At 30.6% G+C, this 1153433-nt stretch overlaps 4 protein-coding genes across 12 annotated transcripts; all 4 read left to right on the top strand.

The window, feature by feature from the left end:
- The first annotated feature begins 204213 nt into the window (after positions 1–204213).
- dnc (phosphodiesterase dunce) lies at positions 204214–1052139 on the top strand. 7 transcript variants are annotated; one of them, XM_085953045.1, is made up of 13 exons: positions 204214–204549; positions 220278–220734; positions 805551–805736; positions 825447–825482; positions 909263–909364; positions 912062–912126; positions 916568–916680; positions 1048255–1048348; positions 1048782–1048900; positions 1049797–1049997; positions 1050579–1051304; positions 1051520–1051726; positions 1051816–1052139. In XM_085953045.1, exons 2-13 carry the CDS (start codon positions 220646–220648, stop codon positions 1051861–1051863), a joined length of 1986 nt encoding a protein of 661 aa, XP_085809171.1. In that variant the 5' UTR covers positions 204214–204549; positions 220278–220645; the 3' UTR covers positions 1051864–1052139. The 7 variants fall into 7 exon arrangements, with proteins under 7 accessions (XP_085809171.1, XP_085809170.1, XP_085809172.1 ...); XM_085953044.1 differs by having other exon boundaries at positions 1049785–1049997; XM_085953041.1 differs by lacking the exons at positions 204214–204549; positions 220278–220734 and adding exons at positions 503960–504218; positions 505822–506149.
- On the top strand, positions 604390–659318 carry LOC147067746 (uncharacterized). Of its 2 annotated transcripts, XM_085953047.1 has the most exons (4): positions 604390–604595; positions 629842–630335; positions 631519–632886; positions 658556–659318. In XM_085953047.1, the coding sequence occupies exons 3-4, from the start codon at positions 631646–631648 to the stop codon at positions 658557–658559; spliced, it is 1245 nt and encodes a 414-aa protein (XP_085809173.1). In that variant the 5' UTR covers positions 604390–604595; positions 629842–630335; positions 631519–631645; the 3' UTR covers positions 658560–659318. The 2 variants fall into 2 exon arrangements, with proteins under 2 accessions (XP_085809173.1, XP_085809174.1); XM_085953048.1 differs by lacking the exon at positions 658556–659318 and having other exon boundaries at positions 604457–604595; positions 631519–631659.
- Positions 1052140–1096285: 44146 nt separating the features above from the next.
- On the top strand, positions 1096286–1137969 carry Ctns (lysosomal cystine transporter cystinosin). 2 transcript variants are annotated; one of them, XM_085952299.1, is made up of 9 exons: positions 1096286–1096462; positions 1118038–1118156; positions 1118263–1118356; positions 1119812–1120015; positions 1123889–1124129; positions 1125831–1125950; positions 1128111–1128281; positions 1130635–1130855; positions 1137365–1137969. In XM_085952299.1, exons 2-9 carry the CDS (start codon positions 1118072–1118074, stop codon positions 1137408–1137410), a joined length of 1182 nt encoding a protein of 393 aa, XP_085808425.1. In that variant the 5' UTR covers positions 1096286–1096462; positions 1118038–1118071; the 3' UTR covers positions 1137411–1137969. The 2 variants fall into 2 exon arrangements, with proteins under 2 accessions (XP_085808425.1, XP_085808426.1); XM_085952300.1 differs by lacking the exon at positions 1137365–1137969 and adding an exon at positions 1132862–1133350.
- Positions 1137970–1143718: 5749 nt separating this feature from the next.
- Positions 1143719–1151011, top strand: LOC147067743 (carbonyl reductase [NADPH] 1-like). Its single transcript, XM_085952298.1, has 6 exons — positions 1143719–1143806; positions 1145383–1145511; positions 1146719–1146850; positions 1147820–1148058; positions 1149101–1149244; positions 1150688–1151011. The coding sequence occupies exons 1-6, from the start codon at positions 1143774–1143776 to the stop codon at positions 1150851–1150853; spliced, it is 843 nt and encodes a 280-aa protein (XP_085808424.1). The 5' UTR covers positions 1143719–1143773; the 3' UTR covers positions 1150854–1151011.
- Positions 1151012–1153433: the final 2422 nt, after the last annotated feature.

The raw sequence follows: 1153433 nt of genomic DNA, 5'->3' as shown, positions 1-1153433 counted from the left end.
GGTGTCAGTATATTTTATCATTATGTACATTTGGATATGTATGTGGGCTTATTTGTGGATTTGTTATATTTAAAAATAAAAGTAGCATGTAAGAATATTTATTTAACTAATATAATTTTTTAAAGACTGATATTAGTGACATATCTCATTAGTTAAATCTATTACATTCCCAATACGTTGTCATTGATGATTTTACACCTCTTGAATTTAGTAGTATTATTGATTAATATTTAATGATCTATTATTAGGTGTTTGACGATGTATACGCCTATTGATTGTGTTATTAGTGATAGGGGTTTTTTAGAAATACTTCAACTACTCATAATTTTTTTGTTATATATTATATTGTGATTCTAGTGACAAAGTTTTTATCTACTTTATTGTATTAATTTATTATATAAGGTAGAATTCATTGTCAGTGTCTATTTACCTTTTGGTGAGTGCACATAGTGCCTGAATATACCGAAAGGCGAAACCCGGGTCGCTAAAACGACTCAAATGGAATAGTACAAAGCTTAAACCCATTAGAATTTAAATTCAAATTCCATAAGCACCTTCGGTCGATAGCATGAGTTTAATAAATAGCTAAGTGAGTGTGTTCAATAATACCCCGTACGATATAAAATTTGTAAAATGTGAAGGATATATCATGCATTCCAAAGTATGTTGATAAAAAAGGAGAAAAGAAAAAGTGTCTCAAGCTATCAGCTATAGTATGATGATACACTTTTGTACGATATATAAGGGTTTAGAGTCGCTTTTATACATAGTGTTTCAATATAGGACAGCCTGGTATTAAAGCTGATTGAGTATTCAAGCCAGGTTTTGCAACATAATGAAATATCTCCCATCGATACACACCCACTCGAACATTGTACATGTACGTGAGTAAAGACCTAGCCTATATCAGTCGAAATCATGCAGCATAAGTGCACTTTACATCGAAATATATTTCAAAAGAAATGTAAATGCATTTACATCAAGCAAATGTGACATTGACGTCATTTGAAATATAAATAGAATTCTCATACATTAAAAAGATTTCCAAAGTAGTAACCTCGACTAAATATTTTTTTTGATCAACAACAACACAAAAAGGGCATTATATATTATTATTAGTAATACAATTCCAATAGAAGCCTTGAAATAGTAAACCAAAATCAAATATCATTTATTAAATTCCATTTAAAGATGAACTGTTTTTGCTCAACTAAAAATAATATTTTTAAATAAACACAGTAATATTTTTCATTTCAACGTTGAATGAACTAGCCCAATTTCTCAAAAGACATATCATATTTCGGATAAAATATTCCAATTTTACTTATTGAATGGCATTTTCGATATTAGTCATTATTTAAAATGAGATTTTGAGTAAAGTCTAGATCGCTTATTATCTTCTAGTCCTTATACAATAAAAAATGCCAGTCTGTATTCGTAGATTTGTTATATTGTCAAACTGGTGATGTAGTCATCGATTGGATTTGTATACATATAAATTTATATCATTAGTTTATGAATATAATATTATATAGTCTACAAATTGATTACTTTTACAGGCGACATTTTTAAAGAAATAGATAACCTTTTAAAACGTCTAAATTTAGAGTAAACATCAGCTTGTAACCTATTTTGAAAATAGTGTAGACCTTTATATAATTTTACTTCAGAGACGTGGTATGTATTTTCCACGGTGTGAAACTTATACAGTTTATCTAGGTCAGAAATACATATATTCATGGAAAACAAGTAAGACAATATATTGAAATATGCGATTTGTCGCATTCGACCAATCTGCGAAGCTCCATTTTACAAAGTGTGTTTTGTGAATAACGATGACGTTACATCGTTGTAATCGACACGTTGCAGACCAGATGAGTTATGATGTGCGAGCCGAGCCGGCTTAAAGAATGGATTACTTTAGGTTTGATTCTACTCGGTATAAGAAAAGTCTTTTTAATATAAAAAATTCCCCAAAAGTGTAGGTTACGTATAATATAACGTAACTTCTACTCTTAAAATGATATCATAGAATAATATATGGGCATAAAGACGTATAAACGGTTGTATTAACTATCAAAGTTGCGGATACGAAAGAGACAATTTAGCTAGCTACCACTTTTTAGTTATAAATATTTTTTCAACCATAAAACATAGATATTTTTTTATTACGGACCATAATATATTATGAAACCTATAAAATACTCCGGACTGTCATGTTATGGTAGAGTCTGTTTCATTGAATGTTTCAGGGTACTTAAATATTATATTGTATATTATTTTCTTCTTTTTTTATGGTGCTGCAACTCGGCATGGCATTGGGAGCCTCAAACAGACTTCTCCAATCTGCTAGGTTTCTGCTCTCCATTTCCATGATACCAAAAGTGTCTTGGTCTTCTGACAGTAGGCACTTTTTCGGTGCTTGACCATCCCAAACTCTTAGATTTCTAGCCCATCGCAATAATTACTCATCAGCAACATCTTATTGGCTACGTGTTAAGACTGTGAACTAACATGTTCCGCCCATTTTTACCTGCACTTCCATTATAAACTAACAAGCTCCTCCCATTTAGTAGACAATAGCGCCTAGAAGCGTGGCCAAGAAGATGTTGCAGAAGAGTACATAATAAATCTGATTATTTTAAGGAATTTTCAATGCATATGAATTTAATGACGTCACCAGAATCCATCATAATATGTGAAATTCAGTTTGTAAATGTGCTTTAAAATTTACAAAAAATCAAATAAATTAAAAATTACAAAAAAAAAAATAATCATAAAAAAAAAATTAACAACCTTCATCTGAGGGTAGGTATATCATAAGATTTGAATTTAAATTGTAATTGATGTTAGGTGTACTATTTCACACGAATCATTTTTATCGAATTGAGTTTAAATTTTCAATGACTGGGTAATTATTTAGAAAACTTAGTTTAATTAGAGAAATTAATATTTAATCTAAATTAGATAAATATGAATGTAATTTTAATCTATATTCACAGTCACGTCAGGTACAATAGGGTATATGGATACCTACCGAGTATTTCGTTTACATACATAATTTTGAAAAACACTTCTGAGAAAATATATTATAACCGATAGAAAAAATCTTTTTCAAAAAAGTAAGACACCCGGCAGAATCAAACCAGCATCTCCTGGGTTTACGCTCTGTCCACGCATTACCCACCATGCTACGAGGTGACATACTAATTACGACAAATTTTAACTATTGGCCTTTTAATACCTCCTCATCATTTCGTTTACCTTTATATTATAATGTATTTTAAAGTCATGAATTATCACCAAGTAAACCCTGAATCCTCCAAAATGACTTGTATTACACTTTAGAGTTAATATGATTTCCAGTAATGTAATGATATTAATAAACCATTTCTTTTATTCAACGAATAATTCAGAAGATTTGAGAATGTGAACATATTTACCTTGAAAACACCTCAGATACATACCTTCATGTAGGACCTAATAATTTAAATTATCGTAATTAGGTAAGAGGTATGTAGCTTAATTGGAAAGTATATTGGCGCGATACCAGTGGATATACGGATTAAAATCCCCTCAGGCGTCGTATTTTTTTCAAATGTGATTTTTTTCTAGTAGGTTTCTAGTAGGCTATCTGAGGTGTTTTCAAGTTATGTATGTAATGATATTACTTCACAGCTTTTTGTGTGTGTGTATTTAGTGTATAATATTAAAGGGAAGATCCAATTTAATTGATGCAACAATCGTTCAATAGTTTATGAGATTATTATTCGAGCTTTTAACGTCTTGTACAGGGTGTGCCAATTGGTCCCATGGCTTTTAACTCGAAAATATAGGTTTACTCCATTTCTAATTTTTACCCCAGGTCAATGCGGAATTCGGTGTACGGTGAACCTGGCCTAACCTAACCGCTTTAATGTTCTCGGGAGATCGAACAGTTTTTCGTGAACCGAAAAAGTAATAATTGCTACTAAAATAAAATAATTACAAGATAAAAAGAACTTTTTATATACAACGTTTTTAAATGTTCTGTTCAATTATTATGCTCAATATGCTCAAATTTGTACTTGATATCAAGTAAATAAAAAACAAACAAACAAACAAACAAATATAGAATACTGAAATGTCATTTTGATTTCCTTAGTAACGCACGTATATATTAATAATTTAGTTTCTATGACCACCTCCTTAGCAACCAATAATAGTGGACTAGATTACGGATTTCTGCGAAAAATTACCGAGATTTCATGCTAAGGGTTATTCTATATCTCATATTACAATGAACGATAAACACATCAATGATATTTTAAACGGAAGAAAATAACCATTCTTATCAATAATAATTACTAGATAAAAATAACTTTTTATATACCACGTTTTTAAATTTTCTGTTGAGTCATATAAACTTGATAATTCGATGTTGATAATTTAGGACAAATAAGGCAATTGTCAGCAAATCATTTTTTTGCTGTTTTGCAACAAACAAACAAATATAGAATACTGAAATGTCATTTTGATTTCAATAGTAACGCACGTATATATTAATAATTTTTAATAATTAACAAAACAGAATTAACTGAAAATGAATTCAATTCTACTTAAAGATGGCTAAAAATATTAAAATAATGCATTGGCATCGTGTTCTGATATAGGTATTATAAAAGTTTCGAATGCCTAGCTAGTCGGGAAGTTAGTTAAAAATCGATTGCAAGATTTGTACTGGATAAAAAACCACCGGACAAATAAGAATACGAGCTAAGAAAAACGTTGTAAAAATACCAGTCTGTATCAAACATGTTGACACTTGTCAAATTCATCCCTTTTAGAAACTGTCAGAAACTATCGGCGCACCCTATATAAATGAACTTTATATTAACATATAATTAAAATACATTATACACGATAGTTGACATACTTATTGCAACTGAATATATATGTGTCGCTAAAATCATGAACGGAGTGCCTCAATGAAACAGGTCGTAAGTACTTTCGAATAGCAAGTCCACAAATCAAGTAATGCGGTTTGTTTTTGGTCGCAGCCGAGCCCGGAAGCCCGCATCTGTGGGGAGTCCAGTGCCGACGAGGAGGATGGGGAAGGAAGAGGACATCTGCTCCTCAAATGGGGCAGGCGCAGCACTCTGCAGGCACTAGGAAAGCAGTTATCCTGAGGTCGAGAAGAAGCTGGCCCGTAGCTCCCCTGCAGTGTAGAAGGTAAGTGATTATATTTCTCATTTTTATTGCTTAGAGTTAGTTACCTTTTATAATAAATATTGTATGTTGTGATCGCATTTACAATTATCTTGGAATAAAATATGTCAAATGGGGTAAAAAATAAGCCTTTAAGTGGTTTGATTTTTGTTGTTTCGTAAATAAAAATGATCAATGTATAAGATTTGTTTATAGCTGAAATATTGTTTTATAACATTTTAATAATATATGGTGCATTAATAGGAGAGTGAGGATTTTCAAGAAAATCTATTGTTAGTAGGGAATCCAATCCCGGGATTCGGGATTAGTAATGATAATCCCGAAACCTTCAGGATTGATTTTTTTTATCAACCAATCAATTTACTAGTTGTGTCCACATTGTACGAAAAAGCAAGGACGTGTTTATTAACAATTCAAAATTTAAAAAAAATGTTGTCATATGAAATCGTAAGATCATCATAAAAATAATAATTCGTTCATTTAACCAACTAGAAATCACTGACGTACTGGCACGCGAACGGCGTCTAGCCGTCAGTGCCATGGACGTGCAGGCAGGTACTTGTTAATACCCGAATTTTATGAATGATATCTTTTCTTAAATAAATGAAAAAACTGTTCTAATTTCACATTATTATCTATATTACAATATTATTTACTCCATTAAATACATGTAGTTCCAATATTTAACGTACACAATATTAACATTACATGTCTTAAATAGTAAAAATAATTATACTTGGCATTTTGACCGATTTTATCAATGCTATTTGTATAAATAAAACATAGTATAAACAAATTGTAATCCCAAAATCCCGGGATCTTGGCTCCGAATTAGATTCCCTAATTGTTAGTATCTTGTTAGCGTTGCAGAAGAATTGAGAAATTTAAGTTGTTTGCAGCGTGTTAAAAACACTACTTTTTACTTAACGCAATGATAGCCATACCAGCCATAATATGCGTGTAATTAGTAGATTATTACAAAATGGCAGATATGAAAAAAAACTAAGCCTTAAACGCTGTTTGCGACGGCCAGAAATAAACTTTTATATCTTTTAAGTAATTTTATGTTTATATTATACTAGCTGACCCGGCGAACCTCGTACCGCCTCAGAATCAATAATCTTGTGTTAACTTATTAGCTGAATTAAAATACTCAAAATGAATTAAGTTCAATAAATGTGCAAAAATCAAATCAAAATGAAATAACATAGTTTTGGTTGGTTCAGATTTCGAAGCATGATAACTACCAAGTTAATCTTCAGTTGTAAATTGTGCGGTGACAAGCTAGGCAGATCCAATAAGTTTAAAAATTCAGTTGGATAGTTGGTTGCTTCTTCTTCGTTTATTATACAGTCGATAGATTTGAAGGAATGCATTGGACCAACGATTTGATTTTGAATTGTGGAGTTTAAGTGATCCACATCTTTGTTCTTTGCCGCAAAAATTGCTCGTTCACTCAACCAATTGTGATTTTTGTGGTTAGCAATGACGTTTGGGAACACTTTGTTGAAGAAGTTGTCCTTCGCTGAGACGAAATTTAAAAAATTCGGCGGAAACGAAATCAATCCGTTCAATTCGTCGACAGGAACACGGCAGTTACCGATAGTCAGCAATTGCTTAGAGAAATCGTCGGCAGATGGATCGTTTAGCAATGCAACTCGCATGTTCGTCGTCAGCCAAAGTTTCTTCACATAGCGCCACAGAGTCTATGATTTGAGGCAAGCGTTTATTTCATCGGCAGCGGTCGATCTTGGAATGACTGGTAATGTTTGTCCGGGGAGTAGCAGTTGAACAATTTCTATTCATTTCGGATTTCATGTAAAGGTGATGAATAGATCTGGACGACCGTAATGACGAACATAATATGTCATTGCATCTTGCGCATATTCATGCATATGACGTGGGCTGCCAATGTACATCGCCGATAGAATAGTCAATCGACCAACATCAGCTGCATCTCCTACGGTGCTGATTGCATCGCGTAAATGAATATACTCCTCCGATCGCAGTTTGGCTTGGTCCAACCGAATGAAAGTGAGGCGCTCCGTCTCGATTTTAAGCAATCGACGAAATCGCAGCAAATAGTTGTCAGCATTTTGACGAATCATCAAATGATAAACACTGGAAAATTAATCACATAATTCAAAATTACATAATGAAGCAGTTATCGATGCACACACAATCACAAATTTGATAACCTCACAAAGTGAACATCTTCGAAGGCAACTTACCGTTTGAAAATCACGATCGAAATAGCTATTTGCGGACCTACCTGGTAATCGGCTCGATTATTCACGTAGATCGATTGTCGAATGAAGTTCGAATGATGGTTTTTGAAATTGGTAGGTAAATAATGAGCAATACTAGCAATGAGATCATGTAATTTTATCCTTGGCTTTATTTTTGGACGCTGTCGAAGAAGTAAAAAAGATTCAGGCAGGACAACTTCCTTCAAAATTCGCCGGAGTATACAACAAAGTCTTTCGGGATTATCTGAGGCTGAACTGAATCAACTGTCAAAGGATATATAATGCACACAACGCCTTTCATTTGTTTGTTTGTTTCTTGTTTATTCTTTCTGTCATGTATCGTTGTATATGGATTTAAATTTGTTGTGATTTTCTTTTATTTTCGATTGCGCGTTCATTGTTCAAAATGTCAAAATGTATGAGAAAATTAATTTTCTTCATAATTTTTTCCCGTGAATTTTTTCAATGTTTTAATAGTTATTCTGCTATTCAGGGCTTAGACAAATCCAACAATGCAAATATCGTAAAAATTGGTCCAGCCGTTCTCGAGTTATAAATAGTGTAACTAACCCGACTTTCTTTTATATATTTATAGATTTGATTTAAGGATTATTAGTAAAGTAGTTTACTTTCAAATGATTTTTCAGACAGAATAATTTTGGACAGTATCGGCATTTTAGACAATTTGTTATAATACGGAATAATATAGGCATATAATTTAATAAATATCAGGACCGGTTTCTTCTACTGACATTCACATAATTGTGGTGAAAATGATCTGAGTTAACAAAACCGGTTCCTTTTGTGATGATAGGGATTAATTAATAATATTGTATTATAATTTTTAATTAATATAATATTTTTCCAAGTTTAATTTTGTAATTGTAAGGTTGTCAGCATTAATATTATTCTATTTATTTTACGTATGTAGCATTCATTATATTAAATTTATCTAGTGTCATTTGAATTAAAATAGTAGTTTAAAGTGACAGAGAGGGTATCAAAATTTAAAATATGTGATACGTCGTGTAAATTATTTGATTCATGTTTCGTTCTGGTTGGTCAATCATTATTAACTTTAATGTTATATTATGTATGGTCAGTGTAGTGAGAAATATTAACCGCTTACAAAAATAGTTTTTGTAAATAAAAAAGTGTCATTAGTCTTCTAGCAAAAGGTTAAGTCACTTAGGTCGAATTTTTCCGGTCACGTACAAAATGATTAAGATTGAAGCATTTGATGTTATTTTTTTTTTATTTTAAGAAAGTTTTCATACATAATGTATACGTTGTTTACCTAGTATTAGAATAAAAATTTTCAGGTATCACTGTATAATATAAATGTTGTCCATCAATAAGCTTTAAATATTTATTAACATTAGTTGATTTTTAAATATACCCAAACGTTTGTTAAAGATGTATTGATCAATTTTATAGATTTTTTGATTAATTATTCGATTGACCTGAATAGTTAAATATTACCCTTTACAATTTATTCGATCACGTTAAAATTAATTTGTGTATAAATATACAAAACAAAGTACTTACCCGTCTCCCTTTCACTTAAAAAATAAAGGAAAATGTGACTTTTTAAAGTATGCATTATATAAAATAAACAACCAATTATTTTAGAGTTATTTAAATATAAATATACGTTTGCTTTGACGAAGTAGCACATCTACATTAGGTTTATTATAAAAAATGGTCTTCATATTTATTTTATTCAAAGAGCGAAATGAATGTGTATATATTTACTTGGAATTATTTTAATATATATATACGTAGCTGCAACTAAATTAAATTCAATTATAATATAATGAAAACGAAGAGTCACTGCTGCGCTAATATAGAATTAACACTCTTGAGAGCTCCGTATTTTCACAAAAAAGGTTTTCACATAGCAACACAATCCCAATTTTTTTCCCTTTGCGATTGATCAATGTATATTCATATTTTTATGCCCATATAGGTATTCAGAGAGTGGGTTGTAAAAATAAATTTTTTAAGAGGATCGGTTATTGTATATTTGGCAAAACATTGTATCCTTGCACTGGATTAAACATATAGGTACTGAGAAAGACAACTTACATCTTCGTGATTGATCCCACAGCTGTTTCGATGAAAGATTGGCACGCTACCAATTCAGCCACCATGAGTACGAATACATATAAAAGACTCCTAAAGCATAATCATACATACAACGAAAAAATAACATATCATTTGCCAGATGCAAAATGCAGTAAGTACTAGTAATAATTATTGAGGCTTTTCCTGTAATCCTAGATTTTTAATATTTATTACAAAGGAGCTAATTCAATAAAAAAAACATTGTGTTTGAAGTAAGGTGATTTCAGATGCTACATATTTGATGCGCACTAACAACAATCTTCTATTTTTTGTGTTAATAATACTATCGATCTGAATCTTCAGAAATTGAGTCACTGAAAAAATCTTTACCACCGATATATTTTATTCTGAATTAATTCGATATATGGGTGATACATATTTGTTGGTTGAATTTACCTATATCATATTTACTCGATACTAATATAAAGAGCAAAAAAGAAAACACTTTTGCCTACGACGATGACGTATTTACAATTTGTTTATTATAATTTTACGTTAAAAATGTATCTTAAAACTTGATTGAGCTGTAATTGTAATCGTATATTAAATTTGTAACAAGCGATATGTACATTATGAAAATATTGATCTGAAAAAATATCGCCCGGTTAGGCTCGAGCCACCAATATTTCGTATAATGCCAATTGCGCCACTGAGGCCTCGACAAGAGCGACAATTTTAGCAAGCAATAGATGACACATAATTATTTGCAAGTTACTTTGATTTATTTATTATTTAGTTTAGAGTGATTCAATTTAATTAAAATTAGTAATTCTAATTAAAGTAATCTTATATTATGAAAGTTCAATTTTTAGTCTGGGCATAATTCTACCCTTCTACTTCTATTTTACGAGAATTTTCCTACCTATATAAATAGCAAGTAACTATCATAAGTTGTCTGTCATGCATATATGAATTCATTTATCAAACGTTATATGTTTTTTAGTTTCACAGACCTTCCACGTCGCCACCCTGCTTTGAATGCAAATCGAAAACGACGGTTTAAAAATATAATACAAGTTAGATGTATTGATTTTAAATAAGATTGCCAGTATTCACATTTCAATTAGAGCAATGTTTATTATATTTTTACCTTCTGAGTTGAATAGAATGATTTATTTATATTACCCTGGCGTCACGATTTTCATTGTAATCGTAGTTACTAATATAGGCTCATACTCTATTTCGTCGAAATGAGTTTAATCATTATAAAAATGAGAGGTTATTTTATGATCGTATGAAGTTTTACGTTAGTTGTTATAAGATTATGATCACTATTTCCCCATATAGTAATGTAGCGAATAAAATTATTAATGAGTTTGTAGACCTTTTATGATATATTTCATGAAAAACGCATACATATTTATATCACAATCTTATCTTATCAATGCTAATACTCTGATAAAAAATGTTGAGATAGAATAGTGATTTTACATTATTAGTTATTTTTTTGAGCTTAACAGAAGGGCATAGTAATCACAAGTAAAGCTAATTAATGCGAAACATTGGCAAATGTGAAATAAGAATCAATCATATTAGGCAGGAGTCAGGAACCTTTTAGACTCATGAGCACATTTAAATTAAAATTTTGATAATACAATCGGTCGAGAAAAAAATAAGTATGTATTTATAAAATAAATCCTTGTTTGTAAATGTAAGTAGTTTAAAATATGACAACTACTTTGTGAAACTGGTTAATCCCAATTTTTATTTGTAAGCATCAGTTGTTAAGACTCTAAACGAAAATCTATTCTTCAATATTGTATTATGTTGTATTATTTGTATAAATTTCCATGTGTATTCATTTGATACGTCATTGATATCTCTAATTAAAGGGTTCGAATATTAGTATTTCCGGCAGGTTTTTTTTTATGAAAATTCAAAAATCTTGTTGAAAATTCTGTTGGTTAATATTAATCTTCAATAATACCAACGAAAGTACCTTTTTGTGATTTTCATTCATCTCCGAGATTTTCAACGTATAAAAAGTATTCAATGAACATATTATTCATATACAATTCATTAATGAAATAATTCAATATACGAACTACATGTTATATCAGTATGGGTCAGTTGCCGACCGCTGCTCTATAGGAAAAAAACATCATACAGATAGGATAATGAATTGTTAGATAGGACAGTTTGAAAGTCGTCAAATATATGTTACGATTATTACACATTACATAGTAACAGCTCTTCAAATAAATTCGTTTAGTATACATTTTTATTATTTGTTTATTTACTTAGAAAAACAATATTACAATAAATACTAAAAGTGAATGTATTAGTAATAAATGGTTAGTGCTCAAAATGGAAAATTTTACAAACCGGAGTGCTAGATCATTTTTCGAAAATATCAATATATTTATCTGATTTTATGTATATATCCAAAAATAAATGAATACTACATAAAAGTAATTGAATTCAATTGATTTAAATAATTCACGAAGCGGAATCCGATATTTATTTTTTCCACGAGATTGAGCGTAATCTTAGGGAATTTAAGAATCGCAACTGTGCTCCGGTGCGCTCCGGTTAATTTTGAGCCCAGGTTATAGTAGTAGAGACGTAGAGAATATACAAAAGATAAAAAAGGATGACAATATGAAATAATTCACATCTAACTTCATAAAATTACACTGACCGTTTATTCAGTTATAATTAAAAAAAACTATTGAGCCAATATTGATGAAACGTGCACAGCTTATCGACAATACTATTGTTACCAATTTGATATCTCGAAAGAGTCAGAAGTTCCGGCAAAAAACTTATCGAAAATTACATTGTGGTTAAATACGAGTGACGGAGGGACGAGGTGGGATACGGGTAAATAAGCGAGCTTCTAGGACCTAGGTCCAACCGTTATCTATCACGTTGATTTGAAGAAAATTAAATCAATCTATTCCTTTGCTCTGTAAAATCTGTCTGTATTTCACGCCGACATAATCATAGTAATTCATATACTAATCGCACGATGTATCTACACTCTCATGAAACATCACATCTATTCTTAGATTTGTAGAGCTACACGTGCCATTGGTGAGCACACGATATATATATATATATTAGAATTATTATTAACCATGTCCTTGCTTTTTCGTACAAGGTGGTAGTAATTTTGAACAATCAAAAACACCCAGGATTTGAGAAAAACACATAAATATTGTGTTTTCACCGGGAATCTAACCCATAACTCTCGGGTGGAAGGCCAGCGCCTTATCCACTGCACCACGAGAGCCGCCCTTAGAGCACATGATATTGAATACTTGATAGTGTAGAATTCGAAAGGAAAATGTAAATGAATACATGAATCAATACCTATCTACTCATTTTATAGTCAAGTTAAAATTGCACTTCTTTAAAATCGTTTTATTGATAGTATCTTCTGATATAGTTGTAATCAGTACCGCAACTATAGCCGGAGTTTTTATTTGAGTAGGTAACTCGAGTTGATATAATATTCATGTGTCGTCCGAACGTAGCTCTAGTAAGGCCTGGAAATGCAAAGCTTTGTTAGGTGAGAAAAGTTTCCGGATGAATAATAGCTTGTATCTATCGTAAGTACAACATAATGACGACATATCCGGCGACGCTCGTGAAGATGGCGTCATGAGCTGTTATAAAAGCTTTGAGCCATGAGATCCAAAGGTAAGCTGATTTGGCTTTAACCGCCAAAGTTATTATCATTGATTTTATCTTTAGCATTACCCGTGGGGGTGGTAAGGAACATTTATATAAAATTAACGCTCCCCTGTCCTTAAGCATCAATTACATTGAGCTTCTTTACGAGCTGTTTGTTGGCGAATTTATAATCTGCCTGTAAAGTCGCCCAGTGTAATCATCGAAACGTTAGCTTGTTCGATGATTACACTAGGCAACTTTACAGGCAGATTATAAATTTGCCAACAAACAGCTCGTAAAGAAGCTCAATGTAATTGACGCATTAAACAGGTAAAAGTTTGATCATAGGACAGTGTCTTATGCACATTTTAAATAGCTAATTCTTTATTTTCGAACACTGGATACTAGATTTGTTTATGTGCTTCATCCAAGTAATAAAAATGATTTTACGGGTATCAACACCATGTAGGACTATCTTACAATTCTACATAATATACAACTATGGAAAACACTATTGTCAATCCGAAATTATCTATCTAACTATAACATGGTAATACATAAGTCTTATTACTGTACCTATACGTTATTTTCTAATACATATTTGAGAACATGAATACCGTAAACATAGGGTACCTAATTGATATTTAAATAATGTAATTGATAAGAGCTTATTATTATTCCATGTTCCAAAAGAAATGTATTTAGATGATCTCGAGACATACCAACTTTTGGCAGTAACCTCACGATAGTACCTAATAAACTCTAATCAAAATATTTTGTTAAGTAACTATGTAAATAATATTAGTTATTTAAAGGGGACAGTGGCAATAATAATACGCACGAGTCCGAAATTAAAACTCTTACATTCACTGATAAAATAACATATCTCTATCGTGATTACTTATAAACATTCCCTGCTTATAAAAAGAACATTTCTGGGAAAAATATTGGATGTAAACTTTTTGTACTATAAAAAAACTTTTCCGATTTTAGTCTATCGCACTTCTGACGTGAATGTGTAATGAGAGCTCCTTGAAGCTAAAACCGGGTTAGAATATAATTTATATATGATTTTTGATTGATGCCATCTCTCGAAACAGATTCTTAAATTTATTCCTTCAAATTATATGACATTATTACAAATCGTATATTTGGATATAGCCATGATATATATGTATATATCATTTATATTTCTATTATAAATCAAGTATATTTTTTATTCTTGTCAAAATATATGTATGATATCTATTTTGTTGAGCTATATCTCTTCTCTAAGGTTAATCATAATTTTGCATTAATACATTACGTACATATCGTTTTTCTAATACTGTTATGTGGTATAATAACGTTTAGGTATAATATTGTACCAATAAATTATTATTTTAACACATTAAAATATTTTGCAATACGCACATATTATTGATGTCTTGTTTATATATTGATTTCGTCTTCATGTCATTCTCACTTACAAATGTTTCTCCAGCGATCAGAAAATTTGAAGGTATTGAGAGAAACGATGCCCTGTTCACTTGGTTGGATCATGGTGATTTAGATCAGTGATCCCCAAACCACTGGTCTGAGGACCGGTGCCGCAGAAATTTTTGGCTAGTCCGCAAATAGTTGTTACCCCATCTCAAAATGCACACGCTAAAATTCCGAACAAATCCCTATTCAAAAAAATAATCCCTTCACGGTAGACGTCAATCAATGCGCAATTTATTATTACTCGAGAATATGGAAACCTAATCGGGTTATTTTTTGATGCCATTTTGGTATACAGATATATTTTTGCCATTTTACACATTTTCACATTTTAAAGCCATTAAATTATGTACCTAACCGAATTTTTTTAACGGTACATGTTCAAACACGCACGTTAACACAATTTTACTCCCTACTTCAATTATAGTTTGTCAATTTATGGCTACGTATGATATAAAGTATCATCATAAACACCTAGTATACAAAATTCTTATTCTTTGGCCATATCCACCCCTTAATTGGGGCATATGGACACCACGCGGCGCCTCCAAGAATCCCTGTTGCTCGCCAGTCTTCTTGCTTCGTTCAAGGTCATACCAGCATCCCGTAGCTCCTATGTACCTAATTGATTTTTTTTAAATGGTACATGTTCAAACACGCGCGTTAACATCATTTTACTGCCTACTTCAATTATAGTTTGTCAATTTATGGCTACGGCCGTATGTTGTAGCTTAACCACTGGGGAATGCCAAAAGAAATTGCGTATTTCAAAAAAAAACACTACATTATTCTTAGGTCAATAATTATTATAAAGCAATCATTATTCGTAGGATTTTTATCACACTTGAATGGTAAAAGACATAGCTTATAATGAGTATCTTTAGAATTATCTTCAAATGTGTTAATTTTGCCCATTTTTTGAATAATAAAATGCCAAATTCTTGTCAAATTTGGGATCACACAGATTATCAATATATTTTTTATCGTAAATATTTCACTATAATAATGTAGATATAAATTATACTGATGGTTTTATAAATGCGTTTAAAAATTAATACATGTAAAAAATCGTAACACCATTGCACATTTATGTACTGAAATATGACTATATTCTAAAACAGTAGAGCGAGAGGTTTAAATAATACTATTTTATGTAATAAAAATACTTTATGCAGTCATCAAATGTTTAAAATAAATATAAAGGATAATAAGGCTTCAAAATTATATAAATAGATTATCTACAACGTTTAAGGAATGTCCAGGATCATGCTTTGAAAATAGAACAAAAGCTTCATTTTGACCTACGCTGAGCATGTCCCCCTTAAGTAAAAACTGTTATTTTTTCTGCGTTAGTGGTCCCCAAAATATTTATTTTATTTTTATCGGTCCATAGGTATAAAAAGGTTGGAAAACATTGATCTAGGTTATGATTGAGGAAATTCTGACAATCGCTTCCGGTACTCTGATTTGTTTTGGCAACAAAGCATAAATATTGAATTATGTCACCCTTATAATGCTGAGTGGTATGATTGCTACAAGTAAATTTTACATTGAACCCGTATTATTGAAACGTGTAGATTATGGATAATTTTAGACGACTTCCCTCTTTTACGTCGATTGGTTACGTAATGGTTATAAAAAAACTGTAGTTTGTTTTGCTCCATTATCATGATTTTAGTTTTGGATTCATTAACATCAAAATCCAGATCGGGCTCCGTTTTCCACCTCGGAATGCAACCGTTTCATGTTCTGATTTTGTAATGAGTGTATTGTAGTCAGCCTATTTTTTTTAAATTGAAAGAAAATACAATATCATCTAAAATTATAATATTGACAATAATTACAGACTTCTAAAATAGTTGATTTGCTTTCAAAAAAGGAATATATTACCCTAATATTCTAATTCAACCGTGGGCTGATTATATTTGATATTTCCCCTCTATATTCGTTTAGAGATAATATATCATATTGTCAGCCATGCAGAGTGAACAATATTCACATGTGAACGTAACAACGTTCTTATGTCCCCATGAATTACCTGAACTAACCAGGTGAAGACTCCAGTAACAGCTAATGTTTCACGTTTATATCTACTACGAGAGCAAATTATGTCCAGAAACAAAACGCTCCGTCGAGATGTTCCGGAGAAACTACTTTCTTAAGACATAATTTATCGTCCGACTATTTAAAGTACCTATCCATGGTAAATGAAAGTAGTTACTTTAACGCTGAGCCGACGCATAAAGCTAAATGATAAATACATTATCACTAAATATGTGCCTACTTAGTAAATCGACTAAATTTAAATGAAGAAATACTATTAGAATTATCTCTTGTTGTTGTCATTGCTATAATAATTGTAATTATTTTAGAATATTATTTTCATCATCTATATTAATCAGTAAAATATTAAATCATATACTAAATTTCATGAAATCTAGAAAGAATACAATAAAAAATAATATCGTCACTGTTCTGGCAGAAGAGACTAATTCGAAAAAATTACATATTGAGTTAGTACCAAAATGTTCCTTATTTAAAACTTTACCGTCTGGAAACCTTCTTAATAAATAAACAGTCTTTATTTTAAAGTCATCCTTTTTACGATTACTTAATAAACTCACGTGATAGACCATTATTTCAAACATTTTAACAACTTCAAAGTCAACTTACTCAAAACTAGTATTCTCCAGTTAGTGTGTTCTGCCATAACAGAGACGATATTCCATTAGCAAACGTGAGGAATGTAATATTTTGTTTTCAGTTGTCATTAATGAAAACAGTCACTGTACTGCAATCTGTCAACATGTAGAGTCAATGCATGTAGGCACCCAGAGTCAATGGATATTGTATATTATACGTATAATATGTCATGCAGATCTTTTAGTTTACGAATCGTACTGTATCATATTTTTATTATCTTATTCTTTGTCGGGACGTCATCACTGATAATCGTAACCCGAATGATTTAACTGTCAGATAGTCTTTCTTCTCCATGGGTATGTTTCACCACTCTCAGCATTCAGCGGTGCAGAGATATTATGTCAGTGGAAAACCGGTGATATTCGTAATTTGGTCCATCCACCCGAGGTGAGTTCTTGCTTTGTCTTCTCCAACATTTGATCTAGTCAAAGAGTATGAGTTTTTTTCTTATTCTTGCATTTTGTGGATATGATTTTAATACTATAATCAGTCTAATGCTGCAATTACACTATGATCACGTCACATACTGTCACATGCTGGTACGGCGATGAATTTAGTCTAGGGTTTTGTCATTTCGCAAAATATTTTGAATGATCACTATCTCTATAAGTTTTAATGATGGAGAGTGACAACTCTAATGTTTTAGTATTTTGAATTATTATTCATTATTCATGGTAATTAACAGTTTCTACGTGTGCATATGTTAAAATTTCTTGCGATATTGCATCCATTGATAATATTTTGAACAGAACCCAAACTGCAGACCATAGATAATAATTTAACAGAACATCCATAGAAAAAAATCACCAAAAATAAAGAACATGCGTCGAAAATGTGTAGGAGTGTAGAAAACGATAAAAAACGTTCATCGAGTCATGCGGGTTTCGATGCAGCGCAGTACAGGTGATGTGACCTCATTGTTATTCTGACGATTTCGGCAGATTTTCCTAACTGACAATGTTCGTTTAAAGGTTCAAAAAATTGGAACAAAACGGGATGGGAGCATCAGTTTGATAACATTTTAAATACCAAGAAAAACGACATTACACACGTTTTTTTCCAATAGCGGTAGCTTACTGTGACAGCACATAACGCGATCATAACATATTTGATTCTTAAGTTTAACATTTAAGTTTAGTTAATCTTCTTATTTTTCATATACTAAATGATATTTTTACATGACTAATCACTGATCATGCATGGAAAATGACGATGGAGTTCTAATGTATTATTTATAAATTTTTAATTACGAGATTACTAAACTCTGGTTGGTAAAATGTACCTGAAACCACTATACTAATTTGTCAATGTCAGTGGTAGAATGATAAGTACCCAAACCGAGCGCTTCGTAAAATTGGCATTCCGTAAAAAAAATATTATATTGTTTCCGAAAATATTAAGAGTACATCCGTTTGTAAAATTTTCCATTTACATTTTACCGATCGATATAGCTCACGGGTTCCCAAGTTTTTAATCAAGTTGCACGCCCTTTTGTAACACCCAAGCATCTTGCTGCCCCAATTAGCTATATTAGTATAAAACATTTTAATTGGGTGAATTAAACACAATTTTCAACATCTGATATGTTGATTATTTATCAAGAAATGAAAATATAATTAATATTAAATTCTACAGGTTTTTAAAAAAGGTTTGTCGATAGCTATTTCGGTTGTAACACCATTATCAAGACTATTCAGATAGGCCGCCTGCCCTTGCTTAAGCTATCGATAAACCTTTTTTAAAAACCTGTAGAATTTAATATTAATTATATTTTTATTTCTTGTAAAATGGAATTTTACCAAGTAAATGCTAACTCAATTAATGATTATTTATCAATTACTAATTTTATTTCACATTATGCACGTTTAGGTACATTTGAATATGCAATTATCACATTTTTATGTTGTTTCTGTTTGCTATTCACTTCTCAGTCTCTTCAAGATTAACTTTTATCTTTTCAACCAGTGACTGCTTATTTTTGTTTCTAGTTTTGTATATTACTCATAAGATTTTTATTAGTTTTATAGTGAAACTGTTTATTCTTACTTTAAGCTGAATGTTCTTATTTTCGATCGCCGAGGTAAGCCGAGTGTCGATTAACCAATAAATTCATATAAAATTATGAAACTACGCCCTAAAAACTTCCATGGTTGATGGTCTTTTATTTTGATATTGAATTTAGAATCAAAGTCAATATTATTTGGTTCAATATGTAATGGGCAGTGACGTCCCTAGACAAAATGCTGCCCCATTTTTTATACAGTATTTTTTATCATCCTTTCATGACTCCAATATCTAAGAAATGTGTTGTATGGATACATTACTAACAAAATATATACCACCAAATCTAAATTAAATGCCATCTCTACTTCAATAGACAATATTGCGAGTTCACGGTTTCAGATACATTTAAAATACACCTGACACCTTTCAAAACTCGCGACTCATCAATGACGTGACGCACAAGGACAACGGAAGAATATTAGGTATCGCGAACCCGACAAAAAAATACAGCCCTGTTAAACCGTTATATTAATTAATACATTTTGTTTCCAACCAGTGAGCTCAATTTTTTAATCGAAAGATATTTCCGTTATTACGAAGCTTAGGTACCTATTTCTATATAAATACCTGATGATTCTCTTCAATTTGCCGCCCTTCGAGCAACTGCCGCCCCCAAGCGACGCTCAATCTGCCTACACCCACGGGACGTCACTGGTAATGGGTGACTCCTTAAAAAATATCCTTCGATCCAAGGGTTGGGAACCCGTGATAAAAAATATATTATTAGCTATCTGTACTTCAGCATTTAAATAATGATAATACATATTATAACTACACGTGTGTGATGAAAATAAGTATTGTAGTTACATAATAAAAGTCATATTTACCAAGAAAAACGTAATGTAATATTTGTTTGCATGAACTATTTTCTTAAATAAAATGAACAACGAACTTTGTATATGAATATTTACTATTATTCATTGTTCAGAATAGAAAACGTAGTTATCTACATTTGTTTGTATATTGCCTAAGTAGTTTATTTTATTGGTATTGTCGATTAACGGAAAAATCGGCATGAAAATGCTAACGGCAAATAAATCTCTATTTAAAGCACACCCCTTTGTAAAAAATCTGTTCCAATTTTAAATTTCTTTGCGAGCGGAAAGTTTCTGCTTGAACTTGCATCTAGATTGCTTCGGTCATTTTGTATTCTAAGATTCCGGTTAGACCTTTTATTATTATTACACTAACGTACTTACATAGTTTGAATAAAGGGCGCCTACGAACGGATTCACATTATGTATTTCTTCATGCGTAGCTGAAATTGATGGAAAGGGAATCAACAATTTTGCTACGCTGCACAAACGCTTTACAAATGGAAATCTTATAAAAATATATATGAAGGTTTTACGAATTAAAAAAAAGGTTCTGTAAACCAAGTTGTGAACCGGTAGTCAAAAAATTGTGATAATTGCTGCTATACACATACCACATTAGCACAAGGTTGATAGTTTTGACAGAAACAAGGCACTCATTGCAGCATTAAAAAGAGAAATCAATGAAATAATATGCTTAATTTAAGCGTTAGAGTAAAATAGCAACCATAAAAATAATCATATTCATCTTGCATTCATTGCTGCTCTCTAGAAAACATCGAATCCGCGCATGTTCGGGGTTAAATGATTGTACTTTAACTTGTATAAATTTGAGTGTATGTCATACGATCAAAACCATTAGAAAATACCATAATTGTATTTTTATTAACTCACCGAAAACATCGCTAGGTATTTTTTGATTATGCCTGAAATATGCCTCATTGATTTTTCACCGTTGTATTCGGTCGTATGATTTTCGCATTCAACTCAGTCTAGTGACTTTTATGATGTTATCCGCTATTTATATAGATCTATTTCAATTAATTTTTTCAATTTATTTATTTTTAACATATTGTGGACATTACAAATTATAAGTTTAAGACGTCCACAACATAACATTTAGAAACAAAGAAATATAACAAAAGTATTACATAAAAAAAGATATATCAGTATAGAGATAGATAGTATGTTATTAAACTGTAGAAATGTGTAAATACAAAAAATATAAATTTCATAGGTACAAGGAAGTACACCGGATGAGTTAAGCAGACCCTATTTTAAGAATTTATAAAACAACGTCCACCTATACTCATCCTCACATAGGTGGAATATTTCATCACCCAAAGCAATTTCGTTGAACATAGTTATCGCCCTCCTAATTGGTATTACCAGTGGCAGGTTGGTTCTGCACCTTGGGAGAATAAACAACTGATGGTTTCTATTTTTATTATCTATTTCTATAGATAGTTATCAGGGACACACCGGTCAACACTGCCCAGAATGGCAGAGTTCTCATTTATACCTCGTATAAGTCGAAAAAAATACGTAGCGAAATAAAGATTTCTTCTAAATTGCAGACTGCAGTATGTAAGCATGCCTAAGAGAAAGTCAGTTGAATAAAGCCACGAATAGTATCCATACGACCTCAAGTAAAGGACTCTCAAGAATATCTATATTATATATAGAGAGTCTTCCAATACACGCCTTATTTATGAAAAATCTATTTTTATTTGGTATATATATTTTTAATTAAACTGAATTATCTCAAAGGAAATATCATTGTTTGCTATTTCTGTTAAATTGGTTGTCAAGTATTTATTGTATTTTCAATACCTTTGTTCCATCTAAACCTACTACATATTATATTATCTTTTGGTATAGGTTTGAAGGACTACTTTACTTACAATACATGAAATATAATAATAGAACTTTGAAATAATATTCAAATTTATATACGGTAATAATCCATATATGTTGAATTGCTCAGTATTAGCATGTATTTATCAGTAAAAGTAACTACCTACTTGCAATAAGTCCATAGCATTGAATTATAATATTATATACCTAATTAAAATTAGTGGCTAAATCTTACACAAGTTGTTGGATTACCGTTTTCGTAGAATACGTTTTATATGAGATTTAAACATACTTGTACTTATTGAGTTTGAAATAGGTACTAACGTCGGAATTAAATGATAATTGGTACTAGAACCTAATAAGACAATGTATTATTAAGAAAATTTTATAAAGAAATATTTGATGTTATAAAAAAATGTTAGTAATCTCTCGATGTTTTATTCAATTGCTTAATGGTAGAAGTAATGTTGTAATGACTAATGTTAAAAATATTTTATTTACGACGTGAACACAACGGTTAATCTTCTGTTAATATCAGACTGCTGTAATGCTGTGTAACTTTTGTAATGTAATTCGTGTAATGCTGGGGTACTTTTTATATCTCAATGTATATTCAAACAACATAATATTAATTATTAACAATAAAACAAAATCTATCATACAATTACATTACACAATGCAAAAACAAAGATATTTAAAATAATATCCTAAGAAAGTCATATGGGCCTCCACAGAGTGAAGGTTTGTTTTGTTTTTAGGAGAAATATAAGTTAGCCACTTACTCAACTTGTTAGGTCCATGTTTTGACTCCAAACAATGACACATACGATACATTGAAGAACAATATGTGTATTTTTCAGACTCAGGATTCGAACTTGGGACACACGAAAATATAAGTCGACGCGTTAGCTGCTCGGCCATCGTGGGGCCGATGATATATTATGACGTAAATTTTCCAGCTAGAGATATATTGTGATTTTTCATTAAAATATATATTTCTGTAAAATACAATTCTAATCATACGTAGAGTTTGTTTGTTTAAATGAAAATTTATTATGTTACTAAAAAGCTTTTGTAGAGATGGAACCAAAACATATGACAATGTGGCAACAAAAGAACCTTTTGGACTTCTAATTTTATACAAGCTCTGAATAATTAAATAAACAGTAATTTTTATGGCACTTACGTCAAACTAGAACTTTCGTTTAGTGATTTTTATTATTAATCACAGAAGGCTCAATTTAGACTCAATATTTTTGGTTTATAAAGAAAAAAATACATTGATAACTACATTAATTGACCAGGTACCTACCATCGATGTATACATTATTATTTCACGTCGATTACAATTATGTGTAAATTATCCAGATAATAGTAATAGTAAAGTAAACAGATAAACCGAACACAAAGATATTTTTTCAATAAAAGGTTTTTTTTTCACGAACGATAAACCGTAACCTCATGCATAAATCTGATTTGAAAAACATTAGCCTACAAAGTGCTTCAAAGAATTGGATTAAGTAAATTCTTACATAATATACATTCATGGTGAGGGGATAATATTATGTAGGTGTAAGACAATAATATAATAGACAAAATGTTGTTTTGAAGTATTTTTTTATAATTAAAATGATCATTGTAATAATACATGGATTCTATAATTTTTGAAAAATATTAAGTAGTTATAGGTACTTAATTATAATAACTTGAAAAACAAATAGAACTAAAAATATTTTTATTGCAGTGCCACGTAAGGTGCTTAATAGTAACGTAACGTGGAATATGAAAGATACATGTTGGGCATATCGCGGAAAAGCCATAACAAAAATAAATTTAATATAAATTAGGAAGCAGACAGTAGTGCCAGATATGTGGAACTAACCTGTCACCAATGATTACAATTAGCTGTGTTTTACTAATATATAAATAGCAAAAGCCTTATACTTTATTTCTGTTACGACATTTGAAAATATTTAGCAAACTCGTGAAGCATGGTTAAGCTGATAAATTTTACAAATATGAACATCGCTTAGTTGCCAATCCAGTTAACTTATTCACACAATATGGCGGTCATTTTTTTAATGTTCATTATGATTTATTACTTAGTCGAGTGCAAATATAAGCAGTTTTATATGATTTTATTTGCGTGAGTTTAGGTGGACGCTATTTTATAAGATTCTTGAAATATGGTCTCCTTAGCAAACTCGGTGTATTTCTTTGAACTTCTATAAATATATTTATTTTATTTATTTATAAAAAAGAGTATTACGGCATTACAGCATGCGCCATAATCCATAATAATTACAAATATATACAAATATCTTAATTACAAATAACTATAATAATTGTATTTTCATTGCTTTTGTATGTTTATATTATGCTCTCTTTTTATATTTTCATTTTTATTCCTTTGACTACTTTTATTTTTCTTTCTTCTTTATAATAACGTTTCATGTCATGTTGTGAACGTCTTAAACTTATAATTTGTAATGTCCACAATATTTTCATCAAAATTATACTGCCAAAGTGTAATATTACTAGTTTTTTTTTATTCGCCCTGCATATTGGCAAATTTGTGTCATAGGAGCAGTGTGAAGTTCTCTGCAAATGAGCCTGTAATGTGAAGTCACTTGTAATTAATTTAATCAGTAGATCAATGGTCCCTTTTTGCTTACATTTCATACATTTAGGTAACATCTCTATAATATAATGAGGTTTTCATCATCGTTGGTTCTACTAGATTACTCCACTTGTACTTTTGTGAGAGTGTCTTTAAATTGACGTAGACAAATACTTGACATGTTCTTGGTTTACATCGCTTCTTCTTTGTCGTACTTTCATGGCTGAGGATCGTGGCCATCTTTGAATTTTGTCATCCTTTGAGCGACCAAGACTTTCCAACTCCCTCGATCTTCCGTTTCTCACAGAGCAAAATTAATGGTGCCAGTCAGCTCCTTCACTTGATCGCTTCAACGCGCCGACGCTCTTCTGCTGCTTCGCCTCTGCGAGGCCACCCAAAACCACCAGTCTCTCCAGGTTGTCTGGTCCACGCCGGACAATATGTCCAAAAAACTGCAGAATGCGTCTAGACATATTGTCGAGAGCCGTTCCTTTATCTCCAGTCTCTGGATGATTGACTGACGTATTAGATAAATAATTGAAATCGATTGGTTGTAATTATTGACAATTCAGATGAAACTTAAGTATATAATGTTCATAAAAAAGTTTACATATTATTTTAACGTGTTTTTCCTACTGGGAGGCGGTTGCAGAAAGTACTTATGAATTATTACTTCGCATCAAAGTTTTTAGAAAACAGCCGTTTTGAAAAAAAAGGATAATAAAAACTCTGCGATATAAATCTTTTCAAAACATAGGTATAAAATGTCTTTGTGTTGCGGTTATGAATAGAACTTCTTTTAAACAACACAGGTGTGCGACGTGCGGGTTATTAGAAGCTACGTGTTATGAAATAACAGGACAAAGAGGCCATTAAATGTTGCATGCCTGAAAATAGGTTACCACGAGAATTTAACTATGATGCTTACAGTATGTCAACAGGCCAAATGGTAATTAAAGTGTTGTCAGTATGGCCAACTCGATATAGACGACACCAATAAAATCGCATCATAGATGAGATTGATTCGATTTTACAGAGATAAATTTGTTTACTAACATTATTTTATTCCTTGAATTAATTCACTGCTGAATGAAGTATTTTGTGTCACTAGTTGTTTTGATAACTACAAGTATTACTCATATATAATTTCAGTAATAACCATTAGTCAATCGTGTGTTTAAGAATAGGTACATGATGTGATAGAGATCGCTAAGCATGACGAATGGCGATCTGCTGGACATGTCGCATAGGATAATGGACAATCGCTGGACACGTACCGTAATCCATGGGTACTAAGCAGGCACAATGACGCCATAAAACCTGCTGGATAGACGTATTTATAAGCCAGCTCTCTCAGATCAAAACTCATCTCGCCTTCAACGTGTCGAATTCGTCGATATGACGTCATCGTTATTCACAAAACACACGTTGCCAAAATGGCTTCACGCTTCTCGGGCAGAAAACACGCTTCTCGGGTTGCGAGTCAAAGACGCCAGGACGCACACAAACACCAACGAATTCGTCATTCCTATACCGGCTCGCCGAATGCCGTATCCAAATATCTATACGTTTCGAAGGTAACATGCGGCTGTCGCTAAGCAGATCTGCGCGGTCTTCATATGCAACACCGGATCGAAGTTCTTGGAAGTCTTGATTTATGGCTGTGCGGCAGACAAAGCGAGTTTAGATGTGAGAGCCGGCTAAAGTTCGTGTACGTACGCGGCAGCGAAGAAATGGGGACTTGTGAAAGGAACTAGAAGACGTTTTCATCCAGCAATGGATCGACCTCAGTTGACGATAATGATGAATAATTATGGATAATTATGGATGATTACATCCTTAATTTACATTATAATTACGATTTCATAATGATTTTGTATTACATACCTAACTGGTTTATTATATTTGTTGTTTTTTTTTTACTAAAAGAGTCTGTAAATGTCATAACCATAATCGGCCTCAAAACTTGAATGAATGCCTCTCCAAGTAAATTTTGTTCTTATCGGTGCTGTTAAAGGTGTTGCCGCGTATCATAAAATAACGTTTATATGCGAATACCAAATAATCGATATTTTATGAATTATGTTGAATAAACCACGTAAACGCTGTATCTGTTAAAAATATAGCCATTTTCACTTATATCGCATCAGCGTAATTTGATACTGAGCACCGAACAAAACATTTCTACAGATAATTAACCCAGTTTTAATATTCCACCACGGTTAAGATAATTTTAATACCAGCCATCTCTAAGTGTAATTACTATTATAATTATCTTGTAAAACGGTTAAAAGATGAAGTTAATTAGAACTATCATAACAGCTGTTTGTCTAGTAAGCTGTTTTGAAAATGATTACCGATAAATGCGCTAACTAAAGTTTTGAATGAGGTTTTTTTCTTTTAATTTAACTTGTGACGCTATAAATCGAATGCCATTCAAAATGATATATGTACAATATTTTGTAATAGTGCATCAATTAAAATCAATTTTATTAAAAGTGCAGTCAACATGGAGCTTTTATGGTATTTTCAAAGCATGATCCTGGACATTCCTTAAATGTTGTAGATAATCTATTTATATAATTTTGAAGCCTTATTATCCTTTATATTTATTTTAAACATTTGATGACTGCATAAAGTATTTTTATTACATAAAAACGTATTCTTTTAAACCTCTCGATCTAATGTTTTAGAATATAGTCATATTTCAGTATATCCATGTGCAGTGGTGTTAAGATTAAAAAACCATTAGTAAAATTAATGTTAGCATTATATAGTGACATATTTACGATAAAAAATTATATTTTATAATCTTTATGATCCCAAATTTGACAAGAATTTGGCATTTTATTTTTCAAAAAATGGGCATGATTAACACATTTGGAGATAATTCTAAAGATACTGATTATAAGCTATGTCTTTGACCATTCAAATGTGATAAACATCCGCCGAATAATGACGGTTTGATAATAATAATTAACCTAAGAATAAGGTAGTATTTTTTTGAAATACGCCATTTTCCAGTGGTTAAGCTACAACATACGGCCGTAGTCATAAATTGACAAACTATAAAAGCTCCATTTTGACCTACGCGGAGCACGTGGGCCATTAAGTGATACTTCCCGTCGAATGTGGGAATAATTTAAGTTGAAGAATTTTTACTGGTAGAAAAATGATGTACTGTCTATTGGCGATGCAAATGTATGCATGTAAAACTTCACCATATCAAGCATGTCCAACAAGTTAATCGCACATTATGTATATAGTAATTGAGTCGATAAAATGTAAAAGAACTCTTCATTCATTGTAATTTAATAAGATTTTATTGAGATTTTGAACGGGAAGAATTAACCATTCCTATTTATATTTAGTTAAGCAGTTGACGTGAAAATTGTTTTAAAATTAACCGCGATTTAGTCCACGTGACCTTGTCATTGGATTGTATTGCATCACTCACGGTAGGAGTGAGAAGAAGAGAGAATGAAAATTCCAACGCTTTATACTGAGGCGTAGTTCGCCTTACCATCGCGCAAACACAGTAGTGGAATAGGTTGAATGAGTGTAATAAGTGCTGAAAAGAAGAGCAAAATATACCATTTTCACAATGAATGAAAGGCAGGTGCTGTTTAATTTGTAACGACTGTTGTATCATCAGCCGAATATAATACGTTTGTTGAAACTTGGAGATGGACAATGGCAAAGTGTGGTAGATCACCATCTTTGACACAGGATAGTAGATCACGGCCTACTAAAAGTTGGATATGCCTGTTCTATATCATACATTTTTTCTGATACTAGATATAAACTCATTGCAGTTTATTGCTGTTATTTCCAAGATAATTAATATTCAGTTAAGTATTATCATTTTAGAGCAGTTTTTAAAATCATATTTATGTAAGTACTTAATTTTACTCTTCGGTGTAATAACAATCAATAATGTAGGTATAAAATGTGTGACATGCAGTTGATTGATCACGCATCACGCAGCGTTTACATTCATTCGGATGATTATTAATAATAATGTATGTATCAATCATAATGTGGTTTATAGTGAAGCCAAAAATGGAATAATTATATAAACAATAATTATTTATATAATTATTGCATTTTGTTACGATATAGTTATTATACGGTTGGGAGTAGTTAGTTATCAATTATATCTATTTATCAAAAGAGTATATTTTGTTTTATTTATTGGAAATTTCATACGCAAAAAATATATCGAAATTCCACAAAACAAATATAAAACTAATACATTGATATGAACTTTTTTAGACAGATTTTAATTATGTAAAGGTACACTAAACTAAGCAGACTCAAATTGTAACAAATCATGTATAGTTCTATATTGAGATAGAACAAAGTAAAGTTCTAAATATAATGTCTCAGAATGACTTTCGCAAAAGTTTTCAATGTTTTAAGACAAACTTTACTTCTCACTAAAATCGTAATTACTCATTGTCGTGATAAATGAGTCTTTACTTTGAACGTTTTCGTTATGCTTTACGGAGCTTTTGTTTAAGAATTAAAACGGCCTAATTCTATTGTACCTATAGTTTGTATAAAAATTCAGTTCATTTTATTTAAGTAAAAAAATAATATTATATGTGAAAAGAGTAAGAGAACATACAAATAATAATAAAAAACCATTGATATGTTATCTAGTAAAGCACGTGTGTAGAATATTATACAAACAACGATATGTAATATATACATTATTTTGGTGTGTGCTTTATAATGATATGACATATATATCCTTTTTCTGCTTCCATAATATCACTTTGATATTAGTAATTACTCTAGCAAAGCTTATTTTACTATTCCAATTCCAGTCCAGTTTTCAGATATTCCTTAGCCTGTGGTGGTTCGTAAGTTTTGAAAGTGGGGGCTCACATTATTTTTTGACTGGTTGAAAAAACATATGTGAATATTTAAAAAATAATAAATAATATTTATAAGTTACCACGATCAGCTAAGGTTACCTATGGCCCGGAACCGAGAACATCAATATGTTTATACATTTTATATTATCATTTAATTTTACATGATAATTATCGAATATACATAATTTGAAAACATCTCATGCATATACACACTAGAAAAATCATTTATTAGAAAAAAATACGACACATGATGGAATTTAAACCTGTATCTGCTGGATTTACGCCAGTATGCTTTCCCAATTAAGCTACGGGCATCTTAGTTAATTACGACGATTTTAACAAGTAGTTTTCACATGAAATGCTTACCAAAGTGTGTTATAATGTAGGTTATCTGTTTTTGTATATTAAATTAAGGTATCTATTAATTAATTCCGTAATTACTAACCGACGTCACGGATTACTCCATTATTTAGTTTTCATAACGTACCCCAGCAGATACAGATTCAAGTCCCGTCGGGTGTCGTATTTTTTTTTTCTACAAAATGATTTTTTGTAGTGTATATGCAAGAGATGTTTTAAAATTATGTATATTCAATATATAGAATGTTACATTCTCAAATCTTGTCTTAATCGTTGAATAAAAAAAGTAGTTTATGGTAATTTTCAAGAACCAAAGTCAATGCCAAACATCAAACAATGCAAATAAGACATTCATGGAGCATATAATATCGTTGAAACTACTAATGATTAAACAATGGTGCATATTATATTATCAAAATAAAGTACAAGTATTATAATCGTTTTTCAAATTAAATAATTAAAAAAATCTCAGAAATATTTATACATATTAGAAAAAACTCACGTCTCTCCCACTACGGGTGAATTGCATATCGATCCGTATTTGATTCTTTGATTATTTATAATATCTACGTTTGATCCGTCTTTGACTCTTTGATTATTTATAATATCTACGGTTTATTTGAGGTATATTTATATACGATCAAAATCACTAAGACAGTGAACAAATGAAAAGCCTACACATGCAATACTGCTAATAATCAGTGACGCCCCGTGGGGGTAGGCAGATAGAGTGTCGCTTGGGGGCGGCAGTTAGTCGAAGGGCGGCAAATCGAGGAGAAATAGCTACCTAAACGTAGTAATAACGAAAATATCTTTCCATTAAAAATTCAGCACTGGTTGGAAACATAATGTATATATACGTAATACAAGGTTTAATAGGACTGTATTTTTTGTTGGGTTCGCGATGTCTAGTTTACTTCCGTTCCCCATTGGCGTCCTTGGTGACCAGAAATGATACGAGCAGATTTGAGAATATTTATAGTCTATATTTTGTTAGTAATGTGTCAATACAACACATTTCTTAGATATTGGAGTCATGGAAGGATGATAAAAAATACTGTATAAAGAATGAGGTGGCATTTTAGCGCAGCCTAGGGGCGGCCTTCTGTCTAGGGACTTCACTGGTAATAATAAAGTGGTACGTTAGAAAGCATTAGAACATCACTCAATAATATAATTTATTATGTAAACTTTCCATATTTGCACATTACAAGGCTAAAGCCAAAGCTAATAATAACGAAGCCTACAATCGAGATATTCTTGTATTATAAATTATAATACAATATTGTTCTACCCCAATGTAAATGCAACAGAATATTACATGAGTGTAATAATTTAATATGCCAGCACATTATCGGAGAGGAGTTTATTGAGCCATCGCCGCTGCAAATTCTCGTCGCAAGGGTTCAATAATAAATTTCACATTCGCCCGACTAAACTGCTTGTGACAGAACATTTAGCGTCTATGAAGCCAGGGGCTGAATCTGAATTGGACGCGAAATAAAACGGCCTGCTGCGGAGGGCATGTTGTATCTATCATACGAGATAAGGCCGACGATTAGTAGCGGAGCGTACCATTGTAATAAAAAGCAAGATTTATCATCCCCCAAACTGGAGACAATTAACTACATAGTTTATATTTGCCACAGTAATATTAATAGATAAAGGAATTTAACGCCTTTTCAGCTATTATTCAACTAGCTTATTTACTTATGTAGATTCGGAGTAAAGATAATATTGTCTTTCCTGAAGTTGATCAATATTAATTATTATATTATATTATTGTATTAATTATTAATTGTATTCTCGCCATAATAGAGGAGAATGAATTAAATCACAATATTAAAAGAAACAAACTATAAATCTTCTATTTTCATACCCTTAAAGTCTGTTTTTTTTATTTTTTAAATAGAATTAACAGAAACGACTTTATTTTAATTCTTATTGATTTCAGTTTGTACTATACTATTTAACTCACTTCAAATTTCCAACACTAGCTTATATTTTCATTTCTTTACTTAGTAATAACTTTTTTTACAATCCTTGTTAACTCTGTGTCAGTGTGAATTTACTATTGTTGAGTGTGTATAGTGCCTGAAAATGCCTAAAGGCAAATCCCGGGTTTGCAAATATGACTCAAATGGTATAGTGAAAAACAAAACCAATTATAATATATATATATTTTGTTGGTTTTCTTAATATGCCATCCTCAAACGCAGTGATATTCAAAATGTGTGTCACGATAAAGGCAATAATAAGCTGTGTCGCTGGCTGTTCGCTTAAAAAACAGACATTATTAATTCAATGCGTTGAAGCACGATTGAAATGATAGCTTTCTATATTTCGATGGTCGCTTTCTTTACGTGATAATACAATGTAAACAAAACAGTGAATATTTTCTTTTATTTCAATGCTGTTCTAGTGATTTATTTTATTTAAAACATACGGTTAGCAGAATTTCACAATCTCGAGCAACATGTAGAAGATACAGTCATGAGTAAAAGTATTGCTAATGACTGACTCATCTAGTCACAAATTCGAATGTTCGTGACACTTGAGTAATATATTTAATTATTGATTTATATTCGTTATTACTGAGGATGGCTATAACTAAAATTACAGGTTTCCAAAAAATCTCCTTCAATCTTGAGCGATCCTAGCCATTGTTAGTTCAATCGATTTCACTGTAATGTAACTTCACTTAGAAGGGGCGGGACATGCCAACGCTATCAGGATACTAGAGATCATCCTTCTTTCCAGACTATTCGAATCTCTTCAAGCAATAGAGCGAAGAGTTTAAAATGGTTTATTACGCACCTACACTACACCTACCTATTACATCCTTTAAATAAAGCAATATGAAAAAGTTATAATTACACAGTAAGAGAGTGTACTACACAGTTTAAATCCTTAAAATAAATAAAGTTTGTTGGCCACTTTGTTAAAGCTCTGGCTATATCAAATATTTCACTATTGGTTTTTGTTAACAGGTGTATTTGGATGTAAAACGAAAATGTGTGTAAAGTTTTGCTCTCCCTTTTAACTCCCACAGTATAATATGCTATACAAATTACAAAACACAAGTTATAAAAGAACATATCAAATATCCGTAAATAGTGAGTCAATAATAATATAGAATGCAATTAGCATTCCTATTTTTGTGGATCATGATTTTATTTAAATAATCTCTCAATATATTATCTTTCCAGCGATTTCTTAAAATTTTCCTCTGGAAGAATAACTGGCTTACCACTGAATCTTGTTTTCATAATATAATTCCAAATTAAATCATCGAGACTCGATCAAAGTAACAATACAAGTGGTTACCAGTAGTATCATTCACAACCGAAATTTTAAATTGCCCTTCACGGTACATTTGCAGCATAACCTCGAAGAGTGGGTTTGTTTGTTACGGAGCGATATGAATTCGTAGCAGTTAGTAGAAGGCAAACTATATTAAACTAGAATATTCATGACTATAAAATTATTTTTCGATCAGTAGGAAAACCCTGTTCATTTTATCCATTTTGATTCATAATGATTGCAAATCTACTTAGGTTAACTCTTCATTTTTGACTTGACACTGATGACTTTTTGATAATTTATTTACTATAGTCTTTAGAACATTGATAAATTGAGACTTTTTGACTCGTGGTAATCGCATAATTTAATATAATTTACAACCATGATAGCCGAGTGGCTGATCTGGAAAATTCACATATTGTTTTTCAATTTGTGTTTAGAGACAGAGTATGATTGAGCAAGTGGATAACATCCATTTTTCGTAAAAAAAATCACTCTATTTAGGTATATAATATGATTTTATTAGGATCGGACATGGTCAAACGGATAGAAGAAAGAATAAAATTATATATACTTTTACAAAAACGTAATACATTGTTAAAATGGTGAACTATTTATTATTCTACATATACCTACTATTGTAGTTTCTATAGTATCAATATATTTCGTATATTGAGCACTAGTTAGCGATTGCCTTATTAAAACTTTTCTTCTCACATATTAAATTCAGTACTGTAAAATTTGAATTTAGGCACAACGTGAGAACGTACCTACGTATAATAGGGAGTGATAGGCACTATAAAGATGGGCAGGCAATTTAAGATTAACTCGGCGCGCCTTTTACCTTTGTGAATACTGTCTAACAGATTATAATGAATGTTATTTGTATACAAAGACAAGGGATTTCAAAAGGCTCTTTGATTTACAAAAAAAGTAATATAAAATAAAATATAGTAGGTACTCATATATAACTATTCATTCAAATAGAACCATATTAATGGTACGAAATATAATTAAAATTGTATGTAAGTATATTAAATTATATGGTTAAATAGTTAATATGACTAAATTTATTTTCCAAAATAAATTGTTAATATCGAAAAAATTTAAATAAGAGAGTTTGAATATTTACTAGTTTTGTTATTGGGCTCGATGACCTGTTGTAGTGTTAAATGGAAAAGAAAACATATTTTATCTAAAAAACGTGATTTTATCAAATATTAGGGGCGGTCCAGATCCTGTAGTGCTGTTTATACTTACGCGATAAAAATATTTTTAATAATGGGAGGCGTGCTAAGGGGATATAGTAGAGGGAAAATATTAATTATAGGTACTTATTTTTTTGCTTCATCCGACTTCAAGAGATATACGGCGGAGCTACGGGATGCTCGTTTGACCTGGAACGAAGTAAGATGACTGCCAGAGCGACAGGAATTCGTGGAGGCGCCGCGTGGTGTCCATATGCTCCAATTAAGGGGCGAATATGGCCGAAGAAGAAGAAGAAGACCCCAAAAAAAACATCATGGTTTAAAATTTTTAACCTTTTTAGCTCTCCTATCATTTAAAAAAATATCCACAACTAAGTCAAGGGCTTTTTCCAGAATTCGTATTAGGGCATTTCTATTTTGTTTTTGTCCACATTATTTTTATTTCGGTTGGCCAACTTTTTTCATACCTACCGATTTTCTTTCCAAGTGCCAAATATCGGGTCAGTGTTTTTTAAAATTGTACTAAAATTCGGGACAGGGGATTAGTTTCCAGGACAATCCCACTTATATACAATTATTCTTTAGGGTGTCAGTAGATTTTCCACACATATTATATTCGCCACCACTTATCTAGAATAATTATGTTGTGTACATAAAAAAAACTGGCATAATACATTTTTTACTTCGTAATAATTGATCGAATTAAGGGACATTTTAGGCTTAAACTTTCGAATTTTTCATCTGATAACGTCACTCAAAAAGTGGCACAAACTGGTGGATCTTCTGATTGTTATTTATTTAAATTATTATTATTGTTTTTTCGGCCATGTCCGATCCTAGTAGGATCATATGGGCCTCCACAGAGTAGAGGTTTGTATTAACCTTTTTTTTTTTTTTTTTTTTTTTACGAGAAATGGATGTCAGCTACTTGCTCAACCTATTAGGTCCATACCCTGACTAACACAAATTGGAAAACAATATGAAAAGAGTATTATGGCATTACAGCGATTGGCCAATGCGCCATAATACGTAATAAATACAAACTATAAAAATGACTTCATTACAAATAACAAACAGTATAACAAGAAAGTATGTGCTTATGTAGATATTAATGTAAAATGATAAATAGGTACAATAATTATAAATTTAACCTATTTAACACGTCGATAAACATGATAATAATATAGTTAATTAAAAATGAATCAACTTTTACGGTGCCATCAAATTAGTTAATTGCACGATACACAGCATCCTGAAACATCACATCCATCTTACGGGGGGTATCATGAAGACTGTAGAGTTACGAGTGATATTGGTGGGAACATGAAAATTAATATTTGCCAGTATATACGGATTCTAAATAAACCCACGAAGAAAATGTAAAAAGAGATCGCTCTGTGGGTGGACAGAGATTGCATTGGTAGCATACCAGAAGAAAACGAGTCGGAAAATTCATTTTATTATCATTATCATAAAGAATCTAAAAAAATCTGTTGTGAACTCGATCCAACTTAATTGTGTGGATGGACCTGTTAGAACTCCAAATAATGCTGGCATATTCAAGAATACTCAACATAAATGATATGTAGCACTCTATACTACGTGTTGTTTTAATTTAATTTCGTGGATTTATACCATTAATACGATTATAATGAAGAATACGGCTTAGCTTTGTCTTACTATTTCAGATGCGAGTACACTTCATACGTATTGACATTGTATGTGATGAAGGAAACGACATCGATGTGCTATACTCAAGTTATCCAATTTCATAGGACATATTATGGAGAACAACGAATTAGATTTGCTTATTTTGTAGCTGGGCAAATACAATATGTTATTTCATTTCTCAGATAAAAGCTTCTCTGTAAAGATTATGGTATATCGAAAAAATACGTTTTGTTATGCAATGTGTACGTGTTATAATTGAATGGTCTATTTTCAAAAATCGAGTTGTCAATATTTGTGAGAAAATAGGTTTTTTATGTGTCAGGTTTAAATGATTCGTTTCTTTCTTCCAATTATATTGAACTTTCAAATTACAATAAAATGTCCATTTTAATTATTCAAAAAGGGTTGGTCGCGCTTTTTGCAGTGGACTGTAATTTAAAGATGCTGGTGATTGTGGATTACTGATCTAGGGGGGGGGGGTTTAAACAGGATACCATACACTGACCTTTTATGTTGAGAAAGTTAAAGCGCGCTGGAGCTGGTTTAGTGTTCACGCACTCACGCACTGGTGAACTTCTAAATGTCACTCTCACGGTTTCACTTGGGTTTTGAGATAATCGATGATGACAAGTTCAGGATGGATGATAGACGCGACTTTCACTCAAACCAGATTTAGCGCAATGAAGTCGAACAGATGCGTTTTAGATGAGTCACTCTGTGGTTAACAATGGGTTAGCTTGAACAAGCCTAGGCACGTCCGCTGTCTTGAAGTAACTGAGTGTAACTTTAATCACGGTCGATTTCTGATCCATGACTGCTGGTCGCCTAGTTTTGCGACAATAACTGGGATTTTTGGTAGGTTGGAAAAAGTAATGAGGGCCACCATAATTGGCCCGACCAAGGGTTTTACTCGAGGTTGTATGGATAATATTCGTGACGTAATTCGAATAACTTTCTCTTAAGTATGCTTAGGTGAATTAGTAGATATCTATATTTGGCTACGTATTTTTCTGAATTATAGGTACGTGGTGTTAATGAGAATTCAGCTACTTTTGGTAGTATTTACTGTGTTTCCGCAACTATCTTTAGAAACTGGGAACATCATTATTTGTGTATTCTATTAAAGTAAAGAACAAACCTGCTATTGATAATGCTAATTGAGAGAACAATAACTATTCACTTGTGTGAATGTGAATTTTATAGATTATTAAATATTATCTGATTCACTTTTAATAATCTTTCTATTTACTCTTCTGAATACGCTGTGATTTTTATAAATGTTCTTTATAATGTTACCATTTTTTTTAGATTTTTTATGTTAAGTTGTGAAAAGTGAATTTATAATTTGTGTAAAATAAATTTGAATTTTAACTATTAATAGGAATATAAATAAAATATAGTTGGATATATCGGTATTGGTTTATACATAATTATAATTTATTCCACCTTATTGCGTATCTAATAATTTTTATTTGTATGATTTAGATGAGTTTTCGTAGTTATATATAATTGAATATTATGTGAAATTACATATAATTAAAATATGTAGGTATTTTTTGTAATTTTTTGATCATATGCGGACCAATAAAGTATTAGTTTACGTTTACAGAGAGAAATACATCATCGACCCTGCAGAAAATGTCGTTTACATTGTCTAATACCTGTACTTAATACTAATAAATAAAGAGAAAACTATTCTTCGTCGTGTAGTTAAAGTTGCTTGATGTGTTTGCCGTCACGTACTTGTTCAGAAATTTAATATTCAATTAAAACAACACTAGAGACAGCAAGTTACCTATCGAATGTGTTGGAGATTTCAAATCTCGTCTAGTGGCACTTGAAACCTTCATTAATTGTTTAATTTGGTTCCACTTGATAATATGCGTAATGTCCAATATGTTTGGTTTAATTTTTATTGTTAACAATGAAATGAAACTTTAAAAATACAAACTCAATTAAGTCCCATTATATATTTGGCGTTGAATTGAAAAAAAAACTTGAATAATTTTCTTTTCTCTTAAATTAAAATTTATACCTAAGTGTACAGATTAATTGAAGTAGTAAAAAATCTTCATTTATTTAATAAACGTTGTCTCAGTTTGAATAGACTGTTTTATATGTACTATATCGCTTTTCTTTTTGAATAATTATTGTTTTATGGATCAATTAATTAATAATTATTGGTAAAATTTATGAAATATGACATCAGAAAAATATACGTATCTGGCTAAGACGCAAATGCATGCACTATTAACTACATTTTTCATATTTTTTGGATAATTTGGTCAATTTCTAATGGTTTCTATTTTCTGGAACTAATATCGGATTGTTGAGATATATCAGTTCCTTTAACTAGTCTCAAAATCTATCTGGCACTTTGAAATTAGGTGAACGAAGTGGCCAATACACTGATGTTATTTATGAATCTTATATATGATGGCCGCACGGCTTAAGCGTCGGCTTGCCCTATAGCGTCGTGGGTCCCAAGATCGAATCCCGGGTCTGGCAAGTAAGTACACATATTGTGTATGAGTCAGAGTACGGACCTACTAGGTTGAGCAAGTGGCTGACATCCATTTCTCGTAAAAACAAAATCTCCTAATACAAACCTCCGTTCTGTGGAGGCCTATATGATCCTATTAGGATCGGACATGGTCGAAAGAAGAATATATGATGTTATTTATACACTGATTTGGCCAGGAAATAGTTCATGCATAATTTCCATCAATGATGCTATTAAATAGGGTAGACGCACGATATATAGCATCGTGAAACATTTTATCAAAGTATCTTTTCATACATAATTTGGAATACCGAGTGGAACTTGAACCCACGTCTATCTCATTCCGGGACATATTATGCTTTACCGTATTCAGAAATGGAACAAAAAAAGTGGACAAAAAAAGATAGATACTATGGTACAAATCACTCTAAATAATATTATTCAGTGTATTATATTGAGTTTTTACATGCTCTATCTATATGACTAAAACATATTATGATATGAGGAAATGGAGTAATTAATATAAATAATGTTTAGTTGAGGTTATATCAATAACACAGGGATATGGAAGCAAAAACTTGGTTAATTCAAGCAAAAAAGGCTGACAAGATATTATGATTATTCACAGTAGTGAAATGAACAAACAAAACAATTTATTTACGTGGCCGTTTACTGTTTACTTGTTCAAATGAAAAAGGAACAAATACAGAAGATAAGAAAAAAATGTATTTTGTGGAAATTTTATTTTGCATTCGACGTTATTTATTTTATAAATCTTGCATGCAATCCTAGACGTGTTTGTAGTAGCAAATCTCGTTATCTATCGGCTTCCTCTCCCCAGAATACCGCGCAAAACATTCTCATTTCTTAAATAAATCCTGACTTTTGATTGCATCCCTACGTTTACTGCCTTGGAAATATGTTAGCAGAAATGACGAACATCAGAAATTTAAAGAAGGTTTTTTCAGTTTATTTTTCGATGAAATCATTTTGCTGTCTTATCTATTTATTGTAGCTTCTGCGGACATAGTATCGATCGATATTTTCTTCTGGCCTGGAAAATTACCATACGAATAAAAACCTTTTTTTTTGGTATTTTTCTTTGTTACATTTAGATTTTTCCCAGTATGTCAAACGTAAACATATAGCAAAAGTGGTATAAGGGTTATTTTGAATTCATCTCGCAACGTAAAAGTATTTTGTGAACATAATATTATATCAAATATTTTGTTATAATTTTAGACTATTACAAGATAACGTAAAAAAGAGTTTTTTTAATCAAAATATCATAACACAACAAGAAAATTGGATACTAGATTTAGATAAGAATGAAAATATAAATTGAATAATATACTTATATTGTACTACTTACTGTAGAAATGAGCAATATTTAAATATTTTTAACTAAACTATTTTTTTTATTATTATTTCATTCAAGTTGAAATGTTTGCAAAAAACCCTACCCAATATTTAATTAGATACCAGATCACCAATAATACATTTAATAGGCGCATATTAAAAAAACGTAGCATTTAAGTATATTTGTTTAACTTAGTAACTATAATACACCCACGATGGTCGCACGGCTTAAGCGTCGGTTTAAAACGTAGTGGGTCTCAGATTCGATACCTGGTCGTATTGTTTTTAATTTTGTGTATACGTCAGAGTATTGACCTAATAGGTTCAGCAAGTGGCTAACATCCATTTATCGTAAAAACAAAATCTGTTACAATCAATATTAAAGCCCATATAATCTTATTGGGATTGGGTATGACTAACAAAAATATTAATAATATAACTTGTCGCATTCAATTTACCGATTATCGATTATTAATACCATTATTATTTATTGTTAGTAGGTACTTATATTATTGAAAATTCTCATAAGTTTACTCTATAAATTCCCAATACGTTACCCAGTGCCGTTGTTTATCCAGTATTGACGATTTATACGCCTATTGAACGTATCTCAATTGCATACTGTTAGGAAATATCATGGTGATTCGTTAGGCTTACCATAATTATGAAACTCTAAGCCGGGACAGGAACGAGAGATAGGTCAAAGAAACAAAATTAACACTAAAAATTGTTTAATTGTTAAAAGTATGTACAAACAAAGAATTCTACTGGAGCAGAAATTTACATTTATTTATTTATTGTACCAGGCGTACTTCTAGCTGAAATATACATTTTTCAGCACTTCATTTTTTTAAATTTTCTCATAAAAAAGTTGCACGTAATGCCGAAGTGGACAATTGAGTTACTCGAACTGTGTAGATATGAACATATTTATATAATATATTCACAACAAGAGCTTCAAATTCGTTTGGCAGACTATCCACAGCAGATTGAAGTATATTGTGCACGATATGTGCTCCACATCCAATGCTGACGATATTAACACCAGGTTCTTGTTTGAGTCGGCAGTAAAAGTTAATTTGCCCTCATCTATGTACGCATCCAAAATCCGTGTTACAATTGTCAACACAAAATGCAATGATATTTTTATCAATCTCATGACGACGCAGTGTTGATATTATGTTTTCAGTAAATATTTCCGATGTCTCGCCGTGAACAGACTCAGGGCCGTATGTATGAGATTCCCAAATTCTTTATAAGCTATTTAACCGATTTTCCATCGAATAGCTAATAACACTCTTTGTGACGTAAGCGATCTGACGTCACGCGCCATTCCATTAAAAATGGCTGCCTCAGCTAGCTGTCACTTTTAAATGTCATTTTAATTTTGCATTCATTGCAAAAAACATTTGTTTGAGGCCCTTATTCGTTTTGTAGATTCTGTAAAACATTTGCGAACTTTAAAAACAGTTCCTAGTCGTGCTGTTTACAAAATACGTATAATTTTGATCCCTAGTCTATAATCTAGATAGTAGGTAACTGATAAAATGCCTCGCTTATTTCGCCTATTTTGCTTGCAATCAGGGCTCGAAATGGAACGGAACGCACCGGAGCGCCGTTCCGGCTCGTGATATTTGTAAAATTATCGCTCCGTCTCGTGGAAAAAATATGTTGACCACCTGAGCTAGACAGGGCATAGAATAGAAAATCTGACACACTTATTTTTATAAAATACACATACGATTTGATGACTATGTAAATATCTTCAGAAAATTTGTCGAGCGCTCCGGTTCGTAAACTTTTCCATTTCGAACGCTGCTTGCAATATTTCTCATGGAGACATAAGATGGACTTACGTAAGATTACGATAAAATATCTCCGCTAAACCACCGCAAAAATATGTATCTACTGCTGTATCTGGCATTAAAATATACAATTGTAAGCATTCTGCGTTCTTCAAAATATTACGGTACCACCTACCTACCTAGTTAATTATTGTAAGATAACTGTAATAAACAAGGCACAACTCTCAAATACACTGGAAACATCAATAGTATCATACGGTGATTGGTATAAATGATAATATTATACAGAGATCATTACATATTATTGTCTTAAATCATTTGCATTTTCTGTCATTTATTCTTATTCTATTTTGACTGCAGTGTTGCCAAGTCAAAATTTTTAATTTCAGTAGAATGTGTAAAAAAAATTCAGTAGATTCGACAAAATATCAGTAGATTTCTGTTTTAGGAAAAAAAATTCGCCGCGGGCCACAGGTTCCCAATTTTTCATAGTCGGCTTGTTTTTTTTAGGAAAAATATTTCGTCGCGGGCCGCAGGTTCCCAGATTTTCATGGTCGGCTTGTTTTTTTTAGGAAAAATATTTCGTCGCGGGCCGCAGGTTACCTATTTTTCATGGTCGGCTCGTTTTTTTAGGAGAAAAATTTCGAAGTTCCCAAGTTTTCAAAGATGGCTAATTTTTTTCGCGGCTGGTGGGAATTTTGTGAAATGGAGAAATATCAGTAGATTTCAGAAAATATCAGTAGATTCAGTATATTGCCAAAAATATCAGTAGATCTACTGAAATTTCAGTAGACATGGCAACGCTGCTTTTGAGATCTCAATAATTGAAGTGAAGTTAGTCATAATAATATTCAGTATTGCCACCAAATGTATTCAGTGTTGCCACCAAATGGAAAAGTTTACTGGCAATACAACCTTTCGTACAGTAGAATAATTATAAAATACATGTGATAAAATAGCTGATAAATTATTTAAATTTCATAATAATTATTCATGTATAATTATCAAATTTATATGGTACCGTTCGCACACTTTCAGACACATTTACAATTTCAAAATTTTGAATTATTTATCGGGGAATGAAATTTTATAATACGAACACCATGACACATGATATGTCACATTCGTGACGTCACTTAACAGCTAATTACGTTTTTACTCATGCATACAAACGTGCAGTATATAGCCTATAAGGTTTTTGGGAATCTCATGCATACGACAGTCAACATCCAGCAGTTTTATGTGCACACCTTCCAATGATAAAAAATATCTAAAAACAACAGGCGCTAGTTTTACTTCTTTTATATTTGAAGTGTCGTTAGTAACACTCACAAAATACGTCTTCAGTCTTCAGTCTACAGCCAATAATGACAATTTATTATTGCCAATCATTCATACGCGGAATAACAGCCGGGACAAAATACCAAACTGGCCGGGACGTCGGAACCAATGTGTGAAACCGGGATAATCCCTGTCAAACCGGAACGTATGGTAAGCCTGTGGTTAGTGAGTATATCGATAGCTTAAATACTAAAGCACAGCGCCCGGGTGCCATTGTTATGGGTTCAGGTCCCATTGCTAAATTTGTATTTTGATTTGTTACGAAACATATTAATACATAAATTAAAATAAAAAGATCTGACACATTACGTAATACAACACATAGTAACGTATACGATTCTGGTAGATACTTCTGTTTTATATTATCGGAAGTACGAGTATATTTGATATTGATATTAAGAATATTATTCTTAATGGTTTTGAAACAAAGTTATTTTGTATTTCGAGGTATAAATCCATCTTTGGATCGGTCGACTATATCTATAGAATAAATTAAAAAAGGTTTTGTTTCAAACTCATTATATCGCGTAAACGCCAGTTCAATAAATAAAATTTACTTACATCAGAATAGTGTTTTAACCCTTAACACTCGAGTGCCGCCATATCGGCGGCATTAGAAGTTTCCCGTATTACTCGAGTGCCGCCGTAGCGGCGGCACCGCCTATAAAGTCATTTTTTGTAATATTTTCAGAAATTTTTATAATGCGATTTCAATCAAGTTAGAATGAATAATAATAGGTTATTACATTTATCTGAGAAAGAAGTCGGCAAAAGAATACTGCGTGCCTAATTTCAACATAGTATTTTTATCGGAATCTTCTCTTTTTTTATTCGTATGTCGTCGCTTGCAAGCAATGTTTTTTTGTCACATAAATTTTATTTATTGAACGTTCCCAGACTAGAGTGAAGTGTTTGTCACGCATGATTTTGAAGTGTGTTTATATTTTTTATTGGTTCTCGCTTGCGCAGGGGCGTCTCGTATAGTTTACAGTTTTATATTTGAATACTGTTTTTGATGACAATACTTACTAGTATATTATGCCGATTCGGAACCTATATAATGTGAAATACTCTAATGAGTCAAATGAAAATTATTACGTATCGATTTATTATTTTTTGAGAAATCTTTTGATAATGTGTACCGCACTGGGAATGAGTTGTTATGAGCCCGAAACTAATTTAGGAAATTTACGAGGCAGCCGCTTATATTACAAGTGTATTTGAAGGCAATTCATTTGTATCATATTTACAGTCATAATGGACGATTTACACTTTATAGCCAGTTCTCTACATACCGCTATTTCATTACGATTCTGTGATAAGCCAGGATTACATATTGGAGATTGCTTTGTGAAATACCACACAATGAAGAATTATAAATTAACTAAAAATAAGTACAGTATATTCATTATAAATTTATTTTACAGAATAAAAAAAAAAATTTTTTTTTACATTTTTTTCACCAATTAAATGTTTTATATTGAAATTATGCTTTGTGCGGGAAAAAGTCTCGAGTGGGTGGTATGTACCTATAAAAAAAATTTCGAGTGGAAAATAAAATGAAACTGTGGTTTTATTTCGATGTGATTTTGAAAGAAGAAATCACGCGATATTTTTTCAATTATTTTTTTTTGATTTAAGGACGCAATGTATTATGCCGATAATCAGACTAGCTTATCCATTAAAAATCTCTTGATATAAACTTTATTCTATGGTTTCCAATATTATGCTACAATTAGAAAAGAAAGCGGTAATTTACTTTACAGCATTTGAGATGTTCCTGACATAAAATACAATTAGTTAAGTAAGTATACAAGAAAAAGAAGAATGCTTTTTTAAATATAAAAGTCGATTACGAAATAAGAATAGGTATCTCTGAATTCCCATTCGCTGGAAAAAATGAGTCCGTTTTATTTATGAGCAATAATGAAACAGACTTAATTTCCCCCGTTGGTTGAGCATTGCTTTAAAACGCGATATTGGCGTTTAGATAAAAATGAACATCTTATTGAGCGATAAACGGCTGTGGACGTGATGGGAAGGATTCTTTTATATTTACCTGCAAGCCGCTTGGAATTTTCCGTTTGCGGCTAGGCTGTCATAATATCCACAGGTGTAGAAAAGCACTTCTCCACAAAGCGTTATACGTGACAAGATGAAAGCAATAAAAAATATAATATTTCTGTATAATTTTGATTGAAGCGTATTATTTTACGATAATAATTATTTTAATTAACATAATTTTTTTTTGAAACGTGTTCTTTGAAGTCATGCCTTTTTAAACATAAATTATTTCTGAAATATGTTTATTACTTGATATTTACCATTTGTAAAAAATATTTTACAACGCGTTTTAGATTAGATGGTGAGATTTATTAGCGATGAGTAGGTACAGAAATTTATATTGAAGTTTATGTAATGTTAAGGGCAGGTTAGAGGTAGGCTGTGGAGATCCTACATAAATATTGCACATGGAAATTTGTCAGTCATTCTTATTTGTTTTTTTTTTTTTTTATTCAACGAATAATTCACAAGATTTAAGAATGTAAAATTCTTTTTATTGAACATACATACTTTTGAAAACACTTCCGAGAAAATATAATATAACCAATGGAAAAACTAATAAAAATAATAATAATAATACAAAAAAAATCTTGGAGTGATGCGTGATGCCGGTTAGTAATTAAAGTAATTAATTATTACCTGCTTTGATTTAAAATACAAAAGCCGATTGTCAATAGTAACTTAATTTGGAAAGCTCTTCGGAGAGTTTTTTAACAGCCATTAGTTAAAATTTGTCGCAATTAGATAGGATACCTATAGCATTGTGGTCGATGTGCGTGGGCATGAATCCCGAGAGATGCAGGTTCGATTCTTGCTGGATGTCGTATTATTTTCAAAAAAGATTTTTTCTATTGGTTAAATATTTTCTCAGAAGTGATATTTTGTATGTTATTTGTTTTCGTTGACTTAAGAATACAAATTAGACATGGTGTTGGTCAGTTTTTTAAATTAAACTAAGCCCTCCCTAAACCCAACCATGATTGATAAAAAATAGTCTACTATCTATAAAATATCTAAATTATGTATAATTTATTGGCACACTTTGTAGATAGAAGAATATTTTTTATCTTTTTTCCAATGTGTATTGGTTAGGCACTAAATACATTTTACATACTATGGAATATCATCTGAAATTTGTATTCGTAGTTCAATGAACATAAATAAGTACTTATATCGGATCTATACATCCTATCTCCAGTCTTCGCCACTATGTTACACTTATTGTCAATTTTGTGTATGTACGTATTTTATAATGTAATATGGGAAAAAGGGGTGATAAAAACATTTTTTTATAAATTATAGGAATTACTATAGGAATTAATCAACCCCGATTTCTTAAAAATAAAAAATATTTATATTAAAATTAAAATTGACTACCTGCACAAATTAAGTAATATAAACACGCTCTATTGAAAAAAAAAATGCAAATAAATTGTCTCATGTTTTACTGCCAGCGAAGTCAAAGAATTTAGATATTGCTACTTTCATAATTTACGGCCGCCCTTTAGTGACATTCCAAGAAAAAATAGCTCCTGCAAGAAATCACAGCGCGTAAAAATAATAAAAAAATATACGAAATTTTAAATTTCTGATTTTCATCTTTATTTATATTTCCACACTTTAATTTATTTTGTTAATGTTCTTTAAATTAAAAAAAATGCTGTTTTAAGCGTACGCTGTAAAATATTTAAATAATTTGCTGTAAAATTACGCCAGCATTAACATAAAGGCACCCTTTTCATGTGACTCTGCCCATGTCCTGCGGGTAATTCCTTGATGTTTTCACTATCCGAATAAACATATAATGCCATTAATTAGATCTTATATGATTTTTTTAAAGTAAATTCAAAAATCTTGTCAATATATGCAAATTTACGTATATACAGACTTTAAGGGTATTAACAAGATTATCCGAGTTATCGATGTATAGAGTTTTATAATATTAATATAATATAAAATCGAAGTACGAGTAATTAAGTTGTACCTGTTCTGGTATGGTTTTAAGTTGAGTATGAAATAGGCATCTAGTAAACGAATCGAAGTCGCGTCAATATTTAATAGACGTAATATATTATTGTATTACAGGCGTAACAAACTAGAATTCAATATTGATAAATGCAATCTTTTGTCGTTTACCAGAGCCTCAAAAATGTTGTTTTTCCAATACTCGATGCATGGCAGAGTTCTGTCACGAATAGCATCTGTAAGGGATCTTGGCATTACGTTTGAGAGTAAACTGACATTTATTAGCCATATAGTTACCATTTGTAACAAGGCGCTTAAAATGTTGGGCTTCGTCATGCGTACTTCCCGGGTCTTTTCGGATGTTACAGTATTAAAACTTTTATTTAATTCTTTAGTTCGAAGCAGACTTGAGAGTGGGTCTAATTTTTGGGCACCGCATCAGTTGAAGTATGGCCTTATGGTGGAGAGGGTTCAGAAGAAATTCTTGAGACTCCTTTATTTGAGGTTGTACGGATACTATCCGTGGCTTTATCCAACTGACTTTCTCTTAGGCATGCTTACATACTGCAGTTTGCAATTTAGAAGAAATCTTTATTTAGCTATGTATTTTTTCGACTTATACGAGGTATAAATGAGAACTCTGCCATTCTGGGCAGTGTTGACCTGTGTGTCCCTGATAACTATCTTAGAAATAGAGAACATCAGTTATTTATTCTCCCAAAGTGCAGAACCAACCTGCCACTGGTAATGCCAATTGGGAGGGCGATAACTATGTTCAACGAAATTGCTTCGGGTGTTGATATATTTCACCTACGTGAGGATGAGTATAGGTGGACGTTATTTTATAAATTTTTAAAATAGGGTCTGCTTAACTCATCCGGTGTATTTCCATGTACCTATATAATTAATATTTTTGTATGTACATATTTCTACTGTTTAATAACATATTATCTATCTCTTTTTTTATGTCATGTTGTGAACGTCTTAAACTTATAATTTATAATGTCCACAATATGTAAAAATAAATAAATTGAATTGAAAATTGAATTGAATTGAAATTGGGTTTCCACCGCGTGTAGTTTTTTCCTCGACGTTTCGGGCTCGTTGCAGAGGCCATTATCAAGAGATATGTATTATAATGAAGTGTAGTGTAGGTGTATGAATGAAAACGTTGCTATAAGAATGCCAAAATGAATCCGATTAGCTAAGAGTATACGTCGCTCAGAGTAATGTGTCACTCACTACGACCAGAGATACCGGATCGAATATTGGGTTTTGCTAACAGTGCCGGAAGTCATGACGTTTTTAATCGTACCCCATCATCCCAATTAATATTTTCAAGGTTTCTATCGATTTAGATGGCCTCTTTTACCAATCGTGAGAAATGTCCCTTATTCCGACCCAGTATCTTGGTTTCGAAGTCAAATTTTTGTCCAGTATCCATCGAGTGCTCGGAAATTGCTGACATCGTCGCTATGCCCTCTCGTGTTAACTCAAGAATCCAAGAGATTACAATAAAAAACACCGTAAAAGTCTCAAACATTAAATTGTTCAAATATGTGTATAGAAAAGAAATAGAAATTTGGAGAAGAATGATAATATCGTATAGATAATATTTGATAATGTCCTTTGAAGGATTTAAATATAAAAGTCAATGACATTGTATTAAAATAGTATAAACAGGTAATTGCTTTTATATTCGTAACAAAAACACAATTAGATATTTGCAGCATAAAATAATGTTGATAACCTTGATAAAATTAATTATATCATATAGATTCGAGCTTCAATCATGTTTTAATGAAGAGAAAATAATATTTTCACTATTTACGCCGATCTTTGCGGTGAATGTGAGGGAAGTTTTTCACTAAAAGAAATGGACGTTATATAAAAAGGATTGACATAGTTTATGAAGAAAAGATTACAGAATAGATAAAATCAGGGTTTTGATCCTGAATTTGACGAATCATGAACTGCGGATATATCATTTAGGAATTTTCAGAAAAAATACAGTAGACATTAAAAGATCCCTTTTTGTATTTCAATATAAACTTTTGAAAGTGTTCACAAATATTCTTGTTTCTATATCTACTATATCCGTTATCAGATGTCGGTGATGATTTAACTTCTAGTCTAGCTTTAACTTACTTGATTATTTATTTTTCCTTTTTCATTCTCAACGTTATTATTCGTTATTCGTAAAATTAGCATTTCAGTTGACACGGTGTATGCGTATGTAGTAAATCCACATTTTGAAAGTTTAAAGTGTTCACGCCTCCACTTCATAAGTGTAAACCTAAACAGACAAATATATTACCACTCTTATTCTGATTTTCAGTTTAAGGTCATGGCTACACTGTATTTTATTTAGTCATGAAATTTATAATAATATTAAATACCCATGGTCACATCCTGAAGCGGCCCCCATGCTAGGATCTTTGGTGGCCCCCCCTACCTATTGCTAAGGATAAAGGCAGTGTGACGCGCTACAGTAGTGTATTCCAAATGGTGTACGCAGTAAAATTAATGTGTATATTTAGTGTTTTTTTGTATATTTTAATACATCCATTTGAATTATGGAGTATCGATACACAATTAAAAATTATATCGTGCAACTACATAATTTAAAATAATAACATTATGGAAGGAAAATAGCTCCACAGGCGACTTTTTTTTGTTATTAAAGCAAATTTGTGATGTGTGTTTATCTCACTTATCTGGTCGACTCGCCACGCCGGGCCCCTCCTTAGCCCGGGCCCCCAGGCTATAGCCCTGTCAGCCCCCCCTTGTGGAGGCCATGTCCATGGTACACAATTAAATGATGAAAACGTGTAATTCTATTTATTTAAAAAAATATAATTCTCTTTAAGTATTTTAGAACAGCCTTAAGGGCGGACGTGCTCAGCGTGGGTCAAAATTGAGCTTTTTTTCTATTTTCAAAGCATGATCCTGGACATACCTTAAACGTTGTAGATACTCTATTTATATAGTTTTGAAGCCTTATTATCCTTTATATTTATTTTAAACATTTGATGACTGCATAAAGTATTTTTATTACATAAAATAGTATTCTTTTAAACCTCTCGCTCTAATGTTTTAGAATATAATCATATTTCGGTAAGTAACTGTGTAGTGGTGTTAAGATTTTTTACATTTATTAATTTTTAAACGCATTTATAAAACCATCAGTATAATTTAAACATTATTATAGTGAAATATTTACGATAAAAAATTATATTGATAATCTCTGTGATCCCAAATTTGACAAGAATTAGGCATTTTATTATTCAAAAAATGGGCAAGATTAACACATAACGATACTCATTATAAGCTATATCTTTGACCATTCAAGTGTGATAAACATCCTACGAATAATGATTGTTTTATAATAATTATTGACCTAAGAATAAGGTAGTGTTTTTTTGAAATACGCCATTTCTTTGGCATTCCCCAGTGGTTAAGCTACAACATATGGCCGTAGCCATAAATTGACAAACTATAATTGAAATAGGGAGTAAAATGATGTTAACGCGCGTGTTTGAACATGTACCGTTTAAAAAAAAATCAATTAGGTACATATGAGCTACGGGATGCTGGTTTGACCTGGAACGAAGCAAGAATACTGGCGAGCGACAGGGATTCTTGGAGGCGCCGCGTGGTATCCATATGCCCCAATTAAGGGGTGGATATGGCCAAAAAAAAAAGAATTTTGTATAATAGGTGTTTATGATGATACTTTGTAATACTATCGCAATATTATATAACGATTTGTTATCATATGAGTCTTTGTGGATGTTCAAATGTTCCGATATTTTTCATATACTATTACTTGACAATCTATTACCATAGTTGTCAACATTCGACACAGAAAACAAAATTATTGGTTTAAAAATAAATTAATACTAAAAAAACGTTGATTTTTTTAAATTAAATTGTTATGTCACTTAGAGATGCAAAGTAAAAAACATGACAGCGCCACGAGATAATTTGAATTAGTAAGCTTTTAAAAAAATGCTACCCTGTTCCAACCCGAATTACAATTGAATTTGATTTCATTGTTACAAAGATAGAAGCAATCAGCTGGCTAAATATCTATTTTCCTAATACATCACGACATCCGATATAAAGGTTTACCCATGCGGAATATTGAAGCGGTGAGCTACCCATTGATGGAGTTATTGTGGCAGGCTTCTTTTTGGACATAGCCGGTGCCTTCGACACCGCATGGTGGCCATTAATTCTATCTAAACTTCGGCTCCGACAGATCCCGGGGGACCTCTTTGCCCTAGTGCAAAGCTATTTTAATAAAAGGGAAGTTATATACGACTCTAGCACTGAATTGATTTACAGGGAGACCACCATGGGGTGTCCGCAGGGTTCCGTGCTTGGCCCCTTGCTATGGAATATACTTTTTGACGATGTTTTGACGTTACCTCTGCCACCGGGCTGCGCGCTCGTCGCGTACGCTGATGACCTTCTTTTACTAGTTGGCTCGTCGAGCCGTCCGACACTCGAGCGCGTAGCTAAGGACGCATTATCGAGAATCCTTAACTGGGGTAAGCTTAATAAGCTTGCATTTGCACCTGGCAAAACGGAAGCTATCCTCCTAAAGGGCAGCTCAAGGATAAACATAAATAAGCGATCACCCGCAGTGCGCTTCGGCGACTCTGCTATAAGGTTTTCTCGAGAGGTGACCTACTTGGGGGTCGTTCTGGACGAGAAGCAGACCTTTTTGAAGCATGCTAAAGTAATTGTGGCTAAGGCCAACTCAGCCTATCAGAAGGTTGCTCGCCTGGCGGGCAACAATTGGGGCCTAAAGCCTCGGGCCCTGAGAATCGCCTACAAGGCTATATTCATGGGCATCGCTGGCTATGCCTCCAGCGTGTGGCACACCAAAGCCTCGCTGACAATTGTGAAGAGGGCTCTGCTTAGCGGACAGAGGGCTGCTCTGATTGGCCTTACTAAGGCCTATAGGACCACATCTTCGGATGCCCTGGCGGTCCTTGCGGGGGTCTTTCCCCTCGACTTGCACGTTCAAATTAGAGGATCGATCACTCTCCTTATGAGGAGGATCAATACAACTCTCGCCGGTGTCCCTCTGACACCGCCATCGAGAGTGGAGGGCGTGAGCTACAGAAAAACTGTATCTGAGCTGGTCTACAAGACCGCATATGCGGCATGGCAGGCGAGATGGGTGGCCTCCTCTAAGGGCCGCCAGACTTTTCTATACTTTCCAGATGTCTCGGTGAGACACATGACGAGGAGACTGGTGCCTACCCACTGGACTAGTCAATTCATGACTGGCCATGGAAACTTTGCGGCCAAACTGCAGGGGTTTGGTTTGGCAGGACATGGGTCGGGTTGCTCATGTGGACACGACCAGCAGGACGCAGAGCACGTCCTGTGGGACTGTCCACTTATGGGCCCCGAACGAGCGGAGTTGTTTGCCCGGGTCCGACCCCATTCGGGCCCAATAGGACACGCGGACATGGTGGCAACCGAGGCCAATTTTGCGGCCTTTACTAAATTCGCCAGAGCGTACGGGGGGCGGGACACTCTCGACTCCCCTTGCGACTCTTCAAACTAAAGTCACTCTGATAGTTGCCATATAAATTAACATCATGCATTCGCACTTCGGTGCAAGGTTGCATCACCAGTCCCGTGCGGCTCTGCTCGGGACAAAATGAGGGCTTAAATTCTTTGATCTGGCACACGTAAGGGTTATGTTAGCCGGCCGCGTATGACGTGGCTGCATATACATAACGGGAGCGGAGGTGGGAATTTTACACACCATGTCCCGGGGTAAAGGAGTGAGTGTTAGGCAAGGAGAATAAAATGATCTCTGAAAATAATATCGTGTATTTTTTCCCATAATCGTTCATTTATTTTTATTAACATTCGAGCCATTCTGTCATTTTTTTTTGTGAATTATACGCTATAATCTCTATATTATGAACACACGTGTTTTTGGTACAAATAGTAGATTGTTAATGTCATTTGATATTGATAATGCTTGGCAGTAGTATTTACATTTAACAATTTCTTGTGGGTTAAATTTTGTAAAATGTTAGTCTCTTTTTCTTATGTCAAAAGATTGAACATGAGAATTACATACTGTCCTTTATAACATAATGGTATCATAATCAGATGTTTCGTTATAAGTGGAATTAGCTGGTTTGCAGATTAAACAGTAAAGTTGATAGGTATTTATTTTTTTAGCAGTAGTTAAATGCAGTGGCTGACTTGAAGTACCAAAGCATTGACCAATTTTGAGGCCCCCACGATAAAAATAAAATAAAAAGCATAAAATCCAACTACCAAGTATAACTATTAATCACGTCCTGTAGTAAAAATAATAATTATTAAAAATGACATTGCCGAGTGATGACATATAATAATATAATGGTTTATTCTCTGTGTACAAGTATGTTTCTGTTTGTGTAATTTGTTTATAAACCACTTTAATATTAGTTGCAGGATTTTGTTATGCTTTGGGTAATATTTCATCCTCAATTTGTGAGAAATGCCCATTTTATACAAGATTTTAGTGTAATTTATTGATTATTTCACTGTTTTTACATATTTAGAGGTCCCATTTTTAAATCTTCTGACAAATGCGTTATTTGCATAAAAAAAACACCACTGGTTAAATGCATTATGATCTTATAAGATCGCTTTTATAATTTTAAAATATTTTTGTTGTAATAATTAATTAAAAAAATTGTGACATGGCTATGTAGGCCATAATAATTTGCAACCGAGTAATAGCATTGTAAAAAAAAATGTTTGATATTTGATCCGGAAAATGTGCTAACAAAAACGTTCAATCAACAAAAAAAATCTCCGTATAATTTTGCCTAATTACATTCGATACTTACCTAATTTAAAATAAAAATGCTAACTTGATAATTTAATTAAATAAAATTGGATCTTATTATTTTGATGAGCTCCATAATGAGACAAATCAAAAACAATTTGAAAAAGGAATGATGGTTTTTCAGAAACTAGGCTTAAATTTTTTTTATTTATTATTTGTTTTTTTATTAAACACTACAACAGGCCGTGTAAACTATTAAATATATTTTTTTTTATTTATTCAGGAAACAAACAGTTACATATTGATTACAAAATTTATAAATATAATAATGAAAAGTTATTGCAACCAGCAAAGTTTCCATGAAGTTTCCATATTGTTCCACAGAGTTTCACAAAGTTCCACAAAGTTTCCATATTGAGAGTACTTGAGCATAGTTAAATTATAATTTCAATACGTCCTTATCGATAGGTTGTGTTTAAACTTTAGTATAGTGGATACGTAATTTGGTTGTGATACCAAGTGATAGATACATTCTATAAATTATCTTGAGTTATCACCAAGTTATCATCATGAATTGTACGACCGTGTTACAAACACCCGAGTTTTCCTCACCTTATACCAATGCTCATATACTAAAAGGCACGGGATGTAATAAAGGACGAAATAAAATGGAACAACCTAGTGTTTGCGTTTTACTTTGATACTAGAACATGCTAGATTGAAGTAAATGCTGCAATATAAAAGATTATGTAAGTGCATTAGTTGCATCCAAAATTATTTTATGATATACAAATGATTTATTTTGACCATGTCCGATCCAAAGATCATAATATGAGCCTCCACAGGTGGAGGTTTGTATTAACAGATTTTTGTTTTCACGAGAAATGTATATTAGTCACGTCTTACTCAACCAATTAAGTTCATACTCTGACTCTAAGCACACATTGAAAAACAATACGAGTATTTGCCAGACTTAGACTCCTGGGACCTAAGACATTATAAACATAAGCCAACACGTTAGCAGCCCATAAAAAAAATGATTACCTACCTAATATTTTCAACATTGCAGATTTTTTCTATAAATGGTTGTAAAAATTGAGGACAATAGCATCATGGAATCACAACTTTACTTAAAAAAAACGCCTGAAAAATTTGAATTGTAAAAATATGAAATGCTATTATTCAGTTTATTTACATTTCGCATGTATTTATAAGTTGAATACACTAAAAAGTGAAAATTACGTTTCATTTTAGATAAGTATGTTTAAATTATAAAAAAAAACACCCTTAAAATAGTTTTCATGTCAAGATAATTAAAACTTTATTTGAAAGGGTTGTAAAATCGGCCAATATTAAAAAAACCTCTTTCATTTTTTAATCTGTAAAAGCAGACAGTTATTTCGTTTTACGGTTTTGAGCATCAAAAGACCCCAAGGGCGATAAAAATCAGGCGCAGACCATCTTCAGAGTCCGTCAAAAAAGGACGGCTGCCAATTACGCGTCCTTGACTGCTGCCTGAAGCCTGTCCGGAAGGGTATAAAACAACCCCTGCAGAGGGATGAAATTTACCGGGAAATCTATAAAACAAATGAAAACCAAATGGTTAAAGGAATCAAAATAAGACTGGTTTCAAATTAAGTGAGCTGACAATTATTATTATACAATTCGATTATACCTAAAAACTCAGTATTATAATAACTTAATTTAATTTACTGCTTACTTTAGATATTAGCATAGTTTGAATTCAATATATATTAAATACATGTTAACTGTAGTTATCTCAAAGTAATAAATCTGTATGCACTGTTTGGATACAATTGAATCGAAATAGCACTATTATTAATTATACCAATATATTATTAATCTTCTTCGACATTATATTATAATGATTGAGGATAGATCAATATATATATATAGGTCAAATGATATTTCCACAGTGGAAAAGTACTGGAGTGCTACTTTCTGAATCAGTAGGTGCAGGTTTGATTCCAGTTTTGGGTAAAAATCACATTTCTTCACAGTTTCGAAAAAATCATAAGTCATTAATAAAATTGTATTATCTGACATTCATTAATAGTAGTAATAATCTGAATGTTCAGAATAATCATATAATAGATTAGAAGCATCAGTTATTTTTTTCCCCAAGATGCATGCATAACTATGCTACTGTTGATGATGCCAATTGAAAGAACAATGACTGTGTTAAATTACATTGTATCGGATATAATAACCCACTTGTTCGAGGGTGAATTTAACCAGTCGTAATAATGTACACTCATAAAATTACTCTGCAATTTATTTATCATTTTATTAGAAAAAAATGAAAATATTTTTGTTTGAAATATTTAAGTGTTTTAATAATTTTGCTTTATTTTTTTTTGTAATTTTGTACTCATATTGTAAAGTCACTTTATATGTTTATGTTGTAATGTAAACGATAGTAATTATAATTTGTAATGTATCTGTATAATATAATATTCCCTCATGTTGTTAAATGATTTTAAATCATACATAAAACAATAGGATATAAATTTGATTATTTTAAATTCTACAAATGATTATTTATTCCAGCGCTCGAAATGGAAAATTTTACGAACCGGAGCGCTTGATAATTTTACGAAAATATTAACACTTTTACTTATCTAATTCTATACATATATGTATTTAAAAAAAACGATTGTGTTAGATTTTTTTATTATAATACGACATATCTCGCTCAGACGGTCAAATTAATATTTACACGAGACGGAGCGATAATTTTGGGGATTGTATGAACCGGAACGGCGCTCCGGTCCATTCCGTTCCATTTCGAACCCTGATTTATTCATAAATTAAATATGTATAAATGCTTTACTAAACTGATCTGATCCCTAAAATAGATATTAGAAAAATGAAGACAAATAATTATTACTTTCGTTTTCAAATAAATGGTCGTGAAATTATAATTAAGTGATAAATTAATAGTTAATTATTCTGTGTTAAAAATGTACTTTTAGGCGGTGATGCTGAGATAAAGGTCAAATGACAAGCACACAAGAATGTAATTGATAAAATAATCAGCCAATAACATTTTTCATGTAAAGAAGATAATAAGCATTAGTGTAATGGAAAATGTTGATTTTCATAAGAAAATGTACACTGTATTGTTCTTTGTTCCCGTAACGCTGATTTATTTCTGTGTAAATACACGGAGAGAATGCGGGTTAAATGTTTCAGGTGTCTCTAGGTGAAAGATTTATCTTCCAATAATAAATATCGTTGCCTTTTGGCCTGACCTAATGAAGACAACCCACTATTGATTTATGATGCTGAAAACAACTTTTTTATTGCTGAATTAATAACATATCGGATGACAGTAAGTGGTAGATCACGCTATAAAGGCGACCCCTTCATTTGTCAATCGCTCTCATTCTCTCAGCGTAGCTTGGTCAATTCCAATATCGACTGTCTCATGTCAAGTTCACAGCTGATGTAGAGTTTTACAGTAATGGAGAGGATAATTTTTCCTCAGCCAGTTTTCAGGGCAAAACAAAGGCAAAGGTTATTTTTTAATTAACAATTTTTTTATTTGTTGAATAAAGAAATTGTTAATTAAAAATTATTAACAAGTTCAAGTAAGTTACAACAAAAAATCTTGGAGTGATCCGTGACGTCAGTTAGTAATTAAAGTAATACCTACGTTGATTTAAAATACAAAAACCGATCGCCAATAGTAGCTCACTTTGGAAAATGCTTCGGAGAGTATTAAAAGCCATTAGTTAAATTTTGTCGTAATTAAGTATGACTACTTTAGCATAGTGGTCTATGTGCGTAGACGCGATACCCGAGAGATTGGGTGGGGTATCTTACTTTTTTCAAAAAGATTTTTTCTATTGGTTATAATATATTTTCTCAAAAGTGTTTTCAAAATCATGTGTGTTCAAAGGTTATTTTTATCAATACCTTTTAACTAGTAAATGTAAATGTCTTAGTGAAGCTCTTCAAAAGATTCACCGATTAAAATCATAATAATTAAAAAGTACCTATTAATGTATCACTAATTTAGTAAGTATACATAATTATATAAAAAATGTTTAAAAACCTACATACCCTCAATAAGATTATTTTAAGATAAGCGCGTGGGAGGGGGGAATTTTGCCTAGAGACATCGGGAGAATACAGATTAATTTTGAAGTAAAAAAAATAACATAAATTAATAAAGCTGTAAAAATATAAACATGGGTAGCGGTGAAGACTTGTTACTAGATGATTATTTATAATATTCCAAATAAAATAACTTAATAAAAATAAATATTAATTATTAAAATAATGCCAATGACTCATAGAAAATGTTTATTATTTTCAATGTTTACCTTGTATTGTAAAGAAATCATTTAACTACGAGAATTTATTAAGTCTTAAAATGTAACGGGAGGTAGTAAAAATAATATTTATGTGAAAGTAAGCAGTGAAACAAAAATTGTTGCAGACTGTTCACGCATACAAAATCTAAAGCGAATATGCCAATGGCAACACAAATAATATTCCATATTATATGGGCGAAAGGGATGAGTTTATCGAGAAGCTTTTTGTCTAGTATAAGGTTCTCAATGGAGCCATGGCATGGGAATCTCAGGGCTGAGCAATTTCTTTTTTTGTTGTAAAATATCTATTTAAAACAGTAACATACAATTTGAACTAAAATAGTTATGAAGCAAAATTCAGCTTCAAGTTCTTAAAGAATAATTGCATGACTACTTTATTTCGGTTGCCCGTAGCCTACCACCCTCCATCCCTTTGCCACTTATATATGGCAACAAATATTTCCACGGCTAGACAATATGTCTCGGCCGGGATTAGGAATGCGTCTGAATGTCTCTATAAACTGCAACACAACAGACTTTTGAGACAGGGACAGATGTATATCCCGAAATGTAATGCCATATTGGCATCATATTCTGGTAGTATTTTGCCCACAATGCAACATGCTAATAGATAATATTTTCTATTGATTTGAAACAAGATGGAACACAAATTGTTCGGTGACGGCACAGTGATATCTTCATCTGGTGACAGTACCTACATAGTAAAATTTATCAAGTATTGGTGCTATAAATCTATGTTTGAGTATACGAGTATGTACTGTAAACTATCGATGCATAGACGTATTATAGAGCGAGTGTTAGATCAATACTAAAGATTAAAATAAAGTGATAGCGTGCATTTGATCTTTATCGACATTAACTCTATATATCACAGGAATAGCAGACAGATTTTCGACAGCATCTATATCACAGTAAGTATTCTATGTATTAAAAATATTTTTTTAAAATTTAAAGTGTATTCGAAATGTAGTTATATTTATTTTTAATTAATTTAATATTTATCTACAAGGACCTGATATCTATCTTATTTAAACATAAAAATTAGTAATACCAGAGAATAACAACTCATAATACTTACACTGATTTGATAATTGCTATTTAAAAAAATATATATTTAGGTCAACCAACAGGATCAATCACAGAGAATAAATATATGAATATAATATAGAAAAAAATAATATGTGTTGGTCCCAATATATATACACCAGCTTTTGCGATGCACGGAATTTTTGTGACTTGTATTTTAAATGGACATAGTTATGCAAAAAGTAGCCAGTCCACAAAAAAATTAAAAAAATGAGATATGATATAGATCAGATGCGAGAAGGTTTTCTCTACGTTCTGCTGAAAATAGCCAAGCCGCAAAAAAATATTCTTGCAATAATATACTATTTACAATTTTACATTTGACATACATTTTTAATATCATGTTGCTGCTAAAGTGCCATTATCTCAGCTCGATATTATTGTGGACTGGCTACATTCTGCATAACTACGTTCAAATAATGTTACACGTCGTCTACGTATTATATTATAATACATATACGTGGACTAACGTATATGGCTGTTTTATTTCACTATAATATTGTATATTATATGGCACATTGATTTTGATATAAATATCACTGACCGTAAACTTATCTATATAAAAAATATAAAAATGACTAGTAAAATTATCAATCAAGGTAAACATTTAAATATTATTATGCTTATATTAGAATAGTGATGTCGTAGTCCTGTTACTCGGTTAAATTATGTGTTTTCATAGGATTGAGGCATGGTTGCAATTAGTTTTAGGCGAATAAATAAAACTGAATTCCCAACAAAAAGTATATCGAGAAACTTTCACAGATAACACAGAGCAAAGATCCATATCAGATTATGGTCAATGAAAAATATTTATATAAATATTGTAGTATACATTTCATTTCATTATTATAAAATTATAATGAAAGTCTTGACAATAATAATAATATATTAATTGTAATAAAAACTGCGCAAAGTATGCATTTAATTAACATACCATAGTTTCATGTTATTATGAAAACGTTTATAAAATATAAGTCATTAAAACATTCATAGTACAAATAAGTTTTTCATAAGCACAAATTGATAACGGAAAGTTTTGAGAGGGGTTCGTACAATAGAGTTAGAGAGCCAATTATATAAACATGTATTTCGGAGACAAAATTTGAATTTGACACATTAGATTCTGTTTATTGGACATCCTATAAAAATAGATTAACTTAATGCAAACATCTTTTTTCATAATATATTACTTATCTAGAAATTAATTGGTTATTATTAACGTAATAATTATTTATCTGAATCTTCTGTGGAAGTTCAGAGTAATATTTTACATAAAAAAAAGATTTATTATATCATGGCAGTAACTTGTTTGTTACATATTATTTTCTCTCGTCTAACATGCGGGTTTTCAGATTGGACGGGAGAGCTCGATCTCGTTATATGGATATGGTAAATTGAAATTGAAATATGTCGAATGCATTTCCACATCTGTATCACACAATATCTACTAGATTCTACATCATGTCTCGATGAGATTGAAATTGATCATGCTGTACATTATACAGATTCAATATATATTGTATATTACTGAATATACTAAAGTATTTCTACGCCATATTTATGCTTGTTAAAGATATAACTGACAGTATTCATAATATGAATAGGGTATCATTCCAGATGTTACAAAAGAACCCAAGTTAAAAGAATAACTCAAATTTGTACATTTTATTAAGTTCAAACTGTGTCCACAGATAATTACTATATATATATTGCCAGGATGATTTGGAGAAAACCAAATAATATATGGTTTCACTTAGCAGCACTTTGTGATTTAGTTAACAATGTTGTATACCTAATCACATATGCGTGTGAAACATGGACCCTAAGTAAAAGAGAGATCCAGAAACTTAAGAGTAGCACAACGTGGTATGGAAAGGTGCATGCTGGGCATAACGCGAAAGGACAGAAAAAGGAATGAGTGGATAAGGAAACAGACAAGGGTTTGTGGTGTAATAGAGTTTGCCAAAGACCTCAAATGGAAATGCGATGGACAGATAGCTCGAAGAAAGAACAATCGTTGGACAAATCTAGTTATCCAGTGGTACCCAAGAGGTACAAAACGTCCGCAAGGTAGATCTAGTGGCCGCTGGATTGATGAAATGATAAAGTCCTGCGGAAGTACGTGGCAACGCAACGCACAGGACCGAGAGAAGTAGAATCAGCTTGGAGAGGCCTTCACCCAGCAGTGGATAGATACAGGCTGTTGATGATGATATCTAATTTGGGCTCCTCAATTAATGGTGAGAATCACTTTAAAAAAAACAAATAATAATATAATTGTGCTGGGTAACAAAATTCGCTTCAGTGTGAGGAAGGTGCTACGCCTGAAGGCATTGAAATGCACATTATAGTAAAAAATAAGAAGTCCAACTATCATGAATGAATTGGTAACTGGGATGTATGACTGAAATCATGTAAAAAGTGTTGGGCCCATTTGAGTGCAGCATGTTGCGCGGTATTCTTGGATCCATAAATGACACAAAGTCACGTTTCAGATGGAAATACAATAACGAGAGGTATGTTTTGTATAATATCCAGTATCACAATCAATCAAATTAGGCCTCCTTATTTGACTGGTTCATATACATAGGTCTTCTCACATAGTGACTACTCACAATAAAGGCACTCATATTTGGGAAGGGGTATGATTCAGCTTCGTTTCTCCTCTACACCCACGTCAATTTATGTATTAATATGGATAAATTAAACTGTTCCGTGCATTCTTCAATGAAAATGCTTAGTACAGAGTATTTAGATATCTGTGTGTGATATGAACATTGTATAGATTTTTTCTGTGGACATTTATGAATATCTAAATTGAAATTCACCGCGAATGAAAAATATTGTTCATATACATACAGATATTCATGATCTGGACTAGTTATACTAATTCACTCTCTCAAATAGCAACCAATATTAGTGTTTTACTTTTTACGATTTTTTCCGAAATAACTTTCCATACAAAACAGAATTATTTGAAAATGAATTCAATTCTGCTTAAAGATGGCTAAAAGTCTTAAAAGAATGCATTGTCATCATGTTCTGATATATTCTAAAAGTTTCAAATATCTATCTAGTCGGCAAGTTAGTTAAAAATCGATTGCAAGATTTGGACAAACAAAAAAAAAATTGTACTGGACAAACAAGAATATGAGCTAATAAAAACGTAGTAATGTGGTAATAAATAAATACAAAAGTTATTTTTACACCAATAAAATATAATATTGTCATTGAAAGTTTGCGAATATACATTATAAATGTTTTAATTCAATCGAAAGGTGAAACGAAAGGATTATGATAAAAGGAAAAATATCTGTTTTGTAATGTTTATGATTTTTTATAATAAAATATATACATAAAAGACTTCTTGGCGAATAAAGTGCTTCATTAATCCCCCGTTCAGATATTTAATGGAGCTCGCGATTACGAAAAACATGCGGATAAAAAATGCACAGGCGCGCTCTCACAATGAAAAGATTAAAAATATGATACTTGTGGAATGACAAAAACAAGAATGGTAAATTTCACTTTATTTTCTACATTATTTTTTACCAAATCGCTACTAGATCCTTAAAGAGGACTGGTTAGACAATTAAACGTTAGTCGGATCCATATAATAATATATTGTTAATAAATTAATTTTAATACTTTAATAACAAACCGATAAAAACTCCACACCATTTCTTTATTCCAAGACAAACCATGCTCGGCACTTTTTTACGATAATTTTAGGTACCTACCTACTATTTGCATACACTTTATATGTATGGCATATATATCGATTGTGTAGAGAAGATTTTTCACGTTTATTGTCATGTCTTCAACATGAAAAACCAGCTTTCTAAAACTATCGTACCTACAGATAAAGGCAATTAATTAATGACCTGCACATGTCATTTAATGATATCAACATATTATGTACATTATATTATATCTCAGTGGCGAAGGGTGACTTTTGGAAAGAGGTAGGCTGTGGAGATCTGAGAAAAAGAGCACACTAATAAGAAAATAATACGATATCACTACTAATGAATAGGTATACACTTATAACAACGATACACTAATTCAATGAAAACTCACTGACGACATAAAATTGAGCGATGAAAAATTACGTATTTTTCAAAACACATCAAAAATCTTTACTTACATAAAATTTATTTTTATTTTTAAAAACAATCTATAATATGGTACAAGTCGGTTAAGGGGAAGCCAGGCGGTAACCGCGCTAATTGTCGTAGCCAATTTTGGCAAAATTCATGAATTTAAACCTAACCTAACTTAACCTAACCTAAATTAACCCAACCTAACACATAATACAGTATATCGGCTATTTTCAAAATGTGTTTGCCGCTGGCTTCCCCATAACCGACTTGTACCATCTATATTTTTTAATAGGCGATTAAACGAACTAAAAATATTTTTTGAAATAATCTAATTACGAGGGTGGGTCAATAATTCCTTAGAAAAAAGCATTAAAACAGTTTTTATTTTTGTATTTTTTTTTATTTCTCAACATAATCTCCTTGGAGCTCAATACACTTGGTTAGACGTTTCTCAATTTTTTTAAAACCGTCAGAAAAATAAGTTTTCGGAAGGTCCTCAAAATAAGCATTTGTCCGATCGATGACTTCTTCATTTGAAAAAAAACGTTGTCCACTTAGCCATTTTTTTAAGTTTGGGAAAAGGAAAAAGTCACTGGGGGCTAAATCTGGCGAATGCGGTGGGTGGTCGACCAATTCGAACTTCAATTCTTCAATTTTAGCCATTGATCGTAAACATGTGTGAACACGGGCATTGTCCTGATGAAAGAGGATTTTTTTCCTGTTTAAATGAGGCCGTTTTTCTTCAATTTCGTTTTTTAGCTGGTCCAGTAAAGATGCATAATAATCCCCTGTTATTGTTTTTCCTTTTTCCAAATAGTCAACGAAAATAATTTCACGTGCATCCCAAAATACAGTAGCCATAACCTTACCAGCTGATTTTACGGTTTTCGCCTTCTTTGGACATGGTTTGTCTTTGCAATCCACTGCTTTGACTGTTCTTTCGTCTCGGGAGTATAGTGGTGTATCCATGTTTCATCTACAGTCACAAAGCGACAAAAAAAATCATCCGGATTGCGTTGCATGAGCGACAACAGGGCTTTAGAGGCCACCACCCTATTGCGTTTATTGTCGACTGTGAGCAAACGCGGCACCCATCTTGCAGAAATATTTTTCATGCCCAATTTGTCATGTAAAATAGAAATGACGCTACCTTTTGAGATTTCTGTAACCTCAATTATCTCACTCAACTTTAATCTTCGGTCACTTAACACCATATCGTGGATTTTATTGATCATTTCTGGTGTAGTCACCTCTACAGGACGTCCTGAGCGTGGTTCATCCTTTGTTGATGTACGACCACGTTTAAATTCATTTAACCAGTTATAAATGGTTGCAAGTGAAGGAGCAGATATGCCGTGAACTAAATCCAACTCATTTTTTATTTCCTTTGCTGTTAACCCTTTTATATTAAAATGTTTAATAACAGCTCTAAACTCAATTTTCTCCATTTTCCACATGCAAATTTTTTTTAATGTACGAGAAACACACAACAACCCGACCAATCTGATTGAAACTTCGCAGCATACTGAATCGGTAGTGCCGCTGCATGAAAAAAAACCGCTTACAGTACTAGTCGCGCCACCTGTCGGCTTTTCTAAGGACTTATTGACCCATCCTCGTATTAATTATATTTTCAAAAATAATTACATGTTTTTAAAATACCTACTTACTACGTCATAATTTATTATCTTATGATATAAAAGGTCCAGTTCCTAAATAAATAATTAATTATCGCAGAAGAAAAGAAAACATTTTTTCAAACATTAAAAAAAATAGGTCACTGTTTTGTTGTCCTTAAACGGACTGGAACAAAAGTCACTCAGCTGTTCAACTGTAAAATAGAAGTCGTTTGAAATGAAACTCACTTTCGTAAAGACGAAGAAAATGGGTAAATGCCATTTTTAATATGGGTTCTCAACTTTGCATCGTTTGCGGTACAACGAAAGCAATAACTTTGCAATGAACATTAACGCCAGAGTCGCTTTTACGTTAATTTGTTTTGGGATTCATGCAATAATAAAAGTTTTTATTCAATAACAACGAGCTTCCCCGATGTGATTCAATTAAAATAGCGTTATTTATTTTTTAGACAAAAATAATTTATCAGAAATTCTTTGAACGCGTTAATTTAGTCGTCTTCTTTTGAGATAGTTTTCTATCAAAGGTTGGTGAACAAATTGCAGTACATCTCACTATTATGGATCATTTATATTAATCAGATCAGCAAAACCTTGGATATTGAGCCACTTACTGAAAACTTCGTAGCCAAGAGAATATTCTTCTGTCAACCTCAATATTACGAGCAGCAAATGTTGCTTTTCACTACACAAATTTTAATTATAATATGCTAATCTTATCAGATATATTTTTATTCTTGTATCGGTCAAAACTAAATGCTGACTATGAATCGTTGGCATTTTGACAGTGCTGCTTTTTGGTAACGAAACATAACAGTGTACCTACGTAAGATAAGAATTACATGATTGATATTTGAAAACAGATATTTCAAACGTATCATCATTTATGGCGCTACAACCTTGGTTGGTCTTGCCCTCTTTCAAAAACTTTCTCCATCCTGGACTATCCAGCTCTGACACTCTTTAATTGTTTTGACCGAGCATTTTTAAATCTCCCGTGGCCCAGTCCAGCCATCTCAATTTCGGCCGTCTACGTCTTCTCGTGACATCGGGGGTTATGTACATAGCCCGCCTCGCCGGTATATCCTCCAGCATTCCATGCGCGTAGCCGATCTAGCGCAGTCTCTGCATTTTCATATGCCCCGTGATATTTTCGCCCCCATAAAGTGTGTATAGCTTTTCATTATACCTTGACCTCCAAATGCCACTTTATTGAACAGCCCAAAATATTCTTCTCAAAGCTCTTCTCTAAAAGATATCCATACTTCTCTCATCTTGTCTGCTGCTTTCAACGTATACTGAGTGATATAATGCATTACTTGGTATGACCTTTTTAATAACAACGTGATATAAAAATGGAGTATGCAGATACTCGTTATATCTAAGGAAAATACTATCTTGAGTCATGGTCGAGTAATATGGATGACTCAAAATCTGGTATGACTTTTTTTAAAGCTTATCAGATATTAGAAGACAGCTAATTACCACTGATATTTGATATTGCAGCCCTGGGGATACGAAAGGAGACTCAGGGATGCTCGCTTGGTGTCCATATGCTCCTCCTTACGAGTGTTAATATATAAAGACGAAGACAAAAATTTGGTAATAATAAATACAAAAATATTAATATCATCACCTTGAAATAAAATACAGAAGTATCAGAAATTATTAACCGTCTAAGACTATATCACTTTTGAAATAATTTAAAAAATACTATATTTGAAAAAGTAAGAATATAATATACTATGCTTTCACAGAGAACTGGTTAAGCTTTTCAATATAATGCTTTTACAAATTTCCTTATTGTGTTTTAACTTGCACCCGTTTAACAAATGACTTAGATTAGCTCGCTGAGACATTTATATTAACGGTAATTGTGACCCAAAATGTCGACGTTGTTCCACTTTTTATGATAAAACGTTAGTCTACTTACTTGATTTGTTGCCCTCCTATATAAGGGTATATTCAAGCACAAATAATAATAACACAAGGTTCCTCTCATCCCAGCTTAATTTATATGAACAGAGTAACACAATACAATTCATAATTATATTGTAAAGGCTGAAAACGTATTTTTTTTTCTTTTTCGTGTAGGCCACAATGTCATATTTGCGGATAACATCATATAAAATCATATTTCATAAAGAGTTTAACACAATTTGAAAACATTTTAAGGTCACTATCACTTTTAGGTATTATTAGTATTATTTTTTTTTAATTATTATTATAACCATGTCCTTGTTTTTTCCTACAATGTGGTTGTTAGTAATTTTGAACAATCACAAATACCCAGGCTTTGAGAAAATCACATAAATATATTGTGTCCTCACCGGGATCGAACCCGGAGCTCCCGGATGGAAGACCAGCGTCTTACGCACTGGACCGCGATAGCCACCATATCACTTTTTTTAGGTACGTAAGCATAGTAACACCTGATATAACTTATAAATATATATACTTAAATAAGATAATAAATAATAAAATACATAGATAATAAATAAATATAGATAATAAATAAAAGCATATATATGTGGGTATATTTAGCATGGCAGAGATAACATGGAATAGCCACAGAAATACACTTATTCGAAAATTTCTACAAGTAATCTTGGACAGAATAGGATTCTAAACCCCATTTTTGATTGCTAAGCGAGTACTTTCTCCATTATGCATTTATCCATTTATTATACCAAACTTTTTCTCTTAATGACTTTATCCCATGATAACTTTCTTTGTAAACATGTATAAATGATGAACTTAATGTGATATTACGGAGCTCGAAAAAAGCCTGCTATTATGGCATGTAGAGTTGCTGCTTCATAACTTTTCATTACAGTGACAGGATGAAAATGATGTAATATATTCTAAAAATATTTTTTTACGTATACTATCTAATTATTTTCTTATTATTTTACATATTAATACAAGTGAATATCGTTTGATCTAATTTTATGCGAGGTAAAGAGGCGTATCAGTGTAGTAAAAAGTGCAAAAAAGTGCAAAGTAATAAAACGTATACTCTAGTTTTCTATCGAGCATTGTCGACATAAACTGTGGTAATTATTGTAATAATACGAATTTTAATGTAATATAACTTAATTATGATAAAAAAGCCCAGTGTTCATGAAAATAATACTATCAAAAGTTTGCGAATTTAGAAGATAACGAAGAACGAATAATGAATTGTTTGACACACTATTAGAATATTTAAACGGGAACATAAATCGTGCTCATTGATTAGGCTTTCGCTGTAATTGGTCTGCTTAAGGTCTAAATGACTACCACGTAACAGCCGAAATAGACGTTTTGCAGTACAGAACGTAATGAAAATAGCTCCACGTGTCTCAAGCATTCTACCCGGCATTAGTGCATTATCCCGCAGGTATCTTGGCGTGGGTAAAATATCGATTTCTGTAGCTCTCATGGTATGGTCGTTAGGTCGTTCACCCAACTGTAGAAGTTTTTCACGAAGCCAGGTGGAAATAGGTGTATTATCGTAGCGTGGTATCCGACTGCTTAGTGCTGCGATTGTGGTCGGTTGAGTGTGCCAGGGAGCGCACCCATGGTTTTATGATCCCTATCTTTCTAGTATTAAAGTAGAGGGTTAAAAAGGAAAAGGGATACTTAATGGATTCTTGTCTGATAATAAATATTTTATAACAAGATGTTTGACGAAAACATGACAAATATAATATTCCTGAAAGTATGTTAATTTAGTATTAGGTTTCGTGTTAAGTAATATTTTTTTTGGTAGGTAATAAATTTAATGCACACCTTTTAAATATAATTATGTAGATTTATTAATTTTTTTAAATAATTTAATTTCTTTGTATTATTTATATTGTTTTATATTTTGTTATCATTGATAAATAATAAGTATTTTTTGTCTTTTCATGTCATAAACTCTATTTTTTATAATATTTTTGTTTTATTTATTAAAGAAACAAACAGTTACATATTGATTACAAAAATTTAAAATATAATAATGAAAAGTTATTGCAACCAGCAAAGTTTCCATGTATACATTATAATATAGTTAAGCCTAACAAGATATAGAGTAAGAATAACATAAATATAAAGAAATTACATAAGAGATTTACAGGAGAAAAAATGAGGAAGAATAATGAATAATTAAATTATGTACAAAAAAGTAACAATATATGAGTACATAATTATATCTATTTATACAAAATTTTGGAGATAGCGCGTTTAAATGATGCAGGTGAATTATTAAAAGGATCAACGGTGGAGAAATACATATTGTAATTCAAACAAGAGCGCCGAATAAAAGAGTTTTGTGCATAATTAGAATCGCTACGACTGACATGGTACGAAGTTTGGTTTCGCGTAAATCTTGATGGACAATGGAAACCCACCCTTTCGAGTAGGTTTGACGAGTCAACAAAACCATTGATAATTTTAAAAATAGATATAGAACGTCGACTTTCCAAAGATGGTACCATACAAATTGCAATACATATACAATACATTGCATTGTATACTGACTATGTATTCTACTCTATTGTGACGCATTGGGTAATAATTGAAATACCATAATACTGTTATGGTATTGGTACTGAATAAATAAATTATGATATTAATTCAAATACAACTCTAAATGAATAGTACATACACCGCATGATTCAATAATGATCAGAATCGTTTTAATTCGATTGGAAGAGGAGATTGTCAATTACTGTCAATGTGTTATATTAAGCTATCCTTTTAAAATAATTTCACTGCTGACCAGTTAATTATCATGCTAATTGCTACACGCCAGGCGTGTCTTCATCAGTGACCGAGTTGTGGTAATTAACTGGTCAGCTTAAGAAGACAAAATCGGTTATAATCGTTAATAAAGTATGTGGTTTAACTATTTTTAATTATGTTTCATTTAAATTAATAAAATATTTTTCCGTGAAGAATTTACATGTAAGTAGACCATTAAAATGATTAAGGATGATGTAAATACATACATATTAAACAATCATTAGTGTAAAATAAATTATATGCCTAGGAAACATCCGATATATTTATTCTATATGTGTTTATATTCTTGATGTAATTAGCGACAATTATTTATAATCCGGACTTTAGCCGTCCAGACTTCTCTCTATGAAACCAGGGAGAGCATATGTAAGAGGTGTACAGTTACCTACCTTCCATTAAATATTTACGTTCTTCGACCATGTGGCTATAATAACAGTTACTTGTTTTTTCACATGTAATTTGGTCATTGTAAACTAATTACATTGAGGCCAGCCAGGGGAAAATGAAACATTATTTTTTGTGGAATCTGGTTAGGTTAGGTTAGGTTAGGTCATTATTTCGTTGTACCTAGTCACCCAATCATTTTGAACATATTATATTGATAAAGCTGAGATATCCTAAGCTTTTAAGCTAAGCTAAGTCCCGTTTATTTGAGGCTTTCTAGCGATTACGAATGCAGAAATTAGGTAGGTATATAATTTGATTTATTATGGCGTATTGAAAATCTGTGCTATTAAAAATCTATCAACATAATAGAGATAGGATAATTCAATATTAAATTTATATTTTTCCTGAAAGGTCATAGTTATATTTATCGTTATGCTGTTTTGTCATGTTCTGTTTTGTCACTGTTCTGTTTTGTCATAGAACCGAGATTAAATTAGGGTTATATTTTATATGGGATGGAGAAATCTATAGGGTATAATAATAATAGGCACAACTTTACAGTTGTTATGCATTTATATTTATTTGAATCAATTTTTAAATTAGAAATTGACCGATCGTATATAATCATTTGAATAGTATTAGAATTATGTGTCATTAGCTGTAATTGTCGTCCAATTTAGTTTTTGTGAAGTTAGAAAATATTATGTCTATTTTATTTCACGAGAAAAATGATAAGTTAAATTCTATAAAGATATAATTACTGAAAACGTAAGAAAACTTCTTATTACGAAATTAATATTATCAAATTAATTAATTATGTTAATACAAACCTCTACTCTGTGGAGATCCATATTATGATCCTATCAGGATCGGACATGGTCGGGAAAAAAAAAAAATATTTTTCCTGTGTTTACACTACTTGTATCAGATTGTATGGCTTGTATGTAAAGCAATGCACCAGGGATATACTTTTTGTCACTAATAACACCATTGAAGGAAACAAGTTATTGTTTTGGGCAGCACGGGAAAAACAAAAAATATATATTATATCAACTGAAAAGCCTACACATGTTTTATACATACCCACTAAGCCCATTAAGGATTATTAAATTATTTAATTTAGTTTAATTGATAAGTTTTTTATTTTTTTGAAAGTATTATAAATTTAACCTCCATCAGAAATATTAAATTTTTCTATGTAGCTATGGGGTTAATTAAAAAAATAATTACCCAAGCCTTAGGTAAGAGAATTTCCCTTTTAAAATTGATAGGCGAAGCAGCTGTCGATAGAATCCGGCTAATATAATTATTATTTTATTACAATTGACACCGTTTAAAACAATAAACAATTTCGAAATGTTATGAAAGCTCAAAAAATAAATATTATATTATTGATAGAAAAATAATTGTCTTTTCACGCGGGAAAATGAAGAAAAACCTGTCGGGTGACATCTAGTGTGAACTGTTTTAAGCGTATCATAAATTTATTATTACATGCATGCTTTTGTATTGCATTTTATTCAGAGGGTGGTTTAGAACTATGATCACTGGTTTATGAACTGACCGCCAGAGGGAAATATTATAGAATTTTCCATATTAATTTTTCATACGTATTCTGATACATACATATTGCATTAATAATAATATTGTATGTTATTTTACGCTTTTAATACGATAAATGTAGTTTTTGTTGACACAATCATACATAGTAAGTTAGTATGGTCACTATGAAATAACTTAAATAAATTAAACTAAAATATAATTACAATTATACATTTATTGACGACTCATAATTGAAAAACTATTTAAAAATTGTTGAAGAATAATTTCATAACAGATATGAATAATAACTTATAACAATGTCGAGCAAAATAGAGGTGCTTCATGTCAATTATCATGAATATATTTATAAACCTTAATCCATCCTTAATCCAATGTGAATAAAGTCAATTCATCTTTTATAATACATATAGTGAACTTTACAAATTATTAATTCAAGACGCGCACAACATGAAATATAGAAACAAAGAAATATTATTTAAACAGTAGACAAATGTAAATACAAAAAGTAATATATACATAAATTAGATACAAGGAAGTACACCGAATGAGCTAAGCAGACCCTATTTTAAAACAATGCCCACTTATACTCATCCTCATGTAGGTGGAATATGTCAATATCTGAAGTGATTTGGTTAAACAGTTATTGTCCTCCCAATTGGCATATATAGGGACATACAGGTCAATACTACCAAGAATGGCAGAGTTCTCATTTTCACCGCGTATAAGTCGGAAAAAATACGTGGCCAAATATGAATATAAATCAAAAATAAAAGCCAACATTATAAGCACCAATTCATGGTCTTGTACTATGAATATATATTTTTTTTATTTCCTCAAAGAATTCTGTTATTTATTAAAAAATATTTTTTATAATAAAATTTTGGATCGGTATATTTGGTTTACACACACAGGTGGTTATTTATACCTTCAGTCCCTACTCACGTATTATTCCTACATATTCCATTCTCGACCTTATTTTTTCAAGAGGAGAAAATATGTTTCAAAAGATATTATGTGTCGTGACTCTTAGCTAATGAAATTCGTTTTGGCATTGATGGATTACCGAGCGCGAATCGTAGGGAAATGAATATTTTAAAATGAGACATGAAACTACCTGTTGTAGACGGTAGGCACTATAACGTTATTTTTAAAGTAACTGTAAATATATCTATATTATAATATATACATATAATAACGAATGAAATAATCGTTTATAATTTTGTTATACGCATATTAATTTTCCTGGTAGATTAAATAAATATGGTAATTATAACACATTAGTTAATCATTAAATAATTGTATAAAAGATATTAACGTCAGTGTCGGATTTACCATAATATGGCTTAAGGGGCTATAAACTAGGGCCCCAGAATTGGTAGGGACCTCGAGGTCCTAAAAATAATATTTGATAATATTTATGATATTGAGAAATACGAAGTATGTTACTTCCGGGTGATTGAAAGAGCATGGTGCAAAAGGTGGCGACTTTCAACAACATATACTATTATTGAAAGCTTGCTATGTACAACGTTGTATATCAGAATTATATATAATAGCTTATAGATGTTATGGCATGCAAAAATCATCAATTTTGCATGCATAAGCCAACAAATTCGTATCATTCGGTCAATAATTATTATAAAAAAATCATTATTCGTAGAGTATTTATCAAATTTGAATAGTCAAAGACATAGTTTATAATCAGTATCTTTAGAATTATCTTCAAATGTGTTAATCGTGCTTATTTCTTAAATAATAAAATGCCTAATTCTTGTCAAATTTGGGATCACAGAAATTATAAAATATATTTTTTTATCGTAAATATTTCACTATGTAATGATAATGTCAACATAAATTTTACTAATGGTTTTATAAATGCGTTTAAAAATTAATAAATCTAAAAAATCGTAACACTACTGCAAATGGATGTACTGAAAATTGACTATATTCTAAAACATTAGATCGAGAGGTTTAAAAGAATACTATTTTATGTAATAAAAATACTTTATGCAGTCATCAAATGTTTAAAATAAATATAAAGGCTTATGCTTTTAAAATACCATACAATCTCCATTTTACCTTCGTAGCGCACGTGGGCCGTTAATCTCATTTAAAAAAATTGAAAGAAGACTATTAAAATATTTAACATTTTAAAATATTTCTGAGCCTTCCAATATATTAGCCAAGAGTAAATGCGACACTGATTAAAAAATCTAATGTCAATATTGTTACCACTTTAACGGTTTTAGCTGTCTAGTATAGAATATTAAAATAAAAGAAAAAAAGCATGAAAATAGTTTAATATGAATATAAGATGATAATTAGTCATCGATATACAAGGTACACTATCCCATACAAAATATTACTACCATAAACATACCACATATATAATATGCAATTCGATAGTTTTGACAGAAAATATGACGCAGTTAGAGCGACGCCGATTGAGAGAAAACGATGCAATAGGCATCATATAAAAGCAGTCTGGAAATACTATCGGTAGATAACAATATAATTAAAATTACCCTGGGTAATTCGTGCGCAATAGAATAAATCGCAATCTGCGCAACTTCAAGGTTCAGTTTGTTCAACTATAAAGTGTACACACTTTGTAGAATCAAAGGTATCTGACGACGATTTGGAAAATTCGATTGTGGGTAAAGTTTATAATAAACATGAGGCTGTATAACTGTAGACGTGTTTAAGGTCACATAGGATGAGAACAACAATGTGTAATGTATCCAATATTTTACCACGTTTTTCTTAGCTCTTATTCTTGTTTGTCTGGTGGTTGTTTATCCAGTACAAATCTTGTAATCGATTTTTAACTAACTTCCCGACTAGCTAGAATTTGAAACTTTTAGAATATATAACACGATGCCAATGCATTTTTTTTAAATACTTTTAGCCATATTTAAGTAGAATTGAATTCATTTTCAGTTAATTCTGTTTTGTATGAAAAGCTATTTCGGAAGAAATCCGTAAGCCAATCCAGTATTATTGGTTGCTAGGGGTCTGGGGTCCTAGCAACTAAATTATTAATATATGTCGTTCGTTACTATGGAAATCAAAATGACATTTCAGTATTCTATATTTCGCACCCCTAGTTTTAAAGTATGACAAGTCAAAAAACAGCATTCTGAGATAATTGGATTCAAAGATTCAAACCCTCTCAACTAAATCTAAAAATGTATGTACCAAACCGATTTTCTTCCTCAATGTGTATCAGGGCTTGTATTTTTGAATGAAATAATTATTATATTGAAAAATCATACCCAAAACATATTTTTAGTAGTATTTTTGAAATGTCATAGTCTAAAATTGGACTATTTTGATAAATTTTGAAATAACCCATCATGCACACAATACAAACTAATATGAAACAACATAAAATCTCTTCAATATATTATGCATATCAAGTAAAATAATAAACAAAATGGTTATTTGAAATTTTTATTTCATAATAAAATAACTGGGACAGATAAATCATCACATACCGATTTTTTAAAATATATAATTGTATAAGATTATGATTACCTATTCAAGATTCTTGACATTATGTAATGAAAATTATTATATAATTTAGAATTAATCAGAATAATTTCCATCACTCTCTTCATGAACCAAGCCATTTCTTGCCACTTAAGTACTATTAGCGACTTTCAAATTATTGTAAAAAACGTGGTACGTCATCGGTATCAATTTTTTTGCATAGGGTTAAAAGATCTTGCTTTTTTTTTTAAAGATTTTGCTGTTTTCAGTATAATTATCATATTCATAGGAACCGGACGACCCGTCATGCGATGCATTATATTAATTTCCTTATATTATGAAGAATCATTAAAATTGGTTTTGATGAAAAACTATACGGTGATTCTATTTTCAAATGCATGACTTTGATTGCTTGCCATGTTACCTTCGTACCTACGGTAGTTATAACTTAATTTTGTCCCAGCTCATCGGACAGCAATTTCATGTCAAATATATCATCAGTTGCCATTGCATTAACTCAATAAGGTTCACCATTCTTTTCAGCCATGGTTATAATGGGTATCCATTGAGCTGGTATGAAGACTGGAGCACTTTTAGTTTTCTTTTTTTTTTTGAGTGCATCGCTAACCAGTATCCACTGATTTTGGGTGTGACCCGTGATCAAATATTCTTGCGTTACAGACTTTATATTTTCTGTTTCCAATAATAAATACAACGCAACTAAATATTTATTCTTATTTTGTCCAGCACAGTTATCGGACCAAAAATGCCCATTCTAATTTAGAATTCCCTTTTCAAGTAATGGTTTATAAATACAACTACCAATTTCATTAGAACCTCTTTTAGCAGTCACTTCGTTCCAGATACAACAAAACCCTTTTTCGCAGCAATATCAAAGATAGTGAAATATGTTGCAAGTTTTTTGGTGCAATAGAAGTTTGAGACTTCACCACAGGGTTATGAAAGACCTGCTTGCAAATCGAAGCATGAAACTATCATATCTGGATCAGGAATAGCTCCATTTTTCACGTTATTTTTTCTCCTCTCGAAATTTTTCTTTATTTGGGATATGATTATTGAACGAAGTTAATTATTTTGTTCTTGTGTATTATTTAAATTTGTATATGCTGTCCTGACCATTGATCTTTTTTTGACTGAAAGCGCTCAATATTAAATTCTGTGTTAAAGATCGTAGAATACTGAGATAACTTCACGAAAGGTCGATCATTTTGTTGGCATTTTCCTTTGTATAGCCTATAGTGTTGCTAAATTTAAAAAGCCATCAATAAATTGTCTGGTAGCTAGTCTATTGTAAGCGTCGGACTATAGCGTCGTGGGTCATAGGTTCAAATCCTGGGTCTGGCAAGTGCACATATTGTTTTTCAATTTGTGTATGAGTCAGAGTATGGACCTAATAGGTGGAGCAAGTGGCTGACATCAATATCTCGTAAAAAACAAAAATCTGTTAATACAAACCTCCACACCGTAAAGGCCCATATGATCTTATTAGATCGGACATAGTTGAAAATTTGAGCTCTCAGGAAGTGGGATTCTACCCTAGGAATGCAATTGATGTGATCTCTAACATATTGTTTTAATTCGGTATCAATTTTCTTATGATTTTCATATGTTCTTCTGAGATCCTTTTCTATGATTCCATCACTGTTTGTTTTATTTATTACTATATTTATCAACAAACTACTGTCAAATTGTCAATGTTTTCAGAATGACCAGTCACCAGTGTGTCCACAACACAAGTTTTATTTACTTTTTTCATTCCTGACCTATGATAATTCAAGATGTCATAGTCTTAAACTCGCTGAATTTTTGAATCCTAATTTAAGACCATAACAACTCAAAATAGCATAGTCTTTAAATATCACACAATACTATTTATGAAAATTATAGACTATTCTTTCTGTCCTGTATTTCCGTAGAATTTATTTAGACTTGTGATAGTCTTTGACCAGATAAATAATGATATTTTCAACCTTTCTGCATTGTTAACTCAAAATGTCAATTTTTTGACTTGTAATAGTTTAAAACTAGGGGTGCGATTTGTTTGTTTGATGCAAAATAGCAAAAAAATGATTTGTTGACAATTGCCTTATTTGTCCTAAATTATTAATACATAGAATTGTCAAGTTTACATGATTCAACAGAAAATTTAAAAACGTGGTATATAAAAAGTTCTTTTTATATTGTAATTGTTTATTATAATATTACAATGCAGGGAGCTCATTTTTCAACCCACTTTCACATATTGTGTTTATCTGTTAATTTATATGAGCGGACTAAGGCATATCCACAAATATATCAGGTAGTATATATTTTTTTTTTACATAATATGTCTCACTTCGTTTATTTAATACATCAGTGATGGTAGTATTGGTAATATCACTATAAGTGAACACAAAATCAGTACTGATCGTAGTAACATCCACTAAAATCACTCCTATTTGGGGATCGGGTGGCTCTCGTAGTCCTCTACGGAAGGCTTGGATATTTCATCCAGAGGCTCCGAGGTCTATTCCCGATGAGGTCGCAATTCATTTATGTGAATTACTCAAAGCCTGGGGTTTATGTGATTGTTTCACTTTCACTACTACACAGCTGTTTCATTGGACTACTGTCATTGGTATTGGTCTTCACGACCGGTTGTAGTTTTAAAAATAATAAAAAGAGTATAATACAAAATTACGTCGGAACCGACTTCTGGTGGACTTATAATTCGGTGTTGGCTGAAATTTAATACGGAATAATAGTAAGATGTGGTTGTATTTTTTGAATCTGTATTTTTATTGAGTTATTAGCTGTAAAAATGTAACCTGTCGAGACAAAATGTTCTGCCAGTGAGTCATTTCAAAGATAAAGCGAGCCGCAGATAAAGAGTGCCTCAGTTCCTGTTTTTTAGTGCAATTCTAAATAATTTATATTGCTAATTCGTGTGCAACGCTATAACTGTCCCTTTTAATTAGTGCTGACACCACGACTGGCGCGTTTGCATTAGTTGGCCATTAGATATAATTAACACGATATTTAAATGTGGTAATAAATTTATAATTAGTAGGTCAGCAGTAAATCGGAATAAATACCTCCCGCTGCAAATTCTTCACCAACCCTAGCATTTATAATAATATTTTATTTAAATATAAAAGTAGGTAATAATTCTTAAAACATATTACAATATAGATTCTCACAAATAAGATGTTTCTCAGTGGGACTTCATTGTGAGTAAGTACCTACTTGAATATGTACATACCTAAGCAATCTTTATTTACATCATTTTTATTCATCTTAAAAAAATACAACGTAAAAATGGTCGACTTCAGTTATTATTCAGTAAAACAACTGAGTGCTTATTATGTCATTGAAATTGTAGACTAAAATTCTAAAGTCGTTTATTATTTTTTTTGAAACAAAGAACCAAAAGCTTGTAGATACAAACAATTTTTTATGGAGTGGAAGACTTTATGAAATAATTGACAAACGCGACGTTAATAAATAATGATGTAACAGAATAATGTTTCAGGAAAACGCAGGACATGTGACATATTGATTTATTGATTTAACGACAGACTTAATTTTACACACTACAAAATGTAACACAACTGTGCAATATTAGAGTACCTACCTTCTTGTCATATTGTATTTGTGATTATGAACTGTAATATGCCCGTTGTTAAGTATGTAAGGCCACTTGACTGTCTCACTACTTATTTATGGCGCGATGTGCTCAATCTGACGTCAAAACAGATTATTATGATAGGTACCTAATGTTTCGACAGTGATTACTAACCTTTATTGTGTTGTGGAACCCTTGAAACTTTTCAAAAAATTCGCGGGTCCCCTTATATCAGTAATGGTGAACCTATGGCACGCGAATGTTTTATGTTGAAGAGAAAAAAATGCATACATAATAATATATTTAAAAAAATATTTTTTTTTTTACAAAAATGTTTTAGAGTTACATATCTAATATATAAAAAATAATATTTGTTTGTGGGTTTGTTTGTTTGTTTGTTCGTTTTGAATGCACTGCCATACCGTTCATCCGATTGCGATAAAACTTTGTCAACTTATTGCTTGCACTTTCGCAAAGAGTATAGGCTATACTAATATATAAAAATGAATGTCTGTCTGTCTGTATGTCTGTCTGTCTGTGTGTCTGTCCCATATGCGTTCCTATACCATTCATCCGATTGCGATGAAATTTTAATAAGTGGTTGTATGCATACCCATGAAGGTTTCTGAATTAGAAAAATCATCATCTTCTTCTTCTTCTTCATTCTATTTTCTTTTATTCGTATGGTTCCTATACCATTCATCCGATTGCAATGAAATTTTGGTAAGTGGTTGTATGCACACCCATGAAGGTTTCTAAATTAGAAAAATCATTATTTTCTTCTTCTTCTTCATTCTATCTTCTTTTATTCGTATTGTTCCTATACCATTCATTCGATTGCGATGAAACTTTCATCGGTTGTTGTGGTAACACCCGTAAAGGTTTCTGAATTAGTACAACCATCTTCTTCTTTTTCTTCATTCTATCTTCTTTTATTCGTATGGTTCCTATATCATTCATCCGATTGCTATGAAACCTTCATAAGTTGTTGTGGTAACACCCGTAAAGGTTTCTGAATTAGTACAACCATCTTCTTCTTCTTCTTCTTCTTCTTCATTATATCTTCTTTTATTCGTATGGTCCCTATATCATTCATCCGATTCCGATCGTCAGTGGTTGTGCCAACACCCGCGAAGGTTTCTGAATTTGTACAACCATCTTCTTCTTCTTCTTTATAATATATGTATTCTTTTATTCGTATGGTTCCTATATCATTCATCCGATTGCGATGAAACCTTCATCAGTTTTTGTGGTAACACCCGTAAAGGTTTCTGAATTAGTACAACCATCTTCTTCTTCTTCTTCTTCATTATTTCTTCTTTTATTCGTATGGTTCCTATACCATTCATCCGATTGCGATGAAACCTTCGTCAGTTGTTGTGATAACACCCGCAAAGGTTTCTGAATTAGTACGACCATCTTCTTCTTCTATTCTATATTCTTCTATTTGTATGAGTTCCTATTCCATTCATCCGATTGCGATGAAACCTTCGTCAGTTGTTGTGATAACACCCGCAAAGGTTTCTGAATTAGTACGACCATCTTCTTCTTCTATTCTATATTCTTCTATTTGTATGAGTTCCTATTCCATTCATCCGATTGCGATGAAACCTTTATCAGTTTTTGTGGTTACACCCCCCATTATCATTCATCCGATTGCGATGAAACTTTCGTCAGTAATTATGCCAACACCCGCGAAGGTTTCTGAATTAGTACAACCATCTTCTTCTTATATTCTATCTTCTTCTATTCGTATGCGTTTCTATACCATTCATCTGATTGCAATGAAATTTTGATCAAGTGTTGTGCTCACGCCCGCAAAGTTTAATGAATTGATAAAACTATTATCTTCATCTTTTTCTTCAATTCTATCTTCTTCTATTCGTGTGCGTTCTTATACTATTCATCCGATTGCGATGACATTTTGACCAGTTGTTGTGCGCACGCCCGCAAAGGTTTTTGAATTAGTACAACCATCTTCTTCTTCTTCTATTCGTATGCGTTCCTATACCATTCATCCGATTGCAATGATATTTTGGTCAAGTATTGTGCTCACGCCCGCCAAGGTTTCTGAATTGAGGCAACCATTTTTTCTTCTTTTTCATCTATTCTATCTTCTTCTATTCGTATGCGTTCTTATACCATTCATCTGATTGCGATGAAATTTTTGTAAGTTGTTGTGCGCACACCTGCAAAGGTTTCTAAATTAGTGTTATATAAAATACAAAGTTCGTTTAATCCAATTTTGGTTTGTTAGTGCATATTAATAACATTAATAACGTTTGCGTATTTTGGATTCAATTTTAATTTAGTGTTCTTTTGTTTGACCCTTACTCCTATTAGAATTATTTTCATATTGATATATTGTATTACACAGATATTTTAATATTAAAAAAATAATTACCTCTTATTATTTTTTAAATATCTAAGATAAATATAACAACGAAGCGACCCTGTGCGAAGCCGGGTACTTCAGCTAGTATATTATATAATATTAAAAATAATGGCGACAGTCATGCGTATTTTATTCAGTTTTTAATAATATTTTTACCAACTCAGGATTCCGTGAAACCCCGGTAAAAATCACTATACAAATATGCTAATACAGCATAATAATATATTCTTAGTGTGTTAAGGCTTCATAATTATATATTATTTATTGAAAGCGTGGAAAAACTGCTGATTATAAAAACATGAATTGCAATGTATTTTTGAGAATAAGTAAAAAAAATGGCATCATAATTGAGAAATTGTAAGAGTGAGAACAATATTATAAAATACATTTACTACAATATACAAATCGTTATTTTTCGTATATGCATATATATATTCTCATGTTGGAACGCAACCTCATTCACAGAATGTTTCCTTTTTGAGTCAATTAGTAAAAGTATATTTAAAAATCTTTCATATAATATATCCGTTTCTATGATAAAAACAATCATATATTTATTTACTAATAAGTTAAACGCCTTTAGCGAATTCTCAATTTAAAACAGTTTTTTAATCTTTTAATATTCAGGTATTTTGTACATGATTTTTTTCCAGTAAATTGTATTAAATTGCATTTATTTCTTAACTCCGTCACTAGATGTCGCTAGTCACTACTCTATCTCGTAATCTAATATTCAGTTAATGGTACATCTATTTTCATTAAGCCAGTCTGAAAGCTCCCAATAGTAACTGGCTCTATTAAAATGAGATCCATTACGAAGTGCTTTTTCTGCCACACGTAGGTATTGAGCGGCGAGACAAAGGCATGTAGGGAGTTATATGAAAAATAATAGCTTAAGCTTTTACCTTCACGATATTATTTGTTATTCTCTGCATGAACGTAATATTTATATTAGCATATTATTATATTATACTCAATTTAAGTATATTATTATACTCAAATTAGTTAACTAAAAAATATTGATATTCAACATCAGACAGAGAATTGATTAGGTTTATATTTCAAAATGATTTTGAGTAATTAAAGTGATAGAGATGCACTCTTAATTTAGAACAAAGAGTAAATATTTTTATCTTTTATTTCACCTTGTGAGATATTGTGAGTATATACATTTCAGCGAAATTAAAATATTCCCGCAAAATAAACATTAAACATTGTTCGTTTTATTCTCTTACCAAATTTAAATAACGCCCCTTGTAATGTTATTTGTTTGTAATTTTCCTTTTTTAAAGCTCTCACATTTTCAGATGAGGTAATAATTTAAAACAACGTAAATAATACACTGATGTAAATAACCACTCACACTAACGTCTCCTTAATTCGTTTTATCTATGGCACATAGTATTTTTCCCTCATGAAATAATACCAAGTACACGTCAACTCCATTGAAAAGATCAGTGTCATTATTCATAATGCAAATAAAAACAGTTCATTAAGGCGAAGTCTTCACTGAGCCTTTTTTAAAGAGGCACCTATCGGAAAAATACGAAGCTTGCAATTTGAGACATTTTTTTGATAATTTACAATTTCAACTGTATTAATGAATAAATATGTATCTGAAAACATTAAAAATATTTTTTTTTTTATTTTAAGTCAAAGACAAACTTACAATTGTAAAAAATGTAATAAAATGTGAATTTGTTCTATCGGTCCGCACCCTATTATTACGTATATTTTATGGTCATATTTATTATTAAAATTTAGTTTATTAAGTTTTCTAAGCATCACTTAAGCGATTTTTGACAAATTCATAGTTTTAATATTTTTTATATCTATTTTAAAAAACATCGATTTTTATAAAAAATATAAATGTGTATAACTTGAAATCCTTTTTATTTATATCAAATCAATTATTTTTATAAATATAAATAAAATATTTATATTAATATAAATAAAAAGGATTTCAAGTTATACACATTTATATTTTTTATAAAAATCGATGTTTTTTAAAATAGATATAAAAAATATTAAAACTATGAATTTGTCAAAAATCGCTTAAGTGATGCTTAGAAAACTTAATAAACTAAATTTTAATAATACATATGACCATAAAATATATGTAATAATAGGGTGCGGATCGATAGAACAAATTCACATTTTATTACATTTTTTACAATTGTAAGTTTGTCTTTGACTTAAAATAAAAAATATTTTTATTTTTAATGTTTTCAAATATATATTTATTCATTAATACAGTTGAAATTGTAAATTATCAAAAAAATGTCTCAAATTGCAAGCTTCGTATTTTTCCGCTAGGTGCCTCTTTAAAAAAGGCTCAGTGAAGACTTCGCCTTAAATAATTTTACCCTGGTACCTACATACATATAAAAAACATTCATAATTTTAATTCATGTTTTATAATGATCATCGTCATCGTGTTATGTTATAATTATATTATATAAAAACATTGGTTTCTTTTTGTCTTATTTAATTATCTTAGTTCTATGTCACTGTCATTTATTTTGATATATCATCAAACTAATATTTCTTTTAGACGAATGTCCTTGGGATCTTTTTGCGATTCAAAACATATATTTTAACATAATTTAACATATAGAAAATTACGCTGAAATCTACGAAACTCGTCATGTTACAATTAGAGTGATAGATAATAAAAAAACCAGCCAGTCTGCAGTGGAATAAAGTAGACTTAAAACGATACATCAGTGAAACGGCAAATAATTTTCAAGTATAGGCGCGACAAAATTTTGGACTCGCTGGCATTCGGAGAGCGAACGTCGGGGTGTGAATACGTCATTTTGTTTCGTGATGGCGACGGGGGTATTAATTATTATATCGTGTAAAGATGGCTAAAAACGTTACCCATTTACCTGAAAAAGAAAACATGACAATGAATATATTATTATTGTTACTAACAGAACAATAGACAGAACATTAAATGGACGCATGTTGGATTTATATGACAAATTATATTTCGTTCGGCATGCGTCATTTGTACCCGCGACCCACAATCCGCGCATCGCCTAGCCACGATCTTTTTAGATCATGCCTGAACTGAGGTATAGCCTTAAGCAGGCCACATATATTATTTTATGTTATCCTCCAATAGAAGGTTGGTTATCATTGTATTTATTTCATACTTATCAATGGTTTTGAAAAGTGCTGCTAGGTATATATTTTTTAACCACTGGAAAACACCACTCTTCAACCAATAAATCTGTTTTCTTTATTGCATTCTATTTTCATCTCTGAATAACTGCAGTGCTTCATATTATGTATTGTTACCAATTTTTCATATAATAATATAAGATTGCTTCTGACGATATTTATTTACCTAATTATAACTTTATCATCATCATTTATGGCACTGAAATCCTTGGTGGGTCTCGGCCTCCTCCAAAAACTTCCTCCATCCTGGACGATCCGGTGACGACATTCTCCAATAGTTTTTACGGAGAATTTTTGAATGTCCAGTGGCACAGTATAGCCATCTCAATTTCGGCCATCCAGGTCTTATCTTGCCATCGGGGGTTGTGTAAATAGCCCACCTCGCCGGTATATACTCCGGCATTCTATGCACGTGGCCGATCCAGCGTAGTCTCATTATATTATAACTCAATAGTCCATCCTATTACTTTCCAGACTCAGACGTTAAAGCAAGCAATGGTACTACGAGGGTGGGTCAATAAGTCCTTAGAAAAGCCGACAGGTGGCGCGACTAGTACTGTAAGCGGTTTGTTTTCATGCAGCGGCACTACCGATTCAGTATGCTGCGAAGTTTCAATCAGATTGGTCGGGTTGTTGTGTGTTTCTCGTACATTTAAAAAAAAAATTGCTTGTGGAAAATGGAAAAATGGAAAATGGAGAAAATTGAGTTTAGAGCTGTTATTAAACATTTTAATATAAAAGGGTTAACAGCAAAGGAAATAAAAAAATGAGTTGGATTTAGTTCACGGCATATCTGCTCCTTCACTTGCAACTATTTATAACTGGTTAAATGAATTTAAACGTGGTCGTACATCAACAAAGGATGAACCACGCTCAGGACGTCCTGTAGAGGTGACTACACCAGAAATGATCAATAAAATCCACGATATGGTGTTAAGTGACCGAAGATTAAAGTTGAGTGAGATAATTGAGGTTACAGGGATCTCAAAAGGTAGCGTCATTTCTATTTTACATGACAAATTGGGCATGAAAAATATTTCTGCAAGATGGGTGCCGCGTTTGCTCACAGTCGACAATAAACGCAATAGGGTGGTGGCCACTAAAGCCCTGTTGTCGCTCATGCAACGCAATCCGGATGAATTTTTTCGTCGCTTTGTGACTGTAGATGAAACATGGATACACCACTATACTCCCGAGACGAAAGAACAGTCAAAGCAGTGGATTGCGAAGACAAACTATGTCCAAAGAAGGCGAAAACCGTAAAATCAGCTGGTAAGGTTATGGCTACTGTATTTTGGGATGCACGTGAAATTATTTTCGTTGACTATTTGGAAAAAGGAAAAATAATAACAGGGGATTATTATGCATCTTTATTGGACCAGCTAAAAAACGAAATTGAAGAAAAACGGCCTCATTTAAACAGGAAAAAAATCCTCTTTCATCAGGACAATGCCCGTGTTCACACATGTTTACGATCAATGGCTAAAATTGAAGAATTGAAGTTCGAATTGGTCGACCACCCACCGTATTCGCCAGATTTAGCCCCCAGTGACTTTTTCCTTTTCCCAAACTTAAAAAAATGGCTAAGTGGACAACGTTTTTTTTCAAATGAAGAAGTCATTGATCGGACAAATGCTTATTTTGAGGACCTTCCAAAAACTTATTTTTCTGACGGTTAAAAAAAATTGAGAAACGTCTAACCAAGTGTATTGAGCTCCAAGGAGATTATGTTGAGAAATAAAAAAAAAATACAAAAATAAAAACTGTTTTAATGCTTTTTTCTAAGGAATTATTGACCCACCCTCGTATTTTGATACTATCCGAAATTTTTGACATTTTTGATAACTGGTTTAAGTGTACGAGTACATGGTACTTTACTTCATTATTGAGAATTGCGATTACTAAAATAACCGACTTTGTCAACAATCTCTTTTCCCGTCTTGAGTGATCCGGTGCTGAAATGGTTACTTCAGTTATTGTTGGATCAGTCGCTTCCTATATAATGTCACTTCATATGTATACCTACATGTTCTTATGAGTTCAATAATTCTCATCTCCAAGCTCTATCATATTATCATACTCTGATATTTTTTAGTAATATAGGCGAATAATTAAATAACGCATCCGTGTAACCTTTTATTTGATACCAAGATCTTCCAAACTAGAGAAATTGATGGTGCACATGAGTATCCTTTGTAAATGTCACATTTTTCTATCAGATTGTTTGGGAATATGGCTGTCAACACTATATAGAAAAATTGTAAAGATATTTTTTGTGATGCTACAGTTTTTCATGCTACAACAACGAATCGAGATGTTTGTTCAAATTATTAAGTTAATTTTCTTTTCGCAGCTACTGGAGTCATATTTAATTAGTATTACGAAAATGTTAGACAATTTGCATAGTATTATGACCGCGTATATCAAAACAACAGTCACGAAAAGAAAACAATCAGATAAATGTTGAAAGAGTGCTGAAATATATTTAAAGAAATTGTGTAGGCCGATAATGATCTGGAGCGGCTGTTAAACATATAATTTATTTAAGTTTTCTCTCACCATCTTGCCGGGAATTTATTTACTCACGGCAACGCTAATTTATCAAACTGGGGTCCGTGACTTATTCAGTGGAATGATATCCTCGTCTGAACCTTCTGGAAAAATAATATGAAGGTTGAATAACAAAATATGTAAAATTATTACGTAATTGTTTCAGAAGATATAAATACTTACAACAATAAATTAACGCAAACTTGAGATGGAATTTTCAACATTCGTTCAAATTTACGTTACCTTTTCATTCTAATACCTATCTATTAATTGTATCTACTATCACAGTAAAAGAGTTAAAGGAAATGTGGGCATACAAATAAAATAGGTTCGTAATAGATATTAGCTGAAAAAGTGCTCCTACGGTGCAAAAATTAAATTGACTCTTAATGTCAAGCTGTGAAATCGCGCTGTCATATGGTTTTGACTAACAGTGAAATAATAACTTAAAAATAAATAATATATGAATAATATGGGCGCTAAGTATTATATTTTACAATTAAATAACGGAGATGTTAAAGAAAACACTGTAATTTAGGTAAATTGATATTTATTGCAAGCATAAAATGTATGTAAAGACATATAATTAAAAACAATGAAAAAGGAGAAGTCACGGTTTTTTAACAATTTAAATTTTTGATCTTTGGTTCGCAGTTGCAGTACATTTATACAACTATTAACGATCTTATCCGAATCTCCTTCGTCCTTTATAAACTGACTCTATTAAAAAATCCAAAAAAGCTACATATTAAAACTAAATTTAAATGGATGCCGTCCGTAGGCATCTATCAAGGTAATTTTTTTTAGCAACGAGATCCGTCCATGCATGAAGTCAATGTTACAGTGATCGAATCAAAGGAATCGGACGTCCTACTTTTCTGCCGCATTATGGTGTGAAAGAGAAAATCAATATTGTGTCTTTCTCTTTTTGATCAACCATACCTAGTTTTGGTTTAGATACATTTATGTAACATGAAATTACATAATATTATTATAAGTATACTATCATTTGAATAATTAATTGATAATATTTTAATCGATGTCTAGCATTGTTCAAAATAACCTTTTCTTACATAACAGTATTAATTTTAATGGAACGGATACCAAATAAATAAGTTCTTAGTGGATATCAAATTAATAATAAAAAAACTTCTAAGCACAGTATTTGGGCCTGCAATAAGTTAAAGTTAAATTAATAAACATTGTTGTATTCATTCCTCAAACTCTCTGAAGTCTTTGGTCTGGATCACAGACACATTGAAAAAATAACATTTCCCAGACGACAAATTGTCTCGGGGACTAGTGTCAATTGAAACAATGAGCTAAAATTATTTTGCTGTACTCATGGACACCATTACAAAAAAAAAAATCGTATATTGTCCATCTTCAGTTTGGGGTCACCTACATCATAGGGACACAAAATCCCATAGCCTGAAAACCGTTAAATATTAATCAGTCGTGTAGTCATTGGTTGTATAGGTACTTTTTAATATCAATACGCCGACCTATGAATGGATCCGAATATTTTACGAACTGTCAAAAGCTATGTATGCATCAAATATACGTGGATTTAGCTACAAGCCTATCCTATATTATGATAAATCAATAAATTATTGAGATATTGATTAGTAAACATATATGCAAACTAACTATACAGGGTTACAATAATTATTATTAAGGATAGGTATTCAATTGTTTGTTATTATTTTAATAAATTTATAAAGTACAAAGAGTAGTGAGAAATTTACTTGATATGTTATGGAAATTGTCACGTAGGTATAATAATATGAGTCTATTATTAATGAAAGGTCATTTATGTTTAGATAATTACCAGTTTTATGTATGCAGTGTCACGTCATGATATATAAGATCCAATCGTGTTTATATTGTCAGCAAAGCCGGATTATATGCACTACAATTGGATTAATTACCTGATACCCTCCTATAATGAAGGTTGCGTTAAATCAATAGACATTGATTTAATCTTTCAATTATAATGTCTATTCAAATAAAATATACAAATTGGTATCATTGACTCTTGACAGTATACTGATGAATGATGTTATTTAATTATTTACCTACGAGTAATAAAACTAATATGATTATTAGATTATTTTTAATTTCATTGTAGAGTTTTTTTATTATTATATGTATCTAATCTATTTGTAATAAATACGTAATTAAAGTTATTAAAATCTTACAAGAATATACTCATTGTAATATATTTTTTTTGGCCATATCCGATCCTAATAGGATCATATGGGCCTCGACAGAGTAGAGGTTTGTATTAACAGATTTTGTTTTTACGAGAAATGGATGTCAGCCACTTGCTCAACCTATTAGGGCCATACCCTGACAGACACAAATTGAAAAACAATATGTGTACTTGCCAGACCCAGGATTCGAACCTGGGACTCACGGCATGATAATCCAACGCTTAAGCCGCGTGGCCACCGTGGGCGTATATCTAATATCTAAAATTAAAAGATTGATACTATATACTTGCTCTGATGAGTTTCTAACTGTCAATTATAATAATTATTGTTAATTAACTATTTTTCCAACAAATAATTCGCAAGATTTAGGAATGGAATATTCTAATTATTGATCATACATAATTTTGAAAACACTACTGAGAAAATATATTATAAACTAGAGTAACTCAATTTGGAAAACGCTTCACAGAGTATTAAGAGCCATCAGTTAAAATTTGTCGCGATTAAGTATGACGCCTATACCATAGTGATTTATGTGCATGGGCGCGAAACCCGAGTGATGCAGGTTGAATTCTGGCTGAGTGTCTTGCTTTTTTCAAAAATGATTTTATCCATTGGTTATAATATATTTTCTCAATAAGTTCTCAAAATTATGTATGTTCTATAATAATAATTGTATTTATAATAACTATACAAAAACATAATGCAAGGTAAGCAAACTAGAAAATAAAAGTTTTTCATTTAAGATCAATATTTGTTTAATAAATAGATGGGTGTGATAATAATCTCAGAATTTGTCAAATCCAGTTAAAGAATAATAAATTGTAATTGTACATCTATGGATTCAATGAACAAAGATTGATATTCGTTTAGAAACTTTTAACTGTGTAATTTATTCATCATAAATTTAAATTACTTTTTTATTTGAGTAATTGATGGACAATATTTAATATATATCAATACCAGTTATATGTCGTGATGTTAGTTAAGACTGTCTTTTATTAGATAGTAGTTGAACATTAGTGACATTAGAACATAGTTGCAGGTTCGATTCTTGTCAGCAGGTGTCTTACTTTTTTCGATTTTTTTTTCTATTTGCTATATTTTCTCATCAGAATTATGTATGTTCAACAATTAGAATGGTATATTCTTAAATCTTGTGAATTATTCGTTGAATAAAAGAAATAGTTAATAAGATAATAGTTATTATATATTTATTTAAAAAGAAATTGTATTTGATAAAAAAAATATTTTCTTCAGGTTATTTATAAGGGATACATTCATATTTAATCCTTTTCTAAATTATTATTTACTAAATGTTTAAGATACGATCAAAATGTTTGATTATTTGGGTTTCAAGGTTTTTTTGAGTCTCATATTTTTACCAAAACAAATCTACAAAAAAATAATATCACATTGTCACATGTATTACGTTCCCCTCGAATAAATATTTGATAGTGTTGTTTGCGGACCCCAATACCTATTTTTCAAGCATCATTTCACCTTCTCGAGAACTTCACCTGTTGGATTTCAAATAAAATTTCATGCTCCTAGAAATAGACAACAATATATTTTTATTTGCAGAGAGATCCGCCATGTTTTTCTCGAGCTCAGGCGAAAAACAACATTTTCAAAAATAGCCATTTTTAGCATAATATTATTTATTTATTCTCATATTTTATGACGTCTAATGAAGACACTGTTGCTACGTTGTAGTGAAAAGGTGGCGTGTGTGTTATTATGGATCGGAGCTCATTATTTGGGGTTTCAACTGTCAGGAGAAAATATCAAAATCACGGTTCGGAGATGATCCCAAAAAACATTTGTTTCTAGGTGTCAGGTACACTGGTTGCCAACATAAAATAATGTTTGTTTTATTTATATTTTTATATTATTATCATAAACAGTTTCGACTTAATATATTGTGGTATGTAAAATATTTATAAATAAAACCCTTACAAACATTAAAAACAGGGCGGCTCTCGTGGTGCAGTGGATAAGGCACTAGCCTTCCGCCCGAGAGTTTTGGGTTCGATCCCCGGTGAGGACACAATATTTATGTATTTTTCTCAAAGCCTGGGTATTTGCGATTGTCCAAAATTACTAACAACCACCTTGTACAAAAATTCAAGGACATGGTCATTAATAATTCTAAAAAAAAAACATTAGAAACAATTAGAATGACTGGTGCTGATAAAAATTCTTATTATATTTTCTTGTTAAACAAAGAGAAAATATGAGGCATTTTTTTCACTCGTATGGCAACGGATTGTGCCTAAATTATATACAATCTATAAATACTAAAAAAACCCGAATCATAGTATCAGAAAACTAAAGAGATATTTATTCAGCGTGTAATCTATATATATATTATTTATTGTCATAAAGTGATGTAATGCAATGATGAATTATGAGGAGCGTAACGTCGCATGAAAAGGTGCATGTTGGGCATAATGCGAAAATATCACAAAATAAATCAATGGATAAGAAAGTTGTCAAGAGTACGCGATATGATAAAAGTCACCGAAGAGATGAAATGACAATGGGCTGGACAAATTCTGTCATACAGTTGTACCCAAGGGGCACTAAACGCCCACTGGGACACCCTAAAACTCACAAAGTTTGCTGGATGTACGTGATAGCGAATAACTAGGCACCGGTAAGAATGAAAGGAGCTAGGGGAGGCTTTTATTCAGCAAGGGATCGACCCTGGCTGACGATGATGATGATAATATGTATTGTAATATATTATATACCTATTACAATTTAGTATTTTACCGAAAAGTTTCATGCAATGGAGCTTACCATAATGGACTATTTTTTTTTATAAATAATCCCCAAAATGTTTTTAACTTGGTCTTGTGGTCTTTGAATCATGAATTAGAGGAGATTATTCTCTATATTACTCGAGATTTATATTTCGTTTTAAATAAACTTTATATGGAGCCATAAGTAAGCTTTTTGAATATTTAAAGATTGAAGGTTTTCCCTACCAGGTTAAGTTAATTTTCAACTGAGGTAAGCCATATGAACATAACTTTCGTGATTGACGTTTCATTTTGTATATTGACAGCTTTTCAGGGAAAATGGCTCTACCCACAGAATGTTTTATTTATTACGTTATACAGAGAAGAATATATTTCATCATGATGATATACCCAATAAGAGTTAAACCGTATACCAATGTAGGGTTAAATATAATATACATACACGCAAACATATATATTATATACCTAGTAATAATAAGAAAAAGGTATATTACCTGTATTTGAAAAACTATCGCCCACTTCAAGTATCTTGTCAGCTATGGGGGGTCGGTACTCTAATCCTGCTGATTGAATGTAAATATCATGACGTTTTAAATCTGTACGATGATTTTGGAACTACCTATATTCAAATTATTTTATATAACGTGAATTTTATGAAACATGTACATAATATTATGTACGTATAAACAGTATATTCCGTTTGAAATGTATTCGCATATTAATTGTTAATTAAATTTACACATATTATTAGACATACTCGTAGATACGAGTGGGTGTATAATATGATTGTACAGGTGTATTCTCTTCTACAACCCTCCTTATTTTGAATGCACAAAACGATGTTTAGACCTAAGTGTTAATACTCCCATAGACAAATAGAGTGCTAAGTAGTACAACACTGCAAAGCTAATGTAAACACACGTTGTATGGGAATATTCTCATAAGTAAATAATACAATGGTCTTTTATGTACTTCGAAGTCCTGAAAATAGTAAAGTTGTTACGTCCAATATAATTATGAAAGTTACTCTGATCTTATAATAAAATAAAAACACAGTATCAAAAAATAAATAAATAAACAAAACTTATACTGAGATAATAAAAACTAAAAGAAAATGCATGTTTACAATGTCAGAATAAGTTGAATATAGATTGATTAGGATTTCATCTTAAATGAAAAATCGTCATAAATGATGGTTGTTTCTTTGATCATTTGAAATCACCATATTTTAGGTTTTATTCGATTCATAATTTTTTAAATGCGAAACAAAGTTATATTTTAAGTCACTGACAGATTTATGAAAAGTTAATAAATATATTGCATAGTCCAAATGTACATAGAATAAGGATAGTAACATCGCTCAAAAGATGATAAAATTTTGAGGCGGTCAGAACTCTCAGCCATGAAGGAACGACCAAGAAGAAGATTTACTATTTTTCATAAAAAAAAGCTTTTCATATCGAGAGTGATTTTTGAAAAATTAGGAGACCAAATGTTTATGAAAATAATTAAATTCAGAAACAGCTCAAGTGATTATAGCTGTTTCTTGTGAAATGAATCCTTACTATTTTTCAACATTACTGATTTTAAAGTAGTTGTGGCTGCTTTCTGCAAATCAAAGGTAGCGTGTTCGGCGTAATGTAAAATTTTTGAAACGCATTTACGGAATATTTTTGTATGCAGGCTGCCTTTCGGATTTATGCAGAAGGTAGAACAAACATGTTTGTTTGTGTTAAATAACTCGTTTTTCCAACATAACTTTGCTCAGTTATAATGGATGTTTTGCCACGCTTTTGTTATAATTATCATAAAATCTGTTTTATAAGATTTGTGTATTATTTATTTCATACAAATCAGTGTCTTTTAGCACCTTAAAAATGTATATGTATATAATCTATGGTTAACTAAATTAACTAATTACACTAAAAAGGGTATCATCCAGGTAAGAGGAAGTTTCAAGTGTTGATTTTTGTGATTAACGTACTAAAAAGCAGAGGCAAATTGGTGGCTTGAGAATTTTATAGTCAACATACCATATATTAAATTATGCGAGAACATAATATACAATATGTACAGAAATCGGATTAAGAAAAATGAAAAGAATACTATGTTTTATTTTCAAGGTGAAGTATTAATAGTTTTTTTTTTTTTTTTAGAATTATTAATAACCATGTCCTTGCTTTTTCGTACAAGGTGGTTGTTAGTAATTTGAACAATCACAAACACCCAGGCTTTGAGAAAAACACATAAATGTTTTTGTCAATACCGGGAATCGAACCCAGGAACTCTCGGGTGGAAGGCGAGCGCCTTACCCACTGCACCACGAGAGCCGCCTAGTATTAATAGTTAAATTAATATATTAAATACGAATAATAATTATAACTAATCACAATTTTAACCATTGATACATCACTAACTTTGGTTTCAATAAGGCACTTTTCCCCAACAATTAAAATCAATAATTATCAATACTTATTTCAAGTGTACTTCTGATTTTACTAATATTTTTTTTATAAATTTGATGATTGAAAATAGATTATAAAAATGCTAATGATAATGTTAGCGAACTATGGATTATGTAAATAACATATATTTATAAGCGTAATCTATTCCACTACAATGTATTTCGGTGAATAGATTATAATTTTGAAGATCTTGATATCAGAAAATAGTCTATTTTTGCAATTCTTACACACTCTCGTAGTGCATGACATAGTAGGGTATATAAACATTAGTATAATATATTCGTATCCGATTCGATGTTTTCATTATTATATAGTATTCACTTATTAATGAATATATTATATTGATTAATATTAATTTGAGATACATACACAGCGTTTTAAAATATTAATTTAGTTTCTAAATCGTAATAGATTTTTGGGTTTTCACCGTGTGTGATTTCTGGAGAAAAGAAGGAGGTTGAATACACGGTGAAAACCCAAAAATCTATTACGACAACAAACAACTACTCTCAAAGATTATAGTTTGTATATATTTTGAAAATTGTATTATCATTGAAATAAAACTCGTCTGATGAATTAAATTACCACGTAGTAGTCGATATGTGATTAATTAGTTTATTATTGGTTGTGATGGATTTTAAACGTGTGGATATCAGTTCAATTAAATAATTAAGCGGGGTAGTTAACTTCGTCATCCTAAATCGACACAATGTATTTCCAATTTTCCACTAGATTACCACCCACGGTAATATTTGACTGAAACCTTTTATGTAAGTGCTATATTTGAATTATTAGTTCATGCATTAGGCGCCGTGCTGAACATTAATGAGCGCTGTGCATAGCCAGTCAGTCGTATCATCCCCCTCGGAGGCAAGCCACTGTGGCGAGTGGGGAGGTGCTCCGCAGGGCTGGGAATCGGGTGGCCGGGCGACGGGACTTGGGCGGGCGAGGGGGCGCCGGCTCAACAGGTCACAGTAGATTGATCAATACCGCGGGCAGGCGCGCGCGGCGAGGGCGGCAAAACGAAACTTTTCCGATATACTGATACACTTACACGGACTGTGAAAAGTTTTCAAGTATCGATTGCCGGAGATGATAGATAATTGTTTGAAGCGTTTCGCCTTGAAGTATTTGATGAAAGATTAAATCAAAATAAAACAAAGGTTTTTTGCAATGTTGTAGCACAATGGCGAGTGATTGGTATGTTATTTTAGGTCGGGTAAGATTAATATTTTTTTTAGTGGTATGACAAAACGTGATGTTTTGGAGTCTGAGGGGATGATATGGTTTATTATTCAGCTGAAAAGAAAACGAAAAATTTATTGTATGTATCTTATTCTATATTTTAGTGTGGCGAGACATAATAATATATGAGATGAATAATATAAAAAAAATATAAGGGTTTTCAGGACTGAAAATCATCCTCATTGATATCGACGCCATTCTACAAGGCTACAATACAATGTACTAGGTATATTAAGGGTAAAATATTCTTTATTCTCGAAGAAAGTTAATATGAGAACTACAAGAAGTGGGCCAAAGATGTTTAACCTTATTATATAATATAACTAATGCCAAAATTGCGAAACCGAAAACCCGTGTTTTTTTTTTAAATCAGAGTTAACAGTAGTATACAAAAAGTAGTTGGCTATTGCGCCACAATAGCATGCATTTAGCGATACCAAACATCTATACAAGTTTTGTCATTAACAGCGAACCAATTGAACGTGTGACCCATTATGAATTTATAGGTACATGAGTCAATGAGAAATAGGACCAGTCTCAGGAAATAAAAACTAGAATTGAGATCGCAAGAAGTTCTGTGAATCAACATAGTAATCGAGTTGAACTGTTTTGTTCTCTTGCATAACCTTGCATACATACCTATTAACTATTCATAATAACTGCAAAACTTTGTTATTAATGTCTTCTGTCCCTCTATTGCCAATACTTTTTTTATATCTTGTTTTTCACTATATTATACCGACTGTTCTGTTCTTGGAGTAATTAAAAATTTTCTGCCCTCAGTTTGCGATTCTTAAACATTATATTGACTCTTATATTTAATTGTTTTTCTGTGTTCGCCCGTTATTGGGACCATCACATATACATTTATTATCTTTGTTATAATCATCGATATTGTATACTTCTTTACTTGATCATGTTAATATCATAAATTGATTATACAAGTGAGTTATATTGAGTCACGGTATGCAAAGTCACGCCCAAAAATGATATCTAAATATAAAATAGATGAGAAAGTCTATATATAGAAATGGGAAAAAATGATATCATATTATATACTATGAGTTCTTGTAACCCAACGTTTCTACGCTGGATCGGTAGACTATTCAAACTTGATTTCAACTAGGATTATTTTTAAGTACTTACCTATATGTATACAATTAGAGCTTGTGATTACTTAATTTTTTCATTTTTCGATTCGAAAAGTCACAAATTCAAGACTTATTTTTTGAATTTAATTTTCTGTCGAAATTTTAAATAAACCCGTTTTTGCTCGCAGGCAGATTTTTTCCGTTTCAAATTTTTCTTCTTCTTCTTTGCCCATATCCGCCCCTTAGCTGGAGCATATGGTCACCACGCGGCGCATCCAAGAATCCCTGTCGCTCGCCAGTCTTCTTGCTTCGTTCCAGGTCAAACCAGCATCCCGTAGCTCCGCCGTATACACTCTGTAGATTGTATTTAGCGGCCTTCCAGGACGCTGGAATCCGGTCGGCTTGAAGAACAGGCAAGCCAGGTTAAAGTTCTCTTCTGGAATCCGCAGCACGTGGCCGAGCCAGGACCAATGTCGCCTCTTTGGCGGTCAACGGCTGGTCGGCCCCAAGTGGACACATTGACGCCAGTAGATGTGTTCATAGCAAAGGTTGGGAAATGCCAAACTGCCAGCAAGTCCCATCTGCTGGCCTCCCCGCAGCGACCTCCGGGCAATGCAGCGTACGCTGTAGCTAACAGCAGGGGCGAAGGGCGAGTGACCGGCGCCATAAAACTGGCCTTCTGGCTAAGGGAAGGAAATCCCTGACAGAAAAACCTGGTTGAGCCGACCTTCAGGGCCCCCGTGGCTAAGATTAGAAACAGATTAATAAAACACCTACACAGCAGCCTCGGACGACAACCGGCTCTGTAAAACGTTGGACTCACGATTGTATTCGGTCAAAACCAAATGCCGCCTATTCGACGCTTGCATTATGACAGTGCTGCTTTACGGTAGCGAATCATGGCACCTTACGAAGGCTCAGAGCAACCGTATACTGAGCTTCGAAAACAGATGTTTGCGACGAATACTGGGTGTGCGGTGGTATGACTTTAGGAGCAATGAGGAGATAAGAGAACGTACCAAGCAGCCTCTCATCACGCTGTTTCAAATTCACTTTCATAATAACTAACTTGACATGTTCTCGAATTCTCGATATTTTACAAATATTATCGAGACAAGAAATTTCGATCACAACTTTTACGTACCTACTACAATATTAAATAATGTTTTATGCCTACCCCAGTTTGAGCATGGTTCTTGTTTTCTATGCATTCGTCATTATAAATATAATTATATGTGTATATGTATATGTGTAAGTATTGTTCCTCTTCACGCATATTAAATGATTTAAGTGTCAAACAGCTATTCCATAAAATTAAGAATCTGGCATTAAAAACATGTTGTTCATTAGAACCCGAAGAAAACAGTATAACAAAGATTATTTTTGGTCATGTGGTTTCGGAGTATAATTAGCATCATTGGCATCTGAATCCCATACGGCCCTGACAAAATAATGAAACTGTGGGGACGCATAATTATAAATAAAAATATTAAATAAGTTAATAGATTTATGGAAACCATAATAAATTACTAACATTATAATATCACTTAAAACTTAGGACCGTACGTTCTTACACCTCTTTATACTAACAATTTAAATATAAAAATATTTTTAGATGACATGTACACTAATTAAATATAAAATCAAAGAAAATGCTGTGTTCAAATATAATTCAATAGTAAATTTACATAACTTCACAGGATAGGTATTATATAAATTATAAGTATCGCAGGCTGTAGCTATGTTATAATATTGTCAATGTATTCTGTGAAGATATTTTTAATTGAATTATTGTCAAATGATTTTTTCGAATATTGTATTTTAATTAGTGTTGAACGGTATTTTTACTACGTTTTTCTTAGCTCGTATTCTTGTTTATCCGGTGGTTGTTTATCCAGTACAAATCTTGCAATCAATTTTTAACTAACTTCCCGACTAGCTAGACATTTGAAACTTTTAGAATATATCAGAACACAATGCCAATGCATTATTTTAATACTTTTAGCCACCTTTAAGTAGAATTGAATTCATTTTCAGTGAATTCTGTTTTGTATGAAAAGTTATTTCGGAAGAAATCCTTAATTCAATCCACTATTATTGGTTACTAAGGCGGTGGTCATAGCAACTAAATTATTAATAAATACTTGCGTTACTATGGAAATCAAAATGACATTTCAGTATTCTATATTTGTTTGTTGCAAAATAGCAAAAAAATGATTTGGTGACAATTGCCTTATTTGTCCTAAATTATTAATACATAGAATTGTCAAGTTTATATGATTCAACAGAAAATTTAAAAATTTGGTATATTAAAAGTTCTTTTTATCTTGTAATTATTACGTTGTTAATATAAATAGCTGTTAAAGTATTTTTACTATCAACTGAAAATGTCTAATTAAAAGAATGAAACAACTCGAGATCGTTAATAAATTATTGTGGAGTAAGTATTTTATATTGTTATATTTTAATTAATTCCAAAATAACCTTTAAATTTTCTAATAAATTAACACTGTATATAAATCGTGACTATCCCTGACAGGGCGGTCCCTAGTTTGCCATCACCTGATATCTGTCTTTGCAAGGCTGGCCTGTTGAACATGACCTTGCTATGTACAACTCCACAATGTATGCTGGAAAACATTTTATTACGGAATTCGCCCGAGAGTGCTATCTACCATACAATATAATATAATGTTAACCGACTACCCGTACAGCCCTTAAAAGAATAGTGAGCCACGGAGCGGGAATAGACATATACGGGGGTACATGTTCGGTGTTATTGTGTTACATTGCCACACAAATCGTAGCACCTACGTCATGTCTTGGTTTTATGACGTAAGCAGACTTAAGATATCGAGTAGAATAACTTTTAACCATAAAATTGATGTGAAAATTCGTAGGAAATACATTACGGATTTATTGTTGTATTACTTTGATAAATACGGTAATAAAAACGTGGCACATAAAAAGTTATTGAATTTGGCTTTATTGTGTTACATATTTGGTGAGAATAACACATTTTTTTTTATAAAATTCAAGTGGATACTAACAGCAACCAGCTACGTTATTCAATATTGAAATTTATTTTATTAGTCGTAATTATTTATAAAGTCCAAAGTGGACTGTATAATTTGGGGTAGTAGTTGAAAACATACGGAAAAGGTGTGTGGGTAGTAGGGTGTGGGGAGTAACGGATATACGATAGTCTGGAACTGACCTTGAAGGTGAACGGTGTTTCCTATAGAGAACGATTATATAAACTATAACATGAAATAGGTACACTAAATAGATGTTTAGTATTAAAGATTGCACTATTTTTACTTTTCATTGAGCAGGTTTCGTTTAGTTGACGTTCTATATTTTTCTAGTGTTGAGGTCTTCGAATCTTTGAATTACACAGAACAACCTCAAGTCACCGTTTTATATCGCAGTGAGGCAGGTGCAACATTAATTGGCTCAAACATTTAATATCATACATAAATATATTGACTATTGATTAAAAATATTAATTGATGGAAATTGGGAATATTTAAGACTCAACTTTTGGCACATACTACTAGCACCGATTCTTCACTAATATGTCTTTTTCCTGGTATTGTTTCGCTATATATAATCCACAGTATGATTAATCGAATATAACCATATTATTAATTGCCACTTCGGAAAGACTTTATTTTATTACTCATTACTTGTTTGAATGTTAGTACCTCTGTCACACACAGGAGAATAAAGACGACATAACCAATACTTTTTGAGTATGTATTTACATTACGGTTGCAAAGGATTTTGTTCAAGTTTGTAAACACATTTCTTTCCTGTTCAACCCGGCATTCTTGCAATCTAAGTGACTATATTTTTCAAAACATTGAAAGTGGAACTACGCAAATGCTAAAAGGATTGTTTCCATTTATGTTTAAGCGTTGTATACGATATATAGAAAAATCTGAAGATTCCGCATTCTGGTCGTAAGTAAGACATTATCGATATACATTATGCTATCATTTGTAACACTTCAAATATTACTTCAGCATAAACATTGAAGACTACTGAAGACAATACTATATACCCCTGTCTAAGTCCACGAAGAGTTTGTACCTCTTGTGCGTCTATATTATCTACACGAACATTTGCGAGTTGCTTCCAGTACAAAAATGTCTTAGATGAAGTAGTGGAATTTAAAATTATGGTCGCACTACCGCAAAAATAAAATTGACTTCCCCTTTATATAATAAAAATCTATGTTGTTTCTCGAATAGTTTTGTGTTGTATAAAAAACTCTTATTAAAACAAAAATAAATATAAAACATTAACTTGTGTTTATGTAGTAAAACTCTACTATCATAGTTTTTTTGTTGATTCTAAAATATTTTAGTTATTTATGTATACAGCTGTTTTGGATTATAGCACCATCCTCAGAATGATCATAGTATAATATTGAGGTAAAATATTATGTAGTATGCATAAGCACATTTTTTAAAGATACATTTTACCTCTGCCTTCCTATTAAAATAACTTGCGTTGAATGTGACCTTTTTTATGCACGAAATACATGAAAACTGTGTAAGTGTAAGAAACTATGACTTTTTATAGGATATATGCTGGAATATTAAGGAGATTATTTTATGTATTCTAAAGTTTAACAATTTCGTATGAAACATTATTAATTGTGTTACCTGAAACGGTTAATTCGGGTCACAACTGGGTGCCAGGACAATTTGTTCTTGACATAATGTTTTTTATTACGGATTGAAAATTATCATGCCTGAGGCTTTATATAAAAATAAAAGATCTCTACTATCGTTGGAACTAAAACGTATGCACAATTAAATCATTATTTACGAGTGCATATTTAAATTCATACTAAGTCTTAAATAATAATATAATAATTGAAATATAAATAATAATATTAAATATATATTTTTAAAGTACCTATAATTCATGAACGCCTATTTATTTTCGAATTTCATTCGATTGCGTGGCGTCCAGTTGTTCTGGCGCCGAATCGTCCTAGACCCGATATGATATTATAATGAACTTAAAATTAAGGTTGTTTTGTTTTGAAAAAAAATAATACTTACAAAATGTGTGTCTTTATTTAAAAAATGCCCATAAACTTTGCCTTCCTCCGTAGTTCCGGAACTGCTTAGATAATATTATGTCACTAATAATATGTCATACATTAACACGATGACAAGAGAAATTAATAAGTATTAATAAATAATTCATACGTCATTGTATGGCAATCACATTTTAGTAATTGGACTCAATTTAATAAGATCTATGGCGTGGAGTTGGATAAACTTCATAATAACTCACAATGACAATCGTAAAACGTGAAAGCTCTCTTTGTGTAAAAATTCTGTTTTTGAAAAAAGTTTTGTGACAGTGCATATACACGCTCGAGCTTATTAAAGCTTTTTATACACTCCTTTCAAATTAAATGTGTGCAATTTACTTATTTTATTAGGAAAAGAATTACAAATAGGGGTTAAGTAAAATTATAGGATAAAATAATTTAAACTTATGTACACAGAAAAACATAATGTTTACTGTCTGATGTAATTAAAACATTTTTGATATTATATGTATATATCAACTTAAACGTAGCAAAGAATGTGGTTTAAGAAACGAAGTGATTGATACGAGTGCAGCTCCGCCAAACTATTCTGGAGAGCAGATGATACGACAAAAATCTCCCCGTTGGCAGCCCTCTGATAGGGCATGGTACAAGAACAAGATGAAGGTCCAAGTATACTTCAAAATGAAAAAAATATACATTTTTATAATCAAACAATATCTTATACATATTAAGATTCGCCAGTGCAAGCCCACAAAGGACATTAATTAATAGTTTTGATATTTTTTCATCGAAAAATATTTTCAATAACGTCTTAAAATTTATATGGATAGACGTATCTCCTGTTCTGCCATATACTCTTTCTGAAGAAGCACAAAATATCGAATTGAATTTTCTTTTCGAATCGAAAATTTATGAATAATATCATTACATATTACAGTATCGTCCCAAAATCACTTTCTGATGAATAAACAATGAAAATTGTGCACCCAATTTAGATAACTATATAAAAAGAGCTCAGTGTAAAATTTATCCGTAGGTTGTAGGTATATTACCCGTGAAAATAAAATAACACATACTTTTAGAGAAAAAAAAAACGTAATAAACATTTTAAATTCCCATTTTTCGTTAATATATTTAGATTCCAATGAATCTTTTGTATTCCAAATCCTGTATGTAGGCGTTTACGTAAACAAATATTATAATTCCAATGAGTATAATAATTATTGAAAACGTCGATATAATATTATTGGAAATTTTGTTTGAAAATTCAGCTTAATCTTGTTAGAAGATAATAAATATAAATAATATATTTCAATGCTTTTAAGTACTAAGAGGATTTTCCTTAATGATTATTGAACATTTATGCCGTCCCATTACAGAATGGTATAGATACCATTTATATGGATACGATTAGAGTAAAGTTATAAATAAATATTCCTCATTATATTTTCAAGTTGTTTTAATTTTAAATTTAATACCTTAAGAAATGGGTTCTCAAACTTATACGCAAAGTATTTTCTATAGGGTCGCCAATTAAACAGTAAACTGAAAAAAATATTGACTATGCTCACAAAGTCAATATAACAATATAAAGTTATTCTTCTTTAGGCACGTTTGGGAAATCAGATCAGTGTATTTTTGGCGTGTGAAATGTAACACATAATTTATTTTTTCAAAAACGCACACGATTGGATTCGAACCACCGATTGTTCGGTTATCAGCCGAACGCACTACTTCTAATGCGCGTACATACACCGATTTTTTAAATTCATGTGACGTTATTTGAATGAAATATTATTGAATATGGATGTTATTCCGATGAAATTGTATGTTATACATATTAAATTTATTAATTTTCTGTATGTTATATTATAATCTAATGACATTACGTTAACTTATTATTGCATATACGACCGAGTGAGTTTTCTTGGAGAGGGTGGGTTTGATTTATTTAAACACTGTATTTAGAACGTGGAGATACTTTTGTTCTTCAAGATAAGTAATTTAAATTTGGGTATAATATAATGTAGGAAGAGAGTCGCAAATGCGGCCTCCTTATTAATAGGAATAAGACCAAGTTAATGGTTGTTGATCGGGCCAACCTTCTACCAACACCAAGTACACTCCAAAACCTCGAAACAGTCGACGAGTTTGTATATCTGGGATCGACCATCAGTGGTAAGGGCGGATGCGAAGCGGAAATAAAAAGGCGCACACAGATTGCAAAAAATGCGATGACACGCCTAACCACTACATGGAAGGATCGGGGAATTTCGATTGCCACAAAAATGATGCTTGTGCAAACATTAGTGTTCTCGATATTTCTATACGGAGTAGAGTCGTGGACCCTGAAGGGAAGAGAACGGAAGGCAATTGATGCCTTTGAGATGTGGTTTTGGCGTCGAATGCTTCGAATTTCTTGGACGGAGCACAGGACGAACCAGTCAATCATCCAGAGACTGAAGATAAAGGAACGGCTCTCGACGAGATGTCTGAGAAGAATTCTGCAGTTTTTTGGACATATTGTCAGACGCAGACCGGAAAACCTGGAGAGACTGGTAGTTTTGGGTAGCCTCCAGGGAAGAAAAAGCAGAGGAAGAGCGTCTGCGCGATGGAACGACCAAGTGAAAGAGCTGACTGGGGGCACCATCCATTCTGCCCCGAGAGAAGCGGAAGATCGAGAAGGATGGAAAGTCTTGGTCGCTCAAAGGATGGCGAAATTTAAATGTGGTCACAATCCTCAGCCATGAGTGCACGACCAAGAAGAGAGAGAATATAATGTGGTTACTAATTATGTCGCTATTGAATGGGTGACGATGATATCACCGCCCGCTTACAAATCGCACCGTGAGTGTAAAACCAAGGTATCTGCAAAAGACATATTTTGGATATGTTAGGGTTTGAAGTCTTCGTTTTGTTAGGAGAAATAGAGTTTCTAAAAAAAACCATAATAATTGGTTACTTCACTTTTACATTATAAAGTTCACGACTTTTGCAATTGTTTTACATTTAATCTCGAAATTGAAAAATTTGCAGATGCCTTGGTTTTACACTCACGGTGCGAAATATTATTCGATTACAATATTATGTTGTTTGAACATGGGTTTCTGTTATGGGTTGGTAATAAAAATGGCATACTCACTCACCCGGTCTTTGTTAATTGCCGTTTTTCAAAAGTCTTCTTTCAGCCACTTTGTGCTAGTTTAGGTCAACCGATTATTTAGTTAGGCCGAAATATCATAATGGTAACAATATGTATGTGTATTGGTGTGACACTCGGGAAATTGATCCTCGATTTAACCAGTCGACCAAAAATCCAAGAAATCGGCTGAAAGTGGGAACAAAGAGTTTTATAATAAAATAATATTGAACGATACAAAACAAAAATAGTCAGTTATTAGTGAAAAAATTCCAAATAGCCTTTAAGGGGGACGTGCGCCGCGTAGGTCATAATGGAGATTTTATGCTATTTTCGAAGCATGATCCTGGACATTCCTTAAATGTTATAGATTATCAATTTATATAATTTTAAAACCGTATTAACCTTTATATTTATTTTAAACATTTGATGACTGCATAAAGTATTTTTATTACATAAAATAGTATTCTTTTAAACCTCTCGCTCTAATGTTTTAGAATATAGTCACATTTCGGTATATCCATGTGCAGTGGTGTTAATATTTTTTAGGTTTATTAATTTTTAAACGCATTTAAAAAACCATTAGTAAAATTAATGTTAACATTATATAGTGACATATTTACGATAAAAAATTATATTTAATAATCATTGTGATCCCAAATTTGAAAAAAATTAAGCATTTTATTATTAAAAAAAGTGGGCACGATTAACACATTTAAAGATAATTCTAAAGATACTAATTATAAGCTATGTCTTTGACCATTCAAATGTGGTAAACATCATACGAATAGTGTTTGCTTTATAATAATTATTGACCTAAGAATAAGGTAGTATTTTTTTGAAATACGCCATTTCTATTGGTATTTACCAGTGGATAAGCTACAACATACGGCCTATATTATACATAAATTTACAAACGATAAATGAAGTAGGGAGTAAGATCATGTTAACGCGCGTGTTTGAATATGTACCTAACCGATTTTTTTTAATGGTTTAAAGCTAAAGCGCTTAAGGAATGTCCAGGTTTATGCTCTGAATATACCATAAAAGCTCCATTTTGACCTACGCTGAGCATGTGGGCCGTTAAGAGATTACATACTATAGGCACTGTAATGTTTTACAGTAAAACAAAACATAGATTAGTAAAAGTAAAGTGAATAAAAATGTGATGATTGATGGATGATACGCTTAAAAGAGTGCTTATCGTCTTAAAAACATGATAATTGTGAATAAACTATTATATTATAAATAATGTGGGTTATTATGTTATTGTTTTAATGTGTTCGCCGTATATATATATAATATTATATTATGTCAAAAGAAAAATAAAAGTTAATTAAAATTATATAAAAAGCTTTTCCGGTTATATTTATAGATTATATTGCATCGCCCGGCGTCGCGTAGTAGTTAAGATATGTGTAATATTTCGCTATGATATGATGACCAGCTGCTGATATTTTACGTATAATTGTGTTTTTAAATCAAAATTACATATATTTGGGTACCTAATGGTCACACATAATATTTGAAAAACTCTCTATGTATCTTGACATGTTTGCACCCGATAGAATCGCAGGTGAAATAATAACTAATAATCAAATTTTCGTAGAAAATCTTTATTAAAAAAGTATAGTGAATTCGTACCATATTTAATTATTGGTGTAATAGAGTGCAATCCCGTATGTGCGGATTCGATGTGTGATATTAATCGAATAATATCGTTTGGAATATTAAATCTATCTATTTATTTTTGTCGATGTGGATTTTCGCCGCTTCAGGAATATTTATTAACAGTTTTTTTACAAGATAATATGCAATACGATTGTTTTATTTATTAGGTTCATGATTTGTGTTTAAACGTATATTGAAAAAGAATCTGTGAGTTTCCTAAACGCTCAGTCAACCCCAAGGCCAACGAATTCATAAGCGGCAACTTAAACACTCGTTCATCGCGATGATAAAGAACAACTGAGAAAATGTTGATATACATTATAAATCTTAATATTGATATACTTATTATTGAGGTCACAATTACCGTCGATATTACGTTATAACGTGTCGTACGTTTGGCAGATTTGACAACTTATAAAACATATTTTGAATGGAACGTTTCACCTGGTGTGTATTGTTTCAGGTAAACATGGTTAGAATAAATAGATCAAGTTGATAAAATATTTTCAGAAACGCGAAACGGCAAATACAAGCAATTCTACCCACACTGGTAGGCACAAAAGCTCTGTGAAAGCTATGGGGCACCCTTGAGGACAAAGCTTTCAGATGATCAAATTCGCGATGTGTTTGCTTAACAATGGAGCGAACTGACAAGCATAAAACAGTTTTACGGGGTTGATCGTCTCACACCAAGGCAATAATAGAACTTCAAGGTTGTGCCATGAAAATTGATCGCGGAATTTTTTGATTGTGAACGTGTAAAATTAATTTTTCACTGTAAATAATAAAAACAAAATCTGTGAAAATAAATAATTGATGCGCTTTGAAAACATTTAGATATGTACTAATTTGCTAGATTCCATTTCACAATAGTTTAACATCCTTCTTCATCTCCTTTGGCATTACAGTCCGAGATAGATCTTGGCCACCTCATGTAGACTCTGCCTAGTCCTGCGGTCACCTTGTTTACTTATTACTATACAATTAAATACAGTAAGTAATTAATTTCATCAATTTTCACGACTAGACTCACAGAAAAAAATGAGATAATATTTATTCACTATGGTTATGGATTTCAAACTAAATACTATTATTCTGGAAACTATATTTGTTTAGGTTATTTAAAGCGTTCTAAAGTAATGTCTGTCATTAATTAATAATGATAAAAAAATCGACATGGTTACTATATTACGTAAAATTACAATTGTATTTTTGATCTTTAACCCATTTAAATATAAATTAACTGACAACGTTATATATTTCAACAACAAATATAACGTGATTTTACATTTTAGATTAAATTTGTCAATCGACATATTGACAGTGAGTGTGCATGTATTCAATAAGTTATACAATTCATTGTAGCATTAGTAGATCCTCGATTATCCGAACTGATTGGAGATGATGACGATAGTCCGGATAACGATAAATTCAGATAAACCCAATAAATAATATAACATAATATTCTATTTCCAAAAAAAAACCCTTTTAAAATAAATTTTTGCAATGTACATTTTTAATAAATTATTTACTTATTTAAATTATACATTTTTATTATATTCATACAAAACTAATCATCATAAAGAAATCCGAATAACCAACTTCCAGATAATATAATAAAATTAATCATGTTAATGATGTTAATTCTGCAAAAAAAAAAACTAATAGGTATATAATATATTATGTTCACATACCTGGGTTCCAATATTACAAAAGAGAACGAGGAACTGGAAGAAATAAAAGCCCGAATAACCGCTGCAAATAAATCGTACTTCTCATTGCTGCCTATATTCAAATCCAGAAATGTCCACAGAAAAACTAAGACGCGGCTCTATAAAACCGTCATACGCACAGTCGTTGCATACGGGTGCGAGTCATGGACGCTAAATGTGAAAGCAGCTGAAATGGTGGATTGCTTTGAGAGAAAGATCCTTAGGCGGATATACGGACCCATGAATGATGGTGAGGAGTGGAGAATTAGGTACAACACGGAACTATACCGCTTATACCAAGATTCAAAACTCTCCAACTTCATAAAACTCGAGAGGCTAAACTGGGCAGGCCATGTCCAGCGCATGCCTGAGTCACGGATACCGAAGAAGATCCTCGAAGGAAACCCAGGAGGGAAAAGGCCAGTGGGAAAGCCACGCACACGATGGGGTGATAATGTTACAAAAGATGCCAACCAGATACTAAAAATCAGGAACTGGAAAAGACGTGCGGAGGACCGTTCCGGCTGGAGGACAGCGGTGGAGGAGGCCAGGGCTCGACTTGAGCTGTAGCTCTATCGAAAAAGAAGAAGAAGAATATATTATGTGATGCTTATTACACATAATTTTATAAACAGTATGATTTTTGTTTCATTTGTATTTCGTCCGCTCTGCAAAACATTCTTAACTAGAGAATGTCACGTGGAAGAAATATTATGTATTATTTTAATATTCAATGTACGTATGTACCTATTATATTTTCTGTAATCATTTTTCTCTGTGTTAATTTTCATATATGTACATATATCACTGATGTATAAGTGTCGAAATCTCACAGCAATAAGTTTGACTCTAACACTAAACCTTATAAAGCGCCAGCTAGACGCTCATGCTTTACCACAAGCTTACCTGCGTAAACCGGTTTGTATCGGGAAGCCCGTTTGTATGGACGGGAAAACTGAAGCTCGCGCAAACCGAAAAGCGCTGTAAGTGTTCCGTTTTTTTTTGCACAAAATATACCGCCCAGGCAAGTCGCTGCAGTCTAGCCGGCGCGTAATAATCAACACCATCGGCAGATATGCAACTACAACAAGCTACACGCAATTTAATACGTCGTGTATTACTGAAATAAGGTGACCTGAAAATGCGTTGGACCAAGTAATCAATTTTATTTAAAGCTGTGCACCAAAATCAAGGTTTGCGAATCATTTGTTACGGCAGCGATTTTCAAATTAGGAGTGTTGCAAAGGGAGGCGTGAAGAATTAAATACAATAATTAATGTAGCCACAGGTTTGCAGTTTGCATATGCATAATAAAAAAAAACAGTCCCATAAAAGGTTGTTTGCAAACCTGTCTGAAAATATGGAGACTAATTTTATAATACCTCGCTTCTGTACTACTGTGAAGCACACTGGCTATTTCGTGAAAATGAAATAAAAGGGTGAAATCATAATGTTGAAATTTGAGACAAATTTGTTTAAGAACGATGATTTTGTTGTTAAACTTGTCTATTTAAAAAAAATATGAGTGAATAAATCAATGCATGGACCATTAATGCGTTCACTGATTTAAAAAGACAAAGTGAAGGCATTCATAAAAAAATGGAGCTTTGGAAATCAAAATTACAAAAAAAATAAGTTTGCCATATTTCCACTTTTAAATTTCTGTGCCAGATATATTGAAGCAAACAAAAATCTACTGAGCTCTTGGTTAGTTTGCTAATGCACTATTCATATTATTTTATTAACAGTAAAAAAATTCGCTTGCGGGGCTGCTTTGTTTCACAATAATTAAATATGTGGTTGTGCATTGCAATTTGATGTGATACCTTTTTCATTTTTGTATTATTACTTTGTTGACTATTTAAAAAGGTATCCGTATTATTTAATGAAATAAAGGGGGGGATGCGCCAAGATTAGATTTTTTAAAAAGGAGGCGTAGTAACATTAAGTTTGGAAACGACTGAGTTACGGAGAGCGTAATATCTAATTCTATTATTAAGTAGATGATCGATTTTCTGGAAAAGTGCAGAGTGCCAAATGTGCCATTTTAGTAAAAATCTTGTAAAATATTACTGTATTTTACAATGTTTCACTGAATAAATAAAATAAATGATTGCAATCAGTATATTATACGCGATCAGTTTAATATGACCCATTTGATTACGGACAATTTTTGGAAGGTGGCTGGCTGCTGTCGTGGCTTAAATACAGCGCAGCGCCTCGGCTCAAGTGTTCAAAATTCTCAAGTGATGGCAAATGGCTGTTTGAACTAGGGAAAGTAATTAATTCCCGGTAAAGAGTGTAGAGCTAATAACAATCGATTCTCGCGCCAACTTTGCTTATATAAGCGGCTATTCAAAATGAAAAACTCCACTGAATGGGTAGGAATTATTTCAATTAGTATTATGCTATGTTTTTTGCAGCTACCTTTTGTCTTTGCTAAAGTGGTAACATTTTAGTTAAAGTAATACATATAATACTCTACTCCAATTGAAATTAAACAAATACGTTACGAATTTCAATTATATATTATTATTAATTAATTGTAGTCTGTACATAATCCACATTACTTAATATAAACATCATGGCTAATTTTATCCGCTTAGAAAATTATTATCAACTGGAGTCAATTGGATTTAAATTTAAAACTCAAATTTCACGTGAAGCGAATATTTAAATTATATGTTTAAGGCATTTACAATATTACAGAGATACGAAGAAAGTACAATAAAATCAGCATAATAAAAAAATATGTACAAAATCGTAAAAAAATACAAGGAAAAGTGTAAAGTAGAAAGTACGAATTGAGTTATACTATTTTTTAAAAGCTTATAAAAAAATCTCTACCTGAAGTTTGAAAGTTAAATAAAAATAATGATTTGTAACACCTCTAGAACATACATTATTATAATAATTATATTCAATAAATAATGCCACATTATTAAATTTTGAGAATCATTTATTGAAAAGAAAAAAAAAATTAAATGTACGAGTATAAATCTTCTTCTTCTTTTGCCATATCCGCCCCTTAACTGGAGCATATAGACACCACGCGGCGCCTCCAAAAATCCCTGTCGCTCGCCAGTCTTCTTGCTTCATTCCAGGTCAAACCAGCATACCGTAGCTCCGCCGTATACATTCTGTAGATTGTATTTAGTGGCCTTCCAGGACGCCGGTCGGCTTGAAGAACAGACAAGCCAAGTTGAAGTTCTCTTCTGGCAGCCGCAGCACGCAGCAGCATTGCGCATAAAAATATGATGTTACAAATGGTATAGCAGTACCTACATTACTTACAACTTGCATTGCTTTTCTTGGCAAAGTATTATATTATTTCTTCACTTCGATTCAATCGAAATTGAACTAGGGTTTTGCTTCAATGAATTATCGCATGATAATTCTATAATTTATTTCCTGTTCAATAGTAGTCAATCCAAATTCATCATCGTTCATTGACAAATGGATTCTATCATGGGCCCCACATCCTGAAGCGGGCCCCTAGACCAAAATCTTTGGCAGGCCCACCTACCTATTGCTGAGGTTAATGGCAGTGTGGTGCTCTAAAATAGTGTTTATTATACACGGGAATTATTATTTAAGTACCTATAGCAATCATCATATAGGTATCACATCAAATTGAAATACACAACTACAAATTTAAAATATTTAATATTTTTGAAACAAAGTAGCGCCGCAGGAAACATTTTTGGAACTATTGGATTAAATTTGTGATGTCTGTTATGCCCGGGCCCCAGGATCTTTATAAACTATGTATTTGCAAACTGCAAACCTGTGGCTACATTTGTGTTATACTTTTCGCGCCTCCCTTTGCAACACTCCGCGCCTCCCCAGAGAGGCGCGTCTCCCAGTTTGGAAATCGCTGCAGTAAATGGATTATTTGAGTACTTTTAATAATTTTATGTTTAGTTTTAATTTACTTTTTATTTATTTTTAAATAATAAATAAGGATTTGTTTATATACTAAATAATATATCCAATTCTAATGTTTTTGTTATGTAACCTCAATCGACTGTCAAATAATATAGCATTCACACTTTGAAAACCCTATATTAAAATACACACACTAATACAAATAAACACATTTATATACGTTAAAAGAAAAATACTTAAAGGTGTAGGTATCTAAAGCGGTAAGAAATAAAATAGGTAGCAGGTATAAAAATGATAGAAATCTTCCATTCCTCGTTTAACATCACCATTTACGGTTTGATAATATGGTTTGAGGTAATTAGGGAAAATGAAATCATTAAAGGAATGCTCACGGGGCATGTTCGTTTTAATCAATTTTAAGCATCTTTATAACCTTATAATTTGACGATTTAAATAATTACAAGATAAACTTTTTATATACGTTTGTAAATTTTCTGTTGAATCATATAAACTTGACTTGACTAGCTTAAACGATCAAACAATCTGTACTTGATAGAAATACTGAATAATGAAATTTCATTTCACATTGATTTCTATAGTAACGCACGTATATATTATTTAATAATTTAGTTGCTAAGACCCCCTAGAAACCAATAATGGTATCGAAATAACTTTTCATATAAAACAGAATTAACTAAAAATCAATTCAATTCTACTTAAAGATGGCTAAAAGTATTTTAAAAAATGCATTGCCACCATGTTCTAATATATTCTAAAAGTTTCAAATATCTAGCTAGTCGGGAAGTTAGTTAAAAATCGATTGCAAGATTTGTACCGGACAAACAACCACCGGACAAATAAGAATACGACCTAAGAAAAACGTTGTAAAATAGTATTATTTTATTGTGTCACTGATATTTTTATAATATTTAGTTGAGTTTAAATTAACTACAAATCAGTAACAAAACAAGAACTGAAAAAGAGAAAAAAAATAGGGATTCACTTCATTTAACTGTTCATGGACTTGATAAACAATGATGATGATGAAACAATATTACGTTTTAACTATTTAGCATAATATTTATCATACATTACCTCATAGTCCAATGCGTAAGATACTTGCTTCTCATGCAGGGGTCTAGGTGAGATCACAATTCACAATACATTTATATAATTTTCTCGAATCCTTGGTGTTTCTGCCATTATATCACTGCTACTCAGTGGCGAAGGGTAGAGGTAGGCGGTTAAGATTCGACATAAATAGTGCACATTAAACTTTGTCAGTCATTCGTATTTGTTTTTATTGAACTAAGACTACAATTTACAGATGGCGATGGTTAGTTTTTAAAAATCAATTAAACCTTACTTAAACCAAACAATAATAGTTTTTGTATGTTATGGGCGATACGGTAAAATAGTGCACACTTATTCATACTTATTTGTTTTCGTTGAATTAAGAATGCATACAACACGTCATGTTGTTTGTTAGTTTTTTTTTTAAATTCATTTAGCCCTGCCTAAACCAAACCGTAGTAGATAAAAAATATTATTCTATCTATAAAATATCCAAAATGATGTATGGTTTACTGACATAATTTTTGATATTTTATAAGTAGACGATTACTTTTTGGCTTTTATCTATATTACGGCTTGAGTTTCAAAGTGTTAAATTGAATTAAAAAAAAAAAACCAACACCATCAAATTTGCAAATTGTAATACTTATTTCAATGAAAACAAATAAGTATAACTTACAAAGTTTATTATTGACCATTTATGTCAGATCTTAATAGCTACCTCCACTTTTAAATACTGCTGTTATTAATTACTACACTAGTGTAATTATGCCTCATGGACTGTTATAGTGTCACATAATGAGAAGTATAATTTATTAAAACTCATAATGTATGGGAAAGTTGAGGACTACAACAGAATTACGTATAATTATTAGTATAATTTACGAAATATTTTATAATCCAAGTATTTTTTAATGCACGTTTTGTTAGGTACCTAATACATAATATTAGAAAATGATATTTCTTTATTTTTTTAATGAGGATTTTTCTACGTCATGTATCAAGTACAATTATATAAATAAAAAAGACGAAAGTTGAAGCACCATTGAATAAATTCAGACAGACAGTTGTACTTTAGAAGGTATATATTCCAAAATCGTTTAAATGGATATTAGTCGAGAAGTAGAAATACATTTATAATAAAATAATAATTTACGAAGATTTCAACTGTGGGGAAGTCGGGAATTACATATACGTGTGGGTTCGATATCGGTTGTGCGTATTGTATATTATGTTATAATTATATGGATTCAGGCCATCATTGTTTGTAATAATATATTCTCTTTCCTATTCGATATTCTCATCTCCTATATAAAGGTTGAGTGTATGTATAATTATTAAACCTTAAATCTGTTAAGAGAGCTCTCATAATATGTCAGGAATTATCCTCCACTACCGAAAATACTCATAATACCCACCCAACACTAATGAAAGTTACATAATATTAGAAGTATCAAATAAAATCTGTGGCGTAATATATACAAAATATAATTAACTATTTGTTTTATTCAATGAATAATTCACAAGATTTAAGAATGTATCATTCTAAACATTGAGCATACATAATTTTGAAAAACACTTTCTGAGAGAGTATAATATTATAACCAATAGATAAAATCTTTTTTGAAAAAAGTAAGCCAACCCGACGGGGAACCAAACCCTGTATCTCCCAGGTTTACGTCCCATCCGTCGCATTTACCAATATGCCACGCAGGGAGATACAAGGTTCGATTCCCCGTCGGGGTGGCTTATTTTTTCAAAAAGATTTTATCTCTTGGTTATAATATACTCTCTCAGAAAGTGTTTTTCAAAATTATGTACATACAAACTAATTGTAATCTTTTATCGTTATTTTTGCGCTAGGATATATATTAATTGAATTGATATTTTTTTCGAATGCCGTAGAGTATGTAGTATGCATAGAGTATTTTAGTTACGTTATGGTAATTTTATTATTATATACTGAGTACAGAACGACTGTGAAATCCATCAACAATCGTGACCATAAACCAAATGGAGTAAGAAATATTCCGTTCCAACTGCAATAATAAATAAATAAAATAAATAAATAGTTAAACCTTCTTTTCTGTCCATGCATGTCCTTGATTAAGTAATATGGTCATCAAGCGGTGCCTCGAAGAATTCTTGTAGCTCACCAGTCTTTTTGTGTCTTCCAAGATCATGACAGCATAACGTAATGTTGATGACATTTAACGGTACTTCCAGGACATTAGCGTTCCAGTTAGCTTAAAGAAAGGGGAGACCAGTGGGTCTATTCTATACTTATCGACCGCTAAAGTGATAACGTGATAAAAATTATCAAACTTAGGGTAGGTTTGTATCAAAGTATTAGCACGTATTGTAACAATTATAATAACTTGGTTATAACTGTTGCAATAAGTGTCGCGAAGTAAGCAGCGAGAGAGGTGCTGTTAAAATATAGCATGTATTGCAACAATTACAACCAAGTTATTATAATTGTTACAATAAGTGCTAATACTTTGACACAAACCTACCCTAAGTTTGATAATATTTATCACTTTATCACTTTAGCGGTCGATAAGTATAGAATAGACACACAGGTTGACACTCTCTTATGTAGCATTTAGCTGAGCCATGTTCTATGTCACTTCCTTTCTATCGATATGACGAGAAACAGCATAACCCGCCTTATTATATCCTTGTTACTCTGAACCCATGTCACCACATACCCATTATCATTATCATTATAAAGCTACAAGCATATATTATTTACGAAGTTCTGTATAAAGTTAATCTGAGCCGTTAAAGGTGACATGACTTGCTACCATGGCCCCCACATCCTGAAGCGGGCCCCCAGGCTAAAATGTTTGGCGGATCCCTTACCTATCGTTAAGGGTAAAGTCAGTGTGACGCGCTGCAGTAGCGTTATTCAAATTTAATGGTGTAATTTTAGCATTTTTTTTATATTTTTAATAATATGTACTCTCTCTTCTTGGTCGTGCACTCATGGCTGAGGATCGTGATCACATTTAAATTTCGCCATCCTTTGAGCGACCAAGACTTTCCATCCTTCTCGATCTTCCGCTTCTTTCAGGGCAGAATGGATGGTGCCCCCAGTCAGCTCTTTCATTTGGTCACTCCATCGCGCAGACGCTCTTCCTCTGCTTTGCCTTCCCTGGAGGCTACCTAAAACTACCAGTCTCTCCAGGTTGTCCGGTCCGCGCCTGACAATATGTCAAAAAAACTGCAAAATTCTTCTCAGACACATCGTCGAGAGCCGTTCCTTTATCTTCAGTCTCTGGATGATTGACTGGTTCGTCTTGTGCTCCGTCCAAGAAATGCGAAGCATTCGGCGCCAACACCACATCTCAAAGGCATCAATTGCCTTCCGTTCTCTTGCCTTCAGGGTCCACGACTCGACTCCGTATAAAAATATCGAGAGCACTAATGTTTGCACAAGCATCATTTTTGTGGCAATCGAAATTCCCCGATCCTTCCATATAGTGGTAAGGCGTGCCATCGCATTTTTTGCAATCTGTGTGCGCCTTTTTATTTCCGCTTCGCATCCGCCCTTTCCACTGATGGTCGATCCAAGATATACAAACTCGTCGACTGTTTCGAGGTTTTGGAGTGTACTTGGTGTTGGTAGAAAGTTGGCCCGATCAACAACCATTGAATGTACATCCATATGAATAATAATGGAGTTGTTGAGAATCGGCACAGAGTAAAAAAATTGCATCGTACAACCAAATAGTCTAATTATTAATATAATGAAAGGAAAATAGACTTTTTTTACCATTAGAGCAAATTTGTGATCTGTGTTTATCTCGATATGGTCGGCTCGTCACGCCGGGCCCTTCCTGAACCCGGGCCCCCAAGCTAGAGCCCTGTCAATCCCCCCCTTGTGGGGGCCATGCTTGCTACCGTAAAGCACCCCATCTGAAATGCAAGTGTCGAAAGGGCGGTATTTGGTACAGCCATCATTTCCAGATATTTCTTATTGAGCTCAATGTTACTTTATTTAGATAGCAAGGTCTCTTTGGAAAGTTCCATCTCTCGTGACGAGTACCCTCAGGTATTTAAAGCTGTTAACACTGTCAATGTTTTATTTATCGCTAATTCAGAGAAAATCTAAATCGCGACAGGTGCTGTTGCATCAATTTTTTTTAAACCAACGAGAGATGAATTATTGTTCTCGATTGGTAGTAACACTATGAAGTTCATTATTAATACGAAAAAATGGGTGTAAAACAAAATGATTATCGCATAATGCTTTTAGAATACCTGTAAAAGTTATTGTTGAATGGATCTGAAGAAAAACAGCTACAAAATTAAGAATATTTAGCTATATAATATTTAGAAAGCACCATGTTTTATTTTACCACTAGAACTTAAGTACGTAGAGAACGGGGCGGAATTTGTTGCATTTTGTATTTGGCTTTCTCTTAAATACATACCAAACTAGGTATTAATGTTAGGTATTTCTATTGATGTGTTAAGTTAAACAAACAAGAGAAGTCTAATATCTAATTTGTCTTTAGGCTCGGTGAGTAATCAAAGGGAAACTAATTACATTTATATGTAAGTCGGATTATAATATGAGATAAGCCAGTTTAAGACAATGTAACACAATGATAGAGCAGAACGATTAATAAATGAAGGGCAAGTTTTGATGGTTGAATACTCTTTGATAAGTTTGAATTGTTATTCAGTCAGACAATCTACCAATAAATTATTCAAAGTCAGTTATGCTGCCTTGTTAAATAAAAGTATAGTATACCCAAATGGTTTATAAAGGAATAGTTTTTACGAAGTAATTATAATAAATTGCCATATTTCATTTCAACCGTTCATAACGATGATGAATTAGATACTAATTAATTTTATTGACTGATAATAATTATTTCATATTTAATTTATAATTACTAGCGTGTAAATTAAAACTTCTGGACGTCATTTGTCGGCACTTTTAGGTTTTATAAGTATGTAGGTACAGTACTGGAATTGTTTGGTATATTAATTAAAAACCAGTTATCATGTATGGCTGGAAAACCTGGTTGATGACGAAGAACATGAGTGTTGGGCTCGGTATCTTCGAACCCATCAATGCGTTAATGAAAGACGTAATTTAATAAAAAGTGTCATGAGAGAGAAAGACAGAGAGACAAAAATATATGTATTTAATGATATATAAGATACAAAAAAGAAACCTAAAACAATACTGTCAAACAAAAATATGTGAAGAGATCTTCATGTCCGCAATAAGATTAATTAATTAATTAATTATTTTTTTAAATGCATTGTAATTGGCCATTGTGGCGACCAGGTCGGATGGCCCGATGGGCATAACAGCTGGTTGGACTGACCCAAACGCCATACAGTCGGAGTTAACAGTAACGAGTTGTACTCTCAATACAGGAGCCCAAATATCTTAGTGTACGGCCTGAGTGGACAGCGTTCGGAGGGGCGTGAGCGGCGTTCGCAACTCAAACGTATAATTTATATATAAAAAAAACTCTTCCATGTTTTTCTCTTATGTTAAGTGTGTCTCTCATGCTCAATTTTCATATATTTCCTACATACCTACGAAGTATACAGGTGTTAAAGTTGGTTAAATATATTCTATTCAAATTTGGAGATGGTCCAATATCTACTCAATACACAAGGTTTTAATATAACCATGTTAAAACTAACAGTTTTCTTAATGCTCTTATCGATCTGAAATCTTCACTAATCGATTCCTCATAGATGGTTTTGGAAATAAAAATATATACATAAAAAAAATATTAGTGTCGCCGATGTACTTTTCAAGATAATGGATATTCAATATTTCATTATTTTGATTTATAAGTATAAAGTTTCCTAACGAGGGGTTGGACCGCTGAAGGTGGCCAGGGGGCTGAGTTCTGCTAGTTTATAATATACTTAAAATTATCAATACAATAGAAATTTTATCTGAAGGAATTTCATTTCTCATTGGATATCTCTATAAATTGACGAAATTAAGACACAAGATGGCCGATATTTAATATACTATATATTAAGTTAAGAGTAATTTTGATTTAAATATAATTTTGATACTTCTACTTAAATTATTATGTTGAGAATATTAAAAAAAAAAATACTCAAACAAAAATCGCTTGTAGAAAAACTTAGTCCTTAGTGCGTAGTATGGTGGATGTAAAATAAGTACAGATTTGTTTGAAGATAACGTAATAATAATTATATAGGTACGTAATTTTATTTAATAATAAATGTGTATTTTGTAATACACATTCCAGTTATCAGTGTGATGCCAAGGTTCAAGATTAATCCCGAGTTATCGGGAACTTGGGAGGAAGAAAATGTGTAATTACTATTCTCCGGGCTGTGCCGCGTGAGATTGACGGACGTCACGTCTGAAAAATTCGGTAGCCGAACACTTTTCAGGTTTCTCATTGTGAGCTGGAGGTTTTTAAAAAAAAAATTACAAGTAAAAAATGAACAACAGTGCTGCTATTACTCAGAATGTCTTATATCACGATTAAATACTTAAGTTTTTTTTTAAATATTTCTTATAACTAAATTCTGAATTACACATTATACGAGTAGGATAGATTTGTGTTTTTTTTTAAAGTAATTATAAGAGTCGACAAAGGAGTGATTAAAGGCATTTTGTATTCATCATGATCATCATCATCGGCCATTACTGAATGAAAACCTCCCCTAACTCTCTCCACTCTTCACGGTCCCTAGTTATTTGCTGCCATGTACATCCACCGAACTTTATGAGCTCATCTATCCAGCGGGTTTTACGGCATCTCAGTGGGCGTTTAGCACCATTGTATGACGGCATTTATCTAGTGATTGTCTACTCGCCGAGCGATATGTCCAGCCCATTCCCATTTCACCTGCTTAGCGACGTATATCGCATCGCGTACTCTTATCTGCTTCTTATCCTTTGGTTTATTTTGTGATCTTTACGGGTTATGCCCAACATGCACCTTTCTAAGCCACTTTGCGCTATTATTATGATTTACATCTAAATCAGTATTTCTTGACCATTTTTGTATTATTGCATGCGATTCTTTTTTTATTATAATTGAACGTAGTTATGCAGAATGTAGCCACTCCACAATAATGTCGAGCTGAGATAATGGCACGTTAGCAACAACATGATATTAAAAATGTATGTAAAATGTAAAATTGTAAATAGTATTTTACTTCAAGAATATTTTTTTTGTGGCTTGGCCATCTTCAGCAGAACGTAGAGAAAACCTTCTCGCATCTGATCTATATCATATTTCATTTTTTTTTATTTTTTGTGGACTGGCTACTTTCTGCATAACTATGTCCAATTATCTTTGTGCCTCCATAAAGTAGTTGGTGGGAAAAAATACATTAAAAATGCACAGTAGGTATATTTAAAAATAATAAAATGGATTTTTTATTAAAAAGATTTTTTTATAATATATCATATTTTTTTAAATGTGATAAATTACCGAGTTTCTTTATCTATGTGACTAATGCAAACTAAAAAGTGTTTAATTATCTAGTTGTAATGTTGTCACATCAAAAAAGGTTACAAGATTCTAAGATTCGATGAATAAATAATTCAGATCCAGAGAATAAATTCAGATTCAATAAAATAAATTGAGCTAAATAAAATAAAACATTGTTTAGTTCGTTCCCATATGGAAATATACTCTCGCTATTTGACTATAATCTACTATATCCAGAAATTATCTTTGTTTTGTTTACGTACATATATTTAATTTGAGTTCTCGTATCACTTTCCAGCTCTATGAGATGATTTAATTTCAGTAACAGTTTCATTCACACCAGTGTATCACTCCATCTGGAACATTTATATCTATCATGTCATTGAATCGAACTTGCATATTGCCACAAAGCAGTTTTCAATACTCAATATACACAAAATATCACTATATAATAGGTACTTTAAACGGGTTCAAATACGCACTAACAATAATTTATACAGAAAGGTCAGGGTCAGCTCAAACGAGTGAGAACGGATGCGTTGGAGTTGCTTGGTATGCAAGACTTGGTAAAAACTGAAGATAATGAAGGAATAGAATTGTGGAGGCCAAAGCCTCGATCTGGGCTGTAGTCATTTGATGAAGAATTATATATAGTATTAAAATTGTAATTGTTCAGATATAAAATATGTTTGTAGATATACTTTTTTTTACGCCGATTATCCCAAATTTAAAATTTGTTATTTTATAAACTATTTTTTTATTCAACGAATGATTCACAAGATTGAAGAATGTAACATTATTTTATTGAACACTTATAATTTAAAAATACTTCTGAGAAATATATAACCTCTAGAAGCACCCAGCAGGATTCGAACCTGCAACCCTCAGAATTCGTGCACTGATTACTATACTATACGTGTTCTTTTGCGACAAAGTTAACTAATGATTTTTCTAGTGGTCATATATTATTTCTCAGATTTTTTTTTAAATTATTGTATATTATTTTTATTTAATGCTCGAAGAAAAATGGTTCACAAAACAAAATATATTAAATTTGCTGTCATTGCTTGCGTCTTGTGAAGTGGGCAAGCTAAATTTTATTAACGTATTAATAAAATAGTTATTAATTATTAGATATGATAATAATTTAGTACTCTCTCCAATTGAGAGGTAGCGGAGAGTTAGTGATAAAATTATGTTTTTACAACGTTTTTCTTAGTTCGTATTCTTATTTGTCCGGTGGTTCTTTGTCCGGTAGAAATCTTGCAATCGATTTTTAACTAACTTCCCGACTAGCTAGACATTTGAAACTTTTAGAATATATCAGACCACGATGCCAATGCATTTTTTAATACTTTTAGCCATATTTAAGTAGAATTGAATTCATTTTCAGCTAATTCTGTTTTGTATGAACAGTTATTTCGACACCATTATTGGTTGCTAGGTATCTGGGGTCCTAGCAACTAAATTATTAATATATACGTGCGTTACTATGGAAATCAATATGACATGTCAAAATGACATTTCAGTATTATTTCTATCAAAACAATTTTTTTGATCGTTTAAGCTAGTCAAGTCAAGTTTATGTGATTCAACAGAAAATTTAAAAACGTTTTAAGTATATAAAAAGTTCTTTTTATCTTGTAATTATTATAAGGTAATTTCATCGTTAATATAACATCGCCTTGCTATTACGACCTCGACAAAATTTTAACAAAAAAAAACATTTAAAATCATATCAAAACCTGGGTTCTCTAGACAGTCTAGACTAGCATGCTGTCCATCTATCGAAGTCTCGTGGTTTCACACATGGAATTAAAACCTCGTATTTCGCAACCAGTGTTTGTTTGCAGCTTCATCGATTAGAGAGGTGTTTGAAATATTATTTTTATAACGTTTTTTCCTTCCCCTCAATATTCTTCTCAAACAGACTTACGAGGTTTTAAAAGTAAGCTAAGGTTAAGTCTCTATTTATAAAGAATAAAATTATTCCCGTCGTAGTCTCGGCAACTAATTTATTTAATATTGAGCAGGAAATATCTAAATTTGTATTGCGTCTGACGAAGATAAAGATATTTTAGTGACGTTATTATTTATTGTGTTTTACGAATTGATAATATTTATTAAAAAAATGCGGTTTCGCTACATTGTAAATTGCGTTCGGAATCGCATCGCGTCGGCCGGCGGCATAATATTGGGCTGTGCTGTGCGTGCGTGGCTCGGTCGCAAATGCGCGCCAGCCCAGCGATCGATCGCCCCCCCCACTGGCTCCCCAGCCCCCGCGCAGCATCCCCCACCCCCCGCCGGCTGGGAAACCCGCCGAGCCTCCGTGCCCTTGGTATTTATTACACGGAAAATGAAACGTCATCGCTTTGATGACGGTGTAGAATATATCATACCTATTGTTATTGTGTCGACCTCAAGGTGTTGACAATATTATAATGCAACATTATCATATTATAATAATTACCTATCATAATATAATAATTATTATTTAATGTTACTGTGCCAGCTTTAACGGCCCACGTGTGCCACGTAGGTCAAAATGGAGATTTTATGGTATTTTCAGAGCATAAGCCTGGACATTCCATAAACGTTGTAGATAATCTATTTATATAATTATGAAGCCTTATTATCCTTTATATTTATTTTAAACATTTGATGACTGCATAAAATATTTTTATTACATAAAATAGTTTTTATTATATTAATATTATAATTTTTAAACGCACCTATAAAACCATTAGTAAAATTGTTGTTAACATTATATAGTGAAATATTTACGATAAAAAATTATATTTATAATCTCTGTGATCCCAAATTTGACAAGAATTAGGCATTTTATTATTAAAAAAATGAGCACGATTAATACATTTGAAGATAATTCTAAAGATATTGATTATAAGTTATATTTTGACTATTAAAATGTAATAAAACATTCTACGAATAATGACTGTTTTATAATAATTATTGACCTAAGAATAAGGTAGTATTTTTTTGAAATACGCCATTTCTATTGGTATTTCCCAGTGGTTAAGCTACAACATACGGCCGTAGCCATAAATTGACAAACGATAACTGAAGTAGGGAGTAAGATCATGTTAACGCGCGTGTTTGAACATGTACCTAACCGAAGAAAACGACAATTTTACTATATTTTTTTTAATATACTTACAGTTTCTCTAAAAACATCAAGCTTTGAATACGATTTTTTTGTTTTAAACTGTAAAATGAGACAAACAAGTAAATAAGTAAACATTTTTACTACACATATGTTCATTTACGTCCGGGCTAGTATCTAATATACTCATTTTTATAACCCAGTTCGACTACGACGTTAGTCATGTAGTACAGCATGGAAGTTGTGAGTATATGAGCATAGAATCGAGCCCCGGCGACTGTACTATTTTTTTTTTAAATTTCGTTTGAAAAACAGATGTTGATAAAAAAGTGACACCTCCTTGGGGTAAAAGACGTATTCTACCTTAAAAATGCGTTATCAGTATATAACTCAACTGAGTGGCACTTTCAATAGATACATCAAATTCTGTATAACCAATGTATTTCTAAACTTCAATCGTTATTCACACGAGAAACCTGATATTTCTCTTGTACGGCTGAGTTAGGTTAATCAGATTATACAGTACCTAGCAAATTTCAGAGTTGATGAGCTGATATTACAATTCAAATGGACATACGTGATTTATAGTATATATACAAATATCATATCAACAACGTCTTCAATACATATTTATATGGCATAAGTTTTGAATAACTACTTTGAAATCTTTTTATTTCTTACAGCATTTTCATAAGAAAAAAATATATAAAAGAGAAAGCAAAAGGTCATGAATAATGATGGCGAATATAATAATTATAATTGATTAGGAAATTAATGTGTATTAATAAATTAATTATGTACTAATGTTTGTTTAACTTAAAAATAATTTGATTAGGTACTTATATGCATACTTAATATTGTGCCTTTTTTTTCTTTTATATTGTTAACTGTCAATTCGTGGTGGAACTGCATTGTATTATTTAATTAATTAACCAAATAATAATATTATGCTATAAATAAAAAATATTACGAAAAATATTTCATCTGGTTGTTTTTTTCACGTATTCTTCTTTTATCGTGTCTATACGACAACTAGACTCTTTCCAACTATGCTTTTGCCACCGTGATGGACGCATCATTAGCTTCAAACATATTCAATTTTCAATTTATTTATTTTTATATATTGTGGAAATTACAAATTAAAAGTTTAAGATGTTCACAACATGACATGAAGCATTATTATAAAGAAGAAAGAAAAATAAAAGTAATAAAAGGGATAAAAATGAAAATATAAAAAGTGAACATAATATAAACATACAAACGCAGTGAAAATACAATTATACATCTATAGTAGTTCAAAGAAGTACACTGAGTTTGCTAAGGAGACCCTATTTTAAAAATTTATAAAATAGCGTCCACCTAAACTCACCCTCACGCAAGTGGAATATATCAACACCCGAAGCAATTTGGTTGAACATAGTTATCGCCCTCCCAATTGTCATTACCAGTGGCAGATTGGTTCTGCACCTTGGGAGAGTAAACGACCGATGCTATTTATTTCTAAGATAGTTATCAGGGACACACAGGTCAACACTGCCCAGAATGGCAGAGTTCTCATTTATGCCTCGTATAAGTCATTAGTGCTTAAGGTTTGAATGAGCGGGTCGACCATCACTTGTTCTGCAGTTTCCTCGACTCCATATTCGCAGTTTGAAGGATCAGAAGAGTATTCGCACTATATTCGATTCATTGTCCACTAAACTGCGAAGTGCTGCATGCCTCCAGGTGGAAGCTTCGTGAACCATGCGTAGTCACATCTCTCACTTCATCTCACCATTCTGTCCACCGCATGCGGCTCCGAATCCTAATTGGTTTATTGAAAAAAGCTTTTTCTAGATTTTGAACGTGTTTGGACATGTGCATGTCCATATAGTGAATGTTTTTTATCACACATTTAGACTGTACAATGTTCATTGACTGCCACGTCTCTACGGATATCCACAGAAAGTGCACTTTATCACAGGAATCAGTTTCAACTAGGAATTCCAATCCCGGGATCCCGAGCTATTTTTGATACCTATGAATCCCGGGATTGATAAACATAATCCCGAAACTTTCGGGATTGATTTTTTTATCAATTTTATGGAAAATAAAATAAAAACAAAAATATAACAGAAAAATAATTTGGAAAATACTATAAAGATTGGAAAAAACAATGCTTCGCACTATTAACAAGGTAATTTCACCATGATCTCATACGTTTTACGGCAGTTTCATATTTGGCTGACATATTAGATTTATGAAGCGGAAAGGCCATATACCACGATTTGGTTTACTATTTTAAATCTCGGTAACCCATTCATTAAGTATTTACTATCAGAAACAGCAATCTCATATTAAATTCACATTATTATTTATATTACAATATTATTTACTCCATTAAACTTATGTATTTTCAAGATTGAACGTACACAATATTATATATATATATGTCTTATATATATATATATATAAATCCAGCTATCATTGTTGCGTCCTTTTACAGAACCCACAGTATAGCGTCCATCTGAAAGACTTGATTTTTCGTAAATTTGAACAAAGTATATTCTTTTTGTCATTCATCTGACGACCGTGAGGTATTTAAATTTTTGAAAAACGTTTATATAAAAATATACAAAAATAAAAAACTACCTTTCAATGACCCGCTTATCGGAACTCCTTTCATATTAATACATTGGGGGGTCCTTCATATATTTTTTTCATAGTGGGTAGCATGTCGTGCGTCCCACTTGTATATTTGGTTTGATTGTCCCAACAATCGGATGTCTTGCGATGTTGCCACTATTTCTCTACGTTTTTGTTTAATAGATTTAATAGGTATGTAGATAGGTTGTTATTGAATGTTAAAGCGTTCTGGGAAGAGCGCTATGATCATGGCGCGTTATTATGAGTTTTCGGAGACTATTATTTAGAATATAAAAATTGGAATGGTACTCTTTATTATGGTTAGTGATATGAGATATATTATGTATTGTTGGGTAGGTACTTTCCAACCTTTTTTAGTTCATTCTCCCGCCTCAATTTTCTTCCGTCTTTGCTGGAATACTTATTTTTAGGTCTCGTAGATCTTGATATTTTCTATATAGTATGTGGCAGTATCGAAGGTGGAGGTAGGCTGTAAGATTCGACATAAATTGTGTGCACTCAACTTTATCAGTCATACGTATTTGTTTTCATTGAAATAAGACTAGAGATCGGTTGGTTTGTTTTTAAAATTCAATTAAACCCTGCGAAAACCAAGCCATAATAGATAATAGCCAATAAATACTAGTAAGTATATCTATAAAATATCTAAAATTATGCAATTAAGTCATATATAACTTTGGACATTTTATAGATATAAAAATATTTTTTTATCTATTATAATTTGGTTTAGGAAGGGCTTCATTAATTTTAACTAACATTAATTTTAAGAATTAACCAACAATGTGTGTAGTATGTATTCTGAATCCAACGAAAACAAATAAGTATGAATGAAAAAGTGTACACAATTTTGTCGTATCGTCCAAAATATACCAAAACTATTTTGGTTTGGGTTAGGCAGGGTTTAATTAATTTTTCAAACTAACCAACACCATCTGTAAATTTTAGTCTTAGTTCAATAAAAACAAATACGTGTGACTAACAAAGTTTAATGTGGATTATTTATGGCAGGTCTTAACAGCCTACCTCCACACTTCGCTGCTGGAAGGTGGTAATTAAGTTTCATAATTCTCTGATTCCCTTTACTGTGATAAGTAAAACTATACTTTGCGGATCCATAAAATTGTATAAGCAAAGAGAAAGGGGCGTATTTAATATAAAATTGATAGCATAACATTCTTATAAGTACGTCTGAATAAACACAAAAAAACTAGATATTTATTGATTTTATATAATGTCATTGTCCAGGATCTATCCGATGCTGGGTGAAAGAAAAATAGTCATAAGCAACAAAATTATTTTTAATAAATTCATATTATAATAACTGTTATAGTATTATAGTTACTACTTTAAATAATAACTATATCTAAATGAAGTTAGGTTGGTAGTTAGTAGAAACATTAGTTGATTAAAATAATAGGCACCCAATATGTACTTCAAAATAGTTACACAATTTAATAATTAAAAAAAACAAGAACAATGTCTAAATAAAGTTAGGTTTTTGGTAGAAACACAATTATGACATTGTATAAGAAAAAAATAACCCTATATATAATGGAAAATAGGTTAACGAAAAGAAAAAAACAAGAATTACCTATAAGTAACAAAATAAAGTTAAGATGGTTGATAAAAACATACGAGTATCAATAAAATAGCTGGTGATAAACTTTTGCAAAAATTTGCTCAAAAAACTCAATAAAGCATCTGTACAATAACCTAATACTAAGTAGGTAGGTTACCAATATTTCAAAACAGTAAGTATCCGAAACAATAACGGGAATGCGATAAAATAATAATACTTACCTACCCAATTTACCATACATCGTGTCTGTCCCGAAGGTCACACCATAGGAATGAGTAATGAATAAATAATAATTATTATTGTTATTGCATCACACGTGCTGGCATAAAAAGCTGGAATACAGCGTTGCCAACCGTAGGACGTACGACACGCGACACATTGTAAACAAAATATACAGGCACAAATATACAATCATCGCTAGTAGCGCCGTCAGCGACAAAACTGCAAACTACAAATACATATTTTGTTCCTATGAGGTAACAAAACTGCGTCTGGGCTATTTTCGGTTTTAGACTCTATGAGCGGTTGGGAGATGAGAAAACGTAAAATTACATGAATTCAATTCTGCGTCCGTATACCGGACGCCGAATTACAGTTGGACGCAAGATTGAACGAAAGTGTCCTATTAGATGATAGCGGGATGTATATATATATATATATATCTTAAACAGTATAAATTATACTCGATTTATTTTTGACCGATTTTATCAATGTTATTTGTAAATATAAAAAAAATATTGACTATGGAAAAATTACCAATCCCGGGATTGTCAAATAGTAATCCCGAAATCCCGGGATCAGAATTTTGGCTCGGGATCGAATTCCCTAGTTTCAGCCATTCCATTAGTACGCAACAGGCATCATTTAGGGATATATCCACCATTGTCACATAGCGTGAACGGTTCCAGGTTTCATAAAGTACATGCGTATTCACCAAGCGAACAATACAGTGAAAGAGTAGTCGTTCGTAAGACATAGGGTCTAGCTCCCAAACTACTCCCATTAACTTTTAAAACAAGTTATTTCTTGTTGCAACATTCATTTTTGTTTTTTTACAGTAAGCCATGAATATTAGGGCACTGTCCAATGTGACTTCCAAGTATACTGGCTCTGTCGCATACGTCAACCGCGTCCCTCTGCATGCGACATTCAGCTCCTTCCCTGCAAGTCTGTTGATAAGGGCATTCAACGGTATTAGCTGGGTTGGACCGCAATGCATCCGTAGTGCATTCGAGTGAAATATACTAAATACATTTATTACTTTGATTTGATAGATCCATCAGAATTATTCAGTATTCAGTGAATAGTGTGCCATGAAAAAGTTTAGGTAGCACTAGTATTGTAGACAGATATATCGAGTAATATGGAGAGATTTGGAAACATTAGATCTATTATTAATAAAACAAATTTATTAAATATACGTATAGAATATAATCAGATTTTATACGATTGTATTATAGTTCAAAACTTCAATGTCTACGAATCTAAATCCAATTGAAAAAAACGTAAAGCCCAATTTTAGAGAAGTTAAGAATACTTTAAAGTGAAGTGATATGGGTACTGGGGTAAAGCTCAAAGCTCAAAGTAAAGTACAGTGAATTGGTAGCACTTATTGACATTACTCTCTGGAGGTAAAGATCATTTACCGATCATGCTTTAGTGGTATAATATATTACTTGATCATTTTGTATAGTTACATACTGTGTATTATTCTAGTTAAAAATCTATACCATTATAAATATAAAACAAACATTCGGCGTTAAATTGTTATACTAAAAAGAATAATCACTTTATTGATCATAAATAATATGCCATTCGGATAATATAATAATTAATTAAAATATTAGATAACGTATAAAGGTATAATAATATAATCGAATTATCTCCATGCCTATAAGCATCCTTTCGATCGAAGAAATTAATTGCCGAGGCATTCAAAAGGTTTTATAATTATTTCATTGATGAATATTTTCCTTAATTTATTACACTCTCGGGCTATTTTGAACTTTTACGATACGTTAAGTGCGTAATTTGATTATTTCGTAATATAATATTTATTGAATTAAAATTCATTCTATGTTGTATAATAAATTTGGATTGTTGATAATTGTCGTAAAATATTCCAATATAACTAATTATACTTACATAATTTAAGAATATTAGCTTGTTTTAATCCACTGCTGGATGAAGGCCTCTTGAAACTCTCTCCACTCTTCTTGATCCGTTGTTTTTTTACTGCCACGTAATTTGTATCCTTTTTGGCACTCACATTAGAATATAAACGTAGATAAGCTATAACTACATTCGAAAACAAAGACCTCATCAATAACTTCACTGTACATAGATAGGCAGGCAATTGCATTGAACCAAATCATTTAGAATGTTTGGATGAACAATAACCAAGATCGTGTATGCAATAAAAAACGTACTTAATAAAGAAATGTCCAAACTAACCGTTATAAATGATTGTTGCAATGCGTCCGCAAATAGAGTAAGTATTAGTTTTTCTGTGACTACTAATCCAGACACACTAAAACATTGCAAAATCGCTATCATGTATTGTAATACTAAAAGTTCATAAAACACGTAACTATAATGTTAAATATATATAATAAATAAAATATTACATCCACCAGTGTAACGAGATCACATTTTGCAAACTCGTAAAATTTGTAAGTATGATCAAATTTAACTATTTTAACTCTTAGTATATATATTATATATTGTAGAAAATGTTGATTATAATAAATATTTATGGTGGCTGATGCAGTGTCTCAGTATATAGTTAAGCCCACATACAATCTATTTTATTGATATCTGGAACAAAGCGAATGCGATTTCATTTCGTCATTTTGTTATGTCTCGTGATAGCAGGAATTGTCATATTTATTCATTCATTCGTATTTATAACCTAAGTAATTTTCACGTAATGCTTCTTAAGATCGATGATCGAACGATAACTGATTTAGTCAAAATTTTATTTCTTACTGCCAGAGTCTTATCTTAAATAAAATCATCATATTAAATATACATAAACACAAACATGAATTGACGGGATTTTTATATTAAAGTTTTTATTTTTCCTAATGCAGAAACATCGAAAGTATATAGTCCGTCATTCGCATGACAATCTAAAAAAATAGGTTATCATTACCTAAGCGTTGAAAATATTTTCATTTAAACTGATAGCAAGTGTATAAATGGTATTATAAGGTAACATCAATGTAATGTGCCGTATATATACATTTTCATGCATTGAGGGAGTACCGAAATTATTGATCTCCCTCTATTATTAGTCGTGTATTTAATTTGGTTGTATAAAGATAATAGTAACAGCTTCAAAAGTGAATTATTATAATTATAGTTAGGGATTCATTATGTAGTATAAAAAATATGAAAAACCTTCTTTTGGAATCTATAAATTCATAATTCTCACAAATTTCCACGACACACCTAGCAACTAGTACTTGTTATTCAGAACAATACATTACATATTAATACTATCGACCGAAGATACTTGATGGAATTTGAATTTAAATTCTAATGGATTTAAGTTTTGTACTATTCCATTTGAGTCATTTGTTGCGTGTATAAGTTTTGAGTGTATTTATGAGATAGGGGTTTTTTTACAAACACTCCAACTATTCATAATTTGTTTGTTATATTTTTTTTATTAAGTCATTGGTACTATTATGATTGAATAATCCTTTTCAATGTGACAACTATCCAAATATACATACTTGCCAATATTATGTGGGAATGATCTACCTGAATTTTCAAACTAGCCTTTGCATTATATTTACCACCCATAATGTAGAATTGTAGATGTCATATACCTAGCAGTTTTTTTCTCTATGAAATTGTTAATAGGAAAAGTTGGAAGAAAGTGGTAGATATATACCTAATAAAAGTGGTGGGGTAGTTGGTAGCTATTCCATTATATGTGAAACTGTAAATCGTGGGTTTGATTCGTGGCTGGCGAATATATAATATGTTGTTTTCAATGTGTGTTTGATCCAGAAACTGGACTTAGTCAATAGGAAAAATAGCCTATAACTATTCATTGTAAAAAACCCATTAACATAACTCCCAATGTGTTGATGACCATCTGCTCTACTTATGAGAGGAAATCGTAATTTTTATATAGGTATTATGAACTTCCAAAGTTTGGATTCAAATATGCATGCAGGATTGTTGGTTTGAATATTACTAATTTTATTACGGTTCATTCTAGATAATAACAGACTTTTACATAGTATTCTATCGAAAATGACTATTTTTTAAGTAAGTACCCCTCGTGGAAACCAGGTCGCAATAGCCGAACTTGAATGTCGGACAGATTTGAGAAAGTAGTTTTGATCTTTCAAACAATAGATGTAGACACTCGTAGAGGATGTGATTGACATACTACAATAAGTCACATAATCAATATTAATTTTAATTTACTAAAATTATGTTAAATCTTCTCAGCAGGGATTTGATCTCGAGTTATACTGAATACCGACTATTTTGCCATGACTGCCCGTAAAATTTATGGTGTGGGATAAAAATACGGTTGAATATAGAATGTCAAACAATATAATATAACATGATAAGTGAATGAAAGCTTTCGGTTTCCGTATCGAATGCTAACAAGCGGGTCACAATGACAAGTTTGACTTATAGATAAAGGACCTTGCTTTAGAGACGGTCTCATTATTGGAGGCTTGCCAAAAAATAGAAAAACTATATGATCAATAGTCCAACGGCACGACAGTTTGCCGTTTGATACACTCCGGCTTTATTAAAATAAAATGCGTGCCGGCTTAGTTTAATGTCCCTAAAATGTTGCTCTATCCTCTAAAGGTTTTTCATTATAAATCTTAATCTGATAATACACGGTACACCGCTGCGAAAGACTAATTTTGTTACGTCCCTAACCTTTTTGATGTTGGGGCATATACGTGGACGTTTATGTGTGTTTGAAACATAATCATAGTAATCGCGTTTACTTAATTTTGTGAATAATGCAGCGTAATTTTAAAACGGATATAAAATCACAGATTTTTTACGGCATTGTATAATATGATGATTCTTTTAATATAAATATTTAAAGAAATCATAAAACTTAAAATGAATTTTTCAATGTACCTATATACTTTTGTATGTTCAAAACACGATAAGCACATTATAATATCTGGTTAAAATTTATTTTAATTACTTTATATTCCTACGATTAAATTTTAAAATATGAATCTTGTGCGTAGATTCTAAAGCCAGTCAAAAGCATATGGACAAATATTTAATAACACTTAACGATGACAACTAAGATAAATATATCCATATATTTTTCTCCAGTAGATAACTAAAGATTTACTACATTATCATACAAAAACCGGAGATATTATATAGATTTTCATAGTGTGATGAAATTAATTGGTAAAGCCTAATCATAGACATTTCTCATTTCACGTCTCTGTGTTTTGAAATAGAATAATATTTTATAATTTAAAAAGTCATATTTAATGCTTGGCCCGATTGGTATTTTAGTATTTTATGTAAGTATGTCAATGCCGTCATTAATAAACTACTAAGAAAATAAAAGATTTATTTCGTTGTCACAAAAAGGAGGCAATGATTTTCATATTTTTGGTACACACCGGTAATTGGTACAAATTGGTAATTTTACTTTAATTTAAAATTTTTAAATATTAGATTTAGAGTTTAATTGTACTTTGTAATACGTACGGTTATTTAGGAAACCTATATTTTGTCGAAGTTTAGAGTGTACGTGAGAATGTTATATAAATATTATAAAAAACGTAGACACCATCACTAGATATTATGTTTATTTTAGATGATGATGTATGTGTATACTCTTTTATTTAAATATAAAAAATGTTTTAAATTATTTATAATAAAATATCTTGGCAGGATTATCTATAGTCATGAAAAATATGAAACGCTATTAAATATCGTGATTGTTGAAAAATTGTACAATCATATTTGATGGAGCATATTGTACATAGTACAATGGCAAAAATAATTGAATGAAACTCGTATATTATGACGCGCGTTGTTTCATACTTTGACATTATCAGGAGGCCACAGCAGTGCTTTTATAATTATTGTCGTACGCACAAACAACCAATAGACCATTACAAACTGCCATACTATACTCAAACAACAGCTAATACATAATTGAGACTGAGGAAATCAGCAATGTTTATTTACTTAGGCGTCCTTTTTCCACCCTCAACTTAGAGTGAGTGAGAGAATACATTTGAGGGCGCGAAATATTAACTTTGTTACCATTTACCAAAACTTTATGAAATAAAGTGATTATTTCACGCGTGGGAATACGGGAAACTTGATTTGTTCGAATTTTGTCACTCATTTTTATTAGGTAAAATAGCCCTAAATCACTTTCATGATAACTGAGTTATATAGTATAATTAAAACGTGTAGGAGTTATTCTATGACAAAACAGTTAATAGTGAGAGAAATATAAAAGTGGGTAAAATGGGGGTGTGCCTATGCAACCTTAAGAATTGATTAAATTTTAGGCAAATTGGAGAACTGGAAATAACATTATGTCCAGTGTAATTTAGGTGATAACTTTCGGTAGACAATGGCATTAAAAAAAAAGAAAAATATGATTATAGCAAAATGAACAACAATATAAGTTCACAGTAGTAACTTTTCATGAAGTTAGGCAGGTAATGCATTGTTAAAGGGTAGAAAATAGCGGAAAGAAAGTTGATAATACATTTTACAGTAAGATTAATAAAAAGGAAAATTGTTTCGCCTACGTCGCTAACAAAATACTCATACAATAAATTACACAAATAATGTATACATAGATTATGCATATCAAAAGTTTGACGATTTTTGTTCCATTCATAGATTTTTGTTAGACGAAGTAATGAATTTACATATTCTTTTAACGATAAAAATGGAAGGGAAAATTGATAAAAATGAAATTAAAACATTTGTATAACAAGAATAGCTATAAATAATAAAAATTTCAATTCGATACCACAGATTCGAGTTATAGATATTATAATACTACAGACTTATTGACTAAAACGTACTGCCATTATCAATTGATACTTAGCTTATAATATGTAGTAAATAAACTTGATAAGTGGGTTGAATTCATTTTTAATATAATATCTGCTGAAAACAATGGATATGTGAAGGTTTTCCGGTCAAGTAAATTGTTTAAATTAAAAAGATATTGATATTTTACAACAATTAGAAACCCTAAAAATAATAGGCTCGAGCGAATCTACTATTTTGATTTAAATGCTAAATAAAAGGGATCATAAAAATATAATTGGGTACTACTTACTTTAGTGAAGAGTTATTATGCATAGATATAATTTATAATATATAGGTTTATTGTTGTATATACGTAATTTGAACGGTCCAATCAGAAGCTCTCACAACTATTAATAACAATCTAAAATGTACCACACAATAAATAAGACCCAGATTAAGAATAGTTTGTCTAAATAGTTGATTAGTAGTGGGATCTTCATCATTCATCATCATTCGCGGGGTCGTGGGATCTGTTAAGGTTCCGTCACTTAGAAACTTATGAATCAATGCATGATTCAGAATGTACGAGGGTGGGTCAATAAGTCCTTAGAAAAGCCGACAGGTGGCGCGACTAGTACTGCAAGCGGTTTGTTTTCATGCAGCGGCACTACCGATTCAGTATGCTGCGAAGTTTCAATCAGATCGGGTCGGGTCGTTGTGTTTTTTCTCGTACATTTAAAAAAAAAATTTGCTTGTGGAAAATGGAAAAATGGAAAATGGAGAAAATTGAGTTTAGAGCTGTTATTAAACATTTTAATATAAAAGGGTTAACAGCAAAGGAAATAAAAAATGAGTTGGATTTAGTTCACGGCATATCTGCTCCTTCACTTGCAACTATTTATAACTGGTTAAATGAATTTAAACGTGGTCGTACATCAACAAAGAATGAACCACGCTCAGGACGTCCTTTAGAGGTGACTACACCAGAAATGATCAATAAAATCCACGATATGGTGTTAAGTGACCGAAGATTAAAGTTGAGTGAGATAATTGAGGTTACAGGGATCTCAAAAAGTAGCGTCATTTCTATTTTACATGACAAATTGGGCATGAAAAATATTTCTGCAAGATGGGTGCCGCGTTTGCTCACAGTCGACAATAAACGCAATAGGGTGGTGGCCTCTAAAGCCCTGTTGTCGCTCATGCAACGCAATCCGGAGGAATTTTTTCGTCGCTTTGTGACTGTGGATGAAACATGGATACACCACTATACTCCCGAGACGAAAGAACAGTCAAAGCAGTGGATTGCAAAGGCAAACCATGTCCAAAGAAGGCGAAAACCGTAAAATCAGCTGGTAAGGTTATGGCTACTGTATTTTGGGATGCACGTGAAATTATTTTCGTTGAATATTTGGAAAAAGGAAAAACAATAACAGGGGATTATTATGCATCTTTATTGGACCAGCTAAAAAACAAAATTGAAGAAAAACGGCCTCATTTAAACAGGAAAAAAATCCTCTTTCATCAGGACAATGCCCGTGTTCACACATGTTTACGATCAATGGCTAAAATTGAAGAATTGAAGTTTGAATTGGTCGACCACCCACCGTATTCGCCAGATTTAGCCCCCAGTGACTTTTTCCTTTTCCCAAACTTAAAAAAATGGCTAAGTGGACAACGTTTTTTTTCAAATGAAGAAGTCATCGATCGGACAAATGCTTATTTTGAGGACCTTCCGAAAACTTATTTTTCTGACGGTTTAAAAAAAATTGAGAAACGTCTAGCCAAGTGTATTGAGCTCCAAGGAAATTATGTTGAGAAATAAAAAAAAAATACAAAAAAAAACCTGTTTTAATGCTTTTTTCTAAGGAATTATTGACCCACCCTCGTACTATACAATAAATAAATTAAAAATGTATCAGTCAATCTGATTTAAAATAGTTTATCGAAATTGTTTGCAATAACAAATCACAATGTTTTAAAATTTAAATCCTTCTGGAATCATCAATTATTTAGTGGCACACATAAAAAAACATTGATAAAATATATAATACTTAATAATAATTGTATGTACAAGTCAAAATAGCTGTAGAAAAAATAATATATTATAATATAATTATTTAATAAATGATTATCATGTGAATTATTCTTGAAAATATTTAAAACGATTGTCAAAATATATCGAACTACGATACAGAATCTTCTGAACGACTAATGGACGAATCGGTCATAAGACTTTCTACCCTTCGCGGTTCTATGCTTGTCAGAATGTACTGAAAACTATATCCAACAATTTTTAATTAACCATTTTCTTATTCAACAAATAATTCACAAGATTTAAAAATCTAACATTCTAATTATTGAACATACTTTTGAAAACATAGATACATGTAACCAATAGAAAAAATATATTTTCTCAGAAGTATTTTCAAAATAATGTGTGTTCAATAATTAGAATGTTACATTTTTAAATCTTGTGAATTATTCGTTGAATAAAAAAAATGGTTTAATTAAAATTTAAGTTCAAGTAAGTTACAAACAAAAAATCTTGGAGTGATCCGTGACGTCGGGTCTAGGATGATTTAGCGCCGGGACAACTGGACACCACGCAATTCGAAAATAAATTGACGTTAGGTACTTATATGTACTTTAAAAAATATTTAATATTATTATTTATATTTAAATTATTATATTATGATTTAATAGTTGGTGATAATAATTTAAATATGCACACGTAAATAATGATTTAATCGTGCATATGTTTAAGTTCCAACGAAAAAAGAGTTTTTTTTATTTTATATAAAGCCTTAGGCATCTTAATCCGCAAAAAAAAACATTATGTTAAGAGTAAAATGAATTAAAAATACTAAGTAGTAGATGGAAACTGATTAAAATTCCTCGTCTATATTCTGTATACGGCGTCCAGTTGTCCCATTCCCGTGACGTCGGTTAGCAATTAAAGTAATACCTACTTTGATTTAAAATACAAACGCCGATCGCCAAATAGTAGCTCAATTTAGGAGGCGCTTCAGTGAGTATTAAAATGCCAATGGTTAAAATTTGTCGTAATTAAGTATGACTCCTTTAGAATTGTGGTCAATGTGCGTGGGCGCGATAGCCGAGAGATGTAGGTTCGTTTCCTACTTTTTTCAAAAAGATTTTTTTTATTGGTGATAATATTATATTTTCTTAGAAGTGTTTTCAGAATTATGTGTGTTATATCCAAAAGCTTTTTTATCTTGATCTCCCCTGTCTAACATCTAAATAAAAAATATTACTGAAAGGTATATCACATAATCATTTTAAAGTTTTAATTGAAAAATATAATCATTTCATATCTAATATGGATGATACTTAACATTTATTATGTAAATAATTTTTGATTTAAACAAACACTTTATTAAATTTCTCTGGTGGAATTCCAATATGTCACATGTGACGTATTTTATGTCATAATGTTAATCCACCGAGAAAAAGGGCGGAAAGTCGCCTTGTTTGTTCGACAAATAGCAAAGAAATAACAATATGTCGACTTGTGCAAACGTTCCGAACAAACACTTCCACGCTAGGGAAGTCTACCCAAGTTCAATGCTCGAGAAAATATGTTATTTCAGCTTTTTTGGTTCCAGAGATTGGTTTTCTTTCATAGCCAAGCCATTCCCACAATGTCCCGAGCACGCGTGATTTTTTTTTTATTTCCATGGGGCTATATATAGCTTAAACTGTAATTCGGCTTTTAGTCAAAGACTTTATCGACATAAAATTGCTTTTACAATTTTAGATACCACCCAATGTAACTAACTACTGACCTGGTTTGCCGTGATAACAAAAAAACATCATAAAATTTTAAAAGTTTTAAAATATAAATTAAAAGAGGCTCTGAGATCACGAGATTGCGCTGGATTTTTCGAAACCGAAATTGAAAATACTTGAATCCCAAGACTAAAAGCATCAGTATCTATTTTTATCTGTAATAAATAACAATGTTTTTTTTACAAATATCTAAAATTTAATAAATATTATCACTTATTGTCATATCATTAGCAGTTGCCGTACTCCAATGTGTAAGGCACTGGTTTCTCATTCGGGGCCTCCTTGTTCAATTTCTGATGAGGTCTCAATTAGGGATTCCAATCCCGGGATCCCGGGATCCCGAGCTATTTTTGATACCTATGAATCCCGGAATTGATAAACATAATCCCGAGACCTTCGTGATTGATTTTTTTTTATCAAATTTTATGGAAAATAAAATAAAAACAGAAAAGATACCTTTAATAACAAATAACTACATTAGAAATAAACTGAGTTTGAATTAAATTTGATTTATACCTATGTGTAAGTTGCCAATTCATTTTATTTTTTCACATAAATTAATAAAAATGAGAAAGATTAGAAAAAACAATGCTTCGCACTATTAACCACCATGGTCTCATACGTTTTACGGCAGTTTCATATTTGGCTGACTAATTAGATTTATGAAGCGGAAAGGCCACCAACACCATGACTTGCTTTACTATTTTAAATCACGCTAACCCATTCATTAATTCTTTACTATCAAAAACAGCAATCTCATTAAATTCACATTATTATTTATATTACAATATTATTTACTCCATTAAACTTATGTATTTCCAAGATTGAACGTATACAATATTAACAATAAATGTCTTAAATAGTATAAATTATACTAGATTTATTTTTGACCGATTTTATCAATGTTATTTGTAAATATTAATTTTTTATATTAACAATGGAAAAAAATGGCAATCCCGGGATTGTCAAATTGTAATCCCGAAATCCCGGGATCAGAATTTTGGCTCGAGATTGGATTCCCTAGTTACAATACATTCACATGATTTTATCAAAGCAGAATGGACATTATATTAACAGTCTCTGGTTTACGAGGAATAGTTGTAAGTAATTCGCCCAACCAATTAAATAATTACACTGTATTGAAAAAGCAATGTTCACTTTTTGACCCGTCGCGGTCTCGAACCCGTGACACATGGTTTAGTATTTGTACTGCGTAAATAACAAAACAAAAATAATATAATCTATAAAAAACGAACAACTCACTTCTTTTCTTTTTTATTGTTTTATGTTTTGTTGTTATATAATAATATAATGAAGTTTGTTTATATATTTAATGGCTATTATTTATAGGTATATAATTCTATACCCAATTTGTATTATATAGTGTATTATGCGCAATAGCCAATATCGCACTCCCAGTAAGATACTGTCGTATGTCTGAAATGGGCGTTTTTGAGTTATGGATGTGGTTGGATTCGTATTTTTTTTTGCTATTTTAATAAAATACTGTCGTATCTCAAACTCAAATAGTGTCAGAGAGAAAGCACTTAATACAGTACATTACTTTCCGAAAACTGTTAAATCGGTAATAAAATAGTGTTGTAACTAAGTTACCACAGTATTTTACAAGAAGCTTTCTAAAAAACTAAAACAATACTTTTCAAAAAAATACTGTTGTAACTCTGTTACTACAGGAAGATCTTGAGATACAGCGTAATTTTCTCACTAGTTGCATGGATATTATTGTTCCAAAGTATTCAAACAAAGAAACTGGAAGCAGCAGAGGCAATAATTTTTGTTATCAACTTCAATTAAATGGAAGTAAAATAGAAGAAGTATGCAAAAAATACTTCATCAACACATTTGGGGTAAGTGAAAGGTACTGCTCCACTGCGTGGAAAACAAGAGGTCTACTTCCCGGAATGCCAATTCCAGAACAAAAAGGTCATCATGGCAATCACAAAAAAATTGATGATGATTTAAAAAATGATATAAGAGCTCACATTAAGTCTTTTCCAGTGATCGAGCAACATTATTCGGGTGCACAGACGTCTAGATTGTATTTAGATGGTAAATTAACAATTGCTGAAATGTATCGGTTATACAAAAAACAACAAGCTGACAGCAATATGCTATTTGGAAAAGAACATTATTATACGCATCTATATTTAATGACGAATTTAATATTGGCTTCTTTAAGCCTAAAAAAGATTTGTGCGTTGAATGCGACCTATACAATAATTCTTCACCAGAAGAAAAAGTACAACTTCAAGAAAATTATGAGACACATCAACCTGGAAAAAAAGAGGCAAAGGATGCAAAGACCAAAGACGTAGCAGAATCCCGAACTAATGGCCAAAATAGCGTCATTAATGTAGCTGTATATGATTTGCAGGCTGTTTCCTGCGGAAATGTGTCAACTTTCTATTATAAACGAAAGTTGGCCATGTACAATCTTACAGTCTATAATATCACTGAAAATATTGCAAACTGACACATGTGGGATGAGAGTCAAGTTGCATGAGGATCCAATGAAATTGGTAGCTGTGTACTCGATTACGTGAAGAATATCACCACACTGAGCATTTTATTTTTTACAGAGACAATTGTGCTGGGCAGAATAAAAATAAATACATTGCTGCAATGTAACGATCTCTCATAAGTTTTTGGTCACCGGGCGAGCTAAATGAAGGCGATATTGTCCACTCTACAATTGAGCAGCAGAAGACTAGGGGTCTAAAAAGTGGACCAATATTTGTGCCCAGCCAAATGGTTACCATTGTACAAACAAGTTAGAAAACAGGACAACCATACATTGTTAAACCCATGGCGACAAATAATTTTCACAACATGAAAAAACTAGCAAATAAAATCAGTAAAAATTACAACACCGATGATAATGGAGAAAAAGTTTTGTGGCAGAAGATTAAAGTTATAAAAGTAGACAGAGACTAGCCATACATAATTTTTTTTAAAACCAGTTATCATGAAAAATGTAGGAAATTGAATGTTCGTCAACTGCAAATAGGTAAACCGTTACCAATGGAAGGTCTCAATTTATCCAAAGCATATAAGAGCGGCCAAAAATAACGACAATTAAAAACAAGGATTTGCTTTCTCTCTGCACTGCTAAAAATCGTGAATTTTATTATGATTTTTTTGCTTCTCTTCCAAGTGATGTTTAAAAATTAAAAATCGTACCTAAAATTTTTATTTTCCCATTAAATAAAATAATTAAGTATTTTTTTGTTGTTTTGAACTAATAATTGTATTTTTTATGTTTTTTTCAAAAAATCTTTAAAGATTGTACCATAACTTAATATTTTGAAAACCTTCCTTTACAGTGCCCAACAAATTAGTCGAAATTATTAGAGTGATGGTAGGGAAATTTACATAGAAAGTATTGAGTTGATTCAAATTTTACCATGAAATTTTCAAATATCCTAATAAAATACTGTCGTAACTCAAAAATATTCAAATATCTCTATTTGTATATATTTTAGCGAAAAATGGTGAATACAGTTGAAAATAGATCACGTTTTTCCATAAAAATGAGTAATAATTTTTACATTCAGACTTTTCCTGTATTTACAAAGAATATTTGAAACTTCAAATGGCTCTCCTGCAAAATGCCAATTTTTGGATTACTACAGTATTTTACTGGGGGTGCGATATATTATGTAATGTCATAATATTTTTACAAATAAATTTATATTTTAAAAATTAGTAACAATAAGGATTGTCGAACATTGCAAATGTTCTAAGATTCAATGAAGAAAGTCACATTTTTCGGGATAACGGTTTCAGTAATTTTTTCGCTTTGACATAATATTCTTTCCTATCTATCCATAAATAATTACAAGATAAAAATAACTTTTTATACACCACGTTTTTAAATTTTCTGTTGAATCATATAAACTTGACAATTCAATGTATTAATAAATACTTTTTAAATACTGAATAAATATCGAACACTGAAATTTTATTTTGACATTTCATTTGATTTCCATAATAACCCACGTATATATTAATAATTTAGTTGCTAGGTCCCCTTTAGCAACCAATAATAGTGTTTTACTTTATACGAAACTTTTCCGAAATAACTTTCCATACAAAACAGAATTAACTGAAAATGAATTCAATTCTGCTTAAAAATTTCAAAGAATGCATTGCAATCGTGTTCTGATATATTCTAAAAGTTTCAAATGTCTAGCTAGTCGAGAAGTTAGTTAAAATTCTTCAATTGTCCAATACAAATCCTGGACAAACAAGAATACGAGCTAATAAAAACGTAGTAAAATAATAAATAGTCTCTACATATGATATTTTTTTGTGGGAATTTTTAAATTATAGTGTACGAGTACTATTTATTTATTATAGTATATTATAGTATATATATAGTTACTCTAAACTAAAAACATATAATGTTTTTAGTTACTTGACTTACCGGAATTATGATAATATTTGTGGAAAATTATTCCGGAATTGCAAATTGTGTCTGGGATTGCAATCCCTAGTCTTTACTTATAGGAATGTGGAATTCAAAACATACTATAATTTAAATGACAAATGACGTTACTTGTCAAAATAATTGGACGATTCGCTCTCGTAAATAAAAAGCAAAACGAAATATAAATAAACCAAGAATTCATTAAGCAACTTGACAAGTAGAAACTGCTTGGTTATATCTTATACAGATTTTCTTTCTTGTATAACAATACACTCAAGTATCCTGTCATAATTTATCATCATCATTCATTATTAGCCGTGTATTTTTATTCGCTCATTTTGGCGGCTTCCATCGCAGCACCCGCCCGAGCAAAGCCCGCTTTCAATTTTTTTCCTCTCCTCCCGAACGCATTGTTTTGACTGAGAACCTTTTTAAAATTATCTTTTGTGAATTTTCCAGGTTAATGTAAAATTCTTTTAATATTGCGATGAATTTCGAACGAGCTTTTTGTTAGTTTCTCTTTACATTTCATAAATCGCGTTTTTAATCTGGATTCTGGCGGAGGATTGATGCAAGTTATTATCTTTAGCAATTTATCTAATATTTAAAAAAAATACTTTCAAATATTCTGTTAAATGAAATAATTTTTTTCAGAGCATATTTATTTTAAAGACATTTATAATTTGCACCATAAAAGACAATTATATTAAACTATTTTTCATTAAACTAAGTACATTTCTGAGATCTTCCAAATTATGTAACATTATACAATATTATAATTTGTACTATTCCATTTGAATAGTTTTTACTGTTTCACCTCTTTTGCAACTTCAGCACATTTATCTATGATAAATATACAACTTAGTCTGACACATATCATAGTTACTTTCTCCTTATACACTCAATTAACTTATTAAAAAGTCGTGACAATATATTATTTAATGAATTTCCCAGGTATAAGAAAATGTTTTTTTTACATTAAAATACTTATTGTTCTGTACGAATTTAAATACAAATACCTTCAGTCGATAATAAATAATTTATATATAGTCATAATTTTAGTATTATACAAGTTTTACTTATTACTAGAAAGCATTAAAACATTTTCGATATGTTTACTTCATAATATTCGTAAATTAAAAAAAGAATTTGTTAAAACTACGAGTATGAAGTTTTCGAAATTGGTTTGTCACCTTTTAAAGAACTTACCACAAACTACATTATAATTGTTTAAATATTTCGTACATACATTAATACAAATTGTTAAAATCTATCTTCTAAAACAGCTTATTTAGAACAGTTTATTTTTTAACTAAAAATTGCTATTAGATAAGTATTGATTACCTTTTTAAATTTATCAATACAATGTTTTAAATTCACCCTTAAGTTAGAAACTTTATCGAATTACTGCATAATTCTGATGTTAGAATATGTTTTTCATTTAATATTGTAATTTAGTGAACAAAGTTTATTGAATAGATATATCAAAATTAAAATCTGTTATTAAATTTCAGTTGGAGTTTCTATCAACTATGTTCTATGAACTTGTGTGTATTATTACTATAGTAGCGACTGGCGCGCACCTATGACAAACTTCTTACATTGAAATAGTTTTCTACAAAGAACTTAACTCTGACTACCACTTTCATAAGATAAAAGCTTCTGATGCAGTTTCATACGTTAAAATACACTTAAATTCATTTATAAAGAAAACTGTGTCATTCTTATTTTAAAACAAATACATTTGGTAGAATGTACTTTCTTTTATTTTCTATGCGCTTCTTGGAAACCGTCTCTAGATTTTAAATCTTCAAGTATGTAAATAATTGTTGGAAAAATCTTATACCTACTATATATATCAGTGTCGAAGGCTGGATACTAGGCGATTATAATATAAAGTCTACTTTCTAAGAAAAGTAGATCATCAAGTATTTAATTTAGAATATATAAACAATATGCGAGAACCATCTATCGTCAAAATCTTCTATTGACTTTAGGATAGAAAATATGCGATAGTGCTATCCGTCTCAACTATTGTATTTTTTATTTTTAAGGAATTCAGATAATATGTTTTGTATGACCGCCACGTCACGTAACATCAGCTCCGTCTACCGAAATGTATGCAATATAGTAGGTTTACAAAGAGAAGCCTAAAACCTTTGCGCATGATATTATTGTCTCTGTCATCAGCTTTGTCCTATACAATTAACAATGGGATAATTAAAAAAAACTATGGGATTCAATCTCATACAGGTAGGTACCTAAATATAGATTATTTTTAAAAATAAAAATAAATTTTATCTAATGATTTTTATTTTCAGTTAGTTCATAGACTAACATTATATTATTCAGTTATTTATCATGTTGAGATTGAACGCTATTTTCATTTGTGATTTAAATTCAGCGTATTATTGTGTTTTCTGAATGTCAATAAGTCATTCGTCAGTATATTAAATATAATAGTATTTTTTTAAATGTCTAGGTTTACGGGTGAAATTATAAACTATTGTGTAACAAATCGCATCTTAGAGATACATTATGACAGTTTTAAACTCATTGTTCGATTTTATATTATCAGTGAGCTATTGGAATTTCATTGATTTAGTAGTGTGTTGTTGTCATTAGTGTGTACCTATTCATCAGTAGTAATATCGTATTATCTTCTTATATTTCTTGTAAGTACCTATACTTGACAAGTGTGCTCTTTTTTATGATCTCCACAGCCTACCTCTTTCCAAATGTCACCCTTCGCCACTGATATACCATGGAATTCAGATATAACATTTTATTGTAATTTGTACATAGATTTCAGGCCAGATGGTAACAGGTTGACTGGTAAGCACAGACATCCGTGGTTGGACGGTGTCAAAAAGGATGTTTGAGTAGCCGGTACCGATAGCTGGAGGATACCTGCCCAGGATATGGGGGGAAAGAGAAAATACTTGAAGTAGGCTACATTCGCACTGGACTGTTAAGCCATAGATAATGATGATGATGATAAAAGGGTGGAATCCACCATATACTCAAGCATATGTTGCTAAAAGACCAAACTGATAAAGCACCCTTGGTTACTCTTGACTTACATTCAATCAAAGCATATTTGAGTGCATGGTGACCTCATTCATGGGTAACTTCTCCCGAGACATTCCCAGTCATAAAAAAATGATGCTTTATATCCAAACGTAGGAACCGTGATACGCCCGATTATGGCCGGGTGTAGTGCGGAGCAGCTGTGGTTTGGTGGGGCCATAAACTTCAATAACAGAGCGCGGAGACTTAAATCCATTGGCTAATACCACCGGTGGTACAAGTACAGAGTATAGTCAAAAACTGAGAGTCGTGAAAAGCCTACGGCGAAGAAGAGGAATGAGGTTTACATAATGCTTCGATGGGCTGACGTTGTCCACGCGAATTCTTCGCGTATCAGTTTTTGGGATTGATGAAAGGATCGGAGGACTGTAATACTGCATTGAGGAATCAACAATGATGATGATGAATATATAAGATTTGGTTGAATCAAATAATGTAGCTCGAAACTGATACCAATTCATCATTCGGGCCAACAAAGAGCGTATCCCTTTGTTAATAAGATTAATGGTTATTCATTATTGACTAATGAATGACAGCTTTTGTGCCTCACATAAGTAATTTGTGAATTGCTTGAATCAAGATGTATCCGAATATTTCTGTTAATTCGATTAACTGTATTAACTGTAAATATTTTGATTAATACATTTAAAAATATGATTGATTTTATTTATGAAATATTAATATGTAATAAGTTAAAACGGTTTGTTCTTAATGTCATGTCATAAAACTCTAAGATTACGTTATAAATACCGTGATTATATTTTTAACGTCGACGTCTTTAAAGTTTTCTTTGAAAATGAAATATGGTTTCATTAAGTTAACGTATATTTATAATGAAAATAAAATATTGAGTATTGGAAGAAATTGATTTAATCTTGTCATATGGGAAAACTGGTGAATTTCCGTCATTACTATTATTACGTCCATAATGTACTTATCAGATTTATATTAAAAATAATGGGAAAAATTAAATATAATATAGTTTAAATCGATATGAGTTTTATACTATTCTGCAGAAATAAAATAATTTGAAGTCAAATTATTATTTTTCATGTAATACTATTACTACTATAAGTGCAGAAAACAGAATATTTCGGCCATACTTTCCGCAATAAGACGTATAAATCAATCCGATTCATAATGTGTAGGAGGTTGAAGATAGCAGAAGCGTTTCTATAAGAAGATTCTCTTGGCTACACAACCTCCAAAAGTTGCTTGATGTCCAAGGAGTTGGGGTTATGATACGACTGGCCCAGGTATTACTACCCAAGTAGGTTTGATCGCAAACCTTAAAAGACGGCACTAAAAGAAAAAAAATATTTTATATTTGCAAGACCTAAGAATGTTATATTCTTTCTATTGAAATTACATAATTTTTAAATACCTCAGAAAACATGTCTATTATAAAAATCAATGAACATGGCACTCGAACGTCACATGTGACTGTTATGGTTCTTAGAGGTATCGGACAGCTGTCAATTTTTTTCTAATATGTTTTTTGATATATTTCTAACTTTTTCCAAATTATGTTCTTATTTTAAATTTAATATCATTTATTTTGGTGAATAGCAAACTTTTTGCAAGTCGTTTTGGAACTATTACCTATGTGATTATTATTTTATCAGATGTGAAAGGAAATGGGAAATAAGTCTGAAAAAAATAAAAAAAATCTTTAATATTATATTGAATTAATGTACATAATATGCAGACGAAAAAACAAGTCGAAGTGATGCTACTAAATCAGTGGAGACACTGAAACTAAGATATTACCTCAAAAAGTAGTCCAAAACGAACCCTTCCTTTGACTCTCTCAAAAAGTAGTGATTTTCGACTTAAGTCCTCTTTTCTTTTGTAAACTTTTCGAATGTAATTTGTTATTTAATAATCGTATAGAAATTATCTTATTTAATAGGAAGCTAATTGCCAGAATAGCTATACTTAGGCGTCAGCGAGGCCATTAGGCAGGGCTTGGGATAATTATTCAAAAGCGAGTATAAAAGTAAAAAATCATTAAAATACCCACCTGCTGAATTAACCTCAAAAATCCCATTAATAAAATGTACTCTACCTTCAAATGTTTACAAATGTAAAATATAAATTCTTATAATGCCAGGTCAAATGCTATTTTCACAATATTTTATATGTGTAGGTAGGTAACAAATATTAAATTTTTGACAATTATATTCATACTGCAGCTAGAAAAATATTGAGTATGAAGATGCCGAAACTTCATATCATGAAAACCAATTTCTATGGAATATTACAAAACATTCATTAAGTAAATATTTGTTTGTATGAGTACCCCTCCCCACCCCTAGTCCGTATTAATTATCTAATTTTTACTAATTGTCTTGTATTAATTAGTGATTGTAATTATTATCTACTTACATCTCTGTAAAAAGTAGACATTCAAATGTAATACGCTGTGTTTATATTTTTGAAAACAATCTGTAAAATTGTAAAGAGTTTATGGGGAAAATTCACAAATTTTAATCATAAAAGAAGAATCAAGTTTTAAAGTCAGTAAATAAGCATTCAAAAATTATGTTCTGCCTGATGCTAAAACATTTGTTAATGTTTAATCAGAGAATAACTGATAAAATGTGAGCAACAAAGAGCAACGAAAAGCAACAGAGTGTGGAGGGTGGCAAAAGAGACACAAAACTTTATTTGTATGCTTAGCGATTGTTAAAATTTCCGCCTGGCCATAATGAAACATGCCCTAACGCTATTAGTGGTTGCCGTGTATTTAACCCTTCGCTTGGCATGCCGAAATATTAATAAGAAAAAAATAGATGACAACGGTTCAACAAAACATGATTATGATTACGGTATATGTATCCAACGAAATTATAAAATTCTTTGAAATTTTAGTGGGTAAAATCGAAGGACTATTTGTAAACACTGTAGAATTAAAAATATACGCGGAGTAAAAATAAAATTGACGATGACAGCAAATGAAAATTTATATATATAGATAAATATTCTGAATATATATATTGGAAAAACAATATAATATGGATTTTCCAGACATACGATGAAAACCCGTGACGTGACTCTAATTGATTTAATTTAATCTATAAGAATTTAATATTTAATTAGCTATTGCGAAATGTCACTAAATATACCTACTAATAAAAATAAAAACAAGTTAAGGTATAATCTATAATCGGTAAACTAAATGAAACAATAGCGACACAAAAATATGAGGTTTTAAGAAGGTATTTTAGTTAAATATACGTATTTACATGCCAAGATTTTTTATTATTATATTTTTTTTTTATAAAATCATTACCATATACTTACACAAAATTATAGCTTCGTTTGTAAACTTTCAGTAACTAAATAGTACCAAAAACAAGCGATTTTTTTTACTCAACCATGACAATGAAAGAAAAACATAATACATTATATTTAATAAAATGTCTTATTATATAGCAAGTATGTGACAAGTTATATAGTTATGCATGTGTTAATTAGTCTATAGCTATACAGCTATATATTATATCTCATAGATAATAATTTTGTTGGCATATATCAGGGATGGGCATACATGAGGTCAGCGAGAGCCACATTCTGGATTTTCATATATATAAAAAGCCACATCATAGTCACATTTAGAAAGGAAAACTTGCGAAAATACAAGTATAAAAGGGAAACAAAACACCTATATTTTTATTAAGAGATATTGGGAGCCGCATTTAACCCAACGAAAGCCGCATTCGTCCACGTCTGGCATATATAAACCAACTGCCTTCTAATTCACCATTCCTTAAGACTATCCGACATGAGCAGATATAACTCAGAAATTTACTCGCGACAGATCGTGCCGTAGAACGGTTCATGTTATAATAAAATTAGCCCATCTACATGAACGTTTTCCCGGTCACAAGAGAAGTTCAAGATGTGGGTGGCAGTCGAAATGCCTCGGAAGTCGTTAGTAAGCAATTGTCTCGCTGCACTGCATGATAAGCTACGGCGCTTATGTTATACGTTCAGATTAGCCGCATTTTGACGGTTACGAGTAAGGAATCTAATCCCGAGCCAAAATATTGATCCCGGGATTTTGGTATTACAATTTGACGATCCCGGGATTGGCGTTTTCTTCGATAATTAATATTTTTTATACAAATAGCATTGATAAAATCGGTCAAAAATGTCTAAAATAATTTATACTATTTAAGACATTTAATGTTAATATTGTGTACATTCAATCTTGAAAATACATTTGTTTAATGGAGTAAACAATATTGTAATATAGATAATAATGTGAAAGTAAAACAGTTTTTTTTTTTACATTTATTTAAGGAAAGATAACATTCATAGAATACTTGCGTAGAAACAAGTGCTTGCCTGCACGTCCATGGCACTGGAGGTTAGACGCCGTTTGCGTGCAAGAATGTCAGTGGCGTCTAGCTGGTTAAATAAACGAATTTATTATTTTTCTGATATTCTTATGATTGCGTATGACAACAAAAAATGGTTATTTATTATCCGTGAGCGTCCGGCAATTCCTCTGTGACATGTGCAGGTACATATACTTCACTAATATAATTTTGTACAAATAATAATTGATTGTGATTGATAAAATAATCAATTCCAAAGGTTTCGGGAATCCGGGATTGGATTCCCTAGTCACGAGTAGTTTGCAAAATATAGAGGCGGTCGAAAGCTAGTATCCTGCGCCATTATACCTGCTTAAGTAAATTATAGAATGTCACTTAGACGATACGTATATATTATTCATGATGCAAATCATTAAAACACTAATTCCAGGAAGTAAGAATCAGGAATCTAGTATTTAATCTCGGGATATCGAAATCAAAAAATTAAGGGAGATCTTGAGATTGTAATCTATAGTCGTGTTTTATTTGAGAATATTTTTTGGTTTAATTCTGAACTGTATTTAAGGAGTGAGAGAACGGGAAATAAAAGGGAATACAATATAAAATGAAAAATTATACGTAAATATATTATATTATGTAAACTGATTCCTTTACTTGCAATAAGACGTAGCCGGTAAAATCAGAACTCAAGCCTGGCATTGACCTCTGGTAGTAAAGGCTTGCATTTTCCAGGGTACTATTTCTATTGTCTTGTTGAGTGAATGGCGTGAAAATGTTGAGTTTCAGCGCCCCATTAAGGGTTAAGGGCGGTAGTTAAGTGGCTCCTCCGCCGCGAAACTCCCGCCAGATAAACGCTCCCCCCTTTGTTTGTCTTGTCTTTATGTCTTTTTCGTTCGCCCTGTATTGTGTTTTTACGATCCCACACTTACGTCAGAGTTGCGCCGCTTCTTTCAGATTACTTGTCTAAAGTGACATTAGCGAGTCAAAGTTTGCGGAAAAAAAAATTTGAACTGCAGATTTTGCCTCTATCATTATGCGAATTAACTCACTGTTTATTCAACTGAAAGACATTTGTCACTAATAAACTTAATTAACATTCTTAGTACTTCTAAATTTATTTTAGTCAGTTCTGACAAAATACCATTTTATCTTTAAAAAAAATTGATGAGAAACTGAGATGTTCATATTAAGTACACAGTTGTTCCCAAAAACAGAAAAATTAATTAAAAATATAAATACATTAAATAACAAACAATTTTCTTCTACTATTATAAATATATTAAAAAATACACCATTTCTGTTTAAAAGTTTGTCTCAAGATCAAAAAAAAAACTCTAAAAATATCAGGAGACGTGCATTCTGGTATTAACCCATTGGAGACAGATTTAACTGAGTATCACTTAAAAAGGCACACTGATTACTAAAATTGATATAACTCATTTATTATTCATTTAATTCAAATAAATCCTTTAAATAATTGTAGGTATTGAATTCTTCTATTATTTATTTATATTTTAAGATGTGCATCAGTCTAAATATAATGCTCTTCAAGATATTTAGAGGATGGATGGCCGTTATATGTTTTTTATTTACTCACTCACAACACCTCATACCTACCAAACTGGTCATTATTTTGACAAATTTAAATAAAAATAGATTTTATAACTCAAATAATTCTTAAAAAATATATGGAACTCTATATAACTAATACAATACAATTATGGCTACATATTATATTGTTAAGTAACTTCAACTTAAAAAAATCAAAATATGATTAAAAATATTTGATTTTCACCATGTCCTGCACTCTGTAACAGCGGCGCCAAATTGGCGCCGATGGTCTCCAATGTGAAACATTATCAATTTTAGTTTAATATAAATGTTAATATTATAGGCATTCAGTTATTATACATGTTAGTAATAAACTATTCTTTTTATTTACAAAATAATTCACAAGAATTGAGAATGCAACATATTACTTTATATTGAATATACATAATTTGTACACCTCAGTTATATTGAATCCAGTAGTCTAGTAGATATATATCTGAAGCGTTTTCAAACTATATATATTTAATATACATGTATTATGTAGTAGATATTAATATTATGTACATTATTATGAAAATTCCGTTTAAATGTGGTAACTACAGGTGACTAATCTATTGAAACTTGATTAAAAATTAAATTGCCTTTTATAAAATCTATATATTTGCATACTTTTAGGATACTTACAAAGTAATTTTTTATTTGTCACGTTTTTAATAGATTTTTTGTCATTTTCAAATTTTTAGTTTATTAATATTAATTATTGTTGCATTGTGTACATTTGAAAAAGAATTACAAATGCCAAGTTTTAGTCTAATAATACATATGAAAATAATAAAACATATAGAACAGTTTTATAAAGAGAACTAAACTCCATTATATCCAGTAACTCCTTACAATATATACTATCAGTATCTCCATTAAATCAAATATTTTTGTAAAAGTTAGTTTTTTTTTTAAAGCTTTACAGTTTAAAATTTGTTTAATATATTTAAAATGTGTAAAAGATAAATAATTAATGTTAAAGACCAACTCATTTTTCCTTCTCGATTTTTCAAGAATATTTTAAGAAATAAAAACTTTTTATTTTTATAAGCCTTAACTCAAAGTGATTAGAATAAAAAGGTAGCCTTGTGCGTCAGTCATTGCGTATTATATGCCTCCAAGCAACAAGTTTTCAAGTCCCACGTGGGGTGCGCTCCTACTTCAGTAGAATAATATTGTCTCAGAGCTCAAAGGACAACATTATACCACAGTTAAGGACTTAAAAAGTAGAAACTCAATGATTATAATGTATTAACCCAACAAAAACAATATTTGTTTTTTTACTTAAGAAACGCACAAACAAAATATTAGTTATAGCCTATAGTTATATCTTTCTTAAGTACATATTACTTGTGGAGCATATTGGAATCTATATGGTGAAGGTTTTGAAAAAGATTTAATTGTTGTTTGGTACCTACTTTTTTTGCGCCAGATTTGCCAGAATGCATGGTTTCGGAAATGGATGTATTATAACGTAATTAATGATAGACATATACATATACATAGACAAAGACACAAGCATAATATTATGAATCGGTTATTCAATAAACAGTACATGATCACAACCAAATTAGTAGTTTAGAGTTATGATTGCGATATTATTAATTGCGTGATTACAGACACATTTCAAAAAGATTGTGTCGAATTTTAAATGTTACAATATTAATACTATCGACCGAAGGTACTTGATGGAATTTGAATTTAAATTATTATGAATTTTGTTTTGTACTATTCCATTTTAGTCGTTTTTTGCGACCCGGGTTTCGCCTTCCGGCATCTTCAGGCAGTGTGTACACTCACCAAAAAACAAATACACACTGACAACAGTGCCTGAAGATGCCGAAAGGCTAAACCCGGGTCGCAAAAACGACTCAAATGGAATAGTACAAAACTTTCATTAGAATTTACATATTACATTTATTTGAGGAATATCACTAGTTTATCGAAATATATTAAAAACACACACTGGATTTTGAGCATATACTATTGACTATAAACTTTTTATATTTATTAGAGTTATTATGCATTATGTTATAAATATTATATTAAATCTTTGATACTTACTTACATTTTGAAAAGAGAGACCGTGGTTAATTTTTTTTGAAAATTGTTAAATGTGTACAAAAATTGTCATCTTTGACGTTATCGTATTCATTTAATATGTGACGTGTGATTTTAGATTGACGAATTGCTTATGGATAAAAAGATATAACATGTTCAATAAATTCCACAGTATACGTGTCTCATTCAGTAAGCGAGTGGAAAAATTCAAGCCACCGCAGAAAAATCCTGGAAAATTTTACCAGAGGTTGTTTATCGGATTGTTGAATTAGGGTAGAGATCCGACGTAGAAAATCTAATAAATAAACGCTTATATCCGTGGTAATATAAATCAAATATAACGAAGTTATTTTTGGAAGATTCCTTTACGTACGTACACATTGTTAAATAATGTAGGATACATCTGTGTTCATAAAATAACTTGTCTTATCCGTCGGTTACTATATAAGTATTACTAAGTAAACCTTAGTAAATGTCAAAATTATTTATGGAGTCATCAGAAATTATTATTTCTTACCATTACTCTCCTGAATATGACCTACCTTTAATATGTTACTGTGATCGATAGTTTTATAAAATGGAATGACGAGTGTGCAGTTAAAGCTAATATGTAAAATCGACAAATAAATTTTGTGTTATAAAAACTTATCATTTAGTGTATAGGGAAATTGTGGGCATATAAATTTGTTTGACTTGGATATCCAATATAATATGTATAATATAAAATATATACAGTCGGTAAAAATATAAACTCATCATCACGACTAGGGATTCCAATCCCGGGATCCCGAGCTATTTTCGATACCTATGAATCCCGGGATTGATAAACATAATCCCGAGATTTCGGGATTGATTTTTTTATCAATTTTTATGGAACATAAAATAAAAGCGAAAATATAACAGAAAAAATACTTTTAATAAAAAATAACTACATTAGAAATAAACTGATTTTGAATGAAGTTTGATTTATACCCATGTGTAAGTTGTCGATTCATTTTATTTTTTCACATGAAATATTAAAAATGAGAAAGATTGGAAAAAAACAATGCTTCGCACTTTTAACAAAGTAATTCCACCGTGATCTCATACGTTTTACGGCAATTTCATATTTGGCTGACTAATTAGATTTATGAAGCGGAAAGGCCATAAGTACTGTATAGAAACAGCAATCTCGTATTAAATTCACATTATTATTTATATATATATTTAATATTATTTAATCCATTACACTTATGTATTTCCAAGACTGAACGTAGATATACAATATTAACAATAAATGTCTTAAATATTATAAATTATACTAGATTTATTTTTGACCGATTTTATCAATGTTATGTGTAAATATAAAATTTGTATATTAACAATGGAAAAAAATGCCAAGCCCGGGATTGTCAAATTGTAATCCCAAAATCCCGGGATCAGAATTTTGGCTCGGGATTGGATTCCCTAATCATGACCGTATTGCATTCTATGTTAATTACTCTCATTTTTTCCAAAATTATGTTGATGTCAAAGAAACTATTCCAATATAGGTTATCTTATCAGTGAAGATTGCATTTGATCCTTTGGGAAAATCAGTTAATGATTATCGGCATGCATCTCTCACAGTTGCATGAGATGTTTCTGTTATGTAGAATCATACAACGTTGTAAGTTAGTGTTAGATCTTAGTATACTGATATTCAGTCTATTCAATGTCTTTTAGACATCAAATAGGTAGTTTATTTTCGAGTAAGGCTTCCAGTAATCACCCACATCCCACAACGTATATTAATCATTTAATGTTAGTCTAAACATACTAGTTTTACAGTTTAAAATACTATCAAATTAGTAAATTATAAACGAATTGCAATCCCGGTATTTCTAATTCCGGGAAAACCGCTTGATTTTTTTTTTTCACTCTATGTAAAGTTTAATAGATATTAGTACGTCATGATTATAATAATAAATATGGATTGTTTGTGAAGGATTATAATTAGGGCCCGGATTTATATGCTAGTGCATGTTTTGTTAAGGTGTATGCACAGCTATGAGAGTTGCACAGAAATCTTTTTTGAAAGACACAGAATCCAAAAATAAAATTTCATTGTGCATATAAATGCATATTTGAGACGTTAGAGCATATTTGAGATATTAGTGCATATTTCATAAATAAATGCATATTTTAGAGCTTTTGAATTTAATTATTTTATCGAAATATAACTATGATAGGAAGGAAGATAGTTTAGATAGTTTAGATGCACTTGCATTTTTAATGCCATCTCCGAGCCGTGGATTTATCAGAAAAAGTGAATTCAACTAGGGCACTTTTATTTAAAGTTTGCCCAATCACTTCTGTGGACGTTCAGAGGTTGTTTTCAGCATATAAACAAAATACTGACACATACCGATGCGGAAAAATTTTATGCCAGAGCATAATATTGAAAAAAATAATGTATTTTTTTCGGGCAAAAAACAGAAAATAGTATTTAGGAATAGTTAAGTGTGTCGTTTTTGTTTTTGAAGTTATGTTTGGTTTACATAGCATTTATTATTCGTACTTGTGAAAAAACTATTTTGAAAATTGTAATTGATTAACTTTATATTCATTGCTTGTGTTCTTTCGTTCTGCCATAATATTTTTTTGAAAATAGTCAATTTTTAACTGCATATTTTTTCGGTTTTAGTGCATATTTTATTGATTTTAAGTGTATACGTGCATGCATATAATCATGTCTTTTGTATATAAATCCGCTCCCTAATTGTAATAATATAAGAATGCATTTTTATTTAGGGGTAGCATGATCAAAAACTTATAAATGTATTTTTTTTTCACTAATCACTCATAGAAGAAGTATTTTAATATTTTTTCCATTTATACGGAAATAAAGATTAAGTTTAATACTCCCGACATAAAAAATTCTATGAGGAATCGCAATCTTTAGTTAACAGCAAACGAACTGAGCTGTTATTAGTATAATATGAACAACACGACAAAAATAATGCTCGCAAATACGCATAAATAGTGCTATCGCAAGGTTCCGTTATTTGGGAGCGACATTTTATTTTCTTACTTTATAGAGGTTAGAATATTCTATATAATATTCATTTATGTTAATCTAGTGTTGATTTTCTACTACACTATAAAACCGTTTAAAGTCAAACCTTCGGGAATAGGTTATATTTGGTTACTTACATAAGATTCGATATTCACGTACCTGACGTCGAAATTACTGCCAAATGATATAAATGTAGTGAAGTTTTATAGTAAGTATGCACTGTATACTAATTTTCATACTTAAAATACTTTAACTGTAAGTATTTTAAACTAATAGTAAATCTTAGATTCTAGGGAGTTTTAAGAATAAAGCTATTACAACATCCTTGGCTTTAACGATGTTATTTAGTCAAATAAAAATTAATAGCCAATGTGAATTACGCAAGTTATATTATAGTGTGAAATTCTATTGCTTGTAAGATTAAAATTTACAGTTATTACGAGATACAAATATGAAGTATTTATATCTCCACCCTCGTTCAATTGCTTGACTTATTGGACAGTAGCCGATAACCGAGAAGTAGAAGATAGTAGCATAGACAATCGTAGATCTAGTAACTGGCATACACTTTGGTGGTTGGACTGTATCCACAATACTACTAGAGTGGCCAATGCAAAAACCCGAATGGCACTGGTCCAGGATAACTGAAGATGAATAAAAGTACCGCCTTGAATTGTGAAGAGACTAGAGATTATGAAGGATATGCTGTATTTGATTATAATATTATGGTAGTAATAACCATACCGCAAAATGTAATAAATTTTCTGCTATTTTACAGTTTCTGTGAATTAAAATTACGAGTTATTTTATAACGGGGCGTAAAAGATTTATTTTAATTTAATTGCTTTCTTAATGAGTGCAAAGTAAACTATCGTAGCAAGTATTGTCTACGACAAAGTACGTTGGCGTAGCTTCCAAGGCAAAAGCTCAATGTTTGCAGAGCAATTCAGAATAAGCTCTCAATAAAGCTAAATTTAATCGATGTCTACAAATGACTATTCTATAAGACTATTTCAATATTACATAAAATAAACGGTGACAAAGTGAGGTGAGGTAGAATCACACTTGACATTTGTTTATTTTATTATTTTTATTATATTATATTGAATGATAGATTAATTATTGATTTATAACAATATTTAAGTATATTATGTAAGTCACCATGGATAATAAGTCGGTTGCTGAAATACGGTAACGATTGTTAAAATTTAATCAAACTACGTCCAGAAATATTGATATATATATATATATATATATATGTCAAATTAAGACAATATATAATAATAATACAAATATTAGTTGTGTAAAGCAGCAACGTGTAGATTTTTATAAGAAATGCTAAAGTGTTAGATTTCTTAGGTTAGGAAAGGTCTGATGAAAACTTATGAAATATAAAACAGGATACAGAAAGGAGCTGTAAACGTGTATAGTAAAATCAGAGATTTCATATATTTAAAAAAAAAAATCTGGTGCAGTTAAGGTGAGTAAGACGAGTGAGTGAGTTCTAAAAATAATTCACATCAAACATACAATTGGAAAGGTGGATAGACTACGGCTCATGCTGGTGTGATGGGGTTAGAGAGAGCCTTATAGGACTTTTAGTGCACGATTAGATATACACAGATTGAAATTAAGGACAATATTTAAAGAAGATAGGTACGGTTAGATTCGTTCTCTAGTAACATTGAGGAAGGAAGGGTATTGCATGCATGCGTTTGTCAGTCCACTTGCCGAGGAACTTGTCTCAATCATTTGTTACTTCAACAGTTTAGAGACCTCTATGAGATTCTTCACGTATTCTTATATACCTCATTATCAATTAGTTTTATTATGTGGCCTTTCTATGATATACCGCTTCAATCTGCTGTTTATAGTTATTGTACTTGTTTTACATTAAGTATCCATATTTTATATTATGCTTATGTTAGCACTAGTTATACACGTTGATTGAATACCTTGCGTTTTAGGCGCAATAAGAAGTAATTTTTAAAGATAACATTCAGGTGTCCAAATTTGCTCATAGCCAGTTTCGTTCTAACATTAATCCGGTCATATTTATCTCCGTCAATTTTGACCTGCACTCTATATGATAAATTAATAGTTTAAACGCATTCTGTAGCTTATAGCAACGTTATTTCATTCATTCATACGGTGGCGGATACAAATGCCATACTGAGGTAAAGCTCATTATTTTGTTTCCGTGCTGATTGAATGATCGCAGATAATCTTCACGCATATTTAGCAGAAGGTAGCAAACGTGATAGAAATAATATTATCGTTTCATCTACGGTTGTTAAATTTAAAATTATAATAACTTGATAGTTGAATAATTTAAAATTTGATATTCGTGTATGTTTCGTGTAGGTTTTATGAAAATTGAACGAGTACCTAGTGAAAGAGAGATCCAGAAACAAATAAAATAATGATTCAATAAGATGATATAATGGAGTTTTTTAAAAACTCCAAATGGAAATAGGCTGGGTGACACATAGTTAAAAAAAAGAGGCAATTGCTAAACAAATCTAGTAGATATAGGGTTAAAAAAACATTGATTTTTGATTAGGGTTAGATTGAGGGTTAAAAAAAGAAAGATTGACTTACTTACTTAGATAATTTTTGTAGAGAAAAAGATGAAATTTTCACCAACACAGTACAGTGAGGTTTGATTAAAATTAAATATACATATTATTATTATAACACTAATGTTCATAAGGTTAATTGGCTCGACATGATTTATCTTTATTCTACTTTATATGATATCTGATTAATATATTTGATTTGGTTCATTTTGTATTGTTAATGTTGAATTTATAAATTATTTTAATCAGACAAATACATGCATATATATTATAAATACATAATAATGAGCGAATTAAAATGGATATTATGTTTCTTGCTAAGATTTTTGATCACCGTCTTAGAAAAATAGTTTTATAAATGTTTCTCTAGTTATTTACGAAATTGTAGATGTCGAGAAAATATTGTTTTGTTAATTAGAAAAATATACATATTTTCTGTTTTAATTGATTTTATTTATGTAAATAATATATTAACTTATACCCAACAAAAGCCGATAGCCAATGTAGCTCAATCTTAAAAATCACTTCAGAGGGTATTATAAGAGCCATTAGTTAAAATTTGTCGCAATTAAGTACGGCGCCTTTGGCATTGTGGCAAACCCAAGAGATGCAGATTCGATTCCTGCGAAGTGTTTCTATTGGCTATGATACATTTTCTCAGAAGTGTTATCAAAATTATGTATGTTAACTAACTCATATTTTTTTAAATTTACCTATATCACATTCTACGAGTGTTAAATAGCGCCAAATAAGGAGCTTAGACGATTCATTGAAAATGTTCATAGTTCACCAGTGTATCGGTTGCTTATTGTATTAATTAAATTATCACATTAAATGAATGCAACTTAAAAGTGTAAGAGATAAAAAAGTACTACGTCTATAAAACTATCTTCGAATGTTAGCTATGATAGGTCGCAATCTAATCTCTACTGGTCAGGTTAGAAGCTCAAGAATGTATTTTACATATTATTATTTGTGTTTCTACCACCATATGTTTCATATAAAGTGCAAATGTTTATGCGTCGGTCTATTCAAATATTCTTGTAACTTTCCTCTGCAACTGCGATGTCTAGGAGGCTTAGTGTCTAGCAGTTTACTGCCCAGCCAGACAGGAAATGAAAGCTATCACTCGCTATTTAGAGAAAGCTTTAGTCAACCGCATTTCTCTGGAAATACTGACAAAGAGAGATGTAAACATTCTGTATAGAATTGTCATCTTGCTCCACATATATTTTGTTACATTACGAATGTAACGATTAATCTACGTCTTTTGAATAAGTAATGGTTATATTATATGAAATTTAAAAAATATATCTATATTTGCATTTGAGTTATTGCTTTATTATGTAGACATTTATTGATAGTGTAGATTAAATACGTAAATTTAACAGTTATATAAAATTATTTAATCATAAATTAAAATATTCAAATATATCTAAAATTGAACATACATAACATAAAAATACCTCAGATATATACATACTAAAAAAATAATAGACCCGTAGCTTAATTGGTTAAAGCATACCAGTGGATATACGGGTTCAAATCCCGTCGGGCGTCATATTATTTTCAGAGGTGTTTTCAAGTTATAATATGTTCAATATGTAGAATGTTACATTCTCAAATCTTCGTGAAATATTCGTTGAATAAAAGAAATGGTTTATTAAATACCTATCGAAAATTGCTGAGTGACTATATAAATTATTCATTTGATTTATGTGGTAAAATTAATTTGAGATACTTACGAGTTTCAAAGCACACATTACATTTTTAGTTAGTTAGTTATTATTTAAATGTTGTATTTATTAATAGCTATACATTTATAAAGAAAGATATAAAGCTATCTTTAGCTAAAATTTTATAAACAAAATATTTTTAAGATTAAAAAAAAAGATTTGTTACAATTGGTCTTCCCTCGTGGCTGAGGATCGTGATCTCCTGGGAATTTAGTCATCTAAGAGATCTATAATCAACAGATTGGTAAATGATGTAGTGATAAAATAAAGACGTGTAATATAGCTCATAACTTGAAAAATCCTCAGAAACATACATAATTTTTAGAGACCTCGCCTGTTAAGAGCGGACGTGCTCAGCGTAGGTCAAAATGGAGCTTTTTTCTATTTTCAAAGCATGATCCTGGACATACTTTAAACGTTGTAGATAATTTATTGACATAATTTTGAAGCCTTATTATCCTTTATATTTATTTTAAACATTTGATGACTGCATAAAGTATTTTTATTAAATAAAATAGTATTCTTTTAAACCTCTCGCTCTAATATTTTAGAATATAGTCATATTTCAGTACGTCCATGTGAAGTGGTGTTAAGATTTTTTATATTTATTAATTTTTAAAAGCATTTATAAAACCATAGTAAAATTTATGTCAAAATTATTATAGTGAAATATTTACGATTAAAAATTATATTGATAATCTCTATGATCCCAAATTTGACAAGAATTAGGCAAATGGGCAAGATTACCACATTTTAAGATAATTATATAGATACTAATTATAAGCTATGTCTTTGACCATTCAAGTGTGATAAACATCCTACGAATAATGATTGCTTTATAATAATTATTGACCTAAGAATAAGGTAGTGATTTTTTGAAATACGCCATTTCTTTTGGAATTCCCCAGTGGTTAAGCTACAACATACGGCCGTAGCCATAAATTGACAAACTATAATTGAAATAGGGAGTAAAATGATGCTAACGCGCGTGTTTTTTGAATAATAAAATGCCTAATTCTTGTCAAATTTGGGATCACAAAGATTATCAATATAATTTTTTATCGTACATATTTCACTATAATAATGTCAATATAAATTATATTGATGGTTTTATTAATGCGTTTAAAAATTAATAAATGTAAAAAATCTTAACACCACTGCCCATTTATGTTCTGAAATATGACTATATTCTAAAACATTAGAGCGAGAGGTTTAAAAGAATACTATTTTATGTAATAAAAATACTTTATGCAGTCATCAAATGTTTAAAATAAGTATAAAGGATAATAAGGCTTCAAAATTATATAAATAGATCATCTACAACGTTTAAGATATGTCCAGAATCATGCTTTGAAAATAGAACAAAAGCTCCATTTTGACCTACGCTGAGCATGTCCCCCCTTAAGCAAAAGTCACGTGTTCAAAGCGCAATAGGACCAAGATTTTTTTAGAATAGAATAAAAATCTAGCAAAAAATTGGACCAAGTCTTTCACTTTCCGGTTGAGTGCTTTCGTCTCTAAGATTTTGATCCATCCAAATTATTTATTTTATTTACTTTTAACCCGATGTGCTTCAAGTTACACTAATCAATAGGCAATCTGCTTTGTAGTCAATTACGGTAAATGATATTAAAAACTTAATCGTCTTACGTAATGTTTTTCAAAATCGTGTTTTTTTCTATAATAAAAAATTTATATTAATTAATAATTCTAATGTTATTATGAATTTTTTGCTTGTTATATATTATTATAAATATTAACGTATTGTCTTGAATAAAAAATAGTTCAATTAAATAATATCATTAGGTAAGGATCAATAATTATTTATTAACTTTAAGGTTTAGAGCTCAATAATTAAACAATGACTGGTAGCATAATATTCTTTCTAAGTGTTATATATATTTTTAATACGTAAGAAATTTGCTAATATAACGTTATATTATTTATCGTGATAATAATTTATTTTAATTATTATCTAAATAAATTGAAATTTACTTCGTTATTGTTATAAAAGGTAGAATGTAGTGTTTGAAGATCTCGTAAATTAAATTCTGACACTGTATACATTATGGAGGTTGAATTTATCCAATAAAGGTTCTCCCCGGGGATGTCAAGAACTCGTTTCAAGATAGCAGATAAAAAACCGTCTGCCAACCTCTTGCGGTTCTACTACTATGACGGATGTTGCATTTCATTATGTGCCAGTTCAATGAACAGTTTCTAAGGGTTTCTAAGAGGTTAACTTACAACTGTAAGGATTAAAGAAGAAGTAATGAAATTAAAATAGTATAATAGATACGCGATATCTAAATAAAATAAAACAAACAAGTGTAACAAACTTTAAATCTTAAAAAGCAGTGTTTGTTATGTTTTTCAATAATACTTTTCATTGTCTTCAAAAACTACATATAAGATAACTTGAGCTACCCGTAAGTATCTACTCAAGCTATCATCAAGAGTCAATGTCAATCATGCTACAAACTGTGGCAAGTCAGGAAGATAAATTTTCACGTCGACAACACTAGAGTACAGTAATACGAAGCTACTTGTGTACAAACTACTCGACACGCACGACATTTGACGTGGCTAATATTGGAACTACTCTCTCTCTGTTCGAAGTTATGGTCACGTATCTCTGAGTAGCCCAAATCTTTTATACATAATTATGTACATAAAGAGATATTACTAATAAACTATCAGAGTAAATAGTGTTATCACTTGTCTTAGACATAGGTTTATTACCTATCTACCTTCTCTCCAAAATACTAAGTATAGAGAAAATAACATAAATACTACTATAGAGACTTATTACAACGTTTTTATTAGCTAGTATTCTTATTCGTCCGGTGGTTGTTCGTCCAGTACAAATCTTGCAATCGATTTTTAACTATATTCCCGACTAGCTAGACATTTCAAACTTTTAGAATATATCAGAACACGACGCCAATGCATTCTTTTAATACTTTTAGCCATTTTTAAGCAGAATTGAATTAATTTTCAGTTAATTCTGTTTTGTATGAAAAGTTATTTTAAAAGAAATCCGTAATCCAATCCACTATTATTGGTTGCTAGGGGGTAGTCCTAGCAACTAAATTATTAATGTATACGTGCGTTACTATGGAAATCAAAATGAAATGTCAAAATGACATTTCAGTAGATATTCTATATTTGTTTGTTTGTTTTTATTTACTTCATTTCAAGTACAAGTTTGAGCATATTGAACATAATAATTCAACAGAAAATTTAAAAACGTTGTATATAAAAAGTCCTTTTTATCTTGTAATTATTTATTATTTATAATAAAATATTTCTTTCATAATAGATGTAAGTAATGAAATCATACTCTCATAATTTTCACTTCAATGTACGTACTTCACTTCAGTTCCGAAAACATTGCTTCCATGTTGATTGATATGCATATTTTGTTACTACGCTTTCAGGCCTATCTAATGCCACATCCTCCTATTTTTTAACTGAAAATAATACTACATTGTACATTGGTAGATTATGCGATGTATTTTTAACTTAGTTCCTTTCAATTCATTTATTACTGAATTATGTAAGTGATAAATTTTGTTTTATATATTGAACTCGGAGCAATAGTTGTTACCTACTTCATTCAAAACTCTAAAAAAGAATATTGCATATTTTTCAGTAGCGATGGGTGGAGGTAGGCTGTTAAGATCCGCCATAAATAGTACGCATGAAACTTTGTTAGTCATACGTATTTGTTTTTATTGAACAATTTTTAATTGACTACAATTTACAAATAGTGTTCGTTAGTTTTTGAAAATCAATTAAACCCTGCCTAATCAAAACCATAATAATTTTGGTAGGTATACCTTGGGCGATACGACAAAATTATGAACACTTTTTCATTCATTCTCATTTGGTTTCGTTGGATTAAAAATACATTACACATATTGCTAGTTCATTTTTTTAAATTCAATAAGCCCTGCCCTAACCAAACTATAATATATAAAAAATATTATTCTATCTATAAAATATCCAAAGTTATGTATGATTTATTTGCATAATTTTAGATATTTTATAGATAGACGAGTATTTTTTACTAATATCTATTATGGCTTAGTTTTCGCAGGTTTTAATTGAATTTTAAAACTAACTGACACCATCTGTAAATTGTAGTCTTATTTCAACGAAAACAAAGTTTAAAAATAAAAGTTCAAAGATAAAAGTTTAGTGTGCACTATTTATGGTGGATCTTAACAGCCTACCTCCACCCTTCGCTACTGATATCTTTTATAGATGTTAAAATTTAATACGTTTACTAAGACGACATTGTATTATGGCTTCATCATTATCATCAGCCGGGGTCAATACACCGTTAGATGAAGGCTTACCTTAGCCTCGGTCCATAGTTCTTCGCTGCCATGTACATCTACTGTATATTATGTGATGTCGATCTAGCAGATTATAGAATACTGAAATGACATTTTGACATTTCATATTGATTTCCATAGTAACGCACGTATACATTAATAATTTAGTTGCTAGGACCTCCTTAGCAACCAATAATAGTGTTTTACTTTTTACGATTTTTTCCCGAAATAAGTTTTCATACAAAACAGAATTAACTGAAATTTAATTCAATTCTGCTTAAAGATGGCTAACAGTATTAACATTGTCATCGTGTTCTGATATATTCTAAAAGTTTCAAATGTCTCTCTGGTCGGAAAAATCGATTGCAAGATTCGTATTGGACAAACAAGAAAAAATTTGTACCGGACAAACAAGAATACGAGCTAATAAAAACGTGGTAAAATGGCTGTCTATGTGTATTGAAGAAAATCGGAATAGTAACTAAGGAGTCTTCATGTTTGTGGAGTTTATCAACTTAATCATGTATTTGTTTAAAAAATAATTTAAAATGTCATAACAGAAATATTGTATAAAATTCCTCCTATATATAGTCCAAATTATTGCTTTGTTCCCATGTACTATACCACGACTTGCTACAAATAATGTAGATTTGTAAAAAAATATAATAAGGAATTTTAATGACTGAATTTGAACTGTGATGATTTTTGTATGTGGAGATTATAATCACTATTATAATCTCAGCCACTCTTGGCTGAAAGCCATTCCTTGCTATTTTGCCTCGGTTCTTGTTATTTTGTCATTATAATAATATCTAATATGTTATTCTTTTTTTATTTAAGCAATCCAGCGGGCTATTGGTCACCTTTTAGACTTTTTTATATATCTTGTGTACCTCTGGATGAAATGGAAAAAATATATAGGCCACTTACCATCTGAGGTGGCCTAATTATATAGTTTGTTTGGTATATGGGCCATCGTATAAACAGAGTTTGTGAGTTTGTATTTATATATTATGTATATAAACTGAATCGTTATTTAAACTACTTGAAAAACTCGTGAAGTTGCAGATAGTTATTTGATTTTGTGATTATAAATCTGTTATGAGAATAAATCAGTTTGTTACAATATTAAAGACGGTATGTTTTCATCGAAGGTGTACGTATAATAAAATCACCAACGCTCAACACGTTCGAGGCCGTAATAAATAATCTGAAAATTACATGAATAGCCATTAAGTGGGAAGTGAATCGGTGTCGCGAGTCGTGTCGGTCCTGAAAGGTTAATGTCCCGCCGACGGAATTGACCGGTCGAGCGACGAATTCGGCCTATATCTGCGCGGTTAGTTAAACCGGGCCTAACCGCGTTTGCCCACATAGGGTGGCTATATACAGCCCATGAAAAGGGAGATTGTCCCATCCATATGAAACGGATAATTTTGGGTAACTCAGCATAAAGGCATACAGAAAGGATATGATGGCGAGTATCAGAGCTGCTTTGATATTAAATTTGGAATATTCAATGCAAATAGGTACATGAAAATCATATTTACGACATTTTCGGAAAATTATCGAGGGGCTTGATACCATTATCGTATTCAACTCGAATAATGTAAAAATGTCCCAAATATATCCAAGCGACATACCCATAATATAATTTTATTATACTCATTTTTATTTTTTCATTTTTCTGATTATAAAACTAAAATGTTTAAGAGCGTACATAAATGAAACGGCAAATAATTTTCAACACTATGCGCCTGTCCACGTAACGCGTTTTTACGCGCGAGTGACAAATCGCGCGTTCTCCAGGTACATGTGACCCAATTCAGCTGTCCACAAGCGCTCGTGCATGACGACTCTTGCACGGAATGCGCCGGCAGACGCCAGACTCTCGACCTCGCGCGTGTTGTGCGCGAGTCGAGGTACTATGCCGCCAATTAGAGCCTGTCCACATGGCGCGTTTTTACGCGCAAGTGACAAATCGCGAGTTCTCCAGGTACATTGAGCCCAGTAACAACGCGTTGCCAACGTTCGCGGAAGTGATTTCTCGGCTTGTTTTAAAATATACATTATTTTTTTTCACAATGGAGCGTGAATACTTCAATACAGAATTATTCATTGATGAAATGGAAATAAAGAAAGGCTACAGGGACATGGAATCTTCTGATTATTTTAATAGAAATATATAACGCACAATCTGGGAAGAGCTCGTAGAAAATTTTGTAAACCTGGTGATTCGAAAAGAGAAATTATTATTAAGAAAAATTTAGATGCTCTAAGAACGAATTATAGTTAGTTATATAGTTATAGTAACTCTCAGTACCTAGAGCTGTATTTCAATTAAATTTACTTATTATTATATTTCTTCTTATTGTTATTATTAAAATAACTGTTTATTCAATAAATTGGTGACAGTGTATTTTTTACTTCTTATTTAAGTAGGCTCGGTAGGTAGATACATAAATATCCTAGATTTTTGGACTGAATGCCCTAAAATATTTACATGTTGACCCTTTAAAAAAAAAATGGTGACCGCTGCATTAGATCATCTTGCATGACCATTGACGGTACGCAAGCCACGTTGAGGTTTCCATGTTGAATACTGAGCGTAAAGCATTTTTGGTACTCGCGCGCTTTAAAAACGCGCCATGTGGCCAGACTCTTATGTGGAACGAAATTTCGGCCGCGTTGAGGCGCGTTGCCATTTGAAGAGGGATAGTCAACCTTTTCGCACATCAATTTCTTTTGTGATGGAGTCGGATGAATATATTCTTAAATCGTGTAAAGATGACTTAAAAACGTTCCGCATGTACTTGAAAAATATAACATGTCAATGAATATACTATTATTATTACGAATAAAATAATAAACATAACATAAAAAGGACACATGTTGAATTTTTATGACAAATTATATTTCGTTCGGTTTGTGTCATTTGCATCCGCGATCCGCAATCCGTGCATCGCCTAGTCACGATCTTTTTAGACCATGCATCAGCCTTAAGGACTTGGTTGGATTTAGAAAATTCATAATTCCGTTAGTAATACACTCAGAAGGTAACTTGGCTTTGAAAAATATGATACTTTAGGCACAATTTTTCTGCAAAAACACACATAGGATACAATCACTGAGATACCACAGAAACAGACACATTTTTTTAAACACCATGTCTAATCTTATCTATCTATCTAATCTCTAAATCAAGAAAAATATCAACAGATCTTTGTTTTTACGAGAATTGGTGTTAACCACTTGGTCAATTTATTAGGTCCATACTCTGGGTCTAAAAAGACACTGAAAAACAACAAGTAAATTTTTGGTTGGCAGACCCGGAATTCAAACCCGGGACCCACGACATTATAGGCAGATGCATTACCCACTCGGCCATCGTAAAAATAATACATCTTATTTATACGTTTTTCATTGATATCAAAAATAGCATTTCGTTGGGTATAATATAATATATTATGTTAGTTATTAGTTTGTTAAAAAAATAAAGTTATAGCTAAAATATAACCACTAGTTCATGCAAAACCACTAAATTTTATTTAGTCTGTTTTTCCGATTCTAATAAAACCATAATATGGGCCTCCACAGAGCGGAGGTTTGTATTAACAGATATATGTTTTTACGAGAAATGGATGTTTGACACTTAGTTAACTTATTAGGTCTATACTCTGACTCAAACATAAAAAATAATACTTATGTGTATTTGTCAGACACAGGATTCAAAACTGGGACCCATGACGTTATAGGCCGATGCTCAAGCCGCTCGACCATCGTGGGCTCTGGAGGTATATAATATTATAAATATCAATGGAATTTGTATTACTTGATTGGTCCACATCTGTTAAATTTGATTAAGTATAATTATCAGCGTGGTTCACTATTTAATCTACTGTTGACTAAACGCCATTTCTAACCATGCATAAATCAAAAATAGTTTTTAGTCTAATATCAAGTATTGTTAGAAATGTTATAGTACTTGTTACGCCGAATGTGCGAAATTGAGTATTACATGAAATGGGAAAAAAATTTGCCTTAATCATGAAAAATGCAAACCCGTTGCCTTATTCATGAATTAGGCAAAATATCTGCCAAGTGCGTGAATTCGGCAGTTAATTTTTCTGCCTAGTTCATGCATTGGGCAAATTAGATAGTAGCGCTACGGTGGTATTTTTTGCAACTAAACCAAATGTGTCAAATGCTCATGCTTGGTCAAAATAGATGGTCGGGCTCCGGTGGTATTTTTTGCAACTAAACCAAATGTGTCAAATGCTCATGCTTGGTCAAAATAGATGGTCGGGCTCCGGTGGTGTTTTTTGCAACTAATCAAACTAACCAAATGTGTCAAATGTCATTGATTATATAAAAATATACCAATCAATAACTACAATGACGTTCATATTCATTTACTATGCCCAAAAAAATCTAGAACTATAATATGATAACGGAATAATTTTATTAAAAGGTATTTTCGCGATTTGATTCGTGCTTGGGTATCAATCGTGCAATGGTCGATTTTTGTTTATGATAGTATGATTTGATAGTTTATTGACACTTGTTAGCTAACCTCAAAATGGACATTCAGTTGAATTCAGAATTACAAAACCTAACCTAACCTAACCTAACCTAATAATACTAATATTATATTATGTCCAATTATAACTAATAAAACCATCCGTATTAAATTTACATGTTGACAGTTTAAGAATTCCATACCCTGGCGAATTCACGCACTCGGCAGATAATTTACCTAATTCATGAATAAGGCAACGGGATTGACTATTATATGAATTAGGCAAATTTGCCCATTTCATGTAATAGTCAATTTCGTACATTCGGCGTAACAGTACTGTTTGTTATTTTATATTTCTGTTTATAAAATATTGATCTCAATATTACGATTATTTATCTGATTTTATGTACCGTTTAATAGTACAAGATGTATACTGTGGGGACGTTAGCATACCGGATTGCCATAATAAAATTCGATATAGGCCCAATATGGCCACACACTGAAAGGGTAATGGCATGGGGAACAATTTGATTTCGGGTAACGATATTAGCAGACTGATGGACGATATCGATTTGAGGGCTCGGTCAGAGCTTAATGAGAAGTTATTCGGGTAAAATATTCCAGGAATGCCAAGAATGCACTTAACGCGAAGTTGCTTCGGAATGATTTATAAATATGTTTTAATTGCTAAATTACTGCAACAATAAACTGTATTAATTAAAATTTTATAAATTTATTTGAATAATCCAATATTTTCTTAATTTATATTATTCTTTTCAAGTGTTTCAAGGTTTACTTGGTGATAATTCTTGATAATTTATGAAATGAGTTTATCACTCTGTATTCACAATTGATTTTACGTTAATCGCTTTCATTTTACATGCTTCACTTACATGGTGAACTTTATCAAGTATGTGTTGAGATTTTTTTAGATTTTTTTCCAACCATGTCCGTTCCTAATAGGATTATATGGGCCTCCACAGAGAGGTTTGTATTAATTGATTTTGTTTTTACGCGAAATGGATGTCAGCTACTTGCTCAACCTATTAGGTCTATACTCTGACTCATACACAAATTGAAATACAATATGAGTACCTGCCAGAACCAGAATTCGAACCTGGGACCCTCGACGCTATAGGCCGACGCTTGTAAATACTGTGCAGTGGGCGTATAAAATGAGTTATGTAATGTAAGAAAGGCATTCCAAGATGTTGTCTAACTAAAATTTTATAACATTCATTTAATAACACAAAGAAAATACTTAAATGGTTACAAGATTAAAAGAACTTTTTATATACAACGTTTTTAAATTTTCTGTTGAATCATATAAACTTGACTTGACTAGCTTGAACGATCATAGAATACTGAAATCTCATATTGACATTTCATATTGATTTCCATAGTAACGCACGTATATATTAATAATTTAGTTGCTATGACCCCAGACCCCCCTAGTAACCAATAATAGTCTTCTACTTTTTACGGGTTTTTCTGAAATAACTTTCCATACAAAACAGAATTAACTGAAAATGAATTCAATTCTGCCTAAAGATGGCTAAAAGTTTAAAAAGAATGCATTGGCATCTTGTTCTGATATATTCTAAAAGTTTCAAATGTTAAAAATCGTTTGCAAAATTTGTACCGGACAAACAACCACCGGACAAATAAGAATACGAACTAATAAAAACGTTGTACAATAGAAAAGCAACAATAAAATTATTTTATAATCCTTTATTCTTGATTATAGTTTAGTATAATATGTTATTGTCAGCATACAGTACCGAACAGATCATAAATATAATTCCGATAGGCAATATTCAATACACTACATTTTGATGCAGGGTTTTGAATGTGTGAGTGTCCCACGAAAATGAAACACGCATTATACACATGCAATAGTGTGTCTAATACACCAATATTAAATGAGCGGCAATGCATAAACCGAGAGCAGTTGTCAGAATTCGACGTATGACGTATTCTTGACACGTTTACAAGTTTACCTGGATTATTCTTTACTCGAGATTGGTTACCTGCCACTCCTTACCCATTAGGTATTTCAGTTCCCATTATTTCTGAGTTCCCTGGTATAAAAGCATCATGCTATCTATATAAGATAGTTGAATAATATATTATAAATATTATTCATACTCATTTTACGTAGTTTATATGATATATATATGTATCCGCTGTAAACTTAAATGTGATTTCTATATTGACAAATTTCTAATTACATTTTTACGTGAATTAGGTTAAAGTATTATCGCACACTTTGGAGATAATCAGATATCACATGTATACATGTGGTAGATATAAAATAAACTAATGATCACAATGCTGTTGGACTAGCGCTGTAGTATATTTAGACCCATGGTTGATTGTACAACCGTTCTCCAGACATCTCCCTTTACATTCTGTCATAATCATCCTCTTCTGAATCTCTCTTGATCTTGTACGCCCATCTCTTGTTCGGAAGCGGCCTAGGAGCTGAGTGCTTATAAGGGGTTTTTTCATAAATCTTATGAAGAGCTTTTAATTCATTACATATAATAACGTGACATGATCATACCATGATATTAATTATTTTATCCCTAAGTTTAAAAAATAACCTTGAGTGCACAATCTTTGGTTTTATTTTTACTGTTACAACTTAAATAGGTAACTACTAAGATAGAATTTTTATTTATCCACCAAGTTCAAAAACATCACTTGAATAGATTATACAAAGGTAAGAATACTGCATTAATTCCGTTATTTAGTTTATTTCAGAATTCAAAGCCATTTGTTTTATTTGGGAGTTTGGGAGGGGATTTTTCTAATAAATTAAAGATAGAGGTGCGTTTAAATATCGAAAACATACCCTCTTATAGTCCATTATTTCTGAAAATTCTTAAGTAATTAGGTTAAGTTATTTTTAATATTGATATGTATGTTTATTTTATTAGATGTAAATAAAACATAATGTAAAATATAAAACCAAGATAGATTGCGCTATTGAGAGATTTTTCATACTGGTCTTCTTAATGAAACTGTGCCCAAGGATTCTAATTAATGTTATTTAAATAGAGTACTCCTTTGTAATTTGAAATAATACAAAGCATTTTGTAATCTTGTTTAAGTGACAATTTATTTACGATTTGATGTGTCAATGGGTAGAGTTATTTTAATAAGATCTGTCCTTATTCAATAAAACTTTTAAATACATCGGGAGTATTTATTTAGAGCTTTGTTACAGGCAAAGTTGGAAACGCAATTAAAACTTGACGTATAATCTGATGATAACACTAATTTAATAAAATTCCATCGGGAGCAAAATGACCCAGATATAAATGCGATACGGCAGACGAACTTTCATTCAGAATAAATTTAATGATAGTAAAATTATGAATCTTATGTTGAAGAGATTTTAATTAGCTAAGTTCGTAGAAGTTTAAAATTATGTGTAAACGCAGCGATCTGAAAAGTCCTCTCTTTTTTTTCTTTTAAAAGTGGACACTTAATTTTCCGACAGCCAACGACGTTGCAAAAGTTATTTACACAATGTAAAAAAATTATGATAATATTATTATATACTCATTATTGTATACGAAAAAATCTTTGTTAGGGAAAGATACTTAGGTACATAATATTGATTTAGCATTGATTTGGAAGAAGCGCAAAAGTATGTAAAATTATTGTAATTTTTTTTATAAATAGTCTTGACAAACCTCATAAATATACGAGCTACCTATATATTATATTGTCTTGATTATAAGTCTAAAATTGTTGGAAAATTTCTCTACAATCAGTTTTAGCAACACGAGATTTGTTTTTCAGCATTTTAATATGATATGTAAATAACTGACAAACATAATGATTTTATTGCTTTTAAAATATATCACTTAGAAGTGCTAAATAATTTTGTGACTACATAATATATTAGGCTTAGAATGGTACAGAACTTTCATCAATTAAAATTTTAATTCAATTTATTAGAAATCCTCTGGATGGTATCAATTGAATTGTTTAATATATACGTTCTGTGCTCATAAATACTATCCAATATGTTCTAACTCCCGAAGTTAACTCCCAAAAGCGCGGCCATATTTAAAGGTGTCAACCCCACGGTTGATTAAAAATTTTTGTTGTTTTTCCAATCCGTATTTGATTTACTATAAAAATCCAAAAGGTTAAATGTCTATTAATATAACCTCCACTGTATCGTTGGCTTTGGAGCGAAAATAGAATTTACTTATTTTTGGTATCACAGATGTTTTTTGACAAGTGAATTGTATATGTATTATGCAGACTTTTTTAATCATGTAACTCATTATTTATAAATGCTTATTTGATTTTTCACAGGTAAGTCTGAATCATCCTGGAGTATGAAGACTGTGCTGTCGAGATAAAGACGTCATAATAATTATCAACTAACTGTCTACACAAGGGAAGGTAAGTAGGCAAGGTTACAAAATGTCAGTACAATAAAAAATACTTCACAAAGAGTGTAACATCACATAATAGGTAGGTATGAGTAGGTATTATCTGTTTCTTAAAAAAACACCCAAAGCTCGTTTAAATAATTGTCTAACACGTGCTATTACTTCGTGTTTACAGTTTATGACTTTAATAAGGCTCTAGTCAACACAGACATTACAAAATAAACCTTAGAATAGCATGGAGTACACTTTTAATGACTAAGGAGACATATTATCCAGTGCAATTTTAATTGGATTGCTTGCAACAGCGTTTTCTCGTACCGGAAGCTTCAAGAAAAGCTTTTTGTTTCTTGGGTTCGCCTATAATAGCTTTTATTTTAGATTTAGTATTAGGGAAAATTTATTTTTTACACGATAAAAGAATAAATGAAAAAAATCTGATTTATTTATGTTTTGCACTATTTTTTAGAGTCGTTTTTTGTGGCCTGGGTTACGCCTTTTGGCATCTTCAGGCACTATGTACACTAACCGACAGGTAATTATACAATGGCAACAAATATAAGTAATTCTAACTTATATAATAAATTCATATAATAAAGTAAGTAAAAACTTCATCACCTATCTATTAAGTCAACGGTCACAATAAAAATATAACAAAGAAATTAGGAATACTATTTATAAAAAAATCTCTATCATCAATAACACAATCAATAGGCGTACAAAAACATCGTCAAACCCTAATAATATATCATTAAATAATAATCAACATATACTACATTCAACTGTTAATTATTTTTGTGCCTGAGAGCCTCTCCCTGAGAGTGTATCTCATGTCCAATTTTTCAGACAACGATATGAGAGCTACAACAGGTTTTTTACGTAAATAATATCATATTAATATTTTTATGGGGTAGTTAATCTTTTGAATCGAACATAAACTCATACATTTTAAACTATAAATCCGCTAATAGATTAACATTAAGTATATGAAATATCTAAAACTGCGTTTTCTTGAAAGTACACTGACTCAGATACAGATTTAATTTATTTAAGGCGAAGTCTTCACTGAGCCTTTTTTAAAGAGGCACCTAGCGGAAAAATACGAAGCTTGCAATTTGAGACATTTTTTTGATAATTTACAATTTCAACTGTATTAATGAATAAATATGTATCTGAAAACATTAAAAAGATTTTTTTTTTTTTTTAAGTCAGATAAACTTACAATTGTAAAAAATGTAATTAAATGTGAATTTGTTGAATCGGACCGCACCCTATTATTACATATATTTTATGGTCATGTTCAGTGGCGATTCTCCCTTGAGAGCGTTGGAGCGGTGCACACCCACCCACTCAATTTATGCGAAAAGACTTTTTTTAAATGAGTATTTAATTTATATTTGATTAATTAAAAGTGTTCTGATCTATTACCGTAGTCATTAATTCATATACAAAAACAAATTCTAATATGTGTTTTTAACCGGCTATTTTAAATAATAATATTATATGTTGATGTGAGCGATATTCGCCATCGCTCGACCAAAGCGCCCAGTAATCTAATTTCGATTTCTTTGCAATGAGAAAGAGCGTCGTCTGGCGCGTGGAACAGCAATACGTAAATATTTTTTCTACGTGCTCGGGAGCGACAGTTCAAGTCGCTCTCGGCCCGAACGCAGATTCATCGGTTTTAAAACAATACAGCCCGTATCACACTTACAATTATTGTATGACAATTTTTATTCAATATTATTATAAAAATAAATTCTTTTCACAGTACGCATTTAAATTTCTTTTTTTTCAGTTTTTTTTCAGTTTGATAACTAAATTCACAATGTTTATCAATTATGATATCTCTTCAAACTAGCTCTGTAATACGTCTGACTTTTGAGATAAAAATAAACTCAAAAATGAATTGTCTGTTATTTACAGCTTGGATAATTTTTATAATGCTGATGGCGCCTCAGCATTATAAAACATTTTAATCGAAAAAAATCTCATTGACACATTTACGGAAACGGTTTTACTATTAAATTTAATTTTTACTATTCCGATGACATCAGTGGAAAGCGAAAGATGTTTTTTCACACTCAAACGGATCAAGTGTTTTAGTAGAAACACCATCGCGCAATCAAGATTGAACGCATTATGTATGCTCAGTATCGAAAAAAGAATGATACAAGAGATTCCTGACTTCAACAAACGCGTAATTGAAAAATTTGTGTCGATGAAAAACAGAAGAATGGATTTCTCATACAAATGAACAATAAATCCCGGTCACTGCCAGATACGAGATATTTCGGTACTACTAATAATTCGGTCAAAACAAAATAGTTTGTGTTAAAGTTTAAAATCCATTTTTTTTTCAAGAAAAACTGTTTTTAGAGGTACAACAAATAATAAATAGTGAGTTATTTATTATTTCTTTTAAATGTACTAAATTAAAAAAACCAATAGTTTTTTTTTTTGATTTTTTGGTGAAGTTTTGATGAAGGCAGATGCCTTTTTACGGCAGTCAAAAGGTGAAAAAAGTGAACTCCCAGTAAAATAACTCACCGGTCGCCACTGGTCATGTTTATTATTAAAATTTAGTTTAAGTTTTCTTATCTTTTAAGTATCACCCAAGAGATTTTTGACTAATTAATAGTTTTAATATTTTTTATATCCATTCTAAAAAACATCGATTTTTATAAAAAATATAAATGTGTACAACATGAAATCCTTTTTATTTATATCAAATTTTATTTATGTATGGTCCTAATATTGTATTAGATTACACGGATCAGTTTTTCACACGAAGTTCAACAGAAATGTATGAAAAGAATCCTTGAACAAAGAAAGCTACTCAGGTATCATAAGCTCAGAGATACTGAGTATACCTAGATAGATATAATGTCAACCTAAATTGTTGTTCATAAAAACGTTATCATTTTTTGCAGAAGACTTATAAAATATAAGGTTTTGTTCGTCAGCGTATTCCCCAATGATTTTCTAAAATATTGCTTTGCTTGCCGAGTTGACCTATTATACTAGTATTATTGCCTAAGATGTATATAAAAAATCTTCTGAAATAAATATCATTAGGCCCCCCATAGAAAAAAATAAATCGAAGAAATATATTTATCTTAAATAGCGAAGGATGCGAAATCCTGCATTTTATAATAATTATTAAATCCTTAAATGTAGATAAATCCAATATTTTTTGCAAATTATAATTCTTTTTCTTCCATTCCACCACTAATATTGTAAGTAATAATAGTTTCTTAAACACATTATTGTTTCACTGGTTTTGAATTAATCAGTGATTTACATTGCAAAAGCATTTTCATAACCAATGTACCGTTAAAAAAAAATAAAAAAAATTCGGTTAGGTACATGTTCAAACACGCGCGTCAATATCATTTTACTCCCTACTTCAATTATAGTTTGTCAATTTATGGCTACGGCCGTATGTTGTAGCTTAATCACTGGGGAATGACAAAAGAAATGACGTATTTCAAAAAAACACTACCTTATTCTTAGGTCAATAATTATTATAAAGCAATCATTATTCATAAGATGTTTATCACACTTAAATGGTCAAAGACATAACTTATAATAAATATCTTTAGAATCATCTTGAAATGTGTTAATCTTGAACAATGCTTCATATTTATCTAGACAAAGTAACTCAATCTCCAACCAGTAAATATTTCAGTGGGATCACCAAAGCATCACCTCACGGTTAATAAAAATAACTTACAAAAAATCTGCCGTAGGCAATTTTAAGTTTCAGGTATCGCTCCTCTCAACGATGCTATTTTTACAGAATATGATTTATTATCAGCATACGTTAAAGATCGTCTGCAAAATCTTTTACCAACAGGAAGACGGCTCTATTTCAGTCATGGAAACAAAGAATTCTGAGTCAATCGAATTTGTTCAGATGCCAATTACTGAGCAGGTGCACGAGACATTTTCTTCCAACCTCGAGTTGCAGGAAAATGGTTCATACAAACAAGTTACCTGAAATAGTTGATCCTTTCCTTAAAATACCATCAAGTTTCGTGGTAATAAACCAGGAAAATCCCGTATATTGACCAACACCAGAAAAAAATGAATTAATAGCCGTAACATTGAAAAGAAATATAAAAAGGGTTTTTAAAAACAAAATGATATGGAATATATTAAGCCAAATCCAAAACTGAAGAAGGGATACAACTGATTCTGTCGATCTCGGTATTATCCAAATGCCACAAAACATGTATTGAAAGTTATTGGTAGCTTGTGGCATTTGTAAAAGGTTGGTACTGAAGCCAATGCAATACAATGACACATGCCAGAAATACGTTCATAGGTGATGTGTTGCTAAAAATCACAGAGAAAAAATACCAGGGAGTGACGATGAAGGTTTTCTTGTGTGTGAAAAGTGCTATATTTTAAATAATGAATCGGATGAATCTGTTAGTAGTGAGTTTCTATTAATTTGAAGATATACTTACAAAAAGATAAAATTTAACTATGTTTGCCCCATTAAATAGTATTTATGTATAACACAAATGTATGATTTATAATGTATATTTAAATAAAAAAAATTGATTAATGAATATCGTTTTATATATAGGTAATTCCTAAGTTAAAAATGATTGATTATGTGCTGTCCAGAGGAACAATACTGTCCAGAAGAACATGACCTTATGACATAAGTGACAAGGGCTAAAGTCAAACAACGTTATTTTATTTTTTATTTTTAGATAACGATACTTTAGTATCGCGGCTACATAATTGTCAAACAACGTTATGTCAATTTTTTCTAGTTTCTTCTTGAATCACCCGTAAAGTTTAACGTTAACTACATAAAGTTACTATTGCTTAATATCAAGAGATTGTATAAGCTGTTAGCATTGTTGTCACAAGAAAAATCAAATTATCAAATAACGTCAGCAGCTGATAAAGTTTTTTGACACAAACAAAATACGTTTTAAACTGCAACGTTTGAGTCTTATGCGCTCTTAGTGTTTTTTGATGCTAATGTTGGTAACATGAACTGTGCGTTGTTCGTAGCGAAGCGAACCTATCTACATTGACACCAGCTGTCAGGGTGGTACGATACAGTCAACAATAAAGTTCGTCATTCGCCAAGAAAATAATATACGTATTTAAAGTTGATTTATTATTCTGTCGGACATTTTTGTAACTTTTAACTATTATTTAATAAGCCAGAATGTAATTATTTGCAAATCTGCATGTATCGTTTCTGGTCACCAATGACGTCAAAGGTCGGCAGAAGTAAACTAGACATCGCGAACCAGACAAAAGAATTACAGCCATGTCAAACCTTGCATGTTAATTAATATATTTTGTTTCCAACCTAGTGAGCCGATTTTTTTTAAAGGAAAGATATTTTCATAATTAGGTACCTAACTATTTCTATATACATTAAATGATTCTCCTCGATTTGCCGGCCTTAAAGTAACTGCCGCCCCCAAGCGACGCTCAATCTGCCTACCCACACGGAACGTCACTGACCATAACATTGTGTTTCTTTTTATAAATTTAAAGAAAATTAATAAAACATTATTTAATAAAAAAAATATTGAGTTTTACTTATTTTTAATGAAAATTTGTACCCATGTATATCAATTTATTACTTTAGTTATTATTCAGCCGAACACTAATTACTTAAAACTACAGAGAGAATGCATACACATGTTAATGTCAGAAAACGTTATCACCTGTTAGTGTTACTATGTTCAAGTGAAGAACATTCATACTCAGTGTCAAAGGACACTAAGAGTAACCTTTCACACAAAACTATTTTTTATATTTTTTTAAAACCATATCTATGAATTTTAACAATTTCATAAGCAAGATAAATGTACAATACACAATAAATAATAAAATATGAACATTATGTTTTAAATAAACATCTCCTTTGTTGAGCTACAAGAAACTAAAAAAACGTTTTTTGGCTCTCCTGTAAAGTTGCACTTTTGTAGATAGTGTTGTTTGACTCTAAGCCTTCGAATGTCTAGAGGAACATACATGGACATGTTCCTCTGGACAATTTAGGGTTTTTTATAAAAGTGTCTATAACTCGCTTATTGAAAAACATTCACTGAAACAAAAAATAAAAATCGATGCATCAGTTATCTGAGCTCGAAACAGTTTAATGTTTTTTTCTATTTTTTTTATAGTTTTTGAGAAACAAAATCAGGAAAGCTTAAAATTGGAGATTATCCAGAGGAACACAACTTGCCCCTACAATAAGCCGTGAAAACATGTTTATAAACAATATAAGTGACATCGTATAAGATATACTGTTGCTTTCACCTTGAAAAGGTTAGTCGGCATTTAAAAGTAAAGTTAAAAGAGTTTCACTCTAAGATCAGTCGATATCTATTTTGGCGTACCACTTAAGTAATAATATAAAAGTAGAACTTTACTATTAGTAGAAAATAACCTTTATTAACCTCTTTGTGTAATTGAATAATATAAAGTAAATGCTATTACAATTAATTTGATATAAAAGTCGTTTATTTATAAAAAAGTTTTAAATAAAATTTGGATTGTCACCGTGTATTATTTCCTATCTACATTTTTTAATCATCGCAGAGAGAGGTGCTTTGGTAAAATATATTGTTAGGTGTACAATTGTATACGCTACTCGAGAAATTAAGTGACAAAATATGTTTGTGATAGGTGACACCGAACGTTGCTCAGAGTAAACTGAGTACTAAAAAATACACACAAATTTATAAATCTCACAGCACACTTTATCATATTATTAAGGCAATATAGAAAGTATCCAAAATGAGGTAGAAATAATACAAAAGACAATATTATGGTTCTGCCAACTTTTAATATATAATGCGAAAAGTTTAACTTGGGGCTTGGAGGAGTTGGTCGCGTTGTTAAGTATTGCCAGGATTGAATGATATTATTCCCCAATTCTATGACAAAAACAGAAATATAAAATACATCGAGACGGTATTTTTTTCCCATTGAGTTGGAATATTTTAAGTTATGTGGGAATCTTAAAATTAATCGTTGTTATTCTTTCGTTAACATTCGCTGAATAAGCTTCTTTTATTTTATATAGTACCATCACTTTTTTGCAGTGTAAACATATTATCTAAATGATATACACAAACAATAAATATTAAATATGCTTTCATGGTGAAGGGAACAAATAGGGAAGCGTAAGATGAGATTTTAGTACACTTGGTTGCCGCACACAAAGTTTCGCATTCTAATCGATTTATTCATATATTATTTAAATTAAAATAAGTCGTTCGTTGTTACAGTATTTTAGTTAAACTTTTTGACATCGAACATAGAAATTCATTCCAAAATTTCCAGATATATTATGAGCCAGGACTTAATGTCTATCGGCAGTAGGTTTGGTTTCTGATTTAGCCAGATTAAAATTGCTTGCCAAGTGGGTCAAGTGTGCCATAAAGCTAAGTGCAGTGGAATTATCATTGTATATCCGTATAACATACTAAAGTCAAGGACACAAATGGGAATTATTTGTATAATATTTACATAAAAGTTGAAACATTTGTTTTTGAAAAACGAAAAAGAAATAATCCAAATTGATATTGAAATAAATCCTCTAATGATGATATAATTAGTATAAATATATTTATATTACGGATAAAATCGATAACTTAAATACTGCTGTACCTATTAAACTAGTATAATGGGAACATTTATGACCTTTCTGACATTAATTTAGCAGTGCTAATAAAATGGATAATTGATAACAATGTTTAACGATTCGAGTGTGTCCATTATGAAAGTACGTATATAGGTCAGCATTAAATATTGGATATCCCTTTAATATATTATTGACAGAAAAGGATCGCAGAATATCGCACGTGTAGACGAGGCCAAAGCTTTAGTTAAGCTGTTGCTTCATCGGAAGACGAAGAAAATACATTTGACATAATGTAGCTTCTTATAAAAACATCTGATAATCTTTTTTCTATTCATGTAAAAAAATAAAATACAATACTTTGCTATTATTTTGGTAAAAACAAATAACGTATTTATTGGAAATAATATTTTATTTGAATAATAATTATTGGTTTAATGGTCTCAAAGTTGTGAGGGACATAATCAAGGTTTTGTAAACAAAAACGTCAGTTTCAATTTTCGTAAAATGTTGCCAAGTCAATAAAAATTACCTATCTCTTATAGGTATGATTTCTGAAAATGATTTTGTTTGTATACTTATGATAAATAACATTTTTATTAAATTTTTTAAAAATTTTACTTATAAAAAAGAAATAAAACATTTTTATTGACTCGCCAACATTTTTCGGCTGCCGTTTTTGTTTCTATTGCCCTAACAGTTTATTATGCTGTGTAGTCTTAAAGAACGTATATAATTATGTCATATTATTTAAACACTACCTTTGTTGATTGTTTCGTATTTTCAATTCTATTTATTAGCATTTGTGGGATATTTTGAAAGATTATTTTTTAAGACATACATAATTAATAGCAAACGATAATTTTGCACGAGTTTGTATTTTTATATTTAAAAAAAATCAGACTGTGTTGTCACTCTAATTACAGACATTTTAATAGTGGATATTATTTTATTAAATAACGTAAAGTTTTTTGCTGGTGTTATCATTTAAAATTAAACAAAATATATATTCATACGTTGGAACACCTCACAATTGAAGATTTAAAAATGAGCTTAAAGATGAAAAACGATTCTCAAAGCTTAGCATAAAATATTTTTTTTACATTTAAAATGACTTTATTATTTCTCCAAGTCAAGGCTATACTTCAGCTGGGGCGCGATCTAAAACGATCGTGACTACGCGACGCGTGCAGAACAAAACATAATTTGTCATAAAAATTCAACATGCGTCCATTTAATGTTATGTTTATTATTCTATTAGTAATAATAATAATATATTCATTGACAAGTTTTCTTTTTCAAGTAAATGGGTAACGTTTTTTAGTCATATTTACACGATTTAAGAATTAATTCCCCCGACGCCATCACAAAACAAATTAACGCGTTCACAGCTTTAGCTCTCCGATTGACAGCGAGTTCAAAATTTCGTCACACCTATAGTTGAAAATTATTTGCCGTTTCACAGAAGTATGCTCTTAAGTAAAGTTTATTGAAATTTTACATTGCACGAAGAGTGGTCTTTTGATTTGGAGGTATACGGGTAAATATAATAAAAATATTAAAATTCTTTAAAAAAAACATTAACCGTACCTCTCATTTTATCTGAATATTTTATGGACGTGTGATTGTTTCCAATTGAGATTTTTATCGATACCAATTTGAATTTTAATGGAAATATCCAATAGTGGCATTTCGAAAATGGCAGCATTTGTTTATGCTGACAATACGGTAAAAAGCTCATAAACAAACAGTGTGGGATATTTTGTTAGCACAGTGTATGCAAACAAATATTTAATTGTCTTTCCAACGGAATAATTTTAAAGTTTTATGCAACCGCAGAAAGTGAGTGAGAGTATTGATCACATTTTATTTTAGGCCATGACCTATCAGACAATAGATATCCACTTAATACTTAAACTAATTCCGATATATTTATTGATTTCGAATTGTATCAGCGTAGATTGATTTTATTAAAGTCTGTAATAGTAAATACTTATCAATAATATATTTTAAGGTATTTTTAAATATTTACAATGAATTAAATTCAAAACATTTGTCTTTAAATCAGGGTTGTCAGTATTTTCATGATACGTAAATACAAAGTATAGTTTAAATAGGCGAATATTGGCGAATCTTGCACAGCATAATATTAACTAGGTACATTAATGCTTCTAATTTAGTAACATTTTGATGTTACAAGATGTAACTCGGAAATAATGCATATAATGCAAAAAAATCCTCACGAGTAGGTAAAGTGGATGAAATAGCAACGGAGTGAGGTGAGGTGCGAGTAGAGGGCCGCGCGCCTATATCCAACCGTTGTAAATCTTATTGATTTAAATAAATTAAAATCGAATCAGTCAAATTCTTTTTTTGTTTATCTGTCTAAATTATATTTTCGTATTTTAGGCAGACAAAGTCGTAGACTATCGTTAGTGTGAAAAAATATTTTTAATACATACATTAATACGATTAAAAGGAATTTAAATAATTAATATATTACATTAGAATTTTCGCTCCTTATCGGAGCACATGTGTCGTACCTACTTGAGTGGTGGTTATATAAATATACATTTTTATGAGAAATCCGTGGTAAACATTTACTCAATATATTGGGTCTTTGCTCTGGATCAAAAATATACGCGTTAAAAATAACATGTGATTTTTCCCAGACGTGAAGTTTGAATACCTAATTCACACTCATGACTTCAGAGACTGTGAATCTGGCGCTATAGAATTGTAAGGCATATAAATTAAACGACGTTTTTAAGTTCTAGGTATTATTAGATGGTCCTTGTAGTCCAATGTGTAATACACTATATTGATTCGTAATTCCGGTGTCACGGGTTTGATTCCCTGCCAGATCACAATATATATACCTATATAAAATTTAAGCCTGCGTTGTGGTATATTTTATCACTGTAGTCAATTGATGATTGAGAGTTAATGTATACTAAATAAAATAACATAATATAAATGTGTTGATGGATATCAAACGCCGTAAAGTCCACATATTGAAAAAAATGACTTTTGATATACGTTTCTGCACATTATGGTATACTGCAAACCTCCAAAAGTCCACTGTTTACGTATAAAATCACGTTTCGAAAGATCAATATTTTTTCAAACCACCTTAAGTCCACAAGCTAAAGGTGAACGATGGCACCTATCATTTTCCTTAATTTCTAAACAATTATAACATAAAATGGATGTAGAAGTGGATTTTGTGGATCCAGACAAAGCCAGAAAGAGGTCAAGCACCGAAGCTAAGAAGAAAAATCCTTGTAGCTATCGTGGGTATTAGATTCAATTATCTTACAATATCTCACATGTTACAACCATTTGTATTACAAGATATGATAAAACTGCATTTTTCTCAGTTTGACATTCAGTGGACTTTACGACGTTTGATATGTGTCAACACAAATATAAAAAAATATAAATAATACTAGTAAAAGTTATGTGAAAATATATTAATATTAAATTTTATTTTTTTATAATTATGTAAAAATTTAACTATTATATATATGATTAATGAATATATTCCTATAATGAATAATATATTTTCTTAATATGTGGTTGTCAAGTAAAGTGATATAAAATCAATGATTTTCAAAATACCTGTGTTAAATATACGTAGCGTCGTTTAGATTTATATAGAATAACGTTAAATCCCTTAGCTTCCGTGGCATGTAGCCTAAATATGCGTCTTAATTTATTTTGAAGGATAACAGAAAGAAGTCATAGGCGGACGGCGGGCTTCGCATACCGGTCGATAGAATATTTCTGTACACATTTCGTAGAGGGGCATATTCCGTAGTACCGCTACGCTATACCGTAGTGTGTCTACGGAGAGAGCTCGATGACGTCATGACTCGCCTAGGGCAATTGGCGCGAGACTGAAAATTCGGCAGCAAAGTTTTTGTCACGTACGACCATCTCGGAATTAAGTTTTTGTTTTTGTTTCGCTGTCTTGGGCCTAATTGAATGTCGGCTGTTACGCTTGTGTTTTCTTTAAAAACAAACTCGAGAAGTTTCGCTGAATGAAGCGCACACGTCAAGCCTTTTTTGTATTCGCAGTAATCAAAAAGCAAAAAGTTTTAGTAGTAAAATGATGTGGGCGAAGAGGGTTCTTGTGTTTTCATGGCTTATAAGACGCTTTCCATCATTTAATATGAATCAGGAATACGACACTGCGGGATACGATACAACAGAATATTGTACAGTCATCGAATATAATTCAATATTTTTTTCTATTCCCATACGATGACCTAACAAGTTTTTTTTCACTTTAATGTTTAATTCCTTATACAAGTAACATCTGTAATACATATTAAAGAAAAAACAACATTACCAATAATTGCAGAAGTGAGCAATATTGAGGGATTCAATTTTTTTAACATTCCATGAACATTACAAATTATAAATTTAAGACGTTCACAACATGACATTTAAAAACAAAGAGACAGGTAAAGAAGAAATAAATATATGCAGTATTACCAAAACAGTATGAAAAGTAAAGTAAAGGGTACAAAAATTATAAAATAAAAATATAAATTATAAAGCATGCAAGCACACCGAATGAGCTAAGTGGACCCTATTTCAAGAATTTATAAAACAACATCCACTTATACTCATCCTCATGTAGGTGGAATATATCAACATTCGAAGCGATTTGGTTGAACAGAGTTAATGGCAGGTTAGTTCTACTCCTGATATAAGATACACAATAAATGAATAAGCCATTTTACTAATAACAGGAAAATAAAGAAATCATAACTAAATCAACAGTTTATATCTACATTTATTGTATGAATGACAAATATAAAAGTAGTACAAATAATTACAAAATAAAAAGAACTTTTTTTGTATAACGTTTTTAAATTTTCTGTTGAATTATTATGCTCAATATGCTCAAACTTGTACTTGATATGAAGTAAATAAAAAACAAACAAACAAACAAATAAAGAATACTGAAATTTCATTTTGATTTCCATAGTAACGCACGTATATATTAATATATTAGTTGCTAGGACCCCCTTAGCAACCAATAATAGTGTTTTACTTTTTACGAATTTTTTCCGAAATAACTTTCCATACAAAACAGAATTAACTGAAAATGTATTCAATTCTGCTTAAAGATGGCTAAAAATAGTCAAAGAATGCATTGGTATCGTGTTCTGATATATTCTAAAAGTTTAAAATGTCTAGCTAGTCGGGAAGTTAGTTAAAAATCGATTGCAAGATTTATACTGGACAAACAACCACTGGACAAACGACTAATAAAAACGTTGTAAAAATCGGCATTGTTAACTAATTTCTTTTATTTTGTTAACTGTCAATTCATGGTGGAAATGCATTTAATCTCTTGATTAAAAGTGGAATAAGTACTACAAAAAAAATCGTTTTTTTAAATAAAAACAACAATTGTTAACTAAGGTTACCAGTGGGTCTATTCTATACTTATCGAACACTAAAGTGATAAATAGTATCAAACTTAGGGTAGGTTTGTATCAAAATATTAGCACTTATTGTAACAATTACACGAAATTGGTTTTTATTGTTGCAATAAGTGCGATATTTTAACAGCAGCAAGATATGTGCTGTTAAAATATAGCACTTTTTGCAACAATAAAAACCAACTTCGTGTAATTGTTACAATAAGTGCTAATATTTTGATACAAACCTACTTTAAGTTTGATAATATTTATCACTTTAGCGGTCGATAAGTATAGAATAGACCCACAGATAACGATAAATAAAAAAGGATTGCCAATATAAAAAAAATACAATTAATTTAGACTTGGAGCGATTTATTTTGAAATCAATGGAACAAACCAATTCCACACTTGATCACTATGGTTATTTTTAGTTTTTCTAGTTAGTCATATTACCGGAAAATATTACAAGATAGGTTTTTTATGTATAAATGTGTAGCAGTGAAAAGATGCACCGTCGAATATTTACTCCAGAGATGTTATACTTGTTTAGACAGTAATCGTGGGCAATATACATAACGTCTGTAGTATGCACACAGTTTGGACTAATTCAAATAATGCTACACATTTATAAAATTACAAAAATATTATGCATTACAGTCTCAGAAAGATACCTTCTCCAAAAATTAACAAATAAGGTCTGCTGGAATTTGAAATCACACCTATTGCACACCCAATGAGTGCTTTTATAGTTAAGTTAACCTACATAATTAAGTATCCAATTAAGAATATCACCGTTGGAAATATTGTGTATTAAAACATCACACATACCTATTTAATTTCTAAAATTAATAATTTCAGGTAATAATGATTTTAATAAGCTACCAAAAATCAACAACAGTGCAATGAATATTCTTTTGCATTTCCCGTATAGCTTTTATTAAATGTCGACACATATTTTGATTAAAAAAAAATAAGTCTTTGTTTATTTCCTGGATTCAAATTAATGTTATTTTATTTGCTGAAACTGCATTGCGAGTGAGTAAATCTGTATTGTGAGCTGTAAAAATCGTTACTTTTGATCAAAAGCACAAGAATAGAGTGTACACAGACTCGGGTAATTGGTTTTATCTGTTGGTCCGTCGCTGCGCAAGAAGCTTGTATGGTACTGAAGGATTAAATGTGTCTTTAAAAAGGAATTTGAAATGGTTTGTGCAAATATAATAATAATTGGATATAATATTAACTATTGAGACATTATCACTAATGCTTCGTTTATTTGAACAATGCCATGTGTATGCAGCCGCGCTTTATGAACGGCCGCCTTCCATGACGCTATAAAATAAACGTATCAGAATTAAAATATTTTAGTACCACACTTCCTTGTCCGAAGCGATGCTGCACAGGACTGTTGTAGCAACCATGCACCTTAGTGCTTAAAGAAAGAGTTTTAGAAAATAAAAAGAATGTTGACTTGCTCTGCCGTCATTTATCTTTAATGACATGAAGTGTCCTCTGAAACAGAGGAGTCAGGAGTTAAAAGTGACGAATCTGAAGAGGGATAGGAATTATTCCGTCCTCCATATGAGACAGAAAATTTTTCAAATGCCTCAAAGTTGACCTTGGTTAATATCAAGTCAGCGTGGCTAATCGGGCCCGTGTGTGGACGGACCCTAGCTAACAGCTCCGCGTCCCAAAGGACGTGTTCAGCGTCTTGATGGTCGTACCCGTATGTGCATTGATGAGACAACTAAGACCAACATTCTGGGTAAGCCAGTTCCTGACAAGCCATGGTGACTTCGCAGCCAAGCTGCATGGTTTTCGTTTATTTGAACAATTAATATAAATGATACACATTTTAAGTAAAGAGTTTATATGGTAAAAAAGAAGAAAAACCATTTAAAAAAATATGATACAAGGCTAAAAATGCGTTACATGAGTAGTTTTAGTTAAGATTCTATAAATTTTGTTTTTGTGTCTATAATTTGTTATTATTATAATAATAATTAATTATTATTATAGACTATTATTTCGTTCTTCTTATTTGGTCATCTTCTCCAGAGATGATTGGCTGTCGTGAAACATTTCTATACCTTTACAGATATCTATACAAAAACGACTCAAAGTTTCAAAGTTTTGAGTTAATGATTCTATTCATTGTAGAAATATTTTTTCTTTCTTTCTGTAATGGCAAACAATTCTCATATTTGTTATAAAGAAAAACTTTCAGGAATTTATTTTAATTTTAATTCTATGAAGGAATAAATGGGTTGAGTTCTCATTTAACTGTAAAATTGCACTAAATATTGCTAAATTATATAAGAAAAAATAAAAAAAATATCTCAAAAATCAAGGTTTAAAAAATGAAGTGGGATTTGAGAAAAAATATTAAACACCATTATCTTCAAAACAGGATTTTTTTCAGTTGTTTTTGTGACGGACTAATGTTTTGGTTTGCAGAAAAAGTGACCTTACTAGATTTTCTATTGTGATGGATTTCGATTCTTCGTCGCTATGTATCGATGATCAGCCATGTGAAGTGGCTGCATGTACTTATATATCAATAGATAACACGGTTGCTTACAATGATAGTCTTTCCAACAAGTTTCCATCTGCGTTCACCATTTCGTAACTGTGATATAACCAGACCCAAGATTGCTACACTTCGCACCTTTATGTCAAAACCCCCGTGATTTTAACATCGTAGACATAAACAAAGTATATTGAATGATTATGATCTTATATTGAAAAAAAAAAACATTTTCATCTGTCATCATTTACCTGTTGAGATAGGTAGGCTAATGAACGCTCTTCGTACATCAAAGCTATCTTATTTATATGTGGGTGATGTTTAAAAAAATGATTGGTTTTAAATATTACTTGGCTGTGTAGAACATATTTTATTTCGTTTGATATTTTTTTTTGCGTTATTAATCAGCCGATTTGAACTTTTATTAAATGTATTACAAAATGGGAATTACAAGAAGGCAATAAATTTTAAGCCTAACGGAATTTAATTAAATTGCATGACTGGACATGATAATTCGCAAACAAGACAGATGAAAAACCTATGCGCAAAGTAAAGAAAATTATTTAAATTTTTATAACATTAAGTACATATCTGGAAAGAAAATAAAATAATTCATTGAAGGACAGAATTTAATATTACAGTAATGATAATGAAAAGTTGTGAAGTTCTTTTGGCAATCCATATTACTACGTTTAAATACTGTACGTTTATATATTTCGGAGATAAAAGTTTTTTTTTTTTTTTTTTTTAACTTAGGCTCCTTTTTTAAACAAAGACTGTATTAATTAAAATAAAACACAATGTGTAATACTAAATCTTATTTCTTTCTTACAATTTATATGGAATAATTAATATAATATATATTATGGTATGCATGGAGATATTGTATTCATATTTATAATTTTATGAATAATATACTTGATATTATATTTGAAGGAAATTAAATTTAAACTACAGACTGTATTATGTCGTGATACCAGTGTTCACGTACGCATGTGAAATATAAACCGTTAATATAAAGAAATTCAAAAACGACGACTAACGCAACGTGGTATGGAAAGGTGCATGTTGACCATTACGCGGAAAGACCACAAAAGAATCCAATGAATAAATACGCGACGTAATAGAGGTTTCCTAGTAGATGAAATTGTAACGAGAACTGGACATGTCGTTTGGCGAGTAGATAAGGGGTACTAAATTCAAAGACGCCCTAAAACTTGCTGGATAAGCGAACTCATAAAGTATTATATATAAAGTACAAAGAATTAGTGGCTGAGAAGAGAGGAGTGAACTAGAGTAGGCTTTCATCTAGCAGTGTATCAACTAAGGCTGATAGCTTTTTATCAATCGATTTTATGTCATCATAATACTAGTTTTAATAATACATAATATAATTGACTCTGAACCACTCACGGTTTTTGTTGGCCGATTTCTTGTAGCTATTTTACAGCGACCATGGTGTACTCATATTGTCTTGGAATACCAGGTGACATCATAAATTTGTGGTATTTAATGCGACACCTGAGCTAAAGGTTAAGATGATAGAAATATAATACCAAATATTACATGCGGCAGAGTATGACCGAACAAGTAGCAAAAAGTACGATGCGAAATCGAATCAGTGTATCTGTGAAACTAGTCACGTCCATAAAAAGTGTCATAAGCTTTTGTAATATTTTTTTTTGACGGTTGAAATAAATCTCGTCTGTAAGTATAGAATGTTTTCGCGCAAGAGGGGCACGCCTTTTCAATCATGCTGTGTCAACATTGACAATAGAAAGTGGATACCGCCCTCCCAGGTATTTATAAATAGGGAAATATTTTTATGTTTGCCACCCGATTTCGCTAACAATTAGCGAGATTGATAATGCTCCGTATTTCTGTGGAAATTACCAATGAATGTTTCAGTTCTGATTTTAAAGTACCAAAGTAAGTAGTATTGCTCTTTTGATTCTTTAAATAATTTAAGTTTTATTTAGATTGAGTGACATTATTTTTATATCCATAGATTACACTGTTATAGTAATAGAAGTAATCATATTTTATTTATATTAAATTTAAATAATATATGCAATAGTTATGATTATTTCACACTAAAATTACAAATATCAACAATATAATATTAATTGAGCTAGCTTTATTTCGCAGCCTTCCATTATACAAAAGGATAAGATAAATTAGGTATTTATAGTAAACTTTACAAATCTGGTTTATTAGTCATTAGATATTTCGGTTCTCACACCATTATCAAGACTACAAATATAAGCAGTTTGTTTATGTTTAAGTAGTCAACTCACAATAACTATTCAGGTAATACCCCATTACTACTATTAGTACTGCTACTAGTACAGTACTACAGCATTTAACCTAATTTTAGTTTGAATTATAATGGATTCAAGTTTTGTACTATTCCATTTGAGTCGTTTTTTGTAACCCAGGTTTCGCCTTTTGACATCTTCAACACATTATGCATAGTTAAAGTGTCTGTAAAAAGCCCTACCTAATATATCACTATCCATTAGAATTTAAATTCAAGTTCCATCAAGTATATACTGTATGCTCGGTCGATAGTATTAATATTATAATATTCGTTTATTCACTACTGGAAATACAGAAAATTTAAGAATGTTATATTCTTTAATAATATAGAAAAGACATATTTATAAACAACTTCAAAACATACCAATAAGAAAAAAATCCTAGAAAAAAATTCGAATCGTGTGAGACACGAACATTTTTTTACTTTCCAAGTAAGTGGTCTCGCCTTTAAGCTATCGATTCAAAGCAAAATGGAAATAAAAGGCGAGCATTCACCTGGCTAGTAAAAGATGTTAATTTGAGTCTCACTCGGTTATGGTTTTCGGTTACTCACATTATGTTTCCGAGATATTTCATAATTTTGTTATTAAACATTAATTAACGCTACTTTAAAATATGTAACCTATAACATATCATGTGGTCCGCTTGAATAAATGACTTTTCAATGTAAACTTACAGAATTGAGACGATAATTATCATAAACCATTTTTATCTGGTGATGGATGCTTCCCAAAATAATTTCAACCCTTTTCAGCTTCGTCTTTTATTTTACGTCACCACGTATTTCCACCTAACTTAATTATTTTGCCGGTATATTGGACCTAAAAGGGTCACGGTGGTCTTACATTATTTATAAAGCGTGTCTTTAGGAAGAATCCATTGACTTATACGAGGACACACGCTTCCATATAACATCTCGATATTTAAGTGGACACATTAGCAGCATATGTCAATTTTCAGAAAAGAAAATTTCCGATAGTCATTATTGTAATATAGGTGAAGTTATTTTGTCTAACTAAATATACGAAATATTTAGCAGACATCTACAGTTGGGTTAGCAGAATAGAATAATAATGCTGTAAAAACTTGAACGCGGATTTAAAATACTATTACTACTAATAAAATAGTAAATGTAGGAATGTAGAATTTTTCAACCAACTTTATCTGCATTTATTTGTGTACAATAATACAATTTGTATGAGAAGACTCAGATCTATATGCGCCGGCTCATTCACGATGGTATTTTCATATTTTGCGACCATTAGGAAGTCAATGATAGAATTCTTTATCTCTTTCCTTTTGGTAGCTCCCTCATAGGGTGACCAATCTGCGATTAAGACTTCTTTTGAGCAATCAAGACTGTTCAGCACTCATTGTCGTCTGCTTCTCCCAAGGTACCGTGAAGTCAGTCCCACAGTCCCAAGTAAACTCCTTCACTTGGTCATCTAGATAGCCGATATTCTTCATGTGGTTTCTTTTCTACTAAAAAATACAATTGACATCTCCAGATAATCCGGTTCATTATAAAAGATTGTCTAAAAACAAGGTTATACCCATTTACGAGAGTTGTCCAAGAATTAAAGATCTTTATTCATTTTTGGCGACGGGGATATTATTTCTCAAAAGATAGCAGCACTGGCTTGTAGCGTAAACTTCTCTCACCAGAACGAGTGGTGAGCCGGCTCGGTAGCTGCTTCAGTATGACCTTTGCGTCTGTTTGAGATGGACGCTCCGCTGTCAAATCCCGCCGCCTACGAAGTACGTTCAATCATTCGGTTTCTCAATCAGGAGGGAGTCCACCCTGTTGAAATCCATCATCGTCTCACATCCAATTATGGTAATGTGATAAACCAGTGGAATATCAGAAAGTGGTGTACTGAGTTTTCAAGTAGTAGAACGAGTGTTCTTGATGAGGAGAAGCGAGGAAGGAGGTCCGTAATTGGTGACGTTTTGTTGAAGAAAATCAATGATAAAGTTCGTAAATGCTGACGGAAGCTCACAAACAAAATCGTGTGAAAAGCGTTTAGGTCTTTTTGAACCTTTTGGCATCATTCAAATGCGATGTCCTCCGTCATCTTGCTCATAGCCCCAACCTGGCGCCGAGTTATTTCCGTGTTTTTCTTCACCCGAAGCAACATTTAGCAGGAAAACGCTTCGAGACCGATGAGGACGTAGAGGAAGAGGTGAGAACATTTTTGAGGACGGCAGCGCCGGACTTCTACGACAAGGGAATCAAGGACTTACCACGGTTCACCAAGTGAATCGATCGTAACAGGGACTACGACAAAAAATAGTGAGCATATTATGTACCTAAAATTTCTTATGCTTTTTTTTATAAAATACAATTTTAAATAATAAAGGTCTTTATTTCTTGGACAACCCTCGTATATTATTTTGATATTCTGTAATAATTTCTGCATTGTAAAATATACTTTAATATAAGTTACATATTTTTTTCCATTACATTATACGACTTATCAGCGAGTACTTATATTTATTTATGAAGAATAATATTGTAGATTCAAATCGAAATTTATTTATTTTACATAATATAATGAACACGAAAAATTATAGGTATATCATAATAAATTAGTATTATAATATTTAAATAAAAATACAGGGTAATAATAATATGAGTCCGATTGACATTACCAATTTTTGTTGCACGTTGGCTACGCAACGCACTTGACTGAGATAAGTGTAATCAGCTTGGAGAGGCCTTCATCCAACAGTGGATAGATTCAGGCTGATGATGATGATGATGTAAGGATACCTAAGAGAAGGTCAGTCAGGTAAAGACACAAATAATATCTATACAACCTAAAGTATGACACATCTTGTACATAAGCTATCAGATGCAAATATAACAAAGTCCACATCACTCTTTTTCATAAACCTCAAAAAACTTCCCTGTTAATAACAGTGTACATGATATTAAAGAATTAGTTTAAGCATTGATTTTAAAATTAATATCAAATATCATTAATTTAATACTAATATACTTATACTAATTGCTATTGGTATTTTTTTTATGTTTAAACTTAGAAATCAATATTCAGCGACTATAGGTCATCTGTAACCAACTGACAGTTAACACAATAAAAGAAATTTGTAACCAAGTTCATTTTAAAATATTTTTTTTTTCCGGTTAATTTTTAACTTTAGTTACAGAATATGTATTGCCCATTCTGATAAGTAAAGTGCTATTATAAAAAGCTAGAGACCTACTCTCCATGGTTTTGGACAGGGGTACGGAACTTGCAGGCTTTTTGCACGAATCCAAGTATCCATTTTATTATGTTATTTAGTATAAAGTAATTAGATTTTTACACAGTAATGTAAATTTTGAGGTGAATTTAATTTATATTTTGTTATAAATGCATGGTAACAATGATAACAATGGTAACAGCTAACTATATGTAGCCTTCCAATATGAAAAAAGTTCCCCAGACCTGATTTTAGACTTTATTAAATTCGCTTCTAGTAGATTTATATAATATAGAAAATGATAAGTATCCATTAGAATTGTGCGAGTATTACGTATAGTTGAGCGAATACAAGAGTAAATAAACACATATGAATATTTCTTTCATTGTTAATATCTTTTAGCGGAGTAAACAATTTTAAATTGTGTCACTCAAATGCAACGCACACGTTATTGAATTCTTAAAAGAAAATTCTTTCCCCTTACAAAGAAGATAAATGAAGGTGTACAGTGGGAATAGGAACAGCTGATATAAAACAACTCGGAAAATTGTGTCACCAGTCTATGACGTTGGCGTGTGATAGCGAACTAAGTTTTACTCGCATCATGCATAAGAAAATTAATTTAATACTTTAAGTATTATTATATAATGTGAAACATGCATAATAATCTACTGTACCTATATTACTGTACAGATTTTTCTTGTGAAAGTTTATCTGTCCATTTTTAATCTTTTTTAATGACTAAATTTTGGTGAAAATACATTGTACCTATTAATTAAAATAAAATACAATATGTAATAATTATTCCAATTAGCACTAGAAAATCTAGCTATCTACAAATATTATTATATTTAGTTAAAGTTCATGTTTAAAAACCACGCTCGATTCTAAGTGGATCATATGGGTTTCTACGGAACGTTGTATTTACAAAGTTTTTTAGGAAAAATAAATTGTTAGCCTTTCGCACAACCTATCGGGTCTTTACACTGAATCAAATACACAAAATAGCCATGGGCTTGAACTAGCAACCCACAGCTATATATTAAGTTTTATGTCTAATCTTAGTAATTTATTTCATAAGATGTAGTACTTACTATCCTCGTAGTAGTTTAGTTTTTGGGGTGAGAAATATAATCATCGAAAAAGTCTACGATCTAATTTCAAATTATAGTGAAATAAATAATAAATACAGTATATTATAATAAAAATTTATCGTATATACATAAAAATAGAGCAGTAGAGTTCAGATTTAAATTCTGTGGGTCACGGGTTCAATCCCATGGCTGGGTAAAACTCAATGGTCATTTTTTCTTGAAATTACGGCCTGGACTCAATTAGTTGAGCAAATTGCTACAATTCCTCGTAAAACAGTCTTTTAACATAACCGTCACTCTGTGGTAGCCCATAATTATGCGCCGCATTGGAGCGGAAATGGTAATTTACCTTAACCCTTTTTATGTAGGTAATATGTATGCATATTGATATTTTACCTGGAGATGGTCCACAGTAAAGATTTTTAGTCTTCGGAATTATCTCTTTGAGCAGAAGCATTAAATAATATAATTTTGTAAGATTTATATTATACCGGCTGCAATAATTTACAGTTTTTCATCAGAATTCTTTTTTGACATTTTTTTAAAACCTTAAATTCATTATTCAATACTGTGGATTCCACGGATATTTATTGTAGTGTGTGACTACCCATAGATAGGCTATTTATGTATATCTAACATTTTAGCAACATTAAATTTAGACTATTAATGAACCAAAAGCCTTCTTTAGTATATACTATAAAGTATTTATTCCTCATCTTGCATCAAACTGTAAAAAAACCAAATTAACGGGTGTAAATATTATTTTTTACTGCTTTATCCATATTTGATTATTAAGTACAGCAGTGGTTTTCAAACTGTTTTGTTTCACAGCGTCCTTAGAATAAAATTATTCTTTCATGGTGTTCAAAAAAGGTATATTATCAGTTGATTCTGATATTGATTGACTTCTGAGTTTTTTTAAGCTTTTCTTGCGAAAAAAGAAGCAAAATTGACCAAACTCTAAAATAATGAATAGTGCAACAAAGTCCACGAATATATCGCTAAAATTGTTAGAATTAAGATTGCCTGGATTTTATATTTTTATCGATTAACTTACGGTTCCTTTTTTAATAGCTCTCGGCGATTTAGGGACCCACTACATATACCACTAAGGAAAGAACATTAAGGACACCATGCAGCATCTTCAAAAATCATTGCTTCTTACCAGTCTTTTGTATCTTTCCAAAACATGGTCGATCCCGTAATTTTGCATTTACGTGGATGGTATGTAGCGGCCTTCCAAAACACCGAAATCTATTCGACTCAAAGAAAAAACAGGCCAGTTTGAAATTTTCTTAGAGACTATATAGTTCACTCTCTTATCACATTGTTCCTTTTATAGTTATAGTACTGCATACCCGCCACAAGCATCTGTTTTTTAATGACACAATGCCCTAAAACAGCACTCTCTGAAAACAAGCATTGAATATATGGTACTCAGTTTTAACTGAGAAGAGTTACAGACATTCCGCAGAAGGTTGAATATGATTCAAGTGAGTCCTATTTTGGATAGCGAACAATCTTTGTAATATGAATTTATAGTTATTTAATAAAACTGTCAGCATTTTTGATGTTCTGTTCATCACTGATCAGAGGAAAATCTGGATGGGAAAATTGGTATTACCCGATGGTTTTCTTTGAATTGAGTTCATTAAATTAATTTTTGTGCATTCGAAATAGTAGAAAATAGGCTTTTTTGTAAAACATGCGTATGTAAATATTAAATATCCACAGTGTTTGAAATGGACAATTTTGAGCTCTTGATAGTTTTCCTAATTTTATGTTTACTTTATAAAAATAAGTCTGTTAGATTTTTTATATAGTCTGCATATTATATAGGATATATTGGATAGTCAAATTATTGTTTCCACGAGATGGATAGATACTCTCGGGGATTACATGAATCGGAGCTGTGCTGAACGTTCACTACTTTGACAGTAGAAATAATGAAATCAATAAACGTAAATCATTGGATTAAAAGAATTAAAGTAGTGTAGAGGTATTTTAACAGACATTTAAATGTGATGTAGTTGTTAGCCATTCTTTCAATTTCGCTTGTCCAAATCTTTGATTTACTGTCGGCGAGAGATAATAAAATTAAATGCTTGGATTTTCTAATAAAATTTCAAAGTCATTTTACTAGAAAACACATTAAGTTGTTAATAAATCTTTTTGAAAATATTATTATTATGGACCATTGAAAATATATTTGACAAATAGTTTACCAATATACTTATTGTAAACATTTGTCTTTTACTCAATATTTTCCAATAATTTGTTTAGGTAAAACGTGACACTTTTATTGAGCAAAGTAAAATATAATCGTCATGCCACTAGAATAAATAACTACTCAGGTTTCATTTGACTTTCTTAAATATTTGAAAGACACTTTTTGTATAAAAACCTATTTTCCGAATATAAAAACAAATACTGTAGAATTTAAGCTTACATATAAAATGAATATACATACTCACAGACCGCGATAACCTACATTTTTATAGAATACAATAACCAATAATTATTATGAGAATGTGTAAAAAAATCCATCAAAAGTTAATTTATTGACAATTATAAAGTGTTATTGTAGAATTATGTATTTAATAACAATATTTAGTTCGACTTATTAACAAGATGTTAATCAGTGAATTTTATAAATATTATGGTAATATAAATAAATTATTAATAATGGTTTAGTATGTACAATTAAAGCTTTCAAATAAGGGTTTCCCGGGAACCATGAGAACAAATAACGATGTAGATTGTATTTAAAATCCCCAAGAATTTATTGCAACGACAATAAAATTAAAATTGCACAACGCGTAATGAAAGATATGTACTACGTCAGTTAACATGAAAGAAATTGAGAGAAAAAGAATACTAGGAAGGTATTTCTTAGCAGAAGAATCTGTGTCACTAAATTTAATTACGATTAAAACAATAATGGTGTAATCAAATCAGTCAAAAATTACAAAATACTTTTTTTAATATAATAAACAATTATTTTCGTATCGTATGTATGTATCATGGATGTATAGTTGAGTGGCAATAGGGTTATAAGATTGTCGATTTGAATTCAATTCACGGGTTTCATCTTAAAGTTGAAGAATTACTTGGGCGTCTAACATATTGGTGGAGTTGTTTTTCGTTGCCATTATGGCCGCGTTGAAATATCAACTTTTCCAATTTTCCTTGACGTTACACATTATACAAACAGAAATAAGGATTCCTCGCGATTCTCCAGAGGGAAGTTGTCTTGTCGCGGGGGGCGCCGCGCTAGAAGAAACGACAGGCGGCCAACACAACTAACGTTGCCACCGCCGCCGGGTATTCTTGTCTCACTCTCCTCTATACCGAAACGTATCGCCGTCCCCTCTGTACAGCGACGGAGCCGTCGTCAGGATAGCGCCGAGCTGATCAGTCGGTCGGTAACCTTCCGGCGTTCAGGGCGTATCGCTATTTTAGTAAAAATCACGCGAGTTACAATGTTATTTGCAATATGTATATGACGATGAAAAACAAAATAAATTGTACATAAAATAAAAGTAAAATTTATACAAATAAAAATTGTCAATTGAATGATATTGACAGTGTAATTGGGAATTATTTTCTGAAATGAGCGTCGCGAAGGAAAAACGTAAAAAATTAATATCTAAGGATCGCGTGGAGATGAAAGCTCGCCGTTCGAGTAAAATTGTTTCATTTTGAAAATCGTAAGTGAAAATCGCTAGAAGCTTTTGAACACGAGTGCTTGGATTGAATCGTTAAAGTATTACTATTATTACTTACATAAAAGTTAAAGTTTGAACGAAGTTATCAGAGGATCTTAATTATTGAGTACTGGATTTGAAGAGAGATTATCAGTGATTTATAAAGTGCCGTTGAAGTTTGATGGAATCGTAAAGTACCGGCATTGAGTGTGGATGTGTTTGTATTCATTATAAAGATGTTAAAGTCCGGTTGGAGTGAAAAGCTCGTGAGGTTATATTATCTCGTGTTGTTTACGCAGGGATTTCCGACGGTTGTGTTTTCAGCTGGTGTCCGGCGGAGTGCGCGCGAACTTTCGCCAGCTTTACAGAAATAAGCTTTTTTGAATAAGTAAATACAAGTGGATTTGTGTCAACATTCACCTAAGACCTGGCGTATGGTAGCTTGAACCTATCGGGATAATAACATTATACGCGCATAATATTTTGAAGAGTTTTAATTTTAGGTTGGAGACTTTCACTTATCAAGGCTAGATAATTATTTAAATTAATAACTTCCAATCACGTAAAATATTTTTTAATGAAAATTTACAATAATTTTATTAGTATTTTAAAATGAAATATGAAATAATTATTGTATATATTTAATTACCTTTTACAAAATAATTTCAAAATTCAATTGCTTTCTTTAAATATTTTATATTACTAAAGATTCATAATAAACATAATTGTATCATTATACTTTGTATACAACATGATAACGTAATATAATTATTATCTATATTTGAGTTCTATTGTAATATTTTTATTAAGTAGGTATATATATATATTTTATTTAACACCTAAAATAATATATTTTTTGCTTTTAGAATGATGAAAAAAATAAGCGATTCGATAATAATAATTTAGTTAGCCTTGAACTTTTTAGGCGGACGCAAGGAAATATAGGCGATGCACGAGGTCAAAATAACTTAATCGATAAACAAATAAGTGATAACATCCGCAGCCGGTGGATGGAGACGTTTTAAAATTCGTTAAAAATTCGGATGTGTAAATGTACCGAATGTATTATTACCAAGGCGGCGGCCATGTTGGATTCTGTGTCGCTTGCGCCCTTGCGCTTCCGGCGCGAGCGGAATCAATCGATGTCACGTGACTACCGCGCTCGGGGGAAGGCTCTTTCGCTCAGCTGCTCCGCGAAAAAGGGATGAAGAGCACATAATACCAGAACAACACAAACGACCTGTTTCGGTAATAATTTCTCGTCGAGCGTCTCTCCACATAATTTGCAGAGATCAACAACAAGCACAATGACAATTAAATAATCAACTCATTCAACGGCCAGCGTCATATAAAATTTGAACATTATTTTTCAAAACCATTATAAAATAATTTAAAAATTAAAAATGGTTTATACCATGAAAATCGATGTGACATGAATACATAATCATTATTAATTATTTTGTTGGACGGTGAATGACATAGTTTCAAAATGGTTTAAGAAACAATTTCTATATTAGGTATGAAAGACCTACCGCACCGCAAATGATCTGAGATTGTGTACCTGGTAATATTTTAAGATAACATCGGACAAAGGTCATGTTCAAATGTCAGTACATCAGTGAATTTTATGCGTGAGCCGTTCATCGAGTGAGTAGTGTAGTTATACCCTGTTTTTGTTCCCCATCCCTGTTTATTTTCCTTCCATTTATCCCCCTTCGACCTGTTTAACCTCATCCATCCTTCCGTGAAAGTTACTTCAAATGTTCTCCGCTTCATACACACACGTACACACCTTTTAACTCGTTATGTTTGAGTCGGGCTAGCGGTATAAAATATAATCTACGTGCTGCCTCCAAAAAATTGATAGCACAAACACGATACGCAAAATATAAACAATATGTATTCCATCTCATTATTTGAATAAAAACATCGTGAATTTCATCGTTATTGGAGAAGAACAAAGGATAAAAAATCATCAATTATTATAAAAGAACATTTTTTTTATTATAAAGGGAACATTGAATCATTATAGATTATTAAAAAGTCTATAATATAGTAATTGAAACATTAAAAATACTACAAGAGTCAAAATACACATCATATCACAGAATATAAGACCGAAGAATTTTGAGAGATTTCATAGTTTTTGATTATTGATTGTTAAAAGAATAAAATATTTTTAGTAAAGGAAGCTGAGCTTTTGATGTTTATTATATGTCTACATAGATTTATCTAAGATAGTTTTACCAAAGGAAATATTACTTAAATACTCAACGGAGGTTGATATCTGTCTAGAGGAAAAGACAAAAGAATATTCGAAGAAGAGCTTGACAATCAGAAAAGCTGCCTTAATTTTTGACTATGGGAAAATATATTCAACAAAAATAAATGACTTGAGGCAAAGTGTATGCTATTCGATACCAAAAAATGTTCATCAAATCTTCCGATAATTGGAAATAAACAAGCAAGTTGTGATGCTTAGATCAAATTTCATAGATAATGAAATGGATTAAATTATTTGGAATTAATTCCGAAAATATGTACGAACTAAACCAAAATAAAATCAAAGGAAACGATTTTGACTAATTTATTCTCATATGATTGAAATGAATACAGTCATTTTTTAATACACACCCATTCATTAATCCTGTTATTATTTATGTGTATTTAAGAAAAGAGTATAGAAAATACTTATAAAATGTTGATAAACATTATAAAAAGAGATTATATTTGTATTAGAAAATGTTTAATCATCTGATTGTTGAATGCTTATAAATGTTGCTAATGTTTTAAATTAAAAATCTAATTAATAAGCAAATCGGTGTTTAAACAAAATTAATGGAAAAATAGTAAATGTATTATTTAAATCAATATTCTTGTTGAGAAATATTTGGAAAATTATTATATGTATATTAAAAAAAGAATTGGTGTATCAGATGCCAAAAACTGAATTTACTAGAGATGTAAGATTGATTTTGAAGAAGAGAATCAAATATATTTTGATATAAATTCCGATTCTTTCCGGGCTATATAAGTTAGTCCTGGAAAGTTCTCGGAGAAAAAGCGAATCTAGAATCTTTCTTTGCTCTATGCTGAGTAAGAGAAAGTTGAATAGGATCTGAAGAGTGGAGGTTTATCGTTTTGAAGTGGGAGGAACGGCTTCAAGGTGGTCGGGGGTGGATTGTTCCGTTGTTGCCTGCCCTGCTGCGGCGGGGCACAGCCTTCGGCGGGACCCCGGGACATCGAAAGCCCCATCAAGGAAGAGTATTTAGGTAATTATTAACCGTACTAGAACAGAGATAAAAGCCAATGGAAAACCACAAAAAGACGTTCCTTAATTGGAAAATTTAGCACATGAGGTGAACTAAAATGCCATTTTAAATTGAAATAATTTTTGTGTATTTCAATTTTTATGAGTAAATTAAAAAAATCAGTAGAAAAATATACGTTTCTTGTAAAGTTGAATATCTAGAATGACTATATTAAATGACATATTAACACTTATAAGAATGCCGTTTCGTTGTGGTTTTAAATTGAATTTTACTAGTATCTATAATAAAATTATGAAATAGTGAAATTAATCAGTTGTTCGTCATAATATCAAGAATAAGCAAATGTTTAAAATTAAGTATACACTTATTTAAATAGTTAAATTTCTAAATTAAACGATATTTCATTAACAAGATAGTATAATTGACATGCTATACATATATCAAATTATTGCCTAATAGATTTGTTATTTACATGATTGCTTATAAAATGTTCGAAATATTAGTTATATATTAAATCGAATAAATATTTGTATTATTAGTCAAAATAACCAGCTCTGATATTGTTGGTAGGTATGTATATTTTTAAATATCTCAAGAGGAGAAAATTGAATAACTCGCGGTTTAAAAACAGAAAGATTATTTTGATGTCGGGAAGGTGATTTGGCAATGCTTTTAATTGCATTATTTTATATTAGTAGCTTCTATAAATATATTTTTTTCATTCGATTACTGTTTGAATTCTATATAAATTTTGTAGCATTGGTTTTGATAATTATAATTATCTATACGTGTTTAAGTAAGATTTGATTAACAGAGTAATTTAATTAAATTAATATAAATCTTTTGAAATATAGACAATCATGTCAAGACAATTAATATTAAATAATATAGAATTAAAAAAAAACGAATATTTATTTACTAATGTACTTTGCTATTAAATTAATATTACAGAAAATAATATTAAATATTTCTAAAAAAATAAACTCATAGAAAAGTTTTACATTATTTTCATGGAAGCCAAAGTTATTTTTTTTAAACATAGGTACCTTCTTAATAGAATATATTTTCTTTGGTACGAAAGAGTTTTCAGATGTAGGTACGGTTAGCCAAATAATTCAGTTAGATATAAACTAAATGTTATATTTTAACCTTATATTTTATCCTTATTTTTCCAAGGTGCTGTAGATTCTTGGGTTAATTGATTACGAACGATTGGTAGGCCATTTATTGGGTGCGCCTTTCTTTTATTTATTTTCCGAAATGTTTGAGCTGACCACATACATAATGTTCAGAATGTTTTTCTCGGTGAAAATAACAAACCCATATTGGTTCCAAATGAATAGTATAATAAATATTGAAAGACCACACCGGTTTATGAAGCACTTATATTATATATATATATTTATACATTCGTTTTTATCCAATTTATATTTTATCTTTATAAGATTATATTTTGAACAAGAAATATTTACGAGAGCTGGCCAAAGTACAAATAACTTTCAGTTCAGCCCCTGCTCTTGTATTATAAATTTTTATTCAAAGTACTTAATTGTACATAAACTGAAGAATTATTAATTTAAATGGGTATTATTTTTTATTCAAATATATAATACAATGTCATTATTACCAGTGTATTTTGATGATAAATAGCTGACAATAATTTAGAAATTCAGTTTGCTTTCTGAAAATGAATACAGCCAAATGGGCTATCATATTTTATCCTAAGTGGATAAACCTACTATCATCGTACAGAATCCTACATTCAAATAAATAATGTTTAAAAAAACAGTGTTTATGGGATTGCCACATACTATAATTTAAAACCGCTCCACCTGTTGCGTGCAAAAGGAAACAATATTTTCAAAAAATCACATTATTATATCACGGCAGATTACGTTTTCCCAAATGGTGGGGATTATTATTTTAACGCAGGAAACATTTTAATCAAATAAAATATGCTTAGCGCCAAGGGGAGCTTAGAACTGACAATTTTAGAATGATTACGTGAAATATATGAGAAAACCGATGATATTTCATTTAATACTGATATTATATACCTATATAATATGTATTCAGAGTTGCCAACTTAGCGTTTTTCTTACCAGGTCTATCATTTTTCAATAGGTATCTAGCTTGAAAAAATACATCTAGCTTATGGCGTTTTTATTAGAATGTTAGAATATTAGAATTTTATTATATCAATGAAACAACAGGAGAATTCTTGGCGATATAGTGATATATTGGTATCAGATATTATAATTTTATGTGTGCTTAGACATGTGGCATTGGATTGACGATTATCAGGGATTCCACTCTGTGGCATTGCCTAATTATTACATATCGTAGGTTGTTTGATCAATTAATTATTTTTGTCAATTTTGAAAAGAGTTTCTGAGAAAATGTGGTGTGATTTTTACACGTAGGTACGTATACCCATTTTTCAGTTTTTACACTTTAAAAGGTATAGAAATTTTATTTTCTCAAAATCTAGCGTGTTTTCCTGCCAAATAGCTTATTTTCGTACCCCGTCTGTCAGGTTTTTATCAACAACAGTTGGCAACACTGTATGTATTCAAACATAATGTTTATTTAGTTTAAAACTAAACTAAATAATTATATAAATGTCCTTTTGTTGCAGTCGTATGTAATATTTAATGTGTAAGTATAGTATATTTATATTGAAGACTATTCAATATAATATAAAATAAATTATTGTCCTAATAAGTGTATAAATGTATTTTATAATATATTGTATACTACTGTATATATAATCATATTTCATTAAAAAATAATATAGGTATAATTCAAAAAAAAAAAAAAAACGACCAATAAGCAAACAAATTCAGATAGCTATATTTGTAAAGCAGAGTTTTAGCGTTTAATTAGTAGTAATTAATAGTATACTAGTTATTCACCACAAAGATATTATTTCTACGATATGTATTTTAGTGACATTGTGAGATTTTTCAATTATGAATAATGGAATTTATATTTGAGTTTGTGGAGGGTTAACATTATTATTGTATATAGTATGTGGCCAGGATATAAAGAAAAGTAATGCGTTGTGGTAAAAAATAGTTCATATACTTCCACGTTATAATTGAGTGTGAATTAGTGAGAGTTAATATGAGTGACAAGCAATTAGGAAGAAATAAAAAACAAATACGATATAATATTTGAATTAAGATCAAATTTCTACACTTACCCTAGTCGATACCTAGTATTTTTTTTAAATAGTTAAATTTTAATATTTAACTGTGTTATTATCAACCTTACGTTTACTGATGGATCATTTATTCAAGTGTCATTAAAATGGTTTATAACAAAGTTTAGGTATGTTATTTGTACAATTTTTGAGGTGATGCTGTTGGATTGTGATTTGGTATGGACACCCATTTTAAAAACGATAGATTAAACTAAAAAAATATGTTTTGATAAAAGTTTTTTAATCTTACCTAATGATTAATTTACAATAGTAAAAATAATTCAAGTTCAATACAATATGATGCTGCATAATGACCGAAAAGATTTCAATTAAAAATTATAGTGCTACAAAAATGCCTCAAATTCTTTCAGTGAGTATTGATTACTGAAAAAATGTGTGGAATGTGACATTTTTTACAGTTTTTTTAACATCAGTATGTTGATTTATTCGCCAAACGTCACACGTCACCGTTTCTAAAGCTGAAAAAATATTCTCCACAATTGCCGCTAAGCTAGAATAAAATTTCTGGTCTACATGTCACCAGAAACTAATTGTTTAAAAAAAATATATATGACAATTAATCATTTTCCGTACAGTATTGAAACACCATGAGAATAAAGAGTCTTAAAAATGTTTAGACAATATTTTTATAATATAAAACTAGTTGCCCGATGCTCATATGAGAATATAATGATGTGGTACTTGGTATTTGGTATTGAATATAATATGAAATACATGTGAAATATTTATATCATTATTATTAACCATTATGTAAATAAGTTAACTAAATGTAGCACATTAGAAATAATAATACCTAGAAATAATATACCTATTTGAAAATTGAAATATCCGGTATGACGAAAAAGGTTACGGTAATTAAAAATATTCCTTACGTTTAAAATAAATATGTTTATGTCGATAAAAAAATATATATACCTATGTCCATCATTGTTATATTATTATATTATGACTGTTTCAATAATTATTGAATTATAATTTAAGGCTATTTACAATCATAAATATAATGTAAAATATACAATTAATTTGAAGAGAAATCGATTAAAAATATTATCTTTTTATTGATAAAACCGTGATAGAAAAGTTAAAAATATATTAAATTTCAGTTAAGTAGGTACCTACGTCAAAGTTTACCCGGTAACTGAATAATATGTGTTTGAATTCTACTCAGTCCAAGGTTTTATCTAAGAATTTTACTATAAATTATATAGTTATTTTTGAGGCTTTTAAAAATTATGTATATACACAAAATTATTTCACTATTCACTTTACGTAATGTATATAATATATTCTATCATCGTGTATTAATCACGGAAAAATGCTAAAGTAAGTCTTATTAAGATTAATATTAAAAAATACATAATCAGTTTATTGTCCCCCAAAGTGAATGAAATTAATTTCTGATCGTTATAAAACAAATAATAAAAATTGCTTCAAGCTGAAAATATAATAATTCTACGTATTTCAATGATTCATCACTTACGATTCATGATAATTTATAAATAAAGTTAACGTATCTCATCATGTGAGCAAAACACGTATGTTTTATCACTATGATAAATGTATATGGGTATATTCAGCCGGGGTCGATCCACTGTTGGATGAAGACCTCCCCCAGCTCCCTCCACTCCTCTCGGTTCCTTGCTCTTCTCTGCCACGTACTTCCACCAAACCCGACAAGTTCATCAATCCGGCGGGTTTTGAGGCGCCCCTGTGGCCGCTTAGTGCCCCTCGGGTACCACTGAATGACTGTATTCGTCCATGGGTTGTCCGTTCGCCGTGCGATATGTCCGATGTCCGGCCCACCGCCATTTCATCAACTTGGTGACCTCTATTACATCTATCACTCTTGTTCGCTTTCTTATCCATTGGTTTCTACTGCGGTCCTTACGCGTTATGCCCAGCATGCACCTTTTCATGCCACGTTGCGCAACTCTCAATTTTTGGATCTCTCGTGTATTGAGAGTCCATGTTTCGCAAGCATACGTTAGCACCGGTAGAACACATTGGTTTAATACTTTACGCTTCAGGTTAGAATACTTCAGAATACTTTATATAAAATAATCTAGTTCTTATTCAAACCGAATTCGGAAATACGTAATATATATATTACCCTGCCCGAGAATCTAAACTGGGTACTTAATCAATGTCATTGTAAATTCCATCTAAGTAAATACCGCGGTACTTAATTTTAACTCAGGTATTTTGAAAAATATCTGTATTAACGAAAACCATAAAAAAAACTTCCTCTGAATTTTCACGCTTCGTATTGAATCTATTTGCGAAGAAAAAGTAAGTATCTGACAGGAACTCATCTAACACACTTCAGGCAATTAAAAGTTATAAATGACAAGTTATAACGACATTATACGCTTTTCCTATGGCATCTCCAGACACCACATTAATAACTTGGAGAGGAAATAATAAAGCAGTTTTTACTCGCTTATTTAAGACACCTTTACTGTATCGTGGTTTAAAGTTTTGTATTCGATGAAACTTTTATACATATTGTGACTTTGTGATAGTAAATCTAACGATGTTACTTTTTTATATAGAAAACATAAATTTACCTTGGATAATTTTGGCGTTTTGTACGATTTACGATCACTGTGCTATTTTTTTCTGTACGATAAATTTAACTAGGTAAGTACCTACGGAAACACGTTTGATAAATTACAAAAATAAGCTATATATTATTACGAATTATCTATATAATAATTTTATTGTATGAGTATAATATTGTATCAATTTCTTACTTTCAGTTTTCAATACTTACATCAAAAATCAATTAAATATAAATAAAAAGGATTTTAAGCTAAACACATGTTTATTTTGTAGAAAAATGAGGATTTTAAATAAAATAAAGAAATACATTAAAACTATGAATTATTCTTATTTATGTTCTAGACATTCGAAAAAAAATAACTTACTTATTACACTTATAGTTCGACCGTGAAAAGGAAAAAAGGCGTAAACCACACAAATCAAATTTTACAGCAAGCACAAAAACGTTTTGGTTATCGTTTTCGGTCAAAATTAAAATACATAATAATTATAAATATAAATTTAAAATGCACAATAATCAATAATTTGATTTTTATATTGATAATCTGATATTAATTATTGAGTTAATTAAAAAAAAAATAAACAAAATGTTAGTTGTCTGTTTTCCCATATCAGTTCCTTCTTTTTTTAATTGTTGGCTAAATTTAGATAATAAATCAGCATTTGCAGCTTACATTCTTTGGACACAACGTGTATTTAGTCGTCTACAATGTTATTATGCAATGAAACCATTTTGAAAAAAATGAAGGTTACGCCCTTTTTCGTTTCTACAGTTGAATGATTAAAAATATATTCTCATTGTATAACCCTTTATAGGTCATAAGCGAAAAACGGATAGTTTTGAGACCGGCAACATTAAGGTCTATATTTCTATAATTTTACAAGTTATAATCACCCTTATGGGTTTTAATCATTCTCAGATAACGCACAGAGGTCTTGAATCTGACCAATCGCCCTGAAGTTTGCACATATTGAATAGATTACGAAAAATGTGTCCCGGTCAGTTATCTGACCGGTGTCCATTTAGCGACATGATAGCTGCCAGTTTTTCAACTATAGTGTTTTTAAGTTCTTGTTTTTCAAAAATTGTGACTTGTTTACTGAAAACAAAATATGTACATTTATACTATACATAAAAACATATAGTTTTTTGTATTTCACCTATAAATTGTATGTGTTATAGTAAAATAATATCAAATTATTGAGTGGCATATCGAGAATCTAACCTCAAATTGTATAATTTGGACCCTTTTTGATTTACATAATCTAGTCACTAAAAATAATTTCTAAACCACAATACATCTAATTTCATATAACAATATAGTGAACTTTCACAATTACTAGTTATTTTTTGTGAATAATTAGTCGCTATCGAGTTATTTGATGATATGTGTCATTCTTTGAAAAAATGATTTCCATAAAAATCGCAGGTAAAAATAATTGTTTTTGTTTTCATTCAAACTGTAATAATATTTTGAAATACATATCTCAGAATGAAATAAAATAGTTATGGAATGTTATATGTATAGGCAGAAGCCTATATTGCAGAACAATTTTTTTTTTATTGTCTGAGTATGGAAAATGGGAGAAGCGGAGGTTTTAGTGCAAAAGACCTTGAAGACATGGATGAAGAAGCATTTCTGAGATTATTTGAAGGAATTACAGAATACCAAGTTGTGTTGGATAATGAAAAAAAACCTATTACACATCTTCACTTTAGAAACAAGTTGGCTGATCAGCTGATAGGATCTTTTACTTCACGAAAAAGGGTTGGTCGACCTCCATTTCCTGACGATATCAATTCAAATCATTATCCTGAAAAATGTACACTTCGTAGATGTGGTTATTGCAGCACTACGCTGAAAGTGATACAAAGCTCAGTAACAAATTGCAAAGTATCCCTTTGCATACCGTGTTTTATGCCGTACCAATTATCTGAACAAAAGAAAAAGCCAACAAGGCCTTAGAAATGTTTATTATTTTGAGAAACTTCTATAAAATTAATAAAGTGATTATTATTGTCTCAGAAATAAATGAAATTATAATTTTTTCCTAAAAAACCTGTGTTTTTATTATTAAAAAAAAAATCCGAGAACAAATATTTTTTTTACCTAAATGGACACCGGTCAGAAAACTGACCGCTGGGAAATCGATAATTACGAAAAAACTATATATTTTTCAAAAAAAAAAAATATTTTTTCTGTTCATCAAAATGAATATAGAACAAATAAAAAAAATTAAGCACATATCTTTGAAAAAAAAAGTTGTCCTATAAAGGGATAAGTATTATAAATTCTAGAATTATTTAGGCAAAAAAAATTGTTTACTTAGAGGTTACTCTTTTTATGTTATTAGATATCTACGTACTGATTAATAAAGGTATTCTTAAATATTCCAAATAGCATACCATTAAATATCATAACACGTCGGGATTGCAAAAAATAGATTCCCGAGATATAATACTTGGTTGGCGTTATATTATCTACTGTTGTACTAATCTTAAACGTAAACGCAGTAGTTGTAGTATAAAATATTGCACAGAATACGCTTGGTTGCCAATAGTAACTGGCTAGCATCGATTATGCAAATGTCTGGAGAATGTAAAATTCCAATAATCTAAATAAATATCTGCCCTATTTTCAAACACTTTTCTCTGTACCGATGTCTCAGATAAAATAAGGTCGGGCAGGTCATTTGTAATAAAAGTGACATAGATTTGGGTCTAGGAAAACTTTAAGGCCTACACAGTATAATAGAATTGTGTTTTTATTTACTTATCTCATTTGATTGACTCAAATAAATGTTTGATAGTTCTTTAATCTTATTAAGTAAAAATAAGCATATTATTATCGAATTATCGTCTTATATATATTATATCTTCCAAAATAATGAATTAAACATTCATAATTTGACAAAATTCTTAAACCTTATGAAGGAAAAATTCAACGAATAAAAATAAGTGTAATAAATATATAATTAATTATTTCGTAATTTATGACATAAATAGATATAGTAAGTAGCACATTTTTATAAAATATATATTTTAAAAAAGTATCAGACACATATAACAAATATTTGAAACTTAAATTTGAATTACGAATACATGTATTGTTTATCGGATGAATACGTTAACAATTTAGCTAACAACCTCTGTTAAGTGTCCTTTTATTACATTTGAAACTGTTTTGAAAATATGCCTAATATCTAATTAATTCAAATCATTCCTAAGTTATTTTATTATAATTGGCATCATGATTGTCCAAAATCTAGTTGTAGTGGTGATTGATACTGTAAATTAATCTCATTTAGTTAATTTGTGTAATTTGTGTATTTATCCCACGATAGCCGCGTGTCCTAAGCGCCGTTCTATAGCGTCGAGGGTCCCAGGTTCAAATCCTGGGTCTGGCAAGTACACGTATTGTTTTTCAATTTGTGTATGAGTCAGAGTATGGACCTAATAGGTTGAGCAAGTGGCTGACATCCATTTCTCGTAAAAATTAAATCTGTTAATACAAACCTCCACTCTGTGGAGGCCCATATGATCCTATTAGGATCGGACATGGTCGAAAGAAAATAATACATATATTACTTTATATAAGATGTTTATTATATAAGCAAAACTAGTTTTAGTGAAAATATTTCTCTTTTGTTTCTACAAAAACAACTACAAATGATAGTGGAAAAAACCTTGCTTCGATTTTTTTTATAATAAACAAACTTGTGCAAAACGAAGTGCTGAGACTTACAATTTCAGATGATCAGTTTTACAAAAATATAATTTTTTAATTATGAATGCAACAAAATTACATTTATTTACTACTACATAATATAAAAACATTATATGGATTATTATTTTACAAAAAAACAAGACTATCATTTTAATATTGAAAAATGTGAAACAAATATTATGTTTTTTCCATTTTAATATCCCTAAAGTTTTTGTTTAATATTGTTAATATTACACGCGTCTCAAAGCTTTGATATTTAGCAGAAAATTTCCAGGCCGTTATCTCAACATGCACTTTGCAAGTATATGAGAGGGTGGTAGTTTTACCCTCTTTATAATACGTTAAAGTTTTGTGTGAAAACCGTGTTTACTTCGTAAAATATTAATTTTCTTTAAACTTCTTTAACATATTGGTATCTAATTATGGTATCAAACATTCTGTATCGGATTTCAATGCTTTGTACGCAGATACATACTGAGTACATGTAGAAGAAAGTATATAAGTTTTAAGGCAATGTATGCATATTGTTCTTTAGTTCATAATTTTTGATTTTGTACAATAATTTTACATATGTACTATGTCTCTATTGCTACGCCATCTCGTAAAAGATTATCTCCGTAGCTTGTAGATGCTACCATAGTTATTTTTATCAAAAACGTGATAAATATTTCGTTTACTATAATAATATGTGTTATTTTGTCAATTTTTGATAAGCATCACTCACAGAAATGACTAACACATAATGCTCTGGTAGTCGCTTAAGCCTTCCTGATAAAGGAATTGCGTCACTCCGATGAGCTACAAGCTACAATGAACGGTTTTTGTATTGTTAAAAAATATAATAATAGATAATATATTTTGTACAATAATACAGTTTGCTAAAGTCACCGCTTACATTCATAAATCAACAATGAAGATGTCATTGTCATGACCACATTAAGCGAACTGGTACGTTCGAACACATAACCAAAGAGACGCGTCCAGAATCATAAGGCGCCAACTCCGCTCGCCGCTGCCAATCGAGTTTATATCGTGAACGTATCAAATAATAAACCCCCAAGGCTCCAAAGACGTTACCAGTCAGCGGGGACATGTGACTACCGGAAAATGTCGCCGGGTCAAATCGATGCGATCGTCTAATTGAACATTTGATTAAATGGTGCATGCAAAATGTACTTTGGCAGTAGATCAAGCCCGTCACGTACGTACGATATTCTGTCGTGTTTTTCAATGGACTACTTTACAATAACGAAGTACAGGAAGAATCTATATTATGTTTTAACTGATGCTATATGCCTCTTAAATCAATACTGTCACATATCTAACCAATTGATATTTCATCTCAAGGATAATCATCTTTAATAAGCTTTGATTGTTGCTTGTAATTTTTATGTTGCGTGTCAGTTATATGGCTGAAACTCTTTTTCATTCAATAAATGTCTGAAAAGAAGTATGATTATTTTTATGACAGCGTTAATAATGAAGGATAACATAATAGTTGGCAGATTTAAAAGCTTATCATTACAATCAGCAGCTGGTGACAGCCCGCTGCTGTTGACTATCTCTATTTTAGCCTTCTCCATTATTATTGGTATTTAGTCTTCGTTGCTCCATAGGTATATCCTTCGAATGAAATTATTGATCCAGAGTGTCATTTAGGTACTACTGTATGACTGTATTTGACCATCAAATTATCCACTTGCTTAGTGACACGTATGGCCCAATGCCATTTGATGAACTTGGCGACGTCTATCATATTGCGTACTCTTGCGTTCGTCCTTAACCGTTGTATTATTTTATCACTGTTTTCGTTATGTCTAAGATACATCTTTCCATGTTACGTTATGTTACTTTTAATTTTCAAGTTTTGTTTCATATTTGACATGCACACATTAGCATTGGTTGCAGACGTTTGGTTGAATAATTTATATTTAAAAACAATCGGAAGTTGCTTTTGAAGATACTATTTAGGCGCTCGAAAGCATTTCATGCCATCCATATACCTATACATTAAATTCATAAATTAATATTTCTTATTCAATACTGAATAGACACCAGATCTACGAATATTAATTCCCCCAATAGTGAATTCATACGAATAGTAAAAAAATGTATCCTAGGATTTTTTTCTAATAGATAATATTGTATATTTTCTGAGATTTTGAAAAATTATTTATTTTCTATTAGAATAATTTAACATTCTGAAATATTGTATCTATTCAGTATTGAATAAAAAGTATAATTTAATAATTTTATTGATCACAAGATGTCATATTTAAATAAATTTGGCTAATCACCTGGTACCGTGTACAAGTCGTATTAATAATAAAATTAATTACCTTGATTTAATTACACACTTGGCCACTTCACTTCATTAAAAATTATAATACGTCAAATTATATATATATAATAAATTTAATTTGCATGAATCATACATAAGACATTAGCTCAAGAGCTAGAGCAGTCACTTGGAGAGTCAGAAGATTCTAGTCATACTTAGCTTAATTTTTTTCTTTTCAAATATATACATATTATTTGAGGTATTTAATAATGATATACTTATATTAAATTTAATAGGAAAAAGAGATAGCATCGTTGACCGGGTAAAATTGAGTGAATTTTATCGCTTTAATTATTGAGAAATATAACATTCCCGTTGATTAAATACAATGTCGATACGATAGGTAGGTATTGTTACAATATAAAAAAGTTGATCAGAATAAACAGGCAATCCATTTTTGAATACGTCACTCGTTTTATATGTTGAAGATTACAGGAAATCTGAAACAAATGAGTACCTACTACTTTATATCACTACGTCATACATCTGTCAATTGAAATTTGTGGTCCAAGATAGACGTAGTTGTTGACTGGCTCAATTTGAGTACCATTTATGAGGATTACTTTTGATTCACCAAAGCAGTTTATCATTACTTCTGTCTTTGAGACTTTTATCTATAAACCTGCTCTGCAGTTTTCATTTGCAAGGTCCTGCATCCTGTTTTGAAAGTCTTCTATTGGTTTCCCTGTGAAGTTGAATGAATATATCTTCCAGAGTAATATGGTACTTATACAATATTATTTATTTATTTAAAAAAATATTTTTCATGGTTTAGCATCAACAAATTTATTTATTATTTCAGAACAATCTAAAGCATTTGGAATTTTATAATATTATTTATTTATGATTACTTCCATTCGTCGTCCATTCAATTGCTTTTGACTCAATATTGTTGTTTTCAAAGTGTCAATTGTACAAAGTTTTCAACCCTTTTCATTACGCTAATTAATGACCCCTCTTCTTCTGTTAGCTTGGTATACATAGTTAAAAAAATGATGCCCAATTAATATTATGCAATATAACGTCTTTGAGCTGTCAAAACCTCGGATGTGACAAAATTGTAATTTTACGGAAGAAAAAAGAAAACTGCTTTATTAGACGGCTATACCTCAGCTGAGACATGGTCTAAAAAGATCGTGACTAGGCGATGCGCGGATTGCGGGTCGCGGGTGCAAATGACACAAGCCGAACGAAATATAATTTGTCATAAAAGTTCAACATGCGTCCTTTTTATGTAATGTTTATTATTATATTCGTAGTATAATAGTATATTCATTGACATGTTTTCTTTTTCAAGTACATGCGGAACGTTTTTTATTCATCTTTACACGATTTAAGTATATTTTCATCCGACTCCATCACAAAAGAAATTTACGTGCGAACAGGTCGACTATCCCTCTCCGAATGGAAACGCGCCGCAAAATTTCGTTCCACATAGTGTTGAATATTATTTTCCGTTTCACTTATGTACGCTCTTAACGTAGACTTGATTTTTAAATCTGTGAATAAGTGTGAATAATATTAAAATAAAAGGCAGTGAAGAGGGGTTGTAATAGTAACGACGTGACTATACATAATATAAGTATTACAGTCTCATTAAACTAATAAATTATATTAATTTGGGGGTTTCTATAATTTATTACATTTTAATTTGATTGTATATAATAATATAGAGCAATGATGGTTTTATTCAATTAATAAAATTGAATACATTTTGAAAAAATTGTTACCTTGGAGGTTTTAAAAGTTCAGCGGTGAATTTTTTTTTAACTCAGTTGAAAATTGAAAAAGGCACCTAAAATGTGTAGGCCATAGCATATGCTTCATTTGATATGACTTGATGTAGTGATGAAAACTTGTATACACTATGATACCAAGGCTTAAGCTACTTTGCGGGGAAGAACAGGAAACTAGACACGATCTCGAATCGAGGGGTAGGTAATGGACAACCGGCACTTTATTTTTAAACAAACACCTTTATTTCAGTATTAATTAATTACACAGTAATGACGAAGCTTATTCATAATATAATAATTATAGAATATAATATGCAGTTATAGAATCGATTGGTTTTTTTTTTATTGAAAGAGATTTGAGAAAATACATTCTCGCCCCAAAAAAATAAGCCTTGAAAAGTTAAAATTTTAATGGAATACCTGTTCGTGTTCGCAAGGGTGGCGGATAGCGGTTAAGTGGTTCATTTTTTGGTATCTCAAACAATGTCGAAAATCGAAAACTATGTTATTTGTGTTAATTTTTATTGCATTTCATATAAAATCAAATTGGTTCTGCTTTAATCAATCTATCACAACTACAATAATACATCGATTTACACGTATTATTGATCTATTATTACGTTGGTAACAATATAATCTGTATATAATATACAATATATTGACTGTGGAATGGATAAAGGGCATAATCTACACAAATCAAATTTTACAGGCGGCACAAACACGCTTTTATTGTGGTTTTAGGTCAAAGTTCAAATATGAAATAGACATAACCTTTAAGTGCATTATAGTTATTAATTTGGTTTTTATATCCGCAATTTAATTATTGAGTTAATTAAAAAAACCAACAAAAATGATGGTTAAGTCGTTTTTACCACTTCACTTCTTTCTTTACATTACTTCATTTATTTCTTTCAACGTGTATTTAATCATGTACATCGTTATTATGCAATAAAGAATATTTTGGAAAACTGAGGGTTACGCCCTATTTATTTTCTAAAGATTAGCTTAAATATATAATATATTTAAAAAATATATTTTTAAGCTAATTATTAAAAATAACGCACCGCTCCTAAATATTATAATGTATAATAATATTATAGATACTACAGGTAGTATTATATTGTAATTATCTAATTCTTTAAAATGTATTGTATAACATATTATTATCATTTGACATTTATAAAAGCTTCAAATAAAAATAAATTTATTGGCATATTGATACTAGATTTCAACTAAAATACACCGTGATACACTTGACTGAATTGAAAAAATAGATTTAATATTAAATTATTCAAAGCAGCTGCTTTTTTATATTTTGATTCACAATCGGTACAATTAAGCGCAAGCGTATCACGACTTCGTGGCTTGATAGTTATATTTCAAATTAAACACGTAGGTTGTTCCGATTACATATTCCGTTTGATAACAAGATTTTTAATTTATAATTTAACCTTTTAGCATCACGAGCGAACATACGCCACTAAATTGTGCGTTAAACAGAGAATAGTTAAGAAGATGAAGATAATATTGTACAGATTTTGGTGAATTTTGAACTAACACATTGGCTTTCATGAAAAATAATATTGCTTAGCGAAAAATGTCGATAATTTATACCTGACATATATCGTATTTACCCTTTATTGTATAATTTAAATACAACTGATTAATATCATTATGTAACACTGTTTATTTATTTATTTTTATTAAACAATTATTATAAACACTTTAAAAAAATATAGAAACTTATATTTTGCTTTAGAAATAAAATTAAAATATTTATATTTTAATATTAATAATATAGACCGAAAGTGCTTGATAGAATATGATTTTAAATTCTAATGGGTTTAAGTTTTGTACTATTCCATTATTTGTACTACTCAAATTCATTAGAGTTTATATTTTAATCTGTAAAGTAACGTAGGTATCGTATCACCTTTGCTTGAAAGTGAAAAGAAACATAAATAATAATAAGTCCTTTATAATTAACAAAATTAAGGTATTTAAGATAGCAAACTATTTTGTAATAAATTGTTGTAATAAATAGTAGGTATGATGCCTTTTTAAGTAAATAAAAATTGATTAAGCAACTTTTTTCAATTGTGGTCTGTAACTATTAATGAATGATGTTTGAACAGAACCTCCTGGCCCGATTCTAAGTTCACCACGCCCACTAAGTCAGCAATCGCCTCTACCAGAAATAGAAGAAGAAGACGACTTTGAAGAGTCACCTTCTGACGAAACGCCTTCATACAAGTCCAACAAAAGCTCCACGGAAAGTTCAGTGCATACGTCATCGCGAAATTCGAATCCTTCGAAAAAGCGAGCTTTTCTCTCCGGAAGTGTTTTTTCAAATTCGGCATCGCCAGTTAAATTGTGCACATCGTCCTCCACAAAAGGGAGGGCAAAAGGTAATAAGGGTAGGAAGACCAGGTCTGTTCAGTCAAGTGTTTCAAGTGAGGGTAGCGGAGACGCTGGCGCTTGTCGCACTCCCCAACCGCAGAAGATGCAGGCGGAGCAGGGCAGCATAGGAGAGCTGCAAAAGTATCATGGCCGGTACCTTAAGAATAGGCGACACACCTTGGCGAATGTTCGGTAAGTTTCAATAATATTTGAATAATGGAAAATTCAATTCACTCTATAAATACATTTTTAATAAAAACAGAATGCTTATTATTTATATATAAGTATATCATATAGGAATTAAGGTAATCTACTTATTCGAGTATTTATATATAATATCATAGGTACAGTGACATTTTAATTAATAAAATGATAATTGTGGATATAGGTTTACACGTTATTTAAATTAAATTATTTATTCAGTTGCACTTACCAACTGTAAAGAATACCCATGATTGCACTGGCAGCCTCACCTGTTACTATGATGCTGTGTAGTTTATTACGGCCTTTACATTTTTGAAACCATCCGTGGCTTGCAATGAATGTACGAGTATCAACACCATTTTTATACTTTCTACAAAAAAAACTTATGTTTTTCTCCTTTGTATTCGAATTTGTTGTTACTGCATATCTTCTATCCTAATTTTGAATTTGTAATTTTTCTATTTTATATTCCTCTTTTCTTGATAATTATCGTAGATTTCATTGGTAATGATATTTTTACATGATCCATGATTCAAACTTTATCGAGTATAATTATTGTTAACCGTACATTTTTAAATCGCGTAAGTACAAATTCATCTAAGCCGAGCATTACATACATGTTATTTAAAATTCACATTTTTTATATCTCCGATCGGCATGCAAGTAAATTTTGCGAGTCCTCGACGTCATACAGATAGTAAGAATTTTAATGACAACTAAAATTCACAGGAAAACTCTACAGATTAGTCGATTACTAATAAAAAAGGGCTCGTAATTATAAAACCACCATACTAACAAATCTGCAAACTGGAATAATTATTTATTTGAAAATCGATTACATAAAGAATTCTTTCTACTTCAGACATGGCCAATAAATGCATGATTATTCAAAATTATATAATAATAATATGTAAGTAAATTGTTCGATATGAATGATATTAATTAGTTCTCTAAAAGTATATTCGAAGGTTGACAATCATCAGTGCAATCTCGATTTCATACTCCCGACTGGAACAAAGAGGTTGTGCTTTCATGTAGCCATATTCTTGGCTTCTTCAGGGATAAATTATTCGCATTATGTCCGGACATATTTTCTTGGAGTTATCTGTAATATGATATTTTTCACCATGGGTAGCGTGTTTAAATCACTCCATTATTCTATGATTAATGGTGTGTAGCGCCAACAACGGCTACAATATATCCAAGCTCAAAAGATTGCATATTTTCTGTTTGATTCCTTATGGTTAGCCCATGCTTCTACACCGCATTAAAGTACTGAGAAAATGTAGCATTATACAACATACATACGGAGATCTAAATTGACGTCTTTGTTGCGTAAGATCCTTTTCATTTGAATGAATAGGTTCGAATATGGATGAACTCGTAATGATACTATCACATATTGACTGTAGAGAGGAACAATGACATAATCCACAAAAATAAAATTTTACAGGAGGCACAAAAAAGTTTTTGTAATGGTTTTTGGTCAAAGTAAAATACAAAATAGAAATAAACTTGAAGTATATGATAATAATTAATAATTTGGTTTTTATATTCCCAATATGATATTAATTATTGAATTAATTTAAAAAAATAAATAAACATGATGGTTGAGTCATTTTTCACACCTCACTTCCTTATTTTTTTTTTAAATTGCCTGTGAAATTTAGATAGTAAATCAAGGTTTCCAGCTTACATGCTTTAGATATAACGTGTATTAAATTCAGACGTGTACAACGTTATTTCTCCAACAAAAACTATTCTGAAAAAACTGAGGGTTACGTCATTTTTCCTTTCTACAGTCGATATAATTATGTAATATTATTAAAAATAGTTTAATAACTTTAAACATATTGATAACAAGTACTTACGATGACTTATCAAAATATGTTTTTCTCACTATTATATAACAAGTTATTTACAATAACAATTTCTAGTAACGTGACTTTTTTAATTAAAAAAAAGTCACATTTTTCAATTGTAAAAATAATAAAAAAGTTACCAATTATCAAAAAGTAATTTACAAAGAAAAAACGGTCGGTGACAAAAAAACAGAATGCAATGAAAAATTAATGTAGGTCTCTTGTTTCTAGTTTCAATGGGATTGGAAGTTTATAAAAACAATTGTTTTCAGACGAGTGCTACATTGAAAATTCTAGGTTTTGTAATAAAGATACTTGAAAATAAATGTACCTATTAATCATGTAACATTTTATAGGATTTTATGGCTGAATGGTAATTTATCCGCTTCGTAATTCGAGAGAATCTATTTCAAATACCGGGTCTGATAAAATTCTCATGTTGTTTTTAAATGTGTGTTAGACCCTGAGCATGGACCTAATATATTAAATAAAATTGTTACAAACCTATTCGTGAGGCGGGTAAGTTCCATACCGGAATATAGAACAAATAAAAAAAAATATAATGTTCAAAATTATTATCGTTACATCCCATCATGATAAATAGCATAATTGTGTCTCTTATACAATTTTTTATCTTTATCATTATTTATAGTGATAATCTTTGATGTACTTATTTCTAGACGTCATAACCCAGTATAATGGCTGTATATAAAATCGAAGGTGAACGATAGAAAAATACATGAATAATTGAGGAGCAAATGTATAAGACATGCAAAAGTATTATACTTTTGAGAAAAATACATTTAACATTTGACATTTTGATGTTATTTTTTACGTATAAATAAGGTATAGAAGTATGTTAAAATTTTAACCGATGGAAACACACGTAGGATTTCAATCGAGATGATTAGTAATGATAAAAATACTGTCACAGTTTGAATCCTCAACCATTATCGGTATCACATTGATTCTGTAACTTGATCATTAAGTGGATTCTTTATCATTCTTTTGGTTTTTTTATCGTATTTTGAGGACCACAAGATGACAAGATTTATTCAACGAAAACCTGGTCTTTGAGCTATATCTTTCCATCTCTACATCTTAAAGATCTTTTACACTCGCATTTTGTTCAATAGTTTTATTAATTTATCTTATGGTGTTAATTACATTAGGTATATTAATTATATGTGACTTATATTAATTAAAATAAAAACTTTTACTTTTATTTGTTTCCTTTATTTCTTTTAAGATCTCTATGCATAATGACCAGCACGCATCTTTTCATATTGCATTGTTTTTTATCTACATATTTTTTTATACAATTGTAAATAACGCGTGTTCGATTATCGGTTACTGTACCTAATTATGAAGAAAACGGTGAATGTACTAACAAAATTGAATGTATTATTATTTTTTATTTGTAAATAAAAATGCAATACGTATTCAGTTTCAGATTCAAATTTAAATTTCATAAGTTCTTGTAACTAGTGCAGCAGTTCTGTCAGAAAAATATGTATGCTTTTATTTGGCACAGATTGGAACAGAATTTTATTGGCTGACGCACTTCTCCCATGTTGAATATGAAAAGACGATAATAAAATGCCCGTTTAAAAAATATACAAACCGCTGAATGTACATTAAAAGTTTTATGCATAATTTAATATGCCTCTAAATTAAAAAGGCCTTTAATTAATTTAATTAAAAAACAAATAGGTATGTTATGTAAGACAATTTAGCACAATAGCACAAAATATCGAAAAACAAGTGTTTAAATTATTTCCAGAATTAACTCACAACTGAGTTATTTAGTTCTTTATTGTATCATGCCTTTATTGACTATAGATTATCACCTCAGAGTTTAGAAAATTCAACAATATTTTCCTTAGTTTGTAGATATTTTTTTTTTTTTTTTTTTTATTAAAAGCCATGAAGCCTCAATGGTGGCTTATTCAGCTGTTACATTATATACATGTTTATAACAGATTTTTTCAATATATTACAGTAAGATAAATAATAACAATAATAATATTTAAACATCAATAGAACATTTGGTAAGGAACAATTTTATAATAAAAAAGACCTCAATATTGGGCTCGGTCAAAAACAACTCGATATCCAGAGGCAACTGATACCCCTTCTTTATCAACCTTGGAACTAGCTCTTTTCTTTGTATGTCATAGAGTGGACATTGCCAAATAACGTGATTGAGGTCTTCATTGGCATTTCCACATAGACATTTTGGACTGTTAACTATCCCTATGCGATAAAGGGATGATGCAAGACTGTAGTGATCCGCTCTGCAGCGATTCACGGTAACAATGATTTCTCTATCAAGCCCTTTATTGGCATACCAAGGTTTTGCTTTACCACTGTAATATTCGGTAAAATACTTTTTACCTTTTGTTTGTGCTTGTTCTTTTACAAATATTTCTGTTTTGGTTTTAGCTATATTTTTGAAAGAATAAACAAAGTCTGTATATGGTATACGGAGCTTATCTATAGTCAACTCTTTCGTTGCCATTTTGGCTAAACTGTCTGCATTCTCATTTCCCTGAATTCCAATATGTGAAGGAATCCAGTAGAATGTGATTGTACTGTTATTTAAGGTTAACTGTATAAATTTATTGTATTTTCTTTTTATTTCAAAGATATAAAAGTTAGTTTTTACGTCAAATTTTGGAAATTGTTTTGTAGATATTAAAATTGCAGTTTATGTATTAAATAGCGTGCTTCACATGGAAACATGTGTTCTATTATTTGCATTTCTCCATACTTATATGCTTTTCGGCGTAGAGTTTTCCATATGTCGAGACTCGAGACTGACTCCGGGCAGATGCTTTGGGGTGTGTTTACCCATGTTTACCCTTATAGGAAGCTAGATTCGTGTCCTGTGCGAATAGTCAGCCTTCTTCGGGGGTGAAGGTCAAAGGTGCGGTAAGCCTATGGCTTCTATATGAAGATGAATTAATTATTAGAAATGCGTTATATTATTATGTAATATATTAAAATACACTATTTATTTTAATTAGCTATTTTTTTTTATTCAACAAATAATTCACAAGATTTAAAAATCTAACATTCTAATTATCGAACATACATAATTTTGGAAACACTTCATATTATAACAATAATAAAAAATCTAGAGTTTAGATAGATAATTAGATTTTTTCTATTGGTTATAAAATATTATTTTCTCAGAAGTATTTTCAAAATTATGTATGTTCAATAATTAGAATGTTATATTCTTAAATCTTGTGAATTATTCTTTGAATAAAAAAATAGTTAATTAAAAATTATTAGCAAGTTCAAGTTCAAGTTACATATAACAAACAACTTGGAGTGATCCATGCCGTCGGTAAGTAGTTAAAGTAATACCTACTTTGATTTAAAATAAAAAAGCCGATCGCCAATAGTACCTAACTCAATTTGGAAAGCGTTTCAGAGAGTATTAAAAGCCATTACTTAAAATTTGTCGGCATTAAGTATGGCGCCTATAGCATAGTGGTATATGTGCATGGGCGCGAAACCCGAGAGTTGCAGGTTCGATTCCTGCTGGGTGTTTTTAGATTTGTTCGATTGGTTATAACAGATTTTCTCAGAAGTGTTTTCAAAATTATGTATGTACACTATTTATTGTTGAAACTATCATTGTGAGAGTGTTGCATTTTTTTTACATTGTTAAAAATGATGGTATTAATAATACAGGCAATGTTGTTATATTACTACGTTATGAAATAGCATGACATAAATTATATTATGTTGATGAAGGGGAGTATCCTACGTACCATCTCAATTTAAAAATAAAAAAAACTCAAATCAGCAACGATTCCATTCACAGATCCATTTCATTAATTGTGGGATAAATTTAATTCACCTCAGGGAAAACTGCTCCCGTAATATTTGCGCCCAGTATTAATATTTAATTGTGAAAAATTTTCCATGCTTTCCTGCCATTTTTGACTGATCTTGCGCATAATAATATTTCTTTCTTAACGATCACCCGGCCTATTTTATGAAAGCCTTGTATTTTGAAAATTTTTCTTTTTATTAACATCGTCCGATGTCGTCTTGAGTTATGAAGAGTATATTTTCACTGGCGAAAATGTTGCCTGAGATATTTCTTCGCAGATTATTCCAACCGATCGAGCAATACCCTATTTAAGGGATAAAATATCGGAATAACAAAGTAGAATTTGAATATTTAAATGTTATTTTTCTCACCATACCAAAAAACACTAAAGAGTTCATACTGAGAAAACATACGTCTCAAATTCAAAATATACTATTGATAGCTATTCAAAATATTCTATTGTATTCAAAGGGAACTTGTAATAATAAAACGACCAATATACGAATAAAAATGCCTCTTAAATGTCTTTTTACTTCAAGATTCCTATAGAATATTCTTCATACTGTGTTACTTCTACAAATGACTGGAGATCGAAAACAAAAGCTTAATCTTGGTTTTTTTAGACAACTCTTAAAACCCATTTTTGACATTTCTGCTACCTTTTACGTTTTCTTGCATAGTCAAATTTAATTAATCATAATATACTGCCATATAACATGTGACTATTCAATGCTAAGTGACGACATAGTAATTACAAGCAGATCCAAACAGAGGATGATCGACCATGGTGGCACTATGAAAATAAAAGCAGAAAACGCTGGGCTGCATATAAACCTGTCAAAAACTAAGTATATAGTCAGCACACGCGATCAGGTACCGCTGCAGAATATAGACATAGGACAGCATGCATATAAAGGTGTGGACAAGTTCACGTATCTCGGATCCAGCCTAAATACCCAAAATAAGACAGCAAAGGAGATAAAAATCCGCCTTATCTCCGGGAATAAATGCTGGCATGCCTGCAAGCGACTGGTGGGGTCGAAAATTATGGGCCGAAGAAGTAAACTTCTAATTTATAAAACAATTATAAAGCCATTGGTCACTTATGGCTGTGAATATTGGTGCTTAACTCAAAATAAGGAAAACAAATTAGCTGTCTCCGAGCGTAAAATACTCCGCAAAATCTTTAGACCCACGTTGGAAAATTGGAACTACAGAATAAAATGAACCACGAGTTGGAAGAGCTGATTGAACAGCAAACAATCATAAGATACTGTAAGTCCCAAAGACTACGATGGGCGGGACATGTGGAGAGAATACCTGAAGTTAGAGCGCCAAGGATCATGACAAAGTGGCTACCCCAACGGAAGAGACCCAGAGGCCGTCCAAGAAGGAGATGGGCTGACGCCGTAAAAGTGAACTGGCTTCATATAGGAAGACCCGGTAACTGGAAGAGTGTGGCGAGAGACCGGAGTGAGTGGAGAGCGGTTGTGGAGGAGGCCAAATACCACCCCGGGATGTAGTGCCGTGGAAGATTCAATGCTAAGATTCTAGATTCACTAAGAATGTGTTAAATTATAATTATGATGATGTTATAACCTATTGTAATCAGACGAAGATAACAATTTGCTACCTCTGATCAGTTTGCGATTTATCCAATTTAACAACCAAATAACTAAAATTACTGTCTGTTATGCTTCACGGTGTAAAACAGGGTACTTGATCCCCAAATTATCGACATACTTTTATTTATAGTATACCATAGTAACTCATCGTTGCTTCTCTGGGAATTCGAGGTCAATTATTGTGTATTTAGCTTGTAGTTTTAAAATATTTAAATACTTATTTATTAGTATGTATTTTAGTTTGAGAGTGAAAGAATATCTACAAATCTTTGACTCACGCAAAAAAGATTTTTATTAACATAGATAGTGTTTTCTCTTATAAATTGTATTAATTTATTTTCCTTTCAGTATAAAAATACTTCGTAGAAAAAATATAATTTTAATTTAGAAAATGTTAAAATATTATTATGAACTAATATTTAATCTATTGAATAATATAATCATCATCAGACTGAATGTATCCACTGCTGGATGAAGGCCTCTTCAAGCTGCTTCCACTTTTTTCGGTCCTGTGCGTTGCGTTGCCACGTACTTTCGCAGAAATTTATCATTTCATCGATACAGCGGCCTCTAGGTATACCTTGCGGACGTTTTGTACCTCTTGGATACCACTGGATGAATAAATTCGTCCAACAATTGTCTCTTCTTCTAGCAATGTGCCAGCCCATTTCCATTTTAGGCTTTTAATGAACTCTATCGCGTCGCAAAACCCTTGTCTGCTTCCTTATCCACTCATTTCTCTTTTTGTCCTTTCGCGTTATGACCAGCATGCACCTCTCCATACCGCGTTGTGCTACTCTAAGTTTCTGGATCTCTCTTTTACGGAAAGCACACACTGGTTGAACGCTTTGCGCTTTAGGCACAGTGAAAGGTCACTTTTGAATTATTCAGGCGACCAAAAGCACTCCAGTCTAGCTTTACTCTGCGAACAATTTCATCAAATATACATCCATCTATAGGCACTTGTCGTCTCAGATAGATGTAGTTTTTCACCTGTTCGAGCTGAGTGCCATTGATGAGGATCTCTTTTTGGCCCGAAAAGCAGTTGAACATGACTTTCGTCTTTGTTACATTTATTTTCAAGCCTACTTTGTTGCTTTGCGAGTTCCTGCATTCTGGTTTGGAGGTCTTATGAGTCTTGTGAATTAATATAAATGATTTAATATGTAGCTAAAATAGTATATAATATTATTTTAAATGACAGATTAATGTGGTATTAGGATGATTATATTTTGTCATAAAATCATCGTTGCCACGATCTAAAAAATAATTAATCTAAAAATAGTATTTATTTTCTCTTCATATTATATAAAATATAAAATTACGCAGTGAACTAAAGTTAGGGTGAAAATATTCGATATGAATATAAATTTATGCACGGTTTTTGGTAGAGTGTATCTATGCTAAATAATATTAGTTTAATGATATTAGGCAAACATAATAATATTAAAAGAGAATTGAAATCTAGTAAGAGGCAGTAGGTAGATTAGCGTAAGCGTTGTTAAGCAATTTCCTGTGCGCGAGTCAGAGCTTTGGAAAATACTCGTAATATGTATGAGAATATACATAGGTTTCCTCCATATAGGTAAACATAATTGGAGCGGTCGTAAAAATAAACGCGGAGCGAATCTTTTTATAGAGCTTTTTGGACTGTTGTGTCAAAAGCATGACGTTGATAGAACTGTTTCGCAAATGGAATGATAAAATACGTACATATTTTTTAATCGATACATGATAAATATATTTGAAATAATATGATGTAAAATTCAAATATTGGTACCTATTTATGACTAAAGAGTTGAAAATACACAATTTTTGACAATATTTCTGAGAAAATATATTTAAACCAATAGAAAAAATCTTTTTGAAAAGAGTAACACACCCCCGCAGGAAACTAACCTGCAACTCTCGGGTTTCGCGCCCACACACATAGACCACTATACTCAAGGTACCATACTTAATTACGACAAATTTTAACTAATGGCCCTTATAATACTCTCTGAAGCGTTTTCTAAATTGAGCTACTATTGGCTATCGGCGTTTGTATTTTAAATCAAACTACTTTAATTACTAACCGACGTTACTTTTTACAAAAAGATTTTTTCTATTTGTTTTAATATATTTTCTCAGAATCTTTTCAAAAATTATGTATGTTCAATAATAAAAATGTTACATTCTTAAATCTTGTGAATTATTCTTTGAATAAAGGTTTGTTATAACAATATTTATAATATATGTAAGTATGATACGCACGCCAAGTTAAGGTTGAGAACAAAGAAATCTTTGGGAGATAAACCTGATTGGTCTGTATATTTTGTAGTAAAAATGTATGTCATTATGATACCGTTTTTCCCAATCTAAAAAATAATATTTGATGGTCACATAAAATAATATATTAGCACCATTGAAGAATAATATTATAAACGTCATCAACTTAAAGTGTGATATACAGTCATTCTGTATAATATTATTTGTATGTGGTCACAGTATCATTTAAAATTATATTTTTCTAATACGAAGTATAAACATATTTGGTATATTTTCCTTTTGAATTTTCAATTAAATTGTAATTTTGTAGAAATATTTTACATTTTCTACTTATTTTCCATGATATATATTTTTATAGTCAGTTTCATACATTAATGATATTATTCCTCATTCAAAAAAATATATTCCCTATTTATTATAAGCCTACATACTATTCAGATTTAAGCCACAATGATGTCTTAAATCATTCATATTTTACCTTTACACGGCGTGTGGGTCCAAGTAATGATTGAAATTATTAAGTATACTTATTTAATTTTCATTATTACTACATACTATTAAATGTGTTTTATTTAAAAATCTCTCCCAAATATTTATTTTTATTCTATAACCGTTTATTTTACCATGGTATAGTACCTATATACTGTTATACCAGGTCTCTTGTTTGAATTATGATAATTTTTTTTTATAAGTTTTCGGTTTATTTTGTATAGATAGTATATACTAGAAAAAAGGTTAGGTCAGATATTATAATATAATTATCATTATAATACAAGGTGTTAGTAAAATACTACTATTGCATGATTCTTTCAGGCTCAAATTAAAAAAAAAAACATAATAATTCAAGGTCCATAATTAAGTGTCATCCTTATTTCAAAATAGAGTAATTATATTGTAATGTATAGTATTTATAGCAGTGTACCTATTTCATTTCCTATATTAGTGAGTGTTGAAAATATACCCTAGTTTTCCTATTTTTTTAATAATTCATGTAATATAAATATTATATATTCATATAATGAATTATTGTTTCTGTGAAAAATTGATCATACTGAAGAAATAAGGTCACATTTTTTTGATACTTGTAAAAGCTAAGTACAAGAAATTTTGTGTACTTTCATAATATTTAAAACATGTTTCAAAGTAATGCTTCATGTTTTAATTAATAAGTTGTATATAATAATTATAATATTTCTGTGGCTCCATGTAAAATACCATTAGAGTCCCGAGCCTGGAAAAGATGATTTATTAAATTCATTTTCTCGACGCTAATATTAAGTAATTGTAATTAATTGTTTTACTACGCACATAATATTCTTCCATAAACCTTATACAAGTTTAATGTATGTAAGTAATTATAACTATGATATAAAAATATTTGTACATCATTTAAAGTTTCTATGAGTAGATTATGTGCAAAGTTTAAAAGCTAGACAAAAACTATTTGTTATACGTCTGACAATTTTAATCGAATTCTCAAACAAAATCTAACAACTTGATTCAAGCAATTAGCTATCGCAAACTTTAAGGTTTCTGGGTATGAAAGTTTAAATTTCAATTGATGCTGTTCGCTTTAAAAGAATACATTTAAACGTAAAAGCTTTTTGAAGAAAATGTATTCGTTTTGTAAATTTATCTACGGTAACATAAATGCTTCCAGCTTTGTGGAAAAAAATGTGGTGGTTTTAGTACAATATTTAAAAAAAACCCAGTAATATTACAAAGAGAATAATTTTTACATAGAAAACGTAAGGTAAAACCTTTTTTACAAGCATGATATAATATGATTTTTCAATCTCATAATACTCGTAGCTAAAAATATATATAAATACTTCTTAGTATATTGAATTTAAACATAATATATATTATGAAAATGGTAGGTGTAAATTTATTTTATGTAAAAAACTAATTTGATTACCTAATTAAGGGAAATATTATTGTGAATATTGGTGAATCTGTTTAGTTTTTTAATCAATTGATTGAACTGCCGATAAGTGGGTAGAACTCTGTTTTTTATGATTATAATATAATTTTATCTTTGATCTTTTATAGGCCGAAATAACCGTCAACATGACTATCTTAAATATTATCGAATTAACAATTATTATTTCAAAATTATGCCTACTTTATATAGATTTCACAAGGTAATCATCATTATTATGTAGTTAATAAATAATGAATGGGGTTGGTAAAAGGTGATTGAAGTAAATTAAAGTTAAATGTACATTAATAAATCAATGAATTAGGTGAGTTTTGTACTTTTGGATAGATATCGGTTTTAGTGAACCGGGTTTCATCTTTTCGAATTCATTCTTTATACGTTAGTCATCACGTTTTGCATACTGTAGATAGCAGTGTGAAAGACTACATACTAGGTGATTATTTAAAGTCTAACTTCTTAAGAAAAAAATTGCCAACCACATCTATCATATATGTTGGAATGTATTATAAATATATACAGATTACATACCCACCTGTCAAATGTTTAAAAAAAATATGCCACAACGCGCCATCTGTCTTTAAAGTATTTATCGAATTATTCGACGAGGAATTTTGATGTTTTTTGTATGGACTTTATGTCACGTGACCTCGGCATGTCGATGTAAATATGCAATACGGTAGGTAGGCTCCGAAGTGTAAGCCTAAAACCCTTGCGTAAAATGACTGCAGTTTTGTTCAAAATAAGTATTTGATAATTAAATAAATTCTATGGCATTTAATCACATTATTTTTAAAAATAAAAATAATTTTGATGTAAAGATTTTTGATATAAGTATATAAATGTTAGTCTCAACTCATCGCTCAATTTTAAGTCGTCATTGGGCAATTGAAATTTCATCGAATTAGTGTGTCATTGTCATTGGTGTGTACCTAATAATCAGTAATAATATCGTATTATCTTCTTAGTTCCCGTAAGTATCCCTAATAAGTGTGATCTTTTTCTCTGATCTCCACAGACCACCTCTTTCCAGAAGTCACTCTTCGCCACTGGTAGTTAGTAATGTCTAGTAATGTGTAGAATTTTTTCTAGCATATTTGGCTGAACCCAAAAATATCAGAATGAGTCGAATATGCTATCGAGTGTATAAAGCTTGATAGTTTTCTAAAAGATCTCTCCTGTCGTAAAAAAGACGATATCCAGGAAATTGACTAGCCTGTATCCTTTGCACTTAAGTTTAAAAGATCTTTATCGTCGAATACAGATACTATATAATCGATATTGGAATAATGAAAAGGTGCGTGAATCTCAGCGATAGAAGCCGTAAATATCCTATAGTGAATACAAAATGCAATGCCCAAATCATTGGCTTCATAAATTGGTTTTTGAGCCATTGATCTGAGAGAAAATTTATTGTATCCAATCCACGGTTATAAAGTAGATACAGAAAATAATGGTTTTGTATACCAACGTAAATAGAATCATCTGCGTGAATCAGGCTGTTATTTACAATTCAAAATTTATATATTATTAATTATTACAAAAAAGAAACATTGTATTACATTTAAAATATAAATAAATTACTAAATTAATTAAACGTAGTGGATAATATAATAGTTTAGTTATGCTAAGGGCGATCTGACAAAAAATAGTGCACATTTTTCATAATTATTTGTTTTCATCGAATTGAGAATACATATTACAGAATATGCTATTGGCTAGTTTTTTAAAATACATAAGCTCTGCCTAAACCAAATCATAGAAGATATAAAATATTCTTATATCTATAAAGTATCTAAAATGATGTATGATTTATAGCATAATTATTAATAAACGATTTTTGAACTATTATCTATCATGGCTTGGTTACGCAGGGTTTATTGAAATTTAAAAACTAATGAACACTATCTGAAATTTGTAGTATTAGTTTAATAAAACAAATACGTTTGACTGACAAAGCTTAGTGTGCACTATTTATTTCGGCTCTTAACAACCTACTCTAACCTTCACCCCTATCTAAAATATTTTTTCTCCCTATTTTATACCATATTTATTATTTATCTACTTACAACTGCTCCGAAAGAAGCTGAAGTGCCGAGCTCAAATCAGTTTCTGATTTTTTGAATCAGAATACTATTCTTGGGAAAGAATCAACCTTTCAAAAATATTTATAGGACTTTGAATATTATATTATTACATATTATTTAATTAATTAATTCAAAACAGGTTCGGCAAATGTGTCACATTTCTATAACTTTGATCCACATTCTTAACTTGATAACTCTCGATGGATTCTGGCCTCTATCAGAGACTTTCCTCTAGGTCGGACGCTTTTTGGCCGAGAATATTCAGGTCTCCTGTGGTTTCATCTCATATTCAGTTGTTGATGTTTTCTTTCATCCTCAGGTGGTACGCACAATATAATCTGACATATTGGTATCTTCTTCATATTCTATAATAAGTGATCGATCAAATGCAGTATTTAGATTTTAATAACAATACCATAATTATTAGTGGTTTAAAGAATAATAACGTACATGAAATAGTTTAGATAAATAAAATGATTTAAGATTATGATTTAAGAAATTAGATTTTGTCAAATATTGATTCAATTTGTAGTTATATTATGAAAATGTGTTTGATTTCTATGTAGGTAGGTATATGAGTTTGGTATTTCAATAAACACGTAAGGTTAGAAAAATTGATTATAATTCAATCATGAACAAAATATGGTCATGTATATGAAAAATATAAATGGAAAATATAAACGATTTATAGACCGATTACGTGGTTTAATGTATTATATTTCTGGGAAGAAATATGTTATTCATTTGATAATCTTTGTATTTCCAGATATCCAATCTCGCTCTTTGAATTCATTTTTATTTCAAAACACATTTTCTATTAAAAAAGGTTTTAAGAAATAGGAAGCTGAAGTATCGGAAATATACCAAATATAAAATTGTAGCCTCTCCAAAGATGCTCTCTTGGGAGAGGAAAAAATGTCTCTCTGTCTCCCTTTGCCAAAGCAGACGCGACAGAGATGAATAGATATATCACAAAGGAAACGGGTTCGGGTGCCCAAGGGAATATCTCTTTTCTATTATTTAAACATTCATCGGAAGTGGCGACGAAGAAAAACGGAAAAAGACATCAAAGATTCCACCCTCAATAATATGACCTCTCTTCGGCATGAAGAATAATTTTTAACAATATTAATTACGGACAATAGACCTCTTGCGCTCAAAGAAAAAGATTCCTCTTTGATATGAATAATAATTGTTACTTCTTGTAAAGATTTTTATTTTACAGTCGCTGGCATATAAATATGTCGCAAATCGATGTACCTACACAATTATTATGGGACGCTTAACCCTGCAACTATTTTGTTGTTTTTATGTAGGTACGTAGAATAAGCTTATAGTTGAACGAGATTATCGTCAGCTGGATTCATTTGCTTCTGAATGAAGACTTCACCTAGCATTTTCACTTTTCTCGGTTTCTAAATTGATTTACCTAGTTATTTTTTCAGCATGATGATCTCTATCAAATCGCGTATTTTCTCATTGACTCATTGGTTTTTTTTTATCAATATCTTAAAAACCAAATAACGTATGTTTAATTAAGAATGTAACATTCTTAAATCTGTGAATTATTCATAGAATGTTAAGTATAAAATTTGGAGAGACCTGAAGGCCGGATATGAACCAAAGTACCCCAACTTGTCATTCAAGGAAAGATCAATGGGAAACGTAGCAGAGGACGGCGCCGCATTTCGTGGCTTAAGAACCTCCGTGATTGGTACGAGTGCAGCTCCACCGAACTGTTCCGGGTAGCAGACGACAAATATAAGATCGCCTTGATGGTGGCCGACCTCCGCTAGGGGATGGCACAATAAGAAGAAGACCCATTATTAATACCTTAATTCAGATCACAAAACCAGTAGTCAATATTAACAAAATTTAAGCACGTTGGCCAAAATCGGAAGTCCTGTTTAGCGCCATATTATATGTTTTCCAAATTATGTATGTTCATTAGTTCCTTTATGTTCTTTCAGCGTTATGTCAAACATGCATATTTACATGTTACATGGGGGGGTACTCATTGTTTTTTTAAACTTCTGTTACATTATGGGTCCGTGTTTCAAACGTATCCGTCAAAACTGGTAACAAACGCTGATTAAACGGTTACATGTAAATTGTACGTAAACAATTCACCGTGGCACAGTTCGCCATGGGCTTTCTTATCGGAAAGAGATGACCGTATACTATACGGTCACCAATTGTACTAGATTCAATATGAACTATTCAATTTTCATAGCTGATTTTGGTAAAATTCATGAATTCAACCATGAAAACCTAACCTAACCTCACAAATAATCCAGTATATCAGCTATTTTCAAAATTCAAGAACCGTTCTCTATTTAGACATGAATTTTATGTACGACTCAAAGAGGTTGGATGGTCTTTAATATACGATCATATATGTCTGATATAATATTTCACGGTGAAGTGTGATACGGCGAACTGCATACGTACAATTTTCCGGACTAAATATGGTACGATTTAGGCATACTGTCAGATCACTTTCTTCACACTATTCGTATATCAGCTATAGACATTTGTCCAAGACAGATGTTAATATAAGTAGTATTATGTAATAATAAAATAGTTATTATTATTATAGTCTTAACAATCATTTTGAAAATTAAAAATATTTTTTCATTTGATTACTTCAAAAAATAGTCACGTAGTGGTTGTTTTTATTTTTTAAATTATACTACTTAAAAAAATGGTGCTGGAAGTGAACGCTAAGGATTCCTTGGATGGCAAAAGGGACGACTATTTTGGTACTAAAAGAAATAAAAGTAATGAGTCGGGTTTCCAATATATGTCTCCAGAGAGCTTTTCAGTTCTTTAGCCATATAGTCATAAGGGAAAACGACAAGCTAGAAAGGCCCATCGAGAGTGGATGCAGTGAGGGTCGATATGTTGTTGATAGTGCAAGTATATTATGATGCCATGGGCCTTTTAATGCATTTTTACAACGTTTTTATTACCCCGTATTCTTATTTGTCTGGTGGTTGTTTATCCAGTACAAATCTTGCAATCGATTTTTAACTAACTTCCCGACTAGCTAGACATTTGAAACTTTTAGAATGTATCAGAACACGATGCCAATGCATTCTTTGAATACTTTTAGCCATCTTTAAGTAGAATTGTATTCATTTTCAGTTAATTCTGTTTTGTATGAAAAGTTATTTCGGAAGAAATCCGTAATCCGATCCACTATTATTGGTTTTTAAGTGGGTGGGCCTAGCAACTATATTATTAATATATACGTGCGTTACTATGGAAATCAAAATTAAATATCAAAATGACATTTAAGTATTCTATATTTGTTTGTTTGTTTTTTATTTACTTCATATCATGTACAAGTTTGAGCATATTGAGCATAACAATTGAACAGAAAATTTAAAAACGTTGTATATAAAAAGTTCTTTTTATCTTGTAATTATTATATGTAGGCAGCGAATTGCAGTGATCGCTGGAAAGATACAACTGAGACTTTGAGTGGAAGGAGTGACAAAAATCAAGTACCTACCACGCTGTATGATCATATTATTAGACATTGGATGTATCGATGCGCGGGCGAGCTGATTACACGCTTAATAATATTGATATTTTCATATAATATAACTACATAAATTTATGTATATTATAATATTACATTTGTCTCAATTTGCTTGGGGTGCTGCATTACCGCAGTGCATATGGACGAGCCGCCACTGAGTATAGTGAAACGGTAATATAGTAGTAAAAGTGAAATAATCAAATATACAGGAATTGAGAAATTTACATACTTAGATATATTGTGACCTCACCAGGAATCCAACACGGAGCCCTCAGTTGAAAGGTCAGTGTCTCACGTACTGTACTATTAAATCCATAGTGCATCCACTTAGAGCTTGTCCAGATGAAGAGTGGCTCGATGCGATACGCCGTCACAATATGTTCCTGGAATGCGCGCGAGTCAAATCACGTCATCTGAAAAAGGTCTTACAAGCGCTAATCCACAGCATTATCATTTTTTTCTGATATCTATAAGCTCTATGTATTTATTACATTTAAATATGACCAGAAGTAGAATATTTTGGACTTAATTATTCTTTAGACTCACTTAGTAACGATACAGAATTAGTGTGGGCATACGTGTATTTGATTGTATAAAATCTGCTATTATCACGATTAATGTTTATAAGTAAATAACTTAAGGAAATGTAAACAATATTACTAATAATTTGTTATGTCGCAGGATATTTTTTTGCGATAAAAATATAGCAAAACGCTAACATTTTTAGTAAGCTCGGATAAAAAACATATTTTCCACAAAAAGCTTTTCCACATTTTCTTGTTCCACTGAGAGGATATACTATATTATTTATCACTTCTTACGTAGTATCGTTGAATTTTTGTGTCATTTTTCTTTTAAATATTGGAATATCATAACTTGAAGATATTATATCTTCATCAGTTATTGACAAGCCACTATATAATGTAAGGCTTTATAAATGTTTCTCCATTCATCTGCTACGAATTTACACTGTACTTAAATATCTGGCTATTTGTACCTCTTGGATACTACTGGATTTGACCATTGAATATCTCGTGTTTTTTTATTTACTGTCTCTGCCCGTTATGCCCAACATGCAATGTATCCATACCGCGATATGCTACTATAAATTTATAGACCTCTCTTATATTGTAGGTCCATATTTCACTGGGACACTAGAATGAATACTTTATGCTTGAGGCACAATGGAAGGTGACTTTTCAAAATAAGATTTATGCATTCAAATAAATTCCATTTGATCGCTTCAAATATTTCAAACCCCAAATTCACACACTATAAGGAGCGTTGCTATAGTATTATTATTATGAATCGATAAGCTTTCGTTCACTTACCTTCAGAAAGTCACGCAATATCCTTCGAGAGGATTTATGCCATCGCATGAATAATAGAGTGCAGAATTATAATTTAGAGTGGAGAGCGGTTGTTTGCTGTGCCAAACCCTGTTTTTCGTATATTTTCCTATATTTACATTTTGTGGAAACTAGTTTTGGAACCTATTTTATCAACTATTTTGGAATTCGTTTAACTTCCTTTGCAAATAAACCATAATATTTTGCAATCAGTTCGCTTGTTAATGCTAAATGAAAGCTTTCAAACTTCTTCCAGTTTAATATATCAGGTCTTATCTCATACTCCGTAACCGCTTAAATTATGTGAATTTCTATGTTTATTAGTATGGACATAATATTATCGGTATTACCAAGTGCTGGATCTGGAAAATTGACATAATATTTTTTAATATAATATGTTTGAATTCAGACCTAAAAGGTACAGAAAAAATTTGCCCTCTATTTCTTGTAAAAAAATCGGTTGAAAAACCTCTTTGTCAGGTGGCAAAAATCCACTTTAGATTATTAGGCTAATGAAAAAAAATATTACTGGTGAATTGTCATAATTTTTTTGGGCGGACGTGCTCAGCGTAGGTCAAAATAGAGCTTTTATTGCATTTTCAAACCATGATCCTGGACATTCCTTAAACGTTGTAGATAATCTATTTATATAATTTTGAAGCCTTGTTTTATATTAACTTTTTTTTAATATAAATTTTTTAATATAAAATTTTATTTGAATAAAAATTAACTCATGGAAAATACTTTATTTATACACAGAATTACATTTAAAACAAATCAATCGACATTGCAATTTTACACTATTGGCTATAATACTTTAAAATAAAGATCGAGGGCTTGCGGAGCCAGAATCATTCTTCTCACCTCGGTAATATAATATATAAAAAGAATTTACATCATATTATCAATAAAATGCGAAAATATCACTTATCTGTTCCAATGATAGGTAGATAACCGCCAACTTGATTTTTTTAACAAAACGGGATTATCGACATGTGTGCAAATTCAAGCGATGTATTTTTTTCTGAACGGTAGCCTACAAAAAATATGATATTAAAAATTGGAAGTGTGAACAAACATTGCTGATGTGTTGGTAACATTGTGTAGGTATTTACTGTTTTAAATTATTAATTATTGTTAAAAGTACCTATGTAATAATAATCAGTATGAATTATTTTTGATGTCAATTATTCTATGAGAATTTATTTTGAATTTATATAATAATATAACAACATTTTAATATCTAAAAAATTTTACTCAATGTGATATTTTTAGAAATATTCAAAGAAAAAATAGTCTGGCAACTCAGAGCATTTCTTTGGTTGCTTAGCAACGAGGGGTGACAGAATACCGATCCCAGTTTATTAATACTTAAGGGGGGACATGCTCGTCGAAGGTCAAAATTGAGTTTTTATTGTATTTTCAAACCATGATCCTGGACACTCCTTAAACGTTGTAGATAATCTATTTATATAATTTTAAAGCCTTATTATCCTTTATAGTTATTTTAAACATTTGATGACTGCATAAAGTATTTTTGTTACATAAAATAGTATTCTTTTAAACCTCTCGCTCTAATGTTTTAGAATATAGTCATATTTCGGTACGTAACTGTGCAGTGGTGTTAAGATTTTTTACATTTATTATTTTTTAAACGCATTTATAAAACCATTAGCATAATTTATTACGAGATCATTTTTGTAAAATATTCACGATAAAATATTATATTGATAATCTCTGTGATCCCAAATTTGACAAGAATTAGGCATTTTATTATTCAAAAAATCGGCAAGATTAACACATTTGAAGATGATTCTAAAGATATTTATTATAAGCTATGTCTTTGACCATTCAAGTGTGATAAACATCTTATGAATAATGATTGCTTTATAATAATTATTGACCTAAGAATAAGGTAGTGTTTTTTTGAAATACGCCATTTCTTATGTCATTCCCCAGTGGTTAAGCTACAACATACGGCCGTAGCCATAAATTGACAAACTATAATTGAAGTAGGGAGTAAAATGATATTGACGCGCGTGTTTGAACATGTACCGTTTAAAAAAAAATAAAAAAAAATTCGGTTAGGTACATGTTCAAACACGCGCGTTAACATAATTTTACTCCCTACTTTAATTATAGTTCGTCAATTTATGGCTACGGCCGTATGTTGTAGCTTAACCACTAGGGAATGACAAAAAAAATGGCGTATTTCAAAAAAACACTACCTTATTCTTAGGTCAATAATTATTATAAAGCATTCATTATTCATAAGATGTTTATCACACTTGAATGGTCAAAGACATAGCTTATAATAAGTATCTTTAGAATCATCTTCAAATGTGTTAATCTTGCCGATTTTTTGAATAATAAAATGCCTAATTCTTGTAAAATTTGGGATCACAGAGATTATCAAAATAAATTTTTATCGTGAATATTTTACAAAAATTATCTAGTAATAAATTATGCTAATGGTTTTATAAATGCGTTTAAAAATTAATAAATGTAAAAAATCTTAACACCACTGCTCAGTTATGTACCGAAATATGACTATATTGGAAAACATTAGAGCGAGAGGTTTAAAAGAATACTATTTTATGTAACAAAAATACTTCATGCAGACATCAAATGTTTAAAATAACTATAAAGGATAATGAGGCTTCAAAATTATATAAATAGATTATCTACAACGTTTAAGGAGTGTCCAGGATCATGGTTTGAATATGCAATAATAACTCAATTTTGACCTTCGACGAGCATGTCCCCCCTTAAGGACCCGTAAGCCAAGATCTCCATTTGGTGGTTTTTTTTGTGTAATTTGGCGGTTTTATATTATAGCAATATCGGAGAGAGCGGCTACGAATATTTTTTTCTTTTCTTTTTTCCTTACGTTAGTAAAATAAAAGAAAGAGAACTCTACCCACTATTTTAAAAGGTGATTTAGAAAATATTATTTATATACAATAAATGCTTAAAATTTATAATTGTATATAAGTATTTATTGTTTAACTTTAATAATCTTTCAGGTTGATCTTTCGTTGAGCAAGTTGAGTTGATAATCGAGAATAAAAATCCGAAATATGAAAAAAATATATAGTTAATCTCTAATTTTCACCATTTTTTTGGTTAGTTTTTTTATCCAGAAAATTTTATTGAAGTTCTTGTTAAAACATTTAATATAAAAAGTAAGTCAATTCCTAAAAAGTTATGCCAAAACAACAAGGGTTTCGGAGTAGGTATGATTAATGAGACTTTTGAAATTTTAGACAATTTTGCTTATCTTGATAATATTATGTTAGGATGCTCTTAGACCGGGATCATAACTTTACAATTGTTTAAGTGAATCAACTTCTTTGTTTTGTTTAGTATATCATATTATATAATCTAATACTGAATATACATTAACATTCATATTTTTTAAGTCAGCTTATTTATTTCTTCAAAATGTAGCATAAAGTTTACGAATTAAATTGAATAATTTACTAATGTTAATGCATGAGGTATAGAAACTCATATATTCATAAAAAGTATCTAATATTTTAATAACTCATTTTAAAGTAAATATTAAGTTGATACCGTTTCTAAAAAAATACGTTATTATTTTTAATTAGTTATTGTGTAAGGGAGAAAAGTTTTCTGCGAATAGAGACAAATCTGTTATCTTTGATAATATTGTGACAACTGAACTAGCTATAGATTAATAGATTAATATAGAAATTAATAATATTTATATTATCAGTCTGTCTTACAAAATTTACATATTATAATAGACCTTGATAATTGTAGCTAGACATATAATATGTAGATATACATTTTGAATAATTAATAAACTGAGAATAATTGGATTATAGAGATTAGCCCGATATGGGCTCCAACACCATCCATCCCTTGGCTTCCGAGAGACAAGACATACTCTTCTACTCCGTTATGGAGTAATGTATTTATTGTCATGTATGGAGAATGTCAGAGTGACTTACCTGATGTTTTTTTTATATATGATGTAATATTATGTCTAAAAACTGATATAAATAAAATTATATTTTACTTTATTTTGAGGCGTATTAAAACTTTTATAAGTACACAAGTTAAATGGCTATATTTTTTGGTAATTCAAATTTCTTGTTTGTTCTTACCGTTGTATTAAAAAGGGATTAAATCTCATCTAAGGAGATTTCGCGTAAAAACGGCAATTACACTTAAATACCTACCTTATTTTGTTAAATGAGCTTTTTAATTCTACGTTATTAAAAACTCCTGAAATGTCTTTGAGCGTGGTCGAGACAAGATGAACGCTTCGCATAAGCTCTGAGCTAAGCTTTTAAAGGCCGTTCCACTTTTCCTTTATTTGTACATTTAACCGAGACCTCGGAAGAGATTTTCTTTAATGTTTATATGACAGCCAAACAAGTTTTACCTGAAAAGATCGAGTCAGCACTTAAAAATGACAACAAATTCAAAATAGAAATACACACAAGATTTTCCGGTGGATTAACAGTATGTATACAACCACGAAAAAAAATAATATTAATATTAAGGTTTTATATTTGATCAATTTGTTTAGAAACTTGCTGATTAGTCCACGCAAAAACAAGGTGCCAACCAGTCGATCTTTTTATATTGTTAATTAAATTATTTAATCATTGAGTAATGAATAAGTTTCGCGTCTCCACAAGTTTGCAAATCATCATTAAAAAAAATATGCCAGATAGGATAAGAAAATAAGTTGGATGGCAGAAAAAAAATACTAGATTTTCCCAAATTTAAAAAAATTCTAGAAACTAGCATTTCAAAAAATAGCTGATAATAATTATTATCAACATCCTTTTCACGAGAACAAAGATTGAAGAAAAATTTATTGTTTCACGATTCAAAACTAATAAATAAGTAATATTATAATACTTAACTAAAAATGAATGCATTTATGAAATTTGTTTATCTCTTAAATAATTATTGTATCTAAAATTAATTTTATTGATACCTAAGGTATTAGGTCCTAGAGACAGCATGTTGATTTTCAAGTAAGTTTGTTGTAATATTATAGCGTTCTAAGTTATTTACTGTTTCAAAATACGTTAGATTAGTTTAATGTGAGATAAAAAAAATTGCATCCTCAAAAAAGCTGAATATGACAAGAAAACCAAGTTGGCAACCGTGGTCTCCACTCGACATACAAAAAAGTATGAATCATTTCAAATTGATTTTTATAAACCAAACTTTTCAGTGCATTCTTCAATTCCAAGGATTAATTTTATTTTCTCTCTCTAATAGTTCATAATAATATGTTCAATACCACAGTTCAGACTTCAGACACCACGCATATGCAATACGATTACAATAAATAAACGTTTGCAATCAATATATTGTACTTTGTTACTTACTAATATATGTTAGGTTAGGTTATATTTTTAGCATTTTTTTAATGTCATTGTAATAAAGTTATTGTTTTTATTACAATTATCGTTAATATAAATCGAAGATTGTTTAATTTTATTATAAACTGCCCTCGCTATTTGAAAACAAATAAATAATAATATTGAAAAAACGTCACCGATTGCAGTAAAGCATAAAGCGTAAACAGTTTATTATTCATTTTTATTCACTGTGGTAGTTACTTCATTTGGAAACCGTTTTAACGTATATAACTTCAATTAAAACATTTTTTTGCTGGAAATTATAAATTTCTTCTTTTTTGGATAGTTCTTGATATTATTAAGTTAACAATCATAAGGGGTGGAATCCAAACTCAAAGGATATTTTTTAATAGTTATCGTAAATTTAGCAGAGCAAATTATTTGAATTACATTCACTGAAATATGAAATATTAATTACCTTTTTTAATATATTACAATATTTAATCTCTTTATTAAAACATAAGCATTCCGGTGAATGGATTAGTCGCATTGTTGTATGAATTTTCAATCAAATGATTGGCAACCTGTTTTGGGCCTTAAAATATCCGATATGTTATGCAAGGTTTATATGGCATATTTGGTTTTCTACTGAATGTTTAACTGAAGGAACTAATATATTGAGTTAAATTATTTTTTGTTTCATGATTGCCGTTTCGATTCTGGCTTAGCCTGAATCTAAATACTACTGAATGAACGCATTTACAATTTAATATCTTTTCAGTCCTGTGCATTTTGTTGCCATGTACCTCCACGGAACCTCATTATATTGTAAATCCTGTGGCCGATATACTACTGAATTACTATATTTATCCAGCATTTGTCCTTTTTCGACGTATGTGCTCTCTCGTTGCGTTCGCTTGATTATTCCGTATACAATTGTTCCGTTTCGCGTTATGCCCAGCATGTTAGTCTAAGTTTCAGGATATCTTTTTTACTTAGAATCTGTGTTTTGTATTCATATATTTTGATAATAGAAAGCATACTTTGGATAAAGATTTTTCTTTTTAATTACGCCGGTACTTCAGTGAAACGGCAAATAATTTCCAACCATAGGTGCGACGAAATTTTGGACTGGCTGTCAACATGTCAAATTGTTTTGTGATGGCAACGAGGGAATTAATTCTTAAATCATGTAAAGATGACTAAAAAACGTTACCCATTTACTTGAAAAAGAAAACATGTCAATGAATATATTATTATTAGTAATAGAACAATAAAAATAACATTAAATGGACGCATGTTGACTTTTTATGACAAATTATATTTTGTTCTACACGCATCATTTGCACAATCTCGGCGTTGTGTAGCACAATCGTTTTAGACCGTGCCCCAGCTGAAGTATAGCCTTAATAATGGAAGGTCACGTTTGAAGACGGCCAAAATCATTTCAGTCTAGCATTGTTATGCGAATACTATCAAGATGGTAATTCAATGATTTTTAAATATTTCGTTAAGTGTATTTTGTGAACAATTTATAGTTTAAAATGCGAAATTGTGTAAACAATCCATATTCAATAAAAATTTAAGCCGGAAAATTTATAAAAATTTTTTTTTAGTGTTATTATAAGCAGACATTTTTGAATTGTGAAGATTTTTATAAATAACTAGATTAAAGCTTATACAAAAACTTTTTTTAGTTAATTTAAATTGGTAGAACGTTTCATAGAATTATAGTAAAATAATCAATTGAAACTGTTTGTTGAATCAATTTTATTTGGTGTTGTTTAATATTTAAAAAATACATATTTATATATCAGGCACCTACATAATGGTTAGTTAGTATTAATAAATGCACGTTTAATGTCATATTTTAGTAAAGTATTTGTTTTTTAATGTTTATTAAACTAAGAATATTACAGAATATTTTGCGTAGGCTGGATTGTATAAAAAATGTTTACTTATGTATGTATTAGACTCGCTAAAAGTAAATTATATTCAAAAGTACGAGAAAAAATATTTATTAATTCAAAAATATTATTACAACCTGAGGTTATTTGCGGATGTTATTTATAGACAAAAGATCAAAGAGCATGCGCAATGATTCGCAAGCCCTCATGAATAAGTAATTAATAATATCGAAAATTAAACTGTGAACTCTACGAGATACGTTTCATAAACTTTAGTACCTAGTCAACTTGCTTATGCACAGTTGCATTCTGCTAACGGATAAGGAAGTGCATATTGAGAATATGTGAAAATTGCAGACTACGTGTAAACATATCATGCGGAAAATGACGTAGATCAGGGATGGTGACAAATGGTACGCGTAACAAATATAGCTTACAAAAAAAGATTTTTACACCTGAAATAGTTGGGTCTCTGAAAATACAGGAAGTTGGTGAAAATGTTGTTGGAAGTTTATTAATATATCATATTATACAGATCCCAAATCAAGATAAAATGGTTGTTATCGTTTAATAATTAGAATCTTACATTCTTAAATCTTGTGAATTATTTGGTGAATAAAAAAATAGTTAATAAAAATTATTAGAAAGTTCAAGTAAATTACAAGAAAAAAATCTTGGAGTGATCCATGACATCGGTTAGTAATTAAAGTAATACCTACTTTAATTTGAAATACAAAAGCCGATCGCCGATAGTAAGTCAATTTGGAAAACGGTTCAGTGAGGATTAAAAGCCATTAGGTAAAATTGGTCACAATTAAGTATGACTCGTTTAGCATAGTGGTTTATGAGCCTGGGCACGATACCCGAGAGATGCAAGTTCGATTCCTGCGGGGTGTCTTACTTTTTTTCAAAAAGATTTTTTTCTATTGGTTCTCAGAAGTGTTTTCAAAATTATGTATGTTAAATAATAGGGTAAATTAAATGAAGTTGAATTGTTTTCATAATAATATATTAGTGAGGAAATGAGTATTTTTTTAGATTCATATAAAATAAACGTTAAAAAATAGATTAAAAATATTATGAAGAATATTTAAATTATAATATTTTGTTAATTTTTTTTAACGATGTATAATCATTTGCTAACTCTGATATAAGGTTCAGTAAAGATGAAAATCTAAATTTGAAATACTTGCCAAATTCATTATAATGATATCTCAATTTCTAGCTGTCATGATATTAATTATGTTCTGAATTTGAGTATTCTATACTTTAATCCACAGTTATAATATTAAATTATCGCACAATTACTCTACTATATTTAGACTAAAATTAAATTTAGAAATATCATATCATTTTATAAACATGTCAAAAATGTTTTGCTATCTGTCTAATATTTTTATGAATCATTAAAACCGTTGTTGTGATAAATTTATCTCAAAAATTGCTTTCAACAACATGTCAAAATAAATATATTTGAGATACGTAAGTAGGAAAGTCTTTGATCTGTTAAATTAATAGGTGTCATAAATCACATGAAATATATTTTATTTCCATAAAATAACACTAATTATTATTAAAAAATATCGTCATAGAAATATAAAATACGAGTATGATAATATGAGTATTACATGAATGGAATTTTGTATGAAAAATAAGGTAAAATACAATTAGTTAGAAGACAGAGTATACAAAACCTACTTTTCATACATTAGATAGTTTTATGTTACAGTATAAACAAAATAGATAACAAAATATTTACTTAATTAGTTTTGATATAGAAATACATAGTAGATTTTGTTTTGTAATATTAGACTTTTAGCATACAATATCAATGGTTTACTTTGTTAGATATGTAACTTATCCTCTGACTTGTCACTTTAAGTGAATGTCATCATTACTTTATAAAACAAATATAGAATAAGAATTTATTTATTATTCAACGAATATCTTTTTTATAGTACTTAATATAGAATGAGGATTTGATGAATTAGAAGGAATTTAATAGGAATCATCCTAAAATTAAAATAATTAAATATTAGCTTGTTTAGTATTTGGATATAGACATGCTATGTTCGTTTCATTATTTTAAAAGTAAATTTCTATTTTAAGCGGAACAAGCAATGTGGCCTCGACACTATATTAAGAGAATTTCTTGTTTTTTCTCAAAACTTTAACTGAAAACAGCATGACTGAAAGAGGAAACAAATTATTGAATTTCTTGTTGTTCCAATTTATTATTTTTTGGTCTGAATTATACACCTATATGAATAACAAAAAGATATAAAGTTTTAGCAAACGGGGCATTCAAACTCGTTACCATGGCTTCAGAAATCGTACTCTAGCACCACTCTATCGTCGAGCACAGTTTCTTTGTCGTATCTCACTGTTTTGGTTATATTGTATTTCGTTTTCATATTCCTCACTCTGTTAAGAGTTAGACATCATTTTTGGAAGGCCTGTCGTTTCCTTCATTTAGAAAGACTATTGAGTAAACGACCCGAAATTATTTCATGTCGACCCTCGACGTTTCTGTTGATGATGAACCTTTTCAAATCAACAAGTTTTATTCGGGTTATGGATAATATTCTGAACTGCAGAATTCTCTATAGATATATTTTTTTTAAAAGCCACTCATTATTTTTAATTAAATATTATAACACCTAATCTCAAAGACGACAATTCTACGTAAGTCACAACCAGCGCTGCCAACTTAGCATCAACACATCTAGCATTTTTGAATCGGCATCCAGCTTGTAAATATTGCAACTAGCATATGGCGTTTAATCTAGCTTTTTTCTATACCTCAAACAGCTTAAAACAGCATTAATTTATTAGTTGTGAAATTAAAATGCTTCTTCGATCTTTGCTCTTTAAAAAAAATGTTAATAATTTATGATATATTTTTTTTGAAAAGGTAGTTTCTAGACATTTATTAGAGTTTTGAGAAAATCTAGCCATTAGGATTATTTTCTTAACCTGTTTGGCATATTTTTGTGAATGATAGTTGGCAACACTGGTCACAATACCACAAAGAAAGGTGGAAAAGACCAAAGACTTGACTGGCTAAAATTTGATTAGTTTTAATTTGCTACTCTATTCGAATTTAGCACATTGCATAAAAAGGATAAGTACTTTAAAATCTTTACTGTATGTGAAAACAGTTTATGCAAACATAATTTTGAACGCGTCAACAATATACCGATTACAAAAAAAAAATTCAAAAATATATTTTCCGAACGGGACATGAACATAAATTCATCGGATTTAGGTCAATGTGTTGTATTAATTAAAAAATATTTACTCAAATAATTGTGTCCTAGGTATTACCTCAAATTCGGTTTATATTAATATTGAATCAACGTATTTCTAGATGGTGTCAGGATCTTTCCAAATTTGAGTTTTAACATAGGTACTTGGACTTTCTAATGTTTTTTTTAATAATGAAAAAATCTAAATATGTAGCAGTCATAATATTACATGCATACAGTGTATCACCTTACAAATATACATATCGACTGCTTCATATGAAAACCATTTGGTAAAATTTTTCAGGAAATAGAAAAAACTTAATAATTTAACTATCGAGCGGAATTTAACAATTCCAAAATACACTTGAAGTTTTTTTGCAAATAAGTTGAATTAATACACTATTTTAGCTTCCTTTCTAAATATAAAGAAAAAATATATAAAGAGCGGAGTTGTTCCATTGCCGATATTGGAAATTTGGCACCTGCAGTTGGCTGTTTTTTTGTGAAGTACGATAGCGCATTTATTTATAGGTTTAAAAGTTTGAAATTTTGTGTGAGCATAGAAAACATGCTTTATAATAAAATCCTATCAAAATCTCATTTTTGGTCAAAAGTGCAGTTAGCTGGCTTGCAGATTAAGCAGTCAATATAAAAAAAATATGGATGTTCAATAACAAAAGCTATTTAGTCATATTGTGTATCGCTCATTGATTTTTTAGAATTATCTTTGTAAGGTGTTTTTACAATGAAAAAATAATAAAGAAAGCTTGATTTTTACATAAAAAAAGACATAATACAATATCCTATGGGCTTCATGACGCGAGAAAAAATTTTGTCGTTTTGCCCAGTAAGTCAATAACAATAATTATTAATACACAAGTGTGTTTTGAGATTTCGAGTGTGTTCCTATCATGACGCACGATGAAAATTGGCCCTTTATACTCTAGGTATGTATGTATATTTACATTCATTTGGCTGTATTGTAACTGGTATACACAATTTCACTATATGATTCCGGCAGTAACTCAACAATTCTTTTCAAATACAGTTTATTTCGAATTAAATAACTGAATTATTTAATTTTAAACAAAATGCAAGGAAAATAGATTTTTTTCTGTTATTAATAATAATTTTAATATTCATAAAATGATTTATATTAGTCGTGAATGTAAGTGAATGGTTTAATGTTCTAAAATTCTTAGGTGAAACGGAGTGTACGCTGATGTGTCGACGAGGATATTTTTAAATCTCATCTCTCGGGTATACTTACATTATCTATGACAGCGGCAACGAGCAAACCAGACCAGAGACAAGGTGCGCTAGTATTTGTACCTATGTAGGCATTATTTTATTATCAGTGTTCACCGTACATGGTGACATTGTCTGGTGAAGCGAGAAGATATACACAGCGTATGTAGGTTTTAGATAATTTTTTGTTGTGGAGATTTGGTAGGTGAGCATAGGTAATATGATCTGTTTATTTATGAATAAACACATTAAAAATACGTGGGTTAAAGAGGTGTATGCTGAGAACTATGCACAAAGACCAAAGAATGATTGAATGAATATGAAACGAAAATAAGTATCGTAAATAAATAAAATATAACCATTAAATAGAGATAGGATCCATAGCTTATAGAAAGGATAGCCACTGGGCGGGTGAAGGAATATAAGACTACTGAAAGACCGCCCCATGATAAGAAGTTTAGTTTGATGATATAGAAAAGTTCGGTAGAATTACGTGACAGCAAAAAATAAGAACCTCCAAAGGAGTGGAGAGAGCTTGAAGAGGCTTTCATTTAGTTTTAGGTTTAGAACAGACTTATTATAATGATGATAATATCATTTAAATATTCTTTTGCGGAATATTCATTTATCTAACCGAAATAATAAAAAATACTTTGTGGTTTTAAACATTTTTTGATTAATCGGGAGAAAATATAATTTTGAGACTGATAGTATAAATTTGTCTCAGCATTATTGTTTGTTACATAGAAACTTTAGATTGTAATAGAATATCTGAGGTTCACCATCTTCAGTGTTTTGATTTATTCAATTTATAGAAAACAAATCCGATAGATAGGTACCACTTTAAGTAACAACGATTATTTCGTCTTAATAATGACCTATTATCATATTTCAAAAATAAAAAAAAATATTTCATAATATTATTATATCACCCAATAACAGTTATCACAATTAATCATTTGTAAAGATGTCGTTTTTTAATTTATAAGTGTGTAACAAATTATAAATTATATTTTCAATAGAAATAAAACTAATACACATACCTGCAGGCTGCATGTATATAGGTACTATGTAAAATAGTATTTTTTTTACAAACATAATGAATAAGAATAATAATATAAAAATATTTTTAATTAACAAGATAAATAATTCCGTTGATTACAAGCCAAATATTGAAAATATAAATAAATACATATATTTTATTAATATCATCATCATCAGCCGGGGTCAATCCACTGCTGGATGAAGGCCTCCCCAAGATTTCTCCAACTCTCTCGATCCTGTGTCGTTTGCTGCCACGTATTTCCGCCGAACTTTACCAGTTCGTCAATCCAGCAGCTTTTAGGGTGACCCTGTGGCCGTTACGTACCCCTTGGGTACCACTGGATGACGGCATTTGTCCAGCGGCCGTCCTTTCGGCGAGCAATATGCCCCGCCCATCTCCATTGCAGCTGTTTGGCAACGTCTACTACATCGCGTACTCTTGTCTGCTTCCTAACCCATTCGTTCCTCTTACGGTCCTTTCGCGTGATGCCCAACATGCACCTCTCCATGCCTCGCTGTGTGACTCTTAGCGATTGGACATCTCTCGTGTTGAGGGTCCACGTCTCGCAGCCATACGTGAGCACGGGTAGCACACATTGGTTGAATACTCTACGCTTAAGACATAATGGTAGGTCACTCTTGAAGATAATATTCAGACGTCCGAAAGCACTCCATCCCAGCTTTGTTCTTCGAGCAATTTCATCGTGCATGCTTCCGTCTATGGACACCTGCTGTCCGAGATAGACGTAGATGCTGACTTGCTCGAGTTGGGTGCCAGAAATACAGATAATTGCAGGGTCCGAAAAACAGTTCCTCATCACTTTTGTCTTTGAGACATTTATCTTTAGACCGACCGTTTGACTGACATCCGCGAGTTCTTGCATTCTACCTTGGAGGTTTTTCGGGTCTTGTGAGAGTATAACAATATCATCTGCGAAGCGCAGGTGACTGAGGTGCTCCCCATTAATTGGAACACCTTTTTCCTCCCAATCAAGTTTCTTAAATAAGACCTCAAGAGTAGCGGTGAATAGTTTAGGTGAAATGGTATCACCTTGCCGGACACCTTTGTTAATGGGGAATTTACACGACCGTTTGTGGAGTTTCACGCATGCTGTGGCATCACTGTATATACTGTTCAATATGTTTATATAGCTTCTGGAAATTCCTTGGTTGCTAAGGGCGTTTATAATTGAGAATTTTTTGATGGAATCAAACGCCTTTTCATAGTCTATAAAACCAAGATATAATGGCAGTTTGTATTCGTATTGTAGCGCTTTATGATTTCCCTGACGACCTGTATATGATCCATAGTACTGTAGCCTCTTCTGAATCCGGCTTGCTCTCTTGGTTGGTTCTCGTCTAGAATTGTTTCGAGACGGTTTGAGAGTATTTTCGTGAAAACCTTATACAGAATTAGCAGTAGACTAATTAATTGGTCGATAGTTTTTCAGATCTTCAGTGTCTCCTTTCTTATGGAGAATAATAATGGAGGCATTTTTCCATGACTCTGGGATGTTCTCTTCGTGCAGACAAGACGTGAACAGACGTGCGAGCACATCGCTCACCGTCCTCCCGGCCCGTTTGAGAACATCGATAGTCAGCCCATCTTCTCCCGGGGCTTTCCCACTTTTTATGCACATTATAGCATATTCCACCTCTGTGGTAGTAATCTCGAGAAGAGGATCTCCATATTCTCCGTTCACCGGAAGATCTGAATTGATGTCAGTGTCATCTTTGTATAGAGCGCTGTAAAACTCTACAACAGTGTCCAGTAGATGATCCCAGTTACGCACGATACTATGATGACTGATCTACCGTCTCCCTATTGACAGATGCTGCTTGTTCTTGTGTAATAATAATTAATATAAAACATAATATTATTATAATACTTTTTTCTTATACCAATTTTATTCTTTTATAAGTAATTTAAATGGTGTTTTCAAAAAAAAAATTATTACTATAATGATAATAATTTTGGTTTAGAATGTAATATTATTATGAAAGTCATTTATGTTACACTAATTATTATTATATTTATTTATTTATATCATTTTTTTCAGTTAGAACAATCGTTATACTAAATGTTATTAAATATCTTACTAATGTTTATCTGTGTACCAAAAAAATGAAATAAAAATGATTTATATCAATTATTATTACTTATGTTAGTTATTTGATCAAACAGAAGCAATTGGGATGATCAAAAAAGTTCATTTACTTTGAACGATGCAATCAGTGTGTTGATATCTTTATACGTCCCAAAAGCATGTGGCCCACATAAATTATACATCATGTTTGCATAAAATAGCAGTTAGCTATAAAAGTAAACATAAAGGTTAATGTTCGGTGTTTGAGCATATTGAGCATATGAACATGTAGTACAAAAGCTTATGGAATATTTCGCACCCCTAGTTTTAAAGTATGACAAGTCAAAAAACAGCGTTCTGAGATAATTGGATTCAAAGATTCAAACCCTCTCAACTAAATCTAAAAATGTATGTACCAAACTGATTTTCTTGCTCGATGTGTATCAGGGCTTATATTTTTGTATGAAATTATTATTATATTGAAAAATTTTACAGAATACATATTTTTGGTAGTTTTTTTGAAATGTCATAGTCTAAAATTGGACTATTTTGATAAATTTTGAAATAACCCATCATGCACACAATACAAACTAATATGAAACAACATAAAATCTCTTCAATATATTATGCATATCAAGTAAAATAATAAACGAAATGGTTATTTGAAATTTTTATTTCAAAATAAAATAACTGGAACAGGTAAACCATCACATACCTACCGAATTTTTAAAATATATAACTGTATAAGATTATGATTACCTATTCAAGATTCTTGCACATTACGTAATGAAAATTATTATATAATTTAGAATAATCAGAGTAATTTCCATCACTCTCTTCGTGAACCAAGTCATTTCTTGCCATTTGAGTACCTCTAGCAACTTATTGTAATATATATTATTGCAAAAATTGTGGTACGTCATCGGTATCATTTTTTTTGCATATAGTTAAAAGATCTTGCCTTTTCTGCATGGTTATTCCTGGTGGCTCATTAAAAGCTTTCTGTAAAATTATCATATTCATGTGAACCGGACGACCCGTCATGCGATGCCTTATATTAATATCCTCGTAGGAAGTATCAATAAAATTGGTTTTAATGAAAAAACTATACGGTGATTCTCTTTTCAAATGCATGACTTTGATTGCTTGCCATGTTACCTTCGTACCTACGGTAGTTATAACATAATTTTGTTCCAGCTCATCGGACAGCAATTTCAGGTCAAATATATCATCAGTTGCCATTGCATTAACTCTATAAGGTTCACCATTCTTTTTAGCCATGGCTATAATGGGTATCTATATTGAGCTGGTATGAATACTGGAGCACTTTTAGCATTCTCTTTTTTTCTTTTTCAATGAGTGAGTGCATCGCAATTCACTGATCTTGGGTGTGACTCATCAAATATTTTAGCTTTATAGACTTTACATTTTCTGTTTCCAATGATAAATACATCGCAACTAAATATTTATTCTTATTCTGTCTAGCACAGTTATCGGACCAAAAACGCATATTCTTATTTAGATTTTTTTTCAAGTAATGGTATGTAAATACAACTACCAATTTCATTAGAACCTCTTTTAGCAGCCACTTCGTTCCAGATACAACAAAACCCTTTTTCTCAGCAATATCAAAGATGGTAAAATATGTTGCAAGTTTTCTGGTGTAATAGAAGTTTGAGACTTCACCACAGGGTTATGAGAGAACTGCTTGCAAATCGAAACATGAAACTATCATAATATTATCTGGATCAGGGATAGCTCCATTTTTCACGCCATTTTTTTCTCCTCTCGTGTATTCTTCATATTAAATTCTGTATTAAAGATCGTAGAATACTGAGATAACTTCACGAAAGGTCGATCATTTTGTTGACACCTTCCTTTGTATAGCCTATAGTGTTGCTAAATTTAAAGAGCCATCAATAAATTGTCTGGTAGTTAGTCTGGTGTAAGCGTCGTGGTTCATAGGTTCAAATCCTGGGTCTGGCAAGTACACATATTGTTTTTCAATTTTTGTATGAGTCAGAGTATGGACCTAATAGGTTGAGCAAGTGGCTGATATCCATATTTCGAAAAAAAAAACAAAAATCTGTTAATACAAACCACACCGTGGAGGCCAATATTATGATCTTATTAGATCGGACATGGTTGAAAGTTTGAGCTCTCAGGAAGTGGGATTCTACCCTAGGAATGCAATTAATGTGATCTCTAACATATTGTTTTAATTCGGTATCAATTTTCTTATGGTTTTCATGTGTTCCTCTGAGATCCTTTTCTATGATTCCATCACTGTTTGTTTTATTTATTATTGTATTTATCAACAAACTACTGTTCAATTGTCAGAATGGCTAGTCAACAGTGTGACCACAACACAAGTTTTATTTACTTTGTCCATTCCTGATCTATGATAATTCAAGATGTCATAGTCTTAAAATCGCTAAAATTTTGAATCCTAATTTAAGACCATAACAACTCAAAATAGCATAGTCTTTAAATATCACACAATACTATTTATAAAAATGATAGACTATTCTTTCTGTCCTGTATTTCCGTAGAATTTATTTAGACTTGTGATAGTCTTTGACCAGATAAATAATGATATTTTCAACCTTTCTGCATTGTTAACTCAAAATGTCAGTTTTTTGACTTGTAATAGTTTAAAACTAGGGGTGCGATTTCTATATATCAATGGTTCGATTCTCCACTATGTTACGCAAATGGTTCATATTTTTACGATGTATCGAGCCGTGACTGGTTGAAATATCAATAGTGGTATAAAATCGTGGAAATTCATGAGTTATTGGTCTTAACACAGTCTAAATCGAATAATACAGTACGTCAAAAGTAGCAAGTGATCGACATGGGAGAATTATAACCGTAATTTAAATTATACGTATTTATATTATGTACGATTATCATTAATAATAAATACTCTTAATTCAAATTAAAAGATAATGATATTTAGATGACAAATGACAAAAATGTATATTACAGTAGGTATGCAACTAAATTAAAACCTCCAAAAAGACTTCTATTATTTTATTTAAAAAACAATGCTGCCAATGTATATGCTGTTATGTCAACATTGCCACACTAAAAAACGTACCGGTAGTTGGAACTTCTTTCTTTTTCTTTTGCCATATCCGCCACTTAACTGGAGCATATGGACACCACGCGGCGCCTCCAAGAATCCCTGTCGCTCCGCCGTATACACTATGTAGATTGTATTTAGCGGCCTTCCAGGACGCCGGAATCCAGTTGGCTTGAAGAACAGGCAAGCTAGGTTGAAGTTCTTTTCTGGCTACCACAGCACGTGGCCGAGCCAGGTCCAAATTCGCCTCTTCACTTTCAGCGTGATGAGAGGCTGCTTGGTGCGTTCTCTTATCTCCTCGTTGCTCCTAAAGTCATACCTCGCAAACATCTGTTGTCTAAGCTCAGTATACGGTTGCTCTGAGTCTTCGTAAGATGCCATGATTCGCTACCGTAAAGCAGCACCGTCAGAATGCAAGCGTCAAATAGGCGGCATTTGGTTTATTTTCAGTTGGAACTACCATCTATAATTTATTAATATAATAGTCCAATCTTTTTTTCCTACGGATAAACTATGCAATGAAAAAAATATGCTATGTTGTCCACAATTTGCATAATTTGAAAATGTTTTTGGTAACCAATCGTCGACTTATTGGGATTTCTTCCGGAATCCCAAAGAATCAATCCGTAACTGGTCAGAAGAGTTATTAAATGTATGTATTTCAATAAAACGAAAAAGACACAGAATAGCTTTCATTTAGTAGTGTGCTGACAATGAAAAGGAATACCAATTTATTTGGGTGCGCTATCATTTTATTATCAATATATAATATTTATTATGTAATTTTATGACTTGTAATTTATATGATAGATTTTTTGTAATTAAATCGTTGGCATATAATGTTGTAAAAATAATCTTTAAAAACATTTTGAAACATCTCATGGACATTTTAATATTGTCGTTTTACATTTTATGTTGCGCATGCTTTCAGAATACATTTAGAAACAGAGCAAATAAAATTATTCAGAAAAATATTCAATTCAAGTTTCTAAGTAGTGGGCTGTGTTGTTGAACTAAAGAATTTCCATGATAAATTGCTCCCTTTTTGCTATGTTGTGCTTCGGCTTTCGTTTGCTTTTACAGCTGCCAAGAAATTATGAAGTCTATCCGTCTAAAATCGTCTTTTCAGAAGCGTACATAGAAAAATCGTGTAGGAGAAAGGATTTTATTAAAGAAGAAATCTATATATATATAGCATTGATATTTTTACAACGTAAAAATTATATATTATTAATTTATTTCGATCTACATTTTTTTCATTTAAATATTATGTGTATATGACGAACGTTCGAAAATGCCCCTACCGTGAAACTGTTAGGGTAGTCAGACCCAAATCGCTATGGAATTCGGAAAGTCCATAGCAGATGACCGCAGTTTCCCGGTACATTTTATGTAACTAGATATACGATAAAGACCTGACCTGCATCTATAACCACTGATAAGATACTCACCAGTGAGTCGTTGCAATTTATCGCACATACACTTAGTGGTTAACATGTACGATTTATCACCAGTGTCAGCTTATTAGATTTAAATATTTTAATATTGGCGCAATACGAAATAATTCACTATAGTAACATTTATTGGCTGAAAACTAAACTATTTCAGTCAATAATAAAAGTCACTCGTTATCAAACAATTGACACAAGCAGACGTTATCTTTCCACAATGATGTAAAACTAACATACATAGTTCTGAAAACACTCATGAGAAAATATAACCAATAGAAAAAATCTTTTTCTAATAAAGTAAGACACCTGGCAGGAATCGAACCTATATTTCTTGGGTATCGCGCCCTGTGCATTACTACTATGCTACGACTGCCATGCTTAATTGCGACACATTTTAACTATTGGCCTTTTAAAACCTGCTCATAAGCGCTCTCCAAATTGAGTTACGGTAAGCGATCGGTTTTTGTATCCTAAATTATAGTAGATATTGATTACTTTAATTACCAACCGACGTCACGGATCACTCCAATATGTTCTGTTGTAACTGACTTGAACTTGGTAATAATTTTAATTAACTATATCTTTTCCTGCCGGGTGTCTTACCTTTTTCGATTTTTTTTCTATTGGCTATATTTTCTCATGAGTGTTTTCAGAATTATGTATCTTCAATAATTAGATAGTACATTCTTAAATCTTGTGAATTATTCGTTGAGTAAAAGAAATAGTTAATTAAAATGTAAAACTTACAGAATTCATTTCATTAAATTATAAAATCACAGTTTAATATGTATATATATATCGTAACATCGTCTACAAAAACAAGTGAATAATAAAATCAACATAATATAAAAGACAAGTTCCGTGTTTTAATAAAAATATGTGACAATCTAAAATTAAAGTTAGTTGTGTTATTTCGTGATTAATTCGTGATTTTTTATTCGTTTATAGAGGGGGCTTCTAGATCCGAGAACTACACCCCCCCTCCGGTTCTTGTGTGTACGCCTAGCTTTCAGTAGATTTCTGTTTTGCTCTTAGATTCGTTTATCATCTGTGATATTTTCGGCTCTAGCTACAACGCCGGAAACATAAATTTTCACCTGCATAATTTTCAGCAATATTATATTTATGCAGGTAGTAAAGCATAACAAGTATATTACTGTGATATTCTCGACAAAATTATTGTTTAATAAAATTTAATTGTGTTAACAATAAACATCATTTTCGTACCTATTATATATCTATACTCATAGTACTGCGTTTTGCCTACGTGGAATTCAGTTTACATAATAATATAAAGTGTGTATTTATTATCCTAATATTAAAAGCGTTTAATAAAAAAAGCTATCGTAAACTCAAGATACGAGGGTGGGTCAATAATTCCTTAGAAAAAAGCATTAAAACAGTTTTTATTTTTGTTTTTTTTTTTTATTTCTCAACATAATCTCTTTGGAGCTCAATACACTTGGTTAGACGTTTCTCAATTTTTTTTAAACCGTCAGAAAAATAAGTTTTCGGAAGGTCCTCAAAATAAGCATTTGTCCGATCGATGACTTCTTCATTTGAAAAAAAACGTTGTCCACTTAGCCATTTTTTTAAGTTTGGGAAAAGGAAAAAGTCACTGGGGGGCTAAATCTGGCGAATACGGTGGGTGGTCGACCAATTCGAACTTCAATTCTTCAATTTTAGCCATTGATCGTAAACATGTGTGAACACGGGCATTGTCCTGATGAAAGAGGATTTTTTTCCTGTTTAAATGAGGCCGTTTTTCTTCAATTTTGTTTTTTAGCTGGTCCAATAAAGATGCATAATAATCCCCTGTTATTGTTTTTCCTTTTTCCAAATAGTCAACGAAAATAATTTCACGTGCATCCCAAAATACAGTAGCCATAACCTTACCAGCTGATTTTACGGTTTTCGCCTTCTTTGGACATGGTTTGCCTTCGCAATCCACTGCTTTGACTGTTCTTTCGTCTCGGGAGTATAGTGGTGTATCCATGTTTCATCTACAGTCACAAAGCGACGAAAAAATTCATCCGGATTGCGTTGCATGAGCGACAACAGGGCTTTAGAGGCCACCACCCTATTGCGTTTATTGTCGACTGTGAGCAAACGCGGCACCCATCTTGCAGAAATATTTTTCATGCCCAATTTGTCATGTAAAATAGAAATGACGCTACCTTTTGAGATCCCTGTAACCTCAATTATCTCACTCAACTTTAATCTTCGGTCACTTAACACCATATCGTGGATTTTATTGATCATTTCTGGTGTAGTCACCTCTACAGGACGTCCTGAGCGTGGTTCATCCTTTGTTGATGTACGACCACGTTTAAATTCATTTAACCAGTTATAAATAGTTGCAAGTGAAGGAGCAGATATGCCGTGAACTAAATCCAACTAATTTTTTATTTCCTTTGCTGTTAACCCTTTTATATTAAAATGTTTAATAACAGCTCTAAACTCAATTTTCTCCATTTTTTGTAAACAAGCAAATTTTTATTTTAAATGTACGAGAAACACACAACAACCCGACCAATCTGATTGAAACTTCGCAGCATACTGAATCGATAGTGCCGCTGCATGAAAACAAACCGCTTACAGTACTAGTCGCGCCACCTGTCGGCTTTTCTAAGGACTTATTGACCCACCCTCGTATTACAAATTGTTTATGAGATTTAACACCATGTATATTTTAACTAGTTATCTATTAATTGATTTATAATGACCTGTTTTTTATTTTAATTTTTTAAACAATTTAATGATTTTTCACGTGAAATTTCTATAGTCACGAGGTATAAGTTCGTTCCATAGAAATCCTCTACCTCCCTGGTGTTATAAGTTGAAGTAAATCAAACTTCTTATTGCGAAAAATATGGCAGAAGTATGTGGCTTTCCCATAGTAGGTACTATTTTATTCATCTTATTGTGTCATCCCCTAAGGTAGATCGGCCACCATCATAAATATATTTGATTAATCATTTGGCTACACGAAATAATTCGCTGGAACTACACTCGTACCAATACTTACATTACAAGGCTTACCGTTGATCTTTCCTTCGATGAAAAGTTTGAAATTGCTGTAGTTTTGATCTCTCATAATGTGGCCGAGGTATTGTAATTTTCTGGTTTTGATAGTATACATTACTTCTCGTTTCTTTCTCTATTCGGTTGAGAATTTCAATATTTGACATCTGCACAGTGAATTTTGAGAATGCGTCTATACAGCCACGTCTCGAAAGCCTCAACTTTCGACAGTTCTTTGTTCTTAAACTAAAAACTAACTTTTTTGTTATTCGTGCTATCGTTCTGAAACCTTTCAATGAATGTTCTTTATGGTTGGTTTAAAGATAGAAATGTAAAAAATATAAATACATGTGACAACTTCACATATCATATTTAGCCGAAACTAATACACATAGAAAATAAAACCCTAATAACTATAACTTCACATTTTCTCGTTTGATTAATTTTATTATTGAAAAAAAAAACTTTTTGCCTGCATTCAGATATTTCTAAAAATGGTAAAACAAGTTAAATAAGTATGTCAAATTATTTATAACTCATATTTATAGGTAATGTACGTGAAGAAAAAAAGACTTAGTCAAATTGACATAGCTGTAAGCTAACAATAATCATATAGGAATATACAAAGTTGTCGAACACTCAATCATCTTTTATATCACCAGAAAAGTAATAATTAAAGATTTTGTCCTTTTCCTTTCACACACAAAATATAGAAATGTTAAATTAAAAAAATGTTAGTATATATATATGCATATTTAATATAATATTAAATAAACAATGTTAATTACGTAAACTATACAGATTGGGATAACATAACAGGCAGATTTTAATAATTAAATACTAAAGCGATCTGTATATTATTCATGCGTTGGTTTGTATATAAAATAATTTTGATAGCATTAAAGTAATATTATTTACATTTGCATAAAATCATTAAATCATATGGGTATTTGATAAATAGTATAAATTATAAATTCAATCAGCACAATATGAGTTTGGTTTTAAAATAAATGAAATAATATATACAACTGTTAAAGTGTTATTATTATTGAATATACACACTGTTGTGCAAGGTACATGCAGTTATACTATAATAATATAAGTATTATTTTATAGTATAACTGAAATATTCGCTAATAAAATGATATAAATTAGGCATTATCATCCACTAAATAGACTTCACCCCCGTATGGGTTCTGACGGTCTTAGAACTTGGATTTGGTTATAATTTAGCTTCGACTAACAGAACTTTCGGGTAACAAACTCGGTAACCTCCATTTTGACTTTTTTATATTTTTCTTGATTTTGGTTCTGTAATTAATTACTTTGATGTGGTATGTAGGTATATTCATAAAATATCAAATTGGGGTTCATTTGTTAGTTAAATGAAAGGTAACTGGGGTCATTTATATACATCAGCCGCCATGTTTTATATTTTACGACTAACTTTAAACAAGATTTTTTATTAATTTTAATGACGTCATAACAATTTAGATGCTATGTTTCTGTACATATTTTATTAATATATCTAAAATAATATAACAGGCTACGTGCTCGTACTAATGTCAGCTGACCAAAAATTCTGAGAACGCTTCAGCTATCGCGATATACAGGACTATTCTTACATATTATTATTTAACATGAAAATCAATCAAAAAAAAGTCATAAGTATGCTATGTCATATTCAGGCAATTAATGACTGTGAGCCTTCAAATGTCATTGAGTAGCATAGTTTGGATTGGATTAAAAAAATCCAATTGGAGAATCTACTCGGATGAATTTGGAATCAAGTAAGATGCAGTGCTGTTTGTTAACAATAATTATTGTAGATAATCGCCTTGTTTATGGAATTGCTCCGAGTGAAATCCGCGGTATTTTGGAGGAATAAAAATAACGGAAACCTTTTTCCATATTCATTATTTAAAATAACCTTAATGGTACGGTAACGCTTGAATAGTTAAATTTATATATTTGAATGTTGTTAACTGCACACTATCCTTCTTGTTCTATAAAATATAAACTGTTCTTTACCCAAGTTATCTTTACTGTATTCGCTAACCGTAGCCGTAATAATGTACATACATATATATAATATAGAATGAAGAAATGGATTGATTTTCTTGGAATGTAATTTATCCATTAATACCAACGTTAATTTTATTATTTTTCCACTAAACCTGTGCAACCAATTTCCAATATTTCACCTATTTTATAAACCGTTACTTTGAGATATATAAATAAAAATGAAATTAATGGTTTTCCATCAAAGTTAATAATTGCAAATTAGGTAACATTAAAATACATGGTATCTTTTTGATTATTTTTTAAAAATAGATTATAACTACGGTATTCGGCAGGTAGGTGAACAATTATATGATTGCTTTCATATTCACTCAGCGTAGTCTGATTAATTCACACGAATGCAGATCGTACAATCCAATTTAATTTTGAGTAACGGAATGGCAACTGTGCGAAGTCCGTTGAGCAATATGGTTATTAGTTTGTTAGAGGGCCAACTTCTATGTATCAATAGTCCTATTTACGTGACTCTAAAAACTTTAGTGTTACACATATGGAAATACAATTTATACTTGCCGGACTTTGACAAAGTTGTATTGGTATATTTAGCTTTCGCTAATTAAATTTGTTACGGCACTAAATTACAACAGGTGAGTTAAGAAATCGCGTCAACTTGTGATGAGGAGATATCACTGTACTTTATATTTAGTGTGGTGAATTTCAAATCTTTAAGATTTATCTTATGCTTTGTCAGCAAGGAAAAAAACTTTATCTCTCTTTTAACTGCATTGTAAAATATAATGAATTGTACGAGGCGTAGGAAGAGAATGAGAAAATTATAATCTCTTGGCAGTAAAAAATATACTAAAATGTTTCCCTGACAATTAATAAAGGAAACAATATTAATATAAAAATATAAATAAAAAAAATGTTAACTTTACGTCATATCATAAAATTTTTCTTAATCCTTGATGGAAAGCCACAGTAATAAAATAAACAACAATGTTTTTTTTTTATTATATACCTTCATCTTCCGCTTAAAATTTTGATGTTAGTCGTATTAGTACCTCGACAGAGCCAAACGACAACGACAAGCAGCAGTATTATTGCACACAAATGTTTCAACCGGATGTGTCGCATCGAAATTACCACTCTAAGAGGAGTATAATATATAGTGTCGTTTTGTAGTTGTCATCTGTCTCAGTTGTGGTAATCGGACGGCTAACTTTGCAGTTGAATTTATATATTAAATAACATTTATTGTTGAAATTAATTAATCTACTGACTATTTATTTTTAAACTCAATATTTCACTGGATAAATTCAATTTACTGCCAGCTAAAGTTTCGCTTATTCTATTGTACCTAAACTGAATTTTTCATTATGAATCATCTAATTTATTATTTTTAATGGTATGTGAATGGTTAAGTAACCAAATTTTATAAAAAGGGTAGAGTTGGTATTTATAAAAATATACGGGAAATAACTCTTTTGTGAATAGTAAGTAGGTATAGTAGTATAAGGCCATTTTGACGTCGTTTTATTAAATTTTGATGGCCGCGTCATAATTCTAAAGGTGATAAACTTTTCGTTCCGTAACTTCATTTAAGTAACTTAATTATAAAAGTTTTTATTATTCTGCATGAATGATTTATTCGATTATGTATATTTAAATAAATATTGAATTAATAACCTAAGAAATACATGTTTACGTTGTAAGCACACTATTATTATTATATAATGTTAATTTGCTACTTTTTAATACTCATGAAAACATTATTTTTTGTTAGAAAAATAAATATTTTAAGAATATACAATGATGGCCGCATGGTTTAAGCTCCGGTCTATAGTGTCGAGAGTACAAGGTTCGAATCCTGGGTCTGGCAAGTACACATATTGTTTTTCAATTTGTGTGAGTCAAAGTATGGACCTAATAGGTTGAGCAAGTGGCTGACATCCATTTCTCGTAAAAATAAAATCTGTTAATACAAACCTCCACTCTGTGGAGGCCCATATGATCCTTTTAGGATCGGACATGGTCGAAAGAAGAAAAATACGTGTATAGTGTATAATTAATTTCTAAAAATATATACTTAACTAATTAATGGAAATATACTACAAATTAAATTTACAACATATTGAAAGGTTTATTGTTTTTATTTGTCATTTTTCCTTTCTATAAGATACAATGCATCTTCAATGATACTTTAAAACAATAAAAACATTAAAATAGTAACTATATTTACTACCTACCTTTTATGAAAAGTGTAATTATAAAATATTATTGTGTAGTTTATCTCATTCGCTGCTGACTAGATAATGATTTTTTAATTACCACCTTCAAAATGCACATTAATTACATCGATCGACCGCCTGGTCATTACGCGCCGGGTGCGTCTTCAGCGTCCAAAGTATTATGCAAAAATATCTGAAAATATTTACTAAATATAAAAAAGATTATTTATCATTTTCCTCCAAAGCCGAAATATTTATGGTTCAAAAGTGTGTAGCTTATAATGATGTAATATAGCTTGTACATCATGATAATATTTTTGGCGTCAAATCGATTAAGAAGATATATTTAATTTTCATCCAGTATAAATATACCTATGTGCCGTGACAGAACATTAAGTTTCAGACGCGTTACAAAATCAGACATTTTTAATTCAAAAAAGGCTTTTAAAGCTCCCCACCGCCTACACCTTGCTTGCTTCAGGCTTCAATAATAAATTACGTCCTGCGCTTCCTGCGTACGCCTGAAGCTCCCCGGTTGAAATAATGAACCGCTCATACGGCCTCACCACTACACTCGCGAAATAAGGCTTTCAGGGACGATAAAGCCTTATCGCTAAAGCTTTTCACTTTGCATCATTGAATACGAAATGGAAAAAGAATCAATTGGATTCAATTGTAGAAATATATTAGGTAGTATGGTTTACTTCTACAATCACATCATTGATATACTGCAAACCTGTAATATATATGGCCATAATTTTATTCAAACCATATTATGATCCGATAGTTTTTTTAGTTTTATGTAAATATAGATATAAAAAGAAACTGTACTTATTGAGGTGAAAAAATTATATGCCATATGCAAATCCGAAGACTGTGTTGGGTCAGCCCTCTACATAGCAAGGCGGCTGAATTATCTGCAAGGTCAGCCCTGTACATAGCAAGGCGGCTGAATTATCTGCAAGGTCAGTTATCTACGTATTTTTTGAGGGTAAGAATAGATCTGTATTGTAGAAACTGTAATAGCTGGACTATCACAAAGATTTGAGGATGCTCCATTAGAATAATTGTAAAAAGGTGGCACTGAATTGTCTACTATGAAGAGAATATCTGGTGGAGACTAAGCACCGCAAGGGTTGCAATGGAAAAACATGTCAGTTTTAACACCGTTATTGCATGTGTGACGAACAAAAAAATGTACTCTCAGTTTGCCAAATAACTGAATTCACATAACATGGCAGGTAGCCTAACGCCGGAATGTCTGCATTTTGTTGTTATAAAGCGGTTAAATACAATTTATTACAATTGCTTCAAATAAAAAAAGAGTTATCCAAAAATAAAAGTTTACCAAGAGACCGCATATAACCTTTAATAAATTGAACGTGAATTCACATAACTGTATTATAAATATTTTTAAGTAGGTATTGCTGGATAATTTTGTTTTTATCACTAATCTAGCGTTTTATATTATTTTAATTACCTAATAATTAGTTAGTCTAACAAATTGTTTAACATACTAGAGGGCGTGGAAACCTGACAAACAATAAATTTATGACAAACAGTAATCTATCTGAAGAGTTATCTTGAGAATGACATTTGAAACGAGGAAAAAAGAAAGAAGAGTACACGGTGACAGTCAAAAAATAAGATAAAAATAATTACAAGATAAAAATAACTTATTATATACCACCTTTTTAAATTTTCTGTTGAATCATCTAAACTTGACAATTCTATGTATTAATAAATATATGGAATACTGAAATGTCATTTTGACATTTCGTATTGATTTCCATAGTAACTCACGTATATATTAATAATTTAGTTGCTAGAACCCACTAAGCAACTAATAATAGTGAGTAGTAAATATTACTTTTAACGAATTTTTTCCGAAACATACAAAACAGAATCAACTGAAAATGAATTCATTTCTGCTTAAGGATGGCCAAAAGTATTTAAAAATTTATTCCCGTCATGTTCTGATATATTCTAAAAGTTTCAAATGTCTAGCTAGTCGGGAAGTTAGTTAGAAATCTTGGACAAACAAGAAAAAATCTGTACGGGACAAACAAGAATACGAGCTAATAAAAACATGGTAATAAAACTAAAAGTACTGTGAAATCCTAATGAATCATTATATTTATATATAACGACAATAAAATGGTTGACGGAATAGTGACATTTATGTTACTATAACAAATAAGAGGCAAAATCTCGTTATTAAATTTCTGTAGAACAGAATAGAACATATCCGTGGAAAAATGCGCAATATTGTAATATTTATGTATCATCATCTCAAAAAATATAATATCGATAATACCTATTTTTTTATCTTTCTACGTGAATATCATCCATGAGGAATCTATTAATGAATATAAACGAGACGCGATGTTGTCATTGTATGGTACTATTTGACAGGTTCGGACAAGTTCGTAGATAACCGGTAAACGTTAAAAATGTTCTGTGTTGGGTAGTTCGTATTTGTTCCGACAGGTTCGCCATTATCACTGTACTGCACATGCGCACCTACCATGCAAGTACCAATTATTGCGTTCAGAGGCTTCTGAACTTTTTGATCCATGGATGAAATCTTGCAACTTGCACTATAATACGTGTTTACACGTGCATTTTCTTGTTATGGCTGCGATAACACATACTGTCAGCAGTAAATATACGCACGTGTAAACGGGGTGTTAAGTGTGGTACAACTCCAGAACTATTGATTAAAAAAATCTTTAATTAAAATTATATTATTGGAATTCTACCGAGTAAATGCTAAGTCAGTTATTGGGCTACATTTTGATTTTCGTATTATTTTGAACTCTGTTTCATTCAGAGCATTTATTTCTGTGTTACACTGTGTACGCCTACGTTGAAAAGCGACGTTGATACTTTTATTGTATCTCTTGATTTTTTTGCTCACCTACTTAATTTAAAAAAATATTTTCGACGCCGCTAAAAATATTCCACACATACATAGTAGTCTTGTAGTCTATAGAAAAGAAAAGACAATAAATTAGAGTAGATATTAAGTGATTTTTGATCCAATTCTGTTCGTATTATCTTTTATACAAATCAACATAAACGTTGAATGAGATTCATTATGGTATTATTTTCCCTGTAAACGTCAAAAAGTCATAAATGAAATGTGTTCAATTAACATTTATAATAAAAATGCACATCACTATTTAAGGGGGGACATGCTCGTCGAAGGTCAAAATTGAATTTTTATTGTATTTTCAAACCATGATCCTGGACACTGCTTAAACGTTGTAGATAATCTATTTATATAATTTTGAAGCCTTATTATCCTTTATAGTTATTTTAAACATTTGATGACTGCATGAAGTATTTTTGTTACATAAAATAGTATTCTTTTAAACCTCTCGCTCTAATGTTTTAGAATATAGTCATATTTCGGTACATAAATGGCGTTTTTCAAAAAAACACTACCTTATTCTTAGGTCAATAATTATTATAAAGCAATCATTATTCATAAGATGTTTATCACACTTGAATGGTCAAAGACATAGCTTATAATAAATATCTTTAGAATCATCTTCAAATGTGTTAATCCTGCCGATTTTTTGAATAATACAATGCCGAATTCTTGTAAAATTTGGGATCACAGAGATTATCAATATAATTTTTTATCGTGAATATTTTACAAAAATTATCTCGTAATAAATTATGCTAATGGTTTTATAAATGCGTTTAACAATTAATAAATGTAAAAAAATTTAACACCACTGCACAGTTATGTATCGAAATATGACTATATTCTAAAAAATTAGAGCGAGAGGTTTAAAAGAATACTATTTTATGTAACAAAAATACTTCATGCAGTCATCAAATGTTAAAAATAACTATAAAGGATAATAAGGCTTGAAAATTATATAAATAGATTATCTAAAATGTTTAGGGAGTGTCCAGGATCATGGTTTGAAAATACAATAAAAACTCAATTTTGACCTTCGACGAGCATGTCCCCCCTTAAGCTCCTGATTTAATTATTATCAGTGTACACATATTGAATGTTTTATTAACAAAAGAGAAATGCGTATTACCCAATTTCTAAAACTATGAGATTAAGTAGGTACCTATGTATCAATAAATTAATATACATTGAAAAAAAAAACAAAATGTGATATTTGCCATACGTATGATTGAAACTTTCACTACAGCCTTGCACATAGGCGCTTTACCATCGTACCACCATGAGTAAATGACATATCTATATATCGTCGCCCCAAAAGCAAAAGGGCACTTGTGCATAAACTGAGTTTTGAGAAAAACGCATTTTAAGTGTTTTTGGAGAGAGAGGTTATTACTTAATATTTTGAAATGAAATTGGAACACATGTAACCTTACTCAAGATTGAAATGTATTTTTATTTTTTTTTATAATTTGTCAATTTTTGATTTTTAAGAGGTTTTAAGTCACACGTTACCTTTTTCCTATATGCATTTATGAATAGCTTTATCTTCATCTTTTGATTTGCGAGCGTCCACTTTACGCTTATTGCGATCTTTCAAAATATTTATTTGGGCCCTTTGCCCGCTGCCAACATGTTTTTAAAATTTTCATAAAATTCACAAGTGCCCTTTTTCTGCAACGAAATTATTTTTTTTTGTACAAAGGCCCTTACTCACTTTTAAATAATTACACTTGTTACCTTTATCCTATATTATTTTTGTAAACATTGCACATGGTTCCTAAAATCGTGTACATGTTGCCTTTTTCCTATACATCAAATGGAGATAAGTTTACAAATACACAAGTAACCTTTATTTTCTTTGCTCAATTGTGAATTCATGGGTTTTGCTTCACAAATGCCGTTTTGCCCATAATGTAGAGAAAAACTTACGAAGAGAACTGCATTCATAACTCAAAACCGTCAAGATTGCACATGTGCCCTTTTGCTTTTGGGGCGACGATAAAGTATGCTTAAAATGTACAATATTTTACTTCTGTCTGTACTAATAAAATTAACACAGAACGAATAAAGCAACCAACTCCTACTCGTACCTATGTTTAGGTAATTATTCTTCTTATTCTTCTTGCAGAGTTGTGTTATATCAGACATTGGTAACGAAATTGCTGTACATCTTTATGTCTTCTGCCGTTAACATCAATTCTCAGATATGTATTATAGTATTACATTGTAATTTCCGAGTGTACCAAGTAAAGAAGCTTACATTTTTTTATCCTGTATATTTTTATCTGTCAAAAAAATAGTGACAGATCATACTAGTTATATGAGATGAAATTGGTTAATTAAGTATCATATTATAATATTATTATCTCACTTTTCTGTATAAGTGATTTTACTAGCCAGGAAATATGTAATGACGTCTGAAAAGCTTATAGTCTCTTAATTTTTTTCTCCCATTCAGTAGTATCATGACAAGCAGCCTAACGACAATTAAATAATCAGTAGAAACTCAGTTATTGATAATATATATATATGTAATGCAACCTCACCATGAGTCGAACCCGTAAGCCCTGGATGAGTAACATAATGAGCTTCGAGTCCGTGGACATGAGGTATGCATTGTGTTTTTAATAGGGTAAATTTTCTCAACATATTTTTCTTAATCTTGACACAAATTATTCGTTTACCTTGAATTGTATGTTGAGTATTGTTATATTATGTTACTTAGTTATCGTAGGAAAACATTTTTTAAATATCGAGATATATCTGTCATTAATATAGCGGATATCCTCACAATTTTGGCTTAGTTACGCATACATATTATTCACTATCTACGTCGCTTTCGAAATAAAATTTTCAGAGTGTTTACAGAAATACAAAGCTCTAAAGCCCTGCTTTAGTGAAATATAATACTGCGAATAGATTTTGGGGTAAGTTGAATTGGCCTAAGGCTCGTCCGTCGTCCGCACGACTACCTGTTTTTGAGCTTTTGGGCGCCGCGATGCTGGTAACTCGACGCCTATCAACATAATGTAATCACATCATGGCTGTATTTTATTTACCCTCGGTATATAAGAAAATACGTAAAATTAAAATGTATTTTTTTCATAAACATAATTGGAATATATACACGCTTGATACGCTATTTATATAAAATGTCTACATTACTAATATCATATTATTTTATTTTGGCAAAAATAATAGCTGTGCAATAATAAAAATTATCACCTATCAATTTTAGACAGCATTTATATTGAGAAATACTATTCTTAAGCAACAAAATAAGACATATTTTATTCTATAATCGATAGCTTTGTCGGTGATTATAATATCTTTATTAAAATTAAATTTGTGGAAATCATAACACTAATAATATTGTAGAATAGAAAGGGCAGAATAATCCGACGTCATCACTGGTTCTGTAATCTGATGTGTGGATCTTGACCGCCTCCCGAATCGTTTAACGAGAAATGGTTGTTATGTAGAGTATGTTTTCGTTTGTGTTCCCTAATATTAAATACTAAGTATTGGGATATAACTTATTATTTGTGAAACATCCATGACCGGTTCAGCATTTCTGTTTATGAGATTTTCTGTTATTTAAATGAAATATTTCATTTAATAAATAAATATTCAAACATATTTGTTTTACGTATAATATGTTACATATTTAAAATTGGAGAGTAACTGTGTACATAGTGTTGGATATCCGATATGGAAATAACCTTTTTTAACCATTTTTATAATTTATATTAAAAATTAGCTTCATGCTTATGCTTTGATTACCATAAAATGCAATCGAAGATTATATTCTTAAAAATGTAATTATTAATGGTTGTAAATTGAACATTCGTAGGAATGTTAACTTCCTAATAACTATCTGATTATTCGATGTTATGCTCTCTTTTTATTTTAACTGTTTGTTCACGTCGAGCTTATGGGCACTTGTTGCAAATGCCGTAGGACTTGCACAACTCGGTGACATACTATATTCAGTGAAACGATTATAATAATATGTTCATATTGTAAACATTTTTTTTAAATAAATTATTTTTTTTCATGTAAATATTATATTCCCTACATACTATGTATATATATTATAATATACAGACGTGTATATAAATTACTTATTTATAAAATTATATATTTTTTTTGAAAAAAAAATAATATTATAAACGTAAACAAACAGTTACATATGATATGAAATTGATAATTATATAGAGAAACAATAATAATGATTAAAGAGTAAAACAAAATGTGTAAAATCAAACGATATAAGTAAATCTATATAAACCAATAATATAATAATTATAAAACTATTGATACCTATACTAAATTTCCCCAAGTATATAAAACACCTCATCCAGTCCCCTGGATACCTCGAAAGTCAATAGTACATAAAACAGCGACTTCATTGCCTCTTTCGATGTACCTATATGCTTATTCGCTGTCTCAGGTAAGTTGAGCGGCACTCACCTGTTTTATGTTTTATCAGTCAAGCGATGACCTACCTCAGACACCATCTTCAAAGCAAGTCCCCAGGGTCGAAATGTATCAGTATATTAATTTTAATGTAAAACGTACGGTATAGTCTCCTATATTTTGGTTGCATATTGAAAAAAAACAACAAGTGAATGTGACAGACATGGAATTAGAACTCGCGACTCGAGGCTCTAGAAACGGATATTATACCACCCGTTCATCGCTCTGCATACTAATAACCCCTTTTCTTCTTTCTCTGGTACGACAACCAAGTAAATGTCTCGGTCTTCCAAAAATTACTGACTTGGGCAGCTTTTGCATAATTTTCTACTGCCTGTTGCATAGATCGCGGTATTTGCAGCATTGAAAATGTTAGTTCTTTGACCTCATATTATTTTCATTGACCGTTTTAACGATACGCGGGTTAGTTTTTATTATAAATCCTTCTCGGAACTCATTGATTCTGATCTCACTCCATCCAAAGGTATAAAGCATTATCTATCTATCATTAATCATACACAATATTAATTGGGTCTAATTGGGAACAATTAAATTTAATAATGTTCAAGTATATCAAAAAATATTGTGGACATATTGTTTTATCTATTTTATGCATTTATGGTTTTAAAGTTATCTAATATTTTCAAACACAAATTTAATACTGTTTCCATTAACTTCTGACTTAACTAGTTTTATTATGTTGTAGAGAAGGAAAATGTAGAATAATATTCAATAGCTATCTCGAAAACAGTGAAAATCAAGTTATCTATTTGTAGTATTGAGGTGACGATATATATATTATCTTATAGGTTAATTAAGATAATTATATGATACTATTACATTGGTATTTATTTCATTTCAGTGTTTGAAATATGTGACTTGAAGCAATAAAAAATACTAATAACATTAGACCATTTATATTTCCTGTGAAAGCAATATTGCGACGTTGAAATTTGAAGGTGAATGTTATTTTTCAAAGCTTCATGTTTTTAGTACTTACGAAAATTTATGCCGAGATATATTATATCACTTCATATTCAAAATCACGCAACAACACCTACGATAGAAATAGATTTCCCCCATTTTTTCGGTTAAAATATTCTTGATTTCACGACGACATTTCGTTTTGATAAGGTCGAATCAAACGTGGGTTTTTTATTCAAGAATATACTTTTTTGGAAAAAAATCTTTATCATCAAATATACACCTATATAATATGACATCTATCTACCGAGGGATTAACTGAATGACATAATAAAAACGATTTAAATATTTTCAAAACATATTTCAATTTTTAATTTCATACTTTGTCTGTTCTCTTCGAGCAAGTACCTATATAATATATTAATAGTTATTTGAAATAGGTATCTACTAGCATTTTAGTTTGTCATAATTTTGAAGATGTCCTAAATGTGGGTTTTTTATTAATGTTAATTGCATTCATTCAACAATCACTTCATCATTACCTCTCTTATATTGAATATATTGATAACCACAGAGTAGAGGTATTTTATGGGGATTTGTTGATCGTTATTACGTTATACTATTTTTTTTAGGATTATTTATAACCATGTCCTTGCTTTTTTGTCAATCACAAGCACCAAGGCTTTGGAGAAAAACAGATAAATATTGTGTCCTCACCGGGATCAAAGCAAGAACTTTCGGGTGGAAGGCCTGAGCCTTACACACTGCATCACGAGAGTCGTCTTGTTATACTCATTGGATTTATATATAGTGATTAAAACAAACACATTAATCGAAATAACACCATGTGAATTTTGACCAAGCCATATTATAACCGAGCTTGCAACAGTTGCAACTCACTTATGAAAAGGATTTAAATGATAAATGATTGGCGATGATTAAAAAGGTAACATATTTATGCCTAAAAAAACTTAAATAATTGATTACAGGTAGAGGATATTTTTACAATGCTGCAATTCAAATGAAGAGATGAATATCTGGTATTGTAGCAGACAAAACTTCGAAAAACACCTATAGATGGTGCGGCCCATTGACTAAGCACCGCAAGCGCTATGTAGGATTTATTACTATTGAGAGTCATTTCTAGTGGTGAGTGTGGTATCTAGTTTTCAAATTTGATACCTACTTGACCTGAACTAATCCTTTGGCAAGTTCATTTGGTTATTTGGTCGAGCGAGTCATTTTATCTTGTTAATTTATCTTCGTGTACCGTTTGAAGTATTCTCTGTTATTGTTGATTAATCTCTGTGAACTCGAAATAAATACTAAAACTGGAACTGTTTCTATTTTATGAAGACTATAACATACTATAACTTGGGACCAACGTGCCCAAAGTGTTTGTAAGTTATAAATAAAAACTATCTTATAACTGGCGTCCAACGTGGCCCCAAAGTATTGTTATTGTTATAAATGAAACCCTTCTTATGGTATATTATTTTTATATTTTTGGTATTACTAAAATAATTATAATCTCTTATTTTTTATGTATTGTGATTCTGGTATTCGAAATCCCTACACCCACCGTACGGTATTTTAAATTTTGAATAATGTAATAATAATAACGCTGCTGAAAAATGTGTGCACTTTATAAACATGAAATGCGTCCCCCTCGGGAGACCAAGAATAAATCCAATCAGCTTCGTTGCGTGAAATGACATGCATATGAAAATAAACACAATAAATTATTGATGATATTCGTTTGAAAAGAGGTCGAGCTATTTTCCGCATGAACTCTCTCTCTCGGCTCAAACGAGAGCGATGTGGCTGGTTACTCTCATGATTGGTTTTTGATCACACTAATAAAATATTCAATTCAAATGGCGTATAGGTAATTCACGCATTTAATGCATATTCTTAGCATAGGGCATAGCTTGCTCTAGTATTAAATACTACATATGAACGATTAAACCAAACTGAAACATAAACCATACATATTTAGGCTGAGATACGTAGAGTTACGAATCACTAAACACTAATTAACCATTTGTCGTGTGATTACCAGTCAGCATTTTTGCTTATGAGTCAATGACATTGAGCTACTTTACAAGCTGTTTGTTGGCGAATTTAAAAGCTGGCGATTCAGCTACTGCGATTGTGATGATGACACACAAAACTTTCCATTCGCTGAGAAGCCAACAAGCTAGCGACTATTTTGACAGAACGTAGTTCGTTTTTTTACCGGGAGGTCGCTACTCCGCTCTACTGCGCAGACGTGTAGCGTGTAAAGTTGACCGGCTTTCAACTTTTCTCCGTAGATTGTTAGCAATCTGCTTGTTAGCTTGTTCGATGATCACACTGGGCGACTGTACAGACAGATTGTAAATTTCTTTTATTTTGTTAACTGTCAATTTATGGTGGAACTGCATTGTATTGTTCTTTTAATTTAATAAAACGCAATTTTTTTTGTAGTACTTATTCCACTTTTAATTAATAAATTAGGACCGTTTTCGTCCGCCTCATAGGGACATTTTCAACTGAAACCGACTAGTTCAAATGTCTCTCTGAGGCGGACAAAACCGGTCCTAATTTATTGATTAAAAGTGGAATAAGTACTAGAAAAAAATTGCGTTTTATTAAATTAAAACAACAATAAATTATAGATTCGCCAACGAGCAGCCCGTAAAGTAGCTCAATGTCATTGACGCTTTAGACCGGTATGCGCGCGAGACGGATAACATGAAAATCTGACAACTGTCACATTTCAACCAGAAATTATATAGGTACGTAGTTCCTAATAATTAAACATAAGTACAATTTTATACAAGAAAATAAAATTTCTAATACAAATACATGTCGTCTTTGGGGAGCGCATTGACTAGTCTTGCACCCCTCGCTAATGGTGTCTGATAATCTTGATACGAGGGAACGGTTCCGATCCATAATAAATCATGGCTGCGACCACGTAGGTAATTGAGAGGCGCATGTAAATTCAAATTCATTAGAACATCAGGATTGGAAATCATCCCTCACGATAACAGGCAAAAGTGTTTCAAGAGAGTGAAAAGTAACCATGCCTTGTAGAAAGGCAGTCGGAAAATAACCATTTGACGAATTTTCGAAAGGAAAATAGTTTTAATGTCTTCAAATAAAGACATCGAATAAATTTCTTCTGGACGCTTTCTAAAATATGCTTATAAGAAACCTCATAATGACACCAGATAATTGACCCATATTCAAGAATGCTACGCACTAATAAGACGTAAAGTGTACGTAAGACATTTGAATTCTTGAATGGTTTGGATTGTCGCATGATGAATCCTAGAAGCTTACTCGCACGTAGAGCTGTAGAAGTTATATGCGAGTGAAAAGATAATGAAAAATCAAAAATTATCCCAAGATCTTTCGCCCAGATTAATGTACTTTTTGACATAATTTAATTATATTTAATCGGGGTTCTTCACCTAGAAAAAGTAATACAGAAATCTTTGTCAGTATTAAATTCTAATTTATTCTTTATTGATAAACTTTCAAGTGAACAGAGATTTCGCTGCAATATGCAATAGTCCAACTCATTGCAAATTGGCGCATATAATTTGAAATCATCTGCAACACGTAAAAATTCAATTCCATCCATGACTTTCGCTATATCATTGATAAATATGAGGAACATAATTGATCCAAGATTTGATCATTGGGGAACATCTGAAAGAGTTTGAAAGAGTTCAGATGCACACTCAGAGTAGTCGCAATAGTTGTTCTGTTTCCAATTAAGAGTAATTATTTGGGTATCTACCTATCTATGTTAGAGTAAGACATTTTCTATCTTACTCAATTACATGTAGTCGCTTCGGTTGTGATGAGCTATAAATATCTCACCTGTAACAAATTTGCAAGTGCAAAAAGTGTATCTATTTTAAATACGTATACTACCTAATGTAAATTTGTGCCAATTATTATTACAATATTATCCTTATTTGGTCAATTCAAATTTCATGCCAGTCCATCGGCAGACCTCGAGCGGCATCTTGTCCAGGGCTGATATGAACCAACATAACATATTATTATAGACATTCTAACTCCATTAACTCGTATTATTATATCAATACATTTTTATTTCATAATGCTATAGTTTAACGAGAAGATAAACTCACTGGCAGTAGGTATAATTAAAATTGAATATTACGCATTTAAAGCACTTATAAAAATAATTTACTTTATCATATGTCGTATTCTTATTTGTTCGGTGGTTGTTTATCAAGTACAAATCTTGCAATCGATTTTGAACTAACTTCCCGATTAGCTAGACATTTGATACTTTTAGAATATATCAGAACACGATGTCAATGAATTTTTTTAATACTTTTAGTCATCTTAAAGAAGAATTGAATTCATTTTCAGTTAATTCTGTTTTGTATGAAAAGTTATTTCGGAAGAAATCCGTAATCCAACCCACTATTATTGGTTGCTAGGGGTCTGGGGTCCTAGCAACTAAATTATTAATATATACATGCGTTACTATGGAAATCAAAATGACATTTCAGTATTATTTCTATCAAGTACAAATTTTTTTGATCGTTTAAGCTAGCAAGTCAAGTTTATAAATGATTCAACAGAAAATTTAAGAACGATTTTTACAAAAAGTTCTTTTTATCTTGTAATTATTAAGTATTGTGTTTAAGTTATAACTTATAACTACCTACTTATATACTTTAATTAAATATATAAACATTACTATAAGTATTAAGCATATAAATACGTTAGCTCAATTTCTAGTCTGATTATGAGGAGACTCCAAAATATTTCCAAGTTGTTTGAAGCGATGCGCCGTATTCTTAATCTTAAACGAAGATAATGTACGCAGAACCGGCTTAGAATTTGTAAAACGGTCGTGGAGCTGTTCTGATGATACGCCTAAATGGGATGCCTACCCAGTCATTGTCATTCTCATGGGAGCGCCTAACCGCTAAATGAAAGTTATGGATCCTTATGGTAATTTAGTTAACCCCTAAGTCTTATATCGCTAAGGCCGGATTAATAAATTGCATGATATAACCACAATATTATACAGAACGGTAGCAGCCGATGTTTGAAACTAAAGTTGTTATTCTTGTACAAAATAAATTTACATTTTTAAACAATTTACTATCGATATAAAACACTGATATATATTAAACACAGGGGGTTAATTATAATTTATTGCTTTAGGCAGTGAGAAATCCGATAAGAAAACTTCTGTTATAATATGATAACTTATATACATAATAATTAATAATGTTAATCAAAATTTCAAAATACGTAAATTTCAAAATACGATACCGAGTCTATATATTGTAGTAAGACAATATATATTTGAATTATTTTATTGTTTTTCAAACGCCTACCTTATCTTTTTTTAGTTTTTCGGAGCTGTTTAATTTAAAAACTTTCCTTTAAATTCAGATTATTTTTTTTTTTTTTGAGATTGAGAAGTAATCGATTTTTCTATCTTGCTTATTCGTTATCTATATATAAATACTGACCTTCTAAGTAAAAATACAGGAGTTTTTGGTTGTAGTGAAATTATTGTAGTGTAAAATCGTGCATGTTCGATATGCATATATAGGGTATGTAGGTAGGCAGGCATACCATAGATTGGAAAACACTGACAACTATATTTTATGTTTAGTGTACAGTACGACATTACACGATATTTCCAATGCACCATGTTATTCAGAATGTGTTGAAAATATACTCCACTTTGCTCAAATTAAACTGGAACCTAAATAGATAAGCATCATCTTATAACGAGATTAACAGTGTATGATGGCCGAGCGGCGTGTCGTGGGTCTGGCAAATACATATAATGTTTTTCAATTTGTGTTTGGAGTCAGAATATAGATCTGATAGGTTGAGCAAGTGGCTAACATCTATTTTTCGTAAAAAAATATCTTAATTAAAATCCAAATTCAAATTTATTTAGTTTACATAATATAATGAACATAAAAAAAAATTCAAAGCCTTCACAACATGACATAAAATAACTGTTAACAATTTTTCAAATAAAAATACAGGGCAATGTGAGTTAATAATACAGTAAGTAATAAAATAAGAAATAAAAAAAGAAAAGAAATAAAATAACAAAAATACTACTGAAATTCTTCTCATAATATGCTTCTGTTATTTGTAATTAAAGACTTTTTATATTGTGTATATTATGGGGCATTGTACAATCGCTGTAATGTCATAAAACTTTTTTTCTAAATAAATAAATGATAATGTTATATTATTATTATATATACACTCATATAATATAATGTTTTTCTATTTGAATTCTCAATACATAACATATTATAATATTTTGACAGTTTAAATTTGCATTCCGGGCAGCTTTGTCTTGCCAAGTAATCATTGTTAACAAATTGGTCAATTACCTTAATATCTTCATTGGTATTTGGACTTCGACTCTATTGTACAATATTGTAGAATATTATTTACTAAGATATTCTTAAGTCTGTATTACTTATACCAACTGTCTTTCCGAGGAATAGTGTATGGCCATTAGTTGAATTTATTGTGTAGGTACCTTGTGATCTGCAAATTTATTTTGAATATATTCTAAATACGTCATATTAAGTAATTTAAGTTTTTGTTATTTAACACAAAGATTGTACAAGCATTTGTTAATTTATTAAAACATATTTCTTTATATACAATAAAATACATGACATTTTAGTATACAAATAATATACTACTTAATTATTGATTCTACAGTTTGATATTTGATAAGTGATAGAATATTCACACGAAAAAATGTGTTTCTATAAAAACTAATTCAAAAACCAACATTGATAAATATTTATACTATCTTCATCTATGGCCAGTGCGTTGATGAGTCGAACAAAGTTTGCAACTAACGTATTATTAGGTCAAAGTGAGGAAACCGTTGAAAGAATAATAAAGTATGACATAGGTACAATATTATGTATGTTAATGTTTGTAAAAATATCCGAGTGAAAAATTTATTAAAAATCTCAAAAATAAATAAATACTTAAGTTAAACTTACATGAATGACAATGAAATATTAATATAATTGTACTGCAGTGGTGATTGTGGTGAAGTGTGACTTTTAGAACGAGGTAGGCTGTGGAGATCAGAGAGAAATAATACACATGTCAGGTATATGAGAAATAAGAAGATAATACGATATTATTACTGATAAATAGGTCCACCCTAATTTGATGAAATTTAAATTACTCACTGACGACATAAAATTAAGCTATGAGTTTAAGTTATGTATTTTTATAAATATTTATACACATCAAAAATCATTATATTGATCAAAATTATTTTCTATTTTTAAAAACAATCTTAATTTATTTATAATATGTAATTGAATGCCAAATAAATATTTTTTTTAAATTAGCTAAAAAAATATTAATTATTTTAATAATATATTATACCTACGGAGAGATTTTAAGCTTTCACATTAGAGTCTATCGCTTTGTACAGAATGCTTTAAAACAGTGGGGGGGGGGGGCAAACTGCGGCCCGCCGGGTATTTTTTTGCGGCCCGATATCATTAATTTTACTTCTGATAACGAATAACTTTTTTATATATTTTTTAAAAAATATTGATAATAGATTAAAATTTGTTTAGCAATAGTACGCGATCCATTTTCAATAGATATTGATAGTGTACCGACAGAGCTACAACTTGAGATTATTGATCTGCACTGTGACACTGATTTAAGAGAATTGCATCGTCGTGAAGAAATCTCCAAATTTTACAATGCCTTTAATTCAGACAAATTCGACCAACGTAAAGATTATGCAATAAAAATGTTCATTATTTTTGGATCAACCTATATATGTGAACAAACATTTTCGATCATGAACAATAAAAATTCTTTACGATCAAATATCTCCGATGCCCATTTACAAGCAGTTTTGAGAATATCAACTACAAAATTAACACCTGAATTTAAAAAAAAATGTATAACAGTTTCATTCTTCTCATAAATTTTTTTGTAATGTGTATTTTTCGTGATAATAAATAGTGTATATCTAAAAATGGTATTTTACTTGCGGCCCGCCGCTCATTTTGAATTCTTGAATTTGGCCCTCCAGCCAAAAAGTTTGCCCTCCCCTGCTTTAAAAGAACAAGTCCATACAAAAAATTGACAATTCACTTCAAATAATTAGACAAATTTTTTAAAGACATGTCGCGCTGTTGCATATTTTTTCAAACCTTTTAATGATAAATTCCCACTTTCCTACATTTACGACAGATTTTTATAAAATAAAGATATTATAGGTACGTTAATATGCAATTAAAAAATATTTTTCTTAAGAAATTAGACTTTAAGTAATCGCCTAGTATGAATCTTTGCCACTGATATACTAGGTAGGTATTAACTACTAGATATATATGTTGTTATGCTAGTAGGTACCATCTTCTCAGTGGAATTGATTATATCAATCATAAATGTAATGAAAAGTATAATTCATTGCTAGACTACAGTTATTAATAATATACAATAAATAAGTGGCAGCTGAAGAAAGTCTCCCAGCTACGAACGCTTTATTCATTTGATTCGTGCCATTTTCGACAGACACATCAATATTGTATAAGCCTAGTACAATATGTAATTTATCTTGGTCTTGGAAGAGTGTTATAATATTATGATGAATGATACATGGAATCATTAATAACAAAGAATGGCTGGTATTAAGAGAGGTCTAACACCGATGGAGGTGACGATTATATAAATTGTACACCCATCCACTAAGCCGTACCCTTTGTTTGACATTCTAATACACCCATCATAATCTATCAAGCTAAGTACATTATTATATAAAGTTATTACTTAGATCAGGGATGGCGAACCTATGGCACGCGAATGTTTCATTTTTAAGAGAAAAGAAATTACCAGTTTATATACTTACGAGTATATTTAAAAAATGTGTTATTTTAAAAATGTTTACAAATAAATATATAAGTACTTACTTAATTATATAATATTTAAAAATAATGACGACATAGCCATGTGTATTTTCTTTGGTTTTTCATATTATGTTTACCAATCGATGCGCAAACGGGAACGACGAAATTTATGCATAAATATGACAAATCGCATTGTATAAAAAATTGCAGGCAAATCCTTTTCAAGAATAATCATTACGTTTAATGTAAATATAGAATCGCATAGGTTGTTCCTTAGGATCGGGGAATTAAAAATAAAAATATTCAATCAACAAAGCTTATGAAATTAATTATCGACAGTCATTCAAATATAATAACTGCTTGTTATTTTGCCTCAAACATAATCTGATAATCTAATCTAATAAAAATGGAAAACCGTTCAGTGATGGAGAATATAATATGAAAGAAGAGTGGTTTAAATGCTTCTACAATCTCTTTGACTAATTGGAAAGAAAGAAAAAAAATCATGGAATAAAAGATATGCATTCAGCTAGAAATAGGGTGAAAGATAGAATATCAAGAACACTCAATTGTAATTTTTAAACGTTTTTAATAGAACTCTTAAAAACTATTTTTTTAGAAACTTTAAAAAAAACTTTCTTTTTCGCCATGAAAAACTGCTTGGCATGTCAGACGGTCGAAAAATATTATTTAGGAAATTTTGGCACGCGTACGTAAAAAGGTTCACCATCCCTGACTTATATGAATATATTGAGTTTACGTTATTTTATACGTAAGCTCAATATATAATTTACATATACAGAATAAATTATTCGTAACAAATACAATCGTTATTGTTTGTTTGTATTTTTGCATTTTACATATTCATAGACCAACAAATATTATTTGAGGTGGTAGTAAAAAGTAGGTAGCTGAAAAAACTTTCTTTCATATATTATTATGAAGCCTGGGTATTTATAATTGAAACAAAGAAGAACTCTGGTTTATTGGTTAGGTTAGGTTAGGTTAGCGATTAGTGAATTTGCATTGCAGGTTCGGAAACTTCACACTACTACTATGCACGATATTCAACTATAATTTCAGATCCACCCAAATTGGTTCAATCACGTACATGATTACATATCCAGATATTGTCAAAATAAGCCTCCGATACTAAAATTAATGGAATTAGATACCTAGTTTAATATTAAATTAGATTTCAATCTGACATTTCATGCATATGACATATATATTAATATAAAGTTAGTTATTAATACCCATGGATAGATACTCCCTTATCAATTAAGTTCTATGTAGGCAGCCAAATGAAATAAATTGACCAATATTTTAAAGATAAGTAATCACATACCTACATCACTGAAAATGTAATGTAAATAAAGCAACAGACTTCAAACCAGAACGCCAGCAGCTATTTCGTTTTCAGGGCTGCCAGTAAAAGAACAAAAATAATGAAATTATTTCCAATACAACTACACGGGCAATAGTTCGATTCGAAAATCGAACTGCATTAAATATTTCTAATACCTACGTAATTTGTATAAAACTCTTATCTTTCGCTGAAATTCATAGATTTATACACTCATGGATAGAGTCTCGAGAAAAAATCTTAATTTAGAGAATTTATCTTGAGAAATGAAAAAAGTCGAAAATTCACAAGCTCTCTTCTAAATGAGGATTAATTTCGTGATGAAAACATGACGTAATATATTGTTTAACAAAAATAGGTAAAATAATGTAAAGATAAAAAAATAATTTAATAAGTGTATTTTGAAAATATTCCGCTTTATTGGCACACACTTATTATGCTAAGTCTCCTAATTCAGGGTTATCCATGTATTTTGTATAGACAAAAAAACAAATTTTCTATAGTTTTCAAGTGATATACATTTTTTCTTGAAAATCCTTTACCCATATTTTCCCTTTCAGGTATACACTAAGTTAGAATAGACGGTAGGTACCTACTTATAGTTAGTACGTAACTACTGAATAAATAATTAGAACTTTTAGTTTCTGCCGGCAGAAACAATTTTGGTGCTTTTATTATACTCCATTAGATTTGGGAATTGGAATGTATAAGTGTGTATAATATAGTTGAGTCATTAATACGACTTGACTTATACAACCATTTTCTTTAGTAATAATTTTTATTCGTTTATAGAATTAGCTATCTATTTATTTAAAACGTAAAAAAACTAAGAGTTTAGATATAAATGTATATGGGATCACATGACATTTTTACATGATAACAAGACAAAAAATCGTGTATAAAATAAAAATAAAGAAGTACAAGGGGAAAAAAAATAGCCCGACAAAGCATCAACCCTTCTGCTCAGCTTGCTGTATGGCTGAAACAGCATACAGGATGCAGAACTCCACTATGTGTTCCGTGGTCGGAATCTCGCCATACTCGAAGTGAGTTTTATTTCAAGCCCCAGCAATACATTATATTATAAGCACATTTGGAATGCCTACACCAGATTCAGTTGAAACACACTATATTTGCGCGGAAGGCTTGATCAGTAAATCTACACCTAAGAAGGAATTCCTAACGCCCGATACTTTCAGTCAGGTCTCCAAGTATCCTTCTGCTCGATCTCAGCTTTACACAGCTCCTTTCCTGCAATCCAGAAAATATTCCTCGAGTGATGACGTTATGTCAGCTAGAGTGGAAATTTAGTATTGTTTTGAAGTTTTTTCTATCCCCTCAATGTAGTGTTATAAGCAGGGCTTCGAACTGGAACTGACCCGAAAACCGGAAAAACCGTTATTTTTGTCGGAATATCGGTTTTTTCGGTTCGGTATTTGGATCAAGTGTAAAATAAAATTATGACATAAAAAATGCAGAATTTTGTAATATATCCAGTTTATATAGATCCGCGTTGTTAAGTTTGCAAAATGCAAGCTGTGCAATATTTGACAAATATTTGGAACAAATTATTTTTTTTAGATAAATCATTTTCAATAACAATTTGTTTCGGGACGTGGCGCCGGGCTATCATACAAGTACCTGTCATAAAATGTTCTAAATTATGGTTGAACATAAATTATCAATACAAATAAAAACACTTAAAATTAATCACTTGGAGCCGAACCGAAAACCAAAAATAAGAAAAATCGTTATATTTTTCGGAACGAAAACCGGATTTGAACCGATATATATATTTACTTGAACCGGAACGAAAACCAAAACAAAACCGAGAATCAAAGCCTTGATTATATATATGTCTTATTGGCATTTTCATAGCATATTATTTAATGTGTTTCAATTGGTATCCATATACAATTATTACATTAGTTAAACTTAAGATATTTTGTTAAGGTATTTTGTGCACCAGGGCCCTAGGAAATATGTATCCTATAGCAAGTGAAAACAATGTTTACACTCTCAGTAGTTATTTTCAGTCAGTCAATCTCAGACAATTTTCAGACACACATGCCAAACATATTGACTTGTGCAAGCCGCAGATTTCTGTTCAGACTCAACGGTTATTTGCTCAAATTGGTTAGCACAGGCAAAATTGCGCAAGTTATCTAAGCGTGTAAACCCACTATTAGACCAGTTTAGTAGTGTTGTGAGTTAGTGATGCAGAAATCGCATATTTAGTTGACACTGTCCCACGCGCATATTGTAAAAATAATCCAGTTTATTCCAAATGAATCACGAAACTATTCCTGAATACTATGTTAATTATTGCATTTATATATCTCAAAAAAAGGCGAGTTAAGCGTAGGTGTTAATTTATCTGGTCCACTGAATAAAAATAATATCATGTCTTTGAGGAGTGCTGAAAAATAAATCGGCGGAATCATAATCTTTTAGTATATTGTATCATTTAAAATATCTGCGATACAATATTTGTTTATTATTATTCCTTGCGACATAAATAATGTGGCCGCCTTTACAACCTAAATTGCATCTATTTTTCTTTCTCTAATATAATATGCCTGAGACTTAGGCGGTTAAGTCAGAGGCTAAACGCATTTGAAATGTGCTTCCGGAGCCAAATTTTTGAAACAAGTAGTATCTAAGACAAGCTATTCAAATACCTTTCTTCGTGTGTATGAGAAATTTTATTTCTGTTTTGATATTATTATATACAACAGCATCTAAAAGCCGCGGAGGCTTATAGGTTTCACACGCTTCCCGGTAGTAGTTTGTCGCTGGTGGTCGTCTCTTTTAATTTTGACAGATCCAAAACAAATTGAATGTCTTAACATAACGTCGTAAGGTTCTGTTATTTATTGTTTTTTGTCTTTTTAATATTATTATTTTTGGTTATTATTAAACCATTATTATTATTTTTAATATCATTAACAACGATAATTTTTGAAGTAAATAAACTAGGACTACTATGACACTGTACTGACAATGTTCATTGATAAACACTAAAATACGTATCTTCTTTTCGTATACTTTGGCACGCGATATAACGGGACGGATATAGTGATCCCGCTCGACGCAAAATTTCACTTGCGTAGTCGCGTTAGTCGCATTCGACCTTCGCCTTCGGAGAAATGAGTCGAAGAATTGTGCATGTGATGGTTTAGTGCATTCGAGCAAAACTAAAATCTGGCATAGAAAACTTTCTTTTACAACTTACTTTGTGTGAGGACTGTGCGAGGAATGAAAACATGTGTGCGGACACATTTTATGAGGTGTGCGCACACATGTTTTACACACACATTACAGGGAACATTGACTATTGGTGCCAGTAAATTTCAATATTTCTGACATAATTTTATATTCAAGACTGTGTTTAGAATCCACACCTGCAATCTCGGTACACATTACATTACACACAGAAATTATTAAGTATCGTTAAACTGGGTTGTCATAATGTGACATAAAAGGTGTTATTTTATGTTTAAATTATTATTTAAGTATTTTTTGTGTTTTATAATATAGATACATACCTATATATTTTATTCATATTTGGTTAGTAAAATACATCGAGAGTTTTGTTTACATTCTTATTTTGAATATTGTAATATCGATATCCATCCGTGGCAATTTTTCTTGTCCTCTCCAAACTTATAGCTGATCAATTGCGATGAGTTTTTTAGATTATCATCATCATTACATGCTGTATAACAAAATAATTAATGAATCTAATGCTGCAAGACTAAAAATAATATATTGACTATAATTATTTTGGGTTGTAGATAAATTAATTTAAGCGTTTGGCCATCCAAAAGTCTACATCTCGATATTTATCTTTAGTACTAAATTTTAAATGCGTGCAGTCGGTCTTTAACTAGCCTAGCCACTGTGCAGAGTAAAGAAATGTATGAGGAAACATGTATTATCCTGCAGTTGGCAAGATTATGTGCATAAATCAAAGAAGATTGAAAGATTCAGAATTTCCAATGCGACAGTAAGATTATTTTCGATCTGCGCCTGTGCAGTAGAATGATCGTAGCGAGCCTGCCGGAAAAAAACGAACCACTCATTTTGAGCTCCGATTTTTAATACGACCTGTCAGACTAAAAAATGACAACTGCGCGTCTCGCTTACTCTCGAAGAATGAGATTGGAGAGACAGTCAGCACTTTTACGTGTAAACAGTTATTGTCATGACAGTTTAAAATAAGCACAATTGCCGACAGTGATTCCATGCATGTGTACAGGCGCTATTATACCCCGTTTACACGTTCTTAGATTTACTGTGCACAGAAAGAAAATGTATGGGGAAACATGTATTATCCTGCAGTTGGCAAGATTGCGTGCATAAATCAAACAAGATTGGAAGATTCCAAATTGTAATTATTTTTTCCGCGCAAGTAAGATCTGCGCCTGCGCAGTAGAACAATATTGGCGAACCTGCCGGGAAAAAAAAACGAACTACTCATTTGAGGTTAACTAATTTCAATACGTCCTGTCAAAATAGTAGTATAAAATGACAACATCGCGTCTCGCTTACTCTTGAAGAATGAGATTGGAGAGAAAGTCAGCACTTTTACGTGTAAACAGTTATTGTCATGATAGTTTAAAATAAGCACGATTGCCGACAGTAATTCCATGCACGTGTACAGGTGCTATTAATTCAAGTGTTGGAGGTTTAAAATATTTTTTATTAATCTTTGTTAAAATATACTATTTTTCGTATTATTTATTATCTCATTTAAAAGAAGTAATTAAATACATCCTGATAATTGAATATTGAATATTTTATTACCACACATAAATACACCTTTGATAGAAGTATCATAAATAGGATTGTGTTTTTAATATTATTTTTTATTTTATTACTTCTATTATATTAGTCTTAATCTAATTTAGAAGGTAGGTATAAACTAAGGGAAAACATTGTCCCAAGTTTCCTGAATTATAAATATCAAATTTTTGTTATATTAAGTTTGCTTGCTGTTTGCGGAGGTAAAGTTACTAAAATTTACCTAGACCACGTGAGCTTTTGCGAGGAAAAGTTTACGGGAAAATATTTTGAAGGAAACCTCCACCTAACTTCTGGTATAACCAGGTCGAGTGGTGGTTAGTTAGGTACACATAAGTCTTCATATTATTATGTGACCATTTTGACATAACATGACCCTGGTATAATTAAATAAAATAAAAATAAAATAGTCCAATATTATATTATCATAATATAATATTGGACTATTTTATGCGTCCTTGTGGATATTATTTTAATCAATAAATTGTCTACCGCGCATTAACGCGTATAAATAATATAACAACTTGCTTATATATAATTATTATGGGAAATTTTATTGCACGATGTATTATAAACGTCTTCTTCTTCGACCTTCTCAATTTTGTACACCTTAACCTCAATTCAAACTAAGAACCTGTGTATTTGAACTATGTTTTCCTTCCCTGTCGGAAAACAAAAATACATAGAATAATTATATCATAATATTATATCTAACACACTTCTCAATGAAGGCTCTAAACAATAAAAACATACTTTATAGACGATGACACAATCCAAGTAGAGCCACCAACATATCATACACTATGTACAAACCTCATGAGCAAAATTAGTACAAAACTAAAGCAAAAGCAATCAAAACAACCAAAAAATCCCGCATATAAATATCTGTTTCAAAGCCAATCCGATGTTGTTCGTTACGATAGTTTAGGTCAATACTAATAGAAGCTTTTACGCTACCCAAGAGCCTATGGTGCTTAGTTTCAGCGTTCAAACAGTAGACTGTTTAGTCAAGCCTAGTTTATTATTAAATAGTTGGAATTAAACGACAGTATACTCATATTTCATTTAAAATATATAAAATCATAAATATACTTAAGTCAAAACGGTTTGACACGACGATTTGAAAATGTTACAGGATTCGTAACTAACGTTAAAAATAATCCTTTAATAAATTTAAAATATTATATGAGAATCATTTATATATATTATAAAGTATCTTAATCATAATGACAAAAATTTTAATGTTTACTACATAACGTGAATAATATGAATGAAAATAAGTAAGATAATATAAACCGTCACATGAAATAAAAATATAATAAAAAACAATATTATAATAATAAATAATGTATAAGGTACTACACAAAGTGATCCAAATAATATCCTTAAAATAAACTGCTGGTATTCAAAGAATGTTGGTGTACTGCACAGTTATTGCATTCCTCTATAAAGAGAGAAAGAGAAAAATAATAATAAAGCATTCAGTTTTAAGTGAATTTAAATATTATTTTAACACTAAAAAATATGCTACACATTACGCAATACACCGTATACGGCTTAAGACTATTACATTTTTTTTACGTATAAATGAAAATAAACGTATGCCACACAAATTTAATCTCGCTACTCTGACGTACCTTGGATAGATCGTGCTTATTATTTTTAACAATTTTAACGCGTGTTAAAAATTTCTGTTAGAATATTATTATACTTTTGTGTGATATACGTTCATTTTGATTTTTAATTTGAAAAATAATGTCGGTTAAGTTTGTAGAAACATATTCTTTTTTCTTATACTGATTTTTACCCAAATTTCTTTGTTTGAAAAAAGGATATCCCATAGGTTTTATTGCGAGAATAATCGTTAAGCTTTTACTGTAAAACATTACGACGATCCTAATAAAAATGCCAAGTTAGACAGAGCAACGAACAAAAATCAAAATTATCGCGTAGGTCGGTACGTATGCTACATTATTGAGTAAAAAGCTTGCGATGCGAGCAAAAAAGTCATAGAACAACAATAAACGGCTTATTCCTCCGAAAAAGGCCGTTATAGTTTTGGCAAGCTAACAATCGATACTACAAGCCAAAAGGGTTGAATTATATAATTGACGTAACCGCCGATAACGTAACAGCGTAAAAGTGTCTAGGGTGCCTTGACGATTTTGATCTCTCCGCTCACGGGCGCAACGTATTTTTTCAAGTGTTCATCGTTGTGTAATTTATATTTTTTCGAAACGGCGACTGAGGTGAGGATAGTGGAAGCATATTGTGTCCGCCTCGGCCGATCTAAACTCGGTTTCTGGGCTAATTTGTTTGTAGCTCTGACGTCACTGTAGTTTGTTCGGTAAAAGCGTGCGAGGCTTATTTTAGAATAGGTTGGGTTATTTAGATAGCGCGATATCAGCCGTTATCGACCCAACACGGGATGAAAATCTCCCTAAACCGTTCTTTAACAGGCATGCGGTATTTAAACTACCTTTCCATATTATAATGAAAATATATTTGTGTGACAAATATCTGGAAGCAAATTAAGTATTATTTAATATAGGTATTTTATCATTATTTGTATGATTACATTAACTCCATTCATACTTAGATACCCAGCATGCATACACAACGGTAGAAGCGTAGTTTGATCTTTATTTCTTCTTTCGACCATGTCCGATCTTAATAGGATCATATGAGCCTCGACAGAGTGGAGGTTTGTATTGACAGATTTTGTTTTTACAAGAAATGGATGTCAGCCACTTGCTCAACCTATTAGGTCCATACTTTGACTCATACACATATTGAAAAACAATATGTGTCGTGGGTCCCAGGTTCGAATCCTGGTTCTGGCAAGTTTGATCACAATAGTTTAATAATTAAACATTTAAATTATAAAAACTCCATCGATATTTAGACGTACGAGTATGTTTATTAGACCATTTCTTTTATCAACGAATAATTCACAAAATTTTGAGAATGTAACATTCCATATTATATTGAACATACATAACTTGAAAACACCTCAGATATACCCACTAGAAAAAATCATATTTGAAAAAAAAATAAAACGATGCTCGACGGGATTTAAACCGGTATAACTTCTAGTATTGCGCCAACTATGCATCAACCAATTATGCTACAAGCCTCCTATCTAATTACTACAATTTAAATTAGTAGGTTCTACATGGAATGCTTATCAAATCGCGTTATTATTGACTATCGGTTTCTGTGTATTAAATCAAGTAATATTAATTACTTTAATTATTACTAACCAATGCTCAGCTATCGCAAAATATTTTAATAATAACGTCTAGTTGAACTTGCTAACAATTTTTAATAAACCATTTTTTTCAAATATGATTTTTTCTAGTGGGTCTATATCTGAGGTGTTTTCAAGTTATGTATGTTCAAGTATGTTTATGTTAGAAAATGCTATAACAATGGTAAAAATCTAGCATTTTTCTTTGCAATGGATTTAACGTTTGGTATTAATACATAGTTAGTTTCATGTTGCATAATTTTATATGTGGAAAAGTTTGGTATGGAAGAAACTGGTTGCATACCTACAATATATCATTTTTCTCTCAAGATCATCGCCCTAATAAAATCTCTACATGAGGGTAGGGAATGATTGCGTTTGAATTAATGATGCAGTCAGAGAACAGTCTGGAGTTATAATACAGGATTGCGTTCTTTTTCAATTTCTCGTAATACAGAGAATAATGATAGTTTCAGATACATTATGGCTATGAATGTGACCTTTAATTTAATGACAAGATACGACAGTGCACCATCTAACTTCAGTCTCAAGCTTTACCACGTGATTCGCATTAAAAACTCTTAACTTGGTCAACTCTTTATTAAACCAAACTGGATTCCAATGTTCTGAAAGGCTGCAATGTGCCATCCAATATCCACTTGGTATATAGCAGTGGCCAGGGGTGGAAGTAGATTGTTAAGATTCGAGATAAATAGTACACACTAAACTTTGTCAATCATACTTATTTATTTACATTGAACTAATAATACAATTAGTAGATGGCACTGGTTAGTTCTTAATATTCAACCAAACCCTACCAAAATAAAACCATAATAGTTTAGGTATGCTATAGGCGATCTGATAAAAATATTGCGCATTTTTCAGTCATACTTGTATGTTTTCGTTGAATTAAGAATACGTATTACATATGGTGTTGGTCAGTTTTTTTTTAAATTCATTAAGCCATGCCAAAACCAAACCATAATCAATAAAAAATATTCTCCTATCTATAAAATATCTAAAATTATGTATGGTTTAATGACATAATTTTAGATATTTTATAGATAAACGAATATTTTTTCTCTATTGTTTACTATGGCTTGGTTTAGGCAGGGTTTAATTGAATTTTAAAAGCTAACACAATTATCACATTGTAGTCTAAATTCAATGAAAACAAATACGTTTATCTGTTAAAGTTTAGTGTGCACTATTTATGTCGGATCTCTGTCGGACTTTGGAATACGTAAGGAGACGTAAGCAAATGACAGGGATTCTTGGAGGCGCTGCGTGGTGTATGGACTAAGAAGAATAAAAAGAATACAATATGATACGACAAACCAACCTTCTGATTATTGAACTAGGTTCTAAAATTGTGAAACATAAACGAAGAAGTATATTTATCATTAGTGTATGACGAATATACTATTATGTATTATCAAAAATAATAAATATCATATCTGTTAAAATATGTTTCGCTCCATAACCTTATATAATTAAACATTAGAAATTCTTTAGAAATTGAAAGCATTTGTTACATAATTGACATAATAAACTAAATCTTTTTCTTGCCAGCGTAAAAAAATATAAGGAAATATTTATTAATATTTACCACCAGCAACATTATTATGTAGTTATTCTGTAACTATAATGTTACCTTTGATCTAATTCATTAAATAAATGTGTTATTAATGTCATTTTATTATGTTAGAGTTGATTTCATATGGGTGATATTATAACATCGTTTAAATTCATTCATAAGTTTGCAAAAACTGACTATCCCATAATAAAATTATAATTTCATTACATAATGTAAAATTTATTCATTTCCTTTTGGGGTTTGTTAATAAGGACAACTTGATTAAAATAGAGAATTAAGCAAATTAAATATTGCGTGATTTATGATTGACGCCATTTTTGACATTGTTTTTACTATACTTGCAAAGCTCTACTTTATAATATAAGCTTTCCATTACAAGCTTTTTCATCGTAGTAGAAATATTTATAATTCGCCACAGCTACGTAAATTTTAAATTATTAAGTTAAATGTTTTAAAATTAAATTACTTACGTATTGGGAAGAAAAATATTATAAGTACTAAAATAGTATATTATTGAAACGATATAATATTTAGAAAACCTTCTAAATATTACTGTCATACAACGAAATCCTTCAAAGCTATTTGTATCTAATTATTTTAAGTTTTTTCCAATAATATGAGAATACATATTATATTTTTACTTTTTTAATGATCAACGACCGCAGTGTCCTCACAACTTATAGGTTTCAGTAAATATTTCTGGTTAAAGTATTCTGCAAGGCTATTCTAACATATCACCTAACTCTAAAATTAATAAAAAGTGATACATATGCAATGTAGTATTAAGGCCAGTGTTGCCATCTTTTTTCATGCTGATTATAGTAGAAAGACATAAAAATTATAGTATTTCTGTAAAAAATATAGTACAGGAACATTTTTTGGCTTAAATCCTTTAAAATTATAGTATTCTAGCATATTTGGCGTAAAATTATACAGAATCTATTAGAATCAGAATCAAAATTATAGTATTGTACTATAATTATAGTACGGTTGGCATCATTGATTAAGGTTATACTTCAGCTGGGGCATGGTCTAAAACGATCATGACTACGCGACGCTAAGATTGTGTAAATGACGCGTGCAGAACAAAACATATTTTGTCATAAAAAGTCAACATGCGTCCATTTAATGTTATGTTTATTGTTGTATTACTAATAATAATAATAATATAATCATTGACATGTTTTCTTTTTCAAGCAAATGGAAAACGTTTTTTAGTCCTCTTTACACGATTTAAGAATTAATTTCCCCGTCGCCATCACAAACAAATTGACGTGTTCACAGCTCGAATTTCGCTCTCCGATTGCCAGCCTGTCCGAAATTTCATCGCACCTATAGTTGAAAATTATTTGCCGTTTCACTGAAGTACCGTCTTAATTATCCCGAGAAATTAACTGTCAGGCATGACGTTTTTTTAAGTGGGCCTGGAAGGCTGCACTACCTATGAGGGAGATAGAGAACGACAATTACATCTTGAGATGCAGAGATTTTGAAAAATTAATATTAAAATTACGACACCAGCATCACCGCGCAGTGCTCCAAGCTATAGTTGCCGTATTACACACCTGCCAGCTGTGAAACGCTTTGATTACGCGAGATATTTTCAACAAATTTTGAAGGCAATGTACCTGTACCCAATGTAATATATAATATTATAAACGCCATCTATAATGCAACAATAAAATTAACCGAGATATATCGCATACATAATTTCAGTTATATTTTCAATCATAATATAAAGAAATATCAGTGGGATAGCTCAAACGCAGTGGGTGATAACTGAGTATTAACTTTCAATTTCGATTACAGCTTTGTATACAAAATTGACCCAAGAGATATGCGTGTTATTTTGGATCAAGAAACATAACGGAAACATGTTATCGTATTAATTAGTTAGATTTGTCCTACTAGGGTATTAAGTACTTTGTAATAGTGTTGGACAGGGCGCTTGCGATTTGTAGTAGGAGAATGTCTGTTAATTATTGTTCGCGGGTTCAGATCCCGCATCTAAAACAGAAAACATGTCAATTTGTCGTTAGATTTAAGCCATGAACAATAATAATGTTATCTATAATAAAATGTTTGTTAAGAATTCTTCAAAAAGTGATTGTCAGTGAATTGTAGAGTCAATAATCATAATTATATTTTACATAATTTCAAAACACTTCTGAAAAATATATGACCACTAGAAAAAATCATTTTGTAAACAACATAACATCCAGTATTCTCCAGGATTCACGCGCATGTGCTCTGACCACACGCTATACGTGTCATATCTAATTTGCTATCAAAATTAATTAATGTTTTACAATCAGCGTTTGTATTTTAAATCAAAGTATAGAATTTCCTTAATTATTATTAACCGGTGTCAGGATGACTCCTTTATTATAACGTAAGTACTAGTGGTATTTTTTTCAAAAAGATTTTTCCTATTGATTATAATATATTTCTCATAAGTATTTTCAAATAATTATGTATGTTCCATAAAATAATGTTACATAATTAAAACTTGTGAATTATTATCATGAGTAGAGCGTGTAAAGTCTACGTTCTTCACCTTTTTTTAACAGCCGATGGCGTCTTTCACGATAGAAAATTTATCGATACTAGAGATATTCGTAGACTCCTCCGAAAACCCAACATTATAAATCGTGCAGTAGGTAACTGCTTTGTGGTTCCTTTTAGTGTTTTCGTGTTCCATTTTCATTGATACGAATTACTGGTCAAATGTATATAACACCTGATTAGTATTAGTCTTAAATGGCCACTCACGCTATTTGGATAGTAAAACATGTAAGTATTTAAATCTATATAGCACGCATATTATTATACTTGTTGTATGCGAGTATTGATTTTTTGTTTAAATTTTTTCCCAAGTCAAGTACTACATTTCACCTCGCGTTTATTGTAGTCTGAAACTTTATACGAATTCAAAACCACCTCATTCGGTACACCATTATTTAAACTCTGAAATTCTTAAGAAGTTTAAATAAATTCACTTCGAGAATGGCATGATGGCGTTGTTCGTGACTTGTAATAATATCTCTAATTGCGTTTCTACTTGAATTACTGAGCAGTGTTTTATGTTATCCTGTTAATAATTCCGGCATTCATGCTTGATTGATGCCATCTTATATGTTTTGCACACTGGTTGGCAGTCAGCCATGGCCCATGACAGTCCAAGTATTTGACTTCCCGTATCATAATTATAATGCGGTATATTAATTAATTACTTTCACAGATGGCACAATTCTTAGTATGTATTATTAAAACACATTAATTAGAGTAAAAACTATAAACAAGTACATATTATTATAACTTTTATTATATTGTGTAATAATTGTTGCATATGTATTATAGTAGTATTATGAAATGTTATTTGATATTTACTATTGTTATTTCGAATTAAAATTTTATACCTACTACCTTTCGCAATTTAATACCTATATATTATTTATTTTATGTGTAGTCTACTGCCAATTCTGTATAAGGTTTTCACGAAAATACTCTCAAACCGTCTCGAAACAGTTCTAGACGAGAACCAACTAAGAGAGCAAGCCGGATTCAGAAGAGGCTACAATACTATGGATCATTATACAGATCGTCAGGGAAATCATAGAGCGCTACCTGGAATACAAACTGCCATATTATCTTGGTTTTATAGAGTATGAAAAGGCATTTAATTCCATCAAAAAATTCTCAATTATAGACGCCCTTAGCAACCAAGGAATTTCCTGACGCTACATAAACATATTGAACAGTATATACAGTGATGCCACAGTATGCATGAAACTCCACAAACGGTCGTTTCCCATTCCCCAATTCCCCATTAACAAAGGTGTCCGGCAAGGTGATACCATTTCACCTAAACTATTCACCGCTACTCTTGAGGACTTATTCAGGAAACTTGATTGGGAGGAAAAAGGTGATCCAATTAATCGGGAGCACCTCAGTCACCCGCGCTTTGCAGATGATATTGTTATACTCTCACAAGACCCGAAAGACCTCCAAGGTAGAATGCAAGAACTCGTGGATGTCAGTCAAACGGTCGACCTAAAGATAAATGTCTCAAAGAAAAAAGTGATGAGGAACTGTTTTTCAGACCCTGCGATTATCTGTATTAATGGCACCCAGCTCGAGCAAGTCAGCAGCTACGTCTATCTCGGACAGCAGGTGCCCATAGACGGAAGCATGCACGATGAAATTGTTCGAAGAACAAAGCTGGGATGGAGTGCTTTTGGACGTATGAATAGTATTTTCAAGAGTGACTTACCATTATGTCTTAAGCGTAAGGTGTTCAACCAATGTATGCTACCCGTGCTCACGTATGGCTGCGAGACGTGGACCCTCAACACGAGAGATGTCCAAAAGCTAAGAGTCGCACAGCGAGGCATAGAGATGTGTATGTTGGGCATCACGCGAAAGGACCGTAAGAGAAACGAATGGGTGATGAAACACACAGGAGTACGCGATGTAATAGACGTTGCCAAACAGCTGAAATGGAGATGGGTGGGGCACATTGCTCGCCGAAAAGACGGCCGCTGGACAAATGCCATCATCCAGTGGTATCCAACGTGGGCCAATCCAAAGTGGGCACAAAACGGCCACAGGGTCGCCCTAAACGCCGCTGGATTGACGAACTGGTAAAGTTCGGCGGAAATACGTGGCAGCGAAAGACACAGGACCGAGAGAGTTGGAAGAAGCTTGGAAAGGCCTTCATCCAGCAGTGGATTGATTCCGGCTGATGATGATATGTGTAGTAAATGTTGTGAAACTTAATAAGCTCATGTTATATTTTTCACGATGAACAAAATCAAATATCTTATGTTTTGATGTCCACCCTCTCCAAGTTTCTCTTATAATTAAAAGTTTTCATTGGCAGTGGTGCCGATTGACCTTCTCAGAATTTTGCTATACTTACCAATTCTTAAAGCTAATCAAAAAAAAAAGTCAGTTACGATCTAAATTCCGAAGAAGAGCCATTTTAGTGTATGCTAATACTTACATAATCATTTAGAACCTGTGGGTTTTAGGGGAATAAGCGATCATTTTTGAGTAGGTAGGTTAAGTGATCATATTATTAAATTCTTACATAAAACTGCATAACTGAATTAATATATTTTTTCAGATGTTTTTATTCTATTTGCTTTCATTGAAAAAGATTGGCAATTCATATGAAATCAAAATAACAGTAATTGAACTAAATTGTTCATATAAACAACAAATTATCATATTATTATGATTGTCAGTTTTAACTGTAAGAGATATGTCAATTATATTGACGCGATTTTCGTAATAAATTCGAAGGACAGTCCAATTATTCATTTGAACACTGAACAGGAATAAACGTTGAGATATTTTTGGTGCCGCCGAGACGCGTGCAATTTTTGATTGGCAAATTCCATTTCATCTTAAAGTTTAATTTGGTTTCACCTATTGAGAGTTTGACGAACAATTTTCCTATCAAGTAATTATGAAATTTTGGAAACGCGTGACTACATTAATTTTCAAAATGCCTCATTGGTACAAGGTATTTCTTGGAAATTATCTAAAAAGGTTTATAAATTGAATAAGAAGCTTCATTATTTAATGAAAAACATCTGTAAGTATTAAAAAGTAATAAACTCTCGTTCAACTTACTAATCATTTAAATCCGAAATATTTTCGATAAAAATATTGTTTGCTAATATTGATAATAGTATAATTATTATATATACTTAAATCAATTTAATCAATCAATCAATCAATATTTATCACACCTTATAACCACACATACATACAACATAAATGTTAACATATTGAATGCGATTGTATATAATTAAATTAATCTAGTAGTTTTCCAATATTTTCTGTCTATCGCCACTTCTTGGAGAGCATATTTGTTTCTTTCTTTATATATTCATATTGACTGCTGACTAGATAATTACTTTTAAATCACCACATTTAAATAGCATGTTAATTATATCGAATGGCCACCTACTCGTTACTAGCGTCCAATGTAACACCACAGCAGGCCGTGAAGCGCAATAATAGTGGTAGTAACCATGAATCGAACCCAGAACTCCAGGACGGAAGGTCAGCACCTTACGCACTGCACCACGAGAGCACACTTATAAAGTGGATACACGTGATTCACTGAAAATTATATTTAAAAAAATATATACGTAGGTAGATATTTAAATAAAATGTTTTTTCTCAAACATTCAATGCATAACCCTAAAAAAATATTATACTAACACAATATATTGGTGTATACGGACGTCACCAGTCATTGTATGTAAGCATTTATATATAGTATCACTACTACATATTATATAAGCAGAAGTATCACTACTTAAAAACATATAAAATCACATACTGGTGGGAAGACATAATTATAATGTGTATTTGTTTACATGACGTGTAGAGTCTTATTATATTATAACTTCAAAACCCTCACACATGTTTATACATGATACATAATCCTGAGCAGTGTTGCTAACTATCAATCATAAAAATATGTCGAATGTGGTAATAATACAAGCTAATTGGGAGAAAAAATGCTAGATTTTCACAAAAATTAAAATAAAATAGAATCAGCATTTTAAAACGTAAATCATAATTACGATTTTTACGAAACCAAGAATTTATAATATCGTAACTAACAAAAATCGTCCATATAACTAAACATAATTAACGTACGAAATTAGGACATCAATTAAAAATAACGTACGTATGTTACATTTATTTCATTGAAAAGTTATGCCAGCATATTATTGAGTTTCACGAAAATATTGTGCAATATTTTAGCATTTTTGTGACAGTTTAAAAACTGTTTGCAATGTCGAAAACGTTAGATTTAACGCCATACGCCAGATGTATATTTTGCAAGCTAGATTTATATTCAAAAATACTACATCTGGCAAGAAACATGCTATCGAATTGCTATTGTTCTCCAGGGGGCCCAATTTGGAAAGTATCATACGTTTATAGTATTTAGGAGGCTATTGTATATTGTGAAGAAAAAAAATTAACAGCTAGATTTGCTTTAACGAACTACAAATAACTACTAGAATCATGATATGTGCTGTAAACCTGACAGATTACTGTTTATCTCAGGTATGGCAAATAGGATTTGATCGGCGTGCCAAATTAAGCCGACTTTTTTAAAATCGTTGCGCGTGCCATTTTAAAAATTTAAATCATATTTATTGAAAATAAAAAAAAAAAAATTGGGTACATTGGTAAACTATATTGTTTATTTAATATATAAAAAAACGATACACATAAAATGAAAGAAAATAAGGAATTATAAAAACATTTAATAACACACTAATTTTTAATAAAGATCTTTTGTTTCATGTTATTTGCGAGACTTTTTTATATCAGGCTAATATGTCGTTGATTGTAAATTAATACATACCCACTGCTGAATTTTCCTATTTCTAGTCTTTTAATTTACATTTCGCTTTGATTTTATATTTTTCCGCTTTGATTAAAAAATAAAAGAAATTAATTTTTTGGCGTGCCATTGAAAACTTTTAGCGAGCCAAGTTGGGCACGCGTGCCACGTATTTGCTATCGTTGGTCTATCTAATGTATTTGACAATGAAAATATATATTATCATTTGCATAATTTTTTATGGCGCCAAGAATTTATAATGATCATTGAAATGATTGTGGCATTACTATAGCAGTAACTGTTCATAATCTTTATGTTATTATAAGTATACTCCTTTATTGCATATAAGTATGTGCACGTGTTTTAATAAACCCCGTGTCTCATTGACCTTCTCAAAGTGGCAATTCAAATGGGCCGTTTCCGGTTTTTTATTGACTCTTTATTATAACATAAACTCTCCGGTAGCTAAAATAATATTACATCCTCCTACCAAGAGAAGTTTGTAAGTCCACATTTTTATTAAATCAATTCTATATTTCATCAATCATCCGATATTTATTAATTTATTAGGTTATATTATGTATTTGTTTTTTATGTTTTGTTTTTATTTTACCCATTATCAATGATTGCACGATATATGGTCGAGAAACATATTATACGGTAGAAACTCTCAATCATGGCCCCACAAGGGGGGGGGGGGGCAGACAGGGCTGTAGCCTGGGGGCCCGGCGTAATAGGTAAAATAAAAACACACCAAAAATATGCTCTAATAGTAAAAAAAGTCGACACTATTAGACGAGAAGAATTTTATTATATAATTACTTTTAGTGTGTTTCTTGACTAATAAAAAATTATCCAACATGGCGAAGGGTCACATGATACTTGGCTATAACAAAAGGGTGTCGCGATCAGTGCTTCAAAATATGATGCTAAATGCCGACAATTCAAGCGGATTTATTTAAAAATACAAAAATCGCAAAAAATTTACACGGAACCCTGGAGTTCCACGGTATATCATTTTGGAAACACATTACACTGCCCTTAATATTAGCGATAGGTTGGGGGCCATCCAAACATCGTGGCATGATTACTCTCAATTAGTAGATTTTTAGTAGAGTTTGCTAGTAAACAATTCATTAAAAAAATATATTGAAAACAATCATGCTCTAGGTCTAGATCACGGCCAGTTCTTATACAGGGCACATAGGTACAAATTTTCTCGCAAAAACTTAGTAGTCTTATTTCGTAGCTGTCAAGATCTACATGTACCTTATTTTTATTGAACATAAATAATTGAATTAATTTGTTTAGATTCATCGTCTTGTGACACGAAGTATACCTATTGGTATCGATAATAACGTAAAGACTATTTATTAATAAATTCTTGTTGTATTTAACTTTGGTAATCTAACTTTTAGGCAAGTTAATTAAATTTTACAAAATATAAAATGAAAATTGTTGCGGAAGTTTTAAAATAAATATGATTTAATATATCTGAGAAGGCAGTGCCGAAATAAATTCAAATACACTGAAGAGTTAAGTAGATATTATTATACTAATATTACCATATTAACAGGATACTTTCCTTACTAGATTTACCTCATATTTTTTGTATTTCAGTCTCATAACAGCACCGATTCAGATTTCAGTAAACGGCGTTGTCTTTGACTAACAGTTAGTAAAAATTAAATTATTAATAGATTGATGAAAGTATGGCTGCATTTTTGTACATATTTTACTGATAGAAATTTTATGACACGGTTACACATATTCTTATTATTATCAATTATACTAAAGATATTATATATTTCAATTGTTAGTATGTGTATACTCTAACTCAGGGTTTCCCAAACTTTTTATGCAATGGAACACTTCGCGAACCCAGAAATTTTAACGGAACACTTATTTTATTTTGTAGGTTATTTTTATTAACGCAGCTAATCGTTCTGCCAATTTTGGCAACTGTCGTTAAACTGACAAGACTTGTCAGTCGGTCAGTTAAAAACAATATACTTACCCCATCTTTTTCATGCGTACGGTGTGAGAAAAGGTGGTCCTCCGTCTGTACCTAGATCATGGCCCCCACATCCAGAAGCGGGCCCCCAGGCTAGGATCTTTGGCGGGCCCCCTACTTATCGCTAAGGTTAAAGGCAATGTGACGATCTACAGTTGCATATTCCAAATGGTGTTCGAGGTAAAATTAAGGGTATTTTAGCGATTTTTTGTATTTTTAATACACCCACCTTCATGTTATTATGGACATGTCAAATATTGACAATAATCAAAAATTGTAAGTATGGCAAAACCACATGTTATTACATGTTAGTATGCTTGAAGTGAAACAGCGTCGCGGGCGAAATTTTTTATACTATTAGTGCATGTTTGTGATGTGTGTTTATCTCACTTGGCTGGTCGATCTCCCACGCCGCATAAGCCCAGGCCCCCAGGCTAGAGGCCTGTCAGCCCCCCATCCCTTGTGGGAGCCATGACTTATCTAGATACTTGACGTCATAAACATCAGTGGAGATTGATCATCACTCGCCTTTCAATATGAAGTAGATTCTTTAATTATTTTAGTTTTACTTATTTTAATCATACTTAGTAGAAGATCATTAAATGTGTTGCAGTGTATAAAACCTTTCCAAATGGTCGCGGAACACCTATTCAGGTTCGGCGGAACATAGTTTGGGAAACCCTGCTCTAACTAATCAAAGGGTTTAAATCAATTTTTTATATAAAAAAGGTTCAGTAATAACAGGTGACGTAATAAAATTTGTATCTATCCCAGAATAAAACAAATATTAATAATTTACGTGTTTTATAAGAATTTGATTATTTAAGTATATTGTTGTTAAAAATTAATGTAACTAATTCGATTCCTTGAAATTTGTGACTTACCAACTTTTGCCTGTTGACTGCTGAGAATCACAAGACGGAGTTTTTATAGGTCCGTCCGATATATCCTCCGGTCAGCTGTTGTGTTAAAAATTCATTTTATGAGGAACGAGAATGTAGGCTAGTAAAGATTTTATTTGGGCCAATCCACGTCTACGACGGTATAATCGTTAATATAACTTGACGGAAAACTCGTGATATTAATGTGAAAAATTGATATTTTACGATTCAAATAAACTATAAAGTGCCTATCTATTTGGAGAACTCCTAACGCCTACTATTAATCATAATAGTAATGTCATTACGTATCTTGTTTTAAATAAAACAGTTTTTAACTATTGTTTGTAAAGTAATTAGCAATTATTCACAAAACTTACGGGTAGATTTATAGTTGAATAGAAAATAACGATTAAGAAAACAACAAAGAAATGTGTGATTTCAATTTGTTGTCCTGTTTACATTTTTTTAATTGGCTCTATGTCTATCTGGGCAATCTTACGAAGAGGGTGTGTAACAGATTTAAAAAAAAATACGTTTATGTTAGACACTCCGACAAATATTTTTAGAGTAGGTAATCAAGATTATAATGTAGCATACATTGGACACAATTAAACTAAAATTCATACTGTAGCAACGGGGGCCATCTCGTTATGGAGTTTCTTCTTTTTGGTTGTACACTCATGGCCGAGGATCGTGACCACATTTAAATTTCGCCATCCTTTGAGCGACCAAGACTTTCCATCCTTCTCGATCTTCCGCTTCTCTCAGGGCAGAATGGATGGTGCCCCCAGTCAGCTCTTTCAATTGATCGCTTCATCGCGCAGACGCTCTTCCTCTGCTTCGCCTTCCCTGGAGGCTACCCAAAACTACCAGTCTCTCCAGGTTGTCCGGTCCGCGCCTGACAATATGTCCAAAAAACTGCAGAATTCTTCTCAGACATATCGTTGAGAGCCGTTCCTTTATCTTCAGTCTCTGGATGATTGACTGGTTTGTCCTGTGCTCCGTCCAAGAAATGCGAAGCATTCGGCGCCAACACCACATCTCAAAGGCATCAAATATAAATATATGAAGTTTAGTTCAACGTTAATGCAATGGAATCCGGTTCCATACATTTGGTATCAATGGGATTCTAGTGATATTTGAAGCATCTAGCGACAATACAATAATAAAATTTCGTAAATTCATTGATGAAATCAATAAAATTAGTATACTTAGGGGAAATTTTCAACTTTGGTTTTAATAATAATTGATTTATTTTTCGACCATGTCCGATCCTAAAAGGATCATAATATGATCCTTTATTATTATTATGGGTCTCCACAGAGTAGAGGTTTGTATTAACAGATTTTTGTTTTTTACGACTATGTCCGATCCTAAAAGGATCATATGGGCCTCCACAGAGTAGAGGTTTGTATTAACAGATTTTGTTTTTTACGAGAAATGGATGTCAGCCACTTGCTCAACCTATTAGTTCCATACCCTGACTCACACACAAATTAAAAAAAACAATATGTGTACTTGCCAGACCCAGGATACGAACCTGGGACCCACGGCGTGATAGGCCAACGCTTAAGCCGCGCGGCCACCGTGGGCCTTATAATACAAAAGTTTAACAGTATTATTACATTTAACTATTAATAAAACCAAATTTGTAAATAAGTTACTATTACCTTGCTTGTTAACTCCACATGCAAGTCTGTTAAAAGTGTAAATCATAACTCTATGGTCCGCTTAAAACAGAACAGAAATAATTACTTCCGAGCTTGGATTAAGACTTTGACGGCAGTTTATGACTCAATGAGGGGGCAATCTAATAAAGTAATAAATAAAAAAAACCTCTGTGACAAGCTTTAATGCATATTATGATACATACGAAAATATTGAAAATAATATTCTTTGACACGTGTTTAAATTAAAATTTTTATCGTAATTTCTTACCACCAAACCCGGAAGATAACGTTACCCCCATTATTTCTGTGCTCACTGAAAGCAAGCAGCTCCTTTTTATCGTAGGCAAACAACAGATGCCAATGACTACGGGTTATTTTATTTTTATTAAAAAATAATTACAAGATAAAAAGAACTTTTTATATACAACGTTTTTAAATTTTCTGTTAAATTATTATGCTCAATATGTTCAAACTTGTACTTGATATGAAGTAAATAAAAAACAAACATACAAAATAGAATACTGAAAAGTCATTTTGATTTCCGTAGTAACGCACGTATATATTAATAATTTAGTTGCTACGACCACCTACTTAGCAACCAATAATAGTGGATTGGATTACGGATTACTTCCGAAATAACTTTTCATACAAAACAAAATTAACTGAAAATGAATTCAATTCTACTTAAATATGGCTAAAAGTATTAAAATAATACATTGGCATCGTGTTCTGATATATTCTAAAAGTTTCAAATGTCTAGCTAGTCAGGAAGTTAGTTAAAAATCGATTGCAAGATTTGTACTAGATAAACAATCACCGGACAAATAAGAATACGAGCTAATAAAAACGTTGTAAAATAGTTAGTATATGGATGCAACGTAACTTGCATTTTTGCTAATGTTATAACGCAAATGATTTTGTTAGATCAAGAGCAGAATGAAAATATAAAGATGGTAATCATCGAAAATTGACAAAAAAAAAGAAAAACGTTTTATAAAATAAATATCACTTTCTGACTTTAGCACTAATATGCATTTTTTTAAAATATCATTGTGGCACCGATAACTGTCATAGAAACATAAAACGATAGTTCGCGATGACATTAAATATTACGTTTACATGTTTTTTAGATCTTGCTTAAAATTAGCACCAATGAGATTTCCAAAATAATGAATTTTGATATTGGAATAGCGGAAACGGAAATGGTTACATACATGTAAATATCGGAAAATTATCAATTTGTATTTTATCAATATTTTATTTAACAACAAGCTATCCGCTGAGTGAGGAGGCTGCACGTCATCTATCGACATAAAATAGAACTAACGATCTCAGTCGATAATGAAGTACTAGTCACAAAAACAGTTGACATGAATTTATCTTATATTATATTTTATATATAAATTACAAGAAGTGGTTGATATCTAACCTTTCAATCAAGCAGTTCAATAATAATGTATTAATTAAATAATCGTTCCTCGTACAGGTAGGTACTGTGTTTGTCCGCAATATACTTACATAAAACTACCAAAATAATACAGCTATTATACTATTATGTCATATTAAAATAGACATGAAACAATAAACAATCATTAAAACAGTTCCGTGTTTATTAATCAAATATGTATCCATATAAAAAAAAAGTTAGTATCAGTTGGACATAATACACGGTGATTAACTTAGTTTCTGGCTCTTTAGCAGACAATGTATGGTTAGTATAATATGTATACTTATTGTATAACTGTTTTTATATTTATATAATATAACCATCTCTTCAACGTTATAGGTATGTATTAAAATCTGATATGGGAAATGAGCTCTTTGCTTTACATTTTTATATTTTCTGACATTTTATGAAGTTATTATAAACTATTTTTTATTTTAATTTTGTACAATATTATCACATCTTAATAAATAATATCAATTATAATTGATCAACTAACTTATTTGACAGATATATAAAATGACAATAACAATGGAAATTATATAAATATTATAAGATATATTTTGCAAGAATAGTAAGTGATTTATTGAAAGTATATTCTACGGACAACCTTTATTTTATTTTAATTAAACACAAATAAGGCGTTTAATAGTGAATGTTAAAAATGGAGAAGCCAAAGTGTCTTCTCAATAATATCCTATCGAATTACCTACAAATAATTCTTAATTAATTAAGCGAGCAGGTGATCACTAATTGAGAATAATCTACCCGAGGGTATAAGTTAACCTCACTAAAGTCTGCGACATTATTGGACCAATTCGTAGTTTCCAGATTTATTACATTTATTCCTCGTGCGTCAGGTAATTCTGTTAGGTATCCAAACATCACTAACTTAATAACGAAAAACCAAGAATTAGCGGTAGGAGCATCACTAAAAGTCTCTCCTGCCGTAACTTGTACGGATAGGTTAGGTATACTCTTTAATTGCGATATATTGTTTGCTAATTTGTTTTAGCACTTGATGGTATGAAAGTAAATAAATAGTGATAGGTATAACTATTTTGAAATGTTCGTAATAGACTTCCTTCCGACCATGTCCAATCCTAATAGGATCATATGGGCCTCCACAGAGTAGAGGTGTGTATTAACAGATTTTGTTTTTTACGAGAAATGGATGTCAGCCACTTGCTCAACCTATTAGGTCCATACCCTGACTCACACACAAATTGAAAAACAATATGTATACTTACCAAACCCAGGATTCGGACCTGGGACCCACGGCGTGATAGTCCAACGCTTAAGCCGCGCGACCACCGTGGGCGATAATTCCTTAGCCGCATAATAATAAAATAACATTAATATTCATAATTAACTATTTTTTTTATTCAACGAATAATTCACAAGATTTAAGAATGTAACATTCTTATTATTGGATATACATAAATTATAAATTATTGTGTATGTTCAATAATTAGAATTTTACAATCTTAAATCTTGTGAATATTCATTGAATAAAAAAATAGTAGTACTAAAAATTATTAGCAAGTTCAAGTAAGTTGCAACAAAATAAAATTTAGGTAATCCGTGACGTCTATAAGTAATTAAAGTAATACCTACTTTGATTTAAAATACAAAAGCCGACCGCCAATAGTACCTCAATTTGGAAAGCGCTTCAGAGAGTATTAAAAGCCATTAGTTAAAATTTGTCGCAATTAAGTACGACGCCTTTAGCGTCTATGTGAATGGGCGCGATACCCGAGAGATGCAGGTTCGATTCCTGTGGGGTGTCTTACTTTTTCTAAAAAGATTTTTTCTATTGGTTACAATATATTTTCTCAGAAGTGTTTTTAAAATTATGTATGTTCAATAGTGATTTGAATTATTTTATTTGTATTATTTGTACACTTATAATGTATTTTTATACTGTCCGCGATGGTAAAAGAAAAAAAGTAAAATATTACTCTGGAAAACTGCTTAGGTACGTATTTTATTTAATATTTCTTTGAGAGAAAGTACGCAAATATTAATGCTCTTTGCTTGAAACGTTTGTTGTGAGAAACTTTGTGAAAATACTGAAAACGTACTCTTTAAAATGGCTTTGATAATCTAACACGAAGAGAATAAAGAGGCAAATTACGTCTCATTTTAACGACAATTTTTCTGGATACTTACTTAAAGTAATTTATTGTCCAAAAAGACAGCGTGTTCACGAAATGCGATAAACGTTGTAGAGAAAACGAGTAAATAGTCCATTGTTATTGGACTTACAAATGATTTTTTTTCCATAAATCGACAAATTAAAATTATAATATGACTTAAGATGATTATTATCTTATTCTGTCATGCATATGCAAAAATATATTGTGTAAAAGTGTAGAAGAGAGCGAGACAAGGAGAAAATAGGCCAAGAACAGGGAAATAAAGGAATCGTTTATTTTAATCGGATCGTCAGAGAAAACGAATAATATGATACTCTCATAATAGTTTGACAGATGATTTAAAAACGAAATGTAATTTTAATCAAAATTATTTATGTTGCAGAACTAAGCCACATCCAATAATGTTGACAGTGTCAATGGTATTTTTTGCTAAATATATATAGATTGATGATTTTTGGGTTTTTTTGGTTGTTACGGTGGAAACATCAAAATACTTAGTAAAAAACAATATAATTATACGCCATGAATATTAAGATTGAGTGAAAAAATATAATTGTAAAACTACAGTTCGTTTACTACATTATGAGAGAATAAAAGTACAACTTCCATAGCTCATTCATTATCCAAAGAAATACCAACGAAACGTATATACAGCGGAAAAAGTGGTTGATGAATCTCTATGATTGGTACAAAATGCAACTCTACTATATGGTACTGGGTAAAAGATGATGCAGTAAATGTCACTCTGATGGTAGTTAACCTTCAATAAAGTATTGTAAAAATAAAATAAAGCCATTAAAAAAAGACCATTGTCACATTAATTCAGTTTAGAGATAAAGTGAAAAATCTCAATAACTTCCTTGTTATATTATTTATTAAGTTCAAAATGAGAAAAATGTCTTATATGTCAGTTTAATATCAATGACAGTCATAATTTACTCTTGTTAAATATACAGTTTTGGAAAGAAAAATAAATATAGTTAATACATAAATATACATTTTATTTGTCAAATGTTTGCGACCGTGATCTTACTTTTGAATTTCAGTGTTTTCTTTCTGAGGTCAGTGTTTGGACAATGATTTTTATTAATATTTTATAAGTATGACATCTTATAGCTTAAAAAATGTCCACAAGATGGCAACATCAACTCATTTTCGATTTTTTTGGACAATGATCTTTCTTTCCGCCTGTTCTTCATATATTTATATTCTAAATCACATACTCTTTTATTATGTACCTTTAGCTATTTCCTTGATTCAACGCAAATAAAAATTTTCTAAAATTTTGTCTCACAATTTTATTAAACAAGTAGGACTTACTAATTCTATGTTATAAACTAAACGGCTTCTTTTTGGAGATTTTGGAGATGGAAGTAGGTACCTCCATAACAAACTAAATCATAATATAGACCAGACAACTTGGAAGTAAATTCGTAAAATTTAAAATTGTATTTTTTAACATCAACATTGTTAAAGCGTGTAATTTAAATAAAATGTATTGAATTTAAAAACATGAACAGTTTGTAGAATGAGATTTTATTTTACAAATATTTGTATAGTTATGCGTGGTAGGTTTTTAGCTTTTGTTACTGAATTTGTTTCACGGCTTGTTGCTTGTTTCTGTTGAAAATAATTTATAATTCTGAGAAACCTGTTCCTAATTAGCTTAGCGTCTCAAATTATAATATTAAATTTTCTATCTCTAAGTAACTTCATTCCTAATTTCAGGCGCGTGGAAGTTATAAATATTTTAAGTCGTTAGTCAGGGCATTCAATTCACGAAGCAAGATCAACAGATTTCGCCATAAGAAACCACCGGAGTTTTGTTAATGACACAGCTTTTAGTTAAACGGTGACTGAAAGCTCGTAGACTTTGTTAGTGGACAAAAGAAAGTTGCACATTAATTTGTAATCTCTGGAGCTTTGTTCCAATTACTGAATCACAGCGTAAAAACAAAACGTAATAATATAATTAAGAACGTTTACGTCTTCGACTAAGGTTAAAGGTGATCTCGGAATATTAGCTACATCCATTTGAATTTTATAAAACAATAAATAATATAACAGTGGGTACGCACAGTTTCAACAATGTAAAATTTCGCCTTGATAAATTATGTTTTAAGATAATTAATCGTCGAGAGCTCTGTAATTAATATATTAGCTAATATTTTCGTAAGCTGCTTGCAACCAAACACGTTATGAAAACCTTTTGACGGATAATAAGCTTAAATTTTACTAAAACTTTTGCAATCTATTTCATCATAGAACCTTCATTTAGTATAAGTATATTATACTCTTCTATTTTTCTTATAATGACATTACATTCTAAATCGCGGTTTAGGTTTTCTACTTTCAATAATTATCACTTAGTTATCTAGCAATCGTCGACCAGTTTTACATGCCGATTAGCTCCAACGTATCTTCTTTCACTTTATTATCTGTGGATTTTTAACTTTTTGCTCTCTATCCTGGTGTTTGGTGAGTCGGTACTATGAGTATTTTCAAAAATCCTTGAGTTTGGCATACCGTAGATATGTCCTGTATGCCTGCACCTCAGTAGCTAATTATATACAGAAAATCTTGTGTATTATACTAATTATTATTGTTCTACAGCTTTTCATTGTGTCTAATTTTCTTCGTCCACACGGGTGATAACCTAACTCAATCCGGTGATGGTGAGTGACCCAGAGTCCTATCATCACAAGTAGGGAATCCAATCCCGGGATCCCGAATCCCGGGATCCCGGGATCCCGAGCTATTTTCGATACCTATGAATCCCGGGATTGATAAACATAATCCCGGGATTTCGGGATTGATTTTTTTTATCAATTTTTATGGAAAATATAACAGAAAAAATACTTTTAATACAAAATAACTACATTAGAAATAAACTGAGTTTGAATGAAGTTTGATGTGTAGGTTGCCGATTCATTTTATTTTTTCACATAGATTATTAAAAATGAGAAAGATTGGTAAAAAAACAATGCTTCGCACTTTTAACAAAGTAATTCCACCATGATATCATACGTTTTACGGCAGTTTCATATTTGGCTGACTAATTAGATTTATGAAGCGGAAAGGCCATAAGTACGCCATGATTATTTGCTTTACTATTTTAAATCTCGCTGATCTATTCATTATGTCTTTACTATCAGAAATAGCAATCTCATATTAAATTCACATTATTATTTATATTACAATATTATTTACTCCATTAAACTTGTGTATTTCCAAGATTTAACGTATACAATATTAACAATAAATGTCTTAAATAGTATAAATTATACTAGATTTATTTTTGACCGATTTTATCAATGTTATTTGTAAATATAAAAATTTTATATTAACAATGGAAAAAAATCCCAATCCCGGGATTGTCAAATTGTAATCCCGAAATCCCGGGATCAGAATTTTGGCTCGGGATTGGATTCCCTAATCACAAGGTTCCTTCTTTCGGTCATATCAACCCCTTAGTTGGAGCATTTGAACACCACGCCGCGCTACGAATAATCCATGTCACTCGCCAGTCTTCTTGCTCGGACACCGGAATCCGGTCGGCTTGAAGAACAGGCAAGTCAGGTTGAAGTTCTTTTCTGGCATCCGCAGCATATGGCCGAGCCAGGTCCAACGTCGCCTCTTCACTCTCAGCATGATGAGAGTCTGTTTGGTGGGTTCTCTTATTTTCTCGTTACTCCCAAAGTCGTACCACCGCACACGCAGTAGGTATCCGTCGCAAACATTTGTTTTCGAAGCTCAGTATATGGTTGCTCTGAGCCTTCGTAAGGTGCCATGATTCGCTACAGTAAAGCAGCATCGTCAAAATGCAAGCATTGAATAGGCAATTGGTTTTGACCGAGTACAGTTGTGAGTCCCAGACACTCCGCATCTAGTTGAACGTTGCTTCCCATCCCATTTGGATAGCGAGCTTTGTCTGCAAAACGCCATATCCCGTGATGTGTACCCCCAGGTATTTGAAGCTGTCGACGCTCTCGATGTTTTGCCCGTCGCTAATCAGAGGGAAATCTGGTCACAAGGTTAGTTCCTGAAATACATCCCTCTATTCACCTTACTCTACTCAAACTCAACATGATCAAATACAGTCCATTTCAATCATCGCTACTTTTAGATTCTTATTTAGTATTTACATAAAATAAAAAAATAAATGGATTATTATGAAAACTTACGCCAAAACTTCTTGTAGTCATCAAGCATATTATATTTAGGTTTAAAATATATAAGTTTTATCATACGTTACGTAAATAACAATCCGAGTTATTTAATATAACTTGAGTGCTAAACAACCTAAGCATAGACAATAGCTTGATATTGTTAAATGGAAACTCTAACGAAATAGTTGAGAAAATACCTACACGTTATTAGATATATTATTCATGTTGTACCCAAGGTTCGTCTTTGGGTAATACAACCATAATTGAATATACGCGTTACCATAGAGATATCTGGGAACCTACTTAGAAAAGCACGATAAAGGGAAAATACATATATATATATACACCTACATATAATATAATATATATTGTAAAGTAAGAAGTCTTATAAATATATAATACCTACTCTTGTTTCAGCTATTCATATTCTTTATAATTTTGAATAAACAATTTATTCACCTTATTTTGAAGGTGGTATTTCGTTGATATTATTATGTACCCATTCTCAAAAATATTTTTTAATGCTTTGTTAGATCATTTACTGAGTATTTGATGAGTTTTTTTATTTATTAAATTATATATCTCCATTACAATTGTTTTCTTGTTGATATTTTTTTTAATTTAATACTCAAAAACGTTGCTGAATATAATAATAATATTATGTACGTTCCATGAAAGTTCATTTACATTGGAAAAAGTGTATAAGTACTAAAATGTTTCGTTTTAAAAATAATAGTCGTATGATCATTTTACAATCATCAGTAGTCTCTTAGCTGATTTTATTTCCTTGGTTCTATGAATTGCTTTGCCACATACTTCCACAGAACTTTACCATTCCCAGAGTCCAGTTTTAAGATGTTCTCTATCTTTTGAGAACCATTGAATGACTGGATTTATCCAGCGATTGTCTTCCTTTCCAAATTGAGCCGACGTCACGGTTAGTAATTAACGCAATCACTGCTGAACATTTAATTACCTTTTTAATTACCACATTTTAATAACACGTTAATTATATCTAATGGCCAAGTAGGTACTCCAAACGCGCCAGTCGCGGTGTTAGCACTAAATGAGTTAAGGTAATACCTACTTTGATTTAAAATACAAAAGCCGTTCGCCAATAGCAGCTCAATTTAGAAAGCGCTTCAGTGAATATTAAGACCCATTAGTTAAAATTTGTCGCAATTAAGTATGACTCCTTAGCATAGTGGTCTATGTGCGTGGGCGCGATACCCGAACTATGAAGGTTCGATTCCTGCGGGGTGTCTATTGGCTATAATATTATATTTTTTCAAAAGTCTTTTCAAAATTATGTACAGATTTTTCCATCATTTAATTAAAACTTAAAAAGTACACGAAATATCTCTTGCATCTATCTATTGATATTCATTTATAATTTATTAGGTATATATTTCATATATAATTTCGAGATGGGTGCTATTTTAAAAATCTGTAATAGAATATACATAATTTTGAAAAGACTTGAGAAAATATATTATTACCAATAGAAAAAATCTTTTTGAAAAAAGTAAGACAACCGCAGGGTATCGACCCTGAATCTCTCGGGTATCACGCCCACGCACATATACTAATATTCTAAAGGTACTATAATTAATTACGACAAATTTTAACTAATGGCCCGTAATTAAGTATAGTACCTTTAGAATAGTAGTCTATGTGCGTGGGCGCGAAACTCGAGAAATGCAGGTTCGATTCTTGCGGGGCGTCTTACTTTTTTCTATTGGTTATAATATATTTTCTCAAAAGTGTTTTCAAAATTATGTATGTTCTCCATTATAAATTAAAAGTACACGAAATATCTGTTGCATCTATTTATTAATATTCACCTAGAGAAATAAATTTTATAAATACTTTTTATGTGAAATAAATAAAATATATAATAGAGTAAATTGAAACAAAATTTAAATACTCTACAAATAATTACACAGATCAGTTTCCTTATTGATTGTTGAAAACATAATGTAATATTTAATGGTTTTCCAGAATGCCTAAAGTTTCCCATAAAACTGCGTCTCCATAAATATTTCATGCAACGACGAAGGCAATATCGGCGTAGGAACTAAAATACAAATAAAGCCATGTACTATTGAATATGGGCTATAAACACACACTATTTTCCTTTCGTGTTATCAAAAAGGTTGAATGGGGATATTTAGTCTGTAACTCGATTGGCTAAGTTTGAAATATAACATTCTATGAAACGTGATATTATTAGCACCGATTGATAGCTAATACAATTTATGTTTATATTATACTTATTTTTATATCAAAGTAAAATACAATAGTTTCTTAATTTAATTTTTAAAAAACCTTTAATATTGTGATACTCATCTTCTCCTATAATAAGTATTGCTTCCCATAGATCCAGGCGCGTACACAAAAAAATGTTATGGGAAGGTCCATTTCGAAAAAAAAATGTCCATAATAATTTATTATTATTTTTAATGCGGTGGGAGGGGACGGAATTAATGAAATCTAGCAGGTGTCACTGACTTCCGCATTTATCCCACCTACTACGTATTTTCTTCTCGTTGCTTCAACCGTGAACATCCGCATTTTCAAGGTACATTCCCCATACACAGACACTCCGAACTTTGACTATACCACTGAATACCTGACCATCCGCAAGTGGTTGTCGAATGCGCGAGACTTAACGCTCATATTTTTCAGGATCTTTAGTGTTCGTTTATGTTGTTCGCAGTGTCTTGTATTTTAGACATGCCGCATCAGAACATTAAACCAAACATTGACTGCCTCAGATGGTTGCACCAATTCATGAGTGCCACCGGTATTCTACTGATAAAGGCCTTGCGTGTCGTAGAATGCCGACAGGAAAGGGGCCAACCCGTTGAGAGGAATATTCGACAACCAAATTGTCTTTCGCACGATTCTCAGTCATGAGCTCCTAACAAAGAACAAGAAAAAGCAATATTCTATTACCATAAATAATTCGTACTTTTTTCTATCCTGGGGGTCCGGACCCGATCCCTCCCCCTTTCTGTCCACGTCTGCATAGTTTCAACGATAATTATTATATCAATGGTCTAATACCAATACCCCGTATCTGAACTATATGACGAAAATGACTTTTTGATGTGATAAAAACAACAAAAATACTGTCCACCGACTGCAAACTTCCCATATCTGTAGTTATTTTAACAAAAATGATACAGCCATTTTAGTAACTTCCAGAATCTGAACATTGCAGAAATAAACATGTAAAATCCCGTATCTTGCCTCTAAGCTGTCAAGCATGTTGCATGACGTGTGTTGAATTGAGCTTCAAAATTTCGCTTACGAATTATTTAATAGATAAAAAAGTAAGTAATATAAAAAATTTGAATTATTATCTTTATATAATATATATCACATTTATTGGATGTTATTATTATATTGTGTATTATGTCCTTTGCTTTACCACTTTTTACGTTACGCGTTATTGGCATGCTATGTAGTTACAACATGTGTGAACTATTAAAAGTCAGATACGGGATATTAAATATTTAGTTTTTTTTAGCTTCCTGCACAATTTGTAAAAAGTAACTTACGGGATATTGATTATTACTTATAAAAAATAAAAGTCGGTAAGTTTGAATAACAGACAAGTTAGCCTTTGTTGAGACTCACTTGAGATATTCGTAGCACGTGGTCGAGCCAGGTCAAACGTTACACTTCACCTTTGAATGATTAGAGCAGTGGTGCATAACACACCACCCATTGAATAAATAATATATTCAATGAACTAATAATTACCTAGAATAAGTTATCGGTGAAACATGACAAAATGCTTTCATCCTTTAATTATAATGAAATAAGCTGCTAAACTTACGCATTCACGGGCTCAAGCGTTGGCCTATAGCGTCGTGGGTCTCAGGTTTGAATCCTGGGTCTGGCAAGTACACATATTGTTTTTCAATTTGTGTATGAGTCAGACTATGGCCCTATTAAGTTAAGCAAGTGGCTGACATAGATTTCTCGTAAAAATGAAAATCTGTTAATACAAACCTCTACTCCGTGGAGGCTCATATGAGCTTATCAGGATCGGAGTTGGTCGGAAAAAGCTACTGTGTAGAGTTATGTTGTTCCCGCACGATCGTTGCAAAATAGTTTTTTTTACCTGTGTAAGAAGGTTTGAATATTGTGTACCTATGTCTGGAAATACTTATGTTAAGAGCGTACTTAAGTAAAATGGCAAATAATTTTCAATTGTATGTGGAACGAAATTACGGCCGCGTTGTCATACGGAGAGCGATAGTCGAGGTATCTGCACGTCGATTCGTTTTGTCATGGCGTCGGATGAAAATATTCTTAAATCGTTTAAAGATGACTAAAAAACTTTACGTATGACTTAAAAAAGAAAACATGTCAATGAATATACTATTATTATTACGAATATAATAATAAAAAGTACATAAAAAGGACGCATGTTGAACTTTTATGACAAATTATATTTCGTTCGGCTTGCGTCATTTGCAACCGCGACCCGCATTCCGCGCATCGCCTAGTCACGATCTTTTTAGACCATGCCTCAACTGAGGTATAGCTTTAACGAAAAAGAATTTTCCTAAAAATATGTTTCAACATAGAAACTCATGGAATAAAGATAATCTCATTGAAACACTAAGGGTAGCAAACCACAAATATTGAAACTGACCTTAGTAAGTTTGATACTTCTGTGTAGTATCAGTAAGTTTATTAGCATTGACAATATTTGATTGTGTAAATATGTATCTAATGATATTTGAGAGTTATCAAAGTATCTGGCATGTATTAAAATAATAATATGTCTAGAATCAGGAGAAATAATTCGAGTCATATATATATTGTAGAATCCGCGAATAACTAGATAATATAAAAGATTAGCCCCACTGATAAAATGTTGTGCATTACTGGATTAGACGCTACAAGGTTCTTGATGGATTAGCTTACAATCACGGTCTGTAAAAGTTCCAGTTGAAGTAACCGTATTAATGTTGCAAACAACGATGCTGAGAAAACCTTCTTCTGTTGAAATTGATTATAAATATAATATTATGAAAATGAGCTAAAATAATGGTTCGTAAGATTATTGATTAAATTATCCGCAGGTTATTAATTAATTAATATGCAGTAAATATTACTTTTTTTATTTTAAAATATTTATGTGCCAGTGCAGGACTCGTAAGTTTCTATACAATAATTAAGCATGGCCCCCATATCCTGAAGCGGGCCCCTAGGCTAGGATCTTTGACGCCCCCCCTACCTATCGCTAAAGATAAAGGCAGTGTGACGCTCGACAGTAGGGCTTTCCAAAAAATGGTGTACGCGGTAAAATTAATGTGTTTTAGTGTTTTTCGTATATTTGAATTCATCTACCTATTTAAATTATGGAGTTGTCGAGTTACGATACACAATTAAAAATTGTATCGTACAACCACATAATTTTAAATAATAATAATATTGACTTTTTGTTACTATTCGAGAAAATTTGTGATGTGTGTTTAAATCACTTATCTGGTCGATTTGCCACGCCGGGCCCTTCCTGAACCCGGGCCCACAGGCTAGAGCCCTGTCAGCCCCCCTTTGTGGGGGCCATGCAATTAACCATCTAGAAAATTTTAAAGAACAAAATATAAGTATCATTTTACACTTTAAAAAATCATCAAGACATGGTACTACCTTTCAATGCGTCAACGTACAGAATATAATTCTTCTATGGTCAATTCATCCTTATTTAAAATGTTGTGGAATAACAACCAAGTGTCGTATATTAAATACTTCTCATGAATTATTCAAGTTATAGTACAAATTTATTTGTTACAAATTTATTTATCTATTTAAGAAAACAAAACATTGTGGACATAAAAAATCTAAATTCATGACGTTCAAAACACGACATTTATAGTATAACAAATATTACTCGCACAAGAGAGAAGAAGAAAAACATACATAAGACATACAACATTTTATACAGAAAATTAAAATTTAATAGAGAAAACGTTTACTTATGTCTTTTGGCAGCGCATTGACTAGTCTTGCACCCCTCGCTGATGGCGTTTGATACGAGGAAACGGTTCCGACGCAGAATAAATCATGGCTGCAACCATGTAGGTAATTAACAGGCGCCTGTAAATTCAAATTATTTAGGATACCAGGATTGAAAACAGGCAAAAATATATTAAGGGCAGAAGTGACCTACGAGATTCAAGAGAGTGAAAACTAAGCACACTTCGTAGAAAGGCAGTCAAATCATAACACCCACTCTTTATGGAATGATTATTGAAATAGTATTAAATATATAATATTTTAATAAAATATTTTTTTTTATTCAAAGAATAATTTACAATATTGGTTTCATTCTTGTGTTGATCATACATAATTTGTAAACACTTATATAACCACTAAAAAATCTTTGTGAAAATAATACGAAACCCAGCAGGATTCGAACCTATTGTAAACTAATGATATTAGGTCAACTTATTACAGCATACGATTGAACGAGATTTCTTGGAGAGGGTAGGTTTGATGTAGGTATTTAAACACTGTATTTAGAGCACGTGGAGATACTTTTATTCTTCAAAGCAAGTAAGTTATATTTGAGTGTAATTAATATCACACATGGTTACAAATTATGTCGCTATTGATAATAGTGATAATAATTATTCATAATAGTGATACATTTTGATTGACAAGATTCGATCAATTCGCGTAGCAAATGAAGGAAAAAATAAAAAAATATTATAAATCGACAATAATCATTCAGACAAATAATAGCTATGTCAACTTTATTTGATAATTTGACAGTTTGTAGTGATATCTTCTTAGAAACCATGCTACCAATGATATATGCAATATAAAAAAAATAGATAGCAGTTATGCTGCCAAAAATATTATATTTGGTAGTATTACTGCCATCTGTTTTATGGAGTTAGAATTCGATAATTAAGAATTTGGATAAAATAAATATGTATAATAAATAAAATCCTATTATATTTCCAAAATTATGAATAAATAAATAAAATATTTTTGTCGATCTGTTATGTCCTAGTGATGAGTAGCTTAAGGAAGTAGGAGATCTGGGTTGGCAGGTCCTGTATGGTTTGATGATATTAACCTTCCTTAAGTTTCTTACCATAATTGGGACACTCTGTGAAACTCCTTGATGAAATTCTTCACAGTTTTCTTGTACATTTATAGACTGTACGTCTTTGAAGGTAATTTGTCAGGGGATTTACCTTCTAGGATGCTTGAGCGGTGGGCGTTTGTAATTGATTGTGAACACGGCGGAGAAATAGTGTTTTACGTAAAGTAAAACATTACTATTTATTTCAGTTATAATTTTAGTACAAAGTGTTTGACAGACATAGGTTACGTACTGTACAATGGTGGAAACGAAAGACAACAGGAGTGACATTCCCTGAGGTTTTATACTATTCTCTTTAATGGGTTTTTGACTTGAACAGACTCCATTTTATTCTGCACGTGTTCATTATGATATATACTTTACATTAACAAGGAATAACATTTATAACATTATTTGACTATGCAGGTGTTCATAAGTGTCTAAAATAATCCAAAAAGATGCACATTTGTGCAATTAACGCTTTCGCTGCTGAATAGATAATGAGATTTTAATTGCCCCCTTTAAAATGCACGTTAATTACATCGATCGGCCGCCTGGTCATTACGCACCGTGTGCGTCTTCCGCGTCCAAAGTATTAATGTAGATAACAAATTGCTTTACTTCAAGTATTGAACAGAAGCTCGTAAATAATACTGATAATTACCAGTTAAGTGCTTTTTCTGGTTTATTTCTATAACACGCAAAAGCGTGGGAGAAATTTCATAATGATGTACTTGTTTTAAATCAACATAGTTAGAATGCAGATGTTTACCCCAAAAGGGTGAGAACAGATTGCATGAGCTCGTAAATAATATTAATAATTATCACTTAAATGTATTTCTTAACTCGTGTCAGTATTTTAAAAGAGGGTAAAGTGCTATTTGTATAAAAGGATACATATATCATCTTATTTATTACTGCAGGTGTGCATTTTGGTTACTGTGAGATCCCTTTGAACATTTTTTAAGTTGACACATTCAAGTGGGTGCATAAATGTTTATATTATATTATATTGTTTACTTTAAAAGCTTAAAGTTTGTATGATGCTATAATCAAATAGCATTGTAAATTAAATAGGTGTGATGTCCTATTAGTGTACACAACAGATCGACCAAAAATCATTTCGCGATCTACCTTATTGACACCCTTAGTCTATACTATAATACGTTTTGTTTTGATTCTTTCACCGAGAAGTTAACTTTTCTCACTTCACTAATGAGAGACAATGCCTCGACAAACTGTTAAGCCGGATAAGCTTCTCCATAATTCTTCTTCATACATAAATTTTCCAGTTGTGTTGCTTTTGTATATGTCTCGCTATTTCTTTTATTTGCTCCGTTTGCTCCGAGTTTTTCGCAGACCTATTTTTGATTCCATAAGCCTAGTGAGGATATGTTATACGAGATGTTATTTAATCTGTATTTATGAGTTTCTGTCACGTGACATAGAGTAATCTAATCTTGAAAACATATACATGTATTAAATTATTCCAGGATCTTGAGATAACATAAGCAAATAACATGATTCGTGTTTATTTATCTGTAACAATATAAATAAATAAAGACTTCATTGAGTAACTAGAATTATGTATATATTAAAAATATCAATATATTTAAAGTTCGTCAATCCAAACACAATATATTGTGTTCAACAAACACGTTCGTGAAGTTTTTTTAGATTATGTTTTTAATATGATTTTTCTTCTTCGTCTGAAACTCATGATGACTTAGAATCATGGCCTGGGTTTTTTTGATCAACTCAGGCTTTGAAATGGATCAAAACGCACTGGAGCGCAGTTCCGGTTAATGAATTTCCCGACATTATCGCTTTGTCTCGTGGAAAATTTAAGTTCACCATCTGAGCTAGGTTGGTCATATAATAAAAAATCTAACGTACTTATTTTTATAAAATCCATGTATAAAAGTCATCCATCGTGGAGCAAGTAGGTCATGAATTCAAATTCTACTGATTATGTGTGTAAATTGCATGTTATTTTTGTCAATCAATATGTTTTTTTGATACAAGGAATTGGTCAAAGATGTTGAGCAAACAGCTGATAATCAATCTTCGTAAAAATCTGTAAAGATACCACCACATGGCAGAATTCATATGCTCCATATTGAAGTCATAATATATATACATATATTATATATATATGCACCCCTACATTAAATATTTTTAATGGAATGACGTACACGTATGGCCGATATGTAGCTTATAATAAACTTATTAAAGCTTTGTCTCTATTGGTCATTGTTAAGCAATTACTATATGAAAGCTCTTTTTAGACTCCTTTCAATGACAGCGAGCTAGTCTAACAACTAATTTATCTTGGCAATATATTAATTTACAGGAGGCAATAATACATCTTCGGCATGCTTTGATAACCAGTAATTATGGGTAAACTCCAAATACTTAGATAATTAATTACTACGGGTATTTTGAGCAGACATTGTTATATTGCGATACTTTGGATAGTATACCTACCTATTCAAAAGAAATTTAGAAACCGTTATCAATGTTAATTGTGAGTAATCTGTAAATTAACGTACCTATGTTTCAGTAGAAGTTCATAATTAGTATTAATAATTAACATTAATATTTGATAATATAATTTTATTAGAAATTAATTTATAAAAAATTTCCCGTTTATTTCCCGAATTCTTTGGTACTTTGGATCTCACAGTGCCTATGGGCTGTCGTTTTCTTTTCATCTCGACATTTTAGGTTTTTTAGAAGGCGTTCTAAAGAGATAATGTGGTGAAATGTACTGTTAAGAAGATGAGAAGAGAAAAGGATAGCACACAGGGCAAAAGTTAAATTACCAAAAACTGTAAGCCGTAAAGACCGTAAAACCTTATCGTAGAAGAGTAAATAAGAAGTACCTTATTTTTATACGTTTATAAAGATTTTAAAGTTTTAGACTTTAATTGATATCTTTTGGTCAATTTATGAAATTTATTAGTGAAAAACTGATATTTTTCATTACGTAGGGTTAAGAAAAGTGTAACTAGGGATTGCAAAACCGAGATTCCAATATTTATCGATACCGACATACCGGTTTTAAATATACAAAAAACCGGTATTTTTGGTTATAAGAATGTGGATACGTTTAATTTTCGAGGACGAATTTAATGTTATTTCTTCTACTTTATTGTCTATGGAATTGAGTGCAGAAGCATTGGTGGTGCTGGGACGCAAATATTTGGAATGAAGACGATACGATACTCGTTGATAGATTAATATTTACAATTCGGATCCAAGAAAGACGGACTGCCATTTCAAAAGTCTTAAAATTCATGCAAAACTCAAAAAACCATACGGACTTCTATTTACTTTCAGAAATATTTAATCTGATCACGAAATCAAGGTATTTGTAAAAATCAGCAATTTTATAATATTATTATCAGATATAGGTACGTTTTTTAAATATCAAAAGAAAATTATGCAGGTACTTAGATACTTTTGCAATAAATATAATTGTTTTATAGCGGTGTTTATTGATAAATACTTCTGTTTTTTTCTGCGTATTTTAACGAATACCGTTGTTCAACAAGAAATACCGAAATACCGGTATGGATATTTTCATTCAGTATTGCAATCCCTAAGTATACATCTTTAATTTCTTCCTTCATATCAATAAGAAAAACATGAAACATTATTATTATTATTATTATTTCAATATTTTTGATTAACAAATGAAAGAGATCACAAACCGTTTTCTTCTTTTGGTGCCATCTTCTATCAAAGGTTGGTGATCAATTCATTCTATTCTGAGTTAGTCGTATCAGATTATTGCCTTTCCATGCCTTGTATATAGAATGACAAACAGAAGTTCCTTTGCCAAGAGATTTTCTATCTGGCTATAGCTCTGCTGCTCTTTACCGTTTATTCCATTATGAATAATGGTGTCAATCATATTTCGCATTGCTGAAAATGTGGCTGAAGTATACAGCCTTAGTGGTTGCCGTAAGTTCTTTTGAATTATTATCTTGTCTTAAAACCTTATTATTTAAAATATATTCAGTTCAGGAAATTCTCATCATATGACGATACAGTCACATCTCAAAAGTTTACAGTCTTCTGATAGTCCGTTAATTAAAGTAGATCGTACAGATATAATGTAGCCCTCCACTGAGTGTCAAATGAGATTGTCAAATGATTGATTTTCAGATGTTTTTATTGCAAAGATATAGGTTTTTCAAATCCACCTCGATTTTAACCTTGATCTCATGGTCCATTTTTTTGTAGACGGCTACTGAAGTGTTTCACGGTATCTCCCCTCTTTACTGGCATGTAAAGAGGGGAGAAAACTATTTGTAAATTTCCAATTTTGCACCTATTTGAACAAACTCCAGAGATATGCTCATATATTATACTGTTGTAGTCTTGATAATGGTATTACAACCAAAATAGCTATCGACAAAACCTTTTAAAAACCTGTAGAATTTAATATTAATTATATTTTCATTTCTTATATTATACTCTCATAGAAATAACATAAGCAATACATTTTTGTCTTACACTAAGTAAGTGTAAGTACCTTCTGGCACCACTGGTGAAGGTACGATTAGGTCTTGCGCGAATATCGCCTGGTGATATTTTACCATAACATATGGCAAATCATAATATATTGTTTTTGGACCTAATAGGTTGAGCAAGTAGCAAAACAGTTTTCTTAAAACAAAAATCTGTTACGAAACCTCTTCGTGAGGAGGCCAAAATCCACAAAATTTAAAAAATGTATATATTTATTTTGTCTATTGAGTGAGATTTTTTAAAACTATACAACTAGTCCTATTTATCCCGCAAAATTATTTTAATGACCGTACATTTTTAATAGGTACCATGTTACATTGAATAAGTAATTAAATTGTGATTTAAATTTTAAATATTATGATGTTTACCAGAATATTATCAATTTGACCTGTCAGTTTGCAGCCTCCATAAGTAAAAATAATAATATGTTTGGCCAATCTGACAGCAAAGTAGCGCCCTGCTCCACCCACGTTCTGTTGTGAGATATAATTTGAAGGCGTCCCCTCTCGTTTGCCCCATCCCTCATTCCACGGTTTGAAATCCGCTTCTGCCTCGAAGACCTTTTGCTAATAATAGACCGACACGACATGCCATACAATGGCAGACCAAACTTTTATTATATTATATGTACAAGATACAAGATTTCTCGGCACTCGAGCAAAAGAAAAGTTTATCAACCGGAGCGCTCGATAATTTTCCGAAAATATTTGTATGCGATTTTTTTTAGTTATATACCTTATATCAGTAGCGAAGGGTGGAGGTAGACTGATCCGCCATAAATAGTGCACATTATACTTTGTTAGTCATACGTATGTGTTTTTATTGAACTAAGACTACAGTTTACATAATATGGTTTTGGTTAGATCGTAAGATCGCATTTTATTTCCGACCATTTCAGATCCTAATAGCATCATAATATGAGCCTCCACCAAATGGGCGTTTGTATTAACAGATTATGTTTTTACGAGAAGTGGATGTCAGCCACTTGCTCAACCTATTAGGTCCATACTCTGACTCATACACAAATTGAAAAACAATATGTGTACTTGCCAGACCCAGGATTCGACGCTATAGGCTGACGTTTAAGCCACGCGGCCACCGTGGGTGTTTAGATTGTTGTTAAAATCGCATAATATCTTATTATTGTTGGTAGAAATAGATGTGTACACAAAGTCAAGATTATTATTAAGCTTAATTAAAAAAATAATAATATAATGATTATTAGATAATTAAACCGAAGCGCCATTTTTAATTTTTCCACGAAACGGAGCAGTTTTATCGAGGATTTTACGAGTCGGATTATGGTCAGGTGCGTTACAATCCATTTCGAGGACTGTTTTAAAATAAGTAATTAAATAAATGATTTTGTTGGTTATTTTTTTAGTGAATACTAAAAGTCAACATTATATTCCTTCATTTTAGTTTATGCCTTTGGTCCATTATTATTTAAATCAAATTATTATTTCAATAAAATCAATACTTGAGTCAATATTGAATTAATAATATTATTGAAATCAATACAGAGTTGGTGTAATAAACTTGATGCCTGTCTCTCAATCTGATGTTTGAATCCGGTAGCCCTTGATGGCCTCTGCAATACGCCTGAAAAGTCAAGAAAAGAAGGAGGAAACAGACGACGAAACTCGTTAGCAATTATAATTTTATATATTATTATAAAATTAAACTATTCTGTAACTTGACAGCAGTAGTGAAAGGTGGAGGTAAGCTGTTAAGATCCGCCATAAATAGTGCACATTAAACTTTTTTAGTCGTACGTATTTGTTTTTATTGAACTAAGACTACAATTTATTTACAGGTGGTGTTGGTTAGTTTTTGGTTAGTTTTGCAGGGTTTAATTGAATTTTTAAACTAACCAACACGGTCTGTAAATTGTAGTCTTATTTCAATGAAAACCAATACGTATGACTGACAAAGTTTAGTGGGCATTATTTATGGCGGATCTTAACAGCCTACCTAAACCCTTTGCCACTGCTTCACAGCATAATGTTTTTACTATACATTATTAAAATACAATAATAAGATAGTGGCACATGCGTGGTATATTGGGTTTCTTGTGTAGATGGGAGAATCTTAAAAAAATCCGCTGGTGTGTTGCGATGAACTGGGCGGCAGTCGCTCGTCTTTGGGCTCAGATTTCATTAAACAGTAGGCCCAAGTGAAGTTACCTTACTTGTTGCTTATATTCACTCACACAGCAGCTAGCTGCTGTAAAGATGATGAATCTCTTTGACTAATATGTTTGCTTGATATACAAGAAGAAATAAAATGGCAGACGTTATACATAGATACCTTATAAGTATCATATTATTCAGAATGTGCATTCATAATAAAATTAGCAAATCCACAAATAATTTATAAGCCAGCTTTAAAATATGACAACATAACAATATAATATATCAACATTAAACACAATAAGTTAACAATTTCTCAATAATTTCTCAATAACAATTAATAATAATCAATAAGGTAATATAGAATCTGTCAAGATTGTATATTAATGAGAAAATACCTTATTACAATATTACAACGTTTTTATTAGGTCGTATTCTTATTTTTCCGGTGGTTTTTTATCTAGTACAAATCTTGCAATCGATTTTTAACTAACATCCCGACTAGCTAGACATTTGAAACTTTTAGAATATATCAGAACACGATGCCAATGCATTTTTTAATACTTTTAGCCATCTTTAAGTAGAATTGAATTCATTTTCAGTTAATTCTGTTTTGTATGAAAAGATATTTTGACACCATTATTGGTTGCTAGGGGTCTGGGGTCGTAGCAACTAAATTATTAATATATACGTGCGTTACTATGGAAATCAATAAGACATGTCAAAATGATTTTTTGATTGTTTAAGCTAGTCAAGTCAAGTTTACATGATTCAACAGAAAATATAAAAAGTTCTTTTTATCTTGTAATTATTTCTTCTTAAATTAAAATTTTGTAAGTTTACTATTTAGTAGTTGGTAACCTCATAGAAAACGTCTTGCGACCTGCTTGGGTTTCACAAGCCATATGTTGAGAACCCATGGTATAGAACATTCACGTAGTTATACAAGACGTATAAATTTTATGTGGGTTGTTTTATAGTCCACTAAACAAGGTAGATATAAAGCGTAATTAAGTTTAAAATAGTTATATTTAGAAAATAATCTAGACTTTAATCTTAAAAACTACTTTTCATTTTGATAATGTACTATAAAGTAATTATCCAATCAAGGCCATTGATCTAAAAATTAATTTTACAAATTGCTCTCTGACGTAAAGGTTAAAGGATTTTATGAATCATTTATATTAACAACTACCCATTAAAGATATTGGTAAAAGATACTACCTATTCACGAAGGGGAAGCAATAAAAAATAAATATAAAAATTTAACAACTTACGAAAGCAACGTGCGAAGAAAATACTTATTGATTATCTAAGTAATTATAAAAATTATAAGTTTTCCTAAATGTATCTATTCTTAATAATAATATTGCAATAAAGAAAGACAACTATTTAAAGTTTATATATATTATTGATTCGGTATCTTATTTTGTAAAAGTTGAAAGGTTGTCCACCAGACAATATTTGAAAAACAAAAACACGTATTTATTTTATAACACTAGTCCAATACTTTTAGTTTTAGCAGTGTTAGCAGTGGATTGTAATTTGAAAGTGATGGTTGGTGAATTACGGATCTAGGGGTGGTGGTTTAACCAGGTTGCCAAACAATGACCTTTTTACGTTGAGAGGGCTGGCACGCGGTTCGGTGTTCACGCACTCACGCACTGGTAAATAGACGGTTAGGAATGTCACTCTCACGGTTTCAATTGGTTTTTGGGATGAATGATGATGACAAGTTCAGGATAGATGATAGACGCGACGTTCACTCACACCGTATCAGATTTAGCGTAACGACGGTAGAACATGTGTTTAATCTGAGTCACTCTCTGGTTAACGACGGCTTAGCTTTAACAAGCCTACACGCGCCCGTTGTCGAGATGTAACTCCTTGTAACGTCGAAAGGGTACTCGATGGACGAATCATCCTTTACGGTATACGCACAGCGGTTTACGAATAATTCACAAGTGCCAGTTAACGACGGCTAAGCCCACAGAACAGATAATAAATATAATACCGATTGGCTATATTCAATACGCCGCACGTTGAAGCAGGGTTTTTGAATGTGTGAGTGTCCTACGAAAATGAAACACGCATTATGTACGTGCAATAGTTTGTGTAATACACCAACATTAAATGAGCGTCAATGCATAAACCGAGAGCAGTTTTCAGTATTAGACGTACAACGTATTCTTGACACGTGTGTAAGTTTAACCCTGATTCTTCCTTACTCGAGACGGTTACCTGCTATCGCCTTACCCGTTGGGTATTTCAGTTCCCATTATTTCTGAGTTCCCTGGCTAAGCCCGTACGCGTCCTAACGTGAGCTAACTAAATGTTATTCAATATAGGTCGACTGATGACCCATAAATTAATGGTTGCCTGGTCTTGTGACAATAATAAATTAAGATTTTAGGTAGGTGGAGAAATAAGAAATGACAGCCAATATTGGCCAATTGGCCCAACCAAATATATATAAGATAGAGACCATGGATGCCATAGTCAAAACCAAATATATGTTGCGAATAAATGTGGATATTCACTTGCATCGTAGGAAAAACTCTTAGAAATTATTAAAAAAATAAGAGATCTGGCCAGATACGGAAGAATACGATCTATGAGACATCGTCCAAGTATGGATTTCAAACTGCTGTACCTTTAACATTGATCAAAAATTTGTATTAATATTTTTTTTTTTTTCGACCATGTCCGATCCTAATAGGATCATATGGGCCTCCACAGAGTAGAGGTTTGTATTAACAGATTTTGTTTTTACGAGAAATGGATGTCAGCCACTTGCTCAACCTATTAGGTCCATACCCTGACTCACACACACATTGAAAAACAATATGTGTATTTGCCAGACCCAGGATTCGAACCTGGGACCCACGGCATGATAGTCCAACATCATGATAGTGAACATCCTAAAGCAGTTTCAAGTTCAAAATTGAATGACGTTTGCAATTGATATTGGCAAATAATTGAACAATTTCATTCGAGTATTGCAAAAAGTAATTATTACATGTCACCAATTTTGCAATTACAAAATGCACCGTTTGACATTTTTTTTATTTACATATACTATTATAGCTTTGATATCAATTATGTCTACTGATAGTATAACTTCCTGTATCCGCGTAGTTTTTCATAATAATGATATGCTATTGAAATGATTAATGTGTCAATTGGAATAACCTCGTACCATTACTTTTTAATTGCGCATATTCGTTGATATAAATTATAATCAATCTATAAGGATAACATTATGAATTCTAATTTTATTGTTTGCACGTCACGTCACGTCACGTCATGCATATTACTTTAATGCAACGAATAAATTTTAAAATCTATTTCTTATTACTATCACTACTTATAGTCGCCGATATACATGTATGTATATATATGTTTACATATAATATATATATAAATGTATTGATATTAAGACTATAATAGCAGTGTTGTAGTAGAAGTGAAACGATCACATTGCCAGGGTTTGACGTCACCGGGATTCAAACCTGGAGCCCCTGGATGAGAAGCCAGAGCCTTACACACTAGACTGCATGGAAAAGATTGTGTGTATGTGGCGTACATATACGACAGAAGTGATGCCTTTTGTTTTTCTCTCTAATATCTGTCGCGTAGATTGTTAGTACCATCCAGACATAGTAAATTGCATTATAATATATTATTATTATTATTCGAAAAATACTTAATTAAATTTGTAATATATACTGCCACCTTTGATAATCATTTTAAATAACCATCTGCCATAACTGCTTTGCGGGCCAAAAAGAGATCCTCATCAATGGTAGCTCGAACAGGTGAAAAACTACATCTATCTGGGACAACAAGTATCTAAAGATAGATGTATATTTGATGAAATTTTTCGCGGAGTAAAGCTAGGCTAGAGTGCTTTTGGCCGCCTGAACAATGTCTTCAAAGGTGACCATCCGCCTAGAGCGCAAAGTGTTCAACCAGTGTGTGTTTCCCGTAATCACATATGCGTGTAAAACATGGGCCCTAAATAAAAGAGATATCCAGAAAATTAGAGTAGCACAACGCCGTATGGTGAGGTGCATGCTGGGCATAACGCGAAAGGACAAAACTAGGAAGATAAGGAAGCAGACAAGGGTTTCGATGTGATAGAGTTCATTAAAAGCCTCAAATAGAGATGGGCTGGACACATTGCTAGAAGAAGAGACAATTGCTGGACGAATTTAGTCTTCCAGTGGTATCGAAGAGGTACAAAATGGACGCAAGGTAGACCTAGAGGCCGCAGGATCGATGAAATGATAAAGTTCTGTGGAAGTACGTGGCAACGCAACGCACAGAACCGAGAGAAGTGGAAGCAGCTTGAAGAGGCCTTCATCCAGCAGGGGATGTATTCAGGCTGATGATGATATTTAACATAACATAGTAGTTTTGAAAATCTATTGTTTATTAATTTGCATACATATACTTTAAAAGATATATTTTACATCAATGAAAAGGAACATCGATCACATTTAATTTGAAGGTAAACAATATGATCATTGATGAAATAAAATGTATATTATATTATTATCGTATTATAATAAATGTAAAAATTGTTTTATTGTATGTAAGGGCTTGCGCAGACAGAGAGCGGTCAGGCGGTCTGCGTTCCGCGTTCGGAGTTCGGCGTTCTTTGTACTGTATGGACTTCATACTGTATGGGTACACAGCCGGCGGTCAGACCGCGCCGGTCAATTGGAACGCTAGCGTTCTAGAGTTCTATTCCCGGAATTACAAAGAACGCCGTACCTCCCGTCCAGTCCCGTCATAGGAATTTGAGCAGTCAAACAACATAGAGCGAAACCACACGGGGGAGTGAGTACGCAACAGCGGTGCTTTCTCACTTCCACTCGCAGTCGGAATATAGCGGTCTCGCATTATGCAGCGTCTGTGTCACTACAACGTTTGTACACAAATGGAACGCTTATTGTTCACCGCCACCTGTCTGCTGTCCCTGAACGCTAGCGGTCAACGGTCGGTTGAACGCAGAACTCCGACCGCTCTCTGTCTGCGCAAGCCCTAAATGTAATTATTACATTTGAAGATAGCGCAATCGGTAGCGTACGCGCCTCCTAATCGTAAGCTCTATAGATCTATCCCGCCCGCTTCGGTTAGTTTTTATTTTGTATGTCAAAATAAGTTAAAATAAAAAGTAAACATGACCGTCCTCCATCTAGCTAGGGGCATATAAACTATAAATTATTGTAAAGTTGTTATTATTATACAATGAAGATTATTTGAAGATACTAATAATTGTTTTTCTTTTTGTTTCAGGTAAGTGATTCAGATGTGTCTCTTTATAAATAGGCTATGCAAAATAGAGAAGGTATGTTCTGTAAACACTTTTTTATTCAAAAGTACCATATAATTCGTTTGTTTTTTTTTTTTAATAATATGTTCCAGAATTAATTCAAGGCACGTATTGTTTTCAATTCATTTTAAACGAGGCTTCTTCATCAATACATTTTATTCTTTGAGAAATACTTCGCAGTCAGTACTTGTCATCTGACATTATTATTGAACATTTTACAAAAAATAAAATAATAAACATTGTCTCTTTGTTTGTCGACTATAGACTCTAGAGTCTAGAACAGGGGTCACAAACTTTTTCAAAGGGACAATTTTATAATAAAAATATTTGGCGGGCCACCCTCCCTTTCTTTCTGTTTTAAAAAAAAACACAAGGCAAAAAATAAAAAATATTTCATTGTGTAAACTTATATTTTAAACCAAATATGCATTATTATTATTCTTAATATTATACTTACTGAAAAATAATATTAAATTTTTTTCACTAATTCATTTATGCAATTGTTTGATTGAAACTAAATCCTGCATATTCTTTGTTAATGCTGATCTTAATTTTGATTTATTAATGCTCATTGTAGGAAATGTTTTTTTTTTACAAAAATATAGGTAGGTACTTCCAAATAAAGAAACCATTAGATGAACATATTTAACTATATTTGAATATATCTCAAGCGAAAGTCCTTTGTAGAATTCAATTAAATTCTTATCAGGATAAGATGCTTTTGCGTTCACGTTCTCTTGCAAATCTATTAATTCAAACTCCATATTTACGGGAACAGCGTCCGGTATATATGAAAAGGGATCTTGAAAAATAATAAAATTCATTTGATGTTTCTTAAAATCCAAGAAGCGCTAAAAATCATCTACCACACATTGAATGATCCTGGAGTATTTTTCTGATCGCAGAATACTGGAAGCCTTTGTAGATTCATTCAAAAAGGTTGCTTCCAAATGACAAAAATTTCCAACATCGAATTATTGTTGAATAAGTCGAATCTTACGCTCTGAAGCCTAAAACATAATACAGATTTAACATAAATCTCGCGGGACACACTTTGTGAACCCCTGGTCTAGAGTATTCACGTACAACCCCTAAAAAATCATTTTAAAAATCAGAATAATTCTTCCCCACCGAAGAAGGAAATCTTTATGCTTCTTTAAAATTTCCCAAGTTGTTATCCTAAATTTATTTTCAGTATGTGAAAACACAAAAGTGTTTAATGTCTAACGCCTTAGTTTAGTCGTTAATGAATTTAATAATAGGTATAACATATCACGACCACTGTGTTTTAGTTAGGTAATGTTAGGTTAAGTTAGGTTAATAACTAACCTATAATAACTACGATAATTATGAAAAATAAATCAATATATATAATATATGTCAATTTTAGTTTTTCTTTTAATTAAATTAATATAAAACTTTTCTATTTAATTACGCATGAAAAACGTGAACATGAAACATATCAGTTGATGTACATAATTAATTATATTATTTCGATTATTAAGGGTTGTCAAATTTCTCGTCTCCATGTCATACTCGAACATATGTAATCAAATTAAAAATAAAATCAAACTAGATCGAGTTTATCACTGTTTAAGACTTTTGCTGTATTTTTTTTTTATATTTGTTTAATATTTGAACCGTCACTAACTGTATGTAGGTACTGACATATTTTTCCTTCCATCTTTGATGTTTTGAGTTCATTGCAGAAACTAATTGAAAGAGAAAAAGAGAGTGAGAATGAGCTAGCCCGATACGTTGAGGTAGGAATGAGAAAGAATTCAACATAGTGATATGATATTTGTAAATATGTAGTTAAAGCTGATTGATAGAATAATAATGGACTAGATATGTCACTCGGGGAGTCAATACTTTTTGCTCAATAAAAACGGTACAATAATATGTCCATAGGGTTTCCACAGTTGTGTCTAGTTTAAAAGCAATACATAACAATGGAAAGCTTATAGGGGGGGGGGGGGGGGGTAGAAGGAGCTTTCAGAAACTTTAATCCAATATTGGATCGACGACGCCTATTGATAAAATTTTTGATAACATGTATTTTAATTTTGTCTATTAAATTAATAATACACTCACAAAAACAACAATTGATCGCAATGTCAACACATGAACACACAATACGCATACACGTATACATTCATGCATGCACAATTGGCGCAAAATAACGAGGCTTCCGTTTACTCACTAAACATGTAACTTGACATCTCATTTCATTCAATATACTTTTATCATTGTGTGAAGGTGGCTTGACATCGTAAACAGTAGAGTCTAGCTACACAATAAAATGATTATTGAGGTCACCGATTTATTTCAGGAAGTAAAACTGAATGAATCGATTAGATGGAAGTAAAATGCATTAAAGCTAAAGGCAATATACATCAATAGAGGCTATAATATAAATATAATCAAATGGCGATAGTAAAAAAAAAGATTTTGATCAAAAAGAATAATACAATAAAAAAACACAAAAATATAATTACGATGTCAAAATCCCAGAATTAGTCATAAAACAAGTCACAGTTGGACCGGTAAGGTATCAATCCACGCAATATCGTTCAGTTGGCTTGGTATATTATGGCTGATACTTCTCCGTAAAAGGCATACATGCTACATGACACCACGATATGCTCGGTAGTTTGAAATTCATCTTACTGGCAAAGTGGGATCTCTTTCAAGAAAAACTTATGCTTCATATGAATACATAATAATATGGAATGTCCACAAAAATATTTGATAAATTGTTAGCAAGTGTAAGTACGTCATAATTAAAATTTGAAGAGATCCTGACGTTAGTTAGTAATTAATGTAATTGATACCTTGATTTTAAGCCACAAAAGTCGATTGTTTTAATTGACACAATTTGTTGAGCGCTTGTAAATACTAAGTATTGGCAAGTGCAAGTACGTAAAAAACTAAATATTTAGAGTGATCCATGACGTTGGTTAGTAATACTTAAGGCATTTAATTGACAAAAACCGATAGCAATATTTCTAACCCAATTTAATAAGCATTTCATATAAGAACTACTAGTTAAAATTATCGTTATTAACTAGGATGCCCGTAGCTTAATTGGGAAAGCACACTGGCACGAATCCAGTGGTTACAGGTTCAATGCCCGTCGAGTGTCGTATTTTTATCTAAAATGGATATTTTTCTAGTGGGTCTTGTATATTATGAAATGTTTTCGATGTATGTTCACTACTGGTCAATTTCATTGTAATTAGATAAAATGCACATTTATCAATTGATAAAATTACCGCGAATCCATTGGATGCAGTTCGAGTTCCGCTGTGCGTAGTATTTATACAGATATTTTCTCTAAGAGGTACTTATATCATATCGCAGGTGTTTTTAAATTATGTATAATATATTTAATAAAGAATGTTACATACTTAAAATCTTGTGAATTATTTGTTGATTTTTACAACGTTCTTATTAGGTCGTATTCTTATTTGTCCGGTGGTTGTTTATCCGGTACAAATTTTGCAATCGATTTTTAACTAACTTCCCGACTAGCTAGACATTTGAAAATTTTAAAGTATATCAGAACACGATGCCAATGCATTTTTTAAATACTTTTAGCCATCTTTAAGTAGAATTGAATTCATTTTCAGTTAATTCTGTTTTGTATGAAAAGTTATTTCGGAAGAATTCCGTAATCCAATTCACTATTATTGATTGCTAGGGATCTGGGGTCCTAGCAACTAAATTATTAATATATACGTGCGTTACTATGGAAATCAATATGAAATGTCAAAATGACATTTCTATCAAGTACACATTTTTTGATCGTTTCAGCTAGTCAAGTTTTTATGATTCAACAGAAAATTTTAAAACGTTGTATATAAAAAGTTCTTTTTATCTTGTAACACAGTTTTAATAATACAATGTAGTGAACGTCTTTATCGTTTCAATGTCATTGATTGTTGTTATCTACTTACACTATCGAATGTTTTATTGATTTTGAATATGCTTATTATTTAAATGTGATGGGAGAACAGTAATATATTTTTTAAAATAGTTAAAAGAACTCGTTACCTACATATTTTACGATTCATTTCTATGTGTGAATTATAAATAAAATTTCAAATTTTATATGAGTAATATTAATTATATTATTCTTGATGTTACCTGTCTTGACGCTTATAAAATCAATTATATAATACAGGATACATTAACGTCTCAGTTGTATTTTGTCAGCTTAACTTTGTTTCTGAAACAATGTGCTTTCATGAGATATGAAACCGTTGTACTGTTTATAAAATTGTATCCAACCGAGAGCGGCTGATTTCATCAATCGAAAGTTTCGCAGTTAACCACAAGCCCGACTGAACTGAGAAGATAATTTCTAACTAACACACTAACTCTCTTATTTGTGGGATAAATGTTTACCCAGAAAACTTTTGTCGTTAAAGGATAGAATGAGATATATTGATGGCTCAATATCGCTTTCAATACTTCTACGTGTTACATGTAATGCCTTGTGACGCACGGCGTGTGAAAAGTTTCAACATTTTTTTGGCCATGAATGACGTAAATATAATCAAAGGAATGTAAACGTAATGCCAGAAATGTTTGGAATTGTTTTTGAAAAATATTTCTTTTTCAATAAACACTTGTTTTGCTTCAATTTAATGGTTAAGATTATGTAATCGGCTATGTTGTCAATATAATAATTTACAACCCCTCAATGCATTTTTTTTAATGTCCCTAGTTTGATAAATTATTAAGTATGTATGTATGTAACATTTTAACTATATATATATATTAGGATATCATAACATTGATCTAATATTATATTTAGTGAATAATTTTATTGCAAAATTATGATAAGAAAACTCTTCGGAACACTGTAAGATTCCCATCGGATTACAATGCCAATAGACAACGTGATGCATATTAACACCTCCAAAAGTGAAATCTCTTCCAGCGCATATATTTTCTTCACAAGACTGCTTTTGATCTGTTACGGCAGTTATCTAGGGTAGGTTTGTATCGAAGTATTAAAACTTATTGTAACAGTTACAACGAACTTATTGTAATTATTACAATAAGTGCCAATACTTTCATACAAACCTACCCTAGATAGCGGCCAAAAGCAGTCTTGTGTTTAAAATAGATGCGCTAACCCTAGAGTGGTCGGAATCATTACCGAACTGACTCATAGAAATATGAACAGGGTTGATTACAACACACAGTAATATCCTGATTTTAAGAAATTTTATAGTCACCTTTTGACAACTTATAACGTATCATATTAGGTTCAGTTTAAGCCATGTGATGTATTTTGTATCAATGAAGTTAATAATAATAATAAAAATGTAATATGTAGTATTGACGTTGCTGTCAAGTCAACCATAAAAAAAATTCATCATAATCGCGCTGTTTCAAAATTTTATATATTTTTATTTATTACCCCAGCTGGTCGTAAAATAGTGTGAGTTTTGCCCTTAGAAGAAATATTTTGTTTCCATGGCGAGACTGTGCGTCTCACTCTAGCCTCACTCACCTGCTCGGCGCTCTCAAAAGAAATACCTATTATGCTTGTAAGGGTGGAAAAAAGACTCGACTCAGATCTCTGATTATAAACACCTCTCGCGGCTGTTTGCGCTGCAGATAGCCGCCAAATAATTCTAATCGAATATTGCCAATAATTGTAATAGGCTGAAATTTGTAACTAACTCATTTGTAAATTTACAAATCAGGTAGTTACAAATTTCAACCTATAATATATAAGCGGCTCTTGTGGTGCAGCGGGTAAGGCGCTGGCCTTCCACTCGAGAGTTCTGAGTTCGATTCCCGGTCATGACAAAAACATTTATGTGTTTTTCTCAAAACCTGGGTGTTTGTGATTGTTCAAAATTACTAACAAACCACTTTGTACGAAAAAGCAAGGACATGGTTATTAATAATTCTAAAAAAACCTATATTATATATATATATATATATATATATATATATATATTCAATAAATCTCACCGTACTCTATACCAGTGGTTCTCACGTAAAATTGAACTGCGGCCAGACAATTAACATTGGCAGTTCTATGGCAACGTCTGGTGGCCGCACCAAATTTCACTTTTGATGTGATAGAAAAAATTAAGCTAAATTTTATTTACTAAAAAAACGGAACAACTGATTCATATACAAGTCCATTTAATAAAAGACATTTGAACATTTTAGTAGATAGGTATCTATTTATATAAAAATAATGCAAATTGAAATTCCTCAATACTCCTTTTTTCGAATGCAAGCCGCATGCCTTCTTTCTTCTTCTTATTCCTTATTCTTTGAATTGACTTAATTCTCGGTCAACGTATAACTTCGATCAAAATTTTTCAACCGTGGTTTTTATAATAATGTTGGTTTTTCAGTATTTGGTCATGACTCATTTCCAATAACGCATATTTAACATTCGCTCAGTTAATTAAATTAATACTGAAAATTATGTTGGTGGCCGCAGCACAATCCTCTGGTGGCCGCACATGAGAACCGCTGCTCTATACAATCCGTAGTTTTTACCTTATGACATCATCATCACCAATCTTCACATATCGTCGTTGCGCCTGCAAAATCCGACAAACATTTTTTTTGTGTTTTTACATTTTTACGCTATGTGATAGAACAAGACGCGACGGATAGGCCTGTAAAACCCGTTTTCTAATATCAACGCTAGTTTAGAAAAATGCAAAATAAGCTATGTATTTTCACTAAAAAAATGGTTTGCAAAATACGCTATGAATATTCCGGTCACATATTGCATTTTAAAGTAAAAAAGTTACTATTAATTGCGCCTGTTAATGACACAACGGAGTTTGCACTGAACTTTGCATCATAATGCGCCTTTTACTACCAGCGCTAGTGCACATAGCGGATTATTAACGTTTGTCGACAAATAATATTTAAGCAATAAAAAAGTGTAAAATTACATTACATTGCACATTTGTGTTTACTTAAAGAAGAGTGTTAATTTTAAAAGCCCGGTAGGTAGGCAGGTTATACAACTGTTTATTATAATCTAATGTAACTTTCTTATAGTAAAATTGTTTAATTATTTATCCATCCTACTCTGGATATTTTTATTTCCCCTTCACTCGATAATTATTACTTATTTATATGTCAAATTTAAGAAGATAAAGGTTTGTTCGATACAGACTATTGGCTTGGTTAAAGATGTTTTACGCATTAAATATATATCATTAAATTATGCAATTATCATTTTTTACCCGGGGCAAAATCCGCTATGTCTAAAATACGCGTTAATTTAAATCCGCTATGTGCTGCTTTAACCACAAAACGGATTTAAAGACCCAAATAAAACAAGCTATGTGCCTTTTATCCACAAAAAAAATTATTACGACTAAAGTGTTAAATATTGTATTATAAAATATCATTTATACTGAATCCGAAGTAATTCCGTGTATTCGATATTTAGCCCATGATTGATATTATATTAGTATGTACTTTCTTTAAATTGTATAGTATTAGAATTTTTTTAGTGCGTATGAGCTCTCACTTATTTTGAAAAACAGGTAAAAATATATTTTAAAGTACATTGGTACATGTTAGCATTTTGACATATTATATGATTTTATCATTTCCATTTTAAGGGTGATAGATACAGGTAGTTATTAGTTTTTAATTAAAAATACATGTCCTTATTATATTATAATAATTATCGCAAATTGCAATTTATCGAAAAAATGTTAAATTTCATCGCCGGATTTTCTGAAATTTGTTAAAATAAATTGATCTGGAAATACCATGCACTTGAATGGTTAATCACCCATCTCATGAAATACTGATGCAATATCATTAAAAAACCTAGATATATAGACATGGCCCTCACATTCTGAAACGGGTCCCCAGGCCAGGATCCTTGGCGGGGCCCCATACCTATCACTAAGGTTAATACTTTGGACGCTGAAGACGCACCTGGCGCATAATGACCAGGCGGCCGATCGATGTAATTAACGTGCATTTTAAAAGTGGTAATTAAAAAATCATTATCTACTCAGCAGCGAATGAGTTAAGGGCATTGTGACGCTTTATAGTTTAGTGTTCCCTAAATGGTATCCCCAATGGAACGTATAGTAAAATTAAGGGCGTTCTGTGTATTTTTAGCATTTTTTCGTATTTCTATATAAACCCACTTGAATTATTGAGTGGTCGCCACTCGGTAATAATCGAACTCGGTCAATTATGAAGCACCGATCGCGTCCCCTTTTGTGATAGTCGATATAATATGCGACCCTTCGATATATTTTGATGAATAGCCATTATTTCAGGAAACAATAAAAATAATTACATTATATTTCTACACGTTAAGTATTATTTAATTATATCACATAACACATAGCCACATATTTGTAAATGTTAACATTGTTTAAATAAGATAGCGCCGCAGGCGACTTTTTTACTATCAGAGCAAATTTGTGGTGTCTGTTTAACTCACTTAACTGATCAACCTGCCATGCCGCGCCCCCTCTTAGCTCGGGCCCCCAGACTAGACCCTTGTCAGCCCCCATGTCTATAGGTATGTTCTACAAAGAAACAATGTTTTTATCATATTTAAAATAATTAATAAAGCGTTTCTTTATTAAAATGTGCTTATAATAAATTAATGTTCATACAATACGTGGCTGCCAAAATTATAAATTATATTATAATACAGCAACATTTATAAGAATGCTTTAAAGTGGCTTCCTTTGTGGAAGTTGTTTAATATAATGTTATAAGATGATCGTGGAAACAAAACAATTTTTGATATTGAATGAAATCTTTTGTGTAAATTTTCGTGTTTATTGCTTTTTTAATATTATTCAGCAGCTTATTAAAGTTATAATTAAATTATTTCATATTACAAATTGTGTAAGTAACTAGAGAGCTTTAACGTTTATCTTGTAAGTTATTAGAATAAAAAATATATAAATATGGCTTCAAAATATAACTAAAAATTCAGAAAGTTAAAAGTTCACGAGATAATGACTTGTATAGGTATACATTATAATATAGTTTAAGTAGATAATTTAAAAATTTTAAAACTATTTTTCTTTATTCAATACTGAATAGGTATATATTATGGGGATTTAAAAAGTTTTTGAAAATATATACTTATGAAAAACAATGTGAATGAACCTTAACAACATTCAATTAAACGTCGTTTTCAAGAACTAGGACTTTCTTATGGAACTACACGGAATGTTCTGCATAAAGACTTGCATTTGAAGGTGTAAAAAATACGCTTGTTGTGGTTTATGTTCTGGAGGTGTACGAGATTGGAACGTATTTTTTTGAAAACGAAAACGGCAATGGAGAACGCTACAAAAACACGATTACGGAGTTTTTCTGACGTGAATTAGATGATTTTCATCTGGACGATATGTGATTCCAACAGGATGGTGCACCATGCCATACAGGTTTTGACACAATCAACTTATTGAGAGAAAAGTTCAAAATATATATCTCATATGTACTTTTAAACCTAATTATATACTGTTACTGTTAAAAAAAGTTCTAGCAAAGGCAGTTTATTTTAATTATACTATAATCTGATGTGTTCAATTATTTAGAGAAACGTTGATCATACTTACATCATCATCATCAGCTGGGGTCAATCCACTGCCGGATGAAGGCCTCCCCAAGCTTCTTTCAACTATTTTGGTCCTGTGCCATTCACTGCCACGTATTTCCGCCGAACTTTACCAGTTCGTCAATCCAGCGGCTTTTAGGGCGACCCTCTGGCCGTTTCGTGCCCCTTGGGTACCACTGGATGACGGCATTTGTCCAGCGGCCGTCCTTTCGGCGATCAATGTGCCCCGTTCATCTGTATTTCAGCTGTTTGGCAACGTCTATTACATCACGTACTCCTGTCTGCTTCCTAACCCATTCGTTTCTCTTACTGTCCTTTCGCGTGATGCCCAACATACACCTCTCCATGCCTCGCTGTGCGACTCTTAGCCTTTGGACATCTCTCGTGTTGAGGGTCCACGTCTTGCAGCCATACGTGATCACGGGTAGCACACATTGGTTGAACACCCTACGCTTAAGACATAATGGTACTTCACTCTTGAAGATATTATTCGGACGTCCTCCCAGCTTTGTTCTTTGAGCAATTTCATCGTGCATGCTTCCGTCTATGGGCACCTGCTGTTAGAGATAGACGTAGCTGCTGACTTGCTCGAGTTGGGTGCCATTAATACAGATAATCGCAGGGTCCGAAAAACAGTTCCTCATCACTTTTGTCTTTGAGACATTTATCTTTAGGCCGACCGTTTGACTGACATCCGCGAGTTCTTGCATTCTACCTTGGAGGTCTTTCGGGTCTTGTGAGAGTATAACAATATCATCTGCAAAGCGCTGGGGACTGAGGTGCTCCTCATATTTACATAAAAAAATAAAATTCAATTTCGGTTTTCTTAAATGAGTTGTAATTTATGGTTCTAATAAAGAAACTGCGTGTAAAATTATACTATTAAGAATTCATCGTAAACGCTGCGTCCCGGAATAGTATGAAGTTGCTTTTAACAATAGAATAATGTACCTATTTGTTGCGAGAATCAAGATTATTGCGTTTCGATCGATATAAGATATAAAGTACATATATATAATTTTAAAAAAATGAGAATGAGAATGACATAATATATTAGAGAAATTATTGTAAACAATTTAGGTATATGCCAGAGGGGACCTGAACTCGCATCCATTGAATTCCGTCCAATGTGATTTACCAATTTGGATACGTACACCATACCAAATTATAATGAATTTAACTAATAGCTATGTAACCTTAAAAAGTAGTTAATAATACCTATTATGTTTATAAAACTGTTGAACTGAAATCACGATTATCTTTTCAATGATAATGAATTTAATTTTCAAAAAAAATAGTCTGAAAAGTGTGGTGCAGTAAAATATTAAATCGATAAGGCTTTGTTTGTCAAAATAGTCACAGAAAAGTGAATATAATATAAAGAAAATATTACTAATATGATTTCGATGTCTGTTTACTACCCATGCATTGATGATAAAGAACCTTTTTGCTATTTTCACGTCATCAATGCGATTGAGACCCATTCGTCTTCATAAAATATTACTTCATATTGGAAACGTGTGCGAGCTTTATCTGAAATAGAAGTGATTGAGTCCAGGTAAATGATAAATTCAATACAAAGGCACTACCCTTGGCGTCCTTTTAGCTAAGCTTAAAATCCGACCCTTCTATAATCGCTCGATGATTGGTATTTTCCCATGTAACTTTCCACCGTTTTTAAAATATTCATAAAAAAATAATAATATATAGGAATATATTATTCACTATACCTGCTAATTTAATAACAAGGCGAAAGAGAAAATTTTTAGTATTTAAATGCATTAAGAATTTAAACAATTAACATTGTTTAAATACATTGTGTATATAATTTTTATATACACAATACAATATATCGCCCCTGAAACATCGAAAAAGCTCAGTGAGCAAAAAATGTTATATTGCGTTGTATACGGTGGTGAACGACCAAAATCCAAAATTCAAAATCATTTCTATTGTGGTCCGCTAGTAGCCCGAAAATACACTAACAACTCGAAAATTGCAGAATTAATAAACAAATATTTTTAAAATAACAATAAAAGTTCTCTAGTCTGTAAATGTAAAAAGTAATTTTAATTCATATGAATAGATTATAATATTGGTCAGTATATTTAAAAATATAGGTACTACCTACAGAATCGAAAGATATTTATTACTTTGATTTTATGGTGCATATTTATGGTGATTTTATATTATACTTATTAATTTATGGAAATGGTCTATTACCTAAATCGATTTGTCTACTTTGGTTACATTGTGAGAGGACAAAAGTACACAATTTTACAAGAAGTCTTTATCAAAGGAAAGATCAACGGTAAACGAAGCGGATGACAATACTATATTCTGTGACATAAGAACCTTCGCGATTAGTACGAATGTGGTTCCACTGAACGTTTCCGGGTAGCAGATGAAAATTCAAAAATCGTTGTAATAGTGGCCGGCCTACAATAGGGGATGGTACGAGAAAAAGTTCACTTTGATATTTTACAAAGTGCTATAAATATTGTTTATACTTTTTAATATTATTATGTTATTACTTTTTTTGCAAACAACTTCTTGCAATGCATTTTTATATGTTTGATTGTGAAGAATATTTCACTGATTCATTCAACAAATCAAAATACATAAATATGCATAAAATAATTTATTGTATACAGAGGTAGAACAAATAGGACTCAGATTTAAGGACACTTTTGTATAATACAATTTCTTCTTTTTTGTTCATGACTGAGGATTGTGGTTCAAATGATTAGGTCATTCGACAAGCTTATCCGTGTAACGGCTTCACTCTAATGGCAACTTAATAATTTATCTACTCGTTAAAAGTTTGATTTATGATCAAAACTGAATAGTTTGATAAGAGATTTAGTTAATAAACTTTTGCTTGACTGTGATGAAAGCTTGATTATATATGCCGGTTTATTATTATGATAATTTTACGATTATAGCATAAAACGTAAAGGTGTTAATATAATCATTAATTTATTATCAACGAAACTTATGCCAAGAAAGGTAGGTATCAGGTCATATTTTGTCATCCATTGCTTACCAAATATTTTTGTTCAAAAATATAGAATCCATTTTTTGTTGTTGTATAAATAGATTTTTATGAGTTGTTAGCCATTCGCATTAATTTCTCGTATTGCATCAAATACATTTTGAAAAAATAACATGAATTTTTGACCAGTCTGGTATGAAGTTAACCAATGTGCATGAAATTTATTCCAAACATAATCTCTCGTATTGGATCAAATACATTTGGAAAAAATAACATGAATTTTTGACCAGTCTGGTATGAAGTTAACCAATGTGCATGAAATTTATTCTAAACATAATCTCTACAATCACTCGTACCAGGAACATAAAAATATCACACGAACTCATACAGATACTAACAGGCCACGGAGCAGTGCGAGTCTATCTAAAGAGATTTAAATCGAGGGACGATGACGGTTATCTATGTGACGGCTACACATCTCAAACTGTGTGGCATGTCATCAATGACTGCCCTATACTAAAAACGCAGCGATGGACTCTCAGGACTCTATATAGACAGCATAACCATGAAATTTACCTTCAAAATCCTAACGAAGTACTAAACAACAAAACAACACAAGAACATTACACAAAATATTTAATTCTGGCCATAAATAAAATTAAAGATATAAATGGTGGAACATAATTAACTACAAATCATTGCAACTAACCCTCTCAACCACCTTGTACGAAAAAGCAAGAGCATGGTTATTTAAATAGAAAAAAAATAATTTGCATGCAAAGCGATATGGATAATATTTAAACAATTTTAGTATTAATTTAATAACAATTACATAGCCTTTAGAAAACAATACACTGGTATATAATTTATTTTAAATTAAAAAAAAATCCAACTCTACTTCATCGTATTGGAATACCATCTTTTATATAATATGTAAGGTTGAAGACCAAATTTCTAAAATAGGTTTTCATGTCATGCGCCATTATCATTAACTCTCCAATGTCGCGTACGTTGAGACCATTTTTCAAATTACGTAGCCACGAGGACCATTATCTGAGCCTATACCATCCACAAAATTGTTAACATTTAAATTATTATTTTGTTCTTCAATACTTTCAAAAATTTAAGAAAGTAATATTCAAAATTATTGAAAATATATAAAATAAAAAACCCCAGTTGGACGGAAACTCATTTTTCTAATGAGTGATCTAGTCTTTAAGCTATCAATCTTTCTATGATTTAAGCGAATTATTTTTAATAACTTCGTTACATTCTTCTTCTTCTTTTTGTGCCATCCCCTAGCGGAGGTCGGCCACCATCAAGGCGATCTGATCTTTGTCGTCTGCTACTCGGAACAGTTCAGTGGAGCTGCACTCGTACCAATCACGGAGGTTTTTAAGCCACGAAATGCGGCGCCGTCTTCTGTTACGCTTCCCATTGATCTTTCCTTGAATGACAAGTTGAGGAATGCTGTATTGTTGTCCTCTCATAATGTGGCCGAGGTACTATAGTTTCCTGGTTTTGATACTACGTAGAACTTCTCGGTCCTTCCCCATTCGATTGAGAACTTCAACATTTGTCACCCGGTCAGTCCAAGGAATTTTGAGGATGCGCCTATACAGCTACATCTCGAAAGCTTCAAGTCTCCGTGACATCTCTTGGTTATATTCAAAATTCTTTAAATTCCGAAAATCAAAAGCGATTGTCTTTGCAATGAATTAAAATTAATAAAATTACTTAATTAATTGCAACCGACATCCGGCGATAGCCAAATATTATATTATTTGCGTTCATGTAAATGTTACGTATTATTTTTGTGTTCAATATTGAATTGAATACCGGTGGTGAAGGGTGTAGGTAGGCTGCTAGGATTCGACATACATAGTGTACACTACAATTTATCAGTCAATCGTATTTGTTTTCATTGAACTAATACCATAGTAATGTTTAGTAATAATGTGTAGATAGTGTTTGTTAGTTTTTAACATTCAATTAAACCCTGCCTAATCCAAGCCATTGTAGATAGTGGTCAAAAAAATATTTGTGTCTCTAAAAAATATTTTTCACCGATTATATTCGCAGAGCTTAAATGAATTAAAAAAAAATTAACCCACACCATCTGTAATAAATGTATTCTCAATTCAATAAAAACAAATAAGTATGACTGGAAAAGTGTGCAATATTTTTGTCGAATCGCCCTTTGCATACCTAAAATATTATGATTTGGTTTCGGCCTAACTAACCAGCACCATTAAATTTGTGAATAATTGTATTCTTAGTTTTATGAAAACAAAAATAATAATGACTGACAAAGTTTAGTATGGACTATTTATGTCGGATTTTTAGCCTACATCCACCCTTTATCATTGTTGAATGCACACAAGATATTAAGTATGCGAATGTTCGATTATTTACTATAGAAAATACACAATTGTTGAATGCACACAAGATATTAAGTATGCGAATGTTCGATTATTTACTATAGAAAATACACAATTGTTAAAAAGCATCATAAATATAGTTATCAATTAGAAAAAAAAGTTGGACCGAGTGGGATTCAACATTAAATCATTTAATTTTCGGGTGTGTTACTACAGCTTTTAAGCTGTCGATCCACTTATTATTTACTATAATTTTCTTCATTGTTTCTCTATCTTTTCATTAAAATGTCTAAAAAAAATCACGTGAATAGTGGTCATACAATGAAAATTTAATTTAATTACTTACCTACTTAATATTTTAAAAAACCCATTTATACATGTTATCGTTGAGTATACTGCATTATAAAACACTTGTTTGTAAAACTACTGAAAACATGTAGATGAAGGCTGTATGAAGACAAAGAAAATGCTTTTAAAGCCTCGCCTAAAGGCAGACTTTATCGAAAATGAAAAGGTCGTCCCGCAAGATTGTATTGCGAGCGCGCATTATTATATTGTGAAAAGACAATGTATCTATGTGTTTTGTGCGAGGTAGCAAGCAGTGCAAACTATTTATAGTTCGACATCACAGTCTCTTAATGGAACCTTTTTCATGGGACACCATAAACTTAGCCATGTTCAACGAAAGGTTTACGTACTAGTGCAGTCTGACAATTTTACGACATTTTTATAGTGACGCTGTAATATTCACTTGACGTAGCGTCTCGTCATGCCAGCTAGCGGGAATTCTCGGAAACACTTTTTGAATGAATTCCTCCATAAAATGATGTTAACTTCGTATCTTCACGGGGGTGCATTACATTCATGAAATAAAATACGATTGGATTACAATGTAAATACTTTGAATGAAAGTATAAACTTAATCTTCTCATTTAAATATAATTGTAAGCCTACTTATTCAAAAATATACCTACTCATTAAAATATATCTTAATTATTTTTCTCTATTTAGACACACAGTTTTTGTGCCACTTTTTTGGAGGTCTGAAATGCGTTTGTCGTTCACGGTTATGGACAATCCTTTCAGTAGTAGAACTTTGATAATCAAAATGCAAAATGCTATTGGTGTTGTGATGTTCATTCATAATTCGCGTGATATTTCATGGAATATGAATATAGATTATAATTTGAAATATATTTATAATCTAAGTCTAATACTATGTAAACATAAAGGTATATGAAAACATATATGAATCAATTTTCAAATTTGAGTTTGCGATAATGACTATCAATATTTAATAGATCCGTAAACATTTACTTTATTTCTCTCACAAATACCCGATTACTTTCACAAATTACTTTTTATATATTATATAATACATATAAAACGATGTCTATGTATATAATTTCTGCTTAATTTCACTATATTGTTTTTTTCCGATATTTATTATTACATCAATCCATTTTCCTCTGCTGTTCGCTCATCGATATTGAAAAAAATCATAACTGTACAAAGACGTCGTTTTAAAGTTGATTGGCATATCATTATAATATTATCAATAGAAAATTTACGCAAATGTCAAATGACTTTTATTATTTATATAATGAAAGTTGGTTTTATGGGCATATTATTATTACAAGGTACACATTTAAGTATTTCCAGTCAATACTACATTGATTCAATATGTATTCCAGAAGTCATCTACTTAATATATTGTATAACTCTTTCAACACTAAAATGATTCTTATTAAGTATTTAATATAACGAAATATATTATTCAAAATAATGACTTCATATATTTTTTTATAATTACATTATGTTTTGAATAGGTTTCTTTAACCTTTAATAGCATGGTGTTGCCCTTCAGCAAAAACCTGTAATATTTTTTTTTTCGAATGAATGAAATTTTCATTTAAAACCTTAGTTTTCAACAGTTGACAAGGTGTTTTGATAAATTATTATGGTTTTTACTCACGTGTATCACTGTTAATTTATAACAATATCAAATATTACATAATATTATGATTGATTAGAAAAGTAATATGTACGTAGATTTAGGTTGCCATTATTATTTAACGGTCAATATCATTTACTGTTAATGTTGGTATCCTTGTATAGAATAGTCTGAATAGGTTTTTTATACCAATAATGATTAACAGCTGTTTTATAGCCATTTGGCTCATATTTTGGATGCAAGTACATCAAGCACAATAATACATCATCAGGACTCGAACACCCAACTTACGTATTTAGACCATTATGTACAGTACTAACCACCACTATTCATGGTAATAATGTAAGTTGTTAAACTCTGAAGAAAAGAAAACATACGATGCAAATCATTATTATTTCTATTTTATTTCACTGTGGAAAAATATAGTATCCAGAATATGGTAAATGATGCCCTGTTTTTTTTTTTTTTTAATATTATATAGCAATTGTGGACAGTTTGATGGTTATGTGGGTTTTTTATTATTATTTTACAAACATTTAAATTAAATAATAGTAGTAGGTACCTACTAACTTTTATGCCAAGTGATGTAAACGACATCGAGAGAATAAACTGACTTCAGAAGATGTCCTTCATTGTATTCGATCTCAAAAATAAGTCAAAATAAGATTTTACTGATTTCATGTACCTTGTCATACTCACATGAGATTTCCTCAAAAGTTAAGATGATCCATATTTTTAAGTTCGACGTGCAACTCTTACGTCTATTTGATGTTTTACAAATATTAAAAGGTAGTTCGTGTCGAGGTGAGAGTTCCTTCGTCAGCTCTATTATTAAAAGTGTCAATTTACATTTTAGGATACGACTTTTCTGGAAAATGATCCAATTTCTGGACTTGAGTCTTAAGGTTTCTACTTTATATCGATAGAGTGGGTATTGATAATCTTTTATCTGCTTCTTTTTCACAGCGTCAGTCATTACTTCGTTATATAAAACAGGAAGAGTGATATAAATGTGCGGGTAGATTCAATTTACACACACATTCCGTTATAATGATCAATAGGTAAATTATAAAGGTGTTTATTAAATTTGTAGCAATTTTACCGTAGAATAATATTAGAACAAAAAAATCTATCAGAAGCAATGAATAAAGTATGTATGTAAAAATCGCTATATCAAAAAATAAGTAGTTCATTTTAAAAAAGTCTTTAAGGTTGATAAGTCACGGTCAGTGAATATAAAAATTCTTTCCTTGATATAAATCAAAATTAAATGGTTTGGAGTCAGCCTCATTAATAAAGTCACTTCACGCGATGGCGTGTCTGAGAAAGAATGAATTGGACCGAACAAAGGGGAGGAAAAGCATTTTGGTTTCCAGAAAACATTTCATTCCGAGCATGCAATAAAATATAATGATGGAAAAATACGCCGCATTCTGTAAGAATGGAAATGCACAGTGTCTCTGATGAGATTCATCAATATTTTCACAATTTATTTATCTTTTCATATGGATTTATTATGATTGTCATCATTCGTATGTATATTTTGCGCCTGAATAGAAATCCTTCCAAATATTTTATTTCCGCCATTTCCTAAATCTGAAATCATTTTGGCAGTTTACTGTATTTTTTCTACAATAAGCACTAATGCTTTCCAGGTTTAATATTTATATCATAAATACTCATATTTACATAATATATCCATGCTTAGTATAAATTATCTGTCGTAATAATTGGTACAATATATACTATATTATTATTTATAAATATAAAAATATTTTTCATAAGGCTTGTGTTATTAATATACATTAAGTTTCATAAAACCGTTTACATAGATTATGTTTTCTTTTGGAGAAAAAAATAAGCTGCCCTGTCCCTACTATTGTAATACAATTCTAATGTTCTTCAACGTTATTATGTATTATTTTATGTACCTAGTATGTTGAATGTAGGTATATAATATTTGAAATATTTTTCAATCTATATTGACATTGCTTTGTATAGAACTTTTTTATATTTTCCCTTAGTAAGTTGACAAAGAATGCAATTCTTATTCTTTTATTTGTGAATTTCAATAAGTCTTGTTGCGGATGCGTGTCTTTTTCCAACAATTCCAATAAAAGCTCTCCGCCAATATCCAAAGAAAATATACTAACTTTAGAAAGCTTTTGCTCCTCCGTGGGGATTTTCTATACACCAAACTTTAGACTCACCCTGTTGAATAGATACCAGAAAAAATATAATATATTGTCTACATTCTGTCGGTTTTGGTTAAAATGTGATTAGATATATATTTGCTGACTTAAATAATGGCGATTTATTATGTGATATTAAGAGGTGTTTTAAAAGACAACAAAACTAATAAATAACATAGAATGCTAATAAATAACAACAAGTGAAGGAAGCATTGGACCTATACTACATATTTCCATATGTACGTAATAAAAAAGATGCAAATTAAATAACTTTTTTGTGGATCTACTTTATCAAAATTAAACGGTTTTAACTTAATATATAAAAAGAAAGTTTTTTTCATTATTTTAAATTATTTTTAACTAGTTACTCTATTAATTATTGTGTACCTAATTATTTGTCAAATTTTGGTGTACAGCATGGAAAGACGTCACATTAATTATTACTATACCATTATTAAGTTACTACACTCCGGGTACGGGAAATACATATTTGCGCAAGGCTGTAACTCAAGACTGCACTAATGGTTAAATAAAAAAGGTTATCCATTTGATATACCTAATATACTATTTACAAGAATATATTACGCACGTTAGTCAGATTTGGTATACGGAAAAACGAATAAGAGAATACAGATTCAGTTTAATAAAAAAAAAATATTTAATACGGATAAGCTATAATTTAAAAAAGCTCTTTATACCTATATTGTTGTTTATGCTAATTTGTTCTAAAAATAAACTATAAAATGTAATATAGAAAAAAAATAAAGTATACAAAACTAATATCCAAATTTCCATATAAATCGAATAAAGATTAGTGAGTAAGCAAGCATTCATATCTTATTAATTTAGAATTAATCAATTGCAGTTCCGAATAATACGAGGTGACGGAAATGGGAAAGTTATATATTTGCGCAAAAATAATTAAATACGATGCTTTGACGGTCATACAATTTTTGATTCGTATAATAACAGTAAGTATAGAAAATTAAATCGGTTGAATAACCGCCATTTTATTGATTACAGGAACATGCTCATTGAAATTGCATAACAGTAGCACTGTTACTCTTTTATTTGATGAAGTTATCGTAGATTTTAACACTATAAAATCATATTTTGTTTTTAATTAGTAAGTTAGTGTTTAATTTGATTTTAAATATATTAATGATTCATTATTTTGATGAAAATATGTCTATCCATATTAAATGTATTACTCAATACCTGTATATACTAACCAAAACAAACAGTTAACAAAAAAGTTACAATTTTCAGATAAGAAAGTTAATTTTAAGCCATCTGTATAATATAATATATCACCTGGCATTGTTCTGGTTAATCTTGTCATATAACTTTTAAAAGAAAGATAGCTTCACGATAATAGAGACGAATATAGATTATGAATTAAAATAAATGTGGATATTAAGACTGTTGAAAATTACACAGAATATATGTCGATAAAATTGTGGGTGAAAAGTAAATGAGAAATTTGTCAATGAAAAGATACGAAATAACTGTACACTGTATTAAATGATGAACACATTGCATTTTTGTATGTTTAGTAAATCACTATTATTATTATAAACAATTATCAGGCAATAACGTTCGCCTCCTTTTCCATGTATAAAATGTTTTTATTTATTATTATTTATTGTTATTTATTTTGATATCTGTAATTGGATTCATCGAGTAGATATTGAAATATGGCCAACAAACGGTTTTTAGTAAAAGTCTCTTAAAATAATACTGTGGATATTTTATAAATGCTCTGTTATAAAACGGACATACTGTTTTACTTCTTTTTTTGATAAAATATTATAGACATATATTAGAAGTATTAGTAAAAATGGAATATATTTATTAATAGAGTCAATGTGAATAAAATGAGTATGCTACATCTTTTAATTTTTTAAAATTTCCATATAAATCGAATAAAGATTAGTGAGTAAGCAAGCATTCATATCTTATTAATTTAGAATTAATCAATTGCAGTTCCGAATAATACGAGGTGACGGAAATGGGAAAGTTATATATTTGCGCAAAAATAATTAAATACGATGCTTTGACGGTCATACAATTTTTGATTCGTATAATAACAGTAAGTATAGAAAATTAAATCGGTTGAATAACCGCCATTTTATTGATTACAGGAACATGCTCATTGAAATTGCATAACAGTAGCACTGTTACTCTTTTATTTGATGAAGTTATCGTAGATTTTAACACTATAAAATCATATTTTGTTTTTAATTAGTAAGTTAGTGTTTAATTTGATTTTAAATATATTAATGATTCATTATTTTGATGAAAATATGTCTATCCATATTAAATGTATTACTCAATACCTGTATATACTAACCAAAACAAACAGTTAACAAAAAAGTTACAATTTTCAGATAAGAAAGTTAATTTTAAGCCATCTGTATAATATAATATATCACCTGGCATTGTTCTGGTTAATCTTGTCATATAACTTTTAAAAGAAAGATAGCTTCACGATAATAGAGACGAATATAGATTATGAATTAAAATAAATGTGGATATTAAGACTGTTGAAAATTACACAGAATATATGTCGATAAAATTGTGGGTGAAAAGTAAATGAGAAATTTGTCAATGAAAAGATACGAAATAACTGTACACTGTATTAAATGATGAACACATTGCATTTTTGTATGTTTAGTAAATCACTATTATTATTATAAACAATTATCAGGCAATAACGTTCGCCTCCTTTTCCATGTATAAAATGTTTTTATTTATTATTATTTATTGTTATTTATTTTGATATCTGTAATTGGATTCATCGAGTAGATATTGAAATATGGCCAACAAACGGTTTTTAGTAAAAGTCTCTTAAAATAATACTGTGGATATTTTATAAATGCTCTGTTATAAAACGGACATACTGTTTTACTTCTTTTTTTGATAAAATATTATAGACATATATTAGAAGTATTAGTAAAAATGGAATATATTTATTAATAGAGTCAATGTGAATAAAATGAGTATGCTACATCTTTTAAAGATTTTAGAGGTTCTATCGTCGATAAAAACGTTGATACGATATTAAATTCATTTAATTAAGTATAATGTTATACGTCCGTGTAATAATTTCGTGGTCTGAAAATTTCACATGTTGATTTTAAATGTGTGTTTGGACCAGAGTATGGACCTAATAGGTTAAGTAAGTGGCCAATACCCATTTATCATGAAAACAAAAATCTGTTAATACAACCTCTACCCTGTGGAGGCCCACAGTAGGATCGGATATGGTAAAAAAATGTTATACTTATAAATATTTTAATGTAAAATTAAATGTTTTTTACTTGTTTATATTTTCCACAAAATGTGCAATAAAAGCAGTGACTATCCTAGAAATGGAGTAAATACTGACAATGGATTTTGTGAATCTCCTAATTACTGGGGTTGAAGTATTATTTGCCTTTGGAATATTAATGAGTTCCTTACAAGAAGCAAATTGTAATATTTCAAATTCAAATTATGAATCGTATAATGTGACATTGAAGTCATCTGCATTTCCTTTCTTATCTGTAAAATTAATTATTATAAATGAGTTGTATGTTATTTGGGTATTTTAGTACAATTCAAACTATTATAGTATATAACTAAAAAACATATAAACTTTTCGAAACAGTTTATTTTTAAAGGCGCTATAGATATATAAAAAGTTCGTACATAATTTAAACGGTTTAAACAGAGTTTTGATTTTTATTACAAAATACAATGAAAACAACAATAACACACAGTGTAAAAAAGTATTTGGGTAATCACATTTGTAATTTAGATATTTTTAGGTTGTATGTTTACTACACAAAAAATAAATAAACTAGTATTTCTCATTATCATATTACCATTAATTTAATATGGAGTATTACAAAAGTAAGTTATAATATTATTAACAAAGTAACTGCTAAAATTTAGCTTCATTTCGATCTAATTTCGTTAATTAAAAAAATATTTTCATTATTGAAGTCTAGTAAATTTAGAATAATTCTTACTTTAAAATTTAAGAATTTTGATTTATGTAGAATATTAAAATGAGTTTTACTCTCTTTTCTACAAAATTTCTCTATATTTTTTGGCATAAGTAAATGTAATAACTGATTGTCAAATTGATACAATATTGGAATAATTCTCGCTAATACTATGAAAAACAGTAAATTAAAATTATTGGTTTATTTTGGAATTTATATTATTTCCTTTAGGTATATTGTATCATAGATTTTTTTCAGTAAAATGTATTTAATTGTATGTATACTATAATCTGTTCGCTTGGTATCTAACCTATAATATTATATTGAACTCTACCTGGAACTGCCTAATAATTAATGATATTATTAAAATTATACAAAAACAGGGTGTACATTGTACGTGTACATTGTTGCACGTGTACATTGACTTGAATAAATAATTGTAAAAGCTTAGATTGGCTAAGCCTTAGAATTTAGATCATCTTTAGACTGTAGTTTGCATCACAATTTGGGGTTTGCTTCCAACTACTGAACTTGATCCCCTTTAAGAAGATTTATATGTTTCAGAATAGTCTTATTTACTTAGAGCCAATAAAATAGTATAGTATACATAAAATATAAAACCTATCTTAGACAATAAAAAAATAGCAGTATAAAATAACATAATAACGGCTTTACAGTTGTATCCCCAACACAATACTTGATCTGAGGGTTAGATACGTGATGGGAATTTACTTAAAGTTAAAACTATGCTGTCTCTACAAATATATGTTTACGGTAAGAAATATAGGTCAGTTATGAAGAAAATTATTTTATACAGCTATTCAATTGTTTTATTATATTTCTAATTGAACTATTTTTTGTAAAGTGCCTTATAAAATCAACGTAGCATGTGTTGTATTCTTCCCACATTTATTAATTTTTCACATTGACATTGACGTGTACGCAAACGCTCTATAGAATATTAATAATCGATAATATTGTGATATTCCCCTGACAGCTTGTTTGATGTAGCAAATCAAACTGTTTCAAGTAGGTCGGCTTTGTTGATACTGATAAAACATTATTTACTTACAATAGTTTACTTATTAAGGCATGTCTTTGAAATAATGATACGAATATGTCAGGTTCATTTTGTAAAACAGTAAAATATTGTTTTCATTATTATCAGCAAGTCTACTATATTTTGGAAATAGTAGTTAAGAAATGGAGTTAAGTACATATTATAGAAAGTTAAGTTATTTATTATTGTATTTTATTTTAAATAATATAATATCTTTCCACCAATTATTTGATTGCTATTGTTTTACAATATGACTTAAGAATTATTAGGTATATTTCATTTTTATAAATCGTATTTGTATAAATAGCTTTTGGTAATGTCATTCTAAAAAGATAGAACCGATCCAAATTATTTTTAAATCGCGTTAAATAAATAAAATAATTAATACACCAAGTGGAAGTTAAGAACTCACGATTGTACTAGGTCAAAACCAAATACCGCCTATTCAATGATTGCATTCTGACGGTGCTGCTTTACGGTAGTAAATCATGGCGACTTACGAAGGCTCAGAGCAACTGTATACTGAGCTTCGTAAACAGATGTTTGCGACGGTTGCTTGGTGTGCGGTGGTACGACTTTAGGAGTAACGATGAGATAAGAGAACGCACCAAGCAGCTTCTCATTACGCTAAGAGTAAAGAGTAAAGAGGCGACGTTGGACCTAGCTTGGCCACGTGCTGCGGATACCAGAAGAGAACTTCAATCTGACTTGCCTGTTCTAAAATCTATCTATATAGCATATACGGCAGAGCTACGGGATGCTGGTTTGACCTGGAACGGAGAAAGAAGACTGGCGAGCGACAGGGATTCTTGGAGGCGCCGTGTGATGTCCATATGCTCCAACTAAGGGGCTAATATAGCCGAATAAGAAAGAAAAGTGGAAGATCGGTTGATAACCAAAAATATCTGTCAACATAAGTTACACACATATCGTAGAATTACCAAAAAACTTTGTTTTACAATGGAGTTTTATCATGTGAACGCAATTAACAAAATATTTATTTATATGTCACTATATTAACCTTTAGTACAAGAAAACAATCTCTCTTCTTTTTATCACGTACACATAATATGGATTAACGTACAAGGTTTTTGGAGGATTACCGTCATGTATTCTTCATGTCGTGTAGACATGTTATTAGAAGAGAAGGTAGGGTTGTATGTTTTATTAGTATCTACTTATTCTATAACAATTGTAAATAATGACAAGATAAAAAACTTTTTATATACCACGTTTTTAAATTTTCTGTTGAATCATATAAACCTGAAAGTTCTATGTATTAATAATTTAGGACAAATAAGGCAATTGTCAACAAATCATTTTTTTGCTATTTTGCAACAAACAAACAAATATAGAATACTGAAATGTTATTTGGATTTCCATAGTAACGCACGTATATATTAATAATTTAGTTACTAGAACCACCCCCTTAGCAACCAATAATAGTGGATTAGATTACGGATTTCTTCCGAAAGAACTTTTCATACAAAACAGAATTAACTGAAAATGAATTCAATTCTACTTAAAGATGGCTAAAAATATTAAAAGAATGCATTGGCATCGTGTTCTGATATATTCTAAAAGTTTAAAATGTCTAGCTAGTCGGAAAGTTAGTTAAAAATCGATTGCAAGATTTGTACTGGATAAACAACCACCGGATAAACAAGAATACGAGTTGAGAAAAACGTGGTTAAAATATGAACTTATTTATTGTAGGTAAGTTACCAATATATAAAAGAATTTTAGAGCAAATATAAAATTAAATAATTTTAAAATTAAATACTTACTCAATGTTAAGAAAACAGTATAGTTATTTTGAGCATTTTTGGCACAAGCGCAATCAAACAGTTTAAAAATTAAGATATCAATGCGTGACAATGAACTATTTCCGTTGAATATTGTAGTGATACTCGAATATCATAAGTTTGTTTGTGTTTCAAATGTATTATATTGTAATAATTGTTGGAATGTGTAATCATAATATAAATTTGCGTATATCAAGTAAGCGAAACAGTTATTTACAGAAATTGGATTATGATTGTTTAATTATAGTTATATTTAAATTTATATACCAAACAAACAAGATAGGTTTGTAACACCGTATCATTTATGATCTATGCTTCAATAAAAACCTTACGTAGGTATATTTATTGTGAGGTTACTTATAATGAGTTTACATCATGATTATTATTTGCAATTAAAATTTATTCTTAAATATTGTTTTAATGTTAAAATGCAACCCAATTATGTAGAACAATAAATAAATAGGACGGAACCTAAATTATAATAGTTAAATTTGAAAAAAGGTTACTATTGTGGGACAACTTAACTTTGAAATCGCGCAAACTATTTCTTCTACTGCGTGTGAATTACAGAGGGTAGAATTATTTATTGTTACCGTTATTTTTTCCGACTGCTCTGAGATGAAGCCGATTACATCGTTTTCTCTGGCTCGGCGTCGCTCTAACTACGTCATATTTTCTGTCAAAACTATTGAACTCCACGTTTATATAATATATTTATATATTTAATAGAATCAAGATCGTATAATAGAATCAGTTGTAGCAAGTTAATATCTTTGTGTTTTAATCATTTATAATATTAATGAACCACTATTTTTTAAAACATGTCGATAACCAATCATAAAAAAACCACTACGTCATTATAATAAAACCAAAAATCGCTGTCATTTTTCAATGCGCCATTGCACTGAATATTAATGTTGTGTGATCAACAGTGGAATCACGAGCAAATGTTGTAATACAGAAAGTTCATATGAATTTATCTAGGTATAATCCAAACCGTTTATTATGCATAATATTACAATATAATTCATTATATAGCTTAATTTGCAACATTTTTTGGTCAACAATATGATTTTTTTAAAACTTTTTTTCAGTAATTCCCAAGCAATATTACGTGAAACCGCGGGTTTCCATGATATTTCCAAAAAGCTTAATGATGTAACAATGAAACAGTTGAAAGTTTAGCTTGGTAAAAAATTCGCGTGATAGTTATTATTGAACAGTTATGTGAAAAAAAAAAAAACGTAAACTTCAAACGTAAACTTCAAACGTAAAGTATGTGTGAAATTTTGTACCATTCTTGCCCAGCATTGGTTTTTCATTAAATAAATGAGACTGTCGCATCGTCAGGAAATTCCAAAATCCATAAAAAATCCGTAATTTCCACAATACGAATGTAATAAATCTACCAGATGTGTATAAAATCGTGGAGATAACTATTAGGCATTATATTTTAAGATCTCATGGAAGTGTATTGTGCACTAGAAAAAATAATCATAAGGGGCCTTTAAGCCTGTCAGAACTAAGAGACTCGGCACACCTAAAAGTACTACTGGCCGAAATCGATATAGGTATTGTAGAAGTTTCTCTGGATATTACACAAAATATTTAATAGATTTCTCCAACAAAAAATGTTGAGAACCACTGTTATACATAAAGCTTTCCTCCATTAATTTTCTTATTACGTTTGCCAGGTATTTCGTAAAATACTGGAATTACACACATTCGAGGTAACGGCTGCGAGTGAAGCGCCCTGATAATACAGCTAAATATCAATACCTATTAGTTATTATGGTACTATTTTTCTGCCCTTGACTATGTATTGGGCAGAGGTATCGATGATAAAAGCTTCGATTCGGGTCAAGTGCGTGCTTTTGCTAACCTTTCTGTTTTGTATCTGACTTTATGTGAATACGTAACGACCTTTAAAGGTTGCGTGCCGTATTTTCTCTCGTGGCCTTGAACGGTAAAAACTATTTTGCGCTTGAAATCGTTTTATGTGACGATCCACCTTTCTTTGGTACATTTTGCAAACCGTTGAATAAATGACCGTGAACAGTCTAGCTTCTGTTCCCTCTAATTCAGCGGTAATAAACCTTTTCACAATACTGACACACCACAGGTGTTTCGACTATCTCACCAAAAATAGGCTTTACCAAACCTACATGTTTGAAAGAAAATTCTCCGCCATATTTACTGGCACCTGTGAGTTGTCTTCTTCTTCCTCGTGTCGGGTCTTCAATAGCTACAATGTGTCGCTCCAGAAGTTGGCGAAGGCAACACCATTTTCCTCTGCTTGTAGGATCTCGTCGAAATTGCAGCTTACTGGGTAAGCCTTGCATGAAAAGAGGTGCTCCATGCTTTGCATTTCACCGCACTTGCAGGTTTGGTCATCAGAGAACCCCCACTTCCCATGTTGTCTCGAGTGCGCCATAGCATGGCTCTAAGTCTGTTTAGGGCTTTTTATATACGGTACCCGAGGCTATACCCAATTCTTGAGACCCTCAGAGGCTAGGTTCGCTTCCCATGCCGATAGTCTATATTCTTTGGGTGGGAAGGTCAGAGGTATGGTTGCCGCCATAAAGCTTCTTCTGGATTTTAACCTTGTTTTGCACATTATTTGATACCCATGCAGGACGTGTCGCGGATTCCTCTCTTGGGTTGCCTTTTCAACTCGGGTTGCAGTTTCGCGTCGGATTGAGGGGAGGGGGGGGGGCGATTCCTAAAAGCACGCAAATTTTGGTGACAGGCGTAGGTTTAAAGCACCCAGTCACGATCCGGCAGGTTTCGTTAAGCGCAGTGTCCACTTGTCTCTATGTATATGTGTCTATATGAGTTGTATAGTATTGTGGGTTGCGGATTTTTATTGAAAATGAGTCACATAAAATAAATGTGAAAAGTCTTCATATTAATTAAGTTTTACGTCTCGTTCTGATTGATTAGGTCATTTGAGTTTATTCTATATGGTATAAGAAATTTATCTTATACCATATAAGTAACATCTCCACCTATGGCCATGAATCGGTCACTGTGAATCTTATTTATCTTACTAGTTACTTTCCGATCTTATGGCCATCGATTGTATCTTTCTGACTTCTTTCGGTCTTCAAAGCGTTCACAGAGAACGTTGGCTAGATGAAAACATAGCTTTGAAGCCATGACATTGATTCAGTTATAATACATAGACAATAGACATATAAAATGCTATAGATTGGCTTACAGGGAGCCTCAAGTCAGATATTCATGAATTAGTCATGTATTTTTTCCGGTTCGATTCCGGCACTTTGTAAATTGATAATATATGAATTGTGTAAAGCGTAACATCTATATAATATGGTAAATAAGACGTCGCTAATATCTATTTCTCATAAATAATAATATCAAGATATACACAATTTGGAAACCCATGAAACATACATGTTAGAAAATATTTAAAAAATAATTTAATATTATTGAAAATAATACCTTCGCAATATCAGTGTAAGTCATTGATGGTGCGTCATAATTTGAATTCATGAAATAAAATAAGCGGTCTGACAGTACCAAAAAACTGAAAAGACTTAACATACAATCTTTATGTCATTAGAAGAAGAAACATATACAATTTATAATTAAAAATTGTAAAATAAACATGGAATAATATTACAAAACTAATTTCTTAAAATAAAAACTAAGTGCTATGCTCTATATCGAAGACGAGGAACTTAGTCTCAATAATACGTCATATTAACCAAACGGCACTTAGTGCCTATTTTAAAACTAATCACGCTACCTGTTACATCCATTTCTGAATATCCACAGAAGATCTAATGTATTTTTTGGCACTTAGACATGTATTTAGGATATTGACGACAGCACATAGAAAATTTATGCATACTCACATTTTTCCCCTATCGTCGGGCACTTAGTGCCTATTTTGTTTCATGTATTCATTTTTGTTAATGTTTTTGAGTTTGGTCAAACATCTCGTGAAACACCTAACAACTGCCGGTGACAAATTAGTATATCGCGATGCAATGGTTGAGAATGGCTACACTACCTTACTTGGAATGCTTTGGAATGATCTTAGTTTAAATTTGAAAACAAATATCAGCGGTTACGGTTGGAGTAAGTATATATTTAAATGTTTCATTCACTGTGTTACTGTAAACTACACCAAACTAAATATTCGTATATAATAAGTACTTGCGTTACTATGGTAAGTATTTTTCTTATATATAATGAAACAACAATTTCTTTGACGATGTTTTTTCTACTATAAATAACAATATTTTATTTATAGATAAATGGTAGAAAGCACAAAACAGATTACTACATATAATTCCGATAGGCTATTCCCCAATACACTACATTTTGACGCAGTGTTTTGAATGTGTGAGTGTCATACGTAAATAAATCACATATTATTTAACTACGTGAAACTTCAAATACACAGATATTGAATGAGTGTCAGTGCATACAACGAGGGCAGAGAGAGCAGCAGTCAGAACGAACGTCAAGTGTACTGTTTACACGTGTTAAGGTTTCTTCCATATTCTTCCACACTCGAGATCGGTTGCCTGTTTCTTCAAACCCGCTAAGTATTTCAGTTTCCATTATTTCTGAGTTCCTAGTAATTTCTTATGTCAGGGTTATAATGTTGTGGGTCTCAGGTTAGAATTCCGGGTCTGACAAAAAAAAAATACATATTGTTTTTCAGTGTGTTTGGACTCAAAAGTGTGACTGAGAAAGTGGCTATCATCTCTTTTTTGTAAAAACAAAAATCTGTTAATACAACCTCCACTCTGTGGAGACCTATTTTATGATCTTAGGATCGAACATAATAAAAAAATATATATTTTGGATGAAACTTTTCGGTAGTTTTACATTTTCTGTATCATCATCACCATCATATTATACACTGTTGGATGAAGGCCTCTCCAAGCTGATTCCACTTTTCTCGGTCCTGTGCGTTGCGTTGCCACTTACTTCCGCAGAACTTTATCATTTCATCGATCCAGTGGCCCTAGGTCTATCTTGCGGACGTTTTGTACCTCTTAGGTACCACTGGATGACTAGACTTGTCCAACGATTGTCCCTTCTCCGAGCTATGTGTCCAGCCCATTTCCATTTGAGACCTTTAGCGAACTCTATTACATCGCAAACCCTTTTTTATTATTTATTACCTAACCCTATTTATATTTATCCAATAGTTATTGTATATCTTCGTGTTTTTTTTATAGCAATAGTATCAAGGGAGAAGGTTCAGCTAGAGTTTATATTAATTAACTTTGCTTATTCGACCTGTCACTTTTTTCAATCGAGCTTAACATACATGTAAAATGATCCTATGTTGGAAAATAACATACATAATATGAACTAATGGGATTATTATCGGTATTTTGGATAAAAGCTACGCCGTAAAACTTTACAGTAGTTTATATCAATACAAAATTAAAATTTACTATTTCGTGATAAATTAAATACCCAGTGTTATTTTAATGTTAATGCTTATGAATTTCTGAAAGGATAATGTTAGCTTTTTGGTAATTTAGTTTCAGCGCTACGGATACAATGACAATATTTGCTTCACAAAATGAAAGGTTGACTTTTAATTATTTAAAATGTATTTGCCAAATATACCACGAAGGTAGTTAAATAAGGATTTCAATTAAACTGCATATATACCTAACATAAAAAAATATAACAATAAGTAGGTACCGAGAAACTCTTTTTTCATAATCTTTATTATGACGTAAAAGTCGAGCTATTAACTTGGAAGTTAATTTGTGGAATTATAATTTCACTCAGTGTAATGAGGTTGTGTGATGTTTTAGCTGTCATCTTCTCTCTCTTAAATTAGATTTGTATACAGTTTCCATATGGGGTGACTGGTCATTATTAATGATAATTATTTATTTGGTATATTAATAAAAATGATAATGCATCTTATCGTTTTAGCTACATAATATTATGTTATAGTTATGTATTAGAAATAATTAGTGGATCTTATCAATTGCTCCAATTGATAATGTCTCGCTTGTATTTTATTATTTGTGAAATAATTACAAAAATCTTAATATTATGTAACTATTTTTTTTTTAAGTTATTTTGTTATTCCTAATGCAAGCCATTGCATCAAGAATTAACAGTCCTATAAATAACTATTTCTTATTTGAGCTTTTACAATATAATATCATAGTTATCTATCAGTGGGTCTATTCTATACTTAATCGAGCAGCAAGATAGGTGCTGTTAAAATATAGCACTTATTGCAACAATAAAAACCAACTTCGTGTAATTGTTACAATAAGTGGTAATATTTTGATACAAACCTACCCTAAGTTTGATATTATTTATCACTTTATCACTTTAGCGGTCGATAAGTATAGAATATACCCACTGATGCATACACTGTTATTGATTTAACCAGATTCAAAATATCATTCTTTTTAGTAGTCTCGATGTGTTTAAAATTTTCAATTGATTTCAATTCAATTCAATTTATTTATTCTACATATTGTGGACATTACCAATTATAAGTTTAAGGCGTTCACAAAATGACATTTAGAAACAAAGAAATATTATTAAAACAGTATTAGGTACATAACAAAAGAGATAGATCAGTATTAAGTTATACTACAGTACAAATGTGTAAATACAAAAAAATATTAAGTTGGTACAAGGAAGTACACAAGAATTTATAAAATAACGTCCACCTATACTCATCCTCGCGTAGATGAAATATATCAACATCCGAAGCGATTTGGTTGAACAGAGTTATTGCCCTCCCAATTGGCATTACCAATGGCAGGTTAGTTCTGCTCCTCGAGAGAACAAACAACTGATGCTTCCGATTTCTAAGATAGTTATCAGGGACACACAAGTCAATACTACCAAGAATGACGGAGTTCTCATTCACACCACGTCGTATAAGTCGAAAAAAATACGTGGCCAAATATTGATATCTTCTAGCACTTAAACTACAGTATGTAAGCATACCTAAGAGAAAGTCAGAAGAGTCGTAATATTATGACTTAGGTCATAATATGTGTGTATATTTTTAGCGGTGCTACAAAAGCGATCTACGCGCTGCAAGTTTCAGATGACAGAGTTTGGAGAGCCACTCAGACGAATACACTAATTGTGCATAACACCATGGGCAATAATCAATTCATTCATATTGATTAGCAAATTTGTGACGTTATTTGGTTAAAGAAGGTGTTTTCCTATCTAAGCTCAAATGTAGTAACGTAATCATAATCAAACTATGAATTCTGCACACTAGTGGATGATATTTACAATCAGTGTTGGAAAGATATAGGAAAGTAAGAGAAGGCTCCCAGTATATAAGAGGAATTTATTCCTCATTATGCCCATTACGGTATATTATAATTCTTCTTCTTCTTCTTTCACCCTGTCACGTCCCAACATTGGGGCATAGGGCAAGCACAAGTTGGCGCCACTTCCCTCGGTCCATCGCCAACTCCTGTGCCTCCCGCCATGTCAGACCTGCAGCACGTAGGTCGCTTTTGTAGCATCGCTGCAGGGTGAGGGAGGGCCGGCCACGGCGACGGAACCCATGAGGCTGTGCCACAAGGGTACGAAGTGCCGCACTCTTTGGCGGCATCCGGAATACATGTCCCAGCCACGTGAATCGTCTCTTCGTGATAACTTCAATCACCGAAGGCTGTTGTGTCTGCTCACGAACTCGGATATTTGTAACGCGGTCGTACCAATGTACCCCTAATATTCTGCGGAGACATCGATTCTCAAAGCTCAAAAGCCGTGACTCTTGAAGCTTAGTAAGATGCCATGTCTCACAGCCATACAGGAGCACAGGTAGCACGCACGCGTTAAACAAACGACATTTGGTCCTCACAGAATACAGCCTTGACCTCCATGCGACTCCAAGTTGGTTGAACGCAGAGCCCGCCACACCCATGCGGATTCCAAGCTCACTAGAAATACCACCATCATCGGCAACCGTGGCACCCAAGTACTTGAATCTGGACACCAGCTCGACGGGCAGACCAGAAACCCGCAGAGGAGTGTCGGCGTCGATGCAAGCAGCACTGCACATGGATTTGGTCTTAGCGGCATTCAGATGAAGACCCACACGCATCGAGTTCGCGGCTAGCCTGTTCACGGTCACCTCCAACCTCTCGATCGTCGAGTCAAACACGACTGCGTCGTCTGCATACTCCAAGTCGCACAGTCTTTCTTCGCATAGATCGCTTGTGTCATCATGATGTAGGCGTATCCCACTGTCGGGGCAAACCGTCTTACGCATTATGAAATCCATCATGATGATAAAAAGAAAGAGCGCAAGTACACATCCTTGCTTGACTCCTGACGTGATTTCAAAGAGGTCAGAGGATGTTCCGGCTGCTCTCACGCGACACTCTGTATTGGTGTAGAGAGCACTTATCACGGCGACCAGTTTCCGTGGGACACCATATCCTAGCAGAATTTGCCACAGAGATTCACGATGAGGACTGTCAAATGCCTTTTCATAGTCCACGAAGCAGCAGGCGACAGGTATATTCATCTCTTGGTACTGTTGCAGAAGGCTTCGGAGAGTTGAAATATGCTCTGAGCAGGACTTCCCCGGGACAAATCCACTCTGCTGCGCACGCAAAACGTCCAGCATGGGACTTCTAATCCTGTACAGGAGAATCTGCGCCAACACCTTCCCGGGAACGCTGAGGAGAGTGATTCCTCTGTAATTATTACAGTCTTGTGGGTTACCCTTTTTGTGCAGAGTAACAACGGTACCATCCCTCCAGGCTTTGGGGCACTGCTCCCTTTCCCACACCTCGTGCAGAAGGTCACACAAGGACGGCAATACAGCGCTCAGTCCGCAGAGCAGAAATTCTGCATGGATGCCATCATCTCCAGGAGCTTTCCTGCGCTTCAGTCTTTTGACAGCCTCTTTAACTTCAGCAGTTGTCGGAGGATCTTCGCAGAATCCCGATGCAGTAGTGATTCCGAGGGCAGTGATCTCCGACGGAATATCGAAGGGATGCAATGGAGGTGGGCGATTCAGGACATCACTGAAATGTTGGCGCCATAGCTCCTGGACCTTTGCAGATTCTGTGACTGTCACTCCGTCAGAGTTGCGTAATGCAGTGACCACTGGACGTTTCTTACCGCAAATTGCTCTGGTGATACGGAAGAGAGCACTTGGATTATTCTTGCAGGCAGCAGATTCCGCATCCCGAATGAGGTCATCCAGGCGTCGGCGCTTATCGCGGCGGGCAGAACGCTTTACCACGCGGTCCATTGTCTGGTATTCCGCGCTGCGCTGTGGGTCGTATGTACCATTGTCTCGCAATTCTTTCAGGAGCTTCCTCTTCTCAATCATCTCCCATGTATGAGGTGACATCCAGTCCGGTCTGTGCGTATGCCGCTCTCCTAATGCAGTAGTTGCGGAGCTCATTATAGCATCCCGGAATAATATCCATTTTCCTTCCAAGGGATCCGAGTCGATGGAAGACGTGAGAGTTCTAGCATCATATAAGCGCTTCTGCAGCTCCAGCTCATAGGTTGCACGCACACGGGTACTTTTCAGACCTTACAAATACTATGGGTAGGTACTTAGAGAGTGAGTATCGGACGGAAATGTTCGAGTTTTCATTAATGAACTGTTTTCATTGGTGGATACCAGTTTATTATACCACTAAACATACAAACCGTTGACTGAAAAAGGTATTTCCATGATATAGTTAATAGTATCAAATATTAATGGAAACACATATTTTAACTTTTATGGTATTAACTGTTAATTATTCATAGTGGGAATGCATTGTATTAATAATTAAATAAAACGCAATATTTAGTACTAATAACACTTGTTTTAAAATAATATTATGGATCGGTTTCTTTCGCTGTAGAGGGATTTATCAACAAGTAAAGAATTTATACAATAATACAAAATAACCATTTTTTTATTCAACGAATAATTCACAAGATTTAAGAATGTAGTGTATATAACCATGGTTATAATATATTTTCTCAGAAGTGTTTTCAAAATTATGTATGTTCAATAATTCGAATGTTACATTCTTAAATCTTGTGAATTATTCGTTGAATAAAAAATAGGTAATTAAAAATTATTAGCAAGTTCAAGAGTAAGTTGCAACAAAAAATCTTGGAGTCATCCGTGTCGTCGGTTTGTAATTCAAGTAATACATACTTTGATTCAAAATACAAAAGCCAATCGCCAATAGTTATTCAATTTGGAAAGCGCTACATAGAGTAGTAAGAGCAATTAGTTAAAATTTGTCGCAATTAAGTATGGCGCCTTTAGCATAGTGGTCTATGTGCATGGGCGCGAAACCCGAGAGATGCAGGTTCGATTCCTGCGGAGTGGGGGTGTCTTACTTTTTTCAAAAAGCATTTTTTCTATTAGTTAATATATTTATATTAATCAATTAAAAAAAGACAAATATTTATTGAAATTATCAATAATAATTAAATAAATCCACTTTTCATAATAAATGAAATATATTACATAACATACTTAATCAAAAATTCATTATTATAAACGAATTCAGGTACTTAAGCTGAATAAAGTGAATATTAAACAAGTGTACCACTTATAAATTGATTATTAGTCTTCATAAATTATTATCATAAACATATAAACATATAAACTAATAGGACGTAAATGTCTTGTGATATATTAAACGTGTTGGTGATTTCATTATAAGAGGAATGTTATTGTTTTTCTGCTAACAATTAGGGGTTTTGTATTCCTAGTCATAGTTTTTAAAAATATTTTATGAGTGAAATTAAGTAATTAAAGAAAATAATAATATTTATAAACCCGTCAATCATAGCTTATTATCACTGTTTTGGTACGACACATAACGGATGATTTGGTATGAAACATCATCCGATTTTAAATGCTCATCAGTGCTCTAACGAAGCACATAAATTGAAAGGACAGTTTGACAGCGGTAGCATACTTTTTCAATTTAGCGGATATAACATATCAAATTTATACGTGACGTCTTCGCGACGCTTTTCCATTTTTCCCTCTTATTTTCGTAACTTCGCGTTGAAAATACAGGTTTAAAATGTTTCCAGCAATCGCCGGCATACACGGAAAGATTTTTTATTTTTCGATGAAATGAAAATATATCGTCAACTCAATAATACTACAACTAGATAACTCTGATTTGGTCATTGTTGGGAAAATGAAATTTTAACTTTACTTGATTAATATAAATCTAGGCTATAATTATTATCTAAGGCGTACTTCAGTGAAACGGCAAATAATTTTCAACAACAGTCATCACGACTGATGCATTGTCATATATTATGACTGACGTTTGTGTTTGTTACCATACAAAGTAATTTATTTTTTGGTTGCTACGAGTTCAAACAATATTTAGTTACAACAGTAAAATATTTTTGTAGTATAAATACTTATTCGCATGCCTTTGATTGTATATACACCGTTTTATCATATTAAATAAACACTTATAATATTATTGCGGCTCTTAACGGTCCAAATGCTCAGCGTAGGTCAAAATGGAGCTTTTATGGTATTTTCAGAGCATAACCCTGGACATTCCTTAAACGTTGTAGATAATCTATTTATATGATTTTGAATCCTTATTATCCTTTATATTTATTTTAAATATTTGATGACTGCATAAAGTATTTTTATTACATAAAATAGTATTCTTTTAAACCTCTCGCTCTAATGTTTCAGAATATAGTCATATTTCAGTACGTCCATGTGAAGTGGTGTTAAGATTTTTTAGATTTATTAATTTTTAAATGCATTTAAAAAACCATTAGTAAAATGAATGTTGACATTATATAGTGACATATTTATGATAAAAAATATACTTTATAATCTTTTTGATCCCAAATTTGACAAGAATTAGGCATTTTATTATTCAAACATTTATGTACTGAAATATATCTATATTCTAAAACATTGGTTTAAAAAAATACTATTTTATGTAATAAAAACACTTTATGCAGTCATTAAATGTTTAAAATAAATATAAAAGATAATAAGGCTTCAAAATTATATAAATAGATTATCTACAACGTTTAAGGAATGTCCAGGGTTATGCTCCGAAAATACCATAAAAGCTCCATTTTGACCTACGCTGAGCATATGGGCCCTTAACCATCTGAATGAGTAGGTATCTTTTACATGATGTCAAGAAAAAAAATGTATAGAATAATTAATTAATTACTATTCAAACTTCCAAAGGTGTGTGTACGTTTGGCGTTGCTTCTGTTTATGTGTCAGTGGATATCTATCTACCCCTGAGTTGCAATTGATTCAATTTTCTCTGTCGGTAAATATCAATCTCGGTAATGTCATCTAAAAAGATTAAGTTACTTACAGTCATGTTTTTCACAACAAACAAATTAAATAATAATAACAAATTATTTTTTGTTTGATCGCTCAATATTTTAAATCACATAAAAATCCAAATAGGTAGTTGGTTTTCTCTCGGTTGCTATAGATCTACCATCATAAATTGGCATTTCAGCGAGGGCGCTAGTATGACATTGAGAATATTACCATAACTAACAAAAAAATGGTAATTTATAATTTTTTATTGGTAGTAGATTTCTGTACAAATATTATGCAATCTATAATTCGAGAAACATGTTGTAAAATTAAATGGCATTTGTAACAAATTTATCCTCGATAGACAATTTTAGTTTCAAATTCGACCGGCTGCCAACTTACGATGGTAGATCTTTATATTCAATTATTCATTTAATGTTTAATTCTGTATTGAATATTGAATTCAATCGAATCAATCCCTATAAACTTGTATAGTGGGCTTTATTCGATAATAAATAGTAATGTTTTTCTCCACTATAAATATATTTACTACCTACGCATTTCTATTGTACTTCTAACAAACACCTTGAAGAAAAACATCGATTATAATTATTTATAATATTTTTTTCTTTTGACCCTGTCCAATTCTAATTGGATCGCACGAGCCTCCACAGTGTGGAGGTTTGTATTAACAGATTTTCGTTTTTAAGAGAAATGGATTTTAGCCACTTCAGTCAACCTATTAGGTCCATACACAAACTGAAAAACAATATGTGTGTTTGCCAGACCCATGATTCGAACCTGGAATCCACTATGATTGATACAGAATGAGTTTTTATAAAGTATTTTTCAACCATGGTTGCAGAATTAGTATTGCGACTTCTCTGAAGACATCATCGACATCAAGGGTTCGATCATGCGGCTGGGCAATTATTATGTTTTGCATGTTCTGTTTTTTAATTTTTATTTGATCCAGTGCGATCACTCAATGAGTTAGGTTAGGTTAGGATAAGTTAGGTTGGGTGACAACCATTTTCCGTAAAAACTGTTAATACAATTCTGAGGAGTTACATTAGCTGTGATTCCTATAATAATATACCGAACGTATTTTATAAAAAAAAATTTGAGCCGTGAGTGATTAAGATGCAATTAAATTATAAATATAAAGAAAATATTATATATTATATTATATACAGCAGTTATATGAAAGTAGTGAAAGTGAATTGAGCGATGGATTGATGTAGTCTATGTGAATAGCTATTTCTGTTGTTATACGATTATCAAACGTAGAATTTTAGAGCAATATTACACATAATATACTACTTTAGTATAAGTTTGTTATTAATACAATGAAGATTTATTGAAAATACTAATGATTGAATTTCTTTTTGTTTCAGGTAAGTCATCTAGATGTCTCTTTATAAATAGATACTACAAAATAGAGAAGGTATGTTCTATAAACACTTTTTATTCAATAGTAACATATAATTCGTTTGTTTGTTTTATTTTCTAATAATATGTTCTAGAATTAATTCAAGGCACGTACTGTTTTCAATTCATTTAAAACGTAGCTTCTTCATCAATACATTTTACTCTTTGAGAAATACGCACATTTCAAGCATTTGACATTATTATTGAACATTTTACAAAAATAAAATAAAACAAAAAACATTGTATCCTTGTTTGTCGACGAAAACAAAAGTTCTATCTTAAAAGGGGTTTTCATCAAATTGTTGTTCGTAAATTTTCTTTGTTCGCTCGCGCGCCAATCATTAATTATTTACTTGTTGAATAGATTAAACGCTGCGAGGTACATACGCACGTCTTGGTATAAAATCTTATTCTGAACTTTTATAAAATAATATCAACTTACAATAAACAATGAATAGTAAATAATAAATCATCCAACTGCGCGTTATGTTATAATCTTCATAAAGATTAAATTTTAATTGTATGTGCCACGAGCGAGTATATTCGCAACAATCAAAACCAAAACTCAAACCACCCGGAGAAAACCGCCCAGACATTACCGCCAAAACAATTTAGAAATGAGACAACTTTTATTTTTACAAAATATTATATTTTAGAAACATAAATAAAAAAAACACACGAATAAAGACACTTATAATATAAAAATAAAGATATAAAAAATATATAAATTAATTTCATTCCATATTTGTATATAAGTAGACTTTATGACTCGTTATTAGTATTTCTCACGTGATTTTGTAGATATTCCATTAGGGAACTCAGGTATAAGCTATGTAGCTGCTCGGATGATTTTAAGTTATTACTATACTAACAGCTGCAACGGATTAAAGCTCAAATAACACTGATTATGTATGTATGTAAATTTCTATCGATACGCAATTCGAAAAACCAAAAAAGCACTGGTTTTATATTATGTATAAGTGTTTCGAATAGAATCGTTTTTAAACCCATTTAAAATGATTTTTTTATAAATTAAATAGTTAATATATATTTTTTAATAAATAATTTAATGTCATTGATTTATTGTTTTACAATCATGAGAAAAATTGATATGAAACGTCTAAATTTAATATTATATTATACAGAAATGATAAATATAGATATCAAACACCATGTCATTTGTCAAATATTGTTATACTATATGTATATATAAATATTGTTAAAAAATTCAAAGGATTTCAATAAATTAAGGAATTCGGTAAAATTAAGAAGAAGCGTACCATTATGTCAAATATTATATTGAAGCTAATTATCATTATTAATGATGTACACTGATAATCTGTTATAGTATAATATTATTACTATGTTGTCGTGAAAAATAAAGTGACCTACATATTTATTATTCTATTGGTATTCGCGTAGGTTTGTATTCAACAAGTTGACGAAATAGAGCTTTTTATGAAGTGAGATAGATAGCGCACCTGTTGCTTACAAAAAAGTTTAGAAAAACTCCGGTAGGTGTGTTTTGTAATAGTGAAGACGCACACCTTATGAGAAAATCGGAAAATCTGTAAAATAAAATAGGACATTACGAGTTTCAACCATCTATGAAGCAGTAGATAAACTACTTAGTGGAAAACTTTGCTCGTGAAAAACTTTTGCAGTTTTTCAGTTATTGGCGCTATTGGTAATTTTCGATATTGTTAAATGTGTTTTGATTGATACTACAAAAATACGTACTTATATATTAATGAAAAAATGTCAAAAAAACTTTATATTTATTTAATGAAAAATAAATTACTAAAGTACATAAAAAATACATGTATACACCAACAAGGTATGTATCTATACATTGTAATATATTATGTCATATTAGGACTGATTATTTTATATATTTAAGACAACGTTAAAGATTTTTCGATAATTTTTTAATATATTTTAGATCTTGATAAATATTTATAGTTACTTATATCGTAGATATAAAACATATGATGATGATAAACATATAATAATATATAAAGAGGAGAACAGCATGCAGTTATAATTATTATTTTGTTTTACTTTTAAATGAAATACAATTAAACATTATTTGAATATATTATACGCTATATTATTATGTGACAGTAAGATAATTCAAATAATGTAAAAAATAAAGCCATATAATAAATTTTATACTTGTTCCTCCCTGCATTACATTACAACAATGAGTTATTAATTAATAATCTTTTTGAGGTCTTTGAAAAACTACATTTTACGAATAAAAATATCGCATGATTTTAAAACGTTTTTTATTTTAAAGAATAAGTGTTTTTGACTTTATAATGTTTTAGATACTTACTCGAGTATTGGTTAATTAAAATATCTTAAAATGTAAATTATTATTAGTCAATTATAAAAACCTGTCCGATTATTATTGTATCACTACACTTCCCCTTAAATCCAAAAATATCTTATTTTTCCGGTTTACGATTTCGTCACCGGAATTACATACGTGACATAAAAGAAAACGTGTACAGCAAAAAAGTTAACATATTAAGGGTTGTATAAGTTTTCTCAGATCTTATTACAGGTTGATAAAGTTAGACAGTTACAATATCACATGAGCAGACTTTTTGACAGTTTTATGCCCAGGGTACTTACTTCATAGGCGTAAATTTTATATGGTGTCATAAAAAGGTGAATTTTCTTCCCAGTGTCCTTGCCACAAATTTTCTTGTAAATTTTAAAAGCCTGAAGTTTTAATTGGGAAATTATATTTTTTATAGGAGTAATTAAAATTTTGTGTTCGGGAAGTCTTTTCGGAAGAATGTTAGTACGGTTCGTTTACATCGTGATAGTTTTTATCGTCAGAATATTTAAGCGTACTTGAATTTTTAATCTGATAAAATAATACATCGATAATCAAAAGAAACATACTCGCCTAAATTAATAGCGAATTTAATTATTGTTCTTTTCCTAATTATTATCAAAACATCTACAGATTAACATTTCGGCAATAATGAAACGAATAACTACGATTATAATATATTATAGTTTATAGTCAATCCAATAAATATTAAAAAAAATAGATAAAAATAAATATTTAGTTGTATTAATAGTTATTCATATTATAATATCTTTTATGAACTATTCTTCTTTCTGTATCTTATCTATTATCAATTATTAATGGCGATGATTTGGCCATCTTTTCCCAGGAGACCGTTGCTCTAAACGGGGATCGAGTGATAATCTCAAAATAGTCTCTGTTTAATTTGAATGACTCTTAGACTATTTAGGTTTTAACATTCAGAATATATCGTCACCTCGACACTACAACTAGATAACTCTGATTTGGTCATTGTTGGGAAAATTAAATTTTAACTTTACTTGATTAATCTAAGCTATAATTATTATTTAAAATAAAAATGGAAAATTATGCTTGTCTAATTGGGAACATTCAAATAATGTTCAATTGTATGAAAAAATATTGTAAATATATTATTTTATTTATTTAATGCATTTATGGTTTTAATGTTATAATATAATTTGCAATAAAATATTTTGCAAACACAAATTAATACTGTTCCCATTAACTTCTGACTTATCTAGTTTTATCATGCAAGAAACGAAAATATAATTAATATTTAATTCTAAATGTTTTTAAAAAGGTTTGTCGATAGCTATCTCGGTTGTAACACCATTATCAAGACTATTTAGGTGGGCCGTTTGCCTTTGCTTAAATACTATACGTATAGATAGAGACAACATACATTTTCTTTTTCGTTCAAACAATATTATGACTTTGTATACTTATTATTAATTGTAATATTATTAATACTTTGAAAACCCTAAGTGGGTTTTTAATGGATATCAAATAGCTACATATCTCAAAAACTAGTTATAGTATTGAGGTGACGATATGAAAGTTGTGAAAATATATCAAATAAAATGCGATACACCCTTAGATTCAATTAGTGGCGAAGGGTGGAGGTAGGCTATTAAGATCCGCCATAAATATTGCACACTAAACTTTGTCAGTCATACATACTTGTTTTCATTGAAATAAGACAACATTTTACAGATGGTGTTGGTTAGTTTTTAAAATTCAATTAAACCCTGCGAAAACCAAGCCATAATATATAATAGTCAAAAAAACTCGTATATCTATAAAATATCTAAAATTATGCAATTAAATCATACATAAATTTGGATATTTTATAGATAGAATAATAATTTTCATCTATTATAGTTTGGTTTAGGCATATATGGATGAATTAAAGACATGAACCAACAATATGTGTAATACGTATTCTTAATCTAACGAAAACAAATAAGTAAGAATGAAAAAATGTGCACAATTTTGTCATATCGCCTAAAATATACCAATACTATTATGGTTTGGTTGAGACAGGGTTTAATTGATTTTTAAAACCCAACCAATACCATCTGTAAATTAATTGTAGTCTTATTTCAATAAAAACATATACATTTGACTGAAAAGGGTTAATGTGCACTATTTATGGCGGATCTTAACAGCCTACCTCCACCCTTCGTCACTGAGATTTATTGATATAACATAATACATATTATTATGTAAAATTAATTCGTATTCGCCTCATTTAAAATTATTCGTATAATATGACCTAGCGTTAGTTTAAAATGTATGTGTACCAAAAATATGTTCTGGGTAAATATTATTGATGTCAAAAGGTGAAGATATAACACCAAAATACATACTTTATAAATTTTAAAATTCTAATTTAGTAGAGGGATGGAAATTTTTAAGTAAGATGCAATTACTTACATCTGGCTAGGGGATATTATCTTTGTGACACAGCCTCAATAATTCAACCCTTAGCCTGCAGCGGCGCTATCATAGCGATCTATATGCTGCAGGTTTTGGCATGGCAAGAGTACTAAAAAGAGGCGATGGACCGAGAGAAGTTACACAACTTTTTACTTGCCGTACATATAACTACTCCACAGTAGAGTACCTAATTATACAATGTAATTTAGATTTTTTTAAAGTGTGTTTATTAACATTTACTATATGTACAATATTATATTAACTATCATTTATAACTTATTATATATGTAGTGAATGAAGTATGTAGTATATCAGTTAAAAAAAGAAAAAAAATAACAGCGTTTAATATATATTTTTTCGAGAAATGCTAATTTAATTATTTTATAGAAAAATGCAATATGCGTCGTATTAAAAAGATAATTATAATTGTTTTATTTTCATTTACTTATTATCTAAACTCAACGAGTGTTAAACGGAGGCAGTGGTAAGGTGAAGTAACAGTCATTTGTTTGATTCGGATTGCAATATCCGTTCCAGATCATCATCCATTTTCACTCTGGCAAAGCTCTGATGAGCGCGTAATACGATTTTCCTTCGCCAATCGTCGGCTGAGTGAAATTATTCAGAATTTCCTACGAAACAGTTTGATACAATCAACAATCTCTTCATGTTATTATTGTAACTGGGAGGAATTTCTCAGTGGCCACCTGAAGATTATAATTATCTGTTGTTTTTTGAAACAATGTTGTTATAATAACAAACAAGTTGAAACTTATTAAGTGTTTTTACTTTTAACAGCTGTAAATACGCAAGAAATAGATTGTTTAATCGTCAATATAAATCTAAATTACATCATCAACAACAGCTGAAAATCCACTGCTGCATAAAACATCGTCATAATTCAAAGCAGCGATGTGGTTATTTAGTATCCGTTAGCTATCACTAGGGATTCCAATGCCGGGATCCCGAGCTATTTTCGATACCTATGAATCCCAGGATTGATAAACTTAATCCAGAAACTTTCGGGGTTGATTTTTTTTATCAATTTTTATGGAAAATAAAATAAAAACGAAAATATAACAGAAAAAATACTTTTAATAACGAATAACTATATTAGAAATAAACTTAGTTTGAATAAAGTTTTATTTATACAATGTTAGTTACCGATTCATTTTATTTTTTCACATAAATTAATAAACATGAGAAAGATTGGAAAAAAATAATGCTTCGCACTATTAACAAAGTAATTCCACCATGATCTCAAACGTTTTACGGCAGTTTCATATTTGGCTGACTAATTAGATTTATGAAGCGGAAGTACACCATCATTTGCTTTACTATTTTAAATCTCGCTAACCGATTCATTCGGTCTTTACTATCAGAAACAGCAATCTCATATTAAATTCACATTATTATTTATATTACAATATTATTTACTCCATTAAACTTATGTATTTCCAAGATTGAACGTATATAATATTAACAATAAATGTCTTAAATATTATAAATTATACTAGATTTATTTTTGACCGATTTTATCAATGTTATTTGTAAATATAAAAAAAAATATATTAACAATGGAAAAAAATGCCAATCCCTGGATTGTCAAATAGTAATCCCGAAATCCCGGGATCAGAATTTTGTCCCGGGAATGGATTCCCTAGCTACCACTGTATGACTGATTTTCCAGTGTTAATCCATTTGTTTCATTGCAATTTCATCAGTTTGGCGACATCTATCATTTAGTACTTTATTTATCTTTAATATCTTTATTTTTCCTCCGACTGTGATTTTTCTTATTAATTTTAATATGTAATAGTTGTATGAATTTTTTACGATAAATTATTATATAATTGATTTAGTTAGGTACTAAATTTTGGTACACAATAATATATAAAAATAAAAAAATATTATAAAGCTTTGTCAGGTAGGTATACATATTATACTATTATTTATAAAACGCTGAAAAGTGTAGTGTGAGTAGCAAGAACCGGTTATATAGAATTGTATAATTAATTATTACATAATATAAATATATGGTATTTATATTATTATTCTACTGAAAAAAATAATAAGGTCTTATAGATAGTATTAAAATGTTATGATTCGATGTAGCCTACCCTTCAGGTAGACGTATTGACCGAGGGATATGGACCGACTTTTTGCTTATCCTATGATCCGATGCTGGAATGTACTAGGATGAGTTAGTAGTAATAAACTAATTAAACTTAATGGTTGCACTTATTAAAAGAATTAAGAATTTAAAAGTTTGTTATCGATGGTTCTTTTGAATTTACATGAGTAAAAAGACTTTTTATGTTGGTTTGGAAAAGAAAGAAAATAAAAGTGTAGCGAGTAAAGCAGGAAACATGTTTTCAGGTACACTTCGGGACAAGCTTTAAAGTTTTCTTTTGAACTTTTAAAGAAATTCAAGAAGATAGATGAAGCATTTTGCTTCTCATGGGAGTAGGATAACCTGCGAACTGAAGGGTCATCGCCATTTGGAGGTGACATTCGTACGTCAGTTAAAACTTTTAAAAAGGGAATGACTCGTCGACAGTTTATCGTAAAGCTTAACGATGTTTTGTTTAATCGAGCATTTGATTCATAGTACGTACTTAGTTCATTCGATGTATATAATGTTTTTATGAATTAAAACTAATTTATATGTGAAATAGTAGAGAAGAATTCTTTAGATACTAATTTTATGATTGCTGTACTTATATTGATACAATTTTATCAATATGTAATCATATATTATTATTGAACATACATAATTCTGAAAATACTCATAGCCAATATAGCCAATAAAAAAAATCTTTTTCGAAAAAAGTAAGACACCCGGCAGGAATCTAACCTGCATCTCTTGGGCTACGAATACAAATTTTAACTATTGGTCTTTTTAATACTTGCTCATAAGCGCTCTCCAAATTGAGTTACGGTAGGCGATCGATTTTTGTATTCTAAATTAAAGTATTTATTACTTTAATTACTAACCGACGTCACGGATCACTCAAATATTGTTTGTTGTAACTTACTTTACTTATTATAGTGGCAATGCACAGGGTGCCATACCCAATAGAGGCAGGTTCGATTCCTGCCGGGTGTCTTACTTTTTCAGAATTATGTATGTTCAATAATTAGAATGGTACATTCCGATATTTATAAATGTAACCACTTTCCGTTTAAGTTAATAGAATTTGAAATTCACTATTCTTAAAATCAAATAATCATTTTATAAGATTTAAAAACAAAACAAATGAACACGATACCAATTTTCATTGCATACCTACTATATATTATGTTCCTATGATAGTTTTTGGTGACAGTATTATATGAAAAATAAATGCATTTGAGGAATATATTTTATAAATGGTAATTTCACTGTCAATTTATGTTGACTGTGATCTTTGTATTTTTTTTGTATTAGATTTAGCTAATATGCGAGTTTCTTTTTCATGCAATTTGTATCATAATGAGGTTTGTTATGTAAATGCAATACCCATTCAAATCCAAGAACCAATTACATTTTTAATAAACTTGAATGCTAAATAATAGTAACTTATTTGATAATTAGATATTAACAGTGATATAATAAAAAAATTGAAATTTTAACTTAAAAACTTCTACACAACTTCTAAAAACACAGTTGCTGACATGGAAAATAGTACCGGGCAGTTAATAATTTACGCTACTGTATAAATAATTGTAAGTGTACAAAATAACATATTATTATTATATATCCCGACCATGTCCGATCCTAATAGGATCATATGAGCCTCCACAGAGTAGAGGTTTGTATTAACAGATTTTGTTTTTTACGAGAAAATGGATGTCAGCCACTTGCTCAACCTATTAGGTCCATACTCTGACTCACACACAAATTGAAAAACAATATGTGAACTTGCCAGACCCAGGATTCTAGTCGATTATAGTCTTGTACAAATTTATTTATTTTTATGAACATCTTAATGTATTATAAATTCTAATACCATGGTTTTTAACTTTTTGTTCTATGCCGACCCAAGTATATAAAGATATTTTACGACTCGTCTCTTAAATTTTGACATCAAACTATACACAGTTAATGGTTTTAGAACAAAGTTATTTGTTAATACTACACAAATTTGTTTTAAAGCCATTATAATGGAGATACGTAGACGGCAACTCAATTAATAAACACAGTTACCTGTGTTTCAGTAACAGTATCGTGGGAAAATACATCAAATTGTTGCAACAATGAGATCTATCACTATAACAGTACACCAGTATATTATATTAAGACTGTCTGAAATCATTGAAGTCATACACACTTGTGAAAACCGTTATAATAATCCATGATGCAGGTCTATGAATCTTCTCTTAGATTTTATAGAAGATAAGATATATTTTGTTTATCTAAAGTAATTGTTTTACAAAAAGACAACGAAACATTTATTTAAAATATATCCAGTCGAGTGCTTATAGACGCGTGGTCAAACAACATATTAAAAAAACTACATTCTTGCTAAATGAATGTACAGGTCTGAAACTGATTGCTCGTGGCTAATTTCAAGATGAAAGTGTAAAAAAAATATAGATGCCGTTGATATATTTTTTAGGTTAATTATCCTTAACCGTGGGAGAAAATCTGTTCTCTGTCTTGTATTTACGACTTCAGAATAAAAATACGTTTTAGATACGACACGTTTTGAAATGTCTAATAGTATTACGATGTTACTGTTGTATTGGAATTATACTAATACGTACTGTTGTATCTATGTAGATTTGTTTTACATGACATGTAGGCTTTCAGTATAGGATTAACTGAAAGTAGAGAAAATATCTGAAATAGGTACGAAATTTTATAGTGAAATATTTTAAGTGTTCAATAATGAGCAATAAGTAATTAAGAAATATTGTTACTGTATAATCCAGTAGAAAACTATACCTGTTGTATAGAGATAATCGATTGTAACTGAAATAGTTATAGGTACAATAATCAATATGTAAAATAATAGCCCTGCAGCATATTTATGTGATATTATCTATTCTACCGTATTCGACTAAAATCAAAACTTTCGTAATGGAATATATTATTATTTTAATTTTAACTACTTATTATAGTTGTATAGAAAATAAATGTTCATATTTCTTAAAAATACGAGGCTAACGTTGATAAATAAATTAATTCTACACCTTCTTCACCTTAAACCAAGCATCGCAAATGTTAGCACGCCTTGTTGCGTGTAAAAACACCGACACGGCGTAGAACTACGGCCAACATTTGCTACCCATGGGTCAAATAACGCATAAGTGACTATCTACAATTATACACGACGGTGACTGCGTACATTTGGCTGAAAAACGTTATGCTTACAAACTGAATAATTTTAGACTGTCCAAAGGTTTTTCACGTAGTCATTTCATTGTTTATGGTAGTAATGATAAATAAATTTATTTATTATATTTAAAAAATTCTATTGTATCAATTCGTTTAGTAAACATCAACTTTTTACATTGATAGAATATACATATAGGGTGGGTATTAGAGTCTGAAATCCTAATGCATGATAATTTATTAAATAGACTATTAAAATCTTCTATTTTTATCAATCAGGATTACAATTCGTAATAAATATTAAATTTTTTCCATTTCCATTTTCATATTAATATAATATGAAAATTCATTGACAAATAATTCATTCAAATAAAAGCTCAATGAAAGACTTTATATAAAGGTGTAAATAAAAAAAATATAATGACAAGAATGCTTTTACAATAGATATTTTTAAAAACTGTTGGATTTACAAAAAGTTGGATTTGACTGTTTTACGTCAGGAGTTTTCAAGAAAAGAATTATTAATAGTAATCGCTTTAATAAATATAGGCGTCAGTTTTTTATATAAATGCCTACCACTCAATTTATTATCGAATAAAAAGTGGTTCTGAAACTATGCACTCAACTTTGAATTGAACGCAAGGGTAATCATATTTTACAAGCTTGTACACTTTGAGTGCTTTCTAGCGTTGAAATGTTTCATGTGAATATCCCAGACTGTTTTATGTGAGTAGTTTCAATGGAATCGTACTTGGGCTTGGTATGGTTTGAAATTGTTTGAATAGTTTAGCTTTCGTTTTAGTTAACTGTATCAAATGATACGTAAAGAAATATATCGTGCATCGAAAATTCTTAATGAACCAACTGTATCATATCAAATGATTTATGCTATAATTGAATAAAGAAAATATGTAGTAATGAAGCTACGGTATTGTTCTATAGTAAAAATATTTTAATTTAAATACAATTACATATTTTTTAAATACACATCGATTTTAGTATTAGGCATTATGCACAAATACATTTAGTGTGATACTAATATAATCCGAACTCAGAGAAGCCAACAAAATCATAATTTTGCCGAGGCATACAGATACAAATTAATAAATTGACTCAACACGACAAAAAAATATTCACTGACTAAACATTATTGAACAAAAATAATACAAGTGTAATTAGATAATGATTTTTAGTATTGTCATAAATTATATAAAAATATGTAGAAATATTGGATTAATCTGTCAATTTGAAAGATTATATTTTTCGACTAGACGAAAAAATGTTATTACACTCAGGTGCATTGGCATTTTTATGTGAGATTTGTCATCAAAAGCGACGGTCACGACAAATTCAGTGCTTTAATTAAGACAGAACGGCGGTGGAATTATTTGAAAGCGGTAAACATGCTAAACTCGTTTAAAATTTTCTGGATGAGCAAACGGTTGTTTTTCCAACGGACAATTATTATTTTCTTTTATGGTCATTTCATGGTGGAAATACGTTGTATTATTAATTAAATAATTCGCAATTTTATAGTACTAATAAAACTTACTTTATTAAGGCCATGCATTAGTTGAGGCACGGTCTAAAAAGATCGTTGCTAGGCGATGCGCGGATTGCGGGTCGCGGGTGCAAATGACGCCTGTCAAACGAAATATTATTTGTCATATAAATACAACATACGTCCATTTTATGTTGTTTATTGTTCTATTAGTAACAATAATAATATATTCATTGACATGTTTTCTTTTTAAAGTAAATGGGTAACGTTTGTAGTCATCTTTACACGATTTTAGAATTAATTGACCCGTCGCCATCACGCAGCAAAGTGACGTGTTTCTGGCTCGACATTCTCTCACTGAATGGCAGCGAGTCCAAAATTTCGTCGCGCCTACAGTTGAAAATTATTTGGCGTTTCACTGATGCGTCACCTTAAATAATGTTATGAAGTAACATTTTTCGGACAAAGAGGTTCGGAAATTCATCAAAATTTACTTAAAGTTTTATTGCAATGGCAATATTGTATTTTGTCAGTAAGTTGGTATCTTGGACATATCTGTCGATTTTTCACCCTGATGGATTGATCTAAATTAGCCAATGGGCTGAAGTCTCCTGCTCTCTTTCAACATAATACTTTTACGTTCTGTATAGCATACATTATAATTGTGATTTCTTTAATCAAGAAATCACAATAATTATAAAAATTTACCTTAACAATATCATCGATCGGTTTCATCCGCTTCAGAGGGATATTGAGGACAAAGACGGTACAAATTAATATTTAATAAAAAAACCTGGCATTGAAACTATATAATTCCGGGTTATTTAATTAATAAAACAACTATTATATTAACGGCGTGCTGATTTTAAAAATATTTTTTGATAACTGTTAAGATCAGTAAGATTGACTATTTTACAACGTTTTTATTAGCTCGTATTCTTATTTGTCCGGTGGTTGTTTATCCAGTACAAATCTTGCAATCGATTTTTAACTAACTTCCCGACTAGCTAAACATTTGAAACTTTTAGAATATATCAAAACACAATACCAATGCATTCTTTTAATACTTTTAGCCATCTTTAAGTAGAATTGAATTCATTTTCAGGTAATTCTGTTTTGTATGAAAAGTTATTTCGGAAGAAATCCGTAATCCAATCCACTATTATTGGTTGCTGGGGTCTGGGGTCCTAGCAACTAAATTATTTATATATACGTGCGTTACTATGTAAATCAAAATGACATTTCAGTATTCTATATTTGTATGTTTTTTATTTACTTCATAATATCAAGTACAAGTTTGAGCATATTGAGCACAATAATTCAGCAGAAAATTTAAAAACGTTGCATATATAAAGTTCTTTTTATCTTGTAATTATTTATATTAATTTGAATGCTATAATAAAACATCAACATTATAATTTCGTATGCAGGTATTTTAAAAATTTGCTTTTTTATAAGATGATTATGTAGGTATTCAAATCTCAAACCTATTTTTTGAAAATTTGTAGAATTATTAGTGTGACAACGTTATCATCCCAGTTACATAATGCGACTTTCCAAAACAGTTTATTCAATCATTTATCACTAAAAAAAACTGAGCTAAACTTTTATTCTGTACAAAGTTTTTCTTGTAATAATTAATATAATGTAATATTCAACAAGTATAAAATATCCGTTGTAACAATTGGGCGGTAAACATTACTCAATCACCTTGTGAGCATGACGGGATTATGTCTACAAATTATTGTTTACTATATTGCTCAGTTCGTTCGTACGTGTACGATAAGCTCCATGGTTAGGCTTCAATCAGAAACTCCAGCAAACAGTTTAACACAAAGTGCAAAATCAGATTACTCTGAAATATTTCCATAGCAACTAGAAATTGTTTCCAGAATCAATACAATGATTACGCAATAAATCGTTGATATCAATATTATGTCAAAGCTTCAGCCACTTTCGATACACTGCTAGATGAATGTTCCTCCTTACTCTGCGTACTTGTTTGTTTTATTGATATTTAATTACCTGTTTTTTATTCAATAAATAATTTACAAAATTTAAGAATTCAACATTCTAATTATTGAACATACTTCTTTTGAAAACACTTCTGAGAAAATATATTATAATCAATAGAAAACACCTTTTTGAAAAAAGTAAGACACTTCCAAATTGAACTACTATTGGCGATCGGAAAGCGCTTCAGAGAATATTAAAAGCCATTAGTTAAAATTTGTCGCAATTAAGGGCCCACATGCTCAGCGTAGGTCAAAATGAAGCTTTTATGGTATTTTCAGAGCATAATCCTGGACATTCCTTAAACGTTGTAGATAATCTATTTATATAATTTTGAAGCCTTATTATCCTTTATATTTATTTTAAACATTTGATGACTGCATAAAGTATTTTTATTACATAAATAGTATTCTTATTAAACCTCTCGCTCTAATGTTTTAGAATATAGTCATATTTCAGTACATCCATGTGCAGTGGTGTTAAGATTTTTTAGATATATTAATTTTTAAACGCATTTAAAAAACCATTAGTAAAATTGGTGTTAACATTATAATATAGTGACATATTTACGATAAAAAAATATATTTTATAATCTTTGTGATCCCAAATTTGTCAAAAATTAGTCTATACTCTTATGTATGGGCGCGATACCCGGGAGATACAGGCTCGATTCCTGTGGGATGTCTTACTATTTCCAAAAATTATTTTTCTATTGTATATAATATATTTTCTCAGAAGTGTTTTCAAAATTATGTATGTTATTGATATGTTGGATGATGATATTTGGTCAACCAAAATAAAATTTGTACTTCGAGCAATGTAGTTGTATATAGTTCAAGAGCACTTATGTAAAAGATTTTGAAAGTTTCTTCAATTAGTAAATATTTAAATCAGTGAAAAAAGGCTGACTTAGTGGGGTTCAGTACCTAACTGTATAGTTTGTGACATTCACGACATGTTAAAAAAGCCGTATGTTTTTCTTAATTATTTCATTAATATTGAAGAATTCTCAGGAGATATTAAAGTACATACTATTAAATATATACACAACGTGGTATGGAGAGGTGCATGCTGGGCATAACGCAAAAAGACATGTAGCTTCAAGAAGGGACAATCGTTGGACAAATTAAGTCATCCAGTGATATCCAAGAGGTACAAAACGTCCGCAAGGTAGACCTAGAGGCCACTGGATCGATGAAATTATAAAGTGCTGCGGAAGTACGTGGCAACGCAATGCACAGGACCGAGAGAAGTGGAATCAGCATGGAGAGGCCTTCATCCAGCAGTGGATGGATTCAGGCTGATGATGATAATTAGATATATGATACAAACATTGCACTAAGCGTATTGAGAGGGTATGATTTAGGTGGCATCAAACGTTGAGAACAATAAAAAATCCTTAGATTATGTTTGTAGCTTTATATATTATATTGTTCCCACATTAATAGATAAAGTATATGAACCATGATGACTTGTGTATTATGTGACTAACAAAATATAGTATAAGTGAAAACGCATTGCACAGTGTACGCTGCAAGATCTAAGAAAACATATATATATATATATATATATAAAACGCAAACATGTTGGAAATTGCATGTAGTTTGGAAGCCTTTTAAATGATGCTTTTCATTGCAAAACCTCATACCCTGTTGAAGTGCACAGAAAAGCTCAAGAAAGCAGGGCATGCATTCATTGCGAGATTTCTTAGTTTCAAAGTGATCTTTGATCAAAGCTGTGTAGGTCAAGGGTGCTTAACATGTACTCTTTATTTTTAGCCATTGTAATAGGTATATGAGTAAAAATAAATGTAACTGAATGTAATTTTTTATTATATAAGGCATATTATATTGAGGTAGGTATGCTCATGATTATTTTCACTTTAAACGTATATTAAAGTCATACAACAAACAATAAAGGTATGTCTACGGTTTTGGTGTAGAAGATAATATCAATTACGTAAAAAAAACTATAAATTTCAATTTAGATGAGCATAGCTTACTTAGAATTAAAGCCATTGAAGTAATTTAAATATCAAAGAAAAACCATTTTAAGTAAGAAAAGAAACGCCTTTTCATGGAGATTTTGTTAATATTTTCTTTGTGCAGCTGACACAATTTTAAAGAACTTTTAAAAGAAAATGTACAAAAAATAATCATCGCGAAGTAAAACAATTTTAATTAAATAAAAACAGATGTTATACATATTATGTACTGTTATAGTTGACTTACAGTTTTATTTGAAATGATTTTACGTTTAAAATTTCACTTTAGTACAATTACAATTTTAGTTTCCGGTCTACCACATAAAAGTGATTAAGCCAGTTTACTTCCATAATAATAATCTATTCATTTTCAATCGATGAGTATTGTAATAATTTGGTGACAAATTATGGAATGATTCTAATTATAATATAATGATTATAATATCGTAATACCTTCTTAATAGCAATTTGGTTGACAGAGTACAGAGATTTACTTAATAGATATACTACGATATTAAATTTAAAAGAAGTCACGTTTTTCGATAGTGAGGGACATGAAAAAGAAATAAAATATTAATGAACAGTAATATAAATACAAACTGATCAGGAAAAATCAATATTGATACATTACAGTAATTATAACTATATAATAAGTACTGCATTACTACGTGAGAAACAAATATGTTAACTTTATAATAGTTTTGACGAACGCAAAATTGATATTGAATTTCATTAATTATATTGTAAAAGTCTAAGATATAAATAGTAAATATAATAATTTAGTTATTTGCGAAATTTTCGTATCATAGGTAATAAACAATTCAGTATATTGTATAGAGTCCAATGTTTCTAAATTAACCTTTTTACATCCGCGGACCACAAAAAAATAAAAAAATGTTTTGCGGACCATAAACATTGGAATAAAATAATAAATATTTATACAATTGATTTTTTATTCAAAACAATTAATTTATACAGTATGCTGTTATAACGATATTTAAGTACAAAACAACCCCACTTCAAATGTTTGGTTTCTAGGTAAACTACGCCCCCGTCCTTCTATGAAACGATTTATGACTATCTAGGTACAATAGTATCATTCATTCCAGAAATGACTTGTTAATTCATTGTGAACCCTTGTAGGTGCACGAGTTCTGAAAGATATTTATTACTTGAAATTTAATATAAGCTTTTAAAAATGGATACTAACTATTTTTGAACTGCAAAAAATTTTTGCGGCCCACCAAAAAATCTTCGCGGACCACCGGTGAAGAAACTATGGTATAGACGACATAACTACTTATTTTTAAATATATTTTTGCATTTTTTTAACATTGCAATAGAAAATGGGGTAAATTAACGGTTATATTAAAACAAATTAATGAATGACCCTGGGTGCCGGTGCGGAAGTGAGACTGAAGATTTTAACCACGTTGTTTGGCAATGTTTTCTGTATGATACCCAGAAAAAGTGGCTTCTTAAAATTTTAAGTAAACAAAAGTACCAATAATTGCCACTGGATCTTGCGATATTTTTGGCTCGGCCGAATATCAAGGCGTTCCAGTGTGTCCAAATGTTTTTGAGTGAGTGTGGCCTACAAGTTTAAACTGTTTTTGTTCTCTTTCTTTTTTCCCTCTCCTGTAAATTTGTATTGTAATAACTGTATGTGTAATTATTGTAATAATATGTATTAATAGTGTATGTTAAAAAGTAAAGCTAAATAAGACTCAATTGAGACTTCGGAGCTTAATATATATATATATATATATTAAAACAAATGTGAAACAATTAAATTGATACCCAGGCTTTGAAAAAATTACAAAACTTTATTGTGACCTCATCGAGAGTCGAAAAAGGAGCTCTAAATTCAAAGCCGGTGCATTACGCTCTAGACTACGTAGGCAAGTGAAAATATATATATTCACATTAATTCAAAACACAATGTTTTAATGAAAAACTTAATATACAATACTTTTATTCAGTATAATTTAATAACGATAACTAAATAGAATTAGGTGGAAATTATCTAAAAATGGTTATTATCGTTATTAAGAGTATCATATATTATATTGTATTTCGTTGGTAATAATTAATATAATATTATGTTATTCTCGATAACTGAAGTTATCGTAAAAATAAGTTTGGTATTAGGTTTATCATACTTGTAATAATAATGAAATATGTCTTGATAACCGAGTATTGAATACAGGAAAGAGCTTTACCATTATGACGCACGAAAGCTTCTTAAATCTAGATCTCGCAGAGACTTTGACGCAGTTATCCTGAGTATCTTGTACGTCCCCAGGCTGTAGATCATACAAGACCAGAGCCGAAGATTCCTAAGCCCACGCACCGGAAACTCTCCTGCCTATTAAAACAGCCTGCGAACATTTTTCTTCCCTCGAACAAGAACATCGAATCCAATTAAACGCCCCGGTAGAGAGAGAATTTTCGATTTTGCCGGTGTTTTCCTATGCTTAAAGGAAGCTTTTTCTATTTATTCTTGCTAAGAAATGTTAATACTTTAATGACAATACACGTTAGAGGAAGTTTTCGGTGGATGATGTTATAAATGTAAGAATAATAATAAAGGTAATATGAAAATGGAAAACCATTGGAAAAATTTACATCAATGCATAAGTCTTTATTCAATTTAACAATATGCACATTATTGGAAAATAAAACTTTTAGCTTTAGATAATATTCTTTTACACTCCATTTGCATTAAAAGTATGTAATTATATTCCGAAGGCATAGCATGTAAAATTCAATGAGTAGTGCAGTTTAGTATAGAAGCACAACCTTTCGCATGATAACTAGGTACATCTTATATTATAAGAGCTACTATATTGAGTCACTTTAAAAATGACTCAGAAGCCCTTATAGTATAAATTGGCGGTTATTTTCTATAATTACCGTTTGATTTGATTGATATTAGGTTTTTATAATATGTTGAATATTAATTTGACGCTACACATGATATTTTGTAATCAAAAGCTTGTAAAATACCAAGACGGTGGCCATTATTCCAATTTTCTATAACTACCATCTGATTTGATTGAATTTTATTTTAGGTATCGATTTTCCTGATGCTGAATAGTTTTTTTTATTTTTTTAATTAATGCTGATATTTTAGCTCATAAAATACCAAGATAATGGCCAAAAATCATATATTGTTTTCTCACTAGATTGATCATTTTTTTCATATAATTATATTGAGTGTATAAAAAGGTTTTTCACTTTCAAAAAGTTTTCTATATTAAAGGATTTAGAAAAAGATTTTACACAAAAAATGAGTTTATTTAAATAGCGGCGACAAAGCTCGTAAAATCAAACGAATTCTGTACTTTTGTTTAAAAATATAATCTTTTACATTAGGTATAAAGATTATTATAATATTTAATAATTATTTTTATATTATGAATAAAATATGTAGGTACGCAACTCACATATTATTATAATTTTATTTAGATTAAATGTTTGTATATCAAAAGAGACCATATAGTCTAGACTCTAGAGATAACATCTAATTATTGTATTTAAGAGGTGTAACACTGAATGTGAATTAGATCGCTGATGTAGTTAAGTTTTATGGAAATAAATGGTACTCAATGCAATATACAGGCTCAAGAATCAGCTGAGAGAGATGATGATATACATTTTTATTTAAATAATTTATACAAACAACGTATATACTTACATACTTACTTTTTACATAATTTGGAGCCTGTGTTGAGATTCTAAGCTATGTAAATTTGTTAATGTACACAGAATAAGTTTCAATGAAAAAAAGTGCGCTATCCAAGATGCTTTTAGCTGATCTCAGAGATGTGCTAAATATTTATAGCGTAGAAAATGTTTTATTTAACCCCAAGGCTATTTTTCCTCGTAAAAAGTTGATGTAACATTGACAAATAGTATATTCTTTTTATTTAAAAAAAATGCTGACTATTGTTCATTACTCCTTGCGCACATTGCGTGTTTGCCTGTTGATCATTGGATTGTTGTTCATGTGTGTGGGTCAGATTAAATCTTAATCAATGTATCACTTTGGTAGTAAGATACGAAATTAATCTAACGGGTTGAGAAAATTTATAAAGACGAATTATCAATAAAATCATTTTACTTGATACGTCATTTACACAATCTCTAAATGTCCATAATGTATGCTTTGTCTCGGAGTAATTATGGAGCTTTATCTTTTCATCCATTTTAAGCCTGAAAATTTGCAGCTGAATAATATTATATGTATAAAAGGGGCTTGGATTGACATTGCAACTGATTATAAAAGGTGATTTTTTTAATTGTTTTCGAATTTAAAATTCATAACGTTATGAGTAGTAATAGTTACTTTTACTTACCGATAAATATAACGTACGATTTAACGCAATGGTGATGCTGCTAATAGTATGATTAAACTGTTTAATACCAGTATTAAATTCGTTATCATCATCATTAACCAGGATGAAAGCCTTTCCTAGCTTCTCTTTTCGGACAAAAGTTATTAGTTTCCATGGATACCTGCCGAATTTTATGAGTTTGTTAATCCAGAAAAAAATTGGCCATTTCTATGGTAGTTTAGTGCCTCTTGGTTTATATATTTATTATATTTTTTATCGTGGTCGTCATGTGTAGCGCAACATCCCGAGGTATCTAGTTACTGTCACCATTTCGATCAATCTTCGGAAATTCTCTTCCAATGTAAACAGCTGATTACTTGCGAATTCTTAGTCCGTCACAATTTGACCCTTCTACCACTCCTCCGATAAAATGGATTGCTATTTTATGGATCGCTCAGGCCACGTAGGTAGATATATAATATTCATTCGATAATAGTTCATCTGATGTATAAAATATGCACTTACGTTAAATATCACTTCATAACCAATTATTTTAGGTTTTTAATTGGCAATATTGAATAGAAACTAGTTTGAAAACTTTAAATTTAATAGGAAAATTTATAATTGTCTGTTCAGTATTAAATAAAATAATTATAATTTATAAACTTTTCACAGAGTTAGCTATCGTATAGCACCGTATATAAGCTGCGTTATATAGTAATATACCATGTAACATTGTAATATTTCATTACAAAGTCGGCCGTTCCTTCTTGGCGAATATAATACCACCGTACCCGTAGCTAGTTTAAATTTAATTTGCATGAGTCATAGACGGGTTGATAGCTCAGGAGATATTGCAGTCACCCGGATAATGAAATAATGTGACTTTCGAATTTCACTTGGCTTACCTTGTTATAGTTTTTTTTTCTAATTGGTATGTTTTATGAGGTATTTAAAAACGGATGCACCTTGCTATTTTTAATTGTTTTATATTATTTGATTTTATATGGGTCACAGATTTATCAAATTCATTGAATTCATCGAAAATTTAAGAGTAACTGTAAAGTAAGCCCGGAATCTCTTGAAAAGGTGGCTCACTGATCTTAATGTCATTTACATGCATATGATATTTCTAAGTATATTTTTCTCATTTTATTATGTTAACTGTCAATTCATAGTGAAAATATATTGTATTATTGATTTAATTTAATAATACACAAATATTTTTAGTATTTATTCCACTTTTAATAAGTAATTTTGGAAACATCCAATTTCATTAATTTAAATTTAATTGTTATTATTTTGTTGTTTTAATTTAATAAGACGCATTTTTTTGTAGTACTTATCCTACTTTTAATCAATAGATTAGGACCGGTTTCGTCCGCCTCAGAGGACAACACTTGAAAATGTCCTTCTGAGGCGGACGAAACCGGTCCTAATCTATTGATCAAAAGTGGAATAAGTACTACAAAAAACAATGGGTTTTATTAAATTCAAACAACAATACAATTCAGTTCCACCATGAATTGACAGTTAACAAAATAAAAGAAATTAATTGTTATTGACAAAGTATTTATTGGACGGATAATTCAATGTATTGGTAGATTATTATTGTCGCCTTTTGAATTTGTTTTGATAAATGCCAGTTTTATAAAGATTATTTAGTTGAAAATGTACCTCTGAGGTCGACGAAACCGGTCCAGATTTATTTATTAAAAGTGGAATAAGTACTAAAAAAATTAGGAATACATTTTATGTAATGTATTGATCATAAGCTTCACTGTTGATGAATTAATACGTCATATATTTTAAAGGATAAGAGAATAATATAAAAGCAAAGTATAATTGAAAATATAATATGTCTTTAAGATGGATTTTGTTCATTAATAGATAAAAGTGTAGTTAGAATATTCAGAATGGTTTTATAAAGAAAATGCTAAAGAAGCAGTTTACCAGGGAAATGAAAATTGGAATGATGCTTCCATGCAATGGCGTAGCCTAAAGAAAAGCAATGAAGCATGTTTGCCAAGAGAACGAAAAATTTCCGTATGATTTCTTTTCTAATAGGTAAGGTTTCCCCGAATGTTTTATTCTTTGACTGCCTACAAAAGAAAATGTTATGTTCTTCAATAATTTTATACGTTGACTTTGTTGTTTTAAATAATCGTATGTAGGTTTTTAATTGAAACACGTGTATCAAAATATCGGATTTTTAATTTACATTATACAGGGAGAAATTATATTTTTATTATTTAAATAATAAAATAGTTAAAGATTGTAAGTCACTTTTGCCTTTTTTGAGTTCTTCCTTCTTCTTATAAGACAGCTACCGTACTAGAATATGGTTAGATGTTGCATAAACCTAATAACATTTTATATTGATACTTGACTTTTTTCACTACACTAATTACACACGAAAGTTAAATAACTACTATTTTATTTATTGACGTGAACCGTAAATTGGACATACCTCCTTATTTTATCACTGGAGTTGTTCTGTTTATAATGTTATTACTTATGAATACAAAAAAAACCATATTAAAAGCTTTTTGGAAATAAGAATACCTTGAAATATAATGTAATAATATTAATCACTATATAAAAACTGATCTAAAGAAGCAAACAACAGCTGGAAAAAGTGTGTAAAAATAATCCTAATTAATAAATTTAGTTGTATCTACTATTTTATTTATATTAAATAAATTTTGTTATAATAAAATAGAAAACATACTGAAATAATGTCTTCCCTTGGTATTATCTAATTGAAAATACATGTTTATATTATAATAATGAAATATTGATAAATAATATTAATGTATATTAAATCAGGTATATCAATATGTCAATGTTGTATGAGTCTATTCATTGTCTTGATACTTGGTGACGATATGACGTAATTTCACTAAGATTATATCTCTACAATTATCGATATTTGGCTGTCCTTGGTGTCGCCTCAAGGTATTCCTACTGCACAGCGTCATCATATCGTTTTGAAACTCATCCCAGCACTCTTTTGTCAAAGTGTTTACCCGTAATACTTTGTTTTACAAAACTTTACTACCGAGAGCGTATTAGTTATTCAGTAATACATTCACATCTTCATGAATCTGTATAATTGAACATTATTGTTAGTTATTGCAACTAAAGTTTATAACTGTATGTTATAATTATTAGTAGTGATTTATATACAGCTAAATATATCCACGATGGCCGCGCGGTTTCAGCGTCGGCCTATAACCTCGTGGGTCTCAGGTTTGAATCCTGAATCGGGCGAATACAATATTGTTTTTCAATTTGTGTTTGAGTCAGGGTATGGAGCTAACAGGTTGAGCAAGTGGCTGACATCCATTTATCGTAAAAACAAAATCCGTTAATACAAACCTCTACTCCGTGGAGTATTATGTTTGTATCATATATATAATATATCATATCATGTAGTATATTATATATGTATCATGACGTATCTATTAAGTCTAGACATAAAATATTGTATCTAGTGATCTTAAACTTAACATACATAATTTGAAAACATCTCATGCATAATATGCATGGTAATATGCATGAGATGTTTTCAAATGATGTATGTTTAATATATATATAATAGTACACTCTCAAATCTTGTGAATTATTCATTAAATAAAAGAAGTTAGTAACATAATTTTGAATTTAAAGTAACTTTCCATCAATCAACTTGGGTCGATTGTAAAGTTTTGATGAACTACATAATATTATTATTAAGGGATGGTTCATACTTAATGAATTATTAGGTACATACCTACGTAAAAATTAAATACAAAACATGTATATTGGACACGAAGATCGATCGTTTACATTATATTTAACGCAATAAAATAAAATTTCTACCTTTCAATATTTTCCGAATAGTATTATTATGTACACAATGTGTAACAGTCTATACTCTATAATCTACATAAATTATACAAATTACATGCGTGATTCATAATAATAAGGCACTAGAAAGGCTTTTATATATTTACCAAAAACAAAATGTTGTCTAAAATCACGTGATGCAATTGATTTTTTGAATGTCAACAGACATTTTCAAAATGAGTATTTTGGATGGAGTAAATTTTCAGGAGTAAATTTTAGGAAGTAACAGGAGCGGATTGATCAGGAGGGAAACCCAGAGAATTCCTACGGGTCTGACAAATCCCAAATTGAAATGTTGAGACGGTACTTCAGTGAAACGGCAAATAATTTTCAACTATAGGTGCTACGAAATTTTGGATTCGCTGGCAATCGGAGAGCGAACGTCGAGCAGTGAACACGTCAATTTGTTTCGTGATGGCGACGGGGGTATTAATTGTTAAATCGTGTAAAGATGACTAAAAAACGTTACCCATTTACTTGAAAAAGAAAACCTGTCAATGAATATATTATTATTGTTACTAATAGAACAATAAACATAACATTAAATGGACGCATGTTGGATTTATATGACAAATTATATTTCGTTTGGCACGCATCATTTGCACATTCCGCGAATCGCATAGCCACGATCTTAGACCATGCCTCAACTGAGGTATAGCCTTAAACATGTAATGTACATATTCCGTATATGATATCAAGTCAGGTTATACATAATTACTCAGTGTTCTTTATTTTGTTGTATTTATTACACAGTAATTGTTCATATAGTATATGCCATTCAATATTTTATAACAATTTCATTCATCAGCTTTTTTATTGGTACCTATATACGTTTCGGATTTTTATTTTTAGCTAGAACATTTTCCGAGCAGATCTCAGGTTACCAAATAATCCTTAAGTATACCTAGATATCATTATAATATATCTAGGTTGAATTTAAAAGAAAACTAGTTGCACAAAGCATTCTATTGTATATAACTAACAATTTAAAATATTATTTAAGCATAAACAAAAATATTATTATGTGTAATATATTCCATAAAATTTCTTTGTTTCTTGAAAATATATAAACTGAAATCTGTTTTAAAAAGTAAAAACCGTAGTATTGCTATTATATTTCCCATCGTTCCATTTTTTTTAAGATACTTACTTAAAATGTGAGAAAAAGACGCATACTTACGTTAAAAACAGTTTATTTTTATGGCAGATTTTCATAGCGGGAGGAAAAAGTATATTTCAATGGTAACCAGGAAGTATTGTCCCAATTTAAGATTAAGAGATTAAGAATAATGGAAGACGCAATATTCAGTTTAAAATCATTTTTGGATATTTTTATAGAGGTAGATATATAGATAGCAAGAGTAAACTTATTTGTGTAATTTTACGCTTATTTAAATAAACAAAAATCGATATAGCAACTAGATATATATGTAAGTAAATATTAGTAAATCAAATATTACAATCATTTTTAAATGATTTTATATAAAATGTTTTGAAACATAAATAATTACAAGATAAAAAGAACTTTTTATATACAACGTTTTTAAATTTTCTGTTGAATCATATACATTGCTAGAAATAATACTAAAAAGTCATTTTGATTTCCATAGTAACGCACGTATATATTAATAATTTAGTTGCTAGGACCACCCTCTTAGCAACCAATAATAGTGGATTGGATTAAGAATTTCTTCCGAAATAACTTTTAATACAAAACAGAATTAACTGAAAATGAATTCAATTCTACTTAAAGATGGCTAAAAGTATCAAAAGAATGCATTGGCATCGTATTCTGATATATTCTAAAAGGTTCAAATGTCTAGTTTGATTGCAAGATTTGTACCGGATAAACAACCACCGGACAAATAAGAATACGAGCTAATAAAAACGTTGTAAAATAGTCTTGCAGCCAATCATTAAAATCATTAAAAGTAGAAAATAAATATTTTTAAATTTTAAAGATCAGTATTCTTGAAATTTAATGTCGAAAAAAATGAGTATACATCCAATGGTTTTAGTGTATTATTAAATATTTATATTATTGGAATTTATTATTATAAGTGTAAGAGGTGTAAAAAAGATTTTTGTAAGGTTTACGTTTTCATTGTATTTTTAATTTAATTTTTATAAAATATATAAAGTAAAAGTATGTTTAATCCAATGTCTTTTTGACATCTATCTAACTTCAATATTATCACAAGTACTAAACTCACCCTACAAGTTAATTAAACGATAATATAGATACTAATGAAAATGGCATTGAAAAATATTATCAATAATAGAAAAGTTATTAATAAAATAACCTAATCTTTTTTATATTGACTGATATAATAACCTTTTTAAAATGTGGAATCCATCATATATTATTAAGAATTTGACTTCTGTAAATAATATCAACTTCCGAAATGTATGTGTCATATATTTTATCATCACAATATATTATTATAATATTTTATTAATCGAAGTAATGTAAAGATACAAACGGTAAATTTTGTAATAGTGGTTAACCAATAATCTTGCCATCCGTATTTGAAATGTTAGCGACTTGAGAGTATTTGAAGGTAATTGGTAAAACACATTTTCTCGATGTGCCGGAGTGACTTGATTCACAAAGCAGAAGTCAATTTCCGGCAAATATTGCGTTGACTGCAACAGCATGCCGATGCACCAGTCAACTGGAAATTGATTGTATGCACCGACAGAAGCGCTAAACATTCTAACTGAAGTATTTTTTTAATTTTAGTTAGTACCCATTTATTTTGAACATATTATTAAAATCCATTATTATTTTTAATATATATATATATATTTTTTTGTATTCAAGGCTGAACATTATATTAAAATTATAAATGTAACATTATTTACTGATCATTTCAAAAACATACCGATTAGAAAAATATATACTTGTACCGGATGGAACTTTAGCGCACAGTCATCCAAGCTGGGCGGCGGGTTTTATAATTAAAGCTGAAAGTGCAATTTTATGGCACGCCAAAATACAATGACATTATGCATTTACCATTGGTGAGTGCGCCTAGTGCCTGACGATTCTAAAAGGTGAAACCCAGGTCGCAAAAAACGACTCAAATGGAATAATACTAAACTTAAATCAATTAGAATAAAAACTAGTGTTGGAAATGTTTAGAGAGTAGTGCCTGATGTTAAGAGGAAACTTTGAGAAATCCGTATTCTGCTTCATGGGTTATTTAAATAATTATGAAATTGTTTTAAAAGAACGTATTTAATTAATTAAAATAAATCTATGAATGTCATACGTTCCAAAAGCCATTTTTTAAATTATGTAGAATAATACTATAATTGTCGTGTTTTTCTACCAAGAATTGATAATATTGTTAATACCAGTAAAGTGATGATACAATTTATACCATTGATACGATGGCCGCGCGGCTTAAGCGTCGGCCTATAGCGTCATGGGTCCTAGGTTTGAATCCTGGGTCTGGTAAGTACACATATTGTTTTTCAATTTGTATATGAGTCAGAGTATGGACCTAATAGGTTGAGCAAGTGGCTGACATCCATTTATCGTAAAAATTAAATTAGTTAATACAAGCCTAGATTATGTGTAAGGCCCATATGATCGTACATTGTCAGAAAAAAAGATGATAAGATTTAATTTATGAATTGTTACATGTGTGTGGATATAAAATAACACAAAAAAGGGTATGTGTCTTTATAATATTAATTTATCTGAAGCATTACGTAACCAAAACTTTGTTGCCACCCTGTAACTAAAGTTAAATTTAGAAAGTTAGTAAAAACTATTTTATTAAAGATATATTAATATCATGACGTGGTTTATCATGCTTTTTATATGCTTTAAATTAGGTTTAATTTGTAATTAATAATAATATTTAATTTAAAAGTTTAATTAATAATATTATATTATAAATTATATAACGTCTTAATTAAAAAAAAACTTTAGTTGCGTTGTATTTATACATTGACAACAGTGGATTTTCCATCATCGATTTGATTGGGTATGAAAATATTAGTTTACGGCAAAATGAATATTACCTTTATTTGCCTTGAATGAAGGTAGTCCGTCACATTATGAATTAAACTAACAATACACAATGTAATAGGATTGTAATTTCTGTTGTGAGTTTTACTGTATTGTTTAGATCAGATTGAAAATATAAACATTGCAATGCTACGTGTAATAACAGTACAACTTCAATTGTTTGGTTTTTACAATGGGCAGGATTAATGATTCAGCACAAACTGCAACCGTAAAAAAAGCAATGCACTTAAAATGAATGCTTTGAATAAGTCGCAAATTCAATTTAATTACATCCGAAAATAGAAATAGCTATTCAGCTGTAGTGACAGTTAGGGATTCCAATCCCGGGATCCTGAGCTATTTTTGATACATATTAATCCCGGAATTGGTAAACATGATCCCGAAACTTTCGGGATTGATTTTTTTATCAATTTTTATGGAAAATAAAATAAAAACGAAAATATAACAGAAAAAATACTTTTAATAACAAATAATTACATTAGAAATAAACTGAGTTTGAATGAAGTTTGATTTATGCCTATGTGTAAGTTGCTGATTCATTTTATTTTTTCACATAAATTTATAAAAATGAGAAAGATTGGAAAAAACAATGCTTCGCACTTTTAACAAAGTAATGCCACCATGATCTCATACGTTTTACGGCAGTTTAATATTTGGCTAACTAATTAGATTTATGCAGCGGAAAGGCCATACACCATGATTTGCTTTACTATTTGAAATCTTGCTAACCCATTCATAGAGTCTTTATTATCAGAAACAACAATCTCATATTAAATTCACATTATTATTTATATTACAATATTATTTACTCCATTAAACTTATGTATTTCCAAGATTGAACGTACACAATATTTACAATAAATGTCTTAAATGGTATAAATTATACTAGATTTATTTTTGACCGATTTTATCAATGTTATTTGTAAATATAAAATTTTTATATCAACTATGGACAAAATGCCAATCCCGGGATTGTCCAATTGTAATCCCGAAATCAGAATTTTGGGTCGGGATTGGATTCCTTAGTGACACTTATACAGAATAAATTAATATACTCTTTCGATTTTCAAATTAATGTTACCAATATTCAAAAAGACAGATTTACGCAAACCTGTACCTAGTCATTTCATTTATATGTATATCTAGTTAGTGTTTAAACTTGTTACTTACATTAGTATCATACTTGACTGTTAGTGCTATCGATCTACAATAGTTAGATGAAGACGCACAACCGTCTTCTCACACCTCACCTCACCAATTATCCGCTACTATCTGGCCACTTTACTTACTCGTGATGAATTGTTACATGGACGTTTTAAGAAGTTTCTTCTTGTAACATTAAAAACTCTACTCAATTACTGTCAAGAAATGTATTCTATAATCTGTAAAGGTTTTATCAATATTGGTGGAAGAGTTTTTGAGTTTTGAGAGCTATCATGGAAAGAGTCAAAACGCTAATCAAAAAGCAAATATTTCGAAATCACAGACATACACATGGTAAAATTATGCAAGTTTCATCGCCTTTTAGTTTGGCCGCCAATTTTTAATGAGTTTTCTATAGTTCATAAATGGATTTTTTTAATACATAGCATAATTCGATTTTAGCTAAATATTAACATGGGTAATTAAAAACATAAGAGAGTACGTCATATTTGTTAAAAAAAAAAACAATTTATTAAAGTATTTTGGAAATAAAAAGTCAATGGAAATAACAAGTTATAAAAAGATAAATAAATTACTGTACATGTACAATGTAACTAGGTAGATAGTAAATATTATCAATAATTATTAGGCACACAAATGATATCATTATAAAAATTTTCACTATACAAAATATACAGTGTCATTTTAATAAGATCACTATTCATTGAACTAATGTAATAAAAATACTGAAATTTAGTAATAATAAATTAATATAAAAGTAAATACTTAAAAATATAAGCCAAAATTGAAGTATTTGTTTTTTATCACTTGAAAGAAATACCGTTTTTAATGTATTTTTTGTATACAGAAATAAAATATTTATATATTGAGTACCTGAGACATCGAATAAGCATAGAAATCCAAGGACGTAGAGGTATCCAGAGAACTGGAGGAGGTATGTTATAATGCTAGAAGAAAGCTAGTATATAAATCGTTTAATAATCATTATTTTATTGGTTTATATAATAATATGTAGGTATATATTATTATACTTATATCGTTTAATTTAACACATTTTTTGTCAATTATTTTATTTTACTTTATTATTATTATTATTATTGTTTCTTATATAATAATTTATTAATTCTCTGTATAATTCTTTATAATATGTTACTAAATTTGATAAATTCTCTTATTTTAAGGGAAAAAAGTTAATATTATTATTATTACATAGATAATAGTGAAAACGTTGATGTAGTTATTTGTTCTGAAACAATTTTTTTTCACGATAGAATCCATGTTACCAATACTTACGTAACATTTTGATAATACAAATTGTCTTTGAAAAAGGATAACTCTGTCTTGCTACGGTTAAATTTATAAAGTTGCATTTTACAATGGTTTCAATAATTAACGGTTGTTGCTATTTACTGCTAGTTTTGGTATATATTGTTGTCTAATGTTATTTAATCAAATACAATAATTTCGCTTATTTTTATTATGATTATTATTACGTAAAGTTTTAATTAAATTTTTAATTTAAAACCCTGCTAAAAATTGTAATATGGATAGTTACACATCTTTTTGTAGACTGTCGTGTGGGTTTAATGAATTATTTTTATGGACTATTTTTTTATTTTTATTTTGATTTAAGAATGTAACATTGTTTTTATTGGAATCTGCGTCTCGCAATTAAATCTAGTAGGTAACGCAATTTAGAAAACGATTCAGAGAGTATTGTTAGAACTATTAATTAAAATCCATCGCAATTAGATAAGATACCTATAGCATTGTGATGAGTGCACGTGGGTACGATTACCGAGAGATGCAGACTCGAATCTTGCTGGGTGTCGTATTTTTTTTATAAAAATAATTTTTCTCTTTGTTATATATTTCTCAGAAGTGTTTTCAAATTATGAAATATTTTTAATTCATTCTTAATCATGATTTCATTATGTATCGCATTTTATTCAATTTATTTTAATTTATATAATCTTGGAAAGTACATAGTCAATATTATATTTGTTTTAGTTCGTATTCTGTTGCATAAACAATGACGGAAATTTCATATTGATAGCACCACTGACAGTTAGTTGTTTTGGTAGAGCATTGTATGGGAACCCATTGTTAGAGTACTAACCTGGTTGTATCTAAATTTTAAGATATTGTACTGTCATCTAATTAGCATATTTTGTCAAATTTAACAACTCTAGGTATTCTCGTATGAATTAGACGAAAAAGCAGTTTGCAGTTTATATCACTTACCTATGTGTATCTGTTATTTAAATGTACCGCGTAACAATACAGATGGGATAGGTGCCAAAGCAAGACAAGGTTATACAATAGGAGCGATATTTATATAGTCTGCAATGAAAAACCACAAAAAATAAACACACTAGTACTACCTCCTTCATATGCACGGTAAAAATTGCATTTGCGCAAATTAGTTCTTAAGCGATTCAATTATAATTAGGGTGAGTTATTATGAAGTATGAAGTACCGATTATTTTAGTGATTACTTAGGTACCAGATTATTTATCTAAATTAATATATTATAATAGACAAGTAAACTGGTGTCATAACGTTCATAGTGATCAAAATATACATAGACATAGTCACTTAACATCGACACCAGCACAATCTCGATTCGTACGGCTTCAGAAAAGCAACGTGGATAGCAAGTAGTTCTTCGAAAAAAGTATAGTATCCTTAAATAGTATCACTGTATGTATTATATTGTATACTTCGGGAAAAGTGTCTAGGTAATAAGTATCTTTGCGCTCACACCCTGAAGAAATACAAATACGCACTTTTTTGTCTTTTGACACAATTAAAATGTTAATTTCCAATAAACCGGCCAGCTACTTTTACAGATTCTCTTATGATAAATAAATAATTATGAATATTGAAATGAAAGATATATCTGTTAACATTATGTATTTCTTCTTTTATAATATGAAAACAACATATTATTTATTTTTAAATTTTTGCTTCGCGATTAAAGTATGTAAGTATATGAAAAAATAAACAATTATAATAAAATTTACCTACCGCAATACCATACAAACAAACATACGGTTTCCGGTCTGATAGTGTGATGGAAATTATCTAATGAATAATATTATAAATGTGAATGATACAATCTTGACGAGGCGAAATTTATTATTTACAATATTACAATTTTTTTTTATTATCTCGTTGAATCACTTTGTATATTATTGTTGTGAAGTAAATAATAATACACAATCATTAAAGACATAACCTTAATTCCGATATTTTGGTATTAGTATTTCAGATTTCGATTCTAGATTCCTGTGTATATTTATATTAAAATTCTAATAGATTTAAGTTTTGTACTATTCCATTTGAGTCGTTTTTTGCGACCCGGGTTTCGACTTTCGGCATCCTAAGGCACATGCGGACTCACCAATGGTAAGTACACACTAATAACGAATACAGCTGATTCTAACTTACATAATAAATTAATACAATAAAGTAGGTAAAAGCTTCATCACCTACCTATCAAGTTCATGATCACAACAAACAAATTATGAATAGTTGAAGTGTTTGTAAAAAAACCCTCTACCTAATTACTAATGATAAATTCAATAGGCGTATATATCGTCAAAATCTAAAATCATAGATCATAAGATAACTAGTCACTAATAAAGTAATAACATAATCAATAGGCGTCAAATCGTAATTACTGGGTAACGTGTTGGTAATTTGAAGACGAAACCTGGGTTGCAACTAGGGATTCCAATCCCGGGATCCCGAAATATTTTCGATACATATGAATCCCGGGATTGATAAACATAATCCCGAAACTTTCGGGATTGTTTTTTTTATCAATTTTTATGGAAAATAAAATGAAACCGAAAATATAACAGAAAAAATACTTTTTAATAACAAATAACTACATTAGAAATAAACTGAGTTTGAATGAAGTTTGATTTACTACCCATGTGTAAGTTGCCAATTCATTTAATTTTTTCACATAAATTAATAAAAATGAGAAAGATTGGAAAAAAACAATGCATCGTACTTTTAAAAAAGTGATTCCACCATGATCTCATACTTTTTACGGCAGTTTAATATTTGGCTAACTAATTAGATTTATGAAGCGGAAAGGCCATAAGTACACCATGATTTGCTTTACTATTTCAAATCTCGCTAACCCATTTATTAAGTCTTTACTATCAGAAACAGCAATCTCATTTTGAATTCACATTATTATTTATATTACAATATTATTTACTCCATTAAACTTATGTATTTCCAAGATTGGAAGTATATAATATTAACAATAAATGTCTTAAATAGTATAAATTATACTAGATTTATTTTTGACCGATTTTATTAATGTTATTTGTATATATCAAAATTTTATATTAACAATGGAAAAAAATGCCAATCCCGAGACCAGTCCCGGGATCCCGGGATTGTCAAATTGTAATCCCGAAATCCCGGGATCAGAATTTTGGCTCAGGATTGGATTCCCTAGTTGCAACAAAACGACTCAAATGGAATAGTATACAACTTAAAACCATTAGAATTTAAATTTAAATTCCATCAAGTACCCTCGGTCGCGGTATTAATAATATATATATTACGTGTATAAGGATAAAAAATATCCATACACATATTTACCATTAATTTGGTGATAATACTATGGTTTAATATACTTAATCTAACAGATAACAGGTTTTATAGCTATCTATATTTTTTTCTGATTCCGCAATATCAATAATATTATATATCATAAAGAATCCTTTAAAGTGTGTATTTTTAAACTATTGTTCCAGTTTTTATTACGAAATATTAAATAATAGTATGTAAAATAAAACTATCCTCTTTATTAAAATAATTGAATTATTTATTACGTCATACAAAAAAATATAAGCAATTGAATCGTTTTATGTAGGTGTATTATACTAATTTATTGAGAACCTGCCTTTGTTATTTATGTTGCCAAAAATACGTTATCTTACATGAAGATTTAAGCATAGAAAAGCTATTCCCATGATCCCGGGATTTTGAGATCAAAAATCGAGCTTGATCACGAGATTTTATAATATACTGGAGTTGGGATCTTGGTATTGTACTACTCGTATTTTAGTTAAAACATAACAGCTATTATAAAATTATTTAAAATGAATTAAAAATATTTACCTGAATATAATAAATCCTAAAATACAGAGCTTATCTTTCATTCAAACTTCAAGTACTTATACTAAAATTTGTTGGCCTCCTACACATTATATCAAAAAATAAATATTTCATTATTTTCTTTGTTATCTTCATTGCTACCAACTTGTCGTAGGTACCTTATACAAAAATAGCATTGGCTTAATAATTTGAAAGTAGGTACATAATATTTAAGTTAATTCGTTTAACATGTTGTGTAAATTAAACACTTTTCTTATATTTGAAATAATTTATATCAATTTTATAATTTTGATTTTATTGTTAACGCGCCGAAATAGTTTTTTTTTAAATTGATATTATCATTCCTATTGGTGGTCATAATAATTTATTGATTTTAGTCTGAAAGAGCTGTCAACGTAATGCCGAGTTTGTATGTATATTGTATAATAGATTTGAACTTATTTTCTATCACCCAATGCCATTATGAAAACTACCGGTTGTGTATAGTATTATTTACAAAATCGACAGCGATGAAATAAATAAGAATCGTTAGTTTTTACGGTTACTGCAAGCTATCATAACGAAACTGTTTCACGATACAAGTTCAATGTTCCATAATTTGCACGTACGCGAAAATCGATTCCACATCGAACGTGAATTTGCACATTAATATGTGCCACTGTCAAATCGCAAATTGGATAAAGATTGTGGGTTTACGTGTTAAATCGAAAAATCTTTTCAAAGTGAATCACAAAATAAACAATTCTATGTAACCAGTCGACAAGTGTCAAATTCCTTTGGCGATATTTATCCGAATGGATCGAGAAAGTGTTAGAAGTCGCGCGGTGGGTCGGAGTTTGCTTGTGTGCGTCCGCGGTCTTTTAAATATATATACGAAAATATGTTTGTGTGTGTTCTCTGTGATTGTGTGCGTCTACCGTTTGGGGAGGTATGTCTGTGTGCGATGTAAACGCGTCGGTGATAGAGTAGAGAAACAAACCGGAATGGCTGTTCAGTGAGTCTGTGAGACTCCTTCCTGCCGGCAGGCTCTGTCGGAAAGGGCTGCCGCCATGTTTTTTTCAAGCATCTGTCAAAATTGCGCGGGAAATCGTTTGAAAATTTCAATCGCGTCTATTTTTTTTATCTAATCGATTATTGGTTTAGAATCGATCAAAACATTTGCACATTATTCAAATTTTTTAACTCGTTACATAACCCTGTACACACTGTTTAAAATGTCGAGGACGTGTTATTCGTTTGTGAATGTGTAGAAATGAGTGATGTGACGGTATTTTGTGAATTTTTTGTGACGATACTGGTTTGTTTGTTAATTTGACAAGGGATGTTAGATGTAATATAATTGATTACGTCCAGGAGGATTTAATTCGCCATATGAGTAAATACGTTCTACATTTTTTACACACGTCCTTAAACATTGCACAACTGAAATATTTTGATCATATGTTTTTCTTTTACTTGTAGAATAAAGGAATCATACATATAATAAACATCAGCAAGAATAGAGTTAAGTACTTAGGTTACATTACTTTGCGTATTTTAATAATTCAACGAATATATATATATATATATATATATATTATATAGTTAATTAAATAGAAACACATACTTACAAAAATTATACCAAGTTGAACTTTATATTACCAGACATATTTTCGAGTGAATTTTAACCAAATATATTAAATATTTTTTTTTGTATAAGGATGTAGCCTTATCGTATACAAGTGATGAAAAAAAAAGGACAAAGAGGGCCAAAAGGACCACTAAATTTCATACAAACCATAGAGACACAACATCACCGTAATCATTGCTTTTTGCATACAAAAGTAGCACGTCATACTGATATTCGTTTATGCAATTTTAATAAGGAGATCACAGAATTATCTTATTTTGAAAAAGATTCTACATCTGATAATATAATGCTTTTTTATAAATATTTAAATTTATTTATCTGCCTTAGTGAGAAAATTTAACAGCGAAACCATGTGTCATATTAAATCATTTCTTTTTTGTTGAAAGCTGAAAGAACTGCTAATAATCAATACCTAGGTATGATACAGGTATTAATTGTTTTTATTATAAAAAAGTTCTTATATAATATCGTTTATTAAAGTGTACGTATAATATTGTTTAATTACGTCTTAGTAATGCTATTTGGTCCACAGTTTTAATTTCAACCAATTTGATAAACATTGTAGGAGTATTATACTCTTGTATTGATAAGAAGTGTTTCACTTGAAATGAGTAAATAGGCTACTGAATGAATGGACGCTATTTTTTTTTTATTGCGTTTTGAGATTGTAATTGCGATAAGACTGAACGAGCTCAAGATTTTATCAAAAATTGTAATCAACTTCGAGTTTTTAGTTATAAACTGTGATAAAGAGTGTAAAATATTGATCATTTTTTTCAAATATTAGCTTGGTTAATTTTCAGATAATTTAGGATTATGTAGATGTGCGTATAGTAATGCAATGAATAAATACAATGATAGGTTATATCCATAAAATATTTTAGGAGGTGGATTAAATGAACATGGGTGCATCTATTACTAAGCTAAGTGAATCGTTTTCAAAGTTACATATACCTACTATTGTAAATTTTATATAACCATGTTTTAAAAATTCTCTTAATTTTTTTTTCGGAAAAAAATTGAAGTCGGAAAAATATTCGAATTAGATACGACGCTATGAAAATACTAAGAACGCTAAATACAAAAGTCTATATAAAGTATTCTAATAGTCGGAATAAAATGCGTATTACGTATTTACACACAAGCAGTTATATTTTATTTGAATCTTATTTTACACATAAATAATATTACGTATGTGGTAATGTGAAAACTACTCGTAACTTGTTTTAACTTAAACGTCACCTATACTGTTTTTAGTCCAATCACATTATTTGTCATTGTAACACACGATTGTCGCCATAAATGTTGCAAAATATACTCTCCTGTCAGATAGATGATGATTATAATAAATGAAAGTTACTGAAAAAATTGTCGTTTTGTTTCGTTTCGCAATGTAGATTCATCTGTAGGAAATATAAATCGTATTATCATATTATTTGTCAGAAATACATTGAGATACAACACCTTTTGCGTATTACAAATATAAAATGGGAAATAACTGTTACGGTGTACATAATTAAGTACCAACGTAATACATCGAACCAGGCTGCATCTTCTATACAAATAAGTATTAACTTAGTGATAATATACTCAATATAATCAGTTTTAATAAAAAACGCTCTTTCTAGTATATACGAGTAGGTAGTTGAATCTTATTGGTCATTGCGCTTTTTTAATTTGAGATTATATGTCACGACTAAATGTTTCTATAAGTACATAATACATACATATTACATAATGCACAAAATATAATGATCTATAGGTACGTTTTTAGTAGATAGCTGCATCAATATTATTAAAAGCAACAATAATTAAAAAAAAATATTTAATTAAGTACTTCATACATCAAAGTATGCTAGATGAGGTGTAATATAATTATTTTAATTTTAGCACAATTTATTGTTTTCTGAATTTTTTTTTTTATTCTTTAAATAAATTTTCGCTATTATTATATATCAGTTAATAAAAATAAAAAAAATAAATGTTAAATTGTGGCTTATAGTGGCGAAAGACTAATAAAAAAAAATGACAAATAGATTGCTATCATACTGATCAAGATTATTTGTACTCATACTTTCAGACAATTAGGTTTGTGTTTGTGGTTTTACCTTTTTAAAGCACCATAAATAATAACAGTGCATTTATAACTGGCGGTTAATATTCTTTAAAATTATTAGTTTGTTAAGTAAACGTGTGAACCGATTTAAAAAAAAAGTTACTACCGATCGAGTTAATGCCAAATATTTGAGATAAAAGTATTTGTTTGACATATGAATACAAAAAAATATTCGTTTAAAAGATCGTAGCCTTAAAAATCTTAATCAAATAGACTATGTGTACCTACGCCTACATTATTTGAATAATGATTATTATAATGATAATATGTGGGTTTTAATAGAACGTTAAAGCGTAAAATATTTACCATACTCAGATACGTTGTGCGTATTAATTTAAAATTTTACGATCTTATAATAATACATATTATGTACCATTATTCATATTATATGAATACTTATTCAATTGTTATAATATGTTAAATTATTATTTAGATTTAATAAAGTTAAATTATTTAGAGTACATAAAAAGAAGGCTTTTAGTAATCGATGAATATTATTTATAATTATAACTCCATCGGATCTTATCTTATTCATGGTGAATGACGACCTTTCCATTTTTACTGCATTCTTCCTTGTTATTGATGTCTACATCATATTAATTCTGATATATTATTTTAGTTGGTATATCATCAATATAGATAGATTTTGTCTGTCTTTGAGTCATTTTCAATATTATATGATGATGCTGTTCGATTGTTAGCAATGGTAGTGTGCATGCACTTTTTATTTTAATATACTTTTTGGCACACCTTACTAAATACAGGAATATTTTATTATATTACAATTTCATTTACGATTATAGTGGGCTACGCCTCAAATATATATTTTGGTAGTTTCCTGCGAAAGTCACTATTTTTAACATATTTAATACCCTAAAGAAAAAAAAAAATAATATTATTTAAAAAGCTAGTTTTTTTTCCTAAGTTCATGAAACTAATTTTCATATTTGAGTACTTAAGATCATAAGTCAACGAATTGAATTCAATAGATTGATGAGACGCCCTCGTAATACGCCATAGTGTTTACAGTTTTCCATTGTTGTACGTTGATATTAAATAATATGTCCTCTTAAAATAAAGCAATTTGTATTCTGAACAACATTTGTCTGAAAAGTAAATATTATTCATAACAATAAAAACAAAATGGAATGTGGGTTTTAAAAATACGACGCATTCTGTTATATTACATTCATGACCACATTATTAATTTTGAACTCTTTTAACTAACCAAATGCGTACATTTTTCATACGTGATACACTAATCGACGTAAATTTTATACGTTATGACGTTAATATTCGATATATTCTACGTATTGCTTGTATATAGTGCAATATGATACAGAGTTTTAATACTCAGTCGTAAAAGATCACACAGTAAAGAAAACTATTAATATAGACGTATTAAAATATTATATTAACGAGTTTATTATGCATGATTTTTAAATAAAAAATGTTTGCGAAAAAATATTTGCTCATTTATAAAATGTTCAGAATAACACTAAAAGAACCTTTTTATAAAAATGCAATGCTTTTTAACTGGTAATTGAATAAAATATTATTATGTAAGTATAGTATAGAACAAAGTTCACAGTATTGAAATAAGTTATTTTAACACACAAAGTATTAAGGGGGGACATGCTCGTCGAAGGTCAAAATTGAGTTTTTATTGTATTTTCAAACCATGATCCTGGACACTCCTTAAACGTTGTAGATAATCTATTTATATAATTTTGAAGCCTTATTATCCTTTATAGTTATTTTAAACATTTGATGACTGCATAAAGTATTTTTGTTACATAAAATAGTATTCTTTTAAACCTCTCGCTCTAATGTTTTAGAATATAGTCATATTTCGGTACATAACTGTGCAGTGGTGTTAAGATTTTTTACATTTATTAATTTTTAAACGCATTTATAAAACCATTAGTATAATTTATTATGAGATAATTTTTGTAAAATATTCACGATAAAAAATTATATTGATAATCTCTGTGATCCCAAATTTGACAAGAACTAGGCATTTTATTATTCAAAAAATCGGCAAGATTAACACATTTGAAGATGATTCTAAAGTTATTTATCATAAGCTTTGTCTTTGACCATTTAAGTGTGATAAACATCTTATGAATAATGATTGCTTTATAATAATTATTGACCTAAGAATAAGGTAGTGTTTTTTTGAAATACGCCGTTTCTTTTGTCATTCCCCAGTGGTTAAGCTACAACATACGGCCGTAGCCATAAATTGACAAACTATAATTGAAGTAAGGAGTAAAATGATATTGACGCGCGTGTTTGAACTCCCTTAATAATTATTGTAATAAAATACTGAATAATATGATTTATCTAGGAAGCTTACTTAAAAGTAGTTAAATGATTATTTTTTCTTAAATTCTGTATTGACTTAACTTTCTAAAGTAGAATATTGTTAATTTAATTAAAATCGTCACTACTATTATTTTCAAAATAGTTTTCTAATATTTTATAAAGCTGTTTAATACAAGATATTATGCAGTATTATAAACACGAGTATATTGTAATTATTGAGAGAATTTAAATCTTTGATCAAACAATATTATAAAACTTCAAATTATACTATAAATGCATAAAGCGTAATTATTTGCGTAATCATAATACACTAATTATGATTATTATAGTATTATGTTGTAGTTGTAAGTCTGCCAGAACTAGTTTGTGCAAACTAATTTCGTATAGAAAATATAATTATACATTTAAATGTATTGTATTGTTTTATGAATACTAATTATCGTTAACATCATACAGCTTCCAAGAATGTTAATATATTCACAATAGACAAAGGCTATTTAAGATAGAAATGTTTATTAGTTGACTTTAGTGTCCGTTACTTTTATGAGTCGGTACGTGTACAATTGTGAAAATGTTTTGTTTTGTTTTTGGACTTTCCACTGCTATTTCAGTTGATGTTGTCGCTAACATTGTAACGGCAGATAAATAAATACGTAGTGTTATTGCATAAATATCCATATACATTTTTAGTACCACCTACGGCCGTAATACGCAGAAAAGTGTTCTGGTGGTATTCAAGTCGTAGGTATTAATTGTAGGCATTTTATGGACCTATGATGAAGGAAAACTTATATATTATTGTTAATAAAAGTTTTTACAAGAAAATATTGTTAGCCTTCTAGATGTATACAAAAGTTATTAGGTTTTTGCTCGGGGTCAAAAACACATTGGCAAATAGAGGAAAATACTGCCACCAATTCAGTCAGTCTCATTTTTTTTTTAATAACTTTGGATAAATAATTTTTGATTTCAGGTTAAAAAGATAATAAATGCAATAGATTTAATATCCTCTATATTTATTAAACCGTATATATTTACAGTGTTTGTCAAATAATATTAATATAAGATTACTTTGTTATGTTCAGGTATATAAGAAGGCTTTCATTAAAAAAGTTCTTCTAACTATCTCTTATTACTAAAAAACAAAAGCAAAAAAAAAAACCAGCTTTTTGGAAGCAATAACGTTCAGCTCGCAGTAAATTGTGCGAAAGATTTTTTGCTTTTTGTTCTAACTTCGGTTGTTTTTCGAGAATAAAACAAAAGTTCATATTAATAAGTACATATCAATGCTATCACAAATCATATTGAATTTATAGACTTTTTATGAGTAATTTTATTCAAAAAATATAAAATAACGATATTTATTAATAGTTCTGTGACATTAATTGCTAAGTAATATCAATATGTATTTATAATTGAAAAAATTATAGTATTAAATAACTATGTACTATATATTATTTACGATTAAAAATAACATTTAATTATATCCTATGATATTAATTACTTTAAGTATTTTTAATTGAAAAAATAACAATAAGTATCATCAAATAACTACTACATATTTAAAGATTCAAAATAGCATATAGAATAAAATTATAGTTATAATAAATATATATATATATATATATAGATACAACCAATAGTAAAACTTAACAAAAATTACTACATGTATTATTTTGGATAAAAAAAATTAATTGTTTACCCAAAAAATACATATTTCATTACTGAATGGGTCAATATATCAAGGCAATGCATTGATAATTAGACCAGCAAACGATATAACAGAATTTAATACTAAACTTGATGGATCGTTACTCGATAGTAATAAAACGTTTAAATGTGGATGAATTACAATGAAACTATAATTTGGTATAATTATAAATGATTATACCTAATTAAAAAATATTGTACTGAAAAAAAATATTATTTCAAGTCAGTAGAATTCTATATTTTCTTGCATCGAATTTATGTATTACAAAAATTCATAGGTAAGTATTTCATGTATTTTAAAGCCAGTTGCAATAATTAGTTAGAGTCTAGTCTACATCGTGTGTAATAATCGTTCACGGTACATGAGACTTAACGGTAAATTAACTTCAAGAAAGAGAACGAGGATTATCTTTTTTCTACAAAGTAACATCAGATATAAAACTATGTACCTACTGTTATTCACATTATAAATACCTACTAGCATTCTTCGTTATTCTGTACTTCTGTTACTTATTACGTTATTCTGTTCTTTACAGATTAAATCCATCATACAATACTTAACTGTTTGCAGGTGTATACCGAGATAATAGTATATAGAGTTTCAACCATAATTGATCATTCTTTTCATCTTCCTTTCAACTCAATGACGTCTTCTCTTTCAAACTGTATAAAGTTTTTCAATATAAAATACGTTTACTGTATCTACCTACCTATTTTCTTACGAATATATTCTTTTCACTGTGTACGTAGTGCTTGCATTGCATTCTTTTCATTCCATTTTCTGCGAACTCATTGTTTTAATTCAAAACTTTTGTGCAACTCCGAAACATAGTATAAAAAGTTTTATAAAACACATCTAAAATATTTTACATTCAATTTATCATTTGAATTATATATTTATATAGGTTTATAAAATCTGATTGTCCACAGACATAGAAAATCTAATAAAGCTATAACTATAATAAGCATTTACCATAATCATTATCATTGATACTACGACCATAATATGTACATCTTAGGAAAAGTGACTACGTCAGAGCTTCATAAATGTTATGTTTCATTTTATACAGTCCGACTATATCAATTTATATATCCGGACTGTCCTTTTCTCATCCAGTACATTAAATAAGAATCTCTTGGGTGTTCGATATCTTTCCCCTTGAGATATAGCCCACTCCAGTGTTGGCGAACCTTTTTACGAACACGTGCCAAAATTTCCCAAAAAATATTTTTTGACTGTCTGACGTGTCAACCAGTTTTTCATGGGGAAAAATGAAAAAAGTAGTTTTTAAGAAATTTACTAAAAAGTTTAAAACTACAATTGAATTCTTGAGGTTCTATCTTTCATCGTGTTTTTAACGGAAGGCATACCTTTTATTCTTTGAATAATTTTTTCCTTGTTTTCAAATTTTTCATAGAGATCGTGGTACGATTTTAATCATGTTTCTTTCATAATATGATGGAGAATATAATATTATTATATTCTCCATCGACCATTTTTAGCGATTATGTTTGAGGCAAAATAACAAGTAGCTGTTATATTTGAATGGTTACCGATAAGTTTCGTTAGGTTTGTTGATTGAATATTTTTATATTTTAATCGTTCAATCAATAAATTCATAAAGCCTAAGGACCGATCTTGCAATAATTATGTCTTTACATTAATCGCAATGCTTATTCTTGAAGACTATTTGCCTCCTATTTTTTATACAATACGATTTGTCATTTATTTATGCAAGTATTTCAGCGTTTCCGTTCACGTATAAAATCCGAATGGCCATAACGTCATTATTTTTTTAATATTATATATTTATGTATATTATTTTGTAAAAAAAGGCAATAAATATTTAAATTATTATGGGTAGTTTTTTTACTCTTGAAAATAAAACATTCGCGTGCCATGCAAAATCATCTCGCATGCCACTAGTGGCACGCGTGCCATAGGTTCGCCATCCCTGGCCTACTCAATCGAATATCCCCATTTTAACTATATAAGATGACAGTATGATCACTGTTGTATAGTTTATAAAATTCGTAGTGGCAGCTTCCATATCACCATTTTATAGTTCCTTATTTTTATATAATTAGGTACTTGATAAATCAATGATATATTTTCTGACAACAAGAAATCGGCAATAATAGAGAGTCGCTATAGTTGTACGTAGAAGACTTCTAGTGACGTACCTGTCATGGCGGCAACGCGTGCTAGAGGCGTGTTTAAATGATGTATTGGCTCTCCTTTTAAACATCACTCCTGATCGTTTTAGACATATTTTTATTATAAAAAGCTTCAAATTACGTATATTGACAGATACGTAGGTACACAACGGGGGCGTAAAATTAAATGATACATTTTGAGGCGTTCTTAATTTGAAAACGGAAGTGCGATTAGCTGCACTGGAAGGGATTGTTAGTTCACAATTCGGACAAGAAGTTCTTGTTCGACAGTAAGTAAGAACTAATTGGTCACATCAAAATAATGGCAATTTGTACAGATTTTTTGAATGAATATTAAAACCGCATCATTATGCGTTTATATTACAAAAGAAATCATATTATGATAGTTATAAAGAACGTATCACCACCAATCCTTTTGAAAAAAACAATGAAGATAATATGTTTCATATTTCAGGTATTATAATATACCTAAGTATGACTGTGAAAGTTTAAAAAATACATTCATTTATATCTCCGTTATCTCAATTAATAATATTTATTTGAAGTGTTCGAATTTTTTCTCTGTAAAAGATAACAAATTTTAAAAAAAAACGGTAGGCAATTTCATTTAAAAGTTGGGTTTAATAACGACATTGGTTTCGAGTCATGATTTGTATAGGTAAAGGGCAGAATAATAATACGGAAAGATGCATGGAAAGAAGATGATAAAAACGCAAAAAATAAAAATTAATATATAATAGATAAATATTAACAATAGGTACGTACTTATTTATTTTTGGTATTTCTATATTTTTTTAATTACTTACATTTGTTATACGTTTATAAATATAATATTTTGACTATTCACAATTATTTAGTTTTGATTTTACTTACCAACAGCTGATGTTGTAATTTTTAAAATGGTATGTCATTTATTTTAACATTTGTAAGTATTAATATAAAGCATTGAAAAGTTGTATTATTACCCTGCAAAAGTTTCACTTTGAGTAAATGTAAGCTTTAAAATAAATGGCCCCGGCAGGGACAGTCCGAACTAATCCCTCAAGCTGTGACTCTAAAGTAAGTACATGTGTAATGAGCAGAGTTGAAAAGTTAATCAATTCAAGTCGGTTCTATGCATCGGCAGACAAAACCTCTCTAGAAAATGTGTCGCGGAGTGTTCTTTTTCAGGCCACTCTCGTAAAACTGTAATGACCCTCTTCCATTGGCTCTTTTTTATCCTCTTTTATCCCAGCCAATCCGGAGAAAGAGCCGCTTACTTCGGCACTGTCATCATTTCTCTTGTTATGTGCTTCCATATGAATTACATTAACATTTTCACAATTTATTTTGTGGATTTAACATCCGTCATCCAATCTTGCAGCAATCGCACAGAACGAATTCGTTCCATCTTCCAGAGTATTTTAAATGATTTAAACTATAATAGATTCACTGTTTGCATTGGTTATCTACATATATTAATTAAATGATAATATACTATAATTATTAAATAATACAATATGCGACGTACAATAATGTTTTTTGTCATTGGTTATGAGATGGAATCACGATTTATTGTTTGCTTTACATCAATAATACAACTATGGTAATTCAAAAGATACAAAATTATTATCATTCAAACCAGAATCATCTTGTTCCGATTTCAGTAAAAAAATCACATTGAATAAATTATGCGAGTCGTCAAAATTTTTAAAGCAAATATCTTTCATAATATTAATTTACAAACTTAAATATTATTATCACCATATTTTCTATCACATTATTGGTTATTTATGGATATATCCATGTTTGCAATATTGTATTTACAGGCAGCACTTAATTAAATCGACATATTATTTCATTACTCTGAAATTTTAAATAATATACAATTAATTATTCTTTAATCTCGCAATTAAATAAGAAATACTTTTGTTTCGTCATAATATTATTATTCTTTGTTTTGTCCACTTTACGAAAGTAAGAAATAATCATCAAAGCGATCTCTATATTTGAGATCACTGACCGGAAAAATTATAATTAATATAAAAGTATGTTTCTAAATTGTTGAGACTTGATATTATTTTGTTTTTTTCTGAATCCACTTTTCCTGAAGTTCTTCCTTGTACCGTATATTGTAGGAGATGGAATTTTCACGACGCATCTGATGGCTAAAATAATTCAATTTTCTACGCTTTATTGTGTGCAATGACTCAACCTACATTTTACATTTAATACCATCACATTTTTTATCTTGTCTTTCCTCGATATATTAAACTTAGTCTAGACACCGTCAGTTCAAAATATTAGACCATTGTGCACAATTTCATTCATAGTCTATAGTTTGGATATAGTAAAATAAAATTACGTATAGTTTTACAATAAAAAATATATTAATATTATTTGAATTGCAAAATGAAGGGAAAAAAATGTAGAAAAATATAATATTACAAATAATTAGAGCAAAATGTATTTTTAACTATATAACAAAATTTCAATTGTTTCCAAATTGATCATATTGACAGAAGAACTGAGCAAAAAAACATTGAGCAGTTTGCAGACTCTGCTTCATGATGAAAATGCTGTAAATGTATCGATATATTCTAATAAAATATAATAATCTAGAAATTCATGTGTTTGTATTGCACAAATATCTACAGATTCTACTATTTTTTTAAGAATATATTAATTCAAATTGTCTTAATCTACATAATAATGTTTTTATCCACATACTTTAATGTTAATGTGGGCCAATTTGCCCGTTAGTATGCCATTGCCATTAGATATATTTTTTATACATGACAATATATTTTACCGTAGCCACAGACTTCATTTTTAACTCTTAGTAGAAACACATTAATATATTCATTAATTTAGAAAACAGCATTGATTATGATTGATAAATAATTGAAAATGTCTTTACAAGTGAAAGAAACCGGTGTTGATCAATATTAATTGAAAACACATCTGAGAAATATATACCCAATAGAAAAAATGTTTTGATAAAAACATTCGAAACCCCCTGCAGGATAAGTATATTTTTTCAAAAATATTTTTTATAGTGGTTATATATTTCTCAAAAGTATTTTCAAATTATGTATGTTCAATAAATGAATCTTACATTCTTGAATCTTTTGAACTGTTAATTGAATAAAAAAATGGTAAGTATATTAAAATATTAAATTTAATTGATTTAGTATTAATTATAGTGTGTTTTATTTTATTTAACATAATGTCTTTTCAATATGAATTAAGAGTGACAAAATCAATTATATTAAGTACCTACCTACGCGAAAGTATGATTATTGTTTTTATTTCAGTAAAATTTATAAGTTGTGTAAAAGCTAAGTAGATTTTGCTAAGTACGCGTTGAAATATTTTCATTTTATGTACCGATATAAAATTTTATACTCTTGATGGTCATTTTTATGATTCGTAAATCTCGTGGCCTCTCATCTATAAGGCTTAGCGATGCACGTAAATATTTTTATCTGCGTTATTAACCGGTTTGATTAAAAACGTCATACGATTTTTTTTGATTGAATAATAATATATTCTGAATGATACTTGTTTCAATATATTTATAGAAAAAAGAATACGCTATTATTATTGTATACACACTGTAATGAGATGTAAACAGTTTATGTTTGAGCATGTTTTTATAAAATTAAAAATGCTTTCATGAATATTACACAAACAGAACACATTTTTTTTATTAGAACAGTTTCGAAGGGAATAATATTATATTACGCATAGGCATATTTTATTAATATATATGTTTATTTTCTTATGATAAAAAATATGATATCACTATACCTACCAAATACTTGAATATAACATAAAAATCACCATGCAACTATAATATGTTAAAATGTACCCTCAATAAAATATTATTATTATACTATATTGTACCAAAGTAAATCATTGTAAAAATCTCAGTGTTATCCATTTCACGAAACATTAATAAAATATCAACTATGGAGTAACGTTATTACTTATATATAAGTATTTTCTTTCTGTTGTGAGTATAACTCAGGAGTATCGCGATTTTTTTTGAAAGCTATAATAAGGGAAAATGTGTTATTATCTCCACCATTTTTTTAATTTAACAATTTTGGGTTGTCGCGAAATTCTAAATATTTTTAAAAGTGTATTGTTAACTCGTTAAGGTTAAAACACACTGGTCCGTAGTATGTATTACCTTTCAGAAACATCTTGAAATCGTAAAAAAAGAGTACCACCTTGTCATCAAATACAAGGTTATGCCTATCAATAAATTTACTAAAAAAACAATATAATTATTCTTATTAATATAATTGAAAATTTAGCTGAAAATATTATAAATGTAAAAATTGCTCATAGTTGCAGAAAACATATTTATATGTAAATAATGACAATAGCATCGCAAATCTGAAAGAATTTCCTAAAAAAAATCTAATATCACAATGGTCACAATATACAGTTCGAAAAAATAAAAGAAAAACAATCACTGAACAAATCTACCCATCTTAAGATGCATTAATATATGATAAGCATTTTAGGATACATATATCAGTTTGCAAAGGTCTCAACTTAGCAGTGAAATGACCAAAATGACGATAATGATAACAACAAGCAATTCGATTTATTTATATTGGTGGTTTAGTATTTACATATTATAAAATTACGATAGTCATATTTTATACATACTTATAACCATGAGGTTTTTGGGCCTCATGAGACCACGAGGCCCAATGGCAGTAGTGTAGTTAGTAAAATAAGGGAAACAATTACACACACCCAGACTTTGAGAAAATCACTTAAATATATTGTGACCATGTCGGAAATTAAACCCAAAGTCCTGGATGAAAGTCCAGCGGCTTACGCATTGGACTACAGGGTTGGATGTCAAATTCACTCAGTTAAGATAATCTATGGATATTTGATTTACTTAATAATTATTATTTTTTAAATTAAATTTCAAGAAAATGTGACCAGAATAAAAATTTACCATCACTTGTTAACGATTTACTACATAATCACGAATACATCTGAAAAAAATGCAAAAGTCACTTTTATACAACAAAAAAAATTGGTTAGACTATGTGAGACACTAATAAAAATAAAAAGACTCAACCAGAGTCCTGTGCCTTTTTTCAATGCAAGTTAGAAAAAAAAGTTACATAACAATGTATAGTATTTTGTTTCCCAACGTTGCTTTGTCAGGCGAGTTTTCAATACATTGGAAGGCGGCCAATACGATTTAAACGATACACTCCGTCGAAGCCTCCTCTGGAAAACTCTGTGATTAACCAATTGCTGTGAAAAGGTAACGGATTTCAAGAAAATGTGAAATCGGATTTATTGAAGGAAATTGCCAATATATTCTACGATTTATCCACAAACAGCAGGACGTCCTCGAGGTATGTAAGTGGAAGGTAGATGATAAATAAAGTCTAGCTTTTATAAATATACAATAATTCGTATATAAAGTATTCCTGAAAATTAAAATAAAAGAAAATACAATCTCTTAAAAGTCGCCACGTTACTAAGAAGTATGATTTATGACTCGAGCTCAGTACGGTATCGAGCAGAAGAAGTGTAAGTAGAAAGATATTGTCTTGATTACACAAGGTTTGTAAATGACTCAATGTTAAGATACTGGTAGTCTGATAAGAATATGAATTTGTACTACAATTTAGTCAACAACTTTTAATAAAAGACACGCCAAAAGAAGAACAATTTAATTATGTCATAATTATGACTTTTTAGCATCATGTTTTAACATTCGGTACATTTTTACGCCAACCTTCATTAGTCTAGCAACTCGCAGCGAACTAAAACACAAATAATAACTATTATTCCAATTAAAAAATTACGCTCAATTTGTGTCTTTAATATGACGTGTTATTAAAATGATGTAACGTTACATTATACTTACATACTATAATGAAAATGTTCTACCTAAATGACAGATATATTTATTATGTTTGGAATGAAAATAAATTAATTTTCATTTCGTTATTTTTCGTAATTTCACTTCAAAATTATAGCAGACAGCTAGTAAATATAATTAAAATAAATCGTTAGATATAACTATTAAGTAATCAATAATATTCCATTGTTTTTCTTGTAAATTTTTCATATATTATAAATCACGCTGTTCTGTTATGTTGAGGCATAAAACAAAACAATGAATAAGATGATATTTTAAAAATACTTGCTTGTATAAAAAGTATACTGAAGCATGATTTTATAAAAATTCTTTCGAGATGACGAAATACATTATTTATTCGAATTTTTCTGTTTGCTAGCATCAGCTGCAATATACGTCCTATGATATTAACACTTAGGTTTTGGGTGTCGAAAAAATTTGAATGACTATGAATAATTCAATCTATTATGAATAAAGCCATATAAAAGTGCTTGCAGGTTTTTACGTGAACAGTGAGATTTATATTTTATTGAGATTTCTGCATTCGGTTAAAGAGAGGATACTGGTATAAATCTACATAGCGTTATAGAAATCATTATTTTATTACTGTTTCTTTTTATGTATCTATAACGAAAATAAAAACTTATGTTTATGTAATGTAATATATTATATACTTTGCTATTTAAGTAGTATTAGTTTTTTTTTTTGTTAAATTGGAATGCAAATTATATTTAACTAAGAAAAGTTAAGTTAGTTTTACAACGAACCTTTTATTATACTCTTCTCTTATAAGTATGTACTATTTTATACTAGGAAGTCATTTATTCCGTTTTATCGGATTTTATAGGAAGAAAAAATATTATACAGTAATTAAACCCAAATAAGGGAAGCAAAAAGTAAATAGGTAGAACTTAAAGTTTTTGTTATGTAACAAAGTTTCATCTTTCCCTAATGATCGCAAGACGTTAATCGTGGAGCGAAATTCAGAGGTTTTTGAATAACTGAGCTCTGATAACAAATCGTTTAATAATACGCAGCTTATAGTTGTAATAATAAACTATTATCAATAAAGATAAAGGGTTTCGTCATTTTATGTTATTGTGTTAAAATTCTGATTTGAATTGTTAAATAAAGTGGATTGTTCCGTATTGATAGATTACTGCTACCAATTGATACTTATTTGATACAACTCAGTTCTACCATATATCGTCTCTGTTCTGGCAGAATACACTAACTGGAGAATACTAGTTTTGAGTAATTTGACTTTGAAGTTGTTAAAATGTTTGAAATAATGGTCTATCATGTGATCATTTATTAAGTAATCGTAAAAAGGATGACTTTAAAATAAAGACTGTTTATTTATTAAGAAGGTTTCCAGATGGTAAAGTTTGAAATAAGGAACATTTTGGTATAACTAATTCAATATGTCATTTTTTCGAATTAGTGTCTTCTGCCAGAATAGTGACGATATTAAGTCAAAACTGTTTCTGATAATAATATGAAAGTATAGATATATTAACCTCATTTAGTTATATCATAATTAATTAATTTCTTATTAAAGAATAAATAATACTAAAATACAACTTTGAGTAAAATTTGACTTTATTATTATTATTCTGTTAAGTAGGTCCTTCCAGAGCGTTATTATATTGCAATATAGAAAACATAATAAGTGAAATTTTATCGAGGTTTTCTTATAACGTTCAATAGTTGAGAAAATGTGATCAATCCACTTCATTTAGCATCCTCACAACACAGCGATCGCTTATGAAAATGTTAAGTACAATGTCATTTTTGATTGATGGCTTGATGTAAATCTTAATAAATTTCCATGTTTTAAAAATTTTCTTGTTTCTTAAGGTCAACAGCACGTCTGACAATGAGAAATTAATTATTATTGTTTGTTAAGTTTAAACTATTTACACTTTCAACGTAAAATAGATCAAAATAAATTATTATGGGTAACCGAAATAATTTTACTACATTATAAATTTTAAAATTCAATAGTTTTGTGATTTATAACAGAATAATGTATAAACATCGTAAAAGATCTTTGGATTTTAATGACACCATTTATTTTATTAACCATAACCCGAAATTTATAAAGTATATGTCAATTTTTACTGTGTTTTTAATTAAAATAAAATTATAAAATATTATTGAATTAAAGTACCTACCTACTGAATCAACATAATTTAAATACGAGCATAATCAGACAAATTAGTAGAGAATATAATATTTTGTTCAATGCAAAAAACAAGTCCTGATTGTTTCAGAATCAATACTATATTATTTATTAAGTTGATTTTTATTTATTAACGCAATGAGCATAATTAATATAGAAAAGTGTTAGTTATTAATAGGTTTTTATTGTTTTTTTTTGTAAATTAATATAGCAAAACTTAAATATGCAGTTGTTGTAATATTATTGGTATATAAGCGGTATTAGTATGTTTGTTTACAGATGAAAAAAGTCATACATTTAGTAATGTATGTAAAACACGTTTCGAAAACATAATTCTAAAAAAGTGAACAAAACGTCATTAAATACAAAAAATTTAAACTAACAATTAATACCTAACCATTGCGCATTAAATAAATAGTTGCGCTTATGTTCACAGTAAATTTGAAATAATGACTAAGATCTACTTTAAATATAAACCCAACAGAAATATGTCATCGCGTAGGTGAGGGATTTTATTTGTTCAAATTCAAATTTAAATTCAAATTTTATTAATTTACAAAATATAATGAACATAACAAATTATAAATTTAAAGCGTTCCCGACATGACATAAAATAAGTTTTAACATTTTTTCAAATAAAAATACAGAGAAATGTGAGTTAATAATACAATAAGTAATAAAATAAGAGGAACAATAAAATAACAAAAATAAAAGTAGATGGAAGCACATAGAGTGAACTATTGATAGAACCTATCTTAAAAACTTATAAAACATCGTCCACCTAAATTCACGTAAGTGGAATATATCAATATCCGAAGCGATTTCATTCAACATGGTTATTGTGTTTATTTTGTGTATTTCATTAGTTTATATTTGTGTGAATATAATATTTGATTATGGCATTTTTATTTATATCAGAATTTATAAAACAGTTTCAACCTCATATGATGTTATTGTTACAGTATTGTAAGTGTAATAATCTATGATGATACCATTATTATAAGATGAACTAAGTTAGAGTAAAGATAATCGACGTTGATGTTGTAGAATTTTTTTAGAGTTTCAAATTCCCATTCATTAATTGAGCGATAATTTCTATCGTATTTTTATACACTGCATTATGTAACAAAATGGAGAGAGATATAATTCTTTATTATAACACTTTCTTCGTGCTCGCCACACTAAAGACTGGCGACAAAAATCATAACCAATCAAATCATGAAATCAACATGGAATCATATCCTCCCATTGAAGTGAGGTCGGGTGGCGATTCGTTATAATCGGTCCTTTTCCGTCTTGATATCTCAACAAAAAAGGTCGTATTAAGTGGTAGGACAAACAATAAGTGACATGTAATTACTTGAATATCGTTCCGAACTGAAAACCATCTAAAACTACCTTAAAGTTGTAAATATTCATTATTTTTATTCTAAATCTGACAATAGATTAACAGTTTAATAGTTCTGTTTGTATACCCTAATCATAAAGTAAACTCACATCTTATGTAAACAATGATAGAATTCATATCATGCCTTACAGGTCTGACAACATGTTCAACTCATCTCTTCCAGTCACTAAACATTCCTTTGTAATACACGTTGTTTTATTTTCCACATAACTATTGTTTATTATTCAACATACATAGTTTGAAAACATCTCATGCCTATACACAGTAAAAAAAAATCTTGTTGTAGAAAAAATACAAAACCTGACGGGACTTGTATTCGCTGGATTTGCGCCAGTATGATTTTGCAATTAAGCTACAGGCATCCTACTTAATCACGAAGATTTTAACTAGTAGTTATGAAATACTTGTCGAATTACGTTATAATGTTCGCTATCGGCTAGCGGATACAGGTTCAAATCCTGTCGGATGTAATTTTTTTTTCTATAAAAAGATTTTTCTAGTGTGTATATGCATGATATGTTTTCAAATTATATAATATGTTCAATATATAGAATGTTACATTCTCAAATATTGTGTCTTATTTGTTGAATAAAAGAAATAGTTTATTACCATTTATTATCATTTGAATTCTCTTGTGTTGAATACAAAGGTGGCGTCCTTTAAAATCTATTTCAAGTTGAAATGGTGCATATTTTCGTTGTCAAAGTTATTGCTAAAAACGATGTTGAATTCACTGAAAAAAATAAATGTCTCATGCTCTAATTATTAATATAATAAAAACTACTATATTATACTTGCATAATATTATTATATACTTTATAATAAGATCTAATAATTTTTATTAACAATAGTTATAAAAAATCGAGACTATTTTGTTGTGGCCTCGAAAAATATGCCCAATGAAATATGGCTATTTTTCATTGCCCCTTGATCAAAAAGGCAATAACATAAATCGTGTTGACTTCCAACAACACTAAGTATAAAGTATATATATTAATATATGCCGCACAAAGGATCGTTTATCGTGTATGAGATTCTTAGAGGTCACGTCCTTGCGAGGTCCATAATACCGATTGCGTGCGATATCGTTTGGAAAACTTTATCTCAAAATCACGGCCATCATAGTTTGGTTTGTTACAGGCACACATGCCACAATGTTTTGTTTTCACGTATCCAATGGTGGCTCTAGTATCTTTTACATGATGGGGTCAGAAGAAATTAATTAACAAGTATCTATTATACATTTTATTTATAAGCTTTGATTAGGATAATGATATTTTTTTATGTAAATATTACTAGCGATAGTCTACCGTTTTCCGCCTGAAATACGGAAATAAATAGAATATAGTTTTACAGAATGCAAAAATAGACTGATTTGATTTCGACTACAAAAAGTAAATATATTCAGTTATATGCTTAGTTGCTTAGTTGTGTGTGTCAGTTATATGCTTACCATTGGTTAGTATATAAGATGCCAAAAGATGAAACCCAAGTTGTTAAAATTATTCAAATGATTTTTTTTTAAAAATTAGATAGTTTTTTAGTTGTATTTTTTAATTTTAGTACCTACGCGAATTAATGAATTCATACCTATACATGATTATTTCGCTATACGGCTGACTACACAGCTTTTTTTCAGGTATCAGCCATCAGTATTCAGCTTCTCTGCGTCTTTCTTAACGTTATCAACTCTTACAGAGATCTCTTACATCTCTTTACTTCCTTTATAAAATGTCTAACTCTATATCTATCTCACCTAATAACGTGACCGGCCGCCTATCTGAGTCTTCGCGCCCTCAATTTTTTTTTTTTTTTTTTTGAATTATTAATAACCATGTCCTTGTTTTTTTGTACAAGGTAATTTTGAACAATCACAAACACCCGGGCTTTGAGAAAAACATATAAATATTGTGTGTCCTGACCGGGAATCGAGCCCGGGATCTCTCGGGTGGAAGGCAAGCGCCGTACGCACTACACCATAAGAGCCGCCTACCCTCAATAAATTGATGAGGTATATTGAGCTTAAATTATTCACAGAGCTTAGTACCTATGAATGGATGCGTTATCTGCGGTTTTATTTGATGGGTCAAGTATTAAACGGAGAAATTTGATTTCGAGTAGTTGGACAGCCATATTTTGCTTCTCTGTTAAGACTCCGAGTTTCACACCCATACAGAGAAATTAGTTTCACAGTCACGTTGTATACCCGGTATTTTATTTTTGTATTTTTGTAACAATACTTCAGTACAAATAACGCTGCGTTTTTACTCTTCAATCTCAAATTCAAAGTTCATGACGTTGGTTTTCAAGTATTTAAAAACACCGGTGCTTTAGAATGTTGAATTAAACACTAAAAATTTTCATGTGTGTCTATTCATCCTCGATACTCCTATGGACTTGGTCTCTTCAATGATACCATCTAGGAATTCCGTATACTGCCCTACCAAGGAAGAAGGTAGTAACTCGCACAATTTGTGAAATTGAGTTATGAATGCCATCCGCTAGGTAGTTTTAAAAGCTATATAAAGTCTGTTCGCGTCAAAATCAGTAGGTATTATCACTAAAATACCGTTAAAATTCTTAATGAAAAAATGGTCATCTGCTAAAATAATACACATTTCTTAGCAAAAAAGCAGTCTTTGCACCTATTTATTAGTTACCTACTGCTTGTTTATTATTAGGTACTCTCTACATCCCACTTATAAATAATATCACCGTTGTTTTATTAATATTTAGAGTATATAAATTTGAAAAAAAAACACATTATATCATTTGGTTAGAAAGTGTGTGAGTCAGTTACTGCCTTTTTCCTTAGAAGGGCAGTATAAATGTGCTTCTTTTCCACGAACATCACCAAATCATCCGCATAGATTACCTAATACGAGGGTGGGTCAATAAGTCCTTAGAAAAGCCGACAAGTGGCGCGACTAGTACTGTAAGCGGTTTGTTTTCATGCAGCGGCACTACCGATTCAGTATGCTGCGAAGTTTCAATCAGATTGGTCGGGTTGTTGTGTGTTTTTCGTACATTTAAAAAAAAAATTTGCTTGTGGAAAATGGAAAAATGGAAAATGGAGAAAATTGAGTTTAGAGCTGTTATTAAACATTTTAATATACAAGGGTTAACAGCAAAGGAAATAAAAAATGAGTTGGATTTAGTTCACGGCATATCTGCTCCTTCACTTGCAACTATTTATAACTGGTTAAATGAATTTAAACGTGGTCGTACATCAACAAAGGATGAACCACGCTCAGGACGTCCTGTAGAGGTGACTACACCAGAAATGATCAATAAAATCCACGATATGGTGTTAAGTGACCGAAGATTAAAGTTGAGTGAGATAATTGAGGTTACAGGGATCTCAAAAGGTAGCGTCATTTCTATTTTACATGACAAATTGGGCATGAAAAATATTTCTGCAAGATGGGTGCCGCGTTTGCTCACAGTCGACAATAAACGCAATAGGGTGGTGGCCTCTAAAGCCCTGTTGTCGCTCATGCAACGCAATCCGGATGAATTTTTTCGTCGCTTTGTGACTGTAGATGAAACATGGATACACCACTATACTCCCGAGACGAAAGAACAGTCAAAGCAGTGGATTGCGAAGACAAACCATGTCCAAAGAAGGCGAAAACCGTAAAATCAGCTGGTAAGGTTATGGCTACTGTATTTTGGGATGCACGTGAAATTATTTTCGTTGACTATTTGGAAAAAGGAAAAACAATAACAAGGGATTATTATGCTTCTTTATTGGACCAGCTAAAAAACGAAATTGAAGAAAAATGGCCTCATTTAAACAGGAAAAAAATCCTCTTTCATCAGGACAATGCCCGTGTTCACACATGTTTACGATCAATGGCTAAAATTGAAGAATTGAAGTTCGAATTGGTCGACCACCCACCGTATTCGCCAGATTTAGCCCCCAGTGACTTTTTCCTTTTCCCAAACTTAAAAAAATGGCTAAGTTTACAACGTTTTTTTTCAAATGAAGAAGTCATCGATCGGACAAATGCTTATTTTGAGGACCTTCCGAAAACTTATTTTTCTGACGTTTTAAAAAAAATTGAGAAACGTCTAACCAAGTGTATTGAGCTCTAAGGAGATTATGTTGAGAAATAAAAAAAAAATACAAAAATAAAAACTGTTTTAATGCTTTTTTCTAAGGAATTATTGACCCACCCTCGTAATTTATGGTATCCGTTTAGGACGGCTCCGCTTTCTTCTTTGAAAGCTTCTCTTACAGCTTTTTTTTAATGCAAGATTAAAAGTAATAGGCGATCACTATTTCACTATAATGTTTTTCAATTGTAAGAGTAATATCAAAATAAAACGCCGATTAATATGTACCATACATTATCCTATCTATCGTTACTTTTCCTCGATAATGACCAGATACATCCCCTTCAACCCCTAAGGTAGAGCAGCTACTGTACTTACCATTAATGCTATACAGTTTTCCCACTCAGCGGAATTATTATGCAGTATCACGTACCTACTATGTGCATAGTAATTTTACAGCCTCACATAATGTGTAACCATAGAAATCGAAAAGCCACACGTATGTGGAATCCTTCGTTGTTGCCTTTGGTAGATTTCGTATGAATACGTTACAAATAATTTAGGTCCGATTGTACTAGAACTAGACGGATTATCTGCGAATAAACTACAATTATTATTCTATTATACTAGTTTTATTTCATAAATATTACAGTCAGATGGTTAAAATTGAAATCAAAATTTGTACTTGTAACATTCTATATATTGAATATATATAATTTGAAAACATCTACACACTAGAAAAAATCATTTTGTAAAAAAATACGACATTCGACGAGTTTTGAACCTGTATCTGCTGGATTCGCGCCAGTATGATTTTCCAATTGAGCTACGGGCATCTTATTAAATTACGACGATTTGAACTAATAGTTGTTACATGAAATGCTTATTGAATTGCGTTATAATGTTGGCTAGTATATTAAGTTAAGGTCGGCATAAATTAATTTCTTAATAGTACTAACCAACGCCGTGGATCGCTCCATTATTTAGTTTTTATAACGTACTTAAACTTGCTAATAATTTAATAAACTATTACTTTTATTTAACGAATACGACACATGCGGACAACATTCAAAGGGATGCGGAAAGGCTGGGGATAGTCAACTGGGAAGAGAGAGCGCTGGACAGAGATGCCTGGAGAAACGTTGTGCAGTCGGCCATGGACCTGAACGGCCCCTAGCGCCAGTTTAATAATAATAATAATACGACACATGATTTGAGAATGTAACATTGTATATTATATTGAATATACATAATTTGAAATCATCTCATGCATATAAGCACTTACTAGAAAAACTCATTTTCTAGAAAAAAATACGACATCCGACGGGTCTTGAACCTGTACCCAGCATATAACAGTATGTTTTTCCAATTAAGCTACGGCCATCTTATTAAATTACGATGATTTAAACTAGAAGTTGTTACATAAAATGCTTATAATGTTGGCTATTGGTTTTAATATATTAAATTAACGTCAATTAATTCCTTAATAATATATTTTTTTTTAAATAACTCGAAGTGCAAATAATTAAAACTATCATACATAAAACTACCCGCATAGCCAAGCTTATACGAATTCACCTTGCCACGTGAGATGTCAAATTGCTAGGACAATATAATTTGAATGTAATCGCACTAATTCCACCAGGATGGAAAAGTTCTAAACGAACCCAAGATCCCCTATAGCAAGAATGGCGAACCTATGGCACGCGAGATGATTTTGCATGGCTCACGAATATTTCATTTTGTAGAGAATTTATATTAGAGAATATTATTCATCTTAAAAATAAAGACGACATAGGCATGTGTATTTTCTTCGGTTTTTCATATTATGTTTATCAATCGACGCGCAAACGGAAACGATGAAATTCATGCATAAATGGCAAATCGCATGGTATAAAAAACAGCAGGCAAATCCTTTTCAAGATAATCATTACGTTTAATGTAAATAAATATACAATTGCATAAGTCGGTCCTTAGGATCGGGCAATTAAAAATAAAAATATTCAATCAAAAAACCTTATGCATATAATTATTGGCAGTCATTCAAATATAAAAACTGCTTGTTATTTTGACTCAAACATAATCTCTAAAAATGGAAAACCGTTCAGTGATGGAAAATATAATATTAAAGAAGAGTGGTTCAAATGCTTCCACGATCTTTTTGAAAACAAGAATAAAAGATATGCCTTCGGCTAGAAATACCGTGAAACATGGAATATCAAGAACTCAATTGTAATTTTTAAACTTTTGTAATAGAATTCTTAAAAAGTGTTTTTTTAGAAAACTTTAAAACTTTTTTTCTCCACGAAAAACTGCTTGGCACGTCAGACAGACGAAAAATATTATTTGGGAAATTTTGGCAAGCGTTCGTAAAAAGGTTCGCCATCTCTGCCCTATAGACTGTAGAGCCAATATCGAATAATATATTATTTTAAACGTCATATTACTCTATTTAGAAAAACGATACAATAAAATAAATATTTCACGTAAACAAGCATGTTTCATATTAATTCATTTTAATATAATAAATATACTGACTAAAAACAAAGTATTTTAAATTAGGCGCCAAAATTATTGTATGTACTTAAACTCTAGAATCTATGATGCTGTTGTTTGAATAATGTTTTTGAATCTATTTATTTTGGATGGTTTGTAATATGAAGAGTTTGTGCAGATTCTGAATTTAACTGTAAAACACATGGCAAAAAACTCTAGTCTCTGAGGATCTTGAAGAATGAGTAAAGTCAGCAGAGCATATTCCACCTAGAGATATTCTTGAGTACCGAATAAGGAAAGTCATTAATATATTAAGAATCACGGTAGCGTGTATATGAAAAATGGTGAAATGGCAAGAAATTTTCAACGAGATCCTCTTCTGGAGATACCTGTAACCGACTCTATATTATGATGAAGAAGAAGATTGAAAAAATAATATGATTGAATTAATTTAATAAGTTCGAGTATCTACTGGTATTTTCTAATTCATTTTTATTTTGATTCTTAAATTTATTTGTTAAAGCTTACAAAACTGACATTATCGATTGTTAATATTTGATTAAAAACGTCAAGTCAACAAAAAAAAAGTCACCGCTAAAAATAATAATATATTCAACGCAAATCGAATGGCGCTAGAGTTTTTTTCTGCCGTTTTTTATTATGACAGTATACGCGGCGAAAAGGCTTGACATTCATAACGCTGTGATATTTCACGAGAGTACTACTAGTGTAAGACAGCGTTTCCCAATTAACCATAGTCACAGAAACATTTTATATATTTTTATAAAATATAGTGGGGACACCTTAAACATTATAGTATACAAATTGTTTATTTTTCACTGTAAATTATTTTCTCAAAAAAAAAAATGGGACGGAACTTACAATTTATGTGAAACTAAAAATATTTTATACTTCGCGTTAAAAATGTTTAGGTTTTTTTTTGATTGAAGTATTATCATACTTCATTTAATTCTGTGACTATGGCGGCAAAATATGCAGTTTTGGATTACAATTAATTAATCGATCAGATAATCAAAATTTATGATCTAGAAAATTCAAAAACATTAAACTAAATTCAAATATTATAACGAGGAATGTAGGGCAGTGTGATATAATCCATATCTAAAAATATAATTTTAAATAATCGTGACTATAGTGATGGTCGACTTTTTATAAAATTTATCACGTGAATCCCTTTCTTTCTTCTTTAGTCCATTTGTCAAAATCATATGATACGAAAACCAACAACAGTCGTTTAATTATTTTTATTTTATATACCTTTAATTTTACCGCGTGGAACCAATTTGGGAAGCACTGGTGTAAAATATACATAATACTGTATAAATATACATACGTAGTTATATGCACATGTTAATAATAATTATTATTTGCTAGTAGGTACCAGGGCTGTATGCTCGCTGTAAAAATAAAAATATATAACTTAAATTGTACTTATAGCATTAGAATATATCTACAGTAATTATTATTTTTCTTGTTCGGGGTGTGTGTAATTATAGTATTTGGTAACATAATAATAGTATGTAGCATACAATTATATGACAATTTATATTTCAAAATGTTATATCTAAAAACATTAAAATTAATAATTAAAATAAGTATTTTATACCGACATATTAATTAAATTATGACTATTTTTATCACTAAAAGTTTGGCTATAATAGGTAAGTAAAAAGTGAAAAAGATTGTAGATTAAAAATTCAAAGTTATAATGTGGGTATTTTATATTTTATTAATATAAATTGATTTTATAAATAATATAAATATTTATTACCTGAAATCATTTTTATTTAAACTGAATTGAGCTTCAGTATGATCATAATACCTACCTTACTTTGTAATAATTTGTAGATTCGCATCAAGTTTTGATCATTGAGATACCCACTTTTTTTCTTCTACTATGAATATTTCAAAGAAATTTATTTACAGACATATATTTTTATATTTAGTACATCGAATACATAAATGGTATATGTAGTGTCTGCATTTGACGAAAATCATATGTCATTTTTTTATATTTGTGTTTGATTCAGAGTGATGACTCAATAACAACAATCATTTAAAAACAATATGTTAATAAATAATCTTTTAAAATACCCATATTTCGTTCCGATTAGGGTCGAAAACAACAAATTACCTTTTTTGATTATTTAAAAAATGCACGTCTTTTGGCTGATTTTGTTTGATTAACAAAATTAATAAGCTAAAAAAACATATTATTGAAAAATATACATGAACTGTGGGTACATTTTTGTATGATAACAAGAAAACCAGTGTTTCGAATTTGAAATAATATGTTACAAAATAACTATTGAGATATACTGGATTCTCTACTGGTTAAATGGCATATACCTACAACATGACGTATGCTACCAAAGTAGCAACATCATACAATATGAGTTTTGCGTAGGCGTTGTTATAATGATTATGTGTTGTTGTTTCCAAATTAAAAACATACCCATGTCATTAAACTTTGGTCGTGAAATCGACCGAAGTCTCAATGGCAAATTACGGCATTTTTATTGAAAAATCGTGTCAGTAATTAACTAACTGACAAAGAAGCGTTAACATACAATTAATTGTCAGTACATTGTCTATAATGTGAATTAAAAAAGTAACGTTTCCATGTTGTAATGTGCAAAAAAGCAATTAGAAAGTAATTTAATCGGCTTACTCAATACAAAAAAGAATGGTATTAACATTAATTATTTCATCATAATGTCATTAAGACACTGTTCATGACAATAACACTATACTTAATAGGATTAATATTATACTGAGTGAGAATATTGAGTTTTCTTCATGCATATTTTATATAAACACAATCATAAAGAATACCAAGTAAAAAATTAGAATTGCAAATAGATCATTTTTTTAGAAAAATATTATTAAATTATATGTTGAATGGCGAGAAAATTATATTTGTTGGAAAACCTTATACAACGTCTAAAGATGTACAAATGGTGACCAATTGATATAAGCAACATTGCAACCCAATTACGATTTTATTACTGTTTTATTTGCAAATGAGCTGGATTTGATAGTACATAGTGAATGGAATAACACTTAAAGAATCTATGAGACTCATTATACTTACGAGGGTGGGTCAATAAGTCCTTAGAAAAGCCGACAGGTGGCGCGACTAGTACTGTAAGCGGTTTGTTTTCATGCAGCGGCACTACCGATTCAGTATGCTGCGAAGTTTCAATCAGATTGGTCGGGTTGTTGTGTGTTTCTCGTACATTTAAAAAAAAAATTTGCTTGTGGAAAATGGAAAAATGGAAAATGGAGAAAATTGAGTTTAGAGCTGTTATTAAACATTTTAATATAAAAGGGTTAACAGCAAAGGAAATAAAAAATGAGTTGGATTTAGTTCACGGCATATCTGCTCCTTCACTTGCAACTATTTATAACTGGTTAAATGAATTTAAACGTGGTCGTACATCAACAAAGGATGAACCACGCTCAGGACGTCCTGTAGAGGTGACTACACCAGAAATGATCAATAAAATCCACGATATGGTGTTAAGTGACCGAAGATTAAAGTTGAGTGAGATAATTGAGGTTACAGGGATCTCAAAAGGTAGCGTCATTTCTATTTTACATGACAAATTGGGCATGAAAAATATTTCTGCAAGATGGGTGCCGCGTTTGCTCACAGTCGACAATAAACGCAATAGGGTGGTGGCCTCTAAAGCCCTGTTGTCGCTCATGCAACGCAATCCGGATGAATTTTTTCGTCGCTTTGTGACTGTAGATGAAACATGGATACACCACTATACTCCCGAGACGAAAGAACAGTCAAAGCAGTGGATTGCGAAGGCAAACCATGTCCAAAGAAGGCGAAAACCGTAAAATCAGCTGGTAAGGTTATGGCTACTGTATTTTGGGATGCACGTGAAATTATTTTTGTTGACTATTTGGAAAAAGGAAAAACAATAACAGGGGATTATTATGCATCTTTATTGGACCAGCTAAAAAACAAAATTGAAGAAAAACGGCCTCATTTAAACAGGAAAAAAATCCTCTTTCATCAGGACAATGCCCGTGTTCACACATGTTTACGATCAATGGCTAAAATTGAAGAATTGAAGTTCGAATTGGTCGACCACCCACCGTATTTGCCAGATTTAGCCCCCAGTGACTTTTTCCTTTTCCCAAACTTAAAAAAATGGCTAAGTGGACAACGTTTTTTTTTCAAATGAAGAAGTCATCGATCGGACAAATGCTTATTTTGAGGACCTTCCGAAAACTTATTTTTCTGACGGTTTAAAAAAAATTGAGAAACGTCTTACCAAGTGTATTGAGCTCCAAGGAGATTATGTTGAGAAATAAAAAAAAAAATACAAAAATAAAAACTGTTTTAATGCTTTTTTCTAAGGAATTATTGACCCACCCTCGTATATTCTTATATTATGAACACGTAGAAATAACCGACTTTGGAATCGTACGTAATGCAGTATTTTAAATGCTGTATTGAATATTTTTTTATGGATAAAATAAAATAAAATTGCTTTGTTTTGATTAATATTTTACGTATCTATCATTATTCATACATTTTTATGTAATAACAGTTTATTCTTGTGTATAACAAACAATATCTCAGGTTTGTCACACAATTTTCATATGGTTTTATCGCAGTTTGAACTTTAAAAAATAAAATTTATTTATTTTATTTATTTTACGCATTTTACGTAAAATAACTATATAAATTTAATGCTTTCACATCATGGGATGAAGAACAAAGAAAACGAGTTAGAGTATTAACAATTTTTAAACAAAAAATGTTGTCATACGAAAAATAAACGTAATAACTACATGGAAATAAATCAAGTGAATTATATAGACCCTATTTTGAGAAATCAATAAACAACGACTATATAAACTCATCCTCTTAAGATTCAGTTGCAAATACTTATTGACTTCCCAATTAATTGATATTACTTTGTTGGGAAAACAAACAACCAATTTTTAACAGTTGTTATGTGCCTACACATAGAGCAATACAATATAATATATTGGCAGAGTTTTCATTTATATCGAATATAAGACTATATTATGTAAGCATATCTAAGAAAAATCAGCCAGATAAAGCCGTGGATAGTATCAAGTATAGCAGTCTCAAAACTAATATTTTGAACCTTCTTTAGCATATAGCCATATTTCAATATACTTTGTTAAATACATCTTAGGAGGAAAGTGCTAAGCTGTAATTCTCAAATAACTTGTATAAAATTTAATCTTATTTTATATAAAAAATCTCAATATCCATATAAAGATTTATTTCTTTAACACGTTTTATTTGTATTGACTAGTTGGTCCCATGTTAGGTAAGAATTGGGTCGGTATCGCACTTTGCAAAATGAAATCCAGATTATCTTTCTTTTTATTGCGTGACATAAAAACTTCTTCGATGAGTCACGGAAGAAAGTTTTATCATATGGATTTCATTTGCCTAGATGTGAATAATGTCTGCGACATGTTAAGTTAGTCATAAAGTAAAAATAGAAAACAGTGGGATCGTCCGTGTGAATAAGCAACCATAGAAAAACTATTGAACAAAGAAATCTTTTAATTAAAATTTAACTAAGATTCTACAATGATGATATCGCCAAGTGTCTGGTTTGATGACCTTGGAAAAGTTAACTAGATATTTTTTCAGTACAATTTTTAAATTTAACACTGACCATAAAAAATAATTATATAGGTATACTATATATTATTATCTACTTACTTATAACGTCATCTTATCAATTATTGTTACCCACGCTAAATAATAATAATATTATCAACCAAAAAGTTACTATTAGTTTATATTTAAATTAGATTAAAATAAATATAAGATAAAAAAAATAGTTATCTATTTTTCACTGTTATCTCTTGGTGGAATGACATGACTGTTCACGAAAATAATGAAATACCAATTAAGTATCTATGTAACTAAATTTTTTCGTACTTTTTCCAATGTGAAAATATTGTAAAACAAAAATGGTTTTGGGATTATATAATACAGGGCTTCGAACTGAAATTGAACCGAAAACCTGAAAAACCGTTTATTTTTATCGGAACGAAAACCGGAACACGTTCAAACACGCGCAAATACACATGTATAAGTACACAATAAATATGCTGTTGTTTTTCATTTGATATATGTGTGTCAATTGAAAGGCACAAAGAAATCATTTATGATCATGCGACGCATCTCGACATAATTCTCATGATTTATAATACATTATATAATTTTAAAAAATCATGGTTACGGCTGTACCCTGCAGCATAACCATTGGTTTCCGTGGCACCGGGCTATCATACAAGTAGGTACCGTAAAATGTTCTAAATTATGGTAGAAAATATTTTTTAATATAAATGAAAACATTAAAAATTAATCATTCGGAGCAAAACCGAAAACCGTTATTTTTTTTGGAACGAAAACCGGAAGCGGAGCCGAACCGATTTATTTATTTTTACTTGAACTGGAACGAAAACCAAAACGAAAAAAAACTATTTGAAGCCCAGATTATAATATTTGAAAAACATGCGAAAATAAAACAATAAATTTACTTCATATAATTACAGGTTTATTTTTTAGAATTATTAATAACCATGTCCTTACTTTTTCGTACAAGGTAGTTATATAATTACAGGTAACTATTTAATATCCAACTACCTAATTAACTATTTATAATCATTTATTCATATGTAATTGGTTAATAATTTACAGAAATGATTAGAAAAAATATATGTCCTATAAATTAATATATTATATTATTTCTGTAAAGATTTTAAAAGTTTTGTATTATACAGAGTATTACTGTTACATTTTATTTGTTATTAATATTTTAAGGGGGGACATGCTCGTCGAAGGTCAAAATTGAGTTTTTATTGTATATTCAAACCATGATCCTGGACACTCCTTAAACGTTGTAGATGATCTATTTATATAATTTTGAAGCCTTATTATCCTTTATAGTTATTTTAAACATTTGATGACTGCATGAAGTATTTTTGTTACATAAAATAGTATTCTTTTAAACCTCTCGCTCTAATGTTTTAGAATATAGTCATATTTCGGTACATAACTGTGCAGTGGTGTTAAGATTTTTTACATTTATTAATTTTTAAACGCATTTATAAAACCATTAGCATAATTTATTACGAGATAATTTTTGTAAAATATTCACGATAAAAAATTATATTGATAATCTCTGTGATCCCAAATTTGACAAGAATTAGGCATTTTATTATTCAAAAAATCGGCAAGATTAACACATTTGAAGATGATTCTAAAGATACTTATTATAAGCTATATCCTTGACCATTCAAGTGTGCTAAACATCTTATGAATAATGCTTGCTTTATAATAATTATTGACCTAAGAATAAGGTAGTGTTTTTTTGAAATACGCCATTTCTTTTGTCATTCCCTAGTGGTTAAGCTACAACATACGGCCGTAGCCATAAAATGACAAACTATAATTGAAGTAGGGAGTAAAATGATATTGACGCGCGTGTTTGAACATGTACCGTTTAAAAAAAAATAAAAAAAAATTCGGTAAGGTACATGTTCAAACACGCGCGTTAACATAATTTTACTCCCTACTTTAATTATAGTTTGTCATTTTATGGCTACGGCCGTATGTTGTAGCTTAACCACTAGGGAATGACAAAAGAAATGGCGTATTTCAAAAAACACTACCTTCTTCTTAGGTCAATAATTATTATAAAGCAATCATTATTCATAAGATTTTTATCACACTTGAATGGTCAAAGACATAGCTTATAATAAATATCTTTAGAATCATCTTCAAATGTGTTAATCTTGCCGATTTTTTGAATAATAAAATGCCTAATTCTTGTCAAATTTGGGATCACAGAGATTATCAAAATAATTTTTTATCGTAAATATTTTACAAAAATTATCTCGTAATAAATTATACTAATGGTTTTATAAATGCGTTTAAAAATTAATAAATGTAAAAAATCTTAACACCACTGCACAGTTCTGTACCGAAATATGACTATATTCTAAAACATTAGAGCGAGAGGTTTAAAAGAATACTATTTTATGTAACAAAAATACTTCATGCAGTCCTCAAATGTTTAAAATAACTATAAAGGATAATAAGGCTTTAAAATTATATAAATAGATTATCTACAACGTTTAAGGAGTGTCCAGGATCATGGTTTGAAAATACAATAAAAACTCAATTTTGACCTTTGACGAGCATGTCCCCCCTTAAGCCTATCTAATCTTTTGCTATTTAAGCATAATATTGTGATACACATTATAGTTACCAAGGTTAATTGAGTACCTATTTCGTTTATTTATTTCGTGTTCCATTTTATTTGTAATAGACCTAATTCGTATTTCAATGGATGCCTTAATGATCAAAGCAATTATTGAATCCTTTAATACTTCAAAATTGATAACAGTAATTACGAAGGCTTTCATTATTTCAAATAACGCTTGCTTTCTAATACACCCCGAGGGATTCAATTCATGCCTTCTTCAACACGATGTTCATTACACCTAGATATTATTAATGACAAAATTACTGTTATTATATATTATAAAGCTTTCAAAGACGTGTATTAAATTTATGGAAAACTTGTATAAGGAAGACATATTTAATTAATTTAATTATTTAACAAAATTAGCAAGATTTTATATATTTGCATGATGAGCTAATGTTTCATTATCTGATATAAAATTTCGTAATCAATGTTAACATAAAATACATATTTACCTACGTTGTCATTTTATTGAAGCACTTTCGAATATTTTTCTAATAAAAATGGATATTTTTTAAAAACCAATAACTTTTATTAGAAAAAAAAATGATTAATTGACACTTTTAATATTCTTTTATCGTTACCATTTATAATGATAATAATAATTGCAATTTATGAGTATTGTAGAAATGTTTTGACGTTTTTCAAACAATAAGTCAATTCAATCTTCATAACTTTTCTAGTTGTTAACATAAGAAGTAAATCACTCTTGAAAACGTAATCATTGAAGTGCTGATTTGCTTATGTAATTTAAAGTTTTCTCAATACATCGAGTTGTAGCAATGTTGTTTATTCTTTAATCACGTTTTTCTTTGCCTTACCCAAACAATGTTTCAATATATGTTTATTTTACGAACGTATTTTAAATTAATTAAGGTACCTATTTATTTTTCTATCACCAGTCTCAATCAACATAACGTTAAACAAAATCACTACTTACTTAAGTACTATTTTTCTATATTATATCCGTTGCGGACTTGTTAATGCAATTGAACAAAACAGGAATAACTAAAATATATTTTATTTATATAAAAACTAAATACTGTACATAAAAATCAAAAATCACGACGATCAAAAAATAACAATAAAATTAAACAAAAAATGGTTATAAAATCAAGCAGGTTAAATAAGATTATTAACTAAACATTACTTTCAGAAGATAGAAAAACATTGACAATAATATTAAACAATATAATAATACATTCACAGCATACCACTGAAATTATGTCAGACATAAAGAAATTGGTTTTCATTAAATTATGTTTTGAGGAAGTCCAGAAGTATGAATATAAATATTGTATGCAGTAATTTTAATGTTGTTATATGTTTTTTTTAGTATGATGCTAATAGCATATTATTATATACTTAAATATATTTAACTTTTAATACGCAAATATGTGATTGTTTATTATAATAACGTATTACCATCTAAAATATAAACATATTTACATTTGTCTAAATGAGAATTCAGAAATGGTAATAATTATTATGACATAGCAACAAATAAAACATAAATTATGTGTATGACACTTGGGTCAAGGTTTTTGAACGAAATTTTTCGCGCAAAAAGTGAACAGCATGGATTTTTTTCAAAAAAATAAAAAATAATGCTAATTACGTAAGAGTAGAATAACAAAGGACACTTTGGCTTGAATGAGATAATGTCAGCATGCAATTATTATTTTTTCAGTTAAAAATATAACATACAACGTTAATATGGTAAAATTAAAAAAAAACTCGTCAGCATACTAAATAAAATGGAAGTAATTAGTCACGTTGTTCAGTATACTGCGTCATAGACTGGGATAATTTTTATTCACCACTGGTGTCAATACTTTTTTCATGTCGCTAGCTTACAGAAAAAAATATGGACGATTTTTCATATATATATCACCCTTATTTTTAGGTAAGACCATTAAAGAAATTACATAATGTTTTTATGTTGCAATACGTAGACATTGGCGACGTTTGAGAAACATTTCCAAGGTGTGAAGAAAATTTGAAGATACAATTTTCAGTTAACATAACGGAAATGATTTTTTGTTAAATAGTTAATCACTTTTCACCATATACCCTAAATTTATATTATAACTTGTATTATTAGGATTTATTGAATGAGAAGAAATACCTAGATAATACACCATTCATTTAAATCTTCAGAATAGACTTAATTGAATATAATATGTTACGTGTAATACGAAGTGAACGTATAATGCACTTATTCACATAATAATAATTATGAAAGTGCTACAAATCTCTGTAAAATTGCATTTTTTATAATTATAGAGATTTCTTTGAAAGAACCGTTTTTTGATAAAATATGTTACCTAATAAATTTAATTAATTTTAACATACCTCTTTGGGGTAGTTCGCGCATTTGACTTTGGAAACCATTGAAATAAGTAAGCGACACAACATCTGGCGAGATTAAAGAACAAAATATACAACGAAATTATATAGTAGGAGAAAAGTAATATAGACTTTGTACTAGCCAGATTTAGTACTATTCACTATTGCAAGTTTAGTGAGCAGTGTCGTTAAATTAATCTGCCTTCTAAAACGTTAAGAATTCATTAAGAGACCTATTCTGCCAGCGCCACCGTGGCGCTATCATTAGTGCTATCTATGGTCTTTATGATTAAATACAATGTATGCATCTGTATACTGCAGTGATTTCCAACCGGAGTTTCGCTAGAATTCGCACAAGGTTGTGAAAAGAAGTATACATTGATACCTCGAAAGCTAATATTATGATTAAAGGTTTATTGTGACGATTTTTTTTTAATAATGAAGCATTTTGAAAATTGAGCTTGATTGGTATAATATTGGATTGAGTTGTTAATAAAAACTGATATACCTACAGTTTCTTTTGTTTGTGTTGAAGGGCTTTATGTTTTAACGCTATATTATATATATTTACATTTTATTAGTCTTGCCATTAGCGAAAAATTAAAAAAGTATATAGTATGTATAAAAAAAATTAAATGCCATTTTTTTCGCGTGCGGCACAAGAAGGTCTTCAATTTTTGTTCATTACATGTATCCGTTTATGATAAGAACGAAGTAATAATAACATGTAGCGTGTAATAGTATACATAAATTTTGGCACATAAGTTAAGGCATTTTCTCAATGCGTTAATGCGTATCGTATGTAATTTAACTCTCTTGAATTTTATATGTTTAATAGGTAGGAGATACCCGACATTTTCTAAAATATTTGAAGTGTTCCACCAAAAAAAAAAACGGTTGGGAATCGCTGGTATACTGTATTGTTCATTTTAGCGCATATAAATACAATTGTCTGATACCATCGGTATGTCAATTTGTGAACTCATTTGTTTGAACAAAAATTATATCTCTAATCGTAAAGTAACTAGGTACCTTCAATATATGAAATATATATATACATAGGTACACTTACTTAATATGTCTTATATAGTCTATAATCATATGGTCATAGTAAAAAAACCATTTTGTTCAAAAAGAAAAAGAAATTATAAAAAAACGTAACCACAAAAATAAAATCACAGAACTAGTCATATAACAAGTTTTGCTCACACGTTCGCAATGTGTGGATTTTTTAGTTTCACTTATTGCATATCATGTAAGTAAGGTATAAGCACATCTGAAATGCCAACACGCTATGTTTGTGTGGAAGCTTAAAGCCAGAATGGACGCCCAGCGGATCCAAAATTAGACGGGAGTTCCTCACACCAGATCGTGCATCAGGCATTCTCCTGCTCGCTCTCAATCGTAACCAGCTTCTCCTACCTATATTGAATTATATCAAGATATTTATTAGATATTTATGTGTTGGCTTGTACACCGTTAAAAATACTATAAACATAAGAATTTTCATGAAATCGTGTCATTCTTTACTAATTATTGCTTTCCCTTTAACCGTGTAATGCTCAATCCAGTGTAAGGCAAGTAGAAGATTGCTCACTTTCCTACAAGTCAGTACCATATAACGCGTATATTGCCTTCTCAACCGTGCGAACTGGGCCGTAGATCATTCATGTAGCACCATTGCTGACTGAGTTAGTGTTCAGTTTAACAACGTTGTTTATGTCCTTTGTGACTTGAATTTTATAGTAATGTAAAAAAATACTGTTAAAGTTTCCGTAATCCTGAAAAATAAATACTTTTATACTTAATATATTTGATTTGTGATCTTTTTCAAAAAAAAGGACATGCCTATATGTAATTTCAATATAAGAGTACATAGCCATTTCCATAATGTTTATCTTTCATATTTAAAAACTTTTCACTCTCTTGAACTTATACCTATAATGCTATAACTTTCGTTCATATTGCTAAGAAAGTTTAAAAAACTATTTCCAAGATCCAGCATTTCAGTATTTTTTTATATAAAATTAAGCGAATTCCGTATTTGAAAACCCTAACTCGCATAATTATACAATATGTATATTTGAATAATATTAAAATATATAAAAAGATAAATTTCATCATAAAACCCACTGGTTTTTTATATTCATTATATTACATTAATACGTAATCTCTTTGTAAAAAAATAATTGTACTTACGTTACAAAATGTTTTAAATTGTTGAAATTTGATGGAAATACTGCGATTTAAAGACTTGAATTTGCCTTTTACAACAGTACTTGATAATGCCTAACTGAATAATAGCATAAAAATAGAATTTTAATTCATTCTTAAATATTATTTTCAATTTGGCAATGCTGTAAGTACTCATATAAATTTGGTTATTTAAATAATAATTATGCTATGTATTTTATAATATAGGTACGTACCAAAGATTGAAAATGATTATTTTGCCTTGCATGGAGATTGGAGAGTCTACAATCATTGAGATTACAATAATAATTTATTTGTTTATTAATATATTTGGTTATTATTTTATTTGTACTTATATGATTTATGTATATTTACATCTTTTTTCATTAAATTTGTTTTCGTTTTTCATTAATTTTCAATGGTAATTACAATATGTAAGCGTTTGTTTGTAATTAAATAATAACGTTAATCTGCATATTTATTTTATAAGCAATAAAAACGTAGGATATTAATATTATTCAATAATAATATTGAATACACATTTATATAATATATACCTATATGGCTATATACTGAATAAAAGTTTATATTTCAAATAAAAATTAATTAACCTGTTCTTCGTAATTTTGCATTTAAAAATGACGAATGGCAACACGTTATCAGGGAAATTAAATTGTGTTAAATTATTACCTTGCATATGCAGAGTTTCATTTCGGTATAGAAAGTAATAAATGTAACGTATAGAAATAACTATGGTAAATCAATGGTAAAACAATGATCAGATAGGCTCTTAATATCAAGAAGTGGAATTACGCTGTCATGTATATTTGATTAACAGCAAAGTATTTACCTATGAATATAATATATCTATTGACTAAATAAAAGTTATTAAATATCATCATCAGCCAGGGTCAATCCACTGCTGGATGAAGGCCTCCCCAAGCTTTCTCCAACTCTCTCGGTCCTGTGCCGTTCGTTGCCACGTATTTCCGCCGAACTTTACCAGTTCGTCAATCCAGCGGCTTTTAGGGCGACCCTATGGCCGTTTCGTACCCCTTGGGTACCATTGGATGACGGCATTTGTCCAGCGGCCGTCCTGTCGGCGTGCAATGTGCCCCGCCCATCTCCATTTCAGCTGAAATTAAATATGAATGTATATAAATATATTATGTATGTAAGTATATGGGTGCCAAGTGTTTCCTTCTAAGTGTGTAGGGCAATTTTATTGAGTCATGAAGTTTGTTAAAAAGAAAACACTATAATTTAAATAAAGCGATAGCAGTTTTAATATTTATATAATATACTTCATCTTATAAGTGGTACAAAAAAATAAAGAGACATATTTGTTAATATTTTCGACTCCGTGATCCTCGACTCCGTGATCCTTTCCAAAGCAAAGGCGTATTGACGATGGGTTTATCATTATTATAGATTACAAATATATATTATCTGAGAATGTACTTGTCTATTCAGTCAGCAAAGATTTATCGCTTAGAAAATTTATGAATACTAATTAGTCCTCATTGAAATTAAATTTTCACTTACCCATTTTAATTTCCACTGATGTGTAACGCAAAAACCGTCATGAAAAACGAACAACTTATTGTCGAACGTTAAAGTTCCGACATCTGACTTCTCCCGAACACTGTCGGAGATTTCCGATAAGACATAATTCGCCGTGCGAAGTGTTGTTTTATATTAACTATTTAGTTTGCTGACTCTAGTAACTGACTGAAGTATTGTGACCAAACAACCCACACACCGAACGAAAGAGTATATATTATCTAAAAAACTCTGAATGCATCTCCTAAGAATAAGAAAACGCATAAAATGGGACGACAGTGTGTCCGAGAATGGCAAGTTTTTTTGGTATAGGTACTTATATGACAAGTGCTCGCCACACTCGTTTGTTTATTTATTTAGATAATAATATAATATAGACATACTTTATATAATAATATATAAAGATATAAAATAGAATTGTCAGGATTTTGTGGAAGAAGTTTTTGTCGGGTTTTAAATGTTACGTTTTTACGCTCAATTTTCACCTACATCGGAGACTTCAAATTCAGTATACCTATAAATGTTAATGGGGTGACATGTATTTTGTCAATATTTGGGGGCGGTCCAGTAGGTACTCCAAAAACGGTTACATGTAAATTGTATGTAAAAAATTTCACCGTAGCACAGTTCGTTGTGAGCTTTCTATCGGAAAGAGATAAGGTCTCCAATTTATTAGATTCAATAATTCAATTTCCATAGCCGATTTTGGCAAAATTCATGAATTCAAGAATGAAATCCTAACCTAACCTAACAAATAATCTAATATATCGGCTATTTTCAAAATTTGTTTGCTGCTGGCTTTCTGTAAACCGACAAGAACCGTGTTTTATTTAGATATAAATTTTATTTCAGTACTGTACGATCCAAAGATGTTGAACGGACTTTTATATACGACCATATATTTCCGATACAACAAGTGTGATACGGCGAACTGCATACGTACAAATTTCCGGATATGCCAAAAACGGGGTCTCCACACAACGTACTTATTTGAAAAAAACCAACGTTTTGCTTAATGATCATATCGTTCTGAAACCTTCACTAATAGAGAAGTAAACATTGGAAATTCTCAACATTTAGAAGTCTGATGTAGGCATATCCCGTGTGTTCCTAGCTTTTTTGAGTCGGACATCACTTCTGAGTGCTCGATCGTAGTGATTTTGCAGGCGCGGCGCGGCGGCGTCTTGCGAAACTCAAACGTATAACCGTGTGTATTATGCCCCAAAAAAGACACCTTCTACGAACATTTTACACACGGTTATACGTTTGAGTTTAGCAAGACGCCGCCGCGCCGCCCCCGCGCGACCACTGCGTTCTTCACTCGACCGCTTGAATTCCGACGTCCACCTCGTCGGACATCGCCATCTCTCGGTAGGGGGGGGGGAGGGGTATTTAGAGTGCCCACTTGTATTCTCTATTTGAATATAGTTACGATTTTTATAATGTTATTTTAATATAAAATTTGTCTACTGAAAAAAAATAATATGCGAATTTTGTAATATTCGTTTCTTTGTTGCTACGAGGGTGGGTCAATAAGTCCTTAGAAAAGCCGACAGGTGGCGCGACTAGTACTGCAAGCGGTTTGTTTTCATGCAGCGGCACTACCGATTCAGTATGCTGCGAAGTTTCAATCAGATTGGTCGGGTTGTTGTGTGTTTCTCGTACATTTAAAAAAAAAATTTGCTTGTGGAAAATGGAAAAATGGAAAATGGAGAAAATTGAGTTTAGAGTTGTTATTAAACATTTTAATATAAAAGGGTTAACATCAAAGGAAATAAAAAATGAGTTGGATTTAGTTCACGGCATATCTGCTCCTTCACTTGCAACTATTTATAACTGGTTAAATGAATTTAAACGTGGTCGTACATCAACAAAGGATGAACCACGCTCAGGACGTCCTGTAGAGGTGACTACACCAGAAATGATCAATAAAATCCACGATATGGTGTTAAGTGACCGAAGATTAAAGTTGAGTGAGATAATTGAGGTTACAGGGATCTCAAAAGGTAGCGTCATTTCTATTTTACATGACAAATTGGGCATGAAAAATATTTCTGCAAGATGGGTGCCGCGTTTGCTCACAGTCGACAATAAACGCAATAGGGTGGTGGCCTCTAAAGCCCTGTTGTCGCTCATGCAACGCAATCCGGATGAATTTTTTCGTCGCTTTGTGACTGTAGATGAAACATGGATACACCACTATACTCCCGAGACGAAAGAACAGTCAAAGCAGTGGATTGCGAAGGCAAACCATGTCCAAAGAAGGCGAAAACCGTAAAATCAGCTGGTAAGGTTATGGCTACTGTATTTTGGGATGCACGTGAAATTATTTTCGTTGACTATTTGGAAAAAGGAAAAACAATAACAGGGGATTATTATGCATCTTTATCGGACCAGCTAAAAAACAAAATTGAAGAAAAACGGCCTCATTTAAACAGGAAAAAAATCCTCTTTCATCAGGACAATGCCCGTGTTCACACATGTTTACGATCAATGGCTAAAATTGAAGAATTAAAGTTCGAATTGGTCGACCACCCACCGTATTCGCCAGATTTAGCCCCCAGTGACTTTTTCCTTTTCCCAAACTTAAAAAAATGGCTAAGTGGACAAGGTTTTTTTTCAAATGAAGAAGTCATCGATCGGACAAATGCTTATTTTGAGGACCTTCCGAAAACTTATTTTTCTGACGGTTTAAAAAAAATTGAGAAACGTCTAACCAAGTGTATTGAGCTCCAAGGAAATTATGTTGAGAAATAAAAAAAAATACAAAAATAAAACCTGTTTTAATGCTTTTTTCTAAGGAATTATTGACCCACCCTCGTATCTAATAGCAAGCTTGTATAGTTATGTAGTAACCAAATAAAGTCTCGTGGTAAAAAAAAATACTGTGTCAACTCTCATTAACTAAGTTGTTTTAATGGATTAAATACATAGAATGTTTGCACTGTCTTTGGGCGGGCATTAATTTTTAATCCTGCTTTTATTACGCCAGTGTTGGGCAAACATTTGCGCCTAATGATTTTTGTCGGCAGGCCTGAACATTAAATCCTATCTAAATAATAAAAATAATACCCATCATCCACGTACTGATACTATTTCACATGTATGTGCGCACTTATAAAGGTTGGGTGAATGAGAAGGGCGATGGTAAAAATCAACCTTCGGACTTAAAAGGGTGTGTTTAAAATAATTATTTTTTTAAACAGCAATCCTGAAGTAATTGTTTGGTGTATATTTTTTTTAAATACTTAGAAAAATAAACTTTTTTCAACCAAACATTGATGTTTTATGTATTAAAGGTATATATAATATTATTATCATTATTATAACCACTTTCTATAATAATATTTTCTTAAATTTACTTGCTAGAAAGACCGGTTCGGATTAGTCGAGTAATTTAGTTACCACTAAATGATTTTGTAACTGAAAAGTGTCAGAACACAGTACATTTTTGTAAATGACATGTCAGAACAGAGCACAGCGTAAGAAAGCAAAAATAATTAATGAATTAATTAATATTTTTATTCAACAAATAATTCACAAGATTTAAGAATGTAACATTCTTTTTATTGAATATTCATAATTTTAAAACGCTTTTTATATTTTTTTCATAAGTGTTTTCAAAGTATGTATGTTCAAAAAATAAATAAGTTAGTAACTTCATTTATAATGGCTATATTAGAAGAATTGGAGGAAAAAAATTCTACGACAACTAATTAACTTGACTAAAGATAATTTGTTCAGACTTGTCTCGTGGTTTGTTTGGTATTTAGTGAGAGGTGGTGGGGGCTGCTACTCGACCGAAAAAATGGAACAAAATGGATTGACTCGACTAAATGATTTTACTAAATTACTCGACTAAATTTGTCTGTTCATACATGTTTAGTTACTAAATTACTCGCCACTCAACTAAGTTACTCAACTAATCCGAACCGGCCTTAAAAACTTATACTCAATGTCTTTCACATAATATTATGATATTATTATCATGCAACACAATAAAATAAATTGAACCAAATTTTTAAAATTTATATGAAAATTGTAACAACCTAAACGGTAGTGGGCGGTCATACCGATATATTAAATTTGTAAGTAAATAATTTTTGATTCAGAAATTGTTACAATGGTTATCAAAATATGTTATTTATATTATATTTAGCATGCAATGCAAATGCTAATAAAAAATCTTTTGAAAAAGTCGCTAAGCATAAATATTTATGTACACCATATTATGATTGCTGTATGTTGATTACATACCATATTATTGCAAATTTGCTTAATTATAACATATTTTATCTTCTTATCTTATCGAAGATTAATTTATAATAACTTGTGTTATAATATGTTGATCCAATGAAATGTAATCATCTTAGTATGGAACATTCTATTCAACATATTAATAAATTTACGGATTACGATTTCGTCAGAAGCTATACATCATTAGTATGTAGGCTTAGAGAAGACTATTTTGATTGATTTTCTCCTAATATAATAATTACAAATTTATTCATAGTATGTTATTTTGGACACGTAATCCTATTTAAACGTATATGCAACAGGCCTTTGCATATATGCTGAACCTAATTATAGTGTATCTTGATATAATATATTTATAATATATGTGTGTAAAGTTTGACAGCCGATGTAACTATTTGTTTACAAAGTAGTGTGAAAATTTTTATCAATGAGTACCGTCGTATGAGCTTGTAAGAAGCCAAAATAATGTAAAAATAATTATAAAGCAAATAACTTTAACTAAAGACAGATTTTCAAATTGTTTTAATTACATAATATAATATGAACATTGGATAAGACATAATATTCAATTTTATGATAAAACGTGTATAAAAAAGTTCTTCAATCTATGGAAATTAGAAACAAAAAACACTTCAATATGTTGTTATATTTTATTTATCGTAGGTACTTGTTTACACAATTATTATGTTCAAAATTAGTATGATAAATCAATTATAACCGCCATATATAAGTGTTTGTTATTTTATTTATAATATTATATAATTCCGTTAAACAATGGACAGAATTATTAAATATGTTTTTAAATCATTTTTGATTTAAGAAAAATCCATTTTTGCAAAACATAATATTGATTTGTGCACACACATACAATAAAGCCGTGTGCTTCTAAATTATTGTAATTAAAAAAAGGTAAATCAACCATTTCGCTTCAGGCTATCTAGGGAATAGAAATATAAATAAAAAAGGAAGAATATTTCGTGAATTATAATATGTGTTTCATTTTTTTAAGTATGCCAGTTTTAAATTACCGGTGTGATTTAAATACCAATTTATGCACCGAGGTCTTAACACGCTATCTTCTAAATCTAAACTATAGTGGGCAAAAAATAAAGGCGAGTTAATTTTATATGATTAATTAATTAGTAATTACTTCATATATTATATGCCTATAAAGATATCATTTTTATTATAATGGTTTATGAAATGGATGGTATTGATTATAGAGTTCATGTATTCACAGATAATGGAGACAGATTCGAAAAAAGCCATATCATGGATCCAACTCACTGTCGTATACCTTTAATATGTACAGGTATGTGACATGGGTCATCGACTTGACCTCATAGAGAAAGTTGAGATAAATAAATAAATACAAAAAAAAATGCAGAGATAGCATAATCAATAGGGATATCAACCACTTTAATATTGTAATAAAATGTTAAAATGGTTTTAATATATTATTAGATTATAAATAAGTGCAAATAATTAATATTTGTGTTATATCAATTCTGCTTTCCCCTTTATCCACGCTCTCTTATTAAAATGTAATATACTAATAAATAAAATTTCACGTTGCGACTGCCATGGACAAAGAACCAAAAAAATCCTTTTCTATAAACAAACCCTACCCTCTCATGCACAATATTCAAAATTATTAACGTTCTTATATAAGTTATTTCCAAGAACTAACTTGATCTTAGGTCTGAGACTGCGTATGGTACGTTGTTATATTCACTCAATTCTTTTCTATGGTATGGAAGTATGGACGCTAAACCAAGAGATGTCACGGAGACTTGAAGCTTTCGAGATGTGGCTGTATATACGCATCTTCAACATTCCTTGGACTGACTGGGTGACAAATGTTCTCAATCTAGTGGAGAAGGACCGAGAATTTTTACGTAGTATCAAAACCAGGAAACTACAGTACCTCGGCCACATTATGAGAGGACAAAAGTACAGCGTTCCCCAACTTGTCATTCAAGGAAAGATCAACGGTAAGCGTAGCAGAGGACGGCGCCGCATTTCGTGGCTTAAGAACCTCCGTGATTGGTACGAGTGCAGCTCCATTGAACTGTTCCGGGTAACAGACGACAAAGATAAGATCGCCTTAATGGTGGCAGATCTCCGCTAGGGGATGGCACAATAAGAAGAAGATTGTTTGATCATTAATATTATCCTGTACCTCAATTAGCTATCGCAAAATGATTTGAGAATAATGATAAAATTATTGAATGAAAAAAAACTTGGTTTAAGAGCCATAACAATGGAGTAATAGGACAATTTTCCAGGTGTAAACAATATTTAATTTTCTCAGCTGGTGGGAACTACAAATTTTCATAAAGTCAAAGCTTGACAGTATAGTATTGCTTGAATAGTCACTCTTCATATATTTTTCGTGCAATATTACTTTACCCCCTTGTTCACGCGGAAAATTATTTATTAAATTAATATGATATAAGAATAACGCAATAAAATTTAAGCGGGTACGGTAAGATAATAATATTATACCCTCGGTTTGTCCAATCACCGATTGAAACTTTGATTCTACAATCGAAAATTTCTGAGCTTTAAAAGAGTTTACCGTGTATTACAGCGAATGAGAAGACCCTTTATTAACAAGCCTGCCCATTTCAGATTTAATTTTATGGTGGTACCAATTGCACAGATTCGATATCTTTCCATATGCAGCAGCTATACCTATGTATTTATTATCTATCACGATATTTAGATTATGACTGTTGTATCATTTTGTCTCTTATCACTCAGCACCTCTCAAACTCTTTCTTCTTTGGTTGCTAACAAAACAACTGAACCTTACTTACATGTAAATTAAGATCTATCAAGCAATACCAATATAACTGCGAACCGCCTTTTCCATACCATGGTGATACTGTTATTCATTTATTTCCATTCTGATAGATCTAAGTTTTGTACTTTTGCATATTTTTTTGCGACACGGGGTTTGAATTTTGGCATCTTCGGGTACTATTTACTACATTCATCAATAGCAAACATATAGCTGAATCAGAATATGATATCATCTTGTTCGTCTAATTCTTCATGGCGTTACAATCAAATATAGGTCTTGGCCTTCTACAGCATCTGACTGCATCCAAGTCTGTCGAAAGCCACTTCACTCCAGTTCGGGGTGCCCGTGGTCTTAAAATCCAACTCGACACTATTACTCCAGCATGTACGAGGTCGGCTACGTCTTTTTGTTTGTACTTTCGTCTTTGGCTTCCTCAATGTCAGTTTTTTTATCATGCGTGATTCGTCCATCCTGTGTAAATAGCCCAACCATATACAGCGTGTATCATACAAAATCATCAAATTATCATTAAAGATCCTAAAAATAAACTATTCCAATATAAAATATCTGAATATGTTAAACGGTGAATCCGAGATAAAATAATCCGACATAAAATAAACCGAAGAAGAAGACCAAAAAGTATAAATAAGAATTTAAATTCAAATTCCATAATGTACCCACAGTCGATAGTAAATTTAAATTTTGTATATGTATTTGTTTGGAAAAAAAATTCTTCAACTCAGATTGCATCAAATATTTATTGGAAAATCTTTGATGTTTTTTCTATTCGGGTGTTTCCATCCACATACATTTTGAAACAAATATATTCTATGACGTCCAAAAGAGCACAATATTTTATTATGTTACACTCGTAGGGTATCCTATAAAACACATCGCCAGACCAAAGTGTACGACCAAATGTCGGATTCTTCATGAATAGAAAAGGAAAAGTTAAGATATATTCCTCAATATCGTTATACTTGTATGGCTTTCTATTCCAAAAAGGTTTTTTTGTATCTAAAGTAGGTAGATCGTTTTTCAATGTCAACGCGATTTCTTTGAATTTTGTCATGTGTAAAAATTAATGTGTACTTTTTCGCTTAGTATTTCAGAATGAAAAAGATAAAATGAAACTATTCATCTAATTTACCCACACGGTTAATAGTAAACCATTTTATATAATGTATGGTAAAATAACTGCCATATAATTGTGCAAAAATACCATTGAATAAAACATAATGAAAATATAAACAATACATATAGTTTTATGTGTTAAACAACCTTTGTTATCAACCTTTTGAATGGTTTAAATATAACATATTTCTTATCTTCTTCAACGATTAAACTATAACCTCCTAAACCTTCTGCCTTCATGATACTCAATAATTCTCTTGATCCTCTCTCCAGTAAATTTTTAACACTATCCAGAGCTACTAATTTATCTTGACTTACTTAGTCGTATCTTAACATGATTTTAAATGGTTTCACTTTAGTTTACTAGCTTTTCCGTAGATTTACTATCCGCTATATGATGTGTACCTATTATTATGTATGGATACTGTAGGTGACGCAATTTTACATTTTAATATTGGCCTTCTAAAGATAGGCGCGTATCTTAGGCACTTGCGGTCCTAAGTATGACATAATATTATGCATCATGCTCGTAGTCCGATTGTCTCTCCAGTAACGTCTTAGTTTTATCATGGGTCTCTTTCACTTAAGTAAACCATCAAATATCGCCTTTTAAATTGGTAGTCGGTTGTCTACAGTCATCCATTAGCAATAGTTTCTTGGCGTCTTTTTTTGAATTTTCTCCTGAGTAAAATCGCGTTTTTTCTGTGGATATTTTCCTTCTGGGAATTTATCGAGCATCGTCATTAAACTATGGTTATTTCTCATCCATTATAGGTATCTTGCAAGTTGGATCATTTTTACGTGCCCCCTATAAGGAAGGGGCTGATAGGGCTCTAGCCTGGGGTCCGGTGTCAGGGGGGGGGGCGGTATGACGGGTATCAGATAAGTGAGATAAACACACGTTCCAAATTTGCACTAATAATAAAAAAGTCGCCTGCGACGTTATTTTAGCGAGTCGCGGATCCTTATATATTTATGTATAGATTATATAGTTTGTGATTCCGCCGGACATGGTGAATATTATTATTATATTTAAATTTGATTGAAAATATACATAATTTGAAAACATATGTGAGAAGTATACAACTACTAGAACTCATTTTGAAAAAAATATGATACCCAGCGAGATTCGTACCTGCCTTGCACAAATTACTTTTATTTTATTCTTCTAATATATTTTATATTTTAAGCATAATATGAGCATATTAATTATGTTGTTATCTCATTATTACCAAATATGAGGCAGTACTGCTGTTTTACAAGCCTAACGTAATAATCTAAAAATGATATAATTTTACGAAGGTAAAGCAATTGAAAACATAATTTATGAAGATAGTGGACGAAGCTAGTTACTATTTAAGTGCATTTAAGTGGAAACATAAAAGAAATACTTTTTCAATATAATAGTAATAAAATATTGATATACGCGGTCGTTTGTAGCCAAACTTTTTTCATTAAAAAAAAACCAATACACGACGTTAAACGATATTTTTATTATCTTATCCGAAAAAGACAGTTGAAATAAAATGGAACCACCGCGTTCATTTGAATGTTTGCAAATGTTGCTCAAAGTGTCCGCGTAACGTATCGATATTAGACTGCCGTGACGTAGGACCTAGTCTCCCAGAGCCAAAACAACGTAAAAGCTATCTGGAAACTAAAGGAAAGTGTTTCTCGCAGAGGTGGTTACACAGGGTGAAATTATAGCTGCGATCCGGGCATCGTAGAGGGTCGCCGGGCGTAGCACGAACCAAGGCCGAGGTATGGATCGCCCGCCGAAATACGGGCGCGCGATATCCATGCCTTGTCTAAAAGGTCTCCGCAAGATAATCGTGCGGGCTGTTTAGGAACGTCTTTGTAATTCCAGAAGCCTGTAAGGGCTTTATTTGGAAGAAATTTGGATCGCAGTTTGAGTGGATGGCTCAATTTTAAATTTTGGGTCGAAAAGTTATTGTAATACGATCGTTTTTGTTGTATCATACATAGCATTGCTATTTGCTGCTTTTTGTTAATAAAATATTTTTTTATAACGGTATTATTTTTATATTTAAATATGAAGTTTTATTAAAATGATTCTATAGCCTAAAGATAGTTCAAACATAGGTAAAAATATGTTTTTGTCATTATGATTCCCAACCTGTTATCGTTGTATACCATATAGGGTCGAGGACAATTCAGCGCCGGGACAACTGGGCGACACGCAATCGAATGAAATTTGAAAATAAATAGACGTTTGTGAAATACTTTTAAAATCTATATTTAATATCTTTTAAATTATTATTTAATACTTAGTGACAGATCAAATTATGCACACGTAAATACTGATATAATTGTGCATATGATTAAATTCCAACGAGAAAAGAGTTCTTTTATTTTTAAATAAAGCCTCAGGCATGATAATTCTCCATCCGTAATAGAAGTAGTTAGAAACTGATTAAAATTCCTCGTCTACTTACTTTATAAAATCGTAATGAATGTCTATTTATTTCATTCGACAGTGCGGCACCCACTTGTCCTATTCCCACCATATACTATTATACGATAAAATAGTATTATTTTAATCACTGTATTCCAAATATTGATTGACATAATATACTAGTTATTTGTTTAAATAATTCACTTTAAAATCATTTGGCGTTCTATTTCTATATTTAAGTTGGACAAACGTTTAACTATATCTTTTGTATATTATATGTACACATAAGAAAGTATAGAAAATATAAATTTATACTGAAGTTTTAGCCATATTTAGAGTAGTTATTTATTTTCACAGTAAAACTTATTATTTACTCACAGTATAACTAAAGAGTTATTATACGATTTTCCTTGTATGTGTATTACACACAATAATAATACGTAATGAACAAAGCCGATTTCATTCAAAAATCGCCCATTTGTTGTTTAAATCGATAAACGTTTATAGGGTCAAACCAAAAGGCTCCGACGATAAGTTAGAGCCGCGTGCATTGGGAGTAGCAAAACGTTCACGTGAGGTTTCGGAGGGTCACGGTCAAACAGCGGTGCCCACGACGCTCCGTGACGGCCGTCAATGATCGGCGTCGCTAACGAAAAGCCCCCATATGTAGCTTTTTCACGAAAGTTATTTATGGTTATTATACAATCTCATGTCGAGTGGCATTGACAAATTAAAGTAGGTCCATATTTTCAATGAAAAAAACTGACTTATGGAATTGTATGAATCATTGAAGTCTATACCTTTTTACTGTACAAGTTACTATATTATATGAACATATTTTTTTCTATTTTTATATACATAATATTAATGTCGTTTTAAAGATTGGTATATATTTGAAATTATTTACTGTAATACCAATTGCAAACTCTTACCTTAAAGACTTACCGAATACATTTTACTCGGTGCATAATATTACAAAAAAAATATAATAATAATTCACGTGTTGATAAAAAAAATATTTATAAAAATAATGTAACCATAGAAATCTACCTCAGATAGGTACCTAAATATCGTATTATTTATTACTTATCTTAAAATGGCAACAATTCTCTTTTTATAATTATTATTTATGTAACGATTTCATTATAATATAACGACTACTTGGTTGTTTAAATACATTTTTTTTATTATGGACTGATTCTGAATTTCATAATACCTATATATATGTATATAATAACATAATATATAGAAATAACATTATCGTATTTTATAATAATATAATACAAGCTGTGGTAATACAATGAGATACTTTAATTAGAATAATCTGAATAATATCATAAAATTCTTCAAATATCATTTAACATAAAATACGTAATTGCTAGATTATTGATGAAGATAACAATATGAAATCATTAGTATTGTTACAAAACAAGCCAAGGTCGAGTTCAGTTAAAATTCTTGGAGCTCAAAATTCTTTCAAAATTAATTCAGCCGGTATCCGAATATGAGGTAGCCTTTTATATAATTCGCAAAATACGATTCTATTTAGATATAAAGTTTGCAAAATTATTTCAGTTTTATAAGTTAACGGAGTTTTATGAGCATTTAATAAATACATTTTCCACTGGAAATATTGCGCAACATTTTATCGAATATCTTGCGCGGTTATAGGGCGCCGTACGTGACGAAAATTCAAGAATCATTCGCCGCTCTCATTTTTGCTTTGTGTGGGATGACCATATTATTTCTATAAATGGGATACAGCATCTTGAAGAGTTTTATATATTTTTTTTCAATAATAATAAATACTTAATGATATACTGCAATGATGTGCACCTGAGATGGCTAAACGGTGCCTGTTATTGAAATGTGGTAATTGAATATTAATTAAAAGGTCCGCAATGAATGAGTATGTTGAGTAAGTATCTAACATAATATGTTTTTCGTAAAACAAAATTTTGTTAAGAAAATTATTTGTGAAACAGCTTAGAATCAGATATATGATTGTAGATTAAAAAAAACTTCATTCAATGTTAAGCAAAGATTAGCCGAAATGACTTAACAATGAAATAAACTGTTTCAAAACAATAAATATTATATATCTATGGGTTGCGTGGAATATGTTGGCTGAATTGTTGAATTTTGTAACGTATAATAGCATTTTTTTTTTAATAAATTTAAAATCAAAACAAAAGCTTTAACCATAATAATTGTACCTGCAATTTTAGAAATTTATTATAATTAAACAATAATTAGGAGCATTATGCGCATTAATAATAAATCAAAAGGGTAGTTGCATGATGTTAAATAATATACGTTTTGGGCAGCGGTATAAGTTTAAAAGCATTTAAATACTCTACTAAGTTCGTGTGTTTAATAAAAAAAGAATGTAATTTAATATAATATTATAAATGGGATGATAATCCTAGAAACACATTACCATCACGTCATGTAAGCTCATGTGCTAAACAAATCAGAATATTCAATAACAAAAACTGATAACCTACAAAAACATTCTGTCAATCACCTGTTATTATTTTGTAGCTCCCTTCGAAACCACTAAAATTAAAGAAAGTTACGTGAGAACTTGTGACTCGAAAATGTGTATATTGTAAATTTTAGTAAAACAAAACATTCTACCACACGTGAGGTTGTTGGTGTGGTGTGTTACGCGTGAGGTGACCTTAGTATGGTTATGATACGTTTTGATATTCACTATTCATGTTTCTGAATGGGGTGGGAGGACATCTGTTTAATAACATTTTAAATACTAAGTATAACAATAATGTACATTTATTGCCCATGTCATGAATTTGATCGTGAGCTTATCTGTGCTTACGTGACGTAATCGTAATGTATTTCTTACATAAGAATCAATTTTGTTTTCCCCATAAGAATATTGTCAGCTTAAACTATAAGACGTTATAGATATTGCTTTATTTTAATTTAGAAATATGATAATCGTCTTCAAAAAACACTCCCTAAAATAATAAATAAAATATAAAAAATATCCGGTCATAGCCTGTATATTTTAGAGAAATGTTAAATGTACATTCATTTTAATTCATGAAACATTAATATAAACAATGTCGCATTTAAATTTGATAATATTATTACGACTAATTGTCAGTGTAGGTACTCAATTATTTTTTTATATCAGATGAAAATATTATTTAGTGACCATTTAAAAAAAAAAAAAAAATGCAATATTTATTATATTATTCACTTTTAATTTTTACTGGAAAACCGTTCTCTCTAAAACATCGGGCATGGTCACGATGAGCTTTGGAGAAATATTTTGTCTATACTCTATAGAATCGACTACTTCGCGTAGAGGGGTGATAAAATAGGACATTCAACAGGCTTAACAGATGGAGATAATTCGATTGGGACACGCTTTATTGTAGCTCCAAGGAGACAAACCGACTGATCATTATTTCACGAAAAACAACGGCTGTTATTTATTCCGGTAGAGGTTGTGGCATTTCACCAACTTTATCAGATGCTAGAGAGAATAAATGTATTTTTTATTACGATTTTCAACTAAAATGTAGCTACTTGCACTTCTATCAGCAAAAAATCGATTTCAAAAACCATATGAGAGTTTATCAAACAATAACGTACCTAATAACACATTGATATATATTATTTTTTGCTACTGTACTAATTTAACCCCCTGCATTATACCTGAGCATGTTAAAATTAATAAATATTCTAACCATTCCCAAATTTAGTTAAAATCTTCGATCATTTTCTGTGATTTTGAATCAAGATATAACAATAAGTAGGTACTTACATCATTTCCTGTCGTTTTAAAAGTGCAGGTTTGAGTATTGCTTAGCACTAATATTTTGTATTGGTATATTTCTGAGGTATTTAAAATTATGCAATTATATTTTTGAATATTGAATTCATTAAATAAAAAATATTTATATACTTAGACGTTACACAATATATAAGAAATCCTTCTTCCTAGTAGGTATTCTTACTGGTGAGAGATGACACTGTTACTTTCAGGAACAGCTTTTTTACCGTCAATATTCTTCTTTCTACACTTCGTATGTCATCTTTGGAGAGAAGTCAGTGGCGTTCGTCATATGGTTACTCTGTTCGATGTCTAATTCAATGAGTTTTCCGATGACTACCATCTTCTTCGAATTGTTTGCAATCCTGCAAAAAATATGGAAAAAGAAACTAAGTAACTGATAAACTTATGCACTACGTCAGTAACCTATTCCAATGCATCTGTTCTATACACAAGACTGATATAGGCCGCTATCAGCAGTTGTCGAGGGTAATTTTAAGTATCGAAATATTAGCACTTATTGTAACAATTAGGTACAATAAGTTAGCCGTCTAAACAGTCAAAACTGTTTATCTTGCTCTAAAATTTAATACAGCCAAGAGAGGTGCTGTTAAAACATAGCACTATTAGCACTTATTTTAATTGTTTCGATAAGTGCTAATACTTCGATACAAAAAATGAATAATTACCCTTGATAGCTGCCGATAGCAGCCTGCAGCAGTCTTGTGTATAGAATCGATCCGCAGATATTATAAATGACTACTTTATGATAAAATAATTTGCATGATAATCCGTTTGATTGTAAAATATTTCTCAGACTTATTCATACTAAGTGATTTTTTTGAGAGAAGATAATAAACAAATAATGGCTGTCTAGTAATTTACTTTTCATGGTAAGTATGTAATGCGTACCAACATACTTAATTTAATATATTATATCATGTAAGTGCAGCGTGCCATGGAAAGGTGCATGTTGGTCATAACGCGTAAATATCACAAAATATACCAATGGATAATAAAGCAAACAAGAGTATTCGATATGATAAAGCTCGCTAAGTAGATTAAATAGATGGTTAAAAAGCTGGATATGTCGGTCGGCGAGTGAATAACCACTGGTTAAATGGAGTCATACAGTGGTATCCGAGGGGCACTAAATTTGCTGGATTACACGAGCTAATAAAGTTCGTCAGATCTACGTGGGAGCAAAGAATTAGGGACCGAACTGAGTCGAGGGAGCTAGAGGAGGCCTTTATCGAGCAGTGGATCGACCCCGTCTGATGTATGATAATGATGAAGTGCAACACATAATTGAAAGTCTTTGGTAGTTATGTCACTGAAATGATAAAAATGAGGTAGATGTGGAGAAGAAGAATTACTGAATGCTTTTATTGTGTTAACTGCCAATTCATGGTGGAACTGCATTGTTATTGATTAATTTAATGAAACGCAATTTTTTAATACTTATTCCACTTTTATGTGGAAATAAGTATTAAAAAGTGGAATAAGTACTAAAAAAATGCGTTTTATTAAATTAATCAATAATCACTGAATGCAATTTAAAAGAGATGTTTCTCATTTTATATAAAAATGTTTCAAAATCGTCTCCATATTATGTTAAAACAAAGTTACTATATAATATGGTACTGTCTCTCAGCTCTACTTTTACCATCGTAAATGTTATTATTATTAACTTCACATATTATAATTTGAAGTAGGAAGGAAGTTTCGAAGAAGTAAAAACGGAAAGTTGGTCCTAAATTGTATTAATATTCTCCTCTACGTGGAAAAAATAAACTTGATATTGCACGACCGACCATTTCACTGAATGCCTATTGATCTAATGTGGGTACTCTCTACGTGCGTAGATATACTTATTCAGCGATTCGTTTTTTGGTCCAGTTCTCTGTTACATACTATTAAATCTACACACCCGAAAACTCACAGCTATATACATTGAATTTTTTTTGTGTAGCAGACATGAGGGAAAATTTATTATCACAATACTTACGTAGATAAATTCAATTACGACCGTGTTTAATGAATATTTGTTATTTTTATGTGGATTTTCTATTTATTTTAATATTCGTAGTACTAGTAAAATTAAAAAGACAGATGGTCTGGGTTCAAACACCATTAATCCTCTCTCTTAAAATACTTTTTATTATGTGATTAGAGAATAAAAGGCTCTAATGTTTTTGACACAAAAAGCTCATTATATTTCTGTAAATACATACTTAAATAGATACAATATATTAATTATAATATAATACTAAATGATAAATTATTTTATATTAAGTAATATTAATTAAGATAATTTGTATTTTACTTGTTATTTGACGAATAGCCTCAACTATAAGATAGGTATTTAAAAAAAGCTTATTTCCGAAAATTGACCATAAGGATAAGGTTATAGTTTGTTGCATTAAATTAAATGTGAGTTGTAATTAACTGATTTTTAAACAATTCTTATTTTTGTTATTATTGATAATCAGTAGGTATTGTAACTATATGTTTAGAAAAAATTACCTCCTAGCCTTCATTCGATTTTCATGGTAATTCATTTTATGATAACCTAACTGAGTATACAAGCAATAGTACGTAAGTTTTATTATTTATCGAATTTTAAATATAATATTATTATTTAAAATGCTGATATATTTATATTATCGTTTTTAATAAACTGTTTCATTTATTCAATGAATAATTTACAAGATTTGGGAATGTAAAATTCTATATATCGAACACTTGATTTAATATAAAATCTTTTTTTTAAATACGAAACCCGACGTTTATTAACGGAATTTGATAAGAATTCCATAATAACTACTAGTTAATTAAATATGATGCCCATAGCTTAATTGGAAAAGCACATTGGCGCGAATCCAGTGATTACAGGTTTAAGTACCGTCGAGTGTTGAATTTTTAAGTTTGTAAGTATTATTCTAATGAGTATAACACTTATACATGAGATGTTTTCAAATGATGTATGTTTATTATCTTTTTTATTTGACTGATTGGCGAATATATAGCTGTACCAGATTATTTACGTCGAGAGAAAAAATATCCGATTTTTTCTGCCTATTTGTATTTATATCCGGATGACCGGTGTTTTGTGATATAATTACTGATATAATATTATGATAACATAAACATAAATTATAATAACGTCATGGCATAGATTGTTTATGGTGAACGATAATACAATTATCAACTAACTAGAATAACTAACGACTAATTATAAATTATTACCAACACAATTTTGGTTCTGTTGAAAAAGCTCTCAGATTATTTACCTTTAAAACGATTTTAAATAATTTTTATTTAAGTTTGTTTTATATTATTTTTACTTTCTTTTGTCTTTGCTTTCCCAATTCTGTGCGGTAGACATTTATGCTGACCATCTACCAGAAAATTGTCTTAAATCGTTCACGCAGCATCTTGTTGGGTGGGGAACGGCCTCGGGAACTTGGGAAGTGGATTTAGTGGTCTCGAAATAAATGGTATTTCCACAAATTATATAATACTTTTTAAATTATAATTAAGCTTCTTTTTAATTGGTAGACTATAGTTTGTATACGTATAAGATTATCAAATAAGAGTTATAAAATATCGTCACTATACAGGCCAATTGGCGTAGCCCTCACTTTTCACCGAAGTGACATTTTGATGGCAATGGATTTATTGCATACTCTTACACGAACTGGCCAAGTATCATAAATCCAAAAAAAAATTTTCATATAAAAATAATTCAAAACCATTTTTTAAGCCATTTGTAACATGACAAAAAATATTCCAGCCAAATGCTAAAACTCTCTAAACGCAAGCCACTGGTGTGTCAATAAAAGAAAAGTCTCAATTTGTAATAAAATAATAAATAAATATTATATAAAATAATAAGTAAATCCAATGCCCACAGTTCTTTTCACTTCCTGAACAATTTGATATTTGAGGGTTACGCCAATTGGCCTGTAGAGTAATGATATATATTTTTTCAAGTCGCCCAAATCAGAAATATTTCGACGTACCAAATTTTCATACGGTTTAAGTTATTGTGTTAACTGTATTTTATGCGCCGTCATATGGATTTTTTATGAAGAATATTCCATATATTCCATAAAAAGGTCCAAGTTCTTCAGAACGAGGTGTTTTTGATTATTTTGGATTTTTATCCACACTTTGATTCATATCATCGATATTTTTAGCAGTACCTACGTTTAAATTTTTGATGGATTGGATTCTTAAAATTATATTCATTACCATTTGACTCGAATTTTTAAATAAATTACGAATAAAAAGCTCTGTAGGTCGATTACGATTTGATCATAAATTTAACGTAGTGCCCGAAACGTAGCTCGAATACGCAGTACAACTGTCAGTTTTGGTGGGAATAAAAAAAAACAATAGCTACTATGACGTTTTAAAAACCAATAGTACTAATTGGTTAACCCTTTATTTCACTAAATATAAAATTATAGTACATGATAAAATAAATAATGGATTTATTTTGTATTCAAATTTGTCTTGTGTATATTGAAAAAAATAGCACATAATTAAAAGTTTTCATTTTTTGCGACATGATTGAGAATTAAAAAGATTATTTATTCGAACTGTGTACGAACCAGTAATTAAAATACAGCCCTTCGTGTTACATCGGGGCATCCTCATTTTTAGAAAGTAATAAACCATGTTTGTCAAAAAACAGTTTTCACTGTTATATCAGTATTGATTGAGAATATTCTCGTTTGAATGGGTGAAATCACTTTCGCCAGTGGCCTCATATTAATCAACTGGCGGTTCAGTTGTATTAGAATGAGACTGACTGCCTGATACCTACTTGATTAAAAACGGAACCCTCATCAAACCCCCGCCCCCCATATTAGCCCACCCCACTCAAACATGGTATTCTATAAAAGGGCGTAATATAATCGCTAAACGTAGATAATTGGTCATGACACCGATACCAGTAGGTTCACGATAAAATCATTTTAATAAACAATATTTCTTGGTGTAAATTTTATCACGCAATTTTAGCTAAAATATTACAATTTTTGCACATGTCATACATTAATTTTATTTAAAAAACATGTTCGTAGTTAACTACCATTTTGATTTACATACAAATTAATGTACCGTGCCGCCTTAAACAGGTGGTAAGGTGTTCGTTTTTGAAGTAGCCGACTCTAGCAGACTCATATGTTATTTTCAATGTATGTTTATGTTTGGATCCAGAGCATAGATTTAAGTCAAACAAGTAGGTAACTTATATGTATTGCACATGTACGAAAATCTGTTAAAAATCTCAACGTAATGCGGCTAAAATCCGTATAGAATTATAGAGTCTATGTCAAAAATAAAATAATCTCTTCCCACAAAATCAATGTTTAGCTAACGAGAATTTACTTAAATATTTTGATTACAATTTCCAACTAAGTAAATATATATATATATATATATATATAGCATTAAAGGAGCAATAAAAATAGGTCACCGTTATGTAAAACTAAATAACTATGAATACTAAGTATAGTTGACAGTTTTGCAAAACAATAAGTCGCTTTTTTGTTGAATTTTGTATGAATATATTCTTCAAAGAGATTCCGTGAGTCACTATTTATGCCCTATGTGCTGTGAGTTATGTGCTATTTGCTCCAAAATCAGCCACGTAATGTATAAGCCCACTTTGTTAAGTAAATTCCAATATCTAGGCGTAGCTTACTTGCTTTAAGTTAAATTAACGTAATTTTCTATAAATGATAGTAAAAATAAGTATTTAATAATATGCTTATTCTATAAATTTTGTCTAGATAACTAATTTGATCGATATAGAAAAAAATCATCATCATTGATACCTACCGCAACTAAAATTTTTCTTGGAAATAGTTGGATCTAGTCAAGTCAAGTTTATATGATTCAACAGAAAATTTAAAAACGTCGTGTATAAAAAGTTCTTTTTATCTTGTGATTATTTATATTAAGATCTATACTTCGATCCAGTCAATATAGGCTTGATGAAAGTTTTGTGTAGCTTTATTTTATTTTTTGGATAATATATGTATACTCTTATGTATGTATCTCTTTAATCTGTTAATAAAAATATTAAAAAAAAAAAAACAACAACAATATTTAATTTTTATTCTAAACCCTAAACATTTTTGTTAATTTGCCATATAAAAATGGTAACTGTCATTTGTGTTTCCCGTGCTCTCTATTCCTAATTAATATCAGCGTACTCTATTTTCAACAAAATTAATTACGTATATCATAACTTTATTATCTTTTATTGAGTTTACTGTACATTATTGATAGAAAGACATTACGTAAATTAAAAGAAAACACAATTTTGTACTATTTATTCTACTTTGTATTAATTAATAATCGTCTAAGCGTAGTATTAATAAATTATTTTAATTAACATGTTATAACTGTTACATAAAAGGACATACAATTTTGGCTAAAACAAATGAAAAAAGTGTTTGTTTAAAAAAATAATAAATAAACAATTAATGTTACAAGAAATTTCAGCTCTATTTTGTGTCCCACAATCGATACCTAAAGCCAATATAATTATGAAAAATTAGTTTAAATTGCATACCGATTACATTCAAATCTTTTGCATATTTACTATAGTTTAAAAATCTCCGACTAGAGCCATATGTCGGATATAACTTACTTTGATCTATTAACCACTAGGGAATCCAATCCCGGAATGCCGGACAATTTTCGATACCTACAAATCCTGGGATTAGTAAACATAATCCCAAAACCTTCAGGATTGGTTTTTTTATCAATCACAATCAATTAGTATGTGTGCAAAATTATGTTAGTCAAGTGTATGTACCTGCACATGTCGCAGAGGGAATCGTCAGATGCTCACGGATAATAAATAATCATTTTTTTGTTGTCATACGCAATCGTAAGAACATCAGACAAATAATACATTCTTTCATTTAATAACCAGCTAGATGCCATTGACGTTATAGCACGCGAACGGAGTCTAACTGCCAGTGCTACGGACGTGCAGGCTGATACTTGTTTCTACGCCGAATTTTATGAATGTTTTCTTTTCTAAAATAAATAAAAAACTGTTTTACTTTCACATTATTATCTATATTACAATATTATTTACTTCATTAAACATATGTATTTCCGAGATTGAATATTAACATTAAATGTTTTAAATAGTATAAATTATATACTAGACATTTTTCATCGATTTTATCAATGATATTTGTATAAATAAAAAAAATAATATTAACTATTGAAAAAAAACGCCAATCCCGGGATCAACATTTTGGCTCGGGATTGGGTTCCCTATTCACCACATCTACTCATACTAACAAAATTACGAGTTGAATTATTACATAAGTTAATCAAAGTACCCACTACCATGATTGACATAAAATATTTTTCCTGTAATCATAATATAATTGTGTTTATATCAAGATGATCGGTAGAAAACGAATGGACCGGGCGGCGAAGTTAATCGACCGCCATTCAATTAGTCGCAGAGACGTTATCGGCAGGCGTTGCGAATTTCGACTTCGGCATACTAAACCTGAGTGGCCGGAAAGCATAGCAATTTTTTAAAGTTGACAGGTGTCTAATGCATCTTTTGTTGTGAAAATTTTCTCGTCGGCGCACGATAAACTTTGAATTTTATTATTATCTGACGTTCTAGACAATCTATATTTTTGCATTGTCTTGAATATTGATGATATTACCATAAAAAATAAAATTTAATATTTATAGATCATCAACTTACACATGACTTACCTACTCTTACATGAAAAATCGTAAGTTTCCATGTTGGAAAAATACGTTCACCGCATCAGTTGAAGTATGGCCTTATGGTTAAGAGAGTTCAGAAGAAATTCTTGAGACTCCTTTGCGTGAGGTTTTATGAATAGTATCCGTGGCTTTAATCAATTGACTTTCTCTTAGGTGTGTTTACATTCTGCAGTCTGCAATTTAGAAGAGATCTTTATTTAGCTACGTATTTTGTTCGACGTATACGAGGTATAAATGAAAACTCTGTCATTCTGGGCAGTGTTGGCCTGTGTCCCTGATAACTATCTTAGAAGTAGAGAGCATCAGTTATTTATTTTCCCAAGGAGCAGAACCAACCTGCTACTGGCAATGCCAATTGGGAGAGCGATAACTATCTTCAACTAATTTGCTTCGAGTGTTGATATATTCCACTTGCGTGAGGATGAGTTTAGGTGGACGCTATTTTATAAATTCTTAAAATAACACCTCCTTAGCAAACTCGGTGTGCTTCTTTGAACTTCTATAGCTGATGTATTATTGAATTTTCATTGCTTTTGTATGTTCATATTATATGTTCTCTTTTTATATTTTTATTTTTATCGATTTTATTTCTTTTTTTCCCTTCTTTATAATAATTTTTCATCTCATATTATGAACTTCTTAAAGTTATAATTTGTAATGTCCACAATATGCTAAAAATAAATAAATTTAATTGAAATTGAATAAATTAGCATTCATGAAAGTAGGTAGATAGAATTCATTTTTCCACATAAAACATATACTGTAGGTATTTAAATGTTATATGACGTCATTAATTACTCATCAGCATAACACGAAAACTTTTCGAAAGGGTTGACTGCACATTTTCAATTTGTACTCATATTGCAATGTATGTAGAGTTATTAACATGCTTATATTTAAATCTTTTATGATATAATTAAATGTATATAGACAGGCATCAGTGTCGGGCAAGGGTCATTTTATTAATCAAATGCTACTTTAATTAGTAAGCCAGTTTTGGTCATATTATAATTATATAAAATTTTTAAAGTGTATTAGTTTTACTAAGTACCCACTGTACAATATATATAAAATAATTACCCTACTTTATTAATTATTTTCACTATTTATATAATATGTATCTACATAGGTCTTATAAAGTACACTAACAAAGAATAAGAAGTTTTCATTGAAATTATCATATTTTTTAAAGCTAAATAAAATAAAAAATCAGAGCATTAAGAAATGTACCTACTAGATGTCTGTTCGTGTATTATTTTAACAACATAGATTATATTTTTGCATAATATAAATAATTACACTCAAACAAAACAGCTTTTGCAGCGAATAGATATGATTGTTTTCTGCTTTAAAATATAAAACATTAATTCTAATTTATTTCCAGTCTAGACTCTAGAGCACTATTTATAAACATAATATATTAATGTATTATACGTACTATATTATAGTAAAATCCTTTTTAGATTAGGCATGGTGAAACTTAAATAAAAAACAAAAATCGGTGGATGTACTTATGTACGCGCGTTAGAAGTTATACTTCTTTGGCGTAACAATACAAAAACAATACTTGTGATAAACTAGATTCTTTGACTAGCTCTTAATTATCTTGTTAAATAACACACTCAAGAAAAAGGACCGCTTATTGGAACGCCGTTGGCTTATTTCTATACACTTTAACTTATATTACTAAATTATATAATGGTTTCTCGTTTTTTTTATTTTTTTGTTTTTAAGTACCAACTGTCACTCGTTGAACTCGTTGAAACTGACAATTAATCGTTTGTTTACGTAAAGAATTGCAAATGGCCGACAACAATAAATTCGCTGCCTAGGCAACGAAACAATTCTAAACTATAATATTATATTGTATAATCGTCACGATTGCAGTATCATACTGTGGCGTAAAAGTAGTGCGTTCGGCTGATAACCGAACAATCGGTGGTTCGAATCCAATCGAGTGCGTTTTTTTTCGTGTGAAAAAATAAATTATGTGTTACATGTCACACGCCAAAAATACACTCTGATATGATTTTCCAAACGCGTCAAAAGAAGTATAACTTCAAAAATAGAATATATTTAATATATTTACTCAATAAACATTAAATATATTTTTGGTTGAATGATTTTTTTAATATTGTCTAACTGTAATTTTTCATGGTTTTCTTATCTCGCAGACAAGTTAGTTGAAGCGTTATAACGAAGACATAGATTGTATAATTACTGCTGTTTAAAAGGTCATTAAGTTAAATGTTAAATTACAAGTGCGGAATCAATAATTCAAATTGTAAAGTAATAAATTTTCTTTTGTTTGATAATTAATCCTAATTTAACTATTGATATTTCAATAAATTCGCAAAATTTTCGATGTGAATAAAATGTCAAGCAATATTACTTTATTTCATGATTGTCTTTACAGTGTATTACGGATCGTACCATCTTCTAAGATTCAAACCCTACTATCACGTTTTATGGTTTTCTAGTAAGTCTGACAGTATATTATTTTTTTACTTAATCAAAACTTTAATTTGGTGTCCTTCTTACCAGGTTCGTAGTAATTATTAGGAATAGCGGTTGCATTTGTTTCATCATTTTAAATGTAACCCACATATTATTGTCACATGTTTGCCACTATTTTTGGCTTTGCAGACTGATTGATAGAGCTTTGAATTGTACGTACTTATTCAAACGCCATTTTCTTATGTTGCACCAAAAATTCATCTCAAGACCTTCCACTCAGATATTATGACAAGGGTCATCTCAGTTATAAATGCGCAACATTTTGAGCCATAGATCACAGCGGGTCTGATAAGGGTACCTAGGATAATAAATATTAATGTTAAATATATTATATTCGGCACTAGAAACAGTCGCTTGTTTATAATTAATTATCGTTATTGGTTATTTATTTACATTTTTTTGTTGTAATTATTTATATGATACTATCACAATATATTAATTATAATTAACACATTATTTTTATTGCTTCATCAGTGTATAAAAATTATCTTTTTTATAGTGAATAATATAATAATATGATATCTGATTACACAATACAAATCTAACGGAAACGCTAGGCGATATAATATTTCCAAAATATTTTCATTTTTGCTAGACTGATTATGAAAACCAGAAACATATTTCATATCCGGTATAAATAAGAAGATATACTGTCGTGGCTTTGTTTTTCCGAGAGACATGATAGAGTATCGACAAAATTGTGTTCCAATCATTAACTCTTTGACAAATGGTGACATGGAAAAATATCATACTTCTACATTCTTCTAGATTTATTTCACGCTATTCTCGACCAGAAACATTGATAGTAAACAAGTTTAAGCAAACTGACTATTTATAACGATTCACTAAATATAGGTACTAAATTTAGATTACATTAATATTATATGTTAGACGACATAGACATAGACGACAATATAGAAATAAACACATAAACAAAACTACAATCACCAACACAAACTCGCACTGTCAAAAAATAATTACTGTAGAACCTCGATTATCCGGACTAATTGGGGATGAAGGTAGTCTGGATAAGTAAATATCCGGATAATCGAAAAAATCATAATTCACAAGGAAAGACAAGTATATTCAGTATGAATTATTTTTATTTATCTAGATTTACATACATATACATAATATGTATAATACATTATTTTTTATTAAAAAAAAACCATTATAGATTTTTGCTTAAAGCTTAAAGCAGGCTCTACCGCGTTACTGGAACTTACTAATGGTCTTTTCAAAATTTTGTTCCATGATTTTTTCAAAGTTGACACATCTAAAGAATTCCAACTATCTGCTGCCATGTAGCAACAATCTTTTAAATTTATTTTCTTGTAGAAGCTGATAACTGTTTCTTCATTATTTTCATCTGCTAGCAATAATCGTCGAAACATATGTTTTCTATATAAACGTTTGAATGTTTCTAAAACACCCTAATCCATCGGTTGTATTACCGTCGTGACTTTTTCGTCTTTGTATGAACCACATTAAAATACACTCTTCAACTTCTTTATTTTCTAATTTTTTCATAAGTTTCCGTTCTGGGCTTCCATCTTCTGACATTAAACAATTAGTAAACTTCATAATAGTTTCACTCTTTTTTATCCGAGATAGTTGACGTTCCGAAATCATATTTATTATATAGATAACGTCCCGAGTCACCACGTTTCAAATCATCGATTATATTCAATTTGTCTTTTAATGAAGATAATCCAGATAATCGAAAATCCGGATAATCGAGGTTCTACTGTATCATTAGAAGGGCACCGGTAGGTCCTCAATCAATGTTAGCGCATTATCATTTGATTGATAAATCCAAGGAAGTCCCAGAGTAAACACATAAATGTGGTTTCAACAGCAGATGGACTAATTTGGATTTGTCCACCTTCTATATGTATTCCAGTTATAAACGCATTTATTGCATCAATAAAATTCCTTCATCCACTAAACTTCCTCGGATGCATCAATCTTTTATGCAGTTCTGTCATCTATATTTTTCTTTCTTTAAATGGCATAAAAGCGAAGTGATCATTTCAGTACATCACGTTAATAATCACGGGATCTGCCATTATCTGGTTAAATCAGGATTATCATCTAGACAGGAGTTTATTTAAGTCTGTCGATCGTGATGATCCCATGAAATATTATATCATCTGTTTTATGGGTTTAAGATATTTGGACCCAGCAATCTGCTTTAAGGATTATAGTAGAGACCGGTTGATGGTTGCCTGGCAGAACGAAAGAGTGTTGCTCAGTTGCGTACCGTAATACCGTGTGCAGGAGAAAATTTAGGTTCCTACATACAAAGGGACGTCGGCACGAAGGATGTTTAGATTTTTGAACTGTTTTGTTGATATGCTAATAGGCTTATTATGTTATGCGTTATACGTACATCTATATAACTTTAACATTGTTATCTCGTATTAAAATAACGTTAAAAATACTTTGTTTAATTATTTCTCATTTTATTATAAATACAATAATAATTATATTAGGTGCTTAATTGGAGTTAACACGGGGTTTTTAAGTTTAAATTAATATAAATTAAAAAAAATATATTTTATTTTTAATAATATTGCGATTTTTATATTAAATATTTTATTAAATATAAAACTTTTACATTAAGTTGGACCTAAAAAGCGGAAACTTTTCACTCGATATAAAAAAAACATATAATCTCTTCGTCCACTAAAAGCTTCGAAAAAATCCAGAGTTATTTGGAAAAAGCTGCTTAAATTTTTTACTGGATTATAACGGTAGAAGCACCACTGTAAAAACCTTTTAGTTAGAAAGAAGATGGCACGTCATAAAGTAGGATGGTTACATTTGTAGCCTTGGGTATCACGGACGGTTGGTTATCGCTGATCTAGGTGCGCCGAACATGACGTCGAAAAATGCCTTCCATTACAAGTGAGATATGGTGATGATTGATCGCAAAAAAGCTTACCATTTGGTTAAGTTCACACTGAAGTGGAGCGATAAATGGATGCGACTCGAACGCTGGGTTGATAAACATACATAATATATTACTATATCACATAAGTAACGGTTTATTATACTTACGACTCAAAATAAAAAGAGTATGAGTAAGAGACCTGATAAATAATATACTCACTAACTGACAAATTGCATAAATTAAAAAGAACTTTAATCGATCTGTTTTGCAAGACTATCTACTTCCTCGTTCCCCAGAATTTCAATATGTGACCAAATGGAGAAAAGTTCTTTCAAACATACAGTTCTGATACCAAACCATGGTAAACCAATAAAATGCTAAATAGGGAAACAATTGTAATAATTAATCGCTGTAGAGCGGACCATTATAATCTTGCCGCATCCCTGGTTCGGTTGGGTGTAATAAATGACCCAAGGTGCCAGTGCGGAAGTGAGATGGAAGATATTAATCACGTTGTTTGGCAATTTCCTCTGTATGATACACAGAGACAGAGGCTTCTGGAAGAACTAAGCAAAAAAAATACCAATTAACACTGGATCTTTCGATATTTTTGACTCAACCGAATATCAAGGCGTTCCAGTGTATCCAAGTGTTTCTGAGGGAGTGTGGCCTATAAGTTTAAATAATTTTTTTCTTCTGTAAATTTGAATTATTATACTGCATGAGTAATTATTGTAATAATATGTATTAACTGTGTATATGTAAACGTAAAGCTAAATAAGACTCTGAGCCTTCGTAGCTTATTAAAAAAAACCTTCAATCGACCAAGACTATTAATTTATTAGTCATTAATTTAATTAATTGATTTAGATCACATCAAAAATTTGAGCTAGCTGCGTGCTTTGAAGTCATGACTTATGGTGTTAGAAGAATGTATTATATCCATACTTTACTGAGAATAATAAATAAAAAAAAATAGTAGGAATTTACTTACTCGTATTTTATTTGATCACTTGGCATTTTTTTAATGGTGCTTGTCGCTTAACTTTATTTTCTATATAACATAGACTGTCGTACAAATGCTAATATTTTAAGAAGATCGAGTAAATTATGTGATATTTGTGACTATGATAGCGAGTAATATTTTCCCAGTTTTATGTTTTATCATCAATTTTTAATAATTTTGTTACAGACAAAAAATAATAATAAAGTATACCAAGTAGCAGTGGCCAAGGGTGGAAGTAAATTGTTAAGATCCGACATAAATAGTACATACTAAACTTTGTTATTCAAACGTATTTATTTTTATTGGACTAAAAATACAATGTGTACAAACTAAGAATACAATGTGACAGTGTTTGCTATTTTTTTTTTAAATTCAATTGAACGCTGTCCAATCCAAGCCATAGAAGAAAATATTCGTGTGTTCATAAAATACCTAAAGTTATTCCATTAAGCCATACATAATTTTAGATATATTATAGAATGTGTTTTATCGATTATGGTTTGGTTTATGCAGGGTTAAATGAATTTAAAAAAAACTAGCCAACACCATCTGTAATAATATGTATTCTTTATTCAAAAAAAAAGTGTGCACTATTTGGATCACGTATAGTATACCTACAGAAACTATTATGATTTTGTTTGCGAATGGTTTAATTGAATTTTAAAAACTAACCAAAACCATCTGCATATTGTATTCACAGTTTAATGAAAACAAATAAATATGACTGGCTAGGTTTAGTGTACTATTTATGTTGGAACTTAACAGCCTACCTCCGCCCTTAGCCACTGCCACGTATATATTATTTAAATGGTTTTAATGTTTCAATGAATGATAGCAATTGGACTCTATTAGCAATAGGTGATTTAAATTGCACCCACATGGGTAGTGGAAAGGATTTAAAGTTTTCTAAAAGCTCCGTGGATAAGAGTCCAAGATGTTCATAAGAACTAATTATTATAATATAATGCAACAGATAACGGTAGCTCGATGTAGGTATTCATAGTTGAACGGTGATTTAAACATTTAGTAATTCGATGTTATTGTGTCAAGTGTTTGTTTGATACTGATTTGAGCTTTATAACATTACTGCCAATATTTAACAAAACATTATTGCATGGGCACCAAAGTTAGCAGAGTTTATAGGATATAAATTGATTAAAATGGGTAAGCTGGGTGTATTTTATCACATCAACACAAATAGTGCTGTGTGTGTCTAGGATGTAGGTATATATCTCCATTATGATATAATACATCTGTGTGACGTAAGTATTGATAAATATGTATTGATAAAAAAATACGTGTTGTTTTTAATAGCTGTTGTTGGTGCGCGACGGGTTGCTTCGATATGCCATCGGCAATGTCGGTTGAATGAGAATACGGAAAATTAATTTACTGTATGAATAGAAAACAATTTGTTGAGCTTTTTACTTAGTTAATATGTCAAGAGTGTAATATTATAATTAGCATATGCTTTTTTATAACTAAATACATTGACTTAATAATATTATGCCGATTTTTAATATAGATATGTATATTAATTAATATTATGACCCTTCCTTTCTTAGCGTAAAGCAGAGTTTACTACGTTGCTTTCAGTGACGTCCTGTGAGGGGAGGCAAGCCATGTATTGCTTAGGGGCGGTAAATTATAAAGGGCGACAAATGAAGGAATGAATGCGAATATTACAACTGTTGATATCAATACTACCCTGCTAAGTAAAAAGACAGTGTTTTCGGTTTTAATGAAACGAGAACCCAATTTTTAAACTAACTTTTCTCTTATATTAAGTAAAATTATTGGATTATTTTGTCATAATCCCTAAATCGCCACTGTATGCTTAAAGAGTTTGTCAAAACAATCCAATAAAATATAGTTTAAAATTAATTTCACTAATACCAAAAAACACTGTCTTTTTACTTAACAGGACAGAATAGCGGTTTTCCATATTGCAGGCGATGCGCTCATTTAGTTATAAAGAATCATAAGGGGGCCTCCAAATGTGTCAGCGCCTCAAATTTCTATATAATATTACCTAAAGCGACCGCTGTTTGAGAGTAGGTTTAGTGGAAATACTCAAAGCCTCAGTAGGTGATCATATTGTGTACGTCAAACTGTTCAAGATTTTTTTGCGGTTAGTCTGTCTCATATACCTAACCAAAAAAAATGCTAATAAAAAGACTTAACAAATTTGCATATAATTTAAACCTAAAAATGAAAGGGCATGGTATTATATCTTTGCCTAAGAGCGGCACTTTGCCTTGGGACGTCACTGGTTGCGTTTATAATAATTATTACTTAAATTTACATAAGTACCTACATTTATTATATTACAATTAATCTGTGTTTGAATCCAAGAGTTTGATGAAAATTATTGAGGAAATGGCTAATATTCACGCTCGTGAAGACTCATTGAAGCAGAAATGATCAATTTCACGACCACGTACAACCGCCGTATAGATACAAATATTTTACTGTCCTAGTAGTTTGTCCTAACTGTTTTAGTACATATATACATTATCATCACCCGGGGTCAGTCCACTACTAGATGTAGACCTTTCCTAGCTCCTTCCACTCTTCTTGATTCATAGGTTTTTAGCCACATCCATTGAACTTTAGGATGAGTCCAGCCAGCGGGTTTGACACCATTGTATGTCTGCATTTTTCCAACAGTTATATTCTTGCCAAGTGTCAGACTCATTGCTATTTCATCTCTATATTATACAGTTTTATATCATATTTTACAATTTTATATAGTCTTGTACGGTTTATACAGTTATAAAAAGTTTACATACAGTTTTATACTAATAGTCTTTAATATGTTTCTTTCATCTACTGATTTTAATTTACACTCATTGTCTAGTGAAAGTTTTGATATTATTAGTCCACTAACCATTTATGACTTATTAAAAAGAAAACCTTCGTAATTTAGTATTATTCGGTATATATTTTTTAATGTTTACTGTAAATTAACGATTTATTTTATTTAATATTATAAAGCACGATTAACACAGCTTTGAACGAACCGTTAACAATGAGAAATCATGCAATAATAAAAGCTTCAACAAAATACGATGACCTTCTACGATAAAAAACATTAACCTGGCTTGGTACTACGTATTATTTTATGTTTGGTAGAAAATAAATGGATTTTTATACTGTTACCGGAATTTTGAATTTTGTCATATTTTGAATATGCTCAAAAGTACATTTTTTTATTTATTAATTTATTTTAATAAGAATATGAATCCTATGTATGTATAAATAAATTACATGTTTACATGAAATAATTATCAGCCATTCGACCATACCAATAGGTTTAAAAAAAAATGGAAATATTTTGTACCAGTAGCGGGATCTAATCCACAACCCACGGCCATGGATACTCTACCATGGGTACGATAATAATGAGTACCTACATTAATTTATTTTCTCAATACTTTATCTTACCCATATATTACCTTAAATTTAAATTGAATAGTATCTACATTAACAATAATAATTGATGAACCAAAATATTATATTATCCATAGACGTACCTATACTATAATATCCTATAGTCAGTACTTAAAAACATACCTTTATTAAAAAAATAAGGTACCTACCTCATTTCAATACAAAGTCTACATAAAAGCACACATTTAATATACGGGCGGTTTGATTTTTTTAATGCAATAAAATATGCTTTTAATTGATAACTCTACGTTTCTCCCAAACAAAAAAAAAATATCTACCAGCCAAGATTTAAGCAGCAGTACATTTTATTTCAGAAAATACTATTGTATTTTTGTTAAATCTTGAGGGCGGTCCAGTTCCAGATCAAACCATTTTATGTACTTAAATCAAGGTTAAAAATCTAACTTTTAGTACTTTCCAATATGACGATTAGATAAATTTTGCAACTGTTTGTTTTTAAGATCCAAAAATATAATCTGCAAGTATAAAGGATCAACTGTAACTTTGGCAGTTAAAATAATACCCTGACTTACTTGGTCAAAGTCTATGGAACCTTATAAGCCGGCTTAAGGTTTCGAGAGTCGTGATAATTTCGTGTCCTTATCGTTTAAAAACGATGAGCTGGAAAAAGCTTTTGAATTCCCTCGCCACAATAGCCCCAATATTGATCGAATTTAAATGTCAAGTTCTGTTTGTGTTTGGTTGGGTCAAACGGTTTACATTGCTGGTTTTATAACATCAGCTGCTTATGTAAAGTGTACATATTTGGTATGTTATTAAAATATTGATTTAATAATAAAAATATTTAGCATTATCCTGCTTTAAAAGGATTCGGAGAATACTTGCTGGCTGAATATTGTTGTGCCATCAAATATTTTATTGAACAATTCATTATAATGAAAATTTAAAATTTATTTGTAATTGACTGTAATGTTAAGTTAATATAAAGACAATAGAGAATAGCAATTCCAACAGAACAATATGTATAGTTATATTTCTTAAAATATGGCTTTCAATATTATTTCATAAGCGAAGTAAATTGAATCCATCGGATAGACCAGGGATGGCGAACCTATGGTACGCGTGCCACCAGTAGCACGCGAGATGATTATGCCTGGCACGCGAATGTCCTATTATGTTGAAAAGAAAAAAAATAATATAATTAAAAAAATACAAAAAGTTTTACAAATACAGTATAACCCCTATTTTACGTTTTTTAAGGGGCTGAAGAAAAAAAACCTAATTGGAGAGAAAATGTAAATGGGGGGTATTGAAAAAAAGAACATTTAAGTTTTATGTTTCTAAAAAAATAACGTTTTATTAAAAAAACAACATTCAATTAAAATTTTTATTGAAAAATCGTTCGAATGTCACGACCCAATCATTGTCAAGTGCGCGTAACTCGCATATTTTGAATATTTCCGACGTAAATCGCGGGAAAGAAAAACGTAAATGCGGGTATTAAATGTACTGAAGTACATTGGGACTGAAAAAAATACACGCAATTGCCGGGAAAACGTGAATTCCGGGCACGTAAAAACGAGGTTATACTGTAGGTACTTAAATACATATTATATAATGTTAAAAATGGAAATTTTCTTCGGTTTTTAATAATATTTTTACCAATTATCGATCGATTCGCAAACGGAAACGACGAAATTTAATAAATAATAATACAATAAATAAATGACAGATCGCATTGTATAAAAAATAACAGGCAGAGACTATTGAAGAATAAGCATTTTAATTATTAATTTAAATTGCGTAAATCGGTCCTTAGGTTTTATGTGTCACACATAATATTATTATAGCACTGACTTCATCAGGCGGCGGGGGAAGCCGCGTCGCGGATATATAGTGATAAGTAGATATTATAGCAATACACTCAAGAACTCAATTAAATAAAAATTTTGAACTTTGTTAATAGAATTCTTATAACTATTTTTTCCCTGCTCAAATTACTCTAAAAACTGCTTGGCACGTCAGACAGTCAAAAATTAATATTTGGGAAATTTTGGCACGCGTACGTAAAAAGGTTTGCCAACCCTGGGATAGATCATGTCTCAAGGATGGAAGATAATGAACCACTCAATAGACAGATCTTTAATAATGTAGATACCAGCATAGAAAATACAGTTTGGATACCTATATTGGAGTAGTTGGAGTATGTAAAAAGATGCAGAGTCTGTATTCCTGATGCTATGGTATTGGATTAAGCTTACGTTAGACAGAGAGGAGCAGAGACGTTTCCTGGAGGGAGCCTAGACCCACATTGGGTTGTAGTCGTGATGTTGCTTACTAGTAATATAGATTTATATTATACGATGAAGCTATCCGCCTTTGAAAAATTCCATGTCGTTTTTGCAACGATGATTGATCCAGAGTAAACAAACAATGAGTTGAGGAAATGTCAAACAATTATGCCTCTAAAAATCTTTAATCATATTAATAATACATACATCATTTTAAAACACCTCAGAGAATTATCTAAGATTTTGTGAATTATCCGGTATCTAATATTATGTGATTCGAATTTGAAAGCGGTTATTTTTTATTTGTCCAGTTATTTATGATAGAAAAGATATTTCAAAAATATAATTAATTATGTAACCGCAGTGTCTTGTCTAACAAGCCAAGATTTTAATCAACGTAAAAAATATTCAAATACTTGAATATTATGTAGACTTAATTATTTTTTGTGACGAATCTATTAACTACGATTATTTTCATCATGGCGATAATCATAACATAGAAAACTATCATAAATGAAAGAAAAAACTATCAAGTAGGTACTCGAGAAATGGCTCTAGAATAAATACTATCGTAATGTTTATATGCCGTAGGATTCATACATTTTAACTGAGAGTAAATTATAGTGAAGGAAGTAAATTAAAATTTATTATTTTTGGTAAGGGGTGTTTTTGTGGGGTGTATCAGCGAACCGAATGCCAAATTTATTACACTTGTCCGACCGCGCCGCCAATTTGCGACCCTCCTCGCATCGTCCGCGAATTGTTTTCCTTGCCGGGACATGAATGAGCCTGTGCCCATAAAAATAGGCCGGGCAGTGATAAAGTGATGTATCGCAGCGTGTGGAATGACGTGCCAAGGAGTCATATGCCACTCCAGCGCCATTACATGCCACGTCGCTGGTGGCGCGAGCAGATTTACGACGACCTACATTCTTTCGTTATTTCATTTGCTCCGGCCACAATGGAGGCGGGTGGTTTACGAGGATTCATTTGCGATATTGCCACGAGGAAGTCTGGTTACATGGAATATTACTTAAAATCTACATTCGCCGCGCGGCCGAAGAATGGCAGGCAGTATTTTATTCATATAGAAACTATTCAATTCAAAATAGTCGTAAAATCGGATAGCGGCTTAACTTTTGTTTAACCTTTTTCATTTTTTTTATGTCAATTCATGTTACACACGTTCCTGCATATTTTATATTTTAATAATTAATATAAAGTTCATCTATTCTAATTAATGCTAATAGTATATTAAGTATGACTTCTTTAGCATAGTTGACTATGTGCGTGGGCGCGATACCCGAGAGATGCAGGTTCGATTCCTGCGGGGTGTCTTACTCTTCTTACTCTACTTCTATCGGTTATAATATATTTTCTCAGAAGTGTTTTCAAAATTATGTATGTTCAATAATTATAATGTTATATTCTTAAATCTTGTGAATTATTCGTTGAACAAAAAAAATATTTATTTAATAATATACTTACTATTAATTACAAATATAGATATTTTATCAAAACTGCCATTTGTATTTTAAATTACTCTCATTATAGTAACACAATGTGACTGCACAGTATAGAGCTGAATTATTTAGCACATTAATTAGATGGTTAATATTGCATTCAGAAATAAAATAATACGTAGGTACCTATTTAAATTAAAGTTAACACGATTTTTCACTTTTTAGAACCAATATGCTTTATGTTGCGATATGTTATATCTACCGATGGTACCCATAGAGGCTGAAGGCAAAACCCAAATAAATATAACCCATTCATAAGGAATAATAGAACATCCTAATGATTAGATTTTAAAATCAATTTAGGTACGTCAAGTAGGTAACAGTCAACAGTTTTTTTTTTATACAAAGTAAGTATATTTTTGCAAATCATCAAGATATTTTAACATAATATCATACAGCCGCCTATAGCGTCGTGGGTCCCAGGTTCGAATACTGGGACCGGCAATTACACAATATATTATTTTTTTTTCAGTTTGTGCATGAGTCAGAGTATGGACCTAATAGTTGATCAAGTGGCTGGTATCCATTTCTCGTAAAAATAAAATCTGTTAATACAAACCTCTACTCTTTGGGGGCAAATATGATCCTATGAGGATCGGTCTGAAAAACAAAATATCATATTACTTAATCATGTTTTTATAATTTTATCTCACATTATGTGTGTTAGTTTAAAGTCAATTATTTAACTTCGTCCACTAGAATCAACGTAAATTCAATTAAAAAACCTTGTTACTTTAATATGTCTTTCATCTTCATATAAAAATATTACATAAAATACGCTATGATTACTTTACACACAAAGTTTTAGATACATATTGACAATATTTAAATTGTTTATTTATAAAGCAAATAAGTTCGTTTTTATAATGTATTAACAACATTTAAATAAAGTATGTATGTGAGTAGGTACTATAACAATATTTAAATTTGATTTTATAAAAATGTATTCAATATTTTATTACACAAAAGTATAATGTATGTTCATGGTTAATTTTGACTAATTAATCATTTAAACTAACCTATTTAATTTGTAATATGAGTAAATGCGTAATTAATTTCTGATTCTGATTGATGAATTGTCAATATATACTTATAGTTGGTAGGTACAAGTGTTATTTATTATAAAGAAATTGTTGTTGAACATAAATTAATACAAGTACGAAGATAATAATTTTATCAATGTCTACTTTTCCTTACAAATAAATACAGAAATCGTTTGAGATATTAAATTTAGCGTCTGAACTGTCGTAAACCTACAGTGATTATTGTTATCGTTGTTACAATTCAAGAAAATAAATTCATAAATTCATACCTTCATAAAGGTATGCCTTTGAGCCGGCAGGAAAGGTTGCTTTCCGAAATGACGTCCCAGTTTAACCGGATGTAGGCTGTGCTGTTACGCAAGCATCCCTCGCCTAAGGGTAGCAACTTCTCGTCACGTCCCCGGAGCTTACAGGTACCCCCCTATAACGGAGATTCTTGTCGTTATCGGCAATCTACTTCTACTAGAGGGATCAACTTGTTCCTTTGTCATCTTAAGGATAGATTCAATTCATCTGCCGCAGGAATATCCATCCACCCGGCTGCAAATCTAAAAATTTTCATCTTGGATAATTCGCTTAATTTTTTTCATTCGAAAGATGAGCAACGAAAGTGTACCTTCTGAAATCCTGAAAGTTGTGTAGGAAATTTTTAACCATTATTTACTTGAAATTTACGAGATAAATATTTGTGAAACTGGAAACTTTGACGCGAACAACGGGGAAATTTTGTATTATTTCTGAGCTGGAGTCTGCAAAGGAACACAATGTGTTATACGAGTCTCGAATGGAGTTTCTGTTAGGAGTTATTTTATTTTAAGGGAAAGTTTTGCACAAAAGTAACAACGCACATATTTGCTCTCCAAATTTAATAAAACAATTTTGTCTCAAGAATAGATGATATAAATGGAAATAATTATAACTTTTGTACAAATATACTGTTTGATTTATTCGTTGAAAATGTGGCTTAATTTATTATACGCCTTTTTAGTAATTAATTTTACAAAGATTTTATAGAAAGTTTTATCATCTAATCTGAACAAAACTACAAATATTATAATATAGTTATTATATTGTCAAATAGATACCGCAATATATACTTATAGATTGTACTTCTTTAACACAGTTGAATATAAACCTGACCTATTTTTGTTGTAGTAAGAATTTGTCAATATTAATATACATAACATTTCCTTATTGCAAATCTATTTTACAACAGTATATTATTATTAATAATAATTGAATTAATAATTCAAAACTGGTGGACAATGATTTTACAGTCAAAGTAACTAATAACTAAAAAACTAGTGTGCCATTATTTATTTATGATAACATGATTAAAAATAAATACGAAATATTGTATACGAATATAATATTGAACATACATAACTTGAAAACATCTCAGATATATACTTAGGTACTGGAAAAAATCACATTTGAAAAAAAATTACAATGCTCGACTCGATTTGAACCCGCCAATATGCTTTAACCAATTAAACTACGAGCCTCCTACCTAATTGCGATAATTTAAACTAGTAGGTCTTACATGAAAAGCTTATGAAATTGCGTTATTGTTCAATATATGGAATGTTACATTCTCAAAGCTTGTGAATTATTCGTTGAATAAAAGAAATGGTTAATTGAATGTACTATTGTTGAAAATTGAAATTGCGGGAAAGTTATTTTTTTAGGTTTTAAATTCAATGATAATTAAATTTGATGTTATTTTCTGAAAACAACACAACATATTTCTTTTAAACAATGAACTCATTTAAATTTTGAAGATTTTCATAAATGGTAAAAAATATTCCCTGTAATGCATATAAAATGGAATTTACAGTCTTAAATCAAAATGAGATGGTATAAAAGAGTATTAGAGAGAATCCTAAGCTCTTTTCAGGGTTTTCTTTCTTGAGAATCAAAATGAAGCAAATCAACTTACGACTCAGTCTTTTTTATTATTTTATTTGGATATGAAAGGAAAGATTCTCCGAAATTTAAATTTTTCTTCAATACAATGTAATTTCAAAACATACCTTGAGGGTTGCAGCACAAACTGAGAGTTTAATAATAAAGATAAAATTGCCTTGTAGTACTTAACAATTAATTTTGTAAAGTTTATAAAACATATACAATTAGTTTTATTATACCATGTTAAGTATGCTTATTAATTTGTAAAATATATCTGTGTATATTGTTCAATACTGATTCAAATCTACTATTGTATTATACATTAGTAAGCATTAAAGTCAGAATGCCATCGAAATGCATGCGACAAATGCCATTTTGAATAGTTAGGTGGAGTATGGACCATTTCAACGGTTCTATAACAATCACCTCCTTGTAAAAAACTTCCTATTTAATAGCTACTCAAATTATATCCCCATGTAAAAAACCCTCCGGGTAAAAATAAAAACTCTTTAAAAAAATTCTGGATACAAAAAAGATTTACCTATAAAAAATATTTGACACAACAAAATATGGAGATAAATTATAAACAGTACTACAATAGGCACATTTTAATGAATTTGTAATGAAAAAGGAATAAAGTACTTAAAATATGGAAATCTTACCTGAAACTATATAATTATATAATTATTATTATAATTATAAAAATAAACATTCATAATATTTAAATCTAGGAAGAATAATTATTTTTTTAAATTTACTCTAAAATATTTATTTTGTCTAATAAATTGTTGTTTCTATTGTTTATTGTACTCGTATTAACAAAAAATAATTGTATTTTAGAAGTGTGTATTTTTATACGGGGGTGAATGTCTGGGCTCTTTTTCGGTGGTATCTGTAGTGTTATACATTCTGACATGTTTTAACAAATTTTACTTAGGGAACTCCATTGCGTGTGAGTATTTTAACTATTTGTATTATAATATATATCGATAATAAATCATAATCATATTATGAATCTAAGGGACTTTTATCATAATTTTTATCGATAAAATATAATAATATAGTCTCCATTATTTTGTCAGTTGTCAGTTTTCAGAAAAATTTGAGTGAATAATTTATCTTTCAACCATTTGTCATAGGAAATAAAATTGTCTTCGTTCCTCTGTATAAATACATTTAGCGGAAACGATGTCACAGTAATTTTATAAAAAATGGCCACCGGCGTGTGATAAATGATCTTTCGTTTTTACAACACTGGCAGATGAAAGGGACATTTTGCAAAAAATACATACTTCTCTTGAAACGTAGTGTCTAATAAAATTGAGTCAAGCTTATATAATTTGTAAGGGCATTATTATGAAAAATTATCATCCATTTGAATGCTTTTAAGAATATTAAAGCTGTTGAATTATTGTTGAAAGTCTAAAAATATTACCAAAGTATTTTTATTTAACATATTCAATTTACATAATAGTAAGTATCATAATATTATATAAATTAATAGTATCATAACATAATAAATTGATCGGTGAAAAACCACTAGTGATACTATTTTAAAAGGATGCTCTTTGTCCTTTGTGGCCACGCCGCTTCCTGTTGCATAATTATTACGAAGTACCTACTAATATAATGTATATTTACTATTAATTGTCGATAAAGTTAACACGTTTGTTAAGTTAAATAGTTAAGTAAATAATTAACGTTAGCAAGTTAGATACAAATGATAAGATCATTATAAGTCATTGATGATTTAGTGAAGCATCCTAGCCAATTTACGATATTTCTTTTCTATGTGTAGTATTTATGGGAAAAAAATATTATTTAGACGTCATTAAAACGGTCGACATCTAATTCATAATATATATATAATGTTAATAATATGATCATTTGTAAAAAAATATCAGCGTCCACGGATTGGCCTTAGAGTTGTAATTTTAGAGTTGTAATTTTTCTCCAGTTACTCACGGATTTGGATATTGCTGGATGACAACTTTTCATATTGTGTTTTCAATATTTAATATTATATAAGATTTTCATAATATTCTAATATTTAATTCTGGAGAGGGCATTGTTGATGAAATTTTGACTTAAAGAAAACGTGTTAATTTGCCACGAGTGATGAATTTATAATATACATTTTTGCTAATTTTTATTATTATTGAAACTGTACCTGCGCATCTATAATATACACAAGACTGTTATCGGAAGCTATCGAGGGTAGTTTTTCATATGTTTGTATCGAAGTATTATAATTGTTACAATAAGTTAGCCGTTTAAACAGTCAAAACTGCTCGCTCGCTCTAAAATTTCTATGTTAAAACATAGCACTTATTATAACAATTACAACTAATTTATTGTAATTGTTACAATAAGTGATAATATTTCAATATAAAACTACCGTCAATAGCTGCCGATAGCAGTCTTGTGTTTAGAATAGATGCGCTGATCTCTATAAAAAGTATAACCTTCACTGATTACGTGGATATGGAAATGAAGTAGTTTCTTCTACATTTTTGTATATATATTTTGCACATAATCATAGGCATGCGAGCTAGGGGTAAAATATTTTTTAGGTTAGGGTTGGGGTCTTTAATGGCTACGGAGTGTCGCTCCAGAAGTTAAAAATTATTGTAAAACCATTTTCTTAGCCTGTGATCTAGTTTAAATGAAAACACCTTGCATACAATATAATATGTTCTATGTTATTGATTTCAGTCTGTTAAGTGCTTTTTATGTTTGATATTCGAGACTGGTTCAAAGGAAGAGATGCTCTACTGGCTTTGGATTTTCGAGACTCTCAAAGGCTAGATTAGCCCCAAATCTTAAAATGCCGAATTGTAGATTATTTTCGGGTAAGACGATTAGAGGTACGGTTGGTGCTATAAAACTTCTTTTGCATTAAAAAAAAAGGGGAAATATAAAACATATAAACGATAAAGTTAATGACGTAAAAATATTCAAGTGTTTTGCTCTTATGAAAAGAAATAATGTCACTTTTAGACCTTTCTTACAACTTTATTTAAATCACAATTTCCGCAGAGCGGCTTAGTAGCTTAGTAAAGGCGCCTCATTTTAATTCTCTATTCAGCATTATGCAAAAAATGAAATGAATACCGTACTTTGTCCTTTTATTTAGAAAAGTAAAGTACCGAAGAATGGGTAATTCTGCTGCCCATTCAAAGCCTTTGCCGGATGACCCCTATCGTACAAAGGACAAACAGATATAGCCCACATTTTGGAAAATTTTGTCAGTTCTTAAAACTAAATAATAGCGTTAAAATGACGAAATAATAAAAACTTCAACACACATAATTTGAAAACATTTTATATAATGATTATACGTACAAGAAAAAATGTTTTTGAAAAAAATACGACACCCAATAGCACTCGAACCCGCACCCACCGGATTTTCGCCAATGTGCTTACCAATTTAGCCATGTACGTCCTATTTAATAACGACCAAATTAACAGGTTATTTTTACACCAGCGTTTCACAGATTCCATTAATTTTTGGCTTTCAGTTTTTGGGTTTTTAATCAAAGTATAAATTACCTGAATAATAAATCGGTATTAGCTTGTATCAAAACAAAAATTAACGCAATTTGTGAAACGCTTCAAGATGTAAAAACTATAAGTTTTTCGTCGCAATTAGATAAGATGTACATAGCTCAATTGGTAAAGTTCACTGAAGCGAATCCAGTGGATGCGCGTTCGAGTTCCGCTGGGTGTCGTATTTTTTTTTCATTTTTCCCTCTAGTAGGTACATATCTTAAGCGTTATCAAAAAATATTTATATTCAATAAAAGACTACAATTTAAGCCTTATGTAACTATAGCGTTCAATATGGAGAAGCCATATATTATAAGTCTTCATCGTAATACATGAGTAAGTTGTATTTCCAAAGCACGAGAATATTACGTTCATTCCATTATATTATTATTTTGTTTTATCAATCAATATCAAATGTATATCACGATCAATATATTAATGAAATGATTAGAGATATAACCACGTGCAAAAAGTATGTTTAGGTTATTCTACACTATTAAATAAAATACTCTAGAATTAAAATGTTAATTTTATCCCGCTGTTCTTTTATTAGTAAACTTTTGATGTATTATAATTAGTTGAACTTAAAAGGCTGATCATACTCGTATATGTATAAAGCGTTAATCTTGCATAATTCATTATGGTATATTTACAGAGGAGACCTGCTAAGTATTGATGATGGTTTAATGTTTGTTTATCCTGTATATATATATATCTATATATATTTGGCACGTGTTTGAAATGCCCGTCCGATCGCATTATCTGGTCGTAAAGAGTGTCATTACTTCCTCAACGAGGGTTGTAATTTACGTCAGTTTCATTGGAACGGGTCTGCTTTCTCGAAACTAAGAATTGCGATGATACGTCAGAGGATTTCGTGCGTAGTCGTCCGTGCTTATATACTCTGTGAAGCAGTAACAAAAGTTCTCGATGAAAAGCGCCTGTTGGAAAGAGATAGATGAGATTTAAAAAAAAAAAAATCATAGTAACGCACGACGATTTATTTAAAGTTATTCAGATTACAACAATAATTTCTGAAAACGGTATATGTTCACATTATTTAAAATTTTCCAGTCATTCAAGTCTTAGTCCCATAAAACGCACCATACCAGGTCTCAGTCAGGCGTGTTAAAGGATCCTGGGACTGGAAATGTTTCAGGAGCAGTTACCCAAGATTAAAGTCACCATGCACTTAAATGTTCTTTTACTAAATTTACATGAATGGTAAGAGCGTCTATTGGAGAAAGGATTGCATCCTGTATTTCTCTGCCACCGGACACGTTGAACGGGTAACAAGACCAAGCTCATACTATTAAAGCTATTATTAAAGCAACCTTGTTCAGTCAAGAATTGACTGGTGTCATCGTGAGGAGTGAAAACGAGTATTTTCATTTACCATTTGAAATTTGGCTAAACGAATATGTACACCATCCTGCAAAAAACATAATTTTTCTATTAATTTAACAGTTTTAATTGGCAATTATTTGTCAATCTGACATAATATAGACTTAATATGTGAAGCATGTTCCTAATATATATTTTTCGTATGACAAAAAAAAAACTGTTTAACAACTTCCACTATGTGGAGGCTCATAATATGATATTTTTAGGATCGGATATGGATAAAAAAATAGTGTCCATAACAGCCAGTTTTACTACCTTACATTTTAAATGGATGAAAGTGCTATTGGTCAATTAATTGAATTAGTATTTTCAATTTTGTAATATTCATAACATCATGTGTAGAATCTATTTTATGTTTTTAATAATACTAAGAGACAAACATAATATAAATGATAATTATTCACTTAATATATTTATATGTGCATCTGTTCTGTACACAAGACTGATTTCGGCCGCTATCTAGGGTAATTAAGTATCCCAGTATTAGCACTAATTGTAACAATTACAATAAGTTAGTTGCAATTGTTAAAATAAGTGCTATGTTCAGCACCTCTCTTGGCTGTGATAAATTTTAAAGCGAGATAGAAAGTTTTGACAGTTCAAACGGCTAACTTATTGTAATTGTTACAATACGTGCTAATATTCCGATACTTTCCTACCCTAGTTGGCTGTTGTAGCGGCCGAAAGCAGTTTTGTGTATAGAATAAATGCGCTGAAATAAAACTATCGCGGTATGCAGTAGTAGTGTATTGGTAGGTACGCGATTGGTAATCTTTCGATGCAAGTTTTAAATTTGCATGCCAATTTAAAACATATTTCGTTTGTCAAATATAATATGTGCACAAAAACGAGATACAAAATAGTATGTCCTGCCGCCTATGTTAAAAAATATGGTTGACTAAGAAATAACTCAGTGTGCCTAATTGTTATCTCTAGTTATAGTTTCGAGAATACGGCCACGGATCTACTTTCCGCTGAGCTTGAGATAATCGGAACAAGTGCCCCAGTTTGGTCCTTTATAACGTCATCGCGCCTCTTCCTTCGGACCTAGCCCAACTTTAAAACATAGCGAAGCTCTCGTTTTGTTGTTACGTAACGTTTTCCTTGTAAGTTTTCGGTAATCAATAATGAATAGTTTGGCTTCATATTACATTAGAACTACGTAACTGATTACATTACATTGTTTTCTTGGAATTAAATTGATATTACATACATAACATAATATAATTAATTTATAATACAAAAAAAAATAATTAAAAAATAAAATTTAATATTATTATTAAACTCTAATTGTACCATTTGAGTTGTTTTTGCGAATCAGGTTTCTTTATTTTGGCATCTTTAGACACTGTTCTATTATCAATGATAAATGCTCACTTACAATGAATACAATCAATCCTCATCTTATATAACAAATTAATACAATAAATAAAGGTAAAAATCAAATCAATTAGAATTCAAATTTTATTTCCATGAAGTACTCTCGGTCGATAGTAATATTTTATAGTATTATAGGATTGTAATAATAGTTTTCTACGAAATTAGTTGTTAGGATTATTAGTTATTTGTTCCAAACAAACCTTTCCGCAAAACGCGGCTTGCGAGCCACATGTGGCTCTTCGGCGCCTTGAGTGCGGCTCTTCCACAAATGCCCTCTGCCCTATTTGGCTACATGGCCCTACATAGCTACAAAGAAGAAGCAAAGAAAAACAGATGACGAAAACCGTGAATTTAAAGTTGAATGGACCGAGACTTTCACGTTTATTCAAAACATAAATGGCATATCGACTTGTATCATTTGGCGGAAAAAATTGGCGCATAACACGAAGTCAAATTTGGAAGGACACTTTACAATTAAACACGCGTCATTTAGCACTAAATATCCTGCCGGTGATGCAAGGAAGGAAGCAGTTGAGGAACTTTAGAAGAGTCAAGAAAAATCGAGTTCTGTATTTAATTACAGAATACAATCTTCCAACAATGTTAATATTGCATGTTTTGTGGTTAGTAAAGAGATTTCTAAGAGAGAAAATCAAGAGTAAATTGAGAAGTCGTCTTATTGACGAGAACCTGGAATCGTGCTTAAAATTAAAAACATCAACATACAAATCTGACTCACCAAACTTACCAAAAAAATAAAGTTTATTGAGGTAATAAACAATGTACATATTATATAATTTCAGTTTAAGAAATTTGGCTCTCAAAAGAAATCTCAATCGTTGCACTGTTGATATTTGGCTCTGTTGACTAATGAGTTTGCTGACCACTGGTTTAGGTCAATACGTACTATAGGTCCAAATATCGTGTCAATTTTCCAGACCCGGGATTCGTACCTGGGATTCACAACGTTACAAGGCTATTAGCTAATAAACTACGCCGTTACGGTCATGGGCGTCAGAAAAATCTTGTAGGTAATAAATATAAATTAAAATGTTATTTCAGAAAAGGGCTTAACTGTGATTTATACAAAGGAATATGGAGATAAAAACGGAAGAAAACGATTTCTTGGTTGAAGTATTTTTATCGGTGTTTCGAAAAAGAAAAAAACTCAATTTTGGAATGTACAAAAGATTTAAAAGAGATAGAAACAATTGCTGACCTTAATTATTTAGAAATGTTATATGAAAGAAAAGATGATTAAATAATAATAACATTTTAAGATATTAAAACGATTGTTAGAATCGCTATTAAATCATTCAATACGTTAGGCTGAAGTGTCTCAGCATTAAACAATATTTTGTGTTGAAAATCAATCACCAAAACAGATTTAATCATAAATTATCGCCGAAACGTCAAGCCAGTGATTAATAGCACGGAGTTAATAATATGGATTTATTACGCTCGCTTCAGAAGTTTGCGAAAATGATCGCCGAGCGTCGCCACTTGTGAGGGAAAGCTCGCGGATAAGTTTCGAAAGCTCGCTCAAAGGTGGCGCTAGCATATTTTTTACTCTAATGTAAGCAGACGGTTGAAAAATATACAAAGGTGTTTACAAGCTGACCTGTTGGTAATAGTAAAAACATATTATAGTATAAGCAACTACAATTTTTTTTTAAAAAACAGTCCATAATATTAAATTATCTGTTATATTAGGTAGAGTATGCCAATTACTTTCTAAGAATTAAATATTACCTATCAAATAAAAGTTAAACTATTATGAGAAAAGTTATTTCGAATAATATGGATATTTTTAATTCGTATTGTACATGGTTTATAAATATATTCATGATATAGGTACCAAAGTATCTTTGAAAACAATGGTATTTAAATAAATAAAAAAAGTTGTGTATTTTTTCTTTTTGTTCTGTTTAATTAGTAAGTACGACAGCATTTAGCTTTATTTTTATTTGTAGAAATATGAAAATATTATTTTAAAACTTATTTTTTACAGTGAATATTTTTATTATTATGTTAATCAACCAAAATCATCATTCTAAAAATATATCGGTGAACATTATTAGCGGTGTTTTTTCTTTGATGCTAATAACGCAATCGATTCGTAAGAGAGTTCATAAGGGCCTCCAAACATTTCAAACCAGTCATAAAATTGTTAAATCATACCAAAGTTTAAAAAAATGCGCATTTCTTACAAATTTATGATTTTATTTTTTCAATTATTTCGATTTACATTTTCCAGAACAAAAGTTCAAATATCATTAAGTGCAATATCGTAGGACTATACAGATCATGTATGCTATATTTTGATTAAATGTGTTTTATTATAATTGTAAGTCATCTAATTAGATTATATTCTTATTGTATTATAAATTTATAAAAGTTATCAAGCTAATTATTAAATTTGGAGATATATGTGTATTGGGATTAAACTATATTTTTTGTGTAATTTATACAGAATAAAAAACGGTTCGAACGTATGGATTTATTTGGATATTTTTTTTTATCGTAAATGGTATTCAAAATCAGTTAGTGTGTCGAATCTCTGCATCACTAAATGCACCACTGTCAATAATGTCAATATTATAATGGATTCAGTTTTATATAGGAAGGTACATACTTAAAAAAAATTGCTACTTTATAATAATCTGGAAACTGTACATTCGTCGGCTATGTTAGGTGGATAACTAAATGGTAATATAAATGATTCTAACACTTGATTGTGAAAAAAATACATGCAGTTGGGTTAGTTCCACAATTATGACTACCTACCTCACTTTAATAAGACATTGATGTAAAATATTGGTAATATAAAATTCAACAGACTATTTTTTTAATCTGTTGCTATTTTGGCTGTCACATAATTATCAGAAATAATCAATGCGTATTTCATTATTCTTTTTAGAATATATTTTAGTATTAATATAGTATGAATTAATATTGAAATATAATTCATAGTATATTAACATGTTTTTTTTATTAATGGTATATAATAATAATAATAATAATATGTTCTACACAAGTTTATTACATGTTATTTTCATCGGATAATTATTGAGTTGCGTTGTACTTTGCTTGCCTGAAAATTCTAAACAAAACCACTATCGCACCAACTCAGAGGTCTGTAAAACAGAAAATGTGTTACAATTTGCATTTCAAATACAAAATTTGGTTGTTAACACAACATTCAGCTCTCTAGTTTCCGTCAAAGTGATGCAAGTTTGTTCCATGTTTCCTTACATTTTCGCAAAATATTGTGTTACAAAGAGAAGTATATTTGACGTCACACCATAATCAACGTGCTATGTAATAGTAAAAGAATACACGTAAAACAATATTACATTTCATTGTTCATGTTGTAATATGACATGGTTTTTAAGCTATACAAATAAAATGGTAAAACTTTCAGAAATCATTTATTATACTCATAAAAGATTTTCTATATTAAACAAAGCTTTCTAACTGTATATTTCTTCATTGCAGTGTCTCTCACAGTTAAGGATTGCGTATGTATATCTAAATGTTTTGAGAGGTCCTTAACGTCCTTTAGTTGGTTGAAGCATCACATAAGTGAGCTCCCTTTTCCAAGTTGACCTGCGATATTTCCGTTGACGATAAACTTTATTATATTATCGTTTTCCCTTCTGGCTATATGGCTAAACAATTTTCTTTCAAATGTATTTCTTTCAGAATAGATATATTTATCTGCTTTGCCATTTATTGCACAATCTTCCAATATTGCAGTTTTAAACCCATATAGAAAAAATTACATATTAATAGAGTGTAACAGTGATTATATTTTTCAGTTAAAATTATAGAAATATTCATCATCATCATTAGCCTGAATCTTCATTGCTCTTAGATATATATTTTAGACATTCTCTACATCTTGTGTATCACTAAATGACTAGATTTAACAAACGATAGTTATTTTCTTGAGGTATGTTTTACCTATTTTTATATAACGTTTTTAGCAAACTTGATTAGAACTGTTTTAATAAAGTGATATTTACTAAGATTTTTTTTACTATATCCGATTTTAAGAAGAGCAAATGGACCTTCACGTAATAGAGATAACAGGTTTTTGTTTTTACGAGAAATGCTTGTTAGCTATTTTCTCAACCTATTAATTCAGCCATCGTGGAAAAACCTATATTTAAAAATCTTTTGTCAAATCTAATTAATATCTAGTTGTAAACAGTTTTTTTTATAATTATTAATAACCATGTCCTTGCTTTTTCGTACAAAGTGTTTAAAAACATACAAATTTTTTAAATATTTCAGACCAATGTGCATTCAAATTAATACTCGAGTTGTATCATGATGAAAATTGCAATTTGTTGATTTCAGTATAAATTTTAACTATTGATTGAATTATAAACATTCACACCGACGTAACTTCAAGTGAAGTATGAAAAACAAAGTTTGAATGAGTAAGTGTATAATATGATTGAATCTTGATTAAAGTTTTTCCAGTTGAAAACTGATAACCAAAAAGTTTCAAGTGAATTCAATAAAACTTTGTGCATTATTTTCATACTACGAATATATAATTTATTAACACAATGCGAATAATAATATATTCACTAAAGATGCTGAAGAATACCTTTTTTGTTATAGACAAATTCAAAATATTATGAAACCGAAGTTGAGAGAAAGGTTTCTAAGAGTAATGCTTAATTAACTTAATCACGCTATTATTGTTTGTCTCTGTCAAATACAAAAAGCAGTTCAATACAATCAGTCAATTATAAATATTAAATGGATAATATTTTTTTTTATTAGATAGCCACTTAACTATAGACATTGATTATTTCAAACACAAAATATGTTTAATTTGTATTTGACATTATAATTCTAAATATGTACCTGTATATAACTAGCTGTTGCAAGGACAGAACGCCCCAATAATTTCATATAAAGTCAAATAAACACCCTCCATTATTTGAAATATTTAGGCAAATATCGCGTAAGTATATAATATCCAAAATTAAAAATAGCTTCCAATTATGGTAGCTACAATAATAAACATTCGCCATTTTTAGTGCGCCAATATCAGTCTATCACTTTAACCACAGTAGAGTTGTTGCAGAATTACCATCAAGTATTCATAAGACGTCCTCTAGTTAGAGTTTTAACTTTCTGGCATTTAAAAAATATATATTAATACAATAAATATACCTAAGTATATAAATAACTGTTAATATTATAACTATCATTGATTATTTAAAATGTAATGTAATATATTATAGTAATTATTTCACTTAGCTTATCGGCCCACGTGCTCAGCGTACGTCAAAATGGAGCTTTCATGCTATTTTCCGTTAAAAAAAAATCGGTTAGGTACATGGTCAAACACGCGCGTTAATATGATCTTAATCCCTACTTCATTTATCGTTTGTCAATTTATGGTTACGGCCGTATGTTGTAGCTTAGTCACTGGGAAATGCCAATAGAAATGGCGTATTTCAAAAAAAATACTACCTTATTCTTAGGTCAATAATTATTATAAAGCAAACATTATTCGTAGAATGTTTATCACATTTGAATAGTCAAAGACATAGTTTATAATCAATATCTTTAAAATTACCTTTAAATGTGTAAATCTTGCCCATTTTTAGAAAAATCAAATGCCTAATTCTTGTCAAATTTGGGATCACAGAGATTATCAATATATTTTTTTTTTGTAAATATTTCACTATATTAATGTCGACATAAATTTTACTAATAGTTTTATAAATGCTTTTAAAAATTAATAAATATAAAAAATCTTAACACCGCTTCACATGGACGTACTGAAATACGACTATATTCTAAAACATTAGAGAGATAAGTTTAAAAGAATACTATGTTATGTAATAAAAATACTTTATGCAGTCATCAAATGTTTAAAATAAATATAAAAGATAATAAGGCTTCAAAATTATGTAAATAAATTATCTACAACGTTTAAGAAGTGTCCAGAATCATGCTTTGAAAATAGCATAAAAGCTTCATTTTGACGTACGCTGAGCATGATGTCCCCCGTGGGACATGAATTTCTTAATATTGTGATTTATTTTAATTAATCCAATATCTTTCACGAAGAATTGACAGTTAATATATTTAAGGAAACATATTGAACCATATTTATCATATATAAATAAAAGTATGTATTTCTTCCATTATTGCCCTGCAATCCATTGAGGTTTTTAAATATTATTTATTAACTATTTTATAATACTTTATCGTATATTTTTGTGGGTATTTTTATTGATACTGTTTTAATAGATAACTTTCTTGCAAACTAAATTATTTTCAATATAAAAATGATACTGAATGAATTGATTATTCCATTTTTTTGGATTAGCTGTGTCAAAAAATGTTTTGACAGAGTAGTTAAGTTGACATTTTTTTTTCGAAAAACATTGAAAACTTGCCATAACCTCTTCGTTTTGTAGGAATGTTTTGTTGATTGACTCTTTTCCTCTGAAATCACAATCATCGCCATCAGTAATGTGTGATGCACTTTCTCAAAAAAAAAAAAAATTCTTTCCCAATGTTAAATATTTACATGACTTGCCAAATAGCGTAGATTTTTATCCTACTACTTCAGACTGATTGGCATAATTCTATTTCAACACTTTTTTTCATTTTGTTTCATTTCAATATGTTAACCACATGTTCATAATATGAAGCCTAAGGGATACAACACTATATTATAGAAATAGATAGGCACTTAGAATGAGGAAGAGTTTCATAATAACATATCATTTAACGTCACGCGTTGGTTATTTCAGCCAATATTACGACGTTTAAATTAAGATGTTTTTACGGACTGGTTTGCTGGTAGTTTAACGAAGATTTTAATATGTATCGATTAAATTGTTATTAAAATTGATTTTATTATAAAAATTTGTACATATGTTCATTTTATTAGCAGGTTTACTACTTATTCAATACTAAATAGTTTTATTAAGAATAATAGCATGTGCAGTAAAAATAATTTATCACTATTATTTCCCTTATTCAAAATTGTAAAAGATGTTTTGTGATTAATATTCCACTAATTTGCTTTATTAGGAATGCATATTGTCGAGATCGCGAGGTGTTTTTAATTTTTTTCTAATATGCGTATTTTTGATGTCTTCCAAATTAGGTATGTATGTTTAATAACGAAAACGACATACTTAAATACATATTATTCATTGAACACTAAATAATTGTTATAAAACCGTTTAAATTTCCACTCTATTCGTATAACCTCGATAATGGTGTTTCATATTTAAAAAAACGGGAGAAGAGTGTAAAATGTAGTAAATAGTATCGTTAGAATGATAATAGAAAAGGTTCAACAATTGTATGCACAATTGTTAAACATGGAGTGCCAACTAATTCAATCAATAAAACATGAAATATTTAGTACTATTAATCTCACAGCGTATGAGATTCGGCTTTCTGCCAACTTAACCTTCTGTAAAGAATGCTTTATAAATCATTATCTACCTCGAATAAAATGTCATTTGTAAACTCGTTTGAAATATTAAATTATAATTTTTGGGCGCCTTGAAAGAGTGTATATTTTACAAATTAAATATAACAATATAAAAATAAGAACACAGCTTTATCGTGAAAAGTGTTATTTAATTACACACAACCAATTTACATTAAAATTTAAAATGATACGAAAACAAATACAAATTTTAATACAAATTTGAGAAGCGTTCCTTGGTACGGACATAGAGTATATCTTTTAAGATGGTAATGATTACTTAACTTTATGTTTTACGTGTGATGGCTGGAATTTCATCTTGGCTGGAATCTACCGCCTTGTCTTCTACCTTCCCGTCCGAAAGAAGGAAGCGTCATCCTGCGTTGAAACTGTTTCTATTATGTTAACCGAGCACGTCCTATCTGTACCGAATCTAATCTTGGAGTGAAATCTTCTGGGCGGAAATAAGTTATTTGTTGATATGACGCTTTCAAAAAGGCGGGAAGAAACCCCATTGGCCTATTTTTTTAACGATCATTGTTTTAGAAACAAGGTTGACACATACTTTTAACAAGGTTGTGCCAAATTTATTGTTAATTAAATTAACATTATTTATTTAAGTCAGCGTTTGAAATGTAGACATGTCACGTGAAATGTAACATGACAGGTGTTACAATCGAAATTACTATTGACCAAAACGTTTTTTCGAATATGCGTGTATTAAAATTATATTTATTTGATATCGCATATTGATTTCATTATATTCCATTTATTATAAAATAGATCATGAGGAGATCTAGCTAGCCATTTATCCCAATTATAATGGTCTAAATCTAAATCTTTGAACAAAAAAAGCATATTGTCAATGTAACGTAGGATTCAAAAATCGCTAGCCACAAAAATATAAAAAACTATTTTGTCACTACTTTTCAGCAGGAATAACAGGTACTGTGCTGTATGTAATAACATTAAAATTAATACTTTCAATTAGATTATTTTTATGACGTGTTAGTTGTAATTGTATGCTGATTTTTACTCCGCTTACACGTGCATGGATGTACTGTTGACAGTAAGTATTATCGCGGCCATAACAAGAAAATGTAGCAACAAGTAAACGATAGTGGCGAACCTGCCGGCAGAAAATGAATTTTCAGGTTGACCAATTTTCACTACCTGTAAAATAGTATGAAATAGTATTATCATAATAGTGACGACACGAATCTTAAATGAATGACATGTGACTCTTAAAGAATGAATTGGAGAGACAGGTCAGCACTTTTACGTGTAAACAGTTATTGTCATGATAGTTTTAAATACTCATCATTGCTGCCAGTACATCCATGCACGTGTACAGGCGCTATTATGCTAATAATCTGATTTTATCTTCAATCAATTGACTAATAAATATTCTACATGGCGTTGAAACAGACAAGTCTTGAATAATTATATTACAATTCCGTCAAATGTGTCAAAATTTGCTAATATCTTAACAAGATTAGACCACCCATCGTCAATAAGGTTCTTTGTGTAATATTTTTGTTTGGATGTGTAAATCTCAAATAAAAATGTGTGGAAGTAAACGTACCGTATCTGAAACATGTCAGATATGAATAGCAAGAACAAAATATATTTAACCTGAAATAAACAATTTTATGAGGCGTATAATGATATATATAAAAAAAAACATAAATATACAGTAAACATCCTTGATAAAAAAGTATTCACACATTTAATTTAATATGTGATTTTAATTATAAATAGTAAATTGTATTCGTATTTTATAGAATATGTTTTCTTTGGTATGTCAGACGTCACTCTTGTTTTATATTCTGTTAACACATTTAACTGTTTTTTAAGATTGTGATTATTTTTAAATCCTTTGATGTTGTTTGACTAAAAAATAGGCTTTAAATACTTAAAATGTGATGAAAATATTAGAGAATTTGCTGACAGTTGAAACAGTATAAATTAAATTTGTCATACGTTGCCATTATTTTCCCAGTATTGACGATTTTACATTTATTGAATATAGTATTATATTGATTATTATCTAATGATCTATAATTAGGATGTTGACGATTTATACGCATATTGATTGTATTATTAGTGATACGGAAGGGTTTTTTTACAAACACTTCAACTATTCATAATTTGTTTTTTATATTTTTTTATTGTTATCCTTGACTTAATAAATGTAGGTGATAAAGTTTTTGTCTACTTTATTGCATTAATTTATTATATAAGTGAGGATTAACTGTATTCATTGTCAGTGTGTATTTATCATTGGTGAGTACGCATAGTGTCTGAAGATGCCGAAAGGTGAAACACGGGTTGCAAAAAACGACTCAAATGGAATAGTATAAAACTTAAATCCATTAGCATTTAAATTTGTAGTCAAAGCAAAAGTATGTGTTGATTATATTTTATAAATTCAAAAAAATAAATATTAGTATATAACTGTGTAGTACTGCAAGAAGGAAGCAAACATTTTTTTTTTTTTTTTTTAAATAAACATGATATTTTTTCAAAATATTATGTAAAACTTGTTTTATTTTATAAGAATATTATTTCAGAATTAAAAATACGACTATAAAAACCGTTATTTTTAATGTATCTCATTATGATATATTAATATTTTTCATATGACAGAAAGGTATGCTATGCTGTCAACGTACATATATTGGAAAATAGTTTATGTTTAAAATACGACGAAATGAATAAAAAAAATATTTTGAAAAAAAAGTCAGAGTTATCATAATAAAGTATGCTGTAGCGAAGAACATAACCGTCTCTGAATATTAAACATGAAAATTAAAATCGCATATTCCCCAAAGCCCCACAACATATTTTGAGTGGGAAGTCTCAATGCTAAAAATGAATCAAAGAAAATATTCGAAAAATATTTATTTATGGAGTTGGCCAGCGAAAACAGGGAGTTTAGTAAGTGGAAAATGATTTTTCCAGAGGGGATGGAGGTGTTAAGAAAGAAAAAGTTTATTCGTAATGTGTATGTAATAATTTTTATATATACCTACCTTGTGAAATTCATACAATTTTTATCTTTATCATAAATCTAAAAAATATAGAGTTTATTAATTTTCAACTAATGAAATGAAAAGTATAAAATACATAGATAGTAATTTCCTCTACTGAAATAAGATACGATTAAAATTTCGGAATTTTAATTCAACCAACAATAATCTCAGTTAGCTTCGATATCAATAAATATAAATACTATGTTTTCCTTTACATATTAAATATACAAAAAAAAGTTTTTTTGTCGTGAACATGTTTTTTTTTAAATTATATATGAGTATATTTTTATTATCCATTAGTACTTTCCCGTTTGAATCATTTTTTGTGACCCGGGTTCCACCTTTTCGAATTTTCAGAGACTATGTCCATTCATAAATTAATGGTAAGTATACAACTGACACAGAATATTGTACTTTGCTAGTATTTAATGTGCATATTACTGAAGACGACAAATGGCAAACCCCAGATTTGAAATTAATTACAATTCTGCCTACATTTATTTGTTAAATAACTAAACTTGTTGAAGGGCAAGTTGTAAATAATTTTAATATATATTATAATATTATATATTGCTTTGATATATTATGACGTAATTATTTGACGCTATTGATAATACTGGAGAGTGTCACTATACATACAAGGTTGTAATAATAGGAGGAAACGTATAGTTGTATTATTTTATAAATTAAAATAAAGGTCACAATTAATTACTGCATCTTAAGCTTTCTGTAAAATTGGATTAGGTATTTATTAATTGACATTAGCTAGCCCTTGGTGTTCGTATTCTAAAGCTCTACTAAGCACCCTATACATTAAAAAACTGTCAACGTGCCGCCAATGCGTATAATATACACGAGTAGATATTATAGGAGGACGAAAGTGACTTAAAGACACGTATTTTGTCTTACCTTGCGACTAAGTAAACAGTTTTTATTTTCATGTGATCCTATGAAGACGTAGAGTGCTACTTATACCATCTATTGAAAAAAGTGGTGTCAGTGCTGTTGTGAAATCTACTACATAAAGCTGTCAATGATTTGCCAATTGGAACTAAAAAATATATCGCTTAAAAATAAGTAAAAATTATTTACTGCACCGACAAAAAGAGTTTTCAATTATTCGTAAGCTTATAATTTTTCATTCACTATTTTTTTCTATTATGGAATGACGCTTTCATTTAATTTGACGTTTAGATTTATTTTATTCTGTTCACTATTTTCAATGAAAAATAAAAATAAATTACGGTTTTCATTGAGTTTCAAATATAATCTTTATTTAATATCTGAGAAATTTTCGAATAAATTTAGTTATTAAATAATTGTCATCCCTTCAAAAGTTATATCTTGACAGTTAAAAAGTCAAGTATTTTTAGTTACGACAGTAATGAAAATGCAACGTCTTATCCATAATCTTCCTTATACAAGCGCCCCATAAAAGTTTTTAATATGATCAGTTGACTTTTTAATACTCGTGATATATTACAAAAGATATCGGTTTTATAGGAAGCTTTAACTCTTGCTCAAAGTTTTAAAATCTGTTATGTGGAGAGAATTTTTACACTGTAATAGTAATATTACATAATATTAATGTTATTTTTATGTGATTATTAACATATTATATTTACAATTTATATACTATATAAGGAGTTTTATTATAGTACTCTTTTTTGTATTTTGTATACGTTTATCATTATTAACGACACAACTATTATATTTTATTCGTCAAACTTAACAATTATATTATTGTAATATCAAACATATTCAAATTGAATACAAGGAGTGTTCAGTCAAGAGGTAGATGTAGTAATCAAATAAAAACACGGTATTAAATGAGAACATAAAAAAACAGGTTAGTCTAGCGTTGGTTTTTCTGTTGAAAGGGAGTGCCAGTGGAAAAACACAATAAATAAGATTTTTTAATTCACTAAATCTAAATGGTAAATCCGAAATGTAATTATTTTGCTTGGTGGATCTAATTCCTAATTTAGATGATTCTGAAAATAGCAAATAGATTTTAAAGTAGTAAAATTATTACGTTGTTACATGCGATGACCAAATACTTATGATATTGTTGAACAGCATAAAATGTTTGCAAAAAAATATATTATAAGTACCTAAAACATACAGTTAAATTATTTTTTCTAATGTTGGTATTTAGATAAATAATAACTACATTCTTTCGTTGCGACATTTTTTTGTAAATTAAATTTTGTTTAATGATATTAATTTTTTGAAGGAACGACAAGTTATTATAAATAACAAATTTGAAACATATTCAGTTATAATTTTTTGTGTTTATTTCACATTATATTATTTTAAATCTAGGACCATGTTTGTACTCGTGGACATCCAATTGAGAATGTTCATCGGGATAAAAACTTATATAATAATAAATAGGAACATTTGAAAGTTTTTATTTTTTCGAAATCAGTCTCAGTAGGTATACCGTTTTGAGTTTCAGACAAAATTGGAATTGTTTTGGAAAACTTTTAACATCTTATTACGAATAAGGAAAATTAAATCCTCAAAATGATAATATTCTATACATATTATACATTGATTCAATTTGATATGTATAATCATTTTAAGATAATGAAATATCTAACAGCCTTTGTCAGTTTAATTATTTAAAGTGCATTATGTGAAAACTATAAATAAATTTATAAAATACGATTTATTTTTGTTTGATTTTTGCAATAAATATTAAGTATTTATTATTTTTCAGAAAATATCGTTATTAATATTTTAAAGAAATATTTCGATAATTTACGCTCTAAAAGTTGAAATTTAAGCAATATTATGTGAACCATCCGAGCTACAATTAACATACGAGTTGCATTCAAGCAAATCGATCGACTGGAGTTAAGTGAGGAACGGGTTGTGTGAAGTTCGTTTCGAAATCGGTTTTCCCGCGAAGTGGTCATCAACGCGAACGTGGCTGGGATGAGCCAACTACGGGTCCCCGAGCTGCGGCTGGGGGGGCTTCCCTGCCCGCCTTCGGGGACCCCGTCAACAGCTCACTCGACCAGGCGACGCCATTCATGGATATGCGGGTGAGTAACCTATCTGTGTAATAATACCTACATCACTGTGAATTATCTACGGAAAACAATAGCCAGCGAAAGGATTCTTGAAAGTGGCGACTAATGACCATAATATACTCAACTTAGAGAACAGACGTAGGAAAGGAAAGACAGACATTTTTATTAAACGAAATTCTTTCCGTCTTACACAGATATAAACATTAATAAAATGTTTTAATTTATAAACATATCAATGCAATTATACTATGCCAATATTATGAAGAAATATTGAAATAAAGATCTATTTTATTGTGTTTCCCTACGATGGCCGAGTAGTAACATGTCGACTTATAATGTCGTAAGTTTTGGATGACTCTTGAATTTGAAAAATTCACATATAGATTTCCAATGTATGTCTGGACTTAAAGTATATACCTACTTAATAACTGGAGCATGTTGCTAACATCCATTTCTCGTAAAATAAAATCTGCTAATCCAACCATCACTTCCCCATATTATTATCCTCTCAGGATCAAATACGATGATTAGGTATAGATAGAGAAAGTTGGTTCTGATATAATTAATTTTCATGATTAATTGTTATAAATTAGAATCGTTATTTATATTTACTGTATTTTTTATTCTACTTTAAACCATTTAAATTCAAAATGAATGAATTTATAAAAACGATATTAATTTACCAACCAACTTTACTATATTATTTGTATTTGAATAGTTTTGAAATACGTACGGAGTTAAAAGTATGTATGTAAACTCTGTTTGGCAGACACATAAATCTCTAAAATGTAGACTGAAAAAATACTAAACAACGTAAATATATAATTTATCTATTTAGAATGTGAAAAAATCCAAATCCTATTTCCCTATTACAGTATTCAAGATAGTAAATTTATAATGCAAATAATAATTTGTAGCTTACGCAATACAGCCTATAAAATAAATGATTTATGCTCTTGCGTGATTTTCCGAAAGGGGTTGGAAATTTTCTCCATAGGCCATTTTTTGCACCCTTTGGGATCGTGGCTGGTAAACGACTAGCTCTTTAATATTTCAATAATTTAAAGATTTTTTACAAGTATCTGTAAGCTTAAAGCTTTATGATAGGTACCTACCACAAACACAGAGAAACTTTTTGTATGATATTGTTTTCAATGTATTTATCTTAAAAGCTTTATGCATAAATACGACGTTATTGTTTCCATCTAATCGTTTTGAGATATACTGTTATAACTTTATGGTAATCTATTTTTAATGCGAATTTAAAAAAAATATAACTTTCTGTTTACTGATAACTGAACTTTAAAAAATAACGGTATACATACTTAATGGTGAAGATTGAAAATTGAAAGGTTACATTTTAATGCGTTGTAGCTATATGCTGATATCATTCATAAAAAATGTATAAACTTGTATACATTTTTAATAGTTAATGATAGCATTACTTAAGTCAATGAAAAAAAAAAAGATTATTTATGTAGATAAAAAATAAGCATTTTTTTCAGTGATACCTACACGTTCGTTAAATATATAACCTGAAAAATTGTAATATATAAAATACTGTATTCTGGTATAAAAACCGAAATTGACTCAACATTAAACACTTTATAAACTATTACTTCATATATATATTTTTAATTTGGTTGAATATCGTAACTTATTAATATTACAAACAACAGTATGGTAACAAATAACGTTAGCTTAATAAGATATAATCGTATGTAAACTACGATTTTGACAACATAATCACTACAACTTCATTAATATATTTCTTTCTTTGCATTTACTTCTTATTTATTACTGATGAACGATATTTTTTAATTCAAATTTATATTTAGAAAAAATACAATTTTAACTTACGTACTTTTCTATCTTAGATAGGTACTGCACATTTTTTTATGAAAACCAATTTTATTCGTAAACCAGGTCAAGTCGCATGTCTTCGATTGTAGGTAGGAACCTATATACAAAAAACCAATCCAATATCTATTGATGACTTTGCGAATCCTTTTTGAAGGCCACCGTAAATTGAACCTACACGATATTATGTAAACTCAATATCTACTTATCCCTTTCCTTATTTTGCACTTATATTTTATTGCTATATTATCTGGAAAAGTGTCATGGTATATAGAATACACATATTGGTATTGTGAGCTTGAAAATTAATAAAACACATCTAATGTTATCGCCCCATTTAAATACTTAGATTTATTCATGTAATCATATATATATAATACGAGTACATATTATATTATGTAAATACTTATAATCAAGTGCGCGTTAACCGAAGTTATACTCTAATTCTCTACAACTCTTTGTACATATCCCTATCCATAGTGATAACAATCCAATTCATTGTGTCAAACATACAACTATCTTTGATAGCTTTATCTAGTGAGTAAAATATTAGCCTGATTTTTTGATTGACATATTACTGGATTTCTAAAAATAGCTCTCTCGTATAAATCGTATATGTCAACCTCGTATCTTATCATCCAATTATTGCCAATCATTGTAAGCTTGGCAAATAAATGATAAATTTATAATTGTAAGCTTTTTTAGCATTATAGATTGATTTTTTTAAATTTTAAACCTAAAAACATCCTTTATTAAACAACCTCAAAGATATACCTATTTTTTGTTTATATACTTGAACTCTCAACTATAGAATAATAGGCTTTGTACTTTAAACCATAATAAAAACTACTCAATAGTAACTATATAGTAATAGTTTATAACAATAAATTTAATCTATTTTGGAATACTTATAAGTATGTATAAAAAATACATTATATTTTGTCGTTACTGTATTTTCGCATTGTGTCTAAATGCCTGTAGATTTCCATAAACAGAAATATTTGAAAGAGAGTAAAAAATGACGAGCTTTTGTAAAAATTGTGATTTAAAGGTCAAGCCATCGGAAGTTCCCACTAAGCGGTTGCGTCCATTAATTCCAGCTTTATTAAAAAAAAAATACCTATCGAAATATAGTATTTAGTTGCAAAATTCAATAATCATTTTTTTAATACTTATATTCATTGTATGTATGGGTATATTATAGTACAAGGAAAATTTCGTTTTAGCTTGATAATGTATGTATACAAACCATTGATTAGTTAAATTTTTTTCTTTTTTTTTTTCGACCATGTCCGATCCTGATAGGATCATATGGGCCTCCACCGAGTGGAGGTTTGTATTGACAGATTTTGTTTTTTACGAGAAATGGATGTCAGCCACTTGCTCAACCTATTAGGTCCATACCCTGACACACACAAATTGAAAAACAATATGTGTACTTGCCAGACCCAGGATTCAAACCTGGGACCCACGGCTTTATAGTCCAACGCTTATGCCACGCGGCCACCGTGGGCGGTTTTGTCCGGTAATAATTTTTTTCAGGTTATGTACTGCTTAATTACTTATAAAGTGTCTAGCAAACTCTATTACATATCGGATATACTTGTTTGTTTCCTTATCCAATTATATGATTTTGCGTGCTATACTTAACATGCGCCTTTTCATACCACACTTTGCTATTTTAACTTTCTTGGCATATGAATATATTCATATATCATTACGGGATGTACCTACACACTATACATATATTATTATTATAACATTTATTATTATTATTATAACATTATATAAATATATATTTTACTAAAAATATACGGGTTTTTCTGCGTTGTTTATAATACATACACATATCGAATTGCAATTTTATAATATGCTGAGACAAAGTTAATTAGTTTTATATCATTTGCAAAAGGACGACGTCTACTTGTACTGACTATTTCATGAAGTGTGTGTTTGTATTATCGACCAAGACAGCTTGTTTTATTTTCTACTGATAGATGTTATTACTACCGTTATTTTGTTTGCAGTCTCTATCCTTCTTAACCCTTAGTATTTACTTTATTTAATAGACCTACCACGTATTCACGTACTTTCGCTAAATTGAAGATAGCACCAAACCAGCAAATTGCTGATATAACATGAGCTTTTTTAATACCTATATCTTGTGTGCTACCAAATATGCACAGTGATGATATTTTGTTCTTAGTGATGTACATGATATTAAAGTATTTACATTCTGTACTATGTTTGAAACATTTTTTTTTGTACTTTACCCATTGATTTATTTTTCAATCTCCTAACGTTATTTATAAAATGCCCCTCTCAGTATTGAGTTGTTTTTTTAAAACCTTTTTTGAATTTATATTTCATGTTTCGAATATAAATACTACAGTAAAATAAAACGAATATGAAAATTAAAACTATCGACACTTGATGAAATACATACTAAATACATCAATATAAATGATGGAATTGAAAATAATTTGATTTATTAAAAGTTTCACGTGCAGAATAAGCCCCTCTTTTGTTATAGGAAAGTATGTAATCCTACTTAACGAAGGTTGTAAACAAAGGTTCACAAGATTACCGCTTCAGCCCGTCAGCAAAAGTATAAGAATAAGGTATGATAGATCACGTTTTGACATTGACTTTGGTAAATCTATCTGTCTAAGAAATTCAAAGCGTTTCCTGCTTATGTAAATTTTAAGCCATTCTCAAAGTGTGTTACATCGAAAGATATTATTATTTGCGTACATTCAAGTTATACAAAATATCACGAGTAAATAATTACTATTTAAATTTGTAACACAACACATAAATACTTTTCAAAGATTCGTGTAATTCAGTTATTTGTCAGTTTTTTATATACGTAGATATATTTGTTTATATATTTTTTGTATTTTGTTACTAAATGTTCCCTGTAACACAACTTTTCCTTGTGTTGAACCAATACCGTATTAGTTATGCTGTGTTATTTTTGTTGTTGGTTATAATATATGTTTTATGTGAACTTATATGTTGTTACTCTCATGAATGAAGATCGTGATTACTATAAAATACTGCCGAATTCCGGATAACTATCTTTCATTTTTATTCAAAACTTGTGGTAGATACTATGTGATTTCCAGCCGCCTAGTCGATATCCTACGTTTATCTTTTCCCTATTTTACCTGGTACACTAGCCACAATAATTAACACTTTACCAAAATATTTTGTGCTTATTTTAATGTTTATAATAACATATTTTATAGCTCAAATCAGCTTTTAGTGTATTCGCATGGATATTATTATATACATAATACAGTGTTTTGGAGGCATCAGTTAAATATTTAAAACCGAAGATTTTTATACGTGTTAGTTTTCGAGCTTTTGCACGAATATAATTTTACAATGTACCAATTAAGATAATAAGAAATCAGTTAAGAATACACTATTCAAATTCTGCTAATTAATATATTGATTCTCCGGGATACATGATTGATACGAGTATGTATTATGCCGATATTAAAAGGGAAAATATTTATTTAAACAAGTGTATTTTTGAACTTTTACAAATACAAATCTTTAAAGTGAAGAGAAAAAAAAACTTCATAATTAATAATTTTTACGACGTTGGCAAGAACAACAAAAACTTGGATGGAAAAACTGTGTTAGTTGATATTGAGATGAAAATATTGTCATGAAACACTTCAAAACTGTTAATATTATAAAAACTCCTCTACCTGACTAAAATTTTGTTAATATAGATAGGTAATATTAGTATGTATAATAGTGTCAATTTGCTTATATGTAGACGAACTACAGAGAAAATGTAATGTGTGTTTCGATATAATATTATGTCAATGACTTTGTGGTATCTTAGAAATATAAATCTCACTGATAACCCATGTAAGGACAATTTTTCTGTTTTAGACATCAACCGATATTTATTTTTTAATTATTTATTGAACTGTTGTTTATATGATAGAACTGTATCGACCTGGAGATAGTGACATTTGAGATACAACATGATGTGTTTGGAAAATAATAATATATCTGTAGTACAAAGGAGGTACCTACCTATTAAAATCCTATAGAAATAATTTGATGAAACGGTACATTTCATAAAATAATAAATTTAAAATCGTAATCACATGTACATGTGGACCATACGTAAAAGAGAGATCCAGAAACTTAGAGTAGCACAACGTGGTATGGAGAAGTGCATACTGGGTATAAAGCGAAAGGCCAGAAAGAGTAATGAATGTATTAGAAGACAGCCAAGGGTTTGCGATGTAATATAGTTCACAAAAAACCTCAAATGGAAATGGGCTGGACACATAGCTCAAAGAAGGGAAAATTGTTGGATAAATTTAGTCTTCCAGTGGTATACAAGAGGTACAAAACGTCCGCAAGGTAGACCTAGAGGCCGCTGGAACGATAAAATGATACATTTATGCGGAAGTACGTGACAACACAACGCACATGACTGCGATAAGTGTAATCAGCTTGGAGAGGCCTTCATCTAGCAGTGGATAGATTCAGGCTGATGATAATGAATAAAGTTAAAATAAAATTTATATAACGTGTTTTTATTTAAAAGTAAGAATACTAATTATATCTAACCGACCTTTATTTAATGTAGTAATTTAAAACCTAATCATAGTTGTATTATCGTAATTACACTGGCTCCAGTTTGACCCCTAAATAATCGATTTCAAATGGAAAAACACAGTCAAGGGTACTTGATTCAAATATTTTGGTAAGATCTGTTATCAAATGTCAAATTATTACGTGAAAGCTTTGTAAGCGAAGGCCATTCATCGATTATATTTGAAGAACAATAAAAATGATAAATAGCGGTACTTACCTTCACCTAATTCGTTTTGGAGAACTTTAGGAAATTTTGAAAAAGCGCTTTGTATACATTATTTCAATAAACTAAAATAAATATGTATATACCTAGATAATATGAATATATATCGAGCAGTAGTAGTACAGAATTATATGTTATATGATATAAAGTGTGTAAATTGGTAGTATTATTATTATTATTAATATTTATATGTACCTAGTAATAGTAAAGTAAATTATATTTTAATCACACAACAATCAAAATATTTAAGTATTTTATAAGTTGTTTATTTGTAATAGTATTAACATATTTTATACTTCTTGCGGTCTCTACCATCAGAGTTTTGTGACCATCATAATGATCATTTATTTTATTATTAATACTATCGACGGAAGGTAGGTACTTGATGAAATTTGAATTTAAATTTTAACGGATTTCTGTTTTGTTATATTCCATTTGAGTAGTTTTTTTGGGATCCGGGTTTCGCCTTTCGGCATCTTCAAGCACTATGTGTACTCACCAACAAGGAAATACATAATGACAACGAATATAATTAATTCTAACGTATATAAGTCAAGGATCACAATAAAAATATAACAAACAAATTATGAATAGTTGAAGGTTTGTAAAAACCCCGATCACTAATATCACAATCAATAGGTATAATAGTATAATAATCAATAAATTCTACATTCAAAATGTGTAAAATCGTTAATACTGGGAAACAATGGCAGCGTATTGGGAATTTAATGGAGTTAACTAATGAGATACATCAATAAGTTAGTTTAGAGTAGACCATTAGATCAATTATTTATCATCTGCTAACCAGTATTAGTAGAGGTATACTATATATCCAATCACGAAAGCTCTAAAGTCACAAAATGTGCATAATTTTAAACGAAGTTTACCATTGAGCTTTTCTTTGATAATAAGTTGAGGAATGCCGAGCTTTTGTTCTTTCTCTGTAATGGTATTATAAAATTCTGGATTTGATCTTATGTATAACTTCTCAGTTTTTTTGCATTCGTTTGAGCTCGTCAATATTTTCCACTTATCAGTCCAAGAAATTTTGAGGGTAAAAACTCTCAACTCTCCGTGATATATCTTGATGTAGCGTCCATACGTATATAGTATAGTATATGACTATGCCATATAAAATGATTGGAGAAATATAATAGCAAACCGTGTGGAGTCTTCAATTTAGGTTCACGTCTCGATTGCTAAGGGATGTCTCATTTTGAGAAAGGCATTCCAAGCTATCTCAATTTTCATTTTATTCCTTGAAACTGGTCTTATTTCTCATTAATCATTGTTGCTAAAATATATATCGGAGTATATTATTAATAATTTTTAACGTTAGATTATTTTTTGTCAGTACATTTCAAATATAACTATTTTAGGTATAATGATATTATTATAATTAGTATCATGATAATGTATTTGAAACCGATATATCTATCGGATGTAAATTAATTTTGTAGAATATAATATTATTCACTGTTAGTTCTTCATGGAAAGACATTTATTTAAAAAAAAAAATTTTACATATTGTGGACATTACAAATAATAAGTTTAAGACGTTCACAACATGACATGAAATATTATTATAGAGAAGAAAGAAAAAAAAGTAATAAAAGGGATAAATATAAAAAGAGAAAAAGAGATTACAATATAAACATACAAAAGCAGTGAAAATACAATTAACATTACAATTACACCGAGTATGCTAAGGAGACCTTATTTTAAGAATTTATAAAATAGCGTCTACATAAACTCACCTTCACACAAGTGGAATATATCAACATCTGAAGCAATTTGGTTGAACATAGTTACCGCCCTCCCAATTGGCATTACCAGTGGTAAGTCGAAAAAAATACGTAGCCAAATAAAAATCTCTTCTAAATTGCAGACTGCAGTATGTAAGCATACCTACAAGAAATTCAGATGGATAAAGCCATGGATAGTATCCATACAACCTCAAGTAAAGGAGTCTCAAGAATTTCTTCTGAACCTTCTCCACCTTAAGGGCATACTTCAACTGATGCGGTGCCCATACAATAGACCCACTCTCAAGCCTGCTTCGAACTAAAGAATTAAATAAAATTTTTAATAACGTAACATCCGAAAAGACCCGGGAAGTACGCATGACAAAGCCCACCATCTTAAGCGCCTTGTTTCACGTAATTTTGTTAAATGATTGAATAATAATTATACTATATTGGCCGCGCGGCATAAGCGTTGGACTATCACGCCGTGGGTCTCAGGTTCAAATCCTGGGTCTGGCAAGTACACATATTGTTTTTCAATTTGTGTGTGAGTCAGGGTATGGACTTAATAGGTTGAGCAAGTGGCTGACATCCATATCTCGTAAAAAAACAAAATCTGTTAATACAAACCTCTACTCTGTGGAGGCCCATATGATCCTATTAGGATCGGACATGGTCGGAAATATTGTTTTATATTTCATTTTATGTCATATTCAGTTGATCAATTGAAGATATTATGTGTGAATAAATCGGGTTTGGAATACATAAAAAAAGACAATGAAATTATACAAAAGTGTGTATTTCTTAATTTATTATTAAGCTGTATTAAAATAAACGTCTATCAAATACATTTCCTTTTAATACCATCAATAGTATAGTTATCATACGTAACGTGATTAAGGCTATACTTCAGCTAAGGCATGGTCTAAAAAGATCGTGACTAGGCGATGCGAGGATTGTACAAATGACGCGTTCCGAACGAAATATAATTTGTGATAAAAATTCAACATGCGTCCATTTAATGTTATATTAGTAATAATAATAGTATATTCATTGGCATGTTTTCTTTTTCAAGTACATGAGTAACGTTTTTAGTCATCTTTACACGATTTAAGAATATATTTCTCCGACGCCATCACAAAACAAATCGACGTGCTCACACCTCGACTGTCGGTCTCCGATTGCGTTTCGTTTTTTTCGAAATTTTCGAAACGAAATTTCTTTTCACCTACTGTTGAGAATTATTTGCCGTTTTACTTATGTATGCTCTTAAGAAGAAAATATTTTTATTAAGTACAAATATAAATTACTTTTATTCAATACATTCTTATAGCATGCGTATGGCTTATTAATAACGTATTAACTTAATTACAATGTGACCAATGAAATTAAAATACGCAAAAAAATCACTGAGTTTTAACATTTCTATAACACCTGTTCACATGTAAGAAATTAATCGTTCTAAATTAAATGTTCAATGTATTTTTTATTAATAATAGCTTAGGCAAACTTTACTTATATTTATTTTCTAGCTCATCCAGTGAAACAGCATAGCCATCGTAATTTGAAACGTTGCCCTTTTGCAAGGCGACTCGTGCTGTGGCCTTTCTGTGTGCTGCCTTTTGTTTTCATTACGGAATAAATTGGCTTTGCGTATTTAATGGATAATCGATACTGCCCAGTTCAGCTATATATTAAAGGATGCTAGTTTTCTTAATGAATATTCATTTAACATTAAGCATGTAGAACTCTACGTCTACAATATACTTTTTTAACATTCAGAAAGTGTAGCTATTTAAGGGTGGAAATGCTCAGCGTAGGTCAAAATGGAGCTTTTATTTCATTTTCAAAGCATGATCCTGGACATTCCTTAAACGTTGTAGATAATATATTTATATAATTTTGAAACCTTATTATCCTTTATATTTATTTTAAACATTTAATGACTGCATAAAGTATTTTTATTACATAAAATAGTATTCTGTTAAACCTCTCGCTCTAATGTTTTAGAATATAGTCATATTTCAGTACATGCATGTGCAGTAGTGTTAAGATTTTTTATATGTATTAATTTTTAAACGCATTTATAAAACCATTAGTATAATTTATGTCGACATTATTATAGTGAAATATTTACGATAAAAAATTATATTTGATAATCTTTTTCATCCCAAATTTGACAAAAATTAGGCATTTTATTATTCAAAAAATGGGCACGATTAACTCATTTGAAGATAATTCTAAAGACACTGATTATAAGGTATGTTTTTGACCATTCAATTTTTTTAAAAAACGGTACATGTTCAAACACGCGCGTTACCGTGATCTTACTCCCTAATTCATTTATCGTTTGTCAATTTATGACTACGGCCGTATGTTGTTATGAGTAAAGTTGTAATGAGTTAACAACGGGGAATGCCAAGAGAAATGGCGTATATCAAAAAAATACGAGTACTACCTTATTCTTAGATTTTTTTAGGTTTTTGATTTTTGTTTTAGGTTTTGCACGTGGAAAATTGTTGATATTATAAGGAATAATAAGATATATCTCACAATTAAAGACATTAGAAGATGCGCAAAAGATTAAACTGGCAGATAAAATATCTAGATAAAAATCACATTATTGATAGATATCATTTTAAGTAATCAATATAAATATTTAAATATATAAAAGCTAATTACCTAAAAATAAACTTACAAATTGAATTTATAAGTGCATTCATTGGAAGCCAGGTTTTTATTATTACATCGTATTTTGTGAACATTCTTAACGTCGTAATGTAGTTTGATAAATTTTATTGTTAATTTTCATTGTAAATAATCAATACGTAGGTATCTAAAACAATAAAAACATTTTTTATTGTATTTTAAATTGAAGATAAACTTACAACTTATTTAAAAAAAAAACAACTACATATTATTTAAAATATGCATCATATATATAATATTTTATGAATATTTTTATCATTATGTCATTGTATTGACAAAGTTCTCTAGAAGGTGACTAAATATTTTTTGAAAATTTCATAGATTTAACGTAATATGCTTCTAAAAATTAAAAAAAATAAAACAGCGGTCGTAGCACAGAATGTACTATTGTTGATTTTCTGTGTTTTCTTACTCGCACTATAGAGTATATTATGTAAAGTCTACATTTTAAGGGATTTACGTCCAGATAAACTCCCAATATTACTGGACTATATAAATAAGATTAGTTACAACTTTACTCTACATGTAACACTACTAAAATTATTATCTCGTAGTAATACTCAATATGCTTATGTTATCTAGGTATTGAATTTTGTTGATTCAATTGAAAAAAAAAATTCAGTTAATGTTATATTATTTTATAGTTAGCTCAGTTAACACGTCATAATAAATGGTGAATTATTTTTATGTTTTTTTTTTAGTAAGTATAATATATTACGGTAAAGTCACAAAATCAACATTGTTTGTGAATTCTACGTTTTAACAATTTACCGGCGTTCAATGTATGCTTATGACTTGTGAAAATAGTTCTTTTTATAATAATAAAAAAATGAAGACAAAATAGATAAAAATGTCCGATAAATGAACGTAAGTGTTTACCAAAAGATAAACGTGCTGTGAGTGACATAATAATACTGGGAACAAACATTTCTCTTGGGATAAAATTCGTGACTATTTCGTCTAAAAATATTTCGAAAAGACGACTACTATTAAAGACGAATAAATAAAATATACTATACGTCTTTCCTATAGATATTTTTTAGTATTAAATATTTCCTTAAACGTCTGGGATCAAACATAATATTATCGGAAATTATTTACATCTTAAAATGTCCTTGGGAAAGCGTTTTCCTTGAAGAGGTTGTTTATTTTCGATTAAAATGTTTTCATCATATATACAAATAATACGTGGTGTAAATATATTTATTTTTTATTCAATTGCGGGACTTTTTATTCAGTAATAATTTATTTACTTTACCTCACGAATAAAAAAAATCTATACATACCCTTATCTTACTTACCCCATGTTTAAGTAAGAGACATTTTTAGAGACAAAGAGTTTATTTAGAATGTAAATATAATATGGTACGTGTCTGTTTGATTTTAAACGTACTTATATAATACGAGTAAAGTATGAACATGTGTAAAATAATGAGTTCTTTGCAGGGGTTTCAAGAGATAATGTATTCAAGGTATATGATTAATATATTAATTGTATTTTTCCGATGTACTGTTATATACATTAATAATACATCACACCTATTTAATTTACAATGTTATTTGATAATAGCATCATATAAACTTTAAGTTTTAAAAGTAAACAACATAATATAATATAAACATTTATGCACCCACTTGAATGTGTCAAACTTAAGAAATATTCAGAGTGATCTCACAGCATTCAAATCACCATTTAAAAGCAGTAAATTAACTAAAATAACGCATTAAACCAAAAGCGCATCTGCAGTAATAAATAGAGTGATATATGTATCTTTTTACACAAATGACACTTCAAAGTGCTATTAAGGAAATCTATCAACAGGTGCATCTTTCTCACTCCCTTTTAAAATACTGACACGAGTTAAGTAATACACTTAACTGGCATTTATTAATATTATTTACGAGTCATGCAAATCCGTTCTCACCCTTTTGGAGTAAACACCTGCAGATAACTATGTTGATTTAAACAGATGCATCATTATGAAATAAATCTCATGCTTTTTGCAAGCTTAGAGACAAACCAGAAAGAGCACTTAACTGGTAATTATCAGTTTATTTACGAGCTTATGTTTTATATTTTAAGTAAAGCAATTTGTTATCTATATTGATTACACAAATGTGCATCCCTTTTTTGGATTAGTTTAGACACTTATGGACACCTGCACAGTCGAAATATGTCATAAATGTTATTTCTTGTTAATGTAAAAGCATATATCATAATGCACACGTGCAGTCTGTTCAAGTCAAAAACCCATTAAAGAGAATAGTATAAAACCTCAGGAAATGTCACCTCTGTTGTCTTTAGTCTCCAACCATAGTACTGTACGTAACTTATGTCTGTCAAACACTTTGTACTAAAATTATTACTGAAATAAATAGTAATGTTTTACTTCGCGTAAAACCCTATTCTTCATCGTGTTCATAATCAATTATAAACGCCCACCGCTCAAGCATCCTAAGAAGGTAAATCCCCTGACAAAAACTACCTTCAAGACGTACAGTCTATAACCGTACAAGAAAACTGTGTAAGAAACTTAAGGAAGGTTAATATCATCAAACCATACAGGACCTGCCAATCCAGATCTCCTACTCCATTAAGCTACTCATCACTGGGACATAACAGTACGATGGCCAAGAAGCAACCTATCGGTCTATATCTATAATGTCATGGGGTCCCAGCTCTGGTAAATAAAGTTACATGTTGTTTATTTTTCAATGTCTATTTGGAACTAATTGGTTGAACAAGTGGTTAACATACATTTTTCGTAAAATCAAAAATTTGTTATTACAATTAAGACTATAATATGGAGGGTCGTCCATGGTTAAATTAAATACCGGAGGTTGATTAAAAAATCGTTTATACTCATTAGCCGCCATTTCTTATGTGTATTACATAAAAAATACTGTACCATGAAATCAAGAGATATTTAACAAATTATATTATTTAATTAGAACTAGTGGCTTATTAAGACAATAGCTCCAGCTTTAATCAAATTTTATTTAGGTATGGTCCCAATATTGAAAAACGATTTGATATAAATAAAAAGGATGCGAAGTTATACACATTTATATTTTTATAAAAATCGATGTTTTTTAAAATAAATATTAAAATATTAAAACTATGAATTAGTCAAAAATCTCTTACGCGATGCTTAGAAAACTTAATAATCTAAGTTTAAATAATAAATATGACTATATGTAATAATAAGATGGGGTCCAATTCAACAAATTCACACTTTTTAAAATTGTAAGTTTATCTTTGACTTAAAATATATTTTTTTTAATAACACAATTAACACAGTTGAAATTGTAAATTTTTAAAAATATGTCTCAAATTGCAAGCTTCGTATTTTTCTGCTAGGTGCCTCTGGTAGGTAAAGACATCGCCTTAACACATCGAAATGTGTTCAGTGGTTTTCACATAATTTAAAACACTTACACAAAATTACATAATATATTAAAATTGTTTGTCTTAATTTCTCGTTATATTTCAATACACATGCATGCGTAAAGTATAAATACTAAATTATGGTAATGTATTTTTATATCACAATACAATGGTAGTTACACTGATACTGAGTAAATACTGATTTTTTTTTTTAAATGATTGATGCTTTTGACTGACGATTTTGTCACACACAAATTATTTACATTATTAATGAAATACTATATTTATAAGTAGGTACTTTATGTAGACAAGTAAGCCATAAATGTTTTTTAAGAGTACCAAAGAGTTTTTCTCAATGCGCAGGTGATTTGTATCAATACACGGAGTTATAGAATATCTTCCTCCCATACCTGTTACTCTAAAAAAAAATTACAAAAGTACGTTCTATCAACACGTACAATGTTCCTAGTCATACTTAAATATACTTCAACGACCTAGAGCGAGACGAAAATAGTTTATTTTTCTCGTGGGATTTTGCCTCTGTTAGGAATTCTCTGTTCATTTTATTCGGTTCTTCCTACTTCTAAAAATGTCTGCACAGGGTGATATCTATAATATAGTCCCTACTTACAAAGAAATTCACATAAAAAAATAATTCTTGGCAAAAAATCTGATTATTATTTTCTCTATAGTAATTAAAATTTACCGCCATAATTTAACCAATGTAGTCTGTTGTTTTCTAAGTACTTTAAAATATAATACACTTAATTTTGTTTCATTCACCATTACTAGTCTTCAACACCAGCTACCATGTATTTCGTAGTATGATTTGCATAATGCCAGTGGCAAAGGGTGGAGGTTAGCTTTTAAGATCCGCCAAAAATGGGGCACACTAAACTTTGTCAGTCATATGTATTTGTTTTCATTGAAATAAGACTACAATAATTTACAGATGGTGTTAGTTAGTTTTTAAAATTCAATTAAATACTGCGAAAACTAAGCCATAATAGGTAATAGTCAATAATACTCGTATATCTATAAAATATCTAAAATTATGCAATTAAATCATACATAACTTTGAATATTTTATAGATAGAACAATATTTTTTATCTATTATAGTTTGGTTTAGGTAGAATGAATTAAAAAAAATGCTACCAACAATATGCGTAATAATATGAATTCTTAATCTAATGAATACAGTATGAATGAAAAGGTGTGCACAATTTTATCATATCGCCCAAAATATACCAAAACTATTATGGTTCGGTTAGGCAGTGTTTAGTTGTTTTTTTTTTAAACTAACCAATACTATCTGTAAATTGTAGTCTTAGTTCAATAAAAACAAATACATATGAGTGACAAAGTTTAATGTACACTTTTTATGGCGGATCTTCACAGCCTACCTCCACACTTCCCTCATTCAGATTTTCTAAAAGCAGCTGATAATAAAAAATTTATATAAAATATATGTCATTTAGAAGTAAAACGAAGATTTTTCTGTAAGATTGTTATAAATACCAAATAAATATTTAAAATTTCTACTGTTCTACGAATAAATAAATTTTTGGGATTCATTATAATATAGTACCCTCATTCGTTTCTTGGTAAGGTCACAATATATCTGTGTGATTTTCTAAAAGCATGGGTGTTTGTGATTGGTTCTCTTCTGAATAAATACTACTGTTTCACATCACTACTGTCATTGAGCATCATGATCTGTTGGAGTGCTTGAAAGGATATTATACATAATTATTATTAAAACTAATATGAACTACGCCATTTAGGAATCAAAATATCTAGCGTTTACTCTACGTTTCAATAACGCGTAGCACTCTTGTAAATACAACCATTCTCTGGAACCCTTACGAAGTTTTTTATAAGTTTATTTTAGAATGTCCAGAAGAATTTTCTTTTATGTTATATATTTCTTTTAACAATATTAACTTTTTTCGAGTATTTTTCGATTATCTTTTTCCAAAGTACCCTTTCATGATTTTCTTTCTTTTGAAATACACCTCTGATATTCAATATTATTGCGTGATTTTACTTGACATGTTTTCCAATACCTGTCAATTTTTATGCGACTGTCAATAATAACTTGCGCCAATTGACTGTATTAAAACTGTATTGTCATGCACCAATAGCGATGTCTACGATACTAATCAATGCATTCCTTAGGGATGTAAACATTTTAATTGATTTCATTTGTATAGGTATAGTTTTTTTTTAAATTTTTATCTCTTATTAATTGTTTTACATTTATATATTTTTTGCATTCCATTTCCTTTAATTTCATTTTAATATGGTATTTTTTGTTGTTGTTGAATGTATTATATACCTACATATCGACTAAAATATACATATTTATATTCTGTTTTACACTAAGACAGGTCTTGGGGCCCAATGACAGTAGTATAATAGTGCAGTAGTAGAAGCGAAGCGACCTTAGTAGGAGTGTCTGATAGGTATAGTATATATAATTTCTTTATTGTGTTAACTTTCAATTCATAGTGGAACTGCATTGTGTTGGTTATTTAATAAAACGCAATTTTTTTCAGCACTTATTCCGTTTTAAATAAATAAATCTTGACTGGTTTCGTCCGCTTCATTTGAAAATGTATCTCTGAGGCGGACGAAACCGGACCAGATTTATATATGAAAAATGGAATAAAAACTAAGAAATTTTGCGTTTTATTAAATTAATCAATAATAGTATATATTATTATTATATAGTAATAACAGTATATATTATTATGCTCAATGCTGGATCTGCTGTGAAGAGAAATATATATTAGTAACATAATAAATAATAATAATCATTATTAAAACATTCTGTATAATAGTATGATATTTATTTATACAGCGTGCGCGGTGGAGTGTAATTTTTGTACAAATGACACTTGAATAACTACTTGGGGTTAATAGTACTCCAACAAAAGTTAGGTTGGCCTGGCCTACTGTTTGCCACTGGAAATGGACTGGAATCAAAATATCTACTTAAATGTTTATTCTATATTATTCTAATCTCCATTGGTTTTGTATTACTATTTTTTCCGAATGCTGGAATATACTGATATTAAGTACCTATGTCATTTTTAAAGTTTTTTTTAATTAGTTACATGGATCTGGGCCGTCTCACGAAGAGATTTGTGAACAGATTTTTGCTACTTGCTCAACCTATTAGTCCATACTCTTGGTAAAACAACATGTCCAGATCCGGGAATCTAACCCGGGACCCACGACATTATAAGCCTGGCGCGTAGCCTCTTGGCCATCGTGGGGCCGTTACCTAGGTCATTTAAAGGAGTACATTATTTTATAAAAATGATCATAATATTTTCCATCTGTACTTATCTTCAATACAAAATAGAGCTTATAATCGTTCCACATACGAATGTTTAGATAAAATTCAATAATAAAATAAACTATTTAAATAAAAAAAATCTTGTATATATGAATTATTTATATGACACTCTAAAACATATCGAATCATATTATTGAATTAATATGTAAGATTACAGTGTCAGAATAAGTTAAATCAAGTTTAAGATATATTTGATACATTGATTATACAACAATGAAAAACGAGTCGGAAATATGTCATTGTCATTAATGAGATAATTATACCAATATCGAAGACATATTAATATGATATTATATTATATGGTAGTGGCATTTATATTAAATTTTGAGTTTATAAAAAATACGTTATTTTCAAATCAATAAAGGGGGTCCAAACGAAAAGGCTGTTGTAATATACATACCACATCATAATATACACATAATATAGATAATATGAAGACTGGTAGTTGGTGGTGCAGTTGGCGACTATATTTCAGAATTGACAAGTGCTATTTACATAGGTACAATAAAGTCACTAATATAAGATATGAAAACTAGTGAGATATGTACTAGGATAGGATAGTACTGAGATAGGCTTGGCGGTACTGAGTGACTGATACGGAATGACTGTTACACGATCAAGATAAAAGTGGAGTCAGATATTCATTAAATCATGATAACCTATTTATTGAACCTCTCACGATTGCACAATGCTGATACTGAGTATCCCATGCCTTCAGTGAGAAATGCATTTGAACATAATATATAATAATAAATATTTCTAAGGTAAAAGCTCTTATTTGCAATTGTAATAAGATTCGTGTAAAATTTGTATGATAAAAATGTATGTACTAAATAATCTTATTTTTTCCGTCAGCGTTTCTCACTGAGTAATCAGTAACCGATACTGCTAATGACCTGTGAAAAATGTATATTAAAATAATTAAATAATATGTTCGCGATCGATTCGTATGTCACTGATTTTGCTAACAATACTTGTTCTCAGAGGACTCATTGATCACCACGTATACTAATATAAATATTTATACATATTAATTCTACAATTTAAAATGGAGTTAAAATAAAGTGAATTAAATAATATGTTTTGATCATGTGTCTAAAAATGCTCCCACATGCAGCATATAAACTTCCAAAACAATATATTAGCTGATAGTGATGGTAAGTTTTGAAAGAACTGAGAACTTAAATAGATTGATTGAATGATCTAGTTAGAGGTGTCTTAAAAATGAAATCAGTTTTGGAGTATTTTAATAATTGTAAAATTGGTACAAAAAATAATATAAATTCATAATAGGTGCCACACATTTCCATCAAGAAATAAGAATGAAAAACAAACAGTCATTTCAATGGTTTTAAGAAAGTAAAATATAGATGTTTTGAAGTTAACTCTTTTGCGATATCTTCACCTTGATTAATAATAATTATTGTTTTGTTAAATTGGTAATTTTAACATTCTAACGGTTTGCCTTACACTCCAGTTTGCGAATAATACAGTAGGGATATAAACTAAAGCTTGTCAATTTTATTTAAGTACACACTTCACGGGAAGTAATGCGAAAAGGTTAGTATGTCACTTTATAATAATGGCCGGTGTTTGCGGGTTAAGAAAGGAAAGTACGAATGCCTACTATATGAAAATTAAGCTCGGTTGTATGTATAAGAAAATATTCCACGCGTTTGTGAATTGGTATGCTAGTCATGTTTTTGAGGTCGGGATTGTGAGCTTTACAGCATTATATTTAACATTATTTTAAATGTATGTACATGTTTAAATAATAATATGACTTTGTAGATAATTATATCTTACACGGCCAAAAAGTGGGACTGTGGCAAAATTTTGTAAGGTGAAGATATTCAAAATTGAGTTCCTGATATACTGAAGGATTTCAATATTCATTTATAGGTTAAATAGTTTAAAGTTAATAATTTGTAATGCGTGCTGGATGATATGGTTAAAAATTAGATAAGTTTAGTTTAATTTTACCATATTATTCAGCAAATATTATCCTATTCACTATCCAATCATAATACACTATCTTCTGAATATGATATTAAATCGACTTTAGAAAGGAAAACGGACATAATCCACACAAATAAAATTTACAGGAGGCACAACAACGTTTTTTTATTAGTTTCAGTCAGAGTTAAAACAAAAAACAGTGAATGATAATTAATAATTTCTTTTTTTTATATTCCTAATCTGATTTAAATTATTAAGTTCATTAAAAAAAACCAACGAAAATGCTGGTTAAGTTTTTTCCCATTTCTTTACCTTCCTTTTTTTTTTAAATTGCCAGCTAAATTTAGATATTAAATCAGTATTTGCGGCAAAAATCTTTTGAAAACAACGTGTATTTAGTCGTGTGCAACGTTATTATCTAACAAAAACTATTTAAAAAAAACTGAGGTTTACGCCCTTTTTCCTTTCTAAAGCCTACATTAGAAACGAATAATATCGACTGAGGGTACTTGATAAAAAATAATTAAAATTATAATTTATATACCATGTTCATATACTATATACATCGGGTCAACAACTAATCTCGGAGGGTAAATGTATGACGAGATTTCTCGCAGAATTAAACTGGCATGGAGCACATTTAGGTGCTGAATGGTATCTTTAAGACCTCCTATTATTTCGTAAGCGTAAAGTATTTAACCGATGTATATTACTAGTGCTCACGAATGCATTTTAATACATGGGCTGCTAATGTAAGAAAAATAAAAAATAAATTAGTGGCGTAATGCGGCATAGAAAGTTGCATGTCGGGCATAATAAAAGTCAACAAAAAATATACTTATAAAGAGGTAGATAAGGGTAAGTTTTGTGATAGAGGCAATGTGCTGGACATGTGGCTTGATGAATATATAATATGCCTGATAGATAAATTTCATCAAAATATAGTGGTATCAAAGGGGTACTAAACGACCATTGGCAGCAAAGAACTAAGGACTGTGGAAATTTGGAAGGATTTAGGGGAGCTTTTATCGAACTGTGGATTGACCCCGGCTGATGATGGTGATACTATCTCCTGTATGGATCGGTTTTAGTGACGGTTTTGTGATACCCGGATTGCCAAAAAGATTTATAACGAATTGCTAGTACAAACTTCTAAAAAATGATAAAAATTAATTGTTAAATTACGTACCAATCCAAAATAATAGATTATATATATATTTTAGTACGTTTAAATCTGGTTGTTGGGGTTTGTACTAAAAATGACAGTTCACGTTGTATTTATTGGGTACCGTATTATCACGTCCAGTCACTTGTCACAAAAGGATGCCAAATTTTAATGAGAATCTACGTTTTAGGTGTAGTTATGTATGATAAACTACATAGACCGACGTAACTAAAAGTTGAGAAAATGGGGATACTCAGATGATAACTATAAACAGCATATTATGTAGCTCTGAGGATATCGCAAAATACGCGATGGTACCAATAATACAGCTATAGCAGTAACATACAACGATATTTGGTTAATTCAAGGTGTATCTTTCAACAAAAACGATAGAAGAAGAATTATGTCGATACTATTAAGCCTTTTATAATATATAATTTAATTTATGGAAACAATCATTTTAAAATAATATTTATCTGCACAGACATTTCTCGATTATCTGTTCATTTTACGTGTTTATTTTTACAGACATAAGAGTAGAAGGATTCCAGATAAGTGTATTACCAGTTTGTTGATATTATTATCTAGGATAGAATTTTAAAGAGAAACAGAAAAACATGTTACGGGTAAACATGTACAAATAAAATATGTAAACAAATATTTCAAAACACTAGACTATTTTAAAGGTATTTTTTTCTCTATTTGGAAGCAATTGAGCTCTTCTCTGAATGGAAGGCTATTCTGCTTTACAATGGTTTACAAAAGTATACATACATTTTTTTTAACGACAGGCATAAATAGTTACATTATTAATGATACAGAATTACATTTTTGTTACACTATACACTAGACATTTACGTTACATTTTTGGAGAAATTCATGTACAATTTTCATAACTGAAATATTTGGTTTTGCCAGGAACGAATTAATCGTAAAAGGAGGGTATAAGGGTCACTTGCTTCTTCTTCTAGGTCATGGGACCATGAGGCTCTGAGTCTAAACACATGCTGAAAAACCATTACCGTTCTGCTATTGTGTGTGATATTATGCATTTATATTTTATTTGAGTATTTTAAATAATTTAACTTTACTAAATAACTAGACAACTTTTACTATAATAGCATGTTCATGTAATCAATAAATAATTACAAGATAAAAATAACTTTTTATGTACCACGTTTTTAAATTTTCTGTTGAATCATATAAAGTTGACAATTCTATGTATTAATAAAAACTTTTTATTGTAGTTGATAGAAATACTGAATAAATATAGAATACTGAAATGTCATTTTGACATTTCATATTGGTTTCCATAGTAACGCACGTATATATTAATAATTTAGTTGCTAGGACCCCCTTAGCAACCAACAATAATAACTTTCCATACAAAACAGAATTAACTGAAAATGAATTCAATTCTGCTTAAAAATAGCTAAAAGTAATATGCATTGTAGTCGTGTTCTGATATATTCTAAAAGTTTCAAATGTCTAGCCAGTCGGGAAGTTACTTAAAAATCTTCAATCGTGTAATACAAATCTTGGACAAACAAGAAAAAGTCTATACCGGACAAACAAGAATACGAGCTAATAAAAACGTGGTAAAATACAGTTATTCTGACATAATATTAACTATAAAACAGTGTGTAAACATTATAAAGGAAAGGGTTTCATTACTAATTCGTCAACTATTGTCGAATAGCAGAACTATTAAGTGTTGTTCTCTTTCCTTAGAGTAGCAAAGAATCAAACCGTTTTCGTACTACAATAGAAAAACTTTAGTGTTCTTTATTTAAAGATTACGCTAAGCGCTCCATTGTGTTAGGTGGAAGATATCTCTTTGTTGGCGTTGAATTTAATATTGAGACATCTAAAATAAAGTACATTTTGTAGTACCTACTTTAATATAATATTATAATAGTCATTATCTTAGCTACTTTTGATATACTATTGATTGAATGTCTTTCATTACTGTCTCTACTCTTCTTTGTCCTGACTCTTTGGTTTTAATGTACTTTATTAATTTATGTTATAAAAAGATTCTATAAAGAGATTACAGTTATATAATTAAGTAAGGGATTTATTTATACTATTGTAAATAATATTATTGTTATTTAAAAATAGTTATAAACCAAAAATATTGATTAACATTGTAATATTATTTATTTTATTTATTTAAACTCTACTGATTTAAATGTGTATTAATTCCAATTTAAAAAAAACTACTATTTTTTAATAAGATCTTGTCGTTAAATTTATTCAAAATTATTTACAAAGTTACAAATACCATGATTGGAAAAATAGCCCTAGTTATTTTTAATTCATTTTTATTACTTAGCTACTTACTGACTATTTATTATTTTTTCTCTACCATGCTTCAGCATCGGAATATAGAGCAAACACATGATTGCTCAATTTTGCTTTGCGAGGAATGTATATCGTAGTTCATCATTGCAGAATGCAGAGTGAGAGAGGATTTCTTACAAGGGAATGAATGTTGCAGATCGTCCAGAATAAAACTATCACATTAACATGAAGCATCATTTCATAATCATTTACGTCAACAACCAATGACATGTCGGCTCATAATCTCGATTTGTAAAATTGTCGTAATAGTGTATCGATAAGATGTGGCGTTTACATCGATTTCCAAAATTTAAAAGCCTAAATGATTGATCTTTGTACAGTTGCTCAAGTCTCACATCAATATACGAACACATGTATTTGTTCTTCACCATACTACTTTCAGCTGGTTAATCCCATCATTCCCACGCGTATTATAAGATAAGCCATAAAAGATGTATGTAGATTTAAAATGGTGCCAAAAGTTGAAATAGAAAACTAATGAGGCGTTTAAGCGTTATGCATAGAATATTGAATATATTATTCGCATTATGATTGTTTAGTTTGGCAACAGAGATCATTTTAATCACTTTTGGCACCGCTTTACAAAGTAACAATATCACAGTGTTACTAAAAGCTCGCGAAGAGAAAACAAACTTTTCATATTCGATGACTCAAAGATGTAGCGTTGTAGAAACTTAACTGAATGTAATTTTGTGCGAGGCAACTTTTGTGAGAACTATTTTGTTTGCGAATTTTCAAAACACAGAGCACAAAGTTGATGCCTACGGCAAAGTCCTTGGCTTTATACACGTTTTATCATGCGTAAGCCGTAGCCTTATGACTAACAATAATTCAAACGCAACTATTTCATAATAGCATCAGTTTGTGTAAAATTTTCACTGCGATTGTTTTTGTGTCTTGTTGCTAATAAAACATGTGCTTCTTGATAATTAATAGTTACACATTCTTTTTCTACCACCACAATTCAGTCTTGGCCTTCTTCAGAATCCTTCTCCAAAAATCTGAATATTAAGCGATTTCCATCCAAATTTCTACTCTAGGTTTTGTAAGATCGATCAATACTATTTTTTCATCTTTCATGTGATAATACTTATTCGGCCATTTGAATTCCGAAATATAAGTTATTTTACCGTGCGTGGCTCGTACATCCTGTCTACTTGGCCGACTTATCGTACTAGTTTTGACTATTAGACATTGGCCGACTAATTATATTTTTAAAAATATTATTTATTTTACAATTTTTGTTTGAGAAAAAGTATTATCATAAATAATAATTTATCTGAAACTACTTCTATAATAATATGTGATATGTATAAATGTCAAACTGTGATTTGTGTTTATGTAATAATAATTAAGGCAATCTTTATGCTATGTATGTGTCATTACTGCATATAAGTGAATGGTAAATCTAGAAGTTGTACTACTAAAATTCAAAAAAATAATAAGATATGTAGTAAAGTATTGATTCAATGGAATTAAACATATAATACATAATGTCATAAATTATCTTTAAATCAATTATGATCATTGTAACATTATGATCGTGATAGGTGAAAAATTTTGTTCATATTTTTTGTTAAAAAGTGAGGTAACATCATCTTAAAATCTTATTATATTACAGATTTACGTCATGTACGCATTTTAGATTACTTATCAGTACATCATCATCATCAGCCTGAATTCATCATCCACAGCTGAATAAAGGCCTCTTCAAGCTGCTTCCATTTCTCTCAGTCCTATGCGTTACGTTGCCACGTACTTCCGCAGAACTTTATCATTTCATCGATCCAGCGGCCTTTTGGTTTACCTTGCGGACGTTATGTACCTCTTGTATACCAATGGATAACTAAATTCGTCCAATGATTGTCTCTTCTACTAGCAACGTCTCCAAACCATCTTCATTTGAGGCTTTTAATGAACTCTATCACATCGCAAACCCTTGTACATATAGTACGTATATCAGTACATATAGTACGTAAAATATATTATAATGTGTATCATCAAGTTTCAATATTACACGTTTATAATATAACATTTATATTGAGTTGTTTTACATCACTTTTTAAAGAAAATTTGATAATGTAATAAAATTTCCATTAATACTGGGAACTGATTTATTCTTCCACTTGTAACTAATCTCAATAATTGCCTTGTGAAAACCTATTGATTTATATAGTAAAGTTTTAAATTATTCTTTTAACTTAAAGTAAAATATTATATTTGTATTAAATAAGAAATATACCGAAATTTTATCTCGTTTCATACATTCGTAGCATAGTCAAGCCAGGTACAACATCGCATGTGTATCTGCATGGTTATTTCTCAATTTTGACAAAGTCATATATAATAACTATAACAGAGAATCCGCCGCAAATGTCTGTTTTCAAAGCTCAACATATGATTTTTTTGAGTTTTTAAGTTTTCAGTTGCTACAAGTAAATATCGTAAAATAGTACCCACAAACCGTTAGAATGCAAGCTTTTAACAGGCAACATTTCATTCTAACTGAGTAAAACTGTAATTTTTTTTTCATTGAGTTGATATTTACATCGTTCAAGGATACGTTATATTTGCTTAGCTTTCGATGTATATAATTTCTATCGTGTAAATTAATGTGAAATACTTTTTTTTTTAGATCTTTACGAAATAAATAAATTCCGTGAAATGGACACTTTCTTCCCGTCGATACATTTCAAGCCTGAAATAGTGTGAGTTATGTGTAATGTGTAGACCCAAAGGACATAAATCAGGCAAGCCTTGAATTTATATTTCCCTGTTAAAATGACGCCGTAACTAAAGTTAACTCGTAACTCAGCCCTCCTTCTATCTCACACTGAGTTGCCGGCAGGAAACGGAAGTTGGCAAATAAATTGGTTATGGGCTCGTTATAAAATTATCTCATTAGCGAATATACTACCTGAAAATAGTACACACACCACTCGTGACTTACAAGTATGAGGCATTAATATTTGAACCATTACGGGAAAGTAATTTAAGTGATGTGGGTGTAATTTGAAAATTCAACGCTTCAAATGAAAAGCCTATAAAACTATCATTTCACTCGTAAAACAATTATGATAAAATTTATCATACGCGAGTTTATAGTGATATTCTATATAATGCTGTTAATGTTATGTTATATATATTACCATAATTATGAAACTCTAAACCGGGACAAGAATGGGAGATAGATCAATTTTATTATTAAAAGAAGAATTCTTCTGCAGCATAAATTTAAATTATTTAATTTATTTATTGTATTATTGTTATTATGGCCAATTAAGTGACTCGAACTGTGTGGATATGAATATATTTATATATTATCAAAAGAAGAGCTTCAATTTCAATTGTCAGACCATCCACAGCAGATTGAAGTAAATTGTGCACAATATGTGCACCACATCCAATGCCGACGATATTAACACCAAGTACTGAATCGGCTGTAAACGTTATTTTGCCCTCTTCTGTGTACACCTCCAAAATTTGTGTTACAATTATTGTCACTACAAAATTCAATCTTTATATCAATGTCATGACGACGCATTGTTCAAATTATATTTTCAGTCAATATTTCCGATGTCTCACCGTGAACAGACTCAAAATCCAACAGTTTTACGTGGAAAGTATATAACAATAAGAGGCGCTAGTTTTACTTCTTTTCTATTTGAAGTGTTGTTAGTAACACTCTTATAAAATGCGTCTTCTGTCTATGGCCAATCACAATAATGTAGTATTGCCAATCATTAATACACGGAATTACAGCCAGGACAAAATTCCAAACTGGCCGGGACGCCGGGACCAGTGTGTGAAACCGGGATGTATAGTAAGCCTAGCTATATAATTTCATGGGCACAAAATAAAGACTTCTAGACCTTTAAACAGTAGAAAGAGGAACTTGATCTAAATATTGACCTATCAGTATCACCTTAAAATATAAGGAACAATAGGATTGTGCACAGATATTAGGATATGTTTCAATAAAATCAAATTTGACATGGAATAAATCACTGTAAACTGACAAACTATGTTGTATTTTTATTTTCAAATAACCTTTTTGGACGTAAAATGTTTTATAATAATATATTATAATATGCATAATGGAGATTTGCGTTTTGTGTATAATAATTAAATTTCGGAAAAAGTTGGATATGCAATATCTGTGAACTAACTCATCGCATTTTTTATTACATGATTTAGCCACATGTAAGCTCCCAAATACTAAAATGTATGATTATTTACTAGACATTAACTTGCAAACTTTATTTTGCGTCGTTATTTCTTACCAGATTCTTACAAAAACATAACATTATACCAACTATACCAAAACTATAATAAATACCTCATGTTAAAAATTTACTTAAGTAAGGAATGCACTAAAATTGCGTTAAATATTACGTTACTATCTTACTAATTTGTTCGTAAAATATTATGCATATCACATAATATAGGCTTCATTGTTTTACAGCAGCTTTTCATATACGCATAACTGAGAAGTAGTGAAGTTTTAACGTGCGATTAAGTTCAAAGATGAAAGTGCCAATGTAATGTGTTGTATTATTTGCAATTCATTTTGATGTTTCATTAACTTAGATATTGTTCGCTGGCGACCGACAGTGGCAATAAATTCGTCATGAGATTACGACAGACAACGTATTTGCGACATAAACACGGACAATAAATCCTCATAAATGTTCACCTTTGTAATCTTTCCTTTTCGCAGGTATTGCGTTTAAAACGTTCACCACCACTCATGTCTATTGTTTGATCGTTTAGTCGGTGTTGATTAATATATATATATGATCGGAATTCAACATAATTAAACGTTTTTAAAATATATGATATTTGTCAATAATAGTTTTTTTATCATCTTGATATTTAAAGGGTGTGATTCTCGAGAAATAATCAGAAAAGGCTATTCTCGAATCTCCAGAAATTAATTTTTCAAAATTTCGAGAAACTATCAATGGGATGCTCAAAAAAGCGAAAAAATATCTCTAGGCTAAGCTCACCATGAAAATTTGATATCTTAGAAAATCTCTGTTAGAAAGAACCAAAGAAAAGTTTTTGACGGAGTTTTTAAAAATCGTAGGTTAAAATTGTTTGGCTACAAAAGCTAAAAAAGGCTTCGAATTTCATTGTGAACGGAATTTATTATTTTTTTCGAAAGTCTTACGAATTCTCGAGAAATCAAAAAACCAGTCTCGAATTCTCGAGAAAACAGATATTCTTAATTAAGAAAATTCTCGAATCTCGATAAATGAAAAAAAATAGATAAATATGGTTGGTGCGATGCGTTAAGCTTCTCAGAGAAGTTACTTTATTTTTTATGGTTTATTTTTACTACAAGAATCTCCCATTATGATGTTGCAGTGTGATTTGCCTGCTGTTTTACCATGATTCTTTTTTTCGATTTCACAAATATGTCTTTGCTATGTCGATCAAATAGCTCTGAGTATGTGAACAGTGATATGAAAGTATTATTATATACCTACAAATTATCCCCGTGGGTATCACAAATTTTAATTGTTACTGCTGTTGCATTAAATTTCGATCTAAAAAGAAATATCATGCAATGAAGTATTTGTTCATCCGAAGGTCGGTAGTCTGCCATTCTGTTTTTCAAAATATAAAATACACTATCTCAATATAATATGATAACCTAATTCAATCTAAAGCTAATTTTAAAGATTAACAACTTTTGGACAGCAATTACGGAAGTTTCGGTTTACTGATATATATCGATTTTCTTTATTTCCTATTTTATAATTTAAGTACTTCAAAAATTTTCGTTGTTAGTGATATTATTATATAATATCACTGAAATTAATAAATACCTTAAAAACAAAAGTTTTAATGAAAAATTGTATGTGTACGTGGGGGGTATAAATTTACCGCACCGGGTTACACCAACCCTAGTTGCGCTGCTCAGATGCGTTGATGATCCGCACACACAATAGAAAAATTAGAGGGAACGTTGCTTGTGGCTACCCTTATATTTGCTTCGCTTGCTTAAGGTATAAGCATTCGATGGGGCGCCTAGGCAATCTTGCTTATATTTAATTGGCTACGTATTGGATATTGTCAGTTACGGCGATATGATAGCACATTTTACAATAGTGCAATGTCGAGTTAAAAAACGTATGTTTAATTTATGTATCCCACAAGGTAGTGACATCTGTGGTGAAAGTCAACAAAGCTTCATGCGAAAAATAAAAATGGTGGATATAATAAAATTTCACATAATTAATTTGTAACATTAAATTACTCACGAGTCGTGTTAAATAAAAACACAATTGTGTGCTTTTCTATAATTTATGTATCAGCAAAGACACTTCTTAAGCCAAGCAATATAAAACACTGAGCTATAAGAATTCTTTCGTGACTAAAGAATTTATTTTTTTCTTATTGCTCAATAAAACTTCTTGAGATTTTTGTAATTTACTAATAAATTATAAGCCATGCTTAATGCAACTTTGTGTAATATCGTTATACATTTCAGTTTTAGTTAGTATTTTTGAGCTTAGAGAAAGTTTTATTTTTATTATTATTTGAATAACATAATGTGATTTATTAAATTCGCTGAACTTAAATCAATACGCATTACTAAGTATTTATATTATTATAGTCTTTGATTACATATTATCTAATATTCAATAAATGTATGATGTATGAATAATAATTTATGTAACAGACTTTACAAGTACGAGTATTTATAAGATGTAGAATTGTAGATGTATATTTACTGTGCGACTATATTATCTAAATGATTACGTTGTGAATTCCATAAAACCTTTTCGACAAAAACAATAATAGTTTCTTAAAATTCTTCTCAGTGCCACACCACGTTCCTATGTGTGTCTTTGGAGTTTTGTCAAAGGCCAATTACCTCCATTGTTGGACACCCGAAGTCTTTAAATCCAACTCGACACTATCATCACGTGTGAAATCGATAAGGTGTCCGTTTGTGTTCCGGCTTCCCGGATATCAGCTGCTTTGTTGTGCATGATTCACGCACCCTTTGTAGGAACATAGCTCAACCATCCACTTCGACCTAATTTGATGAACTATACATACATACAAACATACACAAAATAGTATCTGAGTTGTATTACCATGATTTCAATTGAGATGTATCTATTAAAGCTCTGTTCGAATCTTGAACAAAGTGCCAGTACATACGTATTTATTTTTTATGTTGACATACTATTCAGTCAATGGGTTATAAAATTATGCTTTTTTACTTAGTCTGTAAAATGATAATAATATATGCATTATGCTGTCCCTTTGGTATAGGTAATTTTTTACGTCATTAGAAAATAATTGTATACTTATTGCGATTAAATTATTGTTATACAGGAAGCGCTTAGTTTCAAAAGCCTCTAAAACGTTTTTAAGTAGTTTTGAGAAAAATGAGATAAACTCATATCTATTAAATCTGTGAACTTTATGTATTTATTTTCCAACGTTTTTATTAACTCGTATTCTTATTTTTCCGGTGGTTGTTTATCCAGTATAAATCTTGCAATCATTTTTTAACTAACTTTCCGACTAGATAGATATTTGAAACTTTTAGAATATATCAGAACACGATGCCAATGCATTCTTTTAATACTTTTAGCCATCTTTAAGTAGAATTGAATTCATTGTCAGTTAATTCTGTTTTGTATAAAAAGTTATTTCGGGAGAAATCCGTAATCCAATGAACTATTATTGGTTGCTAAGTGGGTGGTCCTAGCTACTAAATTATTAATATATACGTGCGTTACTATGGAAATCAAAATGACATTTCAGTATTCTATATTTGTTTGTTTGTTTTTTTATTTATTTCATATCAAGTACAAGTTTGAGCATATTGAGCATAATAATTAAACAGAAAATTTGCAAACGTTGTATATAAAAAGTTCTTTTTGTCTTGTAATTATTTTAATTCTTACATTCTAACGAGTATTTTAGCTTATCTGTTTTAGGGCCTTTAGGGGTATTTGAAAAAGACACCCAACTATTTTAGCGGGTTTTGAAATCGATCATAAGTATTGACGGTTTTTGGCGTTTTTAAAGTTCAATCTTTGGCTTTCATATAGGTAGCAAAAATATCCATCTAAATACATATCTAACTCAAAATTTTTCAAAAACCGTTTTAGGGGGATTTGATACTAGGCGCTTCAGTTATGGATTTACAATAAAAATGTATGAAATATAACACGTTTTCATTTCAAGGGCTTTATACCGTTCATGACTCATGGTACATTTTGTAATAATGTTTTCTTGCGTGATTTACAACAACTCACTTTCATTATAATAAAATACATACTACAGCTTATTCGAAATTGGCTATTAAAATGTGAATAAAATTCTACTTAACATTAATCGGAACACCAAGATTACAAAGGTCAAAGCGTTTTAAATCATAGCCCTTATTGCTACATTATTTTATGATTCTGGGGTTAATATACAGTACAGGGTAATGAAGCAAAAATAATAGCCGACGTTAAAATTATTACCTAGGTATGTATATAACGACAGCTTTATTTACTTCATTATTTTATTTTTTTAATATTATATAAGCAGGTACATAGTATTTACGTATATAAATATTCAGCTATATTTTATTAATAATATTTACGTGATAATTAAATATCGTCATTATGACTTACTTACCTGAAATGTGCGAGTAACATAATATTATCATTTTAAGGCAATTTAGGCATCGAAAAGGATATCAAATTATTAAAAGATGAAGATACATCCTCTACAATCTACATACTAATACATAGATGATATCGTTACTGTACAGACTAATATTGCCGTAACCCTCACTTCTCACCAAATTGATATTTTGATGGTAATGGACTTATTGCATACTCTTACACGATCTGGCCAAGTATCATAGAATCCCAAAAAAATATTCTAGCCAAATGCTGTAACCCTCTCTAAACGTAAGCCACAGGGTACATACAGAGTAATCCACTCAATTTGTAATAAAATAATATATATAACATACAAAGTAAATCCAAAGCCCACAGTTTTTTTTAACTTCCTGAACAATTATTTTACGGTTACTTGAGCGTTACGCTACTTAGCCGTACAGTGACGATATCATAAGAGTCACTGAACTAAAGGTTTATGGCGAACTATTCCTCTGACCGTCTCACCTGAAGAAGATAGACTATCTGCATGAGAGGCGAACCTAGCTTCTGAGGGTCTCGAAGATTGGGTAAAGCCATCTCCCACCCGGAGCCAGTCTCGGGTACCGTACATGAAAAACCCTAAACAGACTGAGAACCATGATATTATATCATATATTACGATTAACAAGTGTAAATAGTGTAAATATTACCTTGAAATATTGTAGTTTAATATTAAGCATTAGGCTCAACAAACCAATTTATAAAAACAACATTTAACTGATTAGTTAAAAAAATTACATACGAGGAATTTATTTAGACATTAACGAATTAGTGTTTGACAAACCAATGATTAGTTTTGTTTTACTACCTCACGCCAACAAAAAAGTATATTGACGTATATCTGAAAAAAATATTTTCCCGTCGAAATAGTAAAAAAAATGAGGAAACAAGGCCGCCTCTCTAATTTTTCTGCCAGGCTTCAAACACTCATTGTGTCAAATAAGAATTCGAAATTATTTGTTAAGTTTTCGCGGCTTTTTTGTTGTTTTTGTTTAGGAAAGCTCGTAAAAGGTTGTGACACAATGGTAGATATATCATAAATCATACTCGTTATGCCATTCAGTTTGAATTTTGTCTCTTTTTTTTTTAAAAATATACCAATTTATAAATCCGCAGAAGCCATTTGGCGATAAGTACTTCGAGCTTAAAGCTGTTTCGTTTTATCATTCAGAGTAAAGCTCAGACATTTATTTATTTATTTAAACATTACACTGCAATCTAGCTTTTATAAAACAAATAATTCACGAATATTGTATAACTTATTTTTTATTCAATACGGAATCAAACATGATTTAAAAATGTTAGGTAAGATTATTTTTATTGAAAAATCATTTTGAAATAAAACACATAGCTGCTAAAAAAATGTAGAAGATAATCTCACATCGTTTACAGTCTGGGTGAATTTTTAACCACTACTATACGACTAAACTGTTGATCCATATTTCATGCTTTCACATATTTTATATTCACTAGGAAGGTACACTTTTATAATATTATTCATTCCTGCCAAAAATGACTTTCAGCTTTGTTATATAAAATATCAAGGTACCTAGTGAATGGTTCAACGTTTTATATTTAGAGTCATTGATCACTTTAATACTCGGTCTTTAGTACCAAATACCTATCTTCAATATGATTTATAGATTTCCAATACTTCTGAAAAACGTATGTTAACATCTTATCCGGCACAAACGTAATGATTGAGCATGGATAATTGCTTAATTTATTACAAGAGTTGTTTACCTGTCCATCAATAATGGTTATTGGACATCGTCTATGTTTGCGATGACATTTACATACATGAAATAACAGGATATTTAAATCTGTGAAGTAAAAACAAAATCAATGAGATAGAAATAGCAGATATGTTTGAGATATAAATCACTTCCACGAGTTATCAAAACTATTGCCAACAACCTCAAGAATATTTCTTTAACCTTTCATTTCTATATTTCATATTTTTGACATCATATTTTAGCAAGTTAATACAAATAGATACTGAAGCAACTAGTATGTATACAACGATAAACTTTAATAATATATTGTTATATAATAACCGATAATATATTATGTAAATAAAAATGTTTTATTTCTTCGCTTTTAGGTACGTACATACGTTATAGTATTTTTCGTCATACATATATTTAGCATATTTTGGGTTTTAAAAATAAAATATTACAAAAATATTTAAATGTTTTCAATACGAACTTAAAAAATCCATATAGACTTTTCTTTATAATAAAATAACATGTTTCACAACACGTGTAACATCACTTCAGCACCTATCTAGAAGGTGTCATTAATGTTTTAGGACTATTTAGATCGTTAGAGCGATGACAAGAAATATGTCATCGATTTCTTCAACTTTTAAATATATTGTACTAAAACCATAAATAATATTATAGTATAAGTTAGATATTTATTTAAAAAAGACATATTGAGCAAATAACAAATTATTAATTCAAGGCATTCACTACATGACATTTAGAAAAATATGTACAGGTAAGTCAACTTAGTATAGAAAAAAACAAAGTAAAAAATAATTTTATAGCAAAAGCAGCTTCAAACTTCAATATTTAAATAAGATTTGACATAAATAACAAGGATTTCAAGTTATGCACATTTACATTTTTATAAAAATCGATATTTTTTAAAATAAATATAAAACAATATCAAAACTATGAATTAGTCAAAAATCTTTTCATTACAATATAGAAAATTTAATAAACTAAATTTTAATAATAAATTTGACCATAAAATAGTAATATGTAATAATAAGATGAATTTTTTTTTAACAAATTTACATTTTATAACATTTTTTGTTTAAATTATTGTAAGTTTATCTTCGATTTAATAGATATTTTTTTTTAATGTTTTCAGATACCCACGTTAATTATTAATACATATGTTTTGAAAACGTTACATATCACATTTTAAAAAAGAGTGACACAACAACAAGTTGCAAAAATCTTCATATTACCTAACTACACTAATGTAAGATAACTTTTTTTGTAGTTTTTTTGTAGACAACTGTTAACTTTTACTATAAAATAATATATTTTACATACAAACTATTTATTTATATATAGGTAAGAGATTGCTTTCACTATTTTAAATAAAACACAATTGTGACTTGGAACGTTTTCGAAATACATCATTCAATAATTATGCTTTCTGTTTTCGCCTGTAATTTGGATTATCTCTTATTCTTATATATCTCATATTGTACCTTTAATTCCGTGATTCTAGAGTGTGCGTGATTTATATTATTATTGATATTGTGTGACGTTTTGGGCTCATTGCAAAAACTATATTAATACTTCAATAGTAATTCCGAAGTCATAATAATAAATATGATTTAGTAGTAATCATCTTATTTCAGGAGAATTTTACAAGTCGCTTCTTCGCTCGAAACAGTTCGTTAGTATTCAACTACTCGTTAGATACGATATCGTTTGATCGTTTATTGGTTTCAAAATAAAGACGTCCATTCGGATTTTCTTTCATCACTAAGTTTATATAGCGGGCGGGTCTTGCCCGATTCGCCAGTGATGCGATTCCAAATAGAAATTGTGCAGAAATAGCCGGTGGCAGCGAGTCAAATATGTCGGGGACACTTTGCGGGCCGCTAATTATAATTAAACCTGCCTACGATTCGATGAACTTTTTATTGCACGTTGGGAAATTCTCACATGCGAGTGACGTGATGCCTCATCCGGTCATATTGATATGCGCAATACTTTGACAGACCCTCGTGATGTACGATCATTCATTAAACATCAAAGTCTCAAATTTATTTGAAGTCAAATTGAGTGTATCTTAAAACTACTGTTAGAAACGATATATCACAACATGTGATAGATTATTTGAAGGTTGGGATTATAGCTGTCAATATCATAAAATTGTTAAAAAAGATAAATTACTGCAGATAGTTGTGGCTATTTTTACCGAAAACCTTTTCCACGAAATAGATGATTTTTATTTAAAGAAATGTTAACACTAATTTTACGTCATTATATTATGTAAAATAAAAAAAAATGAATTTGAATCAATCATTGGATTTAAAGATATACTTGAAAAATAATACATGAATTTGATCCAGTTACGGGATTCAAATCTACAATATACCTAATATATATTTATAAAACGGTATTTGTACCTAAGTTACTTCACTGAGGGTGGGTAAATGATGAATAATTAATAAAAATACATATATTATAACAGTATAGCTAGAACAATATTATTCTTCTAGAACATTAGTTATTTATAGTTACTACTACTTCACCATGTTCGATCCTTGGATGTTCATATGGACCGTGTGGGTTGTTTTTACGAGAAATAGATATTAGTCGCTTGCTCAACTTATTCGGTCCAAACACTAAATACAAACACAAATTGAAAAACAATAAGTAGGTATGTGTATGAGCTAGACCCAGGATTCAAACCCGGGACCTAAGATATTATAGCTTACTAGATATAATTTTATTTTGTCTGTTACATTGCTATAGTATAGATAGACTATTTATAGAGGAAAAAATTAACCTTGAACTGTGAACTCTGTGCACGAATTTAATTGTTGTTACCGATACTTTTTCCGACTGTTTTTACGTGGAGCTTATTAGATCGTTTTTTCTCGTTCGGCGATATAAAAATAGCTATCGACTGAAACAGAAGAATTATGGAATTTATTCATATTGATATTTTTTTGCTGTAAAACGCAATTCTATCAGGCAAATTCCACCTCAATAATGAATGATTTATTATCTTAAAACCAATAAAATTAATACAATAAATAGACACCAATAATTAATTATATTGTAGTGATACAACACATGGTATAATCTAGAATAATTAAATTAATTATTGTAAAATATATACTTTACTCAAATTTTCAAGCAATGCATAAATAAGAAAGCATACAAATGTACGCGATGTCATAAAAGTTGCCAAATAAATGAAGTGGGAATATACGGGACATATTGTTTGGCGAGTGGACAACCGCTGGACAAAAATATCGTCATACTGTGCCCAATGAAAACTAAATAAATCCACATGAACGCCAAAAAACCCTGGATCGATGAACTCCTAAAGTTTGGTGCATGTGAGTAAAAAATGTTAAGAAGGACCTAAATCAAGCAGTGTGTTGACCTTGACAGATGATATTGATGATAATGATACACTTTATTCACTTGAAATAATTGTTAGAGAATGGGAATTGGAATGACATGATTATGCCATTAAGTTATAATTTATATTAATGTAACTGTAACAAAATGCTATCAAATAATAATAGTTAATTATTTTTAATAAAGTTTATATTATGTAGGTAGACTATTACCATTTTATTGTAGGCTTGTAATTGGAGATGGTAATTAATTCTATTGATTTTTCTCGAATTAAAAATTGGATAACAACATAATATTAAATTAGATAGTGTTTATTATATGGTGTAGTATATTCACTAATGATCTTGGGAGGGATCCCGTATGATCATTGCCATAATCAAAAGCCTGCACGAGAATAGCGAATGCTGTGTCAGAATTGGAGACACTGTCACGGAATGGTTCGGGGTCACAACCGGAGTCAGACAGGGTTGTGTCCTTGCACCGTTTCTCTTTATCATTCTCTTTGACTTCATACTACGGAAGTCAATACCACCTGACCGAGGCATACCTGTTACCCCCACGGTGAAACCATGCGACCTGGAGTACGCCGATGATGCTGTCCTATTCGACAACTCAATCAAGGGCATTCAAGAGACAATCGACAGGTTGCATAACAACTCCTCTCGCGTTGGTTTGAAAATCAACGCGAAGAAAACCAACGTCTTGTGCAATAGCACCTGTCCTGATCCAGATTTCCCTCTGATTAGCGATGGACAAAGCATCGAGAGCGTCGACAGTTTCAAGTATCTGGGGGTACACATCACGGGAGATGGCATTTTGCAGAAAGAGCTCGCTATCCGAATGGGAATGGCTGGAGCAACATTCAACTCGATGCGAAATGTCTGGGACTCACGATTGTACTCGGTCAAAACCAAATGCCGCCTATTCGACGCTTGCATTCTGACGGTGCTGCTTTACGGTAGCGAATCATGGCACCTTACGAAGGCTCAGAGCAACCGTATACTGAGCTTCGAAAACAGATGTTTGCGACGAATACTGGGTGTGCGGTGGTATGACTTTAGGAGCAACGAGGAGATAAGAGAACGTACCAAGCAGCCTCTCATCACACTGAAAGTGAAGAGGCGACGTTGGACCTGGCTCGGCCACGTGCTGCGGATGCCAGAAGAGAACTTTAACCTGGCTTGCCTGTTCTTCAAGCCGACCGGATTCCGGCGTCCTGGAAGGCCGCTAAATACAATCTACAGAGTGTATACGGCGGAGCTACGGGATACTGGTTTGACCTGGAACGAAGCAAGAAGACTGGCGAGCGACAGGGATTCTTGGAGGCGCCGCGTGGTGTCCATATGCTCCAGCTAAGGGGCGGATATGGGCAAAGAAGAAGAAGAAGTATATATTTAATTTGTATGGCTTTATATTGATGACAGTATAACATTGAGTTACTGTTAAAGCGGGATAGGTCGACTTATTCATCCATCCTATTACTAAACAGTGAATTATTCTTTATAGGCGTTATGCTATGAATGACAGGTGTCGACAAATTCTAACAGACGTCTTGACAGTAATTTCAAAGTCTTTTTTCATCTAACAAGCCAGGTACACTTTTAGATTATGAGAATATTTTCATCAAAAACCGTGAGATAAAGTTCTTTCAGGTTAAGGTCATATATATTTATTTAATAATTTCAGTACAATTGTGTCAATCTTTCCGGCATACTTGAAGCGCAAAAATGAAGAGTGAATGTCATGATACAAATACGCGAAATATTAATAATTAGAACAAGCTTACTTGATAATCTTGAAGAAGCACAAATTAAAAATATTGAATTTAAACGAATCTAGTTGTAAGTTATTATAATTAAAAACTCGCCAGTCTTCTCGCTCGGTTCCAGGTCAAACCATCATCCCATAGCTCCACCGTATACACTCTATAGATTGTATTTAGCGGCATTCCAGGACGACGGAATCCGGTCGGCTTGAAGGACAGGCAAGCCGGGTTGAAGTTCTTTTCTGGCATCCGCAGCACGCGGCCGAGCCAGGTCCAACGTCGAGAGGCTGCTTGGTGCGTTCTCTTATCTCCTCGTTCCTCCTAAAGTCATACCAGTATTCGTCGCAAACATCTGTTTTCGAAGCTCAGTATACGGTTGCTCTGAGCCTTCATAAGGTGCCATGATTCGCTACCGTAAAGCAGCACCATCAGAATGCAAGCGTCGAATAGGCGGCATTTGGTTTTGACCGAGTACAATCGTGAGTCCCAGACATTCCGCATCGAGTTGAATGTTGCTCCAGCCATTCCCATTCGGATAGCGAGCTCTTTCTGCAAAATGCCATCTCCCGTGATGTGTACTCCCAGGCACTTGAAGCTGTGGACGCTCTCGATGTTTTGTTCGTTGGTTTTTTTCCGTTTTTTGGTCCGTTGTCTGACGTTGGTTTTTTTCGCGTTTATTTATAAATATATACAACTTACATATATTATATATAATATGCATGATAACTTTATTAGGTATATGAACTATTTACTATAAATATTTGATAAATTTTATCATATTCGACTTTAATCATACAGTTCACATGAAGATGTCTTTACTTAGATTGTTCAAAAACATTCTAGGATACGTCCGAAGGATCATCGTAGAATGCGAATGATTCGTGGTTTTATCTACCTCACTATGTATCATTTTCCTCGTATACGGTTCCGAGGACACTTTTTCATATCTTCCTTGCAACTATAATAAATTTACTACACATTTATATATATATAAAGTTATTGACGTTACAAAAAAGTATGCTCTGCTGTCTACGTGACATCTTGTTTTAAATACCTACATACATACATTCTGACGATTGTTGCCAAAAATCATGCACAATATTATATAAATGTTTTGGCAAACCGATGAATGAATTTTTGAGTTTTTTTTTGTATTGCATGAAATGACCTTGACGCATGAATTTTATATGCGTAGATAATAAGTTAATGCATTTCAATTTCAAATTTTATTTTATAATTTATTTTATATTTATTAACTTAATTTTGCTTTTAATTCACCTATTACAATATATTATCACTATTTATTGCATCAATATATTATAAGAAAATTGCTGTTTTATTCCATAAATATTCGAGGTGGGGTAGTACTAGAGGACTTCACCATAATGTCATTGATGCCAGTTGAAATCTCGCGTTTGGCAAAAATCACGCATTTTTATTAAATTTCTAATTATACCATGATCATGGACTAAATAAATTAGGGAAATTGATTATATTTTTACGATTCTTCTTAGTTCTTCATCCTGGATCTTCTTTGTTGAGCTAAATATGCTTTGTTAGTAAATGTAATATACATATATAACAAGCTATGAGGTACAATGATAATAGCGTAGTGAACCAGTAGTGTAATTAGTAATGGAAGAAAAACAATCAGGCAAACACCCAGGCTTTAAGAGAATCATATAAATATATTGTGACTTTACTTTGAATCGAACCCGGAGCCCCCGGATGAAAGGCCGACGCCTTAATATGCTCTGGATTATGAGGGCTGCGGGATTATCTATACATGATAGACGGGTGGCAGAATATCCTGGCTTCGAATCCCACATATAGAAAAAAATATGTTGTTTTATTACCCAAGGACCAAATAATATGTTTAACGAATCTTTAAGAATTAGTTATTATAAAATTAACCTTGTCAGGAGGTGGCCAAGATTTACATAGGTCAAAACAAAATATAACGCATTCCGATATATATAATATTATATAATATGTTTTAAATATAGTAAAAATATTATTTATCAGAAATATAAATATGATGACAGATTTTTAAAAAGTAAAATAAATGAAAAATAATAATATTGGGCCACAAATAAAACTTAAGAGTACAAAATATAGTTAAGCCTTGCAATAAAAAAATATTATTTTGTGTAGGGATCATAATAAATTTATTAACCTATTTTTGAAAATAATGCTTATTTCCTACCCAAGAGCGCGATTATAAATGTACGCATTCCCGGCTTTGGTTTGCCTGTAGGGAATCCAATCCCGAGCCAAAATTCTGATCCCGGGATTTCGGGATTACAATTTGACAATCCCGGGATCCCGGGACTGGTCCCAGGATTGGCATTTTTTTTCCATTGTTAATATAAATTTTTTATATTTACAAATAACATTGATAAAATCGGTCAAAAATAAATCTAGTATAATTTATACTATTTAAGACATTTATTGTTAATATTGTATATCTACGTTCAATCTTGGAAATAGATAAGTTTAATGGAGTAAATAATATTGTAATATAAATAATAATGTGGATTTAATATGAGATTGCTGTTTCTGATAGTAAAGACGTAATGAATGGATTAGCAAGATTTTAAATAGTAATGCAAATAATCATGGCGTACTTATGGCCTTTCCACTTCATAAATCTAATTAGTCAGCCAAATATGAAACTGCCGTAAAACGTATGAGATCATGGTGGAATTACTTTGTTAAAAGTGCGAAGCATTGTTTTTTCCAATCTTTCTCATTTTTAATAATTTACGTGAAAAAATAAAATGAATCGGCAACTTACATATGGGTAAAAATCAAACTTCATTCAAACTCAGTTTATTTCTAAAGTAGTTATTTTTTATTAAAAGTATTTTTTCTGTTATATTTTCGTTTTTATTTTATTTTCTATAAAAATTGATAAAAAAATCAATCCCGAAATCCCGGGATTATGTTTATCAATCCCGGGATTCATAGGTATCGAAAATAGCTCGGGATCCCGGGATTGGAATCCCTATTTGCCTGGAATGCCTGCTGGTTGGCATACATTTTCAAAAATTTAATACCACATATTTAAAATTGCGTACCTACCCACTTATAATAAGACATTCAACAGATGTATTTTCGTTAGATCCCCGTAAAGTCGCCGCTGACATATAAAATACCGGCAATTAATTATTACAATTTGACAAAATATTATCCCCCTAGTCCGGCGTCGCCGTCGTGTGACGCACGCCCAGCAGGCGTCGCCTTGTCACATGCGGCGTCTGAAGCAACTGCGACGCCAAAATATACGACGTCTATTTTCTACCTGCCGCCCATTTCGGTTAATTCGATTTGGTCTGACCTGACACACTAAAACAAATTCGTGTACCTATATTATTAATTATCTTGTTATTAATAATTCATTTATTTAATCGACGCCTGATGGAATATTCTTAAATTAGCCAAAAATAACTACCCAGGTACACATAGGGATTGCAATACCGGTATTCAATTATCGTTACCGAAATACCGGTTTCACAAATTAAAAATACCGGTATTTTCGGTATTAACAAAGCGTACACGTTTATGTTTTTCGAAAACGAGTTTAGTGTCATTTTTCGTTGCTTACAATGGGGCGTCTTACGTGGACGACGTCGCGCGAAGCGTAGAGCGCACGCGCAACTCAAACGTATAACTGTGTGTGAAAATGTTCGTAAACAGTCTTTTTTTGGTTGTACGTTTATACGGTTATACGTTTGAGTTGCGCGCACCGCTCATCGCTTTGCCGACGTCGCTCACGTAACACAAGCCGTTAGTTTTATGCTGCCAAAACGCAATTATATTGACTGGAACCAACATGAGTTAAATAATATTAAAACAAAATCCCTCAAATATACTTATAAAGGTGTTGCGATGAATTAACGTATTTCGAAAAAGGAACTATCCATGGAAAATATTTCCAATTATTCTATAACTATTGATCCAACGTTGATAGTAGGTACAGGTAGTAGGTACGTTGATAGTGATACAGCAAACATTGAATTTAAAAGAGATTTTCGTGTGCCCGGACTTATAGTATTTGTAAAATTTTGCAGTTCTAAAATATTATGATCTATACATATTTATAACTAATTTCAACATAATAAATGTAAGTAGGTACTGTTGTAGGTTGCAATAAAACAATTTTTTGAAATAGATTTTAATAGTAATATTTATGATAGGTACTTCTTTTTTACCACGTTTTTATTAGCTCGTATTCTTATTTGTCCAGTACATTTTTTTCTTGTTTGTCCAATACAAATCTTGCAATCGATTTTTAACTAACTTCCCGACTAGCTAGACATTTGAAACTTTTAGAATATATCAGAACAGGATAACAATGCATTATTTTAATACTTTTAGCCATCATTAAGCAGAATTGAATTAATTTTCAGTTAATTTATATGGAAAGTTATTTCGGGAAAAATTCGTAAAAAGTAAAACACTGATATTGGTTGCTAAGGGGGACCTAGCAACTAAATTATTAATATATACGTGCGTTACTATAGAAATCAATATGAAATATCAAAATGTTTCAGTATTCTATATTTATTCAGTATTTCTATAAAGAACAAAAAAAAAGTATTTATTAACACATAGAATTGTCAAGTTTATATGATTCAACAGAAAATTTAAAAACGTGTTATATAAAAAGTTCTTTTTATATTGTAATTATTCTATAATATGTTTAGACGAATACCGGTAGTCAATAAGAAATACCAAAATACCGGTATTGATATATTCATTCGGTATTCCAATCCCTAGGTACACATCGCTGTCATTTATATACCACTCATCTATATGCATCAGCAATACTCAGGACCAGTGGCGATGCGCCTTTGAGAGCGCTGGAGCGGTGAACACCTACCCACTCAATTTATGCGAAAAGATTTTTTTTTTAAATAAGTATTTCATTTATTAAAAGTGTTCTAATCTATTACCGTAGTCATTAATTCGTATACAAAAACAAATTGTAATAAGTATGTGTTTTTAACCGGCTATTTTAAATATAATATACAATAATTCACGCGTCGCGCTGCCATCGTCCGTGTGGTTTCGCTTTGCCAAATGCAATGCTATTCGGGAGCGAGTTCCTCGATCGCACAAGCAATCATGCCTTGTAATGAGAATGAGTGCGACAGCAATAATATTCGTCTGTAGGTGATAGCGTGAGATAGCAATACTTCTTCGAGCGCCACTCAATGTCGCCAAGGCGCATTCCATACTCGAACCGTATAAACGTATAACCAAAAAAAGACTTGGTCTACGAACATTTTCACACACGGTTTATACGTCTGAGTTGCGCGAGCCGCTCAGGCCTCGTAAGACGCCCAGTAAAACCTCCCGAAAGCGGATTCATATTATTAATAATTATTGTTAATTAATATTTACATATTACAGCTTGGATATTTTTTATAATGCTGCCTCAGCATTATTTAACATTAGGTATAATAGAAAAAAATCTTATTGAGACATTTACGAAAACAGTTTTACTATTTATTAAACTTAATTATTTGCACTATTCCGATGACATCAGTGGAAAGTGAAAGATGTTTTTCCACACTCAAATGGATCAAGTATTTTAGCAGAAACACCATCACGCAACCAAGATTGAAGGCATTATGTATGCTCAGTATCCAAAAAAGAATGAATTTATGTCGATGAAAAACAGAAGAATGGATTTCTCATACAAATGAACAATAACATAGGTACTTTAAAAAAAAGTGAACTCCCAGTAAAATAACTCACCGTTCGCCACTGCTCAGGACTGGTTTTGTCACTTCAAAAGCACGGTTGAGAATGGAATATAAATTAATTAGTTGATTTTCACTATTTTTGAGATACTCGTAGCTATTGAATTTGTTTCTACATTTCCTTCTCAATAAAATAATAAAACTAGGTAAGTCAGAGGTTAATGGGAACTGTATTAATTTTGTGTTTGAAAATATTAGATAACTTTAAAACCATAAATGCATTAAATAAATAAAATAATATATCTACAATATGTTTTCATACAATTGAACATTAATTAATTGTTCCCAATTAGACAAGCACAATTTTCCATTTTTATTTTAAATAATAATTATAGCCTAGATTCATGTTAATCAAGAGAAGTTTAGATTTCAATTTCACATCAACGACCAAATAAGAGTTATCTAGTGTTAGTGTTGAGGTGACGTAATCAAAGAGGAATAGTAGTTGAGAATGTCCTTTTAAAGCTGACAAAACAGGTCCTTATCATCACTAAAATATTTTAACTAATGCATATTGTATCTTATTTCAATAAAATTATTTTTTAGCATACTTATTAAACTAATACTGCTGAATGATGATTCCTTACTTACTTCACCTTGTCATCCTTCACAAAATCGTACGAACTCCCATAGTCGGTAAAGTGCCACTAGCTACGCCAGATTTTCAGCGCACATATTATTCGCGAAGCGAGATTCGGCCACTACAATGAAACCTCAGACGATATGTCTAATATATATCACACTCACGCAAAAAAATGATACGTGATAATATTCTTCACTTAGGATTTTTGTACCAGCTTTCAAACTTGTGGCATCATAGTACCAGCGTACTCCTAAGTATCGGCGGAAACATCGAATCCATGAGACTCCACGTCTAACACTTGTACAGGAGTAAAGGTACCACATACATATTGCATGATTGTCGTTTGATCCTAATATAATAGCTAGCATACGACGCAGTAGGTAGCTAAGGGTACCAACCTCGCGGCAACTGAATTTGGAAGAGTTTTCTATTTTCACGTAGAGACGATTTTGCTCAATGGAAAACTACAAAACTGATTTAAATTATAGTCATATTTATAGTATTTTATACAGGCCTATTCCTACAGTCCTATTGACTTGGGTGCGCCACGGTTGCCGATGATGGTGGTATTTCTAGTGAGCTTGGAATCCGCATGCGTGTGCCGGGCTCTGCGTTCAACCAACTTGGAGTCACATGGAGGTCAAGGCTGTATTCTGTGAGGACCAAAATATGTCGTCTGTTTAACGCGTGCGTGCTACCTGTGCTCCTGTATGGCTGTGAGACATGGCATCTTACTAAGCTTCAAGAGTCTCGGCTTTTGAGCTTTAAGAATCGATGTCTCCGCCAAATCTTAAGGGTACATTGGTACGACCGCGTTACAAACACCCGAGTTCGTGAGCAGACATAACAGCCTTCGGCGGTTGAAGTTATCACGAAGAGACGATTTACGTGGCTGGGACACGTATTCCGGATGCCGCCAAAGAGTGCGGCACTTTGTACCCTTGTGGCACAGCGGCAAGGGTTCCGTCGCCGTGGCCGGTCTTCCCTCACCCTGCAGCGGTGCTACAAAAGCGACCTACCTGTTTCAGGTCTGACATAGCGGAAGGCGCAGGAGTTGGCCAATTTGTACTTGCCCTATGCCCCAATGTTGGGACGTGACAGGGTGGAAGAAGAAGAAGAAGAATTGACATAATGCAATAATATGGTGTATACTGTCTTATCGTGTAGTCAATTAAATAATAATTATACTATTTTCATCATTTCAAAGCATTGCACTGATTGAATATTCTATGTTAATTTGGTAAATAATATTATTCTTATCGACTACAGTTAATCTATTATCTATCTATTGATCTAGCTATATATATAAGAGGGGTTTCCTTAGCATATACCTGATGTTGGATATTAGGACAAACTTTCGATCTTTATGTATTATATGATTAAGTTTTAACAATATTAATGAAATATTAAAATTCTAATTAATTAATTTTAAACAAATAACAAGGTAGGTATCTCTAGATTTAGCTAATATCCATAAATAAGTAGTTATTTATCTTGTATTTACATTGCTAAATTATCTGCACTTAAGTATCTATATTAAATACCATTTTAATATTTTTTTTCCATAATAAAAGAATTATTAAATACTATTATAGCACTCTTAATGTTCTAGTTTTGATGACAGATTTCGGAGAAAATTTATTCGTTACATTTTTTAAAATAGAGCAAGTGACGCTTATTTTTTAGAACATCAGCAAAATATCGATGAATGAATTCTAATTAGAGTCAGATTTGTAATTAGTCAATATGAAATCGCTGATTATGAATGAAATTGTGTAGAGTTTAAAAAAATGTATGAGAATGCTGAATATTTCTTTCACATTTTTTAGTATCACGCAGATACAATGACCTCTACTCTTCTATGAAAATCATATTTATGTTCCCATTAATAATATTTTTTCTTTGTAAAGGATGAAAAATGTATTTCAACAGAATTCGGTATGAACACTGTACCAGCAACATGTTATTTTTTGTTACCATCAAAATTAACGGGTTTTTACCTTGACATTAGCAGTTATTGTTCGCTTATTAACTGTCAAATTATTATGGTATACTTACTAGTGGTGTATTTCTAACCGCCAGATATTATACATAAGCTTATAATAGAGCATCTGTATAATATACATATATATTATATTACATACATATACATTATATTATATTATTAGGTATATTGACTTACTCGTAATCGGTATTTAGTTTAATATTGTTATTATTTTATTATATAACAACCAGGGAACCTAATCTTTCACTGAAGCCATTAAACACCGAAATAGATATAGCGGTTTTCATAATGTCGAGTACAATTCGGAATTATATATAATATGTAAGATTATATTTACAATAATCTGCACAAACCCAAAGAAGAGGATATTGATAAATATATATAGGTAAGGAGGTATTAGGTTAACTACAGGTATTCTTTGGCTTATGGTCTGTGGTCTATGTGCGTTGTTTCGTATTCAACATTAATATTTAGTCGTTATTATGTAATTAAATAAAACGTATTTAGGTACTTAAATTATATACGTAACTTGGTTAAATGTGTACATAAAATTTAGAATTAATTAATTAATTAAAAACTAAATTGTATCTACTCACCTACATAGAATTTTTGTAGTAAAATTACGATAAATTTCTTTATGGTACCTACCTAATAGTAATATATGCATAAAATATCAACTTAAGGCTATATTTTTACCTACCAGAGGCACCTAGCGGAAAAATACGAATTTTTCAATTTGATACATTTTTTGATAATTTACAATTTAAACTGTGTTAATTTATATGGAGAGTGGAATAATTCCGATCCCTCCTTAGATTCATCACTTTCAACTCATGATTCCTTTGTTTCAGCAGAGTTTCAGTACACAGGTACAGAGGACACTTCATGTCATTTAAAAACTAAAACTCTTTCTTTAAGCACTAAGGTGCATGGTTGCTACATCAGTCCCGTACAGCATCGCTTCAGGATAAGGAAGTGTGGCACTAAAATCTTATCATTCCGACACGTTTATAGCGTCATGGAAGGCGGCCGTGCACAAATCGCGGGTGGAGATGAGGAAACTCAAATTATTGTGTTAATTAATATATATATATATATATATATATATTACCCATTACCAAAGGTCTCCGGCAAGATGATACCATTTCACCTAAACTATTCACCGCTACTCTTGAGGACTTATTTAGGAAACTTGATTGGGAGGAAAATTAATATGGAGCACCTTAGTCACCTGCGCTTTGCAGATGATATTGTTATACTCTCACAAGACCCGAAAGACCTCCAAGGTAGAATGCAAGAACTCGCGGATGTCAGTCAAACGGTCGGTCTAAAGATAAATGTCTCAAAGACAAAAGTGATGAGGAACTGTTTTTCGGACCTTGCGAGTATCTGTATTTCTGGCACCCAACTCGAGCAAGTCAGCAGCTACGTTTATCTCGGACAGCAGGTGTCCATAGATGGAAGCATACACGATGAAATTGCTCGAAGAACAAAGCTGGGATGGAGTGCTTTCGGACGTCTGAATATTATCTTCAAGAGTGACCTACCATTATGTCTTAAGCTTAGGGTGTTCAACCAATGTGTGCTACCCGTGCTCACGTATGGCTGCAAGACGTGGACCCTCAACACGAGAGATGTCCAAAAGCCAAAAGTCACACAGCGAGGCATGGAGAAGTGCATGTTGGGCATCACGCGAAAGGACCGTAAGAGGAACGAATGGGTTAGGAAGCAGACAAGAGTACGCGATGTAATAGACGTTGCCAAACAGCTGAAATGGAGATGGGTGGGGCATATTGCTCGCCGAAAGGACGGCCGCTGGACAAATGCCGCCATCCAGTGGTACCCAAGGGGTACGAAACGGCCACAGGGTCGCCCTAAAAACCGCTGGATTGACGAACTGGTAAAGTTCGGCGGAAATACGTGGCAGCGAACGACACAGGACCGAGAGAGTTAGAGAAAGCTTGGGAAGGCCTTCATCCAGCAGTGGATTGATCCGGCTGATGATGATGATATATATATATCTGAAATCATTAAAAAGAAAAATATTTTTTATTTCAAGTCAAAGATAAACTTACAATTATTGTAAAAAAATGTAATTAAATGTAAATTTGTTGCAGGACCCCATCTTATTATTTGGTACATATATTTTATGATCATATTTATTATCAAAATTTAGTTTTTTTTAAGTTTTCTATGTTTTATCGTAGAGATTTTTGACTAATTCATAGTTTTAATATTTTTTATATTTATTTAAAAAAAAACATAGATTTTTATCAAAATATAAATATGTATAACTTAAAATCCTTTTTATTTATATCAAATCAAGCTTCAATATTGGGACCATACCTAAATAAAAAATCGTATTTTTCTACTTGGTGCCTCTGGTAGGTAAAGACATCACCTTAACAACTCATTCTTATGTATGCTATATAATTATGATGAAGTCCAATAATTAATAGCAATGTTAGTAGGTATAGTTAATTTAATAGAACAATATTTACGTTAGGAAAAAATTTAAATGGTAGGTAATAAACTGTATATTCGAGAGATGTATACATGAAGTTTAAATAAGGCGACTCTGTAAGGAATTACGTAAGTAAATCAATCAATCTATGTTACATTCGTTTACGTTTACAGGGATAAGGAAAGCTGGCGGATTTTTCCACATGGGCATTCATTTAATTACTTTCAATGTTTACGCGGCTCAGTTGTTTATTGTTTTCATTGTATTTTTAACCGTCAATAAAATGGAAAAATAGACTTCGCCTAATAATGAAAATAGCCGACCGTGCGAATTGAGAGTTAGGCGAACCGAGCCAACCGCCCCGAAACATAAATACCACCACAATCCGGCCGCCGGAATTTTCGAATGAGAGAAAATTTTCGTCAACTCGAACAGCTGAAAGTGTCGTCGCGCTTTTCGTCAGTTTTGATAATATCTGCTCCACATCTGACGGATAACCTAACTCGCTCGGTTTTTTACGATTTCTGCATCGGCAAAAAGACGAGTTTATTCGTCAAAACGCGCTCACAATCACACAAATACTCGTTGACATAACACTATACACTAAATCCGAAGTTTCTTTCTTCTTAACAGACTGATTAATTAGTGTTATGTGTCGCTTCTGTTTCACAAAGAAACGCGCGGATGTCAGTGGTATATTCACGCTGACGTAGGGCAGTCTTTATTATTTTTATGCAGTTAATATTTTGGCGCGCCGGAGAAATGTGCTTTAACTACCGGGATGCATTTGTCTTGCACATGTAGTAGTGTCTAATAACTATTATCATAGTTGTGTATGTGGATTTGTGCATAATACTTCTTCGGTGAAATGCAATGACCTTTTTTATACTGCTTGTGTTTCTAATGTGTCAGATGCATTCAATGAACTCGTAAAAATTCGCATACGGATAATCGTTAGTAAGTGTCTCGGCCTAAAGATTGTTTATACTTCCGGTGCGACTGTTTGCACAGCTTTTCCCGTGGTAATTGTATTTAAATAATACAGTTATATTAAAAATATAAATACAATATAAATCATGTGAATGCTGAAAATTTTAGTGATTTTAAATAACAAGCAAATTAATTTACAAATGAAATAAATTAGTTAAAAATAAAAAAAGTAATTTACAGGTGGTTAATTTAAAAGTTTAAGTATTTTAATACATACAATAAAATATTTTTATTTTATTTATCTATTTATTTTGATATGAAAAAGTGTCATTTTGAATAGAAGTTCTAGATAATAATAATAATATGAAAGCCAATGTAATATACCTACTTTTCTAATAATTAAACTTAAATATAAATTAAACATTTTCATTTTTTTTGTATAATTTTGATAGTTTCAAACTCGTGGGAAAATGTCGCGACGCGGTGATAAAACAGTTTACATAGACAGCGCCCTCGTAGAAGAGGGTGGAAGCGAAGTTCCGAACAAGCTTCAGCTACCCGACGCTATGCGGCGCGCTCTCGACAAAATTCAGGTGGATGAGAAAACGGGAGAAGCTCAGCTATCCGCCGCTATGTCGCGCAGAGTCGCCCGGAGAAGGCGCGGGTGGACAGTAGTTATCGGTCCTGAAGTTCGGTACATATAATTTCATTTTCACAATATTTTCAAACTATAGATGGGTTAGGTACTAATTTACATTTTATTATTAAAATATAAGCAAAGTATTTTTGTCACTCAAACAAGGAGTGTGATAACTTGATTCGATAAAATTAGACATAAAAATATTATAATAATATAATATGTAATGTATGCATCAGATAGTTCATATTTTTATCACACCTGCATTACATTTAAAAACCCTGATTAATTAAGTTAGTTTTAAACATGTTTTCTAAGTCGGTATATTGCGATGGAACGATAGTATATGCTGTACAAATGTGACAATATATGACTTAAAATAAATTAAATTAGTGAAAATTACACATGCCCATACACAAGAAATAATAATACATGGCAGAGCATGTATTTTCGTTTACTGAGATTTATTTATACAAAAGAGAATAATTTACCTAAGTTATTTGTCAATGATTTCGCATTTTCTACTAAAATTTAGTACTTATCTTATATTGAATAACAAAACATTAAATTTCTGCTTTGGAATTTGCTCCATTTTACGGAGAAAATAAAATTATCAGGATGAATTTTATATTTTAATGGTTTCGAAAATAATTATGATAATATTCCCATATATGCAGTATAATAAATAATAGTGAGGTACATCAAAGTTTTAGCATGTTTTTTTATGAATAACATGTTTAAAGTTTATTACCCCAACCTGAAATCATGGTATTGAAATCATTTCAGTCATTTATTGCGCGCTGCATCTGTCCTATAATATAATATTTTATAAAATTTTATGGTGGTTATTCTGTTGAATATAAATATTTTTTTATCAATATAATATAATGTTGTAAAACAATAAAAAAAATCGCGTACAATACAACAGGAGATAGAAAATATTTAATTCTTTCTAAGATTATAATGTATTTTAAACAATATGCAAATTTTGTCTAAGAGAGAAGCTGGTTTAAGGAGTAAATAATTAGTTTTAAATCCGACGAAATTAATTAGTAGCTAACCTTGGATTAATGTTTGTTTCCAGTAAAATTCATACAGACTACAAAGTACAATATCTAGGACGATGTTTCTGTATGCGTATCTTTTATGCTTACTTGCTAAAAAAACAAGCAAATATTTTTAATACGGGTGTAGTACAAAACGTCGATTTAAGGGGAAAATATATATTGGGGTTATTATTATATTGAGTTTAGTTGTCTACGATTTAAATGCGAGAAATATATTGGAATATGTACCATTATCAATATAATATGTATAAATTTTCACGTTTATCTGAGAGATTATAACAAATAAAACAAAATATTATGGATTATTGTTTATGTAAATTTGAAGAAAAACGCGAATTGAAACAATAATCTTCGATTTTTCATTACAGTTAAAAATATATCTCATTGATAAGCTAATAAAAATATCAGTCTAATAATGGACATATAACTGATTAAATGTCAGTAAGTAACTTTTCATTTAAGTTGCTAAATGTGGTTTTGTATGAACAAACCAATGACATCAAACATATACAATTTTCTCAATGGTTTTTCTCAAGTTAATGTGATTTTATTGTAATACAACGTGGTGGTTATCCAGAGCTTTTTCATTATTTACCTAAGTAAATTTAGTTATCAAAATATAATTTTTAATTTGAATTACTTATAGAAAACCTCAAATTTCTATAAATTTACAATAATACAGTAATGTATATTTATAGTGTGAATTTTATATTACCGAAAAGCACTCGCTTATTAACTACATACTTATACAAGTCATGCATTACCTACGAGTATATGAAAGTTTTAATCTACGTAATGCACGTTTGCTCTATTGTACTCAACCATATGTCAGAGTTATTAAAATTAAGTAATCCATCTCAAAAAAATTTCACTCTAACGAGTTTCAGCAGAAAAAGTAATACACATTTAGATTTTCTACCGTGTATTAAAAAATACTTAACACATCAAATGAACAATAATTAATGTCGTATACGAGTATGATGTTGATTTTCTTTATCTTGTACTTTTATTGTAAGTAGGTAGAAGGTAATTATTATTGTACCTACAATTATTATTAAGATAAGTAGAGAGGTTATAATAATATATAGAACTAACTTATTTTTCAGAGTCAGTAAGTATCTATTGTCTTTATTTTACATACATTCTAATAAAAGTATAAATTAATGAAGATGTACATAAAGGTATTAAAATAAATGGATAATTTTGTATTATATTTCGATATTTTTTTGGTTGAACTGTAAAATACATTGTGAGTTTAAAGAAAATAATAATTTGAAATTAAAAAATTTGTATGCCAAGGGTAACTTTTTAATAAGTTTGTTAATGGAACACTAATAATAAGGTAACTGTCAATCTATATGCTCTCGTAAAATTGTGTCAAGATTATATTATTTTCACCTTTATTTTTTAAACTCCAAGGAAATATGACAAGTATTTTTAGAACAAAATTACAAAGTCAAATAGTTCCTCACACACAAAAAAAAATGTATTTAAGCTGGATAGTATTCTTGAAATACCTTTCCTGCATTATTTTAGTAAAATTATTAAATTTCGGTATTTACAATAATTATAACAATCTAACGTTAAGAAAAATATTGATAAAAATAAAAAATAATGAAAGTTATGAAATAAAAATTAAATATTCGATCCTAATGAAAGTTTGATAGAAGTATGTACCTACATTGTAACTTGAGATAAAATACAGCGCTTTCTTCGAGCTTTTCAACTAAATTTTGTTCTCTTAAGATATCGTTTCTTTGTAATTTCGTAATATAATGCCTTAAGTTTGTTTTTATTACTTATTTTCTACCAGTTAAGTTAGAAACAGGAGCATTAATTTTGACGAAAAGTAGGTAATAATAATATGCCACAGAAGTGTGTACTGAGATAGTTACGAGCCAGGTAGTTAGGTAGTTAGGAGCCAATTAGTCTAATTTTCCATTGCGATACCGTATTTCATATCGCCAATCAATCTGCTGACACAGGTAATGAGTTGTTTACCGGCATATGAGTCACTGGGAATTTATTATTGCGGTCGAATAATTTGATACATTAAAAATAGATATTTGATCAATAATATACTGACAGCTACAAAAGTGTAAATATATTTAACATGTGGGGGTAAAGAGATTTAATAACGTCTAATTCTATTAATAGTAAGTTATGTTTGTGTCTCTATATAATATTACGAGTTACATATTTATACTGAAAATATATTCATTATATATATATATTTATCTCCAGTTATTTATTTTAAGCGTCTTCTGGAAAAACGCAACGTCACGTCGGTGAGCATTGAGCGTGAAGTAGCTCTGTTAGTAAAAATAGCACGAAGATTTTTATCAACGATTTGGAAAATGAAAAAACTTTTCCACTGCAGACGAGAACTGCAAAATGTCTCTGAATAATCATTTCCTACACAAATCTGGCGTGAGTCACGCAAATATTGAGCACATTTATTCACGAGCGCGCTCGTCCACTGCCTACGTGTGAATTTCACAACTCGGAAAAGAATCTTATCGAAATATCTGTAGAATTACTCAATTATCAGCTGTGTGACTAAACTGTTTTCCGTTCATACGACATCTTGTGAAATAAATACAGATGATATTTTAAATTGTTGCTATTTCAAATTAAATTTAAAAGCACGTTTTTATGTTATTACATTAATACAGCCCACCTTCCAAGCATCACTAATCCTTGGCAAAATTCTAGACTTTTCTTAAGACATTATAAATTCTTTGACTGCGTGGAGATTTACTTCGGAAAGAAAATGTATAACATACATTTACTCGCATTAGTTGATCGCTGAACTCGAAGTATTTTTTTCATATCACTTTAAACTGGCACACAATATAGTGTAGTGACGCTTTTTACGTGGACTGTATTTAGGGTTGGATTCAGGATGCAGAGGTGAGGGCGGTTTATACGAGACGCAGTCCAGGCACTCACCTTGATGTTGATCGGCTGTATTTCTGGAGCAGGTCCCGGATTCACGCACTCACACAACAGTATTCTGACATGCTGTATTCGATTATCACTCTCACGGTTACACTTTGGTCTTGGAATGAAGATGATGAGTTTATGACATAATATGGTAGACTAGACGTCGCTCAAACCATCTTAGATTAAGCGTAACGAAGGTCTAACGATAACTTCTGGATGAGTCACCCTGTGTCGTAATGATTGGCGCTTAAAACTTATGCTGCTATGACGTCTCGACGGGCTGCAGGTAAACAGGTATTAATGCTAATAAAGTTGAACAATGACAGACTTATTAATAGCGTACCTGGTGCAGAGGGATGATTGTGGGAGGACGGTTAGAAATTTTCATAGAATTAGAGCCATGATAATTGGCACAATAGCATTATAACAATAACATTTTCAACTTTTCATTTCAATTTCAACATAATTTTCACACAGAATCTAGCATTTTTTCAAGATAAATATGCAATAATTACTCTGTTTTAATGAATACGTTATTTCATATAAATCATATATCAGTATATGCGGGATATAGAAATTTCCACGTTTTTTAAGTTATTCCTTATTTCCTTTCTATTGAGAGTAATTTTTACATGTAAATACTTCAATAATTATTATAACTATTGATACAATATGATTTGAAAACACATCCAAAACATACCTACTAAAAAATCTTTCGGGGAAAAGCTGAACTCAAGCCTGCATCCATTAGATTTAAGTCAACGTGGTTTACCAATTAACTGAATCTTACCTAATTAAAACGAAATTAACTAGTATTGTTTATTGTAACTGAAACGGTTGATCAAATTGCAATAATATTGATAATCGGCGATCAAGAAACCGATAATAGGTAGGCACTTAAATTGATCGATAGCCGACGTCAGGATTTCTCCAAATTTTAGTCTTAACGTATTTGTATTATTTGCTAATTATGAAATAAACTATTTTCTTATTCGACATTATTTAAAAAGTAGTAGCCATAATTGAACACTTAATTTTTCTATATAACTTTCATTATTCAGTTAACATAATTGAGACATTGAATAATTGGTTAATGCTGCCAGTTAAAGTATAATTATCTATGGAATGAGAAAAATACTTCATAAGTTATTACTAAAGACAAAAAATCTAAATTAATAATTATAATAGAATAATGAGTAATACAGAGAAAATAAATTAGGAATATTTTATTAATAAACATAATTATAAACATTCAAATATTTCTTATAATCTTAACCAATTAATATAATATTTTTTTAATCGCACAATATATAACATCACTAAGCATTATATCCTTTCTGCTATGGGCTATAAGACCGCAAAATGATGTTTGTCGCACATGAGAATTTTCAGGCTTAGGGATGTATATAATTATTTTTATGTATTGATATATTATTCATGCTATTGTCTGTCAATCACGCTTTGCGTTGCCAAGTATACAATCATACTGACTCCTGTATTGTGTATGAAACGCAAGGCAGGTGGAGTCAACAAGCGGTGATTAAGGCAGCCGACAGCGTAGACCGCGAAGAATGTTTGTCAGGGAGCCAAAAAACTGCTCATTTCAGTAAAGTGGGCGACTTATTTTGGCACTCTGATGCTCGTCGCTCTCGTAGAATTTTTTGAACCCGCTCATTCCGTTAGCGACCTCAGATTGTGAACGCATGATTCATAATCGATGATTTATCCGCTACCTAACTATTCCAGTCGAATCGTACTTCCTTGCAAGTACTTGCGTTTACTTATCTACTACTTAATGTGTATAAAATTATATTTTTAAGATTAATTATGAATACATTTATATCAAAATTATGTATTTTTAACTTATACGTAGATAATATGTAATGTGGAACAGTTCAGAAACATACAAGCTATTAAAAATCTGTATATCAACTGGGACTTGCACTTCTTCATTATCGTCATCACTACTACTGGGGGTCGTGACCTTGACTTACCAACCATGATCACAACAGCTAAGTTACCATTAATTGGCCGAAATTATACAGAAATAAACCAGTCCACAGATTCGAATCAAATGAATTTTTCGTGCTCTTTCATATTCAAAACAGATTCAGTCTAATCTATGATTATAAATTCAAGAAATCTTAATGTCACCTTTTAAAAAATGTAACATTTGGCAATTATTTTGTGGAATAGAACCCAATACACAGTTTCTGTTTACATTTATAAAACTCTTTTCATATAGTATATTATTCTTTCCATAAAAAACCAATGCACAGTAGGTCCATTATCCATCCATCTTCTACTTTCACATTTAAATATGAATTTACTATTAATGAGTAAGTTCACAGAGCATTTCAAACTTTAAACCTCATTATCTCAATTTGAGTTGCGGTTTCTTTCTGCATAACGCCATCCAACTATCCTCTGTCATTTACTTTTGAACTCCGTAGCTTTGAAAGTTATTGGTACCTATATTTATAGAAGGCTGTGTCGTTTTACAACATTGATCTAGGTATATATAAGTCAGGATTGTTTCACGCCCTCTTCATTTTTCGAGTTATCCTCTTCAAATCATCAGCTCTCTTTCAAGCAATATAGATATAAGTATAGATTATTAGGTAAAGTAAACAACATAACAGCTTAAATTTTTGGTTGAAAATCTTTTGTATTTAAAAAAAATGTTAAACATTATATTTCTTTGTGTAGAACATTCTGTTAACGCCTAAAAGTCTAATTCAAAACCATAGCTTTAAACAAATCACAAACCACCCAGAGCAATTGGATAATAAAATTCGTAAAGTTTATGATTTTCATTTTAACGAGAAGTTTTACATTATAATACAACCGACGCGCCATCTGACTGGCAGACGTTAGTAAGTACGAGTAGGTACAACGAACATTGGAAGTTTAAACGAAACAGCTCCTTCGTTTTTCAACTTCTCGTCTAATTGACGGTACATAACCATTTCCTGAAAATAAAAATATTAAATGTCAATCTAAGTCATTTAAATTTCTGACTGATTATTTACTTCATGAGATACATTAATTAAAATACCATCGCAAACTTTCTTCTGAATATATTTCATAATTAATTTATTGTCGTTTGATTAGCATAATATACAAAGTAATTTGGTCCCTATTATTAAATATTAAAATTAGAATACATCATAAATAAATAAAGATATAAATTTTAATGTCCGTATTAAATTTGATATTATGATTTCAATTAATTTATTAGATTTGTCTTGAAAAACTTGAAATATGGTCGTATTAATAACTCATATTTTTACATATACAGTGTTTCACAGAGAAATTAGACAATATTAAAATACAATAGAAATCATTAAAACAATAATAATAAATGATCAGTTAATTAAATATGTAGTAATGTTATTAATTTTCGGTTACTGAATTCATTATTGTTGTACATGTCCGGGGTCATCAATCATCAAGTTGATTTAATTTTTATGAAACAGCAATAAGTTTTTTTACAGATTTTGTACAATATTATGTAATCACACTTGTTTATTTTCCTTATATCCTCTTTGTAATATATTGTTTCAGTGAATTATATAATTTTAAATTATTATTTATTTAACTATTTAATTTGTGAATCTATTTTATCTATTAATTATGAATGCACCTAGATAATATTATAATTATCATTGCTGTAATCAGCTAAGGTTGACTCACTGGCAGATTGATATATCTACTCTTCTATAACCATACTGCCCAGGCATATTGATGTGTTGATTTTCAATAGGGCTTTCTTTCTCATAGCCAAGTCATTTTCATTTTCCGACATCAGAATGTCGGCGTTCAACCTTCTTTTTCATCTTCAATATACTGCATCACTACAAGAAAAAAGATTACTTGGATTCTACTTTCACGAAATCTCAATGGTTTCTAGAACTGTGTAAACATATGAAAATTATTTTATTGAACCTATAACCAATCAAGTTTTATTCATATACAAGTTTAGATTATATTATAAGTATATAGATTAGGTAAAAAAATATTAATGAGTACCACAACATATAATGAATATCTTCGTTGAAACTAAAAAATTGTGTAACTCCAAAAATGATACTGTACAGGAGTGACAAAAAACTTTATGGTTTCGTATACAAATATATGGTTATGCGTATCTATTCTACACAAGACTACTATCGACCGCTATCGGCAGCTATCGAGAGTAGTTTTGTATCGAAGCATTAGCAGTTAGCATTTATTGTAACAATTACAATACATTAGTTGTAATGTAATTGTTACAATAAGTGCTATGTTTTAGAGCGAGATAGACAGTTTTGACTGTTTAGACCGCTAACTTATTGTAAAAATTATAATAGGTACTTCTATATATAATAGGATCTTTGGCGGGGCGTGGTAGCGTTTTCCAAATGGTGTACGCGGTAAATTATTGTGTATGTTTAGTGTTTTATTGTATATTTTAATACATCCATTTGAATTATGGAGATGTCGAGTATTGATACAAAATTAAAAATTGTATCTTGCAACCACATAACTTTAAATAATAATATTATTGAAGGAAAATGGCGCCGCAGGCGACTTTTTTTATTATTGAAGCAAATTTTTTATGTGTATATATCTCACTTATCTGGTCGTCTCGCCTCGTCGGGCCCCACCTGAGCCTGGGCCCCATGGTAGAGCCCTGTCAGCCCCCCCTTGTGGGGGCCATGAGCTTCGGATAGTAATTTAGTGTATAGAATAGATGCGCTTAACATAATAAATATACTAGGTAGATGTATTTACTCAGTAGTGAATCGAAAAATATTAAGATGAATGATAAATAAAATAAAAACCTTAGAATTTACAAATTAGAAGTAAACAAAGGTTGTAATTAAGGTTTTATAAAACAAAATACGTGGAAGTAGGTAGCTTTGTACATTTTCCAGTGTTTACGTAATTTCAAAAAAAAAAGAAAATCTTTTCCTTTTAGCAAAGCAAACAATATGAAGGGGATTTTGCGTGTGTTAAATGCGGCGAACATTATTCTGCTTACACAATAGTACCTAAGTACTCTTGGTAGGTATATAGCTTTTCTTATTCGATAAAAATAACATTTCATCTAGATACTTTGTTATTTTATAATGCGTAATGGTGTTAGTATAATGTTATATTCCATAATAAATAATGTATCAGCTTACCGATCCATGATGGATGACTGAACGTTATATACTAATTTGACTAACCTATTTTTAACTTCACTTGGGTTTTATATTATGTATATATATTATTCGGCAAATCTATCTATCAATGAAGTTTTCACTTACAATATAATATACACCACTCACCAGGATATATAAATTTTGGCACACAGGCGCTTATGTAATGATCACACATCGGGTAAATATTAACTCTTTTTTTGTTAAATATGATTATGAAACAAAGATTTGACCCATACCAATAATTTAAATAGCAGTCACTTGGTAAAATTTTGTTTTTCAATACCCACATCTTAGATTAATAAAAATATTATTTTTTAGATCAAAATTAATCTTGATAATTGTCTGATAACCGAAAAATATATTAACTGCAGATTCATATATTGTATATTCATCTCTGATCTGAATATATTTTTATTTTTGTAAAATATTATAGTTCAGGGATTGCTAATGGAAGAAGACTTCATTATACTTTATAAATGATTATTCATCACTAAAAAAGAAATATTTCAACCAGGTACGCAGCCTCGGTCAAAAGTATAAATTGTCTTTTATTTACCACCTATATAACTGTAAGAGCATAACTTCAATATTACATAAATAATATTAACATTAAATTGCTACATATGAAAAATAAAATGAACAATTAAATTTGTTTTCAAATTATTGGAGGTTTATGTCTACATATTAGTTTGATTAATACGATTTTATAGATATGTGACATATCATTAGACTTTGGAAATAGATTTAAAGTCATATTTTTATTACATTACAAAGAAAAACTGATTCGTTCATAATTTTCCTATTAATTTTATACATACTACATAATATAGAACTAAATTAAATGCTATAAACATACTAGTTAAATTAATAACAATAAATAATATTGTCACGTATACGTTATCCGTCTAAAATTACACAATTTTGTATTCCATGTTCCATAATAAATGATTTTGTTTGTAGTCTACTGCTGGATTCTACGAAAACAATTTTCATTGTGTACCACGACGGAAGCAATGTTGTCCTAGTTACTAGTTAATATGAAGCAAAAGCTATAGTTCACGTGGAATGGGGTGCACAGAGACAATATGGGTCTACTGCATTTCAGGAACAATAAATCAGACGACATGCACGGCCTTCGCGTACCGTGTGATTTACAATTCTCTTTTCAACCGAGTTTTTAAGAATGACACGCCTATAATTAAAAGCTTTCACTCCATTTCATGTAGGAAATAAACGTAAAGTTAACCATTATATCGTCTCTGTTCTGACAGAACACACTAACTGGAGAATACTAGTTTTGAGTAATTTGACTTTGAAGTTGTTAAAATGTTTGAAATGGTCTATCATGTGAGTGTATTAGGTAATCGTAAAAAGGATGACTTTAAAATAAAGACTGTTTATTTATTAAGAAGGTTTCCAGATAGTAAAGTTTGAAATAAGGAACATTTTGGTATAACTAACTCAATATGTCATTTTTTAGAATTAGTGTCTTCTGCCAGAACAGTGACGATATTCAAAATAAAATTGGTAATTAAATATACATATTTTAAAATGTACTATTATTTATATTCTTTTAGATACATAGGTATTTGCGTACTTCCAAAATAAACTCAATTATGAAGAATAATACGATTAAAAATACAGTTTTCATTAAAACATCATTACGTATATAATATGGAGAATTTTTACACATATTTTGGTTTGCATTTAAGCTTGTATACCTACATAATAATATTTACTTACCTATCGTCACCGTCTACGTCGGTAGCCATGTGGTAAAGCGCCCGAAATTAAGGCGGAATTTGCAATTTTTGAATGTATGGTATCGAGCCCAGGTGATGAATATTTAACAAAAAACGTAACACCCCAGTATGACACCTCTGTGTGGTACTGCCGGGCTATGATTTTTCGATATAGCCCTACAAACAACCGTATTGTATGTTAAAACTAAAATTATTGTCCTTTATTGCCAAAAAATAATACGTAAACATTCTACCTACCAAAAACACCAACCTACAGTATTTTTTTTATAATTTACTGTTCTTGCTAACTACTGTAATTATTGTGATACCACATCATGTGATTTACAACCACATTAGGATGAGCGAAATGGCAAATATATTTTTAATTTAAGTTGTCAAAGCAACACAATTTATCAAGGGCAAAAACTAAAGTAATTATTTAAGTGACGTCATGATATATTGGCTGAAGTTAGTGAAGTGGAAATCTAATTGGCATGTGATTTTAACTACAAACAAATTTATTACATTTCCCAGCTGAATTTATCAAAGGTTTTTCCCGGTATAAATGTATTTTCGTGTTCAAAAGCTATAAAATAAATATATGACTACAAATTACTAAATCCATAAAATATATAGATAAGTATAATAAATATACTTACCTACTTAATTGTAATGTATTTAACATATAAAAGTATAACAGTGTAAATAGTATACTTATCATATTATTTATAAATTAATATTTTCTTTTGGGATATTTTTTTTACAATGCCATACAATAATTACAAGTATCCAAAACTTTACAAACAAAATATTTAAATTTATTATATTGTAGAGGCATTAAATTTATATGATTTGATCACACAGTATTATGTATGCTCATGATGACAATAATATTACAGTAATATGACAATGGAAAAATAAGTGATAGCATTTCCGCAGGTAGTTTAATTGGTATAGCAGCGCATCGGGTTGCGATAGTTTTGTGCTCAAATCCTGTTCGGTTTAAATGAGTTTGTTGCAAATTAGATTACATATTAATTATACTCAATTGTCGTGAATAATATACTTCAGATCATTTAAACAAAATGTGAGACTTTTCGTCATTTTAGGCTTGTGGTTATTTTTGACACTGCAGCTGAGAGATTTAGTAATCTTTTGCCGCATTTTAGAAACATTTATTTAGGATTATTGAATGAATAATTTGATAACCGCTATTAAATTTTCTGCCACATTTGGAACAATATTCTCGCTAAGTTAACCATCGTGAAATTTATTCTCCTGCCGGATGGCGACATAATAAGAACGTGATAATAATGAAGATATACTTGTACATTCTGCAAGAATTAGTTATATAAATAAATCTTCATTAATACTTTTTAAGAGGCCTGTCAGTTTCTAATTATTCAGTGAAAAGCTTTCGTGCCAATGTGTCTTTTTTGAATGACTATAACTCCACACAACAAGAATTTATTTATCCATATCACTAGCCTTGATGTTAATCTTACTATGAAATAATCAATTCTGAAACCGGAAATGATATAAATTTACTTGAATATTACATTATATTTTGTTAGTTTATTTCATAGATAAAATGGATTATCTCACTTAAGTGACTTTGGTAGAATAGTAAATATTATTATGAGAGTATTTGTTTATGCATCAATTTTGAATATTTTTGAAATACGTTTATCATAGTTAAGAAAATTAATTATGATACATAATGAATCTGTATGTGATATGACTTAGAGGAGTTTTAATTTTATTATAAGCCCTTTAGCTCGATTTTCATATATCGCTCTGTCTTCTAGAAAATGTTTCTTCTACGTGTTTGTGGATATGTCAGTTTATCGTTTATGCCACGTCGGTAAAGATATTTTTAGTTTCTATTAAGATTGTCAGTTTATTCAACTTATCGTTGCCATTTTTTGTGACAATACAATATGTAGTTGATGGCTCATTAAATTGTTGGCTTGGATCCATTTTCAATGTTTTGCAGTCGTTAAGCTCTATTTTATTCTGTCTTTATAAAATTCATGTTCTGTCATATGTGTGAAATAAATTATATTGATCTCGTGCTCTACGAAATAGTATTGGAATATAATAATTATATTTAAGAGACTTACGACTGTTACAGTTTTTTTTTTTAAATTTCTGGTGCTTGCTATAATATAACTGCTTATTGATATATATCTTTTATTAAATGAAAAATGCTTATTGAACATAGATAATTTTGAAAACATATTATTACCAATAGAAAAAAATCTTTTTGAAAAAAAAAACACCCTGCAGGAAACGAAGCTGCATCTATCGGGTATCGCGCCCACGTACATTAACCAGAATGCCAAAGGAGTCAACTTAATTACGACAAATTTTAATTAACTAATGGCTTTTACTACTTACTGAAGCGCTTTCTAAATTGAGCTATGCTTTTTCAAAAAGATTTCTTCAATTGGTTATAATATATTTTCTCAGAAGTGTTCTCAAAATGATGTATGTTTAATAATTAGAATGTTACATTCTTAAATCTTGGGAATTATTCGTTGAATAAAAAAATAGTTTTTTAAAAAAATGCCTATATTTATAAGTAATGGTTTTATAAAATGCACAGCATTCCTTATAATTATTTATAATTAATATAGATATTTTATAATGGAAACTATTTATAATAATGAATTCTTTATTCTTCAAAATATTGCCTTTGAGAACATAATATGTTATTATTCTACACTATTACTGAAAAGCTATCGGTGTATTTTTAAACGAGGTTATTTGTTTATATTGCAGAGACTTAAATGAAACTTTGTTGCATGACTTGTTTATACATTAATTGTCTAGATTACCAATTACTGCTAGATAGTTTTTATCACGACTACGAATGCAACCTGCGCCAAAGCTCTCTGTGGGAGGCAGCAGGGAGCTTTCTGCATAGCACCATTTGCACCAGCAATTTATTTAACGACTTATTAAGCTTGCCTACGCTCGATACTGTCCTGTCTCGAGCTTTTATTCCTTCCCTTTCCTGCGGATGCATGAAAAGGACGAAAATAGCCTTTGACTGAAATTACCATGTAGTCTACCGATATCGCAGCGACTCTATTGTCATTCGCAAGCTAGCTTTGACTGGAACACTGGCTTGCTTTTTGTACAATTGGACTCTAGAGTACCTTTTTAATTCAGTTATGAACAAATATTATATACTTATAATAATTCATTTTAGTACTGTATTATAAATGGACGTTTGTGCATTCATTTTTATATAATAGAAAACCTATACAATATGTGTTTTGTTTTTAAATTTGAATATAATTATTATTAATAGCTTTTTTACTATACAATGACAGTATAGATAAAACTTAATATTAATACATACACAAAACTTAAGTATTATTAATTATAATATGGCAGTTATTAGTTGTTTCATCAGAAAACAATAAGATGTTGTGTGTTTACAGAGGAAAATATTCATATTTTCAATAACAAAATAAATAATATCAAAATAATTATAAATGACAACTAAAACTATATACTGAATATACATAATTAATTTGAAAACATCTCATGCATGACTTAAACCTGTATCTGCTGGATTCGCGCCAGTAACTACGGGAATCTTATTGAATCACGACAATTTTAACTAGTACTTGTTACATGAAATGCTTTTCGAATTGCGTTATAATGTTAGCTATCAGCTTTAGTAAGTATATTAAATTAAGGTAGGTATTATTTAATTACTTAATTACTAAGCGGCATCGCGGATCACTCCATTATTTAGTCTTTATAATGTACTTATGCTTGCTAATAATTTAGTAAATGATTTCTTTTATTCAACGAACAAAACACAAGATTTCAGAATGTACCCTTCTATATACTAAATATACATAATTTGAAAACATATTAATGCGAATCCGTATATCGTATCGAATTATGTATATATAATTAGTTTAATATATAATGTTACATTCTGAAACCTTGTGTCTTATTCGTTGAATAAAAGAAACAGTTTGTTAAAACTATGTACATTTATCTTGCTGATTGGCATAATATGGTTATTAATGAGTAACTTGTCATATATATATTACAATATCAGTTGGTGGTAATGCTTCTGGGAAATCTATTTTGGAATAGTGAGTGTACTAATAAACTCATATCGGTTACCCTAACCAACTGGGACAATGTTTGCTTTAGTTATGAACATACTGCACCATACTATAAACGTATGTTAATTTGTAGTGGAAGATTTTAAGCTATTTAGCTTATCTTAATGCACGTATTATAATTACAACTAATTGTCGTACACTTTGTCAAATATAAATAAATTATTATACTGAGATTATGTCGACGTTACGTAAATAATTAAAGATTGCTTTGTCATCAGTTAAATAAATAAATTGAGCCATTGCAAATACAGTATATCTAGTGTCATCATTCGTATTTTATTTATTGGCATGGCAATACAGTTACGTAAATATATAATTAAGATGACCTCTGTTTAAATAGTATATCGTCGGTGTTTTGTAAAAAGGGCGAATCAACCATTTTGGCGAAATCGAGATTTTAATGAAAATACAATATGTACCCCACTAGCTTTGTTGTGTAAAAACGGCGAATTTTTATCTCCACATGAAAGTACTTAAAAACGATAATCGACTAAAATTAAATTAATTAAAATTACGAAATAAAAAGCAAATGTGACATATTAAGCCTTTTAAAATATTATATAAAAATACCTATTATAATGACAGTATTTTTTCTAAGCTTTATTATAAACTTGTTAGATATTTATAATCATCTACAGGTAAAAAACAAATAAATGTCAAAAGTTAAAAATCCTCCTCCTGTAAAGTAGCATTTTGGTTAAATCGCCCTTTTTACAAAACACCGACGATATATTATCAATACTGATGATAATACAATAAGATATAATATGTAATATTACTGGTATTTTATGTTTGATTATATAATCGATATTAAAAATATTTTTTTCTATTTAAACACAAGTTCACTACATTATAAATTATTTATTTAATTTATGGCTATATTAATATCATCGAACGTAAGATACACGAACACACTCGAAACACTAAATAATAATTTCTTACCTGAATTATGAATAGATAAAGTGTAATATTTTATGAGATGCTTACTGTGCATCTTAGCCTTAAAGAGTGAGAATAAATAAAATAAAAACACACTAGTTTATTGCGCATTCCTGTACATTTTGTAAATATTAGTTCAATTGACTTATTGATAAATTTAAAATACTCTTTTTCGGAAGCCTATTTTCATATACTGAAAGGTCGGATTTATTACTATTAATTACGTCTAATATGTATTGATTTTATTCTATTTTCTATAGCCACTAAACCAGGATTCATTATGGTGACAAAATAGTTAACGTGGACCCCATAATATACAGCAGCATATTACGATTTATTTTAGTGATTAATGTTTTCTAGTGCTAACTATAAAATTATAGAAATACGGTATTTTCAATTTTTGATATACTTTCCATCTTAAATAAAAATAATTAAACAATGTTTTCCTCAAATAATTCCGGAGGAAAAAAAACAATAACAGAAATTCATCCAGCTGAAAACATTTTAATTAGGATACATTTTGGCAATTCCGTTATACCGAGTGGTTGAAAGTACAGTATAATTTAAACGGGTATATGTATATTAAAGGGTTGAATAACATGAAGTACTTGGTAATAAATTTACCAGTAATAACTCTGACGCGAAAAAAGTGACGATGTGCCGAAGTTATTACAGTATAATCGCATTATGTTATGTTATCTATGGCTTCAGCAAAGGGTAAAAGCTCGTATGAGGTATCGTTAGTGGGAGCACATGATAGAACTTAATTAAACGAAGAGTTACAACGGTTAGTTGCCATATTCCAAGCGATCGTTCCATCATGACTTCAGCATCTGTTACAACTTGTAATGGTTCTAGCGTATTGGTTTTAAAATTACATGCTAGTCGGATTTATTGAAAGGTTCTTTACTTATAAACTCCCAGCATAGTATATAAATAATCTTATCAGTATGTTTGACGTTTTTAAGATAACTTTTTCAAAAAAAAAATGTTTGATTGGCAATATTCAAAATGAATTTTTATGTTTTAATTTTTGCAATGGTCATGATTGTACATTATACCCATTCATTTAATTTTTGTGTTATTGTAATTTATATTATTTTTAATATCATATCAAAAGTATCTTATTTTATTTTATTATGATCAAAGATGTCAGAGTTTCGGGCTCCTCTTCCTAAAACCTGTAATTGATCACCCTGATTGAGATATTGTAATATATATATACATATATATTATTAAAGCTTATTAAAAATTAAATAAACCATTTGAAATTGTTTTGAAATATTGACAATTATTTAAAAAAATATTTTTTGTTTAATAAACGAAGGGTAAATGGGCAAAACAAGAAATGTCACAAAACCAAAAGTTATCGTTATTAACAATTTAACTTTTGAACACATCGAACATTCCTAGTTTTTGTATTGGTGGTAAAAGAACCATTATGTTGTATCTTTCGCAATACTTGTATTGCAGTTTCCATCTATATCTACGACATTTTAATGCACAAAAATTAAAAACTCAAACACTTAGAAAACACCAACTTTACTGCCAATCGGTAAAAACATAACATACGAGTTGACGTTTAACATTTCATGTTACTTCATGACACATTATGGGACCTTCTCACTTTTAGACCTGTACGGGGTATTGAGAAATCGTTATTTTCGGATGACTATATTTTGTTTTACACTTATTAATGTAAATAAAAATACACGTGGAAATGTAAATGTTCTCATTCTTAGTTTTTTTTTCAATTTGTGTGATATTTTTTGTTTTGCCCGTGTACCCCTCATACGAGTTTCAATATTTGTCTATTAGAATGTATTACGTAATAACCGTTAAACCTTATTTTAAAGTTCATATTTTATAATGAAGCTAGATTTTTTTTAACGAATTGAAAGACATGTATTTATTTTGTAATACTATTTTTGAGTAGTTTTTTATTCAAGAATTTCCTACTTATACTATTTTTTATAAACTGCTATTACCTTTGGTGGTATGCATTTAACTTTTGTTCAGGCAGGGGATATAATATATTATTATACTTCATAAAACAAATTAAGATAAATTATTTTTATCTTATAGCACAACTGATTACTTCCTTTTGATAATAGTGGATTGATTGCCTGTCTGGCTTAATATATTATTCTCACTTACTCCCAACTCGATTATCTCTAATTCTTATTTTTTTGTCTTTTCCAGGTGAGTAGTAAGAGTGAGGCAGTTAATCAAGGTGATTGATCTTCCACCGTCTGGTGCAAAGTTCAATTCAACTAACTTTACCCTGCAGTAAGTACCTACAGAGCTTTTTAACAGTCGATTTTCTAGCCAAAGCTCCAAGTTTTCTAGCCGCCTCTGAATAAAACTTTTTGCGTTGAAATAATACAGATGCATTTTTTATTTCTCTTCTAAAAAATCGTCTGGGTTTTGTGGAGCAACCGGAATAGAATTTATGAATAAATTTGCTTTCTAAAGTCGTTCGTTTTTTATCATGTTCCAGTTGGAAGATAGTATTGAAACCCTCCCGATATGCTCAATATTCATACTCGTTTATAGTTAAATAAAATATTTTAAAATATTAATTTATCTACTTATATATCATATTACATTTATTTTCATTTTTTCGGTATATTATTATTTCATCGTTTTATAGATCAACGTAATCTCTTATTGTATATGTGGTAAACAATGTTATTTCATCAGGACCATGGTCACTTTGGAATACCAAATCACAAGACAGCTTTCAGTGGATGCAATGTGATCACATTCCCTATCATTTTTGCCTAGCACTTGCCCAGTACAATTTACCTTTTGGGGCTTTTTGAAAATCGATAGCGTGACTGAATAATCTTATTATATGGATACAACCACACAGAGGGTAGTCCTATTTCTTAGCGTATTTGTATTATCTTCGAATTGATTTTGTGCTCGATACAAAAACCATATTTTTTAAAGAATATTAATTTCCACAAAATTGGTTTTCTGTCCAACAGAAATAGTTATAGTGTTAAAACAAATTTTGCGAATTTTAATTATATCAACATTGGAATTCTACAAAAAAAAATCTTACCTCATTTGTTTATTGTTTTTTTTTTCACTTTTTTGTGGTATATTTAAAAAACAAACTAAAAACGACGCAAAGAGTTTGATATTATTATTGAAATATGCGTTTTACGTCAAAATACAACAATTTTGTATTTAATATTTACATTAGATTCAGATATTAAAAAATAAAATACTCAATTTGCATAATATTGCAGTAGATATAAGCAGTTTTGTTATAACAACATAAACAGAAGAAAAATACATAAAATTACAAGAAATTAGACTTAATATATATTACATTTGGATAGAAACTCATGCCTATGTACATAGAAAGAAATTAAGTGTTTTTACGACGTGCATAACCCAATACACAAGCAGTTAGCAAAAATGCCCCCGAGTCACGCCAATGCATCGATTCACAATTTACCCAACATTCTGATATTGTAGTTGGTAAATATTTCAACGGCAGGGCTTAGATAGCGATCGTCGTAGGTATCACGCGAGGTGTGGCCTCCGTTGACCTCCGCGACCTGCTTAACTCCGAAGGTCTGCATAACTGCCTCTGGAGCAAGGTCTTCGATGACACCTTCGGCTGGATCTTGATTGCAGCGCTCGGGAAGGATGTACCCAATGACTCATGTTGTTTATTTATGTGTCACATTTTCAAACGTAGATTACGAACTACGATTAAGATCGATGAGGTTATCACATACATAAATTGCTGGATATTTTTTGTGCAATAAACATGATATCGCCGGATATTTTCCATATAATTTTCTTATTTATGTTTATTTATATTAGCATTATTTTTCAGTACTTAAAAAAATGTTTTAATAGTTGTAAAAATGTTATTTTTTTGAGTTTATTATATTTTATACAAAATAAAGATTATTTACAATTAAATATATATTAATTGCCTGTTTCCATTGCGCCTGCGTTAAAATATTGGCAGAGCGTACGCCTCAAAAGCTGGGAAGTTGCGAGATTCAAATTCCGCATATTATTATGACAAATTGAATGTCATTTTTCAATGTGTTATGGATTCAGAGATGGGAGCCAATAATAACAATTCTTTGTAAAAAAAACTTTCGAGATAAGCAACTGTCTGATATTTTTCAAATGCTTGGAATTTCAGCAAAAATTGCTTCTCATATTTTACCAGATCATTTTATAACATCCACGAAACTACCATAATTCAACTGGTACCTAATGCCCAAATTTTTTTAATACGAAGTTTCAAAAATATTAATTATGAGATTTAAAAAAAATACATGATTATAAAGCTTCACAGTGAGCTTATATTGACTATTTAAACTTTATATAAATATTTATACACGATAAAAAGAACTTTTTATATACAACGTTTTTAAATTTTCTGTTGAATCATATAAACTTGACTTGATTAGCTTAAACGATCAAAAAAATTGTACTTGATAGAAATAATACTGAAATGTCATTTTGACATTCATATTGATTTCCATAGTAATGCACGTATATTAATAATTTAGTTGCTAGGACCATCCGCTTAACAACCAATATTGGTGTCGAAATAACTTTTCATACAAAACAGAATTGACTGAAAATAAATTCAATTCTACTTAAAGATGGCTAAAAATAAATGCTTAAATTGGCATCGTGTTCTGATATATTCCAAAAGTTTCAAATGTCTAGCTAGTCGGGAAGTTAGTTAAAAATCGATTGCAAGATTTGTACCGGATAAATAAGAATACTTATAAGAATAATAGAATTGCTTAATGCACTGGGTTGTTTCTTTGAATCAAATACACATTTAATAATTAATATTAAATTTTGGCAGATGCAGGATACCCCCCTCCCCCACATGTAACTTAAGAGATGCCTCATCATTACTAAAATAGCGGTAGATAATCTAGTAGATGTTATTAAATAATAAATATATGGAATTAATATTACACTATTGGTGGGTACTTACTATTAGTTACTATTATACTAATATATTATTTTATATCTATATAATAAATTCTGTTCTATTCTATCTTATCCTGTTGCATTGCATTACGATATTAGTTTAACGAAATGTGTGTTAAATATATTATATAAACGAATAAATATTTTTCCATCATTATAAATTTAATTAATACATTTTATTTCTACCAAAAATTGACAGTTAACACCATAAAAGATATTATTATTTTTAATTGTGTTATCGATAAATCTAGAAATTGTCTAAATATGGAAAAGATTTTCTGAATAATTATATTATATTTTAAGGTTACTAAACAATATTACAGAGCAAATAAGATTAAACAGTGTTTTTAAATTTCTCAGACAAACTGTTGATATTCTGTTTATATAAAGGGATGTTTGTTTTTAGTATGTTTAAATTTGGAAGTTGTTCATAAACAACCGTCTTTGTTATTCACTTAGTGTACGGCCTCAGTAGGCGTTGCGTGCAGCGCGGCGCGCAGCGCAGCGTGCGGCGTTCTCTGATCTGTCCTTAGTGCACAGTGAGCTTTTGGAGCGTTTAGCCAAAGTGAAAATTTTAATAACTCTGTCTCTCTCGCCACGGAAGTGTATTGAATGTGTTTTTGGGAGTTTATATGCAAAGAGGTGTATATTAAGTAAAGCGATAGAAACGAACGTGGAACATGCTTGTCTAATAATAATAGCTACATGCATTTTACGCAATGTTATAAGAGATCTCGATCATCATCCACAATAGATTTCTTAGATTTCTCTACTTAAGAACATACGGGTTCTTTCCTTGTGATAATGATAATAAAGTGAATTTCCCGACTCGTTTTCTTCTGGGTATGCTATCAATTCAATCCCTGTCCACTAGAAGAGTGATTACTCTTTTAAAGCATTTCTTTTTACTTCTTCGTGGGTTCATTTACAATCCGTAATACTGGCAAATATTAATTTTCATGTTCCCACCAATATCACTCGTAACTCTACGGTTTTCATGATACCTCGTCGCAGGACAGATGTTATGTTTCATGATGCTGTGTATCGTGTGATTAACTTATTTGATGGTACCATAAAGGTTGATTTATTTTTTATCAACTATATAATGTTAGTAGACGTGCTAAATATGTTAAATTTATAATTGTATATATTATCATGTTTCTTTAATGTTGACATAAACACATGCTGTCTTTTCTATTTTCTTGTTATAGTATTTGTTATTTGTAATTAGGACATTTTTATAATTTTGTATTTAATATGTATTATGGCGCATTGGCTAATCGCTGTAATGCCGTAATACTCTTTTTTCTAAATAAATAAAATAAATAAATAAATCAAATCATCACATTATAAATAATATTGCTACAGAATCAACTACGAATAAATTCTCAGGTAATAGACGAAACAACAGTTCTTCCGTCACAGCGCGAGATGTAAGAAACAAATTTTCAAACTATTTTTTGGAAAACAGAATAACTCCGGCCTGAATAAATTTGTAATGAAATACTTAATAATACAACGAACTTTATACTAAAAAATAAAAACATTATTTTCCTTCAATTCCGACTTTTACTGCTAATTCCCTCCACCGAATAACGAAAACAATTTGCGCGCTGAACTAAACGCTGCTAAATTTCAAACTGGTTTGTCATGAGCGCGCGCGCTCGTCAGCGCGCTGTAACAAACACAAACACCCCTGCTGTTTTTCATAGCCAGTAAGGCCACCTGCATTGCGTAACACGTGTTTGTCCTCCACGCTGCACGCTGCGCTCTGCACAACGCTCGTCACTGAGGCCACACACTTACATATGTATGATGAACTCAAGCTGTTAAAACAGAAATAAGATTACACGAACGGTTCGCTTTAGTATCAATTCATGAGCAGTTCCAATAGCAGAAGTTTGTGCAGCAAACGGAATGTTCTAGAACAGAACCAGAATGGAATCTCATTCCACGAACTTTTGCTACTCGTATTGTCGTTTCAGACTGAAAATTATTATTATCGCTTCCTAAGTCTCGCGTACGAATATGAACCCACTTCAACGCGTTAATATTAAACTAGACCAGGGGATCGTAACCTTTTTGCGGTAGCGGGCGCATTAGTATGTGTTACATTTGTTATATCGGTAGATTATTCATTTATTTACATTTAAACACCTGTAAGGGCATTTACAAAAGAAGCATAAAACACCCATACAGATTCATAGATAGAAAATAAAAAGAGATAAAATACATATTCAAAAAAAAATATTCAAATTGTCGTGCGATCTTTGACATTGCCTTTGACAAAGACAGGAGTGGAAGATGATGATCCCAATTGTAAACAATTATCAAGGTTGGTAATAGTATGTCGAGATCTTGTTTTTGATTGTGGTGGAAAATAAAGATTCGCACAAATATGTGGAACCGAAACAGGATTTTGTAAGCTCCTTTTTCCAAAAGAGGGTAGATACTTTTTATGGTCAGCTAAATGCCAAATGTTTTCAGTCAGTTCGTTAGATATTATCTTCAATTTTTGGTGTGTTTTCTCGAAGAATTTCCGCTATGGAATTAGCAATTTTAGTAATATCTATGTCTGTATTGAAAAGATTAAAAAAAATATAACCATCGGTTCGATAATGGAAAATTGCTGGAATCTATTTTCAAATTCCTCTAAAAACGTTTTAAGATGAGTAAAAAATAATTTTACTACAAAAATATTATCAACCATTACTTTTTTCATCTTTGGAAAATGTACAAGAAAATTTTTCGAAAAAATATTTATCTTAAACTGTATTTTAGCTTTGAAAGCTTTTATAGAACTAATCAATTTTGCTATATCTTTATTTTCTTCCTGAAATTCAAGATTTAAATTGTTTATTTTTTACAAATATCAGTGCCCAAAATACCTAAGTCCATCAGCCAATGATAGTTATCTGATTGTTCGAATGTTTGACCTTTTGAAATGATTTTTTTGTAATCTCTTCCAGAAGATCAAAAAACCAATTAAGAGCTTTAGCCTTACATAACCATCTTATATCTATATCGACTTGTTTAGGAAAAAGGGCGTAACCCTCGATTTTTCTAAAAGTGCTTTTATTAGATATTAACAATGTATACAACTCAATACACGTTCTATAAAAAGGAAGTAAGCCGCAAATACCGAATTATTATCTAAATTCAGGTTTTAATTGAGATTAATTAATTTTTAATTTATGGAAAAAAGCATTTATCCGCAATTTTAATGATTTTTCTGTAATAACTTCTTTAATTATTATTAGATCGAAAATATATTACATCAAATCATCAATCATCATACACCCAATGTATATGACTATTTTAAAAAAATATATTAAACTAAAAACTCTCAAACAACGTTTTTTGCCTCTCCTGTAAAATTTGTTTTCCTAAACACGGTCGATATGTAAAATAAGGTCAGCTTGTAAGGAATTATCCTTTTGTACAAGGACTTTAAATATTCTGTGTGATAAAGGATTTGTTCGAATATTGTTGATTATTTTCAGAACGACATTCATGACTTGTTCAAAGGATAATCATTTGGGCATTTTGGCACATAATGCTTCTTGGTTAATAATACAATGATAATTCATAAAGTTCGTCAAGGATTCATCTCTCTTGCAATGGGAAATGAATCCATTTTTATCTTATTTGATACTTTGCCGGGGGCGCACGAAAATGGCTCCGCGGGCACACGGTTAAGAACGCCTGTACTAGACAGACTGATATTTTTTTATTCTTTCCTATAATTCAATTAATATATATATATAACACCAATTATTGTGTCACAATATTAACACATCACTATTTTCAGAACATTTCAAATTATTAAACTATCGATATATATATATTACAATCACTGAATTATTTTCAAACATGTCACTAAAATCAATTACTTATCATTTTCCCTTTTAACCAATTCAAACTAAATGCAAATACTCAAAAATAAATAATCAAAGAAAATATCTTTTTATAATAATATATTTGATTCGAACGTGGAAATGTAAGAATATTAAATATATTACTTTCTGTTGTTATTATTGTATATGTAACATTGTGGTTTATGTTGAAAAAATAAAGCGATAGGTAAGCATTATTATATATGAGGCTTATCGATTACGCGTCAGGCTTATAATGTCGTGGGTCCCGGTTTCGATTTCCTTGTCTGGAAAATTCACATGTATTGACCTAATTATATGTTGAGAAGTGGATAATATACATTTCTCATATAAACAAAAATCTGCTAGTACAACCTTCATTCTGTGGAGTTCCATATGATTTTCTTAAGATCGAGCATGGTGACTGAATTATGTACCGCTACGTTTAATATAATTTAAGTAAAATTAACGTCACTAGAGTTGTTCTCAACTCTAAAATAATGTATTTAGTAAAAATAGCCGACTTGTAATTATTTTTATTTGAAAAATAAAAATTCATAATTTACCTAATATAATAAATATATTATTAAAAAAATAATAAACGCTTTGAATATTAATCTTCTAAATGAATAATAATTCAGTCATTCATTTTTTCTGTGGTTGTCATTGTTTAAATAATAATAACACAATACAATTTAAATAAAACTATTTTCACCTGAAACGAAACGTAATATACCTAAGCTTATCTTTATCGTTGACGAAAACATTGCATTTTATCACGAAATGGAAAATGTTAAAAAGCTTACCTTTTTAATAATAAAGACATAAAATTAACGAAAAAGTAAGACACGCTTTGACTATTAAATCCCGTACTTTATTCATGACAGAATTTTTGTTTTAATTTATTCTTAAGAAAAGAAGGTAGCCTTTTCTACATCTATTTATTATACTCATGAAACTTTATTTGATACAATTGAACAATGGGTTTGTTTGCATTATAATTTGAAATAAATGAAATGATAATTAAATATACACTTAAAGGTTTAAATTTAATATTATGATTGTTCTTTGCGATAGTTCTGTTATATTCTACACAAAATTTTACAACTGTAAATTATGTTTATAGGGTAAGTTTAATTTAATATTATGGTGCTGAGAGTTATATTAAAGCTTTGTGTTTTGTTTCCGTGCAATTTTTCATTTTTATGTAAAATTCTATCTTCAGAGCATGCAATTTTCAGATTTTAAAAAGATTTTTCACCTTCAAATGGATGGATTTTATTATTTTGCGAGAAGCACTGGTGAAATTTTGCTTGTTAAAATATGCAAATTTCATCAAAAAAGCTTCAATGAATGCTGAGTTGTTAAGATTTATTCACTGACAATGGAAATCCCCTTAAATTCTTCATGATAATATTATAAAATTATTAATTTATGACTTATCTTGTTAGTACGGAGGCAGAGCATTCGTAAGAGAAAATAAATCTACTACGTTTTTTGTTTTCAATAACGTTTTTAAATAATGGATCTTATTTATTCAATATTGGCAATAACATCAAGTCGTTGTTATGTTAATTTATAGTTTAAGTATTAATTTTCACTGTTTTAAATTAGATTAATAAATTATTAAATTAGATTATTATATTCCAAAAACTATTTATTTTAAATTAATATAACGTGCTAATCTCAAACTACATTATTCAGATGTAAAAATCATAAATAATGAAATAAACTATTATAATATCATTGATATTAAATATCGATGGCAGTGTAGTCAACAAATTTCATTATCATAGGAAGTTATGGTATTGGTTACATCAATTATTAGATCCAGCTGATGTTTGCTGTCGCAAGTGTTAGTGAAGACACATACATTTTATTTAATTGAGTAAATACAACGTATTTAAGACGGCTAGTCGAAATAAAAAAAAAATATATATATATTAGAATCAAGCAGCGGAGACTTTCAAAGTTGGTAGACTGAGGAGTATGGCATGAATATTGAAGTCAATAAAGCAATATGTATTTTGTATTCTGGGACAGTTGTATGTAGAACCTCGTCAGTAAACGGTATTCTGAGACAAACCATTAAAAATAAAAATATTCAAGCAACAAACATATTGAAATTTATCAGCAGTCATTCAAATATCACAGTTGCTTGTAATTTTGCCTCAAACATAATCGCTTAAATACGAAAAACTGTTCAGCGATGGGGAATATAAAATGAAGAAGCGTGATTAAAATGCTCCCATTATCTTTTTGAAAATTTTGAAAACAAAAATATTCAAAGAACAAAAGATACGCCTTCGGCTAGAGACACGGAAAAAGATAGAATCTCAAGAATTTTATTGTAATTTCAAGAATTCTTAAAGCGTTTTTTTCAATTTTTTCTCCATGAAAAACTGCTCGGCACGTCAAACGATCGAAAAATAATATTTGGAAAATTTTGGCACGCACATGTAAAAAGGTTCGCCAACCATTATAGGTTGTTGGATTGAATGGTTTATTTACACTATACCATTGAAGAAATAAGTGTGTTGGTGTATTATACCATATGATGTACTAGAAAATCAAGTATACTAATGGGTGATTAATTAAGTTCATAATCAACATTGTTTTATTTTAAATAACTATTGCATTTTTTATTTTATATGTACTCGTAGGTACCCATTTTAGAGTTTAGATTTAAGAACTCTGCTTTAATTTTTTAAGTTATACTTCTTTTCGTATAACTTAAAACGTCGCTGCGTATGGTTCACCTCATCATAGATGGCTTCGTTCCGTTTTCAATTGAAAATAATACCATATTTAAAATTTCTCTTTCCCATTGTTTAGGTAAAATATTTTGTAGTAATTGTTAAACGAAGACAAAAATACGAAAACTAAACAATATAAATTCAATAACTATAATAACACAATAAATATAATTTAATGTCTCTGCAATTAGCAAATAAGAGATTTTTAGAGCCCGTGATTTTTCCCGATATGGTAACACTGGATTATAGTCCACCTTTAAAATTTTCTTACTAAACGTCGTAAACGTCAGATGATGTTTACATTTTTCGGAGATACCATCATGGCAAATAGATTAAAACTAATATTACTATTTTCAAATTATTTATAATAATTTTATTTAACAATACAACAACAATAACTGTGTATAAACACATATCATTCTAATTTGATTATGCTTTTTAATCCAAACCTTATTGATTGTATTATATCTTTTATCGTATTTTTTTTTTGGTCAAGTACCTACACGAAATCTATTTTTCTTTAAACCAAAAAGTCTCAATCCAATATTTAGTGTTTGCTTTAAACTTTTTAAACCTAATAAGGCTTTTATTTGAGAGACTCGTACGAAGCATTAATTCAAAAATTAATTTAAAAGTTTCAACAAACCTTTTGATTCAAATAAAACTATGTAAGTAAATTAAAAATGAGCAGGTTGAATATTTACATTGGGATATAAATAAATAGTACATTTTATATAATACTATGTTATTCAGATCAAAAAGATAAATAAATAGCCCTCAGTATTAATTACATTGAAGTATTAAATTTTAATTAAGTACCTAGACCTCACGTTCCCAAAATGTTGCAATATTTTTACATAAATCAAACGGTACCTATCGTAATCATGGCCCCCACATCTTTGGCGGGCCCACCTACCTATCGCTAAGGTTAAGGGCAGTGTGATGGTCTACAGTAGTGTTTCCCAAATTCTACATGGTAATTATCATTTAACTATACCAATCATCATATCACACCAAAATCCAACGCACAACCACATAATTGAAATATTCGATAGCCTTGAAGTAAATTAGTGCCGCGGGCGACTTTTTTTAGTATTATAGAAAATTTGCTATGTGTAGCAATCACACTTAGCTGGTCGATCCACTACCCCAAGCCCTCAGGCTAGAGCTCTGTCAGCCCCCTCCCCTTGTGGGGGCCATGATCCTAACGTATCAAATTACTTTGATTAAATATATATTTGTAAAGATTTTTATCAAACGTTAAATACATTCGAGTGTTAAGTTAAGCACGTGTATTATTTTAATTGTTTTTCAATGTTTTAACTAAGTAAACACTTATCTAATAGTCTTGTCTGAATATTGCAAGATTTTCTGTGTTATTTCTAAGTAAATACGTAACTACTACAGCTTGTCTAAAAATAACAATATTGTACCTACAAATTTAGTTACGCAACTTCAAGTTACATCCTTGCAAACCTCAGAGAATTATTTAGTTATAGCACATTCCCATTGTTCACGTTAGCTACATTTAATATTGAAATAGTTACGATGCTGTCTAACCCCAAATAGAGAGGAATAATATAATTTAGATAAAGTACCTATTAGCCTTAGCATGTAGTAATAACATTTTCAATCGGTTTAAAATGGATAATGAAGATGAAGATAAAGATGTATGAATATTTTATTTATGACTAAACATTTTATATTATACTTCCCGTTTGATAGAGAGATATAAGTTGAACGTGTCACTCATAAGTACGTTTGATGTTGATTAATTATTAAACTTAAGTTAAAACGATTTCAAACTGTTTATTTGATCGGTTTAACCCGAAACATTTAAAATCTTTATTTTGTCGTTAAATTGTTAAGTTCTTTGGTATCACAAAAGTGAAATTTTATAGGAAAGATAAAAAAACTGCTAGGCTTTGTATAAATTGATTTATCTAAATAACAAAAAATATATTATCGAGAATTTATAATGTGATTGCTATGTAAATTAGAGACATTACAGACTTTATAATAACACAAATAAAGTAAATCTAGAAGTTTTATAATTGATTATATCGGTTTTAATTTTATTTGTATTTAAAACATTGAGGATTTTACTAAAGTTTACAGTGTAATTTATATTCGAGATATCGGAGAATATTAAAAAATATATTTTTACAAAATTATCATATTGGTGGTTTTAGAATGTTAGTGTGAAACTAAAATAATGGTTAATTAGTTGAACGTAACTTAATTTATAATCGAAAAGTTTATGTGTATTAAGCACCCACCACATAACGTGTTTTAATAATACTATCTACTCGTAGTCACAATATTTAAATACACATGTTATAAGTTGATATATATGTGATATTTTTCATTATTACTGGTATAACTATAAAAAACTGAAATATCTATCGCCTCATACAATCACGATTATTTAAATTTCATTTAGACTATTGTAATACTTATTGAATTTTATCGAGGAAAACCTAGCTTGATTAATGTTTCAATGATTCGGGAGAGTTAAAACACATTGAGGTAGGCATTCTGAATAATCCTTTTTACGCAGAGTTTACTAAAGGTCAAATTTACCTGGATGTCGAGGTATACGAGATAGGCCCTGCGAAAATATTATTTTCTCAGATGACAGCATTATTTAAGCCAGCTTGTTACACTTGGTCCCTATTTATAAATAAATGATGGAATGAGGTATATTAATTTGATGACAGTATAAATATAGCCTAATATTTCTGTGATTTGATTTACCTGGTATACATTTAATTTATTTAATGAGTTGGTATGCTATGTGTCGAGAACTGAACAATGCATATGTAAGAACATTGTATTAAGAAAATAAATAAATTATTTAGTATTTTAGAAACAATACCAAATCGTATCTTATTACACGACATAGTTTTAATTGTCTTGGATGAATAGTTTCCTTAAATAGGGATTGAGAAATAATCATTAGTAAGTCTTTTAAACAGTATTGTATATAATGTATTTAATATATTTTTAACAATGTACGTGCTCTACCTGAAATAAAATAAAAATAATACAATATTAGATCATAATTATTATTCACAACAAATTATATATAAATCAATATTCAAATCTAATAACGATGGTATATGATATTATTTTTATACCACGTATCAGAGGTTCAAAGTTTAATATTACATGTCTTAAAGCAGTATACATAGTTAATTTTTAATTAACCATTTCTTTTATTCAACGAATAATTCACAAGATTTAAGAATGTATCTATATGTATATGCTACGCAGTGACATACTAATTGCGACAAATTTTAACTATTGGATGAGGCGACGGATGGGGCGTAAACCCGGGAGATACAGGGTACAATTCCCCGTCGGGGTGGCTTACTTTTTTCAAAAAAAGATTTTATCTGTTGGTTATAATATACTCTCTTAGAAAGTGTTTTTCAAAATTATGTATGTTCAATAGTTAATTTCGTTCATGGTTTGTCATGCCAAAAAGTGTCTTGGCCACCTCCATGAAAGATTCAACTTTCCTTTGTTTGCTGTACCTCTTTCTCTTCCAAAGTTTGCAGGAAAGGTAAAGTTTCTGTGTGTCTTCCAATACAATCTAACTACATTCGTATATAAGTCCTTAACGTCTCTTTTCTTGCGATTTGTTAGGTTATGTGGCTGTTTATGTTCAAAATTTCATCAAATATACATCCATCTATAGATACTTGTTGTCCCAGATAGATGTAGCTTTTCACCTGTTCGAGCTGAGTGCCATTGATGAGGATCTCTTTTTGGCCTGCAAAGCAGTTGAACATGACTTTCGTCTTTGTTACATTTATTTTCAAACCTACTTTGTTGCTTACTTCAGCGAGTTCCTGCATTCTGCTTTGGAGGTCTTCTGAGTCTTGCGAGAAAATTACTATGTCATCGGCAAAGCGCAGATGACTCAGGTATTCTCCATTTATGGGGATCCCTTTGTCATTCCAGTCAAGTTGCCTGAATAAGTCTTCAAGGGTAGCTGTAAATAGTTTAGGTGAGATTGTATCACCTTGTCGGACTCCTTTGCTGATAGGAAATCTGCGCGATGGTTTATGGAGATTTACAGATGCTGTTGCGCTACTGTATATATTATTGAAAATATTTATATAGCGTCCAGGGATTCCTTGTTTTCTGAGTGCGTCGAGTATTGAACATTTTTTTATCGAATCAAACGCCTTCTCATAGTCTATAAAACCCATGCATAGTGGCAGTTTGTATTCTTGGTACCGCTCTATGATTTCTCTGACGACTTGGATATGGTCCATAGTGCTGTATCCTCCTCTAAATCCGGCTTGTTCTCTCGGTTGGTTCTCGTCTAGTACATTTTGCAGACGGTTTGAGAGAATTTTTGTGAACGTCTTGTAGAGAATAGGGAGTAGACTTATTGGACGATAATTTGCTAGGTTTTCTCTGTCACCTTTTTTGTGAAGAATGACAATGCTGGCATTTTTCCATACCTCTGGGACATCCTCTTTGCATATGCAGGCTGTGAACAATTGTGCAAGTACTTCATTTGCATCCTTTCCTGCTTTTTTGAGGATATCTATCGTTAAACCGTCTTCCCCGGGGGCTTTCCCACTTTTCATGTAATTTAAAGCATGGGTTACTTCCCAGAATGTAATTTCGGGAGTATGGTCTTCCGAATTTCCATTTCTCTGAAGATCTAAGTCTATAGTCGTATTGTCAGTGTCATCACTGTAGAGATCGCTGTAGAACTCTTCAACTCGGCTTAACAAGTGTTCCCAATTTCTGACGATAGAACCATCTTTTGCTTTTCGTGCTGTGATTTGACGTTTTCCTATCGACAAGCATTGCTTGTTTTTGTTTAAACTTCTGCCTGCTTTCACAATTGCTTGTATGAGGCTTACATTGAATTTACGAAGGTCTTCTCTAATCTTCCTTCGGAGGGTTTTGCAAAGTGATGAAAACTCCATATCGTTTTGTGCCTGTCTATCGCTCTTGGTTTTCCTTCTGGCTAGGCTGGAGTGCTTTTGGCCGCCTGAATAATGTCTTCAAAAGTGACCTTCTACTTTGCCTAAAGCGCAAAGTGTTCAACCAGTGTGTGCTTCCCGTGATGACATATGCGTGTGAAACATGGACCCTAAGTAAAAAAGAGATCCATAAACTTAGAGTAGCACAACGTGGTATGAAGAGGTGCATGCTGGGCATAACGCGAAAGGACAAAAAGAGGAATGAGTGGATAAGGAAGCAGACAAGGGTTTGCGATGTAATAGAGTTTATTAAAAGCCTTAAATGGAGATAGGCTGGACACATAGCTCAAAGAAGAGACAATCGTTGGACAAATCTAGTCATCCAGTGGTATCCAAGTAGTACAAAACGTCCACAAGGTAGACCTAGAGGCCGCTAAATCGATGAAATGATAAAGTTCTGCGGAAGTACGTGGCAACGCAATGCACAGGACCGAGAGAAGTGGAAGCAACTTGAAGAGGCGAGGCCTTCATCCAGCAGTGGATAGATTCAGGCTGATGATGATGATGATGATGATGTTCAAATAAAATATTGAAACTATTTTTATTAATCAATTTTCAACTTTAACATATGTATTCGAATAAGAAATTTTACTACCGTACTATTATTATAAGCAATTTTTCTAATTTGTTTTATATTGTGATATATTTTAATCAATTTATTATATATTTTGCAAGTTAATAATCTTCAAGACAAATAGACACCCACTAGAAATTGTCTGACACAATAATCTAATGACTACTAAACGACAATAATATGTTTCATGAAATACATATGATTTTCCGTTCTAGAATACAACATTCTATAAATACACCAACAGCATATTGTCGAAATCTACGCCAGAAAATACTACAGAAAAATATGTAAAAGATATTCGAACTAAATGTAAATATTTAAGGATAGTGAATCACGCATTTTGTTTTTTACGTATTTACGCTTAAAATTTATTGTTCTGACGAGAACGAACTTTCAAATGCCAACAACATAACATAATGAAAAAATAGAAATATATTCTCGAATCACCCTCGATTTTTTTTCACATAGCAACATTAACATATTGTGTATGTGAACCTTCAGTACACAGTAATGAATGTTTATTTTTAATCTAACAAAGTAATTATTCCTGAAAATAAAACAAAACACTGGAAACTGAATAATAATATTAAAATATAAAAATTCAATGTAAAATAACGTTTGGGTATACTCCCTATTTTCCAACTTGTAGATAATAAGTTTTATCAATTAATAAAATAAATATATGTAGCAATTATACCACTCAGCATTAAATGAGTGACACTTTAATATGTAGGTTTTTTTGTTAAAACAAAATAATAGAGCAATAATAATTATCATCGTTTCCTCAATCATAACTAGATTAGTAGGATCCATTTTGATTAATAATTAGGAAAATTTATATCTCTTGTAATAATATATGTACTGCATTAGTATAAATAAGAAGGACAATCTATGAATCTTCACTCAACTTATCGAGTCCGTCACGAGTCCTTCGATCGGCATAGTACATACGTTATTCCACTCGAATTAAGTTTGTCAGTTCATTAATAGAATTAACCTCTTGATCATAACGATCTCACCAGTACATCATTATCCGCGATTATAATCTCACAATATCATCCTTATTATTGTATTCAGTGTATTCTTGTATCAACCAATAAACTCTCATCTCTACAACCAAGCAACAACGACCTTCTATCTGCTCCACCTCATCTTCCTCCAAATATACGAGTATATATAGTGTATGCAAAAAGCTACTAATTATAAACAAAGCTAATTTCAGGTATAGGGTTTCAAATTAACAAACTTATTAAGAAAAATGTAACTACCGTATTGTAAATGTTTCCACTATTTTTTGCAAGCTCACATTTTCAAAATATGAGTCTTATTGCCGTAAGCAATTTTCATACACAGAACACACTTAATAATATGTAGGGCATTAAAAAAAACAGACTTTTCTTACATGTATCTGTTTTGAGATGAAGTAGCAAAATATATTTATTAATTTTCATAGAGCTCTAGAGAATATATATATTATAATATATTATTTGATCTCTACCTACAGCTATTGAAATAATTTTATATAAGGGGAAATGGAATACTGTTGCGGAACTATTCCGCGATAAATCATCTGTTGAGATTCAATTGAATCAAAAGTTTTTAACAGAGATAAATGGCATTATAATAAATGTCCTTTCATAACGTCCCAATAAATTTTGATAACGACTAGTCATAATTAAAATTGCTTGTAATATAAATAGATTTATTTGTACAATACAAGAGTACCAATAACAGTCGCATAAAATGAATGCCAATATGTTTTTGTTGGATATTTGTATTTTTTTTGCAAACACATGGTCGAAGTCAGACGTGGGTGGACTGGCAAGTTAGTCTAGATGACTGTCGACTTTAATTACTAAGATTTTTGTCAGGCGTGGTTTTCTTGTATGTTTAAAAATAAAACGCCGTGTCGTTTGTATATTTTTATTTACTCTTGGTAATTTGGTGGACCCGAGCATGCTTACTCTATAAAAAAAGTTTACAAGGGTAAATATTTAGATTGTGTTCTACATATTGTTGATATTTACACTAATTAAGGAGTATAATGTAAAAATATAATTTACAAGGTAATAGGTATGCTAATTATAAATATACTCATAAAAGAATATACAATTATTAGCAACAGCGATTCTTACCGCTTTGAAATACTTAATTAAAACAGAACATTTTGTCAAATTAAATTTGTATTAGGAAAGACATAAGTAATTATTAATTTATATCATATTTATTTAACCAAAATAGCAAAGCTATTAATTTATAACTTAGCAATTTTCCAGCCCATTGTCATTTTATCTGCTTAGCAACCTCTATCACATCGCGGACTCTTGTTTGCTTCCTTATAATATATTATATATTATAATTTTGGGTTCATAAATATAATATAATATGTCTATATACAATTTTATTTTAAATATCTTCGAATGGTACCTAGGTATATTAGTTTCTACCGTTGACTATAAACTCAGGTTTTTATTATAAACTTTATTGTATAAACATTATTAATAACGAATAAACACACAAAGAAACTTTAATATGGAAATATACTTGAACGATTAATAAAATTATAAAACGTTAAGTGAAAACTTATGAATAGAATATTTTTATCCTAAAACAACGTTATCCATGGTGTTGATTTATTGATAAAAATGACTTTATGTACTCATTTTTAACTATTTGTTATAAAATTGATTATGTTTCTTGGTCTTGTATTTGATTTTATTTAATTTTTAACATTTTTTTTATTATCTACCTTTATTTATTTATGTTTTCTTTTTATTACTAACTCAATATATTTTATAATATATTTTCAATTAACTCAGGTTAAATTCAGGTTGCATCGTAGGTAATTTCTTTTCTATTTTTTCATCAGAATTTGATTATCAACTATGGTTTTGTTAAAATGTATATATTATTTTAATATATTGTTTTAGAGTAATTTCCTTAAGATTTCGTGTATGTATATTTAAAGAATCTGAAATGCATGCCACAATCAAGGTAATAATTAACGCAAACTAACTATGTAATTTTATTGTTCTAATTAACGTATAAATTAGAGTTATATAAATACATATTCATTTTGAGAGTAACGGCGGATGGATTGTCCAATTCAATACCCAGATAATAATTGAAATCTCGAACAATCTATAGATATAATAAATTATTTATATTGATAAGTACATAACAGATAGAATTATACAGGTACGTGTTTGAATAGTACAAGAGACAGCGAATGAAATACACTTGACCGGACATAGGGCCGTATGTATGAGATTTCCAAATTATTTATAAGTTATTTAAGCGATTTTCCACCATATAGTGTATAGCACTGTTTGTGACGTAAGCAATTTGACGTCACACATCATTCAAAATTGCTGCTTTATCTGTCACTTTCAAATGTCATTTTAATAATACATTCATTACAACAAACGTTTGCTTGAGGCCCTCGTTCATTTTGTAGAGTCTGTAAAACATTTGCAAATTTTAAAAACAGTTCCTAGTCGTGTTGTTTACAAAATACGTGTAATTTTGATCCATAGTCTATAATCTAGATAATAGGTAGCTGATACAATGCTCTCGTATCTCGCTTACATCAAAAAATGCAGTATTTCTAATGGAGAGATAAGATGGATTATAATGGTCATGCGGTGATTGGTATAAATGATAATATTATACAAAGGTCATTATATATTATTATCTAAATCCATTTTATTTATGTTATTTATTCTTATTCCGTTTTGACATCTTATAATAGAAGTGATTGAAGTGAAATTAGTCATAATATAACTGTATGTATTGCCACCAAATGGAAATGTTTACTGGGAATACTGTATCCTTTCGTACAGTAGAATTATAAAATAAATGTGATAAAATAACTGATAAATTTTTTAAAGTTCATAATAATTATTCATTTATCATTATTAAATTTATATGGTACCGTTCGCACACTTTCAGACACATTTACAATTTCAAAATTTTAAATTAATAATAATGAAATTTTAAATGTTTGCCATTATATGGATGCCATGACACATTATGACGTCACATCGTGAGGTCACTAAACAACGAATTACATTTTTGCACTCATGCATGCAAATGAGCAGTATTTAGCCTATAATGTATTTGGGAACCTCATGCATAAGACCCCTAGTGTTCCAAATATAGTTTACAGTAATACATTGTTATGCGTGTTATTAATAACATATAGTGAAATTATACAAACATATAGTAGTGACCTCACTTTTTGCATGACAGTATATATCTAAATTAATGGCATGGGTATTTGTAGTATTTGTTATTATAATCCCTTTACCATTACTTGCATTATGTTGCCTTTCAGAAGCAAACTGTATTATTGTTTATATTTTTTGTGAAAATATAATTTTATTTAAAAACGTAGAGTTATCTGCAGTACATAAACTTTTCTGATACAATAGTTATAGTTTTTATTCACTGGCGCCACTGTTAATTTATAACAATATTAAACATTGAATAATATTATGATCTATTAGAAAAGTAATTCCCACCTGCATAAAAGTGTTGCTATCATGTACCTATTTAAGAGTTAAATAAAGTTGAAATTTTATAAAATCTATTATTGTAATAAAAAATGCAAAAAATGTCCTCATATTTATTATTTATTATTAGATTAATAAGGTAAAAAATATGGTAATATATTATTAGTAATGAATTAAACAATATATTTTAGGAGATCCACCGTTTACATGATTGCAAAACATTAAATAAGTTGAAGAGAATCATATTCAATATAGATAACGCCTACACATATGAATGTGAGACATATTAAAGCTAATAATGATAAATTTTGCATTATAGAATAATTCGTAGGAACATCACATTTTCGTACTTTATTTTCAACGTTTACACTGAGGTAAAAACGACATACAATAGTAAAAAAAAGTTCTCATACAGTACATATTATTATAGTATTATTATTAAGAATATTTAAATTATTATTAAAAAATAGCTTTACATCATAGGTGTAGATAGCATAATTTCCTAAAAATAAACCCCAATATTTTGATAGTGCCAAGGCATAGATTAATAGTTAAATTTAACTTACACGTAAAACTTAGTGGAAACCATCAAGAATACCAAGTATTTTATTACCAATTTTATTAGTGAATGCTAGGCATATCATTGTATATTAAACTATCTACTATTTTTGGGGGTGTAAAAAATAGTAGACAATATTATAATATATCAAATACCACAAATATTTTTCACTGCCTTTAAAATTCATTCAGTGCTAACACCGCGACTGGCACGTTTTGATTAGTTAGCCATTAGATGACGTAAACACCCACAGTGTGGGTCCCAGGCTCAAAACTTTGGTCTGGCAAGTACGCATATTGTTTTTCAATTTGTGTGTGAGTCAGAGTATGGACCTAACAGGTGAGCAAGTGGCTGACATCCATTTCTCGTAAAAAACAAAACTGTTAATACAAACCTCTACTCTATGGAAGCCCATATGATCCTATTAGGATCGGACATGGTCGGAAAAAAAAGATGTAATTAACGTGTTATTTAAATGTGGTAATTAAAAGGTAATTAAAAAATCAGCAGTGATTGTGTATATGATAAAATTTATGGTCTTCCTTATATCAAATTGTTAATGGTATTTCTCAAGTATTATTTTTTTTTAATTCCGTCAATTTATACATTATTCAGTACCTAGTTAGATACTGTATACAAATATGTCAAATAAATTTCATAGTTGATCGCATTTGTGAGGCGGAATAATTTAGCCGCAATTGCGCTTTTTAACATAATGAGGCCTGATTCAATTTAATATATACGACTACATTATCAACAAAGCATTATTTCAGTATTGTATTGGACTATACAGAAAACTAATTACTTAATATACATAATATAAAATCTTTAGCAAAATAAAAAGGTGGTTATGCAGTTCTTTAATATACAGTATAATATTATATTGTTGTATTAAGTGTACCTGGAAATAAACAAAGCGCTTTCAATGGTACACTTTGATTAAAATTTCTTAAATTAAATAAATTTGAAAGTGAAATATATATATAGTTAAATTAAGGTTTTTGAAATGTACCAGACATAATTATCATACTAGGTGTTACACTGTTACAAGAACTATATTACTAGATAAATAAGTCAAACAGTGGATTATAATATACAACACAAATATGAACCCCTCCAAACCAACTTGCCCCGCACCACGCTCGGTCTTAATCGAGCGTATCACGAGACCCTACATTTGGTGTGAAGCATCAGCAGTTTTTTTATTATTAGAAATGTCTCAGCAACAGGTGCTCAAGACTGAGATCGCAGCGCTCTCAAGTGAGTTTTGACTGATTTTACTGAAAGACGTATTTTAATAAAAAGTGCCATGGGAGAGAAAGGCACGGAGACTTAACAGAAATAAATGAATTTAATTATATATAAGATACTAAAAACAAAGCTAAAACAATACAGACAAACAAAAGTATGTGAAGAGATCTTCACGTCCGCAATAAGACGCCGTCATTAGCCTTTGTGACGACCAGGTCGGACGGCTCAATAGGCTCAACAGCTGGTTGGACCAACTTAAGCATCTCTTCCCTCTCGGAGCATATTCTCGAACATTCCCAGAGGATGTGGTTTGCATCCAGTAGTTCTCCACCACATGGACATGTTGGCCGGACAATGCTTATTAGTACTATTGAGCATTAAAATTATATTTCCTCTTTATAACTTTTCAATATTATATTCTATAAAATATGCGTTTCGCTCTATCTTTTTTTCTATAGTAGGCAGCAGTAGTAAAAAATGATAGTATTATCATAATTTTAGGCGTGTTTTCAAATTTATAATTTTTAAAAACTCTGTATGTCCTTTCCACCATATAACATATGCTTATATTTAAAGAACTTTTATTGCTCCCTCGTTATCTATTTCCCTCTCAAATTTTACAAAGGCCTTTTATAGGATGATGTTTGCCATTATAAAAACCTCTATAAGTTGGTAAAGTGTGTAAAGCTTTTTCCTTTGTAAGCTTTTTCATTTTGTGCAAGATGTTTGTGCGAAATTACGGCTTTGCGGAAAACAATCCACGTACGTGAAACGTTAACAAACCTTAATTACTTCGAATGAATTAGTGAGTTGAATTGTTATTATTATATAAAGAAAAATACATTTTCTACAATTTTTAAATCTTTCTTAGTTTTCACTAAAGTGGCTGGCTACAAAAAGAAACTTAATACAATGTAGTATGTATAATAATCATCATAGATCGTTCCAAGATACTACTAACACAAATTAATAAAGTATCGTAGTAGTAATAAACTAACCATAACTATTTGAACACTAATATGGATAGATTTTAGTGTGATAGATTTGATAGCCACAAGAATTTTTATATTTTTATTCACATATTAGCCTTATAGACTGGGTAGATGGTTGGTCTCAGTATATAAATTATGAGCACATTTTCTTTTCTAATTAGTCTTTCTGAGATAACAGTATACATAGCCCCGGAAGTGGTCGTGGCTAGGGAATCCAATCCCAAGCCAAAGATTTGATCCCGGGATTACAATTTGACGTTCCCGGGATTGGCATTTTTTCAATAGTTATTATTTTGTTTTATTTAAACAAAAAATAGCATTGATAAAATCGGTCAAAAAATTCTAGTATAATTTTTACTATTTAGGAAGACATTTAATAATTTAATTTACGTTCAATCTTGGAAATACATGGGTTTAATGGCGTAAATAATATTGTAATATAGATAATATTGTGAAAATAAAACATTTTTTTTTATTTATTTAAGAAAAGGTAACATAAAAAAAATTCGGCGTAGAAACAAGTGCCTGCTTGCACGTCCGTGGCACTGGTAGTTAGACGCCGAATTTTTTCACGTGCCAGAAGGTCAGTGGCGTCTAACTGGTTTAAAATGAACGAATTTATTATTTTTCTGATGTTCTTACGATTGCGTATGCAACAAAAAATGGTTATTTATTATCCGGGAACATCTAGCAATTCCCCCTGAGACATTTATGTAGGTACATATACTTCAATATCATATTTTTGTATACATACAAATTGATTGTGATTGATAAAAAAATCAATCCTGAAGGTTTCGGGATTATGTTTACAAATCCCGGGATTCATAGGTATCGAAAATTGTCCGGGATCCCGGGATTGGATTCCCTAGTTTTGGCTACAACTCCTCATGTCCATAACTTGATACTTCAATAGCACCAGGCACACGCCTCAGCTTCGTGTGAATAATAAATTGAAAGGAAAATTTTCTTTTATAATTCCTGAGACGATAATTTACATGACAAGAGTCATAGTATCAGCCCCGAAAAGGTCGTGGATTTCACTCTTCATCCTCCTAACTTAGTATTCGAAAGACTCAGCATGCACGCACTCACTTTCATACGTGTACTGTTGTGATATACGTATGCTGACTCCTTTATGTATTAATTATTAGGTACATATTGTTTGATAACAATATTATTCTTTTTTTTCGTCGACATCTTACTGCTGAGGATTATGCCGCGGATAATTTTTCTATCGGACAGCAACCCTCTCTTATCTCCTCGACATATAGCGGTATTCAAACCTTGTCTCAGTAAAAAACCCGGGAATTACTCTTGATTTTATCCTTTCATATGCCTATTACACATCTTTTTTGACTTCATCCTGATCAAATATAACAAGTTTTTCTAGTTTGTTATTCTTCCTGCGTATTATGTGACCAACAAACTGGAAACTCCAACGCAGCAAATCAGATAAACGACCATTGGCTTGAAGAATATGCATGTTATCAGTTTATTAGTCGCGTTAAAGGTAAATAGGAATTAACTTCATACTATGTAGAAATTGATTCGGGCTGATAAACATGGCACATAGTATCCGCTAATAGATTTTTAAACTATATGAATTCCGCATAATAATAATACTTATATTCTAATGGATTTAAGCTTTGTACTATTATATTTGAGTACTCAAATGGAATAGTACAAAACTTAAATGCAAGTTTATCAAGTACCTTCGGTTGATAGTATTAATAATGCTTATATTATACCCGGTTTGATAAAATAAAAATTATGTTGAAATACTTGCCTTGTTAGAAAAGTGCTGTAAAATAATTACAAGATAAAAAGAACTTTTTATATACAACGTTTTCAAATTTTATGTTGAATCATAATATAAACTTGACTTGACTAGCTTAAACGATCAAAAAAATTTGTACTCGATAGAAATAATACTGAAATGTCATTTTGACATTCATATTGATTTCCATAGTAATGCACGTATATATTAATAATTTAGTTGCTAGGACCCCAGACCCCTAGCAACCAATAATAGTGGATTGGATTACGGATTTCTTCCGAAATAACCTTTCATACAAAATAGAATTAAATGAAAATGAATTCAATTCTACTTAAAGATGGCCAAAAGTATTAAAAAATGCATTGGCATCGTGTTCTGATATATTCTAAAAGTTTCAAATGTCTAGCTAGTCTGGAAGTTAGTTAAAAATCGATTGCAAGATTTGTACCGGACAAACAACCACCGGACAAATAAGAATACGACCTAAGAAAAACGTTGTAAAATAGGAAAATTTACTAAACTAATCCTTGATGTCAAATGAATAGTTAGTAATTAATTTATAATGTAGTCGTCCATGAGTATTTTTTTCAGCTTCAGTTTTATATATTGTGAAAGTTAACTTGAATGTCTCTGGTTTTCACAGAAATATCATACGATAATATTGGGACATCATTTTTACTCTTTATAAACTCATCTTTTGAATTATTCATTACAAAACTGATTCTAACAAAGTGTATTTAATATTTAAAAGTGTCAGCAAAAAATTAATGAACTTACTAAAATATGAAATAATAACATATGACTTAAAAAATGAAATAAATTAAGTAATTCTTAGTAGTAGGGACATATTAATAATATGTATATTGTTTATATAAAAATTGATATAATTAAAATTAATGTTGAGAAAAATAACAACTTTGCTCACGTCTGGCTCACATCTGTTGTACCTACTGTTTGTGTCTAAGCATTGGGATCAATTTATTATACTAGTGCTTCCAAAACTTATAATATTTTAGAACCCCTTCCTTCGGAGATATACAATTTACCCGTGTATCCTAGATTAACTTTTTTAAGACTTTTGAGACTTTTTGTGTTCTCATGTCAATAACATCAATTATATAATATATTACTTATATTTACATTAGGTATTATAAGATTTTTTGTTATATGTGCACGTATTATTTTCAAAATAAATGGTTACGCTAAGCTGAAATATGTATACTATAACAAAAACTGTATATACATCAACCTGGGTGAGAGATTTAAATCATTTTAAATTTAAAATTAATTATAATCAAGCACTTAAATTTAATGACATCAATTTGATTAAGAAGATAACAAAGATACGGTGACCAACCGATTACTCTTACATGCTGTACCAATCGCACTTCACGAATTTTATTTATAAATAAATGAACTTACAATGTTAGTTGAGCGTGGCTTTGACCGATGCAGTAGGGGAATTTATTGGAAGGAGGCCAGACTGGGACCACTTCGGAAGAAAGAGATCAAAAAATAAATATAAATCTTTTCTGTTTTTTTCCCACTTTTTATAAACCATTCCATCTTGATGCGCAAAAGTGCAAACATCTACTAAATCCAGTGCATATAAATTTTTATTTACCAACCATATAATGTACGTGTGTACATACATACTAATATAAATATTTACATTTTTTAAATACACATACATAAAACTAAGACGTTGGTATAAACAAAAGCTAGAGAATAAAAATCATTGAAAAATTTTGCACGTGTTTAAGTTTAAATTCATAACATCAGGTTTAAAGATATAATTCTAATACCCCGTTTACACGTGCATGAATTTATTGCTGATATAACGTATTATTGCAGGCATAATAATTATTATCGTGCAAGTTGCAAAATTGCATGATTTTTCTCCCAATAATTGGCACTTGCTTGGTGAGTGCACATGCGGAGTTGAACGATAGTGTCGAATCTGCTGGAAGAAATATGAACTACACCGCACAGAATATTTCGACGTCTGCTGATTACCTACGAACTTGTCCGAACCTGTCCAAACCTGTCTGAATCTGTCAAATATCACCATACTATGACAGCACAGCTTGAATAATGAGATTGGAGAGACAGTCATCAATTTTACGTGTAAACAGTTATTATTGCGATAGTTTAAAATACAAACTATTGATGCAAGTAATTCCATGTACGTTTACAGGCGCTATAATTTACATTACACAATTTTCGTAATAATTAATATATTATAAAATTATATAAATTTCAAAATAAATGTAATGTTTTTCTACTATAAATCGTTAACATAATTATTATAGTAATGAGACAAGAAGTGCGTTTAACAATAAATTTAGTAATAATTTATTATATTTTTCTCGATGTTAGAACCTTGTATGAGTTTTCACTAGGTACCTCTAGCATTCACTTAAATTAAAGTCTGTCCAAAACCACTCTTGTTAATTTTGAAATATTAATATTAGACGTTGAATTTATTGTTCATCCATATTTCGTAAACTAAAAGTAGGTATTTCTGTGAAACATTTCATTTGACGGTACGTTGACAAAAACTTATATATGTGACTCAAACAATGTCATCTATTCTTGTATATTATAGAGTTTTATAATGATAATGATAATAATTTATTAACATTTTTTATCTATCATATAAATGCTATTAATAATTTACCAACAACATCATTTGAAAATTCCTTTTGAAGGTATATTAACATATCACACTAAAATGGAAAACACGAGTTGTTTTAAATAAGAATATAATTATAAAATAATAAGTTTTATAGATATTATAAACGTTTTGAGATATAAGTTTAATGGTTTTTAAATATATTTTAAACATTTGCAATTACGAGTTTTTATATATTGATATATCAGTAGTAAAGAGTGTCTATTAAACAGAGTTAAACGATTGGTATTAAGAAATATTTTCAGTTTACCTATCTAAGTATAGTAAGTGCACTGGTGTACACACACAGTACAAAGTGACAAATTCGTTCAGGTAAAGTAAACGGTCAACGATTAGCTTGTCTCAAGTAAGTTTTGTTGTTAAATAGAGATTTCTGAAAAGTTCTTATTTCCTATAGTGCGGCATTGGTAGGTACCTACTTTTTATACTTATCGTAGAATTCTATTAATGTTAATTAAACAGTGCGTTTGCGTGGTACATCTCCATTATAAAGGTTTTGAAATAAAATAATGTGTTTAAATTCTACTTTAATTATTGAGTTATGTTCGTTGACAATAGCAAACATTTCACGTTTTTCTTGAGTTTCATGAATAATTTAATTACCTACTAGAATATGTTATAATGGTTTTAAAACAAAGCATTTTTAATAATTATACTTTAATTGAGTTATTTACTTTAACTGTAACTATAATAAACCTATCCTCGAAACGGTTCACTATAATAATTATTATTATAGTGAACCGTTTTGAGGATAGGTTTATAGCCCGAAACGTTACGTAAAACGTTTGTTAACGTAAAAAACTCAATTAAAATAGAATTCGCAAAATATTATTATGTTTCATAACCATTATATTAATAAAATCTAGTGTAAGTAATTGAATTATTTAATAAACTTAAGAACAACTACTTAAATGTTTATTTTGTGTTTCATATATCAACACTATGCAATAATGTATTTTTGAAAATAAAATTTCAATGATAGTTCAAAATAATAATTGATATTGTTACCACGTTTTTCTTAGCTCGTATTCTTGTTTGTCCGGTGGTAGTTTATCCAGTAAAAATCTTGCAATCGATTTTTAACTAACTTTCCGACTAGCGAGACATTTGGAACTTTTAGAATATATCCGAACACGATGCCAATGCATTCTTTTATACGTTTAGCCATCTTTAAGTAGAATTGAATTCATTTTCAGTTAATTCTGTTTTGTATGAAAAGTTATTTCTGAAGAAATCCGTAATCCAATCCACTATTATTGGTTGCTAAGAGGGTGGTCCTAGCAACTAAATTATTAATATATACGTGCGTTACTATGGAAATCAAAATGACATTTCAGTATTCTATATTTGTTTGTTTGTTGCAAAATATCAAAAAAATGATTTGTTGACAATTGCTTTATTTGTCCTAAATTATTAATACATATAATTGACAAGTTTATATAATTCAACAGAAAATTTAAAGTGGTATATAAAAAGTTCTTTTTATCCAGTAAATATTATTGATAAGAATGGTTATTTTCTTTCGTTTAAAATATCATTGATGTGTTTATCGTTCATTGTAATATGAGATATAGAATAACCCTTAGCATGAAATCTCGGTAATTTTTCGCAATAAAAAAATAAGTACCGCTAAATGTCCAAAAGTTACGGACGTCATAAAATCGAGATTTGGGGCAGATCATGATTGTCGGGAAAAAGATTTATTTTCGTTCGGGAAAAGTGTATTATTTCAAACGTGCATGAATAATGGATTCGTAGGGCCTCGTGCATCATCGTGATTTTCCGACCACTGCGAAATAGAAACGAGCCCGCCGTGTGCGGCCAATCTCACCTCAGTCTACAGCTAACGACCGAAATACGCGCGCCAGTTACTGTCCTTACGTCTTTCAAACTAAACTCCAAGTTACTCCCAATAGTTCTTTACAACAAAACAAATCTTCACCGTAGTGTCTTATTGAAAAAAATACAAATCTACATAACCTGGAAAAATTAGCAATCAAGTTTATAATATCGCAGTTTGCCAACTTCCTGGATTCATTGGTAATTATACGAGACTATCTTCAGGGTGATAAATGATCATTTTATAATTGGAAAGGAAACTTGAGAAAACGTCTCCCTGTTCGAATTTTGAATCGGTTTATAAGTGGGACCAGATTAGTTGCCGTTTAGCTAAGTCAGTATTCGCGGACTCGCTAGACCGGGACGTCCGTGTCACGCGTTTTCCTATTTAAAAAAGCCATTTCCTTACGTGGTACCCCTTCGTTAGTATTTTTTTGTGCTGTAATAAAAAATTGTGATTGTTCTGTGAGTGCAAATATTTGATTTGCCGCAAGTGTTTTTACCGTTGATATCCAAATCGTCTTGACAACTCTGTGAGAGAAATTTACTACTTAACTGTGCGATAAAAATATCTTATTGTATTTTTTGTTAACGTTAATTATTTGTTTAAGCATAGGGTGTTGGGTATAGTTTTTTACTGTAGTAGTAGTTTTAATTTTGTTTCATTATTTTATTTTTATATACAAAAACATTCCTGTAATACTTTAAATAAAAAGAATCATATGACACTGATAAGTCCTTAGCTATATTAAAATAAATGTATACGTACGTAAACACTATTTAATTATTATATTAAAACGAAATGGTTATAATTTTTAATACTAGGCATGTAAGCAAATACATTTTTTATAGTACAAAATGTCAGTAAACTTTTATGTACCAACCTTATCACAATTTAAACAAAATTATTACGATTCATATTTGCAATTTTTTATTATGCTTATAATTTTATGGTATTTGTAGGATAATTATAATCACCTCTTAATGTTATCATCTTATCATTTTAATCAAGTTAAATATTACAATACAGGTTAAGCCATAATACACAATAAATTATGTACAACTGTAAAGATATTTTTCTAAAATTCGTATTAATTAAAACCATAGTTATTTAGTCGTATATTGCGTAATTTGCTTTAAAAAATATATCTAATATGTATGTTATTTCATTATAGATGGTTTAAATGTACCTACTCGTAAACGCGTTTATAGAAATGTCTACAAACAGGAAAAAATAGAACATTTCTTCTCTGGTACGGTGCCAACTACAAAGATAAAAAATATACCTACTCAATTTGTCATATAAATTTTTGATTCTTAAGAACAGTATGTTTTCTTAATAAAATTGTTCTATCAACGTCATTCAAACACAGTTTATAATAAATAATTTTAGATTAAATTTTTGTAGTAAGTATTAAAATATCTTGAATAAAGTAGGTTTTTTTTTCATTTGCTGACTCAAATGTCTAGGGATTTCCATCATAGTTTCCGCAAACAACTAACGTAATTGACTTGAAGCTATTATAATTCAAATTTTGATAGTTCATATAGGTATAATAATTTAAAAATAATCAGTATTGGCAAATACAGATACGTAGGTAGGTAAACCTAGTGACCTTGAACGGTTAATAGGTAGGTAAACGTTTTTTGCTTATTAAAAATGTTTTACTCTTATTTGCCAAATAATCTTTGACCACCTTCTTACAACCTGCGTCATTTAATTCGAGCTATAAAAATATGTATGTTGAATTTTTTCAATTTAGTTTTTTTTGGTTGACAGATAAATTATTATTCATACTGTATTTGATTATTTTTTACTTCGTCTATCAGTTATCAAAAAAACATGTGAATTTATAATGTCTTTAGCTGAATGCAAAAAGTCACTAACCCACATTTTAGAATGCGTGTTGGTGATTTCATTCAGTAAGTTCAGTAAAGTATTTCAACAAAATACTACATAATTGTGTAATATTTCGAGTAAAACTTTCCATCTAAGCGTTCGCGTGAAACGACAATTCTGTAAAGTTTACATATTTATCACTGTGCAATCACAAAAACCTCAGTAGGCGCCTCGTTTACAACGTGCAATTATATTATTATTTGTTCTTTTCTCCTGTTATAAATTATTTTCGCATGATAGCTGCCGGTTGCGCTACCGAAATACGCTCGCCGGAATCCTCGTTTCATTTTGTTTGTCGTTTTTCACATCGTCTTCTCATAAAGCAACTCTGCCTTGAGCTAACATTCCGATCTATTATTGTAATAGCGATTTTCCGAGGCAGCAACAATGCATTAGAGGCTAACTAATAATGTTATACCGCGGTCTGAGACCTGTGCCAAATGGAAACGGTTGATTCCTTAGATTTTAATTTCCAAATATCGCCATAGTGATGACAGCTGTAACCTGAAAACCACTATTTTTACTGCATTGTAGTGTTTTTTTATATTTTTCTTACAGTACTGCAAAAACACAATATGTGTCTACTTAGTTAGTTACTAGTTAATATTGGCATGTTTTCAAAATCATTCTATTACTCCATTAAACAGGGTATTGTTAAAATTTAAAATTGTAGGACAATGACGATTTTTCTATTTTGAATGCACGTATTTGATTATTTCTACGTGACCGTAGACTGTGTAAAGTTTTTGGTTTATTTTTATGTCCTATATTAAATTAAACAAGGTAAAAAAACTGCTCATCACAGCTCTATCATAGCAAAATAATGCAAATTTTTCGAAATAAGTAGCATGTAGCGAGTGTTCGCTTAGCCATGTGTCACGAGTTCGAATAATTATGTGTTTTGGCAAATTCAAGTGCCGTTTTTTAATTTGTGCAATGATACCGAACTTAGACCAAATAGGTTAAATGAATAGTTAATAAGCATTTCTATTAAAAATGTGCAGAGTCAATAATGAAAAGAACATGCAAACTAAATTTTGAAGCTTATGTACATGGAAAATGTGACATAAAATGATTAGTAGGTATAACAATATTATAAATGGATCATTATTTAGTAATTTACTCTTATTAAATTTGTGACGATTGTTTGAAATTAATTACCTATCACTATACGTAAACTGGTTTAAATTATAGCTAACGTCTTCAGATGAAAATTACATTTTAATTCGCATCTCATTGTACTCGTATTTAAAAACTATCTTGATTTAATATGTAGTAATATTTTCAATAATAGTTTGTCCATTTTGTTTATATCTGTTCATCATTAATGAAAACCATTACTTTGTTAAAAAATGAATAATATTAAAGAGGCTTGATATAATATTTGACCAACGGTAAAATATAATTTTACGATAATAAAATATGACGTCAAAAGTCTCATCATATTATTATATACGCATTTGCGTGTATGATAGTTGTTTAAAAATATTTGGTGAAGTAAATAATATACTTACAATGTTTTGTATATAGGTTGTACTGAATATAAATTCCTAAAAACAAAGATAACCGACGTTACAAATAATAGCCTCAATTGTTGATTTAGAAAACGTATAGTTTTATCGCTGAAAATAAAAATATTTTATAATATCACCAAATGTTTGTTCCTGTTTGCTTTGATAGCATTTTCCAAGAATTTTATCTAGAAATGATCTCTAACAGTATAAACAAACAATCAATCTTGTTCATGAAATGTTGTTCCAGATTGTTTACTACAATGGAGTTTTTCGAAATTTAATTTGGGAAATTTTTGCGTTATAGATAATAAATAAAATAGAAAATTATTTTGGAGGACTTCCATATACATAACCTAAACGTGAAGACGTAGTATCAGAGTAAAATATTAATGGTGTACGCTTAAAAGAAGTGTATGGCTTTACTCAAAACAAATATTTATGGTTTTTTAAGCATAACCACACCGATATTAATACGGAGTTTTTGTTTATGCTAGCGAAATATCCCTCCCTATCAGTGTATTGAAATTTATAGCCGCAGAATTTTCACGATTCGTTTTTATTTATCATAAAAAATGTGGAACGTAATTCATGAACTAGTATGGAAATACGTTACTAAACCAGTAATAAACATACTTTTTAATATGTAAACCATCACAAACCGAAGTCCAAAATACATACAATTTTAGCACATAAGTACATAATTCAGTATCATAAAAATGTCTGTAAATCAGATATATTTTTAGGTCAATACTATTGATAAAACAAAATATTATATATTTAATACCTATTTCAGCAATCAGACATGAAAATTGCGGGTAGTTACTTCCATTGTTGCGTAATATACTAGATGAAATCTATATTATTGTATAAATCATTTTACAAATTAATATTTAGCTGTTTTAGAGATTTTGTTATCTTTTACTTTATGATGGTTGCGGATGTATAAAACTAAATATCACTATGATTCGATAAAATTTTTGATTATATAGTAAATAATAATCTGTTTTAGCATCTTTAAAGCTCTATGAAGGCTTATGGAGAATATATAACTGATAAATACTATTTTTTGTCATCCAAATCCGGGTCGCTTTTTCGACTTTTTGAGCAAAACTGTACTTATCAAGTCCCTCAGTAAATTTATGTTATCAAAGAATTTAAAATTAATTTGACAGAAGAGCTACAGTAGGTTTCATTTTTTTAAACTGCACTATTAACTATCTACTTAATTGAATGAAAATTATTATTATAAATAAATATAATATATCAGGTATAATAATATAAGAGACTGTACACACAAAAGTTATCAACATCATAAAAACGGTAACTCGGGAAAACTTACCCATTAAATCAATAAAATCAAATGAATGGAGATATTATTAGACCAATGACCAAGATCTTGAAAAAATCTGTTTCTATTATAATATAGAAAGTATAAACAGTATCGGATTAACTGTTGCTTTTTTATACAAGTAAATAATTAATATTGTATCAATTAAAATAAAACAAAATGATAATGACATTGTAGTACTAAACTATGTGGAATGCATACTACATGTTTCGTTTAAATTTTATATAATAAACTGGAACTTGTTTATGCAATTTAGATAGGGAATTTTAACTTTATTCTCTATGTACACGGTTAAATGTTTACATATAGAAAATAATAGCTGATAATAAATTGTCGTACTTACATTTTGCGTAACTTATTATACTAACGGATTTTTTATGAACGGATTGAATGAAAAAATATTCAACATTCGCACCAAACTCGGCAAGAATTAGCATTCATTAATTTTTAATGTCCGATTAAAACGATTTAGTAACATTTATATTCATATTGAGTTGCAAATCGATTGTGACGTTATTATACTGTAATAAAAACATCCATAATTCACCTGTGCAAATCAAAAAATAGACCAGATTATGACGGCATCACACTCAAACCACATTCATCAAAAGAAAATTTATTTTCGTAGCATTTTTTTTACTGAACGACATCTGTTTTGTGTCTGTCTATCAATTGCGAAAAAATGTCAACATTTGTTTTCATAATATTCACCATCGCATTATTTATCACGTACGTATTTTACTTAATTTTTGTATAAATAGATATTATATTTAGTTTGTTTTAAATTAAAAATTACGCATCTAACTTTTATGTTGCTAAGTGTTAATTCTCGTTGGAATCGAAGTACTTAAATAAATTTATTAATTCAAGATTCAACATAATAATAGGTACTCTATCTATACAATTTAATAGTATTTAGGATATGTTTAATTTACTTAATAAATTTACATTATCAATTAATAATTCAGATAAGTATTATTTTATTTATTTACAAAACAGTTTTTGAACATATTAAATTAATACAACGTAATGATTATTGTAATTAGATAAACTAGTATAAGGGCATTTTCGCCAAAGTTTGTACATGTTTGAAATTTGGGTAATATTATTTTTTCACTCAAATTAACCATTTTTATATAGCTAGCAGATTCCTTGTTCTATTGCTGAATTGGTGATAGCAATTTTTCAGCAAAATATTGATTAATACAATATTTATATCATTTTTATTATGAAATTGGGCATAATAAGTTTCCGTTCCGTGACTACGAAACTTAGCTTTTAAAACATGAATGAAACACTTTTTATCACTTAAAAGAGCTCTATTAGATTAAAAAAACCATACACTTCAAAATAAAACTACAAATAGTCAAAAAATATTATTGAATTTTAATTCTTGGGCACATTTCGTTCCCCTCCGTTACCCTATGTCTATAATGGCAGAGCATTTTTCCTTTAGTATTTGAAAAAACCAATCAATGTTCGTTCTGCTATTTTTTTAAAGACAATAATCACTTTTACTAAATTTTATTGGAAAAATAAATAAGTTTCGTTATTTAATAATCAAATGAAAAATAGTTAACGTTCAACTTTTTTGGGGACATTTTCGGAATGGAACGAAATGGTAACGGAGTGTAATTTGTAAAGCTTAAGTTACATGTTACCATAAAAACAAATTTTTGTTTTATGAAATTTATTTGAATTTTTTGATAGACAGATAAATATTCAACGTGCGTCAAAATAACAAAACAAATCAAACTTAATCACTAAAATAGACATATTTTATAATAAATTTCACAATACTTGTAAAATAAGGTAGGTAATAATTTTGACACACTATACATTACCATAACTTTATTTGGCATTTATATTATTTGTAACTCAGATAAAAAATATTTTTAAGCAAATTAACAATATATGAAAAAAAAAATCAGCAAGGGATTCAGACGCGAGTTCCTAGCGCGGCACGGAGTATATAACTTTTACGAAAATAATTATAGTCAAACTCGGTTATTACGATCTCTGACATAGCGAGATCTCGGATGTAATAACGAAACATTTGTTGACAATTGGTTTATGATTTTCGCCATACATTTAATTCTTTCACTGTTATAACGAGCAACTTATCGGATATACCGAGCTAAAATACTGTTAATGTGTCGACCGTTTTAAAACATTTCGACCCTAAGCAATAAAATCCGATTGGACAGGATGCCGCCGGGGTCGGATTACGTTTATGACACTAGTAAAGTGTCTAAGTACCTACCTTATTGGTGTTTCACCGACAATAATAAAAAAGTATCCACGCATATGGTTGAAAAATCCAAGGTTTGTGAAGTCCGTAGGTACCTACCAGCGTTAATTACAATAAACAACTTCTTTTGTAGTTTATGAATGCCATGCTCGTTTCGGGGATTTTTACGATGGTTTCCAAATTTTTTATTTTCGGCTTTTTGTGTAATGTGACATGCTCATTTAAAAATACCTATTCTCTGATATAACGAGTAACGCTTATAACAAGCAAATTCAGTCGGTCCCATCTTCCTCGTAATAACCAAGTTCGACTTTATGTTGTCTTGAAATTTAATTGTATTCATCAACATAAAATGTAGCTATACAGGTTGATTGTAATCAAGACGTACTTTTCTGACATTTCGTGAATACCTACAGTTCTAGGTATTAAATCTAATCGAGTACACATTTCTGTTAAACGTGACAAAAAAATACTTTTTCATACATTTTTATAAATTTCTATGCCTAAAATGTATGGAGAAGTTTTAAAATTTTGGTGGCGTATAACAGAAAGAGTATGACAGAGCCAGTGCCTGTCTCGCAATTATTTCAGTCTGGTGTTTTTTCTTTTCCTTCTGTTGTTTTTTTTTATCTCCATACTTTTATGTGCGCTATTTTTGCGTATTCAGACATATCACATACTTTTTTAATCTTTATTATATTATTATATTATAGTCAGGTTATTTTTTATATTTTTTAATGAAAATATTTTTGTTTTTCATACGAACAGACAAAATAATTTTTTTTATAATCTATGAAGAACTAAACACACACTGTAAACCCAACTTTATGCATGCCATTTCGTTACTTTTACATTCCACATATACGTTACCACCAATATAGTTTCGGAGTGGAAGTAACGGATTCTGTTTCAGAAGTGTTTGAAGCCAAAATTTAGCTTAGTTTTATTGTTAAACCTGCGATATGTTTTATTATATCTGTAGTATGAAAGATAAGCTCCATATGTGTAGTATGTGAAATAGAAATATGTGTTTTCTTACCTTATAAATCGTGGTAACAGTAGTGGAACTTCTTAAATGACCAACCCAGAAAGCAACCTGTTCCGATAGCGATACCGACACACACCAACAATTTAAAGTGTACATGGCGATCAGTGTTATACAAAAATGTTGCTACATTAAAAAAAAACATATTTATAGTGAAAATTTTTCGCCTTCATGCTAAAATCGTGGTAACGGAATGTGGAGTTCCACTTTTTCAAATATCCTGGGACACACTTTAAACGTGATTTTTTTTCAATATTGGTACAAATTTACGAAAAAACTATATATTTTCCAAAAATATATAATGTAAGCTGTTGAAAACACTACGAATTTAATTTTACACACTCAAAATTATGACGAAATCAGACTTTGTTTATTTGAATTTATGGGTGGGACATGGTAAAAACGCACTACCTTTCGATCTAAATAATCAATTAAAAATATATACAGGTCAGATAGTTGTATTTAACTGATTGAATAGAGTAAATTAATAAATTTGCATGTTAAAAGTACATAACTTTCCAACATTTTATAATATAATAACTATGAAAAAATCAATCAAAGTCATGGGACATGCCAAAAACGCAATGTACAAACTTTGGCGAAAATGCCCATAAAACAGTGCGTAAAGTTCTCAACATTTGAAGACACATGAAAAGATCATAATAGATTTTTGGGTTAGCATCGAGTGATTTTTTTTCTTCCTTGACGTTTCAGGCTCATTGTAGAGGCCATACTTTGAAGAAAGAAGAACACGCGACTATAACCCAAAGATCTATTACAATATCAAACAAACTAAGATATGCTTAGTATAATATAATAAAAAGGGTATAAAGTTTTATTGTAGGTGTATAAACTAGAAAGTAAAATAACCGCCGTCAAACAGTAATGTATATGTATAGATACATATTATGTGAATACTATATAGTTAACTAATAAACTACTTATTTGTATATATAACTCGAATTATGTATGGTAACTTAATCAATATAATTATACTTAAGTATTTTTTTTTAATCTATGATGGTACAATAAACCTTATATACTTCATGTAGTTGTAAATATAGGCAACTAGTCATGATAGAATTTTAATAAAATAAAAATAATTTTATATTATTTATTTGGAATAATATAATATATGTTTTAAAAACAATATAAATAATTACAAGATAAAAAAAACTTTTTATATACAACGTTTTTAAATTTTCTGTTGAATTATTATGCTCAATATGCTCAAACTTGTACTTGATATGAAGTAAATAAAAAACAAACAAACAAATATAGAATACTGAAATGTCATTTTGATTTCCATAGTAACTCACGTATATATTAATAATTTAGTTGCTAGGATGACCCAGTTAGCAACCAATACTAGTTGATTGAATTACGGATTTTTTCCAAAATAACTTTTCATACAAAACAGAATTAACTGAAAATGAATTCAATTCAAGTTAAAGATAGCTAAAGGTATTAAAAGAATGCATTGGCATCGTGTTCTGATGTATTCTAAAAGTTTCAAATGTCTAGTTAGTCGGGAATTTATTTAAACATCGATTGCAAGATTTGTATCGGATAAACAACTCACCGGACAAATAAAAATACGAGCTAATAAAAACGTTGTAAAAAATGTTGTAAAAATATACGAATACGTGGTAGATGTCACTTATTATAGATTGTTTTATTTTTCCAAATAATTAATCATTTAATTGATAGAATAAAGTTTTTGCTTATTCTCCATTATCCGAATTCTTGATTTTTATAGATGTTTTGGACTGCAAACTCTTCTATAACATAATTCTATCAATATAATATTGTGAATATGGGATTTAAATTGTGTATTTCATAGTAATTATGTTTTCCGAAAAATATATATGGAATAATAGGTAGCATCTAACCTGTTAAGTTATAATGATAATCTAGTTTATAAATCTATAGTATTAAAAATATCTTATAAATCTTGCATATTATACAAAAAAAAACTTGCAATCATCCTCATATTTGGAATTGTTATAATTGTGTATAGAAAGTTTATTAAATGTTGAACTTATAAATGAAAATATAATAGTTTTTTCTCTCTCCTGAAAAAAGAATTCAAAGATTTCTTTGAATTCATAAAATTGACAAAAAGAAAAACAACGTTTTCTGAGATGTATATAATATGTAATGTTTTTTGATATACTGGATATTGGAATTATGAAATTAACTATTTTGAGAATCATTTCTCATTCACCTACAGGTTTTTAAAACAACAAAAATATCTTTCACTCGTTTATTTTAATCTGATTTCATTGCTATTGGAGTGGGAATGGTATATTTTAATAGGTATTTAAATCAAAATTTAAAAGCAATTCATGATATTTAGATATCTTCTTAATAATAGTCCACTTTTATGTATTGTTAAAACTAAAATTTAATACTTTCAATATAATATTTTTATTAACAAGTCGCAGACTATAATATATGCTCTCGTATGAAGTAGTACGGGTCAATCAGTATATTATTATAGTTAAATATGTTTTACTATTCTTCACGGAAAACTGTTGAAAAACTACCCGAAAATTAGATAAACAAAAGTCCTCTACCGTTTGGAAAATCTACAGTCTGCAATTTCCTTCGCCCAAATTAGGCTTCTTTCTTATACTTTATCGAAGTCTTTTTCTGTTGAATTTAATTCTTGAGAAAGTAAAGAAGAAGTATAAAAAAACAACAGAGAAACGCACTTGTCATTTGAGAAAAACGTTTGTTTAGGTTTCATTAAAAAGGTAGTCGTGATTCTAAATATTAGATGTCATAAACCTAACCTCACATATTTGAAGAAAAAACGTTTAAGATTTTTACTGTAAAATATATATATAAATTTAAAATGTCTATCATTGTCTTTTATTTGTATCATATGATAAAATTATTGAGAAATACTGTTTTTCGCGAATAGTTTATAGAATGTAGTTGTTAAATATTTTCCTTAAAATTACAAATGAATTTTATTCACTGATTATACTATTATCTCTACGTAAATATTTCACACGTTGTATTAAGATGTGCGAACACAAACATCGTCTACTTAAGGTTTACTAAATTAATATGTTATGCTTCGTCAAAAGTTGTCAATGTTTAAATAATTAATGCAGAAAACTCAAGCAACAGCGTTGAGTAGAAAATTTGAAGCTCGTTAAGGGATTCGATTTTACAAAATCTGCGTATTACGTGAAATTTTGTTATAAACTACACCATCAGAAGAGATACCTGCTGTATGAAGGAGAAATTTTGTGGCGAAATAATATTTAATACGTTCTTATATTGTCGTTTCGATACCTGTTTGGTTGAGCGTAAGGGTGTATAAGGCACTATGACGTCATTGGATAACCGGTCAGGTTTAGCGAATATTCTGACCACGTTTCCTCACGTCTATTAGATTTTGTACTAAATTGTTTTAGAGGAACATTTCTATAAAGTTCTAATATCATACATATTAATAAATCATTTTCATTCAATAAAAGTAACGGTTAATTTTCGCGACTCGTCTAATATGTGTTTCTATTATTACCCATTAGTTAATTACATCATAGTTAATCATTTAATTCATTATTAATAAGCTTCTGATATAAATTTATAATAAACTACAAAATATACGGTAAAATTAGTACCTATATGCATTGACGTGAAAGTTTGAAGGACTAATAAGTAATGTCACTTTATAATTTGTAATTACCTTTGATTTATTATAATGTTATTAAAAGTAAGCGACTATTTTTCCTTTTTTGCCAATTATACAACAAATAATTCAAAAGATTTGAGAATTCAATATTCTTTATTGAACACACATAATTTTTGAATACCGTTTCAGTTGTGTATACTGTTGTGTATAATACTAGCCAATTTCGTCATAATCACGTAGATCAGTAGCGAAGGGTGGAGGTAGACTGTTAAGATCCGGCATAAATAGTGCACATTATTTGTTTTTATTGAACTTAGACTACAATTTACAGATAGCTTGGTTTCATAGGGCTTAATTGAATTTTAAAAACTAACCAACACCGTCTGTAAATTGTAGTCTTAATTCAATGAAAACAAATACGTATGACTGACAAAGTTTAGTGTGCACTATTTATGGCGGATCTTAACAGCCTAACTCCACCCTTTACCACCGACCATCTATGGTATAAATGGGTTGACTGGTAAAGTATATTGGTCAAAATTTAATGGATGTTTCGCTTATTTTTCAAAGATTTTTTCTTGTAGTATATTTCTGAGGTGTTTTTAAATTATGTATATTATTAATATTTTAATAAATTAACTAAATACATATAATATTTTCTTCATCCGTAAAGTACAAATCACCAATGAAAGTAATGATTTAATATAGTTGATTCCTTAAAATAGAGTTGGCAATTTTTACCTGTGTCTCAAAGCAAATGAAAAACGTGCCCCAATTCCATTTTATATTTAATCAGCTGATGAATGTTGGGATACGCACGTATGGGTATAAAAATCTTCTAATTTCTAATACAATAAAAGCACGTATCTATTGTGTATACTTAATTACAAACGCACTATTTCGTTCTAAGTTAGAGAATGTTAGTTATATACGATAATTAAATTATCTTAATAGTGTAATAAGATGTTCACAATGGAATATCAATTTATTTTGACGTTTAGTATCTAACTCGTGTTAGAGATAGTCAATTATGAAATGTCAGTATGCTAAATAATTGGATTTGCAATTTTGGTATTTCGTTCAATTTATTAAAGCCCAAATTATGAGATTGAAAATTCTGAAATTCCCAGGATTTTAGGATTCCAATATAGAAAACCATATCATTTAGTAATTGTGTATTAAATAATATATTAAACTAAATTCTAATCTATCCGAAAGTTTTTTATTGTGCTAATGTTATGTCATGACCGTGAAATTAATTTATTTTTATATGTTATGAAAGTCAGACAGAAACTTTTGTAAATAAATTATTTGAATATTCAAAAGTTTACTCTAATATCCATGGTTGAATGTATATTGAAATAAATATACATTACTATTCAAAAGTTTGTTACCCTATTTTGGACGTGTCAATTGTTAAAATGAACTAGTTCACTCTTATGAAAGCTCTCTTTTGAATTAAATGATAGGGTGGGAGAACCTTCATAAAGTTTTCATACGTATTTATTTTTGGAAAATAATTTCCATTTAAGGCGAGAAAAACTAAAAATTCTGTAAAATTTAAGTTTTGATCAAAAAATATACATTCAAATTAAGTCATAAACTTTAATGATCTACGTCGTTATTGATTAAAAATAATGACAAACATTTTGAATTTGGTTTTATTTTGAAATATTTGGAAAAACTTAAGGTCATTTGATAAAATTTATTATGAACCGTTTTATAGGAATAGAAAAGTTTGTTATTATTTCAATATAGTATTTAAGATAACGTAATTATAATATATTGTAGATACTAAAGTACATATTTTATTGAGGTATTTTTGTTAACTATGTTCATATTAAAATTATCTCAATAAAACATCCCTGCATATAGAATTACGTTAAGAATTTTTGAAGTAGACAGGCGCAAAGCCCTTGTAACCACCTGAAACAATTTCCGGCGTTATAGTTATATTAGGTAGTTCAGTTATTGTATGTGTTTCGCTGAATATGACTCTAGTGGAACCCTTTTGGATTACAACCATTATTATTTATAGCCAAAATCTATTTTGTCTAGTCATAAAGAACCGTATTATAGAAAATATTTAAATATGTATCTATATCTTTGGCATCAAAAATGTATTTTATTCGATAGAGTAAACGCACCTATATAAATGCTTATAAATATTGATACGTAATGTAATGATATTTACTGTATTCTTAATTCACGTGAAAACAAAAAGTATGAACAGTTTGAATAATTTTTACAGACCAAATTAATCTTTAGATATCTCTTCCTCTTAAAAATACCATTAATAGTATCGTAAAAACTTTCAAATAAAATATAATGAATCGTCTTAATATTAATGATATTTATATTAGTAATTGTAAACGTATTTATTCATCTTTTCTCACATGGTTATTCATTCTATTTCAATGATCAAACATAAAAACAATAAACAAAAAACCCAGTTGGTATTACTTTTCTTCCTCAAGATTCATAAAAAAAAGTATATTATTTTGTAGAAAACCTTCTTTATCTTTTTTCCTTCACTTCTTCGTGTGGGTTATTCATTCGTCTTTTTAAGAAAGGCGAAAGTATTAATAACGGATTCGGAAGAATCTTTTGTGTTATTTCACCAAGAAAAAAGTAATTTCTCAAAATACATTTATGTCTGTCAAAGATGGTTGTAGTTATTGAATGGTAAAATAATAGCAAAACTTGTAACATTAAAATTACACTCGTTTTCCTATACAACGTTTTTAAATTTTATATTGAATTATTATGCTCAATATGCTGAAACTTGTACTTGTTATGAAGTAAATTAAAAACAAACAAACAAACAAATATAGAATACTGAAATGTCATTTTGACATTTCATTTTGATTTTCATAGTAACGCACGTATATATTAATAATTTAGTTGCTAGGACCACCCCCTTAGCAACCAATAATAGTCTTTTACTTTTTACGGATTTTTCTGAAATAATTTTTCATAAAAAACAGAATTAACTGAAAATGAATTCAATTCTATTTAAAGATGGCTAAAAGTATTAAAAGTATGCATTGGCATCGTGTTCTGATATATTCTAAAAATTTTAAATATCTAGCTAGTCGAGAAGTTAGTTAAAAACCGATTGCAAGATTTGTACTGGATAAACAACCACCGGACAAACAAAAATACGAGCTAATAAAAACGTTGTAATAAATCGCATCTATTATTTTAAATAACGCTAGATTATTGATTTTGAAGAATCTAAATTTATGAAAGAACATAATATTGTGTCCTACTTATTGTAAGGGTGGTCTTTTGCTGTTGTTAGAAACTAGTTTCACAATGTATGATTAGCATTTTTTTCATGTATACGTAAGGTATATTTTATTGAGCTCATAAAGTTTATAATGTCATCGACAGCCCCTGAAAGGAAATTAAACTCAGCCCATTATTCACGAGGCAATAATGCAACACTGCAGTTAAAGTACTTTCGCTAGTTTCGAATAATTTGTAATGTAATTTGGTATTCCTGTTTCAACTTAGTACTGAGTATATTTTATTTAAATTTTATTTTACAACACTACTGGATTTACATGTAATTTTATCAACACTAATAGATTGGAAGATTCTGTTTATTAATACAATGCATTAAAAAAACACCATTGTAATAGTACAGTAAACTTTGTATAAAAGCGTAGTTTTCAGTAAAGTTAAAACAAATAAAGTTTATCTTCCGATTCTAAATTATTATATAAAAGATTTTCTACTTTGTGGAGGAACATATGATTTTATTAGGATGAAACATGCTAAAAAAACCATTGTGTTTATTGTGTATGAAAAAGTCCTTAAAAAGATATTTTTTATTATATATATTTATTTATAATGCCATTTAACTATGATAAAATTGATCAATAATATGTATATATAAATTTAACGTTTCAACAATATCTATTTAGCGAATAACGTTTTTTCCGACCATGTCCGATCTTAATAAGATCATAATGGACCTTCACAGCGTAAATATTTATATTAACAGATTTTGTTTTTACGAGAAATGGATGTAAGTCACTTGCTCAACCTATTAGATCCATACTCTGAATCAAATAGAAATTAAAAAAAAAAAACCAGAAGTCACACCCAGGATTCGAACCAGGGATCCACGACGCTGTAGTCCGGCGCTTAGGCTGCATGGCCATCGTGGGTGTAAATAATGTTTAAGTGTATTAAAGTACCTATATATTCTATTATTGTTATAAATTTTCTTTTATGATTTATTTATTATTTAAATTTTAGATAATATAGGTGCAGAGTAGATTGAACTTTGACAATTAATATTAAATGATTATTTCAATTAATAATACCCGCGACGGTTGAGCAATAACGTATTGGCTTTTAAAGTAGTGGATTTATTAAGGCATCATAAAAAGATACAAATAAATTTTCTTTGAAATCTATTTGTTTTAATAATAAGCAATATGTTCAAGAAGAAATTGCTAACTGCTATTATAAGGTGATTGCACAATTCTCTAGAGAAGTGTGGTGTCCATGTAGGGTACAAGGCAAGCATTGCAGTGTGGCAAAACAATTATCTTATCCTAACCTAATACCTTACGGCATGTATGATATTATAGTGTCCATATTGATATCAGTTATTAATTCGGTTGAAATACTTACACATAGTTAAAAGAATACAAAATATGTATTGAACAATAATTATTGATAATTTTCTAACAAACTTATTTAGCTTTATTGTTTTGTATTCATTTGACCAGGAATATAATTTTTTTATTAAATACCACCACTTGTCCTCAAATCTACTAAGGAATAATAAAGAAAGTAGAATATTAAATATTTTTCTAATAATTAAGCAATAATATCATTATTGAAAAAAAGTAATAGTGTAGTGTAAGTGAATTTAATATTTTTCTCACACTAAAGCAAGCATATAATAAGAATGAAAATATTTATGTTAAAACTTAGCCATAACAACACGACGCATTAGGCGATGAAGTGTTTTCTCAAGCAACGGAAAGCTCCGGGCTACGTCCCTCTTAGCAAAAGCTCGCCATGGGAGCTTATGGATTAATCTTGTCGCGGAGATTAACGCGCGGTTCTACGATTGCGACCTGGAAAAGTTAATAACAAACTCTACGGGAAAATGAACTGAAATGTGTTAATTGGATAATTTTGGTTTGAAATTAATTAATTAGTTATATTGACATAACGATGCATATTACGCACGTGTATTATTTATATAACAAAAACTATTTAATTTAGATATAAATTATATCCACTTCTATTAGTATATCGAGCATAAGCTGTAAAGCAAAAAGCTTCTGATACCCAGGTCAGTCGTAAATTTAATGAGACTTGTGTTATGAGAAGTATCTGAAATAATAATTGTTATAGTCTTTCATGATGTATTTGATAATAAAAAAAATCTTACGCATTTCTGATACGATAATCGTCGTAAATCGATATATTATATGCAATAATTATAAGTAGGACATACCTATAAATATGCATGTAAATAAAAGGTTAGGCATATGTTTTAAATATATAATATAATATATACCTCAGTTTTTCACTTCACAGAAAATTCTCGTCAAGTCGTTTCATAGTATAATTTGTTACATATTAAGCTTAAGGGGGGACATGCTCGTCGAAGGTCAAAATTGAGTTTTTATTGTATTTTCAAACCATGATCCTGGACACTTCTTAAACGTTGTAGATAATCTATTTATATAATTTTGAAGCCTTATTATCCTTTATAGTTATTTTAAACATTTGATGACTGCATAAAGTATTTTTGTTACATAAAATAGTATTCTTTTAAACCTCTCGCTCTAATGTTTCAGAATATAGTCATATTTCGGTACGTAACTGTGCAGTGGTGTTAAGATTTTTTACATTTATTAATTTTTAAACGCATTTTTAAAACCATTAGTATAATTTATTATGAGATAATTTATGTAAAATATTCACGATAAAAAATTATATTGATAATCTCTGTGATCCCAAATTTGACAAGAATTAGGCATTTTATTATTCAAAAAATCGGCTAGATTAACACATTTGAAGATGATTTTAAAGATATTTATTATAAGCTATGTTTTTGACCATTCAAGTGTGATAAACATCTTATGAATAATGATTGCTTTATAATAATTATTGACCTAAGAATAAGGTAGTGTTTTTTTGAAATACGCTATTTCTTTTGTCATTCCCCAGTAGTTAAGCTACAACATACGGCCGTAGCCATAAATTGACAAACTCATACAACATAATCAAATTAAGCCATTTTAAGGTTTTTTGTTTTCTGCCCTTTGGAAATAATTTACCCTACCCCTATTTTATTTATGAAGGTGCCTGTAAATAATTATTAAAATTTGAGTGCACTAATTTGCTTTGCTACATTAACCAATGGGTGTGAATTTTCACACAGCTATTAAATAATCGATGTGCATTTTCCAGGGCTATATTTAAAATGATAGAGAAACAGCTTTGTATAAACCCCAATCAAAATTATTATTATAGATGTCATATTGGTTCTCCAAATTAATAATTATATACAATTTAGCTTTAATTTATTTTAGATTTATTTTATTTGCTATTATCCGAATGGCATTGAAATAAATTTGAAATATTAAAATACTTCAATAAATAATAATTTGAACTTTTCAATACGCGGTGACTATTGTTAACATTTTAAATGGAAATGACTTATCTTGACCAGTAATAATGTCTCCAAAAAATATATATTCGGTCGTTATTAAATATATTTTTTTTTAAATCAATGAATAAAAAACCACATAAGAGAATATTAACATCAATAAAAAACACAAATATTGTACTACAATAACATAACCTTATTTTTTACAAAGCTCAGTCAATTGGAAAGGTGTAGGGCTCAAGTTTGGTACATTTTTTTTAACGTCTAATATGTATATTTTATAGTTTGTCATAATATATTATAAAAGTATATACAGTAATATTTTTATTATTTTAGATTATCATAAATAATAACAAAGCACGAAATATTTTGAATTTAAATTACTTTTGAAGAATATTACAATTTGACGATATTTATACGTCACATTTTCTACTCTCTATTTAAATACTCAAATTTTTGAATGAATTATTAATTTTAGAAAGAAATTGATGAATTTAATTCTGTTGTAATATATTAATCCAGTGTTTAAAAATACGCGTGATTTTTATAGCCGGTATCCACCTGTTTGTGAAAATTCAAAATCGTTTACCTACAAAATATCGCCGAGGAGTAAATAATCAAAAGGGTGAACTGGTTCCTCTTCATTAGTAATGTATTTCTATCTGTACCCTCTTCCTTCGACCCTACACCCCCAGGGGGTTGCGCCTCCATTGTCATGGGCACGCGCAAATTGTCTGCTCAAGTGTGTTCAAAGGGATCTCACGGCTCTTTCACAATGGGATATTCTTTGCACTTCTTATCCCCTTTCGATAACCGATTATCGTGCGATACACTTTTAATATTGAAAGAAGATCAGGAAGATGAGATGATGTCTGCTTCTGATATTATTATAGAGAATATTTTATAATATTCAACCAAATATTCCGTATTCTTATATAATATTATTTAATATTATACTTAATTCTTTAAAGAGAATCATATACATATAATGTTGAAGCATTTATATAAAAAAGCATAATTTTGGAGGTGAAAAAAATACTGTACATTTTCAATAATTATTTATAAAATCTATTTATTAAACTATCTTGATGTGGTATCTATCATAAATAATTTATGAAGCATACCAAAAAACGTGTATGAAAATATTTTTACGCGTCGTCAGTGATGATTATAATTAATTGTATATAATCATGCCTTATCACCACGAAAGGCTGAATTTCCTGAAAATATGTATTAATTCAATTTTAATATTCATGTTTTTCGTGAAAATACTTAATTACTGAATTAAATTTCACTATATTAAAAATATTTTAAAAGTACCTAATTAAATAAACTTTAAATATGAATTGCTATTGAAAATGTGTTTTAAAATATTTTCGATATTGTTTTTCGATGTGCATTTTATACAAAATACTGATGCTAGCCGATTGATGAAATCGTGAACAAACATTCCTTGTTATATATCTGTTAATTTATCAGTAAAATTAAATATTATACCAATTTCCTTATCAAAGTCGTATAATGATATCCCGTTATATATGAAATAGTATTTTTTTTCTGCAAATAAAGCTTTTATTCGTGATTTGACTGAGTCGTTCGTCATTTGAATTTATTTGAATGCGATTAATAAGGTACAAGCGCCAACCGTCATTTTAAATTATGGCTGCATTCACTTAGAATTATTTCGAGATTAAATTGGAGGAAAAAAAAATAAACGCGCCATCAGAGCTCAGATTTAGTAGAAATATAACTCAGACAGACAGGCGGCTAACGTTTTAAACTCGGAGAATTGAAGACGAACATAACATCTCCGTGCTTTATATAAATGCATCGTTTATATTATGTATCCTTATAATAGTGTTAAAAACTATTTTTCTATAAATTATTATATGTTTTATAGTTATTTTAAAGTACATATTGAAAGTAATTTTATTATTATATCAGATACCTACTATAAATATCTTTTAATATAAAATAAATAATATAATATGCGTATATACTCGTACCTAGTTTGTTATATTATACCTGTACAAGGTGCTTGTCATTGATAAGGAGCCCTTTCGGGTCAGTAAAGCAGTTCACCTTTGCTATTGTCTTTGAGACATTTATCTTATAGGGCCATAGGCCATTGTGTGACTAATATCCGTTTGTAGCCCACAGCATTCTTTTCATTCAGGAAGTCTTTGTCATTTGTAAATACAGGTGACTTAATCTATCTAATGACAATTTTATGTGTAGGTAATTAGTGTTTAAATAAATAAATAACACGGTACTTTTTGTGTTTGATTCATATTACTATATTAAAATATTGGTATGTGAAAAGGGAATAGCTAAATTAATATTGTATCAATATTATTACATTGAACTGTAATTTGGTAATACGAATATGTACGAAATGTTAATTAGATATTAATATTTACATTCGCAGTATCAAAAAACCGATACCTAGGTATACAAAATTTATGTTAATGCGTGTTTTTGCTACTATGTTCTTTAAACTTTGAACCGAATATTTTCATAATGATTACTTTAGCTTTCGCAACTTATAATAATGAAAAATAGTAAAATCGTGACAAATGCGTTTTTCAGTGACCTCGTCCGTTCACACAGTTCTTTCATAATACTGGATTGAAATCATTTGACCTCGCGAGTATTTCCGCCTATTTCAATTAACGTAAAACACCTCATTTATACGTTGTTTAATTTTGATTCTTTTAAATTGTGTATATGTACCTAAACCCTATAAGACTATAAATCATTTCTATAATGAATAAATACACGATCTTCGCATGTCCATTAAAATGACAAAATATTTTTTAAATAAGGTGTTTTTGGCATGGAATAGTAAATAAGTAATAATTGAGATGGAAGATTTTAATTTAAAAGCCTTATTTATTTTCTATAATGTCAATGTAGCAGATTGCATTTATGCCACAGCCCACTTTTAAACGCTGGCAGTAAATTCTGTTTAACGTTACACTTTGAAACGACACCAGTGTCATTTCAGCCACTTAAGAGACCAGGAAAACTATGAAATATACCATAAATGCCCTGAAGAAAATGATGCTATGAGACCACTTCACGTCTACTATACCTACGTGACATACAATAAAGAAGTTTCACTACAAAGATATCACCTTTTTTATTGGAATTTAAATTGTTTTATAATGTAATTAAAAAAGAAAGCATATTCTACATAATCTAGTTTGCTTTATGTCTCAGTCGTGTGTCCAATATATTTACAGATTTTTTTTCTCGTGAATACACTTGTATATACTACCATTAATATTGTATTGTTAATTTGTAGTACCGATATAAAGATTATTTTAATATTAATATAATTCCCGATTTACTGCAGTTCCCTTGTTTTATCCATTTTTTCTGTGTAAAGTCTTTCGTAACCACTTATTTCCGCTTAACATGATTATTTCATCAATTAAGTGGGCTCTTGGTCAATCTTTACAACTTTTGTGTATCACTGGATAACGTAATTTATCCAGCGATAATCTATAATTATTCAAATGATGTGGCCTGCCTACCTCCTCTTAGAGCTTTTATGTCTAATATTTTAATTTGCTTTTTTAAATATATATTGGTGGCAATTTTTGCAGTGGACTGTATAGCTTTAAGAAGGATGTGGATTCCGGATCTAGAGGTGGGGGCGATTTAACGGAATGCCAGACACTGACCTTTTCATGATGTTGATGATGGCTCCGTAGTCTGGTTGCACTATCACTCGCTCGGTATTGTTTGTTCGGGTTACCTGGTGCGCGGCACTTGACGATACACTGTTTATGGATGATAATAATGAGATTGATTGTATGAATGATGAGAGCCGGTATCACGGCTTGGCAGGTATTCAGAAGTATCACTTGAACGACGGTCTCACTATATAAAGCTGACCCGGCCGGGTGCTACGAACTACTTCTGAATCAGTCTGTATAATAACGCTGTGCGGCAACACGCACCAGTAGTATTCTTGAGCTGACCCACGCGCGACGGCGGTTTTGGAGAAACTGAATGTTTTTCGCAATAACGCCATTATTTTGATTGAATTGCTCATTCATTGTTCGGTCTTGTGACAATACTACTGGGATTTGAGGGAGGTGGGAAGTAAGGATTACGGCCACCACAATTTGGCGCAACCATATTTTTATTTTTAGCCATAGCTTCTTATTATATTTTTATATGTAAACCCGTTTTAATTATAATATTCTTATGTAGTATACATTTGTTAGTATTGGAAGAATATTTAAAGCTTCAGGGATAGTGGCAAGCCATACTAGACTGCGGCAGGTTTAACGTGAAGCGTGGTCGTTTCGAGAGCTACAATACTGACAATCCTTTCATAATATATCACAGCGCCACGACAGCGGCCATGACACTTCAACTTATAATTTTCGCACTCTAAATAAAATATTCATACGTAAAAATGCACTTCATCTCAGTTTTGATCTCCGGATGACAGACAATAAATAATTCATATTTTAATCTACAATCTAGGAACCTTTTTATACTTGAAGTATTATTCATACATGTACATGTATTATGAAAAGGCTTATAATAGACTCTCTGAATATGTCCGTATGCACTCTCTGGAAACGTCGCACTTACTTTGGAAATGTTTTGTGAGATGAGTTCAATCCGCGATGAAATGAAATTGCTTTCAAGATTGCCTCTTAGGCTTTCTACTTTTTAGTATTGTAAACGAATTCACGTTCCAGAGTGCCGCTGACTCGAAAAATTCGCTGTAAGGTACAGCGCGGAATTGTCTACCGTATTGTATGATTTTCATACGATACGGTATGTTGTTTATTGCCAATGCTAACATGCACACTGGGTCAGTGAAAACGACCGTTGGATCTGAGTTCAATGTAATGAACTTTATTCAACTTGTTTTAAAAATAATGTTTTGCATTGTTTTGTATTTTAATAATATTTTGTTTATGTACATCGTCTTTTCACTGTAAACGTGAATAAAAAATATTTAAGACTAATATTTAAGATAATAAAATAATCATTTATTAAACAAAATATTATTAAGGTTGTTATTTTTTAAATCCAATAGAATTTTGAATTGTAAAAATAACACAAAATACCCTGAACATTTGAAAATGATTTTGGGCCACCACGGCTGTTCTTGATATCTAATTTTGGGACACTTTTTTGAGCATTGCTGACCGTATATCACAAACAATGTTGGCTTCCAATGCGTCGATTTTAAATCAAACGTGTGCAGTATTACAGCTTAGCTTGACAATTAATCCGTTCGTATGTTATATTTAACAACAAACAAAAACATACGTTATAAGACCCAAAGTATATTAGATTCCTAAGTAATTTCCTTGATTTTAATATTGTTATGTAACTTAAAGTCGATTTATGGTTACAGCAATATACTATAGTTTATTAGTCGATAACGATTAAGATCATTTCCAATTCGCTGACTAAATATTTTCAAGCTATTAGTTTGAGATAATATTATCTAATTACGCTTAGTGAAGCAAGAAATATTAATTTCAATTAATACTAAACTGTAAGAGCAGTATTATTTTAGGATTAATTTGACTGTAATACAAATATTTTATATTGTTTATATATTATATTAAATATAAATATAATCTAAATGTAAATAAATGTAAATAAGGTATTTAAATTAATCTAAGTGGTTTAGTTTTGATTCACAAGTTAACTACATAATTATAGTGTGAGGTATATTGTAGGATTACTGGAATATTTTTTATTGTTAGCTCTTTATCAAGCATCGTTAAATATTTATTTTATTATATATTATTGTACGTTATATTTACGTTGCAATGATGTAAAGCATTGTTTTTAGATGAATTGTATCTTTATCGCATGCGAAAAATCAAACTTTAACAGGTGTAAAAAAGCTATGATGATTAGTGAGATAATGGTGTATCAAAAATTATAATACATATTAATACAGTAAGCTGCGTATAGATAATATAGATAATATTATATCGTAGCGAGTATTTCGATTTTCGTTTAACTTACTGGGCAATTTGGATATCGCAGGCAAATATCGATTTGTACCCCTTACCCCACTAGAGAATACTCTATTGCACCGGTTATAACTCTTGGATGTGGAGGTGGGGCAAGGTATACAAGGTTTTAGGCCTGATATACCGGTGTAATTTTTCAAGCTTTTCCTAGCGTTGCAGGGAAATATAAAATAACGGAATACACGGCATGAAATGCATTCATACTCATTCATTTGGCGCAGGTGCAACTTGCATTTCGTTTTATGTTTAAACGTTAGTTTTAAAGTTTACAGTTATAGTATTCGTTTTCGAAACCTTCATTTATGCAGTACCAAAAAAGATATTGTTTAAATTATATTTCTATATAAAGCAACAGTAACGATATTTTGATGGAAATCTTTTGACATTGTGTATTTATTATTATATGAAGTGTATTCTATCTAAAACAGTTGATAAATACGGAAAAATCATACCAAAATAATCATGACCCTTTTACCTGCTACGATTTAGTCAAGCATTATTGAAAAAACGTTTGAGTTTTAGAAAATAAGGATGAATTCCTTTCACGTAAGACAATGGAGTGGGTTTATTTATGAGACCGAATACCTTTCTAATGCGTTGATCTCTGAGAAATTCTATCTCTAAATTCGTTTAGTAACATTCCCACCTTAAAAATATACGGAACGTCTCAACAGATGCCAAAAATACTTTGTATTGTTGAAAATGGCGTTATTATTTTATTATAATATTTAACTATTTCACTTGAAGGCAGCTATTGTTTCTTCTTTTTAGTCATTCTTGAAAACTCTGCATAATTTTATACGTTTAATATAGCGGTTATCAATGTTCTCCACTTTAAAAATAAATATTATTCATATTATACAATTGAATCAATAGCTAGAAGCTATTTCATAAATATAACGTAGTTCAGAAAACGATAGTAATGTTTCGCATGTTTAAGATAAAGTTTCTTTTTTAAAATGATGTTTAACTTAAAAAAAAAATAGAATGTACTATTAAAATTTAAAATTGTCAAATCTCCAAAATTTTGTATATTGAATAAGTTTGTTTTAAATATTTTAGATTCCAAATACAACGAAACGGCACATCGGCTAATTTAAAAAGCTTTTTATTAATCTCAAAGCTAAAAACAATCTAAAAATGGCCGAAAAGATTACTTCCTCCACTGAGCTGGTGAAGAAAACCATGGACTCTGTTGCGCTAGAACAGACTCAGCAGAAAAGGGTTTGCATTGAAGCGCGCCAGGAGTTTCAGCAGACCTTTTCCAGCAGTTATGAAGAAGAATTTGAGGAACAGACTACTATTGATGAATTTGGAAACTCAAACACAGTCCGCAATGAATCTTCCAGCGAATCACAAGAGTCAAATAAGAGCGCTAAAGTCCACGTAAAAGCATCAGGACTTAATGATCAACAGATGCAAGCCCTCACACAAGCCTCGAATGAGCTTGGAGAAGCTCTCGCTTTACAGGATAAGACATCTCAAGCATCCACCCCGACCACACCTGAGTAGGACCTAGCCTAATGAGACTTCGAGCAAACGATGACTTATCGACAGTAATTTTCTTTATTTTTATATGCTTTTTTTTCAATTACTTTTATTTATTTTTGATTGTTTGGTTGATGTATATAAGGCATGCTATTTGTATATTCAATTTCAATATAATAGTATTATATATTATTATCAATATTTTATTTTTATACGTATTTTAAAGAACGAACTCTAATAATATTATTAACTACATATACTTATTATCAATGTTTTAAATATATATATATTTATAATATAAAAGATGCAATTATATAACTTTCGCTGCCGCCAAATTAAATAACTATAACGTGTACATATTGTATAAACTATATTTTATATGGATATTTCAATTGATATTACATGATCAATATTAATTCTATATAATGAAATATTTCGATAACAAAGCAAGTTCATTATTATCAAGACTTACTAATATCCAATCAAATAAAATCTACTTCAAACTTTAAAAAAATATCTACTTAATAGTTTTTTTGGATGACAGTATTGTTAAAAATTTAACAAAATTAACAATAGTAGTTTAATGATTGTGTTATTATTACAATCTACAATAAATAAAATTTGTAATAATGCAATCAATCAACAATGATATTTTTCACGACATTAATGATTGTAAATCTGTGATATCTATCAGATTATCATGTCAATCTCATATATTATAGATAACGATTATATTATATAGTTTATCTCGTATGATAATCTATCACCAATAGCACAGTTTTTATCAACGATTTTCTGAATAAGCATAGTAAGTGTATGGAATAGTTTTTTTTTGTAATTCCATACATTTTAAAACCACAACGAAGTAGTAATAGTACGTACATTTATAGTAATGTGCTAAGAGTAAGATTTAAAAAAAATATTATAGGATTCAAATCATGGCTTAGTAAACTTATCAGTGTTATTTTTATTTACCTTCTCCTTATTTACAAGATAACTAACCCAACACTCTTTGTAATGAATGCTTTTAACGTTATGTAGAATAAATGTTGTGTAAATATTTTTAAGTAAAACTATTAATAATTAATTATTAATCATTTGATTAAAAAATAACGTGATAAACCCTCTGCAGTGTCAGCAAATTGGTATTTGTGATGCACACGCTCTAACGCCTGGCTTATAATATTACAGTGTTGTGATGAAAAGTGATAAAAATGAACAGTGAAATAAAAATGTGTTTTTTTCTTTCAGGAAAATACATATCAATTAAGCAAGTATAATCAAATTAAAAAGTTTAAAAAAATATTAAATTTAGTTTTAATTTTTTTTTTGAGTTTTTTTTTTCTTTTTTAAATTAAACTGACTTTCAAAAGTCAATATGGAGGAAGAAGATGACGATACTCAAATTACCCAAGGCCAAATGACGTCGCATAGTGTTGTTAAACAGAGCTCAACAAGAGTTCGCGCTCACGTGACGTCATACACCAGCTCGTCATCGTCTCAAAAGTCCACCTCTAGCTTCTCCTCCATCAAGCAATCTACTCAATCAGCTCATACTCAAGGAGATGAAACTCTCGAAGTCCTAGAGCATAATTTGTCCAAATCACAAGTGTCTTCAAAGTTGAGTAGCAATTTAAGAACTGCTACTGTATCAGAAAAATTGTCAGGCTCCCAAATCTTATCGCAAAGTTTCTCTAAAAGCACTAGTCAATTTGATAAAGATTCTGGAAAAGTAATACCAACTTGTCAAATAATCACGCACCAAGCTTCGAATGAATCTGAAGAATCAGCGGAAACGATATCAGAAACAGACATAGATGGTAATAAAGTAACTAAAATATATTATGAAGGCTCCTCAGGGGGTCAGAACCAATCCGGTGCGTATAAAGAAACCGATGGTAAGGTTTCTACGTCGAGATTCTCTGACCAAAGGTTTTCTGCTAAATTAGGTCTATTTTCACGAAGTGCCACTTCTAGTTCGAGTCAAGAAGAATACGAACCAGAAATAAAATTATTCGGACAGAAAACGATTGCGTCAACTGGTCAATACTTAACAGCAGGTAGAGTAGAAACAACAAAATCCATGGAGAGCCTTAGAGTAGCAAAAGAAACATCTTCAAATCAGTTGAGTGTCTCATCTGAAAAAATGCAATCGCATAGAGGCTCGTTTCTTACTTCAAGTGAAAGAGACGTGCGTAAAGTTTTGACATCTGGTGTAGAAAATAAGAGCTTTGAAAGTTATGACCGTGATATAAGACTGAAACGCAGAGCACTATCTGGAGAAGAAATGGGCGGCTCATTAAATAGAGACGATGGGCAAATTACTGCCGAAAGGAGAAGAGGTTTATTTGCAGGGCTGGAGAGAAAGTTAACGCCACAACATTTAAGTTTACCTCCGACTGGTGGGCCTTGGGGGATGGGATCGTCACAGGATGGTTCAAGAAAGTTGATGATACTAAGTCCGCATAGTCCGCTGACTACTCCAGATCTACTGAACTTCACTCAACCAATGCTCAACATCAAAGGCCGCAGGAAGAAAGGGATGGTTTTACCCAAGCTGATCCTGCCGAGGAGTGATTCCGAAGCTTCCGAAGTTTTCTACGACCATAGCCTTTTAGAGTGAGTAACTTTTTTTTGTAATACAACTTTAATTCTGAATAAATTATTAAAATACTAATATTATTTATAATATAATATTTATTTTCGTGGTAATCTATATATTTAAATTTGCCAATAAGATTGTAAAATTAATTCATGGATAGAACGAATATGATCTCAAAAATTTACGTAAGTTCCATCTTTAAATTTACCTACCTTCTTACTTTATTTAGCTAAAAATATTTAGTTTATACTAAAAATATGCCAGTTATAACACCTACTTCAAAATTTGCATATGTTTTGAATTGGTCGTTACAAATAACGTGGTGTAGTTCTCATTCATTCTAAATAATTTTATAGCATACGTCAAATAACCAATGATATTTGATTTTTTGCATTATTTTTTTTCCGTTTAGTACATTCACGTGCTATACATGCTCACCAAAAATAAACGTACAGATGACATAGAATATATTTATTAATTTGTATACACTTAACATTAATGTAAGCACTAATAATATTATACTAATGGTTTAATAATTTACAATATATCAGGGAATTGGAAAAACTTACATGCACTGTGATGCTTAATGCCGAAAAGCATCGTATAAACCTAAATCAGTTAGAATATAAGTACATATTATGCTAAATGCATATCAATTGAATATTATGCAACTGAAACTAAAGATGGTCGTGATATTATTACTAATGCAAAACAATCAAAATTATTAAGGCACTCTCATAACACTTACATTATTATAAGTAGCAGAGAGAGTGAAAAAGAAGAACAATTGAATAACCAAAATTAGTAAATATTTGAAAGGATTCAAGAGTATTTATTTTATTTATACAAAATTTTTGGTTTAATTTGCGTCCTATTCACAATAAATAAAATAATCATGAATTCATTCTCCTTTCTACTTTTCTCCTGAAAACTTTCCTTTAATAAAATATATTTTTAAAACAACCACCTACCAGTATTTCCACAGTTTATTTTAAAAGGTATATAATTATCTGTTTACTCGTAAGGAAACGAAATAAATTAATTAAGTTAACGGTTAGTATAATATTAAATTCATTGTTTTTCTTGTTAAATTTAAATGTAAAAATTAATTAACAAACGTAAATAATAATAAACTTTGTATTTAAAATATTTATTAACTTAATTTGAGAAAACCACGACTGTATTAAAAAGAATATGAGTAATGTGAGGAATGAGTGTGAGTTTCAATATGAAAACATGAGTGGTTTATGTCGAATAGTACAGGTAAAAATAAGATTTATTCAAAACATTCCGCGGATCATATATTTATTATGTATATGCTTGAAAAATATTTGAAATACTTGTCCCTACTTTATTCGTGTGGAAAACTGCGTTGAGTTGGGAAATGGAAAACAAGAAAAATATTACCCTTGAACTTTTCCCCAGCCATTTCATCATTCGACGGTGGCTGTAGGCTGAAACCAATTTCAAATACCCAGCGGCACTTTATAACGACCATGTTAAATCTTAAGTAACAAATATTAGAAAATGTAGGGCACAGTCATTGTTACAATTAGGAAACTCTGCGATAGTATGCCGTAGTTGTTTCAAATTAGCCTTGTACTTGAAATTAACAAGCACGTTGGAGTTATCGCTATTGTAAAGCATTTGTTTCATATTTTTCATAATCTAATGATTATTTTATATTTTTTTATTAGGTAGAAGCTACTTCCTTTATATTACTACAAATTACTGAGTTTAATAATTTGATAATGGCATTTATTAACTATCAGTAACTATTTTCAAAGAGACTAATAAATTAAATTGAAATAAAATACAATATTTAACACTTATGTACCTAATACAATTTACTAATCAAGAAGATCGGTTTCGTCTACTTCAATGGGAGCTGCAATGTAAAGAATATCCCATCAAAGCGAACAATTTTTTTGATTTAATACTAATAGGGAAAATGAATATTCAATTGAATATACATAATTTTGAAAACACTTCTGAGAAAATATATTATAACGAATAGAAAAAATCTTTTCGAAAAAAGTAAGACACCCAAACCTGCATCTTTCGGGTATCGTGCCCATGTACACACTATGCTAAAGGCTTCATACTTAATGGCGATAAATTTTAACTATTTGCTTTTAATACTTCTGAAGCATTTTCAAAATTGAGCTACTTTTGGCGATCGGCTTTTGTATTTTAAATCAAAGTAAGTATTACTTTAATTAGGTACTAATCGACGTCATGGATCACTTCCAAGATTTTTTGTTGTAACTTACTTGAACTTGCTAATAATTTTTAATTAACTATATTTTTTATTCAACGAATAATTCACAAGATTTATGAATGTAACATGAAAAAAAAAATGTTGATTAAAAAGAATATTCAATTAATTTCACAAATAAATTAAATGTTTAAAAATTAATAAAACTGTACAAACCATAAAAATATGTATAAACTAGATCAGCTTAAATTCTAATGGATTCAAGCGCTGTACTATTCCATTTAAGTCGTTTTTTGCGACCCGGGTTTCTCCTTTCGGCGCCTGAAGATGCCGAAAGGCGAAACCAGGGTCGCAAAAAACGACTTAAATGGAATAGTACAGAGCTTGAATCCATTAGAATTTAAATTCAAATTACATCAAGTACCTTCGGTCGAAAGTATTAATATTAGATCAGCTTAATTATCTGGCATTATTTTTTAGTAAAAAAAATATATTCATTAATCGGTATTACTTACTAATTACTTCAGTATCCATCATTATCAGTCAAAATTCACCACTGCAGACCCTCGTATAACTACTTTTATATCAAGTCTTTGATTTTTACTGCCATGCTGAACTAATAGCACCTATACACGTGCATGTATTTACTGGCAGCAATGGTGCGTATTTTAAACTATCGTGGCAATAACTGCTTACACGTAAAGATGCTGACTATCTCTCCAATCACATTCTTCAAGAGTAAGCGAGACGCGATGTTGTCATTTTATGGTACTATTTGACAGGTAGTGAAAATCGGTTAACGTCAAATTAATGAGTATGGTTCATTTTTTTGCCGGCAGATTCACCACTATCGTTCTACTGCGCAGGCGCAGATCAAAAAAATCCCTTCTGTCGGATGAAAATTCAGAAGCTTCCAAACTTATTTGAATCATGCATGCAAGCTTGCAACTGCAGGATATGTTTACTCATACATTTTCTGGTTATGACTGCATTAATACTTACTGTCAACAGTAAACCCATGCACGTTTAAACGGGGTATTAGATTTTTGCTGCCATGCTGAACTAAATCAGTTTTTGAAGTTAGGTTACATTGCGTGACCGTATTATTCCCAGCCGTTGCATATTTTATTAGGTGACATTCTTCCTTTTTCTGTGTTATCAGTTTGATTTATTTTTGCATTGTGCCTAACATGTACATCCCTTCTAAAATAGATAGCGACATATTTTTTGTAATAAAATATGCAGCTAAATGCTAAAACATATTATAATGTTTAAATATACAATGTTTTTTTCTGGTAACTAACGGAGATGAATTTGGTCGATTATCAAAATGTATTATTTTATATCGTGAATATTCAATCACATATTTCCAATCCAGTTTCACAAATCCATTTGAAATGTTAAAAAACCTCTTCGAAGCCTACCGGGAAATGAAATCATTTATTTTTATGCAGCCGTATTAGATAGAGAAAAAACTGGTCCCTTGGCAAGAGTATTCTCAATTACATGGATATAATATTTTGAGCGTACGGATCAGTACAGAAATAATATACACGATACACTGAAATGGACTGTATGCTCAACAAATAATATTCTCCGACGGTGAATGACATTGTTGCTTTGATATTCTGAACAATACACTTTTATATGTTTCGTTCCGACAACATTTATTGAAGCAGTCATTATTTTTCAATTCATCCTTTTCCTTTTTTTCGATAGCCTGTGGTCACCTTTTTATATTTTATATTTTCAATCGTTAATTGGTTGATTGTATGTCTTATATTGATTTTACTGAAGTAGTTTTCTATACTACAGTTTTTTTTTTATAAATTGAGTATATTTATAAAAACATTAAAAAAATTAATACTCGGTATTTGTTTATTCGTTTTATATTTTTTGTATTTTCATACATATTTTCTATTTCATGAAAACTGGTTTCAATAAAATATTTTATATTTTTCCGGTAATTAATTTGAAAACTACCATTGGTATTGAAACATAGAAATACTATAATACGGTACTTAATAATACTTATTTATATATATTTTTATGACAATTCATGTCAAAATATACAATCAAAACGATTCTAATGAGCAAACATATTTAAACAAAAGTTTATTATGTTAATTTTATGTTAATAGTTTCAACTAACCAACTTAACAATTTTCCCATATCAGAGCTAAGTAAACTGTTTAATATTAATGGTTTAGTTATGTAAGTAATAATTAAACCTTTATCACGTTTAAACAATATCAAATTTAACATTATTTAACGTTACCTTTAGGTTTAGAAAACGTAAACTAATATTAAAGGATTCACTATCGCATAACTCTCAGGAAGTGTTGTTCTAAATATATATAATATAATAGTCAGGTTATTTATTTAAAACAAACTAAGAACAATAGTCCAATTAAAAAAAAAGATAATACTTGTTTTTTTCATATTCTTATAACGTTCTTAATTCTCTGTTATTATGGCAAAGGTAAGTAAAGGATACGTATACAAAATAAAAGAGAAATTTTAGACGTTCTTAAATACTTCAGATCCCTCTTTGTTGCCCGGAAAGCTTAGTATTAGTAGAAGATCCGAGACCTACGCATGGTTTATTTATAGGCATCTCTATTATAGCCCAGATATACCTAAGAGGAGAAGTATAAAAACACAAAGTGATGAGGCAACGCGATTTATTGGACAGGTTGAAATGTTCTCGTGATGGTTTTGCTATCTGATCGGCAGGAAATGTGACTGCTTAGTCTTTGATGAATACCTATCACATGTTTATGGAGACAGCATAACATAAACAATTCACAATATAGTACACAATAAATCTAACAAAACAATAAAGGGTAGAAATAGACTTATGTTTACATATTACATTACCTTTAGTATACAAGATAGAATAAACAATTTATCTTAACTATCCATTAATGTATTCGATACTATGGTACCTATGACAATATACGTCCAATTCAGATTTCGGCGCTTATTTTGTCGTCATTATATTATCATTTACGATGTGCCTTAAAGTGGTTTTTACAATGTTTATTCCGTCGCTAAAGGACGTGTTGTTTAATGTTTACTACACTATGGGTTTATAGCAATATAGTAAACCCAAAGAAGGTATAAAAATGTTTTTAGAACAAAAATTATAAGTACAGTTTTTATCGTCGCCATTTTTGCGTTATACACAGAATTTACAAAGTAGGTGTTTTATTTATAAGTCTTTTTATTTTCAAATAAAACAGCGATAAATATATAATACCATAGCACTAGTTTTATTGACCTGGATAAAGTGTTTGAATTGGTAAACAACTATAAAGTCTCAGATATTATATTATATACCCACTAGAAAAAATACGATGTCTGACGAGATTTGAACCCGTATATCCACTGGTATTGCGCCAATATGTTTTAACCAATTAAGCTACAGGCCTCCTATTTAATTACGATAATTTAAATTAGTGGGTCCGACATGAAATTCTTATCTAGTTGTATTATTATTGACTGTCAGTTTTTGTGTTTTAAATCAAGGAATATTAATTGGCTCAATTACTAACTGACGCCTGGCTCTCGCCAAATATTTAATTATAACGTCTACTAATAATTAAACTTGCTAATAATTTGTAATAAATTATTTCTTTTATTCAACGAATAATTCACAAGATTTGAGAATGTAACATATCATTATATATGGAACATACATAATTCAAATGTGATTTTTTCTAGTAGGTGATATTTGAGATGTTTTCAAGTTATATATTATGTTCAATATATTGAATGTTACATTCTCAAAACTTTAGAATTATTCGTTGAATAAAATAAATGGTTTATTAAAACTAAAGAAGTGATGTGAAACGAGGTAATGTGAAAATATCCAATATTTTTAAATATTTGGTATTTATCATTTAGTTTTTTGAGTTTGTGAATCTATAAATGAAATAAATAAGAAAACAATATTTTATCTACAGCAGTATTAGAAGTAGAAAATTATCAATACATAAGCTTTCGCAAATAATAGTAATTATATTGAAATATTGAGCTATTTCATAGCTGAGCTTATTGACATCCATATTCTGTCAACAGACAAGAATTCTAATTGATGCTATTATTAATTACGTGGCGTTGATTTATATTATATGTATAATATTGGTGTTTAATATTTTGTAAAATTTTATATGGAAAGTGACACGTAAATAAATATGACTTTTTAACTGATTGACTTTATATAATTTATCAGGTAAGCTACAGTCGTGGTCCAAATATTCATGTATTTTTATTTTGCAAATATGTTTCCATTCAAAGGTAATGAATAAAGGCAATTCATCGTAAAAAATATATATAATAACTGTTTCTAACTACATAAATATGAATATCTATGTGGTGTTTATAATATTATTATTAGGTGATGAATGCAACAATTCTTTTATATAATATATAGTACATAATCATAATATATGCACAACCAACATGGATGGTATGCCAACGGCATGAGTGTCAGTTTTGCGAGATGCACGACTAATTAACTTAATTACAATGCAATCAAACTGCATATTATAATGAGTGAATGATTTAACTTAATGGCTTGGGTAAGTGGACTATAATACATCATAACCATTCGTCGTCAAAAACTTTGTTAATATATTCTCCACTAATAATGATAATTAGCTTTACTTACAAAATATTTTTGGTAATGAAAAACGATATCTACGTTTATTTGGATTTTGTTGAAATAGAAAAACTATTTAACTTTGTATTGCTTAATATAGTACTGAGTGCCACGATTTAATTTTTATAATTGCTACGACCAATATGAATATAAACAATTTCATCGAATACAATAATTTTAATTAAAAGGTACATCTATTACAATATGATAATGTATGTGAGTTTGAGTATTGTGAGTTTTGCTATTTGAAACTGGTTAAAGCTCAGTTGAAAAGTTTTCAAATTAAAGATCTCTTGATAACATGCTGTAAAATGTTAACTCGCATTATTTTTTGTCTACAACACCAAAGTCTGGGTGCAGTTAATGAGCCTCGTGGAACTCGTTTGACCTCTCGTCTTGGGAATACTGTTTTCAAGTTTTCAAGTTGACACTCCTGAGGTAACAAGACAACTACGTTTTCCGACGTGAAAACTGACTTAAAAGTTTAACTGCCAAGTTTTATCTGAAAGTTACTTTCTTGACAGCAGGTGATTAAATTAAGTTTTAATGTTGTGCGGAGAAACCGTCCGTCGGGGCGTTGTTTATAGTTTTTAATTTAATTTTAAAGTAGGTATATTAACGTAAATGTTATTTACACAACATGCGTCACCATATATTATAGAACAAATGTACATGTTGGGCATAACACGGAAATACCACATGGGTAATTGAGAAAACAATCTGATGGATAAGATTTTTTTTAAATTTATTTATTAAGGTCTACCTACAGGACCACTCATATAAAAATACAACATTGAAGTCTCAATAAGAAACGGACACGGAAAGCATAAATAAATCTAGCAACACACTTTTGAAGAAAAATGAAATACAAATACGAATAATGAAAACATTTTTAAGCGTTGATTTTTATTAAGGTACTGAAGTATTATTTTTTTGTTTCTAATAACTAATTTCATTTGTTGGATAACGCAGCTGATTATTAATTATAATTAATTTGATTATTAAAATATTTAATACAATCGCATATTTAAAAATCACAGAATATATTATTGAAATATTCAAAACATACTATTATGATATACCTACTAATATGTGAATACTCCAATACACTATGTATGTATTATTTTGTCACATTTAAATATTATATTATCCTTACGTTGAAATCGTCATATTTGTTCTGTTTGGAGTTTGTTATAAGTATGTCTTTATATTATAATACTTCTTTGTTGCAAATGCGCCAGGCTTCGAACTTTGAACTTTTCTTTGGGATGGTCCAAGAATGTAGAGCTTTCAAGTTATATAACTTTTAAAGTTTCCAAGTTGAATGATATCTCTTCCAAAGACATGTGAGATTCTTTTTTAATACGTGAAAAGTAGATAACAGCAATAATGACTTTTTGAATTTTTTAAACTTTGAAATAGACTATTATAAATATTATATTAATTATTATTATTTATAACTTACAATGAGACTATTTTCATATCGGCAGAATAAATATATTCATCATCAAATAGTCAATCCGTTGCAGCTCTTTTCAATCTCCTTTTACTGTTATCAGTTCTACAAATATTATCTTTTATATTATATATATTTATATATTATAATGCAAAAATAATTACTACATTTTATAATCGGTGTCCCAAAATTTATCTCTCCAATTGTTTTGTTTTTGTTTTAATTTACCGCTCTAATACAAAAAAATGGAATAGATTCATGACAACCGGGAACAATTATTGTTTGATTTTATTTTTAAAATGAAACTTTGCAACGTACAGTTTAATTAAACTATTTCTTGTTATTTACAATTTGTCATTTTTTCTTTTATTCCAAAGTTATAATAAAAAGTAAACACTATTATTAATTGAGTGTTCACTATGTATAAATAAATACTATGTAGTATTAATTGAAAAATACACATTTATTATATAATAGTATCATCATCATCATCATCAGCTGGGGTCAATCCAGTGCTGGATGAAGGCCTCCCTAAGCTTTCTCCAACTCTCTCGGTCCTGTGTCGTTCGCTGCCACGTATTTCCGCCGAACTTTACCAGTTCGTCAATCCAGCGGCTTTTGCGGAGACCCTGTGGCCGTCTCGTGCCCCTTGGGTACCACTGGATGAAGGCATTTGTCCAGTGGCCATCCTTTCGGCGAGCAATGTGCCCCGCCCATCTCCATTTCAGCTGTTTTGCAACGTCTATTACATCGCGTACTCCTGTCTGCTTCCTAACCCATTCGTTTCTCTTACGGTCCTTTTGCGTGATGCCCAACATACACCTCTCCATGCCTCGCTGTGTGACTCTTAGCCTTTGGAAATCTCTCGTGTTGAGGGTCCACGTCTCGCAGCCATACGTGAGCACGGGTAGCACACATTGGTTGAACACCCTACGCTTAAGACATAATGGTAGGTCACTCTTGAAGATACTATTCAGACGTCCGAAAGCACTCCATCCCAGCTTTGTTCTTCGAGCAATTTCATCGTGCATGCTTCCATCTATGGACACCTGCTGTCCGAGATAGACGTAGCTGCTGACTTGCTCGAGTTGGGTGCCATAAATACAGATAATCGCAGGGTCCTCATCACTTTTGTCTTTGAGACATTTATCTTTAGACCGACCGTTTGACTGATATCCGCGAGTTCTTGCATTCTACCTTGGAGGTCTTTCAGGTCTTGTGAGAGTATAAGAATATCATCTGCATAGAGCAGGTGACTGAGGTGCTCCCCATTAATTGGAACACCTTTTTCCTCCCAATCAAGTTTCCTAAATAAGTCCTCAAGAGTAGCGGTGAATAGTTTAGGTGAAATGGTATCACCTTGCCGGACACCTTTGTGAATGTGGAATTTACACGACCGTTTGTGGAGTTTCATGCATGCTGTGGCATTACTATATATACTGTTCAATATGTTTATGTAGCGTCTGGAAATTCCTTGGTTGCTAAGGGCGTCTATAATTGACAATTTTTTGATGGAGACAAACGCCTTTTCATAGTCTATAAAACCAAGATATAATGGCAGTTTGTATTCCAGGAATATAATAATATACTAAATAATAATTGTTTGAATATGCCAATAAATGACAAAATAATTTAGTTTACCGTTAAAGTTATAAGAATCTTTTATTTTAATTTACAAACGTTGTGGAAAAATAAAAGTTGAATTCAGCGGAAAATATTATTCAAACAGTAATTTTAATGGAAAGTTCTCGCAATTTCTCGCCGAAGCTTGCAAGTTCAATTTTATTACGGAAATGCGATCGTATTTTCAAGCCTTCACCCAAATCTGCCATCGATTACACTTTGAAACCTTTACCTATATACACAAAGAATATAAGACAATATAAGAGGATAATTTACTGTGTAACCTTAACAATTTACATGCACGCCAAAAACGAATCAGATTTGAGCTGGGTTTATGTTTAATCTATAAAGTTTATTATTTTGTGGAAATGAAATATTTTCTTCATCATCCAATTACTTTTCTCTATGAAATAAATATATGCCTACTCGTTAATATAAAAAATATATCCAGCCTAGTAATCATTTTCCCCATAAAAGTACGGTTCTTGGAAACTTTCATTAGCGTGATGGGATTTACTCGTGAATTCAATTACGGCCCCATTCAACGTTTTATAAATCATAGTTTCAAATATCCCCGTAAGTTCGATTACAAAACAAATATTTACATTATGACCTTGTTGTAGTAATAACTTTACAAAACGAAATAAATTATTATTAAGCTATATATCCGATAAATTTACGTGAAATATACGTTATATTATGAAAATATTTAATAATATTGAGTTTATTTGTTAATCGTACATAAAAATAAATACTGTACATAACAATATATTTTTAAATTATCAATATTTCACAGGTATGCACACATAATATAATTTTCTTCCAAATCGCCTTGGGTTAAAATACAGATGTTTCTATTAAAAAAGAAGTATTAATTTATGTATCTACATCTTTAAAATGTATTGCCTTTACAAAGCAGTAATATTAATTTATTCACCATTTTTATAAACAAAAATAAATCATACTTTTTAAAAAGTCTAACTATATATTATATAATTTACGGATATTTTACTTAAAGATTTGTATAATCATTGATATTATCAATTATTATTGGTTGTGGTAATATTATATTATGTTTGGTAAACAATATAATCCTACAGCTTGCTTAGAGTATATCAGGTATTGCCAAATTAAGCTTAAATGTATGCACTTTGCATCGAGCTATTGGCATTTCCCATATGAATAGCGGATAGATTAACATCATCAGTGGGCATCAAATGTATAATCCTCACCGCTATGAAGTCTGGTGCCGCTTGATACCCGCGTGTCCAAGTGTGATACAGTTCATAAAATTGCATGCATGTTGCATGATGTGTTCATATTATGTATAAGGTTAAATTTGTAGTGGTAGGCCATTAACACCAAACATAATATACACTATACATTAATGCTGGCATATGGACATTATAGTGTGACTATAAATTTTATCGAAATATCAGTTGACTAAATCATATAAAGTAGATATAAACCTATTACATGAGTTAACATTTTGTAGAATTCCATTTTACCAATTAATAATATAAATTAGGTTAAATTCTACAGATTGGCAATTTAATCGATCGCTGTATTGTTTATTACACCATTATCAAGACCACAAAAGAACTGATATTATTAAAATATGTACAATATTTGACTACACATTTGGTATTAATTCGTAATATCGTTTGAATGCGTATATATTATCTTCCAGCTTTATTCAAGAGTAATATGCTACTTTTAGAAGCCGTATTAACACAATTAAATTTATTTTCAAACAGGTTATATGATATTGTTTCCATGAATAAATGAGTATCTATACACTCAGTAATCAAAATTACTAAATTGGACATACCTATATATTTGTTTAATTCGACACGACTATTCAAGCAAATATTCTACATATTGTTTTGATTACCTAATTATTTTAAAGTAAAATTCATATGTTCGTTTCAACATCTACTCATGTTTGACATCTTCTTAACATGCACTTTTCATTAGTGGAAAACAGTAATGTTTGAACAAGTTTTATATGAATATGTTTTACTTTTGTCAAAAGTTACTATATTCCACAGCAAATACGTACAACCGTCGTTGTGAAACAACCAGAAGCTAAGCTGACAGCAATGGCACACAGTTGACACGTTGTAACAAGGCAGACGCACAGTTTCCACCCCACGTTTTGTATGTAGAACATTTGCATTCGAGACATGTTTTGGTGTGCGGCCATGTCGAGCATATCAGGCGGCCTACCGACAAATTGGCCTGCAGAGCAATTAATATTCGCACTCACGTATTTGCACAGGGGAATATCACGATTCTGCAAAGCTATCAAGGTGATTGTCGACGACAATGCTTGGATTGTGTGAATCGTTTAATTGGTCTAAGCTCACAAGTGTAATTACTTAGGGTGTGAATACTTGAAAATTTCATACGAGACGTATCAATTGTTAGCGCGCTAATTGCTAACAAAACTTTCCCTAGTTGGTTATTACAGATTGTTATTAATGTTGAATCTTCTACCACGTATAACCATATAAAATTAAATAGAGCAAACGGTAGCACAAATCGAACTAAATATAATGTCAGTACTCATTCCAATATTGTTCAAATCATTTTAATAATGGTTTCAACATAATATGAATACCGGTTATCTTCTTTTTATGATATATTAGATGTCAGTTATGATTTGGATTTTTTCCCTTGTCTAACATTGCTCTAAATTAGTCTCGAAGAGTCGCAAAGTTCTCTTTCTACCAGCGGGTCTATTTTATACACAAGGCTGCTTTTTTTTTTAATTTTATTTATTAAGGAAACAAACAGTTACATATTGATTACAAAAATTAAAAATATAATAATGAAAAGTTATTACAACCAGCAAAGTTTCCATATATACATTATAATATAGTTAAGCCTAACAAGATATAGATTAAGAATAACATAAATATAAAGAAATTACATAAGAAAATTACATGAGAAAAATGAAGAAGAATAATGAATAATTAAATTATATACAAAAAAGTAAAATACATATATATATATTTACTAGCTGACTCGGCAAACGTTGTTCTGCCATATAAATTATTTCTAGTGAATATTTTGGTTGTTAAATAAAAAATAACGAATGTATCGTAAGTGTGTGGGGATTGGATCTATGACAGAAAGAGAAATAGAGCGCTATAGACGATGACCGCCGATAAAAACAAAAAATATCAACCATTCATTTTCTCAATTCAAAATGAGTAATGATGTTCATAAAGAATGAATTACCTGTGACAGGATCTCGTTGTTTACTGTTTATGCAATATCCGTCTTGTGACTTCCAGAAAATTAGCGGATATTGGAGAGCGTCGTATGAACGGTGTGTGTCAGCGATGAACTCCAGATTATTGTTTCTTCTTCGAATCACGATTTCTCGCGTCGATGTGCGGTCGCCAACCATGATTCCAGCAATGTCGTCAACAACAGTCGCATTGAATCGACATACGTGCTCTCCAGCTGGTGTTTTATCAGGATTGATGACAATAGCGTGATTGTCACTTTTCAATTCGTGCATGTGTGCTTTGAAGAATTTCAATAATTCATTGTGCTCATTCAACAGGGCGTCCAGTTCGCCGACGATGCGCCTGGCATTAGGCAAATTGAAGCTATTGTAGCCGCAACGTACATCCACATGATTGATGTCCTCGCCGCGCCCATGAAGTAGATTTGTAAAAATGTATTTGGTTCGTTTGGCATTGGCAGCAATGAGCCTACTTTGTGGTATACTTGGCCTTTGATTTTGAACGTAGAATGGAATTGTTGACCATTTGCCGCAGTATTGTGAACTATTTCTGTTGCTCCGGACGAAGTCATTTGGAAGCATGAATTGAATGTGCGAATGGACTTCAGGAACAGGTTTGAATCTGGAACCGTACCGATGAGCAAGCCGTTCAATAGTTCTGGTGGTATCTCAATTTCTGATAGTTGCACTTTTCCTGATGCGCAACACATCCCGGCTGACTCATGTTTAAATTCGAGCGCATGACAATGGGGACATTTTTTGTCCATAGCACCAATCAGCACTTTCGGATGAGCGGAATATTCAATATCTGGCTCGTACTCGAATGCGAGATGAAGGAACGAAGCGGATGTTAATGTTCGATGTACTTGTTGGCGTTGTCGGTCATTTGCTCTGCGCGTGTTAACTACGAACCGGCGCGCTTGGCTCCGTTCCAATTGTCGTTGTTGATTTCGTTCAGCTCATGCCCCTTGTGATTGAGATGCACGCAATTGCGACATGCTTACACGCACGTTTTTGTTATCTTATTGGATTTGTTCGTCTGTTCTTTCTGCTCTACTATTTTGCATGTTTGTTGCTTTATTCGTTCGACGGCCCAAATGACCCCCCTTGCTTCTTGCTGGCAATGTGCACTGTAATACACGCACATAAAAATAGATAAATTAAAATAAATCGTACAAAATTTTGCACGCACTGCGTTGTGATATGCCGAATGAAATGTCAAAATGACGCGACGCTTCTCTTGAATTCTTCTCGGACGTAGCGCTATCTGTCATTCAACAACATAAATAATTTCGTTCTGTTTGAAATACGGTTAAATTTGTTCATACAAAAATAATAAAATCGCGATTTAAAAATGGGAGGGTGGGAGTAGGAGGGTGAAAATTTGGGGTTATAGGTATTTTTTTTTCCAAATAATAAAAAAAATACAAAAAAAAGATTGTCAAAAAAATAAAAGAAAAATTTTCTGGATAGAGATACCCTAATCACCTAGCGATATGAAATATACTTGTTGACCTATTCTCATACCTAACAAATATACATAAAAAATTCATAAAAATCGGTCGAGCCATTTCGGAGGAGTTCAACCACAAACATCGTGACACGAGATTTTTATATATATAGAGATATAAAATTTTGGAGATGGCGCGTTTAAATGAAACAGGTGAATTATTAAAAGTATCAACGGTGGAGAAATACATCGGCCGCTACAACGGCTAACTAGGGTAGGTTTATATCCAAGTATTAGCACTTATTGTAACAATTTCAATAAGTTGGTTGTAATTTATTGTTGCAATAAGTGCTATATTTTAACAGCATCTCTCTTGGCTGTGATAAAATTTAGATTGTCATGGACAGTTTTGACTGTTTAGATGGCTAACTTATTGTAATAATTATAATACCTCAATTATTATTCATAATAAATGTAATAAACAGTATCATTTTATCACTTTAGCGGTCGATAGTCGCCTTGTGTATAGAATAGACCCGCAGGATCAGGCTTACCAAAAATCTGTATCATTATCGAAAAATATGTACTTAGTAGTTTACTATTTTCCTAGTTTTTTATTATGATTTATGAGCGGGTTTTAAAATATTTAAATTACTTGTCAATATGTTCATTAAAAATATTTGTAGAAATAAGTAATATAATAAGTTATATAATTCCAACATATTTTTTATGCAAATTATATAGGTACGTAAAATGAAAAAAATGACTTAACAAATTTTTAAAAGGAGAAAAAACAAGCTGTTAATAAAAAAATCACGTAAAATCTGGTTTAATTTATAATCTGCTCTTGACAGTAATACCCATTTTTCAAGTTTTCCTAATCAATCTTTTAACCCTTGCTCGCTTCGGATAGTATGTTCATTAGGACTTGAATGAATTCTGAAAACATTTTCATTTTAATGACTTGATGTCTGTGTGATGATTAAAATAATAACCCGATTTTTTAATGATTTTCAGAAAATCTGTTTTCAGGAAAGGGAAGAATACTCTATTACGATCTCTAAACATCAGTGTATTTTTACGTACTGTATGTACTATTCAATTATTATTATTATCATTTATGATAGATATTTAAATTATTTGACAATATTACATTTTAACTATTTTAAGATGTTTTTCACATTTTAGACAATCATCTGGACCAATCAGAAAGTTATATTTTTAAAAAATATGTATAAATTGAAAGCATAAACCGAGCTAGAGGAATGAATTTACTGGGTGATAATAATAATGAAACCATATCGTCGGTGTTTTGTAAAAAGGGCGAATAAACCATTTTGGCGAAATTGAGATTTTAATGAAAAAACAATATGTACCGGCGAATTTGTATCTCAGGAAAGCACTTATAAACGATAATCGTAAGGAAGAATATCCACTTAGTATTATGAATAAAAGCGAATGTGACATATTAGGCCTTTTAAAATATTATATTAGAATGCCTATTATAAGGACAGTATTCTTTCTAAGCTTTATTATAAACTTTTAGACATTTATTATCATCCACAGGTAGTTAACAAATAAAAATGTCAAAAATTAAAAATCCTCCTTCTGTAAAATAGCATTTTGGTTAATTCGCCCTTTTTAGAAAACACCGACGATATTATCTTGTTTAAAATTATTGTGTTTCTCAAAATTTGCAATTTACGACATAAATAACGGAGTTAAAATTTGAAGAGAGAATAACAATGTTAATATTATCAAGGCAGATAGAAAGCATGTCACCTGTCATACTCATCTTGCATAATATATCATCATTGAAAGGAATTAACAATAATCTGTTAATTTATTTATGGTGACCGCAAACAATAATTGATGTATAGTTAGTGTTACACAGGTAGATGGGTAGATATCTCATTCAAAATTGTATACTAATGCTGTTTGTCTATAGCGATGCTGGTACAAAACAGAAATTGTATTTGATATTATTTTGAAATACAAACAATTTATATTATGAAACGATAACAACATGTTTGCTTGTTAATTTTATATCAATTTGAGAAAGATAAATGTAAGATATTATACTAATAATTGTTATTGTATTTATTATTATTACTCTAAATGTAATTTGGCATGGTGTTAGGAATAAACATGACGACTCAAGTAATTATCTTTGAAAATATTTTCCAGAAAGCACCATCAAGGCCATAAAACTTAACATGATTCGTAGAAAGTGTCAGTATTTTTCATATAGGTACTTTATTTAGTATTTGTTCGCTATACGATATAATAATATGTGTGTTCAAGTCCTACTCATTCCAAGATTTTCCCCAAGGCTTTATGGATTAGGTATGTTTTCTGTATATTCAATGAACTGAAATGTTAACATTTGTAAGTAAATAGGTAATGTAATATAAAAACAATAGCGATATGTAGTGGATAATAATATAAATATATTGTCTAATGCAAAATTCTATTCAATAATACACTGATTGAAAATTGATATTACTGATGAATGGTTTTTAATTCAATGAGTCATGCGGGAGCAGTACTTTAGTGAGGCGTGAATGAAATCGACATTTCTAAACACAATATTGGAGTTATGTAGACAACATAATCTAAATATTTACGTAAATTTCGATGTCGACTCAAAGGAATCACGTACTTTGATGAACTACCTCCGTGACTGACAATGTGATTGAATTATTTTCCTTTTATGTGATTAGAGTGCTTGAATAATTTTACAAATTAATAACGTCACAACAACGTAAATTTTGGTATTAGTAAATGAAAATTCATCATGGTAAATAAGTCGAGATTCGAAAATAAATTCGTAGTACCATTGGATTGTTGATTTTTAGGATTAGGGGTTTGACCTACGATGATAATGTATATAAAAGCACACAACTTTTACAAAACACATCCTTGGCATTACGTTTGTAGGTATCTACTATGAAAATAAGTATATATTATATACAATTATATATCACTAGTTATTTTTCAAAACTGAACATGTCCACTACTTACTCCTCAGGGATATATGAACTTTTCAAATAAAAACACAGAGCGAAAACACGCATGCGACAAAAACCAAACTGTCTGATTGTATGATACTTGGTGACGTGACTCAATGCAGTCCCGCCATTAGCTGAAAGTGACATGTCTCAATTCGAATGTCAACAACGTTGGATGTATCCCTATTTGAATGTCAACCTACTTTTTGAAACCTCTTTTCAATATGAAATTGGTGCTATTTTTGAAAGTCAACAAAGTGTGTATGAGGTTATAGAATGATATTCCGATAATTACTCTTTTCGGCATATATGTGACATGTCCAGTTTTGAAAGTTAACCACTGATATATATATAAGACATATTGCCATTTTTATGTACGTATGGAGAAATTTTCTCATGCCTACCAATACTTTAACAATACAGTCTGTAACTGGTATTTGTACTAGGTATATTCATACTGTCAACTGAAGTTACTTAATTGAAATTTGATTTTTAAATCTCAAATTTTATTAATAATATTATAAATTCATTGAATAATGTAATATAAATAATTTTGGTCTGTAAATATAGCACATTTTTTTGATGTTTACAATGGTATAATATTATATAAAATGCGTGTTCCCTACTAAAGCCATTGTTGGCAAATTCATATATCACTTTTCAAAGAAGATTTAAATTCAAACATGGAATTAATAATATGTTAAACAAGTACCAGTCATCCATTATTTTAGCAACACAAAGAAATTTCTTTGGTTAGTAATATTAAATTTCGCAAAATTAGCTTTTAAGTAGATTGTAGAAATTTTTGTTTTAACACAAAAATTATCAAAGCTATTGAAATTCAATATTGTTAATATTGTACAGTGAATTGAATGCTCACGTAACATGTCAGCATATAATGTCGTGGGTCCTGGATTCGAACCCCAGCTATGGCAATAAAATTACATTATTGTTTATCAATATATGTGTGAGCCTACTAGACTGTAAACGTAGTAGCCAACGTAAAATGTTAATAAAACCTCCGTTCTGTGGAGGTCCATTTATTATGATCTTCTAAAAAAGTCTATCAAATTAATAGGTCATTCTAATATAAAACATATGTTACGTTCAGTATATCGTTAGCACAATTAAAAAAGTTTCTCATTTTCAAATAGTCTTTAAAAAATATAATGACGATGCTTCATAATGATATTTTTAATGCATTCAAAATTGCTTCCTCTTTATTACAAAAGTAATCCAAACATTTTCATGCTTTGTTCTATATTAAATAGACTGCTTTTTGCAACGTTATATGATACTGAATAAGTACCGGAAGCATTGGACGATTTTTGCGCACAATCTATCATTGGGTATACAAGTAGGTACCTATATAAAATCGATGAGACATTAATGGTGATGATTGTTGGAACATTATAAAAGCTTTAAGGGAAATTATATCGTAACGAAAAAGAAGTCACGAGGTAGAATATTTGTATTTTGACCGTTAAACATAGTAAAGTAACTTATAAAAATACATAAAAATATTCAACATAATGATTGATAAATAAATAATAAAATGTTGTGTATATTTGACACTAACATTAAATAAATACATTATGTATCAACGGCAGGCTGCTTACAATTGTATTGTATTCTACGAAAAAGTATGTATTTACTTTAATGTAAAAAAATTAAAACATTACCATAATAATTATTGATTTTATTTTTATTGATTAGGCGTACCAGCGTAGTATGTGTAATATACGAGTAGTATATTTCAATTATACATAGATTTAGATAGGTTTTGCCGAAAGATGAAACAGGCAAGAGCCATTCCCTTACATGAATAAGTGTAAATTTTGATAGAATTCTTATTACGTATATAATATTCTCTTGGTATTCACACAAAGCTAGTTAATACGACACGTCGTTCACTCAAATAGTGAAAGATTATCAAAGTATACATACGAAAATTATAAATTTAATTTATATTTATATAATAATATAATTATTGTAAGTACATTAAATTTAAAATGTTATAAAATTGATCTTAATATTTTTTATATATTTTTACGAACTTTAAAGTATTAATAATATTTAAGCCTACTTTCTTCAATCGCACGACAAAGAATTTTAAAATCTCTAATGGAGTTTGACAACTTACATGTTTCTAGATGTACAGCCATCGTCGGAATATTAAATGGATTTTTTTTTCGATTGAGTTCAAAGTGGTCTCAATATCGCAGACTTGAAACTTGATAATAATTTACAAAACTTAGTTTACAAATTAAGCTGTCGTTTACACTGTGTAATTCTATTAAAATAGTCTTAAAACGTTGTTTTTTTTGGTATAGTGATGGCTGGGCTACTAAATAATCCTCAAAACGATTTATCCTAAAACATTGTCATTGACTGAAAAATTAGATCATTATTGTAACAGAAGAATATTATGTGTTATATAGGTTTAAGTAATTTAACTGTAAAACATTTGTTTCTATTAAGTAATTTTATTTGCGTCAATAACTATTTCAGATTTCACCATCGTTTATAATGACTAAAAGTTAAAAAAACAGATCGGCTTAATATCATTTTTTTTAAATGTGATCTACTATTAATATTAAAATAGTTAACAGTATTGGTTTGCCAATATTTAGTAGTGATCTGACTCAGAATTATACTTTGATTTTAATTACATCTTTGATAAATCAGTTAAAATGAATATGTTGCCATTTATATTGTATGGTCAAAGTCGTCAACCTTATTCAATAAAATATTCAAATATAATATAGTATTTTCCTAATAGGTCGTCATTTTTTTAGTGCTTTCAATTATTTATGACGCAGTAATATCACATAAATACCCGTTCATTTAATAAAAATATTACAGTTTGAAATGAATTCATAAATATGTATTACTGTAACAGTATATATTATATGAATGGCACTTACTGTTGTATGTAAATAAAATGCTATTGGTTTTATCGTGAATTGCCTTAGAATTCAAATACAAATGCATCGCTGAATTTTTCAAAGTATTATATACTATTTACAATTTCTGCTTTTCGCACCACATTAAACTGGAATTCACTTATCTGTATTATTCAATTTACGAGATTGCCATGTCATGTGGCAAGTACTTGTAAAAACGTCGTTTATTGTGACTATGTTAATATGAACAATTATGTAAATTCTATACTTCCGTGATATATCATACGTCAACAACATTCCTAGGTATTTTAAAAGTATATTAAAGCACGCGTTGAACGGTTTTCATCATGTCGTCTCACACGTAAAAGGAAGTGGGACGATTTCGTTGGCTAGGACATGTTTGAAGGATAAGAGATATCCAACCACCCAAAAGGCTCTTCATCAATAGACCGGAAGTGAAAAAGAGCAAACTTCAAGTGAAAAGAGGAGAGTATATACATGTTTCGGATATAGCCAAGACCCACATTAGACTGTTGTGTTGATAATATATTCAAAATTATTATTATTATATAAAAATACAACGAAATCATTTTAAAACTTTGCTTATATTATTAGGTTATGTTTAGTTCAATTTTATTATTAAGTTTACAATAAAAGTGTGTTCTAATATTCAACGTTATTTTTATGTTTTTTTATGGAAATAAATACGTGAAAAATGCATTTAAAATCAGTATTTTCCTTCTCGAAATTTATATTTTGAAAATTCCACATATTTGTACCTACTCAATTGTTAAATTATATTTCAGTTTAAAATGTGTGTCATTTTTGTTATTACTGGATACTCCATTTTCAGTTTCATATTACATTTTATTTCACTACAGTATTTTAAAAGTGTGCCATATAAAATTTAAAAAAATACGCATTAATACTTTGGACGCTAAAGACGCACATGCGCGTAATGACCAGGCGGCCGATCGATGTAATTAACGTGCATTTTAAAGGTGCTAATTAAAAAATCATTATCTACTCAGCAGCGAATGCGTTAATAATATTTTTGCATATTTTTCCTTGTGATATGTATAATAGTGTATTTATAAGTTGATCATAAACCAACAACTAAACGGTTCATAAGTGGAAAAACCATACGTTTAAATTAATTATATTTCTAGAACACTATTAAGTTCATTGAGTTTACCTATAAAATTACCTGATTTCCCAATCATAATGAAAGATTATAATTTATTATTATTATTTTCAATAAGATGGATGTGTACATGCTGAGGATTGTAGATACTTAGAGTATTGTTCTGAAGATCTATTTGTTCCTCTAGCTGGTAATGCAATTGACGTAATTCTCCTATTTCAAATAATTAATCAATGTTGAATAATAGTGCTATCATGGCGATGTCTGTAATTATTGTGAACGGTATTGATTTTGAGCAACTTTGGGTGAATGGGTTTAAATATTTCACGTCGTAATTGGATGAAGTGCTTCATGAGTGATTGTTTTCCGAAAACCTTGGCGGAAGCCTTTGAGGAACTATTAACGTTTCACGTTTTCCTGAAGTAGTTCTGCAACTTTAAATACCAACTTGATGAAAGAGATTATAAATAACAGCAATCAACAGGTGAATATTAAATTAGGCAATAAATATTTCTGTTCCAGCAAAATTCAGAACACAATAAACATATATTTTTCATTTCTTCTTGATACTTTTGAATCAGATAAATGATGCTGTCGCAGTTTTAGGTACCTGGAAACTCGATACGTTGACGGGTGTGTAGGCCTTCTTTTAAAAAAATACTGATTGAAAACATTCAACATTTTTGGGTTTATGTTTTACTCTCAGAATATAAAAATGTGCATATTTTAAGACTTTGTTTATATTTAATGAGCAACAATCATATTTGCTTAATTAAAAACCCCGACTATGTATTATTTTAATTTATTATAAAATCATTATTTTATGTTTATTATTAATCATAGATAATAACACCATTATCCGTGTATAGTCTTCCGTTTCCACTAAACTTACTTCAGACAAACTTGATTAGTTTTTCGATCTATCGACCTTAAGACGGTACTTCAGTGAAACGGCAAATAATTTTCAACTATATGTGCAACGAAATTTTGGACTCGCTGGCAATCGGAGAGCAAACGTAGAGCTGTGAACACGTCAATTTGTTTCGTGATGGCAACGGGGGTATTAATTTCTAAATCGTGTAAATATGACTAAAAAACGTTACCCATTTACTTGAAAAAGAAAACATGTCAATGAATATATTATTATTGTTACTAATAGAACAATACACAGAATATTAAATGGACGCATGTTGGATTTATATGACAAATTATATTTCGTTAGGCACGCGTCATTTGCACAATCCGCGCATCGCCTAGCCACGATATTTTTAGACCATGCCTCAACTGAGGTATAGCCTTAAGACGGAACCTTGGCCGCTTATCATTTGCTGGGTAGCATAATATTATTAACATTTATTCAATAGTGTTTCAGTCATCCAGAGATATGTATATTAACCACAATAATGGATTATATTCTATAAACCAAGCACACTTTAGTCTAAGTTTAATAATACCCATTTTAAAAACTATATAAATTGAACCTTGATTAAAAGTAAAACGAAGCCAATTGATTTTTTCCCATTCAATTGAAAGTCATTTTTAAGATCCAATTCTCTTTGTAGGCTTTATTGTTGTACAAAGAAAGAGAAGTTTTTGTCGAAAAATATCCTTCCAGGTTGGTTCTCAAAAGTTTGATTACTTTTTATTGATAAAGTTTCTTAAATTTGTCTCAACAGCTATTTTAGTTCGCTGGTTTTATGTCTTTCAACAAAATACCCAAAATGTGGAAGTTATTTGTTTTATTATCCAGGTGTATCGGTACAAGAGGAAAATTTCTGACGTTTTTGTTTATTCAGCATATTATTACTTCATGATAATATTACATTCCATTCTGATGAAACATTTACTTACTGTAAAGTTAAAAAATACACGACTAAATAAATAGATAATATTATTTCAATTTGGTATTGGAGTGCGAATGATAATGACACAGCAGTCAAAATAGTACAGAAATCTTTATCATCGTTAATACTTATATATAATATACTATATAGTATTATTGAAGAATAATTAGTTTGATTTGGGTAGTGCTAATTTATCGATGTGAAGCTACTCAAAATAAATAATAAATAACCAATTTGGTTATTCAACAAAATATATTTTATTTCAAATTTCGTTTGTTAATATAATATTCAAATAAAGTCAGTTATTTGTATTTCACTATATCTAGTAATTATAACCCTGTGTATGCATAACCCAGCGACTGTGATGGATAAATTCGTAGGATTCGAAATCCAGATATGAAAAATTCACTTTTTCATTATTAAAGTGTGTTTGAACCCTGACCATATACTTAATAGGACAAGTGGTTAACATACATTCTCATAAGAAACAGTTTCCTTGTAGAGCCAGTAAAAACAAAAAATGTATAACGCAAATTATTATGTATACAATTATAAATATTAAATATATTTATTTAAAAACTGGTACTCTTAATGTACAAATTGTTTTCACAAAGTTACAACAAAATTAAAAGTCATGTCAAAATAAAATTCAAATTTTCATGTAAAATAATGTTGTATGTATGTGAAAAGCTCGAGATTTTTTATGAGACTTTTTGAGATAAACAAGATCATCTTTTGCCATTTGAAGACTCTGGGGACAGGTAAGATCTATTCTGTCGCTCATTGGTTATGCAATTCCCTGGGGAAGTTTGAGTGTTTTCAGAGTAAAGTAGTCAGCTTTTTGAGACTAAAGTAACTTAATGAATATATAAGAAAGATCCGGGTTTGATATATTACAATAATAAAGTTGTAATTTAAAGCCACTGTGCAATTTAATAATTAGTAGTCTAATATTTATACAGTATTAAGTAATGTATATTAATTTAACATTATTTATTTTCAGTTATACTGTTTAACAAATACCAAATGTTTTATGTTAAACCGAAATATATGCAGTACCTACCATTTTATTTGTATAGTTATAAATTTAATAACTATAATCTTTTTATTCAGACGTCTTAGAGTATATATATTCTTTGTTTTATGACTGTTTACAGAGATATTATATGATAATTGATAATACATGATATTTTTAATTAAAATTAATATTTATGTGATGGTTCGAATAACAAATGGACACGAATGACAACTATAATTAAAATAGTTTTTAGATATATCTATACAGTTTATTGTGTTATTACGAATATATAGGTTTAAAACAACGTGTTTTAAAGTACCTAATCAAAATTAAAAAATAGTTCTACTTGATGACCATGATAATAATATTATGTATATATCATCACCTCAATACTCCAACTAGAAAACTCTTATTTGGTCATTGTTGGGAAAATTATATCTAAACTTTACTTGATTAACATAAATCTAGGCTACCTAGTATTATTATTTAAAATAAAAATGGAAAATTGTGCTTGTCTCATTGGGAATAATTAAATAATGTTCAATTGTATGAAAAAATATTGTCGATATTATATTATTTTATTTATTTAATGCATTCATGGTATTAAAATTATCTAATATTTTCAATCACAAAATTAATACAGTTCCCATTAACTTCTGACTTACCTAGTTTTATCATTTTGTAGAGAAGGAAATGTAAAATCATATTCAATATCTGTCTCAAGAACAGTGAAAATTAAGTTATCTAGTTGTAGTATTGAGGTGAAGATATATATTATATTATATATCTCGGAAAAGTCAGGCCGCTTGACTGTAGTACCGGAGATTGGTTATGTATATTTTGTGAATATGCAGTAGGGAAATACTGTTAGGTAAAATGTTTACTCTAGAGATTTTAACGTTTATTTTCAGTTCCTACCTAGAAATTATGTGTAATCTACGTAATTAAGTAAATAGTTTAAAGTTTAAAATGATGTTAGATAAATAGTTTACTGATAATAATTGCATTTTGGAAGATAGTTTGGCAAGTTCTAATCCACAAGTTTAAAAATGATAAAATATGCTAATTGTGTTTTTTTTCTTTCTTTTCAGGTGAGTACAAAGCAATCCAAGTCATGACGCAGCTGGCTGTGTATCTCGTGAAGACAGGTTTATTTTTAGTTCAAATTTAGTTAATCGCAAAATTATGCTCTCTGCTCTACGATCAGTATTATTATTAAAATTGTATTATATGGTAATGTCATTTTCTGTCGACAATTCAGTGTTTGCATTTATTTTAAACAATTCCCTAGTCATTAATTTAATTACGTAAGTGATCTTCATTAATTATATTTGTTTTGTTTTCGTTTGATGTATCGAACCTATTGATATTTTTTTTTAAATTGTTTTGTTTACTTTTTGTTCAAGTTCATTTATTCTAAGATTTATCAGTTTATGTAAAGATATATATTATTATTTGTAAGTAATAAAATCTTTATTTAAAATACTTTTATTCATACTAACATGAAAACCAAAAAATATTTTAATAATCTTTAGAATCAATTTTATATAAAAAAAATCTCTCCGTCGATATAATTAATTCACTGGTAGTATGTTAACTGTCATATTTGACTCAATCATAATTAAAAAAATGGTTGAAAAACAATTTTAAATCATCGTTATTGTGTAATTAATTATAACATAGTCTATTTATTTAAGTATACAAACAATGGTTTTATAATTTAGCCATTTTCACTTATTTTTCAAAAATAATTATTAACTTTATTTGATTTAGAAGTTATAACTTTTGACTCATGATAATCTGAAAACAAGACTAACCTACTTATTTTCGATTGGTACAGACTTCCAAACTTTCATAAAATCAACATTTAACTTTAAAATCTAAGCAGCCTATGAAATTGACAACACATCAATAAGAGCATCAACTTCAATAGCAAGAAAAATACATCACAGATACACCCAGACTTGAGAGAGTTATATTCACATATTATTATGTATTGTAACATCACCGAGAAACAATCCTTCAACCATTGGTAACATATGTCAGTACTTTACGCATTCGACTTCGATAATTCTGTTTTTTTTTAAATTATATTATTGTTGGTAATTCTTTTAAGTAGGTTCTTTGGATAACTATTTATTGTCGTTAATCTCCTTAATGAATAATTTTGATTAAGTACCAAAAAATAATGCTACGGATTTAAACCTCGAATAGAATCATAAAAATGCTTATGACAATTTTTTTTTTAAATTAAATAATATACAAAATATATAATGGACAATATGTATTCAAACATGTCGTGATAATAATGCAATAATTGATAACTTAACAAGCAAAAGTTATCTTATTGTTTGGATTTTTTTTTCCAGTTATTGATAGGTATTGAAAACTGTTTCTGTCTAAAACCATCTACATAAGAACGATCGCACTATAAGTTAATTAAAGTTACAACTCAAAACATAAAACATTTAATTTCGATATATATTATTATGTCAAAGTCATAGTGTATTATTTGAAATCTATCTGCTTTTCCTCTTGCAGAGACGATAATTTTTATTTTATTTGTTTTATACTTTTTTTTACTTAAAAATATGTCACGTTGGCATAAACATTTTTAGTGTCCTAAATATATCTCACACTATCATCAATCTCCATTTTAAGATTTTACATAATAATACAACCAAATAAAATGTATATCAAACTCTCTGCGTCATTATCATGGGCATGGAGTAAGGTAGATAACTTAGACATAATATTCAGACCGAGACTAAACGTTTGGTGTTTGGAATGTTGGCTTTAGTTATAATTTGGTCATTCTGATAATAGATTCGAAGTAAGAAAAAACATCAACGTTACCATCAGTAACTTTAATTCCAAACCATCATAATAGAATTATAATATAACCATAATCACTAGTTTAATAATTAATAGTAAAAGATGCAAAAACATGCACTAGGGAAATCCTTACTCTACCATGATACGATACTATATTTTTATATTACCAAGAGAAAGATCTATTACATAAAATATATAATGCATACATATTTTTATTGAATCTACATATTGTCGTAGGACATAGACAAAGGTTTTCATAACAGCCGCTGACTTCACTCCTCTTTCCTGATATTCGAAAATTCTTCAACGTAAAAGGGTTATTCCTTTACAGAATGTCACGCAAGCTTTCGAGATAAGTTTGTTTGAACACCTGTCAGAAGCATTCGTTGAACTTGGCTTGAAAATAAGATCCATTCGGAAGGAAAATGCATTTATAACCGATCATTATATCGTCGGAGGAATTTACTCAGGATTCATGTAAGCAGGAAAAGGGTAAATATGATTCACCGTCTGCATTTTAAAGACCATCATTATATTTTAGAAACTATAACATTAATAAAAAATACTAAATGGTTTAAATACAAAACAATAATTATACTATTACTATTGTCTGCATTATCGCAGAACCCCAGCGTAGTTTCTGGTTTCCTCAAAAGCTCTATCTACTTATTCGCATATATCTCATGGCCTCATAAGAGGGGGGCTGATAGGGCTCTAGTCTGGAGGCCCGGGCTTTGGGAGGGGGGGGCGACGTGGCAGGTCGGCCTGATAATTAAGATAAACACATATCACAAATTTGCCCTTATGGGGAAAAAAGTTACCTCCGGTGTATTTTGTAGAGTCTTAACATTTTAAAATGCTTAGTTATGTGATGCAATTTTTGATTACTGTGTGTCGATATTCGACAACTCCGTAATTCAAATAAATTTATTCAACAATACAACAAAAAATCGCTAAAAATACACCGAATACCCTAAATTTTACCTGAAATAACATTTAGAAAACGATTCTGTAAAAAAAGTGCAACTGCCTTTAACCCTAGCGGTGGGTATGGGGACCGCCAAAGATCCTGGCCTGGGGGTCCGCTTCAAGATCAAGATGTGGGAGCCATGTTGGTACCACGTGTATACAGCATAATTAGTAAATCAATTTTGCCATTTTTTGAACTCTTCTACCTCCTATTGCGTGACCTAATAATACATACTCTCTTTTTCGGTTTATTATCTCTCATGTAGTTCATATAATCTAACCAGCATAATCTCTCAATCTTAATTGACGCTGCAATTTATGTACAGGCCGATATCAGCATTATATCTGCTCACTCATTTGTTACCGTTCCTGATTTTTTTTCAAATAGGTTGAATGCTTGATCATTTTACACAGTTAATCTCCAAGTTTACGAGATGTAGATTTTACAAATGTCTTTAAATGCATGATTTTAGATAAGCGAGATTGTAGTTTTATCAAAGTAGTATTTGATCAATGATATATTTATATATCACATGTGCCGTTCATATGAAAATTGTTAAACTTATTTCTACTTTTAAATTCTTGGAGGCATTTTCTTATGAATTTTTTAAAACTTTTCTTTTTCATTTACATCCGCGTTTTCATCCAATTTTCTATATCCCTCAGAAAAACCCTGATATAATATTTAAGTATTTTGATTTGCGTCTAAAAAGTATCAAAACATACAAAATTCCCTGCATCAAAAAAAATTTGAATATAATATTTAGTATATTTCGAAGGGAAGCAGGAAAATGAAAATACTTTGATGCCTGAAAAAACGTAGGTACTCTTTTTAATGAGCTGTTTTTTCTGAATAAATTTATAAAATATTTTACATACTACAAAATAGAGAAAATGTGGACAGAAGATCAGTTGTATATTGTGTTACAAATAAATCCAACGGTGTTATGTCATGTGTGTAAAATATCACCATCATCACCATCGCCATCAGCTGAGGTCAATCCATTGCTGGATGAAGACCTCCCCTAGCCCTCTCTACTCTTCTATAATAAATTTACATATACCGCAATAATTTATGAGTTCGTCTATTCAGACAGTTTTAGGACGTCCATGCGCCGTTTAATGTCCCTTGGGTACCACTGTATAACGGCATTTCTCCAGCGATTATCCACTCGTAAAGAAACATGTCTAGGCTATAACCATTTCATCTGCTTAGCGACCTCTATCATATTGCGTACTCTTGATCTAAAATGTGTACCTATGCACTTATTCTACAACGATATTACTATCGTCCTAGTATAAAAGTATTAGCAATATTAGCATTATACAATACTGTTTCATTTCAAGTTTAATACAAATTGGGTTCGATTCTTAGTAAGTATTATTACTTATTAAGTTATAATGACACATTTTAAAAATAATTATTTACTTAATTCATTATATACTCATGCTCCAGCACCTGAGCATAAGGCGAGCATAAGGTCTCGCTATTGTCATTTGTACAAAACAACTTTATGTGCCTTGTGAGTGTTGCGCGTTCATTGACATGCAGTGCAGAGAGTGAGAGAGGATTGATCACAGCATGAGCCTCGATGAATCGCAATCTCAGATAATATCCCGAGCACATATTCTAGCCACATGAAGCACTTCTTCTTGAAAAAAATCTGATGTGTTCGTAACGGGGCCAAAATAATATGCATTGTTATACTTAGGCAAAGAAAACAAACAAATTTCCATTCTCATGAAAATTATTGATTGACTAGCATCACGGTTCATTAAAATTGTTACATATTGTTGTAAGATAGTGATAAAAATAAAATTAAATCCTCTTATTTTTAAAATTATTGTATAAATGTTAATTTAAATATTATATTATATATTCAACATATTTTAGAAATAAATTTTTAGTATCATCATAGTATCATTATCAAGTATCAAATTAAGTTTTGACTGCTAAGTTTTTGTACACTACGATTTACGCCACAATTATTGTGGTGTTTCAGTAAGTATTTTTTTATTCATTACCTGTATGGACATTTTATTTTATCCCAAGAATACTAGACTAGTAATTAAATCGACAATTGCTTGATAAAATTCAATACAAAATAATATTATAAATATAAATAAAAATATAATGTCACTGTACAGGATAAATGTTGTAATCCTCATTTTTCACAAAAGCGATATTTTTATGGAAATGGACTTACACAAACTGGCCAAGTATCATAAATACCAAAAAAATATTTCATATCACAATAATTCAAAACTATTTTTAAGCATTTGCACTTTGACAAAAAATATTCCACCCAAATTCTGTAACCTTCTAAACGTAAGCTACTGGTGTGTCAAAAAAATAAAATTCTCAATTTTTAATAAAATAAGATAAATAAAATAATAAATAAATAATATATAAAACAATAAATAAATCCAATGCCCGCATTTTTTCCCCAGTTTCTGAACAATTTGATATTTGAGGGTTACGATAATAAATTGGCTTGGTGACGATATAAAATTCTACCGATTGGTTAATGAGTCGATACTAAACGAACCTTCTGAATTGAATATAATTATTATTATTTTGAAAAACTCGAGCTATAGAATAGAAAATGTGTGATGTACATCATAAGATGAATCTTTTGGAAAATGATATGTGCATATCGTGTATACACTTCTAAATACCATCAGCTGAAAATACAGTTCACTTAAGCTGGTCAAAGAGAATTTATAAAACGACCTTACACGGAGCTTATCGAATATTATTTATGCTTCAACATTCTTAAGGAGTATCTACATACAGTATTACGCCATGAAAAATTCCTACGTTGGCATATTATATCACACGAATATTACATTTTTCTTGCGTATCAAAGAAGCTGAAAGTTTTTAACAAAAAAAGAAATACTATATAATATAATACAATTGTCTAATTGTTGTTGATTTAAATACGGATTAAATTAAATATTATGTGACACTGCATAATTTGACATATTTATTAATCCATAATCATACCCAATAAGAAGATAATCTCAGAAACATACAAACTAGATAAATCGATCGAGTATTATTTGAAATCATAACTTGCGTTTTATGTGAGTATTCTCAACGAACTAAGTTATCAAGTTAGATTTCCTTTAAATGAATATTTCTTATTAAAATGTTTAAAAATCGTCAAAAAAATGAGAAAGCACTAACTACCTTTGAAATTTAAATCAAGGTGTATATATAATATTACTAACAACCAAAGTTGCTATAAGAGAAATCCAAAGTTTAGTGATGACATCATTTCGATTGCTAATGATCATTATTATGTTTTTTTTTATTCAAGATTGAATTATTTATACTAAAATTTTATAATTCTTTTAATGGAAAATATAAAAATTCCAAAGAAAACAGAAAGCTCAGTAGCTTTAAAAAGTAAAAAACAATGGATGAAGCCCAAAGAAAGCCTGTTAATTTTGAATTGTAAAGAATACCATTATTCTGTACCTAAAAAAAATTAATACTTATCATAATTAGTATTTTTCAGCAAAATGGTGTTCGTAATTAATTCTAATTTTTTATAATCGAATTACCTTACGAATAGTATTATATTTATAAATATAGTTCGAAATAAGATGCGTGGATAGAATCAGAAGTCTATTAAAATCAATTACCTAATCACTGTGATTAAAAATGACAATTTTATAGTGATATTACAGATCAATAATCGCATATTGACCACAATATTTCACCATACATGATTTAATAATATGAATCGGAGCATAACCTTTATTTTTTTTAATTATTGGAGTTTACAGTCAATTGAATGAGTAATAAGATCAATTAAATGGTAAGAGCGTCCTGTAATTTAAATATTTTTCCTCTAAACCGCAAAATTAACTGCCTACTCGATACTCATTGTCAATTTAGAACATACGAGTATTATTATACTTTTCATATCACAATGTCATGGAAATAATATCAAAGTTATCATCGCAGATACAATATTATCGTTATTTTATCTGAGACTATATTTCACCACTCGTGGATAAATTTATGACAAATGCCTACATAGTATGTACAGTAATTTCAAGTAGCTAACATCGATGTGAGATAATATTATGCTACTATTAATAATATGTACATACTACATACTAATAATTATTATGATACACGTTTTTGAAGATGTCTACAATATAATACAATAAATATAAGCAAAAATCAGCAACGTTTTTGGGTTACATTGCTCCGTCACGGTTTTTGGGTCACGTTTTTCTGTACTGCTCAGAAAACATTTTTACATATTTTGAGGGTGGTCCAATAATCCAAAAATGGAGTCTCTGTGCTACGTTCTTAAAAAATCATAACTTGTTAATGATCCTATCGAACTGAAACCTTCACTAATAAATTTCTCGTGGATAGTTTCCTGAATTATATAATATGTAAAATAACATGGTCGTCGGTTCTGTGTGTTGAAAATGAAGGGTGGAGATGGGGGGGGGGGGTACAAACGTAGCCAGGGGGTAGAGCTCCATTAGTAAAATATAATATTGAAATCTTGACGGTACAAAAGTAAAGGAAAGAAAACAGTATTTTTTTTAATGTATACATAAAATATACCTAGAGAATTTTATGTTTCCTTTTATGATATAATATTTAACGTTTATAATATATTTAAATAAATGCTAGCATGATCTACCAATCCTGTTTGTCGATTGTATTCCTATAATAATAAAACATGTTATTAGTATTCTTCTGCTGTATATTCAATATGATTCCGTTATATAAATTTTGTTTACAAACCTAAATAAATAAGTAAATAAAACCGAGATTTGATTGAGCAAACAAGATATTATATATAATATAATACAATATTATAATATAACCATAGCAAAATATTAAAATACTAGGTACATGATTTATATATACTGGCTTTGACAGTAATAAATATATAACCATTTTCTAAGCACGTAGGCCGGAAGCATAGATGTTGAAGAAAACATTCTTGTATATATACAATAACTAATTCTCAAATAAACCTTGGTAAGATACTTTTTTACTAATTTGTTGCATACAAATGTGGCACTTAGGTAGAATTATAAATTTCTTCTGCGATTTATGTAAAGAATTTGAAGGGTATAGGGGAATAATGCTATAAATCACTAAATTTGCTAAATCGAGATTTGAATGCCATTTAGTGGCAAATTTTGTGTACTATAAAATGTTAAAACATTAAAGAGCAAAAAAGGTTTGAGTCATGAGATATTCCAGTTTAAAAATGTGGCATAAAAGAGGTCAGTATGAGTGTTGCAATCTTAAATTTCGTCAACTGAATATTTTAACAAAACTGACTTTTAGCCTTATTCCCCTGTACTTTTCATATATAGAAGACTGTCTAAAAGAAATTTCAACATCTTTCTTTGGTTGACTAACTTTTAAGAGATCATTAATTCGTATAGGTGCCCACTTGAACTATTGGATATAGTAAATTATTAAAAATAAAAATAAAAAAGTCACATTCAGATAGATTAGGTATTTAGGTACTTACTATTTTATTACCTATTCATATTAGGTAATAACAATCATTTGCATTTGTTGAACTACAAAACCATGACGCACTAAAATATTGTCTCTATTCTGAATTATTGAATAGTACTACTTTTCAATCGCATCGTTAAATCTCGCGCGGTCCAGCCATCTCAATTTCAGCTGATTATGTCTTCTCTTCATCTCGGGTATCTATACATGTCGGCTATGCTGGTAACTCTTCCGGCATTCTATGTGAATACGTGGTCGATCAGGTACAGTATCTGCATTTCCACATGATACATGATCTTTTTGATCACCTCTATCTCAAAATGCCATAATAATAATGAGAATAATAATAGATTATTGAAATATTTTCATCGGTAGTGCTTATTTCTTTCTTATTGTCAATCTATCTAGTGTATATTATATATATTATTATTATATATATATATATATCGAATTAAAAGTCATGTATATCGCAAGAGTTTCTTTTTTTTATGGTATAGTTTGTTGTTTAAAAAAGTTTAGTTAAGCATAAATCTAGTTAATTTTTTAAAAGTAATAGTGACTTCTTGTAAGACTTTTCTTTCAAAGCAAGTCTTTAAAATTCAAAACATATAACCCCCCCGTATAAATAATTCTAGTAGTTATGTTTCTAAAAGTTATCTTTTAGTTTTCTGATTTCTCCTTTAAAGCTTCATATAATATCAAACGTTATAATGTGCTAAGATAAGCCTGTAACTTGTAGGATAGTGCTCGTGGTAGATAGTATAAAAATATTTAAATAAATAACCGTTTGATAAAGAAACCATAAAGATAATATGTAATTGAAACTTAATTTTTTTAATTCACATTTTAACTTCAAATCGCATTTTTTCTAAATATAATAATTTGCTGTTAAGTTAATGTGTCTTTTATTTTTATTATTGTGTTTTTCTTCTATTTTTCGTTATGGATGATTGTAGCTCTATTATCTCTATAGCAATTTTAGCTCGGCCTTTTTGAAACTTTACATGGTCATTCCATCGAATAGCAGACCCTCGATGTTTTCACTGACAATGAACCTATCAAAATTGTCGTTAACTCTTTTTGCTATATAGCCATAGAACTGCAAAACTCTCAAGAGACACATTATTACTTCGAATAACTCTTTCTTTATGTCTTCTAGTATGTAAGCATCTGCTATTTTTGCTTTCTTTAACATTCGCCTCCAACGCTACATTTATAAGACATATTATTCTAATATTTATGAAGAAAAATTATTATTATTGTAATTGGGTAGTATAAACAAAATTACCAATTATTATTTCCATGTTAAAATTATGTTTATAGCCAATTTAAAGCATGGTATTTTTAATTCTGAATATCGCATTTCAAATAAGCTTTTTGCGTTTCCAATTATCACAGTATTTACGTAAACAAAAGCGCTAATTACCATCGTACCAAAATAACAAACAAGCCTCGCTGAAAGTTCTCATTTCATGTGCTGAATGATGCTAATAGGCAATAGGTACCTACTGAAAATTGTTTCAATCATTTTCAAAATCCGTAATTAGAAATAACTTCTTCGTTATTATGAATGGTTCATGAAATAAAAGATAATATTTTATAATAACTATGATCAGTAAAACACAATAGTTACACATTATAATTTTTCGTTCCATAAGTAGTCAAAAGCTATGCTAGATGTTACACCCATCTCAAGAGAAGTCTGTATGCTCTTGTGAGAACTTAAATATCTATCATCATAATATATATATTTTTTTATAATTTAATATAAGTAACATTTGTTATGTAAAAAATTCTAACATTTTACTACATAAAAAATACTTTAGTTGCTTGCAATATATAGTTTTCACAATCCGTTATCTAAAAAATCCAGTAATCATTACCGTTTTATGATAAATGAAAATACAGTAAAAATCGAATTAAAAAATAATGTTCTCTTTATTTTAAAAAAAATATGAGAACAATAAAAATATTTTCTGTAACATTAAAAGTTCTTTTCTATGACATTATAAGTTCTTGATATCAAAGCCCATGATCAATGTGTATATATTTTAATCAGTTGGTCTATTAAAAGTAATTTATTTACATAAGTTAACATTATAAATTATAAGTTTAAAGCGTATAAAATGACATGAATCATTAGAATGAGAAAAAATAAGTTTATACAAAAACAGCGTGATTAAATTATACACATACAAAATTATATAAGTTAATAGGTATAACACAGGTACAAAGAAGTATACGGAGTGAGTTAATTATAATTTATTTTAATGAAATACATATATTATTTATTATTGTTGTCTTTCCACTTTTTATAGTTTTCCGATATTATATTATATAATATTATCTAAATTATAGGGTCACACTTTCTATAGGTAAGTACGTATTGATTTTAATTTTAAAATTCATGTAAATCAGCATCCCGAATTTCCTTGAACATCTTTTTCATTACCTATAAATATAAAACCTGTTTACATGAAAATTTCACTTAGAAAAAATTACAAGATTTCGTTAAAAGATAAATTGGTCCGTGAGTGTGAATAAATTGCTTGCCAAAAATAAACACGATTTACAGCTACCGGCACAAAATCGGACGAGTACAAAGTCCAACATTTCATACAAAACATGGTAAGCTTGGTATGACATTTTAAAATTTATACCCGACTCAATTTGCGCTGGTGGTTATAGTATCTGTCCTTCGAATAGAGCTTTTCAAAAAAATATTTCTCATTAGGCACAGGGAAAAGATAAGTCGCATCAATTGGTTCAACATCCATGCAACGAAGCCGTTAATTTAATTTCCTTTTTTTGCCGAGGACTGAGAGATTATTGGATAAGAATGATTAATAGAGGTACCTACTGGTGTTATTGTATTATGTGTTTTTGTTCTCCAAGTTGTACAAACGAGATATTATCACAATGAAAAGAATTAAACAAAGCAACGAAATCAAGTTTGACGTACCTTAAATATATTTTTAATAATAATTAATGTATTTTTTGATGTTTAGTATAAGTAAACGCTTAATAATTTAAATATTTTTATTCTTCCTAAACGGTGCTACATTCCAAATCGAGCCTCTTTCAATTAAATTTTAATTTCAAATTCAGTTTCAATTTCAATTTATTTAAATTTATTTTTTAACTTATTATGGACATTACAAATTATAAGTTTAAGACGTTCGCAACATGACACGAAATATTATTATAAAGAAGAAGAAAAAAGTAATGAAAGCGATAAAAATTAAAATATAAAAAGAGAATATAATATAAACATAAAAAAGCACTGAAAATGCAATTATACATCTATATAAGTTCAAAAAAGTACACCGAGTTTGCTAAGGAGACCCTATTTTAAGAATTTATAAAATAGCGTCCACCTTAACTCACCTCACCCAAGTGGAATATATCATCACCCAAAGCAATTTGGTTGAACATAGTTATCGCTCTCCCAATTGGCATTGCTAGTGGCAGGTTGGTTCTGCACCTTGGGAGAATAAACAACTGATGCTCTCTATTTCAAAAATAGTTATCAAGGACACATAGGTCAACACTGTCCAGAACGGGAGAGTTCTCATTTGTACCTCGTATAAGTAAAAAAAATACGTAGCTAAATAAAGATCTCTTCTAAATAGCAGACTGCAGTATGTAAGCATGCCTAAGAGAAAGTTGGAAAATGCCACGGATAGTATCCATACTACCTCAAGTAAAGGAGTCTTCAATTTTCTGCCTCCAAGATCCTTCACCTGCAAGTTTCATGGAATCCATGGTACCCCAGCAAATTCTTACTCTAACAAATTTTCTCCACTTCAGAGATTTACGAGACACTTCTCCGTTGCAGGCATCCCATTGCGGCCGAACATTTTTTTAGAGATTCTCGATTAGATTTTATAAATATATATATACCTACGTGTATTTTAATATGAAAAAGAAAGTACATTTTCTGTAGAATTCTGTAAAATTAATAAAAATTTTAACGGCTCACCTCCATATTAGGTATGTTAAGATTTTTATAAATAATTAATACAGTTTTGAATTATAAACATAATATTAAAAAATGTTATTTTTAGATTACATAATTACCACATAAACAAGAAAACTAATTTTGATTGTAATAAAATTATGTGGACTATTTTTAATTGATATATTATATAATATAAAAATATGAAGGTCAAAAAAAATATTTGTCTTAAGATCACCATTTTTACGTGGTTGTGAAAAAAAAATACGAATGGTTATATACATCAATAATAACTATATATCTGTAAAACCTGGAAAGTACCTATTTAAATAATAATACTAATATTTATTATTATTATATATTTACACAGGCAAGCAACAGAATTTCATTGTCTTTATAAAATACCAACCTTCAGATCACTTTGTGTGGGTTATCGTCTAATTAGTGAAGCAAAATCTCATTATTACGCTATTTATATTTAATGGTTAATGCTTAAAATTATCTTCAATTTCTTGTAATTATCTAAGGTTAATAATAATTGTTACTTGTATTATACAAGAACAATTCAAAATTCATAAAGGTAATTTGATTGTTCTTCCTTCTGACAAACAAATGTTCCGGTAATTCCACAGCCTGGAAAAAAGGTTTCTATTTTCCACCACATAAACTCTAGTTTGGTCAACAATTTATTATTCTTAATGTATTTTATAAAACATATTTCTTAACTTTACCGCGTAAGGTGTTTGTGTGTCTAGAGTTTTAGATATAAAACACTTCATATATCTTTATAATCACCGTTACCATATGCCGCCATTAATCTACTCCTCGGATTCTCGGTAGGCTTATAATTTCTCTCCAAAATAGGGTTATTAGAATTAGCTAGTCGAGGTTTTTAGGTAAGTTTGTGAGATTAATTCTAACCTATGATTAATGTGGCTTTTATATGAAAACCGCTATCAAGCGTAACACCCAAGTGACGTTACACGTAAGTGTATTTTATAGATATAGCATTAGTTATGCAAATATACAAGAAATGTAGTAATATTTTAGTGTTATCGGTAGATATACTTGAAGATTCATTACCAACACTTCAGTTTAGATTTATTTTTAGTACCATGAATAAGATCTACAATATTTTACAGGGTCACATAAAAACTGGCTTTATTACAAAGATGATGATGAAAACTTTTCATATGTTCAAATTGAGGTGTTATATTTAAAGTTGAACAAAGAGTCTTTAAATCTTTCTGATAAATTTACGGCAACTCATTTTGTATCTGACATTACTTTGTAGCCATATTTATAATTTATTGTATCTTGATTTATTTACCGCATTAATTAACATACCTAATTATATTTCAGTCTTTCAACTTTTAATACAAAACAGTAGGTAGGAAAACAACTAAAGTCTACTACAGGTAATTACATTATTTATCACAAAAAATATTCAATGGATGCAACATAGAGATTTTTATATGAACCAACGACAACAAAAACGTTCAGCGCATCTATTCTATACGGTATACACAATACTGCTATCGGCCGCCATTGGTGGCTGTCGAGGGTAGTTTATAATATTAATATGTATGTATTAAAAATACATATTAAAATTCTTTTGAAATATGTTACTTAGATGGAAGGGTTAAAAAAATGTATGGACTTGAATTTAGGATAATTTTGTTGTCAGAACGTCAGTCTATGTGCGACCTAAGAGTATTTGTTTTCATTAAATATAGCCCAGCAAAGTTAAAAGGTACCATCATCATACCTATGGTTTAGAAAATTTTAACTAATTTTAGAAGAAAAAATGGGAGAGAAAAAAACACTTATTTTTTATTAGCCATCATCTTTTTTTCTTTTCTTCGTCATATTCCACATGACTGCTGACGATGACCACTTCGTGACAATACATTAGCTGTTTCCTTTTATCTATATCTTTTACTACTCTTAAGACAGAAAATACCAGAAGTGTTTGTGTCTTTTTATTTAACAAATTGTTTCGACCATGTCCGATCCTAATAGGATCATATGGGCCTCCACAGAGTGGAGGTTTGTATTAACAGATTTTATTTTTACGAGAAATGAATCTCAGCCACTTGGTCAACCTATTAGATCAATACTCTGACACATACACAAATTGAAAAACAATATGTGTACTTGCCAGAGCCAGGATTCGAACGTGGGATACATGGCGCTATAGTTTAATGGTTAAGCCGCGCAGCCATCGTGTGGTTATAACTCTATAATACAGTCAAAAGCAATAAGATGTTTAACCATATAGGTACTGATGATAGAATAGAGTAAATCAAATTTTAATACTAAAAGAAAAATAAAGCAACATCAATATAGTGTTTATTAAAATACACGTCTTCATTAATTCACCGCTTCAAAATATCCTATCTCTTTGAAATATTTCAGTGAAAATGCAAAGTGCCATAACGTGGGCTGCTTTATGGTAAACAGCACTTACTATCTAAAGGTGTGCTAATTAACCATTGATAAACGGTTCTCAGAGTCTAAGGTCTTAAACCACAGGTAGATACTTAAATGTAACACATAAAATAATAAATGATTACTATAATATGTCATATAAATAAAGTATTTTGCATGAGAATAATATTCTACCACATAGCAGTAAATTTATTCTGTTTCAGTTGCCTCACTGTTAGTTTACAAAATCTACTTTTTTACTTTACGGTTTATTACATAGGTACTAACAGTTTAACTTTGAATGTTTTGATGCCACTGTTATAATATTTAGAATATACATAACTAGGAAACACATCGAAGATAACTGTACCTATTAGGAAAAAAAATGGAAAACATATGGCACCAGACAGGATTAGAAACCGCATCCATGGGATTTTGGTTAACGCTCCTTACCCGATTGCGATTAAATTAACTAATAGATATTTAAAGCGCTAAAAATTTTGTTAATAGTGGCGACTGACTTTTATTTTCGTTTCAAGATTTTTTTCTAATAGGTATTTTTCGAAATTATGTGGGTATATTCAATAAAAAAAATTACATTCTCAAATCTTGTGAGTTTTTCTGAACAAAAGAAATATTTTATTCATATATAAGCATTTTTCACTTAATACAATTATTTAATGTTGTGCTTAAAAATATTAAGTCACAGTGTAAGAATAATTTACATAATTTAAAAACATTTCTTAGAAATATAACAAAACTACTATAAAAAATCTTTTTGATAAATATACGACACCCTGGATTCGTGCTCATGTGATCTGATCACTAGGTTATACATGTCCTATCTAATTTAACTAATGTTTTTACAATAATCTAAGAAAAAGTTTTTAAATTATGTCACTTCTTGGCAATCGGCTCTTGTAATAATCGAAGTATTCAGATAACCTGCCAGTCCTGCCTCTACGAATTTTGCTTAATTTTAAAATTTAATACCTACTTGATTTTTACATCAAGGGGTATCTTTCTGTAGAGTTAGAATTTATATCATATTCCACCCTCCCTACACTCACTCTCAGAAAATGAGTTATGTTAGGAAACAGAACCAACAAAAAATACTCCCGTATATTAAAATACTCGTTAACAATTCTGTTAAGATACATTCACATATTTTGCATAGAATAAATAATAACATATTGAAATACGTTTCTCAAACGAGACACTTTTAAGTCGAGTAGGTAGACAATTCGCTTTTAATAGAAGATTCGATTTAAAATAAATGCACGAGGGAACAAACGATGCTTTGATTAGCGTTAATTATTATTCTCCTACTTGAGAAACTAATAACAGAGATGAGATGTTATATTATCTATATTACTCGCTTCTAAAACCCACGATGGCCGCGTGGCTTAAACGCTAGCCTATAGACTCGAGGGTCCCAGGTTCGAATCCTGGGTCTGGCAAGTACGCATATTGTTGTTCAATGTGTGTATGCGTCAGAGTATGGACCTAATAGGTTGAGCAAGTGGCTGACATCCATTTCTCGTAAAAATAAAATCTGTTAATACAAACCTTTGTGGAGGTCCATATGATCTTATTAGGATCGGACATGGTCGAAAGAAGAAAAATTTAACTACCTACTAGCGTCGGAAATTCTTGAAATAGTTTTCAAAGGTTTTTATATAAATATTACCTAATTTACCCTGTTTCGTTGCAATATCGGAGCATAATACAACACAAACATATTACCCCTCCAAAACCAACCCACCCCGTACCACACTCGGTTTTAATCGAGCATATCACGAGGCCCTACGTTTGAATGTAAAAAACTGCTGATGCTTTCAAAGTATCAGCAGTTTTTTACGCCTGGTAAAGTCTCAGGAGCAAATACCCAAATCTCCAGCTCGCCATGCTCTCAAATGAGCTTTGACTGAGTTTACTGAGTTGACTTAAGTTAATAAAAAGTACCATATGAGAGAAAATCACCTAGAACGAACATAAAAAGAAAATCGGTTTAATTATAAATATAACCATATAAATATAAACCATTCAAGAATCCAAATGTATTATGTACACTTTACGTCTCATTGATGCGTAGCATTCTTGAATATGGGTCGATTATCTGGTGTCCTTATGAGGTTTCCTATAAGCTTATTTTAGAACGCGTCCAGAAGAAATTTCTTCGATGTCTTTATTTTAAGACATTTGACTATTTTTTTTTCGATAATTCATCAGATGATTATTTTCCGACTGCCTTTCTACAGGGCATGCTTACTTTTCACTCTCTTGAATCTCGTCGGTCTCTTCTGCTCTTGAAACACTTTTGCCTGTTATCGCGAGGGATATTTTCCAATCTTGGTGTCCTAATGAATTTGAATTTACATGCACCTGTCAATTACCTACGTGGTAGCAGCCATGATTTATTCTGGATTGAATCCGTTTCCTCGTGTCAAGCCTATCAGGCAACATTAGCAAGGGGTGCAAGATTAGCAAATGCGCTCTCTAAAGACATTTTCAATGATGTACTTTGCATTTTGTTTTTGAAACTGTATTTTTCTATATAAAATTGTATGTTTTTTTATTTTCAAAAATTATATTTTTCTGTATTAAATTGTACTTAAGTATGTTTTGATTTTACTTCATTTTTTTGTTATTATTATTATTATATTTTTTTCAATATTCTCTTCTTTTCTCTTGTGAGGGTAATGTTTGACTTATAATGTAAATCTCATGTTGTGTAAGTCTTGAATTTAGATTTGTTATGTCCGCAATGTTTTGTATTCTTAAATAAATAAATAAACAATACAAAAACTATGCTAAATAATACAGACATACAAAAACTATGTGAAGAGATCTTTAAGTCCGCCATAAAACGCCGCATTTTTTAAATGCAATATAATTGGTCTTGAGCATAGGACAAGCACAAGGTCTAATCATTTACCTCAATCCAGTGTGAAATATTTTTTTATCTCCCAAACCTTTTTCGTAGATCTTTTTGTATCATGGATGAAGTGAGTGTAAAGGAAAATTTGCCCCAGCGACAGAATCTGTACTGATATACTGTGGTGTCGCTTGAAGTGTCGCACTCTCGAGTGGCATCCAGAAAACATGCCTCAGCGACATTAAATGCTTCTTTATGATTACATTCGACACAAAGAATATCCGGATCCGTTCCACTACTTAAGTGGGTGTAATATCTTTGTACCAGTGTAACCCTAAGTTCAAATGTCGAGACCCTTGAATCTCGGCAAGATTCTTCATATTACAGTTATATTCAAAGCACAGTTAGCATCCGCATGAAAACAACTGTTGTAGAATACAATGACAACAGATGTTAAATGCGGACTCTATCAAGCAGGAATTTAAAGACTACCATGATCAGCTGCCATGGCACTTAAGTATTAAAACTTGGTTAATAGCTAGACAGGTAGACTAGGTTGGTAGCTAGAGGCTATATCCGACTGACTTTCTTTTAGGTATGCTAACATACTGTATCTTCAAATTTAGAAGGGATCTTTATTTAGCTACATATTTTTTCAGACTTATACGCGGCGTAAATGTGAACTCTGCTATTCTTGGTGGTGTTGGCTTGTGTGTATCTGATAATTACCTTAGGAATCGAGGGCATCCGTTGTTTGTTCTCCCAAGGTGCAGAACTAATACCAATTGGGGGAAGGGGGGGGCAATTACTATGTTTAATGAAATCGCATCGGATATTGATATACTCCACTTACGTGAGAGTGAAATTAGGTAGACGTTGTTTTAAATGTTTTTAAGATAGGGTCTATCAACCTTATTCACTGTGTGTGCTTCCATCTGCTTTTATTTCTGTTATTTTATTTATTTTCTTATGTTATTACTTATTGTATTATTAACTCATAATGCTCTGTATTTTTATTTAAAAAAAATGCTTATCATAAATCATATCAATAAATGAATTAATTAATTAATCTAAATTTTAAGCTACGGTATGTAAGCATACCTAAGAGAAAATCAGTCAGATAGAGCCACGGATAATATCCATACAGCCGAAAGTAAGGGAGTCTCAAAAATTTCTTTTAGACTCTCTCCACCATAAGGCCGTAGTTTAACTGATGCGGGGCCCAAACGATAGACCCACTCTCAAGTCTGCTTATATAGAGAATTTTTAGTACAGTAACATCCGAAAAGACCTGGGAAGTACGCACGACAAAGCCCAACATCTTTAGCGCCTTTTTACAAATGGTATCTATATGACCACTAAACATCAGTTTACTGTCAAACGTAATTCCAAGATCTCTTACAGATGATAATATTCGCTAGAGAATTGCCACGCATCGAATACTGGAAAAAACAATACTCGTGAGGCTTTAGTAAACGATAAAACATTGCATTTATCAATATTGACGTCCAGTTTGTTACGCCTGCCCCAATCTAATATATTATCTATATCAAGTTGGAGTTGACGATAATCGTCCAAGGTGGCAACTTACAAGTCAAGTAAGTAAGTTTCAAGTCATCAGCAAACAACAAATACATAGCATTATTAATTACCACATAGTATTGGTAATTAATAATGCTATGTCATTGCTCAAGAAAAAAGATAATAACTCCAGAGCAGATTTTTGACTCTAGGACTCAATTATCTATTATTATCAATGCATTAAAAAAACTTGCTATCTTTATTTATATGATGTTTAATTATTTTTCTTACTTCATACTATATTTTTGAAAAAAACAATTACATTTTTTTGTATTCTTCATTTTTGAATAAAATTTTTTCTTAGTACGAAGTAGAGCTTATGGCCGTAGGGATTCCAATCCCGGGATCCCGAGCTATTCTCAATACATATGAATCCCGGGATTGATAAACATAATCCCGGGATTTCGGGATTGATTTTTTTATCAATTTTTATGGAAAAGAAAATATAACAGAAAAAATACTTTTAATAAAAAATAACTACATTAGAAATAAACTGAGTTTGAATGAAGTTTGATTTATACCCATGTGTAGGTTGCCGATTCATTTTATTTTTTCACATAAATTATTAAAAATGAGAAAGATTGGAAAAAAACAATGCTTCGCACTTTTAACAAAGTAATTCCACCATGATATCACACGTTTTACGGCAGTTTCATATTTTGCTGACTAATTAGATTTATGAAGCGGAAAGGCCATAAGTACGCCATGATTATTTGCTTTACTTTTTTAAATCTCGCTAATCCATTCATTATGTCTTTACTATCAGAAACAGCAATCTCATATTAAATTCACATTATTATTTATATTACAATAATATTTATTCCATTAAACTTGTGTATTTCCAAGATTGAACGTAGATATACAATATTAACAATAAATGTCTTAAATAGTATAAATTATACTAGATTTATTTTTGACCGATTTTATCAATGTTATTTGTAAATATAAAAATTTTATATTAACAATGGAAAAAAATGCCAATCCCGGGACCAGTCCCGGGATCCCGGGATTGTCGAATTGTAATCCCGAAATCCCGGGATCAGAATTTTGGCTCGGGATTGGATTCCCTACTTATGGGGCACCATGTGACAGAATCGTATTTTTTGTTCACCAATCTTACTAGACTATGACAATATTCAGTAACTCTAACGAAAACACATTTTAGATGTAAATGGTTATAAGCACTATATTAGTATATTTTTAGAACATCGTATATTTTACATTCAATAAATATAGCTACGTATATCACGTATACTATTATTAGGAAAACTTTATAGAAATTATGGAATGCCAAGAAAATTTGTAGCATTTTTATCGCTTTGCTGTGAACCGTATATAATACGCAGATTTTTATTTAAAAACGATCTTCAGAATATGCTTTTCTCAGAAAACGTGAAAGACTTTTCATTACTTTTGCATGCAAGAATAGGTTGAGCCTGCTTTAAAAACCGTCTTAACTCTTTTAACGAAGGAAACATTCTTGAAATTTAAACTTTTTTGCCTTCATTTATAAGCAAATGTAAAAAAAAGCTTTATTGATTACTGAAATCTATTTCAAATACTCTTCTAATTACGTTTATTTTAAGATATTAAAGGAATAAATCAGTTTTGAAACAAAAATAGAATATTATGAATTAAAATATTGTTGGAAAGTTTTTATTAATTTAAATTTATAATTTATATTTAAAATCTTTCTGTTTCGTATTTCACTATAAAACGAAAATATAAAAAGGAAAATATTATATATAATTGTTATATTATAATATGACCTAATGGTTACGCGTCCGGTTTATAATGTGGAATAATTGTTTATAATTCTAGAAAATTTATATGTTGTGTTTCAATGTATGATGTATTTCTTGTAAAAAAAAAACTGTTAATACAACCTCCACCCTATGGAGGCATATATGATCTTCTTAGGATAGTACAAGGTGATATATGTTTAATCATATATTATTATATTATTATAATGAAACGTGTGGTACTATTATTGGAAAAAGCAATTAACGTGTTAAAGCACCTATAAAAATGGTGTAAATATTACTTTAACATAAATCATTTTGAAACATTTCAGAAAGATTCCCATTATAAAATAAATGTTTTTTAAACACCTTCATACATTGGGTTTCGGCTAATATGCTTTACTAATTAATCAACCTAGACCATACCTAATCATGGCGTAATTAACTGACAAATTATACATGGACGTGGTATAAAGTTGGGTTCTACACAAAGTCTATAAAAATATTATTAAAAAAAAGTTTCCCCGAATAGTTATGTTTCTGGGGATTAATGCATCATTCTTAAAAACTTGAACTGTTTACTAAGTAACCGAAATAGTTTTACAAAATCCAATACTTCACGATCGTTAATTATTTATAATATCGTGTTAGGAATTGTGCGGAAACAAATTTGGTTTTAGCGTGTTTTGGGAGTTTCATCATTATAACCTTTATCAGCAAAATTTAATGGGATTTTAAAATAACAGCCGTTTAAATCATTAAAATATACTACATACCTACTTATTTATTTTGAAGGCAAAATCTTAATTTTTTATTCCAGTTGGAGTTAAAAGTTTTTAAAGTTTTGACTAATACCGCAAAAGATAATTGATTTTTGGCCAGATTAAAATAATCTATCTCACTGTTATTTTATCACTGAAATATTGGTAGACCTAGTCTTGGTAATTGTTTTGGTAGTTATAGAATTGGTATATGAATATTCAGACCAATTATATGATACAACCCTATACAATTGTATTCATTATTAATCTTAATACTATTTTGCATATAAACACAGTTAAAAAAATATTATCCTTTCTTTAAAAATATTAATCTTTGGGGCTTGGCTTACATTCAATCCTTTTACCTAAATATTTTCAGTAATGTAATATATATTATTATGTATATTATATGTACTAGTATGCAGATTAATTTACATAATAATCTTAGATATTATGTGTATTGATTACATTATAATTTTCTTTTATATAAGTATTTCAATATTTATGATTACAATACATATTATAAGTTTAGTCATACTATTGTATATGATTGGGATACATATAATAAACTAGAATAAATTACCAGGTGGCAGAGCCACCGAGTTATCATTTTCGGGTGTGGCGATATGTTAGTATTGAACTGTAAAAGTCAAAATATTATGATTTTTAATAGGTTTTCTTTCAGGACGCGATTGACATGAACGATTCTTTTATTTGCGTATCAGTTTATTTTTAAAATTTAGAGTTTACATTCATGTGCACATTTTCTCTCATATTATTATCCCTTATCTTCTCATTGTCTCGTTTTATTTTACATATGTACATATTATGTTTTCTCTCATGCGTCACAGTCAGACATATAGTTATACCTGTACTCGAAAAACCAAACATGTCAATGAATATATTATTAATATTACTAACATAACAATAAACATAACACTAAATGGACGCATGTTGGATTTTTATGACAAATTATGTTTCGTTCGGCACGCATCATTAGCACAATCCACGCGTCGCATAGTTACGATCTTTTTAGACCATGCCTCAGCTTAATAGTGGCGATATGAAGAAAAACTATGTTATTATAATCATATAATTAATTGTAAACACTACATAGATGATGAAAATAAACCCAGATATCTGTATTACGATTAACTATTTATATTTTTTATCATTAACCATGAAATAAAGTTATAAAAAAATATAAAAACTCCTAAAATAAATCTTAACAAAGTTGTGATCATTAATTGAACGCTTCTGAATTTGTGGTAAGAGATCTAAATATTTCAAAAGCAGACACTCAGCACTGAAAAAGCACTTAATTTACAAGACATTTGTGACTCATTAATTACTTAGCCAAAATTCAGCTGCAATCTTTTAAATCAAATTAAATGCAGCCGTAAATTGGTCATAGGTACACAGTAAATGTGTTTTCCGTGTACTTAATATGTCAAGATGACACATGCTCTCTCCTTGATGTGAAAAGTATGGCACAACAGAAGCGCAAATGCCAAGTCAAAGTACAGAGATTCACGACGGTAGGTAGCTTTTGCCCCAAGCTTATTTACAATTTAACTAAGTAATATGGAAATTCAGGGTTAGTCAACATCAAACAAAACAGTACGATAATTAATAGCCTCGGGGGAATTATTATTGTTTAGTTTATGTAATCAACCTTGAATATTTCATTAATTTGTTGGCTACTTACTAGAACTTTTAACCGCTGCATTGATTTATAAACTCATATTGGGACAGAGCGTAGATGTATACATAGTAATACTAGAATTCAAAAAGTTCACTATACTGCATCGAAGAACTACGTTTTATAGAGATTATCAAGTTAAACTAATCAATTTCTCATTTCTCTAAAATTATTTTTTATTGTGCAAGAAAAGCTCAAAAAAACCCTCGACTTTGATCTTAAATGAATTATGTGGCGGGATGAATTAGAAAAAGAAATACTTTTTGTAGTAAGTCCAAAATCCAAGTCAGTATCCCACGATGGCCACGTGGCTTAAGCGCCGGTCTATAATGTCGAGGATCCCAGGTCCGAATTCTGGGTCTGGCAAGTACACATATTGTTTTTCAATTTGTGTATGAGTCAGAGTATGGACCTAATAGGTTGAGCAAGTGGCTTACATTCATTTCTCGTAAAAATAAAATCTTTTAATACAAACCTCCACTCTGTGGAGGCCCATATGATCCTATTAGGATCGGACATGGTCAATAGAAAAAGTTCACAGGGGTTTAATCAATAATAACAGAGAATCCTTCAAACGGTATACGAAAACAGATTAACGAGACTCGTTCGACCAAATAACCAGACGAACTTCTCAAAAAATTAGTTCAGTTTAGGTAGGTATCACATTTGACAACTAGAATCCACACTTATCGCTAGAAACGAATCTCAATAGTGTAAGGTACTTAGTCTCAAAATAGAGGTCCTGTATGATCAAAAAGGTTAGAGCTAATCAGACTAAGCTGATCATCATAATGTCTAACTGCACTATCTTGTTTTTTTTATATCGTCAAAATCGTAATTATAATATACTTTTCTCGATTTGATAAGCAGTGTGCAAATTGACAATTTATCGAAAATAGTTATTTATAAAAAGATACAGATAGAGCTTCAATTTATGCCAGAGCGTTTGTAGCAGTTTGTGAGCACTTTGGTGGATGGCAGAGATCTCCAGGGAAGGCAAACAGGATGCAGATCGCAGCAGCATCAACAACTAATCATTTACGCATAATATAAGCACATCAGATATATCTGAAGCACATCCGGTTTCAATCCACAATGTTTTTGTATAGGTAAAAATTGTTTTTAAAAAACTGACTGAAAAACACCAAATTCCTTTTGGATATTTCCACTTGTGTGAGTATAAGTATTATATATTATAAAGGTTGTTTAATGAATCATTAAAATATGGTAATTATATTATATTGAAAGCATTCGGTATATTTTTCATGTACACATTATGAGTTTTCTATGTACTCTTCTAATAGAATTTTATTTATAAATATGGTGAATACTGTTAAGTACCTCTTTATTTATGTTTTTCCGATAAAAAAAACAACATGCATACCTACCTAATAATTAGTCAGAACTGCGTGCCATTTTTTTTACAAAAAATATTTGTTTTTATTTATTTGCAAATAAATATTACAGCTCCCGTAGCAATTGTTTATTTTTTGACAGCTGACAGACATATTATATCAACGTTGTATTGGTATTTCACGCTGTGTTGTGAAATTTGATTTATTATTTTGAATAAAAATTGTGAGCTTTCTGTTTTATGTAATTTACTTTCAATATTAAATTTATTAAAATGCTGTTAAATATTAAATTATTTAAAAAAAACATTTTATTCATCTTAGAGATAGTGTTTTATCTTAATAAAATAACAAAATACAATATCATATATCAGTCCATTAATGCTATAACAATAATTGTCAAAATAAGTGGAATTTATTTGATCATATTACCGAGTATCATCAAAAATACTTAGAATAACAATGTATTAACAAAATGTTTGTTGTACCTAATTTGTATATGAAAATAAATAAATAGTGATATGAAATTTAATCTATGAAATGAAATATAATATGTACAAGTTATTTTATTATTAAGTATTTTCCTACTCTTAATAAATACACGTATCCTTGAACCCGTACCCACAGAATATATAACCAAGCAGGAGTTTCATAAACAAACAATATTTTCATATTAAAAATTTGATTGTGTATTTTATACGAGCTTTATTACGTTTGAAAGCTTTCAATAGCTAATTTATTGTGTGAATAGTAACAACCATCAGAACTTTCCTGTTGGCAGCCAACTAATAAATGGAGACCAAACTGACAGCAGCAGATCTTGTGTCTTATCATTGTCCCGGCATCTGAGAATACTGGTGTCTGCGTCTCCATTTAAAACAAGGAGAGTAGTAAAGTTTCTTTGAATTTCAACCAATTTGCATTGCGGAACTTGCCCTCGGCAACGCTGTGTGTAATTAATTAAAAAAGATAAACAGTGCATCAAAAATACATAAAAGTTTTTAATTAGACTTTCTTAATAATGCTTACACAATAATACTACGATATATTAATTAGATTTATTATAATTTTACCTCTTATTAAATTTAATAACTTCAATAATTGCATTTTAATCTCCTAAGCATATAAATAAATGCGTTATCGAAAATACATAATTTTGAAAAAACACTTTCTGAGAAAATATATTATTATAACCAATAGAAAAAAATCTTTTTTGAAAAAAGTAAGCCACCCCGGCAGGGAATCGAATTTTGCATCTCCCTGGTTTACGCCCTATCCTCGCATTACCTATATTCTATGCAGTTACATACTAATTACGACGAATTTTAACTATTGGCCACTTTTAATACCCACTCATCAGCGCTTTTCTAAATCAAGCTACTATGGCAATCGATTTTTATTTATTAAATCAAAGTAGATACCTGTTACTTCAATTACTAACCGACGTCGTGGATTTCTCCAATATTTTACGCAATTAGTATAATTACTGCGTAACATAGAGGCAATGCGCGGATGAAGCGTAAACCCGGGAGATGCAGGGTTTGATTCCCTGCCGGGGTGGGGTGGGGTGGCTTATTTTTTTCAAAAAAGATTTTTTCTATTGCTTATAATATATTTTCTCAGAAAGTGTTTTTCAAAATTATGTATGTTCAATAATTGGAAAGGTACATTCTTAAATCTTGTGAATTATTCGTTGAATAAAAGAAATAGTTAATTATAAATACGTTATCGTTCTTCACACAAAACAGCTAACTGCAGGTGGCAAATTTCCAATATCGTAAATGGAACAACTCCATTCTTTATGTAATTTTTCTTTATATATAAAATAGAAGCTTAAATAGTGTATTAATTCATAAAGCAGCTAATTTGTAAAAAAATATTGTCTAAGTGTATTTTTGGAATAGTTAAATTCCGCTCGATAGTTAAATTATTAAGTTTTTTCTCCTTCCTGAACAATATTCCCAAGTAGAGTTAGCCGGTTTGCAGATTAAGCAGTCGATATGGGTCTTGGCGATCTCCAGTAAATGTTTTTATTTAGCCACGACTGCTACAAGCTCCCTTTCCTATTTTAGTATCAAGAATGACGTGTTTTTTCTCACACAGTTTAACCAGTGCATTCTAGGACTGCCTCTCCTCTTTCTATTTTCATGTATTGGAGAGAACCTTTAGGTAGGCTATATCTCAATGACGTGTCTTCTATTATTGATAGACAACCTAACTATATCACCATTTTTGTGTATGAGACTACGGGGATTCATTAAAAAATGCATTGTATCTTGTTTATCACTTGCTATCTTCATCGCACAATGTTCTAAAAATTACTCACACTTTAAAGATATTCCGTTTTCTCTAATATATTTGTTTTTATTAAATAAAAATAACAAAACAATGCAGTTCCACCATGAATTGACAGTTAACAAAATAAAAGAAAAATCTAATATATTTGTTAAGCCCTAAAAGTCATTCATCAGGTAATATTATATATTGCAGAATATTTTTACTAGTCGTTTTAGAATTGTATGTCAGGTAGATAAAGGAGTGAAGATATCATAATATCAGAAACATTTAATAAATAAATTGAATAATATTTTCATAAGATTTGAAACCTGCACTAACCATTTTTCTATTTTACAAATAAATTACGTAAAAAGGCATGTATAAAATTCTTATATCTCTCGTAAGTCTCATATATTATGAATTTAATATCATGACAAGGCTGCATAAAAAAGATTCTGACAAAAATGGAAATTATACTACCCAAGAATTGTTAAATTGCCCATATTATTGAAAATAATGGCTCTCAAAAATAAATTCAATTATCGTTTTCTCGTTTCAGAATGAGTCGTAAATGCTCCTTAAAGAATTATTTTACAATGAAGAAATGTTACGCGCATTCCACTACAACACATTGCCAATTTTTTTATTGGTATTATATCATATCATTAAAAGGGCAGAGTATAAAAATATTGAGTTTTTATTACACTTTTTATACAGCATAAGAAACCCTATTGGTTAATTGGTTATTTGTCGTAACCAAATAAACGCATTTCTTTGGTAGCGCTTCAGTTTTCAAGACAATATTGTTGTCATTTTTCAAATTAATATTCCATTTATTTCAGCTAATTGTGTTCTCTTATAACATCTGTAAACGTTTCAATTATATCGTAATATTTTATACAAAGGTATAAGTTCTTTATACCTATTTAAATTAACCGAAGTGGTTATGGTAATTCACCTCTTCTTTCTTCTTTGCCATATTAATTGTCAGTTATGGTGATTGTCATCTCCTTTCTATTTGTTACTGATCCAAATATGAATGAATTTCTAAACTCACACCAGACTCAAGATACTTGAGCCAGGACTCTCCAGGGCATTGTTCACTATGAATAATAAGATGCAATGGTTGATACCACTATACACGAATATACAATTTATTATTATAGTCAGTTACTTATCCAGATTACTTATCCAAATTTTTGGTAATTCTGTAACTAATTATATAATGATTATACAATAAAGTTACAAAGTCAGTTATTTTCTTCTTTTGCAAAATAAATCTTATCATACATAGTATGTATTCAGTAAAATAATATTATCGAATAGGTACACATAAATGCCAAAAACAAAATTTAATTTAAAACGGTACTGTTCGGTTAAAGCGGATACAGCGGAAAACGCATTTTGAAAATAGCCGATAAACTGGATTATTTGTTAGCTTGGGTTAGTTTAGGTTAGGTTAGGTTGGGTTAGGTTAGGTTTGGTTAACAAATAATCCAGTTTATCGGCTATTTTCAAAATGCGTTTTCCGCTGTATCCGCTTTAACCGAACAGTACCTTTAAAACATATTCTAAGTATGACAAATAAAGCATCAGCTGATGAATTTGTCAAGCACATAATTATTGCTATCGAATGAACACATTGGCAAAAACACTCAATGTATAAATATTTTAAATAATAAACGCCGAAAACATAATATAAAAATAGGATAACTGACGTATACCCTCATAAATTACAATAATACATGTGCGTAAATATTAATATTTTCATATACTTATACGAAAATATAAGTGGAAGTACTGTAAATTTCAATTTAAAATAATACCAAGTAAGCACCTCAAAAAAATGTTCAACTTCGTGTGATAGTATCAAAAAATGTAAAGCTTATATTTTTTCTTTTTATTAAGTTGTCAGCTTATTTCACACAAAAGTAACACGTTTTTCTTATTTCATAACCAAAAATAAAAGGAACATTCAACCGAGGAATATTCTCAGTAGTGTTGTGGTAGAGATTCGTACGCACTTTATGGTTTTTTCAATAACATGTAAAAATTAACATATTGTAGAATATAAATAATCAGATTTCACTATCAATATAAACTGTTGTACTAAAAAAATAGTATCCTGGAAATCCTTGTATTAAAAGCATGTTTAAAATAATAAGATTACATGATTCTGAAACTACTGATTACTAAACTCAAAACATGCTAATACATTTTAGATACAGCGAAACCAATTTTTTTCAATTAAAAATTCTTATTTCTTTTTTAACTTTTTTTGCTGTTAGTCGCTTGAAAGTTTTCCTATTACATGGAAGACTTTTTTTCTGTCTGAATCTATGCCTATCAAAAAAATCAAATAATGTTATTCGCTATTTAGTTTTATTTTATTGAATAATCTATTTTATACGAAACTCTATTAATTATGATTAATTGCTAATATTATAATATTATTACATTATATTATTTTTATATACCATTATTTTACTTTTCTATACATGTTCCTACTGGTTATAAAATTTATAAATAAGATACTTAAAAATATAAGATATCATTATAATATGGAAGCATAAAAAAATTACCCTTAACTTTTTAAAGATTTCATTTAATATGTTTGCTTGGAAAATTTTTAAGAGCTACATAAGTTTTCTTTTCATGTAACAATCGATAATAAAGTTTAAAATAATGAAATTAAAGTTAAAGTTAGAGTAAAATTAAATTAAGTAATGTGGCCGTTGTTCATTCTACAAGAGAAATCTTTCAACGTAGGCTCTTAAAACTTTTTGTCGTAGTAAATATTAAATTATGGTTTCTTTACTTAAAAAATCTTTCATCTGTTGATCAAAACAATGACTTTAGGGGATATATGTCGTTTTTCAACAACTTTATTTAGTACGTAAGTGATGGTATCGGTCTCAAATTGAGCTAGATTGAGCAAGTGACCAACATCAATTTTGCTTAAAAAGAAAAATCTATCCACTCTATCGACGCTCATATGATCCTTTTAGGATCGAACATTCTTTGATCGTATTTGGTCATATAGATTAAACGATCGATTACTTGTCTTAGCTTAGAAACATTTATTTTTTTGTTATTTTAGTAACAATCCATTAATATTGTAGGTACGTACATTATATTTATAATATCAGGTACATATTATTATAATTTTAATATTATATAAGTACCAAGAAAATCATCATTTTCCTCCACAGTGGTGTATAAGCTTCCACAGGGTGGAGTTTTGTATTAACAGATTTTTTACGCGAAAAGAATGTTAACCACTTGCCCAACGAAATGTATCAAAAAAAATATTATATTATGTAGTAGGCAGTGGCGAAGAGTAGAGGTAGGCTGTTAAGATCCGTCTTAAATAGTGCACACTAAGCTTTGTCTCATACGTATCTGTTTTCATTAATACAATAATACAATCTACAGATGGTGTTGGTTAGTTTTTAAAATTAAATAAAACCCTTTGAAAACTGAGCCATAATAGATAATACTCAAAAAATACACATATATCTATAAAATATCTAAAATTATGTAGTTAAATCATACATAACTTTGGAAATTTTAAAGATAGAATAATATTTGAGCGTAGTTATGCACAAAGCAGCCGAGCCACACAAACCTCAAACAGAGATAGAAGCACTTTTATGTAAATTATGTTTCTTTAAATCAGCAAAGCCTCTGTATACTGTGTATACTTTTTGAATGATAGATATTATATATATATATGATTTTGTATAACTTTTGAAGAGATAAAAGCATATAATCTATGAAATTTTGGTGTTTTAGCAGTCCAGGTGTTTTGAGTAAAATGGTTTTTTTTTAGAATGTGCATTCTGCAGAATGCAGCCATCTCTTATTTTTGTAAGAAAAGTCTTTATTTTTGATTATTTTCTTTAAAAATAGCCTTCTAAGTTACTTAATTATTATGGGAATTTCAAAATTCTGAAAATAATTCGAAAAACTTGTAAATTATACATCAATATTTAGCTGCCTGGCACTATTTTTTATATGAAAAACTGTATATTATATATAATAAAATGAAAAACATATAATGTAATTGAGAAAATAATGTTTATTAATTGAATGTAGAAAAACATACCTTACAGTCACGATTTTAAAAATGTACGAAAGTACAAATTATTATCATTTGGCTGCTTTTGCAGAACGAATATTGCATATTTTTAGAACGCATTTATATGACATTTTTGTATGACAGCAGCTTGGTTGCTTTATGCAAATCGAAAATATCATATTCTGCGATTTGCAAAATCTTTAAAACGCATTTATATGAGATTTTTGTATGACAGCAGCTTGGCTGATTTGTGCAGAACGTAAAACAAACGTGTGAGATTATGGAAATCACAATAACTCATTTTTTTCAAAATTGTGGCTTGGCTGCTTTGTGCATAACTACGCTCATTTTTATCTATTATAGTTTGATTTAGGCAGGGCTTAATGAATTTAAAAAAATGGACCAATAATATTGTGTAATAAATGTATTCTTAATCCAACGAAAACAAATAAGTATGAATAAAAAAGTGTACACGATTATTTTATCGTATCGCCAAAATATACCAAAACTAGTATGGTTTGGTTTAGGCAGAGTTTAATTGATTTTTAAAAAACCAACCAACACCATCTCTAAATAAAATTGTAGTCTTACAACAACAACAAATACGTATGACTAACAAAGTTTAATGTGCACTATTTATGGCGGATCTTAACAGCCTATCTCCACACTTTGCTACTGATAGTAAGTACTTACTTAACGTATCTAATTAAGGCAGAAAATGGTCATAATTGACCATTATATTTGACTATAAGTATGTATTTCACATTTTTGTCTAACTGTCTGCATTAAAATTAATAAAAATAACGAAAAATTCTTTGAAATAAGAAACATGTTTTATGCATATTATTAAAGGTAAAATTATACACGTAATGAATACTAGGTAGATATTCAATGATTTCTTATTAACTAAATTGGGATGGTGAATTAATCCGAAGCTATATAAATACTTTAGTATTCTTGACTGTATAATCTAGGTATACTTTTACTTACTTAATTAAGGTTTCACTATGTAAATCGTATTATTATTATTTCCATGTAGGTAGTCACATATTTACTAAATTAAACAGCTTGTTTTGAGCTCGGGAACACATGTTGAAAGCCGTGGTTACCATAATAACATACAATTGACTCTATTACCACAAAATTATTATATACTTATGTAAGAATTAGTCATTTCTTGGATTATTATTTGTACTGTTTAACGTGTAAATATTGTTTATGTCAATATTGCAAAACATTTCTAAATTCTTGTTACTTTGAAGACAGTCAGAGAGAAATAATTCCATATTTATAATATGTACTCAGAATAATTATCGTTATTACAAATTAATATTAATTTACTTTCAATAATTATAATTCGAACTACATAAACATTAGGCTATTTATTAATCAATATAATACTAGTATTAATGGGATCTTTTGATTAGAGGTTTTAATGTTTTACTAGATCCACATTCCAAATTTAAAATGTAAAATCAACATAGTATAAGTACCTATATATTTTATCTACATTATAAAACTTTACTATTGAATATTTAAATATCTTTGAGTAGCTATTAATACAATTTAATAAGAGCGACCATCTTATATCTTCATTAACATGGTAATCATTGCACTTGTTATAAAATGTATTTAGTTATCACAACTCTATAAGAATTATAAACCATTTAAATAATTTATAAAAATATTTATAAAACAAAAGATGAAGTTACGCCACTGTTGCGAGAGAAGGAGAGCAGATACTAACAAATATATTCTGTTGCTCTGTCATGATGTATGAATCTTTTGGATTAGTAGTCGTTTACGATTAGATACGTTTATTAATTTTTTATACATATAGTATTAATTGAGTTAGCATTTACTTGGTAGAATTCCATTTTACAAGAAATGGAAATATAAATAAGATTAAATTCTACAGGTTTTGATAAAGTCTTGATAATGGTGTTACAACCGAAATAGCTATCGACAAAACCTTTGTTTTAAAACCTGTAGAATTTAATATTATTTATATTTTCATTTCTTATACATATAGGTTTATTTATTGACACTAATATTTGATGTCCCTCACTGTATACCAGCATATGTTATTTAAATATGTATCTAGGTACCATAATAATAATACTTAATATTATAATTATATCTTACTTCTAACTTTTTAACTATTTTATATTGTGGTACATTAACGGCATTAAACAAATAACTTTAATTTCTTCGTAATACTTATGATTGCAATACTATATTTTACATTGTAATTATATATTGTCTAAATATTAAAATAGTATCCCTGCAACACGTTGAATGTTTCTTAGAACCAAAGAGAGAATACATAATAACTCTATTAAGTCACTTATCTTGTAAAAGGGACTTTTGAAAAAAATATATACATATTTCTGTGACGTTTAAATGTAGGTTTATCTCTTTGTGAATAAATCTACTTTACGTAATCAATTTAAATACGCATTTTATTGAATTTGGTTCAAAGACCTTGTTTGTTGTATTTTATCGCATGATATAAATATAAATAAACCTTTTAAGTGAATTATTTGTTCGCAAGGATTTTCTTCTACCTTCTGAAAATAATCAAATGCTAGACGCAAGGTTCATCCAAATCTCATTATTATTGTATCTCATATGTGAGGGATCAAAATGTCCAATATCACTAAATAGCTGGAGGCTACGTCAGAATCGCTTCGTTATTTGTATGCGGTTTTGGCCAAACGCTTCGATGTTCACGTAATAATATACAAGTAATATTATTTTGGGAGTCTTCAGAAAACGTGATTCAAGGTTTGCCAATGTGTTCAACTGTCACCCGTCAAACACAACGTACATAGGTAGTGACGAGGCCCTGAGCGTTTATTGAAATTTGTCGTCAAAATTTTTGTAAACGGACGGGTGATGTATGATGGAGGTTTATATTAGTTATTATATACTAACAAATACACAAATAATTATATATTTACTACTACTACTCAAAAGTTTATATTATGTATACTTGGAAATCAATAACAAGTGATATTATTAACTATATGGATACTACATGAAATTAATAAAGCACCAAGTGTTAAAGAGGGTAAATTGGAAAATAGTATATTATATTATTATGATAAATAAACACGGAAAATTATTTGAAAACTTGATTGATTGGTTGATTTTTTTACCATCGATCACAGGAACAACGTATTCGCGTAGCAATTTTTATACAACATACGAATGCTGTTAGGGGCTTAGGTTTTCTCAGACACACGTACATATTGTATGGTATATTAGCAATAGGGCATAGAAAATTTCTGAATATTTATGTTTGTTTTTAAAATATTTTTTGTACTTAGCGCTTTATTTATTTTAGGTTTTTTTTTATATGTAAAACAGTAACTGACCCTTCGTGAAATGCGTGATAGACATATTTTTGAGAATTGAAATGGTATAAACTTATAATAAATATTGTACGTTATAATGTATCTGACTACGTCGTAGAAAGGGTAAAAACCGTTGACGGTTGAAAAGATAGATATATTATACACAAAGAGCTTAAATAAAATTAATTCTATATCTGATGATTTATTTAAAGAAGTCATTTATATGTAATGTTTCCTAAATAATGATTTAATAGACTACAGACTACACTATTTTAATAAAGGCCATTTAAGTATAATATGAATCAAATTTATTAGAACTATTCATTTATGCAAACAAAGTCGGGTGCTATTTTGAAACTATATGACTAAACTATTGCTATAAAAACTTTTGTTTATATACCGAGTAAGACGTCTGTAACATCGTGTCTTTTTAATAAAGGAACTAATAATTAGTTACTTGATTACTATTTTCGTAAAACCATTAGTATTTTTACTAATAAAATCGCAATTCACACAATTTACGGCTTAATATTTATGAAAAACAGTAACATGATATTCGTCTAAGGAAATAGTAATAATAATTACGAATCGCCAATGATCTTCCTGAACAGTTGTCATCAGACTGTCGCCGTTAGGAATCCAAAGTGGAGTCACTATTTAACTATTTGGCATAAGATTACAAAGGCAAGTGCCAAATACCACATAAAAGCTCGTTCAGTGATGAGCTTCAGAGCTTTGAATCATTGATGAACGATTTGTTACCAGCGGAAAGCTCGCTGAGATAAATTATTACGATTTCGCTCTATGAATAGTAAAGTTGCTTACATCGCGAGAGATTGAATCACACAGGTGCAATTCGCTAGCCTAAAAGATTTTCTTAGATCTCTTTATTGCTTGTATAAACGGAACGGTATCGTATTTTGTAATACGTTTAAAATTGCCTTTGCACGAAACACTAAAGATAAGTTTCTTACTTTTTATGAGATTTTATAATTTAAGAGCATTTTAGAACTCTTTCTTATTAACTTAGAAGTATTAATGGTATTATTGGGTTTATTTTTTAATGATTTAGTACAATTATTCTTTCTCTTTGTATAGGTTAGAGATTATCAGGCCATTCTAGTAAATAATGACTACACTATAATTGTGTATTGAAGTAATTTTTTGTGAATTTCCACAACGCAAACTGGTATATATATATATTATTACTATCCACTGAAGGTACTTGATGGAATTTTAATATAAATTCTAATGGATTCAAGCTCTGTACTATTTCATTTAAGTCGTTTTTTGCGACCCAGGTTTTGCCTTTCGGCATCTTCAGGCGCCGTGTACACTCACCAAAGGTAAACACACACTAACAATGAACACTCTTTACTCTAGCTTATATAATAAATCAAAACAATATAGTAGGTAAAAACTCCATTACCTACCTATCAAGTCAATACATATCAAGTCACAAAAATACAATAAACAAATTATGAATAGTTGAAGTGTCAGTAAGAAACTTAATTAATAAAAACCTTATCTCAATAATAACAATACACTCGATAGCATATTATAATAAATCGTCAAAACCTAATAATAGATCATTATTCTTTATAAACAATAAAAATACTACACCCAAGAGGTGTAAATCGTCAATTCTAAGAAAAATAATTAATGGGGTTAACTAACGAGATATTAGTCTTTATAGTAGGTACCACGTAAGAGTATTATTACTGCTAACTTACCTTATTAAATCACGGTTGACTGATGACCCGTAACTGTTGGTCGCCCTGACGTAACAATATCTAGAGATTTGAGGTAGGTAGTAAAAAGCAACGATAATCGGCCCAACCAAATATATTGTGTTTTTTCCATATGTAGATAGGTCTAATGGGGAAAAATATACTTAGTGAAATATCCTAATATAAGCTTTACTTTTCAAACGCAAAGGTTAATTTGTTTATAGTATTTTTAAATACGACACATAGACGTACTTATTACTTACTTATTTTTTAGTTTTTTCATCTATTATTGAGTCGTACCTAGTAAGTAGCTGAAATCAATCTATACCATTTTAAGTCAAGAATATCATTTCTTGTGAGTTATTTCCTAAAATTATTTAATCGACTACTAAAAAGTGAGTTAAATATTACAAAAAGAAAAATGGTCACGATTTTAAAACGAGGCTTATTATAATGTTTATAATTTCGCTTTGTTAAATAAATAATATATTAAACCTGCCTTTCTTCGTTATAAGGAGACCATAATAATAATGTCGTTAGAAAACACAAAAGGTGATTAAATTTTCTATTTCCTAATTTCGACATGGCCGGTTATTACGGAGAGTGAAAATTTAAAATGTACGAAAACTCAGGATAGATTTATACGCATTTTTTCTTTTCTCTTTTTCGTTGACTTTGAGGAATACCCTTTTGCCGCTGAAAATGTTTTATGAATTAATGATGTTACCCGGCGGCAACCTTTATGATGACGAATACTTGAGTAAATATTTAATAATGTTTTGTATTTACTTATAAACTTAAATTTGTAAGATACTGAAGACTATTTAGATAGTGTATTTATTCAAATAGATTGTATTTATCTAAACTTTATCGTGGTTGGTGCATAGTAATGATTTAAGCATATTTTATATTATATTATAAGCAATTTAGCATATTAAAGTATTTAATTGTTAATTAATTTTTTTACATTGATCATTGGCTAATATTTTTATTAAAACTGACCTATTTATGCAACCATTTATACATGTTTTATCATTCTTTTTCTCACATCGGCGTTTATTCAACGGCGTTACAACACTCTAATTATTGTGGATGTTCTCAGTCTACAAAATACATTGTTGTTCTCTACCACGTTTACCACTGATCTTTTATAAGATAATAAGTTACAAAATGCCTGTTTATTTTACTCTCTTAATGTACTTTAGTTTTTGATTTCGATACTACGTAATATCTCTAGGCCTTTTTCCAGTTATTTAAGGATGCCAATATTTTTTTGCTCTGTCATTTTTCATTTAAAAGATATCATTTGGTACAGTCTAAGATATAGATATATATCATATAATAAATAACAAAAAATCTTGAACCGAGAGAAATTCGAACCCACATATTGCGATCTGATCGAGTGCTGTTATAATTAATTGATTAAATCAGTGCTATTGAGCTATTTCTAAAAAAAATATAAGTATCTATATAATAGGTATAATTTCTTGTCTCTGAGTATAATTTTCCTTCTTCATATGATGTTTTCTAAGCAAATTTTAGTTATCAATGTTATCTAAAAAGTGATTGTGTACTTTGGACAAACCATTGACCCCGATTCTTTAGCCAATAAATATATACTATTTCTCTTTGTCTTTATATTTTTTCATTGTTTAATTAACTGAAGAAGAAAATGAATTATCAATAATTATGATTATTTAATTTTGGGATTAAATTATAAAAAAAATGTTAGCAAACATTTATTTATTTTTAGCAATTGAAGTTATCTAAATTTGAAAAAAAAAACACTGTAGGTATACAGAATTGTGAGTTAAATCATTTCAATATTGATTTACTTATCATGAAAGTTATGTAACTTACATCAAGCAAAATCCTACTTGAAAAAGTGTTGGCATATCTTTTAATTAAATGTTAATCTAGTACCTAAGATATAAGACACAGATTAGTTTTCATTATATAATTACACTCAAGAGATTAATGCCGATTACTGTCAATTCAATTTGAGATTTAATTAAATTATTTTTTATCGTTATTATTTTTAATTAAAATATTAAAAACATCACCGCGTTTTCTTAAATTAATAACTAAGCCGTGCTGAAATAGTAAATTGAAAATGTGAAAGTGTCTATATATTATACTAAACTGATCAACATCTTATAATAAAAAGTGTTGATAATAATATGTATTAATATGAATTGTTTAATAACATTGGTCTTACTGCAGATATAGGTTTAATAAGTTTTTATAGATAAATTTGATGCATACGTAATATTTGATTTACAATTTACTTTTATAATAAATCTGGCTTGTTTTATATTATACAAAATGATTGGCTTGAAAAATGAATACAAATAAATGTCATAATCATCAATATACTAAATTAATCTAATGCTCGATAAATACTTCTCCTAGCTTATTCTACTTGTTTCTGTACCTACCGTGCATTGCGTTGTTATATTCTTTTGTGGATCATTAATATTTTTCCATTTAATGGTTTCAAAGTTTACATTTAGAATTGTCTGAATCTAGATAGTATCATTAAATGGCTATTGTTCTTTAATTTAATAAAACGCATTTTTTTTTTTAGTATTTATTCCACTTTTAATCAATAAATAAGGACCGGTTTCGTCCACCTCAGAGGGACATTTTCAACTCAAATGTCGAAAATGTCCCTCTGAGGCAGACGAAACCGGTCCTAATTTATTGATTAAAAGTGGAATAAGTACTACAAAATGCGTTTTATTAAATTAAATAACAATACAATGCAGTTCCACCATGAATTGACAGTTAATTAATATTATTTAGAACTTATAAAAGCTAATGCAAAGTTTTCGGAATAATAGTAAAAAATACGTTATAGAATTTTTGGTAAATGTATTTAAACTAGGAATTTAATCAGACTTTACGTGTTTTTTAGATTCCCTGGAATAAAAATTAAATATGCATTTGCGTTTTTTTAGTAAATGCGTAATGCAAGATATTTTCGTTCTCGCTTAAAACGTTAACAGGAATAATAAGAGCAAATAAAGTATTGGCAAATAAAGTCGTAAACAATGGTAAATATAATAACGAATTTTTCATTTGGGTAAAGCACAATAAAACGAAAAATAACATCGTTTTGTATTTTTCGCCAAAGGAAATTGCCGCAGGTTTTTTTTATCGAAACAAAAGGTTTTTCAAAGGCTACATATAATTTCCACGACGATCATGGCGGAAATCTAAAACATTTTAGAATAATACTGTCTTTATAGTTTAAGCATATTAAATACATAATATCATTCAGTCTTTATTTCCTTACAAATATAAATACACAATGGTAAAATCCATTTCATTAAAAACCTTTTATTATTTTCAATGCGATTATTTAATATTCAAATAATAATTTTGAAAGTTCTGTAGGATTTTTGGTGGATTTTTATGAAACCTGATTTCATTTGACGAGCCAAATGAACGCAAAACCATGAAAAGGTCAAGAGTCTAAAAAGAAGATTAACACAGCATTAACAAAAATGACTCGCCTAGAATTTTGCAGTGGTCGGTTTACGCAGTAATCAGTCGGAATTCACAGTGACCATCAAACAAATTCATATATTTATCTGATCTGGAAATATTAACTGAGTACTGGAAACGTACTTTAAAATGAGAAAATGTACGTAGATAAGTTGATTACATATCAGACTTTCATATATTATATCGAATTTCATAATTTGATATTATCATGGATATAACAATAATAATTATATTTATTGTCTTTGTATTTTTTTCTTCTATCCTGTCCATGCAAGAGACATGTTTACTTTTCCAATCATCATCTTTGCCACTGCAATAGACGTATCATTGGCTTTCGATACATAGTCGATAGTACGGGTTAATGTAGCAAGCGAAATGTACGTTACATTAAGCAGATTCCTTAGAGCAGCGTTTGTAGTTTCTATGATCATTGGAGTAACCTCATTTTCCAAGTCCAAAGTCTAACCTCAAACTATAAACCTTTTCATCTGAGACCATTGAGAAAGCTATGTGATCTCATCGTGCATGCAGCTCCGCTATAGTTTTCACCGCATACGACTCTGAAAGCTCTTGAGTTCCATCACAGCTCTTCCGAGATTTCAGTCATGATTGTAGCGAGTGTCTTTCATCACATATTATTTGTCTGCCCGCTGCATATAGGCAAGTACTGATTCAATTTCACAGACATATGTTTGCCGCATAAGTATTTCGAGCACATCATTTACCATAAACTATATACTATATATTATTACTATTATTGAAAACATTATTATTGTTAAGTTTTTTAGATTACTTTAATAAAACTATTATTTTATACCGGCTTTCTTATCAAAATACTTACTTATTATAATACAACGTCATATCTATATATATGGTCGATTATTTGGTGTTCTTATGAGGTTTCCTATAAGCTTATTTTAGAACGCATCCGGAAGAAATTTCTTCGATGTCTTTATTTTAAGACATATAACTATTTTCCTTTCGATAATTCATCAAATGATTATTTTTCGACTGCTTTTCTACAAGGCATGCTTACTTTTCACTCTCTTGAATCTCGTATGTCTATTAAAACACTTTTGTCTGTTATCGCGAGGGATTGTTTCCAATCCTGGTGTCCTAATGAATTTGAATTTACATGCGCCAACCAACGTGGTAGCAGCCATGATTTATTCTGGATCGGAACCGTTTCCTCATGTCAAGCCTATCAGGCACCATTAGAGAGGGTGCAATACTAGACAATATGCTCCACAAAGACATATACATTTTCGGAGATGTGCTATGTATTTTGTATTCGAAATTTTATTTTTCTGTATAAAATTGTACTTGAGTGGGTTTTTTTATATTTATTATTATCATTATTATTTTATAATATATTCTGTTCTTCTGTCTCGTGTGGGTAATATTTGTTATAATGTAAATGTTATGTTGTGATCGTATTGAATTTACAGTTGTTACGTCCACAATGTTTTGTTTTCTTAAATAAATAAAGAAATAAATATATATTTCTATATACATAATAATATAGTGGTTAAGGAAGCATGGTATTAAAAGTATCTAATACTTCTGAACAAATAAAACCTTATAATCTTATCTTTTGAAAATGTCCATTGACTTTGATTAAGTACGACAAATAACATATTATAACTATACATAATATTAAAGTATGTGTTATTACCACGTTTTTCTTAGCTCGTATTCTTATTTGTCCGGTGGTTGTTTATCCAGTACAAATCTTGCAATCGATTTTTAACTAACTTCCCGACTAGTTAGATATTTGAAACTTTTAGAATATATCAGAACACGATGCCAATGCATTATTTTAATACTTTTAGCCTTCTTTAAGTAGAATTGAATTCATTTTCAATTAATTCTGTTTTGTATGAAAAGTTATTTTGGAAGAAATCCGTAATCCAATCCACTATTATTGGTTGCTAAGGACGTGGTCTTAGCAACTAAATTAATAATATATACGTGCGTTACTATGGAAATCAAAATGACATTTCAGTATTCTATATTTGTTTGTTGCAAAATAGTAAAAATGATTTGTTGACAATTGCCTTATCTGTCCTAAATTATTAATACATAGAATTGTCAAGTTTATATGATTCAACAGAAAATTTAAAAACATCGTTTATAAAAAGTTCTTTTTATCTTGTTATTATTATTCAATGAATTATACACAAAATTCAAGAATGTAGCAATCTTTATTAAATATTGATTATTTTTATCTCCTCAGAATCATACATATCATATTTAAAAATATTTTTTATTATATCATATTATTATATTCTTTTATTATATAAGTTCTTTTTATCTTGTAATTATTTTTATTAAAAATTTATTTATCAATCTTTAATAAAATTAACATTAAATCACTAAATTTAATAAATTCATTATGAAAGTGTTCCCGTGATGAATAATAATTAGTCAAAAGTGGCCGAATGCATATTTAATCAACCGGCCGTATCTAATTAATGCTCCATAATATAATTGATCAGATCTGCTCGAAATCTAAATCAACATTTAATGCGGGCCGTTTAAATTTTCTCCCGCCGGCCCGGCTAATCGATATTTGATTCGTTTATCCGAAGTGGGTCAAGCATCCGGCATTCGCGCCTCAATTTAAGACAGATTCATATTTTTTTATCAGCGTGTCACTCAGCCCACTATCCTCAACCCCACAGTGACGCGGCTATTATACTAACGTTAATTTTATCGACTGAAACTGAGATTCAATCGAAGGAAGTAATATTTAACGATATTCATTTACCCAATGAATTTAGTTGAAAATTTCATCATTAGATATTATGTAAAAACTTTCATTTGAATCATATTATATTTATCAGGTTATTTTAACTGAAGGTTTGATTACAATATCATTATATTTTCGTATATATTTTCGATCCACTGCTGGATGAAGTCCTCCCCCAGCTCCCTCCACTCTTTTCGGTTCCTTGATTTTCTCTGCCACGTACTTCCACCAAACCTGACAAGTTCGTCAATCCAGCGGGTTTTGGGGCGCCCCTGTGGCCGCTTAGTGCCCCTCGGGTACCACTGAATGACTGCATTCGTCCAGCGGCCGTCCATTCGCCGTGCGATGTTCCGGCCCACCGCCATTTCATCAATTTGGTGACCTCTATCACATCTTTCACTTTCGTTTGCTTTCTTATCCATTGGTTTCTTCTGCGGTCCTTACGCGTTATGCCCAACATGCACCTTTCCATGCCACGTTGCGCAACTCTCAATTTTTGGATCTGTCGTGTGTTGACAGTCCATGTTTCGCAAGCATATGTTAGCACTGGTAGCACACATTGGTTGAATACTTTACGCTTCAGGCATATTGGAAGCTTTGATACAATATCATTATAATATATAATAAATGTTAGTGAGTAATCATCATTAGATAACATTATGTACAAAAGTTTCATTTGAGGTGTATTAGGTTAGGTTATTTTAACTGAAGGATTTGTTACAATATCATTATAATATAATATATTTTAGAGGGTCTAGGACGATTTGGCGCCGGGACAACTGGACACCACGCAATTCGAAAATAAATAATATCGTTAGGTACTAATAGGTAGGTACTTTAAAAAAATATTTAATATTATTATTTATATTTAAATTATTATATTATGATTTAATAGTTGGTGATAATTTAAATATGCACACGTAAATAATTATTATTTAATCGTGCAGATGTTTAAGTTCCAACGAAAAAAGAGTTTTTTTTTATTTTTATATAAAGCCTTAGGCATGGTAATTCTCAATTCGCAATAAAAAAAATCATTGTGTTAAGAGTAAAATGAATTAAAACTACTAAGTAGTAGATAGAAACTGATTAAAATTCCTCGTCTACGTTCTGTTTACGTGTCTACGACAGTGCGGCGTCCAATAATAATTGTCCTGGCGTCTAGTTGTCCCAATCCCAATTGTGATATATTTTTCAATACAATTAATTAACCAGGGTGTTAAAAGCAAAAAAACTACTCTACATCACCTGCATAGTTTTTTTCCGACCGTGTCTGAACCTAATAAGATCATATGGGCCTCCACAGAGAGGAAGTTTGTATTAACAGATTTCGTTTTTACGAGAAATGGATGACAGCCACTTGCTCAACCTATTAGGTCCATACTCTGATTCATACACAAATTAAAAAACAATATGTGTACTTACCAGAGCCAGGATTCGAACCTAGGACCCACGGCTTCATAGGTCGATGCTTAAGCCCCGCGGCCATCGTGGGTTTTACATACAGATAAAACTATACGTATACAAAATTTTCAAGGGCAAACAAGCAACCAGTTAAATACATTGATTATAAATATTAATTAGGTATGTATAAAATAGATTAGAGAGAATATTGCAACCATCAAAGTTTCCATATTTTATAATCTATAATAGAGTAAAGCCTAATAAGATAGCGATAGCATAAAAACGAAAAAAATTAGAGAAGAAAAATAGATAAAGAATATAGAATCATTAACGTAAAGGTAACATTTTAATAATATATTATGTACCTATATGTTAAATATTAATTATTGAAATTTATACATTTGAGTAATTCTGGAGGGGATAGAAATAGATAATAATAAGGAAAAAGATAAGACATATTATACTTAAAATTAGATTAGTGCTAATTAGGTATTTTTTTGAGATCGCGTTGAGCGCGTTTAAATGAAGTAGGTGAATTACTGAATGGATCATATTATGTCACTTTTTTTCCGACCATGTCCGATATAACGCATATAACATACATGCATAATATACCTGTATAATTTAAATGTACTTATGTGTTGCAAATAAAAAAGGTACATTAAATAAAAAACGAATTCATTCTTTGCATATTATTTTAGCATTACTTCTACTACTAAGATGTTTAATTAAGATTAAACTTTTAAATGTAATTGGGTAGTTAATAATGAAGCGTTTTACTAAAAGATCAATTTAGTTCACATGCTTTATTAAATAACTACCTATCATCTTTCTGTATTATAGAGTTGTTGAAACGATAGTAGGTACTTGTGTTATTTAATGAATCCACGTACGCACTGTAACGATAATAGATCAAAAACATGAATTTTATTACACACTTAGAGTATCAACTCACAATCTGTAGAGATATATGTACTTGAAGAAGAATCATATTAAATTCTATCCGATCTGGGATTTACTATAAATCAAATAATATGACAGGCTACTTTTATTCTTCGATCGTCATTTTATCGTTACAGCTCGTATATTGTAGCTACGATGACACAAAATAAAACCCTCTTCTCGAAAAACTATATTTTCTCAGAGCATACAATTTAATACTCGCCTTCAGTTTCAATTTAATAACAAGTAGGTAGTATCTCATCCCGTATTTCAGTAGACGGCTCTGTATTGATAGCAAAGTAACCTTGTAGAAGAAAAGACCAGGGGGTGTTCTTTTGATCGCTTAATCACATCACCCCGAGGGCGGCCATACTCTTATTCGTACTACCTTTAATAAAGCCTTGTGCTGAGCTTTTCGACGAAAAGTGCGTTCGTTGACTGCCCTTTTTCTCATACAGAATATAATCCCATATTACTTTTTTTTTGGAATCTACTCATATTTGCCCGAAAAGTTTGAAAGGGACAATAATGCAACTATTTTTAGATTTTAATTTCGAATTCATTATTTTTTTGTGGACATTGTATGATTCATTTTTTGGGACAGAGTTAATAATTTTCAGATAAACGACTGTTATGGAATTTGAAAAGTTTTCATTAAAGAATTGAAAAATCGTTTTTTTCCTAAGTGAGACACTGGATAGATGTAAAAAAGGGTAAAAGCATAATATATTATATATCTCATAAAATTTTAAACAACGCCAAAAACACACATTAGAAAAGCCTTGGTAAAAAACTCTTTTCTGATAATTAGAATAGAATAGAGTTTATTTGTAAAACTATTAAAATTATGTATATTCAATCGACTTTATTATATTTCTAATATTGAATAAAAAAATTTGAATAAAATTAAATAAAAAATAGGTAGGTACTTAACATCAAAATATAAATTTCTTCCATCTGGTTGTTACATAGTCATACAACTTATTAAATCCACATTCTGAATCGCGATATAACTATATTTAAAACTGAACATTCTATTGAGACCCATATACTTCACATACGTATTAACTAGTTCAAAAATTCCACCCCTTTATGAGAAGAACACAGTATTGATAATGTACCTGAAGTGAGCGTGGAGGCTTATATGGTTTGCTTAGCAGCGAAAATGTCAGTTAATTTATTAAATTACGAGATTCCAATAATAACACATATTAATTAATTGAATATTCATCTAGTAGAATTCCATTTTACAAAATGATAATAGAAATTATACTATTAAATTCTACTGTAGATTTAATATACCTTATAATAGTTTGATTGTTAAAATACTACTCTAACTGACTTTGACAGAACTCAAGAAGCAAAATATTTGCTTCGAGCAATCTCCTGATGTTTCATTGGAAATGTATATAATATAATGATACAGTGTAGCAAAATAATGATGATTAAAATAGTTGGTGCAGAAGGTTTTCGATGACATTTTAAAAGAAACATGCTTTAAAGCACCCGTTCCGTGATAGTAGAGAATTTAAAGTCACAGCCTTGAAAGTAATGGCCTGTGCAGCTTTCAAATTTGCAAAGTCTTTTTTTCGCTTCATGAAAACGAAAAAGAACTTTCTTTACGCTTACTGCTGGCAGATATACCTTCGCCGCGAAAATTCATGAATATTTTATTGTAGCATGAAGTTGCTTATACGTTGAGGTGATGCCGCACGATAAACTTTCCAATGAATAACCGACAACACTCTTATAGCAAAAACAGTTTAAGAATATTTGTTTAGAAAAAAATAGCGGTAGCTATTCTCAGAGTCACAGCCATTGAGGTTTATTCCAAGACTACGTCAGTTGGGTGCCGGGTTGTGTGAATGAAAAATTATAAATTTAAAGCGTTCAGAACATGACGTCACAAAAAATAATTGTTAATATTATTTAAATAATATGAGTAAAAAACTACTTAGAAACACATCGATTGAATTAAGTACACATTATTATAAACGATTTAAATTCAAATTCCTTCAAATGGCGTCAGTCTATAGTATTAATTTTCTAAGTAGACATTATTTTTACAAATTATAAATAATGTCCACCTAAACTTACTGGACGTAAATGAAATATATCATTATCCGAAGTAATTGTATTGAAAATCGTTAGTATCCTCTCACATTACCAATGGCAGGTTCATTCTGTAACTTGAAAGAACAAACAATGAATGCTCTCGATTTTTAAAATAGTTATCAGGTACAAGCACCGAGAGATAATTTTAATTCGATTTATAGCTGTTACACCAGACGTCGTTAGATTAGGTGATGAGTAATATCGCTGTTGGCGCAAACGGCCCCGCTTTTCTCTGACGCAAAAGTATATAACGGTTGAAGTAGGGATTGCAATACCGGTATTTCAAAACCGGTATTCAACCATTTATCAATACCGAAATACCGGTTTTCAACATACAAAATACCGAAATTTTCGGTATTAAGAAACCACACTCGTTTACGTTTTTGACGATGAATTTAATGTTATTTCTTCGTTAGTTTATACTGTATTTCCAATTCAATTGAGTTATCAATATTGACTGAATCCAACATTATGTGAAATAACAATAAAACACAATTCATTAAATATACCCATTAATAAAATTGTCTCGGTAAAGTAACCTAGGTACTGATATTATTTCGAAATAAAAAACATCCGTGACAAATGTTCAATTATTCTATAATAACATTATTGACGATTGTACAAGTTTTGAATTGAAGAAGCTTTTCCTGCAGCCGCGCTTAATTACACTTAATGAACTAGCCTTTTTGAGGGCTTTAGTTGAAATTATCAATTAATTCAAATTATTTGTAAAAATCACCAATGTCACCATAATAAATGTGAATAGGTAGGTTTTTTTCTATAAAATAATGTTTTAAAGAAATTGTAATAATTCACTGATAAGTAGGTACTTATATTTAAACGAATACCGGTATTCAATAAGAAATACCGAAAAACCGGTAGTGATATTTTCATTCAACATTGCAATCCCTTGTTTGAAGTAGTGAATGGCATCTTTTTATATTCCATAACGTCGGTTATTTTTTGTATGACACGTATTTTGTGATTTCAATTGCATTTTCATCTCATATTTTATGCAGACATTTTCGGAAAATTCTTCGCACTATTTCCTGTATAAATTTAAAATACGATTGTTAAAGGTCATCATTACAATGAATTATTGTTCAATACCTATAGTATGGGTACTACGTACGGTGATTACTAGGCAATTGACATTTGAGACCTCAATTGCAACCCCTTCTTCCCCACCGTTTCCGGTGACGTGTGCACTATCATAATATGCAACTGATATCTGCTCTATACAATGCCATCTCACTATTCGCAATATTTACAAGTTTTTTTTTTAAATTTTCAGCATTTTAAATTACATCCAATATCGTGATCAAATCAAATCAAATTTATTTATTTTACATATAATGAACATAACAAATTATAAATTCAAAGCGTTTACGACATGACATAAAATAAATGTTAAAATTTTTTAAAAATAAAAATACAGAGAATAAGTAATAAAATAAGAAATAAAATAAGTAACAAAATAAAAGTAGATGGAAGCACACAGAGTGAACTTTGATAGACTCTATCTTAAAAACTTATAAAACAACACCCACCTAAATCCACTCTCACGTAAGTGGAATATATTAACATCCGAAGCGATTTCATTAAACAAGGTTACTGCCCTCCCAATTGGCATTACTAATGGCAGGTTAGTTCTGCACCGTGGGAGAACAAACAATGGATGCCCTCGATTCCTTAGATAATTATCAGAGACACACAAGCCAACACCACCAAGAATGGCAGAGTTCACATTTACGCCGCGTATAAGTCTGAAAAAATATGTAGCTAAATAAAGATTCCTTCTAAATTTTAAGCTACAGTATGTAAGCATCCCTAAGAGAAAATCAGTCGGATAGAGCCACGGATAATATCCATACAGCCGAAAGTAAAGGAGTCTTAAAAATTTCTTTTGGACTCTCTCCACCATAAGATCCGTTCTCGCCAGATATGACACCCCATACGTACCGTAAAGAAAGGCGTAGCTCTACGTCAAAAATCATTTGTTTTTCATAAAACATTATAGTCGGTAATACGTTGGTACTTTTGGTAAGAGTTTTGGATTGCCAAACGTGTGTTTCTTAATATCACTACTTTCTACCTATATGTTTCGAGATCGTTTCGGAAGTTCTTCTAAATAGAAAAATTACACATAATGATATAACCATATTATTGTCGATAGGATTATTCCGCTAATTTTTACTGTGATGCATTATTAAGTTATGTTTTTTTGCACTATGAACCGATTATAAAATGGTTTTATTATTTGTATGCACCTACCACAGCTTTTCTAAATATATACTATCAATTTACATTCCAGTACATTGATATTACTAACACATTTTTTTTGACATTACCAGTAAAAGTGTAACGGATAACCATATTAATTATTGAGAACGTATAATTTTTCCTTAAAAAAAAACCTTAACAAAACATAATTTATTGATATTTAAACAAGATATAAAATAAATAATTAATTTGGAAATTTCTTTAGTGGTGTGATAATTTTTTTATAGCAATTCAACAAATAATTATTATCCCACATTATTTAATAAATAAATCACAATTGACATTATCAATATAATATGATAGTCCCATTTTTAAAGTTATAATATATTGAACACATAAAAATAAATAAATACATTGGGTATTATAAGAAAATATTCTATCCAATAATTCAATAAAAATGTCAAGCTTCACGCTATACAAGCTGGAATGTAATAAGAGGCAGACACTCCAGGCTATATTGAATGAGTGCCATCGATAATTGGATCTAAATGAGAGGTTCAATTAACTCAATCAATCAAATCTAATACACAGGTAACATCAATTAATAATCATTATTGATAATGATATAGGTATACAAAAGTGACTTGTGATTATTAATAATAATTCAATGTGTTCTGTATTTATATGTATAATATATTTATAAACTAAACTATTCACAATATTTAAGAATTTACCATTATTCAAGAAACTATGGAATACTTTAGAAACATACCTAGGTATTAGAAAAACTATATTTACAGGTATATCAATGGGGTATTTTAAATTATATATATATTTTTTTTTCGACCATGTTCAATCCTAATAGGATCATATGGGCCTCCACAGAGTGGAGGTTTGTATTGACAGATTTTGTTTTTACGAGAAATGGATGTCAGCCTTTTGCTCAACCTATTAGGTCCATATTCTGACTCAAACATAAATTGAAAAACAATATGTGTACTTGTCAGACCCAGGATTCGAACCTGGGACCCACGATGCAATAGGCCAACGCTTAAGCCGCACGGCCATCGTTATATCTTATTAATATAAGAAAAGAAGTGTTTGATTAGTTAATAAGATGTTATTTTAACATATAATATCAATAGTCTATTAATTATTGATCTATTGATAATGGTGTGAAACCTACTTATATGCGTTTGAGAATTTTATTTTTATGAATAAAGAGTCTTAAATAATTATTAAATTAATAGGCATGAATAGTTTAGTAATTGTTATTGTATTAGGTACATCAATTTCAACGTCTGGTCCTTTATTTTCTCTAAAACGTCGAATATTCAATGATTTCTTTTACAAACCGATTACAATCTTTTTTTTTGTTTTGAAATGTTCTGTCGTTTTCTTTTGCGACGTTTATCCTATAGTTATCAGTCTTTCAATGTTGAATGACGTATTACAATACTAAATGAAAGAACCGTTGTATTGTTTTTGCAGACGAATCAAGCGATAAAAACAAGTAAACGGTAAACTTGACGTCAAGTTGCTGTTTTTATCATTAACATCTAAAAAAACTCTTCTAAAGTATCTTTGTTTTAAACTTTTTTACTGGTAACATCTATTTCTTTTTCGTAAATATTTCATTGTTAGAAAAAGTTTGTTCGTACATTCTTGTGTTTCCGCAAGATAAATTTATTCCGGCCAAGTGGACGTATTTATATGCACGCTAAAAAAACATCGCTATTATCATCATGTGTACAACAGACCCATTATCGCTATTATACTTGCAGAATATATAGCTAAATAAATGTATCATCGTATAATGTACACCAGTTGTATAATTATGTAAATGAACTTGGCGTGGACTTTAGTGTTCTATTTAAATGGAATTTACAATATGTCGTCGCTACCTTAAAGGAATAATAAATTACACTCTTTGAAACAGTAATAAATATAATTTTAGCTCAAAACGAGAATACAAGCTATGTAAAATAGTTGCTTGAATATATTATTTTGTATTACTGTTAGAAATATTAATAATCTTATTTCGACAATTTATTCATTCACTCGTATGCCAAATAGGGTATTCCAAGATATAAGATAACGAATATAAATATCCATAGAATAAAAAACACGATCACAAAAATATACTGCAAACTCTCTCGTGCCCAGTATTAACGTGTGGGTCAGAAAGCTAGACTACATAGGATCAAACAGGATGAGAGAGTGATGGCAATATATGAGAAAAGAATATTAAAAATAATCTTTAGTGCTATTAAATACTTTATGCCATGGGACCGAAAAATCATGTAGCATATGAAAAATTTTAAACTGCGTTGGATCGACCATATGTATGTTACACTGGAAGAGTAAAACTTGGACGGCTGTAACTAAGATGGGTGGAAAGCACATGGATTTAGGCACTGTCGGAGAAATTAACTGAAAGGTGGTGGTATTGGGTTGTTCACGATGTTCACAAAGTTTTTGCAGTAGCCCATGACCCCCACCAATCGTTATAGTGCCGATAATGCCAACGAGTTTTCATCACATTTACCTATAGATAAAAATAATGGTGTACTTGATGCCGCAGGTTAATCTCGTTATCAGAAGAACCGTTGACAAAAACAAACCAATTTTAGAGCCCTTAACGCAAACTTATCGACGAATGACGAAAAATGACGTAATACTGAAATAATGTCGACAATAATGGAATATAGATACCTAATACATACAATATTAAAATACATTGTGGTTTTGACGATATCAATATACGTATTACTAATTACAATCGAAAAGTCACGATGTTTGATTAGGATATAATGTTTAAAGAAATAATATCAGATGAAATAGCAGATTTCAAATTAATTTGACTAAAGTTGAAATTAAAACACTCGCAAAACTTGCCCATACTGTAGAATATAAGCGTAGGCATTTGAAAGAGATTGTAATTTTATCTATGTTTCGAATTACACTTTTTATTAAAAACGGTTTTAATTAAAAAAGGGTTTATCTGACTTACTTTTGTTGGCAAGATACGCTTGTCCAATTTATTTTGATTCATTTGTCTAAATGTTAAAATAGAGGCAATTTCGGTGAAATCAGTAACATGGGTTTATTATTAAATTATTCTGTGGTTCGTTATGTGGGATTGAAATAAAATGTTTATCGCTAGAGATATAGGTACTAAAATAAAAGAATACAGTTAAGGTTGTAACCGGTTAATGATAATGTTGATTGATTGGTTACCATAGTGACCGTAATTATTTATGACAACAGTACATCAATTAATAACTCTTTTAGAAATATTCATACAAGAATATTAATATATTAAAGAAATATATAATAGTAATATGTACCTAGTTGATAAAAAGAGTAGTTTTAAGACAGTAATGCCGTTCTTTTATTTTAAACTGGGGATTTAAATATATCGTATGCAATTTACGCTGTATTACAGTCGAGTACAATAATATTTAATCTTCTTTGAAACTTCTAATTAACTTTTCATTGTAATTTAGAAAATTTATTAATCAAAATAGTATTTCACTATTTATATAAATTCAAACATAAGTAGTACCTACATTCTTCTTAGTTGGAAAATATAAATCGTAACGATTTTACGTAAAATGGGTGTACAATATTATTTTTCACCACATGATAATATATTATAATAGTTTTGAAACAAAGTGTTTGTTAATAAATTCTACAATACTTTTGAGTTATTTATGTGAACAGCTGTTTCAGATTAAACATCCTTCAGGACGACCTAAGGATAGCTAAAGGTCCAACAGTGGTGTGCTGAATGCTATGATTTGTGGATTTATTGAAGGCACCTGTCGTCAAAATACGATTGATGATCATTTAAATTAATACACACTATCTAAAACATTAAATATATAATATATAATTTAAATTCAATTATAATGCCGGGTCCACGCTTGCAACATGTCGCGCGACAACCTCGTTAAATTTTACGATAAGTATGATAATTATCGTAAAATTTAACAAGGTTGTCGCGCGATATGTTGCCAGTGTGGACCCGGCATAAGGTTACAATTTAAAAAAAAAAATCAAATTTAAAGTGTGCGTAAGTTAAAATTTCAATTTTAATAAGTAAGTTTATCGTACTTTATGGTTATTGATAGCTCACACAAAGATTTTAAGTATTTCGTGAGAATTTATAGTTTTATCATATTTTAGATATAATTTAAAATAAATCGATTTTTCTTATTAATAACATGTGGATCGATCTTACATATTATGATGTTGCATATAGGTACAATTTTATTATTTGAAAACAGAAAGCTCGTTTCAAAATTGTTATAAGTACATAATATATTTTCTACCACGTAAAATTAAGTACAATTATTAATAATATATTCATCATAATTTAACGGCTTTAAGCATTTAAAAAGTTACGTTTCAGTAATACAGTATTTTCATATAAATAGTTACTTAGCACAAAATGTTTGTATTCACGTTAATATGTATACATATAGGTATCTGCTAATAAGATTTTTGTAAGTATATAAATTTTACACACCAGACACATTGACGACATAATCTAATGCTTAGGTAAAAGGGTATTTATCATTTGAATTACTAATGATTCATGAGTTACGACCAGCCCTATAAATAAAATTCAATAAATAAAAATATCATGTCCATTTTGTTGTCAATGGCTGTTGTTCACTAAAGAAAACGTAATACATTTGCAAACAATAATAATAATAGAAGAGACGCCTCAAAAGGGTAAAGGTCTGCATTGAATGACGGAAGTGCACGTTTGTAAATAAGGCTTTTATTTGAAGACCGCTTATGGTGGGGAAAATGCAAACACTGCAAAGCTCTTCAGTTTCGTGCGCCAATGGCAACCCCATACACCAATTTATAAATAAAACCTGGTGGTTTTGTTTTATTATAAAAGGCAAGCATTTTCAAAACATTTCCATAAATTTAGTAGAAATAAATACGGTCGATTTTTAGTTTCTTTCATGATTTTATTTCAATGAAAAACATAACATACCAATCTACATGACTGCATTGTAAAAATATTAATACCTACACCTTTCATATCAGCGATAATTTTTAAAGCTCTGTAATTATTGTTGAAACAGTTTCATGACAAAAATATATTTTTGATAAATTATATTGTTACCATGAAAAAGTCTAGTTATTATACTAACGCTATCTATCGACGAAAACTACAATTAAAAAAATCTACTGTATCACCGATGGCAGTGTAATTTTATAGTTTAATACATTTATTTTAGGTGTCGCTAATATAATACATTTTCTTCCTAAATTCAAAAAAGGTAATACGATTGTAATGGGGCACAACTTATTATACTATATTATCAAATACATCATATTTTATAGTTTATTTTATAATATTATTATTTACATGGTAATTTCGAATTCTATTTTTTTTATACAGCGATCACAATCTAATTTATGTTTTTTTTTTCTAGGTGAGTACTGACATCCGATTCAATCAGCAAGATGTTAAATATGGTGATACAGAATAAATACACTTGTGATTTGGTATGATTTGAATATATTTCTATTAATTGCTTGACATCTACAATATTATAATATAATTGTCATATTAGCACGAGATAACTTATATGTATTGTATGATGCATTTTATTACGTATGTTTAATATTATGTTTCATCTGTGGAATATTATCTAAACATATTTTAGTACTTATTATTTTTTATTCGGTAATTTTTAGTTTCTTGAATGATGATAGACTGCCATCTATTAATAATTTTCCAATTTTTCCGAATCTTTTTTCCGACTGTGAGATAAAAGTGCTTCTACCAGCACATAGATGGCAGGATGAAAAAACAAATTTCATGTACCTACAAAATAATATATTATTTTAAATTATTACAAGTTATATCAAATTCTGCAGACGTATCGGTAGCTATTTCAGTAGAACTAATAATGGTGTGATAAACTTATAATACTGTTTATCAAGTAATTCACCGATCTATATAATTTTATATCAATTTTTCTTAAATAATTATAATAACGTGAACCTTATTATTCTAATTATTCACAATTATTATAATTAATTCGTCCTTACTATTTTTTCAATTAAACTACCGTGCTAGTACCTATAATATAATAGTATACGTCTTAATAAATAAGATTTACATAATATTATTATGAAAATATTAATATACGTAATAGTATACGGTAAACACAGAAGGCTCCATTTGGCAGAAACAGTTTCTTCAATATTTTTGAAGAATTTAAATACGTAAATAAAAATAATGAAAAATGTGTATTCGTCTGATTTTTTAATTAGGTACCTGTGATAAGCTACATGCATCCGTACAATATTATCATTTATATCAAACTGCAATAGTGAACAGACAGCATTCGTAGACTACCCAATTACTAAGTAACAAAAACCTCGGTCTGTTACAGAAATATTCGCATTGATTTTATGCTAAATACTTGTTGAAATTATTATTCAAACCACCAATAATAATAGACCACCGAAAGAAATAGAACAATGCTCTCGAATACATTATAACACCGGTTTCCACATAATAAGTATATTATGCCTCATTAATTATGTTGAGAAAAAACCTCACATCATTGCTTTTCCGAGCGTGGTGGTCGTACGGTTTGAGTCTAAAAACATTAACGAGCGAACTCAGTTCTACAGGATAATTTCGACTAAGTGAATGATAACCGGACTATTATTTATATTTTTTTTTGTTAAATATGACTATTCCTTGTGGTAAAAGACAACAATAAATAATGAGCAGACTATTAACATTTGTAACAAGATAATTCGTACGATAAAATAAATATTAACTTTTGATAAATGCATAAAAATCATCGAAAGATTAAGGATTAAGTAATTTTTATAATGAACGATAATTTAAAAAAATAGCTAATGATGGCAAAACTCAGAAAAATAAAAGTGATAAATTTTTCGTGACACATTAATGATACTTACATAATTAGGAAACACCACAGAAACATACATATAGAAAAAATCTTGAAAAATGTCCGGCGTCGGGTTTGTCTGAGGTATTTTCAAATTATATCTGTCCAATAAAGAATTTAAAATTCTCAAATATTGCGAAAAACTTCGTACGTGTTATATATTTAAATAATATAATTTACTAATTATAACAAATTATATATTTTTGTCACGACAATAGTCGTGCCCAAACATTCAACTAACGACGTCTTAACGATAGAGTTATCTTTTTTATACTACACATTATAATATATTGCTTATAGTGCAGGATCCCATAGACTTTTCGTATACATAATATGCGGAACGCATTCTGACAATTGGAATAGGTTTTAGGGGTCACCAAGATATATAATGTCGATGTTGCCAGGCGATATTAGTGGTCAATTTTTTTTTATTGATGTTTTAATTTTTTTTCTTATAACCCACCAAAAATTGTTCCAAATTCTTCAATAAAACCATGACCGAATCAGGGATTGATTGAAAATGCAATAATTGTACCATGCCATCGACATGGCCGTAGAACGGTTCGTTCCATTTGAAAAAATAAAAATAGCGGGTAGTGCAATGTGTTCAAAATTATCGATTCTTAGGAACCTCCTTGGCTTAAATTATTTTATTTAGTAGCATGTTTGTATAGAATCACCCAGATTGGTTCCTTTACTATATCTATGCATATGACATTAGTTTTAGTATTATGGTTAATCCAGAAACAGTGTAGGTTGCATATAGAGGTAGGTGAATAAATGAAATAACGATAATCACTACCCACACTAAGTACACATTTATTTAAAAAAAGAAACAGCAAGTCAAGTGTTCAAACTGCTTTAAGTAAAGTATCATGATCACAGTTTTTACAAACACTACTTACACATTTGCACAATGATATACATATCAAAGCCGATCTCTTATAACTACATGATAATGTACGGCAGTTAGAATTATATTTGCATGGTTTAACTAAATAATTTGTTAGAGGTTCATTCGTGATTAATTGTCTTGGATACAAATTATTTTCTCGTAACTCATAGCCATGTCTTAGAAATCAATAGGCTCAAATAGTGGATCAGGTGAGCTTTTCCATAAATAAACTTGTGCTGAAGCCTTTAAACATTGTAAATACAATGAATCATATGTGCATATCACTCTTGACAAATTTAAACTAAATCCAATAATTTGGGAAATAAATTTATATCGAAGTTCATCCGCTGTTGTTTTTTGTTTATAAATAAGTAAGTGCAAACTTTTTCCAGGTCTTGAAACTGCTGTGGTCTCCAACAATCCATTTCATAAAGCTGAAAGTGCATCTTGAAAAAAACTCATTAACGAGATGGTTACAGCTTGTTTTTCTGTACACATTCGACTAGTGGTGTCGCAGCCGGTTAAAAAATGTTACAAATATTTTCGCCAAGAGATTCAGCTGCCAAATGGCATCCTAAAATACGGGATTTCTTCTGATATCCCTGAAACCATAATCCACGGCAACCAATCGTTGCAAGTTTATTCCAGAAATAAATGCTTAAGATTAAAACATCTGTATCGGGACTGTAATAATCTCCAAATTTTGCATTCTTACAGCATGAAATATATGACAGAACATTCTAGAGTCTGCTTCTAAATGATTTTGATTTTAAATCAATGGCGTCAGTGGAAATTCATCCCTTCAATTTAAGCCATAGTGTGTGGTCGTCAAATCCACCATAAATGTACAGCTCACTTTTTTCCTTGATTTTTACGAGAAAATAATTTGTATCCAAGAAAAATGACGAATGAACCTCTACCAAATTATTTAGTTAAACCATGCATATGTAATTCTAACTGCCGTACATTATCATGGAGTTATAAGAAATTGGCTTTGATATGTATATCATTGTGCAAATGTGTAAGTAGTGTTTGTAAAAACTGTGATCATGATACTTTACATAAAGCAGTTTGAACACTTGACTTGTTGTTTATTTTTTTTAATAAAAATGTGTACTTAGTGTGGTTAGTGGTTATCGTTATTTAATTTATTCACCTACCTATATTATGCAACCTACACTGTTTCTGGATTAACCATAATACTAAAACTAATGTCATATGCATAGATATAGTAAAGAAACCAATCTGGGTGATTTTATACAAAAATGCTACTAAATAAAATAATTTAAGCCAAGGAGGATCCTAAGAATCGATAATATTGGACACATTGCACTACCCGCTATTTTTTTTTTCAAATGGGACGAACCGTTCTACGACCATGCCGATGGCATGGTACAATTATTGCATTTTCAATCAATCCCTGATTCGGTCTTGGTTTTATTGAAGAATTCGGTACCATTTTTGGTGCGTTATAAGAAAAAAAATTAAAACATCAATAAAAAAAAATTGACCACTAATATCGCCTGGCAACATCGACATTATATATCCTGGTGACCCCTAAAACCGATTCCAATTGTCAGAATGCGTTCCGCATATTATGTATACGAAAAGTCTATGGGATCCTGCACTATTATATTTGAGGTCTTGAGCAGATATTTAATAAATAATATACCTTGGAAAACAGCGCATTTGAAGTTTCCCCATAGCTCTCGTTATTTTGGTATTATTTGTAAAATATTTTATTAACAGTTTTAAATTAAGCTATCGACATGCTGTGTGATTTTTCACTTAATTTAAATGAAGGCATTATAATATATTTTAACGACGGCCTTTCGTGAATTATCCTTTCAAAAGTTTAGTACATATTGTGGCATCATAGCTGTACCGTCTATGATGGTTCATGCTCCGCATTCAGTGGTTAAAACATCGCCGCAACACTGTACAGAAAATGTACGTCATTAAAAGTCTTCGATATTATACAACGCTATGTTAGCATTACAAAGACATTGCTAGGATCTACCTCCGTAAATAGAGGCAATTGAATTTTAAATTTCATTAAATCGGTTTTACTAGCATGGTAAAATTTATTTTTATCATCATCACCAATAGTTGAATTAACGCTTCCTTAAGCACCTCCTCCTTACGTTTGCAGAACATAAATATTGCATCATTCCAAGATATAACTTTTAAAAATTTTGTATCTTTTGTTTAAAAATTTGTCCAGCGACTGTTAACTACTGATGTAAACTGTCAAATTACATTCGCATACACTAGTTTATGCTCTAATCCAATAATTATAGTTTCATGTTTAGTTCTTACGCGTCAAATTCAGCATGCATACCATGCCATGTTAATCTACGTTTCTGGGCCTTTCTTTTACTTCCAGTACCTATTTACACATTTCATTGGCATATCTGAGTATGGGATATATACACTGGTTGAATACTTTGCGCATTACACACAATAAGAGCTTACTATAAAATTTCTAAAATTTTATCAAACGTACATGATTTACGTTTATAATAAAATTTAATAAAAACCATTTCATAAGTTTTATTTTCTTTGGTTTAGAACACGCTTAAATAAGTTGAAGAATAAAAGAACATAATAACATTTTTTTACATTTGATAAAATCATTAAATCTCGTCTTTGATGTTTATATATCTTAATTATTTTTGATTGAACATAGCAAAGTTCTGATACTACATAATATACAATCGAATAGATAATGCCATCAATATAACTCAAGAGTTATCGTTAGGCTATAATAAAATTAATTATATAAATAAAAATTTATATTACATACATGTTGTAAATATCTTTAAATTTTATGATTTCATTTAATTAAAACTCCTGATTAACTTCTTATTCAACCTGTAAACGTTCACTAAACTATAATGAAAGGACTCTCCAATATTTTTTCTCAGTTTTATCAGGTAATGCGTTTTCTTTAACCAACCCATTTTGTGTCAAATTAATTTGAAGTTAAAAAAATAGTTACTAAAATAATGTTTGTGCTACGAGCGTAGCGCTGTAGACCTAGATGTCGTAGATCTTATATCAATACCGATTAAAAAACATTCAGAAATAAAATGAGAATGCAATAAAAGCGTAACGTTACCTAGCGAGGTTTTCTACCCAAAACAGGTTTGCCTACCCTCGCGAGACGGTAGGCAGTGACGTCGAATGCCGCGAGGAAAGGGGAGAATGAGAGACAGAGCTTTTCACCCGGCCGAACTGCGCATGCGCCAATAAATCGACCCCCTCGGTCGGCGCTCTACCACCGCTGCCACTGTGGATAATACACGCATGTATATATATGTGTGTACTTTTACACCGTATACAAATGTCACGGAAGTACAGCAATGTGTGTGTATATTCAGTATTTTCGCGCTTTGCCTTTTTTAAATAACTCGCCACTCTATTTTATGACCGTAGCTCTACGGCGAGGTTTAACATATTACCCCCTCCCCCGGTCAGAATACCGAATTAGTCATTAGGTACGTTCGAAAATTTACGTGAGGTAATGAAATTTATGAACAGGGGAAAATTCTTGACTTTTTTTTTTACCATGTTGAGTGATTTGTTGGTATGAATTTATTTAATGAATGTTGACCAAATTAAAAGTCACGAGAGCGTTATTTTTTTGCGAAAAACAAAATAATTTATGATAAAATCCATTTCAACCGTATCATTTATAATTTGTCATACGTCGAGATTTTTTCGCACCAGTTGTTCGTGGGTTAAAAGTCGTCTAGAGACAACAGTAAATGCTACTTTGTAATCAATGAATTATACGCAAGATTCAAAAATGTAGTAATATTTATTAAATATATGTTATTTTTATCTCCTCAGAATCATACATATATTTAAAAAAAAAAAATAGTTTTTATAAGTATATCCAACTCGGACTTTCAAAGATATTTTTAGTATGTATGTTTTTATGTGTTCGAAATTATGTTATATCTTTATTTTACAACGTTTTTATTAGCTTGTATTTTTATTTGTCCAGTGGTTGTTTATCTAGTACAAATCTTGGAATCGATTTTTAACTAACTTCCCGACTAGCTAGACATTTGAAACTTTTATAATATATCAGAACACGATGCCAATGCATTCTTTTAATACTTTTAGCCATCTTTAAGTAGAATTGAATTCATTTTCAGTTAATTCTGTTTTGTATGAAAAGTTATTTCGGAAGAAATCCGTAATCCAATCCACTATTATTGGTTGCTTAGGGGGTGGTCCTAGCAACTAAATTATTAATATATACGTGCGTTACTATGGAAATCAAAATGACATTTCAGGATTCTATATTTGTTTGTTTGTTGCAAAATGGCAAAAAAATGATTTGTTGACAATTGCCTTATTTGTCCTAAATTATTAATACATAGAATTGTCAAGTTTATGTGATTCAACAGAAAATTTAAAAACGTGGTTTATGAAAAGTTCTTTTTATCTTGTTATTATTATTCAATGAATTATACACAAAATTCAAGAATGTAGCAATCTTTATTAAATATTGATTATTTTTATCTCCTCAGAATCATACATATTATATTTAAAAATATTTTTTATTAAATCATATTATTATATTATATTAGTGTTTCTTATTATATTATATTCTGTATTTTTATGTTATGTTTCTTTTATGTTTCTTATTATATTTATATTATATTCTGTTTTTAACAATCACTGTGTGTACTTTCTTCTCATTCTGCACAATATTTTTAAGGGTATCACTGAGGCCATTTGCAACACATAAGTCATATGGTGTAACTCACATATTATCATAATAATATCAGTATATTATGTAACCATAGCTTTTTTTTTTTAAAAAATGGTCTCAATTAGAATGACACATTATCAAAGAAAGAAGGAGAAAAAATCATACAATATTATGACAGCCTAAAAATATAAATATAATTCAACACCCACGGTGGCCGCGTGGCTTAAGCGTTGGACTATCACGACGTGGGTCTCAGGTTCGAATCCTGGATCTGGCAAGTACACATTTTGTTTTTCAATTTGTGTGTGAGTCAGGGTATGGGCCTAATAGGTTGAGCAAGTGGCTGACATCCATTTCTCGTAAAAAACAAAATCTTTTAATACAAACTTCTACTCTATGGAGGCCCATTATGATCCTATTAGGATTGGACATGGTCGAAAAAAAATATGCATAAAAAGATTACTTCTTTACACTTATTACAAATAAGTATAAAGATCATCCTCTCTAAATTTGTACATAGCTAAAAAAACGAGCTCGATAAAAATAATAACTTTTGCGATATACTAATATTCATAAATAATTGAACATACATAACTTGAAAACACTTCAGATACCCACTAGAAAAAAATCATATTTAAAAAAAACGATGCTCAACGTGATTTGAACCCGTATAACCACTAGTATCTCGCCAACTGTTCATCATCCAATTATACTACGAGCCTCCTATCTAATTACGACAATTTAAACTAGTAGGCCATACATACAATGTTTATCAAATTGCGTTATTGTTGACTATCGGTTTTTGTTTATTGAATCAAGGAATATTAATTACCTTAATTACTAACCGACGCCCGGCTCTCCCCAAATATTTTTAGTTATAACGTCTACTCGAACTTGCTAACAATTTTTAATAAAAGGTAAAATGTATACAATTATTATTACTATTGACTTAGGGCAGGTACTTGATGGAATTGATTTTTAATTCTAACTTGCAAGAGTTTTGTGTTTATTTGGCTTTCATTCCTGTGTAAATGGTAGCAATGTTAGGTATATCTTTTTTACTTATTTACAAAAATAATAAAATTAGATTTACTTCATAGAATTTTCATTCATAATACCATATTAGACGTCAGCAATAATTTTATGAAAATATCAGTTATAATAATATTGTCTTGCTCCATTGATTTTCCCGTGTCTCCTAGATAGTGGTTAAAAAAAGCTTTTCAAGTCACTTGGTATCCATGTCTTGTGTTAGATCATTCTTCATCTTCTTGGGCCATATCCGCCCCTAAGTTGGAGCATATGGACACAACGAGACGCGTCCATGAACTCCGCCAGTCTTCTTGCATCGATCTAGATCATTACTAATACAATTTATTAGTTGTATATATATATATTATTTTGTACACGTTGATCATTATCAATTATATACATGGTCCAGTTATATATAATTTACTCGTGATGGCCGAGCGGTAACGTATCGGCGTACAATGTTTAGATCCCAGGTTTCATTCCTGAGTCTGGCAAATTAGCATGTTTTTTTTCAACATGTGTTTGAACTCAGTATAGACTCAATACAATGAGCAATTGGCTAATATTTATTTCTCTTAAAAACAAAAACAAAAATGTTAATACAACCTCCACTCTGTAAAGCCCATATGATCCCCTTTGGATCGAACATGGTAATGTAATGTAAATAGAAGTTGTATATAGAGTCTAAAGATAGCAAGGAGAAACTCTGTGAAAGTCGAATATTTGTGGAATAATACGAAACTTTAATATATAGGTATATATATCACTGTTACAAAAAGAAACAGTTACATGCATACAGTTTTTTATGCTTGTCATTATCGTAGAGTAAAATTGGCGCGAAGTTATGAGAATAAAATTAATCAAACTACATCAGCTTATAACAAATTTAATGTTGGTGACCTAAATTTAAGTATATCTCTCTATATAGGTACATTATTATTTATTATATTATACTAACCCTTGTGTATTTTATATTATGAGTTATCGTGACATAAAATTAATACAGAGTTCATTTGTATAAACATTTATTTTTTTTCCTCCATGTGAGAGATTTTTCAAATTCAATAAATCTTAAAATTTTAAAATAACACAAACTTGAAATAGCATTTAATATATTTTTTTGATCATGTCCGATTCTAATAAGATTATATGGGCCTCCACAGAGTGGAGGTTTGTATTAACAGATTTTGGTTTTACGATAAATGGATGTCAGCTACTTACTCTACCCATTAGGTCCATACTCTGACTCATACATAAATTGAAAAACAGTATGTGTACCTGCCAGACTCAGGATTCACACCCATATCATCGGTCTATCTGTAACATCGTGGGTCCCAGGTTTGAATTTAAAATTAATTGTCTAATACTATACTTAGTTAATTTTAAACAAAGTCACATAGAATTGAATGAATGTAATGCAAAGTTAAATTAACATACGCAGATTCTTAGTTTTGATGTTTAGGAACAATCACCGCATGTTTTATCTTCTACTTCTTTTCAAGCTCGTTACAGGAGTTATTTTTAATAAATCTTTGATAAAACGAGTTTGTAATCAGCCTGAAATACCTAAAAAATAAAAAAAAAAGGTTAGAATACACGGCGGTTGCCCAGATATGTCTAAAAATCTAACAATTAACCTCAAAAGTCTCAAGAAATATAAAAAATATACGTACTTAAATTCATACGGGGTCTTTTTTACGAGTTAAAACTTTTCTTTTCCGGTTCTCTGAGGACATGTATATAAACGACCTAAGTTACAGCGTATATTAAGTTCTTGAATTATTTCAGTACTTACGGTGCGCCGTAAATCGAACAAAAGCTTTCACTCAAAGTTATGACTTATGAGGTTTGCATCGTAATAAAGCTCTTGGCTAATCCAGCTAAAAGCAATGGAGTGTTATGTTTATATGTAGTTGAAGAAAATGTGGCTTACAAATTTTGTAAATCGTACAAGTTTAACTAAAATGATCAAATTATTGTAATTAATCGCATAACTTTAACTAATTTAATTAACGTGCACAATCAACTGTATTTCAGGCTGAATTTACTGTTTATACGATTTTATAGATATAAATAATATTCTCTTAATAATTCTGCAATACTGCAAATCAAGACATCAACAGTTGATTTTTCTCCTCTATCTGTATAATCTGGTTTGGCTCAATTTTAGATGTATAATATAGTAGTTATTCAAATAACTCATAATATAAAATCAAAAATACTTTAAAATACAGACAATGTATCTTTAGCGTCCATTTCACCACGTTAGTAGTAATAATTCTTATATTTGTACGTATTTCTAAATTTAAAAAAGCTGATCTATTTTTGTATAATCTCCACTTATCTACTCAATTATAAACTGCTGCCAACATTCAGTTTTTTTATGAAATTAATTATTCCTTTAAATGTTTCTAGATTATTCATACCATTATAAAATTATCTGAAGTCACTCGCATATGATATCAATATTGTTTATTGTACATAATAAGTCATTAATATTATTTCAGCATAATTAAATAACCGATTATTTAAAATATGGATTCCTAGACACTCCACATTACTTAAATTATTAAATAGGTAGTTAGTAATAATATCTATCAAAAATAAAGATATACTTCAAACAATAAGCTTACATGTTTCAATAGTTTGAATCTAATGACTGAGCTTCCTTTTCAAATTCCAAGCTTTTGCTGTAATCAAAGCTAACCCGCACGTCTTATGTTCGCCACTTAGTACACTAAATTCAATCAAATCATTGAGCCAAATTCATATTCGGTACAATCTGCATTAGGAGCTTTTCACGAAAGGCTTATTCACAATAAATATTCTTTTATATAGAACACTATATGGTTAATTATTTATTTTTAACTACATAATCAATCGATTTTATTTTTGGCAATGCACCTCATGGCAAATTATAAATAGTTTATCCATCCTGGATGATACAATACCACCTTTTTTAAGATGGTACATTGCCCATCCTTGAATAATTCATGACACAGTGCAACCATCTACGTTTCAATAATTGTTAAGGTCGTTTTTGTCCAAGAAGGATTTTAACATATCACTTTATATTAAAAAAGATCTAATTGTGATAAATATATCACATTTATCACTTTACGTATTCTGGCGGTTAATTATCTAAAAAGGTTTACCGTCTAAACTGTCAACAATTGATATCTTTTAACAGCCCCTCCCTTGGCCGTACTAAGGAGACAAAGTACGTCAATTTTACATATTGAGAATTATTGAGATACAAGATCCGACTATTTTGCTGCAATCGCAATGACATGACTAATAAAATTGCTGTTTATGTTAACAATGTCTGACGTTTCAATACGAAATTCTTATGTTCGGCTCATTACCGACTAGATGGAGCTGGTTCGGCTTTATTCGCCTGTGTTCGGTTTTATCTGTTAGGTTCGGCAGCACGAACATATCCGAATTTGACCGATATGTCTACCAACCTAAATTTTTGCCATATCACAAATTAGAGATAGCCGCCGATAACCGTTTAGCGTGTAGAATACATTCAGTGCTAAATTGGAACAATGACAATAACGGAAACGTGGATAGAGATATATATAGGATAGACCTGCTGGTTGAAAACTTCTCCAACATAATATCCATGTTGCAGATTGATTACAGTTTTAATTCCATTTACAACACATAGTTTTTTTATTGCAACAGAATTAAATTAAAAAAATAAGTATACTTAATACATTAATATATTATTTCAAATATCTATCAAGTTTGCATCATTGAATTAATTCTTTTGACATGGGTTATTATTGGCATTATTTTACAGTAGGTACCCAGGCAGTACTGCAATTAGGAAGTTTTACAAATCGATGTGTTCTTCATTTTATTCGCTCCTTTTCCACAATTTTAACGTACACCTTCTACATATTATTATGAATTAAACAAATTAATGCATGTTAGTCAGCTTACATTTTAAACACTTTATAAAAAAAAAAAATTATTCACATGTTTTTACAATATCAAAATTTTCACTTATGCTATTTTTCCAAATACACTGAAAATAATCATCTGTTTTTAGATTTGGGTAATCGTTCTCTTTTACTAAATATTTTATAACTTAAAAGTAGTTTTAGATGTAAAGCTGCTATGAATAAAATATGAGTAGCAAAAATACATTTATAAAATTGGTAAAAAATAAATTAAAGTATATTATAACCAATATAATTTTAGCTATTAATAAATCTCTCTTTAGGTATTCCAAATAATAATGAAAATACAATGAAAAGTAAAAAATCTACCCTAAATATTTTATTAAGTATACAATGTTGATAAAATAGATGTGCTTTGATCGTCAATTGGAAAGACTACAAACAAATTTAAATACATGTAAAATAGTACTATTTATTCTTTAAAAAAAATACGCTAATAGAAATCAGTTTGCTTTAACGATGTTTAGAATATATATTTTTTCGCTAAGACAGTGAAAGACCCACGAGAGTAATCCCCTGAAGATTTTCATAAATATACTGCTCAATTTCTATGGAATATATATACCAGTTACTCTCTGAAATCAATAAATGATGAGTAGATATCTATTCTATCCATTGAGATGATCGGAATAATTTATAAAGTAGATTTTTTAGCAAACAGTTCGCGTTGGCTGACTTCGTTTTATTTACTTTACAAAGTAAGCAGAGTACAGTAATATTTGATGAAACTTCAAATGCCAATATCGTAGATAATATATTTTTAAATTTATGCAGGTACACATTCCGTAAAATGATTGCATACACTTTATAAATTTATGGGAAAGGTTTATGTGGCCAGGTGAATAAAATTTTAAAATTTTCTCAACGTATTTGGATCCATTAATCTAATCTGATATTAATATAGTAACAATTTCTATTAAAAAATCTATGTCCACGCTATGTCCAAAAAAAAATAAGTAGATAATTAATAATATTAATTCTATATTATTTGTGCTATAACTTGACCTACATAGTTTAAAATATATCATTGGGTCTATTCTATACTTATCGAACACTAAATTGATAAATAGTATCAAACTTAGGGTAGGTTTGTATCAAAATATTAGCACTTATTGTAACAATTACACGAAGCTGGTTTTTATTGTTGCAATAAGTGCGCTATTTTAACGGCAGCAAGATAGGTGCTGTTAAAATATCGCACTTATTGCAACAATAAAAACCAGCTTCGTGTAATTGTAACAATAAGTGCTAATATTTTGATAGAAACCTACCCTAAGTTTGATAATATTTATCACTTTATCACTTTAGCGGTCGATAAGCATAGAATAGACCCACATATTTGGGTACTGTTCGGTTATCAGGAATACAGCGGAAAACACATTTTGAAAATACCCGATATACTAGATTATTTGTTAGTTTAGGTTGGGTAAGGTTAGGTTAGGTTAACCTAACAAATAATCTAGTTTATCGGCTATTTTCAAAATGTGTTTTTGTATTCCTGATAACCGCACAGTACCCATATTTGATGTTTTCGTCAATTCTGTTATCATTATTTAAAAGACAATGCATAATTCATTTACTTCTTCAAATCGTTGGTTTATTTTAATTCTAAGTGGCCATTTAACAAAAATAATTACAAGATAAAAAGAACTTTTTATATACAACGTTTTTAAATTTTCTATTGAATCATAATAAATCAAAATAAATGTACTTGATAGAAATACTGAATAATGAAATGTCATTTCATATTGATTTCCATAGTAACGCACGTATATATTATTTAATAATTTAGTTGCTAGGATCCCCTAGCAACCAATAATGGTATCGAAATAACTTTTCATACAATACAGAATTAGCTAAAAATGAATTCAATTCTACTTAAAGATGACTAAAAGTATTAAAGAATGCATTGGCATCGTGTTCTGATATATTCTGAAAGTTTTAAATATCTAGCTAGTCGGGAAGTTAGTTAAAATCAATTGTAAGATTTGTACCAGACAAACAACCGCTAGACAAACAACCACCAGACAAACAACCACTGGACAAATAAGAATACGACCTAAGAAAAATGTTGTAATAAAAATCAACAATTGTACTAAAGATACACATGTATATACGTACTACGAACATTTATAATATATAATGTTATTAATTTTTTTTCAATAATACTACATTTTCTATTAGAAATAGAATTCTATTAAAAATTATTTTGTGTCAATTGACTATGTTTCTTAAACAGAGATTTTCAATCTTTTTTTTTTTTGAAGAACTCATAATAAATTAATTTGTAAGCATAATATTGGGGAACACTTACCTGAATGAAACGTAATATTACTAGGTTAGACGGAGGTAAAAAAAATATTAGAATTTTCCTTTTGCGTTTCGCTAACTTACATTGTGTATCAATATTTTTTGATAGTATTTTTTTGCATATAATTTGAAAAAAAATGATTAATAAACATAACTTAATTAATTAAATTGGCGTTTAGGTGGTATAACTTAATTTTAATGATTTTGAAACACATTTATTTTTATTAATTCTACTTTAATTAAAGTTAGTAAATTATTACAATGAAAGAAGAATAATTAACAAAAATAACTTTTTACTTATCTACTCAAATAGACATTTTAAACACATAAAATGCTTCATTATTTGTCAATAAAATATTATGTGAAACCTTATTATTCACTTAATTTTTCACAAGTGAAAATTTAATATGTGCTAAACCCTAATTGTCAATCACTGTTTTAATTGGATAAAATTAAAAGTATGTAAAATAAATAAGTAGTATACTGCCCTTCTAATGAAGAAGGCAGTAACTGACTCTCACACACTTTCGAGATAAATGACATAATGTGTTGTTTTCAAACTTTAGTACTGTGAATTAATAAAAAACGGTGATAATTTTTATTAGTAGGATGTTGAAATACAAACAAAGTTATAATAAACAAGCAGTAATTGCAATAAATAGGTGCAATTACTGCCTTTTTAATAAAAAAAAAATAATTATTTTAGAAGATGTCTATTTTTCACTAAGGATTTTAACGGTATTTTAGTGATAATACTGATTTTAAAGTGAACAAAATATATAGTTTTCAAAATTACCTAATGGATGGTATTCATAACTCAATTTCACAAATTTTGCGAGGTACTGCCTTCTTCCTTGGAAGGGCAGTATAAATCTAATATATTATTAGTAAAGTAGTGTTTATTAATATACTAAAAATATATATACAACAGTCTTCAGTCCATCGCTAAGTAGTAATGGTTAAACTTTTAATAAAACAAGAATGTGTCAATTAGGTTATGAATATCCTTAAAGTATAAGATAAACTCGTTGTTATTTTTATTAAAATTGTTGGGATGGCAATATTTTCTCGCCTTTGTCTCGATACCAGATGAAAAGGATGGCGCATACATTTCTCACGAACGGAATGCTTAACATAGACCACTGCCATGACGAGAGAAAAACTCTCGGCGTAAGTGCGCTACCCTCCCCTTTATACTAAAGCATTTTCAGTTGACCTGCTCCAAACTCTTGAGAGGTTGAGAGAGTCACGTGGTCTCCTGGAAAATATATGCCGAAACTCGAGAGAAAATTCGCTTCGCTTATAAAAGAACGAGATGGAGAAATTAACACATTACGATCTCGGCTGTTTGTGATCTAAGCTGATCGTGTTAGTTGTAATTAAATTTAATATCTTCATTTAACAAAATTTCGTCAATTTAAATATTTCTTCAAATACACATAAACGTCAGAACTCTATACTCAAAATAGCAAATAAACTCGTTTTTTTATAAATAATATAGTATTCGATAGTCTAAATATTGACAGCATATTGTGTTCTTGCGTGGCATCCATGGTCAGTAAAACTTCTAGTTTTATCTTTACCTGTATGGCGTAGAGTTAAAAATGAGTTAATATTTAAGGTCACTATTATTCAAATCTACACGATCACTGATCGAATTTAATGGTTGCTCCCAGAGATGGCAGCTGAAATCGAACGATAGAAAAAATATATCTATAATAATACTTTACTGAACATGTCTACTGCTATATGAAAGTTTTTGCAAGCTGAGATTTCACTCCTCTTGGTTCTTTGCTTTACAGTAATTACCACATAATTCCCCAAAAGTTCACAATTTCGTCAATCGATTTCTATATTTTGTGTTACACTAGATGACTATTTTTCCAATGAGTTTTATCTATTTAAAGTTTAATTTTTCAAGTCCATTACATCGCATACCCTTATTTATTCTCGTATACGATCATTGCGTTTCTTGTCCTTATGATTATTTATCGGCATTCCCTTCCCTTCTCCATACCACCACAATATGCTACTTTCAGTTTCTAGAACTTTCTTTGTACTTAGTATGCATATTTTTCACGCATATATGATTACCGGAAATACATGCTTGTTGAACACTTTGCATCTTATATGCAATGGCAGCTTATTTTTTAAAACATTATTTAGCCGGCAAAGCGCATTACATTCCAGTTATGTTCTGCAAATAATATTACCACGACATTTAGACTTAGACCTGATACATTAGAATAAACAAAATATTATTTTAAAAGACAGTGTTTGAAACTCTACTTATATTAAATTTATGAAAAATCGAAATTCTTATGAATAATAATTGTGTTTTCCCTGAAAAAGATGCATCACATTAAAGAATCGTAAGTGACAGTTCTATTACCTCACGAACTTACCAATTTCTAGATTATATCAATTGTATATTGAATTTATTATTATGCACGATGTTAACATAGGTATTATGTTTGGTATAATTTTAAACAAATGGTAATTTAATTAATATTTTCACGTTCTCCATATCTCAATCGATTCTCCGTTTTGGATATTTAATGATATTATAAAATGTAAAAATAATCTATCATAATAATGTTCATAAGACAGAATTCGTACTTTTAGTGTAATATAATAACATTTCGTTTACATAAATTAATATTCTAATAGGTATAGGTACTTACTGATCCAGTGAGATCTAATTGAAGGTTTTTTTGTTCTCTTTATTCTTTTATTTATTCGTAAACATCGCAATTAGAAACAATCAATACGCGTTTAAAGCGATCATTTTTTCAAAACAACAACACAATAATATTATAGATTGTTTTTATGTATATTTATTTACAACGCTAAATTCATGATTAAAAGAAACATAAGAATCAAAATAACGCAATTATTATTAATCGCGTTTTTAAATCGTGTTAATAATATTCTTACTACGTTTCCGTAATTTGAATAGCTAAAAGTGCCTATCATACGTTTGCATTACGTGCTCATTTCCAACGTCGTTCGGAACGTGTCAAATGCAAAACGCTGAAATAAAGGACGGCGTTCGTGATTCCGAGAGCAAGATGGCGACCACGCCGCGCCGCGTTAGTTCCGGGAAATTCCGCTAGGCGGGAACACTAGCCCGTTTGCGCCAATGCGATGTGTCGTTCGCGCGAATTGGCCGACTGCCCCAGTGCGGCCGGTCCATGTGAGACTGTGTCAGTTCCGTGAGTGTGTGTATATCAATTTTATTTGCGTATCATATCGAAGGTTGCCATTATTAGACGCATTATTATTATTATTGTTACCTGTAGCCAGTTCGCTGGCTGTCTATCCGTGTGCCTAATTCGAACTACCCGCGTGGATTATGTTTGCTCGCTCGTCCAATGAAATTAATGTTTTCCGGCGCTCTGAAAGACAAAACGACTCTGTCACGACGCCGATTTTTTTCGTTTTTTTTGTGGTCATTTTAGATTCGCACGACTGAAAATTGTTTGACGTTTTGTGTGTACATAATATTACTATATAGCCGTTCATTTTTTTTGTCGATAATAGATGTTTTATTTTGCTAATGAGATCTGCATTTTTGTATTGTTTATATTTTTGGTGTTGATAATTTACCATTTAATTTTAAGAAAATCTATTTCACAGTATTGTTATACATTGTCAAGAGATTATTATTTTTAATTTTTTACAATTTAAAAATCTTCTATTTTCACGTTGTATTTTGCACGAATGCATCAAAATTGTATCGTTACATAGCTTACTATATATTCTATATGTTTTCCCTTCTATTAATTTTAAATGCCTGAAGTATGAAGTTTATCAATGTTTTTAAAATAATAAAATTATCAAATTAAATATCACATAATTATACGTATACCTTCTAACCTTTCAAAAGTCTAGTCAGTGATATTGTTTATGTTGAAAAATAAACAGAAAGTAATAAATTTAAGTAATAATAATAATTCACCCAAGATAAATGATACACTAACTTTTTAATTAAGCTAATACCATGGAATATTGTCATTATATTGTTGAAATAAGAACATTCATGGTGTTAACTGTCAATAATTTTGGTAGAAAGGCACTGTATTAATTTAAATAAAACACAATATATAATACGTATTTCACATTATATCAGAATCCGTTTTGCTATTGTGAAAATTGATATGAAACAATGAGAAATAAGTATTTGCCTTTACCATATTATAATATATTATTCTGTGTTTTATTTTGATTTGTATAATATTTTGAAGAAACAAAATGATGATACATAATAATATAATTTGCATTGCATTATTCATTGATTATTTTTCAATGAACGTCTAAAGTGAAAAATGAATTTTGCTCATCTCGGCTTCTGTCCTGGTTTACACACCTCGAGGGTAGTTGAACTCAAGACTACGTCATAGCCGCCCCCTTTACCTCCTCTCTTTCATTTGAAACGGTACCCCCGCTCCCCCAGGTTGAGCTTGTACTATACGAACATAGATATAATAATGTACACCTTTATAAAGGTTTCCAACATTTAATCCAGATGATAAATTGATTTAGCGCGTTATGAATGGAGAAATTCACGTTTTTAGAACCAACAAGATTAATTATTCACTTGGTTTGCACAATGAAAGTTTTTATGGTTTTCTAATTTTAAAATAACATTTTACAGCGTAATACAATCAACATTATTATCAAAGTTCAATGCACTTGACTAAATGTCACAGTTAATTGAATTGTCAATACATAAAATAAGTCAGAATAGAATTACAATATGTAATATAATATAATTATTACACATAGTAATTCTATTCTGTATATTATACAAATATACTATAAAAAATACATGTTTCCACGCAAATGCATATAATAATCTGTTTTAGAATAATTATAATGTATATATATATATATATATATATATATATAATAATTACTGTTTTCAAAAAAGTAAGTAACCAGTAGCTATATTATATATCTATTATTATGTTATATATTTATAAAGGTGCACATATCTACTAGCTACGTAGTAGGTTATTATTCCTAAATAGTTACTAAATTAAATGAGAGGGAGGATCCTGTCTATTTCTGTGATTTAAATGCATTTATCTCTGTTGTCTCGATAATGGTGTGACAACCAAAACAGCTATGGACTCATTAGCAAATTTTATCAATAATTGAGATAATTTATATTATTATCATTTTGGATTTGTAGTATTTTTTCAAAATCATAATTAGTCATGATCGTTTTCGTCATAAGACAAATCATTATCAAATCATTAACAAATTGTTAGTAGATACTATCGACTGAGCGTAATTATTGACAGAATTTAAATTTCAATTCTAGTTGATTTAATTCTTGCACTATTTAATTTGTATTATATTTAGAGACCCGGTTTCCTGAAGATACCGAAAGCAAAAACCTAGGTCACAGGTGATAATTATATATTATATTTTAACTTAGTATTCAATACATCTATTAATATTTAAGATGACATGTGTTTTGCACTTATAATAAGCTATATCAACTAAAAATTCCAACATTTTACGTTTCAGTTATAATAGTCTTGTAAAAAAAAAATTAATCAATGCTATAGGGGAGAAAATAATTAAATGTTATAAAAAGGGGTAAGATAGTATGATGTGAATTTTAAATGGTAACATAGAGGACTATACACAAATTAAAATTTAAAACATTGTTAATAATTAATACATTTTTATAATTAATGTTTTAATTTATTTTTGTGATAGATACCTATTAGGATTTATAAAAAATAAATTTTATATCAAAATATTATAAGGAGATAAATGGGATAGTATGATGAAACGAAGGCAAAACGTGACACTTTTTATCACAAATAAAGTCTTATCATCCGATCGTTAACCTTTGACACTTTACTTTTTTGCTGATGAGAGTTAGATAGTTTATCATGAAATACTTCAGAGAAAAACATCACAAATACACTTATATGTAATTTTTCCAATCTCAAGAATGAATTTTGATTTTGATACACTTAGAAATAAAATTATTACGTTCTTATGTGCTTATCTATAAAAGTTGCTAATGATGAAAATGATCTCCACGTTTGATACCGCTGACGGAAACAAAACAGATTATCCTGTTATAAATTCGTGTCCTTTTGATTCATGAACCATGATATTAGCCTGCTGCCTGGATTTTTTTCGATTAAATTCACTCTTATAAATGATAAGTTGTACTAATAATTTCTACCATACATCAAGACGTCAATATTACTCAAAGTTTCTACATTTGTATGTTTAAACAATATCTTAAAATAGATAAATATTATAATACAATTGAAATATTATGACAAACTTATTATACAAAGAATGAAAGAGTTTCCGCCCCTCTTTAAAGTGCAAATTGTTCATTATAATATTAATACTATCGACGGAAGGTACTTGATGGAATTTGAATTTAAATTCTAATGGATTTAACTTTTGTACTATTCCATTTAACTCCACTCCCATCAATCCACTCAAATGGAATAATACAGAATTTCAATCCAATCGATTTTCATTATTACAATGTTTTTATTAGCTCGTATTCTTGTTTGCCCGGTGGTTGTTTTTCCAGTACAAATCGTGTAATCGATTTTTAACTAACTTTCCGACTAGCTAGACATTTGATATTTTTAGAATATATTAGAACACGATGGCAATGCATTCTTTTAATACTTTAAACGATCTTTAAGCAGAATTGAATTCATTTTTAGTTAATTCTGTTTTGTATCGAAAGTTATTTCAGAAAAATCCGTAAAAAGTAAAAAACTATTATTGGTTGCTAAGGAAAGGGGGTGGTCCCAGCAACTAAATTATTAATATATACGTGCGTTACTATGGAAATCAAAATGAAATGCCAAATGACATTTCAGTATTCTATATTTGTTTGTTTGTTTTTTATTTACTTCATATCAAGTACAAGTTTGAGCATATTGAGCATAAATAATTCAACAGAAAATTTAAAAACGTTGTATATAAAAAGTTCTTTTTATCTTGTAATTATTTTTGGGTATTTTAACGATTGAACTGATGTTCAATAAATAGAATGTTACATTCTTAAATCTTGTGAATTATTCGTTCATTAAAAAAATAGTTAATTAAAAATTATTTATTTGTTTATTTCAAACAAAATACATTTATCATACATACATCATACACTCTCCGACGATGCAAAAAATCATTTAACTAAAATACACTGTATCATAAATTTGATATATTAGTTAGTATTTAACACGTAGATTTCCTAGAATCAAAACACCTTTATATTTTATAATTGTATTTTATAACTAACCAATCAATTATTATCTTTAAATTTATTTTTAAAAGTACGCTAGATGACTGGCAATAGGTAAATTCATGAGTAAGCTTTCCGTTTGCCAATACATTTGACCTTTCTCATATTATATAGGATTTTTTATATTACCCATTTTATTTTATTGAAAATAATTTAATTAAATTTAAACAAAATACTTGATAAAATTACTATGCGAGGAACTTACTTGAATATGAATCGGTTGATATATTTTATAAAATCATCACCAAAAGTGTCAATAGGTATATAAGATATCTTGCAAATATAGTTTATCATGTTATATCATTCAGGATTTGCGGTGCAATTACTTTAATATATCGTAATGCTCTACCTTTTCGAGTTAATTTTGAAAGATAAATCCGATATAATCCCCTGAAGTTAACTAATTACATCGGCTATGCGGGTTTAATTTTCATACACTTCCATCTTAACAAATTCATTACTGTTACCACCATTCTCTCGGTATAAATAAATCTTTCTTGAATATGGTGGTTGGAGCGTATTTATCATTTACCTTTTTTGCGCCGTCTTTTACCTCACCTTTCACATTTGCTTCCACGTAAGATTGAACGGAATAAGATAACAAATTATTCGTTTCGCCTGAGACCTTTTTCCTTCGCGCGGGCAGCACGCATGTGCCATTTATGGGAGAAAATAAAATAAAATTGAGAAATAGGGTGCTAATGTTGCCCCTCTTTGGCACAGTAAATAGAACTGCGGTCGCTCTGTTCTTCATCTCACGACGCTAAGGTTAGATGTTGCACACACAGATATTAAAAATTATCCGAACATATTACATCACGAATGCATATCTTCGTATTCAGGTATATGTTATACACAAACACCAAATAAAGTGGTGAACAAACATACCAATATATTTTTTTTACTATTGATACTTGACAAAAAAACCTGTATAGGCGCAAACATTTTTTTTAAATATTATTATACAATAAACAAACATACTTTCAACTTCCAGTCAAATCATAATATAGCTGTAAACTTCAAACTCAGCATCGGCAAAAAATCATAACGTATTTTGGATTGAAAATTTAATGTTTGTGATGATATTACTTTACATTTTTAATAACACAGTATCAGTGGCGAGGGTTGAAGGTAGGCTGTTAAGATTTGACATTAATAGTGCACACTAAACTTTGACAGTCTTAGTTATTTGTTTTCATTAATCTAAGATTACAATTTGCAGATGGTGCTGGTTAGTTTTTAAAATTATATTCAAATCTGCCAAACCAAACCATAATAGTTTAGGTATGAAGCTTTCTTACAAAAAGAGCACATTTTTCAGTTATACTTATTTGTTTTCGTTTAATTAAGAATAGATACGTATTATAAATGGTGTCATTAATGAATGAATTTCATTACCCTGCCTATATTAAACTATAATCGATAAACAATATAAAATACATAAAATGGTGTATGGTTTCATGGCATAATTATAGATATTTTATGGAAAAACGAATGTTCTTTTACTATTATCTACTATGGTTTGGATTAGGTAGGGTTTAAAATTTTTAAAAACTAATTACCACTTTTCAACACATTGTAATCTTATTTCAATGATAATAAAAAACGTATGACTGGCAAAGTTTAGTGTGCATAACTGGCGCGTTACCCATAAGGTGGTCATTAGATATAATTAGTAAATTATTTAAATGTAGTAATTAAATATTAATTAAAAGGTCCGCAGTGAATGGGTTGACAGACTACCTCCACCCTTCGCCACTGCAGTGTACCTATAAACAAATTTCTAATAACAATACTTCATAAGAACTGTTAAAATAACTCTATTGATATCAACTAATATGCAGAAATTAAACAAATCCATAGAACTACATATTATTTCGTCATACAAAATAAATTGCAAGATAAAAAGAACTTTTTATATGCAACGTTTTTAAATTTACTGTTGAATCATATAAACTTGACTTGACTAGCTTATATGATCAAAAAAACTTGTACTTGATAGAAATACTGAATAATGAAATGTCATTTCATATTGATTTCCATAGTAACGCATGTATATATTATTTAATAATTTAGTTACTAGGACCTCCTAGTAACCAATAATGGTATCGAAATAACTTTTCATACAAAACAGAATTAACTAAAAATGAATTCAATTCTACTTAAAGATGGTTAAAAGTATTAAAAAATGCATTGGCATCGTGTTCTGGTATATTCTAAAAGTTTCAAATGTCTAGTTAGTCGGGAAGTTAGCTAAAAATTGATTGCAAGATTGGTACCGGACAAATAAGAATACGACATAAGAAAAACGTTGTAAAATTACGTTTATCGCTTATGACGTCATGTGCGGGAGCAAACAAAATTGGGATGTCGGAATATATTACCTTTAAGAATATTAGTGCCGTGGCTTCATCCCCTGAGACACTTGGTCCATTAGTCTACCTGCGCACTCGATTATCTAAGGAAATAATAATTCTTCTCCTATTTTTATATTCGCTTTTTTATAAGAGTTTCCCATTAGTCATTTTCAAACGCCATCCTAAATGAAAACGAGGGTGAAAACTCACGGTCGGTATTTTTATTTATCATGATTAATTCATCAAAGGTTACGTGTTTGTATAATTTATAATTATTATGAAATTTAAATAATCAATCTTATTTTTAAGCGGCATGTGACGCCTTACAATTAACATTGTTATGACGTATTTATCTTATATATTTCACTAATAGCCTTATACGTTAAACATGTTAGATTAAAGAGCAATATTAATAGTATTCAAAACACTAAATTTAGTTTAATTTAGTTTTTGTTAGGTTAGTTTCAGACGATACGATTTTCGAAAACTATTGATGTTTGGTCTTACATAAAATAATTACAAGATAAAAATAACTTTTTATATACTTACAACGTTTTTCAATTTTCTGTTGAATCATATAAACTTGACTTGACTAGCTTATATGATCAAAAAAATGTGTACTTGATAGAAATACTGAATAATGAAATATTATTTCATATTCATTTCCATAATAACGCACGTATATATTATTTAATAATTTAGTTGCTAGGACCCCCTAGCAACCAATAATGGTATCAAAATAACTTTTCATACAAAATAAAATTAACTGAAAATGAATTCAGTTCTACTTAAATATGGCTAAAAGTATTTAAAAAATGCATTGGCATCGTGTTCTGATATATTCTAAAAGTTTCAAATGTCTAGCTAGTCGGGAAGTTAGTAAAAATCGATTGCAAGATTTGTACCGGACAAACAACCACCGGACAAATAAGAATACGACCTAAGAAAAACGTAGTAATAAAATAGGTTCCTACTAAAAATAATACATTATGCAATAAAGGCAATTTTTAATGATAACTAAATAACGGAAAATTTTTTTGTTAGTTTTTAGTATGTGTTAATTAATGTACTTTTAACTAATAACTTCTACTAGTTTAATGTGAGTCTAGTATACAATTATTATAATATCTCTTCGTATTTACTGTATTATTATATAAAAAGTAGGTATCATGTAAGAATATTATTGAATATTCATTGTTTAACTAATAACTTTTAAAGACTGATATCGTAGATATTTCTCATTGGATAACTCCATTATTTACTTTACTTTAATTAATACGTTACCATTGTTCCCAGAATGGACGATTTTACACCTCTTGATTGTAGTATTTTTATTGTTTATAATTAATAATGATCTATTATTAGGTTTTGATGATTTATACGCTTATCGAGTGTATTATTATTGATAAGGTAGGCGGTTTTTTACAAAAACTTCAACTATTCATAATTTCTTTGTTATATTTTTTGAATTAATAAATAGATGACAAAGTTTTTACTTACATAAGTTAGAGTTAATAGTATTCGTTGTCAGTGTGTATTTGTCTTTTGGTGAGTGTGCACAGTGCCTGAAGATTCTGAAAGACGAAACCCGGGTCGCAAAAAACGACTCAAATGGAATAATATAAAACTTAAATCCATTAGAATAATATAAATATATTTAGTATAAAATTATCATTAACTACCATAAAGTGCACCCCACATATTCAGAAAAGAAAAAAGTGAATCTTCCTATTTTTTCAAATTAAATTGTCAACTGTAATGATATTATCTTCAGTGACAATTTGTTTATTAACCTGCTTGAGGAACTTTTTTTTACAAGAGATGGTTTGCAATAAAATGTTTATAAAGCACTTGGCTTTAGAGCGGCACACTCATAAAATGTACGACGTGCTTCACGGAGACGACTACATTGCCATCTCTTGTAAAAACAACGTCCTTCTCATGCTCTCATTTTTTTTTTTCAAATACAGTGTTTGTCTAAACGGTTATTTCTTTCTTTACCGATAAATAAATAATAATTTCTAATAAGTCTTTTTTTCAAAAAAAATAACAATGGATTCTTTGTCACTTTTTTGAAATTATATTATGATACAATAATTATTAGGATCCTTTAATACAGCAATTTGTTATTGATACATGGTATTATTTTTTTCTATATATGTTTGATCCAGCGCAAGAATCTAATACGCTTAGTGAATTATTAATAACCATCAATTACAAAATAATGAGCATGGCGAAAGCATACATTAGAAGCAAAACATCTTATGTTATCTCCATTTTTTCGGACAATAGATTATTAACAACATTTTAACTATTATTTTTAACTAACTAGGTTTTCAAATATTACCAGCCTATAAAGTTTTGAATGTTGAGTTTTAATCCCAGGTCTGGTAATTTATAGGTTGTTTTTTACAATATCTGTTCAGATCCAAAACATGGGTCTAATAGGTTGACCAAGTGGCTAATATCCATTTCTTGTAAAACAAAAATCTGTTTATACAACTTCCACATGAGATTGTATAGCCAATTTAAAAAAATCAAACAAATGTAATAATTCTATTATAGAACCATCTATTATTATTAAAACATACTAACACTTTTAAAATTCGATAATTTAATAGTTTAGATCCATAATCATAATATTTCAATGAAAAAAAATTATATACTTATATATAAATATTTTTTTCACTCGCCTGATGGCCGGAATAGGAAAATCTGCAGCGTACATGCTTGATAATCGAAAGGTTTACATATCAATCCCACACGCAGCATTTGTTTAGTATTTTATTTGTTGCGCGAGTTATAGATCCTTCATAGATCAACGGGATTCACTCTCACGAAATTTTTGTGCTTCACCTAGAAATTTAAATTATAATTTAATTTGTCTGATTTTACAATAAATTAATTAAAAATGATAAATACTATGATTCAATACATCGTTGCTATACTAACTAGAGTGTGAGCTTTTTTGTTTGAAATATATAGGCGAGCTTTTTTATATTGTTTCCCTAAAGAGGATGAGTATAGCTTTTCTGCTTGACATCTCTCCCCGCTCGTAATTTTACCAAAGCCATAAAAAGAAAGAAACATTCCAAGTACATTCTAGGTATGTAGGTACAATTTGCAACATTTTCTTTTACTTATCTCTCTTTGTACGTGCATACGTCACACCCCATTCTTCGGTAAATTCAAAATAGAGGTATATCAAAAGGGGATCTAGAGAATGTCTTCAAGAGACGCCTAGTGCTTTTGCTTGTATGAATGAGTGAAGAAGAAAGATATACCAATGGATCTGAGAGTATCTGAAACGTGTATTACTTAAGTCCATAGGGGAGATAGGGGGGTAACTTTACAGTTTTAATTATTCCAACCCCATTTTGACGCTTTTATGTCGGATCATCAAAGTCAAAGTGCGCCGCAGGCTTGCCGTAACATTTTTTAAAAGAATACAAAAACGACATCTTCTGCGGGCAAATGAATCTCGTTTGGTTCGTCTGATATTACTTTGAAGTATATTTTATATCCTATGTTGCAAACAATGAAGATTTGTAAAAGCGCAAACATGATATTATTTTACAAATAAATAGCTTATGTCATATTATGAAAAAAATTATTCAACTTTAATTAAATACACTTATTTTATAAATGTATCTAGTTAGTTATCTATGTACACACACAATGTAAATAATTATATTATTAAATAGTATTATAAGATATTCATCGCAATATTATAATATTATATTTTTAAAAACGTATGTAAAATAAAGATTTTATTTGAAATACCATCAACATTGGAAGTTTATTATATATAAACATTGAATACAGAAAAAACAAATAAAATTAATACTACACACACTCAAGTTGGATATAAAAAACATTACTTTGTTTAATGATGTTTTTAATTTTTTAGATAAATGGAAATTCATAAGTTATTTATTGAAGGTAGTTTGATTTATAACCTAATTGAATATCAAGGGTAGAATAATTTTTATTGTGATGTATCTGAGGATGCCATTTTAAAATCGAGTGTTTATTATAAACTCGAGGACATAATAACTGCTAGTTGTGTTGGTTGAGCGCATTTTATCTGGAAGCTGTAGTTTTGGAGATGTGACGTGGCAAGATGGGGCAGGATTGGTGCGTGAGGCGGAAACGGAAGAGGCTCGGAAGCGGATGTTGCCCCTGCGCGCCTGCGCTCAGGGTCGCGCCACACCGGTAAGCGGATATCACTAGATTCAATTTGAATTTATTAAATTAGTTTATTTGCGTTTTGGACCAAAGGCGCTTTGCGGAAATGACTGCCAGGATTCGTGAATAATATTATGTCCTAAACAGATTTGGGTGGTCTATGATTTTTTTTTTATATACAGCATAATATATAAACGTGAATGTCCAATTTTAGAATTGGTATCTAAATAGAAACATACTAGATTCCTATATAGGTTTTTTTTAGAAATGTATCATCTATTTAAAGTTACCTTTGTATCTGTAAATTAGAATATTATTTTATTAATTAAAATATTTATTAGATGATTTTTAAACAATTATTTGAACTAATAATGCAAATATAGTAAAATTAACACAAATAAATTAATTAATCAAAATAGTTATTTTTAATGGTTTAAAAAAATACCTGTAGATATATTGTACGATGATATAGATAGAGTACCTACCTATTTTGAATAAAAAATTATGTTATCCTTTTCTCGTATACCACACAATAATGATACATTATTTTTTCTTAATTAATTATGCCATATTATATTATAAGGATAGAAACATTCTACATATTATCATTTTTTATTAGACTAAATTCTCATTGAATGAATTATATTATCACATTTCTATATAAATAGTATCAATATCGAATCAGTTATATGATAATACAGTATTTTTTTTAACAAAACATATTCATTAGAATTAAATAAATACTAAAGATATAAAAGAAATATCTCTAATAGGCCATTGTAAATTATTATTAGAATTATTAAAATTTGTTAAAATTCGTATAAATCTGCCTCCTCTCCCATGGAAGTTATTGCACCCCACTTAAATATAAATCATAACATAATATCCTCATTATTACCTGAACTATTTTTAAGTTCAACATGGTTGTTTGCATGCAACAACTTGTTTATTTTGTAATATGTACCATTATCATATGCTGTAGTAAGTCTATGCCTTTCTATTTCTATAAATTAGTACGCGATGCATATAATGATGAATATGTATTAAATTTTGTTTTTAAACGATGAACAGTATTTTTGGTAGTTTTTTTTATTCTGTTAATTGTCAACTCATAGTATAAATGCATAGTATTAATGAAAATAAAACACAATATTACACTATAATTATACTAATTATACTTTTTTTATCAATTTTCAAAAATAAAAATGGAATTAGTATTATATATTAAATTTTATTTTAATTAAATATGTGTTTGCTTCATTTATGTTCTCAAGATTATGTAAGTTTAAGGACACTTGAGATAAACTATAACATAACTGCAACACTTGTACTCTATGCGGCCTATGAATAATTATCTTTGGTTTCGCATCCCGCATTAATAAGGATTGTTACTCTTATCAAATTTCTGACTTATGTTAATCAAACGACCCCTTAATTTCGCCGTCTGCATATCTAAAATAGTGTCCTTCACTTGGTGGAATCATCGTGTTGGTGACCTCCTTAAATGTATTCGTTGAATATGAGCCTTTTCAAATTATTTCAATATTTTTTAGCTATGTAGCCACATAACTAAATAAATTTATGGAGACATATCTTAGAAATATGGTGTTTCACATTGATTTAATTTAAAATGGAAATACCTAGTCATCCTCTTTGCTAAGATCATCTTTATAGTATGTGAAATGTTCCCCATCTACGTTGGAAAATAAAAATCAAATGTCATTTGTATTAGAACGTATTAAATTTTTGTAAATGTTGAAATAAAAAATAATTTTGATATAGCTGTCAAACAGTCTGTATAAAACAATGCTAAATTTTTACCAAACTGATGTCCCACGATGGCCGCCTATAGCGTCGTGGGTCCCAGGTTCGAATCCTGGGTCTTGCAAGTACACATATTGTTTTTTAATTTGTGTATGAGTCAGAGTATGGACCTAATAGGTTGAGCAAGTGGCTAACATCCATTTCTCGTAAAAACAAAAACCTGTTAATACAAACCTCCACTCTGTAGAGACTGGAGGCCTATATTATATGATCATATTAGGAACGGATATGGTCAGAGAAGAGATGTATCATAGTCTGGACGAGGCATGCTTTTCCAATACCATATCTCAAAAAATAACAATTTATTGATTATAAAATGACTAAATTGACCTTACTGATAAAAACATATACGACAGTAATTTAAAAAGTATTGACTGCATTATCTAAATAGTAGGTATTCTTATTAGAAAAACGTTGAAATATTTTATTAGTACTTATAGCGCCTGCATATTTGCATGGATTTACTTTCGGCAATAGTGCTTATTTTAAACTATTGTGACAATAACTTACTGTTTACACGTACGAGTGCTAACTGTCTCTCTAATCTCATTCTTCAAGAGTAAGCAAGACGCAATGTTGTCATTTTATAGTACTATTTGACAGGACGTATTGAAAATCGGTTAACCTCAAAATGAGTAGTTCGTTTTTTTTACCTGCAGGTTCGCCATCATCATTCTACTGCGCAGGCTCAGATCTTACTTGCGCGTTACAATTATTCAAAAGCTTCCAAACTTGTTTGATTCATGCACGCAATCTTGCCAACTGCAGGATAATACATGTTTACCCAAACATTTTCTCACTGTGAACAGTAAATCCATGCACGCATAAACGGGGTATTATTCTACAATTATTATAAAATACCCAAGACCGATTACATTCAAATGAAATACGTATTGAATTATTTTTAATAGACCATATCACGACCAAGTCAACACAGACACGCGTGTTTAAATGTATTTCAATTATTCATTAAAGACTCCGTATCGATTAACCACCGAAAACAAAATGATGTACCCAGTGCACCTACCTATGATGGGAGAGTTTACCCATTTTGTAAGTAATAGAAAATGGCTTTGGCACCAGACGAGCTTATTGAATCTTTTTGCCGACGTAGGAATCTCTCTGTTGCGACGTGTCTCTAATAAAACAGGTGAACGAATTCAACTCGATCGCGAGGATTGGAATTCCTTTGCTTAAGCGAAGAGCTTTTGGCATACCTACCAATACCTACTGCAAATTCCACAAAATTCTAACTGGATTCCATCGTGGCATGGAATTTATAAAAAAACGTTTTGCGGCCCAATATAAATTTAATATTCTAGTCGCGTAATATTTTTGTTTAGATAGTGTTTGGCTTATTTGCAATTTTCGTATAAATATTTTAGGCAAATTATATAAACATATATTTAATAAGTTAATGATATTTTAGTTATTTAAATTGATAACTATTTATTACGATAAACTCATCGTCAAAACCCAAGAATAATTAAATCAAACAACGAACGTTGATGATCTGCAATCAAAAAGGGAGGGTGTACTTTGATAATTTATTTCTGCCGTTGCATACAACCTGGCATAGTTTTGATTTAAATAATTTATTTATATTAACGATAGTTATGTATACTTAAAAGGTTAACTTATGGAGACTTAAGTACAATAATATATTCGATTACTCTTTGAAAGTATGATTGTTAGTTATATTTTTTTCTGGATCATGTAATTGTTTTTGTCTCTCTTCCCTCAAAATTTTAGGCCGTTATAGAGACAATTTACAAAAAAAAATAATGCGATAAAGTTTATATTTGGATTTACTGATTTTTCTTTATTAATTATCATGATTCCCATATATTTTGATGGTGCTCTACTTAGACAAAGAAAAAAAACATTGTGACAGCCCAAAAACCTAATTCAATTTGTTTATGTCTTATGAGGTTTACTTATAATTATGAGTTTCGTAATTATTTATTATAGTAACAATATAAAAAAATGTCGGCATCGGACAGCTGTGACTATGGGCTTATAAGCGATATTATATCGTATTTACTTAGAGCCTAGGTAAGAATTGTTGTGTTTTGTATTCCCTGCATATATCTAACTACCCAATTCCCCCATTCGATTTTTAAATAATACATTTAATAAGATATATCTAAAATTTTGAGTAAATTATTTTGTTACCGAAGGCAAGAGCAGATAGGATAAAAAACTTAAATAATTAAAATTTTAATAGGTAATTTATAGTTTTCAAGCTTTATACACATAAATTTATTTATATAAATGTCATATTATAAAGATCAAAGCTTAAAATTTCCGTATTACCATATAACCTTATACAGCAAAGATGTTAAAACTTTAAATGAAGTCCTACTCAAGAGACTCGAAAGCTTGCCAGCAACTTAAAATAGCTTTTGATAATATTTGGTTGAGTATTGAAGCGCTCTTCGGCTATTCAATACATCGCCGGATATCACTGCGTCAGTTATATTTGGCACCGAATTTGATTTCGTCAATCTCCATGCTTATAGTATTCAACCCAGTTCATTCTAGATCAATATAATATCGAACTATTTGTTACATAAATAAAAAATTCCATGTACCTATGTATTTATGTATATAATATATCGTCACTGTTCTGGCAGAAGACAATAATTCTAAAAATGACATATTGAGTTAGTTATACCAAAATGTTCCTTATTTCAAACATTACCATCTGGAAACCTTCTTCATAAATAAACCGTTTTTATTTTAAAGTCATCCTTTTTACGATTACTTAATAAACTCACATGATAGACCATTTCAAACATTTTAACAACTTCAAAGTCAAATTACTCAAAACTAGTATTCTCCAGTTAGTGTCTTCTGCCAGAACAGATACGATATATTATAAAATATATTATATTACTAATATTTTAGTCCAAATACAGCCGACTGAATTAAACTCATCATGAATGTTAATTTTCAAATCAATCCATGTATCTTAGTCCAGTACATGTGTATTTGTAATGGTTCCCCTTTCTTCCTCTTTATAAAAATTCATTAAACATAAATATTATTCTATAAGGTGTACTAAAAAATAATTACCAAGTTTTAGAGGACTACGTTTGTATTCCGACTAATGAAAAAATGATTTAACGTTTAATGGTGAACAAAAATACTACAATTATTATAGAGTATGACTACGTATGTCGTATATAATATACCTAATTCACTTTTATTACAACGTTTTTATTAGTTCGTATTCTTATTTGTCCGGTGGTTGTTTGTCCGGTGGCTGTTTGTCCGGTACAAATGCAATCGATTTTTCACTAACTTCCCGACTAGCTAGACATTTGAAATTTTTATAATATATCATAACACGATGCCAATGCATTTTTTTAATACTTTTAGCCATCTCTAAGTAGAATTTAATTTATTTTCAGTAAATCCGTAATCCAATCCACTATTATCGGTTGCTAGGGGTCTGGGGTCCTAGCAACTAAATTATTAAATAATATATACGTGCGTTACTATGTAAATCAATAGCAGTGTCAAAATGACATTTCAGTATTATTTCTATCAAGTGCAATTTTTTTATCGTTTAAGCTATCAAGTCAAGTTTATAGGATTCAACAGAAAAGTTTAAAATATTGCATATATAAAGTTCTTTTTATCTAGTAATTACTATTTTTAGGTCAATCGTCATTATTATTTTATCCATTCATGTCATTCATTTATTTAATTGGGATTTACACAACATATTTATTACATTTGAATGCATTATTTTTATTAAGCCCGTAAGAATAATACATTTTACAGTTTAAAAAACATAATTATTTTAGAACAGCATGATAATATCATGATGTTTCAGAATAATATGTAAATACGTACTTTATATCAATATAAAGAAACTATAAATGTGTTAATCAATATATTATGTGCTATTTTAAACCTGCCTGTGTATACGTCAAGCTAATTTTCCGAATTACTTGATAAAACAGCCACATTACTCTTGTAATCGGTTATATTTTATGTACGAGTACCTACGTTCAATATAACATTCTTGAAAATTAATATAACAAGCAAAAAATTAATCGTTTATGATCAAAGATATTCTGAAAATATTTAACCAAAAAATTAAATTTGTGGTGTTTTACGTGTCTCCTGTAAAGTTTGCAAACATCTCTTTGCCGGTTTTGAAGACGAAGTACTAATACAATTTTTCAAAAAAAAATTCTACCTAGCTATTAAATTTCTTTTACCATATTCGATCATAACACCATCATAATATGGGGCTCATTACGAGAAATAGATATTAGCCCCTTGCTCAAAAAATTAAAGGTAGATTCATAAAATAATTTGCTCATCAGCAGTACATAATGTTAATATTAGGAGTAAGTATTAAGGAATTATATCACAAAACAGCAAACCGGTAGTTACTAGGTATATGCAGCTATTATAAATATATTTTCTTCATGAAGTTTTAGTATCGCGATATTAGATGTTTATAACCAGTTGCGAATACTGTTGTGTATATTAATTCTTGTTGACGATGTTGTATATAGCAATTATTTATTCAATAGCGTGCATATCACTGATATTTGTTTGGCAAATGTACAGGAATTCCGCTGTTATACATACAAGTATATAATATATCACTCAAGCTATTGTAAATAAATTGTTTAGGTAATGCAATTTTCATTTATTCTACATAATATGTTCCCTTCCTATCTCTACCCATCAAAAAATATATTATATTTCTTCACATAATAACTCTTGGTGATACTCTTTTGGGGGTTTGATTATGTAATATAAGTATATTTATTGTCTTATTGGTCGTACACTCATAGTGAGTGCAGTATAAAAAGATCATATTTTCAAATTGCTTTAAAATATTTAGTGGTTTAATTTTAAGTTAGTTTTTTTTTTATATATAAATAGGTTAGGATTTTTAACCTGAATTCATAAAATTTTTTGATATTTAATTAGTCTTTTTGACAAGTTATTGTAATTCATACAATAAAATATTATAACCTAGTTATTATCTCTCTACCTAGTCTTCCAATCTTTATTGATTGAACTGTCCAGATCAAAGATTTCTAAATACGCAATTATAACATAAACATAATACTTATATTGATACTATCGACTAAGGTTACTTGATGGAATTTGAATTTAAATTCTAATGGATTTGCATTTTGTAGGTACTATTCCATTTGAATCGTTTTTTGCAACCCGGGTTGAGCAAAGGATCAAGTACATTTACCATTTAAGTGAGTGTGCATAGTGTCAAAACCCGGATCATTAAAAACAACTCAACTGGAAGATTACAAAATGTAAATCCATTAGAATATTAAAATTTATGTTTAATAATTAGTAAAATATTTCCAAACTAATGATACTAGACCAGCATTGATACTGCCTTGATCTTACGTATTAGAAAAATTATTTTAAAAATAAATAAATATTGGAAACCGACATCTATTTTATGCCGGACTATTGACGTAGTTTCAAATCTCACTTGGTCTCATATTTTTTAAGGATAGGTATATTTCTGAGTATGTCCCATGGTAGGTCAATTCAATAAATCGCGTAATATTCTTAAACCATAGTATTATGAATATCTAAAAATACTCATAGTAAGCCGATCAAGCAACGCATGTAAAAAATTACCAATTAACGATAAATTGTTATTAATTTTCAATTGAAATACTATAAAGAATGTTAGTATTATTTTAATTTGTAATAGGAATTTCGAATCGTATTTTTGGTAATTACGTGAAAAATAACAAATTATTTTGAATTACCTAATCCAAACTGAATACCGTCTCTCAAATGGTTTGTGTGGTTTAAACGGCTTAAGTGCAGACATTTAATGTTATTTCTTATGCTTTAATTAAATTTTGAGCTTAAAATATAAGAGGATAACATTACAAAGAAAGGAAGAATTTTAATTATTCAGCATTACTATAATATTACTGTTTCATTACGCATAATATTATTATTTTAAAAGGGCACGAACAATGGGAATTGTGAAATATCACAAAGCCTTCATATTTATTCTTCACTATAATAACAATAATCATGGCTTTTTTGATTTGCCCGTAATTTCTTTTCAAGCCAAATCGAGCTCGAGCAGGCAAGCGTGCAATTAAATCATTTGATTGTCAATCATGATATATTTTGTGAATCAAGCCCAACGTTGTGTTTGGCTTTAAATTATTTATAATTTGATTTTATTACTTTTTGATAAATACCTTTTTGAAGTTATACTTCTTTTGGCGCGTTTGGGAAATCAGATCAGAGTGTATTTTTGGCGTGTGACATGTAACACATAATTTATTTTTTCACACAAAAAAAACGCATTCGATTGGATTCGAACCACCGATTGTTCGGTTATCAGCCGAACGCACTACCTTTACGCCACAGTATGATACTGCAATCGTGACGATTATACAGTATAATATTATAGTTTAGATTTGTTCTGTTGCCTAGGCAGCGAATTAATTATTGTCGGCCATTTGCAATTCCTTACGTAATCAAACGATTAAACGTCAGAGTGACAATTGGTACTTTAAAAACAAAAACGACGAGAAACCATTATATAATTTAGTAATATAAATTAAATTGTATATAAATAAACCAAAGGCGTTCCAATAAGCGGTCCTTTTTCTTGAGTGTGTAATTTAACAAGGTAATTAAGAGCTACTCAAAAAATCTAGTTTTTCAGAAGTTTTGTTTTGTTTTGTTCGCCAAAAAAGTATAACTTAATGCTCGTACATAAGTATACACACCGATTTTTATTATTAAAAACTTAGATCATTTCACTCCTTATTTAATATGAAAAAATAATAAGACTTCTTTTAATAAAATATACATAAGCTATGTATATTATTTTCGGAATAATATGAATAATAATTAGTACGACTAGATAATTTATACTCATTTCAATGCCGTTAATCGTCAATTATTGGTAGGTAGAACGAAATATTATATTAACTACATATTATGTAAATTAAAACAGATACTGTGCATCTAATCTAAATGGAAAAAAAAACCAATTTAACCCTTTATTAAATTATTTGGATTATAATATACAAAATATATTTGTTATGTATGATATTTGAAATAATAATTATACTTATGTTGTTTTTCTTTCTGTTTATCTTGCATTAGTGCATTAGATTTTAAATTAAAAAAGCTTAAATTACAATACTTAAATATTACACATAAATTGAAATTGTAAAAAGCTGAAAATGATTGGTAGAAAAATATTGCATTAAATAAACTGAAACATGCATTAAAAATATAATTAAAATTAGGTTACCCAGGTAATTGAATTTATATTAAAATTTTTGTCAATGTAAAAATGTTTGAATATACCTACATATTATTATAGTACTTAAGCCATATACTTTAATATGATCAGAACTGGTTTCGTCCGCATAGAAGAGTGTTTTCGTCATCAGTATGTTTACAACTCATATTATAAGTGGACGATACCATATGTAATCGTAATTAAATAACGCGAATAACTGTATATTTTAAAAACAAGTAGGTACTGCATATTTAAATTTAATTTGTTTTTAGTAATAAAGATATATTATGTATATATATATACATATTATTATCGGTAATTACAATAACTAAGGATGAAAGTAAGGCAATAAAATGGATACATTATTTAATTGATTTACAAAATACAAGCAATCTAATTTGACGATATTTATCTGGTATCATTACAGAAGAGAATTTAGTATTTTATCTATGTTCACAAATTTATGTACAAATATTGGATTAAACGTTTGTGGGTCTTTAAATGTTTATTAATATATTATTAAGTACTTAATTGAAAAAATACTTTTTATTTAGATGTGTGCTAAAAAGTTATTTTCCCTAGAGATTTTCACTTTCTGATATGAGATGAATTCGTTTGATCTTAATTTGAGTGATTACAATTTGGGAAAAAATCCGATCGTAAACGTAAACAAAAGGTTCATGAAGGGTCACTCGGTCATATGTTGTGATACACCTGTATCAGGTGGTTTGCGAGGCGGCCGCGGTGAGCGTTGCAAGCGCACGCAACAACTGGCGATGACAAAACCCGGCCAATGCTATCCACTCTCCACACCATAGCCGTGCCGTAGTCGCTCTATGCTGCCCTACCAATACGCACGCCTCAAACCTGAATATCAATTCGAAAGCTTAGCTTTCGATTGATTCCGACAACAAAAAAAACTCTATGTCACGAAACAAAATATGATCAAATATCCACTTGACTTTACCGCTAACCATCGGCTATATAGTAACATTCTAAATTTGAAAATGTGACATTCGTCTAGCCGTGCAATCGTTAAGTTTTCGTGTGGTGGTAACCGTGATTGTTTGACTTGCGTGTTTTGACAAACTTTGTTTTTTTTCAATAAGTATACGAATATTTTTCACGTTCAACATAAATGCCAGTGATTGACCTTAAGAAAATGTGAGATGTTTTTTAGTTTCCACGTTAATGTTGCGCCGTGATTGTGTGAAATAACGTGAAATATATTTGGTATGGGGTGCGAAACAGGGGGTAGCGGGTAGAAGAAAAACCGGCGACTGAACCGCCGGCCAATCGGATGCCGGGACAATTTCCAAAATGGCCGTCCCAACATGGCGGATGCAATTAAGGGTTTCCAGCGCGCGAAATCTGTTGTTTATGTGTAAGGGTCGACTGCGATTGTTGTTTAAATATTCCAGAATGCATAGCACTCTATCAGTTTACAATTTTTGACAAAATAACAGAACGTGTGGCTCTAAAAATATGTCTTTCTTAGTTTTGTCTAATATCAATATTGGTTTTCGTTTCTTTTTAATTATATGTATGTTTATGATATTTTTATATCTCACCATAAACAATGCAGTAGCGTGTAGGAAATGTCATAAAAGTTAACAGTAAAAAAGGATCTTCAATTTTTACATCACGAATGTTTACACGTATTGTATTAATTATCAAAAGCGTATTTTAAAATAAAGCGGTCTAAAAAAATATTACAATACCGAGATATACCCACATACTCTGAATTCTCTCATGAAATTCATTCAGTATAAAAAAATAGTTAAAGTCATTTTTCACTCATTCAACTTATATATGAAACATAAAGTGAAAATTTTAAACCCAGATTGCATTTAAATGTCTATGACTAAATGAACAATACACGTGTGTTGATAAAAAAAAACAATACGAGTATTATGCAGATTATAATAATATGTTCTCATACAGTTTTTATTGAATGAAAATATTTTAACGCTAAATGAAGTCAAAACACTCGATTTCATTTAATATTTTTATAACAGCTAAAGGAATATTTACTTTTTAAAGAAAATATCGTAGGTATTGTAATTTTTATTAGATATTCTGATTTTTAGTATATACATACGAAAAAAAATGATAAATTATTAAATAACTGTTAATTGGTTTTGTGTATATACAGGTAAATATTTAGATAATAACAGATTTACTGTTGTATTTATATATTGATTTCGTGTAATGATTAGCTTATGGCCAAAAGCATTTCATTGTGCTCTAAATGGCGGTATTTCACAACATTACCTACAAAATTTAGCCTGTCAGCATATTTAATTTAGACAGTGTCATAAAGATTTTTATTCTCTGCAGGCTATGCAAAGATATTAAATTCTCCCTAAACTGACCTGTTAAAATCATGTTTTATGTTATAAAAAATATCAACTCTAGCCAGTGCATAAAACTCTGCAGTAACTGACGTAAAATTTCATTTTTACGTCCTTGATATTCGCAGTATGCAAAAGATTTTATGGGAATTAATTAACTTTTCACCTAAAATAAATTATTTAGATTATACCTACTCTGTTCATTTGGCCATTTTTATGCACTATCAATATACTTCAAACAAAAAGAACTATTGAATAAAAAATATTTACATTAATTCAAATTTTAAATCAGACGTGCTATGCATCGTCGATGGAGACGTGGGTCATGGGTTCGATCACGAGACTAGACAAAAGTCTTTTTTTTTCAATTTATATTATATTTATCCAGTTCAAGTAACCAATAGGTTGGTCGAATTGGCTCACAATAATATTATTAGACATTTTTAACCAATATGTTAAGATAACTGCCACTCTATACTCTTATAGATTGACGTTTGCTCTGCTTTGATCCAACGATACTATTTTTTTTAAATATTCTTTATTATACTATAATAATATTATTAACTTTGAATTTCAATAAATATATTGGCTATATTAATAATGATGTAAATTGAGAAATAGTTCAAAATAAGAAGATAAGAACTTTATTATTATTTCACACAGCACATTTTGTATTTATTTAACAATCATACAAAATATTTCTCCACCCTACCTAGAAGTTATGTCATTAAACATCTTTCTTAATACACTTATTATCATTACTTAAGACGGCGTTTTCAACAATATCCATCCAAGCAATACTATATTTGAATAAATAAATTATGTTGGTACTTAAAGTAATAATACTTGAACAATTAATTAATTACCATCTTTTTAATCGAAATATTTTCCCTGTATATTGAGTAGCATGTAATCACTACATTATTGTTTATATAGTAGGTACAGTAGAACTGTTTTGTTTTATGCAAAATAACTTTTATGTTAATATGAAAGCGATTATTACAAAACGTACAATATCAGATTGATTTCATATAAACAGAATATTATCTTAAATTAGGTAATGTATAGATACTAAGGCTTTGTTTGCCTTCAAAACATCACTAGACAAGTTTTGACACTGGTATTCAATCTTTTTGACAAGGATCAGTAGGTATACATTTATTCAATGGTCACTGTTTACTATTATACCAACCCATGATTATAAATTCCATTTGAAAGCATTCCCTCATTGGCATTAGCGTGACATGATTCAGGTTTGAGCTGGGAATGATTAATATACGGTCAATTATAATAATGCACCAGATATATTTAGATATTAGGTATTTATACTGTAAACATACTACATTAGCGTGAGGCTTGATAATTTTGATAGAAATCTCTGACATAGTCAGAGGAAGGCTGAACAAAAGAAAACGATACAATATTCATGTTGAAAATACAGTCCACGATATTAACCGTAACTTTAATCACATTTGCACCATCTAAAAAAACGTCAATATTATGGTATGCTTTATTTATATTATAACAAAATCGTTTTGGTCTTAATGAATATTTTCAATTAGTAACAAGTAGTTTTAAAACAGAATATTTTACATTTCTGTTTACACACTTTACATAATTTTCTAAGCATTGATAATTATTACTAAACACAAACGTCATACTCAGCCTGTGTAAACACTACGCAAGGATTAAAAGTCCTTCAAAAGTCAGCCACTTATCATCATAATGAAATAGTGGACCAATTACCTGCCTATTTTGGTTAATGGTCTTAAATCGCATTGGCATTTTAGAATTTTGGTGAGAAATATCTTAAGGATGCCGAACTCCAAACCGGGTTGTATATCCGAAAAATAAAAAAATAGAGACATATTGAAGGTTGCTATTCCTACAATATGATTTATTATTAGTTTATTCCTACTCAAAGACTAATGATAAAACAAAACAAAATCTTTCCATCATAATATACCTACCCACACAACATTTTTCAGATATGCAAAACAATCGTTGCGACATTTACTGTTTGAAATTTGCATAACAAAGCCAAAATGTGATTTTTAATTTAAACGTGATACATTTTTTTTCGCTGCGGTATTGCATGTTATTAAAAGTAAGCTCGTAGCAGCTGTTGAAAGAGTTTATTTAATGATTCCATTGGTAGTTTAAAAACTTTATATACATATTACATACAGATATATTATAAATATCATAAATGACAAAACAATATATTTATACAAGATAATAAAGTGTGTGCAACTATGTGCAGAAAAATAACAAAGATTAATTAATTCGTGGCATCATAAATGCTGCCAAAATATATATATGACCAGAATCATAAACTGAATAGCAGTGTAAATAGCCAATTGGTACGATTTAAATTCATTGCATAACACTCTTCGTAATAATTAGAGTGTGCGTGCTGAAGACACGTTCTACGTCACGTGTCATGTGATACCTACCCAATGAAAATATCACCCCAAAAACTTTTGTTGCTTTTTTGTATTGAAAAAATGACCTAAATACATTGAAGAAGTGTTGGGCTTCTATCATACAGCATAACGGTGTGTGGGTTAAATTGTATTAGTACCTACTTATATTATTACAAGTACTACAATAAACTTTATACCTAACATAATTAACTTTCAATTAACACGTATTTTATCTTAATTTCAAGTATTACCTATTCATAGTAAGTATTTATAGAATTAATGACATTTTAATTAATTGAAAAATAAATAACAAACAATTTGTTTGTCATGCTACTATAATACGAGTTATTCAATGCATTGTCATTCTAAGAATTTTCATGATTCTGACATTTTAGTGTCAATATGTTCCTTGGTCAAAATAGTCTTTACGTTCTTACAAAACTACTCTAAGTTAAAAGTTGTTGCACATTGACAATGATGTTACTGTATGGTAAATAAAAACCGAATTATTAGCCAATATTTTCTTGAATATTAAATTTGAAACTTAAGTAGGTATTTCCTCAACATTTAAATTATGTAGAATTAGAATTATTTATCAATGAAAAACGTTACTCAATCAATTATTATGGTGATATATTATGATTTTAGTTTGCAATTAATAATTAATCCTTATTATTATCATAAAGAACGTAAATTAGATGCCAAAAATATAAGACATAATAATAATATGTTCTTTATAAGCTCCAAATATTAACCAATGGAATATTTAACTTTTTACTCCATACAACTTTTACGTATAATATATATATTCTTAGCCATCTTTAAAAGCTCCATTGACGCTCAAGTACCTTTTGATATAGAATATTTAATGTCATTTAAAAGTGTACGTTTGAATCCCATACAGGAGTATTACATTTATAGACAAATAGCCATCCATTTTGAATTATTCGTAGAATGATGACGTTTTATTTGAATAGAGCATTGTTGGCCAGTCTCGTTTCAGCAGCATTGTTATTGACATTGATTGTGAACAGCTAACAATATGTCGGGCCAGAGAATGTCTTCGTGATTGTAAACACCTAGCCAGTCACTTTTAGGTACACAATTTTTGCCATTAGGGCTTACAATCCCGGAAAGAATTTCAATCCCGGGATTAGTAAAAACAACTCAGTGGTTAATTTTGACAACTGGACATATCCCATATATGCCGAAAATGAGTTATTATCGGAATATCATTCTATAACCTCATACACACTTTTTTGACTTTCAAAAATAGCCACAAAACACCAATTTCATATTGAAAAGAGGTTTCAAAAAGTAGTTTTACATTCAAATAGGGACACGTCCAACGTTGTTGACATTCGAAATGAGACATGTCACTTTCAGCTAATGACGGGACTGTATTGAGTCACGTGACTAAGTATGTTGTCATACAATCTGACAGTTTGGTTTTTGTCGCGTGCGTGTTTTCGCTCTGTGTTATTATTTGAAAAGTTCATTTATCTCCGAGGAGTGAATAGTGGACATGTCCAGTTTTGAAAAATAACCACTGAATTATTTAAAAAAAATCATAAAGAAATTAGCTGTGATATAAATATATATTTTTAATTGTTAAGAAATGGTTTTATTATGATTTTACAGATAGATAATTATTAATGCTTTCAAAAATTGTGACAAATTTTTACCTTAATAATGCTTCTATTAGTATGGGAATAATATAATATACGATATTTTACGTGAGAGAAAACAACGTTGGCTTTTTAAAAATGGAGAAAGTTTCACATAAATACAATATGTTAACAGATATTTTATATACACTGTATATTAATATGTAGAAAATTTGACGATTTAAATTATATTTTACATAGAGAGTTTATATAGAGAAAGCTTTATACATATATTAAAGTATAGCCGAAAAGAGTTTAGGTACTGGATTAAATATTAAATGAATTTCAAGTAATTTCACATTGTAAATTCATTTATAGAAAGACATTGATATTCCTAGTATCTGTCAAAACCCGTAGCCATTTCAATACAATTTAAAGTTCACTCAGTATATTTTATTATTCATTAAAGTATGAATATTAGCTAGATAGATTAAACTTGTATTTATAAGTAAATATCATTATTTTGATTCTTTAGATGAATAAAAATAATATATTTATAAACTAACGCATATAAACTTTTGTTTGTTACATTCATTTATGAATTTTTACACTACAATTTTTAAGTGTACAACACTTAATGTTTTAAGACTCTATAGTTAAAACTTTTTAAATTTCTCTTTTCGGTTCGCAAAATACGTTGAATCAAATGAAAATTATACCAAAGCTAATTCTGAAATCTTGTGAGCATACCATTTTCAATCCCAAGTTTACTGGATCATAAAAACCAAATGAGATCACGGAATCCCGGGACCGAGATTTCCGTGATTGTAAACCCTAGATTCCATACATATCGAAACAATTAGCCAAGTCTCAGAATGAAGAATAAAGGCAACAATTTTTCAGTCTATTCCATTTGACATTCAACAAATAATTTTATTATTGAGAGCAGGTTCTTTGTAAATCTACTTTTATAGGAAAAAAATGTAATATTCACTATAAAATAGTTTAATTATCCCAATGAATTATAAAATACGTGTAGGTTTTTGTTACTTCATAGCTGTAATTAATAATGATACCTACTCTTTCTTTCAATTATTTTAATGGTTTTAATATCCCGTTAAGCACATGACATTAGGCCTGATTGTAATTAACTTTTGTGGAGTACATTATATATTTAATATATTATGTTTTATTTTTTTTAGTTAATCGTTCATTTTTAATCTTTTTAGCCTTTTCGACGCATAAACAATTGGTGGTTTGGTATGGTTGGTCATTGGTGTGATTTATATCTTTGATCATCGCACTAGCGTTGACAAATAATATTAAAATAAACTCTGTATATTCAAACGAAATAATTAAAAAAAAAAGAATTCTAACCTAAGAAAATTGTTTACTTATTGAATCAAATGCATTAATACTATGTTTTATGTAAGTCTGATTGTAAATACATCATTACATTTATTATTATAAGGATACTGTATTCTCGCATTGCAGGATTGTTAATTAAATATTAATATAATACAATTTATAATAATTAAGTTTATAGATATTTTTGATACAATGTTGTGTTAAGAACATTTTTACGGACATAATAATATGTTATATAACTTTTAATAGGTAATCTAATTGTGAAATAAATACTTGCAACCCTTTATCCTAATCAGATCAAGGCCGTTATTATGAAATAAGTAATGAAAGTTCATTATTGAACATAGAATATCAAGCATCGTTAAAGAGAATTTAAATGTTTTAAAAATATATGGTTGCTTTTAAACTAAAGTTAATAGCCATTAATTTTGATTAAATTTTGAAAGCAAAGGCAAACTAATCATCCTAATTGTTATTTATTTGCGTAATAATAATATTTAAAAGTAAACTCGGCTTGTATATTGGAGATTATAATTTAAAACGTGGGTAAATAAGCCACCGATTTACATTGCAAAATATCTCTCAGAGAATATAACTTCTACAGATTTCCCCCGAGTAAAAGTAGGGTACTCGTATTATAATGTCACCGAGCACAGTTATAAACACAACCAATACTATATAATATATAGGAGAGCCTACCTATACATATTTATTTATGTATTTATTATAAAGAAAATCTACTTAAATCGAAAAAAACATACTAGGTATGGTAGAGGTATTACTCAGGTAAGTATTAGAATAGAAAATTAATCTTTAATGATATATTTAGAAATACCATACAATTAATTTAAAGAAGATATCTACTTACATGTGTAGAAATATTGAATTCATATTATATTATTTTATGAAAAAAAAACCTCCCAAATCGCTTTTAAACCTCTCTTATAAAATACTTAGGGCCATATTTATACGTGACCTGAATTAAATATCTATGTACCTACAAACATAGCAGTAAATGGAAGGAATGTTTAAAATTTACTCGTACTCATATAAAATCACTATTTATATAAACGATTGTTATATTCATACTTTGCCATGTTAATTGATTCATCTCAAACGATTTAAGCTTCCAAAATCGCCGACCGTCATTCATATAGTATTATAAATATTGTTGAATAATAATTGAGAATGAAACAATTTAATTTCGTAGAAGGTTTATTAGAGAAGTAGTAAACATATTATTATTTTAATAAAGCAGAAAATAAAGTTAAGGCAGAGGGAATGAAATTAAATGAACATAATAGTGGAACTAATCCAATTTAATTACTGACATGGGAACTATTATTTTCAATTTTACGTAGTTTTAATTCAAGTAGTTTTTATTTCAGCTTAACTTAAATTAATACCCATAGATTTTTTCAGGCTAACTTTCATTTATAAATGCATCACATGTCATCATCACCATCAGTCTGAATCTATCCACTGCTGGATGAAGGCATCTTCAAGCTGCTTCCACTTCTCTCGGTCCTCTAGGTCTACCTTGCGGACGTTTTGTTCTTCTTGGATACCACTGGATGACTAGATTTGTCCAACGATTGTCTCTTCTTCGAGCTATGTGTCCAATCCATCCCCATTTAAGACTTTAACTCTATTACATCGCAAACCCTTGTCTGCTTCCTTATCCACTCATTCCTCTTTTTGTTTTTTCGCGTTATGCCCAGCATGCACCTCTCCATACCACGTTGTGCTACTCTAAGTTTCTGGATCTCTCTTTTACTTAGGGTCCATGTTTCACACGCATATGTGATCACGGGAAGCACACACTGGTCATGCACATATTAAGCACATGTATACATGATAATATAAATTATATTAAACTCTACAGGATGTTTATAATGTCGATAGCTGTTTTGATTGTAACATCATTATCAAGACATATTATCACAATATTATGTAGAGTACAACTTTTTCATCAACAACTAGGCATATTCATCATTCATTCAACATCTATTTTAACGATAATATCCTTTTACTACCGTATATTGTGAATACATTCATACATTTTTTTGACAAGTTTATCTAGGCATTTATTTGTTATACTGAGACAGTATAATGTATTCACTACGCCTGTCATTCCGCTCATTTTTTAATCCCTAAATCATCGGATTGAAAATGGTCGAATCCCGGAATTTCGGTGTTAAATTTTATATTATGATAATTCTTATTACAAATATCGTTTATTTACTAACATATAACAAACATAAATAAACTAAAACGTTCAATTCATATATTAAAAAAAAAACATTGAATTATAATATGACATAATAGGTACTATATAGTAAGAAAAATACCTTTTGTATTTTCAATATTCCACGAGTAGATTAATACATTATAATAGATAACTTTTTCTTTCTGCGTAAAATGTAGTAGATAATAATAAATAATTACAAGATAAAAAAGAACTTTTTATATACAACGTTTTCAAATTGTCTATTGAATCATAATATAAACATGACTTGCTAGCTTCAACGATCCAAAAAAAATTTACTTGATAGAAATAATACTGAAATGTCATTTTGATTTCCATAGTAACGCACGTATATATTAATAATTTAGTTGCTAGGACCATCCGCTTAGCAACCAATAATGGCGTCGAAATAACTTTTCATACAAAACAGAATTAAATGAAAATGAATTCAATTATAATTAAATATGGCTAAAATTATTAAAATAATGTATTCTGTTCTGATATATTCTAAAAGTTTACCTAGTCGGGAAGTAAGTTAAAAATCGATTGCAAGATTTGTACCGGACAAAGAACCACCGGACAAATAGAGCTAAGAAAAACGTTGTAAAAATATGATTATAGCTTGAAAATCGCTTTGTGATTTTCCATACAATGTTTTCTATCCACGGGATAATATTGAAACGATCATAAGATTTCTTCACTACTCTGTCATATTATGCAAAAAACGCATATTTAATTTGTTTGTTTTATTTCTGGAAACCTAATATTAAAATTGTATCCCTGGAAAAATCTGATATTGCAACCCCTAATATGCAACTATAATTATTATAATTTTAAGTAATATAGTATTATATGTTACTTACATATATGATGTTTTTTCAGATGATAAGTTATTGTTTGATATATTATTGAGTACCAACCTACTACAATAGGTATTTATTTTAACTTAACAATATGAATGGTTTTATGCGAGAGCTTTAAAAGCTTAAGAAATTATGGTTGCTTTGTGTCGACGTAAAATAATAGCGTTCATTTCTCTTCAGTTGCCTTATAATAAGATTATTAACGAGTGTGTTGGGATAGAATACTATTACGTACTACCAGATTACAACACAATTTATAGATTTATTGTAATCTGATTAAATTTCAAATAAGCTTAATACGATACATGAGGTTATGAGGAGTGGCATGTTTGCTTGTTTGAATAGTACCTACATGTGGAAAGTGTTCTGAAAGCTTTTGCCTCTATCTTCTGCCTCTATCTAAATTAACAAAGCGAAAAGTTTCGCTACGTTTTGCATTTTAGGGAAATAAATATAATGTGTTCTAATGGTCTGGTCTAATATAATTGAAAATATATTTTATAACATTTAAACAAAATTACTTAAGTATGTGTATTAATAATTACAAGTGCACCAGAGACCAAGTTAAGTAAATTGACATCAATATTAAATGGCCGCCATATCAACCAGACGATCTTGATTAATATTAATTTCAATATTACATTATTGGTGTAATAATATTTTTGTGTGTCTTCTTTATTCTATGCTATAATTATTATTATTTCGTTATTATCACATTCTACATAGATACAGTACAATAGTAATTAATTTTATCAATCATTAAAACAAAAACCTAGCTACCAACGTGAAACTTAAAATTTAGATTAATATACAATATTTCCATCGGTGTAATATTATCATTTTTATTTCAACAAAACCTTATGTACAGCGTTTGCAGTTGAACAGAGTACACAATTTTTCCCCTAAATCCATGACTTTCATTAAACCTTGCGGTGGTGTCATTTTTTTTATTTTTTACAACGTTTTTCTTAATTCGTATTCTTATTTGTCCGGTGGTTGTTTGTCGGGTACAAATATTGCAATCGATTTTTAACTAACTTCCCGACTAGCTAGATATTTGAAACTTTTAGAATATATCAGAACACGATGCCAATGCATTTTTTAATACTTTTAGCCATCTTTAAGTAGAATTGAATTCATTTTTAGTTAATTCTGTTTTGTATGAAAAGTTAATTCGATATCATTATTGGTTGCTAGGGGGTCATAGCAACTAAATCATTAATAAATAATATATAAGTGCGTTACTATGGAAATCAATATGAAATGACGTTTCATAATTCTGTATTTCTATCAAGTACAAATTTTTTTGATCGTTTGCTAGTCAAGTCACGTTTATATAATTCAACAGAAAATTCAAAAACGTTGTATATAAAAAGTTCTTTTTATCTTGCAAGTATGTTTGTTTTTTTTTTCAATGCATATTTCTTGGATTTACTGTACAGCTAAAAACAATTTTATTCCTCATAACCACTTCAATGATATTAAATATCAATATTATCACTAGCAGAAAAATGTCATATTAATTAAAATAAAATATTTTACGATGTACTTAGTAATATAATAATAGTTAATTATCTATCTAACCACTTTCATATTAATTAATGTCGGTTGAAGACGACAAATTATTATCATATTATTAAATCATTAAATCGAGTGGAACAAGTATTACTCATTAAAAAATTTATTACACAAGCTTTAAGCTTTGGAGTCACAATTTAATTTAAAAACTTTGTAGGTATCTAATATACACAGTTTAGGTATCGAGGTCTATTTAAAACGTGACCAATATAATATTTTTGATTCCGTTTGTCGATATCAATTTGTTCGTAGAGTGGTCCAACACTTATCCGACAAATACTGTTTTGTCTCAATTCCAGCAAAGTGCTTAAATGATTATCGGAAACTTTTATTCTATTTTGTTGGTCATATCGACCGATCCGTACGTTTTGATATAAATAGATTTACCATCGCGTTGAAGCTCATTTCATACACATTTTCACCGACGACGCCATGTCATAAGAGGACGCTCCCTGCTTACGCGTACGAAATTATTGGATATTATAAAAGTTTACCTTATAATATATGTATATAATATCTACATACTTACTTCTAATACTATCTCAGAATAAAGGAAGTAAAGTTGTTTTTATGTTCACTATTTTTGGAGCGGAAACTTATTTTGGAAAATATTTCATGCGCCTAAAGCAATGTTTGATCATGTGCACATTATATAGGAAATTTTGCCAATATTTGGAATAAAAATATATAATATGTTAATATAAGAGACTGCCTAAGGGCTATCTCGTGTAACTTATAAGATCACTACATGCCAAATAAAAACATAAGTAACAATGTTACATATTATTTATGAATTGGACAAAATATGTATGATACTGGATAGGTACGGGTAGCTCATTTTATTTAAAATATTTAAATAATGTATTGGATAATTTATACGTAATTTAATATAATATTCTATGCTAACGATGGCCGAGCGGCTACCGTGTCGGTATATAATGCCGTGAATCCCGGGTTCGAATCTCTCATTTTATCTCCCGGCCCATAGAATGACCTTCTTAGGGTCAAATATGATAAAGAAAACCTTAACTATGAATAGCTTAAATATAATTAATTTATACCTATGTATAGTTTGTCAGTACGCCTTCAAAACCGACAGTACTTTATTATATTTTTACTTACTAAAAAGAGACAAAAAAACGTCGCAAATATGAATGAATTCATTTTATAACAACAAAAAAAACTGGTAGTTTTGAAGACACAACGAGAATATACGTGTATATGGAAAAATCCACAAAAAATGATTCATTAATAAATATTCCATACAATTTAAGTGTAAATACCAACTCATTATATTGATTATTATAATGATGAGTCTACTTTAGCGCTTAGTATATTAGATAGAATTCATCTCATTTTCATTGATACTGCAGAAGTCTTTACCCACGTCATAGAATTATTCCTAAATGTCAAATAATTTTCCCACGGGCAATGCTCTTTCATCATATATGATTTTTTTGTATCTTTTAATCACATATTTTGTATACATCTATATTTATTAACATGCGACCTTATAACATAGAATATTTCTATATTTTGCCCATTTCCATTATACTGCCTGTCAGTGATGAGGGGTTGTATGTATAAACCAAGAGAGAATCTATGTATTAGTTATCTCTGTCCATCTTTATTTTATAGCACGTCAAATAACATCAATATTAAGGAAGGGTAGATTCAGTATTAGCGTGGAATTGTTTCGAGCGACCGGTAATATTTTAGTCTTCCAATAAAGGCCAAAGAAAACGGTTCATAAACCATAGTTGATGTCTACGTTTCGGTCACTTCCTTCGAAAGCTCATCGAAGCAAAGCTATCAAATGGAATTAATTTATCTCAATTGTGAAGAAAAGAAATACTATTAATTTTTTTTAATATTTATTAGAAATCTTCATACATATATACATAATTATTTTCCATATATTCATCATAAATGTATCTAATTGATTTACCTAAGAGCTTTCTGTGAAATATTTATTTCTGGGCATAAAGAAAATTAAAGATATATATGGAGGAACATACTTAACTTCACATCAATGCAACTAACCCTCCCAACCACTTTATACGAAAACCCAAGGGCATGGTTATTTATATAATATAAAAAATAGCTTTCTGTTTTGAACTGTAAATGCATTTTAATTCAAATTTATAATAACTTAGGACATTTACATAAAATATAAACTTGGTATGGATACTATTAACACATTTAACTTAAATCGATGTATTTTTTAGCTCAAAAAAATTTTTAATTGATTTTCAAAAATCTTCAAATTTGTTTTACAATCGATAGCTATTTCGGCGCCCATATCATTATCAGATCAACACTCAGTATATTTTATTTACTTTTCCGGTTAACCTTATTATAATTGATGAAGAAATGCCTCTATAATTAAATTAAATTATACCTTTTACATAAATTATTAATGATTTAAGCAAATAAATACTTGTTTATCCGTGACTATTACAATAATTTTTCAGTGCACAAATATTTAAAATCATAGTATTTAAATCAATGACATTACTATGGACGAAGCATCTGGAAAAAATAATGACACTCACTTTTTTGTCGGGTCTGCCGAATGGAATAATCTGTTCTAACGCCATTACAATAAAGGTGATATTGCTATAAATTCCCAATACTTGTTGTCGGGTCTGCCGAATGGTTCGGTTCGAACGGGTTCGCTCAAATGAATATTGACACTAGAAACACTGTTCTAACGCCATTACAATAAAGGTGATATTGCTATAAATTCCTGATGCATGATATCGAATAATGGATATTGCGTGACGTCTACTTATAGGTACACGTGCGAATATCGATATGCACGAATTTACTTGCTAGCTACTGTATTGAGCGCGTTGTCCATTAATAATGTCATTGATTTAAATAGATTTATACTATGGCTTAGGACTATTATTATATGTGTGTAAAATTACAGCTAAATAAATATAAATCGTTTGCTTCTAAATTAATTGTATTCAATATTATTTGTATGTAGATATTTAAATATCATTACAAATAAGCATAAATAGTAGGTAGATAAAGTTTTTATGATATCTTATATAATATAGAATTGAATTTATAGCACGTAAATAATTATTGGGAAATCGATTGTCTCTAAACTCATGCTCCATGCTCATTTATTTTTAAGTTAAACAATCATTATGTATCGCAAAACAAATGTTTACCAGATTTTATTAAAGAATATTTTATAATTGTATATAGTTTTCAGGTACCATTATGTATGAATTAACTCCGGTATAAACATGGCGAAAAGTATTTAGCAGACGAAAAACGTTGTATAACGTAAAACAGTTATAGCTTACAATAGATTAGATTTTTTTAGATTAGAAGAACGGAAGCCATGCCATTTACGAACTAATATATCAATATTGTAACGGTCCGGTATACTTCAATCACTGAAGTACCCTTTGTTTCCGCTCAATCTTGATATCGAGTCAAAGCTTACACATATGAAGTGTAGCAAAATGTCCGCTCTGATCGCCGGTCGCCGATTTTTAGCTGTCATAAACGTTCACCATTTCCACAACTCTTTTAAACAGGGAACTGAAATACCTAACGGGTGTGGAGTAACAAGCAACCGATCTCGAGTGTGGAATAATATGAAATAAACTTAAACACGTGTCAAGAATACGATTGTTCTTCGTTCTGACAACTGCTCTCGGATTATGCACTGACGTACATTCAATATTGATGTATTTGAATATTGGACGTCTATAATGTGTGGTTCATTTTTGTAGGACACTCATACATTCAAAACTCTGGGTCAAATGTAGTGTATTGGGGTATATCATATCGGAATTATATTTATTAATTTATTATGTGATCTAAAAGCACACTATTATACATTATGTATTGAGAATAGTCTTTGCAATAAGCCCAAATTTTCAGAAAAGAATATACAGTGAGATCAACAAAAGCAAATAAAATATTAACTAACTGTGTAAAATAATTTATAATATATTTTTCATTAAATTATGACAACACTATCAACCTACTTATTTAAAATTGATTATAAATATTCCATCAACGTTCTTTTCCTTTTCTCATACAAATAATGATAATACACCTTCGACTTACATCTCCCAAGTGTTCACGTTTAGAGCTTAGGTCGTGAAAGTTTAATACTTGAAGTCTATATACTTAATGCATTTTATAAAATTCTATAAAACGAGACGATCGGTTGCAAGGCGCGCGTGACTTTTCCTTTATCGCCAGTACATAAGGATACTTTGGAGAATAAAATTGAGATATCTAGATACATCGCCATTAGACCATTGGCATGCGTAACTGTCTTATAAAATAACGTAAAAACCGCCATTTTCAAACTTAAAAAAATATATTATAATATTCCATCGTATCTAAATGGATTTTTATCAGAGTTTTAAAGTGCCGCCTAGTAAAATAAATGTGTCCATAGTGTGATGATTGCTCAAATGTCTCTAAAACATACCATAACAAATAATTTAGATAAATTGTTAATAACCATTATTCATTTAAAATCTATCGATTTAATCTTCACACAGTGAAGGCTCATGGAACAAAGCATGCTTGTGGATTATTTTATATACTATTACAATTTTCGAAAATGCACTACCTACACTGATTGTGTATAATCAAAAGTGTAAATATTATAATATATATTTTAAATAGCAGAGATTTTATATGCATTTCGTTTCTAATGTAGCTAGCATAGGTATTGTATGCTATACCTATCCATTATAAATGCGCTGAATAGTGCAATAAACTGTTTGTCTAAATTATGAAATCAATACCATTAAAATTATTTTCATACACAATCTATATAATATAATATAATCACATTCCATAAATAATACTGTTATAGTTTTTTTTTTTAAATACCATTTTCGATCGTAAGGAGATCATAATGGGCCTCTATAGAGTGGACGTTTGTATTAAAAGATTTTTGTTTTTATGATAAATCGATGTTAGCCACTTACTCAACCTATTAGATCCATACTCTGACTTCAAACAAACAAAGACATGTGTATTTGTCAGACCCAGGATTTGCAATTGGAACCCACGACATTATAAACCAGCGCGATAGTTTATTAAATTAGATTTTATAAATTATTTCAAAAAATATTTTTCTTTAAAAATAAATATTAAATGGAATACATGTTTTATGTACCTACATTTCTTATGAGAATAAAATGCAGTTAAATTATCTAGTAAGTTAATTTATTTATTCTTTTTAGTTTGCCAAAGCTTGCGTTATAGTTGTGTGATTAATAATTAATTTTAAAAGCACTCATGTTGCGTCGGACAGAATAAATGAGGTTCAGTTATGCTGTACAATAGACGACAGAATAGCGCACATCAAAGGAAACGCAAACAAAACTTACTAAGCCCGGCTTTACTGCACAAATAAAGCCCAAGCGATATGCATATTGCGTAATTTACGGGAAACGACTGGTAGTTAATTATATTTTCCTCTTCCCATGGTATTAAAATTTTACAAACGTGACATAAGTAGTTATTACATTTTTTAGTTTTTCATCCTATTTTGTATTGTTTAGTATCTAATTACATATTTAGATTATAATGTACATACCATGTAATTTGCATATGATAGATTAGAAACTGATATAGTGCCTAATGCGACAGGTTCAAAACCCAAGTCTACCAAATTTACACGCCATTTTCCCAATGTATAATCCACGGCAAAGTCTTTGTAAGTTGACGGAATGGCCTCGTAAACAAACATGTTAAGATAATCTCTACCCATAGAGGCCCATATTCTTTACTTAGTGACAACAATGTGATTTACCTTTTTATAAAATATATAAACAAATAATATTATGTATAAAATTTAAAAAAAAAATAATAATAACGGTTTTTAATACATCTAAAAAAAGATAACATGACAACGTAGAAGTACAGCATATTTATAACATAATAAAAAAGAAATTGAGGGTGGACAATTGACGTAGATTGTTTACAACATATTTTTTTCCATCATTACGCCAGTTTTTCACGCACAACGATTTTCAAGTCAGATATATATTATGCAGAGGAAAACCTGATGCATTTTAAGTTACAATACCATATACTTCAGGAAAAATAGCCTAGATTTATATACTTACTTTCAATGCGTAACTCTCTCTATACTTGCTTCCACATTTTCTTGTCACCACAGGGGCTCATGACTAAGGAATTCAATCCCGAGCCAAAATTCTGATCCCGGGATTTCGGGATTCCGGGACTGGTCCCGGGATTGGCATTTTTTCCATTGTTAATATACAAAAATTTTATATTTACAAATAACATTGATAAAATCGGTCAAAAATAAATCTAGTATAATTTATACTATTTAAGACATTTATTGTTAATATTGTATACGTTCAATCTTGGAAATACACAAGTTTAATGGCGTAAATAATATTGTAATACAATTAATAATGTGAATTTAATATGAGATTGCTGTTTCTGATAGTAAAGACATAATGAATGGATTAGCGAGATTTAAAATAGTAAAGCAAATAATCATGACGTACTTATGGCTTTTCCGCTTCATAAATCTAATTAGTCAGCCAAATATGAAACTGCCGTAAAACGAATGATATCATGGTAGAACTACTTTGTTAAAAGTGTGAAGCATTGTTTTTTTCCAATCTTTCTCATTTTTAATAATTTATGTGAAAAAGTAAAATGAATCGGCAACCTACACATGGGTATAAATCAAACTTCATTCAAACTCAGTTTATTTCTAATGTAGTTATTTTTTATTAAAAGTATTTTTTCTGTTTTATTTTCGCTTTTATTTTATTTTCCATAAAAATTGATAAAAAAATCAATCCCGAAATCCCGGGATTATGTTTATCAATCCCGGGATTCATAGGTATCGAAAATAACTCGGGATCTCGGGATTGGAATTCCTACTCATGACTACTACATCATTCCATCCCATTTAGTATGTCTTCTCTTTGCATTGAGAGAATAAAGTTAACATCCATTTATCGTTCAAAAAAATCTATTAATTCAACATCCACTCTGTGGAGGCCCATAACAAGATCTATTAAGATCAATTTGGTAATATAATATGTGACATTGAGAGGAATATAAATGCATACTTACTATTAAATATGATACTGGGGTGAGATAATATTGATTACATAGATAAACCATTTTATAATTTCTTTAATGGTGAACTGTCAATTTTTCAAATACAATAATATAATATTGTACCTACTCAGTACATATAATTTAATAATCAGGAAGATTTCGCCTGCTTCAATGGGACATTTTCATCTGATACAAAATATACACTCTCATGGCTATTTACACCAACAACTAATGAAGACAAAACTTACCGGTTTGCTTATTTTTTCACAAAAATGTTCATATAATTTTGTATTCAAGCAATGTTTATATCATTAATGAATTATGTTGTCTTAAAAAATTAACAGGTTAAAATACCTGTAAGTAGTTTACTTTGTATCAGTTAAGAATAATATCTTGCTTAAGTGATAATAAAGAATATAATATATTATGCTTTATTTAATTTAATCTATACTTTATCTTTATTCGGAGGCAAACAACCAATATTAATAGAATTATTGTAAATGATACATCATACCTGGGTCTAGCAAATACGCATATTATTGTTTTTCAAAAGTCAGCGTATGGACCTAATAAGTTGCGCAAGTGGCTAACTTCCATTTCTCGTAAAAACAAATAATTAATACTTTAATACTTAATACAAACATCCATCCTGTGGAGGCCCACATGATCTTATTAGATCGGACAAGGTCGAAAAATAAATGATACATTGTACATATTTCCGTTATCACATCCATTAAACACGACAAAATCACAAAGATTACATGGCTTATATTGTTATATTATTATTATGTTTTATACAGTTCCAATATATTTCGTAACTTTACATTCAGGTTAATACGATTAAAAACATGTGAAATATATAATAAAGTTAATAAATGTATACACACAAATATTTACTATAATAATCCATACTTGCCAATATTAAAATATAAACTTTAATATTACATTTAAGTGTATGAAGTAATACATTTTAAAACATGAAATATTTTTTGAAACCTTTATAGAATAACGTGTTCGTTATTTATCTAAGTAATATACAAAGCGATCTCATCAGGAACAGGATAATTTCCTTTCCTTGAGTAGTTTAACTGAAAAAAGATTCTCATCAACATAATGGCACTGTAAATTTGGTGCACATGTTTCTCTTGGTTTTGTATAAGGCACACAAGAAATTGGTTGTATGCATGTTCGTAAACACATTTTTTTTTATTATGTCATTTTTGCAAAGCGACTTTTAAAGTTGTTGTATAATATTAAAATCCTCTCGACCCCGTCTTGCGCATGGAAACACAATCTAATCATCGTAGGAGAGCGGAACACATCTGCGTTTCACTATTATAATTCTGCCACACTTCGCTTGACATTATCCCATTTATTTGTTTCTTATAGACCCCGATTTGGTTAAAGCTTCGTTTACACATCAGTTGAACATTATCACGTGCCAACGAATTAAAAGTAGTGCAACTGACATTCAAATAATATTTTGAATATATTTAAAAGTGGATTTTGAACTTTCAACATTCGTTATAATATTTGTTTTGTTTCGTTACTTAGTTCATCTCACTTACTTATAAATATGTATCGATTATTCTTTTTAATGATTGTAACTGACAATTTATGATGAAAATACATTAATAATAATTACAAGATAAAAAGAACTTTTTATATACAACGTTTTTAAATTTTCTGTTGAATCATATAAACTTGACTTGACTGGCTTAAACGATCAAAAAAAAATCTAATTGATAGAAATACTGAATAATGAAATGTCATTTCATATTTATTCTTTTCATACAAAATAGAATTAACTGAAAATGAATGAAATTCTACTTAAAGATGGCTAAAAGTATTAAAAATGCATTGGCATCGTGTTCTGATATATTCTAAAAGTTTCAAATATCTAGCTAGTCGGGGAGTTAGTTAAAAATCGATTGCAAGATTTGTACCGGACAAATAAGAATACGAGCTAAGAAAAAAAATGTTAAAAAATAATAATAAATAAATAAAAATACAACACAACATAAAATGATACTAAAAACTGACAACTGTAGTCACCACATACAACAGTATAATATATTATTTGTGTGTAATACTTAGTCCTGAGCAAGATAATATATACGTCTACACACAAATTTTAAAATGACTACGCAAATGCGAATGTACAATCAATTGTCTAAAATCAACTCACTTTGAGTTTTACATACCTACATTAAGTACTATTAAATTAACTGTTTGAATATTTTCCAATTGCAAAAATATACGCGTATATATATAAAATATACTTCAGTGGAACGACAGATAATTTTCAACTATAGGTGCGACGAAATTTTTGACTCGCTGGCAATCGGAGAGCGAAAGTCAAGCTGTGAACATGTCGATTTGTTTCGTGATGGCGACGGGGGTATTGATTCTTAAATCGTGTAAAGATGACTAAAAAACGTTACCCATTTACTTGAAAAAGAAAACATGTCAATGAATTTATTATTATTGTTACTAATAGAACAATAAACAGAACATCAAATGGACGCATGTTAAATTTTTATGATAAATTTTGTTTTATTCTGCAGGCGTCGTTTGCACAATCTTCGCGTTGCCTAGTCACGATCGTTTTAGACCGTGTCCCAGCTGAAGTATAGCCTTAATAAAAATAACATTTCACAATACCAAGCATCCATTTGACAGTAAAAAATCCCCTCATATATGGATACATTTGCTTGTCAATACATTTGCACGCTTTTTCCATCTGCGGCGGACCAATACTTATACATTATATTTGTGTAGAAAAAGTGTAAAAAAAAAACATTTAAAAAAATTCCGTGATGATAAAGTAAATTACATTTATTATTGTGTGGTATTCCCAGTTGGGAGTAGTTTCACCTATTCACTTACCTAATTATTATCCAGTAAAAAAAAACTTTTTATAGCTTGCCCCAAATAAGTAAAATTAAAATACTAAGGCAAGGTTCATTCGTCACTGAATACGAGTATTAAATTATTATTTCGTTAAGGCGATACTTCAGTGAAACGGCAAATAATTTTCAACTATAGGCGCGACGAAATTTTGGACTCGCTGGCAGTCTTAGAGCGAACGTCGAGGTGTCAATTCGTCAATTTGTTTCGTGATGGCGACGGGGGTTTAATTCTTAAATCGTGTAAAGATGACTAAAAACGTTACCCATTTACTTTAAAAAGAAAACATGTCAATGAATATATTATTATTGTTACTAATAAAACAATAAACAGAACATTAAATGGACGTATGTTAGATTTATATGACAAATTATATTTCGGTCGGCATGCTTCATTTGCACCCGCGACCCGCAATCCGCGCATCGCCTAGCCACGATCTTTTTAGACCATGCCTCAACTGAGGTATAGCCTTAAGGAATGTATACGATTTCTTAATATATATGTTCAAAATAGGAATATTGAATAATTATTATTTAGAATTATTTTTATACTTTTCATTAAACTTAATAATTTAGTCTCAATTATTATTTTTCATAGACGTTTCTACACGTTTGAATCTGGAGCCAAACCAATATTTTGTTATTTTATTATTTAATAACTTTTATTTGCTATAAACTTATCTTGATTGACATGAGACATTAAAAACATTATTTATTCTGCCTCAATTGAACTCTCATGATTAGACAGACGTTTTTTTCTGACTCTCTTCAAGGTTTATTAACCATTTAAAATAGTGAATGATAACATCCCATCTTTCTCAAATAGATAAAAAAAAAACCTCGCAAACATAGGTAGAAAAATCATAATACAATCTAGGACCAAGTGTAATTTAAATACACATATTTTGGTCGCCAGGCGAATGCTTCAGCCACATGGCCACTAGCTTCAGAGCGCCTGTACACGTACATGGATTTACTGGCAGCAATAGTGCATATTAAAAACTATAAAAAAGTAACTGTTTACACTTAAAAGTGGTGTCTGTTCTTCAAGAGTATGCGAGACGCGATGTTGTCATTTTATGATACTATTTGACAGGTAGTGAAAATTGGTTAACCTCAAAATGAGTATAGTTCGTTTTTATGCCAGCTGCTTCACCACTATCGTTATACTGCGCAGGTACAGATTGAAAAATCCCTACTGTCGCATGAAAATTCAGAAGTTTCCAAACTTGTTTAATTCATGCATGCAAGCTTGCAACTGCAGGATAATACATGTATAAGTACCTATAAATTTTCTTGTTATGGCCGCGATAATACTTGCTGTCAACAGTAAATCCATGCACGTGTAAACGGGGTATCAGTTTATAATCAATATTATGATTTTAGAGTATATTAGATTTCGTCAACAGATTATTAATACACACCAACTTTGTAATTTAATTCAATGTGTTTTATGATCAACGAAAATATTTTAGAAATAATAAATAAAATATTTTCGTTTATGTATAATAGTATTGATCGTGTATCTAATTATGTAAGATGCCGTTGTTAAATTCTTAATAATATTGTCAATCATATCGTATAACGTAAAACTGTCAAAATTATATAGAAATCTGATGTTCTTTCCTGGAAGTATGAAACGAGACTCTGACAAATTGCTTTCACTCGTGCGTAATTCTTTTTCTACCAAATTGAATATCAGCCGATATCCGAAAACCTTTATACTTACTGTTATATACATAAGTGCGTAGTATATTTTTTGATCTTCTCCTTTTTGTCAAACGCGATACTTATTCACGTTTCTTATAGCTACATTCCTCTAACACAGTTCTATTGAAATAGCCCGAGGCTATTTCATTATTGATCGAAAAGCGCAAAGAATTCTCGCCTAATCGTACACTTTTTTTGTGAAACGCTTAAAAGCATTTGTCAAATATACCAGAATCGATTATTATTGATGTAGTATACATTTATTACTACAATATTAATTGTATAATAAGGATGTTTATCCATATAATTGACAAATATGACGCGAAAGCAAAAGTTGTTAATTTATTTTATTTTTAAAATAGCAAAAGCTCATTTGTCAATATTGGTAACGAGCAAAGATATGGTCTTAATTAATGACAATAACATGCGTATTTAAGATGGATTTATCATTATATTATATAGGTAATGTATTTATTTTGATTTCAAATGGAAATTTACGTCATTACTAAACGCCGCCAATTAATTCCTTATCAGAAAGACGTTACATCTAAGAGTGAGTTCATTTTATTAAATACATACCTACCTAATGTATATCTAGATTTGTGATTGATATTATATAATACATATGTATTTTTATTATACTATAAACATACCATATAAGCGTAATGTTTGATAGTTTTGATATAAAATATGACGTAGTTAGAGCGACGCCGAGCGAGAGAAAATAATAACGGTGACAATTATTAAATTTATTAAGTATATTTAATTACTGCGCTATAGAAGAAATCGCAATCTGCGCAGATTCAAGGTTAAAGTGTTCTACTATATCTATTAGGTATTGTCTTGAGCTTAATCGGTCACTTAGCTTCAGTTTTTAATTAGTTTTATTTATATTTTATTCTTTCATTCAAACTATAAATTACTGAAATATGTTCGGCATTTTTCACATAAATTCATGTTCAATACCGATATGTATACAATATTTTTTATACGAATATATATGTAAACATCTCATGTCTTTATTGCATAGTACATAATATGAAAACTGTTATTCAAGTATTGTGTATAGCCAACCAAGGTAATATTCAATCACAATTCAGATTGACAATATCCGGTCTTAGAATTATTAATCTCCATACTAATTTCCCTCTACTATTAATAATTATACTTGTGTAGAATTATCTTGTCTATTATTTCTCTAACACTGGAGTTAATCTTACGAGAACAATGCCATTCATGGAAAATTACTTTTATATCTCAATGGTTGGGCTTATAAATTCATTACGTATTAAATAATGCCTATACCTAAAACGTTAAACCTAATAGTTTGTTTTTACTTTGTCAGATGAAATAACATAAATGGTAGGAACTGTTATTACAATTTCATGGAACACGCATGTGTTTCGTACTTATGAATATTTTAAATATTATGCATTTCTAAAACTGTGCTCTTAATTGCCGTAGAGCACGGTCGTTTTAATAGGCTAATAAACTTAATTAAATTAGCTACATTCTCATAAGTATATATCTTTTATAATTTTATTATGTACTAATGATAACGGCCCTCGTAGTCCAGAGTACGTAAGGTACTGACATATCATCCGGGGGCTCTTAGTTCGATGACGGTTCGGTCACAATACATCTACGTAGTTTTCTCAAACCCTGTTAAGTGTTTATGTGATTGTTTTATTTCTACTACTTCAATACTGTTTTACTACACTAATTTCATTTGGCCGTATGGCTTGTTTTCTTTTTAAATGTATATATAATGGAAATAAGAACTAGACTGATATACACTATACATATTTGTATTATTAACTGTTTGCATTCAAAGGGGTTGTTAATCTTATATTAGTGTATTATTTTAGAAAATTTATTTTTATATTCCGATAATCAGGATAAAAGTCCATTTAGTTGATATCAATAATATAAAGACAAGGTTCTTCAATATTGGTCTAGTAGTTTTTTTGGTCATAACCGAATAAATAGACAAACATGGATACTCCAATTTAATTATTAATCCTAAAATGGGTTTAAACCATTAAATATAATATTATACAGGTTTACATAACTGAGAAAATCATTTACAACTACTATTTATTATACATTTATCAGAATATAAAAAGGTAGAAGATAATTACAGATATATTATTATGTTACAACTATTTAATTTATATGCTTATATCTTCGTATATATAAAATATAAATAGTTATGACATAATATATATGTAATTATTTTCTACCTCTTTGCTGTTGATGATAGGGTAATAATATACAAACATTTGAATATTATTCTATATATTTTATATTATACTATAAATCAATAAGCATATATGTGCCCATCTACTTAGGTTTGAGATCATGAAAACAATTTCATTAAATTATTCGAAAACATCTTATCTCATATATTATGTTTATTCAACATGTCTTCAATATTAATTTACCTACTTTGCATAACTGAGTTGTTGGTATATTATATAGGTAAGCGAAGGAATACTTTAAAAATATTTGTTCAAGCCCGTTCCTTATTTTTGTCAAAGATTGAGATATGTTTTGATGAGGTGAGATATATTTTGCTAACAATATATTATATTATTTATATTCAAGCCTTATGAAAAGTGAGAGACACTTATCGATGAACAAAATTCTATATAATAAATATGAAACAATGACTATATGACCAAATTATATTATTAAGTTAAGACTTCAAAATAGTGAATAATAGAAACAACAAGACTGAATTTATTAACAAAATTAAATTAACTACTTAATTTGGTCGTTATACAAATATAAATAAAGTGATAAGACAATAAAGGCTACAAGATGTCAATAATAAGAAAGGTGTACTCGTGATCTTTTGTCTTAAAATAAAATTCTAAATATTGCTGATATGGAGAGCGAAGAAGAAATGATATGACGGGCAGGCGGTAACACAGTGGCAATGGAGTGGTCACCGCCTCCGAGGTAACGACGATGTTAGCCCTCGTTTTATTGATATGGGCGTTCATTAGAGAGCTGATGGGTCCCCGGGAGACTTCCTCGCCGGAGCAGACGAGCACGGAGAGGTCGGACAGCGTCAGCCCCTGTCCCAACGGCCATGCGGTGGGGGGAATTACCCCCAACCAGGAAGGGGGTACCTCTCCTTCTGGCTGTATGGACAGCGCTGGATCACCCGCACCATCGCCGGACGACGGGCCGAGCTACCACCTCATGAGGAAATCCAGAGAAAACAGCGACTTCTCCACGATGTCAGGATTTACCACGTCTTCGGCGTGCAGCGGCAGTGTGACCACGACTGGAAGCTACGGCAGTGCTCCATCTGGAGACGAGCCTCATCGGAGGTAGCAAAATGGTTTACAGGTGATGCTGGAGGTGACGGTTGAATATGCTTTGGATCCATTGTGTTTGATGAAATTTTGCTCATCATTTTCAATAACATAATAATATGCAATTTATGTAAATACTTCGTTTTTTTATAGATTTTTCGTACATTTAGGTACATATTATTCGATCATTTATATCCATGGAAATTTAGGCTAACATAATTTTCAAAACTAATTAATATTTTATTAAAAAGTTTTTGATCCCCAAATTGGAGATGTAATATTTATATTAGTAACTTTTTACCTATTAATGAATAGGTCAGTTAAATGAAATTAAATAAATTTGTATAAATGATAAATGATCGAAATAAAAAAAAACTAATTTCTTTAAAAAAAATATGTTAAGTATCACATTGAAATGATATATTGCATATTAAGTTATCATATTTGTTAGCAAATGAAACGAACATTAATTTATTTTTCAACGCCAGTATACATGTCTACTACATAAAACTCTTTACTTTTGTAGTATATTTTTACAGTATTAATTACACTGGAAAAACAACATATATATGTCCAATGTTTGTTTACACGGTGATACCTTTCTACGTCAATATTAGCTTTTTATGTCACAAAAGTGAGAAATTATAACCATTAATACGGTTAGAAATATTTTAGAATCCAATTTAAATTTAGCCATTGCCGTACCTTTTGTTTCCCGAAACAATATTAAATACTCGCGAATTCAACAACGGAGAAATTAGATTTAGCCTGTAAACATTTATACCTTAGATTTTGAATCGTATTTACACTGAAATCACCTCATTGTAATGAGCATATTATAATTTATTATTCGTAAAATCTATAATTACGACACATCTTTGATTTCTTTTAAACATCAAAAGTGAACGATATATAATATCAAAGACTAACAATCACAAAATTTTCCTATATTCATTACATACTAAAGTAATACACAATTAATATACTTCAAAGATGATTCCCAATGAAAATTGCTGAAGCAAGTTCGAGATTGTCAAAAGTGTCATTTTTATACACTGCACACTTAGTTTATTTGAATTTCATATATTTAGACTTAATCTATTCAGATGTATGTATTCTTAAACATTTTCGATAGACTGGATATTTATTAAATTAAATATAAAGTTATTAACTAATGATTATCTATGTATGGCTATGATTTCCGTATACAAATAGGCAGATGTGCGTAGCTAATTTGTGGAATATTTATTTATTTTTATTGAAAAAAATGTTGTAATCATGTTAGTAGAAATATGCAACAAAAGTATTGAATATTTTAATCATTACAATTAATATTCGTTTTACTGTAACACGACACAGTGGATAAAAAAGTAACCGTCGCCTCCCAGCATCATTCATTGTGAACCAACATGTGTTATTGGTGCATTGAAAGAAGTGGATAGAGTGTTGAAGTGGTCACCATGTTGTGATTAGGTTCTCGGAGGGAGCGTCGCGACGGCTAGAAGCAACCCGGCGTCGGTCGAACGCGCGGGGAGCGGCGCGGCGCTACATCCGGCGGGGGATGCCACCCAGCGACAGGCGCCGCACCACCGGGAGGTAAACAAACTTGCCGTGACAGCCTTAAATTGATAACGAAAAAATACCCCACATGTTTTTTCCTTCATTTTTATTCATGTGTTCGGAAAAATCGTGAGGGTAGAGATAACCAAAATATTTATTTTATAATGGATGGTTTATTTTTAGTTTGGTAATATATATTATTTAATAAACCATTTGCTATTAGAATTAATATGTGAGTATCTTGCGTAATTAAAGTCTAGCAAAGAGTATCTAGGTTCGTTCCCTCACAAGCTAAAATTCAAAATGACGTTTGTTCCATTCATTTATACACAATTGTGTTGATATAGCGCCTGTACACGTGCATGGAATTACTGTCGGCAATCGGGCTTATTTTAAACTATCATGACAATAACTGTTCACACGCTGACTGTCTCTCCAATTATTCAAGAGTAAGCAAGTCGCGAGGTTGTCATTTATATTACTATCTGACAGGTCGTATTGAAAATAGGTTAAGCTCAAAATGACTAGTTCGTTTTTTTATCGGCATGTTCGCTATAGATCGAAATTAATCTTACTGGCGCGCAATAAATGATCACAATTCGGAAGCTTCCAAACTTGTTTGATTTATGCACGCAATCTTGCCAACTGCAGCATATTACATGCTTTCCCAAACATCTTCTTACTGTGCACAGTACATCCATGTACGTGTAAACGGGGTATTACCTTATTCTCCCCACAATCTGAAATACAACTTTACGAATTTATTGAATAAACAAAATATTGTGTGTGAGTGAAGTCTTGGCATTGGGTGGTTGGGAAGGTGTATATTACAATTATAAATAATAAACTTTTATTAAAAAACACACACACACACGTATATATTATGATGTTCTAAAAGAATGAAATTAAATAAAGACAGCATCATTATTGGCTACTTGATCTTTTTTATCTCCATATTGTCACCTTTTTACTTTCTCCAGTATTTTTTATTATGTATTTATTATTATGATTCAACGTTGATTTGCAGGAAATGAAAAATTCAAAGAAAAAGCTCAAGTTATCTCTACTCTTCCCGGTTCATTGTTATTTGCTGCCACGTAATTTCACCGGACCTTAATATTTCGCCAATCCAACGTACCGTTGGACGAAGTTTTAGTAGTTCTTTATACCAAAGTTACTACTAGATTATCACATTTATCCAGCGGTCATCCTATCTATAAGCTATATGTCCAACTCATACATTTAATGGCATACTTAAAAATGTCGTAAACTCTTATTAGCTTGCTTATCCATTGGATCCTCCTTGTATCTTTCCGCGTGATGCAAAACGTATATATCCATGCCACATGGTGTTACTCTTAATTTTTGATTTTTTTTTGTTACTGAGATACCATGGATACGCGACCACTGGAAGTATACATCTTGTTAAATACCCAGCGCTTGACGTACAATAGGAGATTGCTCTTGAAAGTTACGTCAGACGTCCGAATTCACTCCACGCTAACTTTGTTCGGCTGACAAAACTATTGCAATACTTATTATAATACAGTAAACACCCGATTATCCGTGTGCGGATTATCCATGCACGATACAGAGTATACAACGATATTATAGCTCTTAGGAAAATTTGAATTGATATTAGAAAATCATTAAAAGATTCCTGCAAACAAACGAAAATCACAGATTTTCTTAATAAATAATGAGTATTAAACACGTTAAATTTATTGTCTGCTTTAGAAATGTATAATAATATTTGTAGTATTTCGAAAATAAAAAAACCTTAGTTCAGATTATCCATATTTTTTCGTTTATCCGTGCCGCCTCTCCCCACCATTACCAGAATAATCGGAAGTCTACTGTATATCCAAAAAAGATTGTATCGAGATTATGACATACAATCGTTTACTCGGTAGAACTTCATTTGTCAATTGTAAAATTAAGAACATACCTCAGTTAAATTTTACAAATTTATCAGATTAAAATCTAATAAAAAATATTTCAACCCACTTTATTTTCCGTATCTAATATTAATATTAAATTTATGCATACCTACAGTTTTTCTACAAACAAAATTCAATATCCTTATTTAGAATTAAAATTAATTTAAATATAGCTCCAATATATATTGTATCATAATGAAATATATTCAAGTACATTTTTACTTAATTATAATAATTATTATATAATATAGGTACTAGATTAAAAAAATCGAAAATATTTATAAGTAGAGAGGTACCTAATATTTTTTTTCGTCGGAGTAATTTTTAATTATTGAGTAGGTAGTGATTTTTTACACCACTTGTTTCATTCGCGTCAAACTTTAAGTAAACCGAAGTATCAAAAATCTACGTTTGAGTTTATTTAATAGAAGAAGAGAGGTATGTGGTGTGAGAAAACAACACGTGGTTTGTTTAATGGAAACTTATACGTATGTAATAATAATAACGCGTAATATTATTGCCTAATTAATTTGATATTTTTATTTATTTTTGTGTAAGTACTCTATATATATATAAGTATAATACTAGTTTACGATTTTGCATATTTTGGGCGCATGATATTGAATTTTAAAATTACTCTAATTTTCTATTAAGTTTTAGTAATTTTCGATAAGATGTTAAAAATTCAGCATTATAGTTCAATTTCAGCGGGTCTATTCTATACAAAAACCTGCTTTCAGTCCGCTTCGGCAGCTAAATAGAGTAGGAAAGTATCAAATTATTAACACTTATTGTAACATTAATACTATCGACCGAAGATACTTGATGGAATTTGAATTTAAATCCATTAAAACTTATTGTAACAATTGCAATAACTGCCATCTGAACTGTCAAAATTGTATATCTCGGTCTAAAATTTATCAGTGGGTCTATTCTATACTTATCGACCGCTAAAGTGATAAAGTGATAGATGTTATCAAACTTAGGGTAGGTTTGTATCAAAGTATTAGCACTCATTGTAACAATTACAATAAGTTGGTTGTATTGTTGCAATAAGTGCTATATTTTAACAGCAGCAAGAGAGGCGCTGTTAAAGTGTAACGCTTATTGCAACAATTACAACCAACGTATTGTAATTGTCACAATAAGTCCTAATACTTTGATACAAACCTACCCTAAGTTTGATAATATCTATCACTTTATCACTTTAGCGGTCGACAAGTACAGAATGGACCCACATAGCCATGAGAGGTGCTGTTAAAATATAGCACTTATTGTAACAATTATAACCAAAATGTTGTAATTGTTACAATAAGTGTTAATAATTCGATACTTTCCTACCCTATTTAGCTGCCGTAGTGGACCGAAAGCAGCCGTGTCCTAGACCTAGTCTAATTATAAATACTCATTAGCCTAACGTCATTAGTATTTTCAATGTAGTTACGATTATTATTAACCAGTTTAATAAACAATACTATCATTACTCTAAAACTCAATTTTAAGAGTAATCTAATCCAAATACATAACTAAAGATATTATAATAGATATGAGTAAATCATATGTATATAAAACATTTTTTTTTCTCAACAAACAAACTGTTGAATGCAATATTAAGTTATCCTTAATATTATTTGCGTGATACAGTCATTATATTATAAAAAATATTATCACTGTATCAATATTACTTATCTTGTCAATTGAACATTATTATCAAATGACATCAAACACTTAGCAAAATCAAATAATAACATTAATGAACAGATTGATAATAATCAATTAAGTATGAATATTTAAATAACTATTGGTTGATAAAGTATGAGAAATAGCTTTAAAATAATATTTGATTGACAATCTCTTTCAAAATATATATTTTAAATAAATATAATCGTTGATTTCAAAATAATTATTGATATTATGCAATGCCGAATATTAAATTTGAACATAAATAACCCTCGCAAATAGCTTTCCTAAATATGTAATAATTGTATTCACACAGTATATTGACACACGAATAGACCGGATATTACTGAAAGCTGTGCCACATAGGTACAGCCTGCGCCGCGGTGCCTCAAGGAACTAGAGGCGGTGTTTGAATCAGTCGACGACCGGAAATTTGAACCAATAACGTTGTGGTTAGCACCCAAGCGTTTACATGGTAAAAATATTTCATTCCCGACCTAATAAATTTTATTTCAACATTAAAAATATATAACCGAGGCAAAACTTCATCAGTTTGTAGTAATTTCTTTTTACCGCTGAGGGTAGAAACCTCAACTAGGTAAAATAGCTCAACCATTTTTGTCAATTATATTCTATTGTAATATGGACTTCGAAGCTCTGAGATATATTGAGAAAATGCCATGAAATGAGAAGTAGCCATAACGGTCTTAAGATTAACTTCAGTGAGGAGGATTTTTTCCTAATTATCCACGGCCTTCGACTTAGCCGGTGAATACTTACTACCTTGTAGAAACTTTCGGCATTCATGAGAGTGATAAAGCTTATGAAGAAATACTATGTTGTCTAGTTATCTATGAAATATCGAAATAGTTATGTCACTATTATACTGTCCATTTATAATCACACGTTTTACTGGTTAAAAAACGTATCCTATTACGTACGTGGACACGGCTAGCACAAAGTCGTGCCACTAACCTTAGCTTAATGCCATGCCAAGATCAAAATCCGTACAGTTATTTTATTAAATTCTTTGGTCACGAATGTTATCACAATGAGCTATTTTACGTGGATTGGGTATGTGTTCCGAATTGCGCTCTAGATTGCAACAGTATGTTAAGATAATTAATATACTATTTATTTGTATGAGTATGAGTCAGGGTGTGAACCTAATAGGTTGAGCAAGTGGCTGACATCCATTTCTCGTAAAAAACAAAATCTGTTAATACAAACCTCTACTCTGTGGAGGCTCATATGATCCTATTAGGATCGGACGTGGTCGAAAGAAAGAAAAAAATTCTTCATCAATCTGCTGCAGACATCGACTATTGGACATGAATTTACTCAATTTTCTCCATTGCATTTGGTCATATTCTTTCTATATAAACTCAATGTGGCGGCATTTCTAATGGCAAATGTCTGTTATGTATGGAGTTTTCCAATACTCCAATGCCCCATTCAAGGCTTCCATTAATATAGCTAACTAATAAACATACGTATTATACTGAATTATTACCATTCAAGTTTGTTATCTTAAAAAATATGCTAGAACAAATTTTCATTGTATTGTTGAGCTGTTCGCATATTTAAATAGCCTCGCCAAAGATAAAAAAAAATGCTAAACTGATAAAAAATATTTGCATTTAGCGTTGATATTTTCCCGATATTTTCGTAAGAGTTTGGACTAGAATATTTGAACGGTGTGAGAATAAACATGTTGGTATAAGCGAGATATCATTTAGGCCTAATTTAAGTATTTTATGACAACTGTTGTTTTAACCTTAAACGCATAAATTAACAATATGTCTACACTGTCAAAATGTTTTTCAGTTTTAAATTTAATGTACATATTTTTAATCGCTCAAGTTTAAAAACTAACACTGTTACTTAAATTTACTTTGTCTTTCCGTTCATATTCCGGAAAACAAACAACGGTATTCTTGCCGAAGCGAATTTCGGCTCCATTAAATTTTACTATGATAATTATTATACGGAGTAAATCGATTATTTAGCAAGGCCTAGTAGCTGATAAAAAACTGTGCCACGTATTTTTCTTTACGCGAAAACTCAATTCCTTGTGAAGTAATCAGTATAATATTTTTTTGTACGGAAAACGTCCATCAATGATAACAAAAATACGCAAATATTTCATTGAGTTTATAATAATTTTGCCCTACTATTTGTCACTAATTGCTTTCGTACTTACCAAGGTAGTAGAATAAATTATTTATTTCTAAGGAAAAAAACTAACCATAGTGTTATTAATAACTTTGAAAATAAAATGCGGCTGAGCTAAAATAAATATCTATTTTTTTTTAATTAATCAAGATTAAATCTTACACTTATATATAAAATAAATGATACACTAACCATCATATTATATGTGAGATATTTTTGACACTACACCGGTATATACTGAAAAGCAGGGCTGTAGCAAAGTTTTTTGGCGCCCAGGGCAAGAGGTAGATTTTGCGCCCCTACAGCCCCACCGAAAAATTAAAAACCTAATTCATGAAAATAACAATTATGTAACCAAAGACCGAATGTCGTCCTATCTTTGAATAGGCTGTGACTGACTTTTTCTCATGGTATATTTGTGTTATCGATTGGTCACGTCTATGTGTTTTAACATTTTATTGAAAATATACAATAGAAACTTCTGAAAAATTCGCTGATGAAACGTCAGATTGGGACTCTGCCCATAAGTCACGAAATCTTAAATAGTTACCTATTCATAGAAAAATATATCCTCGAACGTCGGTAGTGTAGAAACGATTGCAGCTACCATTCGTCAATCTCGAATGGGAAAGATTCGCTTTAATAATAAATTAATTAACTGAAATTTGTTAATAGTATTAATTTATCATTTACAAAAATTTAATGACCGAGTTTTCTTTAAATTCCTGGCAACATTTTGGCGCCCCCTGTACTCTGTGCGATTGCCGTATTCGCCAGTCCTTAGAATTATGCTCTGCTGAATATTATTATATTATACATTCAGTCTACATTTTCATTCAACTGACGATTACGTTAAACATCACGGTTGCCGCGCGGCTTAAGCATTGGACTATAACGCTGTGGATCTCAGGTTCGAATCCTGGAAATAAAGAAAGAATACGATTACGTAGTAAAACTCCATTATATTTGGAACAAAGTAATTTTTGTAATACGACGATATCGTAGAATTAAATTTCTTAGTAATATTATGAGGTTGCATTCGTACGTTTTCTTTAATGTTGTAGTGTAATTTTCTCAATTCATCGGAATTTTCAATAGTACTTAATTGGAAGTCGTGAGTTGTTGGAACTTCCCATCGATGTTTGAATGTTTATTTTATATAACAGTTTTTAAGTGGCTCTACATATTATACCGCGAGTAAAAAACCTTCACTTTAAAATATGAATAATTCTTGTCTATCATAAGTTAACGTTTGTTTTCAAATAATTTTATACGTCTGGTTCAAAATAGTATGTTCTAACTGATTCTGATATATTGCACTGCGCACATATTTAAGACTGGTTATATTAATTATATATCATTCACTTTACATTAATTTATATGGAACAGCATGTTTCAAAGCCAATTAAGCCAAGTAGTTGAGTAAAATGACTGTAGTATCAATTAAGTATTTTTCTAGCGACTGATGGCGACTAAGAAACGAGCGAGTACTTGTGTCGATTAAAAAACAGGCATTAGCCAACGGCCCCGTTTTGCACATCGCCCTGAAGTATTATTTTATTTGCATACAAAAAACATCGCGTTTTATTTAAATAATACACTTAAGTACTGATAAAAAAACATCCCATCGAATGCAAGAAATTTTCATGTACCGTAATCGCGGACCGGTTTGTCGGGCTCACGGGCACGCCATGCGGTAGAGTCAGCGTTGCCAAGTTGGCGTTCTTTTTGCCAGAACTAATATTTTTCACTATGACTGTCATCTAATCTAGCTTGAAAAAAAAATTTGACATATCCACTGCTTATTCTGAAAACCTGCTAACTACACTTTTGACCAAAAATGAGATTTTGAAGGTATTTTGTTATAAAGCATGTTTTCTATCCTCACACAAAATTTCAAGCTCTTTAACCTATAAATAAATGCGTTATCGTTCTTCACACAAAACAGCCAACTGTAGGTGCCAAATTGTCTATATCATAAATGGAACAACTCTGCTCTTGATATAAACTTTCTATATATATATAGAAGCGAAGCTAAAATAGTTTATTAGATAATTCATAGTGCAGCTTATTTGAAAAAAATAATTTCCAAGTGTATTTTTGGAATTGTTATATTCCGCTTAATTTTTCAATTATTAAGTTTTTTCTCCTTCCTAGCCCAAAAAGAGTTAGCTGGTTTGCAGAATAAGCAGTCGATATGGCGTTATATGTAGTGTTTTTTATAAAGTAACTGATATCAAAGCCGCTGAACTAAGTTGGGTATGGGTAACACATGATCGGACGCAGTGGAGGGAAATGAAAGAAATATACGTTTAACACTGAACGTTTATAGATTGAAGAAGAAGAAAAATTATAATAAGTCATAAAAAATAACTTTATATTAATACAAAAATTGGCGGTGGGTAAGACGGAAGAGCTAAGCAAAATTGTAAAGTTTTTTAACAGAATAGGAGTGAGGACCTGATCGACGGATCCCCTTCTAGAAGAGAAGAGGCGATATGACAGCGAGTCGCAGTCAAAGCCTCGGTAAAACCACAAAAAAAACAACTTACATGAATTGACAGCTGAAAAAATAAAACAATAAATTGTCTCCCATTTCCTAACGGCAGTTTAGAAATCTATATAATCATCTCGAATTTAATTTTGAAAAGGGAGCGTATAATCTTGCATTTTTTCATTTAAATATGCTATAAGCACCACATCAATAATACAGATTAATTCATCATAAAAAAAACAGTTTGTTACAACTTGAGCGTTATGGAGAATACCCTTTTATATTGTATTCTATAATTTGTATTTTTTTATTTTTGACATAGGTACTTTCATACATTTTCCTATCATGGCCCCCACTAAGGTTAAGGGCAGTATGATGTCCTACACTAGTGTTCCCTAAATGGTATTCCCCAATGGAACCCCAGGGTTTCGCAAGGTAAAATGAAAGACGTTTCGTATATTTTTAGTGATTTGTAGTATTTTTAAATAAATCCACTAAAATAATTGAGTTGTCGGCACTCGGCATTCCATTATAAAGCACTGATCGCCATCCCTTTTTATGGTAGTCAAGTAACATGCGATCCTTCAATATATTTGATAAATAGCCATTTTTATTAGTTTGTAAACATACTAAAAACAATTAAGATTAATGTCTACACATAAAATATCATTAAGGCGATACTTCAGTAAAACGGCAAATAATTTTCAACTATAGGCGCGCGATGAAATTTTGGACTCGCTGGCAGTCTGAGAGCGAACGTCGAGGTGTCAATACGTAAATTTTTTTCGTGATGGCGACGGGGGTATTAATTCTTAAATCGTGTAAAGATGACTAAAAACGTTACCCATTTACTTTAAAAAGAAAACATGTCAATGAATATATTATTATTGTTACTAATAAAACAATAAACAGAACATTAAATGGACGCACGTTGGATTTATATGACAAATTATATTTCGGTCGGCATGCTTCAGTTGCACCCGCGACCCGCAATCCGCGCATCGCCTAGCCACGATCTTTTTAGACCATGCCTCAACTGAGGTATAGCCTTAACTTGTATCAATCATCGTATCACATCGAATTTCACCACATAGCCACATATTTGTAATTGTTAATTAATTGTTTTCAAGTAAAATAGCGTCACAGAGGACTTTTTTTTACTCTTAGGGGAAATTTGTGATGTATGTTTATCTCACTTAACTGGTCGACCTGACACGCCGGGGCCCTTTTAAGACCGAGCCCCTAGGCTACATCCCTGTCAGCCCCCCGCCCCTGTGGGTCCCATGTTGCATATACTGGCAGAAACATTAATTCATTTTTATAATAAACATACCCAGATTGTGTTGGATTATGATATTACAACGTTTTTATTAGGTCATATTCTTATTTATCCAGTGGTTGTTTATCCAGTACAAATCTTGCAATCGATTTTTAACTAACTTCCCGACTAGCTAGACATTTGAAACTTTTAAAATATATCAGAACACGATGCCAATGCATTTTTTTAATGTAGTCATCCATCTTTAGTAAGCCATCTTTAAGTAGAATTGAATTCATTTTCAGTTAATTCTGTTTTGTATGAAAAGCTATTTTGGAAGAAATCCGTAATCCAATCCACTATTATTGGTTGCTAGGGGTCTGGGGTCCTAGCAACTAAATTATTAATATATACGTGCGTTACTATGGAAATCAATCTGAAATATCAAAATGATATTTCAGTATTATTTCTATCAAGTACAAATTTTTTGATCGTTTAAGCTAGTCAAGTCAAGTTTATATAATTCAACAGAATATTTAAAAACGTTGTATTTAAATAGTTCTTTTTATCTTGTAATTATTTTTGTTAAGTTAGGGCGTTTCCCCAACAGATAAAAGCATTCGTCAAAATATTCATGTAGTAAAATTTAACGATTGGTGTAGTAATGACATATTACCTACCTTTTTCTTATCATTATTAATTAATATCGTAATATCTTTGATGATAGTTGGCAACACTGGGTGGATTTTCGCCTAAATGACAGCTCGAATCGTATTATTTATTCCATGACGAATCAACGTTATTATTGCTTCTTGGGTACTGACGGTGTTCGTCGTTAATTGATAAGTAGTCAGTCTTTATTTCTGTCTGGTCTGTGTCGGTCGCGGTCACCGTAATCAACGTTGGCAATCCGTCTAAGTTTTGGCGATTTACAGCCATACTGTCATGTTTAGCACCAGTTAAAATCCCTTAAACGTCATTTGGAATCTATAAAGTGTAAATCATTTTAATACATAACTATTGACGTAGTTCCTTAATGAAATAAATTAGTGTTAGTGTAGTGTTTTTATTATACAAAGTTATAAAGTTAAAGTATGGTGAATACACTAAATACGGCGCGTAATAATTTAAACAAAATTGTTAATTAAGAGTGATTATCTAAATTAGTCTTAGCGAATGCCTCATTTATAATTAGTTATTTTGTATATAAATACATTATATTAATTTTATTATTGTATCAACGCTGACGTGGTAAAACTATATTGTTATTCTACATTTTTTTCTAAAAAATTTATAAAAAATGAAAAAAAAAAAATTTCTATAAAGTAATAGTATATTAATTATAAATGTGTCTTCAAATTAATATATACCAATTATACATTTGTACATATACTATGTAATATTCCTATCGTCTAGTGTACATTCAGTACTAGTGTCAAGCGCATAATTTTAATGTTTTTAGAAACTAGCACCGTGATAATGCCTAAACTCTTTATATAGTTATATGGTTTTTATACCTTTCATTCAAATATTTTTTTTTCATTATATATTATATCGTATTGTTCATTAATTTTTGACAATATATGCGTAGAATGTATCAATATTATCCTCATTTTACTATTTCGAAATATCTGTGTTCATAACATCAATGGTAGGTACAAGTAATTTTTTTTTTACTTGTACTTTCTATTAGATTGTACTTATTATTGGTAATGTAACGAAGATTGTAGAGAAAGTAATTTTAAATTAATAATAATATTTAAGTAGGTATACAAGTATTAAATTACTTATTGGCGCTTTGAGTTTTAGAAAAAAAGGCATTTACGGAAGTAAATTTTATTTTGAGCAATATACACGTTCTTTCTTGTATGGAGCAACGTTTTTGTAATACTTTGTAAAAAGTACAGTGAATACAATTTTTAAGGTATAAACGAAGCCGATAAATCTATATAAGCCAAGGATATCGTTCTGAAAAGATTTGGCGTATGACAAATACGGAAATCATTGATGTACATAAAAAACCGTTTAAGTAGACTTAAATATAATCATTTTATCAATGTTTATTCGTATTTTTTCTTACTGAATGCACAATAAACTCTGTGATACAATATAATGATTTATTTTCTCGTAAAAATGTTTATATACTTATTTAAATAACATATACCTACTATAACAAAATTTCTTGAGTAGTCATTTGGTAAATACATATTTTTCAAACTCAAAAAACATGCGATTTGATGTATATATAATATTTATATTACAGTAGTGAAGGATGGAGGTAGGCTGTCAAGATCCGATATAAATAGTGCACACTAAACTTTGTCAGTTATACGTATTTGTTTTCATTGAACTAAGCCTACAATATACAGATGACTTTAGTAAGTTTTTAAAATTCAATTAAACCCTGCGAAAACCAAGCCATAATAGTCAAAAAATACTCGTCTATCTATAAAATATATATAATTATGACATTAAATCATACATAATTTTGGATATTTAATAGATAGAATAATATTTTTTTATATATTATGGCTTGGTTTAAGCAGGGCTTAATAAATTTAAAAAAAACTTACCAACAACATGTGTAATATGCATTCTTAATTCAACAAAAACAAATAATAAGTATGAATGAAAAAGTGTCCACAATTTCGTTGGATCGCCCAAAGTATACCAAAACTACTATGGTTTGGTTAGGCAGGGTTTATTTGATTTTTTTAAACTTACATACTCCATCTGTAAATTGTAGTCTTAGATCAATGTATGAATGACAAAGTCTAATGTGCACTATTTACGTCGGATCTTAACAGCCTACCTCCACCCTTCGCCACTGGAATATTATATCACTTTTGTTATGTTGTCTTCAGATGTTTTCCAAGAAATAGCACAGACCTTAAGCCTAGTCGGAATAAATATTTAAAAAATACAATTTCTTTAGATGTAAACATATTACATACAACACGGACCTAAGTAAAACGATATAAATATTATTATTACGTTCTTTGTTGGAAACATGCGAGTTAGATATATATTATGTACTTTTCATTATTACTTGCAAAACAAACTAGTCTGCTAAATAGTACTAATCATTTTCATTATTTTATCATGTCTAAAGTAAGATTTGCTTTGTGACAGTCATGCTTTTGCCGAGTAACGTTTTGTTTGAACATTTCTGTTTCAAATGATATTATTTAGAATCTCGATCTTGACTTTGTGGTGTTTGTTTGAGTTTACGTTCTGTTTTCACGAGTATTACCTATGTCGCAAAATAATAATAATAATAAATAATAATAATAAAATAATAATTAAATAATTAACAATAACGGGTTTATTAAATTTGTAATAAGTTTATATGAAAAAAATAGTATGTTATACAAGTATTTTAAACAATTCGCACCATGGGTACTTTAGTGTATTAAAAGCATACTTCAGTGAAACGGCAAATAATTTTCAATTATAGGTGCGACGAAATTTCGTGCTCGCTGTCAATCGGAGAGCGTGTCGAGCTGTGAACACGTCAATTTGTTTTGTGATGGCGTCGAGGGAATTACTTCTTAAATCGTGTAAAGATGACTAAAAAACGTTACCCATTTACTTGAAAAAGAAAACATGTCAATGAATATAAATGTATTATTATTATTACTAATAGAACAATAAACATAACATTAAATGGACGCATGTTGAATTTGTATGACAAATTATGTTTTGTTCTGCACGCGTCGTTTGCACAATCTTCGCTTCGCGTAGTCACGATCGTTTTAGATCGTGACCCAGCTGAAGTCAAAAATTATCATTTTGTAGTTAATAATGTAGTTTTATTCAGAATTGTTTGCTTTATTTATTGCTTTAATGTAGAAACTCAAACAAAATGTGAAATTCGTTGTAATTGAGTTAATTCACTAAAGTATTTTGAAAATATTTTAAGAAGTTGACTGCTTTACTATTACTTATTAAGATATATTCATACTATGGTAATGCATTAATGTGATGTGTATTTTTGATGCCATGGTAATGCATCAATGTGATATATATTTGGTGCATTATTGTATTATTTTGATTTGATATACTAAAGTATTAAGCACATACGAAGTTCTTAAACTTACCGCAATATTACAAATTATAAATGATTTGTAACTTCAAACGTTGATATCTGAAAACTATACCTTTGGAGTTGATACAATAAAGTACTCATGGTGCGAATTATACAATTTGTGGTAATTTTGTCTTGTTAAAAATAATATTAACACTGCAAAAAATAAAGATATTCTTTTTTTTAAATCTAGCTGAAATTGGCATAATCAATACTAGATAGTGAGTGACTCGCCCATAAAAATAATTAATTAGATACACGTGTTTCCGTCGAAAGTGTTTATTTGTGAATAATAAAATGACTACAGCTTAATCAAAAAAATAGTATGTATATTTTTTGAAATGAGTAAAGTTTTCGCTGAAGTGAATTCAGCAGGGGTGCGTATGTGGGGTGGTAATGTGCTACGAGTGCCGAGAAGGGCGCGGAGCCACTCGTTGACGGTACCCACTTTGGGAACCATTGTTCTTGGAAATCGTAAAATGTAAGTACAGACGTGATGCCTTAACGGTTTACTGAATTTGTTGAAAGACTTCAGAGCTGTGACTACTTGAACACTAGCATTTATTATTATTTTTGACACAATTGTGTTTTTTATATTAAATATAAATCTGGGATGATATTATTATACATACTCGTATTATTTAACAACAGTGAATCATCTATCATTAATAATAATTAATTTTTATTTTTCACAAATGAACAAAATTGGTTTTAGTTAACAATAAAATTAGGAAAAAGTACAAACACCATAGATAATAATTTTATATTATGTTTTCATTAAATTAACTACTTTGGATTTTTATTAAAATTATTATTCTACGTTTTCGATAAATAAACGCTCAATTATTGATAGAATGTAATTTATTATATTAAGCTTTAAAATACAATACACTGAACGTATACTTCTTTTCATCCAAAATCTTGAAAATATGGTCAAATATAATGTATTGAAGTAAATATTATAAAAAGTTGTTTAAATTTTAGTTCACTACAATATTATCTGGTATCTATCCGATTCTAACAATCTTATTTAGAAATACAAAATAAATATTTATAGGAGTATTATTATGTAATAGAATATAATATTAGTGTGTCGATAGAATAATTATAATAAGTATTTTATTTTCGCCGATACATCGTTTTATTAGATACAATATTAAAATATTAAATAAGAAAAATATTTTACAAGAGAGATACTTATTAGAATGAACATAATATTGGTGTACATTTCCATTCTATATCATAGAACCAAGACCGATTTCCTTGTATAATATTATCACATTGGTGACAAAAGTCTTATAGCACATTATTTGTTCAATTTATTATGTATTTATACATTCATATTCTCCACTTCAAAATCGAAATGGTACTCAGGTATGTCAGAATTCAATCATGTCAATAATTTCTAAGTATCTATAATATAAACTAAAAGAATTAATCGTCTTACTTAACGTCGGTCATCATCTATTATCAAATTATACTACAATGTGTATTTGTAAATACAAAATAAATGTAAATTAATCTTATATCAATATACATACTAAATAAATATCAAGGAACTTCATGTTATCTACATTTTTTTATATGAACAATGTAAAAGTAAATAAAAGATAAATGAAAGTTAAAATAATGTTAATAATATGAATTTTGTGACAAATTTATTAAAAACATGAGTTTATGAGGACAAACCAAAATAATTATCATTATATGTTTGTTATTTTTTTAATAACATACTCTTTCACAAAGAAAAGACAATATAAAAATTTCTTTCAGCACTGACGGCACAGCGTTTCTGTCCTCATTAGTTGGCCATTAGATATAAATAGCATGTTATTTAAATGTGGTAATTAAATAGTTATTCTTAAATGCTCCGCGGTGAAGAGTTAAAATATCAGCAAATAACAAGATTTATAGAAAATGAAAACTAAAATAACGAATAATTTTCTATTGAAAAAAGAACATCTTACAAAATATCCAAAAATAATACAATATATCATGGGTATTATGACATATAAGTCGCTATACATAATAATAGAATCTATTCTTTCAAACATCACATGAAAACATTTTCATTTATGTATGTAAATAATATTTTAGAGAAGGTTCGCTTTGCATCAGAAATACATCACAGAAGATCATACAAAAATATATCGCAGATTTCATTTCAATCCCCGGCCGACCCTTAATCTTAGCATCTATCATCCCTATACGTCAATACCATGTTCATGAGGAAATTTTCAATTTCAATATTGAATGGGGTGAGAATGCGAAATCTTTTCAACAAAATCATTTAACCAAAATTAATATAAACCTACGAATGGTTATTACGTTGTATAAAAAAATGTGTACTCAAGCGAAAGCTGATTTAAAATTAGCACCTACCTAATTACTGGCAAATTAACTGTTAGCATTTTCTTTGAAAATGTTCAAGTTTTAATTTTTCTTTCGTATTTTATTTTATACAAATATTTAAGTAGGTACTCCGTAAGACTGGAAATGTGATTTTATCATATTATATTCTAGAACATGTTTGACTTCAGCGAATCTATTCTATACACAAGACTACTTTAGGCCGCTATCTAGGATAGGAAAGTATCCAAGTATTAGCACGTATTGCAACAATTATAATAAGTTAGTTGTAATAAAATTGCTACGTTTTAACAGCACCTTTCTTGGCTGTGATAAATTTTAGAGTGAGATAGATAGTTTTGACAGTTCAGACGGCTAACTTATTGTAATTGTTGCAATAAGCGCTAATAATTCGATAATTTCCTACCCTATTTAGCTGCCTTAGCGGACCGAAAGCAAGCTTGTGTATAGAATAGACCCACTGGTGTATATTATAACGTAGGTATCTTTTTTCTTAGTTCTGCTATTCTTATTCAGTAAGTAATAAAATATAATATGTCGACATTTATATAAGCGTATTACCTTTTTCTAAACGTCATTAGTGCCAAAATGTCATTTTTAAGTCGATAGCTATTTCTATCTTGACACCATTACCAAGATCACAAAAATAGCACTCCCAATTCCATCACGTCATATTTAGTCAACTTGCTGTCTGAAATTCTCGTTGCATAGATACCTACTTCAACCAAAGTATCATATTTATTCATAAATTAAAACAATAATTATATTGCAAAACTGTCTCCTATATGTATACTTACATATTTATATTGCAATATCCTTAAGCCACTGAAAAATGTTAGCTTTATTTTTTATTATCTATTACTTATATATTTTAGACTGAAACACTTTTCATACAAGCAATAAATATTATAGCATTAATAAAAAAGGGATAAGAAAAATATATCTTTATTTTTGCACGGCGTTTTTAACAAGATTTTTAAATAATTGTGTAGCTTGAATACCATTGATTAACGGATAATAATTTACATCGACATTTTACAAATTCATTTTATATAAAAAGCGTAAGGGATGATAACGAAACTGCTTTCGTCGTTCGTTAACTTGTAATGCGATTCAGTAAAAATGCTGAAAGCTCTAGAGCTTTTTAATAAACAGGCAGCTTGCCTAAACGATGGAAAAGGCTCCGTAGAGCGGCGTTGAGAGTTAAATTTGTATTGAAATATGTGTACCAGTAAGACAGAGTATCGGTGAGAGAAACTGATGCTTAATTGCAAACAGTTCGTACATTTCAAATAATACGTTTAGGTATCCAACAAAATATTATTACCAAAATATTCATTTAAGTATTTTGTTCTATACCATAAGGTAGCGTTTATAGAAAGATTTCCATATTATGAATTTTTATCAATATTAAAAAAAACAAATTATGGCTTGACTGCAATGACAATTGAAGACCTGAGAATGAAAACTGGACAAAGACCAAATAGTGAATTTTACAGGACAACCTAAAAACTGATTTAAAAAATATGTGTGATCCTATAATTCAAAAAGTGAATGTAACATGATAGTTAAATTGATTTGAACATGTTAAAATCAAAATAATTAAATATTTGCAGATACATATATTTTATCAATTATGATAATTAATGTAAATGAATATTAATTCCGTTTTTGGCTTATTTATTTTTATAAATATTTTTTTATTACTAGTAAACATGTTACAAAATATGAGAGTACCTATCAACAATATTTTTCATTCATTTTGGGGATCAACATCTCAACATCGTATATCTCGTTCTCAAACTCATCAATAGAGTATTTTTTTTTATTATGAAATCACTGAAAAACCGTTTCTAAACTTTTTGGTCTTTATCCTGTTTTCATTCTCAGGTCTTCGATTGCGGTCAGGTGTCGCCTATTTGGACGCATTGTTAATACAGTAAAGTTGTAAATAATGATATTCAGTTATTTGCGGTATTTCGAGATTATACATTTAAATATTTTAAATGTAATAATAATGGTCAATTATATATAAAAAAGTTATAATGCAACTTTTACAAATAAATCTCGGACCGAAAATCTCGATGATTGCCACATAACGCCACGCAACGCGGAATGATTTGCAGTTAATTAATAAGTGTTAGAGATCTCTTTTCAGCTTCATATATTTAGACTACATCTCTATCAAAAAAGGTTTAGTTACCGCCTTTGATTAATAGGCTAAATTGAAAGATACTCGGGTTAATTATAATTTAAAATACTTATTTCCACAAATAATTTTATAGAAAAAAGGGTTTTTTCGATGTATATGTGACCTATTTTACAACGTTTTTCTTAAGTCATATTTGTCCGGTGGTTGTTTGTCCGGTACAAATCTTGCAATCGATTTTTAACTAACTTCCCGACTAGCTAGACATTTTAAACTTTTAGAATATATCAGAACACGATGCCAATGCATTTTTTAAATAAAAGTATTAAAAAAATGCATAGCCATCTTTGAGTAGAATTGAATTCATTTTTAGTTAATTCTGTTTTGTATGAAAAGTTATTTCGATACCATTATTGGTTGCTAGGGGGTCCTAGCAACTAAATTAATAAATAATATATACGTGCGTTACCAATCAATATGAAATGACATTTCATTATTCAGTATTTCTATCAAGTACATTTTTTTTGATCGTTTAAGCTAGTGAAGTCAAGTTTATATGATTCAACAGAAAATTTAAAAACGATGTATATAAAAAGTTATTTTTATCTTGTAATTATTTATTATTTAATTTATCAAATTAAATCGTATTACGATTATGTAAGTTTTTCATATAGTTGGAAATTAAAACAACTTAGTTTATTGTAACAAATTCTTTACTAATAATGTTATAGAGATACAAATTATAGCATAGGTAACCATTTAATCAAATATTTTATTATACACATTCTTATATGAAAAACATTTACAAAAAATGTAAAAAAAAAAGAAGTTTTATTTATTTTGTGGAATTTAGACCATGTATATGCAGCCGCGGTTTATCACGGCCGTCTTCCATGACGCTATAAATGTATCAGAATGCAAAGATTTTAGTGCCACACTTCCTTGTCCCGAAGCGATGATGCACGGTACTGATATTTTTGTAATTATCAATATTATTAAAATAATATAGATTTTATTGATTTATAAATAGTCGAGTATGTCTGTTTTTATTACATATTTACCATTTTTATATTTTTTCCGAAGGCGAATTGTCCGCCAATAAAAAAACTGTCCCGTTGTCATGGAACGGGGGCGTGGAAAACGCCTGAATAATTTTCCATCTCGGATCAGTCGGCAGGTTGTTGAACATATTTCCACATGTTTACACAATGTCACGCCAGCCAACCTTCGACGCTCCCTCAGTACTAATACCCATCCCCAGGAGGCAATCAAAACTTTTTCTTATTAGTACCTATCTAGAGCAACACGGAAAATTTACACGTACGCGGCTGCCGATGTATTTAAATTCAAAGTTCGACAAATAAATTATAAATTTATGTCTATAAATAAGTTTCCCGCGCTTACATAATTAGTTTAATTTTCCATATTATTTATTATCTTGAGCGAATGGAAGCCTTAGTTTAAAATAGATACATAATAAATTGAGCTTGAATTAACATAGTTTCGTTATTAATTCTACCGTAGTCTACCTATGTAATAATGCATTTTAAATTGTGTTTATATGTGTTTCTTTATAATAATTCATTAGGTGGGTAGTAATTTACTAACGATATTATTATGTATGTTCAATAATTAGAATGTTGCATTCTTAAATCTTGTGAATTATTCGTTGAATAAAAAAAATAGTATAAAAATTATTAGCAAGTTCAAGCAAGTTACAACAAAAAATCTTGGAGTAATCCGTGACGTCGGTTAGTAATTAAAGTAATAGCTACTTTTATTTAAAATACAAAAGCCGATTGCCAAATAGTAACTCAATTTATAAAGCGCTTCAGTGAGTATTAAAAAGGCCAATAGTTAAAATTTGTCGTATTTAAGTATGACTCCTTTAGCATAGTGGACTATGTGCGGTGGGCGCGATACCTAAGATATGCAGGTTCGATTTCTGCGGGGTGTCTTACTTTTTTCAAAAAGATTTTTTTCTATTAGTTATTATAATATATTTTCTCAGAAGTATTTTCAAAATTATGTATGTTCGATAAAATTAACGTTTAAATATATTATTTAAAAAAAAAAACAAACAAACAAAAAAACAAATTTTTGGAGGTATTATGATCAAAAAATATAATCTTATATATTTATAATACTAGTTCATACACTTAACTTATCTGTACATATAGCAATACAATGGCATAAATATGAACGACACAGAGTACAGCTGCAAATTGCGGATAGCTTTGAGAGTGTCGATGAATTGAAAGGTGCCCTGGCGGTGGGTAAGATGGAGGAGCTTGGCAAAATTGTAAAGTTCTTTAACAGAATTGGAGTGAGAGCCTGATTGGTAGATCCTCCTCAAGATGAGAAGAAGCGATATGACAACGAGTCGCAGTGAAAGCCTCGGTAGAATCATTTAAAAAAAAACCAAATAGTTGGAGTGTCCAAGTGAAGAAATTAACAAACCAATCGATAGCACCTACCCGAAATATTGCAGAGGATAGAGAAAACTGAAGTAGGCTGTTCCCTAATATTATCACAATACCAATTCCATGGTGATCATGATCAATCTTCAAGTAAGATTCTAATTTATAAAAAGAATGTCATTATTAGAGAGTTCTCTTTTTCCAATAAATATCAAAAATTGATTTATAATAATAAAGTTGGTATCCGTTTCTTGAGTGAATTTGAAACATCAGAAGCATGAAGTAATTATTTAAAGTATTTTTAAGAATGATAGTTGGATCGGTAGTTTATTTTATATAATGAGCCATTGAGACAGGAAAGAGAAAAATATTATTTGGAATCCCATTAAGGACAATATTTTTATAGGATTTTTCTGATAAAAATATTTCCAATATTTTAATGAATGAATTATACAGAGTTAAATTGTGTTTCTTCAATAATTAATTTAATGAATATTTAAATGTTGCTCCTACAAAACTTATACAATTTTCATGATTCACGATTCATTATTTATTTATCTCTCAATGACCTGTTTTTATTTCGTACGAATAAAACCCTTTCAAACTGTAATAAATAAATTGGATAATGTTTGAGGAGTCATGATTATATTTTTGATAATTTATATTTTCATGAAAGTCGTTACGTTATTAATTAACTATATAATAACTATTCCTTATCCAAATATATTTTTGTAATAAAGTAAATTACTTTCCATGGTTATTTCATATTTTTACTTTATCCGAGATATTGACAGCAATTTCCTTTCTTCGAAACGGTCGACTATACAAATAATATAAACATACTGCGAAATGGGGTTGCCATACGAATGCAGTTTGGTGTTATGTATGCTTGATGGTTAAGTTTATTTAAACATAACAATACCTATATATAAATATAAACATTATATTACTCAGATTAAGTAGAATTAACAACAAAACTCTATTTGCAAACCATTATAATGGAGTTATACCACGTAAACACCAGTTTAATTAACAAGCAAAGTAGAGCATAACCCACACAGTGGTGTTTATATTATAATACGTTTAACGAGGAATGATTGTTAGCCATTCTCCCAATCCATCAAGGCTCTGGACCAAACATACAATGATAAAACAATACTTAGGTATGGCATGTGTATCGGACTCGGGATATAAACTTCGCAATGGTTTCAACGACGGACTGTCTGCCGACTATGTAATCGTAACACATTTTTTTTATTGGCTGTACAATTCGATGTGGACCTTGGCCGCCTCATGAAGAGGTTTCTTTTCTACGATCAATGCATGATAACCAATAAGGTGAATACTTGAAAAATAATATGTAAGTTTTCTAGACTTGGAAATTGAACTCCAAACTTAATTCTTCATAATCGAATACTTTACCGTTTGACCATCACGATTATTTATAATATACTATTAAATTATACACTTAACTGGTTTTAAAAAAACAATAACAAAAATTCTATTTATCGTAATGTACCTGTATCCAATTTTCATTAACCATTCAAGTTAGACGATTATGTCGATATTTACGGTTAAAATAGTAGCATAATTATTTGAACTGGATCTAATATTTACGTAGTTAGGTAATTAATTTTTATATTTACAACTGTAAAGACACTCATCTATTTATTTTTCATATTTTTTTAGTAATTTAAAATATTTACTTTTTATAAATAATTAAGTAGGTACGTGCGTTAGTTAGCTATTATTCTGATGTTATACGGTACTATGAATAATATAGTTTGAAAATAAATATATATAATAGATTTTAATGGATTTAAGTTTCGTTCTAAGTATACATTTTGAGTCGTTTTTTGCAACCCAAGTTCCCAATACGTTACCCAGTGCGATTGTTTTTCCTAGTAATGACTATTTATGCACCTATTGAATATATTATTAGTGATTAGGTATATAATTATCTATTAGGTAAGGTTTTTTACAAACACTTCAACTATTCATAATTTGTTTGATATATTTTATTTATTTTTACACTGAATCCTTGACCTTATAGATAGGTAATAAAGTTTTTACATACTTTATTGTATTAATTTATTATGTAATTTTGAAATAAATGTATTCGTTTTCAGTGTGTATTTACCATTGCGCATAGTGCCTGAAACTTGGGTCGCAAAAAACGACTCAAATAAAATAGTACAAAATACACATCCATTAGAATTTAAATTCAAACTCAAAATTCAAACTCAAATCAAATACCCTCGATCGATAGTTATAATATTATAGCCGTATATGTGTCTTGAAATTTAATTCTAGTTTAGTAATAAATAATATAATTGTAACAAACCATTTTATTATTTAGAAATAAAATTTAATTGCTTAGTCGTGTCAATCTGATAAAATATCTGCATTGTTTCATAATATTTCACTTCTTTTGTATATATTAAAATACTCGGTATGCTTATGAGGCTTGCTTTGAAAGCGTAGATTCTTTGTCAAACACCAGGCATGATGAGACAGTGAGTATCACTAAAAATGAAGTCGATACAAACAAACGAATATCAGATGTTTGCATAGGCTCTTATTTGATATCTTTCGTTTCAATCAAAAATGAAATCTACAATTTTTGACGCTGCATATTTTCCAGTTGCCCCAAAAATAGATTGCGAATTGTTTGAAATCGAGCAAAAACGTGTAGAATAATTTTATTTCCTATGGAAATGTTTCTTACCAGAGACAATTTATTTCGGATACACTTTGTGCAATTTGCTTTCGTAGAATTTGCATTCAAATTTGTCACGTTTACCGGCTAAGAGTAGACTCATTTCTTCTTTCATGCAAAATCAGTCTTTATGAACTTTTACTCCAGCAATTAATGTACATCAATCATTTATATGCAATAATTCTGACTTTGCTAATTAATTATGTACCTATATCATCTTCAGTGATATTATAATCGTTTCACGTTATAATTCATAACCTTAAGCGGATGATACAAATCATTCAGATCTATAGCCAACTGCACAATCATCATCTTTATCCCAGGCTCTGTGCCTTTTAACGTCGTACACCCATCTCTTCCGACGTTAAAGCCGAGTGCCTACTGTAGGATTCCTTTATAAACTATATGGAGAGACCCATCGCATATGTAAATTTAAATTTAAATTCAAATTTTATTTATTTTTTCGTATATTTAGTGAACATTACAAATTAATAATTTAAAAAGATCACAACATGAAATTTAGAAATAAAGAAATATTAATAAAATAGTGTTATAATATATATATTATTTAAAAAAAAAATAGATCAGTATTAAGTTATTAAACAGTAAAAAAGTGTGTACACAAAAATTATAAATTAGATACAAAGAAGTACACAGAAGGGGTTGAGCAGACCCTATTTTAAGAATTTATAAAACTATGGAATATGTCAATATCTCAAGTGATTTGGTTGAACAGAGTTATTGCCCTCCCAATGTGCATTAAAAATGGCAGGTTAGTGTTGCACCTTGGAAGAACAAACAACTAATGCTCCCGATTTGTAAGACAGTTATCTGGATAGACAGGTCAATTCTACCAAGAATGGCGGAATTATTATTTTCACCGCGCATAAGTTGGAAAAAATACGTCGCCAACTATAAATATATCGTCTAGTGTTTAAACTAGAGTATGTAAACATCCTTAAGAGGAAGCCAGTTGGGTAAAGCCATGGATAGTATCCATACAATCTCAAGTAAATAAGTCTCAAAATTTATTTCTTTTGAACTTGCTCCACCATAAGGTCGTATTTCAACTGATGCGGGGCCCAAACAATCGACCCACTCTCAAGCCGGCTTCTAACTAAGGAGTAATAGAGAATTTTTAATACCGTCACATTAGAAAAGACCCAGGAAGTCCGCAAGAAGCCCTACATTTGTAACTGGATGATAAATAATATCCCAGTATTCGCATTTTGACGATACGATAGTATTTTGAAAAAAAAATGTGTTATAGGAACACGTTACTAGCTATTTGTAAAGTGCTTTTGCTAAAGTACAACATATTCAACAACCCATGTAACATGTCTTGACATCATGGAACAGGTTACGTTGATTATAGGTTACGATAGATTATAAATTATTAATAGTATATAATATGCTAACAACGTGTACCTCTGCGTGTTTATATAAATGTTTATTACCTGTATTTATTTCCATATAAAAAGCAATTGCGTTCGCTACAATCATTTTTTATTACTATACTAATCTCAGTATAGCCAAAAAATACATCGTTGCTAAAGCAACATTAAAATATTAACATGTAAAAGGAGTTATAGTATGCAATGGCCTTTAAGATACTTTAAAGTATGCCTACAAGTGCTCGACTGTTTTGACCTATGTAATCTTTACGCAGGTAACTAAAATATAATTTTGTTTTATAAATATTACTGATGATCTGATGACTTAGTAGGTTTCTTAAAAATAGTATTCAAAACATAATTTTTCTCAGTATAAAATATGCGAATTTTTTTCTTATATAAACCTTAACGCCTAAGGTCGCATCTTCGATATTTTATTACCTTGTATGTAACTAGCGAATCACACGTTAATTCTAAGGTCTTTTTTTATAAAATAAGTAGGTAACCTTTAATTTATAGATTTAATTGCATTGCTTCAAAAAAATAATCTGTTGGTTTTGTATTTTGTTTAATTTCGTTCTCTGTCTATTTTTCGTTGATTACAATCGTAACTCTATTCAAAAGCTCATTTAGATATATATCTGCATTTCACCAACGAGATAGTTGTAAGAATATATAAGCCAGTAGCATCCGTACAGTATTGATTACTTGTTTTAATTTAAATGGAAAAAAATGATAATTATTCAAATATACGTTTCTCGTTTATTTATAATTATTTGTAAGAATTCATTTGTATTTTCCTTCATCATACGATAACATAAAATTATAAATAAAATACAAACCGTAATCAAATAAATTGTTTAACTTATGTGTTAATAAATATACGATATTGTATTCTTCGACCACAATATAAAATTTAAATAGGTACCTTTCGTACAAACTCTGAAAATCAATAATTAATGTTAAAATGTCTGAAATATAAAACAGTTGTGAAAATGTAAATTATGCTACAAGTACAATATACTTAATGAAATAACCTGTCCGTTAGTTAAATAATATTTTAGTTGGCTATTATATTAAACTAAATAATTGAAATGGTTATTTAAATAAAATGGTCTCTTGTACACATACTGAAATTATGATTTACCTAAGTATGATTAACTTTAAACTAAAAACAATTATTAATTATTATAAAACAAAATCATAAACATTAACATTATTGTTTGATTCAAAAAAATCAATCGCGTTAATAAAACTGTTTCGAATGTAATTAATGTGTTCTTTTTTATTAACACACTTAATAATTATTTAAATAAACGTAATAACTATATACTGTAACGTCTAATATATATTTTTGTTTTCCTCAACAGTTTCGATGTGGAAAATGGCTCAGGCGTCGGCGGGCGGAGTCCCTTGGAGGGCGCCGCGTCCCCCTCGGCTGGCCTCGTCCTGCAGAACCTGCCGCAGCGCCGCGAAAGCTTCCTCTACCGTTCCGATTCCGACTTCGAGATGTCGCCAAAATCGATGTCGCGCAACAGCTCCATCGCAAGCGAAAGGTAAGTTTCTCGGCTACAACAGCTTCGTTTAATCGTCGCTAGGTTTCTCTCGGAAAATGCGTTTTCATTTCGCTAGGAGTTTTCTGTTGTCATTCGTAGATGTCTTGCCGTTTTCAGGACCACATTTCTTATTTTTCCATGATTGGTATAATGATAAAATTATTTTTTTCAGCATGAGTAGGCGTATAGATTTCATATTATCATTCATTATTGTCTTCATTAATGTGTGTGTGTGTGTGTTTGAATGATCAATGAAATAAATTTAACATAATAATTTTAATATTATTCTATCTTGATTAGTATTCGTATTATTTCATATTCTTTCCATTGTGGTGTTTTTTTCATTAGAATGATACGTTATTCTAGCAGTAGTTTTACGATTATTTTATTTTTAATATGATTTATGCATGAGTCATAGTTGAAAATAAATTTATTTTAATTGTACCCTTACATTATAATATTATCCCCTTTCCATAAATTAGCAACTCACATACCATTTTTCATCTATAACATCATTAAATTTGGTTTATTTAATTATAAGGTCTTGGAAAAATTATTCCATTTTTTCAATATTCGTAATAAAATTATTGATTTTCTTGATGTGACCCGTCGTCGTTGTATTTTTGGATTCGTACTAATCTAAAAGTTGTCAAGAGAAAAGTTTTCGACGCTCGATGATTGATTGTTTCAGAAACATATTAAAGTAAAGCATAGATTTATTAATAAATAATGGCAAAAAATAGATTAGTCTGAGTAATAAGTTTAATGAACTTGTTTATTGAAAGACAATTTCACTTAGTATCCTGCAATTAAGTAAGCATAATCGAAAAATAATTGAAAATATTATATTCAATGCTTTGGCAAGAACTATGTATCTATATATATATATTTTTAAGAAAAAGTACTTACACTAAAGTTACCATCATTTCCCACTCTAAAACCATAAGTCGCGAATTTGATCACGAAGCTAGACATAAAAAATGCATGTTATTTTTTCAATAAGTATCTGATCCAGCGCACGGACCCAATATCTCAGGTGAATGTTTCATAAAAACGTCTGGTACTATTTATACGCTCCACTGCATGTAAGTCTATCTATGCTCCGCTTATTGGCAATTTATTTTAACTATAAACTTACAATTTATTTGCGACATGAATTGTAATAAATATAAGAGTAAAATAAAATTACTGCTATATAAATTGTGAGTTCATGAAATTTAATCAGCGAATTATTATTTTTCTTTCAAAATAAAAAAAAATCGGTGTGTATACTTATGTACGCGTGTTAGAAGTTATGCGTCTTATTGGAGTGCCGCTGGTTTAAAATTATCTTTTTGCTTCATTCCGTATTTATTAATATTATTTACTATTACTATTTTAATTATCTTGTTAAATTACACACTCAGAAAAAGGACCGCTTATTAGAGAGCCACTGGTTTATTTCTATACACTTTAACTTATATTACTAAGTTTAAATTATGTCGCGCTTTCGTAACGGTGTTTCGTAACTCACAATTTCACCCTATACTAAATGTCTCAAAAGAAGTATAACTTCAATAACGGAGAATTTGAGAAACTCCGAGAGCCCTTTTTATTTAGGTACCTCTTCCAACCAAAAATGCTTACCGAAGAATAATTCAAGAAATTTCATTTTTCGAGCAATTTTTCCCCAAGTTCTCCAAATCTTCTTTTGCGAAATTATTGAACGGTAATATTATATACATTACATTACAATACATTTTTTCCCTAACGGCAAGTGACCCACACAATCGATGTGTACAGTGCTGAGACTATAAAATAGTCTATAAGTAGAGGTCAATTTTAATATTGTACCTTACCCACACAAGACAGTTGGCCATTTCTGCAAGGGCTATTATATTGTTCTTCTTTGCGGTTAAATTAACTAAACAATATTTTAAGATAAGTAGGTATACTTAACAGTATTTATTGTTAATATATTCAGATATAATAGTAAGTAACAGTTAATAACATCAAATATAATATTCTCTTATATTTGATGTTATTAATATGGGTCAATTAAAACGACAATTTTATTTCAATAGTAATATCATACTTTATTTGACAGATCTAAAATATTATAACGTCTTGCGCAATGAAAATAGCCAAGAGAAAGGATTATTGTTATTGGTGAAATATTGTTTCGCTTTGTGAATTTCCTCCTTTTTTTATGCGACTAATGGTCAAAACTACGTTTACTTATATTTTTTTTTAAATAGTTTCTCAATTTCACTACGTTCCAAAAGAAGTATAACTTCAAAAATATCACCTAATAAATAACATTTTAAAAGTGTTACAGATAGTGCTAAATATAAATAATGTTATTTTTTAAATGCATATTATTATTATATATATTTTTTTTTAAATCGGTGTGTGTACAAATCTACGCGCGTTAGAAGTTATACTTCTTTGGCGTAACAAAGCAAAAAAAAAACTTGTGATAAACTAGATTCTTCGACTAGCTCTTAATTATCTTGTTAAATTACACACTCAAGAAAAAGGACCGCTTATTGGAACGCCGTTGGTTTATTTCTATACACTTTAACTTATATTACTAAATTATATAATTATTTATCGTTGTTTTTATTTCTAAAGTAACAACTGCCACTATGACGTTTAATATTTTGTTTACGTAAGGAATTGCAAATGGCCGACAATAATAAATTTGCTGCCTAGCAACGGAAGAATTATATACTATAATATTATACTATATAATCGTCACTATTGCAGTATCATTCTGTGGCGTAATGGTTGTGCGTTCGGCTGATAACCGAACAATCGTTGGTTCAAATCCAATCGAGTGTGTTTTTTTGTGTGAAAAAATAAATTATGTGTTACATGTCACACGCCAAAAATACACTCTGATCTAATTTTCCAAACGCGCTTAAAGAAGTATAACTTCAAGAAATAATAAAAAATCAATATTCTCTTTAACACCACATTTTTCCAAGTAAACAAAATACGCCATACGGTATAGCTTCATTAGCTAATACTTAAAACATTACATTATAAATAATATGTGTAATTATCAAATTACTACGATACGAACGATACAACTTTGGTTATTAGATCAGTCGAGAAATTCTCTCGCATGTTCAAAGAGCGGGATGCTTTAGTGGGGCCGACTTCATCGTTTACCTGGTGACGTCACTGGAGCGCGTCAAGGGCGAGTGGAGGAATCGACAATCGGGCCAAGTGGCGGGGCCTCTCCAGCCAGCCGCTTCAGATGGAGCTCGCGAAAGACGTTTCAATACGCGTAATATCCCGTCGGTTTGAACGGGCGGCAGGCCCAAAGAGTCGCCCCTTGATCGGCGAGTTTTTCCCGAGTCACGTCGATCTCAAAGAAAGTATTTAGAAGTCGAAAGATCTTGGATGAATTTAAAAAACGAACAGCTAAATTATGGGAAAATGGAAAACAATACAATACAAACCTTAGACGAGTAATACCTACGACTTTTTTTTATTTTTTAGCGCGAATTTGCTTGAAAATTTGAATTTAACTTTATTCGAAACACTCAAACGGACACACTTTATGTTCTTGTATTATAATATTATTGTGTTTAAATCTTGTATTTCTGTACTATTATATCCATGACAATAATATAAAAACTCCAAAATAATAATCAGCACATCTATTCTATACACACTTATCGACAGCTAAAAGCATGTGAAAATAAGTTAGCCGTCTAAACAGTCAAAACTGTTTATCTCGCTCTAAAATTTAGCACACCCAAAAAAGGTGCTGTTAAAACATAGCACGTATTGTAACTTGTAACAATTACAACTAACTTATTGTAATTGTTACAATAAGTGCTAATTCTTCGATACAAAACTACCCTCGATAGCTGCCGATAGCAGTCATCTGTATAGAATAGATGCGCAGATATTGTATATAAATAAATAATCATGAAATCATCATCATTAACGTACCTCTGCAGATCTTAACTATGTCGTATGCTATCTAGTAAGTGGCCTTTAGGCCTCCCTTTTGTGTACAATTGGATCACTACATGTATCCAGCAATTGTCACATGGTCCATTATAGAACATTAATAATTAGTTAATTGTATATTTATGTTTACAACATCTTTTCTTCACTTTTTAATAGCGCAATCACAACAAAATGACTTGTTTTATTACATTTTAATTACTTCGCACCTTTAGTTAAGTATCTACTTTGAGTGGAAAAATCATTAATAAACACATGTTTTCCAATAAATCTATAGGTACTTAATAATTATTAACCATTAATCAGAAAGGATATAGATTTTTTTCTAAATTTATCTTACATTGTTCGTTATGCAAGTAGTTAGGTTCATTCTATTTTTAATATTTTAAAAATAACAACTGACCTTTCACTTTATTTCAAGTCTTTGATGAATCCTTCCTTTCCTTTTTTGACGTAAACGTTTCCAGGAAGCAAGATGCTATGAGTCTGACGATAATAATTTTCGAATTATTTACTTCAGTGTTTTAAAAATTCAAACATTTTTACGTATAAAATACATTTAAACACTTTTTACATCCTACATATTTTTTTCTAATTTATAAGCACCAAGAAATCTGAGTTATCGTTCCTCAGATTAATCAAGACGAACAAAGGGAATTAATTAATTTTTAACTCAAATAACTTTCAGTAGGTATTTGTCTTTCTTTTTTTATTTTAAAAGGCCGTCTCTTAATTAACGTTCAAGAGTGTTTATTTTTTTTTCTTAAGCATTGTAAAAAACAGGCTACATTATTATGTATGATTGTTCTCAAGTGAATAGTATTTTATCGTTGTATTTGTATCATTAAGAAACCGTCAAAGGAAACTGAAACAAAAGATATACATAACACAAACTTCATATACATATTATGCTAATATGTAACCTACTACATTGGACGATTTGAGATCACAGTGTTACAGTAACTAGGTAATACGTACGCAGAAAAATCAATAAATGGATTCTTAGATAATATTGAACGGTTTCTGTTTTATTATAAAATTCATTCTAGAACTACTCATTAAACTATAATCCATGAAATAAATACAAAACGATGTAGCATAAAGCTTAGATCATCAGCTTATTGTAAGAAATATATCTTTGGTGATCGATGATGAGGTGGAGAAAGGTCGATGTTGCCTGAATGTTTGGAAGAGCGTTTATTGATCATTACAATTAGGGAATTCAATCCCGAGCCAAATTTTTGATCCCGGGATTGGCATTTTTTCGATAGTTAATATTATATTTTTATATATCCAAAAAACATTGATAAAATCGGTCAAAAATAAATCTAGTATAATTAAATTTATACTATTTAAGACATTATTTATTGTTAATATTGTGCACGTTCAATCTTGGAAATAAATAGGTTTAATGGAGTAAATAATATTGTTATATAAATAATAATGTGAGTGTAAAACAGTTTTATTTATTTATGAATCTTTTTTATTAATTTGTGTGAAAAAATAAAATGAATTGGCAACACATGGGTAATAAAATCAAACTTCATTCAAACTTAGTTTATTTCTAATGTCATTATATGTTATTAAAAGTAATTTTGTCTGTTATATTTTAGTTTTTATTTTATTCTCCATAAAAATTGTTAAAAAAAAATATCCCGAAAATTTTGGGATTATGTTTACCAATCCCGGGATTCATAGGTATCGAAAATAGTCCGGGATCCATATACAGTATACACTGAATACAATAATAATGATAATAACGGGAGATTATAATCGCGGATGTACTGGTGAAATCGATGTGATCAAGAGATTCATTATATTAATGAACTGAGAAACTTGATTCGAGTGAAGTGGTGGTTTACTACATCGCATGACGGACTCGATGGGTTGAGTGAAGATTTTTGCATTGTCCTTCCAATTTATACAAATACAGTATATTACAAGACATAATATCGCAATTACCAATCATAACATACCCTACTTATCTAGTTATGATTGAGGAAATGCTGACAAATATTATCGCTATATTATTTTGTTTTGCCAACAAAAGATACATATTAAAATGTGTCACTCATTTAATGCTGAAATGAATTATAATCTATTAGTTTAATTTTCAGTTAAAATGCTTTCTCTTTATTTGTTAACATAATATTATAAAGCATAGTAAAACTTTAACAGAATATTTTCATAAATATATGTTTAAAGAAAACTTTTATAAATCAAAATAAATAACCAAAGAGAAAATTTCATTTCAGTAACACTGAGTATTCAAAGTTATCCGAATAGATTAAAGTTAGGTATTAATACTGTTCGCATTAGGTATACGTCTCGAACAGAGTTCATCTGAGGTTGTATTTAGTAGTAACCTAATAAATGCCTAAATGAGTGATCTCGCCCTAGAGCAAAATGTTACACGTGTTCCTGAGACGAAGCTAATTTACAGACAGGTAGGCTCCTACACCCTCGCAGGTTGTCCTACGTCAATTCGTAAAGCATTCTAATCCACGGGTCTACCACACTGCGCCTTATCATAATATGTATAGACGTATTATTTATATTATGCGCAGGGTTGGCGAATCTTTTTATGTATGCGTGCCAAAATTTCCCAAATATTATTTTTCGACTTTCTGACGTGCCGAGTAGATTTTCATGAGGAGAAAATAAAAAAAAATGTTTTAAGAATACAAAACGTTTAAAAATTACAATATAGTTCTTGAGAGTCTATTTTTCAACGTGTTTCTAGCCAAATGCATATCTTTGTGAGGTCAGTGCGATAATATTATGTGACGCATAAACATTAAGGACCGACGTATACAATTATATACTTACATATTATTTATATTAAAAGTAATGTTTATTTTTTAACTGTATTGGCCTACTATTTTTTATACAATGCAATCTCTCATTTGTGCATGAATTTCGTCGTTTCCGTTTGCGGATATTGTGATGATGGTTGTTCTTAATAATTGTAGGTAAGTTTATTTTCTCTTCAAAATAAAACCTACGTTCAATCTTGGAAATACACAAGTTTATTGGAGTAAATAATATTGTAATATAAATAATAATGTAAATTTAATAGGAGATTGCTGTTTCTGATAGTAAAGACTTAATGAATGGATTAGCGAGATTTAAAATAGTAAAGGAAATAATCATGGCGTACTTATGGCCTTTCCGCTTCATAAATCTAATTAGTCAGCCAAATATGAAACTGCTGTAAAACGTATGATATCATGGTGGAATTACTTTGTTAAAAGTGCAAATCATTGTTTTTTTCCAATCTTTCCATTTTTAATAATTTATGTGAAAAAATAAAATGAATCGGCAACCTACACATGGGTATAAATCAAACTTCATTCAAACTCAGTTTATTTCTAATGTAGTTATTTTTTATTAAAAGTATTTTTTCTGTTTTATTTTCGCTTTTATTTTATTTTCCATAAAAATTGATCAATCAATCAATCAATCAAGACAAAAATCAATCCCGAAATCCCGGGATTATGTTTACCAATCCCGGGATTCATAGGTATCGAAAATAGCTAGGGATCCCGGGATCCCGGGATTGGATTCCCTAATTATAATTCATAATAATAATAAATAAATATATAAAATGTAAGTTTTTATGAGTTTACTTTACATATAATATATAAATATATATTATGGTAAATTTACAACTTATATTATTATGAAGTTTTTGTGTTAAGTTTTAATATCAAGCTTTTGTGTCTTGTTTTATGTCACGTTTTACGCTCAATTTTAGCCTACTTCCTGTATACTTATTTTTATATACTTAATATAAAACTTTAAATTCTGTATACATGACGTGGTGACAATACATTCTCGAACAATTTGGTTCCGTTATGTACCTACTCGAGACCTGGGGTCTCGACTCCCGATACAATATTCTTGAAAATAACTAACGTTTTGTTAATTATACTAACGATGTGATACGCTTTCTAGTTGGAAAATTAAAAAAAAAACATATCTGTTGTCAATCTACTTTTCGAGATACTATAAAATAAAAATTGCATCAGTGTATGTTGTCGTTTTATACGTGTAGTTGGTGGCTACGGGTATAGGAGGCATAGTCCCACTAGTGTTATAATATAATATAATAAGATTATCTTTAGATTAGATTAAGTAGATAGATTATTTTTCGACAGTTATTTAACAAAAAAGTGTAAAAGTAATTTTCTATCGTTTTCAATAGCCAGATAAAATATATAGATGATAAATTTCTATATTTATAAGTAGGAATAGAAGTAAAAATTATTAAGTCCATTACTATAATTATAGCATTTAATGAGTATTACATCTCATACGACTTTGTAATAATAAAACATTCATGCAATAAAATAAAAGAAAACTTTGACTAGTATCTAAAACAAATAAATTATGTCGAGATTACTAAACCAAAAGTGCGTAAGCCTTAGTTTTTCAGAATATTTTTACATTATCAGATCAATTTGAATTTCATCACAGAATAACTTTTGCTCCCACAGTTTTCGGATATTTACGATATCAGTCTAAACTTAACTATACAAACGCATACATAACTCATTGTTTGCCAATGTGTCTTTTACGTCCGTTTTAAATGCTTAATTCGATGTAATGTATCACAAAACAACACATTAAAAATCCTAAGTCGGTTTTCAAATACTTACTGTAAAAATTCTACCAAACAGTTGTGTCTTTAAATTAATAATAATTACTTTAAACATGGTGTAATCATCAAATTTTACCATGATCCCAAGATAAATAATTCATAATATCAGAAAAATAGTACGTATTATAATCTATAAAAATTTAATTGTATTTACCTCATACTATGTTGTGGTAAATACAGCGTAAAATTTATATAAATAAATTGAAAATGAATTTCTGCAAAGTAACTAAACCTGTTGAAAAATAAATATAAAAAACTCTTTTGAATTAGTATGGAAAAATGATGTATAATTGAGCAATTATTCAGCGATGTATTTACTCCCTGAGTATTGTCGACATTGACTTTGTTTTGAGGGATTGATTACATGTTACCCGTGTAAGGAGGACCCGATAGCTCCGTCCCAGTCTTGCCGGCTGGCTGAGGTATGGTTGTTATAGTCGCGTCTCTCTCGCTCCAGGTGTATCGATCCGCGTTGGCATGTCCCAGCCAACCGGGACTTCGGCCGACGGCGGAGGAGAGCTATCCCATTCAATGTCGTTGGGCGATCATAACTTCACTGGAAAACAAATCGACACAATAATCGTTACATATTGCGCTACACACAACTAAATATACAAGGTAAATTACGTAATTTTACGGAAGTTTTTATTGTATTCCAATTTCAAAATATTTTTTTAAACTTTGGAACGATTAGCTTAGGTGTAAAACAACCTCATTTTCTTATATATAGAAGTGCATAAGTTTATTAAATATTTAGAATGCTGAAGATTTAACAGACAGAACAAAAAAAAATTCTCATTGATGCATTTTAAGGCTATACCTCAGTTGAGGCACGGTCTAAAAATATCGTGGCTAGGCGATGCGCGGATTGCGGGTCGCGGGTGCAAATGACGCATGCCAAACGAAATATAATTTATCATATAAATCCAACATGCGTCCATTTAATGTTCTGTTTATTGTTATATTAGTAACAATAATAATATATTTATTGACATGTTTTCTTTTTCAAGTAAATGGGTAACGTTTTTAGTTATCTTTACACGATTAAAGAATTAATACCCCCGTCGCCATCACGAAACAAATTGACGTGTTCCCAGCTCGACGTTCTCTTTTCGAATGCCAGCGAGTCCAAAATTTCGTCGCGTCTATAGTTTAAAATTATTTGCCGTTTCAGTGATGTATCGTCTTAATGTAATAATATAGTTGGATAAGAATCAATCCATACCTGACTGCTTTGTGTGAAAAATTATAAACATTTTATCCCTAACATTGGATAACATTCAAGAAATTAAATGTTATATATAAAATTTTGTATTATTTTCATAGCAACGTATCAAATCAGAATGTTTTGGGTTACTTGTACCCTTCCACATCCATCGGATTCCGGTAAATATACTTTACCAATTCAGCTATCTACACAACGGTTCTACTCCTGCTTGGCATAATATATATATTTTTTAAATAAATTTGTTTCTGAAGTATTTTATAAATGATTAATGTATAGTCAATAAAAAATGTTACATTCGTTGAATAAAAAAATAGTTAATTAAAAACCATAATTAACATTTATAGAAATATCAATATTTTTATGGCATAAGAATCCATTAAAGTTTTGTCTTGGAGTAGAAATGGTAAAAAGAAGCTATGTAAACTAGAATCAGTGCTCTCTAGAGCTTTTACCGTCTTTGTTTTTAATTTTATTAGGATTACATTTCTTTCTTTATGTGCAACCTTTTCTTAGCACGCTGGTCGTAGCATAATTTCTAGTTAATAGCGAAAAGAAGCGGCCACTAGACTGCATGCGGTTTACTTTATTTATTCGCACACAATATGTTCGAAATAGTTACATAATATCATGTAGGTAAGCTCTGACTTAATGCTGATACAATATTAACTTTGATCGAATTTAACCATGAACTTTTGTAGAAAATTGTGAAGAAGATATATAAATGGTAATTTTTATTCATGGCACTATTTAATATTATTTATTTATATACATATAACAACTATTTGACGGAAGCTTTTCATGATTTCACATTGGTAAATTTAGTAATTATTACGAAATAATCGTACGTTAAATTTTCGTTATTTTTAGTTGAAGAATCTAAAAATTCTAAAAATATTAAAAGCGGCCCTGACTATTTCTTGCGCATGGTTAAATGGTTACATCTCTTCTGTTGTAACTACTATTTACCTAATCATTAGGTTCATGCAATAAGTCCAAAAACACATTGGAAAAAAACAATATATTAATATGCTTTAACTAATTATTATGATTTCAAACCCGAAAAATAGTGTTAACTTACTTAATAAGAAAATTAATACAACCATCTGAAAATAATTTAATGGAAATTAGATACGCAGTATGAAATATTTTACCTTAAATTTAGTTGACAACTAGACACATAACGAAAAATTTATATTCAGACTTAATATATTGTATGTAATCTTATAGACAATCTTTACAGGTAACCCTAATATACACTAAAGTTATGATTATATTGAGATGCATATCGCGTACTGTCATGCTGTCACGGCGACAAATTTAGTCAATGGTGTCATAATTTTGCAGAGTATTTTGAACGAACACGATCTCTATAAATTCAATGATGGAGTAACTTAGTAACGAGTCTGTAAATTCAATTATATTTTGAACAGAACCTAACCCGCAGACTATAGGTAATTTACAATATTCTAATAGAGAATACATAGTGCCAACCTCTAAAAACAAAAAACACGCAATTTCGACACGATTAGAAAATGTATAGGCATTATAAAATGATAAAAAAGTCCAATCATGCAGGTGTCGATGCCGTGCAGTACAATGTGAGGTGACTTCATTGTTGTTCTGGTGATTTCGGATTTGCCAACATTACTGACAATATTCGTTTAAAGGTTCAAAACGTGCTACGGGATGGGAGCATCAGTCTGATAACATTTTAAACACTAAGAAAAACGACATTACACACTTTTTTTCCCTTAGCAGCAGCTTACTGTGACATCAAGTGATAGTACACGATATGTACCACAATATATTTCGCGCTTTAACTGATTTGTCATCCAGGGCGGGCCGATTAGACCACAAAAATATGATTAAATTATGATAATGTGATTTTCCCAGCCTTGGTTTTTCTGTAATTATTTAATTACTGTCATTGGAATTCGTGGTAAGGTTTATCAGAAAGTTAAAATGAATTTTCAAAAGTATTCGAATATTATTCATTTTTGATATAGATCTGTCTTTCCTGTCAAGCGTAAATTTAATTCTACCGGAATGCTTTTGTCTTTTAAAACTTCCTAATCTAATTTTCAGGTACTATCGTATAAATATACCAAGTATAACTCAGCATAGTAACTAAATCCTTTTGATCGTGTTTTCTCCATTCAAGTTTCTTTCTCTTTTTTACTCAGAATATTTGAGAGTTTGTTGACGGTACTATCTCACTGAAACGCTTTGTTTGAGTCATTGACTTGCTAATGGAGGCAGCATCTGAAAAAAGGACCACCTAAACGATGTGGGTGCTAATACAAACCTAATTCCTTCGTTAACAAATACCTACATAATATAAATGAATATGGTTGAAAAAATATTTCTACCCGCATTGCAATAATTGAAAATTTATTAGTACCTATTGAAAAACCAAATAAATTTCATTCCGCACGACGTATTAGCTTAAATAAGTATACATAATAAATTAAGATAGATATTAATTAAATGCCTTACTTACTAACCGACGTCATGGAGTACTCCAAGTATTTAATTTTTACAACGTACCTGCACTTGCTAACAATTTTTAATAAACCATTTCTTTTATTCCACGAATAATTCACAATTATTATTGAGAACGTAACATTCTATATACAACCATTTATAATTATAATGCAATTTTGATAATCATTTCATGTAGAAACTACTACTTAAAGTTATTGTAAATAAATAGGATGCCCGTAGCTTAATTGGTTTAAGCAATACCAGTGGTTATACAAAATCCCGTCGGGTGTCGTATTTTTTTCAAAAGAGATTTTTTCTAGTAGGTATTATCTGAAGTGTTTTCAAGTTTTGTATATTCAATATATATAATGTTGCATTCTTACAGCTTGTAAATTATTCGTTGTATAAAGGAATTGGTTTATTAAAAATTATGAGCAAGTGCAAGTATGTTGTAAAAATTCTATATAAATTTTAATTTATGTCGTTTATTGTTTAATAATAAATTATACCATACGTTGCAATAAGTTTGCATATTGACAATTCGTCTCCATGTTTTTCACCTACTTTGCTAAGGTATCCACTTTAATAATAATGTTATATTTTATATACGAGTAGGTATATCTTGTATGAGTGATCTGACACTTTTATAAAATCATTCAAACTGTTATGGATGTATAATATTTTTGATGTAATCTACGAAATAAGCAATATAACCATATTTAAAATATAATATTTATACGAGTAAGTATGTAGTTATCAGTTAATATGTCACATATCCAAAAGTTGTAATTATTATTAACATTTCAAAGTATTATAATAGTTTCCTACCAATTAGTAAGCTAAATAATTTAAATCATCTTGCGAGTCAAATCGAGTCGTAGGTATAATATGATACTTAATAAATTTAACCATAATAATATTATTAAATACTTATCTATATTTATATTATAATATAGTAAGGAACCGGTATTATCTATCATAACAGTTGACTAGTTTGATTTAATTATTTTTAAGTCCGTCTCTTTCGAGATTTTTTTACGATAAATGAGTCATTCGAGAAACTCTCGCAAAGTTCTCATTTTGATTTCCGGTTACGATTTGTATAATCTGCGATACCTCGTCTATTTAATAAGCTTTCAAAGGCATCTCTCATACTAGTCGGTCTTTGTAGATCCCGTAATCGAATATACTGTGTACCTATATTCACCTGTTATATACATATGCAATACACACGATCTGACTGTGTGTGTCTTTTATATATGTACTCGCAGACCTGCTCTTCTTGGGGGAATACGTGCGTAGCTTCAGCCATTCAAACTTATTTAGCCTGTAACGCACACAAACTGGCTACGTAATTTGGATACCTACGTAATGCTCTGTGAACATTTGCGACATATCTTGGTAAAGGTATACGTAATTGAATAACGTCCTACAGAGTCAAGGCAGGAGATTAATAAAAATGAAATTTAGTCTCCCAAGCGATATACCTACGTATTTATTAAACGAATTTTTGTTTATATGTTTCAGAACCAAGCTATTATTAATTAGTAATTACTCTTGTTGATTTAACCGATTGTTTAGCATACATACGGTTGTTGCTGAGCTCGAATTAATCTCACCTGGTCAAAAATATAAATAACAATCACTATAAACCTCTGTTTTTACAATAGACATTGTTGTTAAATAAATAAAAATACTACATTTTGATACCATGTGACGATTTAATCCAATTATTATGTATTCGATTAATTACTATTTTTTTAATACCTACACAACCATCTGTTTTTTCATTGGACTACATAATAATATGCTGTACTTATTAATTAATATTATATATCAATGGATTTAAACCAATTCTTTTAAAACATCGTAATATTATACAATGTGGTGGCCACATAATTAATTTTCAAGATAATAATATAAATATAATAGATGTTTCCAGAAATAAAATGCGACTATATTAAATTTTTAATCATTGTGTATTTAACCAAAATGCAAGATAACGTAGGTACCTATATATATGTAGAAAAGTTTCTGAAAAAGAGTAGATGTGTCGGTAGCCTAATTGGTTGGCTGAATATAGCAAGAATGTTAAAGAAATTTGTTTTTAAGAAGTTTTGTAATAAATAATTGAATTTCTGAGGTTTTTCAAAAACATGTGTGTTCATTAAAAACTTTTAACATATTATATATTTTTTTAAATTAGGTACTATAATGATAATATGGTTTCACTGATAAAAGCAAATGGATGTAATTATTTATAATATGACGTATTTTATGGGGAAATAATTTCCACCATAGCACCCTCCAGCAGCAAATCCCACTATAAACGTTGACTTAAAACTGCTGAACGTAAGCTGTTTTTTATGGATTTGTTGAAATAGCCTCGCCACTAGCTGGCCCCGAGCTTTTATATTGTGTGTATTTAGGCGGCAATTTTATGGAAGGGAACTTGCTAAATGTTTATTTCCCAGAAGGATTTGGATGACGTATTTTTCTCGTACAAATAGTCGCATTGTTTTGAGAATTTAGTATCTTAAGCATCTTTTAAAATTTAAATAATGCAGGATTAACAATCATCCAAAATAAAAAATAAATCATTTTTTTAAACATACCTTATTTTTTCACTAATTTTCATTATTTTATTCCTCTTGCTTGAAAATTTTGTTGTATCTACAGCCATTCTAACGAGAGTTACTAAGCCAATCATACCAATCTCGGAGATTATTCAGTTATTAGGCAGTGAGACTTTCTTCTATCTCTCAGTTTTCCTTGAAATTCACTCCGCGGTATTTATTACGTAGGTACCTATAAGAAAAATTATTATACAACGAGCTAAATAACATTCAAATTTTATTTACATTAAATTATTTTAACATTTTTTTTCTCTATAGAATCAGTCTCAGTGTTTTGTCTTTTCTTCACTTAATTGATCTTAAAATCTATTAATAAGAGGCATCGCTAATAAGTTCAATACTATTGCATAGCAAAGTCACATTTCTTCAAAGTTCTCATTTACAATATTATTCTACATATTTACATAGTATTGAATACTAGATAATAATATATACTATTCGAAAAATAGTCAGACTCGAACCTATATCCATCGATCGCTAGTTCATATGTTTCAATCAAGAAATCAATAACATAATTGCACTTGCCATTCATTGAAAGAAAAATATTTTAATTACATGTGATACGATACATCATTTAGTGTATACTAGGACGATACTGCTAGTCCAGTGCAAAAGGCTCTGGCTTCCTATCTGACTGACTTCGATTCCCAGTGACGTCACAATACATTTGTGTAATAATTTTCATAAATCACAATCACTGCTAACCCCTTAATTACCTTTTAACTACCACATTTAAATAACACGTTAATTATATCTAATGGCCAACGACTCCAACACCGCCAGTCGCGGTGTTAGCACTAAATGAGTTAAAGTCTGGGTGATTACTTGCTATACTACTATTTCACTACACCTATCTCATTGAGCCTCGTGGCCTGCTGTAGTGTTAAAAAACGATGTTAATATGTATATCATTAAAATTGCATCTAAAAATAATGAAAAAATTTAATTAGGACAAACGATAATATATAATAAACCATTTCCTTTATTCAACGAATAATTCACAAAATTTGATAATGCAAAATTCTATATATTGAACATACATAACTTGAAAACACCTCAGATATGTATATTCCCACCAGAAAAAAATATATTTGAAAAAAATACGAAGCCAATATGCTATGAGCCTTCTACTTAATTACAATAATTTAAACTAGTATGTCCTACATGAAATGCTTATCAAATTACGTTATTTTTTACTATTACTATTTGTGTTTTAAATCATGGAATCATTATCAATTACCTGAATTACTAACCGATGCTCGGCTCTCATCTCATATTTAGTTATAACGTCTACTTGAACATGCTAACATTTTTTTTAAATAAACGATTTCTTTTATTCAACGAATAATTCACAAGCTTTGTTAAGGCTATACTTCAACTGGGGCACGGTCTAAAACGATCGTGACTACGCGACGCGAAGATTGTGCAAACGACGCCTGCAGAACAAATCATAATTTGTCATAAAAATTTAACATGCTTCTATTTAATGTTCTATCAGTAACAATAATAATATATTCATTGACATGTTTTCTTTTTCGAGTAAATGGCTAAAGTTTTTTAGTCATCTTTACACGATTTAAAAATTAATACCCCCGTTGCCATCACGAAACAAATTGACGTGTTTACAGCTCGACTTTCGCTCTCCGATTGGCAGCGAGTCCAAAATTTTGTCGCACCTATAGTTAAAATTATTTGCCGTTTCACTGAAGTATGCTGTTAATGCTACATATTGAACATACATAACACACTATCACAATTTAAAATAAAACAAATGTCTGATACCAGTAGGTAAACGGGTTCAAACCCCGTCGGGCATCGTCTTTTTTTTCAAATGTGTTTTTTTCTAGAGGGTATATAAATGTTTTAAAGTTATGGTAAAACTCAAAAAAAAAAATCTATGAGAAATCTTTGCCAATATATTCGGTTAAATATTGGCTAACCAATTTTTTAAACGTTAAACAATAATTGTTATCAATCCATCGGAATTAGGCTATAATTATAGCTTACGTTCAATTCATCAGTTGTAACAGTATCGCTTCATTATCATTGCATTTATCACTTGTATATGTGACGCCGAATGTGCGCAATTGACTATTACATGAAATGGGCTAAATTTTGCCTAAATCATGAAAAATGCGAGCCCGTTGTCTTAGTCATGAATTAGACAAAATATCTGCCAAGTGCGTGAATTCGCCAGTAATATTTCTGTCTTGTTCATGCATTGGACAAATTAGATAGTAGCGCTATGGTGGTATTTTTTGCAACTAAACTAAATGTGTGAAATGCTCGTGGATTGGTCAAAATGTACGTATATTATATATGGTCAAAATAGATGGTCGCGCTACGGTGGTGTTTTTTGCAACTAATCAAACTAACCAAATGTGTCAAATGTCATTGATTATAATATAAAAATATACCAATCAATAACTACAATGACGTTCATATCCATTTACTATGCGCAAAAAACTAGAACTATAATATGATAACGGATGAATTTTATTAAAAGGTATTTTCGCGATTTGATTCGTGCTTGGGTATCGATCGTGCAATGGTCGATTGTATGTTTTTGATAGTTTGTTGACACTTGTTAGCCAACCTCAAAATGGACATTCAGTTGAATAATTCAGAATTTCAAAACCTAACCTAACCTAACCTAACCTAACCTAACCTAACCTAACCTAACCTAACCTAACCTAACCTAACCTAACCCAACCTAACCTAATAATAATAATATTATACTATGTCCAATTATAACTAATAAAACCATCCGTATTAAATTTACTTTTTCTACTGTCATGTTGACAGTTTAAGAAGTCCATGCCCTGGCGAATTCATGTACTCGGCTGAAAATTTACCTAATTCATGAATAAGGCAACAGGCTTGACTATTACATGAATTAGCCAAAATTTAGCCCATTTCATGTAATAGTCAATTTCGCACATTTGGCGTAACATAATTATACAACATTTAAATCCAAAAATAAAATATACAATCTACATACAGAACTCAAATGAAAAGAAAAATACTAAAAGTTAAATAAAAATACATCATCAGAATTAAGCGTGGTAGTAAGTTATTAACTTCCATGTTATAATAATTCATTAAATATAATAATCTTTCTGAGAGCTATATGAAAATGTAATACAAAATTGAAATGATATTAAACCTAAAGCGAAAATCGGGTCGCCAAAATCTGTGGATTATTACTATAAACTATAAAACTCTTTCAATTACCTACATCTCAATTACTTTCGCCCTATGAGGAATTCTTCATTTTAAAGGATGATATATCACGAATACCGTAGTTAAGAAGATAAATATACCAATTGACATCTACCAATTTCGTTTAAAAAATAGCACCATTCTTTTTTCTCATCCGTGCATTGACTGAACTTGCAGATCACTCTTGTAGCATTGCTAATGTGCAAATCTGAATACATTTTAAACGCATCATTATTTTCTTTCTCCATATACCATTTTATATAAAAATGAATTTTTGAGAAGCCTGAAAGTATTTATTTTTTTACAGCTTGCATTTCAACTTAAATCCATCTTTAAAATATATATTTTAAGCACGCATTTGCTCATATTTTTGGCGTTTGCATCTTTTTTTTATATATGAAACTTGTCTATGTATATTTTTTACCTTGAATGTGTTACGCTATTTAAATAATTGTTGAACATTATTGTTTACGCTTTCTATAACTACATACATATTGTTTTAAACGTGTTTTTACGCTTTTTAGATTTCTTTTATCTTCCATAGAATTATTTTTAGTAAAATTTGAATGACATAATTAAGTTCATTCTGATATTTAAGGCGATGTCTTCACCAGAGGAACCTAGCGAAAAATTACGAAGCTTACAATTTGAGATCTTTTTTTGATAATTTACAATTTCATCTGTATTAATTATTAATACATATGTATCTGAAAACATTACACAGAAAAATATTTTTTATTTTACTTCTTTCTTTCTTTCGACCATGTCTGATCCTAATAGGATCATATGGGCCTCCACGGAGTAAGATAAACTTACAAATGTAAAAAATGTGAATTTGTGAAAGGACCCCATCTTATTATTACATTTATATTTCATCGTCATATTTATTATTAAAATTTAGTTGACTTTTTTATAACATTTTTTTACAATTGTAAGTTTATCTTTGACTTAAAACAAAAAATATTTTTATTTTTCATGTTTTCAGATACATATTTATCAATTAATACAGTTTAAATTGTAAATTATCTAAAAAGATGTCTCAAATTGCAAGCTTCTTATTTTTCCGCTAGGTGCCTCTGGTAGGTAAAGACATCGCCTTAATGAAATTAATATTACATTACATAATGCTGTCATATAACTATTTTTAACATCATAGTTTTTATATATTCACAGATAATGTAATAATTACTTACTAAGATATTTCACAAAATGATTTCAATAATAGGTATATTGAGTTAAGGTTTTATAATATAAAAACAAGTGACCAAATTCTGTCAAACTATTCAAAAAATCAAGCCAGTATGACGCAACTGTGAGAGTGATCGACTGTTTCGATGAACCGGATATACTTTATTTCGGATATACTTTATTTTTGGTCTTACATATCGAATAATGTATTCGGTGGGACGAAACATACGTCAATTCAGATATATCTTTTAGTTCTGACAGAAGGAAAAACCTACCTCTCATATAAATTCTCTCTTCTTCTTTTTTTATTCTCTTGCTTACAGATTCAAAGAGGCTGAAGCAGTTCAACTCGACCGATCGTATGTATTATAAATATGACTGTCTCAATCGCACGCTCGCAATTCATACCTTTTTGGAAGCATTCTGTCTCTTTCCTATGTAGGGTAGTGGTTCCCACCATTTGCTATCATTTTCTTTTCACAACATAATAATACTATCGTTATGGTTTATTTAGATAATTATGTGTGTGGTATTTCAAAATACAATCTAAACAATGTTCTGTTGGATGCGTGATATTTTCTCTTCTGTTTTGTTTATCTGCATTTGTTTCATCTGACTTTTAGGGGTTTGATTTTCAGATTACTAATCAATCACTGATGATGCTAATTGCTGATTAGGGATGGATTTTCTTGGCGGGAGAAATCCTGCCAAATCGAGACAAGTCCCAAATGCATTTTATTTGCTAAATATTTGTATTACAAATAGTAAACAATACTTCCGACTATACATACATTTAAAATATGATATTACAGACATTTAAAACTCCTGATTGAGATAGTAAGCAATTATTTATTGCAAATTGTTATTCTGTATTTATTAAATTTATATCAACCTAATTCTAATAGCTGTTCAATATTAGACAATATGGTTCATTCAGTTTCATGTCGACAAATTGATTTAATGCAACATTCTTATATGTACATAAGTATATATACCTTGAATTGAATTTTGGACTGATTGATGACATTTTTAAATGCTAGTCTCATGCCATCAATCCACCCCTGATAGTAAACCAATATTTATATAAAATATGTATAAATTTACTTGTAGGCTGGTGAGTAATAGTGATACAGGTTAAGTGAAAGCATTTTCTTCTTCACATGTATTAAATACTGTGACATAATATATTTTGATAATAACTATTTATTTCATTTATTATTATGGTATCCCTACATCTTTATCAACTTTTTTATTTCATTATATTTTCACTTTATAGGTAGGCTACATTAATATCTTCAGTTTACTTCTCTAGTCATATGTTGTCATGTGTTTCCGGTTTTTGCGTGAAGTAATTTTTTGTTCAAATAAATTTGCATGGTTTTTTTGCTTGGTGAAGGAGATCCTGTGTTTGACTGATGATAAATTATTTTGTTTCTTCAATGATAGTGTTTGTTTTTTTTTAATTTCAAAGAGATATAGTGTTATATTATTACAATATTATTTATCAATATTGCCAGTCTTTTTGGGAACCACCACCATTTTATATTAAACTTACTAGATGCAACTACAACGCTATTAGAAAATCCTATTAGAAAGCTGAATATAATTATAGTAAACGTTTTTTTCACAATATGCATAGTAGCATATTTTCCACTTATATTAATTTATTATTTGGTCGGCATTATTCCACGCAACATTTTATTTTTTCTAGCACAATTTTCAGCAACTAAAATAGATGACATCTTTATGCATATTCTTGTTTATACAAATATTATTTATTTCCTTCGGTGAGGCCATTTATTCATCAGCTGTTTTGACCTGGGCTCAAACATCTTTATTTTTAGGTTTAAGGTTTGCATTGATATTGTGTGGTTTTGCTAACTATTATTTTTATTATAGTGGTTACTGCTGTGTGAGATTTTCTTCTCCTCTCTACCATTTTATTTAATTATACTGGTGATTTTTTTCCGTGTTACATATATTTTTTATTGTGTGTGTTTTGGTGATTATTATTATACTTGACAACATCCTGTCTACAGAGATACTTTTCGAGAACGTCGAATCAGTAAGTACTTTGATATTCAATATTTTAGATGATTTTTTTTGTGATATGTTTTTAAGCCAAATGAATTATAGATACACATCATGTTATATCGTATTAGCACCGAGATTTCAGATGATAACAATTTCATCAATTTTACTCTTTTATCCTATGGTATTTACGTCATACTAAACGGATATCAACGAGTCATTTTGTAAAAAAAAACTTTTTCCCCAATAATAATAATATAATCAGCTATAAGTTCATTCAGCCGCCATTGAAATTCTGTTGCCGTAGGGCATGCGACGACGAAAACTCTAATTAGTGTTCTTTCCTTTCACGTAGGTCTGCCAGATGGCAATCTTCTGAATTTAACTGAAATAACCATTTAGATGAGACTCCATGGAAAAATAAATACTAAGAAATGATGTTTTATAATATAAAGAATGTTGATTCTGTCACACCATTAAAGTCAAAGAGAATCAACTTATCATAGTAACTACCACTTAAATAAATTATCATCTTCATCATTGACACTACTACAACCCAATATAGGTTTTGACTACCCCCAAGAAACATCTCCACTTCCATATGTCTACAGTAATCTTTGTTTCACCACCTTAGAATCAGGATATGAGTGTCCTTTTTTATATAATCCAATCACGGCAATTTAGATTTCCGACTATCTTTTTTTCTCTGGTCTATTGAGCATCTTTCAACCCTGAGATATGGCCTACGTGTGAAATAATGGGAGCATCATTGTACAATGCGTTTCGTACGTGGCTATACCTTTTTCACTGCGACCCATCTTAGTATCCGTCTTTCAATACTCAGGCCATTTTCCTCTTTTATAAGACCCAGAATTCCAACCCATAAGTCAATATGAGCTTTATAACGGTTTTTAACATAATTTTACTTTTTTTTGAGAGAGGAGTCTTCATCTTACATGTCTCTAGTAACTTCTTACTTATTTTAAGTGAGAATTGTTTCCCAGATATATTATTATAAATTCGTCAATAGTAAATAATTTTTAATTATTGTCTATTTATTAAATTAATTATACTTCTAACTAATATTTTTTTTACGGAATGTTGGCTTGATAGTAATAATAATATAATAATTTTTGTCAGTCAGGTGCAAATAGTTTTCTTTATAAAATTAGAACGAAGTCACGAGCTTCACATGGTGTTGTTACGGAAGTTTTTTTGCGCAACACATCATATTGTGTTCATTAACATACTATTTTTAAGTATGTTAATGAGAATATGACATGCCAACGATAATAATAACATTTTGTTACGGAACAAAAACATGGTATTTTCCTATCACCAATCAATCAATAATACCGTATGTACGAATCTTAAATATTTGCTTAGTATTTCTCATACTTAACTGTTACCAAAATATTTTATAATTTAATACCTGTTATTTACTTATAGAAGTTTGCTCAAATTTAAGTGATAAGTATTTAAACTATCAGAAAAATATGACGAGAAATGTATCAACTTTTTTAATTACTTACAGACTTTTTCGTAATGCTATAAAATTAAGTGAAGAGTATTACTATTAAATGAATATTTTTGTATCTTATTGCGTGGGTATTAATTTAGTCGTCCACGCCGGTACTCAACTATTTTAATTAGTAAATTAATCTGGTATACGATGAATAGCAGCGTCCGTCTCTGAAACTCTGAATTCCGCGTGTAGCAAAATTCACATAATATTTTGTTACCCAGTATGTTGGACAGATGGTTAAAACTAAAAAACTTCCCAAATTCATGTAACATAATATTTTAATAGCCCGTTTAAACGTACATGGATTAACTGCTGGCAGTATGCATTATCGCGACAATGACAATAAAATGAAAATGTATACATGTATTGTCGTGCGAGTTGCAACATTGAATGCATGGACCAAAAAAAATTAGAGGCTTCTGAATTGAAACAATCGTCGCAAACCTGCACGCAACAACAGCAAACGCGTCTCGCTGAGATTTTAAAAATGATATTGGCGCAACCATATGCATTTTTGTGTGTAAACAGTTAATGCCGCAACAGTTTCGTTTGCACGCTATTGTTGATAGTAAATCCACGCTCGATACAATAGTATGTGAACAAGTACAGTCATTCAGAAGTACAAAAAAGGTATAAAACTTCAATAAGGTAGACATAGAAAGCGCTAGGAAAAAGGTATAAAAATCGGTCTACACTTGAATTTCGGCCGGAATTTTCATATTTGGCGAAAATGCGATATGATTAAAAGGTAGAATAAACTAAAAAAAAACAAATAAACCTAAAATATTTCTTTGATTTAGGATGAATATTTATAAAATAAAATTATAGTCCACTTGTTTTTGGAGAAAATCCTATTCCTAAATTTGAGAAAGTACCTTGTTACGCCTGTTTGTTCAAATATGTTTTAGATTTTGTCACCAAAACATGCCACCGCTGATCTTGGCCAATGAGTGACGACTATGATGAATTAAACCTTCACTACAATAAATGGACACCCACGTGGTCCTCTTAGGTACAAAATCGTATTTTATTTTCCATTTATTACCAAATAAGTATACCTAATAAAATCCTATGTAGGACTTTGCTACCTTTGCTACTATGTTTATTTATATACTTGTTATAATACATAATGCTAAAACACCCGTTAACATGTTAAGCTTAAATCATAAATACACGTCATATTAAAAATTAAAAGTCTTTCAATGTTAATGATGTATTATTATAAATATTAAATACAATTCTTTCGTCAGGCGACAAGCCTTGTTTAAAATATTGTTTCGATTCTTTGATTCGAAATAAAACATTATGAATAGTATTGATATTGTTAACAGATATTGCAGAGTTCTACTTGATAGACAATGTAAAATAATATAAAATCCCTGGCAAAGCAAAACGGAACACATTGACATGAAATTGTAAAAAATTTTCACACGTCGAACAAGTGTCAGTGGATAGCGATTTTCCATAACACAGTTTGCAAATTATTACAATCTACGTATAGCTAAATTTCCACAGTAATAATCAATTTGCATTGATAATAAAGGTTTATTGGCCTAGAATTAATACTGTATTATAAGTAATGAATAATCATTGACTTGTACCAAAGTCATGATAAAAATGTGACGTTAGCAGAATGTGTAAATTACATAAACACCAATTTACAACAATCATCCTTTTTGCAACATAGGCAGAATATATTGTTTATTGACACACAAATACATTTTATATGCATATGCATCTGCAGCCACTTTATCAGAATATGACTACAACGCCATAAATATGTTGACTTTTAGTAATGACGACGTTGTCTTTAATTTTAATAATACGTTTACGAAATAACTATATTTATATGTGCATACCTATGATCAGGCTCGTTTATGCGGGATAATTTTATTGTTTATATGCTGTATTCATTGATATGCTAATGGTTTTTATGTATAAGATTTTTTTAAATCTAAATCAACACTTACTTTTAAATCAATCTTACATTTTTTTTACAAGTAATAATTATATTGTTGATAATTTTCTCAACTTATTCGATCTACAATCTGTTTTTTAAAACCAACATATGAATTTGATCTACGAATTCCAACTAGACTAATTTCTGATTCAATTGCAATTGTGCCTGCCTTACTTTATTGATCAGTGTTTCCAAATGGACATTTTCCTCGTATGAGAATCGAGGGTACCCGTTCTAGACTTTATCAAATAGGGTAGATAATCGTTGTATAACTGATATATCCTTAGGAGTGTGCCACTAAGTATACTGTAAAGTACAATTTAATTATAAACAAGTAATGTATAATTGAATTATAATAGATAATATTATTGTAACGCAGAACTAACATATCTTGCGGTTATGGCAACTCTATGATAACTATTTTATAAACTACCTTATATTTGATGGAAAGTCAAATATTTATTATTTACTTACAAGAGGTGAAATTAAGCAAAAATCATTTACTGATATTTTTTTATCATAAATACTATTGTAAGTTTAGTATAATATGATATATAGACCGGAAAACTTTTCTCATTATATTACGTGACGTCTGTAATAAGAGAAAAATACAAATTTTTAATAGTGTGCTGTTAGTAGTAGTTGAGCATCTTACGTTATCGATTTGGAATCATACCTAATTTATTTGGCAGGTATTATATTGCCAACTGTTTTCGTATTACAGTTTAAAGGCAAGTTTGTGAAAACAGTAATCATTGTGTATATTTTTTATAAAGTTTTTTTTCGAATATTGTTTATGTTGAAAATATAAAATGCCAAGCGCAGAGCGCGTGTAAAATATTAATTCGGGGAACGCATGACGTTGTAGGCTTTAAAACTTTTTCGAACTAATTACAGAATTTTCTATCCCATCGAAAGGTCGGTATTCAAACTTTGATTGCTTTACAAAAACCAATCGGCCCACTTGAAACTTTTTGGGATATTTGAGAACGAACAATTTTACATAAAAATATATAATAATATCATGAATTAACAAATTTAATATACCATATTATTAAATACGGTAGCTAAAACTTTTAACAACGTTTTTTTTATTAAGATCAACGTCTATATAGATGAGTATTATTATATTGCAAATAAAATTATTATCTTCCATGTATTTTTATGGTTTTATTTGGTGCCATGAATGAAATTCTAAGGTCAAACCAGTCTTTGAATGTCTTGACCTAAGGCGTTCTGTTTCTGCCAAAATTCTTTTATTGACGCAGAAGTTGATTAGTTGATACCGCTCGAAGTGTCGCATGCTGTGGTTAAAGTATTCTAACCTTCTAATTCTGACTTTTTTGATTATTTCTTTGGCTTATTTCATCATTAAGATCACCTGAATATGCGCCTGTATATCCACATATTGAAAGATTCAAGATTTTTAAACCTTTTTTCTGTTTGTACCTCAACTTCGTATAGTAGAACCAAAAATACATGGCATTTTATCATTCTAATTCTGTTTCTCGGGACTACGTCATGATTACATAGTATTTTTCTCAATTGTGTAAAAGTTGCTCTGGTCTTCTAGAAAAGGCATTTCAAATAAATGAATTGGTAAATTGTAATATTATTAGTAATTATCTTATTCCTTTAATATACTGTAGGAAAACTATGGTACACAAATGATTAACCAATTATAGATGCATCATTATGATAACAAAAAAAATCTATTTTTTTCTTCTAAATACACAAGTATTGACTTAAATAATACAACATTATCTAAAAATTATGTATGAAAGAATGATTTCCCTCTCAAAATTGGTTTTATTAGCTAAATCACCGGCATTCGTACTCAACTATAAAACAATTATTTGTAATTAGCTTAAAAGCAACCCCCATCTATAACAATAGTCTATTTTAGATTAAATTTAACGATTATAAATATATTATGTATATTTCTATTTTTATTTAACTTATTTTGAAATAACATTATTACTTACTGATTTCAGTTCAAATGATTTGTCTTAAAGTGACTTTTTATATCGTCTATTTCAAACATTATTATAAGTAATGGCTCTGGTTTAAACATACATTTAAGAAGATAATATTTTTTTTTGTTAGTTGCAGTATGCAACTTGCACTCACGGATTCAGAGCGTACGCTCTACCAAGTAAGCCACTGTGAGACACTAATTTATTGTATAATATGGCTTGATATTGTATCAATGGGTATATTTTGCTCATTATAAACTCGATTATAAAAATTAAACTCAGTTGTCATAAAAGCTTATCGAATGGCTTTGTCAACTCGCATTTTTTTCAATAATCGTTGAAAACTTCTTCTCTCAAATTTCGCAAAGAAGCGATACTATATTTTTTTATTTTTCTAGCGCGTTGGGAGTGTGCCTATTGAAATCTGCGAAAGAAAAAAAACATGTTTCATGATTCATACTGCCAGAGTGTCTGTTCCCACTTACATATTAAAGTCTTCCCCCTTGTGGAATACAAACACGAGTACTTAAATCAGAACACTCGATCCGGCTCCTTTCAGATGCGATTTTTTTATCTTGACAGCTGTCAATTTACACCCCGTCTTCCTCTTGCCAATGGCGATCAATGTCATTTATCTGAACTAGGGTTGGTGATCACTATCACTTAACTAAGAATTATTTACCCATATTAATTTATCAGTACTTTTATACCAGAAAATTAATATTAGGTACTACGTATAATATATTTTTGCAAAACTTTAAAGCAATTAATTACTTTAATTTTGCACACGTTTATATTAGAGATGTACGTAGACATTACCGATATTTTCTATTTAGAACTTAAATCAATCGGATGTTGACTTAATTATATTAAATAAATTATTGTTTCTTATGTTGTATACAAACCTTTCCTTATCATGACTTACTATTATTCATCGTGCAACTATACCTATATAATAAATTTGTATTATATAAATTCAGTACAACTAACAGCATTCTTACCTATTATTTTAATATATCACCGTGAACGAATTTGAGATGTTGGAAACTGAACGAGAACAGCAGAAAAATAAATTATATTAAAATTATAATAAATAAGGGATTTTTATTATTTCATAGAGGTCCGGATTTTACCAACAAGTGCGTACTTTCAGTCGATTGTACTAATTTACTCATAAATTTAATTTTACACCCACGATGGCCACGTGGCTTAAGCGTCGGCCTATAGCGTCGTGGGTCCCAGTTTCGAATCCTGAGTCTGGCAGTACACGTCATATGTTTTTTTCAATTTGTGTATGAGTCAGAATGTGAACCTTATAGGTTGAGCAAGTAGCTGACGTCCATTTCTCATAAAAACAAAATCTGTTAATACAAACCTCCATTCCATGGAGGACCCATATGCTCCTATTAGGATCGAACATGGTTGGAAAAAAATGGGTTTATCATGGCTTACCAGCAATATTCCTTAGGTATACATATATTCTTATGAAAAGAAAAGAAATTATATGTAATCACAAAGTGAACCAAACAATATAATAATTTATTCGTTTATTTTTTTAAAGCCTGTTTTCTAAGTTAATTGAAAATACTGTTCAAGTATATAATGTATGGATTTCAGCTTTGTAGACTTTAATTTTATTATGAATGAATTTTGTTGTTCTATTTATTATATACATGAAAAAATCAATTAAACTGAACTTGTGCAAATTATAAACGATACTCGATTTTATTCTTGAAAGAAAAATACTTTGAAATTATACACCAACGTCTAATATTTATCATTCTATTTCCACTGAGAAATTCTTTGGATAATTTTGAGTGGGATCTCTGGCTTTGCGTAGGTACCTACTCGAGACTTTCCAAAAGCCGCTTCTCGAAATTATGAAAACTTAAGTAATTGCGAGCCCACAATAATTTGACTAAATCACTTTACATTTCTGACTTTCATCACAATATCTCGAAATTATATATTACTTTCTAACCCCACTGATAATAATAATTGCATTTATACATATATAATATTACACGGCTACAATAGGTACTTCTAATAATTTATTTTATTGTTTTGTAATAAAACCAAAAATACAAAACTAAACAATAAATACTCAGCAAATATTAATTATATCATCATTATTACAATATGTATATTTGGATCTAATAAAGCAAGGACTCCGTGGGTTAGGCAGATAGTTAACAATCATTCTTAGAAAGATGTAGCTACTTTAATGGTAACTGTGATGCCTCTGCGAGTGAATTTGAAAATTGCGATATTTTGTATCTAATATAAAATTATTCATAAAATTCAATGTACTGATAAAAAGTCCGACTCTTAAAAACAAGCAATTTTATATACCTACTTAGGGAGATACCAACTTTAATAATAATATATTTTTAACATCAATATTTTCCATTTTTTATTAAAAAATATTTTAAAAAAACTAAGTAATATATATTTTTTTTTTTTTGGAAGTCGGGTATTTTTAATGGTATTATATGAATATTTTCATCATTAAAATAGAATTTGATCAATTCTTTGGAATTTTTGACAATATAGCGATACTTAAAAAATCATAGTTTTGACATTTTTTTTGGTTAAATTTTAAATAAATATAGATTTTTCTAGAAAGTTTATAGTTTGGCACAATATAAAAAATACATACAATACTTTTATCCAATAGAATAGTTTGAAGAACTGGGAGAAGTTTTCATTAAGCTGTCTGTGATAGTTTAGTATTTACATATACTATATTACGACGCAGTTGTACCATTTTTTTTTTATTCTTTTTTTAGAGTACGTGTATAATATTAAAATACCCTTCTACTGGCATATATATATTTTTTAAATACTCCACCATGATTCTCTTCCCTTGAGTATGGTAGATGTAATGATGAAAAAATTGCATTGTTTATATCTTAGCTACAAAGAAAACCATTTTAATTTTATGTGTTAAGTACTTGACCAAAAAATATACCTAAATTCTTAATCCATAGATCTGATTACGACACTAAAATTTAAACTAATGATGCAAACGTATATAGAACGATATATATATATGATCTGTTCATGTGTGCGTGATATAATAATATGTAAAAATACTGTTTTATGGAGAAAGGTTTTGAAAAGGATAGTGAATCAGTGAAAAGTGAAAACCCCACGTAGATCGGGGATAAAAGTTTGTCCATAGCCATTTAAATGATTTCGCATCTCGTATGCTAAACAACAAGCACTTGGGAAAACAACAAAAGGTTTATTTCCGTTAAAGGTTTCAGAAGTTTTACGAATCGCTTATTCAGTAAATAAATGTTAAACCACAATAATTTGAATTGCGATTATTCAGCGAGTCTACAAGTAATTTAGTTGAATTCCTGATAGTTGGATATTTTGTTTTGTATAAATATATAATTTTCTTATAAATTTATTCATATATACAAACAAGTTTCAATACCACAATATAAACCTAAAGGGACCAAAACTACTAATAGGAAGATGCTGGACTAAGAGTAACGAATACTCATTAGCATTACATCAATAGGAATAAATACTCACAAACTATGTGGTATATAATGTTCTGTAAACATAAAGATATAGTATAATGTACACCCATCGTAAATACGCCATCTTCATAGGCGAGGTGAGGTTATGGCAGACGAAGTTAGTCAAAAATGATTGTTTATGAACTTTATTTATGGGGACCCCGTTTTTAGAACACCGGACAGTAAGCTACTGCATTTTAGCATATTAAGTCGTTGGCTGAACGGTGAAAAATATGTAGACAGTTTATATAAATACATATATATATATATATATATTATTTTTTATAGAGCCCAAATAATGAACTGTAAACAATGTTATTTACTTGTATTCATATAGTTTATAGTATGATTAAATATAATAAAACTATTGATGAAAATTAAATTTGTCACTTTAAGATTCAAATTAAAATTTATTTATTTTATATTATAGTAAACTTTATAAATTATAAATTCAAAATGATCACAATATGACATTGAGGGGTGCAAAGAAAAAACAGTATTGACAATATTTCTACAAAAACAGAATTATTATATTTATAAACAGAATACATATCATATCTAAGTAGGTACTTCAAATATTGTATTTCAATATATTATTGTGAATTTAAATTGCCAAATACTATTCCTTTGAATTTTAATTTGCTACTAAAGATATTCCACATATTCGCCAAGCAGATGAAATGGCAATGATCTGAACATATCGTTCGAGGGGTGGACAACCGCTAGGAAAATTCAGTCATACAGTGGTACTCAAGGGGCGGCCGATAACCTGCTGGATGATGTTTTATTTGCGCTCGTATGATGAAATTGTTGCCATTGTTTTGAAATAAACTATAAAAAGATTTATTAATTAAATGGTTTTGAGTTGAGACTGTAATTTGTTTGTGAACTGATAATTTGTAATATAAAAAAATTAAATAAGACGAAATATGGTATAGCCTGTAATGCACAGAGTATATAGTTTTTAGTAAGTATTAACAAACTGCCACCTTGCTCCGGACGAATAGGGTGTGAAATCGTGATAGAGAAGGGATGGAATGTTGTTAGTGAAGGAGGTATGGTAATTTCAGGATTTGGTAAACTGATTTATTGACATAGTAAAAATTACAAAGTTATTTTGTTTAACACGTGTGCGGAGAGAAAAATTTGGTTATGTATGCGTATTATTACTTCGACAAGGAATACTGATCTAAAAGCACTATTTAAATCGGGCGTATTAACTTCGGATACGTCGTGAATCGGCTTTATGACCGAAAACGTAGTTTTAAATGCAGCCATATGGGTTATATAGTAAAAAAAGCGATGTCAATACCTATTTTAAACTTTATTTTATCTTAATTATAATAAAGCCATACTTAACAATAAAAATATTTGTTCTATTTTTATTTAAGATTTTAGATATACTTTATTCATTAAATAAATACTCATTAAAACATTCAAATCAATAAATTTATTCAGAAATACTTTGTTTTGAGTTCCTTCATTATTATTTAACGCCTTTGTTAATTTTTTTTGTATATATATATATATAAAAACAAATATTAAAAGCTGAATAATAATATGAAGTATATGTACCTACTCATTTTAAAGAATTGGATAAATATACGTTCTTTTACTTTCACCGTTATATAAATCTCAGGATAACATTTCACGTTTAAGTGTTAAACTTCAAAGAAAATTTATTATCCAGACTTAAATAATGTTATTGTCATACAAATTGCACAAAGAAACTGTCATTGTCCATGCATGTATGAGACACATAGAGATTTACTGTCTGGCACTTCAGCACTTTGAATTAGATGGAAAATGACAAAGAAGAAAATGAAAGGTAATCGACATCCCCAGGTAACTAAACTACCCCACGGGATGGTCAAAGACCCGTTTAGTTTTCACTCGTGTTTATTAATCAAACATTTTCTTTTTCTTATTTTATGACAGGCGTTTACTCTATGCAAACAACGAAATTATGTAGATAGTGACTACGATGGACTAAGGTGCGAGTAAACAAATTACTTTACGTAAATGAATCTCTAGTGATAAAATAACAAACTTACATTCACCTATGGCTTTTCAACCCTACTAGAAGGGTTGAAAATATTGTCACCGTTCAGGCAAAATTCACTAACCCAAAAAACATCATTTTCGAGATATCGAAATTTAAAAGTTTGGAGATTACGGAAAAATCAGATATTAATGTTTTTAAGGTTTTATCTACAACACGTATTTTTTTCAAGTCTTTTTAATACATTCTTTGGGTTACTTTTACTCTGTGATGCTAGTTATTATACCTGGAAGGTTTTGATGGAGGCAAGGAAACTAAAATGTAGTTTAGTGACTTTTGCTTGATAATAGTCTCTAGGTTCTTATTTATTACTATAAGCAATTTTTCTGCACTATTGAGAAGATTTTATTTTTAATTCGCATACTTGTGTACATTTGTTAGTTTTATTAGGTTTTCTAACAAATTATAATTATATTTTACTGATCTCAATAATGGTGTTGACAAATGAAATAGATATAAATGAAAAACTTAGTCTGTGAAATTTAATATTAAGCATTAATCGTCTCTGTTCTGGCAGAACACACTAACTGGAGAATACTAGTTTTGAGTAATTTGACTTTGAAGTTGTTAAAATGTTTGAAATGGTCTATCATGTGAGTTTATTAAGTAATCGTAAAAAGGATGACTTTAAAATAAAGACTGTTTATTTATTAAGAAGGTTTACGGTTTAGGTTAGACGGTAGAGTTTGAAATTAGTAACATTATGGTATAACTAACTCAATATGTAATTTTTTCGAATTAGTGTCTTCTGCCAGAAGAGTGACGTAATATTCTTTGGTAACTTGGCCATTTCGAGTCACTTGAAGTCGTGGGTCTCTATCCCAAATCTCTGGTTTCAGTGTATATTTGGATGCTGACCATGAACCGCATAGTTTAAGCAAATGGCAAGATAATATGTAGGTACATTTATTTATCTTAAAAGATAATTTAGGAGAGGCGGCCGAAATCAACACCAGATGAGTTAATAAAAAAAAGTATAATTCATATTGTATGTATCTTTTAGATTAACATACATATTCTTTATTTTTAAAACCGTATCGAATACCTAGCTAAATATTATATTAATGGTAATAATACTTTTACATTAGATTTTTTATAACCGCATTTACAATCATATTATACATTAGCGCTGTTTTATCTAAAAAAAGGTTTAATTTAATCAAGAAACTTTCATTAATATTTTTGATACGATCTGATTGGATTCTAAATATAAGCTGTTTAATCTGATTTGACGATATGTTTTTAATAAACCATTTCTTTTATTCAACGAATAACTCACAACGCCTCAGATATATGGAATGTAACATGGAATGTTACATTTTTAAAATCTTGTGAATTATTTGTTGAATAAAAGAAATGGTTTATTAAAAATTGTTAACAAGTTCAAGTAGATACTATAACTAAAATATTTGGCGAGAGCCGGGCGTCTGTTAGTAATTAAGGTAATTAATATTCCTTGATTTAATACATATAAACCGATAGTCAATAATAACGCAATTTGATAAGCATTTCATGTATGACTTACTAGTTTAAATTGTCGTAATTAGATAGGAGGGTCGTAGCATAATTGGTTAATGCACAGTAGCGCAATACCAGTGGTTATACGGATTCAAATCCCGACAAGCATCGTATTTTTTTTTCAAATATGATTTTTTCTAGTGGGTATATATCTTAGGTGTTTTCAAGTTCTGTATGTTTAAGATATGTTTTCAGTTAGAAGTGAAATAAAAATAATTACAATCTAATTAAATTCTTTAAATTCATTCAAAGCACAACTTACAAGTTGTTTATTTATAATTGACTAAATCTAAACTCAAATAAATTTCTGAAATGCTCACGATCAATCATGAGTAAATATTATAATAGCCCATACGACTGAATAGAAGCTTATGCCATTATATTGAGTGAAATGCTAAGCTGTGAATAAATCAAGGCGGTGCTCATTCGTGTACACAAACTTTTGTTTTATTTACAACTGTCAGCTTTGGCGCGACCAAAAAAGCTATTCGATATACAAATATTGCGTTTATTTAGAAAGTACGCGAAGGCGTGTATTATAAGGGAGGAAATTTGACCCCAACTCGTATTATATGCGTCGGCCGGGGGCGATTGGGTGGGTATCTCTTCAGGTTATTGAACGGCGGTGACTCCTCGTTGAAATCTTATACGTTTTAATTTCACATCCGATCTGAAATAGTCGTCATCATTTCAGCCATTATCGATCACCTGCTGGATAAAGAAATCAACTTAATCCCTTCTGAGATTTTCATAAGCCCAGAAAACTACAAGCACCTTTCGTTTCGATTTAAACCAGATACAGTACGGGGTGGGTTGGATAATGGACTCTTTACATTATTAAATGAATTCCTCTACTTACTACTTGGTCATCATTTAGATCTTTTATTAAACCTCAAATCATTTCTAATTTAATCTGTAGCATGTAAACGACATATTGGACATATTAATTCTTCTTCCACCGCGTATTTATCTATTTATATCCTTCTCGATCTCTGTGCGTTATATGCAACACGCATCTCTCTACATCTATCTGTACGTTATTTTTTTTTTATTTAAGGTCCATGCTTTGCATCAAACATCGAAAAATATAATATTACACAATACTTTACACTTAAGCGATAGTCGGACGTCACTTTATTTAATAATCAAAGTACGTTTTAAAATCATTAAGATAATAGCATTTTCTTTATCGCATGTATTATTCAATTTGTGTGATGTTTACTAATATGGTTTAAAGACTGTTATATAATTTGAGTTATTTAAAGAAATACCAGCTGTAGAAAGATAAGACATTGCGAGTCTATTGTGGGGAAAAGGTGTCAAAATGTAAAAACTTGGCAAGGCTTCACACGGTATACTTTTTTTCGAGAAAAGTGGAATGTTGACATCTTTGACATTACCTGTCACCTAACAAATACCTACACGAGACATAAAAGTGTTATCGTTACACCATAGTTGGAATACTCAACATTAAATCGTAGCTGATGTTAAAATAACATACTGAATCTTATATTAAACACGTAGATTATAACCAGCTAACAATTATTGCATAAATAATTCAACTGTCAATATTGGTTTTTTATTCTCATTTTTAAAATGATGAAGATATTATTTGAGAAGATTTTATATGCTATAAAAAATATGATTAAACAAAAGTAGCAGTAATTGAGGAGTCTTTACAATATTGAATATATTTAAATGTTTCTTCTTCTTCTTCTTTGTGGTCTTTGATAACTTAGTTGGCAAATGAAAAACCATTTTTATCAGCTAGTAAGATCTAATTAATTTAACTGGTGTTTATGTGGTATAACTCTATAATAGTGGTTGTGAAACAAAGTAATTTTTGTTAATAATTAAACTTCAATGAATTTTTAACGAAGAATGTAATTATTTTTTAATATTAATAATTGTTTTGAAACATGCTGACAGTTTGCTTGAAAATCTGTGAAAAAGCACATGTCAAAATATATTTTTCTTTTACAAATTTCAATTTATTATTCATATTTGCTTTTTATTCATGACTTATTAAACTCAAACTTAAGATACTTTTTAAATTATATACTCAGTTTGGCTTGCCAAATCCAGCACTATTATCATTATGAAAGTTTTTTTAGCCTAGACATAATTTAAATATTTTCAATGACAATAAACATAATATTTCTCAGGGTTTATTTACATCTACAGGCTTGGTTTGAATGCAAAGCATTTTCTATTCAAAATGTGTTCTACAGACATTTTAAGACGTGTTTTTCTTTTATCATTCGATAAGAAAAACTTTGTGACTAATTAATAATAATTGTATTATATGTTTCGCTAAATTTCAAAACCCGCTATAACACTTTTTCATTATTTTGAGAATATCAATAAAAATGTTTTTTAACTAAAAACGTTTTTGAATATTACGGTAGTGTTAGTGTTATAGCGGGAATTGATAGACACATTGATTTTCTTTCGTAAATGACAGTCAGTCTTAGCGGATTTTGGAAGAGGCAATAAAATTTTCGTGTAGAGATTATAATAACGAAACCATTGACATATATTATATATTTTAATTATTTAAAAAAAGTGTTATAGCGGGTTTGGAAATTTAGCGATACATATGTAAAATAATATTTTCCATGCATTTAAAAATAGTGTTTCTCTGAAAGTATTGTTTATTTTACGTACATATAGGTACTGACGTCAAATGTATTTTATAACATAATATGTAGAATATATATATATATATATATATATATATATATATATATATATATATATATATATATAATATATATACCTAGTAAAATTACCTTAGTAATGTATATTTAAATCTTTTTTTAACTGTCATCTTTGTTCAATTTTTCTATACAAAATATTATTGTAAAAACTTTTTCAATATTCATGATTTAAAATAGTGCGGAACAAAAAATAATTTAATTATATATATTTACATTTTATTGATTCCTGTCGCAGTTTCTCTATTATAATGATTTGGGGATTGTTATTTTGATTTAATTATTTGAATAGTCCTGTAGGGTTATAAACCTAACAAAACCATTCTAATATACCTGACGACTTTATATTTGGATTGTTTTGATCATTATATAGCCCAAAACAGCTGATAACTCAAATAATGTAGATTAAAAAAAATACTTTATCGTATCAATAATATAAAAGAATACAATTCTTATTTTTTTGATGATTCATAATAAAAACAACTCGTATAACAAATACATATTTTTATATCACGTATGTATATTTTTACATTTAATAATTTCCATTGACAAATATTTATTTTCCCAAAATTTTCTACGAATTTATTGAAATATTTCAAAGTTGAAGGTCACACATTTTGCATATTAAATAAAATATGATCTTTTATATTGAAACTCTAAAAAATAAATGATAATATTATGTTTTTTTTCATATATAGTTTTTTACTGCGCTTTTGTACATACATACAAAGAGCGCGACTTTTTATTTTTAAAATATGGAAATGTTCGTAAAGTGTCAATGTTTGTTAGCCTTTCCTACAAAGGGTTCAATCTGTATTAAAATTTCGACCAAAAATATCTGCGCGTGACAGGCCTACGATGCTTCGGTGATTTTATACAAAATCAGATTAGTCATTCATAGCAAACAATAAACAATAATAATTATAATAAAGTACATATTTTTAATTAAATTATTTTTGTGCAAGAAATTTTATGAATAACTTTTTATAAATGTAACATTTTTCATTTAAAACAGAAAATTTTAAATTGTCTCAAAAATATACGTTAGAAAAATCTTGGGCTGAGTGCATTTCAGATGTACTTTACTAATTAGTACCTTGAATCGGTAACTTAATTGGTAAAGCATTTTAGCATCGAATTACTTGATTTTTTAATATGTGTACTATTCTAACTTATTAACTTCCATAATAATTATAAAAAAAATAATAACACTTTAATAAATTTTCCAGCTTCATGTATATAAATACATAATACCTATTAATTAATTTTCAATGAAAAAAATATTATCTATTTTTCATTCCCATATTACTCCCTTCTTTTTATTGTTAAATATATATTTTTTTTTATATTTGAATACTTTTAATATGTATTTTTGCTAATAAATAAAAGATTTCACCATATTCTAAATAAGAAAATAAGCCTTGGTATAATAATTAGTATATTGTTATTACTCCGATTGTATTTAAAATTAATCGAAAATCACTGGAACTATTTCGATGTTGAATGGTTTGCGTGGAAAACAGTGTTATCAAATATGTTAACCGCACGATAGACAGCGTAAAAAATACCAAACTTTTATCCTGCTATAGGTATCTTTCAGACCGCATAGTTGTAATTAGTGATTATAACTTAACAATTTATGTAATCTAGCACATATTATATTATGTGGGTTGTAAATATGTAATGATATGTTTGTTCCAACTAGGGAACACAAAAATAATATAAAATGGGTTGCCTTCTTGCTGAAGCTGATTTAATTCTAGAGTGTTGTGAAATATGGAATACACTTAAACACGTATTAAATGATATGTTGTTTGTAATAATTATTATGCTTGTTGTGCATTAAAGTTTGTCACACATTAAGGATGATGAGCGCGTTTTGTGCTTCCTTGGTTTTACTGTTTGACTGTCATATCAGAATTAACCAAAATCCTGCTTCAAAACCTTACTCCATTGCGATCGGCTTTCACAAATATATTTTATAATCTGTGTTCTGTAACTCTGACGTATTTTTGAAGTTATACTTATTTTGGCGCGTTTGGGAAATCAGATCAGAGTGTATTTTTGGCGTGTGACATGTAACACCTAATTTATTCTTTCACACGAAAAAAAACACGCATTCGATTGGATTCGAACCACCAATTGTTCGGTTATCAGCCGAACGCACTACTTTTACCCCACAGTATGATACTGCAATCGTGACGATTATACAGTATAATATTATAGTTTAGAATTGTTCCGTTGCCTAGGCAGCAAATTTATTATTGTCGGCCATTTGCAATTCCTTACGTAAACAAACGATTAAACGTCAGAGTGACAGTTGGTACTTTAAAAATAAAAACAACGAGAAACCATTAATTAATTTAGTAATATAAGTTAAATTGTATAGAAATAAACCAACGGCGTTCCAATAAGCGGTCCTTTTTCTTGAATGTGTAATTTAACAAGATAATTAAGAGCTAGTCAAAGAATCTAGCTTATCACAAGTTTTGTTTTTGTTATGTTATTTTATTATTTATTTACATATCAATAACAGGTATTCGTCAAATTAATAACGATATACCTATGTAAGTCCATGTAAATAAATTGTAATTGTAAATTTAAATAAATCAAATCATGCCAAAATAAACATAAAGTTCAATATTACATTATTGACTATACAGTATAATATAATCAAATGAAAAGGTTAGGAATTAGTGAATGTACTCGCCAACGGCACTAATATACATAAATATTATAATGTTACTTTTAACATTTTCTCGGCTTATGAATTATTTACAATTTTCTGATTCTTATTATTGTTATCGTATAAGCTAATACTCAGTTTATTTATAACATTGTTTTCCACGTGCCCACGTGATGGCGTATAAATAATTATGAACTTTGACATTATCTGGCGGTCCGCGTGTGAGCTGCGCTTAAGTTTCGCGAACTCGCGTCTGGGCCCATGCGCAGTTGCCGTTAGCTCTGATCCGCCCCTGGAAACCAGGGCTAAAAATAACAATAAACAAATGCCGTCCTATGGCAGGCGTTGGTTTCGGATTCACTAGGATATATAGATATTACTTTCAAACTCTTGGGAGGTAATGTTATTATTCACTGTTATTGGAGAGTCACTGAGCACCTCGAATTGCATTATAAAAGTAAAGAAAACCAGTTTACGCCTAGTTTATTCCACAAAACCGCTCGTAGAATATTAATATGTTTTTATTATTAAACAGTATTTACTGCTTATTTTTATCTACGCGAATTCTTTCAAATGAAGCTATTATAAGCAAAAACGAGACTTTAATGGTCCGTTGTTATTTTATTTGGTTTTTAGGCTATCACTACATATTCTTCGTATGCAGAAGCAATTATTCTCAATAGATAAAACACGACATACTCTAAATAAAATATTTATTTTAATAATTTTTATTTATATTACTTATTATTAATTTGATAATTCAGATTTTGTATCGACTTTGCATATTTGCTACCAAACTTTCTCTTATATTCTAATGTATTTAAGTTGTGCCCTATTTCATTTGAGTCGTTTTTTGCGACCCGGGTTTCGCCGTTCGGCATCTTCAGGCACTGTGTAAACTCACCAAAAGGCAAATAAACACTGACATCGAATACTATCAACTCTAACTTATATAACAAGTCAATACAATAAAGTAGATAAAAAGTTATCACCTACCTATTAATTTAAGGGTTACAATAAAAAATATAACAAACAAATTATGAATAGTTGAAGTATTTGAAAAAATCCCTACTAATCAATAATAATACACTCGAAAAGCGTATAAAAAATCGTCAAAACCTAATCATAGATCATTAATAATTATTATAAACAATAAAAATACTACACCCAAGACGTGTAAAATCGTCCGTTCTGGAAACAATAGTAACTAATGAAGTTAACTAATAAGATATCTATGATATCAGTCTTTAGAAGTTATTAGTAAAACAATTTATATTCAATAATATCCTTACGTGATACTTTCTTATATATTTATTAATTTATATATTTCCATCTAGTTAACGTTATCCTTAATTAAACATGTAAATGAATCGTATAAAAAAGTAACTACATGATCAAAAACCTACTTTCATTATTTTTTTACGTATTAGATTTTCGTAAAATAGCATAGTTGTTTAAAATATAAAAAATCAAAAATCTCAGTATACTAGTATTTTTAGTTGTTGATAGTAAGCCTACATTTTGTGGGATAGTATGCATATAAATATTACTACGTAGACGGCCCGTCAAATATATTAGAATGTATAGTACCTATCACTACCCATTCCAGCCTACAAAAGTTTCATTCACCAACACCTATAATAACTCGGTTGTGTGCTGAGGGGCTAGGTCTCAAATGGTTAAGCGAATGGCCAATATAATCAATCACTGAATTTCATGAAAGGGAAACTGTGAACCTCCGCCTTTTCATAACGATCAGCCTTTGCAATAGTTAACATATTTAATTTGACCTTTGGGAAATATTACCCACATGTCGAGGTATATAAATCTAAATGTAATTATTATCAAATACTGGGACAGATTTTCAATATTATCTCAAAATATTTTATATTTTTTAAGTTATTTATTTTATACCGATCGTCTGTGATTTTGTCCACGTGAAATATGAAATTAAAAAGTAGATATAATTATTATTATAAACAAAATGACGAAATTAACTGTTTCGATTGTAATGAAATTTATAAACCTATAAAGATAATGGTTAGATCTGGATGCGCGCCCACTATTCGCACCTAACCTAACTACTCTACTGCTGCTATCAGACCACTTTACACATTCAAGTTGCAAGTGCGTTATTTTATAAAACATTTATAATTAGTTTCGTAGTCATTTGAGATCTCGATACTATAATATTAAATCCATACCAACAACGTATTCTATTAGCTGTGAAATTTTTATGAATATTGGTAGAGTAGTTTTGAGCTATAATTAAGAAGACAAACATTTTTTTAAAGCTTTATCTTCACACATTTAACGGTGGCCGCGTGGCTTAAGCGTCGGCCTACAACGTCGTGGGTCCCAGGTTCGAATCCTGAGTCTCGCAAGTACACATATTGTTTTTCAATTTGTGTGTGAGTCAGGGTATGGACCTAATAGGTTGAGCAAGTGGCTGACATCCATTTCTCGTAAAAAACAACATATGTTAATACAAACCTCTACTCTGTGGAGGCCCATAATATGATCATATTAGGATCGGACATGGTCGGAAAAAAATCTTATATTAAGGTATCATGGAATGAGTGATAATGCTGATGAAAGAACAAATATTTTTAAATCACAGGCAAATACTTCAGAATTAGTAAGTTCTTAAATACTTTAAATGCATAATGTTTATTAAAAAAAAAAAAAAAAAAACACATAAAAACTAATTACTTACGTTCAATAAATGTAAATCTACGTTGTTTAAATAAGGTTTATTAGTTTGTTTTACGTATATTAAGAATTACATGGTAGTAGATTTTCATTGTTGAGATAAAATTAATTTTGCTTAGAGATTTGAAAGCACAAAGAAAACAAAGCTCACATCACTATAATCCGGTTGAAAAGTCACAGATCGCATTGTCTTTGCAAACTTTCCAGCGAAGTTGTATACCCACGCCAGCTTTTGTTATTCTCGCTATAATCACTACTGATTAACACCACTAGTATCTTAACAGATGATCAATACTTGAAACATCTCATTTTCAGTAGGTATATCACACTACAAAAAAACACTCTATACAAAATATAGACTTTATAATTTAATTAAATTGTTTAATTAAAATTATTTTTTTATTGCCATTGAAGTATATGTACACAAGATTTAAGAATGTGATATTGTTCATCGAATATATTATACATAAATTTTTCAAACCAGAAAGGGCATTTGAGTACCTAGAGCATATTCATTCGGCAACTAAAAGGTATGTGCTCGAATCCCGCTTGGTCCAATACTTTTTTCTATTAGGTTTCTTAGGCTTTTCGAAATGATCTATTTTACCACGTTTTTATTAGCTCGTATTCTTGTTTGTCCGGTACAGATTTTTTCTTGTGTGTCCAGTATAATTTTTTTCTTGTTTGTCCAAGATTTGTATTGGACGATTGAAGATTTTTAACAAACTTCCCGACTAGCTAGACATTTGACACTTTTAGAATATATCAGAACACGACGATAATACATTATTTTCATACTTTTAGCCATTTTTAAGCAGTTTTGAATTCATTTTCAGTTAATTCTATTTTGTATGGAAAGTTATTATTGTTGGTCGATTAAGGGGGTCCTAGCAACTAAATTATTAATATATACGTGCATTACTATGGAAATCAATATGAAATGTCAAAATGACATTTCAGTATTCTATATTTATTCAGTATTTCTATCAAGTACAATAAAAAGTTTTTATTAATACATATAATTGTCAAGTTTATATGATGCAACAGAAAATTTAAAAACGTGGTATATAAAAAGTTCTTTTTATCTTGTAATCATTTAATTACTGACTAATAACTAACCATTCCGTTATAAATTTTACTTTTATGATAATAATTTTAGATTTAAATCGATTGACTGTTTTTGAGATTTAAATTCAATTGAAATGAATGACATAATATTTTTTTTACCATATCCAATCCTAATATGATCATAATATTGGAATCCACGTAGTGGAGGTTTGTATTAACAGATGTTTGTTTTTTACGAGAAATGGATGTTAGCCACTTGCTCAACCTATTAGGTCCATACTCTAACTCCAAACACAAATTGAAAAACAAAATGACGTATATTTGCCAGACCCAGGATTCGAACCTGGGATACACGTCATTATAAGCCGACGCGGAAGCCAATCGGCCATCGTAGGCGTTAAACATAATGAATATAGATATTATATAAAATATTCCTGACAAAAGTTTTATATACGAATAGCATATTCATCAATGTTTTTTCATTAGTCTTGCGTTTAGACAGATTTAGATAAAATAAAAGAGTCGTGTAACAATTAAATAAGTTTTCTAAAGCCATTTTACAGGTAATATTCTTGGTTAACAAAAATATCAAAATGAATATTTGTGTAAAATATATCTATATTTACCACAGGTGAATGAATGTGCATGGCACCTGAAGATTGCTAAAGACGAACCTCTGGTGCCTAGTTAAAACGATTAAAATGGAACAGTACAAAATTTAAATCAATTAGAATTGAAATTAAAATTCCAACAAGTATCGTTAGTTGATAGTATTAATTATTGATTGTGGGCATTGATTTACAAAATCATAAAATAAAATCTATTTAGCTCATTTGGTGTACTTTCACGTATGTACTTATTATTTTCTAGTCTTTATACTGTTTTTATAATACAGCATATATTTCTTTGTTTTTTAATGTTGTGTTGTGAAAGTATTACATTTATAAGTATTTATAAAGTTCACTGTATGTAAATAAATAAATTTGAATTTGGATTAAAAGTATATTAAAATATGATCGATCACTTTTATAAGTTTAAGTAATTATTAAACGTGTGGTTTTTATTTTTCCATATTTACTTTAGTTTTCCGTAAAATTGCGGACGGTTCGGAAAATTCGAGGTTTCGCGTGGCATAGCTCGGTCCTCGCAAGGTAGATATTTACGGGAGTACAGCCATTACAGAAGCAGTTAGGCGAAGCATGTCGGGAAATCATTTCGGCTCCCGTCCGGCCCTGCGCCCGGTCACGTGGCCCCAGCGTGCTGACACGAACCGACCAATTCATATTAAGCACGGACAGAAATTAAAAATAATTCCGGAAATGCGACGCGGTTCCTCTTGTCTCTCCAGAAACCCTGCTCTTCTAACAATGCTTTACATACTAATGTTATGAAAGCGTTTATATTTGTATTTAAGAAATTCTGGATCCGGGTACAATAGAGGCGTACGAGGTAAACTAGAGTTATAAGAAAAATTAGTTTAAATATTTTGATTATTTTTTATAATATATATTATATTTGTCTACGCACATATTTCTAACCTCGACACACTGAAATTGTATAGAAGATAGCAGTGACGAAGGGTGAAGGTAGGCTGAAAATCCGCTATAAATATTCCACACTAAACTTTCAGTTATACGTTTTTGTTTTTATTGAAATAAGGCTACAACAACAACAACAGGCTTTAATTGAACCCTGGGAAACCAAGTCATAATAGATAATAGTCAAAAAATACTTGTTTATCTATAAAATATCTAAAATTATGCAATTATATCATATGAGTGGTTCACAAGCATGGTGAACCAAGTCCAATCTGGTTATTTTTGGGTAAGCTAGATTCAAACTTAATATTCGAGTATTTATAAATCTGTAAGGGTGTGATTGCAATTCTGAAGTGTTATTTAGAGTACATTTAATTTATTGTGTAAGGGAAATCATACCCTTACAGAATAAGAAATACTAATAGTATGTTTGAACCCAGCTTACTCAAAAATAACCAGAATGGACTTGGTTCACTATGCTTGTGAACCACTCATATATAACTTTGAATATTGTATAGATAGAATAATATTTTTAACTAGTATAGTTTGGTTTAGACAAGGCTTATTGAATTTAAAAGAATAAACCAACAATATTATAAATATTATGTATTCTTAACCCAACGAAAACAATTAATAATATAAATGATACATGTGCATAATTTTGTCGTATCGCCCAAAATATAACAATACTATTATGGTTTCGTTTAGGCAGGGTTTCATTGATTTTTGAAAACTAACCAATATCATCTGTAAATTGTAGTCTTAGTTCAATAAAAACAAATATGTATGACTAACAAAATTTAATGTGCACTATTTATAGCGGATCCTAACAGCTTCCTCTACCTTTCGCCACTGGTACGAGACAAACTATAGTTATAAGAAAAATGAGTTTAAATATTTTGATTATTAAAATGTTTTTATTAGGTCGTATTCTTATTTGTCCGGTAATTGTTTATCCAGTACAAATCTTGCAATCGATTATATATATTATATAATAATTATATTATTAATATCGAAAGACTTAAATTTTTTAGTATGACGTGTATTACTTATGATTTAACCTTAATCTGTTATTATGTATTAAAACAATTACATATATAAACATAGTAGAAGCAAAGGGATCAAAGTCCTACATGGGATTTTGTTATACCTATTTGGTTATTAATGGAAAATAAAATACGATTTTGTAACTAAGAGGACTATGTAAGTTTCCATATTGTAATGGAGGCTTAATTCATTATCATCGTCTCTCGTTAGCCTAGATCAGAGGTGGCATGTTTTTGTATAATATACCTAGGTAATAGTTTAGTATAGCGATAATACAATTTTATCAGTCAGTTCATTAAACCTTTTCGGGTGATGTGTTCAGTAATTTGTTAGTTATCTGGGCATCAAGTTAGTATCTAAATTGACAGTTGCATTTTCTCCTGTTCAAACATCCGCTTTTCCTGTCATATTGTTTTAAATATAATTTACCTGTGCTCGGTCTAACAGAGCGCATGCGCAAACAATTCAATTCACTTACAAAGTACCGCTTGATTTTCAGTAAACAACGTTCACGGAATAAAAAGGCTCTATGTGAAAAATATTGATATTGTGACGCAAGCGTGCAATGATTCGAGAATTGCATGTTCATGTTGTATGAGAAACGATGTGGTTATATTATTAAATATTGTGGTTATACCTATTTTGTAACACATTCATAGAATTTGCCGGGCTGTGCTTTGCGCCTAGGCTGCGCGTCTTCTTGTACTGCCTGCCAGAAGGAGCGGAGAGCGACACGTATACGCGCGTCCCTTTCGCACCCGGCGATCATTTTATTTCTCCCGCGCTGTTCTTCAGCTAGCGCACGGTTCAGTGTTGCGCTGATGCTGATCGTAGCATAACGTTGAAATATATTAAACGGCTATAGATTCGCCGGTAAACCTTCTCGATAGATCAACAAGTTTTTTATTTTCACTTTCTTTGTAAATATTCTTGAAAATTTAAATTGAAGCGCATCTATTATAACTGAGTGTGTCATTTGTACAATGATAGTAACAGTCGGAAAATTCGTGTATGAAATAGAGAGAGAAATGCGCTTGATCTGATGTAATATTAATAAGTGACTCGATACACTTGCACGAGTGTATCTCCTAGTTTCTTAATAGGGCCTAATTCGAGCGCATCTAATGGGAGTGCAGTGAACGGGCCGCCTCGTCCGACGCGACGGTCCCCAAGCGGTCTAATTAATGTCCACTGGTACGAATATAAATAAAATATTAATCGACAGAGCCGGGCGGACCGCGGCGATGTCGAAGTAGTCGCCCGCGCCGTACCGAGAGTGTGCGTTTGTTTATTTTTAGTCTCACCCCGACGCGTGAATGTGCCAAGCTGGCAGACCAGGCGGACGGTAAGCCCCTTCCCGACCCCTCATCCCTGTTCCAGTACTGCCGCCGACCGAAGAGCAGCGCCTCCGCCCCGGCCGAGATCCAAACCCTGAGTCGGTCGGCGTCGATCCGCGTCGAGCCCAGGTCCCTCAAGAACGCTCGCCACACGAGCCTGGACGAGAGCTCCCGCGATGTTGTCACCGTCGACGTCGACGCGGCGGCCGCGCGACCCTTGGCCTCCGACGAGCGCTACGTTACCTTCCGTGAGGATCTTCCGCCATTAGAAGTCCCCAGTACCGAGCCCGATATCGTCCCCAAAATTGAGGAAAACGACAACGGAGCATCGGACCGCTTGGACGCTGGCTCTTACAACTTCGCAGAGGACGGCTCCGCGAGTCCTTGTTCTGGGTGTTACCGTTTAGAAAGAGACAGTCCGTGTTCTTCGGAGAGTGCTAGTCCTCCTCAATCACCTTTGATATATAGGGGAGCTTTAAGCAGGACCTCGTTGGGTAATTGTTCTTCACCTTCGCTGCTGTCTGCTTTGGCAGGTGGCACGGGGATTGGGGGGACAGCCCCCCCTCCCTCTGCCCCATCTGCCAAACTTCCGCGCACCCTAAGCACCAGCGTGCTGCGCATCAAGCACAGATCCAGCTTTTGGGACAAATTCTGGGATGAAAGAACAAAACGAGATTTGTAAGTAATTACACAAACTATCTAACTTTATTTACATTATTAATAGCTCATTGTAAGTTAAAAACAACCTATACACTCGTATGAAAAAACATGGAAAGCATTATATTATAATATATATATATATTTTAAATTACAGTATATTTCATAAAATACTTTTGTGAGTTTCCTAAGTTACAGAGAAGAATCTGCTATATAAATGTTCAATGTACTTATACGAAAAAAATCCTATTAATACCTTAATGGAAGGAGCCCGAATCGATAACTTATAATATAAAATATCATCCACAAATAAAATTCTCACCACCTTATTATACTATATTTCATTTTTATGAAGCGTTTACTTCAAAATTTAAGTGTTTCATATCACTAGATTGCCCATAAGTAAAATTCTACTGAATATTTATTATGACTAAGGGTAGCTATAATATCACGGATCAACATTTAAACAGTAAAATAATATAATCGTACTATATTTATACAACAAAACATCTCTGGCATCTTGAGATAAATAATATGGTTGAGATTGTTTGTTATATTGCTATGTGGGTGCCTTTTCTTCAATGGGTGCTTCACTCAAAAGCCTTCCCACACGTTTGTGGGGCAAAGTAGTATTTAACTAATGAAATTATTGCTTCAAGAAGCGTATTGTTGGGGCAACATATAAATTTTCTTAATTTCCCACATTGAGAAAGAAAATAATGTTAATAGAGAATTATTTACCCCTTTACTATGATATTTTCTGTGATTTTAGTCTTAAATGGGTAATAAATATACGTAGGTGGTATTAACGTGATAATAATTTATATTTTATATCTTTAAATTCTAATATAGAGACGAAATCATTTTATCAAACAATATTTTAATGAACGTTTATGAATATTTCGTTACTTAGCAGTTTTTAATACCGAAAGATTGTGTTCTCTTAATGGTTAAACACTACATTAGTATTGTGCTAGCATTATTAAGTTGCGGGTCTCAGAGTTAGCATCCCGGGTCTGGAAAAAATCACATGTTATTTTTCAATGTGTACCTATCCCAGAACATAATATGCTTACATAATAATTTAAGCAAATGGTAAACATGTTATATTTATCGTATACACATGAAAAAACCACTTCGTTGTCAAGATCTAGGATTGAAGGGTCAATGGAAAAGTAAAGATTATAGCAACATATTATTGTAATATGGAATTCTAAAAGCAAATAAATAAAAATATAATTATACTAGTTAATATAAAATAAATAAGGCGATGCCTATAGATTTAATATATAGGTATTGGTATTTTCAATAGATTACACGATTAAAAGTAACTGATAATCAATTTATACATAATAATATATCTCTTCATATCTATTCCACACGATACAGGGAGTAGGTATACGAAATTATTTTGTTTAAATGCACATGACGTGTTTTGTTTACGTTGTGCACATTTTCAAGGCTATTTTTTTTAAACATGTTTGTTTGTTGAGATTTTTTCAAAGCATAAAAAATATATTCCAAGTAATTAAAACATTTGCGTCTTCTTCAATGCCGCTACAGCCGTAATCAAGTATTGGCCTCCATATTGTACCTATGTATCAACTCATTTTTGGTTGTTCACCAGTAAAATGCAATTTCGGTCTTCCAATAGATTTTTTCGCCCTCGATTTATTTTTTAAATAATAGCGCGAGTTGTTACCGTTCATAAAATATTCTGGTAAATAAAAACAAAATGTCGATGCTCTAATGTCAATATCCCGTATCTGACCTATATGACGAAAATTACGTTTAATGTACTAAAAACAACAAAAATACTGCCCATAGACTGCGAAATTCCCTTATCTGTAGTTATTTTAACAAAAATGGTACAGCCATTTTAGTAATTTCCCGTATCTGAACATTGCAGGAATAAACCTGTAAATGCCTCTAAGTTGTCAAGCGTGTTACATGTCGTGTATTGAATTCAGCTTCAAAAGGTCACTTTCGAATTATTTAAAAGGTAAAACAGTAAGTAATATAACGAATTTGGATGTTTTCTTTATATATCACATTTTATTTGTAGTTATCATTATATTAGGCATTATGTGCTCTGTTTACCACTTTTTACGCTACGTGTTATTGGCATGCTATGTAGCTACAGCATATGAGTGGTTCACAAGCATAGTGAACCAAGTCCATTCTGGTTATTTTAGAGCTAGGTTCAAACATAAAATTTGAGTATTTCTTATTCTGTAAGGGTATCATTTCTCTAACATAATAACGTAAATGTACTCAAAATAACACTTCAGATTTGCAAGCATACCCCTTACACAATTAGAAATACTCAAATATTATATTTGAACCTAGCTTACTCAAAAAAACCTAGAATGGACTTGGTTCACTATGCCTGTGAACCACTCATTTAGTTTTTTTTAGCTTCCTGCACAATTTGTAAAAAGTCACTTACGGGATTATGACATTGGGCATCGATGTATTCATTAGTTTATGTGATATTTTTTATTCCAAAAAGCGGAACGTCCTGTATTTATTCTGGGATACAGATTTTTAGATTACTGCGACAAGTCGTCCGCATCCTAACTTTTAGACTAATCCAAACCGGGTGTAATATCAAATATAATCAGCTGAAACTATCCAAAATATTTCCAATCATAATGTATAAAAACTTAAATACAACCCCGTTAAAATTGGTGATATGAAACGTTTTTTTATTCGTAAATATAATAACGAATGGCAGAAAAATTTTCATTGTACTGTATGGTCTTTCCTGTAACATTTTACTTAAACAATGATATTTAGAAACATTATAACAATGAAAACAACAAATATAAAGTCAGTGGTAGATGGTGCTGTAATTAATCTAATTATTCCAATACAGAAATAAATGCACGAGGCAGTTCATGTATATATCATCCCTTCATATATTTACTCTTGATAAAATAGCCATTGGTCGACAAAAATTGTGCGCTCCACTGATCTAAATTATTTGCATAATATATACCCACGTACTATGAATACGAAATGGTGTAATAATAATTTAACTATTGTCATCAGTGATTCCAACCGTACTATAATTATAGTACAATACTATAATTTTGATTTCGCGAAAAATGTAAAATACTATAATTTTACGCCAAATATACCAAAATACTATAGTTTTAAAGGATTCAAGACGAAAAATGTTCCTGTACTATATATTTGTTTTCAATACTATAATCTTTACGCCTTTGTACTATAATCAGCGTAGAAAAATATGGCAACACTGATTGTCATAGTAGTCCTTGATGCATTACGCATTTAGGTAATATTAACTAGAACGATGGGTACAATACATTTTTTTTTATTTATGACGCTATCGCACGGTGCGTGTTGTAATAAATCAAGTCATTAATCTATATTATATTTACCTATCAATATTTCTCGATAAGCGGTATCAAGAAATACATATTATTTATTATTTACTCAGTAGTTTTAGCATTCCCAACAATATTCAATGAAAACATTATTTTAAAACAAGTTGTCGTATATTTATTGTAACTTGTTATATAAAATAAACTATTAAATACTCACTGTGATGATTGATGACTGATGACTAAGAAATCAGACAATTTAATAAGCTAGTAAAACTCTTGTCTAATCGATTGATTATGTACGATAGGTACTATCTCAGAATCGATCATTCAATATTACAATATATGTTTAATGGAATTATGTACTCATCGAAAATATGTCAAGATAGGTGATGATGACTTTTCTTTGTCAATAATATTAGTTGAAACTGTGTCATTAGTTTAGTATCAATTTTGAATTTATAAAACCTTATTATGTTATATTTATTCGGCGTTGACTCGCCTAGAGTTTTTAACTCACATTTTGCAATTTTGTCATTTTTGAGTTAAGTATACCAAGTGATTCTAAAGGCATTAATCTATACAAAGAAAAATAGTTGGCTATCAAAAGTCACTTTAAACCATGTGAAACGTTGACTGTTGGTGTTATAGTTCACATTTTTTGTGTACTGTGTGTTTCCAGCCTTAGGAGTATTATATAATATATATATATTTTTTTTAATAGTGTAAATCGACTTACTTACTCATTAATTTTCGGGAAAGTTTAATACATTTCTTCTAATTACAAAAGACGGTGCTCTGGTGGTTTTTTTTCGATTATCTCAAAACTCAATTTTTGGAATATATGAGTTATGACTCTAGGCGATTGTATTGAATACAGTATGTGAATGTGTCAGACCGATAGCATAATTAATATAAGGTTAATTCTATTAACAACGTTATAATAATATGCTCCATAGTTGAATCACCTGACCGCTTCCAAAGTTTAATATCATCTTATACCATACCATTTATATCTTTTAAGTCTCTTGAGTAGGTGAACAATACGTTAGCGAATTTATGAATACATAGCATATATTAGTAAAATAATACATATTTCAGTTTTTCTTCTTGTACTACAACCCAGTGTGGGTGGCGGCTCTCGTGGTGCAGTGGGTAAGGCGCTCGCCTTCCACCCGAGAGTTCCTGGGTTCGATTCCCGGTCATGACAAAAACATTTATGTGTTTTTCTCAAAGCCTGGGTGTTTGTGATTGTTCAAAATTACTAACAACCACCTTGTACGAAAAAGCAAGGACATGGTTATTAATAATTCTAAAAAAAAAAAAAAAAAAAAAACCCAGTGTGGGTCTTGGCCTACTTCAGAATCTGCCACCAAGAATCCGAATATTGTGCAGACTCCATCTTCAATGTCTATATTATTATTTATCCATGTTTACGTGATCGGTCAAGGTCAATACTTAGTATGTCATCTGGCTTCAGAGATCGCCCAGCGTGAGACATCCCATTTTATTGATTTCTTTTATTATTAGTTCTTGTATAGTTTTGTCTTGTATCTCCTTCTTCACCGTGACTAACTTGCATTGATAGATCTGAAGATATAGGTATCTGATGCAACAGCATGTTTTGAGAATTGTAAACAGATTAATTGGATTATAAATGTCAGTTTTCTAACTCATTTAAACATAATATGATAAAATAAACTACCTTGATTTTTATTTCAACTTGTATTAAATAAAAAAAATAGTCACATAAAACTTTTTGGGATATCGATTTTCCAATATTTTCAATCATCACTTACACCCTAAAGTCATGGCATTGCATTGAGTCTAGATTATACTATTTATATCTACACTCTGAATTTTTCGGTTTTTCAATTTCCATTACTTTTTAAAATTTAAAGTGTGCGCCATTTTTTTATCTCCCCTAAAATAAAGTATGAATATTATGTGACGTCTCTATAGGCACTTTGGCAAGATAAAAAATATTCCCCTGCAATAAAGTCAACTTTGATAAAAAAAAAGAATGCTTGTACAGGTTTTTCTTTCCTTTTTCGTTTACGTGGAAAATCTTATTTTCGTATATTTCCTCACATAAATTTAACAAAATTTAGCAAGTATCATATTGAGTCAATAATACAAAAAGCGTTTTTATATTTATATTTTCGTGCTATTTAAAATAATTAATATGTATATGTTATCAAAACTGATAACTTATAATATATTCTGAAATAAAAAATACCCATTTTCCAATTAAAATGAAATGAAATTTAAATATTCACAAAATATACTCACATGGGCGAGTGATCTTACCAGCTAAGCAACCGACTCAGGTAAATGCACTTAAGGTGCAAGATAAAAATGTGTATTTGAACCCCAACTTGACGAAGACTTATGCTAGTAATTTTGTATTATATATTTTCACACGTAATTTAGTGATACACGTCAGAAATATACATATTAAACATATTCATACAGGTGCCACACAAACTAGCAACCGACGAAATACAGTCAATGTATTAACACAACAACTAAGCGTCCGATGCGTTATCGCAAATTCCGTTAATATTTGTGACATTTTAGTGATTTTTAATCAAGGTATTAATATCAAATACATATTCACTATGATTCGTGCATCACGTAAAGACATCTAAAAAGATAGTTTTAACGTACTTTCAATTGCATATCGTTACCTCAATACTACAACTAGATAACTCTAATTTGATCATTGTTGAGAAAATTACATTTAAACTTTACATGATTAACATAAATCTAAACTTTGTTGTGCTTGTCTAATTGGTAACAATTAAATTATGTTCAATTGTATGAAAAAATATTTTAGATGTATTATTTTATTTATTTAATGCATTTATGTTTTCAAAGTTATCTAATATTTTCTAACACAAAATTAACACTGTTTCCATTAACTGCTAACTTAATTAGTTTAATCATTTTGTAGAGAAAGAAATGTAGAATCATATTCACATAGCTATCTCAAAAACAGTGAAAATCAAGTTATCTAGTTGTAGTATTGAGGTGACAATATATATTCGTATATTATATTATAGGATATTCTTAAGTATTGAATAACAAATAATTAGGTAAATCAAACAATTAACATTTTAGGTACCTACTAGTATGTACATATGCCTTTAATTTTAATGAATTGGATCTATTAAATAACAATTTATAATTTAGATTCTTTTTGGTCTCTTTGTTTTGAAAATAACTTATGTTAACAAAAATCTTAGTTAAACAGACCTCGCTGCGGCGATACAATATTAAGCCATATATTTAACTGATTTTCAATGAGGAAATATTGAAATACATTGTTAAAATATTATTCCATCTAACAATTTACTTGTGCCCATATTACTCGTATATTAATCTGTATAGTCAATAGATTATGACTGGTTTTGTGAACATCGTATTATTGTAACATTGGCATTATGAATCTATTATCTGTCCAGTAACTGGTGTTAGTAGAGGTTAGCTTTGTTGGACAGAGTCCACAATACATTACACTTGATGAATGTTGGTGTTTTTTTATTCAAATTTATGCTCAGTCTAAATACAGTTCATATTAGCTTAATGGCACTTGTAACGCCACAACAACAAACCAGTTAATCTGTTGACTATTTTGCATATTCAGCTTACCGTCCGAATGTATTCCGGTACGAACTAAGCCAATTATATTGCGTCTCCGCCTATGTTCACAAATTAGTATGATTTAGTATTGACATAATAGAAAATGTATTATCCGAAACATTTTCTGTTTTTTTTATACTTCTTAATATGCTTTCATTTTTTATAAACCATTACTTTCCTAGTAAACACAGTATCGGAAGGGTTCATATATACGTCTACCTCTAGTACATGTACCATTGATCTTTCCATGAATGAAAAATGGATTCATATCATTGTAACAATGTTGTCATATTTTGCTAATGTATCCACTTTAATATTGAGAGTTTATATCATATATGGCTGAGTTTTAGGCATTACTCGATGCTTATAACAAAAAATGTATACTTTTTAATAATTTACATATTTTAAAAAATGGCGCTTCTTTTTAAATGTTTTGCTTGATTTGTTACTTTCGAAAAGTTTGAAATCCGATAATTGATATAATTATTTTAGTAGAAAAGAATAATAAGTACTTCATAATAATTTAAGTACTTACATCTATAGAAAAAAAATGTAAATAATGTAAATCAAAATATTTCTAACCCAAGACGGAGTATAAAAATTTCCAATATTTATGTACCAACTAATTTTTATGAGGAGTATTAGTAATTGCTAGCCTTCGATCAAGTTATTGCATCCGTTTACTTGATCCAATCGAACAATACGATACTTTAATATCGATTTTTAAAATAACACATCACGTAACTTTGATCTACTCGCGGTATATGAATGAGATAAATAGTGAAGGTACCTATTAGCTTCTGATCTGTGATCTACGGTTGGTAAACTTATCCTACATAAAATCATGTATACCATAAATTTATTCGTATGATTAATTTACTGCGTCATTAAATTCGTTACCCACATGAATTCAACCAACAGGTAAACGTGACAATTCAATATCTTTACTTAACAGCAAATATGTATAATACCAACCTGCCTAGAAGCATTGACTATTTTAGATATTTAATGGCATATTAATTGTTTGAACGACAATAATAATATAATTACTATTCAGTCATCAAGTCACATCACTCTAATGTTTTCCTCTGCGATCCATTGTATTCAATGCGTACTTAATTAATTAATTAACTCCCACTGACATCCTTGGCCAAGTTACACGACAACATATAAATTAATAAGTGCTAGAAAACGTTTTTCCGTTCGTCTAACTGCAACATGCAGATAGATGCCTGTGTCATTTCATTCATATGTATATATATGCCCGCTATTTAATTTTGAAAATAATATAACATCTTGATAATAATTTACTAATAATTAATTAGATTATCTGTAAAATAGTATAGTTATATAATATACTTTTTAAAATAATTCAGCGCTTACCGCCCAACTGCATAATCATACTGTAACGACATTAAGCAATGGCTTAACCGCCAAAAATGGACTCTGCATTTGGCCATAAGTAATAATAATGCAAAATAATTACTGAAATAATTTTGTATGAAAAGATACTGTATTATAATATATAAATCACCACATTAGCTCCATGTGAGGGACATGGGCAAATTTAGTCATCAATTGACACCAAATAAGTAGAAAATTTCCAAAACTTAGAACTATAGACAACTAGATCGATGAAATATATAAGTTCTCCAAATATACGTAGTAACGTAATACATATGATAATACTGATAGGAATGGGATCGTATAGGAGTGGTATTGGCCCAGTGGATATATCCATGTTGATGATATTAGTATGAGAAATAATACATTTGACAATTGAAGCCTCCCCTTCAATAATAATCTAAAACTATTTCGTTGAGAAGAAATTATTTATAATTAAAAGGCCTCTCCTGAATTCCATAATCACTTATTTGTATTCCTTTTCCAATTTTCCATGTGAATTTTTCTCTGTGAAGACTTTTTGCATCCGTAGGGTTGACAAAAACTCTCGTGTCATCCTCCATTTTGACAAATGCATAGATCATTATTGTTGGAAGACCAACATAACGGATTAAAAACAAGTGACTTAATGTTGCTAGGTCAAAAAAATAAATATGCCAAAACAAAAGCAATGTGATGTAGATCATTGTTGCATATTTAGTTAAAAACTGCCAAAATGAAACGTAGATCATTATTGAGGGGGAGGCTTCAATTATTTACTTTATTTAATCGTCGATTGATAAAACTTCAATTAAGTACATAATCTCATGTTATAAAAAAGTTTTTTTAGTTTTGTCATTTAAGTATTGTGATATATATTATATACGTATAACATTATGTAAATACGTACTATAATAATATACCTACCTAATGCATTCTTAAAACATCGTTTTTTTTATTTGACTAGGCTTTAAATAGATACAGCATTTTCGACTGAGTATTTTTCTTTCTGAAAATTGTCTACAATTTGACAAGAATTGCAATATTCTACGTGTCTAGCAAATTTCTTTTTCGATTCTTTAACAATTTGCCACCGTCATCGCAAAGTATTATTCTGTAAATGTGAGCGAACGTTGAAGCAAGACAGCGAGCACATATTATGTTCGGATGGAGGTTTTAGCCATGTTGGGAACGTGTGATTACGAGACAGTAATAACAATTTTACGCTTTACGACTCTGTGAGACGTGATCTTATTGCTTTATTGTTGGAAAATTAATATAATTCTTGACTATGGGGGAATGATGAATGGGAAAAAATCTTGAAAATATATCCATTCAGTAGACATGTGGCAAACCCACGTTGATTGAAGAAAATGGCATAACCAGATCTTTAAATATTGTTTAAAGAATTAACCTTATAATATGACCAATAATTTGAGTTACAGTAAAATGTTCTTACCACCTAAGGAAACTTTTTAAATATCGTTATAATCACCGAACGTGGTAAATACATATTGAGATGCCTGCAACCTAAGTATATCAAAATTACCTTTCATAAAATGGTCTCTGTTAATACTATGACTTTGTGTAAATTTGTATGATAACCGGCATCGTTAAAAGTAATAGTTTTTATCCATTCTCTCAACCCATTAATTGATCCTTGCGTTGAATCAAATATAAAAAAAATCATGTATTTGTATTTGTTAACCCTCGTCTTTATAGACGGTTGATCTACCAACTTGGCAGACATGGGTGCTAAATCTTAAAATCGACGATTACGTATTATCACTTCCAGTATTGTACAAGTACAAGGAGGTGCAATTATTGTCTTTCTTCGCGTCTTCTACTACTACGCGTAGGTCATTTTTTTAGCACCACTGCAGGGTGAAGGAGATACGGCCATGGAAAAGCAATCCGTATGGTTATGCAATAATGGCCAATTATTCACCATTAATAAATAGACCATCGTCATTTGTTTTTCATTTCATTTTAAATATACATAGAATTGTAAGGTGTACCGACTGCTACTCGTAATTTGATGTACTTTTATAAAAATATCATACCATGTCTATTTACATAATTATTTTCATTTCAGTTATTTACCTCACATACCACTGCATATTAATGATTTTTTTTTGTTTTGGATTGAGTATATTTATTATAATAATTACATATTCACTTAAAAGTTTATAGGAACTAGTTATTAAGTTTTTATTCAGAGAAAGAGAATTCTGATAATTAATTTAGAAAATCGAACAAAAAAATGTCAACCGGCTATTTTTATATTTTTTTTCATCAGATGTTTAGAACATTTTAATCAACTAAATACACTTAATGTTTTAGATTATTCGAGATAATTGAGGTCTCTTTAATCAAGTTTTCGCTGTAGGTATACTATAACTACGTATATAGATAGATGATTAAATATAGGCTTGTTTATTAAACAACATAAACTTTCAAATTAGCTGTATCGGCTTATTATTATTTATTGAATTAGAATATTTGAAATTGCTTATTTTCGGGTTATCGAATCGTTTGATTTTATAGAAATATTACTTACGGCTTACCTAACTAGTCTAGTAAACAAACTCGTTTCAACACATGTGGGAGTAAGTACACTGATACTCGATGTACTGGTGTAGTGAGGTATTTCTATATACCTCCACAAAAGTATAATAGCGCGTTAACTTTGACATTATACGCGCTGTTATTGCTCATTTGATCGGAATCATTATCGATTTTGCTAAAACAATTAGCTGAGAGTTTCCTCTCCGGAAAGTCCCGGAGGAATTGCTTACAAACGCCAGTGTGGGCTGCCTAATTATAACCTTCGTCAAATAAGTTTTTGGCCTGCTTTGACTTGTATCTTTGCGAGTTTTTAGGATCGCATAAGTCAAAAGCATTGCCCGTCAGGAAATTGTCACCTTCAATTTTCACATTTCTCGAAGGATAGGTAATTAGATTTCGCCTACCCGGGTCGCAATCACCCTGATATAGAAAAGCATTATATTTAAAGAATATTATAGTCTTCTGGCGGAAATGCCAAAAATTAGAATTTAAAAATAAAGTATATTAGTTTCATCACATATTTTTCACTGACCGACCAAAAAAATGTTTGTAATTTTGTCATGCAATAATACTTTTTAAATAACCTAACCCATGTTCTATAAATAACACAGTTTAGCAAAAATATCTCATTTTTTACTGTAAAAAGAGACTAAAAATATTGAAATAAAATACTGAATTTCGTTGAATGTCTTCTTCAGTAATAATTTTCTATTATTGGTATTTTGAATTAATAATTATCTTAATTTTCAATCAAAAATCATTATCAACCGAAAGGGCAGTTTTTAGTTAAATATATCGCCAGAGTCGGATATGTATACCAGTTAAACTGGCAATAACTATAGACAATACATTTTTCCATTAAATAAACAATTCTTCGTTTCGTTTTGTTTGTATTAACATTTACCTAACAGTTTCATGGCACATTAGATTTATTTTTCCCTATTCACCGGTCAATGTTTTGTAACAAGTTTACTATATAATTGAAAGGTCATACATATCTAAATTTAATGAAATATGGTTTTGAGTTTTTGCAATAAATAGTTATTAATTATATGTGGCTATCTAATCAACCTACTCAATTATTACTCGTTTGAAAATAACTTTTTATGACTGCAAATAATTCGCACACAATGGCTTGCTTATTATCAAATCAAAACAGCATTATTCTATACTTGGCAATGTATTATCAATAATTATTATGAAAACAATGCATATAAATGCACTGTAAAATATTTTCATTACCTACCTACATGCATTATAATAGTGCGTCGTATGAATAATGTATATTATAAGCAGCGATTATTGTAATACCTACATATGTAATGTTAACATAATTATATCAGCTCCTACATATACGAGTATCATACAATGTTGCTGTCTGCAAGTGCCCTGTATTTGTGACGATTAGAATACAATTATTATGTATATTATATGAGATTAAGTTATTAATTTTATTTTTATATTTTTAGGTGTAATGCGTACTTACAAATTCGAAGCAATATGTTAGTTTGTTAAATCAATTTCTATTTCTATATTTATATATCGATGTAGATTTTCGATTACTAGTTAACTTGTTGTAAAACCAACTGACAAACTATAGATAACTTACTGGCAACGGGAAATAAATTTACATATTTAGAATTATTCAAAACATATGTACGGCATTTTACCTTCTGCTAATTTACATAACCACACTAATAAGCGCTCGTAGTAAAGTAGTTACAGATTGTCCGCCTCTTCATTCGTGGGTTACAGGGTAACAATTCCGCTACTGAATCGAATACACATCAGTATTTTTTATGTGTGCGTAGATCCAAATCATCAATTTAATAGATTAAGCCAATGTTTAATTACCATAATCCGTGTATCTGGAAATCTTGGAATGAAAATGATAATTTACCTTTACATTTTCAAAAATATAAATTTGAGAAAATTTCTAATAACTTCACATTAATTATTTAGATTATATTTAAAATAATTACAAGCTAAAAAGAACTTTTTATATACAGCGTTTTTAAATTTTCTGTTGAATTATTATGCTCAATATGCTCAAACTTGTACTAAGTAAGAAGTAAATAAAAAACAAACAAATATAGAAATACTGAATACTGAAATGTAATTTTGATTTCCATAGTAACGCACGTATATATTAATAATTTAGTTGCTAGGACCATTCACTTAGCAACCAATAATATTGGATTGGATTACGGATTTCTTCCGAAATAACTTTTCATACAAAACAGAATTAACTGAAAATGAATTCAATTCTATATAAAGATGGCTAAAAGTATTAAAAGAATGCATTGGCATCGTGTTCTGATATATTCTAAAAGTTTAAAATGTCTAGCTAGTCGGGAAGTTAGTTAAAAATCGATTGCAAGATTTGTACCGGATAAACAACCACCGGACAAATAAGAACACGAGCTAATAAAAACGTTGTAATGAAGAGATATATTTTTTTAATAGGTTCATATGGGCCTCCACAGAGTGGCTAACTTAACAAGAGCTTGAATCACTAATATAATATTTGTTTAAAATAGAGTTTTACATCATAATACATAACATTTTCAGAAGTATATCATGCCAAATATAAATCGAAAATAATCCAAAATTACAAGTCAATTGCAATAATCTAATATATTTTTTTACTGAATACTTTTTCTGTATTATAATGTATATTGGACAATAAATTCAATACAATATGGTGACGCAATAACAATTTTTAAAAAATGCTATAAGTACCACATTTTATGAAACGAATTCTGAACTCTATTATTTCAGAACGAATACGTTTAAAATGATACTCTTCAACATAATATATAAATATATTTCATGTGATTGCATTATGTTTTGAAAGAGAAGAGTGCATTATATTGACACATATAATATTATTATATTCCTACAAGACTACTTAGACCCCTAAATTTATAATATTCGATTATTATACATCACACCTGCCCTTATGTATCAACTTACATGTATAATATTTTAAATAATACTTATTAATGTTTTGATACAATTGTGAAATCCATCAGTTGTGTGCCGTGATGTTTTACACGAGTACTTTTGAGTTTTATTATCGCCAAAACACTCTGACATACTTTGCCGACATTACAATAACGAATTTTCCTGGGAAGGTTCGCCTGAAAGGGCTTGCTCCGCGTCTTATTTGGCAGATCCCCTTTGTTTCCAGTGCCTCTTGTGCGCAAATCCGTCGTTCTCCTCCTCCACTCACTTCGGTCTCCGGAACATCTCTTCACGCGCACTCGGGATGTACGGGGCTCGACAAAAGAATGGAGCTGGTACTCATATTTTGTGTGCAAACTATATCACGATATCAAACGCTCTGCAATATAACGATACAAAGTCTTCCAGTTGTTTACTTTGTATATAATTGTTATGCAATCTTACTCGTCAAACATATTTTTAGAATTCCTATCGTAGTCTCCTTATTCTATAGTCAATATTAATGATAAGAATTTTTCTCATAATTGGATAATTACTTAAATACTTTCTGTTTAACAATAATTAATTATTTGTAATTAACTATTTTTTTATTAAACGAATAATTCACAAGATTTAAGAATGTAACATTCTAACTATTGAACATACCTACATAATTTTGAAAACACTTCTGAGAAAATATATTATAACCAATAAAAAAAATCTTTTTGAAAAAAGTAAGACACCCCGCAGGAATCGAACCTGCATCTTTCGGGTATCGCGCCCATGCACATTGATCAAACTGCTAAAGGAGTCGTACTTAATTACGACAAATTTTAACTTATGGCTTTTAATACTCACTGAAGCGCTTTCGCAAGTGTAATACTATTATTTAAATCTGTTTTAACATTAATGCTATCGACCGAAGGTACTTGATGGAATTTGATATTCATTTCTAATGGATTTAAATTTTGTACTGTTCCATATGAGTCGTTTTTTGCGACCCGGGTTTCGCCGTTTGGCATCTTTAGGCACTATGTGTACTCACCAAAAGGTAAATACACACTGACAACTTATTTAACAAATCAATACAATGAAGTAGGCAACACTTTATCACCAGCTACCTATTATCTAAGTCAAGGATCACAATAAAAATATGACTTACAAATTATGAATAGTTGAAGTGTTTGTTAAAAACCTCTAACACTAAATCAATGGTGTATACTTCGTAATACTAGGAATTTAACACAATCACTCCTAACCTTTTAATTACCACAATTAAATAACACGGTAATTATATCTAATGGCCAACGACTCCAAACGCGCCAGTCGCGGTGTTAGCACTAAATGAGTTTTAATGGAATTAACACTATTCATGAGTACACATAGTGCCTGAAGATGCCTTAAGGCGAAACCCAGGTCGCAAAAAACGGCTCAAATGGAATAGTATAATACTTAAATCCATTAGAATTTAAATCTGTGTATATTAATATTTAATATATAAAAGAATATTACCGTATTGCATCGATTATGATTATAAGATGTGCCCGATTATAAGACGCTTTATTTTTTACTATAATTAAAATAAAATAAACCATTTAAAATAATAAAAACGTTATTGTGAAGATGGCAACGATAATAAAAAGTATAAGGTTTTTTTATTTATGTACTTTTCCTCTGTAACGTCACTATCCGATTCTGAAACTTCTTGAGATTCGGTTGACGATTTTCGACGGAAAATCATTGATCTCTGCGTTATCCCGCAGGAATTGTAAGATTTCATCTATTTTAAGACATATCCCGAATTCGATACACCAAAATATGAAAACATGTATTATAATCGATGCAGTACGGATATACAGTAAAATTTTAAATAAATTATTTTAACAGGCTGTTTTATGGTCTGTCTATTAAAACTCATGTTTAAATTGTATTATCGTGATTTTGTTAGGTATCAGTTCATTAAAGAGTTAAAGCAACTTCATGTCACCTGAAATCAGTTTCTTTTGATAAAAATTGACATATGGACTAAATAGAATAGAGATGACATAGCATCGCTTCAAATAACTCTCTGCATCCTGTCATATTCTAGAATCGGAATATAGTACAATTATAAAGTCGTGATATATCTTTCCATGTCATGCTTGCAACCAGTAGATTGTAGCATGGGTACAGGTTGACGGAGAATTAGCCACGATTATGAAATCCGTGCGCCCGTACCATAAAGGCGTGGTGTCATTCACTGGCGTCATCTGAAGAACATGTTACACCCACGTATAGCGCATCTTCATACCTCTCATTAAGGACTGTCGCGTCTGCTCACTAATGATGTCGTACCTGTTTATCCATCAGATTTTGATCGTCTAATATCTAAGCTAAACTCTTGACCATTAATCAGGTGCCATGAAGAGCTAGTAGCAAATACTCGTTTTCAAATCGGCATTTGGTTGTCACATTAAAATTATTACAATGACTTTCATTCATTTCAAAGTTCGTTGAGTGTACCTACACCTACCTTTCTCATGCGGATGCCAAGTTTAATCGAGAGACTACCATCGTAGTCAATCGTGGTAGCTAGATATTTAAATGTGAGCTCTAGTTCGACAAGCAGATCAAAATTCAAATATTTAATTATAAAAAAACCTTTTCTTATTTAATCCAATTTATTGGAGTATCAAATTTTATTTAGATTATTTCTACAACATAAAAATTTATATATTACTAGCTAAAGTACCCGGCTTCGCACGGGGTCGCTTCGTGGTTATATTTATCTTAGATATTTGAAAAATAATAAGAGGTAATTATTTCTTTAATATTAAAATATCTGTGTAATACAATATGGCAATATGAAAATAATTATAATAGGAGTAAAGGTCAAACATAAGAACACTAAATTAAAATCGAATCCAAAATATGAAAACGTTATTAATGTTATAAATATGTAGTAAAAAAAAAATCAAAATTGGATGGAACAAACAAACAACAAACTTTGTATGTTATATAATAATAATTTAGAAACCGCACACAACTGACAAAAGTTTCATCGCAATCGGATGAATGGTATAGGAACGCATACGAATAGTAGAAGAAGATGATTTTCTAATTCAGAAACCTTCGTGGGCATGCGCATGACAACTCACCAAAGTTTCATTGCAATCGGATTAATGGTATAGGAACGCATACGAATAGAAGAAGATGGTTGTACTAATTCAAAAACCTTCGCGGGCTTGCGCACAACAACTGGTCAAAATTTCATCACAATCGGATGAATGGCATAAGAACGCATACAAATAGACGAAGAAAAAGATGATTGTAGTAATTTAGAAACCTTTGCGGGCAAGGGCACAACAACTCACCAAAGTTTCATTGCAATCGGATGAATGGTATAGGAACGCATACGAATAGAAGAAGAAGAAGATGGTTGTACTAATTCAGAACTCTTCGCGGGCGTGCTCACAACAACTGGTCAAAATTTCATCGCAATCGGATGAATGGTATAAGAACGCATACAAATAGAAGAAGATAGAATAGAAGAAAAAAGAAAATAGTTGTAACAATTCAGAGACCTTTGCGGCGTGAGCACAACAGTTGATCAAAATTTCATTGTAATCGGATGAATGGTATAGGAACGCATACGAATAGAAGATAGAATAGAAGAAGAAGATGGTTGTACCAATTCAGAAACCTTCGCGGGTGTTGGCACAATTACTGACGAAAAATTTGTTGCAATCGGATGAATGGAATAGAAACGCATACGAATAGAAGAATATAGAATAGAAGAAGAAGAAGAAGATAGTTGTACTAATTCAAAAACCATTGCGGGTGTTACCACAACAACTGACGAAGGTTTCATCGCAATCGGATAAATGGTATAGGGACCATACGAATAAAAGAAGATAGAATGAAGAAGAAGAAGAAGAAGATGGTTGTACTAATTCAGAAACCTTCGCGGGTGTAGGCACAATTACTAACGAAAATTTTATTGCAATCGGATGAATGGAATAGGAACGCATACGAATAGAAGAATATAGAATAGAAGAAGAAGAAGAAGAAGATGGTTGTACTAATTCAAAAACCATTGCGGGTGTTACCACAACAACTGATGAAGGTTTCATTGCAATCGGATGAATGGTATAGGGACCATACAAATAAAAGAAGATAGAATGAAGAAGAAGAAGAAGATAGTTGTACTAATTCAGAAACCTTTGCGGGTGTTGGCACAATTACTGACGAAAATTTTATTGCAATCGGATGAATGGAATAGGAACGCATACGAATAGAAGAATATAGAATAGAAGAAGAAGATGGTTGTACTAATTCAAAAACCATTGCGGGTGTTACCACAACAACTGATGAAGGTTTCATCGCAATCGGATGAATGGTATAGGGACCATACGAATAGAAGAATATAGAATAGAAGAAGAAGAAGAAGATAGTTGTACTAATTCAAAAACCATTGCGGGTGTTACCACAACAACTGACGAAGGTTTCATCGCAATCGGATAAATGGTATAGGGACCATACGAATAAAAGAAGATAGAATGAAGAAGAAGAAGAAGAAGATGGTTGTACTAATTCAGAAACCTTCGCGGGTGTAGGCACAATTACTAACGAAAATTTTATTGCAATCGGATGAATGGAATAGGAACGCATACGAATAGAAGAATATAGAATAGAAGAAGAAGAAGAAGAAGATGGTTGTACTAATTCAAAAACCATTGCGGGTGTTACCACAACAACTGATGAAGGTTTCATTGCAATCGGATGAATGGTATAGGGACCATACAAATAAAAGAAGATAGAATGAAGAAGAAGAAGAAGATAGTTGTACTAATTCAGAAACCTTTGCGGGTGTTGGCACAATTACTGACGAAAATTTTATTGCAATCGGATGAATGGAATAGGAACGCATACGAATAGAAGAATATAGAATAGAAGAAGAAGAAGAAGAAGAAGATGGTTGTACTAATTCAAAAACCATTGCGGGTGTTACCACAACAACTGATGAAGGTTTCATCGCAATCGGATGAATGGTATAGGGACCATACGAATAAAAGAAGATAGAATGAAGAAGAAGAAGAAGATGATGATTTTTCTAATTTAGAAACCTTCATGGGTGTGCATACAACCACTTGCCAAAATTTCATTGCAATCGGATGAATGGTATAGGAACCATACGAATAAAAGAAGATAGAATAAAGAAGAAGAAGAAGATGATAATTTTTCTAATTCAGAAACCTTTATGGGTGTGCATACAACTACTTACCAAAATTTCATCGCAATCGGATGAATGGTATAGGAACCATACGAATAAAAGAAAATATAATGAAGAAGAAGAAGATGATGATTTTTCTAATTCAGAAACCTTTATGGGTATGCATACAACCACTTACCAAAATTTCATTGCAATCGGATGAATGGTATAGGAACGCATACGGGACAGACAGACAGACATTCATTTTTATATATTATAGTATAGCTATAGCCTATACTCTTCCCGCAAGTGCAAGCAATAAGTTTACAAAGTTTTATCGCAATCGGATGAACGGTATGGCTGCGCATTAAATACGAACAAACAAACACACAAATATTAATTTTTATATATTAGATTTATGACTAAGCTAGAATAAACGTATTTCTATATATGTATTGAGGAAAATAATAAATATTAAACCAAATCTAGACCGTAGTATCATACATGTCCATCTTGTCAGACTTCGAACAAGACAATGTTACAATGAGTCGAATCACTTCTCATCTTGGCTCCGAGCCCAGCTGAATCCACAGTCACATAACCAATGCACTCGCAGACAATAACAAAAAGCATTTCAAAGCGTGATATTAATCATAATGCAATATTTCTAATAAAGCACTAGTAAAGAACGCCTTCAGGAATATTAAATGACGTATTTATTTTATATTAAACCGAAATACTACTGGCAGAATGTCATAAGATAATACGAGTTGGTTAATTTTCTTTTTATCTTACGGCTTATAAATAATATCATTCAGATGGTTAAGTTAATGAATAATTTAAACATTGAGCTTTAAATATTTTGTAATTATATTATACATGTAAAATAACCGTAAACTCATTAGTCATTAACTACTTATAACAAATGGTAAGAATTTTGAGAAAGACATTTGGATCTTTCCAGTTCCTGGACAATGTACGATAATATGTTAATGTATTTATTTAATAATATACTAAAAGTAAATCCAGTAAAAAAAGACTCATCTTTGTTAGTATATAATATCTATCATTTACAGATATACAAAGAACAATGTAGAAAAACGAATCCCGGACTACCAAAACCAATGAATATGAAATATTATGTAAATCTAACAAATTAGAATGATAATATTTTTAATTTCTTTTCCATATATTCATGTATTGAAAAATTATTTAGTTTCTATAATATATTATTATGTTGCTATTTTATTGATTAATACTTAGGTTATGAAAATATAAATTACGAATGGATTCTAATTCCATTAATAATAGTACGGAGGTAGGTACCTACGTTTTTTCTAAAAATAATATTATATACTCGAAATACTCGTTTGTATGCTTTTTCACAAATAGTTTGACCTTTAACTTTTATCCGTACCCTTTCATACATTAGTAGTAAAATATAAAGTATTCTTGACATGAATCGTCGAGTACCGAGTCCGAGTCTATTCATAAATGGTTTTGCTGACTCGTGATTCCTACTTAAAATAAATTTCATTGAAATATTCAAATCAGCACTCTATTCAACGCTATGTTTGCGTACACACCACATTTGCAAAAATAATATTAAAATTATCTTGTTATAATAATAGTCTTGCCGCTATTTGTTTAACATTGAGATTAAAGGTAAAAAAAACGTAATACTGGATACGAGAGGGTATAATATGCCCACCAAATCAACTAAAACATTCCACGATGTCAGAGATTTATAAGCAGTCGATGAACACAGACGATAAATTTAACTTTGAGACCAAGATGTAATGGATATTTTTCACGCTTCACACCCTTTAAAAAAAATCTGTTAGGTACATGTTCAAACACGCGCGTTAACATTATTTTACTCCCTACTTCAATTATAGTTTGTCAATTTATTGGCTACGGCCGTATGTTGTAGCTGGGAATGCCAAAAGAAATGGCGTATTTCAAAAAAACACTACCTTATGCTTAGGTCAATAATTATTATAAAGCAATCGTTATTCGTAGGATGTTTATCACACTAAAATGCTCAAAGACATAGCTAATAATTAGTATCTTTAGAATTATCTTCAAATGTGTTAATCTTGCCCATTTTTTGAATAATAAAATGCCTAATTCTTGTCAAATTCGGGATCACAGAGATTATCAATATAATTTTTTATCATAAATATTTCACTATTATAATGTCGACATAAATTATACTGATGGTTTTATAAATGCGTTTAAAAATTAATAAATGTAAAAAATCTTAACACCACTGCACATTTATGTACTGAAATATGACTATATTGTAAAACATTAGAGCGAGAGGTTTAAAAGAATACTATTTTATGTAATAATAATACTTTATGCAGTCATCAAATGTTTTAAATAAATATAAAGGATAATAAGGTTTCAAAATTATATAAGTAAATAGATTATCTACAACGTTTAGGGTATATCCAGGATCATGCTTTTAAAATAGAAAAAAGCTCCATTTTGACCCACGCTGAGCACGTCCGCCCTTAACAGTAACATTAGCTTACAATTTTAAACGTCATGGCTTTCAACAGTTTTAGCTAAATGTAATATCAGATCTTGTATTTCTGGCAGTTATAACTGACACAGTACATTACCACCATCTTTTACTCTGAGCCATGTTTGTTCCCAGCTAAATATACATTTTCGACACAATTAGAGCGGTATTCGCATTCATACAATTTACAGTAAACTTTAATATTTCTTGAAAATTGCATTTGTAATGAGTCGCAAACGTCAAGAAAAGAAGAAGGAAAAACACACGGTGACAACCAACACGAATCGTGATTTATTTTTATTGATTTAATTAAAAAATTTATGGGTATAAATTATGCAATTAAGTGACATGGTCCAGATATTAAAATAATTGAATCCGTCGTTCTATTGGATGTATAGTAAAGACTGTGGTTGACTTTCGCGTGCATCTATACTTCTTTAGATGCACGAGAAGATAGAACGAGACTTTTATAGTAGAAAGTTGAATTGAATAGCTTGGTAATCCTTGCGTTAATTCTTTATCCTTTACTTGTAGTTTTTAAGGATGATTAGCGGGTCATAACATTATGTCGCTTTATGTTATTCTTCTATTCCATTTATGTCATCGCTAAAGCCTTTAGTTAATGCATACAGTTAGAAACATTATTTTCTTTCTCATTAATGACCGAATCAGTATTTATTTCAACGGTATTTTTCTTTATGGATAAATCAGTATCACAAATTTTTAATAATATCGTTTACCTATTTGTCACAAAAATGGTGTAGTTCAAGTGTATTGAGTATAAGTGACAATGAATCTTTTGTCGTAACAATTGTTGATGGGGCTCAAGGATCTCACTGTGTATAGGTACTGACAACAAGTGAATACATCGCAAAAATCTACATATAAAAGTAAAACACACTTTTCGGTTAGTTTGGCAACATCTTTCATTGTATTAAATTTGTATTAATTTAATGAATAATTTTGTAGAAATGAATGTACTTTTTATTAAGATAAGCAAGTCTTAGTTAAATATGATTTTTAATATAAATAGTATGAGATTAAATGGTTTTGAAAGTATAGATATATACTTATTATAGACGGTATATTATATTGTATGCCTTCTTATACGCTACATTATTTTACTGATCATGTACCGGCTCTATTAATATTATCCACATTACAATATATCATGATCAGTTAATTAAATAGATCTGCTGAAGCATAATAATATATTTTCACACTTCTATGAATTTTCATTAAATTTACGCTTTGATGTTTCCACTAAAGGCTAAAAAATATTTATTTATTTATAATGGCTTTGATTTCAGTAATTAATATAATATATTACGAAATGTATTGCTTAACGAATTATTTTGGATATAAAAGCGATTACTTTTACAATTCGTCATGTATACGATACCATTATTTACTTATGTACTTAATATACTTATATAAAATAAAGTAAGCATATTATGTTAAATATATTAAAATAGTAATTTACTCACATATTTATAAATTCCTGTAAGATTCATAAAACCGGTAAATAAATTAAACAGCTCTTTTGTAAGAATTATTATTTTTATATTTATGAAATTTATTATCATAGTTTTAATTTATGTAAGTTTTACAAACATTTTTTGCAACTAGCGAAGAATAAAACTGCACTTTAAATGTTGGCATTCTTCTTTTCGCCTGGTTGTAAATCAAAAGAATCTAGTCCGATAGGCGCCGTCTTTATTTTATCTCTGGGGTGAAACTGTGTTAGTCTGTCCTAAGAGACAAAACTTCATGTACATAATAATATACAAACAGTATTACGTTACAACATTATATAAACAATTCAAATTTATTATGTAAAATAAATTTGGTATTAATAATAAAATATATATGTAAATATTCTACATATGTATTTATAATGTTGTCAGATTACAATATCCGTCTCGAGTAGGCAAAATGTTTTTTTTTAATTACTTGGTAATGAATTTTTCTCAAGAACTTTTTAATATAAACATCTAAATTGCACTGTATTTCATAATAATTATGCAGCATACAAATAAAATATGTTTTTATTTTTCATTCCTTGCTTGAGCTGCTACAATATTTTTATCTCGAGCATTTTCTCTAGATAACAATTTTAGAACATCATTTTTGGGTTACTGAAAAAAATAAATATTTTGCTTAAATAAATAATCAGATCACATTTTAGAGGCAATAATTTATGGTACTTTATTCGGATCGTAAAAATGTTAATTTTTCTGGAATTTGTGCGTTTCCTAACGAAGGCAAATACATTTTTTTTTATTGAAGTTGTTAAATTTAATTGGCACAGTTGGTGTGCCACATTTCCCCCATGTTATAAAATTTACATGGTACGAGGGTGGGTCAATAAGTCCTTAGAAAAGCCAACAAGTGGCGCGACTAGTACTGTAAGCGGTTTGTTTTCATGCAGCGGCACTACCGATTCAGTATGCTGCGAATTTTCAATCAGATTGGTCGGGTTGTTGTGTGTTTTTCGTACATTTAAAAAAAAAATTTGCTTGTGGAAAATGGAAAAATGGAAAATGGAGAAAATTGAGTTTAAAGCTGTTATTAAACATTTTAATATAAAAGGGTTAACAGCAAAGGAAATAAAAAATGAGCTGGATTTAGTTCACGGCATATCTGCTCCTTCACTTGCAACTATTTATAACTGGTTAAATGAATTTAAACGTGGTCGTACATCAACAAAGGATGAACCACGCTCAGGACGTCCTGTAGAGGTGACTACACCAGAAATGATCAATAAAATCCACGATATGGTGTTAAGTGACCGAAGATTAAAGTTGAGTGAGATAATTGAGGTTACAGGGATCTCAAAAGGTAGCGTCATTTCTATTTTACATGACAAATTGGGCATGAAAAATATTTCTGCAAGATGGGTGCCGCGTTTGCTCACAGTCGACAATAAACGCAATAGGGTGGTGGCCTCTAAAGCCCTGTTGTCGCTCATGCAACGCAATCCGGATGAATTTTTTCGCCGCTTTGTGACTGTAGATAAAACATAGATACACCACTATACTCCCGAGACGAAAGAACAGTCAAAGCAGTGGATTGCGAAGACAAACCATGTCCAAAGAAGGCGAAAACCGTAAAATCAGCTGGTAAGGTTATGGCTACTGTATTTTGGGATGCACGTGAAATTATTTTCGTTGACTATTTGGAAAAAGGAAAAACAATAACAGGGGATTATTATGCATCTTTATTGGACCAGCTAAAAAACGAAATTGAAGAAAAATGACCTCATTTAAACAGGAAAAAAATCCTCTTTCATCAGAACAATGCCCGTGTTCACACATGTTTACGATCAATGGCTAAAATTGAAGAATTGAAGTTCGAATTGGTCGACCACCCACCGTATTCGCCAGATTTAGCCCCCAGTGACTTTTTCCTTTTCCCAAACTTAAAAAAATGGCTAAGTGGACAAGGTTTTTTTGCAAATGAAGAAGTCATCGATTGGACAAATGCTTATTTTGAGGACCTTCCGAAAACTTATTTTTCTGACGGTTTAAAAAAAATTGAGAAACGTCTAACCAAGTGTATTGAGCTCCAAGGAGATTATGTTGAGAAATAAAAAAAAAATACAAAAATAAAAACTGTTTTAATGCTTTTTTCTAAGGAATTATTGACCCACCCTCGTAATAGTGACATTTGAATAATGATACTTTTAAATCCTTAAATAAATATAATGAAATTGTTTTGATACATATGCCGACTCTTAAAACGCATTTTAGTTGTTGTTTTAAAAATCAAAAAAAAAATATATAAAAACTATTAAATTTGAACAAAATATAATATCATGATATTATATAACTGGATTTAAAATTCAGTAGTTTTTCAAATTCGTAAGCAATCTATAACTAACTATTTAACTAAAAACACTTTCACAAAAGCAGGATGCATTCATATGGCTTTTTTAAATATTGTGTATTAATAATAAATTTAATGTAATGGCTTACTATATTAATCTTTACTATTATTACCCTATATTCTTCCTCCTTCTTTGATCCAATAATATAATAACGTAAACTACCCTAATACAAAAAATACTATACGTAGGTATGTATATAGTATATAATAGTACTTAGTAATTTAAATGTATCGTAATTATTCTGCTATCTATAAATTCCCTTTATTTTATCAAATGTGCCTTTTCTAATAATTTCATACTTTAATACCAATAGTTAGTCACATAATTTCATTGCCTAAGTGTAGACAAACTCCTGTAAATAATTTAATTAAACATATAATTAATAATATAATATAAATAATATAATATACTCATGTCAGAAATATTTATTTCATTATAGTATAAGTTAAGAATATTACTAAAATCTATAGGATATTTTCGGGAGTTTTCCGGCTGGATGCATCGCACATCGTGGATAATGAAGCGCTACGTGACCGACGGCGACGCCTGCTTAGGAAGACGTCACCAGACGTCGCGGCGCCATCCCAAACTTCCTTTTCTTCGCAAAAATAGGCCACTGGGCTGAACGGAATCTGCCAGTGCAAACGAAATAGAGCATCAACACATGCCATATACGCTTAGACAGTCGAATAGAAAAAAAAACAAAAGAAACATTTTCATGTAAACATTTTCGTTCAACTTTGTAATTTACACTTTGTTGCATACCATCAGCTTACTAACTACCTACTCATTTTAATATTTTAATCCAATGATAATAATTATCTACATATTCTTGTTCTTAATCATTAAAAAACATACTCTTACAAATTGCATTTATAAAAAATGCGAAACTGTATACTAGGCATTTATTTTAAAAACCAATAAGCCCATAATTCAATATTTTGTGGTAAACAACGTTTTTGTGCTTTAAGCATTTATGTGGTTAATATATCATAACGTTAGCTTATTTTCACGACATATTAAATTTTAGAATTAGAACAATATACTGTGTTTTATTAGCCAACAAACCCTTTGTATCAATAATTGAATTAGTTCGTTTATTAAGTTAAGTTAAAGTTAAAGTTAAGTCGAGACTAAAACAAAAGCGAAGAGGTAATCATCACTTATAATGATGGGCTATTTCAGCGATAAGATTCATCGGGTGAATTCATTACCCGTTACGTATAATAATATTAATTCTGTTAATTTAATGAACATAAGACTGCTTGGTTTTTTTTATAATTCTTCCCTAACTAAATATTATCAATAATAATAATTACGTACCTCTATCATAATAATATTATACATAGTTAAAAAAATCCTACTTATAATATTATGAACATCTCTAAACAAATTGATATTAGTATATATATTTTTGTTTTGATATATATCATAATATTCATAATATTCGTTATAAGAGGAATGAATATAAATATTAGATACATAGTATTCAATAATATTGAATAACATAAAACTGCCTACACACGTATATAATTATTTATCTGCTTCTTATCTATTCAATGGACGCAATATCGAGTGGTTTGTACTATAAATATTGCCGGTCAACTACCTATATATAAAATTTATGTCTTGTACCTATATTGAGTACGCAATATTTTGTTCACTACTGAACGATACAGATAAGCGGCACTAAAACACTTAGGGCAGAAAATAATATTGACTTATTCTGTCGCTTTTAATAATTACATTCAACGCATAATGAACCATAGCGTCTAGTCGTAAAATGTATTAAACTTTCCTCTTCATAAAAATCTTTTTACAAAAGGGTTTAAGCGAACAATAATGTGAACGAGGCACATTTCGGACAAAGGAAGGCCTTTTGCAAAATATTTAAATGAAAAATGAAGGCATTTTGTTCATTACAAAAGTTGATCCTGTATCTCAGAGCTATTCAAACTTTTTTAACGCAGTAATTTGAAAGAAAATACTTTCATTAGTCCACCCGTTAAATTAAATAGTTGTCTATAAAACGATACAAATAAAACAGCTTGATGTAGGTAGATACAATAAATAAAAAAAATACATGGAAATATTTTAAAACACTCCCTGATCAATAAATGTATACATACATTCAATTATAATGGCGTGGTTTAGGTAGCAAACAATATTTTATATAATTAACGTTTATTTTTCAAAACTGCTTATTATATTTTTTTATTCAAATATTAGTAGTGCGTCAACCGAAAAAATACTGCGAGTATGTGTATAACACGCACAATGGTTGCGAAACTTACGAATCCGATCACGCCATTTTTCACTTCGTAGTATACTTGATTTAATCATTGATAATTCACTCATACTGAAATGTTATGGATAGTTAATTGTATATCTCAAAAACTATTACGATTTGCCGTTCATTCCACTGTATTCACGGCGCCCGTACGGCCATCGATGACTCAGTGGTCTACGTGACCTAATGCACATATTAGACGGCTTTAAATCGACAACACTCAACCACAAACTGAGCTTGTGACGGAAAAACCGTGAATAAACGGTATAGTGTGAAAAGAGCGTGAACTTGTTGCCGATTCGAATTTTTACCGATCGATTTTTTTCCGTACGGTTAAAACCGTATAGTGTGAAATAAGGGTAACACTCATATAGTTGTGAATGTACTAGATATGCCATAAAGATTAAATGAAAATTAAGTTCTATTAATATGTATCCATTAAATTTTACTACAAAATTATCTGAAGAATCTAGAAAATACTGTGTAAAACTCATTCGAACCGTAGCAAACAATTGGTAGGTCATTAGTCATGCGATATAGACGTTAGCCACTTACTTGATTGTACGATGCGAGTGTGATAGAGAGATGATCATAGCAAGCCTTTCGGTTTCAACTTTTCTTTCACTTCGATTTCTATTGGACGAAAATAAGCTAAAGTAATTTCATTTCAAAAATATTTAATATACATAATTTAAAAACACCTCATGCATATACACACTAGAATAAATCATTTTGTGGAAAAAAATACGACACCGGACGGGACTTGAAGAGATGAGATGTCTTCAAATTATGTATATTCAATATGTTATGTTGCATTCTCAAATTTTGTGTCTTATTCGTTGAATAAAAAAAATAGTTTATTAAACAAAAACATTTTGTTAGGATTTTATATTGTAATATAAGTATGATTATATCAATATGACTAATATTATGTCAAATATGGTTGTATGTCTAGCAATAGTAGAATAAAAACTCATGAACATGTACGAAGCATAAAATAATCTAAGGAAATTTTTACATTAGTTGTCTTCTTATATGGCTTATGATGTCGTTTGAAATGTCATTGGTATAATAATGTTTAATAATCCACGTCGTATGTTGATTATGATGGATAAACTGCGCAGAATTATTTCTTTTTCGGAAGTAGCTTGCATAATATTCGGTGCCAGGTAGTGAGTGGCATTTTAGTGGGTGTATAGCGCCGCGACGCTTGGCCCGACGAAGCTCATCACTGAGTTCGGGGGTCGTCGCCCCAATTGCCCGCTGCTCTTGTTTATTATTTTCATTTTATCGAGCGGTTAGCGCTTCAGTTTTGGCCGCTCACGTGTTTTTACAGAATCTATATTATCATTGCATTAAATATCTACTACTCTTTCAAAACAATATTATTTTGACAATAGCATATTCTGATATCGAAAGATTCTTATAATAGACCATTTTATAACTGATACATAACAAATAATTAAGTATGTGATTATTTTGAATATTATGTATATTATTGTTTATATATTTAACATAATAACATTTTTACATAATCTGTATACATATATATTCTATAATATTGGAGAAAAGGTTACTCCTACATGATCTGTATTACTGTATATGTTACGCCGAATGTGAGAAATTAACTATTACATGAAATGGGCAAAATTTTGCCTAAATCATGAAAAATGCAAGCCCGTTGCCTTATTCATGAATTAGGCAAAATATCTGCCAAGTGAACTAGGCAGTAATTTTTCTGCCTAGTTCATGCATTGGACAAATTAGATAGTAGCGTTTCAAATGCTCATGCATTGGTCAAAATAAATGGTCGCGCTCCGGTGGTGTTTTTTGCAACTAATCAAACTAACCAAATGTCATTAATTATATAAAAATATACTAATCAATAACTACAATAACGTTTATATCCATTTACTATGCCCCAAAAAAAAAAATTTAGAACTATAATGTAATATGATAACGGAAGAATTTTATTAAAAGGTATTTTCGCGATTTGATTCGTGCTTGGGTATCAATCGTGCAATGGTCGATTGTTTGATTGTGATAGTATGATTTGATAGTTTGTTGACACTTGTTAGCTAACCTCAAAATGGACATTCAGTTGAATTCAGAATTAGAAAACCTAACCTAACCTAACCTAACCTAATAATAATAATATTATCCATCCGTATTAAATTTACTTTTTCTACTGTCATGTTGACAGTTTAAGAATTCCATAGTACCCTGGCGAATTCACGCACTCGGTAGATAATTTACCTAATTCATGAATAAGGCAACGGGCTTGACTATTACATGAATTAGGCAAAATTTTGCCCATTTCATGTAATAGTCTATTTCGCACATTCGGCGTAACATATATACTATTGATGGTGTAAGTGCTGAAATTAATATTCGAATATTTTTTGGTTATGCCATAATATAAAATGTGAAATAAATTATAATCACAGATAATATATTGCGATGAGTATAATTTTCTCATTTCTTTGTCAGTTTTTCATCTACTTACCACCAATAACTATTCTACTTAAAATTGATAGCGATAAATTTATGGAATATTTTATTTTATTTGAACGATTATTGATTTCGATCGATGGTGAATAACAGTAAAGACCATAGACTAATATACTAATAGTACTGCCGTATGAAATTGATGCATTAATACAAAATCTCAGTAAAATCAAAAAAACTTCTTGCAAACTTGATGCGTTACCTTTAAAACATGTGTATTATAGTTATCGTCTCACAATTAAAATTAATATAAACACGTTAAAGTAATATTTTTTAAATATAAATATCAGTAAAATACAATGATCGTGTAAGGTCGGTAAAACATGGATGCCATTTTCATAAACACGGTCAATACTATATATCACTGATGCGTTATTACTGTCAGTAATATTGACCGTGTATGGTCTGCTTTATTTTTGTCCGTTTTATTAATTATTTTAAAAATCAAGATTTTGTCCTTTATTTCTAGGAAATTTAACGCTCTATTTAAATGATCCGTATAATATACATACATATTATATATAAATGATAAAAAGTGGTAGAATCTTAATAATGGTTTGCATCCACCCCCTACTGTAGAGCCAATGAAAAATAATCTTTAATTAAACACGCTGTTTAAAATTTGGCATGAAAATATCTAAAACACATTTGTTTACATTATATATGCCAAAATATAAATAAGTTTAGTCAAGAATCATACACAAAAATTTCAATTATGCTCGTATTCGGGATGGAATGTTATTTAACTAATATAATATATTAACATGACGCATTGTTAACCACCATGATTATGTTAATATAAAAATAATTACAAGATAAAAAGAACTTTTTATATACAACGTTTTTAAATTTTCTGTTGAATCATATTAACTTGACATGACTAGCTTAAACGATCAAAAAAATGTACTTGATAGAAATACTGAATAATGTAATGTCATTTCATATTGATTTCCATAGTAACGCACGTATATAGGTATTATTTATTAATAATTTAGTTGCTAGGACCCCCTAGCAACCAATAATGGTATCGAAATAACTTTTCATACAAAACAGAATTAACTAAAAATGAATTCAATTCTACTTAAAGATGGCTAAAAGTATTTAAAAAATGCATTGGCATCGTGTTCTGATATCGTCGTTGTTTTGTAAAAAGGGCGAATCAACCATTTTGGCGAAATTGATATTTTAATGAAAATACAATATGCACCCCACTAGCTTTGTTGTGTAAAAACGGCGAATTTTTATCTCCAAAGGAAAGTACTTAAAAACGATAATCGACTAAAATTAAATTAATTAAAATTAAGAAATAAAAAGCAAATATGACATATTAGGCCTTTTAAAATATTATATAATAATACTTATTATAATGACAGTATTCTTTCTAAGCTTAATAACTTGTTAGATATTTATAATCATCTACAGGTAAAAAACAAATACATGTCAAAAGCTAAAAATCCTCCTCCTGTAAAGTAGCATTTTGGTTAATTCGCCCTTTTTACAAAACACCGACGATATATTCTAAAAGTTTCAAATGTCTAGCTAGTCGGGAAGTTAGTTAAAAATCGATTGCAAGATTTGTACCGGACAAATAAGAATACGACCTATGAAAAACGTTGTAAAATACTTTCCGTTGAGTGTGATAATACCAATTTTTTAACTAAGAGGTTGAAAATGTAGTACTAAATTCAACTAAGTATTACCATAGAATTTTCATCAAAATATCCTTGTATTTTATTCTCTATTAAACTATATTATTTTGTATTTATATTACGTAGTAAATTACTATTTTTTTAAATTTTATTTTGATTGGTTTTATAATAACATAATACCTATATAATTTGTAATGTTTATTTATTTAATTAAATAAATGTGAATTGAAACATCATATTTTTATAAGTCACGTATTCGCGTATTAGAATATTTTTAATTATTATTCTGACCCTGGGTTAAAGCCTTAAAACGTAAGCAAGATTGCTTTTGAGCGCATATGCCAGCGGCGGAGTTGTTTGAAGACTCAATATAATTTTGAAAAACGTAATTGGTTTTTGAACCACAGCGCACTCGATTCTATTTTTTTTATCAATCTGTTGCATAGAATTTTACTATTTCCGCTCTATTATCTGTAGAGTTTATGAGTAAATATACTATCAGTACTAATTATATTATTATGGTTTAAAATATTTTCCTATTTTTTCTCTTCCGAGTCACAACATATTTCGCTACACCGTTGAACGTACTGTTATGTCCCAGTGATGAGTAGCTTAATGGAGTAGGAGATCTGGGTTGGCAGGTCCTGTATGGTATGATGATATTAACCTTCCTTAAGTTTCTTACCAGAATTGGGACACTCTGTGAATCTCCTTGATGTAATTCTTCACAGTTTTCTTGTACGGTTATAGACTGTACGTCTTGAAGGTAGTTTTGTCAGGAGATTTACCTTCTTAGGATTGCTTGAGCGGTGGGCGTTTGTAATTGATTGTGAACACAGCGGAGAAAATAGTGTTTTACGTGAAGTAAAACATTACTATTTATTTCAGTAATAATTTTAGTACAAAGTGTTTGACAGACGTACATACGTATATATGACAGACGTATATACGTACATGTTCAAACACGCGCGTCAATATCATTTTACTCCCTACTTTAATTATAGTTTGTAAATGTATGGCTACGGCCGTATGTTCTAGCTTAACCACTGGGGAATGACAAAAGAAATGGCGTATTTCAAAAAAATACTACCTTATTCTTAGGTCAATAATTATTATAAAACGATCATTATTCATAATATGTTTATCACACTTGAATGGTCAAAGACATAGCTTATAATAAGTATCTTTAGAATTGTCTTCAAATGTGTTAATCTTGCCGATTTTTTTAATAATAAAATGCCTAATTCTTGTCAAATTTGGGATCACAGAGATTACCAATATAATTTTTTATCGTGAATATTTTACAAAAATTATCTAGTAATAAATTATACTAATAGTTTCATAAATGCGTTTAAAAATTAATAAACGTAAAAAATCTTAACACCACTGCACAGTTATGTACCGAAATATGACTATATTCTAAAACATTAGAGCGAGAGGTTTAAAAGAATACTATTTTATGTAACAAAAATACTTTATGCAGTCATCAAATGTTTAAAATAACTATAAAGGATAATAAGGCTTTAAAATTATATAAATAGATTATCTACAACGTTTAAGGAGTGTCCAGGATCATGGTTTGAAAATACAATAAAAACTCAATTTTGACCTACGACGAGCACGTGGGCCGTTAAGATAAAACCGACTACCTACTATTGCTACTCCATATCATGTTAATTACGGTAAGGAAAAAACAGCACGTCTACCTACGACATTCCTTCACTCAGTGACGTCCCGTGGGGGTAGGCAGATTGAGCGTCGCTTGGGGGCGGCAGTTACCTAAAGGACGGCAAATCGAGGAGAATCACTAGGTATATACGTATAGAAATAGCTACCTAAACTTAGTAATACATGAAATATCTTTCCATTACAAAAATCAGCTCACTGATTGGAAACAAAATGTATTAATTACTTACCTACCTACTATAAAAGTTTTAACAGAATTTTTTGTCGGTTTCGTGATGTCTAGTTTACTTCCGTCGTCCTTCGACGCCACGTTCTTGGTGAACAGCAATGACACGTGCACATCTAATTTAAAATTTATCCAAATATGTTTGCCAGTCACTCAGTTTTGGAAGTAGTCAAGTGTATTTTTAAATGTAGTTACTTATCTGAAACTGTAGACTCGCAATATTATCTGTTGGAGCAGAGATGGCATTTAAATTAGATTTAGTGGTATATATCTTGTTAGAAACGTATCCATACAACACATTTCTTAGATATTGAAGTCATGAAAGGATGATAAAGAGTACTGTATAAAAAAAATGTGGCGGCATTTTGGCACTGCCTAGGAGCGGCATTTTGCCTAAGGACGTAACTGCCTTCATTATATGGTTGCTATTATAGCATCTTAGTTCGTAGGCTAAGGAACAATTTTCCGTGACCATGGAATCTCGTAGATTCTATCACAATGACATAAAATGAAGGCAGCTGTACTATATTAATACATTTTGTAAATATTGAATCCCTTTAAAGGAAACGTATTATATTATGTAGAATCTAAATTAAGCCAGTCCATAAATTTGGAAGTAATAATTATTTTATTGAACATACATAATTTGAAAACACCTCGGAGATATATATAACTACTAGAAAAAATCTTTTTGAAAAAAAAAAACAACGCCCAGCGGAATTCGAACCCGCGTTCATTGGAATCGCGCCGATGTGCTCTATCTACAAACCTATGTGCATCCTATTAATTGCAGCAAAATTAACTACTTAGTAGTTTTTACATTTTTGAAAAGATTCACAAATTTCCGTTTATTTTGGCAGTTGGCTTTTCTAATATAAATTATTTTATGTTTATAGTAGCTACCTAAATCAATAATTTTACCATGCATAATATTATATATTACGAGTTTATTTATAAATTTTAATTATTTGTATACTAATAATGTATTACTTAAAAGATTATCAATGTATTTTATTATAATAACTTTACGTCATATTTAATTATAAATTATTCTTCTTTTGAGTTTAAAATAACTCAAATATTGCAGTTAAAATTACAAATTTATTAAAGAAATCTTTTTAAAACGAGTTAATAATTTCAAAAATAAATGAAAATAACGATAATAATGCTTCCTTTAAATTCTAGCTACGAATATAGGAAAAGTTTTTTTAGCTGTCGAGTATCCACTAACTGATGTTCGGTTTAGCGATAAAATAATATAAGTATGATAAACAAAGATTTTTATATGCGGGGAGGTTACAGGTGCACACTCCAATAAAAATGTTTAACGTTCCAGCTTTCCTAAGTAAGTTTCCAAAATAAACGTTAAAAGTAAAACGCTTTTGTGAAAATGTTTACCTTCGAGCTGAGCGGTCATTAATATCAGTTCCCACTTTGATATTTTTGTACGCAGGCCGGTTTGGAAGCATAAAGTGAATGATAGAAATATATTAATACTAGAAAAGAATATTACTGTGGTAAAACAATATTGATTTTGTTTAACTACATTCTTCGGTAGACAATACTTTACAGCCATTTTATTGATTAAATATTAAATTACCTCAGTATTTTTTAGCGAAAATCTCATCGTCATAATTAGTATTGTCCTTATTTTCTAAACATGCTTTACACAAATATTAAAAAAAATAATAATATTCATGTTTTTCAATTTAAATTAATATTTTAGTACATAATGATAAAGACTTATTAATACATATAGCAATATTTTCAATTTCATTCTAATTGATTATTTAATTTTATCATTATAATATCATATGTGTCACATGTTCTTGTATATGCTCATTTCTAGAGTATAGACAATAACGCAACGGAAATGACATAGTCGTCATTGAGCGTTCCTATAATTTAGTAGTAGTCGACCGGAGCAGCTCGCCGTTCCATGTAATATCTATTCCAAAAGTATCATGTTACGCCTTTACTCAAAATTTAAATTAATATACTGTCTTTTCATAGTGCCATGTAATAACAACCAATTTATTTACGCCATAATATAAACCATCACGTCGGGGTCACCATTTATCGGGGGGAAGTTCGACGTTACGTTCTTACCCCCGATGTTATGTATATCTTCATTATCTTCAGATGGTGGCGTCGTGTGTGTGGAATGTGATGGGCTGGATTAACGAAAACACAAGTTGGTATTTGTATGGTTTATAAGTTTTGAGTAAACGCATAACATGATACTTTTGGAATAGATATTGAAAGGGAACGGGGAGCAGCTCCGATCGACTACATTATAAGAGTGCTCTATGACGACTGTGTAATTTCCGTTGCGTTCTTGTCTATGCTGTAGAAATGAGCATAGCTAAAAATATTTCAGTTGTAGGGTTGTATAAAACCTCTACATATGACGTGGTATGGAAAGGTATATGCTGACTGCTTGGCATAACGCATAAGGATAGAAAACCAAAAATAAAAACTGGTTTGGTGGGTTAGTTAATTCTTGTCGAAGTACAAGTCAACACAACTCCTAACTAACCCAACTAACAAGAATCATCTAGAAATATCTTCATTCAGCAGTGGATTTAGTCTGACTGATGATAATGATATTTATTATTTTACTAATTCATATAAAAGTGTATATATGTTTCGATATATTTTCTAAACAAATGACAGTCAGATGATAGCGGACTGATCGTCGCTCATTTTAGTCAGGCTGTTTTGTTTTTTCAAGAGCGTAGATTTCAAATGCAGAAGATTTACAATTTATTATATTGTAAGGTTGAATAATATCTATACTATATTATTTTGACGACACAAAAGCATTCAGAGACAGCAATCTCCTTGAAATACCACTTTGCTACAAAGAGATATTAGTTATTTTAAATATTACAGCTGCTGGTCTCACGGTGGTAGAAAATCATTATCTTCTCTTACCGCTGGTACTTGCTATATACTATATATATTCGCTGGCGTATTTATTCGTGAATTTACACATCCATTATTAATAACTTAGTGAATAGATTAACCAATGTGATACACTTTGTTTTCTCTTTGAGAAAATAATCAGTGTAGTATTCTGATGTACCTACGGTTAAGTTGAAAAAATGGTTAACAACCATTCATTTACCCACATTTCGTTGTATATTCTGAATATATAAGTAATTACTGAAATTCGGAGAAAAAACAGTATATGGAACATGCATAACATGAAAAACATCAGAAACGTGCGTATTAGAAAAACATAGAAAAATCGAGTGGGAATTGAAGATACGTTTTTCACTTTGAGGCTAGATATTTATTTTCTAATAAGTACGCTATGTTGTATGTGTTTGTAATTTCAACACAGAAAATTCCGTACATATATATATATAATCAATACGTCTTATACTTTGAGTATATTGTAGTCTCAGTTTACATGAACATGTATGTAATACAATTATGTAAAAAAACTGTGTAATATGTATTTTTTTTTAATTTACTCTACAATGTTTTTATTTTGTTTGCGGCTGAAATTGAAAATTACTGAGTACTCATATTGATCTTTGATAAGTTTAAATGTTAATATATTTATGTGCCTGTAATTTTAGTGTGCGGAATTTTCGTGACCATAATAATCACCGAAAAATGAGTTCCATCTATATTGCAATAAAGTTCAATATAGTAAATTGCATGTATGCATTTGAGCTATTTTGCTAATATGCCTACTATAATATTGATTTTTTATATTTGAGCGTGTCATTTTCATATTTGTCTTTTATAGAAAATAGCACTGTCATGCGACTAGAACTGAACTAAACTGATAGGTGATTATATTTATAAAGCTTGTATAATATTTTCCTTGACCGGTAAACAAACACCACCGACGCAACGGGTCATCGATTTTCTCTCTCGGATTGGCACGGCCGTTAAGTTTAGTACCTATCTATCGATTTTCCCGGTATGACGTCAATGGCTAGTTTCACCAAGAAAATGGGTCCGCCAATGCAGGTTAATGCATGTTTCCGTGTCGAAATCCAGCTGCAGGCCGGGCGCGCGTGGATAATGGGTTTATTTTTAGCCGCCGGCCTGTGGCACGCGACGAGAGCTGGTCGTCGAACCCGGCCATTCGGTTCGGCGTTTTGCACCAATTACAACCGTGTAATCACTTTGATTACCTCACAATTTTCCTCTTACCCTACGTTATCACATTACCGTAGGCCTTTGTCAACTGAACGATTACGCACCTCAATTATAAAACCGAGAGAATCTGGTTGCTTAACTTTGGCTTAAAATCATAATAATAATTAATAATGTAACTTTCTTATCTTGGCCATGTCTTTTATTCAACGCTCATGACCAAATTCCAGTATATCTTCTTATCTCGAGACAGTATATTATAGATCTTTACACGATGCCAATGCATTTTTTTAATACTTTTAGCCATCTTTAAGTAGAATTGAATTCATTTTTAATTAATTCTGTTTTGTATGAAAAGTTATTTTGATATCATTATTGGTTGCTAGGGGGTTCTAGCAACTAAATTATTAAATAATATATACGTGCGTTACTATGGAAATCAATATTAAATGACATTTCATTATTCAGTATTTCTATCAAGTACATTTTTTTTTGATCGTTTAAGCTAGTCATGTCAAGTTTATATGATTCAACAGAAAATTTAAAAATGTATATAGATTGTTAATATTATTGTATAGTCATATTATTATTATAACGTGGTGTTAATTAATTATGAAGTGCTTTTTGCTGATTTTAGAAAAAGTTTAAGAAATCATCAGAAATACTATTTTGTGAATAAATGTATATTTATAAATATTTTCAAATGCCTTTTCGCGTCTTCAGGCTTTTTAAAATTTAAACTAAATTTACATACAATAATTTAATGTTATTAAGTTAATTTCACCTATCTAATGTAGACAATATTTGTATATTTTTTATTTTAAAATAACTTTATTATTAATTACAGAACATATATCTAAATATCATTTCAGGTTCGTTTTCCGGTGAGGTCACAATAATATATTTATGTGATAATCTCAAAGTCTCGGTGTTCGTGATTGTTTCATATCTACTACTAACTACAATACTCCCTACTCAACTCACACTAACTACAGGCCTCATGGTCTATTGTATTGTTAAAAATATTTGTATACCTAGCTATATAATAATATGTAATATGTATCATATTTTTTTGTATATTAAACATTGAAATTCAAGTGAGTATCACAATAGTATTCACGTAAATAAAAAATAATATTTTTTACCGTTTGAATAAAATTTTGAATTGAAAAATATCACGACAGATATAATACTTATTCGCGTATTATATTTACATGAAAAACTTTATGTGTTATGCGTGATAAAACTATATGGAAAAATATTTCCTGCGTAGTGTATACGTGATTTGATTTACGCTTTTAGCTGTTAGCGATTTTTATGGTTTTCACTCACGAAAGTACTAAACTGGAACAACCAGTTAACTGTAAATAAACATCAAAGACGAATCTTTTTTTCACTTATTTTTACGCATTCTATATAATAATATTATTTTTACTATACCTAAAGAGCGTGGTTTAGCACTGAGATAATAAATAGTATAAGATCTTTCACATTTGAAATTCTTCGATATGTTGATTATTTACTACTAAATGAAAAATGGCTTACTTAACACCTGCCATTTCTTTGAATCTGAATCAGTTATTTACCTGAAAAGTTTCTAAAATGTATTTTCAATATCTAGCTGAATGTATATTGAAAACATACTTAAGGCCGGCCTGTTAGAACTTACTTATATGTATTTACATAGTTTTAATTTGAAAAACTGGGAAACTATATTTGAATAATCATAATTACGCCAGTCCATATAAAACCAAATCACCGACGCTAATAATAATATAAGCTCTATTTAGCACCATATAATATGCCGTTACAGGCTGATTCGAAGGCTTTAGCATGAATAATTAAGATTTTTTTTTTAATTTCACCCACGATGGCCGCGTGACTTAAGCGTCAGCCTATAGCATCGTGTATCTCAAGTTAAATCGTGAGTCTGGCAAGCACACATTATTTTTCAATTTGTGTTTGAGTCAGAGTATGGACCTAATAGTGGCTGACATCCATTTCTTGTAAAAACAAAATCGGTTAATACAAACCTCCACTCTGTCAAGGCCAATATGATCTTATTGGAATCGTGTATTTATGGTCAGGATATTTATTGTATTTTATTTTTCTCTATATTATGTAGAGGTACGTGCCAATAATACCTGCATTGTTTTCCCTATCAAATTTTAATTATTTGTGCATTATAACATATTCAATTTAATAAAAAATGATTTAAAAAATAATGGTTTGCAACCAAGTACTTGTATTTAGGCGTATTGTTATATTATTCTGATGTAAATCATCCAGTCTGTATACATTTCATTTTTAATTTCAAATATTTATTATTGAAAACAATATTTACTGAGGTAAATAAATAGGACAGCTTCGTAGAAAATTTTATGCATAAAATTAAATCCATCTGACCTTTAAAGACATCTCTGCGTGGTACTAAAAAGACAGGTTAAAAATAAAAATGACAATAATTATATTAGTGAAAATATCATGTAGACTTTAATTTGTCCACAAAATAATTTGTATTAGTATAAAATAATATCTGAAGTGTTTCCTCATATTACATGAAATATATTTTTATACAGATTGATACGAGTGGGTACTTATATATTTTAAGATTTTTAAAGAATGAAACCATTTTTTTTATTCAAATCAAGTTTACTTTGACAACATGACATCTAAAAACAAAGAAACAGTGTAAAGAAGAAATAAATATATGCAGAATCACAAAAACAGTATGAAAAGTAAAGTAAAAGGTACAAAAATTATTAAAAAAATTATATCTTTTCATTGGAATCCTTATAGCTGCTTATTATGTGATACCTATAATGGGGCTATTTTACCATCAATACACGCAGATGAAATTTATTCTAGTACTCAGTGATTAAGCAAGGCTAATATGATTATTGTTACGGTTATTACTTGTTGTTTGATTTAATAAAACGCATTTCTTTTGTAGTACTTATTCCACTTTTAAAAGTGAATTCAAGCGTTTTATTAAATCAAACAACAATACAATGCAGTTCCACCATGAATTGACGGTTAACAAAACAAAAGAAAAAACGGTTATTACTCTCAACTTTACTTTATAATTGAGCCTATCGCTCTCCGCCCACTCCCACTATTTTTTTTCGAGTAGAATCTATCAGTGTTCACGTTTATGTAGTAAGTTTAAATTACCCGATTTGTGCATTTTTTTTGTAATTTTTAGTGATGATATAAATTTTTGAATAGAACCTTTTTATCTTTTCCAGTTCGTTTTATAAGATAATATGTGATTGGATTCACCAACAATGCTCAATTCATCTTGTATGTGCTCATAAAGATATAAAACATGATTCATTTGTTATAATTTATCATAATCATCGTCAATTAGTCCACTGCCAGGTGAAGGCATGTCTAAACTAATTACATTCATATCGGTCATGTGCATTGCGTTGTCGCGCACTTCCGCAGATCTTGTAGTCAAGCATTTTCTAGGTCTGTTGACTTTTCGGACATATTCTACTTCATTTACTCGATTTGTCCAGCGATTGTCTCTCCTTTGAGCTATATGGCCTGCATATTTTCACTTAAAGTATGTATCCAGCAATATTATAATGTCACATTATGCTTTTTGTTCTCTTATCAAAATAGTTTGTTTTTTGTTTGCCCTTACGCATTATGCTCGGCACGTCCATGCCCATACCGTATATTTTATATTACACATCGTTACCAATCTTCCACCTTTCTTTTTATGTACTCAAAATTTTGTTTATATTTCTGTGGTTGCAGGGTAAAAGTTATTATGTCGCGTTTTTCGTAATTAAGATTTTAATGCGAATGTGTGTGAAGATTTTTTTTTTGTATATCATAGATATTGTCACACGTAAGCAAAATAAATAGATATTTTGAATGAGTAAAATTACTCATTCAAAACATTGAATATAACACAATATCAAACTAAACCGTTTATTTTATTGAAGGAATAATTCACAAGATTTTGAGAATGAAACATTACATATTATTTGAACGTATATAAGTAACTAGAAAACTCCTCAGAATTTGATAAGCACTGCATGTATGACCTACTAGTTTAAATTGTCCCAATTAGATAAGAAGCTGGAAGCTTAATTGGTTAATGCACAGTTGGCGCGATACCAGTGGTTATACGGGTTCAAATCTCGTCGGATATCGTATTTTTTCCAAATATGATTTTTTTCTAATTCATATAGATATATCTGAGGTGTTTACAAGTTATATATATACAATATCAAAAACATAACAATACATAAATAATGTAAAACAAATAAAACAAAGATACACCAATTAATTTTGAAGCAAAAGTATTTTTAAAACTGATTTATTTCGAAACCGATTATCTCAACTATAACCAAAATAACTTAAACACTTTTACCCCGAAACCACAGATCTGGTCACCTTAATAATAATAATTTATATATGATATATTCCTATGTGAAAGGCATTGCAAAATTATTAACGTCGATGTAATCTGTTATTTACATATATGTGTTTATCTTATAACTTGATTTTATTTACATATATGTGTTTATCTTATAACTTGATTTTATTTACATATATGTGTTTATCTTATAACTTGATTTTATATCTGCGTCCTAATTAATACTGTCCAATTAAATCGATACGAAAAAGTTTACAGCTCACCAAAAAATTACTCATAATTTTTAATTTAATCTCGTGTCCTGCCGAAGTTGCTTGGTAATTAATATGCAAATTGTAGTGTCAGCAGAGACCGTCGTTAATTGAAGTTACCATTATTTTATTTATCTTGAAAATATTTTTTCGTCGGCTTTCAAAAAAGCAATTATTATCAGAATACATCGATAGTGAATTCCCTCTTGGGTTTTTTGATAACCATTCTCTTACATCGCAAAAGTTATTACCTATTGAATTGCGGTGTTATACTGTGAAAGAAATATTTCAATTTCAATCGCTTTGTCGATCATACGTTCAACTTTTAGCGGAAGAGAATCTTTTTAGCTTCGTGTCGACTGCCGTTGCGTGGCCTCTGGCCATTTTTTTTTTGTTTTGCAACATTCATTTCTTTTGGGAAAACTAATTTTCTTTCCAAAGAATCTTTTGTTTGTCTTCGTCTGTTTATTTTATACTGCTCCTTTTGTTTGTACACACAATAATATATTCAACAATGTAACTTATTTTTATTACCAAATCAGTAAACATAAAAATACTGTTCGTATGAAAATTATTACAAATCTTTCTTTGCTTTTTCATTTTCATATGTAGTAATAATCAGTGCAAATATCAATAGGCATAAAAAAACAATGTGATTTTCCATTAAATAATTATCAATTTATTACTCAAATCAATCATCACGCATTTTTTCTCCGTAGGGATTGATTGCCATATTTTATTATATCAGCTAAAGTCTTTGTTAAATTTTCCCAAATTTTACTCTATCATAATATACCATATACGAATTTCAAACTATTCTTAATTCAAAATTTATAAATCATACTTCCGCCAAATTAAAACTGATGTAACAATAATGTCATTAATTTGTTTATATATTATTATCAACTATTTCTGTATTTTACAATATATATATATATAAATATATAATAATATATCGTTTTACACTATATTAATAATTAACAGGTGCCCATTACTTTGTCTGAATAAAATACAGATACATAATTTTTAATTAAACTGTTTCTTTCAATGTTATAATTGTTACAATAAGTTAACCGTCTAAACCGTCAAAACTGTATATCTCACTCTAAAAGTTAACACTGCCAAGAGAGGGGCTGAACATAGAACTTTTTGACAGTTTAGAGTCTAACTTTAACTAAACTTTAGACGGTTAACTTATTGTGAAAATTAAATTCCTCCATACATAAATATGATAAAATACCTTCGATAGCCGCCTTGTGTATAAAATAGCTTCTCTGATTTATTTTGAATTAGGTGTGTAGACATACAATTTGTTTGATTTAATGTAAAAACTTCTCAAGTCGCGCCTCATCGCATATTGTAGCAAATGCGTTTTTACGAAAAGTTTCTTTGAGCAATATTCAGAATAGAATTATTTATACGAATTATGTGTTCTATAAGCTGTACAAGTTTATCAATATTAGTCTATTAGTTAACCTAATAAACAGACACATCGTCAGATAGATCAATTTTCACATTAGTATAGATTGTGATCAGCTTTCACTATTAAAATTGTACCTATCCGATTAAGTATAGTGTCATACTAAATGTATGCTTCTAGCAAGACTTCTTAAGTAGGTACCATTATTATTATAAATTAAAATAATAATCTAATTTGCCATGTTTTATTACCATATCAAAAAGGCCTGTTCTCCAAATGTTTTCTTAACACCGTAATCGCATGCATTTTATTGATTGATTACATAATTATGTTCAATAATTAGAATGTTACATTTTTAAATCTCCTGAATTATTCGTTGAATAAAAAAATAGTTAAGGGGGGACATGCTCGTCGAAGGTCAAAATTGAGTAATTATTGTATTTTCAAACCATGATCCTGGACACTCCTTAAACGTTGTAGATAATCTATTTATATAATTTTGAAGCTGTATTATCCTTTATAATTATTTTAAACATTTGATGACTGCATAAAGTATTTTTGTTACATAAAATAGTATTCTTTTAAACCTCTCGCTCTAATGTTTTAGAATATAGTCATATTTCGGTACATAACTGTGCAGTGGTGTTAAGATTTTTTACATTTATTAATTTTTAAACGCATTTATAAAACCATTAGCATAATTTATTACGAGATAATTTTTGTAAAATATTCACGATAAAAAATAATATTGATAATCTCTGTGATCCCAAATTTGACAAGAATTGGGCATTTTATTATTCAAAAAATCGGCAAGATTAACAAATTTGAAGATGATTCTAAAGATATTTATTATAAGCTATGTCTTTGACCATTCAAGTGTGATAAACATTTTATGAATAATGATTGCTTTTTAATAATTATTGACCTAAGAATAAGGTAGTGTTTTTTTGAAATACGCCATTTCTTTTGTCATTCCCCAGTAGTTAAACTACAACATACGGCCGTAGCCATAAATTGACAAACTATAATTAAAATAGGGAGTAAAATTATGTTAACGCGCGTGTTTGAACATGTACCTAACCGAATTTTTTTTTATTTTTTTTTAAACGGTACATGTTCAAACACGCGCGTTAATATCATTTTACTTCCTACTTTAATTATAGTTTGTCAATTTATGGCTACGGCTGTATGTTGTAGGTTAACCACTGGGGAATGACAAAAGAAATGGCGTATTTCAAAAAAACACTACCTTAATCTTAGGTCAATAATTATTATAAATCAATTATTATTCATAAGATGTTTATTAGACTTAAATGGTCAAAAACATAGCTTATAATAAATATCTTTAAAATCATCTTCAAATGTGTAAATCTTGCCGATTTTTTAAATAATAAAATGCTTAATTCTTGTCAAATTTGCGATCACAAAGATTATCAATATAATTTTTTATCGTGAATATTTTACAAAAATTATCTCATAATAAATTATGCTAATGGTTTTATAAATGCGTTTAATAATTAATAAATGTAAAAAATCTTAACACCACTGCACAGTTATGTACCGAAATATGACTATATTCTAAAACATTAGAGCAAGAGGTTTAAAAGAATACTATTTTATGTAACAAAAATATTTTATGCAGTCATCAAATGTTTAAAATAATTATAAAGGATAATACAGCTTCAAAATTATATAAATAGATTATCTACAACGTTTAAGGAGTGTCCAGGATCATGGTTTGAAAATACAATAAAAACTCAATTTTGACCTTCGACGAGCATGTCCCCCCTTAATTAAAAATTATTAGCAAGTTCAAGTAAGTTACAAACAAAATATCTTGGAGTGATCCGTGACGTCGGTTAGTAATTAAAGTAATACCTACATTGATTTAAAATACAAAAGCCGATTGCCAAATAGTAGCTCAATTTGGCAAGCGCTTTAGTTAAAATTTGTCGCAATTAAGTATTACTACTTTAGCATAGTGGTATATGTGCATGGGCGCCATACCCGAGAGATGCAGGTTCGATTCCTGCGGGGTGTCTTTTTTCAAAAAGATTGTTTCTATTGGTTATAATATATTTTCTCATTATGTAGGTATGTTCAATAATTAGAATGTTACATTCTTAAATCTTGTGAATTATTCGTTTAATAAAAAAAATAGTTAATTACAAATAATTATTGTTAAACAGAAAGTATTTAAGTAATTATCTAATTATGAGAAAAAATCTTATCATTAATATTGACTATAGAATAGCAAGACTACGATAGGAATTCTAAATAATTACAAGATAAAAAGAACTTTTTATATACAACGTTTTTAAATTTTCTGTTGAATCATAAACTTGACTTGACTAACTTAAACGATCAAAAAAATTGTACTTGATAGAAATAATACTGAAATGTCATTTTGACATGTCATATTGATTTCCATTGTAACGCACGTATATATTAATAATTTAGTTGCTAGGACCCCAGACCCCTAGCAACCAATAATGGTGTCGAAATAACTTTTCATACAAAACAGAATTAACTGAAAATGAATTCAATTCTACTTAAAGATGGCTAAAAATATTAAAAAATGCATTGGCATCGTGTTCTGATATACTCGAAAAGTTTCAAATGTCTAGCTAGTCGGAAAGTTAGTTAAAAATCGATTGCAAGATTTGTACCGGACAAAGAACCACCGGACAAATAAGACTACGTGCTAAGAAAAACGTTGTAGTAAAATATGTTTGACGAGTAAAATTGCATAACAATTATTGTATACAAACTATGTTTTTAAAAATGCACCAATATAATGTTTTATGTAAGAATAAATTTCTATACATACATTGTTTCAAATGATTAAAACGTTTTATTGGAGATTTACTACCGACTAGTTTGTAGTGCAACACAGGATGCTAATAGAACCATGCGACTTCTCGGTCTCGCAATTCTAAAATTGGACAAGGAATAAATTATCGCGCGGATTGCTCCAACGGAAGTCTACTTTAGGTTAATGAAAACACTTTACTGAACGCCGTGCATAAAATAAAGTTGACAGATTCAAAAATAGCAAACCCTACATGTAACGTATTGCGCAGATTCCCACTTGTGTTTTGAAGGACGAAGTAAACTGCGTTATGAGGGCTTGCTTAAGTCGTCTCTCGTGGGGAAATTTATTAATCTCTTAGCGCGACTGGAGTTGTTGCATAATTTAACCATCAGAAAACCTCTAACTCGTTTATATCGGACCAACGATTAGTCATTTAGGACATGATAAATTCCATTAATTTAAACTACGTTGATATACGGCTAATAGTAACATACGGTTGATTACTGTATATTGACAACACAATAATACGTCGGAATTTAAATTGTTTATTTTACAGTGTTTTTCAACTTTTTTAACCACTGAAAATATGAGAAAGGTTTTGCGGACGTTAACGCAGAATTAAAAAAATATTATCAATTCACGTGTAAATGAAACATCTTATCACGGTGGATTTCGTTACGTAAAACCATTAATCTATTTTAAAAATAAAAATACTATGCACAAATACCTGCAGGTGCACGGGTTTTGAAGATTTTATTGTAATCTTTAGCATCGGCGCCAAAAATTCGCGGATCACCGGTTGAGAAACACTGGTTAACACATTAAATGAATAATTTATTATTTATAAAGACGATTTTTTTGTAATATAAATTATTATTATTATTAAAGTTTTTTTAATACCATGCAAGATAAAACGATTAAATAGGCTTCATGTAAGAGCAGTCCCGAATAATAACGGTAACAATAATTTGAATTTACCCTGTATTCATGCGCAGTAGTAAAAATCGCAACATGCGCAGTTTCAAGGTTAAGTTGTTCTTTCTATAATAAAATAACATAACTACATTCAAGTGGGTATTTATTTTACTTGTATTATTTTAATTATCTACTACCAGTTCCGCCTGTCAAGATGGTGTCGTTGAAATTTTTGTATTTGAATAAATTGTGTTAAGAGCATACTTCAGTAAAACGGCAAATAATTTTCAGCAATAGGTGGGACGTAATTTCGCCCGCGTTGCCATTCGGAGAGCGAAAGTCGACCTGTGAGCACGTCAATTTGTTTTGTGATGGCGTCGGAGGAATTAATTCTTAAATCGTGTAAAGATGACTAAAAGACGTTACGTATTTACTCGAAAAACAAAACATGTCAATGAATATATTATTATTATTACTTAAATAGCAATAACCATAACATTAAAAGGACGCATGCTGATTTTTTATGACAAATTATGTTTCGTTCGTCACGCGTCGTTCGCACAATCTGCGCGTCGCGTAGACACCATCGTTTTAGACCATGCCTCAGCTGAAGTATAGCCTTAATAATTAATTGCTTAAGCCTATATTCAAATATAAAATATGTGTATGATTTACCCAAATTTATGGGCTTCCAACGTGTCTAATAATAATAATAAAATAGTATTTAATTCTAGTTATTCTAACGGGTGTTTTTTTTTTGCTTAGATAGAATTTACGAATGGGTTGACTGTGAAACCATGCTGTGTGGTACTTACTATACACACTTTTTGACATTTATAATCAGTACCTATAGTCTGGCAAATTATCATGCATAAAGTCATGCTTAAACAACAACACCAAATTATCTAAATTTACTTTGTAAATTAATCTTTGATTCGCAAAACTTATAAGTGTTGCTTTCCCGCCAAATTGCGTTCAGTGATGAGGTTCATTTTTGGCTTAACGGATTTGTTAATAACCAAAAATCCCGCATGTGTAGTGAGACCAATCTAGAAGAGACCCTACAGACTCCATTACAACCGCAAAAATATGCAGTTTGGTACGGTTTACACGCCGGTGGCATCACCGGACCTTATATATTATAACAAAGATAAATTAGGATGGTTATTATTTTTTTTTAATATCTTTTTGTGTTATTTTTTAGGATTTCAAATTCTATCGGGCTTAAAAAATACTATATAACATTTGGCTTTTCTTTTTTTATCGGAAAGTCTACTGGGTATAATAACAATATTATTTTATACCTCAACGATTTCAATTATTTTCAAACATCTTATGTACTATAATTTATTTTAGTTTAATGAAGATCACTATTGAAACGAATAATAGTCATTTACGCATTATCTTTAAAATTTAGTTTTATTTATATTTAATAATTAATAAAAAAAAAAAATACATATACATCAGTGAATCAGAGTAGTTGTGATGATAAGTGTTACATCCAATCATTTAATTCTAATTGTTCTAATTTAATACGTAGGTATGGCCTTTCCGCATCATAAATCTAATTAGTCAGCCAAATATGAAACTGCCGTAAAACGTTCATGAGATCATGGTAGAATTACTTTGTTAAAAGTGCGAAGCATTGTTTTTTTCCAATCTTTCTTATTTTAATTAATTTATGTGAAAAACAAAATGAATCGGCAACTTAAATATGGGTATAAATCAAACTTCATTCAAACTCAGTTTATTTCTAATTTAGTTATTTGTTATTAAAAGTATGTTTTCTGTAATATTTTCGTTTTTATTTTATTTTCCATAAAAATTGATAAAAAATCAATCCCGGAATTCATAGGTATCGAAAATAGCTCGGGATCCCGGAATTGGAATCCCTAATCACGATGGCATCCATCTATTTAGACGTTATATTAACTCGGGATATATTTTAAAATTGAAACCACTGACGTAGAAAACGTATAATATCACATACATCCACGATAGATCAACGTTTGCGCGACTTATGAAACTTGTAAACCTTCCCGTAGGTAGGTACTACAGGCATAAAATATTTTGTTCCATCTTCTTGAACCGCGGGTGAAATTCGCGCGCTACTTAGCGCTTCTCGAGAGGACAAAAAATGTCTGTCAAAGAGATCCATTCAATAAAACCTGACATCGAATATGTGCTTTTATTTTATTTATTTCTCCGCGGCGTGCTCTTGACACCTGTCACGTCGCACACAAGTGTAAGCGAGAGCTTTTTTGCAAGTGTACTTCTTTAATGTTTCCACTTGGAAAAGTAAAGACCTATTTGTATATCTCAGTACTCTAACTAACAATCCAGTATCCGCGCTATCATGTCACTGTCATTAGCAGTTTTTTTTTTTATATATCATTATCAATAGTATATCAATAATAACAAATTAAAAGGACAAGATTTTAAAATATGTAATTAAAATAGCATCTTATAATTTAAAAAAAATCTATCACGCATAATAATTATTACTGTGGCTATAAATACCCACAACACCTTTGATACCCACGGTGGCCGCGCGGCTTAAGCGTTATACTATCACACCGTGGGTCTCAGGTTCGAATCCTGGGTCTGGCAAGTACACATATTGTTTTTCAATTTGTGTGTGAGTCAGGGTATGGACCTAATAGGTTGAGCAATTGGCTGACATCCATTTCTCGTAAAAAAAACAAAATCTGTTAATACAAACCTCTACTTAACTCTGTGGAGGCCCATATAATCCTATTAGGATCGGATATGGTCGAAAAAAAAACCAGTGGTCAAAGTGCATATTAAAAAAGTTTAAGCTCATATTTCGCATTATTACGTATGCATGCGTGCTTTTATTATAGTATGTAGTAAAGTTAATTAAATAATGGTATGTGATACCTGATACTGTATTGATAGTATACTGAGATATACGAATGGGTCTTTACTGGATTTAATGCAAACGGTAACACTGCGCTTAAATGTATAATCTTGTTCACTCGGGCGCGAATTGTCTGAGTGTTTGTAAACAGAAGTCGTTGAGCGAGCGAAAATCTAACAATTTCTTATTCATGGCCTCAAAGTTTTCCAGCGATGTTTTTCACGAAAAGTGTTTTTGCCGCAACTCAATATTATGCGTGCTATAAATAAATAATGTCACTGAAATATATAAAAAATACATATAAATAATTTAAAGATACATACTGGCAAGAATATGGCTTAATAATAAATAAATAAAAATTGTAACACAAATATATTTTATTAAAAATGTATACACTTACCCGATAACTCTCCATCGATGGTTACACGTTACTCATATCCATCAAATTCATTATCATGTAGGTAATTAGTTATTTTAAATCGGTAATAAAATGAATTGCAAATTAATGTAATTTAATTTTAAAAAAATATTCCAATTATTTTTTTTTCATTATATTCGAAAGACGTAATATTATGTAGAGACAAATTACCTGTTTTTAATCATTCTATCATATCACTTAATAAAATTGATTATAAACACCAATTATTTTCATATGAAGAAACAAATATTAAATTAGATTATTAATCCATAACAATATAATTCGATTTTGTTGTAGACTCAGTTGATTTTTTTCTCATGTGCAGCATCTATTACACTATGCTATTTTTAATCATAAATTATTTAACCATACTATATTATACAAGATATAACCAAAGAAAAGGTTGATAACGCAGTCAAAAGGTCTCGCTGTTAAAAAAAATATAGTATGAGCAGCTTTATAAAATATTACCTTTTAATTAAATTGGATACAACTTTAGCTATGTAAATAATAATTACACTTCCATACCCACTTATTAAGGCTATACTTCAGCTACTGCTAAGGCATGGTCTAACAAGATCGTGACTAGGCGATGCGCGGATTGTGCAAATGACGCGAGCCGAACGAAATATAATCTGTCATAAAAATTTACATGCGTCCTTTTAATGTTATGTTTATTATTATATTCGTAATAATAATAGTATATTCATTGACATGTTTTCTTTTTCAAGTACATGCGGAACGTTTTTTAGTCATATTTACACGATTTGAGAATACATTCCTCCGACGCCACCACAAAAGAAATTGACGTGCTTATACCTTGACTGTCAGTCTCCGATTGGCGACGACTGCGAAATTTCGTTCCACCTACTGTTGAAAATTATTTGCCGTTTCACTTATGTATGCTCTTAAGCTTAATGGTCAATGAACGTAACAGATATTATGTTTGTTAATTTATTCACTAAATAATAATAGTTGCCACGATATAATAAATAAAACATTTTTATACAACCCATGATAATCATATAATATTATATACGTTTTGTTTCATTGCTTTAATTTGACTTTGGCTTCTCATCTTTATCATAAATGAATGATTATACACTATATTGAGAGCCTACTATATTAAAAAAAAATCCTTAAACATCTTGGGGTCTAAATGCAACATCTAAAAAGATGTTGTAAAAATATTATATAGTTATTTATCAAGTGAAACTATTTCTATATAAATCGCTATATAGAGTATATTGTTGCATCTGACAGCAATTATAAAAAATATAGGTATAAATTTATATATTATTAATTTTGTATTTTATTTTTAGGCTGTAACAATATATTCATATTTCTTCTTCTTTGTTCAATGTTTCGAGCTCATTATAGAGGCTATTCTCAGGAGGACGAAGGAAGAGTTGAAAACACAATAACAGCCGAAAAACAAAATACAATAAAAAAGGTCTCAATCAATAAATATATTATATTGCTTCCCAATATGTTTTATTTCCATATATTATATAGGTACAATTTTTTTACATTATGTTAAAACAATATCGCGTAAAATGTATTGGCTACGTATTGCTTTGAAATTTATTATAGGTTTAATATCGTTGTGATCACAACAAGCCTTTTATGAAATCAATGCTAATTAGCTAAATAGTATATTTTAATTCCTAAAAAACAATTTCCGTTATTTATTAGTAATCATTGTTAGAGAAATCGTCGGTAGATATTCGGAAAAACGTAATATTTTCATATGTTTTATCTATATCAGGAGAGCTATTTCAAAAATTCTGCGTGCCAATTGATTCTAAAAATCATCGGTGGGTTGAGCTTTCATCCAGAATAATAAATAGCTAGGCTTTAAATACCCACGTTAAAGATCACCATGGCAACCGCTTTCCCGTGTAGTGGTTATTATAGCTTCGCTTTCATTTCACCAATACCAACGGACGAATTTTCCAGAGAGAGAATATACCAACCAGTAAGTATTAACTGCGATATTCAGGTTTTTCTTTTATATATTTTTTTAATGTAATAAAAAAATAAATGATTCATTATTTTGAAAAACTCTAGTAATGGAAATATAGGCTTTAAAAGGCTCAAAACATGTCTGCGATATACCTATAATATCTTTCTCAATTTAAAAAATAGAACTTATCCATTTTTAATATCGTAACGAAAAAATCGAATTAGTTAAACAAATAATAATTACCTACTGATTTTAGTATTTTCTAATTTGTGACTTTAATAACTGTCTCTGAGACATAACTATATGCATCGGCAGTACTGCTAAGAAACAATTATTTGGCGTTTACGTTTGAAAAGATCTTGATTTAAAAATTACAAAATATGATTCCCAATATTAACGGAATTTGAAATAACACCTCGGATAGATAGTTGTTAGGAATTATTGCATGGATAGTGTTTGAGACGGTAGCTTAATCGGTAAAGCTTTTTATCTTTATTGTGACAGATGTGGTTTTAGGTTTCATGTTCAATGAAATATGTTATATCCATCTTATATTTTATATTCAACCTTGAATAAAACAATCGTTTACATGCCTTTTTTCAATAAACACTTTTCTCTGTTGATGCAAACATCAAATAAAACAATAGTTATTTTAAGTTATAATATTATATTTTCCTAAAAATAAACCTACCCTTCTGATCGCATATTGATTTTTTGAAAGGTTTTGGTTCTAACGAATAATGATGGAAACCTTTTCTTCCTTATAGGCATTAATAATTGATGATAATTGACGTGAAAAATCGTTTATAGTCCGTATACCAATGGTTGATTCTCTTTGCTTCATTAAGCTACATTATATTATCCAATAATACTGAAATTTTCTTTAATAAAATTTATAGGTAGGTGGGTACTTCATGAAATTTTGATTTTCTTTGGCCGCTGTAGCCACAAAAAGCGGTAGGGATAAATTCAATTATTACTTTATAATACTTTTATCTACGATATAAAAACGTAAAAGCAACTCAGATTCAATTTGGTATCATAAAAAATCAAATCTACAATATTTTATCTGAATTCACGTGAGAACACTATGATAAAAAAAAATATTTTATTGAACTACAGTCTTTGACTATTTTTTAAATTGTCAACTCATAACATTTATTGCATACGTTCTAGTTTAACTTTTTAAAATTAGTTTTACTTAATAAATCAATTGATTTGTCATATATTTTGTTTTATATTCCGTCACCCAAATACACACAATATTTAAAATTATTTCATTATTAACCGCAAAAGATAATATTAACCGCGTTACGCATTTGTAGTTGAATGGCCGTAAAAACTTGGTCGCTATAAAATACTACAACGTTTTATCAATGAGAATTTAAATTCAAATTCCATTAAGTAAATGGAATTGATAGTACTTATTGGCGATGTTAACTAATAAATTAAATAATAAAAAGATATAATAGAAAAATATATATAGCTGCCCTCGTAGTTCAGTGCGTAAAACGCTGTGCTTTCATCAGTCGATCCTGGTGAGGTCACAATTAGGGAATCCAATCCCGAGCCAAAATTCTGATCCCGGGATTTCGGGATTACAATTTGACAATCCCGGGATCCCGGGACTGGTCCCGGGATTGGGATTTTTTTCCATTGTTAATATAAAATTTTTATATTTACAAATAACATTGATAAAATCGGTCAAAAATAAATCTAGTATAATTTATACTATTTAAGACATTTATTGTTAATATTGTATACGTTAAATCTTGGAAATACACAAGTTTAATGGAGTAAATAATATTATAATATAAATAATAATGTGAATTTAATATGAGATTGCTATTTCTGATAGTAAAGACATAATGAATAGATCAGCGAGATTTAAAATAGTAAAGCAAATAATCATGGCGTACTTATGGCCTTTCCGCTTCATAAATCTAATTAGTCAGCCAAATATGAAACTGCCGTAAAACGAATGATATCATGGTGGAATTACTTTGTTAAAAGTGCGAAGCATTGTTTTTTTACCAATCTTTCTCATTTTTAATAATCTATGTGAAAAAATAAAATGAATCGGCAGCCTACACATCAAACTTCATTCAAACTCAGTTTATTTCTAATGTAGTTATTTTGTATTAAAAGTATTTTTTCTGTTATATTTTCCATAAAAATTGATAAAAAAAAATCAATCCCGAAATCCCGGGATTATGTTTATCAATCCCGGGATTCATAGGTATCGAAAATAGCTCGGGATCCCGGGATCCCGGGATTCGGGATCCCGGGATTGGATTCCCTAGTCACAATATGTTTATGTGATTTTAGAAATTTTACTTATATTACTAATAACACTACTGTTTCAATACGCTACTGTCATTGGGCCTCGTGGACTGTTGTAGTGTTAAAAATTATATATATATTGAAGCGTATGATAAATAATTATACTTCATAGAGAGATTTAATATAACTAAAAGAACAGATAATATATACTAATCCCTATATCAGATTCAGAAAAATATATTTGTTCACCTACAAATGCTGTAACGTGGTACATTAATTATTATTGTAATGTTATTTAATTTCGATTGTCACTATTTCAGGATCGATTAACAACACGTCGAGACCAAACGGAAATAAAATATTTGTTTTTCATGCATGCTTTCTTATTATAAGTCTTTTGAAAATAGTTATCAATAGTTTTTTAATAATGATTATGGTTTTTTTCAGTCATGGCGAAGATCTTATCGTCACGCCGTTCGCGCAAGTGCTGGCCAGCCTACGAAGTGTACGGAACAATTTTCTCAACCTTACCAACGTGCCCACAGCCAAGTAAGTTAAATATTCAATATCTTTTTAAATCCAACTATAATTATTAGCTACATTGTAATGTTTTATCAATAATACAAAACGAATGATCATCATTTATTGTTTTGACCTTTGGTACATAGATAATTAATAAACACAAAAGGTTGTAAGCAATAGCAATCTAATTTCCTCAGCTATACATTATTATTAATGAAACTAATAACTTCTCTAAAAGTATTTGAAAATACAAATGGACATAAAATTTAAAAAATATTTTTGAGTGTCTAATCATTTTAATTATCACAAAAAGATATAGATATCTATATATTTTATACACAATACTGCTATCGGCTGCTCTCGGCAGCTATCGAGGGTATTATTTAATAGTTTTGTATCGAAGTATTAGCACTTATTATAACAATTACAATAAGTTAGTTTTAATTGTTACAATAAGTGCTGATTTCTAAAAAACATCATCTCTCTTAGGTGTGCTAAATTTTAGAGCGAGATAGACAGGTTTGACTGTTTAGACGGCTAACTTATTGTAACAATTATAATACTTTGATACAGACATATGTAAAACTACCCTCGATACCTGATAGCAGTCTTGTGTATAGAATAGATGCGCAGTATGATACTATGTTAACCACTAACGATACCTGTAACGCCCACGATGGCTGAGCGGTTACCGTATCAGCTGATGATATCTGGGCTCCCGAGTTTGGCAAAATTCACATACATATTTTCAATGTGTTTTTGAACTCAGAGGATGAACCTGATAGATTGAAGTCGTTAAGATCCATTTCTCGTAAAAAAATCTGTTAATTCAACTTCAATTGAGTAAAAAAAAGATACCAGCGCATCTATTCTATACACAATACTGCTTTCGACTTTTACAGCAGCTAACTATGGTAGGAAAGTATCGAAATATTAACACTTACTGTAACAATTACATTAAGTCAGCCGTCTGAACTGTTAAAATTGTCTATCCCACTCTAAAATTTATCACAGCCAAGAAAGGTGCTGTTAAAATATTGCACTTATTGTAACAATTACAACTAACTTATTGTAATTATTACAATAAGTGTTAATACTTGGAAACTTTTATACACTAGATAGCGGCCGAGAGCAGTCATGTGTATAGAATAGATGCGCAGGTCTGTATTCGCTATATCAAAATATTTTTTCTTGAAAAGAAAGAGTTGAGAATTTTAAAAACACTGCCAAAACATCGTAATTTTATTTATACACCTCTTCTATCCTTCGACATGATTATTAAAATAGTCATAAAACTATTTAGCTTAACTTTAAGTTTATATATAAAATATTTTAGATAAATACGACAAAGCTAACGAGAATAATGCTAGTGATAGACATGTTTAAAAAAGTCAAAGTAAAAAAATCTCACGCTATCGTTTCTTATGGGTACATAATATATTTGGCGAGCGTAAATAAAAATAATATGATGTTATATTCAAAAGCTCGAAATTACTTTTGAGTAGGATACTTACGTATGAAGGTATTTTCCGTGGTACCTGTTATTGACAAGCCTCTTGTTACATCAAAATTTGACAAATCATATTGTGTTCCATTGACAATTTTGTAAATATATACATTTTGAAGCTTTTTGAAGACGACAGTCAACACAAATACTTATGTAAACCTACCGGGTAACTTTGCTTTACCCAAATTTATATGACAAAAAAAGACTTTTTTGCTTAAGGAAAAATATAGAAAGTATTTTATTCCCCGGTATTGTAATAAAATAAATGCTAAAAACACAGCTACGAATAATATTATTTTTTTCATATCTCCGCTATCAATTTCAAATTGAAAATGGTTTTTTTGTATAATTTCAATTTCACTTAGTACTTAACTAAATCATGTTTGTGAAAATTTTGTACTTTATAATAATTATTAAAATACATAATATTGTAATGATAAGACTGAAATTGTTTTAACAAAAAATATATCGTAGTTTACGCTAATTTGAAATTTACTGATAATATGCAATCTAAATTAGTTTTCAAAGTATCATTGGAAAAAATATAATATAGTCCTTATATTAGGAGATGATCAAATAATGGCATTGGTGCATACGAGCCATTGTAATACATTAATTTTATAAATCAGTACATATTATACTCACACTTAATAAATAAATAATTAAGAAGCTTAGAATTGGAGACATAAATGTGCACCAATGACCATGTTGGATAAATTGAGTACAAAGTTAAAATATTATGCGATTGCAAATTCTATATAACTGCTATTTATATTAAGTACTTAATTGAGGTATTATTTTTAAATGATGAAGAAATAATATTGATATATTTTAAAGTTTATAGTGTTTAAATCAAGGCATTTCAGACATTACCAAGAGAATAATATTAGAATATTAGTAATTAAGTGATAATTACTTATAATACAAAAGAGTTACATGTTTCAATTATTATTCTGTTTTACACATAAATACGGATGTGGTGATGTGAAAAGTGTATCTCACTTTTATACTCATTTAATCAACAGAATTTAATTGATAAACATTAAGGTATAATTTATGACTCATTAATTACACATTATATTATTCATAAGATATCTATTATTATTAAAAAGAAAAATAGACAATCATTCATAATAGTTTATCACTGAAAGAAAAACTGACGCCTATAAAATATATGGTTAGGCAAATTACAGTACATTTATGTGATGCGTTTGCAGGTCTCGTCGGTCGTCGGGCGCGACAGCCTCCGCGACGGCGAACCCGAAAAATCTGGTTCCAGGAGGTGAGAAAATTTCATCATATTAATATTAATTTTAATATTGCGCGTTTCTATGAATAATTAAAAACTTTTCCTATTGTCAATGAAATACCTTTCGCTAAAAGTTTGGTTAATTTATTTTAAACTTTGCCTGAAATTTGTAAAATAAATGTGAACATATACCTCCTACTGGTTAGGTTAGACAGTGTGTCATTGTTATAAAGTTCTTCGGTTGGGAAAGATTTGAATATGTTTAGTGATGAATTTTGTAATATTGTTGGGGTGTATGCATATTTTACTAATTCAATTCATTATTGTTTATCGTTAAACTGCTTGATATTATTACTCTTTCGAAATAATAAAAACATATTTTACGTTGCCCATTTTAAAATACAATATACTGTGGATAATTATTACCAAAAGCATATCTATTTTTAATCTTCCCAGAAATAAAACCAAGAGGGATTCAAACTCACCAAAACTTAAAATTTTAGAATGTCTGGATAAATCCTTTATTTAGTAATAATGGTTTTCAATGTAGTACAATGTATGATTTCGGTATATAAGAGGTAAGTATATTGTATGAGTTGTATGGTTTCCCTTGGTGAGTGTGCCTAAAGATGCTGAAAGATGAAACCCGGGTCTCATCTCATCTCAAAACTATTTAAATGAAAAATTATAAAACTTAAATCAATTAAAATTAAAATATATTCTTATGTACTTGAAGACGATATAAATTAAATTAAAACAACGTAAAAATTTATTATGTAATGTTATTATTTCAAATTAAAACTATTTGGGTAAAAACTACCTTGAAATAAATCCTATTTTTATCGGTACGTTTAAAACAAATAACGTACTTACAATGTAGCCGTATTCTGTATTGAATATTGTACCTAATAGTATCTAGTGTTCATTGGAGATTTTAAGTACGTAGTTGCTAACGGCGATGACGGATTTGGAAACCCCTTTGGCAAAATGTTATCAATGCGATAATTTTCTAATCAGTGTTAAAAATACAGCAATAGTGTAATAGTAATTAATACTAATATCTAGAGCTAGGCCGCTATTATTTGGTATTAAAAATCTAGTAGATCGGATTTTGAACATGCGATATTTTAAAAAAATACTAAAATAATTGCGATACTTTCTGGGTTAACGGCCCACATGCTCAGCGTAGGTCAAAATGGAGGTTTTGTGCTATTTTCAGAGCATAACCCTGGACATTCCTTAAACGTTGTAGATAATCTATTTATATAATTTTGAAGCCTTATTAGCCTTTATATTTATTTTAAACAGTTGATGACTGCATAAAGTATGTTTATTACATAAAATAGTGGTGAAAGACATAGCTTATAATCAGTATCTGTAGAATTATTTAAAAATGTCTAAAATCTTGCCCATTTTTTGAATAATAAAATGCCTAATTCTTGTCAAATTTGGGATCACAGAAATTATCAATATAATTTTTCATAGTAAATATTTCACTATAATAATGTCGAAATAAATTTAACTTACTTTTATAAATGCTTTTAAAAATTAATAAATATAAAAAAATCTTAACACCACTGCACATGGATGTACTGAAATATGACTATATTCTAAAACATTAGATCGAGAGGTTTAAAAGAATACTATTTTATGTAATAAAAATACTTTATGCAGTTATCAAATGTTTAAAATAAATATAAAGCATAAAAGGTTTCAAAATTATATAAATAGATTATCTACAACGTTTGAGGAATGTCCAGGATCATGCTTTGAAAATAGCATAAAACCTCCATTTTGACCTATGCGGCGCACGTCCCCCCTTAACGACTACCTTATTTGCTTCACGGAAAACCTTCACTATTTAGTATTTTAGATGTATTTAATTTTACGTTATTTAATAACCACAAATAGCACTTACTTATCTTCATTGAGATTATTTGCCAACCAAAATATTTGAGTCGGCATTTGAACGATGAGATCTCTATAAACGTCCTAGGCTTAAATACAAAGCAAACTCATTTTAATTAGCTGATCAAAGCCAAACGTTTCCATCTTCAGTTACTTGTGCCCGGGCGAAGTAGCTACGCTTGCGAGAGTGCCTGCCAAAGTTAACCTGTTATCGTTAACAGTGGTTCAATTTCTCATATTGGATTATAACACAGCTACAGCTCTCTTCCTTGCAGTGCACACATGAATCCCCGCTGATTCCTTTATTAAGACTCTGCTTAATGCGGCAGCCGAATAAATGATTTGAATCCTTTATACTACTTGCTTACTTCATCATACATAACTCTTTATGAATGATTTAATTTGACGTAAAAATATTTATTTATTAGTGGCATACGGAGAATTTTGTTTGAATGGGATTCTGTTAAATGATACATAATAATATAAACATCTACTATTTGCTACATATTATCACATTAGTAAGTAATTGAATCTTAAATGACGGCCAATAGTATAATATTATCGTGTAGTGGCGAAGGGTGGAAGGTAGGCTATATAGATCCGTCATAAATAGTGTACACTAAACTTTGTCAGTCATACGTATTTGTTTTCATTGAAATAAGACTACATTTTACAAATGGTGTCGGTTATTTTTTTAAATTCAATTAAGTCCCACGAAAACTACGCCATAATAGATAATAGTCAAAATGTATGCAAATAAATCGTACATTACTTTGGATATTTTATAAATAGAATATTTTTTATCTATTATAGCTTCCTTTAGGCAGGGCATAATGAATTCTAAAAAAATGTGTAACACTATGTGTAATATGTATTCTTAATCCAACTAAAACAAATAAGTGTTTATGAAAAAGTGTGCACAATTTTGTCGTATCGCCCAAAATATACCAAAAATATAATGGTTTGGTTTAGGCTGAGTTTAATTAATTAACCAACACCATCTGTAAATAATTGTAGTCTAGTTCAATAAAAACAAATTCGTATAACTAACAGAGTTTAATATGCACTATTTATGGCGGATCTTAACAGCCTACCTCCACCTTTCGCTACTGATATCGTGTATGTAAAAACTATTATACGATTTGCATAATAAAGACCTTCATAGTACTATTACATAGTTATTAATTATTATAAAGACTCTGTGGATGCGGAGCGTCTTCATTACATATATACCGCAGGTCACTGTTATTATTTTATAAATTATTATCTATAAATTTAATTAAGTCATCAAATCATTGCATTATATAATAATTTGACACCGCTCATGTATTTAAGTACAGAACGCTCGCTTCGTCAGAAAGTACGTTTTAAATAACATGAAAAATCCTTGGGGTAGAATAATTATTAAATTACCGCATTTTTAATACTCAATGACGGCTTATCGCAAGAGAGTGGTTTGGTTTATATATTATAGAGGTCATCAAAAGAAAGTAACAACTCTCCGTTTGTACTAAATATTTATTTTTATATCAATAAAATATGTCTGTATTTGATGCGTCGGTTACGTCTCATATGAGTATGGTTAAATAATATTAATCTCTCTATTCTTCAATAATTTCTAATTAATAATGTATTACGTGGTAGGTAGGTATAATATTGTATAATACACATTAAGTGCGTGTTAATGATTTATAACCGATAAGCTCATATCAATACTTTAATAAAGAAGAGTTAAATATATTGTTAGTACGAGTATGTACGTATGCTTAGAGTGTTCAGTAAATAAGTATTATCTTCACGTACACGATAAATATTGAATTTCAAATCTGAGGAATACACCGCGAGAATAATAACATGGAATTTATCTCAGTCGCTTGGGAATATTGATTGATTGTCAAAAGACGAAAGGTTCTGTTTGGTAAAGCATCTAATTTCAGATACAACCCCATTAGTAGGGGGCCAAGTGTGAAATCGCACACTCAGGGGTTGACTAAAATCCAGCTTGCGCCTGCGGTCACTCCCATCGCGAACGATATTTCAACAGGCTCCCATATCAAACATTGCCTTTTGTATTAAGTCAGATAAAATGGGGTTTCTTGTTACCTAGCGGATTGTTGAAACACATACCATTTCAATAATTATTGTAATGTTCAAAAAATTAAATAAATTTATCGCTCAACAAAGCCTACCAAATTAAGAAAGCCGATACTAAAAATTTAGATATCTACTAACCGGGACGCGTAACAGCTAAACACAAAAAACTAAATGGGAAGAAATGTTTGAAGTAAGATGGATGGATGTATCGATTTCTTGCCATTAAAACATAGAGTTACCTCAAAGAGTTTAATAATAATAGAAAGACTTTTATTTGTATACCATTTTATGGTATTTTTGAAACGTAAATCTAAATTATATATTATTATGGTACAGTTCAAAAGAGAACAATTTCAAAATAATTCATTTACTGACTTTAATAAAATTATATAGGCATGGTTAAATAGTATAAGTAATATATAAATGTCTTATGTTATTTTATAATAATTGAAATTTATAATTTTTGTGACAGATGATTCCTACATGAAGCTCGCCTTGGAAACTATGGAAGAATTAGACTGGTGCTTGGACCAATTAGAAACCATACAGACTCATAGATCCGTCTCCGATATGGCTTCACTCAAGGTAAGATTATTTGCTTTTCCTGCAATACCGTCACCATTTTTATAAAAATATGTGGTTTGAAGATTTGACACAACACTTTCAACGTATCTTATACTATATAATGATAAAATATTCCTAAGTATGTTTATATTAGGAAAAAGAGGGATGAAGGTATAAACTTAATTGTAAAAACAGCCGAAAACATCTGAATTTTTTGGCATTTAGTTAGCCATTATGAAACGGTCTACCTAGGTATTACAAAATTAAATTCCTTGACGCTTGTAAATTTCGCTTCAAGAAATCTACATATTTTTTTATTCAAGTACGAGTAAGTGTTTCTATTTTCGGAACTGAATGGAAAATTCAAGCGCTTTATATGAAAAAATAAAATAATTCTATGAATGGCTACAGTCCGAAAATCTTTTTTTAGGTTCGCTTTTATGATTACGTCAGAACAATTGTTATAATTTTTCAAATAGGTACCGTGACTGCAAATGATTTCACTATATACACGTACATTTTCGCTATCAAGATTATGTAAAATAACAGTATTATAAAGTACATATAAAAGACTATTTTTAAATCATTTAATAGTGACTGATTAGAAAATCTAGCTGTAAATCATGTCAATTTAGTATTAATACTATGATCTCCAATAATTTAATTTAAATATTTATCTATTTATTGTATAGTCCATAATGTTATATTACTAGTCTATGTCATTGATCTTTTTATGATGGTTCCTAATAGTTTATGACTTCATTGTGAATGAGCAATATATTGCATAGAATTTAGACTTTTTATAAGATATCCTGCAATCACAGTTAGATAACATTATACCGGATCGTATACAAAACGCAAAAACAAATTATTTCACGTGACCGTTATAAATGTAATCTTTCACTTAATTATATTATAAATTATTCCTTATCTGAGAGTTTCTCAGAGAATATTCGTAATACATCTTGGTTTTAATTATTTACTACACACAATTAAGCAATACCTGAAAATTAATTAGCTTCATAACATCTCTGTTGGCAGGGAGAATTTTCCTTATATACGTATATATAAAGAAGGCAAGTTGGAGCCTTTTATGAATGATATCGTTTGAAATATAATTTCCTTTCAGAGTACTTGGTTCAGTAGTACTTTTTAAACAGTAAACATATTATATAATACGAGTATCGTATTAATAATCGTAATATTGTAGTGTTAATAACAGTATATTATGTAATTACGTATAGTTACAACTTCAACAAAGTAATTCTAATGATCTATGTTGTAACAATGTTGCGGTTGGTCTAACAAATAATATATTTTTACATAAGAGTCAGATATTATCATACTTTAGATACAAAGTCTATACTTAACTAATTTTCTAAGGTACTGAAAGGTAAGACTATAAATAATTTCCATACTACAATAATGTATTAAAACTCTTGTCTGGTTTCATTCTTTTAATATCATAAAAGAATATTATCGACATTATCATCCATGGTCAATCCATTGTTCGAAGTAGACCTCCTCATAGATCATTCCACGTCTTGCAACCTTGAACCTTACCTTTTGCTACCGTGTACTCCCGCTATTCAGCAGGTTTAGGGTGGCTATATGGATACTTAGTCCTAGACATGTGCAGCTCTCGACAATTTTCACGGCCTGCTTCAAAAATGATATAACGTTGCATCCAATCAACTGTTTAAAGTGTACAATCAATGTTTGTTACATTTATCTTAAACAAAGACATTTTAAATGTTATGTAATACATATAAAAACTAGGAATAGAACATACTTACATAATAATATAACCTATGATATGGAATCATGTACGTGAGGCATAACTGGGAATAATCAAAAAAAGAGAAACCAATAATTATTGATATTAGTATATTATATTTGTAACATTATAGGTATGTCTCTGTTATTTACAGGTTAATCAAAATATATTTAGTACGCACAAAGTTCCTTGGACTTTGACGTGCATTTTCACCACCTCTGCAAATATTTGCAATTTAATTTATTATTATTGTTGGCAAGACGCCAATCTTTGAAACAACACGCCGTTTGTCATGTTATCAAATAGCATGACATTATTAGTGTGGACATCGTCTTTGATTATTATGAACTAGTTTTGAAGACAGCATAGCGATGCATAAGAAGCAAGAATAATTTGTTTAATTTAAGGTTGAAACATGAAGTGAAGTGATATTAAATGAATTAAATTTTAGTTTTACAAGTTTTTTGTTTCAAATTATTTTGAAAACAACTTGTATACCTAACTACAGTACCTACATATGTTCAATATTTTTCTTAAATAAAGACTTGAAGATACTTATATCGGATATATAAGTATTGTTGATTGTATGTATACGCTAATATATGGCCCCTTTAGCGAGTAGTTCGTATTGTTTATTTAGACATCATATATATTTGTATGAATTACGTTATTCATATAATTGTATTACCTAAGTACTTAATTTATATTCTATATAGTTCATGTAAGTAACTATTTTAGATCAGAGACTAAGACTTCTCATTAAACTAAGGTGAATGATTACAATAATCGAAAGGAATAACAACACTCACTTGGGCAGTGTATTCTTATACACTAGCAGTAAATATTAACGCCGTTATATTCGACTTAACTTTAAAAAAATTAAATAAATTGCTTATGTCCAGTATATTATTATAAATATTATTTTTTATATAAACTAATATTCTGTATTGCTAAGAAGAATGGCAATATAATTAATATAGGTTACTATTACATACCCAATATTTTTTTTACGGAAGATATATAAATTCGTGATATCCATGGCAATTACCTTGTAAGTAAATATTATGTTCGTATTTAAACTATTTTTACGAGTGAAGGTAAACATTATATAAACGATTAGTATCGAATCTTTGCCATTGCTCTAGCATCAAAGGCGCAATTTATTTAGGTACGTCGTACTCTGTTTGTTCCCAGATCAGAATATCTTTAGTTCACCGACATCATAAAGGTCACAGCCTCGGCGTTAGCTGTCACTCATCATGGCTTTTTTGACACCGGAATAATTGGATTTTCCTACCGCTAGACAGGAATACACTTTCATGCTAAACTCCCAGTGTTGTGTGCGAGGAGGTCATTTTTATTTCAGGATGTTTCACGCAAAATACACCGCAAAGAACTCCGCGAAATAAGCGACCAATTGCTTAAAAGCGGACGCCGTTTTCGAAGGCACTTCCGTTTCCTGGTAGAAAAGCATTCGGTGAATTTAATCCTCTTTTCCCGTCGAAATGACTTCCTTATTCATTCACCAGTACCTGTTGCCTTCTTGCACGTTTTGTAGGAAGCTTTAACCGAGAAAGTTTTATTTTCTTGACGTCTACATCCCAACGAGACTGTTACAGTCCATTCAGGCGAATAATATATTGCCACACTAGCAGAAAACACGAGATAGAGAACACTATCACCATTAACATATATTTATATCTTATATACCTATTCGTATTTCAGTCAGATGTATTTTATCTTTCTCACTGATCATACCTACATAACTTAATCTACACCAATGATTAATTAGCGTTTACTAGGCTTTATACATTTTTTTATTTAGTATATAGGTATATTTAGTATCATTCTAATTTTATTAAATTCTCAACACATTACCTATTTACATTGTTTACGAGTAATACCAAATTAATACGCTTATTGAATGGATTAATAGCTGTTAAGCCTCAATTACATTGAGCTTCTTTACGAGCTGTTTATTGGCGAATTTACAATCTGCCTGTAAAGTCGCCCAGTGTAATCATCGAATATGCTAATAAGCAGGTTGTAAACACTCTACCGAGAAAAGTTGAAAGCCGGTCAACTTTACACGCTACACGCCGGCGTGTGGGTCTACTGCGTCTGCGCAGTAGAGCGCAGTACTAACCTCCCGGTAAAAAAAACGAACTACGTTCTGTCAAAATAGGCTTGGGCTTGTGGCTTCTAAGCGAATGGAAAGTTTTGTGTGTAATCATCAAATCGCAGTAGCTGAATCGCCCGCTTTTAAATTCGCCAATAAACAGCTCGTAAAGAAGCTCAATGTAATTGAGGCTTTAATGTCTATTAGATCTACAACGGGTTTCTAAACAAACACTTCAAATATTTATTTTAATACTCAATTCTTTACTTAATATAAATTTTTAACTATTTTTTTATTTAACTAATAATTCACAAGATTTGAGAATATAACATTCTAAATATTGAACATAGTTGAATAAAAAAATTATTATTATTATTAAACTGGCGCTAGGGGCCGTTCAGGTCCATGGCCGACTGCACAACGTTTTTCCAGGCATCTCTGTCCAGCGCTCTCTCTTCCCAGTTGACTATCCCCAGCCTTTCCGCATCCCTTTGAATGTTGTCCGCCCATCTCCGTCGAGGGCGGCCAAGAGGTCGAGTGCCAGCTGGTGTGCCTTTGTAAATCCTATAGAGAGTTCTAGATCGTTCAGATCGTACAACGTGGCCCGCCCATCTGAGCCTTCTTGACCTCAGAATATTAGTGATTCTAGGTTGGTATCGGTCGAAGAGCTCAGCGTTTGTGCGGATGCGCCACCGGTGGTTCTCATTGACGGGTCCAAGTATTCTCCGGAGGATTCTGTTTTCAAACACTTGGAGCGCCTTTTCTTGTTTTTCTGTTAAACCCCACGTTTCACATCCATACATGACGATTGGCTTGATGACCACGTTATACACCCGGAATTTCGTTTTGATGGACAGCATTTTGGACCTGAACAGACGACTCAGCGCGAAGTACGCTGCATTTCCACTTCTCAGTCGGTCAGAGAGCTCTAGGGACATTTCATTTTTAGAGGTAATGTTGGAGCCCAAGTACTTGAAGAGAGAGGTTCTCTCGAACGAGGAGTTTCTTATTCCAATGTTTCCAGAGGGTTCAATGCCTCTTGTCATTTTCAAATACTTGGTCTTTCCCACATTTACTCGTAGATTCAACCTTTTCGCTGTGTCCTCCAGAGGAGTGAAAATATCTCTGACTTCTTCTTCAGATTCTCCGAGCACCACCAAATCATCTGCGTAGCCCAATATTTTATGGGACCCATTCAGGGTAACTCCACCTTCTGCTTTCAGAGCTTCTCTAACGGCTTTCTCTAAAGCTAAGTTGAACAGCATTGGTGATAAGGAGTCGCCTTGTTTTAGTCCTGCTGTCACCTTAAAAGATTCTGATATACTACCTTGCATATGAATTCTACTTCTGGATCCGTCCATGCATACTTTTATTATATTTATAAGTTTTGACGGTATTTCAAATTCTTTCAATATATTCCAGAGAGCTTCTCTATCAATAGAGTCATATGCGGTTTTAAAATCTACAAAGAGACAGTGTACATCTTGGGCGTATTCCCATTTCTTTTCAAAGATTTGGCGCAGTGTAAAGATTTGATCGGTAGTACTGCGGTTTCGTCTAAAGCCGCATTGGTAGTCACCAAGAATGTTTTCGGCATATGGTAGAATTCTTTCGAGAATAATGTTCGACAGAACTTTGTATGCAGTAGGAAGAAGAGAGATGCCACGGTAGTTTGCACAGTTGAGTTTGTCCCCTTTCTTGAAGATAGGACAGACCAGTGATTCTTTCCATGCTTCAGGGATCTTTTCTTCCTCCCATATTTGTTGCAGTAGCTCAAGCATGGCACTAAGAAAGGTTTCTCCTCCATGCTTGAGAAGCTCCGATGGAATATTATCGTTTCCTGCCGATTTGTTATTCTTTAAATAACTCAGTGCTCCCATCAACTCTGCCTTATTTGGTGGCGGTATAAGAGGTTCTGCTGTCGCGATTTCTGGCGATTCCAAAGGTTCATCTGGTACAGAGCGTTGAAGTAAGTTTTCAAAATGGGACTTCCATATGTTTAGCACTTGCTCTTTGTTTGCCACTATCTGACCCTGTTGATCTTTGATTTGTAGCGTGCTAGGTTGAAAGCCTCTTTTTTCAAAGCTCACTTTCGAGAAGAATGATCGAGTTTTATTTCGTTTTGCTTCTTCTTCCATCTGCTCAAAATTACTTTTGATGAAGCTTCGTTTGCACTTTCTCAGATGCTTTCGGACATTTTTGCACGTCTCGCTATATCGTTTCTGTGCTTCTTCGCTCTGCGTATTTTGCAGATAGAGCGCTCTTTCTGCTCTTCTCTCCTCCACCATTTGTCGGCAAGTGTCGTCGTACCAAGGGCACTTTACTTTCTTGGGTGCCAGTCCTATCGAGACTTCCGCAGCTTTTACCATTCCTTCTTTTAGTCTCTTCCACCTCTCATCGATACTCCAGGCTTCTCCTTCGGTGAGTTTTCCGATTTGGTTTTTTAACTCTTTTCTGTAGCTATCTCTTCCGTTTGGAGTTGTCAGCTTTTCTATATGGTAATAAAAAAATAGTTAATTAAAATTATTTGCAAGTTAATTAACAAAAAAAATCTTGTAGTGATCCGTGACGTCGGTTAGTAATTAAAGTAATACCTACTTTGATTTAAAAATCGACACCTCCTACGTATAATATTGTAACTAACAAAATGACGTTTTTCACTTTTTTTCATTTTTCGTATCCATAGTATGTATTACATATGATGCCATTTACAGAATTTCAAAATTCGTATTATAAGTGCGATTTTCAAGCATTGCATACTATTGTATCTCAAATTTCTTGAAATTTTTCCGACGTGAAGTATGGTAACGTATTTGGCAATACTATACGCGGGAAACGCGCGGAGATCTTGCCGCGCGGGTGTATTGTTACTGCTAATTACGATACTTCACTTCGGACGGGAGGTGACACACCGCTACCACTGTGAACTTTCGGTTATATTGTATTTTTGTATGGTTTGGTAAATATTAAATACCATAATGAAGAGATCTAGACAATGTCAACAAATATTGAGCAATATATCCGCCCCTACAGGACTTTAGTGTCAAGAATACAAAAATTGATAGAAAATCTATGCGTGCACAAAAATGTGTGATTAGGCCAGATGGGACAATAGTACAGCGTATAATATTATAGAAACGGATAATAATAGTAAAACAACAATGGACGAAATAAATTCTACCCAGGGAAACTGTGACTTTAGGATTCAAGGTAAGTTAATATTTTTAATCTTTTTCTCGTACGACAACAAAAAGTATCGTAAGTTATACTTACCATTGTTTACGTCGTTTCTTTGCGTGTAACTATTATTGTATGTAATATTTACCATATTTTACGTCGGAAAAAACTGAAAAAAAATATTGTATCTATCACTTATAATAATTTACGTCGTGCTTATTTTAGTAAAATATATTGTATGTAGTACTTATCATATTATACGGCGACATACAATTTTAGTTGCAATATTATACGCGTGATAACTTTTATAAATTCATGTTTATTTAGTTGTTTTGCTTTTTACAGAGTCATCACTGCCTTCAGGTGCTGATTAAAATATGATAATGGAACTTTTAGATATTATTTGTGACGATGATGAGACTAGTGACAGCGTTGCTGATACAAACAGACTACATTCTCTCGAAAAGATTAACAGTAAAAGTAATTGGATATATTATAAAATATAGAGCTAGTTTTGTGAAAAATCACCTCAAAAGGTACTGTTATCAGAAAGTATGAGATTTACAATGCTTTATATTTTTTTTTTTAAAACCTCAATTATAATGGCTAAGGTTTCGGGTGATCGAAATAAAAGTGGTAATATGTTGCTAAATTAGCGATAAATGAAAAGCAACGCAGAGTTTTTACTGAAACTCAGTCGTGGCGAAATTTTACCATTAAATATCATCTGACGAAATATCAAAATGAAAATAACATGGAGCTGGTTAAGGTCTGTAAAAAAAGTTTCTAGCTACATTCTCTATTTGTGACCAATTCGTATTCACAGCTTTGGACAAGGTGGATAATGAAACTGCCGTTTTAACACCTGATCAACGAAGTCGACACAAAAATTGCAATGTTGTATTAACTGATGATATGAATACCAGTATTTCCGACCATGTTAAGTCCATCCAACCGGTCGAATCAGATTATGTTCGACAGCGATCAAGCAAACTTTACTTAGATGGCGACCTGGATTTTACCCATTTATTTAAACTATATAATGAATGGTATGAACCCATAATATACACACATAAAGCTCAAACAGAAAGGCAGTATCAATTTTATTTTAAATTGTGTTGTGTCACTATGTCCCTAAAAAGGACCAGTGTGTCCAATGTCACATTTTCAAAAACTTACAAGTCCGAGTAGCATCCACGGAGCAACTCCCAGTTTATGGCAAGAACCTTGGTCGTCAGATTATTTGATAAACATGATGTTCAATCATTACACGGCAAAATTGTATCTGCGAATTTTGACTTCCAAAAAATTTTGAATGCCCTTCACGGAAATTTAAGTAAGTACATTTTATTATAAACGTAAATTATCAGTTTTTCAATTTACACAAAAGGTAGCTACATGATACATATAGCAGGATAGCAGGAAGCTGAAGGAAAACGAGGAGCAAATGAGGACTCAAGTTGCTTACTTATTGTGGTCTATAAGCAAAAGAATTCAGGTTTTGCTCTAACAATATAGGCCAGAACAGAAATCGCATCGTTTATGACTTTAACATGACTGTATTTGGTCCATAAATACAATGTTAATGTAAAGCACACATTTTTGGAAAGGGGACGTACGCAAAATGAAGAGGACTGCGTTCAAGCCCTGATTGAAAGATGTTCGACAAACAAACAAATTTTTGCACCTCCAGAATGGTACTGTTTAGTTGGATGGACAAAACAAGAAGGAAAACCTGAGGATGTGGTAGAGATCAATCACATAGCATGTTTGATTTCAGAGCTCTATTAAATTATCATATATGGACTAATACAAATTAATATAAATCACAATGATCCGTTTAAGATTAATTACAAGTGCGACTTGTCCAGCACTGTCTACTCGACCATGGTTGTGAAAAGTAACACATAGCACACGCAACGAGAAACTTCATTTTCGGTAAAGGTTCTTTATTCATAAATATTGCCAATTCCAAAAGCTAAAACAGATGATTTACTCTATATGTGCAACAATGGAATCATTCCTGAGCGTTATCTTGAGTTTTTCAGTAATTTTATACCTGTTAATACCTACCACTGAAATTCCACCAGCAGTTTCTGAGGAATCAGCTTAATAATTAATATGTCAGTGTAAAAAATCTCTTTTCGGTTGTATGTTTTAAATTGTGCATGCTTCTTTTTTCGCATCATATAATTGAAAATTAATTCCAAACTAAAAATATAGTTGCAGAATGATTTCTTTTTCAGTTTCACTTATATTTTAACCTGAAGTGCACCCTTCCACTTAATCACCCATTGTTATTCTCTTGTTTGATTTTCCTTTGATATTTGATATATTATTTAACCAAAAACGTTGGTTTAAAGTGATTGTAATTTTTCTTTTTTGCTTTTAATTTTATTTCAATATTTACATACTTTCTTGAATTGGATTTTTGATTGAAATTATTTCTTCTCTGTTTTTTTCTGTATGTTTAATTTTTATCATGTCATAAAAGTCTTAAATTTATGTAATGTTTTATTAAATGACAATAAAAGCAATTTTATATAGATTATTTTTTCCAACCTACCTATCTGACGACCCATACCATAACTTTTAATTATTGTTATTACCGAATTATGATTTTAAATACGCAAAAAATCCTAGGTGAAGGATTGTATCTAACATATACAATATATTTCACCAAAACCATGACGACGTAAATTATGATAAGTATCACATACAACTAAATGCATGTAAGAGGTTCCGCCGTAAACTATTGTATGTGGTTTATACAATATTTCGAACAAATTCTTTTCCGCACTATAATGTTGTAACTGCATTTTCTGATTAACCACAGAAAATATTAGATATCCTTTAATGCAAAACAAATCTATTTATAATTTACAATTGACATCCCAAATTTGGTGCAAAACATTCAAAAGGTCGACTTACACCAAGCTTTTGTATCTTTAAACCGCTCTCCTGTAAAGTTGCGATTTTGAAGTTACAATACTCTACGTAGGAGGTGTCGAAATACAAAATCCGACCGCCAATAGTAGCTCAATTTGGAAAGCACTTCAGTGATTATTAAAAGCCATTAGATAAAATTTGTCACAATTAAGTATGACTACTTTAGCGTTTATGTGCGTGGGCGCGATACCCGAGAGATGCAGGTTCTATTCCTGTCTTCCTCTTTTTTCAAAAAGATTTTTTCTATTGGTTATAATATACTTTCTCAGAAGTGTTTTCAAAATTATGTATGTTTAATATAAATAAGATTTTTTTCTTCTTGTAATAATCTATTATATAAACGAGAATTTGTTGTACCTATTCGTTGTCGATCGATGTATATTTTCCATTGGTGAGTGCGAAAAGCGACTCACATAGAATATTACAAGACCTAATTCAATTAAAATTTAAATTCAAATTCCACCGTGTACCTACCCTCGGTTGATAATAAATATTTTAGATGTTATACTTCTTTTTGCGCATTTCGAAAATCAAATCAGAGAAAATACACTCGTGTGACATGTAACACATAATTTATTTTTTCACACGAAAAAAAATGCACTCAATTGGATTCGAACCACCGATTGTTCGGTTATCAGCCGAATGCACTACGTTTACGCCACAGTATGATGCAGTATACGCAATCGTGACGATTATACAGTATAATAGTTAGTTTAGAATTGTTCCGTTGACTGGGCAGCGAATTTATTATTGTCGGCCATTTGCAATTCCTTACGTAAACAAACTATTAAACGTCGTAGTGACAGTTTTTACTTTAAAAATAAAAACAACGATAAGTAATTATATAATTTAGTAATATAAGTTAAAGTGTACAGAAGTAAACCAACGGCGTTCCAATAAGCGGTCCTTTTTCTGGAGTGTGTAATTTAACAAAATAATTATTTAGACCTATTCAAAAAAAGCTAGTTTATCACAAGTTTTGTTTTTGTTTTGTTACGCCAAAAAGTATAACTTCTAACGCGCGTACATAAGTACACACACAGATTTTTTTTAATAATTATTATTATACGTTTTCTTTAATGGTATTAACTGTCTGTATTAGTTATAAGATTATGTATTTAGTGTCAGTTGACAACGCCTCACTGAAACGGAAGAAACTGGTGATCCAAAATATTATGTGGACTAAGTACTTAGTACATTATTATGTTTTACTTTCATTAATAAATTATACTTTTGTTAATATTAAAATCTATTATATCGTAATTTTTCGTTGAATAATCAATATTTTCTTTAAATGTAATAATATATTATGTATATCAGCATACGAGATATTAGCAGCCCACATATATGGGCATGTATTGGGAATATATAGCACTAATAGATTATGTTTTGTGGGTGATTTACTATTGACCTGATGAAAAACACGACTGGGAGATGGCGTGTGGGCATTTATTATATCTAATAAACAAATTGAATATACATTTATTTACAATTTCCTTACGTTTCTACTCCCACATGTCTGAATATTTTATGTACTAAGCGCATAGCGAAGCTTAAAAGCACAATATCCTATTAAATTTCTCTGCAAAAGCTCCTTGAACAAAATACCGTCTAAAACAGCTTAAGATGGCGGTTGATGCTTCAAGTCTATTGAATTCAAATTTACAAACAGCATCTCTTCGTAAGTAGTGAACTATGAGAAACACATTAAACTTGTAATGGCTTGCTTATTTTATTACACGATAAATTTTCTCTAAAACACCTGAGGACGCGAATCATGATACAAATTTAACGAGTGCTTGAAACATGGACTAATTTTGCCTATAATAAATGTGTATAAACAGTCTTAAGAAGGGATACGTATACTACTATTATACCTTGCTTATATGTATTAGCCTATATAATTAATGAGTCCTCTCGCTTTTATATGTTTTTTTACAGCATGACTAAGATTGGCGCGGCTCGTAAAATAAAAGATATTTCGTTTTAAATTTGGAACAGAATATAGCATAAATTTAATCATATAATTTTTAAGGGGGGACATGCTCGTCGAAGGTCAAAATTGAGTTTTTATTGTATTTTCAAACCATGATTCTGGACACTCCTTAAACGTTGTAGATAATCTATTTATATAATTTTGAAGCCTTATTATCCTTTATAGTTATTTTAAACATTTGATGACTGCATAAAGTATTTTTGTTACATAAAATAGTATTCTTTTAAACCTCTCGCTCTAATGTTTTAGAATATCGTCATATTTCAGTACATAACTGTGCAGTGGTGTTAAGATTTTTTACATTTATTAATTTTTAAACGCATTTATAAAACCATTAGTATAATTTATTACGAGATAATTTTTCTAAAATGTTCACGATAAAAAATTATATTGATAATCTCTGTGATCCCAAATTTGACAAGAATTAGGCATTATATTATTCAAAAAATCGGCAAGATTAACACATTTGAAGATGATTCTAAAGATACTTATTATAAGCTATGTCTTTGACCATTCAAGTATGATAAACATCTTATGAATAATGATTGCTTTATAATAATTATTGACCTAAGAATAAGGTAGTGTTTTTTTTAAATACGCCATTTCTTTTGTCATTCCCCAGTGATTAAGCTACAACATACGGCCGTAGCCATAAATTGACAAACACTAATTAAAGTAGGGAGTAAAATGATATTGACGCGCGTGTTTGAACATGTACCGTTTAAAAAAAAATAAAAAAAAATTCGGTTAGGTACATGTTCAAACACGCGCGTTAACATAATTTTACTCCCTACTTTAATTATAGTTTGTCAATTTATGGCTACGGCCGTATGTTGTAGCTTAACCACTGGGGAATGCCAAAAGAAATAGCGTATTTAAAAAAAACACTACCTTATTCTTAGGTCAATAATTATTATAAAGCAATCATTATTCATAAAATGTTTATCACACTTGAATGGTCAAAAACATAGCTTATAATAAGTATTTTTAGAATCATCTTCAAATGTGTTAATCTTGCCGATTTTTTGAATAATAAAATGCCTAATTCTTGTGAAATTTGGGATCACAGAGATTATCAATATAATTTTTTATCGTGAACATTTTAGAAAAATTATCTCGTAATAAATTATACTAATGGTTTTATAAATGCGTTTAAAAATTAATAAATGTAAAAAATCTTAACACCACTGCACAGTTATGTACCGAAATATGACTATATTCTAAAACATTAGAGCGAGAGGTTTAAAAGAATACTATTTTATGTAACAAAAATACTTTATGCAGTCATCAAATGTTTAAAATAACTATACAGGATAATAAGGCTTCAAAATTATATAAATAGATTATCTACAACGTTTAAGGAGTGTCCAGAATCATGGTTTGAAAATACAATAAAAACTCAATTTTGACCTTCGACGAGCATGTCCCCCCTTAATGCTCTATATTTTATCATCTAAAAATTAGTTGCATTATTAGTATGCTGGTTAGTGGTGGAATAAAATGTCTACGGATGTGATACTCACTAATTAGTTTTGCCGTGACCGTGATATTACAGGTAACCATTGATTATTGACAGTAGCTCCTGATTATTTAACTCTAACGTTTATTTAAATTATACACAGTGAGATCTATAGAATTTCAATTTAATATCTAAGTTGTATCCAACATTAAAAAAAACACCTGCATCTCATAGAAAATAATTAGTTTTGAACTAATCGCTATAATATAAACAAATAAAAATATATGAAAATGTGTACAGTAATAATATATTATTTATCATTGTAATATTGAATAATTCCGATAAGTATGAGTGTCCTGTCCAAGTGTGAACTTTTTTCTGTTACGTATTGCTTACCTTCTTCTAACTGGTCTATTTTTCCTCTTACAATGATCTACTTAATATATATAATATTATATCCGACTGTAACTAGTAATCATTTTCAGATATATACATGCAAAAGCTCTTTGAACAAAAATACTTTGTTGTTTAACTTAATACATTTGTACATATTGAATATTAAATATGAAATATTTCTTCTGCTTTTTATATTAACAGAATAAACTAAGAAATATATTTAAGAATATCGAGATATGGTATCGATACTTTGATACGTTAGTATCAATACTATACCGATATTCAGCTAATTCGATACCAAATTTCGATATTATGTCCCTAAGTATGTAAAATGCCATTAAATCGTGTGTATCGTTTGATTATTCAAGCTTTTTCCCAGCCCCTAATTTGTACCAGGAAGTTATTTATTTTAAAAAAAAATCAATCCCTGACGGTGCCGTGTGGTATGTATATCAAAGTCAAAGGATTTATTTCGGCAAACAGATCGACGAACAATTCCGTTGTCTCTATCAACCCTATGTCAGATGAAGACCAATTTTCTTCCATAATTTAGTTTGTGAGCTTGTTGAATGGCATCTGAGAAATCAATAAACCAGTTTACCGCCACGGCAACCTACCCTCGCCTTGTTCTACCCTTAATACACCCCTAATCCCCGCTGCCTGTTTTATGAATAGGCAAACATATTCGTGTTGCCCGCTCTTCGAGGGCCAAACCGTTTTGAAAGGATTTCCTACATTCTTCCAAAAAGATACCACGGATTCAGTTCCATATAAATACATTACTTTCTCAACTTAACCTTTTCGTATATAATAAGTTTTATTGATCGATGGTATTATTATAAAACATAAAATTATTCCTAACTTATCTATTTTACTTAGATGAATAATATTGGTATAATTTTAATAAATACGGTATACCACTATACCAGTACCTACTAAACAGCCGATCACTAAACCTTTCTTAGCTCGTATTCTTATTTGTCCGGTACAAATCTTACAATCGATTTTTAACTAACTTCCCGTCTAGCTAGACATTTGAAACTATATATATATATAATATATCAGAACACGATGCCAATGCATTTTTTTTAAATACTTTTAGCCATCTTTAAGTAAAATTGAATTCATTTTCAGTTAATTCTGTTTTGTATGAAAAGTTATTTCGGAAGAAATCCGTAATCCAATCTACTATTATTGGTTGCTAGGGGTCTGGGGTCCTAGCAACTAAATTATTAATATATACGTGCGTTACTATGGAAATCAAAGTGACATTTCAGTATTATTTCTATCAAGTACAATTTTTTTTGATCGTTTAAGCTAGCAAATCAAGTTTATATGATTCAACATAAAATTTAAAAACGTTGTATATAAAAAGTTCTTTTTATCTTGTAATTATGCAATTATTTTTCAATATGTCTTTGATACAAAGAAAGGATATAGGTATTTGGTTGGAGAAATAGATATTTTTTTTTTCTAAAAATACATACGTTAATACAACTTCAAACTCCTCGTATAGTTAGGAACAAACTTTTAACGCTTTTGCGGGTGCCTACTTCTAATACAAAACGTATCTCAGTTGATAATATGTTTATATGACTTAATTGATAATAATTGATAAAAAATGCTTTTATAACATAGTCAAAACTAAACTAAACAATATACATGAAATTGCTAAAATTGAATTTTACTTTCCACTCAGAACTTTTCTAAAAACCATTTGCAATATGTGCATATAATATAATATATCGTAAACAATCAAAATATACCTGTATCATGTCGAAAATACTTCATTGCGTATAATGTATTAATAAAAATAACTATCACCGGCTTTGTGTTATTATTGTATATGAATTTAATTAATAGTAGGTATTTATCTAGAACTCGACATTAATTAATACGGTTACACCCACGGTGGCCGCGCGGCTTAAGCGTTGGACTATCACGCCGTGGGTCTCAGGTTCGAATCCTGGGTCTGGCAAGTACACATATTGTTTTTCAATTTGTGTGAGTCAGGGTATGGACCTAATAGGTTGAGCAAGTGGCTGACATCCATTTCTCGTAAAAAACAAAAAATCTGTTAATTAAACCTCTACTCTGTGAAGGTCCACATCATCCTATTAGGATCGGACATGGTCGGAAAAAGACAAGTACTTTATTACTACGACCTATCAATTTCATTAAAAAAAAAATACAGCATAGTGACCGACCGATATAGTAGAACTTCATGACAATAGACGTCTCTATGAATAGTCGTATGTTGATATTATGTTATAAGAATGTATGTAATTAAGGTGATTTTAAATATTTAAATGGATCTTTTCGACATGTTATGAAGAATATACATAATTTGAAAACATCTCATGCATATACACACCAGAAAAAAATATTTTGTAGAAAATAATACGACACCCGACGGGACTTGAACCTATATCTGCTGGATTCGCGCCAGTCTTTTTTCCATTTAAACTACGGGCATCTTAGTTAATTGCGACAATTTTAACTAGTACTCAGTTATTACATAAAATGCTTGTCAAATTAATAGTTAATCGGGTGTCGTATTTTTTTCTACAAAATATTTTTTTCTAGTGAGTAGGTATATGCATGGAATGTTTTCAAATTATGTACTCGTATATTCAGTATGTAGAATGTTACATTCTGAAATCTTGTGTCTTATTCATTGAATAAAAGAAATAGTTTATTATAATGTTATGAAGAACTTTCACATTAATAAAGATTATTCGAAAATAATATTATCAATGACGTTTACTTCGACTTTTTAAGCTAACCTAACCTAACAATATAAACGTCAAAGTAAAAGACATAAATAATTATAAGTAGTCGAATAATCCTTTATAATGTAAAAAAATACACGTTTTGAATAATATTATGATAGATTAGTTATGTAGTGTGATAATAATGATAGGGTCTCTCTGTCTCATTATTTTTAAATTTGGCTTGAATATTTTCATTGAAAATTAATATATTTAATGTAGTTATATTTATTTCCAAAACTCAGTGTTGCGGAACATACAAAATATGTAGCAGCTTTCAATTCCGAAATGGTACTAAAATAATTTAGTTGTTTCATAATTTATGTACCTTCAACTGAAATCTATATTTGATTTATTTTCTCAAATATATAATGGTTAATAGCATAATTATTAGTATTGGCAGTTTTACAATATTTACAGCTGTACTTCGATAAGACTTTAGTTCCTAGTAGTGAGATGTGATGAATAAGTCATTTATATAATGAATATTTCGTAGTCTACTTCTATTATAGTAGGTAATTGATTTCTCAGGATTAAAATGAAATATTTCGAAATACACCATATGAATGATAAATTGATATGAACATGCCTATGCATTGTATACATAATTATACATACATTAAATTGTAACGATAGACAACAAAGGGTAGTAATATTGAATTATTATTTACATAGCGATAGCTCAGTATTCGTTGGGCCAATTTTCACACATCAAACAATGTTTGATTTATTTATATCATTTTTGATAATTCAATTTCTTTTTTATTTCTATTTCAAGGAAAACCTTCTTTTATGTAAATTATAGCCTAAATAAGTATATAAAACTCAAGAAGTAAAGAAGGTTATTGAGGTTAATATTAAATTAGCTGTAAGTCGTTTCTCAATGCAAATTAATCTGTAGTAAAATTCCACTCTCAGTGTGATAAGTAATTAGAGGTTTACAGCCATTTAAATAAAAATGGCTGGCAGTGTTCTAAGCCTAAATCAATAATTATACAATCAACTACTCATTATTTAAAATTATATCTACCTACTATTTTTTATTCAATGAATATAACACATCAATTCAGAATGTAATATTCCATAATTTAGAACAACGGAATTTGAGACAAAAACTATGGACGTATATGTCTTAAGAATTTTTAGCATGATTAAATTGATTACCTAGTATTGCATCAGTTTGTAAAATGCATTATCCGTATTCCGATGGATGTAGGTTCAAGTCCTGCTAGTTACACATATTTTTTCTAATAACTTATATTTGATGAGCAATCACATAAAATCGTAAATAACAGTAGCTTTCAACTCAACAACGAAAGCAAAACGTCAAAATAAGTCAACCTTTCATTATCTATTTAGAAACAATGCTGACAATTCAAATAATATAATTTTTATATTATTATTTCAAACATCCTGAAATTGCTCAGGAATCGCATTATTTTACTGTGGTTCCCTCTAAATGTTAAGGCTTTAATTTTTTACATACGATGGAATATACTAAGGAGTACATCTCGGCAAACGCATTTATACAAAACAAGTTGATTTGTTGTGTTGACAATAAACATTTATTTTTTATTTTTATTGATTACTAGTTAAAATATCCGGCTTTATTCGAGGTCGCTTCGTTGCCGGATATACGTACGTTTATTATGTGTAATTCAAATATGTCAAAAGAAGACTTAATGTGGGATTAGCTTTGCATTATTCTGTTATAATAGACTCACTACAAATTTCATTATAATATGTTGTACCAAAGATGTTCTGGATTTGACGGCGCGAAAGTGTACCGTTATAGCGAAAACATTTTTTAGTTGATGTGGAAAGCGTGTTAGAGATGCTTTTGTCAAAGTTATGTTCTAATGTTGATCCTTTTTACCTAATACATGGCTCACTTATCCGTATGTTTGACATACTATTCCATTGACGGTTTTAGATCACTTCATTCTAATTGATAAAAACACCATGTTGATAAAATGTCAACTCTTAGGTGGTGTAATTACAATATTATTATATGTATTATACGATGCCTTCATTCAGCAGTGAACCACAGTTTAATGATGATATAAATAGGTATATAAAATCACCAATATTGCAGTGGCAAAGGGTGGAGGTAGGCTGTTAAGATCCTACATAAATAATGCACACTGAAATTTGTCAATCAAACGTATTAGTTTTAAGTTTTAACTAAGACTATGTATATACCTACCTAGTATTTGATAGTTTTTTTTTTTAAATTTATTTAAGCCCTGCCTAATCCAAGCCATAGTAGATAATAGTAAAAAAATATTCGTTAATCTATAAAATATCTAAAATTATGCCAATAAACCATACATAATTTTAGATATTTTATAAATAGAAGAATATTTTTATAAGTATGACTGAAAAAGTATGCACTATTTTTGTCGGATCACCCATAGGATACCTAAAATATTATGGTTTGGTTAGGTTAGGTTAGGTAGAGTGTAATTGAATTTTAAAAACTAACCAGCACCATCCGCAAATTACTGTATTCTTAGTTTAATGAAAACAAATAAGTATGGCTGATAAAGTTTAGTGTGCACTATTTATGTCGAACAGCCTAGCTCCACCCCTCGCCACTGAAATATTGTTAAACAATGCATATGACCGAAAAGAATAGAATTAGATTGTTTAGGCTTTCATTTAGCAGCGGGTTGACACAGTTTGATTATATTTTGAAGATATAAATCGGTAAATAATATCACCATTATTACATTAGCCAAAATGTGGTATTTTTTTCATATAGCAATTATGGGTAGGTGATTTCAAAATATCCAAAAGTTAATAAATATTATCTTTCTACTAATATTGGAAACAATTTATAACATAAAAGAGTTGTAAAAATATAAACCACGTCAGTAAACGAGAAAACATTTTTTTTTCATTTTCCTCTTAGCTGTAAAAGCACTCACGAGGATAAGGCACATAATTTTTCAAAGGAGCTCATTATTGTTTAGCCAGTCTTCGTAATAGTCAATATTTTTGGTATAACTTTTTCTCATCGTGGGTGCGTGTACTTAAATAATCCCAACTCGGTTATTTTAGCGTATTTTATTAAAGAAAGCGGCCCTTCGAAACTGACAACCGTAACGTTTTATTGATTCGTAAATATACTAAACTTATGTTTAGTATTAACTTCTCGATACTGATAGATGATTCTTTTTGGCACTTTAGTTTTATTCACCCAGTTTTCCAAGTCTTTTGGATGTATATACTATAAAAAACATGTTAGATTTCGTTTTACGTTGTGAAATGGAAACATACTTGAAATTCAAAAAAAAAATCATAGAGTTTTGAGACACTTCTTCGCAAAGAAGACGCCTAAGGCTGCGCGCACACGGCAAAGCGAAGTTTCGGATTCATCCGCCAAACGACGTTTGCGTTTTATTTGCGTTTTATTTGCGAGCCGATTGCGTTTTAAATGCGTTTCAAATGCGTCAATATTTCGACAATGCTGTCCAAGAGAAAACACGGTTTTCAAGGGGATTCATAAACGCCTTTTTTTGAAACTGCACCCTGCTGCGAGAGTATTTATCTTTCATTACAGTGGCGTACAAGGGTAAATAAATCAATATAAAATCAGTACGTAATATTGCATTATACCTACATTTATTTTCCCACTATTGCTTCTTTTGGAGCTGGACTGTTTTATATCGAAAGCGTTTTGAAAATTACCTATTGTTGAGCCTATTATATACCATCATCATCAATACTATCGACCGAGGGTACTTGATGGAGTTTGAATTTAAATTCTAATTGATTTAAGTTTTGTACTATTATTATTTATTAATACAATAAAAAAAGATTATAAGTTAATACACGAAGAAAGGGTAAAAACCTTATTACCTAGATACCTACTAAGTAAAGGATTAAGTACAAAAACATAATATTTTGAATAATTTGAATATTTGCAGTATTCTAAAAACCTGTTGTAAATACTATTAATACATTCGGTAGGTAAGCAGTTTTACAAAATATAATAAAAAGTTGTGACACAGCACAGCTATGAGAAGAAGTATTTCACGAGAAGAAAGGCTCGCCATATCTATACGGTAAACTAAACTATTATTATTTATTTTGTAGTATGTACTTATTTAATTAATTTTTTTATTAGTTGACACTGTCATCTTCTATAGATACACTAAAATGGAAACGGGTACTAATAATAATATATTGAAGTGAGAATAATGAATACCCACCTACTACTATTGATAGGTATGTGCTTGTGTACTTGTATCGGTACAAGTATATTTATATTAATTATTGTTTTTTTGTTATAATATATTAGTTGCGATTAATTGACAATAAAATTTTGATAATTTATCTATTTAGCCGCTACAGTACCATATTATTCAATTACATATTCAAAAAAAGTTGGTAGTTATGAATTCAAAACACCTTTCATAAAAAATAGATTGAAATATTAGTAGGTACACTAACACGAAATTACCTGATATAGTCTCATTACAATAGCTATCTTTTTAATATGTAGCTATTGAATTCTAAGCAATAATATTCTATTGGAAATATGAACAGATTTTAAGGGGAGATATTTCAAATGTTTATGAATAATATGTTTTAAATGTTTATTTAATAAAAGATACAATAGGTATAATAATATATTACATTGTTCTAACAAATTATATACAAAAAACCTATAAAATATTTTAATTAAATTATATCTGTTTTCCCCATTGCATTAACGCCACTGTGAAATTCTTGATGACACTAATTAAGAAAGAAGGAAGATTTTTTTAATTTTTTCGGACTAAAGTAATAAATTATGTCATACAATATGTGCCTTATTGTGTTCGCCAACTTATAGCTATTATGGATATTAGTACTTTTTGTTTTCACCGTTAGTGTTATTATGTAAGAATTTATTTATTGCACTATCCGAAGAATTAAAAAAAACCTTTTTTTTGTCGCCAGTGGCGAACTAAGATAAATAAAATATAAAAATATAATATGTAAACATTACCTACATAATTATTTAGTATTTATTTTTTACCATTTTACCTATATTTATTTTTTCCACTATTGCTTGATTTGGAATAGAATTCTGTTATATTATATCGAAAGCGTTTTTTAATTTGATGATATTTTCATAGTGTAGAAATTATTTTTAATGACTTTCATGCGGATTTTTGTTAGCTATACGCAAATGCAGACATAGTCCAAATAAGCATTAATCATTCAAGTGAATCTTTCTGGTTGCAAACAATTCATCATGACTTCGACAACAATAACAATACAGAACATGATAAAACAGAACAGCCAGGTTTTCTCCAGGTGTTCTGTTTTGTCATGTTCTGTTTTGTCACTGTCCTGTTTTGTCATGGAACCGACTGAGATTTAAAATTCTTCATATTATTATATATGACAATGTGCTAGGTGCAGATTGCGTAGGCTTAAACCTTTACATTATACCCAAGTTTTTAATGAAAAATACCCACTCATCCGGTCATGAGTTTGTCATTGGTAAATAAAATTTATTAGGCCTTTCTGAACATAATTATGTGGTTAATCAGTAATATTTCTTAATACGCGCCCCCATAAATTTCAGCTTTCAAAAGTTCGGTCCTGGCCTAAATGGGAAGATTTAAAAGAACATGTGGTAGGTAGTATATTCATGGCACGTATTGTATGACATAATTAATTACTCCATTGCTTCAGTGGCGTTCATGCAATGTAGAGCAACAGATATAATTTAATTAAAATATTTTATAGATTTTACTGTAGCGGGTGAATATATAAATTATCTAAATTTTGTTATCAATTAATCGCAAATAATATATTATAACACGAAAACAATAATTAATATAAATATACATGTACCTACACAAGTACACAGGAACATACCTATCGATAGTAGTAGGAAGGTATTCATTATTCTCACTTCAATATGTTATTATTGGCACCCGTTTCCATTTTAGTGTATCTATAGAAGATAAAAGTGTCAACTAATAAAAAAAATAATTAAAGAAGTACATACTTACTACAAAATAAATAATAATGGTTTAGTTTACCTTATAGTTATGGCGAGCCTTCACGCTTAAAAACAGATTAAATTTAATAAAAATATGTTATAGATTCGATACCTACATAAAGATTCTACTACTAAAAAGGAGGCATGATTCTATTAAAGATACATACTTATTTAATATCGAATATAACCAAATGCATACCTACTTGTATTCTTCCCAAAAGAATGGTGTTATTTTAAATATGTATTTCATATAATATGAATAGGTAGGTGGGTAATTCAATACGTATCTATAGGTACTTATATACATATTTTCGGTATAGGTATATAGGTATTCATCAAAAATTATTTAAATTTGCATATTACGAACTATACCTTAACATTGTTTATTCGTTTTTTTTTTATTTAGTGAGTAGTTACAGTTGGTGACATCTCTCATTAGTTAATATTATTAAACTCCCAACATATTGCACAACGAGAAAACTATTGTTTACGAGAAATGACATTTTAATACGCTTACCTACCGAATGTATTAATCGTATTTACAACGGGTTTTTTTTAGAAACACTGCAAATATTCAAATTATTCAAAATATTATGTTTTTATACTTCATCATTTACTTAGTAGGTATCTAGGTAATAATGTTTTTACCCTTTCTTCGTGTATTAACTTATAATCTTTTTTTATTGTATTAATAAATAATAATAGTACAAAACTTAAATCAATTAGAATTTAAATTCAAATTCCATCAAGTACCCTCGATTGATAGTATTGATGATGGTATACCTACTAATATTTCAATCTATTTTTTATGAAAGGTGTTTTGAATTCATAACTACCAACTTTTTTTGAATATGTAATTGAATAATATGGTACTGTAGCGGCTAAATAGATAAATTATCAAAATTTTATTGTCAATTAATCGCAACTAATATATTATAACAAAAAAACAATAATTAATATAAATATACTTGTACCGATACAAGTACACAAGCACATACCTATCAATAGTAGTAGGTGGGTATTCATTATTCTCACTTCAATATATTATTATTAGTACCCGTTTCCATTTTAGTGTATCTATAGAAGATGACAGTGTCAACTAATAAAAAAATTAATTAAATAAGTACATACTACAAAATAAATAATAATAGTTTAGTTTACCGTATAGATATGGCGAGCCTTTCTTCTCGTGAAATACTTCTTCTCATAGCTGTGCTGTGTCACAACTTTTTATTATATTTTGTAAAACTGCTTACCTACCGAATGTATTAATAGTATTTACAACAGGTTTTTAGAATACTGCAAATATTCAAATTATTCAAAATATTATGTTTTTGTACTTAATCCTTTACTTAGTAGGTATCTAGGTAATAAGGTTTTTACCCTTTCTTCGTGTATTAACTTATAATCTTTTTTTATTGTATTAATAAATAATAATAGTACAAAACTTAAATCAATTAGAATTTAAATTCAAACTCCATCAAGTACCCTCGGTCGATAGTATTGATGATGATGGTATATAATAGGCTCAACAATAGGTAATTTTCAAAACGCTTTCGATATAAAACAGTCCAGCTCCAAAAGAAGCAATAGTGGGAAAATAAATGTAGGTATAATGCAATATTACGTACTGATTTTATATTGATTTATTTACCCTTGTACGCCACTGTAATGAAAGATAAATACTCTCGCAGCAGGGTGCAGTTTCAAAAAAAGGCGTTTATGAATCCCCTTGAAAACCGTGTTTTCTCTTGGACAGCATTGTCGAAATATTGACGCATTTGACACGCATTTAAAACGCAATCGGCTCGCAAATAAAACGCAAATAAAACGCAAACGAATGAATCCGAAACTTCACTTTGCCGTGTGCGCGCAGCCTAATGACTATACAAATATTTTGGAAAATTTCTGTAAATAGAATTTTTTTTTTTCAATTTCAGTTATTAAACAAAGTTTTTTTTAAACCGATGTCAATCACAATATTAAAAATCTTTAAGAAATATTTAAGAAATAAAACCAGTAATCGTATGTTTTTTATACTCGCTATATAGAAATTAAATCGTTGAGACATTATTAATTCAAATATGACTGTAGGTAATATTTTCTTTGAAAAAATGCTATCGCCATTACTGTGCCATAAATTTTCCTGCCATTGCTCAAAAACTATATAATAAATGTTAAAAACATTAGCTACTAAAATCTCTATGCTTGCACTTGAAAAAAATCATTATAATGAAGAGTTGTCTCTGCACGATAAAGAACCAGGTAAGTACCTACTCTTAGTTTAGATAATATAATACTTCAAAAATAATTATTTGTAACATTGTATTATAACGATTAAGTACCTTAATATTATATATTATTATTGTGTATCATTTCGCTGCCATTTGATAACCTGTCTTTCAAGTAGTTTATCTTCGTTGCAGAGGAATCCCACTATGATCCTCAACCATATTATGTTCTGAACATATTATCAGTTATCAGTATCATTGGAAAGCTTCTTGTCGTGAGTTTTTTCGTGCCTACCGATTATTGTTTAGTGCATTATGTAGACTGAAAAATGTAATAGAAGAACAAGGAAATTTGACACATCGCGAGAACTAATTAATTCTTTTTTGATCTATTTTCATTTCATAATTTTATTGAATGACTACCTGTTATCAAATATTTAGTTATTAAAGTATAACTATTATATTTTAGCTCCGATTTTATGGCGCTGTGTACAGTTGTCAAAACTTTAGCGGGGTCAGAGCCGTAAAATTATACCTGAATGTGCGGGGGGAAAGGTAGTTCCATGATATAGTGGTAATGCTATTAATTTATAGTAGTATAATGAAATATGTTAGAATATAGGTACTTACATAAAAGGATTCATATGATAGGTAGCTAATAAAAAAGTTTATATGGTCAAAATTAATGAGAGAAATGTTTTTGTAATTTATTTCGTTTACTTTTTAATGAATTGGTTACAAAGTACAATTTAATAATCAAATATATTGGTTAAGATCTCATGGAGTTATGGGCATAAAATGGCCATCGAAACACAGTTATCGAAACATATTTTCCCCACCCATGTTGCCGGAAAATTTTCATCACGGCACTGTTTTGTCTACACAATGGTATGAATTATATTTTGCTATGTTGAATTCTTTTAAAGTTTTAGTAGGAAAGTATTATGTTTTCTAATACTTTTTTGGACATCATTACCGAAAAATTTGTGAACTTATTTTGCCGAATCCAAATACGTGGTTTTACGTAAAAATCGAGGTATACTTACAAGTATGGTAATAAAAATAAATTGTGAGAACAATCTTCTTACTCCACCTTAACATTTGGTTAATGCTAATGAATGCCTACATACGTAGAAACCAAGCACCAGACGTTAAGAGTCTGTTACGCTCAGAAATCACTGTTCTGAATACTGGTTACTACGCCTTAAGGGAGAATTAAGATGGGGTGTTTATTGAGTTCGCGCGCCACTGGGAGACATAACTGTCGTTAATTGGAATTTTATGATCATTGCAGTGGCGTGCTAAGTCATAAAAACATATCAAGACACGGCGGACAATAGCTATTAATCAAAATAATAACAGTTTTATGATCATTGTCGTTTATATAAATGTCGTTATTGTTATTTTCCCAACATTACAAACGTATAAGAAAATTGTGACATGAATTGGCAACAAGGGATTCGGATTACATTTCAAGAAATGATAAAATAATATTATGTTCTTTTGCGGGTAATGTTACATTTCACAATAAAAGAAAAAATGTTGTAAACAAAAAAAAGAAGAGAAAAAGAAAGACGCTACCCTTCAGAAGCGAAGTTTTTCATAGATCGAATATTGGAAAAATTGCATCATCTTGTGTAATATTAGAATTGAGAGATTGCTGATTGATACAATCAAAATATTATAAAAATTCGTGTCAATATATGCTTGAAGCCTTCAAGTGGACTGACAGTGACTGCAAATACTGGAAAAAAAATGATAAATATTTCTAGAACTTACCTATAATATTATTGTTTTTCTATGGCCACTAATTCAACCACTCTAAAAACTTATTCGCCATATTATAATAGTACCTACTATACAAACACTTTTATATTTGTATCCTGTATTTCTTGTATTTTAGGTATATTATTCTCAACGCTCTTAACTTCATTTTAGGTAATAGGAGATAAATGGCTTTAAAATTTTAGACATAAAAGCTCATTTTCTATGTTATACATTCATAAAATAATATAATATAACAAACTTTTTGCGAATTAAAATAAAACACATTATGTAGCGCTTAATTTATATAATTTTATAATGATCAAAATTAGTTTCGTTCGCTGAAAAAGACATTTTATTTTAAAAATGCTTTTGTAAAATAGCCGAATTTTAACATTTTTGCTAAGCAGTATATTGTTAAACTATAAAAACAAACTACACTCCAACATATGGCAATCATCTTTCACGCATGTGTCGCAGTCGATTTGTCAGGAAATTTAAACATGTGCCTCGAAATATTATCATACAATTATTAAATTATGTCTACAGATTTTTTTAATAATACGTCTTACTAATTGAGTATAAAATGTTACCCAAGCCATAACAAAATCCCTACAGCTAGAGTATCCTCCACGTAACTTTGCAATATTTGTACACAGTGACAAGATCTGTGTGTAATACGCACTGCGTATTAGTGTATTAGTAAAAATGCCAGGCGCCTGATTGGCTGATTTCATCAAATAATTCAAAATAATTCAAAAAAATCTATCCCACATTGTTACGTGGAGGGTAGTATACCATCAAAGGGGCCCATAATATAACTGTTCAGGCAGATCCGTGCTTGTACTCAAAAAATAAACCATGTATGTCGTATATCATTATGCGGCATCACTGTCATCTTTAATAATAATTCTTTTTAGTTAGAGGATGTGGTAGTGGTAGTTAGAATTTATGGTTTTTATTTCAATTTTAATCTTGGAGTCCCCAAAAGCAGTCAGTGCGTTGGACCACCAAGTCCCTAAACCTGCCACTGACTCCAATCGTAACATGGCTATTTATTTTATAGAGCTGTATGATGCAAGCTATTTAATAATAACCGAATTTTGTGATAGGTATATGTAAATAATTCAGATTTTATAATTTATACTCACGGCATGTTTATTCACTTCTTAGCGTCGATCTTAACGAATTTAATCAAGTTAACACAAGAACAACGACGTAACAAACATCGCCTCGGTCTATTCTTTGTTTGGGAAGTGTTTTAGCACCTCTCTCTTTAGTTCGAAATGTTTCCACAAACAATAGGGAACGTGAAGCTAATGAAAATGCATTAAGTAATTGTTACGATCTAACCTGTGTTTGTAGTAGTAAAGTGTCCTAACTTCATTAGTTTTTAGTACAAAACGTGATGAGTGTTTCTCGACGTCTGTTTAATTACGTTCGCCGTAATGGAAATACTTTGAATATTCCTAAGTATTTATTTACTCAGTATCACATTTTATTATTATGTAGTAATTTATTTAAATATGTGAAGATAAATATAAATTTAATCTTTATTTTCTCACTTTATTCCGCGAAGAGACGATAGAAATTCCAATGCATCTGATGAAAATATTTACTTATTAAAATAAATAGTCAACTAACTTCACGAAAAAGACGCGTACCTACGCTGCAATCAAACTAAATACAGTATGATATAATATTTCGAGTAGGTAACCACCCTAATATTCTGGAAATATATAAAATCCATAACAAATAAAATCTTTTAGCAAGTAGTACCTAGTAATAAGTAACCTTATTAAGTTATATTAGTGTTTTCTGACGATTGGTTTATTAGCCCGCAGCAAAAAATTTCTGTTGATATCTTTGGTAACCATGTTGCATACACCTTCTTATCCTGGGCCAGTCGTATCAAATCCCCAACACCCTGAACATTGAACCACTTAAGTATGAAGGTTTCGAAATAAAGAGAATCTTTTTTTTATCTACGCTTCTTCCACCATCTACCTTCCTCTAGATTTTTGAGCTGGTGTAAATCATATTTATATGGCTGAAGTATGCAGTTTTTCTACGCTTGGTGATGGCCATAAGTTCTCTTGTCTTAATACCTCCTCATCGTTGTGAACATACATACCTCAAATACTATAGAATTAACATAACACTTATTATAAAATAATTAAAATTTTTCCTTTAGAATATAGAATTTAGAATTAGAATATACCTCAAACAGAGTATAAACGAGGTTTATCAATTAAACGCTTTGCATATTTTAATGTTAAATAACAGCACATATTATTATATCAAACAAAATTACCTGTTAATTTAAGTTAGGTAGGTAAGTTAGGTGTATTATAAGTTATTGACCTAATATCGCATGTGGTTCCAAAATCTCGTAAAGTAACATGATTGCATGATTGCGTATAATATTATTATTACTATTGTTGTAGTTAACAGTTTTACTAACAGATGGCATTCGTGCATAACTCATTATTTTGTCATTGTCATTGAAATGATAAATCGTAAATTGTTCCAATTATTATTACAATACCGCAGTGTAATAAAATGAAAACCCCTGACAGAGTTTAATAATTAAGCTTGTAAAACAATTTTCATTGTACGGTATTTTCATAATATGCAAAGCAATGCTCGTATTATTTTCTGGAAAAGCAAAGCAAATATCAAATAAAATAGTTAACTAACTCGCATACCGTGAGCGGCGGACGTAGTATGCGGGATAATAATATTTAAACCGAACAAGTTGCCATGCATTCCGCTAGATGGAGTTGTGTGTACGTTTACTTTAATAAACTGAGCTCGCCGCCCGTTTTGCCTCAAACGGAGTGTAGTCATTTTCCCATAATTTTCTTTGTTCAACGATAATAATTATTTAACATATTAATTTTAAGACTTTTCAATCATAATACTCTGTATGTATAATGTACTCATATTAAATAATTCTATAATAATTAACTTGATATCACTCGGTTTTTTATATTAAAAAATCTGAAATGTTCGTATGGGAAAGCGACATCATAAAAAATTATATTTTTTATTAAAATAATAAATTGGTATAAAACATGTAATATTTAAATTGTAATGGCATTCTAACACTTGGTAGTTTTGTATGTTCTTCAACCGGTACCATATTACTTATTTAGGCACCTATTTATTTTTATCTTGTCAGACTCCAGCAACAAACACAAGGTCACACTTTTCCCCTCAATCCAGTACCACGTCCTGCGCCCATAATAATAATTTATTACAATGATACTAATTTACGCAGTCCGGACGGGGCGGTCCGAAATACTATTTTGAATAAAGTCATATTTAATAGACGGCGATAGAGAATATTAATTCGTAACTTGGTTATTTTAATTAAACTGATAGGTATAACTGATTTTCGAATCAATAAAATGTCTTTTATTATAATAATACACCTCTCCATAGTCTCCATGCTCATATCCTTTCCTTAATAGTCGCAATAATAATTAACTGTCTATAATCGAACTATTTAGCCAAACATTTTTTTTTACTTAGGGTAGCATTGATCCCTTACTACCTACCGTGGCCCCTACAAGGGGGGGGGGCTGACAGGCACCTAGCCTAGGGGCCCGGGCGTGGCGGATCGACCAGATAAATGAGATAAACACACATCTTAGATTTGATTTCATAGTTAGTGGCGCTATTTTACTTCGGGGTCATTTATTACCTTCTTTAAATACCTATATGGGTGTGCGATGCAATTGTTGGTTGATGTGTGTTGATAATCGACAACTCCATAATTCGATGTGTTAAAAAATCGCAAAAAATATACAAAGAATTTTATATGTCCTCGAACACTATTTGGAAAACGCCACTAAAGAGCGTCCGACTGCCGTTAACATTAGCGATATGTAGGGGGGCCGGCAAATACCCTGGCTTGGGGGCCCGCTTCAGGATGTGGGGGCAATGCTACCTACCACAAACTAAAATTTATTTCTCTCATATCTTGTCATTAATTCATTGTGGAGAATATGTGCCTGTCTTTATAATAATTTAAAATAATTACAAGATAAAAAGAACTTTTAATATACAACGTTTTTAAATTTTCTGTTGAATCATATAAACTTGACTTAGCTTAAACGATCAAAAATGTATTAATAATTTAGTACAAATAAGGCAATTGTCAACAAATCATTTTTTTGCTATTTTGCAACAAACAAACAAACAAATATAGAATACTGAAATGTCATTTTGATGTCCATAGTAACGCTCGTATATATTAATAATTTAGTTGGTAGGACCACCTCATTAGCAACCAAGAACAGAGGATTGGATTACAGATTTCTTCCGAAATAACTTTTCATACAATACAGAATTAACTGAAAATGAATTCAATTCTACTTACAGATGGCTAAAAGTATCAAAATAATTCATTGGCATCGTGTTCTGATATATTCTAAAAATTTCAAATGTCTAGCTAGTTGGGAAGTTAGTTTAAAATCGATTGCAAGATTTGTACTGGATAAACAAACACCGGACAAACAAGAATACGAGCTAAGAAAAACGTGGTAAAAATACCGTAATTATTGTCAGTTTCTGGGTTTTTGATAGGAAGTTAACGCTTTTAATGTACCGTCGTATTTTTCATGGTCGCTCCTTATTATGCGAGATGTCTAAATTTCGCAAATATCACGACGGGTGACTCTACAGTACGCGCCTGCGGTGTAGTCCCTCAGCCGTCGTCTGCGGAGATTTTAATAGCATATTACGGCGTTTCTCATTAAAATGCCCAAAATTTAATAGTGAAATTTGGAAGAAAATTCAGCGAATTCCACACAACCCGGAGCCGCGCAGTGCTCGTCAATAAGCTAGCGTCGCGACGGAGAAAATCTTGCGAGAATTTTGACGTGGCCACTCTTGTATTTTAAATATCGCAGAAATTAATATGTATTTACTTTAAAATGCGATATTACGTTTTATGACAGTGCCTTCAAATAAAATAACAATGCGGAAGCTTATTTATCGAGTGGAACGTTATTTATTTTTAATTTTAATTAGAATTTAAATTTAAATTTAATATCCATCAAGTAATCACCCCTCAGTGGATAGTATTCATTTTCAAAATGAAATAATAAAATATACGAAACATATGGACTGATTTCTTTGATTAATTATGTGGTTCGTTGCCCCCACAAAGAGGGGGCTGGTGGTCCGGGCTCAGAAAGGGCCCGGCGTGTCATGTCGACCAGATAAATATTATAAACACACATCACAAATTCTCTCTATTAGTAAAAAAAAATGTCTTCTGTTTTCCTTCAATAATGTTATTATTTTAAAATATGTGATTGCAGATACAATTTTTAATTGTGTGTCGATACTCGACAACTCCATAATTCAAATGGATGTATTAAATTAAAATATACAAAAAACACTAAATATTATACACATTAATTTTACCGCGTACACCTTTTGGAACGCTACTGCAGAGCGTCATACGGCCTTTATCTTTAGCGATAGGTAGGGGGGCCCGCTTCGGGATGTGGGGGCCATGATGTGGTTTAACTTCTTACTATAATAAAATCGATGAGTTAGTACACATATGTTTTATGTTGTATGTTAAGTGCACATATATTGCTTTTACTGAAATTAAATTGTTATCGAAAAAATCAGGTATACATTATAATATCTTCATGCTGTGATAATATTGTATGTCCAAATAAGGTAGGTATTAAAGAAGATATCGGCTCATTTATATACAAAATAAATAATATATCTATCATTTCGAATTCGTTAAATTCGATTTTCTAAAAATATATTTTAATATTATGTTATATTATTAATACTGAGACAATAAAATGTTGTTTGACAACATGTATAATGGAGACCTCAGCTTTTCTTTATTAACTTAATTTCAGTAAAAACTATATATGTGCACTAACCGATTGATATATTGTCTTTTAACTTAGTTATTATACTGGTTTTCCACTGGTACTTTATGGTTAAATTTATAACGTGAATCATAAAATTACATGCGACTATTAGTAGGTAATTATTAGTAAGTAGTCATTAATTAATATTATGTCAGTCATCATCACTCATCAGCCATCGTATTCCTTGTTATATATATTATAGCAAGCAATCTGTAACAAATTAATTGAAAATATAGAAGTCAGTCTTATAGTGTATGAATACTGTGATTTCAAAAATAATTTGCGATTAATTTCAGAAAATTCAATAAACTTTAAGAATGTTTGATCATATCGCAACATGAGTAGGTACCTACTTGATTTTAGTTAAAAATTATCATTTTGTTGTTAATAATGCAGTTTTATTCACAATTTTTTGCTTTATTTATTGCTTTTACGTAGTATCTAACTCAAACATAATGCGTTGTAATTGAGTTACTTCACTAAAGTATTTTGAAAATATTTTAAGAAGTTGACTGTTTTACCATATTATTATTAAGATATACTATGCTAATGCATTAACGTGATGTATATTTTTGGTGCTTTGGTAATGCATCAATGTGTATATTTTGGTGCATTAGTGTATTATTTTTATTTGATATACTATAATAGTATTAAGCTCATACGAAGTTCTTAAACTTACCGCAATATTACAGATATAAATAATTTATAACTTCAAACGTTGATATCTCAAAACTATACTTTTTGAGTTAATACACTAAAGTAGATACTCATGGTGCGATATGTATTAAATATAATAAATAATATATATATATATATATATATATACGATTTCAAACGTCTGGAATTTGTAATTTTCTTCTGCAAACATACGAGAGAGGGAATGAGATATAGAGCGAAAGTGTGCTCCTTAAATTAACCCATAAAAGTCTATGTTATTAGCGAAAATTCTTGTTATTTAGCTAACTCATGAAATGTAATATTATTCTTTTCCCGCGTATAACTTCACTCATGTTCACGTATTAATTTTTTAGACACATCAACGTCATAATAGTCAGCCTGGGGAATGCTTAAGTCATTTACATAAGTTAATTACATGACTGTTTATTTATTAATATTTTAGGTGTACGAAATAATAATATGTGCATATTCGTGTAAATTAATAACTATTACTATATTTTACGTTGTCTACAATCTTTCATGACGCCATGTGATTATCAGTCCATACCATATTAGGTTAATTATGCAACCTCTTTGTAAAGCGGCCATCTTCATGCTGTCTGGGCACCGCATCAGTTGAAGTATGGCCCTATGGTAGAGAGGATTCAGAAGAAATTTTTGAAACTCCTTTTCTTACGGTTGTAGGTATGGATATTATCCGCGGCTCTATCCGACTAAATTTCTCTTAGATATGCTTACATACTGTAGTTTAAAGCTTAAAAAAGATTTTTATTTAGCTACATATGTTTTCCGACTTAATACGTGACGTAAGTGGAAACTCTTCCATTCTTGATAGTATTGACTTCTGTGTCTCTGATAATTATCTTAGAAATCGGAAGCATCCGTTGTTTGTTCTCCTAATGTGCAGAACTAACCAGCCATTAGTAATGCCAACTGGGAGGGCAATAACTAAATCACATAGGATATTTAATACATTCCACTCGCGTGAGGGTGAGTTAGGTGGATGTCGTTTTATAAGTTTTTAAATTAGTGTATACCTAGTTCACTCGGTGTGCTTCTAGATAGTTTTTTTTATTATTTACTCAAGGCTTACACAATATTTTTATTTCAACATGTATTGTTAACACTTATTTTTTTATATTATCATATCGTGAATACTTTGAATTTATAATTTTAATAATTTTATTTCACTTCAAATTGACTAGTATTTCAACTGTTTGTATTTAGGTAATATGTACCTATTTCGTATATAAAATAATAATAGTAGCACATTTTTTATTTATTATAAAATTAATGATATTGACCCAAATAATAATATAATAATGACCATCATAACTGAGCATCTTATAAAGTATTTTTAAACTTTATCTGTCCCGTGCTTGTGCGTCGTTTTAATAATAAAAAATGACTGGGCCACTGATAATAATTTCCCCGCCAATTTTTAAAACGATTTTCTGACAGCGCACGTTTTTTATTCTGAAATTTATTTTTTTTATTCCTGGACTTTTCGGTTGATTAAGAGAATTAATTTACATTTTTTTATTGAAAAAATCTCCCTTAATAATTGTATTTTTTTTTTATAAATATTTCATGATTTTTACAGTTAAGTACTTTATTTATATTATTATGTAATTCTTCTACAGAATATTAAGATACCAATACGTTTTTAATAATTAATTAGGACCTACCGCTTTATTGTCTTGTCAAATTTCGCTAATAATCTGGCAATTAGAAAGCTTCTGGAAAGTAGGCTGATCTTTTACGCGAACTGTTTTCCCCTAATAATCTTAAGAGAGCGTGATTAGATGTATTCTCATTTACTTTAATTAAAGACGCCTTTTGCAAAATTTCTTTGAGCGTCTTATGTGTATTGAGCTTTTAAATAAATTACTAGTATAATGTATACGTAAGTATATATATAATAATACCAAGTATATAATTATTAATAATAAATACTAGAAATTCAATTATTTAATCGATAACTATTTTGGTTGTAACACCGTTATCAAGACTAGTCTCAACGTATGTAATAATTGTTACAGTTTAATGTATAATATTATAATAAACGATTTCTTTTATTCAACGAATAATTCATATGATTTGAAAATGTAACATTTTGTATATTGAACATGTCTACTTGTTTTAATATACAAAAACCGATAACCAATATTATTAACGCAATTTGATAAGTATCTTATGTAATAACTACTAGTTAAATTCGTCGTAATTAAGTTGGATGCCCTTCAGCGGTTACGGGTTAAAGAAAAGGAATTTTTTCTATTGAGTATATGCATGAGATATTTTCAAAGTATGTATGTATAATATTATGCATTATAAAACAGTATTATTTTTATTGCCCATAATCAAAAAGACAGACCCAAAATACGGACGCTTTAGCTATTCATTATATAAGTTCTATCCACACTTTGAATCGAAAACACGTGAGACGTGAACTTGACATAAAAATGTCAAAATCTACTAAATGTACATGTTGGCACGTGTTAAAAGAAATGTTAAAACAGCCACATGTTTTATTTTTTTTTAGAAATTCGTCCTTCAAACGATTAACATATATTATGATGACATGTCTAAGCCCACTAAATACTATTATTTTTAGCAGTTCCATTTTGTATTAATACACAATTAATGCATGAATAAATCATTATATCTGTGTTATACATACTTACTATACTGAAGCATTTTCTTCAGGTCTAGTTAGCTGTCAATTAGCAAAGTTTCGCAAGCAGAAAATGAAAAACAGCTGCATAGCAACAAAAAAATCAAAAGCTCGATTGACTAATTGCCACCGAGACAAACCAAATGCTTTCCCACGTCATTCACAAGCTCTAAATCGTAAACTATGATGAAATTCTTTGGCTTACATTAAAAAAATTCTGATATATGTTTTTACAGTTTCTATTTGTATAGTAATTTACCAATGCGTTATATATTAATATCTCAACATAGTTCTAAAGCGTACAAGTTCGAAAATAGGAAAATTTTATACATTAAGTTACTATTGCTAATATTGAGTTAATGGACATAATATGATCACATAATAATATGTTAAATAAAGATTTATATACAATTTTTTAAATGTAAATCCATCGCCATAGATGATGCAGTGTTAACTTAACATAAGAAATTTTGGTAATTTTATTAACTTAATTCAAAATTCCCTAGTGTGTGAAGGTTTTATATTGACAGCATAACTAAGAAAAAATAGTTTAAAAAAACATTGTATGGATTGCGTACCCATATTTGGACTACCGAACCGCCCCCGAATTTTCATGGAATGTATTTTCACCACATTTTGACATGTGTACCGAATTTTCAGTCTCTGGATTTACGGAAAAAAGCCTAACTAAAATCACAGTTATATTATGATATAGAATCCATGTGAAGTTTGCAAACATAAATATTGAGTAAAACCTGTCAATATATTCTTATTTAAATCTATGTGTACTTAAATATATATTATTTGGTTAATGAATAATACTATAATTATTATTTATTACATACTTTTCACTTTAATGAATGTTCGCCTACTCTTCTTGCCAAATATTATTCTATCTGTGTCATTAGTACTAACATAGTAGGAAAGTGTTGGTTATAAAAGAATAGGTATGTATATTAAATGTTATATACTCGGTTACTTTCAACCTTCGAATATATTTATTTTTTTGAAAAGTACGTGTTGGTACAATTATCAAAAATAAATACACGTAAATAAATTATTATAGTCACCTTCTGGCGTACATATTATCGTGTGTGGGTCTTTGTATTAGATACGTCATATTGTCACTTATTTAAAATGGATAGTAAATTTATTATCTACATAAGTGGGTATGCTTTTCATACATTTTTATTGCTGAAATATTTCCATAGTGACTCAAAATAATGTGTGATAATTTTTATTTTTAACCAGTTGACAACGCTGTATTTATAGATCACTAATTCTTCATTAATTTTCCGGTTAAAAATATATAAAATATGAGTATTTGTGTCGCTAGATTTTTAAATTAGCCAATTCCACCTTTAGGTATTGTTTACTTTTTTGTAAATTGTTGAAGAACTACTGCTTTCTAACATTTCTGCATTATCGAAATGTGGATCTTATTAATTTTAAATATTCTATAATCGAAATAATATAAACTTTCACCCTTGTGACTATGTACTTGAGATAACAAAAAGTTATTTTTCTCCTATTCATCCATTATGGACACATTTAAATAATTCATACTAATAAAACACTGCGCTATTGTTAATGCCTGAATCTGTCAATTGCGAAAACATTTTTGTTTTTCACGAGACGTACTGCTAGTCTCAAGGAATTGCTTTCCGATTTCAACCCCTAATTTTAAGGTTATACAAGTACCAAACTCAGTTTGTGATGCAATTATTTTCTTACTGTAACTTGCCTTGTTAAGTTGGTGCTTCCTATTCCGGCCGGCGTGGAAATCTCCTCAGCATTTCAAATATTAGTGTATCGATAAGTTACATCTAAACATACCATTAGTTATGTAGTACGATTGTATTATTGTAATATAAAGAACTCATATTATGAATCATACTTTTGTTGACGACTTAGCTCTATTTTTTAGGTTCACAAATTTTTAAATCGCAATAGTTACAGCATGAAATAAACACAAACTGTACGTGGGTGTATAAACAAAAACACAATACACTATTGTGAATCATCTATTTTTTTTTACAGATTACTCCAATCACTCCTCCACTCTGTTTGGGGGTCTACCTACACGTCACTCAATTTATAAATTGAAAAATATACTTACCTTCTACAGATTGTTGGTTCTTTGTTTTGTACGTAGCATAATATGATGAAATTGACGCACGGTTTTTACTCTGTGGGTACACCAGAGCTGTTGAATCATTCTAGTGTTCAGTTGTGTTGAAATAAAAATCGTAACCCTTGTTTTAGACGACTGTACTAATTGTCTTTTCATAAAATGTAACCGTACTGCTAGTTTAATTAAGAGTAGACAAGTAGACGAAATAAGGTATTAATTCAAAATCTATTTCATCAACTTGGCTACTTATCAACTTAGGTACACATAATTATTGTAAGAAGTTAATGTAAGATTTCTTGCAGGCAATATAAAAATATATTTTGAAGCACATCTTAAATAAACATAAGTGAAAAATGCATCTAACTTTATGCTTGATTAACACAATCACTGCATACCTTTTAATTACCACATTTAAATAACATGCTAATTGCATCTAATGTCCGTTTAACGGAGACACGGCAGCCGTGTCGTCCGCGTCGATACTAGTAACGATAATACTAGATGACCTCCATTCAGATATTTTATTAATCGAAACCTATAGCTTTTATACTTAGGGTCTGGAAAAAACAACCTCGTTAATATATTTATTATTTATTAATATTATGTTCGACTTTTTGAATGTTTGATGCTCATTCAGAATCACTTTTATTGGGTTCCAGTTAAAATAATTTTGCGCTTCAGAAGATTTCAGGATCCAGTTCCAGTTCCGTTAACAGCTCTACCTTACAGTGTCTCCATATATGGCCTAGAAAATAAATGATCTATGATAATTTATTACTCTCCACTACGTCCGTCATAGGATTCTTCATAATGCATTATTTATTATTTAAAATCAATAATGCAACATTTTTCTCGATCTCAACAATTCTAATGGATTATTCGAAATGTTTTATTGAACACAGCGCTATATTCCTAGTATTTATAGAAATAAATTTTAACTTAAACTGCAATTTGTTAAATGAAATAGAGTTAACTATCGGAACATATTTGTGTAAGGAGTAAACATATACTCACTGTATTTGTTACTAAAGATCTTCTTGGAACTCTATTTTATATGTTAAAGTAAACACAGTCAATTTTACATTGCCCGCTTTTTGACGTATACCGCGGCGTAACGACAAGCGCCCTTGAAAGTTGTTCTGGGGTGACCAAGAAAAACTTTTCTTAGACACTGGTTGTAAATGGCGTATTCATGCCAATATTCTTCCTTTAAGACTTTTATAATTAAAAATAAAAATTTATATGAGTTCAGTGTATTTATATAAGACTTTTACGTCGCTATAAATCAATTAAATATACTATTTTTCATTATGTATAATTTATATAATATAAGCTCTCAGACAAAAACAAAACATGGTATCTCAATTCTCATTGATTACACAAACCACTAGTATATTTTTTGGCATTTTATTTTATAAACTAAATCAACGAAGGTATCGTGTTTGAACAACAAAAACGATACAGGCCGATACAATCTGTTGTTTATTTTTATTATCTACTGTTTCACTGAAAAGCTTTCATGCTGAAAGTTGTTCAGAATCCAAAAGTCAGCATTAAATACAAACAGTCAGTTGCGGATATTATTAGTTGATTGACTACCCACCACACTTGCTTGAAGTATACAATATACAGTAAATAGAATATACAATATACAGTAAATCACCAACTTTTTCATTGTCCAATTAATACATATTATTATGGCTGCAACTTTTTCAGACTAAACTTATGCGCTTAAGAGAAGAACGGGACTGTAAGATTATTATTGTTTATTTCAATGTTTAAAAATACAGAACTAATTATAGTACAATACATAAGGGAAAAAAACAAGCATTATAGGTGTAAAACAAAATAAATTTTATGTATCACTGTCCATTTTCCCGGCCAATGGCACTTTTGTGGTTATTTTCCGTCAGTCAAAATATTTTGTTTAATTCGGATTAAAGCATGCATTTATTTGAAAAGCATGCCTTGGTATTTTTTTTGAAACATCGATAAAAATATTGCACATTTTCCAATGAAAATTCATTTTTCTATGTTTCATTATGTTTAATTCCAATAATTACAAGATAAAAGAACTTTTTATATACCACGTTTTTAAATTTTCTGTTGAATCATATAAACTTGACAATTCTATGTATTAATAAATACTTTTTTTTGTACTTGATAGAAATACTGAATAAATATTATAGAATACTGAAATGTCATTTTGACATTTCATATTGATTTCCACAGTAACGCACGTATATATTAATAATTTAGTTGCTATGACCCCCTTTGCAACCAATAATAGTGAGTAGTAAATATTACTTTTAACGATTTTTTTCCGAAACATACAAAACAGAATTAACTGAAAATGAATTCAATTCTGCTTAAAGATGGCCAAAAGTATTAAAAGAATGCATTGTCGTCGTGTTCTGATATATTCTAAAAGTTTCAAATGTCTATTGGACTCTCTTAGTCTCTTGGACAAACAAGAAAAAATGTGTACTGGACAAACAAGAAAAAATCTGTACCGGACAAAGAAGAATACGAGCTAATAAAAACGTGGTAAAAAATATATTTTTAATTAGTTTGGTACGTCATTGATATCTCCAATAAAATAATTTAAAAGCATTCGTATTCTGCTGTGTATATTAACTGCTTAAATATATTTAAGTTAGTATTACATTTTAGTTATATAAAAATATTTAAATAGTTTAATATACGAACCGTATATCATGTTAGTATGGTCACTCGTTTATGATTCACAAAAAATTCAATTGTGCAAAAATTCCGACCAATATATAAGTATCTTTTTCGTTGTATCAATATTTTATAATATTAGCGTAGGTAATAATATTTATAATTGTTACATAATAGTATGATACCTAAATATAATCTCCTCTTGGTGATTTGATCCGAAGTATAATATTTTGAAGATGCCTAAAGCAAATAAATTGCACCACTTACAAAGATAGATAAAAGAGTTCGTTAGCACGAATATGCAGCGACTATGGTCGAGCGCAAGCTGTGATAACGAATTGAATTGAATGAGAAAATAAATACAACTTGTTCCCATTAATTTATTTTCATAACATAATGCATACTTCGCAGCCCTGCTATAATAATAACTTTGTTGTTCGCAACACAGTAAGCGGCAAAACTTTCCGCTGTTTTGTTCGGATGGCATAATGTTAATAATTGATTCTAAAAACGCTTGTATTAATAGATTGCTAATTGAATACACCGGGTCATGTGATTTACCGACTTTTACAGCACAGAAAAGAGTGTTCAATTTTAATACTTAAATTCTTACGTTTCATTAATTTTAGTTCTTACAAAATAATACCCAATTTGTAAATAATTGCGACTTAGCCCACCCGCTCACGTGACTACTCAAAAAAAGACGAGACTGAAACTCCAGTATCTACTGTCGGACAATAAGATTTAGGCGATAGCCGGAAATCGCTGTAGTCGAAGTGCGATTAACTAAATAGGAGGGGCTTGTAAGTTCACAGTTTTAACACGTGGACAACTCGTCGATAGCCGGAAGTCGTTGCAGTCGAAGTGCGGCGAAGGGGTTTAGTATTTCACAGTTTTAACACATAGACAAGAAGATCTTGTTCGACAGTAGCTAATGTATTTCAATGGCGGCTCACTGACGGCAAGACTGTAATCTCTCAGTTTCAAAACATCCACGGCCGAAACCGAAGAGAAGTGACATGCTGTCTCCCAGTCTCTCAGTTTTTAGTCACCTATAAAACAGTGGTACCAATATCAGTATATTCGATGAAAAATTATATTTTCTTACCAAAATAGGTAGCACTGAACTGAACTAAACAAGCAATAAAAAGTCAAGACGTCAAATAAATGTTAAAGATGGGCGAACCTATTTTTAATTTAAAATTGGTGGCATATATGTTGAGAAATACTCTCGCCCGTATAATTACGGGCTGCCAGAGTATTCTCGTAAAGATATTACGGGATAAGTTTACAATGAAGTAGGAAAGACAATGTGTTTGACAGTTTGAGGTTTATTAGGTTTCGGTAGCGCTGTGTGCGAGCATCAGTCTCTGGCCAGTTTATGAGTTCCATCACCAACCAGTTCGTCAGATTTTAGTTTCTGTATGAGCGGATGGCCTTATACTATAAAAAAATAGTCGAAAACGTATCTAAAATAATGTGTATTTTGAAAATAATCGATTGACGGTACATACTTTTAATTAAAAATAAACATTATACCTACATCATGTAATAAATACGTCCATTACAATGGTGGTTTCTTCTGGGGGATTGTAGAATAAATTAGCTATCCATGGAAATATAATATAGAAAACATTATGCTTACAATCAGAGCATATTAGTTGGAAAATGGCCGTATAATCACAATTATTTGTATTGTAATTCGATACATAGGCATGTATAAAATTCTTTTTTTTTTTCTTATTTACAACCCCTGAATATAATTGAGTAAACAGATATTTTTTTACTATTCGTATTTCTTCTTTCTTCTCCTGCGCATCTATTCTATACACAAGACTGCTTTCAGCCGCTATCGGCAGCTATCGATGGTAGTTTTTCATAGTTTTGTATGGAAGTATTAGCACTTATTGTAACAATTATAAAAAGTTTGTTGTAATTGTTACAATAAGTGCTATGTTTTAACATCACTTTACTTGGCTGTGCTAAATTTTAGAGCGAGATAGACAGTTTTGACTGTTTAGACGGCTAACTTATTGTAATAATTATAATACTTCGATACAAACATATGAAAAACTAACATCGATAGCTTCCGATAGCAGTCTTGTGTATAGAATAGATGCCTTGGAACAGAAACCCAGTGTGGTTATTAACCTCACCCCTAATTCACCCAGGCAGGTATTTTTTAATTAATAATAAATGCACATAGTTACATCTACTATACTGGAGATCTGTATGTCCGGTTTCAAAGTAGAACTGTCGATTTACCAATTTTTACACTTCAATTGATTGTGTTTTTCCTTTGTTTACTTTTGTGACATATATACCTACTCGTCTTTTAAAGATTTTCTAACTTTCTGATAAAACAAACGCCTCTGATACCGCCCCGCCGCTGATAAAATGATATATATATATCATAATATATGCAATGAATTCATTGGGTGTGTATGTCAGCTTGTTGCGTATTGGAATTTACATGGTCCTGCCACTCGTTGATCCATAAATACTTTTGCAAATACAAAATGTCAGTAATTTCAATAAACGGGCAGGCTCCATTCGCCCGAAAGCCTCAAGCCCACTGAAGCGTCATGATTGTAATTGGATCAGCCGAATGAGCAGAGTTCGGCGTTTCGTGTTAAACCGACCTTACCTTACTTTACATAGTACGATATCACGTGTGTGCCTCCGTTTTAGCAGGAATCGACACAAATTTTTTGAATAATATCAAATCGAATGAGAATCAGTGTGAACAAGGCCCCATTGTTAGTTATACATTATTATTGTACCATTTGAATAGATAATAGAAGTTATATACTATATAGTAAAATATACATATTTTACAAGCTGAGTAGATTTACATGATACAATATTACGTAAAATCATATTGATATTAATTATTTTGTGAAATTTAATATAGAATTTTAAAAGTGATCCTGTATGCGGCTGAGCTTCAGTGGAAATAAATACTCCGCATTAGTAAATTTAAAAATTAGTATCTAAATTCTAAGTAACACCAGATCTAAATAGTAGGTAACACCAGATACATTTAATAAAATTTTTCACTTGAATTGAATTTTAAAACATGTTATCACATATCTAATTTTAATGTAAAATGTGTTAACTTTAATTGTTTTAAAATAATAATAACTTGCTTCAGCTAGTCTGGGTTTAAATTTTGTTTTATTAGTAGTATAACTAGGCTTACCGTACGTCTCGTTTTGAGCGGAATTGTCCCGGTTTCACACATTGGTCCTGGCCGGTTAAGCATTTTGTCCCGGCTTTTCTGCGTATGAATGATTGCCAATAATAAATTGTCATGATTAACCGTAGTAGCGTATATTTGATGAGACGGCGGGGAAGGGTGCGAAAAAAGTTCATTCCAGCGAGAAGTACGAACCTGAATTCCTCTTTTGTACATACTTTTAATAATAACACAATTTTTGGTGGTTAAGTTTGTTTCCTTGCCATATATTCCTTTCCTGTCCCGGTTTAGAATATTATAATTTTGGTAAGCTTAAGTATAACTCATGGTTTAACACCCACGATGGCCGCGTGGCTTAAGCGCCGGTCTATGGTGTCGAGGGTCCCAGGTTCGAATCCTGGGTCTGGCAAGTACACATATTGTTTTTCAATTTGTGTATGAGTCAAAGTATGGACCTAATAGGTTGAGCAAGTGGCTGACATCCATTTCTCGTAAAAATAAAACTCTGTTAATGCAAACCTCCACCCTGTGGAGGCCCATATGATCCTATTAGGATCGGACATGGTCAAAAGAAGTATAACTAATGTCAGAAGAGGTCTGCATAAAATATTAATATTAAAAAAGTAATTATTCAAGAAAGTAAGATTAGAGATTAAGATCTTTTCTGTAAGAAAGTAAGACTGATTCAATGAGAAAATAGTATTATTATCTGCGTGAAGTTAAGTAAATAATATAATTTTCAGAAAAAAGCAGATTGTTTATATAAATATGTATTCAAACTGCTGTTACAATAGATATGTACAAATAACTGTTTATATTAAGTTATACTTATAATTAAATTTCATTACCATACAAGATCTCAACTGAATAAAAATATTAAACTACAGACTATCGTAGCGCGTAGGTCTTGAACATGATAAAGAATCGATAAGTGTTTTATAATAGTCTTTAAAATATTTTGATTACGTATTCAGTGATAATAATAACAAATATTTAGAAACTCTAATTTATGAGTGAGTCTCATAAATTTGAGGGAGATTGACTGACTTTGGCCTATAACGTGTCTTCAGTTCAGACATATGCCAAAATTTCATAATAATGAATATTATGACGACAGTCATGCGTCGGTGTTTTCGTCGGTAAAAAAATAGACAACAAATAAAATGGTGGTTACCAAAGAATATAACTTGTCCTACGTACAATAAAGAACGTCTTGCGAAAAAAAATATAACACACTTCGCCTGAGTCATCTATCTCTGTCTCTGTGAATGCTTTTCTGAGACTGAGTCGACAAAATAATCTCAGCCGATGTGGTGTAGAAATTTTTCTACCAATCTAAAATTCTGCTGCCTACTGCAAAAAAAATCTTTGTTTGCTCAGGAATATTTGCATAGATTCAAGAATGATAGATATATCCGTATTACAACAGTGACAAAAAGAGTTTCGATGTGGGCTTATAAAGATATTGAACTCATATGTTTCTTTTTTTGATTAAATTTATCTTTGGCAGTATCATTTATAATAAAGATCGTAATATGAGTAAATACAGTTATGAAATTTATTATCTCAACAAAGTAATAATTTTATATTGTGGTATTAAAAAACACAGTATACAATCCGTGCTTACATAATATGACATTCTATAAATCCTTGGCAGGTACCAATATAAAACAAAATTGATTGAAGATTTAATTTATAACTTTGTTCAATATTTCATCAGTTGGAAATGCTTAACGTAAATGATTTTATTACCACTCTCCGCAAAGTTTATGATTACAGTATTTTTACGTTGAATGTTTATTGTCATTTCGCTCTATATTGGATCAGACGCACATTGTAAAACCGACACATTTTGTTTTTTCCTAACGCATGCATTCACGGTAGCCGAGTTAGTAGATCACCGTCTATAACGCCAAGGGTCCACGGGTTTTATCACGCAGCTAACTAAATAATATTATGTCAATTAAACTTCGTATTATTAGTATTTACACCCATAGAGTTTCTAATTATTTTAATTAAATTTTGTCAATAATAACGGTTATATATTTTTAACAAAAATTCCATATCTATATGTATTATAAGCAAGATGAAAATAATAATCTTAAGTTAGGAAAATCTCCTAGTGCAGTGGCTGTTTTTCATTTTGAAAACGACGGTTCAATACTGTATATCGGTGTAAGAACCCACTTGTTCAGTCAACATCGTGCACAAACATAATGGCTAGATATTTGAGATTTTGAAATGAATTTGAAAAAAATCATATATAATGTTATCATTTCATAATTTATAATCATCGTCGTTCGTCTGGATCTGTCCAATGTTGGGTAAAGACCTATCCAAGGTTCCGTAACTCTTATGCCGGGTCCACACTGGCAACATGTTGCGCGACAACCTCGTTAAATTTTACGATAAGTATGATAATTATCGTAAAATTTCTTAAGCAATTATGATAATTATCATAAAATTTAACGAGGTTGTCGCGCGACATGTTGCCAGTGTAGACCCGGCATAGAACTGTACATTGCATTACTATGTAGATATTTAACTATTATTAGGTCAGTAATTCGGACATTTTCCGCCTGTCAGGTACCATTGAATGATTAGATAGTGTTTAAAATATGGAATAATTAACATGGACTTAATTATATATGTGATATTAGTGAGATTATTTTAAAACTAACACCCCGTTTACACGTGCATGGATGTACTGTGCACAGTTAGAAAATTTATAGGAAACATGTATTATCCTGCAGTTGGCAAGATTGCGTGCATAAATCAAACAAGATTGGAAGAATCTGAATTTAAAATGCGACAGTAAGATTATTTTCTATCTGCGCCTGCGTAGTAGAGCGATCGTAGTGAACCTGCCGGCAAAAAAACGAACTACTCATTTTGTGCTCCGATTTTCAATACGACCTGTCAGATAGTAGTATAAAATGACAACATCGCGCCTCGCTTACACTTGAAGAATGAGATTGGAGACAGTCAGCACTTTTACGTGTAAACAGTTATTGTCATGATAGTTTAAAATAAGGACAATTGCCGACAGTAATTCCATGCATGTGTACAGGCGCTATAATGTTGAAATAATTTAAAGTAGGTAACATGAATGTGTAATTGTACAACGTAGGCAGATCCCAGACGAGACTTTGATTAATTACATCGTGTTTGTATGAGACCCCAACGCTTTGGTATTATACATAAAGGCAAATCATGTTCGCAGTAGTGATATTGTTGTTATAACAGAATGTAGATGGATGTTTTCCTCACAATGGCCATAGTATGAATAAATGAATAAATAATACCCAACCTAGACCCTGATATGTTTGTGTTGGTCAAATCAATTGACTTGTAAGGACAAGGCCTCTAAGTTCACTGCGGGTAACCAATCCCAATCATTATTATTAATCTCTCCGCTAGGCTCAATCAAAAGTGCAGGAAGATTTGGCAATGAAAAATTCAACGCCATTGATATCGACTGCTTATAAGAACTATTCGCGTGTTTTCAATGATGAATGACTATGACGTATTTGTTACTGAGCTAAATCGTAAAACTTCTCTTAGAAAAGATTGTTATCACATAATGATATTAAATAAATAGTCCATATTATCATCAGGCTTACATACGTATACTATTTTCTAGAAACTGTAACATTTCTATGTCTTAGCTTATTTTATATTGAATTTGTTTATCTCTCAGGGAAATTCGCCGTTGTGATTTTCTTCAACCGCTTTTCATTCTTCTAGTTATTTACTGTTCGTAATAATATTACTTATGCTTGCTTTAAAATATTTAAGTTGTTTATGTAAATAAAACAATAATATAGTATATTGTATGTTATTACATAGTATACGGTAGTTACAACTTATAAAACATGAAGCAATAACTTAATACTTGTTTTGCATAACTTAACAAAAAAGTTTTATAAAGTATTTTTTTTTTGCAATATGTGTTTGTTGCAACATTTAAAATTATACCTGTCTACATACCATATACTATCAACTATCAAAGAGCAGAATTTTATTAATTATTACCTAGCTTTAAGCAAGTGACTACCTAGGTATTTATATTATATCCTTTCCGCTTAAACATATATTTAATTTAATCATAGCATCCAGCACTTTTCCTGATGCATGGAAAATAACCCGCCTAAGGCCGCTTCATAAAAAGGGATCTAGATCAGAGATCTCTAACTATAGGCCAATAGCAGTTCTTTCGGCTCCATGTAAATTATTTGAATCGATATTACATATAAACATCAACCGTCAAATAGACTCTCGCCTCTCCGATTCGCAGCATGGTTTTCGACTTAGGCGGTCCACAGTAACAAATCTTATAGTGTATAATAATTTTATTTCAAATTCTATGGATAAGTCAATTCAAGTTGATTCTGTGTACACAGATATTTCCAAGGCATTTGATCGTGTTGATCACGATATTTTATTACAAAAGCTTTGTACATTTGGCGCGTCATATAGTATAATATGTTTTTTTGCTTCTTATTTGAAAAATCGCCGTCAATTTGTTGATTACCATGGGAATGAATCGCGGATTTTTAGAACAAACTCTGGTGTTCCTCAAGGTTCAAATCTTGGCCCAATTTTGTTTTTAATATTTTTTGATGATATTGTCAAAGTTATAACCAATTCTTCTTGTTTGCTATTCGCAGATGATCTTAAACTTTTTCGAACTATTGAAACCCCATTATGCTGTGCGATGTTGCAGTCTGACCTAGATGCTATCTCGCAATGGTCTATCTTAAATAAACTTGAATTCGCTACCTCCAAATGTAATATTATTTCATTCAATCGTTCAAGGCACACCTTATTGTTCCCATACACATTGTCTGGTATAATATTGAGTAGGGTAACGGAGATAAAAGATTTGGGAGTATTGTATGATACAAAGTTCACTTTCAATCAGCATATTCTTAACATCAGTACTAGATCTAGCAAAATGCTTGGTTTTGTTATGAGGGTTTCAAAATCATTCGAAAACGTCCGAGTGCTACGTACATTATACGTATCATTTGTGTTGAGTATTCTTGAATATGCCAGCATTATTTGGAGTCCTAATAGGTTCATGCACACAATTAAGCTGGATCGAGTCCACAATAGATTTCTTAAATTTCTCTACTTAAGAACATACGGGTTCTTTCCTTATGATAATGACAATAAAATGAATTTCCCGACTCGTTTTCTTCTGGGTATGCTATCAATGCAATCCCTGTCTACCCGAAGAGTGATTGTTCTTTTAAAGCATTTCTTTTTACTTCTTCGTGGGTTCATTTACAATCCGCATATACTGGCAAATATTAATTTTCATGTTCCCACCAATATCACTCGCAGCTCCACGGTCTTCAAGATACCTCGTCGCAGGACAGATGTTATGTTTCATGATGCTGTGTATCGTGCAATTAGCTTATTTGATGGCACCATAAAGGTTGATTTGTTTTTTATTAATTATATAATGTTTGTAGACGTTTTAAATAGGATAAATTTATAATTGTATATATTATCATATTTCTTTAATATTTACACATGCTGTCTTTTCCACTTTCTTGTCATATTAGTTGTTATTTGTAATTAAGATATTTTTATATATTTGTATGTATTATGTATTATGTATTATGGCGCATTGGCCAAAAGCTGTAATGCCGTAATACTCTTTTTTATAAATAAATAAATAAATAAACTAAGTGTTAATATAAAGGTGATTATTGTAATATTATTCAATTAACAATTTACGTAACATCTATTACGTAAAAAAAAACACACTATGGTTTATTTTAAAATTATTTAATATCATTAGCAAGTACAAGCAAATTAAAACTCTTGACGTAATCTTTGGAATCAGGTTATTATAGATTTAAATTACAAAAATAGTAGCAATTATTAATGGTATTTTAAAATATCTAATACTAATTTTACTTGGTGGTTATAGATCTCGCCTAGCCAGCAAATATGTATGTTTGAATCCCACTCGATATTTTATTATTAATTCTAGGTTTCTTATAATAAGAATATTCTAATCTTTTCCAAATTAAGTAAAATAATTACAAGATAAAAAGAACTTTTAAATACAACGTTTCAACGTAAACTTGACTTGACTAGCTTAAACGATCAAAAAAATTGTACTTGATAGACATAATACTGAAATGCCATTTTGACATGTCATATTGATTTCCATAGTAACGCACGTATATATTAATAATTTAGTTGCTGGGACCCCAGACCCCTAGCAACCAATAATGGTGTCGAAATAACTTTTCATACAAAACAGAATTAACTGAAAATGAATTCAATTCTACTTAAAGATGGCTAAAAGTATTTTTTTTAAATGGATTGGCATCGTGTTTTGATGTATTCTAAAAGTTTCAAACGTCTAGCTAGTCGGGAAGTTAGTTGAAAATCGTTGCAAGATTTGTACCGGGCAAAGAACCACCGGACAAATAAGAATACGAAAACTAAGAAAAACGTTGTAAAAAATACATTGTAAACAAAATCATATTTTTTCTCTTCAACTTCACAAAAAAAACACTGGTATTAATTATTATAAATTTTGCGAACAATTTTCTTTAAATTACTTATTTTTTAATGATAAGAATTATTACAATGTTACTTGGGAATATTAATTAATTCGAAATACCTTTGAAGTTCATATTAAAGTTAGTTCTTGTTACTATTATAATATAGAACTGAAACATACTGTTATCATGTATGGCAAATTTAAATCAATTTTTCCAGTCGTTTATAAATAATAAATCACAAGTGATTGTTTTTTTAACATTAATAAATTTTAGGTAGTAACGTTGAAGATTTTAACGAGATTTTTTGTATGGGTACGTTTCCTTTTCACTTAAATTACTATTTCACAACATTTGACAGCATAATAATCTCTACTGCTGGAAGAAAATATTATGAAAAATACATATTTATATTTGAAAATATCAAGACCTCCCTTTCAGGCGAACATTCTCGTTAGAAACATCTCTCTATGAAGCGTTTTCTTTTTTTATTATTTTCCCTTCGCAGGTTCCGGTCCTAATGTATCAAATATTTCCCCGGAACGAGCGAATACGGGTTTTATTTTATACATAATATCTATATATATATGTGTGTATTCGCACTCGTTCATGATAACTTTTAATTTAACTTTTCGCGAATAATCAGTATTTCTTTCAGTCATTATTTTACAAAAATATGTTTGCATATTAAAATTGCCTTACTTAATCAGTGGGAATTTCAAAACTATTTACAAGGCTCTTGGTTGAGTTGCACGTAACTAATAGTGGAATTATTATTTCACGTCAATAATATTATTTTAGATAAGAAAATGGAATTATCAAGGAATATATTATAATATTATTATCTACTATTAAGTTAAATGTTAAGTAATTAATGCAAAATTGCAATAGTATAAAACATTTGGACTATAACTAATCATTTTATTTTTTACATTAATAATTGTTCAATATTTTAATGTGGGTGAGTTGGTCATGGCCCCCACAAGGGGGGGCTAACAGGGCTCTAGCCTAGGTGCCCGGGCTCAGGGGGGCCCGGCGTATCGGGTCGATCAAATATTTAAGATAAATACACATCACAAATGTGCTCTAATAGTAGGTAAAAAAGTCGTCTGCGGCGCTATTTCACAAGGGGGAATTTTTCATTTTAAAAATGAAGTATTAAATGCAATTTGATTGTTTTGTGTTGATACTTGACAACTAGATAATTCAAGTAGATGTATTAAAACTACATAAAATCCCTAAAAAGAAACTGAAAGCCCTTACTTTTACCTCTAACACATTTTTTAAAAACACTTCTGTTGTGCGTCACGCATGCCATTAAACTTAGCGATAGGTATGGGGCCCGTTTTAGGATGTGGGGGCCATGGAGTTGGTAGCTATAGAAAAAAATCTTTTTTACGTAGAAAATGGTGAGTATAATATTCTGATTATAACGGCTATCTTTTTCGTATGTATTTCGTTCATTTAAATATTATAAATAATGATATTTTGGCATATTCGGCTGCAATATCCATTTAAGTACTTACAATATTTGGTACGGATTATGCTTCCATACCAGCTATCACTACTTTCGTATCGTAATGTCTTTGCTTTGGCTCCGGTACAAGTCGAATATAAGTCGTGTTGAAAATGGACAATTATATATTACTGAATAGTTATTACTGAAACAATATTACCCAGCTATAACAAATCTTATTTTGGTCACATCTGTACATTTAATAATTTTATTTATGGAATTTACTAATTGAGAGAATCTAAAACAGTGCTGATATTCTTGTAGTTTTTTACATAATTGCTTGCAGCTAATTCTATCATTTTAAATGTTATCAATTTTTCAGCTTAAATTTTATACATTTAATTACCAGATATATAGAAAGATTTCTTTCTTCAATATTTTCATCGTTATGTTACATTCCTCAAATTCATAAAAATTGCAAACCCATCAGCATAACCTTTGTGAATTTGTATGCTAATCGCTGTATTGGGTACTCACTAGGTCCCTCAGCCAACCGTCGGTGAATTACTGCACCTTCTTTAAAGCAAAGAATCCCACAGATCAAATTATTTCAATACCCAGGAGTATAATATAATTCAATGACACAAACAGATAAATTATTTTGTGATGAAGATGTTCGACAACTTAACAGATCCATTCAGTTTTGGTATAACCAGAGTATCAAATTGATCGAAATAACTTGAATAACAATGCTTCTCCTTTACTATAAATTATAATACATATTTTTTAACATTTAATGCTTACGTACATTTAAATCAGAAATCATATTCATTTTTTGTCAGCACATTTCTAAATTAAGTACTTACTGTTGGAATTTTTACATAATTTTCCGCATAGCCATCTCTTGTTTATTCTTTAAATGTTTACTATATTACAGCAAACAATATAAATTAATTTACTACAGGGAAAAAACATATACAATTTAAATATGTAGCTTAGTGCCTACAACCCACTGAGTCAGTGGCATTATTTTTTTTACTTGTTGAGCGATCTTGTATTTTTTTATCATACGAAGCTAAAAGGCTGAACACTTCAATCACGCAGGAGTTTTGGGTCAGGGAGACTGGAAAATTCCGCCCGCTTATTATGGCTTTTACTTCATCGGAAGCCGTCAACCGCTTGGCCGTATTCCGTTTGTTTCTAGTTTGGGAAAATATAATGATGCCCGAAAATACTGTAATAGTACCATAATTGCGTACAGCCATTATTTTTATGGATCGTATACAATACACCGGTAGGTATACGCCATATTTTATTGTAATAATAGTATCGTATGAAAAGCGATAAACATCCACTATTACGATTTTTTTGATTAAATTGATACAAGAAATAAGTTACTATTTTCGCTATGTAGAGCATATGAGCAATTATAGAGAAACAAAAATATTTTTAATAACGTATGTTTGTTAGCTATTCTCACCCATTAGATCCCTATCCTGTATCAAATACACAGTAATCAAATCCACGGCCGACTCTTAGTCAAGTACGTAAAGCGCTGGCTTCTCGTCTGGGGGCTCTGAGTTCCATTATCTGTGAAGTTACAATATGTTTAAGTATGCGAAGTTTGGGTGTTTCCTATTACTAAGTAATAACGTATACTACTGTTATTGAGTCCCATTATCGGTTGTATTGTTAAAATATATAACGAAAAAAATAGATGACCGTTTTATCAATTCGGCCACCATGTGTAAGAATTGATAGTAGTAGTTCAATATTAATAATAGTAAATTTCTAATTTATCTTCGATTACCTATTTCGATTATAACATCATTATCGAGACTATTTAAATGCACGATGGAGGAAATGCAACCGCCAAAAACTCTAATGACAATATACCCGGAGGGAATTTAGAAAAATTGAAACATCTTCTGTATCACACAGGGTATTTTAAAGTGGATGATTACAGATTAGGATAGGCAAGCGTGTATGTGGGCAAGATCTTATACAGGTTTGTAGACCCAATGGTAATGACCGATACTATTTCACTCATTACTACATATCTTAAGACAAATAAGTATATCTTTCAAAATACACCCGATCCTCTTATGCGCAGCTTTTTTTGCACGGTTTCGAAATAACACGGTTTAAAAAAGTAGCGATATTTTTTTTTATTTACACTATTTTTTTTGCTTTAACTCGGTTTAAAAAAACTAAAGAAAAAAAGAAAAAAAAATACGTATGTATGTAAGTCCATATTCATCAAAAAATGCATTGCGATGGACCGCATGCCACTGGTGCATACATATGTCGTCACCGGATGCCTCCCAGATATACATACGTACATACATGGCGCCACTAGTTAGTCATTTCGGGTTCGATACGAGAAACGCGTCGCGTGCTTCGGCGTCAGCGTCATTAAATATTTCCAGCGATGAAAGTGATTTTTAGCCTGCGAAAAACGGCAGTAAACGGCCACTTTTATTGTCAAGTAGCGACACTAAATGAATATATTTCTCTATGCTAAATTTAATTTAAATCGAAAACTATGTATTTTTGTGTACCTATACATATTTTTATGTAGGTATAAATAATAAATAAATTCGATATATTTTTGAGTTCAAGAATTTCGTATTTTGAGTTGATTTTAAGTAATGGAACCTATCTACCATTTTTGTATAGGCACCTTATCTTTTTTACACGGTTTTGTTTTGCACGGTAGTCTTTGGAACGTGTCCCCCGTGCAAGAGGATCGGGTGTATTATATAACAATTATAGTAATATTACAACGAAAATAACTATAGACTACAAATTACATTATTTTATAATTTAATTTTAATAATATTATAATAAATATATACTATTTCCAAATAAATGTCTAGCAAGTCAATAGTAAATGGTTCTTTACTATTATGTACATAAAATTCGCCAAATTATTAATAATAATAATTAATGTAATGTTTATAAATCAGTCAACGTTATAAAACTTCACATTGTAGAAGATTAGCTTTAACTCAAAATTAATGAATCAATATTTAACGACATAGCTAACTGGACAAAAAAAAACACTAAGTGCTATATTATATGTGATACGCCGAATGTGCGAAATTGACTATTACATGAAATGGGCAAAATTTTGGCTAATTCATGTAATAGTCGAGCCCGTTGCCTTATTCATGAATTAGGTAAATTATCTGCCGATAAGAGACGAGAGTGCGTAAATTCGCGAGGGTATGGAATTCTTAAACTGTCAACATGACAGTAGAAAAAATTAATTTAATACGGATGGTTTTATTAGTTATAATTGGACATAATATAATGTTATTATTATTAGGTTAGGTTAAGTTAGCTTTTGTAATTCTGAATTCAACTGAATATCCATTTTGAGGTTAGCTAACAAGTGTCATCAAACTATCAAAAAATCATACTATCACAAACAAATAATCGACCATTGCACGATTGATACCCAAGCACGAATCAAATCGCGAAAATACCTTTTAAAAAAATTCTTCCGTTACCATATTATAGTTCTAGATTTTTTTTGGGCATAGTAAATGGATATGAACGTCATATTATAGTCAATGACATTTGACACATTTGGTTAATTTGATTAGTTGCAAAAAACACCACCGGAGCGCGACCATCTATTTTGACCAATGCATGATCATTTGACACATGTGGTTTAGTTGCAAAAAACACCACCGTAGCGCTACTATCTAATTTGTACAATGCATGAACCATGCTGAAAAATTACTGCCGAATTCACGCACTTGGCAGATATTTTGCCTAGTTCATGAATAAGGCAACGGGCTTGCATTTTTCATGATTTAGGCAAAATATTGCCCATTTCATGTAATAGTCAATTTCACACATTCGGCATAACATATGCATTAACACTCCTCTCACGGTTCGCTGAAAATCTATTTATGGTTTATTCTGATAAAATTTTAAAATGTTTTTTTTTTATTATTTTACCGCACGATAGTACTAATGAACCCAATTTCGTAACGGCCTTTGGAAAAATCCACTATTTTTGTTCAAACGAATTACACCATTTAGTACGTTGCGTGCATTCTTTAATGTTTACTCTGCCCTACGGAATATTTTGCTTTATACCAAGTAAGCTATTTACATTTCAAAGAGACCGTTTTATCTAAGCATTCCAATAGGTAATATACCTACACGTATCCATTTAAATCAATTACACACTAACAAAATTATCGTTTATTATTTTAAACATTAGAGTCCGTGTTATATTTTGTTTTTATTAAAAAAAAATCATTGTAATAAATGTAATATTAATAAAAACAATAACATCTTACCGGAATCATTAAATGAAATATAGTATATTTGAGCAAATCGCAGATGATTGTTTGATCAAACATTTAGTATGGTAAATGGGAATTTCGACCTTATGTATTTTATTTGTTTGTAGCTCTACCTGTACGTTGTTTTCATTCAAAGAGATAAGTATTATAGTGCTAATATAATTGTTGAGAAACCAAACAAAAATTTTAGCTTTTATAATATTGTTAACAGTTTTAATGTTGGTATAAATTATTTACCTGTCAAAAAACTTTTACGTTCCTATCTCCAAAAGTACGCTATTCTACAAATCATGAAACCAATTTGTGTGATCCTGATAATGAAATATTACATGGCAATTCAATAATTTCATGAAAGAGTTTTTACAAGTATGTCTGAGTGTTCTGATGAAGGCTTATTGGCTGATACAGCAGTCAATATTACCATTTACGTTGCCGTGAATTTTAGTTTCAATATATTATTATGTTAACTAATATTTTAGAAGTTATACTTCTTTTGGCGCGTTTGGAAAATCAGATTATACAGAATAATAGTATTGTTTAGAATTGTTCCGTTGCCTAGGCAGCGAATTTATTATTGTCGGCCATTTGCAATTCCTTACGTAAACAAACGATTAAACGTCAGATTGAAAGTTGGTACTTTAAAAATAACGAGAAACCGTTATATAGTTTAGTAACATAAGTTAAAGTGTATAGAAATAAACCAACGGCGTTCCAATAAGCGGTCCTTTTTCTTGAGTGTGTAATTTAACAAGATAATTAAGAGCTAGTCAAAGAATCTAGTTTATCACAAGTTTTGTTTTTGTGTTGTTACGCCAAAGAAGTATAATTTCTAACGCGCGTACATACACACACCGATTTTTTTAATTTGCCAGACGGGCACTGCACCAATTATGCCACCATGGGTCAGTTTTATTTTTAATTTTGCATTAATGTACAGTAGTAGTTTAATCGTTTTTTATATATAAACTTATACGTACGTATACGACACACAAATTTAGTAATCTAATGGTTGAAAACATCTAAGATCAACAGAGTTCATTTATGTGGAAGTATGTGACAAATAACACAGCAAAATCGAAAATAATGCTTGAGAACATCTTAATCCAGAAGTCGATTAAAATTAACTCATATTTATGATTTTCAGATATTTAATTAATGAAATTCGTCTCAAAGTTATGTGCAGTGATTCACTATTACCTATAATTTATCGTGTATTTTTTTATTTTGACATTTTTATGTGGTTTATTAGATAGCAGCTCGTATTATTTAATATTATATAATAAAATATCTTTGTTCGGAGCATAAAACCAAATTTTGAATCATTATTGAGTTTATATTGGAAGTTGCATTAACAATGCATCAAAGTAAATTACATTAGTCATGTTATGTGTATAAATATATACTATAGTGTTGGACTTTATGCTATAGAGTCATACAACATAAATCATAACGTCGTTACCAACCTAATTTAGCATAAATACATTATAAATATAAATTGTCTTAGAAATAAAACCATTCATTCATATTTCATATAAACAAATGGAAAATAAACACTAAAAAACTACGGTACCTCAACCATATTAAGGGACGACAAAGTGGTGCATGTCCAAAGTCAATAAGGAAAGAGTACGTAACAGAGGAAGACGCGAAATTTCATGGCTTTCTTTCTAATTAGTATAGGTGCAGTTTCACGAAACTGTTCGAGGCAGCTGTCAATAAAGTTAAAATCGATATGATGATAGTTAACTTCCGACAGGGCAAAGCACGGGAAGAAAATGATTTATATATAACTTGACTCACCAAAAATTGAATACATACCTATTATTGTAGATTTTTAAATAGCATGTATCTTAACAGTTACTCGTCGCTTATTTAAGTGGTATAAATGAGTATGACAACAGAAAGAAAATTACAAAACCGTTTCATTCAGATCCATATACTGATAAAAATCAATTTTACAACCCCAGTATATTTCGATCCGACCCCCCAGATCTCCAGCGTCATAGTAGGTTAATCCCATCATCCAAGTGAAAGGTGCAACAGCCCTCTGAATCATTCACCTAGGAGTAGTTATGACATGTAAAAAGACTCACTACCCTAGGTAGTTGAGGCACATAAACGAAGATTGCATCATTGTTACTCTAGTAAAAGATATATTAACATTTTTTTAAACTCAATAGTAAATTTAGAATAACAAATCATCGATAATCATATATGTTATAATATTGCGAAGCACTTATTAGATATTATATTATAATATGTGCAATCGCATACTTGGAATATGCAATAATACGTATATAAGACTTTCATTATATCACTATGAAAAGTTGTTGATATATTTAATGAGTCACCGCATTAACAACACAATATGATTTATTGGCTCATCAATTGAATCCCTGCAAACACATTAATATATTTTTTCAAATCAGTTGTCAGCGTATATATAAGGAAAAACTGAGTCACATTTTCTTTAAATGACTGTATTTGGTTCCATGGTAATTTTCTCGACGTGATTATCCCTTGAATTTCCATCACATATATTTATATCTGGTTTGTTAAGATATACACTATCCTCATCGTAATTGCATATTAATTACTTCCTAGATTAACTATTATCATTAAACATGCTTAATTTAAATTGAGAGACAGTGAGTCTGAAAATGAATATAATTTATTTCAGTCAGTAACTAACTACCCACTCATGTGAGATAGTAACTCACACGAACGCTATAATATGTAATTATAATTATGTTCTATTTCAAGCACATGTTTTTTTCAATATGTTTGTTCGCATTCATAAAATACTACCTATAACTTATACGCTTCAATGAAAAATATCATCCATTGCGGTTACCGATATGTTTATACTAAAAATACAATTTTATAGACATCAGAAAAAAAACATACGTTTAATAATTTATATTGCTGAGGTTTATATTGTATGAATGTTATTTTATACCAACATCCACGTTGTGGTTGATCAGTATAATATTCTGATAAACTATTAAGTATTATAATATGTATATTTGATCATGATCATTAGAGTCGATTTTCTGCTAAATGAAGACCTCCCCATTACCTATCCTTCTTTCGCTACCTCTTCTTCTTCGACCATATCCGCTCCTTAGTTAGAGGATATGAACACCACTCGACGCCTCCAAGAATCCGTGTCGCTCACCAGTCGTCTTTTATCTTCCCAGATCTTGCCAGCGTTGCTCTACCGTATACCTTGACTGCCACTTGTTTGTACTGAAATCGATTGATTCGTCAATCCAACGGGTTTTATGGGGCTCTGTGTCAACATATTACTCCTTGTATATCTCCACTATGAGACTTATATCAGTTTGTCGAGGATATCCATTACATCACATACTCTTCAATTCTGGAGTGTTATATATCATTCAAGTCTTTCTGTCAACATGCATCTTACCATGCCACATTGGGTCGCTTTTATTTTTTTATCTCTATAACTTTAAGGATCAAATTTTCCCAAATATACGAGAGCACTGATAGCATTAATTTGTTTTAACATATCATGCTTCAGAATATATAACGGGGAATCCCTGTTGTAAATAGTATCTTATCCAGGTAGCCCAAGTACTGGTGTGCTCTCCATACGAGTTAATTGCTCCGAGCAATCTCTGCATGCACATCTCCGTCTAAATACAGCTGTTATTCAAAGTAGATGTAGTTATAAATCCGCGTGACCTGAATACTAATAGTAAAGATTACTGTTGAATCGAAATAGCAGTCAGTTTATTATTACTTTTATTTAACAGTCATTAATTTTTAACTCAAACTCCTACGATATATTCTGGTGGTCCTTGTGCAAAAACAACAGTTTATTGATGAGAACTCTTCTGTTTTACCAGCCAAATCGCCTGAAAAGATTTCCGAGTATGTAGTAATGGATAGTTTGTGTGAAATTATATCACCTATACATTCATTGAATAATATGTATTCATAATAATATATTCAAACATTATACTTATTATCAATTTTGTAAATGACATAAAGCTAATTTTTACGAGAATAAAAACATTGACAATGCTCCAGAGTATAATTTCACAATGTGTCATCCACAGTTGTAATTAATAATCATTATTCCATATAAGGAAATTGTTGATAAAAATATACTTTACCAGATGCATACTGATAACATCGACAAATCTAATTGAATATTCCCAAGCTTATTAGCTTATATCATTGGAATTGATACTGGTGCATGCGGGAAATTGTATAAAAGTCATTGGGTTCATGACCTATCTAGGTTTTCCTCATTTTTCTACTTTAGTACTGTGGAAATTCAGTTGTTTCACAACATTAGTAGTTAAGCTTTCAATGTATACCGTCAATTTGTGCTCGGGTACTGTATTACTCGTACCATTTATGTATACTAAATTTTGACACCTGCCAATAGAAAATCGCCAACATTACGAGAAAATCATTATTTTTTAACACGAATTACACAAAAATAAAATACAGTAGAATTGTTAAATTCACCATTAGATATTAAACATACTTATTTAGTATACTTCAATATATGCACCATTATTATGATTATTTTGTTTTTAATTTTGAAATATTTTCCGCTGGATTATTGACTTTTTGAGCTGAAGGTTTTTCGTTTCCTTTATTCGACCTTCTTTTATTTACAAGTGTTTTTTGAGAGTTTTAGGCTTGAGGAATATCTTCAACTTGTCGTTTCAAGTGTCCAAAGGGAAAGCTTTTCATCTTCATTTTAAAGTAAAATTAACGGTCCTTTTTCCTTAATTTCAAATAATACCATCATCATTATTATCCATCACTGTTGGATAAAGGTCTCCCTATGCTCTCTTACTTCACGGTTAACCATATGAGCGACATTAATAGCCAATTACCATTTCATAGCTTTGTCAACATCTATTACATCGCGTATTCTTATCTGCTATCTTATCTATTGGTTAATTATATATTACGGTTTTGTTCTTTCACTCTCAATGTGCAAATTTCCATACTACATTACCTTACTTTAAATTCAGGGTATCTCTCATCCATGTTGAGCAGCTAGCTTTGGTAGCAATATTCAATTTATACATAGTGTAAAATATGGTGATCAACAATTATATTAGACATTTAACAATCTTACATATCAATATATTATTGTCTTTGTGGTTGAACATCAATGATGTTGAAAAAATCCTTGTATAGATATGGACTGTCTAAATGTATGAAAATTATATTATATATATATATATATATTGGTGTACTGATTAAGTTGGTTACAAGTTACTTCGCATTCGTTTGAAGAGAATTTCATACTTCTATTATGACATTCTACTATATAATTATATGATTATATGTACAAAGTTTGCAAAAATTAGCTCTAAATACTTAAATTTTTCGGAAGATTGGATAGTGTACAATTTATTAAATTCGACTTCAATTTTACATATATTGTCTATCTCATATATTGCCGTAGCGAAGCAGATATTTGAATATTAAAGTTAGCTATAAATAGTTATGGAAAGATATCAATTTTATGTAAGCAATGACACTATTATTCTTAAGATTAATAATCACGTAAATCACTGAGAAATACGTACACAGATTATATAAACAAAGCAACAGACTTGAAACAAGAATTCTAGCCGCCATTTTATTTTTGGGGCTGCTAATAAAAATAAAAAGAAAATAATAAACTTGTTACCAATATAACCACATGTACAATCGTTCGATTCGAAAAAAAAATCCTAATACAGAATGGCGAACAGAGTCGTAATTATTTGTATGACATTGATTATGTAAATTTTTTAGCTATCCATAACGAATTGTTTCCAGATGATAATTATGATTACCTTTATTATACCCGACTTGTTATGCATTAAAACTAAATACTATTATTAACAAGAAATAAGATATTACTGTGTGTTAATTTAGTTCAATTTGCAGCGCAGAAATTTTTCCATAAATTATTCAGTTTTTCACGCTCGGATAGCAGTATAATCACTAATCTTACACGTTTACCTTGACATTCGATATTAGCATATACATTTAGAAGTATACCAGTCATAAGTTTATGAGTTGTAAATTTTTGAGCAAATATTCAACAAACGATCTTCTTATTAATTTATAAACTGGAAATAACCGAATAATATTGCAAATTTGTGAATAAATTGTACAATGTTCAGTTATGCACTATTGTCATGTTTCAAATTGTAAAGATTTTTTTTAATTGGAAAAAACGCATATTTGAACAGCAGTGTATTTGAACCGTACAAAACCGAATTTGTGACTAAATCTGATTAAATATATTTGTGGTTTGGTTAACTACATACTGATCATCATCATCAGGGGCGCGACAACCCGGTGTGGGTCCTGGCCTCCTCCAACAGCTTCCTCCACCTGTCCCTATCCATTGTGGCCGCTTTCCAATTCGGTACCCCCAGAATACGGCAGTCACTGGCAGCTCCATCCAACCAGCGAATCTTTGGTCTCCCTCTTCTTCTACGTCCTATTGGATTGCTGGACATCACTCTATTTGCCGGTTCATTGTCATTCATACGATGCACATGATCTAGCCATCGCAGTCTCCCAATCTTAATTGATTGAACTGCGCTGCAATCTTCGTACAGCCCGTAGAGCTCAGCATTATAATATCTTCTCCTGCAATTGGTGCCATCCCTGATCGGTCTACTATCCCTACGGCGGAGAATTTTTCTTTCAAAGATGTTCAGGGCTTGTTCATTTCGCAGAGTTAATGTCCAGGTTTCCGATGCGTAGGTGAGCACTGGCTTTACAAGTGTCTTGTAAAGAGTGCTTTTAGTTTGGCGAGATAGTATGCGGGACTTAAAATGTCTTAACAGGCCAAAGTAGCATTTATTCGCAGACATGATTCTCTTGTTAACTACATTTATATATTTGTATTATTTTAACTCGCATTATTTTATAATATATTTTTATAAAGAGAAATAGATTTAAGTCAAAGTAATAGTTACCGAAATCATTATAAATATTTATTATCAGAAGAAAAGAAAATGTTTCGTTTTAATTTCAATATAAAGAATATAAGGCATTGTATATTATTCAATTGTAGAACAATTTGTTACAATTGAATCTGTTTTCCATTTTGTAGGCATTAAGATAATATTTAAATCATTTTATCTGAACTGTGTCACATGTGTCAGAATATACTCGTACCATTATTTGGCAACCTTTTCAATTTATTTCAACACTCAATATTCAATTGTATATTTTTTAACTGTAATTAACATCTATCAGATGTAGGTAGTCGTTATATTTTTTTATGTTTTTGTAGCTATGTCTAAATACTGCGTATTGATAAAATTTCTAAATATTTATTATTATTTAATATATCTAAAAAAGTTTGCGGTCGTTACGTATGTGCCATACTCGTGGCCCCCACATCCTGAAGCGGCCCCCCAAGTCAGGATCGTTGGAGGGCTCACCTACCTATCGCTAAGTTTAAGGGTAGTATAATGCTCCACAGCAGCGTTTCCCAAATTCTACACGGAAATTATTATTTAAGCACATCAATCATCACATCAAATCAAATTGCATCACACAACCAGATATTTAAAATACTTAATAGCCCTGAAGTTAAGTGGCTTTTTTATATACCTAAGAGGAAATTTGTGTGTGACTTAGCTGATCGACCCTCCTATGCCTGGGCCCCAGGCTAGAGCCCTGTCAGCCCCTCCTTGTGGGGCCATGGTCATACTCCATCTTCAGCCATGGCTCCAAATATCCCTCTCAGGGGGTTTGGGTCGAAATCCCGGAGGCCGGAATCCCGAAGGCCGAAATCCTGAATGCTGAAATCCCAAATGGCCGTAATCCCGAATGCTGAAATCTCGAAAGCCTTAATCCCGAAAGCCGAAATCCCGAACGCTGAAATCCCGAATAGCCGAAATCCCGAATGGCCGGAATCTCGAAGGCCGAAATCCCGAAAAAAAAAAACATCAATAGTTGCGCAATCTTGAATTGCGCAATTTTAACAAGAGAGACAAAAACCCATAGACTACCCATTATACCATAAAAACCCATTTTTTCTGGAAAATGGGTTTTTGTCTGTCTGTGTTTAAGATTGCGCAATTTTTTGCAGGAGAGGCAAAAACCCATTTGTTCTACAAAAAAATGTTTTTTTTGTCTCTCTTGTTAAAATTGCGCAATTCAAGATTGCGCAATTATTGATATTTGTATTTTTTTATTTTTCGGGTTTCCGGCCATTCGGGATTTCAGCATTCGGGATTTCGGCATTCGGGATTTCGGCCTTCGCGATTTCAACTTTCGGGATTTAGGCTTTCGGGATTTCGGCCATTCGGGATTTCAGCATTCGGGATTTCGTCCGGCACCTCTCTCAGGATATATCTATCTTTCAAATATCAGAATACCGTTTTCAGATTTGTCACTGATGCTAGCAGTGTTTTGTATATCTGGATTTTTGTGTTTCTATCACTTACAATGTTTACAGATTCCAAAGTAATATTTGTCGGCTGTCCGTATTTGCATTTTGATTTCTGTTGACAATGGACCCCAAAATAATGTCGATAAATTTCTCAAATAAATCATTACCGATGGTTATATTACAATTTATATATTATTGCACCGGTTCTATGATTTTGAAAGATAGCATGCATCTTTTTAAAAATCGTAGAAAAATTCTTGAATCGAGTGGGATTAGAATACGTCTATATTAAATTTATTTAAGCAAATAATTGCTATAATAAATATTCTAATATTAATTAATTAAATGTTGACCTTCACCTTTCGGCAAATAATATGTTTCAAATATATATGCTTTTGTTATCATTTATCAATATTTTCCCCCATGGGATGGTATGGCCTGTTTCGAGTGAGCTAATCAAAGATAAGAATATTTGCACAGACCAGCCCTGTTATCATACCGCCGGCGGAATTTAATTTTTTCCATGACAACAGACCAGACGAACAGTCTCCTAACAAATAGCATGGGCATTATTTATGATGAGATGACTATGGCACAATCTCTAGCTTATTATCATTTATAATTCAAGCACATGCAAACTTTATTGCTCTACGTGTTTAAATAACGAGTACAGTTTGAGATATCAATCATGGCTATATTTACAAAAACTTTAAGCTTTCTATAAACACTTGTAACCATTTACTTAGCAATATTTTGGTATAACAGTAAATTCGTTGACCATAAAATGCTCCACACAGTGTAGTAACATTTGCAAGAAATATAGTAAGTATAAGACTATAATAGAAAATAAAAACGGTGAATACTATACAGCAATGTAATATAAAATTACAAATTACTAGTACCTAACAAAAAATATTTAAAAAAAAAAAATAATGATTTTTAAACAATCTACTTCAGTGGTTTTCAAACTTTATGTTACTAAACCTCCCTTTTAAAAAAATCATCTAATCTTGGCGCCTCCCCCCTCCCTTTATTCCATTACATACACAAAAAATGAAAAAAAAACTTAATTAAGAAAATCATTTTTAAATTTATTTGATTTTCATGCGATTGATGTGCTTATTTATTATATCTGTTAGTGCTTTTTTTTCTACTAAATGGGCCTGCATTGATTTATTCACACAATTTTAACCAAATATACAAGTTTCGCAATAAAGTTATCGTTCCTAACAAATTTGTCTTTTCAATATTATTTGAACATTTTATATCATTGTTCCATGAGATAGCTAGCGCACTTCACAATAGTATAGAAGCGAGCTATAATAAAATTAGTCTTCATATCTTCAGACAGGTCTGCAAACAACCTAACTTTTATAGGACTGTTTTTTTATGTACTTTTTATGCACTTGAAAACTGCAAACCTGAGGCTACATTTGTGTTAAACTTTTCGCGTCTCCCTCAGCGACAGTCCGGGCCTCCCCAGGGAGGCGCGCTTCTCAGTTTGTAAACCGCTGATCTACTTGTTATACAAACAAATCAATTATTACCAAATCTTGGGGCGATCCGTGACGTTGGTTAGTAATTAAAGTAATACCTACTTTGATTTAAAATACAAAAGCCGATTGCCAATAGTAGCTCAATTTGGAAAGCGCTTCAGAGAGTATTAAGAACCATTTGTTAAAATTTGTCGCAATTAAGTATGGCGCCTTTAGCATAGTGGTATATGTGCATATGCGCGAAACCCGAGAGATGCAGGTTCGATCCTGCGGGGTGTCTTACTTTTTTCAAAAAAAGAATTTTTCTATTGTTTTCAAAATTATGTATGTTCAATTATTACCAATTATTTTTTTTTCAAAAAGCATACCTACTTTATATTGGGACTAATAAATCATTTTTTTTAAAGTGACTACGTTCAGAGATATATTTTCTCATCAAATAAGTTAAATTAGAATAAATATACATATATATATTAAATAACATAGATTAACACACCGTTGATATTATATTATTATCGTCAGATCAAGACATTTTTTTTGTTCATTGCATCAGTGTCGACTAAATATGATAGTGATATTTTATTCTGAATTTATCAAATCATTTTTCGTATATTTCATTAAACATAGTTTAAGTTTATCGAACTAAATGCTCATCATTGTGTTAATGACACTAATTCACACACACAGAAAAGATAATAAATAAAATTCCGATAGGCTATATCCAATACACTAGGTACATTTAGATGCAGGGTTTTGAACATGTGAGTGTCCTACAAAAATGAAACACGCATTATGCACGTGCAATAGTGCGCGTGTTTAAGTTTATCCCGGGTTATTATTCCTTACTCGAGATCGGTTACCTGCTACTCCTTACCCGTTAGGCATTTCAGTTCCCATTATTTCTGAGTTTCCTGAGTGATCACACAGTTATATGATGTAGTTAAACATTTAAGAAGTAGGTATCATGTATTTGCGTGGTAATAATAATTACTAAGTAACTTAGTTGTAGAGTTTCAAGTTGATAATGGGTAATGGTTTTTTTTATTTATTTTTCTGGCACAGACGATAAGGAATACGAATGCTCCAGACCATATTATGTGTCCCTGTTTGTATTCACGCACCTGAATCTCATTGCTTTGCGAGGAGTCGGCATTTCGAAATTGGGTTTTTCCTCCCTGTGTTACCGCCTACGTGGATTTTTGTCGATAATTTATTTTATTTCTTCGCGCGTGAAGTTTTGCACCCGTATTGCGGTTTCAAAGAAAGATAAATGTAATTTCACACAAGCTTTTCACTTTTTTTTAAATGTAATCTAATTTATTTTGATAAATATATATGATATGCACGTACTATAATATAGTAATTACCACATTTTACCTTTATTATACAAAACCTGTGTAACAATGTATTTTTATTACACACAGTAATTATTGTTTCAAAATATTTTACTTGGTACAACACGATTTTGCTAAGCCAAAAAAGTGTTGTAAAAAGGGTATGTAAAGGCAAATATGAGTTATTTCTCGGAGTGAGTTAGCAAGTAAAATCATATTACAAAGATACTAGGTACTATGTTTTTGAGAATATAGATAGGTAGTGAAAAATATACATATTATATTAAATCAATAAAATTCTTTTTTCAAATTACTGTTATAAACTAGCAAATCGTCACTAACGAGATTTTGTTTTAATATTGTCTAAATATTCAGTTATATTTTTTTTTTAATATCGACGATATTCATTACCCATATAACTTTCAAAGTTTCTCCGAATGTTTATCACTATAAACAAACCACATAAGCGTGAAGTTCGATAGTTTTGACCTCAGAACAGATAATAAATACCTATAATTCCGAAAGGTAATATTCAATAAACCACAATATTTTGATGCAGGATTTTGAATGTGTGAGTGTCCTACGAAAATAAAACACGCATTATGCACGTGTAACAGTGAGTGTAATTAATACGCCGATATAAATGAACGCCAATGCATAAACCGATAGCACTTGTCAGTATTCGACGTATGACGTATTCTGTACACGTGTTTACGTTTATCCCGGATTATTCCTTACTCGAGATCGGTTACTTGCTACTCTTTACCCGTTAGGTATTTTAGTTTCCATTATTTCTGAGTTCCCTAGTTTTGACAGAAATATGACGTAGTTAGAGCGACGCCGAACAAGAAACAGCTAGAACGAGCAAAAGACTACATGTAATAGCAGTTGGAAATAATTACCGTAGCAATAATTAAATTTACCTTACGTAATTCGTGTGCAGTAGAAGAAATCGGTATCTGCGCAACTTCAAGGTTACGCTGTTACCTAGTAAGTAATATTATTATATATGTAGGTACATATAAATTTATAATCTATACAATTTCGATTAAAACTATTGACTAACCATCTAATTCTAATAAGTCGAATATTATACGTGCCATTTGGTGTTGGCCTCAGCTGAAAATGTCAATTTATCACAAGTAATGTTCTAGTCTTCTTTTTCGTCGGTATCTTATGGCTCTTTATCGAAACCCGTCTGATTTGACCATTGGTTACCCCTGTCCAAGGCTGGGTTCCATCTCTCTCGAGATTCAGCAACATGCAGGGTTTATTACAGTAAAAGAATCGTAGTTCTCTTGAGTATGTATGTTCATCTAGAACCCTCCAGCTTTACCTAGTTCTCTCCGACCTTCGACTTGACTAAATATACTTACACAGTTGTCGTCTTCCCTGCGGACTATGTGGGTGGAAAACCCGAACATGGTAGAACAGGCATAGACTAAGGAGAATCCATCGGGAATATCTAACTCACCGATAATGAACTCATAGATAATATTATAAAGAACGAATTACAATTAAAATAATAATATAATACTATAAAATTAATAATATGTATTGAATACAATATTAGATTGCGTATAGATAGATATTATTAATTTTGTGGTATTTATGCATGTTTGTACGATCATACTTGAGCTTCATATCATATTTGTGTGATCTCATAAAAATAATATGAAACCATATTTTCCCGTATTAATTATGTCATAAACCTTGGTATTAATGTTAAAATGCACGTAGCTACGAACAGTATTAAGTATATTCTACCTAAAAACATAATAATATTAATTTAATATTATGATATTTACTTTAAATAGATTTTTTTTATAAATTAAACAAAACTTCCTGTTTACTTGCTGTGCATAATATTATTTATCAATAAAATAGTATTCGTTCAAAAAACTATATTTCCATTATATAGTTACAAAAATGATAGGAATACTAATTTCAATATGTGATAATTCTAGTTATATCTAAATAATATTAATTAAACGATGACATCATTTCCATAATACAAATTAATTCAGTAATTTAGTACATTTCAAGTTGATTGTCATACCATGATTGATTTGCTTGTACCGACTTATCTCATTGTTCAGTCATTATAATTTGAAATATAATCACTGCAAACCTTGCTATAATTAGGCACATGTTGATAAATATTACGATAAATATTTTAATAAAAAGTGAAATGCATTGAACACACCTACGAATCTGTATCTCTTGGATATTTACCATAAATATACCTACATAGTGTCTTAAAAATCGTGGAATAGCACAAAATATTCGTCAATTCAAATTTAAATAGTTAATATTTCAATTTTAAAAGATTAATATGTCGAACAATTTTATTACTTACTGAAATCAAAAATGTTCTCATGATAAAATATCAAGTCTGCTAAGAGAATTTTCATGAAAATAACAATATCGAAATATTACCTTTTTAATATGTAATAAAATGCTTTTCTAAATGTAAAAGCACGCCAATAATAATAAAAAATAATATCTATCACAGCTGTTACAATAATATTGATAAAAAAAATTGGCTTTGAATCAAAATCTCGAGCTTCAAAGGTCAATAGTTATTTTGTTAATATAATTATATTTTTTATGTTTATCTGCGAGCCATCTGTCAGAGTTAAGTATGCCTATGTTATCTCGTAGTGTGGTACATTATACTGGTTTAATTTCTGTTTCATTTATATCTTTATAATTATATAAACATATCTGTACATCACGGCAAAACTAAAATAATATCTAATAAACACAGCATTATATTAATTTCCTATATAAGTTTTACTGAAATAATATAATTCTTTCAAACATTTTTTATCGACGCGATTAGTGGAATTATTGACATTTTGTGGCCCATAACTATTATTCTTTAATTGAAACTTTGTCAATGTGTATTATAGATACTTAGTTAGTGTTTTTTTTTCGTATTTCAATATAAATCAATAAAATTATTTGAAGCAGTTATTTTAATATTTTACTTGAATATAAATCTAGTGTGTTGTCTTATTAGTCATTGAGACTGAACATAAGAAGACAAAACTGGTAATTGAATTATGTAACTTGATTCAAACCACAAATGGCTGATTTTCAAAACGAAAGCAATCTTTAAAGCATTTCAAATGTATGAAAATTGGGTAATTTTATCGTAGGTAAGACGCAGGTGGCTAAATAGTGTATCTATGATTAGTAGATATCATTAATTCAATGGATGCTAGTTCGACTCTCGCCCAGTGTTGTATTTTTTTTACTAATTGGTAAATACGACAACCAGCAGAATATATATATTTTTTTTTTAAAAATTCTAGCAGTTATGTAGGTATTTCTCAAAAGTGAATTATGTATGTTTAATAACATTCTCAAATCTTGTGAATTATTCGTTGAATAAAATTTAAAAAAAATATATATTTAATCAATATGTTTCTGAGCTCTTTCTTAGTTATACATACATATTCTTATATTCCTTAATTTTAAATTTCATTAGTCCATTTTACAATTCTTCTATAGGATGAAATCCTGAAAAATATATTTTTTTTTAAATAAAAACCTATATTTTTGTCAGCTAAAACTCTGTTTCATCTTTTATAAAGACGTGTTGTAATCGTTATAAATTTTCGCCATTAAAAATGTAAACATGTACTTCGACTGAGTAGTCTCGAAGCTTTATCGCACCTGTGCATCAATCCCTCTCAATACATCCACCCCCACATTCCAACCTCCACCATCCCACCCCTTATCTCCGCCACCCTATACCTAGTTGTAAGCGGCACCTTGAAATATGCCATGGCCGCGTCCTGTCGTATCCTTGACATGGAAAATAATGTCGCTTTAAAACGACATATCCATTGACGTCATCACCTCCTTTAACATTCTCCATTTTATATAAAATAATATAATACCTTAGCTTTGCATTACATATCCTAATATGTTATATAACGTTCTTTAACTACTATCAAAGGGTTTTTGTTATCATTGTTACCCGTATATATAAGTGTTTCTTCAATATACCTAAATAATGTATATTATAAGTATAATGTAATATAGAGCAAGATTATAGTCCCACCATTGTCCATGAGCGAACCTTTCATTTGTCAACTTTTCATTGCGTAGATTGCTCTTGTAGTTTTTACTTTCCCACTTTAACTTTAACTTACTACACCATGTTCGATTGTAATAGGATCATATTGGAATCCACAGAGTGGAGGTTGTATTGACAGGTTTTGGTTTTTACGTGATTTAAGTTATTGATTTTTGTATTTTCCTCCTTCTTTCCTCAACTTTCGGGCTCGTTCCAGAACCCATTCATAAGAGATAATGACTTGACTTTGGATCATCCTTCAGTGGTTATGGGGCTCACTGCGTTAAGCATTATCCCCTTCGTCTCTATTTTTTGGTCGCTGGTGAAGGTTTCTCTGAGTTTACGTGTGCGATTTTACTCCGGGACTTGAGGAGACCCGTTTATTTCGGGGTCTTGAGGAGACCCGTTCGAGTCTTGAGGAGACTCGGGTGAGGTTATTTGATCCTCTATATGGCAAGGGGTGTTGTTTAATAAAGATTTAAATTTTAAACTCTTAGTTAAAAATGAGAAGGTTTTCAACTAATGATAGATATAAGTTTTTTTAAGCATTCACAATCGAGCCCCCGCCCGGACCCCCGTCACCACCGCCCGAGTTTCCGCCCATCAGTCGACCATCAACCGCCAAAGGCCAGCGGCGGTATTGCCTTTTTGCTTGGAGACGTCAGAGGAGGAGGAGTTTGGGTGTAGCATCGGGACATCTGAATCATGCACGGGGCGGAGTTCATCGTTGTGAGTACGCCGCGCCAGCTCCTGTCCCATCCAGTTTTAGCGGACTCGCCAGCACGCCATCTCAGGAGGCCTGTCATGTTCGTTTCGAAGCGTACACCACACCAGTCCAAGCGAATGAAGTCGAAGAAGAAGAATAGAAGAACGACAAACAAACGATAACCAGTCGTATTGGGATGTTAGGCCCATCATGATTGCTCATCAAAATTTGAGCCGCGGTGGGGTGAAAAACTCCGGGAGTGTTTGTGAGACACTCCCGGCCAAAAACCCTGCCGCTGTGATTTGTATCTGTAAACTTTATTGCAAAAAGAACAGGTTAGTAAAAGGAAGGAGAAGGTTGTGGTTGGTTCCCCGTCCGATTTTAGTCCTTGCGTTTTGGATGACCCTCAATAGCTCGCTCTGGTTTTGAGGGCGGATTTGGCTTGAGTTGGTCAGGTCATGGCAGCTAGGGCTGAAAGCATAGGGGCAGCTTTGGATCTGTAAAAGAAATGGTAGTTAGTTCGGTTTTCTTTTTTTGGGTCGAATCTGTTTTGTCTTGTTGGGACCTGTTTTCAGCCTTCTTAGTATGGTCCTGGGTCTGTCGTGTTCCATAATGGTGTTTTCGTCATAATCCTTAAGGCTTTTAATAGTTGGGTTTGGGTGATTGTCTAGCGATGCATAAAACTTTGTAGTCAGTTTGCCAATGTGCTCTTCTAGCGTTTCCACTTCTAGGTCTCTGTGCAGGGTTGTGCCTCGAACGTAGTTTGGGGCGCCTGTAATTGCTCTTAGGACTACGTTTTGTACTACTTGGAGTTTTTTGGTGAGGTTTGGGCTACCGTGTGCCCATATGGGGCATGCATACGTCATTATAGGTCTAATTATTGCTGAGTGTAAGAGCAGTTTGCCTCTCGTTGAGACTTTACTGCGGCTGCCTAGCATTGGGAGTAGTCTGGCTTTGATTATTCTAGCTTCTCTATTTTTGGAGTTGATATGTTTAGTGAAAGTAAGATGCTGATCTAGGTGGAGTCCTAAGTACTTAACTGAGTCAGACCATGGGATAGTCTTCTTGTCCATGACTAGGCTATTTCTGTTTTTGCAGTGTCTATCATATTTGTGGCTGAAAATAATTGCTGCGCTTTTGCTGGCGTTTACTTTGATGCGCCACTTGTTGCACCATTTAACTATTTTATTGGCTGCTAACTGGACTAATTTAGTGGCTTGGTTAAGTCTGATTGATCTAGCTAGGATTGCTGTGTCATCTGCGTATTGTGCGACTATGCAGGATCTTGCGGTGGTGTTGGTTGGGATAGGTATATCTCTGGTATATAAGTTATATAAAATGGGTGCTAGTACGGATCCTTGGGGGACCCCTGCTTTAGCATATCTAATGGAGGATTTGATACCGTGGTATTTGACAGAGAACTGTCTCCGGGTTAGGAAGGAGTTTAGGATCTTGATCATCGGTAGGTCAACTTCCGCTCTGGAGAGCTTGACAATCAATCCCTCGATCCACACCTTGTCGAATGCCTTCGCTATGTCCAGGAACAGTCCTACGGTGAATTTGTGGTGGTTGAATGCATCTTTAATGTATTCTGTGGTGCGTAACAGCTGGTGTAATGTGGAGTGGCCTTTTCTAAAACCATGCTGTACATCTGGTATAAGATTTTTCTCATCTATAATGATTTGAAGTCTTGATTTTATTGCTCTTTCTAGTATTTTACTCATTGTTGGGAGTAAGCTAATTGGCCTGTGGTTCTCTGGGAGCTTTAAGTTCTTGCCAGGTTTTGGCAGAAGGATGATATCGGCATTTTTCCATGAATCAGGGAAATAGTGCTGATCTAAGCAGGAGTTGAGTATATTGGTGAGGTACTCAACGCCAGTGTCTGGGAGCATTTTGAGGGTACGGTTGCTAATTCCGTCTAGGCCAGGGGCTTTGCGGTTTCTAAGTCGCTTGATTAGAATTTCTGTTTCGTCTATAGAGACGGCTATCATTGGTGACGGTGGAGGACTAGGTGTTGCATTTACTAAGGCTCTGGCTTCTCTATTAATTGATTTTATGCGTTGTCTTTCGTTGTTGTATTGAGGGTCAGAGTCAGAATCTGAATCTGTATCCGTGTGTGAGTCTGAGTCAGAATCCGCGTCTGAGTCTGCTATTGGATTTGGAGTGAATTGATCCTCAATACTGTTCGCGAACAGTTCGCATTTGCCTTGGGTGGTGTAAACTGGGCCACTTGGCCCAGTTAGTGGCGTTATTGGACACTTTTTGGTCCTCAGGATTTTAGATAGTGACCAGTAGGGGTGGCTGCCCTTTACTAGGTCCTGGAGTTTTTTAACCCAAGTTTCCTCGGAAAAGTTCCTGATCTCTTTTCTGACTTTCTTCTTTAGCTTTTTGGCCAAAGAGATGACAGCAGGATCGCCCGTATCCTGACCGAGTTTTCTAGTTCTGTTTCTCTCAGTTATGAGGAGTTTGATTGGTTTTGGAAGGTCGAGTCTGTGTTTGGTGTCTGGGCTAATAGGGGTTGAGGCAGCTTTGAGTGCCTCCTGGATAGTAGCCGTTAGGTCTGCTATGGCGGAGTCTATTTCTGATTCGTCAGTGAGAAGTGTGCGGGGTGTGAGATGTTCCTCCAGGTATGAGCCGAAGTCTTCCCAAGATACTTTGTATCTGGTGGAGTCTGGCAGTGTTGCGAATGGGTCTACTGGGTCTCCCAGGTACAGTAGTATGGGTTCATAAGAGATAATGTGTTTATGAAGTGTATTGTAGACGTATGAACGCTGCTCTAAGTATGTCAAAAGAGAACCGATTAACTGAAAGCAAATTAATGTTACTCAGGGTGTTAGCCTTTCACTCAACTTTTAGATCCATACTCTGAGTCCTACCATATATTAAAAACAACATGTGAATTTTGCCAAACCCAGGATTTGATCCCGGGACACACTGTAACCACTCGGCCATCGTAGCCACTAAATAATAAAATAATATTTACATTTTACCTGTCGCACAAAAGAATATAGGAAACTTGTAATAATTTTCAATTAAAAATTCATAACTTCGGAGCAATTATTTAGTTTGGCCGTGTAAATAATGTCTCGATTATTAAAAAAGTTTTACTGGAATATATATTGTTTGAAAGCGAATATTCATGCTATCATGATATTTTATGATATTCTTATTTTACCCTAGAATGATATACATAACATTAAAGTATGGTACTTTTTTAGATTACAAGAACGAGAGAAACATAAGTTGACAGAAATATTGTATAATATATATATATATTATATTTTTAATATTGTTTGCAAAAAAAATACTCTTCAAAGAATCTTCTTTCACATTGTATACTCGAATAATACTTTGAAAACTTTCTTTTTTGTATAAAATTGACTTGGGTCTCCGTATCAATGTGTTTACTTATTTTTAGATGCCGATTGCGTAACATTTAAAGTTATCGAAATTAAATTATCAAAACTTTATGTTGCTTTACGTAATGCTTATTAATTTTAAGATGACGCTGCGGCTTTGCGGCGTTGTTATATCGAAACTTTCACAATAATAATTACAATTTTACTTTTGTGCTCGAGTTCCGAATAAATTTCTATCGTGCCGGATGTTTAAAGCGAATTCATTCATAAATACTTAATTTCAGTAAGTATAAATTATGATTCGAGTAAAAAAGTAACAGTTGTACGGTACCTGCGAATTGGTACAGCAAATTGGACGGTCACAGCACCTGTATTGATATGATAATACATATTATACCAACATTCATTTAATATACATAATTTGAAACATCTCATAAAAAAAAATCATTTTGTAAAAAAAAAAAAAAAAAAAAAAATACCACACCCGATGGCACTTGAACCTGTAGGTATCTGCTGGATTCGCACCAGCAAGCTTTTCCAATTAAACTACGGGAATCTTATTGAATCACCACAATTTTAACTAGTACTTGTTACATGAAATGCTTATCGAATTTAGTTATAATATTGACTATCGGTTTTAGTATATTAAATTAACGTAGGTATCAATTAATTCCTTATTTAACACTCCATTGTTTAGTTTTTATAACGTACTTATACTTGCTAATGATTTTAATAGACTATTGCTTTTCTTCAATGAATAAGACGAATGTTACATTCTGTAATCTTGCGTCTTAATCGTTAAATAAAAGAAATAGTTTATTTATTTAATATTTTTGATAATTGATAGAAGTAAGTCTTTATCGCGTTGCTTTTTTATATTTATATGACTCGTTTTAGTTTTTAAATTACTTATTTTTTGTTTTTATTATGTTTCATGACAATATGCTGTGAATGTCTTGAATTTGTACTTTTTAATATTTACTCACGTTAATACAAAATATTAATCACATCTGTAACGAAAACAATAAAAAACGGGCACTATCGACTGACGGTACTTGAGAGAATTTGAATTTAAATTATTTGTACTATTATATAACATTATATCATTTTCTGCGACTCGGGTTTTATCTTTCTCCATCTTCAGGCTCACATTTATATCTGTATATGTAAAGTAAACTATACAACTAACAACGATTAAATCTCCATAATGTTTAGTGTTTATATACTAAATAAGCAATGGTTCAGTGCGTAAGCCGCTGGCTTTCTATCTGGGAGCTCTGGGTTCGATCCAGGTGACGACACAATATATTTATGTGATTTTCTCATAGCCTGGGTGTTTGTGGGTGTTCAAAATTACTAACAACAACCTTGTACAACGAAGCAATAACGTGGTTATTAATAATTTTTATTATAAATATATTATTTTAAGTATATAGGTACCTACCTACCATAGGTACACATTAGGTTCGCTAAAAATTATTTCTATGGAACAGTACAAAAAAATTATCAATTACATTGAAAATAGTTAAAATTCATTCATTATTCAAATATGTACTTTTAATACTTTACAAAATACTTGTTATATTTGTTTGTATATATACTTCTCAGTAACGTTTTATAATATAGACAAAAGTAATTTTCTTTTGTTTTCTATTTAAATTTCGGACGGCGATATGCAACAAAATTCATTAGTTTAAAAGTAACTAGGGGACGGTAGGGCAAACAAAAGCATCAAACAACACTGAAGACTCGATATTAATTTGAACCCTAAATAAGGGTTATTTGAATTGGCCAAGGACGAATAATATTATAATAGAATGGTGCATTACCAATTCGCCTCACGTATTCATATATATATAGATGCAATAATCTACTTCTTCTTGTGTCTGTCTTGTGCCAGTTTTCAACAATTTGATTATTGCTGTGCAATTTTTCTTTCGATACTCGGTTTTCTCAGGGTATTTATTATATTATCATAAATTTTAAAGATTATTAATACTTTTTAATTATATGAAATTTTGCTTTATATGTGCAAGCATTATAAAATCAGTACAAAATTATCACTATAGCAGTAGCATTAATCTATAATAACACTTTGTTGTGGTAAAAAATGAATTAATTTTTAATAATATTTGACTACACTTATATTGGCTAATGGCTATACTGGTGGAATAGATAAACAAATAATTTTCATTAATGACGATGATATTTTGACGGTTGATATTCAACCCGTATTGTAATAATATATTGATTTGACTTCATATGAGACCTATATTATATGGATTCAATGAGTATATATGTATCTCAACTTGGAAACTTTTTATTCGTATTCGTATATATATAGTATTCGTATAATGCTTTTGGGTTTGAGCTTTTGTTTTATAAAAATATGTTATATTTAGATATAACATCATTCTACGGTGTCTTATTATGTATAATAAAAGAAAGAAGAGAGATAATGTGATGTTTAATAAGTATTCCTATAAGTATACATAATATAAGTAGGTAGTATTGAATTTTATGATGTTGGCAAATAGTTAGATTCCTAAAATATTTTTTTATGATAAAATAAATTAATTAACATGACCTACAGAATCTTGACAAACCAATTTGTGAGAATTAATTGATAAAATGTGTATTTTTAGCCGGATCCTTGACCCGATTGCGTGAATGGGTTGGCCGGAACAAGTGCGCCCACTACAGAAACACCAAAGCTATTCCACTTCCTCATTATCCCTCGTGAATTGAAAAACTCGCATTCAGTTAAAATGTGAGCCAATGTTGTAGGAAGCGACGCCCTCCCTCCCCCCTACCTTTCCTTGTAGGCCTACGTGGCCGGCAACATGCGCCGCGACGCTAGCTACGACACAACAATGAAAATCGACGTCGCTTGCTACAATCAGTTTTATGCGCATGTTAGTAGTAGCGAGCGACGCCCCCTATTCAAATAAGGAACAATGTTTTTGAGCTTTTAAGCTATTTTAAGTTATATTTAAAATTAAATATAACTTTTACTTCCTGGTGTCTATATTATATTACATTACGATTTCATGGATAACGTTGATTACATATTTCATGGCATGTATTTTGTATAACTACTGCCTATCATAACATTAAAAAATCATGATTAATGATCAAAAAATAACCATCTCAATAATGACATTATTCCAAATATTTTTTCATTCAGAATGAATAAAATATGGTAGAAAAATATATTCAATTATCGATTAAATACTTTTTTTATTCAACGAATAATTCACAAGATTTAAAAATGTGACATTCTAATTATTGAACAAACATAATTATTCGTTGAATAAGAAAGTAATTAATTAAAAAATATTAGCAACTTCAAGGAAGCTACAACACTAAAATATCTTGGAGTGATCCGTGACGTCGGTTAGTAATTAAAGTAATACCTACTTTGATTTAAAATACAAAAGCCGATAGCCAATAGTAGCTCAATTCTATTTAAAAAAAAATCTACTTAATATTAGAATTTACTATATTTTAGTTAGGTTAGGTTAGAGTGAGTTGGAAGTCGCTTATCCGCCTAATGCACAAGTAAAACGTTACCATTAGGTTGTGCTCAGTACACGTAAGTAGAAACGACTCTTTACTAATATATACCTACGTTGAATGCAGTTGCCCTTTATGTAGGGTTATCTATTATATTGGAATCTTTTTATTATCAATTAACTTTTATTTAACAAATAAGACACAAGATTTTAGAATGAAACATTCTGTATACTGGATATACACACTTTCAAATCATCTCATGCAAGTAAATGAGTCGTATTAATATGGAATTTTGTGTAAGCGCAATCTGCATAAGTGAAAAGTCTATACGAATATACACAACGTTAAATAATGCTACTTGAAGTAGTGTGTGAAATCAGAACGGTGTATAAGATCTAATTTTATAAATTCAATACAAATTAATTATATTATCTAACCATCGTTTGTCAATCTGTTTCAACAGATATTGATACATCGGTCTGGTGGTGTATTTTTAAGATTAATATTACATTGCTTACAAAGATACAATAAATAACTCAGTGTATTTACTCATAATCGTATTTACTCATTATTGCACTTCGTACTGTTTTGTAGACACAGTCTACAGTAGATACCAACATTGTTTATATATGTTTTCATACTATCGCTGTATGCACAAATACTAGCACTTGTCATACTGTTTATCTGTGTGTACGCTTTAATGTTGTCGATAAAACAATATGCGATTATTTTATTAATAGGCTCTAGTAGAATGGCTTACAAATAGGCATAGTCGTAATAATAGTACAAATAAAAATAATATCAATAATTCGTAATCAAATGTCAGATTCAATACGTTTTTATCTATTTATATTATTTAAAGGTAATAAATGTAAATATTATTGGCATTGTAATGAACTATATTAATAACAGACTAATTATTATAATTACGATTTTCTTTATACATATTTATATCGTCACCTCGATACTACAACTAGATAACTTGATTGTCACAGTTTTTGATATAGCTATTGAATACGCACCCACGGTGGCCGCGCGGCTTAAGCGTTGGACTATCACGTCGTGGGTCTCAGGTCAGGGTATGGACCTAATAGGTTGAGCAAGTGGCTGACATCCATTTCTCGTAAAAAACAAAATCTGTTAATAAAACCCTCTACTCTGTGGAGGCCCATATGATCCTATTAGGATCGGACATGGTCGGAATTAAATATGATTCTACATTTCCTTCTCTACAAAATGATAAAACTAGGTAGGCCTGATGTTAATGGGAACTGTATTAGTTTTGTGATTAAAAATTTTAGATAACTTTTACAGATACAATATTTTGTCATACAATTGAACATTATGTAATTGTTCCCAATTAAACAAGCATAATTTTCTATTTTTATTTTAAATAATAATTAAGTATAGCCTAGATTTATGTTACAATGACCAAATCAGAGTTATCTAGTTGTGATATTCAGGTGACGATATATAAGTAGTAGTTAGTCAAAAACATCTATTGGAAAAACGCAATCTAAGATTTTTCAGGTCACTTAATGGTGTTACGGTTTTGGAAATGTCACCTTCCTGTTTTGAATATACCCAAATTGTGAATCGGCTACAATATATATAATACTTTCGATACATCTGTAAATAACATACACACTGGCTCTAAAGTACAAATATTAATTTATATATTAATAATAATAAATACATTATAGAGACCTGCTGTGCTACATTATTATCAGATAAATATAACATGTTGATTTCGCACTACAAAAAGATCAAAAATTTCTATTTCCATGTATGCGTTCAATAGTTGAGTTGAGTACGCATGCGTACGACATTTATTATGCGTTCAGTGCATAAGCGAATTCAGTAGAACAAAATGATTATTATTTTATTTAAGTACACCGTTTATGCTTTTTCTCTATGGAATCGTATTATTACTCTTTATTTGTCGGTGGTAAAATAAATTATAATCGTGGACTAAATAGAGCTACAAAAGGCCACGATTCGATATTCATTGACGTCAGATACAGCGTATGTAGTCGTCTATCATTATGAATTATTTATCAAACATCTTCCTTGAGAAGCAAGCGCCATCTCAATTCTTGGAAATAAAAATGTTTGATACATTTTCTTTATACCGTTATAGAACTTACGTATTTACCTGGAGAGATGTATTTTAGTTTATGACGAATTTTTACTTACTTTGTCCTGGATACATGTAGATACCTGGAATTATTGCTTTACTTGCTAAATGCACTTTTCAGAAATTCATTCAATAGATAAACCATTTATATTTAGTGAAATTTTACATAATCGCTACGTTCAAATAAGCGTTTAAATATAGCAACACCTGTTTATAAATAAAACATAAATAAGTGGTATTACTATATTTTTTTAGCTGCTTAACCAACAGTTCACAATAAAAAAAATCAACCCTTATTCGATTAATACATATTATAAATTTCTTTTATTTTGTTAACTGTCAATTCATGGTGGAACTGCATTGTATTGTTGTTTTTATTTAATAAAACGCAATAGTACTTATTCCACTTTAATTAATATATTAGGACCGGTTTCGTCCGCCTCAGTGGGACATTTTCAACTGAATACATTTTTTTAAAACAATATTTATCAAACTTGTTTCAAACTTCAAATTTTGTTTGATAAATATTGTTTTAAAAAAATACATATTATAAATAAATATTGCCATCTATTCTGTACATTGCATTGCAGTCACTTATATACAAATTAAACAGATAATTCTATAAGCCTATATTTCAGTCTGCCTAGTAGCCTCATTATCATTTTATAATATATTAGTATATAAATAAAATTACTTTAAAAGATAAAAGTGAATCATTAAAAATAAAATGCTGATCGCAGTAACCGGTCAATGCCAGTTTTTAAATATATATACATTATCTTAATATATTTAACACCTACTTCTATGTACATTTAAAAGATTAATGAGTTGGTTAAAAGCAAAAGGGCTTCTCTCCATCACCTGATTGCGATATGCAGATAAAATAATTACGCAAATTTTATGTGGTTTAACGTACCTATATTATACGTTTTATTGTATTATTATAATAGAATTTACTATGGAACTTAATCATTTGCTTAAATTAAAAATAAAAACTTTATTTTTTTAGTTTGATTATTACAAAGAGTGGCTGCTTTGAATCCCTTTTGCTTCAAACCTACTGTTATAAAAAAATTCAATTGTCATAAAATATTAAATAATAAAAATTTACAAGACAGTCCCTATTAGTGAATTTATGAGGCTGTTTCAGATAAGAAAAATATTTTTTCCGGTAAAATACTAATTTTATTTCTTTGACGACGCGAATAAGGCGATAACAGAATAACAATATTTTTTTCTGTTGAAATTGAATCGACGACCCTATGACGAGACGTGTGAAGCCTGAAAAGTAGGCTTTATGAATAAAAAGTAGGCAGTTAAAACCTTTGAGCAGTTCAAATCGAAACCTGGAAAACTTTATATATCGATTGGGCAAAATTGGAGATGAAAATTGCCACCGTAGGCTGCCATCATTTTTTTTTTCTTTAATGTACAAGCGGTACATTTTTTTAACAGCTTTCCTTTTTCCGTTTCGATTTCCTCTTTCATATTTGATTTCCTTTTGCGAGACGTGACATTTCAGAAATACTTATTTTGTTTTACATGGGTTCGATTGATTTGTTCCGACCAAATCTCAAATGATAATAATAAATCATATTATTGTGCTACGTACTTTTAAGCAAATTTCTATATTTGATTACTTTTGGTAATCAAATACTAGTACAACTAGGATTAGAATATTTTTGTAGCTGGTAAGCAATGATATTAGTTGAGACATAGATAGTAGTTGTTAATGATAACTAATAACAAATCGACATTTTTATGATGACGGCACGAATGTTGTGTTCCTTTAAAAAAAGAATTATGAAAAATATTTTTGGAGTCAAACAGGAAGGAATAGGATAAAAAAATAATATGCAATAAACAGCTACACGTCATTTACAATGCTCACCGGTTTTCCATACATAATATAAAACAGTTTTCGCTCAAGTAAACAGAGCATGTCCACTGTACGATGTTAGCTATACGGGTTACAATAATAATCTTTAGTGATTACTGATTACTGATATTCTAATCGATAAGCTGGGAGAGGGATATCACAGTCCCTGACCATTCGGATAATACTGGTGACCAAAAGAAATAGTGAGAAAATTAAGAAGGTAAAAACTTGCTTTTGGCTGTAGTACCATTAGAAGAAGAAGTAAATTAATAAGAATAAGATAGATAACGTACTTTTTATTAGTATTATTTTTATATATCCGTCTCCGGAAATTTGTACGTATGCAGTTCGCTGTATCACACTTCACCGTGAAATGTTGTATCGGATATATGGTCGTATATTAAAGACCGTCCAACCTCTTTGGGTCGTATAGTACTGAGATTACATTCATGTCTAAATAAATCACGGTTCTTGTTGGTTTAAATGAAAAAAAAATTGAAGATAGCTGATATACGGGATTATTGGTTAGGTTAGGTTAGATATCATTCTTGAATTCATGAATTTTAGCTATAAATATTGTATCTAATAAAATTTGAGACGGTATAGTATACGGAAAGCTGACGGCGAACTGTGCTACGGTGAAATATTTTACGTACAATTCACATGTAACCTTATATATTATATTATGATATCTTTATTACAGCTTCTTAGTTATTGTTGCAAATAATTCTCGTGTTTATATTTCATTTTTAGTTTAAAAAAATATTTATTACATTTTGTTACGTACCTATCCTTTGTTTATGCTTGCGTGGCAAAGTATAAACGATGTGTTAGAAACACGTCTGACAATGAAACAATGGCGGTGTCGGAATTTTCCCCTGCGATAAATTTCATTTTTCGCCTCCACATTTCATTGAAGAAAAATTCCCACGAAATTTAATTTCAATAAAAATAACATTCGTACTAGCTGCGTTACATTCTCGTAAACAATCAAAGTTCGTAGTAATTTAAAAATAAAATGAAACTTGAAAGCCGGTGCCATTAGGAATGTCTTTAAATAAAATTGACCAGGTGTCTGCAGTACCGAAACTACTGGATATCCTACCCTGTCTGAGATATACAGTTAACAGATTAACACATACTAGTATTGTATATAATTATTAATGATATGTTTAATAAATTAAAATGATGAATAAGTAAAAATGCAACTAGGAAAAATATGTTAGGGTATTCAGTAATTCATTATTTATGGTGTGTATCTGACGTTACATCGAAAATCATCGGCGCTGTGACGTTGCATGGAAATCAAATTGATGTCCAACATTACATTAACACCACATCCTGATAAAATATGTAGATAATAATATAGTTCTTTTTATTTCGTTTTGGGGGCGGTTCGGTTCTCCAACATGGATGCCCATACAATGTTTCCCCAAAAAATAACATCGTAGATAAATTCAGAAATTGAATATAATTGCCAAAACTTGAAAATCATATTTTATATCACAGATAAGTAAACAAAAGTACTACCCGTCTGTAATAATAACGCATTTAAATGTGTTTATATTTTTTCCGTGTTTAAAATATAGCTTTATGTCGATTTATCTTGTTTTTTGTTATGATTTTACCGAGGCTTTGTCTGCAACTCGCTGTCATATCGCCTCTTCTCTTTTAGAAGGGGATCCGCCGATCAGGTGCTCACTCCAATTCTGCTAAAGAACTTTACAATTTTGCCAAGCTCTTCCATCTTACCCACCGCCAGGGCACCTTTCAATTCGTCGACATTCTCAAAGATATCCGCAATTCGCAGCTGTACTCTGCGTCGTTCATAATATTATGTAGGGCATTGTACTGCTATATAATATGTACAATGTCCTCCAAAACATCACATTTATCGCAGAACTCCGAATCGCTCCTTCCTTCCTTCTTTGAGGACATCAAATTGTTCTTAGATAGTAATACATATCCATTCAGAGATCAAAAATATCTCTTACCTTAGAATCGTGTTATTTTCTTATTGCATAGTTATTGTACATAATAAAACCTTTATATTTTTTTTTATAAATCACGTAGATGTATTAAAATGTATAGTTCTCATTTCAATAATTTGATCTAGTTGTATATCCGTATAAATTGATACAAAATCGTCAAATTATTTTATAAAAAAATATTGTTGTTAAAGTATCGCTCCAGTATACGAAATTGTTCATGACCTCGTAGACGAAGGTAATCCAAATCTCTAATCATCGTACTAGACAAATTGGAATTAGTTTTGTTTGTATTTCTTTAGGACAGTGGCATTAGGTCATGCTTTTAGCAGTGCAAAGATTTCTTCCGTCGTTATCAATAAGGAACTTCTCAATCTGCGATGAAGATTGATGTCATTTTTATTAACACAAAAATAGTACTGGTATCACAACAAAATGGCGTCACATGGCAAACTTCTTAATAATCTCAACTACTTATGAAATAATCCCTCAAACAAATTGCTACCCACTTCGTCAAATAAATGTCTATTTGAACACTCACTCACGAGAGTCTGCCTTTTATAAAGAGGGTAAATTAAATAATAATAATATGTATGTTGTCAATTTCAATTATTTTCAGACACGTAATACTATTATTATAAGTTAATTTTATAATCATAAATAAACGAAAAAAATTTTAAGCTAGTGTTTCATAAATTCAAAAAAAAACTTAAGCGGAAAAATACAACTCTAGATTCTTGTTAATATTCAAACGACTTAAAATAATTATAACCTTCTTATGAACTTCTTATGAATATTCTCGAAAGTCGAATTGGGTTTGAATGATATTACAATTTTATTTTATGAACATGAAACAAACTCTTTGAGGGATAGTAATATTATATATTATAATATTATTGATTAATTTAACAAAACGCAAAATTTTTAGTACTTATTCCATTTTTATTATTTAATTAATTTGGAAATTTTGTGTTTTATTAAATTAATCAATAATACAATGCAGTTCCACTATAAATTGACAGTTAACACAATAAAATAAATATAAATATATTACACGGTACAACTCCCGTAGTCCATTTCGTAAGGCAGTAGTTTCTCATCTGAGGGTTTTAGATTCGATTACCGGCGAGGTCACAATACATTTATGTGATTTTCTCAAAGCCTACGGTGACTGTTTCACTCTACTACTGCAATACTCTATTTCACTACGCCACTATCATTGGCCCGCATGGTCTAATGTGCTTTTAACAAGAATAAAGGAACGTAGCGATATAAATGTGAAAATGGTAAATATCTTTTTTGATTATCTGATTTTTTTAATCCATATTATAATTGGTTTCTTAAGAAACGAACCGTGACATGAAAACATATTAATTCATTTATTACTATAAACATGATCCTTAATCTACATTCCTACTGTAATAAATTGGCATAATCAGTTGATAATATCCTTATAAGTGTACAACGCAGTTATTAATCTGTGCGATTTAAATACTTTTCATGCGTTTTTTACCAAAACTTGGCTAATTACTGATCTAAAAATTAAAATGATAATATTGCTTAATTTTTTCAGTTGGGATATACGTCATAAAACAGACGATATATCTACGTCATTGCAGCATACTTATTAGATTTTACTAATGTGAATTTCTTCAACGATAGCTAATAGATGTTCACAATTTACGTTATTTCTTCTGCCTTTGCTCTTTTCACAACGTAATCATTCAATATGGAGTCGCATTTAATTATAACGGCTCATACGCATGCTGTTTTTCACTCGACACCACCGCAAGGATTTGTTAAATAATTTACTACGCGGTTTTCATGCTTGCATTACCTGTTTACCTGTAAAATATCGTTGAACAATCATCCTGAATCACTAACCCCACTTCAATGACGTCATAGCATATATCATACCGCCATTTAACATGAGTAATAATTAGTATTTGATTGTAGTACCTGTCCATTGCTTATCTGGTTATTAACCACGATATTACATTATTTTTTTTATTAAAAACGTGAGGTATCATTGTGGTTTACGCGCAAAAAAAATATTTGTTTTCGTTTAATTGTCAGTTTAGCGCGTCATAGCACTACTTCAAAATGAAATAATAGTGTTTTTTTGGAAGCCCCTAACGAATCAACAAGAAGAGTTTTGATTTATAATAAATATATATACAAGTATTATCGAATTTATTTCTAGGAAAGAGGAACTACGCCATATTAATTAGTATGCTTACGTATTACCCCTGTGTTTTATAAGTGTTCCTAAAATAACGTAATTTTGTTATAGTAGAATATTACAGTTCAAATTAATGTATCTTTGAAACTCTAATTAAGTAGGTACTTGTATGAACATCTCTTTTACTTAATAAACTTTTAATCTGTTCCACTCCGATACTCGTATATTACTTATGGTGGAATTAAGTTTCTTTGCGATATGGAAAATCTTTGAGAGCTTCTAATCTTAGTTTAAAAGTTCATTAACTTATTTAGTTACTTGGCTGATTTACAAAAGAGACGTGAAACATTTAGGAAACCATTCACCGTTTGAAAGTTATTTTGAGTGCTACATATTGCTTTTGAGTTTATATTGTACAACTGTTATGATAGTTATTACATAAGCGGGTATAAAATCAACTGTATTACTTACATAATATATGACAAGGACAACCAATAAAGTTTCTAAGTTAGGTTTCAGTAGAGAGTATGACATTTTAATAAGAAAATCGTGGGGAGAAATGAGGTTAGGGATTTAAGATGTTGTTATATTCTGATGTATCCTTTAGAACGTATTCTTATAGACAATTATGTTATACAATATCTCGCAGTTTCATACTTTTTGCCTCATATGAAGGTTATATTTTGAATCATTGTATATCCCATTCGGTATATTTAATCCAGATTCATAATACAAAAACCAATATCATAATATGCCAAACCCTTTCATTTCTTAATAACACATAGTGTATTTAAGCTCTTTCAAGCACATAGATACCTGTATTATTTCTAAAAAAATATGTTTATTTGAACAAGTCTGCATTTTATTGGAATTTAGTATGATTGATAATATAAAATTTTATTGAATCGAAGTGAAGCTTTTAATCTGTGTAAATGTTTAATCATTAAAAATTTCTTGCTGTGACATACTTCATTAATTGCTTTTATGTATATTTACATTATATTATAATATGGCGTGTTTGCTTTTACTTGAAATTTTGTTTTCAGTAAAAGCTTACAAATTACTATGGATATCTTTAGTATGAATACTTGTACGTAAAAATGATTTTGGGATGTTTTATATAAGATTTTCGGAGTTATTAGTCGAGGGAAAGTTACCCAATAATTTAGATGAAAAGTTCTTTTAGCTCACAAGTGGACACGTGCTAAGAGCCTGCCAGAAAAATCTTCACCTTTTCGGAGGGAACTTAAAAAACAACGGCACTTATAGGAAAAGGTCTTCTTACGTCACGGCAGCGATACTTCAATACTTGGTCATATTGAAAGGATCTGAGGAAAGTCTTCACATGTTTATGTATTATAACGAGAAAACTTTTATTTCTCTTACAGAATATTATTACTTAAGTTTTATTTTTTATGACGGATTTACGACGTCATTTCTTATCATTTACCATAATGACAGGTAAATTACTAGATGAAGCCAGCGCAATGTATTGATTGTATTTCAAATTACAATTAATTAATCATATAAATTGTGTTTTATGTAACATGATTCATCGACAATCTGGTATGTGAAATAAAATTTTAAAAAAGTTAGTTATTATTCGAGTGATAACTTTATGAGTATGAATTTACTGGTATGACTAATTATTGTGATTGGAAAATTATAATACATATCTTATTCATTTCAGATGTTCATAAAAAAAATCTTCTACTATTGCAACAATCAATTCATGTTCCGTATTTTCTTCTCCAATAACATTGCACTTTTCTTTCATAAGATTTTAATTAACGATGAACAAAAACATTCAATCGTTTCCTTCAGTCATTTATTTATAAATATATTATGTATATTTTAAAGCATTATATATATTTATAGATAACGTAAGGTTAGGTGTCTTGTCCACTTGTTCCGATTCAGATTTCTCCCTGATTAGCAACGAGCAGAATATTAAGAGTATCAAATACTTTAAATACCTCCCTGAGAATGTGCATCACGGGACTTCGCTATCCGAATGGGAAAAGTTATAGCAATATTTAACTTTATACGGAATAGATGGTACTCCGATTAAAATCAAATGTCGACTATGCAACCCTTTCATTTTGATAGTGCGGCTTTATGGTAGGGAGTTATGGCACCTTACGAAGATTGACAGCAATAGTTTGCTGAGCTTGATAAACAGATATGCTTGCGGCGTGTATATAGGGAATGACTTTAAAAGTAACAGTCACAAGATGAAATTAGACTAAACCGTTGAACTTTTCATCGCGTCGAATTTGATAAACCACTATAGGGATCGAAATTAATGTAATAATCTGGAGAAGCTTTCACCCAGCAATCGATTGATCTGTTCTGATTATGTTTCTTTTACTCGTAATTTATTGAAATTTTTATATTTTATGTTTACTCTTTGATGTGAAAAACCCAGAGTTATGAAACTCTGAATTAACGTTTTAATTCGTAAACAAAAATCATATATAATGTAACAAACTCGAACATGTATCGGCTATGAAAATAAATGAACCCTGTTATAGCATGAAACTGATTCCAGTAAAATCTTCGATGTAAATCAGACAGCTTGAAATGATATTTTTTTTATTTCCATAAACCCAGCCCACTCAAAATCTTCCTTAGTAAAAAATACCAATAAGCTTTTTTTAGATTCTCTTATTTTCTTTTTCTAAACAACGCTGCTTATCTATATATTACTTATTTTATTTCATCCAATAAGACTCATAACAGAAATTTCCAAAGATATTCTGAATATTATTATTTATTTCAATACAATGCAGTATCATATAGCGGAAAATTGAAGAGGCCTAGGCTTGACTTTTGCTGTAGCTGTGGCACCATTGAAACATGAAAATGCAGTACAATACTGGTGGATACCTGATAAAGTTATTTAAAAGCTTTTAAATACTTATACAATGAAATATGACGAATAATATGTCAGTATAGTTTTTACTATATGTACACGGTGAGTCACATGTACGTCTATGACAAATTATTAGAAAAAATGAATCATGTTTACTTTGACAATACATCGTTAGATTTTCTACGTGAAACTGAAAATAATTGGAAAACTTGTAAGTAGGGATATTGATATTCTAGGATTTTTTCTATTACTCAGAATAAACCTACTACTACTTATTATCAATACCATCTACTCATGCATGCCGTTAAATTACTATGGCCGTGTTTTTACATGGTATATTAATTATAATAATCGATAGATACTTGAAAAATACGTCATATTGAAAACAACGGTTTGTTATATCTTGTTATATTGTTTTTATATCGTCAATTATTCGTGTATTTTCTTGTATCATGATATAGCATAGAGTATAAACAATCTCGGTACATACCTAACTAATGTTATATTGTAACCTATTGATTACATGATTACACTCATTTTTTTAAAAGAACTATTAGATATTCCGATTAGAATCTGGCACACAATTTTAAATTGCTTATTAATGACGTATTTATAAAACAATAATTAATTGCGAGTTCACTTATTTTTATAAAAAAATCCTTATTTTTCAAATGAAAGTGTACTTAAAAAATACTTTAATGGATTTTGGACAGTGTCACTTTTCTACTAAATTCTACTAGGCTTTACAATATTTTACTACATTCTATTAGAACTGCCTGATCTATATAATAGTAAGACTACACCTATCTACAAAATTATAATACACATAGATACCTAGTAGATTCATAAGATAATAGGTTTCAAAGAATTTTTTTATTCTTAATTATTTTTATTATTCTATTAATAAAATAATGCCTGTCGTTTTCAAATGTTTTCATTTCACGGCACCCAAAAACACTGATTAGTCGGATTAATAAGCATGCTGTTCCCACAGTGTCTCAAATCTTGGAAGAAAACTATATAAATCTACACTCATTTTTTTCACAAGTTCTGAGTGTTATTTGGTTTTTATTGCCGCCAAAAATTCATTTTTCGATTTAATTATCTATCTCAAGACAGTTCAATTAAAATTTATTTTTTACCGTCGTAGAGATAGATACAATATCATTATCATCGATAACAGATTCTACATTGAAAGATATACTACATTGTTTAGTGGCGAAGGGTGGAGGTAGGCTGCTAAGATCCGCTATAAATAGTGCACACTAAACTTTGTCAGTCATGTGTATTTGTTTTCATTCAAACAAGAGTACAATTTATTTACACACGGTGTTTGGTAAATTTTTAAAATTCAATTAAACCCTGCAAAACCAAGCCATAATAAATAAGAGTCGAAAAACACTCGTCTATCTATAAAATATCTAAAACTATACAATTAAATCATATATAACTTTGGATGTTTTATAGATAGAATATTATTTTTTATCTATTATAGTTTGGTTAGGTAGGGCTTAATGAATTTAAAAAAATGAATCAACAATGTGTGTATTATGTATTCTTAAACCAACGAAAATAAATAAGTATGAATGAAAAAGTTTGCACAATTTTGTCGTATCGCCCAAAGTATACCAAAACTATTATGGTTTGGTTAGGTGGGGCTTAATTAATTTTTAAAAATTAACCAACACCATCTGTAAACCGTAGTCTTAGTTCAATAAACACAATTACGTATGACTAACAAAGTTTAATGTGCACTATTTATGGTGGATTTTAACAGCCTACTTTCACCCTTCGCTAGTGATATTGTTACAGAAATAGTTACAATTGACATACTTTTTAAATTGTTTTATAACGACATTGTAGATTATGGTCGTTGATAACATTTCCTAATAACTAGAAAAATATTTTGTTGGTGTTTTCATTAATCCCATTGTTATCGTTTCACTCATGTTATGTTTTGTTATGGCATTGTCAACAGGTTTGATAATTAGCAGACATGTTAACTCGTGTAGAAGAGCTAGACCGTGATAATAATAATTGATAATTTATTTTTTACGGTATTTTGCGCCAGCCTGTTCATGGCATGTACCAAAACACATAATGTTGTGATATTAATTACCTACATGGCTTACCTGCCAAGTGTAATTTGTTTTATCTTTTTAGAGTATCTACCTGTCTGTAGTTATTATAGTTTACCTAAAAATAACTTAACTTGCACAAACAACGCAGGGATGATACTGATTTGAAGAGAAAATTAACAGGCCATGATTTTGCTTTTCAATCTTCTATCTCGATAAAATATTATCTTATACTAATATTAGTGATATTATAACCGAATATAATATCATTTACATCAATAGAGTTTGCAAAAAACCTCAAATGGAAATGGGCTGGACACATAACTCAAAGAGGGGACAATCGTTGGATAAATTTAGTCATCCAGTGGTATCCAAGAGGTACAAAACTTTCTGCGGAAGTATGTGGCAACGCAACGCACATGACCAAGAGAAGTTGAATCAGCTTGGAGAGGCCTTCATCAAGCAGTGGATAGATTCAGGCTGATAATGATAATATCATAGTAGTTTAGTCATTTATTTTGTAAATTTAAAATATATAATATACAATACCTACTACATTAAAACCCATGTATCTTCGTATAACAATTTTTAAAAAATAAGTTAAAAGAATTAAATAAAAAATCATGTCTTTTTAATATGTAATGCTAGAAATACTTATGTAATTTTAATTAATAATAATATTAATATTTATTATAGTATATTGTTATTTTTACAATAATAAACGATTTTAGAACAAATGTAAGTTAAAGCAAATATACTTAGTGATTTTGATACTGTAGCTGACTTTTAAAACGAAATAATTATGTATTCTGATAGGATTTTAATAATGGTGGGTTTCGATTTCCATCGCCTATTTTTTGCTGAAAAATAATGGCAACACGCGGTGCGGTAATGAGTCTTTTTTATTCTCAATAATATTGATTTTTATTTTATAATAATTGTATCCAACAGAACAGCGATCCTTATTATAGGCACAGCTTATATTCAGGGACAGATTGTGTGGCAGGACACTGTCGGGATTTTTTCTAGTGTGCCCTATAATAAATCAGGTTTATATTTACGTTAAGTTTCAACGCGAGAACTGTCCAATATTAAACAGCTCGGATAACGATGAAAAATATCAAAACACAATATTATAAAACATCAGCGCATCTATTGTATACACAAGGCTTCTATCTATTGAGGGTAGTTTATTATATTTATGTATTGAGGTATTATAATGATTTCCATTAGCCGTCTAAATTGTCAAAACTCTCTTTCTCGCTCTAAAAGTTAACACAGCAAAGAGAGGTGTTATTAAAACATAGCACTTTTTGACAGTTCAGACGGTTAACTTATTGTAACAATTGCCCATAATTAACCATGATAACCTACCCTAGCCACCGATAGCAGCCTTGTATATAGAATAGATGCGCAGTAATTATTGTTTACGAGCTCATTACATAGTTTTAATGTGTATCTAGAATCTATGCATGCGATGTTCATGAATTACAATAAAATAAATCACAAAAAGAAATTGGTCGATTTCTGCATTTAAGATTAGGTCTACTGGGATCTCTCGTGGTATCCCAGTACGCGAAGCCAATTCGCCTTTGATTATATATTGATTGATGTAATACAACCAATAAAATAAATAGCCTATGCACTCTACTATTGAAGAATCAATATATATGGTTATCATTATTAGTATTCATTGTTATTTATATTATTGGCATGTGTGTACGGTTTCTAACAATTGTCGTTTCTTGCGTAACATATTATCGCCTTTTAAAATAATGAGACGTTGCCAACGCATTTCAATATTGTTCAATTCCGATCGCCCGTACTTTCACCCCGAGCGAAAAAAATGCCGAGCTCAATTAAATAAACGGCGATTACTTACATATTCTAAATGCACATGGACATGACAATATCACGCACGTTCGTTCGACACTGAATGAGTTGGCGAGCCTTTCATTTTCATATTAATTTTATTTCCCTGTAAAGAAAGCGTGAAATGACAATCATTAAATAATTTGATAGCGAAACGAAGTTTTTTTTGCAACCAACCATTAAATTATAATGTTTACAATGTATCAATCTATTTTATCTTTTACAAATTAATATCTGAGTTATCTAAATCGATTTATCACCAGACATAAATTTAATGCAAGTCTGGTTTCTTGATTAATCATATTATTTACTTATAATATTATAGTATTATATCAAATTGTCTGTAAAAATAGCTTTAGCAAATAAATATCAAAATCGTTTTATTTTAGCCGAATTAAATAAAATTATTTCAACCCGATTAACCAACGTATTAATAAAATACAGAAATCGGTAGATATCATTTATTTGATTGATGATTTAATTAATAATCATGCGACCACCATTCTTCAGTTGTGAAATACAAAACTTTAAACATTACACAAAGTGATTAATATTTACATACACGTATATATTAGGTATAATTAGAGTTCGGTATTTCCCGAGCAAATCTCAATCTCGAGATTCGGGATTTCCCGAAATGATGAAATTTTGAATTCTCGAGATTCAAGATTTCCAGAAAAGAATTCTCGAGAAATCGGGATATTTACAAAAAAAACTGTAAAAATCATAAAATCAGTGTAAAAATAGACAAATTCCAAAAAAATATAATTTTTTATTTATTTCAATAAGACAAACAAAATATAGAAGTAGGAAAACAAAAATAATTCAAAACATTACTTATTAAAATAGAATTTTAAAAAACACAGACTGTAAATCGCGTACGCTTTTGAGACACAAAATTCCCTGATGTTGCAAATATTGAGCTCATTTTGAGTCGACGTTAGCTTAATTGTGTTAAATGCCCCGATCAGTCTTTGAACGTTTTGTGTTTTCTGTCCACTTTTTTCATATAGATAATCGTTTTTTCAATTAATATATGATAATAAAAAAAATCCCGAATCACGAGAAAAGATTCTCGAGATCCGTGATTTCCCGAAATATTAAAAATTTCAATTCTCGAGATTCGGGATCGAAAATCTAGAAAATTTCTCGAGAATTCCTATCGGGAAATTCCCGAAACCCAACTCTAGATATAATAATGTAGGTGGCCAAATGCGGAAGATGTTGACGTTCAGTTAATTGTAACTAAGACGTTTTAATCTTTTTCTTGGTCATTCACTCATGGCTAAGGATCGTGACCACCTTGGAATTTTGTCATCTTTCGAGCGACCAAGATTTTCCACTCCTCTCGATACTATGCTTCTCTCAGGGAAAAGTGAAGACTGCTCCTAGTCAGTTCCTTCACTTGATCACTCCAGCGCGCCGACGCTCTTCCTATACTCATTGGAGACGTTTTAATAACTATGATAATAATAAACATATCTCGTGTTTACTCACTTTCTAATGCTTAAGAGCGTACTTCAGTGAAACGGCAAATAATTTTCAACAGTAGGTGCAACGAAATATCTCACTAGTCGCCAATCGGAGACTGACAGTCGAGGTGTCCGAACGTCGATTTGTTTTGTCATGGCGTCAGATGAAATCAATCGTGCAAAGATTACTAAAAAACTTTACGTATGTACTTAAAAAAGAAAACAAGTCAATGAATATACTATTATTAGTAGTAATGTAACAATAAACATAACAATAAATGGATGCATGTTGGAGTTTTATGACAAATTATATTTCGTTCGGCACGCGTCATTTGCACAATCCGCGCATCGCCTAGCCATGATCTTTTTAGACCATGCCTCAACTGAAGTATAGCCCTACTTCCGCTTGAATACTTAATATGGCTATGCATTTGACCCTGACTTAACTGGTATAGCCCACTTCTGACAAAGAAAATAAGATATGTGCGGGGGTAGCTAATGTGTATCTTTATTCACAATAATATAGGGTGTAGATAATTGTGAGCTAATCTTTGCGCCACATAAAAAATAAAAGAAATATTTTACGAATAAAATATTCAACAGGGTACCACTTCAAATCTCTCACGTACCACAGTTTGGAAAGAAGAAAAGAGAGTCATGCAGGCCCACACACCGAAAAATAGTTTGGGAGGGTAGTTTTTTTCGTTTTAAAAAAATATCTATAATATTTTTTGTCGATTTTTAAGGCTTGGGAGGGGGCGGGGATAACAAAATATAGCAGGTGCCACTGCATTCCACATTTACTCCGCTTACTACTTATAGATTCTCGTAACTTCAACTGCGGAGTACCGAACTATTTAGGTACATTCATCATACCCAAACACTCTACACTTTGAGTCTAACAAAAAACACCGGACCTGCAGGTATAACAGCTAAGGGTGTTCATATACGTATTATTACGAGCTGTCGTAGTCGTAAAGATTTCTCGTTCACTACACATGTTTTTTAGATAGTGTTATTACAACGTTTTTATTAGCTCGTATTCTTATTTGTCCGATAGTTGTTTATCCGGTACAAATCTCGCAATCGATTTTTAACTAACTTCCCGACTAGCTAGACATTTGAAACTTTTAGAATATATCAGAACACGATGCCAATGCATTCTTTTAATACTTTTAGCCAATGACATTATTAATGGACAACGCATTCAATACAGTAGCTAGCAATTAAATTCACGCACAGCGACATTCGCACATGTATAGGTAGACGTCACGCAATTTCCATTATGCGATATCACGCATCGGGAATTTATAGCAATATCACCTTTATTGTAATGGCGTTAGAATAGTGTTTCTAGTGTCAATGTTCATTTGAGCGAACCCGTTCGAACCGAACCGTTCGGCAGACCCGACTAAAAGCATCGGGAATTTATAGCAATATCACCTTTATTGTAATGGCGTTAGAACAGATTATGCCATTCGGCAGACCCGACAAAAAAGTGAGTGTCATTTTTATTCCCAGATGATTCGTCCATATTAATGTCATTGCTTTTAGCCATCTTTAAGTAGAATTGAATTCATATTCAGTTAATTCTGTTTTGTATGAAAACTTATTTCGGAAGAAATCCGTAATCCAATCCACTATTATTGGTTGCTATGTGGGTGGTCCTAGCAACTAAATTATTAATATATACGTGCGTTACTATGGAAATCAAAATGATATTTCAGTATTCAGTATTTCTACATTTGTTTGTTTTTTATTTACTTCATATCAAGTACATGTTTGAGCATACTGAGCATAATAATTCAACAGAAAATTTATAAACGTTGTATATAACAAGTTCTTTTTATCTTGTTATTATTTAAATATTTTAATTAGGTAAAAGAATATTATGTAATGGTATACAATAACACTATTAGTGTAGCATGTTTAAATGCACTTTTTTACCGCTTAAAAACTAGTTATTGACTTATTCACAATACATACAATGCCAATAGTCGTATTGATTGTCAATACCATCATTGTGTAGTATGTACACGTCAAATAAGAATAATGTTTGGTAAAATGTGTCAAGTTGTTTCAATTGTAGCCAGGAAACTATTATGTATGTCATTAGTTTAGTATCTATTCATTTCAATGATTTGTAAAAAAAAATCATGAAACTGAGGAGTTCTCCGTGGGTACTTAAATTTGTATTTCATTTGCATAATATTCCTAAGTTATATTATGTTGTATTACGTTGACTTGATAATATCACGCGACAACTGAATGGTTTGAAGTAAATTATTATTTATTATTGAAATTTTCTTGATCTGTTACGCACACTGGATGAACCACAATATATTATGATATGTCAGGTTTATTTTGATTAACTGTTTTGACAAACAGCATGCACAAATATTTTATCTGAAACTATTTCTATGTACGATATGACCTTTGGCATAAAATGTAAACAATAAATAATATTAAATTAATGCCATAGAATTCAATAATAAGCGGTTAAATGTAAAACTCTACCAACACTGAGGATTAAACGGACTATAAGTAAATAGACAGTAATATTACATAATAATATTATGTGCATGTAACTTCCCATCGTGCCTAAAACGTAAAGTATTCAGAGAGCCGCCCTTAAGCAGGCTTAGAATGCCACCCTCTTTTATTTTTAGTTTCAAATTGTCTGCAAATTCGTTAGGTACCTACTTTTCTATTTTATTATTTAAGGCTTATATTACACATTAACTATTTCTTTTATTCAACAAATAATTCACAAGATTTAAGAACGTACCATTCTAATTATTGAACATATAATTTGGAGAGCACTAATGAGTAGGTATTAATAAAAAAAGCCAATAGTTAAAGTGTGTCGTAATTAAGCATGGCAGTCGTAGCATAGTGGTAATGTACAGGACGTGATACCTAAGAGACGCAGGTTCGATTCCTGCTGGGTGTCTTACTTTTTTCGTAAAAGAATTTTTCTATTGGCTATATTTTCTCATAAGTGGTTTCAGAATGATGTATGTTTTATATTATAACACACACAAAATCATACAGCAATAATCTTTGAATTTACATAAAAACCATTAAAGTATTTCCATAAAACTTACTCTCAAATAGTGGTGGTTTTCGGTACGTCTGTGGTTTGGAGGTTTGGAGGTACCCTTGTAAAAAAAAAACCCCCCATTACAATATTATGTATTTCAATTGGTATTAAATTCAACAGTGATTATGTTGTCAGGATTTTATATGCTTTCATTATTTTTTAAACCAAAATACTGCTACTGCTCTGAAAAGTTGTCATAATATTCTTGTATCCGTTCCTTCATTCGCCACCCTTTATAATCTACTACTTTTATGCAACGCATAACCTGCCTGCCCCCACGAGACCTCACTGAAAGTATTCAAGCAATATACAACACCAGTACTTATTATGCATGTGAAAAATGTAATGTAAGATTAATGCAATACGCTCCGTCAAAATATCCATAAAGGAAAAGGATGCAGCGATGTAATAGAGATCATCAAAGTCAAGATAAATCGCTCGGCGAGAGCGTGGACGACCACAACACTCCCCTAAAACCCGGTGAACCCACGAACTCATCAAGATTGGTAGATATACGTGGCAGCGAAAGAATGGGGACCGAGAAGAATAGAATTAGCTACGTGAATCTTTCATCCAGCGATGGATCGACTACAGTTAATGATGATGATGATGTTGACATGTGGTATAGGTATATTTTGTACAATTCTTAATATTATTCTTTAAAAAAATAATATAATTTAATAGGCGAAATAATATGATAAACGAGATCGTGAGTATTATTTGTTTTGTATTATACTATATTATAAAAATAATATTACATAGCTGGGTACCCAATTTTATAGTTTATTTTATTAAAATGAAAAATATATAATACAATTAATTAACTTAAAACTATTTGTTGTTTCTATTATACTTTAAGAAATTCCTTATTGTTTCAACTTAATTAACCTGAATAATCTACAGCATTTTATCTAAGGTAAGTAAATATTATCATGCGGGTATCAAAGCAAAAAATCCAATTTTTGTAAAAGTAATGACTTTTGTTAGCTGGGTCATCGACCGTAAACTATTTTCCGGTTGTAAATTCGCGCTTATCGGGTCAGAGAACCTTAGTTTTTAGAATTCGAGTTTTTTTACATATCTACCCTTGACCGATTCTATCACTCACTTTTTAACTCAGCTGTCGAAATTAATAACTTTCTTTCTTTAGGACAAGGTAAAATGATGCCAATTGTAATAATTTCACCGGGAGCAATGCACTCTACTACTCGATTCATCATTGAACCCTAACCAAAAGAAGGCTAGTATTAAAACCTTGTGTTACATAGAAAATCTACTCAAAGTACGTATCTATATGAATGTCGCTTTGTATTTTAAGAAAATAACACAAGTTCAACGGTTTATTTCGTGACGGAATGTCATTAGTTATATTTCTTTAAACCTTCGTTTAGATTTTATTATTAAGTCAATTCGCCCAGCTGATTGCAAATGGCTTTGTCGTATTACTTTTGTACAAGGACAGATTTCGGTTAATTCGCTCTTGATTATTTTTTTATCAAATTATTTAGATTTGCAATTTTTTTTATGTCTAAGGAGTTGTATGTATGTCGACCTCAGTTGGTTAATTTGTAACGAATTTAAATGGGAGGTCAAATACAATTGATACGACAAAGTACGACGCCGGATTCAATTTACTCATATTAAGTACCGTACAAAATTATTGTATTGCTATCTCAACGACCCATTTATTTCCTTATAATAAATATAATATGCATATCAATCCTACTGTCAATGATACAATCAGTAATATAAAAAAAAATATTCTATCATCTATCTACATACGTAGTAAATTTAGTACTTAGTATTAATAATGGTGTGACAACCGAAACTACTATCAACTAATGAAATATAATTTTATACCAAGTAAATGATAACTCAATTAATAAAATGTTAACTTACAAATTGAAAGCTTTTCTTCCGTAGTAGAGGATAAAAATAATGATTAAAGCCTTAGTTCAGTAGTGGATTGACAGGATAATTATATTAACATAAAATTATCATCAGTCAAAGTTAATCCAATGCTGAATTCCACTCTTCACTATAATGTAGGCAGTTCTTTGCTGCCATGTATTTGATGAATTCATTGATTCAGCGAACATTCGTGTTTCCCCAAAACCAATTTATTATAACACCAGATCTTTGCATTTGTCAAGTGATTATCTACTCACCCAGCAGCATGTCCAGCACATTAATATTTCACCAGCTTGACAATTGTTACAATGTGTTCAAAACAAACTCATTCTATATATAATTACTACTTACATACGTATGTATTTAAATGTAAACAGATATATACATATACGATAATAAAATATATGAAATATCGTATAAAAAGACCCAATTATTTTCATTTAATAATGTTACAGATAAAATAAAATATTTTTATTGAAGTTCAGAAAAACGAAATTCCTACAGTTATTTTTCTCTATCAAATGAATATATTTTGTATTATTGTATCAAATACAATTTCCAAAAATTCAACGTACTTATGTGTATGTACAATTATTCATTGTATATACAGTCGGTAAAAAAAAATATATCTGACAAGTATTTTCAAAATAATGATGGCCAACAACAACCATTAATTATTTTATAATTACTTTTAAATATAAACTATAACAATATTTTAAATAAATTTCTATTGTTAGTTTTTATATTATCGTGAATTATTCATTTGACTAGCCTTATCTTGGTTGGAAACAATTACAAGTTTCCTGATTATGATATGATTTTGTTTGTTATAGGTAATGGAACAATAGATTCACATCGTCGATTTTGACATTTTTCATAAGTCCATACCCATACTTCTGTACTATCATTAAGGTAATAATTTTTGGTATATTTTCATACCGTTGGGCCGTAACTAACTGTAGATTAGACGTTTTTCTATTTTGATATATTTATGTATGTTGTTGTTTACATGTTTATTTCCAATACACTATTTTTATTCATATTACGCAATTTATTTCACGAGACTTAAGAACACAAAAAGAAAACTGTAATAAATGCTTTAAGTGTGTAAATACCAACACTTAAATAATATTGTAATAAGTAATAAGTTAGTGTAAATAATATATAATTTTAAAAAGTCTCAAAAACATGCTTATTAGAAACATCCTAGTGAACATAATATTGGACCGGGTGAGATTCGACACGCAAATTGGACTTTCCGGGTGAGTGATATATTCACTGAACTATCGATCTAAGTACATTAACATTCCTAGCGGATGTTTTTCCGTAATCATGCTGGTGTTTCAAATTCCCGTAGCATATGGCTGCGAGGCCTTCAATAAAAAAAAACAATTATATCGCATAATATATTTTGTCATAAATGAAAATAGATCATAGCAATAAAAATATAATTATCCATTGTGTAACAAAATATAATATTACGTATCTAATGTTAAAGCGTTTACCTACTGCTCAAGCAACCCATGTGAAGTATTAACTATTGTATAAAATGTATACGCTGCATGGCAATGTAATAAGTAATACACGAGTTGTATACACTAGGCAAAAATGATACCTAGGTAGATACCTAATCATATATACATCGTATCACGGTCGAAAAAAAATGATAAATCAACACGCGTATAGCAGTAACCCGTGTGAAGTAGATAATATGCGAAAATTCTAACAGGGCGAAAAGTAATAATTTTACTCATCGATCAGGTATTGGCATCAGTAACCAGTGACGTCCCGTGGAGGTAGGCAGATTGAGCGTCGCTTGGGGGCGGCAGTTAGTCGAAGGGCGGCTAATCGAGGAAAATCATTTGAAATATATAGTTATAAATTAAAACTTAACGAAAATATCTTTCCATTAAAAAAAAATCAGTTTAATGTTTACTGGTTTTGTCGGGTATGCGATATCTAGTTTACTTCCGTTACCCTTCGACGTCCTTGGTGACCAGAAACGACACGTGTAGGTTTGCGAATAATTAGTCTGATATTTTGTCAGTAATTTATCCATACAACACATTTCTTAGATATTGGACTCATGAAAAAATGATAAAAATAATGTATAAAAAAATGAGGCGGCATTTTATCTAGGGACGTCACTGCCGGTAATCGAAGATGACGATGATGGATATTTAGAATTCTTGCCATTGATCTATCATCTGACAATAACACGAATATATTACAATGGCGTTAGTAAAGGTCGCGTTTTTTTTTTTTTTAACTTATTGTTAGAAATCAATCTTCGCGTGATTACCGATCATCATCGTTAGTTAAAGGACCTTGCCGCTTTCTCCGCGAGGCCTGCGACCCCGCGAGCGTCGAACCTGCGAGCTGCGACCTGCCCAAGGCTTGCCTCGTGCTTTTACACCTCGCCGAAAACTATTAATTCTTTCCTGTCCGCTCTCATTTTTCTACTTCGACACTTGCTACGATTTTCCGGCACACCTCGTGAAATTTTTCTAGTGCGATATGATTTATTCGTGGCCTATATTCTTCGATGTGGTCATATATCAAATCTATGAATTCAGCACATATAATTTTATGTCAATTACTGGCTATTTATACATGTAGGGTAATTTATTCCATACCTACGTAACTCTATTAGGTATCTACAATGATACTTATTTGGAGTTTTTAAGCGATCTATCTTGGAGGCTTACTCCTTAATCCAATAGCCATGATTCCTAATTATCGCATGTATGTGAGGCTTTGAACCATCATGTTTATTAACACTCTGGAAATTATAACCTTTTTCCTTTATAATGATGGTAGAATTATAGAAAGTATAGTACTATTGTGAATATTGCAAAAATAATGCTAGCACTCCATTTTGACAACTTGAAGTTTCTATTCTTCAATATTATATTTAAAGAAAAAAAAATATGCCTAAATGAATGAGGCATAAAGGAAAACCAAAAACGTATCTTTTTTGATAAATTTAACTATTCAATTTAATGATGATTAACCTTGTATCAACATTTATTTTTATTTTCAACCGTATCAAAAATATTTATATTTATACAAAATATAAAAGTATTCCTTGCAGTGTTGCCAACTGTCTTTGACAAATACATGTCAGATGTGGTACGAAAACGCGCTATTTGGCAGTAAAAAACGCTAGATTTTGTGAAAATAAATTTACTTATTCTACCAAGAACGAAGTCAATACCTTTTCTTTCGCGTATCGGAAATGTCTATACGTGTAAAAACCACACATTTTAACAGAAATATTTTTCGAAATTGCTCCTGTTGTTTCATGTGTTAAATTGTGTTCTTTTATTTCTCACGCTACTAAAATAGGTACCGACCTATCTGCATTAAGTAGGTATCTGACAGTCAGAAATTAGATGCGGATGAAAATAAATAAACTAAATATATAGCGTATTTTCAACACATTTATAGCTGTTGGAGTCATTAAAAATGCTAGTAAAAATGCCACAAGCCAGATGCGTTTTTTTATAAGCTAGATCCCTATCGAAAAATGCTAGATTTGGCAAGAAACGACGCTGGTTCCTTGTTTAAGATAAATTGGAAAACGCTGCTCTAGGAAATACGCAAGTAGGTAGAGTACGTTATTATAACACATTACCTTGTTTTCTTGTCACATGTTAACCTGTTTTCTTTGCGTTTTGATGTATATTTTAAACACTATCTATTTCTGTATTTCAAATTTTATGAAAATTCGAAGCTGTATTAATCTTTAAATTTAGAGCACATATTAAATTTTAATGTCTGTGTACCTACGCATGTTAAAACAGATTCCTGTCGGGCGCCGGTTATCTTTAAAGATTTGATAAACACCTCAATAAACGTGTCATTCGCAGATGATAGTAATTCGCGCGGGCTATTTTCGGTTGGTCACCTCGATCGTATTTTCTAATAGTAAACAATAATATTTCACTGAAATAACTCGACCACCGGCCGCAGGTAGGTATTTATTTTCAGTTGATACCGGTTCGAATTGTGTGAATGCGTCACATAGAGAGAGCATGTATCACAAAAAATATAATATCTACATAGTGTCTCCGAATCAACATAGGTCACATTCTTTTAGCTATATTCCCCACGCAAATATTTAAAATTCTAGAATAAATTCTTAGTTATTTTGATAATCGTAATGTGTCACGTATTTCAGAAATCTTCATATCTAGAATTACATTATTAGTATTCAAGCGATATATTCAAAGAAACTATTACATCAACATACCTTTATTATTTTTCTTATTGTACCACATTCGTTAACGGCGATGATTTTGGCGATATTTTATTCTCTTAAAAGACGGCTTTCTTCTGCCAGAACCTCGCTTATCGGAAGTCTTTCTTTAAGTAACGAGATTCAAAAATGATACTTCTTAAGATGTCACATTAAACTAGATCAATTTCTAATATTAACTTATTTGGTATAGTATCTTTGACCTTTTTATCACTTTGACGATCGCAACTTTTTTCTTTCAGCAACGTAGCATCTTGCCATTGTGTTTCTGATTTCCAGCTCTAGACAATATTATATATACTTATACGTACTCTTTTCACTAATATAAAGGTTATTCTGACCTTTACCATTCGGCATTTTACTTAAATAATGTAATATCAGAGTGAAACCTTAGAGAGTAATGCAAAACCAAAAGGTAGACGTCTAACTTACGATGTCAAAATCGACAGTCTGATCTGGGTGAAAAAAGCATAAATAGTATTTTTATTACAATGTTTTGGTGAAAGGCAAACAAATATGTTGCTGCTCTTGGTATAATATATACTTTTTTTCTATACGGCACCATGAATTAAAATTCATTTTTTTTTTACATACGTTGAAAATTACAAATTATAAAGACGTTCACAACATGACATTTAAAAATAAAAAAGAGCATTAAGAAGCGTAAAAAAGAGATAAATATATGCAATATCACAAAAAAACAGTATGAAAAGTAAAGTAAACGGTACAAAAATTATAAAAATTACAAAGCATGGAATCACACCGAATGAGCTAAGTGGACCCTATTTTTAGAATTTATTAAACAACGCCCACCTATACTCATCTTCAGAAGGATCTGTTACATAATATATCTTATAAAATATCTACCACATTTTTAATATAGGCATAGTGATAACAAAACACTACTGAACATGTTGAAAAATAATCTATGTAACTGCGCTATTGACATAAATTTGTTCCTCATAATAAAATTATAACTGCCAAATAGTATTCATTCATCAAATAAAATACTGTCGTATAACATGACGTTCTAATCGACGGCTGATTGAGAGCGTCGCGACGATTGTGAAATGTGCGTCGGCGTCTAGAAAAGCGCGACGTCCACGAAAATAAACACATCGCGTCGTCACCCAGCCTCCTTTGGAATTCCTGCCGCTCAGCTCGTTCAATTGCCTCCGAACAACCAATAATAATAACCTGTCATCGTGTGAATGTAAATCCTGACGTTACTAAGAATCTGCAGCCGTGAGTGGACATCCGTAGGAAGTGACCCACGAAATCAGATCTTGGATTATTACTCACTCTTGTGGGTGTTTTAGTGGTATGCTATTAATACACTTAAATATAAGTCACATAATATTATTTCTTGTGATAAATTGTATTATAATGACATAATCCTTTATCTTGTATTGGATTACTCACAAGTATTATCAGTATTGATAACCTTTTGTAGTTTATTCTTACCGCAGACAAAGTGAGTCTTCGATAATACTACATCATACGATTTTTAGATGCACACGCTAGTCATTCCAATTAGCACTCTCATTGTTATCTGTAATCATCGCGCGTGTGTTAATATATACATTTTATATTACGAAAGAAAGAAATGAATGAAATTTAATTACCCGATAACACATACTTTTATTTAATATTTACTAACAATACTTTGTAAGTAGGATAGATTTTTTTTGGTAAAATCGACCCAACTCTCTTATGATAAGTAAATTACTAGAATAATCTATCCTATACTTTAAAGTGTGACTGAATATTTTCCAAGTCATGCATTAATTTATTTATTTATATTTTTTTTACGTTTAATTAATTCTTTGCAACGCTGACAATCATAATCTATTTACAATATAATCATAAGTATTTAAAAAAAACTCGTATTACTGTGATTAAGTACTTATTTTACGGCTTACGTCTTCTTATTGGCCACCTGAAATTCAGTCCTCTCTAAGCGACAAAGACTCTCCACCCCTCTCGGTCCTATACATCTCTCAGAGCAGAGTGATGGCTGCACCCAATACGTTCTTTCACGTCTTGATTTGTACGCTTGTTAGGATCGCTCATGACCTCGTATGCAGTCAAGAACATAATATGACACCGTCAATTATATATAACGCGACAGCGTGAAAATACGCCTTTACTCGAGCATATGCACGAAGTGGACCATTTGGTATTTTTTTCTTCTCATTTATTAATTTTTTTTACATATCGTGAACATTACAAATTACAAATTTAAGACGTTCACAACATGATATTTAAAAACAAAGAAACAGTATAAAAAAGAAATTTCTAAGATAGTTATCAGGGACACAAAAGTCAATACTACCAAGAATGGAAGAGTTCTCATTTACACCACGTATAAGTCGAAAAAAAATACGTGGCACTTTTGATACTGTTCTCACGTAATCACTCCACGGAGACAATCACAGATTTTCTTTCCCGATCTAGCTAACGCGTGCGTCGGCTTTAACTGCAGATTTGGCATATATTTCCGTACTTTTTTTTCTGGGGAAATATCATAATAATATTAAGTATTGTTAACCATCATTGAAATATTTGGTTATAATTGTTAAGCATTATTAATTGGTGTTTGTATGTTATAAGCTGGCATGAAGTCAGACTGTTGTTATTGTTATTGTATATGTTTTTCGCTGATTGTCTATTTTAGAAACGACCTGCAAACCGGCAAAACTGAATAATAATTGTTATTATGCAACTGTCTATTGCATCAATTCTTCGCGATAACAAAACAGTTAAATTGCAATTGGCATTGGTCTACCAATCGCTATTGTGATGTTGAGTAGTTGCTCTGTTTTCAAACATCGGATATTGCATAGGTACTGCGCATCAGGCAGACGACGTACTTTGGACTATTTCAAATCGGCAAAATAAAAAAAAACTATACATTATATAAGTATACATATACACATACTTCCAATAACCCTCATTTCTGATTTCAATAGCTCTTCTACTTATATTTATTTCCATGTTCGATCCTAAGAAGATCATAATATGGGCCTCCACAAAGTGCAATTTTGTATTAAGAGTCTTTTTATTTTTACAAGAAATGGATGCTATCAACTTGCTTAATCTATTAATCAATCCAAACACGCATTGAAGAACAACATGTGAATTTGCCAGACACGGGACCCACGATATTATAAGCCTGGCGCGTAACTGCTGTGCCTTCGTGAGCTCTTATATACTGCGTCCGCATGAAATACGGAATAAAAAATGGTTAAACACACAGAATGAAAAAATAAACAGATTCGATTTGCTTTTTTTCAAATAAGGAGATTCGACCGCTGTGGGTGTAGACGCGTGCATCTCACCTCACCACTCCGCCGTTACTGCCTGACCACTTCACATACAATCTCAAAATTAGTCGTGCAAGTTTCATAAATATTGGTCTGGAAGTTTTAGATTTATAACGGATCCCACAGCCAGACAATTTAAAAAAAAATATGTATTTTGTTGTTGTAAATAGTCAAGCAGATAAAAAGGCAAATATTTCAAAATCATCGACAGACACTTATATTGTATTATTAGTATAAACACGTGTCGATTACTCAACGTCTTTGGTTAAATTAGTAAATATAGAAAAATGTATACTATATAGGTTATACATACTGGAATCATTGTACAGTGGCATCATGGGTTATGCGAAAACAATAATTTGACGTCGTATTGGTATTATTCCACTGTAGAATGCTTCCAGCAATATGTCATTGAAAGTAGGCAGCTATATACTTTTGTCATTATAAATAACTGTCATTTTGGTAGCATGTTTTGACGTTTTATGATTATGTACGTATAAAATACGCCATTTTTTATGTTTGTTTATCTAAATATTTTTAATTATGATCATTTTTGTATTTATCTTCTTATCTATGCGTAACCATTATCTCACTTGTGTCTTTTCATTGCCTGTGAAAGGACACACCGAGAAAAATGTTGGGCAAATATAAGCAGACAAAATATACGAAATGACAACGATTTAGTTCCGATATAAGTAAAACATGTTATCTGCTCAAAATTCAGGATTTATCTTGGCAATATCTATAGATTTAATAATTTATGGAATTGACTAATTTGAGTGAATCTTAAAGTGTATTAAAATGCTTCCGATCATTGACAGATGCAGGTGAAAATAGTTTGAAGTTTGTAATATAAAAATATCTTTTTTTAGCGTATATTAATTTAAATTAGGCCCCGTCTATATAGATAAGAATTTCATCAGCGTCTTTAGTTAGAATATTATTTTGAGAGCCTGAATTCATTAACACAAATTGTGAAAGATCGCCTAGTCGCAAAATTATTATTTGTCTTTCAGATATCAGGCAAATCCTTCATTTTAATTTATTAGTAGACCGTTAATACAATTCTGTTATCAAACTCATCGGATAGATAATCAATAATGATCTCGTATGTTTTATCGGCTGTTGATATCTTTTATAACCAAAATGTTATTCGCCTGTCATTTTATTTAGGTCAGTCGCCTACTTTCGAACTAAAAATGGGGACTTCGTAAGTTATGTACATCTAACTATAGGTACTGATCATTTTCTTGATGTACTAAAAAGAAAATGTCTTTTTTTTTGTCTTTGAAATTTTTAATTTGATTGGTTTAATTTAGTTCAAAATTGTGTCTGTTAATAATTATCAATACTTAGAAATGTTATAAATATTGTGTTGCTGAAATACTTATTACCAATCGAAAAGAAGATTCATTGCGACTAGAGATTCCAATCCCGGGATCCCGAGCTCTTTTCGATACATATGAATCCAGGGATTGGTAAACATAATCCCAAAGATTTCGGGATTGATTTTTTATCAATTTTTATGGAAAATAAAATAAAAACGAAAATATAAGAAAAATACTTTTCATAACAAATAACTAAATTAGAAATAAACTGAGTTTGAATGAAGTTAGATTTATACCCATATGTAAGTTGCCGATTCATTTTATTTTTTCACATAAATTAATAAAAATGAGAAAGATTGGAAAAAAACAATGCTTCGCACTTTTAACAAAGTAATTCCACCATGATCTCATACGTTTTACGGCAGTTTCATATTTGGCTGACAAATTAGATTTATGAAGTGGAAAGATTTGCGTTACTATTTTAAATCTCGCTAACCCATCCATTAAGTCTTTACTATCAGGAACAGCAATCTCATATAAATTCACATTATTATTTATATTACAATATTATATATTCCATTAAACTTATGTATTTTCAAGATTGAACGTACACAATATTAACAATAAAAATAGTATAAATTATACTAGATTTATTTTTGACCGATTTTATTAATGTTATTTGTAAATATAAAAAAAAAATATATTAACCATGGAAAAAATTCCAATCCCGGGACCAGTCCCGGGATTGGCACAAGTATAGTCCCAATTCCCTAATTGGGACTATACTTGTATTATTTGTCTTTATAGAAACAAAATAATAAATTATCACTAATACGGTTATTAAGGTATTTGCTATTTCTAAAACCATGTTTATTCATGAACAGTGAAAAAATATATCTATTAAGTTTTGCAAACTAGCTTCATTAAACTTTACGACATGTACAAATAACATTTACAGCTAACGTCTGAATAAAATAGTACAATATTTACATTACATTGGTTTTGTTTGATTATATTGTGTGATTATCGAGGTCTTTCAATAAGTATCAAAGTTTAATAGTTGCCTATATATACGCCTATCAAGAAGGTTAGACGATTTAAGTAAAATTTGATACGCGCATGGTTACTCAACTTTCCCCAGCTACTGTCTATTTAGCGATTCAAACAAGAGTGAAATGGAATATATATATACACAATATTGACTTTATCCAACGACTATTAATTGTTGTGTGTTAGCACTGTTAGCTGTGTCACTTTGTGATACGCCGGTACTCAATTTTTGAGTGTTTGGGCTCGGAGCCAAAGCTTTTTTGGCCACTCAGGAGAGAAAAATGTTTATCTTGTACAAAGCGTAACAGCGTACGTGTGAATTTTGGGAAATTTCAAACAATGTTTTGGCTTGAATCGAAATAATGACTCTTATGAAGAACTATAAGGAAAAATTATATTACTTGGCGCCGCTATTAAAATTCGTAATAAATTCAGCATTTTGTTCCATCACTAGTCCGCGAATATTCTTTCTTCTTTTAAGATTTTAATCTGTAAATTTTCCTACGTGTAACTAATTACAAGTACTTAGTTATGCACAATAGTTAGAAAAAAATCTTTATTTATTTACATTTTTCATGATGTTTATGACTTAATGTAAATGCAACTTATGCTAGTGTTTAGCTCTAGGTACATCACTGATAAACACTTGGGAAATAGGGAGTAGGTATTAGTTGTTAGTTCTCCAAAGAACGAAAATTAACCCGCGATTGATAGTACCGATTGGAAGGGCAGTAATTGTGTTCATTTATTTGCTACGTACCTATGTCGATATATTTTACTTGCGTGAGTGTACTTTGGTGGAAAATATATCATATATTCTTACAATTGAGTATATTTAGCTCACTTGGTGCACTTCCTTGTCCCTTATTTAAATTAGCATTTAAACTGTTTCTATTTTCTTATACGTTTTTCTTAATATTATATTTTATATTATCATGTTTCGAACTTGTAAATTATAATGGTCACTAAATAATGTAATAATTTTTTACAAAAACAGAAATAATGCATATAAAAAAATAGGGAAGTAGTTCCACTTTTATAGAATCGTTCTAAAATAATTAATATTATATAAACATGAATATGGTAATAAGCTTGTTATTGTCAATTTAAACACCTCTTGAAGTCAGTAAGTAATTGATTAAGTACATTTTTGTTACCTGTAATATATTATTATGGTAACTATGAACACGTGTAAATAAAAGGATATATTTTCAACATGTGTGTAATCAACTGCCCTTCGCACGTGTGTTTAATTATAAAATGTATAAATAGATACATCGGTATAATGCAATTAACCGCTTGTTCGACTATTAAAATGGATTGCTCACCACAGAATAGTCTATGAAAACCAACGGCTTAAATCAACGTTACAAAAATATTTATAAGTTCAATTATTTATTTTGTTATGTGTGTAATTCATTGTTTTCTTTGCCATAAACAACAATCAAATAAATAGGAAAATTCAACACATAGTTGTTGAAATATCATTAACATAAAATAAAATATCTCATTCTCTGTTATTTTTAACGTTCTTTATAAATCGTCTCCTTTTCTCAGTGTTTATACTGTAGTTTCCGAGCATAGAACAAAGTCGTATTAGGTAGGTACTCGTACTTCTGAAAGTCTTTGTGTATAGTTTACATTGAAAATATAAAATAATGATACAAACATCGTAAGTTTATTGTATATAATATGAGAGGAATTTCTTTCTTTATGATACCAGTGTCGACTAAATAATATGATATTATAAAGTTGTGACACCGTTTGATATATTCAAACCGCAATTTATGCGATCAGTTCAGTTAACAAAGTTATAAAGCAAGTATTTAGAAATATAGTTTTTAGTTTTGTTTTTGTAGTATAAACGTTTGATATTATAACAAAAAAACCTTTTTAATGAGCTATACGTATATAAGAAGTTTATGTTGTTTATTTTATAAGAATAATATCGTGCTGACTAGAGGTGAGTTAGAAATACTGTCACCAGTTTGTGTACTCAAGTCTCGGCATGCAACTACCCATACTCAGTACGTGTGGCCCAATAAACTTGTTCTAAGATACGTGTTCTAGGTTCGAACGCATGCGATGAGATCATCGCCGTGACTCGCTAGTTGGTACTGTAGGTAGACTTTCAATACTATTGACATTAAATGCGCGCGAGCGAGATAGCATAATACACCTATATCGAGCCGTGATATACTCAACTGTCACTGGCGTCATTACTCTCCATTTCTCCCCAGTTGTAAAGTTGGTATAGTGAAGGACAGAAATAATGACAAGTTCGTTTTATAGTAATAATATGGAGTATGATACTGATAAGTATTGGTATCTGGTTTCGTCACGTCGAGTTTCTCGATTTTTTAGTATTATAAATTTTATGCGTGATTGTGTAAATGGATAATAATTAGGTATATAAACAATTTGTGTAAAAATGGCTTCTAAAAAGCACTGATAGCTTTACACGCCAAACGCTCTATTGTCCACAAATATTAGTAAGTATTTTGGAACAAGTTTCGATACTAAGTATTTTTTTATACTTGTAGTAAGTATACTTATTCTTCAAAATCGACCAATTTTCACACCTCTAGTACTGACAGTGTATTTATGTTGAGCAAAATGTCACTTCAATTATTGATACACGATTATATTCGGTGGGATGCGATATTGGTTATTTACAATGACATACAATTTTGTTTGGGTCGTAAATTTCATCACATCTTTTGTCATTCTCCCAAATTGATGATCAAAACTGACCCCATTCGGATATTTTCGAGGGAGATATTTCCGTCCACGGTCGTCATTACGCGAGATTCGTCAGAAGAAAATCCTTGCATCATCGCGCCCTAAATTGCCTGGGCACATCATAAATAATAAGAACAAAACCTTCGCCTAACTTAAATACAATTAATCATTCGAATTTATTACAGTTTTCTGCTTCATAATGTGAGTATAATAATTTTGGGATAATGTAGGACTAAAAACAGCCATTTTGGTTGGGTGTAGGTGAAGAAAGTTGACGGAGAAAGCCAAGTCTAATTTATCTTACCTATAATGAACATAACAAATTACAAATTCAAAGCGTTCACGACATGACATAAAATAAGTGTTAACAATTTTCAAAATAAAAATACAGAGAAATGTGAGTTAATAATACAATAATAAATAAAATAAAATATCAAAAATAAAAGTAGATGGAACCACACAGAGTGAACTATTAATTGAATTGATAGACCCTATCATAAAAACTTATAAAACAACGTCCACCTAAATTCACCCTCACGTGATTGGAATATATCAATATCCGAATCGATTTCATTAAACATGGTTATTGCCCTCCCATTTGGCATCACTAATGGCAGGTTAGTTCAGTTAGTGTTTACAAATATTTTATGTGTTTTTTGATCGTTTTTGACATTGGGGTAATAGACAACGACGGATCTTTACAGCTCTTTGCCACTGCACCCTTTGCCACTGCGGGCTACTACTCATTACTACTCATTACCCCAACGCCAAAAACGATCAAAAAATTCATACAATATTTGTAAATAGACAAAATAATATACATTACACGGTATATTATTATTGTGTACCTGCACTAAGTAACTATATACCTATTAAAAGTATTGTGCAAACTATGTTAAGTATATCAAAATGTACTATTAAAGGTTCACAAATAATAATGTATCTCCTCAGTTATAGATTGAATGTAGTAGCTATTACTAGGTCGGGATTTTTTTTTTTGCGGAATTGTTTGAGTCTGTTCAACATTAAAGATTTTTCATCAGATTTAAACATGTTATTGACGCAAGTTTGGATAAAATAATATATATTATACGCCAATATATTTGGAGCAGCATAAATAAAATTATAATTAATCGCAATAATGTAAATTTTAAATTGCTTGAATATTTCGATATAAATTCCAGAACGGTTACTAAGTAGACGAAATAGACTAACCTGCATTATTTTTACATTAAATTGTATACTGTACCTTTAAGTTTCACGGTGTGAAGTTATTTATGACATATTATTATGATAATGATAATAAAATGTATTTTCCAACTAGTCTTCCATCTTGGTATTCTATCAATTCAATACTTGTCCACCCAAAGAGTGACTCTTTTATATCATTTCTTTTTACTTATTCGTGAGTTCATTTACAATCCGTATATTATACTGGCCAATATTAATTTTCATGTTCCCACCAATATCACTTGTAACCATACGGTCTTCATGATACCCCGTCGCAGGACGGATGTGATATTTCATGATGCTGTGTATCGTTCGATTAACTTATTTGATAGCACCATACAGGTTGATTTATTTTTTTATTAACTATATCATGTTTGTGGACGTGTTAAATAGGTTAAATTTATAATTGTATTTATTATTTTACTTTAATATCTACATTCGCACATACTTTCTTGCTATATTGGTTTTTATTTGTAATAATTAAGTCATTTTTTATGATTTGTATTTATTATGTATTATGGCGCATTGGCCAATCGCTGTAATGCCATAAAACTCTTTTCTAAATAAATAAATTAATAAATAGTATGGGTACTTATTTGAGTTTCTTCAACAATAAAAATAACAATATTTATTGTGACGTTACCATTAATTTTTATATTGTCATCCATTAATAATACAATAATCTACAGTTATTCAAAAAACTGATTATGGAGTAATATTTTCAAATCTGTGAAATAAGGTTTTTCATTTGGATTTTTAATGAGAAATAATTTGCATACTTTAACGTCCATAACAGTACAATGCGTTTAAATGAATGGATGTTTGTTACGCTGAAAATTACGCTTCGATGTTTAACAAAGCGCTGAAATGTTACGTGCCAACAATGATTAGTTACAGTTTCATTACCAAACGAATGTGTCGTTTCCACTCTTATTAAAATTTGGAAAATGATTTATTTATTTTCCATTAAACCAATTATTCTTATTGATTTGTTTCACGCCAAGATGTGCCCTACATACAATCAATGATTAAAATGTGAAGAGAAATCATTAATCACTAATTACGCAATGTTTACAATACGAACCTATTTAAGTATTCGATACAATATTTAAAGTTTGCAAAATATTTTATTTGTGTAATCGTTTTTTTTAAATAACATCAAGAGTATTTTGTGCTATTTTTATCAGTTTAACATCGCAATTGTTGTTATTGTAAAAATGCAAAGTTTTCTTTTTCGCGTATTATATTTTGAAAATTTCTTGTGATAAACACCATTTTATTATATAATTTAAAATAAACAAGTAAATAACAATTATTACATTCCTTACATTATTATATTATACACTATACTAAATTTTATCGTGACAGTTCATATAATCATTGTCGTAATTATAAAATATCTAAATAATCTTACCAAATCTTGACTTCAGTAGAATTATTTTATTAAAGAGTGACTTTATTCACAAAAATGTTCACAGTTATTTTCTTAAGAAATTTAGATTTTCAGCAATTCTTGGAAGTATTTTTCCTTTGTTGCATTTTTTACTTTTTTCTGTCTTATATAGGTGTATTTATATAAATAACACACCCGGAATTTTACATGTTAATTAATTTCTTATGAAATTTAAAATAATATCTAAATTTTCAATTCAGTAAAAATAGTTTTACTCTTTTATTATCTATGACCTAAATTTCAGCATTTTAAAATGGTACTAGTATATCATTCTTTAACTTAAAATACAGTTCCATTATATCACTTTCAAGATTTCTGATTACAATAATTGGTACGATACCTTCATGATTAAAACATTCAAAGCTAAAAATTCTAAATACCATAATTAATTCGATTATCGTCTTTTTTTATTTACAAAGAAATCTTATGAGTTAAAAAGAAAACTGAAGATACCAGTAGGTATTTCTTTCGACCATGTCCGATCCTAATAGGATCATATGGGCATCCACAGAGTAGAGGTTTTTATTAACAGATTTTGTTTTTTACGAGAAATGGATGTCAGCCACTTGGTCAACCTATTAGGTCCATACCCTGACAAACACAAATTGAAAAACAATATGTGTACCTACTTGCCAGACCCAGGATTCGAACCTGGGACCCACGGCGTTATAGTCCAACGCTTAAGCCGCGCGACAGCCGTGTGTGTTAAGTGTACCAGTAGATATCTTAATAAAATCCCTAGGAGGTAATATTATACGTATTTATTATACCTCCTGATTTGCTAATAGATAGAATTGCCCGTTGTTCTGGAGTCTGTACTATTTGCGTTTTCTTCGCAGAAGTCTATTCTGTTCCATTTCTTGATCTCAGAAAACTGTGTTTGACATTTCCATTCATTCTCACTTCGAGGAAGAGTTTCTTGATTAGTCACAGGCGCCGTTCGGCCACAAAGCTGTCCATATTGTTTACACTTACACATCATTTCCTTTTTGATACATTTTTTTTCTTTATAATTCGAATGTTCGGTTAAAAACTAATGACGTATAATAAAGTCGGCAACGTAAGCGATCTATTAAAAAGCGCACGTTACAAAATACACGTATTGTTTATGAATATTTTATACTATTATTCTGAAATATACATATTTTTTCTGGAATTATCAACTTGTATTTGATAATAAATTGAAATCATTGCATAATATTAACACTAATAGCATGATGAAGAATTTACCGATATCTTCGATAAAGCGTGTATTGAGTTAAATCAAAGTTTATTTTTCAGAAAATATAAACTATGTTAATTTAAAAGATATAATATATTTTTGTGTAAAAGTTTGCTTGGCAACTATTTTTATTCATGTAAGTAAACGTACATTGTTAATTTTAATTAAGTTAAAATCAACTGAAAGATGCTTAAATATTCGTTATTTTATTAAAATTTTATTTGGCAAGTGATGACCCGTGTCATAAACTTAATAGCGCCCTCATTATTTGAGACCGCGCGATTAAACTAATTTGAATTTAGTACACTCTTCTAATCCGTAGGGCAAACTGCCTATCCCTGTTTGGTGTCACAAACTATCCGCAGTTCTTTTCTGCATAAACCGTATTGGAAATTCGAAATTTGAATTCGAAATTTGAATTTGGAATCGAGATTTTCACGACCGCGTGGGCCGCGCGAAGGAATATAAGGGGGTACATCTCGCGCCGCTAGCCAGTCTCATGGTGTACGTCAAACAGGTCGACCGCGTGTGATTATCTCAATGCGGAAGACTTACTTATACGTATTTTAAAGTTCGTGTTTTACATCGAATCTAATAATTCTACATACGTTCATAAAACCGTTGTGCCATCTTTTATCGATAACCAAACTAATTAACTGCTGCTGCACACCATACGTTATAATCGAGCATTGCTAATTGCCAGCATTATCAAGTGAAAGGATTGCCGGTTCAGCGAAAGATAAAACTACCAGTAGAAAGTTTTTAACTACAAACTTTTGTATTATTTAAATACACCCGTGATAATTTAATTAAGTATTATTATATTTTTAATTTATTGTGATAAACATTATTTGAGTGAAGTTAAGACAAAACAATTGGATACATTATTTATTATATTTCTTTTGAAATAATTTTCCACTGATTTAAGACTGTGATATTTTTATAGCAGAAAGGTATGCATAATTCAATTTACTAACCCAATGAAGTATCTTAACTTAACAAATTAAATATTTTGCTTTTGATGAAATACTTTAAATATTTATTTTATATTTTCAACAAATTCGATGGGTAATTATTTACTTTTCAGATATTCATCTTTATAATCATGTACCTACAGTTTAAATAATTCCTTTGGTGAAAACTATTCAACAAAGAGATATTCACAATACAGAAAGCACTATAACAACCTACGTGACTATAGCAACGTTTTCAGATCAATTTCATTGAGGATGCTTTTCATCTCATAACATCGCTCGTGAGCATGCGCGATGCTGCAAAACCGCGAATACTTCCGAACTTTCACGAAAGAATTTCGCGTTTTAAATAATTTATTAACAATAGCGCAGATGCATTTTCCTAATGGATAATTAATATTATTTTTAAAATAATTTTTCATTTACTATAAACTAAATTTATTTCTACGAGATAGAGGGTGATTATCGAGAATGTCTTATATGTAGACGATACATGTGTCGCATATAATTTATTTTTATTCACCGTCAGTATTTTTTTTAATTATTTATTTGTAGATTTCTAATTTTAATAATGAAGAAATTATATTAGTGATATAAATTAATAAAACGCAATTATTTTTTTATACTTATTCCACTTTTTTGTTTATTAAAATTGGACCGGTTTCGTCCGCCTCAAAAGAACATTTTTTTTCATTTGTCAGTTGAAAATGTCCCTTTGAGGCGGACGAAACCGGTCCAATTTTATTAAATAAAAAAGTGGAATAAGTACAAAAAAAATGCGTTTTATTAATTTAAATCAATAATATAATGCAGTTTCACCATGTATTGACAGTTAACACAATAAAAGAAATGAAGAAATTACTTAAAATAATACACAAAATTGAGATAATTATTGTTAAGTTTTATTTTAATTTAGGTACCTACCTAATATACTATATCTACTTTATTTACGGCTCATTAATTTTAACGATATATCCACCACGAGGTTAAATTTAATTCAATATCTTGGTAAAAAAAAAACATACTATTGTATTATATATTTATTTATAATAGTAAAATAATTAGTTTTCATAGAACATTCTTATAAATAAAAATAAAACTGCCTTAAAATAGTAGCGAATGCTGTAAAAATATCATATTAAAAATAATATCCAATGCCTAATCTATAGGTCAAAAGTTCATTATACTGGGAAGCTTGTCTTTCCACCCTTTGGATCGATTATCGAAGGTTTTACGTTCCGTGACTTATTTAAGGGATTTATATTTATAGTACTCGAATGTAATTTTTTCGTTTTTTTTTTATGATAAATATTTTATCATCATTTCAGCCAATCAATGGCATATCTTCTTGATCTTTCATTAGTATTTACGTCTGCTAAACTTGTCTAAACTATTCATCCGATGGACTCTTGGTCAACCTTTAGGTTTTTAATAATGTCTATAAAATAATAATTTTCAATTAGATTTTGTTATATAGTTAAATTACCACGTTTTTCTAAACCATGCCGGCACATGTCTATAATATGTACGATACATCGCTTGTGAGTCGCTAATTGATTGAGATGTATTTTGGTCATGAAACCAGTTTTATGCGGTTACCTGAATATTAATGTTGAAAAAAAAACCAGCGTGGCTTCAAGTTGTTATGAGAATCCACCCACCATTCATTGATACATTATTAAAATGGAAATGTAACTATAATCAGTCCAAACCACAAAAGCGTGGTTGGATAGAGAACGACAATAGTTACGCATTATAAAATATGTTAAACACAAATAATTTAGTTATAATATAATACAAAGTTCAATAATTTTCCCATGCGTACGAATGATCGATGAGCATAATTATTTGGCCAATTATGTTTCATCCATAGGGTAAACTCAACTATTTCTGTCAAACTAATAATCTACTGACAGTAACAATATTTAAATTTAATCAAGCAATGCCGGATGCTTTACTCTTTACCTCACTGTTGATACTCAGTGTATTGATCTCTAAATAGTTATGTTATAACAAAAGGAGTTCAGTAACTCGTCGTAATCACTATAATTATTGTATTAACTGTCAATTTACATTATATTAGTCAAAATAAAACGAAATATCTTCGTCGAGTCGTTATAACCGCACATGTGATATTTAAATATTACACTATAATTAAAATAGAATGAATTATACGTATATTCAATTTAATCTAAAATCATCACAACGGAGGTATTAGAAACACTCCATGATGACGAGCCCCCACTACTTGTTAATTAATTAAAGTTCAGGTTATTCAGACACATCTTCTTCTTCTTTCACCCTGTCACGTCCCAACATTGGGGCATAGGGCAAGCACAAGTTGGCGCCACTTCCCTCGGTCCATCGCCAACTCCTGTGCCTCCCGCCATGTCAGACCTGCAGCACGTAGGTCGCTTTTGTAGCATCGCTGCAGGGTGAGGGAGGGCCGGTCACGGCGACGGAACCCTTGAGGCTGTGCCACAAGGGTACGAAGTGCCGCACTCTTTGGCGGCATCCGGAATACATGTCCCAGCCACGTAATTCGTCTCTTCGTGATAACTTCAATCACCGAAGGCTGTGGTGTCTGCTCACGAACTCGGGTGTTTGTAACGCGATCGTACCAATGTACCCCTAAGATTCTGCGGAGACATCGATTCTCAAAGCTCAAAAGCCGAGACTCTTGAAGCTTAGTAAGATGCCATGTCTCACAGCCATACAGGAGCACAGGTAGCACGCACGCGTTAAACAAACGACATTTGGTCCTCACAGAATACAGCCTTGGACTTCATTCACAGTCAAAATTCAGACACATAGGAGGTTTTAATATTTTCCTCAACGACTGTACATTAATCCACACAATTTAATATAGATCAGCGCATCTATTCTATACACAAGACTGCTTTCGGCCGCTACAACAGCTATCTAGGGTAGGAAAGTATGAAAGTATTAGCACACTTATTGTAACAATTACAATAAATTAGTTGTAACTGTTACAATAAGTGCTATGTTTTAAAAGTAACTCTCTTGGCTATGCACAAATTTTAGAGCGAGATAGTCAGTTTTGACTGCTTATACGCCTTTCCTACCCTATATAGCTGCCGTAGTGAGCCGAAAGCAGTCTTGTGTATAGAATATATGCGCAGAATCGGTGTCATCCGCTCAGACAAATATTATCAATTATTGTAGAAACCTACTATATTGACAACACTGAAATACTAGGTATTACACCTGACTGAATTAATACCTACTATATATTATTTGCTTTTACTACTATAATACAGATTGTGATTGATTTTACTATAGATTATAATATGTATTACTAATATTCACTTATCGACATTGACTTTATATAGTATATTACCATAATCTTTACTTACTTGCATTTCGTGAGGCTAGGTTTATTTTTAACTGGTTATTCAATGATACAATTATTGTATCGTATAAATGAATATTATATAAAATATAATATAGTGGACAAAACCGTTTCTGACTATGGATCAAGTACATATTTTATTGTAAGTATATTTGTTACTAGGTAATTGTATTTTAATATATTTCAACATAATATAATGCGCATTGCCTCATTAAAATGAATGTCAGTAGTGAATAAAGAATCAAGGTAAATTTATCATCATTAATATTATTTCATTTCAGAATTCTTTGCTCTGCTTTTAAAAGTCATGTGCCTTTTAATAATATTTTTTTATCAAAATCTTCTTCAAACAAACTCTCATATCACATACATGCGTATCTTTTAAATTAAGTAAGTACACCACACCAAGTCGCGAAAAAAGTCTGGATCTTTTCAACCGCGCAAGAAAAACCGACGTCGGTAGCAGTGACGTCGGAAAATTCTCCTCGTTTCACTCGCTTGGCAATATTCTACCGACGTCACACAGTTTTCCCCTATCCGTTCACGACTTATTACTCACTCAATTTCTCACTCGCATGCAATATTCTGAAATAGGTTTGTTACTGGGTACCTTTGAATAGTTTTTATATTGCCATGCGGGCTCGTACGAATTTCTCAATTTGAAATCCAAGGATCGTACAATATAAACATGTTAATTTAAATAACTTAATTTGACGTCTACAGTAACGATAGTGACTCATTGCTTACCGAGCTATTGTCACATTTAGAAGGAAGTTATTTTGCAAGTACTTAGTGTTATTTTCTCAACGAATTAGTAACCGGCATTACTCAATACAAATATCACTCCATTATGTATCATGCCATTGTACACAGAATATGGAAATTCCTTTATTTTCAAAAAATTAAAAGAATCATAAGCAGATACTGTTTTAATCTAGAACAGAAATTTACATCATATAAATGCTGATGACATTATTCATTATTTTCTTTGTTAAAATATACAAACTGACTGATTTATGTTTATGACTAACTTACTCTTTTTTATCTTTCGAATGTATCTTTAATATACTTCACGTCCTCAAAAACTGTGACAAATCTATTTTACAAAAGTGGCACAATAGCGACTAAATTATCTATGCCTGCTAATTTTAAAAATACTAAATAACAATAAAGAGGTGTGTAAAAAAAATATCTGACAATTTCGCATGCCTCGGCTATTAGTTAATTTGTTGCAAAATGACTGGCCAAATAATATGTTGTAAGCAAATTTCTTTTTACTCTACTTCTCAACAATAAAATTAATGAATGGCATTATTCGAACTGTCAAAAATACCAAACTAAATGAGTAATGACCAACCACCTACGGTGTGCGAACCATTTTTTTAACTCTTATTTGATTAAACAGTGGCCTCGTCCTGGATTTCGATCCATGCATTGAAATGTAATTAAATTAACCCATTTTGAGTAGGTCCTTCATTAAAAATATACCTACACGAATACAGTAATGACATTGGCCATTTATATTAAATTCGGTTGGGGTATGAGTCGCTGGATTCGTCAGTTATTGTAAAATTCTTTTTAAATTTCAATGAAAGAACTGCGACATAATAAAACATTTAAAAAAAAATGATTTCTTATTGTCGCGAATCGTCTTAACTACTGAAAAACTAAGAATAATTAGTATGAAATAAACTGACGGAAGCAATCGTCTAGCTGTGACGATTTAATATATTGTTTTCTACATGAAGCTAATCAACAGAGTATCAAATTAGAAATATAGGTATTGTATTCATATCCCGGTTTATTGTGTTTTTGTGAATGACTATGCAATGCTGAACGTGATGCTCTTTTCCCTTCATAATTATTTTTATCTCATTTTAATAGGTCAAAAGAATGGCTGGCATCCAATCTGCAAATAAAAATTATGAAATTACTTCTTGAGTTATCATAATATGCTAAGTCTGTATTCTATATGGCATAAATTTTAATACAATGAAATTTTTTTACTAAAATTTTGCGCATCTGAAAGAATAAAAAGAAAACGAAATATAACCTTTTCTCGTAGTAAAGCCGTTTAAAAAAATATATTTTGATGATCTCAATGGTCCTCAAATGTTATTAGGCCAATGCGGGGCTTTCGTAGATCAATAATGAGACTCTAAGTAGTCCCCGAGGAGAAGTTTGCGATTGAATCACTTTCGCTGCTGACGTCATAGGGGCTTACCTCCACCGCCGTCCTACCCCAAAAGCCTTCGGCCGGCTCACCCTTGGTGCCTATGACGCGCGGCTCACACCCCCAAAGAGCCCTCCGTCAGCGCGTTACTCACCCCTCTCCGAATCGAATCATCTTTGAGCGCCAGCCAACTCGGCTACCATGGTTTTAATAAATACTTTTTATTTTTCTTGAAATCTCCGCCAAAATTTCTTAAGATTCGCTGGGAAAATATTGACACTGATAAAATTGACTCACTTAACAGTTTTGCTCACAAAGTTTCCTCGTTTATATGACCTATAAAAATCAATTAAGTCATAATATCTTATTAATTGAGCTATCCGATGAAACGCATATACCAAAATCCTTTATTTTGTTTAAAATTAAATAATAAATTACGTAAGTATACCGACATGCTTAATTTATTTATTTACCTCTTCTTTTTTCTCGGCGCTATATGCTACATCCTTGAACGGGATTTGGCTTACTCCACAAATGTCCTCTAAGTTCTATCCTTTACCGATCTTCTCTGATCTCCAGGCGTTTCAGTCCTCCTGCACATAGTCAATCCACCTCTAGGTCGCTTTCTAGACAGGATATTTGATGTCCTTTGCGACTAAGTTGTTGGCCTTACGGCTCAGCTTTATCCTTTAAGCCCATTTTATACCTATTAATTGAATATGAACAGAGTTTTCAAATAATCATCTTGGTCGCGACAAAAGTGGTTATTGTAATTTAGTGTACCGTTTGAATTTAAAATTTAAATTTATTCAAAGTCTTTTATACTTACCTAGGTTATTTTGTATGCATCTTCCTAATTTGGCTGCACACGTTTTCATTGAATAATAGCGCTACTGGAAAATTTACATACACGCCTAGGGATAATGTATCATTGAACGCTCAACCGAGTTAGAAAATGAAGAGGTCACAAATAATCAAAATTCTGCAACGGTTTTGTTTAACTTGATTTGAATGCCATCTAACTAGTGTTTTAATTGTAATTTGGTAGTAAAACGTTCTCGTTTTATCGGTCATCAAATGATTTATATCCGCCCATAATACAGGGGTCAAGAGAGTTTAAAACTATTTTCATATTCATTATTCAGTAACGAGCAAATAATACGAGCACAATATCAATATCCATTTTTTTTTAAATATTGTTTCATAACTCACATTGTTGTTATTACTTAAATAATATGGTTCTGAAAGTGACATAAATAATAAGATGTTACAGGAGGTGGTTATGTCATAGAATTCGAATGTACATACCGATTGATTGATCGAAATTTCTACGTCAAGTATTCATGACGTAAAAGCTTGCTATGAATTTTGAAAGTTCCGAAGGTTTGCGTAACCTATTTTTAGGGTAAAATTTTACGGTTTCCTAGGCAAGCGTTGCGTGTAATTCTGTGTAACACACATGACCCGGCCTTCTTCTCTAGTTGAAGAGTCTTATAATAGAACTATGAAAAAACCTATTCTCAGCAGCCTTTTGCCTGTTGGACTGACCTTCGCGGAGACCTTAGTGACTTCCTCTCGAAAGTCATTCAATAGTGTCGTAACCTCTCTCATTTTATTACTTAAATACTATAATCAACATTATAGCTACCTCGTATTACACGACACGCGCCTTAAATTTATTCAACAATAATAATAATATTAAACAGTTAACTACCAAGTATTTACCCACTTGTAATAAATAAATCGATAGCTATTTCCAATAAGCTCATATATTATGCACAGATATTGTATGTCCAGTTTTATCAATATTTTTTTTTTATACACAAAACGCCTGTCTGCATCATATATTTATGCTATAGAAGTATTGTACACCCAACGATATTTGAAAACATATTGTAGCATTCTAATAAGTGCGTCACAATATCTCCATATTGATCCGAAATTTTTAAAATTAGATTTTCACAACCATATAATATTAAATTAATTTCTATGGCCATTCTGTATTGCTCCGCGGTGGTCCAGTTGGCAGAGCGCCGCCGGCCGATTTCTGACACTGTATTTACTGATTCGATTCCGCGTCTGGCACTATATTACATGTTGCCTTTTAATATGTGTTTGATCCAATACATGGATCCAAAAGAGAACCAAGGAGGAAGTATAATATTCTTTAATAATTCCTCTACGCACATATATCTGGTTTGTCTTATATACCAAACAATATCGCATTAGAGAAAGTGCAATTTCATTGTAAGATTCGATAGGAATGCAAGAGGAACCTTGTACCTCTTCGCACGTGACCTGGTATCGTGCAAGTCACGCGAACTGTCCTTCTGACGACTGTCTTTCAGTCATGGACCTTCACATAGTCTGGATTTCGCTACGGTTTCTCTCCTCACCTTCAGATTGCAAATCAATTATCCGTAGAAGCCTCTCACATCACAAAATAAATCAACATCGATGCGCGACCGTTAAATTAACTTTTCATTTAATTTAAATTGTAACGTGACGTTTTCGGCAGCATCGAACCATAGTGACCTGCTCTTATTTTTTTTATACATTATGTTAAGCTTTTTTGTTTAATTGTAATTCAAAATATATCTTTAATAAGAATTCGTGCAAACATGTTTTCACGATTTGATCAATACGCTTCAAGCGAAACCAGTTTTTTTTTGCAAATATTCCATGTACATATAATTAAATCATTTGCATAATACGTAGGCACAGTAATAACAGGCATATTATAATCCATACCTATAAATATAATATATTGTCGCTGTGTGCGTTGGAAACATATTATATAGATACCTAATAATATAACATTGAGTAACTATTTATAAAATAAACTGAAATAACCAAAGAATGTAGCTATCTAAAATAACGTATTTAGTACCAACCTTTAAAAATAACATCAATGAGAATAAGGCTATTGTTTTATTATTACTTTTTCATAGACAAACAGCATAATGTAATCATGAATATTATTTCTGTATAATCCAGCTAATATTAATAAAATATTTCAAACCTTTCACTTGGTAGTATCCCCAGTATACCCTCAATATCTATTTTGAGGACAATTTCTAATCTTATTTCAGATTATTTAGTTCCTTCTCAACTATTTCGGTGTCTCGCATAATTCTATGAAACCTTTTTTTTCATGGAAACGAATTCCTAAATTAAATATTTTCATATTAGAATTAGACCAATATCAAAATACGTAATATCCTTCTGTTTTCTTAACGTTATATTGTCACGGTTCTTTTTCAAACGTTTAAAGTTTACTTCCTCCATATTGTATAGTGTTTATTTACTAGCTTAGGTACAATAATGCGGATATAATCACTTGAAAATACTTTTTTATTGTAACACAAGTAGTTGGTCATATAAAATATATAGGTTTATTAGAATACATGTATAGCATAAGCTTTTACTTGTATAATCATGTTAATAGCATGTACTTACCTATTTACAATTAGTATGGCAGATAACAACAGCATATTTAATACAATATCTGACGTAGGTACGCGGAATGGTTCTAATCACAAGTTATAATTTTTCCAGTTAACCTCAACATTACGATAACAATCTTTTTCAACCACGTTTCATTGTTTATATTTTTGAATTTGAGAAAATTTAAGATTAATAAACTATCAATCTCATAAACAAAATATTACGTGGGATTAAGTTTTTTTACAAGATAATAAATTTAATAAATCAAACAAAGAATTGATGGTTATTTAGTATTTGTTTTTCATATGCCTGTAGTTTAAATAATTATGCAAATTGTCTATGTATCTTTGAGCATTGCGACGCTAATTTGAATACTACGGCGCCGGTATTTTTTGTTATATAGAATAATTGTTAGGCGTGGGCATTATAATAGTAATAAATAATACGTCTCATCTGACCAATTGATCCTCCCAAGAATTCGCGCGGGAGTATAGACATAATAAAAAAGGTAGAACGACAGGTTGCCATATAAGGAGAAACCAAATGTGGCTTCCCACGACGTGTCCAAATTCGGCTCGGCAAATAGACGAATCGCAATATGCCGATTAAGGAAATTTCAAGATGCGGCCGCGGCGTGCAGTTCCCACATTTTAAAAACAAAACATTAGCAATTCATTTCTTTTATTTGGTAAATTTACGCGAAATAATAAAACCTTCAGTTATGTCCCCATGAAAAATACCGTTCTTAAATATGATTAAAATGCAACATCTTTCGAAGCATAACATCAAGATAAATTTATCATTTAACATATTTTATTATCGCTCCATACTTATCTTAAACCTACAAATAGCTACATATAAAAAAAATCTAACATGTACGTATGTATATACAGGCAAAACTCTACAAAACCTAAGAGTTGTATGCATTATTCTCTTCCCTTCCTTTATTTTTCGCCTATAAGAATATGCCGTCCCTAAGCAGTACATGATCTGCCTCACAATCGTAATGTAATATCAAACACTGCAACGAGTCAGGAGGACTAATGAATATGTTTAATAAAATAATGTTAATGTGATATTCTGAAGGTTGTTAAAACCTACTGTAAAATAATAAACTGTCTTGATACTGAAACCGAAATTTTGCCCACAGGAATGCATAGACCTCTAAATGCATTGCAAATTAAGTTGTTTGAGAAGAGTTAGGGTTAAACTTAATTGAATAAAAATGCGGAAATTTCTGTATTAAACGTATATATTAAATAATTATACATAAATAAAGACACTCTCGGACATATTTTTGGCGATGCCTACACACACTTTGAGGATGTGTTATGCGATTCATCAATATGTCAGGTAACGCAATTATCCTTTTATTGGACACGGATCGGGTGCGCGCAATATCAGTGATATCTGAAAATCCACTTTTTATAATGGAAATCATGTTTGTACCTCTAGCGGGAATAACAATCCAATAGAGATACGATAATACGCACATATACATTCAACTATTAATAGTTTGATTGACAAATAAGTGAGGAAATCGATACCACTCGTAGGGTCGTTATCTATTTAATTTCACTCGTTTTAATTTCGAGGCGCAAATTCAAGCTTAGTTACTAATCGCAATACATATCTACTTGCCGGAATATCCAATTAACTAAGTACCTAGTTGACGCTGGCTTATATAATTTACCGTTGATGTTTTTGAAGATTCTATTTTCTCGTAAGATGAAAAAATCATTTACAATGGTGCAAAAACTTGACGAGTTTCCCCAAGATAGAATCAAAAGCAATGAAATAAAATATATTTGGTGAGATCTTTGTACTAAGAGATAAAATATTGTCTTATCGTGGATTTGTTTAAATTGAATAGGCAATATAAATTTACATAATACACCGCTATGTAGGTACATACGTGCATAATTAAGACACAAACATTGGAAAGTGGGCTCGTCACGAGCGATAATAATATATTATCTTAAATCCATTGATATCATTCTTGGCGTAAATATCTTTGCTATAAATAGCTTGGGATAGCGTTCCCGTCACGTAGCGGCGTAGATCCCGAGACGCGTATTTGTGCTTTGGCGTAGCACCTATATGCATATACATATTATGTATATCTTGCGACAACCTTGATTGTGTAAACAGGCCCTTACAGCGCAATGTTTACCTATTTTCCGCGGCACCTACTTGTCATATCAGGCGAACTAAATATGTCGTAAAAGTTGAAATAAAAACTGTCCCAACGAAGGCTTACGTCGATATCTCAATTGCCGAGATTATCAGCTTATTTCGTTATCGCTGACAGCAAACAACATCGGCTTTATTAATTTTGTCGCCGAGGTGTTTATCTACCGAAACCGCGACAATGTTTGCTCACTATTCGATAGCCATTCGTACCGATCGGGTCTTTTCCGTTCTCGAAAAATATTCGCTTCGTTAGTGCTTTCTTCGAAGTGTGTTGAATATTAAAATTACCCATCGAATTTGGAAGGAGTAAAGGAATGTCGCGACACGAAGTTTTCATCATCGTCCGCTACAGATCTGACTTGAATTTTAAAAACTCTTCGATCGTCTTAACACTTACATTTTTCCCATAGAAGAAACCGTGTGAGCGATCCACTAAAAGTGAGCCTTATCAACGACAGAAGAAGACTCTAGTGTTTTGGAGTACGTTATTGTGTTAAAGAAAACGGTGGTAATTGCTGAAGAAATGGTTCTCACACCAAGTACTGAGGGAGTTCGGAGAGCTGATGAGAGGGCAGCAAGGATTGCTACCCTAACAGACCAGGTGGCGGCGTATGGAGCTCTGGCGGACCTGGCTTGCGTTGTAGCTGTTGCTGCTTTACAGGTCTTGGAAATATACCATTAAATTATATTCATGATACATCATCCTAGCGGATACGTCCTTTTAAGAGGAAAAATGAGATGGTTTTGAATCATTAAAAATTTCCTACATAATAATATTATCTAAAGAACTGATTCTTTGAGCTACATTAAATTTATACACTCTGTATAAAACTGTCCTTCGCAAATCTAAACATCTAAACATGACGTATTACCAAATACTTTGAATAATGGTTCTGAGAGGAGGGTAGACTAAGGTATTATCAATAATACCGGCTTACAAAAAACACTTCCTCTATCCACGGCCTGTGTCAAATCTTCAAACCACATCACACGTCAAATTGTTTTGCATAATTACTAAGTACCTGTATCATATTATGTGAGATATTTTATTCCTTTTCCTTGCAGCAGCTATACAATACAATTTATAATATGCTTATGTTCCATTCGATTAACGATTCATAAATAAATGGTTCCTAGTAATTATTATGTTAGTTTCTTCCGTATTTTTAGATTACCTCTATTACATGATTTAATATTTCGATACGGTATATTTATATCATAATATTATACCAATCTACCTACTCAAACTAGTAATAGTTTTCATCCGTATGATAAATAAAAATCTAAATAATAATTTTATATCCTTGTAGATACAATAAATTGATATTTTAAATACATTTTAGCACTAAATTCATGAAATTTATTGATCAATTGATATTCATATATTAAAAATATTTAACTGATAGGTACGACTTTTAAATCACAACTATTATTGATAATTGTATAATTTATAATTCGCAATCGATTATAGTTTACTGATTCACTACCTCACATGAAAAAATGGGAACCTATTTTTTTGTAAAATCAATATTTTTATGTGAAGGTAGTAGGTACTAATAAACTCAAATATAAGTTTTCGTACTTAAAATTTGTTAACGTTTACTATGTGAACGAAACACGTGAATACCGAGTCATATTTTAATTTTCGTGAACAAAATACTTAGTAAACCAAGTCATAACTCGGAAGAGATAAAATTGATACAATCTATAATTATTATTAATTAATAATATTAATTTGGTTTTCACAATTACTCAACCACGCGACTTGATTGTATTCACTTATTATATTGAATACATTAATAACCACCACTCGTTAGACTGATAATAATGTCCAGGTAGATAAAGAAAAAAGAGATAAATAATTTTTGCTTGCAAAACTTAACTGCGCATTTTTTTTCTTTTTGCGTGATATATTAATTTATTCAATCGTAATAAATTAATTAAACCTGTTTTTTTAATGTTACATCATACCAATTCAAATAATAGTATATTATGTATGTATCGTTTTCCCAAAATACAATAAAATGCCGTACTATCTTACTATTAATACAATATACCTAGTAACTTAATTAAAGCAACACCTGCTGAAATGAAATAGTGGTTGGATCAGAAATATTTATAAATAATTATATAGCCACCTATATTGTGTATAAATTGTGTAATAATGGCATTCTTTTTTTTACAGTTCAAACGGATGCTGAACAAGGAATTGAGCCACTTCTCCGAATCCAGTAAATCAGGAAACCAGATCTCTGAATATATCTGCTCGACTTTCCTTGGTGAGTTTATTTACTAATATTATAATTTAATAGCTACTTATTTAACTACATATAAAATTAAGATAGGTAGGTAGTAGGTAAACGTAGGTATCTTCAAGTTAGCATAACCGGTGCATCGTGGGACCCTGTCAGATCAAAATATTTAATTAATCATTATGGATTATTTTGTAATCGTTTGCATTGTATTTTAAATTTTTTTGCATAATTAATTATTCAATTTACAGTCGACATTGCCAATCGATTTTTTCTCTTTGTCAAAAGAACATCCTTATTTATTATTCTCTTTCTCTATGGTTACGTCATTGACATTATGACATTGGCGATTTATCAAACTGTCAAAGTAGTGTCAACTAAACGCGACAAAACTTATTATTGCGATATTTGTTGAGAAATATCAGATTTGTGTTTTATAGATGATCTCCTTTTTTTACAGACAAACAGCAAGAATTAGACATACCTTCTTTGCACGTCGAAGATGCAGTCGATCGCTCCACCAAAAAGAAAGATAACGGCAGGCCGCGACATGCGGGGGCTTCTAGCACCATGTCCCAGGTAGATACCCTAACAACTGTTTAATTTTCATTCTAATGACACCTTTATTTAAATATCTTTGCCATGAGACCCTTCATTGAAAACTCTATTAAGTATCACTGCATCAAAAATGTCGGAAGATGTTTTCAAATCAGTATTTTTACGCTTCTCTGACAATGCTTGTCGACAGTTTCCTGCATATTTTACATGTTGTCAACGTAATAATATGATTGTAGTATTATTTAGACACTACATTAACGCAAACAGCAGCATAAATCAATCTCAAGTGTACTAACTACATAAACATAACCTTATCCTTATCGCTCTACCGTCTTAAAAGTCACTTTTATTCACATTGTTCTTGAATAAATATTATATGAAGTCAGGGTTGCGAGATCTTTCTAACTTTCTTCCTCACATTTACAAGATACTGTTTAAAAGCTAGATAGTTTAAAAAATCTATAAGCTCTAATAAATAATTAAATGTTGTTTAAAAGAATTGGTTAGAGTAGGTATAACATACCTACTCAAGTTATTTTACTACGCATAATATAAATTTATTTTTGGTTCGTGGTTTGACACTCGAAATGTCTTCTGTAAAGATAATAAATATTTCTCTGTAAAAACCAGTTTTCTCCAGTTTGCTATCGTTAAATTTATCACAGCATGTGGACAATTTATTCTGATTTTTTTTTCGACCCCCCTATATTAATATGTCAGTTATATGATAATCTTGTTTATAATATTTTCCACGAAATTTGTTTTAATATTATCGCTCTGTAATAATAAGTTATCAGAGTAATTTTATATTAATTTAACGTAAAACAGACATTCGTGGCAATGAAACGGGACACAATGTGGCATACTTAACAGATCACTGAAATAGTTTGCTTTACGTTTCCAAGCCTCTCTTCCAGATATCTGGCGTCAAACGAGCATTGACTCATACAAATAGTTTCACGGGTGAGAAACTGCCTCGGCACGGCGTGGAGTGCGCGCGAGAGGAGGAGCTAGGCCGCACTCTGGCCGACGTAGACCGGTGGGGCGTCGACATCTTCCGAGTGGGAGATCTCACTGCCAACCGACCTCTGACCTGCATCGCCTACACTGCCTTTACGGTGAGTCTGTTAACTAACCCTCTGTTCTATGACCAAAATATGGACTTGTTTTGTAATATACCAGTTTGTATAGCATAATGATTGATGATTGTTTTACTACTACTACATAACTTACTGTAATTGGGCCTTGTGGCTTACAGATGCTCTGATGCTCTGATGCTCTGATGCTCTGATGCTCTGATGCTCTGATGCTCTAACTTGCGCAATGAGATTTATTTGCTATGACTTTACTGAAATTAAAAAGCATTTATTAATGTTACAAGCCTAAATGATCATTATTTAGATACCTACATGAAATCGCAAACAACAGTACAAAAACAGTCAATAATCAAACCAACAGGTAATCGTTTTTTTCTTTTTACAAGCAATACATTCAATGCTACCAATACAGAAAATATTCATTTCACTTCTGTTACTAACTAATTCAACTATACTTTCATTGTGGAATCATAATCATGTGTTGACAAAAAGTTCATATTACTCCCTATATTTATAGTCTATCAATCTCTTGAAGTCTACTGATTATTATTATAAAATAGCCTGAAATAAGCAGTTGTAAAACGCTACTCTTTCTTCTACAGAGCCGAGATTTATTGAAGACGCTGATGATTCCTTCGAAGACTTTCATAACTTTCATGATGACGCTGGAGGATCACTACGTGAAGGACAACCCCTTCCACAACTCTTTGCACGCGGCCGACGTGACGCAAAGCACTCACGTCCTCCTAAACACGCCCGCCCTGGAATCCGTCTTCACTCCGCTGGAGATCTGTGCGGCGCTGTTCGCGGCCACCATCCACGATGTGGACCACCCCGGCCTCACCAATCAGTTCCTCATCAACTCCAGCTCGGAGCTCGCCCTCATGTACAACGACGAATCGGTGCTGGAGAACCATCACTTGGCGGTGGCTTTCAAGCTGCTCCAGAACGAAGGCTGCGACATCTTCATCAACCTGCACAAGAAGCAACGCCAGACCCTGCGCAAAATGGTGATAGACATGGTGTTATCGACAGACATGTCTAAGCACATGAGCCTGCTGGCCGACCTCAAGACCATGGTTGAAACGAAGAAAGTTGCCGGTTCCGGAGTTCTGCTCCTCGACAACTACACCGACAGGATTCAGGTTCTGGAGAACTTAGTGCACTGCGCCGATCTCAGCAACCCCACCAAACCGCTTCCGCTGTACAAACGATGGGTGGGACTCCTCATGGAAGAGTTCTTCCAGCAAGGCGACAGAGAGAGGGACCAGAAAATGGATATCAGCCCAATGTGCGATCGCCATAATGCGACTATTGAGAAATCTCAGGTCAGTAATATATCCTATAAAATGAAAATATCTTCACTCTTATGAATAGATTATTCGTTGCAACTGCAATTTTTTTGTATAGTAACTTTTAATAAGTTACATATTTCAGCATCATTTCATTTTTTATTATGTTACTTTTTATCTTCAAACGATGCATAGTTTTTTTGTCTCCTTCGTTGACTCGTAATAAAAAAATGCATCTTGTAATTTAATAGGTGGGCTTCATCGACTACATCGTTCACCCGCTGTGGGAAACATGGGCGGATCTGGTGCACCCGGACGCCCAAGACATTTTGGACACCCTGGAAGAAAACAGGGACTGGTATCAAAGCATGATACCGCCTTCGCCTCCGCCTTCCGAAGAACCCGTCTCTCAAGGACCCGACCGCCCAGACAGCCGGCTCGACAAAATTCGCTTCCAGGTAATTATTTCATACCTCACGGCACGTGCAGTATAAAATTTAATTTGATTTTATTACGTGTTATTGATTGAACCATTTTCAAATCGCAGGTTACTCTGGAAGAAGGTGAAGGCTCGGAGGGAGAAGGCGGAATGTGACGGAGGTTGTTGGGACTTTGTAAAAAACTGACAGAGAAGGTGACCGGCTGGTGGCGCCTCCGACAGTGAAAGAAGGCCGCCGACCGTGACTATCGTATGGATCCGCACCGATCGTACCGTACGCTGAGTTTGGCTTACCTCCGCGACTCCGTTCTTTATTATTATTGTGCTGCTCTCTCTTGCCATGTTAGCTTTTCTATGTAGTCATATATTATGATAAATGTGTGATATGTTTTATTTTCCCTAAAAATGTTTGGCCGCTGAAACCTTACGGAAGGGTCCGGGCAGTCGGGAGCGTCGGCGGAGTTTAAAATAATATTTATTCGAGAAGACATAGTGTAAGTGTTAAAAAATTTAACTCGGTGTTTGTCGTTGATCCCGTTCCGATTCGTGCTCGCCGTGTTCCTTTTCTTTCTCGGCTATCTCTCTCGTGACGATGCGACACGCATATATATTTCAGTTGAACTGAAACGAAGGCAGGTCCTGTTATTTTAGTATTTTATTGTTGTTATGTATGATTTTTAAATGAAATCTTTGACATTGAAATAGAAGGATGCAATCTCACGCTCGTTTCTCGCGCGCCGCGACGATACGCATCGCCCGTGTCGGCGACGACGCCCGGTCAGACCCCGCCGAAGTCCGCCGGGCTTTTGTTTTGTTCCGTTCCTTTTATTGTACGTATCGACCCGTCATTACGTAAACCGAAAGATATTTCAAAACGAAACAACGGATCGGTTCATCGCCATCGCCCGCATCCGACCTTCAGTGTCGCCTATTCTGTTACCACCGAGATCAAAGTGTTCCTTTATTAAATAAGTAATCCATATGATTTCACACAATATTAGATATTTTATCTTGTATTAAAATTAAAATAAAATTACAAAAAAACACGCATCGTAGAAATTGATCGTAATGTAAACGGCCGGATATTCTCATGACGTGACGTGTACATAAAATGAACAAAATATATTCGGACCCCGTAACCGTTCGGCTCAGTGTCTATGAGTGTCAGCGCATGTCATGTCACCGCGACACAATAAAATTATTATCGGTTGTATTGCCATCGCATTAAAGTATTTATTTTCTTTGTTACGACAAAGATTGAATGACTGAATGTACATTACATAGGAATAACATTTGATCATCGCCAAATCTCAACTTTTGTGTATGTATTTAATTAATATGAGTAACGAGTTAAGTAAAAAAAAAAACCATATGATAAATTTGATCTGCGATGCTGGACATTGCGCATTAAATTTACTTTGAATTGAAATAGTTTATAATTAGTTATAACAATCAATGTGTCTAGGGTTAACTTGATATGGATTAAAGCAGGGTGTTTCACCACTATATATTAAGTTTATCAGTTCTTTAGTATTATGATATGATATATTAACACGTGTTTTATCTGTTTTAACAATTTTTCAAATTGACCTGAAAGCACATTCGAATTTTCAAATGATTGCATGCAATCCAGATTTTTGAAGAATATTCTTCAATTTGTTTGCATTTCAATTTAATAATTAATATCAGTCTCGTTTATGAGAAAACTATGTTTTATTTTAAAATACCATCACAATCTGTGTAAATCTCATTTGTAATAGAGAGTTGAATGTATTTAGTCCTTCCGACAGAGCGAGCCGGGCTGTCCCGGTCGTATGAAAACCAAATAAACTAGATAAAAATTACTAATCACAATATAACCAAAAATGATAGCTGTAACTACATAGCATCCTTAACAAAATAAAGGTATTTCTTGCGTGTGACGAAATATTATGCTGATGTTTTATTTTTTAGGTAGTCAAAGCAAAATAATCATATTAAATAATATGTATATCAATAGTTTATAGAAAGAGTCCTTCAGTGTCCACGTGATCTTTGAATTTGTTGCTAGTTGCGGGATACGAGACCCACACCTCATCCTCCATGCTTTCTTCTAGCTCGTAGACCTATCTGTTTACTGTTTCACTTTCTATTTTCCTATAGACGACTCCATCAATGAATTGTTTGTTATTGTTTAAAGCTTGTTTCATTCGCTTTCCATGTGAAGCATATAAGCTTTAAAAACCAATGAACATGTTGGATAAAATAATCATAACTTTGTCAAAATAAAAATTTTAATGTAAAGAAAGATATAGTATGATATTTATTTGAGTAAAGATTTTAGATTGTAAAAACATATTTATTGAACAAAAAATTATACCTTATTGGATTACTAATTGAGTTTATGTTTCGAAAATGTATAATTTACATGATTAAATTGTCAAGTAGTTGGAACTTGACCAAATTATTTGAGAAAACTTTTCCTTACAAACTCACAAGACTTTACATAAACCCTACATTCGGAAAATCACACAGCTGCCGCCCAACTGTTCACTCCTCGACTGAGAAATATATTGAATCTCTCACTCCCTTTATTCCCTTTCTTCACAACAATATAAAAATAGAGAATACTTGTAAAAAGAACGAAAACCGGATTACATGACATACTATTTTTTTCCACTTTGTACACAAAAATATTATATGTCAGAAATAGTCACTGATAAATATGTATTACAATCATAATCCCATAAGTACTAAAAACCATACATACTATTTGGTTTAAAAAAGACAACTCTGGTTTTTTTGTACTCTATGCTTTATTAAATTTTAAATGCATGGAGTTACACATAGTACATATTTCATTATTAATTGATGCATACCAAAACCTACTCTCAAATATTCAATATTTATAAGAAATATTGATATATTATCACATCCGAATCATTCTAAATCTTAAACAACATATAAGTTCACATTAAACCCTCGGATGTTAAGTTGGTATGCTTCATTATATTGTGATGAAGTCGATCTGACCTAAGGACATATGCAGCATTCGCTCACTGGGATTCCATCAAACAATTGTTTATACTTCTCACAAATTTCACATAGCCCCGAATCGTATTTCTTGAATGAGACTTCATTTGAATAAGTGTTACTTATGCCACTTCTACAGATGAAACTTTTATTTGGCCCGTCAGCAATTCTATAATGAGAATACATTGTACAGTGTTGAAACATTACATATATTATATTTAATCAGCAGTAATTATTAGTGAAAGGAAAGCATTACACAAATTTCATTAAATCAAGAATTCTGAAGGTAACTTTAAAAACTAATTGCTATAAAGATTCAATTCACTATATCAGGGTTTCCCAAACTTTTTCTGCAATGGAACACTTCGCAAACCCGGAAATTTTAACGGAACAGTTTATTTTTTAGGTTATTTATTAGCGCGGCTAACCGTTCTGTCAATTTTGGCAACTGTCGTTAAACTGACGAGACTTGTCAGCCGGTCAGGTAAAAACAATATACCCCATCTTTTTCATGCGCATGGTGTGAGAAAAGATGGTCCTCCACCTGTACCTAGATCATGGCCCCCACATCCCGAAGCGGGCCCCAGGCTAGGATCTTTGACGGGCCCCCTACTTATCACTCAGGTTAAAGGCAATGTGACAATCTACAGTTGTATATTCCAAATGGTTTCGACGTAAAATTAAGGGCATTTGTAGCGATTTTTTGTATTTTTAATACACCCACTTTTATGTTGATATGCACAATTATGGACATGTCAAATATAGACAATAATCAAAAATTGTATGGCAGAATCACGTATTATTAAATGTTAGTATGCTTGAAGTGAAACAGCACCGCAGGCGACATTTTTTTACTATTAGTGCATGTTTGTGATGTGTGTATATCTCACTTGGCTGATTGATGTCTCACGTCGAGCACCCTGTAAGCCCAGGCCTCCAGGCTAGAGGCCTGTCAGCCCCCACCCCCTTGTGGGAGCCATGACCTAGATATTTGAGGTCATAAACATCAGTGGAGATTGATCATCACTCGTCTTTCAATATGAAGAAGATTCTTTATTTATTTTAGTTTTACTTATTTTACTTCTACTTAGTAGAAGATCTTTAAATGTGTTGCAGTGTATAAAACCTTTCTAAATGGTCGCGGAACACCTATTCAGGTTCGGCGGAACACTGGTGTTCCGCGGAACACAGTTTGGGAAACCCTGCACTATATCATACCATACAGATCATAAACTCATGTACCATAGAAATCATGCAATGTTTGGATAACTTCTCGGACTTGGCTGTTTGACATTAACTTAAATCCTATTAACAAGTTACCTACCATGAAAATTATGTAAAGAAGGTAAGCAAAATACTGATAATTATGTATATAACTTTTGAACCACTCAATATAGTTCAATCAAATCTCAGTTCAGTCTATTGTCACAAATATGCCAAAATACAGTTATTTATGTAATATAATAAAACAAGAACATCAAAGATTTAAAGACACAAATTTATCCATGAAAGGAATAAAAATTTTAGTATCATTTTAACACCCAATTCACTCACTGTAACATGGAATGCCATTTACTAGGTACTATACTAAAAAAATTGCATCTGGCATACATTCACACTCTAACCATTGATTTGACACATAAAAATATGTATGAGCGAATGAAATCTATGCAAGTAAAATAAAACGAATTTATAAAATGACAGGCATCTATGAAAAAAATGCGAAACATATATTTATTTTATCGTGAATTCATATTTCGAGATTCAATTCAATTATTACACAGATCACAACGTAATTATTAACTTTCATGATATTCTTACACACTCAAAAGATAAGAGAAAGGAGAATGCAAGACAATTTTGATGCTCCCTTTACAACAGAGCACATCAGTATGCTTTCATTTTGATCTTTGCAGAATTATCAACTGTTATGCCAGATAGGGAGAGGAAATAAGCTAGATAGCAGAAACAGATGCTAGATTTTCTCAATACTGTTTCAAAATAGATTCAAGAAGTTTACTGTTTCATAAATAAAAATTAAACAACCTACGAAATTTGGTCATTACATACCTAAATATTGTGCTAACATTTATTTTATTAGTAAGCTAAAAGTCAGCATGTTGAGCTTAAACCATGTCTTGTATATAATATTCCACTTTTTTTTATGAGAAGTTTGCGGTGTAGTAAAACATTATATTTAATGCCAGAAGCCTATTAAAAAATATGAGCGAGATAAAAACCAAGGTGACAACTCGTCATCGAATAGCACAGAGAATCAAGATTATTGAGAATCATAGCAACATTAGCCACAGTTCATGCCAATGTTTGTTTGACATGTCTCCGATCCATCTCCTCAATTATTATCTCTTCTTGGGACCTTATGACTGACTTGTAAGCGCATCCCAAATGGATTAATCGATGGTTTAATGCAAAGATATTGTATGTCCAGTTTTTGTCAAAATTGAGTTAACATAATATTAATACAAAATGGTCACCTTGATCATCATATTGTCCTTATGCTGTATAAATATAATATGTCCAAATAGGATATTTAAGAAGATTCCGTATCATTCAAATACACAATATGTCCATTTCTCATGCATCTCGAATTTTAAACTTCGATTTTCTCAAAGCATACTAAACTAGACATACTGGACATACAATATCTTTGCACTAAAACATATTTGGCCTATGACTGACCTTCTCAACTCCAATTATTATTAATATGAAAAAATACCTACTGTTTGCTTAGTGAATGGCAAACTGACATCTGGCGACGTGGTACAGTTTTGGCATCAGAAGTATTAGCTTTCACCAGAGAATTTGTGGATTTCATCTTTGATGTTTTCCCATTGAATACTTCATTTATTCTTGTTTTTGTTACTATTTCAATTTTAGGTGCAAGTATTCCCTGAAGTAGAAAGACTTTAATTAAAAGATTCCATATGAGGCAATATTGTAGGTATATATCAGTGATGGCGATCCTATAGCACGCAAATGTTTTATTTTAAAGAGAGAGAAAATACATAAATAATAACAATAAATGACAGATTGCATTGTATAAAAAATAGCAGGTAAATACTCTTGAAGAATACGCATTATTTTTAATGTAAATATATAATTGGCTAGGTGGGGGGAATCAGGCGGCGGGAAAAGCAGTGTCACAAACCTCTGATTTTGATCGATTTACAATGCTTGAGACCACTGTAGCCAGAGAATGCTTGATCTGATCGGAGCAATTTTAGTATCAATTTATGCATAAAGAATCAAAAAAAGTAATACAGTAACAAAAAATCATTTCTACTCACAAAAATGGCTTTTCCAAATAAGAAACAAAAAGTTTGTGGAGCTTTTAGTAGTAATTCTGACAGACAGTTTCAAAATTGGTGTACCGAAATGTATGGCGTAATTGAAAAAAGTGATAAAGCTGTTATATGTGTGCTATGTTCTATAAGTAATATCTAGAACATCATATTTTTTTAATATTATTTTTAAAAAATATTTTTTCTCTATGAAAAACTGATCAGCACGTCAGATAGTCGAAAAATAATATTTGAGAAATTTTGGCACGCATACGTAAAAAGGTTCGCTATCCCTGGTATATATGGTAACGGTAGATGGATTAAGTGATTTATTGACATACTCACTGGAAATATTGGACTTGACTTCATTAAGAGTACAACAATGGAATTGTTACATAACTCATTATGATATAACAAATCTTCTAATACTCCTGTGAATTTTGCAAGAGTTTTTCCTTTCCCAAAAATACATCCCAATGGCGATTGAATGAGTTCGCAATGAAATAATTCATTACCTAAAAATATAATATGAGTATTAAATAAAATATTCAACGCAAAGGGTGACTTTTGGAAAGAGGTAGGCTGAGGAGATCAAAGAAAAAGAACACACTTGTCAGATACGGGAAATAAGAAGATTATACGATATTACTACTGATGAATAGGTACCTACTCATTAATGATAATCGACATTTATTTACGCCAAGACAGATGGCGCGCTGTGGTATATGTATATTTTTAAAGCGTTGCAGATTGTTTTGTAATCTGTATATTACTACATTCCTACATATACAACATCTGTCGGCAAATTATATTATCTTTATAGAATACAAAATAATCAAGTGATCATTTATTATAAATATGTCAATATGCAATTAAAAAATATTTTTCTTAAGAAGGTAGGCTTTAAATAATCGCCTAGTATGGAGTCTTCGCCACTGACAGCTATTATAAAGTTCATTGGTATTCAGCTTCATGAATATAACATGAGTATTTTCACAGCTTAGAAACAACCACGACAGACGAGCGTGGGTCCCGGGTTCAAATCCCCGGTCTGGCAAAATCACATGTTGTTTTTCAATGTAGGATAATTGGAGTATGGATAATAATAGGTTGAACAAGTGGCTAACATCCATTTCTCGTAAAAACAAAAATCTGTGGAGGCCCTTATGATCCTATTACGATCGGACATGGTAAAAATAATTCACAACATGCTATCTACCCTTATAAAATAGTGTTAGGTATTTATATGAATCAATGAATTGTTGGACTTTCTAAACTTCAATTGCCTACCTAAAGTATGTCAATTATGGTGGTGTTCACCCTGAAAAAAGGCTTTGAATTTTATTGATACCATAATTTTATTTTATGTTTATCATTCAATCAAGAAGATAGGTAAGTTAAATTTAAAACATGAGTTGCTGTGGTTGAATAGAATAGGAACTGAATACTATAACCTGCCAATGTTAATTATTGCTTATTTAATGTTGATCTTAAAAGAAAAAATAATAACGAGCATTAAACAGACATTTTTATTATTAGTCCGTTTCAAATCAACTATTGACATATTATGTAATAATATTATAAATAATGTTGATAATAAAATAAAACAAATGATTTTTGTTGATTTAAATTTATCGGCCGGTAATTGGAATCAATTTTTATATGAAAATATTTGACACCACCTAGTGGACAAATATCAGAGCCAATTGCAAAATGTATGTTTCTAGTAAGCAGAACTCTCAAACCATTCTATGCACAACTGAAAATAAAACTAAATAACGTCGCTGTAGGATTGGTTTATCGAATAGACCAAATGTTCAGGAGATGAAAAACAAATTTCATAATCCTATATTTAAATACATGGAGATATTTAAATTGTTATTTTTACAGCATACAAATGATGTATTCATTACCATTACAAAGTAATTTAAAGAAAAGCATGGTTCTGGTCCATTTAGATCATGGGTGGCCCACTGGTTGTCAACTTGTGGCCCGTGAAGCAGTGAGAAAATAAAAATAATATCAACTGTTGCCGCTAAATGTGCTAATTTCGCAAATTGAGATTCGATATTGGCTCAAAATTTTAAAAAGCACCGTGTGCTTCTTGCTGCATTTGCAACGCTATTCTCCGTAGACGTGAATTTATTACCGAGAAATTTACAAATGGAACATTGTGAAATATGTTGCGATGAACAATTAAAGGAGAAATTCCATTAGGTTGGTCTGGAAGAGTTTTACAAAACATATTTGGACAAGGAGAAATATCCTGCATTTTACAAACATGCTCTAATGATGACTTCGCTATTTGGGAACACTAACTTACACGTGTGAACAGCTTTTTAGTCGGATGAAGCATATTATCAAATCCCGAGTGAGAACACAAATCACCGATGTGCATTTGGAAAACATTACTGTTGCGTGTAGGAACAACCTCACTCGATATCGATATTGATGCACTAAGTAGTTCTGCCACACAAAATCAAACTTCTCACTAAAATTTATTATTTTTATATTATTTTGTTTATTTTTTATTATTTTAAAAAAGTCTAATTTAAAAAATATGTTTGATTCTCATTTTTGTTTTATTTTATTAATATATATAATATATATTTCTTTTTTGTTTTGTATAATAAAAAAATCGGTTGTGCGGCCCGGTAGGAAATCTCATTTTTAGAATCTGGCCCGACTGCTGAAAAGGTTGGCCACCCATGATTTAGATACAAAAAAACATTCTGCATTAAAAAGTTGATTTCGACAAAAACGGATTTTCGACAAACCAATCCTATAGCGACGATAATATAACTTAGAGCGCATTGCAGAACCAGCTGGATTAACTTGGCAATAAACACCATTTAGAGTGGTTAGCTCAACTTAGGTGCGTCTTGACCGTATTTTAAATAGTTTCGTTCTGGACCATTGCCTTATTTCTGTAGATTTACTACCTGCTATATGACGTACTATTATGTATGGATTGGATACTGTAGGCGACGCAATCTAAGTTACCGATATTAGCCTCCTAAAGGTAGGCTAATATCTTAGGAACTTACGCTCCTAAGTATGGTTCTGCAACACACTCTTAGACTCGTAGTTTAGATCAGTGTTTCTCAACCGGTAGTGTGCAGAGATTTTCTGGTGGTTCGTGAATTGTCGGCGTCCAAATGCCTATGCTAAAAATTCCGATAAAATCTTCAAAACCCGTGCACTTGCAAGTGTTTGTGCATTGTGTTTTTGTTCTTAAAATAGATTAATGGATTTTCATGACGAAATCAACCACGATCAGATGTTATTATACGTTACTATAAAAATAATAATTTTTATTTCTGCGTTAGCATTCCGCAAAACGTTTCTCCTATTTTCAGTACTTCGCATATGTAAAAAGGTTGAGAAAGTGTGTGAAAACTTTAGATGGTTATAATCAGCAATAAAGTAAGGGGTTATAGATAACAACACATACTATATACACATGATTAATAAGTACTTAAATCGATCAATTTCAACATTTTTAACGAATTTGAAGGGTTTCAAAATTGCGAAGTAATTTAGACAGGAGATAAAATATTTTGTGATGAAATGCCACATTGGGGAGATGGGGGGTATAAATATACCCAAAAAATGTGACATCATTTAATGACAACCTCTGAATAAGTTATTACAATTTAATCAAATATTAATAATTTATTAACATACGAGGGTGGGTCAATAATTCCTTAGAAAAAAGCATTAAAACAGTTTTTATTTTTGTATTTTTTTTTATTTCTCAACATAATCTCCTTGGAGCTCAATACACTTGGTTAGACGTTTCTCAATTTTTTTTAAACCGTCAGAAAAATAAGTTTTCGGAAGGTCCTCAAAATAAGCATTTGTCCGATCGATGACTTCTTCATTTGAAAAAAAACGTTGTCCACTTAGCCATTTTTTTAAGTTTGGGAAAAGGAAAAAGTCACTGGGGGCTAAATCTGGCGAATACGGTGGGTGGTCGACCAATTCGAACTTCAATTCTTCAATTTTAGCCATTGATCGTAAACATGTGTGAACACGGGCATTGTCCTGATGAAAGAGGATTTTTTTCCTGTTTAAATGAGGCCGTTTTTCTTCAATTTTGTTTTTTAGCTGGTCCAATAAAGATGCATAATAATCCCCTGTTATTGTTTTTCCTTTTTCCAAATAGTCAACGAAAATAATTCCACGTGCATCCCAAAATACAGTAGCCATAACCTTACCAGCTGATTTTACGGTTTTCGCCTTCTTTGGACATGGTTCGCCTTTCGCAATCCACTGCTTTGACTGTTCTTTCGTCTCGGAAGTATAGTGGTGTATCCATGTTTCATCTACAGTCACAAAGCGACGAAAAAATTCATCCGGATTGCGTTGCATGAGCGACAACAGGGCTTTAGAGGCCACCACCCTATTGCGTTTATTGTCGACTGTGAGCAAACGCGGCACCCATCTTGCAGAAATTTTTTTCATGCCCAATTTGTCATGTAAAATAGAAATGACGCTACCTTTTGAGATCCCTGTAACCTCAATTATCTCACTCAACTTTAATCTTCGGTCACTTAACACCATTTCGTGGATTTTATTGATCATTTCTGGTGTAGTCACCTCTACAGGACGTCCTGAGCGTGGTTCATCCTTTGTTGATGTACGACCACGTTTAAATTCATTTAACCAGTTATAAATAGTTGCAAGTGAAGGAGCAGATATGCCGTGAACTAAATCCAACTCATTTTTTATTTCCTTTGCTGTTAACCCTTTTATATTAAAATGTTTAATAACAGCTCTAAACTCAATTTTCTCCATTTTTGTAAACAAGCAAATTTTTTTTTTAAATGTACGAGAAACACACAACAACCCGACCAATCTGATTGAAACTTCGCAGCATACTGAATCGGTAGTGCCGCTGCATGAAAACAAACCGCTTACAGTACTAGTCGCGCCACCTGTCGGCTTTTCTAAGGACTTATTGACCCACCCTCGTATATAATATTACATAAATATACACATATTATATTTAAAACCGTCTTACCTAAAACAGACTGTAACATTGAAAGGTGATACACATTCTTAAATTCTTTTTCGATGTAGAAAACTTCATTATATTTTAGTGGAAATACTGGAGGTAAATAGGCTGTTTGATACTTTAAGCCTAAAACATCTATCATTAATGACACATGACCTTTCGGGCATAAAGGGACACCAGGACAAGAAACCTGAAAAAGTCCACTTTTATTTTTATACTGTTTTTTATGTATTTGGGCTTTCTTTCTTTTTTCTGTGATATTTCAGGCTTATCATTACAGAAGCTGTTTTCAAGAGACAATGTGGTTAAGTTCAAGGCCAGTTATAGCAACTGCGAGGCCGGGTTGGACCATGTGTGCGAGCTCCCCAAGGAAGAATAAGTAAGTATATCAAAATATTTTTTTAAATTCTAAATTTTACAAAAATTACTTTTGATATTAATAACGAATCTGTGAATCTACATGACGTATAAAAGCTAAAATGTCTTACATATTTGAAGCTCTTTGGAAGAACGGATACCCAAAGAATACCATTCAAATAGCCAGGTGTTAAAAACAAAATAAATCAGACTAAGAGAATGACCAAAATAAATTCAAATCATATTTTAACATATAATTATTATAGGTAAGTACCATAATAAAAAATATTGGTAAATATGCCATGCTGAAAATTTTGTCAACGAAATGTCACTTTCAGTAATATTATGTAGATATCTCTTTCATACCAATTTTTTAAAAAAAAGTTAATATCTATCAGCCAATATTATTTTAACCTACAGCAAAATATACTATGATTGGTACGTATGTGATATTAGAATGTGTTTTAGAAATGTCATCCACATTTACAATTCGAATATGTGATTGGTACATAATATATTATTATTATTGTCAAAGAAAAATTTTATCTGCGCATCATTCTATACACAAGACTACTATAGGCCGCTATCGGCAATTAACGAGGGTAGTTTATCATGTCTTTGTATTGAATTATTATAATTGTTACAATATGTTAGCCGTCTAAACAGTCAAAACTGCCTATATCGCTCTAAAATTTAGCACACCCAAGAGAAGTGCTGTTAAAACATAGCACATATTAACAATTACAACTAACTTATTGTAATTGTCACAATAAGTGCTAATACTTTGATACAAAAATATGAAAAACTACCCTTGATAGCTGCCGATAGCAGTCTTGTGTATAGAATAGATGCTCTGAAGACCTTAGTTTAATTTTTATTTTGTAGTTTTTTGTGATTAATTTGAAATTGAGGTAGGTAACTGACCAAAATGTTGGCTTAATGTTATGTCACGATACAAAATTATGTATGATAAACTCACAGTTTTTATTTTAATCTCTAATGAAAGATGAACAGCTTTTCTCGTCATTTCACTTGTATATTATTCCTATGTTAGTTATATAAAAACCTACTATTTTGATTAATCGAAATATCGACTCCTTTTTCCCACTTCATAATTTTAATACTTTCGAGTTTCAGGCGTTTATCGTAGACAATTTTCATATAACAGGCCAGTTTCACAAGTATGACATTGAATAATTTCAGTATTCTGTTGTAACTTGGTAGCTCTGCGTTTCCATGGTGATATTATAATAAAGCATTTTATATTTTTATTGTTTTAATTCATACAATGCAGCTATAAAATGAAGACTAAATATATTTTCAGTATATTTTTGCATATTTTTTGTATATTTTGTAATAAGTTTGGTGACCCTACATATTTTTGTTGGAGCCATGAAAAATTAACACATGCCTTATAGTGACTCCTATACAAACTAAGATAAAGTTTCAAAGAATGGTTTGACAAAATATGGATAGATGGTAGTGTTCGTTTTGCAATAAGCTATTTTTTATTTTTATTTGTACAACAAAAAATATTCTAATTCTTGTGCATTAGAAAATATTGGTTCGGTCATTATTCCGCACACAGAAAATTGAGCATAAAGAAAATCATTTAAAAAATAGTTTATAGATTTTTTTATTTGCGAAGATTATCTATGGTGCGAAGGGCTAAGACATTGCCGAAAGATGGCGCTGGCTAAGGTGAATGCTCAACCTATCAGAGGCAATACGAAGTTTGAAAGATGGTGATGAACTTTATTTGTGAATATATTCAACTTTTAACTACAAATTTTAACTATCTGAAATAACATCCCTAGATAAGAATAACGAATGCTGTGCGAAAGCATTATGAATGGTAGGTATTATGAACCTACGTAGTTTCAAACTAAAATATGCATATTGGTTGATACAAAGGGCTGTAAAAATAACCTTCTTCGATATAGGTACCTAAGCTGGGGGCTTAGCATGGGGGGGGGGTCCACCAGTTAACAGTTAAATGAAATAAACAGACACCACAAATTTGCTTGAATAGGAAAAAAAGTCACGCTACTTTACTTAAAGACATTAACATTTTAAAATATGTGTCTGTCCAATGCAATTTGATGAGATACGATTGATTTCACGAGTAGAATTTTATTTTATAATAATTTGTGTTTCCTGAGTGATAAAAACAGCTATTTATACGATATAGCGAATGGTCGCAGAGAGAAAATGTTTGTTCTTCTCCCGCTCCAGTGATCAGTGCTTTAGAAAATGATGTCGAGTGCCGACTACTCAATAAATCAAGTGGATTTATTGAGAAATAGAAACAATCGCTAAAATTACACGGAACCCCTTTAATATCTTGCAGAACCATGGGGTTCTGCGGAATACCATTTGGGGAACCCTACTGTAGAACACCAAACTGCGATAGGAAGGGGGCCCGCCAAACATCCTGGTCTGGGGACCCTTTTTAGGATGTGGGGGCCATGGTTACTACACAGATATAAACCCTTGTAAACGAACTAAGCGTCACTAATATTACTTACTTACTATTTCATATTAATTATACTATTGTAAATGATTATAATATCAGTCAACTCGGGCCATTCAACTTGTTCAAACTCAATTCAGCTCTGCTCACCGAGTTGTCTCACTGCGGATCGAACTCTCCTGAGTTCTTTCCCTTTTATTTATACACAATTATAAATTGAGAATTTACGAATAAACATCCCTGAAGATTACATCCATCGAGTCTTATTACTGACATACACCTTCCACTGGACCACGTGAAGAATCGGGGCCCGTTGGTAAGGATTTCCTTTGTCGAAAACATAACAGTATAAAAAGAATATACCTAATCGTAGTAGATTTTTGGGTTTCCACCGTGTGTCCTTCTTCCTTCTTTACTCGGCGTTTCGGGCTCGCTGCAGAGGCCATTATCAAGAGATGATATTATGTTTTATGATGAAAACTTCTAGAACAGTAACGAAGTGCGCGAGTGAACACGACAGGGCATACAGACTTAAACATTACACGATGTCACCAATTGCCGAGCACTCGATGGATACAGGACACAAATTTGACTTTGAAACCAAGATATTGGGTCGGGATAAAGGATATTTCGCGCGATTGGTAAAGGAGGCCATTGAAATTCATAGAAACCCTGAAAATATTAATAGGGATGATGGATTACAGTTAAAAACGTTATGGCTTCCGGCACTATCAGCAAAATCCAATATTCGAGCCGGTATTTCTGGTCGTAACGATTGACACATTACTCTGATTAACGTTTACATTCATATACCTACACTACATTTTCATCATAAAATATATCATCTCTTGATAATGGCCTCTGCAACGAGCCCGAAACGTCGAGTAAAGAAGGACACACGGTGGAAACCCAAAAATCTACTACGAAAAAAAACAACCGTGAAAGCCTCATACATTAAATATACCTAACATTTAGGTACCTACTATAAATATGTGTTTTACATTTGGTGCATTCCTGCGATCAAGGGCGAATGTTGGAATACTTTGTAGTCAATATCAAGAAATATGGATTTGTGTTTGCCTCACTCTAAATTCGGCCGCCCATGTCCATCGTTTTATCGTACATCTCGCGCAATACTTCACGGCGCGGGTCGGAATATTATCCACTGATGGATATAAACTGATGCAAACTACTTTTGCTTCTATTCTGTGGTGTGTGAAATCAATAGTAAGTATCTACCTAGGTATGTGCATTTCCAACTTGTCCCTTTTAGAGCTGCCCTAGAAATAGAATATCCGATAATGGCAATAACCACTTCAACTTGGAGTTCTAATAAAGAAGACCTAAGTATTTATTTACAAGATCTATGAGAAAATGATCTTACTAAAATGGCTTCTGCTTTCTTTCTGGACACCTATTCCGTTGTGGGCAGTTTTATCTTACTTCTATTACGTCGTAAAATACGTGGGCACGAAATCATTATGACGGTATTTTTATATTACCTTGGCATTTTTGGTATCTCCGTAACAAAAAAAAAATTAATTGTACTTTGGATAAAACGCTGTGGTAAAAGATAAGGTGGATACCACAGAACAGATTAATAAACAGAATTCCCCCAACTAGACTACATTTTGACACAGGGTTTTAAATGTGTGAGTGTCCTACGAAAATTAACCAGACATTATAGACGTGCAATAGTGTGTGTTTCAACCTTCAAATACATAAAAATTGAATGAGCGTCAATGTATAAACCGAGAGCAGTTGTCAGAATGAAGGACAAGCGTATTCTTAACACGTGTTTAAGTTTATCCCATAGTTTTCCACACTCAAGAACGGATGCCTGTTACTCCACACCCGTTAGGTATTTCAGTTTCCTGATGGATACGTTCGCATTGATGCATTATCGATGGAAATATCTAAACCTAAATATTTTTTTTACCATGTCTGATCCTAATAAGATCCATAAATAGGCCTCCACAGAGTGGAGGTTTGAATTAGTAGGATTTTATTTTTACGAGAAATGGATGTTCAGTAACTTGCTCAACCTATTAGGTCCATACTCTGAATTCGAACCTGGGACCCACGACACTATAAGCCGACGCTTAACCCGCTCGGCCAACGCGTATGTTAAATTAAACTTAATTTATTTGTGTTTTATAACTAACTAATTTAATGCTAAGTCTTGTCGGGGCTGCCCCTCGCATACATGCTAAATACTTATGCATTGAGCGAGAGCGACCAAAAAAACATTTCGTTATTTTTTCATTTTGTGTTAGGTCTTAAAATGTTCAAAGGTTCCCGAAGATATCCTTCAAACAAAACGGAAATCAACAAAAAGTACCTACCATAAATTTATTATAATATATAGAAAATATTATGTAGTTATACATACAACAAACATAAAAACTGAAGTCATTTTGTGGTGAATATCTAAAAAAAAAAAGTACATAATATATCGACTAAGTTCATTTTGGCCACACCTCTTACAAACTGTCCGATGTGCTTATTTTTCATCCATAATACTTATTATTTAATTACATTACATACCTACTTATCTGGGAAAATAAATTTAATTAATTCGATTGGTTCTTGAATTTAGTGTGAGGTTTTTTAATAGAGATATTGGGAAAGCGGCTTTTTGATTATTTTCATACGGGCGGCGAGTATCTACAGTGCAAGTAATATTAATAACAAAACAGATCATTTTAAAGATATCTTCTTCTTTCCACCCCTCTCGATCCTCTACGTCTCTCGGGGTAGAGTGCCTCAGTCAGCTCTTTCACTTGGTCGCAGCGCGCCGATGCTCTTCCTCCGCTCCGTCTTCTCTGGAGGCTACCCAAAATCACCAGTTTCTCCAGGTTTTCCCGGTACAGGCCGAACAATATTTCCAAAAAACTACAGAGTGCGTCTCAAACATATTGCCGAGAGCCGTTCCTTTATATGTCTCTGGATGATTGACTGGTTCACCTGTGCTTTGTCCAACAAATATGAAGCATTTGGCACCAACATCACAATTATTATCAATTTTCTTCCGCTCCTTTGCCATCATTAGGGTCTTTGACTATGGTGCTATCACACCGTACAAGGACACTATGTGTGACTAGCATCAAGTAGAGTAGTTTGCGTGCCAAATTCCTTAAAAAAAACCTTGATAGTAACGTATGCGAGGTATCCGTAAAGGATATAGGAAAAAAAACACCGTACAAAAAATATGGAAAACACTAATGTTTACAAAATCATCATTGGCAATTGAAATTTCCCGATCCTTCCAGCAGTGACGTGTCATCACATTGTTCGCGATTATATTTCGATGTTGCATAATATCATGTGGTTTTCGTGGAATGTCGTGGTTTCCCGTTTCCTTCCATAAAAAATGTACTTATTATATGTACATTACTATCTAAAGTCTACACCTGTATAAAGAAATCGTTTTTTAACATTTTGGTTCTAAAACAATTTTAAAATTTCCGTGTTTCATGTGTTTGCTAGATGCGGGTAGCTTTTATAATAAGGCAGGGAACGATTGAGTTTTAAGAAGGCCTGCTTCTTGAAACATAATATTATAGTGTTGTTGATTGTGGCGGATCAAAGCACAGCCTCGTGATCTAAATATTGTATTTGTTTAAAAAAGTAAATGATGCCTATGTTATTACGTGATACGCAGTGACGTCCCGTGGGGGTAGGCAGCTTGAGCGTCGCTTGGGGACGGCAGTTACCCGAAGGGCGGCAAATCGAGAAGAATCATTAGATACACTTAATATATATAAATAGCCACCTAAACTTAGTAATAATGGAAATATCTTTCTACTAAAAATTCATCAGATTTGATTGATATAGTTACTGACTTTGCAACAAAAAGGCCAGGAAAGTTTTTTTTATTTTAATGGTTTTGAGACTAATTTATGATTAAAAATATGTGTATATTAAATAAATTCAAAAGAACATTTTTTTGTTTAGATGTTGTACAATAATAGCATAGTAAAAACGACGTAAACATAATAAATCTGTGTATTGCTATATGGTACAAACCAAATGTGTCAGAAACATCAACCAGATAAAACTTCAGACTCAGATTTAGGTATATATCTAACGTAGGTATGTATATTATATGTATTCGCTTTTTATATCTAAATTTAATGTTTTATGTTTTAGTGGTAGGTATATACTATTTTGTTAGTAATGTATCCTTACAACACATTTCTTAGATATTGGAGTCATGAAACGATGATAAAAAAATACTGTATAAACAAATCAATGAGGCGCCATTTTGGCGCTGCCTAATGGCGGCATTTTGTCTAGGGACGTCACTGGTGATACGTAATAATTAGTGCAGGATCCCATAGACTTCTCGTATACATAATATGCGGAACGCATTCTGACAATTGGAATAGGTTTAAGGGGTCACCAAGATATATAATGTCGATGTTGCCAGGCGATATTAGTGGTCAATTTTTTTTTATTGACGTTTTAATTTTTTTTCTTATAACCCACCAAAAATTGTTCTGAATTCTTCAATAAAACCAAGACCAAATCAGGGATTGATTGAAAATGCAATAATTGTACCATGCCATCGGCATGTTCGTAGAACGGTTCGTCCCATTTGAAAAAATAAAAATAGCGGGTGGTGCAATGTGATCAAAATTATCGATTCTTAGGATCCTCCTTGGCTTAAATTATTTTATTTAATAGCATTTTTGTATAAAATTACCCAAATTGGTTTCTTTACTATATCTATGCATATGACATTAGTTTTAGTATTATGGTTAATCCAGAAACAGTGTATGTTGCATATAGAGGTAGGTGAATAAATTAAATAACGATAACCACTAATCACACTATATACACATTTTTATTAAAAAAAAAAGAAACAACAAGTCAAGTGTTCAAACTGCTTTAAGTAAAGTATCATGATCACAGGTTTTACAAACACTACTTACACATTTGCACAATGATATACATGTCAAAGCCGATTTCTTAGAACTACATGATAATGTACGGCAGTTAGAATTACATGTGCATGGTTTAACTAAATAATTTGGTAGAGGTTCATTCGTCATTTGTCTTGGATACAATTTATGTTCTCGTAACTCATAGCCAAGTTATTGGAAATCAATAGGCTCAATAGTAGATCAGATGAGCTTTTTCTTAAATAAACTTGTGCTGAAGCCCTTAAACAGTGTAAATACTTATAATATGTAAGCCTTGGAGATCGTCCCTTAAATGTGGTGGATTAATTGCAAAGATTTTTTTGTGAGCCCTCAAAATAAATTACAGCTTTTTAAATTTATTTGCAAAAATGCTTCACATTTGCAAAAATCAACGAAGAAAGTGAGCTGTACATTTATGGTGGATTTGACGACCACACACTATGGTTTAAATTGAAGGGATCAATTTTCACTGACGCCATTGATTTAAAATAAAAATCATTTAGAAGCAGACTCTAGAATGATCTCTCATATATTTCATGCTGTAAAAATGCAAAATTTGGAGATTATTACAGTCCCGATACAGATGTTTTAATCTTAGGCATTTATTTCTGGAATAAACTTGCAACGATTGGTTGCCGTGGATTATGGTTTAAGAGATCTCAGAAGAAATCCCGTATTTTAGGATGCCATTTTTTGGCAGCTGAATCTCTTGAAATATTTGTAATATTTTGGCGGCATTACATTCTTTAACCGGCTGCGACACCACTAGTCGAATAGGTACAAAAAAACAAACTGTAACCATCTCGTTAATGAGTTTTGTCCAAGATGCACTTTCAGCTTTATGAAATGGATTGTTGGAGACCACAGCAGTTACAAGACCTGGAAAAAGTTTGCACTTACTTATTTATAAACAAAAAAACAACAGCGGATGAACTTCGATATAAATTTATTTCCCAAAATATTGGATTTAGTTTAAATTTGTCAAGAGTGATATGCACATATGATTCATCGTATTTACAATATTTAAAGGCTTCAGCACAGGTTTATTTATGGAAAAGGTCACCTGATCCACTATTTGAGCCTATTTATTTCCTTCAACTTGGCTATGAGTTACGAGAAAATAATTTGTATCCAAGATAATTAATCACGAATGAACCTTTAACAAATTATTTAGTTAAACCATGCAAATGTAATTCTAACTGCCGTACATTATCATGTAGTTATAAGAAATCGGCTTTGACATGCATATCATTGTGCAAATGTGTAAGTAGTGTTTGTAAAAACTGTGATCATGATACTTTACTTAAAGCAGTTTGAACACTTGACTTGTTGTTTCTTTTTTTTAATAAATGTGTACTTAGTGTGGTTAGTGGTTATCGTTATTTTATTTATTCACCTACCTCTATATGCAACCTACACTGTTTCTGGATTAACCATAATACTAAAACTAATGTCATAAGCATAGATATAGTAAAGAAACCAATCTGGGTGATTTTATACAAAAATGCTACTAAATAAAATAATTTAAGCCAAGGAGGATCCTAAGAATCGATAATTTTGATCACATTGCAGTACCCGCTATTTTATTTTTTCAAATGGGACGAACCGTTCTACGACCATGCCGATGGCATGGTACAATTATTGCATTTTCAATCAATCCCTGATTCGGTCTTGGTTTTATTGAAGAATTCAGAACAATTTTTGGTGGGTTATAAGAAAAAAAATTAAAACCTCAATAAAAAAAAATTGACCACTAATATCGCCTGGCAACATCGACATTATATATCTTGGTGACCCCTAAAACCTATTCCAATTGTCAGAATGCGTTCCGCATATTATGTATACGAGAAGTCTATGGGATCCTGCACTAAATAGCACAACAGCTCTTCTTTTATTTCCCAAAACAGTCTCCAGTACAGTAATAAAATTAAAATAGCGGATGTTTCATATTTCTGTTTATGTATGGTATATAGATACATACAAAGTTACAGACAACAATACACCTTCCTCCACCCACCGTGTCTGTACACAATGGATTAACTATATTTTTTTAAAAATAAAATGACATCTTTTTGTAAAAAAAATAGCCTTGAATTTCTGGTATCTAGTTCGACCCGCTGTCAGTACATGGACCCCGGGCGGGGGGCTTCTGCGATTATGTTATAATCTGCCACTAATTATTGAGTTTGTTTATTTTAATTATAATCCATTAAATTTATAATAATGCCAGCAGTAAACTGCAATGTTACTGCTAACAAAGTTTACATCGATGCCGACAGGTAGATACCTACTTAATATATAATTATTAAGATTACAACATATACCTAGGTACATAATTGCATTTAATCGTTTTAAGTACCTAGACCTTAACATCATTTTCATCTTCCGGAAAAGTATGTAATTAGGTATATATATATAACTAAGTAGACAAATACCGTAAAGCACCTCGTAAACATATTGGTGATACACGTCGATGGGGATTTTCGCCGTTTTCTTCCAATTTTTACCGTACAATCAGCTTCTCTGCCTAGATCCCGAATCGATATCTTTTTCAAGATTTTATTTCCTAAAACTTTCCGTCTGAGCGGTTTTGTTCGCAGAAAAATATGATTTTACTCGTCGACAGTTATTTAAAAAAATATGTACCTAACTTACCTTTCCAAATTTTCCAGGTGGCACGTTTTGCCCAGGATTCGGGGCAGGGTCTTTCTTCGGGATGATCCCGGTCAAACTGGGACGGTTGGATGCATGGCCCCCACAAGGGGGGGCTAACAGGGCTCTAGCCTGGGGGCCCGGGCTTATGGGGGGCCCGGCGCGACCAGTTAAGTGAGATATACATACACCACAAATTTTCTGTAATAGTAAAAAAGGTCGCTATTATATGTAAGGAATATTTACATGATGTGCGATGCAATTTGATGCGATACGAAGATTAATATAGTTAAATTATAGTTCATGTGTAGAATTTTATTTTATAATTATTTTTAGTGTTTCCTCACTATAAAATGGCTATTTATCCAATAAGTGTGTCGAAGGGCGCATGTTACTAGACCACTACAAAGGGGGTCGCGATTAGTGCTTCACAATAAATGATGCTGAGTGGCGACAACTCCATAAATCAAGTGCATTCATTTAAAAATACAAAAATCGCTAAAAAAATACAAGAAAAACCCTTAATTTGACCTCAAAAAACCTTGGAGTCCCGTGGAATACCATTTGGAGAACACTAATGTAAAAAATCACACTTCCCTTCACCTTAGCGATAGGTAGGGGGGCCTCCAAACATCCTGGTCTGGGGGCCCGCTTCCGGATGTGGGGGCTATGGTTGGATGTGGCTCCCAAATCTCGTAACCCTTGGCTTGCTCGCAAAACGGGAAATCACAGAGTGAAACGCTAGAAAATTATTGGCAGGCACCTATCTTGCAATATATGTCTTAGTGTTCTTGTTGAATCAATACATTTTGAATATATTATAGAAGAATAATTATTCATAAAATAATTTTACAAAAAAAAAGCTAAAATGTGTGCTTTTGTCACGCCGACGGATACCTCCTTACCTATATGTTTTTCAACAATCTAAAGTCAAAGGAAACATACAATTCATTATAAGCCAGCGATTTCCAAATTGGGAGGCGCGCCTACCTGGGGAGCCGCAGACTAGGGCAAAAGGAGGCGCAAGATGATGAATTTGGATTGACTACTATTGAAAAGTAAAAAAATGATAGAATTATCACGCGACACTTCATTGAAACAAAAAATTCATAGTGAAACCCTTGTTCAATTTTAGTTGAATCGAAGTGAAGAATAATATAGGCAATAAATACTCTGTAACTTCATATTTTTACGAAACAGGATTTGCTGAATTATTCGCAATTTGATAAACTTTGTGCCAATATAATAAACAAGCACACCACGATTTTTTTGTATTAATACATTTTTTATCATTTAAAAATGTATGTATTATTTTATGAAATAAAAGGGGAGGCGCCAAGATAAGATTTTTTACAGGGGCGCGTAGTAACATTTTTTTATTAATAGGATCATATGGGCCTCCACAGGGTAGACGTTTGTATTAACAGATTTCGTTTTTTTACAAGAAATAGATGTCAGCCACTTACTCAACCTATTAGGTCCATACCCTGACTCACACACAAATTGAAAAACAATATGTGTACTTGCCAGACCCAGGGTTCGAACCTGAGACCCACGGCATGATAGTCCAACGCTTAAGCCGCGCGGCCACCGTGGGTGTACCTGGGCTGGTGTACCGTGGGCGTAGTAACATAACGTTTGGAAACCACTGTTATAAACAATGATCACAAACAGGTACGGTTAGATTGGTAAGAACATGGTTACAAAGATTAGGTTCTTCGCTCCGGCTAAACAACATACAATCTGAGTTCTGATGCAATATTATGATTAATGTTGTTAATTTGTATGGTAAGTATTATTCCATTGCAGTTTTCGAGTGAATGTGGCCTTGCACTATGGCGTCACAGTAGTTCAGTATTATATTACAATGGCATTTGACATACTTATTTTGATAACATGAAATAAAAATAATTTAAATTACCAATCTAGTTTTTTACAAGTAGGTAATTAAAATTTGTATTAGCACTCATTTGCTATAAACCAGGGATGGCCAACATTTTGCATACCATGCGCCAATTTTTTTCACAGATGAGTTCAGATGTTCGAATTCGCCATACAACTCAAGAATCTTTTCTACCTTCTGACGTTCACGGTTGGGATTGGAAAATAGGGATAGGGGTAGGATCTGCTTTGATTAGGGGAGGAAAAGTAATAACTCAATCACGCAATTAAATTAATTAATTTATGCCAGTTCAATAAACACACGTTTATTGGAGCACCAATCTACAATAGTCAGAAATGATCTCTTAGACAGCTTCCGGAGAGTCTCGTTTGGTGAAGATAACTCTGGACCACAGTAGTTGTTCGATGTGATGAGAGAGAGAGAGAAAGAGAGAGAGAGAGAGAGAGAGAGAGAGAGAGAGAGCTCTGAGTGGGATGGAGCACTGAGAGCTTTTGAGCGTTTGGATTTCGCTAGTCTTTCAATGTATGGTGTTAAATTTGTTACTGAGAGTAGCAGAGAATTCTTCATATTTGAATCAGTTATTCGCGACCTTGTTTTTGATTTAAAATGCTTGTTCACACCTGTATGTCGATCCAAAGCGACATATATAACTTTTTGAAAATTTTCTTAGCTCTGGGAAATGTTCACAGGATAATGAACGCCAGAAATTAATTATTTCAAAAGCATTTTGATCTGGAAAAAGCTCATCAAATTTCATTTTCAATAATTAATTTATTATAAAATCAATCAGTTCCATTTGTATGTTACTAGGCAGGCATTACATTTTGTTCACTAAGTGAAAATGGGTTTATAAATGCGAGCATGCAGTTTCTTTAGCAAAATCATGAAAACGACTTTCAAATGACCCTTGCAATATCTTGATTTTTTCAATATATTTGATAAAATTGCTATTATCCGCAGCACATTCATTCTGCTCTTTCAAGTGTGGAAATTGACTCAAATCCTCATTTTCTAACTGAGAGATGAACAGTTTTAATCTCTCTCTCTCTCATACACACACACTATTCATATCCTACAATAATTGAAGACGCGAGAATGACAACAGGATATAAACCATAAAGTCTAAAAACGGTTTTTCGGTAATTTCATATTAAAAAAAAAATCTATCGATGAGTTCGAGAACGAGATATAACGAAATCCTACTTTTGCCACAAGATGGCAGTAGTGGTATCAAATTCAGCTAAAAGCTAACTGAGAAAGATATATACCTAAACCATTTATATCTCGCTTTCATTCTAATTCGAACGACAGTGATATTTTTGTAAGCTGTCAATTCAAAAGTGTCTTCTTAATATTATGTCCAGTGAAAGTGAAGATAATATGTTCAAGAATATGGAAGATAGTGACTCTGAGTATATCTTAGAAAGTGAGGAAGAAGAAATTAGTACTCCTCGTCCTAGGAAGACTAAAAAACAACCGGCGAAAACGTTGAAGATGTTGATCCCTAAAATAAATGAAAAATATTTTTGATACTCATATTTTGTAACATTTTTACTTATAAGTGATAAAAAAACATTTATGAAAATAAATAAACCAAAAAACGGAATTAATATTCATTTACTTAGTATTTAAAAATAAAATAATAAAATTGATATTGAAAACAGGATAAAGACCAAACACAATTTAATTGATAAAAAAATATGTATCTGCAAATATTTAATTATTTTTATTATAAAATATTCAAAACCACTAATTTAACTATCGTGTTTGTTACATTCACTTTTTGAATGATAGGATCACACATATTTTTTTAATCAGTTTATAGGCTCTCCTGTAAAATTCACTATTTGGTCTTTGTATAGTTTTCATTCTCATGTCTTCAATTATAGTAAACTATCAAAAAATAGGACGAACTGATGAGTAAGAAGGCTGTATGACTTGAACTGACAGCACTCAGGTGTTGAAAATACGAATATGGATTTAGTTATGGCGCCTAAATTTCAAAAGAATAAGTAGGCGCAAAGTTGCAATGCGCCACTTGTAACCATCCAATGCGCCACGGTTTGGCCACCCCTGCTCTAAACCGACGCCTCAAGGAGATGAGGTTGTTGAAGATTTTATTTATTTTGGCTCTTGCACAAAAGTAGCCATTGGATTAGCCGGCGTCTGAGGCCGACGATAGCGAAGGGATGATTACCATAAACAATATGCGTGCTACTTCCATTGCAATAACGAGCCGATGTGTCGCGTGAGACCATGGCCCCCACAAGGGGGGGGCTGACAGGGCTCTAGCCTGGGGGCCCCGCGTGGCGCGTCTACCTTATAAGTGAGATAAACACACATCACAAATTTGCTCTAATGGTAAAAAAAGTCGCCTGCGGCGCTATTTTAGTTAAAGACTATTAACATTTTAAAACAGGTATATGATTGTGTGATGCTAAGTTTGATTATTGTATGTTGATATTCGAAAACTTCATTACTCAAATTAATTTATTGACATGACATTGAAACACAAAAAAATCATTAAAATACACTGAATACCCTTAATTTTACTTGGAACGCCATTTGGGAGACTTTTCTGTAGAGCGTCTGTTTTTAACCCTAGCTATAGGTAAGGGGCCCCAACAAAGATCCTGGTCTAGGGGCCCGCTTCAGGATATGGGGGGCATGCGTGAGACACTCCAGCATTGCCGACTTCATACCAGCAGTATCGTCTGGCGACAAAGTGTCGTCATTATCCAATGGCAAACTTTAGAAAATTGATGCTTTTTAGCTGTGGTGTACAAGGATTCCGTATACAATAAAGAAGACAACCATCACCAATAATAAAAACTAAAAACACAAGAAACAAAAACAAGCTCTCTAATGTAAGTAGCAGACGACAAAGCTAAGATCGCCTTGATGGTGACCGATCTCCGCTAGGGGATGGCACAATAAGAAGAAGAATATCTCTCTAGATCGTGCTGCTGTTCTTTGGTCACATATTCAGAAGGGATAACTATCATTTGGACAGGCTCATCGCTAACTGAAACATCAAGAGTAGACGCAGAGGGGAGAGGTCGTCCATCTGACCAAGTAAACCCATGACTAGAATTGGGTATTTCCCGAAAATCTCAATCTCGAGAGTCGGGATTTCCAGAAAAGAATTCTCGAGAACTCTCGAGATATCGGGAAATTAAAAAAAAAACCTGTAAAAATCATAAAATCAGTGTAAAAACAGACAAATTCAAAAAAAATATGATTTTTTTATTCATGTAAGAAGACAAACAAAATAGATGTAGGAAAACAAAAATATGTAATTCAAAACATTACTTATTAAAATAGAATTTAAAAAGACACAGACTGTCAATCGCTGCATCTGACAATCTCGTACGCTTTTGGGACACAAAATTCCTTGATGCTGCAAAAATTGCGCTCATTTTGAGTCGAAGTTGGCTTAATTGTGTTAAATGCCCCGATCAGTCTTTTTGAAGTTTTGTGTAAAATCGTTTTTTCAATTAATATTTGATAATAAAGAAATCCCGAATCCCGAGAAAAGATTCTCGAGATCCGGGATTTCCCGAAATGTTAAAAATTTAAATTCTCGAGATTCGGGATGGAAAATCTCGAAAATTTCTCGAGAACTCCCGTCGGGAAATTCCTGAAACCCAACTCTACCCATGACCCTCTCCAGTGAACACAGGAATAATGGGAAGTGCGGTGAAATGTGAGAACTTAAACACGTGTTAAATAATACGATATTTTCAATAGTTACGTCTCTAATATGCATTAAAGTTCGTAACTTAACCGAAACGCGCATTAAATATTGATAATATTTGAAGATATTCCCCTACCTTTGTTTCAAGAATTTTATAGTTAAGTTATAAACAAAAATCGGCTTCAAAATCTTAGTGTATGCGACTGGCGAAGCATTTCTATCATATTAATCTGTTCTGTAGCCCTCTCAATACATTCGGGGAGAAAGTGGGCGCAGCCCCATGAGGAGAGGGCAGAGTGACCGCAAAGACTAGGGCAGAAGAGGCGTATATACTAAAAGTTTCTTAATTTTGACAGAAATTTAAAAAATATTACAATGTGAACACAAAAACAAATCGATATGTCTAGGTAATTGGGGTGGGGTACAGAATTATTAATGTTCTCAATCCAAATAAAAATATGAATTATGTTACATCGAAGGATTCGATTACTATAAAAAATTGTACCTACCTAATATCTACGAACTTATAATCAGTGCGTTGGAGCGGAGTTCGGAGCAGGAGCACGAAGCATTGGAGCAATGGGATTTTACCCGGGGCAGGATCGGAGCCGGAGCACTGAAAATTTGTAGGACTCCACTGCTCCGGAACAACAATGCAACACTGGAATTATTTGAAACACGGCAACACTGCTGAGTGATAAATAACCTCACTTTTTGACAGAAGAGGCAGATAATGAAAGACGATTTGCTGCCGGAAATTTTGTTTAATGGAATTAATAATGAAAAGGACGAAGAATAAACCTTATTTCAAAACTAATAATTTTTTACTTTTCTATCATTTGTATACATATAATAGGTACCTATTATGTTTTACCCGGAGCGGAGCAGACTCTGGAGCAAGTATTACGTCCCGGAGCAGAGCTGGAGCGGAGCAACTCAAAAAATGGTCCGCTCATAATCTAAGGTCCGCTCCAACCCTCCGCTTATAATTGAAATTCTTAGAACAGGAGACACGGCGATAGTCCGTATCCTAGACCTATCTACTGGCATAATTAATATATCGATATAAATGCCCCCACAAGGAGGATGTCACTCTAACAGGGCTCTAGTATGGGGCCCCGAAGGGTAGCGTGACGGGACTCGACCATCTAAGTGAGATAAAGGCATCACAAATTTGCTCTAATAGTAAAAAGGTCGCTATTTTTCTTAAATAACGTTAACATTTTTAAATATGTGGTTGTGGGATGCAATTTTGATTATTGTAAGAATGTAGATAATCGACAACTCCATAATTCAAGTAGATGTATTAAAAAAAACACTGAGCACCTACTCTTATTTTGACCTAGGACACCGTTTGAAAAACACTACACACTCTAGAGCAGTGGTTCTAAACTGGTGCACCATGGAGCACTGGTACCTAAACCGCTAGCTTGTTGCAAGTGCACCGCAAAAAAATGATAAAAGCAGAAAAATCCGCGAAATACGAGGGTGGGTCAATAAGTCCTTAGAAAAGCCGACAGGTGGCGCGACTAGTACTGTAAGCGGGTTGTTTTCATGCAGCGGCACTACCGATTCAGTATGCTGCGAAGTTTCAATCAGATTGGTCGGGTTGTTGTGTGTTTCTCGTACATTTAAAAAAAAAATTTGCTTGTGGAAAATGGAAAATGGAGAAAATTGAGTTTAGAGCTGTTATTAAACATTTTAATATAAAAGGGTTAACAGCAAAGGAAATAAAAAATGAGTTGGATTTAGTTCACGGCATATCTGCTCCTTCACTTGCAACTATTTATAACTGGTTAAATGAATTTAAACGTGGTCGTACATCAACAAAGGATGAACCACGCTCAGGACGTCCTGTAGAGGTGACTACACCAGAAATGATCAATAAAATCCACGATATGGTGTTAAGTGACCGAAGATTAAAGTTGAGTGAGATAATTGAGGTTACAAGGATCTCAAAAGGTAGCGTCATTTCTATTTTACATGACAAATTGGGCATGAAAAATATTTCTGCAAGATGGGTGCCGCGTTTGCTCACAGTCGACAATAAACGCAATAGGGTGGTGGCCTCTAAAGCCCTGTTGTCGCTCATGCAACGCAATCCGGATGAATTTTTTCGTCGCTTTGTGACTGTAGATGAAACATGGATACACCACTATACTCCCGAGACGAAAGAACAGTCAAAGCAGTGGATTGCGAAGGCAAACCATGTCCAAAGAAGGCGAAAATCGTAAAATCAGGTGGTAAGGTTATGGCTACTGTATTTTGGGATGCACGTGAAATTATTTTCGTTGACTATTTGGAAAAAGGAAAAACAATAACAGGGGATTATTATGCATCTTTATTGGACCAGCTAAAAAACAAAATTGAAGAAAAACGGCCTCATTTAAACAGGAAAAAAATCCTCTTTCATCAGGACAATGCCCGTGTTCACACATGTTTACGATCAATGGCTAAAATTGAAGAATTGAAGTTCGAATTGGTCGACCACCCACCGTATTCGCCAGATTTAGCCCCAGTGACTTTTTCCTTTTCCCAAACTTGAAAAAATGGCCAAGTGGACAACGTTTTTTTTCAAATGAAGAAGTCATCGATCGGACAAATGCTTATTTTGAGGACCTTCCGAAAACTTATTTTTCTGACGGTTTAAAAAAAAATTGAGAAACGTCTAACCAAGTGTATTGAGCTCCAAGGAGATTATGTTGAGAAATAAAAAAAAAATACAAAAATAAAAACTGTTTTAATGCTTTTTTCTAAGGAATTATTGACCCACCCTCGTAGTGAAAACCGAAAAAGTCCTTCGCGAAATTATGAAAGCCAACGAAAGATCTAATGTGATTTATATGTTGCAGAGTTGATCGTATGCGTCTTCTTTTGACCTCACAGGCGCCACTTGCCGGACCCTGGAATGCCTCCCCCAGATTTCTGTCCGCTACGAATATCTAGCTCTCTACATGAGAACACTGAAAATATTGTTACAGTTTTCAACATCATATTTTTTGTATATAATATCTATTCTTTAATATTTTTTTTTCTTTGTTTCGTATGTAATACAAGTTATGCCTGCATATTTTTCTTTGTATTCTGACCGTTTACTTTTGGTGCACCGCAGTTTGTTTCTTATGATCAAAAGTGCATCGTGACTTCGAAAAGGTTAAGAACTACTGCTCTAGAGCCTAGCTAGACTGCTAGAGCGTCGCACTGCCTTCAAACTTAACTATAAGTAAGGCGCCCCGCCAAAGGTCCTGACCTGTGGACCCTTTTCAGGGTGTGGGGGCCATGATCTATGTATTAGTCGTGTTATTGTTATTTTATTACAATAATTGTGAGTAGGCATATTGTAGACTCCCTTCCATCCCGTCGTCACATTTAATTACCTCATGTCGAAGCCATATTTTATTCAACCGTCCTCCCCCTATCACAAACAACACAAGTCACGTCACGTCACATAATATATTATCACTTATCGTTTACTGAAAAAGCACCTATTTACAATTTAATATAAATTATAATAACGTTGTTGCATAAAAAATATAATCATTGATGTATAATTCTTATTATTATAATTTATTATAATAATGCAACCGAGGCTTGCACAACCTGGTATCAAATAACTTACCTCTTGAGTACAATGACCTTCTTAACGTGAACTGGTTACTTACCTTCTAACAATAATTATCTATTATTGCTTTAACGACTAATTTATCTGAATTCAATACAAATACTAATACTAGTTAGTAGTTAATACTTTCAAATTTATATTTATCCACAGTTAGTATATGAAATCATCTTTAGTTATAATATTATTATTATAAAGAGAACTTTTTATATACAACGTTTTTCAATTTTCTGTTGAATCATAATATAAACTCGACTTGACTAGCTTAAACGATCAAAAAAAATTGTACTTGATAGAAATAATACTCAAATGTCATTTTGATTTCCATAGTAACGCACGTATATATTAATAATTTAGTTGCTAGGACCCCAGACCCCTAGCAACCAATAATGGTGTCGAAATAACTTTTCATACAAAACAGAATTAACTGAAAATGAATCCAATTCTACTTAAAGATGGCTAAAAGTATTAAAAAAATGCATTGTCATCATATATATTATATATTCTAAAAGTTTCAAATGTCTAGCTAGTCGGGAAGTTAGTTAAAAATCGATTGTAAGATTTGTACCGGACAAAGAACTACCGGACAAATAAGAATAAAATACCCAGAAACAAAATAATGTGACACATTAATCTGAATTACTTTGGCCATGATTATCAAAAACGCAATAAAAATATAGAATGTCTGTCTGAACGGAAGACAAAAGAAATGTGTTTAATTTGAAATGCGCCTACAAGTAAAAGTCCCCTTGAAATATTTATTAAAATATGACATTATTATCTTCTGTGAAAATGATAAGAAAACAAATAGCAACCAATAATAGTGGATTGGATTACGGATTTCTTCCGAAATAACTTTTCATACAAAACAGAGTTAACTGAAAATGAATTCAATTCTACTTAAAGATGGCTAAAAGTATTAAAAAATGCATTGGCATCGTGTTCTGATATATTCTAAAAGTTTCAAATGTCTAGCTAGTCGGGAAGTTACTTAAAAATAGATTGCACGATTTGTACTGGATAAACAACCACCGGACAAATAAGAATACGACCCAATAAAAACGTTGTAAAATGGTGGTGTCTATCCGTATATGTCATATACATTTTAATTATTTTTCCTCGTTCATTACGTCTTGATTGGTTTCGTTGTCCTGTTTACTCCACCTGGTATTTCATCGGTTATTTTTTTACATGTTGACCACAACAGATTATTTTTCTCGACATCCTTTAAAAGATTCTAAATTCGAAAATTTGAGAACGCTGAAATATTTCATTATTTCGTGATGATTCGTGATGCTTTTTTTTAGTTTCTAGATGTGCTCAGTAATTATAGAACATTTAGAAAACATAAATATATGACAAATTCGATTTGTGCAACATAAGTTATTATAGATTTATATAAAATGACATTATAAGCTAATAATATTGTCAATAATTCTAGGAATAGCTACGATATAATGTAGGTGAAGTACACACACCTGTGTAATAAATGATTTGACTTCACAGAACGGGCAAGGTAAACAAAGCCAGCCCGTCTACTGTATTGGGATTTATACCAAAATATTTTGTTCCACTGTGAAACCTCTAATATCCACTGTGATGTGATGTCAACTTTTAAAATGTTTTCCACTTTTCGCAATGGGTCGCGGGCAACGTTCCCTCTAATTTTTCTATTGTGTGTGCGGATCATCAACGCAAAGAGCAGTGTCATTCGGCACCCGGTGCGGTAAATTTACGTTTCGACGATTTCAGAGAACCATTCCAATTTAAATTTATCGCAGAATTTCTTCTTAATGATCGCGTTTGAAATATCACATCCACTCCTTTTATACTATTTTAGGGGATAAGTTTTCTATAATTAATAAGCATAATTATTGTACTATATAATATCATATGTAACTGTGCAAGCAATCGTATTGTTCACTTCAATTGTTTGTTACGTACACTGAATACACCTGTAGTTATTACCAAAATCTGGCAAAGGAAACTTTATTTTACAAAATGTTTGTGTGAGGACTGTGCGAGGGATGAAGACATGTGTGCGGACACATTTTGGTAGAGGTTTAGAGGTAACATTGGTCACGGGTCAGAATCAAACTTTTTTTTAAATTAACTACCTATAGGTGTGTGTTGCAACCAACGCAAAGGCCTATTGAACTGTGCGAATTGCTGACAACTAATCCTCGTAAAAAGTTGTACGCATAAAAAGTTACTCATTAAATTAATTCTTATTTTAAGTTTTATAATTTATTTAAATAGAAAATTAAAAAAAAAAAAAAAAGATTTTTAAAAATAAATGTGTAATCGCTACTTAATATCTGTTTCAAACGTTTCAAATTATATGAATGTGGTTAGTGTTTACCCGTGAGACAATTTCTATGTAAGTAATACGTAGATATGTGAAACCAGAAATTACTCATATTTCATTATTTAATCAAGTAATGGGTAGATACCTATTACAATGCCCATATCTGGTAGGGACAGACATTATTTAATATTTATTCACCTATTTTATTTTTAATATTAATACTATCGACCAAAGGTACTTGATGGAATTTGTATTTAAATTCTAATGGATTTAAGTTTTGTACTATTCCATTTAAGTCGTTTTGCGACCCGGGTTTCGCCTTTCAGCATCTTCAGGCACTATGTGCACTCACCAATAGGCAAATACACACTGACAACGAATACAGTTAACTCTAACTTATAATTATAACAAATTAATACAATAAAGTAGGCAAAAACTTTATCACCTACCTATTAAGTCAAGGATCACAATAAAAAATATAACAAATTAATTATGAATAGTTGAAGTGTTTTTTAAAAACCCCTACTTTATCACTAATAATACTGATAGATCTCGGGGTTGTCAAGAATTCGATTAGCAGTTTTAAACAGTAGCTGGTTCACTTCAGCGCTCGAAATTTACCGGAAGGTATCGGAACGCAGCTCCTGTTCGTGAAATTCTCGAGATTACCACTCTGTCCCGTGAAACAATTTAAAATAGCGTTCCTGTTCGGAAATTATTAGGACAATCGTTACCACCTTGATTTACATTTTTTTTTATAAAATTTAATAAGAAACTTTGCATTTCATACACACATATTTCTACAAGCAATAATAAAATGTTGTATTATTTTAATATAAAGTTTTTATGCGATCTTAATATCATATATAAATTCTAATTAATGAGAGTAATGTAATATTCCATGGATTTTGGGTTAAGTATTCCAGTATTCGCCTTCTGTCTTCTTCACTGTCTGTAGATACTGTATGATATTACTAATTTAACTAATTAAACGATCGAAAATAATACAGTACTTATAAGCATGGCCCCAAAGGGGGGGGGTCTGACAGGGCTCTAGCATAGGGGCCCGGAGTGGCGGGTCAATCAGATATGTGAGATAAACACACTTCAAAATGTGATCATCGCACACTCTAATAGTAAAAAAGTCGTCTGCGGCGCTTTAACACGAAGGGGTTGTTAACATTTAAAAAATGAGGTTGTAAAATGCAATTTTTGATTATTTTGTACACCACTCGACAACTCCATAATTCAAGTAGATGTATTAAAACTCCACTAAATCGCTAAAAATAAACTGAAAGCCCTTACTTTTACCTCTAACCCAATTTTGAAAACGTTTATGTTGTGCATCACACATGCTATTAAACTTAGCGATAGGTAGAGGGGCCGCTAAAGATCCTGGCCGTGGGGCCCACTTTGAAATGTGGGGGCCGTGCTTATAAGTACACAGTAGTGACGTTACGAATGGCAAACAAGCCATGTAGGTACTGTTTACATACGGAAGATAAATTAACGAAAAATAATGATACTATTTTTCACAGCATATTTCGTGTAAATTAGTTATTTTTCGCCTGCATTGCTGAAAAATATTGCTTGCTCAAATCTTTAGTAGTAGTGCGTATCATATCTCTACAGACTGCTGGTTGAGCAAGTGGCTGGCATGCATTTCTCGTAAAAACAAAATCTGTTAATACAAACCTCCACGCTATGGAGGCCTATATGATCGTATTAGGATCGGACATGGTAAAAAAATGGATCAATTTAATAAAATTTAATAAAAAATCATTTGAAAATTTTAGTACATATCTATTTAGGTATTTAAAAATAATACAAATGGAAATTTCTTAACACTCCTTTTTTCCAATGCGAGCCGCATGGCTGCTTCTAAGTTTACATCTGTCAACTGGCTTCGATATTTGTTTTTTATGAAGTGCCTGACACTGAATGATCTTTCACAGTATACAGTAGTAGGAAAAATCGACAATGTTAATAAAGAAATTGTTGCCAATTCTTTGAATTGACTTTATTCTCAGAAACGGACTATTTCACACATGATCTTATCACAAAAACACATTATGGATAATTTGAGCATGGTAAGAATTTTAAGACAAGTCCAATTCCATTATTTTATAAATAAATTTTTGAAATATTTATTCTGTAAAGCGCTGGTGGCCGCAGCAAAATCCTCTGGCGGCCGCACATGAGAACCACTGATCTAGAGCCTTTCAGAACAACTATATTATTACATATTATAACAAGAGCACAGTAAAACGCCGATGTACATTATACAGTGGTCCACAACCAGTGGTCCGCGGGGTTTGCCCAGGGAGTCCGCGAGTCGGCTAGTCAAATTGTACTAATTAATGTAGTCAAAAATGTTTAAAATAAATATGAATAAATTAAATCATACATATTATACAAAAAAAATAGTTGAAACTAAAATTGCAATCAATGCTTTTTTTTGATTTCACATGGATTTCATACAATATCCCAATAATTGTTACGAAGCCTGACACGTTTTTCAAGAGACGGATGTTTACCATTAAAATCAATGCAATTCATTGCGGACGGGACTGAGAAGTAAAGAGAAGTGTTTCTCTGTTACCCAGTGTGCGACAGGTTATCTGCAGCACTGATTTTTTTATTTAATTAAAACTAAAGAAAACAGTTTTTGCCAGTATGCTCTTAATTTTGCGGTAGACGGTTTATTGTCGGAGTTCAACATTTTTGATATTAAATCATATCACAAGATTTGAAAGGTTATTAGTTTGTTATTGATTGGTGACATAATTTTTTCATTAAAATATTTTTAATTGCTCATTGTATTAGTGGTGGTAAGTTACAAATCATTCAAGTTAAGAATGTACCTTTTATAAATTTCGATTTTTAATATTTACATTGATTTTCCGTTGTCAAATCCTCTAAAAAGATCGTGTTTTTAATTTTAATTCGGAAATTCAAAGGTATGTTCTGTACGTTTGAAATTTAATTTAACTGTTTTAAAGAATATTTTTAATAATTATTACACAGACCTAATTACATGGAAAAGTGCCGTATTCCATAGTTGAAGAGACGAAACTCTATAAGCAATACTCGGAGTAAATTTGGAAGTCAGGTCACCTGCTAGATTTTGTTAAATCTCACCAGTCACATTGAAAATCAATAAAAAAATATTATGGATATTTTTTTCAATATGGACCCTCAAACTATTTTTCTGTCTGCGCGCCTATTATTCAGCAGTGGCGAGGGGTGGAGGTAGGCTGTTAAGGTCTGATATAAACAGTGTACACTAAACTTTGTCAGTCATACATATTTGCTTTCGTTGAACAAAGACTACACTTTGCAGATAGTGTTGGTTAGTTTTTTTAAATTCAATTAAGCCCTGCGTAAACCAAGCCATAATTGATACCTAATAGTCAAAATATATTCGTCTCTATAATATATCTAAATCTATGCTATTAAATCATACATAATTTTAGATAAGTATTTAATAGATGTAAAAATATTTTATCTATTGTGGTTTGGTAAGGCAGGGCTTAATGAATTTAAGAAAAGCTAGCTAAAACTATCTGTAATAATATTTACTTATTCTTAATTAAAGGAAAACAAATAAGTATGACTGAAAAAATGGGCACTATTTTTGTCGTATCGCCCATAGCATACCTAAACTATTATCGTTTGGTTTAGGGAAGGTTTAATTTAATTTTAAAAACTAACCAGCCCATCTGAAAATTGTATTCTTAGTTCCATGAAAACAAATAAGTATTACTGACACAGTTTAGTGTGCACTATTTATGTCGAATCTTAACAGCCTACCTCCACCCCTCGCCACTGCTATATAGGTATGATAAACCACCACTGGCTGTACAATGTAGTTACATATTATTATATTGCAATTAATATTATTATATTATTTACACGATTTTGTGTATGCAACCAGTCAACCGCCGATTATATCAATTACCAGTACTTGCGATCTCTTGCATTATATTATTATATAATACAATGACCCTCATTGGTATGACCGCCAATAACTGTGTTTATTGTTCAAGTGATTCAAGAAATTATAATTAAGGGAAAGCACTTTCGCCTCATGAATTGCTTTCCAAGACGCTGGCGAAGACCAGCAGCTGCTGTTGTTGGCACATGTTATCACGATTATCATGAATAATTAATTTCATTTCACGTCATTTCCTTTTTCGGTTAACGTGTAGGTACATAATATGTATAATATAATTATTTAATATATTGTGTAGTGTGAGCAGTGACGTCCCGTGGGGGTAATTTCAATCCAATTTCAATTTATTATTATTTATTTTTTTACATATTGTGGACATTACAAATTATAAGTTTAAGACGTTCACAATATGACATTTAGAAACAAAGATACATAAAACAGTATTACATTAAAAAGACATAGATCAGTAGACAGATTAGATAGGTACATGGAAGTACACCGGATGAGTTAAGCAGACCATTTTTTAAGAATTTATAAAACAACGTCCACCTAAACTCATCCTCACGTAGGTGGAATATATCAACACCCGAAGCAATTTCGTTGAACATAGTTATCGCCCTATAGGTAGGCATGCCATGAATTGGATAGGGGCGGCACATTATAATGAACGGCAAATGAAGGCACGAATATAAAATACGAGTATTACAACTTGTGAGAGCAGTGACGATTTATAATGAAACAGACAATGCGGCCATTCTTTAGATAAGATCGACAATTTAGTTTAAAAAAAAAACAATCAAAATATGAAAATCCTAACAACATAACTATTGTTGCATTATAATACAGATTATTCGCACATGCAAAATTAAGAGCATACTTCAGTGAAACGGCAAATAATTTTTAACTATAGGTGCGACAAAATTTTGGACTCGCTGGCAATCGGAGAGCGAACGTAGAGCTGTGAACACGTCAATTTGTTTCGTGATGGCGACGGGGGTATTAATTCTTAAATCGTGTAAAGATGACTAAAAAACGTTACCCATTTACTTGAAAAAGCAAACATGTCAATCAATATATTATTATTATTACTAATAGAACAATAAACATAACATTAAATGGACGCATGTTGAATTTTTATGACAAATTATGTTTTGTTCTGCACGCGTCGTTTGCACAATCTTCGCGTCGCGTAGTCACGATCGTTTTTAGACCGTGCCCCAGCTGAAGTATAGCCTTAAACATATCAGCGCCACGTACAGTAAAAACAAAACAATGATTCGGTTCGTGGATTGTATGCTACGAATACGTATAGCGTCGTCAACGCTACGAGTACATCGGCTGCCAGGTAATCAGTAGCACTAGTAAGGGTATCGACCAACCGAATCATTGTTTTGTTTTTATCATTTATATCACCATCCCTGTCAATTTATATATAATATTTTATACACAATACATACAATAATTTTCAGTAATGTGTACGTCAATGTAAGGTTTTTGGTGAAGTTACATATATGTTTAAGTGTCAGTGTAAGTATGTACCTACCTACCTAAAAAAATCTGACAATTTGAGATTGTGATTGAGATTTTGATCTGACAACTAAAAGAGGACGACATTATAAGTCTGCTTAAGGCTATACCTCAGTTGAGGCATGGTCTAAAAATATCGTGGCTAGGCGATGCGCGGATTGTGCAAATGACGCGTGCCGAACGAAATATCATTTGTCATATAAATCCAACATGCGTCCATTTAATATTCTGTTAATTGTTCTAATAATAACAATAATAATATATTCATTTACATGTTTTCTTTTTCAAGTAAATGGGTAACGTTTTTTAGTCATCTTTACACGATTTAAGAATTAATACCCCCGTCGCCATCACGAAACAAGCTGACATGTTCACAGCTCGACGATTGCCAGCGAGTCCAAAATTTCGTCGCACCTATAGTTGAAAATTATTTGCCGTTTCACTGAAGTACCGTCTTAAGGTCGGCACTTTACCTAAGGGCGTCACTGAGTTTGAGTTATTATAAGTAATTAATTAAACTTCGGCAGTATCGCTTACCTATCAGACTAATAAAAATGCACATCTGATGATGTGGGATATCATTGCGTATGCGTGCTTAGCAACATATAAAGGAAATTGTTCGATAAACATAGAAAGATTTTTCCACATATTTTCACACCGAATAGTAAATTATTCAGTAATTAAGGTCAAAACGTAAATTATTGCAAAGAAAAATGATTAAATAAGTCTATAAATATCAAAGCATAATATAGGTAAGACGATTTTAATAGGTACCTCTTTTAAATGATAGGTAGTACAAAAATAAGGGAAGTGGATTACTTCTCGGTGAGGCTATAAGGATGTATAATTCTCGAGTGTGGATAAATATGGAATAAACCTAAACACGTGTTGAGGAATATATAATTTTCAGGGAACACAAGAATAATGGGAAGTGGGTTGCTTTCTGGAGATCGTAAGAAAGTGTAATTCTTGACGATGGAGAAATATGGGATAAACTTAAACACGTTTTAAAAAAATATTATTTTAAATAGTTACCTCGCTACTGCTGTACCATAGAAGTATGCATTAAAGATAGGAACGTGAACGAAACGTGTATCTATTAATTGAGACTACTCAGCGGGTTTTGTATTTCTTGCGTTTTATGATATTCTTAATAATAAAACAAAACTGACTTTAAATCCCTGGTCTATGGCAACTGGTTTTCGCGTATGAATCGTATTAATCTGTTCTGTGATCCACCCACATGGGCGAATCATCATGTTTACCTCAGTTATTTTACCTACTCTGGCTACTACCTATTACCTACGTGCAGCCGAACCATCATCATCATCAGGGGCGCGACAACCCGGTGTGGGTCTTGGCCTCCTCCAACAGCTCCCTCCACCTGTCCCTATCCAGTGTGGTCGCTTTCCAATTCGATACCCCCAGACGTACCTACAGCCGAACCAGACGTCATTATTACTTCGTCTGGTCATCATACTGTAATATTTAAATTAACTATACTTAAGTACGTGTAATTTGGTACACTATTACTATATTTTTGTAACGATATGCAAAGATAAGCTGTTTTCGCCTATCTATTTTAGTACGCCCCTCTAAAAATATTTCTAAAACTTATTTCAGTATAGCTACCTACTAAAATCAGTTTATTTTAAATCAACGCATCGGCACATTATTCCACTGACACCTGAGATACCCGCCTATGAATTCGTGTCCGGAAACTTGTACGTAAGCACTTCGCCGTATCACACTTCGCCGTGAAATGTTGTATCGGAAATAATTATATGGCCGTATATTAAAGACCGTCCAACCTCGTTGGGTGGTATAAATAGTACTAATATAAAATTCATGTATAAATAAAACATTGTTCTGGTCGGTTTACACTTTACAGGAAGCCAGCAGCAAACCAATTTTGAAAATAGCCGATATACTGGATTATTTGTTAGGATAGGTTTTCATTCTTCAATTATTCATGAATTTTGCCAAAATCAGCTATGAAAATTGAATTAATATTCATATTGAATAAAATTTATCGTATAGTATACGGTCATCTCTTTCAATTAAGAAAGCTCACGGCGAACTGTGCCACGGTGAAATATTTTACGTAAAATTCACATGTAACCCTCTGAATTACTATCCTTACCGACGAAAGAATGTTTCTCAAGACTGCAACAATTTAATGCATCTCTATTTTTTTCTAATGGCCAGAATTAAATATTCTGTTTTTGTGTTATTTTGTTGTTTAATATTTTGTGAGGTTTTTGGAGGCCAATTTCGTGATTATGTTGTTTGCAGAGAACACCGAGAGACCATCTCTCCTTTTCTAGTGTCCATTTTATTAACAGTATGTGTGATGAAATTAGTCGTACTACTCAACTGTCATGTAGCGCATTTGGACGCCCGGTTAGCATCCTCAAAACTGACCTTCCATTGTCCCTAAAGCGTAAAATATACAATGAATCTATGCTACTAGTGCTCACGTACATATAACGTAAAATGAAGACCATTCATTTAAAAAAAATAAAAACTACCGTTGGCGCAACGTGACATGGGGAGATGTTTGTTGGACGGAACGCGGAAAGTCCACACAACAACCAATGGATAAGTGAAGGCGATGTGATGAAGGTCGCTGAGGTTATGAAATGGCGATGGGCCGAACATGTCGCTCTGCCATAAGACAACCATTGGACAAATGCAATGATAGCCAAGAGGCACTAATCAATCACAGCGACGCCCTTAAATCAGCTGAATCGACACATTTTCGACACAGTTCGACCCTGACTGACGATGGTAAAATATTCAATAACCCAAAAAATTATATTGGGAATACTTACCTACCTATTATGTAAAAAGAAAAGTGCGCCTTACTTCCAGAGCCTTGAATTTGATTTTGATAAAAAAAAATAAAAAACCTTGAAATTGGTAAAAAAAAGCTCTAGAAATAACCAGTATGTATCTTTTTTTGCTAATGGGAGTTTTGCAGACCTTTTTAAAAGCTTTAATAGTATTTTAATTGAACGATCCGTACCTATATAAAAATCATCAGAAAATATTAATTTTTTTAAATTCAAAGATAAACTTATAATAAAAAAAGTACTAAAATGAGCATGCATTAGACTATTAGAGTCATTAGACCAAACGTGTTTAACTGGTAAATGTTTTTAATAGTGAAATAAAATATTGATTTGATTTAATAAAACGTAAATTTTTTTTAGTACTTATTCCACTGTTAATAAATACATCTGGACCGGTTTCGTCCGCCTCAGAGCCAATTTCATTAATTTTAATTCAATATTGTTATTGACAAAGTATTATTGGACGGATAATTACTAGATTATTTGTGTCGCTTTGATAGAATAAATGTCTGTTTTATAAAGATTATTCAGTTGAAAATGTCCCTCTCAGGTGGACGAAACCGGTCCAGATTTATTTATTAAAAGTGGAATAAGAACTAAAAAAAAAATGCGTTTTATAAATTAAATCAATAATAATACATTTCCACCATGAATCGACAGTTAACACAATAAAAGAAATGAAATAAAATAATTCACACACTGCTTATAATTTTTATGTAGGTAAGTACATACTTAAATACCAATATACCTAACAACAGTGGCGAAGCCACATGACGAAATGATCTAAATAATCTGTTAATGCGTTAAATCAAAGAATTTATTATAAACATTATTTACGATTCCTATAATTTATTATTTGGGACGAATAAATGTTTTTAAATAATATTGTAGGTACAAAAACACAACCGGCCATCCCTAATACTTCTTTTCTTAAAACGCTGACCTTATTAGAATATTAATTATTGTACATACATACACACCTACATTTTCATAGCATATACTTATACACAGTGACGTCCCGTGGGGGTAGGCAGGTCATGCGTTGCATAGGGGAAGCACACTATAAAGGGCGGCGAATAAAGGAACGAATACAGATATCACGATTTTTGAGAGCAGTGGCGGTATTCCATGAAGCAGACGATGCCGTCACTTCATTATAATATGTCGACATCTAATAATCGAAGCATAAAAAATCCTGACAACATAAATATTATTGTAGGTGTTGTGATACCCATTGTAATACATGATTATTATGGCGGTTTATCGCAAAGACTAAATTTTCACAAAGGTGCCCCAAACCTGTCAGCATCACAGACAGCGCTTGAAATGGAAAATTTTACGAACCGCAACTCTTGATAATTGTACGAAAATATTAACATGTAATGTAGGTATTTAATTTGTATTTTATAAAAATAAGTGTGTTTGATTTTTGTTATATGGCCTACCTAAGACGGTCAATTAAATTGTTCCACGAGACGGAACGATAGTTTTGGGGATTTTATGAACCGAAACGGCGCTCCTGTGTGCTCCAGTCTATTTCGAGCCCTGATCACAGACCTTCATAATATACCCAAAACCACTACTATATTATAAGAGTACATTTCGTGGAAATGCTCCAGTTTTTAGTAGACGATGTGTATGTAAATTTAGGTTTTTTGATGTAGATAAAGGGGGACGATATTATAAGTCTGCTTAAGGGCGGCACTTTGCCTAAGGACGTCAATGCGTATATACGTACGTAGTTATTTTTTATTATGCTTTCTCATCTACATTAATTTATATTAAGTAGGTAGGTACCCAAAGATAAATTCTTTGTAAGTGACAACATAGCATACAAATATTATTGGAAGAATTTTGAGAAATTATATATGATATTACCATAGAAATTGTCGTTTTAATAGCCCCATATATCAATAAAATAGAATATAACGGAATATGGATAGACAATATATGTTTGAAGACATGCAAAATACTTAATTATAAATTATAAGCTTTCGTCAAATTTATTATTTTGTTTTGATTGCGTTTGTTCATAGTAGGTATTATATAGGTAACTACATGCTATTATTATTTTAATTAATTTAATCGTAAAGAAGAGCAACATATAAATTCCATCGATAGGTACACTTTTGAGTGGTACAATAATCTATTGAGAAGTGTTTTCGTTCCATAGTGAAAATCTACCATTACATTTTACAGTGTTGATGTTCATTTGTGAAATCATCCCATTTCCGATGTGAATTAAAATATTTTTACTGCACTTTGTGAAAACAGTCTATTTAATTGTGGGAATGTAATATTCCCCTTTTTAAAACATAGTCGTCGGTAGGTAGGTAGGTCATTTTTTCAACTGCTACAATATAATAATATTATTATCTGTGGGTCTATTCTATGCTTATCGACCGCTAAAGTGATAAAGTGAAAAATATTATCAAACTTAGGGTAGGTTTGTATCAAAATATTAGCACTTATTGTAACAATTACACGAAGCCGGTTTTTATTGTTGCAATAAGTGCTATATTTTAACAGCACCTATCTTGCTGCTGTTAAAATATCGCACTTATTGCAACAATAAAAACTGGCTTCGTGTAATTGTTACAATAAGTGCTAATATTTTGATACAAACCTACCCTAAGTTTGATACTATTTATCAATTTAGTGTTCGATAAGTATAGAATAGACCCACTGATGTGGTCACATCATTTCAGTTATCATTAGGGATGCACCCCGACAAATACATCGATAATACGTACCTACCTAGTAAATCGATTCGAATTATTATTTGTTGTCAACTTAATCCACCTCACATATACGTATACTCACTTAATTTAATTATTTACTCTTTAATTGGTAGGTTACCTATTTTTTACGCTGCAGACAAGTCTACTCAGCTGTAATCACAAAACTCCATCTCCATAGATAATATAAAAAATAAACGGCTAGCTTCGCGGCCTCGGTGTTTATGGCCGCTCATTCTGTCACTGTCGTTGAGCGCTGACGGCTGCTGTCAAAGTAGAAGTGACAGTACATTCAATTTTTATTTGTAAATATAATTATCGAATTATAAAACTCGGAAGTGAATACTATACAGCGTATTGCATTAAGATGCTTTATGTTGTTATAATATTGTGATATCGATATATTAATGTAAGTAAAAATTCCTTCTTCGTTTTATTTTACCCATCATAATATTACGTTTATTAGGTTATGCAGATTTTTTTATTTCAGTATAAATTTTAATTAATAAAGTCAACATCTCTGCTATCAATAAATGATATGTTTTATCATTTATTGATTGTTAAATACATATTATTTAGTATGATTAAAATCTGTGAATTTTGTTTTGTTGTATTTACAAAAAGCCAGCATTTCCGAATTAATTTTAGTAAGTCACAGAACCCTTATACCCCAGAATGGAACTCCTAAAATATATTAGTGGAGTAAAATTTGCTTTTTTTTCACATTCAATTTCAGCTTGAAAAAAAAATAGAATAAAAAGAAAGTGTTGAAATGCAGCTGAAATCCAGCGCAATACAAGTGCAGTGAAAATATATTATCTCTAAACTGCTTCATTTAATTTTGTGTTTATATTGGCAAGATATGCAATTTTATATAGCTACGGATAATATGTTTGTCAATCAAAATTAACGTTTGCTCATGAAAATATGCCAACAACTGCATTTAAAAATTCTAACGAGGGCTTTGACTCATGATGCCACCAGACTTCTAAATATAAAAGCAGAACCGAGTGGTGATAATTCATATCTACAAATATCATTTAAAATTATCGTAATTTGTAATGGTTGACTTTTAATAGAATTAGTAATTTGGACCGTGAATAAATTATTTTTATGAATTTAATTTTATCCCGTAGATCCCATTTGTGAAATTCTGCCTTAAGATATCGATCCGTCTTTGACTCATACGAATTATTACTAATAACTATGCTGTCTGAGTTATTTGTAAGATTCAGAGGTTTTTCCCAATTAACTACTTAAGTATGTATTTTCAATAATATACTTAAGTAAGTACTAGCATATTATCTTGTGCAAATAAACAAAAAAATCTAATCATCAAAATCATCATTAGTTGTTCAATTCCTGATAGCTACTTGTTATTATTTGTTATGTAATTGATTCAAATTCTATTATCAGTGTATATATCTGAATTTCACTCTTCTAATTAACTTATAATGTATAGTAGGTATGTATTATTGAATAGCTTAAGAAAGATAAGATATGGCAATCTTACAGATTCCAGTTTTCCTGGTGTTGGCTCGTTGTATAGGCTTTGGTTTTGTTAGGTATTAGCAATGTGATTGTTATAATAGCGTAATTAGCGTATATAGCTAGATAATATCTATAATTGTTATTCTGCATATTTCACAACGTATGTAACACCATGGTAAAGCAGAGCTAACATTGATATTTATTTATAAAACAGCGTAATTAGTGGAAACCGTCAGATATTATAATATATTAAATGTGATGAACACTGCCTATCAGGCAAAGGTTAACGATTAGTATAAAAAACAGCAAAAGAATCAAAGTACACACCTAAACAGTGATCAATATGTTATGATATACATATTTACAGTAATGCCAAGTAACTTGCGATAATTTGTTCTGGCATAATTAGCGTATGTCGAACATTTCAGAATAATAGTATATCATAAATATTATTTTGGCGTAGTACTTAACTACCAAACCTTTCTTATTTTTCTACTTATTTTAATACAAACATTTGTTTTTTTATACCATATCTGATCCTAATAAGATCATATGGGCCTCCGCAGGGTAGAGGGTTGTACTCACGAGAAATGGATATTACCCACTCGTTCAACCTATTATGTCCATACTCAAATTGAAAAACAATATGTGTATTGCCAGACCCAGGATTCGGACCTGGAACCTACGACATTATGAGCCAACACGTAAGCCACTTAGCCATCATGGGCGTTAAGTTTTGACTATAGACCATTAATGTCATACTGTTTAAAAATGGATGTTTCCTGGAATTCCACGGTTGGATCGAATTCACATGTGGCATTTTAAAACTGTGGCTCGCATCCGGCATGGTTTTAGGCAATTGGCTGATATTTATTGTGATAATGTTTGTTGTAATTCCTCCATAGGAGGCAACCAAGATCCATTTCGAATAATGGGGCCAATGATAACATATGAAAAATATTACATATTTCTTGTCATTAAATCTTTAAATACCTATTATTAATTTTATTCTGCTGTGGTTAGATTATCTACTTTTGTTTTATAATTCTCACGTGAATGATCACAAACATAATGATGTATCGATTGGTAGTTGCATATATATTATCAATGTTGGTGATTTGGCTATTAATTTTGATCTGTAAATATCAGTACATTCAGGCTGCTTGCTTAAAAAGTCACTATTGTTATATTTGTGGTTGTATAGAATAAAATAAAGTTAAATGGATAATAAGTATTTTTATTTATGACTGTAACCACAACGTGACTTAAAACCATTGTTGTTACAGTATAGATGTGCTATATGCATATTTTTCTATTTCAATTATTGTTATTGAATAATGTTACACAACTATGGGAAAATGAAAACTTTATGTGTAGTTTGACGTTATGCCGTAAAAGGCTATGCGATTATTTGAATCTGATAACGTATTACAATTCACATCCTCTCTAAAAAATACCATTATTTATGTGTTCAGATATCCCAATAATAATAATATTAACTAATGTAACCATAATGTTGCTGTTGTTAATTTTCATATTCAATTTTTTACACAAATTTAAAACAATGGAAAGTGGGTTGTCTTCTGGATGAAGCTGAAAAAATAAGGATTAATTCTTGAGTCTGATGAAATGTGTGATAAACTTAAACACAGAGTATGTTATTTTCAATAATTACACATGTATCATAATATGTATTAAAATTTGTCACGTTAACGAAATGTGCACTCAATATTCGTAATATTTGAGGACATTCCGAAGGCTTTGCATTTCTAGAGTTTTATGGCCCGATTGTCACTAAGTAATAAAGCAAATCTCCTTCAAATTCTTGGTCTACGGCGACTGACTTCACATTTCTATTCGTCATCATTCTGTTATGTGATACTTACATTTCATATAGATTTTTTTATGAGAAATGAATGTTATCCACTTGCTCAAATGTATACTGATTTTGCTGCACTTAACCAGTTCAATAAAACGTTTTGTCTGCTATGTAATTGAACTGAAATAAAATCCAGTCAAGAACAACAGTTTTGGAACTGACGGCTTAGCTGTCTCAAGGCTTTTAACGAACATTAAACTTAAAATTCTTTCTATCTCGAAAATGTGATACAATATTATTATCATTAACTAAAAAAATATTTCATTTCATATGTGGAGTGGAAGTTATTATATTAACCTTTTTACTGCCGGTAGGTGTATGTATGGCGGTACCTTACACGCCGCGAATTTTATTGCAAAAATAAAAAATTAAAATCAATTTACGTTTCACGTGGTCAAAACGAATTCTGTTTCAATTCTGAGTATGTGACGATATTCCCAATACATGTTGTTGTGTGTTCAACATATTTGTATGTTTAAAATGTTAAAATTAATAAATTAATAAACGTTTACGTAAAATCCCGTTTAAAGTGGGACGTCCAAAGACGTCATTATTGTATGAGCGGCGTTCCGTTCACGGAAAAGTTCGCGTCTTAAGACGTTAAGGCAGCCATCTGGTTAATAGATTTTAGCTATTTGAAATTTGTCATACCCATTGGGTCTGTACCCTGGATCAAACGAACATTGAAAATGCATTTTTAGAATATCATATTGTGGAATTTGCGAAATTTCAATCCCGATACTGTTCTATTAGGGTGTATTTGATTAATCCATAATGGGTTTTCTATTCAACGCATGACTTTTTCCGGTGTCTACATAAAGAATTTTTGAAAATGGGCGCTGAGGCACCCCACCGTATTTAAATTTTAAAACGCATTTTTATCAATATAAAAACATTTGTGACAAACTATTCTTAATCAGATCGACTGATACACATACATTATTTTTTTGATTTACGTTCTGGTAAGATTTTAATCGTAAATTGATTCAAAACATCACTTCAAATTCTCTAACCCTATCCGCGCCATACATAGGTACCTACAAAGGAGAACTGTTTTGATAAATATTGTTCACCGTTTTGTGCATTATTTACATTAGTTACCTAATAAATATTATATTTTTAATGTCACTTTAACCGAGCATAACAAACAATAGTTCTGATCGTCATTTTAACTGTTATTTAAATCAAAAGGAAATGATTGTTAGGAAATACCCGTAGGCATTTTGGATAGCATACTAATTTAATACCTATCTAAACATAACTTTGTTGACTTTTAACACTTTCGCTTTGTTTATACACTTCAAAAATGTATCACGGTTAAATCAAACACAATATGGACACTTCTTCGTATTTTACTATACGTGTGTCCAAATTCAAACTTAGATTTCACTACAATAGTATTAATTCTGACATACATAGATAATGTATTTTGTATGGCTGTTAATAATAATATTATACTGTTTTTTTTTGTTTGGAACTAATGAACATTAGGTAAATTTAATTAGCTACTCCCCAGGAACTTATTACAGCTATAATTATAATCTTTTTCAATGAAATACAGCCTTTATTTATAATTATGTGAATTATATGTACTTGAAATTTCAGTAGGTATAAAAAAAACTCTTGAAAAACAAAGTGGGAACTATTTTCCCACAGCCTGATTGTGGGGAATACTTAATCATTGCCTGATAAAAAATACACCTAAATTATATGTGGGAAAGTCCAACACCATGTCAATAGGACATCAAGCCATCTGCAAGACCTAGCGAGATAGCTGGCTCTGTTAGTATAGTTATAATTCATTGATTATTTTTATAATTTATGATGCTGTATACTTGTACGGTTCAAATTTAAAACTATTTTACACGGGTAACCTTGTTTCAATTTAGAAGTCAAAATAATTAATTAATAACAAATTAATAGCTTGTCATGGTTTCAAAGCATAAATTTATTTATTATACCATGTGCCTTTGACAAGACAATGAACACCACGTAAATACTTTGTATTTTTTTGTCATAAAATTGAAAAGAAATGTTGTTTTATGCCACCTGTTAAACTTTGTGAAGAGCAGCCATAATATTGTGTAGTTATGCATGTGTTTCTTAGTATCATTTAGTGATTGTAGCTCAAACATTATACAGGTGGGTCCATAGTAATTATTGGTAATTCTTTGACTATATCATTAAATTGCCAACGGTAACTGACTGTATGTTCTACATTGAACAGCGGTCGTGAACCATAGGGTTCAGAACAGTAATTTAAAATTATCTGAGGAATTCTGACTGTCGAAATAAGTAATATTGTATTAGTTTCCTTGTTTGACTTTACCTTCAAAAGGGTTCCTTATTTCTGATATAGAAGGTAATCGTTTACGCCTCTGTCTAATATTTTTTGATCAAATCATCTGACCGTAACAAAAGATTAGCAATGCCTTCGCTCAAAGAACAACTTACATTTGCTAGACTCTAAATGCTAATTGTATACTTTTCATTAAACTTGCCTGATATAATAGTGATTCTCAATCTTTTCAACTGCATAACTTGTAAAAGTAAATCGAACTAACGCCTTGATTTATTACATTTATTCCAACCCCATTAAAGGTAGTAATATTAAAAAGTTCACTGCAATATAATATATACTTATAAAGATTCCTTCATAGTATTTAAGATATTTTCAAAAATCTACATTCAAAATTTCATTACTGACTTTTATTATATTATAATATTTTCTATCTACTTATTTAAAAAAATGTACATTTACTGTTTTGTACTTCAAATTATTATAAAATTAAATAATTATTATTCACTTTAATTGTGTCAACTATAAATTCATGGAATGATTCGAGTAAAACAAAATGGAATTTTTTTTAAAACACGCTTTAAAGTATTTTACAACGTTTTTCTTAGCTCGTATTCTTATTTGTCCGGTGGTTCTTTGTCCGGTACAAATCTTGCAATCGATTTTTAACTAACTTCCCGACTAGCTAGACATTTGAAACTTTGAGAATATATCAGAACACGATGCCAATCCATTTTTTTAATACTTTTAGCCATCTTTAAGTAGAGTTGAATTCATTTTCAGTTAATTCTGTTTTGTATGAAAAGTTATTTCGACACCATTATTGGTTGCTAGGAGTCTGGGGTCCTAGCAACTAAATTATTAATATATACGTGCATTACTATGGAAATCAAAATGACATCTCAGTATTATTTCTATCAAGTACAAATTTTTTTGATCGCTTAAGCTAGTCAAGTCAAGTTTATATGATTCAACAGAAAATTTAAAAACCTTGTAAGATATAAAAAGTTCTTTTTAACTTGTAATTATTTTTATATAAAGTATAAATAAATTACCATTTCGTTGCTGAGCGTTAATAAGCTATATTAACAGAATTTTTATGAGAAATAGTTGTTAGCCATTCACCCAACCCATTGGGTTCTTGCGTTGAATCAAATAAGTACACAATTTTTTTTGACCAGCCACACCGAACCACGGCCTTGTGTTTATACAAAAATGTCGACTCTACCAACTAGGCCAACGTTGCCTTTTAAAATTGCAATATAAATTTAGTAAAAGGTAATTATTAATTCCACTACAAGACGGTGCATATCGATCTATATTATAGTGGAGCAATTAATATACTATTTTACCTGGATTGGTTGTTACACATTCGCTCAAACCTTGGGTCATTATAATTAAAAAATCACACAAGTGGTTCATGCCTCTTTCTAAAATTTGATTTCTTAATAAGACATTTTGAATTTTTACATGTTTAATTTGCTCGAATTTATTATGTAGGTTTGTGGAGATTATTAAAAAATAATGTTAAATTTTAATGGTTATATTGTGTATATTATTCTTTAATTATAGAAAGAATTCATTGAGGAAAAAATATAGTTTTTCTCTGAAATTTATAAACTAAAAAGAAAACAGTTTCATATTCACTTGTTTCTACAATTATCCAAGCATCACATTTAAAAATACTACCTGACCTTTATTGCTTGATGGAAATTAATGAGTTTTGCTTATTATCTCAAAAATTCAAGTTCAACACTCTGTGGCCATCATCTTATGTTGAAACTTCAATCTCTTTTATTGGTCATTTAAGTCTATAACAGCCAGTATGTGAATCAATACTCACTTTTTTGTGTTCACATAGATTCATCTTATGGCAGCCTAGCTATACTTGCTGTCCCACTTTTAAAACGTGTATTATTTGCAATCATTGCAAACTTGTTTTCAGCTTGAATTGTTTACTAAAAACGAGACGCTACTTGCAATAATATTAAGGCTAAGGTCATACTGTAGTACTTCATGCATTGTTTTTTTTTTGTTTTCAATTTGTAACACTGAACTTCATTCTTTTCATTACAAATTGAAATCCTTATTATTTTTGAATTTTAGCGTCTCTTCATTTTTCATCATGTTTCACCATATTTTATATATCAATGATTTCAGTAATAGTGTTGACCATAAATTAATTCTTGGTGGAAAGACTTATTACACATAATGTAATAATAATCAGGACTGATTTCGTCCGCCCAACAGGAAATTCTCAACTAACATCACTTGGTAATGTTCTGTTAACCAGACGAAATCGGTCCTGATCATTGTGAAATCAGTATTATATATTGCGTTTAATTTAAATTAATTTATATATAAATATTTACGTAGAATTATTTCTTAAATAATCTAGTTATTTATATTTGTAACTGGCTCAAAATCACATATTGTTTTTATCAATGTGTATTTGTTCCAGAGCAAAGACCCAATGAGATGACTAATAGATATCAACCGGGTTTTTTATCAATACACAAAAATTAATTTTCCTAATGTATATTGTATGTATTGTAATGTATTGGAATGGTGTATGTGAGAATCTGGTAACTTCCTCATAAATCAAGAACATCAATAATTATTGTTTGTTCTCCCAATGTGTAAAACTGGTCTACCATTAACAATCCTATTGAGAGAACAATTATTGTCATGTTTAACGTAATTGCTTCAGTAATATAATCAATATAATATTGTACTTACGAACTGGCAAGGTTGGATTAACGTTGTCTTGTAAATTCTTAAATTTACCCTCTTATTTAAAGACTATCGTTTTTTTTACACTATGCAACATTTATAACTATTTCCATAAATTTAATGTTATAAATTTCTTAGATTAATAGTTTGTGATGATGTTCTAAAAATGCGTTTGATCCACGGTACGTATCCAAGGTGTATGGCGAATTTTAAATAGCCAAAATCTATTAATATAATTACCTACACTCCACATATGAAATGAAATATTTTTTCAGTGATAATAATATAATAATTTTAACTTTAATGTCTGTCAAAAGCCTTGAGACAGCTAAGCTGTCAGTTCCAAAAATGTTGTTCGTGACTGAATTTTATTGCAGTTTAATTACATAGCAGACAAATCATTTTATTGAACCGGTTAAGTGCAGCAAAATCAGTATACCAATTTAAAATGACTTGCAAAAATGGCAGCAAGTTTCTGGAATGTGTAACAGTAATATATTTGCATGACCTGACGCAATCATTTCATCGAAGCAAATTAATTCATCAAACATATTATTATTTGTACAAGTAATCTCGAGTACTGGATCCTTAACAGCAACTGCGTGTATATCTTGATCACGATGATTTTTTAATCAATTACTATTTTTTCTTCCTAATCGTTCAGCGGTCCATACGTCTTGTAATTATATTGTTGTCGCTTGTCCAGTTAACCTTCCCTTTACGATTCTAATAAATTCCGTTCCTTCCAGTGTTGTTACCTTGAATTACCATACAAAATTGATAATACAATAGTAAGTAAAAGAGAAATGCCTATTTTGGCAACATAAATAAGTCTAATAAGGTTGCATTATAATTATTTTATATTTGTTTTATCTATAAAATTATCAAAAAGGCATCAAAACTTTATTATAATCATACGAGTATTTCTATACAGTAATAAAACGGTCTTAATCTCACCTCTCACTTTCATATCTCTTTCTCCCAATTGAGTATGTCTCCCTTTGTGGCACATACTTTTAGATATCATATCTCTTTTGTTCATAAAGCCCATTTATAATTCATGTCAAGTAAATGAAATCCGATGGATATTTATCAATTACTTGTATTTACTGGATAATGCTATCGATTTTTTAAATAATAGCATTTTAATTAGATGCAATATTGATGATTCTAGGAATAGCCGACGTATGAAGATGACGAAGTGCATATTAACTCATTTAGTACGCGTTTGGAGTCGTTGACCATTAGATATAATTAGTGTGTTATTTAAATGTGGTAATTAAAAGGTTAGCAGTGATTGTGTACAATATTTTCAGTTTAATTGGCTAGGTAACCTAAGATGACATTACAATAACGAAAGTGTTAAAAAAAAAACATGACTCATGATGAGATGAGACTTAAGTATATATTATATGCAAAAGTATTACGATCCTATTTAGGACGGCAGTTATCTAAAATACATGTGGTGTCCCGCTTTGACATTTCCCTCGCGCAATATCCAATAAGAATTGAGTGTAGTAAGACGCGGTACTGAATATCAACATTGTTCATTACGGTGTAACATTTTACAAGTCTTTTAGTTGTATTTTATTAATTTATTATTTTTAGTGTTCTTGTACTTTGTTCTCATAATGTCATCAAATTAGAAAGATAAGTTATTAAAGGAAAGTGTCATGAATTCATAGTTAAACTGTGTGATTGACTCATGTGTCAAAGATATGTAGATACATTGTCACATACATCATAACACGGACAGCGTGTCCGATTTAGCCAGCTGACTTCTTACATTGGGTAGACTATAATTGATAATAGTTGTTTTTTCCTCATCGGTGATGGAAATATTTTTAGATAATTTTATCTGTTTAAAATAAAACAATTCTTAAGAAATCTTTATCCATTATTCATTTATACTTGGAATTACTTACTTGGTTTAAATACTTGGTTTATACTTTTAAAAATGCATTCAATAACCTTTAAAACCGTTATTTCCATAATTTGATAGTAATCTCTTTGCCAAACACAGCATAATAATATATATTTACATCTTGGGTATTCTCATATTATTGATATGCTGTAAAGCAGTTTTCTTCAACCTTTTAACACCTATGGCCCGGCGAAACATAGGAGAAATATTTTATATATATATATATAAAAAAAAAGACCACATAAAAACTAATATAAATAGATACAAGTATGGAAAACACCCAGATTTATGTAGATTTCTTGGATTTCAAAAAAAAAAAAATTAAAAATTCAGTACCCTAAATTGGCAAAAATATCTTGTGGGAATATCCGAATCGTGTAGTGGTATGAAAGCTTTTGCGGACGGGCGCTGGTCCACGAACCACCGGTTGAAGACCACTGCTGTAAAGTGTAAAATTATTTGGATACATTCTGAAAACTAATGTTCTATACTGTTATATGAGACTGGTGTCGCATTACTTTGATAGCATACATTTGTTAAATTACAAAGTGTTAATCAGTGTACTACGTGAAACCTAGACACTTCTCAATTTCTATTTAAGTTTGTTGACCTTTATAGAACTTGAGTCACTAGTTGAATTGTATAAATTCCACAAAACTGAAATTATTACATTGAACATTCTTCTTCTTAAACCACGTTGCGCCTCCAACAAGCCCTGTCACTCTTCAATCACCAATCTTCTTGCATCTTCCCAGATCATGTCAGCATCTTGTAATTTCACTGTATACACCATGTGAATGGTATTTACTGATCTTCCATGACACCGAAATTTGATTAATCCGGTGCTATTGCATGAAATGTTGATTTTCAAACCAACACTAGATGAATTATAACGCAGTTGTCGATTCCCTCTTGAATGCCCCCGATTAAGTTGTCAAATAGAATAGCATCATTGGCGTACTCCAGATTACACACTGTGGAGGTGACACCTGTGCTTCGATGAAGTGGTATTGACTTTTATAGTATGAAGTCGAAGAGAAAAAACAGCTGTATGCTTAACGACTGTATCTCTTCCAAAAGATCATTGCTATTATTTGCTGTCTGGATTTTAACAATTTCAAGGTGAATTAATTACAATTCATGGAGGTATCTTCTGATCAAGAGAATCGTGGTTTTAACGACTAGTAAGTGATATTATGATATTTTAACAATAACATTTATCACAAGATTGGTTCAGTTTAGCGTATTATTATAATACCAATATTCTCTAAAACATTGATTCAAAATAAAGCAACAGCTAGTAGTTGATTGACTATAAAAGTGTGATACACAAATATTATCTTATTTTGTTTGTTTAAACATACCTATATTTGTTATTGTCTAAAAATATTTTTAATCATATCAATTTGTTGATCACATTTACCTAATTACCTTGCTTAATATTAAATCGATTTAGATTGTGTCAATCTTGATAATGAGATTTTACTATAAATTGAAATAAAGTGATGATGACCTACTAATGCGATGAAAGTGATAGAACATATTAATTTATAGCCTGTTTACACATTGATTTACTGGCGGCAGTACATATACTACGACTACATCCGTGGATCAAAAAAGTTTAAAGTTAGCTTCTGAATTTCCACGCGATAGTTTCAACTTGCATGCATGCACAGTAGAACTATAGTTGTGAACCCGCCGGAAAGAATATAAACTACACCGCGCAGAGCATTTTGACATTTACCAATTTTCACAACCTGTCAAATAGCACCATGCAACTTTTTTAGTCCATGCATGCAATCTTGCAACTTGCATGGTATTACATATTTACACATGCATTTTATTATTATGGCCGTCCGACGTACGTACCGTCAACAGTAAATCTATGCACGTGTAAACGGGCTATTAGACTTCAATGGGGCATTGTTTATGTGCACTCTGTTATTTTCTTATATTGTCATATAGATGTATGAATATTTTCTTTATTTTTTTATTTTCGATTAGGTGTTGTAATATTTGTGGGAAGACATTTTTGCAATTCAGGCATAAATAGTTAGTTTCGTTTTTCATTGTAGTGAATTTTCAAATCAGAACAATATATACATTTTTATTATCTGGTCAGCACTTAACCCTTACAAGCTTTATGGTTTTTATTATTATACCACAGCTTTGAATATTTTTTACAATGCGGTGTTGTGGTGTTTATATGTCTTCAACCACAATGTTATTATATTTAAACGGATACCATCTATTGGAAAATAATATAAGATTTCAGAAAATCCATTACGCTATGGTAATCTAGGACTCTTTCTGTGGACTCATTTGAAATTTGCTGTTTGTTGTGACTAGTCTGTAACCCCTAGAGAGCGCGTCTCCAGGTGGCGGATAGGAGAATGCCCTAATCAAGGGTAGGAGAAAAATAAAATATCTCCCGCGGACCAACAGACCTGGCCCTCCAGGTTGGGGGTTGGGCAGAGGGTTAACCACTCTCTCCCGTGAAATCACCAAAGGTTACTAATACTACACAATGCCTCGGACATATGGCAACCGCTTATAGACGACCCGGACCGAAAAATGGACTACGAATAGGATTTTGGAACGTACTTAGCCTATACCGAGCTGGCGCAGCTCAAAACCTAGTGGAAGAACTGTCAAAATATAAGGTCCAAATTACCGCCATCCAGGAAACCCGTTGGCCGGATAGCGGAGAACTTATAGTCGGACAGCATGTTATCTACTATAGCGGAAACACAGAGGGGAAACATGTTTTCGGAACAGGTTTTGTGGTCGCCAGAGAAGTAGCAGATGCTATACTTTCTTTTGAACCCGTAAACGAGCGCATATGTGTGCTCAGAATCAAAGGAAGATGGTTTAATATATCACTTGTGAATGTACATGCCCCGACAGAGACTTCAGAAGAGGCCGAAAAGGATAATTTCTATGATCTCCTTGAAGCGACTTTTGACAGGCTACCGGGACATGATATTAAATGTGTGCTAGGAGACTTCAATGCGAAAATAGGGAAGGAAGCTGTATTCAGACCCTTTATTGGAAAAGAGAGCCTACATGATCATTCTAACGAAAATGGTAAAAAAGTGGCTCTCTTCTGCAGCGCCAAAAACTTAATCGCCCGAAGTACCACTTTTCCTCGTAAAAATATACATAAAGTGACTTGGAATTCAAGGGACAGGAAGACCTTTAACCAGATTGACCATTTTCTAATTGATAGACGACACCAAAAAGCTATTGAAAACATTCGAAGCTACAGAGGCGCTGACTGTGATACGGACCACAACTTATCGATAGCAACCTTTAGGGAAAAACTTAAAAAGACAGTGCACGCAAATGCGAAGACGAGAGTGAAGTACCATATAGAAAAGCTGACAACTCCAAACGGAAGAGATAGCTACAGAAAAGAGTTACAAAACCAAATCGGAAAACTCACCGAAGGAGAAGCCTGGAGTATCGATGAGAGGTGGAAGAGACTAAAAGAAGGAATGGTAAAAGCTGCTGAAGTCTCGATAGGACTGGCACCCAAGAAAGTAAAGTGCCCTTGGTACGACGACACTTGCCGACAAATGGTGGAGGAGAGAAGAGCAGAAAGAGCGCTCTATCTGCAAAATACGCAGAGCGAAGAAGCACAAAAACGATATAGCGAGACGTGCAAAAATGTCCGAAAGCATCTGAGAAAGTGCAAACGAAGCTTCATCAAAAGTAATTTTGAGCAGATGGAAGAAGAAGCAAAACGAAATAAAACTCGATCATTCTTCTCGAAAGTGAGTTTTGAAAAAAGAGGCTTTCAACATAGCACGCTACAAATCAAAGATCAACAGGGTCAGATAGTGGCAAACAAAGAGCAAGTGCTAAACATATGGAAGTCCCATTTTGAAAACTTACTTCAACGCTCTGTACCAGATGAACCTTTGGAATCGCCAGAAATCGCGACAGCAGAACCTCTTATACCGCCACCAAATAAGGCAGAGTTGATGGGAGCACTGAGTTATTTAAAGAATAACAAATCGGCAGGAAACGATAATATTCCATCGGAGCTTCTCAAGCATGGAGGAGAAACCTTTCTTAGTGCCATGCTTGAGCTACTGCAACAAATATGGGAGGAAGAAAAGATCCCTGAAGAATGGAAAGAATCACTGGTCTGTACTATCTTCAAGAAAGGGGACAAACTCAACTGTGCAAACTACCGTGGCATCTCTCTTCTTCCTACTGCATACAAAGTTCTGTCGAACATTATTCTCGAAAGAATTCTACCATATGCCGAAAACATTCTTGGTGACTACCAATGCGGCTTTAGACGAAACCGCAGTACTACCGATCAAATCTTTACACTGCGCCAAATCTTTGAAAAGAAATGGGAATACGCCCAAGATGTACACTGTCTCTTTGTAGATTTTAAAACCGCATATGACTCTATTGATAGAGAAGCTCTCTGGAATATATTGAAAGAATTTGAAATACCGTCAAAACTTATAAATATAATAAAAGTATGCATGGACGGATCCAGAAGTAGAATTCATATGCAAGGTAGTATATCAGAATCTTTTGAGGTGACAGCAGGACTAAAACAAGGCGACTCCTTATCACCCATGCTGTTCAACTTAGCTTTAGAGAAAGCCGTTAGAGAAGCTCTGAAAGCAGAAGGTGGAGTTACCCTGAATGGGTCCCATAAAATATTGGGCTACGCAGATGATTTGGTGGTGCTCGGAGAATCTGAAGAAGAAGTCAGAGATATTTTCACTCCTCTGGAGGACACAGCGAAAAGGTTGAACCTACGAGTAAATGTGGGAAAGACCAAGTATTTGAAAATGACAAGAGGCATTGAACCCTCTGGAAACATTGGAATAAGAAACTCCTCGTTCGAGAGAACCTCTCTCTTCAAGTACTTGGGCTCCAACATTACCTCTAAAAATGAAATGCCCCTAGAGCTCTCTGACCGACTGAGAAGTGGAAATGCAGCGTACTTCGCGCTGAGTCGTCTGTTCAGGTCCAAAATGCTGTCCATCAAAACGAAATTCCGGGTGTATAACGTGGTCATCAAGCCAATCGTCATGTATGGATGTGAAACGTGGGGTTTAACAGAAAAACAAGAAAAGGCGCTCCAAGTGTTTGAAAACCGAATCCTCCGGAGAATACTTGGACCCGTCAATGAGAACCACCGGTGGCGCATCCGCACAAACGCTGAGCTCTTCGACCGATTCCAACCTAGAATCACTAATATTCTGAGGTCAAGAAGGCTCAGATGGGCGGGCCACGTTGTACGATCTGAAAGATCTAGAACTCTCTATAGGATTTACAAAGGCACACCAGCTGGCACTCGACCTCTTGGCCGCCCTCGACGGAGATGGGCGGACAACATTCAAAGGGATGCGGAAAGGCTGGGGATAGTCAACTGGGAAGAGAGAGCGCTGGACAGAGATTCCTGGAGAAACGTTGTGCAGTCGGCCATGGACCTGAACGGCCCCTAGCGCCAGTTTAATAATAATAATAATTGTGACTAGTCTTGAGTATTCCACTATTGCAATTTTCATTAAAAAACTAAAAAAAATAACTTGATATTTTAGTTTTCACAGTTTTAATAATATTTAACGAAAAAAAATCTAAAAAGTTACAAAACTCACTAAGGTAAGCTGCCTTGTAAGGTTGAATGTAAATAAATAAAATTTATTTATATTTTGGAAATAGACGCCTCATAATATGAGGCGTCTATAGGCTCTAAATATATTATATTAAAAACAAAAAAGTTGCCTCGATCTGTTAATGTGTGTACACACACTGTTAATTATAAAGTTTTATCATCGATTAAGTATAAATTCTAATTGATTGTTTTGTACTATTAAAACCGCATAATAAAGTCTCTACTTACATTATATATTATGAGTTGATATTAAAAAAAAAAGTTTCATATATTTTTGCAATTCATAATCCGTCATTGTATAATTTGTCACCCTATTGTTTGAGTGCTTTTTTGTATTTGAGCATTTAATGCAAGAATTTAATGTCTTTTTAGTCACAATGAAAACATCATTTGTGTCCTACTAAAGAGATTATGTGTTTGGTATACTTGCATACATTCTTATCTCTACGTCAGTGACGTACACTCATTCCATTATAATTCATTATTACCCACAATCCTAACTTTACCACCGATTTATGTTCTTGAAAAATTAGCCATAAAACGAAATGCCGTATAACGAATCATTTATTTCCATACAGATCCATGTGTGTGTGTTATCACTTTGGGAGTCGTCGATGTGTCGTAGGTTATGGTGTTGAGGATGATGATAAAGAAGTCGAAGATGTATGCAGGAGCGAATTTTACTAGCTGTAACGGTTGGTACAATAGTATGTTACAGCAGTTATGTTACAATACTAAACTTATGATAGGTACGGATCCGAGGTCCGCATCTCGGTACAATCAGATGTTGGGCGAAGCGATATAGAGACTGCGATGGTAACAGACTGGAAATGTATATTCAAGTGACATTTTGATAAATCATTATTCGTAATTTATACAGTCGAAAGTAATACCTAAACATTATATTCTAGTATATAATTATATTGAACGAGTCAGCGGCTTAAATACGAGTAGCTGTGAATTTTATTTATTATTACCATCATAATATAATATGATACTATGGAAATGGATATTAGACTAATTTTCCATTGCGATACCGTATTTCATATTGCCAATCAATCTGCTGACACAGGTAATGAGTTGTTTACCGCCATATGAGTCTTTGGGAATTTATTATTGCGGTCGAATAATTTGATACATTAAAAATACTGACAGCTACAGTTCCAATGTTCAAAATTTCCAAAAAATCTAAAATTTGTTGGATGTAATCATCATCATCATCAGCCTGAATCTATCCACTGCTGGATGAAGGCCTCTTCAAGTTGCTTCCACTTCTCTCGGTCCTGTGCATTGCGTTGCCACGTACTTCCGCAGAATTTTATCATTTCATCGATCCAGCGGCCTCTAGGTCTACCTTGTGGACGTTTTGTACTTCTTGGATACCACTGGATGACTAGATTTGTCCAACGATTGTCTCTTCTTCGAGCTATGTGTCCAGCCCATCTCCATTTAAGGCTTTTAATAAACTCTATTACATCGCAAACCCTTGTCTGCTTCCTTATCCACTCATTCCTCTTTTTGTCCTTTCGCATTATGCCCAGCATGCACCTCTCCATACCACGTTGTGCTACTCTAAGTTTCTGGATCTCTCTTTTACTTAGGGTCCATGTTTCACACGCATATGTCATCACGGGAAGCACACACTGGTTGAACACTTTGCGCTTTAGGCACAGTGGAAGGTCACTTTTGAAGACATTATTCAGGCGGCCAAAAGCACTCCAGCCTAGCTTTACTCTGCGAACAATTTCATCAAATATACATCCATCTATAGATACTTGTTGTCCCAGATAGATGTAGCTTTTCACCTGTTCGAGCTGAGTGCCATTGATGAGGATCTCTTTTTGGCCTGCAAAGCAGTTGAACATGACTTTCGTCTTTGTTACATTTATTTTCAAACCTACTTTGTTGCTTACTTCAGCGAGTTCCTGCATTCTGCTTTGGAGGTCTTCTGAGTCTTGCGAGAAAATTACTATGTCATCGGCAAAGCGCAGATGACTCAGGTATTCTCCATTTATGGGGATCCCTTTGTCATTCCAGTCAAGTTGCCTGAATAAGTCTTCAAGGGTAGCTGTAAATAGTTTAGGTGAGATTGTATCACCTTGTCGGACTCCTTTGCTGATAGGAAATCTGCGCGATGGTTTATGGAGATTTACAGATGCTGTTGCGCTACTGTATATATTATTGAAAATATTTATATAGCGTCCAGGGATTCCTTGTTTTCTGAGTGCGTCGAGTATTGAACATTTCTTTATCGAATCAAACGCCTTCTCATAGTCTATAAAACCCATGCATAGTGGCAGTTTGTATTCCTGGTACCGCTCTATGATTTCTCTGACGACTTGGATATGGTCCATAGTGCTGTATCCTCCTCTAAATCCGGCTTGTTCTCTCGGTTGGTTCTCGTCTAGTACATTTTGCAGACGGTTTGAGAGAATTTTTGTGAACGTCTTGTAGAGAATAGGGAGTAGACTTATTGGACGATAATTTGCTAGGTCTTCTCTGTCACCTTTTTTGTGAAGAATGACAATGCTGGCATTTTTCCATACCTCTGGGACATCCTCTTTGCATATGCAGGCTGTGAACAATTGTGCAAGTACTTCATTTGCATCCTTTCCTGCTTTTTTGAGGATATCTATCGTTAAACCGTCTTCCCCGGGGGCTTTCCCACTTTTCATGTAATTTAAAGCATGGGTTACTTCCCAGGATGTAATTTCGGGAGTATGGTCTTCCGAATTTCCATTTCTCTGAAGATCTAAGTCTATAGTCGTATTGTCAGTGTCATCACTGTAGAGATCGCTGTAGAACTCTTCAACTCGGCTTAACAAGTGTTCCCAATTTCTGACGATAGAACCATCTTTTGCTTTTAGTGCTGTGATTTGACGTTTTCCTATCGACAAGCATTGCTTGTTTTTGTTTAAACTTCTGCCTGCTTTCACAATTGCTTGTATGAGGTTTACATTGAATTTACGAAGGTCTTCTCTAATCTTCCTTCGGAGGGTTTTGCAAAGTGATGAAAACTCCATATCGTTTTGCGCCTGTCTATCGCTCTTGGTTTTCCTTCTCTGCTCCATAAGATTCAATGTTGCCTTCGAAAGCTTGGTGGAAGGTGTAACTTCTGAGCTTTTTACGCCTGTTTTTTCTGCACATTGTAGAATAATATTCGTTATATCCTCCGCGTTGGATAGGGAAACGGTTTCGTTCTCATCTAAGAAAGCCGATAGTGCATTTTTGAGTTCATTTTGGAATTCAGTATTGTTCTGCAGGTATACGCGAGCATTTGACTTCTTCTGCAGTTTGGATCTTTCTGATTTGACGTTCAATCTTATCTTACATCTCACCATCCGGTGATCACTGCCGGTGTTAAACTGATTGATCACCTTACAGTTTAAAAATGTATATTTTCTGTCAGTGAGGATGTAATCGATTTCGCTGGTCCTTCCTGTCGGGCTTCTCCACGTCCATTTACGTGTAGGTTTATGTTGAAAAAAGGAATTCATGATGTGAAGATTGTTGGTTTCAGCAAACTCCACAAGCATGTCCCCTCTACCATCCCTTGAGCCATGTCCGAAATGTCCGACCGCTACGTCATCTCTTTGGTATGATCCAATACGTGCATTGAAATCTCCCATTATGATGTTGAAGTGGCATTTACTTTTATTTTTCAAGGATGTTATTTCCTCGTAAAACTCTTCCACTTTTTCATCAGGATAGCTCTGTGTCGGAGCATATACTTGCAAAATCTGAATGCGGTACCTAGCATTGATTTTAAGTATCACGCTTGCGACCCTGTCAGAAATGCAGTTGAACTCGACTATGCGGTCCCTCCAGGCTTTGTTGACAACAAATCCAACACCGCTCGTGCGTCCTTCATCGGTTCCTTTGGAGTACAGCACATGTCCGCTTTGTAAAGTAATAATACTCTCACCTTTACGCCTTACTTCGCTGAGTCCGACAACATCCCAGTGGATATTCCGGAGCTCTTCTTGAAACTCTACAAGTTTGGCATCGCTGGACAATGTTCTTGCGTTATATGTAGCAATGGTCATCTGTTGGCAGCCTTTTCCGGGTCTCCGGGGATTTTTAGCACCCTCTGCCTTCCTTCGCTGATCGCTGCCGTGATCAGTATCAGGTTGGCCTCCGGAGAATGAGGGCCGGGTTCTAGAAGTTTTTGTTTTCATATGAAGGTTTTGGACATAACACACCACGCTGTCCAGACGGGTTGGTGTGTGGTTTTTCTGTCTGGGTGATCCTTCCCGTAGCCAAAGGTCTCTCGTTTTAAGGCGCCAGAGTTTCGCCTTGCACCCTTCTCTATTAGCTACAGATATTATGTTGCGTTATACAGCACATTATCTGCATTGCCCGGGGGACGCCACGCGGAGGCTAGAGATAGGATTTGCTGACTTTCTTGGACAGTGGCGTCTCAACATTTTTTAGAGGTATACCTATTGGCATCGGTATACATCATTGAGGCCATAGTCAGCCTTTGCCCACGTGTAATATAATGCTAAAATGTGCTATCACATTCCACTTTCTAGAACTGCATGAGGAAGTTGAAAACATTTATATAGGCAATTTCTGTGTGTGAAACATTACATGCAACTCATAATCAAATGACTAACAACCAATCCAAATTATACTAAAAGTACCACAATTTACAGCATTCTGGAGAAAATTCAGTACCTACTTGTTTCAAATTGTTAATTGACTTTTAAGTTTATATGGTGTAGGATTATGATACTAGTTATCTATTTTAATAGTAGCATTTATTATTACGAATTATATACATTTTTCATGCCACTGATATAATATTATAAATACATACTACGATATTAATTAATCCTGTTAAACCACTGTAAACAGGTTCTAGATAACAGATGTTATTCAAATTTATAATCATTTCCAAATTTCATCATTACTAAAGTTATGTAGACATGGTATTAATTGAATTGTTGATACATAAACAAAATTTTGACGATTCTTCAATATTTGAGTTATTAATACCAAAACTTAAGAAATTAAGAAAATTTTGATAATACTTGTATCATAAAACAATTTTGCATTATTAATATTAACGCATTCGCTGCTGAGTAGATAATGATTTTTTAATTAGTACATTTAAAATGCACGTTAATTACATCGATCGGCCGCCTGGTCATTACGCGCATGTGCGTCTTCAGCGTACAAAGTATTAATACTATCGACTGAAGGTACTTGATGGAATTTGAATTTAAATTCTAATGGAACATGGGAAAGCAATTGGGAAAAATCGGGACTAGGGCATTTTGACCCAATTATGCAGGCAAACTCTGCTTAAAATTAAACAATGAATATTTTTCTTTTAAAATAAAAATGATTTTATTTCTATATGATTAGCCTGATGAATAAAAATAGGTAAAACTTTGCACTAATCTCTGTGGCTGTTAAAATAATTTGATCAATGGATGTTATGTATGTAATTAACCAATTTTCCTTGATACAATGTCTTCAAAATTTTTATTATCCCTATGTCCATTGGTTGCACTAACGATGTGGTATTAGGAGGAAAAAATTCCAGTTTTATAATTTTTAGATTGTCCAAATGTATGCTGTCAACAAAGAGCTAAATTTTTCTTGGCTTAGGTTTTAATTTTACAATTTTAGTCTTGGCAAGCATCGCACACGTAGCGGTAACTGAATAGTGGTAGTAGTGGCAGACTCCTACAGGTCTAACAACCGGTAATATGTAATCAGAAGAAATGTCCTATATGAGATCACATCATATTAAGTTGTTTCTACATAATTTTTTCATGAGATTATGTGTATCATAATATACATTGTGATTTTAAATTTACTGTCCCAATTAAGCAGAATGTTATCCCAATTATGAGATATAAATTAATGTTAGTTCCTTGCTTTGGTTTCAGTTCCTTGAGATTTGGCCTAAATAAACGACTGCCCCAATGAACAGGTGGCCCAATTAAGTGGAATCAACTGTATTATTAAATATATTATCATCTCTGTTGTTTCAGATATATGCACTATTTATAACTATTTTTTACAAAAATGACATCAAGAATGACTGTATTAAAATCTACCAAAAATATGCATGTAGCCGCTCTGCTATTTTCTCTAATAATAGCACAATTTGGTGAGTTAAAATAATCGTTTAATCTACATAACGATTAATACTATGTATGTCTTTATTCTGTCATTACTTTGTCTGTTGTTTTTAATTATTTCTTATGATTTTTCAGCATTTAATATAGGAAAAGCAGATGATGTTACTGTATCAAAGAATGATATTACACTTTTAGTCGATGAAACAGAGTTATTCACCTTATATGTTGAGTAAGTTATCCGCCAATACATTGTACAATACAAAAAGTATTGCCATAATGATATTTTACGATGTTTTAAATGCATATCATTTGAATAATGTATTTTAATATGTAAGTCAATCAATGAAACTGTATATAATTTAAAGACTTACCAAACTTAAATATTGTGAATAATAAAAAATATGGAGAGTGTACCTACATAAATTATATTTAGTATTCTGTTTTTTTTACATAATATCATGCGTCAAGGATAGAACTCTTTATATTGTATGCAATTTAGAAGATTTTCAATATTAATAGAAAACAGTCTATTAAATCCACTGAATTATAATATATCATGGTTTATAATAATAGTGTAATCATTTTTATTCATCTATATTTAAAAAAAATTGAAGGCACTTAATTAGTGTATTGAAGCATTTCAACAATTACAATAAATGAAATTCTCTAATAAATTATTGGGTTATCCAGTCGATTTAAACTATTTTCATTTATTTTTATTATCTTGATAATGTTATTAAAACTGAATTGTACTATTGTACTTACTTACTGTTGACTTTTATGGTTATAATTTTCTGGATCAGCGCATCTATTCTATACACAAGACTGCTTTTGGCCGCTACGGCAGCTATCTAGGGTAGGTTTGTATCGAAGTGATAGCACTTATTTTAAAAATTACAACTAACTTGTTGTAATTGTTACAATAAGTACTAATACTTCGATACAAAGCTACCCTACATAGCTGCCGTATTGGCCAAAAGCAGTCTTGTGTATAGAATAGATGCACAGTTGGGTATATCGAAAAAATATATATATTTCAGTTCAGACAAAAAAAAATTATAACATTTAAATATTATGTGCAGCCTTGTTATGCCATAATAATTACGTAGCATTATTCATTGCAAAAAAAAATCAATTGGCAGACGAAAACAATGACAATATTTGGTTTTTTATATTGACTACATTAACTCACTTAACCTGTAGGATCCAGATAATATTGTAGGTTTACTACAGCATCTGACACTCATGCTAGTAAAGATAAATGAATCTGCATGATGTACCTGACTTTTCAATAATTATGACGTAGTGAATTTTTCAAACTCATTAATAATTATTGACAATGCCAAAAATATTTACATACAACCTTGTTACATTGTATTTATGGAATTGCAAAACGACGAATGCAAATCTTCACAAATAGATAATAAAATTGAAACATTTTACCGAGTACAAATAATAAGAAGTTGTCTTATAATATCTTTTAATAATCTATGTAAATTCAAAAGGTTAAAATGTTTTTCTATTTTAAGTTTAACAATTTAAAATTTTCAATGATTTATTAGACGAGACGTCTTTTGTTAAAAACACTGTTGTTTTATCAGTATGGTAAATAGTATATCTTTGCGCCATGATTAGATTCTGTTCTACATTGAATTAGTAAATTTATTTCATTCTTTTTTTACAGAGGTGACTACGATGTTCCACTGTCTCTCAAATTCATCGAACAGCATCATGATTTAGTTCAGATCGTTCCGTCTGTGATGAGTATTGATAATGACTCCACCGTCCTCAACTCATCCCGTGTGCGAGAGTATCCCATTTACATTTTGGGGAAAAGCCCAGGTCACTTGGATATCACAGCAAATGTTACGCCTAGTGGATTTATTAAGTAAGTATAATCCATGAATGAAAAAATTAAGTTTATCAAGTACATATTGGTTTATTACAATGACATCGATATGCTCGCTATGTTCGACAAATGACTCTTAATTTTTCTCATTTTCGTTCGTTCCCATGCTGTTAAATTCTCCATTGTATAACTTAAATTCTAATTTCATTAAGTACCCTCAGTCGATAGTATTAATTTTGTAAAACAGTGGTTTTTAAATTATCCAGAAAAAATATATTAGAAAAACACCAAACTTACATGTTATGAATATTTGAATAGAGCGTGACTTATGAGCCCCCTTAAGTCATCTCACCGTTGTTTCCAAACATGGCCTAGCCGATTCATTCAAGTGAATTTATAATTTAGTGTTTCACAAGCATAGTGAACCAAGTCCATTCTGGTTAGTTTTGAGTAAACTAGGTTCAAACATAATATTTGAGTATTTCTAATTCTGTAAGGGTATGATTGCAATTCTGAAGTGTTATTTTGAGTACATTTAAGTTATTATGTAAGGGAAATCATATCCTTACAGAATAAGAAATACTCAAAAATTATGTTTGAACCTAACTTACTCAAAAATAACCAGAATAGACTTGGTTCACTATGCTTGTGAACTTATAAGATAAATTGTTTTTCTTTAAATAAATAAATAAATAATCCTGTAATATATCTGCACAACTGTATATGTATTGCTGATTGGATTACGATAAGATATTCTATTTTTGATTGTAAAAAAGCATGTAACTAAGTATGAAATATTGCTCAAAAACATGTTTATATACACATTTCATATTTAACATGAGCAGCATTTTTAAACTGTCATGTGATGGTTTTGAACTATTATAGCAAAGATTATTACTTACAGCTAAAATAGTAATGGACAATAAAATGTCTCTAGAAATATGTTGATGGCAATCAAATGTTTGAAAACATGACAGTATTAATTATTATATGTTTAATTACTAATCGGATCTCTATCTCTAATGGCCATGATCTGATATTGAGATTGAAATACTGATTTAGTATTTAATTCCAAATTTTAATTTCCAAGCATGAGTCGTAAATTGGCGCAAAATGCGTAATAGTTATGATGAATGATTCAAGTGTGTGGGTCAAGAAACTGAACTTTCGCTCTCGAGTAATCGAGTAATTTAAATAAAGTGACCAACAGGACATCTGGCAGATACAAAGTCCGTATTTTGTTGCCACTCAGCCATAAGTCACTAACAGCGGAAACATAGTTTTGAGTTAACACTATTTGAAAATTTATTAGCATCATCTTGGCAATAATCTTATTGACCGCCTCCAAAAACTTTTTCCATTCCGGTCGATCCAGTGTCGCCACTTTCCAACTGTTTTGGCCGAGCATTCTTAGCCGCTTAAGAACCGTGCCTGAATATATACCTACCGGCAAGTATTACTTGCACAAAAATCCTGACATGATTATTTTCAAGTAAAAAATATGATTTTTGATGCGTGGGAAGAGAAATAAAATACTCAGAATGAAATGACAAACCACGTCCTTTTTTATTATTTTTTATGGCATGTTATGTGACCATTGGGCAGTTAATATTACATAATAATATACTTTTGTGAGAAAAGTTTGTCAATTTTTTATGTAAAAATATTTCTGTGATTAGATTAGAAGTGCATGAATGTATTTATTCCCATTTTATGGCTGAAGTCCTATGATGGAGAAATAATAATATGTATATTGAATAATTTTCATTCATAAAAAAATGTGTTTTACAATTTTACTTTTCTTAAAAAGATGACTTAAATAGTTAAAAACCCCTGTGGCGTAATCTAGCTATCTCAGTTTTGACTTTAACCCTCGGGGGATGCGTACATAGCCTGCCTTGTTGGTAACTCTTTCGACATGCTATAAATGCAATTTTCTTTTAACATCCCCAACAATTCTTCTTAGGACACTCCTCTGAAAGATATACATCTTTTTCTTTAATAGGCCCCATTTCTTTAGAAGCCTTAGAGGGTGATGCTGAATCATCTGGATTAAGTTGGCAATAAGTACCATTCAGACTTGCTGGTTTAGTTCAACTTAGTTAGACGTGTCTTGACCTTATTTTAAATGGTTTCTTTCAGGGTCACTACCTTTTGTCTGTAAATTTACTACCTGCTATATGATGTATTATTATGTAGAGGCGATGCAATCTAAGTTACCGATATTTGCTTGGTATTATCGTGCAAGTTGCAAGATTGCATGCATGGATCAAAAAAGTTCAGAAGCTTCTGAATTTTCACGCAATAATTGGTACTTACACGGCGGTGTGCATGCGCAGCAGAACGATAGTGGCAAACCTGCTTGAAGAAATATGAACACCGCTACACTACGATACACCGCACAGAACATTTTGACGTTTACCGATTATCTACGAATCTGTCAAATAGCACCATACAATGACATCAGCTATAAGCACATGTACAGGTGCTATAATACTCTTAAGCATGGTTCTGCAACGCGCTTCGATACCAAAATAGTACTTGTAAAGTTTATAGGTGTATGAAAAATGTTTTGGACATGTTTGCTCTCTGCTGGGTCAGTTTCAGTATTTTATCCTATTTACTGACCTTGTCCCATTTAAGAATACCTATTTTTTTGACTGCATTGTCATTTGATTCATTATTGCCATTGCTGCTAGTACATAGTGACTTTTACGTGAACTGCAATGGTTTGTTTGATCAGACCGCAGACTCTGTATTAACTATACTATTTAGGGATAGATTTTGATTTCTTTAATTAAGAGAATTAGTATTCAGCCTTGTCTCAATGGTGAGACCTTCATCATTCTGCAATGTCAAAAACTATCTGTGCCTGCTCTCAAGATGACTATTATCTAATCTACAATAGTGCATGTCGTTTACTCTACGTTCTGAGTTCATTGAATAGGCCGTCTCAATGAACTCTGAATGTAAAGTATTGCGGATCAGACAATATGCATCTTGGTAATTGACTTGGCACTGCTAGTAGTTTATATTAACTATACAGTTTACTAAAATGTATGTTCAGAGATATAAAACTGTTGTCTGTAGATTACTTTAATTTAATGTATAGTTCGACTTAATACTTTAGTTTTTAGTTAATTTATCATTTAGAGTGTAACATCATAGTGCCAATTCTACATTAAAATACAAAGTGATTTTGTCTTCGATATGACTTACAACTAGTTATTAGGTAACAGAATTGTATCCACCTCGAGAAAGAAACAAAACGGGATATGGCTGAAGCTCAATTATGATTATTAAGCCATAGTGTTGGTAAAATATAGTGGATGACAAAAATATAAAATCATCAGATCATTGAGTATTCATTGAAATACTTGGAGTGTCCTCAGTGCACCAAGCACGCCCCACAGAGTATACACATTATTGTATTTACGTTCATGTCTATTGATGCACTAATTTTACAATAATAATAAAAATATCATCGCTGTTCAGTTAAAAATCACTGTCAAAAAAAACATACATAGTTTAAAGTTAGGTATATAAAAAATCAAGCTATTGACATTTAAACATTAATCTTTTTGCAAATGTTTCAATTTAAACTGAACATGATATTGAGTTTATTTTGTTTTTCAAATTAAGCCTAATATAATAGAAAAAAATTGCAGCACACTTGGCCATTACTATATCCCAGTGGCGAAGGATGGAAGTAGGCTGTGGACATCCAAGGTAAATAGTGCACAGTAAACTTTACCCTTCGCCACTGCTATATACCGACTGCAGGTATATTGTAACATATTTAATACTAAGTGCGTATTGTTATTCTTTTGATTTTTTATAATAATTTACCTCTATTTAAGAGTTAATCCTCATTGCTGATATGTTATAATGCGTGTATATTTGATTTTTCAGTGCGGAGAATATATACATGCGAGTGACAATTCAGCATTCAAACGCCATCTATCACATTTCTAACGTGGTCGGGTGGGTCTACTTCGTTGCGTGGTCCGTGTCATTCTACCCACAGATTTACATAAACTACAAAAGAAAGAGCGTAGTCGGTCTGAACTTTGACTTTATCAGTCTGAACATTGTGGGATTCATTCTGTATTCACTGTTCAACCTTGGCCTCTATTTAATACCGGAAGTCCAGGTATGTTAATGCTCTATGAATACTGAAGTTTATATTGTTATTCAATATTCAAATAACGTTGTGTGAATGACTCGTGTCGTGTGACCTGTCTACTTTTTATGCAGAATTGACTGCCACTATGAAATAAATTACATTGATAGTGCATACACTTTGTGACAGCATAAATACATTGGTTGTCAATATCAGAATCTCACTTTGCTGACAAATGAATAACGGAATAAGTTTCAATATTGCATTGCTTTAATCATTTCGGCACCTTAATACTGCAACTAGACAACTGTGATTTGGTCATTGTTGGGAAAATGAAATTTAAATTTTACTTGATTAACATAAATGTAGGCTATAATTATTATTTAAAATAAAAATGGAAAATTGTGCTTGTCTAATTGGGAACAATTAATGTTCAACTGTATGAAAAAATATTATAGATGTATTATTTTATTTATTTAATGCATTTATGGTTTTAAAGTTATCTAAAATTTTCAAAAACAAAATTAATACAGTTCCCAATAACTTCTGACTTACCTAGTTTTATCATTTTGTAGAGAAGAAAATGTAGAATCATATTCTATAGCTATCTCAAAAACAGTGAAAATCAAATTATCTAGTTGTAGTATTGAGGTGACGATTTAATATAACACTATATTTGAGTACATGACTATCAATGAAAGTGGGACATAGGCCATTTTCGAAAATCTACAGGAGATTCGCAAACATAAGTGTAGTTTCCATTTCATATTACATACTAACTTTAAACTCAAAAATCTATTCTAATGGATTTAATTTTTGTACTATTCCATTTGAGTCATTTTTGGCAACCCGGGTTTCGCCTTTCGGCATCTTCAGGCACTATGTACACTCACCAAAAGGCAAATAAACACTGACGTGGTCAGGTAACGGGTCGCCAAAAGCGACTCAAATGAAATAGTACAAAACTTAAATCCATTAGAATTAAAATTCAAATTCCATCAAGTACCATCAGTCGATAGTATTAATATCAAAAATCTATATTAAACTGACCGTTTTTGATAGTTTTGGCGGATTTTTTGAAAAGAGCACTACCATAATCAATTAAAACATGGATTTAGTGGGATTTGGCGTTAGTCTTACATTGATACCAAGGTACCTACTCATTTTGTATTTAGTTTTTCCACAACTTAAGTGGTTTAAAAGAGAGAAATGATTGAATTTAATAGAGTTTTAAAAAATGGTCCACCACATGTTAGAAAATAGTCGGTCCAAAGTTTCATCAAATTAAAAAATGTAATTAACAAAAAAACATAGGTACCCAACCAAAAAAAATAATGATTTAAAATTACCTATCTACGGTACGAGGCACTGGTACGTGCTTACTCTATTTAATTTCTAGTTGGCATCTGTTGTTCATTCGGCTCAATAAAAGTTCTCATTAATCCATTTTTTTTTTTAAGTTATCTTCATAATATGTTAATGATCAAAAAGTGTTGGTAATCACTGATAATTAATTCCAGTACCTACTGTATAAACTAGCAATCAATGCACGTCAAAGCTAATTTATTGGTGTGTGTAAAGGGTCATTATACTCGTCATGTGGACAGTTACGATAGATATGATTTAAAACAATGTTGTGTGTATTTTTATATTCTTAAATACCTACCTAAATTGGGTATGATATTGTTATTTTTTTATTTATCTGATGAAAATGTTTATATTGGTTTTCAGGAAGAATACTTCAATCGACATCCGAGAGGGCTTAACCCCGTGCAAGTTAACGATATAGTTTTCGCTCTACACGCGTCTCTTGCCACCTTGTTTACCATATTTCAATGCTATATTTATCAGGTATGTATATATTTGTCACACACGTTTACAGTTTAATCAACTAGCTTTGTACATTGATTATCAGCATTTTTCAAGATTAAAATGTGTAGGTATTCATTATATTACTACAAGCAGTGGCGGCTCTAGCACTTTTCGAATCGTGGGGTCAGGACATTATAAAGCAGTATTTCACATTATCATTAAGTTATTTTTACCAATCTACTACTAAATGGAAAATTTTACTTAAAATATCAGACTGTGAAGTTAAATGTTGACAATCTTTTTTACTGGTGTTTAAATCTTTGTTGATTTTGGCATAGTCACCATATTTGAACTTTTCAAGATTTTCGATTTTTTTAGCTTATATCGACCGTGTTTAGGAAAAAGGGCGTAACCTACACAGAACAAATTTTACAGGAGAGGCAAAAAACGTTTTTTGAATGATTTTGGTTTAATATTAAGAAAAAAAATAGACATAGACATTGTGTGCATGATGATTGATGATTTGATGTAATATCTTTTCGGTCTACTAATAATTAAAGAAGTTATTACAGAAAATCATTAAAATTGATGGTAAATGCTTTTTTCTTTATATTAAAACTTAATTAAAGCTCAATTAAAACCTGAATTTAGATAATAAATCGGCATTTGCGGCTGACTTCCTTTTTACAGAACGTGTACTTAGTTGTATACATTGTTAATATCAAATAAAAAGCACTTTTCGAAAAATCGAGGGTTACGCCCTTTTTCCTAAACACAGTCGATATGTATGTCTTACCTTTCAAACAATGTATCGTTCACTGCTTTAGTCAAAGTCGGTGCGAAGCACTGTGAAAGTCTAGCACCGCTAGCCGAGGTGAATCTGAAATTAAGATATTTTATGTCTAGAATCAATAAGTGTAATATTAGTAGGTTTATTGATATGATAAAATAGTAGATAGGTATACATTATTAACAATAAGTTCAATGTTGGTCACGATGAATCCCCATCAATCCAGAAAATTTCTGTTGCCGCATTATTAATATTCATTGTATAACACCAACAGGATTTTTTCAAAGATACCCACCAAGCCATCAAAGCAATTCATGTATAAGATTCTTCACAATACACTCAAACATTATTTTTTTGCGCCTGCCTAATATGGAAGTGGGATGGTTGGTCAGATCACTGACACTGACTATTGACTGTATTAGTAGGAGCGCATGCCTTGTCTATCAGTATGTCAATAGAAAAAGGCTTGGTATAAAAATAATGCGGTAGGCGAAGGAGATATTAAAAATTATTTCTACATTAATATTGATTTATTATTTATACATTGACAGAACATAATATAATGAATAAATATAGATATTTAATAAATTTCTAAGAATACAATTATATTTATACAATAAATAATATGTTTTATATTTAGAAGAAAATGGTGATTTTAGTATCACAAATGCATATTTTCTATCATTATTTGCATTTAGTTGTTACCGGGTATCATCCCCTTGAGTCCGTAAGGTGGAACCGCCAATGGCTACAAAAATGTTTATCATTATTAATTGTTCTATTGTTTGACTAAAAATTCTGATAAAGTCAGTGTTTTTCTTCATGAAAATATTACAATAATATTTTATATTATTGGCAATTTTTTATAAACTAAGCGATATGGTAATCTGATAATTACTAGTTATGTCCACATAATATTATAAACCATATATAATTACACAGAAGATAATACATACAGTGGGTATATAGCACCTATATATCATTATGAGCAACATTTTTGAAAACAAATAGGTAACTTGAACCATTATTAATTCATAATTTGATATCAATTTAAAGATTTCTTTATGATAAAATTCGCCAATGAATAATATAACAATATGTCAAAACGACGATGTAGGTACATATTCACAATGATAAATAAATAAAAATTGATTTAAACTTAATAGTTAAACCACTATCTCTCTTCAAAGCCAACATAGTAATGTCCAAAGTATGAAAGTGTGTTTAAATTGTTCGCTCAACCACCGAGTCCATGTCCTGAACCAAAGATATACATATTTTTGATTGAAGAAATAATGTAACCTTGACTCAGCCATAAAATCTTCAACTAACTAACTTTTACTACATGATGGACATGATGTTCTAACAGTAATAGAATAGAAAAATTAATTCATCGTTCTTTTTTCCAGCGTGATAACCAAAGAGTTTCAAAAACCGCTCAAATTATTCTTGGAATATTTGGCGTTGTCTTATTGGTGAGTGTCATATTGTCAGGCACGCTTGTCATTACGTGGTTAGACTTCCTTTACTGCTGCAGTTATGTCAAACTGTCAATCACGCTCATTAAATATGTGCCTCAGGTGAGTCGGTTTTCTCTGTATTACCTTATACATTATTCTTTTTATTTCATCAGTATTTTTAATGTGACTGTTTAGCGCAATTGAGCAAACAAGAAATATGTGTTTTTAATGTTTGCAAATACGTTCACTGATATTTTGAAAAATGTTTTGTTCAAACACAATTATTCATTTTAATTAAATTTGTTTTGTCTGTCCAATGTTATATTTGAGATCAACGTCTTTTGGTGTTTAATCAATATTTATCTAAAAAAAAATTTCAAATTGACACATAATAAAATGACAAATTATTTATGTATTATTAGAGCCCTTATAGAACGTATACCTACGTTATGTAAAACTAAATAATTACCATCCTTATGCATATATGACGTTTTACCAAAACATGAACTAATTCTTAAGAACTTAATAAAGTGTTGGCAATTTGCAAACTTTAATAATCAATAAAATGTGTACATTATTGGTGCTTTAATTGAATAAATACACGCATTGTGGATAAAGTATTCCTAGTATTTGAACCACGCTACTTGAATTGCGAGTATTGCAACACTTTTGTCATTTGGCATATAAAAAATATCAAAATGTCTTCAATAGTTTAAATACAGCACATTTTTAATTTTGCTGGTATTTCATGTTTGCCTAGATAATCGGCTAGATAAGCGGATACAATTTTGCTTTTTCGGAAACAACGAAACGGCATTCAGAATTACATTTATTTGATTTCTGTTTACAATATGTAATTATGACATCAGCTGTCAGTTTTGATTTAGTTACTAGAAAAGTCATTCATTTGGTTCGATATGGGCTATTTTTAATAATTCACAAAATTGGCTGTCTACAACATAAGCCCGATTATTTACATAAGTATTACTATGCATTTGGCCCTTAGGGTTTGAGTTTAAAAATATGTATGGAACAATAAAAATATAATAGCTGTAAAAACATGTAAACATAAATGTTGTAGATATGAATAAAAAACTGGATTTCACTAACTTTGCAAGTAGGAACAATAAATTAATTTTATTTCTAACCATTTGTAATCGGTCAAACCCAAAAGATAATAAAATTTGAAAAGCAGTAACGACACTGTTTTTGTTTAAAAAAATTTCCACCAAGTAGGTGGGTACCTAAATTGTGAACAGTCATCTCAAATTTTAATGGACAATTTACATCATTACGTGCTAAGGCAGTTATTCAATTAATATATCCTTTTTTCTCGAGCAATGAGTTTTTTCATATTGCTCTAAATAATGGGGTCAAAGAGGAATAGCTTGAGAAAACAAGGTCAGGAATCTTGATTTTTGGGCTCAATTTTTTCTAAATTGTTGCGTATAATCTTCAAAGTCATTACATCCAATTTAGCGTACGTTAGTGGATATTAGTGCAATAATAATGAAAGTAAATTAGTGCCAAGCAGGATGTATTTACCGGAAAGTGACGTAAACAATATCTACCAAGAAAAATATCTCTTGTTCTTAAGATCATGCAAGTGTGTACAATGGTATACAGTATTTGGGTCCCATTCAAATGTAAATTAGTGACGAAGATAATATTCTGGCATGACACACAAATTATGTTTGATTTACGGCTCATATGGATTGTCTTTGTATTATAAGATAATGAGTTTAATAAATATAAATAGAATGGAGAAATAAAATTTATTTTGTTGGAGAATGACAAATTATCAGCTGTGTAACAAAATGACGTATAACATATCTGAAAGGTAAACCTAAACCAAGAGTTGGGGCGAATTGTAAGCTAAAAATAAGTTAATTAAATTTGAATTAAAAAGTTAATTAAAAATGAAAATGAAAATGTTGGGGTAATGAAGGCTTAATTATAAATAAAACTACACATTTTTATTTATTTAATGAGCATGGTTCAACTCAACTATTTTGGATTTCAATGCTCTTTAAGTTTTCTGTATCTAATATAATGCTTGCTTGCGCTGTATAGTTTGTGCAAAAAATACGGAACATTTTTCGGTTAGCTCAAGCTACAGTTTTTCCGGTCCATACACACGGGCTTCCCAATATAAACCGGTTTGCGCAGGTAAGGTAGTGGTAAAGCATGAGCGTCTTGCCGGCACTTAAGAAAGAAATATCATTTTCAATTCGAGTGGTAATATTTTTGTAAAAAAATATATTTTGGGGTAACACCCAAAAAAGTTCCCTTACACCTGACCTTGATTAACAAATTAGTCAAGTTCTTTGGAAGCATGTGGCAAAGCATCCACAGGACCGAGAGGACTGAAATCAGCTAGGAGAAACCTTTGTTCAGCATTGAATAGATCCATGTTTATGATGATGATGCCATAATGAAAACTTCATAACCTTTATCTCCATTTTGATTTCAGGCGTACATGAATTACAAGCGAAAGTCAACCGTCGGCTGGAGTATTGGTAACATATTCTTGGATTTTGTCGGTGGAATGCTGAGTATGTTGCAAATGATACTAAATGCTTACAACTACAATGACTGGGTATCGATATTCGGCGACCCAACGAAATTTGGCCTGGGTCTCTTCTCAGTTGTGTTTGATATATTCTTTATCATTCAACACTACGTTTTATATAGGTATGAATATTTTCAATTGTTATTAATTTGACAAATGGGTGTATTTTTATACTAATCGAAATTCATTTCCACCCTTCCATTTCCTGTTTGTGACCTAATTGTAATGCAATATTTAATTTTACATCATTCAGTGCAAAACTGACGAGTAGGTATGAAATAATAGTCACACAGTACTGGCAGCAAAAATAACAATTCCCAAGTCAAACTGTTAGTTTAGTCTAGTTTATTGACTAAATAGTTTAGTCAATCTATTTACACAGAAGGTTTACTAAGGATTAGACAATATTTGCAATAACTGATAGGTCCACATTATGGTCAAAAACTGACAACATATAAATGCTCATATTCTGTATGCAATTTCACACAATATATTGTAATGATCTATGAGTTCCAAAACTTGTCAAAAGCACAGGAAAATAATGTTTAAAAACATATTCATTGACCAGAAAATGATACAAATACATGCTGATATATTTTATTAACCGATTAAGGGTTTATTGGCTAATCAAATTGGATACATTTATTCTAATTTGAAAATAAAGATGGAAAGTTGAAATTAATGTTAAAAGCAGTCATTTACACATGAATTACAATACATTGTTTACATCATATTATATTGAATTGTGGACTTATTGGAATTTGAAAAAAGACACATCGTATTATGTAGTTATAAATCAATGCAACTAATGGCTTTCAAACTTTTTTTATAATGTCATCTTAAATGCTTAGCAAATTTTGCATAGAACTGCATGCACAATCATGAGTATACATAATATATTCACTGCTTTTCATTGGCATTTATTACACACCATATTTACTTTTATATCATTAACTGTAGTTAGGGCCTTATTGTTGTTAGTTGTGTAGTTGTATATTGATACTTGGTTTCTTCGGTATTAAATCAGAAGAAAAGTATCGATACCTCTTTGACACCCCTAACAATATCCATCCATAGATGTATTGATAGTATACAAGTTTCTGTGGTTGGCTATACCAACCAACATTAATTTGCCAAACCGTTACAAACTACATTCCAAAAAAAATATTTCTATAAATCGTCACCCTGTGTATAACTTGCTGTAAGTTTTAAATTTTAACAGTTACCGCAAATATATGTAATTTTGGTCTCTCTTCAGTAGGCATTGCTATATTTTAATGCATCGGCTGATGTCTGCTACAAATACCGTATATACCGACATCATATAAAATTACATTCAATCTTAAATCTCAGTTAACTCAATATGTACTCATATAATATTACACATTACATTCTAATTAGAACTGGGAGTAAAAGTAACACATAATATACACACTTTTGTAGTTATTATTATTTATTGGGATGAAAGCAATAAAATATTTATTAATTGAGTCAACATTTACTTGATAGAATTCCATTTTACAAATGATAACATAAATTATATTAAATTCTCGATGTGTTTTTTTTAAGTCAATATTTTTTTTTTAATTTAATACATTGGCTGTAATACAATTACTCTGCACCATGACTTGTCTTGATAACAGTGTTACAGCCGAAATAGGTATCAACTTTAAAGAGAGAAAAAACAGTGTATTATCATTTCTAATGCTGATATTTTGTATTAAATAAGTTGAAACACGACTTATTCATGTAAATTCAGCATTATAAAATTTTGTTAAAAAGCAATAAAACAGAAAGCATCACCTACTGTATTGTGGAATAACAAAAATGATTTATATGGAACACATAATTTTTTTTTTGCTTTTTTTAATTCAATTCAATCAGTTTAAAAAAACTTATTTTTGTGACTTGTGTCAAATGAAATTTACAAAATATTTATAGTATTCAATTTTACATGAGGAGTGATTTCCAAGTCCAAAATTTTACATATTATTTATAATTCCCAAGCATGGATTTGGCTATTTTTGAAAAATACTCTATTCTCAGCCTATCACGCCTTACTAATATTTTCACAAAATGTAACCTTTTTGTAGTTCATTTCATTATTTAATTTTTGCACGATTTTTAGGGGAGCCGACAAACTAAGTCTCGATGGTAAGATATAAATTGGAAGGCTACTGCACTGCGGCTAATTGCGATCAATTTAGTATTTCCTCACTGAAAAATAAAACATTTAGAGATATCACTTTATAAATCTCACTACTATTAGAATATGCGTCAGGAATAAGATTATTACATATATATTTTTATACATACTTATGTTTATTTAAGTTTACTTTTACTAGCTATAATAGTATAGACTTCTTATCTCACAAAGGCACAGCCCCACTCTGCTGAGCGGGTAGTGCAGTAAGTAGCAAAATTCAAATGAGAATAATTGATCTGGGCATACAGATGCCAGGATTTGGACGTGCCTTTGTGGGATAAAATATCTATACCAGGCGGAGTGTATTGGCACCTTGCATTTAATATTTGATACATTTAATAAGACATACATGTTGAGGCTATTGGTTTTAAAGTCGGTTAACTCCATAATATACCATTTTGAGACAATCGCAATAAATGTCAAGCAGGTTATATATTATTAATAATTATAAAAGGTGAATCACAAATTAAAATGATTAAAAACCTATGCTTAGTGTTTATTGAGAAATATAAAAAATGGTAGCTGATGAATGTAGCCTACTTGCAATTAATTCTACTAACAAGCAGTTTTATTATAGATAGTTTATAAATATACACACAATTGAAAAGCACTTGTAGAACCAGAATCAAGAAAAATTGATACCAATTGCCTCATACATACCACCAAGTAAATCATTTTTTTTCATGCATGGCTGTATTAAATCCAATCGTAATGTCATGTGTGAAAAGGGATAGGATACCATTGTTACTTGTCGGGTGCCAATAACCTTTCTCGGGTGATAGCTTCTATATTGTCGACCTTCAGATAAAAGTCACTAGTTTAGAAATAGCAGTCATTGAAAGTTTAAAGGAAGCAGTTGGAGCGCCAGTGACACTTGTGCAACACATCGACTTGAGCGGGAAACGTCATCGCTATGGGAGAAGTACGCATATTGTCTACGGTAATTAAGGTATGTGGCACCGCGCTCCAGCACCTTGCTTATAGGTGTATAAAAAATATTGATTAGTCATGTTAAATATTTTGTCCCATTTAGTAATCATGACATATTTAAAGAGAATTTTTTCCTGGTTCCATGGGCGTATTTAATTCAAAACTGCCATTTTTGCCGATAGTGACATTTGACCGAACAGCGACTAAATATATTATATTTCTAGTGTAATACATTTTCTAACTACAAAAAGGTGCCAAATAAATGAAAAACATTTTTTCATCGTTACCGTATTAGATGTGTTAGTTATGTTGACACTAACATAATTACACTTAGGACTTTAATTAATTTATCATTTATTAAAGTTCATTATTGAATAGTCGTAATATAATATAATAGGTAGGTACATTGTTTATTTTAATTGGGATAGTATTTCTAAAGTTTTATTTTACATAGTATCTCCTGTTTTTATTTTTACATGGAAATGGTTATAATTTAGTATTTTTATTATTATTAATTATCAATAATGGCTGTGTAGGGATGTCCTTTTTATTATTGGATGTTGAACAATGTATGTAGGTTTTAAAAAGTATTCTTTAAAATATTTTGGTATTTCAATGATATTGCGAAGTAAAATGAACAAAATTACTATTTTCATTCCTAAGCAGAATGTGTTAGCCTACACAGAGTAGAGGCTATATTAATAGTCTATTTTTACGAAGAATGATTTTAAGGCATTTGCCTAATCCATTGGCTCTTTGCTCTGGATCAAACACATGTATAACATGTAATTTTTACCAGACCTAGGGATTCAAACTGAAACCGAAAATTTTGATACAGAGATTCCGGCATTATTTTATTATAGAGCTCCATTGTGGAGTACTCATTTTTAGTATTAATAAAATATTTGATTGTGCAGGCAACTGCTTTATTATTTATGAATAGCTACTTTTATTATTCTTTTATAAGTTTATTTAGGTATATCACGATTTCCGCTCCAATGTATATAATACTCTGTAGTGGAAGTATCTTTTTTACAAGATATGATTGTTGACCAGTCTCTGAATCTAAATACACATATTCTATATTCAAACCTGTGATCATCGATTGCTAGTACACTAACATCTGCTCGGTGTGTAGTATTCAATTACAATGTACTATTTATACTTACATATTATCTCATAAACTTCTAAGAAAAAATAAAAAAATATATTATATACATTTACTCTTTAAGCTGGTCTTATACTGCAGATTGTATTCAATGTCTTGTCTTGTCAAATTGTGTTTTTTTTTTATATTTACTTAGTATTAAATACTTATTGATTTCTAAATTATTGAAATTTTTTATGAAAACTCTGTAAATACTTTTATGGCTTTATGTATTGCAAATTTATTTAGAGATATATTTTTATTAGAATAGTTTTTTATTATTTAATTCATAAAATTGTTTTATTTATTTGATAGTCTTCAATGGGTACTTAAAAATTAATTATGTTATTTAATAAGCATTATTATTTCATTTTACTTATATGTCCTGTAGATCTATAAATATGTATGTGGGAAGCCACTCCCCTCTCTCCTTTTCTCCATACCTCATACCCTTTTCGCGGCTCACCACATTGTCAATCAATATAATAATCGTGTGATTTTAGCCTGTCTTAATATGTTATAATGAATACTGACCCAAACAATTTATAAATAAATGGCCATTAAAAAATCCTTACGGTTTATCTACACCTAACAGCAAATTTAATAAAAATGATAACTTCCTTTATTTTTTTAATTAATTCATCCTAATAAACTAAAACCATAAAATTAACCCATTGAAACCAACAACACAACCATAACCAGACAATGAGTATAGTAAGTATAATAAAATCTACCGACAACAAAAATATATGTTTCAATTTTTCAAATTGAGTATTAATTGGAAAAAATTCGTACTCATTTTGAATTAAAAAATTATATCCTTCAATGGCAATAGAATAAACATACATTACATTATATTAAGAAATTTTAATAAAAATTAAAAGTTTTGTTGATTAATTTATTCACCTGTTTTTCTCTAAAACCATAATATTTACCAAAAATGCTTTAAATAATAATTCTTGGATACATGATTTTAATTGTTACATAATATTTAAAAAAAAAAAAAACCTAAATTTATTCATTGGGGAATAAAATAAAAAAATAAATCATTCAAAATGGCATGCGGGTCACACTGGTGGGGTATGTAATCCATAATAAAATAATGATCCATATCATATGGTTTAAAATACTAGTTCTGTGTGATATCTAAAGGTGCATTTAGGCCAAGCGAGCGAATGTTCATTCTTCCCCCACTCCTCGCCAAAAAGCGTTCACGTCGAGAGAATTTCGCTGGAGTGGGGGAAGAACGAACATTCGTTCGCTTCGTCTAAATTAGGCCTAACTCTTGGAAAATACAATACATTAATAATAATTATCTGGTAAGAGTACACAGTACAATGGAGTTATGCATTTTCATATATGAAGTTATTGAACGACATACATCATAAAACCAATGAATTTAATAAAAAAAATATCAGTCAAATATAATATAATATGCATTTTCAGATATTTTTATGGAACTGAGATAAGTTTTTCTTCTTTATACATATATGCAATTGGCTCAATAGCGCTTCATTCACTTTCTCTCTCTCTCTCTCAAAAAAACATAAAAAATTTTAATATATAATATCATACTTCAATTACACAATAAATCATAGAATTACATAACGTAAATAACGAATTATATAGAAAAAGGCAGATGCGGCACAAAAAATATATTTTACGCCTACACATAAGTACATATTTTACATAATTACACGTAATATATTTATATTACGCAGTTTGGCATATTCTCATAGCACATTATAGAAGACACTATTAAAATTTAAACTTAAAATCACAAATAAAACAGTATATTTAAAAGAAGAACAATCGATTAACCATTTTCCTCTTAATTGTAAATAGAAGAAAAAAACTGGAAGTATTTATATACTCGGCAAGTAATATACGGTAAAATGAACCTCAAATATACCTTTGTAATTGCTGCTTATAATATATATTTACTGGTAAGTATATTGTTTTATGCATGTGACAAAAAGACTACGCTATCTGCAATAACAATAATAATAAGTTATAGCCGTGTGCAGTGTTTTGGCGCCATCTCTTACCATATTTTAAAATTAACTTAGCTCCCTCGAAGTCTACATTTGTAGGTTAATATCACATATGAGTGCATACCTAATATGTAAAAAGCACAGTATATTTCACAAAATCATAACATTACTTCTCAACAGATGGCCAGAAAAACAATATTTTAATTTTTCAATTTAATTCTTAATTTTAATTAAAACATTTTTTATTTCCCCATCACTGTATAATATATTATGAATCATTTTGTTTATGAACCGTTTCTATTCCAGTTTTATTCATAAACAGTTTTGATACCGTGTTTTTTTCTTTTTTTTCAGGAACATGGAACCATATGAGATAATTAGCGGAGATGACAACGACTGAAGGGATTGCGTCGATGGCTAATATTCAAAATAAGGAAATCTCTATTTCTACCAAAATTTATTCCGACAAAATGGTTTCTGACAGAAAAAACACAGAACCTTTCAAAATGATTCGTGATTTTTATTTACCTATCTATATATTCGCAACGCTAACTCTTGTACCTACCTAATTATTTTCATAACTTGCATAACAATATGGCATTTATAACCATGGCCCCCCATATCCTGAAGTGGGCCCCAGGTTACGATCTTTAACGGCCCCCCTACCTATCGCTTAAGATAAAGGCAGTGTGACGCTCTACAGTAGCGTTTTCGAAATGGTGTACCCGGAAAAATTTATGTGCATTTTTAGTGTTTTTATGTACTTATATTTTAGTACATCTATGTATTTGAATTATGGAGTTGTCGAGTATCGATACACAATTAAAAATTGAATCGTACAACCACATAATTTTAAATAATACCTAACATTATTGAAGAAAAATAGCCGACTTTTTTTTACTATTCGAGAGAATTTGTGGTGTATGTTTATATCACTTATCTGTTTTACTCGCCACGCCCGGCCCTACCTGAGTCCGGGCCCCCAGGCTAGAGCCCTGTTAACCCCCCCTTTGTGGGGGCCATGTTTATAACTGTTCCTATGAGAATGTATTCCATCTTTAATGTTACAATTTTGAATATAAAACTTTCATTAATAAATCAAATAAAATAAAAATGGGTACTGGAGGGATTTGGGGATGCCATCTAGAAGCAAGTGGGCAAGAGCAGGACAGAGTCTAATATTAATAAATTCATAGGTAACATAACAACCATCCTTCATCTAACATGCTCATGTGTAATTAAAGATTTGTTACTTTATTCTCATAAATATCTTTATAATTTCAGTTTCATGTTTATTTCAAAAATAGCTTTATAAAATTTAAAAATGGCACACTCAGCCACATAATGTATTTTGGAGAAATTCAAAAATTACAATTACAATTACAATTTTATTATTAGTTGATAGAGATTGCCATGCGGGAGGGTCTGCAAAAAATTTCTTTGGTGAGCAACAATTTTGGAAACTATACTCTATATTATTATCTAACCAATTTTCAAATCAATTAAAAATACTTATTTTATTTAAAAGTTAATAAATATTACTTGAATTATTTGTCAAATAAAATAAATAATATTATTTAGTATGTATTATTTCGAGGGTATACTGACAGAACGCATTATTTCAGTTTTTGCTGTTTTTCTGTTTTAAATGACAAAATGTATACAATTTTACACTCTACGTCCTGGTAAAATGCACAAAGGCATAGGATATAATGATGAGAAAATAGAAACATTATTAAATCATATTGTTATTTTTTTATTCTGATAGAAAGCATGATAATGCGTTCTGCGTATACAAAATACAGGACTTGTAACATGTCTTATATTGTGTTTGCCATAAAGGTTAGTCTTTATAATGTAGAAAAAATGTTTTTAAATCATAAAAAAATCTATGTGGGAGAACGCTTTGAAAAAAACGCCTTTTTGCGATTATCTCAGAACTTGTTTTAATGAGTTAATGATTTCTGTCAGTATACCCTCGATTTTATCCTTTCAATTAATCTGTAGACCTGTTCCAATTAACTCATATGCCAGAGCAGGGCCAACCAAGGTGTTAATATAAAAATGAGTAAAAATCTTTTTAATTTTAATTAAGTATTCAAAAATTGAAAAAAAGGATGACGCAAATAATAAATTTAATATAAGTTTTTTTAATGTAGCTCTCAACTAAGACTGACCATAATATATTATAGAAAAGGTTTCCATATATAATAATAATATAATATCCCTAATGATATTATTTCGAAATAAATTACAATCTACTGAGGTTACTTTGAAAATTGAAATTATAATATTAAAATTTATATGAATTTTGTATACAGGTCAATCTAAAAATAAGTTTTTATTAATTTATTATAATAGAAATTTTTTCAAAAAAAAAAACAGTTGACTGCACAGTGTACATAATGTATTATATTGTAATAATTCATATGTAAGTAGAAAAATAACCTTAATGTTTATAATATTGTGTATTATACATAGAATATTAGAGTATCCTCCAGATATCCTTGCCATTCTACACAGTGACAAGGATTTGCGTGTATACGCAACCGTATAATTGTATTAGTAAAAGCCAGGCACTCGATTGGTTTACTCACGTACGCCGTATAATTGTATTACTAAATTCCAAGCACTTGATTGGTTTACTCACGTTTTAATTTTAAAAAATCTATTCCAAATGGCAAGGTTAGGTGGCGACCACTCTACATATTTTTAATTATAAAATGTGAAATTATATTTAATTTATTTATTATACATTAGTATCGTTTCCATTGCAAAATTGTATATCTGCAATATATGAGTTTTTGACATTTTTGTATAATTAAAATCGCAAAAATCGCCTTTATATACATGCAAAATAACACGTTTTCCAATAATTGCATTTTCACTGAAATTATGAAAACCTTTTTTGAATTGATTCAAGTGCCAAACATTTTGTAAACTGTTTTTATGCCCCCCTGAAAACTTGAGATTTTGCAGATATACAATTTTGCAATGGTAACGATGATATACTTTTCCTGATTTTAATAATATGAATCTGTCTCAAAGAATTTTGTAACCAAATGGATTACCAAAAAGAAAGTTACCTTTGCATTTAAGAGTAGGTATTTCTAATATGTGTTGCATTACTGTTGGTTTCTGGAAACTTGATAATTTTATTTATTAGATAATTCAGGAAAAAAATATTGTAAAACAGTCATCGGTGAATCCGTATGTGACAAGGAAAATCCAATAGATAACAATTATATTTGATCTGAATCAGGACAGCACTTAGCTATAATAAACATGCTGTCCTGCTTTGATATCTCCCTTGCATAAAGGCCAATAATAATTTAGTACAATATAGTAATGGTGTGATTTTATTTATGCAATCGCAGTGGTATTTTCAATTTTGTGATAATTGCACTGTATTTGAGGGCTATGGAAAGAAAAACGGCAGTGTTTAATTTCATAAAATCTTGGCAAGTCAACATCAGTGGCGAAGGGTGGAGGTAAGCTGTTAAGATCCGACTTAAATTGTGCACATAAAATTATGTCAGTCGTATCATGTATTTGTTTTTATTGAGCCAAGACTACAATGTACAGGTGGTGTTGGTTAGTTTTTAAAAATCAATCAAACCCTGCCCAACCAAGGCCATAATAGTTTTGGAATGTTATGGATGATCCGACAAAATAGTGCATACTCTTTCAGTCATACTTATTTGGTTTCGTTGAATTAAGAATACATATCACAGATGGTTGGGTAAGTTTTTTTTAAATTTATTAAGCCTTGCCAAACCAAACCATAATTGATAAAAAATATTCTTCTATCTATAAAATATCAAATAATAACATAATTTTAGATATTTTCTGGATAGACAAATATTTTTTGATATTTTCTATTATGGCTTGGTTTTGCTGGGTTTTTGTTGAATTTTCAACATCATCTGTAAATTGTAGTTTTTGTTCAATGAAAACAAAATAAATATGTATAACTGAGGAAGTTTAGTGTGCACTATTTATGTTGGATTTTAACAGCCTACCTCCACCCTTTGCCATAATAATAAAAAATAACATTTTAGAAAAGTATTTTCAGAAATAATCATCCATTTATGAAAGAAATTAGACAATTTTGTTAACTTGCCAACATTTTCCGAGAACGGAAACTGCCAATTTGACTAACTGACTTCGTACAGCAGATAAAATATAGTATAGTAGTATATTTATGAAAAAAATACACTTAGATGCTACTATAAAATATTTTTAAGCGTATGATAGACCACATTATGAAACATTTCTGCGGTGTGGTGATCAGTGTTGCCAACTGTCATTGAGAAAACATGCCAGACGGGGTACGAAAACAAGCTATTTGGCAGGAAAAAATGCTAAATTTTGTGAAAATAATATTGCAAGTAACTACCAAAAACGAAGTCAATACATTGTAACAGTGTAAAAATCAAAAAAATGTCTATACATGTAAAAACCACACATTTTAACTGACATATTATATTTATGAAACTGATGTCACATAAATACCTAAGCACAGATTAAATTATATGATAATGATACCATTTCACTATAAGGCCATTGTATCAAGTGTCAAATTATGTTGTTTTATTTCTCATGCTACTTAGATTAGTACCGACCTACCTGCATTAAGTACATAATATCTGATAGTCAGATATTTGATGAACATGAAAATAAATAAACTATTTTTCCAGTGTATTTTCAGCACATTTAAAGTTGTTGGAGGCATCAAAAAATGCTAGTAAAAATGCCAAAAGCTAAATGCGTTTTTTGCGAAAAATCTTGCTAGATCTGGCAACAAAATGCCAAATTGGCAACGCTGGTGGTGATGTGGTATCTTAATATAAAACACATTCTACAATTTACTGTAATACAATATCCATAATAATGCCATGAATATCAATGTCCTTTATATGTTCTATTATAGAGAGCACTTGGTGGAAATTAAGTAATAATTGAGTTTGTTGGGATTGAACGAATACATGTGCATCCTGTGACGAAGCTCAGTAAATCAACTTCAAAGATTAATAATAATAATTAATAGACCATATCCGATCCTGATATTATCATATGGGCCTCCACAGAGTGGAAGTTTGTATTGACAGATTTTGTTTTTTTATGAGAAATGGATGTCAGCCACTTGCTCAACCTATTAGGTCCATACCCTGACACACACACATTGAAAAACAATATGTGTACTTGCCAGACCCAGGATTCGAACCTGGGACCCACGGCTTTATAGTCCAACGCTTATGCCGCGCGGCCACCGTGGGCGTCAACTTCAAAGATATACTTTGTAAATTTTGAATAACTGTTTTCAACATTCTGTGAATTACTCGTATACAAAATGATTCTTTATGACTATTCGAAGAAAAAATAATGATATTTCTTTATGTTTTTAGTGTTTAAAGGAGGAAAAATCAGGCTAAAATATTCAAATTATAAAGGGTTGCTATGAAAATAATAACATTATTTTTATATATCATGATCATGAGATTTAGTCCAATGTTTAGAATAAAATGCTTATATTTTTGAAGTTATACTTCTTATGGCGCATTTGGGAAAACAGATCATAGTGTATTTTTGGCGTGTGACGCCGATGTAACGCCTTTGGTGTGTGGCGGAAGTTGCGTGTGCTGATACAACACAATTTTTTCATACAGAGAAGTTACATGTTTGAATCCTGCTTTTTTTGGTGAAAAAAATGTAATTTATCCAAACAAATGCACAATCAGAACCAATAAAGTCTTAACACTCTGGACAAACTAACAACGCATTCATTATTTTAACCCGTTACCGTTTTACCCGTTTAATCATCAACATCTCAATTATTCCCTATATCTATAATCCATGTTATATCAAATAAGTATGTGATAATTATTAAATAAGTATGCCAACCATATTAAAACCTACAAAAAATCACTTGTACGAATTGTCATATAATAATTATGTAGGAGTATCATATTTTTAAATCTTAACATTCGTATTGTTTTTATAATGCATTTTTATTATAAGAACAATATTATAAAATATACCTGATGAATTTATGTCTACAATAATTTTTAATAGAAATATAAATATATACCATTTTAAATCGTCTTTTTTTACCTCGTTTTAACATTAGCTTTACGTTCCACCTATCAAGTCAATTGAATGTTGTACATATTATGAACATCACCCATATTGTTTTTTGTAAATGTTGTATTGAACTATGCAGTCTAATATTAACTGGAAATATAAAAAAACACCATTATGATAAAAATGACACATTGAAGGTTTCAACAAGTTAACAATAAAATATCAAGCTTTAATTGTTTTTAAATATTTTTATTCAGTACTTACATACTTATCCACACAATCTGTATTGTTGTATAGACCGTTTCACTGGTTTCTAACGATTCATACAAAAATATAGCATGAAAAATACCTTATCATAGATGACCAATAAATATTTTCTATTATTGCCTATTTGATTACAGATCCGATCCTTGATTATTCAAAACCACAAATAGTTTTAATATTATTTCAACAATCTTTTATCACCTAATCTAAAATAAGTCTAAGATTTCGTAAAGCTGTTTTGGTGACGTATTATATTGTTATTAAAAACAAAAATTATTTGTTGTGGTTTACCATGAAATAAATACAGAGACGATAATAAATTTTGTGAGTATAAATTGGAATGATTGCGATTTTTAATTTATTGTGATTTAATTTAAATACCTATCCATTATTTGTGTCGAAAAGTTAGTGCAACATGGCGACAATGAACACTTCCAAAATTGCAGTTGTTAGTATCTATACAGATTAATAATTTTACAAGATTATACAACTAAAAAGTTTGAATAGTAATAATTTATAAATATTGGTTTACATTTTGTTGTGCAATTTCTATGATTTTAATACCTATAGTGATGTGCAAAACGCCGTAATAATACTATTTCCATGTGAGGAAGGTATGGTCGTTGAATGCTGATGATAATGATGCTGTCAATTGTGAATAATCGGTTTTATTCCTTTCCAAAATAATATACGGGATGTCATGCCTACGACAGGCGAGTAGCAGAATATCCGCTTCTGAAACCATGGGTCCCCTCCCGTCAGAAAAATTCATAACTTGTTCTTTCAATATGTGTGTTTGTGCATCCAAAGCATGATTTTAATACAGCGATCGGCTAACTTTTACATAGAAGAGTCAAAATATGAGTAGCATAACAATTTAGATTTTGTACAAGTCATAAACTTTCACTGAGACTATAACGGTAAAAGACGAAGAGGAAGATTGACCACATGTTGAAAATTGTTGCGTGTTTTTGTGTGCATTCTGTAAATCTTTGATAACAGACTCCTTCGCAGAAAAGATTCCCTTATTCTAAAAGTAGCTTATCTAAAATACAGGAGAGGACATTGTTTTGTCGGCAGTATTTCTTGTAAAATAACTCTTCAGGAAATCGTTTGGATTCATACCTGGAAATAAATGTTGATGATTATTTTGAAATTAGAAAAGTGTCACAAACTCTTTCAGTATCTTATCCTTTTTTTTCTTCATCTAAATCTAAATTTAAATTATTTTTTTTTATTTCTATTATAATTTAAAATTACTAAATCTAGATCAAAAGTGTGATAATAATTTCTTTACTAAATTACTCACAATACTGCATTTCATTGGATTTCTCTCAAAATTGTCTAATTAGTTAGTTTTCTGCTTCCTGTGTTTATAAATAGAAAGGCCATATTTTATATTATTTTAATTAATGCATTAAAATTTTTCTAATATTTGGTATGCGAAACTAAAAGGTGGATTATGTTTAAGATATCAAAAAATAAATAGAATGCGCCAAATCAAAGAAGTAAGAGGAAAGGGACGAGTGAAATCGATGCTGCTGAACTAGTAAATTTCACATAGAAATATAGAAATTTCCATACAAAGTGGTCCAAATCTGAATTTCCTATTTTATCTTCTAAAAAGTATTAGTGATTTTAGATCTCTCTTTTCCTTTCACAGACAGATTTAAAATGTCGTTTTTCCGGAGTCTTATATTGAATTTCAATTAACCAGTACCAGTATTCTTCTCATAGAGCACCGATCTCAGAAAAGACATCTTTTCACCGTGCAGGTGAATGTTCTATCCCCAGAGCTACTGGCCTGACTTATGATTCATCCAAATTAAAGTTACACTTTTTGCCAAGTTAAGCATCCGGCTTTGTAATTAAATTGAGGTAGATACCTAATTTGTTACTACATAATATAGTGCTAGGAAGTGAAGCTAAATTTATATATATGACGTTCAATTATGTTAATTTGACATTCTTAAATCTGATATCTATTCAATATTGAAAAAATGTTTTTTTTATTTGTTTAAAAGGTAACTGGCGCCAACAAAGGAATTGGATTTGCAATTGTAAAAGGACTTTGTAGAAGGTTCAATGGCATCGTTTACCTCACTGCCCGTAATGCCACCAAAGGTGAAGTAGCCGTAGGAGAATTGAATAAGGTAAAATGAAATAGTTTGGACTAGGTATAATTATAGGAACTCATAATAACTCTATCTATTAGGTAACTATAACACTTCATGGAAATTCCACTAATGTGGTTGATTTAGTAGCCATAAAATGTTGTGTACTTGTATTTAATATTACATAAATGTTGGAATATAATAATTATCACACTTTAGGTGTGGAAAATCAATGCGAGGACGTGTGAAAACAATATTATACTAAAAATAAAATTGGGCTGTCTTATCTGTTTGTTGTTCGGTTATAACTCATATACTACCTACTTGATTAATATTGATAAAACTTGCACAGCTTTTAGACTTCACATTTCAAGAAAAACTTTTCGAAAATAACGCAGCAATATCAGATGTGGTATAAGTAAAGAAATCATTTCTTTTATTTTGTTAACTGTCAATTCATGGTGGAACTGCATTGTATTGTTGTTTTAATTTAATAATAAAAGTGGAATAAGTACTACAAAAAAAAATTCCGTTTTATTAAATTAAAACAACAATAAAATAAAGAAAATGATGATACGGATCAGTCTATTTATTCGTTTTGTATGCATGTCTCCTTTTATTTCTGTATTTCACAGAGATAAAGTCATAGGCAATTGCTACTAATTAAAAACTAAGGTAAATTATTAGATAGGTATGAATTGTTCAGATTTTGTTGTATTACTATTAAATAATTTCGAAATTGAATTTAGCACCACAAAATTCATGTCTAAGCTGAAAATCAATCAAATCAGACGACAACCGTGGGAAAATTTAAATTTTGGACACCGTCTTGTTTTATCCGTCTTTGGGTTTTTAAATCGGCACAGAAAGCCCGTGTGCATTTTAGATTTATATTTTGTTGTAGATGTAAAATATTTAAATAAAATTTAGCTTGCCCATTCCACATGCAAGCAATGATGGCAATCATTAATGTTACATTAATTTGTTTTGAAAATCTTATGTCATCGAGTAAACACAATCACTTCTGACCTTTTAATTACCACATTTAAATAACACGTTAATTATATCTAATGGCCAAGTACTCCAAACACGCCAGTCACGGTGTTAGCACTAAATAATATATATATTAGTAGAAATAATATATTTAAAAATTGAAATATGTCTTTAGAATATACTTACCCTTTATGATTGTAATGTAATATATTAATTATGATTGATTCAGTGAACCATACCGTATGTTTTTCAGCTCGGCTTATATCCCCACTACCATCAACTGGATATTGCAGATGAAATCAGCGTAAAGCGTTTCAGGGATTATATCGCGGCAACATACGGAGGTATTGATATTCTCATCAATAATGCAGGTGTTCAGTATTATGTAAGTATAGAAACCTATCCTGTTCTCTGGTTTTCTTCCACTAAGCAGGGAGCTACGTGGGTGATGATTTTAACTTAATGGTTTAGTCTATTTAATTAAATAAAACACATGATTTTTAAGTCAACTTATTATAAAACACCTACAAGAGGACCATAAAAAAATGGTGGAGTTAATTTACATTGTTACCATTAATTACATTAGGTACTGAGATATCCCGGGTTCGAAGACTAGCTCAGGATGTTGGTAGAACCCAGGATTCACAAAATAAATAATTTGTAATCTGTTTCATAGTAGGATTAAATGAAACTCGTTTTATTTTGGTCAATTTATATTCTTAGATTACTCATGTTAGTTACACTTCCAAATGTTTTATGCTCTTAATTTTAGTTACGTTATTAATAATTATTATCGTTCACAACTCTTAATTTATGACCTTTCACTCCGTATCCCATTTTTCACTTCCATGCTTGATTATGTATTTTTTTCGTACTCTCCGAGTTGTGGGGTCGATGTTCACTCTTTAGATGGCGACCCCAGACTGATTTTTATATCGAGCAGTGTTGCCATCTTTTTTTTATATACTCCTTAATATTAAATTCCTTTGGCTTTCGTCTCTTTTATTTGGCACAGTCACATTCTTCCCTGACATACTATTATTATAATTAGATACAATTCTTACGTGCTAAGTACATATTGAACATTTTGACAGTTAATCAAAGAATTTTGGACGTACGTACGCCCATTGTTGACTAGGAGGTCAGGTGACATGGTTACACCTAATAATTACTTAATTTAGACTATCAGGAGAGGCCCAATAATCATGGGTATAACAGTACACCTACAAAAAGAAATAAGATTTTTTTTAATAATTTAATACTACTTATACTACCTACTATCTACTTATAAAATCGAAAGGATACTCTATCGGACAATAATATTAATAACATATCAATTTTCTCTATTTTAAAGAAACCTTACTCCGAGCCTCTGGCAGACATCGCCGAAAAGACTATTCAAGGCAATTATAGAAATCTTCGTAATACGGTGGATGATTTCATTCCCATCCTTCGACGCAATGCAAGAGTCATCAACACTTCCAGTGGATTTGGACATCTCTCCATGATTCCCGGAGCAGAAATCCGATCAGCTTTCGCAAATCCTCGTCTGACCATGCGTCAGCTGAATGATTTGGCTGCAGGATTTGTTGAGTGAGTCAACTTACATATTATTACAAATAATTAGCATTCTCAACCAATTAGGTATTACAATATCTCTACTTCCCTTGTTTGACAAAGACTGAGTAGGTACATTATAATGACCTTTTGGGAAAGATAGACCGAATTCTGTGTATTTCATTTTGTTACACTTTGTTGGTTTCATTAATTATTCAAAAGATCTTCACACTGAGGACTAATCAAAATTGTAAATTATCTAGATAATCAAATCGATCCCAACTGGTATTAAAGATAGTTACTTATTGGTTTTTATTAGAAAGTATTCATTATGCGTTGGCAACATGAGCATCTAATTGTATCTATGTATCTTTTTTCTGTGTTTGTCTTTGCTAGTTTACACTTCACTTGGCCCCACCAAGAAGGTGTAAATTTTTGTCTCTGCCGGTTGTGTAAATAACCATATTCTCAAAAATCTTATAGAACACTCTGTCAGTCACAACTACCGTGAAGTTAACTGTACGATGACGATATAAAACCTAACTAAGAGCGCAATGCACAATTCAACTTACGAATCTTATCTTATAGTTACTGAAAAGAATACCTTAACTATAGACTATAGAACTTAAGGAATCCTTAACCATAGACTACTTTTCTTATGACCGCGTCGCCACTGACAGCTGTCTAAATATTGACGGAAGCAATGAAATTTGATTGAAGATATTCGCTGCGAGAAATATATGTATGAATGCTTTTCAGGTTATACTATTTGGGAAGCGGTAGAGAATATACTATATTATTATATACCTAGTGTAGTACCTAGGTATTGTGTGATAAGCATAGTGTTTCGTGCAAAGGAAGTTTTAGTTAAGACAAACGGTTCTGCATTGCGCTCTAACTGCACAACGCCTCTTACTAATGTGCCGATACCTAATTAGCATTAGCTCACTTCCTCATATTTTTACACTAATCAATGAATGGCCTCGATAATCCTCTCAAAATGTCAAAAACTATGAACAGATCAATCTTATGTAAATTTAGCTAAAAGTGTATCCTTACATACAAATAATACTTACAGGTCTATTCGATGTGGAACAAATATTGCTGACGGATGGGGTGATGATCCTTACAAGGTGTCGAAGGTCGCCGTTACTGCTTTGACCTTTGTGCAGCAGCGCTTACTAGCCCACAAGAACATCAAAGTCAATGCTGTCAATCCTGGGTAAAGCTTTCAACTGCTAACATAACTATAATATACGAAGAAGTAGGTAATAAGTTAGGTGGTTCATTTAGATAAAAGAAAGTTTTAAATGTCCTAGGATGAACCATAATTATAATGGCCTTCCTTTAGGGATTAGTTCTAATCCTTATTCTATATATGTGTATCCATAATATATTATTATTTATCCTATTTTGAATGAATAATATCATAAGCACTTTTTATATTTTGTTACTTCATCCTTGTAGCGCACAGAAGTGACCGGTAAATTGTGGTGTAGTGTCAGTTAATTTACGTTACTATTCTCATCATTTCTTATGCTACAAAACTAAAAACTTTGAAATGCATAATTTTATGATATTGCCGCATTTATAAAAAAAAATATTTCTATAAAGTATCCATCGCAGATAATTTTATTATTGAACATACATAATTTTGAAAAACTTTCTGAGAGAGTATATATCATAACCAATAGATAAAATCTTTTTTGAAAAAAGTAAGCCACCCCGACGGGGAATCGAACCCTGTATCTCCCGTATTGTATTATTATTATTCATTTACCAATATGCTACGCAATGACATACTGATTGCGACAAATTTTAACTATTGGTCAATTTTAATACCTACTCATCAGCGCTCTTCCAAATCAAGCTACTGCTAAATGCGACGGATGGGGCGTAAACCCGAGAGATACAGGGTTCGATTCCCCGTCGGGGTGGCTTACTTTTTTCAAAAAAAAAATTATCTATTGGTTATAATATACTCTCTCAGAAAGTTTTTTTCAAAATTATGTATGTTCAATAATTAGAATAATACATTCTTAAATCTTGTGAATTATTCGTTGAATAAAAGAAATGGTTAATTAATTTTGTTATAATGGGATCTTTTTATCAAACACTTTTCTTTGGACATATTCATCGTTGTTCACGTGCTTGCAGTTTTTAAATGAATGTAGTCATTCAAATCAATATTTACTTTAAAGCATATTGCAGAGATATAAGCGTGCTGAATGCTTTTTTACTCGCACTTATGGTTCATTTTTGTTCAGACCTTGGACAGCACTGTATTTTTCTATCAATGACTTCAACCCAGACCATTAAAATGAACTAAAGTAAACATGGCAAAAAACAATTATCACCTATATTGTGTAGCTATTATTTTTTATTCTAACATAACGTTTTCTGTTTATTCAATTCTTTCTCTAAGCTTTAAAGTCTAAACTAATCATATGAATGCCTGATTATTTTTACCACTTGAAACACTTTTATATGTGGTGAAGAAAAATTTATGACTTGCTAAAAAGATTTATGAATTTGCATAACTTTGATACGGATCAGGTAGGTATTCAAATAAATCATTGGAAGCAACATATAAATTATAAATAAACACACCAGAATAAAATAAAATATCATAACATGAAAAAATACCATTTTATTTTGGTTTCAGATATGTCAATACGGATATGACTAAAGGTATGGGTATCCTGACACCTGATGAGGGAGCACTGCCTGCTATTTACCTGGCGCTAGATGCTTCCAACAACATCAAGGGTTCCTTCATCTGGAAGGACAAAAGCATCATTGACTGGACTGGACCTTTCCCGGACGCATAATTCTATTATGTTCATTGTCAAAAAACAATAAAATGATTTCTTAATGTGTTTATTTTATAAAACTTAATCATGACATTGTGTATTATGGACCTTGATACGTATGGTTCCTATATTTGTGGAAATAAAACTTTTTCATAAACTTTTTGTTTTATCATTTGACTTTGCTGTTTTTTTTGTGTAAGTAGGTACATAATGTTATATATCTTTCCTTGTTTTAATCAGAATCGAACTAGACTTTACCACTTGTACACCAGTGGTGCACAACCTTTTTGAAAGAAGGGCCAATTTATCCATTTTACAATTTTTCACGGGCCGCAAAGGGTAAAGTGTTGAAAAATATTGATATATTATACTAGATGAAATATACATTTTATGTTTTATTTTTAATTTAATAGTTACATAATTTTATCAGCAACTTCAATCACTCACACTCCACTCCGCATTATGTGCATATTTGCACGATGGAACTTAGTAGTGAGATTTCTGACACTGCATACTGGCAGTAAGCATTTTGATGTTGGGTTCAATGTTTGTGGTTGCTATCCTCAGTACAGTACTGATGTTATCATTGTTCAAGCAGGTTCTGTGTTGAGACTTGTTTAGTTTTAATAAGGAAAACGCTTGCTCGCAAATGTAGGTGCTTCCAAAAAGACTTGCACAAAGTGCAGCCTTATTACGTAGGGTGGGAAAATGCTCTTCAGGAAGATATTTGTAAAAATTCTGCAGACCGCCTTCTGATATTTCGATCTCAGTTGATCGATGTTCTGCAAATCGATCAACTCTAGTTGCAACGATGAATCGGCCTCGTTGATGGATACTGAGAAGGGGTTGGCAAATGTCTTAACCTTAACACTGCCAGCCAATTTTTACTAGGTGGACCACTTGTAGGCCAGCTATTTTTGGAATAAAATAAATCCCTTAAAAAATATGAAATAGGAACAGAATGATAAATATTTCTGAAAATTTACCGTTTATGTTTCTCAAGTTTATCGTGAATATTTTCACACTAAAATGATAAATATTGTTTAGAAAATATACACAAACAGTTCATTCAGAAGTTATGATGTTTACAAGAACCCGCGAGTTAACTCATCCGTGGCACTGATCAGGTTACGATTAAAATCACTAATTCTCCTTTCAAAAGATTCTTGAATTCGGATGATGTGGCTAGCATACTTACGGCTGGAATCAATGCCATGTGAGGGAAACATTTCTTTACAGTGCGGAAAGAAATAGCATTAAGTTTTCTATCAGTGACGATTCAGATTATTTACCGTTGCTACTGCATAATTTGTTCACATATCGAACACAGATTTTTATCATATTCAATGAAAAATTTGGTGATGAAGTACTCGTTATTTTGGGCCGCAACAAATACCATTTCGGGCCGCGATCCATAGAAAAATAATGATAATTGACATTAAATAGGTAGGTAATAAAAATATTAAATGAAACATTTAGTTTCAAAGTATCATCAATAGATGTCAGTTATTTTACTTTTCGCACATGAATGTAATATTGGGATTGGATTGAAATAAAATTCAAATTATAAGGGAAAGCGATTTTGAAAACTGTACAAATACATATACCTACCTACCTGTAATACACTTAATTAAAAGCTGCCTCGTATATACTATAAAGCATTATAATTTATCTCAAACTAGCAAATGAACATTAATTATTACCTAAAAAGATTTACAACCAAAAGGAAATATTATTATTAAAATTAAACAAATAATTATTATCAACTATGAAAATACAATTATTTATCTCCAGGATGAAACTAAACTATAGATCAGTGAAAAAATACAGTAACAATGCCGAAGCTCGATTCCCGACCATGTCCGATCCTAATAAGATCATAATATGGGCCTCCACAGAGTGGAGGTTTGTATTGACAGATTTTGATTTTACGAGAAATGGATGTCAGCCACTTGCTCAACCTATTAGGTCCATACTCTGACTCATACACAAATTTAAAAACAATATATGAACTTGCCAGACCCAGGATTCGAACCTGGGACCCACGACGCTTAAGCCGCGGGGCCATCGTGGATGGGTGGAAATATTAATTCAATGTGAACATCAAGAAGGGAGAGGACTTCGTTGCCAAGATTCCTTAAGTGGATTATCATTATTACAACGTTTTTATTAGGTCGTATTCTTATTTGTCCGGTGGTTGTTTATCCGGTACAAATCTTGCAATCGATTTTTAACTAACTTCCCGACTAGCTAGACATTTGAAACTTTTAGAATATATCAGAACGATGCAAATGCATTTTTTTAATACTTTTAGCCATCTTTAATTAGAATTCAATTCATTTTCAATTAATTCTGTTTTGTATGAAAAGTTATTTTGGAAGAAATCCGTAATCCAATCCACTATTATTGGTTGCTAGGGGTCTGGGGTCCTAGTAACTAAATTATTAATATATACGTGTGTTACTATGGAAATCTCAGTATTATTTCATGGACATTTCAGTATTATTTCTATCAAGTACAATTTTTTTGATCGTTTAAGCTAGTCAAGTAAAGTTTATATGATTCAACAGAAAATTTAAAAACGTAAGTATATAAAAA

This window comes from Rhyacophila brunnea, unplaced genomic scaffold, assembly GCF_057557595.1.
Source record: "Rhyacophila brunnea isolate RB1 unplaced genomic scaffold, BYU_Rbru_1.0 scaffold_3, whole genome shotgun sequence".
NCBI lineage: Eukaryota > Metazoa > Arthropoda > Insecta > Trichoptera > Rhyacophilidae > Rhyacophila > Rhyacophila brunnea.
This window is presented reverse-complemented; position numbering and strand designations above follow the sequence as displayed.

Bases quoted from the DNA above. Each gene is read 5' to 3' on its own strand.
- dnc (XM_085953039.1), top strand. From the start codon at position 557,445: ATGCGGCGCGCTCTCGACAAAATTCAGGTGGATGAGAAAACGGGAGAA. The intron at 557,573-805,550 runs GTACATATAATT...TTTCCTCAACAG, and splicing joins GTTATCGGTCCTGAAGTTCG to TTTCGATGTGGAAAATGGCT. The intron at 1,049,998-1,050,578 runs GTGAGTCTGTTA...TTTCTTCTACAG, and splicing joins TCGCCTACACTGCCTTTACG to AGCCGAGATTTATTGAAGAC.
- LOC147067746 (XM_085953047.1), top strand. From the start codon at position 631,646: ATGGAGGAAGAAGATGACGATACTCAAATTACCCAAGGCCAAATGACG.
- Ctns (XM_085952299.1), top strand. From the start codon at position 1,118,072: ATGACATCAAGAATGACTGTATTAAAATCTACCAAAAATATGCATGTA. The intron at 1,118,157-1,118,262 runs GTGAGTTAAAAT...ATGATTTTTCAG, and splicing joins TCTAATAATAGCACAATTTG to CATTTAATATAGGAAAAGCA. The intron at 1,120,016-1,123,888 runs GTAAGTATAATC...TTGATTTTTCAG, and splicing joins ACGCCTAGTGGATTTATTAA to TGCGGAGAATATATACATGC.
- LOC147067743 (XM_085952298.1), top strand. From the start codon at position 1,143,774: ATGGCGACAATGAACACTTCCAAAATTGCAGTT. The intron at 1,143,807-1,145,382 runs GTTAGTATCTAT...TTTGTTTAAAAG, and splicing joins ACACTTCCAAAATTGCAGTT to GTAACTGGCGCCAACAAAGG. The intron at 1,148,059-1,149,100 runs GTGAGTCAACTT...TAATACTTACAG, and splicing joins TTGGCTGCAGGATTTGTTGA to GTCTATTCGATGTGGAACAA.